This window comes from Falco biarmicus, chromosome 2 (assembly GCF_023638135.1).
Source record: "Falco biarmicus isolate bFalBia1 chromosome 2, bFalBia1.pri, whole genome shotgun sequence".
In the NCBI taxonomy this organism is placed as follows: Eukaryota; Metazoa; Chordata; class Aves; order Falconiformes; family Falconidae; genus Falco; species Falco biarmicus.
In genome coordinates, this window is record NC_079289.1 from 53648928 (window position 1) to 54624102 (window position 975175).

The window sequence follows — 975175 nt, forward strand, 5'->3', positions numbered from 1 at the left end:
TGTTCTAAAATTATTTGTCAACCAAGAATATTTTATTAGATAGCCGTTATGCAGTCATGAATGTATGAAAGTATATAAAAACAGCAAAGAGCACTACAATTCAGGCTGTACACTTTAGACACATCTGTACAATTGGATACAAAGACATTTGCAACGATTCCAAAATACCTAACATATGTGGCAACTTTTTCCTGTAAACACTATTGCTACATTTGAATAGCAATGTGCTAAAGTCTGTAAGTAAAACCTAGAGGGAAATATTACAAGAGTACAGCACAACTTCATATTCACAATAAAGGTAAGTATATTGATTTCAGGTTAAGAGTTGATCCAGACATTATTGTACAATGCCATTAACACATAGAAGCTCTTCGCTAACTCAGAAATTTTTCTACCATACTTCACTGTGTAGACATATCTTTGAACATCATTCTGAATTGAAAAAAAGAATTTAAAAGATAATATGGTCTGAAATGATTGTTAAGGTAAGGTCCTTGGGTCACATAAATTAAATAACCCCTTGGATTTCAACAAAGCTGTATTAATTGAGTTTTGTCATTCATTGACTGAAAGAGCATATCTATTTGAGGGTTTATTTTACTTTGCATTACTGTAAACAAGGGATGTTTTGCTTAGGAATCCAAAATTAGAAACGGGTCATGAGTGCTTTTTACTAGCAATATGTGCTTTACTACAGTGTATGTTGTGGAATCACAGACTTTTTGAATACGATAAATTGCTGAAAAGCTTTTTTGTGTGATTTTAGTGATTTAAAATAGATTAATATAAAAGAAAAACAATGGCCTCTGGTAGCAAAGAATCCAGGGCCAGTTTTCAAAGAAATACAAATGCCTGAAGTCACAGAAAGATATCTGTTAGAATTGTTCAAGATAAACCTTGTAATTCCCAAGGACTCTACCAAAAACCTCAGTGGGCAGTCATCTGCTCTTATAGGTATCTTCATTTCTTTAAATCTGGCTGACATTTCTTAAAAACTCCTCTGATCATGCTTAAGCACATCATTCACAGACAAAATGTGACAATTTTTTTAAAAAGTAGATTTTTTAAAAAGCATACTTAGATGTATTCTCTTAATTCATGACAATTTATTTCAGCTCTGCAGTAAAGAAAGTCAACAGATCAGTCAAGTACTCTGCTGCTCCGGTGTCCTGGTGCTGCCAGACTGGTGGTTCTTCTCAGTAACTATACCACAGTGACTCCTAGTTCTGAGTAATCAGAGAGGAGTCTGAAACAAAATAATAATAATAATAAAAAAACCCACCTGTATAATGGGGGAAGGATGGTAAGCTTCAGGCAAAACGATCTGACTGGGAAGTTGCTTTTGTTCCAGGAACCTGGCATTCTGATGAGCCATTGGTGCTTGAACAGCTCATGACTGATTGTGCACAGAAGACACCAAGTTATTTGAACTATGAGTTGGTCGTCTAGGAAGAAAAGCTGAACACAGATACACTCAGCTGCTTGACTGCAGTGCAAGGGCTCCTGCAGCTCACCAACTATGTACACTGTGAGCAAATGGTACTGAATGCAAACAAACCAATTCTTATTACCACCTCTAATCTAGCAAATTTCTTCAGCTGGCAGATGGATTAATCCAATAAGTATATTTCACCTGAGCCTAAGATTGTGGAGACAAGAGCACAGTAAATGAATACATAAAATCAATCCTTACTGCAACTGTTAAATTATCAGGACAGTTACCTACACTGTCATCTCTGTGTCAGATTACATTGTAAGTAAGTAGCCAGGAAAAGTGAAGGCAGAAATGCTTCAATTTCTTTCTTCTTTTACCAACATGCATATCTTATTTCTACTAAATCATTTACAGAATACTTTCTAGTTGCCTACAGAAAGCTCAAGATATTTTTATGTATCATTGAAGAATCCACCTATATCCACATGTGATGGGAAAGTCCCATGGGCACAGTTAAAACTCATATTATTACCTACTTAATTCTACAAGGTACTTGAACTGACTCTGCTATGCTATTGCTTTTTTACCATCAGGCATTTGACCTGCTCAAGTTTATGAATGCAATCAGCTAAATGCCACTTATTTTTTGACAGTCATTCTCTGACAGGATATGAATAGTGTTTGCTGAACCGAAGAAAATACAGTTACAAGTCATAGACTGTGCTTTAAAAATAGCATAAGTATAGTTTCAGCTACACCATTTTAGCATAGACTAATTGTCTTTCTATGATCTGGAAACTTTAAAAGAAAGTTCCCAGTGTCCATGCTGAGGTAATTAACATGAAGTAAGGGTTTCAGCATTTGGTCCTCATTCGAGATTATATTTCAAATTCTGCATTTTTCCTAATGGACTTTTTAAAATCCATTTGATGCAGAAAAAAAGAAAACATTGTGCAGGAGACTGAACTCCTCCTTCTGGCAAAAAGCCTTATGAATCTAATGAAAATGTCTGAGTAAAAAATGCAGTGATGGATCTTTTCAGCTACATACAGCAGAAAAAAGTAATTCCTTTGAAGAATCTTATTGATAACATAAAAAAAAAAAAGTCACAAAGATAGTATTCATACCATGTCTACTTTCTATTGACAGAATTAATTTCATTTGGGGGAGGGGGGGGGCAGGGCAAGCATGGATAACGCAATAGCCTACCTTTCCTTTTGTAAACAAGCCACACTGTTTAGAGCTTGTTTTCCTTCACTGAAACACGGCTTTGCCTAATAACTAATGTTACTAGACTATATTTTTTTTCACTTTCAAGTATTTCATCCAGCTCACCACAAGCTTTAAGACCCCAGAGGGACCTAAAACTTCTAAGAGCTCTTGCAAAAATAGATGCCTCAAATGAAACAGCACCTCAACAACTAAAGTTATTTGAAGTTGGTTTCTTTCAAAAAGCAGTTCATCTTTCAAGGTGAGCTAACATTTTAGAGACATGTTATGGGTTCCTCGTCAAACTCAATTTCATAAATTCTCTAACATCTCTCTAAAACTGGGATAAATTCACACTTGGTTTTGATCTGAGAAACTTGCAAATATTTTTTTGATATTTATTTCATCTTTTTGCATCTTGCAAAATTATGTTCTTTTTTCTGCTTTCACATAATTCAATTATTTTCATTGCATAGGTTTCAGAAGCACTTCGCTATAACTGTACTTAGTTGCTTTCCTTCAACATCATTGAAAATGTCAGAATTTATCTGGGATAATATTAGTCAACTAATGCTTAAAGAGCCTAAAAGGGAAAACAAGTTACTTTTGTTGATGAGTTTTCTTCTTCCTGAGGAAGAGATTAAGTTGAATCATTTAGGGGGGAAATCTATTGTTTTTTCATGGTGATAGAAGTACAAAGTAGTAAGACAAAAAACCAAAGTGATCTATTCTGCCCTAAAAACAAGCACCGGAGAATCACAAGCTAGAAAGCAGCACTGAAGAACAATTCTTTTCTGCACAAGAGGTCAAAGAAACAAAGGGACTGCATGCTTAAAACAGATCTATGCAAGGCACACACACCCCAGCTGATCATCCTGTGAAGTCATTATCTTCAGTGTATATACAAGCGATCAGATGAAATACTGTAAGAATCTGGCTTTTTTTTTGTCTGGTAAAATGTCTGTCATACAAGAGCAATGGGTTTATTACTCTAAAATAAAAGACGAGTCAGTCTTGCCCAAGTAATCATGAAATGCGTTACTTAACCCACTCTATTTATTTTGGTGAAAGCTGTTAGCATTTTCCAAATGTGGAATTCTTAAAAATAGGTCAAAGAAGGTACATACATCTAAGATAACGTTTGCAAAGGTTGGACTAACCTCATCCATCTGGTTAAAATGTATTTGTGAAATAAATGTCTTCATACATATCAGATTTAATATGTATTAGTTAACAGAATTTCATTTTTGTAATCATTTTGTGGCAAGCTGAATTTAGGAAAAATTATTTATTTTGAACAAAAAAAATAAATGATAACATGGCATTTTTCTCCTTCAGAGTAGAATAACCAACCCTTCAATCAACATTATAGGTTTTTTAAAAATGTCCTGAATAATTCCAAGGAAAACCATGTTTTGTAAGATATCAATAATGTACAAGAAAATACTGAAAAGTAAAGCAAGGGAGTCCCCTTGTGGCTTGATTCTCATCTAAGAAAAACGCCAGAGGTTCTGTTATTGCTTATAAAATACCGTGGAAATAATTATAGTTTCTATAAGCAAGTATGATAAATAGTACTCAAACAATCCTAAATGCTTCATAAAATCAATATATAGATTTTTGGCATAAATAAGCCTATCTTATTTTTATTCATGGAGTATACAGAAATATGTACTTCTCTTCAGTCTTTAAAAATGAGTGCTCACTCTCATGTCTAATTCATGGTCTACAAATTCATGTTGATGTTGTTAACTGAAAATGAAATGTAATTCCACTACCAGATTATTCTGATGACAAAAATAGTCATTTTTAGGTGGATTTTAAAATCAAACTGTCTTCTTGAGGCTGTAAGTTAAAACAGTGCTTGTTTAAAATAGCCAAATAAAACTTTCTGCCTGTGTATGAAATTTTGCTCAGATACCATAAGCGTGGTTGTTGACAAAACTACTTTTCACAATACTAAAGGGGGGGGGGGGGGGCGCGGAGCGGGGAAAGAAATAAGGAAAATAATTTGCCTGACAACTTGTCTGGTAAAGCAGACTGTCTACCAAAATTGCTTTTTTTTTTTTTTTTTAAGTGTAACTGAAGAGAGTTTGCTGTACAGAAGCAGATAACCCATAAGCATTTAGAGAACCTCAGGCAGAAAGCAAGACCTCTAGAAGAGAATGAAGGGAAAGAAAATGCAAAAAAGATTAGAAAAAGACTGTCAGGCCCTCAAGATGAATTCGTAAGAAATGGGGAAAAGGGAATCCATGACTTCACAAGATGAGGAAATATCTTATAGCTAAAGGAGTAACTATTATCTCAGTTAGAAGAAAAATTATAAAAGCATGGTGACAGAGATAAAAGCCTTAACAGTGCTAGTTAAAGCTACATCTGCTCTAAATTTCTGAGCAGTATGATCTTCTCATGGGGAAATGGGGGCACCAGAGGAATAAGCCACTCTGCTCTTAGCTAAAATGATCAGTCTCCACATGTTTGTCTTCTGTTGTTTTGTTGTAGTTAATTCAATACAGACACAAGAACAGTAAGTCATAGGTGAGAGAGACCTTTTGCAAAGCACAGATCTGTTCTGACAAAGGTGCCACTCAGTGCATTAACATTCCCCTCAAACTTGAAGAATTTAGGGTATTTCCAAAAATGAAACACATTCATGGGGCACTAGTAAAACAAACAAACAAACAAACATACACCCCATTACTTTGTTCCTAAAGCATTTGTGCTAACTCTTTGACTCTTTTTCTAAGTGTTCTGATGAGAAGCTTGTCTTTTGTTGCCACAAAGGCCTGCAAAAGAAATACATATAACTTAAACAGGCAAATTAGCTGCTGTTATTACGTCATCACCAAAGTACTTACATTGTACCGTTAATTATGTCATGACTCAGTCACAACAGGAATAGACTGCTTGGAAGTGTAAGGCTACATGGACATGGAGATATTGGCTGCTAGATTAGTAGATAAGTTACTACACTGCAAGAACCAGGGCTCTTCTTCAAGACCGTCTTTATGAGACATTTCTTCCATCATTATTAATGCCAGGGACCTACTCTGGTGTGGTGCTGCAGCCCCGGTAAGCACCCTGGCAGAGCCCAGCCGTGGGTCCTGTGGCACCAGGCCTGGGGCCGATTTGCAGCTCTAGCCACACTCAGAGCATTACAGGCAGGCAGGAACACATTGCACATATAAGCCAGGAATTTATCACTAGTCCAATTAATATTTTAACATTCTTAGAGTCCACATTACCTAATTATTACAGAAAGGCCCATTAATCATCCCCTTAAATCTGTTAAAGAGAAAATCCTTTTTAGATTCTACACCTTTTTTTTTTTTTTTTCCCCTAGTGTTACGCTCCCCCATCCAGTGTTTCTGTGGGGCATTTTCTGTTGACCATTTCAGCCTTCCTCAGGAAGGCCCAGCCCTAGTCATGTCCCTGTTTATCTACTGGCAAGACATAATTAGCCTGTCCTCCTCAAACTCCAGACTTTTTAATGGATGAGTATGCATATCTTTCTCCGTAAGACTCATGCCTTCCTTGTTTTCATGTAACTCACCTGGTTAGGACTATAATTGCATTCATATACGCATGTCTGTACCAGATCAGCCCAATAATCTACCTCCAGAAGTAACCCCTCATGGACTTCTATGAAAAGTAGCAACTAGATAAACATGTGATGCAGTTCCCATCTTAGTCTGCCATCTTAGATTTTTTTCAGGTCTCAAACACCATCGTCCATGGACTGAGGGTTGTCTTAGGCTTGTTAAGGCTTCTTTACAGTAATCTACATTTGATCAGTCCTTGAATACTTGTCCAGTCTTCTTGAATCTTGTAAACATGAAAATTTCCACAGGCACTATGCTTCAATCATTTTCTAGTTATTATCCTGGAAAAAACATCTTATCTTTTATCCACCATCTTCATGCTACTAATTTTGTACTTCTTTGCCACATTCTTGCAAAAGTGGATGAGATTTTAAAATATTTAAGTAGATAGAAACTTTCTAGGTATTTAGAAAACGTTGTAAGTCATGCCACAGAAATCCCACTAAATGACTTGCTGTATCTTGATACGTCTAAACACTTCTAAAAAACTGCTCAAAATGGCTAGAATGATGAAAAGCAAATACATATCTCACTGCTATTAGTAGTTCAGATTACTTTAAGCTATTATACTGGAAAGGGTTTACATCTGCATGGATGAATTTACAATGTGGCCAAATGGTTGCTAGGATCAGAAAGACAATTATTCTCAGCCACATACTGATAGATACTACTTCTGATCTACCTTTCACTGTGGAGGCATGTTGGCTCTATATATCATTTATAAATTACATTGATTTGAAAATGAAACAGAGTCATGACCACTAGGTTCTGCCATGTCTTAGTTCTCATTGTTGCCTGGCCTGTCAATTTACGTGTTGTCTTTCAGACTTTATGAAGTGGACAAAAAGCACTAACAATATGAACATAAATAATCATATAGGACAGAACTAATGCAAGACACTCCTGAGACATAGACATGTCTATGTATATATATAAACTAAATCTTTAAAAGCAAATAAAAAATGCATATGTATCCCTGTGTTTTCTAGTCAATATTTCTTTGTCCTACTTATGCTTTTCTTTAATATGGGATCAACTCTATGTTATGGAAAATGAACTTTTTACTTTCTGCATTTTCAGATCATCTGTGAAAAGGAGGTATCATCTTGAAATTTTAGGAAATGGCAAGGCAGAAACTCTAGGTTTGTGAACAAAACATGATTCCAAAAAGAAGAAGATGCAATTTTATTTCATAATGTAATATACTGAGAAAGCTGAAAAATTGTTCTGAGGAGAACAATGTTACAGACCAACAGAACTAGTTATGATATGCTGCCTAGGAATACTGATGACTGTGGTGCCATTATAAGTTATAATTGATAGTGTAATTTGGAGAGTGTTGTTTCCTTTTTTGAATTTAGTTTAGACAGATATTTAGATCTACACATTGCCAATGCTAAGCCAAGGCACTAAATTTAATACACCTTTCTTTTCAAGAGTTTTAATGGCTCTGCAGCCATCATGTAACTCTCCCTGGGGCATTGCATATCTAGAATCTGTCTTTTGTGCTTGTATGGCCCTTTGTATATCCTTTTTAGGGTGCTAGATTAAGAATGATCTCATATGACCATTCCTTATCTTGAGAGTATAATGTCCCAAGTGCCACGTTTTAAAGCTCCATGCACATTACCTGTATCTCACCTTTTTTCACTGTAAGATTGTTGTTTCTTAGGTGGTTTTTTTTTGTTCACTGCTTTTAAGCCTTTAATACACACCAAAATACTAACATCATTCACAGTAACAGACTTTAGTAATTGCCACAAAAATCCAAATTACTTAGCTAATTACACACTGTGGTAGCCCATCTAAACACCATCATTTTCTCTATTATATATTTAGCTAAAACAAATTTTTAAAATCTCTTTCAAGGAAACAATATGTAATTAATGCCACTGGTTTTTTTCCTTAATTACACTACAGTTTGGAAAAAAAATTGCATACAAACTGTTAACACACATCAGTCAATTACAATGTTTAAAACCAAGCATATAGAACAACTCCAATGATATTTTCTTTTATCAGAAAGTACATAAGACTTTTTTTTTTTAAGTCAGTAATTATGCATTAATAATATTTTCACTTTCCTCTTTTTTGTTAGCCTCATAAAGCAAGCAATATTTATGGCTCAAGGTATTTGATCATTATACATTATGTCTTATCTGATGTACAGAAAACAACAAATTAAAACAGAAGCTGAAGAAATCTGCAATGGCTGAATGAACTGATGGATGGTTACATATGCAGAAAACCTTTTGGGCCCCTATGTGTAAAGAATGTGATCAATAGTGTAATGTCCAGATGACAGCCAGTGACAAGCAAAGTATCCAGGGATCAATACTGTGGCCTGTTTTTTTTCAACATCTTCATCACTGGACTGGACAATGATATGGAGTGCAACATCAGAAAGCTTTTAATGACATTAAACTTGGTGGAGTGGCTGACACAACAAATGGCAAAGTGACAATTCAGAGGGACCTGAGAAAGTAGAGGACTGGGCCAACAGAAACCTCATGAGGTTCAAGAATCACGGAATTGTTTAGGCTGGAAAGGACCCCTTGAAAATATCTAGTCCAACTCCCCCATTCAGGCAGTCAGCTAAAATACATCTGCTGAGAAAAATCTGGCACCCTCATCTTCATTCCCTTTTGTCAGGTATTTATACACATTGATAAGATCTCCCATTGAGCCTTCCCTTCTCCAGGACAAACAGTTCCAGCAGTCCCTTACCCATCTTTGTGGTTTTGTGCTGGACTTGTTTCAGTAAGTTTTTATCTTTCTCATACTAAGGAGTCCAGAACTGGACACAGATGCAGTCTCACCAGTGCCGAGTAGAAAAGGATTACCTCCTGTGAACTGCTGGTACACTCTTCTTATTGCAGTCCAGGACACTTTTGGCCTGCTTTTCTATGAGAAAGGACTGCTGGCTTGTTCTCAGCTGCTGTCCACCTGAACCCCAAAGTTCTCAGCAGAGCTGCTTTCCAGAGACGGCACTCAGTGCATCCTGGTGTTTGGGGTTATTCACTCCAGGCACAGAACTTCACATTTCCCTTTGTTGAACTTCATGAGATTCATCTCAGCCTATTTCTCCAGCTTGTCTAAGTCCCTCTGAACAGCAGCACAACTATCTATCAGCGGCTTCTCCCAGTTTTGTATCATCTGTGAGAATTCACCGAGGGTGCACTCCGTCCCAGCATCCTAGCTGTTAATGAAGGTATTAAACAGTATTGGCCCCAGCATCAGCCCCTGGGTTATACATCACTAGTGACTTGCCTCCAGCTGGACTTTACACCACTTATCAAAATCAAGTGGGTCTGTTCATTCTGGCCACTCAGCCAGTTTTCAATCCACCTCACCGTGTACTGATATAATTCATAGTTTGTCATCTTATATCTGAGGATGTTGTGGAAGACAGTGTCAAATGCTTTAGTGAAGTCGAGATAAACATCATCCACTCCTGAATGTGATCTATATTCAAGAGACATTTCTTCTTTTCAGAGGAAACATGTTCAGTACTCTTTAGAATGCTGGTTCTTTTACTGCCTTACACTTTCCAAAAGTGCATCCTGGTGTTTGGGGTTATTCACTCCAGGTACAGAACTTCACATTTCCCTTTGTTGAACTTCATGAGATTCATCTCAGCCTATTTCTCCAGCTTGTCTAAGTCCCTCTGAACAGCAGCACAACTATCTATCAGCAGCTCCTCCCAGTTTTGTATCATCTGTGAGAATTCACTCAATCAGTAGGTGATTGATAAACCTTTAAACAAGACATTCTTTTATCAGTGAAAGTGTATCACAATTTGAAAGTTAATATTATAATAATAGTAAAGTGTAAGCAGCACATTTAAAGAAAAAAATAGAACATTACTGTTCTGTATATACATGAATTTATCATTAATTCAGGGTGCTTACAATCCCACCTATATTCAGTAAGAATACAAGTATATTTCTTTCTCTTCCTGTACATTGTTTATCCAGATATAGGTAATTTGTGAGAAGCCCAGCTCACTAAATTTTAGTGAAGACCACCAAATTCTGTCTCCAATACAGTAAGATACATGGGATAAGATTTCTGTGCAGACAAAAGGAGCTAAATGCTGATTCCCACTGAAGCTGTATATAGTGTGTAATTCATGTAGAACTCACAGTTGCAGGATGTTGTGAACTATAAAAGTTGTGAACTCTAAAATTATAAGTTCAGGTAAGGAATAAGTAGACAAATTCATGAAAGAAAAATGTAAGTGGCTATTAGAAACAGTGAGCAAAATGCAACTTCCTGCTCAGGAAAACAAGAAACCTCTGACTTCCACAAGCTGGAAAGACATATGATAGGCAGGATCAGTCTGCACATCTTCTGTTGGTTACAATATTTTTCTAATCATCTGCTACCATCTCCAGTAACATCACAAGTAAAAGGTTGAGGTTTAATCTTACCAGCATTCTGATTTTATGTTCTCATGCTTAATAGAAATAAAAACAGCTTTGAGCAACAGGAGCATGAATAATCCTGCTGAATTCAGTAAGACTACTCAAATATTACAAGTTAAGAATGTGCTTAAATACTGTGCGGGTTTGAGCTTTTTCTCCTGTTTGACGTATTTCTTTTTTTCAAAAGCTAGTATAAGGTAAAAATTTTATATCATCAAAACTCTATCGTAGCTAGACAGTGCTTCTGATTTTTTTCACAGGGAAGTACTTCATTTGACTTTAAATGAATACAGTTTTAACTGCAGCTCAAATCACAAATTGATTAAATCATGTCTCTTGACAGTAAAAGTTTTTCAAGGTCTAGTACCACAGATGGCTCAACTCCAAGTAGTTTGTACTATGTGTTGTAGGAATTCTGGAAACAGTCATTATTTCCTGTTAACATTCTGTGACAACATTTTAAGCTGCCTTCAAGGTAAAGACTTCAGTTCTCAAGAGGTGATATGAGTTCATTTACCAATTCATCTCAACATAATATTCCAATAGAAGAATCTGTTCTGAAAAAAAGTCTCAATTTTATTACTGTAATGTGCAAGGCTGTATGTGTTATGGTCATATATTCTGTTGCTTAAAGAGAAAATTAAGAATGGTCAATGCCTTCTGTACTATCAGCCATTAATAGATAGCTGAAACCGTAGTGCTATATGGATTGATAGAAGAAGCGAAATCATTAAGTTACAAGCACTGCAAGTTTGCTTATAATCAGATTGAGAAATCGATGAATAATAAAACTTCAGTGTGAAAACATAAGGAAAAATACTATAATTCTTTCCTGTCTTACCAGTGGAAGTGTTAGTAAATGTAATTAATATGTATGTTATTTACATTTAAGCCTACATATGTCACTTTAACTTGTTAATATACTGGCATTTTTAGTATTCCTTACTGATGGTGGTACTTAGGCAGAAGGAATAATAGGTGTCTATTCAAACTTCAAGTCACAGAATAGCTGGTGTGAATTATTAGTGACAAATGATAAGGCATAAGGCCTTTCTTGTCTTAATGATTTCCTTGTGCTTTGATGTAACAGTTACTTTCATCATCATTAATATTATTGCAAACTGTCATTATTCATAAATGATGAAATAATAAGGCAGCTTCATTACATGGGCAATTCCAAATTATTCACTTCAGTTACTAATACATGAATGAATCATTCTTGCAGATTTTTAACTTCATGATGGATTTTTATAAACAGAAGCTCAAAATCAAAGGAGCATAAGCAGTGTCTTCTTTCTATTTCTATTTTGTTGAAAAATAGAAAACTGCAGGAATATTTTTGTAAATCAAAATGGAATTATATGTAATTCAGTGTGCTTTGTCATGTTTAATTTCAACAAGAAATGTAGTTCAGTATATAAAATTAATAAAGACAACTTAAGGAACACCTTTTCCACCAATCAATATGGTCACCAGAAGGTGATGGTTCATTACTAAGGAAAAGAAAAAAAGTAATTCTACTTTTTATTATATTATTTTATTATAAAAAATACTACAGAAATTGTTAAGCTTTCTAACCCAATATGAGGGCCTCCATATCTAAACATACACATTAATGAACAAATTAGAATTGCCTTGCAGATGAAATGTAACTGGTCCAAGCTAGTATCTGGGCCATACTAGGCCATTTTCTTCCTGAAATCAGGTGCAGCTTGATTTTTTTTTTTTTTTTTTTTTTTTGTGATATATCTAAACAGGCTTTATTCTGTCATTTTCTACAGTTCCAGAATAGCTGGAACAGTACATAAAGGAATATTTTAAGATTTAGAAGAAACAGAATAACTTATAAATCCTAAAAAAAATATTTAGTTTTGCAACTGTTTATAGACTAAGAAACAAAGGCTAGTTACTTTTTGTCCTAATATGGGGAAAAATCAAATCATAGATGAGAAAATCTACCCTTCACAAGTATCTCATAGGTATATTTCTTTATTAACTCTGAAAAAGAGGTTTGCTCTTATTTTTTTCTATCTCCAATGCTCAGATGTATTCCAGTTGTATTATTTTTCAAAATTACAATTATGTCTTCTAAGCAGCTCTGACTTACAGGAACCTTCTGCAAGATTTGACACACAGCTTGCTAGCCTGGGCAGGACTGAGTGTTGTTTCTCAGTACAACCTTACAAAATAAAATTCTGTGACAGATATGCAAGAAATATGTAAGTGTTTATTTACACCTTTAAATGACTTTGCACTTTAATTGCCTTCTGCATACCTGCTTGTGCCACTAATACATAGCTGTAAGTATTTGTTTACTGGTTTTGAACAGAATTAATTATTAACAGAAAATCCCATCGCTGCTTTGCACTCTTCATGACAGGGACTGCTGGTACACAGTCCACTTACTTGGTCCTACACTTTTTACAATTCTTGCTTTCTTTAACCTTTTCAGGTCTAAATAAAGTTTTTGATTGAAAGTAAATGTATTTGGGCTCCTCTCCCCTAGATCTTTTTTTATTGTATCATCTCAAAAAAAAAAAATGTAAATCCCAAAACAAAGCCTGCCAGAACTTTTAAGTCACTTCTCTAGCCAATAACTGTATGCTAGGATGTTGTTTACTATAAAACAAGTATGACTTCTACAGTTTTCCTTGGCCTAGTAGGGTACCTTTATTTTTCCAGAAGTCAAAACATGAGAAAAAAATTTCAATGGTGTTATGAAATGTACTGTTACATGGGATTTTCATCTCAAGTATTTTTGTTCTGACCTCAGTGAGACACAGAAACTGCATTTCTTATTGTACAGATACTAAATTTAAAATTAAAAGAAAACTTATTGGAGCAAATATAAACACACCTGTTTCTCAGGTGAATTCCTTACCTACTATGTTATGCACAGGATTTTTTCGTGTGTTCTCTCTTCATGGACCCATCAATTTTGTATGCTCATCTACAAAAGGAGAAGTATAGACAGTCCTCAGTCTGTTCTTAGTGATCTTCTCAGCCTAAACAGGGAGGCTATAAGCATAACCTTGGATTCTGCTTTTCCCAACACACAGTAGAAAGAAGCAATTCAACCAGACCTTGCACTTCATGCTCACATTGATACTAAGGAACAAAAAGAATAGAGGTATGCATTGCCTATTTTGAAAACGGAAAGAAAACTGTTCCTTTCTCTGCAAGTGTTCATCTTAGTAAAAAGATTAAAGATAGATTATCCCAAATAATTTAAATGCCTAACCTCTCAGAAGAGGTAGCATTTCAAACTGACTGCATCCTTAGCATTTCTTCTTGGCTACCTCTAATCCATCTAATGTCTAGCATGTCGTTTGGACAAGTCTGAGACATAAACCCCTCTTCATGCACTGAATAAGGCATGTAGGCAGAAGCATTTAGATTCTGCATTGTATTTTTGAGGTGTAGAAAGCGAAGCCCTGATTCACTGACTTGGTGGCATTAACTTTCTGTTTTGCATGGAACCCATGGTCTATTATAACATTTTTTGCCAAATTTATTTAAATATGTTAAAGAAAACAAAGACTACAATAGCAGTGCACATTTTGATCAAATCATTGGATGTGATTGGGAAGACAAAACCAAAAAGGTACTTCACGTTCATTTTCATGATTTTTCCCTTCCAACTACATAACTGTTTAGTGGCAGTGGATTATGTAAATAACTCCTCTGAAACAGAAATGCTGGGTTTCAATTTAAATTACATAGGGCAAATCAGGTTAGATTATTCCAAATCCTGATTTCACTTTTTCTTATTTATTTGGCATGTCATATTAGCTACAAATTACAGTGGTCTCTGTCTCACAATTTTTTATTTTGCTTTTGAGCATGTATCATTCCTTGCAGTTAATTAAGAAAAGCCAAAATGATTTATGGTTATGAGTCTCATGTAGTCTATAATACAGTCTATAATACTCAGCAAACTGTTTTACAAACGTGGAAATGTCTGCACTATTAATAATATAGGTCAAGGAGCAAGTTTGATCACTAGACCCCTTGCCATGCACATAGCTGTCAGTCCTTGGCTGTCTTAGGTCAGCTGTTTTGCCCTGTACAATAACTGAACATGCCTTGTGGAGCTGTTCACCACAGGAACTGTTCCCAACAAGCAGTAAGGGTAAGACTCCACCAGGGCTGCTCTGAAACTGTCCACTCACACCGGCTTAGTGGGCTGCTCTTACATGCTTCTATGTAACACTCTAGCCCCAGGATACACAGCGCACATTCTTTGTTTCACACTGCAGTGGGTCACAGTGGAGTCCTCACATTTTTTTCAATACTTGTAACTGAAAAAATACTAATAGGAAATAATTAATAATTAAAAATATTGGGCCATTTGGCACCCAGAAAATACCTAAGGCTAGCTGTTATGAAGTGTGAGTAAAACTCATCTGCTACATAGGGACCTAGTATCCAGTTCAGACCTTTTTGACTTTGATCTAAGTAATTGCTCCCTCTTTTATTTACCAGCATAGACGTAGCCTTCTGTGTAATATGGTACACTGAGGTTAGAATTAAGTTTTCAAGCTGAATACCAGCATATTTTTGTGTGTTTGGGAGCAAACATGAAAACACCATCTTCCTGACAGTTCTTTTGAGTAATTTTGTGGATTACCTGCTCATTTTAATCAAAAACAAAAGCATAGATGAAAGCTTAATGGAATTGATGGTTACACATGCACAGAAGCAACAGAACATCCAACAGCTCTCCAATGGACCAAAAGCAAGCAGTTTCAAATCTTCTGAATTTGGCATTAGTCACTTGGTAATCAATAACATTTTCAGTTAAAATGAAACCAACATGATCCAGTGAAATTCAGTATGAAAGCTGAAGCCTAAATCTTACAAGTTATATAAGCCATTTCAAACAGAATTTTAAGATGTTCCATTCTTCCTCTGGAAGTTCCTCAGGTCTAACGAACTATGCCTGATGGATTTGCTGTTATATTTTGCTTTTCCCTTTTTGACAACTTCTGGCAGCCACTAGCCAAGGTATTCCCACCAGGGCCCAGTGATTTATTTTTTTTCCACCACAACCTTCTAGATAAATTTACTATGTTTCTGAAAAGTACTCAGATATACAACAAGAGCTCCATCAGTTTTTCTAGTGTACTACTGTTAGAGTAGTTGAACAACTCAAATTATATATTTGTATTTCTAAAATAATAAAAAAATACATACTTTCACTTCAAATTGACCTGGTCCTTGAGGGGAAGAAGTTGAGAGGAAGAAAAAACAAACCAAATGAAAACAAATTAAAAGACATTTCTGCTGCATTATTTCTATAGAATAATTCAAAGAGATTTATCTTTTCCTTTAGTTGGCTTATATTATATTTGTTCTGTATGTATCCTTTACAAAAGAGAAAATATTTTCTTCCCCATCTTCTTATTCTATTGGGTGAATAGCCAAGGTTTTTTTTCAAGTTTAACAGTGTAACTTAGACAGTCTTGGAAAAAGGCTTTGATTCTTTGTTTGATTGTCAGTTGTTTTCTGCACGGGTTAATGCCACTAGGAAAAGAGAGGAAACTTTAATCACAACCTGAGATAGGTTTCTATCCAGCTGGATCTCGGATTGACCGGAGACACTGCCTATCAAAGACAAGACACAAAATTTGTCCTGGAACTGTCAAAAATCTTCACATTTACAATCAGTCCTTAAGGGAGAAACCTTTTTTCTCTCTCTTTTTGAAATGTTTTCCTCTGGCCTTTCTTGTTAATATATGTTCTCTGATCATAGCTGACTTTGGAAACCAATTTGTAAAAAAAAGAAAACATTCTTTTTTGAGTAGGCTAGGAACAGTTTGCTGTAACCCAGTTAACACTTCTACCATTGAAGAAATGACTATGAGAAAAATCCACCCAAAAGCTGGATAATTTGCTCCTGTGATAAGATTATATAGAAAGGAAGTTCATGGGGAGGGGTAGTACTAATACGAGTGGATACTGAACAAATAAAAAATTCTTGTTGGGTGGATACTATATGATGCGATGGAGACAAAAATAAAACAGACTACAGCACTGTCTTGACTCAGTGCTGGTGAGGCTGAATTACTGTGTCCTGTTCTGGGCTCCGCAGTACGAGAAGTATGGAGCTACCAGAGACAGTCCAGTGAAGGGCCACAAAGATTGTTAAGGGACTGGAGAAGCTCTCCAATGAGTAAAGGGTAAAAAAGCTGGGACTACTCAGCCTGGAGAAGAGAAGGACCAGGAAGAATCTCATCAATGTTTACAAATACCTGAAGACAGAGCTAAGCTCTTTTAAGTGGTGCTCAAAAGCAAGACCAGAGGGCGTGGGCACAGACTGAAACACAGAAGGTTCTGTCTGAACATCAGAAAACAATTTTTAACTGTGAGGGTGACCGAGCACTGGCACAGGATGCCCAGGGAGGTTGTTGAGTCTCCGTCCTTGGACATATTCAAAAGTTCTCTGGACATGGACCTGGGCAACCAGCTCTAGGTGACCCTGCTTGAGCAGGAGGAGGGACCAGATGACCTCCGAAAATCTCTTCCAACCTCAACCATTCTATGATTCTGTGATTCTGTTTATGTTTTATTTTTGCTATATTATTAGCTTTTTTTTTTTTTTTTACATTTCCAGCAATTCAGACATACAAACTGAGCTGAAATGCTGTTTAAACCAGAGCAAACCAACTGTAATAGTTCAGAGGTCAGATACAGCCACTGAAGAAAATGTATACAGTCTCAACAAATGTGTATTTCTCAATTAGTACATGTACTGTGCGCAATTCTAACTCCCAAAAATGGGAATATAGGATTCCAGTGTATTATTGTCTAAACAATACCTTTTATTTAAAATTATTATGCACAGAGATGCCAAAGAACTTACAGTCTCCAGAGCTAGGAGATATGTAAAAAAAAATATATATTTTCATTTACAATAAATATATAGAAAATTAGATATAGTTGTAAAATAATTATTCTGTTGTTGAACATAAGTTGGAACAGGGTGCTGCAGCTGAATATATGTGTATATACACACACCAGTTAAGGGATTGGAGATCATTCTCATGGGATTGTTTAGAAGACAAAGAATCAGGCAGGTTTTAAACTCTAAAACAAAACTTTACTAAATTCACTCATTAACAACACACTTTATGCTATTGGTTCATTCTTACACATTATTAATTATCATCTCTACATATACAAAAATGTTAGCCTCTAACAGTCATAGTCCAAATTACCTGTGGGTATATAATATCACGGACCTGATATCATACTGTTAGCATTGGTAGCTATGGTCCATGGTGGGTTTTAGTAGGAGGAGTCAAGGTGATCAGACCTGAGAACTTTTCAGTGGGGTAATTTCAAAGTGAAACACACTTGGTTTTTTTCATTTCCATCTTCCCTGGCTCATCCTTAGTGTTTTACACTTCTCACCCTCCCTTCTTGAAAGGAGCAACTCAACTGCTTGTTGTACAGCTTGTCTTACTTTCAGTTTTGCTGCTAACCCTTCTTGTGTTTTCAGCCCAATGTCCTGAGTATTTACAGTCACCAGTGTTTATGACATCTTCTGTGTTGCAGCTTTTGTTACTTGGATATCTCCCACATCTAACTACACACTTCATTGCCTCTTTTGTGGTCACATTGCTTACATACTTACATAAAATGCTTATAGATTTTGTCTCACTATTGCAACATAGTGTTACGAAATGCATAGCATTGGTGGCTGCGCTATTTTAGTTTGCATATATTTGTATTCAACAGAAGATAAATTATATATTGATTAATGCATCTTTAATTTATAGTTGTCAGATGTATCTGGTTTGGCTACAAAGGGACTCATTAAAATTGAGACAACTTATCTTCTATATGACACAAAACAATGGGTTGAACAACAAACGATTCCTCCTTCCCACTGTGTCTTCTTGGGATGGGTTCTTCTCATCAATACTCTCCTCAGTCCAACAGTATTCATGGTTTCTCTAAGGCTGCCTAAACTCCACATATTCATTTCCAGGTCACTATGTCTCTTTTTTTTGTTTGTTCAAGATGCATTTCTTAGCTCTAGGTTTACTTCCTAACACAAGCAGGCAAGTGGGCTTTTTCGTTCAAGGGATGGCTGACTGCTGCTTCTGTTGCAGTTTTCTTCCCTGATATCTTATTCATTACCTTTCAGCCTGTCCTGAACCCCCAGAGGTTCCTCAAGCCTCACATAGACAATTGCTTTCAGTTTAACCAGAAAGGGGTTCAGTTAGCCAAAAATGCAGTTTCATATTGAGCCAAATAAAATCTTTGCTTCTGTACTTTGTTAACTACTTCCCTTACGCTGTCACCAGCACTTAAGAGTCATGAAATCTGGGAACGGACCCAGCTGAAACACAGCCCTTTGGGGGGTGGGGGTGGGGGGTGGGGAAGTTAAAAAATCTATTTCTTTTCAGCCATATCTGATTCATCTACCTTGCAGCCACAGAAGCATTAAAGCCCAAAGAAAGAGACCAAGGGCTAAAGGAGGAGAACCACTTCTTAGCAACATAGGTGTTAATCAACCATGAAACACCAACACAGCTAGTGTGATTGTAGCCACAGTGGGACAAAGCAGGCAGCCCTATTCTCTGCCACCTGGCTGTTCCTGTTGTAAGAAAATGTGCTGTACAGCAAGCATATAATAAGCCACAAGCAGACAATAAAACCATTTTTCACCATATGAAATACAATTTTACTACATTCCCAGACCCAAAAGAACTCTAGAGTCAGGTATAGAGACATCCCAATACATACAGTCAGCTTCATTTTAGCAAGGCTTCTTAGCTCTGCCTCAGTCCCAGCTTTGCAGGGCTCAGATAGCTTCTTGCAGAGAAACTCAACTGTCTCTCCTCAGCTTCACAGAGTCAGAAGGGCTCATTACCTGGGACACTGGAAAAATACACAGATCCAGTTTTGCCTAGTACTGTGACTGACCTAATAAGCTTGCTCAGAACTTGGTGCTCTGGAGACCACGGACAAGCACAGCTAACATGGAACCAGAGCTAATCAGCTATGCAACTTTGAAACTGACAGTGCATTTGGATCTGTTTCTGCTATTCCTCTTCATGCTTCTCATTCTAGGCACATGGTGGAGTGGTATCAGTGGATTTTAGACCTGAGCTACCTCTGGAAGTAATAAACTAAGGCAGCACAATAAATGCATAATGTGTTGCAGCTCCCTTATTAAACAGGATAAGCACTCATTCCTGCCATTCCCAAATGCATACACATATAGTGAAAAATACTACAAGCTTTTTTAGTTTATACTCTTACTTGTTCTGTACCCCCGTACCGTACCCAGCAGCACTTGCAGTTGCAACAGCACAGTTCAGGGATACTCGAGCTGATTCTTCATTGTGAAGTTCAGGTAAGGGAGGAATTATGGGCTCTCTGCCATGGTATATACAATTCCAAATAACTACTGCTTCTACTGCTTTCCTTTCCCTTTTCCTTACCTACCAGAGAGTGTCTCATCCCATGTTAGCATCAGCTTACTCACGAAGAAGGACAGAGAGGCAGATGGATTAACTGTCAAAAGAAGAAACATAAGTTTCAAGAGATGGAAGGGGCGAGGGGGAATGTAACAAAAGAGGAAACTGACTGAGCTGCCAAATAATTGCATGCCAAGTGAGAAACCCTGAAATCAGCATTTAACACAAGCACAAATATGCTAAGACAACAGTATTGGATGAATGTAAGAGAGAAATTAATCCCATACAACACCAATATTTCAATTAATGTGAAAAGACCTAATTAAGGCAATAATGCAATTAACAGCTATTATTAATTGCATGGCTCATTTTTATTTTGTCTAAAATTTTTTAGAAGTTGCACTTACTTGTTGAACATAATCCTCTTTTCTTGGTTCTCAAAGATATTTTTTTTACTTTAGTTTTCCCTAATCTTTCTTACTTCCTTTTAACCATCCTTGTTTTTATTTTAGAAATGATAAATTTTAGAAATTTAGAAATGTGTCGATTTTAACTTTGGCTTTTTTTGTTATTATTATTATTCCACATTTTCCTATACCAGTTTTTTTTCTCTTCTTTCTCTCCGGTCTCTCCTGTTCATCTGTCACATCCTTTATCCTAGTCTTCCTTCAATCTGTTGCTTAGAACTTATTTTCCCCTACTTCTTTCCATATTGAAAAAGATTCAAGAATGAACTGAAATGCCTGGAGACAAAGGCTTAGCATTACGGATTAAAGAGCAAGGCGTTGATACTGACAGAGACATCTAAAGTTGCAGACAGTTTGCCCTAAAACCAGGAGCCCAAAGTATGATATCTTAGTGTTCAGTATGCTCCATGAAAAAATATTCTACATGTGAATCCTCAGGACCTGAGAGGAGCAACCTATTTCAACTAGCCAGTAAGGGAGTATAAATGAAAAGAAGTTACGTGAAAGTGGCTGTGTTGTTGTTTTTGCTACCAGTCCTGAACCAGAGGAACATCCAGATTCCTTAGAGTATGTAAATATTCTGAGAATGTATCATCTCTTCTGCACTCATGGTTTGTCAGCACAGAAACCAGCTGATGTACACTAGCTTGTAGGCAGTGCAACTAACCAGCTAACTAAATTTCAAGGCTGACATTCAGAGACCTGTAACTTAATATAAACATACATACCTAAATTAGCTGGAAAGTCTGGGCATATGAACTAAGGTAGATAGGAGTGAACTTTACTTTCAAACATGTCAGCAGCATTTTTTAGGACCTAGAAGCTCGTCAAAAACTATAGATTTTAAGTCAAGCCTTATAAGAGTCACTTTTCCAAATGTACAGAAAAAGGCTAGAAGGAAAAAGTTTATTCTCTAAAAATGTATGTGTAGGAAAAAGAAATATGGCATTTGAGAGTTCTTTGATCTAGAAGACAAAAGCAGAGCCAAATCCTGTGGTCAGCTGTCATGATCAAACTTGTTTGTCCTTGACATGATTTATTTCCATCTTAATCAAACTTTGGAGATGGTTTTATCAGCAGGGTGGAAGCTGTTGTCAGGGGATGGGTTCACAGAACCATTTACTGAGAAAGGATGTGAAGAGCTAATGTAACATGAAGACTAAGTACGTGACCATGCACTAGAATACGCTATGTGAGCTCTGATTTCTGGAGTGACAGAAAATATCACTGAATAGGAACAGACCTGGGTCCAGAACTTGATGGAACCCTGGAGAACCATTAAAGTCCAGGAAGATGCTTTTCTTTCAGAAATAACTCATAGATAGCATCAAATAGTACCCTGAAGTTTTCCCAGTAGGATACGTTGTCTTCCTTTAGGTTATTGTATGCTTCTTATTACACATATCAAATAAAGAAGCCAGCCTAACTGAAAATTGCTAAATAGAAAATTCCATGTGATTTATAAACACCTGATAATGCTGCTGTTACATAATTTTCCATTTTCAAAAACAGTACAGTAAAACAATTAAGTTTAAGAAGAATCAACACTAAGTTCAGAAAACAGGTGTTTCTCATTTAGCATAGTAATAACCATAACAAAAATATGAGGAAGTAGGAATATATAGGTAACTGCAATTATAGTACACAGTCTAGATCCCAGTTCAAAAACAAGCTCGGGGCTGGGGGGGGGGGGGGGGGGGGGGCGGAATAAGAAAAATAAAAAGGAAAATAAAAATGAAAATAGAAAGAAAAAGAAAAAGAGAAAGAGAAAAGAAAAAAAAAAGAAAAAGATGCCTGTAGTAATTAATTCACACTGTTATGGTCAAGTTAGATAAAAATACTAGCCAGGCTAAAACAGTGCCAGTGAGACTTACAAGGTGCTTAAGATGATGTAAAACGATGCCAGGGTCAACTGTATCTGGAGATGTTAAATTGAGTAAAATGAACCATGAAAGGACAGTGTTAACAGCCTGAAGATGAAGAACACTGCAAATGTTTTCAAGGGCAACGCTGGCAGAGCATTCCCATTTTAAATTAGCACTATTATCAGGAGATAGTAAGTGTGGAAGTGAATCCCTAACTGTGTTGTAAAAACTGTTTTCCAGCACCCCTGTAGGAAAATTAATCAGTTCTGCTTACTGATAAGTCCTGAAATTATTAAATAGATTATAACAAATTTCAAAGTTTAACGCAACTGTAATTATAAATCTATGAGGTATTACCCCGCTATAAGGAAAATAAATTTAACACATCACAAAGTAAAGATAGACAAAACAGAGAGCAAAGGATAACATTACATAGTAAAAATACAGGAAAAAATTTCTTCATCCATAAAGTGGCCTAAAATAAATACAGAGTGCTGTTGCAAGGGGAAAAAATAGATTTACATTAGAAATTTTAAAAATGTGATAGTAAATGAATGGTTTAGTATTGCTAACAGCTTTTTGTGCATGATAAAAAAATTATACAGGATATAATCTATTTCATAATAGTGAATGAAATAATAAAAACTGATTTGTATGTTTCAGTTATTACTATTTACAGCAACATGAATGAGATTCCACAAAAGCCACAATAACTACTGATATTCTTGCACAGTAATATAAAAGAAGATTAAGTAGCTCTATGCTAAGGACATAACCTCAGACATATCTTGATTTTAGGTGAGTTAAATTCTCCCTGTGTTGTCTCTGTGAGCACTTACAATTAGGAGCTTCCACTGGCTTAGAGCCCTCCCAGTGGAAAGATGAGGCACCAGGGATTTTATCATAATTTAAGCCATCTGAGCCGACTACAGGGGACATAGTACTTGTATACAGTCTAGGCGCTTCAGTCAGGTGCTGACATCTGGTGTCACAAGCCTTATTTCAACTGCTCAATCTGAAAACAGTAATTCTACCAGGAACATGGTAGAGTCCCCATAGCTGGAGGTTTCCAAGATATGTTTGGAGAGTGTGCTAGGTAATCTCATCTAGGTTCTTTTTCCCACAAAAGGCTGGACCAGATGATCATTTGAGGTCCCTTTCAATCAGGTACTCAATCTGAATTTTTAAAAAAACTTTAATGAAAGGTTGATAGCTGGCTTTCAGAAATCAGTTCCCCCAGTGTTAATTGATTCAGACACTAAAATTCAATAGCGAGTTTGAAAATCTCAGTATTATGCTTATTTGGAAAGCAGTTGGACATAAATGTCTAGCAAAAAGTCATCCAGAACTTAACCTACACACATAAGTCCGAGAATTGCACTCTTTTCTTAGTTACATATTCTTACCTGCAGTGTTTTGAAAAAAACATGGGGTTTGATTTTTGTTTTTCCTGAAACAAAGCAAATTACAGTTTCTAGAAAAAAATATTTATTATCAGTGTCATAGTGTCCAAATCATAGCCAAAACTCTAGAATTAGAAAATCAGATAGAAGACAATTAATACTAGTAGAGCAAAAGTTAATTTTTAAGCATTCAAAAACACTAATCTGAAAAGGGTATTAAATACAGTATGTTGTTGTGGATTGACCTTGGCTGGCTGCCAGATCCCCCCCCAGCTGCTCTCTCACTCTCCTTCCTCAACAGAAAAGGGAGATAAAATAGTATGGAAAAGCTAGAGCATGGAGATTAAAACAGGGGGATCACTTACCAATTACTGTCATGGGCAAAACAGGGGGAAAAAAGTTTATTGCTAATTAAAATATATTTGGACCATGAGAAACAAAGACAAATGAAAACACCACCTTGTCCCTATCCACCTTCTGCATCCCAGGTTCAACTTCACTCTCTCACTCCTGACTGCTCTACCTGCTCCCCACAAATGGCACAGGAGGGTGGGGAATGGGGGAGTTATGGTCAGGTCATAACAGTTTTTCTTTACTCCTCCTTCCTCCTCATGCTTTTCCCCTGCTCCAGCTTGGGCTCTCCACAAGCCACGGTTCCTTCAGGTTATGTCTGCTTGCTCCAGCCTGGGGTCCTCCACAGGCTGCAGTGTGAATATCTGATCCACTGTGTTCCTCTCCATGGGCTGCAGAGGCATACCTTATCCACAGGAGCCTCACCACAGGCTACAGCAAAATACCTGCTTCTCCACAGTCTTCTCCACTAGCTGCAGGAGAATCTCTGCTCTGGCACTCTCTCTGACTCTGGTGTTCACAGGGTTGTTTCTTTCACATTTTTTCCTCAATACTCACTGCCTGTGCAGCATTTTGCCCTTTTATAAGTGCATTTTCCCAGCAGTGCCACCATCTCGGCTGATGGGCTCAGCTGTGTCCCGCGGTGGGTCTGCTTTGGAGCCGGCTGGAACCACCTGTGTCCAGTACGGGGCAACCCCTGGCCTCTTCGCACAGAGGTCACCCCTGCAGCCCCCTGTGACCAGCCCCTTGGCACCTACACCCAATGGAATTGTACAAACTGAACTAAATATAGGATGCTTTGTTTCTTGCCTTTTTTTGTGTGGTACTTTTGCATATGGGTATGGATACAATCATAGTATTTGTATCCTTCTTTTATGTTCTTATTTCACATCCATATGCAACTATTGAGGCTCTTTTTTTTTATAGTTCATGATTGGGTATAAAGATCCCATGCATATAAACCCAAAGCAAGAAGCATTGACATTCAAATGAAAATAATAAAATTTTCTCTTTATAACTGTGTGAATAGATATGAGGGCAAGACCCTGAAGAACGGATGACCTTCAGTTCCTGCTCCAGCAGTCTCTACAGACAATGCAAATAAAACCAGTAATCTTCGAAGTTTTGTCCAAAGAAATATTTACCATAATAATACATTTATATAATGTACTTTCACATGGAAGTGCTTTATATAACTCATAAATTGAGACAATAAATCTGCTTTTACCAGATAAACATCAGCAGGGTTGGCTTTTCTTAATGATGAATGAGTTTACAAGACATTCATACTTTGTTTAGACAGTAACAGCATTTAATACAGCTCTCTATCACTGAATTCTCAGTCTTGCAAACTTTTATTCAGGTACCTAATATTACTAGTGAAAACAACATTATTAGATAATAAAGATAAGCACACATTAAAGCGACTGCAAGACCAGGCCTGCCATACAGATTTTAACTTAGAGTAGGTAGAAGACAATACAGAATACATATGGCAAGTTTCTGGCCCTTCTCTGAATCCATAATGGCTTACTTATGCTAGTTATAGTAACAAGTAACTGTGCGATTAGATCAAGTGTATGTTTCATCTCCACCAGCGTTGTTCTTTGTGAGAGAACTCAATGGTATTTTTGGTGAGTAAAGATTTAGTAATAATCATTTTGTAATTTTGTTATCTCTGACTCTTTAATGTCAGAATCAATTTACCAGTTGTCATGCTTTTTGTTCCGTCTCTAATAAACTACATCTCAGCTGATGTTCTCAGTTCTTTGTATCAAGCCAACAGAATAAGAAAACCATCAAATACAGGGTTTATAACAGAAATGCTGACAAGCCATTACAGTGATGCTGTTGGGCATCTGTTTTCCTTTTTGAGTTTCTCAGTAATAATTTGTCCTGTGACAAACAGTATTACGACAGAACATAAATCTATTCAATCTGAAATGTGTCCATTTTGATTTCAAAAGAGAATTTGATATCAAGACTGCAAATGAAGCAAAATAAACCAAAAGAATAAATCACATCAAGGCAACTGGTTTGCTATCCTTTCTATTTTTCTGCTATCTGATGTTATAGATAAGCCCAAAGCAATTATTATAAATAGGAACAAACGAAGAGCTTTGCAAGTATTTAGGCTCTGGAGTAAGTATGTCTCAACTGTCTCCAGTCATTTTATTTCATATTTTGAGATCCAAAAGACCTTTGGAGAAAGAAATTCATTATCCAAACCTTCCTTGAATCAGGCAGAGCCAGTAAAGATCTGGTACTGGAAGAGAATGAAAAGAAGCCAGGAAGGTCTGAACAATTTTGTTTATTTCCCCCTTGTCATAGTCTCTTCAGCTGTCACTTCCTAACTGATAGATTTTGTGTGTAATTCTGAACTTCTCTTCATAAAGTAACGATGTGCTACACCTTGTGTTGTGGTTCCACTTTTGCTATGCCAGCCACATTAATCTGTCATCTCTCCAGGTTTTCCCTGCCCTTTCCTGTTCACTACTATTATTTCCAGATACTGCTAAAGCTGGAGTTCCTCCAGTCTGTGCATGCTAAGTGCACAAAGCACAAAATTTTCCTGGGTCCCTGTACAGAAACACCAGGAGACTAAAAGACAAAGGAACAAACACTAAACTCCACCCCCCCACCCCCCCACCCCCCCCCCGTCATGGAGCCATGAGTTAGTGTCAGGTTTTCCAATCTCTTAAACATGAAACACTAGTGACAGAAACACCCAAACCAGTATGCAAGCATTGTACTGAGACTCTAATTAATTCTACTGCATGTGTAAAGGGAAACCTTGAAAACCACGTTGGCATGCCATTTAAAGGCATTGTTCCTATTACCAGAAAGCAGTTTATGACGATCTTTTTGACTCAGCCAGTAGAATTTCACTGACCTGAGGCACATTAATTCCATTCATCTGAAGAATGGTTTGAAAGAACATTTTTTTTAACAAGTGAATTTTTCTTCCTTCATAATGATGACAAAAAAGTGGCAATTTTACACATATGGGAACAGTATTACAGCTTATAGCTTGCTTGTGAACATGCATGCCCTTATCATGAATCACCCTACATAATATTTTTTAAAGTTCAAATTAATGGAATTTTAAGGAGATTAAAGCTTTTCTGCATAATGGAATAGGTGCAGAGGAAATGCTGTGGGGGGTGGGGGGTGCAGTACAGTGGGAGGGGAGATCTCTCATGCATCTCAAATATTAGCAATTACAAAAAATTGAAATCTCAGAAATTAGTCACTTAATATTCTTACTATTTGATATTTTCAATCATATACTAAAATGCTTCTTAACTACAAAATCAAAATTTGGGAATATGTCTGGAAAGTGAAAAATATGGGTGTGAGTTAGCAAAATATTTTAATTTTTTTTTTTTATTTAACATAGTTTGACATATGCAATATAAACATTCATCTAAGTAATTTTTATATGTATTACTGGCCATTGTTAGGCTTATTCTCGAAATAATCTGTGTTTCTTCCTTAAAATATGTTAGAAATTAAAGATTTCTTGTGACTCTTTAATGAAGGTTTGCTTTTAATTATATTCACTTACTATGTAAATTGGTTCTAAATTGCTCAGTTTATTAATAACATACCTGGAGTTGTAAAGTAAATGCCATTTAAATTTCATTAAACATGCTTACAGTTTTGAGCTTTTACAGAATATGCCTATTTAATGATGTCACAAATTAAGAGATTGTTCACTGGTTAAAATAATGTTTCTTGTTAGCTGCTTTAAAGATTTGCAAACATGGTACAAGACAGAGACACTTTTTTCCTCTCAGAGCTAATAAGAAAAAAATCAATAAAGTTCAATTTTGTTTCAAAATGCAAATTAGGCTACACTAATTTCCCCCTTGATTTTCAATCTGTAATCACATGAAATTAAAACTATGTTCCTTCATGCTTTTTTGAGCTACATTTTCTGATGCAAACTTGCTTCTATTGTGTGAATCAACAGTTTCTAACAATGTTGTGTATTATTTTGACTTTTAAGAATAATATATTTAGGATTTAATTTTTTCAGACCTTCAGAATGTTTGAGTTGCATTTCAAGACTTAAAAATGAGGACAAATTATATGTCAATGATGTAATACATACAATTCAAAATGAAAAGTTATGTGATCTTCAGCTTACTGTAATAGTAGAGAGGTAATAACAGTAATTCTACCTGTTTCTATTGTAGTTTCTTTTTTAAAATCTTAAAGTAATTCACAAATAGTAAGTAAAACTTTTGATTATATTCCCATTTTCAAAAGCCAGAAAAGATACTAAGAGAGGTTAAGAAATTTGTTTAATGCTTCACAGCCAACTAGTAGCAGAACTGGCAATAAAATTTCCAAGCACTTTAATTATTAGGTCATATAAATGTTCCCCCCAAAACAGAATAATTTCCCTCTGGTATATGCAGCCAAGGCTTCACTTTACATATTTGAATCTGTTCCAGTAACAAATCTAAATGTTTTGTATATTTTCTCTTAACCCTTATTCTGTCTGTAATGTGGAAGGTCTTAATCTTGTAAAGATTTTCACAAGGCTCTTCACATTATGAACTACTGTAGGGATGTTACTGGAGCAGCTCACAAAGAATAAAGCTCATCTTATGCAAATCTTTCATAAACAAAGACATCGTTTTAGTACCCCTACCTTCTACATGCTGCAAATGACTGCTGCTTTTTATAAACATGTTTTCAGGAAGGAGCTATATTATATTGAAATGGTAATTAACACTTAATCTCATTTAATTAGGAATTAAAGTGAAAAGGCTATTATACATATCTGCATTAAATCAAATGAGTTCATAATGATAAGTACTATTACAACACATGACTAATGAAGGCAAAATTAGAAGAAAGAACAAAATTCTGATGAAATTTTATTTCTACTTTCAAAGCAAATGGAAGACGCCTTATAGAAGTTTTGTATCTCCATTACTAATATTAGTGCAGAACTGATAAGAAGTATTCAGCTATTATTCTGGAGCAGAAAGGTGACGGAGTAAAGCAGCTTTTCTTCTCTCACAAAATATGTCCCAGTCTCCAAATCCTCCAGTTTCTAAAAACTCTCCAGTCCCCTGATGTATATGTGATTTTGTAGAGATAAAGTTCAGTCAGGGCATGTCTGCCTAAAGCTCACTTAGTGTCAAAGAGCTATTCAGTCTGTCTGCTTTTCCAGGTGAGCTAACACTGTTAATTCCCCCTTTTTAGCAAAAAGCTAATTGTGTCACCCAGGCGTGATCAGACCTGCTTGTTCTGAGGCAATGGATGCTTGCCTCTTGAAGAGAAAAGCACTGAAATGCAGGTTTAGGAAAGCAGACACCTACTATGTGGTAGTGTTTTGGAAAAAATAGTGTCATGGTAAAAATGCTGTTCCACAAGGTGTTAAAACCTGAGTTTTCCCCCTAAGTTTGAGGATGTTTGAAGATACATAGCAGCATAGTGACCTGGAGCTCCCAACAGCACTCCTTTGAATGCAATTTACATTCGATGAATATTTAATAAAGAGCAAAAACATTCTCAGCTGTGAAACAGATTCTTAGACTGTTTTGACCACCCAAACATCTGATCAATGTGCTGCACAATACCTGCCATGTTCTTCTGTATTCGTTTTGCCTTTTCTTTGAGTTTATGATACTTGGTTACAGCAAAGGCTTTGATTCAGTGCCAGGTTAAAAACAGCACAGAACTGATTTTTTTCACTTTCAGGAGGAATGCCTTAAGGAACTAGACCATTATATGAAAGGTGGGCAGTGCTGCCACTGTGCTGCTTTATTATATTGCTCTATTTGACATCCCTCTTCAGAAGAGGACTTATCCTGTACATGCCTAAGGACCATTCTGACATATCTATGTTCTCAGTAGTCAATGGAGAGTGGATGCCCAAGTTACAATTACTCTCTGCTTTTAGAGATACCTTCTTCCTTTCTTGGACATTGCAGGGAATTTAGGTGGTTATTTTAGGTACAATGGATCACCCCTATTTGGGAACACATCTGACGTTTTAGTTAGGCAATGAGCATAATGACTTCAACTAGTCAACCAAAACTGGGTTCCAAGACTTCTTGAAGTTAAAGTAATAGAGATGTTATACTGTGTTTATGCCAAGAGGTATACATGTTTAAATAAAATTGCAATTTTAATAGAATCTCACTGTAATCACAGCTACAAAGTTACTGCTGCAAGATTTCTATGAAATAGAGAGAAAGTACTTAAACAAGCTAAAGAGCAATTGGGAGATCTATATACAGACAGGATAGAATCAGTAGAATTATTGAGCTATATTTGGAAAACCTTGAGTTTTCCAGGTTATAAACCTGTATTTCTGTCTGTGTGCCTGTTTGGTGTGGGTGATACTGTTATGCGTATTTTAGCTGCCAGGTGACAACATGCTCCGAAATGGCTGTTGTCCTTTTCAAAATGGAGGTTTACATTAATCTGTCTTTTCTAAGCATTTTGCTCTTTCAACCGTTGTTCCTGTCAGTTCTGTTTTCATTAGGGCAAGTTCAGATTAAATAAAGCCAATGTATCCATCTTAACAGTTGCAAAATTCTTTCATAAAAAGATCCTGGAAAAGATTCTGAAAGGAGATTAGGATTTTCTATTTAGATTTAACACACTTAATTATTTTATATTTAACAATCAAATTGGTCAAACCATTTAAGAATTAAAACAGCTGTGCTTGTTAATGTTAGTACAGCTTTAGGTTCTACTTCTAAAAGTATTTTTCAAGCCACCAGCAGAAAACAGTGTTGTGGCACAGCACATTATTAATCAGTCTTTCAGTTCCTAATACTGTTAGTTTGCTACGGATGCTACTTTTGAAATAAGTAATATTAGAGCTGATTTTTTTTAATATAATTACTGTTTTTTAAATGTGCAGTTGCTATTCCTGTGAATTTTACAGCATCAGTAATTTTCTCTTTGTGCTTTGGGCAGGTTATGCTGTTTTACTTACTCCTTAAAGGTAAAAATAAAACAGAAGTATTTTAACTCATTCTGGATTAATTAATATAGTTATGCACATGTGTAGAGGAATGAAGCTGGGTTAATTAGCATTGATAACATACAGCTGTGGGCTGGCTGCAGGGGCGGCGGGTTGGCTGATGTAGATAAGGTGCAGCTGTGGCTGGCTCCTGTTAAGAGGTTGGGCAGCCGAGGGAAGAGAGAGGAGGAAGCAGCAGGGAGGAGAGAGTGAGCGCGCCCTGGGTGAGGAGAGACCAGGAGAAGGCAGCAGAGGGACTGGCACTAAGAGTGTGGTGGCATGTGGTGGTAAAAGACCTTGTTGCAGCTTGATAGTTTTGCTGGTGCTGCGACACACATGCAAATAGCAACTAAAAGCATTTGCACCCAAACGCTTCCTTGGCAAACTACTATGCCGTAGCCATCATAAACGGGCTTTCAAACTCACACGTATACCATTAGAGTACTATATTCAACAAGTGCCGGGCTACAGAGCTGTACGTACACCTGCCCTGGCTCGGCCCGGGACAGGGTTAATTCCCTCCCCGGTGCGGGCGCGCGCGGCCGGGGACGCTCCGGTTTCGGGGGGGGGGGACACGGGCACGGCGCGGGGGCAGGGCCGGGCCAGCGGGCCCCAGCCGGCCACGGGGACGGGCCGTGCCACGGGGCGAAGTGCTCGGGGTGTAACGGGGGGCTGCCCGGGGCTGCCGGTCGCTGCGGGGGGGCGGGGGGCGGTCGTGGCGCGTGTCACCGGGTCTCGCGGCTCCCTGCCCTTGGGACGGAGCGCCTCTCCCCCTTCCCTCCTTCTCGTTGTGACTGTTACTGTCGTTATGATTGTTGTGCTTTTGCTTTTATTTTACCTCATCGCTTAAACTGCTCTGGTCGCCACCCCCGCGTTCCCACCCGTTCCCACCCTCACCCCCCCCCACCCCCACACCCCCCGCTCTCCGCCCGCCCCGGCTGCGGGGCAGCCGCGCTGCGAGGCGCTGCGCTACCGCCGGGTGGCGCCGTGGCGGTGCCTTAGAGTGCATTTCTTTGACGGGCTATCAAAATAATTATATTCCATTGGAAATCAATGATCAGAATCAACACAAGTAAAATGCCCTCTACAGAGTCAAAGGCAGTTACTATTTTCACTTCTGAAATTCATCTTGCTCAGCGTTAGACTGCTTATGGCACGTGCCCTCAATCACTGACACGGAACCTCTGCACAGACTTACCGCTTGGAAGTGTTAGATGAGAAGCTGGATAAGAATAGCTTTCCTTGAACGGATGGCATAGCAGTGCCTTCTGAATATAAGCATATCAATTTTGAAAGGACAAAGCTGTGATCTAAAAATGGCATTGGTAAGAATCAGGGGAGAAAACTCACTTGCCATGTATTTCTCAAAATGGGCAACCACAAAGGGAAGACTACAGAATGTGGATCTTCTTTGGCTTCTGTCACTTCATTCATTCAAAATAACTGTAACAATCACACATTAAGACACGGGAGAATTTCCTGTGCCTGTGAATTTCTAGATGATGTAGTTGCTCTTACACTAGTCCTGAAAATTATGGCATAAGGGACAAGCCAGATCCTGGACCAGGAGTTGAATGTCATTGACACCAATTGGTCTACAGTGAGTGGGGTCAGTTTATAAAATGACCCTTAACTGATCCCTGAAAAGCATAAGCATAATATAAAATGTATATTTAGGTGCTGGGGGGGGAGTGGTGCACTTGTTCTTATTTAAATCCAGTTCTGTCCTAGCTACTGTATAGACTTTAGCTCATTTAATACCTTTGTTGTAACTAGTTTGGTACAAAGATTAAGATGTTATTTAACATTTACACACATAGCTTCATAGCTTATTGGAAGTAATCACTCATTACTTCACCAGCACACATGCAGGTTTTAAAATCACAGCTGGGATACCATTCTCCAATATTACAGGTTATCCAAGCTATGTCCTTCATATCCTTTTAAACATTTCTTTCCACTCCTTGGTTTTCTCTCTTCATTCTAACACAAAAGCTCAGTTATCTCAAGGGACTGGTCCTGGAATATAGAATCATTTGTTTTCAAATGGCCTTCTTGCAGTTCAGTGATCTGTGTTAAACAAGCCAGTGGCTGAAATTCAATTCCTGCAGCACAATTGCTCCACAAAAAGTAAAACTATCATCAATTTCATTGGAGGGATTAGGCATATATTTACAGCCAGTGTTAGCACTGAGATATCTTTCTGTTAAGCAACTTGCAATGCTATTTCCTCTTTGTATTACTCTTTCAATACGTGGAGTACTACAGCCATGAATATTGCCAACCTGTCAACCTACAAAAGCATCACATTAGCTTTTTAGTTATTACATGTCAGATATTAATTATCAGACAGCCCCTGATCAACATTGGTATGCACAAAACCAAGAGAGAACATAAAGAATGCCATCAGGCTCATTGCTGTGTTTTTATTAACAAAACTACTTTTAGCATTATCCCTCTATTCCAAAGACAACCCAGGTCCCTCCTTCAGAGCCAGCTATAAGTCTTCAGGGGTGTTGTAACTGCTGCACCCCTTGCTGGAGTTTCCACAGGCTGTTCCTCTGGCATAGCCAAGGTTTACAGTCTTTTTTACGACCCTGGGCCCTAAGGACACTACTGGAGTGGTTCAGTCATCTCACCAGTTTTTTGATATCGCTGTCTTCATGCATTTGGCTGCCTAGCTAGCTGCCACTCCGGAAGAGTGTGGGGTCTCCTGCAAGGCCACACCTTATCTGTCAGCTCCCTGTGGATTTCTTGGATACCTTAGACGTTTAGAAAAGCATTCAAAATAACCACTTTAAGTAGTAGAATCTCATCTTATCTGACTCTTCGTTATCATTTGAAGTGTTTGAAAAAGTGATTTTTAGTTGGTGCTTTCTTTGTTATCTCTCTGCTTTTATGTTAATCTTGAAGTGAGTTTTTTGCTGTGGGGTTCAGCTTGGTTTTGGTTTCTAAACAGCAAACAAAACCTCCTGAAAGCTGTGATAAAAAGGGATGGATACTGTGCTGGCATTATAATGTCAGAATTCCAGACATAATCACTGTCTACATTTTTCTTTCTGCTTAGTTTTAAGTTAGCTGGTCTGTACACTTCCTGAATGCTTGTGTTACGTAATCTAGGAATGTACCAACAGTTCAAAGTTTATTTGGCTTCAGTGATGAATTATATATCTTGGAGGCAATTTATCATATATGGGCTTAAAGATGTCTAGTTTTTTTTGTTGACAGGATACAAAGCATAAAACATGCAATGAAAAATTGCTTCAATTTGACTTTTGAACTATTCTGTCAAAATACTTTATCACTCAGGTATTGGGACTAGCTTTGCTGTGAATTAGCCCCTCCTTTCTCTCTTCTCCATCTTGAAGTCTCATAATGTGAAAGGGTGAATGTTTACATTCGCATTAGTCATCATCGAAGAAAGGATCAAAAGCTTAATATAATATACAGTGTGAGATCCATCAGGGTGCCAAGTGCTGTTTTAGGAATGTTAAAAGGAAATAATTTTCAATTGCTTAAGTGCAGGATAGAAGCAATTCAATAACTAAATAACACTAGGTAGCTGAAAGCACATTTGACTTGTGTTCTTGCCAGTTACTCAACTTAGTGGTTGTGTTTGACAGACACAAAATCATGTATATATCACTCATTAATATACATATCTATGTAACATGAGTTGGTTTTTTTGGGTTTTTTTTCTTTTTTTTCTGATGATTCAAAGTGCAATTAACATAAGTAACACAGGCATTTTATTTTTCATACTTCTGTGAATATAATTGAAAGTCAGATATTGCAAACTATATTGTCCAAGGCCCAATTGTTTTAAATTTCTTTCTCAGTTATGGTACTGCAAACTAAATACTGATAAACTGCTGAATATAAAATCTTCTTGGTTTTATAGCAGAATTACAAAAAAAGTACTTGAGTTACTAGGGTTGGAGGAATACAACAGGAGTGTAACAAGGCCTTCTGAGAATATCTGCATTCTGTGATTCCAATTTTTAGGAACTTTGAAGAACCCAGGAAGAGTGTAATAAGTTCACTGTGTGTAAAAGTCTAGGAGATCCAAATCTATAATAATTGTCGTTGCAGAATTCTCATTGAAGTCAGTCTAGTTTGGAACTCTTATCAAAAGCAAAATTAAGCCTCAGTTCCTCTCTGTTTTCTACTCTATAGTTCCTTTTTCCTTATTCAACACAAGTACAAGTATTAAATTTAGACATTTTAAGGGAAAGGCAAGTTAAAAGGTTTAGCTCCTGCAGAGGTTTGTTACATGCAAATATCATTATATTTGAATATCAGGATCCTTATTTAGCAGTCTAGAAACAGAGGAGCTGTTCAGAATGCTTACTACAAACTGAAGCATTATGAGTGCTGCAGGATGACAGCGTAAGGGAGCACACATTCATACCACTTGTTAACAAGGACTGCCTGTCCCTAGGACTTAAGCTGGTCAGTGAAGAGAATCAGTCCCAATGTCAGCAAAGCAGATTTTTCTAACATAATTACTTTTATGTAAAGCAAAATATTTTAATGTGATTAAAATTACGGGGATGCTACACAACTCCAGCGTAACTTTCCTCAAATTGAAGGCAGTGTCTTAGAAACCCACTGCCCCCAGTGCTGTAGCATACCATTACATTACATCAAGAGGACATGTATTGATGATAACTTGTGCAGTAACCTGGAAAAGACAGGATATTGAGACTTTTTGTGGAAGGTCTGTAAATAAAATGCTTCATGAATTGAATAGTATTACTTTTTATCACCCTGTTAACTTGTTTGGCTATAGTGTTTGTTCCTTGCTTACTGTGGGATGCCGCACAACCTTCTTGTATTAAGGATTTGTCATCTTTTCCTCTTCTGGGAGGAGGAATTTTTTTACTGATTTTTTTAAAGCTTCTCAGGAAGGCTGAGTTTACACCAGTAAAATAAAAAGGACTCAGACATGGCCTTAGCAATGACACACAATTGTCCCCACTTTTGAGTATTAGCACAGGCCGTGGCATATTTTTGGCCCATGCAGACTATGATTTTCCAGATTAACACATGGGCAGGTTTGGGGCTATCTGTTAGAACTGATCCTAATAGGCAATTTGAATGCTCTCCCCTGTCTGGGGAGGGAAAGAAAACGTAAGCATGATGTATGTATATGAGCTGTATGGGTATGGGCACACCATGTCAGTTGGCCCCAGAAACACTTCCTAGACCATATTAATAACTAGAATAAATTTAAATTTTCAGCACCATGTTACACAGTATAAAGTATTATTTGTATTATATTGAAAATTAAAAGCAGTTGTTGCATAATCTGTGATAAATTTCCATGTCAGCATTTTATTAATGTTTGCATAGTAATTCTTTATTTAAAATCAGTTATAATAAAAGATAACGAATAAAAAGAACTACAGCTGCACCAGTGGTATTATTCCTGCAAGTAAGCTATGCAATTATTTAGTCTCCTTGTTCTCTTAGGAGTTTGTTTGCAAACAGATGCTGATTTCTATGAATATATACACAATACATTTACTGCACACAATACATTTACTGCACACAATACATTTACTGACTAGGTGAAGCCAAGTACGATTTATGTCTTCACTAGTGTGGTGTGCATTAGCACATAAAAATATGAGTAGTGGTTTGTATTAAAAATTATCAAGGATATATTACAACAAAAAGAATCTCTGCATTGAAGAGCAGTGTCATTGTAGCAATGGTTTACTGCCCTTATGTTGTTCAACAGTATGCTGATACAAATGCAAATGCACTGATGTGTGTTATGAAAGCCGTGTCCTTCTACCCTTCAGTTAAACCTGTGATCCTGTTTCCAGTTTATAGAGATAAATTTGTGGTATCACTAATTTCAGAGTCTAGGGGTGGAATTTAAAATCTTACTCTAGAAGGAATAAACTGAAAGAGATGTTCTGTATGTATCCTTTTGCAATACTCTATTCTTTAGTAGTCATGAAATGTTAAATTGAATTTAAAATGTGCGGGGTTGAACTCAAAAGCAGGAATTGAGCATGAAAGGATGAAAGTTTCTAATTTTTACTTGATAGAAGTGATATTTGGTGCCTCATTTGCTAAGGAGCTAATGTGCTACTCTGCATTTCCATCTTCAGTTAAAGTATTGATGACCATTAAAAAAAATATTTTCTGATTCAGCTCTCCTAATTTCAATCCACTAATTGGGATAAATCAAAAGAGGGAGACTGTTTTTCATAGGACAGCTCAACCAAAGGGCATGCTTAATAAACCTATTTATGTTGGATCTCCCCATTCTGAAAATATCGGAGAACATGGAATAGAAACCAACAAAATTATGTATGATTTGGTAGTAGGAATATCCTTCTAATTCTATGGATACATTTAAAAAGTGATGTAAAAGTGAAATGTCTATTATATTCTGTAATGGAGGAATCCTTATTCCAGCAAGTTCTAAGTAGCACGCTATTACATAATTTTATTTGCCCTGTAAACAATAGTTATCCTTGTATTACTTTCTCAATATTGCAAATCATTTTCTGGGAGGGTTTTATAAAGTTGGAAAGTTTACAGGAAGGATTTCCTCCAGCCAATGTATCTAGCAAGAGAATCACTGTTTTCGGTGCCTGGATTTCATCATTTACACTTAAACTGATAAGCAACTTCAGTAGGGCTTTAGGACCTAGGGGATTAACTGTGACTAGAAATGCGCCTCTTCTTGCTTAGGTTTTTGTTTACTTTTCTATAAGGCTTGTTAAGGAGCTTGAATGCACACTAATCCTTCAGTATCTACTTTTGACAATTCCTGTCACGTAATTAGAAGGATGAATATAATAAGTGGTGTCACTGGCACCTCCCATGAATTACAATCTGTTCCTCCTCTGCTACTCTGAAAGAAAAATCCTGAAAAACTTAAATGAATTCATACTAAGGAAGTTAAATGCTTTATAATCTGAATCAATTTTCCTGTTTCAGGCACGAAGTGGTTCCCATTATTTTTCTGGTTTGATAAGATTCATAAATGTATGTACTTTTAATGAGACTGCAAACAAATTTGAGAATTGGAGATTGTGACTTTAAAAAATATCATTTAGCCAGTCTTTGCTAACCAGAAGTTGTCATATAATCTTGTCCTTCCTTGTGCTATGTAGTACACTATAGCAAACATTTAACAATATATACTTGACTTGAAGAAATTCATGTTTTGTACAGACAGTTTTAGGGCCCTAGTAATCAAGAAACTGCACAAATTGCATGATGGAACTATAGAACAATTGCCTTTACAGCTAGTCTTGTTTTGTTGAAACTATGGCTGCTGCAGTTTCATAGATGTAATGGCATATATGACAGCAACATGCCACACTTCAGTAAATATTCTCTGTATAAAACTGAGTAACAGATAAGTTACTTGACCTATCAAGTAAATACAGAAAAAACACATACAGTATAAAGGAGTTGCAAAGTATTTATAAAAATATGCACAGGCCATCACCTGTGCCTCACAAGTTACACAGCAAATCATAAAGGCTGTTGACAAATGTACTTAATCTACCAGAGTATGAAAAAATGCAAAATTCATTCATTAGCAGATCCTAAGAGCAATTGACAGTTGTCCTTCTCTAAGTGATACTTCTGCCATTTCTTTCTGAGAGAACTGAAAGAATGTTCATAGCTAATCACATGTTTTATCCATAGATCTCTTTTCCAGAATAAATGTGTTGGTTATTTAGGGGATTTACCTTGTGTCCATGGTGCTGCTCATACCCATCTTTTTTTTTCTAGTCTGAGTGAAGTATGAAAGCAAATGATTAATACTTACAATGACTTCAGGCCTTAGTAAGATACTATTAGGAGAATTAAGATTTTGGTGATGGGAGGTGAGAGCTGGTCCAAGGACCTGTAAGAATTATGTACCTATCTTGTATCAAGGGTTCATTTCCCTTTTTTCTGTGGATTTTTATATTTTATTCTTTACTTTCTGGCATGTGTACCTCCAATTTTATTGCTTTGGATAATTAACAGTGGAGTACAACTTTGGAAAGATAGTCATGAGCTTACCAGTTCTTACATCACACTTACTTAGTTGCCTTCTATAAACATCTCACCTTGTAGTGGAAGTTTGTCTTCCCCAGCAAAGAAAATGTCAACATTCTCCATACGTTCTTTACTACCATTCCCAGATTCTGCAATAAGCATGGAAAATGCATCATCAGTATCTTTTCTGTGTTCTCAGCAGCTCACCAAATCTTTTTGTGCAAGCCTCACCATTCTGTGTGCACTAAAATTGTGAAAAATAAACAGATAAACAGGTGTCTGTACTTTCAGGGGAAAAAAACCCCCAGCAGAAATGGTATTCTTTAATAAGGAATTAAGTTCTCATTTTTAATAGGACAAATGATGCATACTAACCTGAAATATGTGACGACCAGGTAACAACTAACCCTGTCAATCTGAGAGGAATATGTGGTGCATTTTAAAGCACAGCAAAAACTCTTACGCATCATCCATCAAAAGTTACTTCTAATTTATTCAGTAGGATGCCATGGTTAATAAAAACCAAATTATTTTTTAATATCGTACAGCTTTGAGAAGTGCCTAAAGCCTCAGCAGAGATACTCGCCTGATAATACAAAGTTCATGGTTTATTCAACCACAGCAGCTGTTGTAAACCCTATCTTGTCATTTATTTTTCAGCTCTTGAAAAAGATTTATAATCTGATTTTAAATGCAACACATATTTAGCCCTCAGATCTGTAGCAAAAACAGTCACAGTGACACCTTACTAGACCCAGAAAAAGAAGGGGGAAAATGTCTTCATGGTAATAAAGAAACAAAGTGAAAATAACTGGATTTTATTTTTTCTTTTTAATTTTTAAATATGTCTTCTAAAATCTTCAGTAAAAAAAAAAAGAGGGAAAAAAATCCTCATGTCTTCCTTTTTCTCTAGTTAGAATTACTTTTTTTGGCAGTCTGGGGCAGGCAAATAACATCAGAAAAGTCTAGACCATGCAGTGATGCAATTATGCTTCTCATCATTCAATCGGATTGAATAAGGATACCCTTTTCTCTAAATGGCATGGTTCTAAATTTTTAAGTTTTAGAAGCTGCCACCAGATTGTGCCTTTTGTCTAAAAGATCCACACCTCAATTACTACCAATCTATCTCTTGTTTTCTGAGAATTATATGCCATTTCCTGATGTTTTCCCAGGTGCAACCATTCCACAAATATATGAGGCAAATCCATGTCCATAACTCCATACTTAAGCTGCTTTTTGAACTATTTCTAGAGGTTTTCTGCCACTGTAACAGTTTCCTTGCTGTTAACAAGCCAGGTTTGTGTTATTGTTGAATATCTGACTCCAACCTAAATCCATCTGGTTCCTGCATATATATGAGAGTTCCACTTCTGCTATAGAATCAGTTTCATAGTGGCTTCTCCAGGATTTAAAGCATATTGAGATATTACCAAAATGGTTTATTTTACTTGTTGCTGTAAAGTGCTGAACAATATGTTTAACAAGGATTTTCTCTGTCCCTTTAAGCGACCGAGAGATGTGTTCAAAATCGCAATGATTTGGAATGCATGCTGGCATTCATTAGAAAAAACAGAGGAGGATTTTAAATAGATATTTTAAATAGATGTTTTTCATCTTCTCTGATGCTTTTGGAAAATTTTAAAGGTGCTTTAAGGAGTAAAGAAACATCCTCTAAGACCGTTTTAAGAGGGCAGCCTTTCTTAAATCTATAAGGAAAGATTTAGTTGGAGAACAAAGATGCCTTATCTGAAATAATAAATGTTTGTGCATGACTAATGTTATAGGTCAAAATTTGGAACCAGCAAAACAAGTAGTATACTATGAGCAGTCATTACAGTACTTATGCATATCCATCACTGTGTACTGCATGATGCATAATTTATCATCCTTTGAAGTCTTGGCACTATGGTTTTAAAAGACCAGACACACCAATTTAAAAATAATAAACTTTTATATATTTATCGACTGATTTATTGCACTAAAACATTAGGTTGAGTCTAAGTACATGAAAAGGCTAACAGGCAGAAAGAAGCTCCTTTTTACAGGAAGCAGTATGTCCAACGTGTAGGAACAGCAGTGCTCTTTACAGATTGCTCTTCATGTAGAAGCCTCTGTCCCAGTGACACCTCAGCAGGCTGGTCCTCAGCTCCTCAGAGCCCTGCTCTGCCCATCCACCCACAGCCCATGTCCCAGCCTGGCCTTAGCCTCGCCCTGTCCCCACGGAGGTGACCAAAGCCCAGGGCTGGGACTGCCCCCGTGCCCCTTGGCTGCGCTGCTCCTGGCTGAGGTGGTGGGACAGGTCCTGGCTGCCAGCCTCTGCCCTAATACCCCATTGGGACCCCTCACTGCTTCCACCACTCAGCAAGCAGCCAGCACAAAAGGTGCCTGACAGAATAAGAATTACCCTGACAGAGGGTAATCTCTGTTTTAGACTACAGATTGTAATTAGAGGATTCATAAACCTGCAAAACAGAGCTAAATAAGTACGGAATTTTTATGTTTGTATTTAAAAATATAAATGTCTAGAAAATCATTATATCAAAACTTCCCCAAAACATGCTTTTTGCTAATGTAACTAGATACACTACTATAGAAAAGCTGCATGAATACTGACAGTAACTGTCAAATTTAGCTTGGATTCAGTAACAAAAGACATGCATAAAATAAAAGTATTTTTGAAAAGAATAAGAACATTCTTAAATATCCTTTCCATGTCTACCACAAGCTAAAAATGTATCATTTTCATCTCTGTCCCTAATCACTCACTCTAAGGCAAACCTCAGATCCATCCTTGCAAGTGGCTCACCTCCTTCCTCAGGCTAACAAAAAGTTGGTACACACCAAAACTTACTCTTTGAATATGCACAGTCACACTTCTGCATCTTCCTGTGCATCTCTAAAAGTGCTGTGGTTTAATTAATACTCATTATTTGAGCGTTTGGCTTCTGCGGAGCAGCCGCTCAATAAACAAATAAGTTACTGGGTTTTGTATTAATTTTCAAGAGTCAGAGGTTCAGTAGGTTGAAAGAGTAACACACAGCATACATAATAATTGCTCACTATGATTCTGAATTGGATACTTGCATTGAAGCTTTAAAAAAGTTATTTAAGGCATCTAGGTAAATTGCCGACTTTCCCAAGTCACTGGAGATTCTAGTTATGTTGCAGTACTATGAAAATCAGATCACAACTTAGGAGCTCAGGTATGAATATACAAGCGAAAATCATAGATTGCACTCACAAAAAACTACTGTCGCCTTCCTTCACTGTTTTAAAATTAGAAATATTTTCAGAAAGTTATTGAACTATTTTATCAACCATGACCAAATTAGACAATTTGGTGCTGGCTCCTCAGGTTATTCAATGGATGAAGTTATGACCATTTTAGTTACAGTATTTTCTTCAGCCTATTAACAAATGTAAATCAAAGTTGCTGATTAAAATAAATATGTAACACCATAGATTGTCTTTCATTCATTGGCTTCAGCTACTTCACAAATATTTGTTGTCAAATTACTTTTTTATCCTGATTTGGACAAATTAAGCAGATTTACTGTCTGTCTATATGAAGCAGTTTTTCTTGTGTCTAGAAATTCTTACAATTCTTTTCTGAACCTACATATATTTTCAGTATTTTTCACTTGTGCAGCCAGAATACGTTCACCAGGAGCAGAGAAAGCGACAATGGCACCTTCTTAGTGTTTTTTTCCTCCAATATTATGTTTGCACATTTATACGTTACTTAAAGCACCTGAATAAGAACTTTCTGAAGTAATTATTGACAATGTTCACAACCCAACAGAGTTTTCTATTTTGCAAACGTGATCGTCATGCTTATTAGATCTTGCAGATCAATTTCTATGTTAAATCTTACCTTTAGAAGGTTAGATTAAGTAAGCATAATGCTTGTAGCTTTCCTCTGAACCTCTGAATGAAAACAACAGAGGAGTCACAGGGAATTAGGATGTGCTATCTATGTAGACAGCAAGAAGTAGTACACTTCTTTCTGTATGAAATAATTTAAATATGATACTTGGCTTCTACGGGAGATATTAATAAAACCTGTTCCAAAAATCACTTTGGCAAAGATTAGTCAGTATTAGGGTTCTAACACTAGGATTATAATGTGTGCAACACAGGATTAAAATTCTAATAATCTCAGTCCTTCAATTGACGATGTGTGGAAGCCTACTACCTCCGGTAGATTTCATTATATGCACAGTATCAGGACCTGAAATGTTAAAGTTAGCTGGAGCCATAATCAGTTGATGCTTCAGAGATGCAGTTACTCCCCAGATCCCTAAAGTGTCAAAGAAGTCTGTGTTTCACAGGTTTCTTATTCTCTTTCCTTCTGTACAGAATAATGAGGGAAGTAACAATGAAATCAGCCACACTCTTCAGTGAAAAAGAAAGATGCACTTTCTGATGGATTCTGCTCTTATCATCTTCCCAAAACAATTGTGGCCTTAGATGTTCTCCAATTTTGAAATCATTATCGAAGCTTAGGGCATATAAGTATTAGTTCTTACCTCTTGCTTGTCCAGTTTTGATTATATGACAGTATCATACAAGACATCTTTTCCAGTGTCTTAATCAGCACACACATATAGCTGATTTCAGTGCTATCTTTCAGTTTTTTTCTCAGGAGAGCTATTCTGCATTTTTCACACTTTTTCCTAAGGCATTCTGTATTGTTCTTCTATTGTATACGTTATCTCCCTCATTATCTGATAAGTATTTTTTATATACATTTTATGTCACTTTTCTTCCTGTAAACGTTTTTTTAATTTTTTATTACCAAGTAACATGTTTGTGTGCTAGATCCTAACTCTTTTTTTCCCTTCCTCTGAGGCCATTGATTCACTATGGTTGTTTTTTGGCTGAGTTTTTGTTGTTTGTTGGTTGGGGGTTTTTTGGGTGGGCAGGGGAAGAGAGAAATTTTTTCAAAATTATCAGTTCCTGGCTGGAAGTGATTAGTAAATGCAAAAGAGAAAATCAAAACTTAAGTCAGATTTTACATATCTACTATATTTTCCCCGGATGTATAGATGTATTTTTGCTGTATTGCTTTAAAAAGAATGAATCTCCATGTCATGTTCCATGTTAATCAGTATATAATTCCATTTCTGTCCTCACTAAATTCTCACCATCTTTTTTTCAGGATTGCTCTGCTTCATGAATATCGCAGGATAATTTTCCCTATTTTAAAATTCTTTATTGTTATCGCAGGTTTTCTTACTATTCAGCTTTTGATGTCCATGAATCCCACAAACTCTGAGGACCTAGGGGCCCCCCAGAATAAGGCCGTAAATTTACTGAGTTTAGGCCCACTTTTATAGCCAGTGGAGGGGGAAACAGGGAGAGAGAACTAAGACCAGTCCTGTTCATTTAAAACTGAAGAGCCTATGTGTGTCTGTGCCTCTTTCTGCTGGCTGTGTGTGGTGAGCTGGCCTTGGCTGGATTCCAGGTGCCCACCAAGCCTCTCTGTCACTCCCCCTACTCAACTGGACAGGGAGACAAAAGTACAATTAAAGGCTCGTGGGTTGAGATAGTGACAGAGAAATCATTCACCAACTACTGTCATGGGCAAAGCATTCTCAAGTCAGGGAAATTAATGTAATTTATTTCCCATCAAATCAGAGTATGGTAATGAGAAATAAAACCCAAATCTTAAAAACATCTTCCCCCCACTCCTCTCTTCTTCCCAGGCTCAACCTCGCTCCCAGTTTTCCTTATCTTCTCCCTCCGAGCAGCACAGGGGGATGGGGAATGGGGGCTGTGGTCAGTCCATCACACATTGTCTCTGCTGCTCCTTCCTCCTCACACTCCTCCCCTGCCCCTGTGTGGGGTGCCTCCCACAGGAGAGAGTCCTCCATGAACTTCTCCAACATGAGGCCATCCCAGAGGCTGCAGTTCTTCAGGAACTGCTCCAGCGTCAGTCCTTTCCATAGCGTGCGGTCCATCAGGAACAGACTGCTCTAGTATGGGTCCCTCCCAGAGTCACAGGTCCTACCAGCAAACCTGCTCAAGCCTGGGCTCTCCATGGGGTCACAGCTTCCACCTGCTCCAGTGTGGGGTCCTCCATGGGCTGCAGATGGATGGGTATCTGCTCCACCACTAACCTCCATGGGCTGCAGGGGGACAGCCTGCCTCAACGTGGTCTTCACTACAGCCTGCAGGGAACTCTGTTCTGGCACATCTGGAGCACCTCCTCCTCATCCTTCTTCACTGACTTTGGTGTCTGCAGAGTTTTTCCTCTCACATATTCTCACTCCTCTCTCCCTTCTGGCTGCCGTTGCACAGTAGTTTTTACGCTTTCTTAAATATGTAATCACAGAGGTGTTACCACCATCGCCGATGGGCTCAGCTTTTGCCAGCGGTGGGTCCGTCTTGGAGCCAGCTGTCGTTGGCTCTGTCAGACATAGGGGAGTCTTCTGGCATCTTCTTACAGAAGCTGCCCTGTAACCCCTGCCACTACCAAAACCTTGCCATGCAAACCCAATACACTATGGAGGAAAACCACACAGCTTAACTAGAATGTCAGGTTACATACATAATTTAAATGCCTGAATTTAGATAGGCTAAAGGCTAGTCAACACAATTACTTCTACATGAAAATTACACTGATAATAGAATTGTGAGGGGTAAAGCCAAAGAATATCAATATTTACTTCAAGATTTCATTAAAGAAAAAAAATTATTTCTCTTGCATAGAAATTCACTTTTCAGTCACTTTTATCAAAACATACCACTAGAATCATGATTCTCATAACCTTATCATTAAAACCTTCCTTGATCTTCTGCAATAAAAAATTCTTAAATGCCATTAGAAGTAGTATTTATAGTGAAATGTACACATATTACATTACTATGCCTGGGTACTGTTCCAGAAATTATAGGCCATGTAGGCAGGATCTATCCACAGTTATAATTATAAATGTGAGAGAGAGAACCAGTCAGGTTCTTTACCACAAGCAAGATTACTATGTTTTTCCCCTTTATAGTCAGTGTAAAGCAGCTGGCTGACTTCCTTTCCTTTTAGATTGGTTGCTGTCTTACAATATCTGTTATCTTTATGCTGTACACATTTTCATAATGTTACCATGTAATATAGTCCATTTTAGCTTTGCAGCCATATTGTTTCTTTCACTGTAATTTTATGCCAAGAGGGAAAGAGTCATTTAAAACTTACAGTCACTGAAGAGACTGTTGTATAGGTAACTAATGAAACAAACTTGGATTCTCCTTGGGCTCTCTGTATAAGTGAAGTAAATTAAGGTTCAGTGATCGGTCATCTGTAAATATAGGGTCAACTGTTGTTTGAGACCCCTTTAGAAGACTCTGAGATACCTGTAAGGATCATGCACGATGCTTAATTAACATAGCCTGTTGAATGAATATGTATGATTTTTCCAACAAATGTAATCCATAAACATATTTGTGGACTATATAATTTTGTTTGATTGAAACATACTGCATGTATGTTAGGTGGAATGATCCCCCATGCATCCAGCACTGCAATAAAGAATGCCTGATTCCTAATGGTACATTGGTGTTGCGTTTTCTGTTCCTGATTTTGGTAACAACAACTTTGGTGAGGTTAAGGCTAGATAACACATGTAGAAATGAGAACAAAAGTAAGACATAAAGATGTAAAAGCCTTTCCTAGGATATTAGGGGTGGGAGAGAGATTTATTTTTTTTGTTTGATCATTGAGTCCTTAAAGACAATGGTGATTTCAGTATTTAATTATTCATTTCATTTTAAAAAGAAACAAACACTGATCTCAGCAAGAAAGAAAAGTCCCCCTGCAGCTTTTCCAATTATTTGATACAATAATTTTACCATGACCCCTAATGATTCTAATTTCCAGTCTTTTAAATCATCTACCAAATAAAAAATGACATGTGGTGGCCCAGGAAGAACAAGGAGAAACAAGTTCCTTTCTGTTGCCAAAGAGAACTGTACCATGAAAGTTTCAATTTTCATTCTAATCTTTTTTAACTAGAACAGCTGAAAAAACCCCTATATTCCAGTTTCATATTATACAAACACAATTCTGATAAGCCAAAAGATAATTTTACATTATTTCAAGCACTCAACAGAAAAAACATAAACATGCAAGTTAATAATTATGACCTAAGGCCAGAACGGCACAACACAGGGCCCAAACAAAACCCAGGATCAAATGCTGCATGATGCAGATACGATGAATCTCTTCTAGACTGCATTAGCCCTGTAAAGCAAGTGGGTGAGCCACACTGAATCCGTCAGTTTTTGGTTGTTAAAGTCAGAGTTGCCTCAAGTCATATCCAAGTTCCTTCTTCCATTAGGAAATCCAATTAATTTAATACTAAATGGCTAACAAGCTGACCAAGTGTTCCTGTCTGTTTTTATTATATTGAATGGAGCATCAATGACTTTCACAAAAGTTAAAAAATACTTACTGTGAGTAGCAAGTGAGAGAGAGGGTATGCACTCTTCCAGATGAGATGCAAAAGCAAAATACTTGATATTAGTAAATTTAATTCCTTCAGACTTTGTGAATACAATTTAGTTCCAGATTATAGGCATCTTAAAATTGGGTTATGACCAATAGTCAGCTAAATACATCTTTAGATTTCATTCACTAGGTTGACTAGGGACTTGATGTACTTCCATTCACATGAGCATTTAGTGCCTGTTCATATACTCTGGGGAGCAAAAGACACATATGTACAGCTGGCAGATGCAACACAGATACAAAAGTCTGGAAAGTATCCTACTTTGGAACTGAATCCTGTTCTGGGCATCTACAGTCTGAAGTTGATCTGAAACCCTTAGTGCTTGTTCCATTTGCATAAACATAGGCATCTAGATTAATTTCATACATCTAAGGTATCCAAGACATCCACACAAGGCTGACAGGTACGCTTTGACCTAAGGGAGTGCAAAGCCTTTCTGGGCAAGCAGAGAAGCAGGGGTGAGTGGCACCAGGCACATGATTACATCCATTGGCAAAATGAGATCTTATGAAAGTGCCATGGGAACATTGCTAATAACAGCTGGCAGGATTCACCTGAATTTTAGGCAGCTTAAATTCAGTCAATGAATATTATACCAGGTAACTGTCATAGATTCTGGAACATTTTCTATAGCAATGGCATTGTGCTAATTGAATTCTAATTCACTAAACTACAACCTATATGCCTCAAAAATCTCTGGGTGTTCTATTCAATACAACTGTTTTTCAGTTCCTTGCCTGAAGTGTTAAATATTTATCTTGCATACCTTACTTAGCTGCAGATATCACATTACTGTAGATTGAATTTCAGTAATTGACTACATTATTTCTATATAGCCTTTATATCTCAAAGGGATGCTGTGAAACATAATTAATGTGTTTGAAATATTTGGAAAAAATCAAATGGAAACCAATAGAGAAAACTAGAAAAAAATTAAAAACCAGTTGAGAAAAATAGGTGGATAACAGGTATAAGACTGGCATAAGTACAAATAGTCTTACCATAAATAACTGTAACAAATGTCCAAACAGACACCTGTGAAATAAGAAGTTTTATTTTCATTCCTTTTGGATTAAATGCAGAAAAGACATTCTTAATTAAAATGATGGGTGTCCATAGTAAGCTTTCCATGCTTTCCATCGGTGTAACTAAACTGGTTTAAAAACCATCTACAAGAAACCAGTATAAATTTCATTTGCAACAAAGGTCCCTGGTATAACACTTCTGAATTGCAGTGTTACATTCTTTCCCAGCTTCTCCTCAACAATAACAAATAAAAAACCCTCTCAATAATAGCAAAGAATCACAGAATCATTTTTAAAATTCAAATTTAATTTATCGGATTTGAAGTTCAGTGGTATTTAATACAAATGGAAGAGTGGTTTGGCATTACTTAGGCAAAAATAAGATGTCAAAATCAATAGAAAACAGTGAGTGGTAAGGGATATATGTGCATAATTAGACATCCTCACTTCCTTGTGAGGTTTCAGAATATGTAAGGCTGTAAGAATAAGGACAAAGGGAGACAGAAGCATTACTGTAATAAATTAAAGTATTTCCCTGACTATTCAAATGACAGTAAGGAATCCTTTCCCTTGTAATCCTTTGGATTTCAGAAGCCTATGGAATACTGAGGATAAGTTAATACAGAACACCAAAAGGACTCAAATATAGCATAGTACAGTGAAAAACAACAAGGTGTAAAAAGAGGTGAACTCTTAGCTTGATGGTCTATATCCAACCCTTTTTCACTGTGGCCTGCCTTCTCTGTAAAACTGACTCTCCCTTGTTGGTGTGTTCTCCTCCCTAATGCCGGTACGAGTTTTCTCTCCTCACTTAGATTTTGTTCTGCACTCATTCTACCCAGGCTTTCTGCCTAGTCTATACCACACAGTTTCTTAAGGGTTTTGCTCTAATACCTAGATTTATTTCCATGGATTTCTTCTCTTTCTGTTGATCTCTGCAGAGAGACTGCTGTCATGCAGAACAAGTGGAAATAGCAGGAGGAAATAATAGGAAATTTCACAGGAAAAAATGAAACTGTCTCCTGTAACGTGATCTAATCCTGCTCTCTGTAGCCTCAGTCTATATAGAAAGAAGAAAAAAATCTTACTGCTGCAAAATATCCAAGGGAAAATCAAGCACAACTTACACTTGATTATGTAACTCCTTTCATTAAGAATCTCGTGTACATTATGTATTCTAATGTAAGTGTATATATTTGCAAATAAATTAATCAACACAGAAGAAAATTTTAAGGAGTAGAAAATAAAACTTGCACTACCATGGAGCCATGAGTAACACCAAGTATTTCCAAGACTCCATATCTCTGTGTTTAAAATATACGTAAAAGGTTTAGGTTCATTTATTATTTTTAAAAAACCCAAACCCTCACTGATTTGAACTACATGATGCTCTCAAAAGGAAATTTACTTTTCAGTAATTATCTTGGAAGTATTTCATTATAATTGGCAAAGTTATTGCTAGAGTGTTGTATCTTGCTCCAAGACAACTTCTTTAACAGTCATCTTAAAAGTAGGTTTCCATGGCTCCCATTTCCCCAAAATAAAAGCAGCTAGTCAAATAGCATTCAAAGAGCACTCTGTCTCAAAGCTAATTGCTAACATGGAAAATTGCTTTGAATAGTTCTAAGCTTCATACTGTCAATCAGTTCACAAGTTTTCTCACATTTAAGTTTATATTTATTGCTTTTTTTTTCTGTAGGCTTAACACCAAATGTCAAGAAAAATCAATGGGACAAAATCAACTTGAAAATATAGATAGACAATTTCCAGTGCAGTAAAAAGTAGTCATGTATGCATACCTGAGAGCAGAATTTGGATCACTGAAAAAACCACCAACATTATGAATTTGTACAGACAATAGAAAGTAAAGCAGAAGCTTTCATTCCTTTTCCATATTCCACTCATTAAGGTAATATTTTTAATAAGAGTACAGAACTGTGATGAAATTAACATTTTCAGTAAATACTGTATTGTTCTATGCTTTTCAAAGCATGTTTGTTGCTGGTATGTGCTATAGATATAGACAACCTAAACATTCGATCTGAAACAGTAAAGTAATTCTATTATTCTTATGGCTAAGTACTCAGGTGTCAAGAAGTGCAGTCTGTTTATTGTGCCACTGATTTCATATGAAAATGGTTGAAATGGAAGAGTGCATTGGCAGGTGTAATTATACAGGATTGATGAGGGAATTAGAGAGGAAAGTAAGGACCATTCAACTGCATTTAGAACATAGAACATTGCCTGTGAAGCTGGCCAGAATGGCTTAGATGAAAAAGTTGTCTGCTATGTATTATTTCTTCATAAAATAGATGAATTCTGCTATGACATGGAATTTTATTACTCCCAGACACAGACTATACAAAGAAAATAGGATTATTTTAAAATGTGCTTTAATTTCTGTAGGAGTCTCTGACATTTCATCTACCTGTTCCTTACATTCTGCAATATTTAAGTGCAGATCTGTTTACAAACCTTTGGTGTACTTTTCCATACATTATTCTCCTGCTCTATAATTAACCTTTTGTTTAGCAATAGCAATTATAATTAAATTAGCATGCTGAACTATATAATATTTCATGCTAAGCCTGCAACTGTTGACTTAATTTCAGTTTTAATATAGCCAAGGTACTGAAATAGATTTTCCCCCATATCATCTTATTAAAATAATTATAAGCGTCTTTTAAAAAGTACAATCTTAATGAACTTAAATTAAATTTTAATTTGAACAACTGATTTTGTCATTAATATTACAGATGTTGAGGCTCACCATGAAACATCAAACATTTAAGGAATTAAATGAAACACGATTTTAATTAATTCCTACATACTGAGATGATATGCAACTGATTCTGCTTTAAAACATCTGTTAAATAAACTTTATTTTTTGTTTAATCCCTTATAATTTCTTGTTGTTCTTTATTTTTCCCTTGTAGCTTTCTTGACACTTACCTTTTTCACAGAACTGTTCAAATGTCTGTTATTGTGTCCCATAAGTGTCCAGCAAGTTTATCTGCTAAATATTCTGTTCTGCTGCATTAGATAACGGTTCTTATTTCTTACAGGAGTCTTTAGTTCAAATCTGTTTTATTTTATATCATCTCAGCTGTCATTCACAACTTCTGTCCTCCAGAGTCACCTACTTCTACGTACATGTTTGTTCCCATTCCGATTTTGTGAATGCAATATCTGGTTTGAATGAGCCCATTAATTCATTTTCTTTTTTTTTCTTTTTTTTTAATATAATTGTATATCCCACCCACAGGGTGACACTATAATCCTTTCAAGCATCAGTCTGGCTGTCACATAGCAGGAAACTAAGAAATATGCGGGCTTACTCTTAATTACTAATTATGTATTCCCAAAATGGAACCTTCTTCTGGTGTGTAATAATGTTGTCAGCTTTCCAATTCTCGAAGCCAATCCAAGTCATCCCACAGCTACCTACTTTGTTCTTCCTGTCATGATAAATTTCTTACATTTAAGCTTCTCGTTTAGCTGAACCTTCGCTGAGACCAATTCTTGCTTACTGACATGAAGCATGGAATTCATCTGACTAAATAGCAAGAAACACATTTTGAGAGGGTGATTCATCTCATATTAGTGTAGAAATCTGGAATAGGTTAGATGACTCATATTCTGTTTCTCCCATTCAATACAAAGGGACAACACATGTTACTTGAATTACTTGAAAGTATCCTGCTTTGGCTAATTCCACAGTAATATTTATCTGCTGGAAACTTTTCCACTGTGTGATAGGTTGACCACAGCCAGCAGCTGAGCACCCAGACAGCCACTTGCTCACTTCTCCCACACCTCCAGCAGGATGGGAGAGGGATAGGAACCTACCTGTTCACCAATAGCCAAAACACCAACATATAACACTGTTTTAGTCAGAAATCCAAAACACAGCGCCATGCTGGCTGCTCCAATGAAAGTTAACTTCACCTCAGCCAGACCCACTACACACAGCTATCGCCATAAAAAACCCCATAAAATGCTTTGGCCCTTATTTCCAGTCACAGTAGTTTAAACTGTAGTGAGGTTGAAGGAAAATATCCTACAACTAAATTTCTTTTTCTATGGAGAAAGCAAGGAATGGCTTTTGCCCTGTCTATTTCATGTTGTATGCCCTCTCCCTTACAGACCTTGCTTATGCCCTTCCTTCTACTAGCAAAAACTGGTTTTAAGCAAAGTAACTACTATTCTCATCTCCTCTACCCTTCCCTGCATCAAACGTCAAAGGCAGTAATGACCAGGCAGCTTTCATACTGAAAACCAAAGCAAACCTTTAGCACTTCAAATATAAACAGTCGTTACAGAGTTCTTTTTAACTGGGTATGTTTTCCATATCAACTAATCTATAAACCAGGTACAAAATTAAAATTGAGTTATAAATCTTAGAAATTAAAAGCATACATAACATCTGCCTATAGATGAAACTTTTCAGACTTGTACTTTCTCTATTCACTGTGCACTGTTCTCTGAAGGCACTTACTAAAGGATCTCTGTGCCAGAAACAAACACAGCGCTCTAAAATGATATTGTGCTCTACAGAAATTTTGCAGTAAAAATGTAGCCTACTTTGGGGATAGTAGTCTAATTGTATAAAACCAAACTGAGCTCTGTAATTCCCTTTTCTAGCTCTTCAAATCTTCAGTGGACTCAATGATCAGCCTAAAATAAACAAACCAAAAATGTCTTTTCAGTAGTTTTTCCATCTCTCTGCGAAAGTTTCCCATCTAACTTCTTGGAATATAAATTATCCCCACACACACACACCTTTTTTTTCTTTAAGATTTATTGGGCTATATTGCTACATGCCTTATTTTTAGACATCTAGTTGTCTAATGGAGTTTGTTTTGATACATCCAAACTAAACATTCAGGCTTTGTAGCCAGTGCATAAAAAGAGTGAATCAGTTAAGAAAGCAACAAGAACCTGCATGCTGCGAGACTCACCTAGATGGAATTCATCTGTTTATGCCCAAGCTATCCACACATTATAATCACTGGAGAGAAACAGTTATGTCCAGAGACTAATTCACCTGTCCTGTTGCAGCTTTTTGTCTTACGAGGAGATGAATCACCCCCTAAAGGTGACAGTTTCTCTCTTTTTAATATAAAGGTTGATGGGAATGACCAACTAGCTTTTAGACAGCGCATCAATACAAAAGACTCTCAGGCTTAAGAATAAACCTTACAGTATGTTCCATCTATAGTCAGAATTCACAGCTTTAAGAGCAGGAGAACAATTCATATCTCAATCACTTCTTCTAAAAGGTGACTTATTTCTTCTGAAATTTTGCAGGAGCAGCTAGAAGTAAGATTTTAATTCCATTCCTTATCCTTGCCTTTTCATTTATGTACACACACAAGCACACGTACATAGTGATCTTTGATTAAATATATAATCTACCATAAAAACAAGGGCTTGAACCTGGAAATCACACTCTAGTTGCTTCATGAAAATGCTTCATGAAAAGTAAAATAACGTTGCCAAGATGCATCACAATAGAATATATTATGATGTCATGGGGTGCTCTGCTGGATAAAGTAGGTTCAACCAATGATGGCTCAAACAGGAAATTGCACTCCAGGCTCTGCAATTTTACCTCCAAGTATTCCTTTAGCTGTGGCACATTTTGTACCAAACAGACGAGTAGCCCAGAACAAAGCACAAATCTGAATGTAAAAAAGACTGTGTTGGATGCTTCTTTATTTGTTCCTGTTACTGGAGTCTCCACTTGGCTCTTTTCACTGTCTCTCATCAAAAACCTGTTTTATTACCATCTGAGAACACAGAACAGACTTGGCAGACAAGATATGCAAAGGAGCAGGCTGTAGATATTACAGTAGAGGCGCACCTATTCTGCAGTGTTAGAAGTAAAATGTTTCTGGCACACTGACATTCTGATATTAAAGATCTCTCTGTTCTGTAACAATAAACATTTTCAGAATCAGTCAGCAGCTAATGGGATTTGGGATGCAGGATTTAGCAGTTTTGGATTAGGAAAATATGGAAAGATAGTTAGATACATAAATCCCGTTCAAGTGCCCATGTAGATCTACCCAATAGGCATTTTTTTTAATATTTAACACACAGAGGCAATTGGCTTTGGTCTGTATTGAGTAGCAGTTTATCCATTTCCATCAAAAATCCTCCACAAAAGGACTAATTCCTTTTGAAGACAAGCACAGTAACCATTCTGCCAAATGCTGACTGACAGCCAAGCTGCCCAGGGTCAGTTTCTAAGCACCCTTTCTAAAACATTTAAACAACTCAAGCCTCCACCTAGACACCCAGGAAATTACCAACATGAGCACAAAGTCATGCTAACATAGAAAAATTCATTGAGACTTAGAGCATACATATCAAAGACAGACACTGGTTCAGTTCCTGGACCAGTACCATATTCTGCTCCAGACCAAAACTGGTTGTTGGAGAAGAACCACATTCCCCCTGCCTTGATTCTTTCCTTCCTCACCTAAGGTAGTCACTGGACCTGGAGTATGAGGGACTGTTCCTCTTTCCATTCAAAGACATCAGGGGCAAGCCTCCCCTCCTCCAGCCAGGCCCACACTTTCCATACACCATAGGATTTACACATACCTCACTGAAAAATATCAACATATACTTTTGAATACTTCATGCTACCACTTTTGGTTGATCTATTCATCAATACATATTAAATGTCATCCTTAAATCAAACAGTTTGCTCCAGATATACTATTAAATATTATCTAGAATTGTACAGTGGTCCTGTAGCTCCAGTGACTTGATGCAATTCTTCTTGATTTACATCAGAATGACTAAAATTAAAGTCAGTGTAGGATACCAGAAGTTTTAAAGGCCAGGAGGACAAAATCCTGTTATGGGCAAGTTCTTCAAAAATTAAATGAGCAACATTGTTTAGAGGAAATTCCCTTACTAGCTACTTTTAAGAATAACTATACAATATAGATAACTAGGACTGCTGCTTGTAGAAAAACTTTAATTTAAAATAAAATTTCACACTAATTTTCTGCAGTTTGAGCTAAGAACCATTACAAAAAAGAAATTCTGCTTTTTAGCTAGTATAAGTCATCATGGTCCATTAATATCAGTACAGATAATTCTGTATAGATAGCCTGATCTATACCAGTTAAGAATTTTAATTTGTTTTTTTCTCTTTTCATTGGAGTGGATTGGTAGTTTGAGTATATTTGAGGTCACTACCTAGCACTGCCTTGTTTTCTCTCTGAAGATGAGTTGTACTGTACAATGCAATTATGCTGATAAAAATGTGACATCAGATAGCCCTTTGGGGAAATTGCTTTGTCATGTCACCCAGATTTAATTAGGTAAAACTAAAAGAGAGGAGGGGGGGAAGTTTAGCTGACAATGAATGTCAGTTATGTATTTCTAAGATTAAGACTCCCTGTGACTTGGTACCAAAAAAATAAGTCATCTTACAATTGATTATGATTCACTTTTAAGAAAACTTCTCATTTTTTCAGTGTAATTAACTGAATAATGAAAAAATATGAATCAATTCCATGATGAAAGTGTTTTTGCACCTCTCACAGACTCTTTTTGTTATGCAGTATAGCTACCATTTCTGGGTTTTAGTTGCCTTCCCCTTCCCACCCCCCCACCCCCTACTCCCCCTCCCCGGTTTGTTTTTTTAATAATGATTTAGATAGTACACACAGCATCTACAAAGATAAGTGGTTAGTGTCCTTTTTTGTCCTCATGGAAAAAGGATACCACTGAGACCATTGCAGTTCAGAACAATAGTATATTTGCTTAACTTTGGTTTCACATAACAGCCTGATTGAATTAACTTATTAACACTGAGATTCAGTGTAGATAATTTTTTAGTGAGGATAGCTATAGTCAAAAGAAAGAAAAAAAATAAGAATCCTTACACAGTGATGTGCTCTGAGCTGACTACTGCAATTCAGGGACAGGATCCCAAATGTACAATGTGTGGTTCTCTGAAAAGATCAGTCTAGTGTCCAGTAGCAATCAAAAATTCAACTGAATTTTAGGAGTTTTTAGGAAAGATGACGGATAACAAAGAAAAAAAAAAAGCCACTACAAAGTCATGCTGCATGTGGATCTTTAATACTTTGTACAGCTCTTGTCCATCCATTTCAAAAAGGATGTAATCAAATAATGTTCAGAGAGGAGCAAAGGGATCATCAAAGAAGAATTTGGAAGAACTTGGAACTAAGAATCTTTAGACTGGAAAAGGAAAAAACAGAGAGAGAAAGAGATGATGTTGATGATGATGAAATCTGTGAAGTCATGAATAGCACAAAGAAGGTGAACATTGAGTGACTGTTCATTGTATTGACTTTTCAAGAAGTAGAAGTACCTTTGACCTGGCTCTGCTATGTTGTGATCTCATGCAGAATCTTGAGCCTTTCCACATGAGAAAGAAAAACAGAAACAAAAACATGAACAAAAAATCTCAAAGAAGGTGGTCTTAATTTCTAGGCAAAACTAATTTCACAGTAGAGCTACTGGCTCTAATAATTAAATTTTACTTATTTGAGAGCTGTACTTCTTGAGTTCATTCAAACACATGTGAAAATCTTACCTTTTCATATGAGCCTATCGAATCAAGATCAGAGATTTTAGATACTGCAGGAATATGAAGATCTAATCCATTAGAATTAAACTTTGGTAGAAATTATTTGCAAGATCTTTCCTCTCTACAATCTGTCCCTCCATTTCTGAAGGAAATAAAATTGTTCTCTTTCAGTCAAACATTGTGAGCATAACAGATTTTCATATTACCTGATTTGGCATAAGGTGCCAAAAGTTAGAGCATAGTAGAGGAACAGTAAGGGAAGAACACTCTGGAAGAGCAAATTCTGGAAAATAAATAATAGGATAGTAAGTGTTTTGCCTGCAAAAACTGTTTTTTCTCTTACTATTTCTTTACAAGCAGTACTTAGTGTCATGATTATACTTCCTAGCTCAGTCTTCCATGCCACTAGGCCAGATGCTGACAGAATTCAGGTTTACTTAAATCACAGTAATGTAACAGTTTCATTTTCCAATATAAAATAGCTTTTCAAAAACATGTTTTATGTTTTATGACTGCTATATGAGCTGTGAGACCCTTTAAGAAATACTTCTTTTCACTGAAGTCTGTTCAATGTGGAAAAAATAATTAAATAAGACTTACTAATGTAAGTCATTAAACTGAATGGTTTCTGCCATAAGCTATGGTAGTTGCTAGATCGATAATGCAGCAACAGCCATTCTCTTGGCCTCAAAACTGCAAGATAAACATTTTGCAGAGGGGCTGTATTACAGAAAGCCTCTCCTCATATTAAAAGTCTTGTGTTTTTTTGTTTGTCGGAGCAATTTGCCTGTGCTGGGTACCCCATGGACTTCACATAAATAAAGTTCATAAAAATTGAAGTGGATGTTTAACATACTATTTAAGAACATACCCTCATTTTGAAACATAATTTTTTTTTTTAATTCCTATGGGAATCTATTCTTGTAACTAAGCTAGAGATGACCATTTTCATTAGCTATTTCCTTCATTATATTACAACTTTTTCTAGGGAATAGACAATAAATTATTATGAATTGTATGTAAACAATGTGTATATGACCATTTATAAAATGTGGTACATCAACTGTTTTAAAAATGCTACCTATATACCTACAGGAGTTTGCCCCTTTTCTGTCACCACCAACGTTATCTAGTGAATCATTTCTGTTACTTTTAAAACTTGTGTGAATTTATTAGCTTTGCATTTGGATAATACTGACGAGATTTGCTAAAGTAGTGGCTGTTTTGTAAGCTTTCCTTGCAAATCTCACCAGCACTAGTCCATTCAGAGTGGCAGCTACAGAGGCTTGTTCATGTGCTCAGCTTCTAGGCTGTCCTCTCTATCTAAAAATGAAAGCAAATCAGAGATTTAAACATCCGCATAGCAAAGAATCCTGTTGACTTGATGTAATCTTTGAAGCTAAATGCATAATTGGGAGGAATGAGCCATGTGTCAATTTAACTGAATTTTATTGATCAGTCTTGTAGACTAACTTGTGTTATGCAGTTTTGGCAAGTGTGTGAAGTTTCTTTGTGACTGAATGGAGGCATGCTGTTTCTCTGCTCTTCCCACATTCTTCACAGGTTTAAATGGTTTAGGTTGATAACTTCAGGTTTGGGTAATCCAGGGGTCTGTCTCTTCTGCTAAATCAAATATGCTCAAGCCTGGAATGCTGATCAGATCCACACAGCATTTACAAACTAGGTCAGTCTTTGCTCTGTGCTGGGATGCTCCAGTGACTCTCCTGTCTCCAGGTAGGGCACATTCTGGAGAAAGTTCATCCCACACACAATGCTTCAAAAAGGGCAGCTTGGAGAAGACTGTCCAGTTTTAATTACCGTCAATAGCTCACCAATGCTGCTTCAAAAAGCTTTCTGCCTGCAGATTCCCTGTGTGCCTTAATGCCATACCATATGGTGATGTTTAGTAATTGAATCCAGCCCTTCTTAACTTCAGGAGTGGATTTCAGCTTACTTAAATGTAGGTGGCTATGTTTCTATTATACTCAGTATAATAAGTACGTTAAGTACAGTAAGTAAAATTCAGGCAAATTTTTCATACCTTAATATAGACTTTCATTATCTGAATATCCTTCTGGACTCATGATTGTATTGATGAGGGGCTCCATTTCCATTTCTTAAGCATGGGAATCTAACACTTTATGAAATACTTGAAGGTATCCAAAACATCTGCCCAGGGCTGACAGATGTAAGACAGGGCCTATAGGAAACTGATACCTGCAGGTGGGCCCAGCTCAGTAGGGCCCATGGTTGGGCAGGGCAGGGCTGTGGGAAGCTGGGGATCAGCTGTTATGGCATCACTGGGACAGGGGATGATGGCCCCTGGGGGTGACATGGGGTCCTGAGCCATAGGCAGGGTGGGGAATCCCCAGTGGGGGCTGGGCTAACACAGTGCAGCCTGGTGGTACCCTCCAAGTCCTGACAAACTGAATCTTCATCACCAAGTGATGGTGAATTGAATACCATGCTAGATGTTTCCAGTTAGGTAACAGCCAATGACAAGAACTTCTTAAGAATAAATTTTGGATGTGGTAAACACATTTGAATTCAGTTATTTCTATTTTGCACAAATTTAAATAAGGAACCAGTTTAAGAGGAGATCTAATGGGAAAAACTACAGAGTGAAAAAGAGATAATAGTTCAAGGTTGTAATAGTATGAGATTCCCATCAAAAACATGAGAGAGGAATCAGGATATCTAATTCAAGAAAGACTGAGACTGCTAAAGATGACACAATCAAATAAACCAGAGGAACAAGACTTTAGACAGCTAATTCTGAACAAAATGTCAAAGCACAAAACTTCTGATATTTGACCACACATAAATAACTGAAGCCTATATCTCAGTGTAAATTAGCTGTAAGGTGTATGCATTTCAATCGGTAGAATTAAGGATATTTAAAAAAAAAAGAATATCTAGAAAACAATTATATAATCTCCTTATTAATATAATACTCTATTAATATAACAGACTCACATAGACTGTTCATTGGAAAGTCAAAGAGATTTGCTGATGTGAGATTGCATATGCCTAGACCCAGATGATAAAATTTTCAGATGCATGTATCCAAGATTTCCTACACATTTATTTTTCAAAAGCATTAAAATTACTAAAAATTTCAGAGGAACCAAAAAAGATAATTTCAGACAAATTACCTGGAAGCTCCCTTTTATGAGTAACTCTCTTACTCAATAACAGACCCACAGTGTTAGTAGTTTTCCATTAACACGTTATTCAAAGTCTAAACACATTCTTGAGGTGCTGTACGAGTTACTCTGTGACAGCCAAAAAAACTAGATCTTTTTCAGGCATCCACAGACATGACAGAGTTAAGCAAGCAGTGAATTGCATATTTTACACAAATACCCACTGTGCATATCTGAAGATAATTTATGGTTCAGAGAATACACCAGATGAATTTGAAAGGATCTGGAAGCAATTTCTAAAACACACCATGAGGGGATTCACTTAATTCTAGATCCAACACTTAACTGCCAGCATACGGCTTAACAACTTGTGCAACCCATACAGGTGCTGACTGTCTGAGATAAAGCAATTTATTCTTCATTCATTTATGTCTTACTATTTCTTTTACCTTTCAATGTGTACATGGAGAAGTATTTAGCATGATCCAAAAAAGATACCAGTAAGAATTACTGCCCTTATCATGCCAAGACTTATTTGTGGCAGTAGTGGGTTAGTTGCTGGCTAGACAAAATGAATACTAAGAAACATCACTGTATAAATTGGAAGTTTAAAAACGCTTACTTCAATATGAACTATTATGGCAGCTGTGGTTATTCTAGCTTATTTCTAGGTACAGTACCCTGACTTCTAAGAGGACTCTTTATTCCTGAAAATATTAGTGTAAATTTTAAATTTGAGTGTTTTCTATGCTTCTTTCTGGTTGGGTTCATACAGTGTCTATTTAATTTACAATGTATGTTTTCCACTAATTCTAGTACACTCGAAATGGCTATAAAATTGTATGTATTATACATTTCTTTTTCATTCAGTAATATTCTTCCATGTTACCTGAAGTCATTGTGACCCTCGAAAACTCAGACTACAGACCCTGAAGAACTTATTTTCTTATAAGCAATGCTGTTGACATGGGGGGAAAAAAATCATGTCATTTTTGCAGAATCATATTCAGGTATACTGTGCGCAGGAAAGCACTGTGTATTTCTGTTACTGTGTCACAGCAAGAGCACAGTCTCATCTCAGGGCTGATGGGAAGGGAACTGTAGTTTGCCTTAGTTTTGCTTGCTCTCCTGTTGATCTTTTCTGCATAGATGCTTAAACATGTAAGATTACTTGTTTCTGTGGGGATGAACCTTTGTAAAATACAGCTATAGAGCTTTCTTCAAGCCTTATTCAGTGAGCAGTGAACTTCAGTTAGGTAACTCCAGCTCTTTTCCAGGTGCGGACAAGTAAAATGTGGGAGGTCTCAACTATTTGGTTATTATTCTCTATCAGAACCTGCTCTTTCACACATTAACTCTTTTAATTTCAGTGGAACCCATCAAACATAACATGTATTTTTCTTATAATTAATGTTAAACTATTAAATTGCACATTGATTTTTTAAAAGGCAAAATAAAGGAAGTAACAACTTAGTTTTCCAGACCTTGGCTATGCCATGGAGATTTCATATTGTCAATATTTTTACTTACCGTTCTCCTGTCTCCTTCATCAACCTGAATATATTCTCTTCTGATTTTATCAGATTACCAAGTGACAGATTTTTATACCCCAGAAAATTTCTTCTCAGAAACAGCATGAAGTTTAGCTGGGAGCAGAAGTTCAAGCTCTGTTATCTCTTTGATAAAGCCTTCCTTGATCTGCTTAAAGTCACTCCTCCAAGTCTCTGCCCTGAGGTTAAGATCTACAAACTAAAAACCCCATTTTACTGAGATGATTTCTTTCACTTCTGACTCCCTATAAATCCTCTTGTGGCACTGGTATTGATTAGCTTGTCAATAAGTATTTTACCTGACTATTGTTTGCAGCCTAATTGCCAATAAATGCACGTGAAAAGATATTACACAACAGAATGGAATTCCTTTTATATTTAGACCTACGAGTATGAAGTTTCTCATCAACTTCAGCCTCAAAGGCCAAAAATATTAAACTAGCCAGTACAGTATGTCATTTTAGCAAAATTTTAATCAGGACAGATAAGTAATTGGGGGGTGGGGGATAGATGTAGATACAGGATGCTAGCACAGAAACAAATAAATATGAATATTTTCTAGATGTAAAAACATTTAAAACCTTTTTTTCCCCTATAGAAATATGGATAGATATTACAGTGGTATCCCAAATCTGACATCTAGAATTGATTTTTGAAATCTGAGTGGAGCTTAACATAGATCTTGCTATGACAGCTTTTCTTTAGCAAGCTAATGATAATCAAAACATTAGGGTTTTTCCCAGGTTTTGCAGGATTTAAAGTATATTTCTTTCATCACTTTTACAAATTCCACATTTACTATGCATCATATTTCCAGGTGAGATTTTTCTTAAGTGATGAATTTTTAGGGATTTGAGGGTCTCTCAAAAACCAGACTAGAGTTGTAGACCAGAAACTGGCTGTCACAGAAACTGTGTGGTGATTGTCTCTAGTCTTTATCAACAGCTAATAAAGACATTTAAACTAATGTCTTTTATATCTTGTAACTATGTAGTACAACTCATATCAAGATTTCAGTATATAAAGTATACAAACATGATAAACTGACAGCAGTCTTCTCCACCTTGGTAATACATAATGCTCATAATGTATTAGAAATTTGTTGTAGTCCAGTCAATTACCAGGACTATCAACAATTTTTATCTGTAATCAGGATGGGAGATAGATTTACTACTAATCCCTAACTGACATTTGCAGTAGAGTGATAATGTCACTTTTGAAAGATAAGAAGTGGTAGTGAATAATCTTTCAAGAAAGCTGTCAGAGATAATATTCAGGCTTAGTTATGAGAATCTGTAGGAAGGAGGTTTTAATCTGTGTATACCATGATACATGAATTTTCAAATCCAAATCTCATTCAATGAAATACTACATAAGACAAATTTTATTTTAGTTTGGTTTAGTTTATTTTTTAATAGAGACAAGGTACCAGACTCAAGAACTCTGTCACTGTTCTGACTACTTGCTAGTTGGATAAAATAAAATATGAAACTTGGAGCTGATGTAAGGTAGCTATGAGCTTGATTCTAAACTGTTGGTGCATAAAGTGTAGAATAAACTATTCTCTTTCTACTCAAGTTTGACTGGTGCAAAGAGTAATTTCAGGCTAAAATAGCAAAAAGCGGTACCTTCCATTCCTCAATATAGAAAAAAAGAGTATCTTAAAAAAACAAGTTGCAAACCATCTTTTCAGCAACCCCACAGCAATCATTGAGCATCACTGTTTTCTTCTACTCTTAATAATCACCATGGTCCATTATGTGCAGAAGCAATGTAGCATGCTGCTCTTAAAGAGATGTTTCCCAGTGCCTGATCTTAAACATATGTTTTTGAACATGTAGCTGGACACTGGAGTATGTCTAAACATCAAGATATACCAGAAAATTTGTAACCCAAATGAAAAACAACCAGGGTTTTTTATTGTTTTCTTAAAGAAAATTAATATTTCTGGGGATTTCTTTTTTCCCTTTAATCTGTCAGCTCTGGCAATTTATTCTAGTATATGAAGTTAAGATGGGTTAATTGTCTTATACATAACACTGTCATTATTTTTCCTCTTCTTGTACCATTAAACACTTTTATCAAACTACATTCTAATGTAACTATGTTTGGTTTACTACCGCAGAATTGTGAAAGTATAGTTTTGACAAAATTGCTGAGAATAATAAATGTCTCAAATTTTTCCAGCACCTTCAACATTTCACTTAGATTTTCTTTTAGACTCAGGACCCAATTTCCCAGTCAGCAGCAAAAGCCTACCTTAATAGTTCAGTTTGGTTTAGTTTAGTTCAGTTGTGAAAGAACTTCTGCGAACAGGTTCCTTTTTATGCAACATAATAAATACAGTTGACAATATCTTCAGGTTCAGCAATGTCTCTTTGAAGCTGATCCATGATCTTCTGCCTCCAATAGGTTTTAGTGTTTTCAGAAACATCATCACCACTGCAGAGTTATCCATGTTGTAGTCTGCCATTTGTTTGAGTCTACAAAAATAATTTTCCCATCCATTTAAATTTAAATGTTGTAGTATTCACTCTTTGGTGTAGTCTTGCAAGCAAAACTTCTTGAGTATTTATGCAGTTAAAACTTGCAACACCACCCCTGCAACTGAGCTTATGCCATTGAGAGTCCCATGGCTGTAAGTTTTTCAACTTAGTAGTATGTATGATGATAAAAATAGTGGCTTTGAAGTCCCCAGTTGGAACATTTGTGTATAGCTGGTACCACAATATCAACATATGCCTTGAAACATGAAAAAGCTCAAGTTCAGGGAAACAAGACAATTTTACAGGAAGATATTTGTGAGAAGGTGTGTGATTTTTTTTTTTACAGTACTTCATGTGCTATTGCACATGTATGTACGATCATAACAGTCTGTAGGTCCTTTATTTAAATTATTTTGGTGTACCTAATGGATCAGATAGGTGGTGCTTTATGATTTTATAAATTTTAAGTATAAAATGCTCTTTTTAGGCAACGGGAGCAAAACTTACCCAACTGACTAAAAAGGTGCCGATAAATCATCATGGTCAGTGAAATGGATTATTCAGCCAACTGTGGCAAGTTACCTCAGAGTTTTGCTCTGTGTTGCAGCAAACGTTTTTCCAATACAGTGATATTCTATTAAAGTTCTCAATGTTAGGCAATTTTTTTTCTTTAATGAAGACCATCCAATCAATTGGCACATTTTTAAAAGGTTTGAAGAAAAACAAATCAAGATTTCAAGGCAGATTTAGTACTTCTGCTACTAGGTAAGCAACTTTTAATGTCTATACTACTGTGCTGCTGGCTTCACACTAGTCTTAAAAACCAATCTTTTAGATTTATTAGAAACTTATCTCTGAATTTCTTTCCTATGCATCCTGAAGAAAACATGCTTTTCATGGAAAGCTGCAACATGTTTCATATATGCTAAAGCACAGATGATTTGCAAAACAACACATTCATACATAATAGATTAAGTAAATTACTTGTGTACAGGACACAAAAAATAAAGAGCTTTAAAAAAGCTCTCACAAAAATTTTAGGTTTTTAAACTCTTTGTTAGAAACTGCAGTCTGGGATGTATTTCAGCTCCAGACTGAGAAGCCACAGTCAGGATTTTAAAGGATGTAGCTGAATCCCATGCTTGGAGTCTTCACTCAAGGACAGCATTTGGGGGAGTTTCTTTAGATTATAGGTGTAGAATTTTGATTTGTACCCTTCTATATAGCTTTTCATAGGGTGTAGCTATAGATCTGATTTTAGTACTATCTCTGTAAGTCTCCATCAAAAATTCCTGATGTCTGCAAGGAAGGGCTGATATGTATAAAATTGTGCAATAAGTACATAAATAAGCTTACATGTATGCCTTGGCTTTGCAAATTTATGTAAATTTTTGCAAATCTACTCTAAGCAAAGCTAAAGGTGATACTTGAAGGGAAACAACCTAATTTGGTTGCTTTAACATCTGCAAAAACATTCAAAAGTTTTTTCACCAACATACAGAATTTAGTGCTGCTTTACAGCATAGTTTGAATCCAGCAAAGTAATCTAAGGAGATAGTGTTATTAGAGACAGAACCAGAATACTTACAGAAATGCTGTTCATCCACACCTACAACTACTTTGCACTACTGAAACAGATGATTCCATCCAACTTTACTACATCACACCAATATCCTTCCTTACCTTCCGAAAATATTATTAAAAGTGCCTGCCAGCAACTCCATCTCTTTCACAGTGGAGCATCCTCAGTTTGAAACAGCCCACTGATTGATTATGGTAATCTACTACAGGCTGAGAGCAGTTAGTAAATCTCAAGTCATTACATCATATTTACCGTGTGGTTTTAATTTTATTTTTGCATTTCTTATTAGCCCTACATTCATTTTTCAAGTTCACCACAACAAAAAAATAGAGCATGGGTTAAAAAACATCTGTAGCTTTTCTATATGGAATACATGAAAGGAAACATATACATAGTATAATAGTAGTTGCAGTATTCTTGACTAGGCATTCATCAAATTCAAGGAACATCAAGCTTTTAGCTACCCAAATGATTACATCAAAAAGATGGAACATACAAACTGCAAATTAATCTTATACTTTATTAAACATACTGAAGTATAAAAGACGTGCGTCAGCAGCCAGATGTGGGTGCCCTCATTTTTGTCACATATATCTTCACTCCACAGAAGTCACTTAGCAGTAGTGGTGTATTGACCTACCAGACAAAATTATTCAGAATGTACCTACTCAGCATTACCCATCCCTTGATAGGTGCAAACGTGCAGCAATGCAAACCCAAGTTTCATAGACGTAGAAAATGTGGGACAGAGACACTACACAATAGTATCAAACTTGTTTTGATCCCCTGTAGCTCTGCTACCCAGGTAACAGAAGATTATCAGCATCACTCTGCAGTCTCTTCACTCCACATTGCACTTGTAACGCACAGCCCGAGTGTGTCCCAATATAATTGTTCCAGGGTGAGGTTTGGTGTTTGCAGTTGCAACACTGACAAAGCCTGATCACAATGAGACTTCAGAGTATTTGCAAGTAATAATAGAGAAACGTAGTTCACAAAAGATTTTGCCTTTTTTCTCCCTGTGTTTTAAATTATTTATATTAGATAAAATATGTTTCATTTCAGCAATATTCCCTTAGCCTAGGATAGACTGCCTTCTCCTTAATGTGCCAACTATTTTAGGTTATTGATTCTTCGTGTGTGTAGAACTCGGGTGAAATTTGCTAGAAATTACCTAAATTTAGATACCTAAATAAGAATGTCTACATATAGGCACTCACAGTAATCAGTGGAGATCCATGGTTCAATTCAGTTGTTTCAACATGGACCCTTAGTCCCATCTGGGATGCATTGAGAGGTCCAAGACGTCTGCACAAACCTGGCAGGTCAAGCAGAGAGTTTATGGGGGTTCCCAGTCTTCTGGGTGGCAGCTGGAGGCCAGCTGAGCTACTTGATGTGTCTCCAATGGCACCAAATGCCATGCATAAGCAACTGAATCCCACCCTAAAAGCAGTAAAATGGAAACTGGTCGGGGTGACCATCTTGAGAGAAAGGGTCCCAAGGGAGCTGCATGAGCACAGGGCTTTAGCATCATCTGGATAGCTCGCTACCAGTCACCCTTCCTGACTCCTGGCTACTTCTGCAAATGAACACAAGCTACCCATAGAAAGTTTGTCACACAAAATCCCTTTCTAGATCTCAAAATTCTCAGCTATTGAGATAGCATGCAGATGCACCTTGCTTTCACAGGGAGGAAATCTGTGCAGGCAGGCCAGAGAGGACCCCAGCACCATCCTCGTGCTGGGGTGCCAGGGACAACGAGGGGTCTCGGAGCCTGTACTCACTCCAGCTGGCATGTGCAGCCTGGGTGCTAGTAAGGGAATGCACAGAACCTCCACTGTCATCATAGACATCCTCTGCAGCACTTACAACAGTACGTACTGGTAAATACAGTATGTTGTACAGATTATGGATACAACTTTTAGGTATTGTTATGACAACATTCACAACACAATTATAAAAGAATCACATATTTATTTGGGAGAAAAAAAAATGCATATTTATTGGCAATCAGAATGATACCTAAAGGATGATGCTGATCTCTAAACGTTTATATAACATGTATCACCTTTTTTTGTAAATCCGCAGGTGGACATTAAGAAATAACTGCAGTCCTCAACAATGCAGATAGAAGACTAAGCAGTATTGTTAAATTCCAGCTATGAAATGAAAGCGTATGTGTCATGTTAAGAAGGGGGGTTACTTGAACCTTGTATATTTGGTCAGCCTGTCAATTTCCCAAGAAAGATGAGACCGTTGTGTCCGACCAGCCTGCCCGCTACCTGCATTTTGACAGCCCACTGTATTGGGGGGTGATTCAGGGACCCCCGCTGGCAGTGTCACTGAGTCACATCCCTTACAACAATTACTCAAATCTCCAGAGGCTTATAAAAAATGAACTTCATCTGAAGTTTTTTATTATATAAAAATGCAAGTTTGTGACAGAGTGAGGTTCGAAGACTGCCAGTGACAGAGTAATACACTGACTGCAAAACAAGCCCAAAACAAACACTTCATAACAGCCATCAAGAGTTAGTCATAGAATGAAGTGCTTACCCAACAGGTGTCCCTATGGGGGAGAAGGTGGGTTCAGCCCGTCCACTGGTCCCACAAGTTATGATGGAGTCTTCCTTAACTTCTTCCCACTTTTTATACTTCATGGCACTTTCATATTAATTTATCATACACAGGACAGGTTCCAAGTTTCTCACTTCTAGTGTAAATTAGTGCACATCCTCAGATAGCACTGCTGAAGTTTTTCACTTAGTTACACATGCTCCCCAAGTGGGGTTTTGGTCCCTTGCAGGGGGGCTGTTTGAGTTGGAGGTCATGATCTCCCACTACCACAATTTCCTTTGTCCTACTTTTGACCAATTTTCTGTTGATATATGGGGGTTGTAACACCTTACCAGCTTGTCTCCTCCTCACTTGAATGCTCCTTTCTTAGTGAACCGTGTTCTTTTCACCATCTGTTCTTGGTCACTCATCCTTCCCAAGGCTGACTCTTGATTAGAAGTCACTTCATTTGTAGAGACTGGGTCAGCTTGACCTAAATTTGTGTTAAACACTGAATCAGTGTGTGGTAATTTGGCAGTTCAGACAACAGTTGCCCCCTCTTGGACTTATTTCAGTCCAGGATTAGTCCATTGTCTTTACATTTAGGTGGGGCTTGAGTGACTCCAGTCATACATACATATTGTTACGGATTGGTATCACGTGCCCAGTGAGGTGTGGTGGTACCTTGGAGGCAGGTAACTTTGGGGTGGAGGTGTGCATTGGTATTACAGTGAGATTATTTCATCTGAGGAAAGTAATTTGCCCACAGTGGTCGGCTCAGCAGTGGGCATCTTCTCATATATTCTTCATGTGACAACTGCTATGCAGCTTATCAGACCATCAGGTTCCCATTCCTGCAGGGAGCCCAACAGAGCCTGGCCATGGGGTCTCCACTCCACTCCACCCCCTTACTCCTACCAGCATGAGCTGAGCTGGCAGGGTGTGTTGCTTAGGGAGCCCTGGTAAAGTAGATTCCCTGCATGCCAACCATCCTGAAAGTGATAGCTGCATTTTACACTAAAAAGATTTCTGTAATACTATGCTTCTATTAGGTCACAGTTTTCTCTGATTCCCCCTACCCCCCCCCCCCCCCCCCGCCCCCCAAGTAATTTTCCCACAATATATGTAAGGAATCAAGTAGCTACTATAATCAAGTAGACAATAAGTGGTGTTCAGAGTTGTTAATATTTTTATATACATGCAGGGGCATGCTGACGGTATGCTCAGGAACAATGAATTTTCTGTCAGACAAAGATATTTTAAAAGGTATATGTATGGAAATATTGTTTAAAAAAAATCTCTTATGAGTCTAAACGTATTAACTGTGTAGCAACAGAAGAGAGAAGACATGAAATAACAGACCACAGAATATATTCAATAGATTTTAGTAAACATTTTTTTATTGAAATTTTACTTTGAGCCCTTTATGAATAATACAAGATTAACAAAAAGTAACATAAACAACTGGAACAACTGAAAAAACTGCAATTTTTGTTGACTACCTCTCAGCAAAACAGAATTTTTCTTCAGTATTTCTTTTTTTTTTTCCTTAGAGCAGCATACATAAATCACAGCATTCTTTATTGCCATTGAGAATGAATGGGATAAATCCATAATTTGGAAAAAAAACAAAACAAAACAAAACAAATGTGCTGTTTAAGTTCTTTATATTTATTCTCTGCAAGATAGTGTCTTATTTTATAAAGACAAAATCTGCTTCACGGTTTCTAAGTTCCCAGCGTATACTTTAAAAAAACAGAAAAAACTACCCTGTTCTTTCCATATATTCTAGAAACTTTTCAGAGACACAATTCAAAATCTGTTGGGGTTTTTTTGGTAAATTTTAATTTGGCCTTGTAAATAAGAAAAGTTTTCTGGGATTTTTTGCTTGGTAGCTTTGAAATATTGGTCAAAGGATATTTGTTATGCCTTATAGCACTGGACGAAGTTTTTTTTTTTCATAGTATTTGTCCAAATAGAGGTGATCCTATGAAACTGCGTGAAGCTTTGCAATACCATTTAAATTTCAAATTATTTTCAAGGACCGTCTAATATTGAAAACTTTGGAGTTCTATATTAAACTATCTGCTGGGGAATTGCCCTCAAAGAATACAACATAGAATTATGCAGTTGTCTTTCAATTTTTGTCATTGGTTCACACACAATGTTACACTTTACAAACCTCAATCAAATAGATCTGCAAAAGGAAGCTGTAGTGAATGGAAATCACTGTGAATCTAACGGTTTACACACTGACACAAAAGAAAGAGGGGAAAAACATACATGCACAGTTTTGTCTTTTTATTTGGGGACTTAATCCAGCTTTCATTGAAACCTGTAGGAATTTTTCCATAGTCTTCTGAGACTTTGGAAGAAAGTTTATTATATCTGCCTTTGATATTTGTAGTATTCATAGCATGCTAGTATCCAGGACTCACATTTTCATAATTGCACAAAATCTAGTTTTTGAAACCGGGGGAAATACCCACAGATTTAGATGCAGTTTCTTATGAATGAGGATGTCAGAATTTTGTCCTTGGTATTTTACAAGCTAAAAGCCCTAGTGTGGAGGGGTTTTATTTCTTTCTATGATTATTCCTTAAATAAAATAGAAGAGCCTGTGATGGTCTTGTCAGTAGACAGACAAGGATAAATACTCTGTTCAAAGTCTAAGAATGAGAAAATAAAGTGTAAAACTAAAATCTGTCTAAACTACCTATTACCTACAGCCAATGTGAGCTTGACAAGAACAAATCTCTGTTAGATGAGTAGAATCTTAAACACTAATTAATTCACAGTTATGAATTAAAAGATAAAATTTATTAACTTTTTTTGTTCTCTGATGCATATCCTATTGCACTACAGAAATAGCATTCTGCTAAAAATGCTATTTACCATTCAAGATCTGGGTATTTCAAATAATGAATTCTCAGAAGGAAATTGCATAGTCCTCTTATGTGTATTAACGTTCTAACATATGTGTAATCTCTCCTATTAGCACTACTTCTACCAAAGATGCAAAACAATGATTAGTAGTGGAGCATTTCCCAATAACGCAGGCATTAGAAAGGAGCTAAAACCAAGAAGGAAACCACTTTGGTATTTAAATGTCCCGTTGTGATTGAATGCATGGCTCAGAAAAGCTAGGCCACCAATTTGTTCATCCCACACACTTTTATTTCCTTGTTAACTAATTGCCCTGAACAGCTTTGCTGCTGGTAAATGTTAATTACATAGTGATGGCTCCATGACTTACTTCTAGCAGTATACACAAATTTAAAATCCCTGCTCTCTCAAGAATAGCTCCTGAATTCTTTTTTTTTTTTTCTTTTTTCATGGAAATGCATTGCCAGTCCAGTTCATTCTTCTTAACTCATAAATAAGTCTGCAGTCCTGGGATTTCTGTGTGCATTATTGAATTTTAGCCTAAATCAAATGCTCCACAAATATTATCTGGTTAATTTTCATAGTCTTTGCATTCTTTAGTATGAAACAACAATAGAGGTTTTCTTTGCTTTTCTTTTTGAATACCCTTTGAGCCTGTCATGTTATTGTCCATGCTTATAAAGGAACTTAGGCACCTACATTTTTTGTTGGCTTTAGCCCTTTAACCAGAATTTAAGCACAGTTATAATGTGATCATAATGTGATTTAAATCCTCAGACCCTTAGCTAAACCTTCAGGTATCTAATTCTATATTAAAGATGCTCAAACCCAGCCTTTTTTCTCTGTAAACCTGCAGTCTTCACATATATTTCTTTTGTAAGATTTGTTGTTCTCCATAAATTGAGTCTATTTCTAAATTTCCCCAAGAAGCTCAATCTGGAAGGTATTATACTCAATCCAGCATGCTGTAGACAGTGTTTAAATTGCTTTACCACTTCAAAGGATTGATGTTTCTGCCTCCCATTTCCTAGGAGCTTGCCTCAGCTGTCAGGCATTCAGGCTTAGTGGGATAGCTGATTGTACTGGTTTGGGCTGGGATAGAGTTAATTTTCTTCATAATAGCTTGTACAGTGCTATGTTTTGGATTTGTGATTGCAATAACGTTGATACCATACCAATATTTTAGCTATTGCAGAACAGTACTTACACAACATCAAGACCTTTTCTGCTTCTCATGCTACTCCACCAGGGAGCAGGCTGGGGGTGCATAGGACATTGGGAGGGGACACAGCTGGGACAGCTGGCCCCAACTGATCAAAGGGATGTCCAATACCATATGGCGTCATGCTCAGCAATAAAAACTGGGTGGGAAGAAGGAGGAAAGGGAGATCTGTCTTGTCAGGCAATCGTTATGTGTGATGGAGCCCTGCTTTCCTAAGGGTGGCTGAACACCTGCCTGCCAATGGGAAGCAGTGAATGAATTCTGTGTTTTGCCTTGCTTGCATGCACAGCTTTTGCTTTCTCTGTTCAATTGTCTTTATCTCAACCCACGTGCGTTCACACTTTTACCCTTCTGTTTCTGTCCCCCATCACGCTGGGGAAGAGTGGGTAAGCAGCTGTGTGATGTTTAGTTGCTGGCTGGGGTTAAAGGACAACATCCATTTTGTGTACAAGTGATGATCTATTGAGCTAAAAGGCAACTGAAATTAAATACAAGACTGCTACTTTCACCAAGAATATGGACTATGGACTTGTGTGGAAAACTGCATCTAGATTTCTGTCCCCTCTCCCAAGACCTTTGAAGTATGTTTGGGAGTAGGGAATTCAGTTTGGTGCTTCTTGCTAAATGGGTAGCAGAGTGATAACAGAAAGCCTTGGAGCCTCCAGAAAAGATGGACCTCTCTGTGAAACCAATTGATTGGATGTATCAGAATGCATACCTGCTCTGTTATAGTTTAAGATAAATGTTGTTAAACTGAAAACACCAATTATTTATGTTTGATAGTAAATTACATCAGGAGGGAAGGTAAGGTATTCGGCAGAAAAGATTACCCTACACAGTGCCAGAAACTGCACTGATATCTTATGGGTGCCAGAAAGGCAAATCAGAAAGGGCCAACACAAAATGCCTCTGTTTTGCAGACAGGAGTGAGCTGGGATCTTGCAGAACACTTTTTTCCACTTCAGAGAGCTGCATACAGCAAACATTCTTTTAGGTGCCCAACAGATCAGCAGACATTGGCACATAAATATTAAGTAAACTAAGCAGAACAAGGAACCATTCTCTGGCCCTTAGACCCGGTGGCATGGGATGACCACCTCCACACAGCATAGAACTTGACTACCAATATTTTCTAGGCCTCACATGGTGCATTGCTGGCAATGAGAGCTGGTTGTTACTTTTAATCTATTCTTATCAGTTAAAAATCTCAGGAAAAAATTCCACAGCTGACTCTGAGATTCCATAATACATACACTGAAGATCTGCAGCATAACGTAAAAATGTGGGTGGGAGCTTGCGCATTCAAAGCCTGCTGAGATAGTGCTAGAGAACTGAACAGAGCAGAGGGACCCAGCACAGAGCAGTGTTGTCCATAATGCCTTTTGGGAGTGTTCCTTGATACCTACTCTCTTCAGTTTGGGCTCAGACAAAATTTGAGAGAATGCTGTCTGGCACAGCCAAAACTGTACCAGTGGTGATACTGAGAATTAAGTAGACCACATGTTAGTGCTGAAGACCATCCTCTGGCCCCATTTGATTTTTTTAACATAGACATAGGCAGCAAGGGTTTGGTTAAAATCGCAACAAGAAGTTAGTGAGAACTGCCCTATCTCAACTAGGAAAGACAATAAAGTTCTTCTGCCAAAGTTAATACAATTCTTGCCAATTCAGTGAAGTTTTCAGGCTAAACCAGAGGCTTGGTAGTATTCATGGGACATAGCCAGAAGGACAGATTGGGTACATAGAGGTAGCTAGTGTAGGCATCAGCATGCTGGCCTTTCCTTGCAGTGTGTAAAGTGCATAGTTGTTTCAATGCAAAGAGGTCTCACAGGCCTAAGATATTCTCTTCCCCTCATTCTCATGATGGTATCCTCAACCTTGCAATCTTTTATGTATACTCTGTGTGTGAAAAGAGATTTGTCTGGATCAGAGACTCAGATCCACCCTCTGTAAGTGTGGTAAACTTATCCCATATAAATTCCTGCAGCAGTAAAACAAAAGTAAGGTGCAAAAGTTTTTCAGGGAGACTGTAAGCTCCATCTGCATTTAAAGTAACTGTGGGGATTAGCTGGATGTTCCCTTCACTGCAAACCAAATGGACAGAATTGAATATATCTCCTATGCAGGTTCTAACATGCAGTGTTTGAAAAGGCAATAGATCTTTTGAGCTTCCAAAGCTTTTAGGACTGACACAACAAATTCGTAAAGAGCTGATCTACAGCTCTAATATATGTTGATTCATCACATGCTAGACTGGCAGCTGCAGTAGAAATGGCCTTTGATTTTAGTTGCTCTGTTAGGTTTTTTGGGAGATGGGAGATCTGATGACATAGTATTATTACTAGTTTTTTACCCCTCTTAAAAGTTCATCCTTATTTTTCAAAGCTTAATGTACAGACTCTGCAGATTCTAAAAGCATTCTTTATCACTAATCAGGTCTTTATCACCAAGTGCTTTTCCCTCTGCAGTAACTGTCCTTGTGATTTGAAAAATTAAGTCTTTGCATTAGCTCAGCTTTAAGTAGTATACAGCACTTTTTTCTCTTTATTTAGTGTTCCCAGAAGACTTCTCATTATTAACTTCTTAACTCAGACTTCTTAGAATGTCTTCCTTTAATATCTCTCTGCATTATCTCAGCTTGCTTTTTAACATTAGCAAATAACACATATTTCAGTAACAGTTTGGCCCTATTGACTAGAATGGCTTCCTTTTCAGATGAGCAACACACCTCTTTTGATTTATTCTTTAAATTTCTCTCATCCTCTTCCATAAGTTGTAACATTTACTTTCCTTTGTCCACATTCATACACAGTTCCCCTAGGCTGAGTGTTGTCTTTGTATTTTTCCCTCCTCTGTCAAGGAACTACCCATTTTGTTTTCATTTTCATTTACTTCGTTAAGCACAACTAGTGTTGGCATTTAAAGCACCAGCATACAGCAACAATTAATTATGAACAGTCAATCTGCCTTGCCAAAGGACAGGAGATACTCAGTTAAACCAGAGGAATAGACTATAATGGCAACTAGTACTGCATAAGCAGGTCATCTATACTATTGCTTGAGATCACTTGTGTTAAATCAAACTGATAGCATTTTGAAACAAGCTATTTGGCCTTCCACCTTTTCTGCTATAGCCTCAAAGAAGATGAAAACTATCTACTACCCAGTACTCCTACTATGCCTACCAATAGCTGAGTGCTTAGAAGCACATCACATGGCCCAAAAGTCAAAAAAGTCAATTCCATTTAATAAATACTGATAGGAGCTCTAGCTTTTCACAGAAGCCATACATACTTTCAAAACATCCCTCCATCTTCACCTTCTTCACTCTTTATCATTCCAGATTTCTCGTGACATTGAACCCTGATCTGGTCCCATTTCTTCTAACTATCTTTCCTGCTCATTGACAGCAGTGCCTTCTTAAGACTGCATGAGTAAACTAAATTCCTTCCAAGAAAAGCGGTTTTTGTGAATTTCACAACTGCATTGCCATTTGGCAGTAAGAATGTGAAAACCTTCACTTTATCTAGGAATAATCATTTGCTGTTTCTTGCTTCTCATGAACTGCCACTGCTTTGTTCCATTGGTCTTCAATGTTTAGATCTTGGGATCAATTTAGAACCTCTCCTGGGCCAAATGACAGCTAAATCTAAAGTGATGAAGCACAATATAGAGAGCTAAACCCAGGACCTGGAAGGCAGCCACTATATTGGACTCAGGTTCAACAATGTTCCTTATTTCTTCATTTTTCATCCAAACCTTGAAAGCCAAGCATATGGATAGGTAGCCCTGCTTCAGCAGGAAGGTTGGACCAAGTTACCTCCAGAGATCCCTTCCAACTTCAACCATTCTGTGATTCTGTGATATACCGGTTTGTTAACTCTGGTTTTTGTGGGTTGACTATAAAAAAAAGCTGTCTTAAAGAAAAATCACTGAAAAATAAATGCTCTAGATGACATTGGATGACAAGAAATTGAGGGGTCTGGACTTTTAAAACAAACAATACTTCAGAATAAATTTCTGGAACAGAGATGGATTTCCCCCTAGTTTTCCTTCTGTTGACAATAAATAACTGGTGGGACAGAATTTTACTGGAGCTTTTGAGTGGGCTTTCTGGCCAGTACATAAGCTGCCTATTACAAGTGTCTTCTGTATTGGAAAGCTTTCTGAAAGTGACTGGATTATTTCAGATTCCTTTTTTAAGTTTTATGGGAATTTAAACTTACATCCATCTAGTACAATCAGTACCAGTGTGATGTCCCACAAAGCTTCCAAAATGTGTTATTCAGCTGTGGTAGATTCTAACAAGAAAACTGCAGCAGCAGGCTTTTAAATCAATGCTACTTTGGAAAAGCAGCAAGAGGTCAAAATGACACTTGACATAATATAAATTATGTGGATTTGTTAAACCATTTTTATGAGAGGTCATTCCTCCAGCTGGTTCCTCTTCTATCTCTACAATCAAATTGTACCTAAACTGGGAATAAACCGTAATTTAGATTCATTGCTAGCTGAGAATAATCTGGAATATGTGTAAATGCTGTTAATTTCTGTGCCATTCCTACAAATTCTGTAAAATAAAACAGTAAAAACTGGAAAACTTTAAATGCCTTAGTAATGGGCCTTCTCATTTTGATCCAAACAAAATGTAGGAGTTTTAGGTTAAAATATCAGAATTGTGATTTTACTTTTTCAGATTCTTTTAACCACCCTGTTTCTCTAATACATAGAGATACGCTGTTTTTTTCTTTCCTTCTTTTTTTAACCAGATTATTTCTTTTCATTGTTTCTTCAAACATAAGGAAGATATAGCTGTTGGAGCAGCTATTGTGTATAGACGAAATACATTCAGCCTTTTCAGACAGGTAGCTTATATATAGAAAAAAAGCAAGATTAGAAAAAAACCCAAGGACAAGGAAAGGGAACACATACTAAGTGGCCTTGCATCACACAGAAGAGAGAAATCTCCAAAGCCTGCAGAGTGATACTTCAGAGGAGTAATAAAGCAAACAAGAGTAGAGTGCACAATAATAGAGTGCACAAATGGCTCGAGTAGGTACAAATAAAGATAAATTAATGAAATGTTCTTCTAAAAGAGACTGAATTATAAGTGCTATTCGTATTGCTAGTTATCTCCAAAGAGAGCTTACTGGGAAGGAAAAGTAGCAGTACGGAACACAGAGGATAATATAAGAACTCAGGCTGTTACAATAATGGTTCAGCCAGTTAAGAGAAGTCTGTATGGGGGGGAAGAGTGGAGCTGGCCTATTCTAGGGGTGGCAAAATTCTGAAAACAGCTGAAATTACTCTGAACCTACACAGGGCTACAATGTACTAGCACCAGAAAGTTACAGAGAAGACTTCTTAAATATTACAAAATGTTTTTGAAGTATTTACACTCACTTTTGAGCAAAAATATATGCACTGACAATTACAAAGGAATAAACCAAGATTGCAGTGTATAGGTAGGTATGTACAACATACGTGCTCCTGCCTTCAGATGCACTGTGTTTCTAGGACTCCACTTTTAAAAGATACAGCTGCAATTTTGTGGGTAGCTGGGATGTAACATCTTAAAGAGAGGATGCAGAGAATAGTTCCATACAATACTACATGCATTTTCAGACTCATTTGACCTCAGGAATCAAGCATGCAATAAGGAAGAAGGTGGGTGACTGAATACTTGCCCTCACCCCACACACCTGATATCTTACCACTTGAAGAAGACTGACTTAGGTATGTCCATGCTCCCCAGGGGATTCTTCCACTTACTAATGTCTACTGCTCTGTCCTTGTATCATCTCATCAGTGCTGGGGAAGCAAGTCACCCAAGTTTTCATCTGGAAAAGTCTCCAGCATCATCAGATTTCTAAGAAGGGGTGCTTCATGTATGTGAGGACATATTGACTATCTACAGTGATAAAAGAACAAGACATGATCCCAAGCAAAGTGGAATCAACTGATTCGTATCCACATTGCTTAACTTTAGACCCCTGTAGACAAATTTTGTTTTGGAGAGAGCCAGCCCAGAGCCAGGGAGCAAACTAGCATTTAAGCAACAAGGGTAGTCATGAGTGCACTCCCCGACCACTCCTTATCTAGCAACACACATATACTCTGTGGAGGGTGGATCAGAGAGGTAACCACTTGCTTTATTAACAGTTCACGTAACTGAAGAACACTTGTAAAACACGTCTTTAATGTTTCAGCTGTGCTGTATCACAATGACTTTCCTTTTAAAACCATAATCCCACAACAGCTGTTCTTTCTAGGATTAAACCATGTCTTTTTCCTTCCTTCAGTGTAAACCAGTTTACAACTCCATTTTTTTCAGACCTGTATCACTATGAACTAGTAGAAAAGGAAATCAAAGGTTCTGTATTTGAAGGTACTGAAAAATAAGTTGATTCAAACTAGAGGAACCTGAAGAACTGGATCTCTACACTACCCCCAATCTGACCTGGGTAGTAAATTCTGAAACAGTATAGAATTGCAGTGGCTTTGAAACTTTAAATTGTCAATGTGTAGCTGAAATATAAAACTCTTCCCCACTCAATCGAAGGAAAGAAAGTGTAAAAACAGGCTTTATTTTTTGAGCTTCATCAGGAATTTAAAATGGACAAAAAAGTTCTAACACAGGACTTGTTAGAAGTCATCTACAAGCAGAGCACTTGAAGGAATAAAGTTAACTATAATGTTATAGAGTGTCACAGTCAGTAAGTCAATGTGATCAATATTTAAAGAGACAGTTTGCTTTAGTTCCTTATTTATTCCTAGAAAAAGGCTTTTTAAATTTTATCTGCACTTCACTGATATCCTAGACAAAACTACAATTTGACCTCAGGTATTTAACCCAGCAAATTATTATTTCTGAGCTAGTATATATTTGTCTATGCAGTGCAAAGGGCAATTGTCTCCACTTTTTTCAGTTCCTTCTGATCCTTCAGATGCTTTAATAGGTATCTTTGCTAATCTTTTTCATATTTGCTAACTGAAAAAATATATGTATGTATAAAAGCAATGTTCTAACTTGACAAAAAAGTGGAATTTTGCAGTGTCTTAAAAATATCATGGATTTTATTACCTGTCCATGGAAAATATGAAAGAAAAACAATTCAATTACATCTCTAACCCAGATGAAAGCTGGGGAAGGGGAAAAGAATGTCATACACATTATTAAACAGATTTCATCACTGCAGATTTAATGAAAGATGCACCACACTGAACCCTGGCATTTCATTACTTATAAAAAAACCCAAACATATGCTTAAAGAAAATTAATGAGACTGAGATAGCCAATAATGTTTCAGCTTTAAAAAGTCTAAAGGAATAAAATTACATTTATTCACTTCAGTCATATGTATGTAATAATGGGTTTTAGCAATATTTTTTTAATCTATGCTTAAAAAGAATTCATTTCCCAAAGTGATAAGGACAGTGATTGTTTTCTATCAAGAATGAAAACATAATAAAATGAGAGAGAAATACATAGACCAAAAAAGCAACAGAAACCTCAGCTAGTACTCAGAGAACATATTGCTGGAAAATATATATCAATTTGTTGGCTGCAAAGCAGCTTTCTTGAACAGAAAACTCGGTTAAGAATAGCTGTGAGATAAGGGATGGATTTGTTATACCTGTTGTGATGCATCAATCTGTCCTTTTTTTCTGAGGCAGTATGTAGAACACACAAGTAGAAACTGCTGTTCTATACTCTTAAACAGAGTATTTGGTAAAATTCCTGTTATTTTAAATAAAACAAAGCACCCTCCAACTGAGGACCTGAAATTTCTTTTATGCTCTGTGCTTTAGTTGGCTGCTTCTGTAGTAGATAAGTTCATAGTAAGTCCATAGAAGACAAGTTTTTAGGACATTAGAAAAATACATTGAAAATTATACCAGATAAAAGTCAATGTACAACTGAAGTGTTGACACTTAACAAAAACAAAATGCATTTACCAAAAGCAAGTAAATCACAGATATTCAGAAAGATAACAAGGCTATCACTAATGTATAACAGTAATGGAGAGACAGTTAATTTCTTTGCTCCTGTGCATGAGATATCTGGTCTGAATATTCTCATTATAATACTATATCAAACTATATCAAACTTACTACAGGTACAAGACCAATAAAAAAATAAAACCAACTAAAAGATCTGAAATGATGACAAGATGAAAACAAGATAGATGAAATGTTTCTATTTGGTGACTTTCCAAACAGCAACATACAAAACCATGGTATATTAGATTACGCTGGATTGAATTTGATTGCAATTAAAAATTAAAATTTAAACATATATAAAGGAATGGTAAATGCATCATAATTTTATGTAATTATGGTATCATATTAATGTTTTAAAAATTCTGAATTTGCAATTTTCCTGAAAGCACCTGGAAAGTTGTGATGTGGAAATCAAATATGCAGGGTAGTTCCTGTAATGGCCATTATGTAATGTAAAGTAATGTATGTAAATGCATTTCATATCTAGAGAAATGTATCCTCACAAAACCTTTGTTCTATAACTTGAGAAATGTACAGTATAAGAAAATGAAATCTAGACAATTGGAAGGTAGACTTTCTCTTGAATAAACTGAAGAGAATGGCAAAGAGTTTCAGTGCTTTTAAATTTTATCTTTCTATCAATTAATCAATACTATCAGGGTTATTCTCACTGAAAGCTTTTTAAGAACCTTAAATGACTGAAAGTCTTAGCCTACAGTGCTGGCTCAAGTACAGGTTGTGTCAGAACAAGTACGTAAGATTGCATGACTTTTTGACAACTTTGTTCAGCCGCTGTGGTTTTGTCACTCTTCTGATTCAAATCCAAGATACATTTAAAAACTAACAATAAATTTTTTAGACATAGGATATATTTTTCCAGTGCTTTATTACAATTATTTAATTATTTTTTTTTAATAAAACATGCTTATGTCTTGGTTGTTCAGTCACTGGTGTTTCCTGGATTTCTCTGGCTATTCATTCTCACACTTTATCTTGATCCTATAATAACTTCCCTTTATGTTCATGGAAGACTGTAATGATATGATAAATTATCATGACTGCCCACCCATTATGAAAAATAAATAATGGGAATAATTAATTGCTAATTCTATGGAAAATTTGGGTCCTTAATCATTGACACTTCACCTGGGACAGGCAGTTAATACATAGGCAGTCTTTCCACCTACCAGTAAAGTCTTTTTTTTTTAAAGTTTACCTGCTACTTCAAACATTAGACCAGCAATTTTTCTGCTTTTCTGTACTCAGGAATTAATAGTAATTTTCATTTTATTTGATCTTGTTCCTTGACTAAAGCTTTCTGCTTGTAAATTTTATCTGTATTTTCAGACCCTCTCGATTGTTTGTTACACTTGGTAATGTATCTGACTTCATAATCTGAAGAAAACTGTGGAAACTTGTCAGGACACTCCTTCCTCCTTTGGGAACGTGGGAGAACAACCATGCTCCCTCGAAATAATTCTATCAGAATTACACAGGGTGGTTTCCAGAGTAAATCAATTGTAAGTCAACAATCCTAAAGTTTCCTCCTAAACTACCAAGAGAAACCAGCATAGCCATTTGCCCCCATTTGATCTGCAGTTTCTGTAGCCAGACAATCCACTACATTCCTGTTTCAGTATTTTATTCAATGAACTCATGACTTTTTCATCATTCTTGCCTGCTTACTTCTCTCTTCTTCTTCCTTTTGAGCCTTACCAGTCTTGAATTCTGTTTTGCACAATGTTTCATTTCAACTGAAGAGATGAAAAGCAGTTCCTTCCATACTAAATTATAATGTAGTACTGGATGCACTGTCAGTGAAGATGTCTTCAAATACTTTCATGCTGAGAGCATGCCGAATTCAACTCTCCAGTTCTCACCTTCTCCAAATTTTTCACTAAATTAAGTAATCTGGACTATTATATAAAAATAAATATAATAGACTAGTAAAAAGCTAAGAATACTATCAGAAACTTGTCTTAAAGGAGGAGACTGAAGTTATTGGTCAGATTAGAATATGTTCTTGAGTGCAGCAAAGAGTTCCAGACCTGAATCCAGTCTCACATGGCTCTTAATAGAGTGGTAGTCAGGTAACTCAGAGAGGAAGATGATTTTCAAACATGCCTTTATCTTCACAGTTTTATTGGCTGACATAGCAATCTGTTTTTTATAACACTTCTACCAAAAGGTTGCAAAGGATACAGCTGAATATTTATGTTCTTTATCAGCTCTGAGTCTTGAACTTTCTCTTTATGATGAAGATATCTATTCTTCCACCTTTAATTTTTTCTCGTTTATATCAAAAAGTGCTTTGAGGCATATGCAGTTTCTTTAAAAACCACAAAGCCTAGTGAGAACCACATCTGTCAGGGCTTATATATGCTGCTATACACCATTTATTTAACGTTAATTGTAACCAGCCCATGAGGCACGGCCACTGATTGATGAAATTAATGGTCAGTTGCTGACTGATGCTAAGTGAAGCAGTATGATTCATACATATCTATCCAACTACGATACTAATGAAATGCAGGTCAAAACTGCATTGCCTCTCTACATGCTTAACAAAAATGTATTGTTAACGAGGCAACAAGGGGATGTAAGGGATGGCTGCTTTTACTACCCACCCCTGCATGAGGAGCAGACAGGGTACCTGAAGAGCAGTAAATTGGTCTTTCTCCTCCTTCCAACAAATCTCATTTTTAGCAATGGTACTTGAAGGTAGCCTGCTGAACTAATTTTCTGACTCTGCATCTTCTCTCATCTCCTCCACTGGTCTCTGTACAGAGGACTGGCCATAATTTTGTGGGGGGCAGCTCTCTACTTCTACAGAGATAAGCAATGGCAGTGCAGTTTAGAACACTTACTTTTGCTTCAGTATTTTTAATGCTCAAGTCTGTTTCTTATGAAACAAATAGCATCAAGACATGCCTATAGAGAGCCTGACCACTGGGCTAGAAGGCTTCACTTGCTTATTTTCAAGGGTAAGTAGCAGTCCTATTTGATTCTCTCCCCCTTTGGCTTCCTTATTCCTTATGAGACGTTTCATGCTTGCCATCTTTAATAAGAAAATATTATTGCCATGTTTCATATTGTCGACTTCGCTTTTACCAATCTTCTTCAAAAGTAGGCAAGTAGGCACTTTTATACCACTTTCACCCTTCAAGCCAGCCTTAAAGGAAGTGAGTTCCTGTGCCCTGGTATTGAAATCACATAATCCAGTTGCTGATTTACCACGATCATCTTAAAAGTAGTCAAGCTGCGGGCTCCTAGTACTTGTAGCTGGAGGCAGTTCTAGGTCTTCATTCTTCTCTTCTCATAGTTAGAATCTCCCTAGCCTCCACTCTAAATGTATTAAATGGCAATTTTCAACCGTGTTTCTGAGCCATTCTTTAAGTAAGTTTTTCTCCTTCCCCAGTATGCCTCAGATATAAACAGATAGCAGTCTTCTTTTCAATCTCCACTACACAGGATATGTTCTTTGAATGACTACTTCTTAGATGGCCTCTACATTCTCCTATACCATTCTAGCAGTCTTTCCCTACATGTTTTCCGGTAATGCTTCTTTCCTAAGGACTCGTGACCAGCCTCCTACAGATATAGTTGCATCCTGTATTCTACACTTCCTAAAAAATATCAGTAATACGTCAATTCCATCACTAATATTTTGCCTGATGACATCTGTCTCTCCTACAAATGTTATCTCATTCATATCTGGTCTGGCTACTTCCAGACTGCAGTAGAGGTAAGCTCTGCATGCCCTGCAGTCTTGGATTCCCAACTACAGGGATCAAAAAATTATATGGAAAAACCTATGGTCCTAATCTGAACTTGGCACGTAAACCAGTTCATGGTTGTGTAGTCAGTCTGATAATATATCAGAATGCATTTCAGCACATTGAAGGTTATGGTAAATAATCTTGGGAGCAATAACAAATATCAAATGGTAAACTTATTATTTTATTTTTTTCTGTTGAAAGCTGTGATCAAAAGATAAACCTGAAGCAAATGTTTAAGTACACATCTTTCTTGTACAAGACAAACCCCACTTCCAGAGAAGACCACACGGGATCACAGCATTATCTAGTCAACTTCAATCAGTCTCAACAATTGATACTGAAAGAGTTACAAGCATTATCAATTTAATTTTTATCAGATAATTCTGGAATTTCTATGTGGAAATTAAACCTATTCAGGAAAATGTGTCACTAAATATAAACAAGTTTCAAATACATTTTAAGATTTTGTTTTCAGACTCCAGTGAAGACGGTTAAGGAAGTAATTATTTCTGCCTAACTATCTGTCTCCTGAGGATGAACAGTTGGTGGCATCAATTATTCAATGAATTTCACATTTTTTTCACCTGCAAAAAGATTCTCAGTCTTTCAAGAAGCAGTTTTGATGGACTGAGCAAGACACATGTAAACTATAATTTTTCACTACATTATAATAAAGTGAATGTTTTCTATATGTCACAGTTTAAATTTCATGGGGCATGAAATCTACTTTTGAAATGAAATCTAAAGCCCTTTTCCAAATAGGGAGTCTAATCTCATAGTCAAAAACACTTCATATTTTCTGACATTATTAACCTTGGAGGGCTGCCTGTAAGATGATAACGCTATCTGACATATTAAACCTGAATTTGCTTTATATAATTATGTTACAGAATATTTAAAATAGATAAGGTTGCAAGAAAAATATTAGTGTGCATTTAGAATTATTTTAATTTACTAATAATAAATCTAACTGCCCTTAAGTTTGACATGTTAATGTTAACACAAATACTAACAGATAACTTCTAAAGAAATTATTTTTGGACTAATCATACTGCTTAATGTCAAAAAAGATAACACTTTGCAGTAATGTCAAGGAAGCTGAACATTAAATATACTCACTTGTTATTGAATCTGTAATACATGTTGCATTTTCTGTTTGCAAAGGAAAAAAGAACAAAGATTTTTATCACATTCTAAATAGTTGTAATAGCTCTTGTATTTATATAGCAATCCATAATTAATTTATTCATTATTGTGACACCTAAAATGAGGCTTTTTTTACACTGATTTTAAAAGAAACATATAAACAGAACTGAAGATTTTCACAGGCTTCAACTCTGAGTATCTAAAACCCAGACTAGGAAAAAAATAATGAGAAACCCATAAAACACTTACAAAAAAAGCAATATGTCTTTGGAGGCTATCAGGTCTTGATAAGAATAAAAAAATATTTTGTCTTTGGTTTTGCTTTTGAACATTATACTTGGTGCTATTTCCATTTCAACAGTCTGTTGTATAAGCAGAACAGTAAGATAGATGTATAAAAACAAAGATTACTTTTTATGTCAGCATAGCATTCTCCCTTGATGCAGAACAAATAGTAAAGACTTTGATCCCATGTTATTTAATATCTTACTTTACCATAAAGCAGCCATATATTCAAGGATAAGACAACTTGAGAAAATAAGCATGAAATATCAATTGTGTTCACAGGGGGTTTTTTAGTGGAAAAGTACTGGAAAGTTACCAGCTTTTCTCATGGGTATCAATAAAATGTGCTGCCAGTTGCAGAAAACAGATGTTTAACTGGAAAGGAAGAATAAGCCTGGTAGTTTAGACACTAGGCTGAAATTTAGAAAACCTGGATGCAATTCCTTAATTCAGCACTCCTCTCTCTGCTCATATCCTTGCTAATTTGGTCATGATCTGGTGTCCAGTGACTTCTGCCAGAATGTCCCAAGATTTAGTCTTGGATCAGGTCCTTCGTATTCCAGCTGAAAGAACTGTGCTTTGCTTGTCCTTTTAGTCTTGCAACCTTCGGTTTACCATTTTTTGCAGGTAACACACCTTCCACAGTTTTGTCTAGGATAAAGCTGCACTCAGATCATTGTGTTGGAAACAGGTGCAGCATTCAAAAAAGCTGCTACCATGGAATGGTTTGTATCTCAGGTGTATCTCTTACCATGGGTGTAGTGGGATCCATCCCCATCAGAAGCTGGTAGCTCTCTGTAAAATCTTGTTGAGTTTTATTTCCCTCTTGGACTAAGGGCAGATGGCACATCCTAACACCAATACCAACACCATTACACATCACGGGTGGAAGTGCACCGCAGCACAGGGAGCCCAAATCTCAGCTGGGATTCCCCTGGCTACCCCTGAAGGCACAGAGGTGAACATGCAATGACATAGGCTGAGCAGGAAAAAGTGAGTCGCTTGGTCCTGCTACCCCATTTACTCTGTGATTTAATGCATGAGGTGATTTTTGAGACTTTATTCTGTAACTGTGGTCTTTGACCCTCCTTTTTATAACGAAATTGAATGACAGATTTTTGGTGCTGAAAAAACAAGGTCAGTGACAGCGCTACGGAGTTCCCACACTTCCATGCACCCATGCTGCAGACCTGAGGGGCTGAGTATTGGCTGCCCCAAGCTCATAGAAACAGGCATATGGCAGCATGGGCTAGGCTTGAAAAGAGGCAAACAGGAGAAAGCAGCAATTCCTTTAACCTTGATCATGGTAATTTTGGGGCATTCCAACACGTAACCTTTAAATATCCTCCTTGAGTTAGTATTGTCATAACTTAAGTAATTTATACTGGTTTTATTTTGTATAATACTGTTCTCTTAAACTTCCAGTGTCTTACACATAAGCACTCATGCGCACAAAAACACCCCTACCACAAAACAGTCTTATGAGATCCCCACTAAATAACAAGTACTTGAACTTCTGCCACTTGCAGACACTCATTTGCAGTTACCAGCCATACAAGAGCAGTGCTGAGAGCCCTCTGTGACAACTCCTTACCCCACTTCAGAAAAAAAAAAAAAAAGAAAAAAAATTAACCAAAGCATAAAAGCATTTTTATCAGCTGTTTAAACTCCACTGTATTTGACATGAAGTAGGCAAGGACTGTTCACATGATCCCTTGTACCATCTTCAGATATCGAAGTCTAGAAGCATGCAAGGACAGATTCAGAGCAGCTAACTTCAGACTTGAAAAAGTTGCATTCATGTCTGATGCCAGAGACTCCCTTGCTGGGAGAAAGACACGCTTCTAGGCAATTCAAGGGATATACCTTAAACACACCTTAGGAATGGATTACCCTTAGGAAGTACATATCTATCTTACATGGCTGACAGAGGACTTTAGGCTGATTAGCTACATTTAAGCATCTGACTTTCAGATGCTTAAATAAGGACAGATTACGCCAATCCAATTCATCTACAGCTTTAATTGGTGCTATGAATTGCTACAATAGAAACACCTAAGTAGTGTGTTTCTAAGAAACGTTACTTTCCTGCCATTAAGAATCTTAGAGACAAAGGTGTTAACATCCATTAAAGAAAAATATTTTATCTAATATCATCCAAGGTTTATTATGTGAATCCCAGATTCAAAGTCCAGTTATACATGCTGACACAGGACATCCTTTTCCACTGCCAGATAAGGTAATAAAAGACAGCAAGGCACAGAGTAAGGCATAATATCTGCCTGAATGCTGTAAAACCTGCAGGAAATGTAAAATTGTTGTGACTGTGATACATGCTAAAAATGCATGTGGCATGCCACAGGATATCTGTAAAGTACAGTAGCCAAAAATGTTTTGAAGATGTCAGATCAAGGAAAGTACATTCCCATTTTATCGCAAGCATTTTCAAATTAAATTGCTGTCTCACTGTCATGAATATAAAGCTCTGACTTCCTTTGGTTTTCTATATCACTTCATGCAGATTTTCTACAAAATGCTTGAGAGACATAAATGTTTACTGAGTTTAGCCCTATCACAGAAGCTCCAACTGAGCTTTCATGCAGGGTAAAAAAAAGTATTCATTTGAACAGCACTGGTTTTTATCACATTTATTATCTGTTGTCTTTGCTGCTGCAATCAATAAGGTGAATGTCTATGCAAATGAAACATTTTCAGTGCTGAGCTGAGACATATATCTTGCAGGAGGTCACCGTACAATCTTTACCCATCTGATACAGACTGCAGTATTTTGCTGTTGAAATGTAAGGTGTCTCTGAAACTCTTACTTTCATAGACCAGGTTGTTAAATGAAAAAGTAAAATTAAAGCAACCCATAATTTACCATAGTCCAAAAAATTATTTCAATTTAATCTTGGCATAATAGATAATTTCTAACCGGGCATACAAATAATTGCTAAAAACTGCAGTTGTTCAATTTCAAGGGCCTGGTGGAAATGAAAAGGGAAACAAAGGGAGACGGGCATTGCAAAGGAAACAAATAAAGCAAAGATCAAACCTGAGGTTTCTTTCAACCTTCAGAGAGGACTTTCTGAGGAACAGAGAAAGGAAGCACTTCTTGATTTAGGTCTAATAGGATGTGGCTCTGATTCTTCTCTTATGTTATAAGGAGTCAGAAAAACAACTTATTTATATCTTTTATGACCAGACTCTGATGAGGGATCTTGCTTTCATTAGGTATGGTTTATATCTAAAATCCTAGGTTAGTACTGTTTCATACTGTGCTTCTCAATATAAGTTACTCTATAAGTATTAATATTACAGGTTACATAATTTTTATCTGTGTTCTTTGCAGACAAAAACAATCCCACAAATGTCACTAACTTGCCAACTAACCACACCAAGCTAGATCCTCTGCAGGCTCACTCTGCTCCAATGAATTCGTACTGTAACACTTGAGAATAAGATCAGAGCACTTCAAGGTGTTTTTTTCCCCAATATTTCTTGTTTTTCTCTATCATCTAATGGTAGCTTGACAGCTGAAAACTCTTAGATCTTGTACCAGTGGACCTTTATAGCTAGCCAAACTGAAGTAGTATTACTGAATTAATGTATTTTGGAGTGAGTAAAATAGAAAACAAGTTTATAATTATCCCCTATATTCCAGAACAATGCAAAAAAGACAGAATTAAAACTCTACTAAAAGCCAGAGTGCCTTGTATTTTTTATATCCTTGCCTTAGCCAACAACTATAAAGAATTAATTCTGTACCATCTAAAAGTCTCCCTCTCTTAACCAGATCAGGCCTGAAGCTTTGTATGCTTCACACCTGTTTGTACTGAGAGGGGCGCATAGTCTGTTGCTGCATGGTTTTGTAGAGCCTGGCAAAATGAGACTGTGAGCTCAGCTGGGGACTCTGAATGTTCTTAAAAGGTTTTTCACCATGTCGTTGATCATAATCATTGATGACAATAATAACAGACAAAAAGTGATGGCAGTGGAATCTCTATACATACAGGAACTCAGCAAAGCATTACAACGCATTCTGGTAATTTATAATCATTATAACAATGCTAATGATAATTAATAATAACAACAATAGTGATACTAACCAAAATGTTATGTCTAGATGCCACACTTAAAAAAGTTCTATTAATATATTTGCTGAGACTTTGTGCTGGTTTTGGCTGGGGTAGAGTTTATTTTCTTCATAGAATTCAGCAATAACTAAGTCATCCCTGCATTATCAACACTGTTTCCAGCACAAATCCAAAACACAACCTGATTTGTGCTGGAAACAGTGTTGATAATGCAGAGATGATTTAGTTATTGCTGAATTCTATGAAGAAAACTAACTTTATCCCAGCAAAAACCAGCACAGACTTAAAATAAAATTCTTTTTAAACTCCAAATTGTTGGACTTGATGCCTAAGAAGATTTGTGTGTGCTGAAGTCTGCAGCAGCTGCTTAACATTTAATGGATACAAATATCAAGAATTTAAGGGTCCCCTTACCACTCTTATTATAATTTACAGGGCAGTTGAGGGAGATAAGCTGTCACCTGAAAACCCTTATAGAGCACCATTACAGCTTCCAAACTGAAGAGTATTCTGCAGGCATGTGTATCTCTTCTAACTTGTATTTTGCAACCAATTACATCTCGTGCCAAAAGAAAGGGAAGGCAGCTTCTCTCCAATATTGCGATTTCACTTAAGCGTGTTCCTCCCTTCTTGAATAAAGCCTAGAATTTAGAATAAATACATCAAAATTGTACCTTTATACACCTGCCAAAAGCCCAGAAAGACTTTCAATTCCTAAGAGAGACTGCTGCTTCTCATAGTAATGATGATCTTGGTGTGAATGCATCAGATAAGAGCACTATGTAAAAATACTGGCTTCCCTTCTTTCCTTCATCATTCAAAAGGAACGATGAAAAAAAAAAAAGTATTAATACATTTGGCTCAGATTCCTTCCACCTCATTTCAGGCTCCTAAATGCAAGTGGGTAATTTTTCCATGCTGCTTCTGTTGCCAGCAGGGAGGAATTTCCAGAGGCCAATTCGGATTTCTCTTGTGCTGAGTTGCCCTCTGGAAGTGTCTCTCTCTATTGACCATAGGGATCATGCACCCCAACACCCAAACTTGTCCAAATTCAGGACCAATCTGTGTCTTAGTGAGCATAGTTTATTGAATTAAAGCTTTAGTATGCCTACTTTCAAACAAATAAGTATTTAGAATAACAAATTTATATACAGACAAGGAAAACCAAAAGTTTTTTTTAAAAATATCCCCCTAAATCCTTTGTGAATCTTGTGTCATTTTGGTAATTAAGGCCTGACTTCTGAAGAGAGTGAAAACAATCAGAATCCCAGGATAGTCAACAGCAACTGGTGAAAAAAAGGACATATCCTCTTTCTAGCCCATATTCTGCGCTCGTGTTTCAGTTCCTGCCCTGTATCCAATAACTAATTCTAAATATAGGGAGTGTTCCCAGAGCAATACCGGGGCTGGTATTACCTTTCCTAGCAGAAAGCTCTGACTGCAAGACCACAGTCCTTCTTGGGCTGTCTCTCAGTGGTCCATGGCCCACATTTTATCTCTGTCACTGGAACAGCTTCCATTGGGACAGGGAAAAAAATATGCCCATCTCATCCTTGCAGTATCTTATATTTTCTACAACAGTCTGAAGAATGTAAGAAGCTTACCAGTCTCTGCATCCCCTACTCCAATTTTAGAACAGCATTTTTCTCTTGGTGATTCTGAAAGTCTTCCCTGCCCTATCCCTGCCTCTTCCCAGTTCCTACACACACACAGTTTTATTGTTCACATAGCATTGGAAAGAGTTATCTTCAAAGTTGATCTTAATTTTCCTTCTTGTTATTATACCTGTCTTTCCTTATTTCAAACAACTTTTGGATGAGCATATTTTGGTTTTCTTTACGATTTAAAAAAATGTGTCTTTCTGAAAATACACAAGAAACAAGTATTATTCAGACTTACAGTGAGGTCCTGGGGCTTGGATTATATGTGACTTTCAGGTCATGCCTACTGTTGAATTCATTCCACATCCACAACATATAAGTGCAAGCCCACAGCCTACTGTGAATTGCAGAGGAAGCAGGGAGCTGGACAATTTGGGCTCACCCTACCCTTGAATGTAAGTCAAAGACTATTTCTAGCTGCAATTTAGACACATATACACAGTTTGCTGAAGTGACTATACTGACATCCACTCAGTGTAACTGTCCTGCCAGGCAAAACACCAATGCTAGTATGTCTTAACAAAGCAAAGCAAAGGAAAACAAAAGCAAAACAAAAAAAGCCCCAAACCACTATATAAACATCTAAAGCTCTTTCCAAGACCTAATTCAGTATAATAGCCCAGGATGTTCTCAGCTTCACCAGACAATTATCTTCTTGCTTGAAAGATGACCATGAACAAAATGCATCCAAGAATTTAAATACAGTGAGCAAAATTAAATTAGCATGACTGTGCAGAGTCAGTGCAGATGGACTAGATCTACAGGAATCTCAATGTTTAATTTTAAATAAATTGCATAATTGCAATTTATTTTCAAAATCTCAAATTAGTGCTGGCAGTAACATTTTAATATATGAATACAAATGGAGACACAGTTAAACATAGGGCCTAAATGGAATCAGGCAAATAAAAAATGAGAAACCACTGCACAGCAATCCAAAGAAAAAGAAGCAGAATGCAGATTTATATAATGCACCACAATATCTAAATGTATTTAAGCAAGAAAAAATGCAGTCCAAGGACTAAATCAAATCCTTTCTCTTTGGGGACAAACATTAATGCACTTGTATTTGATTTGGTTGATTGTCAGAATTTTTTCCTATCTGGTAAACAACAAAAATCAGCAGACATTTTTTTAAATGTCATGAATTTTTCTGGCCCATATTTTGAATCATCATTACTGAAAAGTGCTAATGGCTGAAGACTACATTTTGTTAGCTTAGTAACAGGCTGGATGATGTCTGAGTTTTAATGAAACCTAGAATTCATAATTGATAAAGAAATAAGATGTTACTTCTGTGCTTTCTTAAGACAAGGTTCTTACAAGTCTCACAAAAGGTGCTGAAATTGAACTCTAGACTACAATCACTATTTTATTTTCTTCTCAAGGCCATTTTATGGTTTACAGAAAGGATCAGCTATTCCACTATTGTTCATGGAAATGTTTGTCCTGTGAAAACCCCAGCACCCCAGTAGTCAGCAGAGTTGCCAATAAACAGAGATGAGGGACAACACCTCAGCCTAAGTGGCTGATGACAGAAGGTTTAGCATTATTATAGACATCATTTCCACTGTGTGGTTTTTGGTTGGTTTTTTTTTTTTTTTCATTCTGTGAGTGAATGAAAAGCCAGGATTGCAATGCCTTCTTGTAATTAAATTTAAAATGTGCTTTAGGTGCTACAAATCCCTAATTCAGCCTTTACAGGACATAAAGACAACTTGACATTCAAAATGTAACCCTTATTTTTCTTTATACAAATTAATTCCTTGCTTCTTATTTTATATACTGATTGTAGGCTCTGAGAATGATTTTTGTTTTGTCTTTACCGTAATGTGCAAAATGGGAATACTGGGACTGCAATTCTTAGATTCTATGATAATACAAATAATTAGCCATAAGAAAAACAGGAAACAAAAAAACTGATTCAGTTATTCCATTTTTCTTATGAGGGATGAACAGGAGATTTTCGTCTTTGTTCATTCGCTAAAGGAGCATAATTAGATGGAGATTCCAGACGCTGTATGGCCCTCTAACGGGAATAACACATACAAATGATCACAGAATTTGCTATTCCTCTCTACTTGGCATTGCAAAACGCTGGTATTTGATGGACAAATACATTTAAATACTATTAATTATTATCAATAATTAGATCACATGGAATAATTTTTAATTTAGATAGAAAGAAGGTTTGGTGAAGAATGAAATCTGTAAAGAGAGGGATAATGTGCTTTTTTACATTTATTTTTAATGTTATTAGAGTAAAATAAAAAACAGATTTGGATAGAATCCAGCATCACTACTTTAACAGATTTTGTTCTCAGTCGCAGGAGAAGAGTTCTCACCCTTTCCATTCACAGTGGTAATTGCTATATAAAGTGGTCAGGCTGTTACCTAAACAAGAAGAGTTTATCACGCATACAAATTCCAGTATATATCCTTGATTCCCAGCAATATCAACCATACAAATGTGTATCGCCCTTGGCTAATCTGACAATACAACTATCTGATAAGCAAGGACAGAAGGAATGATGAAAGAAAAAAAAAAAAAGAAAGAAAATGGGATGTATTTTCCAGATAACATACTTGCTTCCTACAGTAGAATTCTAAAGAATTCTTTGAAGAATATTGGCACAGCAAGACTGCATTAATGAAATATAAATTGTATAGAGAACAGTATAGAAGTTCCTTCCAACTTCCATTGTAATTCTACTGATTCCATTGCAAGCCTATTAAATAAGCATCCACCATTTCTGTATTCAAACACAAATTAAAATTTATATATATGTGCTCTCATGAGAGAGTTGTGTGTCACCCTTTTGCAAAAGACCCAAATGTACAGAAAATACAGCTAACAAAATACTAGAAGTCCTACTACAGGAATTAAAAAATCATCAGATCACTCTAATTACAAGGTATATTTCTTGGAGTGTGCCCTCTCTACTACATATCCCTGTGTGTCTCTGCATTGCTTTAATTGCCAAAAGAAATTCCCTCACACACACACACGCTTGTCTCCTTGGGAGAAGCTGACAGTACAAATATGCAGTGGATGTTAATTATTCAATGCACTACCATAAGGCACTCAGGTATTATGATGATAAGCATAGTGTAAGAGCACATTTAAAAAAAACAGAACTGACACTGCAAGAGTCTGACAAACCTGGAATAAACCGAAAGCAGAAGCAGCAGACAAAATTAATGTTTCTACTAGACAAGTGTTCTTTAACAGATCTTGAAAACCTAGTGTCCGTGCTTCTTTCCTGTCATTCATATTAGCACTAACCCTTATTGTTTTGCAGATTGATTCACTTTTTCTTGGTCTTTCAGAGTACATAACAATTATGTGCCTTTATGAGGTCATCTATGGCTCAACAAGACATACAGTGTCTGCCATGCCTCCATTAGCTGTCACTGAAAATACTTGGGTAATACTTTAATTTGTTCTTTAAAATTCTGCAACTGCAACTCTGTTCTAATCAACTGATGTTCTGTATTGTTGCATAAAGCTACCAGAATAAATTAAATCAGGTTCAGACAACATATTGCATGCTACCTCTAGCACAGTGCTTGTTGTATGTGAAAGCAACAATTCTTTTATCGAAACATTTTTGCTTTTACTTAATTCCAGGAAAATGAAAACATAAGAAACGAACAAATTTGACTTCAAGGTTAATGCAACAGAAATCATTTAATTCTAATCCATTATCATTCTAACATGATTTTTTTTTCAGCATTGTAACAGTTTAGTTGTACTTAAAACAGAATTGTTTAGGAAAAAATAAGATTTTTAACATGCAGATTCTCGTAAACACTAACTGATTTTTTACAAAAAAAACCCCAAACCCTCCTGTTTAGATACTGACAAAAGTGCATTGCAAAGGAATATGTAGTCTACATCTGCCATCTAGTGTAAGAAAAAAAATACTGCAGCTTCTCTACCTGAACCAAAATTTAAACAAAAAAATTATTAGATTGTCTTTACCATTTAGACCTATTGCTGAAATGAAATCACAATTTATTTACATACACATTAATAGAAAACGGATGACAGCATAGAAGTACTATAAAAATACATTGTTTGGAAAAGACATTTTCAATTTGTTGTAAATTTTAAAATGGGGGTTCAAACAGCACAAAGAAAATGAGCTTATAGTTTTCGATCTTGGGGCAGCACTGAGAGACAGCATGTGAGTAACCATTATAAGCACCGTAAAGAAAGTATGAACTATTGGACTTTTTCTTCAATGCTTGCATACTTCTCTTACTATATAAACATAATTGCAGCTTTAAACCTCATTAATATATCCAGCTTCCAGAAATAGTGGGCAAAGATAACTGTAAGTTGTGTCACAGTCTGGTTAACTGGGCAGCCCCTACAGATATGTCCACATGCCAAGAAGTCGTCCAAGGAGAGGTTTCAAGCACTGATTTCCCTATCACATATACCATTTTTTAGCTTTCTCCCTGGACCCGTGCTGTATCAGTCCAACTACATATCTGTAGGTCTATAGGCTTTGAGGTCATGGCTCCTTCTCTGACTGTCCTGTTTAGCAGCAGAGTCCATTTGTGTCAACTGACTGCAGTAGTGGGTAGTCTTACCTGGTAAAGCCAGTAATAACATTGCCTGGGGAAGGAGATGGTGTCAAAGAGGTATTACTGCTATACTATTAGAGCTTTCTTTAGAGCACAGGCAAAGATTTAGTTTGGGCAGGTTTGGGCATGTTCCTTGTTGCATTACCATCAAGGGACCCAGATACTGAGCACTGAAGAAGCTTCTCCAGTGGTCAGCTCTTCCTAATGACTTCTCACTGTCAGCTTTGGCGAAAACCAAGATGACTTTCTTGGGCTCCAAAGACCATTTTTGAGAATCCCATCTGAAGAAAAGCATTAAAATAAAATCACGTCTACCCGGAATAAGACTGTGACAATCCCTCACAGAGGTATTACTTCAGAGCCTCTTCTCTGTAGCATTCAAAAATAAACATCTTGATCTTACCACACAACAGAAATTTGAAAGCTACCCTTTGACAGACTAACACCTGAAAAAGACTATCTTCTAGCTGAATTAAATTTACGCCACATTACAAATATCAGAATTATTTCTTTTTAAATCACAAAAAAAACTTCTAAAGTGTTTCTACCTACGAAGATAATACTTTGCATTTTGAAGCTATGTATCTATCTAGCTATAAATTTATAAGGTATTTCTTATCCACATAATAGTTACAAAACTTTCATATCATTCTTTGTGTATGTGGATGTCTCCTAAATGATCCCTTTACCTTGAAAAAGAGCAACTTTTACAGAATGTGTTTCATTTGAAAAATGTCAACTGTTTCAGGAATATATATTTTTTTATATAAATATCTAAGTTTTATGGTCCTTTTTTTTTTTTTTTTTTTTTTTGAAAATATTGCTCAGAAGGGCTTTTAAAGTGTGGATATACAGTGTATCAGTTAGGGGTACTACATCAAGCAAAATGTAATCTGTTCTTTCCCTCCGCTGCTCCTGGTTCCCACCCTCCACATCCAACTACCATGCTGGTCTTGCTTCAGGAAGCAATAACATTTTCACTAAAATAGCAGAACAAACAAAATTACTTTCATTATTTACTAGTTTTCCTGGGAAGAAGAGACACCAAAGATTTTGCTTTTGTTAATACTATCAGCAACAAGACAGATCAATGTGACAGACTGTTTCCAGAGTTATCTGATGAGCACTTCATCCTCTGAGGCGCTTGTTTTCCACTCTTTTGGATCAGGGGGATGCTGCCACTCATTCCTAGCTCAGATACCCATCCTTTTTCTCTTTCATGGAGACTGGGGAAGAGGAAAGCAGAGGGTGGTGTACACTGCACATCATACTTTCATACAAAATCGGGCCATGGCAGAAGCAGTCATCTAGACTCAAAAAGTAATCTCAGGGCTGGCAGCTTATTTCTGTCCCACTTGCTGCTGCTTCTCAGGTGATCAGTGAAAATCCCAACCCCTCTTACATACTAGTGCACTCAATTCTGCTGAGAAAAAAAGATGTGAAGGAAAAAAAAGATCATACTAATGTAAAAAGGCCTATCTTTTGCTCGAAACCCAATATGAGCAGAGTGCCTGAATTAATTCTGCATGACAAGAGTCCCCCCCTAAATATGACAGGAAGCTACATTACCCAAATAATGAGGATTCCGGCTGAGGTAAGTCAGGGAAATGCATGGACTAGTGTAATCAAATACAATGTCTCGTTTAACATCTGAACATACAGACAAGTCCAATAAGGTTCAGTGTTAATCAAAGCACATTAGAAGATTTTGAGAATATTCAAAAATTAATCACGTTTTGCAACAGAAATATCTGTCCTAAAAATTCAGTATAGTCTCTAGGGGATTTGCTGTATATTTCTGAGCAGCAGAGCAGGTGCAGCATGGTTTATAAAGATTTGCTACCATAAAAATTAAGAAGGCAGTGACCCATGTGACTGCATATATAAGGCTGCTACCTAAGCTTTGCATTAAGAGGAATTTCCTTCTCTCTCCCTGTCCCTCTCCCTCTGGGGAAAGGGATTTGAATTGCAGATAGCATCACTCATCATAATGAACACTGCTAACCACCTGAGTATTTCAGGTACTAGACATTAATTTCAACAGAAAACTACTCTAGCAGAAGATGTAATATCAAAGAAATACCCCCTCAGTTTTCCTTATTTAGAGTTTGTTTCTACCTGCTCTTTCCATTTCGGAAGAGCTCTTCCTTAAGTGCTGTGCTACACCAAGAGGCATTGGGAACTTCTTGTTCGCTTTGAGGGTCGCTTTGAAAATCACAGCTGAATGCAGTCGAAATGCCCAGCCTCATGGTGCCGGGAGGTGCCTTGCTCTGTTCACAATTCAAGTGAAGCATGCATATGAGAGAAATTACATATGCCCAAACTTCTGCCTCCCTTCAGATACCCAGAAACCGAAAAGGCATTTGCCTATTTAAAACGGGTTTTTCACTGCCAGTGTACTGAGAAGACTACACATCTGGCTTTTTTCCCCTGAACAATTATTGCCCTCAAAACAGTTAAAATTATAAGACTATACAAGGTAACTTTTATTTTTATTTTCCACTATGAAGGACTGTTATAGCACATCTTGGTCTGAATACCACCTACCATTTGTTTTTCATAATTTTCAGTCTGCAGGGTGAGTGTACAAACACCCTTTCTAACATACAGTTGCAGTATCCCCCTAAGGCAGCCAACTAGCTGCAGTTACTTGCTCCCCAGCTGCTAAGTTTCTTAATTGAAGGAGTTAAACATGAAAAGCAAGAACAAGTTGGTATATTTCTCCTTAAAAGCTGTGTGGTTTGCAGTTATTTCTACAACTGCCAAAGAGTTTGAAAGTATATAGTTATTTTCTAAAATATTAAGAATGTTATCTGGTATATATTTAAGAAAGATGCATGTCATAGAAACGTAACCCTCATTGTAACCATGGTAGGAGGTAAAGAGCTGCTTCTATTTTTTATCTTCCAAATATTGATCCAAGGCTTCACTTCTCTATTTCTGACACAGAACTCAAATTTGTATCTTATGTGCATGTATAAACCTTGCTATTTTTGTCCCAGAGATCTATTCTTTATCACAACAGGGCTAAATTTGGCCCAGTACTTTGCTGAAAACCATGGCAAATAACTTTTAGAATAGCTGGTGAGCTTCCAGGCATTTTTGTCTTAGGGCCTCTTTCTTCAAAATTGAACATAAAACAAACTAGCAATGAAAGACAGAAATAGATTATAAATAAATGATACTTAAAAAAATTAATCAAGCTTCTGAAGCCTCTGTCTCAGACTGACTTGTGGTTTTCATATGTCACTTAAATTAACCTATAACTAAGGAAACTATGAAAAATAGATCAACCCACTGAGTGTTGTGGCCTTCAAAAAGACAGGATCATGTTATAAAAGGACTCTCTGCTAATATATTACCAGGTCTCAGGGTTACCACTAGAAAACGTAACAAAGACACAGATCCTTTGAAAATAAAAATGTCCATTGTTACAATCACAAAGAATGGACTAATTCCCTCCACTCTCTTTTCTCTAATCCTTGGTCAGTGAAACATTCTTGCTCCTAGTTACAAGGGTAATATAGCTGAACTATTCACCTTACGTTGCACCATGAGGCTATAAAAAAAGAAAGTAAAAAGCTGGATGCCTTACTCTGTTTTCCACATCTATTGACAAAGCAAGCCGCACAGGTACTTTCTCACTTAGAATCCCTATATGTATTTTTGTCGTTCAGATTAAATGGATTATCCCAAGTAAAACATGCACACATATGGATCAGTTTCCTCCCTGCAAAATTATAAAGCTGCTCTGTGCTGCTCCTGTGTAGCAAAACAGTGATTGTATCAGTGAATCCGTCTCCTTCAGGATCCCCTCTTCCCCAGGGACCACATGGATGGCACACATCTACTGCAATTATTCCTATACTTCAAAACCATTCCGTTTTCCAGGGAGGATGGCACTATGGGGAGTACCCAGCTGATTATACACCCTTATTTTTGAACATGAAGACTTCCAATGAGAAAGTGAGTCTTCAAAGGACTGCTAGACTCATCATCTGTGATTTACTAGCTATGATACAAAAGGTCTGCATTGCTTTAAAATAAGAAATTTACCTAGAAAATTCACAGCATAGGAAAATAAAAATGCATTTTAAATACCATAGGACAGGTTCTCCTGAACTCCCCTGAAATTCATAGCACTCTCATACATAAAATATGGATTTCAGCTACCCACTGGGAACCAAGGCCATATAAAGAGTGATCCATCCTGAACTTATCAGCCAGCACCGGGGGCAGGACGAGCAAGAGACATTCAAACAGAGTTAAGGTAATTTGTCTGTACTTTTATTTTTAGGGATAGCACTGCAAAAGTTATTAAAATAAGTTTTGAAAAGTAATTAGTTCCTACAACTAGTGGTGTCTCCTCTGGATACAGTTCTGGTAAGTGTACAACTTCATGTCAGTAGCTCTGCACTAGTGTGTACACATCTTTCAATGGAAATGGAGACTAGATGTGATGGATTCCACAGCAGATCCATAAATCTGCCACAAAAATGATTCAACTTTGTAATGGCATATTAAAAAGAGATAAGTAGTCATACACAGCCCTTTACATGCATTAAAACCTTGAAGAATTCTATTTTACTTAAAGTGATCTTTTTCAGATGTTTCTACTTTAAAGATAAGAATTATGGCCTGATATGTTACTATTAGTACTAAAATGAACAGAAAGATGATGTCATTTGACAGGAAATACTATGTAAGTGCTTCTATCTCAGAATTAGTACTTCTAAAAGCCTGTTCTCTGTTATTACTGTTTAAAAGTCAATGATGCAACACCTATGTGTTTTACTCCCCTACAAAGACTGTGGCCAGTGAGCATAGATGTAAAATGCTACACAAAAATTGTATTATTACTATCATTAGCATCATCATCATCATTATTTTTATTATTATTAATTTACTGTGCAAATGCTTACACACAGAGCAAATCAACAAGGGGAAAAAAAACCCCACACGCAGCCTACAGCAATGGCTAGATATCACAAACGAAATCATATTACTATTACATACAGTACTACAACAGTGTAGCTTTCCCCACAGACTGGAAACTGGTCCTAGTGTGCATTATGCTTTGCTGTACCAACACAAAGGACAGGGTTGGTCTCACCTAACCTGAGATGCTAAAAGCATGAGCTGTACACTGCAGGCTCTGTGTATAATCCAGGGAGAAAAACAGGCAATTCTACAGCACAATCCATCTGATTTATTTTGGACCTACAAATTAGAGTAAGAGGAACTACACCCTAGAAAGGGGCCTAGGGTGATTAGATCAGACGTAGAAGTCTGCGTTTGGCAGATGAACCCCACCCACGCTGTCTGCTCTGGAGGGCCCATCATCTCAACAGACTAAGCAGGCAAAGGGCAAAAGCTGAAGCACGGGGAAACTATAGCAGTGCTCTTATGGTTCACTGCTCTATACACTGAACACACTGGCTTGGGGGGGATTTGGGGTCCATAGTGTCCTTCTTATCTTTAATTAAAGGATTCTGACTTCTGTGAGTGAATTTGTCCTGAATCCAAAAGTAAAGAAATACAAAAAACTAATAAACCAGTATTATCTCCAAAACTGACCTATGCTATAAAGCTGTCTTCATGCTTCACAGAAGAGCCTGTGCCTAGAATTTCGCTCCAAGCTGGCTCATTTCCTGGTACAGCTGTAAAAAAAAGATTACAAATGTGGTCACAATTTGTACTGTCATTACCCCTCTACAACCAGCACATTAAGGTTGCAGTTTACCTGTTATTGTAAGACTCAGAACATTTTAGCTACTATTTTAGCAAAACTGCCTTAATCATGAAAGGGATGGATTGATAACAAATTTTAAGTCTGGGATTTGGGGATTCTGATGGTCATTTTGAACTCAGACTGAATCACAGCATGATAGGCAGGGTTAGAGTGGATGGAAGAATGGTATCTATTCCTGTGATTGCAAAATATAAGACTTGTATTCTATATTAAAGGGTTTTTTGAGGATGAAAAGTTATATTTGATGCTCATGTTGAGCTAATAGTTTTGTGGGTTAAATCTCCCTGAGGCATTCCTGGTTTTTAATAGGGATTCTCTGAAGGGAATAGAATAGCAATGAGCATCTTGCATAGTTTGCTGACTGCTTCATATTTTTTTCCTACTGCTTCTAGAAGTTTATTACTTTTCAGACAGTTTATTCCTTTCTAATAAGGCTATTTCAAAAGTAGTGGCTAACATACTTAGGAGAAGTAGGTGCTATTGCTGTAGGACAGCTTTTTTATGATAATATTAAGTAGAACAACATTCATCTGAGAGCAACGCATTACACTGTTGCTTTCTATACAATCTCCAACAGTAAAATCATTATTAGTATTTTTAACTACACAGAAAATAGGTGTCTCTGCATACAGTATTTCACATTTAGTGCTCCTAGGTTCATGACTTTGAGTATGCAGAGGACAGCATTTTGGTCCAATACTGAGAAAAGAGATCATGTTAGAGTTCTTGCTGACATGGCATATACCATATAGCAATCAAATTATTTCCACAGGGCGCATAATTCTACTACTGCATTTCAATAGCGTTCTAAAGTACAGTGGCATAAAAGAGGTTAACTAAATATCAAGTCTCTGCAAAAGCAACTCATAAGCTAATATTCTGTTCAACAGGGAATTTTAACGGGTAGCTAACTTCAGGCACACACTCGTTAATTTTAGTGGGACTATTTGAGCATATTTGAAGTAATGTACTTCCTTTGGTACCCTAGTGAACTGGGGCTAAATGAATAAAAGGCTATTATGCAACTGAATATACAAAGGTTATTATGCGTTCTTGTAGAATTGGTTTGGGTTTTGAAGAATATACAAAGGTTATTATGCGTTCTTGTAGAATTGGTTTGGGTTTTGAAGAAGGCAAATATTCTTCTCTCCCTAAGATCTGTTAAGTGGACGTTGCATCCACAGAGTATAAGTGGACTATTACAGCTTTTCTAGAAAATGTGAAATTGGAGTTTTGCTCTAAGGGTGACAAAATCCTTCTGCTGAATTTTCATGAATAAAATTAAATTTTCAAGATGCTATATTCTAAAGGTGGCATGTAAGGAGATTTTAGATTTAATGTACAGCACAGTCATATTTGTATGCATATCAGACAGATTTAACTTTAACAGAAACAGCTACTCATTTGAATTAGGGCAGTTGTAATTAAGACACACATCTACAGACATGCCACCAGGGCTTTCCTCAGACAAAAGCTCAGTACTATGCAAGTTCCTCAGACAATGCACCATGCACGCTGAAATAGTATACTCATACAGTCCAGTAGTTCACATATGAGCTCTGTTTTTTGTGATACTAATCATCCCACTGTTAACATGGATTATTTTGGTGCTGGTTTAGTATCAGAAAATCCTCACTGTAAGCATCAAAGAGTTAAGTTGGGTATTTATGGCTTCAAAAACCTGTAATCTTATTGTTTGAACTCCTTACCCAGGTCCTACAAAAGCATGTCAAGCTGACCCATAGCAGTCAATTCTTATTGCCCTTATCTAAAAGGATTCCCTGCTGCAGAACAGTCCTGTGCTGCAATGGGAATGGCAGGAAACCGAAAACAGGCTCTTCTATAGCAACAGGAGCTTCATTTATAGCGCACACATACTGTAAAAGCAGTCCTGGGTTTCCTACCAGCATGCCTGAGCCTAATTACACCTGCTGTAGTCCTGAATCACCAGCCAAAGGCCTAGACTAGTACTTCAGTGCCTTGCTGAATTTAAAGAATAGCTGAGATGGAGCCTGCAGACAACTAATGTGCTCTAAGAACAATGGGACAGTCGTTTCATGGGGTGAACTAAAGGATTTCAAGGGAGCTGCCGCAGAGACTACACATTGTTGTGGAGCAAGAGGTACTGTTTTGTGTACTGCACTTCACTCTTAAGACTTACACTTGAAAAATAAGCCATGCAAACCCAAATAAAACACCAAGTCTCCTGGACTAATTTTTAATGTCAGGGTGTTTGGTTTTTTTCCAGCTGCTGCTTTTTTTTCCCCTGTATTTAAATCTATCATTTTTCTGCCTTGTAAAAAACAGAGTGCCTTTCCAGTTTTCCTTCTTTCTCCAGTTTACTATGGTTTCTTCATCCCCTGTGTATTTGTTATGATTCCTAACACACTCACTAATCTCAGCCCCAGATGCTGCTGCATGGCACAAGTGACAACTGGGGGCAACATTCTGGTTTGCCCTCCATAGCCTGAAGCATCTGCTTCTTTTGCACTTCACCTTTCTCATAATGCAAGGGTAGAAAGACTGGCTCCTGGGAAAATTCTGTCTCGAGACATTCAAGTCACAAGACTTGCTACTGGCACAAGCAACATATCTTGCTTGTGAAGGCCAGCACCCTCTGTCAGGCCAGGATCCCCACCTGGTGTGGCTTTAGAGAGGGGAGGTTCCCTTTCTTCATGTAGTTCTTGCCATCTCTGGTGTCCTAACAGCTGCATTCAACATCTGGAATGTATTTTAAGGCTTTCAACCAAATAAAAATATTTACCTAATTGTCAGGAAAGCTGCAAAATCCTAGTGTACTGTCACTTTCTTACAACTGCCTCTTAACCATGTTGTAACACAGGTATTTGTGTTAATCAGGTAAACGATTCATTTTGTCCACAGCTTCACTTACACGCTCTGTTAATCTTTTCAGTTCTTCGTTCTGATAGAACTTCAGTTTTGCATAAAACACAACTGTAACTGTTGACTGAAATCTCTCTTCCACTGAATAAAATAACTGTTGAAAATGCAATGGAATAGAAATACAGACCATAGTGAAAGTCACTGACAAGCTACACACAATTCCTAGTTTCGTAAGATATTGTAGACAAACTGCAGGGTACTCCAGCCAGTGCAGGACATTTTACATCTCCATGGCACAGAAAACGAAGTAGATAGTATATTAAATTTTCAAGGGGTTTGTTGGGACAGCAGACTAATCAAATTAAATCTGTATATTCTAGAGAAGAAATAATGGAGTAAGGGGGATCCTCATATAAGGATTTAAAAAAATCAAGGGAAAAGAAACTCTCTGGTTAAATTACCCTAACCTGAAACAACTTCAAAATATAAACATGCCTTTATGAATAATAGAATGCTCCACCATGCTTGACCACACTTTAAAAGCTTATGCCAGCATTTCTCTTTGGATAAGAGGTAAATACCTCCCATTATTAAGTTACTTTGCCCAGAAACTCCAACAGAATCTATATTATAATCCCAGTGAGAAAGCAAGGTTTCATTTTGTCTCTGCATATGAAATACTGCTAAATAAAAACACTCAAAGCAAGGAGCTTGAACAGTGGTGCTCTCATCACCTGCATGGTTTAACTCTTAGCCACTGAGGTTGGGTTTAGACTGTGCCACGCAGCAGCTGCTGGGGCACTGCCTGGGCATAGTTCAGGGGACAGTACATGGTGGCTGCCATTCCCAATATGTAGTCTGAACTAGACTGCACCCAGTTTGGCTCCCTTCACACTCCATATCTCAGCAGGATTTGCAGAACTTCAAGCATCCCTGCTGGCCCTCATGCCACATCGCAGAGCTTGCAAAAGATATTCTCAGATTTATGGTATGAAAATACTAACCCAGTGGACTGCCCTCATATCATTTCAAACAGTTTGAACTTGGAAAAAAAAATAAACCACCAACAGAAAGCCCACAAAATTATAACTATATCTTAGGGACAAAAAAAGCATGGCATGGAGCCTAGAAGAGATCCAGAGCCAAGCGAAATTTGGTTGCAGCCAAGATGTAACATTTAGCCTTGAGGCTAGAGAAAGGTCCCTTACTATGTTTTATTTAGCAACAGAGATGCAGTCATTGTATACATCTAGTTTATCATCTTCTCCTCAATGTTAGTTGAGATTTAAGGAGAAACATGTATTAAAAACTTGCATAGTCACAGCTTTCCAAATTCTAGCAAGCCTCTGTTTTAGGATTCCCAGGTTCAGGTGTCAAATCCAGACTACTGTGCTTGATAGCTGAATTTGTTCAGTGCTCTTTTTGGACTAACAAACACTTTTGGCTTCCAGGACATCGTGTCACTGAAGAACCCTACAATTTAATTTTTCTCTCTGGAGAAAAAAAAAAGTCTTTCTGCTTTTTTAAAATCTACTGTGCAATTATTTCATTGGGTAACGCTTTGGATTTTCTTTTCACTAGAGAGACTTCATCTACAGAGCTGCTTCTCTCTGAAACTCTTTCATACTTTGGTCCATACCTCCTAATATTTCTTATCTTCCCTGATTCTATTGTGGGGGTTTTGTGTGGTTTTTTTAGTCCTGTGGTCTTTAACTGTGTGCATTAATCAAGGTGTCAGTGCATTGTGCATGGATGCACTATAGCACAACAATGTTCTTTCCCAGTAAGTCTAATAATTCCAACATGGCACTGCATTTTGATTGCTATTGAGCATTGAGTTGATGTTGTCAAAGAACTATCACAAGGTCTCCAAGATTTATGCTGGGAGGTAATAGATAAACTATGGCTTAATTTTGTACATATAGAAGGTATGTCAACAAACTATCTGCTTTTCCTGTCCATTTTTTAATAACCTATAAAGCGCATACCCAGGAAACTAATTATTAACTTAAACATAATATCAAGGTACAAGAGGATTATACACTCTGAAATATATCTGAAAAATATTGATTTTCCTCATGCTACTAACTTCATTGAACAAATAATATTTATCTACAAGAACAAAATGTGCACTTTCATTAATGTTCATTAAATAGACTTCTCTCTCAAGTCTATGATCTTGTGTAATACTGATGCTGTAAAGCTGATTCTGCACTACTCGCAAGTTATATAAATCAACAGCAGACTAACTTGATAGTTGATAGATAGTTGATGAGTGGTCAATACAATACACAAGCTTCTACTTAGAAAATACAATAGTGGCTATGGGGAAGGACAATTCCCTATCATTAACAGTACAGCTGCAGCTGCATCTATTTATTTCTCCATATTACTCATAACAAAACAGTAGTGTTTTCTGTCCCCTTTGCACTCATGCAAATGACTTCACAAGCAACAAGGCAATGATGAAGCATTCTTTTTTTGATTCACTCTTGTTGTATGCTCCCTGGGACTGTACAAGACAAGCCTTTCATCCTACATAACCTACTTTTAAATGGAAAAAAACCAATTGTTAAAAAACCAAATATTACATATTAAAAGAGATTGTGTGAAACAAATATTTTCATTTTAAACAGGTAGGAACAAAGAAAGAACTTTCCTGTAAAAATAAATTCATGTAACAACATTAGTTCAACAGCAAAAAATAACAATGGAATTCCATGTGTCAGTGGTTTCCCAGAGGACCAAAGAAGTCCCTATGGACCTATACAGTGCATTCCTGACAGACAACAGCAATATGACATGCATTTAAAGCAACTGAACAGAGAAAGCATCCAACTTCTTTTCAAAACAAATTCATAATGTATTTAATTATACATTAAATCTTTTCCTTATCAAACTCTATAATTTCCTATTCTCAAACTATAATTCAAGTGTAAAATAAAAGGAAACTTTTTTTTATGTCATAATTCAACTATCATTTTATTTCTTTTCTACTGAATTACATTTCATTGAGCAATAACTGTCTTTATCTGTACTTAATAACTCATTTTTCATATCTTACAAGTGCTTTCAGGGCTTTTGTATTGTGTTTCTGGGGGTTGATTTTATTCATTTCTAATATAACCTTTTTACAGAATCTCCAAAGAATAATTCAGGGAAGGAGTTGGCACAATAATGTGCCTCACGTTGAAAAGAGCTGATTTTTGGAGAGAGGGCCACTGTGAGATGTGAAAGTTATCATTACCCTTACAGGGTCAATTCAATTTAAAACTTCTGAAGTTAGTTATGCACTTTAAAAGGCATTCCAAAGAACAGAGGAAAGACTATTTGGAGCTTTCAGAAAAGGTATGAAAAATACCCACATCTTTTCTTATATTTGTTTCACATATTACCCTTGTGTAAATAGAAGTATTAATTTCTATTTAAGAGTAGGTAAATACTGAATAAGATCAGAAATTAGAGAAACAGCTTTCTATGATTTTCTAGGTGACTTCATTGGATCTCAAGATATGTAAAGGTGAAGCAGCTTATGACGTGTCCAAACCTCAGAGCAGCACCTGAGGGACCATCAGCTCTCAGACTGTCATGGAGAAGGCAGCAAAATGGCGCTTTATTGAAAGACACAGGCACTTATATACTAGTAGCAGAGCCAGCCCTTTGTGGGTGGTTTTCTACTTAGTTCCTACGTTTCCATCACAACACGTGATCTTCCACATCGCCACATCCCTATGCTACTACATAAAGGATCTAGGCAAAACGAGTTGCTTTTAGTTCAGTCTTTCCTCACTCTTGCTTGTGTTATACAGATGGGCTTATTGTCAGTTGGGACCACTACTTGCCAGTGCATAGACTCATCATGCATTTCTTAATGTTTAGAAGAGTCTTAAAAAAAGACATCAAAGCATAGTGGAATTCAAGCACTGAGGTCAACCCAGATATGTCCAATAAACACTAGGTTTTGTTTTAGTTCACAGCCTAAGGAGAAACCCATTGCTTGTCCTCTTCTGAAGTCACTGCATACCTGCGTACACCATTCACAGTCCTGCAGGTGGAGCACAGCCTGGGCTCTCCCAGCTATGGACTACAGCGGGAGAGCTACAGGATCTCCACTTTTATTTCTGGATCAGAAGCTGTATCTCATTTGGTATACGCCATAGTTAGGTACTCACCATTTGAATTAGAATAGTTGCAAGTATTAAAATCCCATATTCTTACGGACCTTAAGGCATACTTTTTCTTACTGCTTAAAACACTATAAATCTAATTAAAGCAGATTCATGACAATTATTTCAAACTATGCGAAGCTTATAAGGTACATAAGAGGGTATTTTCAGTCCAATGATGCTTAAAAATATGACAACATGACACATGCCACTCTTTTCATTGCCACAACAAATTACAGGGCTTGGTTGGAAAACAAAGAATAAAATACTTCAGAGGAGTGGTCTTTTTGGTGGCTAGAGACCTGCCTAATCAGCGTGAAGCCCCCGTATCATGTTTGGCTTGCCTGGAGCTTTTTGATCAGTGGAAAGTTAACAGTGAGTTTGTCACAATCTTGTGCTGTGTAGTTAAGTAATACTGAACCTTTAGCCTTATCAGACTAAATTAAAGGCCCTGCACCCATGTACATTTAAATGTGTCATAGAATAAAAGATACAATTTCTTCATAAGAGCAGAAAGATGTTTATTGCCACCGGCATTCACCTTCCTTTCCCTTCTAAGAACATGTATGCACAACCCTTTGGGATGGTAAATCATGTGCAGCCTGAGAGATGCAAGTTCAAATCTAAGACCAGGAAGAAATCAACTTTAGTTAGCTACTACTTGGTTATGTATAAACAGACATCATATTCTTCTCATCTGCTGAATCAGGCACTAACTTTCACAGTTTTTCCCCAAGTGAAATGGTTAAATTATCTGACCCCCAATATGAAAATTTAATATTTACATACTGGCAATAGGCTTTTCAAGGCATAGATTAATAGCAGAAAAAACCTGCCCAGACATAATTACTATATTAAAAGACAGCAGGTAGCAAGTTTTTGGAAGCATTTTTACTTAGAACTCAGCAGAGGGTAAAATTAATTTCTCAATTATCTTAAGCCAACCTGTTATTATAACACACTTCTGAGTCACAGGTACACTTATCAACAGCATCAATTTTTCACTAGATTTCTCCATTTTTTCAGTCTCAAAACTGTTATCTAGACCTACTGGTGAGCATTAATCACAGTTAGCATTGTGCAATTTTTTTCAAAGTATACTTTTTTAAAGCCAAACCATATTACTTAGTAGTTGGAGTGAGAAAATGTATCAAGAGGAGTTTTTTGTTATTCCCTTTTCTTACCTCCTTCTTGTTCTCCTCCCACTTCCCTCTCATCCTTACCCTTCTCTTCCTCCAGGAAAGAATCAGACACAAAATTCCACAATTTATTAATTAAATGGAACTGTGGTTTATCAGAAATTAATTAAAAATGTAATATTGGTGAAAACTTTCAAATAATGAAATACACCTACTAATGTATTTAGACATTTCTGAAGCCGATTAATTATTTCTTTCAGAACAAAATCCCACATCCCACAAGGCAAGATGACTGACAGTACTCAGTATGTTGCTGACTTACTCAGCATCTTGCTCACAGTAGCAGACCAATTTAGTATTCTTTACAAGTTCATGAGAGTACTCAAAGGAGTGAGCACTTGGCAAATTTACGTGTTGAGCCTTCCAGTAATCATCTTGCAATATCTAAAAAAGTAAAACATATTAACATCTGGATTTGTCACTTTCTGTTTTAGGCAAGCAGGGTGATGGAGCTAAATAATGGTTTAAGTAATCTGGTTCTCACAATCTTTATCTATGGAGAACTCTCATTTGGTTCATTGGCAGCTATGTGACTAGTAAAAGCCACAAAATAAAAAAAAAAAGAAAAAAAAAGAAAAAGGAGGAAATAAACAAATCAAATTACTTTCAGAGGCACTCACAGGCTACAACATTGTGACTTTGCCTAGGATTAAGATTTGCCAATGTTAGCTGTGGTAAAAACTCACCTTGCCTTGCATAACTATAACATTAAAGACTTTGCAATTTCCTGGTTATTAATAATGAAACTACCATTAACATCTTAAACAGAAAGACAGCAGAAGAGGAACAAATGCACCTCTGGAAGGAATTAACTGATTCTGAAGATGATTAAAGAAGTGGGTGGGAGCTTTTTATTAAAAACACTGAGACTGAACTTTCAATTAATGAAGTATAGCTTATGGGTTTTGGCTTGATTAATAAAGGCTGTAACTGAACAAAAATGGTAGAAGTAATGAAGACAAAGCAGAGCTTGAGAACAGATTGCCAGTAGTAGAAAAGGTACAAACACTGTATATTCATTTTGAAATTTAGGGAAGCAGAATATCAATAAAAGCCCTGAAAGCAATTAGTACCTCCCATATTTTTCTTTTCCCTGATAACATGTGAAGGCCATCATCTTAGTGGCATGTATTGAAGAGAGGCAAAAGTAATTAAGATACGAAACCAGTCATATTACTGAACAGAGTGAACTCCCCACTTCACCGTAATTTCATAGCTACAGCTGAACAGCTTTGGGTGCTGCAGGCCTGGGGCAGGGTCCTGTATGATCTATGGCTTACATGCCTTATAACTATGGACACACTTTATCATGTCCATTGAGGGGTGGCACAGATAAGTGTCCAGGTAGACTGGCACAGGCTTGCCCAGGCCATTGCTGGAAATTTGCTGCTCTCGGCCAGTGCTTGCTACGTTCATGCCTAGAGCAGGCACTGGAAGACTCATAAGTGCAGTGAGGACTGCAAATGATTCAGCTTAGAGAGGAAACCCTTCTGTCAGTTTTTCCACTTTTCTTAGAGCAAAAATGTTATTATTTCTTCTACTTACCTTTAGCATCTCTAATACAAAAGTTCTGCCATCCTTTAATAAAACACTTTGAGTTCTACTAATGCAAGCAACTATAAAAAAGCATAATGATATTATGCAGGTTGTTTACCTGCATGAAGTTCAGAGGCATCAATGAGGAGATAAAAGGCAAACAGCACTGAAAACAGTGTACCATGATGGTAGCCAGTGAGTCTTTCTTACTGCATGCCTTAAATTTCAACAGTCATGAAAATAATAACGGGAGATCCAGAAGTCTTTTTGTTGAACAGAGATATTAATTTTAAAATTTTTTTAGCTTGTGAAATTTTAGGTCTGAATACAGTATTTTTCTTCAGATTATTGATGTGTGAATCTTCACAGTTAATCATTGTATGGTTACTTATACAAAGAAAAAACCTGTTACTTCTGTTTCTGTAGAGTTCTTCCATACATAAACATGTGGATGCACACACACACCATGGAGACAATCTTGTTACAGTACCAAACTCCATAAAAAATGAAACAAAAAAAAAACCAACCAGCAGGAGTTATAAAATAGCTATTAATTTTCATTCTTCAGGGTGTATATTAATGAGGTTAGAGGAAAAAACTTTTTCCCTTAGGTACACTGTATCTGCTGACTGAAAGATTTCCTGCATCAAGTATGTGAGATGGGCCAGATTTAACGGCAGAATAATGACTATGCCACAGGTACAATTAAATATGACACTTCCTGTGATCCCAATCCCACACATGAGTAACGAAGAGCTAAATTTTGGTTGTTGTGGAGAAGTAATTTGTCACCTTTTTTATTTTTGCACATACCAAAGGGCAATTATGTACAGTAGAGAAGTAGTCTTGTTAAATAACCTCATTTGGAATACCAAATTTGTGTCCTGTGACATGGGGTTTGATACAAAACCCAAATATCACTTCTTGGTCAGCGTATGACAGAAAGTGGGAATAAGATGTTATGAGCAAGTGAGAATAAATTGTTATGGATTCTACTTCACTGTTGCTCTTTATTGAAAGAAATGGCCACCTTAGCTCAATTTTATTTCTTGTTTGTATTTGTAATACTCAAACACTCAAAGAGTTCAACAGTGGCACGCCACACTGGCAGTATTTTAAAGGGCAAGATTACATCTTCATACTAGTTATGATTATCACTGAGAAGAAACTTAATTCTCAGGACACCTTTTTCTTTCCCTTTTTTGTTCCAGAAAGATTGGAGAGCAAGTATCTGGTTTAGACTAATAAGAAGAAACATTACTTCCCTGCACAGTTAATCCCATAATAACTTTTAGGGTTCTCAAGATTAAATAAAGGAATTAAGGTAATAAACTGTGTAAATGGGCATTAGAGAAAGAAACATTTTAAAAATCAAAAAAGAGACGGAAATTAAATGAAATTAAGAATTGCTGTCAAATATAATAAGAGACAGGTGTTTATCAATTAAAAGGGATGATTGTTGTAACTGGGGCAGCTGAGAATGGTAAGAGAACAGCTGTTCCTTAACGTTACTTCTATATTAGTTCTATATTAACAAAGAATGCTTGTTTTTCATTTGCTTTCCTGAAAATATTGCATTACTGCTAACTCATAAAAGAAATTGGAAGCTAGTGGTAATACTTTAATTAGCAGCTTGATAATACTATAAAATTGTGCAATAAAAATAATTCCTGAACATTTGTGCACTGGTCTTAAACATCAGTGGGGTGGCTATTGCATAGTTATTCATTAGACTGACTGAACGTTAAACAATGCTTCCCAACTACAATTTCTAAAGAAACTGTCATATTGTGGAGGAAACAAAAAGTCTCCCAGAGGATCATCTGTTGGCTTAATGAATGTGCTTTCCTCCCTCATTCCTTCTGGTCCAAGGAAGCCCTAATGATACAATACCTCATTTAGCATTAGTCTCTTTTCCAGAAGATATTTTAATGACCAGGTACTTTACATTGTTTATTTTCCAACTGGTGAAACATTTAGAAGTATTATATTACTACTCCAGCATTTCATAGCACTAAACTCATAAGGATGATTCACATTTTATCAGGGTAGTTTAAGAGAGGTTGTCTAATGACAAATGCTGACATTACATACATCCAAACATATAACAGATAAAAGGTAGATTTTTTGGCCTCAGCTTCTTATTATTGCCAGTGCTAATTTGTACCCTCAGCTTGATTGAAAAGGCTTTTATACTCTTGATTGACTACCCTACCACCAAAGAACTTGACAGCAAGCTGAAGTCCTCTTCTGTAGAAAGGAAGACTGGTTTATGTCTACATCCAGAAGATATATTCTAGGAAAAGTAGGTACAGATCACACAGATTATGTCAAAAACCTCTTTAAAAACTAAGTGAAACATAATGATGAAAAATACACACAAAATAAAATAATTACCTCAAACTTATCTGTACCTTGTGAGATTTTATGGGTTTTGTGGGTTTTTTTTACTTTTCTTAATCTAAGTCTCCTCTGTTTTGGTGTCTCTGCCCAGCCTGCTTTTAAAAAGTGTGAGAACTATATTGGCAGAATTGAACAGCCTGAGAAAAGGCCTATGCTGTTCTGTGATAACATGCTCTAACACCCAAACATTAGGTGAGAAAGTACAGACAGTAGCTGTTGATTGTATTGGTTGCTCCAAAGAAGAGGCTGCAGGTGGGACCACACCAACCATTTACTGACTCTCCTCTGAGCTGCCGTTGCCAAAAGTCCTCACCTAACCAGGATGGAGCTCGCTACCCAACCCCTGGCAACCATTCCCCCCGACACACGGATACACAGTCACTTTGTGTTCATGTCTTCACCGCTGTTACGCAGTGTTCGCATTATAAACTTTTTTCCTTGTACCGATGCTAATCTTTATACTCAGCCTGTGAAGAAGTAGGCATGGCATGCTTCCCTCTGAACTCACTTGACATGCCCTAACATTTATCACAGCAACTTGGCCAGTTTTATGTTGTTTTTTTCATTCTTGAGTCAGGGTACATTTTGAAGTTACCTTTAGTTATTTACATCATTGTTTCACACCATTCTTGGTGTATGATTGTTCACAAATTTAAAAGAATTATCAGAAAACTGTATCTCAGTGTATTTGTTTATTTTTATGCAATTGGAGTTTATCATACATTAACTCATCTGAGGAAAAAAAACACTGATCATTTTATAAAATATACTAAACAAAAATGTTCAGAAGTAAAATATCCATATTTAGTCTTAGCTTGTTGAAGTGTATTTGAGCCGAACTGAGTTTTCTACCTTCAGTGTCATTAGTTAGATCTAATAAAGCACATACCTGTCTAAAAATCAGAGATTGCAATGCATAGCTCTTAGATGCCTCAGGGGTGATTTAAGCTTATATACTACATGAAGAAAACATTGGGACAAAGGAAAACATTATTGTGTCAATGTTGAACTGGTTTATTTCTTAATTTCCTGAAATTAAATTGAAAGTTTAATTCTAAAAAAAATTGTACTGATATTCAGTCAACAAATGGTACCAAACCATCAGCTTCTGATGTCACTTTTTGGATGGGAGATAAAAGAAAATAATAAGATAATGGAAAACAAGGGAAATGCCCAAAACAGGTGAGAATAATCTAAGGCAGCAGATAAATTTGTCTAATGATTGAGGCAAAACTTTAAGGTGATATGGCTTTTTCAGTCTGCTTGGATGAATGGTCAAACAAAATAGTTAATAAAATTAACACTTCTTTTGCTTTCAGTAACTGATTTCACTAATAATTGTTTAGAAATAACCATTTAAAGTGAAACAGCTTTACATCATAATTAGCACTGTAAGTTGGAATATAATTTAAACATTTAGAAGTGCACAAATTGCTTCAATAGTATAAAAAGATTTTTAGTATGAAAAGTAACTCGGCACTGAGTTTAGAATATTGTGTTGTCTAAGACTTCAATATTAATAGTGCAATTTAAAAAGAGACATTAATATATTTCAGTGGTTCTAAACAAAGTATAAATCAGTATATTTACATAACCATGTCCAATGTGTTTGACATTCTGTTCATATAATTAATAACACATTGAACTTGAAAGGCCTTTCACACAGTGACTCCAGTGTACTTTGCAGTTATTAATAAAAACAGATTTCATGACACCATATGAACTAGCAAATACCCTGAGATAAAGCTGTTCTCACTGAAGAGTGATCTTGCTCTTTTTGTACCACTGACCTAAATGAAATGAAACTTTTACGCTTGCTATTATCCATACCTGAGGAAATACAATTTGTTCCTATTCAAACAGAGTGTCTATCACAGAATAAGATATTAATGTCGAGCCCTCCCTAAACTATTTTTAAGACACTTTACAATCTGAATACAATGAGAACAAGGCTTTTTAGCAACTGTATTTCAGCATGGTGAGTTAAATGTTTTAATGGTTTCATACTGTTACTTTCTCACAGTGTACACAATAAAAGTGAGTCTATGCCAGAACAATATTTATTTTGATTCACCAAGAGCCATTCACTTAACAGCAGGAGAGATGCCTATATGAGGTATTTGGAACTAAACTTACCTCTAGGGTTATGCTTTGTATGGGGAATATCTTAATTAAGTTCCATTGCAATATTGAAACTTGAGAATGAGGTCGTAGCCTGCTGTAGCACGAAAGCCTTTAATTTGCACACTTGTGTTCTATTGAATAATCAAGGAAAGTTTAATTGAGCACTCTAGAGCCCTGGGTGTTCAGAGTTTCTATGTACTTATATTGTGTTCTCTGTGCTGTGGTTTAACTTCACATAGTTATTTAGGAGCTCATTTAAGGCAATTAAAAACTACAGCTGGGGTTTTGTTGGACCGGCTGTGCTCAGCCTGGTTGGGTAATTAGACTCAAATGGATACCTTGCACCCACTTCAGCCTCAGACTAGCAAGGCTTTGTCTGTGAAACAGAAAAGCATTTCTTTTGGTTAGTGTTTTTATTCTTACAAAGAACAAACAAATACAATCTTCACTTTATGCTAGAGTGATAAAAATTATTTCTTTGCTGCTGATAAAAATTCACACTATGGTGACATTTTACAAAGAACCCAAAGTAGCATGTATTCAAAATATTTTGGCACCTCTTGGGATTTCTTAGTATTGGCCTAAATGCCATTTTAGATTCTTTAAGAAGCTTACTAGCCTCAGACCTCAATAACTTGAAATGTTATTTGGGGCTCACAAAACCACAAAAGTGCCATTTATCTGTCAGTACTTCCCTAGGTCTAAAACGTAGGTCCTCTGGAGCCTGTCTTAGCTCCCGGGCATCCTCCAGGCTCTTTCATTACTTATGTAAACAGCTTCTGCAAAGCAGGTAGGTTGGCAGCTGAGCCTCTGCTTCCAGACATGGCCACAAATCCCCAGGCAACATCCTGTTCATGGCCATCAAGATTATTTCACAACTATGTCCTACAGGGATTTACAAACTATATACTGTCCTACCTGCTCTTCCTCAAGCAGCTAGGAGGCACAGAGAGGCTCTCTAGGGACATCTGTGCTACTAGGTAGGCAAGGGCCAGGGAGCCAGCTCAAGAACTGAGCACTTGAGCATTGAAACTGCCCCTTCCTTTACTCCCTGGCCATGTTTTATACCATCCCAACTCCCTTAAGGATAAATCTGCAACCTATGGGCCTAGCCCTCATCAGCCTGGAGGCAATCAGTGCCACCCATCTTGTGAGGCAAGGGATCAATTTTTGACTCAACGATGACGGGCCATAACCACTGAGACTTTTACCTGTTGCACTGAGCTTCCTCCTAAATGCAGCCAGGGAAGGCATCTGGGTCCATGCTGTCCTGTGATAGATAACATTCAGAGGTTTAACTCCCAGCTCTCTCTGAGGAGACGTAGAACATCCTCAGCCCACAAATACAGGTTACTTTAAGGCAGAAACCCCTTCCAAGTCTTTCCTGAAATTGCTTGGAGGGGCAGGTGGGGGGGGGGGGGGATCGTCCCATAAGAAAAACAAAAAGGAAACACAAAACTGATTTTACAATCTTGTAGTCTGTCCTTGAGTTGACAAGCTTCAGCTGGAACACAGGAGACACCAGGTTTAAATCATGTCCCCCAGATACTATATATTTTGTAGGAAGTAGAAGTTCATCCAAGGAGATGCACTAAGAACAAGCTGCCTTAAAACACGCATAGCTTGGCAAATAGGGAGCGGTTTTAGAAGGCTGGAGCTAGGATTCAAGAACCTACTCCAAATCAGTCAAAATAAAGGCTGAAAAACAATGTTATGATCTTCAAAACTATCTTAAATCCTGTTGTGCTGCTTCATTGAGGAAGAGCCTGAGGGACCCATCCTCCTCTTTAATATTTTCTGTTGATTAACTTACACGTCCTGCTTTTTAATATAATGACGTCTTCTAAACTCATCCTCAGAATCTGACTTTCCCCAGGCATACTCACAGACACATGTATCTCAGAGGACGTCAAATTGCAGAAAATCTTCTTGCAGCAGTTCAATGCACTGCCATCCCTAACTATGCTGAGTACTGGAAGTAGTATTTTTGTCCCCCCATTTGGTTTCACAGAGTATGCTTCACAGGCTTGGTTAGCCTACACTAACTGATGCAGCAGTGTCACTATACACTCCTTGATCTGAGTTCCTTTGTATCTTTCCATAGCATTGTTATAAGGTATGTCAACATTTCTAAAAATAAAGCATCACAATGTCTATATCAAATTTGGGCTTCTGTCTTTAGTTTTCAGAAGAGCATGTATTTAGATTTAATAAAGGATGTAGATGCCTATGTATAGCTAAGCAAAGAGCCAAATATTCAAAGAGATGATGAGGAGAAATATAGTAAGAGCAACAGAATGAAAAAAAATTACACCTAATTGCAGATTTTATGTGTTCTGGAGAGAAATAAATATTGGGGGACTAGAAGAAAGAACAAGGCACTTGCAGTAGTAGAACAGAAAAGATAGAACCTGCTTGAAGAATACAGGAGAGGATATAAGAGAGTTCTGATAAGATTTTCTTTTTCCTGTGAAGTACTGTAGTTATGACTTGCATCAGAAAGAGAATTGGATATTAAAGCTTATTTGCTTTGTTGAGGAGGTTTACACTTTCTGCTCCATTTAGTTATTCTTTATGATGCCAAACTCTGAAAGAGAAGAGCTCAGACTGGTAATCCTATTATGCAAGATAATATACAAGTAGTAAATGTCTCCAATAAGGAAACTATAAAGAAAAAAAAAAAATTTTTTTTACATCTTCTTCAACAATTGCAAAGGAATATAAAAAATTTGTTTTCTTTCAAAGACACAGAATTAGTCCAAGTTCATACTAGTATAACTACAAATGTCCTTTTGCTTAATGCTTCCACTTTATACTTTTTCTACCTTTACTTTAAATGGTGCATGTAAATTGCACGGGGTTTGCATTGGTTTTTTCCTCACAGGAAATCTAAGAAAATTCTGATTATAACTTTCACTTTCATGTTAACAAGTCAAAATGAAAAGAATTCTGAAGGGGTATTAGAAAGTATGTGTATGTATCTGCATGTACATTCATCATGACCTACTTAGTTATAATAATAGGGCAGAAGGTTGCAATAAAACTGAGGCAGCCCTAAAATCCTCCCAAACTGTTGTCAGTAACAAAGTCATAAATCACTCAGTTTCTTTATTAATTTCATACTTCAACAGCACCAGATGTGTAAGTATTTACTGGACACAGTTATGGAATTGTAACTAGAAGTACACAACCTCTTGGATTTAGAGATGACCAAAGAGAAGCCAATAAGAAACAAAATATTTCTATAGGAAGTTTTCACAAAAGGAAATTTGACCTTCAGGCCAGCAGATTTGTTATTCAGCAGTATAACAGTAACAATGTGCATTTTTTAATTGGCTTGTGATTCCTTTCCAATTTCCTGAAATTATATTGCTTGAGACAGTTAAGAATAAAATCAAGTTTGCAATATTAGCTGATAAATGACCGTTATTATTAATATATAACATTAGGATTAAAATCTTTATTAAATAGACACAATTAAAAACAGTTCGTGTATGCCTCAATGTTCCACCAATGAAAAAGGAATTTATCAAATATGTTCAATGAAGGAGAACTTATTTTAAGAAAAGAAGATTAGTTCAAAACTTGATTGATACCCTGTGCAGTTTTAATTTTAAGGTCTTGAAAGTGGATAGTGCAAAACCTTAGTAGTTTCAAAGTCCCTTTAACTTACCAGTTAGTTTAATTCTCATTCACGCATTTCCTCTATGTGGTTTAACATCTTCATATTTTATTCCTGCTCCCTTTGGACCTGTACTCAGAAATGAACTGCCCATAAAATAAACTTGGACTTCTTTTCATAGTTAAGAAAAACAAGCACTCTGTGTATTCACACTCCTACACTGGTTCAGAATTCATTGATATGTATTATTTAGTACATGATGAGGCAACTGGATTGATATGATAAAAGTTAAAGAGAAAGAAAGTGTAAACCTTTCAGCTTTATAAAATAAAGTACTTGAGAATATTAGTTCACATTAAAACAACTCACCAGTTCAGGAGAGCAGTCAAAAATTCTTAAATGCATATGACGAGTGCTATGTATGAACCGAAGAAACGATGCAAAATAGGATGCCAGCATAACAACAGCCTTCTGGTTCGCTGCTCTTCATGCTGTACTACAGTGAAGTTAGTCCCCACTGCTACCTCAGCACTATCGCATTCATTGGTCTGAGTTCACATCCTATCCTTCCTTGTCAGTACTGCTAACTTCAGCTGGAAAATGCATAATTGTGACAGTGAATTCAAAAGATTTAGTCTTTCACATAGGAGTTCAGCACCAGCATAATTTCATGGTTTTTGAAGGAGTTGCAGAATGAAATCTTATGACCTGCTCTGTGCAAGGGGTCAGGCGAGCTGACCTTAAAATCTGTCATTCCTAGGATTCTTCTTGTCAGGATATATTTGAGACATCATGTATGGGGCAGAGGTCAAATTTTTTTGATCACAGCTTTTCATTCCTTGAGTAAGAAGAATACTTTCAACTGTCATGAGTCAAGTCCTGTACAAGTACAAGGTATTTCCAGACATGTTCACCAGAAAACCAAAAGAGCAAGAAGTCTTGAAGCGTATCTTGAAGACCTGTTGCTTTACAGACTCGAGGGAGCAGAGGGCCAGGGAACAGCCACATCACAATGTCATTGGTATATCCAGACACATCCACTGTGGTGGGAGATAACCTGTCCGCACAGTGTAAGGCAGTGCTGCCCCAGCTCTGAGCAGATCTGCAGTTATTCTCCCCAGTTTCCAGACAGGAGGTGGGTCAGCTGCCGCCCAGAAGCCTAAAGTAGCAATAACTTTATATACTCTGTCTCTTTGGGTCTGATGTCAGCTTTGCTGGTGTCAGGGTTTTGGTCATCTCAGAATAATCCTGCACTCTCCCTAAAGTCACATCTGCCTTATACCTGCCCCCTGTGGTGACCCAAGTCGAGACAGACACAAAAACACTATATCTACATGGCTGGGTTCAGACAAAATGGCCAAAATGGCATTTATTACTTTTATATATTGCTTGTATATCTTACACAGCACATGTGTCAGACGCTGATAGGCTTTCTGTCTTCTTCTTGCTTGCTATATGCTACTGCTGTATGTGCCCTTACACTGCGGTTCTAAGTTTTGGGTTTTCACATCCTGTTTACATGCTTGACATTTTTGTGGCTGTCTTAAAGGTACACAACCAAGTCTTTAAAGTGAACTAACTTGTCTGCAGACCCCAACAGCCCCCTATATCCTACATCACGCTTCACTCTGCAGAATAACAAGGATGTCCTAAAAGCCTGTATTGTCATCACCTATTTTTAACTACTTTTTTGGCTACCAAGAGAATATTTTAATGAACATTAGTTAATAAGGAGACTAATCCTAATATATCTTCCCTCATGAACTCCATATGTAAGAAATCTCACAATTAGAAACCTACTGAATTAGATCAGTACTTATAGGAAGTTATAATGTTTTAACTGGAAGAAGGCTATATAACCAGGAGTCACATGTAAGAAAGGAATAAAGCTCTAGTTGAATATGTAGAACTTCTAGGTGTGAAACCTGGATAACTGAAAACGTGATTGAGGAAAAACCCGTGAATACAGGGAGCAATCCATACTTCTGCAGAGGTAGTACAATCTCACAGTAGCAGACTTCTGCTAAAATAGGAGAATTCTGAAAGTCATGAGGGAAAAATAATAGGCCCAAATATGTCAAAATTATGAAGAAAAGAGATGCAAGTATCTTACTGTCTGAAAGTCACTAGTTGAATAACAGCTAAAATTCATAAAATTAAAAAAGAAACTTCTACATAAATGTACTATAGCTAAGGGCTGTGTGAGAGTAGAAGACCATACTGCAGTCTGCACATTTTGAAATATACAGGAAGAAAAATTTACATTTTAAAAACATTCCCCAATCATTACTATAATTCCTGTTCTGTGCTTTTTTATAACATTAATGATTACTCAGAAAGTCATAACCCAAGAGAGAGAGAGAATTTAATAAGCGCATTTTTCAGTTAGTATTGTCTGCTGGAAATGAACAAGAAAAAGACCAGTCTTGGGGGAATGGCAAAATACAGGGCTCCCTGTGTTTTCTTCTGATGAGCAGTCATCAAAATTTAGATCTTTAATAGCACATGTGACTGTGGGTGAATGTACCATATTTGACAAAATTAAAGAATATAGTAAGGTGGCAACATTTGAAACAGTTGTTAAGACAAAAAAAGTTAGTGACTACGAGCTTAAAACTTTTGGTACAAACATGGAAGTTCTAAAAGAAGTCTAGGAAGTATGATTAGAGTGATACATTTAAATCCCTTTATTCTAATAATTTCCTAGGGTGCTTCTTTCTGCCTCCTCTAAACAACCCAGTATTTTATCTGACAGCTTCCTGACATTTCCACACTAACTTTAGAGGACTGAGAAGGAGTAGCTCATCTGGATACATCAGCTCTTCTTAGGCAGCTTATAACAGCTGGACCACAGAAATGACTACCCAGAAACACCAAACAATCAAGGTTTAAATGGCTTTGCTTTTTTTCCCAAAACACAAACAAGTTCCTGGGGTGATGACTGACTGCCCTATCCCAACCTGTAGATTCCTACACTGTTCAAATTATTTTGTAACATCTGGGATTATTAGCCTATGTCAAATGCCTGTCTGATCAAATGTTGCCGGGGGAGAAGGTAAGAAATTAGAACAGGGTGCTGGAGGTATGGAAGAACAGAAGAGGATCATTTCAGGGCCAGCAGCCCTGCAGCCTGCAGCCACGCAGTGTGGTACCTCTGTGATGTGTGCAAGCTGACGGCTTTCTAAGGGGCATAGTATGAAAGACTCACTTGACTTGTTCTATTGATCCATATGTGACTTTTTGCCTGTTAAAGCAATTCTCAAAATGAGTAAAACATTAATGATCTCTTTTTTGCCTAGCAAGCTGCTCTCTACAGTCTAGTCCTAAATTAAGTTAATCCTCTATATCTTTCTGTGCTTCCTACCTTCTTTGTGCACTTCCAGTTGTGTTCTGCTCAGCAGGGGACTCATATTAGACTGGGCTTACAGATGCATTTCAACTAGAAATACCTCTGAGAAATCTAATAACAATCCCAGATCATCCCTGTAACAAAACTCAGAGCAGCTTTTTAATTAAAAATATTATAGCCAGGATCATCTGATTTCTACCTCTTCTACATAATTTTAAGGTACTTGCTAGGGTTTTATTACAAGCAAAAAGCATATGCAGTGCATACATAGCTATTTTACATGTAGGTGTCAGGGTTTCAGCAGTGGGGGGCTGCAGGGGTGGCCTCTGTGAGAAAAGGCCAGGGAGTAGCCCATGCCAGACACAGCTAGCTCCAAAACGCTTCCATTACGAAATGCAGCTGAGCCCACCAGCCAGGCTTGGGGTGCCTCTGTGATAACATGTTTAAGAAAGGGCAAAAATGCTGCAAAGGCAGAGCAGAAGGGAAAAAAAACAAAACAAAACAACAAGAAAAAACCAACAAAGAGTGAAAAATAGCAGAGGGAACACCAAGGTCAGTGAAGAAGAAGCAGAGAAGAAGGAGGAGGAGGAGGTGCTCCAAGCACTGGAGCAGAGACCCCCCTGCAGCCCATGGAGGACCCACACTGGAGCAGGTACTTGTTTCTCTGCAGCCTGTTGAGGACCCCATGCTGGAGCAGACGGATATTCCCAAAGGAAGCTGCAGCCCATGAGGAGAGCCTGTACAGCAACAGAGTAAAAGTGTGATGAGGAAGGAGCAGCACCACAACCCCCATTTACCACTTCCCCTGCTCTGCTGTGCAGGAGGTGGAGAAGTTGGGAATGAAGTTGAGCTTGGGAAGAAGGGGGAGGAAAATTATTGTTTTAATGTTTGCCTTTGTTTCTCACTACCCAAATCTATTCTAATTGACAATAAATTAAACTATTTTTTCCCAGGTCAAGTTTGTTTTGCCCAGTAATTGGCATATGATCTGCCTGCCTTTATCTTGAGCCATGAGTTTTCTTGTCCTGTTTTTTCTCCTTGCCCCACTGAAGAGAGTGAGCGAGCGGCTGGTTGGGAGTGTGGCCCTTAGCCAAGGTCAGCCTACCACAGCTGTTCAACATAGCATGCATGACTCCCAGACTTTTCCACCCCAGTCTACATTATGCACACATGAGACTGCAGTGAAATTGCTTCCCAATGACTGACGCTAGAAGCAACCAGTCATTGCTGTCTTCTCCACTGCTCCACCTGCCATGCTTGTTTTTAGAGCAGCCTTTAGGATTCCTCATTATTATAGTCTCAATGGGGTTGCCCACTAGCCACAAGTCTCCATAGACAATTGAGTCAAGCATAATTTTTAAAAGGCACTGATTAGCTGAGGTTTGCATCCCAGCTTTCACTTTCAGAGAACGTAGATTTTATCTGGATTGTTTAAAATGGGGTAGAACACGTTTATCATAATAGCACAAAGGGTACATAGCTGGATAAGGGTAAATAGTGTTTAATGAGGAAATCTTCCATCTGGAAGAGCAGATGCATGCTTACATGACACTAATATACTCCTGCAATTCATGGAGTATAGAAATCTTAATTTTATGTTGTAATACGCAGTTTATTTATTTTAAAATTTTTAAGAAAAAAAGATGTTAATGACCATCTTGCATAATATTGTATAGAAGGATGCATTTTTACCACCACAAATAAGCCTAAACATCATCAAACCAATGCAACATAATTCCTTTCATTTAGAGTGCCAATAACCTGATTCATTAAGCACATCTAATGTGTGTCTCCTCCCAATTACTACTGCAATTATTTAAAGATTACAGCTCCCTAAAGGTGCACAATATGATAAACTATAGTAATTCCTCTAAAATTTGTGGTCTGAAGTTATCCCACTGAACTACGGATAATGATTTATGGTCTATTGGTAAGAGATGCAATTTAATTGCACTTTGGAACATTCCTAAAGCAGCAATCATCATGTCACAGAGTACCTGCAAAATGTCAAAATCTAATTATTTCCATGACAGTGTTTTTCAGATTTTACTCTGGTAATCCTTCACTTTGAAGGCTTATCCACATAAAATGAAACATCAAATAAATTATGCTCAGCTGTCATCTTTACCATGTGCCATTTTGTCTAAATTTTACCAGAGTGTGAAAACAAGGAGGTGATCTGATCTGTTATGGAGCTAATCCTGATTCCCTTCATACTTATGTAGCTTCAGTTGGTTTAGAAAATTGTTCCTGGGAATTGATAGGTAGAATAGAAACTATTCATAGAAACTATGTTTATTTCAGGAAAATGATAAACTCCTAATTTTTAGCCCTGTGGTCAGATTCCAATATGCTTTCCTGTATTTTGACACCTATGGACCTGTACTGCTATTAATGGAATGAAAGTATACGCCAATGTATATCTGGTGAGAATGAAGTCTACCTTACTCAATTTCATCAGGAAAAAAAAGAAGAAAACAACCACCAAATTAGCTACTCCATGAAATTCTCATCCCCTTATCTCAAAGTCCAAGTTTGCAAATAAATGAATTCAGTCTATAGTCTTCAAGCAGGTTCACTGGCTCTCTCCCAGTGCTTCTCTAATAGTTGTGGTGAAGTCTCTGATGCTTTTTTCCCCATTTGAAAGTGTCCCAGAGATTTCCCCTCTATCTCACGGTTACACTTTGACCTTTCCCTCACAAGATTAGCTCCTCAGCCAGTGCTGCAGGTCCATGCTGTGATTGTCTCTGAATACACTCCCAACAGTAGGCACAGAGATTGTTCTTGGCTGTCCTAGAGGCATGTTACTCACACCAGTGCAATTCAAACAGGAGCCTGAGGGCAAATCTTCATTTGAAATTCAGTAATTGTGAGTCTGCATGAAGTTACTCCTCATTGTTGTATTCATGTCACATGTCACCAAAAAACTACTCTTGCATACACACCATAAAATTAGAACACAAGAACAACAACCTTGAAAGGCCTACAATCAGAAGAAATGGAGGAAGACAGGAAATACTGTCTGAAGGTAGGAACAAAAAACTGTGGAAGAAAAGCGCTAGGACTTCACTGAAAGCAATAGTATTTTGTGTCTGAGCAGTGCACATGGCTCTGGGATGAGACACTGCCCCCGTACATATGCTTTGCCCCGGAGTCACTTAATCACAGATCTCAAAGGAAACAGAATTAGTCCTCTTTTCTAAAACCAGTGACAACTGTGTAATTCGATTTTTAAACTATTGAATATTACATGAAGAACTGGTGGAAATGCAGAGGTCTTTACTATAGAGACATGTGCTTATAACAGTTTATGCAAGGAGATCTCCAAGAAATGCCAGAGTCAATTTATACTGTATTTCTTATTGCATGTAATACAGCTTGGTTGCAAAGGCTTTGAAGTTATTTTATATGTAAAGTTTTTTGTAATCAAAGATAAGCAAAATAGTCTCTTTGCAGGGCTTAATGCTTAGGTGCCACCTAAGGATTCTGAGTGAAACTTGCATCATTTGTTAGTACTCTACCACTGGGAAACTGAAGACACACGGGAGGAAGAAGCAGACTCATTTCACATTTATCTGAGAGGTGGGCTGACTCACCTGGTCCTTGCAGGTGAGAAAAGTGGAGAAAGGGTCCTGGTTTTGCATTCCATGGTGGTTTAGGCACTGTGCTGGTCCCTAGTGAACTGCACAGCCATAGAAACGCAGGAGCACAGAGAATTTTACCACTGGCTGCATACTGGGTATTTAAGGTGGTACAGATATTAAACAGGAATTTTGAGAACCTACCTTTTGCATATGAATCGCCTTATTTTCTTTGCGATTCTTCCCTTTATTTCTTACTTATGGCACTTAAAAAGACCTGGTCTTACTTCCTGTATGTTTATGTATAGGGAGAGAGAAAGCAAGTCAACATTCTCAGCTGTACCAAACAATTGGCTTTCTTACTATCCTTTTATGGATGAGCTACCATTGTAACCCTTAAAAGAAGCAATTAAAAACAGTTTGAGGCAACAGAGGTATGTTGCAAGACAAGAGGATATGTCATAGAAAAGTGTCCTGTAATGTAATGTTAAGCTTTAGAATTTACGGCTGTTTTCTTCCTTGTGGTGTTTTTCAATACACTTTTATTACAGGCTCTAAATTATACTCTTACAGAAAAGGTCTCTCTTCAAACCTTTAGGTCAGAATTGTTCAGATCTTTTCACAATGAATCAGTCAGTTTTAAAGCTGGCACAATCCTTGGCAGGCTTGTAAATCTTTCAAAAGATCTTATCCAATTACCCTTCATGGTCCACAAGTTTCTACGGTGTGACTGTTTCCTTCTGTGTGAGGAATTAAGTGCTCGTGAAAGGTTAGGACCCAATGGAGTTGAAAAGTAAGCCAGCATATTTTTCTACAGTTCAGATACTATGGCTATATCTACAGAGACAGTGTAGAGATCTATAAAGAAATTAAGTCACAGTCAACAACATTGATGGTCCTTTCAGACCAGAATAGTGCAGCCAAAAATTTTTAGTTTATTTGTTTGTAAAAGACAGTCAGTTATGTTACAACTGGAAAACTCTGCATACACGTCTAAGGCCTTAAATCTTGCCTAGGACCACAAAATATATTTCAATGTATCTGTACCTATCATAAACCTTGGTCTTTGTTATATGTAATACAGCTTCTTCAGGAAAAGTGACAAGAGGTCATAGACATCCTAGTTTTTTTTAATATGAAAAGAAATATTGTGAAGGGCAATCTCTGAAGAAAGTGCTTTTTTTGGTTGTTACTTTATATACTTACTCAACACCTTTATTAACTAAGGGAATATAAAAGATAAATATTTACTAAGATGTTTGTTAATATCAGAAAGAATTTTAGATCTAAGCAGTTTTTAAACACAAATACGCAGTGACATATAAATTGCAATTACCAGGCTGTAGCAGAATGGGAAGAAAATCACTAAATCAGTTTCACATGTAGCATAAAAATATTATTTCATCTTACTCTGTTGGTCAGGATTACTAGAAAAATGCCCCTTCAAAAACTTTATATGGGTAATAAAATCAGTTAAGAACAAATGAGAAAATGCATGCTGTCTCTTTGGGAGAGAGCTTAAAAAAAATCTTTTCTTTGTAATGCAGAAAAGGGAGATTGCAGGGAGAGAAATCCAGCTTCATCTTGAACCGGTGTTAGTGACATGCAACTAAACTTTGACATGCTGTGATTTCCCTAATTTATATATAAATACACATATTAAGGTATAAACATTCATTTTGTTGGTACACACATATATATAATGTTCATTTTTTTCTACTTCTCCTTCTCACAGTGAGGACTTTCACTTCTCAACTGAAGATCTGAAGAATTACATTGCAAACAACTGCTGCTCCAAACCCTTTCTATGTCTGTTTTTCAATTATATCTTTTGTAATTATTCATTTATGTTTGTGCAAGACAGAGGGATCTTGAAATGTGAAACTTCACACAGTGGAACTAACTAAAAAGCAATCAAGTCAAGCAGAATTAGCCCCTTGTTAGTTCAGTTGTTTCTGATACACTCAGTTCTGAATAGGGAAATTAAGTTAAAAGGAATTTTCCTGTGCAGCATTTAAAAAGCTTTCAGTTTTACAGCTTGTGTGCTTCATTGTATTGCTACCTCAACAGATTTGTACTCATTTTGAACAACAATCTGAAATGGAGGAAATAAACTAAAAGCTTAATATGATCCCAAAGTCTATGATTAAAGGGTTCACATACGTAAGGAAAACACTGTTAGTCATTAAAAAAATAATTATTGAGATGCTGTGGGTTTCTGCAGAGTTCAACCTTTCTGTGACTTTCATGTTTATAGATAAAAAAGTATTCCATTTAGTGAAATTTTGTCCAGTTCAGATTCCAGAGAGCTTTTCAATGTCATGTCTCCGAAGACTAAATTGCATTTATAAACTCATCTGTCAAATAAATAAAAGGTCGCTGCCTGGTTTCCAGCAAGAAATTGCTTATTATTTAAAAGGAAGCTTCCAGATCTAGTGGGAGAATAGTGCTGCATTCTGAAGAAAGTGCATTACTAATTCTGTTGCTCATGGTTATTTCACAGAATTACAAATTACAACACAGAGTTAGAATGAAGCAGGCAAGTTCTTTGCTATGCTTTATTTACCAGTGCTGTACTTCTTTACATTTTGAGTAGCCACCGTAAATTGCTGACAATTGCACAAGGGTTTTTTGCATATGGTGTTTCACCATAACCTTGGAACTTTTCATCCTGTTCAAACCAGGATAAGAACAAAATGGTGTAAAGAGATTTGCATGGGAACAGCAGACTCAGATTATAAATTTGGTCCTATTGGCTAGATGAGGTATCTGAAACTTCTGAATACAACTGCACTTTGCTAAAATCACTTGCATAAAGATTTCACCAGCTAGTGATACGTGTTACAGTAGGATCAAGAATTAGATGTATGATAAATGTAATCAGTCTGGTAAAATGTAGAGTTTGTTAAAGAAAAAAGAATATGAAGAAAAATGTTTCACTTTATGAATTCAGAAAGGAACATAATTTAAAAGCAAAAAAAATATAAATACTTCTCCAAAAATAATATGTTGATGGTTTTATTCCTCTTTTATTTCCATCTTTTTTTTACTTTAAAAAAAGGAAATCAGTACTGCATTCTGTAAATATTTCTCCAGCATCTTTCATGGGTTTGATTTTTCAACAGATTATTTGAATAATGATCAGTTAAGAGAAAGAACTGAAGACCAAATAATCAGTTTGATCTTCATACTATTTCAATGTATAAAAATTAATTCCATGTCCTGCATTTTGAAGGCCAGATATAACCACTCTTGCTTTTCCTCTGACCAGAGATCCTTAGTAATGAGTCAACAAACCTTGCCCGATACTCTCTATAACAGAAAGAAGCACTACCATGAACCTGAGATTAAGTCTCTTGGACTAGTAATTCACTTTACTGTCTTCTATCCTACTGACTCTCTTATTGCTTCTTCAAGTTTAAAATTTTAACAGACCTTTACTCCTTTAGGAGTGGTTTGCTGAAACCAAATGTATCCGGATGTTTCTATCAGTGTTCCTTTCCCTGCTATGGTATCATGTATCATGAAAGATTGCAAGAAAAGATGGGTATAAGATGACAACTTTGCTGACTTCCTTAAACATCTTTCTTTCATCTTTTTTAAGTTTGGACTTGGTTTTCATGACAATGGGTCAGCTCAGTTTATTCAAAAAATCTTCTTAATTTATTCAGAAAAATTAGGTAATATTTTGAAATATTTTTGTAAACATTCTTAAATTTATTTCTGTTATCTAAGGCTATGAAGATTATGGTTGAAATCTAAAAAAGTATCACAGAGAAAGCCATCAGAATGAAGTGAGCAACTGAATATTCTAGCCTATTTTTTCTGTTTTCTATACTCTCAGACTCTTGGTTAACTGATTTCAGTAAATGTGGAAGCCTGAAGTGTAAAGAATTTACATCTTACATCTATGGTTGTTCTAGTCTCCATACAAACTGCCTATGTTAAGACATTTACAATGCTCAGTTATCTGACTTCCACTGTGCAGATTTCAAGATTAATTTATCATCTACTAGATATGGTTTGGGGTAATAGCTTTTATTATTATTTCATCTCTTTCCCTGGCTTTGATTTGGCATTGCATAAATACTTACTATACTACTTCTTCTGGTCATACACCCTGAAATTACTAATGCTTGATGTAAAATCATGGTGCCATTCCAAAGATCATATAACCATGTCAGTCATAAAGATGGGAAGTGTCTGCTCTTAATGTTAGCTTTTGCTAACATCTCTAATCATTTGCAGCGTGGGGTTTTTTTATTCCACTGTGGGCTGACAGTCATTGTTGATGAAAATGTATAAACTGCCAGCTCAAGCTACATGCAGGTATCTGTATGTCATGGGAAATGCTCTACACCTTGAAGGATTAGTCAATTATGACGAGAACATACACAAAAACAGAGGCATATCTGGCCAAGCAAATGAGAATTATTGCAGTTCCTAGTACAATTCAGAATGTATTTTGAGCTAGTCCAACTTCTAAGTGGTTACTTATAGCTCTAGAGGCATTCAATGATGGCTGGGGTTTTGGAAGACCTATTTGTATGATCCCTGGCCCAGTGAAACAGCAGTTATTCCTGAATTATTTCTGCAATGTGAACATTCACTGTGAAAATGAACTGAGAAAATCTAGTTATCCCCCAGAGACTATTTAAGAGGTACAAAGCTTTTTATTCACACCTGCTACAGTTTTGAACTGAGCTGTCATTTTTATTGTCAAGTTTGAATTAAATTTAAGATTTAAAAATCATTCCATATTTTGCCAAAGTTATGATTGACTTCAGTAATTACTCTGTTGGTTGGTGTTGTTTCATTTCATCTGTCTTTTTGATTTATTAAACTGTGACTAGTACAAAATAGAGTAAAATTTATAAAATGTCAAACAGCTTTTAAATAAGATCATTCAGGTAATCAGGATCATTCATTTATTTAATCGTTAGTATTTCAGAAGACCTGAGGTAATTTATTTTTAATTTAAAAGTGTTCATTTCTTGTGAAATCCTGATTCTCTTCTTCATGCTTGTCAATAAAAATCTTTTACGCTTCCCAGGGCTCGTGTGAGTAAAGACTCATCTTCACTTCTATATCACAGAATCACTCAATGGTTGAGGTTGGAAGGGACCTCTGGAGGTCATCCAACCTAATCTTCCTGCTCAAAGCAAGGTCAGCTAGAGTAGGTTGCCCAGGACTACGTCTAGGTGACTTCTGAATATCTCCAAGGATGGAGGTTCCACAGACTCTCTGAGAAACCTGCTGCCAGGGTTTCATGGCTCTGACAGTGACAGAGGGTTTTTTATGCTTAAATGGATTTTCATGTATTTCAGTAATGGTTGTGGTGAGTTAACCTTTGCTGTCTCCCAGGTTCCCACCAAGCCACACTCCCACTCCTCCTCCTCAGCAGGACAGGGGGAGCAAATAAGATTTAAAAGCTCAAGGAATCAGATAAGGACAGAGAGATCACTAACCTTTACCATTACCATCAAGGGCAAAACAGACTCAACTTTGGGAAGCTTATTTGAAGAAGCTTATTTAGCTTATTTATTGCTAATTAAAACCAGTGTAAGATAGTAAGAAACAGAAACAAAACTCCCAATCTTCTTCCCAAGCTCAGCTTCAGTCATTCATTGCTGACTCTTCTGCTTCACCTCTCCCACCCCAAATGGTGCAACAGGATAGGCAGGGAGGGCTGCAGCCAGATCTTAGCACTTCATCTCTGCTGCTCCTTCCTCTTCATGCTCTTCCCTTGCACCAGGATGGGGTCACTGCTACATGATATAGTCCTTCACAGACTGCTCCAGCATCAGTCCTTTACACAGGCTGCAACCTTTCAGGAACAGGCTGCTCCAGTGTGAGCCCCTGCCGTGGGCCACAGTTCCTGCCAGAAAATCTGTTCCTGCATAGGCTTCTTACCACAGACCACAACTCCTGTCAAGACCACAACATCCTTCAAGATGGATCCACCTGCTTCAGCATGGGGCCCTCCATGGGCTGCAGGTAGATATGTGCTTCACCATGGTCCATTATGGACTGCAGGGGCACAACCTGTTGTGTCACCATGGTCTTCACCACGGATTGCAGGGGAACCTCTGCTCTGGCACCTGGAGAACTTCCTCTCCCTCCTTCTCTGGCCTTGGTGTCTGCAGGGCTTTTTCTATCGCATTTTTCTCAATCCTCTCTCTCCCAGCTGCTGCTCAGCTTTTTTTACCTTTTCTCAAATATGTTACCACAGAGGCATCACTGGCTTTGCTGACTGGCACAGCTTTGGCAAGTGGTGGGTCCACTTTGGAGCTTGCTGAATTGTCTCTGCCTGACATGGGGGCAGTCCCTGGTCTCTTCTCAGAGTCCACCCCTGCGGACCCCTGCTACCAAAACTTTCCCACATATACCCAATAAACTTTTCTTAATGCAGCCCAGGAGAACAATGTCCTTCTTTGTCACAAAAGCAAGTTGTAAGCTCAGGTCCAACTTTCTGGCCACCAGGATGCCCAGATCCTTCTCTGCAAAGCTGCTTTCTAGACAACCAGTCCCAGCACGCTGTGGCATGGGGTTGTTCCTCCCTAGGTGCAACACTTTACACTTCTCTTTGTTGAACTTCATGAGGTTCGTGCCTCCCCATTTCTCCAGCCTGAGTTTCCCTCTTCACGGCAGCACAACCTTCCCGTGTACCGACCACTACCCCTAGGCTTGTGTCATCTGTGAGAACTTGCTGAAAGTATACTTGGTCCCATCATTCAGGTCATGAATGAAGACGTTAAACAGAAATGTCCACAGTATCAACCCTGGATCACTCCAATAGGACCTGGCCTCCAGTTGGACTTTGTGCCACTGATCATAACTGTCTTGAGCCCAACAGGTCAGACAGTATTCAATCCACTTCACTGTCCATTTATCTAGCCGATGTTTCATCAGTTTGTCAGTGAGGATGTTATGGGAGGCAGTGCTGAAATCCTTGCTAAAAATAAGGATAAAAATTTCTACTATTCTCCCCTCACGCACCAAGACAATCATCACATCATAGAAGGCTACCAAGTTGGTCAGGCATAGTTTTCTCTTCATAAATCCATTCTGACTATTCCCAGTCCCCTTCTTATCCTTCACAAGTTTGTAAATGGTTTCCAGGATTAGTTGCTCCATCACCTTCCAATGGATCAAGGTAAGGCTGATTGGACTGTAGTTTCCCACATCCTTCCTTTCACCATTCTTGAAGAAAGAAGTGACATTTTCTTTCTCCCAGCCCTCAGGAAGCTCCCCAGATTTCCATGACCTTTCAAAGATAATTGGGAATGGCCTTGCAGTGACATCAGCCAGCTCCCTGACGGGTGTACCCCATCAACTTCCACAGACCTGAGTATGTACAGGCTGTATAAATGTTCCCTGGCTTGGTTCTTCTCCAGCAGGGGTAAGTATTCTTTGCTCCAGACTCTCCCACAGGTCTCAGGGGACTGGGATTACTGAATGCAAATCTCACCAATAAAAACTGAGGCAAAGAAGACAATGAATACTTTGGCCTTTTCCATGTCACTCGTTACCAGATCCCTTGCTCCATGCAGCAGGTGGTCTCTTTTCTCTTAGTCTTCCTTTTGATGTTTATGTATCAATAGAAACCTTCCTTGCTGCCATTCACATACCTCATGAGGATTAACTCCAGATGGTCTTTGACTTTTCTTATCCCTTAACCTGCATGCTTGAACAGTGTCTCTATATTCCTCCTGGGTCATCTGTCCCTGTATCCATCCCTTGTATGCTTCCTTCTTGTATTTGTGGTTTGTTCACCTGTGCAGACTTCCTGCTGCTTTTGCATGACTTCCTGCTTGGGGTCATGGACTATTCCTGAGCCTGGACAAGTTGATCCTTTGAAAAATAATCAGCTCTTCTGGACCCCCATTCTCTCCAAGGACATTGCCCTGTGATTCATCCAAGATGATCTCTGAATAGGCTAAAGCCCTTCTCTGCTCTCCTGAAGTCAGGACTGTAAAGTCCAGGAAAGCACCTTCTGTCATCAGCTCCTTGATCATCTGTGTCAAGGAAGTTCACATCAGTCCACTCCAGAAACTTCCTGCATTGCCTCTGTCCTGCTGTATTTTCCTTCCAGCAGATGCCAGTGAAATTCAAGTCCTCCATGAGGACCAGGGCCTACAAACAGGAGACTTCTTCCCATTGTCTGAAGAAGGCTTCAGTCACTTTTTCCCGATCAGGTGGTCTGTAGCAGGCACGCACTACATCACCTGCAATGGTCTGCCCACTAATCCTGACCTCACTTTGTCAGGTGGATAATGTCTCTTACAAGTAGTCCTCAAAGAGGTTTCCGTGGTCACAAAAAACAAATCCCTGTTGTTGACACCAGTTGCACAACTAGCTGGATATGCAGGATCCATCCACTCTTCCACAAGCCTTCCCCCCTTCACCAGAAAGACTGAGAATACCAAACTTTCAATTAACAAATAAAGCACTACTAAAATGGAGACAGAGATTCTAATCTGAGTTGCGAAGCTTCAGATCTCATTTTAATAGAAATGCTTTTGAATTATGCTGTTGTAAATCAGAATCTTCCCCCTGAACTACTGAATGCAACAAACCAACTAGAATTTCTGTTTTCCTCTACTGTCAGTTCTTTGTTGTGAATTTTCTTCTTGGACTGTGAACTTGCTATTGATTTTTCACTATCTGCACCGCTCATTCAATAAGCTTATCACAAAACTTGGCCCTAAAAGATGCTTGAAGCAAATGAGAAAGTGCAGTATCTATTCTCCTTCAGTAATGACTAAATTCTTTGTTTCAGAGGAGTCCTTCTGGAAAAAATTGGACTCCAGCAAAAAGTTGGAAGATAGATTCAAGCATCATATTCACCAGCATGAGTACATGGGAAAATCTAGTCAAAGGACAAAAGAAACAATTTTCATGGATATATCACTGAAAGTAATAGGCTGATAATTAAGGTTTACTGGTTCTCCCAAAGGTTTAAAAGCTGAAAATGCAGGAGTCTGTCTCAACATAAGTGGGTAGATTCTTTATATTATGACATAGACTTGATCGTCTCATAACCTAAAATGGAAAAAGCAAGGAAAGGCCAAGATCTCCTTACAGGGATCCTCTAGGATCCCATGGCAAGGGAGATGATGTACTGTCTCCTGGTGTGTGTGTGTGTGTGGGGGGGGGGGGGGGAACAACCCACAACCGAAAAAGTACCAAACAAATACATGGAGAGCCCCTTAATTTTAGAAACACCCCAAAACTTGCATGCATTTGTGGGTCTTTTGCCTCCACACAGGCACTCATAACCCCCCTGTGATATTATGATTAAGACTTTTGGGGGGTTTATGTAGAGTATTCCTAGGCTCTAGGTTTTCAGTGTGTGACTGTGTATTTCAAACCACATTAAAAAGAAACCCTCCCAAAATTCATAGTATCTTTAAACATTTTTATAAATGTAAGATAGCATCAGAAGTATCAAGATGCTAAAATCTGACTTTGTGGTCACTTTCAGATATTAGACAGCATCACAGAGTGAGGGATGTGTGTTAATTAGAAAGAAAATGATCTATGACTCAGTTTAGTTGAAAAAATGTGATTTGACTGAAAGGAGTTGTAAAAGAAGAAAGAAACCAGAAATAGACCATGTCAGAGAGAAAAGCTCAGAGGCCCAAGAAACTTTAAGAGATGGAAAGGGTGAAAACTCTTTGATTTTTACCAGTAGGGTGATCAACTGATGTCTCCAAAGCCAGAGAAGCAAGCAAGGAAACAAACAAAAACTGTTCTAAGTGGCTAAAACTTCCAGCCTACATAGAGAGAGAGAAGAAGATTTTGAGAAAGAGATACTGATAAATACGAAGCAAGGAGCAGAGGGGTGGGAGCTACAAGCCATCTGCAGCAGCTTTGGCTTGGTAATAGCGGAGGTGGTACAGAAGAGATGCAAACATATCCAAGATGTGTACTCTGTGGTTATAACCCAGTGTCGTTGGCTGTGCTCCTTTGGGTGGATAAACAGTACATCCATTTAGAATGAACTAATCTGGATCACTTTTAATCAGCCCACAGGCTTCAGGAAAGAAGCATCTTACAGATGATAATTACTGTTAGTAGGCAGATATGGTCATTATGTGAGAAGATGGAGGAGGGCAGTCATATATGGCATTCTTTCTGTGTAACCCTGACAGAAGAACAAAATTACTGGGTTTACAGATATGTGCTCCAGATTCATCTCATCTACAAAACATACAGGTGGAGATTTGACGCTTGTAGGTAGTGTTCAGGTGGGCTAGGGAGAGTTCATACACTAAGTTGTCCTGTAGGTGGTTACATGAACTAAAAATATGTCTCATTTGTCTCTATTTCTAAAACATTTTAGAACTCTAATAATCAATTATTTAGTATGCTTGGAAAAAGGTCTTTTATTTACAGAAAAAAATTCTATGCAGGTCTTTTTGGATATCTCTTACTGTTGAGTAGCTTCTGTGTTCAATAAAGCACTGATTCAGCAGCAAACCCTCTATAGGAAAACTCTCTGGGATTTCTTTATGTGGGGCTTTCTGCAAGATTAATTCTGGCTTCTTTTTGTGACCATTTGTTCAGTTTCTTGAACACATCTTTATCTACAGACAGTATTTGATTAAAAAAAATAATACTCTGAAACAAAAGCATTTCTCATTTAATCCCAGAAGTTGAAGGAAAACAGTTTTAGTGTTTATTTCCATGACAGTTAGACTCAAAATTTGTTATAAGTTATTTATTTTGAGATCCCTTCTATCCAGTTTTTATTTCTGGATACAAACATTTTAGACATACTTATGTATATGTGCAAATTTATGTTAAAAAAACAGAAAATATATGCATTCTTAAAACTGGACAGAAAATTATAGTTGTGAGGAATTCGGGTAGGCTTTTCTACATAGTAATTGTATTTATTCAACACAGTTCTACTGGTATGCTTCGGAATCAGAGGCAATAATTAATCCAAAATACCAGTGCAACAAGTCTTGCTTTGATGCTGTAGAGGCAACCACACATTCAGGAAGTTAAAAATGCAGAGCTAAGAAGTCCAGTAACAACCTACATTTAGGTAATCATTACTACACCTCCTACTGGCTTTCACAACTTCAAAGGAAAAACTTCTATAAGAACTTAGCTAGGATTCTTTTGTGCTGGTCAATGACTTGCTTATGTGTAGACATGGAAATCTAAAGAGTTACAGATGTGTGACCCCTTGATTTCTAAAGAGTTACAGATATGTGACCCCTCGATTTCAGTACTGAACCAAATTTGACAAGTCTATTGTCAAAAGAAGAGTGAGTTGGGTAAACAGTTCTAGCACATACAAGTAGCATAGAAGGTTTAGGGCCTGCTATTAAGACTTTTCAAGGCCCAGACACTCCAGCTTAATAACATGGAAGATTAATGTTCAACATCTTTGGGAAAAAGGGCTTTTATTGTGGCTAGCAAGGCAAATGCTGGTCTATTTCTTATCAGGCATTTGCAGCTCGCTCAGTGTCCAAAGATGGTCACACATACGAATACAGATTTGTGCAGGATCGGTTAAACTCTCCAGAAAAAAAAGAAGGGAAAAAAAAAACCACCAAAAAACAAAACAGTGAAATGAAGCAGTATCAATATTTTTTGATCTTACAAACTTTCTGATAGCTATGCTTCCGAGTATATAATCATTATTTGTTGTACTGTAGTGTCTAAAATCTTTCTAAGGGATAATGAAAGGAGGAGTCTGTTGTGTCAGGAGCAGTCAAATTCAAAACAAAATACAGCCACCACTCCAGAGAATTTTCTACTACAAAGATTAGATCAAAAAACTTTAATCTATTTCTCTTACCTTAGTAATTTTTTTGAAAACATAAGAAGAGGAATTACATACTTATAGTACCAGAAGTAAACCAGCTGAGCTAAAGTATCCTGTGGCATGTCAATCATTTTCTCCCAACAAAGAAATAACCCACTGCTGGAGTGTCACCTGTGATCCAGGAAACTACTATCAAAAAATAAGGCACTGAATATGGTACATCACAGTGGACAGAAAGAGCCATCCAGCAAAGGATACCTAAGGAAACACAGATAAAACCTCACTAGAGATCATCACGTTCACCTGTTCTGATGAACTTGCCTCCTTAAGCCATTTTAGCCTTGGATAACTTGTTTTATTCCCTACTGGATTTAAAAGAGATCCAGCTGGTGTTAAAAGAGAAATGTGAATTGTTCATTTACTTGAAAGCCCTAAAATAGCAATGTTCTCATGGGGTGTAAGGAGAATGAAAACTCTTTTTTTCACTCATTGCTTCAGTAGGACACATTTTCACATTAAGTCATTTAAAATTCATAAACCAACAAGATGCTAACAGTATGAGTTACTTCTTTATATGATCTTTTCCAGATCACCTGACATCTTCCCTCAACAGTACGAGAAAATAGTCACTCAACAGTATATCCACTTTCTCAGGACAAAAGAGTATCACACCTCAGATTATATTAATTATCTCTACTAGTTATCTGTACATAATGAAGATAGTGGCATAGAACATGGTAACAGCATTTTACTTCCCCTGGATTTTTTACTTAGTCAGCTCTAGGATTTTTCTTAGGTAAGCTGGAAAACTTTCAAATTCACAGGAATAGATAAAGCCCATGATTTTTAAGAAGGCTATAAAACTCACATGCAGTCTTCATTAAGATTTTCATTTACCTTAATGGAAAACAGATTATGCAGAGGAGGAGGTTATGCAAATCTGCAATATGGAACATATCCTTCCCATGCCCATAAAATATCACTATTTTGGGGAAATTCTTCAAAACTAGAGGACAAATGGTCTGGGGATACATTTTACTTTCCAGAGAGAAGCAGTGGCAAAGACTGTTCATACCTGGCCAGTTACAATCATGACTTAAATCTATGGTTATCCCTTGCAGCATGATTTTGCTTGCTCATTATTCTTGTGATAATCTACCCTTAATTTCATTTATCTGAATATTTCAATGGTCTTTAAACATTTTGAACTACCAGAATTGGACATTGGGAGATTCATGGATTTTAAGTCCATACGTGACAACTGGATACGGCTTTGATCTTTCCTTAACAGACCACTAATTTTCACCTACTTCTTACAGATCTTAATAACCTGCCTTCATTATATCACTTTCTTGAAAGTTTGTTCTAGCATTCATCTACTCTTGCTATGCAAATCTTCTGCTTAACCTTCCCTTTGGACTTTCCTGATCATCTGCAATAGGAAACTGCAGAGCACGGGCTATCGTTTTTCATGTGCCTAGGTGAACAGTGCCAAGCACAGTATACATGGTCAGCACCGCTGCAAGTCTGTTATCACCAATAATAAAAAGTAAAGCTCTGAGCATGTGGTCTACTCCCCATACCAGCGCTGCAGTCTTTTGGAGGGTTAACTGATGCCAAAGAAACCTAATTTAACACAATGAATTTGTGGGCACGCTCATTTCCTAGGGATGAGCATCCTCACTTAGGCTGTTTCCTTGAACACAAGGCTACATTCAGGTTTCTTGTGATCAGACCAGTTCTGGAGAGGTCAAACACTGCTGCAGTGTCAGCCTTTGAAATTCGAAGTGCAAGGGAAGCTGCAGGGAGTCAGGCCTCTCCTGCAGTGAAGAAGGCAAAACTGCCTTTGCTCTGTATGCGCTACGGTTTGATTATTGTTTCTTTTGTTCTCATGTTGGTGAGCCTGGTCCTCCCCACCTTCCCAGAGACAACTGCCTTAAAGTCAAAGAATTTTTTGCTTTTCAGGACCAACAGGTTTGGGCATAGGCTGTCTTAGTGGAGTGAAACAAATGATCCTGCTTTGCAACACAGTGATCTGTTTTCTGTATCAAATGTAGGTTTATTTTATTTTCCTTGGGAATATATTAAGGCAGTATTTAAGGAAGTGATAGAATGATTAAAAACTAATGAACATTTTTTTTATAATGTGTAGATTCATTACTTTAAAGAAATGTATATATTCTATAATATAGATTACATCTAAAAATCGTAAGTTTACTGACATATTAGGAAAACTTTTTACTAAGCTTAATGAGACATGAATATATCTGTGTGACAATATTTGAATTTAGACTTATTTGTCACTAACTAGAGTTAATAGAGTTAAATTATCTGTTACCTTTGTTACAACCAACAATAAATACTCATGAAGTGACAAGACTACACCACTTCTAACCTAATATTTTAGAAAGGGTAGCCCTGCAGCAAACTAGTAAAGTAAAAAATGGTAAACTGTGCTAGTATGGATTACTAAATGACAGTGATTCAAAAATCTTACTGGACTATTCCTGTTGATTTGATGGAAATCTTGAAGTATTTTACTACTTATGCTGAATTTCTAAAAAAGTCTACATTCCTCCAGAAAAAAAATGCACAGAGGGGAGGGGAGGTTATCTTAAAGTAGATTTGAAACTACTTCATCTGGGTTTATCTACAAAATGAAAGGTTTGCTTTGTGCCTGGAGACTAAGCACTAGTATGGTAGTTTTTCTGTTCCTCAATGTAATGCAAAGAGATTGATACTAACATTAATGTAATTCAGAAGAGGCAGCATGAATAAAAATGAGAATTAAAAAATGGAAATACATTCTACCTAAACTCACTATAATATGTTTTTGCTTTTAGAAGTCTGCCTTAGAAAGATTAATTCACCTCTGTAACTGAGCAGCTCTGTACAGAAAACAAGGCATAAGTACACACAGAAGTTTATAGTTCATCTGTGGAAGGAGTGCCAGGTGCTAGGGAGTATCTTTTCAGACTCTCTTGGCATGCAGGAATAAGCAGGAGATCGGACGCTCAAGGAAGTCAGCAAGGCAGAATCTTAACCTTTTTGTCTTTGCTCCCCTAAATGGGAAAGTTTCGAAGGCAGCCACCATTGTAAACCTTGTTTCCAAAATCAATGTGAGAGGATCATACCACAGGCCCCTAAAAGAGTAAGAGGTTTTAAACTGAGTCTGATGTAAGCCAACAGCACATATTTGGAAATAGATGATTGCACCTGAAAACCACATTCTTACATTTTTTCAGCTGCCAATCTCTTAAAAAATGACATTGCTTCTGACCTGAAGTAAAAGCATCTTGAACGTGAACTTGACCTGAGAATAACAGAGAAGACCCAATTAGCAAGGTATAAGCAACCTGTTCTTACATGAAAATTTTAAAGTAAAACTGTGTGTCAGTTCATCATCACATATGCCCCTTTTACCAAATGAGAGAAGTAAGCATTTTCAGGAGCTGATATATCTAATTTTAAGACTGATGTGAGAGATAGATGTATGCCTTTTAGAGGTGACATTTTTTCTCTCCATTGATCACTAAGGTGACCTAGGATGAACTAGATCATGTTTTGATGTCTGCTTTGTAGGTAAGTTGAGAAGAAATGTTTCTCAAGTTAGGTTTTTGCCATTTCTTTCTGAAATAAAATGTTCCAGTCCTTGCAATCACAGAGGAGTCATGAGAAATATTTTTCTTTAAGACGTATTTCTCTTTCCTGGCAATATTTTTAAATGCCCATTTGCCCTTCAGGAAACAAATCACATAAATTACCAAAAATATAATGAAAATGCTTAAAGATAATTGGAAATAAAGAAACACCTTTCACCCCAAACCCACAATTTTCTCAGCAATAATAAAAAGCCTCTCCCCATCTGTCTTCTTCCACAAGCATATTAACAGTTTTAGAAGACCAGCTGTGACAGTCCTGAGATATTGCATATGGTTCCTTCATTCATTTGAGAAAACACAAAGGATTCTTACCATGTTGCTGTGTCTTCATTTTCCCAAAAGAGTTATATAAAAAACAGCAAGTCCCATTGAATATTGAATAGGTTGTTCGCTTACAACAATCATGGATTCACTAAAAAATCTATTTTAAAACAAAAATCTGATTCCCAAGGAATCAACAAGGAAATGTACAATATTTACTATATGTAAACATTTTTCTACCTAATTTATTTGCTAAAATGGTGGTGACAGAGAGCTAAGGGATCATTTGCTATTGTTGCCCCCTTTCCCAAATTGCTGAAGGAGGAATTGAGGAAACTCAGTTAATAACCTCAGCTGATGTTTGGTTGTTAGTGTAATGTGGTGTGCTGGTTTTGGCTGAGATAGAGTAAATATTCTTCATAATAACTTGTATGGGTCTATGTTTTGGATCTGTGCTGAAACCAGTGTTCATAATATAGAGATGTTGTCATTATTGCTGAACAGTGCTTACACAGCATCAAGGTCTTTTACGCTTCTCATGATACCCCACCCCACCAGTGAGCAGGCTGGGGGTGCACAAGATGTTGGGACACAGCCAGGACAGCTGGCACCAACTGACCAAAGAGTTATTCCATAAAATATGATGTCATTCTCAGGACACAAAGACTGGAGGGTGGGGGGCATCCAGAATTATGGCGTTTGTCTTCCCAAGTAACCATCACATGTGCTGGAGCCCGGCTTCCCTGGGGATGGCTGAACACCTGCCTGCCCGTGGACAGTGGTGAATGAATTCCTTGCTTTGCTTTGCTTGCACACGCAGCCTTTGCTTTACCTATTAAACTGCCTTTATCTCAGCCCACGAGTTTTGTCACTTTAACCCTTTCAGTTCTCTCCCTCATCCCACTGGTGGGGAGTGAGCAAGCACTTGTGTGATGCTTAGTTGCCAGTTGGGTTTAAACCATGACATGGGGCTGTGTGGCCCTGTGTGGATTACAGAGGCTTTGACCATGTTTCAGTTTTCCCCCTCTTCATTCTATCAACTTGTTCCAGTCTGGGCTGAAGTGAAAACTAGGTCAAAACCACAATTCTTGCTATTTCTTGGTTGTTGAAAATGACACTTTCAAATTAATCTTACTTCTTGTCTGAAACGGTTTCTTTTAATATCCTAGGATCGTTGCCAGAGCAAGTTTCACCAAAGGAAAACATCTGTTAGGAAGTCGGAGGAGTTTTAGACTGTCCTTTTTCGAAACTAGTTTCTAGTGGCTGAATCTCACAGGCAGTTCAAACTCAGGTAAACTAAAAAGCCACTTTTGGTAAATGTAGTATAAACTCACCACAAGCTGGGATCGTGAAGACCTTTTCTGATTAGCTTTACACTTGAGACAGAGGTGTACTAAAACAAAATGAAACCAAACAAAAGCTGTTTCCTGCCATTCATTACAAGAACCTGAGGGCTTCACATCAGAGTCAGGCTACTAGACCTTATTAGTTTCCTCTGTGGTGGTCACTTTTGTCCATGTTTGATAGTTCCGTGTCAAAATGCTAGTGATGACAATGGGAAGTCTTCATAAACTACAATCAAAAAATAAGGTGTAAATGGTCCACTGATGTAAACTGTCACCTCTATAGAGTAAGCAAAAAAAATCATGAGCATTTGTAACAGCAGAAGAACTGCTTCCAGTAAGTATGCTGACCTTCTTTAAAATGGCTTGATAGGATGGATGAACCCAGTATTTCCTTAAATTTCTGAATGGATGGATTTTCCTTTCATACGAACAATTTATACAAGGCTTAAGAAAGAGAAATGGATTCTGTCCAGACTCAGGTCTATATGGTAGGTCTTCAACATGGTTTGAGAGGCTTTAACTACTGAATAAATTCTTATGATGAAATTATTTACTTAATTTAGAAAACCAAAGAATGTAGCTAGTTGCTTTTGATTTCTTTATTTAGAAGGATCATTTCACTGTATTTAGTGCAGAAAAGAAGAGTAGTTGTTATTCCAGCAGCTGAAATGTCCTGAGGAGAAAAAAATGTTAAATGCTTCTTTTTTCCCTAAGAGAATGCCTATGGCATTCCCCTCACCAAGCTACTGCTTTTCTTAAAGGGGGGGGGGGGGGGGGGGGGGAAGAAGAAGAAGAAGAAAAAAGAAAGAAAAAAGAGTAGTCTATGTGTTTGAAGAATTCTGTGCAGTTCTTGGTTGGTAATGGTTATATTCAAATACATTCAAATGACTGTAAATTTTCTTGGCATGAAAAATCATGCAAATATTGCCTAAATGTGAAAAAGAAAGACTATATTTAATGGATGTCTGCCTTATTTCTGCATACACTGCTGCCACTGTCCTTTGCAATGATACATTATTTATTGACACACTTTTCGTGAGAAACTTTAGCTTGGTGTTTTCAATATAGTAGTCCAAAACTAAATTTTTTTTGTTTGAAAATTTGTATTCTCTAGAGACTAGGCATTTTTTATGGAATTACGATAGACAGCATATACTGGAGAGCTCTTAGCCTGACTAAGAGAAGGAAAGAAAAAAATATAAAATAGGGGAATCAGTAGCAGAAAGGAAGGACAGACATTAATTCTTATTTTCTTCTTTCACCATGCATTCTAACTTTTTCTTAGCCAGAGGCTACAAGTGATGAAATAGGTTGCCTTTCTCTTCCCAGAGTATGGGAAATTGAATATAAATGTGAATATTTAATTTTAAATTTTAGAATTTAGTCATAAAATGTGTGATTTGTAAAAGGAAAACTACTTTGCAGATTCAGTTCATCCTAAAGTAGACATTTAAAAATAGTCAGCTAAACAGACCCAAAAAGTCTCAATCATGGAATTATAAAATGGCTGAGGTTGGAAGGGACCTCAGGAGGGCAGCTGGTCCAAACCCCCTGCTCAAAAAGGGCCACGTAGAGTCAGTTGTCCAGGACCATGTCCAGATGTTTTTTTAATGTCTCCAAGGAAAGGGACTCCACAACCTGCCAGGGCAGCCTGTGCCAGTGCTTAGTCACCCCCCCCAGTAAAAAAGTGTTTCCTGATGTTCAGAGGGAACCTCTTGCATTTCAGTTTGTGCCCATTGCCTCTGGTCTTCTCTTTGGGCCCCTCTGAGAAGAGCCTGGCTCTGTCTTCTTTGCACCTTCTGTTTAGGTATTTACATGCATTGATGACATCCACACTGAGCCTTCCTTTCCCCAGGGAAACAGTCCCAGCTCTCTCAGCCTTACTTCATATGTGAGGTGCTCTAGTCCCCTCATCATAAGTCTATTTTCTCTATTTTCTCTCCACTTAATCTTTAAAAATTCTAAGATTATTAACTCAGACATATACAATTGGGAAATCTACAGTTAGTCAGACTCAAGAGCTGAAATGACTATACTTCTTAAGACAACATTAACTTGATTGTATAGTGCAACTGTTAATTTCTGCCATATACTTTAGACCTATTACCATGTTCGAGAGAGAAAGCTTTACTGGAATCTTTGGCATATATAACATACAGCTATTCAACCGGTTGATGTTTTGAAATGTACGACCCTATTTCCTGGCTCTAGAGAATTTGTTTTCTCAATGTTTCAAAAATGCTATCTTTTCATACAATTGCCTTCTGATCACCACAAAGAATACTCACATAATTTCTTAAAAAATACTAGTTTGTTCCACACCAGTGGATGATCTGGTCCCTTTGAAACTCGCAGGCTGAGCCATAAACAAAATCCAACCAAGTAGCTTAACATGACCGCTGACCTTTCCAGAAGTTCCACTGTAATAACCTGGTCGTGAAGACAGTGTGAATACTGATATCAGCCTTATAACATCTTTGGACTTGACAGTCTGTATAAAGCAGAAAAAAGGAACATATCAGTCTAATATAGAACTTCTTAGCTTTGACATTTAAAAAAACCTGAGGGATTAATAAATCAAACATATCAGAAGAAAGTAAATTGCAATTAAAGAACTTCACAGATACAGGGAAATTAGATTACTAGCAATTTGATATTACATTTTTAAAATATTAAAAAATCTAAGAATATTAAAGCTCAATCACATTGAGTTCTAAACATTAAAATGACACCTTTTTTTTAATGGTTATTGTTCTTGCATTTATGAAAAATCAGATGAGGTAGTGATGTGCTTTTGCCTCATGCCCCATTACACCACTAAGATGTGCATAAAACTGCACTACTTGATGCTTTGCCTGGCCTTGCCCTGATTACTTAAATGAAGGTTTATTGAGAAGACTATGGTAATAAAGACTAAGCTGTATCTCTGAAGCAATCCTGCAGTGTATGACATTACAGGAAGATGCTCTCAGGGGGTTTTGATATGCGGTTTCTTTTAACCCTGTAAAAAAAAGGAGAAAAGTGATAAAAAAGTAATGTTTAAAATAAGAAATAAACGAATGTGTAGAAATACACAATGCCTTAAGGTTTCCAGCGGTGCTGCAAAGGTACTGTCATGTAAACAGTGCCATCTAATGGGGTTTTGGGATTAGTTGGCAAAAGCATTCACGAAACTTGATTTGAGCAGCATCCTCATGTTGTGGCAGAGCAGCTATCTGAACAGTATTAGGAACATTAACAATACAATTTTTGGTAGAATCCTGCACTGTCATAATTTCAAATTGAAATATAATTGAAAATGTTATTTTCAGTATAATCTTGTCGTTTCAGGCACTGTTCTTATTTGAGTGTGTAATGTTTAATCTTGATTTCAACATGAAACAATCATACAGCTATTTATTTGTTTTAAAAATAAACTGCACTCATTTCAATATTGAAACTATAAAAATAAATTAAAAAATTTGAAACCGTAAATAATTATTTTTTTAAAATAGAGATTAAAAAATAAAAGGTCAGATTGGAAAACAGAGGAGGTATTGACAAAGCAGGACAACAGGGAGAAACCTCTGAATTTCAGTGGTTTATCCCATTCTTAGCTAAATGTAAGAAGGGAACCACAATACCCGACAGCCTCTTAGTTCTTCCCTACTCCTTTCAGTCTCTCGCTTCTTATTCTATCTTCCTTTAACCCTTTGACTCTTTAAAATACATACAGGGGTGTTTTTACTTCATTATTTTATTTCAAGTTTATTTTCTCTGTGCAACAATATTTTCAGTGTAGTGATCTTCATGGAATTTAATATTAAAAAATTACCTTTATATACAGCAAGAATTCCACAGCAGGAATATGTCTTCATTGCACTAAAATGTCTTAGAATGAACAGAACAAGAAGCTTCCCAAGGAGATTTAAGCCACCCTATAGAATCCAGTATTCCTGTCACTGAATGCTGTAAAAATCTATAGGGATGATAACAGACTCTTAAGCCATACAGCATTTTTTTGCACAGGAGGAGAAAAAAAAAAAAAAAAAAAACGGAACTGTTGTCACAAAGAAAACCAAGGATGATCGCTATAATAAAACTACAGGCCATGGTTTATGAAGCTATAAACACAAGCTTCAGCCACAAAATAAGCTAGCTGTCTTTAGACTACTCAACAAACAGATACATTTCCAGAGCCTATAAAATATCTCTGAGATTCTAATTAATAAAATTCCAAGCTATAACCTGTGCAGTTCAGGTAATTCAGTGCACGTGTAATAATGATGTGTCCTCGATGCTACTGATACCTATATTACAATATCTAGAGGAACTTTCACAGCATTTAATGAATTGTAATTATGGATGACCTCGTCCTTGACAGCTTGAGCTGTGCGTGCATTGTGCATGCATTGTAAGACAAAATGCCATCATAGCATTTCTATTAATGGACCTTCAGTGTTCTGCTCTCCTTCCACTAATGTTAAAGGAATATGAAATAATATGTACATAGACACACAAAAAAAAAACAAACCAAAAAACAATCATAACTTACTTCGTATCTTCCATACTGAAGAAATGAAGGTCTGGAAGATATTTCAAGAGACTAGAAAGCAAATTCTTCTCTAAACTTACAGTATGAAAGTTCAGTGAAGTACATTCCACAGCCTTACAGTGTCACACCATTCTCAAACTTAGAATAATTTTTCTCATACTAAATATAAAGCTGTTTTTTCCTACAAATTAAAATAGTGTCATACTCTTCTCTATGCTTACCTGCTACATACAGGGAATAACTGATCATTTCCTAGTAATTACAATCTTAAAGATCTGAAAGATGAGACTGTGCAAACCAGGCTTCCCCTGCACCCACACCCACACACCCCTGGCCCCCAGCAGCTCATGCTTTCCAAACCTTTTAGTATTTTTTACTTCACTGAATTCTGCCTAAACCGTCTATGTCTTCTTTAATATAATGTCCCCAAAGCGGAAAGAGTACTCTGTCTCCCATTCAGGTTAAAGTGTGATAATTAATTTCTCCCCACGGTTCACATGCAGTGTTGCTGCTAACACATCTCAGAGTGAGAATTGACCGTTTTGCAGCACACAGTGCGGCTGTTTCATTTTTAATTTGTGTTCAAGTATGATTTCAAAATTATTTTCTCCAGTATTGCTGCCAATCCAGGCTTTCCTCATGGCGGTGCTGATCAGAGTGGAGGTCCAGGACATGGACATTTGCAATCCCACCTGAAACTAACTCCCACTTTGACCAGAATTGACCAGAACCTCCTCTTTGTCGATGTTTTTGTGACACATTGTCCACTAACTTCATGGTAATTTTATCACCATAATGAAACTTTGATTCATCACCACAAATCATTTTTTTGTGAGAAGAAACAAGATGGAGAGCCTTGTTCAATCAAGAGAGGGCATCTCTTTTTTGCCCCCTATTGAACAAGCAGGTTGTGTTCATGAAGGACGAGGTTGCCCTGGTGTGCAGTTGGAAAGTCTTGTTTATTAGGGTTCACCTGCTCAGAGGCTGATGTCTTAGCAGGTTGCTCTAGCATCTTGTTAGGAATTAAAATTTGACCAGCAGTTGTGTGATGGGTATATAGTCAGATGGATCTTGAGGTAAAAGGTCCTCCTGAAGTAAGTGTTGCTAAGATTTGGGAGTGACTCAGCTGGGCAAATTGTTTTGCTGTTGTGCATCAGCATCTCATGAGTCAAGCAAATAAATTGTCATGACGCATTTTGAAAATGCGGGCACCGAGCAATGACTGCATAGCTTATTTCATCATTGTCAATTACAGAAATAATATGAAGCTTGAATTCAAAAAGACTAGTAATTTATTTTTTTTTAAATACTAGTAAGTGGCTGAAGGTGAGTCAGTTAAATGATCAATATGTCACTAATCCAGATCCCTAAGAAGTGAAATCTGTTGTTTTGATGCCTGGATTCTTTACTGAAAACTCTACGATCACCCATGCTTTCACACTAATCTCAATCGTTTTTTCTGGCATTCCCTGTGACCTCTTCAACTTTTACTCCTCATGCTAAAATTTGTATATCCTTTATTCCTTCTACCTATATTAGTATTGTATCAAGACTTTGTTCCTTTTCCCTGTCTTCGTTCTCATGGGGTTTTATTCATCTCTGTTGTGGAAGCATGATTTGCCCTTGCCTTTATCCCTTACACAAACAGAGATCATTTTATGAAGTCATACGCCCTGGAACCTCCATACACTTCCAATAAATATTTAATCTGAATTTTCCTTCAAAATAGGAAAATAAAACCTAGAAATAAATGTTTCACATCATTTCCCGAGGGTCTTTTTTCCTTTAGTAAAAGGCAGTCTTAAATCTCTTGATTCATGCTGCCATCTAGCGTCCTTCGGAGAAATTAAAAACCGCTTCATTCAAACAAACGCACTCTCCCAGCTCCCTGACCTATTTAAGACCTATTTAGCTTTTTTCTTAGACTCAATTACTTCAGAGCAGACATTCAGTGAAGTGTGTAAAGAGTTAGCTCCAAAACTGTCATTTAACATTATATTCTGGTTTCATGTGATAAATTTAGGTTTTGTGCCAAATAGTGCAGTTACTAGAAATATTTTTGGGTTCATCTCCTGTAAAGTAATATATAGACAAAATGAAAATACAAGAAATCAACAATTTGCTATTTAACAGGTATGTAACTATGCTTATCCTAACGCTTTGTATATACTGGGTTTTCTTGAATGTCTATCTTTCCCACCATCAGTTTATATGCAAAAGGATTTTTTCTTATAATCTGTGAAAAGTAAAACTACAGACAGATAAATACCATTGATTTCAGGGGATCAATAACAAACTTATTTCAAAAGATATAAAATTATTGCAAACATTTTTATTTTAGAATAAATGTAAGGCATGATTGTTCCAACTTTTTCATGGTAAGAGATCTGTTTTAACAATTTATTAATTGTATTCTTCTTCTCCCAGGATAACTTCATTTGTGTCTACATTTGAAATTAGAATACCAAACAAATAACTCCCAGTTGTCTTTCAATGACATCTGCTTTTCTGCATTGATTTTATAGGTAGCTAAACATTTGCTTTAAGAGGACTGGTTCCTAAAACTTAAAATGCCTGACTCCAACAGAATCCCTGTTAGACTGTATTTACCACTAAATAGCTCTGGCATAGGTTAAAAGCATTTGCCTACCAACCAGTACTGCACTGCTTGCAAGTGTTTATGCCTGCACATGGGTTGGCAGGCAGATAGTTTGGTGGACTGAAGATAGCTGAAGTGCTGAACCTCTTCTTGGGCACAAACTGGCTGAAAGATAATAAAAAGATTACATCTCTGAATGAATATGCAAAACCTGAGCAGAATCTACTCGTTATCCTCCTAAAGAAGTTACAATTTGTTCATTCCAGAACTTTATCACTAAGAACATTATTGGTCTTTCTCCTGTATTTCTGTGTTGACTTCCCTAGAAATCCAATCTTTACTCCAATTGCTGTATTAGTAAACAACATAAATAATGCTAGTGCAGCTGCTTGTCATCAAAAAGTCCTCTTCCTGAATTCATACAGTTCTGGGATGGAAAGGGGATCTATTTTGTAAAAGCCTTGTTTCCATACACTTCTGTAATGTAAATTGAACAGTTTTATAAAATTATACTATGGGTTAACTTAGCTATAAACCTAACTACTTTAGATACTTTTAGACCTAGTCATAATACCATGAAACATTATCATTGTGCTAAACAGCTCCTAGAAACTAACAAGGGTAAAAGAGTTCAGTACATCTAATAATTAGATTTTCATTCAGATATGTTGTTTTATTCCTTCCTTTCTGACAACCATCAAAATAAAACTAGCAGTAGGCGCAGTTCATAGAAAAGGGGATGGGGGAATGGCTGTTTCTATACTTAATTCCACCATTTTATCTGCAATTATGAGAATCAGCTGTCAAGTGAGAAAATTGTGACAGGCTCAGAGAGAGGACTGGATGAAAGGGGTGAAAAAGATCTCATCGAAAATCTAGTGAAACCTTTGATATGATGCCACATTGAAAAGTTGTTCATTTAACCAAGGACACTGAGATTAGCAGATTAATTAGTAAATTAGTCGAGCTCAGTAAATAAATTCATAAATTAACTAAGGGACTGGCCAAAATGGAGGGGGAAACAAGTTATGCAGAAAGGGAATTTTCACCTGCCAGGTTGAAAATAGGTGAAAAATGGATTCTTCCACATCACTCTTGAAGTTTATTTTATTTAATATTTTGATTGTAGGAGCCTCATGCTAAAAGTTATGAGCTGTAGATGGAATCTGAACATGGTGTAAAGGCTGGAGATGTTCAATACTGGTATCAATATCAAAGGCTGGACTAGTGAAATGGGAAGAAGTATAGAAATAAGAAATGTTAGATCATGCATTTAGAGATGCATACAAGGAAGCTGATATTGTGAACTGAAAATTTAGCAACCTAAAATGACAAAGGAAGAAAACCAATTATGTCTCCCTGAATCCTAAGGGTTGGCAGTGTAGTGTAGCCAAAATAACACTTTTCAGCTATTAAACTATTATTTCTGCCATCCTGCTGAGAATTCGAGGTACTGTACATAATTCTGATAAACCCATTGAAGAAGGATGAACAAAGTTTCAAACAGATATAGAGGAGATCATGTGGGCTTAAGAAAACAGGAAAAAAATCCCAGAAGACCAGGTTTACCTAGTTTGGTGAAACAAAGGCTGAGAAAGGATATAATTCATGGACCTTTACTTCTCCTACTGGAAAAAAGTGAACAACGAGAACTTAAGTAAGTGTCATTCCTTTCTGATTAAAACCAGATATATACTTCTATTCTGCTTAGTTATCTTCTACTGAAGAGAGAATTCAAGGGGAGAAGAGGAAGTAAAAGGCTAGAAGTTTTGGCCTGACAGAATGATCCCTGAGCTATCATTCCACCTGGCATCACATTAAAACTAATTGTAGCTTTTCTTTAAAGCTATTTTTTGCACTGTGCTACTAGGATCTTGGGGCTTTCATTTTTCAGCTGTGCCTACCATGAGCTGAATCACAATGTATACGCCTAACTATATCAACTAATGCCATGCATTCAGATTGCAGATGTCTCAGCTAGTCACTTAAGGCTCCCTTTACAGTCAACAGAAAGAAGTGGGACTTACAGGCACAATTTTTATCTGCCTTATCTTAAATTCGCGCTGCAATATCAGATAAATGGCACCCCAGAAGTGCCTACTGAATGATTAGCTCTGAAATGGGCTTCTAAAATACAGTAGTTGTGATGAATCTCACTCTATGTTTCTAACGTACACATACTAAAACAGAGGCTGTGTGGAGTATTGCACTCCCCAGGTACCACAGACTCAGGAGAAAATGAAAGCCATTCTGTGGTAAAGGTGGAGACAGAACTCAGAACAGCTGTGGTTTGAGCCATTTATTTAGTACATACTATAGTAAGAACTGCACATGCTATCTGCAGTTCTCACAGAATAAAAAAATAGCTCCAGAAAAAATACAAGGACTGAAATTATTTAGAGAGTCGTTTTATCATCATAAGCTATCATTATGAGAATACAACTGAAATTAGTTTATATGAATCAGCAAATCCAAAGAATTAATGTAGCTATGCATGCACTTTGGGAGTGTATCGTGCCTTTCATAATTTTTGTTTACAGCTTGTCATTCTGAAGCATCATATAAAAGCAACAGCCTTTACTGTTCGCTATACAGGGCTCTGAAATGCCATGAAACACTAAATTGAGCAAGAATGAATACTCCCCATTAAATTCATTGATAGACACATTCTGTCCTTGCAAGACCATTACATACAGACTATGCTTTTGATATTTTTCTTTTTTTACGCACCGCCTGCAAAGTGATGAACATTTTCCTGTGTTTATAGCTGTGATCACAAATTATTTTAACCTCCTTTTGTTAGCTGTATCTAAACAACAACGCTAATGACTATGGGTTGACAGATGAGCAAAGAAATGAAAACCTTCCTCTGCTATTAATAGTTGTTTAATCAACTCTAAGAGAAATTAAAAAAATTACACTGAAAAATAGTCAGTTAATAATCTAAGAATTTCCATAACTAGTAATTTTTCCTTTGTATATGCATATGAAATGTGGGTCACTGGAACTCTCATTTCACAATGGTTTTACTGAATTCAATGCAGCTGGGTTTTTTTACTGGATACAAAACAAAATAATCACAATTATAACTGTGAAAGCAGCGCATCCAACCACATACACCTGTAGATAAAAGTGCTTAAGTGGGTATCTCCCCATTATCTGTTTCAAGAATTCTGGGGGGCTGTAAAACCAGATTTTCTGACACTCTATTTTCTATTTTGAGTAGTACACGAATTTGCTATTGACAATTTTGCTGAGTTAATTTCTTGTCATGTCCAATGAACCTCAGAAAGAAAAGTCATGGTTTTGTGAACACAGTGACTGCCTAAGTCACCTATGATACATTTAATTGAATAAAATCCCACAAATAAGGGAGCTATTCTTAAACTTATTTTCAAGCACCTTATTGCCTTTTATTGAATTAAGTGCATTAAGATATACCACTTCATGCAGTTACAAAATATGTGTGTCTGAGTAGCATATGACATCTGGAACTGAAAAATTATATCTTCAGCATCATTTTTTATAATTTTTGAAAAAATGGGTTTCTGATATACTGGCAATGTACGTAAGAGTTCAGCCATCAAAATAACATATGTCAATGTGAGATACTACTGTACTATTTTAGAGCAGTATATCTCCATATACAAAATTACCTAGGCATTTAATTCCTCTGAGATCAATAAAAAGGAGCTTCTTTATGTCAGCTAAGGAGTTGATCTAATATATGAAAGTCATAAATTTAAATATTCAATTGTCTTATCTCTCTTGTCTAGTTAACAATGACCTCATATATTTAAAAAATAACAATTTTATTTTAATTTCCTAAAATTGTCAGCTCCTTAGCTTCAAGGAACTTAAAGACCAGCTGTGCTTCTGATACCAACCCAAATAGATTTATATGCACATTTCTCCAGATTTCATGTTAATCTAAGATGTTGAATGACCGATTTTGGTCAGGTTTTCTGAGATTTTTAGGACAAATAATATTCTGAGTGTGAGGATTTTCTTCATCATAAAGTATTTGCTGATTAATGGAAAGAAATTTAGGGAAAAAATATTTCATCTTGTAATTGCATTATTAAAGAGTAAATGAACCAAGACTCCGCTCATCACAGAAAATTAAAAAAAAAGAGAAACTTACATTTTGATATCCTGAACTGACTGTACTAAAGCTATTGATATATCTTAAATCCAGGAAGTTTTCCCACGTGTACTTAAAGTTCTGGTGTTATGCTTAATTTATTTATAAAACTATAATGATGTAAAATGTAATGTATTATCTAGCTTCCATCATTACTTTGTTGTTTTTGTATGATTGTCCCAAGTTTTAATGGTAAGTCAATGTTAAAACAAAATAATCAAAAAAAAACCACAAACCCCCAAAACAAACAAACAAACAAAAAAAACACCCAAAAAGCAGAGAGGGAATAAAACAAAATAAACCATGGATCAAGTCAGTTGTTTTTATATTTCATATGAGACCAGAGCCGAAACCTAAGCAAATTCCTCTTTGATCTCCTCTCTTGCCCAGGTTACCCTGTCTAGAAACTGCATAGCCAGGAACAAATACAAGTCCGTGATGTGACTGATGTATGGGCCATCAGTTTACATGATATGAGCACCTTAGGTGGACTTTTTTGGTACTTGTATTGGAAAAGAGGAAAGAGGTGAACTTTTTGGTATTTGGTTTGGAAAAGAGGAAAGACTTCCTTTCCTCAGCTTCTTTTCAGTTCTTATTTACAACTTGGAACAGTTGGAAATTATGTTTAACACAATCAACTACAACTATCCAATTCAAGCATTAAATTATTATACTAGCCTTTCACACCTGGAAATGCAATTTTAAAGTCCTGTGATATAAAACATGAAAATGGATCAGTAGATGAATCCAGGGACTATTTCTAGCTACAGTGCAAAAATATCTAGCTTTTAGGTGTAACTGGGAGTTTTGTTAAGTCAAGACTCAGGAATAAACTAGAATTCAGTTATGTCAGGACTGTTAGCACAAAGTGCCAGCTTACAGTGGACTTGGCCATATTCATAAGAACTCCACAGTTTGTCTATGTTTTAGTTGTTTCCTCCTTTAAAATAGGAATGCATTTTCAAAAGTTTATAAAATAGTAAAAGGAGCAGGAAATTGTTCTCCAAAACATGCTTTCAAATTTCTATTACACTTAGTATCTGTATAGAATTACGGTAACACAAAATATTTACTACAGAGAAGCCAGGACCAGCTTTTCAGCAGCTCTCAATAATGTAACTTCCCTGGTCTGCAGTTAAAAAAGGACAATTTAGAAAGAAAATTTCTTTATTCTAATTCTCCCAGGACTTCAAACCAGCTACAGGGACTTTGCTCTTGGTATATACACCAAGTATGAAACACTTCAGCTCCAAAGGGAAATGTTTCAGAAAGTTATGAGAACACTGGGATATCATGGAAATTGTTCCATGACCTTCACAACAGTAGAGACAAGTAACAGCTGCTGCAATTAAGGAGTCCAGTGGAAGCAAAGTTACAAAAATCAAACTGTGTCCTTTTTGGTCTCTGTACAGTTCTGATGCAGAGATAATAAGCATGTAGACCAAATTCTATCACTGTGATGTTGAGTTTCTGAAGAAACTCCCATTATACATATCTGCAAGATAGTTAACACTTTGGGTCACACTGCCACCATCAGCTCTGACTTCAAGATAACTATTTGGTCCATTAGCACACATTGTGTGTGATGCATTATGTTCACTTCCATGAAAATAGATTTGTACATTGACAGATCTCTCAACATGAAAATCACACTTCTGTTTGTTGTTTAACTGCAAGTTAGAAAAATTCCGACAAGTCAGAAAATACTAAAAAGAGTATAGGATAGATGCAAAATCTAAGCAGCTATGTCAACATCTACCTAAGAAATTTTTGACATTCTTTATATTCAAGTTACTCATGTTTTGATGATTTTTAGTAATTTTGATGATTAAGTTTTTTTCAATTGCTAAAGAAGCTTAAACTGAACTCTGACTACTCTTTTTTTTCAATTCCATCACTCTATATTGTGTTATTTTCTTGAACAAAATTGTTGATATTTTCTGTACTCCACTTCTTGGATTTTTTATCACATACAAAACAAATCTATCCAGAAGTATAAGATGTATTTATTCTGCATATTATAACTGGAACGTTAGTATCTTTCTTAACTGCTTAATTGTGAGTATGGTCCAGCTATCTATCAAAACTAATAACCCTAATAATATCTAAACCTGACCCTGAGATCCCACAGCTGAGACTCTGTGCAGGTAGTGCCTGAATTGTAGTTATTACTGCAAAGGATGATTTCAGATGTGCTGAATATATGTGCCTTCATGCATAACTCAGCAGCTCTAGAAGATGTGATGTCTTACTGGCATTTGCAAATGCTAAAAAAATTGTATTTGCAAAAACTTCTATAAAAAATCTAGAGTCCTGAACTGACAAATGGATTTTTTGCCAGTGATAATCCAGAAAAGATTCCCAAACAATAACAGGAAGAGGAATCCACCTGAAGTGTCTTGAAATATGAAAAATTATGAAGTTACACCACTGATGCAATGGATTGCCTTGTTGTGTGATTCAATGTGTTTTCCCTCTGTCTCACTAGGTGGAAGACTCAAGTGGCTCTGCTTTGAAAGGATCATCTTTTCAAGGGTCAGAAGGGACTTTCATTGTTACATAAAATATTGTTCAAATACCCAAATGTAAATGATTTTTTTAAGACATCCACTTAAGCTGAACCATTTAATGAATACTCAGCCTCAGGTTACTGTGCATTATTTAGCAGAGTAACTTCCCAAGACAGTTTATTACATCTGGTGGATTTTTGGCACGTGTCCACTTCACAAATCCTGTGCAAAAGGCACACTCTGTACTACATCTTGCACAAAATAGTCAGTCTTACCCTTAAAATAACTAGACATGCTTCCAGCATTTTGTTAAGGGCTTTCAGTCTCATGTAGAAAGACTGGCCTTAAATGACACTGAAAGAATAAAAATAACTGTGGCTACTGTCTTACCTGGAAAAACACAAAGAGCAAAACTTTTTCTTTTTTTCCTACTACTGTACCAATTTTCACAATCTTATTCAGGATTTAAAAATCTTGAAGAGAAAACACATTCTGCTCTTAAAACAAATGAGAACTAATAAATTAGTTCCTTGCAAAAACTGTGGGTCTGAAAAGTTGTTGTGTTAATTTAGTGTTCCCATGCTCCCACTCCAGGCTTGCAACCATTATCTGATAAATAGGTTTTAAACTGAGGATTTTCAAAGCTGTGAATGTGCCCAAACTCCCATTATTGCTAATGGAAGCTACCTACACACTCCCTGGCTTTTTTTTTTATTATTATTTTTTAGTTTTCTTGAAAAGTACATTATCTAAAGCACTTAGCACTGTGGTAGCTAATAGCAAACACAATTTAAAGAGAGAAGCACTAATAATGTGTAAAAAGGGAATTCAGTCTGTCTGCTCTACATGATTCTGTGCTTCCACCATCTTCTGTCACGTTTTTTCTATGATATGAAGCCTTTTAATTTACACTGAATGTATAAATGATACAAAAAAGCAAAATTACCAAGAGAAATAGCTTACTGCCTGGTGAGGGAAAGTGCTAAGATTTATGGCCATGGCTTGGATGCTTCCTGTTACCTATTTTAAAATTGCGTAGCTCCACTGACAGCAGAAATTTATAGCATTATCAGTGGGATGGGAGTCTGAACCTGTTTCTTTAAGCAGATAAGTATTGTCCTACCAGCCTCAGCCAGTGTGACCCAAGACGCTGTATCCACATGGGGAATGTCCTCCCAGTAGTACAGGGCATTACCCAAAAATCTTCATACACCTTGTGCAATGCTTCAGCCAAGCTGCATTACTAGAAGGACATGAAAACCCTGTATCATTAATATGAGTATATGGCAAGGTTTTTGTAATAACTACATACCTCTAGACGTACCAGCATAGGAGACAGACTACCGCATCACCTACACATAGCCTTCAAGAAACCACTTTTTTTTTTCTAAAATACATAGATGAATATATTGAGTTTACATGTTTGTATGTATCCTCCCTTCCTGTACACAATTTTCTCTCATCTTTCTGTTTACTGAGGGCATGTATCATGAGGAAGCAATCCCCCCTCCCAAGGCCATAACGAATATTCCTTGCGTGGCACAGCAAAGATGGTAGTCTTTTATTGTGTGGCAATTTCCCATGTAAATCTTTAAAAGACCATCATAGAAGCTGGACTGGCAGGCTTATTTCCTCCCAAAGAATAATGCATATCTCTTTAAAGAATCATAATGTGGAACCTGTGTAAGAGTGGAAAAGAAAGAGGTACAGAGACAAAAGATTGTTTATTCAAAGGAATTGTGTATTCTTTTATGGTGTGCAAGAAAGTGCTTTGATTCAAAGTGCAATAATTAAGCATGTATTTTTTAGTATAAATTATCTTCAAGTCATATTTCTAAAACTGCTCCTTTGCATCTTAATCTAATGTATGTGGATAATCTCAAGATATGCAAAACTATTTACAAAGATAACATCTCAAATGAGCTGTTGGTGCTGCTGGAAATGAACCAATATTAATTGCCTTGCCAGGCTCTTCCCAACAAAACAAAACAAACAAACAAAAGCAGAAACAAAAAATCTTATTTCAGGTATCTCTTTAGTACAACACTGCTTATTTGCAAAGGAAGATTACAGAGTCTCCTTTCTTCAAAAAGAATAAACAATAGGAGGCCATATCTTTATTCAAAACCCCACGTCTGTTTTTGCAGTCAGCTCTCTGCCTAAAAGAAGCTCTGTCTCTCTTGGCTTCCTCCTGGAGCGATGCTCACACTGCTTCCCTCACTGTTGAGTTCATTTCAGATCCACGTAAATATGCCCTGGCTTCATACTTGCTTACACATGGATATGGATGTGTGAGCACATGCATTGTTTTGTTCATTTTGATTTAAATATTGCAGTTATTGTCTCCATTTATGCAAAAGAAAACACCTTCAGCTACTCGTGCCAGCTTCTGTTCACAACTTGTGATGCTGACCTGTGTCTGGGCACAAGTGTCCTAACATTTCAGGCACCAGTAAAAAAAAAGCACTTAACTGTACTCTCAAGTAGCTTGAATAAACCAGGGATTAACAAGTTATTCTATGCATGAGACTAGCAGCAACATCTTTTAACACCATGATTTCCATCTTTCTGTCTTTCCACCATATCTGTCTGAAGCCATGCATTTAAAAAACATTATTTATTATGCAGCACGTATGAAATACATCTGTATGAAATTCAGCCAGCATACAACAAAACAGCTGATCTAATTTTTGCTTGATTATTTCATTAGAAGGAAAGGTGATTTACTGGAAATGACAAAAAGGTATTTTCTTGGGGGAAAAAATCTGGTTTACTTTCCTTTGCATTCTTTATTACTTTTGTGGAACAACAGTGGAATGAACAAAGGTCAAAAGGAGTTTGTTATATTGTTTAGCTCTCACTTAATGTCTTTTACTTAGAATTAGTCATTTGCTATGGTGGTGTGCATGTGTGCCTAGAATGGACACTAACTGCGGGACACCTCACCTATCCTGTCTGTTTTCCCCAGATGTTTTTCATATGCTGCTGTGATAGTTTTATCTCCGTCCTACCTCTTAAGTCCCTGTACCTGCACAGAAAGCACTGGCCTCTGACCCTGGGCATATCTGCTGACTTCAAGATGTTTCTTTTAGCCTAGTTATGCTGTCTTGATGATGCCATGTAACCTTTCATGCCTTCTGAGGAAGGATGTCTCTGCATGTGATAGTATTCTGAGTTTGAGATGTATTGAGACATTGACCCACAAGGGAAAAAAGGTAATTTACTGTTAATAATGTAGAAACAAAAAAGAAACGAAAAAACCCCGACAACTGTATTAGTAACTGGAACCTCAAAGCTGATACTTAAATAGTTGACTTTGACATAGGCTTACTTGCTTTTTCATGTTTATTTGGTTTTATTCCTGTCTTATCAGTGCTTGATCTTGGTTACAGAATTGAACTATTTCCTTGCCAATGTTTTAGCTCTAGCCATCTATTTTATTGGTTTTCATTCAACGTCAAAGGGTTTGAAAACATTGGAGTTTTCAGATGATCTTGTAGATCCTTTAGCTCAAATATAAATCACCTCCCCAAAAAAATCTCCCTTTCAAATACTAAAACTCTTGTAGTGAAAAAAAGAAAGAAAGAAAGAAAGAAAGAAAGAAAGAAAGAAAGAAAGAAAGAAAGAAAGAAAGAAAGAAAGAAAGAAAGAAAGAAAGGAAGAAAGAAAGAAAAAAGAATTATGACAAGTAATTTTTTTAAAGTCAGTTTTAAAAAAAGAATTTTAAAAAGGGCCTGAACTATTCTCTGAAGAATACTTGAGTTAGGAATGAGAGAGCAGGAGATATATTTACTTTTTGTTATATTCACATGCACAGCTCTCCTCTTCAGCATGTCCATGAAAGCCAGACACTTTCTTGACCTCATTTCAGACCTTAGTACCTCTTTTTCTATTGCTTTACAGCTGAGAACTGTGGAAAATGGATTAGAAGACATGGATGAGAATTGTTCTGTGTCTAGAAGCAGCAATGGAGCAACGAAAGAAAAAAGGTAATTAGCAGGTAATGAAGAAAGATTTGGCAATCAGCAAGTTGGTTTTATCCCTTTGAGTCTTGCTGTGATGCATGTATCTTGCATGTGATGCTGTATTGATTTTCCATCCTTAGCAAGCAAACTGCAATGCAACACATTCAGAATCTACCTACAGGTAATACTATATATACTTCCTGTGACACCCTGGGCTGAAGAAATTCTAGAAAGGTAAGTTCTACATCTTGTCAGTGGTGCAACCAGCCAAAATGCCTTTGCTATATCAAGTGACAAGAGCATTTCCTTACTGGAAGAGAAATTCATAGCAATCATCCCTTAAAATAAGCTGTCTAGCGAGGACTGAAATAAACACCTTCATTTCTAAGATCACCAGTGATGTTTTTCTATTATCATATCACTCTGTTAGGAGAATCTGACAGAAGATGAGCACAACTTTTATCCTTCAAGCAAGTGTTGTCATTCAATTCTGAGAATTTAAAATAATCAGTAGTCCTGCCTGTTCTTTGAAATTGCCATTGGCTTTCTATTTCACTTTAATTGCCTTTTTTTTTCTTCCTTCTCTTCTCTAAAACATCAGTTGAGCCAAACAAGTCAGTCTTGCAATTCATTCAGTTTCCAAGGTCCAGTAATTACCAGATATCTGGGCATGGTCCGCAGATTGGTGCCTGTACGGTTTAGAATTACTCACCAGTGCTAGGGAGAAGTCCATCTGGGTCTCAATCTATTTAGACACCAGTGCACCGAAGACCATGCCTATATAGACACATACCTATGTTTTCATATGCTGCAGTCACCTGTTAAACCAGAGTAGCCTTGGGGCTGGAGCCATTGAGCTAGCCCACACTGAGATCATGCAGATCAAACATGCTCTTAAAAGTTCAGCCTGCTATGGAATAGTTGTTACTGTAACAGTTTCCTAATGAAATATTAACAGAGGTAATAGATTATTATGAAAGTCAATGAGACCCTTCACATTAAGCTATTAACATACACTTTTCCCAATGGAGTTCCTATGAAGTGTATATGACCTCGACTGTTCCTATATAAAAGTTCTTATTATGCTATTTAATTTTTCAGTACTAAATTTGGTTTATTTTTATTTCTTACTGTTACTTAAAATACATTTTCCCTCTCTTTCACAACCTGGCACTGCTGTTGCAGGACAACAAAGTTCAAAGGAAATGGGACAAAGCCAGGCAGATTTAAAAATATTAATAGTTATTTAACAGAATATTTAGCAGTCAATACTGAATCTATAATAAGTATAGTATTCAAGTCACTAAAGTTTCTTGTATCAGTACAGGTAATGTTGACATGTGAACATACAATTATTTAATCCAGCTCTCAGTGATGAAAATTTAATTTTTCCCCTTATCTTATCTGGGAATTGGAATTGGCCTATGGATAAAATTGCAGTTAAGACTATCCTGATGTGCCTTTTGCCCTGTCAATCATTTCCTGTATATGTGCACACATCATTATGCAGATACACAGACAAAACCTATCATTTTTCAGTCTGTAAAATGGAAGAATGAATATCTTCTCATCTCATGTGGTACCAGGAATTTAGGACTACTGTAACTTAATTTTTTTTTGAAAATCATGGATTCTAGTAATGTAAATGAAATTACTGTGTGTACCCTACATCAATGAGGTCCTTAAACTGATCTCATCAGGCCTCTACTGATTAAATAGGTAGTAATATATACATAAAATGTGTCTCTCTCTAAATAATAGGATGTACACAGAGGACACAAAGTAGTTAAAAAATCCAGCATCAGATGCTGACTTCTCAGTGTTTTTAGAATGTACTATTGTACTTGGATTTTATAAATTCAGCTTCTTTTTGTGAGCTAACACCATCAAGTTATAGTAATTTTTATATACTGTTGAAAAACAACCATTACCTTGGTTACTGTAGGTAACTGTTGGATGCTATATTCATCAAGAATGTCCATTATCCAAGCTGCATTAGTTGATTTTACATAGATAGACTAAATATGTTGTTGCTTCCTTTCCTATTAGCTAAATATACAGGATGTACGACGGATTATTTAAAGGAATGAGCAACACTGGACAAGCTTGTGCAGTCTTGATCATTTTATGCACAGTTAATAAAACACACAGTTCTTAAAAGTTGCTAGCTAGTTAAGTGTGGAGAGTCCAAATTCACTCTTATTGAGAGAAGTACGTGTAACACTTCTTTTAATTTCCTGTGAATGCACTGATCTATTTTCCATTCAGGTCTTGTCAACAGTAGGGGAGGAAATTAAAAAAAGAATTTTGAAATTTTACTTCTTAGATATTTTTTAATTGTTCTTTGTCGAAATTATACTGAAACTCAACATTTTTAAGGTATTTTTAAAACCAAATCTTTTTTTCTTAACTTTTGGAGATTTACAGAAATATATTAATTCAACAGAAGAAAAGACTGAAGTGCTTGTTTAAAGAATGTCAATACGTAACTTTTTTGTCTTTTCTTTTTTTAATAGGAGCTCATGATTTTTCACTTAATGTATCTGTAGAAAACCTATAGTTGTTTATCACTATCTAATTCTGAACATACAACATGAGATGCAACAGGAGTGCAGTACCAGATACACCTAGCACCCCTATTTCATTGTTAACTAGTTTATGTAGCAAAAAGAAGCCTCATGAAGTTCTTTCTCTCCTTCTTTTTTTAAATTATAGACTTACAATATTCTCCTACCTTTCAAGACCCTGAAATATAAACTACTTTTGCTTTGTCTATAGAATATACATATATATATATATGTAAATGACTAGCCTGCAGTTAATATAACATATTTACTCTAGAGCAAAAGTCTACATACATACACCAGCAGTGGTTTGGAGCATTACAGTACTAAATTAAAAATCTGTATAAAACAGGAAAAGAATAGCATTATTCTTTAATATCCATGCAGTTTCTTTGAAAATGTCCCTGGAAAATCCCTTCTGTGTGTCCAGGTCATTGTCCATGCCTCAGTTCCTTCAGCTTTAAAAACGAAACAATAGCTGCTGCTGTGCTATGTTCGGCTGCGAGTTAAAAAGCCTAGTTTCTCATCTTTATCTCTACTACTGTATTAAAATTTTATTCAAGTCCTAAATATTTATCCAGAGGTTGTAAAAGTTTTCTTTCTGAGTCAATCAGATGTGACTTGTACGTAATATAACTGAACTGAAACCCCCTGTCCTCCTGGAGACAACAGCCAGCAGTAGTCAGATCCGGTGGTAACAGTGGTCTTCTGGTTGTGATTGACATGCTTCTCACCACATCCTTTAAAGCTTCCAGGTTATAAAATTACTTGGTTTTGAGGGTTCAGTTATGAAATTAAAACAACAGTCTTCTTTTGTGTTTACATAGTTTAGTTGGAGATGCTAACTAAGCTAGGTAGCTAACCAGCTAACTAAGGCTAAGACTGTTAACACCTTCAGGATTAAGAAGATCAAACAGTTTAAGTATACATAAATATATATATAAGTATAGATATATGTAGTTCAAAAGCAATCTAAAGATCATCATGGTACGTGCTTAACAAGACCAATTAAGTGTACTTAGCTTTAATTTATTAAGCTTCATTAAGAACAATGGAGAACAGCCAATTATTGGTTTTATCAGCTAGTTCTAATTACAATAACTAGGAATAGGTTCAGGGAGCAAAGAGATAAGGGTCTTCAAGGACAGAAAGAGAAGTATACACAGATCTTATTGGCAAGTAAACATGTCAGAAACGAAGAACAACTATAGTAAAAAATCTGACGCTTTAATTCTTTAATGAATTCAGCTGTGAAAAACTGATGGAAAACAATACTAAATTGGAAATGAGACGATTTGTTCCATTACAGTCAGTAAACATAACAGCTACAGGCTTCCATAAAGCCATTAACTCATCAAATGCACAAACTATTCATCAAGGTACACAGCAGTCCAGTCGACAGTTGCAAACACTTCAGATCCACAATACTGGTAAACTCTTATTGCTATGGAAACCTTAATTTGCATTCTCCATTTATTTTTATTTTAGGTTTACAATGTAAATAGCCTATAATATTTTCTATTACACTTTTTCTGCACCACCCTCCAATTAAATTACAAGGAAAACAAAAAAATTACTATAAGGCGGTTTACCACAGCAAATTATACAAGTATTACGTTTCCATACACTTTTCTTCAGTCTCAGCCCACAAAATATTAGTTTTTCTCTTCTTTATGGGCGCAAGTCTCCCTCTTAAGATGCATTTCCCCCACTTAAAATAAAAAATATAAGATTTAGAAAAAGGAGAGAAATGGGAGGTATTTCTTTAAATACAGAAAAATGACAGGTTCATGAACAAAGGTGAAATTGCCAGCTGGATTACTAACAGGCCAGAAAAAAACTGAAAAAGCTATTTCACATAAAAGGTAGAAAGATGGGCGTAATGGGACTTCAGAATCAGTGAGGAATGAAAAATTCTGAGTTTAGATTACCACAGACTTTCCCCAAAAATATTGTTCAGGAATATTTTCAAGGATTTTTCGTATTTCAACAGACTTTTGGATAAATTGCAGATAATGTACAGTAGCCCCACCAATATATGGCAGACCCAATTGTCCATACTAGGTGGCTGTTTCCATTGTAAAATCCTCAAAGGCATAAACTTGCTGTGCAGGTGGGTATATTGCTGAGTTACAGACTGATGCCCCCAGGAAACTGGTTTTTTTGTGTAATGCACAGGTTGCCTGCACATCCACTGGAAGTTCAGTGCTTACAAGTGTGAATTCACCAGCCATGAAGAGAAGCACCTGTGCGCTGCATACACGGTACCATACATTGAACTAATGCCATCTGTAACATCCAGATTTATTGCACATGATTTTCTAAAGCACTCAGCACTGTTTCCTTCCGGGAATTCTCACAGGAAACATTCTAGCCTTAGCCTGTGCCAAGCACTGTTGAACACATGCAAACAAAAATCTATCGAATTATGCCAATGTAGGGACAAACCCCAGCATCTCTTTATGTTTCTTATTTCATTAATTAGGGCACATCCCTAATGTCCTCTAAAATCTGAGCATAACTTAAGATGGTAAACCCTAATCGCACAATTCACTATAACACAGGTTCTTGCCACTTATGGACAGCTTACGGCCAAAAATAAAACAAACCAAAAAAAAATCAGGTGTGTCTGCTCCATGTTCCCAGCACTTTTGGTTTTGGCCTGAAGATAGTCAGAGCTTGCTTTCATGTCTCTGGCTTGGTCAGTGCTATCTTTTGAATCACAGTGATCTGGTTTCACTGCTTTCATGTTAACCAATCATCAGGAAAGAAGGAATAAGTACATCTACCACCATTACAGAGTCCTTAAATAAAATCATGGAATGAATCTGCAAGTCTTATGTAAATCTTGCAGTCTTTTTACATTCATAAGAAAAGGTTTATTTTTTCAGTTAAATCAGATAGACCACAACTGTGAAACTCTCATTTTATTGTGACATTTTGTTTTCCAGCCAAAACTGAGAAATCTACGACTTGTGAAAGAGAAATTAAAATATTTTCCAGATCTTTGGTATTTTTGCTTTCTTTATTCTCATTGAAATTCACATCCCAGCAAGAATTCTGTTCCACCTAACTGCCTGCTACTTCTTCTAATCATTTCACAAGTTTCCTTAACCTGGAATATCATAAACAGGAAATGCCTTGCCACTCTCAACTAAATGCGTTCTCGGATCTGGAGGCAATGATGTTAGCAGATAATACATCAGAGCAGATGGCAGTTGGTGTTCAATGCAAACCACAGGTCAATGTGGTATACTGTTAGTAGCCATAATAAATCATTAAGAGGAACTACCTATGACACTTCCAGGATGTGTGTTAGCCCTACATGGAATTTTTATATCACAATCCATAAATATCTTCTTAATTACCTGTAAAGTGACAAAATCATGTGCAATAATCTATAGCTGTTTGGGTTTTAACTAGAAATTACTGGGGAACAGAAAAGAAAAGCCTTTCTGTTTTCTGCCGTTTTAACATTTCAGGCTAAAATGCTTGACCAAGGCCATTTATCTTAACTATTAAAATGAGCTCTTGACCTATGTGCGACATGTACGGTCCATCTCTTAATTTCTGCATGAAAACTAATTAAATGCAAATTGATAACAAAATTGCCAGTAATTCATATAAAAATCTTGTGTATAAAGTCTTCCAAAGCTGCCATCACATTTCTGTAGAAATTAAATGGATTTTTTAACACCAGGAAATGGCATTCCTAGGTGTGATATTGTAAGACATGATGGTTTTATAAAATAAAGCTTTGTCTGAGCAATAGCGAACACTCAGCAAGTTCCTAGACTCTAAGCAGCTCAACTTTATCATTAATGCAGTGCAGAAGAGCCAGCCTTCACCTAAATTAAAGGGCTTTCCAGACACATGTACTTGTGCTGTTCATTCAGTGTTTGGTGTGTATGCTCCCGCATGCATACTGTAACCAGTCGGGGTGGACTACCCTTGGTCTGTGAGGGACATCCCGAATCTGTGTTACCCAAGGGGATCAACAACCCTGTAACCACTCTGGTAGATTTTGGCATGAACTAAATATTGACTAAATACTTTTTATAACCATTTTTAATGGATAGAGAAGTTTCATCATTTTGGACTAGTTAAAAAACTTTTGGCATACTACTTATATAGTAGTTAATTATTGCAGACATTTGTATTTCAGTTATATTCTGAGATGCAGCCTCTGCTCACAGGGCAAGTATTCACTCCCAACCTTCCTGTTGGCCATCCTCTAGGTTTGCCCCAGTCTGACAATGCCTTTCTTGCTCTGGGAGAGGATCTGTATGCAGTAGTCTATATGTGGCCTGAAAAATGGAAAACAACAATCTCCCGGCTACAGTCACACGAGTATGTTGTTAGCCTTCACTGCTGCCTGGGCATGCTGCTCACATCTGTTTAGACACATATCACTTCCAGAGCTCCATGATTTTCCCAGAGACCAAAGGAAAGAATGTTCATCTGTCAAAGGACCACCCTCTAGTTCACCAGATACTGTCTTTTTTCCTCTTTTAGAAGATGGGTGCAACAGTTACCTTTACCAATCATTGGGCACCTTCCCCAGTCTCCACAACCTTTCAATTACCATTGAGTAAAAACATCCCAGATGTTGCAGAGCAACAAAATTCCCATGAAATCATGTCTGGATGGCAGATGGGTGCCTCCATCTCCTGTAGGAGGAAATCTCTGACTTCTATTACCCTCCACTTCCTTTTGGAGCTTGTGCTCACAGAGTGCTTTGAAATCCTAGTCAGCATGCAAAAATTTCGAAGTATAATTCTTTTTTGAAAGCCTTGAGCTATGGCTTATATCTGTTGCTTTTGAAACTGAATTACAAAACCTACATTGACCATGAGAAAACGTGTTAGATCAAAACTAAGAGCCCTTTGCAAATTCAACTCTGTGTGCGCAAGCCTCTTCTATCATTTCAGTAAAATAGTTAGCAACTACTTCAAAGAAATTATCATTATAATTTTAGTCAAAAAGTTTTAACTAATTCTCACTTCAATGATTTCACAGTAAAAGAGGAAAAATCACATTTCCCTGCTGTTTGCCAATGCCTGTGTAGTGTGACTAACTAATGTTTCTCCATGTGTTCCATTTTCAAGTCATATTGAGCCCACAATGACTAGCTATTCAGACTTTTCTCCTATCAGATTATTGTTACCTATACCTTTCACTAAAAAAACTGTCAGGCTCATAACTTCAATGTGCCACAAATTTTACTTTATAATCTCCACAACTGCTGTTGAATGGCTTGACTTCAATGGTCTGTAGAATCTGCTTGAATTCTCTTTGGAGAACGTTGTATCAATCAAATACAAACACTTTGTCTGCGCAGGTTGTCCTAGTAAGATCTATGAGACTATTCATATTAGTAAAGGAACTTATCCACAGATCCTGATTAAAAAGAAAAACATCTGTTTCATTGTATGCATTGTAGTCAGTCACATTCTACAAATGCATAATTTAATATAAATGGTGCCTATTAGCTAATTGGTTTTATTTAATTTTGTACCTTTTTTTCTCTCAGTTTTTTTTACAGCTATCCAGGACTATAAAATCTCTAACAAATGCAGTTCTGGTTTCCCCACTCAATGAGTATATATTCAGTCACACTATCTAAACCCTTCTAAACTTCTAGGGTTATTCTTCATTTAAATTGTAGGGTTTTCAAAATATAAATCCCCTTCACTGTGTGCATGCATAGGGCCTCACAAATGACTGCCTTAAAAATAGGCATTTTTTTCCTCTGCCCAAACAAATCTTTCTGAAAGTGAATTCATCCCATAGATAATGACAGGGCATATTTCGTCTTCAGTTTTTACATCTATTGCTCTCTCTCAAAAATAGCATGATAGAAATATATTTAAATTGAAGCAAAGAGAATGTTCCTAAGAGAAACAAATCTTCTTGGCTCCATAAGGAAGCAATTGCACTGGGAAACAAAATAAGAGAAAGAAAGAAAAAAACCCTGAAAAGAAAAAAAAAACCCACACAAATTTCAGAACATTGAAGATATAATATATACTACATTTCTTCTTGGTGACAGTGTCTCAAAAATATTAAAACCATATATAACCAAAGAAGTAGACAGAGTAAGAAGTATTCTAAAAAAAAAACAAACACTCTGATAGTTACAGTTTTCCTACTTCTTAGCCTTCTAAAGGCACCTGGAGACATATCATCTGGAATACCTCATAATCAATATATAGTGAGTTTAATTATTTTTCCAAATCAAGATTGTTCCACTTACCCCTGGGATTTCTGGAGGTAGCCACAGTTCTAAGGTCACACTGTAATACATAACTAGAGTTTATATAGTCTAGTTTCTTACTGGTTTTCTTCATTTCGTATTCTATTTAATGCTTGACCTTCAGGTTGAGAATATAGCTCTATCCATTTCTATGGATATCGCCTCCTGCAAAAATAAGAGAAAGCTTCAGAAAGGAAATGTGTATTGGGTTAGATATTACCTAAAAGGTTGTATGTCCCATTAAACAGTTTATCAGATGAATAAGTAAACTTCACCAGCTAAGAAATGGACTTGCAATTTTAAAACTTTCCCATTTGTCTTCATAACTGTCACAGCTACTGTGAATTATTCAATTATTTGTTACAAGCACAAGTTTATCCAGATATTTATATGGACTCTAAATTTACTGTGCATACACCTTAAACAATAGGCTTCTTAGGCACTTTCCTGGAAATCATTATTATTTTTTTGCATCTCATTATTTCATTATTTTGAACCCATACATTTAGCCAAGATTCTTCAGATCTGAAGTACAGATTTGAAAAGGATAATAATGTAAAAACTATAATTCTTCCAGAACCGTATGGAATAAGGCTGAGCCTTGCCTTCAGTGATTTTGGTCTTTTGTGACTCACAGACAAAAGACTCGCACAATGACTACAGCCAGTGACTGATCAAAGTCCTAAACACATTGTGTTCTTGCAAAGACATAAATATGTTCTGTATTCCTACTTGCTCTAAGGATAGTAAGTATAATAGGACTACTCATGTACGTTAATGCAAGCATTTGCAGTTTCTTAGCGCTCTCTCATTGCATTAACCCTAATTAATATTCCCTTCTTTTACAGGACTACTTTTCCTGCTCACTATTGTCACATTCAAATTGAAATTATGGAGCGTTTGGATTTGTTTGCGTACAATTTAGCAAATCTCTAAATTCTCTTGAACTACATTGATGGGCTTTAGATCACATCTTTTGCTCCCAGTCCCAGCCCAGCTAAATTTGGTATAATACACAGTACATTGCTTTCCTAAAATATCCCTGTCAAATCAGTAAAAGCAAGATATAATGTCAGAAAAAAGTACATTTTTAACTGAAGGGGTTTTGTTTCTTAGTCCATGAGATGGGCTTAAACAAATAAATAGAAAGAAGAACTTGTGCTGAAGAGCCTTTTCAATTTGCTTCAGTTTAGCTAAAGTGGCAGATGGCAGCTATCTCTGTTCTTCTCCCAGTCCTGCTCTCTGTATGGCTTCTCTCTGCTGTTCAAAGGAACTCCACACTCTATACAAATTATTTCAGAAAAAGGAATATTAAGGTGCTGGCTGAAAGAAGGGCTTTCATGAAAAGCAGGAAGCTGCTTTGAGGAGAAAAAACAAGCTTGTTGTTAGCAAAACAGGACAGGGCAGGGGGCAGAGCCGCGTGGGTTTGAGTGGCAACAGAATGTACCAGAATTTTAGTATCACCCTCAAGCACTTACTAGTGCTTCTGAATAAGCCTAAACTACAATAATATTGAAATAAAAATTGATGCAAACATTTCTGAGTCTTTTACTACATTAAGAACAATTGCTCACCTCACAAGATGCTATGAAGAAAAGAAAATTCAGCTGCTTCTTTTCTCAGGACCACTTGTATATTATTTTTTTGTGAATGTTCATTTGATTTAAAAAAAAAAAATCAGTTCCATGTGCTTCTTTGGTTCTCTTTAATTGGTATCACAAATCCAAATTCAAGGCATTTCTTTCAAAGCAAGTGTAAAATTCTGATACGAGTATGTATTGGCTTTAAATACTAGCTCCTCAGAATTTGTTTAAGTAAAAAAGTAACTAAAGTATTACAGAATTTTTTATATAGATAGTTACATACATTTTCAATAGGTAGCTTCTACCTTACTATTTCTACCTATTTTTTTCCACTACAAAATAATTAAAGATTTCCTTTTCTACTATTGTTTCACTTACTAACAGTTTGCTTCTGGCATATCTAAGGTTTTGAACATCATCCAGATTCCACTGTGTTGAGTGCTGTACCTATGCAATAATAAGACATCCTGAACTACCATGCTTACACTAAACACAGGAAAAAGCTAAGAGAAGAATGGGAAAATATTATTTTTAAGTTGCAAAACAATATAGTTAAATATCAATTATGCAAAATGAATTTGCAAAATATTATTGTTTTGAATTATTTTGTTTCTGATTTTGAAACAGTAATGCTTAAAGGGGATTTTTTTCCCTCCCATGGTCACTTTCACTTTTCCATTAGAAAGCTATGAGGCAATTTTAATAAAAATGAGAGAACAAAACCAAACCACTTATTCTTTCCCTTTTTCCTCACCAAAAAATAAAAAGTATAACGCTCAAAGAAAACTGAAAGACAGGATAAGGATGAGAAGTGAAAGGTAAAAGTGGGATCTGAAAGGAGTGTTTATAATCAATTTGTCAGGAGATAGAAAAGGGAGGTAAAAGCATGGAAAGAACACTTAAAATCTTCAGTTGGTCTCTGGTTATGTTTTCCCACAAATGCAGCTTCTTCTCTAAGCTAAAGAAAAATAACCATGAGACAGAAGGAATCAAGAGAAAGACAAAGAAGCCCTGAAATTCCAAAAGGAGTTATGGTTTTAAAAATAAGTACATTTCCCCATTCCAAATATTTTTTTCATTTTTTTCCCCATTTAAAGCAAAAAACAATTTAAGATCAAAATGCTGACTAGAATATCTTAATGTGATTTACCTTTCTCATTAAGTTTATACAGGTACACTCATCCAATATTATTTATGTTTGCAGCGGATCAGGACATACAAAGCTGAAGGAACAAACAGAACTGTTTCATCATTCAATTAGAAGACTCAGAGGAAAAAAACAAACACAAAACCCACAAAACCAAATATGTTTATATGTCCTTTTATGTTCTTTTTTCCATATGAAATTTCCTAAGACGTAATTTTCAGGAATCACCTGATGAGAGGGATCAGATAAACAAATTCTGAAATATCAAAGCATCCCTTTTTTTTTTTTTTAAAGACATTTAAGAAAAACAAGCATGTGTTACCAGTGTTTGAGTCCACAGCTTTGTCCATAAAGAAAATTTATCCTTTTTTCAACCCGAGCTATTAGCCAAACCTAAGGTCTTATATGGTTTTTATTTTTTCTAATAAGTAACATAATATTTTTGTGGTACAATAGTCTTTATTCCTAAATTATATAAATAATACCTTTTCTCTCTAAATATCAACAAATTAAAACAACCATTGCTGCTTAGAATCCTAAATCTTGTATTTGCTAGCACTCCAGTCTCTTGTAGCTAAGCAGTGGGTCACAAGATAAAGGCTTATGTGTCTGTCTCTGAGTCATCTGTGATGTCTTCCTTATGCAGGTAATTTTTCTAGCTTGTCATACATATAGATCCAGCAAATATTGGCACAGTGCCCCATTTGAATTTCTGTCTTAAGGAAAACCTTCCAGCAACAGAATTTACTTCCACTTCTGTCAGCTGGTCTGTGCTTTGAAAGCTGGCTCCTACTTTTTCTTTTATCTCTTCCACAAACCGATGTATTTACCTCTCACATTTATCCTGAATATATGACAAAAGTTATGCCCATAAGCTTCAGAAACATTTCTATTGACCCTGGGGGCAATAGTTGCCCATATTTCAGGGTATGCTTTTGCAGTATGGCCTGAACTGAATAGCTTTCTCTTTCCGAAAGGAGAAACTTTTACTTTTTGCTTCCATCTGCACTACCCCACACTCCTATAGCTTACTTAGAACAAGTGCTGGTGTTAATTTGATCACAAGATAAACTGATTCACCTCATTAAAATGGCAAAAACCCCTAACTTTGCAGAAAAGAGAAGATAACAGGGGATGCAGGGAAAGGGCTGGCCAGGTTAAAGATTTGAATCTGCTGCAATCACACAAAATGCTAAAGCCAGCAAAGGCAAGAGTAACTAATGTAGCTGGTAGCAGGGACAAGTAAAAGAAGGAACCAAACAAAAGATAAACCAAATAAGCTGTTAAAAAGGGAAAGATTTTTTTTTAATTTCTTTTTTCTTTTTCTGCTACTGCTAGCCAGTAATTTGGCACAAAGGTAAAGAGAAATCAATACAAATTAAACGGAGCGGGCGTTGTCAACTCATATTTAGCTTTGAAGTTCGTTGCTTCTACACCAGATTTAAGAAGGGTTTGTATGTTCTTTTCCCAGCTATACAGGCTATTCTAAGAAAAGATATTACCTCTACCTACAAGCCATGTTTTTTCTCAGCACAACTGACAGCTTCATTTGGTGACCATGACAGGACTCCTAAGGCTGCCTGTGATATGCCAATGTACGGGCAATACATTAAAATTATTAATTTTTGTTGATGTTGTCAAGAGTTTCAGCTGAAGGCATTTAGGCAGTGGCAGTTATGTCTTCCTGATGAGAGACAAAGCCTAGGAGTCAGATTTTTTATGATTAGGGACTGTGACAGTTTGCAGGAACTAACCAGTACTGCTTAGGGCGTCTGTGAAACGATGCATGTAGCACTACCACTGTGTTAGAGAACTCAGGGCTGATGGCAGGTTCTTAAAAGCTCTGTAAGCAACCTTCCATCCTGTCTGAAATGTAGGAGAGGACATTTGGGTGTGACTAAGAAAAAAACAGGTGTAAAAAGGTTGAAGATGCAACTGAGGTACAGGGTTTGTTACAAATGAAGAGCTAGCTGGGAAACTACAATAAAGAAAAGTGTGTCAAGCAATTGCAGAAGTCCTGGTTAGCTGAAAAGACCTGCCAGTTCATCTCACCACAGGGAAACTGTTGATACTTTTCTATGGGAGCGTGTGAGAAAAACTGCATCTTGCTGTCAGGCAAAAGAAACTGATGGTTCTGCTTTCACTGATAGGGACTGAAGTCTCACTGCAGAGAAACAGTGACCGTCTCAAGTCACCTCTAAAATTAACTATTTTAACCAACTATTCAACTTACCTATATTGCCAAATTCATTTGATGTATATTCTGTTCAGGAAATGTCATGGAGAACAGTGTGCCAGTGATGAGTCCCATTGCTCTCCCCTGTGGTGAGAGGCCAGAAAGGTTCCAAGGTCCTTACTATGGGAATGCTAAAGGTCATCCTTGGAAATGCATGTTTGAGAAATGTTTCATAAATGGATTCTCAAAGCATTGCAAAGGCAAGTTCAGGAGAACAGAAGGAAACCTCAAGTTTATTGATCTGGGACAATAGTCAACAACAATCTTCTGTGACCCAGAGGGAGTGAAAGAAACAAAATGTTGACAGATTCTGCATGTTTTTTTCATATGTGTAAAAAAGTTCTGTGTTCCATTTGATCAGTCCTATCCATGCTATTTCAAAACTGCAAAACTCTTGACTATAGTCTCAGAATTGCACTATTTGCTCTTAGTTGAGCAAAAGATACATGCTGGGGCCAGCGTTAACAGAAACTGACCTCCTCCAGCTTACAAGATAGCATTTTAGGTGACAGTTACAGAGCCTTTCCACTTGCCAAAGCAGTATTGTTTGCTATTATACATCTACTACATATTTGCCAAACCTACTTTTAAAAATACCAAGTATTCCAGTTTTTGCAGCTTCCCTTGAGAGACTTTTCAGCAGCTTAATATATTTAGCTGTCAAGAGGTGAAAGATTAATTTTGAGTATTTTCTGTTTCAGGCTGAATCGTTTGTACAGTTCTTCCAACATTCATATGCAAGCCTACACTGGCCACTTTTTATCCTGAAAATTTGTTTCAGAGTTTTTCTATACTAACATTGCAAGTCCTAAATAATACATGAGTAACCCACATCAGGGACCAACTGGAAGTACTAAAGCTGGAACTGCTGACTGTTTCTAAATATTGTATAATCTTGAGAGAATGAGAGGAAACACATTTTCTTTCAAAGGCCTCTGCAGAGGAAGACCTCAGTATGTGTCAGATTACATCTCTGACATCCCTCTGGGTGAGCCTCAACACTGTTTAACTTCCTTCCAGAGCAGTATGTAGTTTGATGTAGATGTTTACTTTTTTATAATCAAACTGTGTGCAGGTTTTTTTCATAAATTCCACTATAGTGTCTTTTTCAGTGTATTAAATTTAATACACGTTGAGAGTCATTTGGAAATTAGGTCCAGTCAACTTGAATGAATTGCTATTTCGTATTTTATTTTTTCAATCTAAAAATAATAACTAAAATTTGATACATATATTCAACATAATCTTCCACAAGTCATCCTCTCAGTAATCCTTTAGACATATGAAATACACAGAACAAATGACCCTTTTTTTTTTTTGATCTATTTTGAATAACTTTGTTCATTCACTCTGTGCTTAGCTGTTTTGCCTTTAACAACATGGCATTACCATTGTCACCTATTCATAATCAGGTATTATGTCTTAAAACTTCACTTTTGTAATGGATTATTGGGTTTTTGTACACATTTAAAAAGCAAACAAATTACTTTGTCATGTGATCCTTTCAACAAGTCAGAAAAATATCATCATAAATTAAAGGGATTGACTTGTACCATCTAATTCCTGTTTTCAGGCTAGCTGAAACATAGTACTGATAAAGTGTTGTGTCACTGCCAGCTCTTTGGAGCCTTAGTGGCATGTGAAGGTTCAAATTTCCAATCTGATAGCAGCTAATGTCTACAAATGAATACATTCTAGTTGATCAGACCCCAAGTTTTGTTTCACTCAATTTTAGAAATAAGAGTTTGCCATGAAATGCAGTTTCGGGTTATCCAGAAGGAGCTGACCCAACCTCAGAAGATGCAAGGAGATCTATCTGCTGGTTAGCAGATGACTTTCATCATTGTCAGTTCAATAAAGTCAGTAAATGAGGTTTTTGGACCCTTTCTTGAAAAGTTCACTGTTGAACTGCTCGTTGCTTAAAAACAATTGTATCTTTTCTGTGGGTAGTGAGATAAGTGTTCCCACAGTTTCATTCAGCAACTTAAAGTTATTAAATGTATTTTGATATACTTGAAATACTAATATTACATTAATCCTTTCAAGGATTTCTATCTTGTTCTAAATGCAGAGAAGATTGTCTTATTACTCTTTTGTGAATAAACTGAACTTGTACCTTCCCAAATCTGTGGGTTTGGACCTATATCTCAATATTAAGTTTAACTGGAGGAAACCTAGAATATTCCTATAGAATAATCTGTCCTAGTACCCTGTGAACAATTGTAATTTAAACTCTTGCCAGTAACTGATATTAAGGTTAACCACCTCCTCAGGAATTGCATTAAGCCTGAGGTTGATAGATATAGATATAACCAAAACCAATTTGAGTAAAGTAATTTAACAGGCCACAGATTATATGCACAGATGGGATTTCCCAATTGTGTCACTTTAGGGATAGACCTAATGTTATGAAAAAAATAAATCACACCTTTTCATGAATGCTTTCCATAGGAACTCCCCTAAAGAACACTGGAACTGACAACATTTTTGTTTCAATACATTTAATCAATGCTTTTTGACCTGGAGTGGAGAGAAGAGTAGAGAACCTTTCCAAACAAATCAGCATTTAATCCAACTTAATTTATGCCTTTACTTTGGGACAGTAATATGTCCAAACTACAGATAAGCAGAGAAAACATATTGATTTAGTTGCCTTCTGTGATTACTTTTTTCAATCAAATTGTTCACCTTTGCCTCACACGCTAATGAGCAACTGTTTCACTTAAAACTCCTAGCAGATCACCTGTAAGTAAAATTAACATCTAAAATTACATAGTTTACATGTAACAATAAAAAAATCTGTTCCAAAAACAAAACCATACTTTATTCTATTTTTTGTTTATTATATTCTATACAGCTCATCCTGGAGGTCATCTCAAAGCATGTGGAGGAAAAGGTTATCAGGAGTGGTTAACATGGATTCACCAAGGGGAAATGTTGCCTGACCAACCTGATAGCCTTCTGTGATGGATGGAATGACTGGCTGGGTAGACAAGGTAAGAGCAGTGGATGTTGTCTACCTGTACCTCAGTGAGGCTTTAGACACTGTCTCCCACAACACCCTCATAGGCAAGCTCAGGCAGTGTGGGTGTTGTGAGCAGACAGTGAGGTGGGTTGGGAACGGGCTGAATGGCAGAGCTCAGAGGGTTGTGGTCAGCAGAACAGAGTCTGGCTGGAGGCTGTGGCCAGGGGTGTTCCCCAGGGCTCAGTGCTGGGTCTGGTCTTGTTCAACTTATTTGTCATGCTGGATGAAGGGACAGAGTGTGCCCTCAGCAAGTTTGCTGGTGATACAAAACTGGGAGCAGTGGCTGACACACCAGAAGGCTGCGCTGCCGTTCAGCAAGGCCTGGGCAGGCTGGAGAGCTGGGCATACAGGAACATAATGAAGTTCAACAAAGGCAAGAGTAAGGTCCTGCACCGAGGAACAACCCCATGCACTAGGACAGGCTGGGGATGACCTGCTGGAAGGCAGCTTGCAGAGAAGGACCTGGAAGTCCTGGTGGACAGCAAGTTGCCCACGGGCCAGCAGTGTGCCCTGGTGGCCAAGAAGGCCACTGGGATCCTGGGGTGCATCAGGAGGAGTGTGACCAGCAGGTTGAGGGAGGTGATCTTCCCCCTCTCCTCTGCCCTGGTGAGGCCACATCTGGAGTGCTGTGTCCAGTTCTGGGCTCCCCAGTTCAAGAGAGGTGGGGAACTACTGGAGAGGGTCCAGTGGAGGGCTACAAAGATGATGAGGGGACTGAAGCATTTCCATTATGAGGAAAGGCTGAGAGAGCTGGGCCTGTTTAGCTGGAGAAGAGAAGACTGAGAGGGGATCTTATCGATGTCTGCAGATCTCTTCAGGATGAGTGTCAGGAGGCTGGGTCCAGGCTCTTTTCAGTAGTGCCCAGCAACAGGACAGAGGGTGATAGGCACAAACCGCAGCACAGGTACTTCCATCTGAATATGAACTTCTTTACTTTGAGGGTGACAGAGCACTGGAACAGGCTGCCCAGAGAAGCTGTGGAATCTCCAGAGGAGACATTCAAAACCCATCTGGATGTGATTCTGTGCAACCTGTTCTACAAGAACCTGCCTTAGCACAAGGTCAGACTAGATGATCTCCAGAGGTCCCTTCTAACTCTGACCATTCTGTGATTCTAGGTGTATAAGTACATATACAGAAAAGTATACAATTCTCATTGACTTTCAATGTTCTTGTCGTGTAAGGGTATGATTGTAAATATGATCTAGGAATTTGTACCATCAAAACCAAAATATAAAGGACATAAATATTTATGGTCCTTATATAAATAAATACAATTGCTTATATGATACAGCAACAGAAGATCAGGGTCCCAATCCAATGTGCACAGTATTCAATGTATACAGGAGAAAACATGGCATATCCCCATTCCCCAGAAGCAAGGATAAGAGCCCTCCTCATAACTTCCCAATTTTGAGTATTTACAGTTTTGTCAGCAACTGTCTTTGTTTCTTTGTTTGTTTTTAAAATCACACATATAAGACAAGGATATTGACTATAACAGTAGAATATATCCTAACAGAAAGACACACACATCCCTCCTTGCCCTGCTAGCTGAAACACACATGTTTCAGCTTACAAAAAACTTACAGTCTAGGGCTTGTTCACACTGTGGGTTGTGCTTGACCCCAGGCTTCACACAAAATGTTCCATACAACACAGCTGGAACCCACTCCAAGCCATAGCTAAGATTTACCTTTAAAATAGGCTAATGTTTGGTCAGCAACAGGGACTTTTAAAATCATTATCACAGTCCAATTTACAATGATAATATTGACAGAATATACCAAATCATGGGAAAGCTAGTTTACCATTACCATCAGCTACGTATGGGCAGCAGTAGATTATTCATAAAATCTTGAGCGACTGCTGTTTTGTTGGTATTTCAGATAAGGTTACATTACTGTACCTGATTCAACCTTAAAATTCTGTTTTCCCTCTCTCTGAAGTAGACTGAAATATTGGCACTGCTTTGCAATATGCAATTGCTCTTTAAGCATCCTAAAAACTTTACCACCCTATGAACTGTAGAGTTTGCTTTCCCTGCTCTGTACAGCAGGACAAGTCTGGATTTTTCAGTGACAGAATATAATGAGCCTGATTTGTAACCACATTTCCCAATTTTATGACAAATAGGGCTTCACTGAAATCAATGAGAACCAATTGCAACTCTAAATTGTTCTTTGATGGCACAGTGCCATCTGGAACAGGGAGGTATAGGCTGTAAATGCCCTGTTCCTAGCTATGCTCACCTATAAGGGGAAACAAGGGAGGTAAAGAGCCCTCACAGTGTATGTAATTGTGAACTTGAACTGAAAATTTGGTGTGTTATGTTTACACTTGATTGTAAACTACACCTGCTCAGGAACAAATGCAGTTCTGTTCAGTACAATGCCATGAGAATGGCAGGCTTTGGGGAAAAAAAAAGTGGTGTAGACCCAACCCAGCTAAATCCACCCACATATTTGAGTCACTGTGCTGGCAGTTACAGCTAACTCTAGAACTCAAACTGAATCTCTCTCATTCTGATTCTCTTGCAGGAATCCAGAGGCTTCTTTTTTAAAAAGCCATAATACACAGATTACCATTCAGTTTAATGACTAAAACAGAAATCTTATCAAGTTGAATGCTGGTGTGTGGAGTGTGTAATTGGAAGGTAATGTCTATAAACACTTCTTTTTATCACATTGAACCTTATTATTTTTCAGATATAAAACAGAGGGGAAATAGAAGAAGAGTTAAGTACAAAAGAAAAAAGGGACTAAACTGATAATTAAAAGGAACAGAAGGACAATTAATTAGCAAATGCTTTCACTGTACTGTCTTCATAACAAGAAAAGAAGACATGTTCATATGACTGAGGCGTTCATTTTGCCGACCAAATTACGTTAGGGATATTCAGTAACCTTTTTGCACAATGGTGTTGAAACTGGCATTAGTAATAGACAGTACTGCACTGTGCCATTGCAGCTGGGTATGAACCCGAGTGCTAGCTTTTTGAAAACCTAACAAAGCTTCTTTTGGACTCTTTACATTTCAATTTAGCTGAATTGAAGTACTGACACATTCCAGTTCATCTGCCATCCTTTCTGCCAACATGGAAGCTTTAGCAATAATGGTTATTGCATTTTCCCTGGGTAGTTGCTTAGAAAACTTTAACATTTTCCCTAATTTTGGCTTTTAATAATGTATCAAGCAAATAAGTTAGAATCAAGAACTGCTTTTAAAAGAATACCAAACAAAACCCACAATGAAATTCTGTGTACTAAACATATAAATGTTATATAAACATATAAATCATAAACAATGATGCTAGAAAATTTCCCCTCTCCCTTAGCCATATCGTAAAGAACTTCATATACACGATTGAAAAATTGTTCTGATAATGTTTTCTAAGGTAGTAAAAAAAACAAAAAAACTTTTTAAAATAAGATGTGGAAAAGATACACATTAAGGACAAGATTGCAACACCCTTACTCACTCTGAATAGTAATGTTCATCATAACTGGTTCCACTGTAGTCAAAGGGGTTGCCTACCAAAAAAAAGGCAGTTTTTATCTGAGGAAGAACAATCTAGACCTAGGAAATTAATAAGATTATGTGACTGGAAAAAAAACACATAAATACCATGGTGACATTTACTATTTTCTACAAATTGAGTCATGAAAAGCTCTTTCTATAGGCAACCAAAACATATTGTGACCAAAACAGATATTTAGAGAAAAACATATACTCCATATACTCATCAAAGACAACACAAACACTTTATTTTGTTTTGTTGCATCACAGAATGAGAATGAAAGTATAATGGGGGGTGTGTGGGGGTGTGTGTGTGTGTGTGTGTGCCACCCAAAACACAGACATGTGCTCTTAATCTTTTAGTCACAGCAGCCTCCACATGACATCTCTTACAAGACAACTTGTCTTCATTTTGAAAATGATTATATCTAAGGTGTTGCTCAAACACAACTCCCTCTTGGACTACCCTGTGTTCAGTGCATTCTTGTCAGCAAGATGCAATAAGCAAAAAGCTGATGTTGAGTACTGCCAACTCATTTCTTGCATGGCAGAGCACTGTAATTCCTGACTGCAGGTGTAAATGCACAGTTCCCTGGAGTAGCTACATGGATGGTAGCGACTAGAGGTAGTTTAACTATACCCAACCCAGCAGATGCTTCTTGCTTCCTCACTCTAAAGGAACTGAGCTAATAGCTAATCCTAGAAAAAGATCAGAAAACATTTATTTTTATTTTTATAATTTTTATAATTATTTTCATCTTTTTTAAATGAAGTTTTCTAAGACTTTGTGACTTGTTAGCACCTTCCTGTAACACCCTGGCATTGAGAAATGCAGCCCTTGCTGATCTATGCTACAAACAGAAAAAAAACAACCAGCCTTATAAATTCTAGCTACACACACTTAACTGTATCATCTTTCTGTCAGGATATGCTGCACTGTTCACTCATAACAATCTCGTAACGTTGACATTTTCATCAAGTTCCCTCTGGTTCCCTAATCACCCTGCAGCAAGTCCACATGATACACGTATCAATGCCCAAACATCTATTGACAGCAACAGATTACTTTTTAGAAAGCAGTCTCTGTCTTATTAGCTAATCTCTGTTCCTGTAGCTTTGTTCTCAGCCACACTGATTATTGGTCGTTCAGACAGTTCTTACAGACCCATAGGAGCAGGCTCAGAATCCAATCAGTTCTTGTAATGTCACGTTATATACTCAAATCAGCCCTTTCCAACATTTTTGCAACTAATGGCAGGGCTACTCCTGCTCTTACATGTTCCCATTATGTCTCTAATAGATCAATGGCAATTCTTCAAAAAAACATGAACTTTTCCAGCTGTAAAGAGGAGGTTGTTTCAAAGTCCAAATTTCTTTGACCCCTTCAGTACCTCACACAGAGTAGTTGATGAGTTTCTTTGGTCAAACTCATGGACTGGGAGCAGAGTGGCACACAGGGTGTTCTTGTTGGCTGTATACTGGAAACTCAGTGGAAAGAAATGCAGCATACCAGCCCTACAAACACATGCCCTCTTCAAGAGGAGGGGTCTGCTCAACCATTCAAACCCTGCTGAGCCTTTTTAAGCACCATCACAGTGTAATGTCAATGTGAATTAAAAAAAAAAAAATCAAACCCTAGTGATTTCTAGGTGACTATTTGCCAAATCACCTTCCAATTTTTTTAGCACAATCCTGTCTTTGGTAAATTTTGATTTCTCTGAACACCATTCCTGCAGCCAGCAAAATGAAGCAGAAAAATTTTCAATTCTGAAATTGTAGGACAAGAATGGAGCTTTTCTGTACCTGTGTAAACATCTCTTTCAGCAGTTCCTCCCTTTCTTGCTCAGAGCATTACAATTAGTGTCCCAACAAAGCGAACCTTATATCAAGTCTTTATGTATATTTTAATCATTAAACTATAGGTTTTTTCCAGTCTCTTCATGAATTGCCCTTCTCATTATTCCTGTATTTAAAGATCCATACTGAGATGCATGTTTTCCCCTGACCACAAACCTCCTCTCATGCAAACAGCAAAAAAAGTGTTCCCCAGCTTTCAGAAGGGCTGGGAACTCTCTTTCATAGCACAGTTTAAGACATATATTAGGACAATTTAGAATTGTGTTATAAATATCCATCATTCTTGCAAATGCTTTCAAACTATAAGGAACAATATTTGTTTCCAATACAAATTCCTGAAACAGTCACAGGAGTACTAGTAGTAACAGTCAAATCCAAAACTCTTACCTTAATCTTTTAAAGGCATTGTCTCACGCCCACCTATGCAATGGTTTTGCCACATGGACAAATGCACTCTGTCCATTTCTGTAACGTGTTCAACAAAGTGTGTTTGAGAGTCTTCTTGTGCTGCCCAATGTCAGTCTTTTTTATATTATTTTTTCAATATGTATTAATGACTTTTTTTCTTGTAGATTGCTCCTTTTCCTGAAGCAATTTACACTGCAAGGATTAACTCCAGGTTAAACAATTGTCTGTGATCAACAGTACGGTACTACACTGGGCCACTACTAGCAGTCCTTTTCCAAAACTGTAAAAATACCATGATCTGATAGGTTGCAACAAATACTCTTTTTTTAAAAAAAATAACTGCAGCTAGTAAAAATAGTCAGAGAAACAAAAAGTGTAACTTGTTCCCCATTTCACACCTGTTAAGGTTTTGACAGATTGGATTGTCAGAGATTCCTGACCTTAAACCAGAATTTCAGCATTCCAGATAAGGAATATATAATAGCTCCTGCTTCCCTGGACTCATTAAAGAAAGGTAGGGGAGTTTATACTTCACCTTTTCAACATAAAGATGACTTACTAACCAGTTAAGTTTAGGCAATAAGGAGGAAAGACAGAAAGGAAGAAAGGTGGAAAGGAAAAATGGAAGTAAGAAGGAAAACAAGAAGGAAAACAAGAAAGAAAAAGCATTAAAGAAGGAAAAAGAGAGAGGAAAGAAAAACAAAGACAGAGAGAAAGAAAGGGAAAAAAAGGAAAAAAAAAAGAGACAGAGAGAGAAAGAGAAAGATTCCACATCTTTGAATCAGAAACAAAACCTAGTTAAGAGGAGGGTCAGGCTGTCTTTAATTGCACCCATGAAAATATTTTTAAGAGGAGATTGCCTGTAAGAGCTGGAACACTTGACATCATGAGGAAGGCAGGCAGTCAAGCAAGAAGGTTGAAGGTAAGGACCATCATGTTGCTGAAGCAGACTTTACATAACTGTAGTGTAACTAGATTAATTTCTTCCTTTATGTCTTTTATAAAGAAATGCTGCTTCTTTTTTGTTTTTATTTCTTTATTTATTTCTTTATTTCCTTAGCCTGGCTTGGTTTAAGAGAATTGGGTAATAATAAAATATTCTTCACTGAAGGGAGTAACAGAGGTACGAGTTGGAGTGCACTGGCTCTCCAGCACGTCTCGCACTGTAGCCACAAGGTGAGAGTGGCAGCTCAATTGAATAATATGAGCCAGGAGAGCAGCAGGTACTATGGGCATCACAGAGGGCACAAGTATCTTCCAGTGACTGTGACAGGGAGTAGAGAACATCCACAAACATCCCACTGAACCTCGAAGATCCCAGAGGACACTGTAATATGGTTTATCTTATCTGCTCAGATTTCCTTTCAAATATGAATTTTCAGGCAGACCACGCTCTAGCTTTGCTCTTTCCACGTATGACCAGTTGAATGGTTTTCTTTCATAACTATCATTGAGCAGGTCATTAATAAAGCAGGATCTAAAATCTTCATTCTGAGCTTGTCCAATATTTTTTAATCTTTCCAAGATGCTGCTACGTATTTCTATCATTATCATTCATCTATGAGAACTTAAATAAAAAAATAACAACAGAAGGAAATTACTTGGCCAGCCTCTGCTCCTCCAGGTTTTGCTGCTGTAAGATTTCTTAGAAGCTAATAATGTTCAGGTCTGGCTGACTCTCTATTTTTAACAGCCCTTTTGTGGATATATTTTCATCACTTACCAACTCTCAACTGTTATGTTTCCATTACTGCTACACTCCCTTGTTCCACAGATTTGATTTAACATGATTTGTATACTCACTCAAAAAGCCAAAATAATTTTGTCACAGGGCTGCACTTCTAAGGTTCGTTACTTAGCAAACTGCACAACTCAGAGTGATCTAATCTTATTTTCAATCAATTTCAAGTGCAATTCCAGTTCTACCTAAATATTTAAAATTGATTCACTGCAAATTGAACCTGTTCCAGCAAGGTCTTAGTCTACAAAAAAAGTAGGTAACAATTGCAAAATACCCAATCCTATGCAAATTCTTTGGGTGGTCCAAATGTCAAACCAAGTAGCACTTTTTCCATAAAGATCTACGACTCCATCTTCCAAGTCTGTCAATCTTTCCTGAAGCTCAACTTTGTTAGCAAATTGACCAATTTTTCTCTTTGGAGAAAACTTTTCTAAATGGTTGTTAGATTGCTGGCCACCTATTCTATCTGCCTGGTTTACTGGAATTTTTTCAGTTGTGCTTCCCTGGCCAGCTAAAGGAAATGCTTACTGTGGGCCAGAATTTTCAAGAGATGTTTTTCTTAAAGATAATACATCTCCAATCTCACTGGAACACCAAGTCAAGCAAGATACCTCATGAAAATGCAGAACCCATCCAATAGGACAGATAAGACACAGTGTAGAAAAGTGCCTACAATACTTTTCCAGTCTTGCTTTCAATCTAGAAACTTCCAGTGGTTTTCATCGGTTGCAAAAAAATGTACACACTTCATCTGAGGTCTTCACACCTAGGAAAAGCCTCTTGACCAGTGTGTTGAGTCTGACAACTCACCTGCTCAATCTAGCTTTTCTGGCCACCCAGAGAATTTTCTTTGACAAAGCATGAAGCAAAAAGCATCCAGCAAACAAATAAAGCAGATGCCATTAATCATAGTGCTCCAGCAAAGACTTTATTGCACTTCTTGGGTTTTTGGGCTGTTGTGGGTTTTTTTTGAGGAGGGGAGGGGAACTGTCAGATTGCCTTTAATTTCCTTTGGTCTTCATTTGGATAATTTTTAGCTTCTTTTGCCCATTTTAGATTTCCCCAGTCATTTTCCCTGAATTACTTGTCCATTTTGGTTCAGCAGAACTTGCTTCCAGGTCTGTATTTTTTAAATAAGTCAGTGATGGTTTTGTTATCCCTTCTGTGAACTAAACAGGTAGAAAAAAAAATCACAAAAAACCCTGTTGACATTCAGAAAAGAAACTGATAGTAGAACCAGTCACTTCTTTGGTGTAATCCTGTTTTTTCTTATAAAGGATGTACAAAGTCTTCCTCTCTAGAGTTAGAAAGTTGGATCTATTAGCATTCAACATAAACACTCTCTTTCTTTACCTTTTCCTCAATGGCAGATACACTATCAGATGTTTCATACCACGCTTTGTTACTTCCTTCTTTTATGCTCTTGGGGATTTTCTTTCTCTAAGGGTGCGGTTCCCTGACAGATATGTGCCGTTGCTGCTACAGGAGACGCTGTGGACACCCAGCCTTTCGCCTTGACTTCTGCCAGCATACTCAGCTGTGGAGCTCACACCCCCTTTCTGCCATGTCTCTGGCTCTTCCAGGAAGAAGGTTCAAGAATCAACCCTCTTGGCTGATTTCAGCCCCTAAAAGACCTGAAAACTACTCTCTTCTTTATTATGTTAATTTATCAAACAATCTGTTTAGCATGTTTGATAAGTGCCAGAGTGGATGCAGAGGATGGAACATCCCACTTTGGTGGCAGTTGGATATTACATTAGTCATTTTGTTGATCTGTATCATGTGCAGCTTTTCACTAGAACAATATTCACAATATCTATACCTACTTTATTTACATTTCTGTGAGATAACCTCACACTTGTGTCCATTCTGGGTGCTAACATGCAGGTATGTTTGAGCTGTGGGCTTTTTGTTTTATTATGGGCAAGTAATTATGAGCGATCCAAAAAGGCCCTTAAAATTAAAACTTTTTTAAATGAAAGACAAAGCCTTCACTCACACACTTCATTCAGTGCACATTAACATATCCAAAATTTGCTATGCTCTGATCAATGAGGCCAACAGTAGGCATATGTTACAAACCTTTGTTGATAACAAACTACCACCACCACAGGCATTAAAAAGATTAAAATAGTACCCCCAAAATAGCATGGAAATAAATATACAATGCCAAAAATGGATAACAGTAAAGACAAAGTGGTATTTAATGGCAGTATAAAGGATGATTTGCAGAATTCTCTACTTGGCCACGATATGAGATACAGCACCTCTCCCATTTACTTCCACTGGGAATATTTTATCTTTGACCATGTTTTATAACCTATTCTGGTTTTGGATGTAGTCCCTTGTCTTTTATTCATTTTTGGACCATATTACTCCCTCCTTGCTGTTGTTATTTTCTTTGAATGCTATTGTTTTTCTTCTTCTGCCAGCTTTAGCTCTTGCTTGATGCAAAAAATTCACTGTTTTGTTCTTTCTATTTAGCAATAAAATACAGCATTTAGCTAATGTGTTTGTGCCAGATATAGGTGGAAGAAGCTAGCTGCAGGCTGGATTTTTGTTCCCTGAACTGACAAACTGAGGGCTCATCTGTGTGCTTTTGAGCTGTGTGGTGTTATGCCATTATGTATAAAACCATACACAAATAGAATTTTGGCACAGCATTTCATCCATTGCTTATATTGTATCCTTTTCTTTTGATATTTGTACTGATTTACCTTTTTCAGAACAGGATTAACATGATAAAAATAAAGTAGATCTCAATAACTAGAAAACCAACATTTGTCTTGGGTGGTTGTTGTTTAACACTCTGTATTTTGTTTTCCTCAACTTTTGCCTCTTAAAAGCAGGTAGAACAGATGGGCTTGTTGCTAGCACTGCTTTCTTCTGCTTTAATAATTGGTATCTTTCATAAGACAGATTTAGCAGCTGAGGCACTGTGTTAGGAATACAGTCAAATGAAGAAATACAAGTTCCCTGTGCACAAAGTAGAGAGAAACAGGCAGATTTAAAGGGTGATTCAACCCAATTACAACTAATCTTGTCTTGAGAGAGATTTACTTCTTTTAATTGTATATTCAGCGAGATTTGAACAATTACACTCTCAACTAGGCAATTCTTTTAAAGTTAGCTGGGTCAATCTGTATTTAAGCACTGTTAGAGATAAAAAGCATCTTTGCCTGTTCCTTTGCTAATCAAAGCAAAACTCTTTTTTTACAATTATGTGTTCAAATCTTGTCCCATGATGGTCTGTTCTGTAAAGAAATGAACTTCTTTACTGTCTCCTAAAAGAAAAATCCATTCTTAACATATGGAAGATGAAGTTTCCTTCATAATAATCACATGTCATGTAGTTTCTGTTCTATATCAGGAGCATGCCACTCCATTTTATGTCAATTTAATTAGTTTCCATGATGTACAAAGTTTTACCAATTCTCAATTTGTTTTCACTTTTACAGATTGATTGATACTTACATATTTGGCAGAATATTTTGGCAGAATATTATCTGAGTAACATACTCAGCTCCTTGGAACACTATTCATGTAACACTAACTTGAAAAATTTTCCATCTGTGGATTTCAAAGTATTTCCTAAATATTAGTTAATTATGTCTCTTTATACCTCCATGAAATATCATTCTCATTTTACAGCTGAGGAAACTCAGGCCCAGATCATTGCAAAAAAACTTACAGAAACACATTCAAGTATTCTGACTTTTAAAGTATGTGACCTTGAAATAACAGAAATTTTTTTCTTCCCTCCACTAAGCAAGAAAGCAGCAACTGATAGCAACTCAATTAAAATAAATTGAACTATTCCAATACGTTTTATTTACTATCTAAATCTGATGTTAGAATAATTTGTATTTTATTATCTGGCTCTTACTACTGGGAACAGAACCCCTTGGCATATAGTTCTCTTAAAAAAATATCTGAAGTTATAAAATTTTCCATCACACCTTCTAGGCAGTCCTAATAATCTGTCATATATAATTACCGTAGGAAAGTAAAAGTTGAGTATTAACCAATACCAGTAGACAGACAGAAGCTCAAATGGGAAAAGAGAGGAAGAGGTTGCTGTCTGACCCACTGGGTTTGGGTTTTTTTCTTTAAATTAGAAGTATATTGTCAGAATGCTCGACTGATTTATCTTCCTTTTAAATGTGCAAAAGGACATTATTCTGAAAGTTTTAACACTTTTTTTTCCACAGGGAGTTTTAGTAATATGATGAGAAGAACACACTGGCTGAGTGAAACTTTGAACTATGCCAGTACAGACTAAAGACAGTTACTTCAATCTAAACTAAATTGACTTTGCTAAAGAGAAGGTCATCCTTCCCTCACTCCAGCTGTCTTCCTTGTGCATACACAAGGATTTAGGCACAGAGACAGCTCTGGGAACTGACAGTGCTGCAGCCAACAACAAGCCCTTTCTGTGTGGTGCTAAGCCTCTGCCAGAGTTAACTCTCTGATTTGGCAATGGTCTTGAAAACACTAGTACCAGCAACAGCAAAGCAGTGCAAATTGTGGTGCAGGCAGGGGAAAGAGGAGAAAAACCACTTTTGGAGGAGAAAAACAAACCACCGTTTTCTCATCAAAGATGTTGAAAAAGAAATCATTCACAATTTGGTTTAATACTCACACAAAGCAAACTTCACATTTAAGCATCCAGAGTACACACATAGCATAAATTAGGCCATACTGTACCTTATCTACCTCTCTGGGTGGGGATAACTGCATGCAATCCTCTGGCTCAGAAGCTGGTATCATCTGAAACAGCTCAGCTGGGACACTGTTACCCCAGCCTCAGAATTTCACAGACTCTGGTCAAATGCCAAAGGCAAGTCAGTCCACTTTAAGTTCAGTTACTAGGTCAAATGAGCCTATAGGTAAAGTATAGAAGGAAAAATCCTTTCCAACTTGGGTTGCAGAAAGCTGTCTAGGACTTTAAGTATTTTTTTGAATCTATAGATGAATATTGGTACAGGTCACAGTCCCAACAGCAGCCACCTTCCAATAGCATCTGCCCCTCAAAAGCAATGTGGAATTTTACTAACACCTGTGATTTCACCCATATGTTAGTATTACACATAAAGTTCAGCATCCATCTTACTTTCCTTTTAAATTAGTCAAAGATGTTCCACACTTTCTAGAAACTACAAGTCCCTAAATATGTATAGATACTACATGAGACCTCTAAAAATATAGATCAGACATTGTGAATTTCAAGAATGATACATTCCCTGTTGTGTTAGATTTAATACAAGAAAAAAACAGTTCTTCAAAGGGAATCTACACTATGAAATTATCAGAAAGGATTTTTTTAAGGGGAAAAAAAAAATAAGTTTCTCAGTCTATAACTGTATGATAACTATTCTAGCATTAACATAAAAAGTCAGATTTCTTAAGGAATACTTAGTTCACAAAAGTAGTTTCTCCTCTGAGTATGGAATAAAGAACCAATTCTTTAATTAATTAATTCAGTTTTGTACAAGCTTTTGCAGCAAGGTGATATCACTGTTATCTTTCTTGCCCTTTATGTCATTTACTACCCCTCTTCAAAACAAGTGCTAAGCGAGTAGATATTGCTGTTTTACAGCATTTTACACTCAAACTTAGCACAGATGGAAATGAGTTTAAAAGCTTCAAGGCAGTGCAGTATTATTTTCACCGCATATAAGGGTCTCTCTTCATTAGAGAAATTTGCATGTGAAAATATCTAACAAATTCTGTTGCCTTAATGCAAACCCCAATTTATAACAGGTTAGCAAGCATGTATTACAAACTGGTACTATTGCAAGTAAAATAGGGTGACTTTATTAATGTAGCAGACATTATGACAACATTGCAAGCCAGCTCTTCCCCAATTTAAACTGCTGTAGCTTTATTATAGTAGTAAAAAAATTTCTCATTTGTGTATATGTTAGAGCAGTTACAGATACATTTTTTTTGACAACACATATCAAGTCAGACTAGGGTTGTTCAGAGCAGACACTGAGTGAGATTCACTTCACCTAAATTTAGTGTCTAAAATTAGTCAATAGAGAGAAATCGTCACTTTCTTGTCAAATCTGTCCTAAATGATTAATTTAAGATGAAGTTCATTACTTTTTTGATCTTTCTGTTTTTTCACAGTAACAGTTAAAGAAGCCTGAGGTAGAGTTTCAACAATAGATGACTACCTCTTAGAAATCCAGTTTATCCAGATGAATCCCAACCACCACTCCTATGCAGCCACCTCTGGTTTATAGCTGAATTCCAAATAATATATTTTTATAATTATCAATTAACACTTTGGCATAATAATTCCCTGATCTAATCTCTCTAAGTAATATAAATGCCAAAGATGGTGGCGATAAAGACACTTTGATGTTTTTGTTACACTGCTTATTAGTTCCAGAGACAGAAAAAAGTGACAAGGTCTCAGTACCGACAGGAGAAGCCTGAGACTTGCAACTTACCCTGCAGGGCTGATCTAGCAGCTAGGGATCACCACAGTTCAGGAGGTCTCCAAATACATTTCCCTTAGGCTATGAACAAAGAAAGGCTGTATTCAAAGAGCTGCATCACACCTGGGTATCTGTACCACCCTAAATCCTGAAGAAAGTAGTCTTTTGAATCACAGGAGGAAGAAATGAGACAGTGGAAAGAACAAGCACCTGGTAGTTATATGTCTCTATTCTAGACCAGCGATGGACATTTCCTTTATCCTAGTCCTTTTTACTCTCAGACTTGCTTTCCAGTAATCTTGGATTTCCAGTAATCAAGGATTTCACCACAGAGCTCAGCTCCAGTATTGCCTGTACTTGCAGCACTTAGTTGCTGGACACCACAAACAGGCTCCAGAAGTCTGCGTACACCACAGCAACTTATTATATTCAACAGTTTCCTAAACTGTCACCATTCGGGGGGGGGGGGGGGGGGGGGGGGGCGGGATTTTGCATTCTAACTAGCTAAGAGGGACCCTGGAGTTCCACCTTTTTCCCTTCTTCCTGCACTAACTTCCCTGCTTTACTAGCATTTTGTCCACAGGAAGATACATCTATCTCCCTATGCTTTACCCTGAACAGCTCAGGCACTCCACTAGTCTTTTAACCTTCAGGTTTTTATCTCACAGAAACCAGGTAGCAAACTCCAAACTCCTCCACTCTTAACTCTTACATATCTGCAGCTTTTATCTGTTTGCTGCGGTGAAATCAGCTAGCATTTTTTCTACTCTTGTTCCTTACTTGAGTCATCTTAAAATCTGTAGTCAACCGTTAGGTCCTCTTCATCTTTTTGCCATCTCAAAGCAAATGCCCACAGCTTTCCCACTATCAGTATCCACCTGTGCCTTCTCCTTCTGTATTTATAGCCTCAGGTACCACCTGTTCCTCCTAATTAGATCCAAAAACCAAACAATACCAGTTCAACACAAGGGTTTTAGACACATCCTTTTCAAGAGGTCAAATATAAAGTGATGAGAAATCTAGCCCTAAATCCACATGTTTTTCCTGAGGCAAAGTATATAATAACTTACATAAATTTGCAGACACATTGCCATAAAACTGCCATTTCAGCCACCTTTTCCTGCCCCTTCCCATTCTGTCTTATGGCCATACTTCACAGCTGGTTGACCTCCTCAGCTGCAGAACTTGTCCTCAGTGTCCTCATAATCATGCCACCAGGTCGTGTCCTTACCTAAGAGAAATGAGGGAAAAACATTTCTTCTGAGTAATTCCTCAGGAATCAGTACCAGAAGTTTCAGGGGAAGATAAACGATGAATAAACCTTCTGGGTTGATTTACTTCTCTGACAGACTCTGCTGAAAAGAGTGAAGGAAAAAATCTTCCAACAAAGTATCAGTATTTATATTTTTACAGAGAAAAAATCAAACAAATTTATGTATAGAAAAAAGGCTATCTCAAGTGAGTTAGTATAGTTGAATTTAAATAATGTCTCCATTTATTTTTCAGTAGGTGCAGGCAGTATTTTCGAAAAGCAGACATATAAACATATAAGCTCCAGATTCCTCCTATATGCTGGTGCATTGCTATCATGAAAATCCTGAATTTCTATTTAACATTTTCAAGACAATACAGTCTATTTTTTTATTACAGTATGCTAGAACAGAAAAAAAATAGCCCTAAAATGTATGGACAAGGGGAAAATACAGTGTTACTATTTTTGACTGAGATGCCTGGAAACATGTTTATTTTAATGCCCTGCTTATATCAACTGGTGTAAGAAAGATACTACCCCTCTTGACAGATTAGTTCTTGTTATATTCTTAAATCATCACATCTACAAAAACATGGCTACCTCTAATATATTGCACTTCATTTTCCATAGAAGTATTAATCACAGTTTTGGAATATTACTTTTGCTATACTGTATTTTAATTGGTGATCAAAACAGAACATTTAATGAGACAATATGGAATTTTGAAGTCTTGATATGGAAACATAAAAGACCCATTTCTTCCAGTAAAAAATGTGAAAAATAATAATACACCTGGGAAATAAATATACAGGCTACCTTGATGTAAAAGTCCACGTGACCATTGGTTATAGCTAAGTATTTAAGTATTGCATGTACTATATCTGATGGTTTTAACTCATTTACTTCTTCCAATTTTTAATCTATTTTCTTCATTATCTAATGTGTTACATTTATCAACCCTAAAAACAAAATCAAGTGAAAAGAAGAGTATTTTCATTTTAAATACCTTCTGGAGACTTTCAAATTCAATGCTTAAAAGCACTGCAAGCAGATTGACAATATTTCTTGCAATATATTGCCATCTAGAGGAAAAAATGTATGTTGCGGCAAAATAAATACGACGGTTTAATTTATAATTCCTATATTTTCACGTGAAAAACATATATTGTGTTTTCTAGGCGACGTAATGTGTCATAGTCACAAAATCAGCTGGATATAAAAGTATAAGCATAAAACACACAATAAAACACATGCATGCATACGTTGAATACCGTATGTGACCCATATATGTATAAGCCAAACAAATGTTAGTGGAATTTTCAGTTTGTTGTAGCAAATAAAAGAAAAAGCTGTTCTAAACAATTCACTTTGTGCATCCAAAACCTGTAACTGAATTTCTAATTAATACTAAGTAGTACTCTTTTTAGATAGTGGCACCAAAAATATTAAACTTGCTGATTAGATGAACAGAAATAAGTGAGATGCACTGCAGGATAGCTGTGTAGCTACACAGTTGATTGCATGTAGAAATAAATGGAATATGCAAGTCTAACACAAATAACTGAAGGTATTAGGTATGAGTTCTGATTCTCATATGACATATAATAGGAATATACATTTTATAATACTGAAGCAGTTTAGACACTGAATTCATTTGGACTGTCAAGGCCTCAAAATTAAATTATGTATTTAAGTACTTTCCTGAATCAGGACCTCTATTTTCAACTGTTGTTCTTAATCATAAAGGTGACTACCCTAAGCAGATTTAGATATGAACTAATGGTAAAAGAATTATTATGTTTCACTTACAATCCCTTTGTATTAAAGAGTTCTAGTTATTGTTTCAAATGAATAAAAATTACGTTCAGAACATGTCAGGAAAATAGCAAATGGAGCATAAAAACCTCTAAACCAGTATGAGGTCAATTAGTGCAACCTAACTCACGTGTAGCAAACTCCATTGCAAGTGCTAATCTCAGACTCCTAAAGTGCAGTTAAACGCAGGCTGATCTGTACATGCAAAGCAGTGATCCTACTTTCTCAACATGGCAAAAAGTACAGGTATTAACCGTCTCAAAGAAGCAAGAATGTGAATTGCTTCTACATGAATAAATAAAATAAAAAATAAATTAAAAAAAAAAAAGAAAATACAGACACTAACATTTAACCTCATAAGGTTCCACAAGGGAAAGTGTAAAGCCCTGTGCCTGGAGAGGATCAGCCCCTGGCACCAGTAGAAGCTGGGGTCAACCAGCTGGAAAGCAGCTTGGCAGAAAAGGACCTGGGAGTCCTGGTGGCCACCAAGTTGAGCCTGAGCCAGAAGCAAAGGTGGCTAACTGTATCCTGGGCTGCATTAGAAGGAGTGTTGCCAGTAGCTTGAGGGAGGGGATCCTTCCCCTCCATTCACCACTGGTGAGGCCACACCTGGAGTATTGGGTCCAGTTTTAGGCTCCCCAGTATGAGAGACTTGGAAGTATTGGACAGAGTCCAGCTAAAGGCCACAAAGGTGATGATGAAGGGACCGGAGCCTCACTCCTATAAGGATGAGTGAGTGGGGACTGTTTGGTCTGGAGAAGAGAAGGCTCTGGGGGATCTCATCAGTGCGTACAAATACCTGCAGGGAGGGTGCAAAGAGGACAGAGCCAGGCTCTGCTCAGTGGTGCCCATGACAGGACCAGAGGCAATGGGTACAACCTGAAACACAGGAGGTTCCCTCTGAACATCAGGAAACACTTTTTTACTGTGAGGGTGACCGAGCACTGGCACAGGTTGCCCAGAGAGGTTGTGGAGTCTCTCACTTTGGCCATACTAAAAAAACATCTAGGCATGGTCCTGATAAACCTGCTGTAAGTGGCCCTGCTTGAACCAGGGGGTTTGACCAGCTGACCCCCGGAGGTCACCTCCAACCTCAGCTATTCTGTGGATTTGTGATATGACTATGCATAGCTGGTATTCTGCCACTTCAAGAAGAGAAGAATACATACTGACAGCCAGCGCAGTGGGGGAAACATCAGCCCTCACTGCTTTTTATTACTGTCTTAGTATCTCTCTGAGGAGATGAGAACTCACTAATTTTCACTTTTGCCTTCCTTCTGACACATAGCTTATAAACTTACTAAATTCTTTTTCACTGAGGCAAAGCAATACAAGCATATAATTTTATATTTTGTCAGGAAATAAAGAAAATCATCCATTGACAGCAAGGAGTTTGGTCAGAGGCCATTTTGCTCCTGAAAAACAGAGTGAAAAGAACTGATGTCTTTTATAGATTGTTTCCTTGCATTTGAAGCTGTTTGACTTTCAAAATTAAGAACCAGGCCACAAAGCAGTGTGAATCTGGGTAGTCTAGCAGGAGACAAATTTAATGATTTTTGGATTAAAACACTTAAGACTTTTTCAAAACAAAGGAAAAGAAAAACTTTCCTTTATTGACATGAGTACTGCATTTGGAATCTGGATGGCCTCTGGAAACTAAATTATTCCAGTTATGTTTCATTCACTTTTCTCAAAGTTTTTATTTTTATAAGATAATCAGCATTAACTTAGGTAATAATATAACAATAATACCTGTAACAGAGACTTCATGAAGTTTGTCAGTATCTGTTTGTATTAAATATTAATGTTGTTATTATTATAAAAGACTTTAATCATAAACATCTTATTGTTTTTACTTAATTAAAAGTCAGATAAAATAAAATCTTATGTTTAATTGTCTAAAAATATCTCCAAAAAATGACATGTAATGGGAGTTTTCAGTGAACAAATATTGTAGCTAGCAGTACAGCTAGCTGAAAGAGATGGGGCAGGAGAAAAAAAAGCAAATAGAAAGTCTAAATATTTATTAATTTCTTGTACCATTAATAAATTAAGTAATTAAATAATTAAGTTTAAGACAGAGGACAATAAATAATATACTCAAGAAAACATAAAGAAGAAGACAAATGAAAATAGAAAACTATTTTTTAGACAATATGCAGAGACTTACTGTCAGGTGATTAATACATATTTTAATACAAACCAGAAGTCTAGGAGACTAACAAAAGGCACAATTTATCTGAAATAGTTTATTCTAACTGTTAGATCGTGTGTCTATTTAGATATATTAGACACAGCTTCTGTTACAGGTCTGTGGACATGAATGAACACAGTACCCACCTAAACAAGATGACAAGAAAGTACATTTTCATAAATGGTTAATATTGGTTTCTTAACTTGCTTATGTGTGTTTTGGCATTGCTAGTAACTAACTTAACCATGTCCTGACAGCAGTTTTGAAAATACCAGAATTGCCATATTTTGTGATCCTTTATAATTTTCCATAATATTATCACCTTGTTTAGAAAATATATATTGTATGCGCATTGTATTTATTCCTGTGTTGTTATTACCAAATAAAAATTACAGCTGTATCTAAACTGAAGAGAAGTTCACTCACGATGTCTCTGCAGTCCTGATCCTCCGCCCTCCAGACCAGGATGCCTGCTGAAAAGCACTTCCAGCCATGCAATTTTTTTCAGGGGCATCCAGAAGGATGTTAGGAAGTTAGGGGTGATGTATAATCAGTTCTTACTGTAAATGCCATCGATCCACTGAGACTTGTTAAAAACAACACATGATTTGTCTTGATTGCTGTAATTTGTACACATGAAGAGAAACATAAAGAAAATAAATGGTTTATATTCCAATATTGAGTGATTGGCTAGTCTTGGTAATACCCATGAATTTAAATGATTGGCTAGTCTTGGTAATACCCATGAATTTAATACCACTGGTGTATCATAAAAACCAAACCACAGCCATTAAAAGCATTACTTTGCCAAGTTTAAGCAATCTTTGCTTGCAGAGCATATTCTGATAGTCAAATCCAATTTTTTCAGAAGTTACTTTTGGCTGTAGTGATGTGGCTGTTCGGTCCTGAAACTGAGATGCTGTAACAGGATCTAACTAGAATAGATAGAGAATTAATTCTGACACTGAAGGTGCTGCCTAAGGGCAAGCAACCAAACATATGGAAAAAGATGCACAGCGTTTGAAAAACTAGTACTTAGACAACTTGTCCATTCCTGAAAGCAAAAATGTATATAGTGTGTGTTTATGTGTGTGTGTGTTGTTGTGTGTGTGTGTGTATAGGTATATAGTGTGTGACTGAAGCACACTGAGACTAAGTGCAATGGAAGTTCCTTCACATTGTTTAAACCTCATCTCTAAACCTGCGTCATTTCACTGGGTCTCCAAAAGCACCCCTTACTTCCTCGTCAGTTGTTTTAGTGATTTGAAAAAATAAGACAGATAGCATGCTTGATATACATAAAAATAAGCAAACTCATTATATTCCATATATTTCTTCTTTTGTCACACCAAATCTAGATTAGCACAAAGGAAATATTTTCTTTTTTTTTCAACTCAATGTAAAATATAATGGTAATTAGACATTTGATAATGAGTAACTGGCTATCATATAGGGTGTCAGTGAAAGAAGTGACAGCCAAGAGCTTCAAACATTTTTCTAACAAAAACTTCCTTTCCAAGAGTCCCAAGTAACTCATGAGGTCTCATTCCCTCATATGTCACTATAAGCAATCTTCCCCTTCTTGCTGTCTCTGCATATTTTTCTTCAAAGTGTTTCATGGCAACATATATTTTGTTCCTTGACTTCTTTTCTGTATCTTTCTCATGTTTTGTGTGCCACCTTCTCTTTGTACTGTCACTGTTCCTCTGGGACTGTATTTGCTGTAAAATTTCACCTGCACTGCTGCTCTTGCTGTACATGTGTAATTAGGGATGGCCTACTTCAAAATTACTGGAAACAATTGACTGCAGTAGCCATTTTTCCTAGTAGAAAACCAATTTCCTTCTCCTTTGAATTGAGAAAAAATGTGTCAGTTTTAGCTGAAACCTCGTTTCAGTTCAACTGAAGACACTGCAGAAGTACCTGCTCTAGTAAAGGCACGCAGGAGAGATCCTGCCACTTCTTCTGATACTACATTCAAGTTTAAAGCAAAACAAAACCCCAAAGCCCACATAAAACCATGTCACTCATGGTAGCAATGAAGTATTGTCCATTTTCCAGCTAAATTTTACTATTCCACCACTATTTCACCACTTGGTATCATTATAAGCATTAATATGGACCTCTTCAGAAAAAAATCCTCCGAATTTCATAGTCAACATGAAAGGGCAGAACATAAATACCTTTTAGATAGATAAATATACTTTAAATTACTACTTACATGTCATTGTTGTTTTATTTAGTACTATATTATTTTAGTTGCAGGTTTTGAATAACAATGAAAAGCTGGTTTCAATACCAAAACTGAGCTCATCCTTGTTGCTTCCAAGTTAATTGACATTTGTGTGCACCATGAGAGGAACTGCAGGTGATAGAGGACGTCTTGATTGAAAGAGAACGTGGGACTAAATACCTGGTTTTAACAGTCACATATAAAAAACCATGACCATGGCAGGGATGAAAGAAAAAAACAAAACCAAAACCAGATTAAAGGAGAAATATCAGTCACAACCTTACTTACAATGAAGTTTTAACACTTCATGAAAGCTCTTGAGTCCTTAAGGAAAATCTAATTTGCCCCTTGTAACAGTTTAATCTAATCAGGCCTTCTTTGTCCATAACTACAGTATGTGAGCATCTGGCCCTCCTTTCAAGGAAACTCAGTAAATAATATGGTAAAGCAAGTAATTAATACTCCTTTTAGCATTAAGGTAGCCAAAACCACAGAACAGCTGCCTGTAGATTTTGTAGAAACTTAACCTTAGTACAGAAGCTATCCCAGATGTTATCCAGTGCCCAGATACCCTTTGTTGGGCAAGTGTTGGTGACCAGACTTCAGTAGCTTCTGTCTTTATTCCTTTTTGGTCAAGGCTGAAGTGGGGACATACCAGAATGAACCCCTTGTGTTGCATATTGCAGGTGTGGAGAGACACAGTCTGAGCAATTTATACAAATATATGGGAGGAAATGAAGAAGTGCTCTGTCATGTGGGTTTTCTTTTTTTGTTTGTTTGGGGTAGATCCCAGAATATATGCTTCTTTATGCCAAAATTCTGAAGTTTTGAAATTAATATTTTATGCAATCCTACATACTGCATAGCATGCACAGCTCAGAAAAAGCATGCAATCAAAAAATGTTTAAAAGCACCCATAACAGAGTGGAGGATATAGCTCTTTCTTGTTCTATGCTTCCTGTATATTCTTCACAATTATTTTTTTGCCTGAGAGAAATAAGAAACTCAAAATCAACCTTTAAACTGAAGGAGTGCTACAGTTTGGACCTAACTGACGTCCTGTAAGACAGCTGCAGTAGCAGTTACACTTTCAAATAGAACTGGAAACCTTCAGGGACATTATAAAGGTCCCAATCTTAAACAGAAAGTATTTACTGGTTTGGAAAATAATCTACTTTTCTAATATTTTATTTCATTCCAAAAATGAATGACTAACCAAATTTTTTCAAATTTTAAGTTTACTGAAAACCTGGGAGTGAAGAAGCAGGAGAACTGTTTCCAAAGTGAAATACTAATGCTTGTGGTTCCTGGAGAGTCAATATGGTTCTGCTGTCCTGGGGCCATAGGAAAACTGGGATTGCTCCAAAAAGGTCATTCTGTAGGGCTCCTCAACTGCTGTTTCTTTAATTCTGAGTCAAAAGTTCTGGTACTCAGGATCCCAAATCAGCCCAGGTCTAAATAGTTAAGAAGCTACTTCCAAAATTGCCAGAGAGCTAAAGAAGCCAAGTTATACTGGGGCAGGGCAGGGGGGGAGGTGGGGGGGGGTCTCCAAATGGCAGGACATGTTACGTAACTACTTATCAAAGTGTGTCAAATTTACTTTTATCTTGAGCATATTCAGATCAAGAGGTAGAATCCACCCCCTTTTTTCTTCTGGTTTCCTGTTATTGTTGCTGCAGCTGTATATTTCTTCTTCCATTTCACTTTTTGCTTTCAATAAAGAACAAAGTTGTGACTCGGCTTAAAACTGTGTTAAAATTCTGAATGTTGGTTTTGAATTACTTTACTGGCGGAAGATCATTATCAAAATGACTGCTTCTTCTTAAGAAAAGAGGTAAGAATGTATCTGTTCTACCTACATCATGTTCAGATTCTTGAAGTTCCAGGAAACTCTCTTGGATTTGGCAAATTGAATTTGGAGTGATTGATGAAAAAATATGCTGACGATAAAATGTCTCTCCTCATAATATTTAAAACATCTTTCTTTAAAGTTTTCAGTTTATTACTAGAGCAAGTTAAAGCTTTCTTCTCATGAGGATTTTTTTCTAATCCTACCATAGAACCATAAAAATGTGGTTAGGTTGGTAATATCCATAGGAGATTGCTCTCATTTCCACTGTATTTTACTGGCAATTCTTCTACAAGATAAATAAGTTTGGTATAAAGCAAACAAATATACATATGCAATCTTCCTTGCTACACGTTTTTTCAAGGAAAATCGTTACAATTCATTCTAGACTGTTCTTTTGTAATATAACCTAGACAAATTCACATTCTTCAGTTTATAATATAGACAACTAAAATTGCCAACAACTGAGAAATTTTTCTTCTTTCACAGCATCATTGAAAATACATCTCTCAGTTGTCAGTTATGGCAGACATCTTCAAGCACATGTCTATGCACAAATGTACATGTACATTATACAAACAAGAACATTTTCCACATTAAAAGTTTAACCATTGTAGGAAATGATTTATTTGTTATACTTTCTTGGGGGGGGGTTGTTTGGTTAGGTTTGACTTTGGACGGGTTGTGGGGTTTTTTTTTGTTTTAATATCTTTGAATATCATTATATCTAGAGCTTTTTGTTTACTGTTCTCAAATTAAGTAGAAGTCATTTGCTGTGGAATGCTGTGGAATAAAATATTCCAGGTTAATGACTGGTTGAAAATTATTTCAGAAGAAAAATAGTAGTACTTTCTAGGGAAAAAGAATTACTATGTATTTCCTCAGTGATCAGGAATTTGGAAAAGCAGTAACATTTGGAGTCTAGAGTAAAAAGCATACCACCTCCTGTTTGGTTACAGCTGAGGACTCAAAGTCTTTTTTTTTCCCATTCCTTCAAATCTATGACTTTGATTCTCTTCCAGATTATTCATCCCAAGGGGAAAAATACAACTCCTTTTAAGTATAATTACAGCTTGGTCTCCTACTTCAAATGCTTTCAGGCATAATATGACTTCCCCTGAAGAAGACAAACCCATTGAAATCACCATCCCTCTTATCATTTCACATTAGTCTGGATCCACATTAGCAGGCATACTGTGAGAAGGAATGATTGTCTATCTTAATACTTATTAAAATATTCAGAAATTCAAATTCCATGCATGTGAAACTCAAGTGCGATACATATGATGAGGCTGTTCTGTATAGCTGATACTTTGTTAGGTGTGTAGTAACTGGTACCTATAGATGATACAGGTAAAGCCAACAAAGTTAGGAATACTGAGCCATGAGAGGGTCTAAACAGGTTGTTCTCTAACAGGCAGCTGCCCTCTGCATCATGTTCAAACCGCCTAGCCTAGACTCTTAATTTTCACTTTGCAGGACAAGAAGGGCAGCCATCTAAACCCAGCAACCCGAATCTTAGCACGTGAATTAGAAGCCTGTATTCTGAATATAATCTGTAGCAAAAAAAACAACACAACTGGTTCTTGAAGAGGCTTTGGTTGAAATTTACCACCCACTATAACCAACTATGTGTTGTTCGTTAACATCAGAAGCTGGGATGACTAAGACATCTTTCTCCTCTCACAAGCCATTTTTCCTGAATGTTTTTTTCCTACTGCTGTTATGTGAAACATTCATCAGAGTTAAAAACATTAATTCAAATTCTTTACTAGTCTATCCATGAAGAAAACTCTACAGCCTCCTCTTAAGGCATCTCTGAGATCCTTCAAAGAGTAATTCAGTGTTTAAATTAGGAGACAGTCTCTCTCCGCTTACTGTAAGCATCAGTGTCTGCAGAAGGATGGAGTGCTACTATGCTGCACAGCGAGTTTCCCAAAGCAGGCCAGAAGATGCTAGGAGCAGAAGTGCAAATGAAAAAAGTCCTGACTCCAGGCTTCACAACACTCCTCTTAGGAGGCAAAATCTTCCTCCCAGGGTGTGGTGTAGGAAAAGCAGAAACATTGGGGGGGGGGGGGGGGAGATGGTTACACATGGTTAGAGCATCCACATGGGGAACAGGGGACCTGCAATGCTGGCCAGCCTCCTTCAGAAGGGATTTCAACCAGTAACTTTTCCTGGAAGGTACCTTAAAAGCATGTATGGAAAGGCTGCTGGGCTGCCCCATGGGAGACAGTACCATAAGCTTGAGAGAGAAAGCCAGTGAGAAGCAGCCTCGTTCTCCAGTCTCTGGGAAAGCGGAAGCCCTGGGGTCTGCTCACAATAACTGAAAAGAGCAAGTAGCTTGTGACTGGTAGTAAAAACATGATAGCTGGCAGCGATGGTAGCTGGCATGAGAAATGTGAGCCAGGGGTATCGGGGAGCGTAAGGCAGGTTGCAGTTGTGATTACAGGGCTGCAGGAGCTGAAGTAGAGGGTGAGTTTTGGCTTCCCTGGGTTCCCAGCTGGTGATGGAGTACTGCTTTGCACTGCAAAGGGGTGTTAAAGAAGCTGCACCCCTGTGGACAGTGAAAACTGTGTTTCCTCCTCCATCCTGAAGCTTGAGAAAGGTCTATAAGCTCTTTCACACCACATCACAGCTTGCATGGGAATAAAACAAATCATGATGAGCCTTCACTGCAGTCATTCTCAAGGGTTTATGAAAAAAGAGGGAAACATAACCCTAAATCCTTAAGTATACACAAGCTAGACCCTGACCAAAATTACAAGTTTTGCTTACTTTCTCGAAAACTACCTTTTCCCTGAACTGTATACATAGATTTCTGAATTAAAAAGAGATTTAAATAAGTGTAGGTAGTAGAGCGAATCTGTGGTTTCCCTATTACAGAGGAATAAGGTATCATAAAACACCTCCTACTTGCCTGCTGGGCAAACAAGAATACGTGAGGCAACTTTCCCTTTTCCCATGCATGTGGGCATTGGGTGGGTTGGCAGGGAAAAAATAGGAGAACAGCTGATTGATACCCTACTGAAAAGGCAAGATAGACTAAATAGGACCAAAAAAGCAATTAGACGAAAGGTAAAGACAGACAAGTCTGCCTAGTGCATAATAGGAAGAACAGAAATAATCCATTGGATAATACTTATCAGACAGTTACCAGAAGCTTTATTTAAAGTCTGAGCTTGTTAAATAAAACAAAAAACTTCCATCTAAGTAAGAATTATAAATGAGTTAAATATTGGTGGTTTTATCCAGCCACTTAAAAAATAAAAAATTGTACAAAGTGAAGCAAAATATCATGTGGACAAAATTCCTCCAACAAACTCCCTTAACAGTAATATTGGTGTCCAAAATTAATGTTAATTTGAGTAAATTACTATATGGTAACACCAACGTTAGGTGGGACTCGTGTTTGATTTATGCCATCTGTTCACAACTCGGGTGTCACTTTCTCCAGCTTTCAAATAGGGAAAACAAAACCAAAACTTACTCTTCCCTACCTCGATTAAGGTTATTTAGTGAATTTAGTTGAATTTCCAACATTTACTGAACTGTTTCTTTGAAAACAGCACTGATGCCTTAATGTTGAGTTACACTTAACACAAAACGCACACTCAGCAAGGTATCAATGCTTTAAAGAGAAGGAAGGAGTAAGTATTGTAATTAGCAAATGTTTTGCTATACAGCTAGAAATGTACATCCACTCTGTAGACTTGTTGGAACGTAAACTGCTTTTCCCCTACATCTGGTATCCATAAAAAAAAAAAAAAAAAAAAAAAAGTGACCTAGCAAGCAGACTTTACATATGGCATTTTAAAGAGGCAGTGCTCGGTAAGTGACCCCCCTCTCTCGGCCGTGCGGGACCCTCTCCCTGAAGCAAATACGTAGAAGGAACAGACCGGTGCTTACTCGAAGAGTCGACCGATTTAGGTATAAAACCGCTGTAGATTTTCATTTTGTTGACAGCGGTTTGAGTCTGCGATTACTGGCGATCATAGTTTGCACGCAGGATTCCCTTCTGGCTCAACTCCTTCGACTGCATTTAGTTCCCCTGATCTCATCTGCGCCGTTTCTCCTGAGGAAAGCCCGGTGCCCCGGCAGCCCTCCCCTCACCGCAGGCGGGGAGAGACCGCGCCCCGTGAGCAGCACAGACGCCCGGCCCGGTGCCCTCCGCACCGCCCGAGGGACGGGACGAGCCGAAGGGGCCGACCGCCCCGGCCTCCCCGCCAGCCCTCCGGGGCCCGCCGCCCCGCCCGGCCGCGCTTCCGCTGCGGCCCGACGGCCGCTGGGGGGCAGCAGGCGGCGGGCCGGGCCGGGCCGGGCCGGGCCGGGCGGCGGGAGGGGGCTGGCTGCGGTCTGGCCCGCGCCTCCCGCCCGTTGTCTGTACCGGCGGCTCCCCGTCTAGGCCAGGGAGCTCGTGTCCCGGCAGGAGGCGGGCTGTGGCGAGCGGAAAAGGGCGGCGGGGTCGGCAGTGGGCGCCGTTTCCCGGTCACTCTCGGCAGGTTACAGCCTTGGGCAGCCAAGAGCGAACATCTGCCACGCCCGGGGCACCCCATGCGCCCCGAAACAGCTCGCTGGTGGCGCAGGCCTACCACCGCGCTGCTTTCTGCTCCAGGAACAAAGAACTCTTACATTCAGACAGGAATCGCTTAAATATTTCCCGTCTGGTAATGCTGCTGGAGTAGTTAGCGCTGTGTCAGGTCACAGGCCAGAAAGCTCCCAGGTGTGGTGGGGCTGACAGAAGCCCCCTGGGGCTCACCCAGGGGAGGGCAGAGGTGGGCACCCAAGATGGCTTCGCCCCTCAGCCCCACTGTGCCCCGAGCAGCTGGTCTGCGCCTGGCCTGCAGCAAAGTGTCGGCCGTCACACCAGGTGCCATGGCCAGTGTGAGCCCAGGGCGTGTTTCCATGGGCCAGCCACATACTAGGCGCCATTACGAGAAGGACAGCCAATAGGTTGAGGGAAGTTGCTGTTCACCTGTACTCAGCACTGGCAGGCAGGAGCTGCCATACCACAGCCAATGTTGGAGCGCCCTGCTTATAAGAGAAACTGGGCCAGTGATGGGTGACTGAGATGGCTGAGGCCTAAAACATACCCTACCAAAAAAAAATAAATAAAGGGATTGAGGGACTGGGCTTTTGTGGTCTTGGAAAGAAGAGGCTAAGGAGGAACCTAGTAATTGCTTCTAACTATTTGAAGGGCCATTACAAAGATCGCAATAGTGCCAGATGGTGTAAAGAGTGGACAGAAACAGCACATTTTGTCTTGAGAGGTTCAGTTTGGACGTTAGAGGAAAAAGTCAGGAGGGCTGTTCAAGACTAGAAGAAGTTGCCAGCGACATCAAGGATCTGTCCTTGGATGGTTTCAGACATCATAGCTGACCTGGGAGTGGGGTAACGGTCCTGTTTCAAGTAAGGGATTGGACTCAATTTTCTCCAGAAACCTCTTCCAACCAATATTTAGCAACTCCATGATTGGTATGCTTGTCAAGTTTGACAGTTCTGGCTTTCTACGCAAATTAAGAGTACACAGAAAAGCACAAAAATGTACTGCAATTTACAAATAAGTTTTTGTATTTTTGTTGTACAAAGTATACAGTACAACACACGGTTTATTACTGTTGCACATTACTGCTCTATGTCCCAGCATCTATAAATGCATTTGTAGCTGGGTGAATGAGATTAAGCATTCATTTGTTTTTATGCTGGAATAAAATTCCTTTGGGATAAACCTTAACACAGGAGTTATTAGCTTATAAGCATCCCTGTCCTGCAACTACTTATGAAATAAATTAGTTGACCTATTTTGAATCTCTCGGCTCAATAGGTATGGGTAGCATTTTTAAAGCACTTTAAATCTTAGTATTAAAGAGACCATACTTTGCCTTAGACAACACATGCTGTTACAAGATCTTAATTCTGTGAAATAGGTGTTATATTATGCCTCTTAGTTGCAAGATGTACATCTCTGAATATTTACTAGGAGTAATCAAATGGTAAATCTGAATCCAGACAACACAGAAATTTTACCTCAGTATCATCAAGGACCAGCACTACTGATGAGAACTGTAACTATTATCTCAACTACAGAGCCTAATTTATCCAGGTGCCATATAAACCACAAAATTAATTCAATTTGTGGTAATACACTTGACTATATTCAAATGGCCTCCTCCAGAAGCAGATGTGAGTCTTGAACAACAAAAAGTTAATCTAGCAAATTCCAGTTTAGTCCTGAAAGGTATGGTTTTTCATGCTTTACATCTTATGAAGTAAAATTGAGTCAGTTTTCTCAAAAACTGTAGCTTCAGTCAAAAGGAAAAATTTGAAGCATTACTGTTGGCACCTATAGTAAAAAATATGCAACTGCAATATTTAGCAAAGAAGGAAAGGGTAAGCAGCTGAAAACTCATTACGTTTTTTGCAAATGGTGCTTAACTGACAGTCAAGAAAGTAGGGTGTTTTTATCAAATCAGTACTGATTGATAAGTAATAGTCAATACATGAAAAGAGCATCCCAGGTTTGCTGCGTTTTAGCCATTTAGTGCTCTTTTGTAGGATCCAAAGGTGTGAGAGTTCATTATTAAAGTAACAGATTTGATACAAAGATTTAATCTGAAGTTATCTCTTTATGATTCAACAGTCATGGACTAACCATACATTTAAATGTGTTAATAAAAAAACCCAAAAAACTTATAAATTAAATCTACAGCTCAGAATATCTTTTTTCTTGTTCTTCAAAAAGCTCATTTACATTAAGTGACTTAACATAGCTTACAGTATTTGTTTCTTCAACATCAAAATACCTTCTGATAGTTTTTTTAGGATTCATGTCTCTGTGTCAGTTGTAATGACTGGAAGTAAAAATTAACTCATATTGAATCTCATGCTAAATAATGTTTACTGTTTCATTCTACATCATCTCTGTGTTCTGAGCCCTCAGTTTGCTTCCATCAGGAATGCCATGGCTTAGTCTGTTAATGTCACCCACAGAAGATCATGAATATCAAGTTTTCCTTAGGAAGCAGATACTACCTACAAAAGCTCGTTTTCTCAATATGTAAGATAACTAAGCAAGAAACATGTACTAACACATTTTTAAGGGGTGAAGAATGGCCTAAGGGAATTCCTTACCCATGGATATGATGCCAATTCTCAATCCTCTCTAAAAGCAAAGTGGCAACAGAAAAAAAATAGCATGACTGAATGATGTTTTTCTTTGCCTTAGTGACTTACTACTGTTCTACAGCCTGTACTGAAGCACAAAAAAAAAATGCATGCAGATTTTATTCAAGCACTATTAGTGGTGTTAAGCATTTTTGAGGAAAGACAAAACCTTTCATGCTGCCAACATAAATGGAGATATATGGGAATATCTGAAAGCACAGAGTAGCATCAGAGAATGATAAAGGGTGGAAGGGTTGTGGTCCCAGGCACACAGCCTCTGCAGGGAGCCAAGGAGTGGTTCTTCTTTTGCAGATGGTGGGGTCATCTCCCTCAAACCTTTATAGAAGCCTTGGTAAAAACTTTATCATGATGTCTCACTTCCATCTTGTGCTAAGCACACGTGCCAGCAACAAGCCTGGCACAGCAACACAAGGTAATGAGATGCAAACACCAGAGAAGGTGTGTACTGTCCTCCACAGGGATTTCGCCAGCTGTTTCTAACGTCACAGAGAAAGGCACACAGCAGCTTAAGCTAAACAAGAAAAAGGGAGCACAGGTAGAAGTTATCAAGCTTTTTACAGGATAAAGGACATTTTTTATGTTTTCCATGTAAAACAACTGAATGTTCTCATTTTGCTAGTGTTTTGATAAAATGAATAACCAGTACCACTTGTGCTTTGTACAGATTTGTTTTCTCAAACCTCTGGTGTGGATACATATTCCCATGCATGCACAAGTAGACTACAAAGTTTTCTGCTAACAGCCATATAGTCTTACACCTAAAAAACATTAGAACTGCCAGTAGAGTGAACTATCTCCAAACCTGTATCTGGCTTTGTTTCAGAAGAAAATGGGTGGTTTTGGTGTTTTGGTTTTTTTTTTTTCTAGAAGAAAGCCTATAAATGAGCCAACATTTACATTGTGTGAATGATAAAGAGATAAAAGCTCAGTAGTGGACTGGGGAGGTATGCTATTTGATACTGCAGATGTACCTGTTAAAAAATTTCCACAGGCATCCAAAACCAAATTTAAATAAGGTTTAATGGTTTACATAGTTGGGGGGTTTTTTCAGCTTTTCAAAATGGTAAGGAAATACCAACACACGAATGATCAAGTTAACACATAACTTTTATAATGGAGAATAGTTGAGTGCTTCTGGAATTAAACACAGTTGACCTGTAAGTAGCCTTAAATGGGTGCTTTTAATGACATTTGGGCAGAGATCACTTTCCGAGTTACACCAAATGGCAATTTTTGCTATTGATAATGTTGGATTCTACATTTTTTACATGAAAGTTGTGGTTTTGAGGCAAGTCTGTAGACAGAGTGCTTTTATTTTAGAAAATTTCCAGTGGTTACTTAATAATTGCAACATCCAGTCATACATTAAACTTGGAGCAGCTTCCTGATAATCAAAGGGTTATTCTTCATATTTCAGAATGTGCCAAAGGCCTTATGTTTAAAGTTTAAGAAATTAATGTAACAAATACCACCTCATGGGTTTACTGAAATACAATATATACATATAAAGATGGAAGAAATTAGGTTTAATGAGAAGTGTAATGTTGGATCTCTTCCAAATATAAACAGAATATAAATAATTTTTAAATGGTATAAATAATTTTACAGACTATATTATGTATTAAGACACCAAAGTTGTGCTAATGCAAATTAACTAAACAGTCCTTATTAATTATGTGGACCAAGTGGTAATTAAAAAGGAATTTTAGAAAAAGACATATTTGAAAAAATTATTTCAGCTATATTTAACATTTCAGTGTTAACTGTGTAAATAAAACAAAGCTAATATCCCCACTTCATCCCAGCTGCATAGAGAGCGTCATTATACTCCATACATTATGTGCATTGCTTTGAAAACAGCTGGAAAATAGTACGAGCTTTTTCAAAATAAAAATAAAAAAATATTTTTTTTATTAAAACTGGAAAACAAACTATTCTTTCATTAATTGGTTACTTTGCATGTTAAATCAATCTCTGAATTAATAAATTCAGGTTTCATTTGAAACCTTCATAAAGGTTTCAAATTTTTTACATTTAAAACTTTCAAGTATATACAACTGAAAAAGCTTCATTCCATAGTGATTGTCCTCTCAGAAGACTTTAGGCATCAATTGTGTAAATGATTGCATCTGAGCTAGTCATCCTAGGCTGTCCTCGTAACCAAAGGAGAGAAGAACTTTTGGGGTACAATTAATCTGGCCATCTTAGGTTTCTTTATTAATGCGTGATAAATTACACCAAAGAATCACCTGTTTCTGTCCACTGATTGCAAAAGAAACGACTGGAGCACATCCTGCCCTTTGTCATCCAGCTGTACTTTCAAGCTTTGCCTTGCATTTTAATATAATCAGTAGAGTGGATTTTGCCTGTTTTTTCTAGAAAGCTAGATTTATTGGATTATGTATTTTAATGTGTAACAGTTTCACCATCATTTGAGTTAAGTCTATCGGAGCCTAAATTACTGTGAAAATACACCAGCATTAATTTTATCTACAGTACTTTGGATTACTGAATGTTAGACTTTCTTTTTTTATTTGGCGGCTTGTTTTTTTTCCTCTGTGATTTTCAACAGTTGTTCTGAAATATTTACAGATACTATAAAGTCATTTCTATGGATGTCTGTATGCATCAAATGGAAAACTTCATCACTTCAAGAGAATGAATGCATGCACGAAACCCACAATTCATACAGAAATAGCTGAACAGCAAGATCTGTGTATGTAAGTGGAACTGTGCTATATGAACTAGCATTTGAATGTGTGTTGTACTAAATACTGAGTTTGGGAAGGACGTAATGTAACAAGAGCATGTTCCAAAGCTGCATTTGCCTGGGGCTCCTCTGTGCTTGGAAGATGTTACTACCTCAAAAACATACATATAAAAACAATACAGCACTCACAGTGTGTAATTTAAGGTATAGCTGATCAGTATAACTGATAGACATATCTGTTTACAGAATTTTACCTCATAACTTTATCCTCACTAATCATGTTCAGCCTTCCACTAATAAGCATGAGAAGCTGTTTAAGTTTTTGGTTTACAATACATCCATTCTGTTAATATTTCCCCTAGTGGAAAAAACTGCAATATCAGGTGATTATAGACTGAGATCTACTATAGAGATAGTCATAGCAGATGTGGAGTGATCCATCAGATGTCAATTTGAAACAATGATTAATACATTATTAATATTTTCATAGATAAATACATATATCTTCTCAGGGCCAAACCTTTAATTTCCCACCCTTGCAGCTCTAAAATTTTCAGTAGCTCTGTCATCTTCAAGTGACATCTTTATCAAAATATTGCCAATAGAAACTTTAAAAAAAACTTTAACTTACTAGTTTTCCTATTTTTAGAAAGTAAAATTATAGAACTGACAAAGTATGTGCAGTGACTGTTGCTATGTCTGTTTGGAAAAGTCATTTCATTTTGGCTGGCTTTGCTTACTTCACTTACCCTAAAATTTCTGTCTTAAACAAATGGTTGTCCAGAAACCAAAAACTCCATGGATCAGTTTTACTCCACTTCAGACTGCTTGAAATTTAGAGTGGCACTAGTAAATAGTTTTGTCTGAGGAATTAACAGCCTAATATCATATGTATCTGTTAAGGATGCTTGAACTCATTAGAGAAAGTATCATGTATATGACATTACAGACAAAACTCTGCCAACCAAAACTGAATTCTGGTTGAATAATTTGTTAGCTGTTCCTTTCCAATGTGTAAAAGAGAGATCCCAGATATTATTGAAACCTTATATAAACGCTGAGTAAGATTAAATCCTGATTTGTAAGTTAGAATCTCAGCCTTCAAACAGCATTGACAGTAGAGGCTCATCTGAACAAAATTCTTTAGAAACCTGTGATGAGCTAAAACTTTTGATTTTGGTTTCCAGCCAAATATTGCACTACTGAACATACAGTGTTGAAAACACAGACCTGCTTCCAAACACGTCTGTTCTGTGTATTTCATTACTTTTTTCCTAAAGTATAGAATTTGATGAATGCAGCCACTTGTGAATACTTTAAAATATTTTAGGTATTTTGTGACATACCATCGCTAAGACAATTAATATGTTGTACATCATAAATCAAAGTGATTATTCTGAGTATCTTAAGAATACAGCTATCTATAATGTAATGTAATTTAATATGTGCGGGGTTTTCTCTCAGTACCACTAATTAATAAATCTGGTCTAATAAATCTGGTCTTTTTAGTATGTTTTCAGTGAGACTTTCTACATAACTCCACTGCTGTTCTTTTTTGGAGGTTGATTTTGGTTTTATATTAGAAATAGTAACTCTCTATATTAAAGATCACTGTTTCACTTTATTTTTTCCTAGTATGCCTTTGGAAGAAGGAGATGGAGGGGAAAAGCAGGCTTGGAAGGAACCCTAAAATATTCTGTGGAAAAGTGAATGGTATTGATATTTTTCTTTTAGCTCTACTTAGCTACTAGTATGGATTTCTATTACACAATAGATACAAAAGCTGTAATAACTTATGGAGATTAAGGAACCAGAAGTGTTAAAAAAATGCTGTCCCCTGAATCATGCCTGGACCTTGCTGCTATGTCTGTACTAATTAACAGAGTGAGGCCATATAGCACTTGCTCAAGTGCTACTGGCACGCAAACTCCTGTACAACGTGTTTTGCTAGCATATAAGCTCCTATGCTTTTGGTCCTTGTTAACTAAGGCTCTATCAGACAATATCTAGGTGCTGTCTAGGGAATACCACTGGGCAGAGACTGTTCTTTGCTAGGCAGTAAGCAAGAGGCCACCCTGTGTGGGAATGAGAAATGGTTTTAGCTTTATGAGTGTGTTTGCCATTGGCATTGCCTTGTCCTTTTTGTTTATTCAGATAGATGTAGCCTCAGGGTTTGCCCTAGATGATTGGTAGCCGGAGGATAACCAAAAGAAAGAGCATCACTTTAATAGGAGTGCTTGTGACTTGTTTTTCTGCAATTCTGCTTGAAGTTGCAGACAAGCCTAAAGGAGGAAACAAGTTAGTCCTAGCAAAGGAGAAGGATAAACTGCTGAACGAAAGAATTTGAAACAAAGTTAAAAAAGCCATTAATTATTTTTTTTAAAAAAAAGGCAAATTTAAACTATACCTTAAAATAACTTCTTGAAGTCTTCTCATGGTTGGCCATAAGGATTTCCTAATGTGTGTGTTAGCCATAAAAACTGAGGAAACAATTCAGCTACAGCCCATCCTAGAGTATTGCCTTTTTGGAATCAGTTTCAAGCTTCCCCAGGGACAGGAAAATATTGCCATTTCTCCCAAGCCTCCACAGTGCTACAGCCTTGAGCAATTTTGTTTCCCTTTGGTACAAATGTATCCTCTCTTTCTTTTCTTTCTTTTTTTTTTTTTTTCCTCTCATCTGCTGTTATTCTTACCCTGACTTATCCTGCAGTTCAGAGCAAATTCATCAAGTAGACCTCATCTTACTTCCAGGGAGGTTGTGTGATTCCTACTGTATTATTTGTTTACATGTTGCTTCTAGCTTAAATGACCTTCTAGTTAAGATGGTTTCAAAACTCCTATAATGTTTTATGAATGTACCAAAATAAGTATTTTTACATATATCTATATACGTGATATGTAGCTGTAGCTGTGTGTATATACATACACACACAGCCTGACATTCTTAAACTTTTGTTGAAATCTCCACAGAATAAATTATGAAGGTGTGCCAAGCAAGGGGCCTTATTGAATATAGCACAGTTTCTTCTCTACTTATCCAAAGGCCTATAACTGCTGTCATCCAATTGGGAAGCAGCTGGATTATACACCTGGATCCACTAGTTGGGAAATGTTCCTAGATTCCTCAATTTAGACAAGTCATTAATGTTAATAATACAAATTATGTTAATGATATGGGTGAAAAATTGGAAGTTTTAGAATGTTTTGTTTCTTCCTGCATGCCTTTTGTCATTTTTTGATCTTCTGCCATTGTGGTAACAGATGGTAAAAAATGACAGTATAAACATTAATTTTAATACTACATATTAAACTTTAATAGTTCTAACGATGTTAAGGTTCTTCACTGAACACCAGAACTAATGAAATCTGAAACAGAAATCTGTTCAACTTCATTAGACATCTTACACATAAATGCCCCGAGTTTGTTGAAGCAATCTTTCTAAAACAAGTGCTTAGGTTTCCTGGATAGTCAACAGTAAGGGTTTGTTTCACGTAAAAGTCTCAAGAGGGTGATTCTGCCTCTGTCAGTTTAATGAGAAAAGTTAAGCTAATTGGATTTCCTTATGGTATCTTCAAAAAAAACTAGCCTTCCTCATTGACTGTACAAGGAACACAGGTGCCCTGAGAGCAGTTCAGTAGCTTACAGGATGGGATTAATCATACCTAATTTAAACTGTTTAAAAGCTGATTGTCTAGTCTAAGCGTATTGCTTACATTTCAACTATGATCAACAGCAGAGGTAAGTCTTTCCTGGGATAATTCATCTCATCCTCTGGAGATGTCCGTTAGCTCCACTGACTATAGATACTGTACTGTGAAATAAAAGATTGTCAGGGAATGAGCTCAAACACTGGATACCTACTTACTCACACTACTTAATTATTTACTGTGTTCCTGGAAGTGCCTTGGATTGTTACAACTTGTTTTCTCCCAGCCAAATCCACTGTATAAGATGTGGATGCAATTAATGACATTTAAGTTGTTCAGTGAGCACCAGAATCAATTAAAATCTGAAGCAGAACTCCATCCATCTTTATTAAATATCTCACACCCAAGTATCATGTTTGTAGAAGCAGTCCTTGTCAAACAAGTACCTAAGTTTTCTGGAGAGCCGACAGTGCTATTAGTCATGGCTATTCAGTGCTACTCACATTCAGGGCTGGGGGCTTGTCCAGAGCTCTGTTTCATTCAGCACTACAGACATAACCTATATGACTAGTTTGGGTAAATAACTAACTCTCAGATGGCCGGTGCTGGTGAGGTATAACTCTTATCTAAGCTGCAGGTGGAAAGAAGTTGTCCAAGTCAGGTAAATTTCATTCTTTTACTGACAAGTTTGTAGCTGGCAGTGAATTAAGAGCCCTTCCCAGAGCTGGCTGGTTGGTTTGGTTTTTTCCCAGTGGTACACACACATCTCCAATCATACGTCTCTTTCCCCTCTGCATTCCCTGGCCTTTATGATGGGCTGAGTTCATGCTGCGGCCTTTCTTCTGTTGAGATTAATATGGTCTTCTCTTCACAAGTACCTATTGCTCTGAAAGCCATAAGAACTTACGTATTTTTGGTACTTGCAGCTCTCTGTCAAAAGTGACTGACATTCAGCAGTAAGTGACTGAAATTAAGTTAGTAGCATACACATTACCATACCCACACAGGGAGTCTTGTTTCTTAGGGGTTCATATGAAAACTTTTTACTAATAATCTGTAAAGGCAATAGCGATGTAATGTCCTGCTAAGTATTGCAACTGTTTTATTGTGGTAAAATAAGTACCCTTGTTCATTTTGGAAACTTTAAAAAGTGTTATAGATGTAACTATTAAAGTGACAGTAGTCGAGAATCTATGGCCTTTTGTTGGGAATGATGACTTTCTTTCTGGCATTTCCTCTTTACTGATAGCCGGTTTCAGGTATTTGTGAAGAAATAAGTGTTCTTTCATGATGCCTCCACCTTTTATGAGACTGCATGCACAGTTGCCCAGATAATTATCATGTCTCATGCTCACTTACTTATACCAGTATTTTTATAAACTGTGTTTATTTTGAAAGAATTGAAGAAAAAAAATTATTGGAATAGTAAAGCATGTTAAACATACAAAAATGTATCAGGCATTATATAATAAACATTTCCAAAAGTTATCATCATCCACCTCCACCTGTAGAGTCACAGGATGGGTCGTTCTGAAGGTTTTCTATATATATTCACTTAAGCTGAGTGTTTGCAAACTGTTACAAGTGACAGCCCAACAGGGTGATAATAGACTCAAACAGCAGCAAAATTTTTCCAAGAATTACAGCAAAATGAAAGCTTCATAAGTATAGTTGTTTTGCATATCACAAAACACACAAAAGCCCTGAAATGTGCTTTTCTCTCAGCTTATCATGCTGTGAGGTTACTGACTCTTTGAGACCTTTCAACTTCAGCTAGTGTCATTTATACCATTTCATAAGACCAAAGTCTGAAAATGTTGTAACCAGCTGCAAGCAACAATGCTTTAACATAAACAGATCGGAAAAGAATTTTTTTGCTTCCATTCCTTCCCATAAAACTTCTGTCTAAAACAATTAATTTTAAATTCTCCTAACTTCAGTTTCATGGTTTATTCTATGCTGGCTTTTATGTCTGGAAGAAATTAATATGAATCATTGAAATATTTCTTTCAAACAAAATTTTATGCCTTTCAGCAGAAAACCATGTTATAATCAAATCTAAAATAAGATGCACACCAATTTCAAACTTGGTCTTTATACTGGAAATCTGGGAAATTTTCTGTTTGGACTGCATTATCTGTCTAATTGAACTGCTTTCTGGGCAATGCAGACTGTGGTGAAAGGTGCCCTCTAGCAAGATGGCATTTCTAATTGACTCATCTGAACTGTAGCATCATTGCTGTCTTTCATTTGATTGGGTCATGGTGAGTACATCAGGATGCTTATGATCTTTAGGGAGGCTGGATCACCTTCCTAAATTTAGGATGTTATGAATTATGGGCTACAAAAGTGTCGCTTACATACTACCAACCAAATGAATTTCTTCCTGACATGGTCTGTTACTACAGAGACATTAGAGATGCTATTTTAAGTCACATGTGCAAGCTGCCGGGAGACTATAATCAGGATGAATAATCAGGTGGCATAGCAAATTTGGACTGTTGTATGGTACATTGAGTCCTCTATCTTTGTATTCAACTCTAATATTTTTTACTTACTAAGAAAATAAAATCTCCTTTCTCTTCACTTCCATTTAAATTCAGTTCATGTAGAAAAGTGGGTATACAGTTGCACTAAACTCTTGTCAGTTATGTGTAAGCATCAGGTACAGGATAAAACCTTGTAACTAGGGGCTGTTATAAGCATTATTATACTGCATCTGCTCTTATTTCAGAGCCTTGAATAAAGATAGAATGAAGTCTGTATTGCTAATGGTTTGTTGGTTTGTGGTTCATTTGCTAGTTCTCCCTTTCCAAAATATTGCTTGCATATTTTGTAGTCCCTGATTATGCAGAAACAAAACCACAGATGTATTACTGAGGTTTCCCTTTTCTATCTGCATACTCTCTTTAAGCATGTCCTGTGAAAAAGAACACGTCTTACCCATTCATTTCATAATCATGTTAGAGGTCTTCTGGAAGCAGCATTTTATGGTCTTTTTGTGATTCTCCTCAATCTCTTTGCCTTCCACTCTTCATTTCATTCTTTCCTTCATGCCTCCTATCTCATTGGCATGTCTGACTGCTGGCAGCACTGTCAAGTCATCCATCCTCTCGTTGCTCTGCTTCAGATCCATGATGCAATTGCTGGAGTGATTATCCAGCGGCCAAACCTTGGCTTGATGTTCCTCACAATGTCAAACCAGTCCCAAGTGGCACAGTCATACCAATGGTAGATACTTTGGAACAAAAAAGTTTTGTTGTCATTCTCCAGAAATACAATATGAAGACACATGAAATTCATTTTTGTCTTCTATCTAATCAAAATATTTCTGGAGGGAAAAGGGTTTGGGAAGTGTAATAAATAGGAGTCTAATTCCTGAGAATGGAATTAACACGGTCCAACTGTAGCAGTCTAAACCTGTAGCTGGCCTATACTAGTCATCCAGGCTTGTCTGTGTAGAGAAACAGGAACATCTAAGGGTGCTGCATGCCAGTTATCCTGGCTGTCTTAGAAGACAGGAGTCATCCATTTGAAAGACCATGCATCACTGGCTATAAAGGGAACTAGCTTATATTTCTAGTGGCATCTGCAACCTTAAAACAATGTTCTCCTTCAAGAACCAGTGGAGGAAAGGCTAATTATTCCAGACATCTTATATGAGTCTTGGGAAAAAATGTAACAGGAAGGCATTTCAAGTTAGAGTGACAGCAAAAGGAAGCTTGCTTTATCAAATAATTTCAGAATTCATGGATCTCTTACTGAGTTAAGAAAGCGTATTTTATCACTGTCCAGAAAACGGCTAGAGTGAGAATAATGACAGAGCAACTGCTACACTGGCAAGAGGCTGTTACATTATTCAAGGAGCCTGAGATAATACTGAGTGTATTTAATCACACTTTTCTTGTAATTTATTGTTTTCTAAGGACATAGCCATATACTTTTAAATATTTATATATTATTGTTGTTCTATATAAATATTGTTGTTCTTTCCATTAAAGCATTATTTTTCTCTTTAGTTTCATAATAATCTTGAACTACATTTTTCTTTCTCTAGACTGAACAGCATAGCTGAAAGAAATTAAAGGAAGTGGAGAAAGGACAAGCTTCTCAGTACCACAGCTACCCCCATCTGATGTAAAGATTGCAAGTTAGTAACATGCCATATTTTGTGTAATGCTGTCCACAATAATTTTAAAGAAAATCCCTTCTTTTTATGAGAATGAGGTTCCAAGCCGCTGCCATATTTTTCAGCCTGAACAATTTCTAACAAGTTATGTCATACCACATCTTCACAATCATTCAAGTTACAAAGCTACATATTCCCTTGCTTTAAGTGGAGCGATCTGCTCACCTCAATGTTCTCCACAACTGATCATAAAACTAACAATGGTAGGGCACCAGAAGGTCATTATTTCTGCCTCTACTCCTTTCTGGTAACATACCTTGAACCTCTTTATATTCTTTCTACAGAAGCATTCTGTCTGTATAGTCCTAGACTGAATCTGCAGTGGTATACTTGGACATGATTCAATATTCCCTTTTAAACTTTTAAAACTGTATGGTTTCCTCACTTCAATTTGAAGCTCTTCAAAATTCTTCTATATGCAGACATTAAGTACACTGATGTAGCAGCAATGATCCTGTTGCTTCAAACTAACAGTACTGTTGGTTCAAACTCTAGAGACAAAAAACCTGAAGAAAGATGGAGTGAAATGGGAATGTAGACACTAAGGAATTTGGAAGCTGTATCATATTTAGTCAGGGTTCAGATCAAATATAGTATATTATACGCCAAGTCATAAAAGAGTGTTGTTCAACAGGTGTCTGGAAGGAGTTTGAAGATCCACGATATATCACTTATTGTGAATGCCTACACACAGCGTTCACCTTTTGGGAACAAAGTGTGTTCAAAGGTACTTGTGGCTTGCAGGGCTGAAAGCTACTTTTTTAGATTAGATCTTGGTTGCTGATATGCAGCTATATGAACACATGCTATTTTGAGTGGAAAACAGAACAAAACATTTTGCCAGTATGCAGTAAATATGTCTCATGCAGTTTTAGGTATCTGCAAGACCTAAACTTAGGCTAATCAGCGTAGACTTCCTTTATAAGTAAAAGAAAGGCAAAGGCACTTTTAGGATTTTTTTATGGACTTCAGCATGTAAAAAGTTCACTCTAGAAGAAACTGTTCTTCTTTACTGCATAAAAAGGCAACCTAGATGTCTAGAGCAAGTGTAGATACCTACAGTTTACATAGATGTATTTAATAAGGTGAATCCCAGCAACAGTGTTGGAGCTGACTTCACCTGTGGCCAGCAAAGGTCTTGACTTATATTGGCTGACCACCTGATAGTAACTAAGTACTGGAATTGTTTCTCACTTAGTGACTGATGAGGAAATGGATTGGATTTCACATTAACTCTTGATATATTTTGGTGCAGGAAATATTTAACAGGTGGTTGGGGGTTTGGGTTTTTTTGTTTGTTTGGGTTTTTCTCATCTAGTTTGCAGGATGAACATGAGCAGATAGTCTTTATTAAAAACCCACAAATCTGGCATATATACAGCTAATGAACTTCACAAGAATATTAGGAGGTAGAGATAAACCCTATCTCTAGATTATAGAGAAAACTTAAGATAAATTCTGCACAGGGTGGCAAAAGATCAAGAGAAAAAAAAAAAAGATCAAGAGAAAAAATACTTGAATTTACCAAAAATTTGGGATGTATTAATGGCAACAAAAGGAATCATTCTGTAAAAACCAAACTATAGTACTTCCCAGTTTGTGCAGCAGGATAAAAAATGGGCAGTATAAAATTCACTGAGTATTCAAGATCCACATTGAAAAAGTAACTTTATGTGGCAAAACTTAATGTCTTCATATCTAACTATTAAATGTGTGAAATGGTATTGAATGTACTAAGCTAGGCTCCCTCGGTGCCAATCAGAAGGACCTATGCTCCTATGAATGAGCTAGACTATCTTGTACACTGAAGCAACATTTTGACAATAGACATGGAGGTATGTCATACCAGCACTATTCACTTATGTGGTAGTTCCTTTCTTTTTTATACTTTTTTCTTTTTCTCTCCAGAAAGCTGAGGATTAGATTCTTACTAGACTTAAGAACCCAAATCTCTCACTCTGTCTAGTCTCTGACCACTGACTAGTGGTGTAATAATGTAGCTTTAGCAACAGGCAGGAACCAGCAACCATATTGAATGATAGAAATCACGCTTGCAACCATTTCTGTTAAAGGTAGTGCCATCCATGTAAGTATTCTTCTGCAATGTAGCTGTGGAGACACTTTGTTTGTCAGTCTGAAGCGGTGGTAGACAGGACAGGTGACTAAATGATTTCCCCTGAACTTCAGTGTTTTCAGACTTCAGCATTTCAGCTACAGGAGCACGTCTGGCAGCAAAATGAAGATACATTTTTAGACTTCACCTTTATCTCTGATGGTGCTTGCAAGAACTCTATTTTATTATCTCTTGTTCCAAGCCAGTAAAGATAGGATCTTTATGTTGGACATCCAGGTTCCTTTCTGTGAAGCATGACCCTGAGAGGCCCCACGTTGTCTTTTGTAGCCAACTAAAATGTAACATGCCAAAAGCTAACATTAACATAATTCATGATATGGATACTTATAATCAACTCAACACTAACCACACTAACACTGCACGAAAGACCCCTCCAGAATTTGAGCCTTGCTGTAGCCTGGAGATATTAAGCCCTGGTGTACTGAAGCTGTGCAGTCCCACATATTCTGAAGCTTTAAGGGTTAATTTATTTCATTTGTCCACTTATTTATCCACAAGTAGAGATGACTCTAGCACTCTTATTTTCAGTTTCTGTTGAACAAATGTCAAGAGAAGACAAAACATGCTTTGAAAGTGCCATTCCGCAAAATGCTAAGTATGGACTAGAATCTGATTTGCCATCAGTTTTTACCAAGTACTTTAATAATGATCACATTGCATTGGATAAGGTAAATGTGGACTCGTGCTTGCATATCTAAACTTATATTTCAAATCAAAGAAAGCAAATTCATGATCATTAAATCGCAATCAGTCAAGCATCTATAACAACAGGCCAGATGTGCACTCACCTATTTAGCTTCTAGTTGAGCTACTGCTTGAAAATGAGAAATAGTCTAGAACAAGTAAAATGGTCAGGTTTCTATTCTAGTTTAAAGAAATGTGGAAATTATGTATATGCTTTGTGAGCATTTTTCTTCTGTCATCCACATGGATTCTTTCACCTCATTTCACTTGTATGTGGCCTTTAGATTCTGTAGCTGTAACTATGAATAAACAAACTCCATATTCTCAGGGTACAGCAAAGCATTTGATAGATCTTCTTTGGCAATAGTGGTAATTGTTTTCTTATTAAAGTCAGTTAATAGCACATGTCCGTCCCCCCCCCAAATAAAGAAACAGAAAGTTACATGCGTGAAATAAAAAACAGAAATTCTTCTCTATTTCAGCTTGTGGATGCTCAGGTATTGTTAATATTGATGCATAAGCCATGTGTTCTATTTTATCCATACAAAAAGGAGATGTTTCTAAGCATTCCTGGAGTCATCCAACAGCAACTTAGGGAACTGCATACATTTTCATAGTAGATCAGCATTTGGACATCTAAATTATCCCTTCAGTTTCTCAGCTTTTCCTAGCTGAAGATATGAATCTTGCTATTTGCTTTTCATTTTACATGTATTTATATGTAGCATCCAGTACGTGATGGAATACAATGTGCTTGAGAGTTATTTTTTTATTCTCTATCCATTTCAAGCTAGGTATGTATAAGGACAGACTATTCAAGCAGGCCGTCCAGCATGTCTGGGAAGCTCAGTCCTTAATGGCAGCCTCCAGTATCATAAGCAGCAGTCTTCTCCTGTTTTTCCCATTTTCAGGGTTTATAAGTTTTCATCTGTTATCAAGCTAGATATGCATATCCATATATCAATTAAATCATCATTTATAAGAGGTGAGACATCAATACCAAACAAAAGACATAAACTCACAAAGATGAAGAAACATCAGTCAAAACCTGAAATCATACTGAAAGCCCAAATTGTTAAGAAACCAAAACATTGATGCAAATAAGAAGTAATGTTCTTTTTTTATTTACATTCAGTTTTACAGCATATAGGGCTTCAAGTTTTATTCTGCATCCAGGAAGATAAGAACTTTTTAAAATGAAAATTGAACTATCATATGATTGAAAAGGCACCTAAAAAAAAACTCCTACAAAAATTGTTGTATTTGGGAAGCCATGGAATAAATCAATGAGACAGCACACCGTACACATTTCAAATTCAGCTTTACTTAGCAGCAGTTTGTAATTGGAGAACAGTTAATTCTCAAAACCATGGACTGAAAACACAGTGAATTCAGAGAAAAGCCATAAGTAATTTCATACAACATCTTCCATACATTTCAAGGAAGTAGGTAAACCAGAAATGATTATGTAAAAGATGCAGGAACAAGAACAGCAAACCTTACATATGGGAAATGAAAATACATATTGGAAAATTTACCGTTGAAAACCTTGAAAAGTAGAGATTTGTTGATACTAAAAAATTCAAGGATTTCAAAATAAACAATATGAAGACACCAGGAAAAGTAGCAGCATCAACAAAAAGGGCTAAAGGTGTTGAGACAGTAGATGATTTTTGGTGATGTAAGGAAAGATGACAAAAATAAAAGGACTAAAATAGATAATTCTGTTTACTGACTTTTAAGGTCAGGAACTTGCTTTTAACCTCCATGCTTGCTATGAACGTAGCACTTATTTGTTCTGCAGAAGATTCATTATAAAACAATGGGGAAGCATATGCTGGTTTTGAACTCAAGGAGAATATCAAAGCAGAATGTCATAAAAATAGGCTGTTTGTAAAGGTCAAAACATTTGAGTTAAGAAGACAAAAATATATTTAACTATTTGAATATAAACTTTGTTTACAGAAATTTATAGCAATTTCTGTATGTGAAAGGAAAAACCCCACCATTAGTACCTTCTGAAAGCCAATGCTCTCATAATGTCTTGTGTCTTTAAGTTTAAATGTATATATGCATATGCACATATATAATTTCCTGAACAGATTACTTTGGAATTTGGTTTCCATAAAGCTACAGCATGGCCATCTGAAAAATTTCCATCCGTGTATCATCGTCTTTTCAGAGAACAGTAGAGGTTAATGTTTCAGTGTGTGTATACATCTATGTTTGGTGTTGATTTTATTTGTATATATTTGTGTTGGAGACCCATAAATGCTGTCATTGTAGCCCATTTGATGCATCTAGCCCATTCTATTTGCCTTCGATAGCTGGCAACAGATGTTACAACTTGTAACAGATGTTGTATTTCCTGTACATTAAAGTAGAACTGGTGCTGAAGAAATCATCAAAACAGAAAGAGAAGGTAGAATCTGCCATTCCCAAAGAACATTTATTGAGATCCACAGGTCTGGATAACAGCACATGCCAAGGGAACTATTTAGCTTTCTGTTGTCGATCTCTTTATAACAGACTGTAGCTCAGTTCTAGCCTAACATTCTCATCTTTGTTTCCTATCTGGTCACCTCTGCTGTTTTAGTTTGGTTGTCCCATAGCATGGGATTTTTGATAGGATCATCTTGTCTCATTGTTTTACCACACTATAATCAGAACCAAGAATTCATAATTGTAATACAATTCCAGTTTAACTAATTTATTGGGCTTCTGCTGAGGTTGGAAGTTTTGGGCAGGGTTTTTTGGTATTTGTTTGGGGTTTTTTTTGTAGTTGTTTTTTTTTTCTTTCACTTGTATAAGGACAAATAATTAAATGCTGGTTTTTTAAAACAAAAACCTGTAATTAAGTGGGAAATTTCTAGAAGACACATTTCAACAGAGTTTTCCAAAGAGCTATCTCCTCATTCTTCCTCTCCCCCCAAATCAGCATACTGGAAGTATGCATTTGTTCTGTAGTAATGAGAAGTTAATTTACAGTTTCTTCATTCCTTATTTGGAGAAATCTATATGAAGAGGGGAAATTATTTTTGGTCTAGGAACATATGGGAGAAATGGGAGAAATCACATCTCACATTAACCATGATCTTCTAACTCAGAATAAAGACAAAGATACTAAAGAGGAGCTATCTGATCATCTTTGTATCTTTTGAAAGTATAGTTAAATAGCATCACATTTCTCCCATTGTTCTGTCTAGTTCTCCTTATTATTGTGATTACATCTTCAACATTCTTATTCTCTTCTGTTGTCTATGCAAGTTGATTTCTCAGTTTGATAGAGCATAAGGACTTGGGCTGTAATTCACTTTATATTGTCAATATCAGTTTGACTACACCCTCTTCTACATTCCAGAAGGAATTTATTATCTTCAGTCTTGCATTTGTTGGATCAAGTTGCTAGATACCATAAGGTGTTAAAAGTCTACTAAACTTCTTCTATTGATAAATCTGTTTCACAGTTACTGCCCAGAAAAAGCTATTGAGAACAGTCAATGTTATACTAAATACTTTGCTTAGATACTGGGTTGTGGAAAAAAATAGAGCGTGCAACCTTTTTTGGAAAAGCGGTATCTTAAAATGGTTTAGATTACAAATTTCAAAAAAACCAATTGTTTGTATATATTGTCATTATTTCATATTGCTTATGCTTCTTATTCACAAAACTTTGAACCTCAGGTTCTCAGTTCAGGGGTCCTAAAAAGCTTCTATCTTACTGTGATAAAAAGTAAACCTTTTTGCAGCATAGGTACATTTCAAAACCCAAATATACCCAGTTCCTCCTATACAAATGCAAGAGTTTAAGTTCAGATTACTTTTAAGCTGTTAATATTGCTTGTCTGCTCACCAGAAAAACTTACTGGAGGAAATTGACTGGTTTAACTGACCAAAGCTGAAATAATTTTGTAAAAATAAAAGGTATGGATAATTTTCTGTGCTGCATTCATCAGAGAAAAATGAGACAGTCTCTAAAGAAAAATTCTGCTTTCTAACCACAATTATCACTGCAGATTTCTTGTCATCAATGTAAGTTTATCAATAACATATGCATACACGCATTGTGAAAATATATTTTTGTATTTTTCATTTCAACATTACATCAAAATACCATTTTCAATCTCCAAGACTGAAAGGCACAATCAGACATGCTGATCATATCAGTGTGCAAAGACAGCTGTGTGATAAATATTCTAAGTAAATTTCTGAACTTCATAATAACAAAGATGCTGTGGTCAAATTGTTGTGCTCAGATTTCTGAATAATTCTTATTTGGACACGCAGGGAGGCATTGAGTGTATTCACACCCCGACATGATCAATCAGGAGCAGGGTGCTTAGCACCTTGCAAGTTACTGGTGCTCAGCACTTTTGGAAGAAAGTGCACTTTTGCAAGTGTGTCCACAGGGTACTATGATGCAGCATGATGCTGCAATACCTAAAGTAGCTGTTACTAACTTAGTTTGTGTACCAGAAACAGTACTTCCACGTTCATTATGCCTGGGCTAATTATAGGGCTGAAAAGTCTTTTGAGGGAAAACCCTAGAAAGTGTGATGCACCTGGAAGGAGAGAAGATGATGGAATAAAATAAAATCAGAAAATATTTTGAAGATAAGTAGAGGAAGTATAATTTGAGACTTTTCTTGACAACTTTTTTCATTGAACACCTCTTATCTTACAAGGTGGAGCAAGATTTGTTCATTTTAATTCATGGGGGGTTGTTGGTTTTTCTTTTAAAAAAAAAAGAGGCCAGGGTATTTTTTGATAATTAGCATTTGATCAGAGCTGAAAATATAGAATATAATATTGTTTCTCATGTAGGGAAATGGTGCAGCCAAGGTTAAAAATAGCTTTACCGTTGCTCAAAAGGAACATGACTAAGCTGAATTAATGTGTAATTCTACAAAACATTTTTTAAAGGTGTATCTAACAGTCATAACTCTTATATGTGTTAAGGACTAAAATAATTTCTTAGAGAAGGATGAGATATTTTTATTTCTTTCTCTTCACAAAAATTCTAATTTTACCTCTGCATTTGTTTTGTATTTTTCCCATTTAAATCATAATGTTAGGTTAAAGTATATCAAATTATTTGGCACACCAGCCAAATTATTTAGGGCATTTTTAATTTTTAGTGTATCATTCCATGACAAAAAGAAAGATGCCAGATTTCTTCACTGTGTAATGTCTATAGCTTTTTTCATTTTAATAATTCTGAGTGATCATAGTCTACTTATTGAACTTAACACTACTGTCATATTTTTTATTGTGAAAATGACCAAACAACTGAAGCTGCAACAACTCATTTTCAAAGCTGCTTGATATCTCTTTTCACATGCACACGTGTAATGCTGACAATTCATCATTATTAGCTTCATTTTTTAATATCCCAGTTAAGATTAACAGTTGTAACACATTGCTGTGCAAGTTTCTAACTTTACAAATGTGCTTTCTTTAAGAAAAATCATCACTTGAAATTTACATAGTTAAATTTTCCTAAATAAAAGGATGAAGATAGCAAATGTAATTGTTTGCATAAAAGTTTGAGGGTATTTTTAATCTTAAAGTAGTGGCTTGTGATTGTTGAAATATATGAAACTATGCTGTTGGTTTATTTCCTGAAGAAGCAAGCAGCTTTTACAAATTAAACTCATTTAACAGCTCTGTTGACAATGACAACAAAATTGGGAAAAATATACCACTATCTCTCATGGACACTTTTTTCCTTCAGGTTTAACGAATAAGGATTATATCAAACAGATCTTGTTAATCAATAGTGTAGATATGACACGGATGATATACAAGAAGCAGATCCACTGAGTAAGCAGTCTATTTCTACAGTCACACTTCACACTGTAAAATAGATTGGTCAAATTCAATCCTATTGTAACGAGAACTCCCTGGCAGTAGAGTTTTGCTTTCTTCCACTAAAACAACAGGCTCTCTCATCATTTTGGAAGACATGCATAACATACTAAAAAGAAAAATTTTAAGCCTATGTTTAAAAGATATTATTTGCCACAGAATTTCAAGGAGTCTCTTAAAGCAAAACAATTAACAATATGTTTGAATAAATTACATTTGTTTAAATTTAATTAAGGCATATTATGGCATTTAATAAAAATATATCTGTCCTCTCAACATGCAAGTTTTCTGCGATTTCTGAATTTTTAATTTTCAAATACTATTTCTTGGATCCTTCAAAACAGCATTTGTTCATTATAATTATATCTGTAGTTTCGTTCACTCCATACATTCATATTTGTAATTGTTCCTATATTTTGCTATTTTCAGATAAAATTATGAGATTAAAAAGTGTGGATTTATTTTGTTCTGAAAACCCAGTAAGATCTAGATTCAATTTTTTTCAAATTTACTCTGCTAATAAACACCATATGTAAAGGGCACGAAAGTGACTTGTAGTATCTGAAAGCTTGTGGAACGTGACATTTGTTTTGCTGTAGTTCAATATTTTAAGTTGCATGCTACAATTTGGCACAGCTCTTGAACACACATATGATATTCAGTTAAGATGAATCTCCGTTCATGAAAGAATCTGGACTAGCTTCTGCTGTCTGCAGACTGTACTGCAAAAATGTAACTGAGACACAGCAGTGATGTGCACAACTGGAGAAGGGTTTGCTGACAAAAGGTGATAAAATTTGCCTAAATGTAGTTGAAAATACATCTTTATTTGCTACCGATACATACGCATCTATCTGCACAACTAGACTGCATGCCTAAAATATGTGTCACAAATGGTTGTCAAACTCATTAATCAAAGGTGCTGACACTGAACCACTTTTTCTCCTTTTTCTCCACTCTGCTACTGCAAATGTTAGCGGACCTGATAGCTCTTGTCCAAGCCTCCATCTCTGGCAGACATTGAATTACCTTTTCTACTGAAGCAATGTGAATCATAGAAAAGGAGACATGCAAAATGGCAAGTTGTGTGTTGTCAGCACAGTGACAGCATCTAGTTCAGTATCTCATTTCTAAACTTCTCAGTGGTTTCCCTACCACTTTGAGTAGGAGGAAAAAAGAGCAGGTAAGGAATAGTCATAGAATTAGGCAAAAAGTTGTCACTCTACACTTACTGAGGGTGTGGGCTAGTCAAGAATACCTTCCAAGCAACAGAGCATTCCTCAATTCAAGTCAGGTGAACTGAAACATACAGACAACTTGTTATTTGCAACATCTAGTGAAAATCACCATTAGAATAATAAAAATATTTTTAGTTCAGTGCCTGAAGCCATCTAAAATGGGAATTAAGCAATTCAGAAGCATTTCCTCTTATGAAAGGTCCTATCATCCTCTCTTCTAGAACCAGTGTATTCAACACAGCTTGTAACAGTTCTAAATTCTCACAAGTTGATGACCTGACAAAAGGATATTCATCTATGTGCACACTGATGTCACCAAGAGCCTTCAGTCTCACTAACACAAAGCTAGAGAAATCTACAGTCTTGACCAAATACTCCACAGTAGACTATGGCAAGCTGAACGCTTATGGCGTGACTACCATTTTTTATTGGTGTATACATGCATCCACACATATGCTTATTTTAGTATAGTATTTTAAGCACAGTCCCATAATGAAGGATGGAGTCACCTGTGGCCTTCGATATATATGTATGAACAGCCATCCACTTGAATTTACTGTGACATTTCTCACTAACAAGAGTGAGTGCTTTTGAAAGTCTGCACACAGCTAGCCCAGATGCCCAGGTGATGCTGAAAAGAATGAAATTACTGTATTTCACTGCACTAGAGTAAGATGGTTGAACTAAAGCTACATTAAAAGGGGAGGAAATAAACACCTGAAGTTTGTTCCTACCTTGACTAAGGTCTTAAAATTATTTAAAATAAGGAGATACAGTTGCATGTATATCCTTTTCATCTATACCCTTCTCACAACTCCCTACCTCAGAAAAAGGGACGGTTGCATCACAGGGCTTTGCAGGAGCTGAGGATGGAGAGGACAAGAAGGACAAATCATCTGCAGAAGTGCAAATTAAAGGTAGGGAGTGACATGATGGAGAGCATGCAGCTCACAGAGGCTGGCATGCACTTCCAGATGCACCCCTAAGGAGGGGTTGTCAAAGGATGTCTTGGATGTGTAACAGTCATTGCCCATAGAGATGCAAGCAATGAGTGGAAGTATAACATTTAATACTGCCTGTTGTCTGTGAACAGATGTTTGTTAAGTCATCTCAGTCCATTGTGCAACCCTAATATTCAGGACTCTGGTTGGACAGCAGAGTTTGGTCAACAAAGTTGTCAAATGCTTCAAGAAACATTAGCATTGGCTCCTCTCAGGCATTACTTTGGTCCTGGTGCCATGTGGTGCTTTACTCATTGACTAACTTCAGGGTCAAAGGCCACCAACAGAACAGGGATCTCAGAAGGACCTGAAGTACAATTTAACATCAGTTCTGCAGATTCAGAGGACAGCCAGAAGCATAAAATTCTTAAATATAAATATGAAAAAGTTTACAGATATTTTTCTGAAGAATATCTATAATAATATCTACAGGTGTTATTGTAACATTCAAAAGATCCCACTGTGTCTTAGTATTCAGCCAATGCTCTCACATGAACATATAGTGTCTCTGAAATCCCCATTCTTTTCACTACTCATAATTTTACCTTCATTACACAGTTAAGTCCCTCTTCCACACTAATTCTCACTCTCCCTCAGTCTATTTCTCATTATATTCCCAAATCCTTACAGTACATGTGTTGTCCCAGTTCTTCCATATACTGTTTTCATCATTTCCACTCCTTCGTTATTCATCTTCATTCTCTAATTAATCGAAGAGACGGGTAGCTGTATGAAGCATAAGGGTTAGCTAACCCAGGCAACAGAATCCCCCCAAAATAACGTCTCTGTAACTGCACATATTCCAGTATTGTTCTTACATACCTGTGAAGGTATATTACATAATTATATGCGTTAATGCACCAGGATTCATTCGTATGCAACAGTGGAAAAACTATGCCATGAAGTGTGGAGAGGGGATTTTGGGAAAGGGCACAACAGCCATTTTGTTTTAGATCTCCTGGCATGTTCTTTATTTAGCCTCGATAAAGCACCATGAGGCTTGAAACCATGCTCTTAGTCATTTTGAATGTTCACAGAGCAGAAAAAAAAAAAAAAAAGAAAAAAAAAAAGCACATGCTTTTTGCATGGATGCAATGGGAACAGAAGGCAAGAATTACATCTACCAGTACCTAGAAAGTCTACGGTATGGATGGATTTATTGGACATTTGTAAAAACAGTGTCAGAGCACAATTTTATCCTGGAAAGATCCTGTCCCCTATCACTCTCAGGCTTTTCCTCCCTCTTTTTTTGAGCCTCCTCTTTAGCATCTTGTTCTTACTTTCAAACTACTTCTTTTTAAAGACCACTCTTACACTGTGCTTCCCCCCCCCCCCCCCCCCCCGTTTTTACATTCAATTTGTTCAGAAGTAAATCCCGTGGCTTCTCCTATTTTCCAGCTGTTTAGTGCATGCTACCTCTCTCTAGACTGAATATTTAAGAGAGCACAGGGAACTTAGGTACTGAGAAAAGGAAAGGCAGTGAACAGCTTGAAACAGTAAGCAGTGTGAGAGTTTCAATAGCCGAGAAAGTAAAATTGTGAGACAGAGGACGGCGTGGTTTAAGACGAAGCAGCTTATTTTCAGTCCTCCTTTTCCCAGCAACACGTTTGCTTCCTATAGCTAAGTCTGGATTGCACTAACAGTACCATCTCTCCAAATTATTTCGGAATAGCCCAATATCCTAAGAAGGAGTATTTCTGTAAGAGTTTCTCATCAGCATTCTCAAGAAACCTAGAGAACACCTTGCAGCAAAACCTGGATCCCTAAAAATCACATAAGCAGATGCTTTTGGCCAGTTTAAGGGGGTGGGTGGGGGGTAAGAGTCCTTCTGCCTGTGCCCAGCCACTCCACCCTCAGAGCACGCAAATCTTGAGCCACAGAGGACAGAGGTAAGAGAAACACTGCTGTAAATTTAACACTTTCCAGTTATAAACATTCCTTCTTTCCATGCCGCTTCATCTCTGCAGATGCTGAAATATACCTGTGAATTAAGAGATTTCTATACCTCAAATGAAACTGATGGACAAAAGGAAACATTTTTACAAGTGAAATGAATAGGCGAAGTCTGTGCAAACACAGATCTGCAGATAGGATAACATTATAAACACCAGGAAATAAAATCAATGGTTGAATGACAACAGTACCAAACTCCCCAAAAATAATGGTCAGCTATAGCTGTTTAACTGCCTGTGACTGAGGACTCTATCTTGTTATAACTCAACTCCCAACAGAGTACATGCCTCCTTCTAAATATAAGTAATCAAAATCATGATTTGTGTGTACTTGTGTATGATAAAACCTGCAGGAATTAAAGGCTTGATTAAAAAAACGGTATGACTGGAAAGTGTATTTTAATCCTAAAAACAGAGAAGTCTCTCTACACCACTTTGTTTGCTGTGTTGTCAATTCTATTTAGCGTTCTTGAAACTTAAGTGGAATAACAAGAATTAGCTCTGAAAAATCAGTTAATTCCAAAATGTTTTGCTTTTAGACAAGTCTTTTTTGAAAAAAATTGTAACTGGCTCATGCATTAGCAGTGATAAGTAAATATAAAATGGCATTTGGGTTTTTTTTCATCCTGTTTTCCTCTTTCTGACTGAAATCTACTAAAGCCGTCACCTCTGCTAAAGATGAAGTTTGTAAATTTCTGAAATAATAATACAATTTTTTTAAAAAATATTTTTTTTAAAGTTGGGAGTAAAACGCCAAACTAGAGCACCTTCTGTTGGTCTGTCACTAATCAGTTGTTATTTTTTAGAAACAAACAACCCTAAAATCACCCAAAAGAATGTTGCAAACTTTTTTTTAATAATTCTCACTCCCTTTAGTCTAGGAACTGCAAATGGACAAGGAGCTGGCATCCCTACTACATATCTCATTAAATAATGATGTTTGTTTAACAAACTTATGGAAGTTTTTACTTCTGATTTTTTTTCTTTTCTTTTTGGGGGAAGCTTGCTAAATTAGCTAGTTCCTAAGATTTCTTAGTAGCATGTGACTTGAGTGATGTACAAAAAATACCGATTTATTCCATATTCTTTATAACAACTAAAATAGAGAAGACTGGCCTTGGCTAAGGTGTCAGCCTTGGCTTAGAAAGATCTGTTCTGCTCCTTATTCTTACTCTGTTACGAGGGAATAGTAATTGCCATGTCACAGTGTGCTGTGAAGGTAAATATTGTGATAAATGTAATGTACAGCTACCGTCGTAAAGAAAAATAAGATGGGCAGCACTCTCATAAAGGACCAACAGATGAGTTAGCACATGCTAAAGGAGAGTGGCCTTAGGGCCTCCATTTCTGAGTATTTTCTGCAACCTACGAAACAGTGTTCACTGCTTAAGGAACTTCCACTTTAAGGAAATTCATAGTTGTGTCAGTTTTCCTCTTTGGAAATCTGTTCACTTAGTGGAATCTACTCCCAAGTATTCAAAGAAAGTTAGCCATAGGAGAACCCACTAGAGCTCTGAAACACAAAATTCAGCCACATGCGTGCTCATGGATAACCCATGTGCCCAGGGGCTTTATGAAGACCATTCCACTGGTTTCAGTGGAAGCCAGACTGGATCCTAGAAGCTTCTGGATCTGTCAAATACTACATTTAATTTTCTTCATCAATGCCATGTTTCTTCTAGGTGTGGTGAGAGGAACACAGACACCTAGGTCCTGAATTTAGTGTATCCCTTCTGTTGCACATGAATAAAGTCACAGGAAAAATATCAGTCTTGTATTCTTTCTCACGCTTTTGTTGGCTCAGAGCACAGTTTCGTATAAAGTGATGCTACTTTCCCTATCACTTAACTTAATCTAGATTCTGAGGAGACAAGATACTTGCCCAGCTCTGCGAAAGCAATCTGGAATCTTTTGATATGAGAAACAGATTTAAATCTTACCTGTTCAATCAGCAGGACTATTGCCACCAACTTTGGTAAGGCCTGGAGTTCATCCAAAGCAGTAAGAACAAAAATATGCTTATACTTGCAGCTTATTGATTACTTTTTGTTGGCCTTTTTGCCAAAAGTTACAAGAGAACAGAATGAAAGGACAGAGAAAGAAAAAAAAAAGGGGAAATAAAGAGAAGGGGTGGTAGAGGTGGTAAATCGGGTTGAGGAGTGAGAAAGGAACATCAGCTGCATGGGAGAATAACTTCAGTATTACTAAAATACAATACAAAGACTACATTTTGTACTACTGTAGTTTTAAAAAGCAGTTTTTTCAAACTTAAAAAAACTTTTTAAAAAAGGTTTTCAGTTCAAATGGTCCTTTATCAAGTATAGTATTATAAAATAAATGTTTGTGTATATCAGTAAATATTTGAGCTAAAAGAAAAAAAAAATCCCAAACTAGAGGATGTGGATGAAAAAACACAAACAGTCAACTTCCAGGACATTTGACATCCCATATACATGCTAAAAAAAAAAAAAAAAGAAAAAAATACCCTCAAGTGTATTAGTTATTGAAGGCTCAAACAAACGCAGCAAAGCTACCTAAAAGATGATGATGCAGTTTTAATGAAATGTAGTTATAAGCTTAGGAACAACTAGCGATGTATTCTGAACAACTACAAAACAAACCAAACTGGGAACAGGCACACTTTTCCTGCTATGTACTGAAGGTAACTAGAGTAACTGATAAAAGCAAACACTCTGCTGCCTGCAGAAATCATTGGAATGGTACGACAACAAACAAAACCTCAAAGCGCTTTGGAAATGGTAAATTCATACAATTTTTCTGGTTGTTTTATTCGGAAGAATAAGTGATTTCTCCATCTGTAATAACATAAGGAACTGTAGAAATGTCCATCTGCAAGTATTGTCGTTGTATAAATCACTCATAACTAAAGGCACTTTCACCTTTTACAATACGAAATGAGCCTTTGTAAAAGCATCACCTATGTAATGGAAAAAAAGTAGTTTGATCTCTTTTTCTATCTGTTCCGAGTCCAGAAAACCGCGGCGAAAGCAACGATGAGAGAGGGCCATAGAAAACCTAGTAATTCTTTTCGCACACGTCACTGAACACAGTTCCCCCCCCCGCCCCCCATCTACGCAGCTTCGCCACAAAGAGCATCCCACAGGTCCCGGCACTGCTCGCCGCGCTCCCGCCGCACCGCGCTGCCGCGGCCCCCGCCCGCGCCCCGGGAGGCCGCCGGTAATGGTGGCTGCAGGAAGGGCACGGCGCGAGGGGAAAGGCGCTGCCGCCGGGAGGCGGCCGGAGCCCCGCAGCCCACCTGGGCTCCCAGGCGGGAACGGCGAGGCACGGGTGGGACCGGCGGCCCGGCCCGGCCCGGCGGGACCGGGTGCTGCCGCTCGCCCACCCGCCGGCCCCCGCTCGCGTCCCGCCACCCGGCTCTCCCGCCTCCCTTCGGGCCAGGCGCAAGTGCAGCAGCTTCCCTCGGACAAGTGCAGCCACGCGCGGGACCACCCCCCACCCGCTCCGCGGGGGCCGAGGACGCGGGCGGGGGCGGGCCGGCAGCGGTGCCCCCCGCGGTCCCACCGGGCGCAACTTCGCGGGGCGGCGGTGACGGGCGGGCCCGGCCCTGCCCTGCCCCGCCCGCCCCCCGCGGCCAGGCCTCCCCCCGGCCCTCCCGCGAGCGCGGGGCCACCATGTGCATCCCCCACCCCGCTCCTGCCCTCCCCTCCCCTTCCCCACCGCCTGCGCAGGCAGGCTGCGCGCGGCACCGCCAGCCCCCAGCGCGAGCCCTGCGGGAGCCCTCGCACGGCGCGGCGGGCGCCACGCTCCCCCGCCGCGGCCCGGCACCCGGCGGAACGGCGGCGATAAAGTTTGCGGCGGCGGCGGTGCCCGGGCGGGCCGGGCGGCGCGGCGCAGGCCGGGCGGGCGGCTGGCTGGCTCGGTGCATGCCTGGTGTGTGGATGAATCGCAGCAGGCGGTGGCGGCGGGCGGGGGCGGGGGGCCGCGGCCGGCGATTGGGCGGCGCGGCGCTCGGAAGCACTTTGTTTTCTATTCTAATGAGGGCGGAGCGGGGCTTGTGGATATTTACGTTGAGGCGGGAGCCGCCGCCCTTCATTCACCCACATGGTCCCCGAGCCCGGCCGCCGCTGCCGCCAGGACCTGCCTTCGCGCCACTTCCCCCCCTCCCCCCACCCCCCCATCCGCCCCGCCGGGGAGCGGCACGGTTCCCTGCGGCCGGCCGCGCCGCGCGGGGCGCCGGGGGCCGCGGGCGGAGGGAAGATGGTGGCGGCGGCCGCCGCTGGCTGGTGAGTGTCGCTGCCGCGCGCGTGTCGCTGACAGGAAACCTGTTGTGAGGCGCCGGCGGCCGCCCGGCGCGGGGGGCGAGCCCGGGGAGGCAGCGCGGCAGGGGGCGGGCGGCGGAGCGCGGCGCGGAGGCAGCGGCGGCGGCGGCGCGGGGGGTGCTGGCGGGCCGCTGTGAGTGGCCGGGGCGGCGGGAGGGGGTGTGGGTGGGCGGTGGGGGGGGGGGGGGGAGCGGGAGCAGGGCGCATGGCAGCGGCCGCCGCGGCGGCGGCGCCTCCCGAGCTCGCACACGGGGCGGGAGGGGCCGGAATGAGGGAGATTTGAAAAAGCGTGCGCGCCGCTCGCTGCTGCAGTGAGTCCCGCCGCCCCCTTCCCGCCCCCCACCCCCCCCAACGCGCTCCGGGCCCGGGGCGGCCTGCCGGGCCGGCGCGGGGAGCGGCCGGCGGCGGCCGAGCCCCCGGGGCGGGCAGGGCGGCGCGCGGCACAATGGCAGCTGCCGGGGGTGGGAGCGGGCAGGCGGGGGCTCGTGCCCCCCGCGGGGGAAGGCCCGTCCGGGAAAGTTTGCGCCCTGCTCGCGGTGGCTGCGGGGGGGAGTTGGCGGCACCAGAACAAAGCCGCACGTGGGGCAGAGGCCGCGGCGGCGCGAGGGATCCGCTCGCCGCCCACGCCCAGCTCGGGGAACGGCAGCGGCGGTAAAAGAGGCGGCGGGCGGGGAGGGAAGGGCGGGGGGGCTCTCGGGGAGTTCCCGGTGGAGGCGCTTTGTGCTCCGCTGGCCCCCGGGGGAGGGGGCGCGGGGCCCCGGGGAGGGGGCAGCGCCGCGGGCTGCTAGCGCGTCCCGGGCCCCTCCGCATGGGCTTTTGTTCGCAGGAGGGGCGGGGGCGGCGGGCCCTCCTCTTCCCCCCACCCCCCCCGCCCGCCCGCCTGCCCCGCTCCGCTCTTTCCTCGCCGGGGCGCGGGCGGCCGGTCGCGGGCTCCTCGCCTCTCCCGGGCAGGCGAGCGGGGAGCGGCGGCCGGGCCCAGCGCCGCCGCCGCCGCTCGGGAGCCGCGGGCTTCATTACGAAATCGGCGCGGCGGCAGCTGCGGGGCCTCGGCGGCGCCATGTTGCTGGGAAGGGGGAGGAGGCGGGGGACATGGCGGCGGCTGCGTGCTGGGGCCGATTGTTCCCTGTTAGGCCCGGAGCCGCTTCCCCTCCCCCCGCTGCGACTCCCTCGCGGCCTGGACGGTCCCCCGGAGCGGGCGGGCGCGGCCTTTCGCCCCTCCGCCCGGCCTGCGGTGCTCGGCGAGCCCGGCCGGGCGGTTGGGGGCGGGGGGGGGGGGTGGGGGGGCGTCACGCCGTAGCCGGGCTGTGACCTCCGCGCTGCTGGCGGCGGCGCCCCCTGGCGGGCGCAGGGCACGCGGCCGCCCCTGTGTTCTCGCAGGAGCACGTGCTGCGCCGTGAGGGGAGCGGGCCCGGGCCGGCCTGCGGCGCCCCCCGCCCCGGCCTGCCTGCGTCGGGCCGGGCTGCCGGAGCGGCGGCGGCTGGGCCGCGGGGGTCTCGGCTGGGCGGCGGCGGGGTCACTTCTCGGGGAGCGGGTCAGCCCACGTGGGGGGCTGTCGCACGGGGCGGTTTCTGGCCGCCTGAGGGGGTACCGGGGCGTTCGGCGCCCTCCCCCGTGGTGGAGCGGGGATGGCGAGCCCCGGCCTCCGGGAACTTGCTCGGTGACTTTGTTCTCTACTCGGCAACAAAAAGCAAATAATTTGGTGGGTTTTTTTGCAGTATCGACACGTGCAGCAGGAAATAATGAAGCGTTCTGTGGATGCTGCAGCAGTGTATTTGTGGAGGAAGTTACTTTTTACGGGAAATGGTAAGTTTTTAAAATTCATAGTAGTTTACCTTTTAAAAAGGTAGAGGCAGAACCAGTGCTTTTGAAGATGAGCCTGAGACTTCGGTTAGGAGCACTGAATTCCAAAGAGTTCCTTGGGACTGGAGGCACATGTAGCAGTCCACCGTTTAACTCGTTCAGAGGAGAATAATGCAAGTTTTGCAGACGCTCATTTGTCCGACTAAAGCAGCTGGACAGTGAGGAGGTCTTCAAAATATTTAAATTCTGTACTTGAGGTATTTTTTTCTTTTGCAGCAAAGCTCCTTTTTCAATCTAACAAAGTTAACAGTTTTCTTGTAGTTTCAAAGTATTATGTTAAACTTGCTCTAAGTATCAGGTAAAGAGAGGCTTTATGTTACATGATCCTTCAAATCCATATTCCTATTAAAGAAGGTATAAAATGTGCTTTCAGATTTTGTGTATAGCACTGTCCTGCTTTACTGAACTTAGGTCCTGTTATAAGTACCTGTAGTTTGGTTGCAGTAGTATATTTATTTTACAGCCATCACTAAAACTTGTTTTTTGTTGCTAGGTAGGCCGATCTGAATACAATCATAGGAATTGTGTTTGAGGCAGGGTATCCGTGGCAGTAGCAGCAAATGTTCTAATCTGCCAGCAAAGTGAGAATTGGAAAACTTGGAGAGCACCTGGCATGTCATAAGGTGCCTTCTGGACTTCAGAAAGCTGATGGTGTGATCTATTCAATATAACTTTAAAATTCTCATTACCTAGAACTAGGCACAAACTTTGTTTAAATACTTACTGGCCTTAACTTTTTTTTTTCCTTATTGAGGAGGGGCGGTGGGATCTCTTAGCCTGTTTCAGATTAGTCTTTGAGAACTAATAGTGATTTTTATCTCTCCACAAGTTGTGATGGCATTCTGAGAATCATATGGGAGAAGCAGTTGACTTGTTTTCACAATTGGGCTCTCCTACTGTCCATCAGCATTGATTTTCATACTCCTAGTGTTGTGGATGAGAGTCCTGGATTGGGCTAATGGCACTACTTCAGCTTACTCTGGAAGTCTTAGCCCAGAAACAGCGTGTGAATATTTGTTCCAAAGCTTGATTGTCAAAGGTGTGCAATTTGAAACCTGATCAAATACTCACTTTGTTTTTTTCTTTCAGCAGGTACAAGGTAGACAACATATGTTGAATTACTAAAAATGCTGGTTGCGTCAGAGTAATGTCAAAGTGCTTACAGTGCAGGTAGTGATATATAGAACCTACTGCAGTGAAGGCACTTGTAGCATTATGTTGACAACTGCCTCAGGAGATCTTGCAGGACTTCAGAGATTGGAAAGGTACAGTGTGGTGGTGTCAAGTGCTTTTTGTACTAAGGTGCATCTAGTGCAGATAGTGAAGTAGATTAGCATCTACTGCCCTAAGTGCTCCTTCTGGCATAAGAAGTTATGTCTTCATCCAGTCACTCAGGTTAAGACTGTAGATGTTCCAGTAGTTTTCTGCTTTGCAGTCTTCTGTTAGTTTTGCATAGTTGCACTACAAGAAGAGTGTAGTTGTGCAAATCTATGCAAAACTGATGGTGGCCTGTTATAATCTACATCAAGGAGTTTGAATGCTTTCTGCTGGTGTGGGATACTTTATGGCCTGCCTTATTTAACAGCAGTCTAGTGAATGACAGCTCTTGTAGCACTAAAGTGCTTATAGTGCAGGTAGTGTTCACTAATCTACTGCATTATAAGCACTTAAAGTACTGCTAGCTGTAGAACTACATATTCAGCATGTCTGAAAATTTATTTGTTGTTTAATTGAACACTGTTCTCTGGTTAGTTTTGCAGGTTTGCATCCAGCTGTATGATACTCTGCTGTGCAAATCCATGCAAAACTGACTGTGGCAGTGACAATTCAGTCAGTGAGTGTGGAAAAACTGTACCCCTTTCTACACAGGCTGGGATCAGTTGCAATGCTGTGTGTGTCTGTGGTATTGCACTTGTCCCGGCCTGTTGAGGTTGGTGGGGATAGAGGCTGAAAGACCTTCATAGTTTTGAGGAATTTCTTCTCCTTCACTGATCCAGGAAAGTTGGTGTGTGTTTTTTTAAGTTTCTTCTTGAAAAAAAGTGATGTAATTTTCTGTGTAACTAGACTTTCATTTTCTGTATCTGGCTTGTTTGTATGTACTAGATTTGTTGCTGACAATGTGTATTTACTGAAATCCTTGAGTGTGATTTATTTTGTTCATTTAAGGCTGTTGTTAGCTTTCTATTAAACTGAGGTGGATCCCTGTTTACAGTTTCTTCATGAATTTGTTGGGAAGAAATGGATCTTAGGTATCAGAAAATCAGATGAAAGTTCCAGCTTGTTCAAAGTAAGCTTGCTTCTCAAATTCAAATTACAGGAAGGATTTAGCAGCCTTCTTTTGTAATGTTTTTTAGTATATTGAAACTCTTACCTTTGAGCGCATTTTTAGCCTTAGTTCTTCCATCCGGAATTTGTCAAATTCAACAGTAATAAATGATGTTACAGGTGGGGCCTTAACCATTCCTCGGCTATGGAATTTTAATACTAGTCAGGTGTCCACTTCTTGTGGGGTATCTGCATTTGTGGTGAGTTTGATAGTGGTCGGCTCATAACCTTTGGAGTGAATCACTTGGCATGTGATGCATAGCAGTGAAATAAAACATCTTTTGAGCTACCTGAAGAACTTACCTGGGGGAAAACTCATCCATGTAAGTGCTTCAAGGAAGCTGAGATTGGTTGGGGAAGATGGGGTAACTGGCTCCATAAGGAAAGTGTCATTGTGAAATCTGCAAGTGGAGCATTCAACACACCTTGTTTTTCAAATGAGCTGTGTGTTAGTAAACTATGCTTGTAGTCAAATGTTAATGGTTTTATTTTCTAGAAGGGCTTCCAGAGGACTAATGCTGTAAATTCAAAGTACTCAGTCTGTCACTTATAGCTGCTGGAGCATATATAGTATTGTAAAGATCCTTTGAGGTAGGAAAATTAAGAATATTTGGGTCAGTGCTGCCCGTGCTTCAAATTAAAATGCGGTACTAAGCTAAATGGGTCGTTGTTCCTAAGAGTGTTGAACACTTCCAGAGTCAGTTAGTGTCAGTTAGTCAGTCAGTGCTGCCTTGGAACATGATTCTGTTTCTTAAATGGATTTGGCATCTCCCAAGTTTCTTTCTGAAGTAGCCAAGCCAGCTTAGGTTTTACTATGTGCTACTCAATTTCTGCCTCTTTTTTTTTTTTTTTCTTTTTTTCTTTTTTTCACTATTCCTTCAGAATGTACTGCTGAGATAGATTTCTTACCCAAAATACTCTTTACCAAGCTTTTTAGTCTTGCTGAGCAGAGACTTGTGTCAGTGAAGTCAGCAGATGAAGACACCTGTCTCCTGATTTCCATACAATAAGTTTCCACAGTAGTCTGCTGGTGATGGCAAGTTTAATGCCTTTTTGAGTGTAAAAGCAAATCTTCACAGGAAGTATTTTAATATGTGATCATGTCTATGCTGCCCTTGTAAGCATCAGATTTTGAGATACCTGAAGATACATATTACATTTACAGTGAAGCTGGGTCAACTGAGTGTGTGCAGAAGCAGTTTTTATGCCCATGAAGCTTTAAATTGTCCATCAGGGATGTTGGAGTGTACCTAGATTCAGTATCTTTGTTTGAAAACAAACTTTTGTATCTGTTAGCATTTCCATCGTTTAATCTTACAATTGCCCAGACTCCAAAAAGTACTTTTATGTGGTGCAAGTCTGTGAGGAATAATTTTGTAACTGTCTTAAAGCATTTTGAAGATGTGGTAAGCTGTGCTTCAGTCAAGGGACAATTACAGCAATGTCTCTGTAAATGTAATTTCAGTATTTGCATGCTTTACGTAGGGCTTTGGCTTACTAATTATATAATTTACGTTATCGGAAGTTTCAAGTTTATCATGCATGCTCTTTTTTTCAAAAATATCTGATACTTCTCTGTTTAAACTCATTCTAAAGTATTAGTAATTTTTTCCATGGGTATGTAATAAGTATTCATGCCTTGTACATGAAGTTCCGTGTAAATTATTTCTATGAGCATCTCCTAAATGGTCATTAATCCTGTGTTGTGTTAGTTTCAGGGTAGCTGAGACATTGAACTCTAGTTGACAGAAAGTGGTAGGGAGAGAAGTAATGCTGCTAAGTTCAGTTGGTTTTGCTGAAATAAGCTGAGCCTCGTAAGTGATGGCTCTAGAAGGCTGACTGGAGTAGAGTGGTTAGGTAGCTAAAACATGGTGGTTTAAAAATCTTACGGAAATAAGCATTTTCTGCACATGTGTTCAGCTGAGTGTATTAAAGCACTGTCATGTGGATGAGAAACTTATTTCTACTGACTTTGATACAGGTAATAATTTTTCAAGTGAACGGCTATGACTTGGTCTGAGCCATATGAACTTCTGTGAGCTTAGCCCTAATGAAGATAAGCCTGCATGGATTTTTAGGAATGGTCTAAAATGAAAGGGGCTTTTTTATGTGTATTATGCAGGAAGAGCATAACTTAGTCTCTCTTTCTAAACCAAAAGCAAGAAATTCCAAGCAGTATTAATACTTGCCTGAGGTTCTAGTATGGAGCCTTATAAGGAAAACCTAGTCTGTTTAACCATAGAAAATTTTCTCTGTATACTCTTAATATCTGAAAGCATGCTGGAAAATTAAGCAGGTTTTTTTTCACTAGTTTGTCACTGGATGATACTGAAAAAATCAATTCTTCACAATTTACTTTCTTGTGTTGACTTTAGAATATCAAAGCAACTGGTGAGATGACTGTCGGGAGCAGACATTTTGAGTAATAGCTAGTTCATAGGCATTAAATGAATATAGGACTAGGAGGGGACAGCCCCTGCTGTGGTGGCACAGAGTTGTATTCCTCCTGCATAGCTGACATACTACCATGAGAAAATGAATGCAGTAGTCAGTGTTCTGCTTTTCACTAATTCTTATCTTTAAAATATATCACTGGTACTTGTGTAGTGCGTAAGTGGTCTTGACTGCAAAATCTTACAAAGAGCCACAGCTTTCTTCAAATCTGAGACTTGGCTTATGAGAGTTTGTGTCCACACCACCTTTCTCTTCCTTTTTCCCCTCCCACTAATGACATCACTAGACTAGATTCCCTGAAGCGTTTTCTCTAAATGTTTGGGTTTATTAGCTTCAGAATAGTAGGCAAGTAGCATTTGGTATATAAAATGTACAAATGTGGATACAGGAGATAAAGCAATTGATCATAAAGCATCATGTTGCGACTCTTCGCTGCAGCCTTGCTATGAAATCTACAGTTTTGTTCTCAAGAATCTAAATTTCTGGTCGTTTGCTTTCCTCTTTGCCTTTTTGGATGAGGTCTAGATGAGAAGATAGTGGGGGGGAAATAAAAATGTGCCATTAGAATTCTTCTCCATTTACTGCATACTATCCTGATGGATCATCTGCTGCCCTTGCCTTCCATGTCTCCGTAGTGATGTTAACAAGCATCTGTCTTAGTTGATAACGGTCAGCAGGAGAAAGAGTTGAGACTGGTACCTGTTAACAGAGCCAGGTAGTCATCAGTCTGAAATCAGTGAGGCTAGAGACACATTCCTGTATTGTTGCATGATACCAGTTCTGAAGCATCCCGTTTTGGAAGGTGGTTTGAAACGGGACAAACAACAAATAAGTGCATACACTGAGTGAAGTTAGGTTTTTAAAAGGCTTTAATACAGGACTGTTAATTGCTACAGCCTAGGGTTCCTGGCTAGAGATGAGCCGACTAACTAGTGGCTTTGTGTGTAGAGACTAGAGTTGCAAAATAGATCTCTCCAGTTACTCTAGATTTCCACCTTTCTAAGAAAAAATCAGCAGTTAGCAACCCAGGCGTGGCATTTCATTCTTGCTGTTAAATAAAACTTAAATTTGTGTAGTTTAACAGTTTTGTCAATTCAGGCTGGTTTTGGGCTCACCTGTTGGTCTTGGGCTTTGGGAGGATTTTTTTTTTTTGTTTCTTGGGGTGGGGTGTTGTAGCTTTTTTTTGCTACACCTAGCTTGGTGACGTGACACATGAGTAATTCTGATCTTTGGTATCCAAATACAGAATGATTAATAAGCTGACCAGGCTCCTGGGGAGCTGGTTCACGTTCTTTAAATGGTTAGTAAACCGTACAGACAAAGCTGCAAATGCAAATAGCTGCAATTTGGGTAGTTTTAGATATCTTTTTGTGACTTAATAGATTGGCAATTTTGTTCATCACTAAGAAGGACTGATTCCTTTAAGCATCAGTAATTGTACCAGTTTTAGGCATTCAGTGTGGCCAAGGGAAGAAATCTTCCTAGTTATTTTTTTTTAAAAAAATTACTTTTGGGTGTGGCCAACATGCTTAGCATGGAACAGGATTTTTACATGTCTGGTGAAAAGAGCTGAGACTGTTTTAACCGAAGAAATGCTTATTTTGGTGATGGGTATTTGTGCATACCTGGGGTTCAGACCATGGTTTTGATTACTGTCAGCTGGGCTAGCTGACTAATACTAGCTGTTAACCTATAGTTTGAATGAGTGGAGCAGTGTTTGAAAAGACAAAAAGTTGTCTTATGACACAGGCTTGAGTGCTGCTCTTTGTATATTGTAGTCCCTGGAAAATGGGTGCTGTCCCAAGTTCAGTTGAGATGTTTTGGGGAATCTGACCTGCAGTTAAGTGGTGGTTGGTCATGTCCCACTTGAGCAGAAACGGGCAGGCCTGTTCTCTGAAAAAGTGTGATATTCCCTGGGAGATGGGAAGCAATTGAGTGTTACGTTTAAAGGTAGAGATGACGAGAACAATAGTGGAAGGGAAAGAAAAAGAGAGTAGAAAGCTCAGTTAAGGCAGGAGACTAGTGTAACTTGGGTTACTTAAGCTGTATTTTCTATGCCTTGTACACTGCTGTGGCTGACAAGAATGTTAGAGCAACTGTCCTGCTGTGGGGCATGTCAGCAGTTTGGATAGAAATGGCCTGGATTTAACAATGGATAAGGCACTGTACAACAATAGGAAGTCCTTTGGGTGACATGTTATAGAATCTTTAAAAGATTCCAGATACCCACATCTTTTAAGTGTGTTTATGGCAGTGCTTTTTCCTGCTATATAACAAATTAACTAGTTCCTGTGTAGTGTACTTGATGGGGAAGAAAAGCTGCTTGTACTGTTGTACAGGACTGGTACTTTCTAGTCACATCTCTAGTTCTTTAATTGTCCTCTGCAGAGATGTAAAATAGAAGCACTTGGGAAGTATTGAGTCAGTAGTTGGTTGTTTTGATATGTGTGTATCTTACCCCCACCCACCCCAGTTTCGCAAAGGCCCATGTTTTATATGAGAGATTAACCTTAATTTTGTAGTTTCTGAACATTGCAGTAATGCTTGGAAAGCTTATAAATGCTTTGAAATAGAAAACCTTTATGTGTTGATGTCTGCACGCTTTACTTTCTTAGTTGTTTTCCAAAGACAGACAAAGTACTGTGTCTTAAAGAGAGGCTTCTTTTAAGTGTTTCATTTTCTACAGTAAAATTCTAGAAATTGGCATTTAGTAGGTACTGACCAGATTTTTCTTGGTAAAAACATTGAAACAAAAGGCTTCATAATGAAACAAGAATGGCTTAGGGACAACTTCCTTCACTGCCTAAGAGTGTCAGTGTGTGTGTCTGATAAGCTCTGCTAATGAATTTTTAAAGTAAAATCTCCTTAATTCTCATCTAGCAAAAGCTTTTAAAAACATGCTAATAGAACAGTAATTGATACCTAGATTTTATGATTGGTAGTCATTACATACAGGGTGGAGCTTTGTGGTTTTGCATTATGTTAAAATAGTTCTTGATACGATGTGTAATGAGCAAGATACTATAGTTCTGGGATGTGTTTTCTTTCATATGCATAAGTGAGTCATGAATGTGTGTCTCTGGGTCTATCAAAACAACTTCCATTGCAAGTCGTGAACCTCTTTGAAATTACATTACGTTTAAGTTGTCAAGATGTGTCGCAGGAAATAATCTTTCTTAGCATTTTGTGTTAAGAAGTGCCCCTTTTCAGCTGTCACATAGAAATTCCGTAAGCCGCTGTTGCAGTATGATATTGCACAGGGTGGTTAACTTTCATGAGCAAATTTTGCCCTCTGAACTGCTGAGTTCGTAATTTGGTTCCAGTCTGAAGGTCACACAGCTGGTTTTTAACATTCTTATGTATGTCACCAAATAACATGCTCCTTGTATTTGTCAGCATGGTCTGTTAGAGATTTAGCCCTGATCTTGTAGTAGCAGATAACTAGTGTTCCTAAAAGTGTTGGGCTGGATTTCTCTGCAGGTGAGTATGCTGTGAGAGCTGGTTAAGTTTTAGAAAGCCCAAATACACTTACTGACGTAATTGCAAGAATGAATGTAGAGAGTATTTTGGAGTTGTCATGATTAACAAAAATACCAGGGCTCCTTGGAGTATTTTCAACAGTCAGCCTGCAAGCTTGGAACACCACCGATTTTGTGGCAGACTGGGGAGGTGCTAAAAAAAAATTTGGATCTTAATTCTTTCTGCCTTGGTCTCTGTGCTGTAATACCTAGGTGCTTGAGGAAGCAGTCAGGGAAGTAGTTCTTTCACATTCTCCCCGCTTACATCTGCATTTGCAGAAACTTGATGATGCCATGTGAAATCAAATGGTTGAATTACAAATAGATCCTAGTAGGCCGCATTTGAGAGGCTGCTTTAGCAGGGTAGCAAAAGCAAGTTTTGTTCAGGGAGGCTGCATGAGCAATCTGTAATATGGGTTATTCACAGACATCAGTGCAAACAAAAGTGAGCATGTTCTTTGTCTGGCCAGGTCTGAGTCAGCTCCTGTTTGAAGCTGTATTCTGAATTAGGATGTTTCTTTTTACCCGTATTTCCTAGCAACTCATGTCTAAGGATTGTACCGATCACTTTGACAACAGATGTTCACTTGCTGGTATCTTACTATTCAAGTTATTTTTGTCCCTTCTTAAGGTTTGTTTATTAAATTCATCCAATAATTAAAACCCACAGTCAGTAGAAAGATGCGTGGATACAAATCTGTACTGCACTTGGAATTTGCAGGAGAAAAATACATTTATTATATTAGTGTTAACACTAGTGTAAACATGAGAGGAGGTTGAGGTGGATGGGGGTTAAAACTTAGAGTTTTAACTCAGAGTAGGGGAGGAAAGGGGAGAAAAATAATCACTGGAAGAGAACCCTGTGTATTGGGAAGGCTAGAACTATGCTTTGTCCAACAAAGTATTGAGGTAGACTGGAGTGACAAGCAGCACTTTGCCACTCTGGGTTTATAATACTGCAACAGTTGTATATGGTGTAGACCTGGTTTCATTAAAAAGAGATTGAAATTTAATTTTGTGCTCTTAGTTTGGGTGGGTTTGTTTTTCCAGAGAAGTAAGGTGAAAAAAGCTGGTAGAGCCACTGGTATGCTGGACCAGTGGACTATTCTCAGTTCTTATTGTCATATCCTAACGTGGCTATTGAGTGTGCCCAAGAGTATTTTGACTTTTCTAAGGTATGCCATTCTACTCTGATTTATTATACCCGGGGAGGCTTAGTGGTTATGGTTTTGGGAAGGGTGTTTTTGGCACTTAAGAGGAGGAAATGTGGGAGCATTGTAGTTTTGAACTATTCCATGAAGAACGTAAGTGAAGAGTTCCCCTTCCTTGTGATGTAAGCTGGTTTAGTTTTTTGGATACTGAAAATCTTTATAGATCACCTCTTCAAATTGCTTGGTCTCAGATTTTTATTTTTTTTTCCACAAAATAAACTTTTGTCTTCATATTTCTATACTGTGAGAATGGAGGGTAGTGATTAAAAAGGTATCAAAGCCTTGGAGAATTCATTCTGCAGTATTTTGTGATGGTGTGTTCTAAGACTGTCCTGGATTCCAACTGAAGAGAACTGTATTCTCGTATTGATGCTACTTTCTCACCAAATTGTCAAGTTGTTTCCTCGCAGCATAGCCTAATATGTCAAAAAGTAAGCCTTACACTGATTGGATGCTTCTCTTGGTTACTTTCATTTAGCAGTTGTCAAAATATCATGTCTGGACACAACCTGAAATTTGAGCTCTACCCTTCATCTACTGGTATAATTCCCACCCAAACTCGAGCAACATCACTGGCCTTGACAGACATGCTTCATGCTCAGGCACGTGAGTGATGACCTGGGGAAATGGTTTGTGGGCACTATGAACAGTACTGTATATACTGAAGCATTCAGTATTGATGCCTGGGTAAACAATGTTTGTATCTGAGCCACGTTCAGGTGTCTGCAACCATGTGGAGTTAAACTTTAAAATTTGCTCCATCTATGTGTATGTGTACTTCCACTTGGTAAGTGCTGCTTAAATATTAAATTGATTTGGTCTAAAATGTATATTGTTGTGTAGGCCTGTTCCCCTTTGGGGATAGGGAAGCTATAGTTAGTATATTGGTGGTCACCTACTTCTGAAAATCTGTAGATTTCTAGGACGTTTAAATTAGATTGCATTCTACCTTAGCTGCTTTTATAAGAAGCATGGGGAACCAACAAGAATGTAAGCATATTCTTAGAGGCATTGCACAAACAAAAGAACTGTCTAGCATTCAAGAAAATGCTTTATTCTAAAACATATGGACTACATATTTCAGAGTTCTGCTAGTGATAAACTGAGTCTTCCCTCTATAGCCTGAAGGAGCTTGGAAAGTCTGCCTCTTCCTCTCTCCTTTATAAAAATTAACAGCAAGGGAGCCTTTGCCAAAGAATCTAAACAACAAATGGGTAAAAAGGCAGTTTACTAGTGATCCTCTAGAGAGTTCTGATAAATCACAGTGCAACAAAATCTTGATCAAAGTTGTAGAAGGTAGTAATTTGTTTCACCATTTCTGGTAAGTTTCAGAGAAGCGTGAATTGGCCAGTGACTCCCATCTGTAGAAGGCAAGGGATGGTTTCACCTCTGACAGAAACAGCCTGTTGGTTTGTTGTTGTTTTTTTTTTTTTTCTACTGAATTACTTTGCTGCTGGTTTAGTGAGTTAAATTGACCCAGGGCAGGATCAGATGTGTGCCAGAGCTTGACTGGGACCATGTAACTGGGAAAAGGAGAGAAAAAACTGCATTGGTCACATGCGTTTGGGCAGCAACGAGCCACATGGTCAGCTCAACTGTAACAGGTGATCTCATCCAGTGCAAGAAGCTTGTTGGGAACAGTTTCCTGAAAACTGTATGTAGTTAAAATAAAAGGAAAAAAACCCCGCAAAAACAACTAAAAACAAACCAAAAAAAAAACCCCAACCCCAAGCTCTTGCTACCAGGGTTCCCTGGCTAGGTCAGACAAGATCTGATGACATCGTGTGGTTTGTTTCTTAGATCTAGCTTGGCTTTGCAAACGACTTGCTTTTATTTATGTAAGTCATAGGAAGTCCTTGGGGCATCTGGGTAAAGGAAGGTGTGTAGGACTGGATTTGTGGAAAGCCTTAAACTTTCCTTGCTCATGGCAAAAAATCGCACCGTCTTGGTTGAATAGCATGTCCCATGTGCACTTTACAGTAGGCTGATTATAGCCAAGCGTCATGAAATAGATACATTTTGTAATGCAGAGCCTTCACAGGTACAAATAAAGAGTGGTGTTAAGCTCAGGAGGAAAGGATGGGCTACCCAGGGAAGTGGTTGAGTCGCCATCCTTGGAGGTATTTAAAAGACATGTAGATGTGGCACTTAGGGACGTGGTTTAGTGGTGAACTTGGCAGTGTTAGGTTTATGGTTGGACTTTGTGATCTTCAAGGTGTTTTCCAGCCTAAATGATTCTATGATTCTGTGAAAAATACGCATCTGTATTTCTTCACCATCTGCTGAGAGAGAGGGAAAGAAGGAAGTAAGCTAGATGTTGTAGTGGGGCTACCAAAGTAGTGTTAAGGCTACTTGGGAGTCTGTCAGCCAGACTCCATGCAGAGCCACTTTTCTTGTGGGTGGGGAGGAGGATGCAGGGGGGATAGTAAAGGTACCTCCTTGGAGACTGGATTTTGTTTGGTTGTAGCAAGTCACCTTAATGTGCTGGAAGAAGAGCTGTGAAATTAAGCTGAGAATTACAATGCCTGTCCCTTTGTTGCTTCTCAGGTTTGTGGTTTTGGTTTTGGTTGTGGTGGGTTTTTTTGTGATTTTTTGGGGGGTTTGTTTTTTTTTTTTATATTGGCCTTGGGCAATGAGCAACAGTGAGGAACCTGTCAAGTTTTCTTTTGTGTCCAAAGCAGAAGGCTTCAGAGCCATCACCCTTACAATTGCTGTTGTAACAGCTCTTGTTACAGCTTCTGCCAGATGGTACTCACAGACCACTACTCTGCATTGGGACAGGATGCTGCTGTGGCAGAAGAATTCCTTCCATTTAATTGGACCTTGCTGTTGTGAGACCAGCTCCATGCTTGGCAGTGTGACTTTTCAAAGTCTCCTGCTCACCCAGGTTGCCTTGAATTTCTTGTTTGCGGTGTTTTTCAGGCTGATGATGTCCCGGTTCACTGGTATTCAGAGAAATAAAGGCAGCACTTCAGTATGCCAAGCACTTGAGCTGGTGTACAGTGTGCTAAAGGTACCAGAGTGCCCCTTTCATAGGGCAGCAACACCATCTTGCGGTTGGCAAGCAGGGCATGTGCAGTATTCTTTGATCTGGTAGCTGTAACCTGTAGAACTGGTGCATTAAACAGTAGTTGAATCTCCCATATCATTTGAGCGCCCTGTCAGAGCCATGAGAGATCTATTGCCGTTTTACTCACTGGGAACATCCTTGTGTATTGGCTTTTTATGGCCCAAATAATATCAGAACTTCCATGGTGTGTGGTTCTCTGATGTGCTCCAATGTATTGTTGGGAAGTTTGTGTGTGCCTTATTCTGAAAGTCTCATGAATGGTAGGGAAATAGACCTTAATAATCCTGATTGACCTGGTTGTTCTAGTATCACAGTTACGTTTGCCTTTTGCTAGGTGTTCTCAGACTTCTTTTCTTGTATCTGCCAGCAAGTCTGAAAGTACAGCATTTGTATCGGTCTTCCACAATTTTATGTTTAAAAGTGATGAGTCCACTATGACACTAGTGTAAAAAGGAGGCTTTCTGCCTAAAATACTAGAATACTAAGGATGCTTCTTGGGCAAATGTGGAGGGAGCCTAAGGACCAGTACTACTTTTGTGTGCAAGTGCAATGGAATGTTGTAGCACTGTCCTAACCATAAAAATGAGTTGGGGGGGAAGTTGGAAAAAAAAAAAAAAAAAAAAAGGGCAGGGGGAAACTTGGAGGGAGCGTGTTAAGCAAGGGAGTGTTGATAAAGAGGAGTATCTGTCCCGTTTCTTACTTTGCTGAACAACCTCTAGCAAAGTGTACATTAGATCTGCTGACCTAGAAATGATGCTGAGATTCCTTCATTCAGGCAGCCTAACGGGCAGGTAGAATCACAACTGGCTGGTGTCTGTCTAACATGTTGTTTCCGATGTAAGTACCTTTGGAGCTTCCAGTCATCCCAACTAATATGTCTAGGGAAACCAGGAATGAACTCGAAGATATTTAGGTATGATCCTACATACTAAACACTTGGGTCTTCATCAAAAAAGCACCTTTTTTGTCATATGGTTCCAAAAATGCGCTCTGATTCATTAAGGTGAACCTAGAAAGATGCAAATAGCATATGTTGTAATAAGCCTACTTTTATTTAATGAAACTCAGTTACTTCTAAGTTGATCAATCCTTTTGATTAAATGCTTGATAGAAAGCTTTTACTTTACAGTTACCAAATTGTCACATTGAGTCACAGCATCCAAAGTTGTCCAGTACTTGGAGCCAGTGGTTTTGTGTTCATATATGGGATTTGCACAACAGGAGTAACAGGCTGCAAGGTTGTAGATTGGAAGGTTCTGTATCAGCTGTATGGAGGTGTGAGCTGTAAATTGTTTGGTAAAGGTATATATCTCTTCCCCACAGGTTGTGACTTCAGAATTCTAGGATTGAGGTTGAAAGGCACAAGTAGAGAATTTTCTTTCTGACTCACTGCTGTGTTTGGTTTTATTGTTTGTTTTTAAGATATTGGGAATCTTGATTTTAAATTCAAATACAACTTTAGAAGTTCACCTTCAATTAGCTTCAAGTGAATTAAATTATTGGACCTAGGCACTGCTACCATTTCATACTCCACATGCTTCTCATGCCACAACCATGCTGCTTCAGAGTCAGAATTTCTCATTGCTAGAAGTGCTAATGTTGTTCCCCTTACCCATAGTTATTTGTCACACTGTTCGTGTATAGAAAATTAAGAACTTTTTATAGCATTGTTTAGTAGTATTAAAATGTTAGTTTAAACTTGATGTATGTTAGACTTTTTAATAACTACTGCGGATTCCAGACAACGCTTTGGGGAGGCATTTAATAAAGCTACAGATACTTGCAGTTTCTCTGATATTTTTTCTTTTTTTTTAATTTCTCAGATTTCCTCTGATTTTTTCAGGGCTACCCTTTCCCTGAGCATACCAGGTCAAAAAGTAACTATGCTCAAAATAGGCGTTACATGTTTGTCCTTGATGGGCCTGAGAAGTGTGCTATAAACATGCGAGGAGCTTTCCTACTTTCTTCAGACTTCAGGACATGTTCTTCACAGCTGCTTCTTGTTTCCCTAGTCTAGTCTTTTTTTCTTTCTTTACAGTATGTGTATGTGTTTCTGAGCTTTTTTGCCTTGGCTGGATTGCAAAAATGAAAGATGCACAAGTGTGTTGGGAGTGGTGAGAGGTGAATGGGACAAAACTGGGGCAGGGGACAGAATCCATTGAGGGATGTTTAAAGAAAGGGCAACCAGCAATTCAAGTAGTTTTGAAGTCACAAATAGCTGGAAGGACATAGAGGTGAAATGTTACATTGTTCCGTGGGAATCTGCTGCTACAGTTGGGATACTGAATGAACAGAGCTGTAATAATGACTTTGTCATAGCTCTTATAGGCTCATAGAGGAGTCTTGTTTCTCCATCAAGGAACTAGGTGGTCATGCAATAGTAACAGACCTAGGATGGCTTCAGTAACTGAAGAAAGATTTGTATCTTGAAACTTCTTACAGTTGATCTAATAAGGTATTTTTTTCTTGCTGTGGAGTCAGTTCTACTTATATTAATTTTTCTTAGATGCTGAGCTATTACTTCATAGTACTGACTGTGCTGTTGTGTTAAGGCAAACTAAAACTGATCTGGTTTCTAAGCTCTGGGCTTCTCATAGCTGAGGGGTATGGATGACTTACCTAGTAGCTTCTGCAGTTTATTTGTTGCCACGTCTGCTACCTCAAAGACCACAGTGCTGTAATATAAACTTAGCTTGTTCCAGGATGCTTTGCAAACTGGAATTGGCACTAGATACTGTTGTATACTGGTTAAAATTCTCAATAACTTTTAAAAGCTCGCATTGTCCAGGTATTCCTTCTACTGATTGAATTCTGGTGAAAATAGAATAGTTCAGTTGGAAGGGACCAACAACAGTCATCTAGCCCAACTGCCTCACCACTTAAAAAAAAAAAAAAAAAAAAGGTGTTATTAAGGTCATTGTCCAAATGCCTCTTAAATACTGACAGGCTCAGGGCATCAACCACCTCTCAAGAAGGCCTGTTCCAGTGTTTGACCAGTGCTTCCTAATGTCCAGTCTGAACCTCCCTGGTGCAGATTTGAACTATTCCTAGATGTCCTGTCGCTGGATCCTAGGGAGAAGAGATCAGCACTTCTCTCTCTACTTCCCCTCTTCAGGAAGCTGCAGAGAGCAGCGAGGTCACTCCTCAACCTCTTCTCCAAACTAGACAAACCCAAAGTGCTCAGCTGCTCTAATAGGATGTTCCTTCCAGCCCTTCCACCAGTTTTGTTGCCCTCTGGATCTGTTCAAGGGCCTTCACATCCTTCTTAAATTGTGGGGCCTAGGACTGCATGCAATACTCAAGGTGAGGCCGCGCCAGCGCTGAGTATAGTGGAATAATCACCTGGCTGGTTATACTATGTTTGATGCACCCCAGGATGTGGTTTGCCCTTTTGGCTGCCTGGGCATGCTGCTGACCAGCAGCCTCGGATTCCTTTCTGCAGGGCTGCTCTCCAGCCGTTCCCAATTTATTCTGGATCCCTCATTTGGACTTGTTAAATTTCATTCCATTGATTGCTCGGTGCTCCAGTTTATCTAGATCCCTCAGCAAGGCATTTTGTCCCTCAAGAGAGTAAACAGTACCTTCCAGTTTGTATTGTCAGCAAACTTGTGAACGGTGCATTCAGCTCCACAGAATGGCAGGGCTTGGAACAGCTGAGATATTTGGCTGCCTCAACTGAGTTGGTACAGCTCAGTGACAGAAATTTATGGTTAAGGCAATGAAATGGGAATGAATACATATCTAGGTTTGTAGATAAAAGTTCAAGGTGAACTTTAAAGGGAAATTATGGACAATTGTGTTGAGGAATACTTTGAGCATAACATGTAGGGATTTTTTACCAGTATGCTCTGAAGTGAATTTGTTTCCATTTTGCTGATTATTAAGTAACTTTTAGTAAGTATTTGAAAATTATAGATACAATTTTTTGCAGTGATATATGTATAAAATTCTTTATGAAAAGCTTGTGTAAACTTATTTTTATGAACTGGTTCACAAGGAACTGCATGTGCTGTCTGTCAGTAACTTTCATTTGAGTATCTAATTGAAGGAAGAACTGGAAGACCTTCTTAGGTTCATGACATACCTTTAGACATATATAATCATTTGACATAAATATACTTTTTTTTTTTAAATACAAATGTGTCTTAAGTAATGAAGGAAACTCAGTGGTGACAGAAGTTACTTTGCATGTTGTGTTTTGTATAAACTACTCTGGAATAGAAGTTAGATAGCTGTTGCCATGTTTGAACAGTTGGTGGCTCCAATGCTTTGCAGCTGTCACTATACATAATGCCAAAACAAGTTAATTCAATTCTAGCTGTATTGAACTAGTCAGAAATTTAAAAAGAAAATAAGAACCAGGAACTTAGTAAGTAGCCAAACACTTCCAATTTGCATTTTAAGCCACTATGTAAATACTCTTCTTAATTCTTAAATAAGTGTAAACTCCACTATTCCTGTCTAGCTTAAGTTAAAATATAAGGCTCCTTTGCAAAGTGCCAGTTCAGAATCAGTAGCAATATTCTTGAAACCAGCGTAACTGACAGAGCATTTATGCTCCATATTGCAGGATTATACAGGCAGCTCTCCTTACCAAATCAAAAGAAAAAAAAAGAGGGGGACAGGTATAATCAAAGAATGAATTTCTGGAAAAGATGCAGAGATGAGCAAATACCACATTTTAAAAAACTGAGACTCACACAACTGCTTCTGTACTTAAAAAGGGAAGTGCTTTTGTTTAGACTTGGAAGTAAGTGGAGTTTGATACAGCATGATAGCTTAACAGAAGAGCAGGTGCTGATTGAGTGTCTTTTCAGTCATTGCAGGAATGTTTTATAGGCACAAGAGCTGCATAGGATGGACAACTTTGTAGAAAGCTTGTCCTGGAAGTCTGGAGAAAGCCTTGGATAAATACGTAGCAATGAGACCAGAAACTTCCAGTGATTACTCTTTCTGACTTTTTTTGACCCCAGAAAATATGATTGGAGAGGTGGAAGATTCCTCTCTGAGTTTTCCATGTTCTAGGGAAAAGGAAAATGTAGATTTCCTCCCCCTGCCCCCCCCCCCTTGTTGTAAAACTACAATTTTTCTATTTTAAGTGAAACGTTTGTATTATGCCATCATGGACTACTATAGGTACCCTATGTTACTGTTTTGCTTTGTGCCTGATATCTCTTCTGGATTGTATTACCATGCTTGATTCTTGAAACTTCTGTAGCTGATGGTGGGTACAGTGCTGCAGGTACAGCTTAGATTTAGGAATTAGTGGGGTAGAGAACAGCTTGAGAAGACACAGGCCAATAAAAACACATAGTGATGCAAAATTACGTCTGAGTGCAGTCTGTGTGGCGTTTTGTTTTTGTAGAGTTGGATGTGATGGGCTGGTGAAGTTCCATCTAGGACTCAAAAAAAAAAAAAGGGGGGGGGGGCAGGGAGAGAGGGTGTGAGGAGTATTTTCAATATGCAAACAAAATTCCTTACCAAGACTCTTCATTTTTGTTCCCCTCAGTCTCCTGGAGGAGACAAAGGAACAAAAACAGCCCTGCTGATAAAAATTTGTATGTCAGTTATGACTACTCTATAGCATCATACTATCTTATCAGTGTTTCATCAAACAGTACATTCTAGCAAAGTGAAGCCAAAAAAATGTATTATTCCAATACCTAGCTTAACTTTTCATACCTTTTAAAATTAAGATTTATTTTTTTTTAACTAAAGTCATCTAACAGTTGCACTTGAAGACAGGCTGGAATGTAGTTAGAGGTACAGTATTTACTGGAGAACTGCCTTTTCTTCTGAACCTATAAAATACTTTCCAGATGTGTTCTTTGATGATTTTTGTTTAGTTATTCCTAATATTTCTGTTGTTTTAAGGTACTAGATGTTCATAATACTACATAGTTTCAGTAGAATTTAAGATTAAACTTACATGCCTGTGTTGTCCTTACAGTGCTCTGGAACAGTCAGTGAATGACAGCAGGCTAACCTCTCAAAATATTCACGTGCTGCAGTGTCTAATTTTTGTTCCTATAGTGGACTTCTAAGCCTCTCACATGTAATACACAGTTTCCGTGAAATGTATGTTAATGATACGGCTAGACAGGAAAAAAGTGCAATTTGGACATCCTACTCTAGGATATGCCTTGAGCTATGACCGGTCAGCTCACTAACAGGGAGCAGTCTGGCTCTAGTTTGTAAACAGATTTGTTCCTATGTATGAACAAGTATGGTTTCTTTGGGTGGGGGTAAGATGTGATATGAAAATTGCTGGTGTCTAAATATCTCCTTAAGCACCCTTTTTTATCTTTTTTTTTAATGAAAACCTGAGCGTAGCTGTTTTCATACACTAGTTTCTTCTGTTAAATATAAAGTGGGAAGTGAACTTGAAGCTTCAAGTAGTTCAGGGTCAGCAGAACTCATGAAACCTTGTTGTGTGGTGATTGATACCCAAAGTAGTCCAATTTCCACATGAAGCTTTTTCTGTAACTGGGACATTTCTGTTAGCTCATACCTTTTAACACCAGAGAAATACCCATTAACAAGGTGTTAGGGGCAGGTAGGCACTAACACTGTGAACACAGTGTGGCCTTTTTTTTTTTTTTTTTTAGATGTAAGGTTGAAAATTGACTTTTTGTTAATGAAATTCGCAATACAAAATTCATAAAGGTTTTGTGTACTGATGGAAATTGCATCTTACTAAATATAGAGTGATCTATAAAAAGAGCATGTGATGTAGTTAGGGAGAAGGTTCAGCAGCCTTTCAATAGGAAGTTATAGCTGTGTTTTGTGTATTTATAAAGCAGAAAGGTCAGTGCTAGCACTTTAAGCTGCAATTTCTTGGGTCATCTGTAGAAAGAGATTGGAGCCCACTACTTCCTTCCAGTACCCCAGCTTGGTAGACTAGGGTTCTGCTTTCCCCTACACCAGTTGCTGTAACTACTGCAGTGCATGTTGGGATAACCTCAGAGACTTTATTGTGTAGCTGTCACTTTAAAAATACATTAATATCTTACATGTTCACCTGGGAGAGGTGTGAAAAGTTTGAATCTGTCAAGCAGACAAACAGCCAGTCACTTGCATCTTGAATGTGTGAATGATATACAGGAAATGAGGGTGTCTGCATCAGTTCTTTTTTGTACTAATTTACATAAGATGGGACCAAATTACTGCTTTTTGGCCTGAATTTGAGATTCGGTAGGCATTCTTTCACTTGGTTTGTCAATTCAGGTGGGACCTATCGGCGAGGTAGGTAACCTGCTCAACACTGACAGCATGTAGTTATTAATGATCTAAAAATAAGTGCTTGACAGTCATTACTGATGGAAACTTAAGCCCTTACTGACTTGTAAGAGTGCCCAGGTTTGCCCTGATCTTTAAATGACTGAATTCTGGACTTAGTACCAGTGAGGCATGCACCTTGGACTGCGTGGATTACACTGCATGAATTGAGAACTAGAACTTGGTGGAAAAAAAGTGAAGCTCGGTGCAGGATTAAATTTGAGAGCTGTGGCAGGATCATTTTCAGTGCTGTTCTGTGGACAGTAAACAGCACTTTGAAAAATGTGAGAGCTGAAGGAAAACAACAGTGTTGTATCTCTCTTGGTAAAGTTTTTCAGTGAGAACCGAAATAACAGTATGGGCGAGCACAGTGTCTTCAAACAGCTGTTTGGGGTAGCTGTGTTTGAAGGGCTGCAGGGACATGAAGAAAGAACATAGACACCTATCTTTGAATATCAGTTTGTAAGACTGTATATGACTAGTAGAAGTGGCACGCTAATTATAGGGTCTGGAGTTGTGAAGGAGGCTGTAACCTGCAAATGCAGGTTACTGTCTTACAGGAATGTCCCAAGAGGCGTATTTTTTCACTTTACTGTTACGCTAAGTAGAATGAATGTGACTTAAGCTTAGTACTTACCTTGGAGCTTGTATAGTAAGATTCACACATAAAATTGCAAGGCAAAACTGAGACATTTGAGATTTACAGTTATTCAGAACTTAGTGAATCAGTAAGGACCTTTCTTTGCATGTGTGTGCATCTTTTTGGGTGCTTTGGTGTCCCTCACCTGCTTGAGGGAAAAAAAGAAAACTAAAATCTGGTACACTGGAAACACTTCGTTGCTCCAGTTGCAGGAAGCTGAAGCATCAAGTATGTTCTGTTTAGATGCAAGTCATGTGGTTTATACCTTGTAGTCATAGTGTTTAATAAGTGTTTTACCCACCAACAAAAACTGGGAAGCTAGGCATCAAGAGTTAGAGTAAATGCTTCCCAAGTTGCAAGGGCATGAGGTATAATAACAGAAGCTGTGAGTGACACCATTTAGAGGAGGAGTGTTGACATGTGCATATTGACTTACCTGCTAACTTATTAAGGTGGTGCCTGGTTGTCTTGTTGAACAAGTAGTTTCTGATTGCAGGGTCTCCTGGGATTCATTGTTCTGATGAAGGAAAAAAACATTGTGAACATCAGATATGGACTAAGAGAAATGAATTTACATCTCTAGGCATGACGAAACTTGAATGTGAGTTCATAAAATGTGCACAGCTGTCCCTTTGTGGCACACAGGGAAAAGAACATTACCTCAGTATAATCTGTGTTTAGAGATGACCAAAATAGTGTTGACCTTTTGTTGTTGCTTCAAAGAGTATTTAAATATCCATAAAAGTCTGGCTTTTTTTAATACTGATGATGCTAAACTGAAACTGATAGTATAGATTTCTTTCATACTAGGATCAGATTGCAGAACCATACTTCCAGTTACACAACAGATTCTTTCTCAGTGTTACATGCCAGTATTTTGTAGAAGTTGCTGCTTTTCTTTGCTGCAGTCTCCTCTACTGAGCATTCCCTCTTAGGTGTTCTTTCTGTTAATGTCTTCGTTGGACAGCCTGAGATAACTGTATCCTGCAAGGAAGACAAATGATTATAATGAAAAAAAACCCAAGAGATTAAGTATGTTCAGCCTAGAATATCTGAGAAAGCAGCCATGGAAACAGTGCACCTAGCAGTTTGAAAATTACTCCCCCTTACTGCTAAGCTATATCTGAAGTATGAATTATTAAATAAAACCTTTATGAAAATACATGTGCAATTACATTCTGGATACGGTACTCCGAAGTGAATGCTTGAACTTACGCAATTCTTACTGTCAAGAACTGAAGCTCTTTCTATGCAGGATGCAGCGTCTGCCTTTTCCAAAGCTTTTCCCTTTCGCCTGAAGGGGAAAAGCAGTAGTGCCGAGCTTTGACCAATACGCTTGGGGGTGGGGGGGTGGGGCGGGGGGGAGGCGGTGAGGGGACCCTTCGTCTGCATGGGGGTGGTTTTCCCGCTGTCTGCCGAAGCGGAGCGAACGCGTCCGGCGCAGCGGCCGGGGCTGCCCGCCCGCCCCACGCTTCCCGCGGGCGCCTCACGGGGGCGGCAGAGCGCGGGCGGCAGCGGACCCAGCGCGGCGGCCGGGCCGGCACCGTTAGCGGGCAGCGGCGTGGCCGGTAATGCTGCTTCGGGTCTGCCAGCGTTCATCTGGGCTGGCAATGGCTTGCGGATTTCACCGGGATGACGAAGGACGTGTGAGGAGTTACACAGAGGCAGGGAACTGGGACGCAAGGGATGCCGTAGCCATAAGGCACTGGGGGAAGCAGCATGTAAGTTTAGATTGGAATATAGAATAACAGCAGCATAGCCTTTATCATGTGCTAGGGAGCGGGGGCAGGCAATGGTGATGGCCTGTGATACTACTCTGTGACCTGCAACTCCTTCCCCAGTGTTCTGCCTCTCATCTGTCCCTGCCTGAGGCCTCTCACCTGACAGTTCTCTGTAATTGCAAGCATGAAGCAAACTACTGTTTTCTCATTAAGGCTTCATAAAGATTTTCAGTTAAAATTCATCATTTATTTAAAGGGAGGGGAAAAAATGCTCTTTGAGACTTTATCACCAAATTAGGTCAAACTTTTGTAATACTAGTATCAAGTCTTTCTGAGCACTACAGGTAATGGACCCTTCGATCAGTTAAACTTAAGAGTTGCCTCACTATGAGTTTATGGGGTCACTGTGTGGTAGTGTTATGAATCCAAATGCTTTTAGTCCTAGTTTACTAACTTAATTATGTCAACCTAAATAAGAGGAGTTTTTACTTACCATAGTTACTATGGAATAGTTCTGTGTAACTGAAAAAAAACTTGGTAGTTTGTTGTTTTGGGTTATTTTTCTCTTCTGTGCTGTTGCTGTAATTTCAAGGAGTTCCATTTGAATGCTAGGATCCCCACTCTTTTCAAAGCTGTATAAAAAGCAAAAGAGTAGTATCAGAACCAAGAGCTTACAGAAAGCATACATTAGACTGGAAATAAATGGGTAGAATTTGCCACTGGGACATGATGTGAACATACTAGTTGACCAAACAGTCCATGTTCCTAATGAAAAACTTCCTTAATTGCTATGATACATATAAAAATGATAGTGGAAAGATTCATAGTAGTGAAAACTTTGAGGAATTACTTAGGAGAGTGAGGCAGCTTAATGGATGTTTGCACTACTTTTAGATATGAGATGAAATAGGGAGATAGCATTAAAGTATTTGATAATTTCCGAAGCTGGAGATTAAGACAGGTGCTGTAGTCCTCTGGAAGTGCAAATTCCCCTTTGCATCCTGAGATGGGAACAATAACAGGATATGCAGTCAAAGTTAAGTGACTTGTGTTTGACACAAGGAAGAAGATGTCGTCAAAGCAACTCTCATGGTTTAACCCTGGCTGGCAACCAAGCACCACGCTGCTCACTCACTCCCCCCTCACCCAAAGGGGAGGAGAATCAGAAAGGAATGTAGAACTCGAGGGTTGAGATAAGAACAATTTAATAGCTAAAGGAAAAGCCGCACACACAAGCAAAGCAAGGGAATTCATTCACTGCATCCCACAGGCAGGCAGGTGTTCAGCCATCCCCAGGAAAGCCAGGCTCCGTCACGCATAATGGTTACTCAGGAAGACAAACGCCATAATGCCAAATGTCCCCCTTCCTTCTTCTTCCCCCAGTTTATATACTCAGCATGATGTCCCATGGTATGGAATATCGCTTTGGCTGGTTCAGGTCACCTGTCCTGGCTGTGTCCCCTCCCAATGTCCTGTGCCCCTCCAGCCCTCTCACTGGCAGGGCCCAAGGAACTGTAAAGTCCTTGATTTAGTATAAACATCACCCAGCAACAACTAAAACCATCAGTGCCCTGTTAGCATTGTTCTCACATCAGAGCTGAAGCACAGCACTGCACTAGCCACTAAGAAGAAAACCAACTCTATCCTGGCTGAAACCAGGACAGCAACAGGTCAGGAAGGGTTATTTTTGTAGTAGCTCCCTGAAAGGATAAAAACAAGGAAGATGGCACAGCCATATAAAGTGTTTTCAATAGTTACAAGATGATTGTCCGAAGGAGAACGTCATCTGTGTAGCTGAGCAGGAGACTTGGTGATGTGTGCCAAAACAAATAGAAGATTTCATTTTAGCTTGATGGGATTCAGAGGGGTAGGTTGAAGGTGTAACCTCCTCCAGCATTATTTGTGCCCGCATTTAGGTAATATAGTGGTATTGTTCATGATGATTAAGAAAAGGAGGCATAGGGAGAATCTGTGAAAGTGGGATTCTTTAGTCATCTTGAGCTGACAGCTAGATATCCATGAGGAGCCAGCAAGGGCGCACGTTAAGGCCTTGGTCAAGAAAAGAGACAAATCTGTAGTCAATGTTAATGTTATCTCATAACGTCCATATATATATATATATATTCACATGTTAAAATGGGAGAAGTCCCTTTCTTCTGCATATGGCTGCAAATACGCAGGAACATTTTCCAGGATATTTGATGCATTAAACTTGTTAGCTAAAATACACGTTTTAACACTAAAATCAGGGAAGCTTCAAAGCATAAAACCAGGAAGAATACTAAATTTAATCTCATAATTAAGCCAAAGTTAATTATTTCCTTTAGAGTTCCTATGCCAAAATTATTAAACCAGAAACCAACCCCCCAAAATCCCCCAACAAACAAACAAAAACCCACCCCACCTTTTGGACTAAACTAGAATCTTGGTCATCTTGAAAGAGCTACTTAAAACATATATATTGAATTTCTTAGCAAAAAGCTCCCTTTTTTTCCTCAGGCTGTAGAATTGGAGGGTAGAAGTTTCTCTGAATTGCTGCTAGTGGAAGATGGGAGGAAGTACTGATTCAAATTAAAGCCATGAGGTTCTAGAGTTTTCCCAACACTGACTGTTGCTGTTGGCAAACTTTTGTATGGTTGTGAGGTAAATGGGGAAAGCTTTTTTTCTTTTAAAGTAGGAATACTTGTCTGTATTTCTTAACCTGCAAAAATGTCCCTGTCTCCTAATACTTTATTTTCATAAGTTTTTTGTGGGTGCTGCACATTTTGTACTAGGTGTAGAGGTATGATTTCCAGAACTTCCTCTACGATATTTAAGTTGCTGAATAAGATCCTGTGTTCCCTGGCTCCCATATTTTGGTTGTTTTTTCCCGGTGACGTTGTTTAATATTTAAAAACAAGCGTTCTGTTTAAGAAAGGGTGTTTTACTGACTGACAAGGGGTCTGCTGCCTACTACCATTTTCCATACAAGGTATTTAATTTTCCATTATTTCTATTTTTTTTATCTAAACCAAATCTTTTTATTTGCAGTGGGACTCCCTGGTCTGTTTTCCCCACTGTTTCCTCATGCAGGGCCTAAAATGTTTCTTTTTTCTGTACTTTGCTTTATCAAGAAGATTGTAACCTATCACCCATGTTCCCTTTTTATACATCAACAGTATAAGAACAGTAGAACAAATTCTATTAAAGGATATTTCATATTGTATGTGTTGGAACTTGCTGACAGAAGGAAATTGCCAAGTCTGGGATTACGGATGATTCAAAAAAAGGGAAATGCTAGTCCTCTCCACTTCTTACAAACTGTCAGTTAGTAAACTGGATAAAGTTACTGTAATGCCATTTTTCTATTGCTTTGCTCAGCAGGGAAATGCTTGATCTCTAGTGCAAGTTTGAATAACTTACATGTCAATTTGTTACTTGTATTCAAATGGATGCATAGAACAATTCACACTTAGAACTGCTCTTACAGGCTTGTGTTGAAATTGCTGCCACAGGTGAAAGATTTATTTTGAAGTGAAAGCTGGGATAGACTAACACTGTACAGTGCTGCATGACCACCAGCAGCTTCAAAATAGGCTAGGAACAATTTCCAGCTGTAAGGGGTAAGGTGTGACATTTAAGTTAGCGCATGGAGGTGGTTCTTTACTCTGGTACCACGAAGCTATTTAAAAGATAAACTGATGAGTCCCAGCTGCATCCTTGGCTGCTCTGACAGACACCGTAGCACTTTGGCTTGTAGGCATGAGAGGGTTCTGTAAACAGGTCCTTTGTCGCTTTTGCCTAGGAAAACGGAATCTTTTGAAGACATTTGGAAGACAGCTGAATTCTTGGAGACTTGTCGGAAAAGCAAGTTTGGCGTTTGAAGCCAAACTGAATTGTGTGTGTTACTGCCCGTTTGTAAGCCTCTTGGGATTAGTTCCTAAAAGTGCCGCAAATTATCTTAGGGTCTCTCTTTTTTCCGTGCTTTTTCGGGGTTGCTGCTCACACACCAGTACCAGTGCATTTCTCCCCTTCCCTGCAGCTTTCCCCCCCGCCCCGGGTGTACGTGGGGTCCCCTCCCCTCCCCAAACGGGCCGTGCCCACCCCCACGCCCCGAGGGGGCGGCGTGGAGGCACCGGCACACCGGCGGTGGCAGCGCCCTCCCCCTGTCGCCCCGGCGTCGCGGGCCCCCTCCTCGTGCGAGGGGGGGCGGCGGGCGGGGGCCGGGCCGGGGGAGGGTCCCGGCGGGGGGCGGCGGGCTCGGGGGCGCCTGGGCCGCGCTCCCTGCGGCAGCTGCCGGCGACCGGCGGGCCATGGAGGGGAAGCGCCTCAGCCTCGGCGTCCTCGGCGTCCTCGGCGTCCTCGGCCTCCTGCTCCTGGCCGCCGCGGCCGGGGGTGCGGAGCCGCCGCCCAGCTGCGAGGGCGTCCGGAAAGTTTTCCAGCTGCGGCAGCTCGGCCCCCTCAGAGGCATCCCGGAGTCCCCGCGGGCAGGTAAGGGAAGGCTGGCGGGGTCGGGGGCTGCGGCCGGCGGCTGCCGCGCTCGCCCGGGGCTGCCCCGCCTGTCACCCCGCCCGGGCCGGGCAGCGCCGTCGCTGCTGCGGGGGTTGACGGGGTCGTTCTCGTGGCGGCGGGGGATGCCCGGCGCCTTACTCCAAAGAGAAGACACTCTTCTTGGGGTGCGGGAGCTGCAGAAGCTGGAGCACCCCAACACCTGCCTACAGTTCCCTTGTGCCCGCTCCCTGCCGTGCGGCGTGGAGGGGGTGAGCTTCAGCCGGGGGCACCGTTCTGCCCGCCGTCCGTCCGTGGGCGGGCGCAGTTACCTCGGTGCCGCTGCGGGCGCTGGGGGAAGGGGCGAGCCGCCCAGCTGCGGCTTGGGCTTCTGGAGTTACTCTTGTGCGAGATGCGGATGGTTTACACCGCTGCAAGTGGTGGATCGGCACGTTTTCTCTAACGGATCTGAACGTCCCCCTAACTGAATAAAATTCTCGGGGAAGAATATTGCCATAACGGCAATCTCTGTCAACAATGAAACTTCTAAGCAGATACAAAAACGTATTGCAAAGCCATGTGTGTAGTAAGATGTACCTTCTTAGAGTTGGGGTTTCGTTCCAGCCTTGTGAGAACCTCGTTATTTCCGTGGTGCTAATCACAACACTAAAATTAATCGATTTTTATGGTCAGCAGTATGGCAGTCCTGGGTTGGACTTGATGATCTCAAAGAGCTTTTCCAACCTAAATGATTCTGTGATTCTGTATAGGGTTGGAAAAGACTTTTCTTTTTTTTTTTTTTTTTACACATGCGTAAAGTGTGTTCGTGTTTAGATGGTAAGTTAACTAGTAAATGTCAGTGCTTTCCTGACATTGAAAACGACATCTCAAGGCAACTAAAGCTGAATTAACACTCCCCCTCACTTTAAATATCAATAGCCTCTTCCTGTTTTTAAGATAATCTGTGCAGTTTTTATTAACTCTGCAAGTTGAGATAAGGCATGCTATGTTTATTCCTAAAGGAATCAATTCAAAATACCTTTTTAATGACTAGTTTTAAATATAATAGATAATCCTAATCTTAACACACTTAATATTGCAGTGTGCAGTTTACAAAAAGTACTATATTAAAGTTGCCAGTACATTTGACAACATACGTTGTCTTCTAACATTGTCCTGAGCTAAAGATTTTTATTATTGTCTTCACTAAAGAGAAAATAAACACTTTAACGGGAAAGCCTGATTGGGTAGGTACTGTGCAATCTGAGTCAAAGCCCAGTTAGTGATGTAATAGTGATGTAGGTTTTTGTGCTGATGATTTGGGCGAATAACATCAGCAGGAATTATATGGTATCAGTTTGTCTGTGTTCTTCTCATTCTGTAGTCTAGTGTAACTATTATACTTTCTCTGCAAATGACATTTGATACCATACATTCACTTGTATACTGGGGATAAGGAGAAAACATGTTGCCTCAATGGGGAAGAACTATGGTATGTTATGCATATTTCTTCTGCCCTGCTCTCTGATCTTCTCCCTTCCCCTATATCTCTTACAGCACCACTCTCATTTTTTTTTCTTTTGACTTTTCTGTATTTCCTGTTCCTGAAACAAAAGCCAGTTTTGAATTGTAAGAGTAATAAAAGAATTCCTCTCTCTGCTGCTGCCCCTGCAAGCAGTGGTCACCAGGAGGTGCGGTACAGCTGCGTGGTCAGCAGCAGCCTTTCACTCTCTGGAGGAATGGTATTGCTGTGGGCAGCCCGGAAAACGCCAGCCCTCAAGGAGCCGAGTACAAGCATCACAGTTCTTGCTTTCAGTAGCTTTAATCTCAGAGGTACACGAAACAAAAAATTGTGAACAGTAAAATCTATCCAGAATTGGAGATGACAAGAAAATTAGGATTAAATGAGTATTTTAGAAGGTTTAGGTGTGATTAAAAGTATTTGTAGGCTGCAAACAATGTGAAGAGGAAAGAAATGTCACTGTTACTACTGATCTTCTATATTAAGCCTTCTTTTGAGGCAAGAAGTGAAAAGTATTTTAAAACCTTTTCTGATGGCACTTAGCAATGTGTTTGTGCGTAATATACACTCTCACTCTTTCTGTAGGTGTCTGCTTGTGAAAATAGGTGTCAGAGCTGCCTTTATAAAGTTTAATTCGGTTGCTTAAATGTAGGCATCTGGCATCATCTGAGTTTCCCTGGAGTCTCTGGAATATTCCTATGGGGCTGGCAGATGTGATACCTCTGGGAGACTTGCATCTTTCTGGAGTGGCAGTGGGTGGGATACCTTTAGCATCTCAGATGTTCCCTGTGAGCAACTGCACCGCATGGTCAGTACAGCCAGCGGCATCTAGGAACTACTCAGCTATGAAATGTTTCATGTCAGCTTCAGAGTGAGCTGCGTAGGTCCTTTGCCTCTATGGTATTTGCTTATATTTCTTTTAGTGGTACATAGTTTGTATAAGGACATCTTCATTTAAATGTCTTAAGCTGAACCACACCTTTTATGTGGAGAAGGATCACTAACTGAAAAAGGGTGGGAATGTTAGCTGGTGGTGGCTTATATACAGTGGGAAGCTACCCCTACAGTCAATAAAGTTAAAGGGAAGAAGTTGGCTTATTGGCCTTGTTTATATTGTGTATATTAAAACAAAAACTATAGCATTCACAATTGTATTTTTTCCTCTTCATAGTGGTAATAAAAACTGAGCAGCCTTATATCAGTAAATCATGCAAATTGGAATTATTTTTCATTTGGGGACTGCTACATGTCCGTATTTTGAACATACATTAGCTCAAAAAATTACGCATTATTTTATATAATTAGGTTTGCAGCTATTATATGTAGTTCATGTCTTTAAATGAGCAAAAATATCTTTATCATCATGTGCAACAATGCCAGATACATGTGCAAAGGTGATCTTGAGGGATATGGGAACCACAAATTTGAGTTTGTGTAATCATTCATATAAAACAGGATGTCACAGTGTTGAAATTGGCAACTAATAATCAAGGTAAATGAATATCCCTAACACAACCAAGATTTTTATTTTTACTCCCCAGCAATGAAGATTTGACTAACTGTGCTCAATCTTTTGTAGCAGTGATTTGTGAACTATCATACAGAGTTACGCTCAGTCCCATCACATGCTATATTGAAACATTTACCACCTTCATACCAATTTTAAATGTTAGTTGCATAACTACTTTGTTTTTTCCTGTTGGGTTCTGTGCTACAAGTGCAGTGTTGTGTCTGTGAAGAAAATCCTCAAGAATTAAAAATCATAGAAGACCCTTTTCATTGTATGGAGAATCAAACAATAGGCAATGCATGAATCAAATATAAAAAGGCCTCGAAAGTTTGGTTTGGGTTTTTTATTTTGTTTTTGTGGATCTGTATGAGTTGGATTATTAAAAAAAAATCAGTGTCTGCAAAATACTTTTTTTGCATATTTTTATTTCCTGTCCTCGATTACTAGTGTTGTAACCTAAACAATTTTCTTGAAGAATTCCACTCTTTTACCCCATATGTGTTAGTAAAGCTAGAGTTTTTAACTGGTTTCAGCAGCTCATTTTTCAGACAGATTACATGGGACCTCTCAACTCTCCTTGTTCTCTTGGTTGCAAATAAGATTTCTTCTCTGGTTTCCTTCTCTTGGAATATGTAGAAGAGCAGAATAGGATGGGCAGTAAACCAATCACCCTTGCCCTCTCGACAAAGGGCTTCCAGTAGGTACATCAGTGAAAAAACTGTCAGGCTTCTGTTGGCACCAAAAAGCTGAATTCCATGGCTTCTTGAAAAACGTTACATTTGCTGGAACTGTAGAATAAACCAGTTCCCAACAAAGTGGAAAAAAGTGATGGAGATATTTTTCCAGGTTCTCAGCAGGTTTTTTTGCTCCTTTTTTTTTTTTTTTTTTTTTTTTTTTTTCCAGGAATAGATCTAGGCTTCTTTTCAGCAATGTTTGGGAGGTCACGTATGTGGTTGTGAGAACAAGATGCACAAAAAAGAGTGAAGACTGTGATTGGTATAAATTTTATTGCAAAGGCTTCTTGATAGAGAACAATTATGCATATTGTCGTGGTTTAATCCCAGCTACCAATCAAGTACCACCCCCTTGCTCATTTCCCCTTCCACTGTGGGCCTAAAATAATCAGTGTGTTATCAACATTGTTCTGATAGGTCCAGAACAGCACTGCACCAGCTACTAGGAAGAAAATTAACTCTATCCCAGCCAAAACCAGGACACATGTGATATATGTGAAATTGAATAAATGAGACAAACTGCTTGAAGGATGAGGTAATCTCAGAAAAAGCTGGCGTGTAGTACTCTTCAGTTCACCCTTAACTTTAATTCAACTTAAAATATTCTTGCTAATTCAGCTAAAAGTAACAATAGAAATCAGTTTAAAATCCAGACCAGATTACTTTGATGCAAATCCAAGATAACTTTGAATTTTAATTTGTGTTTCTAGTATGATTTTCTTTCAGGTAAGTGGGATTTTGGTTCTATCTGAAATCAAATAAATTTCTTTTTGGTGTGTGTAGGCAGGGACACTTCTAATTACTCTATTTGTCTAACTTGTTGCCTAAACTCCCCTCTTGCCAAACTCTGAAGTAGTTAAACAAGAATGCTCACAAAGTTTCGGTGGATGACCCACCCTCTCAGGTCGTTAATGCTCAAGTACCCACAGCCTTGGGAAACAAAGAACAGATGAGGGTAAGAGCACCAGTATATAAATCATGCAGGAAGAAGTCTCCAGGTGAAAAAGTTCTGGCTGCAAGAGGAGACAAGCTGGTAAGGAGTTGTAATCGTTGATTGCACTAGAAGGGAGAAACTTGTAGCCAATCCTGTGCGTGAATGAAAATACACCTGCTATCAACATGCAAGTACTCCACTGTATGTAATGTGCACCCTCGAGTAACTCGGTGTGCCCATTAGGAAGAAAGATCCCATATGCACCCAGCTGCAATAAACTAGTGTTGGGTTTCTGAACTGTCCTTTGCTGTGGAGTTTCCCTGGCTAGGATTTTTGGTAACAAACTGACATTAAGGTCCTTGGAAAAGAATTTAAGCAGAGGCAAAAAGTGAGTTGCTCTGTTGTATCAGTTATTGATGTTCATTATATCATGTCTGTTTTTATAAAGGACTGTTGCCTACAACATAATTTTTTGTCTGCATGAACATATACTTCTGGTCTTGGAGGATGTTAGGAAGGAGCCAAACCTGTACTACAGTGTTGCTTACAGTGTCCTCTGAAAGCAGTATACAGAAAGCACCATCTCTAGAAGTGCAGCTGAGAGAAATACTGGTGCCTTCTGAACAGCGCCACAGAAAGAGGTGAGGTGGTAGTTCAGCACTGTGGACAGTCAGGGCCAGGTGCTCGAGACTCATCCCTGCCTCTTTTAGGCAGCAATGCTGAAGTACTTTACGGGTAGTCGGGTAGTCGCAATGATGGTGATCAATGCCAAGTCTGGAGTGTCCTTTGTAACAAAAGGGAATTAACAGATATTAAAGGCGAATTAACAGATACTAAAGGGTGAGCATGGGAAAGTCTCATGTCTGATACAGGTTGCAAATCCATTTTACAATAAACTGCTGCTACAAACAACTGATTCCAGACTCTATGGCTGCTTGACTTTTAAAAGACCGTTTATCCTGACAACCCTAGGCCTGTTTCGGTTTTTTTCAGACTCTGGATTTGATCTCTTGGAAGTATTTGTCTAAGCAGATAGGCAGAAATTTACCACACATCTGGTATTTTTGCTTCCTGGAAATTAACATCCTCATCCCGTCAGCACTTGTTTATCTCAAGGTACTGAAAACACGGATTTGTATGGCTGAGACCATGAATGAAATTTTGAAATCAGTTCCAGATCATCTGGAAATAATTAAACCTATGCCTTAGAATAATCACATTTTATTCTTGCTGAACTGTCTTTTCTGCACCCATCTAGATTGTTTTCAGTAGTAATCCCTTTCCTATACTAGAACTGTTTATGTTCATTTTTATTTTAATCTATTACAGGCTAAGTTATTTCACTTCTTGCTGTCTTGTGATCTTGTCTAAAAATAGATTGCAGTGTAGGGCCTCCAGAATTTGGTACTGAAAAGAGCCAATATTCCTTACTGGAGCAGAAGATGTTTTTTCACTGTATTTCAAAATAATTGGTTATCAACGGAAGATTTTTAGATATGAAAGCACAGAAAATGTGTGTGGGTTTTTAACATTGGTTGTATTGAAATGGAACGACCTGTTTCACTTGCTGGTTTAAATACCCTCTTCTGAAACATTATCTGTAAGCTGTAGGCTGTCCTGTAGCTCTGTAAAGAAACAACTACAAAGCCACTCTGGATGTTGAGTAGCTACTCCATTTTTAGTCACTTGGGTTCTTTTGAATGTTGTATTTGGTTACTTTTTCCTGGCCATTGAAAGCAGCTGTGTTTAATGAGCTGGAGTAGAAGTAGGTCAATAAAACGTAGTTTATATGTAAATGATTAGCATTCTTAAAAGTTCCCTTAGGGTTGGGAATTACATCCATGTTAAAAAGATGCTGCTTAAAAAAAGACATATTTACCATAAAATCAAGGGAATAAAAGGATATTGAAGAGTCATCTGAAACCATGAATAAATATTCATTATTATTTTAGAGTTTTGCTAAAAGTCTAAACATCTTGAAGCTATACTAAAGCCCATAGTAAGCCTAGTTAAAATTTCATATTAGCTGCTGCTTTACAAAAGGCAAAGTAACAAAAGTGTGAAAGCTGAGTAGTGCCTAACATTTTTTTAAAACATTAAACACTGTGGTACTAGAGCTAATCTTTAGGTTATTTAATTTTAATACTAAACAAGTATTATGCATGTCTGTGCCTATATACACATGGAACTCCACATAGGCAGATGCTCTGTATATTATTTGTTAATAACTAAAATGTAGTAGTTGAAAGGCTGTACATACTGGAAAAATGACACAAAGGTTTTGTGCAAGATCAGCTTTTATGAACCTCATAGGAGCAAGGGTATCATTGCTTCTAGGAAATGAAGCTACTGTTTACTTGCGAAAGACACACATGTCAAGTCAGTAGGAGAATGAGGAATAGTGCATGTTCTATTTTTTGCTTGGTTTGACAGCTCACCTACACACTTCTGATCATGAAATTATGGTTTATTATAAAACAATGACATTGACTAAAATCATGCTATGTGCAACACTCTTATTTGTGTTTCAGGCAACTTGATAATAATACTTTGCCACTTCTTCTCTGTTATGTTTTCAGTTTCAAGCAGAGGGAGGACATTAATATGTTGTTACTCTCTGCAAAGATTTGGAGGGTAAAGTAGATCATCTTGACATAGATGGCAGTGATGTGTTTTTTTACTTTTTTTAAATACTTGGCAAAACAAAACAAAAAACCCCTCCCCAAACCCACCACAGCTATATTCTTTATTGGGAATAGCTGTAAGTCTCCTGCTGGTATTTGGGCCCATATACAAGCTGTGTTGAAGTTTGGAGCTTGAGCAGTTGTACTGGGGAAGCTTCCGTAATGCACAACATTTTGTCTTTCTAGTAAGTCACTTACCAGAAAACAGTAAGACTATGCTGATGTCAGAGAACAGTAAGAAGTTTTGTACAGTCCCACAAGCCCCTTGTGCTATACATATAAGTTTCCCTGAGTCCCAAGTATCCAACAATGCTTATTAGTCTTGTTTCAGCTTCCTCATGAGTTACGATGTTCAGACTGATCCTCTCTTAAAGGCTCTGAGTTCCTTTATAGCCCATCAGTCAGTGGCTGACAAGTTCTGGTCTTTGTTACCATCCCTGTTACCACCTGCATTTTAGTGTTTGTGTGTCTGTGTTTCTTGAATTTGTCATTTTACTTGTTGCTTGCCATTTCTTTTATACTGAATAGTCCATAACCAGGCAACTTAACAGGCCATATACCATTACATTCAGATACCATTACATGTGGGCTGTGTGCATTTGTGTACCTGCACTGGAAGTGGGTCCCCTTTCAACCTGCTTTAGCCTTCCTGAGGGTGCTCTTGCACCCGTCTTTGGGCTACATGTACTTACCATTGCTGACCTCCCTTCCCATGGTTGTTTGCAAACTCTTATCAACATCCCCCTGACGTGCCTGTATCAGAGCCCTCCTTGCCAAGTAGGCCAGCCTCTTGGCGAAGGTGTGCCTACTCTGCTTTGTTAAACAGATCCCATCTTTCACTAACTTGACGTTCCTTCCTTAAAGAGGCACCCAGGTTCATAAAAGCCAAAGTGCTGTGTGTGATACTTCTAGGGAAAAAACTGCTCAGTACAAGTAGCCTATGACAAATCAGGATGAGAGTGGTTTGCTGTTTTTTAAAAAGACACCTGGCAATCAGTTAATGTTCAGGATCAGTGTCAGTAATACAAGAGATAAACACAGTACTAGGCACAAAATGTTAATAGACACCTGTAAATTTCTAAGCACTTTTTTTTAATTCCAAAACTTTCTAACCTCCTCTCCCCACCATGGTTACCTGCAACCCCCACACTGGCTGTGCAGGCTCCCCTGGGTGTGCACCCCTTCTCGGGGAGACATGGCTGCCCCAGATTTTTTTGCACCCCTGCTGCTCCCAGCACCCCACTGACGCACCCCCCAGCACCCCGAGGTGGGGTCTCTGTGTGCTCCACCAGCCCACTGCTGGGTGCAGGCTGGTCCTGGTGCCCCATGGGGAGGCTGTGCTGCCCAGACTGGGCAGGGGTTGGGGTGCTCCACAGACACTGCTGGCAGGGACAGACTCCCTGTGATGTCTGCTGCTTCCTCTCCAAATGTTTGTGCTTCTTGCCAAGGTCACTCCTTGGTTTCAAAAACCTTGTAATTCCCCAGTTCATGTTTGGTACAGCAAATTTTTTTGTTCAGCATCATGAGTTTTGGGCAAATGGTTCTGTGGTTTTGGTGCACCTTCCTGGTATTAGCAGCTGCTGTTGTCACAGATCACAGAACGGCTGAGGTGGGATGGCACCTCGGGAGATCATCTAGGAGAGTCTCCTGCTCAAAGCATGGTCATTTCCAGCAGGTTGCTCAAGACCATGGCCAGTCAGGTTTTGAGCACCTCTGAGGATGGAGACTCCGTGACCTTTCAGGGCAACCTGTTACAGTGTTGGACCATCCTCATGCTGATGTTTTTTTCTGGAGTGGCTGCTTTGCCAAGGGTGATAAAACATGTATTGCATATTTAAATTAATAAATAGGTTACAGGAAAAGCAATACATTAAATTAGTTTTCAATAATCGTAAGCTGCATTAACTTAAATTACAACACATCACATATTGCCTAAATTGTGCTTTGCTTGTTCTCTTTTAGGTAAAATTTGAGACAGATTGTAGTTTCAAGAAATCTGTACCTTTTAATTAAAAGAAAAAAACCCTAAAAATTTATTAACTAATCTGATTCAGCCCTGTAAAACGTGAATGCTTTTATGTTGTTAGTAAAACAAAACGGTGTGTGTTACAACTGCGGGTAGCATCAGGAAAACATGGCGGTTTTTTTCATCTTTTTATTCTGCCTATGAATAGAATTGAGTTAAATGTAATGACCTTACTGTGATAAATGTATTCTCAAATGAAAGTCAAAAAGAAGAAAAATTAGTTTTGATCAGGAAATCTAGAGCCTAAAGCCGCTCAGGAGGGTATATGGTTTAACATTGTACATTTTCAGGGGAGAGGTTTGGGGCAAAAGCACAGTATCTCTGTGTATATTTAATGTCACTGACTTTAATCAATGCTAGAAGCTAAACTACTATAGCATTTTCCCCTTTTTAACATCAGTGAATTAATCTTCACTACAGTAACAACTATATATAATAGTCCTGAAATTACACAAGGAGAGAAGGGAAGTAGAGAGGCTGTGTGCAGATATCATGGCAGTTCTGTTCATCTGCTGGCTGATGTCTGCCCCAGCTCCGTCACAGCCTGTGTGCGTGACAAATCTTCCTGCCCCTGTGCTGGAGGGGGATGTTAAGCACCTGGAGCTCAGCATGGAGCTGAAGTATCGCCAGCATGCATGTGAGGACTCCGTATCTGCAAGTGCTGTTGGATCCCACAGCTGAGATGTGCCCAGGTCCAGACAGAGCCGAGACCAATAATTACCTAAGAGAATTTGTGCTTGCCGAAGAAATCGTGAATGAAATTATCCTGAGATCCCACTGCTGTGGTGCTCGCAAGGTTAAAATTCAGGAACCCCTTTTTTCTACTGATGTGCTCCGATTACTATGCATTGCCCTTCTGCACACATCTCAAAGCAGAAAAAACAGGAGCAGGAACATCACAGGTTTTGAATTATCAGCTTCAAATGAGTGCTTTGCATACTTTGAAGGGTTGCTACATTAGCTGGGTTTTTGTTGTGTTGTCTTTCTTGCCTTGTGGCTGCTGCCATCCTTTTTCCTAAGGGGCAGCAAGCCAGAAGTTTTACTCTGGTTCTTCAGTAATAGTAGAAGCAATTTAGCTGACTGCTGATTTTATATAGCTGATTACCCCAGCACCCATATAGACACACACACAGAGAAAACCCACAGAGGAAAAAAAAAAAAAAAGAGAATGGTTACAGATGTCATTAAAAAAAAAAAAAGAGAGAAGAAAAGGCATTGTCCATGTTCCATTTGCTCCAGACTTACTCCAGCCACCTACAAACCTCACTTCTTCATTTAACAAACCAATGGCTTGTTGTAGTCAGAATAGTTGTTTGTAGTACTTTGAATACCATGGAAACACTTGCCTGATGCTTTAGAACACATATACTTGATATTTCATAGTAGTATTTAAGATCATAGACCTAGTTCAAAACTAGTCACTAAAGACCGTAATCAGTCTCTTTGTATGTGTCCCTAGAGAACAACTAGAAATTTTTTGATGATGTTAATACAAAAATGTCCAATTTTAATTTTTTTATTATTCTTCTGGTTCTTACTGCTTTTCACTTTACCTGGTCCTATACTAAAGTAGCTCACCTAGCCCTGAAAAACAGACTTGAGTGTATTCTTTATGTTCCACCTGCAAATTAACAGTCCTGCCTTCACAGTTTTTCACTTTTAAGATCTCGTGTGCTTTATTAATTCGTGAATTCTCTTTGTGGCCTTGAAAATGTATTCCATACTGATATGCTAGCTTTTTCTGTCTAAGTTAATCTCTGAAAAGTATGTATATTGGACATTCCATCACTGCAGAGAAGCAAGTTGTGAAAAGTGTAGCGTGAGCCTTCAGTGTGACCCTGCATAGTTCTGCTTTCTTTGTAATCAAGTTTTCAGCTTGTGAAGAACACAAGAAAATCCTAATTTAGACAATGCTTAGTAAAATTAGATTAATTTATCCTTCTCTTTGTTGTTTAATTCTGGTTCAGACTACTGTGTTTCTTATTCTAACAGATTTGTTAGGCTTTCAAAATTGTGCTTAAAATTTTCTGAGGTTAGGAAGAAATTAAGGATAGCTTTGCATATTAAACTTAAAAAGTGAAATCAAGAAATACAAAAATTACTGAGAATTGTGCTAGAAGAAAAATATTTGTTTTTTTTTTTTATAAATATATAATTATATTAAATTGTTATGAAAATAAGAGGTACATGAGATGAGTGGATTGGGGTTCTCAGGCTGCTTTGTGGAATTGGAATTGACAGGAGCATGTTGAGAAGGATCACTGCCAGCATCTGGTAGAATAAAACGGGTTTGGAAGCCAAAGCTATCATGAGGAATCTCTCAGCACTAATGGTAAATTGAAGGAGCACATTGCAGGAAGAGCGGAGAGATCTTTTTTTTGAATAATGTAGGAGCAGTGGGTTATCTTCTGGATATCTAGAAATGAAATAATTTGTTTAGTGGTTTTGTTGCCATAAAACTGATGTAGCTTTGAGGGAAAGCCAAGCTCAGGGTTGTTCTGAGTTAGCTTCTGTGTCAGTCTCTTAAGTAGGTGCTGAGCATGTTTATTGACAAAGATGGGCTTTGGGCAAGGTCAGACATGAATTTATCATACAGTAAAATTGCTAATAGCTCTAGAGGCTTCAGCAACATAGTAGTTCATAATTTAATCCAGATGTTACTCTGGTTAGATGAATTGACTAAATGATTAATTTGTGCCTAAATGTTCAGCTTCTATTTCTTGAGGCTATCTTATAGGACAAAGATATTCTCAATTTTAATAGGATATTTCCATTGTAGATTCCTAATTCAGCTATACTTAATGGATATATTGGTTACTAAATGTAAGTTTGAGCAGCAGTATTAATAATGATGTACCAGACACTTCAAAATTCATGCATGTGGGTTAAAACCTCTTTCTGTCTTAGATCTGTAGTATCACAAGTGACCTCTGTCCCCCTTGCACTCTTTCCTCATAAGTCGTGCTGGCTAGAACCTTCTTTATGAAGATAAAAGACTTTCCTGAAACAGCAGAATTGGAGTTTTAAGAAAATACAGGTACTGCAAATAATTGTAAAACTGCTTGGTTTGTCACTTTGAGACAAACACTAATGGATCAGGTTATATGACTAGTTCTTTCTTTCTGAGCTCTCTGCTGATTTGTTTGAAGGTTAGTAAAGAGAACTCATGCACAAATAATAAAAAAAAGAAATAGAGAATCTCTTTTTAAATAAGCAAACATAAATAAAACCTTTCCTTTTCAGAAAAGAACCTAAAGAACCTATATAGGGGAATAAAGTATACAATAAGTCTGAAATTGGTATGGCATCAAAATGTGTCTAAACAACTTAATAACATAGTTCCTCTCTTTTAAACCGTCTGTTACATGACAAACATGCCTTTTCACAACAGTAGTGAGTCGGGTTTTGTTACAAGCAGAAGATAGCATTCAGTAACCAAGTAGGAAAGAGCTGTTTTAATGCAATACTGTGATACTGCTATGGGTATGAATACTTTTCCTCTTGATGTTTGTTGGGTGTATTGCTACTGGCATAGTACAGACTACCTTGGCTTGTCTTGTACTGTGGTATTTTTTGTGTGATAAACTCTTTGAGAATAAAAAAAAAAAATGGAGAGAGAGAACTGCCTGTCATACCTGTGGATAGACTTTTCTGGTATGATGAGTAAATATTGCTGCAGGCTGATTTATCATTCCTTTATTTATTTGTAGGTGGGTGGTATATTAGTTCAGTTTGCTGCTTGCTGTTTTAACAGTATGTTATTTAAAAATTCTCATTTACTGTAGCTAATATTTAAATTAATTAGTACAGTGCATCAGCATATGGACCTAATCACAAGGAAGAGGTTTTAAAAGGATTAATGGAAACTTGCAGTGTTGTATTTCCTTAAACAATGTTAATTTAGACATGTTTTGCATTAAGAGTTATTGCACCTGAAGTTATATGTGTTTTATCTACTTTCAGCATAACTCATCTCAGGAACAGGTAGTATTAATATAGCTTTAATCCTTAAGTTTCTTGAGTCATGCACCACTGATTTGTTCTCTTAACCCATACATTCTCTTGAGTAACCTGCTTTGTCTTTCTAGAACCAGTTTGCTGAAGCCATCGCCACTGCCCTGATAAAAAGATTTAACTTCTAAACAAGTGTTGTAAGAGCTACAGCTATAGGTTGCAGAAAAACAAACTTTCACGTAGTTCAAGTCCCAGCTTTGCCTGTTTTAAATTGTAGATATGGCCAGTCTTAAACACAAGCGTCTGAAGTGGTTTCTTGTGTTCCCATGACTTGGTCCATTCCTGCTGCTGGTCCTTCCCCACTTTTTAATGCGTTTTAGCTGCACTGCAGCAATTGCCCTCTGCAGAAGAGCCTGTAATGCAGTTAATCTGGAAAAGTGGGATGAGAGGAGGGGAGTCAGCAGTATTTTAGAGGTAGTGTCATGGTGTCTGAGAATGGGAATGTGAGAATGCTGTAGGAAGGTAGGGATGGTCAAGCAGTGCAGGGGCCTGAGTTTGGAGAGCTGGTATGGACTGGGAGGTTGGAGTCATTGGGGTCAAAGGCTTGAAGTCTGGCTTGGGGAAGTGTGGGGCATGCAATGGAGATTGAGGAAAGGGAGGCTGTGTATAGGTAATTACAAGGACTCTGAGGTTGTAGGGCACTGGTGAACTGTATTTTTAATACTCAAAAGTAATTTTAAGATGCTCATTAATGTTACGTGGAGGTAGGCACCTTTGTTAAAGGATGACTCTGATGCTAAGCACTTTCTTTGGCATGCATAGTAGTAGCTAATAAATCGGTAATTTAATAGACCACTTTAATTTTGCAGCTTTGTTTTCATTCTTTTGGAATGTCAGGGTGGAATATTAAAGTTTTCACATGGCAAGAGATTTGTAAAGGCAGCTGGCCAGGATAAATTAATTCATTTGTAAATTGTAAAAATGTACATACTGAAGAACATGGAAATTGTATTTTTAAATAAATAAATGATGAAGATAAATAATGTTCAAAACCATCAAGCTCTATGAAGAAAAAGGTATCTTGTAGCAATACTGAAACACTTAAATAAAATTTCTTAATAGTCTCAGAAGTTCAGAGATTTGTACCTGCATTAGAATAGTGTTTTAACTTTCTCTTGTGACTGTGAAGGTGTTCAGCTTCCTGGGCTATGGCTTGTAGGTGTACTTACCACTGTGTGTTATGAACTACTACTGGAAACCACTTCAAAGAGATATACAGGGATATCACTTGCCTTAGTTCATTTTCACACCCAGAGCTTATGTTCTTACTTTTTCATGCTACCATGAATGCAATCTTAGATTTGTGAATTCTGTGTGGTAGCAGGATTTCTTAAAAGTATCTACTGCTTTTCCTTTTATATGATAATATTTACTGCTTCTTATGTCTGTGAAATATAGTTATTTCAAGGCACCAATTTTTAACACAGGCAGTAAATAGTTCTTGTATATATGGAGTCAGACTTTTGTCTTCATGATTATGGAATTATATGAATTCCTGAGCAGCACTCCTCACTAAAATTAATTAGTTTTGCCTGAAAACTTACATTTATGACTGAAAGCATGAAGCAGCAAAGATCCTTTAAAAATCAAGAGAAATTCTCTGGTATTTTAATACTGAGGGTTCAAAGTTATCCTCCTTCCACACCTGCTTTTGGATGGAGGGACCAGGAATTATGAAGATGGAAACCACTGATACCAGAAGGAAATGTTAGGCAAATCTGAGACCATATTATTTTAATTTGTTATGGGAGTCAGATTACTTCTGTGTAGTGTTGTAGCAACACGTGTTCATCAAGGACTCTGATAACTCCCCCCTCCCCCTTTTTTTTTATGTGCCACATAATTTACCTGTATCGTTTTGGTTTCATGTTTTTCTAAATGTGATTCCTAAGGAATCATATGGATATATTCTACCTGTCTAAATATTACACAGTGGATTCCTGCTTCAGGGCTGGGATTGCTGTATGGAAATAGTAAAATTTTTTCCTACTCTGAAATGAAGTTCCAGGGCCAGGAATCCTTTCATTAAGAGTGCTTCAACCAACACATGGATAAAGGGATATGAGTTTGATGCAAGGAATTTTTTGAAATTTTGCTGTTCTTCCAGAATGCTCTGATCCAGCCCTCAGTAGCTTAACTTTTCTTTCTTAGCTTTCTGGAATATATTATTTAAAATGCCTAATTCACAGAAGATAACTAATGGAATATTTAGGGTTCAAAATGTCTCTGGGCTCCCTTTCCCCATAACTATATTCGTACTATCTTAGAATGATTGATCAGAGAAAAAAAGGGGGAAAAAAGATCTAAAAGGAATGTTAAATCTTGTAGGTTTGATGATAGGGCAATAAAAAGTAAAGTACAAAGAGGTGCTGTAAGAGCTGAAAGCAAGTTTAGAGACAAGGGCAACGTGGATTTAGGTTTTGACTTCTTGATTTCTTACTTTTTTTCTGCCAGTCATGATCTTCTATTTTTACCTATTATGAAGAAAGAGTAATGCATGTACACACAACCACATAATTAGAATTTAGTCCACAGAGCAGATAAAAAAAAGTTTCTCACAATGTTTGCTAGAAACCTTGTGACATTTGCAGTGAAACAGGATATCTGAGAACAGAATTTGGATTGGACCACAAAATTTTGTATTAATATAATTTAAATTATCACATCTTCCTTCTTTCATGAAAAGTTTGTTTTCGCATTTTAGAAAGCATTGTTTAGATACAGTGTAATACCACATCATAACAAGGAAGCTGAATAAGGTATTTTCACCCTTGATTATGCTCCAGTTATATATATATATATAAAGCTATAAATGCAGATATTATATGTAATAGTATATGTAATATTAATAATATATAAAATAGCAGTAATATAGCTATTATATAACATTATGTAACTATATATATAGTTATGAAAAAAGATAGCTTTTATAACAGTACTGAATTGCCCGTTTTGAATTCCAGCATCTCCAAAATTTGAAAAGGTGTTCCTTTCTAGGGATGTTTCCTGACCTGTTAGTGCAGTAGTAAATTGGCATGACAGATACATGGGAATGTTAGACATTAGAGAAAGGCACAGTAAGAGAGATTAGACTGGAACTTAGGACTGCTCCATATAAACGTTAATATGAGAATATTAATTATAAACCTGTCAGGAGTGGGCTTTGCACTGGTGTGTTTGTAATACTTAGCAGTCGTTAGCTTTTTAAAGACCAAGAATTAAGATGAACAAGAGTGTCAGGCATGAGCTGGCTCAGCAGTTCAGTATACTAGATGATCACAGAATCATAGAGTAGTTTGGGTTGGAAGGGACCTTTAAAGGTCATGTTCCAACTCCCCCTGCAATGAGAAGGGACATCTTCCACTAGATCAGATTGTCAGAGCCCCATCCAACCTAACCTTGAATGTTTACAGGATGGGGCATCTACAGCTTGTACAATGATGTACAATGCATATTCGATGTATTTTACCAACATCAGTTAATAATATTCACAGCTGGATAAGATTACAGTGTCAGGGAAGAATATTAACTGTAAGAAGTGTACTCTTCCCATAAAATTTTAGTTAGTAACCCCTTCTGTTTTTTTGTGTAACCAGACAGATGCCTTTAAAGCTTTGGGTATTTCTTTTTTGTGTCTATACCTATGTAAAAAAAAAAAAAAAAAGTAACTTTTTAATGTATTTCTGTATTGTCTACTTGTGTTTTGTAATAATCAATGTAATTATCTCTTTCTGTAGGAGCTGATCTCCAGGTTTGTACTTCTAAAAATCCAACATGCTGTACCAAAAAGATGGAAGAAAGGTATCAGACTGCAGCAAGGCAAGATATTCAGCAAGTGCTTCAAACATCAAGTGCTCCATTAAAATTTTTAATATCTCGTAATGCAGCTGCTTTTCAAGGTACGGCCTTCTGCTTCTTATTTCGAAACTTGTTCATACTTTTCTTGTTTTTCATCTTTGATTAGTTGATACATGTAATAAAATTTATCTGTTAATAGTTTCTATGCTTTTATGCTTTCAAAGAAGGATATTAAATCATGGAGATGATTAGAAATGGCATTGCTCTTAGAATTTGTGACTTCTAAAAAATTATATTTGAGAAAAAGTAATAAACAGTTTTAGTAAGATTTTTTGATCTGATTGTAAACCAGTAACTTGGTATTCCTCTCGAACTTCTTTAACTTGGACAACACTAAAATGCCAAATTATTGCCTGGAGTGTTACAAAGGAGAAATTTCATTATTCTAGTATTTCTGCCTGCTGTATTCTTTGTCTTGTTCTAATAGAAATACTTGGGTAGTTTGTTTCTGACATTAATTTTTTGGATCTAGTTTTATAAGCTTTTTAGTTCATAAAAATTTTTTTCTGAGTTTCTAAGAATAAGAAAAAAAAACATTGGAGGTTGAGTAACAGTTGTTCCAATGCACAATAGGAAGTGACCTGATAAACTAATAGTTTGGGTTGCTGGTGGGATTGCCTTTTAGCAATTAACCATCATAGCATTCAGTTTTCTTTGAAATAATAAGGGGTAAGTTAATGCAGAATTTGGTTAGGAGCTGAGAAGATGTGAGAAATAGTGGCAATATGAGGTTGTATCTGATAGAAAGGGTTATAGACTTCACACGTGCTGATGACAAAGCCCTGCAGTCTTGTCATTTGTCTGTTAATGTGTAGTTATGGCCTTAATGGCCACTTGATTGGGCAGGATAAGATGGTAATTTCGTACAGGCTTAGGAAGTTGTGCTTCTGGTGACTTGTTTTTAACCTGTGAAGCTAAAATGACTAGGAGAATGAAAACAACTGCTTAGGTTGGTAAAATGGGTAACAAAGTTGGCTCTGGGGCTTTAAAGCCTTCCCTTTTTGAAATTTAGGCTGTCTAATGTTGTGTTCTACCTTCTGGGAGTATTGCCATTTAGCTTGCCTAACAGCTGTCAGTGGGTGTCATGATCGGGAGATCACTGGTAAAATGTACAAAGAAATCTCTCCCTCCCCGTCTTCTGTCTGTTCTTTCTGCCAACTTCTGTATATTAACTCTGTTTTTTGCACCACAGTAGTACAGTATGTTGTATTGCTTTGCTGACCTACAGCTGTAGACCCTGTAGAGCTCAGTAACCAACTGTACTTCCCTTAAGTGAGGGCTGCACTCTTTTCCCCACCCCTAGAAAAAAACCAAAACACACAGAAATCTCCTTAGGTATCTAGATAACATACTTGTGCAATCCCAGGATTTCTCAGTCTTCACAAGCATGGGATTTAAGTGACATTTAAGTGAAGGTAAGTGAAATCAGGACCCAGAAACTACATTTCTGTTGCTTTTAAGTCCTGAAGGGCTCAGTCAGTGGGGTATTTTCAGAGTGCGTGCAGTGTACATCTCCCCCGTAGGTGAGTCTTCCCTGGAAGACAGGGACACACGCATGGCTTTGAGGATCAATGGTTGTGCTTTCCTCAGGTACAATCTGAGCAGTTATATTCAGGGTGTGGGTTCTAGGCCATTCTCAGCTTGTAAAGATTGAAGTTGTATTGCCTGCCAGTCCAGGAGGATGCCCTAAACACCAGTTTGGAGGCTAATGTGGGACATTGGCACTTTTCACTCTCCCAGTAATGCTATTTTACAGTGCAGAAAGGAATTCAAGAAGCAGTGACCCAAAGAAAGGAGCCTGCCTCTGTAGCCTAGTCATGATACGTCCTTCCTATAGAGAGATGGTTTCAGGACTGGTTGAGAATTACAGCTTTTCATCTTTTTTTGTGAAACATGTGAGCAGTTCTTGTTGCAGGAACACAAGCCATCTTTCCCAAATATGTAGCCTAACAATAATTACTTCTTCCACTGACTCTGTTTCATGATTTGCTTTTAAACAAATATTTTTCAAAGCATATACTTTAAAATATTTCTATTTTCCGTATCTTACATATTTCATATATTTTTGAAGTATGTGCTTTAGTACTTTTGTCTTTAATTTCCTTTTATGTAAAGAAGTATAATTCAGAGAGAATGTTCCATGGATTATGGTATTATTTAGATTTTAAACCTTTTTTAACCTTTAAGTAGTTATTTGTGGAAAAACATGCTGTCGATCATACCACTCATTTTTAAAGAATAGTTGCCATTGCTAATTAAAATTCAAGCTAAATGATTTCAGATTCAGAAACTGTAATAAGATGCTGCTGATGTAATTTGGGGTTTGAAATCTAGGGACATAATAAGACATTACACCCAGTCTGAATCCAGTTTTGACCCTGCTTTATGCAGGAGTTTGGTCTGGAGGCCTCCTGAAGGTCCTTTTCAATGTGAATTATGGTATGACAGGGTGTCTACTGGCCTTCACCACCAAGTCTTTATACATCCCCCATGTTTAGCAGAGGCTGGGATGTGCAGCTAGGAGTGTGATTACCTCTCTTACTACTTTGGCATCTGGGCAGACATCTCAGCAATTACGCAGAAAGTGTGAAGGGGATTGTTGGGGTGTGTACAGAGGGGAGGGGAGCAGGTGGTGTGGTCTTTGCTGCTGTTCTCACCTGCCTCTTTTTGAAGTCTTCTGGAGTTGAGTATCTTGGCCTAAAGGAGGTGGACTGGATCCAAACTGAAAAAATAACTTACGTTTTCTCTCAGTTTCTTACATATTCAGTAGGGAGAGGCAGACAGTTAAAATAAGTAATCTGTATATGCCTCTGGAGATATTCAGAGGTGTATTTTCTATCTGTATTAGATACAGTCTAGAAATACTGAGTACTTCAGATGACCCAGTACTTTAGGATGGCTGTGTTCATTAAATGAGGCATCTGTCTGCCTGTCTGATCTGTCTGTTAACAGTATGTTTGTGCATGTATCTTTATATAAGAGCAAATATAGATATTGACATACTTTTGTCACCTTCTAATGTTTGTTAAAATCCTGTTGTCTTTTTCACTGTGAATCTTACTTCTTTTTAATACCTTTGAGGAGTGGTAAGGGAACAGAAGAATAGGTGAGAGTGAAGTTAAATAAGGATTTAATCTGGTAAGTGGGAGATATATTATAGAGAGCAAGAAATAATTTTTCCCTTGGGAAATGTGACTAGAGAACTTAAGGTGTATGATAATCATGTTTCAAGACAGTTCTTTTGGTAGGATAACATTCATACATGTCACTGCATTTTAATATTTATTATCTTAATGATAGCTGAGGAAAAGATTGTGAATGCTGTACAGGGATTGCTGTAACATCTCCGTTCTAGCGGTAACCATAAAAACAATTGCTTTTTTAACCTTTAGACCTAGCCCTGCCCCACCCCCCCACCCCCCATTTTTGCACAGTTTCTTAGATGTTACTCAAAGTTCACACTTAACCTTATCTATACTTCCAAACAAAAGAGGAACAAGCACCACCAGACTCAGCTCTTGTGTAGTCACAATGCAGTGCCAGTTTTTGTGTAGGAAAAAAAATCCCTATGGTTTGTAACAAATTGGAGAGGAATTGAACAGTCACCTAAGAATCTGGTGATTTGGAATGGGATGAAGCTCCATGCAACAGAATAGCAGATCTTGTGTCATTTCACTGTTTTTCCACACAGAGAGCTCATAACACTTTAAGAAGTGTCAGGATATGACATAAAACAAAGTAGTATGTTGTCTGGTTGAATTGGTGCAGTGGTTTAACCCCGGCCGGCAACCAAGCACCACGCAGCCACTCACTCACTCCCCCTCACCCAGAGGGATGGGGAGGAGAGTTGGAAAGGAGTGTAAACTGAAGGGTTGAGATAAGAGCAATGTAATAATTGGAATAGAATAAAAATGAAAGAACAGTAACAGCAATGATGACAACAACAATTACAATGAAGAGGGTGGGTGGGTGGGTAAGAGCAAAATCAGGAAGAAAGAGCACGTAATGCACAATGCAGCTGCTCACCACCTGCCAACCAATGCTCAGCTGGTCCCTGAGCAACGACCTGCCCGCCCTGGCCAACCTGGCAGGTATATATACCAAGCATGATGTCTCATGGTATGGAATATCCCTTTGGCTAGTTTGGGTCAGCTGTCCTGGCTGTGTCCCCTCCCAATTCCTTGTGCCCCTCCAGCCCTCTCGCTGGCAGGGCCTGAGGAACTGAAAAGTCCTTGACTTAGTATAAAGTCAATACTCAGCAGCAACTAAAACCATCAGTGTGCTATCAACATTGTTCTCACATCAAAGCCAAAACTCAGCACTGTACTAGCTCCCAAGAAGATAATTAATTCCTTCCCAGCTGAAACCAGAACAATGGGAAATTTAGAGGTAGTAATTGGGCTGTAGAGTCTGAAAGAAAATGGACTTTTCTTTATGCTACTGTATTTGGCAACTCTAGTACTGTACAATTGATTTAAAAATATTGAACTGTGAATCATTTATTAATGTGGCAACCTGTCACCAGAACAGTGGACTTGGCAAGTGTTCCTGTTTAAGAAACAGGTAATAAACTGCATTCTTGAGTGCGGCGTTTTCTGACACTTTTCATACTGTGTAGGAAAATTCTAATGACTTTGTGATGGAGTATATTGAATCAGGTTTTCCTGATGTAGTTTCATGTTTTTCTGTGAACTTATTATTACACAATAGATCAATATCCACTTTATCCTAGAGCAGAATTAAGTGAAGTCAAACTGTTATATTGTTTGAGGTCACAGTACAATTACTACATTTAAATATGATAAAGTTGTAGTCAGTAGCTAAAATAAATTGTGCGAACTAGAAAATGTGTTGGAATATTCTGAGCTGCTTTCTCAGGTAGCATAGTAAGCCATAATAAATAATGAAATATTTGTTCATCCTTGTAAAACTACATCTACCCTGGCACTAATTCAGTTGTTTTCCATTTATGAAGTTTTCTGAAGGATGATTTGAAGATCAGAAAACTTTCAGCAAGAGCTGCTGTATCTCATTGTTTGAAGTGATACATTGCCCTCTAGATCATTTGCAAAGCAAAGAACTACTTTGAAGTTCTAACATTTTCTTCTTTCTCGCCTCCATAATCCTTTATATTTCAAGTGTGATATAAATACGCTGAAATCCAAATACCTGTGAATCCCAACTTTATTAATTAACTGAATGGTTCTATTAAAAGTAAAAAAAAATAAAAATGGACATGCTAAGAGACCTGATTGTCACTCTGTTGTTATATCGAGAGGTGAGGATCTCAAAAATGCCTCTGGTTCACCAGAGTTATGCGCCTTGTTCTCAGTTGCTCTGCAGACCTTCCCCACAGCTACAGTCGTGTTTCCCTATGGGACTGAGTAAGTATGGAATTTTAATAATGCAGGAAAATGATTATACCCAGTGGTTGCTGTAAGGACAAAACTGTTACACAAACCTTAAGTTCAGAAACCATCTATTCAGATGGTATTTTGATTCCTTTATAATACACAAGCAGGATAAATAATATGCTAGTATAAATTAGAATTGGAGCCAGTATGTCTGTATATACATAAAACAGCATTAAGGGGCTGTTGTAAGTGCAGAAATCTGGAGATTCAGATTAATACCTCAAATTCCAATATTAATCCTGAGTTTTATTTCTGTATTATTATATGGATAAAGTCTTTTATCATTCTGGAGGGATTTACTTCCATTGTATCTCTTGTCTTTTAGATACTTATTTACATGCATGTATGCTGTGCTACAGGCATTCCTGGGGTACATATGCAGAGGCATTTAATGGGCTTCTGTAGTTTCCACCAAACCAGTCTTTTCTTAAATTGTACATTTTCAGCATGTACTTGTGCTCATGGGTTCTTGTCTCAGCCTATGCTTATTTACTTAACTATCTAAATAATCACTTAATTATTTCTCCTAGTTGCAACAATACCTGAGTTACAATTAGGCTGACGTAGGTACACTGTTCAGATTCACATACTCAGTGAAGACTTAAGATTTTTTCATAATCATATTTTTGTTAGTACCCAGATAAAAAATATTTTGGTTTACATCTGTGTAACAGTGATTGATGTAGACATGCTAATTTTGAAATTTTATACTTTAGATAGTGCTCATACATTAGAAAAAAATTGAAGTACAAATTTAAAACATCATTCCCTTGGGAGCAGTGGCTATGGAAAGTTTGCCTTTTCAGAGAACTGTGGATGCCTGCTTCCTGCTTATTCTGAAAATTTTGGGATACTGTTTGCTTGTGTAATGTAGGCGTCTGAAAGAACACTGAACTCCAACAGAAGTAGCCAGTATAAAATTGGTAGTTTTGAATGAATTTTTGGTGTTGTTTCAAAGATAGCATTTTCTGAAGCCTTTGGATTTCCAGGTTTTCCAAGTACATATGGAAAAGTTTTCACTCAATATTTTTATTCTGTCAAGAAAAAAAAAGAAGTCAGGAAGTCAAGTCCTGTTGAAAGACAGAACTCAATATTGACAAGTTGGAGGGAAAGTCTGAAAAATGTGTTGCTCAGTAGGAAAAAATGCAAAGTGCTACGTTTAATTGGGGAGAAACAGTGGAAAACATAACAGGCTGGGGGATAACTTGCAATGGATCTATTCAGTAGGAAAAGTTCTGGGAGTAATGACGGATCAAGATAGATCAAAAGCTGACAAAAGTCAGCAGTTTCATGCTGTTGTGAGACAGGCAACTGTTGTAGTGTTCTTAAACAGAAAGACAGCAGAGACTTGTGAACTGAAAGTTTTCTGTTTTGCACTGGTAAACTGGAGAACCGTGTTCAGTTTTGGGTAGTTTACTTGAAGATGGACATGGACCAATTGGAAAAAAGAGAGCAAAAATATGCTTTGAAATCTAAACATATAACCTAAACCAATGGACAACCCTATCCCCTTTAAAATGAGAAACAGGGAAGAATTACGCTATTTCTTAAAAAAAAATAGGTGACAACTACATAGAAGAAAGTAATTATCTGTACTCGCTCATGTAGCAGATGACAAACAATAGTTTTGTACTGTAGTGAAGAAAATGTAGGCTCAATATGAGGAAATACTTCCCAGTGACAACATTAAAATGCTTTTGATTCAACTTCTGTGTAAGCTGGACAAGGTAACAGCTGCCAAGAATTAGGTTGGAGATATGACTGATTCTGCTTTGGGGCCCGGGGTTAGACTAGACTGCTCAACAGACTTTTCTCAGCCTTATGACAGATTTAAAATGTGATTTACAAAGAAAGGCTGAATTAATTGAATGTTATAACTAGGTTTAAGCTTAATCTGTGGTAATATGCTCTAAGAAAAAGGGTTTATTCTTTAGTTTCTCACCAAGAAGATAACATGGTTCTTTACTATAACTGGATGGACTGCTTCAGTCATAAAGATGCTTGCAGAATGATTTAAATTTAGAATGTGGTTTAGAATTTAGAATTCCAGTATTAAAAGAACATGAAATTGTTCAAAGATTTGTACATGTTTTTTTTCCCATTATTTATTATTCTTACAATGGAACTGTTGTATAGACCTACTGTCACTTGAACACATACTTAGTCATTATGCTATTACGGACTACATATTTCATATGGGAAATTCAAGGAATTTTGCAGTCTTTATTTTTACCGCAGTTTTTTTCAAATTGCGTGTCAGTGAACCTGGCATACTGCTTAGGAGAAATGGAATCATGTAATGCATTTTCAAAGGTGCTGTGGGAGGTAAAACTGATTTTCTTTCCCAGCAAAAGTAAACTGAAATTGTCTGGGTTTAGGTGGAATTTTTAAAGTAAGATGTGTTTACATCTAAAGCAGGTGAATCTAATAGCATTTCAAGTGGCCTTTTAAATTAGAAAACCATCTTGTCAAAACGGCAAAAAGAAAAAGTGAGGGAGACTACAGTTGCATCAAATTAGAATTAATCAAATAAACATTAAAATAAAATATTATAAAATTTTTCAAACCTAGTACTGATTGTCAAAACAGCAAAAAGGAAAAGTGAGGGAGACTACAATTGCATCAAACTAGAATTAATCAAATAAACATTTAAATAAGTATTATAAAATTTAACAAACCTAGTACTGACTTTTCCTGTAAATAACTACCCTGTACTTGAAAAAGTAGATGATGTGCAATAAGGAGATATTTAAACCAGGAAATCTGCAGAAAAAGAACTGTACGAGTAACCATAAACCTGGGAGTAGAATTTTGCTCCTATGGAGAAAAAAATGTATTTTAGAATTTATTGCTAGATACCTTGGGGCTTCTCAAATGTCACTAGAAACTTATGGTTAGGCAACTGAGCTGAGCCAGTGTCACCATTGACTGCAGTGAAAGCTCAGGCACTTAGTTAAATTGAAAATATTTAAATACCTGCACTGAGGTGTCTGAAGCTGTACACCAATGTGTATATTATACACATCAAAGTAACAGCCCTCAGAAGTTCCCTAGTGTCTGAAATCTTACAGCCACCCTGTCTAATGTAGCTCAAGGGTGTGAGTAAGGTCTGGGAACACAAGCAGGTTATTGAGCAATAAGCTAATATTTGGTTTCCAGCCTATCAACTACTGGGAGGTGATTGCTTTTATCATGAAGTAAATGCAAACTGCTTGGAGCAAACTGCGTCCCTCCTGCCAGAGAGGTAGAAATATGCAAGTAGTTTCTGTGCACATAATGCAAAATCTATTGTTCACCCCTTTGGTTATCATGTGGCAATTTTCTTACGTGCAAAATAAGGAAATGTTTACCTACTTTTCTTTCTGTTCTTCTGGAATCAAGTGAAACAGTATGGCTGTGTCATGTAATGGAGTTGGTGGCATAGTGATTTTAACAGTGGTAATGAAACAAACTTTTAGTAATACTAAACAGGTCATCAGTAGGTGTAGGTAACTCTACTTTGAAAGAGCTGTTGATACAAGTAGTGTCAATTTTTAATAAATGTACGAATCTCAGCTTGCATTAAGGGCTTGAACTTAGGTCTGTGCAGACTAGAGGAGTGCCATGATAGAGATGTGCTGATCCTGGAGTTCCAGAAGAGAATGTTTTATGTTCACTATTTTAAGTGCATTTAAAATGCATATACGTAGCAGGTCATAATACAGAATGGTACAGATTTACTGTAGATCGGCTGCATAGCCATCAGCACATGTACAGTAGCCATTTTTGTAGGGTTTTTGGATAGTTTCTAAAAGACCAACAGATTATTGAGGAGAGTTGGCTGTTTTCTGGGTTATTTATTTCGCAGTGTATAATTCTTAGACTTCCCTCTTGCAGCTGTTCTGGTCTGTATAACTACTTAATATTCCTTGGGTCAGAAGCAAAGTGAAAAATTAGGTCTGTAGTTCAGTGGTTAGGGTAATCATCTGCCACCAAGGAAGGTTGCATGCCACTGCTTCAGTGAGTATTTTTAATTATTTGCATCACTTATAACTATACTCTGCACTGGCATAGTTTCACCTGCCAGGCCTGAATCACTTTAGAGCAAGTGTTTTTCAAGGCATGTATGAACTCTGGGCTGGATATGCTTCCAGTTGTCCATATTTCATCAGTTTTGATGCCCTTTTCAATGGATCCTGTGTGGTCACCAGGACTTTAAAAAGAAGGAATTATGTGCTGAATGGGAGCCAATTAATTAACTTCTCTTAAAGAATGAAGAGAGGTGCATCGAAATTCCCGTGGATGTTCCCCTTCTTTACCACCACTGTGATAGCTGTGGGCTGGCTGCTCGTTTTGCCTGAGATAAACTTGTGCAAAGTGTAGCATAGGTATTTTGCAGGATCAGGCTTATTATTTGGCTGAGAAAAGTTCTTTCAAATCAATTTGATGTGGTGTTTTGATACTGAAGTACAGCATGTCTTTGTTCTGTGCTTGTGTAAAATGCATTTTGTATGTATAAATACATTTATTTATTGTTAGGTGTCTAAACATAATTAATTATTTGAACTATTCCTTGCTCTTTATGTTGTGCCAACAAGATCTTTATGATTTGTAAGATGGAGTAATGTAGTTATAGTTTGCAAGGCTTGTAGATATACAGAATGGGACTAGAAATTTTAAGTTATGGCATGGCTTTGCATTGTGCTCCCATTTTGCCATGACAGTTTTAAACTTCAGTAGTTTGTACGTGGGTTTTCTTGCTTTTGCTTAACACAGTTTTAGCCTCATGTTATTTTAAACAAATCGCTGGTAACATAAAATATCTGATTATCACCAATGAATACTTGGTTTTGTCACTCCTGGTGTGTTACTTAAAAGCTGCAAGCAAGAACCTGGTAAGCGAAGTAAGGCCTAGTTCAACCATATTAAAATTCTATGTACATTTTAATTTGCTTTCTGCTATGTGACTGTGCTGTACTGAAGCTATTACCTGGCTCAGTGGTCCCCACAGACAATTTCCCTTTCTCATTCTGATTTTATTGTAAATGATTGTGAGCACAGTAGAGGAGACTGCAAATTCAATTTTGATCATTCCCATGAGGACTTGATTCTTCGTGACTTATTCTTGCTGTTTAAAAAAAATATGGAAATAGCTATCTAATTTAAGGGTTTCCTTCAGAGCAGAGGATTAAGATCTATGATTTTTTTTATGCAGGGGCTTTTCATTTATTATGTTAGCAGGTAGAAGCTAGTATTTAAGGAATTTTTGAGGTGACTACCCCCTTGGGAAAGATATATATTCTTCATTAAGTATTTCCATTTTATATTTAATGGTTCATTAAGTTGCCTTTTTTCTTTCTTTTACACCTGGTGATCATAAACCTGCTGTTTTCTTTTAAAAATAAGTATTTATTATGATTTAAGATTTAAAGACAGCCCTTCCTGCACTTATTGTTCTTAGTCGTTACTGTGAAAGAGATTAATGACGCCTTTGGTTTAAAGAACTTTAATTTTGCTTCCTCTTTCTGTGCTGTGTTGCTGTAAGACACAATAGCCAAGAATGTGGAAGATGAAATAGTGAGAAGGGAACCATGAGGAGAAGAGAAGGTAACTGCATTAGAACAAAACAGGTTAGTGATACAGTGCAGTGTGACCCTCCCAGAGACAAAGGTGTTAACAGTAAATAATTGGGAGGTGATTCAGGGCTTGATTCAGCTGCTCAACAGGCATCTATCTAGTGCTGGTTTAGCTGTTGTAGGGTTTCCTGTCTGTCCTCCAGGCCTACCTCTAGAGAGAGGTGGTGCTAGTCCTGTTTGTCGTCTGTCGTATCTGCTGATCCTGTGGAGGGTGTCCTGTATAACCACGACAAAAGGAAATGACACATTATTTTGGGCAAAAGATTCAAGTTCACTCTCTCAGACTGCAGATGTCCGCATCTAGTATCTACATGTGAGGTAGAGGCATTTGGTCCCATAATGGTCAAAGGGAATAAGATCAAATATGTTTATTTTAAATGAAGTAACTCCAGTGACTACACCTAGATTAACAGTTTTCAGTTACATAAACTTTATATAGTATATATTTAAATTTAAAAAGGGACAAAGTGATATTAAAGCCTTAGATGATGTCACTATTATAGAACAGTCACTGGAGCCTGAGGGGGAAAAGATAACAAAAATTACAATTCAAATTTCTGCGCTTCAGGAGCGTCACATTTTTGGTATTAGATACAGAACAGACAAGGTAGTAGGGTGAAAAAAAGTCATGATCATAGGTTTGTTCTTGCTTCTAGCTACAGATTTGTTTCCCTAGCTGAAGTAGTTCTTTGATAGTCAGCTCCCCTCTCTGCAGTTGCTATGGTACCTAATGCAACTGGAACAGGAGCATACTGTTGAGCAGATTTGGTAAGATGCACTGAGGCTCAAGCTTTTTGAATATCTTCTTAAGACTCAACTCCTCTTATAAAACCAATCAAGAGCACTTATACTAGTGACATAAATAAATAAAAAATCCATGTTGATTAAAGATCTTTAAAAAATATCCAAGCATCAGCTTATCCCTGTGTACTGATCAAGGCAGTCAATTGGGGAGTGGATTAAAAAAACCAAATAGACAAGCCAAAAATGAAAAATCCTAAAAAGCGAAACCTTAGAGCAGTAATGAGAGAATATAGAATTGAGGCATTAGGGAGAAAGAAGCAGCAAGAAAGGGGGAAATAGGTGTAGTCTTTTTCATTTCTTCTTTTCTGTAGACCATGACACCCTCAATTCCCTCATCTGCGCAGCATACAGCCATAACTAACAGTCCTTTCTTGAGGAGATTACAACCTAAAATCACTGTAAGCGTCAGAAGGAAAGGGGGAAGTCAAAGACAATTGAGAATTCAGTGTATCCAATTAATCAGCTGGTGGTTATGAAGAATCTGGAAAATTCTGTTTTGCTTTTCAAATGAGGACACGACTGCTTATGTAACCTGAAGAAAATACAATCTGATTGTGTTTTAGAGACTATGATTCCTCTCCTCTGCATCATCTAACTTTAGATGTCAGTGAAACCAACAGTACGGCTGGAAGCTGTAAGTAGTAGTTCCCTAACTTAGTCCATTTACGTGCAGGTATCTTCTGTAACACCGAAAGAAGGCCAACCATGGCATCTTCTCACTGTGTTTGTTGAGAATTAGGAACAAGTGACAGTTTTTTGACTTATAATTTGAAAATGTAAAATCTCATATAGTATGAGAACAGCATTACAACATTTTCCTGAAAAGTTGAAATGAAAATTCGCAAGACCAAGAAAAGTCTATTTGATGTTCTAGCAAAATGAAGCAAGAAACCCATTCTAAATACAGCATGTCAAGTTTAAGTCAAAGCATATGTAATTTCTCAAAAAAAAAAAGAAGCTGCTAACCTGCTTTTGTTCCCATAATAATACAGGCGAAAGTAGAAGTGGTTACTCTGACTCAAAACCTTCAGAGCTTATACACATTCTGGTGAAAAATGTGCTGTTTTGCTCTGCGGCCTGCATCTAGATTTTCCATTACCTTAAACTTTAGAAGTCACTGCTATCTATTTATTAGGGAGATGCAGTGTTAGTGGCATTCTTTTGCTGTCACTTTGTATCCACTTTCACAGAGTAAATACTCAGCAGAAGGGCGCACCATATGAATCCAGTCAGTGTGAGCTGTTAAGTAAACCTACACTGGTAAGTGCATCTTCTGGGCAGAGTGATCTCTGGCCGTGGGGAGATACCCTGCTTGGTTGAGGTGCATACGCAGTACCCAGGTGTAAGCAGTTATCTAAGCCAGTGCTTCTACAGCATACTAACCATGTCCCTGTGCATAGCATTAAAGCTGTACCATTTGCTGCCCTTATGTTCTGTAATGTGATGTTCTTTTCACAGATTAGGATAGTATCTTGTAATAAAAACAGAGTTACATGAGGGGATAGGACCCTGGAGGGAACAAAGCAAGACAGCCCAAGAAAGCTGGTTGATATTCAAGGATCACCTCCTCCCAGCTCAGGAGCAGTTCATTCCAAGAAGCAGAGAGTCAGACAAAAATGCCAGGAGGCCTTTGTGGATAAACAGGGAGGCCTTTGTGGATAAACAGGGAGTTTCTGGTAAAATACAAACACACCAAGGAAGTATACAGAGGGTGGAAACAAGAATTAATAACTTGGGAAGAATACAGAAAAACTGGTGAAGTATTGACTAGATGAGCAGCTAGTGAAGTGGATTGAAAACTGGTTGAACATCTGGGCCCAGAGAGTGGTGATCAGTGACATGATCTCTAGTAGGAGGCCAGTAACTATCAGTGTATCCCAGGGATCCGTACTGGGTCCAGTCCTGGTTAACATCTACATTAATGACCTGGATGATGGTGCAGAGTTCAGTTTTGCTGCTGATACAAAACTGGGAGGAGTGGCTGATATGTGAGAGGATTTTGCAGCCATCCAGAGGGACATGGACAGGCTGGAGAAATGGGCTGATGGGAATTTCATGAAGTTCAGCAGAGACCAATGCCAAGTCCTGCAGCTGGGGAAGAATTATGCCATGCACCAGGACGTGCTGGGGGATGACCAGCTGGAAATCAGCTTTGCAGAAAAGGGCCTAGGGCTCCTGGTGGGCAGAAAATTGAACATGAGCCAACAGTGAGGTGTTGTGGCAAAGATGACCAGCAGCCTCCTGGGCTGCATTAGGAGGACTGTTACTGGCAGGTCAAGGATTCTGATCATTCCCCTCCACTCAGCACAGGTAAGGCCACACCTGGAGAGTACTGTGGCCAGTTTTGGGCTCCTGTGTACAAGAGAAACATGGATGTACTGGAGGGATTTTGGCAAAGTGCCACAAGGATGATTAAGGGACCGGAGCACCTTTCATGTGAGGAAAGGCTAGCCAGAACTGTGTAGCCTAGACTCAGCTATAGCTAATATTGCTGTGTTGTTTTATGCTTTTAAGGGTTCAGAACTGGAGGAAGTGAATCTTTCCATAACGTCGTTGGTGATTGCACAAAATCTGACTGTGCTAGCATACCTAAACATAGGGGTGGGGTTCAGATGACTCAGTAAAAGGTCCCTTGTGTAACTGTCCCTCTGTAACCCCCTTGGTTGCCTCCTCTGCAGTCCATGGTTTGGCAGGCTATGTGCCAGGGACTCTGCTGTGGCAGAGTTGTGCATAGTCTTAGCTCTGACTTCTGAGGATGTTCCCTGCACTGGCAGACCCCTCCTGTAGCGTGCCACTGCCATCACTGCTTTGGCTCCAGCAGTCCCCTGCATGGTTTCTTTCCATCCCGTCTGCCAAGTCCGCGCTAACTGCCCAATCCACTCTGGCATGCATTGATGCCAGGGCTCCTTCTCTCTAGTTCTCCCTAGGCATTTGTGGAAGAGGAAACCAGACACAGACCTGTTCTGCCCTGCTAAGATTGCAGGCCCAGCGGGGAACTTCTTTTACTGTCTGGTGTCTCCTAACCCAGCAGAGATAGACCCACTGTGCAAACTCCTATGTAGGTTGTAAGTTGATGGTTGGGGTCCAAAAGGGACAGAAACCCCTTAGCTGAGGTTCCCTTCAGAACAGACATGCCTTTTAAACGTAATGAAGAAACTGGAAGGGATTTATTTCTGTATTTTGATGCTTGAGGAGCATGTGTCTTTTACGCACTATGATAGTTTGACTGGTGAAGCACAGCCAGACATACACAAGTTGGTCCATCTTTATAGCTGAACTGTCTTCTGGTAGGCTTTAGTAATGGAGGATTTGCAAAACCTATCAGTTAAGCTTGGAATGGATTTTAATAATAACTGAATTTACTGTCTGTTAAAACAGAGAGAGTCAGGAACTGACTGTAGCAGTGCTGGAAGAGTTGAGTTACCCTGTTGGATTGCCTTTTGAGTGCAGATTTTTTCTTAGCATGACACTGTATGTGCAAGACTCCTTAAGAGCAAACCATCATATCCCTGGTCCAGGCACTAGCTCTTCAGAACAGACCTGTGACTAAGTATGGATTTGGCTTAGCTTATCATAAACCAAAGGAATTTTTTAAAAGGAAATTCACAGAAGAATCTAAGTATCATAAGCTTCAGAAACCACAGGACTGATTGCCATGACAGCTGTCATTTTGGGAGAGCACAGCTGTGACAGTGGTTATATAAATATATATATATGTATGTATCAGGTGTTACGGAAAGGTCTGTGAGGCCTATGGGCACGTAGAAAGATGAAAAGGAAGGTTAATGTATGAGAAGGAGCTGGCAGTGGTCATAGGGAACTGTAAGATGACTTTGAGGGGCACAGAGCACTTATCCCTTAATTTGGGATTCAGGAAAAAAATATTTTTTTAAATCAATATTTAGGTTTTTGAGTGTTTTTAATCATTTTATTGTGTTTCCTCTGAGTGATGCGTGCAAAGAGTTAATCCATTTGTCTTGGTTTTAACGTATCTTCAAGAAAACAAGCCATGTTTTAGGTGTTTGGTATTGTAACAACATGGACATCCAGATCTCTTCTGTTGCTGCTTTTTTTCTGTGTACAGCACAGATACCATATCCTTCCTTGCCTGAGGAGGCCACAGACAACTGGCTTGGCTAAGGACAAAGCCAGGCCCCTGCAAAGAGGAGTGCTTGAACAATGAGCTAAAAAGTGATTGAAAGGCTAGTTGCTAAGCTGGAGGGAGAAATGTGTTCTTAAGGGAAGATTAAACTTCCTTCCTAAATGCTGTCCTCAGAAACTCTGGCATATCCAGCTTCAGGAGAACACTGCAGTGTGTGTACAGACCCTTTGTTGTGATAATTTTCCTTTGTTTCTAACGATAAGGTTGTTGTGTTGGTTTTTTTTGGGGTTTTTTTTTGGTTTTTTTTTAGAAAGAGGTTGTGGTCTGTCTGCGTCATCTTTACGCCACTTTCTGAAAATAAATCTATTGCAAATATAAAGCCCATTATATTGCCAAGGAAACAAGTGGTAGTAACTCTAAGGTTAGAGAGATTCCTTGATAATGCCTTTGATAGATGTGCTGAGTTCCTCAGCAGAAAATATGGGAGGACCAAAGACATCTCCAGTCACAAAAAGATAACAGTTCGTAGCCCACTCACAGAGCATGAGGAGTCCTGGTTCTTTTTTTAAGTACTTTCATTTTTTTATCTCAGTTGTACTTCTTCAAGTTGAATACTTCATTTTCTTGCTCATGCATGTACATTTCCTGTCTGATTTTATGTGGTGTTCCTTCTTACGCTCTTAACTTTCTTTTCTATATCTATTTTTATTTTGTTTATTTTTAGTTAATACTTTCATTTGACTCTGAGATTAAAATTGGTAGTATTAAAAGCAGAGCTGTTCTGTTCTTGTATATTAGACAAATAAAGCAGGTTTTGTGATTTTATTTCCTAAGCACAAATATCTAATACTATATCTGGTGACCTGGAACTTCTCACCTGGCCTCAAGGATTCTTCTGGAGAAGCGCAGGTCTCCTGTGGATCCTGTGCCATGTCTTCCTGGCTATCAACAGATATTTTGGGGCCCTTCCAGTGGCACTGTATGCAATGTTAGATAGCTGAATCCCATTCAAATTGCTTTTAAGGAGATTATATTGACAGTAGTGTTGATGGCAGTGGAACTGATGGATAATAGCATTTTTAACACAGATATTTAGGAATTAGCTGAATGCAATGAGACTGGGAGAATAAGCTATTCTTTACTTGGCAGGCATGAAAGCTTAGTATAAGTCTATAGTTTACTGTAATGCATACAGGAATCTGGCTTCTCAAGGAAGGACAAGAAAGATATATAATACAGTGTCATCCTTCTATGGTGGTTCCTGAAGTTACACATTTGTTTTGCCTCGTTAAGATGCCAGCAGTCAAAGGCCCATAATTTCTAGAAGGTATTTTGGTACCTGCAAATAGAGATTTGATGTCAGAGGTAGCATCGCACAGACAGGCTGATACCTAGTCAGATATTTTTAGGAAGTTTTCCTTTTCCAGATATTGTTGCTCATTAAAATACCTAGGAGCCAGATTCAAATCCTGTCAAGGGGAGGGTTGGACAGTGCCTTGATGTGGATCAAGAATTGAAACATGAATTTTGTTTGACGTGCCTTATGTAGTAATAGAATCACAGGTTCTTAAAGTTTAGTGTTGAGGTATCAGAAACTCACAGTAGTGTAACTGTATTTTTGTTGTTTCAATGTACTTTTTTTTCTAAATAAACACCATTTTGTTTCATCATTTAGGTAGTTCTGGTGGCAGTACTTATGGTTGCCTTTTCTTGCATCCTCTCTCAATAACGTTTAGAAGTCAAAAGAAACAGCATTTTCTTAGGTGCTTAGCATTTTCTTTAAAGAAAATAAAGAGCTCTCTTTTTAGACTATGAGAGCATTTCAGTCAAAACTAACTTGATCATACGTAACAGGTGACCGAGATTATAGCTGCACTTTCACAAGACAGCTTTGTTGATGGTGTGGAAGTTGAGCAATAATTAGTTTGCTTTTCAGACTTCTCAGCTGTTATTCACAAGGAAAGTATTATGAGAATTTCTACTCCTGCCTTTGACCCTTTAATTCACACTTACAAGTACATGAAAGTGAAAACCAACGTTCTCTGTTCTTTATAAAATTTCCACTTAAACCTCTCTTAACCATGAAAGTTTGCATGTAATGGTTTATATGGTTTCTCTAATACTGCTCTTTCGAGAGGAATAAAGAAAACCATTGTGGTTACATTTGCTTCAAAAGTTAAAACTATTTGCATTGAATGCCTGTAATATCAGTCTGAAGAAGTAGTCTGAGGAACATTTATAGCTGAACAGTTTTTCCTACTGTATCTCTGAATCTACAAGCACAGTAATCCAGCAGTGTTCAATTTATATTGTCTCTTCTGGTACAGAAAAAGTGGGAGTTTTTGCAGCATACATGGTTGTGTTCAGGTTATATCTTTTTTTTTTTTTGTTATTTTAAAAAAGCCCTAGTAGAAAGAATAGGTTTTTGTCGTACCCTCCTGTTCAAACACTGAATGTGTAAAGACTTTGAAGTCCAGGATTTGTATTTTTTCAGCTGAAAGGTGGTAAAGTGGAGGGTACACCTCACTGAAATTGGTTTGATAGTATGATGATTTGGCATTGAATCACTCACGACAGCTGAGTGGTGGAATCACTGAGGTAATTAATTCATCTTGTGGATGTGCTGAAAGGCTTTTCTGAGACAAGTAATCTTGATTTTTCCATTGAAAGGTACCTTTCTCTTACTGTTGTCTGCTCATACCTAGTGATTGTAAGTTTTAGAAAATTTACTAGAAGTAATTATGCCCTAAATTAGGTGTTTTAAACTCCCATATATTGTGTGGAGAGAAAGGATAATGCAGTGCACTGAAGTCAGACTCTGAGGGATACCTTTCTTTATTAACAACAGAAAGAGCCTAGGGCCACTAGAGTCCTTACTGTCTGTACTTAAGTGGGGTGCCTTTGAGTGGCTGGGCTAAATCCACAAAGGTATCAAAACCCACCCTCCTTCTGCTTAACTTGGATACCTAAGTTAGGAACCTTAGCTTTCCTGGGCTGCTTTGTAGTCAACAGTGAGAGAAAGCTACTTGTAGAGAAAGATCAGCCTAGTTCTTCATCTCCTACCTCAGTGCTTCAAGTGGTACCTGAAGTTAGACAATATGAATTGAAGTATCAAGTCCCATCAATTTCAGTAGGAATTGGGTTGCCATTGTAAATTTGGGTATTAAGAGACCTACTCACTGTCTTCAAGTATTTTGGTTTCTAACATCTATATTCAGACTCTTTGTGCAAATAGAGGTTCAGCTGATTCAGTTAGGAACCTGCTGCTCTCTGTTGGCTTTGTGGGATGCCCTACAGTCCTGACTTCCTTATTTAATATAGGTTCCAACGCTGAAGTCAGTGTGGGTTTCATCCTTTTGTAAACATGGCTTTTATTTTCAGTTTCCATGCTTGCATATAATACCTCCTTACCTTGTAAGTATCTGTGGCACTGGCAGGATGAAATACATTCAAAGGCTTGTGAGTCAGCAGAGTATTGGAAATGTCTTTTAACATAAGTAGTTAGTTTTGTCTCATTTGACTTGCTCCACTTCATTGTCATTGATTTGTATCAGAAGCATTTAAGCTGAGGAATAGTATTCTGTTGAAACAGGGTAGGATAGCTTTGTCTGGCAGTTGTTCAGTTAAGTACCAGTTTTGATAATGGATATTCATAAAGCCCTATTTAATTTTCTATTTATTTATTTTTAGCATCAATATGAACTTTAACTTAGTCCTGTTCTTTGCTTTATACTCCTGCCTCTTTGACAGCATGTGCTGTGTTCTCTGCTCTTTGTAGTAGCCCAACCACTTTTGTGGCTGCTTTGTGAACTAGAGTGGGAAACTAGTGTTGGATAATTTTTCCTTCTTTATTATATTTAAATTGGATACTTCCCCTGATCTGCTTCATGGAGCAGCTGCACAAACAGTTGTGTGCCTGTCTGGTACTGCAGCCAAAGACTTGTGAAACCATAGCCTAAGTCACAGTGCTTTCGAGCTACTTCCAGTGCTTATAATAAAAAGGCAGCTGTGATTACAGGTCTGTCATAACTTTTGTTTTTTCAATCTTTCATATTATAATAGATACTCACATGCATCCCAAGATGTAATTATTAACCACATCTGTTTTACAATAAATCAAATGGGCTACTTTCAAGTTCAGGTAAGGGAAGCAGAAGTCTTGCCACTTCAAGTGCTTTGTATAAATAATGCTAAAATGTTTTTAATTAAAAGGTTTACATAGTTTTTCTGAGTATAGTATAATTTATATTGAATATTTATAATCAAGTAAATGCATCAGAACTATATTCTGCTTCATAAGGATTCCTTTGCAGATTTGTTGCCTGAGTTCCATACAGTACAGACTGAAAATATAGTTGTGTTATTAATTAAACGAATTAATTATACGAATTTATCTTAAGGCAGTAGACAGCAACAATTCTAGTATAAAATGTGAGTGATCCACAAATTAGATCTATAAGTTACTATAGAATTTCTGAACTGAACTCTGAAATTCAGCAGAACTTAAACTGAGAATAAATACTAAGGTGCATTGAAGTTACAGTGATGGAAGATATGACTGATGTTTCATTTAAAGTATTTCTTCTACCCCTCAAAGCTGCATCCATCTGAAGATGAAGATTTTGAAATTTAGCATCTATCTAAGCTTAAAGGTAATAGAGATCTGGGTTATTCAATATAAATATTCAGATTTAAGGTGATAAGTAATAATTCAGAAGACAGTTATGAATCATAGGAAAAAGGAAGATGTTTCTTTACTCTTGTAGGTGACCAGAAATATCTCAGAAGTGGCTATTATTCTATAACCTTATATATATTTAGAAATTAGCTCAAGTAGCTGCAGTTCTTTGTTTTGACTTTATTTCTGTTTTATACATTTGTTTTCTTGTAAGTCTTTCCTATCTACCTTGGTTCACATATATTCTAGACATTCTGTGCTGGGAGCTTTTGGACAGCAGAAGCTTTTGAACATATATATGTTAAGTATCTTCACTTTTTGCATCAGGATATAAAAGAGTTCTTATATTTTCATTGTATCAGTAAATAAGCATACATGTGTTGTCCTTAGTTAAGGTATATTGCGTAATGTGACTATCAGCAGATTTGTAATAATCATTAGTAATGTAGTACCTGAGTCTGCTTGGCTTTAGGTGTCTTTGTTTTCATAAGATTGTATTCAGATTTTATTTCTTACAAATGAAGAGTAAGAAAGATGGCTCCCGCCCCAGAGGGAGCTAGTGGTGTAGGGAAGCCTTTTTCTAGAGAGATATTAAAAGCAAGGGAAACGGATAGGCAGATGTTTATACTAGCTGCTCTTGTAAACATCCTTTTTGATCCAGATGTGGCATCTCCTTCTAGGTGTCTGTTGTCCCAACCAAGAAAAGTCTCTGCTGCTTACAAATGCACCAGCTCTCAGCTCTTTGCAAACAAAACTGTACCAAATGACTGAAATACGAAATCTGCAGGCTTTCAAACAAAAAGAAGCATCATTCATCTAGAGAGCACAAGGGTGGGTTTATGTTGACAATTCTCTGTACGGGAGAGGTGCAACTCAGACACATACTCACACATGGTCACAGAGATGAGCGATCACACCATGGCCATGCCTTCAGCACCCAGGTGAAAATACTGTGATCTTTGGCTTATGTTCATCCTCCCTAGCTTTTGTTTGAGCTGTGTCTGTACTGCTATATGACATATAGCCTGGAAAGAAGATTGAGACTGTTATTTACCTGTGTTGTCTGAGTGTTAGTATTTTCTCTGGTAGTGTTTTGAGTCGTGTTATGTTGTGCTCTCTGAGAATGTTCATCACAGAGACCAATCCCTAAAGGCCATTTGGGTGAGACTGTAGTAAGCTTGGCTGTCTTCACCCTACATAGACCTCAGACATTACTGTCATAACACATGCTCTGTTATATACTATGAAAAGGCACTGCAATTGGCTGTGATATACCTCAGACACTTTTGAACAAAAAAATGAAAATTAAGTGCTGATGCCATAGAGGTCACCAGCTAGTGGGTGGCCAGGGCCTGTGCTTTGGAGCTTTGGACCACCCAAAGCTACCTGCTCTCCAGGATGCCTCTCTTCCTTCATTGGTGCAGAGGCAGTCTTGAAGTGGCTCTGGTCTTTGTTTAGGTACCCCAACCCCTATTTGATGCCAGATCAACTGTTTTATATCTGAACTTGCTTAGCTTTATGAAGAGCTTCCAGTGTATATAAAACTTGGAAGACTGAGTGATACTGGCATATTTTTCATGTGTGTGCTTCCACCCTATTATGTATAAGAGCTTTCTGGTTTTCTGTAGAGGTCTGTACTTGAGGTACCGACTAAAGAGGAAAAAGTATATTACCATGAATACCGGTTTTTCAGAGTGACAGGTGGAACTTGTCAAACACTTTAGGTTGACTTTAACATCAATTTCCAACATTCCACACACACACCCCCCCCATCCTCTGCCCTCTCCCTTCTCCAAAAAAGGCTCAGTTCTAGGTGAGTTCTAGTTCTGCTAGATAGAAGCTGAGATGCCTGTTTCCATTGATTCTGCAGGGTCTAAAATGACTTGCTCAGATGTAGTTGTCTACACTGGAGGCTTCTACAATCAAATAAGAGGGATCACATACGATACATCTGGGCATAACTTTTTGTCATCACATTGGAATTACTGTTGCTAGTGAGAGAAAAGATAATATGTTGTGGATAATACGGATCTGCACTTGAAATTGTAGTTACTGTGATGTTAAATAACTTAGCAATTCACCTGAGAACAATTGCATGGTATTTGCCTTTATCTTTGTAAGTCAAATCAAAGAGACTTTACCCTGAAGCAGTGATAGGTGGATTCTTATCAATTAATAAATAGGCAATTCATGTCAATATCTGTACTCTTAAAATTATAAACAAGTTGCAAGCTTTGCTAAACATAAGGGAGTAGTGCGAGATAAAACAAAAAAAAAAATCGGCATCAGACATCAGAAATCATGAGGACCTAGAACGAGCTTATACGCTATGGTGATGAGTATGAATAGGTAGAGAACTTGACCTTTCTTTTTTATCCTTACTGCATTTTGTGGTTAGCATATTTTAAGTATTCCATTAAATATTTTTTTGTTAGGTCAGGGATATCTGATTTCTTGCAATCACCACGTACTTTCATTTTCCACTTATTCACAATCACACCTTAACAGATGCATTCTTTTTTTATTATTTCTGTTAAAGTTTTTTCCCCTAGTCAGTTAATTTTGTGACTTTTACTGAATCTAGCATCCTAACTTTATTAGTCTTACTGTGCACTATGCAGATTCAGTCACACTGCAAAAATTGGTTGTAGAGCTGCCCTCCGAATTAGAAATTATTCCTAGACTAGTAAAAAATACACAGGATCTTTTTTTATTCGTGTTAAAATCCTGTGGATCAAAATACATGAATGAATGTTCCAGGGAATGAAATATCCACATAGGAGAAAAGGCAATTAAAGAAATACTATGAGATGGATTAAATGTGATAAGAACAAGGAAGTAAATTCCTATTTTCTGTTGTAGTAACTACAAGTGTTCATTCACTTAGAGCTGTAGTGTTAATGTACATTTTCTGGACTGTGAATTTGAAAGGACATACATGCTAAATGAGGTCAAGCCTTCAAGGCTGAATTATTCTTCTTGTGACCATTACTGTTTATACAGAAATCCAGATATTTTAAGACACATATTTACAATACTCCCTGTGTCAGTTTGGATGTGTTTCTCCACTATAGTACTAATGCATAACTCTGTGGCATGTAGCTAGTTTGCACTTTTTGAAGACCAGCTGTAAGTTCTGGGGAGTCACTACCACTTTCACCAGCTGCATGTGAGAAAAGTGTATTATTCTCCCACAAACCTGCTAATGTAATTTCTTACTTGTAGTTTTTGACAGCTGGAGCCTTGTCTGAGCTGTGATAAAATCTTTCACTAAGGTGTATCAGTGTATACCAGACAACATCTAGTCAAACATTATGTTTTTATATCTATATTGAGTTTAATAAGTAAAATTTAGCAAAAACTGTTTTCTGGAGAGGTGTCCAATTTTGGTTTGAAGTTGTCAGGAGGAGATAATGTACCCATTGTTTTCTTTGATAATTTGATCCAGTAGGTAATCACACTGCATGTGAACGTCTTTTTTGTTAAAGAGCCCTTTAATATCCAGCATGTTCTCCATATGAAAGCAATTATATTATTCTCAATAATAGTTTCAGTAAGCTAAGCAACTCTCTAAGTGCCTTATTGTAAAACATTTTATCCTATAATCAGATAGTTTTACTGGTGTAAATTATGTGTGATTTTATGATACAAATCACCATAGTGCTATATATAGAAGTTAAATTTTCTCTATGCTCCTACTGCATTCTTATTAATACATATTTGTATATACCTGAGCTTCTTCCTGAACCTGCCTGTGGTATTTGTTACCGTATCTTGTATTGCAACTTTTTTTTCCATGATTAGCTGTGTCATGAGGGGTGGCTGCATTTCTTCCTGTACAGTGTCAGCTATGGTGGTTTTGTCTCAAAGACTTAAAGCTCTCACCTACTGCTCAGTGGAGCTTTTGAAGAGCTTATAAGGAACAATGCCTGCAAAGTACAGATAATGTTACTCTGCTCTGATCCTGAAAATATGCAAAGCAGAACTGACACTAATAAAATGTCAAAGGTGGAAAGCTGAAAACCCAACCCAGCTAAGTTACATACAAATGAAGTTACGATCCTAAGTCAAATAAACTGCATTTTTTTTCCTCTAACCAAGAAGTAATAAGCCCCCTGAAAACATGGTTGCTGTGTGGGTTTAATGGAAGACTGGTTGTGAGCTTTGTGCATTCAGGGTCAAGGGAAGATGGGATGACAGTGTCCTTTCACTGTCGTTAGGGGCAAAAATTCCCGTTGTCCCTTCCTGACATGAGAAATTAAGTACCCTTGCAATGCATCCATGTTCTTCCAATGGCAAGAGAATGAGAATTCCGTTTCTTGGCAATGTTTCCAACTTCTTTGAAGAGGAACCAGCAGAAAAATGGGACCTATATTCTTTTTTCTAGTGGGTGTGAGGAAAGAGGAAGATCCCACATCAGATGAAGAGAAGAAGGCAGGGAATCTGCAGGACTTTTTACATTGAAAATATGTAACAACAAATTCTGGCACCTCTAAGGTATAAAGGAAATCTGTATTCCTGGAATTTTCTGCAAAGGTGGTAGGTGAGAGGTGAAGAAACACTGCTTGTTTTTTACATTTCATGCATGCAATGGAGAAGAACATAGACTAGGGACCTTGTGAGGAATCAAGCTGAAAGTCAAGATTTTTGAAATAAGGACAAATATGGAGAGCAAGGAAGGGTAGACCTGGTGAGAGGCTACCCAAGCAGTTGAACAACTTTTGGCTAGAAGCCAGCTCATGTCGTATATGTGTGGGCTCCATCTGTAGGCAAAGCAAACTCAGATCACTCTGCAGGGTCCTGTGTGGATGTATCCTTCCACTCAGATTCATTCCTCCCAACTGTAGTCATGTAATTTATCAGTATAAACACAGTGGCTTTAGTTGTTCAGCCTAAGGAGAGAAGTAGACAGGGCCATTAGGGCTGTGGGCAAATGGCTAGTCCCTGTTCTGAGGTTGAGATAATCAAATGGGATGTTAGAAACTACTGGATATGACATGAGAAATAGGCATTTGTGACAAATGACAGTGTGGGAAGCTGACAGAAATTGCAAAGAGGGATGGCTGTATTTCTTAGGTAGTTAAGGGGGAGTTAAGTGAGAAATGGCTGAATAATTGGAAGGGAGCACAGTGAAGTGTTAGAGGAGCTGAACCTTGCCAGGCTGGCCGTACACAGGTCACTGTACCCGCTGTGACTGCCTAGGTAACGATATCAGGTGATCCAAATTTGGGAAAGGGATGTAGCAAAACGGGGATCAAAAGGAAAAACTAGGGATGAGTTGGGTATGTGGGAGGAGACTGGGGTGGAGAAAGGGAGACTCAAGAGTCGTGAAAAGAGTGCAAAGAAATGCAGAAGGGATAAGAAGCCATGCAGTTCATGTCATAGATGGTGGCCGGGGGCACCTGTCAGACACCCTGTGCCAGGTCACTGCGGATGGAGCAGGACTGTAAACCCTTTTTTTCTGACAATACCACAGGCCAAACTTCTGTGGCGAGGAGGACTGGACGAGGGAAGCGTGCTGATATATTCTGTTTAATTTTTATTTCTCACGAACCTTTCATGATGTTTGCAGGCTTTTTATTGACAATTCCCTTCTGCAAATTTGGCACACTGAAATCTGATTTATTTGATGACTGGTCTACCTCTGTGAACAGTTATGCATCTGTTGGTCTTGCACGGTAATACGTTACCAAAAGCTCTCCTTTTTAGGTTCCTATTACAAGTTTTTCTTCAAAGAATATATTCTGTCTGCATCTTAACACATTCATCTAATTCCCATTCATTTACACTTCGTTTTATTGTAAGTGTAGCCTTTGCCCTTAACTATTGCTCATCTTCCTTTTAACAGTCTGAATGAAAGGCATTTATACATACATCATAGTAAATGAAGAAGCCTTTCTTTTGTAGGGGAGTATTAATGTCTTCTATTTATTAATTTACAAAGCTCTTCTAATCCCTTTGGGAAAATATGATCTTTTATTTTCATTACAGTCTTGCTAGGTCCCTTTATCTTCTGACAGCTTTAATCTCTAAGGAGAATATTGTATAACAAAGTAATGTTTGTCTGTAAAACATTCTCATAGTCATTTCCTTCTGGAGTTTCTGGTAGTCTATATTTATTTGTCAGATGCAGGATGATTTAGAAAATTTGGATCATATGCTAATTGATATTTCTGGTAACAGACTTATTTTTGTGTGGTTTTTTATAATTTATTTTAAATTTTTAAGTTATTTACAGTAACCTAATTGCTCAGGAATTCACACAAAGAGTAATAGTTGGTAAGGATCATACCTTTAATGGTGCGTGTATGTTTATGCTTTGCATGTCTGTGAAGAATTCTTTAGGTATTCGAAGGGATAAACCATTTATCCTTACAAAGGTCAATGAATATTCATTAATAACTAAAGAAATGTTTCTCTGGCATCTTTTTCTTCTGAAATATTATATATGCTAGAAGTGACCGTGGTTTGGCTGTTCATGGAGATTCATTTTTCGGTTAACAGAAATCTCAGAGAATAGCTAATAATGATTAAAGACAAACAGGATGGAAGAATCTAATGTTACACAGGATATATACATACAGGATGTATGTGCAAGAAGGTCTTGCTTGGATTTGGGTATACAAATATCCTGTGTGTATGTATTTTGTTGGCTTTGACTGCAGTGCTGGCAGTTAATATAAAAGGTGGCTTACTATCGTAGACACAAATCCTAACTCTAAGCCTTAGATCTTCCCTGTAAGATAGACCTTTCAGAGTTTCAGTGGATTTCTGTTTTTTGTTCTGTCCTTTTCAACCTGTAATGATTAAACAAAGTATGTTTTAGCTCAATGTTTCATTTTTTAGAGAACATGTCAGTTATTTCCATAGAGGGCTAATGAGGCCATTTCCAAAATCTTTATTATTTTTAGAAAACATTTTTGCACAGTGGAAGAAAGCATGCTTGAACTGATAGTGGCAACTGGGAGTTAGCTTGCTAGCTCAAAATTCACTGAGTTTGTCCTGTTTTTTATAAGTTAAAAGACATTCATTCATATGAAAATACTATCCTATGAGTGTTTCTATAACAGAAGATATAAACAGAAGTGATGCTGCATATTTATGCAAATCTCAGTGAAGGCTGACAAGTTACATTTATTACAGTATTTTCTAGTCACTGTGGAAATGAATTTGGACTGAGACACAGAATTTTTGAAACCAGTGATAATGTGAGTGAGATGCTGTTAACACAAGACAGAAAGTATTGTAGCTTTCCAGAAAATATTGCAGAGGGAGGTGGCAGGTTTTAGTTGGAAATAGTGTGAAATCTGATAAAAAATATGAGGACTTTTAGTTGCTGAATCAGAAGAAGGGGGAACTTCATTTTTGTATTAAAGTTTAATCAAGATGAGCTTGAGGAGCTATAAGGAAATGAATGTCAGAACTGAAAACTTGTTGATTTCTGTTTTCTGTCTTCAATCCACTTGTCTTCTGTTGGAAATCTGCCACAGTATTTTTCAGTGATTTATGGGATACTTCTGGAAAGCTGGCTGCTGTTACCAGTTAATGAAGGTACGATCAAGTGCTGATATGTATTTTAGAACCACATAAAATAATGTGTGAGAAGCAATTCTCGGTGTCTTTGTACTGAATCGAGTACTGTGATTTTCTGACAAAACTACAGCTGAGAGTCTTAGTATAAAAGATGGAGAAAACATTGAGATTTAAAATGACCTGAGGTTTCTCACTGTAGAATACCATTTTATTTATAGATTGATTTGTGATTTCAACCTTTTAGTTTGAAAATAAGTTAGTCTGTTCTTTTAATATGGGAGCATAGGTTATAGCCGCCCTGAGGGAATTAATTAAGGGCAACTTAAGTAACCAGCCTTGCATCAAACAGTGTATGGAGTTATCAGTGCAGTGCAGAACACTTTCAAGAAAGAAATACTTCACATCAACATGTAAAGAGAATCCTGGATATTTTCATAGAAGTGCTTAACACTGTGCTGTTAGAATGAGCACATATTAGCACTGTGCCGCTACAGTTGAATATTTTATTGCTTCCACTGGACTGTTGGTTTGGGGATTTTTTTGTAGTGTTTTTTGTTGTTGTTGTTGTTTACTTGGGATTTTTTTTACAAATAAATGTAAGAAGAATGTGTGTCCTTGAATTATGCGCTGTAAAGTTTTATATAGTTGTATCAAGTGTATGTATAAGAACATGTTGGCTCCATAATAGGGTTTCATTCACACTTTTGGTTTTCAGCTTGTTCTGTGTGCCACCAGGACTGATACAATTTGTGAAACAGGGAATCAAGAGTCATATTACAGAGCTTGGAAAGTTTTCTGTGTATTTAGGGTCTTCCACAATCTTTTCCATTCAGCTTAGGGTTTGCAGATACTTTTGATATGAGAAAGACTTTCCTGGGCAAATTAGTAGATGCTGTAATAAAGAACAGAATTAGTGAATACATAGATGAGTAATGTCGTGGGAGAATCAACATGGATTTGTAGAGAGGTCATTCTTCACATTTATTGCAGTATTTGGAAGAAATCAGCAGCTAACTGGATAAAGGAGATAGAGTGGGTATAATCTGCTTGGTTCTACGAAAGACTTTAGACAAATAACTCAGCCATAATTAAAATGCAGGTTCTTGTATGGATAAATAATTGTTTAACAGATGAGGAATAGGGTATAAAAATAAATATTTCATTCTCAGAGTGGAGAGAGGTTATCAGTGGAGTTCTGCATAGATAGTTTTGGGATACATTTAATCATATTTCTAAGTAATCCGGAAAGGGGATAGCAAAATGACAAATTTTGCTTATGATACCAAGTGTTTCAGGGTAGTAAAAACAAGGGCTAACTGTGCAGGTCTGTGGAGGTGTCTTTTGAGAGGTAGAGCAACTGAAGTTAGAAGCCCGGGTGGCTCTCAGTGTAAGTTTAATAGCATTACGGAAAAAAAAAAAAGAAATGTGTTTTATGTAAAACATTAGTGGCTCTGAGCTGTTTCCACTCAGTTCTGAGATACTCGATTCAATATGATAATTCTGTGAGTATGTGAGTTCAGTGCCCCAGAGTGCTTGGGGGGGAGGGCGGGCAGCGGGGGCACTCAGAACAAAAGAGAAAACACAGCATTAGGATACTAAAGAGTAAAGCCATAGTAGGTTTGCATTTTGAAGACTTTGCAGCCCTTTTCTATCCATCTCAAAATGGATATGTAGACATTAGAACTAGAAAGGGTCAGAGAGAGAAACGAAGTAGTCACAGTTGTAGAAAGGCATCTGTATGAGGAATGACAAGGTAGTTTTGGAATAGCCTTTAGTAACAACTCCTTGGCCTAGAAAATGAATTAACAAGGAAGAATATGATAGACATGTCTAAAACCCTAGACAGGATAAACAGAGATTAATTTTTCACTCTTCTCCAATACAAGAGCTAGGGGACATTAAATGAACTCCTTAGAAGGTGGTTCTTCTCACAACACATAAACTGTGACACTAGTGGCATCAGGATGGAGTGGTTTCAAAAAGTTTACATCAGCTCAGTTCCACAGAGTAGCTGACTAGTAAACGCAAAGTTATTGCCTCTGGCTAAGGAAGACTTCCAGTCTTAAATTGTTGGAAACTGGGAAAACACTGGAGAATGACTGCCCTGTTTTATGAGTTTGAGTAGGGATCTATTCCACCACTTCAAATAGGATATTGATATAGCTGGGTCTTTGTTCTGATCCTGTCCATATAGTACTATAAACTGATGCAAATGGATCATAAAGTTTAATAAACTTTAAGTAGATTAAGGGTAAAGTTAAGGCAATGACATTGTACTTTGAAATTGAACTATTTAAAGACAGGAAAATAAAAATTGATGGAGTTCTTTCTTACAGAGGTCATTAAAAGATACTACTTTTTATTTAGCAATTTTGATAAAAAATTAGTTACCTTAAGGTATATAATAATTGAATATCCGTTATATAATTATTTACACACTATAAAAAATATTTGCCATCAGGGGTTTGTAATTATTATATCCAGCAGATTAACTTTTCTTTTAGTTACCAGCACTATTACCCTTTCTCCAAAATGCAGTTATTTTTGCTCGCTATTTTGAAAGACAAGCATGCAAAATCTTGTAAACTCTAGCTAAATCCATAGTCTATTCCAGTAAAAAGGTATGTAACATCTTGCACTGGCATGTTGCCAGTATTTGTCAAAAAGAATCTTTTAGAAATTTTAGCAAATTATAATCACAAGAAGATTTGTTTAATATTTAGTTTGAGTGCGTACTGATAAATATTTTTAGATTTTCATATTGAAATATTGATTGATATATAACTTGTTGAAAAACTCACTTAAATTTATTCGTTGGGGTCAGATCAAAAACAATGTGCAGCCCCTACTTACAAATCAAGTTCTTCAGTGCCTAATGTTTTTACTCTAGCCCTTAGAGAAGACTTAAATACAGTTTGCCTTATGGAGTTGAGAAAGTAAATTTTGAAAGTGTATGTATTGATTTGGGACTGCCTCATATTTTTTGCCATGTGGGTACAAGATACCAAAAAATATGAAGGAGATGTATCTGATCCCTTGCCCATTCAAAGTATCGCTGGTGAAGTGAAAATAACAAGAAGGTATCTCAGTCGAATAAGATGCAGTTTAGACTTCTCTATTGACAGCAGAAACCTTAATCTTTCTTTTTTTTTATAAAAAGCATCACTATTCATTTTAAAGAAAAACAGAAATAATAAGGGAAGGAAGATCTAATATTCTGCATTGTGGATGAGTGCCCTAACCGTACCCAGCAGATCTCCCTTGCATTTGTATTTTCTATTTCATGAAGCTCTTGTTCTTTTTCTGAAGCTTCATCCAAAAAGTTTAATGGACTTTTCACTTTCCCAGCCCTTTTCTTTGCCTCTCTGAATGTCAGAGGTAAGAAATTAATGTAGGTTTTGACATCCCTTTCATTGGAAAAAGGTTTTACCTGTTATATCAAGTATAATGCGGTTTTCTAATAGACCTGTAAAACCCCAGAAAGCAGGATTCATAAGTTCGAGCTGTTTTTCTTGTAATATGATTATTAGCTTACACATTGAAATACAACAATTTAAAATATCAATACTATGAACTGTTGGTTTTAACAAGGATAACTTGTTTTCATAATCATGTAGAATTCATTTGGATCCATATGCTTGGCTTAAATAATGGTAAAATGGGTAGTTTGATACAGATTTCAAATCGGTTTCTTGCAAAACAGAACATAATAAACAAAGAACACCATTAGTTTGTTACTGGGAAAGGATAATTTATTCTGAGGTGAAGGATCATTTCTGTTAGCACAGCTTTGCAGGAAGGATCATATGTCAGATGTTAAACTTACCAGATCTTCGTGATTTGGGCAATATCCTTTAAAGCTCATAAACCCCTTTCCTTGGAAAAGCAAGAGAGTCTTATTCAGCCTCTACATCAGCAGCAAGGGGAGCATTTCAACAAAGATATTTTTTTTTTTCTGTAAAAAAACACTTTACAGAGCATAAAGCAGAGTCAAGGGGCTCCCCACTGACATCTTTATATGAGTATCTTAGGGTGGAAAAATATTTTAGCAGCAAATATGTGAAAAAGAAAAGGAAGATGGAAGTGTTGCATTTTTATTAATAAATTAGTTAGTCCACAACCCCTTCAGTTATGATAGAAAGACTGGAGCCAGTCAGGCTGTTATGAGATTAAATGGAATCAAGATGCTATTTATGTTCCTCTGAGTGGAAAAATCATTATTTTCCTGTATCACACTTGTGAGAAATACACTGAAAAATTAATTTAATCTTCTTTCAGATTAAGTATTGTTATGTTTGCTACATGCTAATTGGGCACTTGCACTGTAAGTTAAAATCACAATATGTTAAAACAGGAAGTAATCAGACAAAATATTTATGATTTTAAAATAGATACAATTTTTAAACGATACATTTTAGAAATTTAGGTTTAAATTCGGCTTCTTCAATGTCACTGTATTCAGTTGAGGGCTAATTTGATGAATTCACATGGAAGTCAATCACATGTGTATATTTACCATAATTTACGCTTCATATATTTTGCTGAAGATTTTAAAACTAGAATATGGTAGTCATAAGTCATGTTACAAAGATTTTTTTTTATTTATAAGCATTGGGTGGAGTACTTACTAAGTACATACTACATTAATGTACTTTTTGTCAAGAATACCTAAAATTAAAGTACCCTTCAAGAAATTTCAAGGGACTGTTGTGGTGAATGATACTTTCTCTTGCATTTACGTGCTAATTTGTAGTGTTGTAGGTGTTCATAACTGTTAAGCCAGATATTATTGTGAACTAACGAGATTCTGTTCTATAACAAAGTCTGTCAAAGCATGACTTCTCTCTTCATTATGTCAGAGGTCGGTAGGTGCTTATTAATGAAAAAACTCAAGATGGCAAGTTAGAATGCATTTGGATTGCTGGTGTCATGCTTTGATATGTTTGTCCTTATTTACTTATCTGTTTTTTACTAAATTAATTGTTTCAGCCTACTGACTATATCCTGTGTGTGTCCTGTGAATAACTAATTTTCTTGGGTAGGGTACATACCTTTTTCTTTCTCTTAGTGGTCAGTAATGACCTGTTTCCTTTTTGGTATATTTCAATTACTTTATTTAAAATTAGCTGTATGTTTTAAGTTGCAGATTTCTCTGAAATGAGAATTAGAAATATAATGCATTGTCTCTCAAATAAGTAATGACCAGTCACCCCAAATTTATTTTGTTTACACAGTAAAAATTCTCCTTTTCCTTGAAAATTAAATCATAAGAATTTGGAAATGCAAGCTGCTTTTTTTTTTTTTTTTTTGAGCACAGGGATTTAATGTCATGCTGCTTTTTCCCTGAACAAGGTAGAGGGTTTGTACACTGCTACAGCCACCACCAGTGTAATTTTAAGGCTTAATCTGTTTGATTCAGAATTTCAGAAAGTGGTTTTCGGTTATGTGGCAAATATTTTTGGCAAGTAAGCAGAGATACTTCATACAAAATTCTGAGTCACTGAAATGCCACAGAAGATGAGAACTCAAAAATATTTTTGTGTTCCGGGTTTTCCAGCATTTACTCAATATAAGTTACGTTTTGTGGGTTGTGCAGCAAAGAACTCGTCTAATCAGTATTAATAAAATATTAGATCATTCAGTATTAAATCATTGTGGAGTTGAGAGGTTTACACCTATCCCTATTTGTGTGTGGTCTTGGTCACTTACTGCTGTTCCTGTGAATCACCTTTCCAAGTCAGGGACCTGACTTTTAAATATTGTGTAGTCTTAAGTTAAAGAAGCTGAAGCCTAAAGCAGTTTTTCTGGATTCATCATGGGTGTATGTTTACTAATGGTTTTCCACTTGTCAGTCTTGACCTGTGCTCCATCCAAGTCCCAGCTAAGAACTTTAAGTCTATGAAAATTAAAGCTGTGTTTTTATTAATTGATCAATCAGAGAGTATCAGGGCATGTGCCTGTGTTCAGGCATTGACTGTCTGTGCTGTTTAATTGTCTGAACAGTCCCTTGATTGCTTCTTAGCCATGCTATCTAGCAAAATACCAAAAACTTCCCTGGGTATAATTCTGCTGTTAGTATGGATCAAGAACATCTACTGTTGGCAGTCAGCATGCAGGTTTGGAGTGGATGTGGGTCATTCCACATAAATTGTCTTCAGTGACAAAGGGAAGTCACAGCCGTGTTTAATTCATTGGTAGAGGTGTAGCTTAAGTGTCACAGATACCTGTAGACTTGAAGTTCTGGAAATTACTCTTACACCACTTCGATCAATCTATTCATAGTCTGCTTTTAATAAAACACTGTTATACCATCACAGAATAATTTGAATTCTTGGAAGTTTAACTACTAGCATTTGCATTTGGGGCTTGTTGGGGTTTTTTTTGAACCGCAAGAGGTTTGAAGCCATATTTTAATATGTGCTGAACTGTGCTTTCTTCTTGCCTGTGATATCTAAAGCAAAAAGCTTTTATGTGGATTTTTATCAGAAGCTGCATCTGATTAGCAATTGTGCTAATGCAAATTTCAGATTAGGTCTTTTCTTTTTTGCCTTTGGTCTCTTGACTCACTGTGGTAGAAATTGACTACAATGATGAAATGCTCTAGTTTTAATCTTCCCAGTAAGAATCAAATGATCAAACTGCTACCAAGCAACATCTTGGCCAATTGAATAAGTCTCCTAGACTTCCCAAAAGAATGTGCTGAGCAAACGTGAAGGGTTCACAAAGCCATTTAATAGCAAACTGCTTGCAGAGCTGTTCATTATTGTTTGAAGTAATCACTGCTGAAGTGTACTGGTCAAAAGCTTTGTGTTTCATAAAGGCTTTTAAAACAATCCTCAATCCAAAGGTGAGCCTGACATTGTTCAGAAAAGATTTGTGAAATAGCATGTGATAAACCATAGCTCAAAGTTTCATTAACTTTAGTGGACTCCTCCTATCATTCATTTCTAATATAAAAGTGATTAAGTCTTAAACGTAATCCTGATGAAAAAGTAGTTCATTAGCAATGGCACTACATTCTGTCTGCTTCAGAAGTGAAGAACCAGTCATGGCTGAGAAAAGTAGGGGAACAGTCAGCTTGTTTTTTCTGGTAAGTTCTTGGAAGTCCATTAATTTCTATTTATTTAATTAATACATAGTTAAATATTAAGTTATATATAATGATTTAATTATTTCACAGTAATTAAATGATGGCTTAGGCGATTCTTGAGCCTCTTGGGAGGCTAGAGACTATCTAATGGTAAATCACTCTGCAGTCTTTGCCAAAGAGATGGAAAAATATAAAACTTGCATTACACTGAGAGTGTAGAAAAACAAACATGAAAAGTACTTGGGTTTGCCATCACATGTAGAGTGTGTCTAAAAAGAAAACATGTAGCAGTCTGCAGTAAGTCTTTTCAACTTCAGCACATACAGGATCCGGAATGGTTGCTTTTGTGCATATTCTGTTTTCCATTGAAGTTAGCTGAGGTGTTGGACATGACTGAAGTAGGATGAAGTTACACATTTTATTTATAATCAAAGGATTTGACCTCTGAAATGAGAATAAAGAAAAACATGGAATTGAAAGTATTTGCTCTCACATGAGGATTCTCCAGGTATATATTAAGCATTCTTGAAAATAATTATATACTTTTATAGCCTGTAAGGCTTAGATGATATGGCTTTTCTGTTTATTAGTTTCTTTATGACATACTTGTGGCATATATGTATGTTGCATAGTTGTGGCACCTCAACATTTTATCAGGACTCACTTGGTTTAATATTTCTATAAAATATACAATTAATATTGAAGCATAATACTCAGAAAATAGTCTAACCAACTAGAAGAAAATGTATCCAAATAGGGTGAAGTTCATAAAACAGTGTTTGCACTCACAAACTGTTCTTAATTGTCTTGATTATTGGTAAAAAGTGACTGGACAAGGAGATTTTCATACAGGTTATTTTAATGAGATATATTTGCACTGTTTTAAAAAAAATCAATCCTGCTGATAAAGCAAAAAAAAAATCAATGATAAAAAAGCATAAAGAAAATAAATTTGCTTTTTAAACTTGGGATGAGAGATTAAAAGGAAAAAAAAAAAAGAGTAAAATTAGATTGATCAGGTATTGTGACCTCAGTCCTTGACTCCCTGTCAATACTACGTGCAGAAAGAGTGATGACTTAAAATGTCTTGCTTGTTTTCTTTGTACTTGAGATATTGAGACACTGTGTTACTGTCATCTGCACAAAGTAATGTCTACACAATTGATCTCTTGTCTTATTTCTGTATGTCTTTGACAATGATTGAAGCAGAGATTTCTATCACTGCAGAGAAAACACGGGACTTTGCAGGAGAGAATGTCAGGTACCTGAGTTATATCTATTTCACCTCTCAACCCTGAACCTCCAGTTTATTTGTAAGCTTTGTGATTAGTAGCAAAACTTGGACGTAGCCGATACAGGATAAATATGTCTCCTTGTAGTGTGAATTAAATGTCTGGAATTGATTGTTTAGGTTACATAGTTGTATATGCTTTATCATAACATGGTTAGTCTTGTATATGCATATAAAATCTCTCATAGGTTACCAATATTAAATACAACTTCTAGGAGATGACATTTCACAAGTTATTTTGTCAGGTGTTGCTGTAGTTGTCATTGTCCTTAACGCTGGCAGAGTAATTTATTTTTTTCCCCTTCCTACCAAATCCTTACAAAGAGTCATTTTTCTCTTTACTTGGAGGAAAGGTAGTTTCAGTTTGTGTTACAGCCTCATTCATATCACTTCTAAGAAATTCCAGATTCTAACTGCAATCTTGTATCAAAATGCACCTTAAAACAGGAAGCAGAAAAAAATATGAAACAGACATATGAAACAATTCCATTGAAGAGTACGTAAGCATTCAGATATATGTAAAACATTTTAGACTAATTTTGGTATTACTAAAGGATCTGTTAATCTAAAGGAGGTTCATATCTGAGCTACATGTCCAGACCATGTAAAGTCACTGGAGAGAAAGAGGCACTTACGCAGAAACATGTTTTCCCATATTATTTAGGAGGAGATTAATTGTGCTTTAAAATGCAAAGTTCTCCATATTGATTCTACCAGTCTAGTCTAGTATGATTAGTTCAGATGTGGATATTTGCAGCAGGACAGATGATCCCAGTATATCTCTCAGTTTCCGTATTTCTGGAAAAGACTCTGGAGCTGCAGAATCATCAGAACTTTCCAATGATCAAGTCATTTAACCTGTTTCAAAACAGAGTGAATTGTCTTCTGGAGGCATCTCTTTCCCTTTGTTACTATAAAGTGAATGTATATGACTGATTTAGATTAAAAAACCCCTATTAAACAGCTATATTAAACTAGTTGATATGAAACTCATCCTGTGCAGCTGATTTCTGACAAGGATGGAGATAGTTTGCATTTTTTTCTTAAGACAGAGCTAATTCAAATGCCTGGAGTGAAGGCTGTTGTTCTTTGAAAACCTAAAAATCCAACTCTGTTCAACTAAAATTAGTCTAGTGGTAAAATGTAGCACACCATGCTAAGGCAAGATCCAGAGGTATCAGAATGAGGAGAAATAAGTTAAAAGTACTCTGCAAGTTGCTACCATAGTTCATGTTGTGGAGCAGCAAGAGATAATCACTCTCCTCGCTGATGTTTAAGCTAGGAAACTGCTATTTCCTGCAATCAAATACTTTTTCTTACACTTTTCTTACTTTAAAGTACTCTAAGGTAAAAGGAAAAAGTTGGAAGAAATCATCAGAGAGGGCAGAAGCTGGCAGAACATCATTACAAGTAACTTTGATCTGCTGTGGTTGGACGATAATTACATGGTTGCCACAGAGAGGAGAACAGGGGAGTTTCACTTATCCAGCACATGTGAAAAGATACTCAGATACAAGAGATACAGCGATACACATAGGGTTCAGTATAGTATAGGCCCCTATGTACCCAGTGTGACCACAAGCTGTGGCTTCAAAAAGAATCTGACAGGCACTGTGTCATACCTGCCAGTCTCATGTGGATTTCACTCCTAAAACAGCTTCTGTTGTTGCTTAGTGCTTTAGAGAACTGGACATACTCTCTTGGAACATTTTATTAAATGTCCTTTTTCTGTTGCTCAGGTCATAGTCAAACCCAACTGAAATAAAGCCAGAGATTTGCATTTAAATACATAGCATGTCAGATTTCATTTGCAGGTGCTGTAGTTAGGCTTGTTGTGTCAGTCTTTCCAGTCTCAGCAGGCAGAACTACTTAAGTGGTGGGCTCCTATTAAGGATCTTACTGATCTATTTTGTAGATTGTTTATAGATAGGGAATGAACATATCCTTGATTATACTACTTTACAAGGCGATACTTACAAAATATGAAATAAAAATTATTCTTACTGTTTCTCACTGTCCATGATAGATTCACTTGATTGGTCATTCTATAGCCTATCCTTCCGTGAGGTTTCTGGGACTGAGATTTTTCAAAACCACATTTTATTGACTGAACTATCTGTTCAGACAGGATGTTATTTGGTTTGGTACCATGGGCAGAAATTTCCTTGTCAGTCAAGACTGTCATGCAGAAAAATGTCACTGACCAGAATAACTCACTTTTCAATCTGGAAGTCTCCAAATACTTAAGCAGGATCTGGACTGGATGCTGTCACTAATGTCAAAGATCCATAAATACTTTGTGCACTTAAAGCGGGCCAGGCTCATCACTAAGTACTGACAAATTTCTTCCTGCGTGCTACTTACCCCTGTAGTTTGAAGAATGCCTTGCTTTGTTTATTGAAGGATTTAAGTGTGTGTCTTGGAGGTATAATTATCTTAATAGATCATTGAAAGTAAACACTTCTCATTAAATTACTCAGTATCTTCTCCTCTGTTAAAAACATGAAGTATTCTCTGTTCAAAATCTGGTATTACATGTGATGTAAATCATTATGATCTGTGCAAAGATTCTGTTACAGGGTGAAGAGGGAAAATGTGAACAGCACCTTGGCAGTATGCAGTAGCCATGAAATTTAACTATTGAGTTTTTAAGTGATATTCAACTCTCTTTATTTCTTTAATCAGACTTGAGATATACTGGCTGCAGTGGCAGTATGGCATGTCTAGATTTTTAAAAAATGAAGTGTATGCTAGCAAATACTGAATTTTGCATCTTATAGGTAGGTTTACCTGCCTGATAATATAATATTTGTGGTAGGAGTCTAGTTGAAACCTAGATTGACAGGGAACAAGCTTTTCGCAGGGAATTTTATTTTTTAATCAGCCCACAGATGATCTTCCCAGTGTCATCCTTATTAATAAATCTACTAGAAAAACACAAAATGCAGATTTGCAACATGTAACAAAAAATTGGGAGCAGGTAATTTCAGGAGAGAAATTTGCAAGTTCTTTGCTTTCACTTCCATATCACTAAATGTTTTATCTGACACCAGTGGTGTTTTATCTGTTCTAACAGTATTGAAGTTTTTAAAAGGATTCTTACTGTCTGTGTACATGTCAGATTGCACCTTGTCTGAAATCTTGATGTGAATTCTCATGAGGTTCATAGTTTTTAATATTTCTTGTAATATTCCTTGTATCATTTCACAGTTTTCTTAGCTGGAGCAACCAAAGATTACAGGCACTTAAGGCTGATACACCCTACACAAAAGTTTACAGAGATGAGAAAATGCTAACAACTAACCTAATTGCAAAAATGGTTCCTGAATTTAGTATCATAGAATCTTAGAATTATTTAGTTTGGAAAATACCTTTAAGATCATCAAATCTAGCCATTAACTGCCAAGTCCACCACTAAACCATATCCCTAAGCACCACATATTTTAAATACCTCCAGGGATAGTGACTCAACCACTTCCCTGGGCAGCCTGTTCCAGCCCTTGACAACCCTTTCACTAAAGAAATTTTTCCTGATATCCAATCTAAACTGCCCCTGGCACAGCTTGAGACCATTTCTTCTTGTCCTGTCACTTGTTACTTGGGAGAATAGACCAACACTTACCTGGATACAATGTCTTTTCAGGCAATTGTAGAGAGCAATAAGGTCCCCCCTCAGCCTCCTTTTCTCCAGGCTAAACAACCCCAGTTCCCTCGGCCGCTCCTCACAAGACTTGTGCTCCAGACCCTTTACCAGCTCTATTGCCCTTCTCTGGACACGCTCCAGCACCTCTGTGTCTTTGCTGTAGTGAGGGGCCCAAACCTGAACACAGGATTTGAGGTGCAGCCTTGAATCTGAAACAAATGATCTTCCCAGTGTCATCCTTATATGTTTCATTCTGTATGTTATTTCTGAAGGTACACTCTTGATGTCAACAGAAGTTGTTTGTCCTGGTAATTTCTAGTTCTTTATGGCACAAGGTCAAAGGATCCACACTGTTCATGCTTTGTTTTTTAGCTAAAGGTTGACATTTGGAAGGTGAAGTCATCTTACTGCAGATTGTGAAGCACCAATTTCCATGTAACTTATGTTTGCTTGCTCTTGAGTGTCTTTCCTCAAGCAGATTTGCTTTCCCAGAACGTGAGCATTACACTTTGGACTCAACAGAGATTTGAGTTGAAAGTGTAAAAAGTTGTTGAAGCAATCCCAAATTCACAGTTTAGGCAGCTGCTGTCTCATTTTATCATCTTGATGGGTACTGTACAACAATAGCATGTAATTAGCTTACCTTTTCTGAATATATATTGAAGAAAGAGAAATTATCACCTCTTGTATCACAGTGTGGCATCTCTGTTCATGTTTTTCAAAGTCCCATCACCACCAGGGCTTCAAATAATGAAATAATTAAGGGACACACATATGTGGTCTGTTCTTTATACTCTCAAGACAGTTGCATGAGGTTGTTATGAAGAGACAGTGCTATTTAGAAAACTGTGATCACGTTATTTAGAATCCACGTGAGAAGGTAGGTAGTAATTTATCAGAACAGTGACTCCCTATAGGCATAATTAATGTTGAGATCACAGTAAATCAATTGCAGTCAGTTACTGACAAAGATAATTGCTCTCAACTGGAAGCTCAGGGAAAACGTTTACTGTATTTACATGGTCTTGTACTTCTTGGTGTTAAGGAGACCTCTGTTGCATGCTCATTAACTGAAGAAACATTAAGGACACTGTTTTCACCCTGCAGTTATTTCAACAGAAGTAATGAGTAAAGCTTGGGCTTAGAACCTGGCTCATGCAGTTGTTTAGAAAAATAACTTGCATGAGGAAGCTGATATATGGGGAAGATAATTAAGGAGGTTACTTTTCACTTGGCAAGAATTATTCAACAAAGTTGGGTTTTGATTTTTGTTGGTGGTCTTACTCTCTCATTTATGTCATAAATTGAGATTCTTCAGTGTTACATGAAGGAATTAGAATAGAGGGATTTAGCCTGTAGGAGATAAAAATTTTCAAATTAATTAAAAATCAAGTAATTAAGGGAATTTATGCTGTTTCATGTCACTCTTACCTGCCTACAATTCATCCTTGAGTAGCAAAAAACCCCTTTGAAAGCAATGAGATTTTTCAGTGATGACTACAGGAAAATAATGACATTTTATAGGACTTTGATGTTAGAGGAATTTGTTGTACAAAGTATCTGGGAAGTTCTTTGAACCACTTAAAAAAAATCCAAAGAGCGTTAGGAGTGCTGAATGTCATGCAAATATTAGTATTGTTATTTCCTTCCTTTATGCTTTTTCTTCTCTGTTCCAGATGGTTTCTGAATTTTGCGAGGTGGGAGTTTTAGGAAATTCAAATAAAGCAAAAGCTCCGCATATAGTTGATGACTAAAATTAGGAGAAAAACAACCTAGGGGTCTCATTTTATTTTACTCCTCATTTCTTTATTCATTGTGATTGGGGGGGGGGAGGGGAGAGAAACAAGAAAGGTTTTAGTCAAATTAGCGGAATATTATAAATTTGGAAGGTAGAGACATAAACCTTATTTGGTGGAAACTTACAATTAAATGACTTTAAATCTGCTTCATTTTCGTGATCATAAAAACTTCCAGTGACTGTACAAATACTTAATCTTCAGTTGGGTTGTCAGGCCACTGTACATGAGTGATTTTAAATTAGGCTGTATCTTCAGAATTTTCTTGATGTTAGAGGTAGCACATGTATTGGTCTACACTTGGCTTTACAGAAAAGATTTATTAATATGGCCATCTCAAGCATGAATTAAAATATTGTTTAATTAAAAATCATTGTAAACATGGTATTTTTTATTAGTTTAAGTGATTGCCTTGTGGTAGAATTAGTTTGATATGAAAATTCTTATTTTCATTATAAACATGGTGTATTGCAAAACTGACAAAAATCAAATTTTCTAAGATCTTGCCCTAAATTTTTGAGGTCATTATGGGTTAATAGGGGTTGATTTAGATTTGTGGAAGGTGTTCTATTTGCTTTTTAAGAAACCAAAGAGGAAAAAAATGTTCTAACTTTTTTTACCATCAGCCCATGTAAGCCCAGGTTTGTTACGTATCTTTTCCTTTTTAAGTTCTATTACAAAATAAAAAATGGTAGTAAAAAACCCGATTGCTTTGTATCAGGTAAGGGTGAACCTCCTGGAATGTGATTGTAGCTTGCTTTTGTCCTGAGAGCAGGTGAGCACACCAGCTTGGGGAGTCGTCCAGGATGCAGGGAAGGCCAAGCTGAGGAAGAAATATTCAGGAAGTAATAAGTATACAGAGAGGATAGGAAGTGAGAAGCAGGTATTCAGCCAGACTAAAAAAATTAAAAAAAAAAAAAAACAAACAAAAAACCCCCAAACACCAAAAAACACTTTTCTTGAACTGTTGTGGCAGTAGACCTTTCTTGCCAATTCTTTCTCTTTCATTGAAGAGTTATTCTATTTTATAAAGTACACTGCTGTAGTAAAATAGACGTATTAAGATTCAACCCCATTTTGGTGCCTTTGGGATGTTTACTTTATGGAAAAACTACTGGCAATCCAGTCTCGAGACTATAGGTCACCTAACTACTGTAGAACTCAAATGTAATCTGTCTGTTGGCATACTGGGCTCTATTTTAGCTCACATAAGTTCACCTGTTGCCCTGTAAAAGTAAAATCCGTCATCACATAAAGAGGTTTATAGCATGTTGCTGCGAATATTGTATTGTCCCTACTAAATTTTCATCATTGTCAGTTACTCACAAAGTTACATATTCAATATAAATTTGACAGTGCAATAATGCCAGTATCTTTTTTTGTCCTGATTTGTAGCCTTTTATATTTTTATGTTTCCTGGCTTCCCTATTTTCAATTTCAGTTCTCGCTGTTTTCCTTTTGATATTTTCTGTGTCACTTTTAGAAAAGCTAAGACTTAATCAGATTCAGTTACACATTATCTGTGGCTTTGAGAAACTACTGTGTGCACTCTGACCTGTGTAGCAAGGACTTTGACATGTGATATGTTTTTATAAAACGAAATAAAACTGAAAGTTCAAATCTTTATGTTACCTTCTTTATACAGTTTTGTATACATATCTTTGAGATATACTAGAAGAGGACCTGGCATTTGTTCTGCTGATGCTGAATTATTGAACTGCTGATTCTCATTCCTTGGATAATAAAATGAACCTGAACCCCTTTAACTCTTGTAAGGCCATGCAGCACATAGCTCGAAGTTTTAATTAATAAGGTAACCTCATGGAAAAGAGAAAAGGTCACATAATAGATACAGATTCAATACAGTTTGTCTAATTTAAGATGCTAAGCTAGGCATTGTCTCACTTCAAGTTTAGGTTACTTAGTCCGGGAGTAGGGATAATCCAGTCTCCTGTGGAAAACTCTGTATTTCTTACATAATATGTTAGGGAGTTAATGGGGTTAACGGAGACAGTGGCCTCAGGCAAACAGTGGAATCTGTCTAATTTTGGTTCTTTTTTCAGTTAAAAATACCGAGTCTGTGTAAGTGTTCAGGGTCCAGGAAGATTCATTCTCCTTCAGTTTGCATAGGAGTTGGAACCTATTTCTGACATCAATAAAAAAATATTATGGAAAATTTAGGTAATACCTGTTACCCATCCTGCTGCAGATGACACAAGTTTTTGGGGTTTCGCTAGGGATCTTTGCTGGAGTGTGGATGCCTGTCTACCTAAGCATGTATTGAAATTCCTTTCTAGGCAGGAGAAAAGTGGAAGACTAAGAAATAAGCAAATGCAGCAGATTGTAATTAAGTGGCAAAAGAGCTTCCAGAGCAAGAGGCTGCTATGCGAATTGGCACTCACAAAGTTAAGCAGACCCAGAAAGCAGGGGCTTGTATCATGTTCTGAAATATTTTTGGTAACTTTGTAGAAACATAGAGAGGATTTACATAAAGTAGTTCCCATATCCATTTTCTGTCATTAGGTCAGTGAAAAATTTTCATTTAGGAAGCAGATGAATCCATATATGGTAGGCGTTTTGCTTTTATTTCAGGACTGGTCACTTGGCTAATGTGAGCAATAGTTAGTATTCATGGCCATCCTTTTAGTAAGTGACAACTTTTTAGTTTCCAAAGACGACAGTACCATGGAAAACAATGTCCCTCACACTCTTTTTGCTTTCCATTCTCCTTTAAAATTTTCCAAATATTGAAGGCGCATCTGAAAGCAAATGATAAATTTTATTAAGAGAACTGATGAAAAATGTCTTATAATGAAAACAAGCTACAATGTTGTTTTTTGTTACTTAGACAGGTCTGTAGTCATCTGTGGCAACCATCACTCCTCAGAGTCAGTTGGCTCACAAAACTGTAACGACAACATGTTTACAGTGCCAGTACTTACATTTTGTGTACCTTGACTGAAGCTAAATGTAAGAGAGAAAAGCCAAAAGCTATGCTTAATATTATTATGAGGATCTATGTAAAGAATTTCACTTCCTTGCAGACTTTCAGATGTAGAATTTTGAAAGAATTTGATAATTCTTGCAACATTTTTCACTCACTTTATTTTTCAGTATGCAACATGATTACACAGTGTATATTTTTTTAAGTTACAAAAAGTACACTTCAAAAGTCCATGATGAGAAAAGGCTTTCAATTTGTTGCATTATAAAAAGTAAGGGGTTATACAGCAATGCAGATGCTGTTCTGTCAGAGTTTGGTACAAGCTCATAATTTTACTTGTTGGCGATTAATAACTGTAATATTTTTATATCACTTCCTTGCTGACCTCAGGCCCCAGTGAAGCTGAAAGACATCAGCTGTTGTGAATAATGCCACGATAAAACCTCCACTGGCTCCAGCACTGACACTGAGACCCCGCTGGCTCCAGCAGCTAACATCATGGGCCAGGCGTGCCTACACCCCTGCTGTGGCTTTGGTAGCTGCCCCCAGATTTCACCGGCTTGCACTCAGGTCTCACCACCAGCTGGCACTAAGTTCTTGGAGTGTGCACACGCACACAGAGACACACACGCAATACAGTGAGGTTACACAGAGAGAGTTAAGAAAAGTTTTAATAAGAAGATAGGACAGACTGTGGTGATGAGGTACAAGCCTCCGCCAGACAAGCATACTGACCAGCTCTAATTAACATGTAGTTGGCCCCTTTTATAGGCCTTTCTCCCTACCCCCCTTCTTCTGTTCTTCCCTGTTCCCCCTTCCCCTGCTCATTTGCCTTATCAGTTGGCAAGTCACAGACTCCCTCTAACATGCAGGACCCCCAGGTGATTGCAAAGTCCTGATTTGCCTGCAGTTTCTTGATAGCCCATCAATTAGTATTACTGACCAGCTTTGTTTCTGGTTATTGTTTGTTAACAGTAATTGGCCAGGTTTTATGTCTCTGTGTTTTGTCTCCATCTTGTTCCTAATTCTCCCAACTGAAAAAAAACCCACATTCTCACACTCTAGATATTCTTATCAATTCATGCCACTGAGCAGCTGCATTCTTACCATCACCTCCCTTGTCATGTGTTGGTCAGGTCTTTATGGCTCCTTTGGCCAGATACTCTCAAAGGAACAGAGACACCCCCCCTTCCAGGTACCCCGACAAGGGCATCCACCTGAGGTGGAGAATTTGTGTTCAGACTTTATCAAGCTGAAGAATTAGAATACAGTTGTCTTACTTCCTGGGAAAATGATCTAAATCTTGGTGGTTAAGCAAAATTGTGTCTAACTTGCATCACTTCATGGGAGGTGTAGGTGTGAATAATGGGGGTTCTTTCAGGCATTTAGGTAGGAGGAGGATGTCATTTGATTTGACATTAGATTACTTCGGAATGTAAGTGGGAAACAGCCAACTGTGTTCTTGGTTCAGGATGCTTCTGACCTGCAAATATCAAATGATAGCTATCCAGAAAACTGTCAGGACAACAGAGGAAGCATGTAAAGGAGTGTCTGAACCTGTAAGATTAGGCAGAGCTGGAAAGTAAGTAGAAGGGCTCATTTTGACTATAATACCTATTGGATGACATCAAAGTACATATTTCTCTGGGATTCCCATGCTCCTGGTGTTGTGCAGACATGTGATAAGGGAAGTCTTAATTGTAAAACGTTAAAGGTGTAACTAAATGAGAAAGAGAAGCAAAACACAAGCAGTAAGATTACTTCCTTTAAGTCCCACAGGTCATCAGTGGCAGATTAAAGAATAAAGCCTGTCATTTTCTGAATTTCGATCTAGTGTCCATTACTTACATTTCATTATGTGTACGGTCTTAGTGTTATTCGATTCTACACCTCATATTCTTAAGAATGATGCAATGTAGTATGAAATGCAGTAGAGGTTCCCCCTAGCAATACTGGGTCATTCACTTCTTTCAAAATGTTGTTGCATGCATATTAAAAAGTGATGTTTTAATAGCAGCATAGTTTGGTCTTTTGCATGTCTTTGTAGTAGGATTTTTACTAATCTTTCCTGTCAAAGCTTGGCTTATACCTGTCATGCTTCATGTAGATCAGCAAAGACATTCTTGTAATATTGCAGAATCCCTAAGCATTTCTTTGCATCTTTTGAAATGCATCAGGCTGGGTTTTTTTAGTTCTTTTGTTCTTCAGATTTTCTATTGAGCATGGAATTCCTTGAGTAAGCAAAGACTTTTGTCTAATACTGGAGGGTAGTAGGAAAATTCACATCATTGTGATTAACCGTGAGAACTTCCAGTAACAGTTTGTGACTATGTCATTAGAAAAAAGTCTTAGTTTGAAAATGTTGATGTTAGTTACTTGTAAAGAGCAAGCTTGTTACCAGGTTGTCCTTTACATGCCAACACAGCATGCATCAGTGTTTCCCTGCAGTGGAAACTATGGCTGCCAAGTCCTGTTTCCTGCAAGACAGCAGACGTTCACCTTCTGTAACTTGCAAAGATGTGGAAGTTCAGAATATTTATGGTTAATGCAAAATGCATGGTATACAACAAAAGATTCTTAAATCAGATATAAATAGCTAGACTGTAAGCTAGACTCCAGTGTAGCTGACTGATCTATACTGTGGTAGGCTTCTGTATTTGACAAACAAGAGGAACACATTGTGACCATGAAAATAATTAGCTGTTAGCTTGTTTGTGGTTTTATTTTTAACATATAAGTGAATTGCTGAAGGTGAAATTTTATGGAGTTTTCATTACAGAAATATGAAGGAGGAGTAGAATCAATTTTCAGTGGCTGATAACATTTTGGGTGTGTTACAAAATATTATCCCTCTTTTGGCTGTTAACTTGTCATCAACCACAAAATACTAGTAAGCTAGTACTGGAACTGAAATTGTAGTATATATGTGAATCAGTTCTCCAGAATACTCAAAGTGATAAATAATGTCCAGAATGTCCTAGAAAGTAAAAAATTATATTGAGTCCTGTACTCTGTCTGTGTTCCTATGTGCTTGGGAAAAGAACAAAAGAAACAAAATTATTTGCAGGTCCTTCCCATACTGTAGCCTTACACCATCTGGCAAATGAGCCAAAGGCAGCACCCAGAGATTTCCACTGGTGAATGTATTCTCCCTGATGTGGCTAACTACTTTGGAACTAATTTTTACTTTTGGTCTTCACAGCATCCTGTAAGAATGAGATGCAATTATGGACTGTATGAAAAGCACTTGCTTCTGTTTGTTTGATTGTGCTCTGTGGGGCATCTCAGGAAGAAGTATACCCTCATGTCTGTGTTAGTAGTTAAGAAGACTCATTCTTTGTTCATCTTCTCATGATTCTATACATCTCTGTTTGTTCCCACCCTCGTCTTGTTTCTCTTTTCTAGATTGAAGAGCTCTGGCCTGTTTAATCAGTGTGGAGGACAGTCCATACTTGTTCATTATTGCTCTCCTCTCTACCTTTTCCAGTCCTACCATTTCCTTCTGTATATGTGATGATTAGCTGAGTACAGTATTCATTATTTGTAATACTTTGTACCTAATAATTTATGCTGTGAAATATGGTATTAGTTGGTTTCTTTCTTAATATCCCATGTTTGACAGTTGCCAAAAAACTAGTCAACACTTCTGGCAAATGCCTCACAATGATTCCAAGATCTCTTTCCTGATGTATAATCATTAATTTAAAGTCCAGCAGTGTGTTTATTTCCCTACATGCATATGTTTGCTACTTGAATAAATGACATTAAGATTTTGAAATAATTCTGACACTTTTGTATCAGTCATGGTTTTGTTTTCTGAGTGAGGTCCAGGGGCCTGGACTGTGCCATGGCACGTATCTGTGGAGGCTGCAGCTACATGTCTTTTAAACTTAATTGACCTCAGATATGGTGCTTAGTCCTGCCAGTCTGGCACTGGCACACCCTGCACTAAGGGCAAACCCTCTGCTATAATGGGGCTGGAAGGAGGGGTGGAAACAGCCTTAGCTTGGGATCACAGGATCCCTATCCTGTGATTGGGAATTGGAGCCTGAATGAAATTCTGAATGATTCAGAGCATTATAATAATTTTATTTTGAGGTGATTTTATTTGACTTGCTTTTCTAGAGAGAAAGAATGATGCTTTGCATCTCTGGAAAAGCAGTATTAACATATTGTTTCATGAGGGAGAAGTGTAAGAGCATGGCTAATTTATGCTGTACAGATGTACTAGTAATGTAAGATTCCTACCTATATATTTACTGTCATCTCTCATTTACATTTGTAATTTCATCTTTGGGTTTGTACATCTACGTAAATCTCTTGGACGTAAATAATTCTTTGTGCTGTTATTTATTGTGTGTCTTTTTTACCATTTTGTCTCATCTTCACACCTGTTTGAATACCGTCCAAATGCTGTCCTTTATGCATCCTTTCAGTGTCAATCCTATCTTTCTGCCCCACAGCTATATTACATTGTTTTTGTTGCTCCTTATGACAGCAGCCTGCATATTGGTTAGAAAATGTTACTTTTGTGGTGTTCTTCCGGGAGTTCTGGTGGACAGCAAGTTGCCCATGGGCCAGCCGTGTGCCCTTGTGGCCTTCTTGGCTGTCCCCCCCCCCTCCTCTGCCCTGGTGAGGCTACATATGGAGTGCTGTGTCCCATTATGGGCTCCCCATTTCAAAGTTCAAAGGTAATTTGGGCCTATAGACAAAAACATTGAAGAAATGTACAGTTTATTCTCATAGTCATATTTATGGAAAATAGAATTGTTTTTTCTGGTAGGATTATACTTCAGTAGAACTGTTACTGTTGAAGCTGCACGTGAAACATTTATATGCCTATTTCTGTACATGAAATCTCATGTTTTTTTGCCATTTTCTGTTTGAGATTTATACAGCAGTATACATAAATTCTTTGTATCAAGCAGGTGCCATTACCGAGGCACAGTGAGGTCCAGCTTCTCCTTAACTGCACTTGCAGTTCAATGCTGCAAGTTTTTTTCCAAGGAGAAAACAGTCATTTTACAGGCTTGCAAGGTTCTATAAGTGTCTCTTAAAAATGGAAGAGAAAAAAATAATTTCATCTTGCATGAAGATTTGGGCTCTGTGCCCAGAATATTCCAGGTGTAAAATTACACTTCAAAGAACAACTGTTGTGTAAACTACATCTTAATTCTTGGAATCAGCATACATTTGAATCTGCAGAGTTCAAATCTGCGTTAATTTCATGCTGCTTTTCATCACTTATATACTTTATATAGGTTTTGTAAAATTACTGTGATTTCCCATTTTATTTGTTAAAAGATACTACTCATTTATTTATAATTTGCTTGAAGAATGAATAGATCCACAATTAGATCAGAAAAGGAACTGCCGTAACTGAAAGTTGATCAAAACTGAACAAGAAAACTGCAAGTTTGTTGATTCAGTGTCACATTTCTCAGCCCATCTTACTGTTTTTATAAATCTGCAGCCCCAAAATCATCTTGTTGCACACAGGTCTTTCAAACCATCTGTATCAGCTGCTTTCAGCTGCTCAGGCTGCAGCTATTTCAGCAGGTACTTTGCTGGGTGACCAGCAAGTGGGTAATGGGGGTAGATGCTGAATGTGTAGAGCAGTAATGCAATTGCTGTGTATGCAGTCTTTCACTCTTTTATATAATGCATAAACATAAGACTATGCAAAAAGGAAGCAAGTGACATTTGCTTAGTCCAGTCATGAGGTGCCTTTGCATGGACACAGTGTCCTTTAAAATTCAGGGAAAAGGTAAGGATAGCAAAACATAGAGCAGATTAGTGTCAGCCAGAGCAGTTAAGAGTCAGTAAAATTTTTACAAGAATATCAAAGGAAAATGAAGGACTTGAAAGTAAACTTATTAATAAATGAGAAGGTAGATTAAATTAATGATTAATAACTCTTAAGTAGCCAAGTGCCAAAGTTGATGTTTTAAAAAAATCAGTTGGAAGGGAGTGGGGAGGGAACAAAAGGAAAGTCGAGCAAACAGGAGGGGGTTGTCACATGGGGATCTACCCCAAGTCTCAGACGAGACACAGTTGTACAAGCCTGGGTGAAATCAGGTACTGAATCAGGAGGCCAAGATCTTTAGTCTGGCCTTGGCTTACTTTTTGTTCTCAAATCATGCTCATGCAGTGAGCACTGCCAGGGCACCCTGTTTCAGCCACACTGATCTGCATGCAGTGCAGTAAGGAGTGACAGCTGATGAGGTGGCCGCAGCCTGCTGTTCAATACCTGGGTTTGGTTGATCAGGCAAATTCCTTACACTGCTTTTCTCTCTTGCTGCCGGCACTGTGGTCTGGCCCTTAGCAAACAGGAGGGATAAATGGCAGTTATACTTAAACCAAATCAGACAAAAAGAAATTTGCAAATTGTGTAAATTTGAACGGACCCTGTGAATTTAAACACAGTTTCTTACAGGTGTAATTTATTCTAAAAAATAAAAATACCCAACCTGTGAAGGCACAGAGGATTAAGACAGAAATCTAAGGTGGCATTGATCTTCAGAAGGAGAAGGGATAGGAGAGAAATGATCCTCATAAATCCTGTTTGGTTAGACTAAATTAAATCCTTATGGGTGAGAACACCCTTAGAAACAAATAGTAAATTAAAGAGTAGTAGGCAGCTGGTTTAGAAAAAAACACATGTGCGTTAAATAGAATGATATTTTTAAGTAATGAATCACATTCCTAGAATGTTATTACTGTCAGTCATTAAAAAAGAAAAGAATTAATTAGGAATAGATGTAATGTACGTAGCCATCTCCCTCTCAGATGGCAATTCACCCTAGCGGTAATTTTCTTCAGAGCTGTAAGCCGTCCATAATGAAATAACCAGAAGGCATATGTCACCCTTTATTCACTCAAAGCATTTCTTTTTAACACAACTTAGTTTTGCATTCATGTATGTATATATACCTATGTCTACATATAGGTTAGCACTGTATACTTGCCGTATTTCTCAGGCTGTGCAGCTGGAATGGGACAGTCAAATTAATAATATTAATAAGTTGTAATAAATAACCTGTTCATTTAGTAAGGAAGAACACAGAATAAGACAAATAGGTTTATTTTAAATCAACTTTCAATTTACATATTTATGAATATTTAGGTTTAGAGTATGCTAGGTTATAAACAGTGCAGTGGGACTGAGAGAGGTTATTTTGGAAAGAAAAAGAGAAATAATAAAAACAAAACCAAAAGAAAATCTCAAACACAGTCAAGAGTGAGAACAGTTTTATTGGAATTGGCATAGGAACTATGCTTCTCCTTAAACATTAACTTACTCCAGTTACATCATATGGTTTGGTGCTTTAAAAAAACTTAAACCTACATTTCTTTCTGTAATATTTTATTAATCTTAAAAAATATTTATTGAAACAGACATGTCTTTTTTAGCAGATAATACTGAAGATCATGTCTTTGCAGATTTCACAAATATTGAGAAATATTTCTAGGAATAGTAATAATCAAGGAAATTCAAGTATCTGTGAATTTTCCAGAAATGCTTACTGTGCCAAGTTTTACAAGAATGTACTGCTAGTTTTCTTGTTAAGGCAGCCAAGTGCATGACACACTGGGGAAACCACTAGCTACAGTAACTAGCCAGTCATTTAAGGGTAAGTCCTACAGTATTACTAATAGGTCTTTTTGTTTCATCTTCAAATAGTGAAGGCAAAAGTAGAAAGTTGTTAAGTCTTTCGTTTCCTGTTTCTTAAATTCAGTTACTCCCTTCTTCACTTTCTGTGCAAAGTGCTCTTCATAACCAACAGCAGTGCTCATGCTGCTGAAACTAACAGTATTACATGCTTAACCTCACTTCAAAGTACAACATGATATACTTACTACATACGCTATTATACGTATGTATCGAATGACTAAAGCCTTCAGGCACTTGGTTCTTCTTACCTTTCTCGATTACTATCAGTTTGCATCATCTATACGTCCTTCTGAATGTTACTGGTGGGCTTAGGGTCATTACCTTAGGATAATATGTATTCACAGTAGTTTCAAATTCAAAATAGACAGCAAGCATCAGAAATTAAAATAAACAGCCTTTGTTTTAATGTACTTAAAATACCTTTTTTTTTCTTTTAAACTGCTGTAATTAGATAATTAGCTATTAAAAAACCACAATGAAATAACTTGAGAAGGAATATATCAGTTGCTTTCCATACTGAAAACTGCTTTCCTGCATCATTCTCCTGGAGAAACGGGCCACTCATGGCTTGGACAGGTGTATGGTATGGTGGGTAAAATCCTGGCTGGATGGCTGAGCCCACAGAGTGGTGGTGAGTGGACTAACATCCAGCTGGCACCAGCTCACAAGTGGTGTTCCCCAGGGCTCAGTACTGGGGCCAGTTCTGTTCCATCTCTTTTATCAATGATCTGAACAAGGGGATTGAGTGCACCCTCAGTAACTCTGCAGATGACACCAAGTTGGGTGGGAGTGTTGGTCAGCTTGAGGGCGGGAAGGCTCTATGGAGGGATCTGGACAGGCTGGATCAATGGGCCGAGGCCAAGTATATGCGGTTCAACAAGGCTCAGTGCTGGGCCCAGCGTTTGAGTCAGAACAAGCCCACACAACGCTACAGGCTTGGGGAAGGGTGACTGGAAAGCTGTCTGACAGAAAAGGACCTGGGGGTATTGGTTGACAGCTGGCTGAACATGAGCCAGCAGTGTGCCACAGTGTGCCAGTGTGCCCAGTGCACCCAACATCATCCTGGCTTGTGTCAGAAACAGTGTGGCCAGCAGGACAAGGGCAGATGTTCTGCAACAGCAGTCTGAAGGGTAGTGTTATGGACATAAACACTAATGGATTAAAACTTTTTCCAGGGCTATGGTTTTAAGTTGTTGTACCAAGTGTCTTCTAGGAATAAAAGTATGTAACTTTTTTACATCAATCAACTATTGTATTACAGTTCTCCAAAAGAACAAGCAGAACTCCCAAATACTTTGAGACTGACTCAAAACACTTGTCATGAAACTGAGTGCAGCAATTTTTTTGAGCCTTTGCTATGCTGTTGGATCACAACCATCAAACCATCAGGCATAACCATCAGGCTTTTTACACAAGCTGAGTTGCTTAAGTATTCATATAACTGCTGTCATATAGCTCATGCAGCTTCTCAGATTGAAACTGCAGAAAAAATAGCCAATACATGTAATCTTATCACAAACCCTGAGAAAACTGTGAGACACAGCAAGAGTTAATTGCTAGAATCTTAATTGTCTTGCAAATGCTTTCCCTAAAGGAAGCAGAAGAAATCAGAAGAGGATTCAGTCTGTGTGTTGTTTAGGCCCCTAGTTGGCCGCTAAATTTTAGGTGAAGTCTCCTTGTTGTACTTGTTACCAGTGAGGAAGTCTATCGCAAACGTAGATATAAAGGGTGTCAGTCATTGAACAGAAAAGGGTAATTCTGGTTCAGTAGTTTTGCACTGATTCAGTCATGAATAGTTTGTTTGACTTTACTTTAAAGACATTATTTTACATTAACATAACTGGGACCAGACTCCGGTCATTTATCTTTGATTAGTATTTCTTTTATTTCTGCTGCCAATGTTCTCCTCTAGATGTTTTTGTACAAACATCCTCTACATTTTGGGGGACATGACAAATAGCGAATTGCCCCTGTTTTGCCATTTCAAATGCCATAGCATCTAATTAAATTAAATTATATTAACATCAAGTGTGCCATCAGTTTAAAACAGAGAGCAAGCTGATCCCACAAAATCAACTCTGATTTGGAAAAGGATGCCATATTGCCCTCAAAATAATGCTGAATTAATTTGTCTTATATAACAATATAAAATAAATATAGTGTACAGTATATGTAAATATGTAGTGTATAAATTTATTTATTATTTGTAAAGACAGTATTTAGAATAAATACCGAGTTTAAATGGAAAGTATCTATAGATAGCCTTTTGAAATTTAATTAATATTCATCTGAAATTAAAACTTCATTCTATGTATCAACCATGCAAATCTGGGTTTCTGTGTATCATGACATGTATAGCATGCATATCCTGTTTGTATAGACCAAAAAGATACATAGCATATGCATGCTATAGTGGAAATATTATTAGTAACATTTAATAGAGCAAATAAACAGTGGAAATTAATTGTAATAGGACACGGTAAGTACATTATAGTATCACCGTGTTCGTGAAGCTAGTGTTTGCATTATCACTGAGGACATTTTCCAAGTAATTAATTTTTTTACGTCAAAGTTTTTTCTTAAATATCTTAGGTGCATTTTCCTTTATCAGTTGAGTTTACATAGCTAAAAATCCATTAACTGTATTCAGGAGAACACATAAAATCTATGTGGAATTCAATGAGGACTCAAAAAGAAGCATAGAACTAAGTGTTTTATATATTTAGATTATATACTGCACAATATTTTGGTAATGAACTGTATCTAACGTCTATTTAATATTGCTTAGCATGATGAGACATTCTGATTGAGATGAATGAGTGCTGTTGTAATAAAAATAAAATTTACTTAGGCAGTACAAAAATACTACCGAGAAATTTAGAATGAGAGAGATGAACTATGTTTCATCTTGAATGATAATATTGAAGAATAAAATGAATCGATTTAACAGAGGTAACAATCCAGTTTTTTTCAAATTGTGCTTCAGTGATCTTATTACTAAATCATAGTTGTCAAGGCTTCAAGTTTATGTTTTTTAACAACCTTTAGCATGTTCCTGTTAATGAATTAAAAAAGAATTCATGTATGTCAAATAGATCCCTGTTCATTTACATAGTAAGCAAGATGATTCTTATGGAGCTACAGAAGTGATGTTTTTTTCTTAAATAACCCAGAGAAGCTAATAAAAGTTTCAGATTAATGGCTTTGTTTAATTTCTGTGTGAAAGCAAAAATCTCATACTAAAATAATACTACTGGGTTTATTGTAAAACTGTTAAACTGAATTAACTTATTACAGGGGGTCCCTCAGAGCAGCTGTATATATAAAAAAACCATAATTGAGTCAGTAGTTCTGTTTTCTTTGTTGCATGTTAGTGGAATTTCAAATGAAAAATTGAAGAATCTCTCAATTTTGTCAATTTAATTTCTGTTCATGTGTCGGTTTGCTAAAATCTATTCTCTACAAGATTTTTTAAATGATTCAGATATGGGGCAAGAGGACACTATAATTTTGTTCTAGCATTACAGTCAACATCAGAAGACAAATTTTTAGAAATCAAGTTGTGAAAAATGACGTGATGAGTTATACTACTCATTGAAAGATAGTGTATTTTCAATATATAATTTTATAACTGACCTTTACTGGTAGAGATCACCAGTAGACAACAAACCAATTTTATTTGCCCTGGTGATTCAAGATGTGAACAATTCTGAGTTTATGCATGACACATGCTGTATAAATTTTGTAGGATCCCAGTCTGTGATACACACTTAATCAAACATACAGAAATTCAAGGGACCCATTTGTGCAGTGAAAGATAAACTAGGTGCTTTTTTACTTGCTTGAATGTTGGATTATTTCTAGAACTAACATTGACTTGAATTTTTTGTGAGAAAAACTGTATTGGCCAAAATGACTTGAAGATCTAAAAACTAAAAAGAAACTAAGATCTAAAACTACAAGCTAAAGCAGAACGAAAATAACTCCCTTTTCTTATGTAAAACCACTTACATTTTGGCTTTTCAGCATATGATTTGGGTTCTGTAGCTGTCTTGGTAGCAGCGTGAAAGAGTGCAAATAAATGCTGGGAGACAGAGGTGGACATAAGGGAGCGCTTGTATGTATATATTTGAATTTTGTCCCAGCTCTTGGTCAGAGAGAGTTCAGATTATAAATCTGAAGCGCTGGCTGAGTAATGTGTAACACCTGAGAGACAAAAATACACAGTGAATATATGTTGAAGGAAAAGGGCTACAACAATAGCATACCCTGGAAAGAAAAACAGCTAAAGGTAACAGAACCTAAACAACAGAGGTACTTAAACTTTTTCATGAAAAGATAGCTATCAAGTGGACTTGAGAAGTATATTCACATCCAGAAGCAAAGAGTCAGATCCTACGCTTGGAATTATACATTAATTTGGCATCTTTTAAGCTCCTAATCGTGCAGTCAGCTCATGCAAAGGACTCCATTAAGTTAATGATATTGCTCAAGAATTTTCAGGATTGGGACCCTAATCAGCATTTTCCTGCTTTCTCGCTCTTGCAGCATGTGTGCAGCTAATTGGTGTTTTGACTGAGTCAACAAAAGAATAGTAACACCAATGAATCAAAGGAAATTGTTCTCATTAGAATGTGAAGCTGAAGAAGTACTGCTTTCCAGAACAAATATCCTCAAAAAATATTCTCATTAAAACAAATTGCCCTTTGTGGCATAATAAAATGTGTGTAAAGAGAAACATCTGGCAGAATCATATAACCTACTGTAGTGTATAACATTTGGAATGAATTAATTTATTTTATTGTCATAAACTGCTTTTTGGGCTTCTCGATATTTTGTCCAGATTTAAATGTATTGGTGCATTGCTTCATGTCATTTTATCATACTCAACTTGTATTTTTTTAAAACCATTTTATTCTGCACGTAGCAAACCCTGGAAGATGGGATACGTTGGAATTAAAGTTCAGACAAGGTTTGTAGACCTGACAGTGTACAGTAGCATATTTCATCACTAAGTGTTCTACAAAGCTTCCAGAATGTAGAATCACTAAAGTGCTGGTGTCCCAGTGTTGAGAATAAAGTTTGCTTTACAGTAAGCAATAGGAAAAATTATGTTCAGAACTTAATCTAGAATTTCTCAATTTTACCCTTCATGTTTATAATACAAGTAGTCTCCACTCCTTTTTACAGTCAATAGAAAAAATGAGGCATATTCCAGACATACTCCACTGGAACTACGTTAGATGCCACTGTAAAAAAAATCCAGAATTGGTACTTGAAATGCATGTCTGTACTGCAGATCTCTATCCTTGCTTAGATTAATCGCACCATGAATTTGATGAAGAGATGAGTTAAAGGGGTGACTTTGATTTTTAACATTGTTGTGAAACGTGCTCAGAAAGGTCACAGACTTTTCACCATGTGTCTCAGTTGCTGGCCACTTAAAAATACTTAGTTCCTACAGATTAGAAAGATACCAGAACCGTGTGTTGAGTAGATACCTGAAGTGTTTATACACAATAATAATATGGAAAGTAAATAATGTCAAATAATACAGATGCCAAAGAGATGCCAGATTAACTGACTGGATTTTATACCTAGTCATCTTGGTGTTTCAAACCTGAACCTTAAATCATCAGGCTACCCACTTCCCAAGCAGGGGGGAGCAAGACACATTGTTTATCCATCTCTGCCATATGAGCTGCTGGTATTGTGAGTTAAGCACTGGTTCATGATACTAAGTGCCAAGAGAAAAAAAATTATTTAGAAGAAAGAATGATGGGTTGAGGCAGAGGTGAGAAATCCAGAAAGATTTAAATTCCGTATAATCTAGAAAGCCAAACAGAGCAATGCTTTCTGGACCCCTCTGCTCCATCAATACCCAAGGACAAGAAATGTTAGCTACATCTGTTAAGTGGAGGTAAAAGGGTATTATTCAGAGCAAAAGCACTGCAAGGTAATAATAGGTTGTCTCAGTAAGAAAAATACATTATGTATAGTGAAGCCTTTCACACAAGGGCAGTACTTATATAAATGAATAAGTTGACATAACCAGCATATATACAAAGGCATTCCTCAGCACAAAATTAATTTCAGTTCTCTGATATCCTTGAACATGCTTTTAGTCTGCACCTCTTAACCTTTTATCTTACCTAGAACAGCCTGTTTTACAATCGAAATCACTGCTCAAAATATATGAACATAGTAATTAAGATACACAAAAATATTTTCTGAACTACATTTTATAAAAGTTCAGGTGTTTGTCATATTGGTGGTGGTTTACTTCAGTTAATAAAGTGCTATAAGCTGTGTTTCCACTGAGTGTGTGTATAGTAGTTCAGATGCTGTAGAAGTTATACTTACAAAGCTATTTTTTGAGAGGAAGGAAAGGGAGTAAAATAACAATATTACATTATGTGAAGTAGAACTCTTTGTCTATTGTGTTTTCTAACAAAGTCAGATCAGACATCCCACCATTTACCTTCTCAATTAAATTGGCCATCTATTTTCCTTTCAAGTGTTAAAAAAAAATATTCCCTTGTTAACAAATCTTCAAGAACCATAGAAGCTTCTCATCATTCAGAATATTCATCTAATAAAACATTTCTTCAAAATAATCATATATGCCCAGATTCTAAATAACTTTTCATCCTATAAATGCCTTTCATTTGCCGCAGCTGGCAAAGAAGGAAGTGAGTGTCTGTTTTCTCACAGTTGCTGTCTGTCAGGCTCCTCTGAGCTCTTCAGCCAGCCATGCAAGGAAATGAAGAAGCATGATGTTGATAAAGCAGCTGTGATGCAAGAATTTAGGGTACAAGAAACCTCCACTAAACAACTCATATAATTAAGACATACGTGCAATTATAATGTCATAATGCTGTTCAAGGACATGCCAGTAGATTAAATCCTGATTTTTTTTTTTTTAATAATTTTTATATATACATACATACACGTGCTTTTTTGGTGAACATATAAAATGAGTTTAATACATGAAATTTTGTGCACTTTGCACGTGAAAAAATATTTTGATATATATTCATGGAAGAAAATTTTGTCTTCTAATAGTATTCCTCAGTGTGATATGTACACACTACTTATTCAGTGTATACAGAAGGTAAAAGCAATTATAATGTCTGGTCTGAAGTCTGTTTAAGTCAGCAAAAAGAATTCCGTTAGCTTGAATGGGCTTCAGGGACAGAGCCCTTTCCACGTACATTTGTAATGTGACTAGTTAGCATATACAAGCCCTGTTCAAATCATTCTTCCTAGGAACGTGAGTAATTTCTGTAGGAATTGTTCAAAGTTTTTTTTTTTCAGTTCATGATAATTTGACCTTAATCATCCTACTCCCCATCTTAGAAGACCTAAGGAGTATTTTGAAGTAAGTAGTGTGAATCCTTTGTTGTTGGCATCTTTAGTAATTGTAAATGCTTCTAGCAGTCTCTGGCATACTATGTCAACTAGTGGAATGTTGTGTGAATCTGAAAAGTTTGAGGTGAAAACAGATAACTGCTTTTTCAGTAACTGAGTAATTTTAAAGCTAATTTTGTCATGCATTGAATATTAATTCTGAAGCAAACGTGTTTGAGATGTTCAAAAAGTAAGGTAATGATGTTTTTAACAATTTGTTGGATTATCTTTACTGTTACTATACTTATTATGCCTTGGCATCAAGAACATGACTGCATATGACATAGAAATGAGGAAAGGAGAATGCATGTTTAAAAGATCTTTCAATATGAAAAAAAAATCAGAGTATGATACTGAAAATGGTATCTGAAAACAGCACTTAGGCTTTATGATTTGCCTGTTGTAGAAAAACTCTGGAAATACAATTTTGTGAATTCAAGATGTTTCATTTAAAATGCCTTATATAGAGGAGTAATTTCAGATGAAAGATGTTATATTATCTTGGATTTTTAAAGTGCAGAGTAAGTAATAAAGAAAGTATGTCTAGTAAAGAGATTTAACTAAATATTGTGGTGGCTTTTCATAAACATTTCTGATGATTGCTTTGCCATTTTCTGACAAAAGTAAGAAACAGGTGTGGAAGGGCAGAAATCTAGCTTTACAAAGTGGTTGCCACCCATTGAGTAACTGAATACACAACTGATTCTGCAAAGCACAGCAGAGCAGTACTTCCAAATAACAGTAATAAAGCAAACGACATAATGTTATTAGTTAATGAGAGAAATTTCAATCCAGTATTGTAATAACAAATGCATGAGGGAGCACTAACAGCTGCTGTTGGAATGTGAAACAGAACAGCTTCTGAAGCACGATTTACTTACCATCATTAGCTTTTCTGGGTGATAAGCAGAAGTCGTCCTATACTCTTAGGGTCTCACAGGGATTCATTTATTGGCCATGTGAGTGAAAATTAACTCTATTAATACAACAAAGAGCAGTAGCAAAGTTTTACAAATCAGCTTCTCTAATATGAATTTTAGGTACCCAAGTCTAAAGGCAGTCACTTGTTTGTGCAAGATTTGCCTCCATATTTAATCAAGACCTAGGAGCCACTTGTGGTTATGCAATTATAGATAATAACCAAACTAAGTTCACATCAAAATACGAACATAATAATAAATTTAGCTTAAGAAAAAATGTGATCTTTGACCATGTACTCAGACTACAAGAATCTTACTGATATTTAATTTTTATGACAACCACAAAAATACACCTATGTAATTGTAGCATGAATTCATGCATTTTTTAGGCACATAGCTTAATAACTAATGTACATGAATGATTCTAATAACATTTTTAAAAGTGGTTTTATAATGTAAACAGCTGGGATTCAACTCATGTAATTATAGATGTTTTCAGTTCAGTCTAGGTTTCTGCAGCTGAGGTAATAATTTTTGTAGTTGGGGAGAGAAATAGACATCTGCAAGTCATGATTGATGTACTCCATGTTAGTTGTACATTGTAAAGTGGGAGGATTGATACAGGAGGGTTTTTTTATATTTCTGTCCATAACTAGAGGCTATACAGCTAACCCGTATCTTGAAACCCTGAAATTATTGGGGGAGAGAAATGTTCCTCATAAGTTAAAAGTTCAGCACAGAAGCTTTTGAAATTGCGGCATCCCTCTGAGAGTGCAATTCAGAGTCCTGTATGAGGTGAAGTTATCATATTTCCTATTAAGGGGAAAAAAAGAAAAGGGAGGAATGTGGAAGGAAGGTAAAAGCATGCACAGTAGTTTTATGCCAGCTCAAGGAGGAGCTGTGTGTGTTTGTGATCCCTCTTCATACCAAAGTCTTGTTTTGCAGATGGTTAGAGGGAGACAGAAGTTTTAAAAACTCATTATTCTCCTGACACAGAGCCTTTCACATACCAAATCATGATTATTCTGCCTAGAATTGAATGATCACCACAGTTGCTCTAGAGTCTTGAAGACTTTTTAGTGTAGAGGTTCACTAAGTCTCATGTAAGTCTCACTGTCCTGCTGGCTCTAAAGCCTAGGTTTCTCTAAATTAAAGCCCCGCAACTCTTCGTAATCTCCTCTCTCCCAGACCACCCAGTCTGTTCTGTCCTGAGACCTTATCCCACATTCTTGTGAGCCCTCTAATACATCACAGGGCTTCCCCAGTACTCCAAATCCATGCCCTGTGTTTGTACAATAAGTACACATGCTTATTGCTCACCCCAGGACCAGCAGCAGGGCTGCTCAGCTCCTCCTGACTCTTGTGCTGCCAGCATCCATGTCTGTGCCCCCGTGCACCACTGACAGCTGCTGTGCGCAGCCATTGAGAAAAATCATCCCTAAATTTGGTTCTACCAGCTCAGATTTTGGGGCAGGAAAGGAATGCAGAACCATTGGGGAGAAACAGCCAAACATCTGTGTGACCCATGGCCCAATCAGCCCCATAATTATCTTCACATGATAAGTGACATGAATAAGAGTGGAGCATCCAACATTAACAGCCAAAAATGCTTTTTCATTTCTTTACTCAAATGTTACTTGCATTCACTTAACTGAGACTCTTGTCGTACCTGAAAAGAATAAAAACTTCATTGCCACCTAACACAAGTCTTTAACCAAGAAACACAAATCTTTTAACAAGAGCTTGTGAACTGGTACCTTTCAGACACTTATTAAGGCTTAATTAGCAGGAGTGACAAAGGTCCCTTGCACCTTGTTGAGATCTCATTCCACTGCAGAAAACTGCTTTTCAGTCTTTTGGTAGGGGGAGCAGTTTCACTGGGAAGTGCAGAGCCAGTGTTGGTTTACACATTCCACAGTCACACACTGAAGAAAAACTTTGACATCAACCCCAGGAAGTGGCCTTCTGGAGTTAACCTGTTTCTGGTCTCATTTTCTACAAGGCTACTGCAGGTTCTATGGACTTTGGATCTTGTGACTAATTTGCTCCCTCTTTAGTACTGACCTGGCTTCCAAGCTCCTCACTGTCCTGTGATTATCCATACTGAAGAGTTCATTTATCAGATGTCCTGGCTGTCAGGCTGCTGAGCTCAGGCAGACCCTTGGTTTTGTATTGGCTGGGCCATTTGCTAACCCACCTGTCAACCTCTGTTTCTGATCTCCCTTGACTTTGTGACCAACAGGCAGCATTTCCTCCTAGCATTTCCTTCCCGTCTCTATGTGCTCTTTTGGATCACCAGAATTCTCTCCTGGTTTATTCATGAGGGTACTGAGCACCCCAACCAGCTCAAGAAGTCAGAAAACTGTAGTCTGGGAAACAAAGACAGCATTATGTTTTCAAGGTAGAATCTCTCAAAAGTTTGTAGGTTACAGAAAACAACAGGCAAAACTGGGCAGCTTTTGTCTAGCTTGTTTTTTTAAATCTCACTGATGGATACTCTTCACCCTCATAAGGGAATCTGTCCAGACCATAGCTATCACTTCTAGTAAGCTTTTCTTTATGTCTAAATTAATCTCCCTTTCCACAGTAAAAGCTTACTATTATTGTACTACCCACAATGGACATGAAGAATAGTCTATTATATTCCACTCTGCAGTTACCATTTATCATGTCCTTCCTCAGTTTTAGGCTCGATTCAACTTCCATTACTTACATTTTTTGTTACAAGTCATGTTTAAATCATCACCTCTGATGATTTTTGTTGTTGTGCCCTCTACTACTTATAGAGTATCCACATACTTTTGGAATTCTGGTACCAAAATCAAATACAATATTCCAGGGAAAGATGTCTTAAAACCAGCTACAGCATAAAGATTATTTACTTATTTTACAGGCTATGCTCTCATTTTTATACAACTAATAGCAGTCTTTTCCTTTGTCATGTGGCATGGAAGACACATGTTCAGCTTGATGTCCAGTAAAGCCTCCAGATGTTTTCTTTCCTGCAGGCAATTATTCTAGAGCCTGGATTTGTGCCATTGACTACTTTTGCCCAAGTGTAGTATTTTTCACTTCTCTTTAAGGAAATTTATCCCATTTTTACAGAAGAAGTGGCCAATATGCAGTGGTCATTTTGAATTTTAGTTCTGTCTGCAAAAATGCTTACAGCTAGCTTCAGCTTGGCAACACCTTCAGATTTCATAATTTCACATTTCTTAAAACATTCATTTTATCGTATTGCTTATTAAGGGAAACACTGATTAGGTCAACAGTAAATCCCCAGGAATCTCAAATTGTTATATTCTTGTTTAACAGGGAACCGTTGACATATCTCTGAATATAGTTTTCCAGCTGGTTGTGCATATAAGAGTAACTTCATTTAGACCATTTTTAGTCCACTTATGAGAACAGTATGTATTAGAAGCTTCACTAAAGCTTTTTGCCTACTAAACACGTAAAATCTTAGTTTACTCTCTCTCATGCTCACCCCCACACCTACACCCCACCTCACCCCCCACTTATAGAAATTGTATTTGAAATATTATTATGGCTCTTAGTCGGCATCCCTTTTGCTGAGGCTTGCAGTCTTTTTGTTCGCTAATATATTCCAGTGTTTTTCTAGAAAGGGAAAGTAGTCTGACTGATACATAGTTTCCCAGCTATTTTTGCTTTTCCTTTTTAAGGATAGATAGGTGACTCGTTTCATTTTGTTCCAATCTTCCAGAATACCATTCATCATCCATGAGTTTTTTAAGTGTTTCTGAAATTGCTTCAGCAAATTCTCTATACTCCCTGAATTTCATCATGTCTGAATGATTTAAAGCCAACTAACTTATGTTTTATTGTCTAACCTCTTTCCTTTTTTCTATCTTAAATGCTTTGTTATTTGTGTTAATTTTATTATCTGCCTGGTTGCATCTAACCTTTTTAGTGAAGACTGAAGCAGTAAATGCATGAAACATTTAGGTTTTTGTTAGTGCCATGACTTCATAGCTTTTTTCCCTGTTGAGTAGTGGACTGGCTTTTTCCCTTTGTCTTCCTCTTGCAACTAATGTACTTACTGATCTTTTTCTTTGTTTATCTTGCATGTTCCTTACTAGTTGCTTCACATTTTGTGCCTTCGCTTTTCTCAGTGTGTTGTTCCTGGTAGTTGTGCTATTATTTGTTCTTTCATCTCTCACGTTAGTGATTTGAATAGTACTCATCTTCTATACATATTCTTCTGTGTCTGAAGTAATGATTTTGTGACTTTACAAAGTTGATCTCACACAGTTTCCATCTTTCTTCTGTGCTCGATAGCTTACTGTCACATTTTAAATAGAATTTCTTCAAGGAGGTTCTTAGTTGAATTTTTTCGCAGAGGATCTGAGTTTCCTGAACGAGTTAGGTTGCTGTTTGTTTGGTTTTTCTTAATGTCTTATGTATTTATTTTGTTGTTGTTCCTCCTTTGCATCCTAAGAATTGAAAATGCTATTATTCTATGGACACTAACTTAAATCTCTTACCGTCTGTCTTTCATAAGGTCTACGTCTTTTCGCTTTCTATTTTGTGTAACAAATTATCAGTCCATCCGAACAGTTTGTTGGATAGCCTGCATTTCACTATATTCCTTTCCCAAGAAATATTTAGGTAGATAGAGATCAAAATTATTTGGTTTTATGTTTCAGGCAGTATTTCTTAAATGCTTGTAAGAATTATTTTTATCTGTTCTGTCTTCCTGGTTTGGCGGTAGTGCAATAGCCCCCCACCTTCCTTTCCTCGTTGTTAGAGAAAATAGCAGATAACAGGAGAAGCATTTAATAATAGAAAACTTGATAGAGACATACAACAAGTCATATGCTTTATTTATTTAATATGAAAACAAAGATGAATATTAATGATGTTTCAGAAAAATTTCATGGTTTCTTATAGTCATAAGAGTAACCAGAATTTTTATGGCACTTAATATCTGGAACATGCTGATCAAATAATAAATAATCCTCACAGTCTCCTTCTCATGCAAGTAAGTATATTATCCTGACATTGCAAAGGAATAGAAATAGAGGGAATTACAGGACTTCCCCAGATCTTCACAGTTAGCCAACCTCTGGCCAGTTTGGAGTTCCTGGAAACTGAGGCTTCACAATTCCCAATACTATTCAGTCATCCAAAATACCCTGCATTATTGTGAGAAATACTATTTTACTTTTGTTTCCATATCCTGAATTCTTATTGCTAGGCAATATATCATACATTTCAATCTATTATCTCAGAAGATAGCTTCCCGCTGTTAACAACTATATTGCAGTACTATGAAAAAGATTCTGTACAGTACCCTATTGTAACAGCATATATGGTAAGACTACCTACTAGTTTTGTATAGTATCTGCTAGTATTTCTGTTACTGGAACAAGTAGTAAAACTTACTTGAAAATCAATCCAGTTTTGCATGATCCAGAAGTCTCCTTTTGTTGGAGGTGGTTTTTTACAAATTAATTGCTGCTAGCACAAACAAGGTTCTAATGTATCCGGTCTTAGATTTGGTAGCTTTTAATAGTATAAGCAGTCTAACCTGTTCACTCAATGAAATACACAGTTCAAAATGCCATTTAATTGCTCACTAGCTGTACCTATGACTGAGAAGTGATTTGTGTACTGTATTGTTTATTATCACACAGTAAGAAAACCAGAATTTTTGCTCAGATTTTAGTACTTGACATTCAGTGAAAGTAAAGCTTCCAAGTCTGTAAATAATTTTTAAAACATTGGATCAAGAAGCCAAGTCCAGAGAAGCAATTAAACATCAAATGTGGTAGTTAAACACCAGCCTCCATGGGTTCAGGCTTCTTTCCCATATTAAGATCTGACACACAAATTTTGGTGTGATGTGTGACAACCTGCTGAAGCATATAGTCTATAATCAACCTGTAAACTGGCAGACATTCTTGATACAAGTGAGTGGATGGGCTTAATGTGTGTAGCTGATAACTGACCTTCATGTGATGCCAAGAAGAAGTCAAGTCACATTGAACAGTAATGTTTGTGGATGACTTATTCACAAACTTATCTTTGATAGTGAATACCAGAAGCTGGATAAAATTGGATTGTGTACATTCAGCACTGTAATCTTAAAATCTGCTGTTTAGACAGTACCTAACTCTATAGGTGTTGCAGCTTCTAAATTCCTGAAGGTGCTTAAAAAGTATACTTCCATAAATATGTAGAAACACTTCTGTTTCTAATGTTTTAAAAGCTTTAACTTAACTGTAGTGGCATACAAAAGTGAGAGGTCCCCATGTCAAAACCCCTGGTTCTCACAGAATATGCAGCGTTAGGCTTACTGTGAAATACTGTAGCAGCCCTGGCTTTTCTTGGAGACTCCCATGGAACTGATAGTCTTATTTTGTGTACTAATCCATAACACTGATCGGAATATAGGAGATCCAGGTACACTTGCTTTCTACCTGGAGGAATTAGGGAAGTTTCTTCCACTATTTTTGACTCATTCAGCATGAAAATGCCAGCTGGAACTCAAGCAGCTTTGAAAACTTTTCAAACTGCATTCTCCAAAATAGATTTCTTTCCTGCCTGCTAAATAAAAGAACAACACTGTTCTCACTATTAATCCCAATAATTTATTTCCTTCAGATGAGCATACTTCACACATTATTTGAAAATACAGTACTTTTTCTTGTCAGCATTTGATCCAGGATCTCTCTGGCTAGCATCCCATGCTCATTTTATTATTCCTGCTAATAAGTAATCACTGAGTTCCACTAACACACAACATGAATGAATTTCCTGTGTGTTTCACAGTCAAGGATCAGAACACAGTACAGCACCACAAAAAAGATCAAGGGCCGGTAGCATCAATAAACAGTGACTTCCTTATCACTATGAACAGTATGAGATTCCAAGCTCATTCGCCCCCTGGCCTTTGAGATCAAAGATCAACAAATGATTATGTGATAAAGCAGAAGTAGATGATCCAACCCAGCAATGACTTGCGTCATTTTTCTCAGAGGAACTTAGAAACTGTTACTGGGTAATTTCTCTTCTGGTCTGAAAACCATTATCTACAGAGCGTTAGTGGATCCAGGCTATTTATTCTGTCCCATGCTGTACAGGAGGTCACTGTGCAAGACAGATGGATGCCTCAACCTTGGCTACACTTAGACATTAGCAATACATTACATCGTGTCTTATTTTCTACTGATGCACATAACTAACAGAATATCTTTGGGATATTAGCTTTTTAATAATAAACAATCACCCTCAAGCAAGGTAGAAGTGATGATCAGAAAAAGAAATAGTCTGTAGAATTAGGCAACTTTTTACTTCATCTTCCACTGAAGGTAGAAATCTCTGCTGGCCCAAGTGTTAGTAAAACTCGCAGTCTTCTTCAGATTCTTGCTAAGTTAGAAAGACAAAGTAAGTTTGCAGAAAGGTTTTATTTCACCTTCAGTGTGCTAGGATGCTGCTTAGAAATCTGTCTGTATAGCTGGCTCAACTCTAGTATACAAGCATTGCTGAAAAGTTGAAGCATTACTGTTTAACAATCAGTGGCTTCCTGCTTTCAGGTCTTGCCGTCCTGGATGTTTTAATCATGGGTCTTGTTAGGCAAATAATTTGAAGTTTATTTTCTGGGACAGGGAATTGCTGCATACCTGGATTTTCTCCCAACACAGATTCAGGAAATAAGCTGGTCATGCAACCAGACCCAGGAAAAAAAATAGTTCTGGAGTCTTAATGCATATGGAGATAAAGATACTCAAAATAATTAATTGCATGTAGATGTTTTGGAAGTAAAGAAGTAGTTCAGAAAGTCATTTCAAGTTGGACTACAACGGAAATAATTGCTTGCTACAAAAGGTACCTTAAATAAAGTCATCACAGTACAGACTGGTTTTTTTCACTGCAGTATTTCTTTTCCAGTTACCTGTTTCTGTGGGGTGAATCAGAAAAAATCATATCAATATGGTAGAGTGTTCCTTAGGAAAAATATTGAAATAACAGTGTGCTTCATCCTTCCTTTGGGAATGGAAAATGGGTATTATTAAATTCTTAAATGGCTGATAATTGAACTGTATATAAAGGAACACACATGCATTAAAGTTGAAAATAAACATAATACTGGTAGATATATACTAAATAATTACAAAACACTAAACCTGCTAGGATATGTTTAATAGTATATCACTGAGTTGGATACATTTAATAGGATATCAGTAAGAGTTTCCTCTGCCCTCTCTCTATTGTAACCAACATTTCAGGGTTTGACTGAAGAAATTGTTAGGGGTAGGATATTTTATTAGTGCCAGACAAAATCAGTATAGCCAGCAGGAGCAGATTTTACCAGATTTTGGGTTTTTTTCCCCTTATGATTCCTGTGTTTTGGGGAATCTGCTGCAAGTAATTAATCGATGGGCTAGACCTTTTAGTCTTCATCAGGAGTTAGCATATAATCAGGTGAGAAGCAAATTTACATTTTGTAATTGTGTTAGTCATTTGCACTTGAAGGCCCTTGCAAAATTAATTAAACACCCAAAGATTACCAAACAGTAGAGAATCTTACAGTAAAATATTTTTGCTTTTTTGGTTTTTTTTTTCCATACTTTAATTCAAAGAATATATCTTTGTGGCAACTGAAGACCCATGAGGTAGGTAAACTCAGTACTAAATTCACCTAGCACCTGATTGAATTTGCAGACCCTATGAGTGAGATTTATCTTTTCTAATTTTAGCCACCTATAAAGTAGCTAAAAGAGTATCTGGTCTATTGCTTCATTTAGGCTCAGCATAGTTCATGAAGGAAAAAAAAGGAACTCCAGGGTGCAATTCATCCCATCCTAAGGTGGATGGTTGCCATGATCAGGATGAATTGCCCTTTGAAGTTGTCTGGCTGAGTGGGTACTATGGCTTGCACAGTTAAAGCATCTTTTAAATTAATTAGTAGTCTTAGATTTACCTCAGGGATAAAACATGAGGAGGTGCCTATCTGAGTCCACTGATTATCTAAATAGCTAGGGTAGATGAAGTATTTGAATTTTCAATGGCCAAAGTAAGGTGAAATGAATCCAGCTTTATACTTCGAAAAGATGACACTTTGGGAGGAATTGTGTCATTATTATGATAATACAAATTATCATTCTCAAACGTATGGAAGGAGAAAATATTATCTACTTGATCCCACATCCCCCCACACTCACACCCACACCCCATCTCATAACATCACTAAAGAAAAGTACAATTGTCTTGTTGTCTTACATACCTGTATAAACTATGCTATCCAGGAGAAATAAAGAAACAATACTTATTTTCTTATTTATTATTGAAGACTAGAGATGTGGTGGGATTGTAGCAGCAAGTTATTAATGGTACTTAAAGTACTGCATCAACAGTTAATAGGCAGAATAAAGCCAGAGCTTTGCAATTTTTAAATTGTGTTGTTATTTATTGTAGATTTAGAAAAACTCAAACCAGTAAAGTCCAAGAAGCAGGGAACATTCTACCTGAAAGAGAAATTAAAAGAAAAAAAATGCAATTTTTCTTTTGTATAGATTTATGGGGGTTTTTTGTCTTTTTTCATTTTTCCTCTGAGTCCTTTTTTGTATGTGCCATCTATAAAGACATATGACTGTAATATGAGTGTTCACAGACCTGTGTCTGCTCAGTGGAATGTTTTATGTTATGGTGCATTTTTCCACAAAAAATAGTTATGGGTGTCATCTTTCCCCATGTAGATGAAAGTTTCCCAAGTACCATGTTTCCAGTTGATCCATAATGGTTCTTAGAATACTACTTTCCTCCATGGGTCCTAAATGTCCAATGATTATTGCTCATGCCATACAGAAAGTCAGTTAATTTATGTAGCTGTACCAAACCATGCAGAAAGATGTCAAGTTAAAAAAAAATAAATTGAAAAAAATCCTCATGGTAGCAATAAGTCAGAGAATCTAAGAAACAGTTGTTTAACAAATGTTCTGATGCTCAACTTCAGATCAGTAATGCTCATTGCAGCTTCAGAAGCACACTTCAGTGCTATTCATTGCACATATGCTCTGTACTTGAGCCTCCTAGCATGTGACTAGTTACGTATTTATTACAGAACAGCATTAAGGTATGTTGAGGTATATTAATTTGCATTGTCTGCCAGCTAGAGGAGAAAGGGATTCCTTCTGTGCTGTTTGCTTCAAGTCAAATGACAGCATTCTGAGGGCAATTTCCCACCCTCAGGGAGAGTCCTTTATCAGCAGTCACGCTAGTTTGAGGAGTCTTCTTGAACCATTGATAACAACACACAGGAGTCTTAAGAAAGACTGAGATGGTCTTACATCTCTGTCATAAATGTCATCCCACTAAGGCCCACAAATAAAGAGAGAGAGGAAATTAGTTCTGACAGAAGAATATTCTTGTAATATTTAATATGTACAAACCTCTGATATGAACTCCTGGCCACAGAAGAGAATAGCAGGGCACTTCTGAGTGTCTCAGGAGACTGAGAAGTTCCCTGGCTGTTCACCTTCCTCTTGTTTTCATAGTGTATTATTTGCTAATTTGATAAATGTCCTGTGTTCAAGAGTAACAGTCTGTCTTCAAGAGCTGCAATTGTTGCTCATCCCTTAGGATTAAAGCAGGACTAATTTACATGGCTTTCTTATAGGAGAAACATACCATTGGAACTGAAATGGAAGTTTTCTTTCCTTGGGTGGTCACAGCAGATCAGTGTTCTTGGTTTTCTTTCCCCCACCCCATTCTTCATGGACTACAGTCTGGAGAAGGGTTGTGGTCACATACATTTTGTCACTGCTCGGCAAGTGGCCAGTTCAGGAAATAGTTTAATATGTGATCTTCTTGTGAAACTGGATTTGGCAGGGGATTAAAAGGCATCTGCTAAATTGAATCTAGAATAGGGCTGCTACTTTCAGTCTTTAGTAGATGGCACACAACTTCTATTTCTTTTTTTCTGCTGTAACTGTTTAATCTCTTTGATCTCTATTAGAGTGTGAGGGAGCTCCATCAGCAGTTCTGGAACCACGTACAAAAATTCAGAAGCGAGAGGAAAGGTGCACAAGAGGGAGAGGACATTACAGTACTGTCTTCCAGATTATAGAAGGAAGATTGCCCAGAACTGGACACGTTAGCTATACCAGCGTTGCTAAGTATGCAGGTCTAGGGAGGCATTATCAGACTGCAGGCCAACTAATTGTGTGGCTTGGGTCCACACCGCTTTAGGGCTAGCTCTTTCTAGAGCAGAATGACCACATCCTTTTCATGTACCACTTGGCTGTGTATGCACTCTTGATTTTACATGACCTCTTTTTTTAATGCATTTTTTCAGTCTCCAATAATACGAAGGATGCACCTCACCCACCAAAATGAACCCAAGGTGCTATGCTATATGCCCAGGTGTGACAGAAGGATAAATGGAATGGGAAGCTTTCTGTAACAATATTGGAAGAACGTGAAGGGTGCCAAAGCTTCCACAGTTTCAGCTATAGTGGTTTTTTGTAGTGGTCCCTGTAGTAGACCTGCCTATAGCACCACACAGCTTATCTTGGAAAGAACTAGTAGGAGCAATCTGAAGCAAAGCTGGGAGTAAGCTGTTAGTTATGGGTCCAGTGGTCAATATGCATATATAAAAGAAGATATACACACACATCTTATGTGACTCTTCGGTCAGCATTTAACTAACTGTAGACATAAAAAAGAAATGGGACATCACTTCCAATTTGCAGAGGTATATTATTCAGCTTCTGTACAGGATGTATATATTTTCTCTAAGAGCTCATTACTTCCATGAGAAATTTGTTCTGTTGTGGATTGCATTCGTGCAGTTGAAGTTAGATGAACGCATCATTTAAAATACATATCTTAACTGCAAAAAATAATCTCTGGACAAACAAATCAATGGAGGAGACAGTTTGATCTAATTTTCTACAACGGAAATTCAGATACAGCTGTTACAAATCAATACTTTGGAAGTTATAAGTGAATTTGTAACTAAGATAACCAAGCTGCACAGGTGAAACAGCAAAAACAACTGGTATATTGGAATGCATTTTTGAGCTTGTCACCATCAGCTTCCTCAAGAGAAAATTAAGGGAGAGAGGCACTTTTTTGACATGATTCATCTCCCCATAAATATTTTGGCATGATTCATCTTCCCATAAACATCCCAGATAGGTCAGATGAATCATATCTTAAACATCTCCATTACTTTCCACTGTTGAATAAAGGACGGTATGGTATTTAGCTGAGGTGGTAGTTGAGATGAATCACCACCCTGTATACTTGTATGGTAGGTGTGATAAGCTGATGTGATCTTTCGCTGCCCTTTTTTTCCTTGTGCATTTTGGGTTTGGCATTGTTATTGTTTAGCAAACACCACTGCTTTCATCAGTATCGACATGCATGGTTAATATATAACCATGGCAGGTTATATATGAACTGAACAGTATAAATTGGAAGGCTCCATAATGAGGCTTGTGTTTTGTGTTGCAGAGGTAAAATAAATCAGATTCTTACTCAGAGTCATTAAAAAATGTGGGAAAGGGCAAACTGTTCTCACATGGCCTACCAGGTTCTGCTGGAAATAGTTAATTCTGCTCAAGCCCAGCTATCACCAAAGCTGATCAGACTGTTAAGAGATAAAGGACCTCTTTGCACAGCTATGGAGCAGCCTTGGCAAGATGTAAAGGATGGTCACTTCAGAATTGTTTTCCACTGTGTTTTTACCGATTTGTTTCTTTTGTCACTATACACATTCTGAAGTGCACTAGTAGTTGTCTATGGATTTGTAGAGGTAGTAAAAGACTGAAAAGGGAAATTTTTGTTGTTGTTCTTCGTGAGCATTGTAGGCTGCGTAGCTTAATTTCAGTTATTTGGAATAAAAAGCTGAAATATTTAGAAGCCAAATACAGTAACATACGAAGTTCCTAACAATGAAATGGTATTTACTGGGGATAAGTTTGGTCAAACTAATCTAATTTTCCTGTATGGAAATGGAACCAAAATGTGGGTATGTGAGAAGCACAGATGTTAAGTCACTTGTTCTTTCCTAACTCTTTTTACACTATTCAATATGCCATTCTCAGAAGTAAGTGGGGAATTGTCTTGATTACTACTGAACAGCTGCAAAACTTTTTGGAAACCTGCATTTGATTGGTTAGCAAGTGTTCACAGTCAGGATAGAAAAACACTTCAGTTGCGGCTCTTGGGCAAGTACAGCCACTATTGTCACTGCTGGGTTGAATGGTGAAATGATCAGTGTGCTTTCAACAGGTCAGGGAGGGCAATAAGAGCTCATGTGCAGGCTGGATAATAGAGCTAGAATTCAAAATAGCAGGACGCTGTTTGATGGGGGTATATGCAGGTTCTGCATTTAGGTGGGAATAACAGGAGCTGAAGATTGGAGAAGGACTAGCTCAGTAGCTGTTCTGTTGAAATGATGTAGAGAGTTAGAAATGCTATTCTGAAATAGGTTAACAAAACATTTTTGAAGTACCTAGTTAGACAGAGCTATACATGAATTTGGAACTCCTAAACATATAGCTTGTCCTCTTAAGCACATAACTGGGACAATTTAGACTTCCCCTTGGAAGTCTTTAGGATTAAGTTCGACTGCATAGAAGCAGAATGGACTCCCTTTATGACTGAAAGAAGTGGGACAGTTCATTTTAATAAAAAGAAGAGAAAATAAATTTATAACAGTTTTCAGGAGTAGATTCATCACCTAGCTTCTCTGAACTAATCACCCCCTTTCTCTGTATAAATAGAGGAGAAAGGCAGCATGATTCATCTTATTTCCATTTGGACACCTAAACTAGGTCAGATGAATCATGCCATCATCTCTCTGCTGATTAGCTGAGATGCAGACTCATCTACTTTGGAGATGCATTTGGTCTTGGAAATGTCTGCAATCAGGTGGGGAGGATCTAATTGGAAATACCTACCTGAAATACCTCTGAAATATCTAATTAGTGAGAGCAAGTGAGAGTATGGTGAAGCACTGGAATGATGTTCTTTGAGGCTGCCTTTATTACTGTGCATTTTTTAAGAACAGGTTAGATAAATATGTTAAAATACGAGCTCATAAATATAGTTGAGCCAGCCCTGGGTTCAAAGGTTGTATTAGAGAACATCTCAGGTTCCTCCTAGCCCCATGTTCCTGTATGGTTTAATTATTTAGTGTCAGATAATACAGTCCTACATAAGCTAGGATACATAGCTGTAAAGGAAATGGGGAGGTAACTATCCAGTTTTGAGTGGTGCAAGAGATGCATGTGCCTTGTCACATTACGTGATGGGGCAGATCACATCATAGGGTGGAAATCACAGTGGGGTTACAATGTGGAAGAGACATATTTCCAGCAGCTATTATCTCCGTCTCTTTCCTGGAAAACATTACATGCCGTGAGCATGACATGTGAGTCAGCTGTGCTGCAGCAGGAGTTGCAAAATAGGGTTTAGCAGGCCATCTACAAATAGACATAGGATGAAAGGCTATTAGCACCTCCAGTAAAGCTGTATAGTAAAAGAAAGTAATGTACTCATTATACTCATGATCTCTGAAAGTAAAAAAATGCAGCATTTAAAAAGACAAATTATCTTTTGTATATTTGGAAAGAATTTGGTGAAGGTTGAAGAGCATTAAGATACAAAGCTTTTCAATTCCACGGACCCATATTTATGTAATTATTCATACTACAGTAAACATAATTGATTTACATTTAAATCTAACGTCTGTTGTTCTTTGGTCCACTCAATGAGCTCTAACTAAACATCAATAGTCATTAAAAAGTATCTTGCCAAACAACGTCAGAAAATAATGAATGAGACAATCATGGAAAACATTGGATTGCTATTAAAGAAGAAGTCTTCAAAATTTTTCATAAAGTAGATTGCGTCCGGACAACATACGTCAACTATAGAAAGAAATCCAGACTATATAAAGAAATCCAGGTTTTGACTTCTTGTTCATTGGTCCCATGAGGCCAGAGAGCTGGACTGAAAAATCAGATGGGATTTCTCCTTGGCCAAAGCCGTTCTAGCTGATACAAGCTACAAGTGTGGTGGCTCCCCCAGAAAGTATAGGGAGAAACATCGCTCTGCCAGGTGTTTTGTTTTTGTTTTGTTTTTCTTGTTTTCTTCTTTTTCCCTACAGATATGCTCAGTGGGGTATACTCAGCAGTCTTAACTGACTACATGGGAACCTTACAATATGTAATGTGCAGTATGTAATTGTGTTTTTAACTTTTTCATGGTAAAAGCCAGTCTGTTAGAACAGTTTGAACATCATGGAGTGTATCCACAGCTTTCACCTCAAGAACTTCTGTTGCAGGTTTGAATAACTGCACAAAAACCTGTAAAAGTGTTCGTGGGGAGCAAGCAGAATAGAAACGAAGGGGATTAATCTGTTTTTGCCCTTCAGCTGTATCTACATTCAGAAGTGTCTATGAATTGGAAGTGGAGCTAAAGGCAAATCTCTCATAGGAGACTCCCTTCTGAAGGGAGCAGAAGGCCCAATGTGCAGATCAGACCCACTTCTCAGGGAATTCTGCTGCCTCCCTGGGGCCAGGGTTAAAGATGTGAAGAGAAAGCTTCCTGCCCTGGTACGGTCCTCAGATTATTATCTATTAGTGATTTTTCAGGTAGGCAGCGATCCTGAAGTTTGAGGACAATCAAGAGAGACTTCAAGGCCTTGGGACAACAGGTTAAGGGATCAGGAGGACAGGTGGTGTTCTCCTCCATCCTTCAAGTTGCAGAGAATGATGAGGGAAGAACCAGGGAGAGCCAGCAGATCAATTCTGAGCCTGGTGTCAGCAGCAGAATTTTGGGTATTTTGATCATGGCTTGGTGTACGTGGCACCAGGCCTGCTGGCAGCATGTGGGTGGGGTACACGTCTCAAAAGAGGAAAAAGATCTATGCACAGGAGTTAGCAGGGCTCATTGGAAGAGCTTTAAATTAGAATTGAAAGAGGAAAGGGACAAAACCAGGTTCACTAGAGATAAGCCTGGGGGCAGCACATCAATATTTGAGGGACAATGTGCCAGCAAGGTCCTTCAGTCTGTCATCTCAGTGGAAGTAGGAGATGGAGAGTATTCTGGTTTCAGCTGGGATAGAGTTAGTTTTCTTCTTAGTAGCTGGTGCAGTGCTGTGGTTTGGATTTAGTGTGAGAATAATGTTGATAGCACACTGGTGTTTTCACTTGTTCCCAGGTGATGTTTATAATAAATCAAAAGACTTTTCAGCTTCTCAGGTCCTGCCAGTAAGAGGGCTGGAGCGGCACAAGAAATAGGGAGGGGATGCAGCCAGGACAGCTGGCCCGAACCAGCCAAAGGAATATTGCATATCATCTGATGTCATGCTGAGTATATATAAGCTGGGGGAAAGAGAAGGAAAGGGGGGGACGTTTAATGTTATGGTCTTTTTCTTCCCAAGTAACCACTATGCGTGATGGAGCCCTGCTTTCTTGGGGATGGCTGAAGACCTGCCTGCCAGTGGGAAGTAGCGGATGAATTCCTTGTTTTGCTTTGCTTGTGTGCATGGCTTTTGCTTTACCTTTTAAACTGTCTTTATCTCAACCCACAAGTTTTCTGACTTTTACTCTTTCAACTCTCTTCCCCATCCCACCAGGGGAGGAGTGAGCAAGTGGCTGCATGATGCTTGGTTGCTGGCCAGGGTTAAACCACAGCAGAGCACCATGCCGCAGCAAAGACACAAGGATTATTAATCTGTTAGAAACCATGGAAGCACCTGAGAATGTTCACGTAGGAATTAGGGCTTCCCCTACAAAAAAGGTGGTGGGATCAATAGCCCAAATGAAGTGCATCTACACCAATGCACACAGCATGGGCAACAAATAGGAGAAGCTGGAAGCCATTGTGCAGCTGGAAAAGTATGACATAGTTGTCATCACAGAAACATGGTGGGATGACTCATACAGCTGGAGTGCTGCAATGGATGGCTATATACTCTTTAGAAGGGATAGGCAAGGAAGGAGAGGTGGTGGGGTAGCCCTGTATGCTAGGGAGTGTTTTGACTGTTTAGAGCTTAGTGGTGGTGATGATAGCGTTGCGTGTTTATGGGTGAGAATCAGAGGGAAGATCAACAAGGCAGATATCATGGTGGCAGTCTGTTATAGACCACCCAATGAGGATGAAAAGGCAGACAAAGTATTCTGTAAACAGCTGGGAGAAGTCTCATGATCACTAGCCTTGTTCTCATGGAGGACTTGAACTTACCATCTGTCTGCTGGAAACACAGTACAGTGGAGAGGAAACAGTCTAGGGGGTTCCTGGCGTGTGTAGGAGATAAATTCCTGACACAGCTGGTGAGTGAGCCAGTGAGGGAAGGCGCCCCGCCGGACGTGTTGTTTGTGAACAGAGAAGGACTTGTGGGTGATGTGGTGGTTGGAGGCCGTCTTGGGCATAGCGGTCAAAAAGTGACATTTTCAATTCTGAGAGAGGTAGGGAAGGGGGGTCAGCAGAAGTGCTCCCTTAGACTTCTGGAGGGCAGACTTTAGCCTGTTTAGGAGACTGGTTGACAGAGTCCCTTGAGAGGCAGTTTTGAAGGGCAAAGGAGTCCAGGAAGGCTGGGCATTCTTCAAGGAAGAACTCTTACAGGCGTAAGAGCAGGCAGTTGCCATGTGCTGAAAGACAAGCCGGTGAGAAAGAACACTGGTCTGGCTGAACAGAGAGCTATGGCTGGAACTCAGGAAACGAAGGAGAGCTGATGACCTTTGGAAGAAGGGACAGGCCACTCAGGAGGACTGCAAGGGTGTTGAGAGGTCATGCAGGGAGAAAACGAGAAGGGCCAAAGCCCAATTAGACCTTAATCTGGCTACTGCTCTAAAAAATAAAAAATGTTTCTATAAATATATTAGTAACAATGTAAAAAATAAAAAATGTTTCTATAAATATATTAGTAACAAAAGGAGGACTAAGGAGAATCTCCAACCTTTACTGTGTGAGGGGACAAACACAGTGACAAAGGATGAGGAGAAGGCTGAGGTACTTAACACCTTCCTTGCCTCAGTCTTTAATAGTAAGACCAGTTGTTCTCTGGGTACCCAGCCCCCTGAGCTGGAGGGCAGGGACAGGGAGCAGAATGAAGCCCCATAATCCAAGGGGAAATGGTCAGCGACCTGCTACACCACTTAGACACACAGAAGTCTATGGAGCCAGGTGGGATCCACCCAGTGGTACTGAGGGAGCTGGTAGAAATGCTCATCACTTTCATTCATTTATTAGCCAGAAGTTGTGGCTAACTGGCAAGTCCCAGTTGACTGGACATTAGCAAATGTACTGCCAGTCCACCAGAAGGGCTGCAGGGAGGATCTAGGGAACTACAGACCTGTCCGTCTGACCTTGGTGCCAAGGAAAGTTATGGAAAAGATCATCTCGAATGCCAGCACACAGCATGTATGAGAGAACCAGGTGATAAGGCCCAGCCAACATGTGTTTAGCAAAGGCATGTCCTGCTTGACTAACTTGATCTTCTGTGACAAGTTGACCCGCTTAGTGGATGCAGGAAAGGCTGTGGATTTGTTTACCTGGACCTTAGTAAAGCCTTTGATACTATTTCCCACAGCATCCTCCTGGAGAAACTGGCTGCTCGTGGCTTGAATGGTCGTATTCTTTGCTGGATAAAAAACTGGATGGATGGATGAGCCCAGAGTGGTGGTGAATGGAGTTACATCTAGTTGGTGGGCCAGTTCCATTTAATGTCTTCATCAGTGATCTGGATGAGGGCATCGAGTGCACCCTCAGCAACTCTGCAGATGACACCAAGTTGGGTGGGAGTGTTGATCTGCTTGAGGGTAGGAGGGCTCTACAGAGGGATCTGGACAGGCTGGATCAATGGGCTGAGGCCAAGTGTATGAAGTTTAAGAAGGAGCAGTGCCGAGTCCTGCACTTGGGTCACACCAACCCCACGCAGTGCTACAGGCTTGGGGAAGAGTGGCTGGAAAGCTGCCTGGTGGGAAAGGACCTGGGGGTGCTGGTCAACAGCTGGCTTAGTGTGAGCCAGCAGTGTGCCCAGGTGGCCAAGAAGGCCAGCAGCATCCTGGCTTGTGTCAGAAACAGTGTGGCCAGCAGGGCCAGGGCAGTGATTGTCCCCCTGCACTGGGCACTGGTGGGGCCGCACCTCGAATCCTGTGTTCAGGTTTGGGCCCCTCACTGCAAGAGGGACACTGAGGTGCTGGAGCGTGTCCAGAGACGGGCAACGGAGCTGGTGAAGGGTCTGGAACACAGGTCTTATGAGGAGCGGCTGAGGGAACTGGGGTTTATCCTGGGGAAAAGGAGGCTGAGGGGACCTTATCGCTCTCTGCAGCTGCCTGAAAGGAGGTTGTAGGCAGGTGGGGGTCAGTCTCCCTTCCCATTAAGAAGTACTAGGACAAGAGGAAATGTCAAGCTCTGGAGCAGGCTGCCCAGCGAACTGATGGGGCCACCATCCCTGGAGAGATAGGTAGATGTGGTGCTCAGGGGCATGTTTTAGTAGTGAACTTGGCAGTGTTATGTTAACAGTTGGTCTCAATGATATTGAGGTTTATTTCCAACCTAAATGATTGTATGATTGTCTAGGTGCCAAAGCTGCTAGTGACAGTGGATCATTTAACATGCATTGTTTAGTTCATGGTTTGTAAAGAATGGGTTATGAGTTGGTGCAGAAATGAGTTGTATTAAAATCAGGAGTAGTATTGGGTGAGCAAGAGTGCGTTAGAGTGGACTATTCTAATCTATATCAATATTTGATACTAAGCTGTTATAATCAAAAGCAGGTACACAGAATATTCTGTACAACTGTCTTTTAAAAAAAGGTTCATCTAGAAAAAAAAAAATCTCTATCCTGAGACTTCTTTAGTGTTGAAATATCTTTTGAATTTCATCTAAATTCAATAGGCTTATATAATAAAAGTGTATTATCTCTACCTAACCAGTTTAGAGATCTGGATTTTTATGTTGTTTTTGACAGGTACTGTTTTCCTTTTGTAATTGGGAAAGAGTGTGTTTGTCCGCCTGAGTATCCACCTCCTGAGAGTTTCTATCTTGTCAAGTTAGAAATGGTAGTTATTAACCTCTCTGAAACTTGGAAGCGCATACTTCAAATTCATTCCTTTTTACAGCATTATGCAAGCTAAGTACTGAAATATATGGCACAAGCAAAAATGCTTTTGCATCACCTACATTAAGCAGAATTTTGCACATATCACCAATCACTAATACCCATTAGATCACTAATCACTAATATACCAGAGCTGTGCAGAGAGACACTTTTTCTTCTTGATAACTGGTTGTTAGAGAGAAACATAGAGCTACCTCAACACAATACAGATCCAGTCATAAACTTAATTGTTCCTGAATCTTCTATGGAAGACATGGATGCTTGTTTAAAGAAATGCAGTCTTAAAGGTAATTTTTTCTCCTCTCTTTTTTCTCAATAATAATGAAGTGAAGGAAAGCAAAGCAAAGCAAAGCAAGATGAGAGATTTATGAGAGATAATGAATCTAATCCCTTACCAAACTCTTTGGAGGCTCTTTGAAACCCATGGCATGTAGTCATATGTTAACTAAACAAACTCTTCAAATTTCTGTGACTTGGTGTGAGGATTTTTACTGTGGAATTCCTCAGACTGTCAGGTGCAGGAATTCACCAAACCTCAACCAACACTTAGAAGAAAGCTGGCAGATTAAATATTCAGTGATACAAAATAAATACATTTACTTGTTTGATGTGCAAGACATTTTGATCTGTAGTGTGGCATCTGTTAGAACCTGATTATCATTTCACTTCAACTGGTATAAATCAAAAAATTGGCTCACTGAAGTTTAGTCAGTATTGGCAGCATAAAACTGGGATAACTGGGAAAAAAAAATTAGGTTCTAAACTTTCAGATACAAAGACAAAAGATTCGTCTGATGTCAATCTTCATCATAGCTATATGGAAGTCTTCCTGAGGTTGAGGTTATTCTTTCACTTCATGTGTAATTCCTCTGTGATTCTCTGCTTTTCATTAAGATCTAAAAATCAATGAAGCTGCAGAGAACTCGAAAAAAGATAACTTTATTCCAGCATTTTATAAAAAACAAATGCAAGACTTGGAGATCATAGTGTCAGATCAGCTGAACATGAGTGCTGTTATAGTGCTGGGCCTGTTCTTGAATGTATAAATAGGAAGATGGAGAAGAAAAAAAAATAAAACCTGAATTTGTTGATTTAGAAAGCATTTTAAGTTCTACATGGCAAAATAGTATCAGGATTACTAAGAAAATATTAACACTGAGTGATGATATTAAGTAGATTATAAAATAAGAATAAGAAGTGCAATTATAATTTCAGACTAGCAGAAAGATGTGCCACAATTGTGAGTGAAATTCATCTCATCTTGCTTTGGGACATGTTTTTCTAGATTCTTCAGCATATTGAATTTCCAACTGAAAGTTAGATGACTTTTTACATTGATTAAATCAGGAATGAGTTTCATATGAATCCTCACAATTTAATTATGGGCAAAAAGGAGAACACACCTTACACATTGATCCAAGAGAATTTGCTTTTTCTCTGATTAATGGTTTAACACCCTTTCAAAGTGCAACAGGTCTTTTTAGTGTAGTTGTAGTGACACTAATGCTTGTAGCCCAAATTATCTATAATTGCTGATTCCTATTAATATTCCAACTAAAATTGTCATACACCACCTTCCTGGTGTCTTTGTTTAACTGCTCATGCCTCCTGTGCATTGGTCAGATGGATCATCAGTGTTGAGCTGTCCACTGAGAGGAGTATGATGCCATTGATGGAGGTTTCTTGCATGATGGTCTTGGACCCACTCAGGTTTAATTTGGTTTGTTTCAGTCCTGCTAATGGGGTACACTATTACCTACCTTCTGGGCCCCTGGGCTTAGTTACACCATGATTACTTCATTTTTTTGTAGTCCTCGATGTAGTATTTTGAAGAGAGTTATGCAGTTTCACAAAGCTAAAAACAAACAAACAAAACACCAAAAAACCTCCACAACTAAAAAAAAACAACCACAATATAACTAAAGAAAGCTTCCAATCACAGGATATGCAAGAAGGTCCTGACATCTGAGTACCTGAGTAATTTGCTATTGAACACAGGACAACTTAGGCAATGGTCAACTGGTTCTAAGTCAAGTGTCTTTTTTTTTTAGAGAGCCAAAAAAAAAATGCAAGTCCAAACAAGACCTGACAAATTCTAAAGTCTGTTATGAGTAGTTTTGGCTATAAAGCCTGAGGTGAATTACTAACACTTGGCAACACAATGTTGGTAGGGCTACAGTTTTAATCTGTTCTACCTGTTTTCTTCCTGACTTCATTAGTGAGTCTGTAATCTATGAAATTGATTAATTTGAAATACGTAATAATGAGGAGCAGTTGTAGTGAGTCTCAGATATCTTCTGCTGGCAATTATCCTTTTGATCTCTCTCCCATATAACCTTCACAGACAGTGCCCTAATGAGTTCATTCTTTATAATTCATTTATGTGTCTTGAAGACTTTTATTATTCAAGCTCATTTTTCTGATATGATAAATGATATGGTGATTTTGCAGTATTATCTGGCACTGTGTGCTACTTCATAGTTAGGAATAACTACATTGAATTTTCCACCTATATGTATTTCCCTGTTTGATGTATTTTAAACAAAGATGTTATGTATGTAATACTGGGTAGATTAATTTATTTTCCATAATTATTATTTTCCATATTTTTAATGGCTTTTTTTTAGTTTTTGAATGCCTTTTGTACCTGAGACATTCCCCTTTACTGCAGCAGGACAGTGTATGCAAGATACATTTGATTGGACTAGAAAATGTTAGGAGACAGAGTTTTATGCTTCTTGATTATTTGCACTGCCCACAAACAGGACAATGTATGAGATCACTGAACATTAATGGCAACTGGCAACAGGCTAATACTTTCCCACGGGATTTTTCAACTCATGATAAATTCATAATATTATTAGGTTTTTCAGCCTTTGCTTGGATTTAGTTATCTGGATTCCTGTGTATTATGGGCAGATAATTAAGGTAATTCAGGCTCATCAGTTTTGGATTCCCTCTGGACTTTGAAAGGCATTCATGCTAAATACTATGTCCATAGTTCAAGGAAGTATTTAAACCTGTCTGGTTTTAAATTATTGAGTTTTAAATGTTACCTTGATTAAGTGTGAATTAATTATAATATGTAATATAGGCTGGTGAATTATTACTGAATTATAAGACTTCACAACTTGTTGACCCACTCCTACTACTGGATTTTTAATTTATTAGATTATCTTTGTGTTAAGTACTATGGATATTTCAAAAGGTAATACTCAGAATGTAAATTTCCTCATTTAGCAGCTTGTATAGAACATTTATCTGTGTGAAGAAAGGGTAAACTTAAGCAAATGCAGTTGCTTTTGTAACAACATGATTCTGTAGAAAATTTGTTTTAAATTAATTTTCTAAAGTACCTGTAGTAGAAAGACATTTTGCCAAAACTGTTAAGGATGAGAATTGCAGGTTTGGTTTAAAATTCAATCCAAATTCTATTTCATTCTTTGCAATATTTCCAGTAAATCTGATTGATTTCCAGGAAAAGAAAACAAGATTTCTTTTTTGTTCTGTCAATTGTTCTAGTAAACAAGATATGTGTATACTTTTGTGTTGTCTTTTAAAGCAAGTAATCCACTGGACTGATTACTACATTGTGGTCTTTATGATTTAGAACTACCCATGGCTCTCAGAAACAGAAAGGTTAAAAAAAGTGAATGAAAGATTGAATATCTTTTAAACTATTATCCAAGGTAGTGCTGCAGAAGGCATCTGTAGGATATTTTATAGTGTTTACTACTGAAGATCTCAGAAAGGATGGATATAAGAGGCACTGATACTGCAGATTAAAATATATTGTAAGAACATATAAAGAGCTGGTGTGGCTCATCTTGGTTACATTTAAAATGTAGTTTATATTTATTGGATTTATACTGATTAAAAACTCACCAGTTCTTTCATGTGACTGAATAATTAAGACTGATGGTGTTAGTCTGGGCCCATAGATGTAAAAGATAGAGAAGCACATTGTTAAATCTATGATAAGCTTGCAGTATTGAACCAGCATATCTTGATTTGTCACTGGAGTCTCCAAACATGTTGTAAATGACATAGATTGCCATTGTAAGGTGTTCACAGGAGCTGTTCAGTATTGAAAGTAAACAGGTCTGCTTTGCTGTCATTCTTCAAGCTGTCAATGAGCAAACCAAATCTCTGCAATAGCTTTCGTGGTTGTAGAGTAGGAAAATGCCAGCAGTATAAACCCGATCAACAAATTTTGTAAGAAATCCTAAATTGATAATTAAACATCATGATGCAGAATTGTAAACACAAGTGGCCATTATTATCATATGCTGTTTAGAAAAGCACAAATAGCCGATAAATCATGCAGTCGATTATTGTACTCATTCATGTGTGTGTTGCTGGGGTAGTAGCAATGTAGTTCAATCTTGAAAGTTTGTTATTGTTTAGATCACATTATAAAATCTATTGATTATCTATGTGCAGTGTGATTTATTACTTCATCCAGTATTTGTGCTCTTGGTAATATGATACTGCAGCCATGGATTGTAACAGACATTTTGGATTGCATACTTTATGGTTTTGATCTAGGAAAAAGTAATAATAAAAAATAGAGAAGGGTCATAAAAACCTTATTCATGTCATTCTAAAGAGATTATTTTAACATGATTATTTTACTAACATTACCTACTTCAATAAATTTCATCTGAAGCATTGGCAATATCTGTGTAAATGACTGAATCTACAATTACAAAAATAGCCATTTTCCTAGGAGGCTTCAATACTCTTCACACTTTATTATTTTAAACCATCTAAACGAAGAATCAATTTGACTTCAATTTTTGTCTTTGTTATTCTGGCTGCTCCAAGCTTTTACATGAAGGACTCTTGAATCAGTGGTAACTAGGTATCTGGAATTTAGTTCAGTTCTCCAGGCACAGCCATCTAGTGCCATTCAAAATGCAGAACATCCACACAAGTCCTGTAGATGTGGCACAGGACCTGCAGGATACCCCTGCCCGTCCAGACAGGTAGATAAATGGCATCTACCATTGAAAATGGTATTAAACACTCTTAGGCAACTAAATAAAGCCTCCGTAGTAGGCCTGTACTTTCTTTGCATTCCTTGTTCCCTCCAATAAAAATAAGACATAAAGTACAGTAGGATATTAAGGGCTATAATTTAGCTGTCCAGGTATATGTGCCTTCATGTGAACTAGGTGTCCAAACTGCCTTTATAGCTGGTGGAGATCTCATCCTTAGTTCAGTTCGCCTTAAAGTGGGTATCTTGACCCATCTAATAAGCCCTATCTGGTATGTTGTATCTCATCTGCAGCTCCAGAAGGACATGGGTCTCCCATACACATGTGCATACCTACAAACATGGGGTGCAGTGCAGGTGTCTCTGGTGTGATCTGATGTGGGGTGCTGAGGCTGAGAAAAGTCCCAGAGCCGGTGGTCATGCAGGCAGTTGTAGTCTGTATACAGAGTTATTCAGCTGGCACTTCTGCATGTCAGCTCACAGGATAAACTGAAGAGCTTTGCTGTGTCGAACAGAACTCCACTGGTGGAGCCTAGCTCCATGCAGGGTCCTGACTTTAGGAGTCTGACTTTTGAAACAAGTCAAAACCTTTGTTGAATCACTGTGATATTTGGCATGTAGGAACAATGATAGTGAAATTTGCTTCAGGAGAGATGCACATGTGTACGTCCTGTAGACAAATGGGACGCACTTCCCTACTCTTTACTGTGGGCAGTCAACACTTTTTTTCTTATTTAATGTGAATGTTAGAGGAATGGAAAAGAGAGAGATAGTAAAATCAATCTTAACGATTGTGTGAAATATGAAACTAGGAGTTAATAGACAATAGCAGAGGAATAGAGGTAATGACTGATTTATAAGAATGTGTCTCATTTTTGTTGGATAAAACAAAGAATGCATAGAAAGTATAAGCAGATTAGTTTAATATGTCTGTGATCTTTTCACAAAGTGTGCATTTCAAACCCACTGAGGTCAGTGAGAATCATTTCACTGACCTGAACAAGCTTTTTATCATAATAATAGTAATTTATTCTTATGCATAGATATATTAAAGGTGTGATAGCCAGTCTTGGTTATTGTATTAAAAGTATTATGCAATTTCTACTATTCCTTTCAGTCAGTGACTTAGCATCAGACTTCAGATTGCTTCAGTAATTGCCTGACATAGTTTGACACTATTTGATTCTGCCTATTTTTAACATCACTGTTTGGACAGTATGAACTGTACTTCATGCTTTTCCTCACTTTATTTCTATAGAGTCCCACTATTAAAAATAAATGTGAAAACATAAATACATGAAAACTTGTAAAGCTTGGATGAATAAAAGTTACTGAGTCATAGCCGTTCAGTGCTTAAAAGGAGTTAATACTTATGTGTTTCTATGTATTTTTATGCTCATCTCTAAGGTAAGTACTTTTGATCTATACATTGCTCCTTTGCCTTCCCTGAAGTGCAGGCTTCTCAGGTGGATATAGGAAATTCCTCAATGTGAACACTCTTTTTCTGTTCTGAAAACCAGCATTTTTCCTTGCCTGCAAGTCATAGATAAGTCAGGAGAGAATACTTGTCCAGTATACTTTAACTGTTCTGTTAAAAACTACTCAATGTACTTAATGATTGCCACCTAACACATGAAATTAAATACGTTTGTCCATTCAGGCGTTACCAGTTATGCAGATCTTGAGGCTTAGTTAGGGTGTATCCATCTCAGTGCCTGAGGAGAGCAGTTCTGCACATTCACACACTTTGCTTGACCATAGCAATTGCCAGGTTGAACAGTGCTGTTCAAAGGCACCTTCTCATGTGTGTTTGGTACATCTCCTTCCTTTGCAAGACAAGAAGACAAAACTAATCTTTTAAAAGTTAAGTTTTACTGGAATAGAAGAGTTGTTTAAATAGTTTAATGTTACTTTTGCCCATTGATGTAAGAGGAATGACTTGGAGTGGCTGACAGCATTTAACTTTCTGTTGCAACTTGCAGAATGAGTTGTGAGATGAGAGAGCTAATGTATGTATATATGTAGACAGATATAGTAGGGCTTTGCTGTATTTTCTAACTTAATAACTCTGCTTACAGTTTATTTCCTTTTATATTTTTTTGGACTCTGTTTAATATATCCTGCCAGGAAAACATATAGATTATTAATTGTGTTGTAACATAACTTGTAAAGTGTTTGCCTATATACGAAAGGTAGTTGTCACGCTTTGTGAGAAGTTTGTCTCCATAAATCCTAAATACATAAATGCATTCGGAATAAATGTCAAGATGTCCTGATGTAACTGTTTTAAGCTCTTGCTCTAATTTCTTATTTTTTAAGTCTTAAAAATAATGAAGTTCTTTTTTTTATTACAGAAACCTTTGAAATGCTTATCAGACTGGCTGAGAATTACACAAGCACACTTTTCTGCAATGCATATAGAAACATGGCTGCTGAGGCTACTACACGTGTTCAGGAGTTTTTCACAGATGTTGGACTCTTCATATTTGGCACAGACGTTAACACAGAGGAATTTGTCAACAGATTTTTTGACACCCTGTTCCCAGTAGTTTACAACCACGTGATTAACCCTGGTCTGACTGACATTTCACTGGAATATGCGGAGTGCCTCCGAATGAAGAGGAGAGACATCAGGCCCTTTGGTAACATTCCCAGAAAGGCCATAGGTCAAATGGGAAGGTCACTGTTACCCAGCCGGACTTTCTTGCAGGCTCTGAATTTGGGGATTGAAGTGATCAATACAACAGATCATCTGCATTTCTCTAAAGACTGCAGCAGGGCTTTACTGAGAATGCAGTACTGCCCCCATTGCCAGGGGCTCACATTAAGTAGGCCCTGTATGGGCTACTGCCTCAACATCATCCGAGGCTGCTTGGCTAACGTAGCAGAAGTTGATCTTCACTGGCGGGTATATATTCAGTCCCTGGAGGAGCTCTCAAGTGCCATGAGTGGAACATACGACATTGAGCACGTGCTTCTGAACTTTCATTTGCTTGTTAATGACGCTGTCGTACAGGCTCACATCAATGGGCCAGAATTATCTGAGCAGGTAAGAAGCTTTTTTTATCTACGCTTACTGCAAATGTGACACTAAGGAAAGTAACATTGTTAAGTACTACTCGTTTGGTCATTTTTATGGTGATGAACACATCTGTGTCCAAGTTCAGCTTTGTTTGACAACACATTTTTCCAGCACTGCCAGTTTTTATTTTAATCATGCACATGACCTGGTAATTTCCCATATTCTATTCACAAGTTTAGCGTCACATGGAGATTGAATATTTTGGCAGCATTTACAGTAAAGGCTTTTGAAAATGAGAAGAATTCTGGTGTGGAGTTTATCTTTTCCCATTTCCCATGAAATCACAGCTTTTTTCAAAATTGTGCTCAGTGAAAATTATTGTTGCACAGTCCAATGGAAACTTCTGTTCCTTCACCCTTTTTATTTAGTAGTTAACATTTTCAGTAGATGCACTGAATAGCTTTAAGTTTTAACTTCACAAATGCATCTGTTAAGTTCTGCTGAGCAAGAGTGAACAATGAAATGTGTCATTAAGTTTGGAAACTTAGAATATTAATGAGAGGAAAGTGTTTTATCTGGTGAAAAATAATTCCACAAATATTCTATAAAAACAGAATAATACCCTGACATTTGTGTAAATGACAGTGTTAAATTTCAGCAATAATATTTCTTTGCACATTGGAAACTTGTTATATGACAGGATAATTTTTAGGAGCACAAAAAATGTTTTTCATGAATATAAGAAAATTGTTTAATCCCTTCATTGTGATCTTATACGCACATAATGATAAATTTAAACCATACTTCTTACAGATACCAGTGGCCTGTCTTAGTGAGCCTAAGACTTTGCATATATTATTTGCATTATTTTGTAGGTGTCAGGGGAAGTAGCACAGTTTGTTTATAACATGAACTAAGTCCTTCCTTAGATATACTCAAGAGAAAAAAACAAGTTATGTGAGAGCTATGTTAGCTATGAATGCATGAATTAAAGATTTTTAAGATACTGTTAGGGAAAATATGTGTTATTTAGCTATACATTAGAAAGAAAGCTAGTAGATCTGCAAATTTTTTAAAAACTAAATCTTCCTATGTTACATCTAATCCACAATAAATTTTGTAATTGTGTTTTTCTCTTTATTCTTACATGCAGACTTCACTGACAGTGACATATTCTGTATTTAATGCTGTATTGGATGTCTTGTTCTGGGGAGATGCTTTTAGTTTTACAGTATACACAGACATAAACAGAGTGTCTGGGTGTCACTGGGGTGTGGCATCGGTTGAGGTACAGTAATACTTCTAAGACTGCCACAGCCTGTCTCTTTATGTGACTAGCTGAAGTTGAAGCAGCATCTTTTGCTAAGCTGCTGATATGACCTCTGACAATAAACAGCTTGACCTAATACAATAAGTAGAGGATTCTTCATTTTGTACTAAGACCCCACAGTCTATCAAAATGGGTTCTTCACCCTGCTTGTAGTCAGTGAGTAACAGGGAAATTGCCCATTTCCGTGAATTTACTATTTTATTTCCTTTATACTAGCTAGAAACTCCAGCTGCTGTACTTCCTTGAGAAAAACTGTGGGTTTTTTTTTAAAGGGTTTTTCACTAACAGTTTGACTCAAAAGTGGCTCACTGATATCGGTCTAATTCCTACTATTTTTTAGAGCAACAATTGCCTTTTAGGGATATTCCCTGTTCTTCCTCAGATTTTGCAGGGAACATTTTTCCTGCAATTTTCAGGATCAACCTAGAATACAAAAGTAAAAGCTTAAGGGGAGGATTTCTGTTTCCTATTTCATCCTGGGTCTTTTAGTTTGAAAAGCTTTAGACTTGGATTTTCAACAGTGAACTGTCATTGGCCCAGACTTAGAAGTCTTTCGGCACACTCATGTTTTCAAAATGAAAGTTTTTACTCTCCAAAATAGTGTATTTCACTCAATTTTAGTAAAAATTTAAATGTGTGAAGAGCCTTCCATCCAGTGTTTTGGCTTCATGAAAATTTCAGATTGACCCAAAGAAAAATGCTTTATTTTGATATTCCTGAAAACTCTATATGCCTTCCTTCTCCCCTTCCCTCATCCAATGTAAGGAATACTAACATTTCTTATGTAATGATATTATGTGCCACTGTCTTCATCTGAAGATCAGATGTTTACTTCTGTTGTGTTAAGATCTTCTCATACAGAATCACTTCCAAACTCTAAACCTAAATATTTCATTTTTCACTTAATCTGCATCAAACCTATGCATTTAGACATGTCTTTCAGTTAAGCTCTATGTTATAATTGACCAGTCCTTTCTCTCTTTGATCTATAATTTGGTCATAGAAGACTATGATGCATTCATCCCTTGAAACATGGTGATCTACTTAGTCAATTCTGATTTGCTGAATATGGCTTGAACATGTTTCATATTTGCCCATACATTAGGTATCAAGAACTAATTCTGGTGTGTAGTAAATACAGTCTTTCAGCTTTAAGAGGCAGAGGACATGAATTCTGTTGGAATTGGTTCATTAATATTTATTTATTTTATCTTTAGAGTGACTCATGAACTGTTTCAAATTCTGATAAGCAATTAATGCATCAGTGATTCTGACAGACACAGAAAAGATGATTATGAGCCAGCAAGTAATGGCTTGCTTAGGCACGCAGCAGTCTCTGCAGTTTTAAAAGTGAATTTCACCATAATAAGTACTTTTATGAGTTTTAAAGAAGCAGAGAGAAAAAAAAATTAAATGTTTGGAAGTATTTTTTATTTATATATGCAAATGTTGTCATGAGAATCAACAGTCTCTTTAGCGATACATGTATTTGTAGAGCTCTATCTAATCATGTTATGTTTGTGCAAATAACTATATGTAAAGGATTTTCTTCTAGTGTGTTGCATGGATATCTATATTTAAATCTGATGTATGGAAAGACCACTAATGCCTATATAACATGCCTTACTTTCACAAAACTTTTTTTTTTTTTTTTTTCCCAATAACTTACAACTTATTCCCTTTTCTACTTTGGTCAGCAGAGTAGTGCCATACTGTCTTCAGTTGGAATGTCTCTTTCCCTTTGTTCTTCCTGTTTCAAGTTCACACCTTTAATTTCTGCCTCACATAGCTCCGCTGACTGACCAGTAAGTGAGCACCCGTTCATCACCTCTGTATCTGGGCATTATTTTACACAATTCTGCAGAATCTAATGGAGATGTGTGGGCTGTGCAACTATCCACATTTATATATATGTTTGCATATCTATATACACATAGTCATATATTTAATAACAGTTCTGTGTTTCTGAAGTCTATATATATACATTTTTGTTACTGTTTATGCTCAGTGTATAGTGGACCCTATGCTTTTTAGCTGGTAAGAATTGGAACAGATTTTTTTTTAGCAGACGTGCATATACAATGTAACAGGTTTAAGAGAGCTGCATGGTACAGAACAAGAACAGCATTCGTCATTAAGATAATCTGAAAAAGGTGATATGTAGTTCTTCAGCATTTTCACCTCCTAAACAGTGCTTATTGCTACAAAGGACCTTGTAGATTCACCCTGTACTTCTCTTTGTGCTCTGCCTGAGTTGCCACAAGCTGGTCCTTGAGCTTGCATATATAGTCAGGGAAATCCCCATTGAGGGCAACTGTGCAGGGATGAATGCACAAGAATGTTGCAACACATTTAAGCCTTATTTAAGAAAAAACAAAGAAGCAAACAAAAACCTATGGAAACCTTTTACAAGTTATCCTAAATCATTTCATGTTACCTCTGTTCTATTATGCTAGTCACTGTCAGTGTTAAGACAGAAGGAGAAAGTGAGATTTCAGCAAGATTTACAAAGATTGGTGTGGGTGGAGCCTGCTATCCCCAGCATCAGAGCATGTTTCTGTTCCCTTTATGCTTGGGTTAATGGCATGGCCCTGAGGCATGGAAGAGCAAGTTCCTGTGTCACTCACACTGTGGTTCAATGGCAGCTTAAGCCAGTCTCATCCTGGGTTGCCCAAGTGCACCATCCTCAGCTGTGTGTTTCTGCCCATTTCCCTGTGTGCATGCTGCTTTGGCAGCTGCAAGTCAAGCTGGTTGAGGGAGCTCTCTGTTAGAGAGAATCTCTCTCAGCTGTGGTTTCATTTTGGTGTGTGAAGACTTGTGCGGTAACGCGTTGGATAACACAGCAGCTGAGGGGTCCATTGCAGTGGAACAAACAAGGAGGTAAATAGGTCTGAGGCAAGAGCTGAAGGACAAGGGGAAAGAGACAGAAGAGAAAAAGTCACAATGCTTTATAATTAAATCATTCCTCCAAACTTTACATTAAACTATTTTTCTTGATTCCCAAAAGACCAGTGGTGTTTGGATTAATATTGAATAAAAGAGATGAAAAAGAATATTGATTAGTTGTTCATTGTGTATTCTGGGCACTGATGATTGGGGGATCTGGAGGACAATCAAGTACGTGACCATGATATTAAAAGCTATATATGCATGTAAAAATGTGGGAATCAGAAACACAGCAGAAACAATTAAAATCACACAGACAAATTCTGGCATTTCCTGATTTTGAAAGTGAGGAGTTTATACTATGGGTTTGGTAAAATTCTTGTATGTATTTTGGTACGTAATATTAGCCTACAAAATTTTGGAATGGAATTTTCAAAACCAGTATGTCTTCACTGTGTTCTAAGTTGTGGACTTTCATCAGATCAGTTTTCCAAACAATTGGAGATAATGAAAATGTTAAACTTCTGCAAATTCTCAAATCCTTTCACTGATCTTAATCTAATCCTGAAAGAAGATCTAAGTTACGTGTCTAAGGTGTGTGTTATAGCAATAATTATATTGTATGAAAAGAGACTTTTGTCTGACTTTTTTTTTAAATCTGTTGTTAATACTACAAACAAAACAAGATCTTTCTTGTGTCATAGAATGCTAGCAGGAAGAAGAATTTAATAGACTGTATTTAGAGCTTTATTTCCTTATTGATTATTTTTCCTTGAGATGACTAGCTATAAACACTTCAACAGTCAGAACTGCTGTAATAGTGACATTTTAAATGTAATGTTCCCATGAAGAGACATACTCACAAACATTATGAATAGAATATTTATGTGTGGGCGTTCTAAGCCTTCTAGTATCTGTTTTCTGTAACTACTTTTTATTGGGATCTCTCTAGTGAAAACTCATATAGCCTTATTCCAAGCCATTCCAGAAAATGAAATGCTGTAGAAATGCACTAAACCAATTAATGTCTTATATTTAAAAAAGGAATGGAATGAAAGTGATGAAAAAGATCCTTTGATAATCCCAAATACATACAAAACATACACCTGGAAGCTATGGTATAACTGCAGGTTTTAGTTTTGGAAAGGAGTAAGCTTAGTTGTCAACAAAAGACCAGATTAACAGCATTTCTAACTGGGGAGTGCTGTGCCTGGGTATTTGGTAACTTTTATAGCTTTACAGCTTAAGGCACTTAAAGAGGTGCATGAGGTGACCATCCTTTGAAGTAGCTAACCTGTGAACCCAATTTCTTAGTATCTAAAATCTAATTTATTTACTTACATGGTTATATGCCTAGAGATACAACAGCTTTATGATCCCTGCTTCACAGCTACTGCATTTTGGTTGCTTGGTTAGAGTGCATTAGTCAATCAACTGAAGTAAGTTCACAAGCTATTTGAACTTATATTAAAAAATAATTAAATTTGTCACTCTTTTAAGAAAAAAAAAATAATATTAGAAAATGCTTGTTATAAGCCTTTTGTATAAGTCAGGTCATGAAAGAGATCTGAAATAACTTAAAAAGAAAGTTGGAGATATCATAAAAAATTGTACTCAGCACATCTGAACTGGACATCTGTATTCTTTATGCATATTAAAATACACAGTAAAATGTTATCCAAAATATTTATTGATTTGATAACAGAAATATAATTACAGTATTTTGCTGTAAATATTAGGCTGGACTTTCAAGCATTATTTATAATGATTTTTCTTGAAAAACTTAGGAGTTATCTAATAAAAATTCAGGAAAACAGAGGAATGGAAGTAAAAAATAAGCATTTCCATTAAAAGTGAAAATTCAGGAAAATAGAGTAAAGGAAGAAAATAAGAAACATTTCCCCTAAAATAATTCAGTCTGTCTACACAATGCCATATAAATGTCTTCTAATGTTATTTCCATGTGTTTCAGTGCCCTTAACAGTACATACACAGAAGGGACATACATTCATTATCAAATTCAGTGACTGTTTTACTACTAGCTTATCTTATTTTTCCTCATTAGTAGAGGAACCTTTCATCATTCTTTGATTTTCAGGACTACGAATGCTACATACTCTTTAGCAAAATGGGTAAGGGCTTTAAACTCAATATTGCTTCTTTGGATTTTGTTTTCTTACTTGATAGTCTTGGTATTATTCATGACTCCTTCTTTTGGATTTTGAAATTTTATAAATGGAAAAAAATTACATTTACTCTTGCCACCTTAATTTTCTTATTAACCTAAAATGAAATAAGAAATATAACATTCGGAAGTGATGCATGCAAATTTTTTTTATTTATTAAATAAATATTAATACAGTATTTCATGAACGGGGAGGTTCAGACTTGATATTAGGAAACATTTCTTTACTGAGCAGGTGGTCAAACACTGTGGCTGGTTTCCTAGAGAGGTGGTTGATGCCCCAAGCCTGTCAGTGTTTAAGAGGCATTGAGACAGTGCCCTTAATAACATCCTTTAATTGTTTTTTGGCCCTAAAGTGGCCAGGCAGTTGGACTAGATGATCGCTGTAGGTCTCTTCCAACTGAAATAGTCTCCTCTATTCTTTTCTATTCTGAATGCTTTTATGAAATGGCATAGGCTGAAAATCAAAACCCTGGTTAAAAAGAAAGAAAAGCTATCCACATAAGAATTAATTACATGAAAACATAGTTTCACAGCCTAATTTACTGTATGTACTAAAGTGAAACTGCCAATTGTTATAAAATAACCTAATCACTTATTATTTTACCATTTAAGGAGATTACACAGCACTGTATAATTTATGACTGCTTTGGCTTGTTGTCCATATTGTTTATATTTAAACTGCACAGTAAATTTCTCTATTGCAGACATTCTAGTTATACTTTATCTGATTGGCAGGAGGTAAGTTTAGACAAATATCTAGCTGGCTCTTCCAGATAGCTGACTGCATTTGTCTGTGATTCATCTGCTGCTGTGTAGAAAACTTTTTCCAGCATTTGTACAATTCAGAGACATACAGGTGGCATCATTCTGAGGGAGCTCTCCAGTGCTGCGTCAAAAACAAGGCAGCTTGAGGGCACGGACAACTTACCCTGTTTGGATCTAAGACTTCCCTCTCTTTCATGCTTCTGTACATACGTGCTCCTGCTCCTTTGTCGTGATTGCTATGATTACCTTGGAGTATCAATCACTCTCCCTTCATAAGAGAGCCCTGTTTAACACAAGGCACCAGGTGCACTTGACGTGGGCAGGAAAGAGAAGTACTGTCGGTGCTGCAAGCAGAGTTGTGTGCCTTAGGATGGCCCCAGTATGGACAGCCCACCTGGCTCCACTAGCTCCTCTCAAACTTTGGTCCTACTGCAACCAGCGGACAGGAAAGCAGCAGGGAGACATAATAATTAACAGTGGCCTTTTGGCATCAAACAGCCAAGCCACTCGATGTATATGTAAGTATATATGTATACTTGTGTAGTGTGTATGGTGGATTACTGGCTTGCAGTTTCTCACTGGGAAAGAACAGGAAGATTATCTCTGAAATAAGATGCAGAAGAGTGGGGAGAAAGGGTGAATGAATAAGGGCGAGGGAGGTGTATTTGGATCCTGGGTAAGATGTGCAGGTCCTCCACACTGTTATCGACCCTCTAGCTTTTATGGGCTTTGGTTACAACAGCAGCACAGGAGCCAGAGCACTGCCAGGTTTCACTGTCGACAAGACCGCATAGCTTATAAAAATGCAGTGTACATTGCAGGTGGGGTAAGTTGTAGCTGGTTTTAAGCACCTCATTGATATCAGCCAGGGAGAATCCATCACTGGCAAGTCTCTGTAACTGCCGGGGAGAGCAGGAAGGCTGGGCAGTTGGTAATGGGGTCAGCAGAGTACCCAGCACCAGGATCCCTCTGCCAGGCCAGAGCACACAGCTTCCACAGGGAGATGATGTACACACTGCTGGTTTTCAGAGAAGACCCCCCATCCAGCTACAGACTGCAGTCTCCACTGGCAGAGACAACATGTGATCTGAAAGTTAATAGTAGCTCAGATGTGCTGCATCTTCTTCTTTAGCTATTCCTCTCATTTTTGAGATTATATGTGATACAAACTACTTCACTCGGCTTTTGACTCGTCTCTCTACCTGTACTGTTTCCTTTAAAAGCAGACACCTGGTTGTTTTCATGCCTTGTTTCCATGGCAAAGTGTGTCACGCTTTTTTTTATCATCCACCATACCAGCTCTTGAGTAGCATTGTGCTGCTGCCACCAATGCTCTGCTACAGGATCTATTAGGACTGCAAGGGACTAATTGTTGAGCCTGTCCCCGTTCACCCTTTCTTGCTCCTTCTGCCTGGACTGTTTTCACCTTCTTCCTTGTCCTGGTTTCATCTGGGATAGAGTTGATGTTCTTCTTAGCAGCTGGTGCAGTGCTGTGTTTTGGATTTGGTAGCACACTGATCTTTTCAGTTGTTTCTAGATAATGTTTATACTAGGTCAAGGACGTCTCACTTTCTTGGGCCCTGCCAGTGAGAGGGCTGGAGGGGCATGGGGAATTGGGAGGAGACACAGCCAGGACAAGTGACCCAAACTAGCCAAAGGGATATTCCATACCATATGACATCATGCTGGGTATATAAAGTGGGGGAAGAAGGAAGATGAGGGTATCTGGCATTATAATGTCTGTCTTCCCGAGTAATCGTTACACATACTGGAGCCCTGCTGTCCTGGGGGTGGCTGAACACCTGCCTGCCCATGGGAAGTGGGGAATGAATTCCTTGTTTTGCTTTGCTTGTGTGCACAGCTTTTGCTTTACTTCTTAAATTTTCTTATCTCAACTCTTGAGTTTTACATTCCTTTCTGATTCTCCTCCCCATTCTTCTGGATGAGGGGGGAGTGAGTGAGTGGCTGTGTGGTACTTAGTTGCCAGCTGGGGTTAAACCATGACATTCCTCTAGGCATAATGCTTTCGTTTCTTGCTGGAAACAAGTGTACAGAATGCTGTAACCACTGAAGATGTCATTGACACTTTCTAGACCATTTTTCAGGGCACTGCCAGGCTGATGCAGCCAGTGTCATTGTGTTTTCAGGATGCCAAAAGCCTTCATTTTTATGGTGATGAGGGCGCAAGGTCATAATTTCATTTTTAAATAGGTAAAGAGGGTGAAATATCTCAGCTGGAGGGAATAGATAGAGTCTTCTATGGGCAGACTTTCTTCAAAATATGACATGAGAGGACCTGCGGATAGATGACACTATCCTGCTGATAGTATTCAAGATAAGTGTGCTGCCTGTCAACCTTTTCTTGCTTCAGATGTTGATTTGGAAGGAACACACATCATGGGGGAATTATAAACACCCTGGTATCTGCTAGAATGGACAACACAGTAGTGAACAAGCAATCTAGCAGGTTTCTGGAGTGCGTTTGCAACAACTTCCTGGCATAGTTACTGATAAGGAAGGGTGCTCTGCTGGACTTGACACTTAGAAACAAGGAAGAATGTGTAAGGGATGTGAAAGCTGGGAGCAGCCTTGAGATGTTAAGAGTTCAATATCCTAAGCAGTGCAAAAAGGAGGACCACAGCCCTAGATTTCAAGATACCAGATTTCAACCTCTTCAGAGATCTGCTTGATAGAATCCCGTGGGGTATGACCATGGCGAGTAGAGGGATCCAGGAGAGCTGGTTGATATTCAAGGATCACTTCCTCAAAGCTCAAGAAAGCTCTGTCCTCATGAGTAAGACATCAAGCAAAGACATCAGGAATCCTGCATGGTATAAGCAAAGAGCTCTTGACTGAACTTACAAAAAGAGTGTTTAAGAGGTAGAAGCAGGAGCAGATGACCCAAGAGGAGTATGGTGTTAGTGTCCAATACTGAAGGGTTAGTGTTAGAAAAGCCAAGGCCAGTCTGGAGTTGCATCTAGCAAGTAATGGGAAAGGCAGTAAAAAAGAACTCTACAAGTATGTAAAGAGTGGAAGTAAGACAAGGGAAAATGTTTATCTGCTGCTTAATGGGGCAGGGGATCTGGTGACCCAGGACACAGAAAAGGTTGAGGTATCTATTTCCTTCTCACCTCGGTCTTTACTAGTAAGACTGGCCTTCAGAAATTCAAGGACCTGGAGACCAGGGGTAAGGGGTAAGGGTAAGATCAATGAAGACTTACCCTCAGTGAAGAAGAACAAGGTTAGGGCAGTAACGTTAGAACACTTAAACTAGACACACACAATTTTATGGGACCTACCAAGTAGCACCCACAAGTGCTGAGGCAGCTGGCTGAAGTTATTATGAGGTCACTCTCAATTATCTTTGAATGGTCTTGGCAACTAGGAGAGGTTCCTGAAGACTGGGAGATAGCAAATGTCACCCCTATCTTTAAAAAGAATAAGAAGGAGGATCTAGGAAACTACAGGTCAATCAGCCTCACCTCAATCCTTGAAAATGTGATGGAGCAACTAATCCTGGAAACCATTCCAAACACATGGACAAGAAGGTGATTGGGAGTAATCAGCATGGATATACAAAGAGGGAAACCATGCTTAACCAACTGGATGTCCTTGATATGACAGCCAACTTGCTAGGATATGGATGCGATGGATAGTGTTTACCTCGGTTTTACTAAAGCCTTTGATATTGTCTCCTACAACATCCTTAAATATAAGCTGACAAAGTGCACAGTGAGGAGGACTGAAAACTGGATGAGTGGCTGGACCCAGAGGATTGTGACTAGTGGCACAAAGTACAGTTGGATGGAAGTCTCTAGTGTTGTACTCAGGGGTTGATACTGGGGCAAATACTGTTTGATAGTTTCATTAATGGCCTGGGTGATGGGACAGAGTGCACTCCCAGGAAGTTTGGAGACAATAGAAAACCGGGAGGAGTAGCTGATGCACCAAATGGTTGTGCCATACAGAGGGACCTTGGCAAGCTGAAGAACTGACCTGAGCAGATCTCATGAAGTTCAACAAACAGAAATGAAAAATCCTGAACCTGAGGAGGAATAAACCCATGCACCAGTACATGCTGGGGGCTGACCGGAAAGCAACTTTGGAAGAAAGGTCTTAAGGATCCTGGTGGACACCAAGTTGAACATGAGAAATGCACCTCCACAGCAAAGGAGGCCAACAGCCTCCTGGGTGGCATTAGACAAAGTGTTATGAGCAGCCTGAGGGAGGTGATCCTTTCCTTCTCCTTGGCACTGGTGAGGCCACACTTGGAATACTGTGTCCAGTTCTGGGCTCCCCAGTACAAGAAAGATATGGGCTGACTGAAGTGAGTTCATCCACGAAGATGATTATGGAACTGAAGCATCTTTCATGTGAGGAAAGGCTGAGATAGCTGCCACTGTTCAGCTTGGAGAGAAGAGGCTCAGGGGGAATCTCATCAATCAACATGTATAAACACCTCATATGAGCCAATGAAGGATCCAGGCTCTTTTCAGTGGTGCTTACTGACAGGACAAGAGGCAATGGGCAGAAATAATAAAAGAATGGCATTCCATGGAGCAGGTTGCCCAGAGAGGTCGTGAAGTTTCCATCCTTGGAAATATTCAAAACCCAACTAGACATGAATCTGGACAACCAACTGCAGCTGACCCTGCTTGAATAGGGATGTTAGACTACATGTCCTCAAGAAGTCCTTCCCAACCTAAACAATTCTTTGATTGTTTTGAAATTACTTGCAAGGTGGGTGCATGAGGGCAGTATTCTTACGGAGGAACCAACCATCTTTGAATTGGTAGCTGTGGTGGGATAGGCCCATAAATGAGTGTCGTGGACAAGGCAGGAACCTATCAGGTTCATGGTGTTCTTCTTCTAGTGCAGGATGTGGGCACTGGCTTCATGTTAAGGCTGATGAACATTGCCATGCAAGGTATTCACTACCATGATGTTAAATCCAAGTCTGCACAAGTTAGTACGCATTGTCTATTTCACAGATCTTTGGTCAAAGCAAAAGTGAGTGAATTGCTCCTTACACAATCTGGAAGCCTGGATGAAATTCCTCAGGATACCCAAGTTAACAACATGCCATATAGTTATTCATGCTTTTTAAAAAAAAAATTAAAAAAATTAAATACATAATTTTCAGCAAAGCGGACTTTGGAATAAAATGTGAGGTTCTGCCTGAAGCTTTTGACATTATGTCTCTGCCAAAGTTACTTTGCTGGATTTAAATTACTTGATAAATTGACGAATTTAAATTACTTCACAAGATCGATACAAACTGATTTGTGGAAACTGCTGAACAGTAATTGGATTTAAAGTCCTCATCTTATACATGTCTGTATTCTAGTATCATTGTGTTCTAAAGGAAGGTTTGATATCAAACCTAACACACGGTTGAACACCATCACCTTCCATTTCTCTTCCTTCATGGATATGCATCCAGCTGTAGCTGTGAAAAACTGTAGTGCTTATATAATAAAGAACAACATATTTTTATACGTCTTTTTTTTTTTTTTTAAATGTAGCATGAAGTAACTGTACTGCAGTCATGACTTCCATCTAATTCAGATTCCTCTAGTGTTATATTTCACTTCCCCATTGTTTTGAAGTGGAAAAGCTCCTTGCTGGTGTCAAAAGGTTTTCTTCTGAGGCTAATCTGGGCTTCGTTCATCAGAAAAGTGGATGGAGAACTTTGAAAACAAAGCAAAAATAAAACAAATGTTTATGGCTTGTTTCTAACTAATGAGAAGTTGTTTTCATTAAATAGTAGGCTTTCTTCCTACCTGAACATACTTAGTGGTTTGACCATCTTTTCTGGTTTGACCTGTCCTTGCTGTGTATTCCAGTAGCTTGGACCTACTGAGGTCTGAAGTATTACCCTTATTTCTGTAGTCTTGCCCCTCTTCCACACACTATATACTACCCCTGTAAATGCCCATGTGGTTTTACAGATTTTGTAACTAAAATAGGTGTCTTCCAAATAACAACAATATATATGCTACAACATTTAACATAAAAATAGTGGTAATCCCATCCTGGAGCATCTCTTCTATGTTGGAATCCCTGTTGTAAACTCTGTGCTGCAGAATTCTGCTCAGAATTGGTGTCCTTTTCCAGTGCAGTTGGTCCACTTGCTTCTAATGTGTAGAGAAAGGGGTTTGAATCATGCATAGAGTATTGGCAGAGGCAGTAATATGTCCATAGTTATTCCCACATTTTGGAGAAATGTGTGCTAGTGTATGATCTGCTCCTTTTTTTTATCTGGGCATTACTTCTCAAATTAGAAAGACAAAAATTATACATGTTGCTGGGCACACACTTGCTAATACTTTGTTAGTGTCTTTATTTTAAGGTTTGTGATACACTGGCAAATTTGTGGCAAACACTGAAGCACTCGTTTCTGTCAAGAATTTCTTAAATATTAATATATTAATTAAATATAATAGCAGAACACGAAGCCATGAAACCATGTCTGTCTAAATAAAGTTAATTGCTACATTACTTAGCTTCTCAGCATTTGAGTATGTGGTGGCACAGCTTTTGGTGCCTGTTTCAGGATACATCATTCCCAATTCCTCTTCTTTTGGCCAATTATCCTTTAATTTATGAAATGAAAGGGGACGCATTTCTCACCTGTGCTGAGAAGAGCTTCAAATCCAGCGTCAAGTTCATGTCTCACAGTTTTCTGAAAAGTGCTTTTCTCAATTAATTTGCCAAATTGCCCAGGTTCCTCCCAGCTCCTGCAGTGGAGTTACTTGTATGGGGCGCAGGTGCCCCGGCGCCGGTGGGGGCTGCATGGCCGGGGCTGCCCCAGGCCGGGCACGGCCAGCTCCAACCCATCCACCTCAGGGCCAAGGCGGCGGAGGCTTGGGGAGAGCATGTGTAAGAAAGTAGAAAAATGATATGTGGCAGTGAGGAGCGAGGGGGGAAAGTAAGACAGACAGCCCTGCAGACACCAGGACTGGGGAAGGAGGAGGGGGAGGAGTGCTGCAGGTGCTCAGGGCAGATGCCCACCCTGCAGCCTATGGAGAAGACCATGGTAAAGCAGGTTGTGCCCCTGCAGCCCATGCAGTAGAACATGGTGGAGCAGACCTCCACCCTGCAGCCCATGGAGAACCCCATGCTGGAGAAGGGGAAACTGTGAAGATGGAGTGGCAGAGAGAAAGTGTTACGGACTGACCACAGCCCCCATTCCTGCAGCACTTGGAGGGGCTGAGGAGAGGCAGGGAGGTTGGGAGGGAAAGAGTGAAGCTGAGCCAGGGATGTTGGAGGAGGCTAGAGAGAGGGTGGTTTTAGTTTTATCTTTGTTTCTCACCACGGTACTCTGTTTTTAACTAGCAGTAAATTAAATTAATCTTCCCCAGGCTGAAGTTGTTTTGTCCGTGACAGTAACTGGTGACTGATCTCCTTGTCTTTATCTTGACACATGATCTTTTTAATCTTATTTTTTCCCCCTGTCCCGTTGAAGACGGAGAGTGAGGGAGCAGCTAGGTGGGGGTCTGGCAGCCAGCCAGTCATAGAATCATAGCATCATTTAGGTTGGAAAGTACTTTAAAATCATCAAGTCCAACTGTTAACACAGGACTGTCGAGGTCACTGCTAAACCATGTTGCTAAGCACCACATCTATGTGTTTTTTAAAACACTTCCAGGGATGGTGGTGCCACCATGTCCCTGGACAGCCTGTTCCAATGCTTGACCACCCTTTCATTGAAGAAACTTTCCCTAATAACCAATCTAAACCTCCGCTGGCGTAACTTGAGGCCATTTCCTCTTGTTCTGTCACTTGTTATCTGGGAGGAGAGACCTACCCCCAAAGGTCAACCCATCACACTTGTCAACACACACACAGAGCTTTGGCAAGCAATGATGAGTGCAGGTTTGCATAAGGTATGTTCAGTATAGACTGCCAAGTAGATAATGTAGGAACATATCATAGCATGCATTATGCATTCCTGTTTAATGTATTTAGAGCAAATCCACTTCACAAATTGAAATTACCTGAATCTTTCAGTTTGCTGCGCTTCCTTCTTAAGATTGAGATCCCTTTTGTCAGGAAAGCATAGGATCTTTAATATACCTCCCTTTTTTTCTGTCTTAATAGAAGATTAGGCAAAATTTGGGCAAAGTACACAGATCCAAAATGGCCGCCTTCTTTCCGTTGACTGCATAGGGACCCTGAGACCTGTGGAGTAAGCAGTCAAGGCTGCCATCATGTTCTGGTTTTAGGTGATGTGCCGGATGTCTAACTGCTTTGGCACCATGGCAGGCTTGTCTGAATGTGTCCACTGGGGACCTGAACTGAAGGTAAGGAAGATGCTCAAAGAGGCTGAACATGCTGCAGTCTGGTTCTCTGTATTTGAAGAAAGAGAATAATAGAGGCTTTTCACTCCTTTCCCAATGTAGAGTAAGAGGCACAAACAAATGTAAAGGACGAAGTCACCTCAGAATCCTTTCTGCATGCTATGTGTTTTTTCTGTGCTCTTCCTTTTCATTGTGAAACAGAGTAACAGTTCACTACTGAGCTCAGTAGACTTATGGTGTCTCCTTTGGCCCTTAAAGCACTAACAATCCTTTGTATTGGAAGAGAAAAGCTTTGTGATTTTAAAGCAAATGAGTTTTTCTGACTGAAATGATATGAACATGTATGATTAAGTGGCAGTCTTGTACATACAGAAGATCTTCAAGAAAAACTCATTTGTCCAGGTTCAAATAAGAGGATGAGGAGACACTGAAACACTTAATGTAGAGATACAGGAAGCAAAACCACCATCTCATAAGGTGTAGTTTGGAATGGGGGAGAAACACATATGTTGTCTGAAATGCGGACTAACTACATAGTGGTTTTTTTCCCTCATCTCCTCCCCAGCCCCACCCCCCCACCCCCCGATTGTTTTTGATTCTTTATTATCATGGAAAAGTGACCCTCTAGTTACTTAAAGAGTTGTTGACAGTGCCTTATGCTAAATGAAATAATATATTATGACTGTTACTGTAAGTGTGCATGATTTCATTGACTTACATACTTTTGTTGCAAATATTACATTCAAAACTGCTCTCCTTTTCACAATTTTGGAACATAAATCGCAGCTTGCCACAAAGTGTAAATACATCATGCAGATATGCTGATGCAGCCAACTTGATTTGCTTCCACAAACTCTTTATGTATTGTAAGTTGTAATATGCTTTTTTTTTTTTAAGTGAATGACATGCCTGGTAAAGGTTATAGAGCCCCATTTCTTCTTTCATTGATAGTCACATTCCCACTGCATTTCTTTTGGTTTACACAGGTGACCCTGGGTAGACTTAGATTTAATGAACAATTCTGCCTGTATCAGACAAGAAGGCATAATACTAGCCCTCTACGTCAGACCTGTACTTGCAGGGCACACAGAAGTAAGGAGCAATAAAGTGTATTTTAACCACTAAAGAGCACAGATAAATCAGTCTAACTACACACAGGCAGATGATCTTTGGAAGGGGCTACTGCCAGTTTTATATAATTGCATTTCAGAGAAGAATCACAGAGTGTTTTCACTGAACATAAATGAAACACCTTGGCATCCACTGAAGCAGACTTGGATCGGGAGAGCTGGCAGCCTCTCACAAGAAGCAGTTTTTGTTGAACTGCCTTTGAAGAGTTTGAACTGGCAGTGCTGTATTCTGGCTGCAGGGTAACTTGGCTGAGAACATTAGGATTTCCCCTGACATTAAGACATTAAACAAAAAAAAAATAATTTCCTTTCCTCCCACCCCCATTCAGAAGGATAAACTATTTTTACTGGCAGACTTGCTGAGTGTTAGTCCCTCATGAAAGGAGCAGCAGAATTAAAACCATTTAAGGTTTTAGTAATTAAAGAGCAGAAGACACAAATTAAAAGTATATTAAGTAACTAATATTTAAGGAGCTATTAGATTTTATTTTACAATCAGAAGATGCAAAATTATGAAGGAAATCAGAGATAATTAAAAACTGACAAGATATGAGGACAGTCTCAAGAACTTGGGCTGGAGCATTGGTTTTGGTAGATGGAGTGGTAGGAGGAGGATACGAATTGCACTCACATGAAAGTTGTGGATGGTGGCTCCCAGAATCCAACAGCTTGGACAGCAGTCTTTTGCAAAACTGTATAAAAAAATAATCACTGATTAAAAAAATCTAGTTTGCAAACTCCTCACATTTTTGTGTCTTCCTTGTTCCTCCATCTTGACTGTAGATTTCCCCCAAAAGGTCTACATTGATGCCATTGATACCACACTAAGTGCCAGAGTGAAATAATTAGTTCAGTATCTCAAAGTTGTGCTTTTGTTTATGTATCACAGGAAACGTTTTTCCTTTTTTTATTGCAACATGTAATCCTCTGGTTTTTCTGGTGAGGCTCCCACCGGTGGGTCTGCATTTTGTATACCTTGCAGTTTGCATTTGTCTTTGCTCAGTACCATCTGGTTCTGTGTGGGGCAAACTACTACATTTAACAAGGTTGCTTTGAATTGGGTTCGTTATTTCTTGAGCTTGAAACAACTTCCAACTCTATATCACTTGAAGAGTTCTAAATGCACTTCTTCATGTTTCACCTGAGCTTTTAATTACAATTTTGAATAAAATTGCTTTGAAATTATCATCATTTGGCAAGTCCATTTAAGGTTTGTCTTGCAGGTGATTATAAATTGAGTGTTTAATAATTTGTGCAAGCATTATTCTAAGTATCAGCTTTACTCTGTAATTCTCTAGGCTGTCATTCACAGTGTTTGCCCCTTTCAGCTTGTCTTGGACTTCTCCTGCAAGTTCCGTAAAATTATTAAACCCATGTGTGAAACTTAGCAGTTGCCCCTGTAACTCCTGAGCTTGCATAGAGTTCTGGGTGCCTAAAATATGTTGCCAAGAGGCTACAGTGGAGAAAGAGACAAGTAGTCACAGAGAAAGAACACAAAATTTACAAAGAAAACAAAGGAATTAATACAGAATTTCTGCATGGTTTTCCTGAGTTGTAAACACTGGTAGTACTCCACGGCTCTTTCCTAAAACAGTCTCATTAACATCTTTTTTCCTGTTCTGAAGGGAAAACGGCCTGTTGTACCAAATGCTTGCTCTTCTTGTTTTCAAGAACTTTTAATTTTGTCTCAGTAATGAATACTTCAGTCTTCCATGCACATGTGCATGCTCTCACATGTCAAAATACATTTTTCTTTGCAACAGAAGCCTGATCCTAAACAAACAGCCGTTTCAAGCAGCAAACGGTGACAACCTGCACGAGTGCTTGGAAATACTGAGATACCGGTGCCCCCTCTTGCGGTGTCACTAGATGAAGACAGAGGAGGGAAACCCGTGCTGAGTGGGGGGTATATTGCCTCCTGCAGCAGGAGCTCGGCTGGAGAGTGTTCCAAATTAAAAGGAGCAGCTAATCTTACTTTGAGAAATCTTTGTTTTCACCTGCTTAGATGATCAGAAGGTGCCAAGCCCCTGTGTTGGCTGGTGACAAGGAAACTGTCTGCTCCTGTTCTGCTTGCAGAATGAGGTGCAAGAAAGAGCATGCTGTATGGGTCTTCTTTTTCTCTCCTGTTTGACACACAGCCAGCTATCTGAAAGTATTGCACATCCACTTGCAAGGATTAAATCTGAAATTCATAAACATTTAATGCATTGTTTTTCTGGATGAATATTTTGGGTAGTTTGATTAGTAATCTATTGCTGGAAGTGCTTGTGACTCATCAAGAATCTGTTTCTCAAGAAAGTATTCACTTGTGTGTTCCTAGAAAATAAAACTCAGCCACAGGGGTTTTTTTAACAAATGTCCATCCCTGCCATCAGCTATCCATTTGCTCCTGAGTGTCTGAGGAGACTTAACTGTAAGGGACGATGACAAGATTGTGATCTGATAGCTAGAACTGAAAGCCACAAGACTAATGACTAACTAAAACATGCATTAAATAAAAGGAGTTTTAAATGCCTGCATGGTCTAGGGCCACACTGATGGCTTACGGGTCTGAGAGACCGTGTCAGTCTAGTGAATACTTGACACATACCCCATTTACAGGAAATCCTATATATGTATGTATCAAAAACTTACACTGTTTGGTGAATGTAACAAAACAAGCATGAAACAGTTAAACATAGAAGATGGGCAATTTTCAGACTCCTGATTCTGGTACCCAGCTAGAGCCGAGTCTGAGCCCAAGAGGTTTTATATCTGGAGAAGCATTTTCTTCCCTGTTACAATGCACAGCAGTAAGAACTAGTGAAACAGACTACAGGCTGCAAAACTAGAAGATGCTCATCTTTTCTGTGTGTTTCACAACAGCCTGTGACCTGAAGTGGAGCAGAGAGTCTCTCAGGACTCCTGAGGCTTATTTCTGGCACAGTGGCAGCGTTTAAAGATTATGGTATAGCTAATCACTGAGACTTGGCATATCTAATTTGAAACACACCACAGGACTGTGCATTCAGTCTGCTTTAGTCATTTGGCATAAAGTCACTTCAGCAGAAATGCAGAGGTCAGAAGGAACCGTTTCGATGATGGAAAAAACCCCCACAAACAACAAACCAAACCTAAGAATGTGACTGATTTCTTTTGAGCGTGTGAACTTAAGAGGACAGTGTCCCACCATTATCAATATGATGCTCACATAATTTTCAAGTCCTGTGTAAATGCAAAGGTTTATGATGCTCTGGTTTTCCAAACTGTAAGTAACCGTAAGTAGATGTTATATGGAATTGCACCAAGCAAAATCAAACTGCCATAAAGTTCATGTGTGGCACTAATTGGAATTTAACTGCATGGTTATTACAAGAGCTTTTAATTAACCCAGTCATCATACTGTGGCATACAAATTGTGCATAATAACAGCATGCTGAGTATAATGAGAATAGATTCGTCTGAATTGTGAAAATCGGGAGTTTTATCATTTTTTGAGGTTTCTTATGCCTTTAAATAGTACGCAATATTGAAGAACACTTGACCAAAAAAAAGAAATCCCAACCCCTCAAAACCCCTACAAAACAACAGACTCCCCCCTAGTAAGTTGCTGAAGCTTGTCTGTTTTAAAATATTACAGCAGTCTTTAATTCTTCCTGAAACTCAGTGAGGTGTGTAATTCTCTCCTGAGCAATATTTTTGGTCATTTTTCAATCTCACTTCTCCCAGGGTATTTGTGCTCCCCTTTGAGAATAATTTTATGCACTCTTTGAGGATTTTGTGTTTGAAGCCAAGAAAAATGCTCAGTTTGTGGAAACATTCAGTGGGAATACCCTTTCAGTGAAACTGGAAGGTAGTAAGAATACATTCCCATCAGATATTGCTGCAAAATGGTCATTTGGTAGATCATTAGTGTAATGAGAGCATTCCCCTTCTCTCAAAGTTTTGATTCTAGTCTGTGCCTCTCAAGACTGGTGGTAATAGCACTGAACAAATTTTTACTTGGAAGGTAAATTTTGCAGCCCCAAGACTAAAAATTTAGAAACAATGTAGCTTATGGTTTGTAGTCTTTCAGAAAGCATGGGAAATACAACTAAGTGGTGTTACATTTATACCATCTACTTATTCCTGGAGACATAAGGAATGCATTAAAAAAAAAAAATAAAAAGCAGCAGACTTTATTATGGGAAGTATATTTATCTATTTTTTAGACTATCATTAGCCATGTACTGGGAAATGAGATACTGACATTTTGGTTCTAAATTATTTGGGTCAGAGACAGAACAGGCACCTGAAGGCAAGATCAGACTATATGACCTTTTTCATGTGCACAGGTTTACTGAAGAAGCCAGGTGACAGGGAAGACTGGGCCAGTGAGGGAGACAAAAGTTCATTTGCCATGCAAGTACTGTTAACGGTTTAAACATGACACAAAAGTGATGGCCACTAGTGAGCAGTTAGAAGATGACAGTGGGTTCAGCTGTGTAAGTGATACAGGTGTGATGTACCAAACACAAAAAAGAAGAACTAACACCACACAAAGCCAGTTGGTCAGTTAGTGGTCCCAGGGGTTTAAATATCAGAGTTATGAGAAAGGTAACAGGTGATAATGTCATCATTTTACATGCTGGAGTAGCTAATCCTTCAGAAACTGTGTCTGAAGAAGTAAGTGACTTTGCTAAAGACTGCTGAGCTAACCTTCAGCTGTGAGAGCTGCTGCTGTCATAAACAGAACTGAGTTCTCAGCAGTATGATTACTGACGTGCACTTTGTGGGAATGGCAGAGGTGTACATGGTGCTGTACGCGCTTCGGGATAAAAAAAGTCAGTTCTTAAACACACATTTCAGATAATGACTGGATTTTTACGGTATTTATATATGTAAAGTTTACCCAAGATTAATTTTTTAAGGAAGATTTTGTATCTGAAACTAAGGTTTATTTTTAAGAATACCAGTGAATGCAAATTTCCCACTATAGCGCAATGCATTTCTTGAGTCATTCACTCAAAAAGCATAAACAGGCAGAAAGGTCATTACACAGTATTTTGATGCAAATGTATAATACATATAAAACAACTATCATTCATATTCCAAGCCACTATGACTGTAAAAATTATATATTTTCTTTATTTGTTCATTTAAGTCAGAGTAAAATACAATGAAATTTTATTGTAAATTCAGGAAATAGAGGTAGCTGTGGATTCTCCTGCCTTCCTAGTGGGGTTGAATAAATATGTTTTTTCCACTTTACTGTAACTGGTGCCAATTTTTTTCCTTTTTTTCCCTGACACGAAGGAATGGTACTCATCCGCTTAGGGTCTGTATTAGCCAGTGAATCACCACAATCTTTCTGCTCCCCTCACAGGCTCCCTGCCACCCTGCAGTCATTCTCTGGAGTGCCTGGACACCTAAGGCGCCTCTTTCGGGTATGCAAAGTGCCTAAGACCTACAACAGTCTACATGCCTAACCCATGCCTGTCATGAGACAGAGCCTCCTTCCCTCTCTTAGAGCCAACAGTGATCTCCTGTCCCTTTTTCTTTTAAAAAAGTTGACAAGTTTTCATAAATCACATACAGTGCAAGTTTCTCAGTAGTGCATTCATGCTGGCTTACACAAAACGTGCTGTTCAGTCTGCTTAATATCTTGTCTGATGTGATCCCCAGCATAAAGTATCTCTTATTTAAGAAATATGTATTGCCCTAATTATTTTTATTCAATGACTAGGAAGAATAATGAGCTACAAACATGAATTGATATACTCTATCATGCAAAATAATCAGTATCACATTTTTCAAAGAAGAAAATAGGTTTTCATGTGAATTTGTATCTATTGACATCTAGTTCAGAAAGCCAGACAAATAAAATCCGTTGATATTTTCAACATCTATGGTCTGAATCATTAAACTTACATCTTGGATCATTAAATGTACATCTTGCAACATTGTAATGCAAGTTTCCACCATGCTGACTGTTCACTGTATGCTCTGGGTAACTGTGCTGAACATGCCATAATAATTCATCAACCCTGAAAGAAATCACAAAATTCAATGCATATTAAAAATGTGATGGGGGTATGTTACAGAAAAGATGGAAATGTGCTGCTGTTCACAACACATCATGTTCTCTGAGGTTGCTGTTACTATCTGCATGACAATACACTTCCCTTACAGGAAGAAAAAAAAGCCACAATCACTAAACTACATGTGGTGTCTTGCTTATACACCTGGTATTCCTTCAAAAGGAGTGATTTTGTTGGGTTTTTTTCCTACTGTAACTGTGTTTACTGCATTTGTTATGGATATAGTGTTAAGAAGTATGATGATAAATTTCTTATATTAATGTCCATGGAACTTTCTCTCTTATTAAAATGGACTTAAAGTGACTTGAGAGAGACATAATATTTTTTTGTTTACATCTGTTCTTTTCTTCTTGTGGCTTTTTTTCCTTTTAGGTGAGCAAAGTATGTGGTCCTCCTGTAAGGAAGCCTATACAGTCTCCAGGTTGCTCCTTTGATCAGAACAAAGATAATCAAGTATTGAAGATGTTCTCAAGAGACAGTGAAGAGACCCTCACCAACAGAAGAAAGTAAGACATTAGTTTTACAGCCAGAAAGACATACTGAAGTAAGCCAATAATTTTACAACAGAATAGATTATATTCAATGCAGTGGCATGCACTACTAGAGAATGAATTACTAAATACAGACTGCAAAGAATGAAGCATTTCAGCGATACAGTCTGTTACATTTTGGAAAGAGTAATTTCATGATTAGATTTTGTTTTCTGAAATAACGGATCTATGAGCAGAGTCATTTGGTGTGGGTTAAAGTATTTAAAAGAGTGGGTAACACCGATAGATTCTGAACGTTAGCTCTATCTTCATGTGTGAATTTTCAAATTACATTTAACTTGCACATCAGCAGACATTATTAGATCTGTCAAAAAGTGATTGTGACTTTTGTCAGAAGACTTATTTGTACAAATTGATCAGACAAAAGAAAAAGAATGTTCAACCATACCTCTGTACTGTAAAAAGTGAGAAAAGTAAAAATTTGGGGCTAAATACTGAAATCCTCGTTTAAGCAAGTCCAGTTGATTTTTTTTTTCCCTCTGGCTCTTTTGCCAGTATATAGTGAATTGAGGTGATTGCAAAGACATTGGAGATTTCATTTATACCTGGCTCAGCATTACAGGGTAAAATTTGCCTAACTGCGTATGAGCTAGGTGTTACTGCAAGTGTAGTGGATAGGGCTGAATTCAGCTGCCCACAGAGCTACAATCATCCAGTGCCACTTGAGGATACCCTCTGGTATCCCAGCTGATGTTCCGCTGCCAAGAACGATGCAGGTGTCCTGTAAGTTGTATCATATATTCCAGCCTTCTGCAGATATCCCGGATAGCGGAGGGCATCTCAAAGGCCAGTCTATCTTTAGACAAATGAATCAAGTATTTCATGACTGTAAGGAGTAATAGCACTGTAAGGAATAGGGATAGTCTCGTTGCGTTGAGACAAAAGGCCCTATTACGCAAGTGAAGTTAAAATCAGAAATTTCATTTCTAACACAGTGTACTAAAACACAGGTTTTCTTTGTCCCTTCTTCCTTTCATTTCACTGTGCAGTGCAGAAGGAAACTGACGTGAGAGGATTGCAGGGAATAATTTCTCACTCCTTATGTCTGGAGAAGAAAAAGTGCCTCTGAGGTTCAAAGGCAGACCATTCTTGTTAGTGAAGGTCCTTCATGTTCCAAATAGTGGAGGAAAAAAACCCCAGACAAACACAGGATTTAGAGAACGTTGTGGGAATGGAAAGAGAGGCAAAACAGAAGTTTGCTGTAGCTAGCACAGAAGTCCATCAGGGAATACCCATTATATAGGAATATTTTCTCTTTTATGTAGCTAAGCAAGTTCTTGATGTTCTGATTGCTAGCACTCTGCAAACATGAAACTGTACTCTAAAATCTGGGGCTGTTCCATGTTTCAAAATAAATGGTGTCTGGACTGACCTCAGGGAGATTACCCAAGAGACCTTAAGGGGCATGAGAGGCAGTGGGCAGCACAAAGCAATGTTGTTTTCCCATGATTTCTGCCTGCCTGAGATGCTGGAAGCGCTTGTTTTATGGCATGCAACAGGCGCTTGCTACACTCAAAAGGCAGAGGAGAGGGGAGAAGGTTTGAGATCCACTGACACAGATTTCAGTTTAACAACTTCATAGTTCACATCATCTTCATTTGCTGCCTCCGGGATCACCTCCTTCCTTATTAGTCACAATCACTTTGTATTTCATGTTATATTCCCGTGGCAACTGTAACAATTCCTCACATGGAAGAGTGACTTCAGCAAATGCTTCCAGCCTGCTTTTAGGAAGCGCTGTTTTCTGAGTCTAATGCCACTTTATTTACCTCCCGTGGACTTCTGGCAGCAGGCTGCTCTCAGCATGTTTCACAGGCTTTAGCAGAAAAGAACAGGTTTCTCCCAAACAGCATAGACTTGGTTGATGTCAGTTATCTGAGGGAAAACAAATGAACAAAAATATTCCATTAAATGTGTGACTCCCACGAGTTCCTTGATTTTCTAATATTTTTCAAATGCATGTCCAGACTAAAGTTTACATTTTGAAGTACATACATGGTGAATTGTCTCTGCCTGAACTTTTCCTAAATTATTATTACCATCAGACCTAAGCTAGTATTTTCTAGTACTGCATGGTACAAGAGGAAAAAGAAATTTCTCTGTGCTTTTGACAACAAAAATTGTCAGATAAATTTAAAAAAATTCTAAACAGAACCTTCCATAGTAACATACAAACTTGAAAGTATATAATGTTTTTTCCTCCAGAACTTAACATTGCAGACAGCTTTTAGCACAGAGAATAAAACTGTAAAAAAATGAACAGATAAGAATTTCCGAATAAACAGATAAGAAGTATCTGCAGTTTCCACTGACTGTAATTGCACATTTGTGCTCAGCTGCCTATAATTACATGCTATCTGGTCTCGAAGATGATGATGTGAAAATTGACATTCATACCATCTGCCCTTCTAACTATGGTCAGACATAAATAGGGGCTGAAATCAGCTATTACTTCTGTATTAACTTCAGCTCTGCCTCAGGATGTATTTACTCATAAACTGAATGACCTTTCTGTTAGATTGCAGTTTGTCACAAGATATTATGGCAGCTATATTTATTTTAATTTCTGTGTTATACATGGACTGATTGTGCAGAAGAGGAAATTCCAACTGTTTGCTGTGAGAGGACTCTCTGAACACTAGTTTTCATCCAGAATGTAAGCCCAAAGCATAGACAAAATCAAAATCAATCCCACTCAATGGGAAATGGAGGAAAATAGCAAACATACTGTGCAGTTTTGGGAATGGAGAAATACAAGATATGACTATTCATATATGGGAGAGTGTGAATGAATCATATTTACATATTTAAAATATATTGCGCGTAGGCAATTATATGATGTATACTCAAAATTCACCTGACCTGAGACTTTCAGTACTGCAGTTTTAGACTTGCACTTTTACCAAATTTAGAAGGCATAGTAAATCTCAGTCACTGTGGTTTGTGTAAAATATTTGCCCTACAGTTACAAGACAGAACATGTGGCTTTTAAAATGACAGACTGTGTATAATCACTCATGTTTTATCTGTTTTAATTTGGAGTAAACAATACTTAACAATTTGATTCCTTATGCCTACATTAACTAGATATAGAGAAATGTATAGAATATTTCTGGCATTTTTTCACAACTCCATACACCGTACAAGAGGATAACATAAAGTGAAGCTTGCTGGCTTACAGAACAATGAATACAGCATCTACTGGTGCCTGCTTTGTGCCTGTGGGTCATAGATAACTCAAGAATAGTGTGATGTTCTAAACCAGAATTAATAAATATTTAAATTTTCACAGCAGGAATGGGTCTCCCAGAGGGAGATTTTTTAATACATAAGCAAAGAATTTATAAACATAAGTATCACAATCCAGTTAAAAACATACTAACCAGAAAGTCATTAATTTGTTTTAAGTACAAAAGCTTATCATTAGCTCTGGGCATCTTGACATATATAATATAGCAATACATAATTTATAACCTACCAGCATAGCACATGATAAAACTGATGTCACTTCTCAGAGAGTTATTTAAATATCCACTAAATATTTAACACCTACATGTTAAACCCATCTTACCTAAATCTTGAGCTGCTCCATAACTAACAGATACTCTCTGTAGTTTTTACAACACTGTGTAGGGGACTAGTTGATCACACTTTTGAAAAACAGATGACTTATTCATATGTACTTACTTTTTTATTTGCTATGCATTTTGGGGGGACATTTTTCAGTATATTTGTGTAAGTGTAGCACTGCAAACTGTATCACAACCAGGCAAGAAAATTTCTGGTTTGGAGGAAAGTAATTTGTGTTGCATAGCATGAATAAAGTATTATTTTGTTTCTACTTTGACCAATGAGAGTATCAACTTTGCAAACTACTGAAGAAAATCAAAGTTATCTAACAGGAAATTGACAAATTGATTTAAATAATCATTGGAACCATTGAAGAGTAATAGAATAAGCACATTCTTTATCTTCACGTAGAAACATACAACAGCAGTACTGCTTAATGTTATGGATTGACACTGTCAATTATTTCCCGTGTTCCCCTGTGCAGAGAATTTATCAGCCACCTCCGGCTCTACAGAGCCTTTTACGGTGGCCTGGCTGATCAGCTGTGCGGCAATGAGTTGGCAGCTGCTGATGGACTCCCGTGTTGGAATGGAGAAGATGTTGTAAGAAGGTACCTTTCTGACTCGCTATTGTCTTTTGTTTTCTGTGTTTCTCTAAAAGTAGCTTCCAATTCTAGTCAAGTACATTGTTTCCCTAGGTATGTGTCAAGGTTAGTTCGAAAAACAAATCAGCATGGGATTCCTTCTCTCAGGCTTGACCTGTGAACAGTGAAAAATATCTCCCTGCATCTCTGTTTTGAGAAGAAAAAAAAAATCTACTGTTCTTCGTTTCATTCAGACATTTTTATTTCAAATTTATGGCACCTAAACATATACTGAAGAAGCTGGATTGGCATTTACAAAATACAGTTGGAGAAAAAGAATATGGGTTTTTGTTTGAGCTTGATAGTTATAAAATGCTCCTTTTTATACAGATTGTGTGATAACAGACTAAGCCATTTGCTTAAAACTTCCTCTGGCTCTGAAGAATGAAGTGATCTCTTAATATATATGGTTTCTCAGGAGAGAGTTAGAAGTTAAAACACGAAGATAAAACATTTTAAAGGTGAAACACATACACTGTTTTATGTATGCAGTGGCTTGGGAGACATCATTCAGCAGCAATGGCAAATAAGAGATAATAATAAACTGCTATGCTTCTGGATGTATATCTCTGGAATCAATATATTTCACAGCTTACAAAACAGTAGCATTTGTGGATGTCAGAAGGATTTCCAGAGACCTGATCTCTGTGTTTTTGCTTTACTGCTGTCATCACCAAAACAAGTATTTCTCTGAACTGGAAGTCCTTGTGATGACAGAGACCAAAATATTAAAAGCTTCATAGCAATTTTTTTTTACAAAGGTCGTGCTGTTAGTACAGCATTTATTAGTAGTTAGTATCAAAGGTCATATCAAAGAGGGTGGCTAAAGGCTGTCAGGTGAGTTAATAAAGTGGGAGATGGCTGGTACCAAGTAGAAAGAACAGTGAAGCTTGCACCTTTAGGAATCCCTAAAAAAGTGAAGCGGGAGCTGTAATTTATTGATTAACAATACCTAAGGAAACCTAATGGACACCCTTTCAGCAAACAACTAGAGGCTTACTTTTGTTTATCTTCTTGCATAGTCCAGTGCTCTGACAGCACAAAGTCCCAGTGAGTGCTTGACTCCCTTGATAGTCTCATTGGGAACATTTGTTCTAAGGTTTCAACAATCTTCTCAAAATGCCTTGTTCCTTCTTTAGATATCTATCGTTGAGATTTAACCTCAACTTCACCTCTGGCTTTTGTTTTGCTGCCTTTCCCCAAATCTGTTATACTATTCCTAACAAATGTTTCAGTAACAATTTGAAGTAAGCATCTTGTAATTACAGATTACCTAAGAATAGGGTTCTTGTATCATTACTTTTGGCTGCTTATAATCTTACTATTAATATATCTTTTCAAACCTATATTATTGTGTTATACAACACTATAATATTTTAGTCATTACTATATTATATTGTACTATTACTATGTTTCTACTGAACAAGTTTATTTTTACTGAGGTCGTCATACAGAAATGAAACATTCTACTAAATTCTAGACCGTAGTGTTTTTAAAAGTAATTTAATTTGACAAAAGATATTTAATGAGTGCAATTTATTTATTTGTGGATAAACCTAAAGATATAATTGGTGACAAAAGCACTGTGTCTTAAAAGTAAGACCACTTTGGTATCAGTTTAACTTAAAAATTCCCTTATTAAAATATTTTGGTTTCACATGTGTATTAATATATATATGTATGCATATTTTTGGTCGGTAAATTTTAGTGTTAACTTCCTGAAATAGCTGACATGCAGATAATATTTAGAAGTACAGGGTGCTGATTAAAACCAAAAGAGCAGGATACTCTGAGTTGCTTTAGGTTACCAACTGGAGCTGAGACCTGCAGATTAGTTCCTAGATCTCAATACATCTGCTTGTACACTAAATATATGATGCTACATCTTCTCCTGCTTCAGTAATTATATGAAGGTGCTCACATCTGCCCTCTTGCTGCCTTTCATTTTTCCTTGTTACTCGGTCAAAATGTTCTTTGTTCAATTTTATTTGTTTATATTTGCTCTTTTGTAACTGAAGGTGTGGGGGAAATCTTCCCTGCACTTTGAGATTAGGGTGGTTTTTTTTGCTGCTGCTGCTGCTGTTGTGATTATTAGCGTTCATTATTATTAACTTATTATCATCATCATCATTATTATCATTATTATTATTGAACCAGGGAAAATGGGCAGTCTTGTCTTTTTGTGCTTAGGCACATCTGTGTGCCTATTATGAATGTAAGGCACATGTGACATGAGCATGTTGGAGAGGAGCACAGACACTGGGTGTGCATGCATGCAGTGCCTGGAGATTTCTGTTGGTTATGGAAGGTCAAACTCAGCCTCAGAAACACATTCATAAATAAAATCTACAAAATCAGAAACAAGGAGGTTGTGTTTGAGCAAGAAAAGGTCCTGATCTGCCCCCCAGGTTGTGCTGGGAAATGACATTTGAAATGGATGAATGAATGAATCAGTTAGTGAAGTGATCTAACGGGAGATGATTAGCATTGGAAGTGATTGTGTTTTAGGATTTGTGAAGGGAAATGAAGATGTCAGAATTTGGGAACGTGGACTGGAGGCAGTGCGCCTCACCACTGTGCAGGCAAACCAGATTAGAAGGGACTAGTAGCATGCAAAAACCAGGGCAAGGAATTCAAAATGATCTTGATGAAACTCATCCAGACCCCAATTTTAGCATTTTCAGGAAAAATGCAGCATACGCTTTGAGGATTCCCAGAAGTATTATGAGATCAGTCAAGAACATAGAAAACTCGGTTTACAAAAAAAGAAGACAAAGAATTAGATTTGTTTAACCTGGAAAAGAAAAACTGTTAGGAGAAAATGCAAAGTGCAAACAGGCTGTTGTTAGGGATAAGAAAAGTATCTGTTATCTTGTTATCTACTTCCATAATGGCTAAGACACATAGTAAATATTTAAAATATGTTCTGATTAAATATTTGGGAGAATTTTCTAGTGACAAGAACAATAAGGGACAAAAATAGGTAGCTTTGGGGTCCAGCATCTGCCTGAAGGAGGATGTTTAGGAACAGGCAAGGCACTGAGAAATGATGCAGCAAAAGCTGATTTTTGCTTAGAGATACGGAGATAAATTGAATAACCTCTTAAAATTTTCTTCAGCACTCTGATTCAGGATCTAGGATTATCTCAGTCCTATGTTGCTCATCTTGTGGTGTCATGATGCCAGGATACTGTGACATTTTAGACGCCATAATGACATGAGCAGGCATCATTGCTTTTCTCCATAAATACTGAAGAACACCTGAACCTGTACACTCACTCTCTTACTCTTTTTTTCTTCATTCCCCCCACAACTAGTGTAAGAATAAATAAATATATTGGTGAATTCATCTATGCAGTGTTCCTGGCACAGATGGGGAAAAGTCTGTATTGTTCAAATTAATTAAAGATAAATAGTTTTTACCTGTTTTGGGATTCTTCACCATTTCCGTTGCCTTTGCTTTCTATTTAAAAATCATGTGCCATAGCTGGTGATGACTGCAATTTTGGGCCTGACATGGGAAAGCAATGTCATAAGCTACATAATGATGGTGTGAGTGTATCAGGACCTGAAGAGATTGCCAAGACTGTTCGCTGCATCTGTGTTTCAAGCTGCAAGTAGCAATAAGTCCTGGAGACAGAAGATAGATATGTTTTTAAAAAAAACCTTTGCAGTTCTTCTTTATCCTTTTCTGTGCATTTTTCTAAAGGCAGTAGTTCAAGGTTTTAACAGTTATAATATCATATCTCAGATAAATCTTATAACCTTTGCCATCTCTGATACCATCTAAGAGATTATGAAGCCTGGATCGAAAGGTCAGAAAAAGGAAAAGAGGGTATTATTGAAATGAAAGCTTACCTAACAGTTTACATTTCATTTGCTTCAGCCGTTTCCTTTTTGGTTTAAGCCTTCCCCCCCAAACTGTAATAATAGTAATGTCATGGCAATATGGTTCTTGATTCTGAAACTGGAAGTTCTTCTGAATCCAGTCTGTCACACAGCGCAAGCTCATGCTTTTATTGAAAGCTGAGACCAGAACCTCCAAACTCCTATATTCATGTCACAGAAGTTTGGTAGTGGGCAGGACTTACAGGAGCAAGGCTACTGTTACAAGGTCCACATCACTGCAGGATGAGGGAGACGATGTCTCAGGAGTCTTCAGCTCTTCCACTGTTTTACTCAATTGTGTGACTACAGTGGTGGGGCATGACATTCAGACTTCAAAGGCATAAGTGAGCGCCACAATGAAGTACCTGGAATTCAATGTTATGGGATTCATTAGGTTCAAAGGAAAAAGAGGAATTGCAATTAACAAGCTATGTACTACCAAAGCATGCAAGAATTGCATGAATCAGTTCAGAATTTTAGTGGCATCTTGGCATTAAAGCTAAAATAATGGGAGTTGTGCAAATAGACTGAGATTGTTCTCATTCATGAACATAAAGTGGTTTAACTGACATTTATAGAGTCTCAGTAGTCCAGTGTGCCTGGCTAGAATGTGAAGAGAGATGGATTAAAAATCCACAGAGGAGAGCAGAGTATGTACTGCACATCTTAAGACCCGTGATTCCACTGAAATAAAAATAGGTGTGACAGAAGAAAATGTAAAATTATGTGTGTTGGAGGATTCAAGATTAATGGAGATTATTAAAAACAGCTAATCAAGTCTGGAAGGAAGAGTTTCATACGTAACACATAGCTAAAGTATCCAAATTAAGAGGCATTAAACAGCATGATTGATTTTAATTGCTGAGCAAGTTGTGTGTTGTTAGAAAGTGATTATAATAAGCATCTATCATCAAGTAAATGCTTAGCTTTAGCACAGCTCTTAGGCTGGGGAAAGGAATTATCTCCTTTGATTCTTAAATATTCTGAAACAAGAGTACAATCCCAAATCTGTTCTTAGCCAACAAAAGAAGATAAACGGTGATTTAAGGAGTTCTAATGAATTCCTTTTCGTTTCCATCTATTTGGGCTAGTCTTCACTTTATAAGGAGGCAGAATGTGAACTGCCATCAAAGCACCACTTGCCACCTATGCAAAGGATTTGCCTGAGCAAATTGAAATGTAGGAACAGCCCATTATGGCTTGTATTGCTTTGCCTAATATGCTATGGACAACAAGGTTCAGCAACAGATGACAGATGGGTAGAGAAAAAAAACAATTGTAAATACATACTTCCTCACAATATGCAAATTTGGGAATGCCTGACCCAGAACTGTGAAGGTTCAGTCTTCTTGGGAACTCATACCTTAACACAGATAGCCTTCCACAGCAAGTTCACTAGAAGTTTTCAAATACCAAAACACTAAGTCACCTTAAGAGGTAGGTGGTGGACAAAGATATTTGTAGGCTGAATGTTTTGTAAAGAAAATGAAGATTAAATAAATCATTGAGTAGAAATGCCTGAAATCTGAAGTATTTTTGTTTTGAGTTGCTGCTGCCCCTTTAGGGATGCTTGGAAGTGAAGTCACCAGCATACGGCATATGGGCTGTAATGGAGAAACGGGTCATCTGGCCTATAAGAACATGGGTCTCCAAAGATCCTCCCTGAATTCAGGAGGATTTTTTCATTACAATTTATACATTTTCGTTTGGAAAATTGCTGACATCAGGACATGTTCAAAGACTAATCAGCAGCACCATTGATTTTGCCACTGCATGCCCCCAATCACAAATAATTTCTTACTAGTCCTGCTTCACTTGTCAAAGGAATGAGAGGGCCTTATGATATGTTTTTATGTGTTGATGTAGAAGACAAAAGGCATTTCTACTTCTGGCATCAACATGTAATTGAATAATTAAAAATAATTATATTCTTCCACTTACTGGTTTTCTGGAGGTAACTTCTTGTTGTCTTTTTCTCTGAGAAGCCTTAAACATTACTTTTAGGTTAGCTTAATAAATTTAGCAATTGTAGGGGAGAATATAATCTGAACTATTTATTCCAGGAAAAGACAAATATTTGGAGAAAGAGAGATACTGGCTTGGTGATAGATTATGTAAAACCTAGGTAGTTCATATAAAAGCTGAAATTCAGATTGCTGTGTCAGTTGGCTTTAGGACATCCAAGTCTGACATTAGGGGAAAAAATGAAATGTCATATAATCCCTTTGTTTATATTAATTGTGGGGTTTGTTCTCTGTCTTGTCATGAGATATAAAAGTAAAATCATTCTTGCTTTAATAATGGTAGTATCTTTTTTCAATGTATGCTCAGATAAATCTCATGACACTTCAGGATGGAATTTATTTAATTAAATAAAAGCAGCAAAATAGTATTGCATTTGATTACCTCAAATGAGGTAATAAATGAGGTAATAAATGAGGTAAATAAATGAACTATTATTCCTTTTCTTTGCTTGAGCAAATACATAATTTTCTCTAGTGTTTGTCCTAGAAACATTTGATTCATTTATCATGCACAGCAGGGGTTATAATAGAAGGGTTCTTTTTATTAAATCGGTAGTAATTCACAAAATGTATTGATTTTTAAATTGAAAAACATTATTAGAACCATGTTAAATAATTGTATTAAAAAAGAGCATTTATAAAGTCACAGAAGAATGTTGAAAGATAGGCATGAGAAAGAACATGACCAAAGATATTCTAAGAGTTTAAATTATGGCATCATTGTATCTTCATTTTGGAATGTGCTTTTCTTTCATTGTACACAGCCATATAAAAATAGACTTACCTCAGAATTTCGTATTAGTGATCTGATAACTCTTAGAGTTTTTCCTAGGGAATTCAGGACTACTTTACATAGTTTATAACATGAAACAGGAGGCAAAAAATTAAAATAAATCTATAATTCCCTTTCTGTGTATTAAGGTTTCATATTAATACCAAGGAAAACTCATGCAAGAGGCTTTGCTGAATAGTTAAAAAATATGACTAATACGAAATAAGTAACTGTGAATCATAGTGGATTATACTGGACAGAAGATTTGTGTATACGTGCCTCATTGAAGTTCTTATAAAAGAAATATGATCTAACTGAATTCACCTTTGATATACAAGATATCTTTCAACTAATAAGTTTAGTGATATTTCACAGTGTGTCCCCTTTCATACAGTGTTGTTCTGAAACATTTTGTATTTCTAAAACCAAATTATTTATCACCTCTATCCAGGGCAATTTAATACAGAAGCTCTCAGTAAATAATTTAAACAATATTTTGGGTTGTGCAATATCTTCTGTGGGGTCCTATTTCACTGTAACGTTCACAGCAGTCCTCTGTAAACACTGCAGGCTAACCAGCCCAGACAGGGAACTTCTGGTCAGCACTACAGCATTTACCGATGACCCTTTCAGCCTTCCTATTGCTCTGTTGCATCTGCTGAAGAATTTTCTCTTGACAGCTATAGGTCAGATTTTCATTGAGCATCCTGCACTGACTGTGAAAATACACTACAGAAACTTAGACTATGCTGGGAGGTTTTTGGTTTTACATTTTCACAGCTGACTTCAATACTCAAGCTGGGTGATTTTAGAGATCTGGAAATTGGTTGAATAAACCAAACCTGAGCTACTTTAATTCGGAAAGAATTTGAATTATTAAAGTGTAGTAACCCACAAAGAAATTTAATGATGTTTTGCTAGCCCACTAATACATTTGCATCTTTAATATGTCCCAAGTGATGTATTGAGTTTAGCCATGTAGGCAAGCACATGTCTGCTATGAGTGCTTCAGTGACAACTGTCTCTGGGAAAAGTCTGAAGTAAGAGGTAATGAAAAGGCAACATGAACATACATATGTATGCCATGCTGCAGTCTTAGTAAATGAACCAGTCAAGCACTTGTGTGAATAGTCATGTCCAAATCGGAAAGATTTTCATGTCTATGTAATGCCTAAAATTTCATATGAGAAGTTATCACGAAGAACTGATCAAAGCAGTAGAAATAAGTTGTTACAGTCATACAACAAGAAACTGCAGATTCCCTAATACATACTTGATGTCTATGAGGCAGAGAAAGAAAATCTGAAGCATAAAACACAGTCCAAACTCACAAATAACTGTTTTTTTCTTCCACAATAAAAGAGAGCTCTCTGCTGCTTCTGATAGGCAGGAATACCAGCAAGGAATTATTATGTGTATTTGAGAAAATGCCATCCCTACGGTTGGAGAGATTGCACTATCGCATACTGCTGTGTCTGAAGATGTAGCTTCTCCTAAGGAGTGTGAGGAACACTTTATGTCTTATGTTAATAAGAGCTAGCCATGTTAAAACTTGTGATATTCTTCATCTCTTCTACTCCAGTTTGTGAAGAAATGCACATCTGCATGGGCCTCTTGGCTTGTTTTTCAGTAGAGATAAATGGATCCTTGTTGGATGCAATTCATTTGGTGTTCACGTAGTTGGATAGAACTTCTTAGAAGGACTTGTTTCTCCTCCTTGGCTGTAAAGGCCATCAGTCTAAAGGTAGGGGTAGGATTTCTGTCATCTAAGTTTAGTATATTTAGAAACTCTAACTAATACAAAGTATCTATGCTAGGATTAAAAACCAAAATACCCAGAACACTAAGTGTTAAACCTGGAAGATTGATCCAGACCATTACACCTAAGTCTTTGAGATACTTCACCAGAAAGCAAGGTGTGCATGTTGATCCATATATTGAAAGTAATGTCATATAGCAGTGTAGAAGAATGGCTGCAGAAGCATGGCCTTAGAATCTCTGAAGATCTGCACAATCCAGGCCTGGTATTAGAATAGGCCTGTAATCAGAATTGTACTGAAGTTGCTGTGCTGAAGTTAACAAGAAAGGTAGCCTTGAGCTATTCTTGAATCCTGAGACCAAGTAATTATGCTGTGCCAACAGGCCGTGGCTGTAACAAGCTACAGCTGCCGGGAAAGCAGGTGCAGGGCCAAGAGAGATAGGGACCGGTATGGGAATATAGGGAGTAACAAACTACAAGGCTGAAGCATAGCAACACAATTAGCTACATGGATAGAATGCTTATTTTAGTCATGATAATTAGGGGTGTGAGAACCGCGCGTGTTTAGAGACTAATAACCAATTATATTTCTGCTTTACGAATATGCATGTGTATCGGTTCTATATAAGTAGTGTTAGAAACTAATAAAGTTGAGCAAGATGCATAACTCATATTGAGCATCTTCTTGACTCTGGCGAACCCTACTTCCAACATAGCAGTGTTGATCAATTTTTGCTAGTGCTGATCTTTTGGTCAAAGTGATATTTGAAGGTAACTGGGTTAAGCAGCATGAAGGTTTGTGCAGGACCAAGCATGACTCTGGCTCTTTCTTGGTACCTTTGGTCAAAGATGGAGCATATTCTTCAATAAGATATACAACTTTCTGTTTTGCCTTGTTTCTTGAAGTTGTTTTATTTTAAAGGTTAGACAAAATTGGGAATGGATTTAGAGAGAGTTAGGTGTTTCTTTATGGAAAGAATATGAAATTTTCCTTTCTTTTTCCCCTCTGCTTCCTAAGCCAATTTTCACTGTAGGAGAAGCTATGGCATCTAGAACTCTAGGTTTTATGTCTCTCGTTTTCATAAAATGCTGTAAAAACTGTTATGTTCATGTCCTTTTTCCAAATATGATGACAATATTTCAGAGAAGCTTATGTTCCTGTACACTGTGTATTATGTTCCTACTAATCCTTCTTTTAATATGTCTCACTTTCATATCCTGATGTCTTTAAAACCTCTGAATCACACGTAAGTACAACTATGTAACAGAGGAAGTAATAAATCTATCCTATATTACAGTCTAATAAAACTGCATTTTTTGATTGTTTAATGAAGTACTTCTGGAATCTACAAAGACAGCATGGCAGATTATTACCTTTAGTTCAAACATCAAGGCAACATGTTCTGTTCTACTTAGGGAGGAAAAATATAGTATTCATGCCTCCTGAAGTCCTTGTAGAGAAGCTATTTAAAATAAATAGAAACTAATTAAGAAATCCTAACAAACAGCATTTTTTACAAAAGGATGTTTCATTTTCCATCAAAAAGTGTTAAACATGGTCTGTTAACATGCTGCAGTACTGAAAGGTAGAAGAGCAGTACTGAATGGTACAGGGTTCTAGGCAGCAGCTAATGGAAAGAGACTGCATAAACAATTATAGTTCTTTTTTGAGCAAAAGCCTCTTGTATTTGCAGATTATCACTATATTTTCTATAATTCCTTGAACAGGAATCCCAAGGTAAGGGCAACTGACTCTTGACTGCATACATTTCTAGCAGAGGGAAGATTTGACTATGATCCAAACCAATGAAAGCTTGTTTGGGAACACTGCCCTTCAGCCTTTTGACAGCACAGACTATTCACAGAGATCTTGGCAGTAATAATTTAATTTTAAATCCATATTTTTATATCTAGAGAATTAGTTTTTCAAAGGAGAATTTTTTACCAACCAGTTCAAGATCTGATAGCTAGACTCTGCCATCTCTTCTGTATGTTGACTTGCTTAGTAAAAAAAAAAAAAAAAAAAAAAAGTAAAAAAGTGGGGTCAAACATTCAGAAGTTTTTTATTTATTTAGACACCTTTGAAAGATTTAAAATGAAAAATAATTCAGCTCATGGTTCAGTCAGTACAGTTGATTCTTTTGGATTTATAGGATGATAATGCCATATTTGAGTCTACAAGGAAGACTTCATTTTGGGAGTGAGGTTCAGCTGACTAGCTATGCAGAACTTAGGGATCCAACCTGGAGTACTTGTGTCTGTATTGTCAATGGGGAGAGACACGTCCTACTTAGTGCTCGTGGACTGGCTGTTTCTAACCACTCTAATGACTTGGAGTGAGCAGCTCAGAGGAGCTGCGTAGCTTAGATGATCTCAGTCTTGCCCTCAAGGACATGTAAGCCTGATGGAAAAAGGTTTGCACTGTAAAACAAGTTTTCTGAACATAGCTGAAGCTCATTGAATTGCTTTTCACTGCTTCCTTCTTTCAGATTCCTCTAGGCTTTGAACTCCTCTGTAGAGAGGGCTTACGTGGCAGATGCTTCAACACTGCTATTGGAACAGTTCACAGCGATAGATACAGCACATATGATGAGTCAAACAGATGCTCATGACAAGAAAAACTCTTGTCTCAGCTGCGTACACAAATTGTAGTGGAATACATGAAGAGAAGCCATATGTAAAAAGATCCTACAGTTGTTCAGATGAGCAGTTTTCTCTAATACTTCTATCACCTCCAGAAAGATTTAAGCTATGTGGGATCTGCATTGCCTTTTTTTTTCCCCTCCCATAAACATGACGTAGAACTTGACTAGATAAGATTATAATTTTGTAGAAAGAGAACAGATTCTTTCTCTAGGGACAGAACAACTCATGTCCTAGGAAATCTCATCTCCTGATAAATAGGCAGTGTAATAAGTTCATTTTTCTCATTTATACACGTGTGTAAAATAATTCTGAGCTTATGTGTTTAAATTTGTGTGCACCTGGGAGTAATGCTGCTTCACCTTCACCTGTCTGCCTGCAATGAAGAGGTACAGATATGTAGTGTAGTAATATTTTTTTTTTCCTGTCAGTTAGGTGTTGAACACAATTAAATTCACTCCATTGGGAGGAGCTTTTTGGGAGATGTGAAGCTAGGTGAATTCCCTAACTATTAATTTGGGGGAGGTAAATGTGGAGAATAAATGAAATTCATCAACTGGAATCTGCTGAGATGATAGGACAAAAGTAAAGATTTCACTCTGAATTTAGTTTCCATTTGGGAAGCTAAGCCTGAGGACAGACATTGTCAAATGAATAGATGCCAGCTATGGGAAACTATATTAAAAGTCTTGAGATCAACTGGTAGTTGAAGGGAACACTTGGAAAGCAAGCCAGGTTTCCAGTAAGGCTTGATATTTTTATTACCCACATCTGTCTCAAGATATCATTGCTGTTCTATAAAATATGCATTTAGTAACATTAAAATACATTTTGCTTTTACCATAGTATTTGTAGTGAGTTCAAACTAATTATAATACCTTGATAACAACAGAAAATTTTGGACATAGAAAAACTTGCTGCTGCAAAATTTTGTTTCCAAACAGACAAAAAAAAAAAAATCAGCACCACTGTAATCAAAATTAAACTAATCCATGATGGATCCACATTAAAAGGTGTTATGTTATGGCATGTTAACACTAGCAACCCTGAGGCATGTTTATTCATCACAAAAAAAGGCGGGGACACACCCCAGGACAATAATCTGTTCTTCTTTGACAATGGTTTTCTGTTCAAATGAGACCACTTTCCTGGAACATTTGCAGATCTAACTCCAAAACATACTTCCAGCACATAAACTTGAAAAAGTGAGTAGGCAATAGTCCTTCCCAGTTACCAACAATAAATGATGTCTGGCCAGCAGACTAAAAAAGGAAGGTACTTACATCATTAAATCACAGAATCTCTGTCCCAGGATATTGTGGAAGTCCACAGTGTATCTGCATTCAAAGAATGGCTAAACAGATTCATGGAATAATTAATCAAGGGCTCTTGATGAAGTTACAATATAATACTGCTTTCTATATATTGCCAGAAACTGGGACTGTACCCAAGGGAAGGGGAGAAAGAGTAGCAGTGATGTTTATTCCAAGTCCCTGCTGGCTAACCCTAGAAAGTGGTTACCTGGAGAGTGGAACTTTTGAGTGGAGACATTTCTCTATTTGAACTTCTTCTCTATGGTACTATATTGGGTATTCCTGAACCATTTCCTTCTTACAAAAAGAGAAAAGGTATTGTTGGGCACTCAAGTGAATATAAAACAGCTGTAATTAACAGTTGCTCACACTGGTGCATTCACTATAAGGTGTATGTACCGTGGATCCACAATGTCCTGCTTTGCAGCAGTCCCTCAGAACTAGAAGGAGAGCCAGAAGTTATAGCAGAAATGTTTTGAAGTTTTATGGGCTTTGCCACTGTGACAAAAAGATAGAAACTTTTTGTGCTTTAATTTCATACAGTATTAAGAGCTCAAACTTACATATTATTTCCTGTTATTTCTCTGGAGGAAAGTACCAGTGTGATTTTTTTCTTTCGCTCCCTCTAATCTGTCATACTTCACTCATTTTTCATAATTTTTTACTTTACCTTGTATTTGCACACCTTTCTCATCCAGTATTTTTCACATCTTTTCCCTATTTATTTCCATATTCATGTCTCTACTTTGTCTTCCACTTCAAGCCTGTCTTCTTTGCACTCAATTTCTTTACTTTCACTTCATTGGAGTCACATTAATCATAGTACAACAATGACAAAGTAGACATTGTCATTTTATTATTCCTGGGTTTTTTTCTTTTGATAGCCACAGAGTAACTTCAGAAAACCAATTGAGTCTGCTTACAAGTATTTGGGGGGGAGTCCTTGTTCTCAGGAATTTTGTCAGCAGAAGACCATTCTGTATTTTAAACAAATCAGAGTTGTAGCGGGTTTTTTTCTCTCTTTGCGTCTTACATTTTCTTACTATTAATTCAAGTGACTGTTAAAATCATTGATTCTTAAAACATTACAGAACTGTAGCCATGATGCATGTAGAGAAACCACTTATCACAAGTCAGCATTAGGTTCAAACCCTTGTAACGGCAACCGTAGTTCAAATTTCATAACCCTATTACGACCAAAAAGAAACAAGCAAAAAAATGGGGTTCTTTGGGAGCTGTATTAATGCTTGTTTGAACTGCATCCAATCTGATTAGGCCATAATCAGTCACCTTTGTTCAAAGTTTCTTTTTTCCCACATGTTCATAGCGTTGCCAGCTGCTACATCAACAGAAGCAAAAACTTTTTTTTTTTTGGTGGTCCTCCGGAGAGCGCCGTTCTTTCCGTTGCTGCATCCTAGGTTGCCACCCAGTGGAGAAGACTGAAAATGCGCCTTGTCCCAGGCCCAGAAAGAGATGCCGCATGACTCGGTGGCCGGCAGCTCTTTATTCTACAAGGAAATACCTCTGGGTGGTCGTTTGTGAAAACGCTGCTTTCTTTTGTTGTTTTCAGTTGCTTTAACTTAGATTTAAAAGGTGAACTAGCAGTAGCGTGGTATCTTAAAATAAAAGTCTCTGGGGTTTGCCTGTTTTCTCTAGATACTTGCTGGTTTTGACCAGGGTGTTACATGTCATATAACAGCCTGATACAACAATGCAGCTCCATCTATATTAGTGTATAAACTGACTAATATGGTCAGTGGATCAGAGCTGTGATTTGCAACGTCTTGAATTCTACAGAACGATTACATTATTTTCAACTTCTTGGGATATGCTTTTAAAATCTCTTCTAACAAACTTCATTTGGCCTTTTTTTTTTTTTTTTTCACCTTGTGTGTAGAACTTCTATTCATATTCAGGGCTCAGAAACAGAAAAAAAAACCCCTGCGTTAGGAAGGTGTTGCCTAAACTCCCCTCTTACCAAACTCTGATGTAGTTAAACAAGAAAGTTTTGCACAAAGTTTCGGTTGATGACCCACCCTCTCAGGTCGTTAATGCTCCAGTACCCACCTTGTCAAGTCCTCAAAACTGGTGACTGCAAGGACTTCTCATCAAGGGAGTCAGCCTTGGGAAACAAAGAACAGATGAGGGTAAGAGCACCGGTATGTAAATCATGCAGGAAGAAGTCTCCAGGTGAAAAAGTTCTGGCTGCAAGAGGAGACAAGCCAGTAAGGAGTTGTAATCGCTGATTGCACTAGAAGCGAGAAACTTGTGATCGGTCCTGTGCGTGGATGGAAATGCATGCGCGGTGTGCGGTGTGTGGTGGCCGTGCGGGTGTGCTCGGGGAGGCCCTCAGATCCCCTGGCTGGGTGAGTTTCTGCGACAGCTCTCTGGGATGTTAACAATGTTGCTCTTAAACACTGAGGTGGTTTACAAATATGTCGTATTGGCAGGGGCTAAGAGTCCCCCCAGTGGGTCAGAGCCCTGGAGCCGGGGTCCTGGCAATGTGAAGCTGCTAGAATTTGAAACTTTACAAATATTGTTTGCTGGGGTTTGGGTACTGGGAATTTGAAACTTTGTTGGGTGTTGGTTGCCAAATCTTGTGTATTGGTAGTTTGAAGCTTTGCTGGGTTTTGGTGACTGGACTTTGTCTCCGTCGAGTTTTGTGTGCCGGATTTTTCTGTCGGATTTTAAGTATTGGGTATTTGTGGGTTTGAAACTTTGTAACGTGGGAACTGGGCATTCTACTGGGAGTAGGGGTGTCCTTAAGAGCTCTCCTTTGGGCTGTATATTAAGATACTGGAATAAGTTTGGGGGTGACCCCCTCACTTGGAAAAAATAAACTATTGGTAGAATCACTGGTGGCCCTTGTATACCTTAGATGATCAGGATAAATGGGTTTAAAACCAGAAGTATAAATTCTAATACAGTATTACAATTAATGTTGCTTTATGGATGCAAAGGAAAAGGAAGTCTCATGTGTGGATTTGGGTTTTTTGCCTTGAGAAACTATCATGAAACAAGAAAGAAATGCAAGTTGATGATATTTGATTCTAATGCATTGATGATGATGGAGGGATAAAACGAAACCACCTCAGTGTTTTTCTGCTTGTAGTACTAGGAAAAGGTGTTGAAAATGAAGAAGAGGGTGTGCAATTAATGGTTTCAGGATAGTGTTGTTAATAATAGGGTGAGATTTTTGCCTAAGGAAAAGGAATGGTTTGGAGAAACCTCAGGAAGAGAATGAGAGGACTTACGACTTTGTGGGACAGTCTGCTCTAGATAGAAGAAGAAATTCTTGAAAAGCATGTCTGGAATATCAATATCTTAGTTGATAGAAATTGTTTATAAGGTTTATAATAACACAGAGAAATTGGGGGGGACGGACAGGGGTTCAACAACAACTTGTAACCAGTCCTGTGTGTGAATGAAAACGCATATGTGAAGTGCTATGAATACACAAGTACTCTACTGTATATAATATGTACCCTCAAGTAGCTTGGTGTGCCGGTTAGAAGGAAAGATCCTGCGTGCACCCAGAGCTGCAATAGATTAATGTTGGCTTTCTAAACTGTCCTTTGCTGTGGCGAGTTTTCCTGATTATGATTTTCAGTAACAAAGGGGCCTCTGGAATTGCTGGTTCCAACTTCAGTAAGAAGCCAGGGCCATCGACTAGGTTATTTAGGACTCTTGTCAAGCTGAGTAGTATCTTCAGTGATGGAGATTTCACCAGTTTTTGGGCAGCCTATTCCAGTGTTCAGTTGATCACAGAGTGCATGTTTTTATATATATAGCCAGACAGTACTTCCCCTGAGCAACTTGTGCATGTTGTGTCTTGTTCTTTTACTGTGCACCTTTGTGAAAAAAGTATCCCTTCCTCCTCTGTACCTATGTTTTACGTACTTTATAAAGTGTATTACGAGATTCACCATAAACCTAGTCTTTCCCAGGCTGAACAAATGCAATTCATTCGGTTTTTCTTCAAATGTAAGTTCTCCAGGTCTCTAAACATCTTCGTGGCATCTTAATGGATTTACTTTGCTTTTCAGGCCTGTAAAGACCCATATGTTACCATCACACTTGCAGTTACTGTTTTGATTTGGAAGCACGCTCTGAAATCCACTGCTTGCCTTTAACATGACCTCTGTCACACTTTGGACATATATCTGGATGATCAATCATTTTATTACTCTATTTCATTAATTGCCAGAACTAATTACATCATTATCCAGCATTCAGACTATTGTTATTCATATATGTACTTTAAGATTGCAATACAGTGAAAAAAATAAAATAAAATGTGGGACTTATGCTTAATTATTTTGTTTTGTTTTTCCCCTGTGTGCTTATAAACACAGCTGTGTAAAGTATGGCCAGATATGATTAAAGTTTGATATGTAAATATATATAGTAAATGATTAGTAGAATGCGACTGAGAAATTCAACAGTCCACAGCTAAGATGTGGGAGAGTTCTCAGAGGAGAAAAAAAAATATAATCCCACCCATTTTAAATCTTGTGTATATGTACAGAAACTGTAGAAAAATTCTTTCCTCATAAATTATGGACATGTTACCAACCTGCTTTCTACTTAAGATGCAGATAGAGATGTATCTACATTAGCATTTTAATTTGAATCAGGAGAGTGCTTTTGACGCAAATCTCTCAATCATCTTCAGTTCATGTTGTGGAATAGTCTTGGAGCAAATAAACGGGATTCCTTTCAGGTGAAACTCAATGGTAAGGTGTACCTCAAGACTGCACCTAACGCACCCTAACTAATAATGGGCATTCAGTCTGTTGGGATTAGAGTAGGTCTGATGAAGTATTCTTTCACCTCCAAATACAGATATTGTCGATATTGGGCCCTAAGCACCAAGTTTTTACAGAAACAAATTTCTCTAAATTTGTGGTTACAGAATTTAACTACTTGCTGATGTTGGACATGACGTGTTATGGCTCACCACAGGGAGCTGTGCATGTGTGCGTGAGAAAGGGAGGCTGGCAGGAAAATCAGTGTACAAAGCCTGGCAAAGCCAGGCACGTAAGGGGAATTATGTGGATTTTTTTTTTTTTTTTAAAGTGGGGGGGGATAACATGTGTCTTAAACATTTCTATTCAGAATACTGCCTGTTTATTATTCTAAGACTCATTAATTAAATCGATTATATGTAATAATTATCAAGATTCTTTTAAAAAAGAATGTTATTTGTATGGAGAATTAAATTGTTAAATTACGTGCTTGATTTGAAGGCTTGTAATTGTTTGAAATATTCCTGTTCATAGCAGCACAAACCTTTTAACAGGCGTGATGGACTGGGACATATATTTCAATGTAAGAAAACAAAGTGAAACACTTTTCCTCCAAATAGGATACATGATCTGTTGTTTCAGTGGGGCAATCATCATGTACAAGCAACTGTATTGGCATGTTTTTCAGCCTTAATTGCCCTGTCAGTTACAATTAGAGGTGTTAATGTAACTGGGAAATGCTACAAATTACTTGTGGCTTTTGCTCCTTGTGCATTCTCAGCTTGTCTTGCAGAAAAAGATATCAGAATGACTGAGATCTCTTGCTGAGTCCGTTATTAAGGTTTGTTTGTTATACTCCCTGGGTACAGTTATTCTCTCAGTGTGGATTCAGTATTATGGGTGTAAAGATGCCTGCAGCAGAATGGTTTAATCTTTTAAAGTAAGGGGGAAAATCTTAATGTATTAGGCTTTTCTGTTTTGTTTTGGGTGTTTTTTTGTTTTGTTTTGTTTGTTGTTTTTTTTTTTCCCCTGAAATAGCTGCAGCTGTAATAGCAATATATATAGCTGTTCTGGTTAAAAAAACATGTTTACTAAAGTTGTCGTTAGTGTGAAAACCTATGATTTTCACAATCTTATTGGTGCTTACTGTTCTATAGATATTTGCCACTGTTTTTTTCTATTATAGTAAAGGAGTTGATGCTTTTCAAAATCCTGCCACTGTGCTCATCTAGAATAAGGGGATCGTCTTAGCAGAATGACATAGAAATTTTTGACTGTTGGAGGAAACATGAACTTGAAAGTGGGGTACTGAGGGTAGTGATTTGCTAGTCCTTTTATTTCCGTAAGCGGTATCAAGGTTACCCAGTCCAACACTAATAAATAAAGCAAAGGAAACAAATCAAATAAATGAATGAACACTATGATACTGTACTCTGTAATAGACAAAAAGATGAATTGCAGGAGACTCACAGAAGGGTGGCCAAGTGCTGGTGGCTCTGTGGTCTACTGGAAAGCTACCAAGTGCAGTCATTCAGTGGAGTAACAGAATCCTAGAATCATAGAATGTTTTGGTTTGGAAGGGACCTTAAAGATCACCTAGGTCCAACCCCCTGCCATGGGCAGGGACACCTTCTACTAGACCAGGTTGCTCATAGCCCCATCCAACCTGACCTTGAACGCTTCCAGGGATGGGGCATCCACAGCTTCTCTGGGCAACCTGTTCCAGTGCCTCACCACCCTCACAGTGAAGAATTCCTTCCTAATACCTAATCTAAATCTACCCTTTTTCAGATTAAAGCCATCACCCCTTGTTCTATCAGTACATGCCCCTGTAAAAAGTCCCTCTCCAGCTTTCTTGTAGGCCTCCTTTAGACACTGGAAGGCTGCTATGAGGTCTTCCTGGATCCTTCTCCAGGCTGAACAATTCAACTGTCTCAGCCTGCCTTCATAGGAGAGGTGCTCCAGTCCTCTGATCATCCTTGTGGCTGTCCTCTGGACTTGCTCCAACAGGTCCATGTCCTTCATATGTTCAGGGACCCAGAGCTGAACTGAACACAGTACTCCAGGTGGGGTCTCACAAGAGTGGAATAGAGGTGGAGAATCACCTCCCTCAACCTGCTGGCCTCGCTTCTTTTGGTGCAGCCCAGGGTACAGTTACTTCATCTTGTCTTGAAACAGCTGCCCTGCATTTCTGAAGTCTTAGAAATTGCATTGCTTTTTGAAAGGTTAAATGTTAAAGGTTAAAATCTCTGACGGTGGATTAGACTCCCTAGTATTTGCTTCAGAGCTGGAAAAAAACCCCTTAAACTATGGGATGGTTTTATCCTCTTGCATGAAATCTTGGAACACTGAGTAAATTGTGCACAGTGAGGGGCCCTTCAGTGTAATCGCCAAATGATGGATTACTAGATAAAGTAATGGATCACCTGTTTTTTCAGTTTTGAAGTATATATACTACTTAGTGAAGCAATTTAAAGTATCGGTCATCATTGTTTCTTTGGTTTAACAACTGATTACTGAAACACATAATTTTTAAGGCAACTTTTTAAAAGGGATTAATCCAGATGAAATAGTTTCTCCTTAATATCTTTTTGTTCTTTGACCCATGCAGTAAAAGTATCCTGCTAAAATAAATGTAAATGTAATGACTGTAAAGCCTGAGTGCTAAGATCTTTTCTTTCAGCTTGTGCTTACAAGAGGAGATGTCAGGGTTTGGAAAAGTTTTGAAAACAGGAAAAAAGAAATGAATCAAAGACATTAATGTTTTTTAGGGGTTTTTTTTGAAGGCATGTTTGTATGTTAGGGAAGTTTTTATCTTATGTAATTTTGTCATTTTTCTGAGCCAATCAAATAAGCAATTGATAAAATTTTGTAACTGTTAAGAATTGTAAAGAAAAAATTGTTTAAAACAATTATTTAGGCCAGGCGTAGTAGTGATACTTCTATAAAATTAGTAACTACTAAGACTTTATTTTTTGCGTAATGACAAGTACGCATTATTTTAGAGATGGAGTGGCACCGAGTCTTTGTGTGCCCGGTGACACATCTGATGTAGGAAAAAAGGCAGTTCTGTAAACTGAAAGCATTAATATATTCACCAAGTAGACTGAAATGATTGTATCTCTGTGATGTGACATAGTATATAAATGAAATCTGATTGATACCTCAGAAGGCTGTGCTGCCGTTTAGCGAGACCTGGACAGGCTGGAGAGCTGGGCAGACAAGAACCCAGTCAAGTTCAACAAAGGCCAGTGTAAGGTCCTGCACGTAGGGAGGAACATCCCCATGCACCAGCACAGGCTGGGGGTTGACCCGGTGAAACGCAGCTCTGTGGAGAAGCACCTGGGAGTTCTGGTGAACAGCAAAGTTGCCCCTGACTCAGCAGTGTGCCCTGGTGGCTAAGGAGGCCAGTGGGATCCTGGGGTGTGTTAGAAGGAGCGTGTCCAGCATCTGCTCTGCCCTGGTGAAGCCACATCTGGGGTACTGTGCCCAGTTCTGGGCTCCCCAGTTCAGGAGAGGTGGGGAACTACTGGAGAGGGTCCAGTGGAGGGCTACAAAGATGATGAGGGGACTGAAGCATTTCCATTATGAGGAAAGGCTGAGAGAGCTGGGCCTCTTTAGCCTGAAGGAGGCTAAGAGGGGATCTCATCAATGTCTGCAAATCTCTTCAGGATGAGTGTCAGGAGGCTGGGTCCAGGCTCTTTTCAGCAGTGCCCAGCAAAAGGATAAAGGGCAACGGGTACGAACTGCAACACAGGGAGTTCCATCTGAATAAGAGGAAGAACTTCTTTACTTTGAGGGTTGTCACCCTCAGAGCACTGGAACAGGCTTCCTAGAGAAGTTGTGGAGTCTCCTTTTCTGGAGACATTCAGAACCTGCCAGGACGCCATTCTGTGCAGCCTGCTGTAGGTGAACCTGCTTTAGAGGGGGTTGCACTAGATGATCTCCAGAGGTCCCTTCCAACCCTGACCATTCTGTGAATCTGTGATGATACTTACCAACAAAAATGTTATTAGATGAATATGTAATTTCCATATATGTGTGTTTGAGTATACGTTTGTCAACTTTGCATATTATTAAAGACCGGGTATGAAGTTTATCTGACTTACAATATGTAGGAGTTAAAATTGCCTAACATTGTAGCTTTTTATATTGTAACACTTTTTGATTTTCAGTATTTCTTAGCTATATGAAGTGTTTTGAGGACTAGACTGCAACACTGACAGTATCATCATAAATATACTTTCTGAAATATTTTTCACACTGAAGGGAAATGTTTCACAAACTGACATCTCTGTATGCCAGGCCAATGAGAGAAAAAGAAAGCAGAATTTTCTGTTTTAAAATGTCTTGGGAATGAAGCTTTCATGTTTGCTTCTCTAGGACATTACATAGTCTCTAGCCTAGCCAGAGAAGTAGGCTTAAGAGTCTAAAAAGGCTACATTTTTGTACTGCCACAGAGGGGTTTTTTATGTGTTTCAGTTACTGGTCTGCAAACACTAGGAATAATGGAGAATGGTTTTAACCTGTGCTTTAGGCATCTGACTTTGGGCATTTTCCTAGGCTAATCTTCTTAGTCTACCTAAATAGCAGAGAGCTGGACAGACTCTGCAGGAAGGTGATTGGGAAGCTCCAAGTTAAGCTTCTTCTCGAAGAAGCTCTTTTGAGGAAGCATCTACCTTTCTCCTATGGTAAGATAGGAAGCGTTGCCCAAATCCCTCCGATTCCTGTTTCTGGCAGGCTTCCTTTCCCTTGACTTTGTCATCTGCTTAAACTCAGACCACAGAAGGGCGTTTTGGAAGGTAAAGGCAGTCAGAGGAATACTGCTGAAATCAAAGGAACTGCTTATGTGTGTAAGGACACACACACAAAAAAAATCCTTGCAAAGCTGGGGTGTTAGACAATGAGGTCTTTGAGGAAGAAGCTCTCTTTTTTTTTGGAAGAGTTATTTGTTAAATAAATAGTAACCAGCAGGCTGTACTTCTGCAATCAATACCAAATTGCATTTCTTTTCGTGTTTGTGTTTAGATAGAAATGTATTTATGCTGAAGCTCTTGCAAAGATTGACTGAAATTTTAAAAGCCACACAGTCACTCAAATATTTCACATGTGCTGTTCACTAGAGGATGACAGTTTTACATCGGTGTAAAGGGTCTTATGATAAACAGAGAAAGAACTATGCTACTGTATTTCATAGGTATGGGTGTATTTGTAAAGAATTTGCAACTATAATGCCACGTCGATGTGCATATACATAAAGACATTACTTCCGTTTATTTAACACTACAGTTTCAGATACTGGACAGTTACGCTTGACCTGTTTCTGATCCCTAGAGCAGAAAGCAATTAGCTGCAGCTTTTGCTCCACGTCTTGCTTGGAGATATCTAGAAGAAAGCTATAAAAAGGCCTATTCAAGGGAAAGAAAGAAGGTCAGGCACTGAATCAGACTGTAAGGGATGGGATTACTGTCAAACTGGAAATCTTTACTATAAGATATTATTTTCTGATATGTTTTTTCTATTATTCATATAAAATTAGCGTAGGTTTTGTACCACTTTCCTTTTTTGAATCTGACAGAAAGAGCAGATTAAGCTGTGGAAGACTAATGGCACCCTGAAACGGGATGAAAGATGCAGAATTGATGTGCTTCTGGACAGGAAAAAGCTCTGTATTGAAAACATGACTACTATGGATGTTTTGCTACTGCAAGGACTGGACAAATTGATCTATCAGAAAAACCCCACTAAATTACTGTTTTATTTTATGTATTTTTTATAACAGACATTTACTTTCTTACCAGTTTTAGATGTGCTCACTGGAGCCAATGGGTGCTGCAAGCAGAGTGTGAGGCAACTAAGTCCTGATGTGATACAATATTAAAGGAAAGCAATCCTCTCCTCTGTGCCCCCTGCCTCCCCCAAGAAAATTAAGAGACCACAAGAAAATGTTTTATTGTTAAATGCATATTTTTTTCACTTAATAGGTGTATTTACTTCTCTGCATTGAAATTAATAATCATGAAACATTTCATATTCATTAGCATCTGGCCTGAAATTCTCATATTTACTCATAAAATGCATGCAGAAACACATCTTTTATACTGTGCCCTTGGCATATGCTTCATCCACGAAAGTGAAATTAGGAGTGAGATTTTCTAGGTCTACCCCATAGCTGGGCTGCATGTTGACACAGGAGATGGCAGGAAAGAAAAAGTTATAATGAAATAGGAAACTCAGTGGGACCTGTACTGCACACACATTCTGTCTCAGTTATGTAGATCAGTTAACAATGTTGGTCACAGTACTAATCAATTAGATAAGATGGAATTGAAAGGTCTCTAATCCAAATTACTACACTCTGAGCCTTCCTTTCTTTAAATCCTGCCTCAGCTTTCTTTTCAGATAGGAGTTTCAGATCTGATATTTTCTTACATTATTTTTCAAATGTCATATTCTTCACACATAAGGTGGCATCTCTCAATCATCAGGCTTTATCTGATATAGCTACTTTTTTTTTTTCCTAGTGTTTTTGCATCTTCGTGTTGTCCATGCTTTGCGTATTTGTGTAGGATCCCTAATGGCTCATGGAGTGGAGGACACCACCAAAAACTTTAAATGACCTTGGCACACTGGAGAATATATCTGAAACAGAGAATGAAATTTAATACAGAAAAATCCAGCAAGCTACAGGTAGATGGGAGTAAGTGCTGTGTACATACTGGATGAGCTGATGAAGTAGTACTTCTGCAAGAAAAGGTAAAGAAGTTGTGCTGGATCAGGGTCAGAATATATTCCAAGAGAGACATGCTGTTGGGAAAGCAGCAAGCGTGTATCACGGTACTCCAAGCAGTTGTGTATTTTCAGCTCTATTCATCATTATGAAAGGCTCAGTCAGAATTGTGTGGCCATCCAGGGTAAGCAGGGCATGAAAAGAGCAAGTTCCTGCTGACATCTGTAAGATTTGATGTTCACACAACAATGTCAGGTAGTGGCATGCTCACAGAGTTTTGGGCCTGTTTAGTAGTTCGCTCTTTTGTGTCATTTTGTTATGATACCGGCACCATAGATACTGACAAGTGAAGTTAATGTAAGGGAAACAGAGAAGGGTTACTGTGGGAAAGATACGGAAAGAAGTAACACTGGTTATGTTGGAGATAAATAATGGTAGTTATGTCTGAGAAAAAAGTGGTGATTTATGGAAGCTTTACATATCTTAGTTCCATGTAATTTATTCTGGCAGCACTCCATTTACTCCACAGTAAATTAAGTATCACTGTAATAGAGTTAATAGGTATAATGGCACACTCTTTGTATAAAAGCAGAAGTCTTCTCTAAGTTCAGAATATCAGAATATGCAAAACATTAAAGGTACAAATTGCTGTATTTTGGTAGTCAGTTATTATCCCACAGTTATTTGCACAGGTCAGAAAAGTCTTTGTCTGATTTAGGATAAAAATCATTGTTATTTCTTCACGTTTTCTTTGCAAAAGAAAAAGCCAGCAGGAATCCTGTACTGGCAGCAGTTGCTGGTGAACAGCACAAGAAGTCCTTTGGAGTCAGCTGTGGCTCAGGGTTTTATAGCTATATGGCAAGTGACTACCCTGGGGTCATCACAGCCTCATAGGGTGGTTGAAGTGGCCTCTGGAGAGCATCTAACCCAGTCCTCTGCTCAGAGCAGGCTCACCTAGAGCTGGTTGCTCAGGGCTGTGTTTTGCCTGGGTTTGAATATCTCCAAGGATGGAGACTCCACAACCTCTCTGGGCAACAATCTCCAGTGGTTCACCATTCTCATGGTGAAAAAAGTTTTCCGTATGTTTAAATAGAATTTCTTGTGTTTCAGTGTGTGCAGATTGCCGCTGGTCCTGTTACTGGGCACCACTGAAAAGATCCAGGCTTGACCTTTGCACCCTCCCTTCAGATATTTAAAATACATTGATAAGACCAATGGTTGACAGTGGTCTGTCAACCACTCCCAGTTCTATCAGCAGACTTCTTAGGGATGTGTTCTGCATCATTGTTACGAACATCAGTAAAGTTGTTTAAACCATATGGGTCCCAGTTTTGACCCTTGGGTGTGCTCTGCTGGTGACTGCTCTCCACCAGGACTTCATGCCACTGATCGCAACCCTTTGAGCCAGTTCAGACAGTTTTGAATTCACCTGACTATTCACTTACCTAGCCAATACCTCTTCAGTTGTTCATTGAGGATGTTACAGGAGACAGTGTCCAAAGCCTTGCTGAAGTAGGGATGAACAGAATCCACTGATTCCCCTTATTCACTAAGCCAATCATCATAGATGGCTAATGGGCTTCTCTATGTGCATTTTGTTTAAAAGTCTGCATCTGGCCCTTCTCCACTGAGGGTAAGCCATCCTTGCTATAGATTTTTCCGTAGTCCTCGAGGATTTAGGACTGCAGAAGGCCAGTGTTACCAGTAAAGATCAAGGTGAGGATGGCACTGAGTGCTTTGGCTTTTTCCATGTCCTTTGTTAGTGTGTCCCCCACCCCATTCAGCAGCAGTCCCATGTTTTCCCTAGGCTTTCTTTTGCTCCTGATGCACCTGTAGAAACTTCCCCTGTAGCCTTTGTGACTCTCCAGATTCAAGTCCAGGTGGGTTTTGACTCTCTTACCCCATCTCTATCTTTGTCTGTGGTGACATGACTCTGCTTCCACCTTATATAGAGTTTCTTTTTGCGTTTGAGTGTAGTCAGGTACTACTTTTCATCCGTGTAGGTGTCCTGCCACCTTTGCTTTGTTTCTTGTACAAGGAGATGGGCCGTTCTTGAGCTTGGAGGAGGTGATCCTTGAAAACCAACCAGCTTTTCTGGATCTGTTCTTTCCCCAGAACCATTCCCATGATAATTGTCCAAGAAGATCTGTGAATGGGACAAAGTTTGCTCTCTCTTCCATTCTCCCCCATTAAGCAGGGCTCTTGAGATTAACAGAAAGCATGTTTTAAGCTACTTTGTGATCTTTCAGGTGCCGTACATGGGAGCTGAGCTTCAGATGTTGCTACGCAGCATGCAGGATTTGAGTCTGTGTCCTGTTTCTTCTTGTGTCACGATCAACCCCACTTTTAAATTGTGGTTATATACCTCATGTCCATTCACAAGCAACTATCTTCCCTTAGCCAGTGTGTTGCCCTGCTATACTAACGAAGGTCTTTAAGGACATACCTTCACTGCTCAAAGGAGTGCAATGCAGAAAGATCCCAAGCTAGTGCCTAGTCAAGGTGTCATGTCTGCCCTGCACTGTATGGAGATGCCGATCCCTGGCAGCAGTATAGCTTCGTGCAGCATTTCCTAAATTATTAAATTTCTTAAAGCCATGCCTACTGATGTTCTTTCCACTGTTGGATCTGAAGATCAGATTTTCATGGCTGCAACATTTGGTAGCTTACTGTGATTGTGCGATCAAGGACAATTGATAGGGATCTAAAAGAATTTCTGTTAAGTACCTGACCCTAAGCTTGGGAAAAATACAAATATCATGAAGTGTAATAATATGGAGCTCTATTACTCAATTTCTGACTCTTTCTACTATACTAATATTTATCACCTGTGACACTCTCTGGTAGAAATATCTGACACACAGTGCAGGCAAACCAGGCAGAATAAAATTAATGTTTACGTTTCCATTATGAAATTGTATTTATGTGGCATGAGCTGATTGAGATTATCCAAAATATACCTATTAGGCTTTCTGTCAAAACAATTTTAAAGCACTTTAAAGAATTTTCTTTCTGTTGTAGATTAAATATCCATTCCAGGACTCCAATGCCATTAATTTCTCACAAGCTTTTTAATTACAATGCACATTAGTTTCACAAGAAGAGTAATTTTTTTTTTATTGTATTGATACAGTTGTCATATGTAAAATAAAGATTTGAATATTGTTCTGAAAGCATAACCTCTATATTTTGTAAGCCCCGAAGGAGACTTAGAAGTGATTAAGGTGATAAAGGATCCAGAAGTTAGGATTATATTTGCCCAAGAAGATTAATCTTTTTTTCTGTTAAAATCCTGTCCTATTTGCTCTTGCTGTCACAGAAAGCAACGTGAGTTTTTCCCAGTGCCTTTACTAGTAGTTAGATGGCATCCATATGATTAATTCGACTTTTGGAATTACTGTTGGTGGCAAAAATATTAGAAGATGAAGCATCTTTGAAGGCAGATGAAATAAACATAGAAATTATGGAATTTAAATGTCAGTCTCCTTGAAATAAACGCTAAAAATACTAACTCATGTGAAGGTGCAATTAAATTCTTGAAGTTGTTCTAAGTGTTTTCTATGTGGTTGCAGGGAGTGAGGTTCAGAGAGTAGTGAAGTATTACCTGAAAAATTGCTAGTAGTGGGAAATTGTGCCCAAATTAGAACCTTGAGAATATTAAAATTGAAGTTGGTGATTTGCCAATCTGTGGGAAACAGCTTAAATGTTCTGTCTGAGATATTAAAATGTGCTCAAAAGATTCCTATTCAAATATTTGTTTGAAATCTTTAGGTTTTGAGAATTCCATGTTCCTTTGTTAAGTCTATATCTTTTTATGAATTTAGGATCTTTCTGTGCTGAATTGCAGTATATTGCTTTTTGTATTTTGTTATTATTTAATTTTCAGCTATAGGTTTTCCTCCATTCTAGAAGGAAACGTCAATCTCTAATTACAAAAGCCAGCCAAGAAAACATTAAGTCATAAAACCCAGTTCTTAAACTAATTTTCCTTATCTTCTTTCCGTTCCTCCTGCCTACTGAATCTGTCAGTTTACCTGGAGAAAAATATTTCAACATGTACTAATATTTCCTGATCATTTTCCCCAAAATGCTAACTATTATCTCAAGTAATAGAGTGCAGACAAAAAAAAAAAATCAAAATAAAATCAAATACCTGCAAACTTTCAATCTCTGCAATATACTTGCATACAAGTGTATATGAACATTGGGAATGTGTATAAAACTGTTGTGAAACATTTGCCTGTTCATAGCTGAAATAGCCAAGGTTGTAAATTTAATTTTTTTAATACATAAAAGTAATAATTTAATACCTGTATGTAAATTATTTACATATTATTTATGGTTAAGCTTGTAACTGTCAAACATGCAGAATGGGGACCTATACTGGGTTCCTTAAATTATTGGATTAACTATGGATTAAATCCATCAATTGAACAAAAAGGTTAATGGAAGTGCTTCCTAGATTCACTTGTAAATATCAGCTGTTTCCTACCTCCCTGACAATAACATAAAACCCCAACACAGATACTGATGTTGTGCAGCAGTCACACAGCTGCAAAACTATGTTTATATCTATCTATAGTAATTGAGGCTCAAGTCACTGAAGGTTTTTGGTCGGAGTACAGCTGGATGTGGCATCTCATATGTTTATGTAAATTATATTTACGTGCACTAACTTTATTATTCTTGCAGAAACCTCCATAAGTCTGCTGAATATCATACCAGACGCTATTTGTTTTGAATAAGTTTGGTACAGAACAAGATGTTACAAGTGGACTGAGCAGAACCAGAAAGCATCTATAAGGTCCAACACCCCCAAGCTGGCTGCCAAAATCCTTGCGGTAGGGTGATGTGTACACACAACGCCGTAGCCTGATGAAATCCCAGGCCAGTCAGAGCACTCCAGCACCTGAGTATGTGATCAGTGGATCAGCTGTGGTCATGCATAGTTCCAGTCATTGGATGGAAATGTCCTGCGGGAAGACGCATGGCTGAAGTTACAGCAGAACTTGCATAGCAAAACTACAGTGGGAGTTAGAGCAGAACTGGAGACTATTGTCATGCTGTAGCAGGTGGGAAAAAGAACACATACGTAGGTTTTCAGTACTCCTGAGATGGGGTACAAAAGACGAAAGATACTCTAAGACAAATTATTAAAAGGTTGGAGGGACCACTTATAGAATGGGGAGAGAAGAGGAAAGGAAATTGGCTTGAAAAAGGCCCAGAAAGTTAGTCTCTGTGTTGAAAACTGTTGTAAAGTGGCAACTGTTCTTTAAATCAGTTTCTCTAAATCTGGCATCCTTTCATGGTTTTAACTAGCTGCGTGAAACAAGGGATCGCATACATATTTTTAAAACTACAGAAGACTCGTGAGAAATCAAATCAACTTGTCAACATCTTGTGGAGTTCTACATACATACACTATATATCATAATTTCCCAGGGAGTACCAACAAGAAGAAAAAGTACAGGTAATGCAGAGGCCATTAAGCAAATTTAATGACTGAACAGTCAGTGATGCTTACAATGTACAGCCTACCAAATACGCTTTTTCTTCAGTATTTGTGTGAGAGAGTATTTTGTAATGATTATTTCTTCTTGCAGACAAAGATTCCTAAAAAGTAAGAACAGATGTCCCTGTATATATTTAAGCATTGATGTGGTACATTAACTCTTCTGTATTAGCCACGTCAGTGAAAACAGAATTGTGCATTACTTTGAAAAATGAGGGGGTTTGTTTCCTTACTGACTTAAGTCCTATTAATTTCTATCAGTTTGCATCTTTCAAAAGTAGCCTTTTGACAGTCAGCTCAGCATTTTAAGTGCCTTTCTGCTTTGCTTGGTAGCATCCATGTTTGCTCTAGACCTTAATGAATCATTGAAGATGACCATCCAGTCATCTTTTAAAAACATACATTGTTGGAAGTTTTTTAGCACATTAATAGTTAGTGGTTCTGGCTATTATACCTAAATAATAGCACATTTCATACAGTAATTTAAAATGTGATGGATTAATATATTTCTGTGGATTTGCACATGTAGAACATCTAATTCTTTCTACAGCATGTTCAATTTTTGCGTTTCTGTCTTTTCTGGGGTTTTCTTCGTAAACATAATTTTTTGAGTTTTATAAAAATAATAATTTTTTTTCTTGTATTATTTTTCAGTTGTAACCTGAAAGGTATCCCCGTGTGAATATAAATTCTTGTAATACACTACATATGTGATAGATGTGAGAAATGGGAGTGTAGAACACATGATGTACACCTGTCCCAGTGAAGTATTCATCTTAGCTCAGTTTTTTTTTTATTTGAAGCAGTCTTTAATGATACCAGGGAAAGGATGAGAAGAAGGAAAAGGAAAGGATGCATTCCAGAAAATGAAAAATGTATTTAATGATTTGTAGCTCATTTATGTTCAGTTTCCTAGTGTCCTCTAATGTTTCTTTTATATCTGAAATAACATGCTAATGACAGTGCTGCAAGCTACAATATGGAATTCTCAAGTGTGCAATCTCAGAATAGTCCACTTTTTCCCCTTCTCTCTCTAATGTAATAAATTCCCAAGAGAATTGGGAGAGGGTACTTTCAGTAACATGATCTCCAAGGTGCCTTCATTACTAAATGTAGTGCAGGCATACATTTTAAAGACTGGTTTACTATTGATCAGTATTTTCGTTATATGTTTCCAAGGAGTTCTGTATATTTATATTGCACCTGTCATTCTGATACCGAAATAGCCAACAATATTGAATACTGCTAGTTCAAAGTATTAAGTAGCATTTTCATCTTTTCCTGTTGTGAGAAACAGGGAATGGTTATGTCTGCAGTTTGCTTAGTTGCAATTTTTGAAATAGCAGTGTTGGTCTTAGGGTTGAAAGCTGGTTTGAGGTTGTTTAAGGATGTAGAGTTAGGCCATTCTCAAAGAATATTTTGTGGATAAAGACGGATGCAGTAGGTCTTTCAGTGACCATTGAGATTTCTAGGTCCTCCCTTTAACCTGGAAGAGAGCTCACTAATTTTCTGAGAAAAGTTGCATTGTGCTGTGATATCCTTTAAAATCTGGATCTTTTATAGAAGTGTGACAAGTAGATACGTTCAGTGAGAATTTGGTGTTAAGCATCGCAGTAAAGTGAGAAACAATAGGCACTGTTGGTGAGATTCATGGAAATTTTGATATAAGAATGCCTGAAAACTAAATAACTTCTTGTTTTCTTTCATGGAATTCACTAGTTATAAAGTAACAGCAATGAAAAAAACACAACCTATGCAAAAAGAAATGAAGCTTATTAAGAAACAGTCAGAGAATCCTTTAATAGTGTATGTGTTAGTACCAAGTCATCTTTCTATCTTGTCTCAGCTGATGAAATCAGGTGATTAAAAACTTAAGGAACCTGGCATGCCTCTAGGTGCATACCTTTTTATTACTGCATGATAGATGTTATAAACTGTCATTTCAAATAGCAAATAGTTCAGATTCTATTGTTCTGCATTTAACTAAAGGCTTAAAACTGCATAATCTGAGTTTTGTCAAGCAGTATGTTTGAACAATATTACTGCTTCATGGGTTTTATACCTCTTGAAATGATACAGGAGATAGGTAATAGCTTGGTATAACTTGTCCTCATGTATTGTTTTCCTCCTTGCTGCTTGGCAAAGCCATTTTTTTTTGTTTGTTTTGTTTCTCTCAATGTTATACACCCTTCTGAGTCAATATTGAAATACTTCATCGTCCTATGGGTTCCTAAGTTACAATATTTTCTATGGCATGAAATGTGATAGAATGATAATATGAAAGGAAGTTGATCTTGCATGGTGCTTATAATTAACTTTACATTTACCACAGATTTCAGTGGGAAAATACCTCTAATCCATGTGTTACGTTGAATGATGACAGTCGCAGGATTGTTCCTAAAATTGCTTGTGGTTAGCTGTGGTTGGTTTATTTTTGAGTTGAAGGGCACTATACATATGCAACATGAAATTCTTAATGAAATGAAATTGTTTAATGTAAACCGATAGTGCATCATGAGATTTGTCAGAATGTTATGTTTTTCATAAAATAGTATATGGAAACTGCCTTTGTAATCGAATGTGATTTCCTGCTAACATCTGCATTGATAGGTTTTGTAGTGAAAGTCTCTTCCCACACATTCGTTTATAATGGACATGCTCACATGCATGTCTGTATGGAAATATAATAGTAATGGTTAATTTTTCAAGAAGGGTTAAAAATAAATATTTCGTCACTTAGAATGGTGGTGTAAGATTTAATTTGAAAGGACTGTGTGGGAAAAAGTTAATCATGATCACTTGGGCTAAGGGGTACATAATGCACTAAGAAAGAGTATACTGTTTGGTAGGACTCTGCTGCAGACTGTAGGTTGATGAAATATTACTGTCTTTCTTCTTTTGAGTGAGTTGAACCAAACTCCATTGACTGTATTAACTAGAGACCTGGTTCTGCAGAGTAAAAAATGTAGGTACCACATACCGATTGAGGTGCCAAGGGTATCCAAAATATTGCATGGGGCTGGCAGGTACAGAATCATGCAAATACCAGCTGGAAAGGACCTCTAGGGCTTGCCTGGTGCAAGTCCTCTCTTGGTGGCAGAAACCTGATAGACCCAGGCTTTTTTGAGTCCTCCTGGTAGCTGGAAGCCATGCATGATACCATCAAATGGCACTAGGTGCTTCTGTTCAGCTTTCTGAATTGAACCCTAGATTTTCATTTACCGTAGTGGGAGTGTGGATACCTACCTCCAACACTTGTGTGTCTGCAGTCTGGAATTAAATCCCTTCCCCACTGTTTGAAGTTGGCAGTGTTGGAAGCAGAAGAGGGAGGTAAAATTGTAGGCAGGCTACAGCTGTGGTAAGAGAATGGGAAGAACAAAGGCTCTAAGTGAATTTTGGGAAATACACCTTGTGTTAAGAACAATCTTCTAAGCAAAATGATAAAAAAGTGATTTGTGGCTTTTCGTGGTTTCATGGGCACCTAATAAGATAAATTGATGACAGGGAATAGTTCTGCAGTAGCAGAACACAAATCAAGATAACCTAATAGTCTTTATTATTTTCTGTTATATTGCTTTTTTATTTTTCTTTTCAGTTTCTATCCATCTTTCTCTTAGAAGAAATAATGTTTAAATATCAAGCGATACCTGTGTTCATGTCTTCAGAGTTGCTTGCGGAATAAATGTACTAAATAATTTTTGCCTCAAGGGCTATCAAATTAAAAAATACATGAAAAAAAAAATTCATTGGACAAAGAAAAGTTGTGGAGATGTACTGCTGTTATTACTTTAGGTATTTCCTGGTTCGGATTCTGATATATCAGAGATCTCTGTGAAAATTGCTTTGTAATTAGGTTATTTACCTGTACGGTTTTCAAGTACCCATCAGTATTATACTAACATTTTAAGAATTTGTTCTCTTATAGTGGCACCTGGAATTTCTTCAACTGTCTGTCCCCAAATATATGTTAGTTTTTTGGTTGATTATACAGTTCCTTACAGAAAAACTCAGTCAGTACAGTATTATGTGCATGTGGAAAACTTAATAAGGTTATTATTTGATGGTTTCCAACAGTTCTGTTGTGCTGGTGTACTTAATGTATTTATATTTGTAGCACAGCAGAAAATTTAACATTTTGCTTATTACTGAAACAATAGCTAAGAGTTTTGTTAGAAATTTTTATAATGTTTGACAAAATCTTAAATATATAGTAGCTAGAATATTTTCTTTACTTAGAATGTTGTGCATACTAAAATTGATCAGGATGTAAGAGGTAATTAGACAAATTCTAGAAGATAAAGCCTTTGAATTATAACAAATATTTAGAAGCAGATTTGGGCTTAGTAGTCTGCGCTGAAAGCAGACAGAAATGTTGGGGGCAAACTGATGATATATGTGTTCACTATGCTTATTCGTCCCTAGTCATCTGTTTAAGGCCACTGTTGGACAAAGAATAATGGACTCTGCCTTCATTCAAATGGCTGTTCTTATACTCTTACACTATTTTAGGAAATGTTTTCTTATATGTTAAGTAATTCTTGGTACTCTTAGCCCTGATTTTGAAAAGTTTCATATTTATTTCTGAATTTGTGGAGGTACATTACTGTGTTACATAGTGGAGTCCTACTATTTCCTTGGAGAATGTTGTAAAACAGTGATATATATTTTATCCATTTTTCTAGCATTTGGAAAAGCATCCTCTTACTTGATTGCTGTAGGAAGGAAAATTCTATACTAAATTATTTTTAATAATATGTTAATATTTCTGAAGATTGAAGTCATATGTGGTATTCAGAAATGGTATCTGTATCTCTGAAAGATCTGAATGTCTTCTCTTTCAGAAGCCAGCTGACACTGTCAAGCTTTGTATGAGTCTGTGTAGGCCATAAACATGTTGTCGGCATTTATAGTTTTTATTACAGAAAGGCAGTAACCCCCCTCAGTCGTAAGGTGCCTCAAGGAAATCCTCCCCTACTGACTCAGGTTGATAGGTGTCCGCCTGACCCATGTGGCTGTTAGGGGACAGCCCTGGAATGGCTGGGGCAGGGGCTTATATCTCTGGACTGGGCTATGGGGGCTCCCCTGCCTGGCCTCACTCCTCTTCTGTGCTCCTTTGTGTTGGTAGAAATGACTCTTTAATTATAGAACCTTACATGAACCTTACACGAACTGAGGAACTTACCTTGATTTTTTTTTTTTTTTTGTAAGTTTATACTGCTGTGCTCTACAGAAATAATTCATAGGTTGTAGGATTTTTGCTTTGTCTCCTTTTCCTCTTTGAAAATAGCAGGGGTGGGGGCTTTGTGTACAGTTATATAATGCTTGGAGCACTTGGATTCAGTGCTTTCTTTAGCTTTAGGAATTTAAGCCCTATTTCTTCTGCCTGACAAGGAGAGTACCCTAAATCAGGAGGATGGAAATCTGCTAGATTACAGACAATGTCCATTCTTGTATTGGAACTGTGGGGGGAAAAAAACCCCAACAACCCAAACCCAAAAAGCCAGGTTTCTGAGGCCAGGAGGAGAGAAGGAGAAAATAAGCATGACTGTGTTATGTTGATTTATGAGTGAGGAGACCAAGACTGTGCTATTTTGGTTTATTTTTTATTTGTTTCCTTAAACAGATGATTGGTAGCGATGGAAACAGGCATTCTGCTGTTTTTCTCTCTTGCTCAGCTGTTTTTCTCCCTTGCTTGTTCTTCCTCTGACCTCAGGTGCATTAATATCACTCTGCTTGGGGCCTGCTCTGCGTTAACTGGGTAGCGTAGGGCCTTCGATGTTCCTGCATTGACCTTCTGGCTCTTGGTAAAAGCAAAGCATTGCTGAGGCAGTTCTGGTCAAACTGGGAAGAAAGCCACTGATTATCTTTGAGATCAAATGCCATATTACAAGTATTTTATTAGAGCCTTGGAGAGGACATCCCACACACCACCACCCCCCACCACCCCCCCCCCCCCCCAAAAAAAAAAAAAAGCCCAAACAAAGCAAACCCTGGAAAGGAGCTAATATTGTTAGGCAGCAGAATAAAATAATCTCTTGGAAGTAAAAATACGTCTTTCAAAAAATCACTTTTTGGTGGTGGTGGGTTTTGTGGGTTGTTTGGTTGTTTATTTTTTGTTTGTTGGTTGGTTTTGTTTTCCACCACAAATAAAGTGATAAAGGGCATAAATTTGGATGTTGAGGAACAACTAGTGAGAGAATGCAACAAAACAGGAGATGTATTTGTTAGTGTGAAATTCTGTGCTGGATCTCAGAGCTTGAGAGAGGTGAGGCTGCTGCAGCCCCGTGCCTCCAGCCCAACCAGCAACAAGACAGCCTGTGTTTCCTGTACGCGCACACACAGAGCACACATCTACGCATGTATCCAGAGCATGCCATGCAGACCACAGGCAGACACACAAAGCGCTCACGTGGACACAGGTAGCACCAGGATGAACATCCTGCTTTTCTCTCTGGCTAAGCAAGGTGGAGGTCTACTAGTGAGAATACATATATATGTGTATTCTGTGTATTCATATACCTGTATATAGATCTGTATGTACAAAGTGGACCGCTCCAGCATCTGTGCTCAGGCACAGACTGCCCAGCAGCTGCCCCCAGATCCCCTAGACATAAAAGCCCCTGAGGCTGCAGCCCAGCTCCAGCAGTTGGTACAAACCTCCCCACCCCCTCAGCGGGACTCTCCTGACCCTCAATGGCCAGACAAAACAGGAGAGGCATTAATGAACCTTGTTTCAGTATCATCAGGAAATACAGTCTCTGGAAAGAAGCAGGGGGAAGGGTTTGAAAGTACAAAAATGATCCATATATTAAATGGATTCCAAGGAAATTAGAGACAGAATAAAAAAATCTGAATTCCTCATGTGTCTTGGTGTTCATGATGGAAGAGCCACAGGCAGAGTATTCACCCCTGCACTCTAGCAAAGTGCTGATGTGATCATGCTCTGTTGCAGGTGGTGCAGTTGTACTTGTTGCTTAGGGATGTGTTGGTGCCAGATAAATGGAATGTGGCAAATGCAGTTTTACAAATGCCTCCAAGCTGGAGCCAGGGTTACTTCCTCAAGGGGGGAAACCAAGTCTGTAAATACCTCTGTGCAAATAAAGGAAAGCAAATGTCACAACAGTGTCACATCTTACAGATAAATACAGAGCTTCCCAATCTTTTTGAAAACTGCTGACATTTGTCTACAAACTGTTTACATGTCTATAGTTAGACATAGAAATTTATTTATCCTTCTATATATTTGTAGATCTATGAATGTATTTATTTATATATCTACTTACATCTTGAAGCTAATAGAGAAATATTTTCCTCGCTTCACCAAACCCCTTCTGTTCTTAGGGAAGATAGCTGTTTCTGTGAGAGAAGTTTTATTATTTTGTAAATTATGCATTTCAAAATAAATAAAACCTATTAGAGCTAACAGCAAGTGTGTGATTAATCTTATAAACTTTTGACTTGCAAGATGTACACCATTAGCCAGTATTGATGAGGGTACCTTTAGAGTCAGTGGATGAGTGGTATTGCAGAACTCAATTCACCTTATCTACTTTCCATATGAGATTCACTTTCCTAAATATAGGCACCCAGGGTACCATTTTAGATGCCTAAGGTATCTTGCTTGGCCTCTATGTGCTACTCAGGTGTTTGATCACTTCTGTGTCATGTTTGCCAGCCTCATGGAAATGTCTCAAGATACCCTATAGCATCTGGAATGACTTCACAGATACTTATGGTTAGGCAACTGAATTCCACTCTATATATCAATTCCAGGATAAAAAGCACCCTCTAAATCCCCTCACTGTTAAAAAAGCCTAGACAACCGATTTACTTGGAGATACCCAATTTGTAGACATCTAGATTTGGTCAGATGAATCCTACCAATCTGTTTTTAAAACAACTATTTTAACAATTCTTGACTTTGTACTATTGTGAAGAAAATGAAGGGTTGATTTAAATTCTGATGTAAATGGATACAGCTGTACTGAATTTTGGGGTTTTGTTGTAGATGCTGGCTTGTTTCTGAGTCTCATTTTCTGCTTACTCAACTAGAACATTCAATAAAACATACTTTCAGTGGTACTGTACATATGGAAGTCCAATCACAAGTATCCATTTTGTTACTGTGTGTGAATCACACCACTTCCATTTACTTTTTTTTGTTTCATCATAAAGATAAGGTATGTTAAATAATAGAAAGATATGGGGCTAATATTCAGAAGCTGGTTAATGATATTGTAAGGTATTTTCTGAAATATGCTTTGAAGTATATTCAGTCTTCTACTGATACCAGTTTTACATTTCCAAAAGTTAATACGAAGAAGTTCAAGAATTCTAGATGGCAGAAGGAAAACTATTAATGCTGGTATTTTATCTTATGCTTTATATGTTAAATAATGAAAAATAGAGAGATGGTGGTGTCTTAGCCTCTTGTTATTGAAATCTCATCTTAAAATTAAAAACCTATGCCATAATAAAATTAGAATACTTCAGGGCATTTTTAGTGAAATGTTAAAGTGCTGTGGATGGTTGAAGACAGCTGTTTTGTTACTTTATGTCTCTGAACCTACCCAAGGCATATATAAATAGATGAGCCAAACACGCCTTGGGGCATCCTAACAATTTATAGATGCTGTATTAAAATGTTGTTGGGGGAGCAAAATGGTTATTGATACCCAATCCAGACATTGCTCAAAAATTAATGTTGTTTCTTTACAGTCCAACCTGTATATATTGGTGCTGATGGGGTAATATTTACTCTGTAGGAAAAAGATGGGACAGGGCATGTATGTGATAAGGAACACTAATCTAGGCATGATTTCTTCTCTAGGTAATCTGCAGCACAAGAGATAACTGGTATGACTTGCCCTTATATGAGCTCCCTCTTTTGTCCACTTTCCAAAAACTTTATGGGCTTTCTCTAATATATAATATAGCTCAGGTGACTACAGGTATAGAAAATACAATATTTATTTTAGAGTTGATAGTATATTTTTGAGGGAACTTGAAGAAATATAAGCTACATGTATCCTGCACTCTACATTTTGAACTCTAGTTATTTAATAAAGTGCAATTGAAATCAGGAACTAGGATGCAAATTCTAATTTATTTTATTTAATCACTTTAAATCCACATTCTGCCTATGAAAATGGAGACATCATTAAAGGAGTTTGTGAACACTGATGGAAAAAAAGTCAGGATTGAAAAGAAATATTCAAAAGACAGTTTCAAAACTAAATATAAATAAAAGAAATGCACAAAACGAGTAGCAGAAGAAAGTCAAGTTTTCATTTGCCTATATTCACAGTCAAAACTGATTTTCAACAGTTTGATTCCTTCAGCTCTAGGTAAAGTCAGAGAAGGTCTCACGATTGCACTGCAAACTGAACCTTGGAAGTCTTGTAGTGAAGTTCTCAAAATATGAGTTTTATCCATGAGCAGATAATTTTAAAGTCAACTAGAGTTAAACCTGTGAGGGGATTTGAAGTCAGATGAATGCACAGCAGGAAAAAAAATGACAGAAACTGAGAAGAGTCTGAAGTAACTAAGTGCTAGAGATTTTAAAAGAAAGGGAGGAAAAGGAAAGTCATACAGGGGACAAGAAGTCCAAAGAAAACACTGTATGACATGAAATGAAACAGGGATGAGTTGAAACTTCTAAGAATTAAACATATGAGACAGGAGAATAACAATGTGAAATAAAAATAGAGGAGAAAAGGTAATCTGTCAAACAGATCAAACATTAAATTACCTGTGAGTGGCATAGTTTTTGCTATTTGGAAAAAAACCTTCTCTACATTCACTAGAAGACACAGAATAAATACGCCTATTTGCTCAAATACATCCCTCCTCTGGCCTTACTCGTATCCCCAAGCGTATACAGACAGCTCAGCCGTGCTAATTCTGCTGAAAATATTTTTCACTGTTCAAGCAAGGTTGTCATTTCTATCCCCCTGCCAGCTGGCCCTCTACTGATACACTGAAATAACCTGTCATCTGAATGACAGCTGGCAATATGGGAACGTCTGGTGATTGAGTTGATTACTAAGCTTCATTGACAGAAATACATGTTTTTGCTCAGTCTTTCTCCAGCCTCCCTTCCGGGCAGGAGACTAAAGATAAATATTCATTGACAGACTTGTGAGTTTAATGAGAATACTCAGCCATGTGGATTTTTTCCCTCCTTCTCCTCTCTCTTTTTAATTGGGATGATTTGGGGGGGCAGCCTCTACATGCTTTAGAGAAAATTTCCTTCTGTGATGCTGTTTTTGTGCTATTTTACAGATGAATATATACATGCTATATTATATGCTAATATAATATAGTGAAGGTTATCTCTTCCTTTTCAATACATTACTTAGATACCTCCTGTCTCTAAAACACAGAAACAAAGCCTGATTTGATATTTTTTCATGCATTCCGAATGAATGCATGAAAACCCAAATGTTTAATTATACAAAGTAAAATACAAGGCATATTCACAGCCTTTGAAGGCATGAAGTAACTGTGGAAGATAAAAGGAAATTATCCACTCATTGCCACTGAAAGATGCTCCCAAAAACATGCAATCAGAGAGCTTATAAAGAAGGGTATGGATGTGATTATCAGTGGAGCTTTAAAAATATTAGACATAGTTTTTAATTACTTCAGCAGCTATCTTGGGTAAGTAAATCCACAGATACAAAGGTAATAATATTTTAAAACTCAGCAAAGCTAGTGTTTCCTTTGCTTAATATTGAGCTGGCAACCATTACATCCAAAAGAATACTAGTGCATAATTTTGAGGCTTTTCTTTTTAAAACCATTTGTCTTTCTTTCATAATCTTATCTATCTTCAAAAAATAATTCATTCTTTCTTCTAGCTATACTTGATTTTCCTAAAAAGCTTTCAAACCTGAAATTGTTCAAGCAAATTCTTCAAAATGAGGCAGGTGGGAGATAGTGCTGCACCCCTTACATCAGGATGGTGTGCAAGAGGGAGCCAGTCCATAGCAAGGAGCATGCTGCAACATGGCGGATAAACAGTTCTTGATAAAGCTTAACTCCAAGGCAGTGTTTTTGGCATCATATGAACTGAAGTGAAATGTAGTCTGTGACTGTGTTCTTGTAGTCTGTTTTTGTACAGCACATACATGTGTTGAAATTTTGTTAGGTTTTCTAAAAATGAAATTAAGAAGTTTGGACACATGATTTAATGTTTAGGATCTTGGATGTCATTCTAGTTATTAAATACACTGTAATCATAAAAACAGCAGAGAGAAGACAGCATTTTGTTATAATGCTCCTGCTAATGGCATTTTCAGTGATGGAGAGGACATCAACGGGTTCAGTAACAACAACTACACCCAAAGCCCCCAAAGTGCTCTCAGAATGAACAGACTGGCTTAGAAAACCGATGTTATTTACTATGGTCTCTTTTATACACAGTTATTTCAGATGATGATTGGAAGGAGTATATATTTTATGTTGCTGGTGTGCTTTTAAAAAGGAAATTTGAAACTGTAATTCAGGCCCAGTTTTTAATTCACTGATACCAATTGCAGAACTAAACATGAACAGGAAGGTATCATCTCAGCGCTAATGCACTTACATTTATATGTTGTAAAAATATTATCCCTAGTATCAAAGACTTTAATATGGAAGAATTATGTTACATTGTAAGAGAGACAAAAGGCAAAATTTACTGTTGTTTCATATAATTCATTGTTGTGCACAAATTTAATACTGTAAATGACAAAAAGTAAATTTACTTCGTAAAAATTATTTGCATGTTAGTAAATGATATTAAAAAGTATGGATGACTAATAAATGTGGGAGGAACTATAATCCAGGAGACTGCCTATAGGGTCATTTCAGAAAAGGTCTGGTTTTAATCTTGATGCAGTGTTAATTCATTGTACAGCCATTCACGACTCATTTTCCCTTTCTCTTTTGCCCTAAATAAGGATAACAGTACTTACCTATCTGTCTTACGGGGGTATAATGAATATTGATTAAATCACGCTCATAAAGTATCATTACTCTTTTAGTTATTGTAAGGATAATCAGAACCAGGTGACCAAAATTTTACAGAACATTGTCAACTGATACAGGAAAAGACAGGATAAAATTTGTCATTGATCCTTAACTTCATACCCTTGTCAGACTTTGCAAGCAGACTCAGGATAATGTGTGATATTTCTTATCTGGACATAGCAAGCTGAATGAAGAACAGATTGTCAGCCTAATATATATCACAGTTGCCCCAGGGCAGAGCAAATCTTTATGGTCAATTTATGAATGCCTGAAAGGTTTGACTAGGAGTAAAATAATGCAAACTGGCAACCTTAACTGTATTGTAATTTCCCAGTTGAATTTTTTTTTTTTTTTGCTTGAATGGATCAGTTTGGCAAATGGTAGCACAGAATTAACTGTATTCCTAAACTCTCAGAACATTCATCACTTTTGCAGTTAACAGTGAAGGAACTTTTAAGGCATTGATTCTAATAGGTTGTTTCAGTAAGTCCTTATATAGAGTGAACAATGGATCTGTATTATCTCCAATCACCCTCGGGGAATATTAGGATTTAAATCTGTAGTCCAACTTTAAATTAAACAAGCCTTGTACACACATATAGATAATAGAACAAATAGCCTGAATGGATTTACCTTTAAGCTTCTAAAAGAAATAACTCACCATAAGAAAATAATTGTTTGTAAGAGAATTTAATGATCAATGATATGTAATTCAAAGTAATACATTTATCTTGTTTAGCAGATTGTTCCAGTGGAAAAAGCAATCGTATTTACATATTTTACGTATTTAAAATATTCACAGATTCTCTCCTTATCAGTCCATGAATTTGTCTAAAAATGGAAAGCTGTTCTACTAGGCAGACGTATCTTTTATCTTTCTCAATAGTATATTAATTGTATTTACTTATTTATTGCGGTATAGTGTTTTATAAAGAAGTATCATCTCACAGGATATAAAGAATCATTAAGCTTCTTGAAGTTAATATTGTTAAGTTCCTGACGTTACATTGGAAAAAGGTCAATTAATAGATTCCGTTAGCCTGTGATCTTTTCTAGTGGAGAGGAGGCTATGGCCAAGGCTGTTGATGCCTAACTGGGGAATGTCTGCACATAGCAACTGGAAAATCATTGGAAATGTGTCTCTCTCCTTCAGAATATTCTCACATTGGCCACATTGTGGAGCTACAACTAAATGAGTCAGAAACTTTGAAGCACTGTTCCAGGTTCACTGAAACAGCAGTACGTGAGGCAAAGCATTAGATAATGTGTAGTGTGTGCAAATGCATTTTAATTTTTTTATGAAGTGTCTTTTTTTCTTTAAAATCATATGGTAATATAAATACCATCTACTATTTTTAAGACTGAGATAAAAGAGTCTGGAAAAGTAAAATGCACCTTAACTTTCCTCCTGACTCATGCAGCTATAGTTTGAGAATAAGGCATGTTCCCATAAACAAGCAGTGTTACAGTACCAGAAGAAATCTTCCTCATATCATCAGTTTATGCACAGAGAAAGAGAATTAACAGTCTCTTCCTTAATTGCTATAGTTACCAAAATTGCAGTTACTGTTCTTACTCAAACATTTAGTCAGTTTTAGAGAAGATTTTCCTGGAAAATTCCTTCAGTTATTTTCCAGAATTGTTTGCTTTTTCTTGTTATATTTACTGCATTTCAATATATGTGCGTTACTGATTTTCTGAGGGTATACTTGAGGTCTTTAAATGTCTGCTTCAGCTTTCAATAAAACCCACTTCAACCTGAGATGCCCTGGCTCAGTGGCCAGGTTGTTGGCTGAAGTGGTAGCAGCTTGGAGGAACTCAGGTCTTTTAAGAAATGCCAGGTGTTTGTTTTCAGAAGGTTCTGGGTTTTGATCTGGAGGTGAAAAAATTATTTTGACTTACCAGACAGGTTTTTTGAAGTATTTGCCATGAAAAGTCATTTCTCCCCAGGCTGACCACTTCAAAACATTGTTCCCTCAGCAAGTCCAACTTGGCTTGAAGTCGATGGGTTTGTAAAGATCCCAAAGTATGCAGGTTATAAATTATTATTATTATTTTTCTAATAAATAACTAGGGTTTTGGGATTTGGCTTTGCTTTGGTGGTGCTTTCCCCCTCCCCAGTCTCTGATAAGACGTAGTACCTTCATTTTCCCTTTTTTTCCTGTCTTCTTTCTTTCAAGAGTCAGAAGTAAACAAAGTGGTTAAAGTGGTTAAAGTTTGTGAAAACCAAGGGGGGAGCTCTTGCTGCACTGGCTGTGATACAGAGGCAGGAGGCTTGTGCTGCTGTTTGAGCCATATAGCACCACGGGAGATTTTGGAAGTGTTTTGGAGTGATTGATCTCTCTGGCCACTTCTCTTCTAACCCTTACCTTGCCAATGCGAGTACTGATGAAGTTACCAAAAGGTTCATGCTTGAGACAATGCTTTGGACCAGCTGGAAGCATGCCATGCAGAACTGAGTTTTCCCTCGCTGTTGGATTCCTTCCTGAATCTGGCTACTTTGTAAATATTATATAAAATACACATACTTATATAGAACTGAAAGCATTGGGTTTGATTATGTTTGTGATTGGTCATTTTCTTTTCAAAATTATGTACAATAATAGTATCAGAAAGCTTGACTTGCGTTAATTTGGAATATAACTTTTTCTTCACAAAATATAAGACATAATATAAGACCCGTTTCTTAAGTGTATTCAAGTCTTGCGTTTTAGGTTAATAAACCAGACATTTAAAAATCATCATAGTTAAAAATCATCATGACATCAATCCACAGGTACGTGGAAATTCATATAATTTTGTTGCAATTTTTCTGGCGGTACATGAGGAATTGTAAAAATACAACACAGTACCTATGCAATGTGGTATCTATCCAATTCCCTTTGCGTCTGCAGACTGAAAATATAGCCCCCTTTTTAAAGATCAGACTGTGGAACAGCTAAATATTTGCAGTTCAGGAGGCATTTACACTGCAGGACACAGAATGCCATCCGTGTTTGTGTGTTTACTCTTCAGTCCTGACAGACTCTTAAATGTTTAATGTGAGAAGTATTTCTTCTGCCCTTAGGAAAGAAAATAAAATCACTTTCCCATCTCTGCCAGTTCCTTTAATAGCAACAACCTCCTGAGCACTGGAAAGGACTTTTTATCTTAAAATACATAAACACTATTCATAAACTTTTAGTTATCCCCAGAAAAAAAAGTTTGTGATGGTTTTGGGTTTTTTTTTTATTGGTGGTGTTTTCCTTTTTACTTAAATGCTTCTGTTGTGATCCCACTGACAACCCTGTCACTTTCTACAGCTCAAAGAAGAGCCTTGTACCTTTGAAATTTTCATTAACTTTTGTCTGGCTGCCAAGATTTCTGCTACTGTAGTCTGGTGATGCAATAGCAGTATCTTGTACTGCCAGCCCAGAGAATCCAGATCAGAGGGAGAGAAGCTCCAGAATGGAGCAAAGGTATCAGCATTCATCATTTAAAAGTGTATTTTCACTGACTGATTGGTTGCAGGGGCTAGTTGCAGAAGAGGGAGGCACAGCTTACTACTGACATAGTTAGGCACCAAAAAAACCCATGAAGCAAAACAAAAACAAAAGAAGAAAAAAAAAACCAAAAAAACCGAAAACCTAAATCTTACTGCATTTAACAGTGACTGAAACAATTTTTGCTTTGTCAGATGTGAAAGGAAGGAAAAAGTTGAGGACATGATGCCTGCTAATGGGGATGGACACAGTATGTAGCATTGAATGATGTATATATTTAACTACCTTCTTGAAACAGATGAATGAAAAACACCAGTGGTGTTATTGATGGCTATATCTGTATTACATTCAAGGACATGACTGCAGTTCACTGTCCAGTATATATATATTTGTATATATACTGAACTGGTTTAAAGCTAGGCAGTGTGGCATCCAGGACATTTTGGATTTACCTGGGAACCTGGATGAACAGGCCAACTCCTGCAAAAAAAACACTACAACTGCATTCCTGTCAGGTTTTGGGTCATCTGAGTCTGTGAGCTGTAGACATGCCTGTGATTACACCAAGTGGTAGCATTAGATTAGATAGTTACTTGCTAAAAAGCATCACATGCAGATTGCCCTCCACATAATGCCATTAAACATGAGTTGCTTCAGAGTGCCTTGTCATTCAGAGGAAACACAACCACTGTTTAGAGCAGGATTACGACCATGCTTGGAACGGAGAGCAGCAGACATAGCTGAGGCAATGGCCGTGCAGTCACAGTCCTTTCATCTCTATGTTATAAGGAGTAATGATGCTGATAATGGCCTTGCAAATGGCATATGCAGTGCAAACTTGGTGAAATCACTCTTGAGGACACTATCAGTAAGCTTTTGTTTTTCTATATTTTAAAAAAACTTATTTTTTTTTAGTTTTAGATGGTCCTCTCCAAAGATTGCCAGTCCAGGTTTTGTGTATATCCCTTTTCAAAACACAAGAAAAAGCAGGTACAAAACAAACTTGATCAAGCCAGCAGCTTTTTGCTTTCCTTCCAGCCAGATGGTACTCATTAGCAGTGAACTGACTTAAAAAAATTCCCACTGCATCCCTTCTTTTTCCCAATAGGAATTCCACCCCAGTGCAGGCTTGAGAAGATGGGCTGCGCAGCCTTTTTGAAAGATTGTGGGGGCTGTTAGATCCAGGTATAAAGGGAATCTTTCAAAGGGAAGGGGATTGCATGTATGAAGTTGCCTTGGCAGTCACCTCTTTTACGTGTGCAGGGAATCTTTTACCTCCATTGCTTATCATAGCAGCGATGCTTAAAGTGAGGAAAAGAGCAGTCTGTCAAGTGAATTGCAAGACTTTAGCGAATTTATAGATCAAAAAAGAAATTATGTGCTCTCACCAAGATCCAGATCATTTACGTATAAATATTCTTGCAGAAGCTGACATGCACCTCCCCTGCTGATAGTTTTCTTTTTTATTTATTCATGGTGATTGCTCATTTGGTATTTAAAAAACAGAAACAGATGAGTTCATATTATTGTTATATTCTATACCCGTCACTCTGTTCCTCAGCCAGATAAACTATGCTTCTATAAATAAAAGTTCCCAGTTAGAACAGGCTGAGCTGATATCTGTTCCCAAGTGTCCTGCTTCCCTGTTGGCAATTCCCAGTGCAGACTGACAGAAGAAGGTGAGTAAAGCAAAATAATCTTTTGAAAACTTTCACTGGAGTTTCTGGGATGTTAGGAGCTCCTGGCCATGCAGAACTTCTGGTCATGTGAGCAATATGTATTTTTGTTTGTACAGATATATATATATATATTTTAAATATATAAAATAAATAGTGTTCAGAATGTACCTCAGCATTGGAAAATGATCATCTATCCTGTTGAGTTGTTAGAACAGTCCCTGGAAGGGTTTTGATTTGTGTCAACTGGCATTTTCCCAGATAGTTCCCAAGCATAATTTGGGTGTTAGAAGGTTCTAGGCACTGTTCCCAATAAGCGATATGCTGCGGTCACCCTGTTTTGAAGGCTAAGAGACCTCACTAGCACAGACAAGGGCTGTTCCACACTTGTTTATCTTGGTGTCAGGGAATGTTCATAGCACACAAATGTTGATTTATTGTAATACAGATAGAATAAGTATACCGGAGAGTGAATTAAAATGTTCAGGCTCTGTGTGTGTTGGATACTCACTATTTCAGAGTAATTCTCTTTCCTTCAGTTGTCCATTTCCTAAACTGGCATTGTCTTCGCTGGAGACTAACATTTAGTTTTCTAATTTTTTTCATTAAAGCATTAAAGCAGATGATTACAGTGTATGCTAAATTGAATATAACTAAACAGATGTATTCTAAATTAAGATGGGGCAACACCATGTGGTAACAGCAGCCATGGTGTCAGTATTAGAAAACACAAAATCTTTTTTTCCCCCTTTTATTAGCGATACAGAGAATAGAATTGTATGATAACAAGCTGATGTAGTATGTTTAGAATAATGAGCTCCTTTTTGCTTTGGAAGTTTTTGTTTTGCACCCATCTTTTTAGCTTCAGAGCTATATTTGTAGCAATAAAGTAACTGTCTACATCTGGAATTTGCTGGAAAATGCCATGATTGCTATCTTGGGACATATTAATGGACTTCCTTTGGGAATGGTCACAGAGGGAAGTAAGAGGGTGGACAGTGTGCCCTTTTGTCTTACCTTGTAAACATTTGCAATTCAAATACTGAACTGCACTTGAGAACACACCAGTGTTTGTGGCTTGCATAGTCAGTCAAAGTGTGTATATATATATATTTAGGCAGTCATTTTCCCGTTAGCTGATTTGTCTTCCCAGCATTTCAGTAAGAGAAAGACAGTATTAGTGCCACTCTACAGATGAAAAGTAGAAACAGGAAGAAAATCAGTCCCAGGTCATGGCTGGACATACTTGGGATAATTTGGAGTTAGCAAGGATGGAGAGGACTATTCAGAATAGTGAGTTTACATATGGCCACTTGCGTCTTAGAGCTCGAGACAGCTTCATCCTACAGATCTGACTGTTCCCATACTGGAGGATCAGTAGGAAGAATTGTTCTATTAATGCTACCCAGGTACGCTTACTGTTCTTGGTACTGTTCAAGGTACCTATTTCAGATGTCTACCTCAAGCTAAGTTAAATTGAACCTTAAAATATGCTACAGATGTTTAAATACCTTGCTGATTTGGTCATATGTATAATCTTCAAAACTAGATATGAATGCAAACTTTATGGCATACAATGTCCTTGCGTTTATTAAGAAGGAAGTATTTAATACTTAAATTTAGCATGAGATGCATAATATAAAAGTAGATTATGAACTTTTATTTTATGATTTCAATTGTGTAGTATGTGTTTAGGAGGGCAGTTAGTACAGTGGCTCTTTATAGGCATGCTAATACTTCCTCAGAGTATTTTAGACACTTCCATTAACACTGATTCAGACAGATTACAGAGGTAATATTCCTCTGAATGGTTTTAAATGACTTTCAGACACTGATATATATGTATTTTTTACAAACATTATTCAATCTATATGACATCTAGCTTCAAGACCTTGTTAAATCATACTTGTTAAAGACTAGAAAATAGCTGGTGCAAAAGCTATGCTTATGTCAGTAATCTCTTTAAGATTTAAAATATAATTGAATGCTTACAGTAAAATGATCCTGTATAATAATACAGTTCTGAGAAGTTCAACTCTACAAGTATCTGTCTTTCATTCAAATTTACAAATACATTGATTTGGATAGAGTATGATGGTTGTGGTCGGTTTGTAGCAACCATATGAATCTGGGTATTTAGAGATATGAAATCATGAAATTGTTGTCGACGTTTTCACTTAATGTCTTCTTTTTTTGTATCATGTTTGTCTTTCCTCTTAGTTGTTTTGCTGCATCTTTTTTGTTTCATTTGTAAATTAAACATCAAATTAATCTGAATAGGAAATTTTCTAAGTAATTGACCTTTTATAATTTACTGACTGAGGAGTTTTCTGCCTAAAAAAATGATTATTGTTGAAAACCTTGGATTTAAATATTATATAACAACTTCAATCATTTGAATTTCAGAAAAAAAGCCTCTCTTTCTGATCACAATGATGATTTGACCAATAGAAGTGTCAGTTTGCAATCTGAGTCTGCCCAGCACAGTAACTTCAGCCTTCACTTTGTCATTGTGCAGGTCACAAGATTATTTTGCACTTCTGTCTTTAAACAAAGGCTAACTCCTTTTTGAGTTCAATCTAAGTTTCTTCGATTCTTTTGATTTTCACAGACTTTATTGTGCAAATGGGCACATCAGTGCTCTGTTCTCAGTATTGCTCCTTACCAAGATTTTGTCTGAATTGTTCAATTACATAGTCATTTTCCTGTGTTTTCTAATGAACTGGCTAGCCAGTGCATTTTTGGGGACAGTTTTTCCTTTTCTGAATGCACAGTTAAGGAAACCAGGGACTTCACATTTGTGCTATAGTAGGTTTTTATACATGCACGCATCAGCTGATTCTCTCTGTCTCTCCAGCAAGTATATCCCAGTTGCTTTTCATCATATGAGCTGTAGCTCTGACAGCTATCTTTACATCTTTAGCAATATAATGTGGAAAAAAGGAAGAAAATAATTTATGCTCATAGCCTTTTCTTTTATAATATATATTCTAACTACATACATATGTCTACTCAAAAAGCTTTACTAAAACCTATCCAAAGTGGGAAAATTTAACCGTTTTCTTCTTTGGTCTGCTATAGGAAACAAAATAGCCTGTTTCATAGCTCAATCATTTAGCAATTACAAAAGAGGGATGTATTAAGAAAGTACACACTTCTTCATAATAGTATGCTATAAAGAAATGGCATTATTTGGGTAGTAACTATCTGAATATCGACTTTTCCATGTCGATGCACTCAAAGATGAAGGGTGCAGGATTTTTTTTCCTTTCAACCAATTTCAACAAAACATTAGTTGTCACGACCACGCTATGAAGAAGTACAGGGCAAGGGTGGAACAGCTTGTGCCTCTAGTAGTGCTAAGGCATAGACAGCTCCTACTTTGAAGCTGTAGGCACCAATGCTTTCTGTTACAAAAAATGTGTTTAAAGAAAAATGTTACCTTCACCTGCTTATTAGCTTTGGACATTTCACTCTGTATTTTTATGTACTCTCTTTTCAAATCCTTTTTATTTAAGAACTTTCTTGGTCTGTCTCACAGAATACATCCTTACAGCTCCCTACATCATGAATGCAGTTTGTAAAAGCCTCTAATGATTCCTAAAAATGCACTTCCTTACAAAGCCAATCTGTTAATGAGATCCTAACCCCTCACCCAGGTCTAGATAGCCCTAGCCTATAGTGCAAAATGAGGCTTCAGCTTTGAAGCCACTTTGGCAAACAAACATGAGAAGTGTAGGATTGGAATAGGTGACTTTGATCACCGTATGCTTTTTTTGTCAGCAACAACTCTGATAAGTTGACAACTGAGGTAAGTCCTTTCATAATTTTAATAAGTTCTAGTAAACTAGAACTTATCCTTTTTCTTGCATTTCATGTTTGGAATACTATTATTAATTGTGTTTTACTAATGGTTAATAGCTAATTAATTTTTTTTTATGACCCAGTTAATTTTTTCTTTTGCCAACATTTCCCTTCTGTTTAAACAATTCTCTCTTTCTATAGATACAACTGTAATATCCTATAGGATGTTTACTCCTTCCATCTTATATTGTTTCTGAGGTTTGAAGAAATATCTTTCTTGGCTGTATTCTTGATTTAGTGGCATTAATCCTCACTTCATCATCCTGGCAGCCATACTCTAGCACTGTTCTGACTGGAATTCATCTCTCCAACATGGTGATGCTGTTAGGTACTCTACACATTTTTCCAGAGAAGGACTTCTTCATGATGAAATGTTTTTTTATCTCCTGTCTAATGTGTCAGAGTTTTGTATGTCTTTCTTCCTAATTGCTTTGTTTAATTTTCTTGTGTTCAATTGTATTCAGTTTTTTCTTTCCTTTCCACCCATGAGATCTCAGTTTATATGAGTTGCTTATTTTCCAATACCTCTTAAATCCAGCAATATTTTCTGTTTTAGTGATCTCTGTTGCTACTTCCTTCTTTCTCTCCTATATTCCTTTTGCTTTCCTTTCCCTACCCCACCTCCCCCCCCACCCCTAGTTTGCTTCTCTCGCTTTCATGTTAATGCCCTTTTGGCTAATCATGTTCTTCCTAACAGCACATGTACATATACAAATACGGTGTGTACCTCTAGCCAAACAATCACCAAACATTTATATTGACCAGGATCACACTAAATAGTGGTGTTAGATGCAGGAACTGACTCTTACCTATTTGAGATACCTGACATAATGGAAAATTCGTCCAGGTTTTAGATGTTACTAAAGTATCAGTAGAAATTTTCTAGTCAAACTCTTGGCTCACATCTTGCTTTATGTTATTGTATGTATTTAAAGGAGAAATTTAAATAAACAGTTCTTAAATTTCCATATATATCCAAAGTAAAATCTTGAAAAATAGCGTATTTAGCTATAATTTTCTTTTCTTAATAAGCTACAAATCAGATAGTTGATCACAGTGTCTATCTGTGGATTTCTGTGTTGTGTAGGGGTCACCTGCATTATTTGCTGTTAAACTCAGCCAGGAGTCTCCCAGAATGGGCCAAACAGTTTCATGAATTCAGGTTAGTTCAGGAGATTAGGATTTCAGGGTTTTTTTTCTTCTTCTAGTTTTTAACCTGCTAATATGAATATTGGATTTAATAATCAGGAGTCCTGTATTAAGATATGTGCTTGTTATACTACGGCTTCTCACAGTAACAGCTGTATGTTCAGAATACATACCAAGAAACCAGCTGATCCATAGAGTTGCCTAGCTAGAAGTGTTAGCAGAAATGAAAGCATCTCTGTAACAGATAAAATATGAAAGAGACGCATAACAGTGAAAAATTATGTAATGGTTTCCCTAAATATAGGAGAGGGTCATTTGATTCTGTTTAATGTACAATAAGATCCATGGACTTTGTGATACACTAAGACTAGTTTGAGGTGTTTGTAAGCCACAGTCATTACACAACCTAGGAAATGGCAGTGAAATTAGGTTGTGTTTTCCAGATATTTTCACTTTTATTAACACTTGGATTGTAATGACTTTATCTTGCAACAACTGCACTGTTAAGCAGTAGAATAAGGCATATTAAATGTGAAATAATTATGCATGGATAAAGTAAATGCATGTACAGTTTACACAGATTGGGGGTACAAACAACTTTGTTACACAGAAAAAATAAAGTTTCATCAGCAAACCCATGTAAGAGTCATGGAGTAATTTAGGTTGGAAGGGACATCCAGAAGTCCAACACCCAGCTCTGACCAGGGACAGCTTGTGTCAGGTTTTTCAAGGTCATGTCCATTTGAATTGTGAGCATCTCTGAGGACAGAGTCCACAGCCTCTCTAAGAAACCTGTTCATGAACTTTTTTTTGTGTGTGTGTGTGTAATGTCCTTCACTTCACCATGCATCTGTTGCTTCTTGTCCTATCACTATGCATTTATCAGAAGAAGCTGGGTCTATCTTCTCTACACTTTCCCATTAGGTAGCAGTAGACTGCAATAAGATCCCCTCAAGCTGCCTCTTTACCAGACTGCACAGACGCACCACCCTCAGACTGTATTGCATGTCTTGCATCCTAGCTCCCGACCATCTTGTAGATCCTTTACTGGTCTTCTTCCAGTATGTGCCTGTCTCTCTTGTGCTGGACACAGAATTCCACATGTGATCTCACAACTGCTGAATAAAAACAATCACTCACTTCCCTTGCTGCGCTGACTCAGTCTTGCTGATACAGCCTGGGATGCTGTTGGCCCACCTTGCAAGGGTGCACTGCTGACTTACTGACCTTGTCCACCAGGACCTCCCGGTCCTTTTCTGCAGAGCTGTTTTCCAGCCCATCAGCCCCCAGCCTGTACTGAGGCATGAGGTTATTCCTCCCAGGAGCAGGACTTTCATTTGCCTTTCTTGAATTTCAAGGGATACCTGCTGACCCATTTCTCCAGTCTGTAGGGATGCCTCTGAATCACAGCTTTGCTTTCCAGCAGATTGACTGCTCTTCCACAATTTGACATCACCCAGAAACTTGCTGAAAGTGCATTTCCTTTAATTGTTAAGGTCATTAATGAAGCCATTAAACAGCATCAACCCCACCATTGACTCCACTGAAGTGGTTCCCAATTTTGTTTGTTCTACTGATCACAACTCATTAAATTAAGGCTAGTGATCCAGCCAGTTTTCCGCCTACCTTACAGTCCATTTACCCAAACCATATCTCACCAGCTTGGTTATAAAGATGGTATGAGAGGCCTTTTCAAAGGCTTTGCTAAAGTCAAGTTAAGTAACATTTGTTGTTCTCCCTGCATCCGCAGAGCCATCATCGCAGGTGACTACCAGGAGGGTCAGGCACAATTTGCCTTCGGTATACATGTGCTGCCTGTTCTCAGTGCTGCTGTTCCTTTCTCATGTTTCTACCCATACAGAAAAAGAGGTTGTGAATATAATGCCTTTGAAAAGTTTGACTTTGTAAGCAGCTCATATCATTATTAGTAATAAAGGATGCTGAATATATTTGCATAGTTTTGTTTAAAAGAGTACAACCTCAGAGCAATGAGAACACTACAATTTTGTTCATGCATTCAGGTTTCTGATATAATGACAATTTCACTAAAAATTGCAAATAAAGAGTCTCTTTTGTGAACGATCTAGTAACTCTATCTGGGTTTAGGATGGTATTTCCAGAAATAAACACAGCTATGGTTTTTGCAGTGCAAAGTAGATCTAGAACAAAATGTTAGTGACAGGTGAGATAATGGAATTGCCTAGGGGATGTAATGAAGGCTAAGAGAAAGAAAATAAAAGCCATAAAACAAAATCCAAACCAGATCAGACTGCATTTGTTTAATCTTAAAATAGAGATAAGTGAGCGGAAGAAGAACCTTTCAAAGGTTGGGATGATCTGTGAACATAAAAGCAATGCGGGTCTGTGCCTGAGGGTATGCATTACAGGGCTAGTCTCTTCTTGGCATTTTTCAGGTAAAACTGTTCTGTTGAGATAATCTCAAGTGAGAGACAGTGTGCTGAAATGATGTATATGATGTAGCAGAACAGTTTACCTCAGAAGGGTTTGGTCAGTCTGTACAAAGCAGATGAATTGAATCGTCTGTGCAGGAGGGAACAGTTTGTCTTGTGCAGCAGAATTTGAGGAAATAATTTGGTCTGCAGAGGGGTGGGTGTTTTGGGGGTGGGTGGGTGTTACAAAACCGAAAACCTGTTTCAGAGCCTGATTCAGTCTCTGCTGAACTGGTGTGAGCGTTTTATTTTATTTCAGTCAAGGGGGATCTGATCTCCATTGGCTAAGCTATTAGTATTCCAGTCATAGTCAGTGAAAGAAACATATTAATTTAAATCCAGGAGAGAAGCTTCAGAGATTGAACTGGATGTATTTAGGAATGCTTTTACACATGTCTGTAGATGGCATCAGTGTACTGTATGCAAGGCAAAAATAATTATTTATGCTGATACATCTTTCTTCCCTGACTTCTGTTACCAAGTAATCAACGTGGAGAGTTGAGCAAGTGCTCTAACATCTAGGATACCAATTTTCTGAAACAGAATGAAGGTAACAGGAAAACTAATGCATTCTTTTTTTTGTTACAGATAAGCATGGACTCCCTCCATATTGTTGGTGTCAGCATTTTTCGTGAACATTGTCTAGCAGGCACTCAGAGAGACAAGTTTAACATTTATTGATTTTTCTCCTGTTGCATTATAATACCAAATTTTTCCTGGACTCTGATTTACAAAACCAGAAGATAGACTTGTTCTAAACTACAGTCTATACAAATATGTTTATAGAAACAAATAAGAGAATAAATGCTTTTTGTCCTCTTCCTACCCTCCCAAAAGTGAATATTTTTTATAACGAGTAAAATATCAGGGAAGAGCATTTTCAAATGAAGCTTGTAATAGTAGAGATTATGTTTAGGTATAGTGTATATTACCCCCTAAGCGGGCCCCAGGCATAAGTCTTTTTCAGTGGCAGCTGTGAAATCTCCTATAGAGCACATAGTACAGTTTACCACCAAGTGGGAACTAGTGACCTGTCAGGATCTGCACTTTTGACCCAACAACAAAAAGATTTGCAAGCTTTAAAATAGGCTGAAACATGCTACTTAACCCCTTAAGGGCACTGAACATATGACCCCCAAAGTTGTGACTTTAGAAAGTGTACATTAATGTGCAGCTCATGTTAATTAAGTCTCACAGTACGGAATCTGTACTGTGAGATGTACAGACCAGTTTTTCTTAAGGAGAGGACAGATGCTGCAAAATGCTGGAAGAAATAATCAGTCTTTTTATATTAATTGGATTATTTGGAGAGTCTTCTTAAGCAGTCGTAGAATCAAAGAACTGTTTAGGTTGGAAAAGACCTTTGAGATCATCAAGTCCAATACCGTAAACCTTTCAGAGCAGGGTGCACAATATCATCATTATGCTGTATTAGACTTAATGCAGTTAAAGCACACAATTAGTAGTTGATAGTTAGGATTAAGGCTCTTTGCAGATTAGTATAGCAAGGATTTCCACCCAGTATGGTAACAGTAAGCAGACTCTGGAGAAATACTCTGAACTCCATGCTTGCACTGTGGACAGCCACCTCACTTTGGGAAGGAGGAGCAGATAGCCATATGGACCTGTGTCGTGCTACTTTTTCTGAGGACCAGAGGTAGGTTTTGGTCCAGTTTATTTACCAGTAGGGGGATAGTCAAGATGACTGGGATGCCCATATGTTCTCAACTGCATCAAGGAGCAAATGCTTTTTTCTAATATATTCAGCAAATCCAGATGCCCTAATTAGGGTGAAGTCTAAGAGGTAGAAAAGTAGGTATCTCTAATTGTGCTAAACTCTTATGTTTAGGCATCTTAATCAAACCCCAACTATCCAGGCATAAGAATGTAGTCGTAGAAAAGGTTTGCTGAACCTCAGCTGTTCCCTGCCATGAAAACAAAATCACATTATCACTGCTGTGTGCTTATCAAGGCCTGTGCTGTGAGTGGTTAGGCAGTGTAATCTCTCCACTCTCTTGAAAAGGTGGGGTTTTTTGTTGGTTTTTTTTTTTTAATTTTCATTTTCTCATTCAAGTTATTTCCAGGAATTTGTCCTCAGCAAATCAAACTATACTAAAATATAGTATTACTGATGCGTGTTTCAGTGATCAGAAACACTGATATTTATACGCCTTCCTGCCTCCTGTGCCTTTAGCTTTTCTAGCTGCCCACCATTTTGATTGATTTCCTATGCACACGTGGACTTACCCTTTCTTTTCAATAATAAATACTCAATGTTGTAACATGACTTAAGTCATAACCATGAGCTTAGTTTATGTGACATCAGTCATTCCAAGTAGTTTAAGGTGATACTTTTTGCTGTTTCAGGTGGTGATTTTTAAAATAGCTCCCTCAAGTAGTAAATCCGTGACCTTAACTAGGTTTATCTGTTCTAAATGAACTAGATTGTGTCTGTTCCTTTTTCTATAGTAGGGCTGAACAGTATTTTCTAATGCCAGAATTTTCCATTTATACTTCCATATAGTTTTTGCCATCCTGAAATGTCTGAAGTGCTGGGGCATCTTTAATCTGCTTTTGATTTTCCCTTAACTGGCAGTTAACAAATGACTATAATCTACCAAGGTTACTAGGAGGTAAATTAATTCCTAATAGTCAGCATTTGCTGATGAAAGTGAGGTGGTGTAGAATCTATTTGTTTTTTTCATTGTTCCTTGCAGATGTTTTAACAGTTTTTGAAAAAAAAAAATACTATACCACTTTCTCTTGAGTATTGTAAATATACCTGTTCAGTGTAGTGTCAACAAATGCCTAGTGGCTTATACAGAACACCAGCTGTGTTATATAAATTTGTAATAAGTAACGCAGGGACGGAGATTGCTGTAATCTTTACAGAAAAAAACGAAGAACTTACATACAATCTCTATGCACTCTCCAGCATAATGGAAACACAGGTATTCCAGTCACAAATTTCAGAACATTAGAAGCAAAAAAAAATACTAAATAAGTGTAGCAATTCCTTTTACATTTGGCTTTGACATTTTGTCACAGCCTTAACCTGCTTGCAGCTATCAAAATACTGTTGTCCTAGAAGCTGCCTGCTTTATTTAGTATGCTCAGGATTTTAAGAATGTCACCGTTACGGAGAAAGTGGGGCTTCAGTCACACTTGCCAGGCTGTGAGGCTCATAGGGGATTTCCCAATACATTACTTCCACATTTTCCATAGAGCAGTCTCTTGCTCAGGTTTCTGTTTAGCAGCTTTATTCACATTACACACTTCTCTGTATCCTGAGATAAAGGACTGTTTTCACAGGAAAGTATCCAAGGTCATAGATCTTATTTTCCTGGCTAATAAAGGGAATGGAATACACTCAGCACAGCAAACAAGGTTAGCCAAGTAGAAGGAATTTGCTATAACGAGTGGACTACATTATTGCTTGGTGTAAACTGGCAATGTGTGTGCTCAGAAAGTGGCCTAGGTATTGCAGATCTCTCCTAAATGTAGTTCCAGATTACTAACGAGACTGTAAGACTAAAATAGCTACAATAACTAGGATCACTGGACTAACATGTCTTAATTTTGCCCTAGTAGTTCATTCTGCAAAGATCATTTTTTTAGATTGTCCGTCAGCTTTGGTCACTCTTTCTTGGTCTTCCGCCTTCATGTCAGGTCCAGTTACTCCATCACCTCTCAAATGGTGCATGCATTCATTAGTACTGATGTGGAGCTTCACAGCGAAACTGAATATGCTGGTTCCAGCAAAGTACCCAAATATTTAAATAAGCGTATCTGGCAAGCCACTTGAAAAACCAGACGCACCAAAGTCCATGGTTGGGTCTTTTTCCGTGACCATACCAATACCTTGCTGATGGCACATCTGTGCTACATCCTGATGAAGTCTTGTGAGAGACCAGTCCCCTCAGAAATAAAACTGGGGGACATTACCCAGACAGGCTCAACACTGTGCTCAATTGCATGAGTAACCTGAGTAGCCAGGGCCCTGGACACACCATAGCAGGTAGGCACAGGCACATTCTCCTTTAATAGCATTGGTGGCTCTAAGAAAGCTTGGCTATTAAATTGATATGCAGTCTCGGAGAGAAACAAAAGAAAATGTGAATTAGGATTGAGGGGACATGTATTTCATCCACTGTTTAAAACCATAGCGGTTCTGCTGCTGTCTGCTCTCTGTTTGTAAGGAAGGCAAAGGGAAAAAGCGTTTAATATTGTTAGCGTCTTCATTGCTCATGCTTTAAAATCCATATTTATGTTGAGCTGTATGTGTTTTGGGTGTTTTCTTTAGCTCTGTCCCCAGCATTTTGCAATACTGCTGACATGAGTATGTATGGCTTAATGAAAAAAGTATGAGTGGATCTGAAAAGTGAATAGTATGACTGAGTGTTTGTCATTAGCAGTGAATGGACTGTCTTGGAAATGTAGAAAATAGATTCTGTTTGTGCATTGTTTCAATAAGGCTTTCTGATGAGTTAAAAGTTTTATTGTAGCAATGACAGGAGAAAACCTATTTTTTTCATCTACTATACAGTGAATATTTTTCCTATGTTCTGACGAGTTTTGCTTTGATATATAGTAATAGGTCAAAAGGTATAAAAATAATGCTGCGCAGATGGTGTCACGATGATTTAGTGAAAAGAAAAATTTTGCATGTTCATGTTTTATACAGCAGTGTGTGTACTACATAATGGATTTCCCCCTTGCTTCAAGATGCCATTAAAAAAACATTGGGACAGAAGCGACAAGAAGGATCTGGATTGATCTCACTGCATGTTTTTTAGCCCTTTCATGCTTTTCAACAGTTTTGAAAAGTGAGCCAATGGAAATCTGTAGTAAAATGTAAAAGTGTCTAAGTGGATTAAATTAGCAAATTTTCTATTGAAAAATAGCTGAGTCTACTCAGAGGTCTTCAGGCAGCTTCTTTTGAGCATTGGTGGTCATTTTCCAAACTAGGACATAGGGTTGTGTGTCACTTAAACATGGCTGAAAATTACTCTTGGATTTGTGTGCGTCATAATTATTTTTTATAAAACTTTCTGTTCCAGCTTTTGCTGTCTTCATTCAATGATCAGGTCTCTAGGGACTGAGGAATATGCACAAGTGCATGAACATGCATATAAATTGATTGGTGCTGTGATTTAGAAAGGAGGTCAAAGTTGGTGCCTATCAGCAAAAAAAAACCCAACAAAAAACATAAACCAAAAAATCTTTGAGCCACATTTGTTTATATTTTTATGGATAACATCTGTAGCTCATGTGATTATTGTTCATGCTCAGTATCATCTTTCAGAAATAAGTTAAATTTTTCTCTCAGTCTTCAGATGTTGAGCTCAACTGATTTAATAAAATATGATGAGGTAGCAATAATCCAAAGAAATTTCTCAAGTGCAGTGGATGGGTTTAGATAATACTGCGGTTAATATCTATTATCAGGCTGTTGTTTTGGTGGGGTTTTTTTTGTTGGTTTTTTTTTTTCTTCTGTGATACTTGCTATAGGACAAGATCAAGTAAAATAAAATCTGTGTTAATGCTAGGTACTGATGAAAATTATCTTGTTACATTTTGAAAAGGAAAGAAGCTTTACAGCTATTCCTATCAGGAATGCATTCATCCTTTGAATATCTTCCCTGGCATGAACAGTTTTTTAATTTAATTGGCAGATCAAACTGCACATTTACCAGTGGAAAAGGTTACTGTACAGCCTATAAATTAAAGGCCATCTAGCAACCTGTTTCAGGATCAAGTTTGGTATTAAGTTTATATAGGATTTTGAAAACTAATTATTTCAGCTGATATTAATGTTTCAGCTATATGTAAATTATGCATTAGAATGTAACTGCAGAACAGGGAGAGATCAAGTCTTCAATTTTGGCTGAACATAAATTACATTTACACTCACTGAAAGTCCCTTTAACACTGTCAGTAATGTGTAAATGGCCTTCATTATAAATGAGAAACAGGGTCACTACAGAATTTTGTTATAAGGAAGTCAAAGCTTTCCTTTTTTTTTTTTTTTTTGTTTAACTTGAGAACCTTAAAGATAAATATTTAAAGGGAGGAACTAAGGGTACAAACACTGTTACTTGTTCAGGGGTTGTTTCACATACATATACTAAATATATTTAAAATAAAACTTTTAAATGTTGCCTTGCACTGGTAGCCAAATCTTTTCACTTCCCCTTTCCCCCTTGTTAATTCATGAACTTTAATAATATTATTATAGAAAGAGTATTTTAAGATAGTCTTTCTAAGAACCTCATTATGTACTCTACAGCACTCTGAAAGTGTTTATTTTGAAACTGAGAAAGCCAAACTGAGTAATACAGTACTGCATTATAATATGTAATGATGGAGTTACAGCTTCATGTGTGTCGAGTGCTTATTGGAAATCCATCAGGAATTATTTTTCTTACACAATTTTAATGGAAGAGAAGGCTTCTTTTTTTTTGGGAACAATTAGAGCAATTTAAAATACGGCTTTTCCCAAGTTTGTGCCCTAAGGACCATACTGTTTTGTTTCTTTTTTCTATGATAACTTACAGATTTTTCAATGTAAGAGTACATTGTGAGGCGCTTTCAGTCTAGGACAGTTTGCTAAAATTGTATCTATTTGTTACATAGATCCAAGAGAAGGGGTGTGCCTGTTGGTCTATCAAGTAGAAAGAGTCAAAGAATTAATCTTAATAATTGCAGTCCACATATCATAATAGAGTAAATATATTAATTTAGGACAAGCCCAAATGTTTCAGAAAATTCTTGTCAGAGTTGTATGTAAAAAAGAATATGCTGTACTGATAACAATTTTAAATGGCTTTCCTAGGAGACTCTAGTTTAGCTAATTCTTCTGTTTAATGTGACTCAGAAGACTTAAAATCGAATATTCACTATACTGTGTGCTGCATTTTACAAATAAATAATATCTCAGATGAACAAGTACAAACACGATTCAAAATATTGATAAGACAGTTTGTGGGCAGAAGTGGTATGTTCTGTTAAATCAAATTATATACCTGATAAAATAGACATTTTTTGAGGGTATAGATATGAAACAGTTGGTCAAATAGAAGTTGTGTTGTCCTCCAGGGAACAAACATGGCTGGTACTCATCAACTGTCTTGGCCTTGACCACAGTACCACTGTAATATGTGAAAGGGTTAAGGCCCAAGAACAAGGAAAATGTCCTAAGCACCACAGATACTTACCTGAACAAAATAATACTTACTTGAATAGAAAAGGCTCTGGATGGTTGTAAGATAAGGGATGGGTATAAGATAAGGTGTCACCAGGATAATCAGATAATCTCAGGGTAGACAACTCAATCATGAGAACTTGAGAAGGAATAATTTAATAGCCAGTTGTTTTTAAGAATTACCTGTCTTGTAGTCAGAAATAGTATACTTTTTTCCCTCCAAAATGTTAAGAAAATTCATTGTATTGTGAATATTACTTATAATTGTCTTATTTATCTACTTATCAATCTATGTATGCATTTTTAATAAAAGCTGAAGAATCATTCCACAAACATTTTTCTGTGGGATTCCATTTAAGGTTATTGTATTTGTAAATTAAAAATTCCTTCCATTTTGTTGTCTTCTTTCTGGTTCTCAGAAGAAAACCTTTTTTCTGTCAATTATCACAAGCACTTTTTCATTTGTTTTTCTGGTGTGAACAGTTTTAAACATTTGGAGACAAATGCAACAACTTTAATAACTGTAGATATTTAATAACTGTAGATATTTATATATCTACATAATATAATAGGTTAAATAACTGTAGATATTTAAAGCACATGCAGGCTTCTTTTATGTAGAATGCACACACATTTTTTGCATCATGGCTACTTTTCTAAGAAAAATGAGCAGCAAGGAGTCAATTGTCTGCCAGCAACAGCAGTGCAAAATGTTTCAATTTTTCAGTGCAGGATGAACACTAGGTTTGTGGAATTTCATTATGCATACAGAATTATCCATTAAGGTAGTCTGAAACAGCGTATGAATGGGGCTTCTCAAAGAAACAGATCAGTTAAGGTAGTGTCTAACAGGATTGTTGTTACACTTCTGATAATATAAATGGATATTTAGTGCAGGGTTGGAAAATACATGGTTTTTGAAATCACAGATTAGGGTGTAGAATTCAATGAGTTTTGTCATAAATTGAATGCAAACCACATCTAACCATGCCTTGCAATAGATGAAGTGGAGATAGGGCTCTGTGACAGTAGAGCGTAGTAGGTAAAGAAAAATGTTTGGTATTTAGAAAAGGTGACTTTGGAATTAAGGTAAAAAATTCAATGTATATGTTACACTCTGCTTCATGTGTCATGGAATTTAATTCATTAATGCTGGCCAAACGCTTTTGGATCCTGCATCTAAAAAGCGGATTTGGTGCTTAAGCAATGTGGTTAATGCTGCCTAAATCAGAAGCCTGTGCTCACCGTTGTGTTGTTTTTTTTTTTTTACCAGAAAGTGAAGTGCCTCTGACAACCTTAAAAAAAGTAAATCAGAGAACCTGAGGTGGGAGCTTTCTTCCCCTGATTGTGTGTTAAGGGAGCCTGGGATCTGTGGGAAAATTCAAGGCTGCTTTTCTCTCAGTGGGGAGCCAAGTGGCACTGGACTTAAAGAACAGCAGTAATGATGAGCTTAAAACAGCTAAGCATTTAACCCTGAGCTAATGAACAGGATGCATATATTTCATTAAAAATTTAACAGAGGTGGCCGCCAGATACCTGTGGTACCTTATGGAGAAGGATATACTGATAGGAGATGAAATGGGAGATGGTTAACTATGGCACATCAAGATAAACAGCATGACCTACCTATGCATGTAGTGTTACTACTCAGGGCTGTGGAATGCTTGTTCTTGTGGAAAATGTGTTGATTGGAACATGAGATATTTTCACAGGAGCATAATAGTCTATAGAATCCTTTGTTGAACTGATTAAATATATATACACACACACATATATACATAAGAATTGTATATTAGATTTTTTGACCTGAGATTTTCTCTTCTCACTCTACTTCCTCTACGCTGCAGAACAGTCATCTACTCTTAGTTTTGTAGTATACAGTGGTACATTTCCTATCTTCCACATGGCCCTAAATAAGGAAACTTGTGAGTGGGCTGCTATTTGATATGACACTCAACTTTGGTATCTATGTACATACATGTCTACAGGTGAGTTCAGTACCTGAACTTCTGTGTTAGCCAGATGAACTGTCAGCTTGGTCAGTGGTACCTGGAGAATGATGCAGCTGGTCAGACACCTGAGACTTTACTGAGTTGTCCAAAGAGAGGTGTTCAGCACCATTTGAGTTAGTGTAGTGTTTCTTGCCAAGCCTCTAGCTGTGGTTCATAAGGGTACAGGTTAGGTTCTGGGTCCCATTTGACAGTCTCATGCAGGTGCATTGTATATACTGGCTCTCACATAATGCCTAATGCTTGTATTTGCACAAATGAATGGAGATCCCATTGTCTCTAACATAGCCTGCATATAGGCAATTAAGTTTACCCATCCTGATCTCAGGCTGAATCCCAGCCTTGTAACAAATGAGTTATGTTTTGAGCTGAATCTGAGCCCTGAAAGTGGTGGGATTATACATACGTAGCGGAGCAGTCAGTATTGACAACGGATAAATGGGCAGTGCAAATACAGGACTGATCATGGACTCCATAATGCTAATAGTTTCTTGCAGCCCAAACAGAGCTGGAAAAATCTACACCTTGGATTTTAGGCTTTGGTAGAAAGTCCATAAACAGTAACGTTAATAATAATCTATAGATCACGCAGGCAAATACTTGTCATATACTAATTAACTTTCATTTATTCATTGGAAGCAAGCTATAAAAGTACCCTTATGAAGTTTTTCATTAAACAAAGGAAATTGAAACACTGGTGGTCAAGTAAGACTCCAGGTTCTAACTATGCGGAATTTTGTGAGAGTCTAATGAGAATAGAACTGTCTCAGAAAAAGCCTTATTTTCCTGAATAGTAAAACATCATTTATTTATACTGATTTAAAACAGGGTTGTTTAATGCCTCATTTACCTGTCTACTGAGGTATGATTCTGCTTTCTTTAAGGGGACAAGTTGCTCTTGAGTAAGACTGTCTTGCCTTTACTTAGAACTGAATGTAATGTAAATCTAAGCATATTTAAAAGGTGTTAATGTATTTATTTTAATAAAATCCTTTTTTATCTATGTAGAAAACATACAGGTGGAATTTAAATTCATGGTGTTTTTTTCCATAATGCAGAACAACTGTGTTGGGTTTTGATGACCCCAGTTTTTACATGGAAGTGGAGTGATAAACACCATATTACATTTGATCACAATAATTATATTTGTGATGGAGAAAACTTTGGTTTTGGATTTGGGAAAAGATGCCAAGACCAATGTGACTATGTAGCCTGTATAAACAGAATGATTTACTATACCACTGTATGTAGTCACAGAAAAGCTTTCATTTCTAAATATAAAATGATAAACACATCATTTATAATAAGTTTGCATTGTAAGGAGTTATAATTAATTTGTGTATATTTTACGTCTATAAATATGCATCTTGTGGCTTATGGAAAGCACTGTGCAATAGATGATTACTAGCATTGTGATGATGTTATTTGCAGCCTGGCATATGATAAACAATACTGTAGTTAATGGTATGTCTGTAGAGTATAAATCTTAAATTTACTTTTTTATATATGGTATTGTGCAGGACTTACAGTTGTGCTGTAGTATGTGTGGAAAAACAAAACCATAATGATTGTTCCACAAACTTATGCTGTAAAAGTCATATCCTATATAATGAACATCTTTTTTTAAACTCCAGGTAGAATCTGAGTTGAGAAAACATAATAATCAGAAGGATGCAATTCTGTGTTTATTCAGTTTTGACTTTTTTGCAAGGATGATAAGGATGATATTTTAGACAGAAGGTATTTTTATGCATATAAAAATCGTGATGATAGAACTATCACTGAATAGTCTTGAAAAGATGTGTATTTTTTTATAAGCAGAATAATACAAAGGGTTTGCAAAAAGCAAAGGCTGGTAGCATAACGTGGGCCCTAAGGTTTAGGAATATAGTCGAGAAAAAACAAGTTCAGGGACATGATTCAACTACCGTAGGAATGTAAAGAAAATCTGAGGGGAGTGGGTTGAAAATGCGTCATGTAGGCAGGAAGTGACTGTTGTGCTCTATGACCATGTTTTTTTTCCCATGTGGTCAGAAATTCCAGAGTTCCAAAGGCTGCTCATGTGGTATCGCCTGTAATGAATAGGTCAGAGAGGGACAGAAGAAACCTTTAGAATTCTGCACCTCATTGTAGTCTGCACCATCAAAGATCCCTGATGAAAGATGGAAAGTTTCAATTGTTCTCTAAAGACTGGAAAAGGTCTCTGCAGGCATTTGCAATGAATAGAACAGGGGGAAATTACAAGTCTGCTAAAGAGAAGATTGCAAACTGAAAATCCTTGCTAAAGAACAGTTAAAAACATGATTTGACCCTGCAGGATATATTCTCTTTTATGTTACATTTCCTACCTAGCTAATTATGTATTACCTTGCAGTTTGACATGGCAGAAGGAATAATCTGTTATGGTTTTCTAAAACGCATCTGAAGAGAATATGAACATGAAGCAGGGAGGCTGTATCCTTCTTTATATAATCCAGTGATATTCTGTTCCTTTTCAATACCCAGACATCAAAAAGATATGACCAGTGTACAGAGAGTTCAGTTTCATTTTGACTAATTGGATGTGATAACAAACTTTGGTATTGAAAGATAAAAGAGATTTGTTTTCAATGTATTGTAAGGAATATAAAGGCGATGAAAGTAAGAAATGAAAGATACTCCTATTGAGAGAGAGATCCTCTTATAATTTATAACAAAATGGAGAAATTTCATCAAATAACATACTGTTAACTAGCGTCAATATGCTAGAAGAAACTGTATAAAAAGTGTGTTCTTGCATTAAGTGGGAGATATACTAAATGTTATGACAGGCATCTCCTGTTACTTTTTATTTCATTCTGTTTTTCTTTTTAAATATGGTTTTGTGTTTTGTTATTATAAGATAATTTATTTTGATTTAGGTTAATCCAGAAAATGTCTGTCAAATGACATTTACCAAGACAGACCTGGTATAATTAATTATGATCTTGGCTGTAAAACAAGTGGCCATTCAGATTTCTGCTGGAGCACTGAATGCAGAATAAAAGACGAGAAAAAAGCCAAGTACCTGCATAACCATATTGAGCATGATCTCTTTTAGCACACATGATTTCTTCTGAGTATCTAAAGGAAAGCATGTGATAAATGTCATTAGGGTAAAGATACACTGAAGAGCTGCTTTGCAAATGAAGCATTTTAAGATATAGATACTACCTTGATTTTTGGCAATATTGCAAGTAGTTGTTTCAGCTCTTAAAGATTTTATTGCCAGTTGGATTAATTTTGTTAATCTTTCAAGTACTGGAAATGAAAAGCAGATGAATACATGATGTGCTCAATTATCTGTTGCTTTAAATAGCTCTGTTAGTTGAAATAATAGCAAGAATATTTGATAGCTGTTCTGTTGAAGCTGTTGCTTTATGAGGATAAGATGGCACACTGGGACAACTTGTGTTCCCCAAATGAGTCTCCCAAACTTTAATGTGGGGCTGGAGGAGTATTCATTTGCTATGTCTTTTGCTTAGCAAAGAGGATAACATGGGCTCTTTGCATTATAGCGGATGACACTTTGGTAGTTGAACAAAAACAATGCAAAATTTTTAGATAAAATCTGTAAACTTCTGTACCATTCATAAAAGTCCATTCTGCCATGTTTCCTGTGTGAAATTCTACTAGAGATAATGTTGCCACACTCTTGTTGGCAACTTGTATGACTTTACAGTGGCAAAACCAATGCCAAATTAGCCCCCATACAGTGTTCAGTACTAAACTGGCTACCAGATTGGAAATTATTATGGAAATTACCAAACAAGTGTTATGGAAACCAGAATTCTTAAAGGCTGGCAGTCTTTTTCAAAAGTATTTGTCAACTGATGAGCCTGCAAAATTCAGATTATCACCCTTGTTCTGTAAAATGGCAAAATAACAGAAGGAGAAGCAGCTGGAAGAGGAGGAGCAACAGCAGGAGAGATCATAAAAGCACCAGTTTGGGGGTGATTTACACCCTGCTCACTGGCTCCAACATACTAGTAATTGCAGAGGGGACTTGAAGTGAGAACATGAGCATGAGAAGAGCAACAGAAAGCATTAAGCCATGACCATAGATAGAAGTGTTCTGAACTGACAGGTGATACAAACATATTTTTATAATGATCCTCTCGGGTGCCTATTTTTAGACAGATCTTTTTGCAACATACCTTAACTGTTCTTAGCTTGCATGTTAAGGTTGGGATATATGCAAATGAAACCTTGCTGTAATTAGAAGTCGTAATTATTTGGGGCAAGGGTATCTCAACAATTCATGATTAATTTTGTAGCATATGGAATCTGTATTTACTTTGTAGCCTATTAAGTCTGGAAATTGAGTTTTTCTTGCAGTAGGATTTGCTGTACTTTTGCTTTTAAACCAAAAATAAGTGATTTGCAAGGTGATAGGACTGCTTTTACATGTGAAGGTACTTTTTCTAACCTAACCTCTGTTTTACTTTAGTTATGTTTAAACATATAATGCATTACAAGGTGGAGATTGTAGTAAGACCTTTCTGTCTTGATGGAATATACTGAAATATAATGAAGACAAGTTTTCTCAGCCAGTGTCTGCTTTTAGGGATGCTGCCACCTGGGAGAGTTTTGAGGTTGTGTCTAAGTGGCTCTTGTGATGTTCACTTCTGCTTGGGTTTGTCATCCTCAAATAAAAACCTGCATTAAAAAGTATTGGCTTAGCTTCAAGGTCATACAGTATGTACAGGCTTTATATGGGCTTGGTCTCAGTGTCTGTAACACATCTAAGGACCTTGTCTCTGAAATGTATGTGAAAATTTTGGTTCTCAGACCATAGATTGGCCTAACTGCAATGTCCAGGATCCTGCAAAAATCTGTAGTGCCAGTCTGTACCTACCTGGGGATTTTAGCAATGATTATGATGATGATAATAGATAATAGGTAATTGATAATATAGAATAATAGAGATAATAAAGATTAGATCATAATAGAGAAGAGGTAATTTATAATGGATAATTGGTAATTGTTAATGGATGCTTAATAAATAATAATGTGAGGCTGAACTGGACAATAAGGTAATTTTGATGAAGAGGCAAAATTCACAAGCTATCAGGAAGAGCTAACAAGGCATAGAAAAATGCTAAAAAGTTTCCCCATAATAGTACCGCTTCATCAGCCCACAGCAGACCTAAACTGTAAATAACCAATTGTGCTGTATTTCAGCCTAAAATACCTCTAATGTTTGGGGCTGAGGTAAGCACCTTATGAATACCCTCTTCTTTCTTCTAATCCTTATCCCTGGTTTAAACAAGAAATCTGGTGTATTATTACCTATATACATAAATACATATATATATACACACACACATATATAGGAGATATATATACTATCTGCTGGGCTCTAACAGAATAATTTCTCTTGTTTTTATGCTTATTTCTTTATGAAAGACATTGCCTGTTCCTTCTGCACTACCTTTCTGCTGTGTTTGATGTTCACCCAGGTGTCTGTCCAAACCCACACCACTCAGAGCAGCCACAGGGGTGCCCCATAGTAACGCAGATGTTTGAGATTCTCAGACTTTGCTGGTCCTTGAGTGCTCTGCAGTATGACTAAGAAAAAGTCAGCTGTACTCATGGATTGGGCTGTGTCACACAGCCTTCCACTTCTGGAGTGTGTAAAGTGCTAAGCAGGGGGCTGCTAGGAGGAGGAGGAGGAGAGAAATGATGACAAGATGAAAGATGAGAAGACTATGTGGACTCCTGTGTACGGTGCAAGGACAGGGCCCCACATACAATGGAGAAAGCGTATCAAGTGTTTGAGAGAAAAATCCTATAGCAAGCAGTCAGCTAATCAGAAAAGGCTGGCAGAGTAGTTGTTCACATGGCCTGAAGTCAAATAATTTTCTGGCATACTGCTAAAAGATAGGATTTAATGGGCCTTTAGACAACATGCAAATATAATTTAATTATTACAAACATAGAAAGAATAGTGAAAAGCAGAAATATACAAACAGACCAAATGTGGGGTTTTCTAGTCTGAAATATTTATTGAAAGCAGTAAAGAAGAAAATAATCAAGTTAGGCTGGAAAGTTACAGGAGTATCTTATCTGCCTTTCTTGGCAAGCAGTACTTCTAGCAAGGGATGCAAATGCAGCAGGTGAGAAATTAACAAGGTTCAGTCAGCAGTAGATCCATGCTTGGACACGAGCAATTTCTGCAACTTGCTATATATATGGCTTTAGAGACAGAAGTGGAGTATGAACTATTTGGAGCAGTCTTGTAGACATACTTTAAAAAAAAAATAATTAGAAGAAACAAGAAACAGTCACTGTCAAGTCTTTTCCCAGACACTGAAGAAGCAGCTCATACAGTCTTTTATCTAGATCGGGCTGAGCGAGCAGTCATTCTTTACAAGCTGCAGAACAGAGCAGTTCCTGTGGATACAGGTTGTGGGCATGGCACAAGCGATGGAGGAAAGTGAAGGAATATGCAGGCTTTGGCTGTGAAAATTAGAGAGGATTAAGGCCAAACTGAATAAGAGCTCCTGATGGATGCATTCCACCCATGCAAAACCTGCTTTTGTGTTTGATACCAAAACACATGCAAAAGAAGAAAAGTAGCAGTTATGGGGTTGTTGCTCTTCAGTTGTTCAGTTTTTTTGACTCAGGAAATGAGGAGTCCTGAATACCTGACCAACATACAGCACTTTATCAAACAGATATCCCATCAGAGCTCTAGGATTGGTTCTTTACCTGTTTAACTGCTCTATACAAATACCCTGTGCATATCTTCCTTGTCCTGAGTGCTGTGTGCAACCTCCATGGGTATAAAAGGGTCTGTCTGGCATTAATGTGAAAAGAAAAAGGCAGATGGGTAATTTGCAAATCACTGACTGACTACCTTCAGGCTGACTTTTCTGGGCCCAAGTGAAACATTCAGTTTCATTGAATCCTTTCTAATGATGATTGTACTCATATAATCAGGTTTATTCTGTTCTTTATTATATATGCTATTTTGCACATGACTTTTTAAAACAAATTTTACCTAATTAAAAGACACTCCTTGCTTCAATAGGTTTTATTTTATCTTCACTGGTAAAAGAGTACATGAAAGAGAAAATGAGATAAATCACATTCTTGGATTTATCAGACCAGTCTTGATGTTTCACCTTGCTGTAGTGCTGAGGGCTTGCATTGAACCCACTGGTTATAGCTAAGATCCAAGACCAAGCATGTGCTTGAAAATCAATGATCTCATTTAGTCTGAATTTGAAATAAGGTTGGATGATACTTAAGATAATGTATCCTATATTTATTTACGAGCACTTCAGTGTTTCTACCTTTTATCTTTAATATTTTTCATTATCAAGCATTACATTTTATCATGACTCAAAAATAATTAAACTTATAGTAAATTTAACTGGAAAAAAATATATTATTTGTTTGTATTTCAATTAAATATTGCATTTTGGCTCAGCAGGAATGAATGTGCCATGTAGAACTTTGTTCCATGGTTTGGAACCGTGAACATTGCATTCACAGTGTGTCCTGTGAGTCAGAATAAGCTACAATACAGCTCAGACATAATCTGCTTTTTTCACAGCAACAACTGATAAAGAAGGCTATTTTTGCTTGAGAATTTGACTTAGGTATGTCTCTGAGCAGTAGGAGTGGATGGTGTTTTTTTTTTTTTCTCCCTTGCTGACTTGAAGTTAATTACTGGCATAGCAACATGCATGAATTGACTGTGACAGCCCATAATGTCTTCAACAGCTAATGAATGAACACGAGAGTTTAGTCGGGTATGGTTTTAAAGGGTCTTGCATGGCATTTAAGTGCCTTTCGGCAAAACATAATTTTCCTTGCCTTTATAATGCCTGTGCTCTTCAGCTTGCAATATTTTATGGATTTTTAATATTAAACGCTTTCTGTTAGATGAGTTTTATAATTTTCTGAAGTATGTTTCAAATGGTCAGTATTTAGCTGATCCATGTTGGAATCAAAAATATTAAGACATTCAAAGGCCTGTACTATAGAGAGTTGTTTCTAGGTCATAACATTTTATTGTGTACAATCACAAGATGTGGTGTGGTTGGCAAACCCTGCATTGGTTTCTGAAATTACTGTGCTACCAGTATGTTCCAATCAATGAGAACCTCTGAGCCATGAACTTTTATTGATTTGTATTCTCCTGGGTAACATGAATGGCCTTCCTTATGTCTTCCATTTTCACTATCATGATTTTTTTTTTTCTGAAAACACAGCTGAAAAGAATGACAGGTTTATTTATGCAGTTGCTTTCTTGTTCAGCTCTTCCAGAGCCTGAAACAAAAGTGCTACAGTAGGAACAGAAGCACAATGGTAACCATATTTTTGATTTCAAGACCATTGGTTAGGATACCTATGCAGCAGTATCTGACTTCTAGAGATATATAATATCACATTAAACCTGTGCAGCCTTTTTGGAAACGTTCAGTTCTTCATTCTTTGACTTTCAATATGATGTTTTTATGACTTTTAACTGAAGAAATGTCAAAAAAAATTCTAGTCATCGTACTGCTTTGTTTTTATTAAAGATATTTAAGCAGCAAATTTCAGCTTCACAGCTCAATCCTAGTCAATAATGCCAAAGACCAAGGGAACCACGGCTATCTACTATGGGAATGAACAACTTACTGTTCTGATGTACAGGACTCAGCGGAGCCACCTTCCAAGATCCCATTTGCTAGACATACTTATAATAATGAAGTAGCAGCTCTGTAAAAAGTAAAATTTAACCAGAAATACCATCTGGGTTGTGTCTGAATCAGAATGATGGAATTGTCTTCAAATAATTATTTGGTTCATGTTGAGCAGAAAAGAAGCTAATTAAATTGCTTATTTTTTCATTGAGAAAGATCTCATAGCTACTAGAACTTTATTTAGATATTTTCAGTCTTGGAATCTGGCTGATGAATTACTGGAAGAGAAATGGAGTGAATTAGCTTCCAGGGAGTTCTGTGTTTCACAGGTCTGTCTGGGTGTGTGCAACTGCACTGCTTCAGAGTTTGCTCTGGTTCATTTAAAAGAAAGCTGGAGACAACGACACATAAAAATAGATCTATCCAGCAGGACTTGGTGAAGGTCACAGAAAGTTTGTGACAGACTGGGGAATTAAACTAGCCATTCCCTTAATTCCAGATCAGGTCTATAATCATGAACTGCCTTTGCTTCCGGGTATCCAGTCAGTCCCTGCCTTTGCCAGAGATTTTCTGCATCACAGGTCGGTTAATAAATTTGGTTCTGATCCATAGAAGGATTTATGTGCACGTGTAAGAATCTGTGATCATTAAAATACCTATATTGGCACAACAGTCATCAGAAAATTTAACTGGGAATCAGAAGTTCTGCTTCTGTGCATAGACAAAATTATCTTAGGCAATTTCAAGCTGAGCAGCTATGTGATTATCTCATGTCAAATCCGAACAATGATCATTAAATAAGGTTTTCTTCTCACTAAATGCCCTGCGGGCCCTATCTGAAGACATGTTCTTACACACCTATCAAACACGTTCTGGATGAGATCCACACCTAACATGATAGTGGTAACCAGTTTTATTTTTTAAAAAAGTGGTAACTGCCACTAGCTCTGTTAATTCTCTTAAGTAATAGTTCCATAGCTCAGTACTGTAATGAAATTCCATTTTTAGTTTGGGAATAAAACTTACAGTAGTTTCCCCATTTACTGTTATAGCTTATAACATCTTTAAGCAAAGTTCAGTCTTGCTTTATTTTTGCTTTATGCTTGATATAAGAGAACAAAGACCCAGTTTGCATTGAATTATTTAAGGTGCTCTAAATGGTTTGCTGAAACACATTATGACAGTAATACTCAGTCTGAAAATTGTTTGCTATAAGGTGTGTAAGGCAGCGTATATATGTAAGCTTATATAGATGTGTATCAACAGATAGATAGTTTCTGTGCCTTAAGGGAATGTAATAAAAATATAATACATTTTTAATTATCTATAACTGTGGGCTTGAAATAATGTCACAGATAAATATATATATTTCTTTAGCTTTTGAAGAAGAGAAATTTAAAATTTTCTTTGTCGATGCCATGTTTTTTAAAGTCTTTTAATAGCATTTTCCACTACAAATTACAACTGTTCTCATTTACATGTCTGTCTTTGGCTTTTGAGTTCTTATATGAGCCAGCTTTGTTTCCATTACTCTTGAAGTTCGTATTTTAGATTTTCTTTTCAAATAAGAATTTAAAATATAAATTTGTCTTTTATTTTTACTTGTTTGGTAACCATGTTGATAAATCCTATATAAATTTAAGAGTTTGTCATACCATAGAAGAAAAATGTATTACTGCATCTTTATTCTAATCAGTATTTTAGCTAAATTATTTGCTTCTCATTTTAAATGGCTTTTAAGGATATTTTTAATTGAAAACACAAATCTACCTAGAAAAGGTCCTACATCTATTTCTTCATCTTTCAGCTGTTTTCAATGGTTTATTTAATCAAGAATTTTTCATTTCTCTATCTGTTTTCCTACCCAATAGTCACAGCCTGCTGATAAGGCCTAGTGCAGTCTTTAGAAATGCACGTATGCATGGGGCTAAATTCCTTTAAACCTTGTAACTGAGAGTTCTGTAGATCTTCATTATATGAAGTGCACAGAAGTGGAGTGGCATATATGCGAGGTAACATATGGTGTTGGTATGAACTACAGTGGTTGTACTGACTATAGATAAAATTAAAAATTCAGGAATCCGGGGCAATCAGTTCATTGGTCTGTAAATTACATGATACTGTGATGATTTTTTTCCCTGCATAATATATGGTTGCCCTTTCTTTACTCCCTTGAATCTTCATATTAGAATAAGTTATTTTGACAGCCAGAAACGATTGCTAAAGTGCAACTCCTGTACTGATAGTAATGTCTGTCTTTTTTTATCATAACATGCAGAACACTTCCATTTTCTTTAATGGGATTAAAATAGTTACACATTCTAGAGTGTATATATTGGCCACCATTTGCTCACATTGCTATCAGGAAAATGTCTATTACTTGATAGGGGCAAGCCCCAGTTGAGACAAAATGACTTTTTTTCTCATTTTTTTCTTTTTTTTCTTTTAATTGTTTACTAAAAGATAATCACCCACATAACATCATAAGCTCCCCCAAAAATGCCAGTGTACCCAGTATAGAGGGAGACATCCATTTTAAAAAATGCTGCTCAAAGTGTCATTATATTGTATTCCTTCCTAAATGACTGTACCTATTGATCAAACCCAACTATGTGTAGTCCCTCAAACCCTATTAGCACCATGCTACTTGAATTCCAGTGACCTGAATCCTGAAGATCTCATTTGGCCCACATTCATCAAATCTTAATTAAATGACTTGCCTGTCTCCTAAAACAGGAGCCTATGTGTCCTCCTGCCTCTGAGTTCAGTGGTGTCGGAGTCCAGTACTGTATAACCAGGTTCTTTTAGATATTCTGCATGAGGGGAGTTTGATGTTTAGTGTCAGATTTACTTATCTGAAGATATTTGGCATTACATGGGATTTTGATTATTAAACCAAATTATTAAATCAAAGTGATACAGCAATATGCTGAAATCACAACACAAGCATAATGTAGTGATTGTAATATACAGCTGAATCACAATAAAAGCATGAGTCCCAATACTGGTCCCTATACGCTCACCATCAAGACACTGGGTGTCCCCCGTCGCTGGGAAAGAGTATGTGGGTAAAAGCCCACATACTCTTCAAGCCTGTTTCTCTCTTCAAGGTTCCTTGCATCAGTTGTCCAGGTTTTGTACTTTATGTTGGGTTTATCCACATATACCTTTCCCCCTTGCCCCACGCTGGTCTGGCTAGCTCAGGAAGACATTACTCGCTACAAATTATCTCAGGGAAGGCTGGTTATACAGCCTGCAGACCCACCGGTACAGTCATATCTGCAACAAAGGTTACCCTTCAGTCCCCTGTGTGATGGGTGTGTTCAGCTTTCGCTGCCTTCTTCCCTGAGCTCATCTTTCTTGCCTATGTGTTTTGAGTCTTACATTGTGGGGCTATGTTGATTCTCACAAATGGAGAGACAGAAGCACTTATAAAAGCTGAATCAGACTTAGATGCAATGATTTTCCCTTCAAAGTTGCCTCTGTCTTCACTGACTACAGGGGGACTCACGGGCAACTGGGCGTATAGCATTTGCGTTTTTGACCAATTTGTAAGGCAGAATTAACCCAGGCCTATGTACCTCCAGGTAGTGGCCTCCCACTAGAGAGCTGTCTAATAGTTGGTAATGGCAGTTTTTTAAACACGTCAAAAGTAATTTTTTACTCTATATTACAATCACTGTTTGGCTGCTTTATTCTATACTTTGTTCTGTTAACAGTACATTCTAGCAGCGTGTAAAATCACAAACAGTACATTCTAGGTGTGTAAAATCCCTCTTAAGGTATTTGGTCAATTACCATATTTTTAGTTTGTTAGACCTGTGTGTCTATTCATGAATATACGTATGCATTCCCCAGGTATGTACATGTTCACTGTATGTGTGGGTATTGGACAATTTTTTATATGCTAGATGGTGAAAATATCATAGGATTACATCACAAGACATCACAAGCTTCAGTGTAAGAAGTTTGTGAGAAACAAAGGAGATTCAATATCTCTGCATTTGAATAGATACATATTTTATTTGATACATTTCCTGGGATTACTAATTTATATAGGAATCAAAATCTGATAGCTTTTTTTTGCCTGCTAAGTATGAAGAAGGTGATTGGCATAAACTTACATAATTTTGCTGTAAACATAAGGAACTGTTCAGCTGGATGTTGATAATATGAAATTGTCAGGTGTTAAAAACACAGTTGATTGTTTATTATGTTCCTTCATACCACATTTAAAAAAAATATTGTATTTTGACTTTTTGACATCATGCTCATATAAGGAAAAAAAGTATCTTGTACCATTTATTCCCTGTACCCAAACCTGTATAGTGGCAGATGAGAGCAGGAAAACTGCCTTTTTGTATGTAACAGAAAGGGCAGCATCAATAGAATTAATGTTGATTAAGTTCTTAATGGATTCTGATTAGGTTAGCTAGAACTAAAAATTTTGGCTGTATTCATCCTTTCTCAGTCACTAAAATTATTGTAAAATGTCACAGGTTTCTTACTGCAGAAATCAAGTAATGAGTTGATGTTACTTTGAGTGTCAGGCTGTTACCTTCCATCAAAAAACAATGCACAGCCACAGACAAAACCTTCTCAAGTCCTGTTATTTATGCTTATATGCAAAATCTTGTTTTCTCCTGTAATGCGGGTTGAAAAAATGGGTTGTCATCAATGGATAAATATGATTTCTAATAACTGCCTATTGCATATTCAATTTCCTGCAAATTTAATTTTCCAAACATTTATAAACCGTGTAAGTACAAAATAAGGGAATTACATTCTCCACAGGTCATTCAATTATAATTTTTGTCAAATCTGTATAAAATGTTGTCTAATTAAAATACATTATTATTTTAACTAAAGTGGCTTTTAAAATGCCCACTTGTGAAATAGTCCAGATATTAGGTGCACACATTCTAATAAATAAGCATTTTTATCTTTGTACCTCATCCCCAGTTAACATAGTCTCTCTGGGTAAAAAAAAAAGCTTTATGTGTAATTCTTATATCAAGCAAGCACGTTCCTAGATCTCACTGAGCCTTTATTTTTCCTTCTTGCATTTCTGTAAAGTTAGAAGTGTTATTATGTCAACAAAGGTCTCTTGATATATGCCATATTTATTCAAACATTAGCCACAGATGTTTTCAGAGCTTTTGCCCTTCAACACCTGGCTGGGCAATTTATGAAGTGCTGGGAATCTGATTTGTTGCAAATTGCAGCATATCTTCTTGGACTTTTGCAGACAAACCTATACTCATTTCACTTGTGCTCAGAGCTGGCGAGAGGCCAGCAAGCTTCCATCTGAAATTGTGCATCTTTGTTAGCATGGTGCTGTACTCTCGTTAGGATTACCGTATTAGCTTGAGCCTTCAAATCAGGGCTGGCTGGCATCCATCCAACTTGGAGCACAGGCAGAAGAGGTATGCAAGACCCAGAGGGTAATACTGAAAATTAGAGAAATTCTCATGTGAAGGTTACACAGATATCTACAAGCAATACAAACGAAGAAACAAACCCAAAACAAAGCAAGGGTTAAATTTACATCTAATTTATTTAAAATTGTTCCTTGAGTGCTATCTTTTTAAATAATAAGTAAAAATCAACCATCAAGTCCAATATAGATGTTTGAAACTGCTGAATACATTAATGTTAGTTTAAAACTATGTTTAAACATGTCAGGTTTTCCCACTGTAGCTTAGGGATTAATAATACTGAGGTTTTGTTTGGTAAGGTTTGATGCCTGTGAGGTGTTATTTGCAGTAGCTGGAATCACTAGAATGACCTGCATGGAGCAGGTAGATATACCATGGGAAATCCTCACTGTTCTGGAGCAGCAGGTGTTGCTCAGATGTGATACCTGACAGCATCTCAAATAGCATTGGGCACCCATGTTTAGATAATTCAAACAAGTCCCTAATCAGTAGAATTAGTGGTGCTTACAAAATGGTTCAGCTGATGAAGTGTACTTTTGAGGTGTGTTGCTTTCTTGATGCCACTGAGGGTGTCACTAGATCTCCAGGGCATGATTTTGTTCCTACTCGGCGTGATAGTGGAGGCAAGTACAGATTACCAGGTATGGCATATGGCCTGTAAGGTACTTCTGTGTCTGGAACAGCAGCAGGAAGATAGTCGTCTTACCTAAATTTTAGTGTCTCAATCAGAGGCTGACTTCCATCAAAATAATTTAAAGCTGCCAGTTAACCATTGTGTTAGTATACAATATTTAGTTTCATAGAGATAATTTATACTATGGCTTGTGTTTTAAGTGCAAATTCATTGGTCCCAGTTCAAAATGTTAACTAAATTGATCAAATTAAGGAGCATTTTGGGTTAACTTGAATACCCTTTAATGAGCTAATTTATTTGACTGTCATGTGTCATGTCAGCTCATCTTCAGGCACTAGGAATGTCTGCAGGGTACAAGCTCAGTTCAGACATGTAAGCAGGTATGGCGTGGGGCCTACTAAACTGAGGTAGTCTCGTGCCTTTTTGACATTCTTCCAGTAGTCTGTTACCTACATTGGTGAGATCTACAGGGCTGTCATGCAGAGTTTGCTTGAGGTACCTCATCTTCAGTGCCTTGTACCCGTTGGAGGCTCTCTGAGTAGCCTGCATCCATGTGCTGTGCCAGAAGGGTGCAGGTCTCTTCTAGCACCTCTGTCAGATCTGAAATCTGGTCTGTTGATGTAATGCATCCTAGACTTTCAAATGACACTAGGCAAATGTGTGTGAGGATTTGAACTGCATCCTGGCTGTCTGCAGATGAGCTAAGGCACCCTAGGTATAGCTGAGGAAGAGAAATAATACTTCTGGACATGGTTGATCTTCTAATTAAAGGAAAAGGAAACAGTTAAGTGAAATGGCCTAAAAGCTTTTCAGAAAGAGTTTAGCTCTTTAGAAAATCAAATCCTAGGTCATTGTACAGCCAGGATTGAGACTGCATGATCCATGCTGTTTGCAAGACAAGCCTGTATCTGGTATCTTTAGAGACTGTGAAACTCTCAAAACTTTTCCATTCCTCCTTGATTTTATTTTCCATATGTCTGTGGTGGGCTGACCATGACTGGATGCCAGGTGCCCACCAAAGCCGCTCTATCGCTCCCCCTCCTCAGCTGGACAGGGGGAGAAAATTATAAAGAAAAGTTTAAGGGATGAGATAAGAACAGGGAGAGATCACTCAGCAATACTGTCATGGGCAAAACAGACTCAATCTGGGGAATTTAATGCATTGTCACTCAAATCAGAGTATATAATGAAAAATAAAACCAAATCTGAAAACATCTTCTCCCCACCCTTCCCTTCTTCCCAGACACAATTTCACTCCTGGCTTCCTTCCCTGCCTCCTCCTCCCGAGCAGCACAGGGGGACAGGGAATGGGGGCTGTGGTCAGTCCATCACACATTGTCTCTGCTGCTCCTTCCTCCTCATGCTCTTCCCCTGCCTCAGCGTGGGGTCCCTCCCACGGGAGAGAGTCCTCCATGAACTTCTCCAACGTGGGTCCTTCCCACGGGCTGCAGTTCTTAATGAACTTCTCCAGTGTGAGTCCCTTCCACAGTGTGCAGCCCTTCAGGAACAGGCTGCTTCAATGTGTGTCCCCTCTTGGGGTCACAAGCCCTGCTAGCAAACCTGCTTCAGCCTGGGCTCCTCTCCACAAGAGGTCCTGCCAGCAAACCTGCTCCACTGTGGGCTCTCCATGGGGTCACAGCCTGCTTTAGGTGCAGCCACCTGCTCCAGTGTGGGGTCCTGCACACACTGCAGGTGGATATCTGCTCTACTGTTAACCTCCATGGGCTGCAGGGGGACAGCCTGCCTCACAATGGTCTTCACCACGGGCTGCAAGGGAATCTCTGCTCCAGTGCCTGGAGAACCTCCTGCCTCTCCTTCTGTGCTGACCTGGGTGTCTGTGGAGTCGTTGCTCTCACATATTCTCACTTGTTTCTCTTCAGCTGCAGTTTTTCAGCAGTTCCCCTCTGCCTCTTTAAATGTTATCACAGAAGGGCTACCACCACCGCTGATGGGCTCAGCCTTGGCCAGTGATGAGTCCGTCTTGGAGCCAGATGGCACTGGCTCTATCAGACATAGGGGAAGCTTCTAGCAGTTCTCACAAAAGCCACCCCTTTAGCCCTCCTGCTACCAAAACTTTGCGACGCAAACCCAGTCCAAGATCACAATGTGGCCTGCAATATAATAAGGTGACACAAGTGGCTGGAACAATTCTAGAAGCAATTAAAAATTAGTTAATAACCACATATTAGAGAAAGGCAAGCAGAAATGCTCAATCCATGGTTGGGAAGCAGAGTTCATGTTAGTAAGCACTTCATTTTAAGTTTCTCAAGTTGGTCCCTCAAAAATGAAACTTTTAAATGTACTCTTGTCAGAGAGAAATAGAGTCAGTCTGACCTTGCCTTTCCATCAGTTTCCATCTTTACTTGGTCCTGTGGCAGATCTCCTTCACATACAAAATTTGCGATTGCTTTGGCCCTTGACAACTTTGCGAAATGTGTCTCCTGGTCCTATTTATTCATCATAGTCTACAATTACTAGTTAAACAGCACGAAGCATAAACTAAAGAAAAAAATGTTACGTTAATTAAGCTGATGGCATCCTTAGGAGCAAACAGGCAAAGACAACTAATACATAGTTAACATGACATGTACGATATATTCCTGAAATTCAATATAGAACTTGACTTAGTTCAAACATATTTAGAAATCATAGAAACATATATATATATATTCTATATATTCTATAAATTATATTAAAGACTGCAGTCAAGAAACACTTAAAATCTTGATCCATTTTTGTATTTTGTATTCTCTCAGGGCTTGACTATATTACATCCAGGTTAAAAATAATAAAAAAAAGGAAAAACAAAAGAAGAAAAAGTTCCCCAAAGAAGATAGAAGAAGAAAAGGTAGCACACCTCACTTACTTGGTAATAGATTCTCTTTCCATTTACAAGAATAAAATAAAAAACAAGTGGAAAAATACATTCAATGTAACCATGCCTGAGAAGAAAATCATGACCATACACCTAACTTTTACCAAATGTCCAATTTTATCTTAATATTTGGTAAATGATTTCTGTAATTAATTTCCTTTTTTATTGGGGAAAAAAGATTTTCAGTCGGGTGATGATTAATTTTTTAGACTTCTATCACCTCATATGAATTTTAAAACTACAAAACCACTTTTCTGCAGAGATAAAAATTAAATTTGGTTTGTTTGGTGTACTAGCCAGTAGTTTTAATGGCTTTTCTTTTTTTCTATACCTGCCCCGCCCCGTGGCCTCCCCCTCCCCCCAGTAAACTAGTAAAATCACAGAAAACAGAGGAATAAATGTCCAATGCTTAGGTCGCAGCTTGAGAACTGAGAAATTTGAGTTCCATTCTTCATTTTATTCTCACTTTCTTTCAATCTCTTTCTTCAAAATATTTTTTGGTGTTTTTTTATGTATACTTCTCTCTCAAATATCGCCAAAATGAGAGTATTCAAAGGCACTGACAGTACCCTCCCTGCGGGTCTCTGCTGAGGGTTGGTAAAGCTATTTGAGACATATTTGAGGTAGAAGATCTAAAGCAGAAGTCTGAAACTACTTCTTACCATCTGAAAATGGCGTTGATTTCATAAACTTGGGTGATACCGGTCAAAATTCACCTAAGACAACAGAAAATTGGAGTCCTAGGGCAGGACATGCATATACCTGTCTTGGTGGGCAGCACACTCATTAGTAATATCAGAGGCTGTTTAGGAAGTCCCTGTTATATCTTCTGTTTTATAATATCGCTGTTACATTTTAAAAAAGCACTCCAACAAATAAAAAATCAGAATAGATCAGCATGTCTTTATTTCAATATTTGTCTAATATGTCTAAAACAGTGATATTGCAAAAATAATCTTATTTACAATCAAAGTCTACATTTTCCACTCTCTGCTTGGAGAGAGGCCTCTTTGAATAGAGTCGTTGAAAGATCAGGACCTTAAATTGAAAATACCTTTGAATCAAGAGCATAAGATTGGGTCTTGATTGTGTCAGAAAATATAGATTGGATTAATACCACTCTCTGTGAATGCTACAAACTAAAAAAATTATTCAGTGCTATTTGGGGACTCACTCCTATTCTGAAAACAAAGTAGGAAAATCAATGATCTGAATAATGAGTATTTCTGAGATGTGTTCTGAATACTTTGACCCAGGTGTTCTTTCTATGGCTTATTCACTGTGTTCCTTCTACACTGGTTGAAATGGTATATCCTAATGAAAAATACATCCCAATGCTCACTGAAAATGTAGGAAGTAGCCCAAAAGGTTGAAATAACAGACCATGTTACTATAATACTTACAATAACAGGCACATTGGAATTTTGCCTTACTGTTTTGTGCATAGAGCTTAGCAGTACAGATGAAACTGCTGCTTCCAAGCCTTGTTTGTTTACACCAGACTCGTGGCAGTACAGGATTGTCAGATTCAAATCACGAATGGGAACTTCAGAACTTTTCCAGTGCTTCACAGTACTTGTGGTGAAGTTTCCCTAATAGCTTATGTTGGTGTTTTAGGCTTTCTTATACTTCAAAGTGAAATGTCTTTTGTATAATCAATAGAATCAGGTCTTATGCTATAAGGAGGATGCTAAAGGGAAAAAAGAATAATTTTCTTCATTTCTATACAAATAATTTTAAATAGTCTGAATAATGTTGTTTCAATTGGTATTTTATTGGCAGCCTACAGTCTCCTAAGGAAAATATAAGCTCAGTGGAGGAAACCCCCCAGTCTGAAGAACGGCCTTAAGATGGTGGGGACTAAGGCCCACTTACACAACAGTTCTAGCCCCAGGAGAGGGAAAGATTGTCGGTAGTGCTGCATTTAAAGAGGAGAGCACAGCAATAGGTAAATGTAATCAGAAACCCCGAAGCAGGAGAATAAGCATGGAAACAGCAGCTGAAGTAGTCTAAAATGCAATTGGGTTTTCTTTCACACACACTGACTGCAGTATGTGTTACCCTGGTTTGAAAGGCCTGTGTTGGTGGGGTTATACCAGTGGGTAGTGGGACAATGAAAGGAAAAAAGGTAAGATTGAGCTATCAGTCTACAGAGGTGTCCTGGTTTCGTCTGGGGTGGAGTGAGCTTTCTTCTTAGTAGCTGGTGCGGTGCTGTGTTTTGGATTTGGTGTGAGAACAATGTTGATAGCACACCGATGGTTTTAGTTGTCGCTGGGTAATGTTTATACTAAGTCAAGGACTGTTCAGTTTCTCAGGCCCTGCCAGTGAGAGGGCTGGAGGGGCACAGGGAATTGAGAGGGGACACAGCCAGGACAGGTGACCTGAACCAGCCAAAGAGGTATGCCATACCATGGGGTGTCATGCTCGGTATATAAACTTGAGGGGTTAGCTGGGTCCTGGGGATCATTGCTCGGGGACTGACTGGGCATCGGTCATGGGTGGTGAGTGGTTGTACTGTGCATCACTTGTTTTCCTTTCTCCCTTTTCCTTTGGATTTTATCCTTTTCCCCACCTTTCCATTATAACTATTATTATTATTGATGTTGTTGATGTTGTTCTTTCCTTATTTCTCCTCCCCACCCCTCTGGGTGAGGGGGAGCGAGCAAGCGGCTGTGTGGTGCTTGGTTGTGAGCTGGGGTTAAACCATGATAAGAGGCCATCAAGTAGTAAGAAGTTACCAGAAAATAACTAGAGTACATTCACATCACTAAGTAAAAGATGCCTAGGCAGCAAGGTGGAGTACTGTCATGCTTCCTCCTCATGGCTAATTTGTTAGCCCACTCTCTGACTTTACTTTGAACCACTCAGATATGCACAGTATACGACAAAGTTCACTTCAGGGACCATTCCTAAAAGGGAGTAAGGCAGCAAGTCTGCCTATGTCCCCACACCCCTGAGGAACTACCTCATCAAGTGTTGTGTCATTAAATGCCTCCAGGTACCCTGATGGTACATCTGTTGCATACCCCTGGTTTCATGAAATAAAATACCTCTCTGGCAGGTTGCCACTTAGTACTCACAGGGTTCCCGGTCAGTCTTATTTTAAAAATCACACAAAATAACAACAGACCCAAGGACCCCAACAGACCAAAAAGAGGCTCCAGGATCAAATTCTGTGTAACGTGGACATATACAATGTGCTCTAGAGAGGGTGATCCTTAGACTTTTGGCTACAGAAACCTTAAGTGCCATTGGGCTTACGGCCAGCAGTTGGTCACAAGCCTCTATTATTTAACAAGTTATGTTGAAGAAGTAAACTCCTTAAGGAATGAGAATAAATGCCCTTTGAGTATAAGAAAAGATGAAAAAACTTCAGTTCTTAAAAAATTGTTCAGATAACACCCAGGAAGAGTATACCAGCAGTCAGATGAAAAGCCACACCAGTATGATTTTTAGGAAGGAGCAAAATCTGATCTGGAAAGTGAAGGCCTTCCATGAGCTTTCGAGGCTACAAATAGGAATTTTGGTGACAAAATGGGATTTGTCCTCACCTACTACTAAGAACTTAAATAAGATAATTCTGCTATCCTGGATTTTGGCTATCCTCAGAATGGCAAGCATCACCATGCTATTCAGACAAATTGGAATATATATCACAGAAAAATTTCAAGTCTGTGCCAGTGGACCTGTGCAGTAAACACACATATACTGAAAGAAGACCAGGTGACCTGACATAAACAGAAAATATTTATTTCCAGGTATGAAATGAAGAACAAACTCATGAGCAGGAATGGGGAAAGCATGTTTTAGAAAAGTAGAACTGCTATATGGGACAAATAAACAAAAGACTGAATAGAACTAGAAGATACAATTCAGATCTCTGTGAAGCATATTCAAAAGTATCATAATTAAATAATAACCAGAAGCTCTGAGGAACTTTTGGAGGAAGAAATGTAGAATTCAAAGTGATGTTTTTCTGAGAGACAAAAGTTTTCTTTATGAGGTAGTTGTGGACTGACTCTTTCAGAGAATGAATGAGAAATGAAACTTCCTTATCTCATATTTGCATTCTGAAAAGTACTGTATCAATATTGTGAAGTTTTCTAAAGATCTGCTAGTTGCTCTGAAATTATTTGGTAGATTTATTCATAGTGAGAACCTCAAAAACAAGCAGAAAATATGCACTGTTAACTTATTTTCTTGAAGAAAGATTTTAGGGTCTTGAGACAGGGACTGCGTTACTAGCACACAAATGTAGGTGTTTTCCCAAAAGCATGCACCCTGCGGTTCAGAGAACAAGCATGAAATTAAGGGTTTCCAGGGATTCTGAAAAGAAATATGATTTGAATATGATTTTTTAATATTTTTTTTTAGTGAATGTATCCTAATTCCTTCTGTGTAGTTGCAGGTTAGATCCTCTGTATATTCATAAATCAAACTGAGAATTATATATTAGTGATGCTTTTGGGTTCAGAGTTTTTTTCATCTTTTGTGTATAAAACTTGCTGTCAGTCTATACTACCATGGGAAAGATGCTTTCAAGTTGGATGGATTGAATCAAACATCCTGTCTGCTTTGCTGGAGGGCTTAAGGTAGTGTTTAACAGCATATAGGAGAGTTAAGGATAATTTAAGGGGAATTGAAGAGTTATGCTTAACACAGAGCTTCAAGTATTTGAATGTCTGGTTGAACTGCAGCCAAAAAACTTAATTAGTGCACAGAGTCTGGCCTAATTAATGGGCAACATTGACAGGGTATTGGAGAGCTGGCAGTATAATTTTCTGTTCTGTGCAACCTGTTCACCAAATTCTTTGTGCATCTCAATTACTATTCGTAATCACAGAATTACAAGCTAGCTGATATGCTAATACATGTTTGTTATTAGCAACAGGTAAGAATAAGCAAAAGCTGTCTGATGAGGTAATTTTCTATAGGAGAAATATGGTTTGTCAGAAATGAGACATTCATAGAGTCTAAAATTTCTTCTTTGTGACCTAGTCCATTGAAAACCCTGTTGACCAGCTTTCTGCTCTGTTTTCTGATTTGTGGGGTTCTGGGTTGTTCTTAGTACCTGTGTGATTTGACAGGCCATTTTTCTGTGCTCTGACCTCCCAGACAGAAAGAATTAGTCACTCTACTGTGACAAGGATGCCACTCTACAAAACAAATAATTCAGTAGTACGTAGGTCCTCGTGTCGTAGAACTTGCCTGGCAGTTACAAGAAACCAAAGTTCCTAGACTGTTTAGCATCCCATTTTATTATTTAGGATAATTATTTTCTGCACAAATCCCCTTAGCAGAATAAACTGTAAAGTGATCTGTTTTGTGAATAGGCTGTTCTATTTTCTGACTGTATCAATTACTAACAAAGTAGCCAAATAGTTGGTAGCAGGCCTAGAATTTTCAGGAAAAAAAATCTTTCATTAATAACATAGAAAGCCTATATTCTTTTAGTCTTCTAATCTGAAATAGAATTTATGCACACACAAAAATATTTTTTCTGCTCAGGGAAATCCCAATTACCACATGGTTGCAATGACTGATCTGAAGATTGCCAATCAATAATGAAGAAAAAAATTAGTAACTATACATTCATATAATCACAGAGCAATTGATGTTGGAAGGGATCCCTGGAGGTCATCTGGTCCAACCCTTCTGCTCAAGCAGGGCCATCTAAAGCCAGTTGTCCAGGACCACGTCCACAAAACTTTTGATTATCTTTAAGCAGAAAGACTCCACAACCTCCCTGGGCAACCTGTGCCAGTGTTTGATCACTTTCAGAGTAAAAAAGTGGTTCCTGATGTTCACAGGGAACCTCCCGGGTTTCAGCTTGTGCCCATTACCTCTTGACCAGTCACTAGGCACCACTGCAAAGAGCCTGGCTCCCCGCTCTTGGCACACTCCCTTTTTATTTACGTACCTTGGTAAGATTCCCCCTGAGCCTTCTCTTCCCAAGGTTAAACAGTCCCAGCTGTCTCAGCCTTTTTTCACGGAAGAGATGATCCAGTCCCTTCATCACCATCTTTGTGGCCTTTTGCTGGACTCTCTGGTATGTCCATGCCTCTGAGGAGCCCAGAACTGGACACAGTGCTCCAGATGTGGCCTCACCAGTGCTGAGTATAGAGGAAGGATCACCTCCCTCAGCCTGCTGGCAACACTCCTGATGCAGCTCACTTTGAGCAAGGGTGCATTGCTGTTTCATGTTCAGCTTGGTTTTGGCCCCCAGGTCCTTTTCAGGGAAGCTGCAGATATGTTATCTTCCATTACAAAATACTTGCTAACAAAAAGGGATATATTACTAAACAATTGTTCATTCTAGATAGATTCTGAAGTGTTATTGAAAACACTGATGGTCAGTTCAGGTTATTAGAAGATACTGAATATCTGCCTTTCAGGTTATTGTTCATCTCAGTGCATTCTATAGACAGTTGATCTAGTCACATCAGACCTTCAATAAAATGAACGTAAGAGTGTTCCTTGAGATTATTATCACTTAGATTCATAGACAAATGATAATATGTTCATTTTAAGCACTATAAAAATAATAAGAAAGTTATATTCTGAATTGGGAATGCATGTATATTACTTGAAATGAGTCTAAAGAGTGGCACTTAAAATTCTAGAGTAATGAGGTCATCTTTAGCAATCGCATTTTTAAATATCAAAACAATTGCTTCTGAGCCATATATTACTGCTGACCCATGTGTTTGCCTCTCAGCCAATAAATATATGACTATATTTATCTCACTGTATAAGCTAGAGACTTGAAGGGGTGGAAGGGAAATTTGCTGGGAACACAAGCTAAATATGGTTATATTTGTGAGATGATGACCTGAATATAAAGGACTCAATATATATTAAAGACTCAATATTCTACTTTTCCTTTCATTTTTACTGTTTAGATCCAAATCTATAATGACCATCCTGGTTTTCAAAAATCTCCATGAACTTAATTTTGTGTTGCTTCTTTGATGCAGCCTGATCATTCAGAGCTACTCTGTTTTCTTCCTCAGTACCTCAGAAGTTGCATGGCTCCATCTGTTTTTTGCTTGCCTTTATACGGCACTCCCTCTTTAAACCATTTGCCAAGTTCCGTTTCATCCTTGGCTATTAAAAACCTATTTCAGGGATAAGAGTGTGGAACAGCTGAATTCTGGCTCAAGCACCAACCTATTTGGGCTTCACAATTTAAAAAATTTGGCTGTTTTATGTGCTGTATGCAGTATGCAATCTGTTAAGTGTATCAGAGCACGTGGAACTGATTAGGATGCATTTAAAATAAACAACAGAAAACTGAGGAGGATCTGAAGGTAGTTTCCTACTTCCTTTAATTCAGCAGTTAGGAACACGCCACCAGGGCAGGGAGTACAGGTAATTTCTAATGCGGGTGGGGTGCGGACCACTGCTTGTCTCAAAATCCACAGGGATATAGGGCCATTGCAGGCATGAGAAAAGACAGTTATCAGCCTGTCCCACTGATATTTCTTCAGTTTGTGTGGAGTAATTTGAGATTCATGACTTGAAAAAACATTGCAGAAATGACCATGGGCCTCTAGCCTAATGATTAGGATGGCTTGCTAGGAACTAGATGTCAGTCACAGTACTTGCTGTCATGAATATTTCATCATTTTATCAAGAAAAACAAAGAATATGTACCTTTGTATAGATACAGAAACTTTTATCTTTCTCCATTTCCTCCCCAACTGCTAACAACAAGCCACAGTCCTTTTTCTCTCTGGCCAAATTAGTCTCTAAATGAATGACCTACTGATGTGACTGACTGATTAACGCTCTGTCAACAGAGAGGAGATTTTCCTGTATCTAGCTCTTTCTTGTGTTACAGCATTGAATAAATCTGAGACACATCAGTCACCTGAATCATTATGTTTAATCATCTCAGTTGACAATGAGGTAAATTCCATAGAACGAATAGTATTTGTATAAAACAGCCCAGTGAAGAGAAATATTTTTCAGGTGGCTTGAAATTTGTGTGTCTGATACAGGCAAAATGATGTTTAGCTCAAGAAACTTATTAATTCCTGTTTACCAAAACTGACTGTGATGGCCATTGTGAATCCCTTTCTTAAACTGATGTCTTGCCAGAGATTTTACATAAGCAATTAGGGTGTGGTTTTCCTGACGTCAGCCACTGACCTAAAACTCATGAATAAAATGTTACTGCAATACTCCTGTAGTGTTGAAGACCTAGTTTCCAGTTGCTTGTTCAATGTTAAATCAGGAATACAGAGATGCAAGTGAAACCCTACTTTCCCAAGTCCTGTGATACTGAAGCATCTTTTTTTCTTTCAGTGAAGGTCCTCATTATTTCAATGTTATTAAAATCCAGCCATTGTTCATAAACATTCTGATCATTTCATTAAGGTCTGTGATGCAGGACAAAGATACTTAAGTTTTGTTCAGTATGTAGATCATAACAGAAAAGTACATGTCTGTACCTATATGTGTATACATATACATGCAAATATGTTACTATACACAGGAATTATATGTATTTTTGCAACACAAGATTCATTTAATGTTTTCAGACATGTAATACTTGCTGCAGGGTGCTGTTTCCCAGAAGAATGTTTTTAGCAACACTTTGACCCCATTTTCTTGTCTTCTTTTGACAGTTTTTCCCATAGCGAAGATAGCCAGTTTGACTTATATTATCCTTGACCCCCTTGTTACTTACTTGACATTAATTTCTGTAACCAAGGCAATATCACAAGTAAAGTTAAAAATCAAATCTCTGAGAACAGCTTTGTCTAGATTGATTCTTCTCTCAGACTGCATACTAAGCAGTCACACAGAGCTTCCAAACTTAAAATAGACAATAGACTTCCTCTACTTCTGATCCTAAAGGAAGAAAGTAGAACCCTTCTTTTCTCAGGAAAAGCTTTAGCTTCCAGCAGTCCATTACAATCTTTATAAATGTCTCATAAATTTTGTCCTTCAATTTTTCAGGTTCTATTGAGTATTTTAGTAAATGAAATACTTTGAGCTCTTTAGGAACAAAAAGAAAGATATAAGTTTGTCACTAGCTGCACTGTTTTCTAGAATGCACTGAGCGGCATGTTCCAGAAAAAATGCAAAGTTCTTTGACATCCTACTGATGCTTATGTACGCAAAATGGCTCCCATTACTGCAATAGCTAGACACATCATATTTGACTCTTGTCTTTTTGTATTATCTTCAGTGATACAGATAAGTAAGAATAACAATGACTTTGCAAATGGAAAACTGAAACCCAGGGGGAATAACAGGCTTGATGCAGCAAGCTTATGTCTTCAGCAGAGTACCCCAAGGCTAATGCAATCTCATTTCAGTTTAGTTATTTAAAAGTTCAGTATTGTGTCTAGACTAGTTGTCTAGGAGGCATGTCCAATGGGGATGGCAAGTCATTATTTCATCCTACAGTAGGTGCTGTATTTCTCTCAAGAGGCCCTTCCCTCTCTTTTCTTTCTCTGCCCCTACTCTGTAAGGCAAGCTTAGGCAATAGACACCTTATTTTTAAACAGCTAAAGACAGTAAAGTGGAATACAATTGATAATTATTTTGTCATCTTCCTTATTATGGGGGCATTCTCAGGGGAAAACTATGTCATATTTGTCTAAAGTCTCTATTAAGATTTGGGTGAACGAGCAGAAGGGGAAACTGAGTCACTGCCACATTTTCATTGTAATTTTGTCACAGCAGGGCAAAACAAAGATTGCTTACAGAGATTCATGTGACAATGAAGCTGAACCAATTATTTTTATTAGGACGTGGAAATATGACCTTGTCCATCCGTTAAAAATATTTTTACATTGTCCAGTGAACCCTTATCCTCTGAAGAGAAAATAAAGGCATTTACATCCACTCATTTATATCTAAAACAAAATAATAATTCTATGTGATAACTGAAAATTGTAAAAAGAAGACACAAAAAAGGGTGGTTGGGAAGAAAGAGAAACCCAGAAGTTTATTGAAGCTCTTAAGCCCCCGATACAATCGCTATTTTTAAAGACTTTAACATTAGCTGTGAAGGCTTTCTCAGCTCATATATTTATTGATTGTACCAACAAAGGGTAAAGGAGGAGTTCATCTGTTTAAAGAACCATTAAGAGGTATTGCTACATCGTACCTGAAATCAAGAACCATTGGGCTGAAATGTTGCAGAAAACAGAAACATTCTCAAATGTGTTTTTATCCCTTTTTATGTCCCCCGTACCATGATGTGCTTTGTGTATAGTGTTTACATTATTCCTATTTTGTCTTGATATTAAGAATGTGCGTCTAAAATATGCTTTTGTAGTACTGATACAATTTTGTGTAACAAAAACTGAAATGAAGAATACATGTCTTAATAGGCCAGTTCAAATACTTTCCTAGTGGCTTCACAAACAGCCCTTCAGCCTTCTCCAGACAGTTGATTAGGCTGCTACAAGTGGCTTCTAAAATGTGAGCTCTTCATGCATATGCTACTGTCTTTGAATATGACTTTATTTAAAGCCCGTATTCTTTGTGAGTTGTCCTGAAATACTTCAAAAATTGCCCATCATGCCTGTCATGGAGGGTGAAAAGCATCAAAGGTTATGGCAACCATATTTGTCTTTGGTATAAGGCTAGTTAATGACCAGTTCAGAATGAAACCTTTACTCAACTGCAATTGATAAAATACGGCATTCTAGAAAGCACATAATTTCCCATAAAGATTAATTAACACTAGCACATAACTGGCATTATACTGTAGTACTTGTTTCTGTTTTTTAATAAAATACAGCATGCTGTACAGCTGCTGGTCCTTAACTCTGTATTCATTCTTCACATGAGCTATTCAATGCACTCTGAAAAGAGGCAATGCAGATATTTTGCAAATCAGGTCATATGAGTACATCCAGCAAAGGTGCTGTGAAAGAAGAAAACAGTTACGAGTTAGTAGCTGAACAATCATCCAGCTGCTGAGAAAACTTTTTCAGTATAATACCTGGTATCTTTTGTATAAAACCAAAACTAAACCAAATTGTATGGTAATATAGCTGGGGACTGATTTTCCTCCCACACAGATGTACATGAGGTAAGCATGCTTGCATCAATGTAAAACTGGTTTGAACCAAGAGAGAATTACACCCTATATCTCCTCAAGATAATGTTACATTCTCTAGTATTTAACAGTACTGAAAATGGGAACAGGTTAGAGGGAAATGTTTTATTTGGGAAAACCAAAAAAACAATCAAAAAACAACAACCAACCAATAACTCTGCCACCCCACACAAATGATTAAGCACATAGATGTCATAAAACAATTAAGACAAAAAGCCTTAAGTGTTGGATACATGTCATCGATTCCCAGTTTGCAGCATCATCATTCATGCACATTTAGATAAATTAGGAAGATACAGTGAATCCAAAGCCTCAGAGATGGATTGGCCACTTACATTGATTTATTATTAATTCACCAATCTTTTGCTAACTCTGAGTGTACTCTGACAACAGAGAGGGCCAGTATCTGGCAGCAGCATCACCGCCAGAGGGAATTTCACTGTTTAGAATAAACAGGAAAAGATCTATCAAGTGGCTCATGTCAGTGACTTTGCTGAAACAGCATTTCACTCTTGGCATTGCACAGCAAGTTAGGTTGGTTCCTTCATCTGACCTTTATTTGCTGCATGACCTTCTTTTCTTTTGTCAATAATCATATTCAGGTTTATTATCTGCCTGGTAGTCCTTCACCATAACTTAAATGTCATTTTGTGATAATTTTCCATAAATTACCTCAGAAAAAAACCCACCACTCAATAAAAAGGAATGGATTGTGAGAGTGAACCTTTGACATGATTTGTAGTGGCATAGTCCCCGTGTGGCTGTGAGATAAATACTGACTGTGCAGGCACTGTGTCAGGTATCAGTCCCAAAACTATCAGGTGCATTCCCGGTCCCTAGAGGATACTTGGTTTGTGTGCTGTAGCATTATGTTGGACAAAATATGCAATGTCAGGCATCTGTCTCCAAGGTTTGGTGTCCTACATACTGCCATATTCACGTGACCCTTTTGCCATTTCCAAACAGAGATGTTTTAGTGTCCTATAGGGGAAGCAGGTTTCTCAATTTGAGACTAATTAGGCTTGACAGCTTTGTGCTTCCAAGTTGTTTGGATTGTTTTTCCAAGATAATTCCTTTTGTTTTGCTAGCTGTTTGCTGTAAACATTTATGTGCTTGTTTATGATAATTAATGTCTCTCATTTCCTTGCTCCACTAAATGAAGGTGCAAAAGAATTATTAAGGTTTTAAGATTTCAAGAATACTATAAGAAGGAGAGATGTTGTCCTCATTTATCTAGATTTAGTGTACTTGCATATGTCTGCTATTTAGTTATTTTCTAATGTAATAAGAATTTATTTTCTCAGTTTTAAACATGTGACTTACCCAAGGCACCTAGTTTAAATGACATATCTGTCTCAAAGCTCCTCTTCAGTTCCGTTCTCTTCAACGGAGCTTGCAATTACTTGAACACATTTACTTGTTGAGGTGCATTACAGATTGATAGTAGCTCCCTCTCAGATGCTTTTTCTTTTGCCTCTATGGAGATTTTGTACATTATTAGAGTGAGGAATTCCCCCTACTAGTGTGTGATGCTCAACAGACTTCGTTTCTGTTTGGCAGAACAGAGCTGTTGTCTGGGATGTTTGTCTTGCTCTTTGTGGCATTAATTTTGATTCATATATAAAAACAGTGTCTCCATCTAGAACTTAGCAATGTACTGCGGAGCTACATACACATAGATTACTATTACGGTGGTTGCCATTAACCACCATTATGAAGGCTAATTTCCATGGTATCTTTCAAGTACAAATTCTTCAAAAGTTCTTGAACTTTTGAAACATTGTAAAGGCTAAATTTTGAAGCAAAAAAATATACATTCTCAGATGTTGATAACATGATATAGATATTTTCTTTACAGTAGGAAATAAAGAGTAGTTATGGAGAAATATTTTTAAGTTTTCATAACATTTGGGCAGAATTCTTCTAGAATTCTTTGAGTTAATGTGGACTACTTCACTCAGATGATATCCAAGAAATGGAAGAAGGAAAATCAGCAGAAAAAAAAAATAGTATTTAAAAAACATTTTACCTAACCTTAGCTTGAAATAGATTACCTGAAATAGTTAATGCAGATCCAGGCAAATTTGGAGTATTTCAAACTGTCACAACTGTGCTACTGATCGATTTTTAAGTGTGATCAGAATTTATTTGTTGTGGTAGAAGAAAGCTTCAAAACATAAGTTTTCAGTGTGTAGATTATAGCATTTCTTCTGAAGAAGAAAAATTAGCTTTAGTAGCTTTCATTTAGTAGAAGTTGCATTCTTTGCAAAAAAGGATACTTTTAACAGACACATATCCATACCACATTTCAGATGCTTAGTAAAAGAATCCTTCTAAATCCTTGTTCCGTACAGAGCAACTGAAGAGAAGTTGGTGATTTTGGAGGTCTCCGGAGGAAGACCTCTCTGCCTAATGCCTGACCAACCAGATAGCCTTCTATGATGCAATGACTGGCTGGGTAGACGAGAGGAGAGCAGTGGATGTTGTCTACCTGTACCTCAGTGAGGCTTTAGACACTGTCTGCCACAACACCCTCATAGGCAAGCTCAGGCAGTGTGGGTGTTGTGAGCAGACAGTGAGGTGGGTTGGGAACGGGCTGAATGGCAGAGCTCAGAGGGTTGTGTCCAGTGGCACAGAGTCTGGCTGTAGGCTGTGGCCAGGGGTGTTCCCCAGGGGCCAGTGTTGGGTTCAGTCCTGTTCAACTTAATCATCAGTGACCTGGATGAAGGGACAGAGGGTGTCCTCAGCAAGTTTGCTGGTGGTACAAAGCTGGGAGCAGTGGCTGATACCCCAGAGAGCTGCACTGCCATTCAGTGAGACCTGGACAGGCTGGAGAGCTGGACGGAGAGGAACCCAATGAAGTTCAACAACAGCAAGAGAAAGGTCCTGCACCTGGAGGGGAACAACCCCATGCACCAGTACAGGCTCAGGGTTGACCAGCTGGAAGGCAGCTCTGCGGAGAAGGACCTGGGAGTTCTGGTGGACAGCAAGTTGCCCATGGGCCAGCAGTGTGCCCTTGTGGCCAAGGTGACCAATGGTGTCCTGGGGTACATTAGGGGGAGTGTGGCCAGCAGGTGGAGGGAGGTGATCCTCTCCCTCTCCTCTGCCTTGGTGAGGCCAAATCTGGAGTGCTGTGTGCAGTTCTGGGCTGCCCTGTTCAAGAGAGGCAACATCTCCTTTATGAGGAAAGGCTGAGAGAGCTGGGCCTGTTTAGTCTGGAGGATACTGAGAGGGGATCTTATCAAGGACTATGAATATCTTAACGTCAAGAGAACGGGGCCAGTCTTTTTTCAGTAGTGTCCAGCAATGGACACAAACTGCAAGACAGGCAGTTCCATCTGAATACAAGGAAGAACTTCTCTACCATGAGGGTGCCAGAACACTGGCACAGGCTGCCCAGAGAGGCTGTGAAGTCTCCTTCTCTGGAGACATTCAAAACCTGCCTGGACACGATTCTGTGCAGCCTGCTGTAGGTGACCCTGCTTTAGCAGGGGCTGGACTAGATGTGGACTAGTCCCTTCCAACCCTGACCATTCTGTGATTCTGTAATGAAGCCTTTGGGATATCTAGTTATCTAGTTATATCTAGGGATATAAGTAAATACACTTATTATTGCTTATTAAAAAAATTATTCTTGGAAGACACAACTGACGTCAAAGCTATGATGAACTGGCTTCCAACCACTATATATAAAATTCTCTCAAAAATGTTGGTCTTCAAGTTAAGATCATGAAGGATTGTTGGGTTTTTTTGAGCTTTAGAGGAGTGATTGTAGGATTAGAACATAATGGAAGTTATTATTGAGATGATAGAATTTGTGCTGTATAAAATAACAGAGGTCTGGGTCAAACTTGCAAATTCATTAGAAGAGATATTCTGACAGGCTCTGTAATAGTTACTTCATTACATACTTCAGTGTGATTTGTCTTATTCCCATAAACCTAGCTCCAAATAAGCAAGTTTTTAATGAAATACCTATTTAAAAAAGAGTATTCCAAGGACATGTCACCTAGTTTTCAAATGTAGAAAAGCCCTCTATTTATATTCTCACTCTCTTTCTCTCTCTCTCTCTCTCTCTCTCTCTCTCTCTCTCTCTAAAGGCTGACCTGCTATTTTTTCCTTTAACAAGGCAGGTCTGGTCAGTGATCAAAAGTTAAATACATATCTTTTATTAGATGTGTTTCAGGCTAACTTACTACAGGAAGTAGTAAGCACAAATAACAACTTTTACTCAGCTGTTTTTCTACACAGTATTTGCTGTAAATGTAACAAGTGCATATGGAATCAATTTTTTTTCAAATATGTAACAAATTACACATCTAAAAATAAAATCTAATTGAAGAATTCAAAGGCATTTTATTTTCTTTTAAAATAAATGGTGATCAAGTAAAAAGAACTGAAAATGTCTAGGACAAATGGAATCTGTCCTAGAATTACTATAAATACTCTGTTAACTAGGTGTAAAATATTTTTGACAAGTTTTCTGAGGATAACTGGAATGTCTACTTTTTAAAAACTATGTAATACTAGACAAAGATAGCCAACACACCTGTCCAAGCTCCAAGCATTTTTTATGATTATTGTGATTCTTTGATTTTTTCAGCTTTGTTAACTAAAATTTGCACCACTGAAGGCTCTTACTCATTTGTTGCTGCACATGTTTACTTTTTACTAGTATTCAGGTAATTATTAATTTCTTGAGTAGGAGTAGCAGTTACCCAGAATTTTGAAATGTCCAGCAGCGATGAAGATGCTAGCAATAGCAGGTGTAAACCAGCAATTATCAGCAATCATAAAGCAAGCAAGCTGAGAAGGAGGTATTAAAAATTATATCCCAGGTTTGAAATCAAAGAAAATGTAGTGGGCACAGTGGGCTATTTTACCATTCTTAAACACAGTGAGACTGTGTAAATACAGGTGCTTGCTTGTAACTTGTAAGTGCCAGCAGCCTAAACTGTGAAGTAATTTAGAATTCAATTAATGTAAGAAGTTGAACAAAACAAATCCCTTAGCAATGCCAGTACACAAATGCCTACTTTTCCAAACTAGAACATACAAACAAGAAAATAACAGTTGTGAAGGAGAAGCATACTGCAAAACTTGCATCTTGGTTACTGCTTCTATGCTAGTTAAAGAAGATTAATACAGGATAGTAAATACAGTAAATAGATTATTTTTAAAATTAAGTTATTTTGTCTCTTGCATATTATACTCTTTGTCTGGACCTTCCCAAAGAACCCACAGGAAGTAAACACCCAGTTTCAAACTACTTCCCTGGGATTTCAATGCTTACTTCAGAGTCAGCTGGTAAAAATCAGCACTGTTTCATTTACACCAAATTAGTTTCAAATAAAGACAATTAAGTCAATGGAGAGACTCCTGCATTGTTACCAGAATGAGGAGTTAGTGGTTGTTGTCTGCTTGGTCTCATGGAGATTATGGTAATGCTATCAGTTAAGATTTCATTTGAGATGAAACATCACAAATGGAGGTGTGAATCCTATTGCCACAAATTGACAAAAAGAGTAAGCTTTGTCAGGCAGTGTCTCTGTACAGCTGCAAGAGCTATGAACCACCTGAACCTTCTACAGCAGTGTGAGTGCCTGATACACATGAGTATTTCAGAGGTAAAGCAATGCACCCCATTGATTAAGCCCTTCACAACCAGAGCGGTTGTCTCAATATCAAGACCCTGTAACTTGACAAGTTAACATAGAGATTCCTGAATAGCTCTTTATAAAGTCAATTAAGCCAAGCACTGAAAAGCCCAAGAAGGTGGTAGTAGAAGGTAATGGTAGCAGCTTGCAGAGGGACATCAAGATGGGGCAAACAGCTAAACTTGCTAAAGTACAGGACATCACCAGGTTTCCTGGGAGAAGCTTGACTGCCAAGATGCTTAGGGTTGTTCTGGAGAATAGTATTTACTGTGATAATATACCTTTATTTTGTGATAATATACCTATATTCTGGGTAACTGCTACTTGAGAAATTAACAATTATCTGAACACTAGTAAAAAGTAAACATGTGCAGCAACAAATAATATACCTTTCGCTAATTTAATCTACCAATTGGAACATTGTCCCAGTGCCTAAAAGCAGCTCAACAAAATTTATTCCAAGAAGTAACAAGTTTGAATCCCACTCAGTATCCTCAGTTCTTTTTATGATTTGCTTGCTTGATGTCCTAGTGAACCTGAAAACATTAAAGGCAAAGTTAGTTCCTCTGTCTTTCACTTCTTATCTTCAGCATTTGAAAAGTAGCAGGTCTGATGCAAAACACTTGTAGCACTGGGAGCTGAACTCTGAAGTTTGGATCTAGATCAAAACTTCATGGCTCAGACCCATTTTTAGCATTGATTTCTTTATCTGTTCTGTGCTGATATTACTCTACAAAGCTAATGTGAAGCAATGGAAAATCATATCAGTTCCTGACAATTATTTATGATGTATTAGTATTTGTTGTCATCACAATATAATATAGATTATTTGTGTCGGAGGGAGAGGTACAGATCTGCTTTAAGCACAATGTTCAAAATGGCTGATTCGTATGAGAATGAATATATTCATTACTTCTAATAGCTTTTCCAACTGCATGTACCAAGAAGCCAGTGATAGCCAATAGAACATCTTCTCTTTTAACAGAGATATTGATACAATCAAATGTAAAACCCACTGACTGTACTCAGAGATACAATAGAGAGTAATAGGAAATTTATATGAATATTCATGTATTAAGCTCAGAAAATGGGCACCTTGTTATTCATCACTTTAAAACATGTTTATAGAATACAAATATATTGGTACTTGGGGTTTTTTTTTTTCCTAGTGCTGATGAAAATGAATAGTACTTGGGGACCAAGTCTGCCTATTAAAGTGATGTGATACATTACTATGCTTGTACAGAAATGAGCACAGATGGCGGGTCTATTACTTCTCTAGCAAGAAATTCGTCATTTCACCACACACACCCCCCCAGGATTCAAATCTAAGCAACACTTGCTCAAGTCAGGCTACCTCTGCAGGGATCCTTAAAATGTTTTTTTCCATTACTGGTACATTAAGGGTAAAAGAAACAAAGGCGATCAATGCTGTATTAAAACTTTATAATGAATGAAGTCTCTCAAATCAAGAGCCTGAGATTTTTATATTTTTCCCCCAACTAAAGGGAAACATTTTGCATGTAAATGTAAGTCAACAGGGATGAAATTTTGTGTACCATGCTCAGATTCCCAATAGCCCATTTCACTCTGACAGATCATTTAGTTCACATTAGAATGTTTGAGGATGTTAGATTTATAGATGTTTGTTAGTTAAACACAATGATATATAGAAAATACCAACATAGAAGTAAGTTTATATTTTTCGTATGCAGAAGACATAATTTCAAGCAGCAAAAGAGTATATTAAACAGAATTTGACTTCCATAATCTTACTTTTATGATAAGAATCAATAAAACAATACTTTATAAGGCTTTGTCAATGCCTTACACACCTGAAGGAAAAAAAAAAAGGCTTTCAACCTGCCTTGTGACTTGTCAGAGCCCATAATTACGAGAGTTGAAGTTATATGGTAGTTTTTAATGTCAGTTGATCAAAGCCAGATCACCTTGCAATGAAAGCAAATTTAATATGGGTTAGATTTTCCAATAACAGAAAAAAATGCAAACATATTTGTTTATTTACTTCGGTATGTTGAGTGTATTCACATTTGGGGGTTCTATACTGAGACCACCATCATTTAGCAGTGCAACATAACGTGAAAAATGTCATTCAACATTTATGCTGTGAGCTAGTACAGAAAGCGTTTACTGACCCTGGCTGGATGCCAGGTGCCCACCAAGCCACTCCATCACTGCGCCTCCTCAGCTGGACAGGGAGAGAAAAATATGACAAAAGGCTTGTGGGTTGAGTTAAGGATAGGGAGATCACTCAGCAGTTTACTATCATGGCCAAAACAAACTCAACGTGGGGAGTTAATTTATTACCATTCAAATCAGAGTAGGATAATGAGAAATAAAACCAAATCTGAAAACATCTCCGTACCCAAACCCCCCACCCCCCCCATCCCCCTTCTTCCCAGACACAATTTCACTCCTGGCTTCCTTCCCTGCCTCCTCCTCCCGAGCAGCACAGGGGGACAGGGAATGGGGGCTGTGGTCAGTCCATCACACATTGTCTCTGCTGCTCCTTCCTCCTCATGCTCCTCCCCTGCCCCAGCGTGGGGTCCCTCCCACGGGAGAGAGTCCTCCATGAACTTCTCCAACGTGGGGCCTTCCCATGGGCTGCAGTTCTTAATGAACTCCTCCAGTGTGAGTCCCTTCCACAGTGTGCAGCCCTTCAGGAACAGGCTGCTTCGATGTGTGTCCCCTCTTGGGGTCACAAGCCTTGCCAATAATATAATAGAGTTCCTCTACCTCAGAAGCAGATACGTATTTTGCCTTTGAGACAATATGAAAAGAACAACTATAAGAGTGACTAGGTGTGGGGGAGAGAGAACCAAATTAATTGCTAACACTTTTTACTGGTAATTAAATCCAATTATTCCTTATGAACCACAGCTGAAGAGGAATTTAGAGGATGACAGGTCTAAAGAGGTGGGGGAACGTGACTGAAACTCTTTAATATGTGGTCCACTTACAAGAGAGTATTACTTTCCCAGCTACTTTCTCTCATGTGAAAGAAGGGAGTTAGTTAGTCCTATGGTAAATACCAGCTGTGCAGGGGTGTGGATTTTGTTGTGGAAACAGCTGAAAAAGGAATGATGGTCAGCCTTGAATGAGTCATTGCCAGATAATTCCCAGATGAGCTAAATTAATGAAATTGTAGCCTAGGCAAGTCTCAACTTCTGTATGATTTATTTCTTCCTGCATGGATAGAGAAATGAGTATTGTCAATTCAATGAAAGAAAGAGAATAGGTATTATTTTTCACGTAGTTATGCAATTCACAGGAAAATGTGTCATAGTTGGGTTTGCAGCATTTGAAAAAAGGTGTTACTTGAAGAATTCTGAGTGACAGAAAGTGAGACCATGGCTTTTGCATGCTGTGAGACAGAAAATGAGAGCACTGTGTAGAAAGGATAGCCGTAACATTTAAGATTTTTTTTTCTAAATAGTGTTACACAATGAAGGGAATTTGCTGTATTGTGCTAAACCAGTGTGTTGAGTTAAACATGTTGTCCATCTGGTGACTGTAGTATTATTCGGCTGGAAAGGGGAAGGAAGGAAGTAATTCTGTATTGAATTATCTATTTTGATTTAGACAAATGACTGTGAAAGAAGGATTTTCAAGGAAAACCTTGGAGAAGGTTTTTGGGTTTGGGGCAGGGGGGTTATCCTTAGAAAGAAGCTACCAGAAGATTTGTTGACCCTACTCAAATTACTGTGTTAAACGTTTCCCCAGGTCTAGCAAGCAGGCTGCAGATTTTGTACACGCCCCTATAAGAAGCATTACCCCATCACTACAAGCTGGCAAATTGCCCTGTCAGTGCAAGGCAGCACAAAAAGCTGTCGGCTATAAACCAAAATACCACTTTGTGAAGAATATGAACCATTCATATTCTCAAGGTGTTAAACAGTGCTGTGAGGATTTTTTTAAAACTCATTTCAACTACCATGTTCCAGTGAACTACATTAAGTACATTAAGCCTTGCTGTCCTGATTGTGCAGCATTAACATCCATTACAAGTAATAGTATGGCTAGTGAATCAGTAAAGGGTTCCATAATGGTGTTTAGTAATGAGCTTATTATTTTTAGTATTTACCTTTAGCTGATACAGTGTCCTGAATATTGGATATAGCTGACTATTTTCTCAAATGAAGAATGAATAAAGTAGAATCTTTAACATGTGACTAATCCTAGGAGATGATTGCTGTGGTATCTTGATACATAATTGATTTTAAATTTTATATCTGTTTTAGTGAACTTGATTGCTTGCAAAAGAAATATAGTACACTTGTCCTAAATAGCCCGTGAAAAGCTGTATGTAGAAGGTCTAGAATTTTAGTATTTACTGTGTAAAACTGAATGCTTTAAAGGACAAGCAATGCTGGATCTTGATACCTTGAAAGTCTAGGAGAACGTGGCTGGGCCTTAGAATTAGTTCACTTTTGCAGCATTTTGCAGAACATGTAGTCCAAAAAGTGTCTTTGTGTAATGCCTAAAGGAGCTACTAGTTTTTGTCACACATATAGAAGGCAAATCATGCTCTCTGGGACCTGTAGAAAACTTGTTGTCATTTTGTATGACAAGGTTAATTTATATGTATGAGCATAGCCAATGTCATTTTAAGAATGGTATCTGGTCTGTGTATGCTTCCTTAGGAATATCTTCAACCTCACTTAAGGTGATATTTAAGCAAAGATCAAAGACAAAATATTGTTGCTATGTGGCAACCTTGTTTTAATAAACAGTATTCACTGTGTAGCATACATAGAAGGTTTTCTGCAGAGCTAAGAGGACCTGCAATATTTTTTCGTAAAACAGATTCTGCAAAATTTGAATAGGCTGTGTTGTGTATGCTCATATACAGGTCTAACAGGCAGGAATTTAGTCACCACTTCTCACCATTCCTGGTAGGGTTCTGTCCATTATTTTTCTTACAGCCTAACAGCTGGCAAAATATTTTTGAGACAGAGATATATAGAGCTATCCTCTTTAGGGTATGCAGACAAAACATAACATATGGAGGGTATTTGCATAGTGCACAGTATCTGTGATGAGAAGGTAGATACTCAGATTTTCTTGGCTAACTTGAGTATTACATATAACATGGGAAGTTGAATGAAGAATTGTATCTTAATAAGCCACAGAATTCTGCTAGGTGGTTAATTTTGGTCTCTGTATCTTGTGTTTTGATGCATTAGAAATAATGTTCACAGCAGTTCTTTCTTGAATGAACCTATATCAAGTTTCTATTGTTTCTTTTTCACATATCTAGCTACTAAGTAAATTTTGGCCTACTCTACTTATATCAGTTATGTAATTCTAAATAATTTATGCTTAATTTGGCTGTTGTCCTGCAATAAATATTTTATCTGTATCTGTGTTCGCAAAAGCACTACAAAACTTCAGGTGTAGTTCTGAACATACAGTGTGTATACAATCTGGAGTTTGTTGTAAAAATCTGAAATGTCATACATTTAGGCAACCACCATGTAGTTATATTTAGCAAAAGAAAAACTGAGGACAGTCTTTGCACACACAAAAAAACATCATAGGGCTGAATGTTTCTTCCTTCAGAATGTAGATAACATTTTTCTTGTTGAAGTTTGTAGTAAAATTAAAGCTATAATAAATCATACAGCTCTGTGGAATGTAGTAATTCTATTATGCTGTATTTCTTTTCTGTGAAAAATATGTGCATGAAATTAATGTCTCTCATTAAAGTGGAATTTTGGTGCCATAAGTGTTGATACAAACTGGAAGATGACCCTCTGAGAGCAGAATAACTTACTAAACCATTTTTGTGTATGTGTTTATGTATTAAACTAGCTATACTCATCGTGTCGTTGGCAGTGGAATCAAAGCTCAGTCTGCAAATCCAGAAGTAAAAGTGAAGGGAACAGATCCTGTAATAAGTCAAATTATTGACAAGCTGAAACATGTTATTCAGGTAAGTTGCTTTTACATATAGATGTAGAACAGTACTAAAGACAAGTCTAGTAATGAAATTTTAAGTTACTTTATTAGTTTACTGTACATTAAAGATTAATTGTTAATTCAAGTTACTGCTCAGTGCACATCAACAGCAAAACACTACTTGCTCTTCTTTCTCCCTTCAATTATTAAGAATTATTTCGTTAAAAGTTTCGCATATGGTTGATGAGCGTAGGAAGTCAGACTTTGCCACCTGGGCTATCGGTACCTGTTAGTACTACAGCTCAGCATTACAGTAAATGTACAGAAGCACAAACAGTATAATTTAGGGATCTTAGCTGGGTGCATATGTTTAAAAAACAATAAAACATAATTTCCCTCTTCCCACTTTACTAAATCTAGGTTCTTTCTTAACTAGTCTTGCTGTGAGGTTTTCTGCTTAGATACCACATAGAAGACCTAGGAAGTTTGAAGAGGAGTACCATGCTTGCTAAAGGAGTTGGTGCTCATTACCTGATGTACCTATCTGTGTTACTAATTTGAGGTTTACAAGGCATTCAATTTTCAGTATGTTTATGCATAATCATAGTATTGTAATACATTTAAAGGATTGCAGGTATATTTTATTACATGCTGTATCTATATGCACAGATAGCTAGAACTGTGGGAGAAAAACCTGGTTCTGTTGAAACCAACCATTATTTTGCTGACAACTCTGTATTTCAGTTGAAAAATATAAGTTTCCATTCTGGTACAAAGACTCAGTGATAAGATATTTCTACTGGCATTTCTTGTCAGTGACCCATCTAACTCAGTATCCTGTCATCTGCACTGGTAAAAGTAGAGGCTACTTAGAGCATGCGAGCTTGACAACTTTATGGTCTCTACTTCCCTTCTCTACCTTATTCCCCAAACATGAGTATTAGACGGCTTTTCCTTGCCTAGTGCATTTCGTTCCATCTAAGGACTTGCTTTAATTTTGTTTTTCCATCTTCTTGGCAGCTTTTAAATAGTTTCCCAAACGGTTTCTGGAGTTGAAATATTACCGATAGCTTCATGGTAAACTCTCTCAGTCTTATTTCTCTATTTGTGAAAAATAACTCCTCTCTGACAGCCAAGGAAAGAGTGGTGAAATAAAAAAAAAACCCAAAAACCAAAACATAACAAAAAAAAACCCCAGAAAAAAAGCTTTTCTGTCAGTAGGGTTGTTTTCTGGGAGAAGTGGCATCCAGATTGAAGCTCAAAGGCAATCATTATTCCTTCCTCCTTAAAATAAGTATCTTTTGTAGCCCTCCAGCTTCAGTATGCTTTTGTCTCTTTTTCTTCATTAAAATGGTGAATACAGTGGTGAGAAAATTAATACAATTTTCCATCCAAAGAGATACTATGTCTTAATTAATTACACTGCAAGGAAAAACATTGCAAATATTACTTGGGTAAGTCTCAAGGTCTTTCATCTATCAGGAATGCCCTCCTCCTTTGATATTAGATCTGCACTGTATAGTTTATTGTGTTGTTTTCCTCTAGAGACTAGAAGTTGTGTTGTTTCCTCATTGAGTGAGGATCTAAAAGAGTGGAATAGAACAATTCCATTATAAGGTATTTCATTTTGAGAGCTTATTTGCCCTTGTCCCAAAAGACTAGAGTGGGTCTTGGGGGAGAAGGACGTATAATTTACATACTGCAAGTCTTACTATCTTCCAAATATGTTATATTTCTATGGGATATTTTCCTTTCTTGCAGCTCAAAGTATGGAAATAGGGTTGGAGGATAAAGAAAGAATCAAATTCCTTAGAGACCCAACATATATCCGCTTTTCCTCAGATAAAAGAGCTGAAGAAACTGCAGAAAAAGCTTTCTTCTTTACCATTTACTGCTTCGGAAAGGAGGACGGGGAGTGTAAATTAGAGATTCAAATACAAAAGATCACCTTTTTGTCCTTTGTGATATGAAAAGGAAGAATCACATATTAAGCTTACGATGAACAGATTAAAGGGGAACTTAATGGATTGTCAGAGGTAGATGGCGTCATACTGAAGTCTGGCACTCTATCCAAACAGTATTATTGCACTGCAAAAGTTCAAATAGCTAATCTAGTAGAAAAAAACCCACATATTTGTCCTGTTTTCCAGAACTAATCATTCCTGAAATCTGTAAAAGTTTATATACTTTAATTTAACTTAAGGTGACACAGATTGGCAGGTTGATATATAACTTGCTATTCATGGAGACAACTATATATTTTTTTATTTTAATTCCATGTTGCCAAACCCGTGCGTGCTAAACAAGTACTTTTTTGTTATTTAGTTGTGTTTTGTACGTAGTTATTTACTCTGTATTAGGAGAAAGGAAATGAGTGGTAATTCAGGTTTATATGACTTTTCACATCAGTTTTGGAATATTTCAAGATACAGGACATCAAAGCAGCATTTCTCTGTCTCACGATGTCATGATAAGATATGGTCCTTCCTTCTCAACCACAGTTGCAGCTCTGTATATCAGTGGTAAATGGTCATGGAGCCAAGGTCTTCAGGACTGAACAGTCTCTAGCAATTTGTAAATATCAATATGCGGCAAAGAGACAGAAGCTTTGCTTCTGGTACTTTTCACAGTAAAAATGGTGAAATGCGCTGAAAGTGTAATTTCATCAGTGATAACCTGTGGTGTTTATCTGCAGCAGGGGTGGAGTTCAATTCTTTGATCAGACATCTGCATTTAGGTGTTTAAGCTTTCTTGTATGTAGATTTAATCAGTGGACCTCAGAGAGTTGTTCATTTGGCCATATGTAAATGTAGGCTTCAGGATAAGAAGACTAGTTCTTTAGTCTTGCATAATATAAAAGGAGTTTGGGTACATTGCTCACATGTGGGCCTTACACTGTAGACACTTGCAGTTATGTGTCCGGTCTGAAGAATTTCACTCATGTCATGTTTCTGAGCCCTTTCCGAGAGGTTGTCAGTTTGAATGTGCAAACTAGAAATGTATCATTTTCTAAGGAGAAATATTTAGCATATATAAACATTTATATACACATACACATGCATTTGGGGAACTCTTAAAAAAATCTCATTTTATTATATATTATTTTCTAATGGTTAAAAATTATTATTAAACTATAGAAGGACTAATTTGGAGAGGATGACTGGTTTTGCATTTAGGATACATAATTTAAGTCAGATGATTGAAATAATCGGATGATTACATTTTGTCCTGCCAGCCAGAAAAAAGTAATTCTCTCTGGTAAATCCAGGGTAGAAAAACTCAGTTAGAAAGCTTCATTGTTTTCTGAAACCTTGTTTGCTTCTTGTCGTCAAAGCAGATGACCCCTTTTCTCACCAAGTACACTACATTTCACTTTTTTCTTTCAAAAACCCCAGCATGAGGGCAAGAAGGAAGTGAATATTCTGAGATGTAAAGGGAAGGCCCATTTAAGGGAGCATCCAGTGAGGTGACAGAATATCAGACTGTACATACTTACTGTACAAATTGCTAAACATTATCAAATAGGGAAAGAACAGATATCTTAAAGATCCCTTCCTGCTCATCTTTAATGTATACATACATAAGAAAACAGATCAAAGACCATTCTGCCCTGCATGCAGAAGAGATGTTTCCTAGTATCTCCTCTTTTCTTGCAAGATAGATATACAAGTCCGTGAAAATCCCAAGCAAAGAATCAGCTTTAGTATGTAAATGTGCAATACTTAAACATGCACTGTTTTCTAGGTTCTATTCTGTTAAAAACTTTAAACCAATGAAATTAAAATTGTTGCATAAGTGACAATATCTCTTTCCAGCAGGCTGTGGTTTCTGGACCCTTCTTTGTGAAAGCCTCACAGTAATCCTTTTTTTTCTTAAATAATGGATTTACCAAAAATCAATAAAACTTTTTGATTTTATTGGACTCTGACTACTATAATCTGTGCTCTGGTCTCCACAGGTTTGTATTCACAGCAACAAAGTGCAATAAGAAGAACTAACACGAATTCTGCTGAACCAGTCAGTGCTGAAAATGGCTTGACAAAGTCACCTTCTTTTGTAAAAATCCTTACTTGTAAAGACTGGTGTTTTGGAGAGTTTTAAATTATGGGCTCGTCTTCATTCATTTATCTTCACGGTAGGCAAATGATGGGTTCAGTGCATATTCTCTTATGAACTGCAATCTGCAACTATCACTCTAATAGGCAATCATGATAAGCGAAGTCAGTTGCATATGGCAGCAATAATAATGGTAATTATTTTTCTTTCTTCCCCAATAATTTAAATACATAATTCATTTGTCTTTCCTGCAAGTGCAAATACTGAGGTTATGAAGTAAGTATGATATTTTGGTGCTGCGATTACAGGCAACTGGACCTTGGTCATTTCAATGTATTTCTTTCAGAAGACAATCTCACAAAGACACTGCTTTTGGAAATAATAGACATTACTTGGAGCTCATATTTAAAGGTGAAATAAAGACTTCCTGATTTTAGGAAATCCTGCCATAATAGAAAATACCCTTCTGTCTGTCTGTCTGTCTAGGCAGACCAAATCTCCCTGTGGAGATCTCCAGAGGCACGTGCCACTCTATTGAGTATACCAGAAATTTAATTGCTTCTATTAGGATAAATTATTTCCTATTTCTAGGTGCTACAAAAGATGTGCCTGAACTTACTTGGAAGGGATTCCATCTTATGCTGCTATAGCACTCAACTGCTAGCTGGTATACATGGAATAATATTTACTTTCTCCACAAAGGGCTGAAAATTGTCACTAATAAAAGGGTTGCCTGCATCTTTTAAGTGAATAGAGCCCACTACTTCATAAGACATTAAATGTAGGTCACAGTCCAATTTTTCCTTTACTCATCATTATTATGGCCTGGTAAGCACTGTGTTTTACCATGCTATCATTTGCCCATTTACATGACTCAAAAAGGTTACAAAAATTGTGAGATGAGATAAGGTTTTGTTTTTACACTGATTTGGCATACTAACAACGAAACTTCCCAGCTGTGTTTTTTAAAGCTTTTATCAATGTACCGCTGCATGGGCAAATTAATACGTGTTTTTGTAAGAGCTGTCTGAGTACATACTGGAAATAGTGATGAAATATATTACCTGAGTCCTCATCTGCACATACAAAGAATCATGTTTTTAAATTATTCATATGCAAGATGTGGCACTTGCAGTTGTGCTTCCCTTTGATCACAGATATCAAGCTTGTGCCTTCTTTAGTGTTACGATAATCATCTAATAGTTAAAATCCCTCTGCCTCTTAGAATAGTTCAAACTGCTGTATAAATTTAATGAATTATACATTCTGATGACTCTGTTGATGACTGAAATGCAATTCTTGGTCATGGGATGAGAGAATTCTCAAGAGTACAGAGTTTTAACAGTCACAGATTCTTAGGGCCTCAGTTTGATACACTGTTCAGTAACACACTCATGGAGACTCACTTTCAAAACATTTTTTTTTTCCTTTCTCCTCTTAAATGTTTTTTTAGTTGATATATTGTATCCTGCACTTTGCACCATTCAATAACAAGTATCCCATAGAGTTAATTGGGAAGTAAAATTTCAGTGCACTTTGAGCAACAGCAGTTCAACATTCAGTGGTGGTAGAATTGCTTTCAGCTGTGTTTGCTCCTGAACTGCCTATTTATTATTTTTGTTGCAATAGGAAAGGCTGCCTCACAAGTTTTCTTTTGTTTGGTTTTTCATATTAGAAATGCATGTCTGAATGTTAATTTTGCTTTAGATTTCATTTTTACTGCCTTTTTCACTTTTTAGGGTTTTTTTTTTCTGAAGTTAGAACAATCCTGCAGGTACAGAATAGCTCAGTATCTTGATTATGTTAATTTCCCCCCCAGTGATTTGTTGGCTCTCCCTTTTATATTTGATGTGTTGGCTCCTCTTGCTTCACTTCTGGAATTAATACAATGTTACTGGCTTTTTGAAATCAAACCCTTGGACAAATTCTGTCTTTGGCAAGACATGATAGCAGAGTATTAGGGTGACGTGTTGTATTAGGATATTCCTACTTGACAGAGAAGCCTATTTCATGTGCATTGTGTGAGCTGTTCCTGTCTTTTGGCACATCTGCGGGGAGCTGGTTTATCACACTGTATTGACATGAGCTCCTTCTGACTGCTAGCTGGTACCCAAGAGTACTTGAGTATTACCATTGCATGTAAGACATTGGCATGATTTCTGTAAAGGTATTAATCACCTAGAAGTGAGATGGTAAGTATTTTCTGAGTTTTGTCCTCCTCCTTTTAAAATACAGTTCAACTTCCAACCCCCCAAATACACTTTAGAGTGCAGGATCGCTGATGCTTTGTTTCTTTTGAGAGTGAAAAGGTTTTCTTCACAGTTCTGTGATAATAATGAAAGTATATGCCCTTTTTGTTGCTATCAAAGGTGGTGTTTTGGCATTTGTAAGTCAAAACACTAAAAGTTATATGAACATTCTGGGATGACTGTATGTCCTGGAAAATTGTGTGTAAACTCAAAACTAGATATGATTTACAGGGAAGGAAGAGAAGGCAAAAGTGATTAGGAGGGCATGAAGTTGAGCCCATGTGTCTCCCAGTGTTCACATGCCTAGGAGGTAAATTGAAAACAGGTCACCAGCCAGATAGTTCTTTTTGTCAGTAATTTAAATAAAAATCAAATGATCTTTTTTCCTGGTTTGTTTTATTTTTCACTAACTAGCTCTACCAAAATTATTGAAGGCTAATCAGAGTCCCATTCATTTAGCACAGATGATCCTCATTTTTGTGTTCTACCTTTTAAAATAGGATTTGTGCTTAAATGAAAAGCTTTTGATCTCTCTTGATGTGAATAACAAAAGGGAAAGAGTGTATGTTGTACGAAACTAAGTTTAAGGTTCAAATATGTGTAAAACTAAATGATGAACTAAGTAAAAAAATCCCTAACATTTATATCTTTGCTATTTTTTATCTTCCATTGCTTATAAAGCACTGCACATTACACAGTGAGAAAACATACACATTGATGCAACAGGGAGATACTGTCAGTTTGTATCATTTTAGTGCAGACAACAGTGGCACAGAAAATAAGACAGTGTTTTCTAGCTACTTAGGTGAATAGTGACACTAACTGAAATATTCATTATGGGGCAGATGCTCTCTACAAAAGCCTATTTTGCACCTAAATTGCTTGCTGCTATAGATGGTAAAACCTGCTTGTGTTAGGGTTCCTTAGCAAAACGGGAACATTGTTCTGTCTTCTCATTTTTAAGTACAATATTAAGTGAAGGAGAGATTTGAGATTTTGTAAGAGTTATAGCTATGGCAAACAGTATGATCTGGGACACAGATTTTGTGATGCTTACTTTAGAAATTCTTATCTACTTTACTGTTTGCTAAACTGTGGAAAGGAAATTATTTTTTCATATTTATAATATATCATTTATGCTCCTTCACTCTCTTGAAAATTGATTTTTATCTTATTTTTTAATACTTTCTTTCAAACTTCCCACAATTTTGGCTATAGATCTTAAAGAAAACAAGCAGTTTTATCCCACTACCCCATGGAAGCAGTAGCAATTCAGAAAATGAAAATGAGCTTCTGATGCCCTTAATTCTTAATCACAACTTAGAAAAGGAAAAGAATATATATATTGATATGTAATGGAGACAAAGTAGAGAGTTCACGAGGGTTTCAGGGCTCTGATACAGCAGTCACAACAGTATTCACTCAACTTCTCATTAACTTTGGTGGCTCCACAGAGGCATAGGGGTCAGTTTGTGAAGGCTAGACATTTTTGTTTTCTTCTATACTTTCATCATAGAATAGAAAATCCCTTCTTTTTGCAGTGATGTAGTACCCCATTAGTTGTTAAGTGGATGTGACATATTGCATAATATCTGACAGTGGATACATTACCAGGTTTTTAGCTAGCTACCTGGTTTGGGATAATCTCCCATTCAAAATATCTTGGGATTTTTTTAGGGCATGTGTGCTTTTTGTTGCTATAAAAAAACGCAAACATTTCCTTAAATTTATTGTCTATTTCAGTTTTATTAGAGGGAGAGAAAACTGTCAATACCTGATTTAGTAATTTAATTGGATAACAATTTATTTAACCTCTGTGATTTCTGTGAGGAGGGAGAAGAAAAGTGGTATAGGAAATGTGCTTAACTTTGAACGCCAGTTTAACAATTGGCTTGTCTTTGAATACTTTCAATAGAGGATTGTTTTAGGCAGCAGCATTGCAGATTACTTTTGCTGTTGGCCTTCTCATTTAGACAATCAATTGTGCAATGGCAACCATACCACTTAGTGTATAATCAACTAGAAATAAGTTCAAGAATTCAACTTGCAAATGTCCTGCCTAATGGGATCTGGATTTATGTAGAGAGACTTTCTTATGATTGAAGAACCACATCCTTTTTTTCTCATGTGGAACAATAATTGGACTTTGTAGAGATGCATACAAGCCTCAGATATTTGCAGTACAAACAACATTATTCATTCTTTTTACATTCACGGGTCAGGTTGACAATGATGCAAGTGATGTGCCCATAATAGAAAATAAAACTGGAAGGACATATCCTATTAGTAGGTATTTACTGGTATTTTTCACATTAAAAATAGTAAGAATATCAGTAATAATCTGATTAGACTTCAATACAGTACAGTGAATCTTACATAAACTAAGAAGTGTTGGGACTGCCCTAGCTCATTCAGCTACAATCTGCTAACTACGCTGGAATACATACATGCCCAATATTGTGGAAAGGGAATATCTGAGTATCAAGTCGTAGTTGTACTGGCTTGTGCTGCTCTTATACAGCAGTAGAACCATTATTTAGTTAGTTTCTTTACATAACGTATTTTGCAGTGTGATGCAGTTTGCTATAAAATATTGTTATCCTAAATGTCTTCTGAAATATTAACCTGGTTTGTTTTTCAAATATGTTATATACAACTTTGAATAAGCTTGATTACTCTTAAAAAGGCTGGTTCATCATATGAAGAGAGTTTAAGTATAAGAATTCAATCAGTCTTTACTTTTGAACTGTTTTTCCAGATTTGGCCAATAAATTAACAGAAGTGATTCCGGAGGAAGTTGCCTTAATTGAGGTTGTTATTTGCATCCAAGCAAATAAAATTTGTGGTTGTTTGACTTTGGCTGGCTGCCAGATGCCCACCGAGCTGCTCTCTCACTCCCCCTCCTCAACAGGACAGGGCCAGGGCTCATAAGATGAAAAAACTCATCAGTGCAGAGAAAGACTTGGAGATGGCTTACCTATTACTGTCACAGGCAAAACAGATTCAAATGAGGGAAAGTTAATTGAATGTCTTGCAATTAAAAGTAGAGTAGGATTCTGAGAAACAAATATAAGAACTAGAAACACCTCTCCCTCAGCCCCCCCCCCCCCCCCCCCCCCCCCCGCTTCTTCCCAGGCTCAACTTCACTCCTTCATTCCTGGCTCTTCTACCTCTGCACCCTGCGTGGTGCAGGGGGATGGGGAAGGGAGTCTGTGGTCAGTCCGTAACACTTCATCTCTGCCGCTCTGTACTCCTCATGCTTTTCCCCTGCTCCAGCATGGGCCCCTCCCATGGGCTGCAGTCTTTCAGAAACAGGCTGCTTCTGTGTGGGCCTCCACCAGCCACCGTCCCTGCCAGGAGCCTGCGTTGCCATGGGCAGACCCACCTGCTGCAGCGTGGGGCCCTCCATGGACTGCAGCGTGGGTATCTACGCCACTGTGGTCCTCCATGGGCTGCAGGGGGACAACCTGTGTCACCACGGTCTTCACCGTGGGGGCTGCAGGGGAATCTCTGCTCCAGTGTAGGGAGCCCTGCCTCCCTCTTCTTCTCCGTACCTGGTGTCTGCAGGGCTGTTTCTCTTGTGTTTTTCTCACTGCTGTCTTTCACAGCTTCTGACCAGTGTTTTTCACCCTTCCTTAAATACACCTTCCCCAAGCCTCCATCACCCCCTGCAGCCCCTGCCCCACCAGTGCCAGGCCACCTGTGCCCCGTACACCATTATAATACCTACTTCTGCTTGCTACATTAATAAAAGAGGAATATTCCCAAAATGGCATGCTTGGAACAACATATTTGGTAAAAAAGGAAGAGAACTGTAGACTGATATCAAATGAAACTCCGAAAGTTAAGCAAAGCAGGAAATCGACTTTCTAGTCAGGAGTGAAAATCAAATTAGAGGTTCTAATTTATGAAATCTGATACGTAGCACAAACCCATCCCATAGTTGGCTTCAGTGACGGCCTATTCTGTGTAGAGGCTCGGCAACTAAACATCACATTAGGATGGAAGTTATCAACAAAAATTGGAGAAGCAGCTTACTGTTCCTGTTAGTTCTAATTAATGACAGATATAGAGTGTCAATATCATAAAGACATTAACAAAAACCTTTGTATGCAAGCAAACACATTAAAAGGGAAAAAAAGAGTGCAGCAGTAACTGGAATTAAAGTAGGTACCATTAATATCTAAGTGTCATTTAGGTGGTCTTGTAGTACTGGTCTCACCAGTGCTATCGAAATTACTGAATGAGCAGTTCCTCTAAGCTGGTATCTCAAGGGAATGAGAAAGGTGACTGTACTGTATGTACATTTCTATATTAGCACTGGCTGATTGGTGCATTCCCCATGTTAATGTACTTGGTGTGGATTCTGTACAGCAGCAGAGATTAATTCAAAACTAATCAGATTTCTTGAAGTGCTGATAAAATGGAAATGCATTGCCTCTTGTCAGTCCAATTGAGGAAAAAACTACTGGGCGGTTGGGGGTCGTAAAAGGTGACCTTTAAAAAGTCCCTTCCAACCCAAAGTATTCTGTGATGATACAGTGTGATCTCATACTTGATACCAGGTAATACATGTGGGTACAGTCGTCATAAATGCTATGGCCATGAAAACAGGTTGTCATAAACTACAAACCACAAAGCATTAAGGAAACAGGCTACTTTATCACCAGTGATCATAAGACCATTTCTTAGAATACGTGCAGTGCTCACTGTGCTAAACTATGATGTCTAAACCAAAACAAGTACCACAGTAGTACAAAACACTGTAAAAAGGAAATGCAGCAGTATTTCAGTGGTGTGCGGTTAACTGCCCAGACAAAAAGTTGATGTCTGCAGAATTTCTGGCTTGAAAAGTGCTATATCCTTTTTGAACATATTGAATGTTTCCTATTTGAGACAGGCTGTTTCCTTTCAGTCTCAGTCCTGGGAAATCCTCCGAGTCAGTGGCCTGTGGACAGCAACCCGCAGCAAGGCATTTGCTGCAGGTGTCATCATAATTTGTTCTCCTTGTCAGTTTGTACAATAAGCAATGCATTCTGCAGGCACAAGAAATAGCGGTCTGGAAAACAAAGTGTTGCTCGGAAGTCTTTTAAACAGAGGTTCTGTGTTGTCTATGAGGACTGTCTGTTGCTTAAAGAACTCATCTGCTTAGTCTTCTGCTCTCTGTAAGTGTATGAAATTGTAGAAAACAGCAGTGTAATATGGTGGATTAAACTGCTTTTTACTCCTGTAGTGTGCATTTGAAATCAATGTGGATAACACAAACCATATCTGAAACTGTACTATATATTTTAAGGGCACAAATTTTGCTCAGCAAAACCCTGGTGTTGTCTTGAGGGAGTCAGCCAGCAAATGGTTGAAGAATCAGAACCAAAGGGGAAGTATGTAATTAACATGAAGCCTCAGCAAAACTGTTCAGCACTATGTATTAAAGAGAAATGTCAGAAACAGGCTGTGCTATGCAATTGTTAATTTAGGTTTTGTTTCAAGAGATAATACAAGCAAATACAAATATGTCCTGGCAGAGTATGGTTGGTTGTTAGGTTCTTCCAGAAAGAAAAATATTACACTGCTCTGTATTTAACTGACTAAAAAAAAACCAACCCAGACAAAACCACAAAAAAAGCCTGATTCTAAATTCCTTCTTAAATAAGCACGTAATAACAAAATGCATTCATAGAAGAAAACTTGTCAAGATTCATTGCATATATAACAAATCATAACTTTGACAGTAATATGATTGAATAAACATTTATGTATCTCTTTACAAGGCAGATTAGTTACTACTTTTGAAAAATCTTTTTCAGATTTTGTCTTTAATATGTAATCAGACCAATCTTGATCTACTTTATTAAACAGATGGTGCACTCTCATTTAAATTTACTTTAATGCAGTCATTTCTTTAAATGACTTTCCAAGACTTTACATACTAAGAGTAATATTATTTGTTGGCTTAAAACCAGCATACTTACCAGTTTCTTAATGCTCATAAATTTTCCTGTCTCTTGCCCTTCTTAACCCTTCTCTGTTTCTTGTGGGCCTTAGCTTTAAAAGCAGACAGATGTAAGTTTTTGGGAAGATCTAGACATTCTACTGTCAAGGACCCACCCTAAGTTGTTTGCAAAGTTAATTATCTCCATCCCTGTAGGTTATGCTTTGTAGAGAAAATGGAGATACCTCTTTTTCCTTCCTACCCAGGAGCTTGTGGTAATTGTAGGAAGTGCTGTTCTGGTAGCGGGACATTGATGAGGCACCTCTGCTTCCTCTTTTCCCTGGGCTTTTTTTATCTTGGGGGCTAGTTCAGCCTGATCTATAGTCTGCCTCACTGCACTGACATGGAACAGCTGTAGGAGAAAAAATCCAAACAACAAACAATGAACTGGATGTGTAAAGAGCCCTAAAACAATCCTGTTATCTATCATTTCTTAAACACAATATATAGACCCTAGTTTTTCATGTATGGTCACCATTCTGATTAGAAGCTTTTCTTGTTCTAACTTGCATGTTACTTCAATTAAGCAAAATTGTTATAAGTAATCGCTATCCATATCTAGTGTTACTTGACATGTAATTACCACATAAATCTGCCCATCAGTAAACTGGTTGTAAATCCTGGCTGTGCAAATCATAAAATATATTTTTTGGGAACTAAAGACTTTTACTGATAGACTTGCTAAGTTAATTTTAGGTAAATGTCTTTTCTTCTCTGCCTGTTGGATGGGATGTATATTTGCAGTGAAGAGAGGAATGTCCTACCCTTCTCCCATATTCCTTAAAGGACTATTTTCCCAGATCCAGTCTCCCCTTACCAACTTCTTGGTTTTGTTTCCTGACTCTCCCCAGTTCCTTTTCTCACCTTCTTAAAGAATCCCAGGGTTTTCACCTCACTCCGTAAAATATTCAACTGTCTTACACATTTCTTTTAAGGGATTTCTGCCCTTCTGTTTCCCGTTGGTATGCAGGTCTGTAACAGTGACAGCTCAGCTTGAACACAGAGATGTTGCTTCTCAGTCAGTCACGACTGTTAACAGGAAGAACTACTTTTAAATATCTGAATTAAAGTCTTACCGTTAGCTAGTAACTATTCATACAGGAAAGCAGGAGAAAAAGTGTATTTTAGCCTCTGAAAAATTTGCTTTGATTGTGGTGAGAGATAGGGAGGCATTTTGAAGTGCAAATAATGAATGACTGTGATAAAACCATAGTGATAAGTTTGAAAGAGGTTACAAAGTTCAAATTCTGTTACAGTTTAAATGGTAATTTCCTTCTTAACTCTAGCTACTTTGCCCTGACTCTGCCTTGCAACATAACTATTTACTCAGGTCTATGTTAAATTTGTTCTCTTTGAGCTTTAATGTCAAAGCACACAGATCTGTGCAAACACAAAATTGCAGCACAATATGTCAATAAATAGAACAATATTACTTTTTTAGTAAGAATATGCAAACTTCTGTAGCAGACCTGTATGACAGTAAGGCTGCGGTTCATAACACTAGCCATCATTACTTTCTGTATTTCTTCATGGCGTGATTTAACTCCCTTGTAATATGCAGAGATGTAAGAATCTGCTTTCTAAGTAAGACTCATACTGATTTTAAACAGTTCGATATCATCATAACCCTGGAGCGTGACATTCAATAGTGTCATGGAAGAACTTCAGGAAGTGATTTTATTTATTATAGTAATTTGATCCATTCCATCTGTTCTTCACTTTCCATTTAACTATTACTATCTGTCTTATCCATCACCAGAGGTCCTTCTCTAAACCTCTGCACCTCTGTGCCACAATTCAACATGTTGTATCTAGTACATACTTTTTTGTAGCTGTCAGCTTTTCCCCATTCTTCTGTTTCAGAATTCCTTTACAATCTTTACGAAGCCTTGTTTGAAGTGCCAGCCATCTGGTTCCCTCACAGTTCAGCTGCAGTTAGTCCCTCCTGTAACAGCTCCCTTAATTTCTGAAGTGTCTCCTGTTCCTGATTAATCTGAATGGTTTTGACTGGCGTTCTTTCTTCAATTGTAGATTAAAGCTTTGCCTCTCTGCTTCAAGTTTTGGCCCCATGTCTGGTACTGAAAGTATGTCAGTAAATGCTACTGTGGAGGGCTTGGTCTTCAGTTTCATTCCTAACAGCTGAAGTGTTGTCTCCAGACCCTTTTTCTTTCTTCCTTCACACACACCACCACCATTCTCCCCACCCCCCCCCCACCCCCCCTAAAATCTACATGTACCATTAATACTTGTTCCTCTCTAGCAAATTTTAGGTATCTTATTTAGACAACTCAAGGGTTCCCCACAGCCAGGTAATTTAGGCATCACACACTGAACTGTTTGCCCACCATGTTAGCCTATGTCTAGTCCCTGTAGGGACCCTTTCTTCCAGGGAGAGGATGACTGCAAGAGGATGAAGAGGATCTATCATTCATCTCTCTGAAATTCTTCAGTTCAACAACTAACTCTCTTTTAGGTCTATGGGTTACTTAGGCACTACATACTCATCTAGTGCCTACCCCAAAAGCAGGTGATCATGTAGACGTATGATGGGTACTAAATGCAGTTCATTAGGAACTCTACTGCATCTTGCTGGGGGTCTGTCTGCCTGAGGGCATGAATGGCTTAATATACTTCTGTATCTGATTGATTCAATTGACTTCTCTGTTTGTGATAAGCCTCTGAGATTAAAGAGAGAGAATTTTTTTTCAGAAATTTGTTTGCCTAATTCCTCAGGTGTGGAAGTGCTGGAACACTTCTTCCTCAAGGTAGTTTCTTTAACTGCCTTTCCATTTCTAGCAGATTAACAATGATCAATCTGAACAGCTAGCTCTCATTTATCCTTTTTATTTTAACTGTTTCACTTTCCTTAAAAGTCTTTTTAGTTTTGTTAACTCTGTTATGGTCAAGGAGACATAAAGCCTGTGATGAGGAAGACATATGGCTCATTCTGTGCAAGACTGGTTAAGAGCTCTAAAGATATTGGAGTCACCTAGGAATTTCAAGAATATTTCTTATTTTCTCAACCATTAATATTATGAAATGGGTCACTATGGCTAAGAGTCAAATGAGCAGTCAGCTTCTTCTGGAATCCTTGATATGTTTGCAGTGAAGAATATGCACTTACTGAACCTTGTAAGCCAGAATATGAACCACAAAATGCTTAAGAGCCTTTAGGAGACAGTCCACACATTTTGTTCATGCACAGAATTCCATTTACTTAGTCAAAGGGGCTAAGATCAAAAAGAACCTAGGGTTTTCAAATCTCAAGCATTTCCGATCAGGAGTTCAGTAGCTACAGACTATAACTGGAAAAATGCTAGGAACATCCAGTCATGATATTCTAATACCAGTATCACAATGCAAAAAAAAGTAGCATTGTTTATCTAGATATCATTGGAATGGTGGGGAAAAAAAATCCCCAAAGAACTGGTGAAAGCCTTGATTGCCAAGGATTAATTAGTTACTATGTATAATAGTAAGATTGCATTTGTGATTGCTTATATTTCTTATTCTGGCATTTTGTGCAGGTCCTTCAAGAAACCACTTACTATGTTAGATTTTCTTTCCTCTCTTTTAAGGAAGTGTTTTTTGAGGAAGTTGCTAAAGTCAGAGTCTAAAGTTAGGATTTAGCTGGTGAAGTGCAGACATCTCCCTTTAGCTTGTTTCCAGAACATGCCATAATAATCAAGGAACAGACTTGTCTCCTTTAGCAGTTCCAGGGCACTGGTCTGATCAGATTAAGCTGTCCTTTTCTCTTGCATGTAGACAAAGAGAAATGTGTATTTTTCATGTCTAAAATTAAATAAAATTAAGCCTAATATTATACTCAGTTTGATATATCTTGAGGGCATATATCTGGAAAGGTCACCTCAAAAAACTTAAGTTGTAAGAAAATTTTCATATGCATCAGTAGAAAGATTTGCATATTCCTATATAGAGGGACATCTCTTCAGTTAGAAGTATTTACAGGACAGAAGTTTTATCAAGAAATGACAGCGTATGAAAACTTAGCAAATAATAAAAATGACACTTTGGGGGAATTTTTTGAGGAAGCTTTTATTTGGAAGTTTTTAAAAGAGAAAAATTATTGCTTTTAAATAACACTTTTAATTGAAAAGATTGTTTTCACTTCATCTACTTTTCACTGCCGCCTTCTGTTTCCTATTTAATTCAATTTCTAATTTTTCTGAATACTGTCTTTCAACATGAAGGAAAAAAATCCCCTCACCTAGAAATAAATGATTGAACAGAAACAAAAATCTATTTAATATATTTCTTGAACAAAAGTAAGTGAAAATGTTAATAATAAAAAAAATTGACAAATAAGAAGCTGTGAATATTTAAATTCTTTATTTGATGTGTGTATTATAGTTTCTTTTAAAACCTTTTTCCTTCAGCCATTCTTTTGGGTTTTTTTTATTCTGTATTCAGTTTTAAAAAAGAAATAACTGATGATTTCTAATTTTGACAAATTTACATATTTTAGCCCGATCTTATAATGAATTGCATGTCAGTATAATTCCCGTTTTGTGTGTTTTCATTATTATTTTCACAATAGCAGTAGCCTGCATTTTCTTGAACATTCCAGAATTTTCAGTTGAAGGCCATGTGAAAAAACAACAACTTTCTATGACTTTTCTGGGAAAGATTTCAAATAGTTGTATTCTTTTTTTTTTTTTTTTTTTAACTATTATTCTCAAGAAAGATACTACTGCTTCCCATTAGGATGTTTTATTTGATGCTGAGACTTCACTAGTGCTGTGTATGAAATGCCCAGAATACGGACAAGATATAGTGCCTTTGAAATTCTGAGTTCTAGTTTTCCTTGATATGCTGTGAATTACTAACCTTTTCAGTTTGTTCGTATGGCTTAATGATCTGTCCTTTGTGTTCTGCCAGTTTGTCTGCCTACTAAATTACTATTCAAATTTTTCTGAACTGCCCAGCCTGCACATCAGGCCTTTAAACATACTCTTTAGGTCCCTTGCATGTAGTAAGTTGTGTTTACCCATCTCTTTATGCCCCAGGTATAAAATTTTCCACCTTAAGCATTACCTTAACCTAATGTGAGAACTGAAAGCATTACCCCCTGTGGTGGTACTTCTTTGTCTCCCGGAAATGCTATTCAGAACCATCCCTCATCCCCTTCACTTCTGTCACCACCAGGTTCTCATCTTCACTAGATTTCATTACTCCCCATTCCCTCCCACTACAAACAGCCTTTAGTTGGAAAGAGCATAATCAGTGGGATGAAATGCAGCTTTCCCCATGGCAGTAGTGGCCAACTGCTACAGAGCACTCGCCTGGCTCAGATAATTTCGAAATTGTGGGCAATGAAGAAGTAAGGGGAAAGAAGTATTTCTCAAGAACCTAGAGGAGATGTTTCTGGGCATAAAGGTCTGTAAAATAAATACATAAATAAAAAGTGAGGCAAGTGGAAAATTCCTTTTTTCATCTTTAGTGTTCTTAGATGTTATTTGTAAGAAAACCCCTCAAATGGTTTTGAGAAAATGTTTTTGCATTTTTAACTGCTGGTGATCTGTGTCATACCAAAATAGTATATTCTTCAGGTTTTCTTGTTGTTGCTACTAAATACGTTAATTTTGCTGTCCTTTGTCTAAATAAGCCTGCAAATATTCTGGGGAAATGGAATAGGTCTATTTTAGGAGTGAAATTCATGGTGTAGATTTTGTGGAACTGCATTGAAGTAGTGAGATTTAGAGGATATGTCTGTAATAATTTAAAAAACATTTTAGACAGTTTTTCTAATATAATAAAAAAAGTGTCTGTTTACAGAGCACCACAAATGATAGGAAATTATTTTCATTACTATATATTATTTTTAGAATTTATAACTAAAATCTCATTTGATTACTTTCAAGGCTATTGCTCATAAGACATTCTGGTATTGCAGATCATCTGTAGACCCTGAGATTTTATTGTTTACCTCTGTACTTCTATATTGTACAGGAACTGGTGGCAGAGGTGAAAGGCTTAATTTCATAAAATTCTTTTTACTGCTTTCTCTTTTCCCCTTCCTCTTCTTCTCCTTCTCTCTTTTGTTTGCCAATGTATTTAAAATAATAAGAAGTTTCAAGCACTACAATGATTATTTTTGAGTCTTACCTTTATTGCTTTCTAACTTGTATGACAGTTCTGTTATTAGGGGTGTGAAATATGCAAGTTCCTTCAGGATAGGAAAATAGTATATTGGTATTGTGTGCATGTCTAGAAGAAAAAGAAAAGTAAAAATTACATGAATAGCTATCATTACTTTGATACTGAAAGCAAAATTGTAGCCTGGGCTCAAGCCATTTTGAGTCATTTAAATCAATTGCTGAGACTTTCCCTGTAACAAAGGGGAAAAGAAACCTCTAGAAGCAATTCAGATTTGAGATGGTCTGAATCACACTGTAGAATGCTTCACTTTTCTATTTTGACATCCTAGAATGACCCCAGTCCAAACTGGGATATCTTTCTTAGATACATTTGACCAGACATAGAATCTCATTGATAGTGGGCAACACCAAGTTCTGTTTGCATCTGTTCATGTGGACCTTAGACACCATTCCAGAACAGACTGACCACTTTTCAGCACTCCAAAAGATCTGCAAATTCTTAAAACCTATTAGCAGCTCCCCAGACATGTAAAGTTTATTAAAAAACCCCTGATGAACTGATTTCTTGGGAGTAATTTGAGTGTACTTAATTAATTCAGGATAAATTTTCACAACACAAAGCTTTAGCAGAAATACTAGTCTTAAGGATTCCCATCTGCAAGACACCTCAGTGCTCTTTTCCTCATTCTGGTTTGCAGAATCTTTTGTATAGCTGGCTTGGGGTGATAGGCAGGAGAGGACTGCTTTTACCCAGCTCTGATCTGCTGTGCAGTATGGGACCCCAGTTAATTCAGAACTGCTGACATAAGAAAATGATTTTTTTAAACCAATAATGTTGCATACTACATCCTGTGATTGTAGTGAATTAATTACAAAAACCAGGAAGAATAGGGTTGAGATCACATTAGGTAATTTCTGCTAATAAGTTGGTTGTTACAGTGCTTGCTCAGGAAATGTAAAACTGCAATTGTAAAGATGGTAAAGAGTGAATCCCAAAGTCGTTCTATAAAGAGCTTGGGGTTCTGTAAGTCCCAAATGGAATTGATGGAATTTATTATGATGGAGTTATTTAAAAAAAATCATAGCATTTATAACACATGCCACTAAATAAATACATACATTACTGGATTAGTATTGTAAACTTCTGTTGTTATCTGGTTTTCAAGAAACAGTAATTATGGACGAAGGGTAAGCAAAGATAAAATGTTATGTCACTCTACTAAGGTTTTTGTACAGTCTAAACCCTATTCACCTAAAAAGATGGCACACAAATGGGCTCTTCTTTACTAAAACAAATCTAAATGTAGTCCTGCACGCTTTGCTGGCAGTGACATCAGATGATCATTTCCCATGTTACTGAGGAGCTTTAGACACCTGAAAAAGTTTTTTGACATTTTACATTAACATCTTGCCAAAAAAATTAGAAGCCATTCATCCACAAAATCTCTGTAGCTAACATATTTCTTTTTCAAAAAGCAAACTGAAAAAATTAGGGTTATGAAAGAACTCCACTAAGAAATTAATGAATTTGAATACAAAATGTATCTGAATTATAGAAACTGTCTCTTATTTAAATGTCAAGAAAGAAGAGGAATAAATAAAATAACAAAGTGGACATCCAAATCAAAATTGATAAATTAAAATGCAAAAACTTATCGGAAATCAGGGACCTGATGGAAGGCTGTTAGAAAGTGCAGGGTTTACCTGGAGTTGCCAAAAGTCAAGTTGAGTTCAACTTGTAGAGAACAGTGGAACAATTAGTAAGAAAGATCTTCAGCAAGATTAGAAAAAGCCAGTATGAGAGAACTGAGCTTCATTACATCCATTTCCACTAACAAAGGCAGTGTTGAATGAGTATAAAGGGGAATAAATGATAGGAATGTGGTCATGGAAATAAAGTGTAGATGATCCAGATGAAATGAAAAATGTTAAGCCTCATTTCAGGCTTCTATATACCTAAAAGATGGACCACACCACCACGAATCAACTTAGGGAAAAATGGGGAGGCAGGGAGAAAACAGAAAATATGCGAAGTGACAACATAAATTTACAGAGAGCCTATTGTGGCAGAGTAATATAATATCTTGTCAGTATTCTATACAAACATGTTGTAGAAACTTTGCTTGCAGGAGTATCATAGAATAACTTCTGGCTGTCATAAAATAGTCGCTAAAATATTATATGAATTAAGTTTGGCCTAGTTGGAAGGATAAGTATTGTAGAGTTTGTAATTAAGAAATTAATTTAAAAATAATAGTAATAAAAAAATAAAGTCTGCCGTTTGTGTTTAAAGAGCAGTTACTGGACTAGATTAAGATTACTTGGAGAGTTCTTCAGGGGTTGGTACTGCAGCCAATATTAAATGATCTTGGCTTAAAAAAGTGGTGTTTTACAAATTTGGAAATGACATGATTTGGCAATCAGAAAAAAATTCAGATCATGTAGAAATGATTAAGGGTTTTAATAATAAAAATGGGATGAAATATAAAAATGTGAAATGAGAGTCTATGTATAAGACCCAGCCTTACAGTTAGAATTAAGAAATTCTCTGAGGTTGAAGCACATCAGCTGGAGGCAACTGAGGAAGGTAAGACCTGGGTCTTGTAACTGATCAAAAGATGAATTTGAGCCACCTACATTCCCCAGTAACTTGGATTCATAGAAGGTTTATTATTTTTGGCACAGCTGTAGATCCAGGGACAGATTCATCTTCATTCCTCTTCCCAATTATTTTCAATGTAATATTTAAATATGATGACATAGACATTCAGGGAAGGATGCGATTTCATTGCTTTCTTTAAAGTTACTTCATGTTTAAATATTCTTTTAGAATTACAAACCATATAAGATAAAATTAACTACATTTTCTCTGGAAATTCCATATGCTATTCTTTATAGTTTTTTATTTCTATACCTTATTTTATAAAAGATTGAATAGTATTATTATTAATATAGTAGTATATTTCGGTGTGATGGGTGAACTTTTGCATAAACATACTGATTATTTCATAACCCAGTTGCACTATAGAATTAATTTCAAAATTTCCCAATTGTTTTTCAGATTCTGTATTTGAACTTTCCATATTATTACAAGGAAGAGTTGTTAGTATAAATTTATACTTTCAGTTTTTTCTGCTTCACTTAAATATTTAAATTTTTCCAATCCATATATAAATATTGAAACTATTTTTTTCTATTCTAAAATTGGTTATGATAGACTGCCTCCTGAAAATAAGAGATTACAAATATTTTATCTGCTTTTCCATTATTAACAATGAAAAAAATGTTAAAATGAAAAATTTTAAAATTAATTTTTTTTTTTTTTTTTAAACTTGGGTAACGATGATTGTGTTACTTTGAGGAGCTTTTCATGAAACCAAGAAGATAATAATGGCTGGGACTTAGAGCAAAATCAATACTACTTTAAAAATGACTGTAGTAATATCTTCCACATTCTATTGAATGGTTTTGAGATGCTGTTGATGAACTGATTTTATTTCGGAGTTTATTGCCTTGACAGAATCAATAATCCTACTGTTAGGAAATTCAGTAAAACTAAAAGGCTCAGATTATTCCCCAAACATCACACACGCACCCCCCCACCCCCCACCCCCCCAAATATATAAAAGGTTTTATTAAAATTGAGTACCTGCTGACTCTTGAATAGATGTGTAGATTTATTTTAACCATTTTCTGCTCTGTTGATATTTCTACATGTAAATTCACAATTACATAGGTAGAGAAAGGTAGAATTGAACCATAAGGAACTGCTTCTTCCTCCATTGATCTTTTCATAGGAAAGAATTGCAATCAGAAATATCTCATAAAAGCTTTTTGTGAACATTTAATTTCTTTTGCTATCTTGATTGGCCGTGAACATTTTAAACTGTGGGAGTGGTGAGATTTGAGCCATATTTCTTGTAAGTGATGTGAGACTTTGCAAAATGAAAAAGAAAAAAAAATCATCTTGCTTTTGTCCCATGTCTTGATAAGCCAATATATGTTTTTTCCTAGCTGAATACAGTCTAAAGGCTTCAAAATAAAAATCCTCCTTTGTCTTTGTAGAAATAGAATTATCATCCAAGGGGAAAAAAAAATTACATTATACTCCCAAGGTACTTTCCAACGCTTAATTGTTTGGTTAAACAGTTATGAGATGGAAAAAAAGTGCAAACAGGCTTTGAAAGAGATGCTTAAGTATTTATCTCTTGTGTCTTTTTTCATTCACATCAGACTCGATTAAAGCTTTGTCTTTCTCACCCCTTATTAAGCTTAATAACAATGAAAAGGATTAATTATATTATCTACTACTATTAGCTATGGCATTCAATGGTGGTTTTATTTTTCAGTGGATTATGCTTAATGTAAATCTGAATCTCGATTATTTTTTTCAAATGCTTTCATAACTACTAATTATGAATTTAGTATTAGAGAAAAAATATTGAAAATGCAATTCTGAAGTAATTGTTTTGAATTATGAGTGTCTCAACTATTCGAAGTTCATTCAAATATTATTATGAATACTATAATGAAAAACATCTAGTAGTAATCTTTGTTTTTAGTAGCAAATATTCTGTAGATTTACACAATATCAAGTCTTAAACATTTACGAATGTTGACAATTTTTTCTAAAAATGTTTTTCGGTGTTTCTCTTCTTACATTTTTTTCAAACTGCTGGTGAATTTTTTTGTTTATAAAGAATGCAGGAAATTAATTCATAAATCCCATTGCCACTGAGGGTTTCCAAACTACTGATTTGTAAAATTAGCATAGCTTAAAATGACTGGTTTTGCAGGCTATTCTCAAGAAGACCCTGAAATCTAAAGTAAAGTAAGATAAATGGAAACCTTTTTCTTCTGTAATTTTTTTTTCAATAAGTACTGACATCTTACATGTATTATTACCTGTGTTGGAATAAAAATTACTCGGATCTATATAATCACACTCCCTTTACCATATTTTTTTTCTTGAGAAATAATATTTGATATCTCACTTTAACACAAGGCAGTTATTATTAGACAATTAAGTTAGTATAATTATTGTTTTTATTTTTAAAATGTGAATATTAACCCATTATTTATGAAAAAGCATGCAGTTTCTTGTGTCTTTATTGCAATTAGTTTTCTACTGTCAAGAACAAACTTGGTGTTTGTCTTTAATTTCTGATTTTAAAGGAAACTTAAAGTGTATTCAGTAAGACAACATAATGTGTGTGTAGTAAAAAGAGGCAATAAAGGACAGTGTTCTTAACATGATCTGGAAGATGGAAAATTATTGGTTCCTAGTAGTTTGTGGAATTCAGTTTATTGTCTGTGTGTAAAGCTTTGATCTCTTTTGCCATATATTTTCATTTAAGCTTAGTTCTGTACCATCATTTAGCTTAAAGGTATATGGTGTTTACTCCATAATGATTCATATTAATACTTCTTTCTCCTTACTTTGGTTTGCTTGTTGTTCTAAGATGCTGTTTTTTCACATTGAATCTCTTTAGACTGTGAATTATGTCTTTCTGCAATTTGAATTTCTGTTGGGGCTTTTGTTATGGATGGTATTATAGTTTGGAAAGCAGTTACCTCATTAACATAAAAGGCAGTGATGGCAATGTTGACTAAAACTAGATAAACTATTTTCCTCCTACGATGTATATATAAGGTGGGCACGTACACACTAATGAGATAGGATTATACTGAACTCAGAAAAGTTATGAGAAAGATAAATGGTAATTCAACGGCTCAAAATGTGCTTTTACACACCACAGCCATCCCTCAAACTGTATTGCCACAGCACAGCAATACGCACCATCCAAGTGGAACTCAGACTAAAACCGCTGGAGCGTAAGACAAATTGCCGCAGAATCACAGAGTGGCTGATGTTGGAAGGGACTTTGAGATCATATGGCCCAACCCCCCCGGCTCAAGCGGGGTCACCCAGAGCAAGTTGCCCAGGACCATGTCCAAACCACTTTGAAACACCTCCAAGATGGGGACTCTACAACCTCTTCAGGCAACCTGTGCCAGTGTACAGGCACCCTCATGATAAAAAAAAGTGTTTCCTGATGTTCAGAGGGAACCACTTGTGTTTCGGTTTGTGCCCATTGCCTCTGTCCCTGTCACTGGGCACCAATGAAAGGAGCCCATCTCCCTCTTTACACCCTCCCTTCAGATATTTGTACATATTTATGAATCCCCTGAGCCTTCCATAGGCTAAACAGTCTCAGCTGTCTTAGTCTCTCCCTATACAAAAGATGGTCCAGTCACTTAATTGCCTTAGTGGTCCATTGCTGGATTCTCTTCAGTAGCTCTCTCACTCTTTTGTACTGTGGTGCCAAGAATTGGACCCAGTACTCCAGGTGTCACCTCACCGGTGTTGAATACAGGGGAAGGATCACCTCACGTGACCTGCTGGCAACGCTTTTAAAGCAGGCCAGGAGACTCTTGGTCATCTTTGCCACAGGTGCACATTGTTGGCTCATGTTCAACTTGGTGTCTACCAAGACCCCAGGTCCTTTCCCGTCAAACTGCTTTCCAGCAGGTCAGCCCCCAGCCTCTACTGGTGCCATGCTTTATTCCTCCTGAGGTGCAGAACTTTGCACTTTGCTGAACTTGCTGATGTTCCTGTCAGCCCATTTCTCCATTCTGCTGTTGAGGTCCCTCTGGATGGCAGCAAACCCCTCTGGTGTATCATCTGCTCCTCCCAGTTTGCTGTCATCAGCAAACTTGCTGAGGGCACACACTACCCCATCGTCCAGATCATTAATGAAGATGTTGAGCAGGATTGGATGCAGTGTAGATCCCTGGGGTAAACCACTAGTTATATCCAGCTAGACTTTGTGTCACTGATCCCTACTTTTTGTGCCTGGCTGTTCAGCCAGTTTTCAATGCTCCTCAATTGTCATTGATTATACAGTCCTCTGACAGTGTGGTTCTCCTGTTATTATAATGAAGTCCTTCTGTTTAAATTTAAAATGTTCTCACCAAAAATCTTCGCACTTTACTATCGCTTTTCTTAGATTTTTTTTTTTATTGTTTGTTTGTTTGTTTTGTTTTTGTTACTGTAACTTTCACATGTTTTGGAGCAGGGTATAGCTGTGAGTTCATAGGTTCATATAGTCATGGCTTGGCAGCATGTCTAATTGCACTGTATTGTTAGAAATGGATCCACATACTTAATAAATAACATGAACACTAAATGTAACTCATTTCAAATTTACATTAAAATATTTTGGAAATGGTGAATATAGATGTTGCATCTTCAGAGAGGAAAATATCTAGGTCAATATTCAATCTAAACTCCACAGGTTATAACTGTTCATAACAATTGCAGCTCTACCTCTCCAGTCCATTGCAGTCTTTCTCTCAAAGAAGAAGAAAAAAACAAATGCACACAATTTCCAGTGCATTAGTAACAGAAAATAATGAGAGGTGTCCTCCAGAAGTGTTTAGTAAAGCAGTTGTCTCTGCAATATGGTATCTGACATGAAGAGGGGAAAAAATGCGTGCCTGAGTGTTTATAGCACTGTTCTCTACTAGAAAGAGCCTGATAAAAGTAAAAGGTTATCTTTAGAAGACCTTTATTACAGTGGTCACAGAGAACATTCTATTGCTGTATTATTAGCAATAAAAAAAAAAGAATAAAATGAACAGTAGGAAACAAATAAGATAGTGAAACTACTGTTAAAAGATCTTTAACAGTATTCAATCTGAAAAATCATTAATTCAACAGTTTATGCTCCCAAATTTTCTTAAAATGTACATCTGCTTCACCAAAAGAAGGGGATTTGATTCTTGCTATGCCATTTTTCTATTATTGTAGCACTCTTTTTTTATGCTTTTTTTGATATCTGAAAGCACCCAAAATGTAGGTTTCATTTTGCATACCTTGTTAGTGAGAAACCAAACGATGGTGAATACTGAGGTGATACCCAAGCTAACCAAAGTGCAGTCATCAGTGGCAGCTTGCAGAGTAGTCCGCAAGGACAAGGCCACGATGGTCTCAGTACAGGCTGCCTTCTGTGGAGTGTTGCACAGCATGAAGTCATGGGGAACAGAGGTGACAGAATATTTAGAGGTTGGGAAAAGGGCACCTGTCCAAACAGCATACTTGACAGTTCACCAACAATACTCTTTGACCTAGAGTTTGAAAGATCCTTTAGACTTTGAAAGACTGTTTCTCAGATGTCTTAATGACATGGTTTGACAGAATTGTAGAGGTCTGCAGGTACTTGGCAAAAAGTACCTCTGCAACACCCACCAGCTCTCTGTAACTTTTGTATTACCATTTGTAATGCGGTCTAGACATAATTTTTTCTAAATAGCCTAGCTGATTGGAACAAGATTTATAAAATACACTGACAGAGTAAAATAAAGCACACCACGATCTTCATATAGTTCTTGTCTTTTTTAGAAAAGCAGTTACAAGAATTTTATTTTTGGGAGTACATCTGCATTCTAGTGCATTTACAAACAATGTTCTACCATTTATCTTAGAATTGTAATAATTGATACTGTGTTTAATGCTACCTTGTAAAAACCCAAATATATTCAAATTTTTTAAAGAAAATGCTCTAAAGACCTCTTCCTTTTAAAAGCAGCTAGCTACAAATTATTCTCTTCTTTTAACCCAGAACCTCTTCTAAATACTATATTGGCTGTTGTGCCAAATATGAGTGGTGATAAATTTGACAATTATCTGATATGTTCAAGGGAAAAAGGAACCATTTTCATTTTCACATGTGTGATTGCCCAGAGATGTATGTTCTTTAAGAGTGCAAAGAACTACACAGGGTTCTCTCTGTCTCTTCCTACAGTTTTCTTGTGCTGCATTTGTGAGTGCTATACATGACTTTTCCCTCTCAGGAACACAGGAAACACCAATCGGTGACCCAGAAAACTCTTGTGCCAATGTTTCTTTGCGCTTAGTGCTGAATCTGACTGTATATCTATCTTTTTTCATTAGATTGTACTATTATTACATATCCAGCTGATGCAGGAAGAGACCAACTAATGTAAACAAGTTTATTTCCTCCCACCTGCCTAATCATGACCTTTTAAACAGAATGTATTCAAAAAACCTTGTAGTAACTACAGAGCAATGCCAGGACACACACACACACTCCGACATAGTTGTTGCATTCATCACAATAACTGATTAATTATACTTGTCCATCCTTCTTATTTTATCCTGTGTCTGATCTCCATTACAATATCGACACATTAGTTGTTTTCTGTGTTTGATGTAGGCTGTTTGCCAGGATCAAGTTTTCTGCTCAGATGCTCTGATGTCACAATATCATAGCTCAAGATCTTGAAGCCGTATTTTACTATTTTTCTTAAACTATGATATCCTGAAGAAGACTAATTTCTAAAAGGGATTAGCTGTTCATCAGCAGTTAATTCAGCTTCAGGAGCCAGATAAAATACCAATTTTGAAGCCATGAGTTCATGAATTATTATTACAATATGTGCTATTATTAACGAAGTTTTATCATGCAAAACTATTCCATGATTGTTATATTCTCTTTCATTGAAACTAGCTGTCTCTCAGACTCTTATGGGATGAAATATATTGTAGTATATACAAGCATAAAGAAATTATAGTTAGTGTCTGTTTCTGTAAAGGTTATCTTCTTATCAAGTTACTTCTCTTTATCAAGTTATGTATATATATATACATGCATATATAGAAATAATTATAGATACACACTCACATATACTATACAATCTGCCTGCTTCTGTGGCTAGAGATATATAGGTATGGTGGAACTGTCCTCTGCCTGAAGGTAGCAGATAACAGAAGCCTCTTATGTCTTTTCTCTGAGGGAAAAGAAATCAGCATTATTTGAAGTTTTACATATATACTTCTCTCCTGTAGTAGTGCCAGTCCAATAGCAAAAAATTAAATCGTTTTGAGGAATTTTAGCACAAAAATCCACTTCCTGTAGTTCAGCGTTTCCTGAATAATTATTTCTAATCAGAGAAGATAAAGAAAAAAACTCTTTGGCTACTTGTTCAACTCAGTACCCAATAACTTCTGCTTCAACCACAGCTTTACTCAGCAAGCCTAATATCTTGCACCTTGCCAAGATACCATTTGTCTGCACTGGGGGGAGGAAAAAAAGAACTTAAAGGCCAGGAGGGAACAGCTTTATGTGGTGATTCTTGTCAAGCCAGTACTATGTACATTGGAAGAGTGTTGCTTGCTAGAGTACCTGCCACAAATACCTGAATACATGTCTTTATGTATTGCCCCCTAAACAATTCTTTCATTCTCTGAAGGCTGATTTCTGAAATAGTTCTGTCTCTTTTCTGAGCTGTTTTGCCTGGAATGGAAAATGTTTGCATTTCTGCTTGTTTACTATGTAGGATCCTGCATACTTTCTTAAATTAAGTTTGACTGTTGCATTTAATTTCAGGAAGGCTTTAATACTGGTGAGATGGCCTCACTTTTCAGTCACTCCCAGTTAGAGTCATTTAATCATTCACCTCAGTGCAAACAGTCCATCAGGTCTTTAACAACAGAACAATGACACAAAAAAATGGAAATCCATATTATGAAAGAGGTCCTAAATCAACCCTTACTGATTAATTTCCCCTTTATTCACAAAGCCTAACTCATCCTGACTGAATCAATCAAAAAGCTATTACCTTCATACTTGCAAGTGTTACTTTCAAAATCAATAAAAACTGAGTTCATTTTTAAGATGCAATATATTACCAGAATAAAAGTTCGCATTTACTTTGCCTAGAGATTCATCAAAAGCTGTGGGAGTTGGTAAAATCCTGTTTGTTGGCCCTGTATATTTTTTAGTGTTCTGTAATTTTCAACTTTGTCCATTTTTTTCAGTTTCATTTACTTCAATAGCTGGATTACTAGTAGTTTTGTGAATGCTTTTTTCTGCTTCTGTACATGAGTTCTCTTGATGATTTCACAGGAATTCTTTCTGCCCCATATACCATGTTTTCATTCAGTTTTTTAACAAGGTCACAGTAAAAATGGTCCAAATTTGAGGACTGATGGTTAAAGACAGGACCCACCTGGCAAAGCAGAGCAAAAGCATCTTTTTCCAACAACCTGACAAACCTGGTGAGGAGAGCTTTAATCTATAACCAGTGGTGGTGGGAAATTACAACCCAGTAAAATGTGGAAGCAGTGGATGGGGTGGAGAGCAAGGGGTGCAAGGGGACAAGAACAAGAGATGCTCCCAGATCAATAAAACAGGACAAAAGTAAACCCTCCCAAAATACATGTGAATACATATATCCTTGGAAACAAGCAGGAAGGACTAAAGCTCCATGTGCAGACGCTGAGTTGTGACGTTATTGATGATGCACTAACAGATGTGGTGGGATAGCTTGTATAACTTGAATGCTGCGATGCATTGATACAGTCGCTTCAAGAAGGGCAGGAAGTGAATAAGTGTGTAGAAGAGTTGCCCTTGATGTTAAGGAGCACCTTGAAGGTTACCTGTAGCTATTCTACACAGCAGACAGGCCAGTTGATGGCTTGTGGTAACCTGGAATTAGAGGAGAGATCAGTGAGCATGACACAGGTGAAAAATTGTTCTAGATCACCTGGTCAGTGTCAGGAAGCCAACAAATTCTTCTTTAGAGAAAGTCTACGTATCACAGACCCTGGCTCTTACAGGAGAGTTTAGACTCCCTTCCAGCTGCTGGAAGGGCAAAATGGCAAAATGCAAGCAAGACCTCCACAGGGTGTCAGGGATAGCTTCTTAGTACAGGTACCAAATACACCGGCTAGGTGTTGACTCACAGCTGGAACTGCTATTCAGTAACAAGAACTTCCTAGGGATATGGCATTCAGTAGCAGCTTTGGCTGCAATACCCATGAAATCATGGTGTTCAGGATCCTGAAGGGAGTAAGGAAGGACAATAGCATACTACAAACCTTGGACTTTAGTTGGACAAACTGTGGTTTATTGAGGAAACTGTTAGGTGGAATTCCATGGGAGGCAGCTGTCAAGGGCAAAAGAGGTCAGGAAAGATAACGGGTTTTAAAGACAGGATTTTTCTAGCACAAAAACAGTTTATCATGATGCTCAGTAAAACAAGTATACACCACTCTTGGCTAAACTGGGAACTCATGAGAGCTCCAGTGCAGAAAGGCAGCAAACCAAGGGTGTAAACGACCAGCTGCAAGAGAAATTTACACACCCTCCACATCCTTGAGACCCTATAGCAGGCGTCCTCAAACTTTTTAAACAGGGGGCCAGCACGCAGATTAAGTGGCAGGCAGTCATCTGTGGCTGCTTGGTTTCCCCCCTCAACCCCTGGCAGGTGTGTGTGTGTGTGTGTGTGTTGTCTGTAAATACCGGGGGCTGGATTGAGGACCCTGGGGGGCCGTATCCAGCCCGTGGGCCATAGTTTGAGGACCCCTGCAAATTGTTATGAAATTTGGCTGATGTCCTTGCGAGGCTGCTGTCTACCATCTTTCAAACATCACAGAGACTTGGGCAGGTACCCAGTGACTGGAAAAAAGAAAAGCCAAAAGGTCAATCCAAGGAACTAGAGGCTCATCAAGTCTACTTTGTTCCCTAGGAAAATCATGAAGTTGTCTTATCAGGAGTAAGTCATGCCTGACCAACCTGATTTCCCTCTGTGATAAAATGGCTGCATTTTCAAAGGGAGAGTGGTGGATGTCATTTACCTCAACTTCAGCAAGGTATTCAACACTGGCGGCCATAATACTTTTGTATCCAACTTGGGGTAATCTGATCTGTAATGGTTGGGTACCAGAGGAGACTTCATAGCTATTGATCCAAGCTTAAATGTAACAAATATGTGAAAAAAATATTTAAAGTGAACTGGAACAAAAGGAAAAGAAACAAAATGTTTAGAAGTTACCTTTACATAAGTTGAAAATTATGTTTTCAGGTTTTGTTTGCAGAAGTCCTATTTATATTTTTCTGCGCTGTTGATAACAAAAAAAAAATAATAATATAAGAACTTCCTGAGAAGAGGCTTTATATTTTGACAGGGTTTAATCTAAGTTCAGGATCCTAACTGTTTTATCCTTAAGTCACCAGTCACATTCTTAAACAAATCCACAGATCTATGCCATTAATCATGAAAGTGGATTTGTCTTTTTTTTCCCTATCTTCTCATGGCTGGAACACCTCTCCTATGAAAAAAGGCTGAGAGAGTTGGGGTTGTTCAGCTTGAAGAACAGAAGGCTCCAGGGACACCATATTGCAGCCTTTCAGTACTTAAAGGAGACTTAAAAGAAAGATGTAGAAAGACGTTTTGCCAAGGCCTGCAGTGACAGGACCAGGCACAATGGATATAAATTTCAAGAGGGTAGATTTAGATTGAATATAAGGAAAATACTTTTTGTACAGAGGGGGTCAGACACTGGAATAGGTTGCCCAGAGAAGTTGTGGATGCCCCATTCCTGGAAGTATTCAAGGTTGTGTTGGATGATTTCTAGCGCAACATGAACAATTCTAGCGCAACATGTCCCTGCCCATGGCAGAGGAGGTAGACTAAATGATCTTTAAAGTACCTTCTATTCCAAACCATTCTATGATTCTATTCTAGCCATTGGTATTTTCTCCACTGAGAATATCAGAAGCAGCAAAAGATAATTTATTAGATCAACAGCAATAGAATTCTTTATAAGACAAGGGTTTGATTGATTTGAAATGAAAAAGATGTTGATGTCTCCATCTGTTCCTCCAGTGAATTCAACCAGTGTGGGAACCCATGCTGGAGCAGTCTTTCCCTGAGGGGCTGCACCCCATGGAAGGGACCCAGGCTGGAGCAGTTAATGAAAAACTGTAGCCCATGGGAAGGACTCACTGTGGAGAAGTTCACGGAGAACTGTCTCCCATGGGAGGGACCTCATGCTGAAGCAGAGGAAGAGTGTGAGAAGTCCTCTCTCTGAGGAAGAAGAAGCAGCAGAGACAATGTGTGGTGAACTAACCATAACCCCCATTCTCCATCCCCCTGCTCCACATTGAGAGAGGAGGTAGAGAAATTGGGAGTAAAGTTAAGCCCTAGAAGAAGGGAGGGGTGGGGGGAAGATGTTTTTAAGATTTTGGTTTTTTCTTTTCTTATTATCCTACTCTGATTTGAATGGTAATAAACTAAGATCCCCAAGTTGAGTCTGTTTTGCCTGCGATGGTAATCACTGAGTGCTCTCTCCCTGTCCTTATCCTGACCCATGAGCTTCTTGTTATATTTTTTCTCCTTGTCCAGCTGAGGAGGGAAGAGATAGAGTGCCTTTGGTGAGCACCTGGCATCCAGTCAGGGTCAAATCACCACAGTCCTAAATTCATGCATACAGGTGGTATAGCATATTGCATGATCTGACATGCATGACCTATTATGATTTTATGAAAACTAAAATGCCATGTTCAGTAAAGAAAAAAATAAATGCATCATTTAAACTTCATGTTCTGCAAGCTTATTGTTGCTTTAGGAAGAATGTGTTTTACTTATTGATTATGCTTCTTTAAAAGGAAAAATGCTAAAAATTAAGAATAAAACCCAGCATGTTTTGTATTATCTCCCTGCTGGATTTACTTCCAGTGTTTAGAGAGAGTTTCTTTTCACACTAATAGGGACAGCAGGTTATTTAGTTCCATATAAGAGTATATGCGAGCATCCCAGAGGAGAAGGTGAGGAGATGCTTCTCATTGCTGGCCCCATGTCCTCTTTCTGTTGGGTTTAGACAAGGTGTTATAGGCTAGTTTCTCCTATTACACCAAATACATATGTGTAATTACTGTCCTCATACACCTATCTATATTGCACTTAAAGTCAGAGTACTCTACGCTGGCTACATCGTATGTTACTATTTAAGAAAGCTATTTTCTGCATTATATTGTGTTAATATATTATTTTTTAGGGTAAAGATAATCTCTTAGCTGTTTCAGGGAACGCACATACATTTTCTATTGCCTACTGTGAACACTTAGGATCTTTAGTCATACTGCTTACAAATGGCCACAAAATGTCACTTTTAAATCAAATGAAATTATGTGCCCTGGGATGTAAATGAATCATTTCTTCTGTGCTCTCAGGCCTTTCTAGTTTGAGGAACAAGAAATACAGTGAAGCATCCAAAATTAGTTTTCCTGCTGTGCACTAAGAAAAGAAAGCACAATTAATACATGCTACACATTTTGTAAAAAAAAATTGTGGTGACTGTGGTGAGCAATTTCAGTGTATGTTTTAAAATGAAAAACCTAAATAATGGAACCTATAGGATTTTTAATTTTATTTGATTAAAGGCTGTAACTTCTCAAGTGAGGTGCTTTTGAGAAAAGTAACAGAACTATATATATCTTGTTACCTCTCAAACAAAATTTAAAAAAATAGGATTCTTTAAGAGTGTGCTAGCTTTCTTAGGTCTCAAGCAGGGAGGAACAGACTAGAATTCACTAATGGTTTCTGCCTCTTGCACATTCGTGCAACCAATGAGTTTTTTACAAAAACTTACATCAAAAAGTCTGGAAAACTGAAATTCAGTATCCCCTGACCACTTATAAAAGAAAATGTTCAGAAGTCATTTCATTTAATTACAGTATTAATTCTTTTGTAGCTGATTGTTAATGGCTTCTTTTAGCTGGAATTCTGAAATTACCTTACCAAAGCTTCAGAAATCACTTTGTGCAATTGTATGGACTTTGTAGCTTCTTCTTCTTTTCCTTTCCCTGCACAAAAGTGAGCAAAAAGCATACAATGAAAGTATAGTTATTACTGTTGCCTTTTCTCTGTAGATGGGAACTGGATTGTGTTTCTCCTGTCTCTACCCTGATGGAATCTTAGGGCTTTTAAAAGAAAATAGCTGCTGTCTGGTACTCAGGACCCACTATCCTTGAACTGTCCAGTGGCTTTATTTGGGATAACTGAAAAAAAGAGAGTATGTCAAAGAGTTCTTAATAGGTAAGAACTTTTAAATACTTCCCTTTACAGAGAAGTATTGGGGTGGGGGGGCAGGGAGAAACAGAATATGGCTTCCTTGAGGTTGCACGTATTGTCAAACCAAATTATCTCAGAGCATATCTACAAACTAGGACTGGCTTTAAGGCTAGAGAATAATCCTGTCATTTCAAATTTAAGCTCATTACACTTCTTTCTATTTTCTTTAACAGTACTATGATATTTTTATACATAAGTATGTGTATATACACGTATGTATATAAGTATCCATATAAGTATATATACACATATATATATATATACTTGCATCCCTAGCTAACTCATCAAAGCTCTTTTTCCTAATTTCAAATAGCAATGATTCATGTCTCTAGCATGTTAAAGCAGTAAACTGCAGAAATTATGCCATTATCAACATCATTAATATCCGGTTTCTAGAGGATATACAGACCTGCTTCTACACCCAGCCTTTATCCAGCAGTGTAATCCTATAAAGCTGAAATGTGAAGGCCTTACTTAATTCTCATTCAACAAAAACTTTCATTAAAATCTCTAGGGGTCTGCCTAGTACAAACTGATAAGATTCTATGAATTTTTGACCTGTGCTGGGAGTATTTACATGATAAGAGCTTTGTGCAAATAGATGCAAAGTTAATTCCTTATTTATTGGCTAGTGAAATGAAGGTATGTAGGAAAGAATACTTGTTTGCTTTTTCCTCTCAAGATTTTAAATTTCACTTTCATTTTGTATTCTAAGTTGTAATTGTAATTAAAAAGAAAATGCTTTTATTTTTCAGTGTCAATATATTACGTTCAAATATAGATGAATCCCAGGAGCAATAAACATGAGCTGCTGTCCTATGCATCCAAATGACTTTATACAGTTTAGGGGATATAGAAACCATGTAGGGAAGACAAAGTTGTAACATAGGAACAAACAGACATGATACTGATGACACAGCTCATTGTGGTGTTAAAGGAAGAAGTGACAGAAATATGCACCAGATGTTCCTTTGCTCTACAAGGGCACAAATGAATCCAATGCTGCAGCAATTAGTCTGTCACCTAGCTGCTCTCCTGAATAGAATTGATGAGCAAGACCATACCTTGTAGGTTTTTGAAACACTTTAGGAAACTGCTGTTCAGGTAAACAGAACTATCTGTTCCTTCCATTCAGTGAAAAGCATGTCTGATTCCCAAACTCCAGGCAGCTCAGAAGACAAATATTTTACTTAGCTTTGCTCAGTCATCTGTGGGTTTTTTCCTGAATAGCTTTTCTGCATTGTTATAGTAGGTTTGTGAACTTACCAGTCTTATTGTTGCTTTTGCAATTTTTCACATTAGAATTAAAAAAAATGAAAGAAAAGAAGAAAATGACAGAATTTTGTTTTTTTCAACTTATGAAAAAATGAGTAATATTTTGTGACATGATGGTGCTAAGCATTGAGTAATGCATTATTAAAGGGGGTTCAGGGAGCAATCCTCTGCAAGGCAAGGGACTTTAAAAGGGGATGTGATAGCAGAATATAGATGGGATACTGGAAAGGAATTGTGGGTAATGCACAACCCAGCATAAGGTATTTGAAGTATATAAAATTATTGTAAGTATTTAGAAGTCCTATTCATTCCCTCAGAAAGAAGGTGAGAAAAGAAAGCATAAGAAAAAATATCACTGCCTTAAACTATGAAAAAGCCAAGCAGGAAATACTTTACCACTTGATTTCCAAAAATGAAAATATTTTAAGGGTTTTTCTTTGTTTTTTTTAAATCTTTTAGCTCATTAAGATTTGTGAAGCATAATAACCTCTGTACTTTCCAGATTACTGAAGTTTCTTGGAGCAGCCACTGTCAGATGGTAGAATTTATAACCTTTCTATGGAATATCAGAATTTGAGTGAAATGCTGTTACTTCAAAATGCATTGCTAAAGCTGATACATGACACAGTATCCTTCCATGTTATTTTAGTATATGTAAACAGTATGAGACCTCACACAGCTGATAAGCACAGATGTTCCAAACATTTATTATTTTTTAAAAAGAAAATATCTCCAGAAGATTCACTGCAAAATTTCTGCATGAGAAATTTTTCTTCCATGAGAATTTTTTTCTCTGGGATATATTTTTCCATTTTTTTCTGTAACTCATTTTCAAGGCAGACTATGTACTTTACAGATCTCCACAAGGACAATTATTTAAATCCTGAAACTGAATTCCCTAATCAAAGTGATTTAAAAAAAAAAAAAAAAAATCAGCAGAAACTACTGAAAAATTAATGTTTTCCACATGTTGCCCAAGATAATATGTGGTACTAATAGAGAAAAAAAATTAGTTTGATTTTTGGCACACAACCAAACCAGAAGTATTTTGGGACACATAGCCTTCATGAAACAGTTAAAAGGAGACCCCTACTCACAGTAAAGTTTGGCCAGAATTTAAGAGGAATGTATGTAGTATGCTTATGGAATAAATACATCTTTTCCTTGAGGAAGCATTTGGCTTAATGTAAGATACTCCTTTTTTAAAAAAAAGGAGTATTAAAGTCTTGTGTGTATGTGTATCTGAACCAGCTTATGAGTCAGCTAACAGATTTCAGCTAACAAGACTCCCTTTTACCTTAGGCAGGGTAGTTCCCTTCCAGCATGCTAAACCCAAGTTTTCTGGTTTTAAATAAACACATCCAATGTCCTTAACTATTATATATTCTATATAAGTTTATTATATTTAATTCCGTTATAGAAACAAAATAGATACAATAGCATTACCTTGAATATACAAAATCACAGCTATCTGCTTTTATTGCAAGATGGTAGAGAAGGGCAACTATGAGTAAACAGTATCTCTTGAACTCTGAAAGAATCACCTGTAGGGTAAGTGAAATAAATTCTTCTGACCAAAGCTTTGAAATAGAGCAAACTCTTGCAGAACCTGAATTTCAAGCTCATCAGGTGTAGAGGAATGAAGGCAGTGGGTTGATCAGCATTGCTAACATGCAGCTGTGGCCTTGCCTTGAAGGCAGTGGATTGACTGACATGGATGATGTGCAGCTGTAGCTCATCCCTACTAAGCGGTTAAATAGCCCTGAGGAGTATTGGAGGAAGTGGGATGAAATAGGATTCTGGAGAAGAACAAATCCAGATGTAGCAGAGACAAGGAGCAGAGTAGTCTGGCCTTGGGAGGATGAAAAAACAGCATGGACAGTAGAATCTGACCCGCAGTAAAGCCTTGTGGCAGCTTGCTAGTTTTGTTTGTGCTGTGACAATTGGGAATGGGTTTATTAGTGCTGTCACCTTCTGCCTCACCTTTAGCACGCATCAATGTGGTTCTTCTCCTGCTGCATGGGACTTGTTGTGGGTACTGCTGCTGCAGGTGTGTTCAGAAGTTAAAGTTCTAGATTTGCAGCTGTTTATCTCTGCTGGTATTGCTCCACTGAGGAGGGCAGTTTTTCTTCCCTATCACAAGATACTGAGTAGCACTGAACAGAGCATTCCCTACAGATTTGCCTATGCACTAGAGGCATCTAATCTATGTTCACGTCTGCATTCATGCACAAGGCAGCAGGAACATAGGCAGCACTTGACTTCCTAGAAGACTTCTTATCGGATATTAAATTTCTTTGCAATTTAGTCATATCAAACTCTGACTGGCCTTTTGGTGGATTCTAAGAGTCACAAATTAATATTCAATAGAGACTTCACTAACCTTGTTGCTATCTTTTTCTTTTCTTGTCTCCATGACCAATTCTGAGGAAAAAAGTGACTTTCTAATGGATAGAAACTTGTGTTCTAAACAATCTGATACTGAATTGATGGTACTCAAGCCTAGACTTCTTTAGAGTGCTAGTCTGAAAATATAGAAAGGCTGACTATATTTACTAATTAGCATTCACTAAAGTAATCTACAGGTCTACCTTCTGCTCCTTGATCGGGAATTACTTGAGTTACATACATTCAAGAATGACTGCAAAGTGTGTTTATCTGAAGATTTTCCAGTGGATGGAGGAGGGAGAAGGAAGGTTAGAGTGGTAGGGATTTTGCTAAGAGACTTATGGTTGAGGACTTATTTATAATTAATGTCAAGAATGCTTCTGGATGTTTTAGAAGATAACAACACTCTTTGGCAATTCGAAGTATTAACAATCTATACACATTTTTTTCTTTGTGCATCTGGTTTGTTTTTGCATCTGCATTTTTTGTTTGCTTTAGGAGTCTACTGGCTCAAACATACATAAGTACTTGTTTTAAAAACTTCGTAATTATTCCCATTCAAGAAAGAATACTTTTTATTATTTTTTTTCACAAGGTCTACCTCCTAGATTCTTTATACCTCTAGTTCCTTTGCATTTCCTGGTTTCTTATTTATTATGACTGTTTTATACCTCCTACTACATTTTTTCAGACAGTATTTTGTAATGTGTAGAGAAAATAGAGTGATATGATGACATTGTACAGTGATAAACATGTATGTAAGATGAACTGGGCAAAAATCAGAGATGCTTTAGAGAACAATGTTTTCCTATTTATGTGTCTGCCTATTGCTGTAGAAATGTTTTAATCTAAGGAAAACATTAGAGATAGACTGTAGTAAATTTATTTTCCTTCTGGGGTTCTTTTGAAAGAGCACTGTAGCAGAGATTTTCTTAAGAGGAATTAAACAGTCACTGATATTTATTTTATTAAGTAGAGGAAATACTGTCATGTATATTTTCCTTCCCATGCCAATGCTGTGCTGGTTAACTTTAGTTTTTAGAATACTAGATGCTGCTGTGGTTTAGTGATGCTGACTGAACAGAAACTGCTCATTTCTTTGCAAACCTTTTGTGCCCTTTAGGAAACATTATTCTAATGATAATAATAAAATAAATAATAATATACTAGTTTCTATTATCAATGTTGTATGACATTTACTATCTATAAACCAGATTTGAATTTATGTGAAGAGCCAGCAAAGTCTTGGTCACTCTTTATTTATTTTAAAAAATGACTTTTGGCCACCCTAAAATAGCTTTGGTCACTTCTGAAAAGAATAGTGTCTGAGACTCCTGGCTCTTGTTATAAGCTTTTGCAGAAAAATTATGGAATATGCAACAGCTAGGTCTATTCTTAGATAGTAATATGTTTCTACCAATGAATTGGCAGAAGCAAACCCACACATTTGGTTTGTGCATACAGGATTTTAGCCAAAGTAAATGAATCAGATTTTTAATTCACTTGGGTTCAAATTCATTTAGGCTTGTCATATTGAACAAAAGAAAACCATCAGCCATAAAGGAGCAGTCAGGCATGATATTAAACAGCTGAACTTGTCAAAATAATCAGCATGTAGTTATGAAATTGCATTCAGTACATCACTGCTTTACAGTTATTGCTATTGTGTTTGATTTTTACATCCTTTAGACAAATTGATGTAGGTTGTTGGGGCCTTTTTTATTTTTTTCTTTCTTTACTTGTACAATCATCATGGAATGCAACCTTTACTTAGCTTTTGTCCACTGAGCTAGGGTATTGTTAACTGTTTTAAATTTGTCCTGTTTGCATAGTTCTCCCATTTCCCCAAAGGCACACTGATGGAAAGATGCCCTTTTGTTATCTATTGTTAGCTATGGCCAGTAGATAAGGTATTTACAACCAGTTTTTCTGAGCTTTGCATTTACTTGTCATAAAGTCATATTACTCTGCTGAATTTTCCAACCAAATAAAAGTGTGTCTTATGTGTGCATGTACAATTTAAAATTAACACTTTATTCTATATAGCTGTACGAGAAATAATTAAGTTCTAGGTCATGTATTACTATTCTTTTTTGATCTCAGTGCCCTGTTAAAATCTTAACGTTAGACTTTTCTTGTTAATACCATACTGAAGAGTTTCATAAGCAGACAACTATTATTAGTAAGTTACTTCATGAATGGTAAACGGCTTCGCTGCAGTTCCAAACCATGTATTTTCCTGTCAATACTGTTTACAGCATGTTGTGCTCTGCCTCATCAGAAGAAAGGAGGACAGCTTTATGTAATATTAATAAGAAACTCATTTGTAGATAGGAAGTTGGTAATCTTTGAATATTAATTGGAATCATTCTAAAGGAATGGGTATAAAAGACAGAAAGAAGACTCCTTCCTTCGAGTGTTGAATAGCGCATTATTTTTTTGGACTATAAATTATTTACATGGAGTTACTGCTTAGAGCCAGGAATCTTTTATCTTTCAGTCCTTGTTTTAAGCCCGATCATCAAAATGACATCTAACGTCACATTTCCCCTAGAGCTTGACAGTCATGAAAGCACAGCTTTTTTTAGGCAGATGTTTGCAGTTGATAAGATGCATTAAAGCATGGACCATTAGCTGAACTGTTGTGTAAGTCGTCAAAGATTCGGGTTGTTTAACAAATTGATATCTATGCAGAAAACAAAAGACAGAGAAGGTCTAGAATGCTGCAGTAGTTCTTACTGACTGTCTGTGGGATCAAGAAGAAGTGCTTGGGCAGAGTACGAACAGAATGGCAATGGGGCATGTTTCAAAACAAGCTTGAAACTGAATGAATTAAGTAATATATCCCCTCACTACAACTCCCAAATATGCTGAAGCGGATTTTTTCTGCCTAGTCTCATCTATTGCTATTATATTTAAATGAATTCAACTGTTACTTAAGCTTTGCAGAGAAACCTGTCCTAAAACTAGCATGTGATACATATATGTATGTGCTACATGCAGTGTACAACTGCACAGGAAGAACTGCATGACCCCCTAGGAAAGTCTGGTGACAATAAATATTACAAATGAAAACTGAATAGTAATAACTAAGTAACTGAATGCAAGAGAAACAAAAGGGAACAGTGTCTAGAAAAGCATAAAAGATGAATAGAAGTGAAAAAGACTTACAGAAAGGTAGATAAAAAGTGTGGCGAGACTCAACAGAAGATCTAAGGGCAGAAGGGGAAATAGGAGGTAAATGCTGTAAATATTTAATGGGGCAAGACAGAAAAAAAGAAAAAACACTGGATAAAAATGGAAGACAATATATGCCCCAAAAAGAAAGAAAGGGATGAGGTTGAAAAGAAAAACTGTGCAAGAGAGGCAGGGAAAAAAAAGAAAGAAATAGTTAATTATGCTGTGTGCACGTGCCTTCAGGGATGAGAAATTTCCTAGTAACATGCTGACTGTGCATATACACATGCACATGTCACTTCATGACAGTGACCTTGACTGTATATAGTTTAATTTTTTTAATGTCATCATGCAATTGCCCAATAGAGCTCAAAGATAAATTTGTTCTGCCAGATATTTTGACAGATCAAGTTATTTTCCTGTCCTGGCATTTTTGTATTGGTGATCTTCAAGTATAGTTCCAAGTTGGTGTGTGTATATAAATACCTTCCATAAGAACCCACCTTTGTAAAGAATGGAACTGGTTAGGAGCTTAAAAAAACAATAAATAAAAAAAAAATTGGACAGGGATCAAATGGATCTTTGCAATTGTAGATTAGTGAGGTCATTATGGTAGTCATGCTAAGCTCAGCAATATCAGCCTAAAGTTTCCTGTTTATTCCTCTAGGTTTTGGATTGGGGCCTGTATCTGGTAAATAATATATGTTAGCTCTGGACTTATTCTTGTCTTATCTTTTAACACTGTATAGTTTTTCTTCCTTGTCTTTTTGCTACTAGAATCCATGATTGTAGATAAGGGGATAGATGATTACATTGGTTAAACATTCATTAATGCTGACGACACTCATTAAAAACACTTCGAATTTTACTGCTGCTTTCAGCAGGAGTAGAATGGGACCCCTTATACTATTGTTATGAAACTTTGTTTACCTTAATAGAAGAAATATTTTTTGAAAGGGCATATACTTAGCAGGTTACTTTGTTCTAACTCAGAGGCAAAAGAAACTAATTCTACAGTGTAAACATTAGGAGAAAAGCTGAGGAAGGTATGGAGATGGGAAAAAAGTTCAGTTTAGGGTTGCAGAACAGTACTAAGGCCTTCCTTCCCCCCCCCCCCCCCCCCCCCCCCCCCCCCGCCATCTTTTCAAATCTGGACTATTCCTACTGATGCAAATGTGTAAGTTCACCCAAGCCTATGTTCCCCTCCTCTTCACATTACTTTTGTTCCTACATACTATCCTAAAGCTTCTTTAGGCTGCCTCTAGCTGCATGTCTGCCTCAGTATTTTTCCTCAGTTAAAAATTATATAGATTTTATACCCTTCACATTGCTCCAGTCCATAAAAGTTTATCCATCACACAATCTAGTTAAAGACATTTGCTGTGTTAACTGATTTTCTCTTAGCTCCCAGACTTCTCTGAAAAAGGTTTTCACTGATGTCAAAGGCAAAACTCCTATTAACCTCAGTCGTAGAATGCTCCATTCTAAATAATTGTGTTAATGGGTAGTTAATTGGTTGGGGAAAGCTTCTTATAAATTTTAGAAGATTTTAAATGTAATTTTCTGGATTAAAGTAATTTGCTAACTCAAATAGCTCTCAAAGAAATGGTCGCGCTAGACAGCTAATTTCTATAGCAAGCCTCTTAAAGAAGCGAACAGAGGAACTTTCTGTCTAAAACATCATTCTTCCAGAAAATTTCAAGAGAAAATGAAATAACAGCAGAATTGGATGCAGAGTAATGTAGTTGTGAATGCAATTCATAAAAACTGCCTGGGAGCAGATAATATGCAAGCCTATGTGTTAACATTATTTTTAGTTGTATAAAAAAACCCTCAAAGCAACAAAAAAACCCAAACCTTACACAAGTTTTCCAACAGACTTCAAGATCACTGACTGAGCATTTAATTGTATAACTGACAAGGGCTGTACACTAGAGGCTATATATCAAGCATTAATTGTCACTTTGCAAGCAGACGAGATAACAGTCAGACTTGCACAAAAATTACACTGTCTTAAAAAATAAATGATTCCTTGGAAAGCATAAATGAATTGATAATCAGGCAGCTAGACATTAGTGTGAAGAAATAAGCTCCTTGAAACATCTCTGCACACTGTGAGAGAATTTTAATAAGATATTACAGGCTTCAGTAACAGAAAACCAAGCACCAACAGAATGGAATCTGCCAGAGTGATCTTCTTAGTCCTAATTGTGTCTAGAGAAAATCTGCTGGGATTCCTCACAACTTTTCTGCCCCTTCCTTTAAATACATAATTGAAAAGAGAGTAAGTTGCTTAGCTATACCACAGCAAGACTATTTTCAGATTTCCATTCACTAGACTTTTTATACTCTAGCATAAAGTCATAAGCATTGCTAATAGTAGGTGTGTCAGAATAAAGCTAGAAATTTGGTGGTAAATAAAAGAAAACTTGTTTTGTTTAACCTCTGCAATGTCATCATGTAAAATGGCTTAGAAATCAGTATGATTCCATGACTACTAGAACTATTATGGGCCAGATTCAGCCTCACTGAGGCAGAATATAAACCTTTTCCCTGATCTGATATAAGCTGTAAGACCTTCTATACAGCCACTTGGCTGACACAATAGCAGCCTTTCCCTCAAACCCAGGGTGGTGTAACCTCCCAGAATAAAGGCATATGCTGGCAGGCATGGAATAAAATTTTCTTTGTCCATTTTTTTGGTGGAGCTCAATATTTCCCAGAAAAGAAGAGGGCTGAAGAAAAAGAGAGAAAAGGTAGTAAGACTGCAATATAGAGAGATCTAGGCAAAAAAGATTTTGGATCAAGTGTTGCCTGAAAGAGATTTGATGCGAAATACAGAGTGTCTCCTTTGAATTCTGCTGTGTCCAGGGAAAGAGAGGTATGTATATTCTTTGTAAATAAACATGTTTGCATAGGGCCTGTTTGACCCCACACAGCTCCAACATTTGGATAACCAAACAGATCAAAAAGGGCAGTACTGATGTCAACTTTAGGATTCAGTTTCCATGGAGACAATGCATGAGCTTGTACACTGATGAACCAAAATGAAACAGAAAACAGAGGATGGAGAATTCAGGTATTTCCCAGAAAAGTTAAAATAAGACTTAAAGTTAGTTGAAGGCCTCACAAAAGGAATTAATGCAAGGTCTGTATATTTTTCAAGGAGACAGCAATAACTCCAGACAAACTCATTCTTCACACATTTTAGAAGGACATTTCCACCATCTCTTCTCCTGTATCTTTCTCCAGAAGCTGTCCAAATGAACCCAGAGGTGCCAGCTACTCCCAGTTCATAGTTTGCTATATTTATTTAAAGCAAAATCAGTGGCATAGGAAAAGGATGTGCCAGGCTGTGAATCGGAATGCTTCAGCAACCAGCACACACTCTGATTGTCAGTAAGTTAGGAACGGTAATCTCTTGCACAAGGACAGATGCAGCTGGGTGGAGAAGTTATTCCAATCAGTCAAATCAAAACTTGCCTGGGAGCATTCTAGGAGGTAACTTACAATCAGAGATGAAATCTTTGTTGAGACAGCAACTGTAAAAGTCTAGTCACTTAAGGACACTCTAGCTGCAGCAATGTCAACCAGGAAGCCAGGGTATCTGTAACATGGACTTACAGAACTGAGAAATCACTGGGAGAACAAATCTTAGAGGCAAAGGTCAACATGGAAGTCAGTTTTAGAATGAGAAATTGAGTCAGATCACATATATGGGTAAGATGTACTATTTACAGCATTTTTTTATCCTCATAGTCTCAAAAAGAAGAGCCTTGCCAAGTGCCCTAGCTTTTGAGAAAAAGTGCATAAAATGTTTGAAATTATATTGATAAAAACAAAAAATTGTAAAATGAGGTTTCCATGTTCCATGAAGCAAATTTTTAGTGTTGTACCTTACCCTGAGAAAACAGACTGAGCTACCTTGTCCATATATAGGTTCTTAATATGTTATCTAAAGCTAACCAAAAGTCTAAGTTGCCTAACCCACTGATGACTGATAGAAAAAAGGCAGGAAAAAAGAATCCTGAATTAGGAGATCTTAATTTCTCATATAACCTGACACTAATGGGCACTTACTAGCTATAGACAGCTAACTCAACTTGGATATGCAGCTTAAGCAAAAAAATACAGAGTGCTGTAAACCTTTTGTTTCACAATGAACCAGCAAGGAAGCAGTTATGAGTGAAGAAGATGGAAACTAGTGCCCAAGAATGTCATGGATACAACTGTAAGTCCAATATGGAAGAGGGGGATTCTGAAGACACTTATCTTGTGATAAAGAAAAGCAATGCATTTAATTTGTGGAATAAAGGAAGTAGGCATTAATCCAAATATTAAGATAAGAAGTTCAGTAAACTGAAAACTCAGCAATTCAGTTGATATTTTAAAGAGAATTCCACCAGGAACAGGATCACTGCAAGTACAAATTCAGCTCAGTTAGCAGAGCTTAATGACAGTTTCTTTCATACTGTAAAAAAAAGCCCCAAACAAACAAACAAAAAATATGGAGAAGAAAAGCCAAAGGGGCAACCTTGGTGCTTGCAGAATAAGTTTCAGAGTTCTTCTTTTGATCAAAAAGGTTAAGGGGCAATGAAGAAAATTTTGCTTTTTAATATATAAAATATTGCTGGCACTACGTCAAATATATGTAGTTTGAATAGTTATACTGCAAAAAGAATGGATTAAGGCATCACAAAGTGTATCACCTGTTTGCAGTCAACATAAAGAATGACTGAAGAAGTTTTGCTTGTCCAAAAACTAAAAAACACTTTTCATGTTGGATCTTTTAACTTTTTCATAAAAAATCTGAATAGTTGAAACAGCTATAGAGAAAGTAAAAAATGCCCTGAATTTTGGCTAATTATTTGAATCAAAGAAGTACTTAGCAAAAAGCAAGGACATGCTAATTAAAGGAGAAGGTGGTATTTTCACAAGTCATTTAAATTGCCTGTAACTAACAACAAGTTTCATCTCCAGATTCAGATATTATAAACATGGGCAGGTACACTGCAGGTTTCTACGTAAACCTGCATATAATTGGTGAAATAGCTTTGTCAGCTGCAACGGGCAGGATTCGGTTACCTGAAAATACTTACCTAGTGATGTTTCAAATGCCCTCTTTAAGGTAGTATCTGCATGGAGCTCAGACACCTTGCGAGTGCAAATCCTGGAGGAGATTCTTATATTTTTGTAGGGACAGCTGGGGCCTGGATAACCTCTAGCACTTGAGGGGACAGTAGACATTTAAGTTCAGGCTTTGAGTTGAGAGTGAGTTGAGCTTTAAGTCCCAAGTTCAATTCATTTTACTGCATGTAGGTGTCTTGTGACATCTGAAATGCCTGGCCCCTAGCTACCACGACAGAAGTTCGTGGGTAGGTCACACACCCCACAGCATGTCTGCCAGACCTGGCAGATGTTTTGGATATGCTAGGGCACTCTTGGATATCCTAAGGCATCTAAAAAACCACAGTGCTTTTGCAGTAACTCCCATTGTAATGGTGCACAGTGGACAAATTACCATTAAATAAAGAATCACATGAATTATTATAGGTTGTCTTCTTTTCTCAGAAGCAAAGGTAAACACGGCCTTTATGTTAAATTTCTCTTTCCTCCAACATATTCTTAAACACATTCTTAATTCTATTATGTTGGTAATGCTGAGCATCACTACCTAATCTAAATACACACTCAGCAATATTTTAGGATGAATAAAACAATATTTAGGTAATTTTCTTGACATCAGCATAAAAACATCTTTTATATTTTTTTTTAAAAAAGTAGTTTCCTTTATATTTAAAAAAAAAGTAGTTTCCAAGTCCTTTGCAGATACTGATTCTGCTTTTATATCATCAAATCTGAATTAGAAAAAACATATTAAACTCTAATTGTTAGTGTCATTTATAGATAAATCTAGTCCTTGCATAAAAAAGTACACTTTTAGACCCTAAGTCAAAATACTTCAATTAGTCATTTTGTAGTTGAAAGTGAGGCACAGAGCTAGCAATTAAAAGACTCAAATATACATAACTAAAAATAGAATTGATTAGTTTCTTTTCATTGTCATAAATAAGTGGTTCACAAATTGCATTACTACTAAATGAATAAGGCTTCTGAAATTAAGTTTTAATAATCTAAAGTGCTTATTATACTGCTTTTTTGCATGTTAGATTTTGTAAAATCTAATAATGAGGGTTATTTTAATGGATGTTTTGGGAAACATTAACTTAATCCTGTTTTGCTGGTTTTAGATAAATACTCAAAGCACACCTAAAGCTTAGATGTTTAAAGTTATAAAATTTACAATTGAAGGCTGCATTTTTAAAATCCTCCAAATAAAAATCTGCTGTCATGTTAATTTATACCTGTGACATAGAAGAATTTTGTTCTTACCTTGCCCAAGCTTCCCAGCTGTAAAAGATTAATGGCTGCCTCACGTAGTGTGTACAATACAATTCCCAAATATAAACAGCTAAAAGCCCACTTCTGTATGTTCCAAATCATACTGCAAGTAATTAGAGCAAAACCAGTAGAAATAATTTATTTACTTAATGGAATAAAAATGTGTAATTTTTGTAGTAAGTTCAAGTCAGTCTTATCTATGGTTATGACTGCTTAATTACCGATAGTGAATATTTCTGCATCCCAAATACATTATTGTCATGCTAAAAGAATGCTAAAAGTGTGAATATTATCAGTGACCTTGCTTTCTCAGGCTATGTCTAAATAGTGGTAGTTAATGTCTTAGTTTCATACAGTAAACTATTTTCTGGGACTGTAACCAGAAGATAAATTTTTCCCCTTGCCTCCCAAACTCTGATTTAATGACAGTACTTGATAATGAAGCAGCTTCACTGTGTCCCCAGATCTTTTGGTCTGGGTGGCAAGGGGAGAGGAGAAGTGTGAGGGGGAATCAGGGTGTGCCGTGGAATTCACCTCCTTTGCAACTCAATTACCAGTGTTACCAATAACCAGTGTGGACCACCAGACAGTGAAGCCTCAGTTTGCCTGCTCAGAAACAGACTTCTGAAATGACTTAGCATATCTCATACCTGCATGCGCCTGGCAGATGTGACATGGCACCTGCAGGTGTCATACAGGAGCAACAGCTGGAGGCCACAGAGGACACACTTTGCCATTTCAGATGACACTAAATCAATACCTGCGGTCAAGTGAATTGAGCCCCTTGTCAGTACACCAATAGTGTCTGGGGAACCAGCTGATCAAATGTCAGTGTCTGGTTTTACAGTGACACAAATAGCTTTGTAGACTCTATTGATTGTATTTATAGGATCTTCATTGGCTGTTATGATAGTTTGGATTCCTAGCTGAGAAATAAGCACTTGTCTGTGACACATGCGCTTTTAGCGAGATCTGAATTCTTGCATAAGTGAATTTTCTCATGCGGAGGATGGAGTGAAGAATATTGCTCTAGCTAGGGAAGGTATTGGCTTCTCATGTTAGTCTCCATCTTTGCTCCATGCTGTAACACGAGCCGGGCTGCTTTTTAGAGTTTTACAAAATCTCAGTGGCACCCAAAATCTTTTAGATTAAGTTGAGCATCTTAAAAAATTCTCATTTCTGACCGACCTGAGAATATGAATCATTCTGTGGCAGTGAACTGGTAGATGCAAGTTACATACTTCCATTTCCTCCTTCCTCTGACTTTGCCCAGGAAAAAACCAGAAATTTGTTGTGTATTGGTTTGCAGCTAAGGTTTTTTGGTTTGGATTTTATTTTAAATGATGTAGTGACATAAGCAATAATATAAAAATAAAATATACAGAACTGAAACATTAAATTCATCTTAAGAAGCTGCAGAAAGGTGAGTTATTAGGCCATTACCCTTAAAACATGTTCTGATGTATTACTGCTACAAGTAATCTGTGAGTGAAAATGAATTGCAGTCTTTTCACCAGCTAAGGTCGTTTTATTCATTGCTAATAGAAAGAAAAAACCCAAATCATGCCTTAATGTGTCTTGGTTTTAAGTAATGTTAAGGAAACAATTAATTGAAGCCAGTGTCTCACTTTTGTGTTGTATAATTATTGAAAAAAAATACTGATATACATATATTCTCAGGAAGTAGACCATACCCACAGAACAGGTGACTATGCCTTTACAAGTGGTACCCCTGGAAAAAATGTTTCGTGGTCTTAGATTACAGGAAGTGCAGGCAAGTTTAATGTTATCCTTGAAAAATAAACAAAAGTGTGTAAGTGTGTACAGTAGACAGGAAACAGTATTCTTTCCATTTAAGTGTGTCATTAAGGAGACGAATACTACAATGCAGAGCTGAAGTCAACACTTGAAAGGGGTGTGGAAAAGTACAGGATACAAGAGCAAGTTGTGATGTTTAGAAAGATGACCCTCGGGTAGAACCTGTTATTAAAAATATTAAGCCTGCTATTTAAAGCAAACAAATATGAGGGTGATTTGGGAATTCTTTTCCTAGTGTATAACCATTTTCAGAATGAAAATCTGGTGATTCAGCTTTAGTTTGGAATTTTTGAAAAATAATAATGAGAAAAAGGAGCCAGACACTTTTGAGGGGAAAATAATGTTTAGTAGTAAAGGTGGCTGATGAATGCAGTAAAGTGAAGATAATTCTTCATACTAAGAGATGAGGAACTTGTGAATAAATGCTTTTCTGCATTGTATACTTCAGTCATACTGAAGTTAGTGGGTTTATTCCAAGCTCAAGTGGTTGAATCTTAAAAGCCTGGTTAAATAAATTTTTAACTACAAACCTATGCGTTGTGATGTTATAACTATTGGTTGCCAAAACTGCAGAAAAGGCAGTGTGAAATAACTTCTCCAAAGAAATGTGCCTCTATCTTGGTTTTATTGGAGATTCCTTTCCTTGCACTTTAGTTCTCTCAGCAGTGTTGGCTCATTACCCAAGAATCTTCATTGCCCTTGATTGATAAATCATTCTGATTTCTTAAGTTTTAAGTAGTATAATTTTGAGATCAGTAATCCTTGTGTTTAAGCTGACCCATATAGCTTTCTACATTTAGTGCAGGAACCAAAAATGCAGTGTGTGAAAGGTTAATCTAAAAGCCTGGGGGGATCAGTAAGAGAGCTAGCTGAGCTCTCTGTCAGTGTTGGGTTTTTTCCCCAAATATTTTTACAACCCTTTTCTTGTTTTGAAAACTGTTTATCATACTTAATTTAAAATATCAATAACCTTTTTTTGACCTGCCCCCCCCCCCCCTTTCCCCCCAAGAAAGCAGATCACAGCACTTTACAAAATGAAGTTAATATCAGCAGTACCTCTGGGATGTTTTTAGCCATTCTCTTCTCGGGATTTTCAAACTTCAATATTGTTTTGCCTATAATTACCATAATGTGTAAATTTTTCAAGGTCTGTCTTTTCCACTTTCTTTTTCAAGTAATCATTTTTAAATTAAATAGGATGCCCCATTCCACACCCTTATCTCATGGCTACTTTATTTTGTAATGGTTCACCTATTTTCTTTACAGATTACTATGAAAAATAGTACTTCTCTCAAGCACCGCTAGTGACAAATCCCACCCTTCTGACATTCACTTCTCTCTGGCATTACAATTTTGTCACATATTCACAGCTTGTCTTCTACGTAATACATGAGCTTCCACTTAATACTCAGATAGGTGAGCCAGAATGAATGTCTTTCAAAACTACTGATCTCTCATCTTGTCCTCACAAGTCTGCAAAATGCACAAGAATTCGAACTTGAAAATTGTTGAAAAAATAGAAGCTGAAAAAAGTAGCAAGAGTACACTGATGAAAATATGTAAAGTTGCAAAAATAATTTAAAGTAGGTAGAGCTGTGTTTGCCCTAGGGACACTGAAAACATAGGAAATCATAAGTCTTAGAAAAACTATGGTAAATCCAAGGAGCAGGCAACTTTACAAGATACCACCTGTGTATTCGGCAATCGTGAAAGATTCCATTTGATCAGATCAAAAAGCATAAAGATGATGACACATGGGGGATGCCCTTGGGAGTTCACTCTGGCTACCACGGAACAGGGTTTTCATTAAAATTAATATTTCCACAGCTAACTGCACACTACAACAAATCCAGTAGCAGCTCTGACACATAGCTAGAAGTTCCATTTTGTTAAACTTGTCACATTGAACCATTTCATTTTTCTAAAGGTTCTGCTGCTTTTTGAAAAACCTAAGGAAAGAGGTAAATAATAGAGAAGGAAAATCCAGGTCTATGGTGTCTATCACCTTTTGAAAGACTTTGAAAAGTGTTTTTGATAATTTCTGATTCATCTAGTATATCAACTGATTGGTTTTAATAGAACTGAAGTGTAAAGATCTTTGCAATTATAATTTTTTTTTTTTTTTACCTTAAACATACTACTTGTTTTTTCCTTCATTTTTTCAAAAGGAAACAATTTTCTGGGAAAAGAAATAAAATAATTCTTAAGGAAATCTTCCTTTTTCTTTCACAAATATCACTCATAGAATCATAGAATCATTTAGGTTGGAAAAGACCTTTAAGATCATGAAGTCCAACTGTAAACCTAACACTGCTAAGCCTACCACTAAAACATGTCCCTAAGCACCATATCTACCTATTTTTTAATACCTCCAGGGATGGTGACTCAACCGCTTCCCTGGGAAGCCTGTTACAATGCTTGATAACCCTTTCATTGAAGAAATTTTTCCTAATATCAATCTAAACCTCCCCTGGTGCTACTTGAGGCCATTTCCTCTTGTCCTATTACTTTTCACTTGGGAGAAGAAACCCACATCTACCTGTCTACAACCTCCTTTCAGGTAATTGTAAAGAGCTATAAGGTCTCCCCCTCAGCCTCCTTTTCTCCAGGCTAAACAATCCCAGTTCCCTCAGCCGCTCCTCATAAGACTTGGGCTCCAGACCCTTCACCAGCTTCACTGCCCGTCTCTGGATGTAGTGCAGCACCTCAGTGTCCCTCTTGCAGTGAGGGGCCCAAACCTGAACACAGGATTCGAAGTGTGGCCTCACCAGTGCCAAGTAAAGAGGGGCAATCATTTCCCTGGTACTGCTAGCCACACTGTTCTGGATACCAGGATGCTGCTGGCCTTCTTGGCCACCTGGGCACACTGCTGGCTCATGTTCAGCCGGCTGTTCTCCAACACCCCCAGGTCCTTTGCTGTCAGACAGCTTTCCAGCCAGTCTTACTCAGGCCTGAAGCGTTGCATGGGGTTGTTGTGATCCAAATGCAGGACCCAGCACTGCTCCTTGTTGAACTGCATACAATTGGCCTCAGCCCATTGATCCAGCCTGTCCAGAACCCTCCATAGAGCTTTCCCACCCTCAAGCAGATCAACACTCTTACCCAACTTGGTGCCATCTGCAGAGTTACTGAGTGTGCACTTGATCTCCTTCTTCAGATCATTGATAAAGAGATGGAACAAAACTGGCCCCAGTACTGAGCCCTGGGGAACAGCACTTGTGACCAGTCACCAACTGGGTTTAACTCCATTCACCACCCTTCTTTGGGCTTGGCCATCCAGCCATTTTTTTTACTGAGCAAAGAATACCTCCATCCAAGCCATGAGCAGCGAGTTTCTCCAGGAGAATGCTGTGGGAGATGGTGTCAAAGGCTTTACTAAAGTTTAGGTAAACAACATCCACAGCTTTTCCCTCATCCACTAAGTGGGTCACCTTGCCATAGAAGGAGATCAGGTTAGTCAAGCAGGACCTGCCTTTCCTAAACCCATGCTGGCTGGGCCTGATTGCCTGGTTGTGCTCTATATGCCTGTGGTCGGTTGACCTTGGCTGGATGCCAAGTGCCCACCAAACTGCCCTGTCACTCCCCTCCTCAGCAGAATGGGGATTGGGGGGAGAAAATAAGAGGGACACCCCCCCCTTGTGGGTCAAGATAAAAACAGTTTAATGAAGCAATAGCAAAAGTCACACATGCAGAAGCAAAGGAAAACAAAAGATGTTATTCTCTACTTCCCATCAGTAGGTGATGTTTGGCTGCTTCCCAGGAAGCAGGTCTTCAGTACATGTAGTGGTTGCTCCAGAAGACAAACATCATAAATAACAAATGCCCCCCAGCTTACTCACCCTTTCTCTTAGCTATTATATCTAAGCAGACGTCACGTGGTATGAAATATCTCTTTGGTCACTTTGGGTCAGCTGTCCCGGCTATGTCCGCTCCCAAGATCTTGCCAGCCCCCAGCCTACTGGTGGTAGGAGAGGAAGGTTGTAGAGACGGCCTTGATACTGTGCTAGCACTGCTCAACAGTAGTCAAAATACTCATGTGTTATCACCACCTTTCCAGTTACCAATACGATCACAGCGCTATGAAGGCTGCTATGGGGCTCAGCCAGACCCAATACAGTGCCACATGATGGCACTCAAGATGATCTGCTTCATAACCTTCTCCAGCACTGAGCTCAGACTGACAGGCTTGTAGTTCCCCAAATTCTCCTTCTGGACAGTCTTGTAGATGGGTGTCAACTTTGCTAACTTCCAGTCAACTGGGACCTCCCCAGTTAGCCAGAACTGCTGATAAATGAAAGTGTCTCAGTGAGCTCTTCTGCCAGCTCCCTCAGCACCCTTGGGTGGATCCCATCCAGACCCATAGAATTGTGTGTGTCTTGGTGTAGCAGTCACTGACTGTTTCCCCTTGGATTATGGGGGCTTCATTCTGCTCTTAGCCCCTGTCTTTCAGCTCAGGGGGCTGGATACTCAGAGAATAACTGGTCTTACTATTAAACATCAGGGCAAAGGAGGCACTGAGTACCTCAGCCTTTTCCTCATAATTTGTCACTATGTTTGTCCCCACATCCAATAAAGGGTGGAGTTTATCCTTAGCCCTCCTTTTGTTGTTAATGTATTTATAGAAACTTTTGTTTTCTTTTATGGCAGTAGCCAGATTAAATTCTAGTTAGGCTAGAGTTACTTTCCACATAAAAAGATAAAGAACATTTTTGTAGAGGAATTTTTAAAATACTGAGGACATATGTTACCATTGTCCGATTTGGACAACCCAGGCCTGTTAGTTGAAACTGTAGAGCAACTTTAAATTGTCCTTGAAACAAGCAGTGTGAGAAAGAAAACAAGCTATGCACAAACAAGAAGCCAGGTGCAGAGCAAGTCCTGGGAACCACGAAATCAGCACACTCTCATCGGCACACTCTGATCAAGCGCCTGCAGCATGCTCACCAATCAGCGACAGGGACCCCACGTGGCCAGAGACTTTTATCCAATCACCTGTGTGTAGAGCCGCGTGAGCGGTTGGTTTAAGTTATAAATATGACCTGTTTGTTTAAAAAAGTGAGCACGGCATGTAGCCATATCAGTGTGATTGTCGTGACTTGGCTGACTCTCCATGGGGGACCCTCTTTACATTTTCATGATCCTTTTTCTGTTATGCATAAAAGGCAAAATATTCCAAAATTTTCATTGCTTAATCAGATTTAGTTTACATTAAACTAGCTCTGACAGAACCCCAGAAGAATAGAATCTATAGTACTGATAGGTGAAATTCTCTAGACAATTGATATTCTTAGAGCTAGGACATTTATCAGCAACTAAAATCTTACCCTTTTTCCTCTCTTCTTTATAATTTTAGTCATGATTGACTTTACCTAATTTTTTAATGCTTTATTGACCCACAATTTTGAGTTTCCTCTGGGCATCATAAAGTGTATGCATGCCCAAAGAGTCAAACCGAAAGGAACACATCACTTTCCTTTGCTATTACTACATATATTTATGGATTCTTGCTGTCCTAACTACCTATATAGTTGGCTTAATCGGGTGGTTTCAGCCTGCAGTACATTATCACAATGAGAGGGATCATAAATTATTAAAATCAATGCATCTCAATACTCTATACAAGCATTATATTTTTGTTCATTTTTTATTAAAAGTATGAAATTACTGGAAAAGTTAAATTTCTTATGCTTTACACCAGATTTAATGGAAATAGTCTTGTTGGTTTCGCTAAGATCTAGACTAGGGCCATTGGGAATATATGAACATGAGTACTGTGTTTGTGTAATATGTATTCTGAACCTAATAGAAAGTTTTATTGTGTATTATGCCATCTGTCAGCTCTTATTTATCCATGCAAGTATTACAGGGAAATTATTCCCTTCCATGTTATAACCATGGGGAATTTCTAGTTGTAAAATAAGTAGGATTATTTTTTAAATAAATTGAAACAGAATATCATAGTGCTTTATTTTAAATTACAGTGATTTAATAAACATCCCTTGGTGATCCAGCAAAAAATATATATCTGAAAGTTTCCCTTCTTGTTCACTGTGATGCAATATAAAACCAAAAGTAAACACGGTAATTGCTTTTGACTGATGTACTTTCATTTTTTGTACCTTATCTGATAGGGTGACTTGTGTCATGCAGATCAAGCACCCTTTAGAGGAGGTTTCCACTTTACTATGGATTACAGATGAAGTGTATCATAAAATACAATATGGCTATCCTGGATCAGACCAAAAGGTCTGCGAAGTCCCATATCCCATCTCCAATATTAGCTAAAACAAATGCCTAAAGAAGAGCAAGAAAAAGAAAAATACATTTCCTTAACACGCACCCAACTGCAGTGTCTTTTTTACATATTCAGTAACCATTAGCTTCCATTAACTGGTCATGTTTTCCCTCTATCTAACCCATGTAACTTCTAGCATTCACAGCACCATGCATCAAGTAGCTCTACAGTTCTATGCTTCATTCCACAAAGTGCCCCTTTTGCTTATTATGAAACTGGCTCCAGCTAACTTCATTTGATGTACTTGATTCTTGGTGTGGAAGAGATGCTGAACAGTCAGTTTCAAGCTGCTGTGTCTATGCCAGTCATTTTTTAAATCTGTTGTATCAGTTCCCCTAACAATCTTACTTTTCCTTATTGAAAAGGCCTGCTTAAGTAATTGCTCATAGTACGAAAGTCTTTGTATACTTTTGATCGTGCCACTACACCCTCCAAATCTCTTCCAGTTCTTTTATTTTTTTCTGAGTAGGAGTGACAAGAGCTGCACACAGGACTAAATATGCATGTGACTCATGAATTTTGATGTGGTGAACATTGTTCTCTAAGGCTCTTTGTGTATTTTTTAATCTTTTTCCTAATAATTTCTAGCATTTGGTAAGTATTTTTGATTTATACTACTTATTGATCTGGTATTTTGATGGAACTAGCTGTCATAAGCCTAATATCCTAAATTGGTAATAAATGTGTCCTATTGTCCTAGATACTAAGTTAGATTTTTTTTTTCCACAATATGAACTAATTAACCTTTGTCTACATTACATTCCACCAGTTATTTTATTGGAAAACCGCTCATAAGATACTTCTGCAGGTCATCATAGTTGAGCCTTGACCTTATAATTCTGAGTAACTTTATAAGATGAACAATGCTTTGTCTTTCACTGGCCATACGCTTTTCAAGGTATGTATTAATGAAGACATTTAAAAAAAATCTGTAATTTAGGTTGGCAAGGTCCTCCAGAGGTCAGCTCATTCACCTGCCTGCTCAAAGCAGGTTTAATTGGACCGGGCTGCTCCTGGTAACATCCAACAGGGTCTTGAATACCTACACAGACAGAGATACCATAGCCACTGCAGGCAATCTGTGCCAATATTTAACCACCCTCACAGCATTTTTTTTCCTTTGTATCTAATCAAAACTTCATATAACTTCTGTCCATAGCCTCTTGGCCTATCACCACATGCCCCCAAGAACAGTCCCCAGTTTCATTACCTCTGTATCCTAAGATCAGGCAGTTGTAAACAACGGTGAGGTCTTCCCTGAGCCTTCTTGTGGCTGATCTGAAGTGTCCCCTGAAATGTCATGGGATCCAGCTCCCTGGCGATATTGGTGGCACTCTGCTGAGCTTGTACATCCATGTCATTGTTCTTGGGAATCCAAAACTGGACACAGCCCTCTAGATGTAGTCTTACACTTGCCAAATAAATGTGAGGTATTAAGGTTCCAGAACCTAATGACATTCTTACTAACACAGCCCAGGATGTGTTTGGCCTTCTTTGTTTCAAGGGTGCATGGCTGACTCATGTTCAGCTTGTCCACGAGGGCCCCCAATTCCTTTTCTGCAAAGCTACCTCCTAGAGTCTACCATGAGCCTGCACCATTAGATAAGATTATTGCATTCCATTTGCAAGTACTTGCGCTTGCTCTTGTTGAACTCCACAAGGCTCCCATCAAGCCATTTCTGAAACCTACTGAGGCCTTTCTGAACAGCAACTCTGCCTTCTGACATACTGATTGCTGTCCAGTTTGGTGTCAGCATTGGTGGGAGTGCCCTCCATTTTGTCATCCAGGTTAAGCAGTAATGGTCCCAGTATTAAACACTGAAGGACTCCACCAGTTACTGGGCCCAGCTGGACTCTGCACTACAGGTTACAGTTCTTTGAGCCTGGCAGTCAGCCAATTTTCTGCCCACTTATTGTCCACTTATCCAGCCCATTATCTCACACGTTTGATGATAAGGAGGCTATAAGAAGACTGTGTTGATGATGTTGCTAACCTCAAGGTATTAAATATCTACTGTACTCCCCTTGTCTATAGTGGCAGTCCCTTTGTCATAGAAAGCACTGAAGCTGGTCAGGCATGATTTGCTCTTGGGAAACCTGTGCTGGCTGCTCCTAATCACCATGTCTTTAACGTGTTTCAAAATGATTTCTCAGAGGATTTGGTCTGTAAGTTTCTCAGGCACTGTGATGAAGATTATTCAGTTCCCTAGGTCCCCCTTGTCTATCTTTTCTCCAGTCTCCAGGGACTTCCATCAATTGCCAAGAAGTCTGAAACATGACAGAGAGCAGCCTTGCAATGGCATCAGCCCCTTCAACACCCTCAGGTGCGCCCTGTCTGCTCCCATGGAATTCTATACATCCAAGAAAGTTAAGTGATCCCAATACTTTTCTTCCTGTACTGTGGGTACTGTTTCATTCCCACAGGCTCAGGGACCTGTCTTACCAGTGAAAACTGAGGCAAAAAAAAAAAAAAAAAAAAAGCATCTGGTATCTCAGTCTTTACCTGTAACTTGTCACTAGCTCCCAAGCTGTACTGAAGGACAGAAAGCTAAAGAAAAGTGGGCTCTCTTTTGCTACCAATGTATTTGTATAAATCTTTTTTACTGCCCTCCACCTCCCTTGCTAGTTCGAACTACAGCTGAGTTTTGGCTTTTGTGACTCCATTTCTACATTGCAAGAAATGTATCTACATTCCTCCCAAGCAGCCTGTTCCTACTTCCACCTTCTTTTTGTGTTTGAGCTCAGTCAGGAATTCAGTGTTTATCCATTCTGGTCCTCTGTCATGCTTGCTTAACTTTCTACACATTAAAACGGACTGTTCTTATGCCCTGAATACATTGTTCTTGAAGACTAGCCAGCTCTCCTGGGCCCTTTTGCCTTCTGGGACAGTCTCCCACAGGATTCTGTAAAACAGGCCCCTGAAGGTGCTAAAATTTGCTCTTCTGATGGCCAGGGTTGTAATTCTGGTGTTTTGGCTTGCTCACTCCTCTCAGGATATTAAACTCCAAAGTCTCATGGTTGCTGCAGTCTAGGTTGCCCTTCCACCTTTAAATCTTCAGTAAATTTCTCCTCGTTTGTGGTTAGCTGCTCCAGCAAAGTATCTCCTCTGGTCAGCTCACTGATTTCCTGCATCAATAAATTGTCTTCAATACATTCCAAAAACTTGCTATATTGCTTTCACCCCATCATATTATCCTTTCAGCAGGTATCATTGTAGTTTAAAGTCATATATGAGTATTAAGGCCTTGAGACTGTGAGGCTTTCTTCAGCTATCCAAGGCAGGCAGGCTTCATCTGCCTCCTCTCCTTGACTGAGATGCCTGTTGCAAGTACTTATTACAGTACCAGCTGTGCTGATCTGTTCTTAGAGCCTCACCCACCCCTTATTAACTGCTTCATCCTAAAGCAAAGCTACATACATTCAAGTCACTCCTTTGTATGAAGCAAAACCCCTCCTCCATACCTACCCACCCCATCTTTCGTGAGATGGTATCCCACCACTGCAGTACTCCCACCATGTCTCCGTAGTCCCAGTGACATGATAACTCTGCAGTTGTACATGAGTTTCTAATTCCTTGTGTATATTTCCTACGTTACTTTCATTGTTGTACAGGCAATTGACAGGGGCCAGATTGTGCTGCTTTTACAGGAAAAGTGTCACCTTGTCCCCTGCACACATCTGTGGTGCAGCTTATACTCTCACTTCAGGTTATGGTAACTCTCCTTGGTGTATCTAGTTTAATGCCTTCCTTCCTCACTAGGTTGCCAAGCCTAATTTGAATAGAACAGAACAGAATAATTTCAGTTGGAAGGGACCTACAACAGTCATCTCTCACACTCAAGCTTTCTTTTTGCTGTCCGGGTAACACTTTCTATCTAATACAGAGCAGCTGATTCTGTCACAGACAGAAAAAGTGTCTGTTGTTGGCATTTTAAGGACTATAAAAATGGAGGGAGAAAATAGTCAGAAAAGTGTCAGAAACGCCACTGATGAACAGTGCAGGTTTATTGCAGTCTGAAATTTGATTCTTTTCCTAACACTTGGGTGTTTGCTGTCATGGAAACATTTATAATAACTCCATTTTAAATAACCAAATAAGAACTACTAAGGAAGCATGTCAGAACAATATTTGGATGTTCCTTGGAAAACTATGATCATGTGACTCTACAAAGCTTGAATAGATCAACTTGGGATCATTTGTAGTTGTCCAGTGCCCTAATAACAGTCTTTTTTAATTAACTAAACTGTACTACTGGCTATATATAAGTGAGGAAAACTCAAAAGTAGTCTTACTTTCCTGTCCTTTGTACTTTGCATGGGAATCAAGGTGCACAATATAAACCTATTTATGATAAGTAAATATCTTGCATTATGTGTGCTATCTAATGCCTTTAATGTATGAGTAAGATCAAAAAGGAAGAGGAATGGAAAAGAAAGCAGAATCACTAGGATGAAATTGGTCGGTGTTTTATGTGCATGTAACAAGCAGTAATATAGTCTTTACCATTAAATAAATTAGTGCTTGAAACAAGAAAATCATGGTTAGTTTTAACTCATTTAAATAGCAAATTCAGAAATGACTGCTGTACAACTCCTCCCTTGAGTATGTTAATCAGTAAGAAACAAGAGTCATGCTTGTTCTAGCATAATAAATATTTGTGTGTGTATGTTAATGCATGATGAGCTTCAGCTGCAGAAGTACAAAGTACCTTCCCTCCCACCTCGAATACTTAGACCTGATCATTACAGCATTGTTAGAAGAAATGTATATTTAAAACCCTAAGATGAAAATAAAAAAGATGACTTAACATTTTCCAAAGGATGGAGGAGTTCTTCAATCACTTCTGGATTTTGAATAAAAATGAGCAATGGAGTTTCATACAAGCAATCATCCTGTGCTACCAATTTATTCTGAATGAAAGTAATGTTTCCTTTTTACTTTGTGAAATAAAAGGTTTAACCAAAATCCGGCTAAGGGCTTTGGGTTGAAATTTCAAGTAGGAAAAGAACACCTTCTGAGAGCCTTGGGGAATATGCCTTTGTTCAAAGACAGGGCTGTAGATGAGCAAGAAATCAAGGTGAATGAGCCAGAGGGTTTCAAGATAAGAAATTATGTTCTTTGGTGTTGAAAGTATTGAATGGGATTCCTATATTATGGAGGTGTCTTCTTGGCCATGTCATGGACTCTCATTTTAATTTTTGTAAGATGATTATGATCCATATGCAGTAAGAAGCTGAATTAAATCAATGTGGCAGCCTTAATTCTGTTTGCCTTTGGAACTGTAACATTTAAATAAGGTTTCTAATGTATAATGTTATGTACAATACCAGCTCTAAGAGCAGGTGAAATACTTGACTGCTAACTCTGGAGAAGAGTTAGGTAGTAAAAATGCTAATTTGTAAATGTGAAATATTCCTTAAACTCTGCAATGGAGCCAGTCTTGAAAGAACTGAGGAATTGGCAAGAGTGATGCACTGAATTCTTTCAGCGTTTTCCCAAGGAGTCTGGAAATTTGCCAGGCAAAAAGGAAGTATTAATTCCTATATAAAAAATAGCCTCAAAATGTCTTTGCTTATGTATATTGCAACAGCAGGTTCATCGTGCCCTGCAAATGTATTAGAAAACACAAACTTCACTTGGAAGTGTTGACATATATTATATGTAGGCACAGAACAGTCTGTCATTTTTCACTGGAACCTTTTGAAACTGAAAATCACAGTTTCCAAAATGAACTTTTCAGGTCTGAGATTTTGGGGTTTGTCTTCTGTTTTTTATGTTAAAATACCACTTGATGTAGAAGAGTTCTTATTCTACAGAAAGCCAAAGCCAGTAGTTGGAGGCCATAGTAATGGAATGAAAAGACTCAGTTCAGTTCAGTTCGTTTTGTCCTGTGGAATGATGTGGTGCATACTGATGGAGATGCCCTTGTCAAGTGTGTGTTGTGTCTGAGATAGACTGTTGGAATTCAGTCCTTCTTCCTCCCAGAGATTAACTTTATTTTTAATTGGCCTCATGTCACTCATAAAAAGTTACTGTTTTAATGGGCTGAGCCTATCCATTACAAGTATAACATTTATTACAGAGTATTAAGTGGATGTAAAGTATAATTAACTGTAAGTGAATTTGATAATTAAGATAACTTTAAATCCAAATTGCATTTTATAAATAGCATGATTTGCCACCATTGATTTCGGCAGAAGAAACCCTCCCATTTTCAAGGTTTTTTTACTTAGTTTGGGGCTTAGTTTGCAGAATACTGTTTTGTCTCCTTGCTTAGTGAAACCATTGGAGTGGCGTTAGAATTAAATATGATCCAAAAAATGTAATGGAAACATGCTTACGTGCTAATAAAGTTACAGTATCGTAATAGTCATATCAGACAGAGACATCATCATTGTCTGTCAAGGAATGTTCAGCATTGCTTGTTCATAAACACAAACTAAAGTGCAATAAGCTGTAATAAAGCATGCTTGGTTAAAATACTCTCCGTAGACACTTCAATCAATCAGCTCTTATCTCTCCTGAGAGTAAGTTCTTTTCCAAACAGCATGACTGTGTATACCAAATATTTTCTGAAGTAGTGATTGTGAAATGCAGGATGGTTGCTTTAATTGCCTCATTGTTCAACCTATGTCACAAAATTATGCTAATCACGCACCATAGGTGCTTCTATGCTTATCATGTGTGCACAACACATTGGTGCTTCAATCTTTCCTTTGACATATGACATTCAATATATTTCTGTGCTGGCACTATTAGAGCTGTTCAGGTAGGGGACAATGTATTGCATAAAGACAGACTGATGAAACTGTTTTTTTATGCTGAAGTCATTTGGAATAACACAGCAACACAGTGACTGGAAGACACTGATGAAATGACAATTTGTTTGTTCAGGTTTCCTATCAGCCTGTCCCTCTGCTTTTCTCAGAAAAGGAAGGTATATAGGTAATAGCTGGTTGTGCTTCAGGAATTCCTAGTTGCCACAAGAGTGTCTAGGGAATTATTACTGGGTGCTGTAAATCTGAAGACTTTTAGCTGCTCAAGTTGATGCTGTGCTGAGCTGCCTTCAGGTAGCCTCAGAATTTATGGGAACATAAACCTACCTTATATCCGTTTATTCCCTCAGCCATGCCAAATGGAGTAAGTCACTCTGGCTTTTCTTGTCCTGTGCATAATCATTCTCTACATTGTGGCATAGCAGAATCCAGGCTATATGGGTTACAACAGGACAAAATGTAGTAAAGACGTGAGTACTACTGTCTGTTGTCTCTGTCACTTATGGAGGAGAATAGTCGAGGAAATTTGACAGTGGCTTGGATTATTTATAGTATCTTCCTGTGCATGTGGTTAGGAAATTCTAGTCTTTTGTACTTAATGTATTGCTGTATGTGTAACACAGGGAAAGACTGGATACTGTTATGGCACCTTCCGGATTTGTTCTCTCTTCCTGCATTCTCACAATTTCCGAGACCTAGTGACATTTGCTCAGGGTAGACAGGTTGGATGTAAGTGGGCACAGCTGTACAAATGTGTGGGACAGGTGATGTTTGAACACCAGAAGAGCAAGTGTGTATAACCTGTAGGGCCTTCACCCCCAAATTTTGCCTAAGGTTGTCTTTGGCTCCTTCCTGTCTTACATTTCTAAGCAAAAGCAGAGCAGGATTTATGAGGATGTCAGGTTTAGTTATACACACTCTACTCTGGAACAATATGTCTCTTGAACCTTTTATTTCTAGTGGTCCATATAGATACAACTAGGTGTAGAGAAGTTGGCTGCGTACTTTTTTGACTCCTGCAACCCAATAATATTATTAGTAATTTTTCATGTAGAGCAGATGTATGTTAGGCAATGCTGATAAAGGAAATATATCTTCTCTTGAGTTATTTCACTAACTTACTGATGGTCATCTCTCAACTGCACCTGGTTGGTTCTACCAGCATTTCACCTCAGTTTAATGCCTGATTTAGCAGCCACCACATTTTGACTACCACCTAAAAATTCCTTACTAGAAAAAAAGGTGGGATTTTTTTCTGTTCCCTCCCATGAAAAACTTGCTTTTGGAATTGCACATCTTGTTTCTGAGCATCTGTTCTGGGACCAATTTATTTATTTCAAGTCTGCTATGTTATTTTAACTTCTGAAATAAAACCAAATAAAAGTGCACATACATAATTTAATGTGTTATTTTACTAGGCTTTTTGTAAACTTTGGAGTAGGTAACTTTGTATCATATAAGCTATAACTAAAATATAACTTTGTGTGGAATAAATTACAACAATTAAATTCTATGAAGAGGAGTTGAATAGTACTGTTTAATGAAGTATTAACAAATTCAGCTTATCTTATTAACTTTCTTCTAAAGGATATAAAATACATCAAGGTATATTTATACGTAAAAACCTGGACTACTTTAGGTGAATGTACATATACAGAATTCCTGTTAAAGTCTTTCTGTAACTCAGTAAATATGATTCCTGTTCCATTTCTGCAACTGTCTCATTTTTGTTTGCACTCTCTCTGTTTTTCTGTCCAACACAAGCAGAAAACCAACGCCCTTCTCCTATAATCAAGTTGTTAATGGGTTTGCAGTTATAATCAGCAGTAATCAATAAAACAAATGTGTTTAAGTCTCTTTTTTTCCCTTTTATGACTTAACTCCCTGCTATTCCTCACTCCTACCTGAAATCAATGATGCATTTTCCATTGATTTACTATAACAGGGAAAAGATCTAGCTGCATGTTAACAAAGTGTGGCATATTGTAATGGGGGGGGGCGGGGGGGGGGGGGAATGAATTAGTTAAAGAGACACTATCAAAAAAAAAATCTCTTTATTTTTATGTGATATTTTAATAAGAAAAATAATTTCATTATCATAGCTGTATGTCTGTACTATATCTTTAACTAAGATTTTGATTATTTTTTCCATATTGCTGAATAAATAATTAACACTTTTGGGGAAAAAATGGATCTTGCTGTTCTTACTGGGAGTCTTATTGGAGCTCATTGAAGTTAAGTTTTTCCAGTTGGCTTGAATGGCTTTCGATCCATCACGTTTATGGAGTTTCTGGTAGTTGTTAAGAATGTTGTAAATACCAGAAGGATATAAGAAAAGGGTGATACTTTCAAAATATCCATCTTGATTTGCCTAAATTAAGACAGTCCCAGCTTAACACTCATTGCAAGCCACAGTGTATCCAATTGTCCTCAATCAGGTGAGCCTAAAATCAGAAGGCAATGACATGATTAAGTAGCATCTTCATTAAAAGGTGTCATTATTTGACTTACAGAGAAACAATTGAGGTTCAGTTTGCATGGATATTTCTTATCTTCATATTTTTAAGGCTATTTAAGAAATACTATGTTAATTGAAAATAAAAGGGAATAATTGGTCGATAAAATGGATGCATGCAATGTGCAGTGAATAAAATATTACATTACTTAACATAAATATAGCAATACTTAATTGGGCTGATTTTTCACTTTTGCCAATAAAAGGAACATGCAAATTCATAGTCTATAATACCACAATTAATTTTCAATTATTTGTTTACATTCTTAAAAAAAAAAAAAGGTTAAAAACAGCCCTGAAAATGTGTAGTAGTCTTACAAATTCTGTCTTTTACATTCTGTCTATTGAAAGTGCATGTTCCCTTCTCCAGTAAACATATTTTATCACTTGCTGTGCTGGCAATGAAGATTTGTTTGTCCTTGTAACATAATGATCTTCACTACTTACTTAATGCTATGGAGATTTCTCTTAAGAATATATATTTATTATTGCATGACCACTTCTTAATGTCTGTCCACAGTCAATACAATATAGAAATTGTGCCTGAGTACAGATCATTTACTACATTTAGAGTTTTTATGGATATGTGATTTTTTTTCTTCCCCCCATCATTGCTCTACCAAACTTTTCCCCATGCTTCTGCAGAAGAATAAAAAAAAGGAGGGAGAAAAGAAAGTTTTGACATTTTCCATATATTTTTCATATATATTTTCATATATTTTCATATAAATATTTATTAATGTAACCTGGTATTTTGAAATCTATTAAAAAAATCAAACTCTTAGTTAGATGGTGGCACCTATCTCTAGCTTGAAATTATATATACAGTATAATAAATCTGAAGGGGAAATAATGAATATTGAGAGGGAAAGTAAAGCATTCTTCCAAGTTTAGATAGCTCAGTATTTTTAATGGTTTAAATAGCATATTCAGTAATGCCTCAGACATAGTTTAAGAAGTGAAGCAAAGAACATCCCAAGCAACTTTGTCCACAACTAAACCCAAGCATTATCCCAGTGTGTTACAATATCTCATGCTTGCAAGTCATTCTTCTTGATGTGTTGATTAATAATAAAATACTTAAACTGCTTAAAAAATTCTTAAAATGTTTCAGGCCTAGAAGGGTTATTACAGGTCCTCATACCAAACCAACAACTCACAATTATGAAGATTTTCCTTTACATCTGTAGAATTTTGTGCTGAATTATGCGGCATATCCCTAGGCTATGCTCATGGAAATAAAACCTGAGAATATAATTATTGATACATTTTGCTGCATTTGTGGAACAGAAAAGTATTGTGCATGATGTGGAAGGCACTGAAGAGCTTGCAGATGAGTAGGTCTATAGGGTAAGTAAGGTATCAAGCCAAGGATAATTCCTGGTTCTGTAGTGAGTTGTAGCCAGTCTGCTCTAGAAGAGTCTAGCAACGGTTAGTACCGAAGCAGTCTGTAACTAATGAGCTGCAAAGAAGAGATACTTTTGTAGCGGTTGCAGGGAAAATACAGATGGAGGCAAAGAAGCTAAAAATGAGTTCAAACCAAAATAAAAATTAGTATTCATTTAAGAAAAGTGGGTTTAATAAAGAAATTGTGAAGTTCTGCTAAACCTAATACTTCAGGGATTTCAGATTACCTTTAGTGACACTGAGTGATCATTAAAGAGGTGAGATTTGTTTCTCACACATTAAGTAGTGGACTAATGAGAGCTTACAAGGCTGCAAGGTATATCCTGTACTATTCCTCATTATTGGATGAGTTGAAGAACTGGACTTGTATTCTATTTAACAGTAATATGAAGTTGTGAAAGATATGCTATGTGAGATTTATGTTCAACATGCTTTACTGGAAGCATGCATGGAATTCTGTCATTCCATGGTGCCTTATTTTTTGCTTCCAAAAATTTCTCAAGCAGAATACTGATGTATGGACTATAGGGGAGGCAATTACACTATGTCACACATTTGTATAGTGTTCAGTAGATGTGTTTTGCCAGTCATTCCATGAAAGACTGTAAAATAATATCTACATTTTGGCTGAAAAAAAAAAGTATGGTACATTCACAATATGATCAAGTCTTTCTGGTTTTTATAAATATCTGTTGGTGGTAAAGGGAAAATTGGAAAAGATTATCTGTCCTCCTGCTATTATGAGTAAGTGTATTCTCATTAAGAACCTTCACAGATCAGTTTCTCATTTCTATTAAAAAAAGTTTAAATTGCCTTTTTGAGGCAGACTGATCCATTATGCAAGTCACTTTAGCACTTGTTCATAGGGAAACAAACTACATCATTCTATATGGGATTTTCAGGCATAAAAAGAACCTTGCAATGTACATGATTGCAGACTTTTGAAGCTTTGTGTCATATTAGTACATTTGTCCTCATGTAATTCACAGATTTCAGTTGTGAACCAATGCTTTATGATTTCTAAACATACACTTAAAAAAAAAATGAACAGAAACCGACACTTTACTAAAGAGGGGAAGCATAGAATAGGAAAGATTACTTAGTTGATCTCTACATAAGTTTCTTACTCAGGATGCATTTCTCTCCCCAAAGCTTTATAGGTCAAATCTTGTTCTAAATGAAATAGAAATTTCATATGTACTTTAATGAGACTACAATTTGGATCTATGTAAGGCATTTAGGGAGGGTGAGGAACAACCAAACTTAACATTCTTCTAAATGAAGATTTAGATCTAATTTAGAATTTAAAGGAATCATAAAGAGAAGGAGATGAAACCCTTCCTTCCTCCTGCACTGACTGCTGGAGAGAACAACTGTTTGATAAATCAGCATATGTTTAATTTCTCCTGAGCTGATAATCTTTCTCCTTTTCTTGTGGTAAATTCTGCACACCTTGTTATCTACATTCCCTGTTGTTCTAGCCAAACAATAAGTTGGATAGTTGTTTCATTATAATCGTGAAGGTTTTCATCTGCACACACAACCTTAATTCCCTGTTGCTCCTTCACCTAGTCCTGGGCAGGAAATTCCCAAAACCATACAGTATTAACTCTTTAGCAAGAAAATCATGTCTGGCCTCTACAAAGCTGTATTAAAGTTTTGTTTTTCTAGCAGGAAATAGCCAAAATATAAATTTATCTTGTTTATACTTTATTGTTTTATGAAAGCAAATAGGAAAGAAAAAAAAAGGAAACAGAAGCCCATAACACGTTTCCCTCCTAAGAAAGAAAAAAAAGCTCCACATAACTATCACACAGGATTTCTTTGTCCTGAGTCTCAATAGACAGTTGAAACACTTTTATCCCTGAGATATCAGCATAAGAACTTTAAATGTTATATTGCTTTGTTTGAATAGATGATTCATAGATTTTAAAAGATACGATGAAAATTTATTTAGTATAAGCTTCTTGTTATAACATGCAATGCTGAAATGAATGGTAGGTATGTTAATAAATACCTTTAAAACCGAAGTGGTTTATTCTCTGGAAATTTTATTTTTCAGTAGTTTTCTTTGTCTTGAATGGTGATTATGCATAAGAATATATGTACTCATATAAACGATCATATGTGCATGTAAACTTGAGTGCATATCAGAATACACGTACATATTATTATTGTCTGAGAAGACATATGTATATAAACTGTGTTAAATGGCAGTGATTTGGCTGCCATATGTGTATTTATAGATTATATCAGCTATCATTTTTTTCTTCATTTTCTATGAGATTGGTTGCCTTGGTCAACCAATTTCCCTTTCAAAATGTTGGGGAGAACATTAGCTTTTCCAAATTCCCCAAACTCTACACTGCAGTCTCAAATTTATTAAAGAATCAACATCAGTCATCCAGATTGCTTTTTGATCTGTAATTTTAATGTTCTGTCCTGCAAGCTGGTCTGATTAGCTTGCACATATATTCTAACTTCTCTAAGACAGCCTTTGATTTAAACTATTGTGAAATTCAGTGAAATTAAATTAAATTAATATTTTATAATTTAAAAATAAGATCTAAACTCTATTTAAAACATTTAACAATTGTCATTTAACAGAATTTATTTAGTGATGGGTTAGACAATCTTTTCTTATCATTTACGGAGGAACATTTTATCTGGATTTGTTCCAAACACAGAAATATTCTTACACTGTTTTGACATGGTATATTATGACTGATTGATGGATTGACTGTCTGTGTCAACTTTAGGTCATATATCAGTGCTAAGATATTTTTCTGTTTCCAATGTAGTGTAGTACTTATTAGCCTTAATATTTGCCTTAGAAGTTTCATGAATACATTTCCTTTAGCAATTTCTTGTATTTCCCAGTTGTCAATGTATACATGTAGCTGTCAGCTTCTCCATTTTTCCATTGGTGATATATGTTGTTGGTGGTTCCTTGTCATTAAGTCAAAACTGAATACAGCTTCTGGAAAAGTGCTTATTGCGTATTTCTCTGGTCATGTTTTCCCTACAGAAATCCTGGAGAGCTAATGATAACACTTACCAGGCTTCTACAAAAGCAAAGTATTGAAATGTGTGGGTGATTTGCATGCCAAAGGAGCCTGCAGAATAATTGGACATAGAATCAGTTTTAAAAAGTGTGTGTTTACAGAGCACTGTAGCAATTCATCTTCCCCAGTCTACTCAGTTATCGCTATTCCACCTTTCCTTAGTTTCTTTTCAATTGTGATGCCCTGATAATTTTTGTAGAAACAAGTAAGATTAAATCAAACATTGCTATTATTATTTATTACATTTAAAACTGTTGTGGTTGTGAAAAGTGTATGCGATCAATAGTAAACTATAAACAAAAATTAATCATGATCTCATAACCAATGATAAATTCTGTTTCCAATATAGGCAAATGTGTATATTCCCAAGTAAGAGTCTGCACACAGTTTTAATGATGATATTTATTCCGAGTAGCACTTGACTCTGGAAGAAGTTCCACTGAAACTGGGGGACAAAAATATATAGAAGTTTGATAATCAGTTGTGATCACACGTATTACAATCTTGTCTTCTGTTTTTATATGCTCATTTGGACGAAAGAAATAGCTTTAAAATACTGTTTTGTGAAACTTGCAAAAATATTGAAAGCTGTCATGTAATGTCATTAGGTTTTTCTGTATAAGTACACCTGCATATATTAGTATATTATAGGGAAATTTAAAGTGAATGTGATAAGCAGACATGAATCATAGATATTAAAGTTAAGATTTAATTTGATTGAATGTCTAATATTTCTGATTAGGTAAAAGAATCAGCAAAAAATTTCTGGGTCCCGTCATGTCAGCCCTTTGTGCATTGAATTTGTTTTGAAATAAAGGGAAGCATAGCGTGAGGGTGTGAAAAATCTCCAGAAGCTCTAGCTGTTAAGAGTAGCATAGACTGTTATTACTTTTTTATTTGAATATTCGTCCCATTGATTAGTGGTGGATTCCTGCAATTTGGCTAACTGGATTATTTTTGACAAGTGAAAGACTAGACGTACTTGTTATATTATTAGTTCAATAGCCAGAGAGCATTATATTGTGCAAGAATTAGGTTGTTATTCTTTCTGTTTGAAATCATAGTTGTCCCATAAGTGATGAAGAACAAAGCAGTTTAAAGTAGGTTAGCAAACAGAATGTGAAATGGACAGGAAAAGTAAAGGATTCAAAATATTTCAAGAGGCAATAGATTTTAATGTATTTTCTTGCAAATGAATTCTTATGTTCTGCACAGTGATGTCTTCCATTGGGATTGATCTGATTGCCTTAGCATAAAACATCTGCTAACAACTGGGATTTTCTGCTGGCTTCCAGCTCTATTTTACAATAGCCTGCAAGTCTCATTTACCTCCTGTGTCGTAGCTTCCAGCTCAAGGTCTATGTCTTGGATACCCTGGAACTTCTCAAATAGTACTGGACGCTTAGTTTGGATTGCTGAGCCCTAAGTACTGGCCTCAACAGCACTACTGGTTTATAACTTTTTAGATTTTTTTTGAAAGATGTTTTATGAAAGATTTTATTCAAATAAGATTAGAAAAATAATCAGGGACAGGAACCATCACATTACATAGAAACAATACTGATGGGGACCTTTCAGAAGGCAGTAGTGACCTGCCAAAAAAATTGATTGTGTGAATCATGAAACAATCTTTAGCTGCAAAGGTCATAGTAAATATAGCAGTGAAAGGCGAGCCAAAGAGGGCAAGACAAAGAAGTATACTATATTGTCCTTACAAGTATCTGGAAATTAATTAATTCCGTTCAAAAGGAATGAGCTTTTCAAAGTGAATTAGGATTTGATTTTATTTGTTAGCTTTTTCTTGACAAGATTACAGAAAGGAGTATACAAAAAGTCAACAGCAACAAAAAATAATAATAATAAAAAAAAATTAGTGTAGTTAGTGAAAACGAAGATAGTAGTGAGGTCTATATATACACCTGAGATTGAAACGTTCTGCAATGAGTGATATCAGAGCTACGTGAGTCAGATATGATTATGGAAATTTTCCCATTGTCCAGTCTTTTCTCTATTTATACCAGTTTGTTGTTACTCTGTGGGTCAGAAAACTTTGAGCTGAATGATGACAAGTCTTCAACGCTGTGTTATTTTACAAAAGTTGTATTGTCTGCTCCCCCTCTATTTTATATAGATGTGAAATAATTTAAAAAGTGTTATTTTACAAGTTTTGGTTCCATGCTTACAAGTATCTGACACAGTCCTCTCACTGTTGTCATTTGTTCTTTTGAGGTAAAGCTGCTAAAGTGTATGGGCTGGAAGAGCAAAACAGCCAGTCCCAGAAGATGGGGATCAGTGGCATGAAGTCTACTTGAAGGCCAATAACTAGTGGTGTACATTAGTGGTGTACATCCTGCTCAGCAACTTCATTAAGATCTAGGTGATGGGGCAGAGTATACCCTCAGCAAGTCTGGTGATGACAGAAAGCTGGGAAGCATGAATGATACACCTGAAGATTTTGCTGCCATCCAGAGGGACTTCGATAGGCTGGAGAAATGGGCTGGGAGGAACCTCATAAAGTTCAGCAAAGGGAAGTGCAAGGTCCTGCACCTGGGGAGGAAAAACCCCTGGCACCAGTGCATGCTGGAAAGCAGCTTAGCAGAAAAGGACCTTGAGGTCCTGCTGGAGACAGTTGAACACGAGCCAGCAGTGTGCCCTTGTGGCCAAGAAGGCTAAGGATATCCTGTGATGCATTAAGAGTGTTGCCAGCAGGTCCCTCTACTCAGCACTAGTGAAGGCACACCTAGTGTCCTGTGTCCACTTCTGGGGTGGTACAAAGTATCTGAAGGGAGGGTGCAAGGAAGAGGGAGATGGGCTCTTTTCAGTGGTGCCCAGTGACAGGACCAGAGGCAATGAGCACAAACTGAAACACAGGAGGTTCCCTCTGAGCATCAGGAAACACTTTTATACTGTAAGGGTGATGGAACCCTGGAATAGATTGCCTGGAGAGGATGTGGAGTCTCCCTCCTTGGAGATACTCAAAATCTGTCTGGACTTGGTCCTGGACAACTGGCTTTATGTGACCCTGCTTGAGCAGGGAGCTTGGACAAGCTTACAACCACAGGTCCCTTCCAACCTCAAGCATTCTGTGATTGTGTGAAAATGATGATTTTCAATATTAAATCTTGAATTCTGAAACTCTGATACTCTAATTATATCTTGCTTTCACTTTATCCCATAGCAAGAGGATGCTGCAGAGTTATACTTACTAGTCACTGAAACTTGAGACCTTTCCTTCTTCAAAGTAGAGCGTTCTACACTGTCGTGAAGTGTGGTTTCTTTATTCCAACATTGCTTGTATCTTAATAATGCTCTGTTAGCTTTTTCATTACACTTTCTGGTATGGTATTCACCAACACCTTTCACAACTTGCATGCTTTTTATCCGGTCCCATAGTCTGAGAAAGAATTACATGTTTAATAGAGTATGATTACCAGATGCTTCTACAGGAAAGACTACAGAAGTCTACAGGCATTATGCTTCTAAGCCAGTTCCGTGCTTCAGAAAAGACCACATTCTTCCTTCTAACCATGGAAGGCTAGTTTGCCTGAGATACTAAAAAATTATTTTTCCTTGAAGTTTACACATACTATTCATTACAATCTTTCCAGTGTAATTGCTAACAGTTTAGATAATTGGAAAACAATATTTTAAGACAAAGCAATTAAAATATTTTTTATCTACAAACTTTCTTCCATGTCCATATTTTTTGCTGAATCCGCAGTTACTGCAACCAAATCCATGAAGTTCAACTGTTAACAGCACAACCGCTACACAGGGCCACTCCAGCGGTAAAGCCTCTTTTGTGATACTTATGCCTGGTCAGTACCACAGGTAGATTCTCTTCACTGTTTTTCCCCTTATCCCTGGAGCTCCTAGCCACTGTCCCATCACTTCTTCAGCCATATCTCATCTACTTGTGTCAGGGTCAGTTCTGCTTGCAATTCTAACAATTGAGAAGAACAGGGTTTGTTGGGGTTTTTTTATGTGTGGGTTGGTTTCTTTTGTTTTGTTTGCTTGTTTGTTTTTACAGAAGCAAACAGTAACATCTGTGCAGTGTTGTTCCAAGATCTCTGAGCTAGCTGGTAAATCTATATAGCACAGGGCTGTGCAGAGTCCCATAAACGTAGTAGTTTAAGTCCCCAAATCAGAGTAGGTATTAGCTTTCTTCCTAATACAAATATCAGCAGCTAATAGTATGCAAAATAAATTGATTCATCAAAGCTTATATTAAAAAAAAAAAAAGATAAACCCAGAGTGGTGTTTTTAGTCTATAAATTTATTTAGATTCATTTTCAGTAGGGTTGGTTCCACTAGGAATTTTGAAAGCAAAGAATGGCTAGAAATTATGTGAATATGTGTTCACATCCCAAATACATGCATTGGGTCAAAGAGGGAGAAAAAGTTTCTGCCCCCCCAGAAGTTAGATCATTTACCTAGCCAACATGAGAGTCAACTATGTCTCCCTTTTCCCAATGAGGCAAAGAACACCAAACAGAGGAAAGAGAGCTCAATGACTTTGCGTCTGGGTTATTGTTTTGGAGATGAAAAATGCTGCTTCTTGATTCAAATAAACCAGGCCATATCAAAACAGGGGTTTTGAAAGAAAAGAGTCATTTTCTTGTTGTTAGGGAGGGGAATCCTGAGCTGATGCTACAATTCCTAAATGTTACCTCATTGGACCTTAAGCAAAATATAAATCCTGGGCATACTTAGGTGCCTTAGAATAACCTCTATTATATGCAGCACAGAGACAGAAGTGCCTCAAACTACCTAGAGCAGAATATGTAGGCTGACAGTACTGTGGTTTCAGTCTAGTCTTTCCCACAGCCTGGGGAACCATATTTATGGGTTGAAAGTCTGCCCTGGAGATAAAGCTTGCTCTGTCTTTCAAGTCAAGCAAGAGAAATGGTCCTTTCTCTCTTCTAAAACACAACTCAGCCTCTGTGGATGTCTCCTGTGGAGTTCTGTAGGAAAGTTATTATTTAATCCTCTGATCACAAAATACATTGCAACCTACAAAGATGAAAATGTACATTTAGCCTATCTGCATTTTAATCATATGCATTTCAGTAAAAATATTCATCTTTGCACACGCTGGCATGCAAACTCTAGTATGTGGCTATGCTTCTACAGTCATGAATATTAATTCTTTTGTCCAGAGAAATGTGTATTCTCTTCAGAGCCAGCAGTTAATAAATAATTCTCAAACCTTCTTATCTTGAGCCCTAGACTATTTTCAGAATTTCATGAAAGAGAAACTTCTGAAATAGAAAGGTCTTCTTGAGAAGTATTCTTTGTAACTTACATAACTAGGTTTGCAACAAGTTATCATAAGGTATCATAAACTCCTGAAAAGCAATTAAATTGTAGATGAACTAACAAAAATTCATGGTACTTCCTCAGCCATTTTTGTGTACTTTTCTATAGTAACTGCAGTACTATGGGAAATAAGATCCCTAAACAAAAGTAGTCAATGCATGTATGCCTGACCCGAACATGAATGATGATGGATGTCAGTATATGGTTGTAACTATATCTGAAATATGCTGTGACTTGCAATATGAATTTCACTTTTCTGATCTAAACCAGTTAACTCACTGACATTTCACAAGGATGAAAAGAATGAACATTGTACTCTGAACAATAGTTTTTTGTAAATCTTGGCTGGGTTCTGCTAAGTAGCCATGGGATATCTTCCAGCCATCTGGCTAGCATCTCAGCTTCAATGAAGGCACATTCAGCATGACTGCAGGAGCATAACTAATCAGGAATTAAAGTACTAAGTATTTTGAATATTAGGGGAGGTGGGGAATTTGGAAACTTTTAGTAAAACAAATATCTTTCTGTGAACAAGAAGGTATTTTAGTATCAGAAAAACACATCAAGCCTTTTGTTTTTTTCTGTTTGGAATACCACTGATGTTTTTCAGGTGAACGCTTTTTTTAAATTCCTAACTGTGGAAGAAGTAATTACATACAGTGTATTAAAGATGCTTTACAATATTCTCATTACCTACTAGGATTAAATTCTAAAGTACTAGGAGTCTTCTAATTTTATTGAACTGGTGTAGTATTTTAAAACATACCTTGCAGGAACAGGCTAGAGTTTAGCCTGTTGTGGTGCGAGATTTAATTTGCAAAGAAAAATCAAGAGTATTCTTAAAAAGCATTAAAATGTATTCAATCTTGCTGCTAACTTTGATGAAACCATTCTTGGAATTATTAACCTGAAAGACAGGGAACGAGCAGTGCCACTCAGTGTCCTTGTTGCTGAGGAAAAAGATCCTTGATGTTGATACTAGGTAAAGGAAATTTTACTCTCTGCATTTTGCTTTCTTAGTTGGTGTGCTTTGGTTTTGCATACTGTTTGTAAAGTAAGTAAAAAAAAAATAAAATGTTGCTTTGTTTTTAGTAGCATATATATTTCTAGCACTAAGAAATGCTTTCCTACCTTAATGAAATGCATTTCAACTTTAAACTCTGATTTTACCCTAAAACCCCACTTCCAGCAACTGAATGCTTTATTGACAAACAAGAGCCAAAAGACCAATGACCACCCTGAGGGTTCTTTTTCTGGATATTGCAGGAAACTGAGTTTTGTAGCAGCAGGAATGGGAGGCCAGAATAAAAGATTTGCTATCAGTAAGACACAGATAATTTTTGGCCAATCAAATTATCTTCAGAGTTATCATAATTATCTCTCTCTCTTTGTGCCATGGTCAGTACAGCTCTCATTCTGGCCTACTATTTCACAACAGCTTTCACAGCCTACAAGGACTAGGTCTAGTTTGCAAGTTTCAAGATGGATTTCTTCCAATGCATATAAAGCCTTCATTTTGAACACAAAATTAAGTGCAGAAATGGAAAATAGGGACCTTACTTGGTTCTGCTCTGATTCAGTGGAAAGTGGTCCACTGACACAGTTAGACTGATCATCTGTGTTAAGAAAATTTTCAGCAGGAAGTTATATCTTCATTGTAATCTGTTGTTTTGGGGGTCTTGTTTGTTTGTTTGTTTGTTTTTTTAATATCTCGATTAACATTTTAGCTGCTTTATTGCCTTTTTATTCAAAGAATGACAGGTAGCTGAGGTTGAAAGGAGACACTGGAATCATCTAGTCTAACATCCCTTCTCAAAGCACAGCCAACTAGGACAGGTTGCTCAGAACTTTGTCCAGTTGGGTTTAGAATATCTACAAAGGTGGGGACTCCAAACCTGTCTGACCAACATGTTCCAGTCTTTGATCACAGTCACTGTTAAATGTTTTTTTCTTAGATGGAATTTACTGCATGTCAGTTCGAGCATATTTCCTCTCATCTGCCACTGGGTGGTACCAAGGAATATCTAGCGCCGCCTTCTTTATCCACCCCCATCAGGTATTTATATACATTGTTGTTAGCCCTGAAACTGAGAACTATACACTTTGAATGCACTAGGCATTTCTATGTTTTCTAGGCTATATGGACTGCTGCCATAAAAACAATTAGTTCATCTGGGCAACTTGCTTGATCATTTTTTAAAAATCGATGACCAAATAATTTTAAAAATAAAGGTGATGGACAAGTTAAAATTAAAATTTCTATAATATTTTCAAAGTTAAACACCTTAATTTCAGGTGGGTTTTTTTTTTGGCAAAATCACTCCAGGTCTTTAAATTTTCAAAAATGAAATTTTAGTTTGCCTTGAAATGAATTATCTTTCTTTACAGTTTTCAGAACTCTGAACGTAGATAGATTGAATTACTACATTCTATCCAGTCTGTATCAGGCAAAAAAATGCAAAAGTACTAAAATCTGAATCCTTATTTGCTTTAGTAAAAGCAAATCATACAGTGATCCCACATTCCTGGAAATCAGAAGAAAAAGAGAAAGTTATCAGAAGTTTGGGCTGTCTTATACCAGTAGGTAAACACATTGCAAATGTAAGACATTTTAAATCATTATTATTATTACTATTATTTTACAGAAAATGCTCTTTTACAGTTCAAATAAAGTGTCACAACCATGCTCAATGAATGTAAAAAGAGTGACAGGCTGAAGTGTATTACAAACACTACTAGCTCATGGGGAATTTGCTGTCCACCAGAACTTCTCCGCAGAGCTGCCTTCTGACAGGTCAACCCCAAGCCTGTACTGGTGCATGGGGTTGTTCCTCCCCAGGTGCAGGACCTTTCTCTTGCTGTTGTTGAACTTCATTGGGTTCCTCTCTGCCCAGCTCTCCAGCCTGTCCAGGTCTTACTGAATGGCAGTGCAGCCCTCCGGGGTATCAGCCACTGCTCCCAGCTTTGTATCATCAGCAAACTTGCTGAGGGCACACTCTGTCCCTTCATCCAGGTCATTGATAAGTTGAGCAGAACTGGACCCAGCACTGAGCCCTGGGGAACACCCCTGGCTACAGCCTCGAGCCAGACTCTGTTCTGCTGACCACAACCCTCTGAGCTCTGCCATTCAGCCCGTTCCCAACCCACCTCACTGTCTGCTCACAACACCCACACTGCCTGAGCTTGCCTATGAGGGTGTTGTGGCAGACAGTGTCTAAAGCCTCACTGAGGTACAGGTAGACAACATCCACTGCTCTCCTCTCGACTACCCAGCCAGTCATTGCATCATAGAAGGCTATCTGGTTGGTGAGGCATGATTTTGCCTTGGTGAATCCATGTTGGCTGTTCCTGATTACCTTCTTTTCCTCCACAAGCTTTGAGATGACCTCCAGGATGAGCTGTTCTATCACCTTTCCAGGGATGGAGGTGAGGCTGACTGGTCTGTAGTTTCCTGGGTCCTCCTTCTTGACCTTTTTGAAGGCTGGAGTGAAGTTGGCTTTCCTCTAGTCTTCAGGCACCTCTCCTGTTCTCCATGACCTTTCAAAGATGACGGAGAATGGCTTGGTAATAACATCTGCCAGCTCCCTCTGCACTTAGGGCTGCATTCCATTGGGGCGCATGGATCAGACTGTTTTAACATTCTGGTGAGACTTCTACCACAAGTTTCTATTTTAATTTTCTGTGCTTACAAAAGATTAGATTTAAAAAATAAATTTAATATTAAAACATTTAAACTTTTTCTATTATGCTGCTAGAAATTTCAGGTCAGTGATTGTAAGCCTACAAAATATGAGAAATATAAGTGTGAAAGATATGCACCTAGCAATGGGAGCTACTGAATCAGGGATGTAGGTGAAACCATGTGTCTATGTATACCAATTTAAAGCTAGCTGTCTGAGAATCAGTTCAAGATTAGATAATTCAAATTACAATGGATTTATCATAGTGTATATATGTGCAGGTAAGTCCCATCTCTGACCATCTTTGCTACAAGGCTCAAACTTATAGCTTGTCTGTATTCTGTATTGCAGCCATGTGGAAGAGACATGGTATTAAGAAACAAGCTGTGGTTTTGTTGTGGTTTCACACCAAATGGCAGTGTGAAGACTGAGTGGATCCAGATACCTAAACACTTTCATCACAGATACACACAATTTTACAGATTACATGACTTTCCTGTTCTCTGTGAGGGAATGTGAAGTCTAGGAGGGACTGGTGGTGGGTCAGCACGGGGCTTCCAGATGTGCCTTGCATCCTCCCTTAACTTCAGGTGCTCTTCTCCTCTCAGGCACCTCTGGAAGTCAAAGAGATAGATGGTCCTGACCCTGTTGCAGGGCTGTAGGGTCCCTGAGGTTTTATCCCTGAGCAACTCTGGACACTGTTTATGCTGGGATGGGGTAGGGAACACCCAAATCTTGACTGGCCCAATCAGAATCGTTGGATGCCCAGCAAATGACTGGTGCTGGCATTCAGTCTTCCTCTCTCAAAGAATCCCAACAGTCACAACTTTCATACTGTTTCAAAGGTTTATGTTTATGTTACTTCTCTGTGTAGCTACTCCCTTATCTTATAGGACGAATTAAAGCTTATTCACATATGCTAAAACTGATTTCAACTAGGCCTAACTTATGCTAACTGCTGCAAGTTTCCATACCAAGCAATTTGAGAATGCCAGGCATTAGTGCCGGTAACAACTTAGAACATAATTAATCTCAGTTAGCATTAAAAAACCTAAAGATTAGTCATCTAAGTTGTCTTTTCAATACCTATTTCTCTTCACTGACTGCAAAATGAGTATTGTTCTGGTATAGATAGCATTTAGGTCACACAAATCACACTTCCAGTCATCCCTTAAGCTTAAAGGATGCATTGAGGTTTTCAGCTAGTATCCAGTATTAGGTTTCTTAGGCAACAGCTAGATTTTTTTCTTCTTTGCAGAAAACCAAAAGCACAGAATTTACATGCTGCTATCTCCTAAAGATACTAGCCCTCTGACAGTTCAGGACAGTAACGAGACACACACAGTAATACCATAATTTGTCATTTATACACATGCACACATTTGTCATAACCTACAAAAAAGAAGAGTATGATAAATCACATGAGCTTTCTAACCACTATGACCAGCACTCACCCTGTGCTGTTACTGGTAGATATTCTTTCTCCTGAGTTGCTGAAATCTTTTTTGAAGCTCTTAAGTGGGAAACATTTAAAACTTTTTTCTTATCTCGGTGGAGGTATTGAAAGCCTATGCATAAGAGCTTTCGTGCTATCCCAGAACCTCATTTACTGTATTCTCCTGGGCATAATTCACATTGTAGTATTCAACAAGGACCTTCTCTAATTCTGCAGTAGTGCCATATTTTTGCACATAAAAAAAGTGTTAGTCATTTATTTAAACAATTTAAGGCTGAAAATGTCTGGGCTCATGTTATATTGCAAGTGCATGATTTGATATTGAATTCTTACCTTACTTCATAAGATTTAACCTTATACCTTGTGCATATATTATGAATTTGCTGCAACAGAAGAGAAGTTAGTGTCTTTATATATTTGATGTCTGTGGGTGTAAAAAGTACAACTGCACACATTAGCATTTAATTTCCTCCAAATGTCTGCCAGTTAAAGATCCCTGAGGATTTTGTTTAATTTGTAAGTGAAAGCTGGAAGCCATTCTGCTTTCTCTGTGTCTGTCCCCCACACCAGAGCTCAATTAAACATCTCCCCTATGGTTTCCTTCACCTGCAAAAACAAAGCAAATGTACTAACAGAAAAAGGACCTGCATCTGAATTAGACAGGTGCATGTCGGTTAGGTGGATATATATGCAAGCGGGTAGCCAAACTATCATTCCTCACCCTTGTCTCCAGTGAAAATAAATCTCCTCTATTTACTTTCACTCGCTGAATCATCCAAAATAACCTTTTCCTGTTGATTAAAACAACTAAATCTTTCTTCTTTGTGTGTTGTAAGGTCATGGTCAATATTTTTTTTTTGTATTTGTCATATGCTTTCTTAATCAAGAGAAAAGCATAAAATGTTTTCAGCATGGAAGTACAGCACTTTTGCAGATCAGCCTTTTGTATCCTCAGATGTTGAGACAGAAGTGAAAGTTGTTGTGAGAAGCAATGAAAGGAAGACAACAAATATGTACCAAAAATCCAGAGATGTTTTAACAGTGCCAAAAATTATCATGAAAGTTGAGCATGAAAAGACATATGTACCTCTAAGTTGATAGCTTTATTATATATCAGCAAATTACAATTTTGCAGATAAGAAAGCTCCTTCATCTAAAAAATAATCTGATTCTGCTAATAAGAAATAGAAATAAAATTTGTAAGATGATCAAAAATATGTCTTTATGAACCAGTATGTCATGTAGCACTGGCAATCACCCAAGCCACATAATGACAGAGAATTGCTTACCATTCTGTTTTGTCCTCTAGTGCTAATTTTTTGAAGCCTGAGTTTAAAGCTCTCTATGTATGTACAAGAGCAGAAGTGTGTGTGTAAATATATAGCAAGACCAAAAGGGAGAAATTAATGTAAGTCAGAAGTTGAAAAAAAGGGAAGTTAGAGATAACCTTCAGAAATACGTAGTTAATTTGAGGTGTATGGACACTGAAACAGTGAGTGGAAAAAAAGAGAATTATATTAAGAGCATATTTTTGAAAGAAGACAGTATACTGATAACACCAGTATTTTTCAAAACAGTAATTGGGTGCTGTAAGCAACTGGCCTGATACTGAGTCTGGACAAAGACCTGAAAGACTGAAAACAGATACAGGGGAAAAAATAAAATAAAATAAAATTTTAAAAAATGCTGGTTTGAAGTATTGATAAGAAAGAGTAGAGTCTGAGTAAAAAGAGATCTTCAAAAGGATCTTGGCATAATTCAGGAGATTAATATTAGTGCTGGAGAAGGTTATTATGTTACATATGCCAAATGCTGGATTTAGGTTCTAGGTTAGAGTGCTGATACTTTCTTTCAAAAAGGTTGTCAGAGATGGGGCTTGAACAAAGGTGATTTCCCAGATTTTGAGAGATGACATGGTATCCAAAGTATATTGAGTCAAAATACAAGGAATCCAAGGTTAGGAGCAAATTTTCATGATGCTGATTGATCATTTCTCATTGTTCAGTGGATACTTTACAGCACAGTCTTATTGCCCCAACACTTCCTTAGTCACAGCTGCTTTTCTTTTGGGTATCATCATCTCAATCAAAATCTTATTTGGTTTAAAAGAGGAAAAGATGCCATCACTTTTTTTTTTTTTCGGTTTGCTATATACCTGCAGAGCCAGGAACCCAGTGCCAACCAATTCGGTCTCCCTACCAGTTTTGCTTGACATTTGTATGTCTGATGGAGATTTATCATCATGTTTGTTTACCACCCTTGACTAAAGGGCACTTGATCTTTTTCTTCACCTTAGGTTCAAAGGATGAAAGCATCTCATGCAGAGCCCTTTGCAGCTTTTTTTGTGATCTTTTCTACAGGGACCCATTAAAACAGTTCAGAACGTGGTGTAATCAACTCTAGCATTAATTCTAACTCTGACCTTAGTGTCAGCACCTTTCAGTATCATGTTCTTTCCTCATTAACAATGTCCCTGATAGCTTCCTGTTTTTTATACATTATAATCATTCTTGCTGAGATGCATGTTAACAATCAGCATGGGATACACCGCCAAAACATAATCTATATCTGAGGAATGGAATAAAATTTTCATACAAATAATGTATGTCCTTAATAGACATATAAACTAAATGGCAAAAATTAATCTGCTTATACCCCTTACTTTTTTAAAAAATACAAAACGCCACAAACAACAAATTATCAGTTTTGAATGTTATTATGGACGATACGAGATGATGTCTAACAGAAAAAAAGTTATTACTAAAAAATTACCTATACTCTGTAATATATAATAGATAAACAGTGGGAAGTAGAGCAAAATTAATCCAGAATGTAGATGGACGTTTGCATAGTCACAGAATCAGGATCATGGGATGGTATCCAGAGCATGCACACTAACAAGAGAGATAGGAGGAAGACATGATTTTAACTAGCTTGCCTGCTACATATGTTCCTGAAGAGAAGTTCTGTGTAACTTTTACTTCTAAGTCTGGCAAAACTACCTGTATTGGTTTTTATCTACATCTTCATACAAACAAATTGGCACATTAAAACCCATATTTACAGACACCAGTTGTTACTATGACGGTCAGGCAGGCTGTGTTATTTGCAATTCAGATGTCAATCTCAAGTCTGGCCTCTCTCGCCTTTTCAGTTCTTGACAAATTTGCTTTGTCGTATAGTTATTTTGAAAAAGGAAACAGAAACAGCTCCATTTTCCATCCTCTTAGAAATAATCTCACAGTAACATCATGAGATTCTTTAAGTCTACATACAGCCTCCCATGCAGTGAACTACATAAGCGACAGCAATAGACAATAGGCTATCCTCTTCTCTGCATAATTTGAAGACTTAATCTTTCCTAAATGATTTCACTGTTTATGAGTGAGCTGGCAAGTAGAGGAACAGTTACAGGCAGGAATCCTAGTGTCAGCTGAGATTTCTGGAGAGGAAACAGTGTCTCTGAAATGGTAGCATGGGAAGAGGAAGCTGTGCAGTTGAATGGCTGCAAGCACATTGCAGGACTGAGAGCAAATGCATTGTTATTGGGTGATGCTTGCAACAAAAGCTACAGATCCTCTAGCTCCCTTTTTTATTTGGGGCACTCTGTACCTAGAAGTGATCAGAGTCCCAATTGATTCTAGTCATCAAATTATGGCAGATCTTAGAAATTTGAACATGATCTTTAGGCTAGCAAGAAGTAAACATTCTTTGATTTGCTTTATTTCTTTTACTTCACAGACAAGAACAGCCAACCTATAGAGTGAAACTCATCTTTTAGGAACCATGTAGATTTTTGAGAAATAAATATGCAGACAAAGAGAATGAAGAACTCTTCTCTCTCTCTCTCCCCCTTTTTTTTAAAAAAAAAAAAAAAAAAAAAAAAAGAGAACCAGAAGCAAGGTCCAAGTGGAACAGTATGGTTCTTTTTCTTTTCCATCTTTTGAGAAATTATTCAGATACTTGCTCTTCTGTTGTTCCCTTGCCAGCTTCCTTCTTCCTGTCCTTACACACCAAGCTGTAATTTATATAATGGGAGAATGAGGACATCCTCAGCTGTGGAAAGAGGGGAAGTATAAAGAAAGGCCAGGAGAAGGTGTGATGCTGTACAAAATTTTGTATATCAGGGAAGAAGCTGCAAAGTGAGTTGGAAAGGAAGTGCAGAAGAAAAGACTACATTATTCATTCTGATGTGGTACAAGTACAGTTAATTTTAATTGAAAATTAGAAGGCAGTTATGTATTCATGATTTAAACTTTAAAATCCTTGATAATTTGTAAGACATTGTGATAGTCTGAGATTGAACTTGGGCATCTTTTGATTTACATTGACAATATTGACTGTATGAAGGATTAACATTTGCCAAAGTTATGAGTTCTAGAAAAACATCATATAAAACCAAACAGAATGTGTAAGAGGTGATAAGGCCAAAACTCACTTTGATTATATTTGATTATGTGCAATCCAGACACCTAAGCAGAAGAACTTGTTTGCTTGTGGGAATATGTAGGCTGTAATGAATACTGCCTGTACTCATAGCATATGCATTTTCCTCATGTCTTGAAGATCATTCATTCTGCATAGGTAAATGACAAACATAAGTTTTGCACCATGGGCACACCTGCTTATTTTCCTTTGGATTTCCTTGAAGAAGCAAAATTTCAGTAAATAAGTATTTGTCTGCCAGCAGGCTAATGAAATTTAAAAGGAGCTAAATTGAATTTTTAAATTGATACACAAATGCCATACCAGGTATATAAGAATGGGAGGATTTTTGTTTCTTTTTTTTTATTGTAAATTAAATATTTTATATGTGACGTTATACTAGAATTGAATCCAAGATTTCTACTACTAAAAAGAGAAAGTCTGAGAAAAGTGTAGCACATTTCTGATGATCTAACTATACATTTTTGGATTTCTCATAGTTCTTTATTTTGACACATAATGTGTCTTACCAAACACTACCAAAACTTACCAAACACTAAAAATCATTCTAGGACATCCTTCAGAGATAACTTTAGTTTTACTGTGGAAGTTCTATGTGAATAGTCTCATAAACATTAATATATTAATTGTCTTTTGCTTATAGTGTACTTGTACATATGAACTTCCATCTTGGTGCACACTGCCTTTACAAAGAGCTCTTAACTATAAAACAACACATAGAGCATACAAAATGTTGCAGAAATAGCAAGGGGAAAATCAAAAGTTCCTAATTGCATAGGTCCAGCAGCCCCCCAGCATTCTGAATTTATGCAAAGGGTTTTCTAGCTCAAACTCTCACATAAATACTGGTAAGTCCACTCTGCTGGAGTGTTGTGACAACACTATGACTATAAAATATATCTCAAAAATAGTACTCAAGAGTTCATTAACATACAAAGAATGAAGTGGGCTGTTTTGTTGTCTACAAATTAAAAGAAGGTGAAGGAGAAACATAAGACTTTTCAGGTCTTATAGACCTGAAAGATTATTTTAAGGAGGAAGGAAAATGTTTGTTTTTGATTGCCATGGTGGGTAAGACAAGAAATGATAATCTGTGATTCCTATAAGGAAGATTCTTATTACACATTAGGGAAAACTTCATGGTGAAGTTAATGAAGTTCTCAAAAAAGACCAGCTGCAAGACTTGCATCTCTTTATGACTAAAGAACCACCAGTGCTAAATTCCATGTGTCTCATACTGTAGTGTCATTATTCCCGACACATAGACCTTCGTAGGAGACTGTAGATTGTTATAAATTGGGACAATATTAAAAAGCCTCCTCTCATATATATTGAGATTTTATATGAAAAATTTAATGCATTTTAGAATACAATTATCGGGTTTTTTTAGAAGAAAGTGCCTAAAAATAAAATTACCTGAAACTTAAATGGAATTTATATCAGAATAATTTAATAATGTCATATTATTTTATATTAAAACTAGAAATGGAACTATACAGTGTGCAAAAGATACTTAGTTGTAAACAATGTAAAAAGCCCATGAATTGCAATTTGCAGCAAATATATTTACTAGCTTGTTGTCATCATGGTGATCACCTCACAGTGGTGTCCATATTTTCAAGTTCCTCCTTGCTTTCCTTCTTCTTTTTGGATAAATACATTCTCTTTTCTTTTACAGTAATTCCTTTTAGGGTGAGGAAGGGTAAACACAAGTAACCTGCTGACTGGGTACGTGATATCTCATTGAGAATGGTTACTTTAATTTAGAGGACATGGTGTCTGACATAAATAGAGAACTACAGCTCTTACAATGCAGAAAAGCTGGAATATCTCCCATAATTTATTACTGATTCTCATCTCTGTGCATGAGACAAGAGGAAATGAGAATTGGATAGACACCTAAAAGATATGTTTTAACTATACGATATAGTCGAAAAAATTTCTATCTAGTATTAGGGAAAATGAAAACACAGATCGTGGGTGGGACTAATATGAAATATTTATCATAGAACTAATTTACTAAATATATAAATCCTTAACTAGATAACCAAAGAGTTAAAATGTCAGGATTATAGAATAACTACAGAATCTGAAACTGAGTGTGTTTACTCCCATCTAACTACAGTTTTATATGATGGAATTGTTTCCTGTTTTAGCAGTTTAAACCAATGTTACCTTAATTTTTTTAGGAAGTAGAAGGATCAAATCAGATTATTTGCTGCTACTCATTGTGTGGCTTCTGGTAAAGTTTTAAAAGATCAGTGGAGGTGAAACTGCCTTTGAAAGTTTCAAGATTGGGCATAACAAGAGTAATAAACCTCTCCACTGCTGACGACCAAGGCATTCTTTAAAGTTAATAGAAAGCACCTAAAATTGGACATAATTTCCTTTATATTACATATTTAATTTCCCAGCATAGCTAACTGCAAGTTCAAGAGACAAATTTAATATTACAAAAGCCATTTGTTTCCTTTGGTTTGTGTAGGAGAAGATAGTTTGAGGTATTTCTTGACCTTGATTTCCTCTGCAGATTTATTCATGCCTCTTACAGTCCTGGTCTTTTGAACGACACCCTAGTCTTCCTTTGAAAAGTGACCCGTATGTGTAGGAGAAAGCTGTGTAGTCCAGTGTCTTCCAAAGCATTCCCTTTGGGAACAAAACCCCCAGGAGCGCCATGAAGCAGAGAATGTAGTTGCCCTGTAGCATAGACTCTCTTGCTTAGGTTTTGTGAATAACTAAAAAAAAGAGAAATGGATTTCTGCTTTGGTTGGTTTGACCAAGTTGAACATGAGCCAGCAATGTGCCCTTGTGGTAAAGAAGGCTAACAGTATCCTGGGATGCATTAGGAGAAGTGTTGCCAACAGGTTGAGGGAGGTCATCCTTCCTTTACGCTCAGCACTGGTGTGGCCACACCTGGAGTCCAGTGTCCAGTTCTGGGCTCCCTGGTACAAGAGAGACATGGACATAAGGGAGGTAGTCCAGTGAAGGGCCACAAAGATAATGATGGAGGGACTGGAGCATCTCTCCCATGAGGAAAGGCTGGGAGAGCTGGAACTGTTCAGCCTGGAGAAGAGAAGACCTGGGTCAGGGTGTGTGGATCTCATCACTGTGCACAAATATCTGAAGGGAGGGTGCAAGGAAGAGGGAGATGGGCTCTTTTCAGTGGTACCCAGTGACAGGACCAGAGGCAATGAGCACAAACTGAAACACAGGAGGTTCCCTCTGAGCATCAGGAAACACTTTTGTACTGTAAGGGTGATGGAGCACTTGAATAGATTGCCCTCCTTGGAGATACTAAAAATCTGTCTGGACTTGGTCCTGGACAACTGGCTCTGTGTGACCCTGCTTAAGCAGGGGGTGGATGAACTGACTTCTACAGGTCCCTTCCAACCTCAAATATTCTGTGTTCTGTGATTCTTTAGCAATATTTTTTGCTATTAATTTTCTAATAATGCCATCGTCCTGTTTTTCTTTTGATTTCAAGAATCAGTCTATCCATAATTACTTACAATCACTTTTGTATGGGATAATAGCTAGTATAGATCTCAGAGTGACTTAGCAGCAAGTCTTTTTAAAATGTATATTACTTTGCATTTTTCAATGCTTTCATTAGCTGTTTGGTTCACCTATTCATTCACCATCTTCAATGTCTTCTGAAGGTCTTCATAGTCACTTCTTGTGGCTTGACTAGTTGAGGAAAAGTTGAAGAAATATGTGACTACTGAATTTTTTAATAGTAAACATTTTGCCATTTCTTAGTTTAATAGTTTTACACTCAAACACACAATACTTCAAAAGTCTTATATCCTTCCTATGTGAATCAAATTAGCTGATTCAAATTTTCAATAAATTTTTCATATGATGATAGTATTCCTGTGGTTTTCAATCAAAATTTTAAGTATTTCCAAACTCTAAAGTAGACACACGCAGCTAGTTCTGTACTAAATTTTATAAAAAAAGGTTGGTCTTCCACCTTTTTGGTAACAATCATTTTTATAACATACAAACATATTTTTGTATATATATATATAAATACTTGCATGTAGAAAGACAATTTTTAACTGTTAATAATAAAACTAAATAATACTAAATGCCCTTCTGTCTCTACATATGTTTAGCCCAATAAGGTATTAACCATAATTCAAAAAAATAACTTCCTTGAAGAAAGATTATTCTTTCCCTTTGCTTTATGAGCAAACATTGAATTTTAAAAAGTCCAGACACCCCTGTATCTCAAAGAAGGAAAACTCAGTTTTTCTTCCAGGTACAAAACCAGAATCAGCTGAATCTTGAATGCCTAGGCAACACACACTTGGTCTGCCTTTGACTATCAAGAAATAATGATTGCTGGTTTTGTTGTCATCGTTTTTTTCCCATCCAGAGTTGAATAATAGTTCAAAATTGCTTGTGAGATCTGTCAATATCAAATTAAATGCCATTGAGTTAAATGATTTCTTCACATTTATTTTAGTTTCTCTTCTGAGTAGACAGGAAATTTTTCCCCAAGAATTACATTTAACTGAGTGTTTCTGTGGATTAATGCATTGGTTTAGGTTTTATTTTTTAGATACTGTTATTATCTGAACATAGTATGAGAAGATATAAGCTGATGAAATAATCAGCACACAGTTAAAGTAATTTGGGTAATCCATAAGCACTGCTTTCCTTTGTGAGGTGGTATATTTACACAGTGAGGTGGTATATTTACACAAATTCTAAAAAAAAAAAAAAAAAAAAAAAAAAGGAGATTTTCTTTCATTTTTCCCCTGGGCAGCAAGAGAATATATAACCATTGGAGAAAAAATTGCTGCTGAAGGAATGTATTTAGCCCAATGCAGCTGTTAAAACTGTGATCTTCTGGTAAAATTTTACGAAATACAAACCACCATCTGAAATTGCCACCTCCGTTGTGTTCTTAGCTTTGGGATGTTGTCATTATTTTTATGTGCTCTGTAGCTAACTGCAAGTTTTCTACAGTTGGCTTATTTATTATGCTGAATTCGTTTGGTGAACCTGCAAACCTGTAGTGGCATTCAGAGTGATTGATTATGAAGAGATCTGAAGGAGGAACACCTTCATGTAAAAGAAGTGTTAATGGCTGTGCTACAAATACTAATGTGACCATTTATGGTGAACCTTTTCCTGTTCTCTGCTTTCCCTCACCCAAGTCAATTAATGAATTGATGAGGTGTCTCAGCAAGACACAAGGGTGGTGGCCACTTTTCCTTAGAACAAGCCATGCTGATTTTACCCCCAAAAAGCCTAAAACTTGTGTACTAGAGAGGGAACATAGATAATATGCTTGTATACATAGAGAATGAAATTATACAGCTTTTAAGGAGTTATGAGCATTAAAGACTTCAATAACATGTGGATTCATTGTGGATTTAAAGCTTTATACAAAAAGGTGAGGGTGTAATGGTTGAATTACTTTTTTGTAATTCAGGAAACATGGATTACCAAAGTTAAAATTCACTTTGACAAAGGTCTGAAGACAGTAAGTGTAACATAGCTACAGTTTAGACACCTAAATCCAGGCATATTCTTCTCAAATCCATGTCTAAATGTAGTTTTTCTTTTATGTATCCTAAAACCATATAGATTTTGAATGGGCTGAATCCTCACAGTAAATGCTACTATACGCTATTGTGATAGCAGTCCTTAAAACATGCATGCCTAGACCCCACAAAAGGGTATCACTCTATAGACATTTCTTCAACATTTCTCCATGGGTGATTTCTGTGGCACTGAATGTCTTTGGTGATTTCCAGCCTCTACAGTAAACTGAGAAACTGAGGCATGACTAGGTAGAACTTACGGAAATCAGTACACCAGTGCTTTAGACTCTGCATGGATTTAGCATCTAGGCCAGAATGATTCATTTTTCATTTGTACTTACTGACATGAGTACTTCACAATTATTGTCTTATTCTAGTAAATGTTTAGCTGGTTACAGAATCTCACTGGATCTAAATTTAGAAGTTCTGAAAGGTGGATAGTAGTTCTTTTTTCTATTCTTTTATTACATAAGCTACCTTTACATGCAGGAACTTTACAGAATAAATATTTTTATGTCTGTAACATAATAGAGTTCCAGTTCTGATATTTGAGGTATACCTTTGGAAAAATACTTGAATTTGAAATCTGACTACCTTTGTTTCATCTCATTGTACCTTTTGTATTTATTGCAATGACTATGGGTACTAAGTGGTTGGTTGATGTTTCTGCATTATATTTGTAGCTGAGTTTGTGGTTAAAGGAAGCTGGAAATACGATCAAACTGACCATACAGACTGTGAGTTATCATTCTTAAGAATTCCTACACCATGGGGTGCTATAGAATAAGCCTTTGTACTACCACCACTTGAAAGAGGCAGAGATGCAATTAAAGCATCACAAAGTACTCAACACTATGCACTCCACAGGTGAAAATAAAGTCTGTGTTTCACAGTGCTTCCTACCAGGCTGGTCTCTGCCACTTTCTGTAATGTTTGACAGATAGCTAGTCCACTTTCTGAGCTGGGGTATGTTTTCTTCTCAGTGAACTTTTATCAATTTTAATAATATTAATAGGAGCTCAGATTATGGTTTGGGAAGAGCCTGCTTGTTGTGTATTTTTAATAAGAACAGTTCTATTTATTTTCTGAGTTTAAAATCAAACAGAAGTAGATGATTATATAATTGCAAGGAGGTACTTCAGAGTGTGTTTGATGTTGCTGTTAGTAACTGAAGGTTGAAGGTCATTGACCCTGTCTCATCTGGCAATCAAGAATTGTAATATTGACCTTTCAAACTATGCACTGTTAGGCTTGTATAAGTCCTAATTTCCAAGTCTAATTTTTTTTTTTTCTGTAATCTAATAGAAAATTATTTCCTTTTAAAGTGTTATGGTTTTATTTCTATTAGACTGGACTTTAAAGACAAGGAAATATAACACTCAGTTGTGCACAACTCTGCAATGTGTTTTACTTATTACATTTTATCTCTCACAGTATCACAGTCTTAGGAGAAAAGAAATAGGCTTCTGCTATAAATTCTACTTATATGCTGAGGCCTCTAAAAGAAGATGCCATGTGAAAGAGGCCTCTGCAGAAAACTGAAATATCCTGAGGTCAAAACATGCATTGTTAGAAGATATGGTATGATTCATTGATATTTCTATGACATGGATTTATAGGCGTATCATTCTGTCTTTGAGTTTAGAGGGACTACTACAATTCTTTTTGAAAAAAACCACACCAGAAAGCATGAAGTTGCCAATTTAGAGAGCAGGAGAGAAACCATGCACATTATAAAAATGCCCACTTAAAACCACAGACTCTGTGTCCTCTCTGTTCATGAAGAAGGGAGTTAGTTATACTTCCTTCCCTAGCTTCGTTAACCTTCAGGAATTGATAAATGTGATTTCAGGTCAGTTTGTAGCAATATGCCTTGAGATCATTTGCAGAAACTACCACTGAAATCCTTACAATATGTATTTTATATTTATGAAGCCTGTGTTTTTCTCCTTTCTGGTTTCCTTTCAGATTATTTCAATAAATTTTAAATATGAAAATCTAAAATAAAAATAGAATTCTGCCATTTACTAATAATCTTGAGATTTAATTTTACTTTAAAAGAATGCAGACAAATGCAATTTCACTGTTGATCTACAACTGCAGCATGTTGAATGGTGAGAGTGCTGGCATAAATCCTTTAAATGGATTGGTTTCACAAGCCATTGGCAGCAGCAAGTGATATAGGTATTACACAGGAATAAAAGCCCAAATTTTTTTGTTACACAAGTCAGTGAAAAAAAAAGGAATAGCTGTTGTTAAAGGCTACCTACAGTTGTAGCTGGGTCTAGAGAAGAAATACATATTTTGTGAAAAGTTGTTATCCACTTATGAAATTGCAAGTCTTCATTAATGAGCACAAAATCAAAAGATGTGTTGAATAAACCTTTTTCTCTGAAGCTCTCTGAAGACATAAGCTGCATTTCTACTGTTATGCTCTTTGATGGAAAGTGCTGCAGAAGGGTTGGAAATATTTTTTGTCATTGAATTTCCAAGCCAGTAATTTAAGAACATCTAATTTTATAAATTAAGATTTGAGCTAATTTTGCTCTTTATTGTAGGTGTAAGTTAAAACTCTATAGGACTGCTATTTTTTTATATACAGAACTTTTCTAAGAGGAAAGTTGACTGAATTTGGTTGTCTTCCTTTGGGGTGATAATGTTGAATATAATTTTAATATAATTTTTTTTCAGGTTAGAAAGATGCAGAGATTAGGTAATATATGAATACATAAATCTCATTTTGAACAGCTATTGAGTCTGGGATTTAAGTGAATTTTGCTTTAGTCTGGAGTGCATACACTGTATTTGTATGGACACATAAATATAACCTTTAATATTTTTAATTCTTTAAGTGATTGTTTTTTCTACAGATTCTTTTCCATTTTTCTGTTTGATCTAACATTTTTCTGTAATTGCAGAAAAGACTAGATGTGGCAGTAGACATACTTGTACTAAGGGAAGATTTTCAATTAAAAATAGGTGGCTGAAAAGCACAAGTTCCATTGCCTTGCAGTGGGACTTAAACTCCCATAGTCTGATTTTGAAAACTCCATGTCATATGTATTTTTTGTAAGTCTGTCAAAATTATTACTTTCAGAGTAAAGTCACAAAACCAGTTAGTGGCTTTCAACATCTTGATCTGGTCTTCTGCGCAATTAATCAGTCCTTTTTTTTCCTTTAGTCAAAATGGACACACTGCTTTTGAATATTATAGTTATTTCTTCAGTATACACAGAACTATGTATCTTTAAGTACTATTTCTTCTGGAGAGACCTTTATACCTGGAAATTTGCTAGGGGTACTTGGCGATCTCTTCTTGTAATCATTTTAAGAGCTCTTATATGCTGTGTTTATTTTTTCCTTATAAACAGACCTCATGTGTGCAAAAAGCTGCTGCAAGTGAATGGGAAACACTGTTTTTCATGTTGTCTAACACTGTTAGTATTTGATGACCCCTTTAGTATACTAACTTGGAAAAATCTGACAGCTAAGGATAAGTTTGTAGCTTTTGCTTCTGAATAAATGCAATTACTTTTAATTGTGAGATATTTTTTAATATATTTTCTATGATATTTGGTAATTTATTAACTTAAACTGCTGAGTCTGAGTCCCAACTTTCTTTCGCTAAGAGGTTGTTGTAGCTAACTGCTTCACTACACAAATAATTTTTAAGGGAAACATTTTGTTATTATGTATGAGGTTTTAATTATCTTTTAAAGGGAGACAAAAATGTTTTGTGACCTAAGGAGCAAACTGTGATTTCTATGGTGGCTTTTTTGTTGTTTTTATTTTCCAAATAGCGACTTTAATCAGGACACCAGGTAGGAGAATTCTGCAACAGAAATAACTGTCAGTTTATCTTCCAACATACACCTGAAATTTAGGCCTATTTGGCTTATGAAGTATCCTACAGGCTAGCTTTTACCTCCACTGACTTCTAAATCGCCTCTGACTATTTTCCCTCTTAACACAGATGTGAAGCCCATGGCGATTATGAGTACCAGCATGTCGTAATCTAAACTGAACTTTAAACCACTAGGAAGCCTGCAAAAGTAAAGCACAGAACTGTAGCAAAGTTAGAAAATGATTAGCGAGGAGGTAGGAGTAAGAATTCAGAAGCTTAACTGTGACATTTCTCTTTGGCCTCCAGCAAACCAATCGCTTTTCTATAATGTCATCCTGCTTTTAGCTTCTTTGTGATTAAGGAATTTTACATTTTTCATATGTATAGGCTGATACTGTAGAACAGGTTTGAAGGCTATGGTCAGTTCAAATTATATTATAAGTACCTAGCTTTCATCCTGAAAAGTCACATCCTCAATTGCTTCCTTTTTTTATAATTGTTGAAAAGAGAGTTGTAATATTGGTCTGAAGTTTGGCACTACAAAAGTAACTATAGAAGTTACTTAAAATAAAAAAAGCATTAATGGCTGGTAGTCAAATAAGTGCTCTATTCCATTTAGCAATTTAGCCTGATTTTCCTGTTGTTAAAGTGTAGATGTATGATCACACATGTAAATGCCAATTACATCACTTCAGCTTCCTTTGTGTAGACTCACTGAAGTCAGGAGAATTTGCCTATTAAATTAACAAGGTTTAACTGAAAGCATTGTACGTAAATGTATCAGTTAGATTCTGTAACCTACTTTCATATATCACAATCAAATTACAGTGTTTTCCAAACAAAGCTTAGCTGATGTGAATACCTGCAGTTACTTCATCAGAAGGACTGTGATTCCCAAACAATACTATTACAACATTTCACAACATTTTGACGTGTCTGTTCACACTGAACTATGTGTACTATTTTGTTTGTTATTAATGTCTCTGGTACAAATCAGTTTTGTACACTAATGTAGACTGAAACTGGGTTTCAAATTAAATAATTCAGCATCACTCTCTTCTAATCTGATATTCAGTGTTGCAGAGGCCATAATGCAAAATATGTGGTTCATGGTTTTTATAAACTTTTACACTAAGACTTTGTGGCGGTAAAAGGTCAATTTGAAAGTGAGAAGTTGAATAAAATAATCTGTTGTGAAATGTTTGATTTCATTTCTTTTGACAAATTTCTAAAGTTCCTGTCCCCCGTATATATTACACAAAGACTGAAAGTCAGAACAGCTGTATTAGTTCTTTATTTGCAAGGAAATCTCTCTTGTATGTACTCATTTAAAGCATTACAAGTCTTTCATACATGAATGCTATTCCATTCTCTGTTGATAGCAAAATTTACAAAATTTGCATCTTTTTGGCAGTAACAGAAACTTTAGTACTATTACTTACATGATATTTGCTTGGTCTTTGTACAGTTTCTCTATGCAAATATGGGCTAGGAAGGTGTCATGTGGATCATTGAGTTCTGATGCCCACAGCCCACAACCATACAATAGATGCCAGGGTTAGAAGATCTCAGAGATCATCCGTTTCACTCTCCACAGGACCCCAATACCATATTAGAAGTGGATGTTTTCTTCTCTAAAACTCTGAGGAGAGTTTCACTATTAAGTCATTAAAACCAAAATTCTATACCCCAACAGCTGGAAATTAACTGGGTTTCTTATGACTGATTGAAAGTTTCTGTCATTTCAGGAAACATGCTTACTTCTTAGATCTTCTGATGCTTGTCTTCCTTATCATTAATTAAATAGTACAAATAATCCAGCTTTATGTTATACTGGAAACGTTAGTGCAAACTTACACTCTGTCTGAATAGGTGGCTTTAGCATCATGGTGCCTGCCTTGCAGCTCTGCACAGTCTAGGGAGAATCTTTAACTGATGCTTCCTGGTTTGAGAAAGCTTTGATCATCTTGTTTTACTTTTTATTCACACATGTTCAAACATAAAACCCCAATTTGTGCACAGATATATTGATGAACACAGGGACTACCTTATTTATCTTTAAGGTGTTCTTGGGGTTTTGGTTTTTTTTGTGGTTTTTTTTTTTTCCTTCTTTTTCTTTTTTCTTCATTCTTGGTAAGGAATTTAATGAAAGTTTAGTAGAAATTTCTAGTTTCCAGTATTTCTATGTATATGAGTGCATGAATTTATTGCAAAGTTTTTTATGATCTAAAATACACAGTATGTTTAGTACTGTGCTTTGAAGTTTAGGAAACAGCTGGGAACTTCTGTCATTTATTCTGTTTTCCTCCACTTGACGTTATTATCAGAAGTTAGGAGATGTAATTTGTTGCTAAATACAATACTAACATATTGAATGCTCTGAAATGAGACTTATAAAACAGAAATCATGTCTTTTGTTTATGTTACATAATATTTTGTGATTATCTTCTTCAGATAGAACCGAAGAAGTACCTCACAAAAATTGCCCATAATTTTAGCCAAACCTATCTGAAAATACCTGCAATTTGTACTCAATCTCTATAAGGTCATTTTCTATTTTATTTTCTGTCTCCATGTGTCTGGTCAGTTACCCCTCTAGGTATAATTCTTTATGGAGAAAAACTGATTCATTTTTGGTTATACAAAATATTTCATCATTTGGTGCACAGTTCACACTGACACTTTACATTTCAATTTTATGGACTTTATTACTTTCACAGATTATTGGGGTGTACAAGATTGTAATTTTTACCTAATATTGTTGAATATTACATATTCTCATACAGCAGAGTTTCATAAGTGAGTGCAATTTTTTCTCCAAACTTATTGACAAAGTATGAAAACTCAGCATTAGTCAGTTTTGCAAATATTTATGAATTTGAACAAACTTCTGATTTTTAAGAAAGGAATAAAGGTAGTTTGATATTTTCAAAATTAAAGGTTATAATTTCTCAGTTTGAAATTGCTTTTATTTTACAGTTTTAGTTAACTTCATTAATTTTAACAGAAACCACAGAAAACACAAAATTGTTGGTTTTTTGAAGTTTGTCCACAGAACAGATTTCAAAGAACGCTGCATACTTTTCTACTTTTTTTCCCAGCAGTTTTTAAAGACTTTTCACTGTAAAATTACTTTATTTTAAATTCAAATAACCCCTAAATTTAAAAATATTACTCAGCTCTATGATACATATTTCCATAGAAAATTTGTTTCACAAGTACACTGTTCTTATTCAAAGCAGTTACTATCTAAGGATCTGGTTCGCTGGACTTGTCTGCACCGTAGAATATGCACTGACTTCAGATGAGATATATGTGTGAACTTGTTTGAAAGCAAGGCCTGGTGATAGACATTTCACCATTAAAGAAAGTATACTTGGAAGGATGGAAAATCATATCTGGTGTTGGTATGTTGGATAAAAAAAAAAATATCTTTGAGAGAATTTCTGGAAGAAATCAGTTTAAGAAGAAACTTGAGAGCTTTTAGGTTACATTTTACAACAAAATCTTGCTGAAGTTATCTGTGGAAAATCTAATTTTATCATAAAAAAGCAGGAAGGGTGGTAGTATTCTAAACATTTTGTTATTGCTGTTATTATCAAAGTCCAGTGTTTAAAAAACTTGAGCAAGAGCAGTCAACTGAGGATGAAAGGGTATGTACCTTCTACCATTATTACGAGTATTATCTTTGTCAGTAGAGCTTAGGGGTTTTCCAGTGCCCATAACGATCTGTTACATACTTGGTCAATAAAATAAGCAACTCACGCTTGAGCTTATTAGTATCACTGTGATATCAGAGTGATTAAATATCATATCATTTTCAGTAGACTGAACAGGTTTTCACTCTTGAAAATTACATTTGGCTCTTAGGCTTGTAATGAGATGCCAGTGTCTAACCATATTTTCCTACACCTCTTGGATACATGTCCTTCCTAATTGCTATTTAAAAATACGTGACTAGTACTTGTCTTACCCTGCCTTTAATTGGGCTGTCATGTTTTGAGTTGGTATCAACTGAGACAGCTTCCAAAAGAGACAGTTTTTCCTCTCCCCTGCACGGTGCAGCTGCACATTTTGCACCCGCAGGCACATTCATCTGACCATGTGGTGAACTGGATCAGGCAACCGATGCGAGTTAAAGCTGAAATATTTGAAGGGTTTCTTTTAGCAGTAGTTTTCAGATTCAGCTCCCTGCCTGGCTGCACAAGCTCTGTGAGGGCAAAAAAAAAATAAAAGTGGGAAAGTCATGGGGAAGTTAGAGGCAAGGTGGCATCTTTTAGCAGCAGTGCAAGATTATGACAATTGCTACAGTGTTTGTGATCATGGTATCAGCATGAAGATCTACAAGGTCTGTATTAATTTCACCTCCTTTCCTCTTGTATTTTACTGAATAGACAATTACATCATTTTTTGTAGGGACACGGCGAGCTGCAAAATCCACAGCAAATAGGTGAAGCACATGGACGAAATCAGAGGGGAAGGGACAGGGTGGGAGCAGGGCTTTCTCAATCTTCTTTCTTTCATAGGAGCAAACCGTTATCTCAGGCATATCTTGTACCTGTCTTAATTCGGGTGTCAGAGGAGGAGCAGCTCTATGGCTGTCAGAGCACCACCACAACCCTGCCTGTGTGCCCTCCTGTTTCCCTGGCTCTGCAGCTGATCATCACAGGGCTGCAAGGAGAGTCTTTTCAGGTGACTAACCGCTCACCCTCATCCCCTCAAAAAAAAGGTTTCTGTCAGCGTGGGCCAGCTTTTCCCGGGGCCAGGCTGCCAGCCCTGGCAGGGTCCCCCGTGGGGTGGCAGGGCAGGGCCTGGCAGCCATGGCCTGTCCCACTGCCAGGGGCACCGGGAAGGCCTGGTCCCAGCCATCCGGCACCCCTGTGATGCCACCCCTGCTTACAGACCCAGAAAAGCTGCCATAAGATGTCAAAAAACAGGAAATGAAAATATGAGGTGTAGAGTCATCGATGTCTGTTTTTCTATAATAAATGATAATTATAATAATGATACTGAAGAAAAGGGGGTTTGTTATTTGGTTCTAAAGTCCTTTTTATGAATCTACTTCATAACCTTGTGTCCTAAAATGTCAGTACATACGTGCACTTGTGACACGATTAACTTTTCCCATAGACAAGAAAAAACCCTGTGGTATTTTCTTCCATTTAAATCAGAGCTTTATCATGCTTTGTGTTTGGTCTCAGTATGACCTGAAATGAATGTCAGGCTTGTTGTGTGGCATTGAACCATTACAATCAGGGAAATTTCTGTTTCTGTCAGTCATACAAAAAGAAATTGTTTCTCATTTTTGTCATGTAATTGAAAAGTAGATGAAAACAAAGCACGGTAAATCATAATCATCCTGTTCTGGGAGCTGAGCTGGGTGTCATTTATCGAATTGAACCTGTAGGTTTTATTCTATGCTAAATAAAAACAGCCATACATCTTGAAGTTACCCAGTGTGAAAAAAAACTGTCCCATCTAAGCTGTTTTAAAAATCTCACTAATCATAATACAGGCACAAAATTAGTGCAATTATTTATAGAGAACAGATAACAATCTTTTAAAGAGCTATTTAAAAACTCAAGTGTTTTCATTTCATAAAATGTTTCATACAAAGATGTAACTGGTGTTAGATGTATCTGTAGGCCCTATAGTGATGTAGTGCCTTTCTATATGACTTGTAATTACATATTTTGCAGCCACTAGATGCAAAAAAACCCCCAAAAATAAATTGTTAATGGTGATTAAATTCCAGTGCAGAAGTTTTGTCAACTTTGTAAAAAGAAAAAAATGAACAATTTATCGGTTCCTTGACATCTACAGCTTCAGAGATTTTGTCAGAATGAATTTTTATATACTCTGCCTGTTCTAAGACTTTTATTGAATTCATACATAGAGGTTACATACAGGATCCTGGTGAAGGGAACCTTCTGCTTTGGGGATGTAATTTCTCTGAGAAATGGGGGATAAATAATAATTATAGAAAGCAGAGTAGACTGCAATATGTAGGCCCTGTGATCATAATCACCAGGACAATTATGGGCCTTTACATGTTTGAAACTAGAACTCATCCAGATTTAGTGTAAAAAGTGCAATAAATCAGTTCTGAAAATGTCAGGTCAAATTATCTCTGCCAGTGATTAAACTCCATTTACTTTGCAAATAACCAGAAACAGAATTACTATATTTATTCTAGACAGAATCATTTGAAATTCCATAAAAAGGAAACAGAACTAGCAGTATGTTCAGAAAAGCTAGCTATATCGGGAGAGAAAAAGAGTGTGACAGAGAAGGAAAGATAAAGCTGCATAGGATGATACCATTTTTTTCTGGTAAGTCATCACATCTCAGGGACTTTGTGGAGTCAGACTTAGCTGAAGTTCTGTATATGGTGCTTACCTATCAATCTTTCCTGTAGACTTTCAGGTTAAGTGACTAAGGGTTTTAGAATATTTGTTACAAGTTGGATCTCTTTCTGCTTTACTTTTTGATGTGGGGACTCGAGTAATTCACCCTACGTCTAATTTAGCTTTCTTCCCTGGCTCCAGTCTGGAGTGGCTATTTAATTTCCACATTGCAGGCACAGAGAAGAACTTCACTCAACAGTGCCATGGCAGAAAGCAGCTAGTGAGGTCCAGACAGGATCAAGGCACTGTTTTCTACAGGATGAAATCTCATGCTTCCCCAGCCTTCATGACATATGCAATTTCCTGGCATCTGGAAACTCAGCCCTCATGGCCACTGTCCAAGGGGCAAGGTATTCCAATTCCAATCTATAAAAAGTTGATGGCTGCAGGAAAAAAAAAAAATCCACCCCAAAATTGCTGTTTGATATAGCTAGGTATATGTGCTATATCAACCATTATCAGGCTTTTCACAGTAAAATCATTGCAAAAGCCCTACCTAGGTCTAGAAACACTGGGAATGTAAGTGAAGTATCACAGGAGACCCAGAGGCAAGAAGTATCACAGGAGACCCAGACGTACGGATACTATCACTCACCTCATTTCAGCAGTCAAACTAATGTATTATGTGCCTGATGCAGACAGGCGGACTGTGCCTTCTTTCCTCCTCCTTCCCCTTTATTTTTTCCCAGCCAGACTGGCTGATCCTATTAGTCAATGACAGATTAGCTAGTGCCTTAATTTTAAGCTACACTAGCCTTTTAGAATGGTTTATTGTAAATCAATTTGCATTGTGATTCTATGTGCTGTGCTGTGTTTTTCTTCTCTGGAAACCTGTGTGACTCATTGCTTGCTTTCCCTGCAGTTACACTTCCATGCATGGATGGGCAGCCTTCTTGGAAGGCATGAGCCCTCAGGGGCTTACTGCTACATAGGTGCATAGGTAGGAGAAGTAAGCAGCAACAGAGAAATGCTGGTCACCTACCTTGAGGGTTTTCTGATTTGTCATGTTCCCATTTGAACAACATTATGACATCAGACTTCCCTGAAATCCACCTTCAGTCTGACTGGGTCAAGCTGGGTGCTGTGGGGAGGCCGAAATGCTGTTGACTTTTCCCCTTGAGAGGTTTTGAAGATCTGGGAGGAGGGCACAGCTTACATGGCACATGGGAGGGGATTCCAGTGAGCTCACATCACTCATATCATCTACCTGTGTGCATGCACATATGTATATTGATTATTTTTTTTTTAAAAGACTTTGTCTGGTAGGTGTAGGGGCCTGTTCAAAAACAGCTTGATTTTGTTGCCTGTTTGTTTTGGTGTGGATGGGAAAAGCAGAATGGACTTCCTGTTCTGGGGAAGCATAGAAGAAGATAAGGTTTCAGGGCCATTGATGTCAGCTGCAGTGGTGCTGCTTCCAAACTACCTACACACATTCATTTCATGGTGTCAGTCATTAGTCTTCCTTCCTGAGTACCAGCGAGCTGGCAGCCATTGTCCCAGGGTTTATGAAGCTGAACTAGATATTCTGATTTTTTGCACGTGGTATAGGTCTTCAGACTCCTCTCAGAAATAAAGCGAGGTGCAATAAGCAATGGTACTCCTCATGATTTTAGGGATGCAGGCATGACAGATGTCCCTAAGAGTCACTCAGCATTTAGTCAGTTGTCTGAAGGTGTATATCTATCTTTAACTTCACAGGAGTTGAGCCTTAGCTGAAAACTTCAAGTATCCAGACATGGGTGTATGGCTCAAAACAGCAGGAGGGTACTGTTCACAGTGCACACTGGCACTCTGATAACATGGAGGCTGATGTCTTTTGATGGAAATTGAATCTGATGTGTCTCTGATGGAAGACCTAAATGCTGAAGGAAACCAGATATCTTGACTTTGGCAGTAGATTGTCCTACTGCCTACTCAGAGTTGAGGAGTTCGGCTTGGACAAAGTCCTGCCTGATGCCATGGATGTGATTGATGCAAACCGTGTAAGTCTGGTGCCATGAAGAACAATCTTTTTAGACTGTGGCTACCACTAGGCCCAGGTTGAATTTGGTTACTGGAGAAGGCTGTCCTTTCCCATTAAGAATGTATGTCTGGTAGATTGCAACAGTGGGGAGGATTTTCTCAATAGGCAGGGGTTCTTGGAAAGTGGATGTTAATGCTGAAGAGTGTTTATTGGCTCCTAGAAAATTACTTTAAATGTTGCCATTCCTAATTTAAGGCCTTGCAATTGCTCTTTTATTCTGACAATAATAGCACAGGATAAGATCCTACATGTAGGTACAGATGTTCCTTGTGCCAAATCTCCTGTCAAGAATGGAGGGAATTCCTGACAGGGAAGGTTGTTACTCAGCTCTGCAAAAGGGAAACGCTGCTGTCTCTTGGGGAAGGCTTGGGATGTACCTGTCATGGGCTGAAGAGACGAATATCTGGTAGGACAGTAGAAGTGGGATGCTAAGCATCAAGCTCTAGCATGTGTTGGGAAGACAATGATGTTTGAAAATGGGATGGATGATGTGGAGTTCTAGATGGAACTCAGATGTGATTTTGAAAGGAGAAGAGGATGCTACGTATTTCAGAATGAAAAAAGTAGAGTTTTATGTAAGTCTTGGATGTGATTTCGCATTGCCTAGTACTGTCCCTGATTGCCATGGTTATTTTTTTTTATCCATTTATATGTCCCAGAGCAGTTTTTCTGCAGAAGAGAGTGTAACTTTTCCTTTTCTCAAGACCACAGAGGGGAAAAAAAATATTAAAAATTCATATTTGCCTCCATAGACTCATATAATTTTATCCAAATGGGACCTATTTATGTCAAGCAAATGCTATTTATTTTTGGGATCAGTTTCTAAAAAATTATTGTGATAAAGAGAATGAACTGTATCAATAACAAAAAGCTACTTGCTTCAAGCATAAATAATTTTAAGATCATTATTTGTTTTTTCCAAACAATTGTAACTCTGTTGTGTTTCTTTGAAATGACTACATGAAGTTTTTTAAAAATTGAATATGCAGTTTCATTTTACTTCATATTGAGAGGATGCAATCAAACATATAATACACAGTCTCAGATTCATATTAAAGATGACCCAGAAAATTGAGACATTTTACGCTGTTGTTCAGTTGCATTTTGTGCTTAAACTGCAAATCCTTATTTGAAATGATAATAATTTCAAAACTTTCTTCAGGATTTATGTCTTTGCCAGCAATCTTGGATGTGATGAATTGATAATCAATGGTTAAAACAAATAGCACGAGCTCTAATATTATTTAAAGCTATTTATATATCTCTAGCTATTAATTTAATTTTGTGTGCAGTGAAATGATAAGAAAGGTGTGCACAGAACATCAGAATTTTTTTTTACAACTATAAAGAATAAGTAAGAGGAACTGAGAGGGGCAAGTGTGAGTTTAATTTACTGAATAACACCCTTGGGAGAAAATCTGTTCCTTTGCAGTTCTGGTAATGTGAATGGGAGTTATTTACATGTATTAGGAGGCCTGGTTTTTTTCCTGTATTTTTCCAAAAGATCATACACTTTGTATCGGTTTCTGCTTAAATAGGCATCTTAGAATAGGTCTTTCTCTTTATTTAGATATGGGAAGGCTGAGAGGAAAATTAATTTCAGATGGCTTTAAGCAAATGTTAGAAAGGTTAACATTCAGAGACTTCCAAATATCTTTTGCACAGCTGACATTTTTAAATACTAAACCTTTTCCTTTAGCTGAATTACAGTGCTAGGCAGAAAGCAATGGATGTGTGAAATGAAATATGCCATTCAAATACAGAAAAGAAGGGAAAACCTGCTTGTAACTATTACAGAGAATAAAAGGTAAAATTGAAAGCCTCTGCTACAAGCTGAGTGTTCTGTTTGAGGCATTTCATGTGGACTTGATATATTTTATGTATGAGAAATGCTTGGAAACTTTTTTCTCTCACCAAAATATCTCCAAGAGTAATTTATTTTCAGATGAGGAAATTGCCTATTCAAATGAGAGAAAGATGTGGTTTAAATTCCACAAAACCACATTGCAAGCTGAACCTCAGCAGCAGGCAATGTTACTAAATGCACTAACATATCTGAGTACCACTTTGGATTCAAGACAGAGTCCATCTGTTAATTTTTTTGCTTTAAAACTGATATGCCTGTTTCGCATGAATATACAAACACTGATGACTCCAGTAACATTGATTTGCTAATCAGTTGTGAACATTTTTGCAGCTACCTAAGAGACTGGAGCCTGTGTAGTGACACTATGTCTACCAATTCTCTTTATAACTTCTGGACTTTGTAGCCTTCTTCAGCCACATTTAACAAAGGAATAGATGTCACTCAGTGATGGGACATTGCAATGATTTTGACTAATTTTATTTGTGTACCAAAAAGCAAGGGAGTGAGCTAGTAGTACTGAAGCCAGAGGAGCTACTGCTAGAGGAAACTGAGCGCATCGCAGGGAGGATTTGGTGATGAAAGTCTGCTAAATTATGACAAGCAGGTGATGTGGATATAGGGAGAACCTGACATTACTGTTATTGGAAGGAAACTGCTAAAGAAGAACAGAATTGCAGTGGGGTTGATGTTAGGCTAGGGTGGAGGGGAGATCTTGCTTTATTTCAATGAAAATAGGCAGAGGGAACATATGGGAAGGTGGACATAAGTCCATGGCAAACCAGGTTTAACCATAGTTTTATGGTTAGTGGGGCAATTCAGAAGCATTTAATTCATAAGATAGCAATAACAATGGCAGCAGCGATTATTGATAGCAGTAAAATTTCCATCATCAAGATATTGTCTTCTGTAAACAAAATAGAGTTTCTCTCCTACATTCATGAATTCGAATGTAATATACATGTCAAATCTAAGAACCATGGGCAGCTCATAAAGACCATGAGATAAATAACTCGTCACTTTATTTCAGGAATGATTAGTTCTTGTTTTAAACATCACTGCATAAAAATGTACATGCAGCCCTTGCATCAAGAACTCATATCAAGTATCGTCTCAGACATAACTACTAGGCTACCAAAGTGACCTTTTCATGTGTTTACTCACCCTGTTCCTTGAATTCTTTGCTGAGCAGTGAAAGTAGTTCCAAGAGGACAATGAAGAGCACTGTACACATAGGGTGTGGTATCACAGTCACAACCTAAGAGTGGGTGGGTGCTTTGGTTACTTACTTGAAAGAATGGTTGTGATTCCTGGTGATGGAATCCGCTGTAGTTATTTAAACTCTGGAAAAAATGATGGGATTTCACACTCCTTCATTTTTCTCTACACATTTCCTCTATGAGCTGTGCCCTCTGCCAATGGACATCTCCATGCTCAGTGTCTAAGACAGCAAGTAATTGTCATGAGATCTATACAGATCCCAGTTACTCAGCTTGGTGTTGACTCTGCTGGAGGCATAGAGACCTTTTTAAAATTTGTCCCCATATGTCTTTTTCATAACTCAATTTCTCGTAAAATCAGAAAAAAACTGTGAGAAGAATATTGTTTTCTATAAATTCAAAAATGCTTCCAATTACTTTTTATAGGAACCTTTTAAGACTGTTAAGCTTATGAGACCAGAGATTACTGATTTCCTTTCTTGTTATATGTATCAAAATGAAAGATAAATCGTGGTGCCTATAGGCATAAGTGCAATACAATTAATAGTTGTCCAGACTTCATCTTCATTAGTTTATATATCCCTTCTTTTTATGGCTGATCATGATTCAGTGTCTGTGTGTTGACTTCTTTGAGATTAAAAAGTCTAGCTTTTGGCTGTGATTTGACAGTATGTCAGCTAGTATTTACTCTTCACACAGTGCTACCTGAAAGGACTAGATTTGATAAAGCCATTTGTTTTTTTAAAAAAATATTCATATAAAAGCTGAAGATTACTGTGTGTAAAACCTGAGACATACTTTAAACCCTGTATCTTCTAAGTTATTTAATTACATCACTCATAGCAATAGATTTAAACATACACTTATATATTTTGTTGAATTATGCTCTAAATATAACTGAACATATGTCTGATTCTTGGAAGCAGAAGCGTTAAAGAGTGGCAGCAAGCTAGACTTAGAAATCAAGTGCTAACTGTCAGAACAGCATAGCTCAGTGAAAAAACAATGTACATGTTACATTAAAGCAGGGTTGTGTGAGAAAAGCCTCTGTGGCCGTTGCTGGGGACTGAAAAGGAGAATTTATTCCTCAGACTATTTTGGTCCTATGGCAAATGTAGATTTTTTAATAACTTGCTAAAGCTGAAATACTCAATCATAAAATGTCCAAGATAACAGTGAAAGTTAGTATCAGTTAATCTACTCTTCAGTAAAAAATAACCAAGGTAATTTTTCAAAATTAAAATGTTTTCTCATTCTGTACTGGAATAAAAGCAAATCCTTTCATGGGATTTATTTTCAGTAACATGACATGGAATGTCTGACTTGAAACTAGTTATCCTAATTAGCAGAGCACTCAGCTGAAGGTGGGCTGTTCACCTTCCTCTTGGTGCTCTGCTCATCCCAGAGAAGTCTGGAACCTCTGTTCACATTCCACCTGAACACCATAGTTATCAGCTCATTGACTGTGGTAATTTTAATTTTTAAGGTCCACAGTGAAACCTGAATAAATTCATTGTTGTAAATTATATATTTGTTTTCTTTTTTAGAAAGTTACTTTGACAAAAAAAAATGTACAGGAGGAGTTGCCAGTCAGGTGTCTACAGTTATAATTTTCTTTGTTGGCTCAGTTGCCTATTATAGCTATAATTTCAGTTCTGGTCTCAGCTGCCTCTGTTGAAATAGAATATGGAGTTCTATTTTTCCATTTTGGGAAATCAGCTTTATGTCGGATGGTGGAGACATGAAGCAATCAAACACTATTTCTGATAAAACAGTGCTGCTGTCTAATGAAACTGAAATATTTTAATTCTTCATTTTGCTTGACATTCTTGGTCTTCTAAATATGTTTGGTTTTTTTAATCTTTTAATAAAAACCCTCATTTTCTGTTAGAATGTATATTGAAGGAATAACATGAGTTTAGGAAACAGGAGTAGAATCAAATGTGAAGCAACAGATGTGAAGTAACAAAGAGATGAGGGAAAGATTAGATAATCTAAAATGGAAACTTTCCAATGTAGTTAGGGATCTCTGCAGGTGCAGTTGACCCAGGATCTCATACATTTTTTGTGGTATCTTTAGATGTATGGGTGTATGTGTGATAGATGTATTTGAATTTCATGGGTTTAGATTATTTTGTTGTAAAATTATTCTTTTTATGGCTGAAATAATGATTTGCCTAAAATTGATATGGGTGCAAGAACTCATAGGCAGGATCCTATGATCCTGCCACCAAAGAATGCCATGGGAAATATCTTCAAAGCAAAAGCATTGCCATTCGATGCATTTCTTACCCACTCTCAAAACAGCTCAATTAAAGAACTTTTATCCTGACTGCAACACCTTTGGGTCTCAAATGTTATCTGATCAAAAGCATCAATACTACTCTAAGAAATAGATGTGCTGTTAATTTTGTGTATTGCTATATCTAGCCATTGACAGGAAGTCATAAATTACTCTTTCTGAAAGTTTAGAGCAAGGTGGCCATAGCTATCTGTGGAAAGGTCTGATGAAAGAAATCACTGTTCTCCAGCCCTGTGGCTCAGGTTTACTTATGCAGATGGGTACTGTGCAGTGAAAGCCTGAAGCACACATATGACCACTAAAAGCCAGCTGCCAACTTGTGTTTGCTTTCATATGATGTTTTCACTGAAAGTTTATATCATTTATTATAAAGACAAGTAATGCCATGCACAATGTATCTGTGATGCTGTAAAGTCTTAAGAAGCACATATATCTTTTACAGTGAATGATATTTGTGACTCTAAACTTTCCCTCTAAAGCACCTAAGAAAAACTGTCATTGAAATTTTTAGGAAGAGTGATAACAGCTACAGGTATGCAATCATTGTTATGAGAAAAGTATTTGCAGTATACTAAAGGGGAAGGAAAAGGACGTATTGGAATTAAAAGAAAGCTGAAGGAGAAAATGGGGGAGGAAAGGAAGGGAGGAAGGAAGGAAGGACGGAAGGAAGGAAAGGAAGGAAGGAACCATGTGGGCGATAAAACTGAAACTAAAACTAAAACTAGAAAAATATAGATGATAGGAAAAGACAAGAACAGAAAATACTAAAGATTTAGAAATACATACCATTAGTCTGAGCTGTCTGGGACAACTAGAGTTTTCTTCCTGGTGCTTTGAGACAGGAGTACAAAAGAAAGAGAGAGAAAAAAAAAAGGATTAATTTTCCTGGCTGAATAGAGTATGTATATGCCATTTTGTAGGTTGATATCAAGAGGAAGCAGTAAGGACAAAATGGTTTATGCGTTCAGATTTTTTCTTGCGCAAGTAAATGTAGATTTAATAACTACTGGGGACTTACAGTGAGGTCACAAGCTGTACTAGTAATGCTAATTAATAAGGAGAACAAGGCAAGGAGCAACAGAGTTCTGTAAAGTTTTCTAGTAGATCAGGTGGCACCATTTTAGCAGTCGTTTTGTCTCGGTAGCTAAGGTTGGTTATGAGTTTTGTGATAAAGTCTTACATATGGTTTATAAAATTCAAGGATATGAAAGTGCTTGGTAATGGGGGAAGTCTAAGTTTTGAGCATAGTGTGTGAGGCTTGAGGGCAGGGAGTCGTCAATTTTTCTTCCAGTCCATCAGTTGCGTTTTTTATTTTCTTGAAATTTTTCTTCCCTTTTTTCCTTTTGCAGGTCTGTCTCTTTGGTTGGATTTCCTGTACTACAGTGACCTTACTTATTGCTTCAGAATATCCTCTCTGTTCAGTGGTACTTATATTTTGTCAGACCTGTTATACTCACCTGTAGTACTTGAAAACATTATATAAGGAAACATGGAGCTTGACTTTGCTCTACATGTTGCTAGAATTCTTTCTGAGATAAGCAAGAACTGATGCACAGGGAATGCAGCCTCAGAAAGAAAAGGACTTTCACTCTGCACTTGCCTTAAAACTGTTTTGCTGTTGCCCTAACTATGCTAAGATTATGGAAACTGAATACATGCTCTTTTACGCTGGCAAGAATGCACTGTCACTGCATATATGAGATCACTTAGTAATTGTGAACTGTATTCTGCATAGTTTTAGGACCAGACTTACTGGTTTTTTATACTTTCTGTTCAGCATATATCTGTCTTGCGCAGCCTTTCAGAAGGCTTTTTCCTGTGCAATAACTGCTAGAATATGCTTATAGCTTAGCAGAATACTATCACTTTTCAAATCTTCCTCCTGCATTTTACTGCTACCTTTGCCAATGGCACTGCAAAAATGCTGAAATTTTATGAGACTCAGGGAACAACAGTTTGCTTTGGAATAGGTTTTTATTTCTTGAAATACATTTGTATCAAATTAATAAAGTCTTGTCTGACAAGAATCCTCTAGATGAGTCTGGTAAGGAACTGACATGCAGTGAATATACTGTCTTACTTAATTTTGAGTTGTAGCATTATTAAAACAAATTTAACTCTTAGTTGACTAAAGATCTGATACAGGATTTCTTCTTGTCATGTTTTACTTCATTTACTTTTTATAATTTTTATTTCAGTTGAGCTATTATAACAAGTTTACATTATCTAAGTCCTTTCTTGCCATTTCTATTTCTGTCCAGATTATTGCGTTTGTATATGTTATCTGTAAGAGTCTGGGGAGACTAGAACAGTTGAGACACTAAGAACCAAGCATAACTTTTAAGTTAAAATGACTGCAATACACAAAACTAGAAAACAATAATTTAGAAGCAGAAGTGACTTCAAATTTATTTCCTTTAAGAATATCCAAGATAATTTTATTGCATTATAGTTTGTACTTTCACATTTTTTGCTTGTCATTAAAAATTGTTCTGATGTCTGCCAGGTGGGATGTGAATGGCATTAGTCACAGGGCTCTAACATTAAGGTGCCCAAAGAGTCCCGACTTCCCCAAAACTTTGAACTGCCACAAAGTATATATGCCTGGAATACTCTATGTGTGTGTGTGTGTGTGTGTGTGTGTGTGTGCGTGTGTGTGCATAAAATTTATTTCTGAGAGGAAAAAAGAACAAAAGACATTAATCGCCTGAAGTGGGATTGTTACCCTTTTTGCTTCAGAACATAGGTTATTGATTACGTGGCTATACTAACTGCCATTCAAGTCAATAAATAATATTCAAGTGAATTTGTATTTTGGCCTAATTGCTGCTTAGGGATAGGCTAGAGACCCTACTAATTCTGATTTTGATGTAAAATTTTGAGTTCATTTTATGCAGTCTGCAGCTCCATGCTTTTCTAAGTTATTACAGAAAGACATTGCTATGTGCTGTATTGTTGACCAAATGTGATTGGAAGATCTATTTCAGCTCTCACCAAAGAAAGTATCTTTGCTCCTGGCTTAAGGCTATAAGGAAATGTCTCCTATGGTCACATTTTTTGTATGATTGTCCCTTGTACAAAAAATGCTTAATACTTCAGAATTCTGTAAGCACAGATGATTGGTTTTGTCATTTAGTTTAGAGTCCAAAGTTGGGAACTGACAGATTGCTTTGCTTTGGTATATGCAATTGCTAGCACTCTCTTAGGTTACTGACCTAGGTAGTATTGTGTTATTAATTTGTCCGTGAGCTTGCCCACATATTGACCCCAGGCTTATGCATCTAGAGATTGTATGTGACAATAATTCACTCATTTTCTTTTGGGTATTTGAGCACTGCCGAGATGTGATTTTTCTGCCTTCACTGATTTCCAGTAGGTGGCATCCGTGCCTAATAAAACTCTGTCAGCCTTTTCTAGTCGGCATGGTTTTGTACTTCATTCAAGACAAAATGGTATTTCAGTACCAACCTGGTTTACTAATTAAAAAAATTAAAAGATTGTACTTGAACCACAATCTCTCAACATACTTTTTGTTTCTCTTCCTGCTGGACTTCGAAAGTTTTTTGAACAAAGAATTATTTTAAGCAAACCTTGTAATCCTTCTGGATTTGTACAACCGGATCTGCCTGTTCTCAGAAAATACTCTTGCTTTCACTTAATGATGCCTAGATGTATGTAGATATTAGACACTAAATGTGTTTTTTAATGGAAAAAAGCAATGAATCAACGGAAGTAAACATCTGCAATTTCTAATTTGAAATTAGAGTTCTGGAAGGAATAAAATGCATTAGTTCATTAGGATGGCTAAAGTTTCTGAATATTTCTACACATTTAATTTAATAATCTAGGCACAGTTCTAACCTATGTCTGTTGTAGGCATGTTACTAGTGTATAGGGCAGATATGTCCTCTGAACACTTCCTTCAGCTAAGACCTGTGCTGTTAGGTTGCTGTTTCCCTAGCTGGTTAGTTGATCATGGCCAAACACAACTACACTTTCCATTCTGTTTTTTGAATCGGCTGTTACTCATTGATTTCCAAAGACATGTACAGAAATGCTGGACTCAAGTCCATCTGTCAAATTTGTCTGGAATTCACTAATGCTTTTAAAAATTGTTGAGGGTGTACTGGCAGACAGGCAATGAAACAACATGGTCTTTTTTTCTTCCAGGACAACAAATTTCTAGCTTTCCTGTCTTTGGGGAAAACTTGAAATATGCAAATACAGCTCCCCCCAAAAAACACTTGCAAACTATTATTTTCAGTATTCCAGATTGTACTACTCTGGTCCAGGCGTGATTATCAAGAGCAGTATCCTGACTAGACTTTGAAACTCTGGTAAATGAGAAGAACACATGGCACCAGTGATTTATAAATCTTTTATAAAAGCTAATGGTTTGGCTATGCTACAAACTTCCCAGCCTATTTTATCCCTGAAATGGTGTTACAGGAAACAGGTCGGTATGATCCCACTGCTTATGTGGAGAAACTCACCTTAGTTGCAGGGTAGATCCCTTAGGTAATAGAGATATCACTGTTTAACAATTGCCTTTGTGGAGGTCCTAAATCTAAATTTCTGAGGCTTGGCAATCTCAGGGTAATAAGTGACTGTCTGGAGGTGCTGACTTCTGCCTGTGCGATTAGATACCTTCCCATAGCTGATTACAGCTATCAGTGACATGGATGTTAAATGGATAGAGAGGGTACGAGTTTGAAGGAGTAGTAGGAAAAACTGGTGGCATGGGGTTAAATTCTACATGGTGACCATAAAGTGGAGGCACTGTTAGGGTCCTAGTGCAGGGATCAGAGAGTGTAGGGTATGAAGGTTATGGTTTCCTCCTTTATGGGAGAGGGAACTGATCTGGGATCCGTATGCTCATACCTCCCAGTACCAACAGCTGTGAGCACCAGTGTTACCTAGGAAGACTGCAGTGCTTACCATGGGTTTTTAACTTAGAGGAAAACTTGGAAACATGCATTAAAATTATTTAATTGAACAAGTGGTATTTTTCTCAACTTTTCTGATTACTTCATGGTTTGACATTGGAAGTTTTTGACAAGCTGAAATTTAATCCTTGCAGTTTTCAGTTGTGCTAACAAAGCAGAATAAACCAAATCATTGTAAAAGCTGCTGCTTGCTTTATAAAAGCTATCCTAAAGCCATTTCAACTGTTATTCATGGAATAAGAGGAAGTTTTTAAAAACTGTGGTAATAGTAGACCTATCTATTTCTTGTCCTGAATCAAGTCTAATGCAGCAGAGGTGTCACAGGGAGTATGATTTGGAATACAATATGAAAAAAAGATTTCAAAGAGCATTATTATACTCCTGTATGGATATTCCCGTACACTGCTGTGCAGCTACCTTGTAAATTATGAGCACTCAGGAGATAAATTACTGTTAAATAATGAAAATCCACCCTCAAGTGCATGCAAAGTATTCAGTGTAATTAGGAATAGCAATGGCACTATCCAGAGACAAACTAAAATAAGGATGAAAAAGGAAAAAAACCCACCCCAACACCACCAGATACTGTATTATAAATGTAATGCAGTATCTAGCAGAAAAGGCATAGTAATTCTGTCTAGTGCCCTTATGTTGCAGTGATTCCATTTGAAAATCAGTCAAATGGTAAAATGTAAAGTGAATATGATAATGCAGAGATTGATTACATTGTTCAGAGCAAAAAGATGTGAGCAGGAGAACCTCACTGAATAATCTGCTGACTTTTTCCCCTCCATTTCCTCCAGCTGGAATGGATTTTGGTTTCCATTTTTATTTTATATTTTATTTTTATTGTTTTGTTCAAGAGAATTGATAAGAACCTTTTCTTCATTTAGAAGCGCAGAAGCTGTAATCCTGCTGGGGAAAGGTTGCAGTGCTCGCTTGGAGCACTGGCTGACTGATTGCTCTTCAAAGTATCTGTATAATGGTGTTAGTCTTCTGCTAGTACGGCAGACTAAATCAATTAAAATTCACAGGAGTGCTATCTGTTGCACAAGGCAGTTTTCCGCATAAACTGAATTAACAGAAGAGATCTGCTCTTCCACGTCTTTGAAGATAATGGTAGTAAACAAACAAACCAACCAACCAACCAAGCAAATAAACAAACCCCCGACAACAATATTGACTTAGTTTGATACAGAAAAAGTTATGGAGTTGGTTAATGGATCATTTTAGATTTCTTAAGATGTTAGACTTACCGGTCTTCTAAACGGTGAGCAACATAAGATTGTATTAAGCTTTTTATTGAACTATACTTTACAGTCTTAAAGAACCCCACGGAAAAAATGTACAATCAGAGGCGTATTGTCAGAAGTTCAGTCTTTTAATCATAGGGATTATTTGAAGTTTAAAATGAGGTGTAATATATGAAAATAAAATCCTGCTATATGGTTGCTTGGCAGATTTCTGACAAAAATCACATATCAAGAAGATTAAATTTGTAATTGGCCAATGAAATATGGAAACTATTATCTCCTGAGATGGAATATACATGCAGTTTCAAGCAGGATATCTGGAAGAATTAGTTTGGTTGTTAAAGTAAATAAATGTTCATTGTAATTTCTGAATATACCTTGCTGGAGTATTGGCATGTAGAAGGCCATAAGCACAAACGTACTCCAATGAAACCAAGTCTGAGTGTATTGTTATTGTGCACAAACAGCAGTAGTATCACCTGTGTTAAGTCATACTCTTGTGCCTAAAAGCAGAATAAAATAAGGCTATGGATGTATTTATAAGCTGGAGCTGCCAGAGGCAGGACAGATCTTTGTCACCAGATGATTGCAAATATATTTCTTTTCCATGAAAGGGTTTTACTTCATCTGTAGCATGAACTCAACATCAGATATCATCCCCAAGGATGGAGACAGTATGGCTGGTGTTAATGCCTATGTCCAGGAAATCAGAAGCACTCCCGTGTTACGTAGTTTTGATATAGCCTAAATGTCTGTGGACTGTGTGGATGAGATAACATAAATAAAACTGTTCTGTGCTCTTCAGCTTGCTTATCTGATAAAGTATAAGTCAAAAATCTCTAAGCAATTAAAAAAAAGAGTTGCAGTTCAACTGCTGAGACAGCATATCGTGCCATTTCTTAAAGATGAGCATATAAAACATGTAAATGTGCTTTAATCTTTGCATATAAACAAACAACTGAAACACCTAGTTGGAATACTCGTGCAAGCTTCTTAAGTAGCTGTCATTCAACAACCATAACCTCGTCAGTGGTTTCTATCACTGTTTATTCTCATTAGTTGTTGCTCCAGTAGTTTCAATAGGAGGACATGCCTCAGAGCATACTCCAATAATTAAAACTTCCATTTGACAGAGAGTACTTCTCTGTTCTTTGATATCAGAAGTGTGTGCTTTTCATCAGTAGTGTAGGGATGAGTGACAGTCCCTCAGCTTTCCTTGATCCCCCTGAGAAGCTTCTCAGCAATCTGTCCAAAATCACACTACCAGATGTTCTGCTCCCTGGAGCCATTCAGGACTCCCCCTCAGCAAACAGCCAAGCAGGGGATCTGACAAGGTGGTTCAGCCTCCCACATGTAACTTCTACATCATCTGGTCACTGATATCACAAGATGGTGTGTGTTTCTCTGCATTCTCTACATTGAACTCCAGCTGCTCCACCACCGGGGACATTCTTTGCACAATTTGAGACAGAGCTACTCATGTTTCCAAACCTCACAGGTGTAGTAACAAACCTTCGTGCCTGATACGGGTTTTGCAAGGTGGTTCCTCTCAGATTAAATTCCATCTGTTGCTTTCCTCACCTCTAGCTCCTGCTTGCTGCTTGGTTCTTTATTGGGGAAGAACAGGACCTAGGGATATGTTGTCATATTTGTACCTTTTGCATTCATCCGTGGCTTCAATTTGTTACCTACTCCATTGCTCTCCACCTATAGGCAGAGGAGTCACCAGAAAACCATTTTTCTTCCCAGTTGCCACTCTCCATTTTCGTAGATTATAAAGGAGAAAAGCACCAAACCCACAACAGTTAGCTCAGCATGCAAATCACGCCTGATCAGGATAATATTTGCAGTGATTATGGAACTCAGTTTTAATACCTAATGGACCTACCTCAAAACTTTTTGCATCTTCTCTCAGCTTATTAAAAATTCTACATAGCACCATATTTTTAAAGATGAGAATACCTTCCTGTTTCCTTTCTAATGACAGCACTGGGCATAAAGGCACTTCATCTTTTTTTTTTCTTCTCTCACTGCATGGGTGGGAGAATTTGGCTTTAAAGGCTGCTGCAGTTCCATTATGGCAGATTGCAACAAAGGCTTTCAGTAAAGTGACTGCACAAATGAGTTTGTACTTGAACTTTCCAGGAGGGGACTTCTGTGGGTGCAGCATGCCTTTCCTGGTTAGATGAATGGTTGCATAATTATAGTGTGTTTACCTTGATGCCAGCAAGATGCTCAGTTATGTGTGGCTTTGGGAAAAAACACACAGTCTCTTTAATGTTTTGAATGGATAAAATGTCCAAAACAGTCCAACTAGCTGCTCTTTCTCCTGGGTTTGTGGACAGAAACAACTAAATCAATGGCAGTGAGTTTTAGGCTATTGAAAGTCCTCTACATGTCTTTTCTATCTCTTCTTTCCAACCTAGGTTTTTCATTGCATTGATCTAATTGTCATTATTATGTTCACATAAGAAAGTATGTTATTCAGAAAAAGAAGATTAAATCCTCAAATTCCCCACAATTGAGAGAGAATGAAAATGAAGATTCTGATTACAATGACTAATATTTATACAGTAGTAGTCCCTAGATTTTTACTTGGTCATTTCTAATTGTACAATAAAGGCTATAATTTCAAATCTAAAGTGTGGCTAAGACACATAAATAGTGCATTAGGTTGAAAGGAGGAGCATAAATTTATAATTAAGATAGCAAAAATAAAACCTTCTGGATGCATCACCTCACCCAATGTTTTGTAGGTCACTTATCAGAAGTGAGCATTACAGCTACATTTGAAAATTTTGAAGAATGCTTGCATACAGTGTGATGAAGGGAAAATGCTAAAGTACTGTGTTTTCTCTGAGTTACAATTCTTGATTCTGTTTTTCCTGTATTCATCTTATAAACTGTTATGAAGCAGTGTGTGATGAAAACAGAAAAAGAGAAAAAAATTAAATCTATGTCTAAATATATGAAGTTTTAATGTAAACATTTTTGGATGAATTTAATGTTTTAGAGCATTACTTTGTTCAATGGGAGTTAATTTTGATAAGGAAAATCTCATGTGGCAATTTGTGATGGCCCAAAATTGATGCCAAGTTAAGTTTTCTTTCAATTTGAACACTGACATGCAGAATTTTAGCCAGATTTGATTTTTTTGTTATATCATAATCTTTTGGACTTTTCAAAGTTTACATACACCATATGGGGAACCATAAATAAGGTTGGGTTTTTTTGCATTCCTGTATCTGATCACACTAAATGAGACTCTGTTCAGAGTGTATGTTTGTGATACCTAGAATCACAAAATCACAGAATGGTCAGGGTTGGAAGGGACCCCTTGAGATTATCTAGTCCAACCCCTGCTAAAGCAGGGTCACCTACAGCAGGCTGCACAGAATCACATCCAGGCAGGTTCTGAATGTTTCCAGAGAAGGAGATTCCACAGCCTTCCTGGGCAGCCCGTGCCAGTGTTCTGGCACCCTCAAGGTAAAGAAGTTCATCATATTCAGATGAAACTTCTTGTGTTGCAGTTTGTGTCTGGTGCCCCTTGCCCCATTGCTTGGTACTACGGAAAAGAGCCTGACCCCATCCTCCTGACACTTACCCTGAAGAGATCTGTAGACATTGATGAGATCCCTTCTCAGTCTTCTCTTCTCCAGGTTTAACAGGCCCAGCTCTCTCAGCCTGTCCTCATAAGGGAGATGCTCCAGTCCCCTCACCGTCTTCATAGCCCTAGGAGGGCACCTCTTAGCATGTAACTGCTAACACAAATCCAGAAACACTTTCCTTTTCCTGTAGTCTAAAAATCAGTAATTATTGCAAGCAAATGTTAAATTTATTTGTTAAGCTAATTTAAAGAGTTATCATTGCTGAAAGCCACTACAGGTTTCATACATGAAATCATCCAGTCTTTTACCCAGACCCAGTAGCACAGCTGGTGACACAGAACGTTTCTGTCTGTTAGTACCCATCTGGCAGTGAAGTAAACCAGATAAACTGCTCATGAATCTATTATTTCAAACTGAAATAGTTTAAAGCATGCATGACTCTAAAAGTAGCATTTTAAAATGTCACTAGAGGCCAGTTCATATATTTAATCAGAAAATAAGAAAGAAAGAAATTCAGAGTAGATTGCATTCTCTAGTGTGGTTCTGCAGACAGTTTATTTCAATGCTTAAATAATGTATTTTTCAAATCTCTTATTTTATTTTCATATGTTGTTAGGTCCTTTAATGTTTTCAAATCTTTGAGGAAAACTATAAGATGACTGTTAATAGCTTAACTATTTTTCTTGATCTTACTATATTATGAAATTTACAGAATCTGTTGGCTTGCTTTTAATAGGACATTTACCTTATATGCTACAAAACGATGGAATATTATCACAAAGTAGTGTGTAACCATAAACTTACTAATTTTCTAAATTATCTTTCCACTTTCTTAGAGAGAAAATGATGATTAAATGGTTACATTTCTTCCCTATCTTGCATTTAAAGAATTTTTAGTTACCTATTTCTTCAATGACTATAAATCTGTGTAGTTACAATAAACTTAGGAGATAATAGCAATTTACACTTACTGAGAATCATGTTCAAAATGTTTAGGGTATTCATTGTTCTAACTGTTCAGTGGTATAAAATGTTCAATATGCTTATTTAATCCTGAAAGTATTTGAATTATCTCATTGTCTTTGATTTACTGACTTACTCAAAAAGCTAAGCATGTAGATAGGCATTTTGCTGTAGTAGTTGTGCATTCAGCCTGTTTAAAATCAAACCCTTGTAAAAGAACTATCAAGTAGCTGTTTTCTTCTGGACTTGCTCCCTTTTCTGCCTGGAAGGAGAGTAGAGTTTTGCCTTTTAGTTGTACTGTAACTACAGCAAAATATCGCAGTAGACAATATCTTTCTTTAAGTTAAGGACTCTAGCTATAAGAATGACTTCTGTGTTAAGTTCTGCATGAACTACTAGCTACTGCATACCTAAATGCTGTATGGCCCAAGCTGTATCAAGAATTAAAGCTCACAGCACAAATGACTTCTAATAGAAACGTTTTACCTCAGATGGCCATTTCACTGTGTGGTTTCTTTCAAAATGAAATTGGGCCATATGTCTTTGAAAGCTATTATGCACAAAAACTTCTAGTTTTAAATGACTCTTTTCTCACTGTAAATGTGTTCTTGGTACTACACAGATATGTAGCTGCCTTTCTGTGACCGAGAGCCCTGTTATGCATCATTAAAGACAATGTAAGCTTTTTTGTGGCATCCAGAATATCTTTCATTTCACCTTTTTTTCTTTTTTTCTTTTTCTTTTCATTAGTGATATAACTAGTTTCACTGATAACTACCACTCTAATGTCACTGACAAGATATTCGTTAGGGAAAATATTTTCATTTATAAATGCCTTAGATGTTTTAGCAAAAGCATAACCTATTCCATGTCTTGCATGTCAGGTTCTGCCATCCAGCAGTAGGCCTGTTTGAAAGGTCTACATGAACTTAAAGCAATACTTTGTCATGAATGGCAGCAGCATGTTCTGTCTGCATTACTATCAATGTCAGAGATTATTCTCTATCTTTCAAAGATCATTATCATCCCTTACAGATACCACCACAGTGGGTATAAGGTTTAGACAGCACAGGTTTTATTTTTATACTTGAAATGCTTTTTGTTCTGTTAGTTGCTGTACGTGATATGTGCATGTGAAGACAGTGACCAACAGCAAACCGAAGGATGCCAAAATCATGATTTGAGTATTTCCATCCATACTGCTAGCTTTTAATCTGGTTGAAGCACATTCGTATTGTACTTAGGAAGAGTAAAGCTTAGAATATCTGCTGTACAGTCGATCAGCTGTAGTGTGCTTGGCCTTGCAGCCAAACGCTTGAATCATCCAGAAGGAGCCTACAGAGAGGAGTGCGTGGACCTTCAGTATTCCCAATGCAGGGGAAGGCAGGAATTGTTAATTCCTAATTATTATACCATAATAATCTTTTCTAGATGGGAAAATGAATTCTTGTAGGGATGCTTTCTTTTCTTCATTGTTGCATTATGATAATAAATATTGTGTTTGTAGGAAAATAAAATATGATTGCTTTTTTGTATGACTAGTCACAGATTTGTTAGAATAATACCACGGAATCCAATCCCATTTAAAAATTGCAAGCAACTTAACCTTTATCCTGTTACTTCTTCTGGCCTTTAATTCAGACTTTTCGTGCAATGTAGGTGTCTGAAGAGATAAATTAATAATGTTTTCTTAAAAATATTTCTGTTAATGCAGATGTGAGTGCTGTACAGTAATGAGCTTTATTGCTTTTTTTAAACTTCAGCTTAAAAACTGGAGATGGATAAATTAATGTGAGGAAAAATGTGAAGTATTCAAATAATGAAATTCTTAAGATCTGATCTTTTCTTTCAGTTTTCTCAAGAGATAATGCCACCAGTGAAAAGTATTCATAGAATTCACAAATGGTATGGTTATATGTTGCAAGGCATATTACGGAAAGACAATTGACTCTGGTCTAATCTGTCTTCATCCCTCCCACTCAGCTTTGGTTCCTAATCCAAATGCTCAAAAGCTATTTCAAATACAAATATTCTTACTGAGTCACTTCTATGCAAATGTCTGCCTTGTATTTGTGTCCCCATGTGCTTATAATTCAAATGCCTAAAGCTCAGTAAGGTGCTTATACACAATTACAACTATGTCATCAGATGTTGTATGCATTTGGAGAAAAACACTACAGCAAGCCTGTTTATACCCCCAGGCTGGCAACCAGAATGAATTTTACTCAGAAGTAGGCTAGTAACACTGACAACTTTAAAATATTAAAATATATGGAAATATAGCATCATCTTTATTCTAGCTGTAAATCAGAGCAATTCCTCTGCCTTTCATAGTTTCTCTCTTCTATTCTTTTTTTCTTCACCACAAAGTAATATAATACTAATTATCTTATGTTAGGATTTTCTGGTGTTATTTTCCCCAAAATGCCTATTCCTTCAGTGCCAAACGATTAAGAACACCAGAAATCTCCTTTCCATTTAGACCAGTGGTCCATTGAGTCCAGTACTTTATCTCTTACAGTAGCAATAGGGGATGGTATTTAGGGAGAATACAATTCAGGTCATCCTCTGTCCTTCATTTCTGTTGTACTCTGCCAGCATTCACAATAGTTGTATTACAGCTGTTAGAAGATACATTCCCACCTGTCTATTTTGATGTGGGCATATTGTCCATTTCAGGTCATCCATGAATTTGCTGAAATCCTCTGCGATACTTCTTATATTGTTCATCTTCACAATCTTCTACGGCAAAAAGTTCCACAAATTAACTTCCTGCTCTGTGCAAAGTACTTTCTCTTATCTGTCTTAAATTACCTGTTATTAGAATTACCTATTATTAGTCCCTTCACCTGCATCCTTGTGCAACTTTAATGATGCAGAATTAGGTAAATATCATCTTTGCCTTCAGCATATCCACCCTTATGCTTCTGCCACCTCAGCCATATCTCTATTTATCACCTTAATGCATCTCAATCACACCTCTGTTCACCTGCCCTGCTTGCAAATTGTACAGTACCAGCTTATTCAAGCTGTCTCTCAACAGGGCAGTCACTCCATCCTTTTGATGCCTTATTTTTTCTTACCTGTACCTTTCTGTGCCTCTATTTTTTCCCCAAAGAGCTGGAGATTAGAACTGCACACATGCAAGATGTTGGAGTGCCAAAATTTGATATATTAACAAAATGGCACCTTGGTCTCAAGACCCTTTCTGATGGTACCTGATATACCAACAAAATCTTGCTGACTTTTTTGAGACAGCAAATTTTCAGGAACTGTAAAAATTAACTTCAAAATCTTCTTCTTGAATTGTAATTGAAAGTTCTGAGTATCATGTAGGCATGATTTAGATTTTTTTTCTCTAGTGACGTTACTTTCTACGTTGAATCATAGCTGCCATTTATTGTCTTATAAAGTCTTTCTGGAGTGCCTTGCCATTGACACTGAATTTGAATGTCAGAAACAGTTTATTATTATTTACACAACTGAAAATTAAGTACCTGCTCTATTACTTGTTTTTCTAGGAATTGTCTGAATGAACAAAAGAAAAAAAAAATTGCCATTTCTTTGCAGTAAGATGATACCTATAAGTCTTGTGTTTTGATGAAGCAATATGATTCTGAAATACATAAATCCTGAATGCTGTTGAGTATTACATGCTGGCAGATATCAGATACATGTTTCTAGCTTTATATTTCAGGCATGAGTATATACTCCCAATTAATTTTCAGTGCACTTAAGAGTCTTACTTTTTGAAGGACCGTATTCTTTAGCAGTTTTCACAAGAATTGTTGTAGCTAGGTTTCTGATTATGTTTTCCTTCAGAAATCCTTTCTAAAGAATTTTTCCTTTAGGCACTTCATATTATGCCTGCTGGATACAATAAAAGATAAGGAAATTCTGACATCGCAAGTAAATCCTGGCAGGGTGTAGAGTCATCTCTCATCAGTTTTCTTAAAGAATGGATAGCAGCTGTGCTCTTCACACAAACCATTCACGATCTATAGAAACTGAGAAGTCCAAATATATTCTTTCTTATTATTAAAAAAAAAAAAAGTATACCACAATATGTTATGTATATACCATCTAAGAATGTGCTGCTTAATGAAGACCAAACCCTGTTCATTTCATATGGACAGCTTCTTCATGACTGGTCTTGTAGTCAGCTGTCTACTGCACTGTACAGATTTATTATGAAGGCTGCCTGTGCAGACTGTTAAACATAAAAATATATGTGTAATGCCATTGCATGAATGTAATTTTTACATAGGTAAAAAAGTCTTCAGTACGTAGTCCAAGTTTATGTCACTTCAGGGAGTGATGCTGTTCACCTATGGCTGGCTCCTTGGGTCTCTGTGGACCTTCAGCAGTGCCTCAGCACCATCAGGCACCATGCTGCATGTCACAGGAAGTTGTCACGCATATTTTCTCTTTAATTCATAAACCCCACAAATCTGATGGGCTGGCACAGCTTCCTCATGTTATTCTGGACACTGAAATAAAAAAAAAAAACATGAAAGAATTGTTATGTCTTAGCGTCAGAGCTTGCTTAAAGCAATATGGAGCTCAAGGAGGGATTGGTTCTTTGTCCTCCTTTAATTAGCAATTCCAAGGTCAGAGACATATCTCTTTTTCAGGTAATTTTTCAATCAGTTCCCTTTCTGTGGGAGATTCATTCCTTCTCTGTTTGCCTTTTCATATGTCCTGTGGGAAGACATGCCTCAGAGTAAACTCAAGTGAAGAAGTGCTCTCAATTTTTTAGTCACAGTCATGTAGGAACTGAGGGTTGGAACTGGGATGCTGGTGCAGCAGTTTGTCTCACATGAGTTGCCCACATTTTACTGCACTGTCTGTGCCATATGTTTCCAAGAACTAGGTCAGTTCGGAATGGGGCAAGAAAAGTAATTCTGTCTGCCTTGACATGCAGCCTGTGCCCTCTGGTTGTGCCTCTATCCTTATGTAATCACTTTATTTGATGATTCCTAAAGTGTGGATAAACCAGGAAAAAGTAGCAGTGTCAGAGGTTAAGTTAAAAATTTGTACCTGCACTGAACCATAATGTTAATTGCCAGGTGAATTTTCCAGTGTTTATTCAGAATGTGTTTGAATGAGTGATTAGATATTTGTTTCAGTTGTGTGTACATGCACATCATGAGAGTTTATGGTTGCCTACAGTGGGATTTGTTTTCTGTCCCTCCTGCCCCTTTGAGCGCTAGCAGACATGTAGAAAAAATGCTTAATACCTTGAAAGGCAATTCAGAATACGCAGAACTCTGGAACAGTAACCATAGTGTCTGCTCTCATATTTTAAGTGTTTGTCTCTTTCCTTCTGCACTCAGGAGGCAAATTGCTATTGGAACATATGTTTCTCCTCCAAAAGTTTTTTTCGGTAGTAACATCACCAGTGGTCCATACTTTTTCCTTAACTGAAGCAGATGGTTTAAAGGTCCTGGCATTAGCTACACTGATTAAAATTAATAAATAAATACATTCTACTCTGCTGATTTCTTTGGCTTTGTGCCTATAGGCAATAATGGCTGATTAGGAAGTATTTCACTGAGAACAATATGAATCATGAATTCCAAACTGAGTTGTGCTGTGGCTTACTGGGAGTTCAAACAATGAATTTGAAAGTGAAAAGCTTATTTGAAAGTGAAAAGGAAAATAACAGCTTTCACTGGTATTTCCTTGTGTTTTGTGTAAACTACTTTCACATAACTCAGTTTTCAGCTCTTCTTCAGGGAGGCTGTTGCACATTGTTAATATTACGTATGTCTCTCTGTGATTCCTCTCCTATTTATTGGGGTTTATTTGTGGCAATTACTTCTAGTCTGAGTTCTGCATAATGAATCATTCATTTGCTTTTACAGAAGATAGATTTAAAACAATTATGGTCTTCTGCTTAAAATATTCACTGTCAGACTACTATTTCACACTTTGATTCAAAAGCCTCTGTAATCAGATAGTCTTTTGATTGATTTCAACAAGCTTTGTATCAAGCATTTTGCTTTTAATTTTTTTTAGGAATAGATTCTCAAAAAGACTTAAGTATTGCATTAAAAAGTGTCAAAATTTAGAGTAAAGTTGCTATTCAGTTTCACCAAATGCTTTTTTCTAGGAATTTGAGATTTGAAACTTTGGGCCATCTAATCCTGGGTATCAACAGCTATGTGGTAATTACTGACTACCATAGTCATCTGTTTGTCAGTATTCTTTTTGTAAAATGGGATTCATGCTGATACATGAAATATCAACCTGCTAGATTGGATGGCTGTATCCACACTAGGAAATTGCACAGAGACAACTTAAGCGCTCACATGAGATCAACTAGTGTTTGAATTTTAATATGCTCTTTGGAAGTTATGGCACTTGCCAACTGATACAATCTGGAGCATAATGTTCAAAAAAGCAGAATTCTGGGGGAAGAGAGGAAATGAGTATAGCTGTGAACCGAGCAATGGCCACAGCTTATTTATTAAATGTTGTGGAATCTGCCGGATACAAGTAAATTACACAAGTAAATCCTCACAAGACTCTGACTTGGGAGAAAATTCTTAAACCCAGAAGTAAAACAAGTACCAAGACAATACGTATTTCCCAGTCTTCCAAGTATTTTTTGTTGGATCACAGAAGTTATTCAGATTTTATTGATTTCAGCAAAAACCGTTCCATAGATTCCATGGCAGTCTTTGAAAGTGTTCTGTTTATTATCTGTGCCAGCATTAAAATAAGTCTTCAATGTGTAGACTATTTAATGTAACATTGATACAGCTAAAATTCAGCTTTGTCAAGATGTGGTGAGTTTTCCTTTATATGTAGAATAACAAATAGTATAACAAATAGTATAAACAAAATGCTTAGTATCAGTGATCAAATACTAACTTTTCATAGAATTCTATATATGCTGTCACCATACATACTTTCTACTTTTGTCTCATACAAAAATGTGATCATTCACTTTCATACCTTGCATTCAAAGCAGAGAAAATAAAGTGGCTCTGGTCTGGCTGCAGTCTTTAATGGTTTTCCATAATTTCCTGATGGAGTAAAATCAGTCCTATACCTACTGGTTTTGTTGAATCTGTCAGCATACTGATTTTTTTTGCAGAAAGACTTTGAAGTGAACATGGGTCAATTTCAGGAAAAAAACAGGGTTATACTATAGTGTTCAAATAGGAAGTTGAAGATTTTTGGTAAAATCTAAGAATTGTTTGATATTAACATATTTCATTTGGTTTTGGGGGGTTTATGAACTATGAAACTGCCTGGCAGGAATGCAACCAGCTGTTTTGTCTTCTGTTTTGTTTGCCAAGAGTTCATTCTGTTGTTAAATCAGACTCCTGAAATAAACACAGTATCCCAAAGGGGTTAAGCCAAGGTTCTCTGTACGTTTTGTTCTAGTAGCATGTCACACGAATGTTTGGCTTATTTTTATAATCCTCACGTTGCAGGAAGAAATATCTGAATAGTATGATAGTACTTTGTCACAGAGATATTACCAAAGCAAACTGATGGCATTTTAAAGCTAGATAATTACCTAGAAATAAATGAATAAAATTAAAAAAATATCTTCTCTCAGGTTTTGGGCTGTGTTTGCCCTTGAAGTACTGCTATCGCTGTTGAAAGAATTGTATCACTCATATTTGGCTGGTATTTGGATTTTTTTCCCCTATTTACTTAACATTTTCTTCAATTTTGTTTTGAATCATGAGGATTAACAATTCAGAACTAATATGCTAGACCCATTTCTGTTAATCCATTCATGTCTGGGACGATTTTGTTGTCCTTACTGCTGAAATGTTGCTCTAATGTCACTGTGCAACTTTGGGGATGTAAGCAGCAGTCCTTTCTCCACCTCTTGCGCTTGAAAGTAAATATACATGATTTCTGTGTCTTTACCTCAATTGCCCACATCTACTGCAGACTTTGAGGGTATTAGTGCACATTTATTACTGCTCCTACAGCACTCTCTAGCAATCACTTAATGAAGCAGCCAAACAAACTGCTGTGTAATCTGTTAATATCAGCATTTACAATGTAATTAAAGTGTTTGAAAATAAATGTCTTATAGTTTTATGTCTAATTAGTTTCTGCTGATTACTACAAAACACTTAAAACTATAACAGCTAAATAGAATAATTAAAATCATAAAATGTGGCTCCAGTGTCTAAACTACATAGGTGAAATTATGTTCTCCTAGATCATCTATTGCTTTGAGGTCTCCTGATAGAAAATATGTCTGCTGTATTATCAGGCCTTCATTTAGATATTCCTGACTTATGCTACTTGCAAGTTGTGAATCAGAGTAAACTGGTCTGGCAAAAGATAAGGAGATAGTGACTCAGTTAAATAACAGAAGTAGTAATAGTGTGAAAACAGATGGGTTTTTTTATGCCAGAATAAATTGTATCTCAGAATCTGGTGGGCTACTGCAAGCTGCACTCTGCCACATTTCTGATTACTGTTGCAGCTGAGTATTTGAAACTGCCCCATATGAATGACTTTTCTGTGTATTTCATCATATATAACTTCAGCATCCTCTGCTAATAGAAATTTGAGAGTAAAAGCTTTTTGTTTAAACACAGTAAAAGATGGCAAAACAAATATTCATTACTTCCAAGTTGTACTTGTTTTTGGAAGACAGGAGAGATTTTGGTAACTGCATTATCATGCCATTCTCCTTGCTCTTTTGATTTCTTCCTCCTCCAGTCAGTATTACAAAAACACCCTCTACCAACATGGATGGCTTCTGTAAAAGTATGCAAATATCAGTTTCATGGCTATTTGTGTTACTACAAATGGGTGTACGCTCAGTGCTATTTTAAAGCTTTTAAAAGCGCATCTGCATTAGTGTTTAAATTTGTATCAGGACTCCAGTTGTTTGTCACCACTGAACATGCAGAATAGTCTTGGAACATACAAACTTGATTCATCTTAGATGAAATTTAACTGGAAGATGCACTCCTGGAGCAAATCTAATGCAATGCAGCCACAAAGGGGAATGCAGTCCAAGGGACTACACCAGTTTCTCAAAAGTAGAAAATTAAATGTATGAAGAGTGAGGAATAGGTCATCAGCACCAACTGCTTTGCTGTTTAGGTCTATTTCTGTTGATACTGATATTCTGACAGAACTTGCTAATGTAGATGCAACTTTACAGCAGCAACTATAATCAAAGTTGGGGACCTAAGGTTAAATACAGGATCGAATTGCTATATGCAACGGAACTACTTACTGTATGAATGATTATCTGCATACATATTCTTAATCCTTGGCAAAAGTGAGATAATCTGTTAGTATAGCCTTTAGTTATAGAAAGCTAACCTAATTCAAGTAATATTGCATCAGCTAAAATCATTCATATAGACACCTACCACGGATCTGCTGATAGGATGGGATTCATCTCAATTCAGCAGATTGCAGTTCTTGTGAGATGGAGGCCTTAATTACAGCAGCAGTTACCATTTAAGAGAAAAAGATATAATCACTTCATTTGTTGCAGCTCATAGTCTTGCTGCTGGTATAATGTTTGTAATGGGCATACAAATCTAAAACATTCAGGTATTATCACTTTGCTGACCTGAATATGATAACTGCTCACAGGTGGGTTTGTTTTTTTGTGGTTTTTTTTTTTTTTTCTTTTTCTCTATTATTGTGTCTGTGAATAATAAGGATAACCTTCAAGAAACTGTTTTTTATTTATGTTGTGATTTATCAGGAAATGAGGTGACATTATCTCTACCTGAGGAAAATGGCACTTAATTATGCCTATTTTTACTGTATTGACACACTTGAACTGAAAGAAGCTCATGGGCATATTAAAGAGGTCTTTAGATAATAAAGATAATATTGAAAGCTAGGGAGGTAGATTGTAGTTTTCAAATCTAAAAAATGTTTAAGAATGGTACTGAAGATATAAAGTTGACCGGAAAGACACCCTGGCCCTATGTACTCTAACAAAATTAACATGCTTGAAGTTGTTCTCTGGTGTTGAGGCTAATTTCCATGGAACAGCTTGGTTTCATACAGATACTGTTACTCTCCTCAGAACAGGTAGGCTACACCCTAACTGACAACTGGGATGTGGTTTCTGAGTGTCCTAACTGCTGAATGAATCCCAGGGTTGATACAGCCTCTTACCAAAGAGGATATTTGGTGATTATCATGAGCCAAGACCATACTAGCAACCACAGTATACAGACGATCACATTCTAATGCCCAAGATTGTCTTCTGGGCTGCTAAAGACCTACTCTATGGATGAGTACTGGCATAGATGTAATCTTGGTGTTCTATTGTTTGCTTCTACTAGACGTGAGACAGTCAGGCCACCAGGACTATGGGGTGCACCATGCAATAGATCTTCTTTGCATCTTAGAAGTAGCTACAAGGATTAGTCTTGGTTTACAAGAAGTATCTTTCAGAGCTTGTGACAGTTTATAAAGTATTGTCAACATTTATTAGAATTCATTGTGTGGTGGTAATGTGCTTGGAATCTTTTTTTAAGTTACTGTGAACATTTTTACATATTTTCTTTATATTTATTTATTACATGATATTTTCCTAATAAATGAGACATTAATAAATAGCAAATATGAAAGATGTTATGTCATTTGAAATGGAATATATGTCCAGAGTTAAAAAAAAGTTTTTGTCAGGTCTGCTCTGTGAAATATATTTTCTGCATATGTCCCTAAGTTTGAAAATATGCAGTGTCATTTGTGCATTTATAGGCATCTAGAGAGTCTTTTTTTCTCAATACCTTACTATGAGTAAGGGAAAGTACTATTTTTTAGGTCTTCTATTGTTTTATAAAAACATTCCTAAATCACAAGCTAATGTAATCATTATTATGATGTTGTTATTATTTATTTCTCATTTATTTGTTCAATAGACAGTCTGGTTATTTATGTAAGTGGTGGATGATGCAGAGATATGATTAAGAAGCATGTTAGTTGGATGGCTGATAAAATGTTTAGGCTTCTTCTCACTGCAGACTTTATATGGAAGAATCATTCTTTCTATGTCAGGATCCAAAGCAATTCATTCTTCATGTTTGTATAATCCAAGGACTCTCCAAAGCAGAAACAACACCAACTTACTGTATATTAAATTAATTTAGATGTGAAGTAATATAGATCAGTGCCTGAGCTGAACTGTGGACACTGACAAAACTATAGGACCAGAAATCTTCTGCTGAACAACACAGTGTCACATCTCTATATATTCTTTTATAATTAGCTAGACAACAAATGCAAACAAAAAGCCTCTGGAGCCCTTTGTTCTTCATTTTCTTGAATTAGAAACTGAATATGTATTTCAGTCATGGGTAGTGAAGTGAATTTGTACACTTGACTATGTGATCTCTAAATTTTATACCCAGGGCTTTGGTTGATCACACCAGTAACTATGATTCAATGATATTTTTATTGTACATATGCCATTAAGTATAAAAGAACTAAAACTACTCTAATACTTTGATAACTGCATTTTATTTTTCTCTATTGCTAACATAATATTTAACCATCAAACATATGAAATATACTTAGAGAACTACTTGCAGTTAATTGATAGTCACGCTTTTAGGAACTGATGTGAGCACACCAGAAGTTTAGGAAACATTTACTTTAAGCTACATCTGTTAAATCCCTGTGTAGGAGGGAAGGGAAGGAATCTATAGTAAATGTTAGAAATCTAACTGTGAGCCAATTGTCAAACTTGTAGATAGAAGAATAAATGTATAGCCACTGTGCATGGAAGTAGAATGTGGAGTAGACTTTCTTGTATATTATTACATCTTCAAAATGGTCTTAATGCATTTGTATGTTTAAAGAAGTTGCTTGGACAGTTTAGGAATCATATAGCAGAACCTGTGAGTGCATCTTATCACATACATTTTCTAGAGACCAGTGTAATACACTTGGGGAGAAAATTGCATTCCTAGAGCAATGGAGGGAAAGTAGTATGTCCTGAAAACAAAGACTTAAGTCTGCTTTACTTTGCAACCTCTGCCATAAATGTTCCACCTAGAGGATGCTCTCCAGCTGTAGTTAATACAAAGAAATATAAAAAGTAAAGGTTACAGAATGCTTCTTCCAAAAGCTGACGGGGCTGGAATCATGAAGGTCCAAGCAGGGAAGTAGAAGATCCATTGTAAAAGTCAGGAAGGACAAAAGCTAGGCTTCTAGAAGCAAATAGAACCTGAGATCTTTAGCTTTTGTTCCAACAATGTGCTAATTCCGGAACTATGCCTATATTTCCTCAAGGAAAGTGACAAGCTAGATATGGATTAGACCTGTGTCCTTCATTTGAACCCTATCATCCTCTACTTGCAATAATGAGAGCTCAATTTCATTTATAGGGGCAGAGGAGAGGAAGCTGATAATGAAATCCTACTACACAAAGAAATTTGTAATTTTTTTTTTCTTTTATACCAACTTCAAACAGTTGAACTTTTAATGGAGTCACACCACTGAAAATTTGTACAAAGCTAAATTTAGAGAACTAATTTTTCTTAGGTAAGGGAGAAATCTGGCCGGCTACATATGCAAAGTATATTTTGCAAACTGCTAGAAAAAAGAGAATTGGAACAAGTAACCCATTAAACACCTAACTTGGACAGCTTTAACTTGGCTTACAAACCCAGAAACACAGTTATGATATTTTTTCAATAAGCAAGGTTATGCTTTATTTCTGGAAAATACAGCTAGACAAATATTTCAAGATGTTTTGTGAATCTTTGAAATGTTTGAATGAATTGCGCCAAATACCTGTAGCCTTCTTATATTTGTTTAGCTAAGACTCTACCTAACAAACTTAGTGGAAAAATTATTAGGAACAACAGAAAAGATCTTTAACACGCCGTATCTTTATTCTTTCCCATTTTATCATGTTGAGTCGCACAGCTGATGTGGTACAGGCATCACAGTATCTCGAAATATCCAACTAAAGAAAATGAACTTGTATGTTTACTTATTTTATAGCCTTGAATCATTAAAAATACTGTAAACTTACTTGGCAGTAAGAGAAAGATTTTCTGAATTTATTGGTGTTACACGTGTGCCAACTATTTATTTTAAAGCTTATAGTGAAATGACTTGTGAGGTTCGTCCAAAACTATGTGTAGATGATAATTGACAACAATACCGTAATCTCTGGGCAATAATATAATATCATTGCTAGAAATAAATGCTAGAACTCTTATTTGGAATAGTCCTGTTGAAAAGTCATAGGTCAACGTTTAATTTCAATTTGATTATACAGATTCCCCCCGCCCTGATTAAGAACTCATTTTCAGTGAAGAATAGATTATCTAGGTGTTATATAGTAACAAAAATCAGGAAATTCTCATTAACAAACTACACAATTTATGATTGTTTGAGGTTAAAAAGGTACCAAATAGTGCACAGTCTAGATTTTGCTTGGGAAACAGGAAGAAAATGATGAGAGTACAATGTAGAGGAGAAAAGAAACTGTTAGAACTCTAGCATTAGTTTATGCTTTTTTTTTTTTTTCACCGTTCTTTATACAAAGATGGGATAATGATTCCTCTCACACTACTTGATACTATAACAAGAGTGATGGTTTATATAAAAAAAAAGTTTAAAACAACAGAGTTATATTGAAACATACAGGGGGGCTAGCCAACATGCAGACATTATCATATGACAGACTTGTTAACAGTTTGTATGAACTCTTCAGAAATTTGGTTCTGTATATGCATTTCATCCTGAGGTTCAGTCCTTGAGCCTTTGAGCCTTTGCTTATTTGTTTACATTAGGGGGGGGGGGGGGGGGGAAGGAAAAAATACTTTTGAATTTGAATCTCAATATCAAGTATGGAAAATAATTGCTCTGTGGAATGAAGTCTGACAAAAGCTCTAGAGGTCAAGTCAGGGGGAAGGTAATATGCTTCACAAAGAATGGCCGTTTTTCTGGTATTGCCTTTGTACAGTCATATTTGCTGATGTACCCTAGGCTCCAACAGAATCATTAACTTCCGCAGTGCTGACCAGAGACATGTATCTGCTGTGATAATAGCCATTCTTCAGGGTTCTGTTCATCTTCCCTGAGGGGTAACCTCCCTGCACCCTGAAAAAAATTAAACAGAAGGTGAGAATCTAATTTTTTTTTCCTCTATTCACTTTCTGTTTGCCTCAGAATCACCTAGGCCACGTTGACACTTCAAATTTTCTCAGGCTTCCAAAATGAAGTTTTGTGCATTTGTGAAGTTGTCCTACCCTGAAGAACTTTGTGGCTACCCCAAGGCTTTGCTCATGCAGATCCAGACATAAGATAACTCTCTGCATAACTGTTCAGGAAAGCTCATTTTAGCAAGCATTCTCAAGACTGCTGAATACACATGGTCTGAGAGTGAGGTGTCTTAAAACACATGAATGCAACTGCCTTATGTTAGAGGTTGTGAAATCTGCTGCAGCTTCATGTCACCAGGTTTAGCCAGTAACAAGGCTGAGCATGTATTTCCAAAACACAAACATGCATATATACACAACAGGAATATATGCAACATATCAACACAGATGGAAAACACTGTATTCATAAACACAAACAGCACAAAAGTGCCTCATCCTGTTCACGTCTCTGACTGGTCAAAATGAAAGCCTATTAATGGAAAATACACATGTATATGTGTGTGTGTATGTACATATATACATATATATACACACAATGTCCCTCCAATAGCTGGCTTCCAGACACCTAGCCTGTCCATGAACTGACTCTGGATCTTTGGTCTCCCCAGCTGCTGGCACTTGGATGTGCTACTCCGCCCCCAGGCTGACAGCCACACTTCTGCTGATGATACAGGTGCCCTTTGGCCACACACATCCCCAGATGCAGAGACTAGGGATCCCTTCAATATTTACCCTTAGACACTCATCATGTACCCAGCAGCCTTGGATCCTTTTGAATTTGAATCTCAATATCAAGTACGGAAAATAATTGCTCTGTGGAATGAAGTCTGACAAAAGTCTAATGGCCTCACAAACTTACATGAACATGCAAATGGCCTCTTGGCCCCTCCACTGGCCAACTCACAGACCCTCTGATCTCTTCAGTATCTAGACCAGATTTTTGTCTGCTTCAGTAGCTGGCTTCCAAGCATCCTACCTGACTTTTGAACAAGTCCAGTCCAGCAATCACACACTGACATATGGACCCATACAATATCAATGCATCCAGTCCCTCCAGTTGCTAGCATCATAGACACATGGACCTGTGTGACTGATGGTCCCCACATCAGCAGCTGGGACTCAGACCATCACACGTGCACATACACACAGACTGTAAAGTCTCTCACCCTAAATAGTGGTTAGAGATGGAATTTGAATAAGAAGACAGGTCAAGCTGTGCAGGTCACATGTAGGGCATGGCCAGACAACTGTACAGATGAGACCCTGTTTACAGAGGACTAGTACTTTTCATCACTTTTATCCTTTGTTTTCCCGACCTTGTTCCTCCTCAGATCCCCTTGACCTCTCCCTTTCCCCATCTTTGGTTCTTCCCCTAATCATCCCATATTAAGTCTTGTATGATCCAAAAATGGTCTTCCCCTGCATCCCATAATGTGTCCCACAACCCCTAGGAAGTAACCTCACATTAGAACTGCTTTGTTTTCTTTGCAATTATAGAGTACTACAACCTGGCTATGGATGTAAAAGAACACTACAAGAAAACAAAAAATCAAATTTTATTATATCTGATAGACTGGAGAGTGTATATTAGTTTATAGATGCAACTGTATTTTACCAACATCTATACTATGCGTATCCAAGTAGTGTATTATTGAAATGATTGTATGCAAAACTCCTGACTTGGAACATCTTCTAGGATTATAATTTCATTAATCATTCAATTTTTACAAGATACAGAGAACTGGGAAAGAACACTGAGCTCTAGAAACTAAACCTCAGACTTAATATTTTTATATTTTTGACTCATTTAATCAAAAGCATTCTGTATTTTTCTGAATTAATATTTGATCTCATAATGAATCTTATTTCTACATAAATTTACATTACAGAACTGTGCAGAAATGAATACGTTGCAATAATGAAATCCTTGTCAGGTTAAGTGCAATATATAAATTCTACTGTCATTTGAAACAAAATTCAAACTCCATCTGTCATATATTATCCTCAGAGCAGCTAGGACATGCACATATGTAATTGGATTATGATAAACTGAAAAACACCCAAAGTGCCTTACAAAAAGTCTTATGATATTTCTTCTACGCTTTAACAATAATTTCTTAATTTTGTATTAAGTCTTTAATCTTGGAAATTCATACTTTCAGTAAAATGAAAAACATGTAAAAGCATTGAATAGGAGTTTTTAGTATTTTCCCACTTAGATGCTCTATGTGAAAGTATAATACAATAACATGGTTCATCTCAAAGGAATTAAAGTTTTTTATGTTTCATAAAAGCTTTAGAATGCTGACTCATGTATTTCTGATGTTTAGTTGTTGGCATGCTTTGTGTGAAATATTTCTGATATGAGGAAAAGAATTCAAAGCTTACTATTTCTGTGCTAAAGAAATGAATAAAACTTGCCATAAAAATCTATATTAATTGTAAGGAAAATGAATAAACCAAATTATTTTATAATTTACTCTCAGCTAGAGCTTTCAAAATGCCTTTTCCCTCCATTTAAGATAGTAGGAAGACTGCCATCAAATGACTGCCATTTACTTTCTTTCCTTCTCTTCTGACTGACCCTGTCACTGGACTTTCAAGGAAGAAATTATCGCACACCCTTGAAAGGACTTAGTATTCTATCATTTTGTGGTTACAATTTTTCCAGTTAAATGCTGAGGTTTCTCGTTTACCCTTTGTTCTTTGAAATGGTCACCCCCTCCATTTTCTGAAGGAGAGTAATTTGTGCGAGAATGATTTTTAGTGCAAGAATTCAGGGTGAAAAAATCAACCCTCTTTGGAATATGTAGTGCCAGCTAATACTCTTCCAAAATCAATAATGGGTATGTCCATCATTCTTACACGGTTTATTTTAGGATGAGGTCAGCTTTCTGAAGATGCTTGTTTCTTTTCGTTGACTAGTGACTCTAAAAGGGGACTGGTACCACTTAACTAGCCTGCAGATGTCTAATTGGGTAGACAAATCCTATAGTGAAAAAAAATTAAACCTTCTTCATGCACAGTTGCTTGCTTTTTTCAAACCTGAGAATATGAGCAGGGAATCTTGACTTTCGACGTCAATAAACATCTTTCAGTTAATTTAGGCTGAGATGAATTACACAGTGGACTTGCCTGTCTTTCTACAGAGACAGATGCTTAAGTTGAGATTGCTAAAGCTACATGAAGGGACTGCCACCCAAATAACAGAAAAGATACGTAAGCAGTTTTTGTGACTTGTCTAACTCCTCAGTCTTCACCTTATTCTTCAGTTTAAGCCTACCTGAGGACATCTTTGAAAAGCTCAGGAAATAGAATCAATTTTCTATATGGTGCTTTTTGTAAATGTTACTTATTTTCTGGATGTTTTGGGTAATTTTTTAATAACCAAGTTTTCATTATATGTGATCTAAATGAGGATGTCTAAGTTCTAGAAAGAGATATATGCACTAGATTCACATACCAATGAATGATATCACTGTATTTATCCTGGTTTTCTGCACTGCTCTTGGAGATTCAAAGGTTTCTATTGATATCTCCTATGTAGGTGGTCAGTGAAGATGGATGATTATGAATAAACAGCACAATGGCAATATTTAATGATTGTGAGCACATGGGCCAACACAATAGAATGTACTGCTGAAAAAGTACTCTGATTTCCAAAATAATTAAAATTGTGTGTAATCTATGCACTATTCATAAAATAAAATGGTCCTATTTAATTCTTCAGGTAACCTAAATAGTAAAATAGTTATTATAATGGGAATCTTGAATTTGCATGTGCATATGAAAGGATTCAGAAAAGACAGACTAATATACCTGGATTTTTTGTGTGTGCTAGCTATAGGAGTACATGTGACATTATAAATATTTATGCAAGGTTCAAAGCCATCTGTCAACAATTAAAGTGTATGTCACGTTTAATAACATAGTCTGCATAGATTAGGATTACTATAATTAGACTATTGCGTACATATTACAGCTGCAAAATGGATGAGCCAGGCTTTCTCACAAATTTCAAAAAAGACTTCTTCCATTTGATAATATTCTGCATGGTATTTGATTGCATCTGAATAAGTAATGTCACAGAGAAACTAGCTTTTCTGTGAAAAGTTATAAACTTATCATACATACAAAGACCCAATGGGATTTAAAGAATAGTTCTATCAAACTGTTCTGAGAAGGCTCTGATTGTAAATGGTCCATTTCTTTATGCACCATGAAAGCTTTTCTCAACTATTATATGTCCCCTCCTCCACCACTACCATACTTCAAGGATACTTTAATTCTCTTGAAGATTTTGAAAAACAGGCATGATGCATTTTGACAAGACTAGGCAATAGCAACTATTTTAAGAACAGTTGGGAGGCAAAGAGGATTTAAAAATACAGCCCTTCCATGATAACTCTCAATTTATGCAAAGCAGCCGTGCTACACAAGTATAACCAGAGTAGTGTAGTTATATAAATAAACGACAACTCAAGAACAGGGACTGAGGGCAAATTGTGTGGCAGGAAGGCCTTGTTTTAACCTCACTGAGAACTCACTTGCCTTCTGAAGAGTGCCAGCACACAGTCTCAGCGACTGGAAAACTTCCAGCGTAAGGCTTAAGTGGGGCATAAATGATGTACTAGAGTTTATACTAGCTTTCTGTCTAAAGAATATATGCTGGAATTGAAAAGAAGATATATTGGACCTTAAGAAAAACTTGGTAAATAATGCAGAAGACTCTGGATGTATGTTTTTGCTGTGGTGTATTTTGTGGCAAACTTTATTATAAGATTGGGCCAGACAAAGTCACAGGTAAGGACTGGTGGTATGCTTTTGTAATTGGTACTTGATATCACTAACATAAGGAGATTCCTGCTTATTAATTACTTTAAGATCCTGCTTAATTTCTTTTGTATTGGAAGGAAACTATTTTTGCATAGAGGGTCCCTCCCCACCAAAATTCTGCTATAGACAACATTGTTATGGTCTATTGTGAGATAAATGAATAGTGATGGGGTTTGTTTCATAGTAATTGAGTTCCCTATTAAATTTTATAGGTGTTTACTCCCACATCATCTTCTAGATCAATTTAAAATGCTCTGATAAGGAAAAATTACATGTGCAACTGATGAAGAGGGAAATGTATTTTTTGTGTTTACATTTTTTTAAGTATGAGGGATAATTTTTAGTTTGTATTATCTACAGAAATATGACTAATGCAAAAGTAAAGACTTCTACTTTCTTCTTGTATTTAACTTGGTTTCAAAGGTTTCTGGGAGGGTACCATTTTTATAAAGATATACTAAGTTTGAAATATATATTTTTTCTTGCTGAAAGACTTTTACCATTTGTTTAAGAACCTAAAAAAATCTGTCATAATGGGATGCAATGTCACAGTTTGTTGTTAATAATTTAGTGATAACTGTCTCTTGGTTCTCAGAGTGCGTAAATCACTTGTGGTAGCAACCTTTTTTATCTGTATATGCCTCGATTTTATTTGAGATAGCTGAAGTCTAAAGTATTCTGTAATCCTTCTTGTAGATCTAGAGACTAAGGATCAATGATTTACATGCAGATAGATTAGAAAAAAAAATCCATATTCCTGATAAGAGTGCAGGCCACAAGTCTTTTGTAGGCCTGTCATCCTACAGCAGTTATTAGTTGGTAGACATAAGGGTCTTGGAGGCATATGCTGTCCTTTGTGTGAGATTTCTGAAATGCTGAGAATCCCACAAACATGGGTCCTGGCTCAGCTGGCTGTTGGCCTGAGATGCTAATTTCCACTCTTCTGCTGTGGTGGTCAGTGGCATGTATGTATATCAAGCCTACTTTTCCTATGCCACTTGCTGTTGTAACTTATTTCCAGTATACATTACCTGGGGCTAAACCCAAGGTTTTTCTATCTCCTTGAGGGATGAAAAGATTTACTATGTCCTGCTTCTCAAGAATTCATTGATTATCCCCTCTTATGTACTAGGCACCAATGATAATGGTTCCTACCATCCCTCACTGATTTTACTGATAAACTATGGGTGAATTATTTCACAATGTCATCATCATTACTCAGAGAACAGGCTTTATAACTATTCGTTAACTTCATAACTGAACTCGTCATGCAGAATACCTGTTAGAACAACAGCTGCATAGACCTTGCAAATTAGTATAATATTAGATTGGCACGATATGTGAACAGAAACAGGCTTATTTACTTCTTTCTGACTCTTATTTCCTCCTCAAATAGTATTTTGATCAGCTTTCATTTCATTTAAACAAACATATTGTTTCTCTTGGTTCTTGATTTTGTGTATCTTCACAAAAATCTGGATAAATGGCATCTCTGAAAATGTCATAAAACTCTAGAGAGAAATTATACTTCAGAAAGTAGCAAAAATTTATCCTGTAACTGCTTCCTTAATATACCTGTATTCTCTTCCAGGCTATATTTTTATTACCCAAGCTCTAAGCACCTTCGTTGCTACTGTGTGTTAAACACACACAGCAGTTCAGCTGAATGGAACATACTTTTGACTTGTCATGTGAGATTATTCAATTTATAAGATGGTTTATGTGAGGCTCAATAATTATGTCAAAATACATAGAAAATAATTTCTTTCTCAAGCTGTATACAATCATAGAATCACAGAATGATCAGGGTTGGAAGGAATTGCTGGAGATCATCTAGTCCACACCCCTGCGAAAAGCACATTCACCTAGAAGAGGTTGCACAGAATCATGTCCAGGCAGGTTTTGAATGTCTCCAGAGAAGGAGACTCCACAGCCTTTCTGGACAGCCTGTGCCAGTGTTCTGGCACCCTCAAAGTAAGGAAGTTCTTCCTCATATTCAGATGGAAGTGCCTGTGTTGCAGTTTGTGCCCATTTCCCCTTGTCCTGTTGCTGGGCACTGCTGAAAAGAGCCTGGCCCCATCCTCCTGACGCTCACCCTTAAGATATTTGTATGCATTGATGAGATCCTCTCTCAGTCTTCTCTTCTCCAGGCTAAACAGGCCCAGCTCTCTCAGCCTTTCCTCATAAGTGAGATGCTCCAGTCCCCTCATCATCTTCATAGCCTTCTTCTGGACCGTCTCCAGTAGGTCCCCATCCCTCTTGAACAGTGGAGCCCAGAACTGGACACAACACTCCAGATGTGTCCTCACCAGGGCAGAGCAGAGGAGGAGGATCACCTCCCTCCACCTGCTGGCCACACTCCTCCTGATGCACTCCAGAATCCCGGTGGCCTTCTTGGCCACCAGGGCACACTGCTGGCCAATGGGCAACTTGCTGTCCACCAGAACTCCCAGGTCCTTCTCTGCAAAGCTGCCTTCCAACAGGTCAGCCCCAAGCCTCTCCTAGTGCATGGGGATGTTCCTCCCCAGGTGAAGGACCTTACTCTTGCCTTTATTGAACTTCATTATGTTCCTGTATGCGTCCAGCTCTCCAGCCTGCCCAGGCCTTGGTGAACGGCAGCGCAGCCTTCTGGTGTGTCAGCCACTGCTCCCAGTTTTGTATCATCAGCAAAGTTGCTGAGGGCACACTCTGTCCCTTCATCCAGGTCATTGATAAGTTGAGCAGAACTGGACCCAGCACTGAGCCCTGGGGAACACCCCTGGCTACAGCCTCGAGCCAGACTCTGTTCTGCTGACCACAACCCTCTGAGCTCTGCCATTCAGCCCGTTCCCAACCCACCTCACTGTCTGCTCACAACACCCACACTGCCTGAGCTTGCCTATGAGGGTGTTGTGGCAGACAGTGTCTAAAGCCTCACTGAGGTACAGGTAGACAACATCCACTGCTCTCCTCTTGTCTACCCAGCCAGTCATTGCATCATAGAAGGCTATCTGGTTGGTCAGGCATGATTTCCTTGTGATGAATCCATGTTGACTGAAAAAAAGGACTAATAAGTTTTAAAAAGTTTTTTTTTAAAACATAGTCAATAACCTAAATTGTGGTGCAAAGACCCGGAGCTGACCAAAATTCAGTCAGTTCATTGCCTGAGGGCAATTTAATAATTCTATCACCCTGAATTAATTTATTATTTTTTCATGCAACCAAACAATGGTACAGATAAAACAGAAGCTTGAGGGTTTTTTCACTTTAAGGCACCATTCTGTGGTTTATGCTACAATGAGGAAAGTCTTTCAGTGGAAAACTTAGTCAGCTCACAGAGCTTTCATGGAGTTTTTAAAGCCAGGAGCAAAAGAATTACATCTTAGCAGTAGGTCTGTATATCTTTGACTCCCCAGGTCAAATGACAAAGCGTGATTTCCTGCTGAGCCATCTGTGGCTCGGTTTTGGCTTAATTGTTCAGGAAAACTACATTCCTTATGAGACACCTTATTTCTGTGCACCCCCTCTCAAAAGTGTTAAGTTTTAGGATTCATGTAGCCATATATCTACTCATATCTGAACTGGTCTTTCTTACCAGTAGAGAGAAGTAGGTGGTTCTAGGATGCAATCCACCTTGTCCTACAGATAAACCTAAAGCAAGCCAGAGAAAGGGGCCTTTAAGATTCTGCTAATCAGAAGGTATTAGGATGAGCAGCTCAGGTGTAAATATCTATGATTAATTGGCATGAATCCTACCAGCTATCAGGAAGCTCTTCCTTTTGATTCCTAAATTTGTGTTTGAATGATATAGCAGAAACAGTTAGAGGCACTGTTATAACATTCAAACACCTCTTTTAACACAGTATTATCCCTGCTGTCAACTTAGCCTTCATGAATTTTACATAGCAGCTATTGCTTTTCCTTACTCACTCCAGAATCCACTCACATGAGGGCTGGAAATATCAAGGGAAAGAAGAAAGTAGATTTATCAAGCTGCTGATGGAGAAGAGAAAGCAGTGTGTGAGTCAGCTCTCCCAGTGAGTTACCTCCACTGGCCATCCACTGGATTTCATTCACTGAAATCAGATCTCTGGATAAATCACCAATTATTCCACTCACAATGGGGTAGCAATAGGAAATGTAATGTACCTCTAACAATTTAGTACTAATGTTGCTCATGATGGGGGCACTGATTGTTATAATGCAGCTTTTTCTGTAACATCTTCTGAATGGCCCTCCAGATGAAATGCCAAGTAACATGTTATTCTTTACAAAGTGAAAAGCATTCCAGAAGATGTTCATATTTTTAAAATTCTTCCTTTAACTGGTTTAATATCATGTCCTTTTACCTGCAGATCTGTGAAGTATAAGGAGAAATCAGGCTTTGAAATTGTCTGCAATTTTCATTATTTGTCATGATGTTTAATTCATTTCAGCTGTAACTTCAGTCTTATGTTTTCACTCATATTGAGGGGAAGCTAGGGTTTACAGATCATTAACTCTTCTTAAGTAACAATTTATGTCATAAAAGTGAGGAAACTTCTGCTTTTGTAGGTATAAGCTCAGAATTGCCACAGACTGGAAATACACATATGACAAATGATGTAGTATAGATAATTTGCTGTAGAACCCAATCCTAGCTTATTTTTCAGTAGCAATTTTGTATAAACATGCCTGTTGAAGCATTAAATACATAGTTTATTCTTAAAATAATAAAATAAGCATTTATTGTTTTGCACCTGTCAGGATTTTTATTTCTAAGAAACCCCTGGACTAATTAATATCTGATTGATACTGTTACCAGTACAAAGCAGTCCATGATAATGAGCTAATTTTCATATATTTAAATCCATAACCATGAATTCTTGCAGACTGGTGAACTGTCTTCCATTCCACAGCTTCTTGGTGTGGTTTGGTTTCTTCTCTTTACTTGAAAAACTGTCCTGTGTAATAATAGTCATCAGATTAATTGAAACTGGCTGCATTCAATATATGTAATTGTGATTAATTCTCCATGTGGTTTCATAAATTCTAGTTAGCAATGAAAATGTGTGGTTGGAACATTTTTTTCAAAAATGTAATTCTTAATCTATAATCAACATTTTTTTCTCACAAAAAAATAGATCTTTATTCTTACTAGTAGTACATTTATATATAAAGAGAACATGCAAAGAAAGGACATTTTCCATTTCATAGCTATGGCATCTAGTTAATGGTTGGCATCCCGTTGTGCTTTTGTCCACTTGTCCTAGTTGTGCTAGAAGCTGTGTTGTTACCAAAGAAACAAACAAGTAATGTAATGTGTGGCAAAAAAATAAATAAATAAATTAGGAATTCACTTAGAAAACTTTTTTTGTAATTATTGCTTTTCTACAAATCTCAATTTAGACACCTGCCTTTGTTCATTTGAATAGCTCCCTGCTCTCTATTGGATTTGATGACTAGGATTATGGTTCAGTTGCATGTACACAGATGCCTGGAGTGGCCCTTGGCTTCCAGCTGCTCCTCCAAAAGGTCTTCTGCAAAGTCTGTATCACATCTCTCCACCTATGAAGTGCCCCAGGTACTCTAGGCCATCTCAAATAGCACTAGACAACCATGTCCAGAAAGCTGAATAATACATTTAACATGCAAATTACTACTGAGGACACCTAAATTTTTTGACATCTACACTGAAGTGTATGAATCTGGAGCCAAAAGCCACTCAAAATCCTTTGTAAGGTTGTTGAAATGAGCTAGTATGCCACGTTATTTAAATCAATCCTTTTATTTATTCTTGTTAGACCTCAGTCATTCATCAGACCACTTGATATTAAGCTATCTAGTGTTTCACATAGTCTGTTCTGGAAAGACAGAATTTCAGCTTCTAAAGAATATTATTTCAGTCTACTATTATGACAGAAAAAAATGGTCTAATATATCATATTTATTAATATCCACTCTTGGCAAAGGAGAAAGGTCTAAAAATGCACATGAGGATAAAGTAAAGGATAAAGTTATTCACAAATTATCTGAAAAATTATTTGTAGTGTCTAGTGGACGGTGTTATACCAGTAGCCTTCAAATGAATACAATGAAACAAATTAATAGAATAGTGAAATAAAAAATCCAAGCAAATCCATGGAACTAAAGAGCAGATATTGAAGATGATCATACTATAGCTTTAGAAATATTTTTAATTAAATTTTACTCACAGTGTTTTTTCCCCCTGAAATTTATATGTTTCTCTTTCATTATTATTGTAATCTGTTTCTGCTTGTAGCTATGCTGTCTTCATGGATGGGTGAAATGGGCAAAGAACATTAATCTCTAAACATTAATCATATGTAATGTGACTTTGTTCTTTCAACCACCTAGACAGGAAGAAGAGTACAAGCTATTATTCTGGGGTTTAATTTTGTTCTCATTTGTTATCTTAGAAATGCCTGACTAATTTACTTAATTTTCTGAAGATGATTTAAATCTACAGGGAAGTGTTAGTAATACGTGCATTTTTTAAGGCCCAAAATACCTTTTTTAAACAAATCAAGTTGATAGTACACATAACTGTGCTAGCAGGGATTGTACCATGGGACAAGAGCTCCTGTATGTACTTGGAACTAGTAATAACTGGAAAGAAAAGTAATTGCTCATGGCAGAACTCATGTGAGAACGTGATTTGAGGGTTTTTAGCTGTAAAATGCACTCTCAGGTATAAAGCAAGACTTTTACAGCAGAGAAGACTTTGTCTCTAATGTAACAGATTAGGAAAAGGATATTTGTTGAGGGACAATTACATTTAGGAGCTGTATCTATATTGCTAAATAAGCAGAGGATCAAGGATGTGAGCACGCAGTGCTTCATGTCCCCAGTGCTTACAATTAGCCTTTTCTATTAATAAGAGATTTCCCTTAGGGAGAACTGGTTAGAATAATCCAGAACATGTAAATTACAGAGATTTAGAAAAGTTGATATTGCAGTATCTATTGCTTTAGCTCGTTTCCTGGTTCTCTTTTATTCAGCACTGTAGACATCACAAAGTTATATCTGTTGTATTAAATAAAATTGCCCAGGCACTGCCAGCATCCTACTTCCCAGAGCAGAATAACCGTATCCAGGCTGCCTGCTGGGAACAGTTCCTAGACTATGCTGAGGCTCAAATTGGGGTCAAGTATTTTTGTGGAGAGTGATAGTTGGGTCAGTTCCCAAATCTGTGTGGGCCGGGAAGCATGCTAGTAGTGGAACAAACTGCACAGTGTATACTTGTGCTGGGGCCCACAACCTGGCTTTGTTGAACTGTGCCTTCAGTGAAAATTATTAGTCATTTCTACCTAATTCAGTAGTTAGCTTTATGTGAAAATGTTGTTTGCTTACTAAGTGGTTTTGAATGCTACATAAATAACTACTGAGAGGAAGTGTCTGGATTTTGAAGTGGCATTATAATAATAAGCTGGGGTAAGTCCTATTTCTACTATTCAAGCAGCGACTGTTTTGATGCTGAGTTACTACAGGTATATCAAGAAAGCACAAATGGTAGGTTAGAGCTGTGTGATGTGGTGCTGGCTCACAGCCACCTGACTGATTCTTGCCCATGTTCAGTAAGCAGAATGAATGTCTATTTCTTTCTGTGTTCAGATGAGTTGGCTTAGACTAGAGAGATAGATTGTGTTACTTCCATCAGAATTTCAGGCTGCTGTTTGGTTGGTGATTTTATGGGTTGGAATGAGTTTGCAGGCTTAAAACGCAGAGTTTCAGGCCTGGATATTGGGCAGAAAACTGGATTTGACATAGCAGTGTATGCATTGCTTGTACTTTCTGCATCAGCTCAGGGATGTAAAGGTTATAGTTGACTAGAAATTTCATTCTGTCTTTGAAAATGTAATTGAAAAAGCAAAAATTGAGAAAGGAGCGGATGAACTTCACACAAAGCTACAGCTTTTTATTAAAAAACCAAACATCACAGGCACTATCATGGGGGACTGTAAGAGTTATAATACTAGTTATCTAAATACCAGTCTCCAATATAAGCTGGACATCTAATTCAGAATACGCATTTTTGTTAAGGATCTTTCATATTACTGGAAATGAAACCCAGGAGAGTCTGGTCTACAGAGGCTTTCAGTAGTTTTTTTTAATGAGGTCACTAAAGAGAAATGCTGTGTTTTCAAGTATTCAGGTATGCAATGCCAAGCAGTGGAATAAACTTTAGTATAGTTTCTTTCTCTCATTTGAAAGAGTCCAAAATAGTCATACTTCAAGAAATAGTTCTTCTAGGTTTGATTTGATTACATTAATTGGATTCACTGCTGGACTCCTTTGAGATTACCTTCACAAGTAGTTATGATATGCACCTAAGTGAGAGAGGAAAAACCATGACTGAGCATAGTTCACATTGACTGCAATAAAGTATCATCAAGATATTTTTATTGGAAAAGAATAAAATAAAATTAATATAAAATCAATGTTTCCCCTGAAGGTATATGATATGTAAGATAAGTAAATATGATACTAGATTTTTGTTGAAAGAGAACCAATATCACATCAGTTTAAATAATGTAAACAGAAGTTCCCTTGTCTTTCAGTGTTCACTCCTCATCAGAGATTGGTTTCACCTGGGATATAGTTAATTTTCTTCCTGATAGCTGGTATAGTGCTGTGTTTCAGATTTAGGATGAGAATAATGTTGTTAATACACTGATGTTTTGGTTGTTGCTGAGCAGTGCTTACCCTAAGCCAAGGACTTTTCTGCCTCTCATACTGCCCTGTCAGTGAGCAGGCTGGGGGTGCCCAAGGGGCTGCGAGGGGACACAGCCAGGACAGCCGACTCAAACTGACCAAAGGGGTATTCCGTACCAAATGATGTTGTGCTGAACAAAACAACTGGAGGGAGTTGGTCAGGGGGTGATGACTGCTGCTTGGGGACTGGCTGGGCATTAGTCAGTAGGTGATGAGGAATTGCATTGTACATCACTTATTTTGTATATTCTTTTATCATTATTATTGTTTTCCCTTCCTTTTCTGTCCTATTAAACTGTCTGTGTCTCAACCCACGAGTTTTACCTGTTTTCCCATTTGCTCCCCCATCCTGCTGCGGGGGAGTGAGCAAACAGCTGTGTGGTGGTTAGCTGCCTGCTGTGTTAAACCACAACAGAGATGAAATCACTTGCAACTTCCTGCAAGCATAGGAAAGTAAAAAAGAATCCAGTCTGCCAATTTAAACCAGGTTTACTTATATGAATTTGTAGATTTTTGAGAGCCAGAAGAGAACATTTTGGTTATTTAGTCTAACGTGCATATCCTGTCCTTGAACCTCTGAATGAATTAATGCTTTAAGTCCAAAAAACTTTTATTTCAGAACATATTTTTTTTAAGAACCTAACCAGAACTATTAGTAAATTGTTTTGATATAGAACAACCCTTGTGGTTTTTTAAATGTATGATATTGATAATATAGATTTGTTTGATACCCTTTGAATATGTAAATAAAATGTTTTGATTCATTTGCTATTTTCATATGCTTTGGCCAGCTACACAAATCTGTCAGATCTGTGTTTGCCATGAAGGGGTTTACAAGGCTGGTTAAATAAATTCTTGAGGTAGTTGGTTGGCTTTGTTTGTTTGTTTTGTTTGGCATTTTTGTGCACTAAAGGATGAGCTCGTTGGTTAAAACCAAAAGTATTTCTTTGTTCCATTTTAAGCACTGTAATAGAACTCACTTCTGTGCCATCCTTTCTGAACAGAGGAAACAAGAACTGGATTTAGGAGTAATATAACATCCCTAATCTGATTTAGAAGTCCTATCTCTGTCCCCAAAGATATCCCATTAAAATCTTTGGCTAGAACACTAGTCTTGATAATTCATAGTCTGCTGGCTATCCAGGACACTCACAATTATTTTGCAGAACAGATTATTTTATCTTCTAATATGCATGTAATACAATATTTAGACTTGCAAATTTACATTTGTCTGTATTTTATTATAGCATGTGTTTAAAAATTCATTCAGTTGCCTGGCTTACCAGATGAGGTATTTTCTTAAACAGTTTGTCACATCTCTTTGTTATTTAGTAGCTCACCAGCTCTTGTAGGAGTGAAAGGTTTATCATCACCATTTTGTGTTTTAAACTGCTTTCCAGGTCATTGATAAAAAATCTTAAACTCAAAAAATTATCAGAACCTATAGGACAACCATATATTCTTAATGATAATTTTCCAAATTATGCTTACATTCTGAGATTTGTCAGAAAGCTTCAAATACCCTTACAGATACCTCTGCAGCTGCTGTAAGCAGTTCATTTTCTTACTAAAATGTTATATGGTACAGGGTCATGTATTTACAGAACCCTGTAAATACTTTATCACAACAATGTAACTTGTCACGCACACCTGCCATTTCATTCTAAAAGATGAAATTTCAGAAAATGTATTAATGCTACTTTTCGATATTATGACATTTTTCAGAATTGATGTTTGTATCAAAGATAGCATTCCACAAAGCTATTAGTGAAGATCCCAAGGAGCTTTCAGGCAGTTGGGCACTGAAAGATCTAAACTGGAGGCCCAGCTTCCCAAAGCTACGTAGGCAAGGTGTGAAGCTGAAGACTCCCAGGGAGCTTTCAGTTGAATTACACTCAAATTGTTCACCTGTGCACATGTACCGCAGTAGTGGTAAAGAAATCACAATTTTCTGTGAAAATAAAATGCCACCAGCAGGGGACATGTTTTTGATATCAAAATCTTAGCTCAATAAACTTTAACTAAAATTAAGAGAAGGATCCAGCGAATCTAGCCTGGAATATTGGCATGCCTACTACAATCTCACAACACTGGTGACCTATTCCTTGCTGTAACTCAGTCAAACTGACATGGTTGCCAATATTTGCTGCTATTTTCATTGAAATTGAAAGACAATGATGCATGATTAAACCCACAGTATTTTTTTTTTTTCAAAGACAGAAATTTGATAGAATGGAAGACCTTTTTGAACACCTAAAAGAAAGAGATTATTTTAGTCTGCAATACAAAGAGAAAAACATTGTACTATGTTTTTTGGGCACACAGTGTACAGCTAGTAATCCTCCTCGTTCAGCTGGAAGACTGTATACACAGTAAGTGTATACAACAAAATTCTCCAGTTACAACTTGTGTTTCTTTTCCTTTTAAATAAGTTTTGTAAAAACGATGCACATTAACAGAATTATAATTTTAAATACCTTTTATCTTTATTTCTACTCTGAATCAAGCTAGCTTTGAAGAAGTACATAGACTGTATAAATTTAATAAAGAATTTATATTAGATCCAAGCCATACTTAACAGAGAACCAGCACTAAGATTTATGAACTTGTAGGGAGACAATATTTCTTCTTGTACAATTAAGGAGACTGAAGAGATAACATAACCCAAATTACAAATGAGCTTGTACATTCCTTAATCTCTACACTTTCAAGTACAGTGAAAAGTTTGGAAAAAGTTGAAGGACACTTTTTCAATGTTGAACCTACATTTAAAGCGATTTAGTGGGGTCATTTGGGTTTTAAGTTTTCCAGTCGTAAGTCGATAAGGCACAATAAGTAGAAAAAGAAAAAAACGGGGAAAGAGTACATAACTACTTTGGGCTGAAGTTCAGAGAAGGAGCAAAATATAAAGACCTTATTAAGCCAAAGTATTTTTAAGACTGAAACAGATACAGAATGTAGAGGAGGATACTCTCAGGCTGAAAAAAATATATATACACTATAAGAACTTTGGCAGCAACTCTGATAAATTGTCTTGCTTGAGGTTCATTCCTACGTTTCCACCTCATAGCTCAGGTGTCACAGTTTGAATTGGGCCAACAAAATAGGAAGAGTGTCCTGTTTAACTGAGTATATTTCATTAAACTGGCGGTTTTGTTCCCATAAATACTGTGTTGGCAGTAGTACAGCATGGATTACACAATGAGCAGGGAACAGGGCAGCTACACAAAGGAACTTTTTCTCTCAGCTAGGTAGTTTTTCTTTCAGGTAGCATATAACTGTCTAATAAAACTTTTGAATCAAAAGTGCTGCATAAATTGGGTCTGCTGATTCAGTGGTGAATGACATTCTTCTTATACAGCATTGCAAGTGGCTTTTGTAAACCTACTGAGATTTATCTGAGTGATGTTTTTGTAGTAGTGATTAAAATATTTTTGCTGGGCACTGTAGAGCATTTAACAGATCAAGTAGTCTGGGAAGTGACTCCATAATCCATGAATAAATGGAGCATATTGACAAAAAATATGAAGCCAGTATCTTGCTTGAACGACAAAGCAACCATTTTTGAAGGTATCAAACAACTGAGCCTGTTTCAGACTAATTAGTAGTTACTTTGAGGAGAAAAACATCTGATTATTAAATTAAAGAATCTGAGCCAGCAAAGTTCTGGCCAGTGTAAAGAGGTCTTGCTAGATTGAAAAGCAAGTGCAATACATGAAGTTGCACTAGCTGATATTTTGGTCTAGATAAAGTTAGAAGATATGTAAGAACCTGTCTCTTTAGACATTATGAAGTTTATGTATGCCTGACAAGTAAACTGAACTGCATCTGGATGGGGCAGAGGGCACATTTTTTATGTATGTATGTATGTATGTATGTATGCATGTATGCATGTATGTATGTATGTATGTATGACAGTCCTACCACTTGATATTTAAAAGCTGGGTAACAGCATTTATACATCTGATAAATAAGAGAGAGGAACATTATTCAGGTGATTGCTCAGCTCTGCTCAACAGAATGGAGAAATGAGTTAAACTTTATATTTCTACCTGTTGTCTTGTAGACCATGCTGGCATCATTGGCCATGTCTACAGTGATAAACGAAAAGGAGCCAGAGAACAACTTGTGTGTTGGACACAAATCACCTACACTGCTTAACCCAATATCAGCTATCCCCTTGCTTTGTTTTAGGTCACCCTTGTTAGTTCCAAAACAATACCTGGGTGTGATTTGGGAAATAGTTGTGTCCAGACTAGCACTGGCTCCACCTGTACTGTCCTGGTCTGCTGCTCCCTGCTCAGGCATTTGATATCGTCCCAACAGTTTTGTTTTTTTTTCCTTCAGCTTCTACCAGACACCCATATGACACACCAAGAGCACACAAGTATGTTTTGGATTCACCAATACAGACCTGCAGCACAGCTCTCATACAGATATTTCAAACTGAAAAAAATTACACAAAATAATAATTGTATATTAAGGCCATGTGGACACCACATGGGTCTTGAAAAGATCCAGGGTCAGCTGCTGTGTAACACGGATGCTGTCTCTCTGCTGTAAAGGGATTAGCCTGAAAGAGTGAGGACATGAGCCAGCAATGTGCACTTGCAGCCCAGAAAGCGGATCACATCCTGGGCTGCATTGAAAGAAGTATGGCCAGCAGGCGAAGGGAGGTGATTCTCCCCCTCTGCTCTGGTGAGATCCTACCTGGAGTAGTGCATCGAGATTTGGAGTTCTCATTACAGGAAAGACATGGACCTGTTGGAGTAGGTCCAGAGGAGAGCCACAAAAGATGATCAGAAGGCTGGAGCACCTGTCCTGTGAGGAAAGGCTAAGACAGTTGGTGTTGTTCAGCCTGGAGACGAGAAGGCTCCAGGGAGACCTTACTGCATCCTTTCCGTACTTAAGGGGGGTTATAAGAAAGATGGGAACAAACTTTTTAGCAGGGCCTGTTGCAATAGGACATGGAGTAATGGTTTTAATGTAAAAGAGGGTAGGTTTGGATAAGTTACAAGGAAGAAATATTTTGTAATGAGGGTGGTGAAATACTGTAACAGGTTGCCCAGAGTGGTTGTAGATGCCCCATCCCTGGAAACATTCAAGGTCAGGCTGGACAGGGCTCTGAGCAACCTGATCTAGTTGAAGATCTCCCTGACCATTGCAGGGGAAGATGGACTAGAGGACCTTTAAAGGTCTTTTCCAATTCAAACCATGCTATGATTCTATTTTTCTATACATTCCACTTGGCCTCTGGGCCAGGAATTGGTGCTGATTTATTTTTTTTTTTTTTTATCTAGCCATAAAGACGCAGACATCTGATACTTTTTTTTAATAGTAAAAATGAAGTCTACATCTCCAAATATCACACTCTTGAATCTGGCTGTAAGTTAAGGAAGAAAAAATAAAAGAAAATTCTTATTCTGTGGATCCTTTTTTTTTTTTTTTTTTTTTTAATCAGATAATTGCTAGAGAGACATACATGAAATTTTGGGTACTCATTGAAGTTCTCCATCTATTCAGGTAACTTAAATACCATATTTTGTCTTCAGCTGTTGCAGGGCAAATCATTTCCTAACTACGATAAATGGGATCTCCGACAAACAGGCAGTGGTGGTGGTAGTATAGATGAACAAATCAGTGGAGACTGTGATGATGAAGATGGTTGTGGAGGATCAGGAAGTGGAGAAGTCAAGACAGTCCTGAAAATTACAGACTGTAAGTCCGTGATTTTGTTTCTTTCATGCATTTAAATAATGAATTGGCATATTTTCCACTAATAGATGCTACTGAATTATCTTGGAAAAGGTGTGGAATAGTTGTCTGTATAATGTTACCAGGATTTATAGGAATAGAAGGAATAGAACTGTGATTATAGAATCTCTATAAGCATGGTATGAATATGAGTATCACTTACATCATAACACATCTAAAAACGTATTTGGCATAATGTAGACTGGCTGCAACACAGTATCTTAGTCAAATAAAAGGTGTTACAATGACATGTTGTTGCGAGTTACTACTTTAACATAAAAGGTTTGGCAGTTAAGCAGAGAAATTGTTCTAATTTTTCATGGAACTGTGGCAAAATAAAAGTTTTAGTAGTTGTAGCTGAATTTCATAGAGAACTATTGGAACCAATGTACCGTAGCACTCAGCATCAATGCCATTATAACTTCTCACTTCTTTCTGCTTTTCTTGCTTTTTGGTCTTTGTGTGTGTGTGTGTGGGGGGGGGGGGGGGGGGGGGTAGGGGTTGGTGTTTGGGGTTTTTTTTTCTTTTGTTTTCTTTTCTGAAACACATTTGTAACAATTTTTTTCAAAACATCATTTGTGTGCTTCAGTGACATGGCACTGCAAGCATGAGCAATTGTATTGAAGCACAAGTAAGTTAACTACTTTTCTGAATCATGACATTATTCTGCATCTCTTATTTCTCTTCCCAGTGTAGAAATATAGGCAGAGATGATGAGACTAAATGCCTGGTATCATCAAAATTACATTTCTGCATTTTGCATTTTTTTGCCTTCTACATTTTTCATTGCAAAATGCAATGCTAATAGGTAAGAAGTCAGAGTTGGTGTAAATCCCTGAATTTATCCATATTTACTCAATGTGAGTGCTCTCTGTATTTCCAAGCTTAGGTGAGAACCCAAAGTCCTTCTTGACAGTAAAACAGCAATTTAGAAATGTAGCTCTAGAGAAGCTGTGATGTATGGTTGCCCAATTCTGGTGTAAACAACTGGAGAAATGAGACTGAGCATTCTGGGGCATGCCTTAGCAGGTCAGTTTGGAATCAGTCTAAGATGCTGTTGCACTAATACCTAGTCTACACATTTTCAAGTCCTGCTATAGCTTCTCTAGATGGGATTTTAAGAGATCTGCAAAAAGGTTTGGACACTTCACTTCCTGAGAGTGCGTTTGAAGTCTTAACTTTGAAAAAAGAAGTTAGAGATTAAATATTTAAAAGCAGATGTACTTTGGAATATTGGATGTATTATATCTATTTGATAATGACACTTTATGGTACCAAGACGGTAAATATGACTAGGGCTAGAAAGTATTAAATGTCGAGAGAATTGCAAGAATACTATATTTTCTTCTACTCTCTTCTACTGCATTAGAATTTTCTTCATATTGATATATTTAGTGTAATCTTTTCAAAATGTCAAAAATATAATTAGCCTTCATAATCTTTTTATACTACATATATTATAAATCTCTAGAATTATAAAGTATATATTAGGCATACTGAAGTTTGCAGGTAATCCTGTTTCATTTGAACCTATTCTAAGATATTATAGAACAAAAGTATGAGTCCATACTGTTCAATATTATGACTTGTGCATAAATCTTTAGTTACTAGTACCTTTGAAGAGATTTTACAGATTTATGCTGGTATGCATTTATTACTTGAAATGCACTTTAAAAGGGGTCTTGAATGTATACCAGAAGGAGTCCTAGACGACACTACTTTGTTCTGGGATATCATACATGGCTACTGGACTTTCTGTCTAACAACTATTAAAACATTCCAGTTATTAAGAATTATGTTACAATGTAGGTCAAGAAAATATTTTTCTTCAGAAATCACTTAAGCGTATATTTAAAATAAATTAAACAGGATCTTGAACAATTCTTCTTTTCAATCATTGTGATATACGAGTAGGACTTTGGCAATTAAAAGTGAAATTGAAAGTGAAAAAAGTAAAATAAATATATTTTAGTAAGCAAACAAAATGATCTCAAGATTTATAATTTTAAGTGGGGAACTAGAATAAAAAAATCAGAAGATAAACATCATCCCAATTGAATCTGGCAGAATTTTCTTAGCTTCAAGTGATTGGTATCAATTTCAAGCTAAGTCAGATCCTGAACTTTTTTTTTTCAGTTGAAAAGCTACATTAACTCTGGTGATATTGCTTACTGCTCTTGGAAAAGCATGACTGAACTTCAGCTAAGCCTAGAGGTTGACTACAATATGTTTGATCCTCAATGTTAGCTTGTTAGTTTTAGTGCTTTTTTGTGCATCCCATATTTTTTTTTTCAGTTGCATAAAAACAGCCGGAAATGTCTGAGTACTGTTCTGTATTTTGTTATAGTTTGTGTTTTATCATATATGTCATGGAACACCAACAAAACTTGATATAGAAACTTTTATTGGTAGTCCTAAATAAACTGACATAAAAAAATAAACCCACACTTGCAGTATGAGCAAGATTGGAAAGTTAGATTCATTCAAACCCATCCCTTCATAAGCTTCTGATCTGCAAATGCTTGTAACCTTACTCAGAAGTCAAGCTCAAGAGTTGGTGTACATCTCTATAATATTATTTTGTTTCTTCTGGTATATAACAGATAATTCTTCAGGTTTTCCACTGTTACTAGCTGTTTCTATGGATTCTAAAACACTAGCTTATCAGTGTAACATGACATTCTTAAACTGAAAAACAGACCTCAGCTGCAGTAGAACTGGACAGGTACAGATGCAATGGACTTTGTTGCCCAATGTCCATATAGCAACTCACAAATCACGGCAGAAGAAAAATGACACACATTGGAAATACCAGTGGCCTAGTATTTAATTTCTGTGAACTTTCGATTTGAGAAAACCAGTAAGAAAACCATAAAGACAGGAGGCAGAAATGAGGTGGAGCAAAGAAAACATAAGTGTCGATCATACTCCTCTTTCTCTAGAGACTTAGTCTTCCAGCTATATTGCTAAATGGGTGACAGTAGACATGTAAAAGACACAAATGACACCAGTATTGAAACCAAATAGTTTGAATGTGAATATGAACTCAGCTTTTACTGTTGCAGTTTTAAACACATACTCTTGTTAAGTCATTTTGTCTAAGAAGACTTTAAGTAAAAAGAACTTTCAAGAAGTTTTAATAAACTCCAGAAACCAGATACTTACTTTCTCGTCATAGGTAAACATTATTATGCTTATGTTTAATTATTGTGGCTTATTATAGATAAGGACTTTATAATGCATTTAAGATTTCTGAAGCTCAAAACAGAATTATGACTTATACAATGGGTAAGTTATTTCATAATTATATTGTTTTAATGTGTCACATTAAAATGGGTGAAAAAACGTTATTTACGGGGTGTAGTAACATATACATTTTAACTGTATCCATTGTGCACATGATTAATTCACTTTACCTTAAATAGTTTTGATACATGGAAACATACAGATATTTTTTTTTCCTCACCGAAGAAATCTTTTGCAGTCTTTTTTTCTAGGCAACTTTGTGTTCTCTCATAATCAGTCAGGAAAGGAAGAGGGAAAAAATTACCTATTTTGTTTTATAATAGAGTCTAAAGGTCCTAGTCAAAGCCAGGGCTCCTTTTTGTTAACTGTTCCAGACATTTTCACCAAGGAAATTATCCTGTCTGCAACAAATTCATAATCTTAATAAACTGATAAGGTATGACACTGAAGTAGTCTTTTTAAGTACATGGCTTTGTATAAAAATAAAATGTAAAGTCACACGCACCTTTTTTTTCCGGTGCTATGCCATTACCTTCTGAACATGTGTAATATTCTCAGACCTGCAAAGAAAGGAGGGAAAGGGAGAAGATATGTTTCTGTCAAGACAAACCTCTAGCTGTTTTGTGGGAACACATACCTGCTGAAGTCAAAGGTGACTTATTTCTACACTCTGTGCTATGGGTGTAAGAATTGTTTTCACTTTGTGTTGGAGACTGACAAATATGTGGCGACAGGCTTTAGGCTTTGGAAGGCCAATGAAAAGATTTGGCATTTATAGCTCAGAAGGGCTAGTTTTAACATTACCCTGGTGCATAAAATATGTTATATTTTGAAAAATTCTAGTTTTCATATCAGTCAATCCTTACTTCACATTCAATATTTCAAATCGACTACTTTGCTCTTCATAAGTACTTTTAAAATATAGCAAATTGGTGCAGTTATTTGAAGGAATGGTACTAGAAAGGATAGTGTACTTTAAATGTATAAAATAAATAGTAATATAAAGTCTTGACACTTCATTTGCTAGTTTTATTCTGCTCTAACCCAGGAGCTCCCACAGGACTATTTCATGCGTCACAATGAATTACCTTCTCAAAAACCCCTGCAGAATGCAAGAGGTAATAACAAAAAATGCTTATCGCCTATATATTGATTTGAATCTGCTTTCAAATAGGTCTGTGAGGAAGGGCTCATCCTGATATAACTCCTCTGAGGTACTCAATACCATCTATCAAAATTCTCATAAGACTTTCAGTAAGACCACTAATTTTCTGAAAAGTACTCTACCAGTGCATTGGCTTTCTTTTCTCTTTTTAACATGCAGTACAGGTGTTTCTTTACTACAGCCAGAGAGCTCCTAGTTTAGGGCTCATATATGTGGAAATATCAAGGATGTCTTTGTGCTTAAGATATAACAGGCAAATCTTGTCTCTCTTGTTTGATTTTTATCTCACCTGATACTCATCCTGTCTGAGGAAAAAAATCTCCAAAATGTTTTGAGGACTACATAATTTGTAGATTACTATTTTCTTGTTCAGATTATGCAAAAGAGGTAAAATAACTTGGAAAAGGCTTTATGTTGTGATTGCCATATAAAAAGAGGGTACTATGTACGATTCAAATAAACCAGTCTGTGCCTCTTATCTGACATTATACTGCATTCTCAAGTCTCAAACATTCTTTGTCCTCATTCTGCTCCTTCACCCACTTCAATATAGTTGCTTTTTTCTTTTAAAAAATACCTGATTCTAATGGCACCTTCTGTGACCAAAACTGCTTAACACTGGCAATAAAATATCTGTTAAGATGTTTGCCATCTGTTATATTGTTTTAAACTCTCATCTGCATTCTGTGCTACCTCAGTAAAGGAAGAGATCCATTATGTTTGAGTAGGATTTCAGGTCTTATTTTGTTTACACACAATAGTATTCTTCCTAATTGCCCATTGTTAATATGAAATGTTCTTATTTGGGATGTCTTTGGAAGGGCTACACGAATTCACGCTTTACATGCTCAATCAGGTCAGAACAATTCAATTAAAAATGAATGAAAAAATAAAAGTTCTTGCTGTGAATCCCAAACTTGGTCTAAATATTGCACTAACTTTTAGCACTTGCTTTTATACTGAGATTTTATATTTTATTTTATGGAATGGGTATGATTAACCATTTCTTTTTTAACTAGAAGAACTGACATTTAATGAAGGTGCTTGACATATTTTAATGGAATTGAATGCTGTCCAATTCAAGACTGTTTTTTAACCTTAAAAAATTCTCTAGAAATAGACGATGTGCATTCCCTGTCTCATAATTCTGTCTATAGCTGGTGAGTTGTCTTTGAGGGAACATGTCTTAAGGATGCTTGTGGAGAAGAAGCAGGAAACACGGAATATCAGACAACAATTCACCCATTTTGAAATGCAAGAAGAGAGTGCCTTGCCCCACTATGACACTCACTGTGACTTTTGCACTAATTTCAGGCAAAAACATGCTTTCACACAGAAGGTGTTTTTAGCTCCCACATTTCATGAGAGTACCATTCAGAATTCTTTTTATAGTCCACAGTGGGAGACTTGATGTATTATTATTCACTGCCAGGTCTGTTTGAGCAAGGACTGTATCTGTAATTGGCTTTCTGGTCCTCTGTAATTGCTTCTGTGCTCTTTGGTCTGAAATTAGGTGAAACCAGCAAATGGCATATTCTTCATTCAGTACGTAACTTGGTTCAAACAGCTCAAAAGTGTCTACATATCTGGAAGACCAATCAGAATTTTGGGGTTTTTTCTCTCTATCCAAGGAAAGAGCTTGAAGGATGCACCTGCTTGTGAAAAGGAAAAGTTAGAAGGCAGTGAATGAGTCCATGGAGAGGAGTGAGCTTTCCTTCCTGCTCTGTTAATTAGAGCCGCAGTATTTTCCAGGCTGGCAAATTACCCTTTCATTTCTCTGTTACCACACGAATTGACTATCTCCGCCAGGATGCCAACTTTATTCCTGTGTATGGCCAATTAGTCTAAAGGTAGTTCAGATGATACATAGCCTGCATCATACCTTGACCACACAATACCATATTCTGTATTTCTCTTATTATACCAAAAAGGAGCTCCTGAAGAGCTGTAACCTTCACAGGAGAATCCAGATCAGAAAAGGACACAGCATAGAATATTCTCTGTGCTCAGTTTTTGCAGGCATAAAGCAGTAGGCAGGAGTGTTGTTTTTTTAAAAGTTGCTAAAAACTAAGAAGTAATAAGTTGGAATCTGTCCAACGATCAGATGGTGTACTCTTCGTAAGAGTGGCACTGACTACTTTCCGTCTACTGCTGTGGAAAGAAGATAGACCATTCTCTATCCGGATAAATAGCTATAACATCTAATATCTTGTTCTTTTTCCTCAGGAAATATTAAAGAATGAATAAGAAAGCAATATACATTAGTGCTTTTCTGGAAAGTTTGTTTCTTTACTGGTAACTGTGGGTATGAATATTTATACATCAGTTCAATGAAAGAATACATGCAGTAAAAAGCTCTAATTTTCTGGTAACTTCAGAATTAGTGGTATTATTATAGGGTAATTCCCATCAAAATATAACCTCATGTTATTTATGCAGGTCATTTGTAATAATTAAACTGCTCTGATGTGCTGTGTTTTAGACCAGTGAGTATACTCCTTAAATGCTTTTTGATAACTTAAAACCTTTACAGAGTACTTGTGCTTCTTTGTTTATGGTTGTGGTAGGCTCTGTCATAACAATCTTCATGTGGAATGTAACATGTTAATATCAGGCAATGCACTGTTGAAAAGTACAAAAATTTATATTAGCTGACTTTATTTCTGCTTCTATGTGAATTCCCTCAGCAAATTTTATGTAACCCTTCCCCTTATTTGTTTTTGAATTACCATTCCAAGCTGACAGTATGGATTTAATCCATTACTCACATTAAATTTGTCACTCAGAAGTATAAATGTTGACTCCTGACAAAAGATTGTGTTCAAGAGAAAGAGCTGATACTTTTTAAATAGGAAACAACTCAAAACTGAATGTCATCATTTGTTTTTTTCCAATGCATAATATGAATATGTAGGCCACACGTATTTGCAAAATAAGATACAAGGAAGCTGTAACTTTTGTTTAGTTTATACACTGCATTCCAAATGAAATTGCTTTCTTTTTTCTCTCACTACTTCATGCCATTATACATCCAGCAACTTTACCTGTGCAAACTTCATAGGCTGGTGAAGGTCTATGCATAGGAGTCTACAAGTGATTTTTTTTTTTTTCTTTTTTGTGGAAATCGTTGGAACTTGTGTATCACTGGAGCTTTGTTTATGTTTCAATAACTTATATCATTATGTATTTCTATGCTAACACTTGATCATGCATACAAAAAAATCTTTGAACTTCATATGTGTTGACAATACGTGTCTTCTTGCTGAAAGAAAATGCTGATTTATTGAAATGTAAATTTTCCATGGGAATGTACCAATTACAATAAATCTTTCTCTTCAGAAGATTTTCAGTTCCTCAAAAGACAAGGGAAAGAGAGAGAAGAGCTCAGATTATAACAGTCATCCTGTGAGAAGGAAGGCTGCGATACCCCGTGCCTCTCAATTAATATTAGTCTATGAGAATGTTATTCGTGTTTTGTGTGATATCATCAAAGTTGGGTGATTTACTAATCCAATCTCCTCAAATAAGACAGTGGAAAATTAGTTAAGGTTGGTCCTTCAAAAAGTGACAGATTATGCCCAAGTATGTTGTCTCCTATACCTATTATAAGTCTGTCTCTGTTCAGTTCCAAAGACTCTTCAGTTATTTGGATACTGTAGGAAAAAATGGAGAAAGATAATAATCAGGCTAAATCCCTAGAGCTGTGTTAAAGCCATTCAGCTCATGTATGGGGGGAAAACCAGAATAACCACTTCACTAGTGTCAGACCTGAGTTGAGGTCTTTGTTTTCCTAAAAAAACTTTTAACAGTTTTGTATTCCATCCCATTAACAGATAAGAACTTTGAATATATCATGAAGGAAAAAGAAGATACTATGTCCAACTCTAAAAAAAAGAAGTGCACCTGTTAAAGAAGCTTCTCCACCGTAGTTATCCCATAGCAGTCTCAGGACAATAAGGTAATTTATTTGAGTGGTACAGCAGCAGAAAGAGCTCGAGCTGGGTGCCTCCGCAGAGGGACCCTAAAAAAAGAAATTCCTGCACAATTATATCTTTACAATCTAAGTTCCTGACCCTTCTCATGGCAGTTCTGATTATTAGTAACATTAGGGTCTGGGGTCTTCCCTTTCCTCACTGAGTCCTTTCATTGTCTCTAGGTGAGCCATTTCTTATCTCTAAGGCTGCAACTTCTGCTGGTGACTGTAGCAGCCTTCCTTGCTTCCTTATCTCCCAGCTCAAAGCAGCTTTTGAGGCCTTCTTTCAGGGAATTAGGTAAAAGTTCAACATATATCTGTTAAAGTTCACAGTTTGCGGCCTAAGCCTTCAGCAAATTTAGCTACTAATGTTAAGCAGTTAACTCCAGACAGTTTCAGTCTAATATTCCTTAACACACCTTTATGCATTTTTTTCATACAAAACAGTAAAATTCCTTATCTACTCTAGATTAATTTATGCACTATTTATACAGTCTGGCTAACTGAAAAATAATAAGGCTAATACATGTCACATTTTAAATGAGATCTGATCAAGTTTCTTCAGAAGTTAGAAGGCATCATTTCACTGACTTCATAGGAGCTTCTCTTTTCCAGAGTGACCACATAATGACTTTAGCAGGCATTACACAGTTCTAATTATGTTTTAAAAGGAATTACCTTTAATAATACCACTAATTCTGAAGTTACCAAAAAATTGGAGCCTTTTACTGCTTGTTTTATTTCATTGAACCAATGTCTAATAATTATATTTCTAAAAATTTCTTATTATTCATTGATTATACTTCAAGCAATCAGTATTTTTTATTAAATTAGTTGTTTAAAATGTGCTTTATAATAATGCTGAGGATCTGAAGAGATTATTCACATATTATCTGTAATAGTTTTTGTTATCCACTTTTGATGATTCTTTTACTTTTCCAGTGTATTTCTACTCTACTGACATAAAGCCTCAAAGAATACACAAGAGGCTTTTTTTCTGGTAGAAACTGACTTTTCTTATTACTTTGACAGAAAGGCAATAAAAAACTCACACAATGTAGTTTGAAAGGATTGTCATATTCTAGTAACAATTTCCTAAAAAGGTCAGATTAGCTATCAATGTTACAGTAAAAACTTGTAAAAAAATTTTCAACACCCAAAATCTAAACATGAATGTTAGAAGGCAGCTTTACACTACTGTTCACTTTATTTTACTCAAGATGTAATCTTACTTCAGTAACAGTAGATAAGGGGACAGGATTTTTCTTCATGTTGGCTAATTATAATGTTAACATCTGTGCTTGAACTAAGCTATTTAGACTTCTTTTATAATCACTGTAAACAAATAAATATTTATCACTGGAATTGAATAAACACACGTGAGCGCAATTCATTAGGCATATATAGTACCCTACAATCCTTATGTCTCTCAACTGATTGTGAAAGGACTCAGGCTTCAGTAGCTCGCATAGAGTTATCTATAGTTAGACAAGTCTTAACCTAAGATAGGTTCTTTTGCTTTGTTCTGGTTTTGATTTTATTTTGCTTAATTTTAGGTAAGGGTTAAATATTTTTCAGTGTACTTTACCATCCAATTCTCAAGCTCACTAATGATTTTTACAACATAAAGTAGAGGAGCTCCTTGCAAATAGAGCAAACAAGGCCTGCAAAATGGAATTCATGTTGTCTGAAAAGCCTTGTTTGCTAAAAGAAATCTTTCATTCTTCCTTCATCTGTGATGGAGAAAATGGTCACTGGTGCAAAAGGATGTGGGAATGGCTGTCAGTCCCATGGTGTGTTTGGTTATCAAACAGTCTTGGTATCTGTTTTATGTTTCTCTTTTTAGATTTGGAACACAGCAAAATAAAAGTTTAAACTACAACAAACTAAAATTTCATTATCATTATATTAAAAAGGAACTATTTCAATGAATTGAAAAGGAACTGTAAACCACTTTTTAAAACTGCTTATGAAAGAATGTGCTTATTTTTCAAAGCTCCAAATCACATCAGATCTTTCTCTTTCAATCTATTTTTTAAACAGATTGTAACCATGATAAATGTCACACTTCGGTAAACTCAAAGGTAGTTTATGATCAAAGGTAGTTCCTCTGCCTGTCACGTGTCTCCAGTCTTTATTATGTTCTTAAAAAAAACAACAGTGGGATCTCCTGAGAGTTCCGTTTATAACCTGTGCAGAGCCTTAAATTAGATTAATTTCATATTTGTGTATTCCACACTTAATGATTATAACTCCAATGCCTTGAATAATCTGCTTCTTGATAATTCATGTTCAAATAATTTTTAAACTTTTAAGTAAAAGAGAATCAATTAATTTTATTTGTTACAGAAACTTAACACTATTTTTCCCCCCTAGAAATAATCTATATGGGATATGTGACTATGAAAGAGGTGATTCTTAAAATCTGCAAAATTTGTGTGAATATATATATAAAACAAAAAAAAACCCACAAAAGTTTCCCAAAGAAGGGTGAATCTATTCTAAAATACTCAGTTATGACCTGTATTCTCTGAAGCAATGTTTCTGCAAGGCAGAAACTGAGTTTCCTTTTTCTTCTGTTCTTCTAAAGGGAAGTGATTAGATATCTGCATAATTCCAGTCTGGCCTATGAATGCAATGCCTCTTTTCTAGAATTAGTCTGCTAATAGACACAAGTACTGTTCTTTACTTTCTATGAAGAAATGTATGGAAAGGGTAGTGCAAGGCAAAAAGTACTCTTTGTGCTCTCATCCTCTCAGGATTCCTCTCTAGATCAGACACCTAACTGCAGGGGTGGGGCCCAGCTGCCTAGACGTGCTGTTATTTTGGCGGATCATTTCAGGAGTCTGTTTCAGTATGTGCACACTAGTTTCTTTTGAGTGTATGAATGGTGTTTCCAGTGACTATAGCAGGAGCTAGTGCACGTTAAACCTTGTATTGTAGATACCTACATTTAGAAAAGGGAATTTGGAGATAAATTCCACTCCTTGTGTTTTCAAAGGTTGCCTAACTAGAACAACTCTCTGCCAGATGTTGGCCCATAGCAGTGAGAGAAGACGTGCTGGAACAAAAGTAATTTTTCTTACTTGGAGCCCCATTAAAGCAAATTCTGTTCAAGGTCAGTAGGCGTGCTTAAGGAAGGGAAAATCTCCTGCTTCCTTGTGATTTACCCAGTTGCAGAAACAGAGGGTTATGCCACAGCTCAACAGACACAGATTTCATCAAAGGCATTCTTCGTGGCACCATATAGTCACTAACGGTTTTTATGTCAAATCCATTACATCTATGAAACCAGGATCTTTTCTCCCATTTGGCTTCCTTTCTTAAGTACATAGTGCTTGCAGTCATCCCCGGGTAAATGCTTTTATAGCACAACGTTAAATTAAGCCCCCCTTGAGCAGCTGGTACATTCAGACATATGATTTGGGCTTGTTATCAACATTTTGATCATGGACAGGTCATAACGAAAGCTGTGCCAGGTTTCCAGGAAGGGCATGGACCCCTTATTATTTTTTAATCAATAATGCCCTAAGCATTATGCACATAAGTTATTCAATGCCATTTTAATTCAAGGCCAAAAGGGCTCTGAGGCCATACCTGGAGGAGCAAATATATAGCTTTGACAACAGTGGTAGACTGAAATAGAATGTCTAAGAATAAGAAACTAGTCCCGAAGAGAGGAATTTTTTGAGGAAAAACTCTCATTGAGATGTCTGAATGAGAACAAGTCTGAACAGAGAAGGATGTATGAGAAATAGGCAGAAACATCATTCTTTGCTCCCTTTATAGTGTCTGCTCCACCATTTTTCATTTTTTCCCCAATATTTATAGGCTTAAAAAGATACCACAGAATCATTAAATGGTTTGGGTTGGAAAGGACCTTAAAGATCATCTAGTTCCAACCCCCCTGCCATGGGCAGGGACACCTTCCACTAGACCCAGTTGCTCAAAGCCACATCCAACCTGGCCTTGAACACTTCCAGGGATGGGGCATCCACAGCTTCTCTGGGCAACCTGTTCCAGTGCCTCACCACCCTCACAGTAAAGAATTTCTTCCTAATATCTGTTGATGTGTGTAAGACTCCTTCTCCAAGGCCAGAGTGTGGATCCTGTGACCAGCTTTAGGATGTAAGAAACACAGTCTGGGACACTTATATAGGTGATAATGATACAAAATTACAATACCCTTAAGAAAGTCTTACAGATTGCAACAGTGACATTTGGAAAATGTGTCAGTTGTAAGCGTGGAGACAGCTGGCTGTTAAACAATACTGTTTCTGAAATACCAGGAAGAAAAATCAGTATATGACAGCTGTTCTTAAAGGAAGAAGCTATGTACAAGCTAAATAGCTGCAAAATAATCGCTTAGTACGTATTGTATTGATACCTTACATAGATAAATTAAATCATTAGCAAAAAAAAAAGAAGGAACTATTAATTAAGGTGAAGGTTTCCTAATCAAATATTTCAGCAAAAGCTAGTTATAGACAAAAATATCGATCATATATTGTTACTTGCAGAAGTACTTGGGGTTTATTAAAACATTTATTGCTTGTTAAATGCTGGCTAGTTAGAAGTGTACATCAGGGATTCTATATTCAATAATTAAACATGCCTGCTCATATATTTAAATGACAATAATAAGGAACTTAAACAGGTTGCCAGTTTATAATGTGCTAGTCTCTGGTAGTTCCAGGACTTAGAGACATAAGACATTAGACACACTTTAAATATTGGCAAACTAAGAGCACTGACTATTGTTTGCAGACTGATTTGTCTGAGAAGGTGGCCTTTGCTGCCCACCTTGCCTGTCCTCTGGAGCTGTACCTTCTCTAGCCAGTGTAGATGAACCACACAGGAAGCTGGATCTCCACCTTAACTATCTAGAGACCAGCATTTTAAGGCAAACCAAATGTCTTTCTGCTCTATGTTAGTATAGATGTGATGGGTTGATTTGGCTGGTTGCCAGATACACACCCAGCTGCATGATAAAAAAACACCAACAACATGGTAAAATGAAAAATGTTGTATGTTGAGATAAAAAATAGGGAGATAACTTACCAATTACCAACTCAGGGAAAGTTGGTTGAATTTCTTGCCAACTAAAATAGAATTGGATTGTAAGAAACAAACACTTTCCCCCCATCACCCACCTTTTTCACTCAACTTCACGGCTTCATTGCCAGCTCCTTTACCTCCTCCTGCCACACAGTGGTGTGGGGGTGACAGGGAAAGGGGGTTGCAGTCTGTTCATAACAGGTCCTCTCTGCTCGTGTTTTCTTCCCTGCTGCAGCATGGGTCCTCTTCATGGGATGCAGTCCTTCAGGAAAAGACTGCTCCAGAATGGGGCCCTAACCACAGGCTGCAGTTTCCTTCAGGGCACATCCACCTGCTCCAGCATAGTCTCCTCTACAGGCTGCAGTGTGGTTATCAGCTCCAGTGCGGGGCTCTGCACAGGCTACAACAGAACAGCCTACTCCATTGTCGTCCTCTCCATAGGCTGCAGGGGAGTTTCTGCTCCCATACCTGAAGCATCTTCTCCCTCTCCATCTTATCTCACCTTGGGGTTCAGAGGGTTGTTCCTCTCACTTTGTTTTTTTTTCCTTTTTTCTTTTTCTTTTTTCCTTACTGTTCACACTGCCAGGCAGCATTTTGCCATTTCTTAAATACCCTTTCCCCAGGGCACCACCATCTTGACTGATGGGGCTCAGCTGTGTCCTGTGGTGGGTCCAACTGGAACAAACTGTGTCCAGCAGGAGGCAGCCCTGGTGTCTTCTCACAGAGGCTGCCCCTCCAGTCCCCCCACCCCTGGCACCTGGGCATATAAACCCCGTGCAATAGCACCCTGGACACTGGTATGTCAGGTACCACAGAGGACTCCTCTGTCCTTATCTAGGGGAGTCGCTTTTGGAAGTGGGGCCAAGTGGACAGGTTCAAGAAGTACTTAGCTCAGTTTAATTATTTGCTGCTTAATCCAGCCATAGTCATGAGCCAGCACTCTGGAGAGCCCTGTGGGCTCAGCTGTGAGCCTACTGCTGTACTTACGCTGCAGAAAGGGTGAAACCCATAAGTCAAATGGCAAAAACTGTAAGATTTTTTACAGTTTTATCTGCAGTAAGTCAACAAGTTTATTGCTCCATAAATTCTTATTTTAATATGCTTTTAATTTGATCAGATTTTTAACAGGAAAAAATTAGAACATTTTTCTTGTAGATCTGCTTACGTACAGTCAGGACTTCAGCTGCTCCTGTTCCTATGCCACATATTTTTGATAAATTCAGGACTAGTTCTTTTGAGACAGTCACCAACTACCAAAATTCCAGTAGCTTCAAATTGTGAAAAATGGTCCTGTGATTGATACCTTTGTTAACAACCTCTACAGAAAAAGGAAAAATTCAATAGATACTAGAAATAAATGGTAACTTCTTATGACCTGTGCTGAGCGACAATGGTCCAGGACCGAGCTGCCAGTGATTGCACTTTAAGGCTCTCATGAGGGAACTGAGGAAGCTGCTGCCTCTGGTTCTCAAGATTCACTTTGAATGCATTGAGAAAGATGTGTGATGTATAATGTCATAGCTTATATCATAAAAAGGAAAATATAATATATAATTAAAGACATTATGATAAAATCTGTGAACTCGGTAACATTTTAATGAAGTTATAGTTTTCTAGTAATACATCAAATGTAATATTCAGTTCATTAACAACACTCATTATCCCCAAACCCACAAACATTAATTTATTTTACTGTGCAGTTATTTCTACGAAATGTAAGTAATAAAATGTAAATGAAGGTGTTTAGAGAGATGGATTTAAAAAGAGACTAATCCAGAGTTTTTCTCTTCCACTCAGTCCTATTGCCTTTTCCTCCTTTTTTTATTGCTCCTCCTTTTCCTAATTAACTAACATTTGTCATCTTATGTCAACCAATACAATTATGTCATTATTTAAGATACTAATAGCCCCAGAAGCAGTTGCCTTACACATAAGCTGTCATGCCCAAATGACCACTTACCAAAGACCTAGATTTTAATTTCTTATCATTCATTACTGTTTCAATTGGTCTAAACAGAATAATTGAAGAACAGCAGGTGCTTTTTATTTCAGTTCTTCAAGCTTGTATCTTAACTTACCCTTTTAATAGCAATATTCTTTCACAGCGAGAAGGCAATTAATTCTTCTGTATGCCAGAAGATGCCACTGCAGCACTCGCTGACAAACAGCAAAGACTGATGTTAGGGGAGAAAGGTACGAACATTATCAGGTACAGCATCTGATTGATTGCTCCTGAGCAGGTAGTACTGTGAGTATCCTGAAAGTATGGTCTCTTAGTAAGAGAATGAGGTTCTACAATATTTTTTATTTTTACAAAAGAAGAAATAAAAGCAACTAGATGTTGGGAATTAAAGCAAATAGTTATTTTATGGCATAATTTCATTATCTGAAATCCTAGTACAGCATTTGCCAGCTTGGATATTTATGTGCTACAACACTGCAACAATCATCAATATGAGTACATGTCCTTTCTCCAAAGGGTTTTTCTGGAAAGGATTTCCCTACTGTTTAATACACTGTATAAATCACTTAAAAAAATAGTCTCCTTAGGTTACTATTTCATTTTCTTCTACATCCAGTTAATCACAGAGAGGTTTGATATCATCTATCTACTGCAGTGTCACGGTTGTGTTTGGTTTTTTTTTTTTTTCTTTCTTTCTTTTTCTTTAAAAAAATGCTTGTGGTGAGCAGTACATCACTAGCCTTAGAAACCAGGCTTTTCCCCAGGCAATAAGGAAACAGGGCAGCCAAAAAATGCTTTCCCAAAAGGTCTGTCTATCTCTGAGACATTTTATCTCTCAACAGCTATGCTACTTGCTGGTGACAGGGGACAAGAAGAACTAAGGCTATTGTGGAGTCCCATTGGTGGTCAGAAAAGCTCAAATTGGCAGTTTATAAAAAAATACAATAAGAGGGAGAACTTTTAAATCACTTCCTTTGAAGAAGTTCTCAATTAATTTTTTGTCCTCAAAGGTTGGATGGCGTCTACATAAGAAAGCAAGCAAATTATTCAAAGTGTGTGTGCATGTCTTCTTTCCAGTGGGATACTACAATCTGCTGTCAAATGTGAGTGTTACCAAATGGATGACCAGAATGCATTCCTGAAATTTAAGCTGTGCAGGGTTCTCTGCTATGAAATGTGGAAGAAAAAAAACCTAACCACAAGCAATGTACAATGCAAATTCTATGCCATGTATTATCAGTGATTTTTTTCAGTTACTATATACAGACTTCGTGTCTTGAGGTCAAAGTGGTTTAGACTTTAAGATAAGTCTGCCTGATTAGAAGTAGGCCCAACTTCATTCTGTGTGGAGTTGGAGGAAAGAGGAAAGAGTTTTAAGTCATAAAATCATGACGTATCATGAGCAGGAAGAGACCCATGAGGAACACTGATACCATACTGGGCAACCTGAAACTTAAACCATGTATCTAAGACTGCTGTGCAAATGCTTCTGAAACAGTCTTGAGGCCATGATCACTTCCCTGAGGAGCTTATGCAGTGCTTGAACATCCTCTCAATGAAAAACTTTTTCCTAATATCCAATCTGAACTTCCCCTGATGCAGTTTTAAGCTATTCCCTTGTATCCCATCACTGGACACCAAAGGGAAGAGACCAGCACCTCCCTCTCTGCTCCAGCTCATGAGGAAGTTTTAGACAGCAATGAAGTCACCCCTCACTTTTCTCTAAGCTGAACAAACCTAGTATCCTCATATCTGTAGCCACTCCTCACAAGTCATGCCTCGTCCTTTCACTATCTTTGTTGCCCTCCTTCTGACACATTCTAATATTTTTATATCCTTCTTATATTCTGGAGCCAAGACCTGCACACAGTACTTGGGGTGAGGCTGCAGCAATGCTGCATACAGTGAGACAATCACTTCTTTAGACCAGTGAACTACACTGTGTTTAGTGCACCCCAGGATACAGCTGACCAACCTAAGAGCACATTGTGGCCCACGTAAAGGCACGTCATGGAGTCATATTGAGCTCGAAATCCCAAGATTCCTTTCTTCAGGGCTGCATTCGTGCCTCTTGTTCCTGAATCTATACATCCATCCAGAAGTACACCCTCCCAGGTGCAGAATCCGGCATTTGTCCTTGTTAAATTTCATACAGTTGGTGCTTGTTCAGCACTTTCTCAAGACTTCTCTGTAAAGCCTCCCTACCCTCAAGGGTAACTTTTTATCATTACTCTCCATAGCATCTCATCTTTGCGTCTTTTGCGTTTGTGAATACTAAGCATACACTCTAAAGTCAAGGCTATAAAATACACTTGCATTGTTAAATTATATTCATACAATTAAAGGGAAAATTACAGCTTAAATGTACCAGCAGAAATGTTTTGATGCACAAAATTTCCTTGTATTTTGGCAAAGAAGTTAAATCAAATAAATCATGTAGCTCATCTGTTTCAGATGTAGGGTCTTCTTACCAGTAACTACAACAGTTCTATCTGGAAAATAGGATTTATTCTACTTTATGTACAACCAAAAACGTCTGTGAATAAAAGTATATTTGGATATAAAATAGAACCCCAGAAAATTAATTTTGATACTAGCAAGCACCTAACATAATTTCTACCATAGCTTATGGATTCCATGTTTACTGGTATTCCGTGACCCCTGTATTATTCAGAAGCACTGAACACTGTTACCTATGAGTCAGAGTACTGTGTGGCTGAGGCATTTAGTATGCAATAGAGAATTTTTTGGTGACTCATAGGTAGGGCAAGTGATATGGCCGGTGAATATTATGTCACTGTGCACCTCAGTTTTGCAAGGATGAACTGCTTGTTTCTGCCTCTGCTGCATTGGTTTAATCTTTATGCTTCTTTATAAAAAGTATAACGGATACAAATAATTTATGATGAAATGTTTAGTCACAACTGTGCCCATTTCTCAGTCTTTTCTCATTTGGAAAACAGCACTAGTAAATATTGTGAGAAAATGTTGTAAGTAATTGAAATTAAACATTTTGATGAACCACTCCTAAATATTCTTTTTTTGTGAAATTATCTACATTTCATTATGTAGTAGGTTGGCCTTGGCTGGATGCCAGGTGCCTACCAAGCCGCTCTATCACTCCCCTCCTCATCTAGACAGGGGGAGAAAAATATAATGAAAAGCTTGTGGGTTGAGATAAGGACAAGATGAGATAGATCATCAATTACTGTCATGGCAAACAGACTTGACTTGGGGAATTAATTTCATTTATTATCAATTAAATCAGCGTAGGGTAATAAGAAGCAAAACCAAATCTTAAAACAACTTCCCCCCACCCCTCCCCTTCCCAGGCTCAACTTTGCTCCCAATGTCTCTGCCTCCTCCCGAGCAGTACAGGGGGATGGGGAATGGGGGTTGCACTCAGTTCACCCCACGTTGGCTCTGCCACTACTTCCTCACATTCTTACCTTGCTCCAGCATGGAGTCCCTCCCACAGGCTGCAGTTCTCCATGAACTGCTTCATCTTGGGTCCCTTCCATGGGCTGCGCTCTTTCAGGAAACAAACTACTCCAGCATGGGTGCCCGTATGGGGTCACAAGTCCTGCCAGCAACCCTGCTCCAGCCTGGGCTCCTCTCCACAGAACCACAGGTTCTCCTAGGAGCCTGCTCCAGTGTCGGCTTCCTACAGGGTCAACAGCTTCCTTCAGGTGCATCCGCCTGCTCCAGCGTGGGGTCCTCCATGGGCTGCAGGTGAGTATCTGCTCCACTGTTAACCTCCATAGGCTGCAGGTGGATAGCCTGCCTCACACGGTCTTTAGCACAAGCTGCAGGGGAATCTCTGCTTGTACACCTGGAGCACCTCCTCCCCCTCCTTCTTCACTGACCTTGGTGTCTGCAGAGCTGTTTCTTTCACATGTTCTCATTCCTGTCTTCTGGATGCTGTTGTGCAGCAGGTTTTTTTCTCCTTCTTAAGTGTGGTATCCCAGAGGCACTACCACGGTAGCTGATGGGCTCAGCCTTGGCCAGTGATGAGTCTGTCTTGGAGCCAGCTGGCATTGGCTCTATCAGACATGGGGGAATCTTCTAGCAGTTCTCACAGAAGCCACCCCTGTAGCCCCCCTGCTACCAAAACCTTGCCACACAAACCCAATACACGCTAATATTTTATTAAAATAAAAGTGGTATACAAAGCAGAAAGCAAGAGCACATGCATGTACTTTTAGTTCATTTTGCAGTCTAACTGGGAGTTTTCCCTCCCACATGCTTTTATTTCGATAATTTGTGGAAGGTTACTGGGAAAAAAAGAAGCAAAAATTGAGTTAGAAAGTAGAACATCTGAAGACCTAAGAACTGAGGTTAAGGTGGCTAAAATTAAGAAAAGAAAAAAAAAATTGTCTGATTTTATCAAACTTTTATTTTTATTATTTCAATGTATACCTATTACCTAAAGAAAGGTAATATAGATGTGGAAAGAAGCAGCATATTATCACTGCAACCTCTTTAACTTCCAAGTGGTCTGTTTTAAAACAAATGTTTACATTCATCTAATCACAGTTCCCAATAGCAGAGAACAATAACAATGAATAGTTTTTCTGCACATTCTTTTTTTTTAAACCGTATAATTCATAATAGCCAGAATAGTGAGACTTTTTACAACTAAACCAGTAGTTTATGTACAGTATGCCTACTGAAGTATTAGCATATTATATCCCCTGAAGAAGAGTTTTTCAGACCATCAGTATAAGAATCCGACAAAGAGAAAAGGGCGTATAGCGTATTTTATTGAGGTTGTGTGTGGCTATATCTCATTGCATTATGCAGGGAAGCATACTGTTTTTTTCAGACTGTGGGCCTTATTTTTCTGGACTATTGGTTTACAAAGGGTTCAATCTTCACCAATTTTCTTTTTCCTTGAAAAATATCCTTATAGCGTGTAGTTAGATTTTATCTAGTCTTTGTAATCCAGGAATTAACGAAAGCAAAATCAAAAATTTTAAATATCAATGAAATGATTGAACAGTATACTAGCAGACAGTATATGTAGTATATCAGCAGATTTAACAGTTAGTAGGTGGTAGGTCATGAGATCCTTAGTAGTAAGAATGACTATTCTCGTATTGAAATAGGAAAAAAAAAGGTTTCTCCAGTTATCTATTTTTTGCGTTGCTTGTAAAGTGACTCTTATTTTTTTCTTACCATGGAAAACTGGAAAATTTATTCTTCAGTCTTTGACATGACAATTCTCATTGTATCATCTGTGTTTTGTTTCTCAATGTGATATAAGTATTTAATCATTCTTCAGGTTTGTATAAGTTGATTGTCACAAGGAAGATAAACTGATACTGAAATCAACAGTTGTTTTGGGTTTTTTTTTTTTTGTTTAGTAGAAATGCACATCTCATTGCTTTCCTGAGTATAGTAGGAAGTAAATAGCAGATTTGTTTCATTTGCTCATAATTTAGAATGTCTGTCTTAAAAGTAGTCTATCCCTTGGTTCTTTTTCTGGAGTGTATTAGCAGTATTTTTTCTCACTGTATCCTTTGCTTTCCTACTGACTTCTTTGACTATTCTTAGCACAAAACATTTCAGTTTCAGTCATTTATCTGAAGCCAGCTGCTAGCTCTCCTTTGGTTTGGTCACAATCTCACTGCTGTCATGTTTTGAACAGAGTCCCTCATGCTGCTCTAACAAGTTTTCACTGAATATACATTGCAAAAATTAACAGCTAAAAATTTGAATTTCTAATAGGTTAGAATTTCCTCCTGAGAGTTTTAATGCATTTTGTGTCCTTTTATTCTGCTTTTATTGTTTACAACTGTTAAATTTTTCAAATTTTCCCCGCAACTCTAAGTAACACTAAAGATGTATTAAAGGACATTTTCATGTAATCCCATGACTCATGGAGCTCTGCCTTTACAAGGACAGGAAATATCCAGAAACTGTGATAAATTGAGACAGCTGGCACAACTTCAGCTACTCTAATCCTTTAAACAGATTTCAGACTTTGGGATCATATAGAAATCCAGTCCTTGTCATAACCCTTACTGTATTCATTCCCATTCCTATGCTTTCCTTTACAATGAGTGAGAGTAAGGGCAATAAAGTAGGAAAGGGAGTTTACATGCTGTGGTATTACCATGCATTCATATGAGGGAAACAAACCCCATTCCTAAGCCAAAGAGACCATCTCCAGCTTCAGTAAATATTGGTTTAAGAAGTTAAGTTATATTGATCATATTGATGAATTCAGTGCCTATGGAACACACACACATCTGTTCTCTTCCTTCTTTTGATCTGTATAAACAAAATAACAGGTTTCTGCCAAGAATTCAGGAACCAAAAAAATAGCAAATAGACTTCTGCTCCTTTTTTTCATACTTCTCTGAGGCAATGAAGATTGAAAAAGCAGTCAGAGGCCTGACTCTGTTTTTGTAAAAAATGACCATTTCTTGTATTTTTCTTTTATTAGTACAGTATTTGACTGTGAGCTGTACAGTATGGAGAATGAACACAGTTAACTTGTTTGGTCTGAGTACACTTATTTCTATAAAAAGAAATCAAATTCTTTTTTTTAGCACATGTCAAATATAGATTTCTCCACTAAATTCGTTACAACTACCAGGTTTTGATTCTTTGGTTATAAGGCCCAAGAAAATTATAAATAAATAAACTACTAAAGATTTAATTGAATAAAATATATTTATTGAAATTATTCTATTCTTTGAAAAAGAACAGTGAAATTTATATCCTATTTATAGTAGTGCTTTTGCAGCATATATACTGTAGTATACACTGACTACATATACCCTTCTTTTTGCTTTATATGGCTTAGTTACGCATACAGAAATAATTGGTATGATGACTTATAATAAAAATAAGACAATGCCTTGTTTTTTTAAGCAAAATAGACCCACACTGAACAGGAATGTGTTCGGGAAGGAAAGGCAGTCAAAGACCAGAAAACAAGAGCTGCCTTTTCCATGCTGTAAGAATTACGTGGAGTAGTTTTGATCACCTAGGAATGCATGATGTCTGAAGAAACTATAAAGGAGGAAACAAACGCTAAAAATAGATAAAAGATAATTCTGTTCTGGCTGATCATTGAAAGGAGGACTTGCTATGATTTTATCTTTTACAAAGGTTTCTGCATCATGATTATCACCACAGGGTCACTAGTTACCTTAAGCAACATGACTAATACTCTGTCGTATCGTATTTGTTTTCCCCTTCTCTCGTCATCGAAGAAGTATGTGTGCATTGGCATTTTTAATTCGCTACAAACCAAAGTCAAAGAAATACATCTTATATCTGACGTGCAAGTGACTGTGCTTCTAATGACCTTTATCCAGCTTAGCTAAGGACGTCAGTAAGACCTATGCTACTGAGGGATCAAACTGGAACTGCGTATTCCTCTCTAACATCTCTCTCCCCTGACCAGAATATAAAAAGTTACCTACCGTACCAGTTTTGGCTGTGATAGAGTTAATTTTCTTCACAGTAGCTTGTATGGTGCTATGTTTTGGATTTGTGACAAAACCAATGTTGATAGCACAGCCATGTTTTAGCTGTTGCTAGCAGCACTTGAACAACATCAAGTGCTGTGTAAAGTCAGACCGCCCTTTCTGCTTCTCACCCTGGCCCCACCAGTGAGCAGGCTGGGGGGGCACGAGGGGCTGAGAGGGGGCACAGCCGGGACAGCTGACCCCAGCTGACCAGAGGGATACCCCATACTGTAGGATGTCATGCTCAGTGATAAAACTGGGGACAAGGGAAGGTAGAGGAAGGAGGGATGTTTGCAGTTATGGCGTTTGTCTTCCCCATTAACTGTTACGCGTGATGGAGCCCTGCTGTCCTGGGGATGGCTGAACACCTGCCTGCCCATGGACAGTGGTGAATGAATTCCTTGCTTTTGCTTTGCTGAAGCAGACAGCTTTTACTTTCCCTGTTAAACTGTCTTTATCTCAAGCCACGAGTTTTCTCACTTTTACCCTTTCTGTTCTCTCCCCGCTCCCACTGGGGAGGACTGAGCAATTGGCTGTGTGGGGCTCTGTCTTCTGGCCAGGGTTAGACCACACCACCTGTATAAAATTTGATCTATTTACTCCCTTAGTGAATATAATGATCTTCACTTACCTTCCACAGTTATCTACAAAATTAATATGGATAATTTGAAAGCTCAAAGATTGATAGGAAAGAATCCATGGCTTTTAATTTTGCTCTGGGTTGTCATTAAACAGAACTTTTCAATGGAAGTATGTGCTTAGTGCAGTTTTCTCGGTTGAAGATAAAATTATACTTATCCCCAGAGTATATATGCAGCACTTAAAAATACTTGAAGTATACTAGAGCATGCTATCCATCACCCCTTCACAGGACCCTAAAAAGCCTAGTATATAGTTTGTCTCCCAAACAGAAGATACCTATATGTTTTTTAGCTCTCCCACAGCAGTAAGATGATTAGTGAAAAAAATAACATTCAGAACAGATTATTAGAAGTGAAAATGGGTAAAAATGCGTTTGAGGAAATGCTAAGGCCACACAATTTTTTATATCAGTGAAATAACTGTTCCTTCCAGGGTTTCCTGCTCCAAACCAAACCCATCCAAATCCTTCAAATGCAGCACGGTATGTACTTGTCTAACCTACTTAATTAAAGAAATACAGTCTTGAATAATATGTTTTAGATTTATTTTTAACTTTTCTGAACAGATCTGGAGATATTTTCAAATCTTCACTTGCACAAGTGTTAACATTCATTGTCTATAAAATTAAAATCTGATCTTTCCTTGGTGAATAATTTAAGTAAAATGCTTACAAAGGAAAATACAGAAACAGATGAGGTTAAATTGAGTGGTAGATTTTTTAACCAAATCAGTGCACATATTTTCCTCTAGCAAGATTTACAAGCCACGATTGAGTTTTAGGAGCTTGACATGTTATCTCTTCCCAGCTCATTCTCAGCAGGTATTTTTCTGTGTAGGCTCTAAACAGTTCCCAATTGCAAGATACTAAAACGTGTTTTGCTCCTAGAGTAGTTTCAAAAATGCCCTTCCTTTGGCACATCATCTTTTATGAGTCAAGAAGAAATCTTCCAAGTGGATCTGCTACCAATAAGGAATGGCTCCAAAGAAATTCTGGCTTTTCAGGAGGAACGTTTGCTTTTCCTCTGCCCTACTGCATACGAAAGTGTTTTCAGAAGTTAATCAACCAGCATTATCAGGTCTCCCAGCCTTTCCTTTTTTTTTTTTTTTTAAATTTAATTTAATTTTATTTTATTTATTGTTTCATCTGTTTGGACTTTTCTAGTCCATTTATTTAACACAGGATGTGCAGTGTGGCACTGGTGCAAGTGAGGCAATGTACTTCAGTGCTGTGAACACTCTAGTCAGAACATAGGCTATTGCTACTTTTAAATCACTTTATGGATCTCACCACCTCACCTGTAATTCCATTATCTGTGAATATAGCCATGTTGTTCCTTCCGAGAATGTTATGCATACACACATGAATACATTCAAACTAAAAATAAATATACTTCACTCTTTGTGTTACACCTTTGTTTTCTTTTAAGTACAGTAAATCAGTGCCAATCTTGTACTCCCACGGTATTAAATCATGTTTTCTACTTTAAACTCCTGTGAATCACCTAATGCTTCAAAATCCTGCATCATTTATATTATCTTACTCTGCCTTGTCCTTAATAAATTACTCTCTGTTTTCCAGACTTTTCCTTATCTATCTTCCTTGTCAATAACCTCCTTTCCTATGTCACACCTTACTTGTAACAAAATATTCCTGATTTTAAATCCAGTTGAAAGCCTTCTCCTGAATCTAAGCTCCCATTTGTTTTATCTTGGATTCATGGTGACTGGCATGCCTTGGGTATTCTGCCATTTTTGTTTTGCTAAATCATGGCTAGTTAGAGAATCCTAGGAAGGAAGGAAGCTTTTACAGATTAATTAGAAGTAACCGCTAAAGGAATGGAACCACTGCTAAAAAACACCTTATCTTTCAAATTTACTTATTCAGATAAATTAGTTTGTAACACTCTAAAAGAAACATATAGTGAACTTCAGTAGTAGGATTTTATTTCTGTAAATTTTGGAAAGTAAAGATATGGCATTGTTGTACCTGTTTCTAGTGCTAAATAGTTAAGAAATATGAAGATGAAGCTTTCACAAGAGCCTCCAGAAAATGTATTTGGTAACAAAGATTAATGAATCTAAAATATTTTTTTTCACTATACCAGAACTTCGCATTAATATTCTGAATGTTTAGCAGATGTGGGATTGAATACATGTTTGTATGATGGTAAAAGCCTCTTGCCCATCATCAAGCCCAGAGAGTATTAGATAGATCAGGTTGAGAGGCAGCAGAAATCTCTTAAGTATAAGTAATTGCGTAGGTGAAAACGAATTCATTTTATCTTATTTTTGTATATTCCTATATATCTTTATCCCTACAGAAATTTTATTGCCTGTCCATAACACAGAGAAAGATCTTCAAATAAATGAAGTTATTGAAGTCCTGAATTATATCCCAGACTATATAGTACCACAAACATATTTTTCTAAAGTAATCAAACTCCAGAGAAAAAAACATTTATATTGACAACCATATCAAGAAGAATGAAAACTTATTTTTAGAATGAAAACAATTACTTAAGCCTGGGTAACCTGAAAGGATCTATGAAACTCATATGAATGTGAAATAATTCACATTATTTGAAAAGAAACATCATTACTTTTCAAAACTGTAATCAGACATAGTCCTATTATGCCTTATAACTTGAAGACAATTATATACTTTATCTTTCTTTCTTTTTTTTTTTTTTTTTTTTTTTTTTTTTAAATTGAGCATAAGAATTATATCAGAAGAAAACCGGAAATGAAATAATGGTTAAATAATTTTTTAACAAATATAAAACATAAAAACAAATAGAAATCTGTAAATATTCATTAATTTAAGTGTATAAGTATTTTGTCTTTGGCTTTCAGAAACACAAAATCATAAATGGGGAATTTTTCATATTTTCATTTACAGGGGTGTTTTTCTTACTCTGTTTTTAAGTGCTGGGGATTACATTATAAAAATGTGATGTGACAAGCAGTACTCTTCTTTTCATACGAGGCTTTACAAATTCTATCTTTCAGTTTTAAGTCTAAAGGCAAAGCTCAAGAAAAATATTTTATAGGCTTTCTGAAGGAAGAATCATACTTTTTCCATTTTGCCTGGAGTATGGCATCATGTGTATTTGATACATGTGCTAGTGCAAAAGGAAAGATTGTGTAACAACAAACAGAAATATATGAGAAACTGAAGTCTGTAACAGAACTATATATTTTTACTTACAAGGTTTGGTACAAATAGATCGCTTGTCATTTGGAGTCATGCTGATCTGTAGACTTAGTAGACTTAAGGACCCTGATATAACCTGCATTTTGCAAACATTAAAAAAAACACCTTAATTATGATTTTTCTGAGGTTGCTATGAATCTGTATAATTTAAATATGAATGAGATGGAGCATTTGCCATAGAGCATTTTGGAGTCTGAAAGGGGAGGTTTAACGCTTAATATGCCACCTTTAATATCTAAGCGTGTTCCGCTTGTGAAATTCTTTTCTTTCCTTTTATCCTTTAAAAGGGTAAATTAACAGGTTATTGTCACTGGTACAGTAATTGTCTCAGATTCTATTATAACGAGTTTTCTATTTGCTTAATATCTGTCAGGATTCTTTTCTAAGTCCTTGTCTTTGAACAAACTGATTTATTTTTTTTTATTATTTTTACCAGGCTTTTAAAGTACCATTAACTTCTGAAGAAACCAAAATTATGTAAATATATTAAATAATCTACTTTTCACATAAAAGAAATATTTCTGAATAAATAAAAATAAATTCTTCCTCGAACAGAATTTTCTGGGTGTCAAATCCCTTAGTATTTGCCACTGTATTATATTAGCCTTATGGGTGGCTTTCCCAGTTTTTAGTTGCTGTCATTTCTGTCAATAATGAGGGTGTTGCCTAAAACTTGAAACAAGAAAAAAATGGGTTTACAGTTACTCATTACTAGATAGTCATGTAGACTTTTCCAGGCACTGTGTTCAAAGAAACCAGTGTTATAAATTGTCATTGCCTTGAACTCTGAGCCTTCATATCTTCCTTCCATTTCTTTCTATCCCGTGGGGGAGAGAAGTGAGTGAGAGGCTTGGAGGGTGTTTGGCTCTTGGCTGAAGTCAACATATATATATACACACAGACAGATATTTATACCTATACACACTAGTTAAACACACTATACATTTAATCTCTAAAATCCAATCTAATGACATTTCTAATTATTTTTTTTTATATGCTACTTAGCTTGTAAGGCCATTTGTCCCACAAGAAAAATTCTGACCTGCTTTGCATCAGCTCAAGACATTCTTATCACATGATTTCTTTGTATCATTAATGAAGCATGAGTCATTAAATAATGACTTAAGATCCCACATGATGTTATGCTATGTATTTGGCTACAGGGAAAAGATAATTCTCTTGCAGTTTTTATTTGGCTTACTAAGTAAATGAGGCCATGTGATATATCACTCTTGAGTTTAACTCTATGTAGCCACAGGACATGACACTTCAAAATGCTATGCCCTTGTGGATGCCTACAATACAGAGAAAGATCTTCTCCCTGGGTTGTAGAGATAACATCCAAAGTTGCAATGCATCACACTATAAACAGTCCAAAGTATTTATGCTCAGAAATAAATTTGATTTTTTTAAATTTTATTAATCCCTTTTCCAAATATATAACTGAAATACATGGTCCAAATTTTATTTTTAGCCAACTTATGCATAATTAAGCTTCAGTTCATATATGAAAGATGTACAATTTTTTTTTACTCTTTTCATGTTCAAACAATGAATATAAGTTATATTAAGTGGAATTTCTCTCCCATTAAAACTTATTTCCTAAATGTAGAGTAATCTAGATTCACTTTATATTCTATCAAGAAAATTGGATAAACCCAAATAAATTTTTCTTGATCAAAAAATATGTAATTAAAAAACCAGGATGATTTTTTCTCCATATATAGCTATTTTTATATGATAACTGGAGAGAGATTCTAGATCACCAAGAAAACTAAAAAAAAAATTAAATATATTCAAATGAGTATCTAGCCTCAAGAATAAACCTGATTTTCCAAAAATAACTTAGGCACTTTAACCAAATTTCTCTTCATTCCTAAATGCCCAAGTTTTTTATTTTCTTCATGGTAATTCTGATTATTGCAGACTACATCCTCAGAGATAATTATGTGCCTAAATGTTATTTACATTTCAGGAAAGGAAGCTGATTTATTTCTGAAATTTTTTTGTAAATTAACAGGCACTGTATAGCAAAATAAGAGAAAGCACTGGAAATTATATATTTTAATTTCTGAAGAACCTAAGGAATTTTATAAAAGTTTAACCTGTAAAAGGATTGAATTTGACTATTAAACACAGATTATAGATATGTAACATAGAAATGCATTTTAAGAAAAAACTTGGGAGACTTGGACTTCCAAATGTATTATGAGGTCAGCAATACATATGACTGGTTTTGGGTTTTCTCTTTTTGTCAAAGGAGTTGATGTTGATGAAAACTACCTGATTTTAATGCACTGTCTCCTGGGTCAGTAAAGACAATAGAGCTAATAATAACTTACCCTTTCTGGTCAAAGACAATTCTTGTTTTTTTAAAAAATAATTACTCTAATACCTTGCACACAGTGTATTGCATGACATTTAAGTCTTCCTTTTATAAAAAAACAACTATGTTTGTATTTGTTTTTCTAAACTATGATAGTGGGCGTACTTGCCAAATTTTTGTTACTAACATCTGAGAAGTCCTTTGAGAATTCACTGTTTATGTAGATTTTCTTAGCAACGCTGCAGAACTGAATCTCTAGTACATTCATGAGGAAAATTCTAAGAACATAAGTAAACAGATGAAAATTTATTAAAATATCAACTGTTTCATGTAGTACAATAATTACAATGTATTTTTCTTCATACTTTTAGTATAATTTTTCATTACCAGTTTTACAGTCTAAAGATGCATACATTCTGTGTTTTCCAGTAAGTACGACTATTACAAGAACCTAATAAATCAAATCCAGTCTGTTCCATTTCTTATCCTGGTCAATGCCAGTCTGTGCTCAGAACTCAAAGTGTTCATATAATTCATAGGAAAAAGTTTTCTGACTTAAACAGGAAACATAGTCTTTTATTCTTTGCAAGGATAAACTAGACATTAATATTACAAACACAGGAGAATGTTTTCAGCCTCTGAGGGGCTCCTACAGACTTGACCTGTCAACTACCTGCAGACTATTTACTATTTAAAACAATTCCTCAAAGAAAACATGTCTTTTACTTACAAGTTAGGATGCCCAATGGAGACAGTGAAAAGAAACGTGCCTTCTGTGAGTAACAGAAATTAATTGAACTATGAAAGAAATAATCTTTTAGAATGTGTTTATTTTTCCACAGGGTGTAAATTATTTTTATATATTTTTAACTTAGTTTTTTGTAGAATGCAAAACTTAGCCTGTAGAGAATTTGTTTCTCTAGTTACATAGATATGATGAACTTCTAGTGTCTCAAAAAAATGTGTATTAATTTTTGTACAGCAGCAATAAGTGATTTTTCTACTTAGAACTGTCTTATTGAAATGTCTAAGAGCAATATCTCACACAACAATTTCATACTATGAGATCAGGGGACAAAGAACATTCATAGGTATCATTTACATTGTAGTCAGATACCTTTAGCTCTGGAACCAGCAATTGGACTCTGTGTTTAGAATCAGAGTGGGGTTTGTTGGATAGAAGCTCTATTTTTATTGTATTTGCAAAGATTTGCTATGCTGTCTTTTTCTGGATGGACACAACTTACTCTTTCATAAACCATTGCTCTGAGGGTATTGTTCTAAGTCTTGGCACTTTCCTCAAGTTTTCTGTTTCAAGGTGAGGTATTGACTTAGGTGCTCCTTAACACCCAAGGACTTAACAGAAGTTCTCCAGCCCCATCTCCTTGGGGCCGGTCACAGAATTTCTCAGTGATCCAATCAATAAAGGCATGAAGCCCCTCATCCCTTCTGAGCAGGTGTGTGGCTTTGCTGTCTACTGTGGAGTGAAGCGCTGTCATTTTTAACTCTAGCCATCAATTAAACTGGGAATCTTGTTTCTTTGTCCTGAATGTTTCCAAGTCTCCTGTAAGAAAAAAGCTCATCAACTAAAAATTGTATTTTTTTTCCTTTGGAACTTCAGTGTTTCTTTGTGAAACTCTGTTTGGATTTGTTGATGTGATTCCATCTGTATCCTCAAAACTTTCTATAGCCAAACAGTTTTCTATATAATATTGTAAGGAGAAGTTGGATAGCATTTAATTAAGTTCTAAAAATCTGATTACATTTTAAGTATATTAACCTAAGGGTCTGTTCAACTGAACTAGTATGCCCGTGCTCTCCAATAGTGTACTATATAGACATATTTAATACTAGAAGCCTTAGTGCTCTGTAGAAAAGTCAAGAAATACTTTTAGCTTGTCACCTGCTTAGTGCAGTGCTTTATCTTCTGTATTCTATCAGGATTTGCTCTGTTCTCGTGCCTCTGGTCTTGGCTGGATCCAGCTATGCTTTGCAATGAGTTTGTAAACAACTTTGATGTGTCTGTGCCTTGCTTATGTACTCTCACTGCACTCCAGCAGCGTTGGTCTCTCTGTATCAATTTTTTCCATTTTGTAGCCAAGTGCACCTGCTTCCAAGAGCTCTCTCAACTGTCTTGCCATGCCATCATCGTTCCTGCTAGCTGTAGCGACTGCCTTAACTCTTCAGTGGAGAAAGGAATATTTAGTGTTATACTAGCTTGACACTTCTGGACATCAGTCTGAGGCACAATACACATTTACTGTTGCTATACACATACTGGTTGCTATAATAGATTTCAGTTGCTCTCTTCAGGATTACTCGTTAACCACTGAAAAAAAAAAAGTAAAGTATTTTCTTTGTATTAAGTCAGTATCATCTACATACTAGAACACTAATAATGACAAGTAACCAGGTAGGAACAAGATTTCTTTCAGCCCCAAATGTATTTGTTTTAAACAGAGTAGATAGTCTAAGGTGAATTAGTCATCATTTATCCAGGTTTTCTAAACTGTCTGGAGACCTGCAGCTGCCGTGGGAAAAAATAAGAGTTCTTTTTCTGTAGTAGCTCTTTTATCATAGTAGCTTTGCTGAGGTGGAAAATTTGGCAATTTACCTTATTTTGTTATTACTAAATATGTAGCTTTGCTGGTTCCTAGTGGATATGCGCCCTGTGCTCAGTATGCTCGCTTAGTATCACTCCAAAGCTCAGTGCTTCACAAAACTGTGTTTCTCCTCTCATTCATAAATTGTGTCATTAGACTTTTTTTTAAATGTTATTTTTCCTTGTTTCTTTTGGTGGAGTTGGTTGTGAGCTGATTCACATGCTGTCAGACGCAGGTAGAGACTACACTGTGAAGGGAGTGACCTTTGGCAATGGACAACACAAATGGTGAAAATTAAATTACATTTTCCTTTCTCAGTCTTATAAATCTAATGTTATTAGTAGCAAAGGAAATTGCATCCACTTTAAAAAATATGCCATTTATCCTGCCAATGTCCTTTTAACTTTGTATGTTAGAACTTTTTTTGTGTGTCTGTATTGCTAGAAGAAAGAAAGAAAGTCTTGTGGCCTTTCTCTTGGGAGATTTTTGAACAGTTAGTTTAATGCAATGCTTCAAATGGAAACTTATAAAGTAGCCTGAAATTAAGAATTAGTCTAAACAGTGTCCCTTCTTTAATGTTTGTAAGGTGCTTAAAATATTCTTTGCTCTTATGCAATGAAAAAATAAACTAAAAAGAGAAAGTTTATAATTGTGCAGCCCTTTATTTCTTTGGGGACACTGCAATGTAAAACTAGTTGAGGATGCAACGACTAGTGTGTTGTGATATGGCATCTCGATGGAAATGAAAGTGTCCTCTATACAGGATATGGGACTTTGTGGGTAAAAAAAGCTTGGAGCTCATCTCAAGTCCTGCAGCAGACACAGGTCTATGGTAGCAAGTGCCTAAATAAAAGGCACAGACTCACCGGGCTTTCACATTAACAGGAGGACAGAGGTGCATGGCTCTGAAAGAAGCTCCCCAGTGCTACTGACTACAACAGAGAATATATTTTGCTTTGGCAAACTGTGTTCATTGTCAAAGAAAAGGTCCCTTAATAATTTTCAGAGAGTATGGAATAGGACTACACCCTTATCTTCGCCTCCTACCCATTGGAAGCCTTCTAGTGCAGTCAAGGCATCCACTCCTTGGATCAGTGAGTGTTTAAGGTGTTCTGGTTTCAGATGGGATAATTTTCTTCTCAGTAGCTGGTACAGTGCTGTGTTTTGGGTTTAATATGAGAACAATTCTGATAACACACTGATGGTTTTAGTTGTTGCTAAGGAATGTTTATATTAAGTCATGAACTTTTCGGTTTCTTAGGCCCTGCCAGCAAGAGGGTTGGAGGGGCACAAGAAACAGGGAGGGAGCAGAGCCAGGACAGCTGACCTGAACTAGCCAAAGGGATATTTTCTACCATTAGAACATCATGCTGAGTATATAAACTGGGGGGAATTAACTGGGGCCTGCTGGCTGGTCATTGGTCAGTAGGCAGTGAGAAATTGTGTTGTGCATCACTTGTTTTTTTATTTCCTTTCCCTTTGAATTTTATTCCTCTCCCCTTCTCTACCCTTTTTATTACAATTGATGTTGTTATCGTCATCATCATTATTATTTTTTTTATTTTATTTTATTTCAATTATTAAATTGTTCTTATCTAGACCCTCAAGTTTTACCTTTTCCCCATTTCTCCTGCCCATCCTGCTGGGAACAGTGGGGAGTGAGCAAGTGGCTGCATGGTACTTAGTTGCCAGCAGGGGTTAAACCATGACACAAGGCTATATCTAACTCCTTGTAAGATAATTACTGACTTTATGTTGAGTTCTCATCGGTGTTTTGGTTTATTATATGATGAAGCTTTAGCAGCTCTGTCAGGGTCATTATGGCAAAATAATATTAATTTTGAAAAGCCATTATTCCTTCTGTAAAGCATTACATCTTTATCTCTGCCTTTACTTAGTGTATTTCATCTTATTTTATGGATAACTGAACATAAGATACCATAGAGACTTAAAGCTTTTATGGTCAGCCTTGACAAAACACCCTTTGTACACATGGGCGTTTATTAACAGGCTAAAAATCACTGCAGAATATTTGCTGACACAAGGTTGTGGACATGTGTAGAGAACTATGGACAACTTAAAATTCTTCTGAAAATTCTGAAATACTGTCAGTCTGACATGATGAACCTGTTTTCATTAAAAACCAGGATAACTATAAAAAGGCACACTAAAGCTTAATGTATTCCTTAGTTTTCAAAGAGTAAAATAATTTTTACACTACCATATCTATCTGAACTCCTTTCCTTTCAAAACTTGAAATTGGATTAACGCATTTTTCTTGATATTCGAATTACTGTTTTCATGACTGGTCTTGAATGTCTGAAGCATGTTTGCCACAGACTTTTGAAGCCGTGAAACCACAGTTTCAGTAAAACTGTGTTTTTACAGTAAACAGTTACAGTAAAACTGCTGATGCCACATTAACTATAGCAGTGTGAATAATTTAATTACAATATTTTCTTTCTTATTAAAAATCCTTTAAAGGAATTCCTAAGACATGTAAAGGCAGCAGACCACAGACTGTGGGCCAAGGCTATGGACTTAATGCTCTTGCAGACTACAGCAACACCTTTGCTTAAATTATGACCTTCCTTGTATTGTTTCCTGGTAATTATTTTTCCTAATCATTAACCTTCTTGTATGTTTTGACCATAAGTGAATTGTTATCCTACATAATGAGCTTTCTTAGAAGTCTTTACACCTGCTTGCTCGGTCAGAATACTACCATGTGTATTGTATGTCTGTAGTTCTTGCCTTTATGGGTCATAAGAAAAAAACTTTTTATAGATGGTAACTTGGCTAACTTAAGGCATGTTGCCATAGTAGGAAAGACTGTTTTGACATGAGGTGTGCATTTATATCATCCTGGATGACATATTATCAGACCTTGACTGATCTTTTAATTTGGACAAGGGTGAAGCTATATAACGAAGAGACAGTGATTCATATTCTCAGCTCAAACACAAGAGGCTATCCTAGCCCGTCACTACCCTTAGTACTTCAGAATTATATTAATTACTTTGTTAAGTACAGAGTTAATAACCTCTTTGGATTCTAGAATGTGGTACATGTTAGTTATACATTACGAGTTGTTCCCAAACCTGGTTTTGTCCTAACTACTCTAACTGTTTTTCTCTGACACATTTTCCGGTTTCTCTTCTGATTTCCGTAACGCACATTATTATATTAACCGATCTGTACTGGTTCAAAATAGGTACTCTAAAGGCCAATAAAACTAAAATTAGAAAGAAAAGAAAAATGAGAACAGTACCAGAATAGTTCTGGAGGGAACTGTGTGGTCAGTAAGGTGTCTGAGTGGGAGAAGGAAAGGGAGACGAGGGGAAATGAGCCATAAAGATGCAAATCTGTTTGGTGCTGGGTGGGAGATTTTGGATATCATATTAATCAGTCTTGGTAAGTAAAAACAGAGCTAATTTCCTTTATTTTTTCCATGTCTCTATTCCTGAAAGCACTGGGTCTTGGAAACCTCATTGCAGGCAGATTATTTGAGCTTGTTGTGATATACATGATCAATCACAGGGCTAGTACAAAGCATTCCTCTTAGTAAAACTTCATTACTGTTTCTGTCTACATATTTCAAAGTATAGTCCAAGAAACACTGATGATTGGAATGACAAAAAGACATAGGTATGTAGAAAAAGGTACATATAAGATATAGGCAATTTACATCTGCTTAGTAACTCTTCTCACAGGTTTTAAAATTGACCTTTCTCCCCATTTTCTGCATAATTTCTCCAAATATTATTTTTGCCTTTACTCATCCTTGCCATGTTTTTAATTTTATGATTGAAATAGTAATATTTTTAAGTACAACTTAGACCACTTTACACTTGTTTGTTGTTCATTAACCTATGCTAAAATACAGCTTGTTTAATATCAGAAGAAAAATCACAATGATAGATTGCAGGAAAAATATAACAGCTTTTTTTTGTCAGGAAACACATATGTGTCAGTGGAATAACTGTCAGCTCTTCTTTGTATTGCTGCCTCAGAAATAGGTTAATTAACTTCAAAATCCCCCACTCTCTTACTGCTGTGGCAAACCTTTAGTGGTGCACTTAGGGCCACTGTACGTAAAGGCATAATGTGCTCATGCTTATAGGGACAAGAAGGATCTAGGTTGAGGTAGCAATAATCCTGTGTCCACTTTGATGACTTGTCCAAGGGAAGGAGGCCAAAGCATTTCCAGTCAAAAAAAAGAGACATACACCTTCTGCATAAGCAGCAAAACACATGGGAGGATTGGTTACTGGTTGCTGCTACTATGATCACAGTTTCTCCCCCGTGTATGGCTTTCATAACTCCTTCTACCAGGTCTTTGATTCAGCCTATTCTTCCTTCTCATTTCCTTGAGTAGAGCAGCTTGAACCAAGAACTTACCTCTGTGTCTACCCCATTTGAGCAGCTCTGATCTGGGAAACTGAACCAGAAAATGTCAGTATTGTGTATTGGGCAGGCTTTGGAGAAGGGCAGGTTTGGGAGAAGAAGAGTAGGCTTTTGGGAGGATGTGGATCTCAGGAGAAGATGAGAGAATCACGTGCCTTGGAGATGCAGGAGGAGGCAGAATAAGTCCTGGGAACAGGGCAGCCTGGGGAAAGAAGTCCCATAGGCTGGGATCTGACTAGCACCTCTGAAAGGGCTCATAGCCACATGATATCCCACTTGCCTCAAACAATGCTTAAGGGAAAGTAGGAAGCACGATCTGTAGAAGCTACTTGGGATGGCAGAGCTCTTAGAAAGGAAATGCAAAAATAAACAAGCAAGAGAAACAGGCAGAGAAAAATTAAAACAAAACCAGAGACCTAAGGAAAGAATATAAATAATGAGCAGTGAGAATAAAATTAATAAATGTAGAAGCTATAAAAAGAAAGGAATAGGCCTCTAAAGAGGGTCAGATATTCAAGCAGGTGTGAGAATCCAATCTGCATTTTGAAAAAAAATATTCTTTGTATGTTTGAGACCCCAGTTTGTCCATGCAGATGAGGAAATTGCATACTCCAGAGTGTGTTTATATGATAACAACTGATTTGCGTGCAGTAACAGTGATTCTGAACACATACCAGGTGGCATACACTTGTGATTATAGGCAATATTTTACCTATATTGCTAGCTGGATGATGCAATAACTGTTGGGTTTTTCTGAACACTTTCTTCTTGTGCAAGAGGATATTATTTCATACATCATATTTTATATATGTATTATACAAGTCTCCTTCAGTTAGATATAATTACTGTGATTTTTTGGAAAACAGAGCTGGACCAAGGTGAGTAAAGGAAATTGAAGTAAAAGCAAAAGTGATTTGAGGTTATCTTTTGCTGGTTAGGCATATTTGTGCTTCTTCATTACCATTTTATTTACTGAAGAATCATCTGCCCTTAAACAAGCCAGCCTTGTCACTCTTTACAGGCACAGATTCCGCTTCTACAGTCACACCACTGAACTCAGTAAGTAACGCCCTCCAGTTTACAGTGGTTCCAGAAATGCTGCTCTTTAACACCATCTCACATTCAAATATGGTTTAGTATGTTGTTACAGATTATGCATGTTTTTATAGATTATATCAGCTGTAGCCAGAGCCAAAATCCGTAATAGAGTCCCAAATACTAATAGGCTAATTTAAACAGTGACAACAAAAGCACCAGAGCAAAGCAAAACAAAAGTAGTAACATAAAGTAGAAGTAAGAGAAGACAAGAATAAGGGAATTTTAGGTCACCTAGGTTTATAGACTGCTGTTTGAAGATATCTCAGATTGCAAGGTATATTTTGTTCTGTCTTTTAACTATAATAATGAAAAAATATGAAAGAATTCAGGACCACAGAAATTTTGGTATAATATGTATAGTTTCAGAGGTTCCTATAGTGCTCTTGATGCACACTTACAATGGTTTACTTCTTGTCCTAAAAAATTTTACAGAAAACATTTTGAATAATTTTTGAATATTGTAATATTTCAGTAAGAAACTATGTACTGCAGAAGCAGATAAAATAAAAGGAAATGAAAGTTACTGAACACTGAAAACATTTACAGTGGATGGGATATCAAGTAATTTCATTTCATATTTCTTTATTGATGTGATGTAGTAAGGAAATTCACTTTGTTCAGTGTCTCAAACATCTCATTTTCAGTGTACAGTGAGGAGTTAGATTTTCTTCCTATGAAATAAATCACAGTAAATTTTTCCAGTTTCTGCTTTTTCCTGTCACAGGGTCCATGATTTTATACTCTCTTGTCTCTCCCCCAGCTCCCCCCAGTAACTCTCCCCCCGCAACCCCAAATGAAAACAAGCAATCAAAAAAACCCAAGCCATCTGAAATGGGTTTATTTTATGAGCTGACAATTTTAATATATTCTGGTAAAGGAAATCATTATACTTTCTTGTATTTAAAAATAAAATTAAACAGCAATACCTTTGATGAGGATCAAGTTGAAAGTATCAAGTGAATTAGACATGAGAAAAATATGTAGTTCTAAGTAGTCTTGTTCATCTCCATGCCAATATGGGAATGTTTCTTAAAGTATATATTAATTGGTAAATCCTGTTTAGCGTTAATAAATTTAGTAGTGTAATTCCTACTCTTCTCTTCAGGGATCACAGCATAGCACAGGCGATCTCTCAGGACCTAATTCTGCCAGTCTTACTCTGAGCAGTCACTTTCACTTAATCCACCATAATCCCATGGAAGTCATTTTAAGGATTTGCAGAGGAAGGTGTTACTCAAAATGAAAAATCTGTCCTATACCAAAAAAAGTTATGTTTGCAATTTTTAACTTTCTAAGCAATTTGTTGCTTCTAAATTATATTCTTAATTCAGAACATGTTGGGGGAAGAGGAGGAAGACAGTTTATTAACCTCAATTATTTACAAATCTTCATAGTTTTCACTTTAGCAAATAGCAGGTAATCAAGGTTATGTAGTAATTTCTGCTATAAATCATTTCTCTTACCTGCTTATAGCTTTGCCAAACATTTTACTTGTCTGATTGTTTATTTTTCATGTCTGTGGAAATTTGAAGGAAAAAGGAACATCTGAGTCATTTCCAAGACAATGAAAAAATAAGAGATTTTTTGTTTCTCTCATTTATTCCTTAAAGATGTCTTAGAAGAATCTCCAAAATTTGAAGTAGCTCATGTGTTGATTATCAGCAGATTCTGTTTATCAGGCCATCTAGACCAGACCTACCTGAAACCTTAAACCCTTAAAAGCTGTTGAGTCCCTAACAAGTGAATTTAAACACAGTAGTAGGAGTTTTCTGGTGGTATAGAGTTAGTATCTATGTAGGTGCAAAGTTAATTCTCACAAATACAAGGGGAATACTTGGTGGATTAGAAGCGAGAGACTGGAAGAGGATACAAGATAAAAAAATTATACTTGCATTTCTCCTTTTACTACTCAGCAACAGCTCATCCTCTTTCATTCGAGAAGTAGACAAGTAGCAGTCTCCTGTGTTTTCACAGCACAAGTTTTCAGTGCTAGCAGAAATCCATTTTTGGCAGTACAGGAATAGAGCCCTATTTCTAATGTAGGAGGCATTTGTCATTTTTTTAGCCACAGTACCATTGAAACAAAGATACTTGCTCAGTACCTTCTAGAATATCCATTGATTGTACTCCCTTTTAGAGCTAAATGAAACTCGTTGACAAAATTCTGCTTTCTAGCAAAGTTAATAGTTTTAGAACAACAGTACATTTACATATGATGTACAGAAAGGAAGATATCCTCAGGTATATCCCTATTTCACAAGTTAAATTACAGAACACTTTTTCACTATCTCATAAATGTGGGACACAATGAAGAGGAGACATAGAAAAGCAAAAGAGGCAAAAAACCAAGAGTAATCACTTTTTTAAAGTGTTTTCTTTCTTTTTCTGATCTTGTGAATGAAGTTCTGTGTGCTTCCTGAAGGAAACAAACATGTTAAGTATTCATTTAATTTAGCTAACATTGTATTTCCAAACCCCACACAACCTACTTCCTTCTTTCAGGCTTGAGTCCTTGTTTCTATTTTTCCTCAGTACAATATCTAATTACTTCTAAATGACTACAGTGATTTCCCTCAGGAATGCTTGGTGGACTGTACCTCGTATTTCTCTGTCTCTATAGAAATGTGTGCAGAATTACATCTTATCTATATATTCATTCCTGTATTGCACTAGTACAGTGTGAGAAGTTTCCCCAGGCACCCCCATAAAACTTTTGCCTCCGTCCATTTTAAACACAACACAGAGATTGTGAGCTTTTCTTAAATAAGAAACTTGATTGGCTGTTGATGGCTATTCACATTTTCATTACTTGAATTTCTAGATTATCTTAATTTAGTTTTTCATGTCAGAGGCTTTCTTGTCAAAACCTTAATATGCATGAATCAAATCGTACATTATATCCTTGCACAAACAACAACTGAAATAATTAGTGGAAAGGCAGCTGACTGAAAAGACAGACCAGAAGGCTAGAAAGTTAGAAGGTTAAAAATAAGCATGAAAAAACCTCATAACTGCCTGTGACAAATTATTAGAATGGAGCTCAGAATCTGGCCTTCTTGTTAACCAAAATTAAGACAGCTTGGTAAGAATTTTTGGCTGCAGAACTGAAGGAGGTAGATTTAAGGCAGTAATGTGCCCTCGTTTCAAAAGAGTGCTGAAGTGCTGCATTACTGACTTTACCTGTCTGTTTTTTCCTTTCTATGAACTATATTTTCCAATTTTGTTATTTTCAGTCATAGGGGCCTTCAAAATAGATTCTCATTAAACTAAATCCATTTAAATGAAATCACATGTGATATTTTGAAAATCTTTGTTTCAATTATACAAGTTCTTTATATAGATTACTTGTACACCACCTTTTAAAGGAATAAGTGGCATTGACCATACATTGGTCATTGCATATTCTTATTTTCTCTCCCAGAGGATCCGGATTTCAGGGAGATCCTGCAACCTTCCTCCAAACACAGGAGGGAATAAAAGTAAGCAAATTATTACTTGATCAGATTAGGTGGATGGAGGGGTAGGGGGAAGAAAAAGAAAAAAGCAGTGTTTCTGAATAACTCTTCCAGGTTATTTTTTTCCTCCAAAATATTTTGGGCTCAGATGATAACCTTCTTAAGTGCTGTCATCCAGCCTTAATTCATTGAAAACGTACCTCTGTAGGTGTAGTTTTGTTACAACCATAATGATCTAAGAACAGAAGAAAGACAGATTAGTGGGTAGCTATATTGTCTTTAAATCTATTTTGTAAATTATGAATTAGTTCACACATGGTTGATAACATAAAAGCAAGGACTTACCTTGTGACCTACTGTGTTTCCAAAGAGTCATAGTTTCAGATTTGTTGAAGCTAATATGTAGCCAGACCTTGGTACTATCTGACTTGGTGAAGACAGAAAGTTTCCTTCTTCATGTATCCATGGTAAGATGGGAGTCCACCTCACTTCTAGCTGTGGGGTTTTTTTCCTCTGGAGTGTGAGTGCTGTATTGCATTCAGATAATCGAGGGAACAAACTGAGGTCAACAGGCTGAACATGTGAGTCTAGTGAAGACTTTATTTTGCTTAATGGTGCGGCATCAGTGTCCATCCAGGAGTCATATGATTATTGCATTTTCTGTCAGAGAACCAGGTAATTGTCCCTAACATGTCTATATAGTTTGCTAGTCTACCACTGAAAAAGGCCAGTCATTGCTGTCGTTGACAGCATATTTATTTCAGGTCTCACAGTGTTTGAAAATTTTCTTAGTGTGTCTCTGCTGAGGACATGTGAGAAAATGAGTTTTCATTTGAAATGAAGGGGAAAGGAAATAAGGCTTCTAACTGTTATCAGGAGAAGTTAAAAAATAAAATTATTTAAGTATTAGAAATAGAAGGTAACCAAAAAAGGAAACATTATATCATTCAAATCTAAAGATTTTTGAATGGTTGCATGATAATTCAATTAAATTCATTAATGGTAAGTTTTGTTCAGTAATAGTGTGAGCTCTCCCTGCTGCTGTAACGAAAAATAAATTCAATTAAACTACTTCCATTTCTACATGCAAAGAGTGCCCAGGAGCAAACAAGTTGCTATGATGTAGTTATTATCTCCTTTGTGATCCAGTTACTTCCTTTATAATATATTGTATAAAAAAAGAAATTAAAAGAATTTAATCAAAATTTGCAAAGTCAAGCACCTGGAAGTTAGGAAATAGTAGAGGTGAACCTTAATTTTTGTCCTATGTGCTTGAATGAGCTTGAATGTGCTGGGATCCTGTGGAAATGCTCATAAGGTGGAAACTTACTACCCTGTGCTGCATAGCTTTAATAATGTAGATTTTTTAGGGCAATTTCCTAACAACTATTCTTTGAGGAAAAAAAGTAAAAATTTCCTAAGTGTAATTTACAAGTCCCCTTGCCCTCCCTGCAATGTTACTTTTCACATCTGTAACGGTGATATGACGTCTACCATCTGAGTATCTGAACCAAAGGACTATCCTAGCAACAGAAGAAAGATGGTCAGGAGAAAGTTTCAGTCTGCCCTAGTTTTTTTTCCTCTGACCTAAGATTTAGAGGAGTTCCAGCTTCCCAAAATCTGTATGCAAACTGACTGGGACCTATGATGTCTGGAAAACACATGTTGTTCCTTTTGCACCTTACTACCCTCCCTCTAAGTTTCTACTTTATTATGCATTGCTTTTATTGTTTTATTGGAAATGCAAATTGAATCCTTAAGCTATGCTGTATTTTTGTTGCTTGGTATACAGCAGGGGTCCTCAAACTTTTTAACCAGGGGGCCGGCACGTGGATGAAGTGGCAGGCAGTCATCTGCGGCTGTTTGATTTCTCCCCCCCCAACCCCCAGCAGGGTGGGGGTGTGTGTGTGTGTCTGTAAATACCGGGGACCAGATTGAGGACCCTGGGGGGCCGTATCCAACCCGTGGTCCATAGTTTGAGGACCCCTGGTATACAGGTAGCTTTTCTATTAGTACAGAGACCAGGAAAAAAAAGATGGTAATTTAACTGCTTATGTGTTTTTAGACGCTCATAACATCACGGAGGAAAAAGGATCTCTTCAACAGAGGATCTTTGTGCAAAACACAGAAGACACTCAGTAGAGATATGAGATGAGGGTATGAATAGAAGGCTCACGCTTAGTTCCCCAAGCAACTTTGCATTCTTTTTTGCTAGTTTCTAGAAAGAAACAGCAAAATGGGCTACATCAGTAGGTTGAAAAAGAGAGAGGGGAAAAAGGCACAGTCTCTGTTATGGCGTTAAATAATAAGAAACATCTTTAATACCTATTCCTGCTGGTAGATATACCTGAAAACATTCCTTTGATTTCTCTGGAGTGCTTCTTAGAAGTAAAATCCTTAGCTCATACAAGCAGTGAGACTTTTAGATTATTTTTCTTGACTTTTATCCTATTAAGCTACGTTAAATATATATTTTGGGAAAGCAAGCTGACACTACTGTCTGTATGTATCTAATTTAGATACTTTAATTAACAATCCTGATTACTTCTAATGTTGATAGGGCTTTCAGGTGATTCCAGCTGTGACTCATCATTAACTCTTTTTGCTGTGTCTTTAATCCCGTGAGTCTCTGTCCCAACCCAGCTATCTGTTCCCACTACCATATCAGTTCTGTGCTAGCATGCGCATTTGTGCAGCTGTGCAGAGGATCAAGATTGGAAAACTCACTCATCTGAAATTAAAACTGTGCAAAAAAATGTTTTTTCTATGCAGTCACACAAACAGCTTTTCCAGGTGGACACAGGGCACTTCACCCACATAAGCAGATGAGAGTAAGGGCCAACTATTTAAACTAGCACTGAATGTAAACCTACGTTTTCGGGGCACCTAAGATATATCTAGAGAATTCTGAATTCCTACATTAGTAAACTTAAAGCGTGCCAGTATCATGGTAAGTGTGTTATTAGCCCTCAGTAATTGTATAATTCGTTGTTCTTCTTGATATGACTTCTAGAGGTCCAGTAAAAAACGTTTTTTTTCACACAGAAATTATGAATTATTTGTATTTTTACTAACTCCCAATATATTATAATGTTTAAAACTGCATTTCAGAAATTAAAAATTGGTAACATTTCTTCTTAAATTCAGATAAATGTTTGTTGTAATGCTTAAAACTTCATTTTGGAAATTAAAAATTGGTAACTTTTCTTCTTAAATTCAGATCAATATTTTGCTTAGTTTTACATGTACATCTTTAAGCTCTCTAAACACCGTTCTGTTAAATGTTCAGAAAATGCTAATTTATAAAATCTCTGGCTAGAAAAAGCTATTTTCCACTACATTTTAAGTTTATTACATTAGTTTTCATCACCGATTTTTAAATTAATTCATCTTAATTGTAGAAGATTTGGTACACTAATTCTTATCTTTTCATTAACTGGCAACACTCAAATTTTCAGTGTCTGGTGCATAGTTTATTCTCTGTGATAATGGTATGATGTGAATATCCCTTTTCTGTAAGGATATTTTACTGAATAGTCTGTTAAATTATCTTGCTAGAGTTTAATTCGTGTGCACTGAAAATGTTTAAGACTGTATTACTTGTGATTTTTTATGGTACTTCTACACCAATGCAGCCAGCATAACAAATATAATTATCCCTGACTTTTAAACATTCTCATTTCTGTACTTTAATGTTATGATTACTTAAAAAAATATAAAAGCATAACTGTTCAATTTTTCTTTTAAGCAACTTAAAAATTTATGTAAACAATAAGGTGTAATGAAAAATTATAGTCAGGCATATAATATCTTCATTTAAGTCTGATTTACTTTGCTGTTATTAACCAAAATTATGGTGTACAAAAAAGCTAAAATAATAGAGAAAATATTAATGTACATACTAGAAAAGAAATAGAAATTAGCAATTCAGAATGCTAAATGGCGTTAACAGTTTATCACTATTTACCTGTGAGAAAGAGATTAGAATATTAATTCAAACACCACTGAAGCTGAGTTTCATTTTATGAATTTTTGCACCCTGCATAGATAGTTACATGCAGGTGAGATCACCGAAAATCTAATCTAGTTGTTAGAAATACCTATTTCAAATACATATACTTTTATCTAACTTTATACTGTATTGAGCAACCTCCTGTAACTTCCAGAATATAGGGAACTTGAGCTTGGTGTTTCATATATTGCAAATAAAAGTGTACAGCAACAGAGAAGGAAATAAGTAAAAGGGAAGATAGTGCAGTGTGCTTCTTACTATAACTTTCAATATACTTAGTACTATAATACATGCATCTTCTTCTGGTTATAGTATTTATTGAAAAAATATTAAAGAGGGTAATAAAAGGCTACTAGCATTTTCTAGATTGTATTCCCCACATTGCAGTGGTCCCCATATAATCAAACTTCATTCAAAGAACAGCTCCTCGTGAAATGGGCTGAAGTTTTGAAATTATATATTCTTCTCTGAAACTTCTTTGGCAGTATGAAACTGTACCTTTCAAAAATAATCTGCTCTGTGTTGATGCAGCAAACTAATAAAAGCAAATAAAAGTGTGACTACTTCTGTTTATGAAGGCGTATGGCAACCCTTATTCTTAAAGTTAACAAAACTTCCTATGAGTTTCATATGAAACTCATAAATTAAACTTTCATCAATGAAAACTTAATTCCAGGAAAATATGAACAGTTGAGCAGAAATAAAACATGTAACAGCTTAGATTTATAAAATCTGGTAAAGTATTATCTATTTTGAAAAAGTGGAAATGGAAACTATATCCCTTCCTCCCTCCATGATTCATATAATTTATATATTCCTGAATAAATTATTATATATCTTCTAATAACTGCTTACCTGTTAATAAAACAGATATGCTGTGCAAGTTGAAATTAGAATATATTTTCCATCACACTAAAACTTTTTGCACATTTCAGTTAAAATAGTGAGGTATATTAGCTCTTTAATAGTGGCAACCAGAAGCTAGGAAAGGAAAAGAAGTTGCTGAGATCAAATGTGACAAAAATCTTGGTATATATTTCTGTCCACCTGTGACACAGTGATGATTTTGTTTAAAGAACAAGCAAAATCTGCATTCTGGATTGTGCATATGCCAGCATTAAATGATGTTTTCAGTAGTATGATTTCACAGCATTTTCAGCTCCAGTTCTGCAAGCTGACTTGTTTGCCACATGCCAACAGCTATTTAGGCACAGATGAGCATGCTGGTGGATTGAAGTAGGCCAGTGAAATTTCGGGATTATGATCTGTATTTAAAAGTTTATGTTTGTGCTTTATAGGCATTAATAAAACTACACCACCATTAATGTCTGTTCTTGAAAAAACATGAAAATCAGTAACTGTGATTCTTCCAAGAAATTTAAAGAAGTACTTAACATTAATCTAGTTTATCTCAGTTTACTTGAAAAAAAAGAAAGTAGAGCTGTGAGATTTGTTGTAATTACGCCACTTAGAGGCCAACATAAACAATTGTGTATTAATTTATTTTTATTTAATAGTAGAGGTGACTTAAGTTCAGTATGGAAGTGACAGCTCAATAGTTTTTGTATGTTAGCAATGCCAGATGAACCTTGGGATATTTTGCTAATCTGGAGTTTAGATGTTTGACAGGTTATGCAATCTAATATGAAATTGGGTAAACTTCATAATGTGCCATTTTGTCATTCCTGGCTATACATATATTGCATTACTTTTTTTTAATTTGCATCTGAAAGTGCTTTAATGATTTTTTTGATGTAATGATGTAATTATACTGAAAAGAGTATGTTGTTTTGTGATTTACAAAGCTGACCAAATTGTATTTTGCCTGAATGGGATGAGTTAAGCTCTTATCTTATAGGCAGAAGTTTGAGCTCATTATAAAGCCATCTACTTTCAGAGAAGGTGCAAAGCAGTGGGAAAGCTGACAGTTCCCGACAGCCTTCCTATATGTTTTCAAGAGTTGTCCTTTCCTCTTCTCCTGCAGAACAGTCATTTTATCTTCCAACTGACCTATCTGTTGGGAAAAGTCCTGGAACACCTTCAAAGAGAGAACCTCAGGTTATTCTCCCTGAACACAAATATAAGCTCTGAATTGATATGGATTCAGGGAGTATATCGATGTTTCTAAAAGAGGCCTGTGCTCTCCAGCATCCGGTTCAGGCACATTTTGGGAAGGGGCAGTCTTGGTCCTCCCTGAGGCGATGTGAGCGGTGGGAGTAGTTAGGCCATTTATTTGGCTTCAGAATTAGAGAATGGACCATATATGTCCATGTTTCACCTAGCAGTGTAAGCATGGCCAGTAAGGTGGGTAAGGTTTTTGCAGTACCTCATGGTCATGGTGAGCCAGCTGGGCAGGTGAGCAGTAGTGACCTGAGGGGACCTGAGGTGAGAGTAAACAGTTAAACTGAATCAAGAAATACTGTACAAAAATTGGGACTGGGGAGAAACAATAATAATGGTTTCTTGTGGGAAAAAACATTTAGGATGGAAATATTGAATGTTATGGAAGTATTCAGAGGGAAAAGTGGCAGTGGAAGAAAGGGTGACGGTAAGTGGGTAATGGGTAGAATTTAGAAACAATTAATCCTGCAAAATTTGGCTTTGTTTTTAATACCCATCTATTAAAAAAAAAATCTCATTAATTTCTTTAAAACAGTCACAGGTCTGGTTTACAATATTTTGAAAACAAATTTTGAAAAAAAACCCCAATTTTTCATATTTTTCTAGTAGAATAGTACACTGGAGCAATACATATTCTTAGGTTATTGATATTGCAAAACACAGAAGAGCCCATAATGGGAGGAAGAATATCAAGCATATATGTCACCCAGCATCTTCTTTTAGTTCATTTTATTTAAGTCATTTTGTTCAGTACTTCCTACTTCTTTTAATAGGGTTTTTATTATAGCAGCTCAAATACTTATTGGGAATACTTGCTCTAACAGAAAAAAGGGCAAATATTAATAATGCAGGTAGAATTCATGGGCTGCAAGAAATTGAAGAGATTTGCTCTTTGCTTTACAACAGAAATAATCTCATCTGTAATGGAAGAGGTTGAAGTGGTTCATGTTCCTTGGAGTTGGAAATTCATTACCTATACCATTCAACATGTGTTCCTTAAAGGATATCTCACCTTAGAATTCACTGTCAATTAAGCTGCACAGTATCTGTCTACCAAAGTCAGACACCCAGCATGTGCCTGGTGATGGAGGAACACAGATTATTTCCTTTCCAGTGTTAAGGGTCCATCGGCCCTCATCACTCATGGGCTTTCCTAAGTTACCAGCTACATACAGTAAATTGTTGGGTTTGACCTCTCTAGGATCTTCACCTGAACTATCCGAGGATTTTTTATAACAAGAAATTAAAGGCCAACAGCTTAACTAAAATTTAATATGAAACTTGCCTTCGTGTTTTATTTAGCTACAGCAGTGTCAGAAAAGCAATGATGCAAAAGAAAATTGAGCTCTGCCGTGTGCCTAACTATTGCACATCTCTTGATAAAGTGATAAGTAATCTTGTCATGTGTACATCACCATTCCTTTCCTTTACCTCATTCAGTCTAATGCAGACTCCTTAACTCTGGTGACGACATCCATCGATGTCACAGCACTCTCCAAACTAGCTGACTGCAATAAGGTCTTTTACCATCTCATACCAGCATACTCTTCATGCCAGTCCCTCTGCTGTCTTCTCCTCACCCCACCCAAGACCTGCTCTCTTTTTCTCTCGCTTCTTCCTCGGCTGCTCTCTCTTCATTGGCTCTCAACCACTTAACCAGCCACAGCTGCACCTTATCGACATCGCCAGCCTGGGGCCCCTGAAGCCAGCTCACAGTTGTATATTGTCAATGCTAATTAACCCAGCCTCATTCCTCTACACATTGAAGAATTAATTGGACTCTGGCAATACCTGTTTTTGCCAATGGACTGAGCAGAGAACTATCACAGAAATGTCTACAATATAATACGGGCATAGTTGCTCAGATGAAGCATTTTCAAAGTGATGACATAAAACAGTGACAATGCTCTTCTGCCTATTTTCAATCGGATATTTTGGGTAGGAAAAAAATGGTTTTGAAACACACTTGGAAAAAGACTTAACAGCATAGCTTTCAGTACCTTTACAGAATGATAAATGAGATGATCAACTTCAAGCAGGGCTTTGGAAAGTACTGAAATTATGCCAAAGAGGATGCATGTTTAATTTCAAGATCTTCTTAAGAAATATCTGATTGCACAGCTAACTCTAACCAAAATAAAATGGAAAGCTTTGACTAAATAAGACTCACTACCTCAGAAAATTGATTGTAGTTTAATTCTCTAAACTACTGCTGCAGTACAGAATATCTATATTTTAAACAAACTAGATTATTTTGTAATATATAGACATAAATAAGCAATTTAGAGAATGATTCATCTGACTTATTTAAAATCTTAAGAGAAAGACAAAGTATTAGCACGTTACTTGGAAACAAAGATCTAAAATTCCTACTTATTGTGTGATATGGGGCAAATTACTCGTACACCTAATTTTTCTCCTATAAAGTATAGCATACATCACTACTTGCCGTTTAGTATTTTTGTAAAATGTCCTATTTATTACTACTGTACCATTAAATACTTTCGCCAAGTATGGGTTTATTATTAAGATAAGTTGTTAAATTACAGCTGTTTGCTATTATCTTGGATTTGTATTTATTTTCTGTACACCCTCCTTTGTCAATGCCTTTTGTATGGTCTTTGGTAGAAAATATTTCGCTTACAAAAACTATTCAGCTGTTGTGCCTCCATTGAGCTATAGGGAAACTGTGTGTGACCTGAATAAGAGATCAATTTATGATTAAAGTAGTCAGACCACCCTCTATTTCCCACACCATTGATCTGTTTTACAAAGTTGTTTTTCACATGTGCAGCTTCACAAACTGACCTAATTTACTTAAAAGCTACTAAATTCCTTATCTTTCAAATTTTGTATTTACTATTATTACTAGTTGGTAATTTTGGATTAAAAAAAAAAAGTTTTCTCATCTGAGTTACTGCTTGCAAAGTTATTTGTAATTGCGCTTACACATATAGGTGCATATTATGTATTCTGAAATTTTGAATATAGCCGTCTGAGAAAAGTTACAAAGATGTAAATGGCTTATCATGTTCAAGGTTAGCTATTTAATTAGAAAGGAAATGTTATGGTTGATCTTCTTTGATTGTAGCTGTACTGTATCCAGTGTTGCAGAAAAGCTCCTGAAGATGTTAGCTATAAAAGTTAAGATGCTATTGAACATCCACATTCTTTCACTCACACATCAGTGATCTATTAAACTCAAAGAAGTGGTAAAGATACCAACCACTGAGCGTTCTGGCATGGCCTGCCCTTTTGCAGTTTCAGATAAAAACAATATCAGCTTCAGAGAAAATCATGCCTAGTTCCTTGATGCTCTGTGTTTCTGTTATAGCTGCAGCTATGATTAAAGGCTGCTGTTTTGAAATTATACAGCAACTGAATGGTTCTGTTCTGTAATTTTTTTCTGTAACTGAATTATTTGGAAGACTTCATTGCAGATAGCCTATTTTTGTGTCAACATGAAAATAAAGTGAAATTGAAATTAAATTCTGAATAAGTATTAATAAAATCAGTAGATGGAACACTTCTGACAAACACCTTTTAAGAAACTAGTACCATTGAGGTTATAAATTTATAAATTCTACATTTAACTATAGTTTACTCAAAATATAATTGTAATTATATAAATATTAAATATTTATTCAAAATAAGAATTAATGCAGAATTGAAGGTAAAAAATTTTCTTTTCTGCAAAACTGAAATATTATTACATTCTTTTTCTTCAGTGGGAAACAGTTTGCTTAATGTTTAAAATTATATATAAATTAAATCATTGATAATATTCTGAGGAAATTTTTATGCGTGAATTTTGACTTTGAAGAATAAACTCTACTATTTTAAAGGAAATAGATGTAACTGATACTTTTCTAAAGGTTGTTAATTGGAAATATGTTTTCACTATATTTAAGTGCTTGAAGTGAATCAATTTTCTGAAGGAGGACTAGCAAAAATGATAGAAAAATTTTGTGGTTTCTTCACTAAAGCCTGAAGTATTTGTATCATATGCTACCATACAGACCTCCATAGCCATTTTATTGAACGTGAGCCAGTTAGCTGGATATTATTTATTTTTTAAAAAATTGTATTTGACAGGATGTTGTGTATTCCAAATGCATGTATACAGAGTATGCCAGAATGATGCTTTTAAATATTAATTAGCTGTTCAAACATGTTGTATATCAAAGCACATCTGGTCTATGGCAAAATATGAAAAGAAATGGCACATCAGCTTTTAAGATAGGTTGATAGGGTCACATAGATCAGCTTGTTCCTATCTCCACTCAGGGAGTTTCATCAGCATCTCACTTTTTATGACATAATTTGCATTTTAGGAGGCATTATAATGTATGCTGACATGCCAAAATTTTCTCAACAAACAGTTGTTGTCTGAAGTGGTAGTATAGAGCTTCAGGACTGGAATATCTGGAACTTTTTTTTCCTGTCTCCAGGGACTTTAAGCTTGCATCCTTGTGAGAGTCTGACAGTTCTTGAGCTAGACTACACGAGCACATGGTGTTGAGGTCATGCCATTGCACAGCCAGCAATGTTAGGCAGAAAGGGCAGAACTGAAATCAAGAAACAGAAGTCCTGATAGCTCAGCCGGGTAGTGTTTCCATAGGAGAAGAAAAAGCTAGGGTTTTGTTTCTGTTCCCATGATGACTTCTTTGTCTTGTTTGTCCAAAAGTTCCTCAATGCAGCACAGAAAGGCAGATGTAGACACCTTTGCTGTAGAGTAGATAAACCACATAACATCATACACAGGTTAGGTGAAGGTGAACCCTCAGATTTTAGTCTACTGAATTTTATATAAACCTGTTTCCAATTTGATATCATGATATTTACGTCCCTTAGAGCCAAACCAATTCCCATAATCCTTCCACTTCCTTAGGTCTTGAATAAGTTTCAGGACAGGCAAAACATTTACTCTTAAATGAAGTCAGATTTTCATGTGATTTTTCAACTCTGGAAATCCTCATAAGATATGGAACTAGAAATTGCATGAAACATAGGTAAAGGCATCTCTGAAACAGGACTGCTACTACATAAATACTTTTGAGAAAAGTGGTAAATGATCATGCATTTTTTAAGGTAATATCATCCAAGATTATATGATACTAGAGATATATTTCAGATAATGCCCTTATTATCTTCAAATCAAAATTAAGTGCTGAGATACTACAAATAAAATTCTATCTTTAAAGAAATGTTTCTTTTTAATTGAGATTATTTAATATTCAATAAGGTACTAGCATATTTTCTGTATGTCATTCATATGAAGGACTGCAAAAGAAGCTCCCTCCCCTGCCCCCCCCCCCCCCCCCCCCCCCCGCCCCACCTTTGTGCAAAAGGCCTCACGTAAGATGCACACTACTAATTTACATATTTCTTCTTTGGGCTTGCCTTTCTACAAGGACTGATTTTTTTCTTTAAGTATCTACCCTCATAATTCTTTCTATTTCCAAAAAGTACTGCACTGCATAGTCAAAAATAATAGTTCTGTGAATCTAAACTGTTTTGACAAAGGCAACATGTATTGGGGTGCTATAATGTAATCATACAAATGCTTCTTCTGGTAAGCACTAAAAAGATGTTTGGAACAATAACAGTTTCTCAGTTCAGGTGAAATCTTTGAGAACTGGTAATGACAAATGTATTAGTTACTCAAATAGCCCAGTAGCTTTATTGACTTTATATATCTTGTGCCACATATGCTTACAATAGAAAGAGAAAGTAATATTCAGACTAAGAAATCACAATTATGGCAGTATAAGTCCTATTTGAGGAAGGTTATTTTTGATTATTAGAAAATTGAACATACTGCAATACAGCTGAGTAGAAAAGCTACTCACAATTTTGGTACTATAAGGAGTCTTTAATTCAGTAGTCATTGTTCTCAATGACATTAAATCACCCCTTGTACTTTTTTGAAAACAGATGTAAAGATACAGTTGTTTTACTTTGTTTGTTTTGTGAACAAGTGCCTTTTTAAAAAGTAAGTTAGTCTTAGGGCTCTTTCTGAATAGCTGCAAGTTGGATTTACAATATGACACTCATATGGCTCATAGGATATTTTCTGCTTGTATTAACTAAAAGTTTTGAAATGGGTGTTCCTGATGAGAAAAGTGAAAGGAAAACCCATTTACACTATTAGGCAGAACTTCAGAGCTCATTTCACCACTACAAAACTGAAGAACACTATAAGCTTTTTTAAGTTATTAGCATTTTTTCTTTTCCCACAAGGAATAATATTTTGAGGGCAGGTAGTAACATTTTGACTCCTAATATGGTGAATGTTCTAAAAGGAGTCTAGGTACTTCTCGAACAAAAATATTTAATATTCTGCATTATTAGCCACTTATCTTGGGGTTAATGATTTGTTATTTTCCCCTCAGATGCTTGGTTTGAAGAATTATGGTTGAAATGTATATTTCTTCTTCTCACTTTTTTCTACTCAAGCAACTAACTTGCAATATGTCACAGCTGTCATTATAATGAGAGAAAATATCATGATGCAGCAGAACTTAGTCAATTCAATTATATAGAAGATGCAGTGAAATTATTTTTGATAGAAATGCACCTGCTGAGGCTGCCTGCTAGGCTAGTCCACAATTAGATACTGTCTAAAAAATTGTTAAAAAGTTCATTTAGATGATTTGTTTCTCAAGTGCATCAGGGGAATATTTCCCTGAAGGAAGGGTCAAAACTCTGGACAAATGTTTATTTCAAAAGCAAAAGTAGATTATGCAGCCTTGTCCTAGTAAAAGTACAGTGAAGACAAAAACTCTTTTAAAAAAAGTAAAAGGTCTAAAAGATTTCATAGGTAGATGGGATCGAGCCACCAGTGGACTACATAGCTTTAGTCCATAGGTCTAAGACCAATAAAAAAAAAGATGAGGATTTATTAAAGAAAAAAAACCCAACAGTTCAAATATCAGAAACTCTTCAATTAGCACTTCACTGATACTGGATTCCATTGGTCAAAATAGCGTATAACAAAAGGCAAAAGAAACTTACTGTAGAAAATGCTGAGAAAAATGAGTGAAGGCATAATCTGCCTTCTATGAAGACCCATACTGCTTGCATTTTGGAGACAACTTCTCCACCCCAGTACTACCAGGAAGAATAATGTATGTCACTGTGTGAATGCCTTTCTGACGCAGATGTCACTGTTACTGGTCAATGGTGTCACATCCAGCCACTGAGGCAACCGTTTATTGTGCTAACATGAAGAAAAAGTTTTCCATAAACTAAAAATTAGTTTACCACATGGTGCCCATTCACTGTCCCAAGAAGGCAATAAATTTCTGGAGCTTAGATCTTCCTGACTGCTGGAGTCATTACTTTGCGTTCGTTTGTTTGGGGTTTTTTTTTTCAGTTTATTTTGCTTACAAGTTAATATATTTGTGCCATTGTTCTCATAAATAAGAGTGATTGCTATAGTAATATGACAATCTTGGGCAGTTCATATTTTGAGTTTAAGAATTGTTGATGGTTTTAACCATTAGTTTGTAAAACTGCCCTTATTATTATTATACATTGTTCCATCAGTGGAGATTTTGTTTCAGTAGTGTTCCTCAGCAGTCTGAAATAGATACACAAACCATTTTCTCTAGCCGCAAGTTTTAAGTGAGTTTGAATATTGCCATTGCAAACATCGGCTTGTAACTTTGGGAGCTGTTTTAAGTTTTCAAGAGCATTTGTCTATGAAGGATGTATCAGGAAAAGAATGATATCTTCTTTTGGATATGAGGAATGACAATTCACTTCTTAAAGCTTGACAGCAGATGGCCAACATGTCATTGGTATTATCCCTCTATAAAAGCATTAATAAAGATGTAGTAAAAAAAGATATGCACAGGGTTCTTCAGTAACTTCCCCAAAATTACTATACTAGCAACTAAAGAACATTCTTGTAGAAGATCTTCTAAGTGACCTCTTTTCATCAAGTATATGGAACAAATTAATTTCAATATATACATATACAATAACATATCTTAGGTATACATTTAGAAAACATATTCTCTGTGTGTTTTTTAGATAAGAACAATTTCAATGTGATACCTAAAAGAAGGCACCTGGTAACTCATATTAATGTGTTTGCAGGAGCCGTAGACTTTTTTTTTTTTTAAAAAAAAGTGTTCTTGGATTGATTTATTTAGAGAATCTGACTTTGAGTGTGTGAGTAGAAGATGGAGTCTGGATTCATAAGCTATGTTCTGAATAGTTTCCCAGAAGAATTCTGGTTCCATTTCAAATCATACATGGCAAGTATTTGAACCCCATCTTTTTTAAAATATTTTTTTTCCCCAGCTGTTGGCATAAAATGATGCTAGTCTTGCAAAAACTAGTGAACTTTTGAGATATTTGTCTTAGGGGGCTGCAGTTATATGAGAAAGTATCACAGTTTTTGGCCGTCTTAGAATGCCTCTCTGACACACGATATGTTTCAGCCACTAGCTGAGATCTGCAATTAATTTGTATCTGCAAGGTATCATGTGACCCATTTTCATATACGCATTTTATCAAATATTTTCATTTGTAATTGAAAATAAGAAATATCCATTTTCTGTTTATCTTAACATTCTTTAGCCCTGTTTTGTAACAAATATAAAGGTGTACATAACTGAAAAGAAGATTCAGTAAGGCTAGTGGTAGGCAGGAAAGCCTGATTTCTATATAGGGAAAACAATGGCATTTCTATTTGTCTATCATAGAATCACTTAGGTTGGAAAAGACCCTTAAGATCACTGAGTCCAACTGTTAACACAGCACTGCTAAGTCCACCACTATACTATGTCCCTAAGTGCCACATCTACACATCTTTTAGAGACCTCTAAGGATGGTGATTCAACCTCTTTCCCGGGCAGCCTGTTCCAATGCTTGACAACCCTTTTGGTGAAGAAATTTTTCCTAATATCTAATCTAAACCTTCCCTGGTGCTACTTGAGGCCATTTCCTGTCTTGTCCTGTCTAATCCTGTAGTATATATATGGAAGAGGTTTGAATAATTATTTGTGTATATACAAAATTCAAAATTGTTCCTTCAAAATAATGAAGAAGTCTCAAACTGGCCAGTGAAAATAATGATGTAAATACTGTTAATGATTAAATCACATTTTCATCAATAACATGAATAAACCAACAGAAATGTTATGTCTTTTTGTAGCACAATATACACCCTTGTATTAATGAATAAATAATGTAAGCAACTACAACAATGACAAAAATAACAAAGACAAATTAACGCACAATATATGTTGGTTAATTCCTGAAAAGGTTAAGATCATCAGATTTTCAAATATCGTGACCTGACTTTAATGACCCAGTAATAGACTGACATTTTCCGTACCTTTTTAATGTAATAACACATCACATGCAAAGATCAGCATGTGCAATGTAACTGCTTATCTCAAAGGAGAAAAATAAGTAATAATGGTACAAGAGAGGTTAATAACAGGTATAGGTCCAGCCTGGCTTTTATCAGTCTCTTCAGAAAATGAACTGGGAATTGCTGTCAACTTGATTGGAAAATGGAGAGGAGAAATAGATACATGTGGGAGACATCAGTCAGAGTGGAGAAGACTGGTCTGTGTGAAGGTTGTTTGCAAGGTTACCTGCTCTGACGCAATGGAAAGCTGAAATTTGCATCTCAAAGCTTTGTTCCTTTCTCAACATAGTGTCACATAAATCGTCTGCCCTGGGGTTTTAATTTCACAGATGTCTAAGCTCATTTAGAAATTAAAGTGCAATAATCTGTGATCCACACTGTATGTCATCATTCTGATTTTTCTCAGCAAATGCTACATGGTGATTGCTTTGTTTACACATCAAAACTGTACTCCAAGTTAGGGTTTTTTTTTTTTTTTTGGGGGGGGGGGGTAGTACATCTGTGCATTTACATGAAGGTTAGAACATTGTCTAATTTTTCTCTAAAGTTTCTGGTGTATTTTTGTGTTGGGAACTTCTGATTATTTTTTTAATATTCTTATAATCTGTGGTCTTTTACAGTCCCTAATCACCAAAGTTGGATGACAGATGCTTTGTAAAGATTTTAATTATCTCCCTTTTGTTGTTAATAGAGATATTATCCTCTAAGGGGCTGGCTCTCAGTGAATAAAAACTTCCATATTAGTGTTCAGGAGGCTTTTCAGTATTGTGAATCCCAGTAAAATAGTATATTATTGATTTACTAGAGAAAATGATTTGATTAATTTTAGTTGTACATTGTGGTTTTAGGTTTACATCAAAATATAAACTTGCCTATTCTAGATTATGATTGGCAGGACTGAAGATAGAAACAAGCAAGCAATTCATCAGCAAAACTTCAGCCAATGTTAGCATGTAAGAATGTGGTTACAACCTCCACACATTAGGGACGTAATAACAAAACCAAAAAAATAAACAACAAAAAAGATGAAGATATTTATAGTCTTTATTCATGGGTGCCCCAGCTCCAAAAAGTCCAAGGAAATAAATATTCTTTGGAAATTTCCTTTGAAAGTCTCTTGATTTTGCATTTGTGGGTTATGTACAACAGTTCTGGAGCTCCAGAAACTATTCTGCCAAACAGGAGCCTTGCTACTTTAAAACTAGTGTTCAGTTTGAGAGTCCCTCTCTCTTGCAACTGTAGCAACATTTCATGGAGCAGGCATGACCTGCCCAGTAATCTATTTGGTCATTCAAACTTCATCACCTGAAATTACATCCCCCAAACATAATACAGATTGTGGAACTCCGTTACAGTGCTCAGTTGGCATGCTTCAGTTTCAGAAGCGCATGTGTCATGGATTCCTGTATTGTGGAGTTGCACAGACAGACCTGATAAATGTACCACTCCAGGTCACCCTCTAATGTCTTCCTAAACACCAAAGGACCTTTGCATAATTTTATATAGTCTTAAAAATAGTAGAAAATCAAAAAATCTCACATTGTCTATAAGCATGATAATCAGTCCCATTAAACTATGTCTGTTTGAATTGATTTCCTTTTTCTTTTTCTCCTGTCTATGTTGTTTGTTGATGGCTGGCCAGACAATCTTATAGGATCAACAGAACTCCATTAAAATACAATACTGATTAAAAGCAACAGTGAGGAGCATTGTCTTTAGTGCTGATTTACAGTTAAATTAAAAAAGGTAAGGAAGGGGAGAAAAAGAAAAAAGGATATTCTAACTGAAATTTTTATAGCTTTGTTATTGCTAGTAAATCGTCTGCTGCATTCTCGCGTAACTGCAGATACAGTTTGCTTAATAAAAGTTTTCCTTAAAAAAGAACAATGCATAGTAATTACACATCTTATGGAATGATTATCGTGAATTACACCATATCAGAGGCAAATTACCCCCAAACCAGTTTATTCAGACACCCTATGATTTCTCCAATATAAAGAACTGGAAGTTCTGCAGTTTCAGTCTCTACAGCGAAGCTGCAGGCAGGGTAAGAGAGTAATGGAAGTGCTCCTATACCTTTTGTGATCAGTATTTTTCAAAGCAGTATCTAACTACCACTGAGAATGGTATTCATCTCGCTTAACTGCAGTCATCTGAATTACCCTTGATCTAATTACCCTTGAATATCTTGCTAAGGAAAGAAATAAGCATTCCTAAGGCACATCTTGTTCTGATATAGACACCTAGGACTAAACTCTGTTGCCTAAATTCAAGGACTTAAAGTTATCTGAGATGCTACAAGACATCCAAAGTTTGGGGACTGGCAGATGCTTGAAACTGTTCTGCTGATGTTTCAAAAAATCCCATATATTATAGGTTTTGCAGCAGATTTTTGCTCTTCTGGCACATCAGCAGAAGGCCATGTGAGGTATCCTAGCCTAGAACTCACTAGTTATGTTTAGGTGCTTTAGCTAAGTCTCTGGAGTTGCAGTTAAGTAATTTCCTAGATGAGCCCATTTCTCTCCATTGTCTGTGGAAGGAGCTTTCAAAGTTAGTGTGGATGTATATTTGATCCAATGAATCCCCCTTGGAAGCTGCACAATGTCATTCCTTAACACTCTTGGACATAGTGTTAGCCTGGAACATGCAACTCGCCAGTTATAGACTTTCTGTTCCTCAGAGTTGCCTTTGCATTTGTCCCTGATGGTTGAGCTGGGCTGTAAGAGTACTAGTGGCTGGACTACAGTGGGAACCTGCTGAGAACCAAGTGCTAGAAAACTTCTGTAATGGTGATGTGGCTGTTCAGCAGGATAGTGACAGGACAGGGCTACAAAATAACAATCTAATTCAATGTAAAAAAATAATGCCTGAGCCCCCAGCCTGATAATAAGTGCATTAAAGACTCTACTTTGAGCACCTTGTTTTTTCCTTGACCATACTGGGAGCTGTAAGACTCCTCAGAGCACAGTATTGTGTTGAAAAGACTTTTAATAAACATTTCAGCAATGGCTCCTACAAGATGTAGTGCTCTCAACTGCTATGGGAATTAGTGAAAGAAGGTCTCTCGGTGTTGTGAGAAATGAGCTTAACTTACCACAGGACCCTCCTACAAACTGAAGGATCACTTTTCCATTTTCTTCCAAAGGATTTATTGCATTTCAAGACAGCAGATTCTCCAGGCATTAATGAAATACTGAGTAGGATTTTTGTGTACTTTGGGTTTTTCATTTACACTGAATATAATAGTGAAATCTACAGTAAACTGAGTAATTCATTCACCGCTTCCCGTGGGCAGGCAGGTGTCCAGCCATCTCCAGGAAAGCCGGGCTCTGTCATGCACAATGGTTACTTGGGAAGGCAAACCCCATCACTCCAAACATCCCTCCCTCCCTTCTTCTTCCCCCAGCTTTATATGCTGAGCATGACACCACATGGTATGGGATGTCCCTTTGGTCAGTTGGGGCCAGCTGTCCTGGCTGTGCCCCCTTCGAACTTCTTGTGCCCCCCAGCCTGCTCGCTGGTGGGGTGGGGTGAGGAGAGAGAAAGACCTTAATGCTGTGTCAGCACTGCTTTGCAGTAACAAAAAAATCCCTGTATTATTAACACTGTTTCCAGCACAGATCCAGAGCATAGCCCCATATGAGCTACTCTGAAGAAAATTAATTCCATCACAGCCAAAACCAGCACATGTAAAACCAGAAAGATGGGATTCCACGTATAGCATAGCAGAGTACCGAGGATGTGCTTCCATTCTCGTTGTCATCAGCAAGAGCTAGAAGAAGATACAACACAGCATGTTGCAATATATGTATTTATATATTTTGTTCAGTAAATGAATAAGCAGAAAATGCTGTGAGAGAAAAGTACACGCTATGGCACAGAAGTTAAAACAAATACATTCACATTATATAACTGATAGCTGAAGGAAGAATTCACTGAACTGCTTATAGAGCAGAATAATTATTGTTTTTCATAATCCTGAAGAGCTACTGAAGTAAATGTAAAAAATATATTTTGAAAACAGATTACATACACACACAAATGCATGAATACATGTATGTGCTGTGTATGTATGCTTTAAGACAGGATTACTAGAATAGCATTTGTCTATGTCTGCAATACATAAACTTGGATAAACTAATGAATACTTACACTTTAAAGGGAAATGTTCCCTATACCAGTCCATGTATATATACAGTATATATATATATATATTCTTCCGTATATACAGTGTATGTATATGTATCAGTTCTTGTCCCCACACACAAGATCCCACATAGATCCCAACAGCATGACCAGTTTTTCCCAGTTTGTTAACGGGAGTTCTTAATGAGTAAGGACAACAAGCATCATAAGTATTAATTATAATTATCTCCATTGCTTATGCTTTACTCCTTCCCAGTCTCCAGGTTTAAATTAACAAAAAACCACAAAAACTTTCTCCAAGTACATTATGAAAGTTGGCAAAATTCCCTTCTTTTCTTTTCACACACTGTACTAGAGGACTCTGTAAAGATATATTTTAAACAATGCCTATCAGCACTTCAAAGCCATCTATTGCACGGTAGACCTAAGTTTAGCTTAATCAATGTTTGATGTAATAAAAATCTCTTGACAGAAGTTGATATGCTTAGAAATAAGTCTCTGATGCTTCATTATGTATTCACAGAAAGGTGAAATTTGTGGTGATTATCCACACCTCTGAAATGTGTCTCATTGGATTAACAGCTATAATTAGCATTCACATTTATGAAAGTCATCTTAATAATATTACTTTTCCTACCACAGGTAATATTCTTATTGTTAATAATATTTTATTCCATGAACAAAAATAAAGAAAATACTATTATTTTGCAGAATAGCATTTACTGTACTTAATTTATTACTGATTTAAAAGGCCAAGCTTTTCTATCAGTCTGAAAGCCTTTGCTGATCTAAATTCACTGTATATATAAACATACATATTTTCCACAACACCACCCCTAAAACATTAGGGAAACAATTTCAAAAAGCTACTTCCTATGCTAAAGAGATACTAGAAGCAGAGACAGTCAAAGTAAATTTCCACAACCAAATCTGAAAGTGTGTACTTCACATTATTTTAGCTAACAAAAGAAACTCCATGCATGATAAACTTCAGGTAATGACTACTGAAAAGCATAGGTCAAATGCCTATGTAATGCATTCAAGAAACATGCAGTGACATAACATCAGCTCATCATGGTGTGGATTCCATGTTATTCAATCATGTGTCTGGTAAAGATACCTTGAAGGTATAGATCTATTACTTTGGTGGTTTATATATGCAAATGTTAATTTGGTTTTTGCTTGGTTTGCTTTAGTTTTAGAGCCTCAAAGTTTCTTGCTTAACTGTAAAGATTTCATAAGTTTCCCAGCAGACATACTGCTCCATTGAGAAGGTCATGGATGGAGTAGCAGCTCCTCTTTGTGTTGCAGTGTTAGCTATAGGGCTTCATATTCTCTGCTCATTATGTCTATGTTATTACACTAAAAGAAGTCAAAGCTCAGGCTGGAGGCAAATCTATTTGACTCTCCATGATACCGGATTGCTAGCATGGGGATGGTACAATTTTGGCTTGAAACAATTAATACTCTGTGCATTATTTGCATGTTAGCAAAAAGTCTGAATAGGCCATCAATATGTTAGTAATTTTGGGAGAATGGAGGAGAATTTCACTGTGTGTAGGTGAGCTGTGCTATGTCTGCTGTAATAAGAATAAGCTGTCTATTTACTCCCGAATCTATAAGGAGGGAATCAGTTAGTGACACTGGGAGCAGTCAAAAGCTAATTTATATTCCACTCACAATTCATTGGTTTTGTAATGCAAGTTTGCATCCACCACCTACCACCTATAGTAGAACTTTGTACCAGAGTTTTTTTACTTTGGCAGAAGCACTTGATTCCCAAATTATGGTCAGTTACTAATCAGTTGTTCTTGTAATAAAACTGATTTTTAGCTTAACTAGATTTTTGCCTTTAATTGTTTTTTATCCACTAGAAATGTTTATAGAAAGCTGTAATATTTATATAAGCCTGTCTTTTACCTTACTGAAGGAGTCAAACTCTTTTTATCCCTTTTATGTAATTTTATGTAATTCCCTCCTCAGTGAAGTACCTTTTCTGTACTAAGTCCAATCTGAAGAATTAATTTTTATATTTCAAAATGCGGTTTTACAGAAGCCCTGTAGAACTCTACTAAAAATACTTCATGTGAGATGTCCAGAATAATACTTGCTATTCTCTACCATTGCCTTATCTTCATGGTTCATAGTCATCTTGCAGTTAGCTAATCATGCAATATTTCTTTTTTGTTTCTTTTCAGTCCCTAAGTATTTCAGTCTATACTGCTGATGATTTTCATCAGATTACTGTTTTTCAGTCATCAGAAACACCCAGTTACTCCTGTGAGGTATTCCAATCCTTCTCCATACCGATGAGAATGTCATCAGCAGAGCTCATGAGTACAGTGTTGGTTTTTGTGCCAAGGTCATTTAATCAAAAATGTTTAATGTCTTCAATCCTAAGAATGACTGCTGAGAAACTTAACCAAACAATTTGCATACATGTAGCATCCAGTTGTCTTCTTGATGTTACCTACTTGTTCAGACAGATCAGATGAAAAGAGGAAAACCGGTATGTACTTATATTTCCAGTAAGCCATTGATAATGAATTTTTAATTAACTCCAAGTGTAGAATGAAATTTGAGGCTGTAGTAAAGATGTACTCTAAAGAATATTTTTCAGCATCACATGCTCATTGTATCACAGAGAGAAGATCGAAATACAGAGAGATGCTGGGGTACCCCATGTACACATTTCTACCTCTGTTGTTTAAGTGTAACAAATCAGATACTCAGCACTTAATTGCTATCACAAATATGTTGTGCTTATATTAAGTTTACAAAGGGGTAGTATTAGCTATATTCATTTCAATGTGAAAATAGTTCATTGTTTTTTTCCAGAGGTACCATCAAACAAGTTTGTATTCAAATCTGCACACCGGCAACACTTAATAAACCTTTGAACTTTTTGATTCATATTGGACACTGTACCAAAGTGTTTCCTAAAATAAGATATATTACATCTGTTATGGTAATTCTAGATTAATCTTTTTGAGGCACCTTCATGAAAACTCTGTTAGAACAGTTTTTTCTGGTGCCCCTATAGGCTTTCCTCTTCCAGCAGAATAATTCCTAATACAAATTCATAATATTGTATCAAAAATTAACAACTGTTTGTTTAATTGTTTTAAATATTTCAGTTTGGCCCTTCTTTGTCAACGATATAAAGGCCAGAGGATTTGTCACTTTCCACAGGAGACTTTGCAGGATTTTGGTGTAAGTGACATTTGGCTTGGTAGGCTCCCTGCTATTTATCTTTTCTAATATGGCCTGTATTGTTATGTTTGCAAGTCAGATATCACCCTGTTGCACTGCGGTTTTGCCTAAAAAACAATCTCTGTATAATGTAACAGTCACCATATAAGGACAGATCTCTAATACATAAGGTGTTTAAAAGCCAGTACCAAAAAAGCAGTCTTGAAAGAGTAAAGCTTTAAGTAGCAGTTGTGCAATAACGTATTTGGGACTGTGTTTATAACTTTAGCTCAAACTCTAAAAATGCCTGCACTCTGTGAACAGAAAAGGTTCATGGATTGCTTGATCATACTGCATTAGGAAATACTCTTCCTTTTCTCTGTAATGCATTTCTGGACCCCTTGGAACAACAATGTTCATCAAGGTGCATTTAGATTGCACATTAAATTTACCATATGGAAAAGCTCAGCTCTCATGATATCTGTGAATGGCTTGCGTTACTCATCTCATTAGGAGCAAACAACTCCAGGATGGCTGGGTTGTGAAATCAATGGTATTTCAAGACCACACACAAAGGATTAGTTTCAGATTATACTTTTAGGAAGAGTTAAAGTGGGATCTGAATTTCAGTGCCTGATTCTTGCTATCACTTGTTTAATTTTAATGCCTTCATAATAATCTGACTGTAGCCTAAGGAGTAGTTTTCAATTTTGTATTTTGTCTCTTTTGGAACCCATTAATATAATACACTAGCTAATTAGATGACAATGTCATATAACAGTTTGGTTTTGCACTGCATATGTGCACTTAGTTAAAATGAGCTGCTGGAAATATATTCAGTGTATACTCACATTAATCTCAGTACAGTAAAAACATGACAAAGCAATTGTTGTGCAAATCTGTATGGTATTTTTGATTCCCAGAGTGCAAAATATCCTATTTTCTGCATTTCTTGGGTATCTTTCCTAGCACATTAATTCATATATTTTTGCTGTCTTAAAGAACGCTTCCATGATGGTTTTGTTTTCTGTCAAAAGTTAACTATTTCATACACCCTTGGAAGTATACAGTAACTTACTGGCATGACAAATTATATCGCCTGACCTTTATTATCAGTTATTTCTAAATGCATGCTTAGTGATGATGACTATATGATTTTGCATTGTTCCAGTACTACTTTAGAAGTTGCCGAAATCATCTTCCTATCAGGCATTGCTGACTATTGAAGACACTTGACCTGCCTGACTTCAAACAATTGTTGAACTTGGAAATCAGTGAACTCCTAAACCAGTGCATGATAAGAATATATATATATTTATATAGGGTTTTTTTTTCATTTTATATACAGCTTATTTGTCAAAGTATATGAAATTTTTTCCTGTTAAAATGTACAATGACATTTACAGAAAGCATGAATTAAATGTCCCCTTTTTAAAAAAAATTTTCTTTTACTGTTGCTTTCTGGTACAGAACAAGTTATGGTGAAATTGACTTTCTGTCAGCTTAATGAATATTAATGTATTGGATGCAGCCAAGCATCACCCTCTATGATCCATCTTTAAAGGTAAAGTCGTTTCACGGGAAGGTCACAATTTATTTATTGTTCATGCATTCTTTCATCCTTGGAGAGGAATCATTATGTAAACATTAAGCACATTCATGAATTGATAAAAAAATATAGTGAGTTCTCTGCTTACAAGTTTAAATTGGTAAAATCCATAAAGCTGCCAGCAATATAGTGAGGTAATATTTTTTTTCATTTTCTCTAATGACTGATACTTTTAAATATTTTCTCAACATGGAATAATTCAATTCTATTGGATAAGTCTATGGAGACATCTAATTATGTGTTTATTTAAGTATATCCTTAAACACTTGTATTTAATATCTGTAGATTTGCCCCAGCGTAACAGTGGTCTGAAATTTAACTTGGATCGACATTATTCAGTTGTCAATATAATAGTACTTTCAAGACCGGCACGGTTATAAATTCTCAACATTTTGGAACAGTTTCAGAAACAAAATTTTGATTAGGCCTTCAAACTGAATGCAAGCCAAATGTATTCCACGTTTCAAAAGGCATGGTTCATCCCCCTTTTCACTCTCTCTAGATCTGACAAAGACAGTCTAAGTGATAGAAGAAGGACTATGACAGAAGGTGTTTCTGATAGGTTTTGTAATTTAATTTTCCAAGTACCTTCATTAATGCATATCCAAATTAATCAAAATCAAATTAATCCAGAGAGACAGAAACCAACTTCAAATTGGAATATAACAGCAGTGTTGCCTTTGGCCAGCAGCCTTTATATAACATTTCCTGCAAGCTTCTATTAAAAATGACCATTAAATGTCTTGGTTTGAATTAATCCTAGAGTATCAGTATTCCAGGATAAATGCAAACGTATATAAAATAGTTGCAGAAAGATGAAAAATCTGATTTGTCCTTTCTGAGATGAGTTGAGCTATTTGCATTCATTTACTAGTATTTTGGGCAAAGAATTAATTATAAGTTGTCTTAACATCTTTCCACAGAAAACACAGCAATATTCCTATTTTCTGCACACACAATGCAGTATTCTCACTTCTCTGATTTCAAATCCAGCTCAGTTTTCAAGTGCAGCTCAGTTTGTCATAAAACGGTGGACAAGAGTCTTATTGAAAAGCGTGGTGCAAGAGGAAAGAGTTTTCAAATAAAACTTGTTTTCTTGCTAAAGAATTCTGTAAGATAAATTAAAACATTTTTTTCATAGCTTTCAGAACATTTTAAAATGCTTTGGTTTAGAATTAAGACTTTTTTTAACTCCTACTTGAGTAGTTATTATTTAAGAATTTTCCTTTAAAAGTAGTGTTCCTTAAAGTCCCATTTTATAACCAAATAGGACCTTCCTGTGGTTTAGAGATGCACTATCACTGCTGCAGGAACTTCCTGGGAATAGCCACAGGCAATTGCCTCAAAAAGAATCATTTATGCAGTATCTGGTCCTCACATCTCTGCCTTTGAATGGTATGTGCCTACTCTGGACCAGAGCCAAGCAGATAGAAGATGGCTCTCATCTGCACATGCAAACCAGAGTTTTGCACTGCAGAGTAGCCCGTGCCTTTGGAGGTTGTTAAAATAATATTAACAACACCTAACATAGAACAGTGAGCTGCTGAAACTAATTTGTTAGAAACTGTGAGGAGAGTGACAGAAATGTTTGCAGCTCCTCCGCAGGGACCGGAGTCAGCAAATCATATGTGAACCTTATTCCTTGCCTTAGTGCAAGCATTTGAGCCCTTTCAGAGGAGGAGAGCAGTATTTTACTTTAAAATAGACTCTCTAAAAATCAGGTGAGGCAAACAGTGCTGGAAGCACCCTTGTTTGCACGGCAGGCACTGGAAGTGTGAGAGACCAAAAAGTCCAAGAGCTGCCTCTTCCAGCTCTCAGGAGAATGTGCTAACCTCACTCTTTTGTCCTTCCTATTCTGCCTTTATTAGTTTTAACTAGAATTTCCTCCCAGACCTAGTAAACTCAGCATTTTGCAACTAGACATAAGTTTGCCAGGTATTCCCAGACAGTTCATTATTACAGTGCTTCTTATACTGACCACTGTCTGGTTTTCTTTCTGCAAGGAACAGGAATGTACTGTTTACAACAGAGCTTAAGTTGCAAAAGTTTCATAAAACCTTGATTTTTACGTCATACTTAGAGCTTAGTATATGCCAAGAGACATGATTTAATAACTTCTTAATATTTTTAGGTTGGGTTGTTTTGTTGTTTTCTTTTTCTTAGTTACTGCAGTAAAAAATGTTCCACAGCAATTTAGTTAGGCAGACTTTTTTCCTGTAATCATTGCTTACTGAACTTTATAGTTTATCAGCATGTGAAAAAAAATGATGGAAAAATATTTGGCTGTAATGTCTTCTTTTGGCTGGTTTAAACCTAGTTTCTGACTTTCTCTATGGGCAGTTAGACTGTAGAAATAAGAGAGCAAAAAAATGTGACAATTAATCCTTCATTAACCCATTTAAAAGTTGTTATTGATTCAATTTCACCAGATATTCTATCAAGTATCTTTTTAATACTTCAGGCAATGTAACCATTTGTTGTGATACTGCATTGCAAATTAATGTGTTATTTTTCATTGATATATATTGTATCATAGTATATATGGCCTTACTATAGCTTCAGGCTTTTTCCTTCAATATTTATTCTAACTTTGAAAAATCTAAAAGCTTAATTTCTTCTGCATTTATTCTCTTCTCATACCGAGAGGGTTTTTTTAACCAATATTTTAACATGTTAAACCTTATTACAGCTTTCTTTCCTCATTAAAACTCTTAATTTAACAAGGCGTGACTTTCAAAACCTCTTTACTTCTACCTGTAGATAACTCTACCTTGTCAGAAAGAGCAAAATAAGGCTTGTAATGAGGTTCCAGAAATCCAACTAAAATCCTCAGGTTTTGGACACTGCTGAAGTTTGTGAAATTAGGCTTCATACTTAACAGTTGTGGAAGAACAAGGCAGAAAAACATTTCTCGTTTGTCAGTTTGGAGACAGAAAATATCAAACACAAAGAAAAAAAAAGTGTGTTTATGTGAGAGAAACAGAACATGCAGAGCCAAATGATGTTTGAACAAATAAACCAGTTTAAATGGGAATTCAAAGAAAATCCTTATAACAAAATCTTTGGTAGTGATACATTTATAAACAGTTTTATTTTGTTTTCTTGAAATAGCACCTGTAAAAAAAAACACATAGAAGTTGAAGTACAGGGTTTCCTAAATATACGTCATTAAAATATTTTTGAACATAAACTTTCATTCAATCTGATCTCGAAGTATTTTCAACTTGCCAGCTAAATGACTGATAAATGTTTCAACTTAATGCCCTTGCTGCTTTTTTAGTGTCTAATTGATTTTTATTTTATGTTACAAATAATGAAATAGCACATTAAATGTCGGGAAAGAATGGCAAAACTTCTTACTTCAAAATTTCTTTTGCATGAGATGCAGTTCCCCTGTGAGTTAAGACCAAATACATAGTAAATAAAGCAAAGACCTTATTTCCTCCAGTAAAACTGCAAGATAGCCATTAATGGTACTCTTAAATTGTCATTGTAAATAAATGAGTTTCTCTTCTCATTTACCATTCTTTCCACATCTTTATAGATGTCATAGCAATTATCAGTGTTCTGCATAAAAATAATAAATATTCTCCTTGGTTTTCTACTTTTTTAAAACCCAGGAAAACATATACGTCTACAGTGCTTGTTTGGCCTTAAAATAATCACTTTCTCATGTTCAGAACATATCTAGTTACAAAATGAGATCTTAGAGATTACCCTTTCCAAGATGAATATCCATGTGTTAAATAGTGATCCTAGCTGCCCCTCGATGTTCTGCTGCCTGGCCCAGAAAACCCCACCAGCTTAATTTTACTTACTTTGCCAGTTTTTCTCACATCAATTTGAGTTACAGTTCTCTAGCAGATGAAATCACACAGCTTTCATTCCAATCTAATTAGCTGTATTCTGCTCTTCAGCAGAAAAGCATTCCTCCAAGAAAAGGCTGCATAGAGTGAATGAACTTGATTACACCTGGATTAAAGTCAGAATAATTTAAACTTTTCCTGGCTGAGACTGAAAGCAATTCCTTCCAGGTATGAGGGAAGGCTGGTATGTCATGGTATTATTTTCCTTTTCCAAACGGCTAACTGGAAAAGAACTTTTACAGATCTTTTTCTCTAATACAGTGAACAATTTAGCATGTTCTTTTTCTATAGAAGAGGAATTATTATTGATATACAAACCCCAGAAATACATAAATGATTAAATATGAGCATTCGCTAAGTGTGTTATCTGTAATATGGCACATTTTGGTTGCTCTAATTCTCTGTAGATGTGCTTTCCAGAATGCAAGTATATATTCTATCTGTGGTTTTCTTAGCTAATTTTCCTTCTTTAGTATTTCCTCCATATTACCTTTAAATTGTATTGCACTTGTTAGTTTAGTTATTGAAACGACTGTGGAAATGTACTCTTCACTTGAATACATTTTTTTTCCCCTCATAAGTATTCTGTTAGGGTTGTAATGAGTTCCAGCTTGAGCGCTGTAAGAAGCTTTTTCTTATATATTGACCCTCGACACACACAAAAAAACCCCACATTGTCTTGAGTCTCTTTAATCAGCGGAGAGGCCTTCTCATCCAGCCGTTTGCCAAATAATTGTATGTGATCAGCAGCCAGATGAGCCTGAAGCCAGTGCATTAGGCAGACGCTCTTAAATGTTTGGCCCCCATCAAAGAACTAGTTGCTCTAGAGACTGCCACTCACACATGCGCACACACACACAAGCCACAAACCAACCCAAACTGATTTTAAGTGTTGAAACTAAAGTGAGAAATCTAAGCTGTAGGATGTTTGTTCTACTTGTTTTACTTTTTCTCCTTGGGTGAAGCACCCCATGAGAAGGTCCCTACCTCAGTGGCACAAAAGTGTCACTGAATCCAACTTTCAAAAGGAGTGCAGATGTGACCTGATTTTTTCAGCCCAGGTTTAGGTAAAGGTCCCCAGTGGGCCACCAAAATGTCTACTGCAGTAACTACAGCAGAGACACTATGACAAGTCTTGAGTTGCTGGAGTATGAATAAGCACAAAGACTGATTTAAATCAACAGTTTCCTTCTCCTAGGATACTGTCTCATCCACATTCCAGGGGGCAAAGACTGGAATCCCACATCTATGCATCCCTTGAAAAAAGCCGCAGATAATTTTTGATTGCTCTGCTTCTGGTCCCTTGGCTGACCATATCAACAAAAAGGTGCCCCATCCCAGGAGTCTCTTCAGAGGTCACTTTTTGCTTTGTGAGGCAAAGAAGGACCTGGTGGCCCACTTCCAGAGTGAATGTGGCAAAAGCTGTGCAAATGTTGAGAGGGAATATTGCTGCTCTCTCCTCCTTCTAAAGGAACCAACCCTGATTTGTTGGTTACTGACCCTCAGTTAAAGATTTAAATCTTGGGTAAAGGTAGGAAATTTTTAGTTACTCATATGGTTAATAGCTAGAAGGAGATTCCTTACTTAAATTGACTGCATTGTAATCTAGAGATCTTCAGAAAGGCTATTTCTCTTTAATGATTGTACAGAAAATTAAAGTAGCAAGATTTTTTATGCTCTGAAGGGAACAACATCGTAATTTAGGTACATTATTAGTTAAATTATGTTCTTGACTTGTGGAGAATAAATCTGGGCATGTCTAAGACCATGCTCTTTGCTCTTTTTTTTATGACAGCTTATTGCTAGTGCAGTAATTTATATCCCTATTTAATATGTTAGTGTTTGTTAAAACCATTTGCACTGTTATTTTAATGTACTGCACTTCAGCTAGGAGATGGTTGCTGAGAGGCAGTGAGGAACTTTTCCTGACCATGTCTCTCTTCTGTAACTGTTTGAACTCTCCTAGTTCATGTGAAGGTAAGGCTGACTTACTCATTTAAATAAATGTACTTGTTTTCATCCTGATACAGACTAGAAATGCTTGTAGTCATTTACCTCCCCTAGGCTGAGAGACTCTCACAGCAGAGAGGCACCACGTTCTCAGCCTCTCAGCTTTCATGACTGTAGGAGTGATTTTTATCTGGTTCCCAGTTGAGTCAGGCAGGGTTAACCTAAATGCTCTTTTGCTAGAGTTGGTTTTGCCTTGACACAGGCTGCGGCATTCAAATATACAGTTTCAAAATTCTGCTGGGGTAGAATAAATGCAGCTGCAAATTAGACTAACTAATCAGTCATACAACTACAGCTTTGGTTTTGTCCTACTTTCAGTAAAGTTTCAGCCTTCTCCTGTGCTAAAGCAATGTACTTTTAGGTGCAAGGTCTCATAAGCATTCACCTGCTTCAACATTTCTGTTTGGATCAGGAAAGCGCATTTAAAACATACCTTCTGCTTGCCCCAGCCACTGCTTTTTTTTTTCTCATAGTTGAGCTGTCTTACAATACAAAACCTGGATTCCTTTCAGAAGAAATAAAATTGGAAGATACTCTCCAAGAGCACAGCCAATACATTCCAGCAGCTAGAAGGAAGACAGGCAAACTACACCTAATCCAAATTAAAACAATTGGATATGTGTATAATGTGAACTTTGGATACAGACTACCAATTCCACAAATCTACACTTTAGAAATCCCCCTTCTAATGGACTACAGTCTTTGCTAATGTAGATTCTGCCTTAAAATGTTTTCCTATGTTTGATGGTCTGCTGAACTGATGATGTAAATATGACTCAGGGCAATCATCTGTATCAGTACAGACTGGGGGATGAATGGATTGAGAGCAGCTGTTCGGGGAAGGATATTGGTAGATGGAAGAACAGATATGAGCCAGAAATATGTGCTTGCAGACCAGAAAGCCAACTGTATCCTGGGCTGCATCAAAAGAAGCAGGTCAAGGGAGGCGATTCTCCCTCTTTGCTCTGCTCTGGTGAGAATCCACCTAAGTACTGCATCCAGCTCTGGGGGCCACAGCACATGAAAAACATGGACCTATTACAGCAGGTCCAGAGGAGGGCCATGAAAACGATCGGTGGGCTGTAACACCTCTTCTATGAAGACAGGCTGAGAGAGTTGGTGCTGTTCAACCTGAAGAAGAGAAGGCTCCGGGGAGACATGACTGCAGCATTTAAATGTATCAACAGGGCTTATAAGAAAGACAAAGAAAGACTTTTTCACAGGACTTGTAGCAACAGGACAAGGGGTAACAGTTTTAAACTAAAGGAGGGTAGATTTAGATTAATTATAAGGAAGAAATGTTTTATGATGAGGGTGGTGAGATACCGGAACAGGTTGCCCAGAGAAGCTGTGGATGCCCCATCCCTGGAAGTGTTTGTTCAAGGCCAGGTTAAATGGGGTTTTGGGAAACCTGGTCTAGTGGAAGGTGTCCCTGACCATGGCAGGGGGAGTGGGGGGGGGTGGGGGGGATGGGGGGGGTGGGGGGGGCAGGTGGGTGGCGGTGCAGTAGATCATCTTTGAAGGTTCTTTCTCCAAAAAACATTCTGTTGTTCTATGATTGTACGAGTCCGTGACTTTATATACAGGAACACCTCAAGTCAGGATATGCAGTCTTAAAAGCCACCTTAAAAGCCACCAGACAATCATGATAGTCTAACTCATAACAGGTTCCATGCCCTTCTTGTTATCTTGCTATCTGTACCCAAGCTGTTTCATTATTAGGTGAGTTCACACTAAGACAAAGCTACCCCCTCTACTACTTCAATGTAGCTTGCATACTCAGAGAAAATCTGTGGTAATACACGGTGATCTCAGATGGCTATTTTCTGTTTGTCCTTGATTAGTATAACACCATACAAACAACTGTGCAGTAAATGACACTTAAATCTCTTCTAACAGATTACTAGTGACTGGAGAGGGAGAGCAAATATGGTTTGTAGGTGTTTGCTTCATTATCACATAGCTTACAATCCTCAGCCAACTAAATGATAATTACACATAAGTAATATAACTTAAGATAGTTAAGCACAAAGGGCTGAAATCAGTGAATTATGTCTGCTTAAAGTATTTGTGATTACATTTAGGAGCTTCTGAGATAAGTAAGCAGATTTCTTATTTTCACAGTTTGTAAAAACAGACAAAGATAGAAACATTATGTAAAGAAAAAAATCTGTGAAAAAAGGCTACTGAAGTACGCAAGTGCCTATTTTTCTTTTACAATAATAAATTGCTTGATGCTTACTATAATTCCCTAGCTAATTCTTTAGTTCAACAGGTATTTATTGAAACTAAATTTTATGTTAGTTCTGCTGTACTCTTCCAAATCAGCATTTTCCCCATAATATTATTTCCTGTGCCTTATGTATTTTCATGAACATTCTGTTGAGTTCAGTATTGTTTTCACAGAATCACAGAGTAATCAGGGTTGGAAGGAGCTTCTGGAGATCAACTTTCTAAGGCAGGTTCTTGTAGAACAGGTTGCAGACAGTCACATCCAGGTGGGTTTTGAATATCTCCAGAGAAGGAGACCTCACAATCTCTGTAGGCATTCTGTGCCAGTGTTCTGTCACCCTCAAGGCAAAAAAGTTTTTCCTCCTATTCAAATGGAACTGCCTGTGTTGCAGTTTGTGCCTGTTGACCCTTGTCCTGTTGCTGAGCAAAGAAAAAGAAAAACTACGGAAAAGAGCCTGGCCCCATCCTCCTGATGCTCACTCTGAAGAGATTTGCAGACATTGATAAGATCCCCTCTCAGTATTCTCTCCTCCAGACTAAACAGGCCCAGCTCTCTCAGCCATTCCTTATGAGAGAGATGCTCTAGTCCCCTCATCATCTTCGTAGCCCTCCATTGGACCCTCACCAGTAGTTCCTTGTGTCTCTTGAACTGGGGAGCCCATAATGGAACACAGCACTCCAGATGTGTCCTCACCAGGGCAGAGCAGAGCGGGAGCATAACCTCCCTCCACCTGCTGGCTGTTGTCCTCCTAATGTACCCCAGGATCCCAGTGGCCTTCTTGGCCACCAGGGCACACTGCTGGCCCGTGGGCAACTTGCTGTCCACCAGAACACCCAGATCCTTCTCTGCAGAGCTGCCTTCCAGCTGGTCAACCCCAAGCCTGTACTGGTGCATGGGGTTGTTCCTCCTCAGGTGTAGGACCTTACGCTTGCCGTTGTTGAATTTCATGAGGTTCCTCTCTGCCCAGCTCTCCAGCCTGCCCAGGCCTTGCTGAACAGCAGTGCAGCCTGCTGGTGTGTCAGCCACTGCTCCCAGTTTTGTATCACCAGCAAACTTGCTGAGGGCACACTCTGTCCCTTCATCCAGCATGATGAATAAGTTGAACAGGACTGGACCCAGCACTGAGCCCTGGGGAACACCCCTGGCCACAGCCTACAGCCAGACTCTGCGCCACTGGACACAACCCTCTGAGCTCTGCCATTCAGCCCGTTCCCAACCCACCTCACTGTCTGCTCACAACACCCACACTGCCTGAGCTTGCCTATGAGGGTGTTGTGGGAGACAGTGTCTAAGGTAGACAACATCCACCACTCCCCCTTTGTCTACCCAGCCAGTCATTGCATCATAGAAGGCTATCTGGTTGGTCAGGCATGATTGCCCCTTGGTGAATACATGCTGACTGCTGCTGCTGACCTTCTTTTCCTCATATGCTCTGCGGATGACCTCCAGGATGAGCTGTTTTAGGGTACTAATTGTTATTAATTACACTTGCCTAAAAAAACATTTCAAAATTAAGTATTGTTCTTTACATTTCACTTTTATATTTAGTAGAAAGTGAAACAATGAAGCATAGTTTGATGACCAGGTATTCTGCACAGATTTATTCACAGAGCTGGGAGAGAAGTCTCCGGTTCAGTGGAAAGACAATGTCTCTTATGTGAAAAGAACAGCATTTATGGAGTTACATTTATTTATTAGGAAACCCAGGTAATATTTTGAAAGTCCACATTTGTGTGTTTGAACTACCTAAGAGCACCACATATTTGATAAGTATTATTAATGGCAATATGGATATAACATTTGTACTTTCTGCCCATTTTGCAAAATTGTAGCTTCATCTAGTATTCAGATTTTCTTCATCTAACTTTTATGATAGTGTGCAAGTCAAGGTTAATGTGCAGCAGGGAGATACTTCTCTGTCTTTCTGCATTACCTTCCTCCCACATAATCATGCACATTTTAAACAGGAGAATGAAACCGTGATTTCAGAGAAACTGCAACTAATAAATTTGAACTACCTACAAAATACATATACAAACATACCTGGTATTGGGGAGGTTTTAATGGTTGGCAGCACTCCTGTTTTTATTTTGGAGAAGTATAATTTCTGTACTACTTTAGTAGTATTTAATGGTTTGCATAGCCTTAGAAATTGTTTATTAGGCATAAAGTTGATAGTGCAGGTAGAAGTCATAGACTGATTGTCAAAGTTACTATAAATCAACAGATCCACCTTTTATTATACATGTGCTACTTGAAGCAACTGAGTTACTTGAAAAAAAATATACCTAGTAATCTCTAATGGCTTAAAATATGCATTATTGCTTGAAAAAAATAAAATTGCTTCTTGGTTTTTTTTGTTTGGAAAACTTCCTGTTTTATTAAAATAAACTGAAATATTGCATTTTCAACCAGCTTTAATAAAGAATTATCATTATGACAGAGCATATCTCTGCATTTGCAACTTCTACTATACTGCTGCTAAAAACAAACACCACTTTCTGCTGAGTCAAAATATTTAAAGAATGGGAAAGTTCCACCCCATACTGTAAAAAACTGTATCTGGAGCTTATAGTATTCTATTTGTGTCTTTTTGAGGTCCCTTTTTGTTATTTCTCCATTTTAAAAGAGGATATTTACATTTCAGATAGATAGAAGGACTAAGTTTCAAGAGAAGTATGGTTGCTTTAAAAGGCATTTTCTTTTCCTACACTATTTTTTTTTTTTTTTTTTTTTTTTTTTTTGCATTTTAGATTCATCCAAACTAACAAAAGAAAAAACAAAACTCAGGAAGCAGTATTAAGAGATGAACCCCTGATCGTCTTGTTTGCTTAATTCTTAGGTTTATGATGTTATTTTGGATATCCTCAGTTGATGCTCTGTGGGTGAGGCTAGTTGCAGGGGCTAGTTCTAAGCAGTTTGGATACAAGCCAGCCCATGCCCCTGTGTCTAAGGGCCACAGGTATTTACAGACATAGCTATAATAGATCATGCCTCTCTTTTCTGATTATTTACTATTCTTCTTAATATGGTTATTTCTTACAACCTTTAGGATTTCTTTTCACTAATCTACAGTAGTCTTTTGTACATTTTCGTTTCGCTTTTTTTTTTTTTCTAATACAACCCAGATATGTTTTTTTCTTAGAACCTTACTTTGTGGGAGAATGAATTTAATGAAGTACTGTTAAGTGGTGCTCTCTCTTTGACTGCTGCTACACATGCCCTGCTGCAGGAATATTCCTGTTGTGTGTTATGGTTTTGGCATCTCATAAATGACTCTCTAATGGCAGAAAACTCTGTATTTGCCTTTTTCAGCTTTATACTTACAGAGGACTCCCAAGAGTCAGTTCTGCACTTCACCTAGATGCTCTTACACAAGAATGTTTGGATATATATGTGTATGTAAATATTTATATATATATATGTATATGTACATATATATATATAAACAGGGAGATCTGGCAGGTCTTTTAACTCCAGCTTCTTCCGTTTAGAAAGCTTATGATCCTCCAAAAGGCTAAATCCAAGAATATCATTTGATTTCCACTGCTGTAAGAATTCTGCAAAAAACTGATACTCATACACTAAAAATAAATATTCAATAAAAATGAGATATAAGTGAAGTAATAGTTGTCTTGATTAATAGAGATGGAAAAGTTTATTTTTGACCTGTTTGTTTGTACCAGTTTGTTAGACAACTGGTCATTGACAAAGCAGTCAAATTTTTTTCTTTTCAAAACTGTAAATTGTTTAGATATTAAGACATTAATTGGGACTCACTTCTGGGGATGCTTCCGTGTTTTTTTCCCCATGTTTACAGAGTTTAGACCTGTGGACAGGATTGCTCATTTCACTAACTCTCTTGGATTGGTTTTATTTAAACTGAATTTCTCTTTGAACATTGTCTTGTGGTATGGGATTTGAGTAACAATCCAGTCTCAGCAGGTGGACAGAGAGATCTGCAGCCTCAGAGTGCGAGGGTATGTGCAATGTAAAGATATCTAGTTTGTGAGGCTAGCTTGTGAAAGGCTGCTTATGAAAAACAACCAGAGCAAGAGGCATGGGAAGGAATAAATTAAGCAGCCAGACACACAGACTCTAAGAACCAGGAGATAACAGAAACACTAGAAAAAACCAGAGCTGTCAGATCACTGCCGGATGGGCCTTTGTAGGAGTAACCCAAAGCTCTGAGGAGGTTCAGCTACAACTTTGTAACTGGTTAAAAGTGGGGAGTACGAATACGATGGATCTCATGGGAAAAAGCAAACTTGTCCTGCCATGTCTGAAGGGGCTTGTTGGACTGAAAAACACTGATTATGGGGTGCTTAAGTGAAAGGCCAAAGGCAAGGTGAAGGAGAGGTCAAAGTAGATTGAGGACAACAAATGTGGGAAAAGAGGGGATAAAGGTCGCCAAATGCATGTAAACAAACTTCTGATTGATACTTCTTTCTGGCCAAACCCTGGGCTTGATCACCACAGTCTGTCTTCTTATTAAACTCTATTCCTAAATTTTTTCCTGTGGGTGATACGTGCAATCTTCAAGCCAGAGTAGCTGCTAAGTAGGCTGAGAGGTCTGGGCTGTTACGGTTTTAGCAAAGGAACAGCAAAGCACACAGTGTACTTCTTGAGTCAGATATCATGATCCTTCAAAATAATTATCTGTTGGAAGGAAAAGTCTCAAAATTGTTTCTAAAGTTGGGCAGTGATCAAAATTGTTTTTGTATATGTGCCTTAATTCTCTACTACTTTGACGTCCCATTTACCCCCTTTTAATATCTGTATTAAGAGAATCAGACCTCTCATGTCTAGAACTATTTCACAAGAACATAAATACCTTTTCTGCTCCTTCTGATTCCCTTCCTTTTATAGTATTGGAGTCCCTGTAAAATGCTCGTGTCTGGCTCTGGTTGTGAAAATTGTAAAATGAAGTCACAACCTTGCGTTAAGTTTAACATACTGAATGTAACCGGAAAGATGGAGCACTCGGAGTGGCATTGCAACCCTCATGATACAGAGATGGTTGCACAAGGGATAGAAGAGAGGGATATTTCTAGAAATGGTGGCTCACTTGGATTTAGCCCCAGAACTTGCAACTGCAAGTGTGAAACTCACTCCTATATTCAGACAGCTATGCTCACTGTTACCATTTCTGAGTCTAGTCTTTTTCACTGAAAAAGCAGTCTTATGGTCTTGACACTACCAAAATGTTGTGTAGTAACTTTGTGTCTAGGGCTGTTTTTCAAAATTGGATACCTGAGTTTTGCCTCTCCTCAGTCTAAGTCATGACTGGGTCAGCAACTCCTGCTATAGGTTAGGGTACAGTGGGTAGAAGATGCCTATAACCTGTTGAAGCCAAACCTCTTTGCATCCAGGAAGTTCAGATTCACCAAATACTGGGGAAAGCTTCGTTAGGCAACATGCAGCTGTTAATTAGGACTTTTAGCCATATGCCCAACAAGACCTCATGTTTTCATCACTATTTCTCTCTTTGTGCATTTTCTATAATTTTAGTGTTAAAGGTCAGTCTATAAGACCCTAAAATAATTCAGACTCATGAATTCAGGACCATGATCTCTGAGACGTTCGGATAATGTTATGAAAAATAAAAAGATAAAAACAGTGCAAAGACAGGACAATTAAGAAATTGCAATAATATCAGCTCTGTCTGGATGAATGAGGGTAATATATTAACATCCAGTACACTTCAGCATAATACTAAGCTAAAGAATACAGTACATCTTAAGCAGAACTCCAGAAGGGATAAATAAATGTGATACATTATCAAACACAACAAGAGAAAGTTAGCAAGGTAAAAATAGTAATTGCTTCTGTGCAAAAAGACAGGCAATGAGTCATTTTCTAAGCTTCACAATTAGAGACAGTTTGCAAAATCACACTTCTTCACTTGTACAGCTTGTCCTTCCAGCCAAAATAAAATGCCTTAGGAAACATGTAAATTATTTCATAAAGGAAGCATTGCTCTGAAGAATTCTTTTTGCTATTTCATTCCTTTTTTTATTGTGGTAACCTCAGGGTCTTTTGACTTATGCATCAATGAATATTTCAAATCTTTAAGGAATATTTCAAATCTTTAAGGTTAAAAAGAGACCATCACCTGCACATTTTGGTTTTTAAAATGGTAATTTTGAATTGAAGCATACTTTTTCTTAATACTGTGAAACTGTAGAGGTAAAAGGAACATTTCTCTTTTTGAAAATAATTTATCTTTTTTTACTGTTGAAGTACCTGATGAACATCATAGGCTGGATGTAGCCACAAAGATGATGGAAAGCTTTGCAGCAATCCCCTGTTTATAATCCTAAGTATGGTAAGAAAAAGAGTGGAAGACTGCTGCACTATTGTCACCTTCCTTCCTCATCTTTGGTCCTGCAGCGGACCCGCTTTTCCTGTAGTCTCCCTCTGTTGTAGGTACCATCAATAGAAGCGATCCTTAAAACTCCCCCCAGGTATAGGCAGTTATCATGCACATTACGTTTGTCAGCTATTATAACACCCATTTTCTGCTTAATGCACTTAGTGCTCCACTTGTAAGTGTCATGGTAAGCTCTTTTACACAGGCCGTGAAATCACTTAACTTCTACATTCTTAAGGTGAAGCATGTAACCAAGTGTGACTCAATCTTTGGGACAGCACAGCTCACTACTCCCATTTTCTTCTTTCTGGAATTGGAAACAGGACCTCTGCCAGTCACTGAGGAGTCCTTGACAAACCCATCCCAGCCAGGCTTCCTTCCTGCCAGAATTAAGCACGTTCTTACTGCCAGACCCAGTCCAAAGGCTTTTTTTCAAGTCTTTTGGGGTTTTGGCTTTGTTTTTTGTGCTAAAACAAATTTACCAAACTATATCATTCCCTACAGTTGGCCATTCTGTGCACTACTTTTCAGTAAAACAAAACACGTTGGCATGCGTGTTACTGTTCAGTGCCTGTGGAAGTAGAAGAAGAAGGATACTTTGCAACTTGTTCTGCTTAGACTCTTCAAAACCTGCGTTTCTATCAGTTCTGAAGGGCCACTCAAAAAACTGGGAAAAAAGTCACTGAGATGATCAACACTGCAGAGGTGAATGTAGGTGAATCTTTTCTGCCAGTTTCATACTAAGATGTGATGCCACTAATCATTGCTTAAGGGAGTAGAACAATGATGGTGGTTTTTTATGTACTATTCTTTGGCAAATTTGTTAAGAGTCAGTTCTGGGAGTTCCTGTTGAGATTTAGCAAAAACATTTGCTGTGTGACACATTGCCCTTTATTGCACACAGGGGAAAAATTGCAAAGTCATGTATTGTCTTTCAGTGAAATGAACAATTGTGACAATGATGAGGATTTAATAGTGCTGAGATCACGCATCTTTGACCAAATAATAGGATGTATGTCTCCTCTGATTTTTGTGAATAAAGAGGACAATAGGAATGAGATAACAACAGGAATGTCTAGAAGTCTGAACACATATCAAGTATTTGTTAAAGTTACTTGTTCCTAGAAAGTCATCTTCTTATCAATGAAAAGTATATTATGTACAATTTAGTTATCCAGTAGAAAGACTAGTGAGATACTTTTCTTTTTATTCCTCTTTTTTTTTTTTAATAAAAAGAACTTTATAGTCTTTATTTTGAAATCTGTAAACCTAATTTCAAAAGTAAGGCAAGACTATAGTACAAGAACTTTCATATGGTATTTTATGTATTTATTGTGTGTGCTCTGACATAATAAATAAATCAAAGGGATTAAATAAGAGGAGGCAAAATATTTACAAAAATTGGTCAATGTATTTTTAGTTCTAAACTAAAACTAAAGTAGAATTCATAGTAACACTAGACTGCAACTAGAAAGGGAAGTTGTCTTTCTAGAACAAAACTGAAAATTAGCAGTATAATTCTTATTAATTGTTATAAAGTAGATTGACTGGTGACATTAAGGTCAAATAGTGAATTTGAACATAAACCTAAATACCAGACATTCAGACAAGTATACAAAAATGATGATAAAATATACAAGTAAACAGTTTAGTTACAAACCATGGATATTTTTTTTTTTTTAATAATATATATACACACATATGCATATTGTGTACTATAAGACTTTAAGAGTGCTGGACGTATAATAATGTACTATTCTTAGATCTATTACAAGCTATCAATTTTGAAGACAGAAGTCAAATTAATTTGCAATACCCTGCAGTTATGAAGACATTCTGTGAGATCCAGAAGCAAAGTATTTTTTGAGCCTTTTTTTAAAGACATTTTAAAAATTATTTTAAAAATGAAGACAAAAGAGTTTACATAAAATGTGATTTCATCTTTTTGTTAAATTATCCATGTTTTCATATCAGACCTTACTAAAAGGAAATCCTGAAAAAGATCAGAGAAATGTGGAAGGTCCTGTTTGCTATTTGTCCTTTAAACGCTTACATCTAAGCACAAGTATCACAGGTGTTTTGCAAACTTCATAGAACAAGAAGGCATGGTCTTACCAGAAGATTTTACATTAAATTTTAATGACGTTATCAAAAGGACCAATAAACAGTGAGAAAGGGATATTTCGTAATTAATTTTAAAAATAAGATCTTCCCACTTTTTTTTTGTTTGTTTGCTTTTTTGTTTTGTTATTATACACCATAAGAAGCATTTAAAAGGAATGTGAACTCTGAAAAATTAATGTGTTGGTTAACAAATATGATAATTAGCAGAAGGTCAGAAAGTCTAAATCAACATCGGGGAGCAAGCTAGACTGTGGAGACAGTAAATCAGATGAAAGAGAGTCAAAAAGTATTGAAAGCTTATGATTGTAGTCTATTTGAGCAGTCATTGACTCTTGAGATGTAAAATATTACAAAAATTGGGATCAAACAACTTCAATAGTAAAGATGAGATCAAAATGCACTGAACCCTGCCCCACCCACCCCCCCAACCCTCCCTCCTTATTTAATTTTCCAAAATTCTAACTATTTTTACTGTTAAATATGACCAATGGAAGAGGATTATAACAACATGAATTTGTGGAATTTTGGTAAATAAGGTCTTCAGATCTTAAATCAATATGAACACAAAATATTGTTTCACAGATACCTGTGAAGAAAGAATATTTTTCACCAATGCTACCAACGTACGAGTACATAGAGTATGTATGATTGCACATAGAATTCTTGCATAACAAAGCTATGCATTTTAAATTTGGCTCAGACTGTAATTTATTATTTCAGCTTTGATCCGTCTTGTATACAGTAACTTATCATATAGAAAAAACATATGTCATAAATGAGATAAGTCTCTTAGTGGGAAAACACCAGGGATCTTCTTGTAATGTTTATTTTAAGGAGACTAAAATAAATGGTCCTCTTGAGTAAATTAGATCACTATATTTTCAGATGAGTTCAAGCGTACAGTCAAGTAGCAGGTACAGTTAAGAGTATTGCATATGAAAATAAGCAGATCAATGATAATCTGGTCATCTGTTTCCAAGAGAAAAATATTACTTATTTACAGAATATGTAAAACTGGGTTAAAAGTGTTTTGGATTATCATGGTTTAGGAGAAGTAGAAACCTTGGGTGATCCAAGAGGCAGGTAATGGGATAACATGCTGCTGCTATGTGTAGGGCTCTCCATCAGATCCAGTTCAAGTCAGCAGTGGTTAAGTATGTAAATTTATGTAAAAGAGAAATGAACTTTAACCTTCATTTCTTGAACTGTAATATAAAACACGTTCCTTTATGAGCTTTTACAAAATGAGTGAATAGTCTGCCCTTTTATTCACAAATGACTGAGTCGTGACCTACCTAACCTTTCCTCTGAGTCCAGCAGCAACCACTTTTTTTACCTTTGTGGAGTACTACTTTGCTGTACAGCAAGTAATATGGCTCAGTAGGAGGAGAAAAACATTTGTTTTGCAGAACCAGCACTATACATATCAGAGGGGTTTTAGCACAGTCTAACTCCAGTCTGGGTCTGCAGACCGAAGGATGATTAGCTGTCGGAGTGCATTAGGTGCACTCCTGGAGTGACTCATCCAGTTCAATTTCACACAACTGAACTAAAGCCAAGTAAAAGGGGATGACTGGAAAATTCCCTTCAAAAGTGCATTATGGGTTTGAAGAAAAAACCCAAAAGCTAATGGTAACCTATCCTTCAGATATCTACAGTATCATCTAAGCTTTCATCTCACAATGAAAGAGTGAGAAGGAAAAACTTGGAGTCTGATGGAGATATACTAGAAGTCAGAACTTTTCTCCTAACCATTAACTGGAAGGGGTAGGAAGATTATCCAATTTCTAACAAAATATAATTGTAAAAATGAACAGACCTGAATGAAAGGAAGACTTTCAAATGCATTTTGTGATATAACTGCCATGTTTTCTACACATGCTCTACTTTTATAGAAGTCTTGATTGACTGAAATAAGGCTGTCAACTGCATAGAGGGAAATAAATTAATGCAAACAGAATTTTTTCCACTTCTAGACTGGTCAGTTTTATCACAGGATCATAGAATGGTCAGGTTTGGAAGGGACCTCTGGTCCCTTGTCAGCAGGTCCAACCCCCCTGCTCAAGCAGGATCACTTAGATACAGTTGCTCAGGACTGTGTCCAAACAGCTGTTGAATATTTCCAAGGATGAAGATGCCACAATATCCCTGGGCAACCTGTACCAGTGTTTGATCACCTTCACAGTGAAAAAGTTTTTTCTGATGTTCAGAGGGAACCTCCTATGTTTCAGTTTGTGCCCATTGCCTCTGGTCCTGTCTCTGAAGCACCCTCCCTTCATATATATGTACATACCGATGAGATCCCCCTGAGGCTCCTCTTCTCTGAGCTGAATCAAAACAGAATCTACTTCAGAATGCTCTCCTTTGGTAATCTGTGATTTTTAATACTTCTAAAAATATATTGATAAATGTCCCATGTCTCTCAGTCTTCTCTTGCTGGAGAGATGCTCCAGTCCCTTCATCATTTGCAGGGCCCTTCACTGCAGTCTCTCCAATATGTCCATGTCTCTCTTGTACTTGGGACCCCAGAACTGGACATGGAACTGCAGGTGTGGCCTCACCAGTGCTGAGTAGAGGGGAGGGATCACCTCCCTTGACCTGCTGACAACACTTCTCCTAATGCAGCCCTAGGTACTGTTAGCCTTCTTTGTGGCAAGGGCACATTGCAGGATCATGCTCAACTTGGTATGTCCCCCGAGTCCTTTCTTCCAAAGCTACTTCCCAGATGGTCAGCCCCAAGGATATACCGGTAATGTGGTTATTCCTCCTCAGGTGCAGGATTTTGGACTTTCCCTTGTTGCACTTTAAAATTTTCTGTCAACTCATTGCTCCAGGCTGTCGAGGTTCTTCTGGATGGCAACACAACCCTTCAGTGTATCTGTTACTTCTCCCAGTTTTGCATCAACAGCAAGCTTGCTGAGAGTATAGTCTTTCCCATCACACAGATCATTAACAAAGATGTATCTAGATCATTAACAAAGATGTTGAACAAGGTTAGATCCAGTCTTGTCTCCTTTTGTACAAAGCTAGTTACTGTCCTACCATGATCATCACCCTCTGGATGTGACTGTCAGTCAGTTTTCAGTCCACCTCACTGTCTGCTCATGCAGCCCATGCTGCATCAGCTTGTCTATGAGGACCGTATGGGAGGCAGTATCAAAAGCCATAGTGAAGTCAAAGCAAAGAATATCCACTGCTCTCCCCTTGTCTATGAAGCCAGTAGCTTCATCATAGAAGATTAGGTTCGTCAAATATAATTTTCCCTTGGTGAATCCATGCTAACTACTCCTGGTGATTTTCTTGTCCTTCATATGCCTGGAAATGTTTTCCAGGTTTAGTTGTTCCATCAACTTCACAGGAATCAAAGTGGTGCTTACCAGCCCATAATTATTACTGACTTCATTGCTGTGTTTGAAATATGAAAGTAGTGAGTTTATTGAAACTTTTTTTTTTTTTTTAACCATTGCATGATGGACAAGAACACACTAATCAACATGGGAGAGTTGATATAAGCAGAAACTGAAGTACAGGCACCCAGATTTCAAGGTATTTACATAACAGCCAATTTTTGTTGAGGCGCACTTCTCAGGAATAGTAGCAAGTATTCCATAGGTAGTGCTGAATAAGTTAATTGCCTTAATACATATGCCTAGTGAACAGAATTCCATTTAAAAATGTGCCAAGGTAAAGAATCCATCATTTTGTGAACTGACTTAGCATACTGAGTTAGCATTAAATATTACTTTCTAAGCAGGTTTTTAAGGGGGGGATAAATCTGGAATTAAGATGGCATTCTGTGATTAGGTTTAGGACCCACTGTGGAGTGATATATGAAAAAAAAAGGAAAAAAACATTATTGGTATGTCAGCCCTCTTTCCCACTTTACTTATTACTCTTGTAGATAACTGTTAGTCTTTAAAAGTAGGTCTCCAGATTTTCCAGCATTATACTTTTTAAGTGCACTGTTTAGTCTAAATTTATTTAGTCTAAATAAAGTAAAAATCACCAGGATGGTAAAATTGAACTTTTCTTGTCTCTAAACTGGATAACACAAAACTAGCTAGGAGAAAACACTTCATATCATACAGCTCACCAATGTCCAATAACATACAGGATATATTCTGAGTTTATTGAGTTAGGCAATAAAACTTGTAAGTCATTGCAACAGAGGGAATATTTTTATTCATCTTGTTTGAATCTGATCAGCAGAATATCTGCCACATATTGAAAGAATTGTTTTTAAAATAGCAGAAATAAAACACCGCCTAATCCTTAAGGTGCTGTAAAAAGAGTTCTGAATGCATCTGTAAATGTTCTGGGCACATAATACAAAGGGGATCGCTTTTTTCTACAGCATAATGAAAAAGAGAAAGGAAATAGAATGAAATGAGGAAGAAACAGGTGAGGTAATAAAATGAAGACATGCAAAATTTTTTTTCTTATCTCTGGGGAAAGCACTGGAACCCCAATGAACAGCAATATTATTGTGTAAGAACAGTGCATTTGGGTTCCATGTGTACTTTATATATGTATTTCCAAAACAGAATCTACTTCAAAATGCTCTCCTTCGGTAATCTGTGATTTTAAATACTTTTAAAAATATATTGATAAATGAGGAAAGGCTTACTAAAAATGGGTTTTATTAACTGAAAGTTACATATTTGCTGCAACTAATTACTGTTAAAAATAGTTTTTCTAAACCAAGTAAAAAATCAACTTTAAAAAGGAAGAAAGTTTGTGAGGGAAAAAGAGAATGAAATTTAATAGAATACAGTGTGCATAACCTCTAACTTTCTAGTGTTTTACTATTTTCTTAATAATGTAACAAGTATGTTTAAGTCGGTCAGTCATTCCTTTTTTGTGCTGATAAAAAGTTCTGATATCAATCCATCAGAATATTAAGTTAAATACAAGAATGCATTGACTTTTTAAAACTATCATCTCCCCAGCTTTATAAAATAAAATCTTTGCTTATGCATATCTAGAAAAACAAATAATTTTATAAAGCAACGCAATTTGAGATTAGTGGGTGAAAGTAATGAGAGGAAAATTGCTTCACAGTGTTTTCCTGGTTTTGAAGTTTCTTCAGATAGACTACTCAATAATAAGACCTTAAATAGTGCACGCACAGTTGCAGTTTTTCCTGCTGTGGAATAAATTTTTCCCAATTTTTTTGCTAGTGTGTTTCCCATATTTATAATTACTTTCTGTTAATAAACTTCCATGTTACGCTGAATTTTTCTATTAAAAACTCATATTGTGCTTTTCTTGTACAAATTAAATATTCATATAACAGCTGCATGAAGTTTTACAGAAAGAACAAAAAAGCTCTGTATGCAGAAATGATGTTTGGTACTTAGGAACTATCATTGAGAATTGGATAATTCCTAAATTTGATAGTTGATGATTTTATGAACATTTATCACATAGCAAATTTTTTGAACATTAAGTAATGTTTCTTTATCTTGAGTTTATAGACAGAACTTTGTGCCAAATTTATTTTTGTATAATTTCACTCTAGTAATACTATGAATTTGACTTCATATTTCCTAGCAGATGACTGACAGATTAATAGACTCTGACTAGTTCTGCTACTTTTGCTTTTAAACTCTTTAATGTAAACCAATTTCAGCTTTCCTAACACTTCCAAACTGATCATGCTGTTATTAAGGACAGAGATGAGACTGCTCTGAAAGATTACATCAGAATGTTTTGAACATGGGGAAGATCAAGATTCTGATTTAAACTTTGTAACTTGGGCACATTTTTTCTCAAGTGTGAATGCATTGATATAATATATACAAAAATGAGTTTCATGTCTTATTGCCTCCTATAAATTCAAGTGCTTATAGCACAGTATCAGAACTACAAAACCTTTTCTTCCAGAGTATTAGAAGAAGTTACGTGAAAAAAAAAAAATATTATGGAATCCTAGTATCATGGAATGGGTTGGGTTGGAAGGGACCTTAGGGATCATCTGGTTCCAATCCCCCTCAAAACCCCATCCAACCTGGCCTTGAATGCTTCCAGGGATGGGGCATCCACAACTTCTCTGGACAATGTGTTCCAGTGCCTCACCACCCTCACAGTGAAGAATTCCTTCCTAGTGTTTAATATGTCTACCTTCTTCTCATTTGAAACCGTTACCACTTGTCCTATTGCTACAGGCCCCCGTAAAAAGTCCCTCTCCAATTTTCTTGTAGGCCCCCTTTAGGTACTGGAAGGCTGCTATGAGGTCTTCCTGGAGCCTTCTTTTCTCCAGGCTGAACAATACCAACTCTTTCTGCCTGTTTTCATAGGAGAGGTCCTCCACCTCTGATCATCTTTGTGGTCCTCCTCTGGACTCATTCCGATAGGTCTGTGTCCTTCTTATGTAGGGCACTCCAGAGTTGAACAGAGGACTCCAGGTGGGGTTTCATGAGAGCAGAGTAGAGGGGGAAAATTGCCTTGACCTGCTGGTCATACTTCTTTTGATGCAGCCCAGGATACAGTTGGCTTTCTGGGCTGCAAGTGCACATTACTGGTCCACGTTGAGCTTTTCATCCACCAGCACCCATAAGTCCTTCTCCTCAAGTCTACTCTTAATCCATTCTCTGCCCAGCCTGGATTGATACTGGGGATTGCCCCAACCCATCTGCAGGACCTTGTACTTGGCCTTGTTGAACTTCATGAGGTTTGCATGGGCCCACCTCTCAAGCCTGTCAAGACCCCTCTGGATGGCATCCCTTCCTTCCAGCATGTTGACCACACCACACAGCTTGGTGTTGTTGACAGACTTGCTGAGGGTGCACTCAATTCCACTGTCCATGTTGGCAACAAAGATGCTGAATGTTACTGGTCCCAGTACAGACCCCTGAGGAATGCCACTCATCAGCGGTCTCCACTTGGACACTGAGCCATTGACCACAACTCTTTGAGTTCAAGCATCCAGCTTGGATAAGGATTCCTTATCCACTGAGTAGTGCATTCATCAGATCCATGTATCTCCAGTTTAGAGATGAGGATGCTGTGTGGGACAGTGTGAAATGCTCTGCACCACTCCAGGCAGATGACGTTGGTTGCTCTTCCCTTATCCATTGGTGATGTAACCCCATCATACAAGGCCACCAAATCTGTCACACACAATTTGCCTTTAATGAAGCCATACTGACTGTCACCAATCACCTCCTTATCCTCCTTGTGCTTTAGCATAATTTCCAGAAGGACCTGCTCCATGATCTTGCTGGGCTCTGAGTTGAGACCGACCGACCTGTAGTTTCCAGGTCTTCTTTTTTCCCCTTTTTAAAAATGGAGGTTTTGTTTCCCCTTTTCCAGTCCAAGTGAATTTCACAGTACTGCCATGACTTCTCAAATATGATGGGTAGTGGCTTAGCAACTCCATCTGCCATTCCCCTCACGACCCATGGATACATGTCATCAGGTCCCATGGATTTGTGCACCTTCTGTTTCTTTAGATGGTCTTGAACCTGATCTTCTCCTACAGTGGGCAGCTTTTCATTCTCCCAGTCCATGCCTTTGCTTTCCATGACTTGAGAGGTGATGCTGGAGCATTTGCCAGTGAAGACTGAGGCAAAAACGTCATTGAGTACCACAGTCTCTGTGTACCAGGTAACCAGGTCTCCCGTTTCCTTCTGGAGATTACCCACATTTTCCCCTGATCTCCCTTTTATCACCAATGTACCTATAGAAGCTTTTCTTGTTGCCCTTGATGTCCCTGGCTGTAGAGGAATGAAGGCAGTGGGTTAATTAACATTGATAATATACAGCTGTGGGCTTGCTTCGGTAGCGATGAGTTGATTGACATGGACGATGTGCAGCTGTAGCTCATTCCTGCTAAGTAGTTAAATAGCTCTGAGGATTGGGGGAAGAGGTGATTGGATGGAGGAGGAGGAGTGTGGTCTGTCTTCTGGAGGAAGGTGAAACAGCAGAGACAGTGGAATTTGACTGATAGTAAAAGCCTTCTTGCAGCCTGATAGCTTGCTTGTGCTGTGACAATTGGTGCCCCATCTGAGGCTGAAACTCAGGACCTTCATATTATGAGACTGAGTGTAATGAGCGGTGATGGCTGTGCTGGGATACATTTGAAGTTTTGAGTGGTGATGGTGGTGCCCAATGTAGAGGAGACACGTGGGGATAGCCTGTGGTCTGGATCTCATTGAGATAGGTAGGGATAGCCTGGGGAACTGGGTTAGACACCAGTAGAGGTAAGCTGTTGGGATCAAAGAGAAGGAAGCCTGGCCACCATGGAGCAAAGAGACTGAGGGTAATGGGCAGAAGCGGTGGAGTGCGTGGCTGGATGTGATAGTGGCCCATGCTCTCAATAGAGAGCAGTGGTGGCTGTGCTGGGGAAAGGTGCAGGAACTACTTATTGAAGTTAACCTGGTATGGGGTGGTAAAAGCTTTGTTGCATCCGGCTAGTTTTGAAAGTGCTGCGACATCTGGCCAGATTTAATTCTGTCAGGGCTTTAGCTCTCCTAACCTGGTCCCTGGCTTCTTGGGTGGCTTCTCTGTATTCTTCCCAGTCTAACTGTCCTTGCTTCCACCCCCTGCAGACTTGCTTTTTGGTTTAGTTTGTCCAGAAGCACCTTGCTCATCTGTGCAGGCCTCCTGGTGTTTTTGCCCAACTTCATCTTTGTTGGGTTGTAAGCTTGGAGGAGGTGATCCTTGAATACTAACCAGCTTTCTTGAGCCCCTTTTCCCTCCATGGCTCTATCCCATGGTACTCTCCAAACGGATCCCTGAAGAGGCCAAAGTCAGCTCTCTAGTGGTTTAGGGCATTCATCTTGTATGCCCTCCTTGCTCCCCTGAGGATCTTGAACTCTACCATTTCATGATTGCTGCAGCCAAGGTTGCCCCTGAGTTTCACATTCCCTGACAGCCCCTCCTTGTCCAGCATGGCACTTCTCCTCGTTGGCTCCTCTAGTGCTCGGAGAAGAAAGTTATCATCAATGCATTCAAAGAACCTCCTGGATTGCTTATGTCCTGCTGTGTTGTCCCACCAACAGGTGCCAGGGTAGATGAAGTTCCCTGTGAGGACCAGGGCTTGTGAGTGTGAGGTGTCTCCTATCTGTCTATAGAGGGTCTTATCCACTCAGTCTTCCTGGTCGGGTGGCCTGTAACAGACCCCTATTATAATGCCACTTGTCCCTTCTCTTCCTTTAATTCTGACCCATAAGCTCCCAGCTGCTTATCCATCCCCAGATGGAGTTCCATGCACTTCTGCTGGCTGCTTTGAAAAAAAAGAAGCATTTCTGCAAACTCAGTGTCTGAGTGTAACAAATCGCTAATAAAAAGTACTAGAAGATCTCTGGGCTAAAGGCTATGTTCTGCCCTCTGTCTAAAGAGAGAAGGACATAGCTGATACTGTGATACGAATAAGAAAATTAACAGTTGGCCAACTTTGCAAAAGCTGTTCGGTTTTGTTTTTTTTTTCTCAAATAAAATGCACACATTCGTACTCAAAAGCACTGAACCACCTGCCATGAATGAAGGGGGAAGGTGAATGTTAAATGTGTTTTGTTATGGATATAGTACTTGAGTAATTATCTCAAGGGCAAGCAACCAGTCTCAACTACTTGTGTAGCCTCCCTATATAAACAATAAGAATAATGGACACATCTTGGGACAGGATAAATTGGTCTCTGATTTGCCTGCTCTGCTCTTGTTGTTGGGGATGGTATCACCAAAACTCTATACAAATAGAGCTGAGTTCATTTGTTTTGTAAAGCACCTAACAAATAACAGGTGCTTAACACACTGAGAATTAAAGTGCTTACAGAGAATGATTTCTCTGATGCCTGTGTTATTCAGGCTTTTCTCTAATTAGTGTTTGTTGCATTTGCGTGTCTTAACAAATAACTGGGAGTAAATACTGCTTTGTTCTCAGGGGACACTTAAAATATCCCCAGTCTGTATGTTCAGAAGTTTCCTATCCCAAGCATCTTAACAATAGTCCGTTCAGAACAGGCCAGGAAATTCATGTTATTACCTGTCCTCAACACAACAAGGTGCTGTGCAAGGAGTGAGAAAAGTATCATAGTAGATAGGATCACGTAACATAGATGAGTGCAGCTGTTACTGGGAGTTGTTGACTTACTACGCTTGCAGTTAATTTTGTAATTGGTTAGTTACAGAAATACACCACAATTGTTGCAGCAAGAAGTGTTGCACCACATGGCTGTACAAAGCTAAGCTAACGCTAAAACAAGTTAGGCAATAGTCGCCTCTAGTTGTTCTCCAAGCAGATCAAGAATGTCCCACATAAAAATCTGGGAATTCATGAGGGCTGCTAGCTATGAGAAGACTGCATTTGGAGCCTATAGGGCTGTAGAGTCTCACCTTATCAGAAGGCAGGTTTCCATTTTGTACTTGGCTTCTATCTCTGAATTCAGAGCAATGGAAAACATCACATTAAATTTTTCCCACTGATCAATTGCTTGTAATTTTTATCTTTAAAACTGTGCTACAGTTCTTAATTTTTGAAGTAAAAATCATATGAAATACTATTTATAATTTCTTCTCTGTTACGTATCTCCTGTAAGATTTTACATATAAAAAGTAATGAATACATTTTATTTTTGCAAACTTTTTTGGGCTTTTCTATAAAGGAGTGAAGGAGAATATATTTATTTAGGTAACGTGACGGCCTGGTAGGAAACTCCTTTCTCTTCCCTCCTCCCCCTCCATCTGATCAAAAGGGCAGAGTGTTGAAATACCACTTAGACTCTCTTGCTAATTGATGCCTTTACTAACAATTTAATCAATATGTCTGCCTCTTCATTCCAGGATCCATAGAAGGTAGGAAATTGCTAACTGGTGATGCAGTTCAGAAGATCACATGAAATTCTCTGCCATAGGATAATGAGCACTTTTTGTTTCACTACTGTTGTGAGATTTGCTTGAGATTTGCCCTCTCAAACTAAACTGCAAAAGGCTTTTTTTGGTTGATTTTTGTTTGCAGATAGTTTTTTCATGTTATTTTCCTTGTTTTCTGTTGCTTGGTACAAGGAAAAGCTTATTTCTGTGGTAGCTCTGCTGTGTGATAAGCTGGGCACTTTTCTGACACGGAAGCTCCATGGGTACGTATTAATCCATAGATCTTAATTTATAGGCATTTCCTTAGAAGTGCTGTTGATGTTTGTTATTGACACAACATAACTTATTTAGTTACAAACAATTAACGTTGTAAGTGCTCAAGTGGTGCATATTCATTGCAGTTATTTCCTTCTCTTAGATCTCAAATTTTCCTTTAACAACGTCCTTCTACATAAGCCCTAAGTAGACTAATATTTCATTACTGTAGTGCATTCAACAAAAACTTCACTTTTCAAATTAAATTTGGGGATATCTGGAGACCTGAAATATTGCCATAAAAATTAGATTATACGATTGCATAAAACAATGATTAATTATGATGAAATATTAACATATCAAAATCCAGTAAAAGCCTTATAGTTCCTTAGTTTCAGATTGTATTTCGGCAGAATTTAAATGATGTTTCTGGGTGTTCCTTAAAATCAACTCTGAAAACAGAAATTGAAAAACAATCTGCCCAATTTTGTCTGGTTTTGTACAGAAATAATCAGATTATCACATGATCTGAATACTTCATTGTAACAGTTTAAAAAAAGACTTTACTGTGTTGAAGAAATTAATTCAGCTATTTCTGCAGGGCTTACTGATAACTCTGTCTCAAGTGCATAAAGTTTACAGCTCTGTTCTGAAACAGAAATATTGGGGCAAATCTGGATCTATTTACTGTGCAAGTAATGCAGACGCTTCAGTAGGCTAGGTAAAATTAATAGAAATTGATCTGTACATGAAAATGCTTCTCTCAGATTCCTATTTGGAAAGTGGATTAGACCAAGGAATCTAGTATGAAAATTTAACTTTCTTTAGTGTTGTGAATGTTGTCCCTCTTTACATTGCCATGTGGTCTAGCTTCTAGATGGATGCCACACTACTTAAACTTCAGTTGGATTTTTTTGCCTGTGTTTCTCTTGGACACAGTGGTTCTCCATTGCCCACATACAAATATTGATTTCATGCTCTCTTATCTTGTCTAGATATTTTCTTGAGTATGATGATTGCACATATAGCATTTAATCTAATTTTTTACTCTCAATGTTTTGTTCTACTGCCTGGAATTATAAACAGATTGTGACTCTTTCATTAACTAGAAGGATTTTCCATTAATAAAGGACTCCAATTATATAAAAATATACAATTTTGAGATTTCTTTTGCAATGCACTCAGCTGACTATTTGAAGAAATTAGATTAGCTAATGTGAGTTAAAAAAAGAATCAATCTTGGTTGTGTTCATTTACTGGGCAGATGTTTTCTTGTTGTTGGTTTGTTGTGGGTTTTTTTAAACTGTGCCCTGAAGAATCAAAAGAAAGTTAGTTCAAATTTCTTAGAGATCAAGCAGTGATGGGAGGTGTTTTTATGACAGTCTTTGTCCTCAAAAATCTAGCACACAAGGTATTCACACGGATAATCTTTAAATATTCAGGTCCCAGTTCAAGATAATACTAAACTGGGACTTGAATACTGAGTGTGTGTGTGTAAAATTAAGTACTTAAATATGAGTCTTACAATGAAAAGCTTTGCGTGCCTACACCTATGCTACCTAGACCTATTTTACCCTAGAAAATGACATGACTTGTTTTCCACTGTTCTATTTAAAAAACATAATAATGGGTAACTGATTTAATGTTCCTTAAGTAACCGAAAGGTAACATCACTGTAGGTATTAATTGACTAAAATTCCTTAGAATACTGCACCAATAATACTACTTACTTTTCCTCAAAGCCAAAGGAGAAAAGTACAGATTCTTACTGACTTGGGGAAGAAGAAATTTGCTCTATGCCAAGAACATTTTACCATTGATACTTGTTAGATGTCAGCTGTGTATTCTGGAAGATGAAGCAATCTCCTAGGTGTTAAGTCCATAGCAGTATGATTTTGTATACCTATATTTCAAAATTACTTGGTTACTGTCATTGGTTTTAGTATTTCCTCATCATGAAATACCACCTCAGAAGTGAGTCCCTGAAGGTATTAGTGGCTTTGTCAACAGAGCAAACTGGATGGCTAGTTTAGAACTGATGGTTAAATTTGGACATAAATCTCATCCTGTGCTCCTCAGGCATTTCAGCATGTTCTTCCTTGAGTTATATTGTACTCTTACACTCTGATGGCAATGAGTAAAATTCCTTTCACTGTCCGTTTCATTCCTTTCACAGTCATATAGGCTTGCTTTGTAGTCATAGGGAAGAAATAGACCCTTTCAGAGGATGATTTCTCCCAAGTATTTTAGATATTTATCTTCACACGGGATGAATTGCCCTCTGGAGGTGTTTCTCTGTCCTTCTGTAAAAGCAAAAAGCCATATGATAGATTTAAGTAGGTTACTAATTCTTCAGCAGCTAAATATATTTGCGATTAATTCCAGTCAAGGTGAAATAGGACTGGATAAAGGTCGGTAGCTAAAACCTGTATGCAATGCTGTTGTTACCTGTAGATGGAAAGATTACTTGGGCCAGCACATAACAGATGGAGTCAAAATGGGCTCACAGACTATACTCTGAAAAAAATGTGAATGCTAAAAAATTAATGCGTATCAATAAATGTTTTCTTTAGAGTTCTGGTGATGATTGAAACGTAACTTTTGCCAACTTCATCAGGTAAAAAGATGAAGATGGCATCTTTCTGTTAAGATCTGACTATAAAATCCTTGCTAAGAAGCAGAAAAATTTGTTTTAAAAAATATTATATTTAGTTGCAAATTATATTATATCACAGATACTTATAACAGTGTTGTCTGATTCCTTTGGATTTCCAATTTCTCAATTTGTCACAACAGTTTTATACCAGGCTTAAAAATTTACAGTCACCAGTCATTTCTTGAGACATGTCAAAAAAGCACAAAAGCAGTATTTTCATGACCCAGGCCTGTTTATTTGTGCACATTGCTTTTAGGACTTCTCTTGTAAATTGCATGTTTATTTTTTATCATGTATTTTGAACTTAAAATAAGAATATTTATATCTTGAGTTCTCTATGTAGCAGTAAGAATATTGAGATATGTAAATACACCTTTAAAATACAAAATTAAACCTAGTTATGTTGTTACATTAAATATATATTTATCATATTTAAAAGTGACATTGTACAAAACCTCAGTTTCACTAATCCAAATACTTTTCCCAAGTGATCATTAATCATGTGAGCTATAGACACACATCTGAAAGCTTTGTCACAAAACTAAGCTGTGATACATGGTGAGCTGGAATCACACTGCCACCTTCACTGGGATATCAAGACACAAACCCATGAAATTTATAAATGAAGAATAAAGTACTATTTAATTTAAAATTATTCCTGGAGATTGAGGGAGTGCATACCAAGGGAAAAAATGTGAAAGGCATGCAGAAGAGACAGAAAGGTAAGCTACACTCTGAAAGCACTAATTATGTGAATTATATAGGTAGTCATATGCTATAGACAGGCTGAATTTTGTTGACATACTGCTGAGTTAGGAATAGTCTCCTTCAGCTGGAAAATCTACTTTTCCAACTGAATCTACAAGGAACCTAAGGCAAACACTAACGCAGTGACTTAGACAGCTAAAGTTATCTATGATAAGTCCCACCACAGATAAGTAACATACAAGGTCTCTGAAGATGAAAGAAACTAATAAATGTGTTCATAATCCACTCAGTTTTATAAATAATGACTTTCTCTTCTGACTTTGGCCTCCTCTTCATTATTCTTACTCAGTTTTTAAATCTCCTAGAATCCCTCAAACTAAATGTTGATTAATGGCTCTGTGAGGTGTGTGTTGGGTTTCTTCCTCACATCCACCCTTGAAATGGAACAGCATAGATTTGCTCAACAAGCTCTTGTCTCTCATCTTTAACCAGACAAAAAAGCAAGATAACTTGGAGTAGTGTCATGACAATCCCATGTCCGGAGTCAAAGAAAAGCACCATGAGACAAGGATATAAAGGTTGCTAGATAAATCGGTTGATTCCTTAACATTTTTCATTCTCATTATGGTCTTTATAACAGGTCTTTTTAAAAAGGTTTCTTTTGAATATATTACTCAAGCTATTGCAGTCACAAGGACAAATAAAGGTTGTGGTTTCCTTTTTTCTTACTGCAATATTTTTTTGTCAGGAGAACAGATTACTTTGGTACCATTTGTCAATCTAACCATAATCTTAGCTCTGGGATAAAATTCAGAGTTCTTAAAACACAGGAAAAGGCACATAAGGACCTGAAATTGTCTGATAACAGTATGCTTTTCCCCAGAAAAATCTAACTCCTTTTCTTCCCAGTTATGTCACTCCTGTTTGCAATGACAGCAATTATGTAATTCTGACCACCATAGCCACACTCTGACAATGACCTGGAATTAAAAGAACTGATTTATCTTTTAAAATGTAATATTATTATTCTTTTGACATAATCATCAGAAACTGATGGCAGTATGGCAGGTGCAGCTTTCTTCTCTTTCTCTCTTCCTGAGCTCACTTAGCTAATTTAATCATTCTTTTTGATCTTGTCATTTTACCTCTGCTTATATAAGTATCTTAAAGCCAGCTTAGTATTCATTGCTTTCTCTGTCCTTTTCCTTCTCTTTAAAAAATTTGCTGGTGAAAGCACCAGTAAAACACAAATTTTATGTAGACTGCATCTGACGTGGAGCTACATCTTGCCTTCTGACAGTACACACTACCAGATTTTTTTCTGAAAAGGTACACAGTTCACTTGCCTATTTCAAAAATCAGTAAAATTTCTTACTTACTAAGAGCTAGGGGAGGGAAAAAAAATATTATGTGGATGGGGTTTAACTCCAGATATTAAAGATCAAGATTTGTCTGAGCTTCTATGTACTAGGTCTGGTTCAAATGGAGGTGTGTGGTTTTTTTTTCACAGCAGCCCATATGGTGCTGTTTTACATTTTTGACTAAAACAGTGTTGATAACACACCGATGATTAAGCTGTTGCTGAACAGTGCCCGCACAGTCCAAGGTCACCTCTGTTTCTCATGCTGCCCTGCAGTGAGCAGGCTGGGGGTGGCAGGAAGCTGGGAGGGGACACAGCTGGAGGAACTAACCCCAACTGACCAAAGGGACATCCCTTACTATATGGTGTCATGCTCAGCAATAAAAGCTGGAGGTAGCAGCCCCTCAGAGTTCGCCTGGGTCTGTTGGTGGGAGGTGGTAAGAAATTGCCTTTGTATCACTTGTTGGGTTTTTTTCTTCCTTTCACTTACTAAACTTTATCTCAACCCATTATTTTTTCATGCTTTTGTTTTTCTGATTCTCTTTCCTATTCTGCTGGGGGCAGAGGGACTGAGCAAGCTGCTGGCCAAGGTCGACCCACCCTGTCCTGCTATAGTCGGTGAAGATCAACAGTGTAGGGTGGGATTTAGTTACCTAAGTATGCCATTTGAGATACCCTAAGGTACCCTGCCTAGACCCTGTTGGCTCTCCAGAAGGATATAGGCATGCTATACCTTCTTTAACATATCTGTCACAGCCTGCTCTCCTCGCACATTCCCCCTCTTCCTAGGTTGTTGTTTGGTTTGTTTTTTTCATGGAGCCTAAGAAAATATTACCAGTGAGCATGGCAGATTTTGGAGAGCTGCTCCTCCATCCATAAAGTAAGTCAACTGAATCTGGAGTCTTTGGCATCCATTGAACCAATAAGCCTGGATATTGTGGGTAACTACCACATATTAGACATGAAAAGGAATCTATGGTGACAGCCAAGCATGTCAAATGACACTATGTGCCCACATTTAAGAAACCGGATCGATTCTCGGATATCCCTTGACTATGATAGATGCATAGATAGTTAGTGTGTAGTCAACCTCCAGGCACTTCGATGTTGACAGCACAGAATGGAATCTAATGTTGTACATAATCATCATTCATCTGGGCCAAAGAATAGGCTTTGGATTGCTTTTTGTTATTTAATACTAGTTTTAAGGAGGTAACAGCTAGAATTACTTGTAAGGTTTAATATCTACCTTGCTAAAGCCTCTGCAAGGAAAAACCTACAGCACTTTCTTCATTGTGTGCTGACATATAACAATATATACAGCACAATAAATTGGAGAATAAAACTACAGAGGGTGACACGATGGCTACACATTTTATCTACATTATCTATGTCTGTTCTCTGGGCCACAGAGTGGTATTAGATTTTACTACTAAGATTCAAAATGGAAGAATATGCAAAGCATCTACCCTTGTTTAACAGTGCATTGACATCTTTTACTTTAGTGCAGATGAAAAAGGCAGATGAGAAGCATTGACATTGGTAAGAGGTAAAGGGGTTATAATGGGAAAGTAAAATTTGCTGGGCTGCTTGATTACCTTTTCTACAAAAAGTCCACACTACATGTATAGACAGGAGACTATAATAACAGGAAATTTTATCAGAGAAGGTGAGGAATTGGGCAGAGGAAATAAACTCAGTTATTAAATAATCACAATAACACAACTGAATAAAGGAGTGGGTAGAATAGTGGCCATGGCAGAGTTAAGTCATATCTTCAAACAGATAAACCAAGTAGGGGTGAGATAGTAGGAGCCTAAAACTTTTTGTCAAGTAGTAGTCCAGTTTCTACATGGGTAGTGTAATACCAACATCCCAGACTCTCTTTAGCTCTTAGAGGTCTAAAAGCATCCAGACCTAGTTAAGACAAGGATGTGTAATTAATTAAATAATAGACTGGAGAAGACAAGATTAATTTATTAAAAAGGGTACATGATTTTGACCCAGATTACCCAGAAAGGAGGAGGAAGAGGGTTTTGCTGGTGATATGAAGCAGAAGAAAAAGCATAGATAAAAATTAAAAGAGTGGGATAGATTAGACAGCAGAAACTGAAGTCTGCCATAAAGCACATGAGTGTGTGGTGAATGTACAGGGAAACAATGAAAGGTGGAAACTAAGAAGTTAATAATTGCATATACAGAAGAGTGGACTAGGCAAGCAAATTGCCATGCAGATCAGTTGTGGAAACTGATGCAAGAACATGGAAGACAGCAATTATGTCTCTGTTATTACCCAAATGACTGAGTAAATGGGATGCCAAACACTCTTCCCTGTGGATTCATACGGAGTCTGTTCACAGACTAAAATTTAATGTGCTGGATGGCGGGTAACACCCTGCTTTTTTGGTTTATTTAGGCAAGAGAAGTCAACAGGAATTAACTCTTGAGCTGGATGCCATACACAAAAATGTGATTTGTCTTCAAGATGAAGACACAAGCAAAAAGCAAGATGGCAATAAAATGACATCTGCTTGTTTGGAATGCCTTCTTTCTGCTAGACTTGCAAAAATTTAGCAGCATTTTTTGTTTTTTCCAAAGAAAAATTAAGCAGAATTCATTATCTTTTCCCTCCAAAATGTAATGACTTTCTAGAATATAGACTTCATCTGTGGAGGGACAAAGTATATATTATTAAAAATGCTCTGAGTTGGTTAACATATAGTACTTTATGTTCTGTAATTCCATGTTCAGTATGCATAACTTTTTGACCTTTGGAAACTTAGCTAATAATATATCACAAAAGCTCTTGCAATAATTATAACATTTTTGTGCCCTTTGTTTCTTTGCTGTGTCTGTGTGTGCACTGATAAATGTTAGTGTCTTGTTAAAAGGATAGTGCTCAGATTTCGATCTCTGGAGTGTGTGAACGGATAGATGCTGCATTATAGTGCTATTGCTGACATTTTTATTCAGAGCCAAGGCCACCAACACTTACAGCTACTGCTGTTCTATTAAATATTTGTCAGCAAAAGAGACTAAGGATTGCTTCTTTCATATTTCTTGTGCATGCTGAGTTACACCAAAGACAAAATGTCAGGTGAAAATCAGCACATAACCTTTTTCTGATAGCAAAACCCTTAGCTTGCATACAGAGACTGTGGCCTTTCAAGAATATGCTATTGCAATGCGCACTGTGATCCTTTAATTGAAAAGCAGTGTAGGTAGATAATTGTGCAGATTAGAGACATAGCCACGATGTGTGCCAATTATGCATGAAAAAAAAATGGAGACTTTGTATGACGAGGGGGATAAAATCAGTCTGATATAATCATAGTAGAGACAAACTTTCCTTATAACTCCCACATGAAATTAGAACTTGTAACTTTTAAGTGACGCAGTGGGGGCTGGTTTATTGCTAATGCTTTTGAATAGGCCCTGCAGGGCTTGTTCACTTTTAGTTTCTTGGTAAGTAGTTTGAGTTTAAATGAACTGGCATGATAGACTCTCATTTCTGTAACACCTGTAAAATTTCCACTACAGTCATCCCCTGCTCTGTCTCATTCTCTTGATAGTCCTGTGCATGACAGCATAAAATTCAGAGAAAGGAATAATTTATTTATTTTAAAATCTGCGAGAAGGGGAGAATGGGAGTTTCAGAAAACAAGTTGTTTAAAGGTAGTAACATTATCTTCTCAATGTACTGATAGCCTTCCAGTGAATAGCTCTGCTTTCTCCAGCATTCAGCATTTCAGCTCATCCCAAGTGCTGTTATCAATGCTGTCAGCCATAAGAATGAAGTACAGTAAAGTGTGTCTGTGGCACTTATGATTTGTGCCACTACTGATACTGAAGAGGTTAGACACAAGTCATTATTTTAATTCTTTTTATTTTTTAGATGTATTTTACATTTCTTTTTTAAAAATAACTTTTTGTCTCTTCATCGCCCATTCAGTGAAAGTAGTATGTATTTTTCTCCTCTGTCTTAGGGGAAGAGGACTGAGTTTTAGTGTCTGCTCTGTCAGGGAAGGATTGAGTGAGAAGGAATCTGAGAGTCTCTCTGGGGTGATTGGGGAAGAAGCTGTGTGAGAGCAGGGCTTGGGGGGGAAATAGAACTCTGGAAAAAACAAGAGATTTATTATGTTCCTCTTTGACACAGTTTTAAGCTGGTAGTTCTCTGAGTAGATGGGGAAAGAAAGTTTTTTCTCCTAAACTTATGCTGTAATTTTTGGGAGAAAGAGAATTTTCAGATGTTAAGAACTGTAAGTTTTGGAATTCTCTGAATTTCCCTTTATCATTAATTGCAGTGAACCTCAGATATGGGCTTCATGAAGCTTTGTGAAAGTTCCTATCCTCTGTTTCAAACTTCTTTAGAGTGATTATTACATAGCGTGACATAGTATATTTTTTTCAGATGAATCTGTGTTGCTAAAGCAATAAGGAGACCACAGACAGATGGAGCATCCTTTAAGGTTAATGCTCATTCAGCACTACATAATATTTAAAAAAATGTTAGTTATTAATATGTTAACATCATAATTTGTAATAATATACAATTAATTACATAAACGTTTGACATAAACACAACCTCTGTAGTTGGTAACTAAGGCAATGGCTGAATGTTTACAAATAATCAGGAATGTCTGGGAAAAAAAACCCTCTCAATTTTCCATCTTAAAAGACTTTTGGAAATAAATGAAAATAATATTGTGTGGATCTAAACCAGTTAAAATCTGGTATGATATTATAATCTTTGAAATTTAGCTGAATGTGAATATTTGTACTACACTGTAATTCAGGTGACCACTGTTTATGCCTATCAACATGTTATCTACCCTTTCTTCATAGAAAAAAAAGATAATTAGGCATTCAGAAGTAAAATTGTGTCAGTTATGTATAAGTGAGTTCCATCTCAGCTAACTTCAGTGCTTAATTGAAGTACAAAGATGGGAACCTATTTGCCTCTCAATCAATGAAGAAATTATATACCTCTAGACTGTAAGGAGCCTGACACATCTGGAAGTGTTATTTCTTCCCACTGAAAATAGCAGGAGTGTTCAGGATCTTGGAGTTTTAAACTCACAATCCATTTAAACTTGCTTAAGCCAACAGTTATATCAATAGGAAGTAAATGTGCTTCCCCTAGTCTTCTTGGTTGCTCAGCCTTGTCCCACACTCCACCAGATGTTGCACCCACACAGGCACACCAGAAAACATCCAGAGGCACTGGATCCCAGCTGGAGCTTACCACTGCAAGGTGAAAGGTGCTGTGACATTGCATTTGCACTTAGTGATCTGACTGTACTGGATTTCAGTACTCAGCATTAGAAATACCAAACTTTGTAATATAGACTAAATAACAGCAGAACCTGCTGGGGAAAAAAAAAATAAAATAGTTTGGATATGCTGTGTATGTACGCACTGGATATTATTAGTAACTCACCTATGAAAACCCTCTCTGAATCCCATCACCAAACAAGTTCTATGCAACTGCAATTTCTCAGGTTACAGCAGGCTTTTCAGCTTTTATTTGGATATTCTGCTTTGTCTTGATAACAATATACAAGATCTCACCGCCTGTCTATAGGATGGGCATTTACTCCCACATTTATCGATGCTAGTTACCCAGTTTTTTGCACATAAGGGAAAACAAGAGAGAAAAGTATCTGGAAAGAGCAAACAGCAATATACAAAATTCACTAAAATTAATACATCTTAATGAAAACAAAAACTTATTTTCTGCCCCATGCTTTGCAAGATCCCCTATGAAGCACAGTGGAAACAGTTGAAAAATAACGGTCACATACACACACAGAGCTTCTTTGGTATTTTTTACAGTTATAAATGAATAAGCAATTATATGAATAGATGGCAAAAAAGCACTAGATAAACATGCAATTTTTAGGTTAACAGCAACTTTAAAACTCTATGCAGACTGAAAACTTTATACTCCTGATATATAAAGAAATATGTGTTCTTCATATGCATGCATAATTCCCCAAAGTTTTGTGCATGCAGATACCATGGCCTATATGCACATCTGTGATTCAAGATTTCGATGGGTTTGCTACTGTTATTACTTCAGGTACTGCCACACGTGGAAGTACACAGATCTACCCCTATCCAAGACCAGAACTGATAGGACCAATCACATTTACTTTTTTACTTAAAAATGTAAGTTCCAATGTATATTCTCCCACATAACATTTTTTTTCTCTTTTGGCATATTTTACTTTCATTGTATGAATTTATAAACTGCAATCATTAAATAAACCTGTGATTAAAGCATATTTTCCAGAGGATCATGATAGCTATCAGGCCCTCTTCACTTAAATTGTTTATAACCCATTTCCATCAGAAGTAGTTGTTTAAAATGAATAGACACAATGGATTATCGCTTAGCAGGGGAAAAAATTATCATATAGTGCATCACGCTGTTTTGTATGCAGGCATTAATTTAAACAGGCATTATAAGATTTTGATGTGTCTTCTGACAACCAAAGTGATATGTTAGTAGGTAGCAGCAGAATAGTTGTACATTTGTTAAAAACTGATTATCATATTACTAAGTAGTAAACTAAATTTTTTTAGATATTTGTAATTACTTCATGAATAATCTTTAGGATATTTACCTTGTTTTCAGTCTTTAAGGAGCAAAACTTCACAATTAAGAGCAATTTTAACAGTGCAATATGTAGATAAGGAAACCTCACTCAAAACCTCTGCTTGTAATAATTTCCAGTACGCTCCAAATATGTGACTGTTTAAAAGCTGTTTCATCCCAAACCTCTCCCATTCTGTTCTCAGTGTTTGTTTCCATTATACTCACTGCTGTGACAACGTACACTGTAATAACGCTACTTTTAAATGGGTCAACTTTCATACTGATAGTCATGTGGCTGTGGTGCAACAGGACCATCTTCAGGGTGAAAAATCTAAACAGAAGCATAATAAATACCAGAGTGGGAAAAGGAACCTCACATAATGTGATTTGGACTATTGTTTTCTCCTGTGATAATCATGGAATGGTTCAGTTTAGAGGGACCTCAGGAGTTCTCCAGTCCAACCTTCTACTTAAAGCAAAGCCAGCCACGAGGTCAGACAAGGATTCTCAGGTCTTTGGCCTTGACATTCAGATGAAGGCAAAAGGTCTAAGTCTCTCTAGGGTCACTAAAGAAAGGTAGGCAAATTAATTAATTGTCCAGGATTTACAAATATTGGCTCGATACAAATTATCAGTTTAAAATACTAGCAGAGTAGTTTTCATGCTGTAAATTAATGTACTTGCTTGCAAAACACCAATCAAGGTAAAATCTGCTTGTACAGTCTAGGGACTCTGAGAAAAAAAATATTTAGTCTTTAATTTTTTTTTCTTTTATGTAAAAAATTTGAATGTTTAAAAAAATTTATCAATGCTTTTACAAAATCTTGAAGAGCCAGTTGAGATCTTTCTGAACAAGTTTTATTATTTCAAATAGTTTTAAAATTAGATAAATATTTTGTGGTTTTATTGAACCACATCACATCTCAAGAGTGTTCTATTTTATTCTGTATCATTCCATTTGATCTCATCAGACTGCAGCGGTGTTCAAAGTTATAATGATGTATAGCAGAATTACTGTGGTCTCTGAGGAAAATTCATGGAGATGAAAAATTGACTTCCCACTCGCATACCATAACCAATCAAATTTTAATTACAATTGTTTTAAATTAATTGACTTCCAGTAACATCTTTAAAACCTCATTTAAATTAAAAAATCTCATGTATCTGTGTCATAGATCTGTGAATCAAAGATGGTCTTGTATTGTAGTCAAAAATAGTACTTTCAAAGTACCGTGCAAGCTCTAGTTTTACCATCTTTTCTTCTACTGCCACAAGTAGAAAGAAGTTTTTCTGTGAAAATGCTCATTATCTGAATACAGTGAAAAAGACCCTGTGGGAAATTGTTTTTGAACTGTAACACATCCATTGTTAGGAATCACACAGCCACAATTTATCTTTGATAAATAAATATTTACTTCATCCAGATAAGTAGGCCTGTCAAACTGCAATTCATAGGGCTAGCGCTTCTGGAAATTGGCTTATGCATATACAAGTTCACTGGAGACTGCTTCTCCTTTTTTTTGCCACTACATTATTAAAAATAGCAATGTTTGACACATTTGTGCATAGAGCTTTTTATGTTACCCTGGCAAGATAAAAGAGCTGATACATATCTCTTGCTAGAATCTATCCTCAGCTTTGCTCAGAGTGTGAAAGGGAAAAATTTCTAGAAAACTAATTTTTACAATAATAAAGAGAAGAGAGGAGGTTCTTATTATTACCTTGAAGACCCTGAGTATTAAAATAACACCAGAGCATTTTTTAAACTGCAATAAAAATATCCCATATCACATTTAGAAAATAAATATAAAATATATATACGTGTTTAGAGAGTATACTACATGAGGGAAAAATAACAAAAAAATTCAAAGCAAGCATCCTGTTTACCCAAGTGAAGCTTACTCAGAATAGAATTTTCCAGTTTTGACCTACATCAAGTTTTGTTTACACTAGACAGGACTGAATGTGGGTCAAAAAGTCAGAGGGCTTGCTCCGATATTTGTTTATTTTTGAATACTCCAGTGAATTTTTGTCTCCTGGAATGTGCTTTCAATGCATTTCTGACGACAGATTTTTGGGCTGGTAGGTTCTTTACGGATGGGAGTGAAATGCTGAGATATAAACTTTCTACTCTACCGGAAGTGTTTGAAACACAAAATGCTAGTTTGTATGTACTGGACTGCAATGTTAACTTGCAATGACAGGTATTACATATACTGCAATAGAAAATGTCCTATTTTCAACTGTGATGGTGAAACAAGTACATGCTTTATGGAAACAATCATGTTATCACAGCATGCTAGTATCCTACATTTATTTTGTAAAATAATAATTCTTACCCTCATTTTCATATATATTTTATCTTTTCTAAACAAAAGAGCTACAAAATTCACTTGCAAATAACTTCAGGCCATTCTAATTACATGTGAAGTTTGTTAAGTTCAATATACAAGTATGAGGGAGCACTCAAACAATCCGTGGCCACAACATAAAAAATCATGGGTTTTTTTAATCCATGGTCCACACAAAGAAGATTGGAGGGAGTTCCAAATGAGATATGAAAAGCATTAGAGATTTTGTTTCAAAATAGAAAACATTGCTGGAAGACATTGCAGAATAAGTTGACGAAAGGAACTGTACCAAATTACCAGAAATACATGGTAGTCACCTGAGAGTTTTAAAGCATTTCAGGGATAAAATAGACATGGATGATTTTTGTTGAAACTATCTTAGCAGTGGCCAAGATACTGCCAGAAAGGCGGCAAACGCCGATTTTTAAAGACAGTTTCAAAGAAAATCCTGAGATCTACAGACAAAAAAAGCCTGACAAATTTGTTAAGAAAAATATAGAGACAATTTAAAAGAATGGATTAACTAACACAGAGACTAATGTGATACATTGAGAAAGAGCTGAAATGCCTTTTACAAAAGAACCCATGACTCACAATGTCTGTGCACTTGGATTTTCAAAAACAGTTCACCAAAGTCCCCACTAAAGACTTGTAAAAAGTCTAGGAATTAAGTTACAAGAACAATAAAAAACATAGGGAACAAACAATTAGTTCTTCAAGATGAGGAGGTTGTTATGGGTCTGGATGTAGATATTCCATGCTGTTCAAAGTATTAATAAAAGTTTTGGAGAAAATAATGAGTGTTGAAGTGAACATGTTTATTAATAATACAAAATTATTCTCATGGTTGAGAGATGTGAAAGGACCACACAGCACTAAGTGACTGGTAATATTACTCAGAAGTTAGCTCTCAAGATTTTGATAGGTAGTTCTGTAAAACTAGCAGTGCTTGGTAGGAATGAACATGAAAACATAAAAGCAAACCAAATACTAAAAATAATTAGGAAATGTTTACAAAAGAAAGCAGAAAATATCCTTAAAGTTATGTCACAGCACTCTCCAAACTATCAAATTGCAACAAGGTCTTTTACCAGCATACCCTTCATACAGTCCCTCTACTGCCTTCTTCTCATCTTGCCTCATCCAGGACCTGCTCTCTTCTCTTGCTTCTTCCTCGGCTGCTCTCTCTTCATTGGCTCTCAACCACTTAACTTAACCAGCCACAGCTGCACCTTATCTACATCCGCCAACCTGGGGGCCCTGAAGCCAGCTCACAGTTGTATATTATCAATGCTAATTAACCCAGCTTCATTCCACTACAAAGGTATTTTGTAAACCATCGGATGACTGAGTGCAGTTAGGGAACTTCTCCCCACCTTACCGTTGTAAAAGGTCTAAAAGTAGACATGTATTTACTTCTGCACAGGCAATAAGCAAATACACTAGAAAACAGGGAGGAGGCAAAGGGAGAGAAGACTAAAAAGGTGTCTCTCTAAAACCATGAGTGGCATTGAAGAGAGAAGGACATAACTGTGTATTACTCTCATACAAAATGTTTAAATTAACTACTAACAGTAACTAACATATTAACTTTTAACTGTGTTTAACTAAAGCATACATTCCAAGAAGGCTTGGAGTTGTAATCTGAAGACTTCAGGGAGTGGAGAATCTACCAGTTCCCTTATTAATAGCTAAACACCTACACAGTAGAAATGATGTCTCTGTCTCCTGTATAAAAAGATCTTTTACCACCTGTTACTTTCCCTGTATGAAAGTACAAATGCATTATAATCAGGCAGGGAAAACTATCATGGCACCAAATGTGGTAAGATAGCTCATAGTGCTGAGGGTGTTATACACTTAGGAATTCAATTAGCAGTGGGCGTAAAAGTCCTCATTAAAAATGACTTTTTATTTAAATGTTACATAAAGTAGTCTTAAACTTTCAAAGATTCTGTCATCATTATTCCACTTCTTTTAATTTCTCTTGTTTCTCTGCAGATTTCTTGTATAAATTACAACATTTTCTTTATATATATGCTATAAATGTGTTATTTTCATGCTTATTAGATTCAAGTGCACAACATTATTTCCTTTCCCTTTTTTATATTTATTACAAATCAACCATAGATTGCAAAATTAAGAACATTTCAGTCCTGAATACCTGAGTTAACAAAGTCCTTTTAGGGTTCTGGACTCAGAAACTGGGAGAAGATGAAACCTGGAGAGTGAAATTGCTTTGATTGTCTAAAATTCCATTTTTTTTGTAGTACAACAAAGGAATATAAAGCAAGACCACTAGGAATTTGAACATATGCTATACATAACATTCTGCCAGACTGCAGACAGGCTTGTGAGAGCTGAATTGAAACGGGTATTTTTCTTCTTTTAGCAGAAGCCTATCTGAGATGAAATATGTGGCTGACCTATAGTAAAAGTAAGCATTTCCCAGAGGAAAAACATGCTAGATTTGCCTTAAAGTTAATTCCTTTGTTCTTTTTCAAGTATCTTATGACAGCTGTTTTGTAGTATGTGCTTTCATCTGTGATGCAAACGTGCTATAAACAATTGGCTTTAAAGACTCAAGTGATAAATATAAATCTTGCTAACATAGCTACCCAAGTAATAAAATGAGTTTAGCCAATAAAGTAGTCCATTTGTAAAAAGGGCACTTAACTTCTTAGCAAGCTTCAAAGACGCCTCAGCCTAGATCTTACATTTGCAAAACTAATGCATGTCCTAGGCTGTCAAAGTAATGGTGGGCCCAAACTTGTACCAATAGCAGAAGAGGTGATGGGGCAGCTTTAATTGCTGAAAGGAAAGAAGATTAGTGTCTGATGTTTTTATTTAGATTTTTTTTTTTCCTCTGTCATGATTTTCTGTCATTTTCATGCTGGAACAGGAAAGTTCTGGAGTAGGTTTACCACAATTATTTCAAGGCTTTGTCAGATAATTTTATTTCTAGAGAAGAGTGAACATTTACCAGGAAGAAAAGTGTGCCACGTGTTAAACACCAAGCAACTAGCATTACAAACTAGAGCAATGTCATTTGCTATGGATATCTATGAAACGTATGCTGAATAAGTGCCTATTAGTTCTTCTACTTCACTGTTTCTTATGTGCTACGTTTCTCTAATAGCAACAGTGCATATTTCTAGCCTTTCAGTGTTTCAGTCTTTGTCATCATGAACGTGAAGTACAAATGGTATAGGCATGAAACCCAACCTTTGCTTCATTCATATATCTTCATTCTACATACTAAGGATATCAACACTTTTGTCAAAGGATTATCACTTCGGAAAGAAAATGTGGAACAAAATCATAACAGTTAGAAAATTGCTAGTTTTTATAACAATGTGAGAAATAAGACAAACAGAAATTCGGAAACCTCCAGGTAACTTCATGAGTTGATGGACAGGAAACTGACCTTTGACAAAGTCATGTTTCAGCTCAGGCTGACGGATATTAGAACCTGAGAGAATTTGAACAAAAGTCTGCTTCCTGTACTCATGGCTGGTTTAATACAGGAAATGGTTTTCAAGAATTCAATACACAGCTTTTTCATTCAGTCTAAATCAATGAAAAGAGAGCACCTTAAGATACTCATCTTAAGACGTTAATAACAAAGAGCCTGAATGTTTCTAAATGAGGCTGTCTAATGATTTACAACTCACAGAGCTAAAAAAAGCATCAACGCTAAAGTCAAGAATAATCTGAACAAGGAGATTCTGCTTGCTATATAGCCCCTAACTGATAACTGGGACTGGTAGGTAGATAAAGAGATTTGTAAGAAGAACATAAAAACTTGCATTCATTAGACTTGCTGTATATACGCTCTTATATACAGAAATACTATCCTTTAGTGTTGTCAACAATGCAGTTTTGCTGTGGTTCAACTAACAAAGTCGCTGGAAAGATCTGACTTTCCGTGAGACCTTACAAGACTCAGTCAGAATATGTAGTGTAGTACTTCACTACAGACAAAAAGGTTTGGCCTCTGAAGACTTGGGGTATTTAGATAAATTTCTTAGGACTTACCTAATGGTTCTGTGCTTAAGTTGGTACCGTAATTTACTCCTTGGATGCATAATGGATAAAGCAGGGGCTAATGATCCTGGATCAGTACCTAATGCTCAGAAGAGATTTTTCACTTTTCTGATACAACTGTATGCCTACTACTACTACATAGGCATGCTGTGTGACTCTCACCCCAGATTTGTGTTTCTTTCTTGTTTGAGACAACTTTCATACCTTATGATTGATGGGACTTGAGAAGTCCCTATTTCAAGAAATAATATTGTGGTGAAGCACTGGTCTTTCTTACATGAAAAAAAAAGGCAAAATATGAGTTCAAAGTCTGAGAATCATTCCTGTCCAAACACATATAGTAGACATGAAAGATAATCTTCAACTGGCCAAATAGAAGTGCCTACAAAGTAGTCTTTTATCTATGAGCTAATCATCTGAACACTCTTTACAGCTAATGAAAAGAAACAGGTTCTATGGGGCATGATTCGTCTTCTTCTAAAGCAGACTTAAAACTCTGACGGTAGATGTATGAGAGGTACCTTAATCAAGCTTATTACAGGAAATTGCCTAGTACACTTTAATACTGTAAGATAACTACAATTAAATTACTGTAATTGCTGGAGAATATGTCAAGCTTCTTGCCAAGAGCTATTAGACTTCAAATGATCTTAAATTTAGCAGCACTCCAGTTGTTTTAAGGGTTCAAAAACCCATTCTGCCTGCTCAGTATCTTTCCTAAGCTTTTTCTGAGGCAGTTTTAGAACTTACTCTATGTCAGCCTATATTCAAAGGGCTTATTCTGCATCCTTAGCAATCATCAATTAGTTTTGTGGTGTGTGATAGCACCGGTTCAGCTAGGTGGCATAAGAAATACATTTCGTTCCCCAGAAAAATTAGAATCTAAAATTGTTCAAATTCATAGAATCATAGAGTATCTTAAGCTGGGATTCATGAAGCTCAAGTCCAACTCCATGGTCCTAACAGGACTACCTAAAATTAAACTGTATGACTAAGAGCATTTTCCAGATGCTCCTTGAACTCTGACAGGCTTGGTACCATGACCACCTCCCTGAGGAGCCTGTTCCAGTGACCTACCACTCTTTCAGTGAAGAACCTTTTCCTAATGTCCAATCTGAACTTCCCCTGTCACAGATTCATTCCATTTCCTCATGTCTTATCACTGGTCACTGGAGAGAAGATCAGCACCTCCCCCTCCACTGTCCCCCTTGAAGAAGTTGTAGACTGTGATGAGGTCACCCTGCAGCCTTGTCTTCTCCAAGCTGAATAAACCAAGTGACCTCAAACACTTTTGGTAAGTCTTGCCCTGGAGCCCTTTCACCATCCTGGTCACCCTCCTTTGGATGCCCTTTAATCGTTTGATGTCCTTCTTATATTGAGGCACCCAAAACTGCACTCAGTACTGGAGGTGGGGACTTATCAGTGCAGTGTGGAGTGGGACAATGACCTCCCTTGACTGGCTGGCGAAACTGTGCTTGATGTACCCCAGGACATGGTTGGCCCTTTAGGCTGCCAGGGCACACTGTTGACTCATATTCAACTTGCCATCAACCCAGACCTCTAGATCTTTCTGTGGGGCTGCTCTCCAGCCTCTTGTCCCCCAATTTGTACGTATAACCAGGATTACCTTGCATCAGGAGGAGAATTCAACATTTGATCTTGTTAAATTGGTGATTGCCCAGCTGTCTAACCTGTCCAGATCTCTCTGTAAGGCCTTTCTACCCTTGAGGGAGTCCACCACTCCTTCTAATTTAGCATCATCAGCAAACTTAAGGTACATTTGATTCCTGCAACCAGATCATTTATAAAAACATTGAAGAGTACTGGCCCTACAACTGAGCCCTGGGGAACCCCTACTTACTATGACTCTTTGAGACCAAACCGTCAGCCAATTGCTCACCCAATGTATCATGGATTTGTCTACCTGTGTGCTTGTTCAGAAGGGTACTGTGTCTAAACCCATTACATCTACTGACTTCCTATGGTCAACTAGATGGGTAACCTTGTTATAAAAGGGAATTAAGTTAATTAATTTGAACTTTCCCCTTGTGAACATTTGCTGGTTATGTCCAATGACTGCATTGTGTCTCAAATGTTTTTCAACAGCTCCCAGAGTAACCCTCTCCATAATTTTACCAGGCACTGAAATGAGACTGACAGACCTGTGATTACCTTGGTCTTTCTTCTTATCCTTCTTGAAAACTGGGACAACATTTGCCATCTTCCAGTCTACTGGGACCTCTCCAGACTCTCATAACCATTGAAAAATAATGGAGAGAAGTCCTGCAATGACATTGGCCAGCTCTTTCAGTACCCTCAAATGAGTCTCATTGGGCTTCATAGATTTGTGTGCATCTATCTGAAGCAGCAAGTCTCGAACAAGTTCAGCATCAGCTGGGAGTTTATCATCCCCCTAGTCATGGTCTTCCAACACAGGGATTCAGGGATCCCAGGGCCCATCATTGATGTTAAAGACAGAGGCAAAGAAGGCATTAAATGTGAAAGCAGGGAAACCATCAAAAGAACATATCCATTTATGTCAAATTTACATGTATGAGCTGAGAATCAAAATTTACTGGTGGGAAAAGAAAAGGGGTTTAGCATTCCTTCTGATCCATTAGTGCTGTTCAGTGATGATGTTCTATACCATATCAAAAATACACAGAGTTGGAGAGACTTCTTCAGTCTTATCTCATACAGAATTTTTGCTACAATGAAGTCAAGTTATAAAAGATATTTTAAGAACAGGTTTTTGGGCATGTTTTGAATATGCACTTTTCAGAAGTGTTTACTTAAACATCTGAAAAATCATGGTTCCCAAATACTTTAAAATATTTTTGAAATTTAAGACATAATGATTTTAAATGTTAATAATAATGATTCCCTGATGGCCCTTCATATTTATTTGGAAATATGTAGTGTTCGTGTTCTCTTGCTTTATTAATTGCTTAAGAATACAGACCAATGATGTAATTACTGGGAATTTTTTAGGCACTGAATGCAGTTTAGATTCAAACCAATTGATCTTCTTGTGAAGTTCACAGATCTTCACCTTTACTACAAACAACAGTTGTTTAGCTGCTTCTTCTCTCTCCAAGAATTACCTATCAGATACCTCACTCTGTGAATATCACACTGCAAACTATAAAACATCACAGAAAGTTTCTGAATAGAGGAGAGGATAATTCTTTCCTTCCTATGTTTTCAGATTTCTTTTTTTCTCGTACCAGTATGCCCATCTGCTTTAACTCCGCTGTGTTTTCTTTTTCTTGACCCTTTCTGGTTACTTCTGTGTGTCAAAATCCTGCACATATCTGTGTGCTGCTTGTTCTTGCCAGCATCTCAGGACTACACTGTGAGCATAAGTGGTTACAAAAAACCACTGAGGAAGGAGTCAAGAAGTCATCACTGTGTTTCTGTAACAAGAGATTTGTGCAAATAAATATATAATCCTGAATTAACTTTTCTAGAGGAGAAAAAGGATTAACTAGTGTCAGCCAGTCAGTCACTGTAGCAATAAACTGAAATCCAAAACCCGTGATTCTTACCAGTATAGCTTAATACTCTGTGTTAGGGGCACGTGGTGCTGTTGTGTTTTCTAGAGGTACGTCTATTTTCTTAGTTGACTCATTAGTAAAGTCAGCTATTATTTTGTTTTTGTGAAATTCCAGCTTTCTCCGTCTCATAACATCTTTGTCTCAGAAATGTTGATCTTACCTTGTTGTAAACCTCCTTTTGATTATCTGTATAAAAATGAGTCTCACAATGAAATCTGTTATCTTGGCAATTATATATGTTTAAGTTTTGTGTGGTCTGTTTTTAGAACACCTAAAAAAAAAAAAATACAGACCATTACTTTTTTCTTTTCTTTGGGGAAAAAAAGGTTGGTTTTTCTTCCTCCTTCTGTCCTTCTAAGATAATTCGTACCTCCTATTTATTCAAGTAGTGCCCGGTCTTATACTCCTTATACAGCAAAAAGTCTACTTACTGTACAAGAATTTAATCTGAATGAAGACTGTAGTTCTGGTACTCACAGAATTTACAAACTGTCTGACATTGTCTTATTGGCTTTTTTATAAACACAATCAATCTCTTTCAAAATGTAATGGGTTTGATGTGGGGGAGGGGTTACAAGGTGAAGGTGCTTTCACTTCTTGATTAATTGGTGTCATTATTGGCTAACTGCCCTGATTAAATATATATTTAAATACTTCATTTTAGAGTTGGAATATTTTTTTTTATTTTTATATACCAGTCTAATACCTGTTTGACTTGCTCACTTTACAACATTATAACTTACATTTGCATGTTAATTTAAATTGACAGTCTTTAGTACGAACGTAATTTTTTGAGGCTACATTAAAAATAAATCTGTATTTTAAAATAAAACTGTGCATCATGATACCTAGAGTACTGATTCATCTCATCTCACTTGAGGCACTATATGGAAGCAACGTATGTATATTTGTACCTTTCTCATACTTCTGAACTTTCTGGAAGGGTGTTAATTTTAATAGAGTGCCTGTCTCTCAGCAATGATAATTCAGATAATGTATCTTCTTAAACAATCACCTAAATTATATATCTAGAACTAGGAATAATGAATCTGGATCTAAAGTCAAATGAAATATAATCCTTATTCTGTGGGATTCAGTGCCAGACTGAGATATGTAAATGTTTTGACAGCATTTCTAAGTCTTCATGATACTTCTAAAGATGCCTGCTGTACCAAAGGGTATCTATTCATGACCACTGTATAGAGTTTGATCTTCACTCAGTGCTGAATTTTTAATGATTTACTCTTGGCTGTGGCCAAGTGCTGAGATATTTTATTCCTTACACTCCAAAAAGGGCAAAGTTGTAACATGATTTTAGGGACCAGTACTGAATCTCTTTTGAAAAGTGATCACTGGTGCAAAGCAACCTCTTCCACAGGGATTTAAATACCTGAGCAGCACTTCTAAGTTAAAAGGCACAGATTAAGGATCTCAAAAGTAATGGATGCTAGAAATCTCTCAGGGAAAAAAATCCTCTTCTACTAAATTACAAGGCTGTTTGGAAAACAGGCAAGCACTGAAAAGAAGACTTCAAGTTTTGGAAAGACAAGGAATACAGATGGGATTTTTATGGGCATAGACTTACAAATGCATGAGATGATCATGGGCATTAGGGGAAGAAGGTTATAAAACCAAATGAATGACATTAGAACATACGAGTTTGTACACAATGAACCAACAAAAGGAGAGAATTAGACTGAAAGTCTGAGGAGGCTCCTGTCACTTTGACAAAATACATGACTGTTCGTGAATTTTCTGGGTCTACTGCAAGCTTAAATTACCCAGTTACATTGAAGTATACTGCAATTTATGTTGACTTCTAACATCATTACAGAGAATGCTTATGATCGCTCCAGCCAGAGAAAGAGTAAAACCGTATCAGAAACAACCCAAACCCCAATTATTTTAATATTAAAGCAACTATTTCTGTCAGCTAAAATCAAATAATTTGTTTATTCAGCTTTTAACATGGGGTGACAGGAAGAATGTGAAAGGTTGTGTTTTTCTCCAAAATACCCTATGTTATTTTTTTCCTTCATAATCTTTTAGCAGTATCTCTTCATAATGGGAAGAAAAAAAAAAAGCTAGAAATATTTTACTTGCTTATAAATGCAGTAAAACTGAAAGAGGCTAACTTGGTATATTTCTAGATGAAACAATACATATTTCAAGCAGGGTATGCATTTTCTAATCAACATCCTGACAGCAAGCTACCAAATAAACCAAATGCTGAACAGCAAGTACTGTCTAAGTAACAAAATATTTTTGGAGTCAACTCTTTGGTACATACTTTCTGTGGTGAAGCTTAACATGGAGGACAGAGGACACTACAAACACATCGAACAAAAATGGCATCGTTGCTCTGAAATGCACTAAAGGATAGTTATGCATATAAATTGTTGTCATTAATTCAGTTTCTAAAATCAATACAATTGCTCCCTCCTGAAACACTAGAGGTCAAGGGAACTGTATTTACTAAAGTAAATTGAAGGCAATTTTCTTTTTCTATCACAGAAAAACTTCCATTAGCTAAACACAAAATAGAGAGGAGCAATAGTTTTCCTTGGTGGGGAAACATCCTGATAACCCATGTGTGTCTTGCAGAACCATAGCTGTTATGTGCTTCCTCATCTGGATATTTTCATGGTTTATTATTTACATTTTTATACAGTCTGGTAAAATGTTATTGTTTTTCCAAGTAAAATGTTCTGTGAATGTTGGAAAGGTTGGAGAGTTGTCTGCCTGTCATTTAGGTACTGTGTATGCTTAGCTGTTCTTTATTAACATTCTTGTGACAGCTTACTACTATTGAAAAAAACATATCTGTTCTGGCAGTGTGCTGTGGCCCAAGAGTGCACTGAACAGGAGCATACAGAAGCTCACTTTATGCTGGGGATGTACTGGGGCAGGTTTTGTTGGCACTTCTTAGGCTTATCCAAAGTGTATTTTACCCATCTTTTAGACTATTTCTCTTTTGATACCAGAAAGTGTGAAAACATATACTTCATTGTTTCATTCTTTTTCCTCAATTCCCAAGGAACTGGTAAAATGGTATGTCACGATCCTTGAGGAATTGTTTCTAGGAGCTCTGTAGTTATTTTATTTTTTTAAAACCATGTTTTTATTTTCAGCATGAACATGCTCTGTTTCATGTTTATTTCAAAAAAGACTATCTCATCTGTCAAGAAAGAATGAATGTACATAGATCAAAATAAAAAAAAATTATTTTTTGAAGTATTAATTTAATTAATCTTATCTTCCAAGACCCTGTTTTGTTCTCAGTATCTCTCATATATGGTATATTGTGATATCTATATATTTTTGTATTAATTCACACCTCAAGGTTCCCATCTCCAATAGGACCAAAGGCAATCCTTATTTAAACCCTATATAAGTTAAAATTCCACAGCCTTTGATGACAATGTCTGTTTGACTGTTATTTAATGACTTTGTCCTGGTGGACTGTTTTCTGTACTGGAAAACAAAACAAAACAAGACAATGCAAACCCAAAAAAACCCAAGTAATCTTGGAGTCAGGGGTCTTCACTTATACTCTTCTAATGTTTCTTTGGTGGTTGTTTCTAGAAGAGTTCAGTATTATCTGTCTGTACTTCTGATCTTAGCCTTGCATTTGTCTTTAAAAACCATGCATGTAACTTTAAGATGAGATAGTCTGGTCCTCTTTGAAAGAACTAGTGCTTGAAAATACTTTATTCAGAAGTCCAGACAAAATCAGAGATTGAGAGTTACTGGATTACATCACGGTGAAGTGTAATAAGATAGGCGGTTATATGGGGAATCCATGCTCTGGAGTGTAGTAGTAAGAATGCTAGGTGGGAGAGAGAGATCTTGAATAAATCAATCCCAAACAAATAAATCTTGAATAAATCAATCCCCTTGATAATAAGATGTAAAATAGCCCACACTCCTGTTGAATGACTTTTCATTATTGATATCTTGGGAGTCAAATGTATGAGGAGATTATTCTTTAAAAATAATATTGAAAGATCTTAACATATTTGGGTTTTATCTAAAGAAATGTAAAGAATAGAAAGCAATTCCAGAATCTGAGCCTGGATTTTTTTTGGTTTTGGTTGTTTTTTTTTCATTTGGTCCCCAGACCCTGGTCATAACAGTGGAGAAGGGAAAGTAATAAAATAAAAATTAAGATTACCTGCTTTATATATCCAAGGAGTTGGAGATCAGCTGTGCTACCCAGAATCCCACTACCCTCTTAGGTCTCTGCTGCCAGCACACATTTACATGCCAACATAGAAATTAACAGCTGATTTTTAGCTCTTGCTAACATAACATGGCCTTCTGCTTCAGTGCTGAAGGAGAAGCTGGGCAAGCAGGGTGACAAATACTACTGTAAGAGATAACCCTTCAAGCAGCAGGTCCCATTTTCCAGGCCTTTTTTTCTAAGCTTTTTAACTTAATATAGCTTTTTTTTTTTTTCCATTTTTTGTCCATGAAGTGCAGTGATGAAAACTGCCTCCTTCCCTTCCCATCCAAGTAGCTCGCATAGATGTAGCAATGAAGGAGACAAAAAGAAAAGGAAATTGCTTATTAAAGAGTGTATGGGATGAAATAGTCCTCTAGTACCAAGGCCAGGTGTCATTCCAATACCTACAGGGAGCTGGTGAAAGGAGTTTTGAGGACAGATAAGCTGAAAGAGACAAACGTTTGCAATGCTTTAGAGGGCCCTAGAAGTACAGATATGGTAGGATCTATGCTTTTGGATTTAATGCCATACTTTTACTCTCAAATACCCCAAAATCTGCTGAAACATTACAGCTTTTTTTTTTCTACTAAGAGTTCCTATACCCTTTACCAGCTATCCAAAACTTACACAAGTCTCATCACACCCCTATTTTAACCCCTCACAGGAGTCATACAATCCCTTCCAGTTCTCCTACTCAGTAGCTGCCTACCTAGGTTCTTGACCTCCGCTACTGACTTCATCTAGCTAGTATACCATGGATTGTTCCTACATCCATCCCTGTTATCAGCATCTGATCTCCCTGTTTTCTGTTAATTTTATTTTTTTCCCTTAATTTCATTAAAGTGACTGAGGAGCTTGTTGAACATGAGCCAGCAATGTGCCCCTGCCACAAAGAAAGCTAATGATATCCTGGGCTGCCAAGGTAGAGACTGGAGGAGCAAAGTCCCTCCCAGTTTAAGAGATCATATTCAAGAACACCTCAGGGACCTGAACATGCCTAAGTCTATAGGACCTGACAAGATTTTACAATTGAACTAGATCATCTTAAGGGTCTTTTCCAACCTAAATGATTCTATGATTCTATAAGATGCAACCCAGAGTCTTGAGAGAATTGACTGATGTAGTTGTCAAGTCACCTTCCAACAACCCATTCTAAGATTCTAAGAAAGCATCTGCAGAAAATTCACAAACAAACAAAAAAAGATGAAGTTCCAGAATTCCATGATATGCTCTATCTAATAGAAAGTAAAAACAAAAACAAAACAAAAAAACCCACCCCCCAAAAAATACCCCTAAACCAATCCTTTTATGTAAAACATTGCATACACTTTACACAGTGGGTTCACATTACAGCTACATTCTGAATGCTGATATATATAATTTAATTTCTGCACATTTATGCATTATTTCAGAAAGCTCTTTTGTCATTTCTCTGTAGTTGGTCTTCATTTCTTCTTGATATTCCAACTGATCTTCCATTATAAGTCATTCATTTACAGCCACAGCATGCCCACAAGGTTCAACAAATTGCCTGATTCAGAAAAAATAATAAAAATTATCTCAATCAGGAATAAAAAATCCAAAAGATTAATTCAAAATGCAGCTTAGAGTATGCTTTTAATGCAGTCAGAATGCTATAGAAGTTAAAAGTATTTTAAAAATCACTCTGATTCTAAAAAACCCCACCTGAACATGGTCCTGGGCCCTGCTTGAGCAGAGGGGTTGGGCCAGATGACCTTCAGAGGTCCTTTCCAACCCCAACCATTCTGTGATTCTGTGAGCTTCATTTCTGTCAGTCCAGGTGTACAGTTCACATTTGTCTATTCAGGGTATAAAAATAAATATCAGACTTTGTAATTCAGACTTGACACTGACACTAAGGGTTTGTCTTGGTTACTCCACACGCTTTAACCTGCTGATAATAATATTTCATTTTCTGATCCCATCTTGTCCTTTCTGCAGCTAATTGACATGTGCATGACTGGATAAGATTATTATATTAAACAAAACAATGATGCAATTCTACATGAAGGCAACTCATTGGATATACATGGCCAATGTAGTTATTTAGGGCTAGCTTCTTCTCCAGATTGTAAATACCTATGCAACTCTGCCTAAAGTATGAGCAGAAGTTATTTGGTTCATCCTGAAGTAGACACATAGGTTTTGTCAGCTCAGCACTATTGAGGCTGCATTCAACTTCCCAGGTAAATTTCCATTTACTATAACGGAAGATTAGACATCTAGTTCACATGAATCCCTTGTACATATATAAACAGGACTGTTGAAAATATGGGACTGAATCAACCCTGTAGGCTGTATAGTCAATAGTAAGATGTAAAAAATGTGGTTTATACTAAAAAGGGTATCTGGAATGTGTCAGGAAAATGCAGCTCAAAAATGCATTCTGCATTCTCTGTAGGGAACTAGTGCAGGTACAAACATCCTTTCTGAAAACACACGAAGCTGAATGGCTGTTGTTTGATAATTAGACAAAAAGTCATGTAACTGGTAACCTACAAGGAAGCACATACTGTACAAAATATACTTGATAAAGCTTGAAGCACAATATTATTACCAGACAAACAAAAAACAAGTAGGAAAACAAAACACCTGCAGTTTATGCTAACCATTCAATTTCTGAAATAAAACCACTGCAGGATAAATGTTTAAAACACAAATAAGTTTTCAAGTTATTGTTCAAAGAATACAATGTGTCAAACTGTTAAGAATTAAAAAAAGTAAAATCTGAGAGTAATTTACATGCATAATTGTTGTTAGATGTTAATGACAGGGACATTTTCTTTCAGAGTAATTTGTTTGATGCTATTTCCTTTTGAATTGTCTCATCTAAAGTGAGTATTCATCACCATGAAACTATTTACTCTATCCAAGGTCAAATCTAGAAATAGGTCTCTGCAAGATTTTTCTTGATGTCTGAAGACCTCTCCTTGTATCAGCCAAAGAAATGTCTTTGTTTGTCTTTGTACCAGCCAAACCATTTTCATCTTTCCTATATATGTGTTTCTTCATGCATTCCTTCCTGCTGTTCTTTTCCTTCCCTCGTGGCATCCCTCAGGTCAGTGCCCTAAGTGCTTCAGGATTCTCCACTTTTCACTTATGCAATTTCCTTTTCCTTATGATTTTGGTGACTTGCATATGAGACATACTGTGTAACCTGGAAATTAATGCCCATTTATTCCTACTTCAAATATGTCCAGGTTCTCACCAAGAGATTAATGTTAGATGTGGAGACAAAGGCAGGAAACTTAAAAGGAATAAATGTATATAAATGAAAATTACCCCTGCTAACACAGAAATAAAACTAAAGAAGTGCAATGCACTAAAATTCAGTTTTCTAGAGAAAACTGAATTATATCTTACTGACTATTCTGAAGCAACTGATATTTGAAACCAAAAGCAGTTTCAAAATAATTATTTTAAAATCTGAAGTGTTATCACATGTCTGAAGATATGATATAGCAAGTGCTGAAGAAGTCAGGAAAAGCAATTCAGGCAAGCTCACTAGGCTGTCCTCTATAAGGTTAAGATTACTTTAGGAAGAAAAGAATAATCAAAGACCTTGAAAATAAAAATAAATTAAGATTAAAGACTGCATTGATTTACAAATTGAAAGAATGCCAGAAAAAACTAATATTTTTCCTTTTTATATCAGCTGACTCTCCAGAACAAGAAAATACAGCAAACTTTATAATCTGGATTTCAGCAACACTTTTTATTCATGTCACATAAGATTTCATATCTCAAGGTGGAAAAATGAGGATTCATTCAAGTATTATCAGATTGGTGAAGACCTGAGGAAATGAGTGATAGTAGTTGGTCCATCAGGAGAAATACGGAGCTGGAACATTAACAGTAGAGTTTCTTAGGATTGCTTTTTGGGAGTAATCTTACTTAGTATTTTCAGTAAGAATTTAAACATAAGATACAAGAAAACTGGAAAAAATCACTGTTGGCTAAGTTGGAGGTGCCGTTTATATATAAGACAATAGGAATATTACTGTCCTTGAGGACTGTAATAGTGATAATGTCATGAAACCTAATGTTAAACACAGAACTAAGGAGTATCTGCAAGGAAGATGTTCTGCTATAAACAGAGACTTGGTCAGCTAGAAATTAAAAAAATCAGACAAATATTTGTCATGATGTTTAAAAAAATCAGACAAATATTTGTCATGGTGTTTAATCTTGAACATAATCAGTGTGATTTATCTGATGAAAAGTAAAATGCAATCTTCAAGTTATTAGATGAAGTGTTTGTATTTAAAACTTCAATACTGTGATACAAGGCATTGTTCTCAATAAGACATCATGTAAAGTCATGTGTTTATTCTGGTGATTCACATTCAAAAAAGGTTGATTTGAGAAGGAACAGATGCAAAAATGGCTCTTAACACAATCAGGAGAATGAAGAGCACTTCATTTTGTAAGAGGAGAGTAGAAATAATTTAATTTACTTAGCCTACCAAAATTAAGGTTAGGAGAAGAGATATAGTTACATTACAAAGACATTGGGTGAGTAAACACTGGGGAGACAGGAAGATGTTAAGCTAAAGGATGGTGTTGAATGAGAACAAGCATTTATCACTGGTTGTGAATAAATTTAGTCTGTAATTTTAGGAGATTGTTTGTCAGTGATGCATAAGCAAAATTCCAGTATATCCTTGCAATAGAAGCAGTAGTGACTGGAAGTCTAATTCATTGTCATGTAAGGCCTGACAAATCTTTGACAGGGTACCTGTAGCATAAAGGGACTGAATACAGCCATGAGATCATTTAAAATCCTATGATCATGATAAGCATACAGAAAAACTACCCCTTTCTATTAAATGTTATATGATACTTCCTTAGAAATGTTGCTTAATAAATGTTGATGTTAACAGCACCACAACGATGTCATCACAATTCAGACACTGGAAGACAAAACCTTTGCTGAGTGTAATATTGTGTTTTGAACGAATAATGTCCATCTTAATTTTTATAGAAGCTTCTTTGATTTCTTATTCTAAGAAAACAGTAAACCTTAATATTTATAGTATTCCAGTATGTCTGCAGTCCTTGCCTTGTCAGCATTAAAATTAACATGTATTATGCTAAAAATTTCTTAATACATACTGTTTACAGGAATTAAACTTTTCAGAGGGGAGGTTTAATTTTTAAATAACTAAGATTATTGTCATGAGCCATGTAGACTGATTTTCCTAGATAAACTGCCAAGTTTGTTCTTTGGAGGCTTCACGACAAAACTAAATTGCTAGCAAACTAAATGAAAAATAATTACATGTATGCTATGCTGTGGCAAAATAATCTGGTGCTCATTACTCTGTAGGCTGACAAAACTGGGGAGGATAAACGAATGTGTTAAAGTATCACTTAGCAGAAAAGGAAATATTCACCTATTCAAGGCAAATCTATACTAATATTAAACACAATTAAAATCAAATTGTTCTGGAAAGGAATTGTCCTAACGAATTTTTTCGTTTTGGAAACTGAACATTTCTAAGCAATTTTTGTTGCTTCTTTGCTTCCTTACTTAAAAGGATAGCTTTGTTTCATATGAAATAAGAAGGGGGAGGGGGGGGCGGGGAGGAAAGGAGGGGGTCAGTTATTTGCTTTTGTCAAAACAAAATTACCTGTTTCTGGTGATGAAGGGGTTACTTAAAAGTATACCAAAGTCAGCAGATCCCTATTGCTTGACATTCGTGAAAGCCAGTTCATCCTACCTAATTTTGACACTGAAGTGACCACCTGTTACAGGAGCTCAGCCTCCTTCTCTGCTATCCTTATTTGACAAAAAGATAATCAAGCTTGCTTATAGTTAGAACTACCTTACTCATTCTTTCCTTTGACAATGAAATGTCAAAAATATGAATGGGAAAACTCAGACTTCAGTCATTGATTCACTAAAATGTTTAATTACATCCCCCAGTGCTTTACCAAATGAGGCCAGGATACCTGAGGTTATTTAGAAGCCTAAATGCCCTTGAAATCCATGGGAAATACACAGTCACCTTCCTTTATGGAGCTCTGCCTTATGACAGATCTTGCAAAGAGATAAAATACTTTAACATAAAGCTCAATGCTTTAGAGTTATGTGGATCCTGAATGTAACAGAACTATAGAGCACCTTAGCATAGATGGGTTAAGAGGGATGGTGAATGTACATCTTTTACATAAAAATTGAAGGCTGCAGGTACACCAGGGCAGATCGTGTGTATTCCTTGATAGTATTTAGACACCTGAAAAATACCAAGTCTTTGAAGATGCAATCCTTAGAGCTGAAAGCACAGATTTTAAAAAGTTTTGATCCCCTGCTTTTGCAGTCAGTTAAGATTTTTGTTGCTTGGTTTGTTTTTTGTTTGGTTTGGGTTTTTTTTTAGTCAAAATACTTTTGAGAATGTATCAATATATTTTTTTAGAATATAATTTAAAATAAAAAGTACAATGTTTGGTAAACCTACTCAGAAATCTTTATCCAAGAGACTAGGAATCTGTTACTCAATGACAATTTAACAAATGAGTTTCATAATTTACTTGGTACTCACACACAGAAAGCCTAACACAAGTAAGAATACCATTTATAAAAACTGTTTAGAGGTTGGTGCTTACAACAGTTATAGGAAAGGTGATAGCTGGAAGCAGCTGGCTTTGATAAGATGGAATATAATTTTTAATTACATCTGAGAAGTAGTTACATTATTTACTTGTTTCTGAGAAATGGTGAATGATAGGAAAATACCTCACAGTGGTAATTAAATAAGATACTAAACTAACCCAGCTTCCAAGTGTTGAAAACAGGCATAACTGTATATTAAATACATGGAAAGCCTGAAAATACAATTCAGACATTCTATAAAACAAGACCTTGAAAGCTGACCAAACAGTAGATGAAGTTTATCTAAATACAGATATAAGGCAACACTAGATGTATTACTGATAGAGTATATGGTACCCCAGCAGTACCTTAGTGAAAAAAATATCCATCAACCACCTGACCATTCAATATTTTGGTCAAGCTTTTGGCCCAAAACAAGTATTTTCCCTTTAGTAGCTGAAATGCAGTATTATATCCACATGTAGTAGATGAAAAAAAAAGCAGTTTTACAGTACAAAGTGGCAAGGTGAAATATGTGCCACAGCTTCATACAATGCCTGTGAACAGTGGACGTATTTTTCAGGGGGGTAATTATACCCAAATTTGCCTTAAAGAGAGAAAATTATCCTCTTTATATTTTTGCCTCTTGTTCTCCCACTGGAGTATTTCAGTATCTGCATAGGCCCAGAATGAGGTAAAATAGTGAGACTGACAACTGATGGATGGTTTCTGTTTATGTTATTCAGTCTTGGGAGTCCAATGTACTGACTGCTCTACACTACTGAAAATGTACTGCTCAACGGACTGTCATAGATATTTAGTTATTCCTGTGGCAATGCTCAGAAAAAGCCAGATGGGATTGAATTTCCAGTTTCCATCCTCATGTACGTGCATCCCCAGCTTAGGCTGTGGTCAGATTACTGCTGACTGTTTTGTTAATACAATTTAATAACATCTTCTGATTACTACTGTTCCTGAAAGCAGTTACCAAGTGTGGTTTTCTTACTGGCCTATTGCTTTGCAAATAAAATGCATTTCTTTAAATTACCTTGGTAGTGCTCTGATCATCCCTTAGACTTACACCAAAGTACAGATACAACACCAATTCCATTGATAATATTCTAAAAATCAAGATTATCAAGAATTACTGACAATTTTATGGGGGTTCCAGACCAAATTCGAGGTATAACCCATCTCTCCTTGGAATACCTGCGTCTGTGCATCTTGAAGTGTCCCTATGGTTTTAGCTGCTCACAACAGAAAGCATTTTTTCAGTATTGCTTGCCAGATGGACCCAAGTAATGAAATACCAAGTGTTTCTTATTCTCACAGAAAAATAATGAAATCTAGAATCCCGGTGTTGCTCTGGAAGTGCATTCTTTAAAGGATTTCTCTTTTTTATTTTTGTTAAAATAGATGTGAACTATGAAGTTATCTACATTATATGATAGATACAGTTTGGAGGACTATCTTTTTTAAAGCTATTTTGTGAAGCAGTATAACCTTTTGGACAGAATAAAAAGAATGTTCTCAATTTATAAACAGAAGAAATAATTAAAACATTGTCCATAAAGTATAAAAAAGTTGAAATGGATAAAAAATATCTTTAATTTTTCTCTAAAATTAAGTGGTTTTGGCATACCAAGCATACAGTTCAAAAACTCTATTTCTATTCAGTACCAAGATACATATTGCTCTACAAGATAATAGTAAAGTGGAAAACCATGAGTATGTTGCTGTCAGATCAGACATATCTATTTTTACACATAGGGATAGAATTAATCTGTCCTAATGTAGGTATCTGAAGTATCTAAAGTATAAAAATCCGAGCTCTCAAAAATACCTTTATTTGCTCAGTAGAAAGATACAGCCATTTCCAGAATAAATTTCATTCCATGGTGGGTCAGATGAACATCTACTGCAGAGTCTTCTCCACTGACTGTAAAAGGAGAAATTATTAACTTGTTCAGACTTAAACTACTAATTACTAGTATCTGTAATATCTAGTAGCTGGTAAATTCCTAACATAAAAATGTAATTCTTCCATTGAAAAACACATAAACTTTAAATATGGAAGAGAATAACAAAAGGCTGTATTGCAAATGTGATTTCTTACGTTTCTTTTCCTTAACACTCTGGCAACATAGATCCTTGGATCAAATGCAACCCCAAGAGGATAGGTATGAAAGATTTTGAGAAGTAAGAGCACTGGTGGCTATACCAAAAGTCCGTTCTGGTAAAATGCTCTCTCCTCCTACTATTAAAATTCATATTGTGCTACAGAAACTCCAGATCATCAGCTATGTTGTATTAATTCCACACAGCAATGCTGAAAGTATTTTTACTTGGACTTAACCTCTAAGGAAAGATGAAAACATCTGACATTGTCTTCCTTTATATTGATGAAAATATTGTTCTGAGTTTCAAGTTGGGGAAACTCTTGATGAGCTCTTAATAAGGTTACCTAATTACCACTTCATGCTGTAGAGTGCTGCTTCAAATGCCAACTAAAAGGGGAGTCTGCAGAGAGATTTATAAGGATAGTCTTATCAGGAAGGCATTGGACTGGGACTTGGAGTCTTTGGTTCAGTTCCAGGGTGTGACGTAGCCTTAACTGTGTGGTCTCTGGCCACATCTGTGGAAACAGAGATGATACTTTCTTGTTTTCACAGGATTTTGTAATAATAAATGGACTAATGTTTGTGAAACATGGAAACGCTGCATTGATGGTGGTCATGCATAGTACTAAATAAAATGTCAGTTCATTAAAAAATGATTCTGCTCTAACCAAAATTAATATCTACATAAAGCCCAAGAAGTACCAAATCCAAAAAGTTTTGAGTATGGTCTAAAGAATATAGACTACATAATTGGAGTTAATTTGGGTTTATATTGTTATCACAGAGTCTATAGCTGTTACAGTCTTTTGTTTTTGTTTTGTTTTGCTTTTTTGGGTTTTCTTTGTATAACAGTGATGTTAACAATCAAGCACCTTTACTAACCTAACTATTTTAGCACAGGAATAGAAACCTGGTATTTCTTTAAAAAGGTAAAAATAAAGGATCCTGATGAGAATCAAAATGTTTCTTTACATTATACACATTTAATACATAAAGGTTTGGAGGGGTACTTGCTCACAAGGTTGTGAACAGAGAATGTTTTAAGGACTGAACATTTGATGGTTAATGTTTTATTCAAAAGGTGTAGCCACATTTTTAGTAAAGATGTACTCCTAACATGGCAGTGCTTGCTGTTCATTTCAAGTAAAGTTGTTCCTTTCCCATGACAAAGGCCTGAACAGCACAGAGGGGAATTACCCCATGTTTCTGTAAAAGCAAAAATACCAGATTCCTCTCAAAGAAAATACAGGCAATTTTCTTTTCCATGAGCATCAGAAACAATGAAGCCTCTTACCTACAGTTCCGTGTCTTGTGGTTGATTGCAGTTTCTGACTGAAGTTCCCATTGTTGGCTGAAGTATTTATAAGGTGTCTCTGCTGTGTCTAGATGATGCATGGTCCAGCAGCCAGGAGGTATTCCAAGATTACAGACCTGGGTTCCTCATCTGCCTCTGTCAGGGCTATGTCCTTTCCTCCCTCTGTTATCCACACAGATGAGATCTTGCTTACACACCAGAGAGCTTCCATCATGAATGACCAGAGAAGAAGAATTCCAGAGTTATGTGCCAAGGTGCATCAAAGGTCAACTGTGAGATATCCTGAAGTGTGAACTTGTGAATAAGGTATTTGGGCGTACCTCAGCTTCTCTGTCAGATAGGGCAGCTGTACGCTCCTACTTCTCTCTCCATTTGCTACTTTCACAAAACACTTAAACAATACATTTTAAAAATCTTTCAACATTTTTTAATTGAAGCTAAGATTGGATTAAAATAAAAGCATTGTACATGTACACGCACAAATGTACAAGATAACTGCATGAACCTAGTTTCTATATGACACCAGACTGCAAAGTTGGGTGGTGAATGAAAAAACCAAAATACATATCACTGTGATCAAACACTTCCCATTTTCTACTAACTTTGACATTAGTGGGGTGGAAAACTCCACATATAGGTCTAAAAATCTTCTGTAACCAAAGAAATCCACGTAACTCCATCCAGAAATCTGGTCATACAACTGAGCAGTACAAAGAAATGGAGTTCAATGAAACATGCAATTTCAAGTACCTTACTGTATGAGAAAAATATAGGTATATAGTTATCCACTGCAGAGGAAGTTCCTGAAAGAAGTGTTGAGTCTAGAGACAGATTTTAATTACACTTATTTTAAAAAATATACTAAAAAAATATCTTCTGTGAAATCGTTCAGATGAAGTTCTTCACTGTCTCCTTGATGGATGAAATTGACTTTAGGCTTTGTAACACAAAGACTGCGAAAGAAACTTGAGTATGTTTAAATTACAGGTGCTTATGCTATCAGCTCTAGTGGTGGAGCACATATTGTGGATATTTACTCAATTTCACCAGTTATTACTTAGATGCAGATCTTTCCATTTAAATGGACAGCTGTGATTTTTAAATCAAATACTCAAATAGGAGTGAATGCTTCTGGAAAGACAAGTGCTAGAGTAATGCAATTTCATGCAAAATGGACAGAGCATTTACAAGCAGATGTTGACATTGTTGAAACTGTATCAGTCTCATATATTTGTCATATGGGCCTACCAATGAGACAAAAAATTCCTGCTGGGTCATAATTTTCTAGAAGGAATATTCCATTATTAATACAGGACTTTATTCATTTGGCAAGGATTCTTAGGAAGATAGACAAATGAGTGATACAAAACAAACCGTGAACTTTTCTCGTCATCGTACTGTAACTCTAGAAATTTTTCATGATAAAATCTTGTAAATGCTTGTGGGCTAAAGAAGATTAGGAGTAGGCTCTCTGAGAAGGTGCACATTTGGAGTTTGACCCATGAATTCTGCTGGTTTGGCTGTAGTCCTGGTATTTAACTCTTTCTCTCTCTCTGGTAAATTCAGTTAGATTTTATTACTATCAAAGGGAGATTTTGACAGGAGCATTTGAGCCTACAACCAGGGTTTGGTCCACATAATTTAAAGCAAAATATAAAGTGAAAGAATAACGTAAGAGTTTGAAAAGGAGACATGAACAGTGTTCTTCATTCTCCTAATCTAACAAGCATTGCCAAATTCTAATTAATTTTAATGGAAAGCAAGGTAGTGAAATGGCTAACACATTAAACATTTTGCTAAAGTGCTTTAAAACTGTTTTCAATGTTAATGTTGCTCTTTCTGCTTAGGGGAACAAGACTTAAAGTCTGTCACGGGAAAGTTATTTTATTTCTCCTCAGAAAACCATTACAGTTCTTTCCCCACCAATGAAGAAAGTGAAAACAGAAAAGAAATTTGTCAATTCCCATGAAAATAAGGAAAATATTTCTTTGGACTGGGCAATACGTTGTCACAGTCCAGTTCTCACCAAATTTTTGTGGAGTTAACTGTGAGAAAAAGGACAGGAGATGTGTTTGTACAGGTCACGATGGGTTCATTTCTCTCCAAGGGGAGTACAAAAGCTGAATTAGGGAAAGCATGTTAAATTGAAACTCTAACCGATATGATAGAAAGCCCCTATGATGACACTGTTTGTTACTAAAAGTAGGAAGAATGTACCAAGGCCATACATTTTAGAGGAAGCTTCTCCACATAGAATTACAATCTGTGACTGTCCAGCTTCTTTTGCATTGTTTTCTTAATGAATTCATACGACGTGTGTTGTATTAAGACCAAATATAGTTAAGCCTCAATAAATTCCAATGCAGTTCATGGGATATGATTTTTTTGGCCTTGTTAATGTCTCCCCCAACAAACGCTACAAATGTTTCTAGCTTTTTTAATAGTTCTGTTGGTAATACTGATCTCTGCGAATGAATTCATCTTACCCTTTCTACAATATTCTCCTTAATATTTTTGTTTAGACTCACCTGTTAATATTGAGTAGAAAGCGTGTGGAAACTTTTATAAATACTGATCTTAGAATGAAATGCTATTTTGAATCAAATCTGCAATCCCAAAAGTGTACATTAAAGTTCTATATGTACCTGCTCCATAAACACTGCCACACTACATAACCTTTGCAGGCAAATCAAATATTATCACCACCTAAAAACACATAGTTCTTATTAGAAAGGACCATGAAGTGTACATCAATACAGAATTTGGACCATACATAAAGCTTTCATTTCTGTTACAAGAATCTAGGATTAGACTTAGTGCAGACCTGTATAATTGTTATCTGAATTTGAAAGCAAACTCATTACTTCTTTGCTTTGCTTCAGAATCTAGGGAGAGATTAACCTGTCAGATTAAGATGTTCAGATTTAGGTGTCTACATGTAAATCAGGTGCCTAAATCAATGGAGTTCTACAGTTTGATGAAGTAACCTCTATTGAGGCATCTAGTTCCATTTGAGATATCCTAAGGTAACCTTTTAGACTTTAGGTTGACCTAAGGTAACCTCAGTCCTTACCTCAGAAAGGCTCAAATTCCCCCATAGGTCCTCATCAGCCCTGGCAGCCTTACGTGGATGTCTTGAAAACCCACAGACATCTCAAATATCACTGTATTTAGGCAACAGTCATTGATGTAGAACAGTAATATGGCATCTGGGTAACGTGTCAACAAGTAAGTTTAAGGTCTGAATCAGCAGGTTTTCCACTGAAATGCCTTGCATGTTGCGCATACTGAGAATGCCTAATGAAGATTGGTGGTATCAGGTTCCGCAAAATGTTGTAGTTTCTGCTTTTTTCCCCTAAAGGTGGCCAGGTGATGTGGTGTTGCTCCTCTTTTATATAGTACCCTAGTGGTCAGGGTAATATGAAAAAGGAGAGCTTCCTGCTTCAGCACTGTCTTCAGTATGTAGGAACTTGTGCCTCCTACTTCCTGCCACCTCGACCTCCATTTGATCGTGGAGCTCTCTTCAGCCATTCTCTTTAAGATATAACACAGAAATGAAATATTGATTTGGCCAAAAAGATTCAATATTGCCGTTAGGAAACTCATCTGACACCTATTGCAGATATAGCAATTTATATTGCTAATAATGAACCAGTGAAACACACTTTCTACCTTTCCTTTAGAAAGAAAATGCCCACAGCTACAGGCAACTGTGTGTTACTGATGCGTATTAGGAATTCTTAAGAGAGAGAGGCAAAATAACATGTAAAGGGATATTCATTGACCAAATTTACAGTGTAAGGTATCTACACCAAAGTCATCTACCTGAAGTTCTGTTTGCAGTCAACAGGAAGGAATAGGTTGATCTAAGGCATAACTCATCTCCTGATAAAGTAGATATTTATAAACAGATTATGACAGATAAATCATCCCCACAATGAGATCCAGTCCACCTAAATCTAGAAATCTAAGTTAGGAACATAAAACCTCCCTCTGGAAGCTTTAAAGGAGACCCGTTAGGCTGACTGTGCTAGGAATGTAAAAAACTTACTGTAATAACTGTCTTCATTAGGTCCTTAAATTCAAGGCACAAGTTAGGCAGTAGTCTATTCCCCATTGCTACATCCTAATGTAACCCATTTGGATGGGAAATAAATATTGAGACTTTTATATTGGGACAGCTCAGGGCATATTCGGAAGCATAACTTCAAGTTTTTCAGGAAATCCAGTGAAATGGGAGGTATTTAGTAAAAAGAGAGTTTTTCATCTAAGAGAAGTTTTGGATACAGTTTTGGACTGTAGTTTTGGACTCAGTTCTCTCTAAGAGTTTTATTAGCTATCATCTTACTCTCCCAATACACTACAGAGGGAGTTTATTGCCTAATGCAGGATTCTAGATTCTATCCCAGTGGCTGACTATCTAAAATATGAGATGTTGATTTTAGGTATTAATGTCTTTGACTAGCTGTATTTCTAATATCAAGAGACTGTTATGGAAAACCTCGGTCAGTGACGAAAAAAATACAAGACTATTGCATAAAAGTGAAAACAGGAGGCTCATATAAAGCACCGCTTTAACTATAATTTTTATTATCACAGTATGTAGGGTATTTTGCCCTCTGGAAATATGAATAAGGGTGTCAGTTTCTTCCTCTGTCAGTCACTCATGGGTTTGATGATAACACAGTGACTGTTTACATATAAGGTCCTTTTGGATGGTTTCTTGAAAGGCTCAGTTGCTTGTAAGGGCACCAAGACTTTCAATAAATTACAGTTGCCATGGCAGTCTGTTTCTAGGATAGTATGCCTTATATGTATACATTTGTACAACAAGCTGAACTCTATGTAATTTCTCTGCCTATTATATTTTAACAAGCATTATGAACTGGAGCTACAGTGTAGATTTCAAGCTGTTATTGCCACAGGTTGGCTATATATGGAACAGCTGATCAATTAATATTTACTCTTCTATGTATATTGCCACCTTCTACCCACTTGTTGATTGCTAAAACAAGTCTTGACTTGAATAATTTTATTCTGCAAGTAGGGGATCTTGTTTTCCAAAATGCCTACCACAGTCTTACAAAAGTGAGGAAAGTATCCATTTACTCAACTCACAAGTGTATTAAAATAATAGATGGTACTCCTTTTGGTTTTGGATCATGTTTGCAATTTTTTTTCTCCAAGTAATTTTGCAAGGAGGAGGCTCTTTGTAGTTGCTGATCTCTTCTGTAAAGGGTCCTAGACGTTAAATCCACCCATTCTTCTCTTAATTCTCAGTATGGAGCACTGACCTGACAAATTAATTTTGCCTGGTTGTTGGCCAGTAATTCCTTGTGTACCCTTGAGGTTATATCCTTTGTGGTGGTAAGAATGAAAATTGCAAGCTTCCAGAACAGCCAGACCTAAACATCTGTCTAAGTAACACAGGAAATTATCCATCTCCTCTTGTTTCTCATAGTTCTGGGTAAATTCCTGAGATGGATTTTCCCTCTAACACCTGGAGTGCATTTGTAACATTAGATATGGCTCTGCTCCAACAGTACAACTACATCATCTTAGAGGAGTTCATGCAGCTACATGTAACTACTTGTGATAATAAAAAATGCCTCCACATTTTTATTGGAACCATTTGTGTATACAACATTCAATTCTGTTGATATTCATATTAACTATACCATTATTTAGACCCTAGGAAATGTTTCCTTTTATACTGTGTAATAACCTTTTGGTTGATTTGGCCCCACTGGAAGATTCAGCCCAAAATGTATACTTGGAAAAGGTAACATCTGTGTCTGTAAAAAACTTGCAATATAACTTTGAGAAAAGGCGATTAAATAATATAGGATATTTGTGACTATGTAAACTCCATGAAGGATTCTTGCTAGAATCAGGACCTTTGTGACATAATGTTAATGGTAATGTATGGTCTTTAACCAGTGATTTCACAAAAGACTCAGAGCATGAGTCTCAATAAAGAGGAAACATTTCGAAGGAGCATTCATCCAAACAATTAGAATGTTAAAAGATTGTTTAGTTAGAGAAATTGGGAAGTAAATATTGTAGTAGGAAGACAGATTATTAGCCTAATGACTTATAAAGAACATCAGATCCTCCTGACAAACTGTCTTTTAAAATATGGAGAAAAAGTGAAAATATATTAGCTTTTAAGATTACTTCACATAATTACAGAACATATGAAATTAAAATTTATAGTAGGAAATGGAATAAGTGACTGGTTTTGTCTCATGTGGAATTTAAACTGGTACTCGATGCTAATAGGAGTTAGATTCTAATGTATCACTAAGAACTTTGAGCCCATCATTTTATATAAAATGTGGCTTTTTAGATCTATAGTTCAATCTAGTAATTCCCTTATCCTAATTTAGATTTCAACAGAACAGATTCCAAGATGGTAGTACCTATTACCCAAGATCTCAATCTTGCAACATTTTACACACCTGATTAGCTTCAAGCATATAACTACTCATATTGCATATAAATAAACTAATGTGTGTATGTTGGATCAAGACCTGAATCAGTACAGTGGCCTAGTTTCTGTGTTATGATTTGGCACACAGTATATTTGCATATTATATGTATTGTAGGTATATTTATGTTCATAAATACATGTCCCTAGCTAGAATTTTCACAGCTAGCTGGAAAAAAGTTTATTCTAGAATCAGGGCTATCTGGCATCTCTTTCCTTCCTTTGTTGTTGAATACAGTCCTGTTCATAAGTGTTAGAAGACTTAGATAGGCCTATAAAATAGGAATTGCTAAAATGAGGACCTAAGCTTAGAGTTATACTCTTCAAAAAACTGTTCAAAAACAGATGAGATTCAGCTGTTTAAGTGTAAGTCTTTAGTATCATTTTTAGTGCCTTAGTGTATGGGCACGACTTCTGTAGGTCCTATGTCGTGTGTGCTGCCTGCAAACATCTCAGACACCATATATTACTTCAAACTGTACTAGATAGCTGTGGTTAGCTGGCTGAACTCACTATTACATGAAAGCACCTATGCTGAGAACATGTAAATGAAAGCAAGGTAAATCCCACACACAGTTATAACAAACTTAGAAGGCAGAAAATGAGGATCACCTCAAATTGGTTGTGAGTGATCCTAAGCAACAGCTACCCATGTTACATATCCTTAACCTACTTAGATGTTTATATGACACATATTGTTAATGCTCGGATGGTACAGAAAGTAGGATTCAGTACAAGAGCCACTTACACCTGAAAGAGGCAAAATAAAGCTGTGCTTCCATGGGTCAATCCAATGGCTTCCTGCTGCCAACTGCAGGGGTTGTTCCTCCTCTCTCTTGCCTTGTTCCTTCGTCTTTCCACTTCCCTTCTGGCTGTGCGGTTTCATGTCTTCCTCCATGCCAAGTACATCCAGACACTGCCAGGATTTGATCAAAATTACTAATTCAGCTGAAAACAATACTGGTTTGACTTACAAACTAGTTTTCCATTGATTTTGTGTGTTGAAAAAATTCACAGAGGAATCCAGAAAGAGTCAAATACAGTGGCTGAAGTGGGGAGTGGAAGTGGAAGTGGAAGTGGAAGTGGAAGTGGAAGTGGAAGTGGAAGTGGAAGTGGAAGTGGAAGTGGAAGGGAGAGGAGAGGAGGGGAGAGGAAGGGAGAGGAGGGGAGGGGAGGGGAGAGGAGGGGAGGGGAGAGGAGGGGAGGGGAGGGGAGGGGAGGGGAGGGGAGGGGAGGGGAGGGGAGGGGAGGGGAGGGGAGAGGAGAAAAGCTGAAACTCCTTTTCCATAAATGTGACATTTTCAAGTGTAGTTTCATTTAACATGAAGGCCTGATCCTCCTGATTCTTAGCAAGGATACCCAGTTCACTGGAACTGTAAAGGAGAAGGTTTGCTCTTCCCTTCGTCTCTCCTCATTTTCACTTTCTCATTTGACCACATTGTGCACTGATCTAGTTTTCTAAAACTATTCCAGCAGTTTCCTACAGTTTTAGTGAGTTAAATCAGCTCAGTGAAGGGTCTGACAAGGGCCTAGGATAGCTAAAAGAAGGAAAAATATTGCTTGGAAAGAAGCAAGGGAGAGAGAGCAAAGTGGGATAGGGAAGGATGAGGACCAGAGGTAAGAAAGGAACAGGGTTCAAGAAGGAGGAACAGGGCTTCCTATTTTGTCATCAATAACCCATGTGCCTGGATCAGATGCACATGAAATCATAGACCTGTCTCAACCTATTTTGTGATTCTTAGTTTTCAATGGCAAAGGAAAAAGAGGAAAATGAGAATTTTTACAATTTATTGAGGAAATGTTAATTATTCACTACATTACAGGAGATATTATCTAATCTAATGAAGAGATATCCCTAAGCAAGTGAAATAATGCTTACTTTAATTAAGAAGAATAAGCAAACTGTCTCCTGGATAAGGAGGAAATAAAAGTTTCAGGAAGAAAGATTAGATTTGTCTGGACCCTTGGAGGATTTCAAAAGGGAGGCTGGTTACCACAATCCAGCAAGAAAATCTAATCTACAGTTAATGCAAAGTGTGCAGAAAGTGTGAGATAATACCTCAAAGCCATGAAAACCAGCAGAAAGTCAGATGGATACAGGAGAGGCAAAGTGTACGCAGGTCAGTTTTACTGCTCTTCCATTTTTTAGTTTATATGTTCCATATATATTTGTAATTTTAGATATTCTGGATAATTACTTTAATTTACATTGGATATTATTTTTTAATTAGGAATACTTTTTCTGTAATCACATAACAGCATTTTTTATGCTGGAATCTCAAAAATCTGTAGATGATATTTCTTGAACATTTTACCAAGTAAGATTACTTAAACAAATAACTTTTAACAATAAAAAAGTAACCTTATCTGGTAGTGTTTCCATAGAAATCATAGTTCTGTAAGAGTATTCTCTCATTTCCCTTGCATTGGACAGGTGGATAGTTGCCATTATACAAATCTAAAAGGTCAGAAGACCAGCAATAACAAAGAAAAAAGAATGGCGTTTCAGGAGATGTTGTGTTTCACATTTGAAATCAAAGGGTTCTCTAGCAGTTTGCTCCAGACTTTATTTTTCTTTCTCAAATTTAGAAGAGAAATAGAAAATCGAGTATGGAAGTAGTAGGATGGAGATTAATATGCAGGAACAGATCGATCTTCAGCTAAGTGCTCAATCCATGGTTTAGATGCTGTCTTGACCTCTGAAGAGAGGTGTTCTAGTTATCTGGCACCTGACATCCTGATTTTGCTATGAAAGCCTATAAATTGTACCAAGTTCCCAAGAACAGCACTCCACTCCTGAGAGAAACCAACAACCTTAAGGTCATTATTCTTTTTCATTAACTGCAGCAAGACATATCTGCACAGGACCTTATTACATGGGCACATGTACCATGCATGCATTACGGCATATCTAACACATCTGTTACTTCCTGAAACCATTTTCTGTTACAAATATTGAATAGTATTCAAGATCCATTCAATGGACCAAGCCAATGGTATCTAAGAGTTCCATGTTGAAAACTAGGGATGAAATTTCCAGAATTCTGGCACTACGAAACCTCTCAAAAAGGGAAGTAATTTCTGCTGGGTATAAAATTTCCAGACATTCTGGATTTATCACCTAGTGGAGCTAGGAATTGTCAGAAACGTTGCCCCTCCTCCCTGAAAATGAAAGTCAGCTGCTTCCCAACATGACTTCTTCAGTGTCAGTGTATTTGTTTGCTGATTTCAGAGCAAAACAAAATGAAAAACATTCAAAATGAAGCAGCATGTGTGCTCTCCTTAAAAAGAGGATGAGAGAACATATCTGTGAACAGCAGATTTGTGACAGATGTTAGTACCATTGCTTAGAATACTATTAGACACATTCTGATACAAAGAAAAATAATATAAAATAGGGATTTCTACAGTACATAAAAAAATGTTATCATTGCTGCTTAATTAATTATTATTTTTTTTTACATTTAGTGGCTACATGTCTAAAACTGAAGACAACAATGGTTAATGGATTTAAATTAAAATCAGTTTATGATTCACAAAATTTCCTTCAACCTCTAAATCCAGTCTAAATAAACACTTACAATAACTTCTGATAGTTCTGTATCTAACAGTCACTTGTAAAATCTATTTTACACATGTAAAGAGATTAACAATACTGGCAGGGTTTCCTTAGGAGAAACTAACATCCATGGTTAGGATTATAGTTTGATCTCACTCAGGGAAATAGGTTAAACCTGAAAACATTTCTACCTGTTAAGGAAGTAGTGGTATGTTTATTTTTATTCCTTTTTATTCATTAATGTTTTTATTTTATAAATTTCCTGATTAAATTTTTCACCAGTTATGATTCCTACATTGCTACAAAAGCCAATGTTTTTACAGGTTATAGGTAAGCCCAATATATTAAAAACACATTTAAGTTGTTCAGTTACATCATAGAAAAAATTGCTTCTCTCTTGGTAGTCAAACCTTGTGTCAGTGGACAGGTGAATTCTTGAGAAATCTGTTTAGAAATTGAAAAGGTGTACTCATTGTCTTTTGTAAGTTCATAATCCAGCTATTTATTTTTTAAATAATTTTATAATATATTATAATTTGTTGGGTTGTGGGGTCAGGTTTCTTTTTTTTCCCCCTCATGTTGCGACTCACTTTAAATAAATTTCATAACTATTTTAGCTTTTATTTTGATCAAACTCTGTTATATAACATTTTAAGGTCAAAATTAAAGCGTATACTGCTTCTTAAAGTGGCTGAAACTAAAAAGCAAGAACCACTCTGTGTTCTTGGCTTGATCCTTGGATGGTTTGTCCTTTTTATTCTAAAAAGTCACTTGATAAAAGGTAGAAATTACTGACAGCACAAGAATTTAAAACAGTGCTGCATTTTTCTAAATGACTTGTTTAAATATTATGTTACTAAACCTGTTTCCACAGTGGCCTAAACCGACTGCTGCAGTCCCCTCTTCTGCTGCATCTCATTCATGTGTTCCACCTCCTTTCTTGAGCTGGCTTTGGGTTTTGCTGGGCCTTTTATTCACCTATTCGGTGTTCAATGCCACAAAAATCACTATTTGACTCTCAGGAGGAACCAACGATAGCTAAATTGAGTACCAATAAATATGTATCAACATGCAATTGAGATTTGTGTTAGCACAAAATTACAACAGCTGACAGCTATGAAATCAGCCTGCATTAGGCTCTTACTTCTTGATTTTTCTTCTCTCCCCTTGAAATTTTTGACTCTATGGTGATCTAAATTCAGCCAAAAAGCCCAATTTTCTATGTTATTAGAGAGAATTATCTGAATCTCCCCAAAGTGCTGTAAGAATTTAGCATAGGTTTTCCTCTTGCCAGTAACTACTTCTAGTCTATTTTATCATCTACAAGACCAATGATTTCTTTTCTTTCCCCATCAAGTTTTTAAATGAGAGGGGCTATGCCTTGTGTTGAACTCTGTGCTGTCAGATTTGCTAAGCCTGTTCAGAGCATGCTAAATGGATTATGTCCCTTCAGAGACTTAGATCTCTACCCGTACTTTGGGCCTGAACAGCATCGTGGCTCACATGAGAGCATCTCTCTTCTCAGACGTTACAGAGCTTATTTATTTAAATGCCTGATGCTCAGTTTTGCTGCCAAAGGAAATTGGCACCAGTTGGACATAATCTCCTCCAGGACTATGTGAAACCAGACAGTAAATTTTCTGAATATCTGTCTGACTTAGATACCTAATTCAGCCTAAGTATACAAATCTTCCCTATGCTTTCTCAAAGCAACAACGGTCCTGGATTTGGGACAGGCTGCAGCTGCTGCTCAAGAGACCCTTTGGAGTAAGAGCCACTGGCTGTATGAGGGCTTTGCACAGTGCTGTGCTGCACTCCCTCTGAAAGCACTGGTCTGAAACAATTGGTCCTTTCCTTTCATGAGTCATCCAGTTACAGTTTTCAGAGAGGAATTGCAGTAGAGATTATATCAAATTATTTTATTAAAAAAATTATTAAAGTGTTAAAGTGAAATTACTGACTACCTAAATCTTGGAATGACCAATAATTTCCTGTTCCATTGGTTTATGTACGGAATAATTACATTAGGTGAACTCTTACTAGTATAATGTTGGCAGTGTAATTGATATTTTTGTACAGTTTGTTTTCAACCTTTTCTCTGATATCTCTTTTTATACTTGTTACAGTTTGACCCACAAGTTTTTTTGGTTTTGGTTCTGCTTTTAATTTACCATCCATATAAATAAAAAAAAAAGTTATGTGAGACAATTTCATAGAATTATCCCAGTATTTGTATTTAGTTATCTAAGGAAATTAAATGTTGGTTTATACAGCAGGATATAAAACATAGTGTTGATGAGCAAACAAGTTCATTTCATTCTAACGAGATAGCTCACTGTATCACTGATATTTATTTTACCATTTCATTATGACACACTGTAACAACCATGCAAGCTCAGTGAGATGATCATGTTAGAAAAATGGCAAAAAAACCAGCACATATATAGATACTTAAAACTGCACAGGTAATCACACTTACACATATGTATTTTTAAATACATATCTATACACACACATATATATACACATACATTAGCATGGAAGACTGTCACAGTGCTCATTGCATCTGAACTTTGCTTGAACTGTGTCTGTGTGGCTCTTAGTGTTTGAGGACAAAGAAAACTGCTCTGCTCACAGTGTATTGGGTTTGCCTTTGAAATAATACCACAAAACTATTGACAAAAGGCTCACCTAACAGCAAAGCTGAGATTAGGTGTTGAGGGTTATTGTCCTCTCTAGTCTCAAAGCTGTGTGAAATGTCAGTTAATTGAAAATGGTAATTGTTCCACATAACAACATCAACTGTTTCATTCCAGGAAATGTGCTGCTCTTAAATTAATAGCCATTGATCCAGAGGTATTTCGCGATTCTTCTCCATCCTTTTCTCAAATTATCCAGCTATCAGTCCTTGGGAGAAAACCTATTTCACTATTTTTATTGACCATTCTTTACTGAGTGACCTGGCTTCCTGTTCAGATAGACTAAAATAGGTCTATCCATCTGAATGTACGTCAAGCAGACTGAGCCACCTAACTTTCAAAGCACCTGCTGCTTCTTACTATAAATACTCAAAATGAAAACAGTTAAGTAATAGTACAGAGCAGTTATGTGGTTATTACTGATTAATACGATGAACTACTCTCTCATGCCAGTAAATTGCTTTTGTGACAGTAAAAATTGATAAATTTTCTTTCAATAATACACTACAGTCAAACTTAAATCTCAGTTTGACCTCTTATGAAGGAATGTAGAGTATTTGGGGGTTTTGTTTTCCGGATGAATAGAGAATTGTTACAACCTATTCGAGTAACAAATGGCAATATGTCTTCATTATTACATAGAGAACAACGGCAAAAGGTTTTGCATTACTTAGTTGTTCTTTTGAAAGCTTAATAGAGAAATTAAGTAGTGCAAAGGTATTCTTCTGTTCCATTGTAGAGACAGTTTTCCTTCCTTGTGTATTGATAATCATTAAAATAATGAAAATATATAATTTATATAAGCTGAAAACATTTATAGATAAACAATTCATAATATTTTTTGTGTTTGTAGTTTTCTAAATTATCAGTCTAATCAACTTCAAAATTAATTTCAAAATCAATTGTAAATTCTATCAAGCTAATAAATTTTCGGAATAAAATTATTTTTGGTAGTACTGGTTAAGAAGACTTCTATTTTTCAAAATCTTTCATTCCCATTCTAACTTGGAAAAGTCACTCTTGCTACTATATTAAAAAGTATTGTCTATTTATTCATAATATTTAAATTCCAGAGAAAAATTTATATGAAAAAATATTAATGAAAAAAGCAGACAGAAATACAAAGCTTTTAAATAAACGCATATTAACACCTGCTTGTGCAGTGGCCTAGAAAATGCGTCCTTTAATCTCAGAAGAAAATACATTTCTGTGTTCAAGGGCTTTTACTTACAGGGCATTGCAATTTAATGTAAACTCCAACAATTGCTAACAGGAAATAAAAAGAAGTCTTGTATAATATACCTTTCTATTATTTCAAAATTAATATGTTGGTTGCAAAGAGCTTCCATATGTGATCTTAAGTTGCTGTATTTTTGTCTTCTCTTATTTATTAATAGACAGTTTTATATTGGAAATGGAAGACAGAAATCCGATTAAAGTTTCTAGGACAGCTACGGTATAAAATCAATTGAAATTACATTGCAACATAACATACATAATGAATTTGGTTGTTATATACCAGTTTTAATGCTCAATCTGGTTTCTAGTTAATCTAATAAAAAGGCAAGGGAGCCAGGGAATATTTTAAGAAAAAATTTACAGCAGCTCAGAGGGGATAGAAAAGATCCCCAGGCATATGGTGCTAAGCAAATGAAAATGAAAATGATGGTTGTGAAGAATCATAAAGGACTCAAAAGAACTAGTCACAAAAGGTGGGCACCTTTTTGCATCATTTTTGCCTGTGGCAGTGAGCATGTGCACAGTTCATCCCATTGCTTGCTTTTTAATACATACTTTCTCCTTGAGCAAATTTCAGCTGCAGAGTTACAAAGTAAATGTGAATCAAATATAATTGAATTAATGGTATGGTGATTATGAGAAGAAGGGCAGTTTTGAAATGGTTTTGGAGGCAAAAGTTCCTTTTCAAAATCAAAAGTTGTTGGTTGTTTGTTTTTTTTTTTCAGACCCTGTGTCAGCTATTTGTCTTCATACTTTATTTTGTTCTGTTTCTAAATCTAAGAGTTTGCCCATGTTTCTTTCATTTTATTGGTTAAGAACTGAACAAGTGTTGTTTCAAATTATTAAAACATCAGTGTCAGCCCTCATGTGTCACTCACTTTAAGTTCAAGTTATTCCATCAGGTTGCCAGTTTACTGAGAGCTTTTGGAAATTTGAACCACTTATGCAAATTTGTACAGCCTTGAGACTCAGTTTGGATTATCTGAAAATATTTGGATATGTAAGCACAGCTTTAATTGCGTTATGCCCATTAATAAACCTTGACAATCACAGCCATTTCCAGCCTTTGGACCTTTAGCTCTTTAAGTCCTATATTAGCAGCTAAAGGATGTCTTTCTCTAACTGATTTCACATTCAAATATCATAAAAATAACATTAATTAAAGAGCTGAAGATTACAGATGTAGGTAACAGCTAAACATTGAAAGTGCTAAGCAAATCTACAAGATAATAGTAATGACTTAATTAAAACAAAATGTACCTGTATTGGAGCACAGCAATAAAGGAAAAATGGCAATCCACAGCAAACAGGAACAAAACCATGAACCATTCAGCTGCACTAGTGTGTAATAGATTGGCTCAGGTAAGTGTAATTTATGCCAACTTTAAACATTAGCATTCTAATGGCTGCCAGAAATTTAGAATATGTTGCATTTTGAATGCCAGGTAGTTTAGAGGGTAACTACCAATTACCAAAAAACTGAGTCATATTAGAAATGGCTTAATGTTTTATTTCCTTCCATGGCCAAGCTGGCTATGACACCTTTGCAATAGACTTCATTAACTCTGCTCTCTGATTTGAAGGGAAGCTGCCCTTTCCCAGTTATCAAATGGACTGAAATGACTTCAACAGGGATCATTGCAAAGCTGGTGCTGAGCAGCAGAGTTACGTGAAGGCCTGTTCACACTAGGTGATGCGCTACCTGGTGCATATGGCTCACACTTGGCCAGCATACAACTTGCCTCCTGTTCAAGTCAGTTTTGAAGAAACCCTCTTATGTCTTATTCCGTATGGGTTGAGAACTCAATCATTGGCAATGTATATGCAACAATATTAACGTTTAAAAAAATAGATGAAAGTCCTATAACAAAGCTCCATGTTGTGGAGGGGATAAAAAGCAGACTGCCCTTGTGCCAACTTTTTCTATGCAATATTTAGATGGAAAAGGGGCAAAAAGAACAGAACAGTTCTCACTGGAGCTATAAACAGCAATACTTGCAGTTGTTGTAATGATCATAACTACCACATTTGCTGCTCTACTCCTTCCACAAACTTGATTCAAGAAAGTATATAGTTCTAAAAAAATGTTGTTGTTTTTTTTCTTTTCTTTTTGGAAACATCACATAACACTTGCTTTGTTTTAAACAGGCACTTAGCTTTCTGTTAATGCCAAAGAGAAGGAGTAGTAGCCTGACTCTGAATTATGGTAGCAGAAGGCTTGTGCTGCGTCAGTCCGCACTGTATGTAGCCTGTAAGCAAACTGAGTATCTGTTTTATGTCCCATGTTGATGTGGGTCAAGTCGAATCGACATACTCTAGGAACATCCAAAATGTATGATTCTGCATGGATATATTTTTTTTTGTACATAAACATTAACATAATCACTCGAAATCATAGAAATTAAATTAAGATTAGGAATTTATTGTTGGTGGAACTTGCATCACTTTGATGGTACTCGGTAGCTGTTTAATAAGTAGAAAGAAGAAAAAGGGGCTTTGATTTACATGTTGTATACATGTTACATTTATTTGCATTAATTAGCATAACTGTATTGAATATTATTATTTATATAGAAAATCGTAATTATCAAAATTATTTTTAAGTGAAGAAACTACGCATTCTATCCAGCTCACAAATTATCGCTATAATGCTTATTAATATATTTTCTTCCCTGAAATATTTAGATATCTTCATCTGAGAAAAAAAAAAAGTCTTTGCTTGTGTATGTCTCTGTCTATTCATGTTCTGGTACTATTAAAACTATCTTTATATGAGAAATATCTAATTACCTTTACAGAAGATAATGTAATTTGCTTCCCCTGCTATAAAAAAACTTCGCATTTCTATTTACAAAATTCTGTTCTGGAAAATGGAAGTGTAAAATTACAGAAAATTTGTTTCATGTAAAACAGGCATTACCTTAACTTAAAAAAGCAAAAAAAACCCCGAACTTTTAGTTGTTAATCTTGTATAAAGGTTAATCTTGAAGTCATTGTCTAGTCATACACAGTTGTAAATTCAGAGAAAAGCTCTGTATGACTGGGTGAATGAAAAGGAAGTTCAGATCACTAGCTAGAGAGAATAGTGCATATGCAGCCTGGACAGCTAGGTCTGAGTTTAGAGAAATAAAGAAATATGAAAACCAAGAAAAATATTTTAAAACCTGTCTGTAGATGGATGAGAAGTAAATGAAATCAGCTCTGTTGAACATGTGTCAAAAAATAATGAGAATTAATGGTAGGACCCATCAGTTTTGAGGAGACTGAATATGCAAAACATGCAGCATCACCACTGCCACTGAGAACACCCTCCCTGGAAGCTACCTTCCTCTCAAATAAACTTCAGTTTTCCATCATTCTTTATTGTTGAGCACAGTTACTTTGCCAAGGTATCTGAACTGCATGTTCTTTTTCATACTAAGTAAAAAGATCCTATTTTCCTATCTTTTTATATTCAGAGTGTCATCTTATTGAGAGAATTAAGTTTATGCTATGGTATACTCAGATGGAATATTAAGTAGATTCCATTCATTGCCTACTTCAGAGCTACTTAATTTCCAAAATATCACCAAGGCATAAGTTAATTAAATTACATAAATTTCAGTCAGTAATGGAAGAAGTAATATTTGATATAAATAGCTGTAAGTTTTTACTGAAAATCTTATTAGAAAAAAAAAAAAAATGTGGTGATATATCATCAGTGTAATTAACAGTCTTTTTATAAGTCTAGGGGGAAGACATATTCTTTTCCTGGGTTGAAAAGAAGGATCATTGTTGTTTCTTCTTTCCACACCTGTAGGGCAGAACTCATTCATAAGTCAGACAGGAAAATTTAATGATGTACAATCTGATATTAATTGTGCATATACTCATGGGTCACAGTAAAGAGTTTGTCAGAGGTGGCAGTTTGCCGCAGGTGTTTAATGTCACATGATTCATAGTAATGACTTGAAGCTCCCAAGCATCTGCAACTAAAAATAATTCTGCTCTGTGCAAGTTGCCCTCCAGAGCAGAGTGGCTATCTGTCAGCAGAAGACAGTAGCTAGCAATTGACTTTAGTTAGCACCACCTATGAGCCATTTCTCAAGGATAAAAAAGTGATAATGGCCAACTTCATCATTAGAAACTATGTTCCTTACACTGGGTTAATTTTTAATATTTTTCCTTAGTAGCATTATAAAAAAAATAGCATCTATCTTTATCATAAAACTGCAAAAAGCCCCAAAGGCCAGACTTTAAACAGTAGCAATTTTTTTCAGCTTCTTCAGAAGTACTTTCGAAGACAGAAGCTCCCTTCTTTTTCCCATTAATTCCCTTAATTGAAACTGGAAGCTTCTCCTTGGGCTTCAATACACATCATGCCCAAAGAAAACAATGGGATGAGGGACATTGGAGATTATGCCTTGTTGACAGTGCTAAGCACGTTTGAAAATCCAGTGCTCTGAGATTTCACAGTTGGCTTAAAATCTTCATGACAGCTGTCTTGCTTGTAAATTTCTAGGGTAACTTCTTGCTTCCAGCCCTCAGAATTGGGAAAAGATGCAACACAAAGCTGAAAAAAATGGTCAAAAGACCATTTTAAAAAGATTTTAAAATATTTAAAAATAATTTTTAAAATATTGATCCTTTGTTACTTTATTTTTTTAATAGGAACTATATGAAACGTATTCTTATCTCACATGAGCTAGCTTGTTCTGCCCAGCACAGAGAATGGAACAATTTATGAAATATATTCTAAGATTGCATTTTCTAATTTATCATTTTAAATCTAAAAGAGGCTTCTCAGCATACAATACATTTGAAATTGTAACTATTTATTCAGAAACAACACAACTATGTTTAAAAACAGGTCAAGTGACAGAAGGATTTTCCGTGTGAGAGTTTCTAAAGCACAGTCATGGTTAACCAGGTTTCAGTGATGTGCCTACCTAAGGTAGATGAGGACCCCTTGGTGTTCAAACAGCATAAAAAGGGATCTCCCAGCACCTACGTGTGTCCTGCCAACACTGGTAAGTGGAAACACAGTAGAACTGCTGCATCTTTAGCAACTAACCTTAGTGCCTGCAAAAGTACAATAAACCTAGAAGATGCTATAGCAAGACTGCATATCATGTTTGTGGTGAGATGGTGTGTTAGTGCCCCTGAAGAACATGAAGTACCTTTTCCAGCTGTGCACCATGTCCATTCACTTGAGGTTGTAGGAAATCTGCTTGTCTTGTTTCCAATGGAAACCTGGACATCTGGACATCTAGAAATCTGGAAGACTCTTTCCAAAGGTCAATGCATGAAGTTGACATTCTGTTAAGTCAGGGAAAGTACTCAGGGATAGATTCAGACACATTTAGGTGTCAGAAGTTGAATCTCACTGCAGGTGTCTCAATTACAAGATTTGACTTCCGTCAAAAAAATAAGCTTCAGTCAATGGGAAAGAAGTACTACCAGGAGGGGATTTGGAGGTCTAGTTTAAATACCCTGAATTGCTCTGTTCTGACTTTCTTGAGCAATGTTTTAGTACTTACTATAGTAAGAATACAGAGAAAGATTATTGGCAACAGGCAATTGCCTTTCTCCAGCTGGGAAGGAAAAATATAAGTTGAACATTGTACCACAAAACTCCTTCAAGCAAAGCAGACAAAGAGATACATGTTGTCCTTTTGATATGAAAGCATGAACTCATACTACTCCTTGTACAGTGCATGTAATTTAGAAAAGTTTCCTCTTTCAGCTACCTCAATAGTTAATTTGAAGAGATAAACCACTCTAGAGATTTTAGGTGGAATAAATTATTCCCTGGAGGGATGACTGGCTATGGAGGAAAACCTTGGTAATTAAGATTCTGAATTAGACACTTCAGTTAAGAAGATTGCACACAAGCTAAGGAGATTTTTAAAAAGAAAATCATACAATATTACAGCTATGAGAAGGTATTAACACCATATATGAAAAAATACACATCAATTGGAAATTTTCATCCCGATTGATTTTTTTTTTTCCTGATATAAGAATAATGCATATGTTTTAGACATCTCTTAGGCTGCCAGAAGTTTTGAAATTAGATCTGTATCTGTATTAAAGTTTTCATCTGATTTGTGAAATACTTGTTACTAGTTATTCTAGGCATTCTTTCCCACCACTGTGAATTGGGTCACACAGACCATGAAATCAGTCTTAAAAAGGTTATGGTCTGAGAGAGAGTGGAAAGGTAAATAAGTACTGCTTGGTCTTTGCTAGTGAAGTTGATGGCATGAAACATGTTACTCACAGATTTTGACAAATTTTTTATATGTAAATATACAAATATTTAAGAAAAGGTCTTTTTTGATGTGAAACCAAACGTGACCTTTAAAAATAAAGAGTGGAGGCAGGAGAAATGATTAACGGTCTTAATGAATATGTAGAATAGGAGAGCTGGAAATGGTTACAAGTTAAATAATTTTTCTGCCTTTAAATGCAAACAGTTCCTCATACAGTTGGTTATGCCACACTGATGCAGGAATATTTGCAAATATTTTCTCAAATCCTATCCAAAAGCCACAAAATACCAATGCATACTGTCAGTCGGTAAACAGATTAGAAGACACAGAGGGCAGTGTGCGATTACAAGCCAAGGAATGAGCCAGAAGGCAGCTGAACTCTCTTAGCTGCTGTTCGGATAGAGAGGAGGCAGAACAGGGCCAAGGAACTGAAGAAAAATGATAGGCTAACACATTAGAGACCTGTGGATAAAAATCTTGACAAAGTCTGCTTTCACAGCTTCTACGTCTTAAACTATACCCCAGCCGCCAGGCTGCTAGTCTGTTGCTGTTGGAGAACTTGCTGCTTCTTACAAAATCTTGGAAATTGTGTGAAGGTGAAAGCCATCTTTGTTCAGTGAAACACTTTAAATAGTTTTTGATAAGAACAATCTACTGAAATAAACCAACATACTTCACCTGGACCTCCTTTTGTTCTAACACTGTAATGTTTACAGGCAGGCTTTGCAGATGTGCTGGTAATCTAATATCAGAAGCAAAAAGTTGTATAGACCAGCTGTACCACAGAAATGTATATTAAGCATTTCTGGCTATATTAGTATCTGGAGAAGTGTATGACAATTTCAGAAATATTTTGAAAAAAAGAAGGTAGGAAATACTCTTTTAAGGCACATCGTAGACTGTGATCTTGTCATAGTCTTCTGCAAACACAAATTATGGAAAAGGTTTAAAGAACATCTTGTAGATTATCTTTAAGGGTGCATACATTCCAGTAATTTAATTTGGGAGATACTAGGTAAACAACTTTCTTCACTAGAAATGAGCTGTTTCTTCCATTAATATTCTTTTAGTGAATTTACTCTACTTGTGTAGTTCTAGCTACATGTGTAGTTCAGCGCACCTGCATTTAACAGTTCATTCATAGTCCCTAAGGGTAGTGTTTAATCTGCCCATGACTGTTCTCAGAATCTTGCAGACAGTTTTTCTTTGGAAGAGGAGGTTCTACAGCGACCTAGTCTACCATTTACAAAGAGTCAGAAGGAAATATGTAAGCCTACTCTGGGTTCAGCGAAATCATCTGGCAAGGAAATATTACCTGGGAGCAGCTATCTATTGGTAGGAAAAGTAAAGACAGAAAACAGAAGGCACTGTAATTTAACTTCTAACAGATGCTTGTAACAGACACATTCATGGCTTTGATCATGTTTGGTACATCCTTATCCAACCCACCTCTCTGAGGAGTTAGACCACTATTTCATCCTTGTACATTTGCCTAAAACAATCAGGTCAGTCTGAATAATAATCCTAACAAAATTAATAGAAAACTTACATGTCGAAATAATTTCCCTTGTTTCGTAAAATTTGCATTCCATTTCCCCTGCAGAGAATTTTTCCACATGACCAAAGCAATATGAATTCTTCATTGGATCAAGCTGTCCCTTCATGTAAAAGAGGCAAATAAATATTCACAGACAATTTATGGTGTTATGAAACCTTTTCTCTTCTGAACATCAAAATGAGAGAGCAGTATGAATAATAAACATCTCAGACTTGATATTTCTATGATAATAGTTCTGACTTCACAGTTACTAACCATGGCTTTGAATGTCAGTCTTCAAACCCCACATTTCTAGACATACGTGAAAGCTGCTTCATGGAACAGCATGCACATGGACAGAACAGTTCAGTTTAATCTTTGGGTGTCCTGATAAGGACATTGCTATGGTGGTGCACCAGCTTTTGGAATCACTTCACCTCATAATTGTTTCGCAGAAGAAATAGATGGTTAAAACATTATACTTGCAGTACCTGCCTACACTCCATTAATTATTGTATTACGTGTTCTTAACTTACCCTGCAGATAGAGCACTTAAGTTTGTACTTCATAATGGCTATGTGGAGGAGTTATAGAAATCACAATTATATGACATAAAAACTAAATGAGGAATAACATTTTCTATTATTATTTCTCCTTACCTAAACACACAGTAAAGTCTCAAATATAATTCACGGTGAGCACCCTAAAGGGAAAAACTGATTTCTATAGCTGAGGGAAAGCTACAGTGAGAAAAAAAAGTTTTTTGTTATAGACTGTCTGTATTATGGCTTAATGTCGCAATTTATTAACGGTTGCACAAAACCTTGGAAATGTCAGTTTAATAAAAAAAGTTTTACAGACTGTGGGCAATGCTGAAGCCCAGAAAACTGTCCATTATAATTCTTTAAAATTATTTTCTAATTAGTTAACAGAATTGGTACAGATTTTAGTGGCTGTTAGAGATCTAGTTTAATAGCATCAAATCATATTGGTTTAAAGATTACCTACCCATTTCAGACGTTGTAGCACACTATAAGCTGTTTATGCTGCCATTAAGCATCCAGAGGTTTGGCTGCAATGCATTTGCAAAGTCTTCAAGAAGAAACCGAATCTATGATGATACTCTATTATGACGACAAGCAACATTTCCTCTTACTGAAGTGAACTTGTACATGCTTTTACAGTTTGTGAAGGATTTATTATGCTTGGCCAAACTTACATGGATAAAGTAGGAATCAGTCTGAATTGTAGCTTATACCTGAACTGGATCTTCTGCTTTTCTTTCTCACTTTAACTCCAATAAAATTTTCTACTCTGTGCATATTGTTAATGGTCTATATCTATTGTGGAATCTATGCTTTTCTGCTCGCTACCATTACATTTTCCAGTTGAGATCTGATGTTTCAAATTTGCTGACATCGTGGTCTAAAAAATACTGGATAAGCCTTCATATGTGTGTCAGGGCAGTAACAGGAAGTCTTAGAATATATGTGTCTTACCACTGTGGATCTGTATATCAGTGAATGTTGTGGGGCACAAGGAACAGGGAATCCCTTGAATGCTGGCAGATTTTCTACACGTTTTATGTTGTGTCAAAAAGGTGGAGAGCAAACTCACTGTACTTCCTTCCTGAAAGAGGCAGAGAGGAAAGGTCCAATAATGATCATACAAATGAATGACGTTTCTGCTTGAAATATTTTCTAGAGAGCACTATAGACAAGCAACAAGCTAGTATAACTGACTGCAGTCTGCACTTTAAAGAAATTAATACATCGTAAAGTGGACCTGTCTTCTAAAACTGAATGAGGAGGTCACTGATTTAATTTTTCTCTAATGACGTCTGTGATAGGTATTTCTGACAGACAGCTGGTAATATTATCAAATCCAAATATTAACATTTAACAGGTTAGCCTAAATTACCATCTTTTTTGTTTCTTAAAGTAGGCATCTGTTTCTTGTATGTTGTTTTTAAGCAACTGAGAGGAAAAGTGGTCTCTGAAGCTATAGGATCCACTGCCATTTATAATCCTTTTCAGACAGATAACTTTAAGGCAGGCATTTCTCCATTCAGTGAATCAAACATTTATTTCAGTCACTTTTTCTCAGCAGTTTACAGAGTTCTCGTTTCCTCCGCCATTCCCAGACACCCTTCCCAGCTTCATTTGAACCCGTACAAACATGATGGGCTTCTGCTGTAACATAAGTGAATACAACCTTTCGCTTTTCCTCTAGATGATACATTTCTAAGCTAAACCACTTCGGTTACCTGATACTGATTCAAAGCATATATAGCATGTTGTAACAAACACTAGTGCCTACTAAACTAGAGGTGGTCTCTCAAGTGCAGTAATAGAGGAAAACAAATGTGAAACTATTTCCCCATCCAGAGCTAACACAGTTGCTTTTATGTAGTGTTTTTAGATCTAATGATGAAAAGGTCTTTCAGTTGGGAAGTATTTTCAGAAGTTTATCAGAAATTGTTGGATTTTGTGTTACATTCAAGTCGTTCTGTCTGTAGTGAAAATCTGCAACAGCATCCATAATATTATTATTGTCCTTATTATAATTATTAATACATAATAAATGAAAGCAGATAACAGTATTCTAAACTCATTTAAGTTCAGAAGCTGAGGTTTTTAAGAAAATGCAGATATTTCCATAGTCACATTATCATTGTCTGAGTTATAGGTATTAAATATCAAGCATTCTCCTTGCAGTAGTTTCAGTTATCTATTGACTATTGAGATTGTAACTATCTAGCCACAACGTAGTCAAGTTCAGGTAGAGAGCTCAAGGAAATATGTCTCCACTGCTGCCCTGCTTGATTAGGGATTAAACAAAATCATGATCAGGATCCTGGGATCATAATACTAACATGTCAGATGAGACATGGACACAGCCCACTGTGCCCTTCCAGAATCTCTCAGCAGTTCTATGGTCCATGTTGCACCTTTCACACAGGGGTTTTGAGCCGTGTTTGTGCTTTGCATCAGACAATGCAAACAGAATGTGCTCTGAATTGTCTTCTCCGACAATTGCAGCCTGCACACTGTGCCAGTTTTGTTGTTCAGCTTGTGTCAGTCTGTATAAGACTTAGTTAATGGGCCAGAGATTCCAGTCAGTTATTCTGAGAGCTGATCATCCTAATTCCAGAGTAATATTTGAGTAGAATGTTCCATAAGAAAACAGTATTTTTTGATTAATTTTCAGCTTATTTTTTATGCTTGAATGCATTTCCTTGGAACACCTCTACTAACTCCAGAGATCCCTCCTGTGTCTTGCAATCTTGTATTGAGAATATGCAACCCCTTTTAGAACCATGAACCATGTAGGACAGTGTTTGTTTCAGAACTAAACTCGTGTATGAATGAATTAATGCTGGGCAAGCTGGGCCAAGCATCTCAATACCTTTTCTCAGTTGTGACCTCATTAACCTTTCTGAAGATGTGAGACCTGTTTCAAAGTTCTGATTTATTTGTTATTTTTATTGCTGATTGAACATACCGTTTACCTATATTCACCTTTTTGTGAGTGTGTGTGTGTCCCCCTACTGACTCTGAGGATTCCATATTTGGGACAAATTCTGTCACATTAAAGAGCACAGTAAATTGTCATAAAAGAATAAATGTGCCTGATACATATATCATACATATACATAGACTTATCTGCTATGTATCCCATATCTGGGAGGCACACAGCTTCATGATCATTTCCATAACAGAACTAAATGGATATTTTCTGAGACAAATTTCAGCAGAAAATCTATTTCCTGAGCTCAAGATGTTTTATTTTAATTTCTACATTTTATTACCATATTTACTTTGATAGATTTTATAATAATCCTCTGAAGTCTTTCTTGGTTACATTCATGCCTAGCTACCCTAGAGCCAGAGACTCTGGTGGTATCTGGTTACTAATTTGTGCAACCCAAAAATTTTGGACTGGTGACTTTAGAGCAGACCACCTAGCAAGATAATTTTGGATAAGCATGCCAGATGAACTGCTTATAAGATGCCAGAAGCAAATATGTCTAATACAGCCAGGAATACCAAAGTATTTTTTGTCATGGAGATGGGAACTTGAAGTACTTGACAGACTTAAACTTGGCTCCGGGTTCTGTCACAGAGAGCCGGGACATTGAGTTTTATCTGATTTTCATCACACTATGGAAGATATTTTGTGTGCTCCCTATATGGGTATATGTATATACAACAATAAGGAAACTGGTCGTGAATTATATGGAAAATACATTAGTTGAGTAATGCTAATGCTCTGATCAATTAGTGTTAGATTTATGTACAACCATGTAGGTATGATTATGACTAGAAAACACTGAAAAGGTAGAATAAAAGTACCAAGGACTTCCTTTTGACCTACAAGGTCTGGTATATAATGCAATTCTTGCAGTGAAGAAGCAGAATGTCTTCACTAAATTGAGCAAGATTAGAGGATGGACAGATCTTTGTAAAAACAGATTAACGAGGCAGTAGCAAATATCTTCACATTATCAGTATAGCCTTGACAATGGAAAAGAACAAATAGCACTCTCTGAATTTGAAATTGCTTTCCTACTGTTACTTTCTAAATGTACCTGTTTATCTCTTGACTGTAGGAATTAACACCACGCTACTTAATAGCAAAAGCTGACCTGTTGATATACTTGAGGGATTAAGGCCAGTGTTACCATGTCTTTTCCAATAAAAGGAGGAGGTGATAGAGTAGAGGAAAGACTTGCCATCCTCAAAGTCAAAAATAAAGTAATCTTAAAGGTCTATAATCATCCCTTAATAGTTGTTGTGGGCAAGTTTAAAGGAAAAAAATATCTTTTCAGGATTGGCAGTCCGTTAAGAAATCAGGACTTTTTCCTCTGTCTAATTTTGATCACCAGTCTCTCTGGTTTGTTTGCACTAGGGTGGTTTATTTAGAAGAATTTAAAATGTATGGTAAAGTGAAAATTTGATCTTATACATGTGGCCCGAGCAAAAATCTAATTCTCAGTGTGATCAGGGAAAATGGCTTTTTTGAAGTCATAGGAAAATGAGGCTCTGAGGGTTTATACGTAGAGAAATAGTGTACCCACATGCAATATTTAGAATGCTGAAATGAAATCCATGAAACCAGATAATTCTCCCAAAATCCTTTACCCAGGAAGACTCATAGTAATCAGTTAACTCTGGCACCTAATGACATGCTGGTACGGAGAGGCACAGGCATGACACATGGTCTCCACCCACATTTTGAAGAGGCAGGATATAAAAGAGATCCAGTCCAAATATATATATATATTACTCCAAGTCTGTGCCTGCATATAGGTCAATCAGACTGACCTTAACAGGTTACTGTTGTGTCTATCACCTGCAAGAGTGCAGCTACAGGGTTTCCAGACTGAAGCCAGCGTGTATTCTACCACTTCGGGCAGCTATTATCTTTACTCAGCTTGACCCATAGTGATACACTTTAGATAATCCCTTCAGATACGGATAGCTAGTTCTCTACATTCACTATATGGCCACACAGGAGGAGAACCTTGTGCACAAGGCAAACTGTCTCCACTTCTCACCTTCTATATTACCACTCTTTCTGAGGGACTAAAAGGTCTGGATCCAATGCCTTCTTTAACTCATACACATGCAATTCCTGCCTCTCTGGCTGGAACACAGGCTGGGAGAGATGTACAGCTCAGATTGAAGCTGGGCCATATTGCACAGCCAAGAATGACAGGAAGGTCTGGATTTGGGAGAAAAGTAGGAAAGCATAAATACGACATTCTAGACAGGTCTTGTGAGCATATGAGGAGCTAGAAAAGGTCATGTGTTGTGACTGGTTCTTTAAATCCATTTATGAATTTTACCTGGTTACTCTTGTGCAAACTATGTGAGTAATTTGACACAGTAGGAATTGATGCATCTGCAAAGCCTCAAACAAAATGTAAGGTGAAGAAGTCTGGATCATATTTTTAAGTGTTAAATTTCACATAAGTTGCATTTCATGATTATAACACGCTTTTGAATCTAGCCCTATAATCCTTCTGAAGAAAACTGTGCTCAGAAATTATTTTTAAGCTATGACTTTCTGAGTACTATTCCACTCTTTCTCCCTTCACCACATCTGTTTCTGAATTAGAGCTCTTCCTTCTAGAAGTTACAAGTTCCATTTGGGTTGGCCTAGGGTTTGAATTTTTAAGGGAAAAAGTAAATGTCCAAAGTTATTATTCAGTAATGTATACAGAATTGTTTTGTAATTTTGTGCTGCTGCATTTTTTAAATAAAAATTCTTGTCATTCCTTGAAAGTTACTGTAATACTTTTGGTACGTATAATTTAAAGGCCTCAGGTCTCTGAAGATTTATCGTCATGATTAATTTTAAACATCTGCTTAGCTCATTGATTTTTATGAGGTTACTTGTGCTCAAAGTTAAGCACGTGAATATTTTATGTAAGAACAAGGCCATGACTCATTACAGTCTAACGGGGTTAAGTAATCAAAAAAAGTTTAAAATACAACAACAGATCTAAAAGCTACATTACAAGAGCCGCAGTACATTAGGTTACCATAGTATCTGAAGTATTTGGAAATAGTATTACTTTTTTTAGAAGTGGAAAAGCTAAATTTTCACTATGTACAAAACAAAATAAGAAATTAAAATGTAAGTATAAATATATAAATTATGAGTGTTAAAATGTTGAACCTAGTTCATACAGACAAATAGGGTTATCAGATGATCCCAAGAACTCAAGAATTTACCTAACATTCTTTAGGTCAAAATAAGGTCAGTTATATATATGTGCATGCACATACAGAGACATGTCATAGAAGTGAACATTTTGTTTACTTTTATTGCCTGTTTGTTGGGTTTTCATTACTCTTGCTGTGGGTTAAATCCTATAGTCAGCTCAGCCCCACATTGCTGCTTGCACACTACTCCACAGCGGGACGGGGGGAGAGAATCGGAAGAGTAAAAGTGAGAAAACTCGTGGGCTGAGATAAAGGCAGTTTAATAGGTAAAGCAAAAGCTGCAAGTGTCAGCAAAGCAAAACAAGGAATTAATCACCGCTTCCCATCAGCAGGCAGGTGTTCAGCCAAGCCCAGGAAAGCAGTGCTCCATCATGCATAACAGTTACTTGGAAAGACAGGCGTCATCATTCAGAATGTCCCCCCTTCTTCCTTCTTCTCCCAGTTTTTATCATAGAGCATGATGCCTTATGGCATGGTATACCCCTCTGGTTGGTTGGGGTCAGCTGTCCCAGCTATGTCCCCTCTCAGCTTCTTGCCCTTGCCCATCCCTAGCCTGCTCAATGGTGGTGCAACGTAGGAAGCAGAAAAGAGGGTGTGTTATCAACATTGTTTTCAGCACAAATCCAAAACATAGCACCATAACAGATACTATGAAGAAAAATAACTTTATCCCAGCCAAAACCAGTACAATACTACATCTAGGAATCTGTCTGTGCATGCTACTTCAAGACAGCATACATGCTTATACTCAAGGTATACCATGAAATATAAAGTCCCAATAGAACTACAATGCACAAAGAGGGGTGATTCAATTAACACAGATTTGACTGTCAGACAACTGCCCAATTTGGGTTCTTTTTATTCCATAGCATTTTAGTTTGAAGCTCCTTTGTTCTTTCTGAAGCTTCAGATGGTGAGCACCCAAAAGAGACATCAGAAGGGCACCATGAGAGCCGGCATCTGTGCCACATATCCAAGTGGCACAGTGCAGCTGGAGCTGGATGTGGCTCTCCATGACACATGGATAGGCAACCCTGTTGTCCTTAAGTGCCGTGATAGCACAGCATATACCCAGGCATCTGTGCATGGGCAGCATACTGCCTTTGGCAGCCTGCAGCCTGTCCATGTAGCAGCTGGGTGTTGCAGACAGCGATGGGGAGAGGGAGCCCTTCCTTTTCCAGCCTCTTGTGGCATTGCTGAAGGCGGCGCAAAATCAGGCTGATCTTGGAAATGGTCCCAGCCTGAGCTTAGTGGCCAGGAGGGCCAGCTATGTCCACAAGCAGCACATATCCACAGCACCGTGGGGGACACCAAGGATGGCCAGGCTCTCACCAGTGATAACAGTCCTGCAGGGCCTGAGCTCAGCAGGTAAATCTGGGCCTAGTACCAGGGCCGCCAGCCCCTGACAGTGGCCTACCATAGGGGAGACAGTGCCATAGGTGAGGCTGGAGATAAGCTGTGCTGTGGGACCAGGAGGTACATGAGCTCCTCACAGCATCAGGTTCAGGCCTGGCTAGAGGTAGCACAGAGGCAAGACTGTGGCCCAGGAGAGGCAAAATGGAGTCTATGAACCCTGGTCGAGGGTCCCAGGGAAGGTCTGTCAGGGACAGTGAGTCTGGGTGGTGCCCTCAGGGTCCTGAGACTACACGTGTCCTCAGTACATTTCTGTGGAGCTCTCTAGATGCCTGAATGAGAAAGGAATAAGGGAGAGACACCTGCCCCTGGAGAGAATGCCCATGTCCTTCTGCCTGCCATCACATGGCTTTGGTGCATGCTGAAAGGAAATGTAAACACATAAGTGTGACACTGTCAAGGGCTTGCAGTTCACAGAAGTGACACAGAGAACAAGAGGAAGGAACAATTGTGTATGGCTAATAGCAGGTAACTAATGGCATGTTGCTTCCATCCCCTCGCTCACGTTCTTTCTACATTTGTTGCTTGGGTGAGTGTACCTAAGAAGGAGGTTTTCTCAGACCTTCCAGAATTTTTGTCAAACATGATTTCTTTATGCATGCTGGTGTGACAGCATTTGTTGTCAGCCTTCTCCCTTCTCCCAACACACAAAAAGGTGGTGTTGCCAAACTACATTTGCCTTTACATGAGTGGGGGAAGACTTTCAAGAATGAGTCACTGAAAACACAAGAAAACAAATAATTTAGACAGCAAGCTGAAGCTTTAAGATGAAAGCTTTTATTTATTTAAAAAAAAAAAAAACCAAAAACCAGGCTACGTTGTTCAAAATGAACAATGATCTGTATTTCTTTTGTTGTTGGTGATGATGATTTTATATTTAAAGACAGCTTAAAATGTCTTCTAGGATATTGCTAAAATAATATTTATTCTTCTTTTTAGAAACAACTCATGTGAAGGTTCTTTGGAGAAGGAAACTTGTCTTCTTCATTGCCCATTACATTGCAGTATTGGTGGAATGTTTAACTCAACTGTAATAAAACCTGTGATTTTATCTGAAAATCTTAGATTAAGAGGTCAATCGCACAGACACTAATTGACAGAATGTTTGCTGAAAGAAAATTAATTTATTGGGATCTTTTACAGTAGGTAATGCTTATATGGGGAATCTAATCAACTGAACAGGACCTTCAGCTGCTGTCTGGATGTGACAGCATTCTCCATTGCAAGGGTCCGTGTAACCAGATTTTTAACTTGACTGAATGAGATTCTTCAAACCTGTGTTTTGCTGAATTCTTATAACCCATCTGGTCAGAGGTCCTAAATGATTGGTCCAAGACATGCTTGATCCATTTCTACTGAATATTTTAAACTACTTAAAAAAACATGTCAATTATCTCAGCTATGTACAACAGACTGTCCTAAAGGAACATTTCCTTATCTGCAGGAGAAAAATCTGCTAACTGTTTAGAAATACCTTAGCCACGTGCATATGGACCTGTCTGGGAGAGTCCCTGTGACTGCATGACACTGTACCCAGGATGTTTATCAGTACATCTATCCATAAAAACGGTCCCTATCAGTTGGTCCAGGTCCAGCAGGAGCTTCCTAGAGGAAGGATATGATGCCAGCACTATCTGAAATTCCCACCTGAAGAAGCCCTGTGATGAGTCAAATGCGATGTTTTCAAAACAGCAGCTCCGTCAGCCACCTTTAAACATGTAAGTCCCTGGTCTCATCCTTGCTGATGAGACCGTAAAGTTCCCGAACCACTCAGGGAACTGATGACTGAGCGTGCTGGGTATGTGCACAGGCACAGCCCTGACACTCCACTACTCCACAAAGGTAACTTGAATTTCCCCATTATACAACAATTATAACTGTAATTCCATAAATTTTGCTCAAGGGTCAGCCTGTTTACAAGTAGCAATTTCTTTTTGAAGAGATTGATTTTTTAATGAAAATGAGCTAAAAAGCTTATCTCCATGTAAAGATGTTCATTCTCTTTTGTGAAAGCTGAACGTATGGCAGGTTTTAAGCATTAATGTCTTTCCAGCCATGCTTAACACCATTTTTCCCTGTTGCTTAATAGGTATGTGCAATCTACTCCCAGGTGAAATAATGAGCTACAGTCAGAGTTACAGTAGTTGGAGAGGTATCCTTCCACTTCATTGAGTTAATCTTTATCAACTCTAGGAAGGTCATTCCTGACAGATTTTGTTAAATCTCTTCTTAAGGGCTGCCAATCTTGAGTCTCTACAGTTTAGCTCAGTAACCTATTTAGTTCTTAGAAGCCCTTCTGATAGAAAATATTTCTTAAAGTCTAGCCAAAATTTTTCTTGCTTTATTTGAAGTCTGGTACTTTTTTTCTTCTTCACTATGGACATTGAGAACAGAAGCTTTTTACATACATTAAGACTGCTATCATGTCTTCAGGTTTTCTCTTCAGGCTTTAACAACTCTTACTGAGCCATAGGACCTAGAACTGTGTCATTTACAGCTTTTTTGCTGGATTTTCTGAAATAGTATCACATTTTGGATCAGCAAATATCATGAAATGCTATCTTTACAATAAAGAGCATGTATAGGAATAGAAGGCAGATTTCTAAAAGGTTGAATTGCTAATATGAAACTCAAGTGTAAAATGTATCGAGTTTCACATGCAGAATTGTCATAAAACATATGGATAGAAATAGTGTTGATTGTGTGGGTTCTGCCAAATCCAGCTTTGAGTTTGAGTTTCATTCAGTATGACAGATATTCAGGGAGCATCATACTGTAGTCATGGATTCAGCAAAGTTATGTGATCATGTACATCAAAAGTACTGCGAGAAAGAAGCTTGTTTTTCATTAAGCAATTGAACTGATGAACTGGTTCAAAAAAACCAGGTCAATGGCTCCTGGGTTCCATATTCTCATGGATCCCAAGCTAATTGGTTTGTTCTTGTATCTTCACCACCCTTTCCAGCACAGAGCTTGCACATTATCACCTTTGATCATTATCCTACAGCCAGTTGCTGGTTGCACTTTCTGATTTAGAATTGAGTTCCCACATTGCGGTTATAGAAGGAATGAAAGTTAGAAGGAAAGATTTGTGTTGTCCCCTTCTCCTGCTTACTTTCTCCCAATTGTTTGGGGTCACAGAAGCAGCAGCATCTTGTACAGCAATGATGTCAGGCATATAGTTTATTGCATGAAAGTCTTACACATAGTTATTCTTCTGCCTAGCAAGTTCTTAAACTATCATTTGTTAGATTTTCAGAGGCAGTCTAGGGAAGGATCAATTTATACTTGCCCTGTGTCTTATATTCTTTACCTACCATATCTATAATTGAGCAGAGAAAGATTTTTGTTCTGAAACAGTATCATGGTTCTTGTATTGTTATGTTATGCATTTGTTTTAATGATCACTTTATTTTGTCTCATTAATTTCTTAATGGCTAAACTCAGAACCTTTATCTATTGTGTTCCACAACATCTTCTTGTCTTCCCTTCTATCACTAAATCCCTTTCCTCGTTCTTTGCTATTTTTTGTCTTTAGCAACTGATCACATTCTGAAGCTTCCCTTTTTCCCATTACGTCTCCTGTTTTGTTTCACAGATAAAGAAAAATAAAAACAAGGACACAGAAAGCCATTTCCACTTTTTGTTTGGGTTTATGTGTTTGTGTAATACTCTTACCATCTTCATTCTTCATCTGTTTATATTTCTCATGTGGTTTTAGGACAGTGACTACTTCGTTTGCTAGTGCTCTTAATGTTTGTAACAACATGTCTGAAGTTTTACTTTCCCTGTTGCAGTTCCTGTATTAGCAAAACTGCACCAACAAAACCTTCACACTTGTACTGCCCTTTCCACCTGGTATGTCACTGAGATTCCACTCAGATGACAGCTTGAAGAAGCATTGTCACAATACATAAAATTCAGCAGGAACCAGTAATAATGAGGTTAATATTGTTTATTTCCCTGATTACAGTATTTTTATTATTGTACTACCAGTGTTGGGATATTTTATTGTTCATGTGTTCAGCCTCTCAAGATGATTTTGAGTAACTGAGAATATTTTGTTAATCTGTAAAATTAGATGGGAACGTGTGCTTTTTTTATGGCTTTTTATAATTATCCACTGCCAGTATTATGTCCCTCATTTTGTTTAAAAGTTTGTCCTTGAACAAATTCCAGGCAACTTCTGTTCTCATGGTGCTTTGTGATGATCTTTGCCTTTTCATTGATTCAGCACTTACCTTTGAGCCTTACTTTTCAAATATGTTGAATTTGCCTTTTATCGGCTTAAAAATGTGGATCTCATGCATATTTACATTGCAAGCTGTGACAGCTCTGGAAGAGGTCAGTTGTGTCAGCTGCTCCATACATCCACAAGAAACTCTATTATCTGTTGAACAGACACAGCTTCACAATGTGTGAAACTAAGCATATTTTTCTAATAATATTACCTCCTTATTTTGAAACTAACAGTCTGGGGGTTTAAATATACCATTTTAAATAAGATTGATCTCCAGTTAAAAATGAAAATAAATAAAAGTAAAGTTTGAGTGACAAACTTTTGTTTCACTGTAGTTTTGTGGCCGTCACCAAGAAACTATGTTAGTTTTAAAAAGACAGCTGTGACTTCCTTGTCACTGTAATATCAGGTTTTCTGATTATGGGATAAGAAGGGCAAAGAATTTTTACAAAAAAATCAGGCATTTACCAGTGTTGGTTAATAAGGCTGTTGAATCAGATACTTGATAAGCTAGAACCTGATTCACGATTTTTTGCAGTACAAGGAGGACATAACGTATTTGCTTGTCTTTACTTTGAATTTTATTTCTCCTTTTATCTACCTGCACTAAGTCTGTGATCTTATTTAAAAAAAAAAAAAACATGCATCTGTTGAGGATGATCAACACAGGTGTCAATTATTGGTGAGACTGGATTTTGGCTTGAACTGGATTTAAAGCTCATGGGGAGAGTCAGGGCAAAGGAAAAATTACAGTTAGCCCTGACCTTCGTTTATTTCAGAGTAAGAGTCACATGAAAGAGTAAGAGATGAAGCTAGGACAGCTGAAAAGCTATGAAGAGGAAAAACAAGGCAAGGTTTTACAAAAATATGTAGTAACACTGACTCCTGGTAGGAACTGTTTTCTCTGCTTTAGATGAACCCTAACCTATCCATAGAGATGCTCTTAAAGCAATTGCAAAGTAAAGATGGTTTTCACTATCAGCAAGAGTATAAAAAACTGGTCCTTGCACATCTGGCATTTGTTTTTAAACTACTCACTACCCTTAATTAGCATAAAAAAAGATTAAACTTTAACCTTTTTTGTTGCCTTTTTATTTATAAAGGAGTAATTCTAAATGGTCAGAAAGCATAAGGGATACTGTCGTTGCCAATCACATATGCACACTGCACCATAAAAATGACATGAACAATGAGCCAAGTACAGCTTCAGAAGGACAGCTACTTGAAGGTCACTTCTTTTGTTCTATAATGTTTATTAACACTTCCACTATGCTGCATGCTTTAGAGAATAATAACAAAAAAGAAAGGTCATTTTTTTGTTTGTGTTAGGAGGAAAGCAGAAAGGGTATTGAAAACTTTGCAGATCTCTCATAAGAGCTCCATTCATCCACTGCATCTTTTCAGTCTGTTTCTTTCTGCATTTGTCATTTCTATTTTTTAATTTTTCTGGGCACTTTGAAATTAATACTTCAATGTGAATTATTCATCTACTGGAGTTTATACCATATGACTTCAGTGAATATTATTGTTTGTAGCAAAAGTTCTATTACAAGGCAAAGGAGTTTTATTTCTTTTTGTGTGTGTCAATTGAAACAATTTATTTGAAGACTCTGAGAGTGAAAGAAAAAGCTAAAAGCAAAAGGAGGCTAATAAAAGTCAATATCTCCCCTTTGAGCAATGTCAATCAATTTGAGTGAAATAGATTCCCTGTTTGTTCGATAAAAAAAGCACTTTCTGTCACAAATGACCTGGAGAATTCTTGGGTGTCCTCATTATCACGAAATATTTGGTATTTTGGTCTTGTATTACCTATGTAACTGGTAATGGTATATTCATATTAAGCTATCTTTTTCTGTTAGAAAATTTAGAAGAAAATATAATTTTATTAAATTATGTTATACTGCAAGATAAGTATAAGTTCCCGTAATAAAAAGTGCTATGGTAAATCTGGAATTCATTTGGCATCAAAACAGCATGGTAAATTGAAAGTGTATAGTGGATGTTTAATCAACTCAGCAAAGACATAAGATTGAAGTTTTTATAATTCTTTGTTCTATCCAAAGACAGATTCTATTATATTTTTTCTCTTATCCGGCTCATATTTTAGTGGTAATTGTAGTAGTAAAAAATAAATAGGGAAATGTAAATTTACTGTAAAGATCTTTTTCATTTAAATGGTACCAAATGTTCAGTTTATATATTGGATCCAGCTTTCTTGAAAATATTTATCATTTAAGTCACACTGAGCCTTTAAAAAAAGCAGAAATATAAGATTTTAATAAATTATTCTAATGAATAACTTATATTTAGGTAACTAATCTGCATCTAGGTACCTAACAAAACTCTTCTTTTTAACATCACGTATATTTACCATGTAGTTAGGACATCATAATACAATGGACTTAAATTGGGGAATGCTAAGGACTACTTTGAACTTTCATAACAGGCTTTTTTTATCCAGCTTTTGACTTAACATTTTTTGATTCTTTTGCATTTTCAATTTCCATTATTTAAATTTAGGCTTAGTTTTTCCCTCTTTATTTTGTTGACCAATAAAAACGTACAGCCTCTATGCAAAACATTGTTAGAAAAGGTTCCTCTGAGGCATCTAATGATTTTTTTTGTTTGTTTATAAGGATATGTAGAATGATTTTTAGTCCTTATTCATACCAATCTTCTTAACCGAGTCAGATATTAAAAACCCACAACTTCTTTTTCACCCCTACTATAAATATTGTACAATACACACACTACAATACTCAGCTTGACTATAATTTGGTCCCTTGTTGGTGACAGGCTCCTAACAGCTTGCTTCTGCCTACAACCCTTTGGCAAATTATCTTTTTCCTACGTAGCCAACAGTTCTGCTAAATACTGAGGTGGGGGCAGAGAGGAAATAAATGTATGGTAAAATTTCCTTATAGAAAATTGAAATAGAATAGCATGCCTGCTTTCAGGAATGAATAACTTTTATATATGGGCAATTGCAGACAAGATTTGAATTATCAGAAATATCTGTGCCTGTTGGTGAAGCACTAAAAAATGTATTCTTAGATGACTTGACACTTTATATTCCCTTCTCGTGATGCTGCATGAAGGATGTTTTATTCTGGACTACTTTACTGTTAGTCTTTTGCTTTGTTATTCCTACACACTCAAGACAGAGAAAGACAACCGACCTGCACAAACCTTTTTATACAGACCAAAAGTATATGAAACATTTTCAGCTTCAAATTGTTGCTGGAAAGACTGACATTCTTAACCCATGAGACTCCAGCTGCTCTTCTTATGGCTACCCTATAAATAACAGAAGTAGATTAATGAGAAATTTATTTTCGCAAGCACTCACCTTTTAAGGAAAATTCCAAAGTGACATTTATAACTCATCTGTCTCTTTACCATTGACAATGCCTTACAGAAAACTCTATTCTGTCATTAGCTTCTTCACCTACAAATACAGATGTAGTTTGCTGCATATGTGCTGTGAGTTTTAATTTGTAGACTTCTCCAGAGATGATTACTGAAAATAGTATTTGATCCCTCCATAAGTCAAACGATCATTCTAAATGTTACCTTTTTTTGATTCAGCTGAAATATCCTACAGGCATTCAACATCTGTAGAAAACCAGTGTCCAACCACTATTAATTAATTTGGTATGTCTTGCAATAACATTACTTGTGATGAGTTCATTTGGTATTACTGTAATTGTTCTAAGTACTTTGGTAGGATTTCCAGAGTAATTCAGTACTAATTAAGTGCTTCCATGCTTTTGAGAATTCCTTGATACATGGAGTATCTCAGTATGTTGGAAAGCATCAAAATCTACATCACAGTGAACAAATCCCTTATTGTTTAGAAAAATAACAATGCAGAAAGAGAAATAAAGAAGTCAGTGCAGATTAAGCCTTCCTGTCCTATGATGGGCTTCAGACTTGCAGACAGTTTTTTGGAGTAGGCATTATGTTCTTTACTTCTAGTGACAATAAGGTGGTCTTTATGGCTGAATTCTAGGAAGTGCATCTGGATCAATGCTGTTGCCATAGGGTGTGCTAGCAACACTACTAGGTCTTACTGACAGATAAAGAACCTTTCAATGAAAATGGGAATAGCAGGATCAGGTCTTTTATTCCGTAAATCATACAAGCGACTATTCTTTTGTCCTGTTTAGATGTAAAACACAGAAAATACATTTTTGTTTTCAAGTTGTTAAATTACAAGATACTGTACTCCATGATTTTCACAACCAGAAGGACAGGAGTTTACAGGCAGTCTAGAAAAAGCCAAGTCAGAATTACGTCTGAAATAATTCAACTGTTTTTTGGAAAATGGTGACTTGCAACTCAGTAGACAAATAAGGAGCCATAAAAGAGAGGGGGAGAGGGGATGAATACTCTTGCACTGTTATTGTGAGTTATATGAGTATTTCAAGGAGCTATTAATATTCAGAACAAAAGCTCTGTCTTTATTCTAGTTTTCTTTAGGGGAAAAAAAAAAAACCAACAAACCAACCCAAACCAAACCAAATACTGCCACTCTTTGCAGAACCTTAGAGAGAGAAAATGCCTTTCCAATAGTCTGCACCTACATTTCCCAGGGAACTGAGACATGTTTTGCTTGAAAAGAAAAATCCCTTTAAATAAGCTTCTTGTGGCTATAGTACTAGCATGTCTCAAACATTCTTCCAAAGCAAACCCCAAAGCATGGTACACTATCAAACCTAAATTTCTATTTTAATATTTATTATTGGCTTTTTTAACTGTATGCTTTCCTTCAGTACTTTAAATTAACTTTTGTAACAAGGGAATAATAACATGTTGCTCTGTTACATTGACTCCAGTTCACAATAAAAAATGAGCAGTTGAGTATATAAAATTAAGTGATTCAATTACTATTAGAAATTGAAGGGTGACCCTGAAACCTGCCATAAAAAATGAAATCCCTTTGTTCTGTTCCTTTTGTTAAGACACTTTTGACATGGCTTCTAGAAGAATGAATTGCAGGATAATATTTACAATCTTTCTGCCTGAAGCTTGAGAATAAAGTAGAAATTATGGTTTAAAAATATCTGAGGATATCATTATATTCTGCTTCAAGCAAATAAGCAAACTATTTGACAAAGGAGAGATAGTATAGTGTAAAAGGACACTGACAGAAGTCATGGATTTTCCAGGAACTAGAAATTAAGAAATTGATGAGAAACAAAGTTTCCAGGAGGCAAGTCACATGTCTCTGAATGTACCTGAGAAGAGTGGGTGTAATGATGAAAATGTTGAAGGTGACTGCACAAAGACAAATGTGGGTGGATGACAATATACCCTTATCAAGTTGATAACAGAGATGGAAAAGAAAATATTGGAGGATGAAGGAAAGTTTGTAGAACATTGTAGAACAAATAAATCAGAAAAATAAAGTGCTTTCTGGGCAAAGAGAGCATTACCTAATACCAAAGAATATAGATGATAATGGCAAATGGACTCAGGAGCTGAGAGTTCATGGAGTGATAGTAAGCAGAAAGAATAAGAATTTGAATATTTACAAGTACTTGAAGAGATTGCATGCTAGACAGCTATTGTGGTTTTGGGTTTTTTGGTTTGTTTATTTTTGGTTTTGGTTTTTTTTTCTTTTTCTTAAAGGGACATTTCTATAATCACACAATTACAATTTAGTGAAGAATACTGGCAAGTAGTAGCTACAACCTAGTTTTTGTTGAGCTGGCTTCCACCCAGGGAGTCTAAAAAAGACACATGGTGAAGCCTTTCGATTTGATTGAATTTGAAGCCTGCCTTTTGCAACTATTACACTATATTTCTCTTCTGTTTTTCCTTTAGAAAGCATTGCATGAACCTGGGTGGTATATAAGAGTGCTATAAATCATGGAGGTGAATAAGGAATATTATCACTATATCATACAGTATGAGACCCTAGAAGGTTCTGATGAAATTCTCAGGTAATAGGTTTACAATAAGCAATTTTAATAGTTTTCCTCTCAGCGTACGATATTATGCTTACTAAAAAGTCAAGAAAGGATTCACCAAGTTCTTGGAGGAATGGTCTACCTGTGGCCATCAGACATCACATTTCAGATACAATTTCCAGCTATAAGAGTCCTACACTGCTGATTTCTGGAAGTGGATGAGGAAGGCCAGCCCTGTACACATCCTGTTTTAAATTCTTCCATACATATAAGTTATGGCCTGCTATTAGCAGTGCTGTACTTTACTGTGCCTGCTTTTATGGCTTTATGCCATTAGCTTGGTGAAGCTTAGGTAGCCCAGAGTCTAAGAAATAATTTCTTTTGGAAATAACCAATCTTTGATTTCCAGATGACATTTTTCTGGTACTTTTTTTTTTTTTTTTTTCTACTACAGGAAGTTTTTCCTGTTAATTTCTGATTTAATTCCCTTCCTGTTTTGACTTAAAATAAGCTCTGTTTCAGTAGTGACTGATCTCATGTTTAAACCCTTTTTATTAATAGTTGTGTTTTTATATCTGAAATTATTCTCAGAACATGACTTTAGGAAGGAAAAGCCTGTCTTTCACATGTAATATTGGAAATCTCTAAAAGAAGAGCCAAATCAGGTCAAGCTATAAAACACAGGCAGAAGCAAGCTTTATATTTATAGTTCCATTATTTGAGGAATTTATAGCATAAAGTTCCTATCATTCCTAGGAAGATTTAAATGTACATTTGCAAGTATTCCAGGGACTGTGAAAAACTTAGCTACTCAATAGAGGTTATTCCTGTCTTATGAGTTACAATATAGTGATTCAAATTTATAAAAAAAATGTTTCTGAAGGAATCATCTTAAGGTTAATAATGATTTTTTAATTCAGATCTCTTCCAGAAATGTGGATGAATGGCTTTCTTAAAACGAGAGCAACAACAACAAAACAAAAACCCACCACATGCGTTATATTTTCTGGGTTCCGATTGTCTTTACTTAACCAGTAAGTAAACTGAGTTTCCCTTGGTACAAATGAACAAATTTATGGACTCTGAATGTGCCTGGACTGTATATGCTAAAACATAAATGAAAAATTATGTAAGGCTTAGCAAAAAGTTTCTCACACTAAACCCATGGTCATGCAAAGCTAAAGTCAAGAAAGTGAAAAAACAGTCTAACTGAGCATTTTGTTTTCCAGCTGTAATGCTTAACTGGTACAGAGAGAATATATTCCTTCGAAAAGAATACCTCATTGTTTTACCTCATCCTTTCATTACCTTGTAGAAAGATCAGTATCAACATAAATCTTAGCAGGAAAATAAGTCACTTTACTATACATTTTCAAATTACTTTAAAAGAACTACATATTTCAAGCAACATCTATTTCCTAAAACTTTTCTCGTTAACAACTCCTCATAATACCTCTAATTATGCTAAAAGGATGAATGATTCTCTTAAAAATAATAATTCAAGGATCTGAAAAAACTCCAAACATATACAGCTGCATTTGATGAAGGGTGAAGTAAAATGGTACAGAATATGACTGAGAAAGGTGCCCTAATTTATGCATATACAATTTTTAGATAAGGACTGTTACTTCTGTTACTACATTGTCCTTGAGAGCTAAAAGACAGATATTTTTTTTAATGAAGTTATGTTTGTAAATGTCTAACAAGGTAATAAAGTATTTCAAGTTATTTTCTGCATTCAAAAGACCTTTAGATACCTGAACACACAAAAAAAGTATTTAAACAGGGAACAGACATAAAATTTAATTTAACTTTCTCTTCACCATCTCATGATGAGGAATATTACAAGCTTTGGGCTGATTTATATTTGTTCTGATTTTCCTTGGTAAGAACTAGGAGCAAAATACAAAATCCTTAGTACCAGTATTGGATAGAGAGATTCTCTGGTATTTCAAGTTAAAGACTTGAACTGTACATTTTGTTCAGGAATGTTTTTAGGTCTTGGTGCATTATGTAACTGAGAAATATAGGGTAAAAATCACTATGTAGATGTCTTTCAGTAGTCTAATCCTTCCTTTTTAGGAAAAGTCACATATATGTGCACGACCAGTGTTTAAACAAATAGTGCTGGGAACACCACAAATGTGTTTACCTTCCTTGGAACCCTGTCCACCCATATTTAAGGCAGGATCAGGAATGTGTATTATGAGAAACAGAGCTCTGAGAAGCCAGTAGACCCTGAAACACTGTGGTACCCTTTCCAATGGACAGACTTCATAAGGTGACTTCCTCTGACCTCTAGAGGATGATCTGAAAGGACCTAAAACTGGTTTAGATAGATCTTTAAAATTAATACTTGACCAGAAGGCCAGACCAATTACCCCACTACATATAACTTTGTATTGGGTATGGGTGGTACGGTTTTGGTAGCAGATGGGCTGCAGAGTGGTCTCTGCCCTGTGCCAGACACAGCTGGTTCCATCTGGCTCCACAACAGACCCACTGCAGGACACAGCTGAGTCCATCAGCCAAGTGTGTGGTGCCTCTGTGTAAACATATTTGAGAAAGGGGAAAAATGGCAGGGAGTAAGCAGAGTGAGGAGGGGTAAAAAGGGAGAAACAGCAGTACAAACACCAAGGTCAGAGAAGAAGCAGGGGGAGGAGGTGCTCCAGGTACCAAAGCAGCAATTTCCCTGCAGCAGGAGAACACGGTGTAACAGGTTGCCCCCACGCAACCGATGGGGAACCATGTTGGAGCAGATACCTACACTATGGTCAGTGGACAACCCCATGCCAGAACACATGGATATTTCCTGAAGGACTTCAGCCCCAGAAAGCCCACTCAGGAGCAGGGGAAAGGTGTGAGGGGGAAGGAGCAGCAGAGAGGAGCTGCTATGGACTGATAGAAATCCCCCATTCCCCATCTTCTTGTGCTGCTTGAGGCAGGGGAAGGTAGTGGAGTTGGTAATGAAGGAGTGAAGTTAAATCTGAGAAAGTTGGGGGGAAGGCGTCGTTTTAAATTTTGCCTTTACTTCTTACTATCCAAATCTATTTTAATTGCCAGTAAATTCCATTGATTTTCATAACATCATGGAATTGTTTGGGTTAGAAAGAACCTTTAAAGATCATCTAGTCTGAACCCCTGCCATGGACAGGGATATCTTTCACTAGTTCAGGTTACCCAAAGCCCCATCCAACCTGACCTTGAACACTTCCAGTGATGATGGGGCATCCACCTGTTCCAGTACCCCACCACCTCATCATAAAAAATGTCTTCCTTATGTCCAATCTAAATATACCACTTTTCAGTTTAAATCCATTGACACTTGTCCTGTCACTACAGGCCCTGGTAAAAAGTCTTTCTACATCTTCTTTATAAGCCCACTTTTAAGTATTGAAAGGCTGAAATATGGTCTCCCTGGAGCCTTCTATTCTCCAAGCTGAACAACCCAAACTGTCTCAGTCTTTCTTCAAAGGAGAGGTGTTCCAGCCCCCTGATCGTTTTCATGGACCCTTCCTTAAGCAAAGTCTAGTTTTGCTCAGGACAGTAACTGGTAAGTGATCTCCCTTTGTTTGTCTCAATACACAAGCTTTTTCATCCTATTTTCTCCCCCTGTCCTGTTGAGGAGGAGTGAGAGAGCATCTAGGTGAGCGTCTGGCATGTTTCTGTGTTTGGGGACATTAAAGCTACAAAATTCCAGTGCTGAGTTCCCCTACTTTTCCATTTATTATGTGTAACATAGACTTGTTATTTATAAGTACAAATGAATCACTACAGTAACCAGCCCCAGTCTCAAATGCAAGTGGAAATCACAAGGCAAAAAAGAGAGAGAGAGCAAAGAACGCTAGTAATAAAGAGGTTAAACTCTCCATTGTAAGGTAAATTTTAAACATTTTTCCCTCTGGATGAGTTCTACATGTTCTCTGACAGTGGTCTTTCCAGGTTCTTCTACCACCGCCCCTGCAGTTAATACAGACTAGCATTACATTTCTGCCAGCAAAGGATTAGGTTGGTAAATCAGCATGTTTTATTTGAAAGCAGAGGCCATCCAGGGACAGAGAGACTGATAACAGAACCTAGTTTTTTATTAGGGCACTTTTAGGTTTAGCCTTCAGTAAGGACCTTACATAAATAGAAATATTTTTGGTTGCTCCCTATGGGAGTCATAAGTTGCCTGTAAATGGACAGAGCTTTACAAATGAGAATACAGGGGAACTCTGAAACAACTGAAGTTTTTTTCTGCAAAAGGTGCAGAATATTCCTTTTATACATTCTTCGAAGTTAAAAACTGCAAATTAAACATTACAAATTATTAAAACTCAGACTGTAAGAAAAATGACGGTAAGTGAAACATAAAATTTCATTCTAGTTTAAATAATTTGATTGCTAGCTTAATGAAAACTTCTTTCCTCACTGGCTTTGTTTCAGCCAGCATGAATTAGACAGCTTGGTAAGCTACACTGGAACCCGTATTTCTTTCTGCTTGTAGGCCTTTTTTTCCACTTTACTGTGTATATGCCAGTGCAGGAGGATGTGAAGGGGAAGGAGGTATGGGCAAAGGCTAAAAGAAAAGACATTAGCTAACCTGCCAAATGATCAGCAGCAAAGCTAACACGTGGGACCACAGGCAGGTCAACACAAGCCTGAAAGTCTCAAAGCACTAATTCAGATCCATTCATATTCTGTCTCCTCCATCATGTAAGAACAGCACATTCTTTCTGTAGTGTTGACCTTATTCCAGACATCTGGAAGATAGCAGCCTGCAAGAAGAATTAACCTTGTCCTTTCCTTGCTCCACCTCTACCTACCCCCCACTGCCACCCCACACCCCCCATCCCCTTCACCTACTGTATGCTGTATTACTGAATTGCCTTTCATGTTGTCACAGCAGCTAGCATGTGGCCACATCTTTTCTAGTTCTGCCTTCAATGTTCTGCCAGCGGTATTCTGCATTAAACATTAAAGAACTTCAATGTGATTTAGAGGAAGGTTTACATGCTATGGATCTTCTCTAATGCTAGAAGGGCTCTAGGTGGCTGTTACTATGGTTTCACACTCCCCTTTCACTGCCAGAGTCAGTATAATGGTACTGCATTGCACTGATTTTTACCCATCTGTCCCTTCCTATAACACACTCAAGAAGTACTACTTACCTGAAGCTATAATAATTCTGACTACATTGCACCAAAAAGGCAAGACTGATTTTCTTCGTTGCCAGTTTTCATATATAAGGTTAAATCTTTCATGTGCAGAAGTATCAAAAGGAAAGCCTATTGCCAAAACAGACTCAAAAGCAGATCCCAACTGCTCATCCTTCTTAACTACAAGTAAAGAAACAAAATAAAATGTCTTGCAAACACTGAGGAAATCAGTTTCTGGATCTGAAACCAAAATGTGAAACTTAAGCCCATTTCACCTAGTTCTAAGTGTTAAGGATGAGGAGATAGGTTCCTTGTTTATTGGAGGGGGTACTTGGGAAATTCTCTTAGTTGTGTCAAGAGTACTCAATTCTATCTGAATTAGCTGAATTGTGAAAAGAAATCTAAAGAAAAAATATATATCATATCACCTTTTTTATATTGCTTAATTACAGCCTATAGCCATAGAAGCATTTCAGCTACACAAGCCTTCAAAAATACCCTTTGTTAGCTAGATATTTTTCAGCCAACAGTTTTCTAGTCCTCCTTGTTTCTGTCTTTGTCATCCGTTTCCAGCCTATTAGAACATCAGTAGATGTATTCATTGACATGCTATTTGAATCGCTATTCCTAACCAACATCGATGATTATGAGGAAAGAGCAGATTAGTGATGTGATTTTCTAGTTGCTATGTGAAAAGCAACCACTTAGAATGAGGTGGATATTTTTGGCTGCAGCTCAGTGCTTATTAATGTATGCTTCCTTTTAGGTATGGTTAAATTACTAACCCTGGAATCTATAATAATGAGCAAAATGTTGTAAAATACAGAACTTTCACATAATTAATGTCTCATCTAGCAGCTCTGTAACACATTAATCTCTGAATAACCTTCAATTCATACCATAACATGGATGTTAATGGTAGAAATTAGAGCTGAAAATACCTATTTGGTTGTCTATTTCATGTAGTCATTTGATTGTTCCCTAAAGAATATTTTCTAGTGCTTTGTCTCATCTAGATTTAAATGTACTTAGCAATAAAGCTTCTATTACTTCCCTTTGGAGACTATGTCACCATGTAATAGATTTTACTATTGGGAATCTTTACCCTATTCAATCGTGGTAAAATATTTCACCTTCTCAGAAATAAGAAAGAGGGAAAACATAAAAAAAGCAAAAATATTTTGGGGCTAGAAGCTAGCAAGAGAGTTCGCTACAAACCAGAGATGTTACTTCTCTTAAAAGCTTATTCCTTCTATGATGATAATTTGATTTCCTCTAGTGTGAAATCTGTGGTTGCATTTTTCATCATGTTTCCTTGAGGTAAAGGCAAATCCTACCTGCTCCCTTTGACTGTGTCATTTAGCTGTCATTTAGCATTTCTCCATTGTAGTTGCAAGACTGTCTTGCCCTTGAAAAAGAATGGCTGAAATATCCATATAACTATCAAATTTCTTTAACTCATACTTAATAAAACAAGATGGATTTAAGACAAATAAAAAGACTTGTTAAGTGCATCAAGACGTTGTAATTTTAATGAAGCAGTATCTTCTTAGCCCCCAAGGAGGGAACAAACTTCCATAAGCAACAGAACATGTTCTGGCTCTGACTGACCTGTCACTTGCAAAAGAGGGTTTATGAAGACAGGCTATTTTTCAAATTAATAGGTCAGGGACAAACACAAGATTAGTGGTTACACACATTACAAGGACCACTGGCTAGAAGATACCAAACTGACTGCCAGATATACATGCAGTCACACATTCTTAACAAATTCCTGATATACAGTGTGTGAAATATTTTGACTGGTACTAGGATTCAAGAAAATCCTTTATTCTGGGATGTAAAATAGCCTACTCATTGTCAAACTAGATAATAAAAGCCTACATGAAGAGAACAGAGTCAAGTAAAAGGTACTGAATGAAACAATAGAACTGTATTTGGGATTGTGTGTAATAAGGCTTTACTAGCAAGTTAGAGTGTTACAGCAAAGTACATCGCATTTGCAGGGAAAGACAGAAACACACACACATGCATGCACATGCACATGCATACACCCACACACCCCTCCATGCACAATCCTGGACAATTGTCTTAGCAAGTCAAAAGGCTCTTGAGGAATGAAGGGCTCCAGGAGCTGGCAGAGAGAGGGAGGAAAAGCAGGCAGCTCCCTCAGTACTCTGGTGATATCATACTAATCTGCAGAAACAGCTCCTGTGATAACTACTTCTTTTTCCTCCCAATCCCCATTCCAAATCCTGTCATTTTATACAATATTGCACTTCTAGGCAGTTTTAGCCTTTAGTCTCTGCACCCTAGACTATGCACTGCACAATGAGGGTGTTACTTTCCCAGATGAGTGCCTTATCCTGTTGCTCAGCAGTTTTTTCTTGCTTACCTGAGTCTATTCTTTAGCATGCTGAAAGCAGTCTTTTCCCCACTGTCAAGATTGTACTTCTTCAATGGCCAGTAATTAATTGACCATCTGTGGATTGTTTATAGGTCTAGGTCCTCTGTTTTGAACTATAGTTTCAAGCCACTTGCTATTGTCCTGTGCTTAAACTCTACATCATAACAAGAGACACCCCGTACCAAGCTCCAGTTCATACAGCAAGTTCTCATAACAAGTTAATAACATGCTTGAAAGGTCAGGACAGAGCCTTTGCACAGTTAGCATAAGCTTTCGTTTGCATTTTTACCAGGCCACTGTGTAGCGTCCCCACTCTCTAAACTAGCACTTCTTTTTTGCTGGATAGGTCGGTGGTAAGGTGTGTGGGGAAAACAGAGAAGAAAAACTAAGTCACCTTCACTACCAGTGAGTGCATACTATTTGCCAAATTTAAGCAAATGGTGCACCAACTTGTCTAATCAGGTCAAAATATATCTGGTCAAAATAACTTTACTTCTGCTCTTGGAAAAGGCAGTTTCTTCAGGATGAAGTTTTTGTATTCTACGCATCTTGTACCTTAACGAAGAAATGAAAAAGAGAAACTGGTGTTTCAGAAACATGTACAGTTTGCATTTTCAGCTTTCAAGGAATTAACTGATAGCCCTTTGTTCTCCCATTATAGAGAAATTTTGCATTTAAGTGCAGATGAGATTATGGAAAAGAAGCCTTCTGTTACTATGTTTTTTCATAAAGCTAATTTATTTCTTTTTCTTCCTTGGTGGTTAAATAGAAAATAAACTTTCAGCATCCCAGATAATTGTGTTCCAGCCTTGATATTTTTGTAGCTATTAATCCAAACTCCTTGACATAACACTGTGCATGTCAGTGAAGTTACAGCTAAGGTAAATGTGCATGTTTTCTTTTCTAATTAACGATTCTGTGGTCATGAGTAGATACAAAACTTATAAATGTATCTGTGGAATATAATTGCGAAAGCACCAACTTCTTTACTTTATAAACAAGAGGTTGAGAAAAGTTTCCTGTAGAAATCTGATTATAACTAATTCTAGTAACTTCAGCTGCTTCAGTGTGCTGCTAAATGGAGCACAAAAAAATCTGACATGTTCAAATTACCTTTCCAGTGGATATTTAGATAATTAAATTAATCCTTTAAAATGTCACATCTGTTGGAGAATGTTGTTGTTAGCTTCACAATTACGTTTCCAATGTATTTGGATGTTTGTGACACTTTAAATCACTGAATAATGCTTTTTTCAATATAGCCAAACTGCTGATATGGATTCTGAAAATATGAGAAACGTGATTTGCCTTTTTAGATTTTCTTTATTAGTCTTTGATAAGTGTATTATTCTTTCTAAATAGTTTTCCAAGTACTTTTGTTAATTCATTACCTCTATATGGTTATCTTCAAAATCCAGACAAACTGGTTAGAAGCAACCTGTCCTGACTTGTACCAGCTGATGACTTTTGTTTTTCCAGGAGACAGAATTAATTAATTTTTCTGCAGAATTAAATAAGTGTGGAAAAATAAGGTGTATCTTTGTATGGGCATATTTGCTATAACTTTTAGGGGGATTTTATTTAAAAAAATGTAGGCTACTGTAAAAGCAATCAAGAATTTGTCATGTGGTAGGCTATGACTTATCTCTTTGTTATCTGAGGAAGACAGTTATAAGGTCTATAGTACAAAACAGAATAGATAGTGACAGTTGAGTTGTGGCCTTGGATGCCTAGCACTGTTCTCAAATCCAAAGAGAATTATTTAACACATTAACCTGGTAGCTGTGCAGGGCTGCTAGGAGATACCATAATCTGAGGACACCAGGCATAACAGTTTTTAATAGGGTGTGGGCTGTAGGTAGGGCATGGTTCTGTGGAAGCCAGATTGGCTGTGCTTTTTAAGCAGAGTGAAATTATGTGCTATGCCTGCAGAGGCACAATCTCTAGGATTTATGATCATGTATAAACTACCATTATAACTGCTCAGTTCTAGACTGTTCTGGCAAAATTGGATGTATTGGCTAACTAGGTCCCCAGAACAATCTTTGGAGTAAAGCTGCAGATTTTCTCTGTGATTCAAAGCACCAAAACAGTTTGAGGATATTTTGTTCTTGAGTAGCTTTTACAATCAATATGAATGAGACAACATTCACTGATGTCCTCTGGTTTCCAAGAAATACCTCTAGGCCCTCAAAATACATGTTCTTTCCAGCCATCTCTCCAGTATATCATTCATGTCCTCTGTTTCGCGCTGTAACCCCCACCTTGACAGGCTTTAGCACGCTGCTCCCAGAGCAACAGAGCATTTCAAGGCACACACAAAATAATTACTGTATCTCGAGCCCACAAGAGATCCAGGAGAAGTGTTGGACAACAGAGAAATACCTAGTGCTGAACAGCATGGTAAAACACTGTCTGCAGGATTAAGCTTGTGTACTGACAACTACCTGTAGCATAGATGAGGTACAGCAGCTGCAGCCACCCAGGAGAGTGCTCTAGTGAACAGCTGTGGCCCTGCTCACTCTTCATCCTCTAAAGCAGGTCGTAAGAGCAGAGGCTCTCTAGAACTTAATGGATGTGCTTCATAATGTAGCCGTGGAAGAAAACATCTTGAACTATGACTTCTAAAAGCTCTCTTCCAGTTTTCTAATTGAAAACAACAGATACCTGATTCTTGTGGTTTAAGACCAAGTCACAGTGTGGATACTAAATGGCCTTGGATTCCAAAATGCCTTAATCAAAGCCGTATGTAATTTTAGGAATTACACAATGTTCCTGTTCCATGGGAGATATGATGCAGTGGGGAGAGAAGTCAGGCAGGTTAGTGCAGCAGTCCCCGCTGTGTGTTGTGCACTTCTGGACCTGGGCCACAGAGTTGGCTGGGGTGTTGGAGAGATGGTCCCAAATCCTGGTGCAGGGTCATAGGTTCCCATCAGAGTCTCACAGGTTCTCCTTTTTCTGGGTCCCCTCTGGAGTCTCTTCCTCTGGCATCTCTGATATTCTTAGGTGTCTTCATTCATAGGGTTGGGTAGAGATTATCTCATTGATGATTTGTCTGAACACATTTCATGGTCTTTTCCCATCTTTCTGTCACTGCTGTTGGCATTCACAATCTGCTTGCTCTGGACACTCCAGGGCACATTTGCACATGATGATCAGCAGGTTGTTTTTATAGTTTGGCTATCTTTCTCCTTGAGCTCACAAAACAACATTGTGTTGTCTGGAACAGATGTTTGATCATATTTTGTTTACCTCTACTGCACCAAAAAAAGTTGGTACACTACTTTATGCCAACAGTTAGGCTAACTAGGCTAAATTCATGCTGACTGCTAAGTCGTTTCACTCTGCTGTGAGGTCTAAGACATAACACTGGGTAGAAGTGGAAATGAGAGATTGCTTCTGTATGAAAAATTTTGAAGACTTTTTCTTTTTATTCTTTTTCTGTAACAAATGTATATATACATATACATACATATATATATATCTCTTTCCATAAGTTGTGTTCCCACTCTGTCTTCTTCCCACAAACAATTGACAGTTCTCTCAATAAATAGAAAGATTTGCTATAAATAAGTCTGTCCATTAAATACTAAGTGAATGAGCAGCTTTCTGACATTCAGAACTCTTTTTTGTGGTTGAATGTATTATTGAAGGCACCGTTGTATATCACAATAAGACATATTCCCAGTTCTTTAATACCCCAGCTGTTAATGCACTTTATGATCAAATGTCAATAAAATGTGAAATTGAAGAGCTTTTCTTTTAATGTTTGAAGAATTAACCTTTATAACCTGTGCTTCTTCACTTTAATTAGGCAAGGCATTGCTTTGTACCCTCTTCTTATATCTGTGTAGCACATGTAGGATAGAAGACTCATATCTTGGTCTTACAAAGTTTATATACACTAAAACTAAAAAAAGAGGAAAGTTTATGAAACTGTGCAAGAAAGCATAACATTCCCATTGATTTAAATTAGTTGTCATATTTAAAAAGACCATGCTGATATTAACTCATGTAATTAGGTTTGAAAACAGAAATTTTCTCACACTAGTGTTTAGCAATTGTAAGAAGGATATTTATCAGTTTAGAAAAACAATTATCTAATGCATTTGCTTTTAATAGCAAGGAACTGAATTTGAGTATGCATAATATGGTCTTTATTATGCACCTAAATACCTTTTTCTACAACTCTTCACCAACTGTTCAATCTGCTACAAAAATCTATTAATTAACTTGGTCAGGTAAATCTCTAACTTTTTTTTTCTCCCATTTGCACTCTGTGATACCCCTTTATGATCCAAACTCTGAAACTTCAGTGGGAAATGTTGTCATTGTGCCGTTATATTTAAATCCAGTATTTTTTTAAATCAAAGTATAAACAGACCCTTTGTAAGTCTAGAACTTTGATGGCATCTCTTTTATTTTTTAATTCCTTCACTTAAACACATGGCACATAATGTCTTCTTTTTAGAGTCCAAGATATGTAAAACTGTATGAAAATATAATTGAAGCATGGAAAAAAAAATCAGCATGGCCTGTGTATGATTTGTGAAAAATGTAGTACCTACCAGTCCCAAGCAGAAAACATTTCGGCAAATAGACTCCATGTTCAATTTCATCCCAGTGGCATGTTGCATCCCATTTGGACTATTGGGAGTTAATAAAATGTAGCCATTAGCGTGAAATGGCTGGAACTAAAGAACAGTCCAAGCAGAGTTATGATTTAATCTTCCTGAAAGCTAGATTTTCTATTAATCATTTCTATACTTATGTGAAATTTGACAGCATTACTTGCTAAATCAATGGGAATTACAGTACCAAGGCAAAAGTACTATAGCTGGGCTGAGCAGTAAATATTTTGTTTCCTTCAGTTTTTGTGAGATGAAAGTCTAGTTATTGATTCTAAAAAAAAAACAACAGCAAAACATTTAAAAATTACACACTTCTCCGAGCACTAGTTCTAACACATTTCAATGTTATTTCTATTTGAATACTGATTTCCAGAGACCAGTCACCCAAGAGTAAAGGTAAATATTAAATGAACTTTTATATCCAGAATTTTTAAACCTAGATTTCTCCCATTTAGAATATACTTCAATTTTTTTTTTCAAAGAGGAAATCTTCAGAACAGATCTTGAATGCCTGATAAATGAGCAGAAAGGTAAGAGTAAAGATTGTTTCCTTTTTCTGAAAAATGATGAAGAAAAGTGAAAGTATTGTTGCCATAATAAACCTCATACTTAATATAAATCCCAGCAGTTATGAACTATTTTTTTTTTTCATTTCAGAATAAAGTGTTTTGATGCAAACACACAGATTCTACCATGTATATTGTACCATATGATGGAAAGCCTTGATGAGTGGTGTCCCTCAGGGGTCTGTATTGTGACAGGTATTATCGAAAATCTTTCCTGAGGACATGGGCAGTAGGATTAGGTGCACCCTCAGCAAGTCTGCAGATGACACCAAGCTGTGTGGTGTGTTTGTGTCCTTGTTTCAGCTGGAATAGAGTTAATTTTCTTCTTAGTAGCTGGTGCAGTGCTGTGTTTTGGCTCTGATGTGATAACAATGCTGATAGCACACCGATGGTTTTACTTGTTGCTGGGTGGTGTTTATACTGAGTCAAGGACTTTTCAGTTCCTCAGGCCCTGCCAGCGAGAGGGCTGGAGGGGCACAGGGAACTGGGAGGGGACACAGCCAGGACAGGTGACCCAAACTAGCCAAAGGGATATTCCATACTATGGGACATCATGCTCAGTGTATAAGCTGGGGCACATTGCCCAGGGCTGCCGATCGCTGCTCAGGGGCTGGCTGGGCATCAGTCAGCAGGTGGTGAGCAGTTGTGGTGTGCATCATTTATTTTCTTTCCTCCCTTCCCGTTGGATTTCATCTTTCCCTCCTCTCCCTCCTTTTCATTATGACTGTTATGGCTATTATTATTAATGTTCTTTAACTTTTATTTTATTTTCAATTATTAAATTGTTCTTATCTCAAACCTTGAGTTTTATATTCCTTTCCAATTCCTTTCCTATCCTCTGGGTGATGGGAGAGTGAGTGAGCAGCTGCATGGTGCTTAGTTACTGGCTGGGGTTAAAACACAATGGGGTTGATACCCTGGAGGGAAGCAATGCCATCCAGAGGGAGCTTGACAGGTTAGAAAGCTGGGACTGAGAGAAACTCATGAAGTTCAACAAGGCCAAATGCAAGGCCCTGCAAGTGGGTCAGGGCAATCCCAAGCACAAATACAGGCTGGGCAGAGAATGGATTGAGAGTAGCCCTGAGGAGAATTTACGGGTGCTGGTGGATGAAAAGCTCAACATGGCCCGGCAATGTGCACTTGCAGCCCAGAAAGCCAACTGTATCCTGGGCTGCATCAAAAGAAGTGTGACCAGCAGGTTGAGGGAGGTGATTCTCCCCCTCTCCTCTGCTCTCAGGAGACCCCACGTGAAGCACTGCATTCAGCTCTGGGGCCCCCAACATAAGAAGGACATGGACCCATTGAGGGAAGTCTAGAGGAGGGCCACAAAGATGATTGGGGGCTGGAGCACCTCCCCTATGAGGGCAGGCTGAGAGAGTTGGAGTTGTTTAGCCTGGAGAAGCAAAGGCTCCAAGGAGATCTTGTAGCAGCCTTCCAATACCTAAAGGGGGCCTGCAGGAAATCTGGAGAGGGACTTTTTCTGAGGAAGTGTAATGATAGGGCAAGGAGTAATGAATTTAAACTAAAAGAAGGTAGTTTTATTTTGGACATAAGGAAGATATCTTTTATGATGCGGATGATGGGACACTGGTGAATGACTTATCATTTGAAGTGTTTAAGGTCAGGTTGGATGGGGTTGGAGTAAACTGTTCTGTTTTAAGATGTCCCTTCCCATGGTAGGAAGGTTAAAATTTTATAATCGTTAAGGTCCGTTCCAACCCAAAATGTTCTATGATCTATGGTCTAGGCCACGTCCACCATAAAATGGCCCACTCTCTGGAAGCAGATGGAACATGGCAATTTAGGATATCATCTTTCAGTCTCAAACAGGGGTGTTAAACAGCACTAATTACCGTGTTACCAGTAATGCTGGTTATTTACTATGTTACCAAAGGTGAATTCTCAGCTGTCATTTTTCAGAAGCTCTGGTGCTGATGTCTCTAAAAGGTCAGGCTTGGAACAGTCTCTGAGCTTTAAACGAGGTCGAACCTTTTCTGACATAGATACTACCAAGGAAGCCATTACCTGCAAAGTCCACCATTTGTCAGGGGAAAACAGAGGAGTAGTATTAGATATTGAGCTCTTGGAGAACCCAGTGAAATACCTCTGTAATTTCATCATTGATCAATACTGATATCATCTGTCTTCACAAAGGTTATGCTGTCACAGTTAAAACTGGCCATTGTGCCTAAAGATAGGACTCTCTCTGCTATGTTATACTTACCTTCTCTTTTTCTTCTGTCATCTCTTCATCTGTAGACAGTGATATACTTGAAAAACAGGGCCAGAATAGATGACAACCCATTACATCTGTACAAATTTACCATCACTTTGTTACAGTATTTACAGGAAATTTAGAGTACTGAGGAAGAATAAAGAATGTACTGTAAGATGGATGAAGATCCATATTCTCTACTATGTGTATTCATTCTAAGCAACAGCTACTCCTTCAAAATTCTGAATGTTTTGTCATTTAGGTACTTGTGGACAAATACATAAAGGAAATGCGAGCACTTGGTTACTTTAGCACAATCATAAGAAAATAAGTGATTTTTCCTGTTGTTTTGGTTTGGGGGTTTGTTGTTTTTGTTTTTGGTTTTTTTTCCAGAAAATAGTCAACATTTAATCTCATAAAGTCACATTCCATTCAGCTGCCTATCTTTCTCTCCAATGACTATTTTTGAATTCTTTTTTGTCTTTATATAGTCAGAAAATTTTGAAACTTTCTTCCATGGAAGTTCATACTATGAAAAGCTCAAAAGCATTTGTGTGCAAAACATTAGCTGAAACTTGACATGTATTGGAGTGTTTTCTCAGTATGTAATTGAATAGAACATATTATTACAGTTGCTATTATCATACCCTGCACTATTGCCATCTAAAACAGCATTTAAAACCAACAGGCAGGAATGTCCTTTGAGCTAGTAGTCTTCATTTATCTTGACTAAACATTTAGATAAAGATTTTAAGCAATTATAGTTCACTTTCTTCTGTAGCTTAAGACCCCTAGTGATTTCTTGGCAATTTTTGTGTGTGCTCTTTGAAGTGGGTTTTTTTTCCCAGATCCTTCATTAGCTTCAGAAATTATAATGTGTGTTTTAGATTAAATTACATGGCATATAATTTATTGCAGATACATAGTGAATATTGTACATAAATGGTAGCTTTTATAACCTTGACATAAAAGAACATTTCATGCTGGGTTTTTCACTTGTTTTCTCCTACAGTTTTTATCATTTGCATGCAGTTTGGGGATTCTGGTATAAACATTCAAGCAGCATCTTGATAACCTTTATGTTGTATTAGTGTAATCTTTCTACTGAGTTTATGATTGATTCTGGATTTCGTATCATATTTATTTTGCTTCCCTGATGATTCTATAAATAGCATTAGAATCCCTATAGCCATGCAAGATATGAATTTTAGTTTTGCTAAAAATGTGACAAACTTTACTTCCGTCACAGAGTAGGGAAATAATGTTAAGGACCAAACGCATTTTCATAACAGTAGATGTGTACATTTGTGTACAAAGGTATGCTTTTAAACTTTGTAGAAAATTAAGTTTGTAAAACAGTGTAGGACACAAAACCACTTCAGCTTTCATGTTCTGCACTAGCAACTGTTTAAAAGAACTTCAATCACATTGTGTTGCTGTTCACGCACTGTTCAGGAGGCATATATTTTAAAAATACTTTTATGTCTTCTTGGTGATGAAAATAGTTTTTCTGATTCTTGCAAAAAGGAATTACCTACTGGATTGTATTAATTTATCTGAAGACTTGTCAGAAACTGAATATTTATAATGGATTTCAACATAGTTCCCTGAGGAAAAACTGCCTTGCAAAGCATCAGGCATCAGGCTGAATATGCATGTGAGGTAGATTTTCTATTCCTTAAAAAGTCTGTTCCGATACATAAAATTTCCTGCCTATGAAGAATATGTCACAGGTTTATCAACAAATGAGCTTGTTCCCCCATCTTCAGACTCAAGACACTCATTAATTTATTTGGAGGTTTGACTACCATTTTGAAGCACCAAGCAGCTAACTACTAAGGTCGTCAGCAAATTAGTTGAAATACCTTGGCTTCAGCCTTGTGGATGTATCTTTTAAGAAAGCTTTCTCTGCAGTGTCATGTTTTCCTCTAAATCCTTTATTTGCCAGTGTACTTAGGGGCAGTTTGAGCTACAAAACTGGGGGTTTTTTTCTCAATAAGTTGTGAATGTGCTTGTCCAACTGTTCATATCACTGGAAGCACTTAATGGGACAATGACTAGATATGTAGTACTTGCCTGTGTTTATGCTGAACAGGGCAAAAACTGCAACACAAATGAGATGTAATCTAAAAGAATTCCCAAAATTTAAACTGCTTCTGAAACTAAGCCAGCAATTTTCTGTGTAGATTAAAGGGAAAGGTAAAAGGATGGAGGGAAACCAAGAGGGTCTTGCCATGTTCGGGTTCCTGATTTAGGAACAGCTTTAGGATGACAGAGAAGTACCAGTAAAGCAGAAGTCAGTGAGGCCTGTAAGACCAACGATTTGTTTTCCAGGCTTGCTCCTCACCTGTACTGTAAGCTATACCCTCTCTAAAAGGGCATTTGTTCCTCTGAGAAAAGACTGAGTGGCCTTTAAAACGCACATATCACTCTCTTGTTTTCTGGAGGCTACAGGAACAATATGATTTACAGGCCAGTGGGGCTTAGGCAGACCTTTGGCCTTAAAAACCTTTAGTCACAATGCTTGCTTCTGTATTTTGTGGCCAGGACATGTTTCCACACCTTGCTACTGTTTTCCTGGCACTAGGGAAGGAGGATGGTAAAGGGGGTTATATGTCATCTTCTGTGCCTCATTCGTGAATGGGAATGCTCTTCCTGAGCCTGCCAGTTACAACTCAATAACCCAAAAGTACTTTGGCCACATGGTTCACAGTAATCACGTGAAGATTTGCTCCTAGGAGCCTCTGGTAGAACAACAGATAGGCCGTTTTGTTAATTAGCAAAATACTTGGCAATTGAATTTGTAGGTGTCTTTAACAATAAATACAGTTTACAGTCATTGCATTCTTGGATGCATCAGGGTTTCTTTTTTGAATTTAAAATTATTTTTGCTCAAGAGAATCTCAAGACTACATGCGTAGAATGAACTAAATTTGCGTTGAGACTAAAAGCAACAATACATCTCCCACATGGATCTCTAAATTATTGAACACAAAGAAGGATGTTTTGCAACTTTGATTAGGGAATTGTTAATCAGGCCCATAATAGAATGTAGGTCAAAAACCAATTAAAAGAGTCTGACTAGAGTTTATGATTAGGCAAACATTAAAGACACTGCTTATTAAAGAAAATAAAAAGATGAAACAGATCCATAAATTTGAATTCTTTTTTTCTGTGCTCTGGTTACAGTATGACAGTTTGAGCAGCAATAGAGCAGTTAAGTTAGCAATCAATTACTAACATCAGGAACAAAGAAATAGTTTGGCTGATGAAAAGCTTATTCAGCCATTGACAAATACTTGTCTGTCACAACAGTTTATTTGAAATACCATTGTAGCAACCCCAGCTCTGGCTTTTATTTGTGTATCTTCCAAACAAATAAACCATGTATGGTATTTTTAATCAGGCTTTGAAGTTCAATCTCTTCTGGCAAGTCAGTGGGACTTCACAAATAGTAAAAATGCAATTGCTGCTGTTACTTATCCGGCAGAACCATTTTCTTACCAGAAAGGCTTGCAAAACAAATGAGCAGTTGGATCTCTGCTAACTGTGAAGTTTTGTAAAAATGCACCATTATGACTATAAAGGAACATAGTGACAACTCCAACACGTCAAAATGCACAATAATTCTAAAGAAGAAATTATATATCTCGTCTGATTTTTGATCAACAAAGAAAAGTGACTAGCATATCTCTTCATCCCATCTTCACTTTTATCTCCAAGAAGGATAAACACAATTTCACTCTATTAGTTTGTTGCAAATAAGACCTGGGCAGTCAAACCTACCCGTGTATGAATAAAGCACTTACAACTGTATCTTTGAGATTTAGTAAACATAATGCATTTCACTTAAAAAAAAATATTTTTTCCATTCAGTTTTTTAAAAAAAGAATCAAGGAGAAAAGTAACATTTGATATTAGGTAAAGAATGTTAAAGATGAAACATTATCTTAAACTACAAACTGAAACTGAATTTCAGGTAAATCCAGATTAAGAAATCCCAGGTGGAAGAGGGGCACTGAAGAGACTGTCATGCATAAATTATACTCAGTTTAACAGGATTACCAATAATGATGTGCTCAAGCTGTGAAGAAACCATTTCAGAGGAAACTAAGGGAAGGAAGTGACTGTTAGAAGAATTATAGGGTGCAACGTGCATCTCATCTGTTTCCAGCGCAGTATGTTTATTCTTTCATAAAAATCCAATAAGGAAGGGTGACTATGTTGTCTCCTGATAGATCCATTGTGACAGTAGGTATATGAAACTTCAAGAAGGTTCTGTGTTTTACAGAAATAAATATGCTAACAGGAAAAGAGATATTATGCAATCAGGGGTGGGGGGAAAGAATTGTATGTCTGTTGAGCTTTTAAAAATTGTCTTGACAATAAGCTATACTATTTCTGTTACTGATTTCTAATGGATACTTATATATTTTTGTTCATATCTAAATAGTTTGGGAACCAAATCAAACTTTCAGAAGAAGGTAGCTTCAACTGAATTATTCAGGAAGAATTGATAGCAATATTTTTGGACATGGCCCTACAGGTACCTTCACAAGATCTGAAATGAGTGCAGCAGTAGTGTTTTAATTTGCATTATAAACAAGGCAGACACAAGCATGGTATACACGGTGCTGCTTTGTCAAGAATAGAATAGACTGGAAGCTAAAGGAGAGGATCAACAGCATTTGAGCATACTGCTAAAAGTTAAGGCTCATGAGCTTTTTTCTGGCCTTTAAGTTGGAGGGAAAACAGATTTGCCATGTTCCCCCTTCACAGCATCTAGTCCTGGACCTCCTCTGACACTGAAAAAGAACAAATATTTTGTACATTTTTTCATTTCTAAGGTAGTATGAAGACTGTCTTGTAGCTCATCACAATGAGATTTTTCACATCATGAAACTGAGGTTGGGTGTGTGCAGGATGTCCTGGATATGGCATGAAACATGCTGGAACAACTGACGGGGCAAAGCATGCTATAGTAATGTTGGAGGCCTGGCAAGGGTGACAGGATGCCAGTTTTGACCAAAGCTGACCATAGATAGTAACTTCTTCCAAGTGCTTTCCTTTGAACGGTGTCTGAGCATTGCCCAGAAGCATGTTGACCAGAAGCACCAGGACTAAGCCAGGAACTTTGACAAAGAGTCAGTGTGGGCAAGCCCTGCTCGAGGTTCCTCCTTCCTTTTTTATGTATAGGTACAGACATGATTAAAGGTACTAGTGCTAATCTCAAGCAGCTAATTACCCAGGCTCCTCCTTTGATTAAAGAAGAGTTCAGAACTGTTACAATAAATTTCTATTCTGGATCTCTGGAAAAGTCTGTCTTTCTCCATTGACTGTAAGGAACAGCATTTGCATGTATTTTTCCACCTCTCTGAAGTGGCCTCAAGACATATTTAAATAATAAATATAACCCCCAACATTATGATATTAACAAAGTAATTTACATTTGCAATAACAATCAGACAAGATAGATCAGTTTAATGATATCCCCTGTTTTACCATGAGGAAAGCAGCACCATATTTACACTTTCAGCGAATTCAGCTGTCACAACTAACAAGCTAAAGTTCAAGGAAACAGCTAATCTTTTACATCAGGTTTCAAAAACCCTGCCTATATTGTCACTACATCTATGATGCCTAGGACAATTCTGAATAGGAGATGGCCCAAGTTACTAGGCATTGTCTTAAATTTGGATGTGGTGATTCCAGGATTTTATGTAAATCCTAGTAAGACATGTAGAAATAGAATATACTCCACACAATGTAAAGACGATAGGTGCCTATGTGTATTTGAGAAGCTCCAGGTATTTGGTTTCCTTTTTTAAACACTAAATAATGGTATATAAGCTTGAAAATAGGCAATTTTCATTTTAATGTTTCCCTGTGTTGACTGTGAGCATTCCTTTTATGTCCTTCCAGAGACACAGCTGGAGGCCGTGTGGACACCCCAGGGCATCTAAAATGGGATTCAAAACCTATTCTTAGGCAACTGAACCCCCTCCTGGATTCACTTTATTCACAATTAGAATTTTACAGGAGGTGCCAAACAGACTAGAGCAACTACCAGCTCAGAAAATTAGCTATATATTTCTATTGATTCTTTTTCATGCACACACATTTTCCAAGGGAAATGTTTTGGTAGCAACCTTTTGGCCATGTAAGTAAATTTCCAAACCAGATTTTGGCTGCCTTTGACCTTGTAATAAAATAAGGTCTGTCAAGTCACACAGAACTCTATTGTATTTCATTTTATAGTATCAACAGTAGAAATAGGTTTGCTCCTTGAATTCTTTACCATACCATTCATTTCTGTCTTAACTTAGTTGATTCTTTTTACTATTTCCTCCTTCAGCTTTTTTCTCAATAATTGCATTTTTTGGATCATTAGCCATGGCTCTTTACCTGTAAGAATCCACAAATTACCTCTCTGCTTTTATTAACCAGTTTTAAAAGTCAGCTTGAAGTTTTGCTACCACTGTCCTGGAAAATATGTGTAACTGTTTCAGAAATAATTATACTCCCTTTTGTAGGTATTATGCTCCCTATTTAGATAGCATGGTCTGAATAGATAAATAGGTAGGTGACCTCTTAACTGTCACAGTATGCATAGTAGGCTAAGGGAAGGACATGGAGAATAGATCACCTGATTCAGTGGGACCACATTTTTTAATTCCCAGTAAAGATATATGCATGCCTGTTGATTCAGTGAGTTAGGCAGAAAAAATACCCAGCTAAGTCAGAAGCTATTCAACTTCTTGTATCTTTTGTGAAGTGATGAGCAAATTTCTGATTCCTTACCATACACTTATTCTTAAAAAAAAAAACTTACATTAAAAAATAACCTTGACAAATCAGTAGGTATGATCTGTTTTATATGAAAAATAAAGGGTATTATACTGACAACATTTCTGTTGCAATAAATTAAATGCAGAAAAAATTGGTTTAAGGTTTGATTATCTGTAGCTATTTATGTTAATTTTCAGAGATGTTACTGTAGAGACAAAACCACCCTTTTAAAGCAATTTACTTTACAGATCATATTCATATATCTTTTGATGTCTGCCTGTAGGAAGACTGCATAGTCAGTCAGCTCCATCAAATAGTGCACATTGAACCTGCCTTATACGGCTAGGTTCCTCATCTATAAAGAGAGGAGGAACATGGGCCCTTTTGCTTCTTAGGCCAGTATTTATGGTGATATTTAGACTTGTTAATGTAGAAAGAATGGAACACAGCCAGAAAATTTCTCTGGCGTCCATAAGTGAGCCCAGAGAAACATCACATTTGCCTCTGGTACATGCTTAGAAAGTTCATAATTTTTAATATAGCATATGCACATGTACAAACCGAAAAGGTCAAGTTTACATCTGGCAAGAGGCAAAGATGTAAATATAGCAGCTTGGATCCATCTAAATAATAGGTATCTTGGGGATAATCTGTAAAAAAAGAAATGCTTTCTGCTCAGTGTTATGTAAACTCTCAAGGCACTGTATGGCACTATTCTACGGACTCTTAAGCCTTGCATTTTCTGAGTTAGGAAACCAGGTAGACACCTGTAACACTTGAAATCATTGCAGAGCTATTATGAACTCAAATTTTGTTTTAATAACAATGAGAGATTCACAGATAAAAGTCACAGTACTACCTATCTGCTTCAGTGCAGTTATTTATACCGATCCAAAGGCTGCTATTTATCATACTATACTTAAAACCAACATGCTGTTAAAATAATGATTCTGATTCGGTGGACCATGGTATACTTTATGTGTGCTTTAATGATACACACACTGGAGCTAACTACAGTGCTACAAATATACTGTGAACAGTTATGATCCTTGTCTGAAGTTGGTAGGAACTGGCAAAAATCCCTGCTGCAGGCAGCCCACGAGGAACCAGGAATTAAACTATTTAAAGATGAGCAAGAGCTACTTCCTATTTATAGCATCGCAGAGTTAATACCAATATGCAATTGATTACTATATGAGTACACTCGCATCTACATCTGTATTGAGTCACTTACCTTATGTTTTCTTTGGGTTTGGATTTGTGATACATATCCTTGCAGTGTTGTTATGCCACCCACACCCATACATACACATATTTATACTTCCTTTTCCCTCGTGAAACTTTAAATAGATATAGATACCCTCATGCACACCCACAAATACCAGAGTGCCATAAGCCATGGCACATACATTTACAAGGTGCAAATGGAAAAACTATGAAGCCACATATCCTTAGAAAAATTGCAGTATGTAAGATCAGAGAAACATAGTGGAAATTGTTTTGTAGATGTAATTTTGCACAGCATCCTACAGACTACTTAACTAACTAATAATTTTTGCTTTTCAATATATATTAAAAACCTGGTAATTAATGTCTAAATAAAATAAAATAGTAACACTTAAGATAATTAACTTGAAGCTCTCTGGTTTTTAAGTGCTGAAGATGCTGTAATGCTATTCTTGTATTCTCTTTGTTGCTTTTTTTTTTTTTTTACATGACAACTGCTACCACTTGCATATAATATCCATAAGATTTTATTTCTATATCATGGACCTCTAACAGACCAAAAAGCAGAACATCCTGCTCACTGTGGCCTGAAGTATACACACATTTGATCTCTCTACAGTCATAGCTGTCAATAGCAGATGATGTCTATCTGGTTTAGAGGCAGCTGTTTAAATTAATTCATGTTTTTAGAATCTGTAGGCTAGGTCTCTAGCTGCAGTGCCAGCAGAGTGTGGCGCTGCTGTAAGACCTGTGTGATATCTGCCAGCTTTGGGCAGATGTTTTGGGTACTATGGGGTTAGCTGCCTGTATTTAGAGGCATAAATGCCACCTCTGTCGTCAAAACTGTTGCCCTGTTTATCCAGAAATCAAAAGAGCTTGTATCCAAAGAATTACATAGAAGTCAGCTACTATGTCTCCAGTTTTTAATTTAACCATAAACAAGTTTTTCTTCAAAAAAAATCAAGCTTTTGACCCTGAGCTTGTAGGCATATTAAGTGTTATTCAATGAAATATCTTCCTGTCTTGAAAGGTTTAGTTTAGTTTTTCTTTATGAAATATTCACTTATAAAGCTTTTTTATTTTCATGGAAAACCAAAAGGAAGAATATTTTCATCTCAAATCATCTTTATGTGTATTAGACAGAAAGTAACCCATCTTTGCTTTAATAAAATGCTAGATCAAGGCTGTTTAATGTCCAGCCCTCATGTAGCCACATCCAGTCTGCATAGTGTCTCCAAGACATCCTTTGATAGGAAGATTAAAATCCCACACTGATGTGCTTGAGAAGCAGAGGAGGTGCAGCACATTGTTGAGAAAAAGGGAGTATTGCTGACTGTAGGAAAGTTCACAAAGTCTGCTGAAGCACAGCCCCTGCAGAGGCATCACCCCTAGGACTCCAGGCTCCATGACAGCTAAATGTCTTCCTAGGAGAGTGCTCCTGGACATTCAGCCTTCAGCTAATCCGTGTTGCAAATTTAGCTCTGAACAACCATACTTTAGGAGTTTGTGATCATATTTTGTTTTAAATGTGAAACATATTTGATTTTCAAAGAGGGAGGGAAATCAAATGATCTTTTCTTTTGTCATTGTATGTGGTAACAGCCAGCCATTCCACTTAGTTGTGTAAAAATCACAGAAACAGAATCACAGAATGGTCAAAGTCGGAGAGGACCTCTGGAGGTCATCTGGACCAACCCTTTTGCTCAGACAGGGTCACCTAGAAATAGTTTCCCAGGATCACATCCAGACAGCTTTTGAATATCTCTAAGGAGGGATTCCACAACCTCTTGAGGCAATTGGTGCCAGTACTCAATCACCCACACAGTCAAAAATTGTTTTTTAATGTTCAGAGGAAACCTCCTGGGTTTCTGGTTTTGCCCATTGCCTCTGGTCCTGTCACTGGACACCACTGGAAATATTAATAAGATCTCCTCTGGGGCCTTCTTATTTTCCAGGCTAAATAATCCTAGCTCTCTCACTCTTTCTTCATAGGACAGATGCTTTAGTCCTTTCATCATCATCTTCATGGCCCTTCATTAGTCTGCCTCCAGTATGTCCATGTCCCTCTGGTACTGGGAGCCCAGAACTGGACACAGGACACTAAGTGTGGCCTCACCAGTATTCAGTAGAGGGAAAGGATCACCTTCCTCGACCTGCTGGCAACATTCCTCTTAATGCAGCCTATGATACCACTAGCCTTCTTTGCAACAAGGACACATCACTGGCTCATGTTCATCTTGGAGTCCAACCAGAACCCCCATATTCTTTTCTGTAAAGCTGCTTTCCAGCTGGTTGGCCCCCGGCCTGTACTGGTTCTCCTTGTTGAACTGCATGAGGTTCCTGTCAGCTTATTTCTCCAGTCTATCAGTCCCTGTGGCTGGCAACACAACCCTTTGGACTACCAACCACTCCTCCCAGATTGGTGTCATCAGCAAACTTGCTTAGAGTACACTATACCTCATCATCCAGATCATTAATGAAGATGTTAAATAGGATTGGACCTCTGGACTTGGCACCACGAATTACTACCCTCTGGGCCCAGCCATTAAGCTAGTTTTCAATCTATCTCACCATCTCATGACTCAGCTGCTCATCCAGTGCATACATGAACAGCTTCTTTACAGGCATCTTATGGGAGACACTTTCAAAAGCCTAACTGAAGTCCTGGTAGACACTATCCACTGCTCTCCCCTTGTTGTCCTGGGCCAATCACTTCATCATACAAGTTTATTAAGTTGATCAAGCATGACTTCCACTTGGTGGATCCATGCTGAGTATTTCTGATGATTTTCAAGTTCTTATTATGCCTAGAAATGGTTTCCAGGATTAACTGGTCCATTACCTTCCCCGGGATCAAGGTGAGGCTGACCAGCCTGTATTGTCCCGAGTCTGCCTTCTTGCCATTCTTGAAGACAGGGGGTGACATTTACATTCCTCCAGTCTTTGGGCAAAATAAACAGTTGGATTTGGACCTAAAGAAATATGTGCTCTGTATCACCTTAAAGGAATGGAATATTATTCTGAAAGCCATACGCTCAGACACTAAAATACTACAAAGCTTACTGTTTTGTAGGCATTACATTATCATAAGTGATTTTTTTGTTTGTTGTGCTAATTTGCGTCTCAGTGCTTCTCTTCTCCCTGTATTTCCAAATTATCAGATTTCTTTTGCAAGCAGTTCTGTGTGTCGCTGGACACATTATCAGAAATCCTGAAAATAAATACATTTAGAGAGTGCTGTAGTGTCTTAGTAGCTATGAAAAGTATACTGTATTATGTATTTTTATGTTTAAAACCATATAATGAACAAAGCAAATATATCATCCTTGCACAGTATACGCCAAGACTGTTTTCTTGCAAATGTCTGAGTATGTGTTTAACAATACTGGCATGAGAGCAAACATTATCATCTGCTCAGGATTCATTTTAAGGGTAAATTAGAAGATTCCTTTCTGAACAAGTAGTTCTGAAACAGCCTTCTCATCAAATAATTAGCAGAGACAACAAAGGCGGTTGGTTTTAAAAAGTCTAGATGATTTTCCGATTGACTAATATAATTGCATAAGTGTGTTAAAGTACAGAACTCAGTGACTTGGCATCTCCTCTGCTCTTATTTAGCTAGACTTATGCACATAAATGGAAGATAGATTTCTTTAGGTATTAGCATTTGCAGGATCAGAGATTAAATAGTTATTAGCGAGTTCATTTTATAGGAAACCCGCTGTCTTAACTTAAGAATAAATTGAAGAATTTGTCCTTGCTTGTGTATGTAGATTCTTTCTCATTACATTTTTAAAAATACTTTTCCAGCTACTTCCAAAAAGAAAGCATACAGAAGGTTAATATAACACTTATTTTTAGCTTCACATTCCTATGAAAAAATGGCAATTTGACTGTATTCATTGTGATTTGAAACCAGATAAATAATGAATAGTTCAAGTGATAATTACCTTATTTCAATATTTACAGAAAACTGGCACTTCATCATCATCAAAGCACATTGAGAATTGTCTTATTATCTACACAAGTGCCTGGTTTCTATAAATATTGAAATTTGGTAATTATCTCTAGCACTATTTCTTCCTTATCTACTTTTCAGGATTGAGCAAATAGAAATATCGTTTAGTCATTAACATTTTCCAAATACGTATCTGGTTTCTTTTTAATGAGAGTGCAGAAAGTAAGTTGCAAAATAAGGTCAATGAAATGGAATGAAATATCTTTGCATCAGAGACATCCAAAAGAATGAGTTAAGAACATGTTTTTCAAATATCTGGATTTAGCTTGAGTCCATTTCTAACAAGAAAGGCCACTTCATTTAACAATAAGAGTCAAGTTGCCAAAAAGGATCCATTAGCAATATGCATCATGAAATGAAAACCTCCTTTTTTTTTCTTCTCTAACACATAATTAAGCCAGGCTGTGCAGTGCCATATAACCTTCTTCACTGGGTCGGAAAACAATATGACATTTCCCCAGCTTGTTATCCCTTGTAAGTCTGTTTGGGAGATGGTAGACAGGACCAGATTGAATCTCTCTTTGTGTTGCAATTGTGTTTTTTGCTGATGTTAGTCTATGACCACACTTACATGCACTTCAGATAATCAAGAATTAACCTGTACTAGAAAACGTATGGCAGTCTTTGAAACTCTCGTCCTCAGTAACATACTGTGAAAAGCCAAATAATGAGACATTGTGAAAGGAATTTTGTACGGACTTTAGGGAACCATCCATACCCTGGAGACAGGTAACAGGTTATTCCACATCAATATTAGCTGCATTTTGTTGTATTCAAAGAAAGGAGGCATCAGTAGATCTGTTCAGTGTCTTAACTTCACAATCTCTTGTTTTTCCAGCGTATTCTGGCATGCTATGGAGTCTAGCTCTAGTCTGGAAGAATCTTTAGTTATGTCTGTACTAGTGTACAAACAGGGCCTGTCAACAGGCTCAAGCACTGTCCAGTGGTCGTCCATATAATTTGTTCACCTGTTCCCCAACAGGTTTGGCCCATGCCAGCTTGCATGCTCCCACACAAGCTGAGGCAAAACATGCAGGGAGTGCTCCTGAGAGTAATTTAGATAATTTTCTTATCTCATTTACTGTTTTACTTACTTATTGTCCGCATTGACTTGTCTTCCTCTTAAACTAGATACACTGACCACTAAAATTTTTAACGACGCTGGTTGGATGGAATTCACATGATCTAGTTTGAGATGTCAAGAGACTTTATTATCTTAGCATGGTATGAATTGTGACCAGAAACGTTTCTTTCACTGGTTATAGATGGAATTAAAACAATTCATATGTAGATATTGATGACATACATTACATCTATAATACATATTTTGGGGGTGGATGAGAGGAATCCCACTCTTCACAGTTTTCTTAACTTTTTCTTCTATACTCTAAGTCTCATTATGGTACCTACAGTCCTTACAGAGGAACTTGCTGAATATACTTCAAATAATTCTTGATCATCTGCATTAAAGAGGATCTCAGTCAATCTGATTTTTTCAAATGCTTCTTTCTCTACCAAAGAATCTCTTGAAATAAAAGAAGTTGTTTTTTTTTTACCACATTCCACAACACAGACATCATAAGCAGTCTGTAATATAGTCACAGCAGTGCCTGATGTTATAGGAGTTTGGCATGAAATTATGCTATAATTAAGACCCTACAAAAGAACATTAATACCCCTTCTTCTCCAGGATTCAAGTAACTGCAGACCTAGCTGAGACAAATGTGCATTTTTTGGATTTATTATATCTTCTTGTTGGAAAAAGCAACGTAAGTACAAACCCCATAATCCATAACTCAGAGATACATAGCCAGTCCAAGTTGTCTGAAGAAATACAAAACTATGAAATTATTTTCCCAAACTGCTGTCAAGGTGAAAATAAATGAGATGTCCTTATGCAAATATTGTACTGGTAAAACTGGTAACAAAATTATTGGGTATCCCTTTGCTATCATTTAATTTTCAATCTTCTGCTGAGGAAAGGTTGAGAGGAAAGTTACTTCCCTATATATTCAATATATTACAGAAGATAACTACTAGTGTCAGTCCCTGTGCACTTTTCAGAAGGCAGTAGGAAAGCTATGAACCCCCATTTTCTTCAGTGGCCTTTGAGGTAGGAAGAAGGAAATCAGGAAGGCATAATTTTGACTCACTATATGGAGAACAAGATCAGAGGTGCAATTTATTAAAGGAAACTAGAAGTGCAGAACACAAAGGGTGCTTATCCTTTGAGTAAATCCTGTTATTAAAAGTGACTTAAATATAAAAATCCTGTAATATACCAGGTCTAGGTTATGACAGTTTAACAAGAAATAGGGCTGAAAGCACCAGCACTGTGAAAAAAACTTGTTACGTTTGTGTGACACTCCTTTTTTCTGCCATGTTAGCGGTAATGCTCCTTTTTTTTCTTTTTTAATAAATATATGGCTGTTATTCTATAAAACAGCAATAACACCTCTCTCAAAATGTATGACCTTCCTTCCATTTGTGGCCTTTATCTCCCAGTCCCAGAGACAAGCATAAAAAAAGGACCCTAGACAGAAAGTAGAAGATGGAAAACAACAGGAAAAAGCAACTCACTAGGTAATGTTATATCTTACATGCAACAAACATAAGATATGCTACCTTTTGGTAGCATAAAGTATAAAAATTGTTCATCCCTATATTCAAATATGCAAATTCCTCAGTCCTGATTCTGAGATACTTGTGTTGGTCAGAGTCAAGCAGCTGCTCTGGCAGGCAAGCCTCTTTGTCTTCAGAGTCTCGTAAGTGGGGCTTTACAAACACCATTTCAACACTTTAAGGGCTTGGTCAGAACAAAGATCTATCTCCCACGGCAGGCAGCTATATCATAGAAATTTAGTCCTGAAGCATTTACACAGCATCCAGTTCCTGAAATTCTGCATCCACTGTAATCCACAAAACACTTCTCCAGTCCTACTAATATACAATATCCATAGAAAAGGACTGTAAAAGCCATAAATTATAATGTGCCATAAAAAGAGAAAGGAACTTGGGGGTATATTCAGCAAAGTCACCTAATAAAATGTGACATATTCCAGATTTCTATATCATTTTCCAGGGTTCTCAAGACAGTTTTACAAATATTGTGGGTTTATTACTTTGGCAAGGGAAGTCAGCATGTCCAGATAAAGAACATCACAAACATTCTGTATTTTTATAAGGACTGAGAACAAGGTACTCCAGAGTATCTTGAGATCAGAATCTCAGAATTTATTATCATTCTATGTATTCTTCAGAAGTGGAAAATTGGATCCATACCATGAAAATTATGACAGAAAAATCATTTGTTTTCAAATTACAATTGCATTATCTTCCTTGTTATAAATAATTCAGAAAGGTGTTCTAAGTTTCATATTTCACAGATTTTTAAAGTAAGGAGTATTAGTTCCAAGTAATCATGCCATTTTAAAATGTTATAAAAAAAACAGTCTTGCTTGAACTGTAGAAGATAGCAGACATATCAGTAACAGATTTCTCAATGTGTCTTAAAGGATTGTCTGTCAATGACTAATGAAAAGTTAATAAATTTATAAACATGCATAACAACAGGTTTACAGAAAAGAATAATGTTAACATATTAAGTAGTTATTTTTATTTAAAAGATGCATATTTCATTATAAATGTCTTACTGAATTATGAGGTGGCTCTTAAATCTGTCTTTTTGAATGAGTTACAGTTTACTCTAACTTGCCAGCAACTCCTACAACTCTCCTTACTTCATTTTCAGAAAATGCCATTTTCATTACTCATAGATTCTAAATATATTTAAAGCATTTGCAATTAATTTTGAAATATTGCATTATATACTGTGCTATCACAATGGAATTTCATGTCAACTATATGTGCACTGTAAGTGTTTAGAATTATAGCTTTTAGACCTTTGTCTATTTTTACATTTGTTAGCTAATGTATACATGTTACTAATACTGTAACTGCTCTGTGAAGAGCTGGCTGAAGGTCAGGGCTCAAAGGGCTGTAGTGAATTTGGCTGACACGTTGTCACCAGCAGTGTTCCTCAGGGCTCAATTCCAGGGCCAGTCCCGTTCAATATATTTATTAGTGATCTGGAGACAGGAGTTGAATGCACCATTAGCAAGTTTGCTGGTGATACCAAACAGGGAGGTGCTGTTCACTCTCTTGAGCCATGAGAGGCCTGGCAGAGGAATCTGGATAGATTGGAGCATTGGGCAGTTATCAATAGCGTGAAATTTAATAAGTCCGAATGACAGATTCTGCATCCAGAATACACTGGGAGAGGAGTGGCTGGAGAGCAGCCCTGCAGAAAGGGACCTGGGGGTGCTGGTGGGCAGCATGCTCAGTGTGAGTCAGCAGCGTGTCCTGGCAGCCACAGGGGGAAACTGCACCCTGGGGTGCTTCAAACACAGCATAACCAGTCAGGTGGTTATCCCACTGTACTCAGCATTGTTGTGGCCTCACTTTAAGTACTGGGTGCAGTCCAGGGCCCCACAATTTAAGAGGGATGTGAAGGTCCTTGAATACATCCAGAGGAGGGCAAGAAAGCTGGTGAAAGGGCTGGGAGGCATGCCCCATAGGAACAGCTGAGGACTTTGGGCTTGTCTAGTTTGGAGAGGAGGAGGCTGAGGGGTGACTTCACTGCTCTCTGCAGCTTCCTGAGGAGGCGAAGTAGAGAGGGAGGTGATGATCTCTTCTCCCTGGGATCCAGTGATAGGATGTGAGGAAATGGTTCAAAACTGTGCCAAGGAAGGTTTAGACTGGACATTTGGAATTATTTATTTATATTTTTTTTACCAATAGAGTTGTCAATCACTGGAACAGGCTTCCTTGAGAGGTGGTCAATGCCCCAACCCTGTCAGTGTTTAAGAGACATTTGGACAATGCCTGTAATAACATGCTTTAACTTGGCCAGCCTTGAATTGGTTAGGTAGCTGGAATAGGTGATTGTTGTAGGTCCCTTCCTGCTGGAACAATTCTATTCTGTTCTGTTCTATTCTGTTCCATTCTATTCCATTCTAGTCTATTCCATTCCACGTTATACTATTCCACTTTACTGTACTCTATCGTTAATGAATGAAAATATAGTTGATATTGTTGATGGAGTGTAGAGATTGATCACCTCACCCTCAGGGAAACAGGATGTGATTAAATTGCTTAAATATATGAGATGCTTTCGTATATGCTGCCAGACTTCCAGCTGTGAGTCCAGAAGAATACAGTTCCATTGTAGGTCTAGTATATGTTACCTCTGAGCAAATGCTTTAAGGGACTTCAAATGTCATGAGATGCTTTCGCTTATGTATATGAAGAAAACTCCCATTAGGTGAATCATTCCCTTACTTCTCATGGAGGTATTCATTGAGTCTCTGTTGACTATAATGGTAACTAGAATGGACAAGTATAGCGCACATGTAAAGATCTGTTCTGCACTTTTTGTATTACTGCAGGTTGAACCTCATGCCTGCTGCTTGCCACTGAGTTATTTCTCTAGGATTGTACTCTCCCATGGCACCTACAGTTGAAGTTAGAAGACATTTGATTTCTTTATCCCATGAATACTGTTATCATTAATCTCCCAAATATCTACAATACAATGTAATTAAATGAAAGACTTGGCTGGGTACTAGTAATTATCTATATTAGATCACAAACTTTCATTCTTAAAGCAATTCTATAGGAACAAAGTGATTTGAAGATAATCTTAGGTGAAACACTTCACTAAAGATAGTTCAGAAGGGAGAGAAAAGATGAGTTCTATCATTTTGTTTCTCATAAATGCCTTCATTTTCTTCACTCTGTTTGTAGTTGTCCTGTTAGATTTTGTAGTTTGGCATCACTGGGGAATTGATACTAGGATATCAAACAAAACTAACCAAAGGTTAAGTTAGCACAAAAGCTTTTTCCAGCAGCAAATAAAAGTAAATGTTCAGATTAAAAACATGATAGTGTATAGGAATACTTTTTCTAGCCTACAAGACTACCAGAGACAGAAATGGTTTGTATGGATTTTTCTGACATAAATTTGTCTAGTCTTCCTATGAACCTATTTACATTTTTATCATCCACAATACTCTGTGTCAAGGTGATGCACAGTCTATCTGTAACTGCTTTTTGAACCTGACAGCTGACAGCTTCATTTGATGCCTGCTGGTTCCTTTGCTGTCAAGGGGCAGAGAACAATAGATCAGTTCTCTATATGCTCTATCATTTCCCCCTCAGTCATTTCTTTTTCAAGCAGAAGAGCCCCAGACTACTTAATTATTCCTTGTAAAGACACCATTTCATACTTTTCCTATTCTTTGTCACCCTTCTCTTAAACTTTTCCAGTCCCTTCCCATCCTTTTTGTTTTCTAGGGACATGCACTACACACAGTAAACAAAATTATTTATATAACTTCATAATGACATTCTCCATCTTATTCTGTGTTCATTTCTAATAACTCAGTAGTTCTTGTTACTGAGATTCACCTAATATCTTCATGATTTCCTCTGTTATAACTTCAAGATCCTTTCTCTGATTGATAGTGGTTGATTCAGAGCTCAGGGTGGAAGATGGTTCTTTGCTATGAACCTCACTTCATATTCATCTATACTGCATTTTATTAACTATTTTCTTCCCCAATCCCATAACATTCTTTGGTGGATCCTTCATAGTTGACCCTGGTCTTTGCTACTTCAGATGGCTTAGTATCGCCAGCAATATTTTCACTTAGCTTTTCACCTTTTTTCTAGGTCATACCCTTTTCTTAAAGATCATCTGGTTCCAACATCCCTGCCATGGGCAGGGACAACTTCCACTAGACCAGGTTGCTCAAAGCCCCATCCAACCTGACCTTGAACACTTCCAGGGATGGGGCATCCACAGCTTCTCTGGGCAACCTGTTCCAGTGCCTCACCACCCTCACAGTGAAGAATTTCTTATTAATATCTTATCTAAATCTACCTTCTTTTATTTTAAAACCATTACCGCTTGTCCTATTGCTAAAGGCCCTACTAAAATTTCTGTCCCCATCTTTCTTTTAGGCCCCTTGAAGGTCTTTATAAGGTCTCCCTGGAGACTCCTGGAGAGTCTTCACTTCTCCAGGCTAAACAACTCCAACTCTCTCAGCCTGCCCTCATAGGGGAGGTGCTCCAGCCCCCAATCATCTTTGTGGCCCTCCTCTAGACTTCCCTCAATGGGTCCATGTCCTTCTTATGTTGGGGGCCCCAGAGCTGAATGCAGTGCTTCACGTGGGGTCTCCTGAGAGCAGAGGAGAGGGGGAGAATCACCTCCCTCAACCTGCTGGTCACACTTCTTTTGATGCAGCCCAGGATACAGTTGGCTTTCTGGGCTGCAAGTGCACATTGCCGGGCCATGTTGAGCTTTTCATCCACCAGCACCCATAAATTCTCCTCAGGGCTACTCTCAATCCATTCTCTGCCCAGCCTGTATTTGTGCTTGGGATTGCCCTGACCCACTTGCAGGGCCTTGCATTTGGCCTTGTTGAACTTCATGAGTTTCTCTCAGTCCCAGCTTTCTAACCTGTCAAGCTCCCTCTGGATGGCATTGCTTCCCTCCAGCACGTTGACCACACAGCTTGGTGTTGTCAGCAAACTTGCTGAGGATGCACTCAATCTCACTGTCAATGTTAGCAACAAAGATGTAAAACAGCACTGGTCCCGGTACAGACCCCTGAAGAATGCCACTCGATACCACTCTGCACTTGGACATTGAGCCATTGACAACTCTCTGAGTGTAACCACCAATATGTTGAATGACACAGGGCCCAGCACAAACTTATGGAACTGCACTGATGACCACCATCCACACTAAACAACTGGCCATTTACTACCACTTTTTGAGTCTCCATTTTTAAATCAAAGACCCATTACTCTTGTACTTTACCTAATAACCATTTGTGATAGACATAGTCAGCCAGATCTTCTTCAGCACTTGCTTGTTATAACCATAGAATGTTAGTCAATCATGACAATATAGGAGTGAAATAGTGTGGATATCCACCTCCAAGAAGTGAGGCTAGGTGATAGAAGGGCCTCCTTGGCCCAGAACTCTGTGCAGCTCCAAAGACAGCTGCCACCTGAGAATGAATAAGAATGTGAAAGGCACAAAGATAAGGGATTCAGTCATCAAGGCTTGAGAAAGGGAGGATCATATTTATAAACTAACGAGCCCATGAAGTATAACGACTAGTACATTTTATTATTAAAATGCAATAAAATCATCCTGAATCTTCATATTTTTCCCTATGTCCCAGTAGGCATTCTACAGAAGGAACACAAGAACAGCTATGAATCAAGTATAATTCTGGCTGCAATAAATAAGATCAACAAGCAGCCCTAAGGGTAGCTCCAGCACAGCAGTTTAGCATCTTTTTTATTAGTTATATAAACAGCCTCAAGATATTTTGTCATATGATATCCCCATGGCATCTTTAAAAAAACCCAAAACCTTTTAATCTGCCTGTAAAAGCTTGTAATGTGTAGCTCAGCCCTGCAGCCCTTTTGCTTTATCTCCATGTACAGCAAAGGCTAATTTGTCCCCTTTAAACCTTTCGCTGCAACCTGATGCTCTCCTAATCACCCCCTGAAACTCTGCTCTGTTTATCCTCTTTTACAGAGACAGGTGCAAGGGATTTTATTAATGCAATACCTTCTTAAGTGGTTTAGTTTTATCCTTTACTATTGATCTAATGGTTTAAATCCATTAAGAAGGTGTGAACAGACACTTTATTCTTTGCTTAATAGAATCCACTCTAGAAAAGATAGGTCATAGTATTCTGTCCTCTTCTACACCTTTATTTTCTTCTGTAAAACCTGAGACCAATAGCAGATTACAGAACATCTAGCTGCTATGTAATTTTGGTTGACATGTTTGCTCATCTATTACTCTTTAAGTGATATATTCAGATTTTTAAAATGTATATATTATATTTTTGCGATGCTTTTAGTATTCCAAATATGACTACATCTCCAAATCCTACTGAACTTCTCATATGGACTATATGTTACACTGGATCCTTATGTTTCCAGACAATAATGCAATGGTGATAACATTTACACTAATCCTGTGATAGTGCTTCTCAAATACATAGCATTTTATATATGAGGATATTAAGGGTAATGTGCATGATGGGGCAAAGCATACCTTCAGAAAGTTTGCGGATAACACCAATTTGGGAGGAATGGCTGATATGCCAGAGGGTCATGCTGCCAGCCGGACAGACCTTGACAGGCTGGAGAAATGGGCTGACAGGAACCTCATTAAGTTCAACAAGGAGAAGTGCAAATAGTTGCAACTGGGGAGTAACAACCCCAGGGACCAGTACAGACTCGGGGAGCCAACCAGCTGGAAAGTAGTTTGGCAGAAAAGGATGTGGGGGTCCTGCTTGACACCAAGTTGGACATGAGCCAGTAATGTTACCTTGTCTTAGAATCATTTAGGTTGGAAAAGACCTTTAAGATTGCAAAGAAGGTTAATGGTATCCTGGGCTGCATTTTAGGAGTGTTGCCAGCAGGTGATCCTTCACCTCTACTTGGCACTGGCGAGGCCTGTGTCCAGTTCTAGGGCCCCAGTACAAGAGACACATGAATGGACTGGAAAGACTGCAATGAAGGGCCACAAAGATGATTAAGGGTCAGGAGCATATCACACATAAAGAGAGGCTGAGAGATCTGGGCCTGCTCAGCCTGCAGAGGAGAAGGCTCAGGGGAAATGTCATCACCGTACATAAAAACCTGAAAGGAGGGTGCAAAGAGGATGGAGCCAGGCTCTTTTCAGTGGTGTCCAGTGACAGGACCAGAGGCAACAGACACAAACGGAAACCCAGGAGGTTTCCTCTGAACATGAGAAAACACTTTTTGATTGTGAGGGTGACTGAGCACTGGCACAGGTTGCCAGAGTGGTGGTGAAGTCTCCATTCTTGGATATACTCAAAAGCCATCTGGAGATGGTCCTGGGCAACCAGCTGTAGCTGGCCGTGCTTAAGCAGCAGTGGTTGGTCCAGAAGACCTCCAGAGGTCCCATCCAACCTTAACTGTTTTTTTGAATCTGTGATTCTTTGAAGGATTTAATGAAAATTCAGTTTTAGGTAATTTGAACATGTATTACTAATCATTTTTTGGAGAAAGCTCAGAGGTCCTATTCTTTCAAGATAATACTGATTTTTGTCAACCTGGAGAAGTTTTTAATGTGTGCTTTCTACATAAGTTATGACACATAGCAGAGGCAATCCAGACTTATAGTGTGTACTGCCCTAGAAAGAAATGCAACGATAGTTTCCTGCCACGAGCATTGTAGCAGCTAAAGTAAACAAGCATAGTAAGAGATGGCAGTAAACAAGACAGGAGTAATTTTTCTTTGACTTTTTAATACCAATAAATAAAGGTAATGAGGTTTTGAGTAGTATCTAAGTACTTACATGTTTAGCCATGGAAAAAAAAAAACCCAAGTCTTTATGACAATGGCAGTGGAACCAGCAAAGCACACTGTCTCCATTAACATGACCTCAGGGATGCAGGCTGGTACACCTCCTTCCTTGATGATTTGTTAAATACTTATTTCAGCATGACTGTCAAGGAATGATGCACATATATGTGTAAAGAAAGAGTTTTTACAACAGTCCAGGCTGTCTTAATGAAAAGCAATATTCAATAGTGGCAAAGAAAAATACTAGTTTGCTATTTACACATTCAGTGGAGATGTATAGGAGTGTGCAGTTGTTTGCAAAACAGAGAAACATCTAGTAAAGTTAAAACAGTCTGCATACATAGCAGCAGGAAAATAGTTCTACTATAAAACATTTACGTTTTGAAGGCTATCTTTTTTTTTCTTTTTTTTTTCTTTTTTAAGATACTAACTTGCTGTGTAGAGGGGGAAATCTTGTTATTTACCCAAGTTGCATATTTATCTAAGTTTTCCAGGAGTTTTAAAATTCTGTTTGTTCTGTAAGGAATTTAATGTCCTCCAGGTTACATTACTTAGAAAAAAATACAGTTTTTCTACTGAAAGAGTAGTACTCCCTTCCTGTAGGACAAGAGGAAGTTTGCAGTCTCTTGCACTTTAGCACATGCTCTCAATGAGGTTATTATGCTGCTATTGGCTCAGCGACAGACTGAAACCTGGATAAGCACAAAATAGTCCACTTTAGCTTGGGTTGTGAAGCTAGATTTCTGAAAGATAATCTAGTGGTATTTTACGTCCCTGCTGTCTTCAGGGAGCTCTGTTCTTTCTTTAAAATCCTCTCAACATCTTGCAGTCTTGGAGATGAAACAGCCATGTATTTATACAGGTGTTCTCAATACCAGAGTATAGAATGACCTAAAAGTACAGACAGAAGCAGCTGAATAAGATGACAGCCAGAGGTATTACAGATATGTTCTTCTTTTCCCTCTCCCCCTTCCATCTTCTCACCTTGCAGTCTGGTTAATGTCAGTGTGAGCTGACAACACACAAGTGACACATACAAACTGCCATGGAGTCTATCACGTGACTGCTGACTGTAGCTTGTGCCAGCTCTCACTGAAGGCAGCAGAAAGGTTCCTTCCAGCCTTTTTCTCTTTAAAGTCTGGGTTTTCTGTCCTGTGAGGATTCACGTACTTTGAGCAAAGTCCAACAAGTTGCAAAAGAATGTCTTCCAAGGACACTGCAAATCTGAGTCATTAATAGACACAGAATAAAATGAGTGGAGGCTTATGCATAGAGCAGCTAGTGAAAAGGTTTAAGGAGGAAGTGCAGGTTTTTTTTTCTCCCGGTACACCACTTCTCAGGTTTCTGTTCTTCAGTCCTGCAGGATTTTTGTAGAGTGCTGACAGCGCAGTGCCAGTGCAACTGTATGAAGTCTTTTTTTGCTATGCAGGAACCAAGCACTGTATCACCCTTTTTTCTGGGTGTCAAGGGTATTTTGGTATGCTCCCAACTATTGGTAATGGAGGGGTTACTGCCTAGTGTAATTGTAGCCTTCCTCCATTCTGTTCTTGCTGCCAGTTTCCACTGAGCCAAATCAATCCTGACAGCTGGCCAGATGCTTCTTGTGCCAGTCAGCAGGACTCTGGTCTCAAAAGAGCATCTGGTTATAAGGAAATTTTGCAGCAAACTATACAGTCAGTGCTGTTTTCTAAAAATACCATCATAAACACTGTAGAAAAGGTATTTAATTACTTCACTAATACATCTTTTTTTAAAGGTGGGGGTGAGCACTTGACTTTTTCACTACAAATTCCGTTGATGTAGAGTTAATGGAGACTTGTACAACATTTTTTTAGGAGGTAAACTGTATATATCATAGCTTTATTACAGTCTGTGCAGCCTACAGACTCAGGAGCAACTCCTTAGAGTATAAGCCAACAACACAGAACACATCTTTCATTGTTATTTGTTTAGTGAGGGCACAACATTCATTTTAATTTGGAAGGTCTTTGGGGCATGGACTCTTTAGCTGCCTTAAGCATTTTTTCTACTACAATATAATTAACAAATAATAGAGTTTCCTTTTTTTTTAGAAAATCTTCCAGAGAAGATAACATTGTTCTCATGCAGTTTCTTTAGATAAATCCAGACTTGTTTTCTTACAGCTTATTTTCACTTTGCTCAGAAAACATTTTAAGGGAACAATGAAGAATGGGTCAGGAAAAAGGAATCCTCCTTTTTCAATACTACCTTCACTGCTTCTGCTTGATGAAATAGAGTGCATATTTATTTCTGAACACAGTAAAAATGCTAAGTATGGATAGGCTGCCTGGTTTTCATGTAATCTTTTTTCTTTCCTCAGTGGGAATAATTGGGATTATGACTGAAAATATCTTAATTCATCCAAGGAGTGAATAAAAGGGAATAAAAGTTCCATACTTGCAAAAGCTACTGATGTGGTCACAATCAAGGTTATTTGTTTTTCCTATTGTATTGGTCCATATGTAAGCATATATAGTTTAGATGTCTCTGCATACACTGAAACATACTCATATGTTTCTTGCAAAATCAGAAAGGAGGTACCACTGGTGAAACTCTACTAAGCCCTCTAAAAGGCCTCCCACCACCTGCTTGTATTCAATTATTCTAACAATAAAACATAAAATGGCTTGTTTTGCTGTCATTTTCTGTCATGAAAACAAGCTGATATTGTCTATATATAAATTCCAGCATCTGGACTCTACATACTGGGTGTAGTCGCTTCTTCTTTGCTGAGAATTTTTCTACTGGGGAAAAAATTCTGCCACAGAGACAGAGTATTTCTGGTGCAACTTGTTTACTGAATTTACATGATACTTCTGTCAACAAAGGTATTTACAAATTGGAGCCTCCTTCCTATAGGAACTTCAAGTTTTCAGCTTTTCCCTCTGTTGGGACTTGTTCATTGTGGCAGTATGAAACCATCCTTTAGAGTAATTATACTAAAGAAACTCCCATACAGTTCTCATACATAGTGCACTTCAGGTCAAAGTAGCGGAGAGAGAAAAGGTGTTAAAATGGGGAATTAAAGCTCCTGGCTTCTCACTGTTCTTAAAAATAAATGCAAGGGCCACTGGATAAAAGTAGAACTTTTGTCATCACCTTAAGTTTTCTCCACTTATTTTTACCATACACAAAAGCCAGTTGACATTTGTCCTCATTTTTTTCCCTCTTGTCACAGGACTTATACTGAGAGCACAGGTTAGGTGAAAAATTTCGAGGTTTGTATTCATGTTGCAACTGCTTATTTGTTTTTATTGTTATTAATTGTTATGTCACTATAAAGTACATTCCCCACACTTACTGTTTTTTCCAGTTAATGGAGTGTCCTGATTTGCAAAATTTAAATATATCTTGCATTTACATCAATTCAGAAATAAGGGCACAGGAGTAAATATCCTGATCAGCAAACTACGTCTTTATTTCTCCATTTTCATTTTCCAACTGAAAGGCTGGAAATATTACATCTGTTTACCAATGGCCACACACCATTTAACATGATAACACCAGCCAAATGAATCTCTCTTAAGTGTAATGCTGTTATGTATGTTGGATATGAGCAGTAGTTATTACTACCCTTAGTTTTAAGGTAGCAAAATTAGCTTCTGGGGATAAATTCCTGTTAAGCACCAATTAAGTGTACAGCTCTTTTCTTTGCCATTCCTGGCGCAGTCTACTGTGACCAGTGGACAGTGGTTCAGAAGAGCTGAACATCGGCCCAGACTTTCTACCTATTGTGCTGGGAAATAATGATTAAGCTCTTTGCATTCCCTCTCCTCTTCAGCAACGTGATTCTGAGCTTTTATCAAAAAAAGCTCCATATGAACTGTGTATCCTCATTATTAAAATTACCAGGAGCTGTTTCTGTTTAAACCTTTTGCCCACAATGTGTGTTCTTGTTTGTTCTTTCCATGCCCCAATGCTGCGCTACCCTTTTTGTTTCACAGGTATGTTCCCTGCCCATCGTAGGATTAATCTATTCACATTTTTTAGGTCAGGGCCAGCAGCACTAGCTGATTGGAAAAGCTGGAATTTGTGGCTATGGAGACCCAGTTAAGGAAAAAATACTGGTGATTTGGTGTCACTCAGAGCTGGAGGAAGATCTATGTGCATAGACTAATAGGCAAACCAGCACAGGGAAAAAGAGCACCTGTGACTTGATCCTGGACTTGAGGAGGCTAGGAAGTATGGACAGAGGGCTAGAAATGCTATACTAGTACCCGAGAAAGCAAGCAGTGCTTGGGAGGGCAGATTGTAGCCTTGAAGAAATCTGAGGGATCCTGAGTAAAACCTTTCTGAGCAGGTTTCAGTACTGTTGTAACCAGCTGAGTGAGTATGACTGACATTTCTTTCCATGTTCTTAACCATTTTCCAGCTCTCTTCTCATGATCTCCACTAATCATAGCCATTTTGGAGAGTGTGGTCAGTGAGGTGGCTGGATTTTCTGCATGTATTTCTGTCTCTGTTTTCCCCAGGGCTGTCTGATTCTGGCAGAGCATCATGCTTTCTCCCTCTCTTGTTCAGCTGACTGGCCTGAGTGCGGAGGCAGGTCTCTGCAGCTATCACACATGCTTTGTACAGCAGCAGACAGGCCTGCTAACTTTCTTTCAGCTTGTGCCTTTGCCTGCTGTCTAGAAATCTGGTAACAAACTCTGCTCCCTGTAGCATTGTCAACAATGAAGTAGCATGCACAGAGCATAGCTAAGGATACAAAATCAGTTACCGCTGTTCGCTTTTAACATCTATGCAAAACTTCCTGCCTATGGATATTACCTGTATTTTGTAAGAGAAAAACAAAGTGAAGAGACTTACAGAAAGAACTAGAACAATTATCTGGAAAATCACAGGAAAGATAAAAAACAGGCTTTCCTTTTTGCTGGGAAACGGACTTTTCTGGGTAGCATAAATTACGGTATAAATTACCAGTATGCTGTGTCTGGAGATGAGTCACTATGTACGATGCAGTTTAACTTATTCATGTTGATGTTCTTTTCCCTAAAGTGAGAGTTAGAATGGCTGGTGAAAATACAGAAAAGTTAAACAGGCATGTTTGCAAACAGTATGTTTTTTAATATTTTTTTTCAAAGGCAAATCCAAATTCTGCTAAGTGATTGATGGTATACCATGACCTTTATTTGTGTATTCTTGTTCTGAGTTACAATTCATAAGAAAGTTTAAAATAACAGGACAATAAAGATATTTTATTATTGGTAAATATAGTACTTTAAAGCTAGTCTTCAACTGACAAGTGAAATATTTCTGAAAGTTATGATTTCATATTGAGAAGTTTTTTGTTTATTTTTATATTGACTCCTTATGTTATTTCATGAGCTTTATATTATATATACAGTCACTAATTAACCCCCAATATTGATTTTAAGTCTGCCTGAAGATGAAAAAATCTTGTAGAAAACATTGTGGAAAATATAAAAAAACATTTATTAATAGGCAGAAGCTAAAAGTATAAATAATTTTAAAAAATAAATCAACTGTTTCCAGTTGATTTCTGTGCTTAATAAAGTTTTAAAATTTAAACCTATGGTTTATAAAACTAATTACTAATTACAGTCATACTTCCTTCTGTATTTATCATGTGTGAGCATAAAATCCTTGGCTGTTTTTAATCTCAAAATTTAATTTAGCTTTAAAATTAATTAAGATTTGTTTGCCCCCCAAAAAATATTAGAAAATAAAACTATTAGACTCAAAGGCACACCTCCAATACAGACAAAATATTCCCTTGAAATTAATGTTGACTGTCTGCCACAGATGAGATTTGGCTTTCTGTAACTGAGGAAAAGAAAATGCTGGGCATAGAGAGGTTTGTTGATGGGCATCCAAATTCTTGTTAATGAATCTTTCTTCTCTATGTCTTGCTGGTTTTTTCCACCTCTCATCTTCTTTTGGTTTGCTTTTTTTTTTTTTTTTTAATTGAAGACTTTCTTAGGATGTGGCTTCTCAGAAAGGTATTCAGTTGTGGAACTGAAAAAAAAAAAAAAATCAGCCCTGAAACTGTCAATACAATCATATGCCTGTAATCAGATGGCTGAAGTGACTTGTTAGGCATCATAGCCCCGTGAATAGCAGGATCTAACAGAGCACAGGGATGCAAAGCTGTTTTGATATGATTAATGTAGAGAAAATAGCCACCTCTAAAAAGTGGTTGACTTGTGTATGGCCACCATGAGTTTACCAACAGCAACCAGAAAGAACAGGAGCATTTCTGACTGGGAGCTGGCTTGGGGTCTTCACGATGCCTGCAGCCATGCACCTGGGTCCCACAGAGCTGAAGACAAGGCTTCAGCTTATCTGCTGGAGACAGAAGTGAAAACCTCTCCTCCTGCCAAATTGCTGTAGTGAGATTCAGGAAAAGGAGGGTGGGTGTTTGAGTCCCCCAGAGGGATTCTGCAACCACTGGCTAGGTGGCAGTTGAGTTGTACGCAGTGAAGAATTCAAAAGATACAGAGGCAAAAAGGGAGAGAGAATAAGAGCAGTGGTGAGAAAATATTTACCCTGCAACACCTACAAGTCAAGCTGTGTTTCTTCCCATGATACTACATCTATTCTGGACCATAGCTTATTTCTCTTCTTGCTATATTTTTGTGAGGTAAGTAAGGAAAAACAGCTTTGGCTCAGCTCACTGAAGCAAATTAAAATGCAGGAATGCTTTGAATTTTATGTCTCTATTTTAGCAAATATTTTGAGACATGTTTTTGCCAATGACCTATTTCATATAAATCAAGCAAGAAGTGAGTTTCCTATTCATATTCAGATATGTTAACAGATCAGATCTCAGGATTTATATTCATCTCATCAAAGAACAGAAATATTCCCTGAGACCTATCTAATCTATACAAAATAACTTAGCAACTTGCTGAAATTCCCACAGATGACAGAGCAAGAATTATATTCTAAATTATTTGGGTAATGATTTCTGATAATTTATGTCTTAAAAAATTACAGATGATTCATGTAGCAAAATGGTGACATTTGCGGGAATTGCTCATCTGTCTTAACTTAATATGCCGTTGGATTAAAGTCATATGTTCCCAGACTGCTAAAACAAGAAATTTATTGTTAGGAAAAGTAAACTTAGCAAACCACAAATTTTTAATACAATCTCTTGCTATTTTTTTTTCTGTAAGTATATTTTGCTTTAAGAATATAATTTTACATTTCCAGAGATTGTTGATTTATGTTGCAATTCATTTCACCTAAGTTTAGACTTCCAAACTGGTCACCCTACGATTTTACAGCCAGAGGAAAGGGCAATTCCAAGGCATCTAGCCTATCTCATGCATACTTCTCAAAACCAGATTGTCTTGGGAGACACTTTTCCTTACATTGAGATAAAGGTATCTATGAGCCTAGACAAATTGACTCAGATATCTAAATTGTAGACATGAGTTAAATTTGTTTCTCAGCTGCAGTTGAAGTGCATTCCTGTGAAATTAATTAAAGAATTTTTTTTCCCTGTTCTGCAGACAGGCTTAATGTGGTCTCAGTAGTTTGAGAAGACAAGAGCAGGATGAGTAATATCCATGCTATGTCTGATTCTCCTTTCCTTTCCCTATCCCCATAATAGATAAGATAAACTTATTTTCCTTGCCCACTCTTCTAGAAGAGTTCGTCTACATTCAAATGTAAGATCAATTTTCATACTACTGCAATAAATATAGCTCCTACAGCATGGCTTTCATAAAGATTAAACAGAAGCTGGGCCATTCAGGAGTGCCAGGTAGGATGACAAATGTATAGTCCAAAGGCTACATACATTCACCCTTAAGTCATAGAAGACAACTTCAGGAAGCCATATGAGAGAAAAAAGTATTTCACTCCTTAATGTAGACCTGATCTAAAGCTTTATGATGCTATATTGAATCTTTTAATAAGAGTTTAATGACAATCCAGTCATAATGGAGGAAAACTCATTGAACTGGAACTGGGCTTCCATTTTCCTGCACAGCAAGAACTCACAGAGAAGATTAAAGGCCTGAAGTATAGATTTATCTTAACTAAAAACATTGTTTGACTTTATTAGTGTTTAGTCCTCATATTCTTTGTTATAACCTTTTCTACTATAATTGAAAATGTAATGAACGTTAAGAAATAGATTTAGGTGATTGACTCCTTTTCTCATGGAAAAGGGCTGGAGCTTTTCTTCAAGCATCTCCTGCTGCCTTTGAACACTGAGTGCTATCACTACTGAGCTTCTTACAGTTGTTGAAACAACTGTGATCTCTGATTTGAAACAAATGAGCCTCCAAGCAATTGGAACTCCTTGTTCATGTCAATACTACATCTGTTTATTGCAAGTTCAATTAAGAGACAAAATTAGATAAGACAAGACCCAATTTCCTGTTTTCCAAAAGTTTAATATACTGCAAGATCGTAAGGGTAAATGGCAATCTTTAATTCCAGAACATGTTTTCCAATGTCTCTGCTACTACACATCTACTGTATATAGATTTATATTACAATTTTAAATAGTGACAGAGGCTGATTTTTTAAGGACATAATTAAAGAAAGTGTTCACTAAGGTTTGTAAATCCACAGATACTTCACAGCCATACATTTATTTTTTCAACAGTAGCTACAAATTACCCAACATTTTTTTGTGAAACGGGGTCTGTTGACCCACACTGGACTTACATTTTCTGAAAAGTAACAGCAATGGCTGTCATGAGGTTTTACAAGGTGGTCATTATGCTTTGTAATATTAATTTGTCTTTGTGGATATGATTCTTCCATTGCTCTGTTTTCTACAACTGAACCAGTGGCGATATAGGTAGTTACATCCATTGCTAGTAAAATGAACAACATAATGCTGCTTTACTCTAGGTTTATGTAGGTGTATCCTTGCTGCTGTCAATGAAATTACATCAATATAAATCTGGTTTATCACCATCATGAATTATTCTACATTTTTAACTTAGATCTTATGGGATAGTATTTGTAGTTGAAAATGCATTATCTCCTATTAATGGTAAGCTTCTGTGTATATGTATTGAACTGATTTTAGTTCTGGCTAGCAATACTTAAGATTCACTCAATGCTCTCTGAAGTTTTGTTTGTCTGCTTGTTTTAAACTTTAATATTTAACATCACTAAACTTATTTTTATAGACTCATTATAGAGGGATAGTAATTGTTCGTGGTGAGGAGTCTATGAAAAGATTAATGGGTTGTGACTCAGTACCTGCTGAGGCTTCAAGCAAAATCATTTATGCATTCTTAACACACTTATCTTTGAATTTACTCCCCAGTAAAAACTATTATCTAAGGTGAAAGCATTCATTGACTTGTAATGGTAATAATGCTATCTGGATTTCCAGGTAATATTATGCATATTATTGGTGTTGAGGATAAGATAAAGGCAGCAAAAAATCAAATGTGTTGAGGCTAACCATAAAGGTCAATGTGAAAGAGACAGTCTTATACAAATACATCAGTGGCAAATGAATTACTGGGGAGAAAGTAGATCTACTAAAAGGATAAAATAGTGCAGACAATGAAACAAATGGTAATTTAAAAATAGCTGACATGTTATTTTCATTTGAAAATTCTCTTCAGAAAAGAAGTAATATGAATAATTAGCAAGGAAAAAACCCCTGTAAAAGTAAGGTTGAACATGTGCAAATCAGCCAGCTGAGATGCTGTGCTTCCCGATATGTTAATGGATCTGTTTAATAGGTAGCAGAGATTTTCAAAGGTGTGAAGGACAAATGGTGTTCTACTCTCTGCAAGTTAGCGATAGTCAAGAGACCAATGACTGAACAGAGACACGAGTTAGGTTTATTCACTCTAAAAAAGAGAAGGCACAGGAGGATCTTATCATGGTTTTGCCATACTTAAAGGGTATCTACAAAGATGACAGTCTTCACAAAAAGCCACATGGAGAGGACAAGAGGGAATGGGTTCAAGTTGCACAAGAAAAGATTTCATCTTGATATAATATGGAAACTTTTTACAGTGACAGCTTCCCCAGGGATGTGGTAAAGTACCCATCGCTGGAGGTTTTCAATACACAACTGAACAGGATGCCAAATGATCTCATCTAGGCCCCCTTTTTCCGTGAAAGGTTGGACCACATGATCTTCCAAGGTTCTTTCTGACTCGGGCTGTTCTATGATTCTGTTTCTAAGGAGTCATTGGTAATGAGGAGCAGTAGCAGCAAACTACATGCAAACCTAGTTAGTCTTTTTCCTTTTTATTCTTAAAAAGCAGAAGACATGAACATTGTAGGCAAAGTCCCACACATGTGACTTCCATTCAGAGAATACTAGCACCAGTGCTCTAGGGCAAGAATCACAAACAGCTCCAAGACACTGAAGTTCTGGTAAGCAAGCAGCATGGAATTACAGAGTCATTTTGTTTTGCAAACTACATTTATTTCTTATACAGGATTTGTAGATAAAGCATTCTTATTTTGTAAAATTATAGTGACCAGCAAAGGTCATAGCAGAAACAAAACAAAAAATTCAGCCACACAAGAAGGAAGACGTGTGAGGTGAGAAATAAGTCATCTTTTATGTGTGGCATAGTAGTTTAAAGAGCTTGTTTTCTTGTATCATTTAATAAATTAGCTTTCATCAGGTGAATTTGTGTGACCAGCATCTTATCACTGACTGCAGTGCATGCAATGGGTATCCACATCTTGCTCTCAAGAGAGTTTTTACCTGTCCCTTCCATGCCTTGTGGTAGCAGTGTGCATACACCACATTTATAGCACTGCTCTGGATGTGAGTCTAGCAGAGGATCTTCCTGAGGGGAGAAGATGAATTGTCACACAAATCATCTCCTATCATGCCCAAAGGCCTCATTTTGAATAGATCCAGAAACTAATGCAATCCCCAAGATACTTTAATGATGAATTGTCGTCTTATTCTCAGGTTGTTCATAACCTCTCCACTGAAACAGTTGTCCTAGCAATCAGGGTCTGAGTACAAATGACACTGCTAAGAACAAGACAAACGTCTGTGGCCTGTTCTGAAAAGCAAGAGCTCGGTCCATAGCAATCCACCTTCCTGCAGCTCTCTGAAATGCATGCTTCCAGAAAGAATCTATAGAAATATTTAGAAAGATACAAAGGATTCTGAGAGGAAATATTTATTTGGACTGTTTAATTTAAGAGAAGCAGAAAAACTTGATAGACATGTGAACTACACAGAAGATATATTTTAGATTATATGATAGTCTGCTGTATGACCCTTTCTCATGGCAGTAAAACAATAGCTGGTAATGTCCAATCTAACTGAGGAGACAATATTTTAGTATCAGTGTAACTGCATCAAATTATATGAGATGCTTCTCTTCCATTTCTGTGAATGTTGCTTTCAGGAAAGCTGGGAATATGTGATGTACAAGGCACATAGAGTTAGGCTGACACATTGGGATGCACTTGAGCAATTGCCTATGAGCTGCACAGATGACCAGAACATATGCAGTATGCTTTACATGCTCTGGATGCATTGCACTGATTGCATATGCTCAGCAGTCTGTTATTCAGAACATTTAAATACTTGGACACTGATCAAAGTTTCAGCTACTGCTCAGACCAGGTCATTGATGTTCGTAAATTCTGAAGAAGTGTTCTGCTTTCATTGGTCTTAAAGAAAGGGTTAAGCCAACCTGCCTACTTTCACCTCACAGGTAGTGTGACATGGTTTTGCACAATAAGAACCTGTGGAACCCATCACTTCAAGTCATAAGGCTGTAAAGGCCAAGTGCTTCTGAAGATTCAAAACACATATGTATGTTAACTATTGACAGATGGACTCATTTCACTTTATTTTACTGATTAGACACTGACATTATTATATCAGTATCTCTACAGGGGAATGCATGAGGATACTCAAAATTGTGCCCTAGGGGTATGTATTTCTCCCAGTGACCCCAAGAATACTCTAAGAAAACTCTAGACTTAGCTAAGTACTGAAAGGGATGATGGTGAATCTGATAAGACATGAATAATAAAATCCTTTGTAGTCAAATTATAAACAATTTAATTTTGAAGAAAGAAATATTGAGCAAAGAAAGGTTCTTTGTTCTCTGTGTAATACAGGAATAACAGAGAATATTCCACGTGCGGGCCCTAACATTGCTCTAAAGCTCTTAAAAACGGCCTCAGTTGGACATGACTTATCTGGGTGAATCAATCCTATCACTCTAGAAGTTTACTGGCTAATGTAGTCTAAAATAATGAATACTGTTCATCAGTTGACTTAGTAAATTTGTTCCTGATTTATTTATTGCAAAAGAGAATGAGGATTGAAGTACCTAACACCATAACTGAACTCAAGTCCTTTTAAAAATTCCAGTGAGAAAAGCTCTGCTGTACCCTTTATCTGTTGTGATATAATCTTTTATTATATCTGTGCCTCACTTCACAGTTCTTTATTAACTCCCTGTACAACTATTTACTGTTCAGAATTACTTCAGGTGCCTTTCTGAATACAAGTATCCTGGCTGTAATGAAAAAAATAGAAAAAGTCAAAGAAGGTTGTTATTTATGTAAGGCATTTTAAAGAAAGATAAAGAAAGAAGGAAACCAACACATCAAACATATTGTTATAGAGTTATAAATCACTCAAAACAAGCATTTAAATATTCCTAAATTAATAATGAGGCTGACTCTTAAAATAAGGAAATTAAGGTAAAAAAACCCTGTTAAATCATTTTCATTACTCGTGATTGTCCCATTTTGCATTCATTAGCATTTTAATAACAAATCTGCATTTCAATTATTTTTTTTTTTTCCTTCTTAAATCTAAAAAACACTTGATTTTGCAGACTGGTGATTAAAGGAACTTCGAGTTTTGTCATAAGGGCCAATTCTTCCTGCTTCTGTAATTACAAAGCTGAAGGCTTGGCCATGGTAATTTTCATAAAGATCAGAGTAATTCGCAGCCTAAGAGCACTGACATTACACTCATACTTTACTGGGTATCTTCACTTATGCTTGCTGAAATCAGCATTGTTCCAAAAGTCTGGTCATCTTTCCCTCTCTGATGTACCGTGCAAAATCCTTACAAAGGGCGAATTAAAGGACTGATTTAAAAAGTTAAAGATACAGTAAGAGTAGAGTTTAGTTCTGCCTTGTTCTCAGGCAGATTTTGCTCACCTAGCCTTAATTTAAAAGCTGGTCATCTGTTCTAACATGATATGTGATTCCCATTCTCTATCCTAGACATCTTATTTAACACTTTACAGTCATCCAGTTATATTTTAAGAAACAAAAGGATTTGTGATTTGAACATCTTCTTTCACTTAATCACTTATCCTAGGCTAGCTTGATCAAATACATTTTTGATCAGTTCTAACCTTCTACCCAGCTCCCTGGGTAGGGATGTTCCAGTGGCAGTACCGGCACTTCTGTCTTTTGCCCACTTGTAGACGAACATCAAAACTACCTTCAGTTTTGGTTTTTTTGTATGATGTCAAGTATAATTTGAAACCTGAGAAGGTTATACATTGTATCTAGGATCAAATCCTGCATGGAGCTGTGCATGCCTTACAAAATGATTACGCCTTCACTACCTATTGACAGTGGTGCTTGGGGTGTTTGACATCTGATAGAAAACACTTATCTTTATAGATGGGAAAGGAAGGCTGCATATAATAATATCCCACAGGACAATTCTTAATTGCTCTCTTTATTTTTATGTCTTTACTGAATATATATAAATCCCAATGCATAGATAAATCTATTAAAAGGTGACCTGCTAAGTTTTTAATTTAAAAAATAAAATTCTGTTGTCCCCCACTCTCCCCTTTTTATGATCCTCAACTAAGAGAAAACAATACACCTGGGATTAGCAATATCATAATTACCCTTTAAATACAAAATTAACACCTGAATAAATTGAAAATGGAACAGCTTCTTATAAAAGCTCAAGTGAATGACTACATAAATATCTCAGTCCAAGGACAGCACTGGGAAAAAGAACATAAAATCATACATTTATATATTTAGAACACACAAATTATCAATTTATCTATCTCTATTACAGTATCTTGTGATCTGAACACAGAGAATATCTGAATGGTGAATTCATAGGATCTGAATCCTTTTTGGAGGGTCTTGCTCAAAATCTCAGAAAACAAACAGTGGAAAAAAAGATTTCTTGACATCATTAAGCTTTTGGTCTGTCCTTGCAATATAATCCCTATTCTTTACATGCTGTTCTCTGCTGTTAGTACTGTTCAAGTGTTTAGCATTTGTTACCAAATAAAAATGAGAGCTTTTGGAACATAGACCAGAAAAAAGATTTATTTTTTTTAAAACTGTGACATAGAAGCAAATCTGTACTTACTCATTATAACCCTGGATTTGTGCATATGGCATTTATTTTTGTACAGTCTTTCATCTTCAGTGAAAGGCTGAAGAGTCATCTCATTGAGTCTTCATCTTGGCCTAGACTTGTTCATACCAAGGAGAAGGGGACTTGAATCTGTTTAAGATTAGAAAGACCTGGAGCACAGGTTTTCCCACTTGTAGATTAGCACTAAACATTACTACTCTTTGTTTTTATTCCTCTACAGACATATTTATTATGCCTCTTTAATAATTGATAAAGCATCATTGCTGGAATGCATCTCTGCAAAGAAGGACCTGGGAGTTCTGGTGGACAGCAAGTTGCCCACAGGGCCAGCAGTGTGCCCTGGTGGCCAAGAAGGCCACCGGGATCCTGGGGTGCATTAGGAGGAGTGTGACCAGCAGGTTGAGAGAGGTTGTCCTCCCCCTCTACTCTGCCCTGGTGAGGCCACATCTGGAGTGCTGTGTCCAGTTCTGGGCTCCCCTGTTCAAGAGAGATGAGGAACTACTGGAGAGGGTCCCAGTGGAGGGCTACGAAGATGTTGAGGGGACTGGAGCATTTCCATTATGAGGAAAGGCTGAGAGAGCTGGGCCTGTCTAGTCTGGAGAAGAGAAGACTGAGAGGGGATCTTATCAATGTCTATGAATAACTTAAGGGTGAGTGTCAGGAGGATGGGGCCAGGCTCTTTTCAGTGGTGCCCAGCAACAGGACAAGGGGGCAAATGATACAAACTGCAGCACAGGCAGTTCCATCTGAATAGGAGGAAAAACTTTTGCCTTGAGGGTGACAGCACTGGAAACAGCTGCCCAGGGAGGCTGTGGAGTCTCCTTCTCTGGAGACATTCAAAACCCACCTGGACACAAATCTGTGCAACCTGCTCTAGGTGAACCTGCTTTAGCAGGGTGGTGGACTACATGATCTCTGGAGGTCCCTACCAACCCTGACCATTCTGTGATTCTGTGATCTTAGAGACATGTCTTCCGTGACCTGAACTAGTCAAGCCAGTCAAATACAAATATTGTGTAGCTTGAAAGGCTGCACTGAAGCAAATGCTGAAAGCTAGCCTGAAATTGTTTTGCTTACTGTCACATAGACAACTGAATGAACATTTCTCATAGCTCAGATAACTACCAGTGGAAAAGGAAAAACTTTATTATTTAATCCCCTTGTCTTTATATTCCATATGGCTCACTGTATTTTGTCTCTTTGCCAGTGAAACATTAGTTTTTTTCTCAGCCTTACTTTTTTTTTTTTTTTTTTTTAACTGTACGCTACATGAGACCAAAATCCTATCTCCACCCAAATAAGAAGAGGCAACATTTCAAGATACTAGAATTTGGGTGGAACCTTCCAGTTTACTTGGCAAATATATTATGTTAGTGGAAGTCCAGGTGACAATGAGCTGCTGGGTGTCTGTATGCATGTTTTATGAGAAAGGAAAGGAAGGTGGCCAAGTAGCAGGATCCTGGCTTGCTTCCATGGTAAAGCAGGAGGTAATTCTGGTACTGTCCAATTGATTTGCTCAAGGTGTTTGCTGGAAATGGCTGCTGTCTTACCCATATATTGCAATAGCGTGAACATTTGCCATGTATATTTGTCAGAAAGATTATTCTGGGTTTTCACAGTGCAGCATGAGTTCTTTCCTAAAACAACTGTCCTAGGTCTCCAAAGCAGATGGTGCCGTTTTATTCAAAGTTTTTTTTTGTGGACTTTCACTAATTTTGTTTTGCATTTAGTAATAAATATTATTTCAAAACAGATGTTTGAAAAAGGGAGGTAAAAATGTCCACATCAAAATAAGTCCGTGTAACTAAAATCCTTTGTGCCAGGAAAGTGTTCAAATTAAAAAATTCAGCAGTATTATAGGCATAATTTGATCCTCTTCCTGGATGCAAAGTAATTAATTGCAAGTTCAGTTAATGCTCTCATACTCTTATTTGCTTTCTTAATGTAATTCTAAGAATTCATCCTAAAACCACAAGTGATGAGGTGGCCTGTTTTGAATGTCATGCAAATTAGGTAGGGGTTGGATGCATATTAGTAAGTTTCTGTAGAGGAAATTCCCTCTTTTTTGTGAATGCTTCTAAGGGAAGTAATGATTGCTTAGAAGAAGTAAAATGAAATTTCAAGTAGAAACATCAGTTGGTTAAAGGTTTGAAAGAAATGAATGTAGAACAAAGAAAGAAAATGGCTTACTGTATGTATTGGGTCTGGCTGAGCCCTGTAGAAGACCTCACAGTGCTGTGCTTGTATTGGTAGCTGGAAAGGTGGTGATAGCACACCAGTGTTTTTTGACTACTGCTAAGCAGTGCTCACACAGCATCAAGGCCATCTCTCCAATGCCCCCTACCACCACGACCAGTAAGCTGGGGGTGGGCAAGGTCTTGGAAGGGGACATAGCCAAGACAAATGACCCAAAGTGACCAAAGGGATATTCCATACCATATGACGTCTGCTCAGATACAAAAGATAAGAGAAAGGAGGAAGAAGGTGGGTGGCATTTGTTTTTTACGATGTTTGTCTTCCAGACCAACTGCTACCTGTACTGAAGCCCTACCTCTCAGGAAGTGGTTGAACATCGTCTGTTGATGGGAAGTTGTGCTGGATTAATCTTGGTTGGATGCCAGGTGCTTACCAAGCTGTTTTACCACTCCCTTCCTCAGCAGAACAGGGGGAAGAAAGTAAGATAAAAAAACCTTATGGGTCAAGGTAAAGAGAGTTTAATGAAACAATAGCAAAAGTTGTGTGTGCAGAAGTGAACAAAAACCAAAAGATGTTATTCTCTACTTCCAGACAGCAGGTGATGTTCAGCCACTTCCCGGGAAGTAGGGCTTCAGTACATATAATGGTTGCTCCAGAAGACAAACATCATAAATAACAAATGTCCCCCACCTCCTTCTCCCTTTCTCTTATCTTTTATATCTAAGCAGACATCATATCGTATGGAATATCCCTTTAGTCACTTTGGGTCATGTGTCCTAGCTATGTCCCCTCACAAGATCTTGCTCACTTCAGCCTACTGGGCGGGGGAGGAAGATTGGGAGACAGCACTGATGCTGTGCAGGCACTGCTCAGCAGTAGTCAAAAAACTGGTGTGTGTTATCACCACCTTTCTAGCTGCCAATACAAGCCCAGCACTATGAGGGCTTCTTTAGGGCTCAGCCAGACCCAGTACAGAAGCAGAGAATTAACATCTTTTGTTTTGCTTCGTTTCCACATGTGTGACTTCTGCTATTGCATCATCAAACTGCCTTTATCTTGACCCACAATTCTGGTTTTTTCCTCATTTTATTTCCTGCCCTCTCTTTTCTGCTGAGGAGGGGAGTGACAGAGCAGCTTGGTGGGCATCTGGCATCCAGCCAGGGTCAACCCACCACAAAGTGCCTAGCTTCTTCAGATGACAATTAAATGTGGATCTAAAGTACGTGTAATACAGGTATTTGAAACAACTGAAAGTACAGCTCTACAACAGTTTAAGATGATTTAAAGCAGAGATTCTGCAATTGCTTCTTCCCTCCTGTGATTGTGTATTTCTGATTTTCCTTCACAGTAGCTGGTGCTCTTCTGTCCTTACTTGTGGTTATTTCAGGGAATTAAAGCAGAAGAAACCTAATCTCTCTCAGTGACAAAAAACCACACTCTGAAAAGCCAGAATGATAATCAAAGTGTTGTGAAGGAATAAGATCATCTTGGAACAATCTGATTAATTAAATTATGGTTCAGTCTTAATTTTAAACCACCTAGGACTAAGTAATGACACAGATTATCTTCAGAAAGTCGCCTCATCCAGGATACGTTAAAATTTAACAAGTGAAAATAACCATCATGTAGAGAAAAATCCCACACTGGTTGTGGGAAAAAAAATAATGCTTTGTCACCATTTGTTACTTGGAAACATGAAAAACAGTAATCAAGACTTACATATGCCCCATCACCAGAAAAATGGTGGAGGAATTGAAAGTGGGAAGAAGTTCTAAATTTTTCATTCAGTTCTAAAATTTGTTATTAACTTTAACTTCTCTGTTAGCAATAAATAAAAATCTGTAAATAAAATGTGAGGGAAAAAACTTGAAAAACATCCTGCAATATATCCAGTACACAGCCAGTTACATTGATTATTAATTATTATAATTGTTATTATTCGCCTTCATATAGAAATTCACTTAATTAAAATAAATCTCCCCGGTTCCATGCATTAATATATTTATTTTGTGTAAACAGCTTTTTCTTATTAGTAGAAATGTAATACAGCATTGAGCATTTAAAGCATTCAGTGAAAACCAGTCATGGAGTTGAATGAAGTTATTCTGGATATATACACATATAATGGATTGCCAATGAACACAAAGAGCTTGGAATTAAGCCACTAAAATCCATCTGCAAAGCATTAATTTAGTTCCTAAAGGGGAAACCTGGGAAATCCTACAAAGAGGGAGTCAGATGATTCTGTGTGAATGAGGACAACTAAGAAATGACTGATTGTGCTGTCCTTGAAAGGAAGGACTTACAGCTCTATTATACAGCTTTGAGATAGTAAGAATTAGGGGTTTTTCTTGTGAATGAAATTTGAACGTTTCTTTAGTTGCAGTTGCATGCAGGGAACCGCTGGCAAGCTCAGATAATTTAGATGTTTGTAAATAAAAGACTTGCCATTTCTAGCTGTTCTTTTTCTGTCCCTATTCCTTTGGCTATCTACCTACTTTTGGGGCTGTGCCACTGCTGGCTTCTCCCTGCTGCTGTGCACCAGGCACCTTGGAGGGTACCTTGGCCAGGGCTCCAGCCAAGCCTCCTGGTAGACACCCAGCAGGAGTGATTCAGAATGCTGGCGTGTGCATATTATAGACTAGAGCAGCACTTGTGCAGAACCCTCATTCCTCTTAAGACTCAGGAAATTGTAAAGGAATAAGCCATTAATTTAAGAGAAGGCATTCATTTCACTTTCCCAGAATGTGCAGGCACCATTTGTTTTATTCCAGATACCACCACTTACTTATTATTTGCATGACAGAGGGAAGTGTCTATTTTTTAGGTTTAGCTCTTTCCTTTGGTCTGTAAGATTTAATATTTTATTTAGGCTACATCAACAGCCTCAGAAAATGATCCAGTAAGAAATAAAGTACATCACAAGTTGAGTAAATACTTTCTTCAATAGACTTCACATGGATCTATCAAGAATACATGCTTAACTCATTCTGCACAGTTTTAGCTACCCAAAACTCATCAGCAGTAATGAAAACCGTGACTTCTGATCAAAGTGTGTTTTGATACAATCAAATTCAGATTCATAGTTGTGGCTTTTGAATGAATATTCCACCTTACTGCTACTGAGACGTATGAATCATTAGTCATCAAGGCTGATGCAGGTAATAACAAACAAATTTTATGAGTCAGAATAGTCACAGATTGTCCACATTATCACATGCATTTTCAGAGAGTGACTAGGTTTTATTAACAATAAATTAGCTTGAGCTGTTATTAAATAGTTCTCTTGGGCACAACACTGATAATGCCATATGTTATTTCTTTGTGCCCCTCTCCCTTTCAGCGTTTTTAATTAAGGGTGCATGGGTGAAAACAGGGAAGTCTCATTAATTTAATTAATGGATTGAAAGGCCATATGACTATGAATTAACATAAACTACTCTATGGAGACAACATTATTTTTTGAGGAAAGAAACATTTCAATGACCTCTAGTCACCTAACTAAAATGAGGAGAGATAATCAACATCCAGGATTCACTAATTAACTGATTAGGAAATTTAAATACACTTTAACCCAATGTTTAAACCTGAGTTTCTTCGGAAGTAGATACTTCAGGTTATAGAGATTTGAGAGAGCTCTCATTTAATTTCATTCACTGTTCACCAATGTATTTCCAAAGCAGAAAGATTGAATTTCAGTTGGGCTAGGAAAACAGAAATCAAGATATCTGTAGGAATTTTTGTTCTACTTTTCCTGCTAATAAGATGTGAGACTCGATGAGAGATTTTTCTGTGCTTTAGGTTTCTCATCTGAAAAATGAAGATGTTCATTCACAAGCAGGTTTATTAAGCCCATACAAATGAAGAATGTAATACATACAGAAAACTGAACACTTTAGCAAATAAACAAGGGCTGGAGCCAAAATGTTGCAATTTTTAAAGACACTCTTGAAGGATTTTCAGAAACTCCAGCACCTCTTTCTAGTGCACTAGCTGATACTAGCATTTGACAAATTAAATACCTAGGTTTTGTTTTGGGTTTTGGTGTGGGGTTTTTTTTCTAAAATTTACATGTGATATAAATTGTAGCTGCAGAAAACCAAACAATATTTTGTAAGGGATGAATATACACTGAACAGTAAAGTGGTTTATTTAAATACTTATTTTAAAAGATTTTTTTGCAGCTAATCAGCAGTAAGTTATAATAATATTTAAGATGTACAAAGTTCTGAAGTATGAGTTATGTATTTGCCTTCTCTTTGTTTGACATTTTAAATAAATAGTTTTATGGGATTTAAACTGTTTTCTTGAATGTGTGCAACATTTGTTGTGGATTTTGAGAGATGTGAATGGATACAGTTATCATTTAGATTTGCACATCAGAGTTTTCTGTGCAACTGGTCACTCACTACAACATGAGAATATGTCTGAAGTAATACAAATGCAACAGACATGAGATTTATATGGATATAATAAATATACCTGGGTCATGTCCCAGAAACAAAGAGTAGTAATATATCTAATTACACAACAATAAGAAAGCATCTTTTCAGGACTGTGATAAAGTAATTCTTCTAAGTTTGTCTTACTACTTGAAGTACCTTCAAAGTTTGAATCAGCTTTTATCAGAGTGCACGTGGTCTTGACGCAAGTGTGTGTTGGGTTTCTTTTGTTTACAAAATGCTACCAGAGTCACTTGTGGACCACTTACAGATGTATAAAACTGAAGTTACATCTGCCTGTGAAAACAGAGAACTTAGATTTAAAAAAATAAAAGATACACTTGCTCTGCTACTAGCACTGTTTTACATGCAAAAAACTGTTGCACCAGTCCTGCAACATTTTCTGTGTCTTCCTATTTTTTTCCAAGTACAGGTGAAGGTACTGTGTTTTGCCCATAAACCCCTGAAACATTTGACTCCTAGGTATCTTAGTGACCAGTTCAGTCTCTTTGCTTTATATCAGTAGTTGAGATCAGCTGGGACATTTAAAGTGATAGCCTCTATATTTAATGTAGACGTCGTGGGGCTGGTGACGCATTCTCCTTAGAGCAAAGTCAGAGATTTCTACAATCCACTTCTCCTGTTTTTACATTAGAGTTAATTTTAAAGCAGACTTCATTCACTAGTTATATTCAAATACAGCAGGTTGCTTAGGAGGATTTCTAATGGACTGGGGAATTCTTCTGCATCATTTTCCTTTCTCACTGTCAATCTATATTGTTATGAGACATGTCTTCAAGAAATTTTGCTGTATTTGTGCCTACACTTTTTTCTCCTCCATTGGGAAAAAAGCAGCTGTACTGGGAACCTGCGAGGTCAGCAAGAATGGCCTCATGGGTGGGTACACAGAGAATTTTTTGTGAGATCTTTGCTGAATGGAAAACAGTAGTAAAAAGTATTTTATAATTTTAAATTTATAGAATAACTTAAAATATTCTTTGCAATAGGCACAGAGTATGCCTCACAAAAATGAACCTGTCATTTCTATTTTGATCAGACTTCCTTATCTATAATACATTTTATCCTCTCTTGTACCTTCCATTAGACTTTGGAATATATGAAGCTCACCAGCATGTGAAATATTCTTCATGATACTGAGCTATTTTAGTTATGCTATTCAATTTTCAGCTAAAATACCAGAAGCAGACATGTTAAAAAGGATTTTTGAAATTCTCTATGCAGTCCACCTCTTACCACCATCTGCAGGATGTCTTTTGGTTTGTCACTGTCCAAATCTCATTAAAGTAAATGAGGATGATATGATCAAAACCTCACAGATTTAAAAGTTTACCCCTGACTGTATTTCTGACCTGCAATTTAGGGCATTACTGTATGCTTTATGAGTAAGTCATTAAAACAAACAGCAATTATCTTCTGTCTACTTGTGTAAGTCAATTTATTTCCACTTGGTGTTGTTTAATATAATGAATCCTTACATGAGTTCTGATGTTTACTGCTTAAAAAGATCAACTTTCAAAATAATTTGCCCCAAGTTATTTAATCTCTGCACTTAAAAGATATGACATCTTAACTCCTTAACAGTTAAATGGGAACAAAGTTGAGCTGGGCCAAAACTGAAGTCTGTAAATCTGTCTGAAAATCTAGCAAGTCATTTGAGACACATAGTATCAAAAAAAGCTTCAAAAACTTCAACTACTAACTAATTTGGCTAATTTATTTTTTTAATTAATTTTTGGTTACTTTTGACATAATTAATTCTGGCCCTTCATTTTAACTGTTACATTGATTACCTGCATTATAAACTTCCACCTGCCTTTGCTCCCTCAGGGAAGATTAAAAATTCCTGCTGATTCACAAAAAAAAAAAAAAGTAGAATTCCTTCAGAATTCCCTTCACATTAAACTGGATCTTTCCTCTTAAGTATCTTCTGCTCTCCAATAATCACTTTTCTCTCCTGTTTTCCCAGCTGTTCTGGTATAGTTTGGTAGGTAACATAAGAGGTGGAACAACCAGGAGAGAAACAATGCTGATTTTTGCTGTGCTGGTGGCATGGTCTAAAAATATGGCAATTAAAATCAGGAATGGTGAGGGGTTATGAAAAAAGTAATTCCACATATCTGTATGTGTTTATACATACATACATGTATATGTGTATACATCCTCTCAAAATAATCTGAAACATGTTTCCTAGCATTTCAGAAAAAAAAATTATATATACTATATAAAATTCACATATGTTTATTTTAAATTATAATTTTATAATGAATAGTATGTAGTAAATACAGTACAAAATGCAGTTAAGAAAAGACACAAATATAGCCTAATGACATTTTAAATCACAAATCAATTTGCCAGTGGAAAAAATATATTTTTTTAATTAAATATCCAGTGTAACACAAAGTTATGTTTTGGGGGGTTATAGGGCAGATATAGAACTGAAACTGTGCCACAATAATGCATATGGGTTTTGAATACAGTTACAAGCATATCTGCAGATATTTCTCCTCTGAAAGACAGTAGAAGGTTAACTGGAAAGTTGTAATACAGTCACAGAACTCGATCGGTTAAAAAGCTTTTTATAATGTCCTGTTTAAACATACCTTATGCATAGTCCATTTTTCCATATGTTCTTCAACCAAAGTACATCTTATCATCTGAAGTGTTTACCTGTTTTGCATTCCAAAGTATCTACAGACAGCAAATATACTTTACATTTTTTGTTATTCTATAGTACAAGTAGCTATCATTGTATTAGCATATCTGCAAAGTGCGTATAAACACTATGTACAGCACTATGATTTTCAGTTTAAGTAATAACACCTCCTTCTGTAGTCAATGGAGAGAAAAAATCCAAATAAATTCTAAATCAGTCAGAGCTGCCTGTCTCTCTGCTGTGACAATGGAGGGATCTTAGTGCAAATAGAGTACTAAAATAGGCACATTCATTAGATTTATGAATTTAGGTAATTTAGGAGATGAATACTTACACTTTGGGTACTGAAAACTGACTCTTGTAGGCCTAACCAGGCATGTGCCTCAAACCTCAGCTTTTAGTGATGTTGGAGATGACTAAAAGTACCTTGCTTCTATCACAGTCTGCAAATTGCATCTTAGATGCAAAATAATGCCAAAAATAGTGCTGTACATCTTATAAAGTTAATTTTGCTGTTTCCCGCCAGCCCTATGTTTGTCTGATTTAAAAAAAAAAAAAAAAAAAGTACGCGTAACATTTTAAATTTGTTATTCTGAACACCAAGGCAGAATAAGAAATTTCTTAAAATGGGGGAAAAAACATCATTAATGAATAATGTAAATTCTAACCAAACATATTTCTATGCTGGAATAATATGTTTATTGTCTCTGCAGGGTTTCAACTTTCCTTTGGAGGAAAGTGTTGCTATATCAAGCACAGTGCTAGAAGTTATGATTCCCTGGACAACACCTTTGCTTTTCATTTATTGTCTAAGCTACAACAAGGTTTCTAACCTGTTTTCTTCTTAGACCCTTTCCTAATACAATTATATTCTAATTAACCTTAATTTCCATGCAATGTGAGAAGTAAGAAAAATTGAGATTCTTGAGAAAAGAATAAAGGCTGTAGGATTTGTCACCAAATAAATTCTGAGATTCTGTAGATTATAATGGTGTAAGTCAACTTGCAAATAAATTATTTTGGAAACCTCTAAAGCAGTTCCAGCCCTAAATCATTAGACTACTGTCATGAGGCACATTTCATTCATCATAGTTTGTAAAGCAAGAAGGTAGCAGACCTGAGCTAGCTCAGCAGCATTCTGATGACAATCACTAATGGGTTGACTCTAGCTTAGAAAGGGGTTGACTCCTAGAAGATAAATGAGCCTCCAGAATGAAAAAAATTAACCAGTGACACTCTCTAAACCAATATGATTGTCTGACCTATGCAACACAACAGGCATTGTTCTTTAAGGAAATTTGCTGTCCACTGCCACCTCCCAGAGTAGAGTGCTTTAGAGAATAATAATGAACTGTATTTTAAGATACAATTCTTAACTCTGCCAGTGGGATTCATTAGTAGCAACATGAAAATCAGATAACTGAAATGGGTTTAAAACTGTGGGAGTAAAGCTGTCATTGAACGTCAAGGTTGTCTGAATTTGCTGACATTAGGATTCTACAAGAACTGTAATGTGATGTTTCTAAGTGTCTACTGCTAAGCCTGCTCTGATTATCCTGGGGTTAAAAAAAAAAAACAACCACAAAAAAAACAAAAACACAAACAAAACCCAAAAGAAACAGGGTACAATTTTTTATTCAGTAAAAGTGGCAACACAGTTTAGTTAACATACTTTCAGCATCATAAAAGCATTAGGCCATCTGAAGCAGTTGCCACCCGAGCTGCTTCCCCCCACACTTGAATGTGCGCCCTTGTGGCAGGAACAACCAAACTGCAGATGAGAATGCAATCTCAGGGCAGCCTACATGAGCTTGCATCAGGCTTTGTCCTTGCTGCATTATTTCCTACTTCCTAGAGAAGAGGAACCGTCGTACCCTGGAGTGACCACTTCTGATGCCCCAGTTCAGTCTGATGTCAACAAATGTTAAACGCCCAAAGTCTCACATCTTCTGGGGTGCATGGAATTATAACCATTTTACTCAAGAGATATTATAGGCACAATAAGCACATACCTAAACATCCAATACAGAAAGATTGACCTCAAGTTGCTTTCCCAAGGTTATGTACAAAATCTATGGCAGACTTTGGGACAGAACACACGAATAAAATCTTGACTCATTTTAAAACAGTACCAAAGATCAATCGTCTTTAACAGGATTATGATTAGTATTTCATAATAGGTCTCCTTCAGTTCAGTCCTGGGCCTCAGTTTTAAACTGCATATGACATCTACAAAATCACTATGCAAAAAGCAAAAGGCAGTATACCCAGACATAAAATGAAATTACCGCTCTGGCAGTCTTCCCAAAGCCAATGTGGAAATGCCAAGGTTGTCAAAACCTGCTGGTGGGATATTAAGGAATCTTTCATCTTATATTTCCATGCTAGCATTACTGAGTGTCTTCTAAGTATCTAGGGAAAGCCTAAACACATGCAGTACAATTTCATATACCATAACAATGACAAAGAGTACCTACTGCATTAAATTAAATGTGAAAACATGTTTTTTGTACATTTTCTAGATGTTACCAAATACAGCCTTGAATGTCAGTATCTTAGAAATAAATAATTATGCCCTATGCTAAATTATCATTTAATGCCAAGAAAAAAATGTTGAATTGGACTGTATGAATTATTAATAATCTCCAATTCAATATGAACACTGTTCTATTGAGTGTTAAGCACTTTTGAATAGTACCATCAAAGGCGAAACTTGTCTGACAACAGAATACCAGGAGCAATGACCTGACATTTATAGAATACAGGTCTCAAAGAGTCAAGATGATGTATTTCAGGAGAAGAAACAAACTTAGAGCTAAAGATAGACTTTTTTAATAGGGTCATATAATTATTTGTAAAAGATATTTCAGATCAAATCCGTTCATAAGGGGTTAAGACTCTCAAAAACAATGTTAGAAATATCTTAATACATAACATCTCTCCACTCTAGCAATTTTTTCAATTGTGTCTTTGGAGTTAATGCACATAGCCTCTTTTGCACATGCCCTTTAGAAGACTAATCTCTTCCTTCTGTGAATATTCCTAGAGCAATTGTTGCTACTGCTCTGATTTGGTAGCATTTTGCCTGTAAATTGCTGAGGATACATATGCTGGAGGAGAAAAATGGTGAAGTGGGCTGCTGCTCTTTACATTCATGCATTGTTACAGCAGCTACGTTTCCCAATGTTAAATGTTTAATGTCACTTAATGATGGTGCTATTTAGATAAAACATTATTTTCACATGACTACTCTATAAACTTTCACATTTCATACTGCACACTTCTCAAGCTCCTTTGCCGATTCAAACAGATTCAAGTCTCACAGATCTCCCTTTCCAGACTGGCAATTTAATAAGTGTTGGCATTGGAGGAAAAGTGGGGCAAAAAACACCCCACCCACAACTCAAAAAGAGAAGGTAAATCGCTGTTGTCAAAATCCAATTACTAAGTGAGGAATGGAATTTAAAAATCCCATAGTGACTTGACTCGATGACCAGAAAATCCCATGGTGACCTGATGACCTGAGAGCTTGAAATTTCCTATCCAAACTAAGGTTATGTGACATGCTTTCTTAAACGTATTAAAATATGTTTAGTTTATTTTAGCTTATATTTGAAATTAATTTTAATTTATGTTTAGCAAAGTAATGTATACTATTATATAGGGAAAACATTAGATCTCCTTAATTCACCATAGTAAATACTTTTCCACGGAAGCTGCTTTATGTAATGTTTAGAAAGTGACTGGCCTTCAGCTGACCTTTGACTCTGCCAGCTGGGAGGAAAAACTATAGAGAAATGGAGGGATACGTACAGCCATATGAAGTATGGCAAGAATCTTTAGTCCAGGAGAAAGTAATAATGTCCCCATAATGCTTGTGTTCTGTCTGTGTCATACTATGTATTATTCATGTTCTGAAGTTTTCAGATTTTTCCTACTAGTTAGTTAGTAGTTCTCTTTTAGTTCTCTTTTAGTTTATTAAAAAGTTGATTGTAAGTATCAATGTGATAAAGTCCTTCCTTTGCATTTCCAATTACTGTGTCCAGCACATGGTCACTGCTTAATACAAAGTAATAATAAAACATTGTTGTGAACCCTAAATTGAAAATAATATCATCCCATAAGTTAGGAGTAGACAGGAAATTAAGAGGTCCCCTAAATCATCAGTTTTCTCGGAAAAATCAACAGTCAGCTATATCCGACATCTAATTTTCTGGTAGAAAAATCTGGAGATACAGAGGAGGTATAGGCAAAGGAATATTTTTTCTCCACCCCCCCTTCCCCCCCCCCGCAAAAAAAAAAAAAAAAGGACTGACATAAGTCTGTGGTGCCTTCAGCTTCCTCATGGAACTGCTAAGTAAAAGAGAGTCAGGGAATGAACTTGGATGCTTGATCATACTTGCTGCTTAACTTATGTCCATCTATCTTCTTTTTTTTTTTTTTCTTTTTGACCATTCTGACTTAGCTCTTGGAAGAAAAAAATGTTATAGAAGAAAACAGGTCTAAGCAGTGTAGGTAGGAGACAGTAGTATGGATGGGTCAAGTCTGTTGCACTGGAGTCCAAGCCTCGGGATTGATGCTTGGCCTCTTTTTTATTAAGTGGTCCAGACATAATCACCCTCTCTATCTGGATTTCTAAATGCAATACCAACTTGAAACCAGCACTTTGAAAGCTGGATGATCTTACTTATCTATTCTGCTTACAGAGACAAGACCTGCAGAAGACAATAGATTCACTTACTGAGGAATCCTACCTGAAGATAGATCTGTCTCTAATTTAGTATGTAAAACAAGATGGGATAAATTTAGTGCCTAAAACAAGATGGGACATCCATACAATATATATATTGACACTCGAACTTTAGCAGTCATGCTAGTGCTTCAAAGAAGCTCGTTTTGTAAGGGAGAGAAGAAAGGTTTCAAACTGCCTTGCTCTTTAAAATAAGTAAGTTTTTAAAAATAAAGAAAACATAAATTAATTCAAAATTTTGATTAAAAAAAAATCACTGCTTCTATTTTATCTTGGCTTTTCCATTGTCTACTTAATGGACTTGTAGTTTGTGAAAATTTTTCTAAAATATTTTTAATTAATCAAGAAACAGAAACATAAAATGAGGGACTGTCATTCAGATGATAAGCAGGCACTGCACGATGCACACTGGCAAGTCACTGAATCTGTTATAGGTGATTGTCTGAAACCAGGGTTATGTAGCATAGGCTAACAGCACATCTGCTATGTTTTATAGCTACATGGATAAATATTTATCTACAACTAAATTCTGGTACACTCTGAAACTTGAACAGTGTCAAAGTAAAAGTTCTATATTAAAAGGAAAGTGCCAGAAAATACATTCATGAGTAAATTTATAGTTATTTTTTGCTTTAAGAGTTCAAGGGTTTAAAAAAGCAGGCATACATGAAACAAAAACATTATGGTATTTCAAGCATATCCTGTAAACAGAAACATGTATACACTGATCTTTATGTGATAATACAGTTCTGGTTGTCCTCTCAGAACTTCTGTACAAAAGGGTAATAAAAGCATTTGGTTAAGAAGGAATCTGGAAGTTCCAGAATTGTGGGAATTGAGTGCAATATCCTGTACTTACTATTATGCAAGAGTGGTTCAGAATGGTAGAGAGCATCTTCTCATACAATACTGAAAAAGTTGTACCTTCACAATGTTTACTTTCTTTATGAGGAACAATTTATTGATACATGTACACAGATCCTTGACTCAGCTGTCCATACGTAAACATCTGGTATTACCTGAGACGCCCTACAGAAGACGGTTCAGCTGAATAAGTTTACCAGCTGTGACACAGGATATGTAGGAGAACCTACCATCAGCTCTGTGTGGGCACCTGAACTGAGCCCAGGGTTATGCCATTAAATAACAATCCAATAATGAAAAGCAAAATTTAGGAGGGGACAACTTATTTTCCTGATTGTAGATGCATTTTTAGGTATTGAGAGTTCTCCCACCTAGCTTCCATCTCCAGAAAATCGTAGGTCTCCTATAGCTCTCAGCTCATATCTGTAGTAGATATCTAAACAGCCTTCTCATGTGTCCTAGGTCAACAGACACCTATGCTTGCACAACTGAATACAAGTCCTAAAAACCTGTAATCACAGAATGATTTTATGCCAAATCAACTCTGATGGCTCTTATTTCCACTCCCTTTTTGTTTTTCAGGTGGTCAATTACTTATCTCTGTGTGTGAGCTTTCTTTTCTGAACTGAGACATCTCTCCAAGAACTGGAGGTGATACATAAATATGCCAACCACTAGAAAGATTTTAAATTTTTCTGTGATGCAAGAATAAAAAAAATGCATCAAAACCAATAAAAATTAGGAAAGTGAAAAAAAGCACCAAATTTATCTAGAGAGCTATTCTACTTCATTATCCAAAGGGATTTTTATAAGTATGCTGATAAGAAAAAGACAGAGCGATGTGTGTTTCCCATATCAAATAGTGCTTGTTATTCTGTTCTTGAGGCTGCCCCAGCAACCAGTGACCTGTGTGAGAACCTGTGCTGACAAGCTCCACAGGTAGCCGAGCTTAATGTAGCTCTGGAGTGCTTATAATAGATAAGCATACTCTATCTGTTCTGGCAAAGAAAAATAGGGCAGGCAATCAGACAACCATCTTCACTAACCTGAGTGGAATACTTAACATAAGTCAAGGGTAAAGAAAACAGTCTTCTCAGAACAATGCCTTCAAATGCTATTGAAAGAAGATCATCTGTGTTTATACACACATGTATACATATATGTATGTATGCAAACATTTATAGCAATAGGAATACAAAAATGAGAGATTGCTCCTTTGTTTGCTTAAATATATTCTTTGACAAGGCAGAAGCTCTTTCTACATAATAGTCTAGGGATTGTATCTAATAAAATGGCTAGAAAATGTCATATAAAACAAGAAAAAAGTAATGACCCATGAGAAAATGAAGTTTTCCTTAGTCATTTTAGTTGTCTAAAAATGAAAATTCTAATGCTACTGCATAAGATAGCACACACAGAAAAAAATACTCATAAGATTTTATTTTTTTATCACGTTTTCCCTTTTACTGAGTTTTATTCCCTTTTTATTACCAATAACAATCTATACTAAGATGATTCTGCCGTAATACTGTGTATTGCAAATTTCCTGCTACAGAATTGCTTTTTTCTTTCTGTTGATTTTTACACAGATCCATCTGAGAATAGAGTGGAACACAATGTTTCTCCTAATTTGTTAAACATCATTATTATTATTATTATTAGTAGTAGTAGTAGTAGTAGTATCAGTATTAGTATTAGTATTAAAGACCAAAGTTCTAGAGCTACCTGTTCATCTTTAAAATTTGCCATGTACGTTATGAACAAGTTTATATAGAGAATAAAGTCTAGTATAATAAATTTTAAAAAGCAAGAAAAGAGCTTAGTACCTTATTGGTTAAAAAAGTTTTAATCACTTTTGAAAGACAAGACATCCTGCCAATTGGAAAAAATATCTCCTTGGACCAATGGAGCTGGAGTACAAATGAACTGATAAAAAGACAGAGAGGAATGAGAAATTGTTTGGGTGTTTCCATTCTCTCTGAAATATCATCTCACATGTCATGATCCGTACCTTAGTAACATCAGGGTGAATGTACAATGAATAATTCTGTGGAAGTAGAGACTGGCATCCAGTCAAGTTTTTGAAGTGTTACTGAAGGAAAATTGTATAGTAGGCAGACAAAGAAGGCATCCAGGAAAGAATAATTAAGTCAGAATCCTACTGAAACAGACCTTATGGTATAGGGGAAGACTGTCCAAACACTCGTAATTCCTGATCCCAAATGTCTAAAAATCATGGGATTTGAGTGCTTAGCAAGAGGATCTAATTCTTCTTTGTGAGGTGAGGCCTACGTAGGCCTTCAGAGCTATAAAGATTAGACACTAGACATGTTTTTCTCTCTAATGCAATCTGAAATATTTACATAATCATCTCTTTCAAGAGATAGATATTTATGTAAAACATTAGCTATTAAGAGATTTATATCAACAGCATGAGAGCTGGCAATGCTGTCTGTACAAGTTTGTTAAAAACAATGAACAAAGGGAAAATTATGCATTTGAGTTGCTGAAGTCCCTTTGCTGCTGTAATAGGAAAATCAAGTGATATAGAATAGTGTTCCTAAAACTCACCATCACTCACACTTATTTACTACCACTTACGAAGCTATCATGGTAAAACAATGTATGCTATCACAACCAAAGATGTAAGAAGAAAAGGTGTGAATAGCACTTTGTTAAAAAACATTAAAAGTTTTTTTAGATTTAAATATTACTTTTCTCTCTGACATTTGCTTTTATGATCCACCCAATATTTTAGATTCCTTTTTAGTGCTCCCTTCAGTGAAACAAGGAAAAGTTAAATATCGATAAGTAAAAACGAGCCTGAAGCCTGCATCTGTGAAGAGCAAAAGATGTGTTTAATGTAATGCTCTTTAGTTGTCTCATTAAAGCAGTGATGAAATTCGCACTCTGCTGAAATCAGACAGGGCTTTGCTATTCTTTTCTGTGGTGCCAGCATTTCACTTACAGATACAACACCTGCTGTATTTCAGACAGGGTGTGTTAGCTCAACTTTTCCCTTTACTCTGTCCCATCTCCTAGAGACTGCTATGCTCATAACAGGAGGTAATGCTGATCCAGAAGCTTCCAGTCTAATGTATAGCATACAGTGGTCATAAATTCAGATTCTTCATGTATGCATTTAGGTTTTTGAAAGATATGGGCTTAAGAACTTCATCTGTTCCTAAAGTTATTCTAGCACAGTACAAAATCCACACCATTTGAGATGGAACACATGAGTGAGCTAGTATAGCCTGCTTCAAAAATAAGATGCGGTATAAGCCAGGAATAAAAATTACCCCCAAAAAAACATTAAAAGAATTATTTTTTTTAAACCAGAGAATACTTTCTGTTTTTCTTTACCAGCATCACTTCCTGTTCCTCTTTCAGACAAAAAAACCTGAACAACAAACAATCCCTCCCTCCGTTCAACCAATCAATCAAACAAGAAAACAGACAAAAGGAGAGTAGGAACCTAGGAGGAAGAAAGACAAAAAGCAAAAAAAAGGACATGAAAATATTCAAAGCTAATAGATGAGTAAAGAAAAAAAATCAAATTTTAAAAAGGAGAAAGAAAAATCTGAACCACAAGTAAAAGCTCTTACTTGTCTTAAGCTATAACTCAGAGTTACATCTAGACACTCAGATACCACTCTGTTGTCCACCAAAATGTGCCTGTACACAATTTGTTATACGCTAAAATCCAAGAGTAAAAATATTCTCATCATAGTTTCCTTTCCATGACATATATTTCAAGCACAAAGATCCTGAAATGTAATCATTGTTCTTTGGTGGGACTTTCAAGGAGTTGTCATGTTGTCTTACTCACCTGTCACTAGAAGGAAGCAAGGTCTGGTGGCAAATCCCATGCTGTTTTCCAGAAAGGCATTCACATTGTGTTTAAAACAGTATATATATTCCGGGTGAATATCTGAGATAGTTTTGATTAGTAAAAACCCTGAAACATTTCAAGAACTCATTTGCTTATGAGCATATGTCTGCAGGAATGATGGAAGTTTATGTGGTTTGTTGTAAGGGGAGGGAAAGTTGCCATCAGTTGCTTCATGAGAGGTTTATTCAGCCAGTTTCCGCTGTATCTGTTACCAAGCTCTCTATCTCCCCACTTGGAGTATGGTTAGTTTTAAGCTGTCCTTTGTTATCTGTCTTTTCATATAACAGTTTAATCTGAGGTCATCCAGAGGTCAAACTAATGTATGTGCTCTTGAGATAAGGCTATAAGCCATATGGAGGAAACAATATGTTAGTTCATGATTATGGAAAAACACAGTATACTTTCTTCTTATTATTCTTTCAGCTTTAATGAGGGTGAGTGAGCTAGATTCACAAGAGCTACATTTTAGGCTTCTCCTTGGGGAAAGAAGTGAAAAAAATGAGATTTTATGCATGAACAAAGGGATTCATCTAAAGTCAAAAAAGCAAGATTTTTCCCTGACTTACATGGCAGTCAAATATTAATGTTAAGTGTGATGTCTTAGTGTTTTTATAGCATGTGATCTTAAGGATTTAAGATTCTCAATGTCAAAAATGCGTGTAGTTATTAACAAACCTCATAGTATAAGAAAAAAATAAAAAAGAAAATGGTATGACTTTGTTAGATGATTTTGTGAACTATATGTAAACAAAGAGCAAATACCATTTTATTTCTGTATGAGTTTAAAGTTATTAATGTAATCTGTGGGGTAGAACTGATCATGGATTTAGATCTTTTGGTGTTTCTTTCCTTAATAGTCAGGCAACTTTATTCTGACACAATGTAGAAAGAAGCCGGCTGTCACTACCGATTTATCTTTCAATTAGATTGTACGGCACCTTCAATTTTTTTTTAAAGTTCTTTCTCTGCTGGCCCATACTTGAACAAATATTGTCATTCATCTTGCTGATGTTAATGTCCTTCTTGATAAAATGCAATGCATCCTACTTTGGAAGTGAAAACAATATAAAGCACATTTTGCCACCATTGCACCCTGACATTTGAAATTACATATTCCAAGTCATATTGTGTAAGCCCATTATGATCAGAAACAGAATTTTATCATTTTTTTCTCCAAAGGAACTACCCAGAAACTGCTTAGATCACATGCACTGCTCAATTAGTTCATTCTTAACTATAATAGCAACATTTTCTTTCTTGTCAATAAAATCCTTGCAGTCAAGTCACTCACTTGGAATAAATGATTGGTCGACTTCTGATATTTGTGGAAAAAAAATCTATCAACATGAAGATATCACTTATGCCTGAGGAAGTTCCTGAATTGTAGATTGTTTAAAGCTTGGAAAATAACCTAAAAAGTACCACACTTTCCACATTTTCCCTAAACATCATCTACAAGCTATTATTAAATAAAAGCTTCCATGCTACATGAACTTTGGTCTGACCTACTTCACTCATGTTGTTTGCTGAGTGATCTGTTCCATTTTCAAGCTTCTCTTTCTTTATCATTTAATTATTAATGTAGTATCAGTGGAAGGGTGGTGGTGTGGAAATTAGACCCAGTCCAGAAAGAGTAAGTTCAAGTTTCCTATGGTATCATGAAAGACTAAGAAATAGAAACTTAAACTGCATGTATTAAAATGTACACCAAATAATGAAGATGTCAACAAAGTTGACCACACACAGGAATCTGGTGCTACTTGATGTTCCTTAAGGCATTCAGGATTCCACAAGGGGCTGGCAGATATGATATAGGAGGTCTGTGCCCTTCTGGAGTTGCAGCCCAGGGTCAGGTAGGATAGGCTAGGGTAGCCGAAACAGCACTAGGCATCTTTAGTTAGGCAAGGCAACTGAGCCTGTAGTATCTTCGTGTTGGTATGGCACCTACTTTTACTCATTTATCACAATGAGCTTGAAGCTTTGCTCTGCAATCTGCCACTAAATAGTTCTTACCCAAACCACATCTTGGAAGTGTGAATGTTTTTGTGGGATTTATTTTTTTTTAGCTTCATTGATTTACTATTACTCTTCCCTACAACTTCACCTCACTTGTATCCTTATATTATCATGTCCACAGGTTATTTCAACAAGGGTACTGCATATTGCTATTTTATTCTCCATGACAAGTGCAATATCCTGCAGTCTTGAAAACACTCGTTTTTGTCTGTGGGCATTTCAAAGAAGGACCACCTCTGCTGAAGCTGTATCATTGTGTTAGAGGAGACTGCACTGATCATATAATCAATAATAAATTTTTACTGTCTATTTTTATATCTATTAAAAGATGAGAACTTTGACATTATTATGTTGCCAAAGCTCAGCACAGTTGTAGAGACTTTTGATAGCCTCAGATATTTCTATACTGAATTATGCTTTTGCAATGCAAGTATCTTTACAGAGAGGAACTTGAGCATATTGTGTAAATTTTTTGTAAAGCTAACTTTATTCCCCTGCAGAGAAAGTGAGCTCCATTAGAAATCTGATATGCAGGATTCTGCCTTGCTTTTTACTTTCATTTTAAATTTCCCTGTGGTTTCCTTTACTACTTTAGTGGGTTTAATTGTCTTTTTGCTTAGCTTAAAACACCATGAGCTTTACAACAGACAGCATCTTTTAGTGACAGTGTTGTTTTCAGTTTTGCGTGAATAAAAGGTGGCATTTATGTTCCATTGGAAGAAAAAGTCCAGAGGATAAAAGGAGGCTTTCTTTGCTTGTTTGCTTTGTTTACATTTGCCAGAGTCCATTCTGGGATGCAAAATACAGAACACAGTGGTAGAGACTGCGCTTAACACTATGTGGTGCATTATGAAAACCTTTTATCACATTGAGAAATAAAGGCAGGAGATTGTGTAGCACTTCAAGAGGCATAAAACAGTCAGCTGCCTCACTGTGATTGAGGGAATACAGTTAATAAGAGCAGGTTCTTCCAGGCCTGTTTGCCATGCTTTCTGTTGGAATGTCTTGAGCACTGGGAAGGAGAATTCTTCCTGCAGAGAAGCCTGACACCCTTTTGTGACTCCCCTATAGACTAAGGAAAAATACTACATCATGAGCTGACTCCTTTTTCCTTTTACCTCCTTTTACAGAATCTTCTTTTCTTCAGCAAACAAGTGATAGCATATTGTGCTAAGACAGTGCCATTTGAAATATCCCCTGCACACCCAAAGAGAGTGGGATCATATAATCATGTTTACTCACCCTCTGCTACTCATATATGGGTAAGGTCAATGATAAGTCAGATTTGGGTGTAGCTCTGTTTAAATCCTGTTTTCTAATACCTGCTTACTTAATTCCCAGTTGAAAGACATGCCAAAGTTCTGTCTTTTCAGGACTTATCAGAAGCATTACATGAAGTTAACCTCCAGGGCTATTCTCCATAAAACTCTGATAAGTACATTTTAATAGTTTACAGTCAGTTGAGTAAGACAGTCACAGAGAAAAGCACCATACTGTTTCTCAACAAATTAATGTTCACTGTAAATCAATAGCATTGAAAATACTAAGAAAGACTAGGATACGGAATTCACTAATTGCACTTGAAAAGGAGGTACAGTCGTTTTTGAGAAAAGATTAGACACAACATTTATTGGTATCTTATTCACACTCCACCTGCATTTATCGGTCGAGTATAACACACCACTGCATGCTGTCAAATGTTTAAGGAGGGAACAGCTGTATAGGTTTCCATCTTGCTCAAAAAATCTGCTGTTCGTTTCATGCATTATTTTCTAAAAATTCTTCTTTTCAGATATTCTGAGAAGGGATAGCTTTTGTTTTCAAATCTTTTTAAAAGCCTTGCTCATGAATTTGACAAGTCAAAATACATGCTGTCTACTCCACATTTGATTCAATGTCATGGTAAAACAGCAAGTACATCATCTGAGTTTTAGTGCCTTTTTGACAGAGAATGTCCAATCCTTTTTTTTCTTTTTTCTTTTTTACATGAAGAATGTCCTACCCTTTTTCTTGCTAGATTTGAATTAATAATTATCAGATTATTCAGGAGCTTCATGAAACACTGGAATATCTGCCTTTTTGTGTGAACAGTGGTTTACTGACCAGGAGTTTTCCATTTTATTATTTAAATTATCTTTGACACAAGATTATCCTTTCTTTTTTAGTTACTGCAATTTTTTTGGTTAGTTGGTTTGGTTTTTTTTAATAAACATGCCATTCTATTTCATCTAGAAATTACTATTGGAGAGCTTTGCAAGCAGCTCAACTGTAAAATTTCTCTTGAGACAAAGTTTGGCTCCCGAAGACTGTATCAGCACAGGGGGTTGTAGTCAAATTAAAACACAGCGGTAGCTTTAGTTTCTAATGACCAATGACTAACTAAAAAGCTAAATAGAGAACAGTGGGAGCATACAGGAACTGTTGACCTGATAGCATACAATAACCACAGATTAGGTTTTCACAAACTTTGAGAATGAAAACAACCCTCATTAAAGAATCCTTCTGATGTTAGAGATGTTGTGTCATATGAAAGTTAGGTATTTATTTAATGAAAGGTGAGATTGTAATGATTATGGAATTGGAGCATTAAGGAGATAGCAAATATCAGCCTCTTGATTTGGATACTTGGACATAGTGTTGCTATCCCTAGAAGAGGGATTGTATGTGATCATGCCTTTAGGTGTACCAACTTGCTCATTTCAGAGACAAAGTACTTGTGTAAATATGAGACTTAAAGAGCAAGAGTTTATACAAAACCCTGGGCTTAATTTATTTATTTTGTTCATGAATCTGCAATATTGCCCAAACTGTTGTAAAATTATAGAAAAGCAGAGATAAAGGATATAGATAAATACTATGTAAAGTATTTCTTTCCTCTAATAATTGGCTTTTAGCATTGAAGCCATATTGATTTTCTTCTTAATATTTAAATAAGTCACCTTTTTTTTTTCTGTAATGTGATATGAATGTTTCTCTGCAGCATCTGTTTGACACAGTATTGTTGTGTTATGTTATCCATGTTTGTCGTTTGATACTGCCATATCAGCACAGCAGATTCAGTTACAGAAATATTGCATCCATAGCTGAACTAAGAGTATATTAAGTATAGAATATCTGACTTAGTTTCATATTGTAACATTTTTTTTTTAAATTGGGAAGTAAACCTTTTTGCTATTACATGGGTATCATCAATGATGTAGAAACAAGGATTTTGCTGTATAAAACCAGTTCATAACTCAAACCAGGTTTAGAGTAGTGTATAAAGCAGGAACATAAACATGCAAGAGGGTGCAAAAAACCCAGGATGTTAAAAACAAGTAATTCTTGTTTGTTGGGAAGAAACATCAGCCACGCTTACGCTGCATAACAGAGTGCAGTACAAGAGCAGCTGAGCTAACGCAGCCCTGATTGAAGTTGTTAGGTTCGATGTTACACCAGGCAGACATAACAGCATGCACCTTAAATGCCTGCTGGCTGTACCAAGCTTTTGCTACACCCTGGCAAACACACTGAACCCATTGTTACCTGGGCACTACACCAGGCTACTATCATGTTAATGAGTATGTTACATGTGCAGCTTATATTTGGATGAAAGCTGGCTTACATAGAAACTGTTTGGGTTTTACATAGCCAGTTTTATACTTCCATTCTGGGGTGTCTTCCTCTACTTTTTGCCAGCAAGACAATAAACAGATTGGTCCAAACTGAATCGTCATGTGAAAGCTTTGCACCAAAGCTCAGTGCAAAATTACTGAGGTCAGAGGATCTTGCCCTTAATGAACAGTTTGTCCCAAAAGGCCATAAATCCTAAGGTGCAGCAGATGTTTCCAGCTACCAAAATAGATGTAGTGCAAGGAAATGAATTTTTAGGTATTTTCTTAGCAATTGCCATCTGTGAAATAGACAAGTAATAGAATTTAGTCTCCAAATTCATTTCAGCCAAGAAACATGTAAGGCCAACCCTGTACCACAGGTTTGTTGCAGAAGTGCTCCAAAGTAGAACATTTATATAACACAAATATGGATTCACAATCTGGAGTTTCATTTGCTTATGTTTCACTTTATATGTCCATATATTTATTTTAACAATCAAATATATATATATATATATATAAAATCCTACATTGGAAAAGAAAATGGAACATGATTAATGTTGAAGAAAAACAATGTTTTGTATTAAACATAACAAAATTGAGTCAAAGAAAGAGAGGCATTAAATGGTAGATTTAAAACAGAAGAAAAGTAAGGCTTCCTGCTCTGGTTCCTGCCTGTAATAAGTACAGTTAAAGCAATTTTGAATCAAGATCTTTTTTCCAGTTTAAACTCAGGCAAAAAGAAAGATTCATCAGTTGTTCTCACTAAGCAAGAAAGATAGCATTTGTCTCCCAGTTCCTGAGCTGCAGTGTTGCTGTATGTACCACCTCCTGCTTAATAAAGTGAGAAGACTCACTGAAAAGAAACTGGCTTTTTGTTAAAAGAACCAGCACTGCAAATTCAAGCAGCTTCTCACTATGTCTGCAGTTTTCTTTCTGTTGCGTTTGCTCCAAAATCATTGCCCCTGTAATTTGGGAAGCTTCCAGTGGGCAGGCTGTTATTGACTGCTTTCTGCAAACCCTGTCATCCTCCAAAGAAGGGAGAAGAGGTCATTACATACAATCACTAACATGTGTTCTGGTATCTATCCTTAAAGGAGGAAACTTTTATAGCCAAAGCACTTTGGTATTTTTCTTTGTGCTCATAAAGAGGGCTCGTGAAGCCCTCTAATGGGGGCTTCGCTGCCATAGCACACAGCCAGCAGTGAAAGGCTGCACAAGACTCACCCTCAGCACTGCCTTAGATGTTGGAGGACATCCTAATGCTCTACAGCTGCCTTCAGGCACGCTAGATATGCTTTCAGACCAGGGGACTGGGATATAAAAGCAGCTTAAAATCAATGGTGCCCTGAAATGAAAAAGCGTTGAAGATCAAGTAATAAAAAGAATAAAAAAGGGGTGTTGAATTTGACACCAGAATTGCCTTTCACTCCCCTAAGGCCTTCAGGGTGCTGGATCTGCCCAGAGATGTGACAAAACATCTGAACCAAAAGTGGACACTTCATCACCAGCATCCTTTTGCTCCCCTGAAACTTATTCCTCAAAGACAGGATGTGGTGGATAGATCTTTGGTCTAACTCTACTATTGCCATCATTGAACTATTCCCTGATTGCAGGTAGAAATGCTTCTACAGCAGCTCCACCAGCTTTATAGACTTGCCCTTCTAATCCAGTAACTCATTTCTTAAGAGGGTCCTATGCAAAGTTTAGGTAAATGTAAAGAGCAGAATGTACAGTGATGCTTGCCTGCAGGAAACAGCTTCTACTTCCGGTGATCTGAAGCAGAATCCAATGTTGTTTCTTAATATTTAATAGCTGCTAATGTGTTTTTCTTTCCTGAGTTTAATCATTTCTTAAAATCCTGGAATGATGGATGCAATGGTTTAATTATGTATGCATTTTTTAAAAAAACTACACTACCCAAAAAACTCACATTGACCTCACTTCTTGCACTGTAAGCAACTGAATGAGCATTTCCAATTCCGTTTCTCATGTGTTTCTATTTCTTGTTTTTCTCCAGCTCTCTCTTCCAGTGAGTTAATATATTTAATTTGTCCTTACACAGAAATCATTGTAGAGAAATCTTCAATAAAATGTATTTACTTTTTCTGTATCTCTCTAGTTGTACTGTACTCTTTTCACAAAAGGGAATCAGAAAACCATACGCTCAGGATTCAGCACATTATGATATGAGGTTGCTTTCAGCTTGTGTTTTAGATTCATTGTCTAATAGTTCTTAAAATTTGCTTTTTTTAAACAAAGAATATTGCAACAAAATGTTTATAGAACTATCTTTAGTAAATCATAGCTCTCATCCTTCTGTAGCAATAGCTACAGAATCAGTCATTGTATATAGTTTGGCTTGTTTTCCTGTGGGTACTAATTTGCAGTAATCAACACTGAATTTCATTTGCCACATTACTGCCTAGTCAGTCAATATTTTGACATCCTTTTGCACATCTTCACAGTATTATTTTTTTTTACTTTTACTATCCTGACTAATTTATCAGCAAATTTTATTCTCACTACTTACCTTCTGTTTCAGAAAATTAATGAGTACGCTGAACAACACATATTAGGAGAAAGAGGGACCTAATTTGAATGGCTTCCATTGGGAAAAAAAATACTTTTTTTTTATGCTTTGTTTTGTAATTTTTTTCCCTGCTGTGACAGACATAAGGGGGTTTGTGTTTGTTTTGGGGTGAGGGTTTTTTTGGTGGTAGTTTGTTTGGTTTTTTTTTTAAATAGCCTTTCTAGTATACCCTGAAATTTCTCTTTGAATATTTAAAATATATGGTGCCAATCTTTGTTTATGTGATTTCTTTATGCAAGATATCCTCCTTCTAGAAAAGCTTTGTTGATTTATTCCTGTTCAAACATAATTTTTACTGTGATTTTTATTAGTGGGCTACAAGAGTATTCAGTTGTACTGATTTGTAACTGTGAATCATCTCTGGTTTAGTAAAAGTGGAGTTAATTTCTAGCCTTCCATTCTTCTAATCCAAATGGTCATCTAAAGGTTAAGATTACACACTGCAATGAATGAGTGGATTAACATTCTGAGGTCCCAGCAATTTATTAGTGTTCATTTTTTCAGTTTTTCCCAAAACTTTTCTCCTGCTTCTCCAGTTTAGCCAACTCTGAGTTTACTCATAAAAAAGATGGAAGTGTGGGTGTTTACCTTTCTGTCATAGTGAACATCAGTGTAGCACATCCACCCAGCTTCTCAGCTACTGCCTTTTGTTTTTGCTTTGAGCATCACTTTTATATCTTTATCATCTATTAGGTCTCCAGATCCTACTTTCTGGTTTTGAGGTTCTTTAAAGGATTATTTACTGTATGTGGAATATTCAGATTCTAAGCTTCAGGCTTTAACAAGGTATTCCTCAAACTCATTTTTCGCTTACCTTACTTTGGGTTTTTTTAACTTGTCATAGTTTTCTTTACATAATAATTTCCATGAAGAATTTACCAACTAGCTTAGATGTACATATCCACGCTCTAGACATAAGATACAGCTCCAGATTGTGAGCACCTAAATGTAGGTTCTTATCTGTGACTGAGGTAACTAAACTCCCTTGTAGTTAATGTTTGTCTAATTAATATAAGCACTAGTACCTGGTGAATTAGTTTACCAAATTCCCCCGGAACTGGGGCAGCTGAAGAACCTTTGATATGCCCATGTTGATTCCATAGCTCACATAACATCCACTGTGGATCTCAATCTCATCACGGATACTTGGCTCAAAATAATACCTTATGTTCTGGAATAATGCTGTTTTGCCCATGCAATATTCTGCTGCTATAGCAACTTTTCAAGACAGCTGAACTTTCAGTTTTCAAGACAAAATATTGGACAATAATAGTTAATAATTATGTGGCATTCAAGACTTCATTCCAATGGGTCTCAACTGGTTTGAAATACATATATATTGAATTATCCAGTTCCAAGACTACTGTTTTCTAAAATAATAAAGCAATTCTGTAGGTACAGGTGTTTCTTTCAAAATTTGCTCATCAGATTTGAGGAATGGTAACTTAAGCAAAGGTCATTTAAAGTGGATATCCAATGGTAAAACTACTGAATGTAAGTTTGTTTGAAGCTATGATTTACTTGCTGACAAAATAGTTCCTGAACACCATTCATAGGTATAGGTAGTGTTGCACCCTAGGAGAGTATTACTACTAATTTCTCTGTACTTGTACTAGCTGTCTTGTAGCCTTAAGTGGTGGAATGTGTCCAATGCTTGCAGTGAAGAGAAGACTGAATTTGTGTAGATACAGGCAGTGTACTCTCTCTTCTAAGCAAATGGTAATCTTTGCTTGATAAACTCATGTTTGCTTAGTAAGCACTAAACTACTGCGAAAAAATCATCACCTCAATGAGGAGGGAACAAGTTAAAGCTAAGAGGGAGGGAATAGTACGTTCCTATTTAACCAGCAAATCAAACAGAAGAGACAGATTTGGAAAAACAACCAAAACATTTTTAAATAGTAAGACCAGTGAAGCACTGGGATAAGCGGCTGGGAAGGTTGCATGGCCTCCATCATCAGGAAGCAGGCTAGGCAAGTATGTCAGGAATGATTTAAGGATATCTGAGCCTACTGCAGGGAGAGGGGATGGACTATGTGATTACTTGCATTTCCTACCATCTATTTTCTTTTTCTGATTATAACATAATTTTTAGTCACCACCAGTAAGGTCTATTTTTTTATGTTAAAAGTAAAATTATCATCGTAAGATAAACAATTTAGTAGCGTGTTAACAGGGAGCACGTGCATGTCACTGCTTCTGCTTTTATCTGTAAGATAGCTGTGATTATGTCAGATCTCCTATTCGTTTTGAAGTTTAATTTTTTAGCATTTGTTTCAAACTGCACATGCCAAGCTTTTATAGACTTTTGTTCTGTGCATGTATTAAGCAAACCAAATGAGTTTTATCACACAGCTGGAAATTCATACACTCATTTTAGTTTTGCAAGTTTTGCAGTATTTGCTCATAATAACAGACTGTAGACTCCTGGACTGTTTCCACAGAAAAGACAACCAAAATCTGTTTCAGGTCATTTTGCTGAGGACTGAGTCATTATTCAGATAAAACATTTACCAAAGTTAAACCCTTGCTAGGATCAGAAGTCCAGAAGTCTTTTACTTTGCATTTTTCCCTTTTGGTTTCACCTGGTATTTCTCCTTGCAGAGGTGTATGGGTGGAATTCAGCTCAGATAGATACCTGAATTAATTTACCTAGACAAATATGCCATGTACCACTTTAGATGTCATAGTGTTTCTAAGGTATCTACACAAGGCTGGCAAAAATGACACATGTGCCCTGGGAGTTCTGCAACCTTTTGGAAGCAGCAGCTGAAAAGCCAGGGAGGATATCTTAGGGCATCTCAAATCATTAGACATCTGTGGTTAGACACCAATTATCTGATGATAACTGAGACATGCTCTTCAGGTCTTCATTTTACCATAAAGTTGATAACCAGCAGTCAAATAGAAAATTCACCAGATAGATCACTCACAGATTTTTGCTTTTCTTGCTTCACGCTCTCATGCTACTTGTGCTAACAGTTTTTGCCTTGTTGGAAGTGCTTTTGCATTTTTTACAAACAAGTCTTGTTCTCTGCTACTTACACGCTTGTTTTTTGGCTTATTCTTTGTGACCAAATGCATTTTACTGCAGAAGCTCTCTTTAAGTATCCAAATATCCATAGTCATTTGCAAGGTGCAAGTGCGATCCACTTTCACAATAGGTCTGTGGTGATTTGCTTATTAATTATATGCAAACAAATAAATTCATATACCCTGTAACTAGCCCATGCTCTAAAAGTTTACAGGACTTCTTAATGTCAGGGCAGAAGCAGAAATGTTCTTATGCATCTAGCTGAAATAGTTTATGAAATTATCCCTTGCAGCTGCTTGTTACCAGCCTCACAGCTGAGATGCCATAACTGATCATGGTAATTTCCAGTCCATTTCTGTGCAAAGTGAAATAGATTAGTTTAATCTACCACTGAAGCTATTTTAAACAGATTTACTTCTTTGCATTGAAATGGAGGAGGTTTTTCCAGTGAAACAGCTGGGACTGAAATAGTTATTGTTGCATGGAAAGGAGTAAAGCTAAGAGAGGAGGAGACATTTGGGTGAACAGTACACTTCAAACTGAGATTTAGTCAAAAACAAAAAGGAAGTTTAACTTTAGGAAAAAACCTCTCTGGTTTCTTATATTGTTTGGTACGCACCCTATGTTGTCTAAACCGTTTTCTGTTTTACTAAATTGTTCACTTTATTAAGCCAAAATTAACTATGATTAGCTCTCTGAAACACTCCTAACCCCACCAGTTCCTTAACAGAACTGACATTTCCAAAGTCACAGAATAATTACATCAGAAATTTTTTCAGAGCTGTAAAAAATTGCCAGTAGGTGGCCTGAACAACTAGTCATCAATTGCTTTGCAAACATGTACTATAACAAATAAATCCTCGGGGAAAAAGCTGATCACTATTTTTTCACATTTCACTTATTTTTCCTTTCCCTCAGGCTGGCTTGAATCATGTTTCCTGTGCTAAGGCTATACACTCAGTTGCTAAACTTCTCCATCTAAGATCAAGGAGGTTAAGGAAACTGATTTCCTCATTTTCTTTCTTCCTGGCTTATTTCATACACTCAGTGACTTCCCTTTTGAAGCTAAATTTCAGGTTTTTTCTGTGGAGGAGGCAGCATGGGTTGCATACATCCTTCATCTTAAAGACTCTCTGTACCTGCATGCATTTATATTCACAAGCATGAACACACAAGGCATGGCAGCGGAGACAGCACCATTGGGCACTGAGCTGGTCTGAATCTCTACAATATCTGACGTAATTTGTATTGTGAAGTACTACGGACTCCAGTGCAAGCACCTCTTGTGCACCACCTCCCCTGTCTATTCTTCATCAAACATATCCAACACCACTAAAATAAATGATTCCTTACCAGTTACCAGCTCCTAGATAAAAAAAATCAAGCAGCTGATACCGATACAAAGAGGGCAGAGGTAATGTCAAGTGCAGGAAATACTTGGATGTGTTTGCAGCTACAGGTGGTTGTATCATGGCCACAATTAATTAGACTGAGAGGGCTTCGGGATTGCTCTCTGAGAGGTACCAGCAGTTACAAGAATGCACTACACCCAGTTGTTCAAAGCCTAGTAGGCTATGACCTGCTCCCAGATGTATGTATTTGACCATCTGAGCTAAGGCAACGCAACATACCTGGGCAGGAAACCAGCTGCTTTGCTGTTTATGGTACATCCTCTCACCAAAGGAATTGACAACTGCAAACACACCCAATTCTCTCATCTGTCTTTGCTTTCTGAGAATATTGAACTATGATGGAGGGTGAATTATGTATGCAGTAACTCCTAGAGCTCCAGAAGAGACACTGTATCTGATGAACTAGTTTTTTGGGAACTTACTGTGACGGATCATGGAAAAAAGCCCGAGTGACAAAGTTGTCTTTCTGGATGCAAAGTTATGGGCTTTAGACTACATAGTAGTGATCTGGCAGTATTTCTGAGAAGCTAGGAATTTTACTAGAGCACTGGGTCCAATACGCTGCTACCTTCATAAATATACGGGGTGTATATTCTTGGGATCTTGAGCATTTCTTTCTCTGAAATTTTGTTTCTTGATTTCATTTTTATATGAATAAAAGCATTTTTTTCCATGTTCACTGGAGCTGTTTAGCAAGGGAATAATAGCAGTAAAAGTGAGTGGCTAAGGTTATCTAAACACTGTTTTAATCATGATATGGATCAGCTAGGTGAAAAGGGCTTATTGGAGCTCCCTTACATTTCCCTTTCCTCTTTGTTTTTTTACTTTTCTAAAGCCTTGGAATAGAAAATAAGATGTTAGACTCGGATCAAGCCTAATAAAATGCCTTGTTTGTTTGTTTGTTTGTTTGTTTGTTTTAATGGAACTGCTTTGAGGATTGCTGGGCCTTTCCTCTTAATGACTCTTGGCAGGTAGATTACAAAGACAACATTAATATATTAAAGTATAAGGGATATAAATACCTTCCTTTGAAGTTTACATCAATGACCTCAGGAATGAGCAAGCCAAAGGGGTTTTTGAGCACAACTATTTTTCACCTTTAATCTACTTTTTTTACTTCCAGGTTGCATCTGCTCTGTGCTAGCCCAAGAAAAAAGAGAAACCGTCTCTAAAATCAAGCATCCACTTTTGATACACCTTTGAATAAAAGCACCCTAGCCATTGTATTCTGTTTCTCAGGCTGGTAAAAGATTCTGTGATGGAGCTTTGATCTTGAAATTTTACTTTCCCAATTTGTCCGTCTACTTTCATTCTAAAATCAAATGCAGTTATCAGGCAAGTCCAAGGCTGCTTTTCATCTTCGATATAGAAAAGTGCTCAATCTGCATCTAAAAGCATGCTCAAACCATACAGTTTGTTCCCGTTATAGAGACAGATACTGAATTATGCAACAAGTTCCCAGTGAGCAATTACATTTTAATCACTGTAAAGATTTTTTCTGCAAAGACACTCCTATAGATGATTTATTTCAAAAGATAGGAATTGTGCCCATATAGCTTAACTGGGAAAGTGTTCAGCTTCCCCAGACAAATTTCCTGGCAGGCAGAATGTTTGAGGAGACCAGTAACTAATATTTAAACCACGGGGGTTTATATCTTTTTTTTTTTCTGGGTTGGTTTTTTTTTTTCAGTAAATCTTTAACACAGCGTGACCTTAGAGTAACTAAGTCTCAGTCTGCAGTTCCATTTGGTCACTCACAGCTTTCTTTCTTGGATTAGAAACTCCACGAATTATTTTTACTTTTCTTAAATGGATTGCGGTGTTTACAGTAGTTACCTTCTGTGCTGCTAAATTGAATAACCATATAGAACTTCATAGAATGGCTGAAAATGGAAGTATATTATAGGGGAATGTTCCACTGCAGTTAATATTAATATGAAGGTTCCACTCTAGGTAAATAGATGTGATATTGTTCAGAATTAGTGATTTATTTACTATCATGCATAAGATATAAATTGTGTAAGCTAAGATTTAAATTCAAAAATACATTAAAGATGCTTATAAACTACATCCTTCAATTTAGGTTCTGGCTTCAGATAAATTTCATACTGTGCTGCCACAGTGCTACCAGGAACATTTGGTACATTCATCATGGAAAAACATAAAAGAGATAAATGCATTAAAAAAGAGATGAGAACACTTATCTTGTTGGTTTTTCCACAGAGAATCTGACCATAGTTTATAATTGTTGTTTGTGTTACCCTGGTAAACAGAAGTCCCCACACTCAGTTGCCTGCACAGTCAGTGAAACTGAAAAGCTTTTTTGTTGTTGTTTTGGTTGGAGAAAAATTACAGAACATTGCAAGAAACATGCCAAATGAAGCAGTCCTTTGCATAGAATATGTTTTTATAGAAAGTAGAAGCAAGCCTGGCTGTGATTGCTTAATCCATTTTTGCCAGCACAAAGGAGCAAATTCTGAAACAGCAAACACCTATCCATGTAGGGATTTACAGAGCAGACCCAAAAATTACAGCTCCACTCAGGAAACCACTGTCCGGTGACTGTTGTTCACGGAATGTAGATTTCTGCCAGGCTGCTGCAGTCTGTACCATCCCAAGGCTGCAGAAAGACTTCTGTGAAGTACTTCTTAGCTACCATAGGTTGTCTAACTAGTTGCCTGAATCCATGTGTGTAGCTATTTAAATACATAAATAAATGCTTAACATGGATCAGTGTTATGCATTGCATAACTATGCATTTTTCATCACAAGAGGATTCAGGATTTATGTTTTACAGCCTGCAATCAATTTTATTAAACTCTATAAAATGTAAATAGATGAAGAAATTTTATAACCTGGACTGTAGGATGTTTTCTGATCTTCTCTAAACCCTCAATATTTCTAGTGGTTTTGTACAGGGGAAAAAAAAAAAAAAAAAGAAAAGCTTTGCTTGTTGCAATGCCTAGCTGTAAACAAAACGCACACTAGGACATTGGGGAAATCACTAAACCACTTAACACAGCTTGTTCCAATTCTTTTGTATCCTGGAAGAGGTAGTTAGAAAGTGCAACATAATATTATTTTAGCATTTCCTTCTAAAATAATCAACCTCAATATATAATTTTGAATAATACTATACTAATATTAAGTAATAAGTAGAATTTAATTATACACAGATGTATAACAACTTCAGGGCAAGATACTTTTAGCAATACACATTGACCTTAACCCTTTGAAACTCATATGCTTGGCCAACTGTTAGCCAAAGTCTTCACATTTTCTTGATCTTTAAAAACCTTCAATATCTTAAAGAACTACCCAGGAGTAAAAATAATTATTTCAGTAATCTATATTACTCACACTCACAATTTTTATGTGTCAATAAAATTAAATATCTTTCTTCAAACCCCAGCTGCTGACACAGTAATCTAGGAATCTCATCTTTTATCTATTATTTTTTTTCAGATACACTTAGAGCTCTCATGATTATGAAAAAAGCCTAATGCATAAAGCAAGCGTAATATAACAGCTCAGAAATGAGATGGCAGCCTACAGAGAGACCTCAAATTTATTTATGTCATTTCTTGACTATTTAAAGAAAATGTTATGATTTTTGTGCCGGATTCCTTATTTTTTTGAGTGCTTGAGTTTGTCAATATAAAACTGCAATAAAGCTGTGATTAAAGATTTTCCTGATGAGGCCCATAACATTTGGTGTGCCAAATAAAAATAAGCAAAACAAACAAACAGACTTTAGGAGATAGCAGTGTAAACAAAGCAGGGGAATTGAAGCTAATGCACTCAGATGTTTAGCAGGGTTTGTTATGAACAGAAGTGGTGAAATTCTAAATAGTACTTTTTTTCTCCTGTTTGCTCAAACTACTGCTATCACAATTATTTATCCACTCACGTTTTTACTGTTTAAAGTCACAAACTCCATGCTAGCTGAGAAGTATAATCCTCTTGTTTGAATTTTTTTTCTTTCCTCTTCTACAGTCATCTTCTCCATCTTACTTTTATAGAGCCTCCATTTTTGACCCTTTTACATAGCTGACACTACTGTGGCAATTTTCCTTCCTAGCCCTTGCCAGAAAAGCTGTTCGTTCACTTAATGCAAATCTATCCGCATACCTAGTATACTTAGTCAGTGTTATCTCAAGCCTTTGAAGACAGAAAGTGGTATGTAAAGGCTTAGTGCACCATGTTATACAGACTCCATTTGAATCATGAACACCCTATATTTATAGAATAATTAAAAGGTGCTTGGGTCCTTGAAACAAAAGAAGCATGTTTCATTTTCCACCACCCTAATTAGAATAATTTATATTATTATTGGCTGAATATTCTATTTAACTGAAATGTGAGGAAATCTCAAGAGAGAAGTCAACACAAAGCTTTGTATTACCATAAAGCTCTGATATAGGGTTATATTGGTAATATTACAGTATATCATCTTCTCATTATGCTTTCATAATATGCATCTTTTCAAAGGTCAATAATAAAGGGTAAAATACTAGCTTCTTTAAGATTAATGAAAATTTTATTTTTGGATATATAGGGGCAGGATTTCATCCCAAAAGTTTTGCTGTGGAAATTAAATCAATGAAGATAATGAACAGTTAATTTCATTGATAAAATACATGTATTTTACAAGTGTGCATCCGATTAGTAAATATGAGGGTTGCAATCAGAAGGACAACCCGAAGAGGTACAACAATGATGTTACCTTATTTTATCAAGAGTATGAGGATGTTACCTCAGAAGCTACAAATTTTGGTCAGTTGCCTTAGTTTTGTTTCAGTTTTCCATAGATGCTTGCCTGTATTAAAAAACAGCCCAAGGAAAGGGATATTTAAATGGGGTTCCTTCTAAGATTAAAAGTTGAATCACCTTAGATTATTTATTCTTTTTGTCTTGTTGGCTTGTGAAGCCATAGTAACCCATCAAAAGACTTGCCCTTGCCATGGATTGCCTTTTTCCCCCAAGTCCTGCTGTATTTATTATACCCTTGGCTAGTAGGCCCTTTAAAATTGTATTCACAGACACATAACAAAAGAAACTATGAAATCTCTTTGTCTCTTCCCCTATTTTCATTGTGATCTTGTAAATGCATTGAAGTCATATTTGGATATCATCAAGTACTTCGATAGGAACTTTTTTGAATCTGTACTTTTTCTAAATGTTTTAACATTTCAATAGACAGCATCCCTTCACTTGCAAATATTAGTTAGAGGGAAGTGATCATGTCACTAGGCACAGCAGCTTTTGATTAACATTTAAAACTGATGAGAATAACTTTATGGAATTCATTTAAAACAAACACACACACACACCACACACACACCCAAATAGTAAACACTCCAAAGTACATCAAAATACATATTGAATCCCATAGAGGCATGTAAAACTGGCATGGAAAGAACTTGTAATAATAGATAGAGTAACCATTACAGTTAATTTACTTAGAAAATTCCATTCTGAATTCCCCTTTTTATGTTAAAGCTAAGTGCCTTTACTCTTTCATCATCATCTTAGAATGAAGCAGAACATAGCATAATGTTCTCAACCACTACCAAGACCTTGGATGAAATTCTTTGCTCCAGAAAAAGTACAGGAGTCCTACATTCAAAATTCAAAAACTGTATGCAGAAAAGTCATGAAAATAAACATAGCAATGAAAAGTTGTTATCCTTTTTAACAATTGAAAACAGCAATTATCAGATTAATTTGCCAACTATTCCAAGCCTTGAAAATAATAGAAATAAATCTGTTAATTTATTTGCTTACCTTACAATTCTAAACTATTGTTTTCTCATAAATGGCAAGGTTTAAAAAATGCACTCTTTCAAAAAGCTTTGTCAGAGGACTCTGCTGGGCCAGCATTCTGGCACCCTGATGACACAGAATTATTTTCCAACATTCTGAATGTTGTTTGAAGGATTCTGAGATGGCTTATTTCTTGTACATTTTCTTTTTTTTAATACTGCTGACTTTGTGAGCAGTTTGGATTTCAGGGCCACTCTCTAACTTCCAAAATTTGCTCTGTGTTTTCATTATGAGATTAAAAAGGAATTTACAGATTGCTAATGATGCAACTATGCATCACAAATAATATCAAGGTAACGAGTCATTGAGCTTACAGTAATATTTGTTTTCTGATATTTGTGATTTTCTTTCTTTAATCGGGAAACAATCTGCTCAGGTCTCTCAGAAATGACCATATTTTCTAGTAGAGTGTGGAGATCAAATATCACATTTCCCATTCCTGTTCAAAATCTCTTCTGCATACTGATGGCAATGGAAAATGCACAACAGTACCTGAAACAAAGGCCAGGACCTGGTGCTGTCTTCCTTCAAATAAAATCTTAATCACCAGGTGACAGAATCACGCTCCTTATCTGTGGTGACCCACCCATCCTGGGCTATGTTATGCCTGTCTGCAGTAAGGAAAGGAGAGTGTTTAGGCTCTGTGCGTGCAGCTCAGTGTGCTCCCAGTGACCACAAATGCAAATTCCTTCAAACTGAAAGGAGGTAGGGCAGAACACCGATTTTCTGTTTCTAGAGTGCTCGTCTGAACAGGTTTGTTTGAGAGTACTTGCAGCAACTAATTTAGATATTTTTAACGGTGATGTTTGAAAAATAAATAGTCTGAATTGCCTTCTGCAGCTTTGAATTTAGTTTGTCTGTTTTCTGAGCTGGCTGAACTTAACTCAGGTCTGGTTCATGCTCCACACACGTTAACAGCATGCTGTACAGAGTGGATGTTCTTTACTGAGGCAAGATGCACTAGCTCAGGGTCAGGAGAAATGCAGCTGCATGACTTCTGAGCTGGGCTGTGGTTGTTAAGCTCGAACTGCAGCGAGAGAAGTTTGTGTCTGTCCTAACCCATCTGTAGCCGAGGCAAATGTGTCCAAAGTCTGTCTGTACTATTCTGGGGCAGAATATGATATTCTAATTGTCACCTCTAGAGTTTTGGAATGAAATTCTTCCTTTTGTAGGAGTTAATACATGATATCCATGGCTTCACTTAAACTTCTAAAAATATGGGATTTTGGAAAGGATAAATAGGATTCATGCCAAATGGTGTGCATAATTTCACTCAAAAATCATGAGGGTAGAACTTCAAAATGGGGGGGGGGGGAAGTACTGAAATACTTCAAATTTATGTACAGTGTGGAAAAACTAGGTATGTGCAACTGATATAAGGCAGAATCATGCAGAAAATTGTTACATACAAATTATCCAGACTGAAAGTGCTGTGCCATAACCTCACACAGGATCCTGCTTTAGGTCCAGTACCATTTTCATTAATAGCTTTTTGGGGTGAAACACAGAGGAGTATAATCTAAGTCAAAGAGGAAAAATGTTGAGAGAAAATGCAAATACTTTTGAAGTAAATGTTTTTGATGACAGAACTTTAGAAAAGTATTATCTTGGTAAACTGGGTGAATTGCTAATGTTGTTGAACCGAGATTCAATTACAATTTTATAACATCCACTTTTCTTTTAAAGGAAGAACAAACCCAGGAAAACTTCATTGCAGGGTAAGTCAGGAAGCAAGGAATGATTATAAATAATTTGATTTTTTTCTTCCTTAACTCATATTTAATAAACATTTGCTGTAATTGTGATCCAGATTTCATTTTTTGAGTACTACTTTATAGTGAGGTACCATGTAGACAATGGATACCACAAGAGCAAAATCAGGCCCTAAGAAAATGCATGTAATACCTACCAATTCTAAAGCAAGCGCTTGTTTTACACTCTTGCTATGTTAAAATAGAATATGTATGCACGTGTAACAATATCATAGATGTTGCCTAAAGGACAGGTCATATTTCTTTGTTTTCACCTTTTAAACACTAAAAATTTGCAGCAAATTTTGAGGTACAATATTGACACCTCTAAAATTAATCTTACTGAATTGTGATAGAGTAGGAAAATGCTCATATTTTAACAGAGCACACTGCTTAACTTACAGAGATTTCATATATATTGTTTCAAAACAGAAAAAAATCAGGCTTTTATACTTAGTACTGTACTAGAGAAAGATATATTTATAGCTAATAACATAACTTTTTTTATAAACCTGCAGCAAAAGTTTTGTATTATAATGTCGGTGATTACAAATTCTTAACTGTGGCATTGCAAACATACCTTTAATTTACTGTAGCAGTAAAACACCTGATCAATAAAAGCTTGTTAAAAATAACCCAGACAACAACAAAATATCTGTTTAATCAGTGAAATCTGCGTGTTTTAAATAGCTAGTTGAAGGTCTTGTCCATCAATGTCTGTTTCAATTCTGAGGGCACCACTGACAAGCAGCTCTGTGCTCCACCAAGAGACATTGGTGTGTGAACTGATTTGGAGGTCACCCATCATTTTAAAAACACGATCAATACAATCCTGAAACGATCCTCAGATTCATTTAATAAGTGAAAAAGGAATAGGTCAGTGATACCCCAGTGAGTTCCCTGTTATTTTGTGAAAGACTTTTTTTTTTTTACCAGTATAAATCAGGTTCTCTTTGTGCTTTTAAAAATAATGGCATTTGCATATTTTCGCACTGAGAAATTCCCTAAAGAAGGTATATTAACACATTCATTAATAAAGTATGAGTGAGACTTCCCATATTTTCACATTCATGCACTTGCTTTTACATCTAAAGTAAAAACAAGTCCTTTTACTGATTATTGAATGGTATGTCAATCTTACACCAGAGAAAATAGCATGCAATTAATATTGGGAGGCAGTAGGATTGTAAGTGGTATTTGTGATTTTATGTTTGAAACAACTAACCTGTGTAGGTAATAGTTGGTATTTAAAATAAAGACGACCCCGTCTTGCTTGACCTATTGTCAAAAACATTGTTTTCTCTTAAATGTACTTGATAAAAATAATTAGGTTTTTTCATCTGAAAAAGTTAATTCAAGCCCTTTGCAATACAGTATTTTTATTGCTGCTTTGTGACAGGAGAAAACAGAAGTTGGCACAACAGTAATGAGAAGTGCCTTTCTACCCATTAAGCTGATTGGTTCATGTATTTTTGTCTACCGGTGGAGATTTTAAAATTGCTTGTTTTCTTGGAAACACAGAATCTATTTTTGGAAGTACTGTTAGAAAATAGCAGCAACAGGTTACCGGGTCTCACTGGGGGCTGTTTCTCAGCAGAGAGAGCAGCCTGGAGTGGTGGCATCAGCAGCACAGGTGGCCCCAGATGAGGACAAGTGAGAGTCCTCCCTTCCCACTGGCTCTGGGTGGTTCAGCAGGCTCCAGGCATAAGGGAGGAAGGAATATGGGGAGAAAGCAAAGGAAGGGGGAGAACAGCTTGTGCAGCTCCAAAATGGCAGAGCGCTCTGGACTACTGGAAGATAGCTGGGCACCGTGTGGTCTCCTTCCTTCTTCTTCACCTTGCCCCTTTCAAATATAAATGAATCAAAGCTCACGTGCCCATAATCTTGGCAGATGCCAGAACGCCTCACTCACAGCTAGCCATTAGAAACAGCCTGCCTTCCATCTGGAACTCGGCTGTCTCCTCTTAAATCCAATGAGATTTCTTGTCAGCAACTTTTTAGCAAAGTCCAGTCTTGTACACATCCATCATTCCTTATCTCCTGTGGCACTTGCTCCTCGCAGTTTGACCAGCCCTGAACTCCTGCTTGCTAGATGTTTTTCTGGATTGTCTGCCACACGTCAAAGGTGGGAATTTACTGTGGCACAGTGTCAGACCTGCCCTTTGTTCTGCAGAGACAGCAGTTTAACAGTGTGGAAGAAAAGATGGCACGCACAGTATGTCTGCCACCAGTGCTGACTTTCCTGGCCTCTGTCCCTCAGATTGTAGCTCTTCGGTTCCAGTGACAAGCACTGGAGCAGCTCATATACATGTCCTCAGCAGCAGCTTCATCCTTTTGGGCTTTTGCTCAGCCTGCCCTGTGATGTAGCACCTATGGCAGTGCTGGCAGAGCCACTCCGTCTCGGTGAACCCAGCACATGACCACCTCACTTGGTGCACGGTCCCCTGCATGCGTGGGAGATTACTGACCCAAGTGCTAAGGGCTACTGAATTTGGCTCAGAAGTACTTTTACATTGCTTTCTAAACTACTTCATGGTGTCTGGGGTTGTGTTGGAAGGATGTAAGATTTTAGAACTGGTACTTTCATCCTGATTTGCTTAGCTTTTTCAGATAAATCTTTTTGTTTCTCTTTTCTGCATTATAGCAGCACATATTAGCTGGCTCAGAGGTTGCTTCAGATGCGCGTGTACTGGGAAGGATAGCTTAGCATCCTTGTAACTCGCTGTATTCTCTCCATATCCCATAGGCTTTGCTGTTCATGTAAGCCAGAACTTCTCTACTATGTAACATTAATGAGCATTTGTCCTAAATATGATCACAGATTGTCTTCAATAGGTGATAATGAAGCAGCACCTCTTCTTCATTGTTCTACAGAGTGATCTTGAATCCATGCACATCTTTTGATCAACTGTGAAGTTTCATACTCTTTCTAGCTTTCCGGGTACACTTTGATAATTTTTAATAGGTGAAGTAGTGTTTCTTCTTACATTTCCCAGATAATCCTCTACAGAGGTGGTGATAGAAGTCATGGGACACTTTTCCTGGCCTATGCCTAACTCTTTTTCTCTTGTAACCTATGCTCTTTTAATGATTTCCATTTAAATTGCAATTCAAATAAAAAAAATCCAAATAAAATAAGCCTTCAAATTTATTGAAAATTCTTTTATTTTAAAAACTTTACTAGGTCACCTATCCATACATTCTTGCAAGTACTTCCATTAAGAAAGGAGACTATGGTTGCCTTGTGAGAAGAAACTGATGCTCTGACCCCAATAATCAGACCGGATTGTGCCTTGGGATAGGACACAAACTGTTGCCCCATGGCATATTTTTGCCTTGCTAAACTGTCTCATTTGGGACCACATACCAAGAAAGATGAGATAGATTCATGGCCAGGGACTATAACTGTACAGTGTTGAACAAAAACAACAACTCAGATTGAGACATTTATACTGGATACAGTAGTATTTCTTCTTTTATATCCATGTCAGTAAACACATGAGACTCCATATGGCAACCCACACAGCTGACTCACTGGTCTCATTTAATACTAAGCCATATTGCAAGCAGGTGCTGGTGTTCAAAATTTTTGTCCACATGCAGTAATACATGGTGTGGTTAGACTATTCAGCAGTAGCAGAACTTCAAAAAGCTTCCATGTTTAAAAAATGTTGTTTCTGTGTGTTTTTACTTTCACATAAGTTAACCTACTATCCTAGTAGGAAGAAATTATATTCAATCTGGTGGGTTTTTTTAAAGTTTCTTCTGAAACTACTGATACTAGTAGTAATTTGGCTCTCATAAGGAGAAAAGGAATCTAATATGTAAACTGACAGTTCAAGTGAGATTTTTTGATTCTCAAAGCATTGGCAAAAATAAATTGCTTCATGCTTGTAGATCCCTGCATATTGCAGCATTCCTTTTCTTTGTTTACTAGATAGGCAAAGCTGAAAGCCATATTAATTTACTGAATAGATTGATTTCTTCCAGGTTCAGCGGAAAACTTTCTTATCTTGGAAAGTCTTTATCAATTTCAAGTGCCATTCATATTGCTAAAGTAGGAATCTTTCTTCAGGTGACTACAATGGCAATATTCTGTTTGTTATTAAGGAAATTAATGTGATTTATATTGACAATTTTTTGTACTTGCTACATTTCTGTGTTGTAAAAATACAAATATTTTAACTGACAAAATAGCTGTAGCCATTTGCTCTTTCTGTATAAAATAAAAATCTATAGACACATTTTCACCACAGAAGTCTTCTCAGCTAGTGGTTTTCCCAGATAAAACGGCAGGATGAAAAGGAATAAGTGTTCCCTAAAGAGGGGCAATTGCACCAGGAACAGCACAGCAATACCTCAGCCTCAGACCTATCTATTTAAATGTACTAGAGCCAGACAGAATTCTAAAGATATAGTAAAGCTGTGCAACAGCCAATATAGCTGTTCAGGCAGGCAGAAGTGAAAGGGAAGAAAGGGAGAAAAAAAAGGCTGAATGTCATTATTGTGGATTTCTTTGCAGTGGTAGTTCTCATGACTCTTACCTACAATATCAACATTCTAAAATATTTGTGAAGACCCACTTCTGTAATGCTCTTGCACCCATCTCTACCTCTTTTTTTTCTCTTTTTGCCAGCATCTGAAATATACTAACAAATTACACAGTTAATAGTGCTTTCTGGATAGCTGATGAGCCTTCCTCGGAACACTTGCAAATCTATTCATGAATTCCTTATCCATGATTCATAAAGTAAACTCTTGCTCAAAATCTGAATACTTTATTCATAAATAAAATGATATGAGATGGAGAGAAAATAATTTGGTTTGGTTTATTAAAACTCCAGGTGGCACAATATAGCCATCTACAAATTCATTTCAGAAGTTTGTCTCTACGCATGATGGAGAGATTGTTGTTCTAAAACCAGTATGTGTTAATTCAGAGTCGATTTTCTGGTGTGAAGCATGGGGGTTTTGTTATTGTTATGGAAACCTGGAGACTCTTCATCCAGCCATAGTCCTAGCTAGACTCATCCTTGCTTTGGCACCTAGACTACACCAGCACCATCCCTGAGTTAAGTGCCATGGTGCTTCACATCCCATATAGCTTTTTATCAGATGAGGATGGCTGTACCCAAACTGCTGTCAGGAACAGGCAACTGACTTGACCTTTTCCTCTGCCTAGCCATTCCTGAGGGACAGCTAGTTTCATGGGCCAAAACTATGCCAGGTTATCTACGAATAATTAATGGGAGATCTATCAAGCATTTATAATTTACCAGTAATTAATGATTTCCAAGTAAATAATGATGACTATGGATAGTCCCACCCCCGTAGTGGAGCCCATGCACTGGTTCCGCTCCCGGCACTGGTGCAAGACAGGAGAAGCAGGGCATGCATGACCTTGCCCCCACTGAAAGGCTGCAGGAGCAGGAGGCTGGCTGATCTGAAGTAAGCAGGAGCTATGGCAAGCTCTGACATGACCGGCAGGTCATCTTGTGTGCTCTTCAGCCAGTGCTCCCTTCACCTCTGCTGCAGAGCCGATGCAGCTGGCTAGGGGCTGGCAGGTCAGGTGCTCCTTGCAAGAGCCTCAGAGCCCCTTTTGCCCAAGCCCTTAACAGCTACAAGCAATGCTCAGTTGGTGAAATTACACCAGTGCCTGTTGCTTAATGTATGGTTACATAGCATAACACAGGAAGGATCTGAATAACTTCCTCAGCATAACAATATTTTCTAATGGTAGTGTTGTTTTAGCTGTGATAATATAAGCACAGATGCAAGAGAGGCTGTAGGAGGAATATCTATTATCATGCCAGGTGCTACAGCTAAAAAAAAATGGCCGGAATACAGAAGCTGCCCTTTAGTTATTTCACAGAATCCTAGTGAATCTGGATGTGCAAAAAAAATCACTTGTCCATTATATTAATTTCAAGTTATTATAACTAATGCAAAAGGGAATATGTTCACAATGTTTCCTCTCAAAAAAAAAAAAAAAAAAAAGCTTTTAAATTATATTCTTTGGTTTTAAAATCCTACTGAAATACCCTCCTTCCCAAGATACACAAAGCAGAAAACACCTGTCTTGAAATATGTCCAATGTGAGTAATCTCATATTAAAATGCCTCTTCTGTTGTTTGTTTTGAAAAAGGTTGAAGGGGCTGGTAACCAAAAGAAATACTGAAAATGGAAAAAGATCTTGCAGTTACTAAGTAAAACATCTTTTTCAGGGCCTTTTAGTGTGGGGTTTTTTCCACACTTTTTTAGTACTGTGCTCACTTTAACTCTGCTCTTGACCCATTGCGTCTTTTTAAACCGTGTTGTGCTTTGCATCTCATGTGTGACATCCAGCACTATGTGAACATTTCCCAACTTCCCAAAGCAATTTCCACTTTAAGCATATTTCATGAACATTAATGTTATTTTGCAAAACTACTTTTATGTTTTGTCTTTGATTTTCAAGGCAAGATTTTTTTTTCTTTTGCAGTTTTTTCTTTGCTGCTTTTAAGCTCTAATGAAGTATCACCCTGGCATTATTTTTTTTTTTAATTGGAGAATTAATAGATTGGCAAAAGGATCAGAGGTACTCATTTTATACATTTTCTAAAAAGCTTACTCCTTTGTGGTGCTGACTTACTAATTAAACTGGGATTGTTCTCTGCCTTTTTGGAAGCTCATTTGAGGGGTACCAAGAAACAAACAATCTTTACAAGCACAAGTAAAACGGGTCACCAGACCATTGCAGATTCCTCCATTTGGGCTTTATCTGTTATGTATTGAATATTTCTAGTGATCTGCTGAGTAACTTGATTTTCCACTGCATTCAAAGGGAACTGAAGAGACTCCACACTTTGCTGGCCTGATCATTTCTTTGTGAGTCTTTGCCATTCTCACTGAACAGCATTAATAACATTCTGGCTGGGGATTTGAACTCAAATTTGCCAACTGTTTTCTACTAACAAGATATTTCTAGGCTGCTTGTAACTTGCCAAACAGATCTATTTAGAAAAGAAAGGAAGAGCTAAGTTCCTAAGTCTTAACAGCCTAAGATGGTTCCTATACTTCCTGAATATAAATCAGTGCTTCGGATAAGAGTGGATAGGCTTCAATGCACACCGGCAGTCAGGCAATGAAACAAAGCAGATGTCCAATGACACTTTGCATTAAAACTGGCAGTTTATGGTAGCTATCTTGCTTTTAGCAAAATAAAATATAAATTCATAAATGGAATTAAAAAAAGGAAATGAACCAAAGACTATCCCTGTGCATATATATGCATTTATTCCTAGGTTTGTGTAGATTATACAAAATAAGTTTTTCTGTGGCTATGAACCAGGGAACTCATTTTCCTCTACTATTTGTCCAGCCTTGTTGTTTCAAAAAACAAAGGCATTACACATTATTAAATACATTTCAGACTCAAGTGTCTGAATGTATTCACACATCATCAAAACATAGTAATGTGGTGAGATTGCTTCAGGAAATATATATTCAGGTAAATTCTTCCCGCACTATTTCTTCAAGAAGATATAGTTTCATGAAAATCTCCACTAGGAATATTGTATAAACTGTTGTGACTTTCATATCTGGCATTAATGTACTTGAAAATGTTTTACTTTAAGTTGAATCAGCTTCTTCTTTTTGCAGTACAAAAATATAACATAAATCCATGATAGATGCTTATTCTTTTCCCATTATGTAACAGTATGAAAATCACACGTTTTTATAGCACGTTTTTAATTGTTATTGCTAAGACAAATAAGGATATAAATGCTAATACTAATGCAAGTAAAGTAGGAACAAGGAATATTTATGTGAATATACTATTATGCATATTATACTGTATTCTTATTATTCATGTACTGATGCATTTATCAGGATAGATTATAGAAACCTCCTTGAGATGGCTTAAACAAGATTATACACTTCCAGTACTTTTTTGGCATATGGGATGACATCTGCAAAGAAAATCCTGAAGCAAAGCATCATAGTCCTTCCTCATGGATATGTAGCTTAGGTCTGAGAACATAAAAGTCTTTCCTCATCATATGAAGATAAATCAGAAGAAAATTGAACTCAAGCAGTAACTAGTACATTCATACCACTTTACTATAGGGATTTCATTTAGGATTGCAGTCATGTTAGGTTCTTAGATAGGTGATGGAGAAACAAAACAAAATGTACTGTTGCCTGAAACATTTTATTTTTTTTTTTTTTACAGTATCCTAATTTGCTCTGGTAAGGTCTTTACTACCTCTCATTAAATATAAATGGAGTTGGGGTGACTACAATCCCGCGTGAGGGATCTATGTTAGGCGCCACAAATAGGTGGAATGAACCAGATCAAAATAGTCAAGTACAATGAAGCAGGTAGCATGTGTTGAGATTCCTGAGAATATTACACTTATATATAGCTTTTGGGAGCATTAAAATCAGACAGGCAAGCAGATCAATCCATGGGGTCATACAAGGTTTGGCAAGTGCTAGAGAATAAGGCAAAGACCAGAGCAATAGCATGAAAGTGTCACAAGAGTGAATTTGTGCGGTGAATACTGCAGTGCCAGAGCAAGTATTAAAATGATGGAAGTGACGTCAATATGTGAGGAAGAAAAGCAAATATCAAAATGTTGTAGAATGTTCCTGAAGACCCAAGGAAATGTTTAGTATGATTACTTTAGTTAATTTTGAAGCGGGCAGAAGTTATAAATTAGAGGAAACACAGCCCATATTGATAGAAGACCATGAGTAATGCAGCAACATATTCTGTAACAGAGGAGTCTTTCAGAGCTACAGTCAGGAAGGAGCTGGAGGGAACCTTCAGAGGAGATGCCAGCAGTGACTGGCAAGTGATTGCATGCTCTAACCTTCTAGCACTGTCCTCACTGGTCAGTAAATGTAAATAGCCAGGCCCATGTTAAGGAAATAACACCTAGGACTGAGTTTCCTACAAAGTGGTACATTTATAAAATGTAGATTTTATCAGCCCAGCTTGAAGACTTTATTGTGTAAACCAATTGGGCAAAGAGCATTACTTGCAATATAACATACCTACTTTCAGTAGCACATTTTCTTTGTGAATTAACTGCTCCAGAATACAATGCTCAATTAGAATACTATGAGTGGATTCACTTTGAGGTTGTGAAGAGTTAACTCCCTTTGTTGACTTAGGGCATGATTTCTTGGTTCATTTTCCTAGTATCGATTGGGTTGGTATTTGTTTTTTGTGCTTTCAGAAATCTTACTGTTTGCATTAAAGAAGGCAATATTTTCCCCCTCCCTGCATTGCCCACTCTCATCCACCTCCAACCCCAGCAAGAGGCTGATTAAGAAAGCACTGTTTACAGGGTACACAGGTATAAATCTTCTACTTTTAGGGAAGTGCCCTCAGGAAAAAAAAAAAAAAAAAAAGAGTGTTCTACCATCACATAAATGAGTCACCACTAAAAATAAGCTGTTCAACATACATTTTTTTAGAAGTTCTGGGTCCACTCTTTCCTGCTGCAAACCTCTATTTCAAATATGAACATTGGAAACAACAACTTTTTGGAAATGCTGACTTTCCCCAAGTTACATTCATTTAGCTGATACCAAGGCATAAGTGCAGTCAACAGCAGGAATCTTGCCCCAAAGCTGCCCCTTTTGCTTTTGCCAGAAGCTTCAGGTATGAGATGCCCATGCCTAAAGAGCTGATCTCTGTTTCCCTTTGTCATGTTTTTTTCCAATTTTGCTGCTGCTGCCAACAGCAATACACAAGTTGTCTTGATGGGTGTCTTGGTGGACTGGAAGGATCAGGGGCCCAGGCTGAGCTTAAAGGAGCCCCTGGGCTATGGGCAGAGGTCCCAGGGGAGGCTTGGTGTCCTCAGGGACCAGTACCCTCTTTCCCTGCCGTGAACATCCTCAGTCTTCACAGCAGCTTCCCAGCCTGGCCAAGAACCTCTTGGAATCTGCCTGATTCCTCTCAGCCATCCTTCAACGTTGCCCACCCCCTTCAGCTCTATGCCTGGTCTATAGCCACAGATTTTTACTTTGTTTCCTAGAAGAGAAGAAAAAAGTTTGTTTTGCCTTCATGTTAGGGAAAGCAAAACTCAATTTTGTCTCACAGTGCTGAAAGAAGCTTTGTATTGTATTTGAAATTAAAAGTAATTGATCTGAATCTTGAGTTAGCACTTCAAGGCTTAGTTTAAAATAAACAATTTTCAGCAGATGACACAAAAGTAAAGGATGAAAGGTTAAAAAAAAAAGGTAAATTCATCTTGACTGAGTAAAATATCTATAATTTTTAAATAACTTGAGTAGACAGGTTAAAGCTCTTTCGTGGCTTTTTCAGATGCCATTTCACTGTTAAATACAAGTTTCAGGGATACCAGTTATTCCAAAGGATCATTTGTTATTTAAAAATATTTAACCAGGCTTTCCCAAAACATTGAGGTAAAGCTCTTCACATCGTGAACAATTTTCTGGAGCAAAAATACTATGGCACTGAAGGAAAATCTAAGCTTCCAAAATATATATATATGGTCTTACAATATCCAGGTTTAATGATCCCAGATTTAATTAATCGTTTTATACAATCAGACCTAACAGTTCCTCCAAAGGTTCTGCTATTGTGGAAGGGATATCCTGGGAGTGAAATCCAAAGAAATCAAAAGAGAAATGACAAATTATTTGAAAGAGGCAAACACTTCCTCTGAGGAATCAGGCTTTTTGGAAGGTTTTATGACTTATTTTGTGGGAGCAAGTATTGATTCCTTAGACAGTGCTCACTCACAGAGTTCTCTGTTATCTCAAAAATGTTCTACAATTTTGAGACATGAAAAAAAGCTGAAAATTCTAGTGGAGTAGGCGAACTAGCAGTATAATAACCCTGCCCTAGGTCTCAGTAAATATAGCCTGATTCAGCTAAATTAACAGCAGCTGTGAACTTTTCTGCAATTATTCTGTGCTTATGCTTGTGTAGTTGGGAGCAGGAATCAAACCTCAGTTTTGCAGCATCCCAAGCATTAGCAGCACTGGAGACTACCCACCTGGCAGCTTTCTGCTGCATCAGCCTACAAGAAGGTTACGTCTGTTTTTGAAATGCAACCGGGGTGAAACTTACACTATATCCATTGTTCTGCCCTTCCCACCTTTCCACAAGTGAGGAATCTTTTCCAAGGTATTAAGCCAGTTTATCCTGATATCTCATTGCCAATAATCCAATGTCCTTCACTTTAAAGGTTTACTGTGCTAAGTAACCTTCTCTCATTTTGAGATGTATATAGAAATCTAACAGGATTTTCCTATAAATATCAGTAGATACATTTTTTTTCCTATTCAATTATTGGCTTTTTCAGTCTTGCCACATTAACCATCACCTGAAAACTCTTCACTTCACTATTCTTTCTTAGATCCTTATCAGATGTTGTTTCAAAATAGTTTCCTGTGAGCTTAAAATGATATGGGTGAATGTAGTATAACCCCAGTGGTAGGGAACTTCTGGAGGGATAACAGGATACTGCTACACTTCTGTATTTGCATCTGTTTTGTTTGCATGCCATGTTAAGCATGTCTTAAAACAGAAATGAATAATAATTCAGATTTTGCAAGCAATGGTCTTAAAACCAAAGAGGTTTGTACTAGCCAAATCCAATTTAATTGGATGGTTAAAGCACTAAACAGTCAGGGTGAGATCCACAAAGATTGGTTCTGTGACGTTGGTAAGAGATTCACCTCACCCACCTTCAGTCATCTAACGTTAGTAACCTCAGTCTACACTGATAAGCCATTGATAATAGAAAAAGATAAGATGGAGCTACAGGGTGGTTCACACCACTTACCTAGTGTGCCATCTAAGGATGCTTCCTTCTTTTCTTGTCCATCCTGGGTTATGCTCATGGCTCATACTTAAATGTGTAATCTTTATTCAGCTGCAAGTGAGCTGGGGATTGTCCTAAATATCAGGCCTTTTACATCTGGCTCCTCTTAGGCCCATTTTAGGCACCAGGGTTCCTAATAAAAGGAATGGGGGAATTACGCCTTTTCTAGCAGACTTTCAGCAGCTAGGTTGCTGCAAGATGAACTGCAAATGACAGCAGCAAGAACAACGAGGAGAGGGATGTGTTTCCTCATAAAGGCAGTAGAACTTAAGTCTCCTATGCGTTTACTGCCAAAAGATTTCACCTCTTCAGCTGGTTTGGGGCTTCTTTTTAAAAGGTGGGCGATAGCAAGATCTTCAAAGCATTAGTAACGTACCCTCTGTATACTAAACTGAGGACATGAGTACTGAATGGGAGTCTAGGAGGCTGTTCCCTCTTCTACCTGTGGGAGCCAAAATGACATGCCCTCAAAGGTTTTTAGCACTTGTCTGCTTAAGCTGTATATGAATGCACAGAGGGAAATGGCCCAGAGGAGCAGACAGAGAGATGAGGGATTGGCAGTAAGGACAATAAGCTACTGCAGGAATGTTTCCCTTCTCCCATTGCAATATCAGCATTTTATCCAACAGCTACTGGAAACAGAGTCTGGGTTATATGCTCTTTTTCCCACATGTAACTGACATTGAAATCCAGGAAAATATTGTTGGCAGTTGGACTAGATGAACATTGTAGGTCCCTTCTAAATTAAATAGTCTATTCTATTCTACTAAACAAATGCTTATTTCTTACTGCATTCATCGAGCATGTCTATGACACAATATTTATAGAACCACAGAATCATAAAGTCAAACAGTTTGGGTTGGAAGGAACCTTTAAGGACCATCCAGTCCAACTACCCTGCCATGGGCAGGGACATCTTCCACTAGACCAGGTTGCTCAAAGCCCCATCCAACCTGGCCTTCAACATTTCCTGGGATGGGGCATCCACAGCTTCTCTGACCAACCTCTTCCAGTGCCTCACCACCCTTATGGTAAAAAAATTCATCCTTATGTCCAATGTAAATCTACCCACTTTCAGTCTAAAACCGTTTGCACTTGTACTGTCATTACAGGTCCAGGTAAAAAGTCTTCCTCCATCTTTCTTATAAGCCACCTTGAAGTATTAAAAGTCCAATAAGGTCTCCCTGGAGCCTTCTTTTTTCCAGGCTGAACACCCCCAACCCTTTCAGCCTTTCTTTATAAGAGAGGTGTTCCAGCCCTCTGATAATTTTTGTGGCCCTCCTCTGGACCCATTCTATAAGTTCTGTGCTTTTCTTGTACTGGGGACCCCAGGACTGGATGCAATCAGTATTTAAGCTTAAATCAAACCTTGCTTTTGCATCAGTTGCATTGCCTGTATCTGATGTGACTCAGTTGGGTCTTTTGGTCAGAATACTGAGGTATGGGGTGGACTTTCTAATGCTTTGTCTTTAAATGTTGTCAGGACACAACTGTATTTCACCAGCTGGCTCTGAAAATTCAAGCCTGAATTTGAAAACAGTTACCAAAAATACTCTGTGGTGCTATATAGTGCCACAGCTTTAGTGTTTTCCTGCTATGGAACTAGCTTGCCCTGTCCTATGGGGCAGGAAGGCAGCAGACCACCCACAAGAGCTGCATCTTGCCCATGAACCTTACAGGTGAATGAGAGTCCTGTGGAAGGAATGCACAGAAGCGCCTGACCACTGGGTGGATGGATGTAGTTTCAGATCTTGACAAGATTTTGGAGGTTTTCCACTTACTGATGTGCCAGAAATAGAACAAGGACTGGGATGGAAGGATAATAAGAGGATAAGGATTTTCACTGTGGTCCCTCAAAAAACTAGGGAAAATTCATTGGTGTGCTTTTTCATGTCCTCACCTTCTGAAACAGGTTTGCAGAAAAATTTAAATGTTTTGATTATCTCCAAGTTGCACTATCAAATGCTTATAGCTGTTGCAGCTAATCAGTAGAGACCTAACAAAGATGAAATGACAGCATTCTCCATTTTCTTGTTAATAGGGAAACTGAACAGTACAAAGCAGATATATATATCTAACTTTTTATTTTTATTTTTATTTTTATTTTTTATTATTTTTATTTCTTATTTACTTTACATTGAGAACAGACTTTTAATAGTATTTTTTCTGTTTTTATTGAGTATATCATTGTCTTTACCAGTAAGAGGATTTTAAAAAACCCACATCATTAACTGAATTCCTATAGGTGTCAGCACCCTGTGATGTGTGAATGCTGAGCTGCAAAATGCATCCCATGAGCAGCAGAAAAGTACATTCTTTCAGGTACCTTTGCCCTTGTTATCCACCTTGTTCAGATTCATGTTTCGTGCGCTGTGAGACTGGGCTCCCTGGGGCAGGCATTGACCTCTTTCTAGCAAAGCATAAGCAAGGCATTCATTGGAAATGAAGCAAAAGGAGCATCTTTTTCCTTTCTTGTGGGATCATTTTTACTTAGGAGGAAGCAAACATAGAAGTATCTGTGTTCTTTGAATAAAAAAAATTTTTAGTTCTGTGCTTGCCAGCTCTTAAAGAGAAACAGACTGAAAACAAGAAGCAAAATTAAATTGTTCTGCTCTGATATTTTTTAACAGTCTCCCAAAATAAGCCATTTATTTTGGTATTTTTACTAACAGAACTCCCAGCATTCTTCTTAAAAATGCCTGTGTTTAGGATGCGGCTTCTCACATTTTTTCATTACCACAACGATGAGTCCCCATGCAAATCTGGGAGATCCTGCGTTACCAGGCAAGGCAAGTTGCCAACAATTGCAAAGTGTAAAATTTTCATCCTGTTCTTTCTATGACGGCAGTTTTCCCCAGAAAGCCTTTCTGAAAGCATGAAATTCTCATTTGGATATGCCTAGGCAGGAAGGTAAGGAATTTTCCCTTACCTGCCAGTATCCTTTCCCAGCCTGTGCAGCATTTGAAAGTATAGCAAAATAGGGTAGGACACAACTCTGGTAAGCTGCAGATGGCTCCAGCAGAGCTGGAGCTCTGGGAAAATGTGCTAGCAGCATTGCTGGCCAATGAGACTCAACTTATTGTAGCATCTTCATCTGAGAGTGTAGGGCTGGGCCATAGGCATGATGCCCTTAGATCCCTACCAAAGTCACATGGAGCAGGCCAGGGAATAGTCAGGCTCTGTCCCTTCTGCCCTTCATTTTAATCCAACAGCAAATGGCTTCCTCGTGCCAAAGTTTGAGTGGAAAAAGAAAGCCTCGCTAAAGTCTCTCTGAAGTACAGCTGCATCAGTAATGATGCAGTTCCCTCACTATCTATGGCTCTGCTTAGAGTCACCACCCAGGTTTACAGCATCTTTTGTGTGTTCTTTACGGATTTTTTTAGCAAAACATTGCTTTGAGTTACAGCCTCCTTTTCTCTGTTACTGCTGATGTTACCTTCAGTGTTGCATGAGTAGATAAGAAAAAGACTGAAGGCACACTCCTGTTCTTTCTTCCAGCTGCTTCTGCATGCCAGCTGGCACTGCAGCTGATGGTGCACATGGACATCAAGTGCTATGACATGAGATGTCTTTGAATCTTCAGGGATATTAATGCAGCTGGGAAAAATGACACATAGGACCTCATCATTGACAGAATATGACATCACATTGTATGATAAAATAATTCAGACTTTAGTGTAATAGAAGGAAGTTGTTTCAGGCCTTTAGCCAAAGATTCTGCAGCTAAATGAGTTCATAGGAAGTCTGTCTTTTGTATTTTTACTTTCCTTGGAGTACCTCTAATATAAATGGTAGTTTATCCTTGGATGCTGGTACCAGCATAGTGTCAGCAGAATTTATTGGTATTCTTTACTTCTAGTACTCTGCACAACAAAACTTTTTCACCACTAAGAAAAGCACACATCATAGCAAAAATATCACATACTTTGAGTTACATCTCAGTACTGATTCACACAATATGTTAAATTGGAAGTATTTTGTAGAGAAAAATACAGTTAGTTGCAAGTGAAAACTGAATATTAAATGAACTAGTGTCAGCACTCTGTACTGATAAATTGGTTTTAATTCAAAGGAACAGGCAGCACTTTCAATTAATCTTTACCATATCAAATAATTGTGCAATTTAGAATTCCATTAAATACTTCCAGAAAGCATGAATTTCCAGAAATACTGAACTTTGCCACTCTGTAATTGGCAACAATGTAGATATGGGCAGAAACTAGAGCTCTCCAATTAAATATCCATTACATTTTAATGCATGCTGTGGACAAAGGAGTGTAGTGTTGTTGTACATCTTTATTTTAGAAGGGGTTTAGAAGTTATCACATGACAGTCTTACAAACAATCAAGGGAAATACTGTCCAGATTAAACAACTTTATCATGAACATGAAGCTGGTGGAAAACTGTTTTGGGAAAGAATTAACTGTGGCTTATTGTCAGAGTGAAAAGATGTTTATTGTGTGGTATCACAAAAGTCTGTCTAAATCTCGGCAATATTTTTCACTGATGACAGTGGAAGCAAGAGCATCTTTATTAAATTTTCATACGTTATGAAACTCTAGGTCTGCAAGTACTTTGGAAGACAAGATAAAATTAAAAAAAAAAAAAAAGACCCGCTGTTTTAATATGCTTAAGTAAAATATAACTCAGTAGCAAAAAAGGATTTTACTTAGGCGGGAACAAACTAAGATACAAATGCAAAATGGGAAATAACAGATTCTGCAGAAAAGGACTTGAGGGCTATTATGGGCTGCAAAATGAACATTTGCCAACATTTATTGTTGTATTATGAAGAAACAGCTTCTCTGTTGGGAAACACAAACCACAATGGCATACGAACTTTTTTTAAAAGAGTTTTCACCTTCTTTCCTTCCCTTCCAATTCCTTACCTTGAGCACTCATCCAAATTCAGATTGAAAGGGAACTGTAGTCAAAACTCCTGCTCAAAGCAGGGTCTCTGCAGGTCTCCACTTGTTACCGGCCTCCAGGTAGGGTGTGACCCATTAGTCCAGTCATCCAGATGTTTTTTTATCCATCTGGCCTTCCACTATGCTGAGTCTAGTGTAGTGTGATTTTAGGAATGGGCATGGGTGGGACAGGGCATGCGAATATTGATAATTGTCCAAAAGGAACCAACAAGATCTAGAAAACATGACCTACAGGAAAAAATGAAAACATTTCAGCTGGAGAGTCAGAGAAGGAAAACCAGGAAGGTGCTATAATAACAGCCTTCTAATATATTATGGTAGCTCGCAGAGGAACTGTAGAAAAACTAGTGTAATCAAACTCAAAGCAAAGTCTTCTAGAGAAGGAAGGTGATTTCTTTTTCCCCACAGAATGTGTAAATAGATTGATTTTTCACACTCGTACTCTCATAGATTTCATTCACTCGGCATACTCACACATTCTAAGCCTAAAACAACTATTGCTTTTCAGTGATATGGGAGACAAAGTATAAGTAATTTGGTATGTCCCTGAAAAAGCTTGCACATATGCAAACAGTACATACCCAAATTCCTTCCAAAGATATGCCTGTGCCTCTGTGTATTGTGTAGGTAGTACTGACATATATCTAGGAAAGATATGGAAGAATTCCCCTCTATGCATCTGTTATGAGATGATAATTACACAATGTCTGTTTAAGTGTACTTGGGGATTTTTAGGTTTAGTAATTTCTGGTAACTTTTTGGGAGGTATTAGATTTAAATCTGTTCTAAATATTTTATCCATTGTGCACATTTATTTTCAGAGTTCTGTTTGATGAGAGAAGTTCAGATTATTAATGTTTCTAAAATGTCCTAACCCTACATGCTGAATAGGACAATCAATACAGCATACAGGAAAAAAAAAAAAAAAAACAAAATAAACAAACCAAAAAACCCAAACATGCAGTACAATTTAAAATTAGGTTTTTCCTCCTTTAACAATTCAAGCAAACCTATTTTTTTTAATTGGGACATTCAGACTATTTATGAGACATATCAAAGAACAGTAAGTTTACCACCCTCTGTACTAATTTGGCACATATGTACATGCCATCAGTTTTCACTGGTTACTTTCATCTCCAAAATCTGTTTTCTATGCTTAACATCCAGATATTTATGTAAACTAACATATGACAGATTAATTAATGTAATTTTGTCTGTAACTTGCTGCATTATGCCTATTTATGTTTTGCAGTGAAAAAAAAAAAAGCAATTTTGCATATACTTTGCTAAGCCTTGTAAATTGAAGCTATTTCCTTTGGAATTAATCTCTAGCTCATTTTAGGTCTGCTCCTCTGTTGACTTAATAGGTGGTTTTTTGCCAGGAACCAGCACACAAACGATTTAAATCACTAGATATCATTATTTAAACACAACTTACATATTTTAAAGGGCAAAAGACTGTATACTGTAGCCTGCAGGTCAGCTACACCAATAATGCAACTGAACGTTAGGAGCAACGCTCCTTATACTCTAAATTGCCTGTTATTTCAGTTTGGACTTGATATTGTCTAGAGGAAATACCATTTAGCTAGTTCTCCACACTGTTTCTCCTTTTTTTCTTTTAATCTCTTTTTCCATAACGTGGCTTTCACAAAGAAAAAAATGTTAAGCGTATCTGATAATGTTTGATTCCTTGAAAGCAAAAGTAACCCAAGTTCCCTGTGGATCCAAAAGTGCACTTAATTAGTCCAACCACATAATTTCTCAAAGAAAATCATTATTCCAGTAGTGTAAATGAAGGTCAAATGAAGGCAATTCACTAGGATTTTCTATCTCAGAATTTCAGTTATGTCTACTTGCAATTTTTATTTTGCATAGGCATGTTGTAGACCTTGCTGAAATTAAAAACTGCATGCAGTTTAAATAACTATTGACAAAAACAGACAAAAAAAGGATTGTGACTTCCTTTGTGTACAATACCTTCTAAAATATTTGCTACACGCAATCATATGAGATACAGTTCAAATCATTTATCATACAGGGTCAATCACAGACCCTGTTAGCCTTTAGGACACAGAAGGCCATAGAAGCCACTGCATATAGTTGGAAACTTTAGAAAAACATTTAAAAAAATTAAATGGTCATGTAATAGGTCCCTTAGTGTGAATTTAAATGCAGCTGTCTTATATCTTCCAATCCAATAAATTCCTATATTTCTTGAGTGAACAACCTGTGGCTTATGAGAGTGTTCTTAGTAACAATCTGAGGAATTACTTCCATTATGTCAGGGGGTTCAGATTTTAACTCATTCTTTGCACTTAAAAACTCATTGGAAATATAAAGTTTTATTTGCTACTGTCAAATATGCCCATGATGATTGCAAAAATGTATTTATAGTTAATGACAGTCTATTTAACAGATTAATGATTCAATTTATCATTGAATCATACATATTAGTATGTAGAACCAAGTGTACACATTGGTGTTGTAGTACAGCAACTGCATTGATTTGTTTCATCTCCATTCCAGTGGACATCAGTGAGTTAGGCAATTTATAAGAAAAGAATAAAAATATGTTGTTTCCCCAAAGAGTTTGTTCTTTATACTTCTAGAGATAAAGATATAACTTTTCTTGTTGCACACTTTTCTGAGAAACCATGCATTATTTACAGGAAATACCTTGTCTTTGTACTGCATCATGATGCAGCTGTTATTAAAAACCATCTACCCTTGTGGGAAGAGAGGATTACAGCAGAAGAATTCATAGGTTCTGCATCTGAATGCGTTGCTTCATAGAAAACACAGTGGGGTTTTGTAGGAACACCAAGATTGATGTAACCACCTGAAGCTCATGGTAGGATCAGCCATATAGTTAAAATATAAATGTGAAAATAAGCACAAGGAAATCACAAAGGTAAGAGAGAAAAGGATAATAAACCTATGATATGTGGTGCCCCAGGACAGCTTGGAGCTTTGCTTGAGGAGCGGTTTAAACAATTTCTGAGAAACACCACCACCATCCCATCTGTATTAGTAAATAAAACATGATAGGTCCTGATTAGAAGATGAATGTTAAGGTATTTTGAAGTCAGATGGGTAACCCTTTTCACCACAAGGAGAAAAAGGCATCATTCACCCTGCCTGTTGAGAACAAACAGCCTGTGGTATATTCTCTTCAAATGACTCCTAGGGTCTGTCTGGAAGCCTGGAAAAGTGGATCAAAGTCATGCTGATGAGTGTGCTAGCCGTTACCAAGGACAAATAGTCTTATCCAGTGATCAAACCTGTGCTCTTGGTCTGTGTAAATGGAGACTGAGGGAACATGTAAAGAAAGTGTTGGAAATAGCTGTGAGGTAAAGACACAAAATATTTCAACACAGAGGTAACTTACGGGACAGAATGGGGAAGATAATCTGTTTCAGATATGTAGACTTAGTAGTACCTTGATATTTTGCATGTGTTCATGCCTTCTATATGAAGTAGATTAAATAATTCAAGGCACTATCTGAAGCAAGTAGGTCCTTTATTTTAACAAGCCTCTAGTCCTTTCAGGAGGATCAGTTTGTTTCATACAGCAGACATTTAAAACCCTTTCTTCTCTATTGATCTCACCTGAATTTCATTGTTTCATTGAATTTCCATCCTCTTTTTTTGTGTGTGGGTTTGTTTTTTTTTTTGTTGTTGCTGTTTGTTTGTTTGTTTGTCTGTTTGGTTGGTGTTTTTTTTTACTATGCTGACTTAATCTTTGCTCCTAACAATACACAGCACACTATGTTCCCAGAGAACAACGTAAGGCCATCTATATTGCTATACTAAGACAGTTCAGAGTCCATCAGTCATCTCATCTACTTTACCTATCATCTGTCTCCACTGGGTAATAGTAGCTGCTTAGGTAAGGATTTACAAAAACAACAAGAATTCAGCAATCATTGATCATTTCCTGGAATATTTTCCCAGTTCTTGTCAGTGTGCAACTCAGGGATTTCTTGAGCCAGAAGTAGCTGCTTTTGGTATTCAGCAAAACTTTAATACACTTTCATTTGCATGTCTCCATGCAACTGCTTAGATGTGAGCTAGAGATCTAAGCTTTAATTACAGTTAATGGACTGACATATAGTTAATGAACTGTCTAGTCAAGACAAGGCAGTAGAACATAGAGATTTAGTTCATGCTAAAGTAAATATCCAGGGTTCAGATGCATAAACACGAATGCCTGGTGTCTTCTGAAGTACCCAAGTTTATCCCACCAGCTCTGGTCAAGAAAGGAAAGGTCTCTTTCAGGTTTAACATCCACCTGCAAGTTTCTAGGGTGTCTGAAATGACACTAAATGCCAAAGTTAAAGCAAATAAGCTGAGCCTTTTGTATTTACTAGTTACAGCTGGACTTCCCTGCAGCAGGTTTACCCAGCTGCTTCTTGAACTTCAGTAACCTGTCAAGTCCACAACATCGTGTGGCAAGGTGCTGTATACAGCTCATGTACGCTTTGTGTGAGAACATGCTTCCTTTTCTTTTTTGTTTTGTTTTTGTTTGGTTTGTTTTTGTTTCACTTTACAATGTTTTGCATCTAACAATGACTTCATTTAATTCTCTCTGATTCTTTTTACCAGGAAGATTGAACAACCATTTTGTATTCAATTAATCATGATTGTTTAGGTTGATTTATTATCTAGCCCCTCCAGCTACTAGGACTCCACACTGATGACCACATCTAGAATATCCCAGACATAATTTTTTTAAAAAAACTTTAAAACGCATCTTGCAGGCTAAATTGCAACTTTCCAAGCAATTTAGTTGCCCCAAACCTCTGATCATTCAGCCTTGGCTGATTTCCATCTGCTTGATTTTGAGGCTTTATTCTCTTGCCAAGTTCTAACGCTCTTGGGATCTTTTACTTTTTGAGACAGTCTTCTACATTGTCTCATGCACTATGTACTGTACTGTCTGTCTTGAAGTTACTTTCCTTTTAAGCACACATTAAGTGCTTTTCTGAAATGATGCCCAAACTGCCAGTGTTTTCAACCAACATGCTTTCTTTATTTATTTCAATAAAATCATCATTACAATCACAAAAATGAAAGAGATATGTATGTGTATAAATATATATATAAAGATATTTTAAACGAAATTGGAAATCATGTAAAACTCAGTTTTTGTTAAAATATGGGCTAAGTGTTGGACATAGTTTAAACAAAAAATTTGGGAGCCAATGCATCTTTTGTGGAAATTTAAACTAAGAAAAACATTTTTTCGGCCTTTTTAAAAGAGCATATGTTTTGAAAACAAGTTATTGACATTCTTAATAATAATTAAAAAAAATCTGGCCAGAAAACTTAATTAAATTAACCCAGGCAAATCATTAGGCACTCTCATGAAGACTTGTATTCAGATAGTTAGAAAACTTAAAGCAAAAGCTAAACATTAAAACCATAGAACCTGTGATTAGAAGTGAAAAGAAAGGTTTAAAACTCAGAAAATCACACCTGCCAAGTTTTGTACAGATCTAGTAAGAATTCATGCTGATGGTCCTTTGGATGCCTATCACTCGAACTACAAATATTTTTTTAGAATACACTATTTCAGTTGGAAAGGACGTACAAATACCATCTAGTCCAACTACTTGACCAAATTCAGAGCTGACCAAAAGTTAAAGCATGTTTTAAGGGAATTGTCCAAATGTCTCTTAAACACTGACAGGGCTGGGACAATGGCCACCTCTCAAGAAAGTCTATTCCAGTGATTTTCTGCCCTCTTGGTAAAAAAATGCTTCCTAATGCCCATTTTAAGCCTACCCTGGCACAGCTTTGAACCTTTCCTACACGTCCTATCACTAGATCCCAGGGAGAAGAAATTGATGCCTCCCTCCCCACTTCCCCTCCTAGGAAGCTGCAGAGAGCAATTAGGTCACCCCTCAGCCTCCTTCTCTCCAAACTAGACACTCAGCTGCTCCTCACAGGACATGCCTTCCAGCCGTTTTGCCAGCTTTGTTGCCCTCCTCTGGACGTTCAAAGACCTTCACATCCTTCTTAAATTGTGGGGTCCTGGACTGCACCCAGTACTCAAGGTGATAACCACCTCCTTTGACCAGCTGATGATACTGTGATTGATGCGCCCCAGAATGTGGTTTGTCCTCCTGGCTGCCAGGGCACATGTGTGCTGTTTTGTGCTGCCCTGATTAAATATCTGACAGGGCCATTGCATTCATGTTCTTGTACAGAGATTTTTGAAAAGTATTTAAAGAAATACATGATAAGAATAAAATATTTTTCGAATAAAAATACCTTGTGAAATTATGACACGGTGTACCACCTAAAGCAAAACCCAGATGAAACGTACAGACTAAATGGCGTATATATACACATATGTGTATACACACACACACACATACATGTACATACATATACACACACATATGCATATATAAGCATATATACCTACCTAGTTCTATACATTTCAATAGATAAGTAAGTAAGCAGGTAGGTACATAGATAGATACAAAAAAATCTTATTGCTGAGAGAGACGCAGGCATTTTTTCATTCACCTTCCTCTGTATCATAATATTCTGGAGAATTCTAAGGGCTCTTCACAAGAAGTAGTGTTTACCCTGAAGAGGCAGAAAGCACAGCTATACCTAACTCCTTAGAGGTGTATCTTGGTTGGCATTTTGTACCAAAACATTTCAGAAAAAAAGTACAGCAAAGTATAATGAATACGTCCTCTATCCTTTTGACCAATGCTGAATTACATTTCTCACCTAACATTCTGTTGTAGCACTGAAATCAATAGAAACTATTTTATTTCAAATAAATGTCTAAATTTATCTGAAGAAATGTACTTGTCTTGAACTGTAAATATTTTGCTTTAAATTTCCAGATGCAAATTGGATGCTTCCTGATGAGTAAAATTAATTGAGAGTAAATGTAATTTTCATGTGTTGAACAAAATATAAAAAAATAATTGTTGTGGTTTAACCCCAGCCAGCTACCAAGCACCACAGCCATTTGTTTGCTCCCTCTCACCCAGAGGGGTGGGGAGGAGAACTGGAAAGGAATGTGAAACTCGTGGGTTGAGATAAGAACAATTTAATAGTTAAAGCAAAAGCCGAGCACACAAGCAAAACAAAGCAAGGAATTCATTCACGACTGCCCATGGGCAGGCAGGTGTTCAGCCATCCCCAGGAAAGCCAGGCTCCATCACGCGTAGCTGTTACTGGGGAAGACAAACGCCATAATGCCAAATGCCCCCACCTTCCTTCTTTCCCCACATTATATACTCAGCATGACGTCATACAGTATGGAATATCCCTTTGGCTAGTTCAGGTCACCTGTCCTGGCGGTGTCCCTTCCCAATGTCCCATGCCCCTCCAGCCCTCTCGCTGGGAGAAGAAACCAAAAACTCCTTAACTTAGTATAAACATTACCTAGTGACAACTAAAACCATCAGTGTGCTATCAACATTGTTCTCACATCAGAGCCAAAACACAGCACTGTACTAGCTACTAAGAAGAAAACTAAATCTATCCCACCTGAATCCAGGACAATAATAAATCACAGAAGTTTTGCACAGCTGAAAAATATCCATTACTGTATATAAAAACTTGTCTTCAATGTTTCTTTTGAATATTTTTTCTTTGATAACACAGAATTGTAATTAGCCATATTTTTGAAGAGTACCCTCAGTAAATGAGCAGAAAAAGATGATAACATCAGCTTGAAATATTTAACAAATATTTGAGGTTCCTCCAGTCAAGAATATGACTGGGGCAGAATCAGAAGTATTAGAGACTCTCAGAACAGAAAAGATTGATTCAAAAAATAATGTACTTTTACAAAACACTAACCAAGTATTCTAGCCACAGAGCACATGAAAAGCTTAAATTAGGAGTTTTTCCTATTTCCTATTTCTACTATAGCCTCCTATTTCATCTCCTGAATAAGACAACAGCAAGAAGAAAACCCACACAAACTTAAGGAAGTTTTCATTATAACACGCAAGTTCCTTTCATGAAAGTGCTGTGTATTTTTCATTCTTACCAGACATGAAGTTATATTATTGAGAGCAATGCATCAAACCACAATAAATCTTTGACTACTCATTCTTACTGTTCCATGAAGGTGGACTACAGTATAGAGAAAGAAGTTTTGTGCAGCATTATTTTTTTTTCCAATTCCCCGTTTCGGACAATCTTTGTCTTTTTTCATTCCTGTAGCCTTAGAGATAGAGCGAAGTATGACTCCATCATCCTAAAGGTGATGGAAAAGAAAGTTACATTGATTAACTCACTTCAGTGGCTGATAATGAAAGAAGATGCTTTAGTGATTCTGGGTTTTTTGTTGAGGGTCTAGGGTTGTCAATGTTGTCAAGGCATCTGTCAACTGCTGTTGTGTGGTTTGTTTGTTCTTTGTGTATTTTTTTCTTTCTGCATTAAAACACGTCTTAGATGCCAGCACATCTACTTACATTTAATATCTGTTTGGTTTAAAAAGTCATCAGTTTTCACTGGAATTTTTTCAGTTTATGAACCATCTCAGAAACAGTAAGATAATGAGAATTAGTCCCTGTCATTTTGTTATGATTTTCAAGATGTCACGGCCGTGGTGATCCATTTCTCTATGGGGTTTAGCCACAACAGTATTGCTCATGTTGACTGTTTTACCACTCTGTTCCTAAGGGAAATATAGTCATAATCTAGTTGCTTCCAAACATGCTGATATTTCAGCCTGTGACTTGCTTACAGAACAAACTAACCAGTCAGGAAGATGAAAAATTGTTACTTTTCTTTCTGGAACAATATCATTCAGTGTGACAGGGGAAATGATAGTTCACACATGAGAAGTTACTTTTTTTATATTAAGGCAAGTGTCACAACACAACTTTTGAAAAGCAATGTAAAAAAATGCAACAATTAAAATAAACAACCAGGAGAATAATCCCTTAATTTTCTGAAATATGCACTTACAAATATTTTTATTTATTTATTTAAGTAATTAAGTATTACTCAAGCTATAATGAGTAGGAGAAACAGGATTTCTTTATAGAAACCTGTTATCAGTGATCATTTTATAGGAGATGTAGGCCTATCATCCCTACTACTTTCTGAGAAAAGTGGTTTAAGATTTTCCATGTTGCATTGGTTGTGATAATGTTATTCTCCATGGTAAATGCTATTGTTATGAATGAAAACATGATTGGAACTGTATTACTGGAGTTTTCATAATGGTTTAGAAAAAAAAGACAGAGAATGGAAGAACAATTGCTTCAGATTAGGGCTCTGTATGGACTGATGGATGCTAAACTTCAAGTCCCTGTTGTATCTGGGGCAGATAATTAAACTTGGATTTCCCTCATTTCAAGTTGTCTACCTACCTATATTTATCCTGGCATTTATGCCTTTGCTACTTTTTGTGGGAAAAAAACCCAAAACACAGAATCATAGAACCATAGAACCATTTAGGTTGGGAAAGACCCTTAAGACCATTGAGACCAGTCATTAACCTAGCACTGCCAAGGCCTCCACTAAACCATGTCCCTCAGTACCACATCTACACTGTCTTTAAAATACCTCCAGGGATGGTGACTCAACCACTTCCCTGGGCAGCCTGTTCCAATGCTTGACAACCCTTTCAGTGAAGAAATTTTTCCTAAGAGCCAACCTAGACCTCTCCTGGTGCAACTTGAGACTGTTTTCTCTTGTCCTATTGCTTGTCACTTGGGAGAAGAGGCCAACACACCCTGCCTACAGCCTCCCATGTAGTTGTAGAGAGCAATAAGGTCCCCCCTCAGCCTCCTTTTCTCCAGGCTATATGACCCCAGTTCCCTTAGCCACTCCTCACAGGACTTGTTCTCTAGAACCTTCACCAGCTCCATTGCCCTTCTCTGGACACGCTCCAGCACCTCAGTGTCCCTCTTGCAGTGAGGGGCCCAGACCTGAACACAGGATTCGAGGTGCGGCCCCACCAGTGCTGAGTGCAGGGGGACAATCACTGCCCTGGCCCTGCTGGCCACACTGTTTCTGACACAAGCCAGGATGCTGCTGGCCACCTTGGCCACCTGGGCACACTGCTGGCTCATGTTCAGCTGGCCATCAGCCAGCACCACCAGGTCCTTTCCCACCAGGCAGCTTTCCAGCCGCTCTGCCCCAAGCCTGTAGCGCTGCGTGGTGTTGGTGTGACTCAAAGTCAGGACCTGGCACTGAGCCTTGCTGAGCCTCATATATTTTGCTTCAGCCCAATCGATCCAGCCTGTCCAGATCCCAAAAACCTTTATATTTCTTTCATAGCACCATAAGAAAACGTTATTAAACTTGGAAATTTTTTAAACAATGCAATATTCCGGTCAGAGAGACTGCCCTCCATTTTTTGTCCACCTTGAGCTTATAGGCAGATTTTTAAAGGCATTTAGATGCCTGACTCTGTTAGGCCCATAGGGGAGAGATATTGCATAACCGATAAACCTATTATTAGGTTTCTTTTCTTCTGAAGTAACAGACTCAGTTGGGTAGCGATGAGCAATTATTCCTCCCTGAGTTTAGAAGGTGGCTCCCAACCCATTTCTGAGCTTTGCAGATGGAGTCCAATCCATGCTTTCTGTCACTGTTACAGGCATATTCAAATTGGATGCAGTTTTTTCAGGCAGATTGGTGTCATTGATTGTCACCTTGTAAGGGCATACAGGACACTGTTACAAAAAGCACATAACGGAGGAGCAAATTTATTCGAAGTACTATAAAGGAACTTCCAGATTCTAAATCTGATCTGACATCTAAGGCTTTGGGATTCTTCGTGCTTGTCATGCACATCTGACAAACTAGTCTGATCAGTACTACTCCAAATATACTTGTCTTTGTCTTTCTAAGCATGTTTCATTGTTAAATATAAACTTGAATGAGTTTGTTAACAGTGAAAACTTTAGAAACACTTTCATGGTAAGCTGTACAGGCAATTGATTACTTATTGAGGATAGGTAATATTACTTAACCTTGTGATAATGGACAGTTACAACTGAATTTGGGCAGAGGAAAAAAAGGAGTAGTATGTAAATTTGAGCTTAAAAAACTCTTTTGCAAGATAATAAGGCTTTTCCTAGACCCATAAAATAAATGTGTATAGGACTTTTCCATAACACTAAAGCCAGCTGGCATGGAAAATGTAAACCCTCTTGCCCTCCAAGACAAGGTGGCCATATCCTTAATGACTGTTTGCTTACATGTCTCTGCTTCATACAGCCTTACAGCCTGAGAACGGCAGTGGGTTTGGAGAGTTCTGGTCAGCTCAGGGCAGAAATTGCCAGGGGCCATTCTGACAATATAGATTTGCAAATGATCTCTTTTCAGCGGCTCAGGACATACCTTCACAGTGCTTAATTACTAATGAAGATGTAATAAAAGATCCAAATCAATATATTAGAAGCAGCTTTGATTCTTACATTTTATTTTTTAGCTGGTTGACTTTTCAGTCAGACAATAATGCTTAACACACTTTTTTCTCTTATGCTTTTTGCAATTAGTATTTTGCCTAAAAAAAAAAAAAAAAAAAAACAACACCTAAAAAAAATCTACTGGAAGAAACCATCCCAGAATAAAAAGAAATCCCATAGGTGTTTTCCCTCATTTTTCATACAGCTACCTACATGGACTGTCAGTGGGTCCTGAAATTTCAGATTTACTGCAAAAACTCTGTTGTTTGAACTAAAAGATATAACAACATGAGAAAGAAATCAACAGATTCTCTATAGCAGCAATTAGACAATCCCACTGTCTCTCCAATTCCAGAAGATAATTCTCCTTTCTAGTGCTCATTTTGGTATGCATTTAACCCAGTAGTAACTGATTTTGAGCTCTGTTTTCAGTCATTTCCAGTTAGTTTCAGAAATTAACATTTTTAATGCACTTCTCTTTCAGCTCCCACATTGTTCCCACTTCTTCACCTTTTCCTTTCTAACTTCATGTTGAAGCCAATCTGCCCCACCAGCTGATCTAGTCCATTTCATCAGATTCTGCTCTATCACTGTTTGCTCAGCAATTTTCCTCATTCGCAAGTCTGATTTTCCTGTCAATCCCACCACCTCCCTTGTCACTTCATTTGAATGGAATGCTCTTTTCCAGGCAAACAGTTTCCAGTCTTTCCCGTATTTCCTTCAGGTTCCAAGTTCTTCCTTCCTCTTCCCTAGTTTCACAGTCTTGGTATCAGTTAATACCTTTAACCAGTGAATTCTCTTCTCAACAAGATATTTATTTCCACTGCATTTGAATAGGACTATATCTGTGCTGTTTGAAGCCACCACTGCTGTAGAAAAATGAAAACCACTTGTTTTCATTGGTGGTGCTCAGATTATGGTATGCAAAAGATACCTAAGAACAGTAGTTTTGGAAAAAGTCTAGAGGGAAATTTTGAACTTGCACCCATGTTAAGCAGGGAGCACAGTCAGTTACCTGACTGTAATGGTGCAGGCAGAATTTAGCCATAACAGGGAGAACCCGAAAGGAATGGATTCTTCAGAAATGTTAGGTGAAAAAAGCAATGTTCTAACACATAAGCATACTCAAAGTTATGTAATCTGGCATGGCTATAGACTTGCAGTGGGGGAAAAAAGAAGACATTGCAAGTCACTAAAAGTGCAGGTTTTCAGCCAGTGGAACCCCTTCATAACAAAACTTGACTGATGATCCCACAAGAGAAGATGTAAATGCAAAAGTTGTAAATGTTTGGGAATGAATGTATATTTTATTTAGTCTCTCAGCTATAGTGGAATCATTATGACTGAATATTTCCAAATACATAATTGAATTGGAATTCGTTCTACAGCCAATACTCAGAGATATTTGAGTCTATAACTCAATTCTGGCAAGAATGAAGGTTGTCATCATTACTGGGAGGTCTAGAAAACCTTAATTACAGGGGGTATTGCCAACATCAGTGAACAACTGATGGCAGACAATATTAAGTTCCTTTCAAGACATGTATTATTATTCAGGAATTATTCAGGATACAGAATCTTATTTGATATGTATTCATGGAAGAAACTTTTACTCAGTTTTAATAAGTGTGTGAAGTTTGGTATCTCAGTAAAGGAGTTCTGTTAAACTTGAGATGTCACATATGCTCAAAGTCAGCACATGATTCTATAAAAACAGTGTGCAAGACAGTGGAAAACGAAATAACTTTTACCCCCTGCAGAGATTAAATTTACAGGAAATATTGAAGAAAATACTATAAACGCAGGTTTGACCTGTATGTAGAAGCAATTGGAGCAGAAATAAAACGCAACCCTCAGATGCTCACTTTGCTCCTGATAGTCCTACCATACACTGTTCTTGATGCATGAAATATTTTTACATGCACTTTAGAGGGAGAAAGCAGGAAGTAAATCAGTTACTGTAATACATACACCACAATGTACTTTAAAAAAAAAAAAAAAAAAAAAAAAAAAGAGGAAGAAGAAACAGATGTTTCTTGTGCAGGTGTATAATTCAAAAGGATTATAAAGCTATCAAAGAACATGTAATGAAGTGTAGATTAAAGAGCACAGTCTAGTCATTACAGCTTATGTTCTGAACTTTCATGAGATAGGATTGCATAACACTAGACATGTACTCATGAAAACAAGGAGATTGAAAACACCTGCAAAAGAAGTGTTCTGTCCTGAAAGGTACAACCTGCAGAAGTGGATGAATAGAGCATTAATATGCTGTAGACTTAGACCGATGCATAAGCATCTATTACCCAGTTCTCTGCAACTGAAAGTCACTTTGACTGAAGGTCATTGTGACCAAGATACAGGTCTCAACGATTCTTGGAATATTTTTGGTAGAAACAGTGCCAGTTCCATCACACCTCAGTTTATTTTGCTTAGCACTAAAAGAAAGGGACTCATTTCAGACATCTCATTCTTTTCTACAGCTTTTGGGTAGGATTATTTCAATTACAGATGGCAGGATGTGCCAGTCCTTGATTATTTTGCCTAAACACATGCCCTCATGTACTTCTGTGCTAACCAGACACAATAAACCTGAGTTTGCTTTATCGAAACGTACATGATCATAACTGTAACCATGTGATGTGTGATTTACAGCAACTCCTCATAAAATATAGACACAGAAAAATATTACATAAATACATTGCAATCCAAAAATGAGAAAGAATATGAGCTAAAAAGATATGAAAGAAAATAGCTTTGTTATGTATGAAACATTAGAAAGTCAGTCTTCTTGTACACACTTCCATATGGATACAAGTGAATATCTTCAAGCTACGACATAATCTTTGAAATAAAGAAAAATAGAACCCACCTTAACTTTCAGACAGCCAGTGTGTTATTTTCTCTCATGACTTTACAGATGCTTCATCAATATCCATCATCATCCCATTTACGAAATCCAAGGACAGCAGACAGTCAGATAATCAACAGAACTGCACATTCTCCCAGACAGATACTGGATCTTATAGTCAGACCTGGAAGAAATTTAGAAATATTTTGCTTCTGATAAATGTTCATTTAGATATTCATCTGGATGCAACATCTCTTCAACTTAATTGTCATTTGGTGAAATTTCTTTGTCCATGGCAAAGAGCAAGCCCAATTATAAACTAACCATGTAAAAAAGCATGAATATCTATGATACCCATCAACAGTGGTAACCAGAGGTGGACCATGCAGAAAATGCACATTAAATACAAACATTGTCGAGATGCAAATTCAAGCCAATTTTGGTTAACACCAGAATGGAAGACAACTAGAGTGGGATTCTTCTATGCCTGTATTGATAGGTATGTAGCACCTTCCAAGATATACAAGGCTATCCGAGATGTGAGGCTGATAGTTACAACACAAGTCTTAGGGGAAGTCAACATTCTTCTAGATTGACAATAAGTAGCTAAGCAGGGTACCTGACAGTGCCTGAAATAGCCCTTAGTATCTGTATGTAGGCAACTGAGTCACATAGTGTGTGTCTGCTTTCAGGAGATGGGTGCTATTTTATCAGATGAGTGATTCTACAGCAGGGATACACATAACATCAGAAAGGTCCTAGGGACTTGTTAACTCCCCAGGGAGATTCATGTCTTACCCTAGTTTCTCCCCTGATGTGTGGTTCTACATGCTAGGTACTTTCTTTGGTATTAGTCGAAAGGCCTTCCTCTGTAGTTGTTGGTCTATTCATCAAGACCTTTTTTCCAAAAGCACACGAGGAGTGTGGGAATCTGTATTCTGTTCAGTTCCATTCTGAGCTCTGTTCAGAATCCATGTTCTATCAACTCCATCACCATTCCTTCTAATCACAAAAGGCTGCTTGGAACATTTAAGGTGCTGCTTATGAAATTAGAATAGTCACTCAGGAAATGGCAGAAAGCGAGCACACAAACAGATATACTAGGAAAAAAAAAAGGAAAAAAAGAAAACAAGAATAAAAAAACACAAACAAAACAAACCCACCTAGCAATGAATCGCAGGGAAACTATATACAGCTGGAGCAGATATAAAAGCATGTATAAATCTGAAGCATGTATCATGTCCAAGTTCAAATGTGTGAAGCAACAAAAAGATTGCTTAAAAGCACTGTCTAGTATCTTTGTTTAGGAATTTCAAGAGCTGAAAGCTTCCACTGCTATAAAGGTCTGGCAGAAAGGTACGTGGTAGTCTTTGGCATTGAGGTATAAGAACAGCCAGACTGGTAGCAAAAGCTTGAAATAATTTTTGAAGATCCTATTCATCTAAAATATTCTCATCCAAAACCAACTCCACTTGGTACTTATTTCCCTTTGCTCTGAGCTATTATTTCCCTTCATTCAGCCCCAGATGTGCTCACAAGCATGTTTCCTTGATGCTTCCCTTCTTTTCTAAGTACTTCATTTTTACTTCTACATATACTGATACGTCATTTCTTCTTATTACATTGAATGACCAGCGTGATCTTTCTATACTGTCTCTACAAGTCTGAGAGATGATAAAAAAATCTCTCATGCACTGAGAAGAAATGCTTCAAGGCTCTGGTTTCTCATTAGGATTCTTTGGCTACCGTTAAATTCAGCAGTAACCAGAAACATTGCTGGGCAGTAGAATTCGGAGATCAGTTTTGGTAAATTGCTTGAAAATACCCAAAACATGTTTAGCTTGTACAAGACTTTCCCAGTAAATTCACAGGTACTGGGTTGGGCTTGCTGTGCTAAAAATGCAGGAATTACTTGTGTCATGGAAGAGAGGGCATAGGAGGCTGAATCTATTCTCGCTCCCTATAAATGATTTAGATAGTGCTGGGCTTCTGTGCAGCTGAATACATCTTTCAGCTGAATACCATAAAACTTCAATTTATTATTTTTGTTCTGTTAGAGGACCTTCTGTTGGAAGTTCGTCCATCTTAGCCTGCAATGCCTGCAGTTTATTCAGAAACTGCTTTAAAAAACAGTGGACTGTATACAAGGCTCCAAGACAACTCCATCATGCAGACATCCCTTTATTATTGATACTAAAGGTACCCTCAATGGTCAGGGTCTCTAGGCACAACTGATCCCATCAATTGGGTTATCTTTGAATGTCTGAAGTTTTGAACCTGTCAGCTGTTCAGATGTCTCCCTGGTCTGTACAGTTTTTAAGTGTGGATGGACACCTGTCCCCTTTATCAACGTGGCACAGGCAGCAGGCAGCACTGGGGATGTTCGTGTTCTCCCTGGCTACCCAGCTCTCAGCAGTCTAGTCTGATTGCACCTGTACAGAGGTGCTCAGCATCAAGCTCACAGGTAGCTTATCAGTTTCTGTTTGTAAGTATTTGAAAGCCTATCTTCCTCAAGGAAAACAAACAAACAAAAAAAACCCCAAACCAAACAACCAACAACAACAACAAAAAAAAACCCAAACAAACCAAAACAAAATCAAAACAAACAAACCAACCCACAGTATTCTTCTAAGTTGAAAATTACGAAATTTCTATTTCAGTTGCAGGGTGGTTTACATCGAGTTTCATTTAGTACTGAAACAAATGCAAAAAGAATTATCCAAATGTATTTATCTTTCAGCCAGGTATATAATTTGCCTAATGTACGTGTATACTCCCAGGAGTCAAGGTAAACATAGATTTACACATTTGCCTGGATTAAATATTAGAAATCCCTCTTTCCCCCAGAATTTTTTCCCCAGATGCTCCGACATAATTACGTTCAGCTGAAAGTATCTATAGTTGTTCTGTTGGCTAAATTGGTTTATTGTGTACTTTGAAATCATTGAATACTATTCCTGTTTCCTCCTCTGTGTGAATCCTTGGGTTTATATTACTCCGTGCCAGAAACAAATTGAAAAAGATGTGTTGAACACATGGATACGAAGCAGTTTGCTCAGTAATAATTGCTTCGTGACAGTTTTCTATTCTTCCAGTTCTTCTCCCTTTGGGATAGTTTAGTGGTTTGCATAGCATTAGTAAGAAAGAGACAAAGTACTGTCTCAAGCTAGATATTATTGCTGCAGACTGGATAAAAGCTGAACACTTCTGAAACAATGGTTCTCTGAATAACTAAGTGGATTCTAAGAACCTCCAAACATTGCTGATTTTTACTATACTTCACATTTTTTAAAAGATCACAAAAGAATTCCAGTCTTGGAGAGAACTGTTTTGTACTGCAATTGAAAATTTTTCAAGAGTACCAGACATGCAGGGCAACAGTACTTTTTAATACACTACATTTCAACACTGTCATAAATAATTACATAAATGTTACATATAAACAGAAGTTTTCTTAGAAGTAACCTTTCCACTTTTATTGACCTCTAACAGAAACATTTTAGTTAGGAAATTCTCTTGTTTATATTTTAATACAAGACAAAAAGCAATCACTTAGCCTCCAAATAAATAACTAAATAAATACTAGCTGTTAACAATTCTTGCACTTCAGCTAATCATTGCTGTGTAAACCAAAAATAAATTTTGGCAGGGAACTATGAAATCTATTTAATACAGAAAAGTTTAAAAAAACTTACTTTTTTTAAAAAAAAAAGCTTTCTGTTTCACTAAGCTGTAGTTTGGCAGCTTCACAGCAAGTCTGTTTGTCTAGAAAGCTGAAGAGAGTTTTTCAAGTGTCATGTTTGCTCTACGTTTAGATCTTGATATTAATCTCATTCTGTAGATGAAGGGGTCGTTTAAAAGAAATATCTTTACAAATAACACTGAAATACTTTGCAGTAAAGTTTCCATCAGCAGTATTTGACTTACAATTCGGCATGGAAAGCAGAACTTGGGTCAAGTTGCATCAGGTAATGCAAGAAATCCATTATCCCTGATAGATTTAAATTACTTAGATTTAATAAAATGGAGAGTTATATGTAGCATTATGATATTTCTTAATTACAGTGAATCTACTATGAAAGGTATTAATTTTAACATTATTTTGGTTTACTAAAAATTCTTTCCAAAACAAAAAATACTTCAAGAAAAATGCCCATCTCATTGTATTTTCTGATAACTTACATTAATATTTTTTAATTGAACTATTTCTCTTAGTTGCTTTTTCGGTGTCTGTGAAGAACTGGCACAGAACGTTACATCTCTAACACTGAAATACAGCAACATACACATGGAGATGTCTCAGGCTGAGACAGAACACCTTATGCATGCTGTTATGTGTATTAGAAGAATATAAATCAGAATAGATTGCATAATGTTTTGCAGTACAATATTTTAGAAGTGGAGAGTATTTCTATGGATAAATAGTAAAATATTTCATACTTACATAATTTATAACAACAATACATAGATGTTGAATTTCTAGCTTTTTTATGGTGAATAGATCATATCCTTTTTTCTTTGTTTACAGAGCTTATAAGAAAGTTAATCCAATAAATACAGACATATAGAAACCTGTACTATGCACAGAAATTACTTCAGAATCCAGATTTTTAAATGTTAATATTACTATTTCAATAGTTACAGAACCGTAGATATTGAAAGTATATAACGTGGCACAAAAATATATCTGCTATTAATATAACTTTGACTAAATGTGTGCATTAAAAAACCTGCAAATTTTCTGTACTTCTGCCCAGCGGCAAATTTAGTTTTGCTCAGAGGAGGAATGTTAGTGCACCTCAACAGAGAACATTATATATTTCTTTTAATTTCTTGCTAAAATATCAGCATTTTCACACTTAATGCTCAGAGACAGCCAGTATATCACTGACCTTGTAAATCCAGTCTTGCCATCACTAATACAGTCAAAAGTGGATATAATGAGTCCTATGGTATGCTTACTTGCACATGCTCTGCTTTCCTTGACTTTCTGTGGACGTAGAGTGACCATTGGGCTAGGTTTTCTGGGATTTCAGTCTCTTGAATGTCGTGTAAAAATGTTAAAGGCAGTATGTCTGTATATGTCTGTACTGTTTCTTTCAGGGGGGAGTGTCATGGGGGGTAGTCATAATTAAACCAAGTGATGTGAACATGAGCAAGCTAGGTAATCATGCAACTCTTGGACCTTTCCATCATACACCATCCTTGCTACTAATCTCCATTTTATATAAACACACCTAACTTGACAATTATAGGAACTTTTTTTTGCCTGCTTTTTTTTTCTCCTGGTTGTTTTTTTTTGTTTGTTTTTTGTTTTTTGGTTTTTTTATAAGGAAGATGGTTCCTTCTTTCTCTTGCAAAATGTCTGGAAATATTTTGGGAACCCTGAAATAATTGTGTATTTAGAATCATGAAACTCCTTAAACCAAATGATCACCTTTAGTCGCATTTTAATTTGAGCCAAATATTTCAGAAAACCTGGGCCAGATTCTAAATCACACTGTTATGGTGACATCACAGTATAATGGAAACGATACTAAAAGAAAATAAATCATGTGACTTCTGTTATACAAGCTGAAAGTTTGGTCTAGGAGATGCAGGTTTGGGTAAACATTTTTTCCCCCTTTCTACTTACTCCAAAGGGCAAACGTTCTGAGCACAGCCTAGCTGTAGTTTTAATACCATTATTGAACATTTATGCCATGGACTATTTTAAATCACTGCTTTAAAAATGGAGACAAAGAAATAGAACTGTTACGCAATAAGCGTGGAGGAATGGTACCCCTATCTAATCATCTGTTTCTCAGGTTCTTAGCACCAATAGAGAACACACAGGAATCCCAGGGGTACAGTATCTTTCTGGGGAAAATATTTGCACAGAGGAACACTTTGAAAAATGTCATCTGAATACAAAGCATTGGGAAAAGACTAACTACAGAACTTCTAGTGCCTAGGTTATGCTTGGGGATTTGGCTGTGACAGTGCTGAGTGCAGTGCTTCAGGTAAGTGTCTGTCAGCATTCAGCTTGTAAAGCTCTGTTTTCAGAAATTTATCTCTTTAGAACTTATGAGTTCATTCTGACACAAAAGTGCTCCTGACATAGATAATTTCTCATTATAGGAAATATTTTAAATTATGTTTCATTTTGCATGGCTTTGAAATGATTTGATGATTGTCATATGCAATTTTAAAAGTTCAACAAAATATGTCAAAGTAAGTAAACATAAGAAATTTATGGTAAACTTTGAATATTTAAAATGTCTGTATTACTTTCTATTTAAAAAAGAAAATTGTTTTGAAGTGCTCCAAGAATTAAAAATCAGCTCCATGAGTCTGCTCAAGACAAGCTCATCAGGTCAGGTTTTCCCATTTGTGAGCACTTATATCTGATTTCATATAATTAGAGTTTTCAGTTGAAGAGATAATGCAGGAGTCTGGCTAATAAGTATTAATTCCAGTTCAGGAGGATTTCAATCTGCATGTAGATTAACAGGTCTACAGCCAAAAGTATTCAATTCTGATCATAGTCTGATGTAGTGCATAACACAGGCCACTGAATTTTCTCATCTTCACACTGTATTAAGATATCCATACACATTCCAGATATGCCATCTAAAAATATGCTTGGGAATGTATAATTAATTGGGTTTGTGTGTCTGTTTTCCTGTTTACTATTTTTTTGTCATGTCAGACAAAAATTTGAATGAGATTGACTAACTGTCCCTAACATGCTATTTTGGGTATTGCAGTTCAAGTGTAAAACAATAGGCAGCTTTAAATACCACACAGCCAAAATAGAATGCATCAATGATACTTTTTTCTTAAATTTTCTATATGCCATATTAAAAAAAACCCCTGGTTTACTGATGCATTTCAAAGGAATAGTAAGTTTGCAATTCACTGAATGTAAAAGTGAAAAAAAAAATTAAATTATTTACATTCAGAATTAAATCAGTCCATAAAGTCCCTATTTTGTAACAATGCTAATCATACTTCCTCAGGATCTTGATTGATATAAGTTATAAAATGTAAATGTATAATAATATATACTTATATATAAAATATATAAGTAAATATACTGCTTATTGATAAATCAGACCACCTGTGTGGAGAAATTTTTTTATATCTTCTTTATTTATGCTTTCACAGTCCATATGCAGAGAAAACCACTAGAAATAGTTTGCATCTGGTGGGTTGATCACTGTGACAATAAAAGGATTGAACAGAAAGATATCTCTCTGCTTTCAGCAATGCCTAGCAATACAGAGGATCTATTTTGTTCATTGTGTGTACATCATTCAATGTTTTCAAACATTATGACTGCCACACATTTCTTTCTTTTGCCCTTGAAAAACCACTATACTATTACTAAATTTGTGGCAGGTAGTTTTATGGGAAGCAAAAAACATCACTGAAAATGTAGAAAATTTACACAATTTGCTTAAAATAATTATTTCAGACATTGTTTTTCCCAATAAAATTATTTTTAAAGCCATTTAGTACATAATTTTTTGCTGTCATTTTGTCAAGAACTTTTTTTCTATAAACCAAAATTGTAACAGGGATGTAATACTTGATTATGCTGAAAATAATTGTGAGGAGGGGGTGTTTTCTTTTGTTTACCACAACTTTCTATATATATTTATATATGTAGTGTGTGTGTGTGTATATACATATATATATATATATATATATATATATATATAAACCAATGTTTTTTGAAGCCTACATAGCCTTGCCTGATCTCAATTCCTTATATTTTAATATTAAACTCAAGGTTTATATTGAACAAAGGAATAGGTTCCCATGGAAAATAATGGATTTAATCAAACAAGAAGTATTGTATTATTTGCAATATCTTCATCTGCCTTTAATCTCAACCAAAGATATACTATACTATAAACCAGATCTAGACTGAGTAGTTTAAACAGAGACTTGGGGAATGGAAAAACTACAGCATGGGATGATTGGATCAAGTGGGAGGAGCACATTTCAGTGACAATATCAGCACACATCTGCCTAAACGGTCAGGTTACTAAAAACATTTTTTGTTATGCATAAATCTGAGGAATTTCAGTGGTCTTGCTCAATTGGAGTTACATCTTCTGACAGGGTTGTGTTCTCCTGCCCATTTGGTGGAGTAAGCAAATCAGTGTAAGATTCTGGAATGCAAAGGGTCATGCCCAGGTCACTCACGGAGGAGCTGGCTGCATTCACTTGCTACATTCGTACTGAGGTCATCTCCAGATATGGTCCTCTCTAGCAGTTAATGCTGTTATCCTTTTTCCCACACACTGAGTCTTTGTAGCAGGGAACAGAGACACACAGAAAATTCTCCACTCCATTCCTATGGAGGAAGAGTTATGCATCCTTGAAATTCCTAGCATGCTTTGTATATAGAACTGGAAATAAAAACCTGGCCATCCACTTACAAGAAAGGCCTTGACTACTCCCTTTTCCTCTTTCAAAGTTGTGTGGTCCCAATATAGCAGCCCAACTGTGAGGCTGGCACCTAGAATGGTGAGAGGTCACTTGGGCTTCAATTCCTCAGGAGAACATAGGCAAGATATATTTGGGGGCAAGGAAGCGGGGAGAGAGACCATTGACAAGTTAGGAAGAGTTCATAGAGAACAACTTTCAAAAGGATAGCTTGAAATAGCTCTTAGTCTCTTTCCTCCTACCCCCAGACTTTCCTGGAAAGAGGTACTGATTCATTGCATATTGGCAGCAGGCAAGTACCCCAAAGACCTCCATTCCATTCAACTGGGAGGACTGTGTTCCTCAAACTCCTCTGTTGAACGTTGAGTGGGAACACAGATGCAGTGCAGGAAAAGCTGGATACAGGATATCTCCTTCATATATATTTGAAGAATTAAAACCAGCATGTAAGTCTTTCATAATGACTGACTACTGTATTTCTGTCCCTAGATGCTTTCTTACTTTCCTCCCAGTAGGTTTATCTGGAGAAAAAAGTTCACAGCAAGATATATTTCTCAATGAGTGGACCACAGTCATTCACAGGCAGATTGTATTCTAGAAAAACAGGTTGGAGAGAATCCCCAGGGAATGCCCTGCCAGCTACTGGCACATGCCCCCAGTGCCAGCAGGAACTCCCTAAGGCTGGCTCCAACAACCTGCCTCACTTCTAAAGTCTGTAGTTGCTACTGCAGCAGGAGAGGGCTGAGGCACATGAAACAGGAGGAATGAAGGGAGACTTGAGCTGTGTGAGGGGCACTGTACAAATCACTTGTCCAAACTGTGTCCCTGTGCCATACTCAGAGGAACAAGTGGAACAAGAAGCTTTTGCAGCATTAGGCACTCCTCTGGAAAGTGGATGAAGTCATGGGGTGTTGTTTCCTGGGAGCTGGGGGTGATGAGAAACATAGACAAATTAAGAACTACTTTCAGACAGTTGCTACCCTTAATGGTCCTGACCAGCCTCACCTGTGGTTTCCACCCATGCCTTCTTGGCCATGGACCCAAGAACCTCATCTCAGCTCAGTTCTGCACACCTAGGCTTTCCCTGAGCTATTCTGTGGATATAATTATCTACAGTTCTGTGTTCTGGATGGCCCCAGAACAATCTTGAAGGAAATATCTTTTCCAGTTCTTTCTCTGGCCTCATTTCCTGCTGTTTTTCATGAGTCGTCTTCCTGGATGGACCTGGATCTGACCCAACACCTCACCTTGCCTGGGGATCACTGGACAGTCAACAGAAACTTACTGTCACCAACCCACACCTGCTCAGTTTCTGCAGGACTGCATCCCATCAGCAAAAGCATGGTCTGTGCTAGGGTCACCCTCATTGTCCAGATAGACACAGCAACAACCCTGGGAGAATTCATCTCACCTCTCCACCTTGCAACCCCGCCCTCAAACTCAGTGCTGTGTTTCTGGACAGCTTTCTTGGCAAAGTGAGGAGACACCTTCTTGATCTGGTGTCCAAGAAGGTGCTGGATTTTGATACTGTTTTCCTGCTATACACATTGAGCATATCTACTTCTCCTTAATTTCCTGCTGACTGTGGAAGCATGGACAGTGTACTGAACATGTCCTGGGATTGTGTGGAGGAGGAGCATGACATAATACGATTCATCCATGAGTCTGAAGGAAAGAGAATGCACAGAAGGAGGGCACACTACAAGGGAGGAAAGAGATGTCATGACTATCACTTAAGCTTACATGACATTCCCAGACTTATGGTTTTATTGACTTATTAAAAACCTAGAGTCTGCCTTTTCAGCAGTTTAGTTCATCTGCTTATTCTGCTGAACTATTTTTGGAGAATTTCCTTTGTCATTTAACTTACATTAGTTTTGAATGCATTCATTCATTCTGCTCCAGTTCTGCCTTTTTAGTTGTTGTAAGAATTTCCACCTTTTCATGCCCAGTTTCTAATTTGTGTAACTTTAGTCTTGGTCTTCCTACACTGGTGGTGGATTTTGATGGTACTACTTCACTAGTCTCCATTGCTGCTTTACCTTAAGGCATGACCTCATCTACCAATTTTACCATAAGCTTTTAAAAAACGTTTATTGGTGGTAAAATGAAAATAAACTCTGCTTGGATATAGTTCCCAAAATCAAATGCTTTGTATATACAAGAAGTTATTTTAACACTGTGTGTAAACAGAAGAACTAAGTAAATAACTCACTTTTTCCTAAGACATAGGCTTTTGTCACTGTATAGTAAACTTTTTTTTTTGTTTTGATTTAGGACTCGGGCACTCTGATCCTTCACCCTGTACACATGCTAATTTCCCTCAGAGCTCCCATTTGGAGTCCCTCAAAAGGGAAAGGCCTAATGTCCTAAGAAGACAGCTTGATTCAGGACTGACTGTATTACTAGAAATAGTTACAATCTGCACCAGATTTTGCTTTCTCCATCCTGAACAATCACTCAAACATATGCCAGTGACTTCATGGCTTCTAGTCCCTTCATAAAATCACAAATCCCTGGTGTTGGGATGAAAACAAATCTTTGGTGGTCTGTGAGGCAGTCCTCTTATTATTCAGCTGCCATTTTCTAGAAAAGGACTATCTGAAAACAAAACCATTTTCAGGACACCAAGGGCTATTATATGCTTTGAACTGTCTCATGTCCGGGCTCAACTCTACTGGGAGGATTTCCCTCTCTTACTTATTCCCAAGAAATGTCAACTGTGCTAAGGTAGACACCTCAGCTTAAAAAAAAATAATCTAGGAAACACACAAAAGATAGGGATGTGAATTGTTGTTCTCATGTTGTCTGACATACATTCATAAGCTTTTAGGTACAGGCTTCTTGCAAAACTTTCTTTGCTGCACTGCCTGCAAGATGAGTCCAACCTTCCTTCTCTTCATCTAAAAGAAGATGAGTAGTGCTGTCTCCCAAGGCCACGCTGTTATCATCTCCCCTTCTCCTGACAAACGCTGATGTTTCACCAGAAAACAGGAGTGGGGTGGAGGAGGTGGTCTTGGTCTGTTGATACTTAGGCTCAAGAGGAACTTTTATTCTTAAAGGACAAGGAATGGTCAGGATAAGAACTTGGTAGCTTAAAATGAAAAGAAAGCTCACAGAATGACTCCACAGTGTACCTACTCTCTTCCCAAGACTCACCCATGCATGAAAAACTAGCGTCTAACCTCTTCATGTGCCTTTTAACTGACAACGGTACAGCTCAGTTTACCATGCCCCACTGGAAGTAGCTCTAAAGCCACAATTAGTGCCTACCAACCAAAAAAAGCGCAAACTTACAGTGTCTTTAACTTATATGTCCACACAGAGTTACTTTAAATAGAGGTCACCTTTCTTCTCTTCTCTTCTCTTTGCTTTTCAACCCTCATTCATTGTTTACGCAGTTCTTTCTTTCCTGGATCACTATCTTCAGGCTCAAAACTGAAATGGTGAAAGTTCAGCTGTTTCTCATCCATCTGTACTGCAATTTCTTTTTTTTTTTTTTAAATACTGTGTTGTGACTAAAAACCTGTTTTGAAAATTTATTTAAATTATCAAATTAACCAGAAGTAGCAGATTAGTTACTTTCTTTATGGTTTTTAGTTAGGTAAGTTAAGTTAGATGAGCATTCCCCTTCAGTCAGAAGTAAAGAGCAGCTATGGCTTATGCATTTTTAAGAAGAATTCTTGAAACCATAGAGATCTTATTTTGGCTTCCCTCATATCCACACTACCAATACGGAAAACAAAGAAATCACCTTTTTTTCTCCGTCTCCCTTTTCCTTTCTCCCACATGTTATCTTGAGACCTGTTATTACATTACTTGCTTTTGTTGTTAAAGCCTGGAGACTGGTATCTTGCTTTTGTTAGAAAATTTCACCCAGTCAGTCAACCAGAGCCAGCCAAGTCAATGGTCAGCCTTGTTAGGCTGTGGGAGCATGAAGAGGAGAGCAGTTTTTTTCTGCTTGGATAGATGCTTGGAAGCAAAACAGAAGCAGCACTATGTGTGTGTTGCTGAATGGGAACCGTACATTTGTGTGAAACCTGCATATTGGTATGAGTTCTGCAAGGCCAGCTTTACTAGGGAGAAATAAAAGGTTACAGGTACCAGGTTTATCTTCGAACTGCCTGACAGTTATCTCTGGACTTCAAGAATGCACTTATTTTGATGTTTAACTGTCCATTTTTAGTTACTTCAAATCAAAGATCTTGAACTTGTGAGATGCACTGAGACACAGGAATTCCCATGACATTTCATAACACTGAACACACTGAGGGATGCAGATCAATATTCATCAGTAAGCACCAAAATATTTACCACAGATGTTCACCTAGCCTGAAAGAAATTGAAATACTTTGCCAGAAAGGACTGTCACTCAAATGAAAATCAGAGAGCAAAAGTTTCTGTGAAAACTGTATTTTTTAAACCTCATAATCTGATTAAAAAATGCATTTCTAAGAAGACATCAGGAACTAGATTCTTTTGAGTCATATGCTTTTGATACATTTTCAACGTAATAGCTGAGCTAAAACTTGGGGAACCAAAAGTTATCCCAGAAAGGAAGAGAAAGCAATGAGAAGAGAATCTCTGTGTTGCATTCTTATTTATAAGGAGCAAAGCTTTGCTTTTGTTTACAGGGAAGGAATGGAGACAAGGACATCTATCTTCTTTACTGCTCCGCACTTCCTTTTTTTGTCAGTACTCTAGTCTTTGATGTGGGTTCAGGTCAGACATCAACAGTGGATTATACCTTTTTCTCAGTCTGTTTCTGGGTGCTTTATGATGTTATGGTTAGCTGACAGTTTAAGTCCTTTCCCACATTATAACAGCATGATCCTTCTTCCTCACACCAGCACTTATCTGATCCCACTGTGGAGTGGTTCTAAAAGTAAATTCAAGCTGCAGTAAAACTAACTCAGCTAGAAAAATCACAGATTTGATCGCTCACGTCTGGGAACAGGTTCACTATGGGGATCAGGCATGTTCCAGTCCATGGCAACAGGTGGGTTTATAGCCCCCCACCTGGCAGACATGACGAGGAAATGACTGCAAGCAGTCCTGCCTTAAATCAGCTTACATTGTGAAAATATGTCATTAAATATGCTTTGCAGCAAACGTTAAGAAGGACGGTTTAATGTATCAGTGTTTGGGGGGATTAAGCTAATCTACAGGCTATGTTTCTTTTAACAGAAAGTGGAATGAGTGGAATTCTAGGTGGACTGACCTGAAAAAAATTATCAAAGTTACTTCATCATCTTAATAATGGAAATTGGTTTAGTTCAGGTTTGTCTTCTGGAAAAGACTGATTTTATACTTTCATTTTAAAAACCACATGCAGACAAATAGTAAAATAATGAACTGCTACAGTGAAATTGGGGCACAAAACCTGGGACACTGTATGATTAAAAAAAACAAAACAACAAAACAAAACAAAAAAACAACACCCAAAGAAAAATATTTTATTTTCTTACTGGGACTAATTGATAACATTCCACCTCAACTCAAGTTCATACACTACTTTCAGGAGTTTCAGTTCAAATTCATCTCTGTCTTCTAGATGGTAGTTTTGTATAAAGCGGAATTGTTGATTATAAATCTCCTGCAGCAAATTGAAAAAAAAGATTAAAAAATAATCACGGGGGCAAATTGTTTCAAAGGACAGTAATTTATATGGGACATCTGACTCATAGGAAGGAAATTAATACTAATCAACTGAAAATTCAAAGAATGAAGAATTTGCTTACTTTTACCCAGTCTGATTTATAGGACTTTAGCCCTGTTATAATTTTATATTGATTATGAAGCCTTAGCATAGGTTAATGATAAAGGTTAAAAGTTCCTCAATAGTGAAAAGGATTGAAAAGATGGATTTCTTCATTTAAAACAGGCATTATTGACAATGCTGATTCCAGCACCCTAGAGCACTGACATTATAATGAACATATCTTATAATGAACATGGATTCCGAAGCCATTGTGTGAGAAAGCAATAGGAATAGATCTAATGAAAGTCACTGTGGTTCTCAGATGAAAAATACCATCATGTTTTTGTCTTTTAAACAGCTAACACTTTGCTATATGCTAAAACTGACCTACAAGTAAAAAAGTATACATTAACGATTTCAACAAATGTTATCTCGTTCTGATTTTTAAGAATGTGAAATAAATGGAAATGTTTTGTTTAGGCTTTTTTTGTGACACCATTTGTTTGTGTTGCACTAACTCATAAAAGCTTTGTTTTCTAAATGGAAATACTGAGTTCATTAATGTATAATGTGAAACAAATGCCACCATCAACTTTGAAAGAAAATTTTCAAATACTAGACTAGAGACAATGTCTGCTGCTCTCATTGTTGAAATGACGTGACAGACTTATGATAGGATCATTGGTTACACTCTATTTCCAATATATACAGATTTCATAAAATATGTGCAGTTAAACTTGATATGTTAGACTAATTTCCTAATATATGGCTAACCATGCAGAATTCTCTTAGCTAATGCCAATAGGCAGACTTCTTAATTGCTTTCTATCAATAACAGTAATACTACTACTTTGTTTATAGGTGAGATTACTTGCATCTTGATTTTCCCTGTGCATTTATAACTGGTATTTGTGTTGATTTGTGTACTATTACAATGATCATTAAAATATATGAGGTCAAAAAGGAGGATTTTAGATCAAATTATTTCCTCCAAATAAATACCAGTTACCTATTCCAGAAACTTTCTTCATAACAGTATGTATGTTTAGTGCATAGACAGCAAGAAATAACAGCTCAGTATGTTGTGTTTCAAAGAGTTCTTACCTACATCACGCTATGGCATACTACATTATATGGACTGTGACATAATTTTCCCTGGGGAAAATGGTGAAAACTGTCACTGAAGAATAGAGTGGATAAAGCACTGTAAAGTTACTCTGAGAGATAAAGAAATCTAACGGTGGCTTGATTATCACCACACTTTACATATGGACACAAAAGTCCTGCTCATTGATGATCTCCCTTTGTGGAGGCAAGCTAAAAGTAAATTTGCAGTTGTCTTGGCTCCTAGGTGAGCATCATCTCTCTGTTCCACATCACCTTGTGGCATATAGGTCATGTTCAGTCCTTTGGTACTTGTACTTAAGGTCCTGTCTGGGATCTGATACAGATTTCCTCAGGCATGAAAACCCACATGATTGCATTTCACTGAAATAAATGTCTGGCCAATTGCAGACGTGAGACTCATGAAGACATTAAGAACTGGCTTATACCACAGTACAGAACCTTCCTATGGTATTAACCAATTCTCCAAATTCAAGTGATTTCACTGGCTATGTCTATGCTGTCAAGTAACTTAGCTTGTGAGTTCTCTCTTGGTTTCAGTTCCCGTTATCCACATTGCACAAATGTTAGTTCACTCCATGGCTTAGCATTAAAGAAAACCATCTCCGTCCCTCCAAAACAAACCTCAAGTTCTGTGGATAACTCATCCCAAGGACTGCTTCCAAAAGGCTACAGAAACCAGACAGCCAAAGGCTTGGATATCTCTGCCCTACGAAGTCCCTGAACCACAGGCTTTCTATTTTCAAAATACTTTCCCATGCCTGGATATCATATCCCAAGAGCCTGTAATGTGCTCCCTCAGTTTCATGTCATAAAAACACCACCTGGTGGGTTACAGCAGAGCCCTCATGTTTTTTTCAGGCTTTTTTTGAACTAAAAGCAAACAAACAAAATGATAACTGGGGTTTTGAACCAAGCGGACCACTGTGTGTGGCTTAAAAGAGTTGTAGGGAATTGTACTGTGTAGTGGAGATTTGTTTAGCAGTTTCCTTTAGGTATTTCTATCTCTGAGCACAGTAGACATAAGGCATTCAACACCACTTTGCCTGAAGGATCTCTGTCTGGGATGTGTATTTACCTATGTAAACATAGCTGCAATGAGTCTTTCTGTACTTTACATGAAACACTTTCATGAACTACTGTCTTTTTAGAGATGTTTGCACACATCAGATATTCACAATTTTCATGGCAATATGGCAGCCCTTCATCCTGCCCTTCAACACCAGATGCTGAAATCAGAAATGATTAAAGGCAGGGGTTTAGGTATAAAAGTGAAAATATAAGACTACAGGTGAAAAAATATGAACTAAATCAACACCCACCTTTTTTTGGAGTGGTTTTTGGGGGTTGGGTTTTTTTTGTTATTTTTTGGTTGTTTTTTTTTACTTTTCCTACCTACAATTTCTAAAATTTAATCCATTTTCCAGAGCTACATGGTTAAGTATTTAGTTTTGTTTTTCTACCAAAGATATGAAGAATAAATGACAAGGAATATGTTGGGAAATATTCATTGGTCATTCAGTGGTGAACCTGTTGTGTGATTAAGTGTAGGATTTATCTGTCCAAATTCAGACTACAAATCTACATCTGAGTACTCTGTTTCCTTCTGCATTTACTTATTTCTCTACATTCACTATAATGGGAGCTTCAAAAACTAACTTTGAGGCAGGGCAGGATTGAGTTTTCTAAACAGAAGTGCCAAAAGCCACTAGAAATGCTCTAGGTCCACAGGGGTCCTCAAACTATGGCCTGCAGGCTGGATACGGCCCCCCAGAGTCCTCAATCCGGCCCCCGGTATTTACAGAACCCCCCCGCTCCCCCCCAGCCAGGGGTTGAGGGGTGGAACCAAGCAGCCGCAGATGACTGCCTGCCACTTCATCTGCGCGCCGGCCCCCTGGTTAAAAAGTTTGAGGACCCCTGCTATAGGATGTCCAAGAAATCTTTAAAGGGTTTTATAAGAATCGGGTTTCTTTCGGATAGGCAGCTGTATGCCAAGTGTGATGATCACCTCATCTGCATCTAAAATATCTGTAGACAGCTATGTTTAACCAGCTGGACCCTAGTTGTAGAAGTAGACTGTACAGGTATGAAAAACTAAGTGGTATTAATCATGCCTTATGTATATTCTGTTATCTTCTTAAGCTCACCACCTTAGCATCAGCACAATGCTACTTTATGCTGCATTCAGGATGGTGCTCACACTTAAGCTTATCACTTCTGACACAAACTGACCCATATAAACACTACAGCAAAGCCGATGAAGTTCTGCTCTGCCAAAATACGAGCTCATCTGTGATTTTAGAAAAGCTGTACTGAGTTGATTTTAATGGATGTATTTTAAGGCCTTCATAAGTAAAAATGATCTCATACAACTGAGAATGTGCAAGCACACTTTCAGTTTGTCGTATTTTTATTTTGGGGGTTTTTTTATTGCTTTTGGTTTCATTTCTTCTTGCATAAGGCAAAGTGGATGTAGAAAAAGTAGTGTGAATTTATTGCACCCAGATTAAGATTTTAGACCTCACAGAAAGACACAAGAGGATAGGAATCAAAACCATTTTACAACACAATTTTAGTATTAATGAAGCATGTTTTCTGTGCTAATTCATTAATTTCATTGACAGGGCAGCAGTTTTATGTATGCTATGCAACAATAGGTTCCATACTGCAAAATCTTTTGTTCATTCTAAATGAATAATGTTGCCTTTTCTTTTCTCATGAACCCTGTAACAAATGGAGCTTCACTGAAAGACAAGTTTGAAGTATTAAGAAATTCAGCTGACTAAACTGATTTATAATTCATATATGGCAAACCAATGCTAGAAAATTTGTTTTTCTTTAAAATTAAAGCCTAAAACCCCCTAAAGCTTTATTGGAAAAATGTTTGAAAATTTTGACATTTCTTTAGCCTCTCTGAATCGGCTGTTAATTTCTCCTTCATTAAATGAAAACTAAACACAATTAAGCAGTGATACATTTTACACTAGGTTGATTCCTGACTGATTCTCAGCAGAAGTATCTCTTCTATAACTGTTCACATCTTCAAAAGCAATGTAGTCAAGGAATGGTATTACTACCCTCTGTGCTACTTGTTAGTGAAATCCAGTGAGTTTTCTTTGCTTGTGTGTTTGTTCATGACTAGTACTGAATTGTGAAATATTTAAAACTTAGAGAATCACAGAATGACAGGATTGTTGAGGTTGGAATGACTTCTGAGATCATCCATTCTACCCCTCCTGTTCTTTTTCCGTTTCACTTACTGTGCAATGGAGAGGGCAAAAGTTACACTACATCACAAAACCACATAGATTTCCTGAAGGCAGTAAATATGTGCACTGTTATATCTGTACTATAAGAAGGGTATATGTTCAAGCACAATATATGCTTTTCTTTTAGGGACATCCCTTAGCTTTCCCAAGTATAGATGCAGTCATAAGCCCATGAAAATGGCTTCAAGAAATTAGTCCTTTGCCAGGTGCCCTTCATAATATAGCTCTTCTGAGACGTCTTTTTCTCCCCTCATTGAGATGTCATGGCCAGCGTCACATGAACTTCACATGGAAGAGTCTTTGAGTAACAGTAGAGGTAGTCCATTGGTTTTACTTTTCCTTCTAAGCTCCAGATATTCATTAAGTATTTTGTGGTTTTTTTAAGATTTATGGCATCATGGGGAATGATGTCACATGTACTGAATATTCTTTTCTCACATATAGATACGTTCAGTAAAGAAATCTATATATTATTTAAAGTAGGAAATCCAAGTTTTCACAGCAACTACCTATAAACTGAAGCCTGTCTGAGGTATTTAAACATAGCTGTGTGATCTACTTAGTATAACTATGTTTTGAAACGTTTTCATGATATTATGAAGTTAGGAGTAAAACCTGGCAAAAAACACAGTAAAAGAAAGGGAAGAGATATCCATTAGAAGCTCTAAAAGTTCCACATGGCAAAAGGTTGACCAATCAAAACAAAAAGTTTTAGTAACTAATATGTCATTTTAATTTATGGAATGGCAATGCAAAGTAAAAATTTTTTTTTTCCTCCTCTTCTTTTTTGTTAAAATCTATTAATGAATATTTTTAAGTTTTAAGTGAACAAAATCATTTTGGAGACTTCATTATTTAGAACTGCAGGAATCAAACTAGTATTATGTCTTCCTTCATACTACAATAGTATGTTTCTATTAGTCAGCACTGGTGTTTACTTAGGGATTGTCCTAGCTCTTGCTAGCTGCAAATTCCTGAACCCTTTGCTCTGATATCACTGTGCCCTCATTCCTCTCAATCATTTTGCTATTCTTCTTTTTGCCTTTGCCTACAAGTTCTTCAGTTTACTTTATCAGTTGCATCCAAAATTATCTTCTACCTCCCCAGATTATTGCTCCTTACTGACACCTATAAATTAATGACCAACATGCCTACATGTCATCCTTTTCCAGGTATCTCGTTACTGTAAATTACATATCCAACTTCATATTTAAAGATTCATCTACAGAACATCAGGGTTTTGGTCTATTTATCTGACCTTTATACATTTCTTTAAGCTCTCATAAAGCTTCTTCATGATCTTTCTTATGAATTTTGGGACAGAACTTAACTAGTTATCAGTCTTTTCATTATAGCTCATGGGCTACAAGATCCTGAAATTTAGCTTACATATAGTAATTGAAATAATTATTTACCCTTCTAAGAATTTTGCATACAACTTCACAGGAACGTTGCCTTGTAAAAACACATTCTACATTTTTTTTCCTATCTGAAAAACTGACCCATCCTTACTCAAGTTCATTCTCCTGTTTGAGGCTCATAGAAAATGCTTGTGCCATAGAAGTTGTATTTTGGATCTTCCAGACCTTCATTAGAAGATGCACAGATTCTTCCTCATCTCTAAATCTTTGACAGAGTTTGTATCCAACAGGATTCCCACAGCAGCTCATTTGGCAGCTTCATTTTCCCTTGAAGACCAATGTCAGTTCTGATATGTTACCCAGCAGATACAAGATAAGACAGCAAGGTATTTGAGGTTAGACTACAGTCACACAAACACTTTTTGTTTTGGTTTTGTTTCAAACTAGGCCATTGTTAGAGGATGTTTAATTTCAAACTTTTAAAATGCTCAAAGTCCCAGCACGCCCCTTGGTAGGCAAGCACCTACTGCTCACAAGTCATAGCCCATTTCTGTAATGTTTTGACAGTCTCAGTAGAAAAGCTGCATATCAAATGAAAATCTTCCATGACTCCAGGTTTGACTTTTCAAATCAAGGTTAACAGCTCTTGCTGAATATTGGAAGGAAATTGTATTGTTGCTATAGCTGTTCTGGAGAACATAACAGGTCAGCTCTCAAGGCTACCAGTACTGTTAACCGCTCACATATTTAAAGCTTTAAATATATTTAGAAGATGTTAAAAACCTTTAGAAATACTCTGTAGCTAGCTGTTATACTATAATGAGATGCTGTAATATTTATCACAATGTTTGGTGAAATTCTTTTACTGATGATTTTTTTCTAAACCAGAGCAAGACAATACTTTAAATTGCAGCCGCTAACTGAGTTTCACAGCTGACACTGGGGACAGTTATGCGATACTTGACAGCTTTGTGTTATAGTGGGTCATGCAAATGTTATATTTGGATTTTAATTCCCAAGCAATTTATCTCCCGCTTTGTTGCAATTCTAGCTTTTCTTCAGAAAAAAAACCCCTCTGAATCTCAGCTGAAACCTCTGAATTTTACCATTTCTTAGTCAAAATATTAGCTGTTGTATGATTTTGATAATAAACCAGACATTTATCAGAGATGGTTTGAAATATCAGGGAATATTAAATGCCTTTTCTATAACATAATTTCAGCTTCTAGCATATGAGTTAACTAAAGGCAAAGAAGTTTGCTTTTGATATTTGTTTGTTTTGCTACAAATGTTTGGACAGCTCTCACTTCAATTTTGCTGTGAACTATGGAAGTTAAATTAATTTATAGGACAGGATCACTTCCATTACTGATTATGATATGTGAAAGGTGACATATATGTTTAAATCCTAGTGCATAATGGACAAGAGAACCTTCTTTTTTAAATAGAAAGTATAGCCTAGGTGTAGGAATTAAATTTATAGTTATACTTATTAGAAGTAGCTAAAAAAAAAAAAATTAACAAAGGACATAGCATTCTGGGGGGAAAACCACACTTCTGTTAAAATAGGCTATTTTTTATAAGTGTTTTTCTGTTCAGTGATTTTTTCACAGGATCATGTCTAAATATATTTTTTTAACTTCTCATTTCAATAAAGTCAAAGTTGTGGCATAGACCTATGGGGCTGAATAGGTGAAAGGTTTGCTGTGTGTTTACATGGCAATTCTAGCAGCATATTTATTTAACACCAGTGATTATAGTAAATACTTCATGGCATTTTGATTGATCAAAGGAAAATATATTGGTAGGTTTCAACATTTAAAAAAAAAATTCTTCTTATTGGGACTTCCAAAGTCTACAGTTTTTATTTGAGGCTGGAAAGAAAAGAAAGAAAGACAAAGATACATTTACTATAAAATTAAACCTATTTTTTCCTGTTTTTCATAATATTGTCAATGAAATTTTCCTTAGAAATTAAACCTGACTGTCCAGTCAGAAATTAACATTTAGTCACATTGCCTTTAGATTAGATCACATACTCTAACTGAACCTAATTATTTCTCTAACTGCAAGATCTAGGAATACTTTCCTTTTATGATAATTATCTTTTATAATAAGTGATATTCTGGATGTTTAAGATAAGGCCGTATCTTTCCTGCTGTGGTACTGTAAGCACACTGGGAAAAATCTGCTTTGTTATACCTAATGCATTTGGTGAACTGCTTTGTTGTATAGGTGAGAATTGGATTTTTCACTATCTGTTGAAATTAGCCTTTTTTAATATAGGAAAACCTCACTAATGCTCTCGGGAAAAGACCCAACCCATGTTTTTGTCGTTGTTCTATTTACAAAACTTCCCTGAAAAAAACACCTTGATAACCCCCTGTCATGATCCACCAAGCATCCATTCAGTGAAGTATTGAGTGACTGATCTTTTTCTAGACAGGTTACTCAACGTGTATGATGAGGAGAAGTTGTATTCCCTTCTCAACATCTGATGTTAGTCTTCCACCTTGTATGTCCACTTACATTGTATTCATCGAGCTAATTTTTTACAAATTCCGGGCAAGAGCACTGGATCGATAAACCCACACAAAATAGCAATATATTTTGCTGTGTAAGTACAGCAGCAAAGAAGACAAATTATTTCTAGCAGGTTTTTCAGACAACATGATTGACTTTAGCTGACTCTTAATGCATTTTTTCAAAGCTACAGGAAGGAGATTTGAGTACATACAGCAAGTCCACAAAGAACAGCTTTCAAGCGGCTTTTAAAGAAAAAAGTATTTTTAACACAAGCACCAAGAAAGTTTTTCCTTTAAAAATGAGAATTCTCTGTATCTTCTGTTAAACCAGCTTAACAAAGAGGATAACACCATGACTAAAATATTTATAGTTCATCACAGTCCCTTTGAACAATAATTAATTAAAAAAAAGAATCACTAGTTTATTCATCTTTACCTAGTGATACAGAGAGGAAAGAAGTACCTAAACAATGAATAATAATGCAGAAACTGAGACTGTAAAATCAATGTCAGCTCAGTAGAGCTGAGCTTCTTTCTAATGCTGCTGTTCCAACAGTAGAGTTTACCTTCTGAATTATATATGTATTGACCTAATTACATAAATATTGACTTTGCTTTCTATGAAGCCTTTTTCAGTCTCAGTGTAATTACAATGTCAATATTTGTTGCATGTAATAACACTGAATTTAGACTTGTTAATTTTGATTGATAGTGGCATGCCACAAGTTATTATATGGGATAAGACAGTTAGTCTAGAAGTATGCATAGCAAATACAAGCAGCTGACAATGCTACCAAATCTGAATGTGTCTCCAAGACTTTCTGTTTCCAATTGTTTAGCCAGACAGAGGAAATATGATGGGTGATTACATCCTTGTTCCATACAAAACACTGTTTTGAGATGGAGAGGTATTTATCCTGGTCCAAAAAAGTACAACTATTCAGCTGGGAACCCAGTAAAAGAGTTCCTGTTTAAAGTTAGCTTTACAATTTTGCCTTATAATGTCATAAAGTCTGTTTAAACTGTGCCAAAATGGAGGTTTTATATAGCAGCAAGTACACTTTGCTGCATGCCTTCCACCAGGTATATGTTGTATTGGAACAATATTGGGACCCAGACGCAAGCAGTTTCACATTAAATTATTTCCCTTTTCCTTCAAATCCAAAAAAGATGTGAGCAATGGGCTTTTGATACTATGGGGACTTGCAAAACTGTTCACCTCGGTCTGCAAATGTTTGTTGTGATATATTTCTACAAGAACAACTTTGTTCAGAGCTGGTAGACCTCTGAACTACTTTCAATGATGAGTAGTCTTATATTATAATGTATGTTTCTAGATGTAATTATAAAGGACTTTGAATTTGGCAGTAACATGAGAATCAGAAACAAAACTGTGACAGTCTGTGTGCTGAGGGTATTTAAATTTGTTCTAGCTATAACATGTTGCCAGTAGTGACAAGGCATGCATCATACTATATTTTCTTATTTGTCTCAGCAGGGATGCCAGACAAGACGAACCTCAGTGACGTAAAGCATATCCGTCAAACCAACGATGGCAGCACTTCAGACACAACTGGAGCAGGATGTACAACAAAGACTGATTATATGACATTTGTGCTGATTAGTCTGGTAACACTATTATTTCTCAGTCTTTGGTAACTGTTTATCTCTGGCTTGATATATGTGTCTCATTGTCATCTGTTCATCCCCACTCACAAGCCTGGAATAAGGGATCTGGTGGATATAGCAATATTTATGATAGCTTGTATAATATCAGCCTTTCTGATCTTAGGCCTGAATATTAACGAAGGGTTTTGTGTAATATTTTTCCTGTGGTGTTTTTTAACACCTGTAGGGTCACACAAAATCATGAAAATCGGTTTTATTTTTATAACATTTTATGTTAAAAATAAGTTGAATATTATAATCTTTATCTTAAAAACAATTTGTGAAAAAGAGATCACAGAATTGCCAATCATAGAAAGGACCTCTGGAGATCATCTAGACCAACCCTGTGCTCAGAGCACACTCAGCTAGGTCAAGCTGACCAAGGCCAGGCCTGGCTGGTATTTGAATGTCTCCAAGCATGGAGTCTCTACAGTTTCTCTGGGCAACTTGTTCTAGTGCTTGAACACTCATAGCAAAAAAGCTTTTTCTTATATTCAAAATCTATTGTATTTCAGTTTGTGCCCATTGCCTCTTGTCCTGTCATTGGGCACCACTGGGAAGAGTTTGACTCCATCTTCTTTATGCCCTTTACCATGTATTTATACACTTTTATAAGATCTCCCCTGCATCTTCTCTGCTCCAGGACAAACAACCCCACCTGTCTCAGCCTCTCCTCATATAAGACTTGTTCCCATCCCTTAAAAGTCTGCATGACCCTTTGCAGGACTCTACCCAGTATGTCCATGACTCTCTTGTCCTTGGAAGCCCAGAGCTAGATGCAGCACTGTAGATATGGTCTCATCAGTGCTGAGCAGAGGGGGATGATCCCCTCCTTTGACTTGCTGCAATACTTTTCCTAATTCAGCCCAGGAGGATATTGGTTGTCTTTGCTGCCAGGACACATTGTTGGTACACGTTCAACTTGTTTTCCATCAGGACCCCCAGGTCCTTCTCTGCAAAGCTGCTTTCCAGCCAGTATGCATCAGCTGGGGTTATTCTTCCCTAGATGGAGGACCTGGCATTTCCCTTTCTTGGACTTCATGAGGTTCCCATCAAGCCATTTCATTCAGGGTCGCTCTGAATGTGAGAACAACTCTATCATGTATCAGCCACTCCTCTCATTTTTGTATCCTCTGCAAGAACTTGCTTAGAGTGCACTCTGTTGCATCATCCAGGACATCAATGAAGAACTACAACAGTATTGACCCTTGGAGTAAAGCAGGAGTAACTGGTCTCCTTGTGGACTTTGTGTTGCTATTTACAACCCCACACGTACCAACTGATGAAACGGTTGCTCAGCACTTTATGAGTTTTGTATTTAAAGTTCTGCCTTCTGGGACATGATTCCTGTAAAACAGAAAATGTTGAATTTGCCCTTCTGTCTTTCTCCAAAAAAGAAAAAATACACAGTGTAAACTCAGCTAATTTTAGTAGGAATTACTTTTCATAGTTCAGAAAACCTACATATTAGATAGTATGATGTTAATGCAGATATGTATATAACTTCATTTTATCTAGAAATAATAGCAAGGTTAGGATTCAATGTTGGATTAAGGTATCTTAATCTATATGTCTACATACAGATATTTACGTATGTGGTATTATATACGTACTCTATATCTCTAAACTGTCAGTGGAAATACAGTGTAGCATTCAACTGCTAAAATACCAGCAACAAGTGCCAGTTAAGATGCTGTAAAAAAATTCCACCTGGTGTCTAGCTACTGCTCTGAAGGGCCTCAGCTCTTTCTGTGGGCAATTGACCAGAGGCCTTTGTCACACAGTCAATAAAACCCAGTGCATTATTCAGCTCATATGAAGTCAAACTCCTGAGAAAGCAACTCGGTTGCTCAAAAGTAGGTGTCTGGTGCCACCTAAGATTTCTTGGAGTATGCAAGACATCCTCATGGGACAAGCATATATGAAGCATGACTTATGGGAAGTTCCAGAAGCTTCCTTAAATGGGAACTGTCTGGAGTGGCAGCTGGTATCTAACTGGGATATCCTTGTATATCTCACATACACCTAGTCATGGATAGGTGGGCCCATGAATCGTATGCCAAGTCCCCAAGTTGAAGCAGTGACACATGAATGCCAATGTGAATCGCAACATGAATCCCAGCTCTTATGCTTTGTAAGCTGAAGCAAGCTAAAGTGTTCCACAGTACTAATGGTACATTATATATTACGTTTATAATATTTTATCATCCTGCTATCACTAATTCCCATATTTTTTTAACCAGAAAGTATTTCAGACTATTTTGTAGTGATTTCTCTTTTACAACCCTATACAAGAGAAAAAAATAAATAGTACAGTATTGTATGCACTCATATTATACATCAAACTCTTCCCAGACTGTAAAAAAGGTAATTTTATATGAGGCTAATATAAAGAAACATGTAACTGTTTTTATTCCCAAATGCATGCATTAGTCATTAACACACACAGTATAACATACAGGTAAAGAGATACAATATTTAGAAAAGCAAGTGAACGTTCCTAAGAGCAATTTCACGGGCAGATAAACACCATGAATAAGCATGTGTGCCAGTGTGTACATTTTACTTGACCCCTTTTTTCTTTTTCAGGTTTTGTAAACCAGTCTTTCAAATTCACTTGTCATCTCGTCTCAGCATACGCTGGAATTACCACATCAGTAATCCAGGGAAAGATAGTCTGATTTCATTCTTTTCCTTTTTCATGCTAGTTGAAACCGATAATTAATCTAGTCCAGCAGTATTTTTTTTAATGACCAGTATCAGTCACTTAAAGGAAAATACAAAAAAAAAAAAAAAAAAAAAAGCTTTGAACAGGAGATACATAAATGGAGAAAAAATTCTATCGATACTTATTACTTAGAAATTTATTTCTATCTTGAAGCACTTTGTTTCCACTCCTCACGTTCATGTGTTGTTCAAGACCTTACTGATGGTGCCAGGTAGTCAAAGAGGTAACAGTTTTTTCTATAGCACTTTGGAAACACAAGCCCAATTTTCAAATAATGACAGTAATTAGGTCTTAAGGCCACTTCACATATATGTTAATTACTAGCCTGTGTTATTACTCAGTTTTTTTCATGGCCTGTTCCATTCATCTTCTACACTGCACCTGCATTAGGAAAACAATTTCTAAGATTCCTTCTGGAGTGGAAAATTAGGTGTCTCTTTCCCAGACACATATGAACAAACTAGCAACAACATGAATATAATAGTGGCAGGTTTGGAGATCCCTCACTGTCCCCTTGGCCATGAGACCTCATTCACCCTCCTGTCCCATCTCTCTCTAGGCACCACCACACACTTCATATCATTGCTTAGATGCATGCATCTGCCAGGCTGCATCACAGTTCTTTCATCACATCTACCACACTATAAAGAAATCTTGTTTCTTAAAAAAAATAATTTAAAAAATCATTAAAATGGATCAAAGAAAAGGGAAGGAAGGCGAGGATGTTTGGCAATCTGTGTCAAGGTTACCTTGCAAGGGAAGGAGCCTTGCAAGAAACTCTGGGAACACGGCAGGGTGTTGAAGTGTAGCTCCAAATTTGGCAACTGAGGGAAAAAAAGCCTGACATTTTGCCTGTGTTATTTTGCTTTCTTTTAAATAAAATATTGATGTATTAAAGCTGATAAAGTTTAAAGTAGGAATGCTTTACTTGACGTGTACCATTTTTTCAGAAAGCCACTCATTCAAATACTGTTTATACTAAAATTGCAATGGATATCACTATTGAAGTTGTGTAACTGGTCTCAGTACAATTAAAAAAACCCTTCAGCTGTCAGGTGAGAGAGCTTTGTAGGGAATAATTTCTTAGAGCACAGTGTCACTACTTGTAAAACAATATTTCAGAAAAAAAAAATCTAAAAAATACTACATTTCCAAAATCCGTAATATTTTTACCTGGTGAGATCAAGCTATTCTTCTTGAACGTCTGCTTTTTATTTTCTTCAGATGTACCTGTATGATTAAATGCACCTGTACCTCCTGGGAGGAAAGTACTAAAGTACTTTTTCTGATAACTACTGTCCTAGCACTTTAAATAAAAGTTTCAGTTTTCCTCAGTGTAGCTGGTGAAAGACAACAAAAATTATTTATTTCCTTCAGGAGCAAATATTGTTATTTTCATTGCTAATAAAAAGATGAAGCCTAACTATAGCCATGTAACAGGCTATCTTTGTCTTTTTCTCTTTCTGTAGGTAGATAGATACACACATACATCATTTATTTCTTTATACCTGTATTTTTTTATGTTTATTAAAATAATATTCTTGTTGAGATTATAACAGGGTTTAGACTAATCTATTAAAAATTTCAGATTAAACTGAGTATTTCCATAGCATCTTCTCAGAGGCATGCATTAAAATGGTTGAAGTTATCTCTGATTAGGGTTTATTTTAAGTTTAATTCTACTCTGAAATAATTGTGTAAACATGAATCTTATTCAGCAAACGGTGCTTTTTTCCATGTGCTCTGAGTCACAACCGATTATAATAGAAATAATAATTTTTTAAAAAGACTGAAAAGCTAATGTAGCTCTAGTAAAACTCTTGTAAATCTCAGAAAGTTATAAATAAAGTTCTAATTCCTAATTCTTTCTTCCTGGTGATGCATGAACAAAATAGCTCGGTTGACAGATTTTGCCAAACAAAATTTACGTCTGGCAGTTGAAAACTGTATTTTTTACTTTATTTTGGAACTTGTAAATGTGAAATGCAATAGACAATATACCTGGTACCCCACGAAGCTCTTTTACCAGCTCACATTGAAGAGGAATAACATGCTGAGCTTCTGTGGTTGGGAGGACTTGGTCGATGCATCTCATCACCCCTTACAGAGCAGAGAACTGTGCTAAGATCACCTGCTGTGCATGCCTAATGTAGGTGTCTCAACTAAGTGTCTCCAGGTTTGTCAGGCAGTCTAAATTAATTGTTAGTCTCTTGAACTTAAGTCACATGGAGGTTTTTCTCAGTGGCAATTTCTGATTTTCTTGCTTCTCTTCAACATCACTCTCTCTTAAACAAGAGTTTACAGGACCATGCAGTGAAACTGGTCGGGGTGTTTCTGACCCAAAGGATCTCCTTGATCCAGTTCACCTCACATCTCCAGATAACAGCACTGGTACAACAGATGAGGTGGCCATAGCTCTCATGGCAGTTTAGTCACACATTTATAGCAAGTGGACACAATGCTAGGTACAACAAAACATTTAACAACATAAGCACATAATAAAAAAAAAAAAAAAAAAAAAAAAATCATAGTTACACCTTGTGCAGGGATGCATACTTCAGTATCTGAAGCAGGATATGACCATTAAAAAAATAATAGCAAAGTATGATTTTTTTCATACATATACCACACATGAAAGACTGTGACAGATCTCTGTTGACAACGGGCAAAAACATACTGCCCAAGACATACATCAGTATACCTTACCCTGACCCATTTCCCTTTCTTTGTTCCCTATAGCTGTGCCTGTAGGGGATTGGGGTTTTTTATAGTAGGAGAATGTGCTTTCCTGTTTCTTGTGTTTAATTTATTGATAAATATAGCTAACACCTTTGTGCTGGCTGTTAAAAATATTTTTCATGTCTGTTCACATTCCTACTTTTTGGCAGACAGGAATGTTTGTGAAATCCTTAACTTTCACCCTTTTTATTTTTAAAAAGAACAGAGGTTTGTCAAGTAAAACAAAATAGGGGATACCAGGCCTTCAAAAAGGTAAAAAGCAACATGATCCTGAAGAATAAATGTCATGTATTCTTTACTATGCTAACAAAAATATTGCATTTATAATTTCAGAGCATTGATAGGTCTGGAAATTAGTGCATGGGCCAGGTTCTTCTTTTAGAAATTTGTGATACTACTGAATTCCATAGATATAACTGCAAACATAGCTTAGCTTTTTATTATCTACATGCAAAACCGAACTGATATATTTAATACAATAAGATTGTTTTCAAAAAGGCATCAGAACATTACAGGTAATAGCACTTTGTATTTCTTTGCTCTATACTGGTTATGTGTATACAATGATAAATAAAAAATAATTTAGCAAATAAAAATGTATATTGTGAACAATTATCTATATGATTCTAAGGGAAAAATATCATGTATTTTCCTATGAAATGTGTGACTTGATGATAAAATTTTTACCGTTTTAGTAATCTAAACAGCAAGGATAAGACAAAACTACTTGTGCTTAAATATGTAAGTAGACTTGCACTAATACTTGATTAAAACAAGTATTTTGAAATACTGTCTTAATTTCTTTGGCTTCAGTCTTTTGCCCTGAAAATGCTGTTTGTAATACTTCAGAAAACTAAGACTGAGGAGAGCTGTTGACAATGGAATTTCTATGAGAAATGTTGAGGTAAAACTCTTGACAGGCAAAAAGGTTTCTAAACTGTATCATGTTAGTTAGTGTCCTATGAACAAAAACAGACAAAATATCAGCTTTATGGAAGACTGTAAGTATCT

The 975175-nt window shown here is 37.2% G+C and overlaps 1 protein-coding gene and 1 long non-coding RNA gene across 2 annotated transcripts; both read left to right on the forward strand.

Annotated features, from left to right (window-relative positions):
- Positions 1–201709: 201709 nt before the first annotated feature.
- Positions 201710–234363, forward strand: LOC130145116 (uncharacterized). The gene is made up of 4 exons (XR_008820379.1): positions 201710–201819; positions 211612–211739; positions 213365–213442; positions 219435–234363. It is a non-coding gene; the product is annotated as an uncharacterized LOC130145116 (long non-coding RNA).
- Positions 234364–265051: 30688 nt separating this feature from the next.
- On the forward strand, positions 265052–974920 carry GPC5 (glypican 5). Its single transcript, XM_056328672.1, has 8 exons — positions 265052–265291; positions 282450–282611; positions 370946–371640; positions 394647–394780; positions 398880–399005; positions 502462–502582; positions 654144–654309; positions 968528–974920. Exons 1-8 carry the CDS (start codon positions 265114–265116, stop codon positions 968686–968688), a joined length of 1743 nt encoding a protein of 580 aa, XP_056184647.1. The 5' UTR covers positions 265052–265113; the 3' UTR covers positions 968689–974920.
- Positions 974921–975175: the final 255 nt, after the last annotated feature.

Excerpts from the sequence above, each read along its gene's own strand:
- GPC5 (XM_056328672.1), top strand. The coding sequence starts at position 265,114 with ATGGAGGGGAAGCGCCTCAGCCTCGGCGTCCTCGGCGTCCTCGGCGTC. Across the intron at positions 282,612-370,945 it reads TAATGCAGCTGCTTTTCAAG|AAACCTTTGAAATGCTTATC; the intron begins GTACGGCCTTCT and ends TTTTTATTACAG. Across the intron at positions 654,310-968,527 it reads AGTCCTGAAAATTACAGACT|GGATGCCAGACAAGACGAAC; the intron begins GTAAGTCCGTGA and ends TTGTCTCAGCAG.